General features: G+C 38.3%; 5 protein-coding genes and 1 long non-coding RNA gene across 21 annotated transcripts; 3 read left to right on the top strand and 3 right to left on the bottom strand.

Annotated features, from left to right (window-relative positions):
• Nucleotides 1-23,574: 23,574 nt before the first annotated feature.
• On the bottom strand, nt 23,575-622,133 carry NALF1 (NALCN channel auxiliary factor 1). 2 transcript variants are annotated; one of them, XM_082435271.1, is made up of 4 exons: nt 620,572-622,133; nt 55,950-56,121; nt 27,096-27,141; nt 25,207-25,342 (listed from the first exon to the last, which is right to left on the bottom strand). In XM_082435271.1, the coding sequence occupies exons 1-3, from the start codon at nt 621,454-621,456 to the stop codon at nt 27,119-27,121; spliced, it is 1,080 nt and encodes a 359-aa protein (XP_082291397.1). In that variant the 5' UTR covers nt 621,457-622,133; the 3' UTR covers nt 25,207-25,342; nt 27,096-27,118. The 2 variants fall into 2 exon arrangements, with proteins under 2 accessions (XP_082291396.1, XP_082291397.1); XM_082435270.1 differs by lacking the exon at nt 27,096-27,141 and having other exon boundaries at nt 23,575-25,342; nt 620,572-622,132.
• A 201,919-nt stretch (nt 622,134-824,052) lies between these two features.
• On the bottom strand, nt 824,053-834,437 carry LIG4 (DNA ligase 4). 3 transcript variants are annotated; one of them, XM_082435266.1, is made up of 3 exons: nt 831,867-834,437; nt 831,403-831,833; nt 824,053-830,194 (listed from the first exon to the last, which is right to left on the bottom strand). In XM_082435266.1, the coding sequence occupies exon 3, from the start codon at nt 830,161-830,163 to the stop codon at nt 827,428-827,430; it is 2,736 nt and encodes a 911-aa protein (XP_082291392.1). In that variant the 5' UTR covers nt 830,164-830,194; nt 831,403-831,833; nt 831,867-834,437; the 3' UTR covers nt 824,053-827,427. The 3 variants fall into 3 exon arrangements, with proteins under 3 accessions (XP_082291392.1, XP_082291393.1, XP_082291394.1); XM_082435267.1 differs by lacking the exon at nt 831,403-831,833 and having other exon boundaries at nt 833,368-834,437; XM_082435268.1 differs by lacking the exon at nt 831,403-831,833 and having other exon boundaries at nt 833,777-834,437.
• A 918-nt stretch (nt 834,438-835,355) lies between these two features.
• LOC309647566 (uncharacterized protein) lies at nt 835,356-842,464 on the bottom strand (the record flags this gene model as incomplete). Its single annotated transcript, XM_082434984.1, has 3 exons — nt 835,356-835,887; nt 836,044-836,751; nt 842,440-842,464. 3 exons carry the CDS (start codon nt 842,462-842,464, stop codon nt 835,871-835,873), a joined length of 750 nt encoding a protein of 249 aa, XP_082291110.1. The 3' UTR covers nt 835,356-835,870.
• Nucleotides 836,267-855,747, top strand: ABHD13 (abhydrolase domain containing 13). 11 transcript variants are annotated; one of them, XM_082435282.1, is made up of 7 exons: nt 836,267-836,515; nt 837,862-837,992; nt 839,073-839,304; nt 842,023-842,216; nt 850,409-850,485; nt 850,599-851,617; nt 853,676-855,747. In XM_082435282.1, exons 6-7 carry the CDS (start codon nt 850,619-850,621, stop codon nt 853,817-853,819), a joined length of 1,143 nt encoding a protein of 380 aa, XP_082291408.1. In that variant the 5' UTR covers nt 836,267-836,515; nt 837,862-837,992; nt 839,073-839,304; nt 842,023-842,216; nt 850,409-850,485; nt 850,599-850,618; the 3' UTR covers nt 853,820-855,747. The 11 variants fall into 11 exon arrangements, with proteins under 11 accessions (XP_082291408.1, XP_082291405.1, XP_082291406.1 ...); XM_082435279.1 differs by lacking the exon at nt 837,862-837,992 and having other exon boundaries at nt 842,077-842,216; XM_082435280.1 differs by lacking the exon at nt 837,862-837,992 and having other exon boundaries at nt 842,074-842,216.
• A 20,260-nt stretch (nt 855,748-876,007) lies between these two features.
• Nucleotides 876,008-928,427, top strand: TNFSF13B (TNF superfamily member 13b). 3 transcript variants are annotated; one of them, XM_082435289.1, is made up of 6 exons: nt 876,008-879,285; nt 884,831-887,119; nt 887,198-887,285; nt 902,559-902,615; nt 916,590-916,940; nt 919,828-928,427. In XM_082435289.1, the coding sequence occupies exons 2-6, from the start codon at nt 886,790-886,792 to the stop codon at nt 919,938-919,940; spliced, it is 939 nt and encodes a 312-aa protein (XP_082291415.1). In that variant the 5' UTR covers nt 876,008-879,285; nt 884,831-886,789; the 3' UTR covers nt 919,941-928,427. The 3 variants fall into 3 exon arrangements, with proteins under 3 accessions (XP_082291415.1, XP_082291416.1, XP_082291414.1); XM_082435290.1 differs by lacking the exon at nt 876,008-879,285 and having other exon boundaries at nt 883,121-887,119; nt 916,590-916,702; nt 916,790-916,940; XM_082435288.1 differs by lacking the exon at nt 876,008-879,285 and having other exon boundaries at nt 883,121-887,119.
• A 32,273-nt stretch (nt 928,428-960,700) lies between these two features.
• On the top strand, nt 960,701-970,146 carry LOC309647727. The gene is made up of 2 exons (XR_014256266.1): nt 960,701-962,540; nt 962,725-970,146. It is a non-coding gene; the product is annotated as an uncharacterized lncRNA (long non-coding RNA).
• Nucleotides 970,147-988,244: the final 18,098 nt, after the last annotated feature.

Here is a 988,244-nt window from a genome sequence, read left to right as displayed (position 1 = left end):
GAACACGCGTCCCCTGCGTTGGCAGGCAGACTCCTAACCACTGTGCCACCAGGGAAGCCCAGGGTTTTAGATCTGAGATGAGGAGATCACAGGGTTTCTGTCTGAAGGTTTCCAATCTCTCAACTGAACATGAGGCAAAGTCATCTGCTGAAAAGGAGGATTTGTGGGGAGGAGTTACTGGAGGTTTGAGAATTGAGGAAAGCTATCAAATAATCTTTGCCAAAGAGCAAATGTCATTGGAGTAGAAAAGCTACAGTTTTGTTGGACAGATTGCAGGCCCACTGGAGCCCAGGGCTTATGTAATCTTGTGGGCTGGAAGGATCCAGCAACTATTTCCCACACAGGGACAAGCCAGAGATGGATGTTTTTTTTTTTCCCATGTTAGAGTTTGCCCAGCAAAGATCTTCGGAGAAACATCAAGAGAGAGTGATTGCAAGGAAATAACCATAATAAATACTGGGCCACACTTTCCAAACACTTACTGCGTGCCAAGCTCTGTCTTAACCACTTGGCATAAATTTACCTGCTCAGCCCTTTCAACAGTACTCTGAGGTGGGAAGTATAATATTATGTACTAACGCCCCCCTTTTACAGGTGAGGAAACTTAGGACACAGGTAGGTTAAAGAACGTGTCCGAGGTCACAGCCGGTAAGTGTGAGAGCCTGTGATCACAGCATCATGGTCAGGATCCTGAGGCTCTGTTGGAAACCCCTGTGTGACACTTCTTCTAATTATCATGCTTAATCCCGTGATTTCTGCAAGACACAGTCAGAAATAAGAAGAGAGGATACTTGTGGGTAGAAAGAAAATTGTAGGGTGGACAAAGGAGAGGATTTGGTAAGGTTCTTCTTCTTATTATATGTTAAGGGTTTAGATGTTCACCTGTGAGGGACCCAAAAAGAGGTAGAATCAATAGGACTTCAGGTTTGATTGAGAGAAGGAGGGGGGCGTCATCGAAGAGCTTCAACTTTCCAGAGAGTTTCACTGGGTGTAGGAATCATCCATCAAGATAGACGTTTGAAGACCGTAAGTGAGAATATGTTTTCGATTTTGGTCATTTTGAGTTTGAGGTGCCAGAAGGATATCTAGATGGAGAGCTTTAGCTGAGATTCGGTCACATGACTATGAAACACAACGGAGAAGTCGGGCTGGATTTCACAACCACTGATGGTTACCGGCTTGTTGGTTGTAGCTGAAGTCACAGAGGGGAAGAGCTCCCCGAGGGGCACAGCGATGGGAAGGGATTGGGGGGGAACCCGAGAGGGGCTGAGGAGATGAAGGAAGAGGAGAGGAGGGGGGGAGGACTGGGTGAGAGAAGCAGGAGAGCAATCGGAAGAGTTGGATGCCATGGAAACCACGAGAGGAAACAGTTCAAGGAGAGGGAGGGACCCAGGGCTGCAGAAAGGCCAAGGAAGAAGAAGCTCAGCCGGTCCACTGAGCTTATGGACAAGAAAATTATCGGTGACCTCGGTGAGAGACGTGACACTGAAGTCAAGGGGCAGGTGGTGGATTTCAGGGGCTGGGGAAGGGATGGGAAGGTGAGCTGGGGTTATTGGGGTCAAATGTTGGCTTTAAGATGGAAGATGAAGAATGTTTAAGTCAGTCGGGCTTAGAAGAATTCCCTAGAGAGGGAAAAGCTAAAGATACAAGAAAAACTAGAGAGAGAAGTCCCTGGAGATGCCAGGAGGGGGCGGTGTCCTGAGCGCAGATGGGCAGATGGGACAGGTACATCTTCCATGGCAACCGGGGAAGACTCGGCGTGTTTGACACACCTGATCAGGTACAGGTGGGCTGGACGGTCATAGCGAGGGATGGAAAATGAAACAGTTCCCCTGCAGTGGCTTGTCTTCTCTCTGAGGAGTGGAAGGAAGTCCATTTGCTGAAATTCGGTGGCTAATAACAAAGTCAAGGGCGAGGCGTTCTGTATTTGCAGTGGTACCAAGCAGCAGCGTCGTATCCTGCTTTTTTTTTTTCTGGTGCCCTCAGCATCTTGGGTAAAATGTGGAGAAACCCCCATCAGGGATGGACTTTTGACTGGCAAGTGTAACGGAGAGAATCTGAGTTACGGGTGTGGACAGCACAAAGAGCACAGGGGTGGAAGTGATGGTTCGTAGAATTTAAACTGGGGAAGGAAGGAAGGAAATAAATTCAGATGGGCCTGGTGTGGAGGTGCCGGACGTGGACGTCCTCTCTCTGAATGCAGGTCTTACTGGAGTCAAGGAACATGTGCGTAACTGGTGTGACGAGAAAAAAGGTGCTTAACTTGAAAATTGTGATCGCAGTGGAACTTCCTGCTTCCCCATCCCTTTAAATTTTATACAGTGCAATCTTTTCTTGCTCCTGGGTGAAAATTCTTGCCGGTCCCGTACCTGTTTTTGTTTGCTCATAGGAAAGGGAGAATCCTACAGTCACTTCATGTTCTAAACGCAGTTTTGATTCAGTGTTTAGAGCACTCATTCTCATGCGATAATCGAAATTCCAAATTTGAAGGGTGCTATATCAGTTTCCCTCCTCTAGCTCCAGCCTGCTTCAGGACGCAAGACCAACGGAGGGTGGGGTTATTCTTCTCCCTCCTCTGTCTGTCCTTGAGCTTATCATATACCCATCCCTGGTACTTCCTCCAGAATCCACTTGTTTTATCTATTGATCTCAAGTGTATATTATTTTGATATTTTTCTACTCTTCTACGTGTCTGCCTTTTTTCTATGTTAATGGTTATGTAGATTTGGAATGTGCAGCAGAATAATTTATTTAAGTGGTAAAAAGTAATTATTCTCTTTTCATTTCCCTTTTCCTTTCTTTTCATGCTGATGGCCCAGGCTTTGCCATGCACTCCCTCAAGGAAAACGAAAGTAACTTGAATCCAACAGGTTTTCTGTCTCCTGTGGGAGAACTTAGCCCTTTGTAGGGATCAACCTATATTCTTGGAGGAGGAGGGCAAAGGAAGAGGGCTTCTGAACATGAAGACAGAGGGAAGGAGGAGCCTGGGAGGCTGGAAGGCGCCCAGAGGAAGGGGATCCAGAATCCAGATGTTTCCAGCCTGTCCTGTGTTGTGGTAACAAAGTACCACAAACTGCGTAGATCAGAACCAGTGTTTGGGATTGACATATATACACTAATATGTATAAAATAGATAACTAATAAGAACTTGTTGTATGGAAAAATAAACAAAATAAAATTCAAAAAAAAAAAAAATAAGAACCAGGGTTAAACAATCTGCCCAAATGTGGATATTTTCCTTTTTTCTGCTGTATATCCATTATAACAACGACAACAAAGGGAGGAAGATTTATAATACTGATATATAAGTTATCATGCCTATGTCAGAGGACAATCTTGCCTTACTTTCACCCAAGAAGATCTGGGTCTGTGAACACACTTCATTCTGCGATTTGGTGTGATGGCATAAATTCTCATTGCAGGGATTCATATTGGGTTTCAAGAGATTTTCAGTTAGATAAATCAGTTCACACTTTGGTACACTGCCCGCCTATTTAATGCCCGTGTACAATACAGCCAATTAGCCACCTCCTCCTATGCCTTTAGAACAAAATACAGTGAGGAACACCACACTCCTGCTTCCCATTTCCATAATCTCACGTCCTTGTCCGTAGCGTCTCAGCACTTCCACGTGGCTTCGTCACTCAGCTCATCACTTCTACAGTCAAGATACCCATTTCAATGGATGCGTCTCCCACAGTTCTCCTTGGCTACAGCTCCGTTGCATGTCAGTTACCAACGAGCTTTCCAAGGATGCTGTCTCTCTCACCCACGTCTTTCTAATATCTTAGTAAACTGAGTGTCTTCGAGACCCTGCCAGATGATGTAGTAAAGAAGAAAGTAAAATATTTGTGTATAATAATCTACCCCAACATTGTTATCCCCCAGGCTTTTAGATTTCCTTCTCTGCCTTATGGCAGTTCTAGAATTTCAGCCCCATTAACTTCAGTACATCGTTCAGTCCAGTCATCCAAGTGAACTGTTTCATCCACTTCCAGCTGCTTGAACTAACACATTAAATTTAAATTCCCAGGAAAGTGTACCCCAAACAATAAGCTTGGTCTGATCCAGCATTATATTGGTCTTATGGGTCTAGCAATCTCAGAATCCATTCCCACACATATTTGCTACTTTTCTGCCAGTATAAATTGGCCTGATTTAGCAATGATTTGTGTGTACAAGTTGTCTCTTCCAAGATCAAACTTTGCATTACCCCACACAGAGTATGCTGGAAGATGCTTGTATTTAGGAGTCTGGAGGAAGGAGCATTCATGGTAACCCCATCAACAGACTGCCTCTGCTGAGATCTCACACGGGCTCTAAGCTCGGTGGCCAGTCTCCTCAGACAGGGGGAGGGGGGGCCCGTCTGATGGCCAAGGGGACTCTGCAGGAACTGGCATTCAAGACTCATGTTCATCCTCATCCAAAATCTCACGGTCCCCCTCCTTATTCACCCTTCTCCTTGCCTCACTTAAGAAATTCGGCAACTATGCATTCAACTTGCTTTGTAAATGTACAACCTGAATAATGTCCTGTCTGGTTGGAGTCTTTAGCGATGATCTACTGTGGTTGTAAGAAAGAAGACATTTTTTCTTTTCTTCTTTTTTTGCCTGTAAACGTATATTCCTTTTTTATTTTTAAAATTTTTATTCGAGTATAGTTGATTTACAATGTTGTGTTAGTTTCTGCTGTACAGCAAAGTGAATCAGTTATACACATACATATATCCACTCTTTTTTAGATTCTTTTCCCATATGGGTCATTACAGAGTATTGAGTAGAGTTCCCTGTGCTCTACAGCAGGTCCTTATTAGTTAACTATTTTATATATAGTAGTGTGTATATGTCAATCCCAACCTCCCAATTTATCTTTCCCCCTCCCTTTCCCCGCCGGTAACCATAAGTTTGTTTTCTACATATGTGACTCTACTTCTGTTTTGTAAATAAGTTCCTTTGTACCATTCTTTTTTAGATTCCACATATAAGCGATATCATATGGTATTTGTCTTTCTGTGTCTGACTTACTTCACTGAGTATTTTTAAGGCCACTAATTCTCTGACTATATTTCTCTGACTATAAATTGAATTGGGAGTTTAAAGCCCTGCCCTATCTTTTTCTTTCTTTAAGATCTCCACTGCAGTCAGAAATAGAAATTCCAACCCACAGTCCTTGTGGTCACCATACGTGAATAAATACTGTGATATTCAGACGCACCACATTCTTTGTATCCTGATACCTTTCTTTTAACCAGCAGGTCATCCCGAGCAACCATAGGTGAAAATTTCTCTTGGCATATTCATACACCCAAAATTGTTTTGAAAAAATACATTTGGGACCTTCCAACTTTAACTGTTAAACAGATGTCTTTACTGCAAGAGTTCTCAATACTTTCATACACTAAAGTGCAATGTGTATAAAAAAGTCTTTTTCCCAGACAATCTTATTGAAGGCAGGTTCCTGGCACCTACTTAGGAAATGGAACTCTGAGTCTTAGTGTCTTATTTAGCCCCCTTTGATGTACCTGGATTAAAGTCTTGGAATGTCTTCCTGTATTATTTTTCCATTGTTGTGTAAGAACTTACCACCAACCTAACTGCTTAAAAAAGTCCACATCTATTTTCTCACAGTTTCTGTGGGTCAGGAGTCCAGGCTTGGTAAACTAGGTCCACTCTTAGACTCTCAACAGTCATCAGTGAAGTGTCGATTGGGGATGCAGTATCGAGGCCCAACTGGAGAGAGATCAACTTTTGTTTACAGAATTCCATTCCTTGGGTTGTAGGACTGAGGATTTCGGTTTCCTGCAATTGCTGGTCAAAGACCACCGTCAGCATCCAGAGGCTGTCTCCAGCTCCTCACCGTGTGGGCTCCCCGACACAGGCTCCCCTCAACAGGTCCCCTGGCCCTTCAGAGCTGGCACGGGGTGGGGACCTCAGACGGCCAGTACATCTTATATAGGATCATCCTGTCATCACATACACACAGCACATACATCTGTCACCTTTTCCCGATTCTGGGGTTAGAAGAAAGTTACAGAACCCTCCCCGTAGCCTCCACATACACACACTCAAAGGAGGGGATTACCCAGAACAGTGAAACAGGAGATGGGGATCATAGGTAGGTGTCTCGAGTATTTCCACCACACTTGCCTCTGTGGAACGGTCTTTGGTTTCAGCAGTTCACAGTCTGCTAATTCCCTCACTTGGGGGCGACGGTTAGGTTTGTCCATATTAAACCTCGGCCAGACTGTCAAGTTTCATTTTATGTTACTGGTCCCTTCAGAAAAGACTGCAGCTAGATGTGAGTCCATCGTAGCTAACACAACAGACTGAGTTTTCTTATTTATTTATTTATTTATTTATTTATTGACCTCTTTATTGGAGTATAATTGCTTTACAATGGTGTGTTAGTTTCTGCTTTATAACAAAGTGAATCAGTTATACATATACATATGTTCCCATATCTCTTCCCTCTTGCATCTCCCTCCCTCCCACCCCCACCTCCCTATCCCACCCCTCTAGGAATCTAAGGGGGGGAAAAAAAAAAAAAGGGTCATGAAGAACCTAGTGGCAAGACGGGAATAAAGACACAGACCTACTAGAGAATGGACTCAAGGATATGGGGAGGGGGAAGGCTAAGATGTGACAAAGTGAGAGAGTGGCATGGACAGACTGAGTTTTCTTATCTTTCTCTTTCTGCTGTTCCCATGATCGACTCTTTACCCCCAAGAACGTTCCTGCTTCAGGTCTAGATGCAAAAAGGCCCCAGGGAGGCATGAGAAGCAGGACGTGAGTCAAGTCCTGGAAAATGGAGGTGTCACGGGGAAATTTAGAGCCAGGAAATTCTGCAGCACTCAGCAAAAGGAACTCTCCAAGCAAATCCAGAAGACCCCCCCTTGTCATCAAGCTGACACCCTCTTCACGTATTGCCAGCTATCAATATTCCACTGTGTAAAAAACATTTCCCGGAATCATCCACTCTGGTCCAATAGGACAGCACATTTTAAAAGTCAATGTCTGCTTCTCTCAAGCGGTTTCTAACTGACTTCTCCATGCCATGATTTGTGAGTGCCCAGGAAATATCATTTTTAATATTAAGCAAAGCAAATGTAACTGTTAAGGTGAATCGGGTGCCCAAAATACATAGAACACATACGAAAGCCAAACGAAAACGACTTGGGGTAATTCACACTCTTGTAATCTCTCTACTTCTTTTCTCCCCCATTAGCGTGGATAGTTAACAACAGCTCATTGAAGTTTCAAAGCAGCATTTATACAACCCTCCCCAAGTCACAACACTCAGCAGTGCTTGTGGTGTTCTCTGCGTTGAACACGCCTTCTTAACTAATTTGCTTTATTATCTTTCCTAGGGATGTCCCTTCCGATTTGAACAACTTGGAACCAAGTGTCCCATTTGCCTCAGTGGGGTATTCCTGCTGGCTCATAACACTGCAGTACAATTGACTATGTTGAGGGTAAAAAATTTCTCTGCCAGCATTTTCTAATAACATTCTCTCTCCTGACCACTGGGCAGCTCATTACTCTCTAGGTAGAACAGAGAACATAAAAAAAAAGATGTTCATTATTTTTCATAAACTTGTTTTTTACCTAGAACTACTTTTTAAATATAGGAATTCTGGAACTTTTGGAAAGAGAATTGGTTATGATCCGAAAGTTGATATTAAAGTAGGTGGGCCGGAGTATTTAATGCATTTTCCCATCAATGCAATGATACACACTGTGGTTCAATTGCTGGCATAGTGATAATAACCACCGTTTATTGATGGTCTACTCTTTGTTAAGTGCCTCCTACGATTTGTCTGCTGAGTGTCTTGCATTGTCCCACTCTTCCCCTAAATGTCTACGTTTTATCTTTTCCAGAGGTTGGAAAACATGTTCTGTAAAGATGCAGGTGGTCGATACCTTAGGCCCTGAAGGCTATCTATCACTCCAAGGTGCCATTTTGTGGAAACAGTCATAGACAACATGTATATAAATGGGGCCGTGTGCCAATAAGACGTCCTTTATGGAAACTGAAATTTGAATTTCACATACTTTTCATATGTCACAAAGTGTTACCTTTTTTTCAAACATTTATGATTTTTTTAAAAATTGCGGTAAAAACACTTAACTTGAGACCTAAAAATTTTCCACCATTAACAAGATGTGAAAGTCATTCTTAGCTCACAGGCTATGCAAAAACAGGAGGCAGCAGGTCTTGGCCCCCAGGCCATCATTGCTGATTTGCATGGGTTTTCTTTCAGTTCCTTGATGCTACTGAACTCCTTCCTCTCCCCTTCCTGTATTCATGTCCTTCCCTCTTCTTACTCGATAGAGTGGTGATGAACTCTGAAAGCACCAATGTGTTTATTCCTAGGCTATATTAAAGCAGCAGTCGGACCCCAGGCCAGCTGCGCGTCTCTGGTTATGAAAGGGTCTCCAGTACTGAGTGGTGGGATGGGACGTGCAGAATTGCCCTCATTAAGAATAGTCTGAGCTCACTTTATACCACAGACCATTAGTGAAGTCAGTATACCTCTTTTCCAGGGAGAGTGCATTCATTCAATTATAAGCACCTTTAAAAAAAAACTCCATAATCTTATTATTTAAAAGTACTTTTCATAAAAATGTTAATTTTCATTAAGAACCAAAACTTAGTTTCTAGCATCTGTGATCTTTTAGGTTAGGGGAAATATTTTTTTCATACCATGGGGACAATTCACATAATAGATTGAGTAGGTAGTTCATTTTGCAGCTCATAATTTTCTTCATGTTTGGCCTACCTTCAGATTCACAAATGTCTTTATGATTTCATAACGTCCTTGCAGGGTTTTCAAACAAGTGCTCTTTGTTGAATTCAACAAAGCTGTAATTAGGTCTATAGATTAGGTCAAAGAGACTAATCAGATAATGCACACATTTGCACAGGAGAATGAGGGAGGAAATAGTATAAATCTAAACTCGTTTTTTAGCAAATTAACACAAAAAACTTGAGTCACTTATTAACAGTGATCAGCATTGATCCTGTGGGCAGATAATAATATTTGTTATGGGTTGAATTGTGTCCTCCTAAAAGATATGTTGAAATCTTAACCCCAGGTCCTTGTGGCAATTGGGTCTTTGCAGATGTACTCAAGTTGAAACGAGGTTGTTAGGTGGGTTCTAATCCAATGTGACTGGTGTCTTCATAAGCAGAGGAGAGACTCAGAAAGGAGAACAGCATGTGAAGACACAGAGACCGGAGGATGAAGAGGACCACGTGAAGGCAGAGGCAGAGATTGGAGTGATGCTGCCACAAGCCAAGGAGCACCTGGGGCCACCAGAAGCCGGAAGAGGCAAGGAAGGATCTTCCTGTAGAGATTTCAAAGGGATCCTGGCCCTGCCAACACCTTGATTTTGGACTTCTAGCTTCCTCAACTGTGGAGGAATAAATTTCTGTTGTTTTAAACCACCCAGTTTGTGGTACTTCATTTCAGCAGCCCTAGGACAAATATACAGATTTATTTAACTGAGAAGTTCTTTATGTGGAGATAGGGTAGGGGGATTTTCCCTTCCTGAAAAGTCAAAATAATCAAAACTGTGGAATTAAATAGTTTTCTCCCCTTTGAAGCGTGATCTAAGCACACTACATAGGGATTAGACCGCACCGTCTTCTGGGCAGCTGTTTTAATTTTTCAGCCTGCTGAAAAGATACTTTTCCTGCTTCTGATAATAAAAAGCAAGCTATTGAGCACCGAATGTGCTAGATTTCCTGGGAAGATGGCTATATATATATAAATAACTACAATACAAAACAAAAGACTTACAAGCACCACAATCTAGGATAAAAAAGGGAGGAGCAATTACAGTTTTTATAAAGTGAATCAAAAATTAATCCAGTGCATATTATTTTACTTTGTAAAGTATTGAAATAAATTCAAATCTCAACTCTCAATAAGGTATTTCATTCAAATAATTTCAGGTTAATTTGCATCCCTGGGCAGTTATATTCTAGAAAATTTATAGATAAATAGATTTTTATACACACATTATATATACAATATTATCTGTAATTAGTACCACTATTTGCCAAAGACAAAACATGAATTGGTGTTTACAGCTAGAAAGTCTATGTTACAATTTTATGAAATTGTACAGAAAATGAAAAGCAATATACATAAATATTTAAATGTTCTTCATACATATTTAATTTGATCAAGATACTTTACTCATTAAACGTAAAAAGTACATGTATATGCACATATATTAATGGTTACAGTATTCCACATAATTCTTTTTGGTTTGTTTGGTCTTTTTTAGAGATGACCATGTAAGGAAATATTGATCAACATTAACCTATTTAGGCATTATTCTTCTAGGGTTTTTTTGAAGGTATTTTGGGATGATTCCCTTTATTTTTGATGTATTCAGAGATTTTTGAGTTAATGTGGTATTCATTAAAATGGTGAAAACCCTCTATGATTTTTATTTCATTTTCTGCTATCTCAACACACAAAATCCCACAGGAACATAACTAAGTTGATAAATTGTACACTGGTATTGACTGTGTCAATAGAACTTCAAATTTTGATGAGAAATCAATGCAAACAAATAAAAAGACATCAAACAATTGAATTTATGGGCATCTACTTGTTAGACTTTGCAAAGGAAAGGAAATGAAAATTGTATTGAGCTGCTACGAATTGTTCAACTATCCTGACTGACAGGACGCACTGATTTTTTCAGCCATGTTCATGAAGGATATAATGTTTTTAGTTTTCTTTTTCTTATAAAATTAAATCACACTGATAGGAGCATAATGCTGGGCCCCTAAAATGAGCTGGGCAATGTTCCCTCCTCGTATTTTCTGAAAGAGTTTGTATAAGATTGGTGTTATTTTTTTCCTAAATGTTGGAAGGATTCACTAATCAAGCCATCTTGTACTAGAGTTTCCTTTTTTGGAAGGTTCTGAACTTTGAATTCAATTTTCTTTAATACAGATATGGCTACTTGAGTTATCCATTTCTTCTCGAGTGAGCTTTTGTAGTTTGTAAGCTCTTTAATCATGTAGACAAAGTGAAGATCATTGTTAATGGCACAGGTTGAAATTATATTTTACATGATAGGATGACTTTTCTGATATTTCATCCTAAAAGATATAACCTCAATCTAATAATGAGGAATAATCCAACAAATACTAATCAGGGGAATTTCAGGGGAAAAATAGCTGGCCTATCACTTTTGGACACGTCGAGGTCAGGAAAGTAAAGGACCTACCGAGGAGCTATTTCAGACTGAAGCTGACAAAAGAGATGTGACAACTTAATGCAACATGTGGTTCTGAATTAGTTCTTTTACGCTAAAGGCCACTTTGGGGACAAAGGGTGAAACTTGAATAGAATCCAAGGATTAGATGGTAGTAAGTACCAATATTAGCTTCCTGATTTTGAAGAGTGTTTTGAAGTTATAAAGGAAGATATTTTTATTTATAGAAAATACACACAAAATGTTCAGAAATGATGAGGCTTCAGGTGGCAATTTATTCTCAAATGGTTTGAAGAAAGGGAGAAAAAGTTGATTTTACTTTTCTTGCAACTCTTCTACAAGTTTGTGATTGTTTCAGAGTAACAAAAAGACTGCAAAGTTTTCCATAATCAGAAATAAATTTTATTAGGATAATAAGAACCCTAAATTAAAAGGGTTAAAATGACTAAGGACTCTCTCAAGATTATTATATTTAGAAATACCAGCTACAAAATTTGGGCAAATTTGGAACAATTTGATTAGTTAACAAGTGACCTGGCTTTCTGGCATTTTTATTTGATAATAAAATGAGAATTGTAGTTCGAATGTTCATTAGGTAACAAAAATCTACAATTTTAATTTTATTATCTGAAGTATTAATGTTTCATTGTCATTAAAATTCTAATGTGTCTATATTCTTTTATAGTATTTTTATTACATAGTTATATTTAACTGTGGGCCAGTGAGATTTGGGGGTCCCTCTGAGGCAGGTAAGAGAAAACTACCTAAACATTGAGTTCATGCTCTTGAGATACAGATGTGGTATCTGTAAGTAAGCTACTAATATGGTAGGCAGGTAAGGTTACTTTAACTGATTAATTCTCTAATGCTAAGTAATGTTGAAATAAATTGCTGTTAATTATTTTCAAATCTCACTATATATAATTTAGTTACCATTGGCAAAGTTCCTGGTCTCTTCAGTGTACACTGAAATGGAGACATTCTATTAAGTGGAAATGTACTAATATAAATCTGGGAATTGAGTTTTGACCTTTATATAGATAATCCCAGATAATCTAAATACAGGTTTATTAGTATAACATTTTCAAACATATTGTTCCTCAATCAGATTTATGTTGAACAACTTCTCTATTATAACAACAATATATAGATTCTTTCATTTCTAGTGAGTTCTTGCTTAGTGTGTTAGCTCATAAATAAGCTTGGGCTTTTCACAATAGTCCTGTTACCATAATGAATAATGCAAATAATTTGCGATTTTTGCGCATAAAACTTAGCAGATGTTATTGAGATATTTAATTTTGGCTTATTCTCAGAATGTATGCTAAAAACCAGGATAATCTATTATATCCAGAATCTTCTTTACACTCACATGATGCAATTGTACTTATTATATCATCTAATTGTAACGGAGAGCAATGAATACTTCTTCCCTTACTAATTGGTAAAACCAACTAGCAATGTTTCCCAAACCTGTTTATTACATACTATTTTGGAAAATAGAAGCAAGTTTTAAAGAATTCACAAGTTAGAATGACCAAGTTTAAAACAATAAAACCCAGAATGTATCTTTTTAAAAATTATACATCTGACTATCTTTGGTTCTGAAAATCAAGTGGAAAAAAAAACAGATTAAAGAGTCACTTAGAAAAATTAAATGTTTTCTTAAAACATAGGTGTTTATGAAATTGTGGGAATTTTCCTGATTATCCCAGCACGGATTGACTTCATGGAGAACTTCCAATTGCATCCACGAATGACTGATGTTGTCACTGAGCTGCATGTGGTGTTGAGTTTATAATGAGACATTCTGTAAGTTTATGTGTCCTTAGTAATATCACGAGTGTTCTCTCTTTTAATATATTTCCCTCTGGAGAACAGCAATTTTCTCTATCAATTTTGAGAGAATGAATCCTAATCACTAAACCATTGGGCACAAAGATAATTTGGTCCTTTGCCAATAACAGACAGAGTACATAAAGTGAGAAGTATGGTTTCCAATTCCCTTTCAGCCATGTGCCTGTAGGTTTCACTGTTATAAACTTGTCAAAATAGGAGATAATATCTATTATTCATCTTGACCAGCGCCCTGAACACTATGGTAGTTTATTTCAATTAATGTCAACTGGTTTACTTAGGAATTCCGCAGCCATGTGGTATGATCATATTTAATCAGTATTGAACCCAAATTTTCATTCTAAGAGGATCGATGACTATAAATCTGTGGTTAGAACACTTTATAAATTCTCTAACCTTGAGGACCAAAAGGCAAGAACGGAAAAATAGAAAACTCTTTCACCAGACAATTTTACTATATTTCTCAGATATTCTTGACAATTAAAAATGCAATTTATTTTTATTATTTAAAGCTAAAATTGAATGTTAAACAATTTCATCTACCTGGGCCTCCTCGCAGACTGAGAGCAGGATTGTACTAAGTGCTCTGTAAGGAGAAGCAGAAGGGCCTGGTGTTAGAAAAATCACATTTGAGCCCAAGCACAGGCGCTGACTATTTGTGTGACCCTGATCCATTTCCACACTCTCTCTGAGACTTGAGCCACCTTCAAAAAGTTAGGTTAAAAAGCACGTCTTATGCAGGCTTGTTGTGAGACCCAGAAATGAATTATGAACAACGCCTGACCCTGACAGATGCTTAAGGAAAAATGACGTCTCCCTTTAGCCTTCTTTGTCCTTCAGGGCGATCTGCCCCCAGATTACTCATTTCCCCCCAGAGGTCTTCTTTTCCAAAGCAGTCATCATCGTCGTGTTTCGAAAGTGGATGTAACTTTCCCACATTGTCCCCTTCACCTGGATTGATATGGCAGAAGGACAAGAAAAAAGCCTGGGCCTTGGAATTCGCCACGGCAGAGGTGCCCACCGAATGTTAAAGGGAGCAAAAAGTAAAATTCTGTTGAGATTTTGTTGTCTACCTTTTAGAGCAGCTAATGTTATCCTAACTAGTAGCACACACCATGCTGTCAGGAGGTGTCACCCCCAGGATGCCTGCTAACTTCTCTAAGTGGGCACAGGCTGGCCATGGTCCCAAGTCTATTCTTTCTTCTTCCTGGCTTCTTTATTTGATGACTGCTCACTCTGGAAAACCAAGATTCCTTTCTGTCTTTTTTTTTTTTTTTTTTGTCTTTTTCTTTTTGCCTTTCACTTGTCTTTATCAGTCATACTCAGAAAAATAACCAAGACCCGTTAATTCTACATCATAATATTTCTCCAGTTCACTCCTTTCCTCTGTCTCATTTGCTGTCTCATTTGTTCAGACTCTCATTATATCTCATCAATGCGACAGTCCCTTCCTGCCTTACTTCCCTCAATCTGTGTTGTCTCCTGCTGCCAGGGAAAAAAATTTTAATGCATTAAGTTCATTATGCAGTATTAGTTTTTAAAAATTCTCTAATGGCTTTCTCTTACTTTGAGGGTCAAATCCAAACTTTGAGGCTGGGTTATAAGACCAGACTCTCGTGTCTTCACCCGTGAGGCTCTCTTGCATCTCTCAGTGCCCTGCAGGAAAGTTCCTTCAGCTTCTGTGTCTTTGCAGATGACCACAATTTCTGTCTGTCCTTTGATGTTTAATGCCTATTTGATTATTAAGATGTGACTTTATCTGTGAAACTTTAATTTCTGCCAATCAGAGTTAAATGCTTCGAGTCCAGTTTGCCATGCTCTTTTTTTTCTTTTTTTAAATAAATTTATTTATTTATTTATTTTTGGCTGCGTTGGGTCTTCGTTGCTGCGTGCGGGCTTTCTCTAGTTGTGGTGAGCAGGGGCTACTCTTGGTTGCAGTGCGCGGGCTTCTCATTGTGGTGGCTTCTCTTGTTGCAGAGCACAGGCTCTAGATGCACGGGCTTCGGTAACTGTGGCACATGGGCTTCAGTAGTTGTGGCTTGTGGGCTCTAGAGCACAGGCTCAGCAGTTGTGGTGCACGGGCTTAGGTGCTTCACGGCATGTGGGATCTTCCCGGACCAGGGCTCGAACCCATGTCCCCTGCATTGGCAGGCGGATTCTTAACCACTGCATCACCAGGGAAGTCCCTAGTTTGCCATGCTCTTGACTTATCTTTGCCTTATAATTGTATGTGCTTCTCCCACTCTGGTCTAAGAACTGGAAAACCAAAAATACGTCTTTTGTATCTGTTTCCCCAAAGGCCTAGCTTAGTCCCAGTGACATGGAGGACTCTCAGTTTTGTCTTTTTTTTCCAATAAAGGAATGAAGGTCATGAATGTAGGTAGTTTATATGTCGGTTTCATGTAAATGAATGAGTGGAAATGTAAAATATGCCTACTCTTCTCAAAATAAAAAGCATTGGGTATTGATTTTAATCTTCAGGTTTTTTTCCCTTTCTAGAAACTTCCATAAAGCATAAAAGAAGTCTCTGTAATGGCTATATAGGAAAAGAATCCAAAAAAAAAAAAACAAAGAGTGGATATATCTGTATGTATAACTGATTCACTTTGCTGTACACATGAAACTAACACAACATTGTAAATCAACTATACTCCAATAAAAAATTTTAAAAAACATAAAAGAAGAAAAGAAATGTATTTAATGCTACATTTGACTACAATAAGAGACATTTTTATCACCCAGAAATTTTATTGCGGGACCAGAGACTTGGCACCACACGCAACATGTTTGCCGTGTGGCTGACAGGGTCTTGGTTCTCCGGCCGGGTGTCAGGCCTGGGCCTCTGAGGTGGGAGAGCCGAGTTCAGGACATTGGTCCACCAGAGACCTCCCAGCTCCATGTAGTATCAAATGGCGAAAGCTCTCCCAGAGATCTCCATCTCAGCGCTAAGACCCAGATCAACTCAATGACCAGCAAGCTACAGTGCTGGACATCCTATGCCAAACAACTAGCAAGGAGGGAACACAACCTCACCCATTAGCAGAAAGGCTGCCTAAAATCATACTAAGTACACAGACACCCCAAAACACACCACCAGACATGGACTTGCCCACCAGAAAGACAAGATCCAGCCTCATCCACCAGAACACAGACACCAGGCCTCTCCACCAGGAAGCCTACACAACCCACTGAACCAACATTAGCCTCTGGGGGCAGATACCAAAAACAGTGGGAACTACGAAACTGCACCCTGCAAAAAGGAGACGCCAAACACAGTAAGTTAAGCAAAATGAGAAGACAGAGAAACACACAACAGATGAAGGAGCAAAGTAAAAACCCACAAGACCAAACAAATGAAGAGGAAATAGGCAGTCTACTTGAAAAAGAGTGCAGAGTAATGATAGTAAAGATGATCCAAAATCTTGGAAAGAGAATGGAGAAAATACAAGAAATGTTTAACAAGGACATAGAACAACTAAAGACCAAACAAACAATGATGAACAACACAATAAATGAAATTAAAAATTCTCTAGAAAGAATCAATAGCAAAATAACTGAGGCAGAAGAACGGATAAGTGACCTGGAAGATAAAATAGTGGAAATAACTACTGCAGAGCAGAATGAAGAAAAAAGAATGAAAAGAATTGAGGACAGTCTCAGAGAGCTCTGGGACAACATTAAATGCACCAACATTCGAATTATAGGGGTCTCAGAAGAAGAAGAGAAAAAGAAAGGGACTGAAAAATACTTGAAGAGATTAGAGTTGGAAACTTCCCTAACATGGGAAAGGAAATAGTCAATCAAGTCCAGGAAGTGCAGAGAGTCCCATACAGGATAAATCCAAGGAGAAACATGCCAAGACACGTATTAATCAAACTATCAAAAATTAAATACAAAGAAAAAATATTAAAAGCAGCAAGGGAAAAACAACAAATAACACACAAGGGAATCCCCATAAGATAAACAGCTGATCTTTCAGCAGAAACTCTGCAAGCCAGAAGGGAGTGGCAAGACATATTTAAGGTGATGAAAGGGAAAAACCTACAACCAAGATTACTCTACCCAGCAAGGATCTCATTCAGATTTGACAGAGAAATTAAAACCTTTACAGACAAGCAACAGCTAAGCGAATTCAGCACCACCAAATCAGCTTTACAACAAATGCTAAAGGAATTTCTCTAGGCAGGAAACACAAGAGAAGGAAAAGACCTACAATAACAAACGCAAAACAACTAAGAAAATGGTACTAGGAACATACATATCGATAACTACCTTAAAAGTAAATGGATGAAATGCTCCCACCAAAAGACATAGACTGGCTGAATGATACAAAAACAAAACCCATATATATGCTGTCTACAAGAGACCCACTTCAGACCTAGGAACACATACAGACTGAAATTGAAGGGATGGAAAAAGATATTCCATGCAAATGGAAATCAAAAGAAAGCTGGCTTAGAAATTCTCATATCACACAAAATAGACTTTAAAATAAAGACTATTACAAGAGACAAAGAAGCACACTACATAATGATCAAGGGATCAATCCAAGAAGAAGATATAACAATTGTAAATATTTATGCACCCAACATAGGAGCACCTCAATACAAAAACCGGTGTTGATCTGTTTCTAGGAATGAAGTCACATGCTGATTTGATATAGTAAATAAATATTTTGCAGGATTCAGCTGTTATTTGTCATTGCACAGGGGTATAAGATTCAAGGTAGATTATTCTTAAAAGAAAGCCTTGCTTAATGTATTTTCTTTCACCTTAGATCTTTCAAAATATACTTGCATGTTTAAAGCAGCAGTGCACTAAGTGCAGTTTGTAAAGTATTCAGATAAATGCAAAATCAGTGGCATCGTGCAGTGTTGTGGGTGCTGATAAAGAGGGCTAGACTCTTAGTAAGATGCTAGTCCTCCATAAAAATATAAAAATGAAAATTTATCAAAAATATGTGCAACAATATTGGATTTCTGTAGAGGTTAAATTTTGATTTCAGTTGAAGCATATGAATTTTTTTCCAAAATCAACTTTTGGAAGTAAATTTCCTATATATTATTAAAATATGTGTAAATCCTCTAACCCAAGTAAAGTCAAAGTCATTGTTTGCATCTTTAAATGTATTCTTACAAGAGTATTATTGTATTAGTACTTTTCACATTCTCTGACAATTTCCTTAAGTCATTTTGAAAAGAATACTTCTTTCTGAGTCATTGTAATAAATTAGTGCATCAAAGTTTTCCCTAGAAGTTTAAAGGGTCTTGGTTGCTCTAATAAAGCAATATTTAATATATTTCACATTTTTAATAATTTTTTTTCTGATGAGATCATCTAATTCTCTTTTCAATTCTAAGAATCATAGGACAGTCTACCTGATTTAACAACAAAAACCCTGGCACTAGTATAGCTCATTTTAAAATTCTGAAGTTGAGAAAGAGAGAGCAAAAGACAGAGGGAGAGAGACAGACAGAGGGAGAAACAGAACTGGTGTGTGCGGCGGTGCAGAGAAAGAGGAGAGGGAAAGAGAGGTTAGGAAGGAGAAGGAAAAGGAGAAAGAGATCAGAGTAAATGCAGGTAATTAAATCCATTTGTAAACACCCTGAATATTTTGTTTGATACATATTGGGCCTAACAGATGCGTAGGGAGATTTTAATTTAAAGTGTTTAATTGAACATGAGTATGACTTTGTAAAATTCCATATGAAATTTGAAGAGATCTAGAAAGCTATAAAAAGAGTTTCTGAAAAACCACAGGAATTAAATAAAAAGGTACGTTGTCTTAAGAGGAAAGGAAAAAAACGGAAAGCTACCAAATTTTAGACTCTAATTATGGTAACAATACCTGAGAACATTTTACATATGTTTTATGTATTTATTCATCATGCTGTGTATTTTGCATATCCAAAACCTTATTTCACTGTATCACATCTCAGGAAAAGAAAACTGCATTAAATCAAAACACTTTGGCTCATCTTGACTTTTGCTTAGAGCTGTAGAAAATGTTTCACCAAGAATTTCATCAAAATGGAATCACTCTTTAAAGGCTTAGAAAAGAACTTTGCTCTTATTAGATTTCCTTTACTGATAATTTTTGCAATTTTCCCCTTTAGATTAAGGGGAAGGAAAAAATAGATAGAAGTATTATTTCTATTGTTTCAGATAGTGAAATCCTTGGCAAGGGCCTTAGCAACACCATGATTATAGCACTAAGTCATCACGTGGTTTACCCAGGGCCATGATGAACGTGGATTCTGAGCCAAGATGGTGGCAGGGCCAATCCCAGTCATACAAATTGCCTTCAATCCATAGCAGTGGTCCACTGGTCTTCTGGACAGCTTGATAAAAGCAGCAGAAATAATTTTCTTAACTCTGTTGCTCCATTTTTTTCATACCATATATAGATATAGTCAAGAACAAAAAATAAAAATAAGACACAAAAGAGAGAAAGAAGTTAAGTATAGTACTGAAAAATTTAAGTTAACTAATTTTTTTTTTGAGACTCAATCAACAAAATGATCTAAACTAATATACATACTTTTAAAAAGAAGTCAGCCAGTTCTATTTTGAGAGGGGTCAACTGAGTCAGCAACATAATGATAGCAAGAGAAAAAGCTAATTAACTTAAGATGAATAATCTAGTCAGCCAGAGAAACAAGGCGTAAACAAACGTTAGCAATGTCTTTTATATCTTTTTAGTATTTTTAATATTTAATTTAAAAAGTTTGCCATTTAAGAAATAAAGCATTTCTGTAGCTGCTAGCGTACCACATAAAGTTGTAGTGAAACCTGCATTTTTCACATCATTCTTAGTCTCTCAGAATTGGGTGGTATTACTACTTTGGCTCTATGTTTTTATTTACTCAAAAATTGTACTTGAGTGAATTTAGAATAAGAATTTTAAAACAACATATGAGTTTATATAGTTGTCCCTATTTTTAATATATCACACATCATCAACAAAAATTAAAAAATGGAAATATTGTTTCAGTGCAAACATTAAGGTACTTATTATGATATGGAAATTAAAGTCACATGGGGGAAAAGGAAGAAAAGGTAAAGAGAAAAAGTAAAAGAACAATCAAGTCGTCCCCACTGCCCCCGCCCCGGCCGGCCACATGCTTGCTGGATTGGACCCGGGCCACGGCAGTGAAAGCTCCAAATCCTAACCACTAGACCACCAGGGGACTCCCTAATTCAGAGTTTTTCTAATGTCCATATAGAATTTTAAATTTTGCTTTGATTTTCCCATCTTATTATGTCATCTATTCTGCAGTGAAATGGCCGATGGGAAATGGACATAAGTTGAAATTTGCTTTTCAAAACCAGTGGCTTCCTCGTTAGCCATCACTCAGACAACTGGAATCTTGCAGCAGCCAGTGTTGCAGTGAGCTGGGGGTTTAAGGAGAGACAGTCTCTGTTTCTGTATCTGTAGGTCAACAGCCTATATCCACAGATCAATGTCCAGAGTCTGACTTCCAACTAAAGTTTTAAGGGTAAAAGTGTTTGAAGCTGTTATAGTCGGAAACATGGAGTGGGTAAGACACATGCCGAGACACTCACATATCTATTAGGTGGGTGAGAGGGGGGTGGAAGGGGAAAAGAGATAAGAATTAGGGAAATAAGAAGATTAATCAAGAGCCCTGCTTAATCCATTAATTTACTGAGACTTAATTTACTTAGACTTAATCAATAACTTCTCAGGCTTCCTAGTTTTTTTCACTGTGATTTCATTGCATGGAAGTTGTAGTACTAATTTAAGACAAAAGAGATATCAACTCAGCATAGACATATATTCATACAGAATAAATTTAAATTTACTGCAGTGTTTTTGCTTAAGGAACCAGAGACACCCTCTTGTTCTCTCTCTCTCTCTCTCTATCTATCTCACTATAAAAGTATGCCAGAGATATATAACCCTTTCTCCCTATATACACACATGGATGCATATATAGTCAAATACCCGTCTGCAGTTATAGTGAAAATAAGATGCAGTTTTCGTTTCTTTGCAGATTGTATGCTTCCAGTTGCAATAACACTGTAAATTTGGCTGTTATCAAGAAAGAACTAAAACAATGCCTGAGACTGATCAATATTTTAATGTTGTCCAGATACCAAATGTCATCTGCCAATTCAGATATTTGACATATGGATCTGACACCCAACTACATCTTTCATTTATTTTTTTTTTCCTGGTAAAAATGAGGTTTTTATTCATTCATGCAAAACTCCATTTTTATTTTCCTTCCCTCCTCCCTCCCTTCCTTCCTTCCTTCCTCCCTCCCTCCCTCCCTTCCTCCCTTCCTTCCTTCCTTCCTTCCTGTCTGCTTTTTTCCTTGCTGTGTTCCTGCCTTCTTTTATTTTAATGACTACAGGTCCTAGTAATTAACAGTACCAGTTCATTGGTAAGGAACTAAATTGCTTTTTTTTATCATGGTGTCATTTAAAAGAACAACTTTTGCTTACTATTTGTGGGTGAGGGGAACAATACTATCTTTAAAATGAAAGAGAAGTCAATATAATGTACCACCAAACATCAATGCAATAAGGAGTCATATATAACTCCACTTATGTTAGTTGACATTTGGTTTTGCAGTATCAACATATTCTTCAAACTGGGATTTCTCTATTGCAGAAAAAATAAGACAATAATAACTATGGAGAAGTCTGTTTCATACATTTGTGAAGAATATTATTTTCTTGATTTTCAACTTGTTTTCAGAAATAATTGTTTTAATATCATAATTCATTATCTAATATGCAGTGGATATCCACCACGAGGAAAATAGAACAAGACGATGATTACAAAGGTGCAAGGTCTGAATATTTTCTGTGCAGAACATCAAGCATGTCATCAAGTAGGAAAACCACTGCAAATGATCCATGGATGTAGTGAGATTTCCATCACCAACTGGCTGCATCACAAATCATCAGTGGTTGTTTCTTGACTTTGTAAAGGAGTCATTGCCTATTTGGATTCTTTAGCCGATCGCAGGAATAGCTGCTTTAGTTCACTGTGTCAGTGGAAATGTCATAGGCAAATGGTTACACATTTACGATCATGAATACTAGGCACGGCGACCCTTCTCACGTCAGAGTACATGTGGCAAGAAAAAAATCTGACCAGAATTACAGTTGATTCCAACTCTGGCTGACTTGCCATTCCCCTTCCCACCCCACCATCTCTTCCTCACCTAAGCGAGAATTTCATATTTACAATACTGCATGGTTTTTCCCAGCTCTTGAACTTGTCTTTTGGAGGGCTTACCTCCCATGTAAAGCAGTGGTGTTTTGGTTTCCCTCTTTTGGCCGCCATTCTCCCCAAACTAAAGCTAAAACATGGGCAGGTGGAACCATCCAGCCCCCTTATTCTGGCAAAGAATCTTCATCAGTTGCAAAAAGTATTAATAGAAAATGAAACCCCATTGTTAAGGGATGCTATTTGTCATCACTTTGCCCTGTGTCTAGAAATAGTGACTTCTTGTCATCCCAATAAGAGTGGGTGCAACTTGCATCTTCTGTTGTGTCATTTTCCTGAAAGAATGGAAATGCCTCTGGCATGAACAGAAGCACAAGAAACACTGAAGAAACAGATAGTGGGATGGTGTTTGTCGGGCAGAGGTAGATGAAGGTCACGACAAACTTGGTTCTGGTCATGTACCTTAAAGTCATTAAGAGGTCAGTGGAAAAAGAGCTCATCTGATACGTTCTTCCCCTTGAGTCGTCACCCACCCCTCTCCCTCCAGTCATGGCTCCCTAACCCTTCTCATCCCATCCCCAGCTCCACTGAAATCTAGAGTCCCCCACTAATTAGGCTTTACCAAAACTCACTTCTATAAGTCTCACAAAATTCAGTGCAGTTAATATGCGCCAGAGCCACTGCCCACCCACTGTCCCCAGAAATAGTACCATTATTTCCATAAATTACAAATGCTGTGCCTGTGTGTGTGTGCACGTGTGAAAGTGTGTTTGCATTTGAATAAAAAACAAATTTCAAAAAAGGAACAAAAACTGGAGAATTTTGCATTTTTGGTGGTTTTTTTTGTATTTGCGCAGACCATTTTAGGATTTTCAGTCTCAACAAAACACTATTAAAACAAAGAATCTAGTAAAATATTTGTGCATGTACTGCTAAACAATTCTAGCAATTTTATTAAGCAATACCTTTATTATTTTGAATATTCTTAACAGACTGGAACAAAACAGTTTTTTTTTTTTTTATTCAAAACAAAATATGCATACTGTAACGCGTGTCGCAGAGTTAGGTATGATGCAGAGATTAAAGTTTTGTTTCAACATAAACAAATGCCTGGGGGAATTTCATAGCTAGAAAGTTAAGAACTAAATTTTGTTCGCTAAGAGGACCTTTTCCATGGTTTTCCTTCATCTGCCAGCTATACAGCAATCATCCCTGAAATGCAGTTCCCGAGTGTAGTTAGAGAATAGTAAAGAATGTGAAGTGGTTCTTTTAAAATTATTTGTTGTTTGTTTTAAAAACAGCCCTTATTAACTCTTCCTTCCACTGATTCTACTGTAAACTCATAAAAGCCTTTTTTTTTTTTTTTTTTTTTTTTTTTTTAGAAAGCAAATTCATAGACACTCAGCAGGTAAAATGTTCCCACAAAAAGAAAAAATACAAACAGAGCGATCCGATTTCTCCTCTTGTCTTCAACTATCTAGAGCATGTGAGAGTGGTAACGTTTCTGTACTTGAGTGAAAATGGCTAACCTAGTTTTTGAAAAGTTCTTTTTGATAATGCAGAATTGCATACACTTTATACCTGGAGTAATTAAAAACTGTATGGGGGGAAATACTGGGGTGAAATGGTCTAGATTCTGTATGCTGCAGGTGTCTGAGCACGTCTGCAAGCCCTCCACAACGAGGAGGAAAGGAGGAAAAAGAAGCCCAGATTTGGGTCCTCAGAATCCTGTTCCTGTGACAATGGCCAAAAGGTGCTCGTGTAGTCCTGCAACAGAACTGAAATCCCAGTGAAAGCCCAGCCACCTGCAACTTCAGGGCAGGACTCCCTACCTCCTTACACCCCCATTCTGGGCGGCTGCTTCCAGCCACCCGACCAGCGAGGAAGGCCTGGGCCCTTGGAAGTGGGAGCTGGACCAACCGAGTTCACGGTAGTTTTCTTTGCTTTTGTTTTATTTTCAACGTAAAGATGTGCTAACTGTCTGACCCCACCTGTTATGGAGAGCACTTGTTTGTTCGGCTAGAAAGGGCCCCCCTGGGTCTGCTCCGTTGCGGGTTTGTGCAGCAGCGGCTCAGGGGCCCAGCGGAGCGTGCACTGCGCCCACTCACGGCAGCTGCGACAAGGACAGAAGCAAGCGGATGTCGTCTGCTGTGGGCGGGGAAGGCTCGGGGCGGGCAGGCTGGGAGGGGCGTGGGTTCCAGAGGCAGGAGGGAGAGTTTTTTTATTTTTATTTTTTTGTTGTTTTCTTTTTTTTGTCTTTTTTATTTTTTTATGATTTTTTTTTTTGTGTGTTGTTGTTGTTTGCTATACCGCGAGGTCATAGCCGTCATTCCGCTAATAGAAACTGACAGGACATGAGACAGAACTATCTGAGGAACACACACAATGACTAGAAATATATATAGAGAGAGAGACAGTGAAAAGACTTAGTTTACCTCTGAGAAACCATCCCCCCAAATAAATCCTGTATTAACAAGTGCAAAAACAAACCAAACAGATAAACCCAAATCAAAAGGAAAGCAAAGAAAACCTCCAAACATTAAAACACAGTGTATAAAATGGTGTGAGAAATTGAAGTCACTTTCCAGCCTTTTAGTCCATAAAAAGCTGTGTGTGTGTGTCCTTGTTTGGATTCAGGCCCCTCTTTTCCAGTTTTGCCCTCCAGGCCCTGCACGAAGTGATGCGCGGGTCGGAGCACCCAGGCCGTGACGCCGGTGGCCAGGGCGGCGGGCATGCTCCAGGGTCCAGCGTCCTTACTCCTTGCTGGCCGAGCGCTCGTCAAGTGCGTGGACACCCCCGAAGCCCAGGGCCGTGGCGTTCTGCGCCGCCGAGGCCGTGAGAACTGTGTGAAGGAGTATCAGCACGAGGACACACAGCCTGAGTCTGCTGGGGCCCAGCCTGGGTGCCGCTGAAGCCGGGAGCGACGTCCTGGGACAGGAGCCGCCTCTGTCCACCGTCCCCTTGGAGGGGGTGTTGGATTTTGCCTCTCTCCTGACGTCACAGCATTCTGGTTCATCATTGGTTAGAAAGGTTTCGTAGAGCCCTGGGGGGTGAAGAAAGGGCAAGGTTAACAGGCGAGAGGAAGATGGGTAGGAAGGCGCTCAGAGCGGACGGCAGCGGGTACTTTAACATCTGATCCACAACATCTTACGGCAATGGAACATTTTGTAAAGGAGAGTCAAGTCCATACAATCTGGGTCAATGGTCAACCGTGCTCTCAAACCAGTACTTTTAGGTTCCTCACTGCTCTTATTGTACTCTTGGTGGTCATCCATGAAAGTTCTGGGTTGTGATGAATACAGGATATAAGATTTCATTAGGTCAAAACCAGAACCTAAGGTTCTGGATCAACTTGGTGACCAGGAACATTCAACCACCATTTTCTCTTTAACAGGAATGTGATTAATTAATGCAATGCGTAAAGTGACACCCACTAGTTATGAGTTAGCATATTTAGCATATTTTATTTATGAAACCACCAACCAATCATAATACCAGAGCTACAGGAACCATGTTACTAATCGCTTCCTCTCAGGAACCTCACCAAGGCTCACATCTCCCTTTCTTGGTGAATGGGCTTAACATCTACACACCCAAAGCGTGACCATTTCCATTTGTAAATACTTCTCTTATTCTTCCATTTGCTATTCTATTGATGACTGCCTACATTGAAGCCTGTATTGTCTTTTGCCTGGACCACTGAGGGAGGAGTCTGCCTCATCCTTCTCCCTTTCCCATCCTCCAGCATCACTCTTTAGTGATTGTGGGTCTAGCTCACTCTCTTGCTCTCTCTCTTATTCTCTCTTCCTTTTTTCTCTTCCCTCATCACAGAACCTCTCCTCTTTCTCCCTTCTCTTTCCCCTTCTTCCTCTAAAAACACACATCGTTCTTATTTTTAAATTGATAAGTAGAGACTTTCGAAGTGACGAAAAAGAATAAAACAACTGGCTATCTAAACCTTCCAATCTCGTTTCTTGCTAGATTATAAAATTTTTACGTGGTCGCTTAAGCCATTTTGTATCCTTTTTTTTAACTTGACTGAAACATTTTTTCATGAGATCTAGCATGAAGTTTCTACACAAATTTTATTCTGTTACTCTCAAGCTTGAAAAACTTGAAAATGACGATAGAGTAGTTGTTAGGGTTAAATACGATGTTGTATGTAAAGTGCTTGGCTCAGTGCCTGGCACAGAGAAATAACTTGAAAAATTTGACTACTGTGAATTATAATCACTATTAGTAGTGCCTCATTGACTCGACCTTACTCATGAAATCTAGTCTCCTTTCCTCTCTCTCCAGGCTCACTGCTCAGTGCTCCAGACACCCTTAACTCTTGGCTGATCTCAGAACACGTGACACTTCCACCCACATATGTACCACGGCTCAAGCTTTCTTTCTGGAATTTTCTCCATCAATTCATAGAACTAACTCTCATTTCTCCTTCAGGTTCAGCTCACATGGAATTCCCTTTGTGAAGCCTACATTCATAGTCCTGGGCTCCTAGTGCATTTTGTGTAACGCTTCAATAGAGCAATTATTATTTTTTCTTTTAATCACAATTGCTCATTTTCATGTCAATTTCCTTACTTATGTGTCACCATAAGAGCAAGAACTATACAGTATCAGCCTCGTGTTCCCAATATGTTGCAGAATGCCTGAATAAAATAGGTACTTAATGAGATTTGTTACACGAATAAGCTCAATATATATTTATTCAATAGTCTATCAAATAATATACACTGCAATCTTCAGTTTCTTTAAAAAAATGACCAAGATATCCTTATAATGATGCTTACAATATTCATTTCTTCTTAGGCATTCAAAGGTAAACTTCACCTTCGCCTAGGTAGAATATGGAAAAAAAACTGAATTAATGAGGTCTGCAGCTCCGACATTTTTATTGTATGTATTTTATTCTTTTTTCAAATAAGATACCTCACTAGTAGACTAATCGTTTATTGAAGTATACGTTTTCCAAAATTATATTCTACAAAGAAGAGAGTTTATAGTTCAGATTATAACAATAGAAATCTAAAGGTCATTTAGGTCAACATTTTAGAATGTTAACAGTCAGAATATCTTTAACAATGTCATCCAGATAAGAAGCTCTTCCAAAGTTGCTCAGAAGCCAGCTCACTGATTTAGACCTAAAGTCATTTCAGAAAAAATAAGGCAATTTGTTGAGGTCAATCAATGTACTCTTCTTTTGGACTAAAAAATTAATACTCTTTCTTTTTACATTGTCCATCTTTTTAATAAGAATTTTTATTCAGAGTTATACATGCATATTGTAATCAAATAATTCTACAAGATATTTTATAAAAAAAAATTCCTCCACCTCCTCCATCCCAAACTCTTCCTTCTCAGAGGCAAATATTGCACTTTTCTATTTGTTTCTGTATTGGCTCCATTTCTGGAAATAACCTGTTTTATGCTTTTTGTGATTTTTCATTTTTTATCACTATCACTAGTAGATTCCTGCCCCCCCGACCCCAGGACAGGTGAGGATAAAACATTCATTCTGCACCTTCTCCAGCCCATAGGTGACCCCTTTCCTCTATGGTAGTAAGTTTAATACTCGGTGTTCCTTTATTGGGATGCTGTAAAAACAATTCTCAACTCAGACGTGCAGTAAGTAAACTTTCATTTTCCATTCTGATTCCACTTTGTTTTTCCTAGAGCTAATACTTACTAATCCTTAGAGTTTTCTACATAGTTACTAATTCAGCACCCAATACTTTGCCAGCTCTTTCCTATCAGTTGTATTTTCCTGAAGAACTATCTCCTGGAGTCTTTTACCATCTGGACTGGTGGCTTTTATGCCTAATGCATAGATTCCAGCCTGAAAACTCCAATGAGCCTTCCTCCTGGGGATGCTGGCTGCCTCTTTCCCACGGATTTCCTATCTCCTGTTCCTTATACCTCTTTGCTCATTTTGGTGGACTCGGCATCTAGTATTTTCATAAGGACAAACTCTTGGGAGTAAATTTCTGAGAAGCTGTATGCCTAAAAATGTTTGCTTCACGTTTAATTGATTGTTTGGCTGAGTATGGAATTCTGGCTTAGAAATTCTTATCCTTCAGCTTTATTTGAGCGATACTCCCATATTTAGTTGTTGAACCTCTGGGACCTGTCCTTTAATTTTCTTATCATCTCCCTTGTTCATCACTTCATCCCTTGCTCTGCTTTCTGGAGGATTTGGTGAGCTTTACCATGAAATAATTTTTACTGAGTTTTTCTTTTTAAAAAAAAAATCACGTTTTAATTTCCAAGAGCTCTTTTATATGCTCTGAATTTTTTTTTTTGAAGTGACTGTTCTCATTTCACAGTTGCAGTATATTCTTTTATCACTCTGAGATTTTTACAGCACTTTTATTTGTCGTGCTTTATTTCCTCCCTGCATGCATTCTGTTTTCTCCAGATCGCTTTTTTCTTCTTTGTCTCTTACTTTTTACGTGGGAAGCCCTCCTCATGTCTGTCACCCAGTCCAACAACTTTCTTCAACCATCTCCAAAAAATAGTTCCCCTCCCACAAAGAAATATGCCAGCACTTTTCTCTGGAGAGGGAGGCATGGGTTATGGAGATCTGACTGCCTCATATACAGACTTCCACCTGGTCTCCCTTATGTTGTCACCTCCTCCAAAGTATTTCATGCTGTCAATTCCTGTGTCTGGAGAGAGTCTTGGATGGAAATCTGGTTGACTCTTTGCTTCCTCTCTGCTGCTTTAGCATTCACTTTTCTAGGTGTCACCAAATCATTTCACATGCACCAATTTTCTTTCTAGTTTCTAAGAGGGTTTGGTTGTTGTCTCCTTATCCATTCTTCTGTCCTTTTGGATTTATGCCTAATAACGATTTCTTTTCTCTTGGGTCCGCCTAGGAAACTTTACTGCACTTTTCTCTACATCGGTCTGCTTTGTCCTGATCTCTGACTCACTCCTCCAGCCAGGAATGCTGCCTGTGGCTGGATTCTGCCTCAGTGTCTCCCCAGAAACTGAAGACACAGGGCATCTGCGAAGGGCCAAGCCAGCCTCAGATTTTTTTTCCCTCTGCTGAATCCTTGTTCCCTAACTCCCTCACAGGTACAGTTCTGAGTTCTCTCTAGTAAACCGTCTGGATACAGATGCTTCCTGGGAAAGCCTACCTATAGCAGCCAACTCTTCCTCATCCTTCAAAGAAACTATAAGAACATATTACCAAATGAAAATAAATAAGTTCTCAAACAATCTCATTGCACAAATATATAAGAGATTGGGATTAGGAAAGGAAAAGAGCAATTTTTTCAGTTAATGAAATGTTGTTCTTCTACAGTTTGCTACAAAATGTTCTATCTGCAATCTCTAATGAATCATTACCTATTTGACATTGAAAATAATAGTAGCAGCAATTATTCTGTCTTATAGTACCAACCTCATGAATTATTTTTGACTATTAAATAATACACATAAACTGTCTAGAACAGTGCCTGGCAGGTAGTAAAATGTCACATAATATTAATTATTCCTCTTATAAGTTGGGATAAATAGTAGAGTCAGAATTTATTATTAGGAAGGGCTTTAAAGAACATCTAATTCAAATTGTTTTTCTGTTTTCAATTAGTCTAAGCCACTCACAGAAAAGCCTTATTTTTTACAGCTCAAAACAATTATTCTAGTATAGTCAGTATAAATAACATCTAAGTACAGGAAAGACATTCTAAGGAAATCCTTAAAATAAACAAATATTATCTCAATATAACCTTTATTATCTCAGTAATTTACATTTTGCCATCTTTAAATCCAGGAATATGAGACTAATTTTTCAAATATTTGAACTAGTAATATGCTTTATAATATCTTTCCAAATGCAAAAGTTTAGAAAACAGTGAAGTAAAAAGAAGGGGGAAAATTACCCCAAACCTGATTTCATTAGGATGAAAAAAGAAACAAGAAGAAACTGTTGGAATTTGTTTCCTCAACTTTTTATTAACACGGATACACATATACAGTCAGACCTCATTTTATCGCACTTCACTTTATTGAGCCTCACAGATACTGTGTTTTTTACAAATTGAAAGTTTGTGGTGACTCTGCCCAGCAAGTCTAAGGTGCCACTTTTTTCTATTTTTCATTTGCTCACTTTGTGTCTCTGTGTCACATACTGGTAATTCTTGCAGTATTTCAAACATTTTCACTTTATTATATTTGTTATGATGATCTGTGATCAGTGATCTTTGATGTTACTACCAAAATTGTTTTGGGGGTGCCACAAACTGTGTCCACATAAGATGGCAAACTTAATCAATAAATGTGGTGTGTTTGCTCCACCGACTGGCCATTCCCCGTCTCTCCCCGTCTCCCTCAGGCCTCCCTATTCCCTGAGACACAACAATATTGAAATTAGGCCAATTAATAACCCTACGATGGCCTCTAAGTGTTCAAGTGAAAGGAAGGGTCACATGTCTCTCACTTTATATCAAAAGCTAGAAATGATTAAGCTTAGTGAGGAAGGCATGTTGAAAACTGAGATAGGCTGAAACCTAGACCTTTTGTGCAAAACAGTCAGATTGTGAATGCAAAGGAAAACTTCTTGAAGAAAGTTAAATGTCTACTCCAGTGAACACAGGAATAATGAGAAAGTGAAACAGCCCTAGTGCTGATATGGAGAAAGTTTGAGTGGTCTGGATAGAAGATCAAACCAGCCACAACATTCCCACAACATTAGGCAAAGCCTAATCCAGAGCAAGGCCCCATCTCTTCAATTCTATGAAGGCTGAGAGAGGGGAGGAAGCTGCAGAAGAAAACTTGGAAGCTAGCAGAGGTTGGTTGACGCGGTTTAAGGAGAGAAGCCATCACCATAACATAGAAGTGCAAGGTGAAGCAGCAAGTACTGCTGCAGAAGCTGTAACAAGTTACCCAGAAGATCTAGCTAAGAGAATTAACGAAGGTAGTTACACTAAACAACAGATTTTCAGTGTAGATATAACAGCCTTATACTGGAGGAAGATGCCATTTAGACTTTCATAGCTAGAGAGAAGTCAATGCCTTTAAGCGTCAAAGGACAGGCTGACTCTCTTATTAGGCGCTAAAGTAGCTGGTGACTTTGAATTGAAGCCAGTGCTCATTTACCATTTCTAAAATCCTTAAGAATTATGCTAAATCTACTTTGCTCATGCTATTAATGGAACAACAAAGCCTGGGTGACAGTACATCTGTTTACTGAATATTTTAAGCCCACTATTGCAATCTACTGCTCAGAAAAAGATTCCTTTCAAAATGTTACTGCTCATTGACAACGCACCTGGTCACCCAAGAGCTCTGATGGAAATGGACAATGAGATTAATGCTATTTCCATGTCTGCTAACACGACATCCATTCTGTAGCCCATGGATCAAGGAGTAATTTTGACTTTCAGGTTATTACTTTTAAGTAATAACTTTAAAAATTCATTTTGTAAGGCTGTAGATGCCATAGATAGTGATTCCTCTGATGGATCTGGGCAAAGTCAATTGAAAACCTTCTGGAAAGGATTCACCATTAGAGACACTATTAAGAACATTCCTGATTCATGGGAGGAAGTCAAAGTATCAACATTAACAGGAGTTTGGAAGAAGTTGATTCCAACTCTCATGGATGACTTTCAGGGGTTCAAGACTTCACTGCAGGACGTAACTGCAGATGTGGTAGAAATAGCAAGAGAACTGGAATTAGAAGTGGAGCCTGAAGATATGACTGAATTGCGGTCATCTCATGATCAAACTTGAAAGGATGAGGAGTTGCTTCCTATAGATGAGCAAAGAAAGTGACTTAACGTTATCTCCATTCATTTTACATCTCTGATATATCATTGTCCATTATTTTAATTTTTCTTGATCTTTTTATATTTTTCTCTGCACTGTGTTCTACATCTAAGAGTTTCACAATGATTGGAAAGGAGAGTTCCAACCATTTCCCCATATTGTCAGATCTGTAGTGCTCGGTCTTGCCTTCATCCTCATACAATAACATTTCCAAACATTTAAAAATGTTTCTTTACCATTCCCTTTGTTGTCTATCATTTGCTGTGTGAACTTAAGTGCGTATCTTCTCATAATTTGTTAAATATGTGCAGTTATTAATTCTCCTAGAATTACATTTTAAAAAAATCACACACACTTGGACAAATTTGTCTAATTATCAGGATCATTGATGAGGAAGTTATCTAAATTTTACTTCCTCCAACTCCTAATCCCTCATCATTTGGGGGGGCTATATAATCAGATGTTTGAAACTTATTTATTGTCAAATTACTAACATTTTTATATCTTCCCTCCCAGTAATGATTAATAACATTTGCATATTGTTTTATATGTACCTTAGTCACGGATTATTTGGTTGCAATTAATAGAAACTCACTGGAGCTAATTTAGGCAACAACACAAAACAAAACCTAGAGCAGCTAATGGGAGGAATATGTGAAAAATTCAAGCCTATTCTATGAGATACAAGACTGAGAGCACACAAGGGAACACGAAGAGCTAAATTAAGAAATAGCATGGCCATCAGAACTAACAGTGCTCCCTACAGCACTGGAATGATCTCTGTTTCCTGCTGCCCATCTCCCTCATTTATCTTTGGGCTTTTTCATGGAGATAGGACTTCATTGTTTTGTTCTCTTAATTCAGTGTCGTAGGGGACTGACTGGAATTGCTGGGTTCCAGTGACATGCTCCTGGGGATGCAGATCGACTTGACTTATTCGACTGGTTTATGCTGGTCTCATCAGCCACACCAGAGAGAGATTCCCACAGAACAAACATAGCTGTGCCTGTTGGTTCACTCTCTGAAAGAAAAACGTGAAGTCAGGGTTTTTCTTTCTGGTCAAATACGATATTTTCCACCTTGGAGCTTGTAGGCTGTTTCCTTCATTCTCAAAATTCAAGAATGTTTGGAATTTGATCTAATTTCCTTAACTTTGCCAGAATGGGAAGAACCACTTTAACCTGCCAGTAGGAGTGTCTCTAAGCTCAGGAAAGATATTTCCCAGTCTTCGTTTGGTTGTTATTTCTTTTGTTTCCTGTGTATTATGTGTTTTCAATTTATCACATTCCTTCTCATCATTTTTATAGTTTTGGTCTCCACCTTGGACTTTGCCTCTGTCTTCTTCAAGCTTATCCTCCACTTTGCTTACTTCAATCTCTATATGGTTGATACTATACGTGCATAACATATTTGCAATTGTTTTCTGTTGCCCTGCAATATATATATATGTATATATATGTATTCTATATATTAATCTAAATTAATTATTATGTTTGCCTGCTTCCCAGCCAAATTTCCTTTCCACGTTTCTTCCCTTGTTTTAAAGGGTCTATATGTCCTTGAATTTTATTGAGAACAGATGCTTTCTAAAATTACCCTTGTAGTAACTTTTCTTAAATATATGCTATCATTCTGTCTCTCAAACTCTGTCTTCCTTCTTTTATGTGAAGTATATTTTATTAGGTTCCATATTTCATTTTCTCTGTGTTAAAAGTTGAATAGATTTGCCCGCCAAATATATCTTAAAGACCTAAATCCTAGTACCTCAAAAGTGACCTTATTTGGAAATAAGGTTTTAAGAGACTTAATCCAGTTAAGATGAGGTCACTGGCAGGGTGTGGAGGGTAGGCGTGCATAATCCACTATGACTTTTGTTGGTTTTTGTTTTGCTTTTTGTTTGTTTTTATGTTGGGAGTGAGTACCTTCAGAATTCTATACAGTGTGTTCATATGTCTATTTCTTAATCCAGTGATTTTAGGTCATATCTATTCTCAACTGACAAAGTTGAGTAGATTCATGTCTGTATAGTCCTCTCCTATCCCATTAATCTCATATTTGACCAGCCACTGCTTTTGTTCTAAACTATGGTTACATCTTCTTACATGTTTTCATTCTGTATGTTAATTTTGAAAATTGAAAGTGAAAGAAAAAAAAGTCTTAGAGTTCATGTAATGCCATTTCATTACAGTAATATCATTCAAAGAATTTAAAATATCAGGCAAAATAGATGATTACTTTTTACATTTTATCAATTCATAAAAATCATAAAAATTTCAGATAGCTTTATATTTGACTCACGATTCTCTTGCACATTTTTTCTGAGATTCTAGCTGTCTTTCATTCTTCATATAATCAGGAAAAATATTATATCTTCATCCCTATGTCACTAAATCCATTTCATAATCATAACAATTTCCGTGTTCTAATATGAACAGGTTATTTTCAATGCACAGATATTATCTTATGATTTATTTTACTCCACCACGAATATTGAGAACCTACATTACCCTCTTTCTTGTAATACTCTTTTGTCCTACTACAGTAAAACTACAAGTAATGTTTCAGATGGGATATGTAGAAGGTAAACTTTCAAGAATATACACATTTAATTGAAACAGACTTCATTCTCCTATTTGAAAGACATTTTGCCTGGGTATAGGATCCCAGACTCACAATCTCTTCTTCTGATAACTTTGGAGGCATTAGTCATTGCGTCCTAGGGTCCAGTGCTGTGGGAGAAAATTATGACTGTATTGTTTCCTGTCGATGTTGTAGCAAATTACTACACATAAGTAGCTTGCAACACCACTCTATTATTTACTCACACTTCTGTAGGTCACAATCTAGGAGGGTTGGCTGGTTTCTCTGCTCAGTGTTCGCAAGGCCAAGATCGAGATGCTGGCAGGGCTGAAGTCCTTTTCAGGGTCTCCAGGGGGGAATTCACTTCTCAGCTCATTCAGGTTGCTGGCAGAGTTTGGTTCTTCATGCTTCTAGGACTGAGGTCCTTGCTTGCTGTTGGATGGGGCTGTTCTCAGCTTCTAGAGGCCATCCTCAACCCTTGGCTCCTCCTCCTCCATCTTCAAAGCCCACAGTGACAGTGTGGAGTCTTTCTCATTCTTCTAACCTCTCTGACCTCTCCTTCAGCCCCATCTTACCTGAATCTTACCGTTGTGTCTTTATGACTGACTCTGCCTTCTGTGCTTTTCAGAGCCTGTGTGATTAGACGGGACCCACCTAGATGATCCAGGATAATCTCCATATCTCACAACCACAACCTTAATCATAGCTGCAAAGTCCCTTCTGCCATGTAACACATTGACAGGCTCTGGGCATTAGTTCATGGGCATCTTTTTGGGGGGAAGCCATTATTCAGTCTAACACACTTCACCCTCTGGCTCCCAAAGACTCACATCCATGCCACATGCAAAAACTCTTCATCCTATCCCAAGGTCCCAAGTCTCAACCCAATACAACTCAAAGTGCAGAAATCCCCCCCAAGTCTCATCAGTTCAAAATCCTCAAATTTCATTATCCATATCACCTAAATTAGGTATTGATGTGACTCTAAGCATAATCCATCCCAGGATAAAATTCCTCTCCATCAGCGAAACCAGAAAGTAAGTTATCTGCTCCCAACACACGATGGTGAGACAGGCAGAGACTAATAGTTGCAGACATTCTGCTTCAAAAAGGGAGAAGATGGAAGGAAAAGGGGGTCACCAAACCAAATCAACTTTGAAATCTAGCTGCACAAACTCCATCAAGTTTCCAGGCCTGCGCATGATCCTCTGCGATTCTCAGCTCCACCCTCTGGGCTCACATCTCTGTCTTCTAACTCATCTTTCCTTTCTTATAAAAAGTCGCATCTGTGTGCAGCTGAGTAGTTTCACTAGCAAGTTTCCGCCAGTAGAATTTTGAGGGTCCAACAGGCTTCCTTCACTTCATCCTGTCTCTGTCCCTTTCCGTCCAAGCTGGCAGTATTTTTGCTAATATAAACTTCTCCATAACGTTGTCAGACTCCTGTCTATGTCACAAGGATTTACCCCATTAGACAAGAAGCTCCCCCACAAATCCTCCCTAGATAATCCCTCCTCTACTTTTGGCTACTGCTCAAAGGGCTGAGGGGAATCCATGAGTCCCACCCTTAATCTCTTCAAAAGCCTTTTGTATAACTTAATACTCTGACCTTCCAAACTTTGTGAGGTCTTAGAATGGTTGTACAGCCATACCCTCAGAAGTTTTGTTTGGTTTTCTCTAGAGTATGCTTTCCTGACCGCAATTTTTTTTATCTTTTGCCATCTTGGTAGACTGAGATTTTCCCAAATCATCAAATCTATTGCAGTGGATTCTACTGTTTAATAATTCTTCTCTCAGTGTATCTCTCTCCTTATGCATTTTATTACGAGTAGCAAGAAAAAGCCAGGTCACACCTTAAACATTTGCTTGGAAATCTCAGCCATAGAGCCAACTTCATGACTTAGCATCTCTGCTTTCCAGATAACTGCAGGACGCAATTCTGCTGACCTTTCTGATACCATTGAAGATGTTTCCAATTTCCATGAACATGTTCCTCATTCCTTTCTGAGCCCCCACTGGCAGGCTTTAACGACCATATTCCTACACCCTGTTCAAGGCAATCTGGGCTTTTTCTATCATGCTCCTCAAAAGCCTTCCAACTTAGGCCGGTGCCTGGTTCCAAAGCCACTTGCACATTTCTAGGTATTTGTTACAGCAACACTCCACTTCTATGTACCGAAATCTGCGTTCACTTTCTGTTTATAAAAAATTGTCACAGACATCACAGTGGCTTAAAATGGCATCCATATATTATCTCACAGTTGTATAGGTTAGAGCCTGGGTTGGTTATGACTAGTGTCAAAGTGAAGTAGAGACATAAGTCAAAACCAACCCAGGCTCTAACCTATAGAACTGTGAGGTAATACATGGATGCCATTTTAAGCCACGATGATGTCTGTGACAATTTTTTATCAGGCTGAAATCAAGGTGTTGGCCTTGATTATCCAAACTGGGTCAGGAGTCTGGCAGAATTTAGTTTCATGTGGCTGTAGCACTGAGCTCCCTGCTTTCTTGCTGGCTGCCAACTGGAGACTCTCAGCCTCCAGAGACCACCTGCATCCCTGGCTCACGGCCCTTTTCTCCATCTTGAAATCTAACAACAGTGGGTTGAGTCCCTCCTACACCTTCCATTTCTGTGATTTCTCCTTCTGCCTCATCTTTCTGGCTGATACTTCTGTATTCCATGATTACATTGGGTGGACCTAGATAATCCAGGATAATCTCCCTATTTTAAGATCAGCTGATTAGCCATCTTAATTCCATGTGCAAAGTCCTTTGAGCCATGTAATGTACCATATTCATGGGCATATCAAGAAAGAAGATCATAGGGGCTAAAATCTTGGCTATGACACAGATGTTAATATCCTTCTCATTTCACTGAAGGCTTGGGTTTGTTATCCTCAATGAAACCTCTTCGGATATTTCATATATTTGTTGTTTTCGAAAATTTCAAGAAGATATGTCTACACGTGGTTTCTTCATAGCTTCTTCTGCTGGTCCCTTTCAATCTGACCATGGTTTTCTTCCACTCTGGAGAAATTCCTTCTAGCATTGCTTTGGTAATCAATTCCTTTCCCCACTTCCACCTTCATACTCTTTTTGCTTTGTTTTATCCAAAAAACCTCATATGGGGTTGTCCCAGCCCTTCCATATAATGTTTTACTGTCTTGTCACCTTCAGTTGTCAAGTCTCTCCAAGAGGCAGAAGTCTCCTCAGGGTGAGTGAACGGAGATGAGATGGATGAATGGCAGCTCCCCTCCGAACACCCCCAAAAGTCATTACTAAGAAGCCTTCCTCACATCCACCCAGGGAGCTCATTCAATGTCTAGAAAGTCGATCCCTGGATTTTGTGGGCAGACACCACACTGCATAGACAGGAATGGGGATGATCTGTTGGCTCAGATGTCTGCTCAGAGCCTTTAATCTATCAGGGAATTTCTGGTCTTTTTGTTCGGCTTTCTCTATGTCCCCCAAACAACCCATGATCATCAAAGGGTCCTATTGGAAGAACAGTTCCCACATCTGCTGTGGTCTTTTTTCAGAGCCTGCTCTGAAGGCTCTCACAATTCTGGTTGCATTCTAGAGTCCTGCATTTGCCTTTTCTCTTCTGTACATTGTTTATTTAAAAAATTTTTTTAAATTATTTTTGGCTGCATTGGGTCTTCATTGCTGCGCGGGCTTTCTCTAGTTGTGGCGAGTGGGGGCTACTCTTCCTTGCAGGGCTGCTCATTGTGGTGGCTTCTCTTGTTGTGGAGCATGGGCTCTAGGCACGTGGGCTTCAGTAGTTGTGGCTCGCGGGCTCAGTAGTTGTGGCTCGCGGGCTCTAGAGCACAGGCTCAGTAGTTGTGGCGCACGGGCTTAGCTGCTCTGCGGCATGTGGGTCTTCCTGGATCAGGGCTCCAACCCGTGTCCCCTGCATTGGCAGGCGGATTCTCAACCACTGCGCCACCAGGGAAGTCCTCTGTATACTTTTTAAAACAGTCTCCGTTTTCACTGTGTCCCATTTTCTAGGTTCTATAGCTTCTATGAATGTATCCCATTTTGTAGTTTTTACTTCAATTTCAATAAGAGTTAGAGACAGGTGGGAAATAAAAGCCTGCTTCAGCTTGCTACCTTGAACCAGAAGTCACACCCGTACTTAAATGCAATGGTTTACTCATCACCAGGACCATTTTTTGCCATCATGTAAATCCTGAGAGTTGCAAAAAATAGTTTTTGAAATTAGCATTTCACCTTTAACAGCCCTTCATTTTATATTTGCTGCAATAGTGGTTTCACATGCATATAACCTAGGATTTATTTAGAAATAACTTACAAAAAATATAAAATTAGCACTGGTATCCAAATTGTATCCACTTTTTTAAAGGTAAAAATAACATAAGTGACCTGTAGAGATTTTGCTAATTTTCTAGGATTATTTTATCATTGGGCTGGCAAAACAATATAAAATGAGAAGTCAGTCTCAGAAATTTAGAAACAAATTTCCAAATCATATGACCATCTGCAGAAAGAATGACTTAGGAGCATCTATATATTTACAATCTTTATAGTATCTTTTTTAAGCAAGGGCAAATTTTAAGTAATTAAGGTATACATTTGAAATAGATTAGTTTTTTTTTTTTTTTTGAGCAGAGTGGTGGCAAATGTATCAGATCCATATGATGAATTTTCAGGCTAACATCACACTGAAATCTAACTACTCCATCTTTCCTCTAAACACCTAGCATTCTGCTTATCTCCCAGAGAACAATAAATATTTGTTTAATGAGGGGAAGGAACCAAGGGATCATGAAGTAATACTCTGAGTTGTAAAAGACTGTGTTAATGCGTTGAATATATTAGCACATGGATATAACACAATAGTAAAATATAAGTACACATATCAGGAAGAAAAGTGATACAGACTCTCAAGAATGGGCCACACAAGTACCTGCCTATGTAAAGGTCATTCAGAATAGAAAGCTAAGTGCACATTAGAATAGAGATTGTTTTAAAAATGGAAAACCATACGCAATGAAATTAAAATCAAAGGCCCACATTAAAATGGCAAAGAAGTTCTACAAAGAATTCAGTCATTTCTTAAGACCATAAGCTAAATTGAGGGATAAATTAGGCATTCAAAATGTCTAGAAGCTAAGCAGATAATTTCCTCAACGATGGGTCCTAAATTTTTCTAGGATTGTACTAAAAGAACAAAGACTGTCTTCTGCAAGAAGAGAGAATACAGTCTCAACAGAACTAACACATGATGTTAAATATCACATTTTCATTGTTATCTCTCCTAAAATGGTTACAGTGATATTTTTAGTTATGAAAAATTTATTCTAAGAAAATAGGGAAGAAAAAAAATTCATGGATGAAGAAAATATTTGCTCACCAAATATATCATTTAATTTTCCACTCCATTCCTGATGATGCCTTTTAGGGTGGCCTTGATGTAGACTTTATAGGATGGCATGGAGGAAAACCATATCAGTTCCCAGAGGACTGCAGCTGTTAGCATCTGTACAAACCATCAGAACATTGTAGGGCTCAAGGCAGGGGGTGCTGGTGGGACAGAAAGACTCATGTTCCTCTTCCTATTCTGATAAGTTCCCAAGTATCAGGGACTTGTACCAAGCGCAACTAGTAAAAGTCACTTGAGGAAGGAATAAGAATCTTGACTCCTCTTCCATTCCTGTGAGCCAGCCATGGTTGTTAAGTGCTTTCATTTTTCCACTTGGGCTCCTCTCATAGATGGGAAGAGTGTTTATGGGATTTCATGAGGTGAATTTCAAGGATTCAGAGAAATGCGTTGAAGTGTGTCATATGAATCTACATTACAGGAGGATGTGAAAAACTGGATCTCTCACGGATGTTTCTGTGACTTCAGGTTGAGTGCTAGCTAGTTCAGCATTGTTACCCAAGAAGAAAATTGTATGGTCCTCGTTAAGAACATTACCTATTGTGTTCTATTTCTATTTATTTGTGTTATTTTTCTCTGTGAAGTGACACAGTGAGGATCACATACTGTAAATCAGTGTCATGTTTTTGTAGATTACCCAGTCTTTTTTTAATTTGGCAATCTTTAGTAACTATGACTCTGCAAAGGAAATATCCTTAAAAACAGGAAACTACGTAAATAAGTCTGTGGCTGCAGAATCTCAAACCATGACTTGTAATTGAAGAGACAGTTTTGCTAATGCTTTGATCCATCCATGAATGTATTTAGAGTACAAACAACATTTCCTGCTTTTCTTTCTAAAGAGAAAAACAGACTTTCTGTGTAATCACAGAATACATACAAAGCTATCCCAATGTCTGCGTCCTGCCTACACAGACACACATTAATGGCTTCAAGGCATGAAAACACCTCATAAATAGACCCGGACTTCAAAAATATGCTTTTTTAAAATGAGTTAGGGGAAAATTATTTTCCTAATTTGATCACCAGTTTTTGAAACATTAAATGTGAACAAAAGTAGTTGTGATTTTCATCAAAATATTTTTACTCAAAGATAATGCCAAAACTTAACTTGGTAGTACTCCGACTCTAAGGAAAAGCCAATATTCTAGAATCATTTATAGACAAGAAAATTGTCTCAGTATGTTAGAGTTGACATTAAACTTAACAAAAAGAATATTAACTAGAATGATTAACTGTCTTTATTTGTCAGATGTGAATTGACAAAGAAGTTTAAAGTAAAAGAGATATAATTATTCTTTTTGGGGTGGGGGAAATAATAGGATTTAACACTCACTTATGACTCTTATTTGAGAGACATAGAACATCTGTTCTTTTATAATAACAAAAGCATATATTCGTTCAATAGTTTTGATATCTACTGGTTTTCTGCTGATTACATTTTTAAAATATATAGAGAAAGACACATACATATATAGTAAAATGAGAAAATATTAAGATGAGAAAAGATTAGACTGAGAAACTGAGAAAATATGAAGAATAACAAAAATGAGGTTTTGAAGTATGTATCTCTCAGAGGCAAGACAGCACAAATGAATATTCTGAGAAGCCAGGCTCCTTGGGCCCCTTGTTTCCTACAAGAAAACAAAGATGCAAGAAAAGGAAAATGTGCACATGTGATGACAGAAAGAAAGAAAGAAAGAAAGAAAGAAAGAAAGAAAGAAGAAAGAAAGAAAGAAAGAAAGAAAGAAAGAAAGAAAGAAAGAAAGAAAGAAAGAAAGAAAGAAAGGAAGGAAGAAAGGGAGAGAGAAAGAAAGAAAGGAAGAAAGGGAGAGAGAAAAAAAGGAAGAAAGAAAAAAGATTATATATTAAATTAAGAATTAGACATTAGGAGGTGATATAAAAGAGAAAAAAGACCAATGTAAAAAAGTTCAAATACTAGTATTTAGTGACTTGAAACAACAAGGATGTGTAATATTTTGCTTACTCATTATAATACGTATGTCCACAAAGGAATGAGAAATGAGAAGTATAATACACCGCTGGCAAGAATCTATGTCGTTAAAACTTTCTGAGTTTTCGGCAATAAATATCAAAGGCCTAAAGTTTTGCATGCGCTTTTATCTGCCAAGTCCAATTCAATGAGTTTAGGGAAATGAATTAGAAGTGTATGGAAATACTGCAGCACAATGGATGGACCCAGAGGTTATCATACTAAGTGAAATAAGTCAGAAAGAGAAAGACAAATACCATATGATAGCACTTATATGTGAAATCTAAAATATGACACAAATGAACCTATCTACAAAACAAAACCAGACTCACAGAGATCAGACTTGTGGTTGCCAAGGGGGAGGGGGGGAGGGAGGGATGGATTGGGAGTTTAGGATTAGCAGATGCAAACAATTATATATAGGATGGATAAACAACAAGGTCCTATGTATCGTACAGGGAACTATATCCAACATCCTGTGATAAACCATAATGGAAAAGAAAATGAAAAAAATATATATGTATAACTGAGTCACTTTGCTGTACAGCAGAAATTAAACACAACATTATAAATCGACTCTACTTCAATAAAATTTAAAAAAAAGAAATGTATGGAAATAAGTATGCATATATGTTCTTAGTAGAATTTTTTTTTTTTTTTTCACATAGCAAAAAAATGAACATGAAAAAAAGTCCGGTAATTAGTAGAACACTCAAGTAATTTACATCATAATCATATACTGTATTATCATGCAAACATTAAATTATGCTATAGGGGCTTCCCTGGTGGCGCAGTGGTTAAGAATCTGCCTCCCAATGCAGGGGATACGGGTTCGAGCCCTGGTATGGGAAGATCCCAAATGCCGCGGAGCAACTAAGCCCGTGAGCCACAACTACTGGGCCTGCGCATCTGGATCCTGTGCTCCGCAACGGGAGAGGTCACGACAGTGAGAGGCCCACGCACCGCGATGAAGAGTGGCCCCCACTCGCCGCAACTGGAGAAAGCCCTCGCACAGAAACGAAGACCCAACACAGCCAAAAATAAATAAATAAATAAAAATTAAAAAAAAAAAAAGATGGGCAGAATGGATGGAATAACCAGATGCCTACTCTTTATAAAAAAAAAAAAATTATGCTATAGAAGCATATTTAATCATTCAAACTATTCATGGTATAAAATGTTGTTTTCCTATTGGTGGTAGATGATGGATTTTCTTATCATCTTCTTTTTGCTGATGGACACTTACTAAATGTTTTTTTTTTTTCTTTTTGGGTCTTAGTTGAGGCATGCGGGATCTTTCGTTGTGGCACGGGCTCTTTGCTGTGGCTTGCGGGCTTCTCTCTAGCTGTGGCGTGCGGGCTTCAGGGCACGTGGGCTCAGTAGTTGTGGTGCGCGGCCTTACTTGTCCCAAGGCATGTGGGATCTTAGTTCCCCGACCAGGGATCCAACCCACGTCCCCTGTACTGGCAGGCAGATTCTTTACCACTGGACCACCAGGGAAGTCCTGACACTTACTGAATGTTTTTAAATAATTAAGCATGCATTTTCTAGTATAAATATAATAACAGATATTACTTTACAGAAAGGTTGTTGTGAGTTTTTAAGATATTTGATGAAAATGCTTAGATTTTCAAAGAGACGCCATCTTTTCTCTAATCTATTGGCGCTACAGGAACAGTAAGCCCAGCGTTTCTGATGAGGCTATCCCGGCCCTCCCTGGGCACTTACCAGCGGAGGCTGGCTGGGAAAGGCACGCAGGCTTCCTTGGTCTCTTTGGTGAGGGGGCATCTATGCGGTGGGCAGCTGTTGTTTAGTTCAGGGAACATCCGTGACCCCTCTGGGAACAGCACCCAGATTTTATTTTGGGGAAAAGGTTTCCTGCACCCCATGGATGTGGTGCAGGTGAGGCTGGGCCAGCCCCTCCCACACGCAGGAGGCCTGGGACTTGCCTTATTGACCTGAACGTTCCATCTCCCTGGCTGCAGGGATTGCTCATGTGGACACGTGACTTGAGCCACACTACTGGACTCCAAGGCTGGACTTCAGCAAAAATTATGGGAATGAGGTGATCTCTTCCTGCTGCGGTTCCCAAACTGAGAGGTTATAAATCTGTAGCTGCTGGTGAAATCAACTAACAAAGAGAAAAACAGAGCTCAGAGGTGGGGTCGGGGAGCCAAAGCTCGACTTGGAGCTTTGACAGAGCTCGAGAGAGTTATTCTCTACATGGAATCTCTCCTGTATCTCTATGCTTCAGTATATCTCTTTATGTCAGCATATTTCTACCACCTATCTATCTATCTATCTAATGAACAACATCTTCTCTGTTGTTTATTTCTGGACCATGAATTCCCTCTTTGCTTCAGTCAGTTCCAGTGGGGTTTCTGCACTTGCAGGACGCCTTACCGACACACATACTCTCCTCATGGAGACACTGTGAAGCTTTAATGAGACGGTGGATTTTAGGTGCTTGGCTGAATGTCTTGTGCTAAGTGCTCATAATTAGTAGACAGTAATAATGCTGGGAGTGGTTATAACAGTGACAGTGACATACATACACAGTAAGGTAGCCTGGAAGCTAGGGATGAAATCTTCATCATGGATCTTACCCTTGTTTGGGAAATCATCTGCTTAAACCTGGGAAAACATAGTTTCTCTGTATTCCCTTTGCACATCTGTAAATCTGTGATAATTACACTCTCTATACTTACATCTCAGAGAAGTTATGGAGATAAGTGAATGGTTCCCTTCCTCTTTGATATTTTGTTAATACATTACAGGCAACACCTCCAGTCTAGTATTTATTCAATTTGTTTACTTCAGTTTGTTTACTTCTGCAGATAAACTTGTGTTTCTCAGGTTATGAACCACATCTATTAATCCTCTTTCTATCACCAGCATCTAGCCCAATAGATGGTACATGATAGACGCAGGAGGGCAAAATGATGCCCCCCCCCAGAAGATGTTACATCCTAATCCCCAGAACCTATGAATATCTTGTAACGTGGCAAAAAGGAATTGAGGATGCAGATGGAATTAAGGTTGCTAATCAGTTGACAAAATAGGAAGTTTACCAAGTGAGACTAATCTCATCACACGAGATCTTAAAAAGGGAGAGAGGTTGAGTCCAGCGGGTAAGAGAGATGTGACGTGTGAATAACTTGCTTCTCCACTGCTGACTTTGAACTTGGGGCAGTAGGACCACAAGCCAAGGAACGTGGGTGGCTTCAAGAGGCTGGGCACTCTCCTTGGTGGACGGCCAGCAAGGGAACAGGGAGACCTTGGTCCTACAATAGCAAGGAGCTGAATTCTGCCAACGGCCTGAATAATCAGGAACCAGGTCTTCTCCTAGAGGTTCCAGGAGAGACTTTGATTTCAGCCCGGTGAGATCCAACTTCTGACCTACAGAACCGTGAGATAACATATCTGTGTTGTTTTGAGCCACTAAGCTCGTGGCAATTTGTTAAGGCAGCAACAGAAAACTGATGCAATGAGTCTTGTGCAAATTTATGTTGAATGAGTGAAAATGCAAGAGAAAATACTTAGGGCAGAACAGGACACACTTCTTAGGAAGTAAAATGTGGAGGAGAGAATATAATTTCCTATACATCTACCACATTTCTCCGCAGACATTTCTCTCTAGCATAGCAAGCGTTTTACAATAAAAGTAGGAAAAGCTTATGACCCTCTGGAGTCAAGCTTGTAATGAGAAGATCACGACGGAGAGAAGGTTGGCTACTCCAGTTGCAAAATAAATTCTGGTGAAAAGGGAGAAAACAGAAGAGCAGTGAACCGTGCCAAGTCAGGGAGCCAGATGCCTTGGCTTCTACTGATGGCTTCAGTGTGAACTCGGGGAAGAGACTTGGCTTCTCTATTCTTCAGTTTTCTTTTCTGCTGGATTTAACCACTGAGCTATCATGTGGGACGAATATGACTGAGGAAAGCCCATGCCTGCTTCCTCACTTGTGCAGACTTTTCTAGGTGATCACTGAATCCACTAACGGTCCCGACCTCAATCCTCTTTACGGTCCAGACCCAACCGTGCACGGAGCCAACGGGAAACCCAGCCTCAAGAGCTGGACAACAGCTCACGTCCTTTCAGCTCTAAACCTCCGTGACTTTACATATGGCGTTTCCCTAATTATACGTTCACGTTTGCTTCTTTTGTGCTAATTGATGGAGCTCGTGATTTTTAATACACTTCATGCTTTTCCTGATGCTCCATGCATTTAAATTTTATCTCTTTGTGGAAAGAATAATAGAAGCGAACAGGGATATAAACCAGTCTTCTTGTAAGGATTAAGATTTGGAATTTGAAAGCTGTCCACAAATCTCATAAAACTGTTATTATATAAAATCATGAGTCTGCATTTCCTTCTGACAAGAGTAGGCTGGAAATGATGAGAACAAACACATCCCAAATGGAAGACAATTTATCTCGAGGTGGAAAGTTTATTTAGCTAGGTTCTCCCCCCCACCCCGCTTTTCATTAGGATTTATTTTTTAGAGCAGTTTTAGGTTTACAGCAATGTTGAGCACAAAGTATAGAGTGATTAGATTTTCCAAAAGAAAAATTCACTAACTGCAATTTCGTGACATGAAAAGTTTGCAGATTCAGGTTTCAAATCTTCTAATCATGAAACCATGAAAGGGTGGACACAGTACACACAACAGCTTTGCAAAGTGAATGTGGTTCTAAATTCCTTCAAAAGGAGATTTGTGAAATTCATGAAAATCATTTTATTTTACAATTAAAACCGATCCGTTCTGGTTAATACTCTTTCTTCTTCATCATTACTCTCTCTGCATAATTATTATCCTCTAACTCCTCTTGGCTGAGTTCTCTCTGTGCCTTTATAATTCCTTTTTATTGCTTCCTCTCCTCTAATCCTCTAGAACTTTTGAAGTACGCAAAACCTGTCTTCATAGAAGGGTTAGACATTATTCTCTTCTTGAACAAACAATACTGAATGTATCTTTTCTATTCCAAAATTGCCAGGCAGAGCTCAGAGCCGCCCTAACAAAGTCCCACAGCCTGGGCAGCTTAAAAACAGTACTTTATGGTCTCACGGTTTTGGAGGACAACAGTCTGAGGTCAGAGTGTGGGCAGGGGTGTAGGTGATGGCATTCTCCCTGTGTTTCTCCCCATTGTGTTCCCTGTGGGTATGTTTGTGGGTATGAATGTCCCCTTGTTATAAGTACACTTCTGTGAGATGAATTGAGATGTTAGAGCCCTAACTTCCTGCACCTCAATGTGACTGTATTTGGAGACGGGACCTTTAAAGAGATGACAGAGTTAAAATGAGGTCTTTAGAGTGAGCCCTAATTCAATGAGATTCCTTATGAAAAGAGGAAATTTGGACACCCAGGAAGACCCCTGGGTGCACACACAAAGGGAAGACCTTGTGAAGACACAGTAAGAGGGTGGCCCAAGGACAGAGGCCTTTGGAGAAACGAAACCTGCCAACACCTTGACCTTGGACTTCTGGCTTCCAGGACTGTGGGATAATACATTTCTGTTGTTTAAACCACCCTGTCTGTGGCATCTTGTTACATGGCAGCCCTAGCAGATCAACACACCCACTCACTGGTCAGCACTGGATTAGGGCCCATCCTGATGACCTCACTTTAACCTGATTACCTCCATAAAGACCCTATTTTCATATAAGGTTACATGCTGAGATACTGCGGGTTAGGACTTGAATTGGGGGGCAGGGGGCAATTTAACCTTGACGCTCAGTTTGGGGGGCCCACTTAAAATGTAAATTCCGTAAGTGAGGTGTCACATCGTTCATCAGGTTTAAAGTCCTAGCATCCCAGGTGAGTAAGCAACGTGCATGATGAGGTCTGAACAGCATTCCACCTGAGTCTTTATCTTGCCTGTGACAGGAGGATGGAACATGAGGGACAAAATGGCTTTCAAAGGAAATACTGATATTCTCTCTGACTCCAACAGGGGGACATGTTGTTAAAGTGCATCTACCTGTCAGCCCCCTTTCTGGAATCATCAGAATAACGCCGGCAGACAGAGGCAGGCAGGAGGCAGCTGGTGGCCCTGCAGGGTACAACCTTCACCCCCTGGCTTCCTTGGGCTTCTCCCCACCTTGGATGGTCCCTTCTTCCTCATAACAGGGCCCACCACAGATCGTTCCCCATTAATTAATTCATTCGAAATTTGTTTATTGAGCACAAACTGTGTCAAACACCTTTCTGGGCACCGGGCATGCAGCCATAAACAACATACATGTTCAGATAAACCTCCCAAAGCAGGAAGAGAATGCTTCAGGATATGAAAATTATTTCCAGAGAAAATTTTAAAAATTATTTTGAACAATGACTGCATCACGGATATAAAAACTGACCTCCTACATCTTACTAATTTGAAGACAACTTCACATTGAACCCAAAGAGTAAACATTATAATGATCTGATACATTAGAAATTATGACTAACAATAATCATCTCATCTGGTAAAGTCAAGCCGAACCACCAAAAAGACAAGATTTCAAAATTGAGACAACTTGGTTCACTTTCCATTTTTAAAATGTATCGAATGCATGATTTCCTTATGGGACTCAAACCTACTGAACACAATGCAGAAGGTCATTTAGACGCACAATTATTTAGGCAACTGTTTTAGAGACCTTGAGTCCTTGTCTTTACCCTTCATAGTAATATATTTGTAGGTTTGCATGTGTGCAGTCTAAAAAACTTGCTCACCCATCTGACTGAAAAAGCCAGCCATCTAAGCACAAACTCTTCCAGAGAACTGTGCCAGACACTTCTCCTTTCTTTAAGCAGAAAGAATGGCCCAGGTAGAAAATATGTGTGATGTTTATTTTTAACATAATATGTGATGTTGTGAAATCAGGACGTGTGTGTTGAACTACCGGAAACGGCATTGCATACACCACAAGCTGTGTCCCCACCTTCTCTTTCCCTACGGGGGGACCTTCTCCAGCTGGGCAGCAGAAAGGAGACATTTGCTTACAGGTTAATTTCAGGACGGACCGAATGGCCACTTCCCACTCCAGCAGTGATACAGACACTGGACTAATATATAGCCAGGAAATGTGGGTCTACCCTGGTTTCTGCAATAATAGGTTGCAGGGGGTCAGTTCTCTTTAATCCTGTATAAAAGCAACATCAGACTAGATGACGTCTATAATTCAGGCTTGTTCTCCAATTGACTGAATCTATAATCACGTGAGATCACTGCAATGTCCAAAGCAGTTCGGTACCCAGAACAGCTACAGGGTGGGGATAAACACTTCACAGAGAGGCTTGATTGCAGAGATGTTTAACTGCAGATGAAGTTAGTAAATGCCTTCGCTGAATAAGGCTTCGCCTGTTCTAGGAGATCCCTCTTTGTGCAGAGTTACCCTTCCTAAACCGAATTCCAGAACTGAAATTCTTCCTTTATCTTACTACTCTGCTGCCATGTCAGTCATAAACAGCTCTGAGTCTTGTCAGTCACGAAGCTTTCTGGGGATGATGTGAATCTCTGCAGAACGATGTGTATTTCACCCTCCTCCTTGCTCTAGGGAAGCTCTCTAAACGTTTTCATTCAACCTCCATCTGAGCACAGACCAACCAACTCATTGCCCAGGATGCCCTGCCCCGGTCCTGTCGGAGCAGCATTCAATAGTTCTGGCTTCAGTAAAGGACAGTCGTCCATCCTAGGGAGTTCAGAGGTCAAGACATACCGGCCAGGCCAGCAAGTTACGCTGCTGCTACATATTACCAGGCAATTGTGGGATGATGTCACTAGGATCCTCTCCAGGTGGCATCAAGGAGGACAGCTTTCTGCTCAGTGCACCTGCGGTGCCCACTTACCTGGGAACAGGCCAGGAAGTGGCTGCAGGCTCCGCCCTTCCTGGCTCCAGAAGCAGCAAGCTTGGGGCTCCCTGCCGTAGAGACTGGACACACCTCGGGGCTGATTCAACTCCACGCCATGCAAAAGCTCCAGGCATGGCTTCCTCAACTCTCCCTGGTCTAATCCCTTTCATTTCTCCTCTTAGATCAGGGAAGATAGAGAGAGAAAATGCAGAGTACAACGTGGACTATGTTAGAACTTCTCCAAGGTTTGTCTAGGTGTGCAGGCTTGGGAGGGTATGGTCAGTTTTATCAGCACACCTGGAGGTAGATGAGTTTATCACCAGTCCTTCCTGGCTCTCCAGCGAGGGTCATGCAGTGGGACCTGGAGCGAGATGCCAGCCTCCATCAACACAGACAAGGATGGACTCTTCATTGTCTGGAGCTGGGGTGCTTTGCCCTCATTCTGGACCAAGGGGCGTCCATCTGACTCAGACTCTGCCTGGACCAAGGGGCGCCCATCTGACTCAGACTCTGCTTGGACCAAGGGGCGCCCACCTGACTCAGACTCTGCCTGGACCAAGGGGCGCCCATCTGACTCAGACTCTGCCTGGACCAAGGGGCGCCCGTCTGACTCAGACTCTGACCTCAACACCCAGGAGGGCTGAGTGTGCCGGAGACCCAGACCCATCAGCCACTTGTAGAGATGAGGAAACGGAAACCCAGCGGGTACGACTTTCCAAAATTCATAGCTATGGGCAGAATCCACCAACCTCATTTCTACTCCGGGGCTCTTTCCCTGCATTAGTCCTCTCGCTCAAGGCCAACTTGAACTGTTGGGAAAGCACACGGAGGTGGACGTCGGAGAAGATGATCTTAAGTACGAGGACCTGAATGCAGGTCTAACTACATGAATTTAATAAGCCTCCAAGAGTGCAGTGTTTTAATGGAGGACGATGTCCCAAACACATGAAGTTACTACATGCTACTGAAGTGTTTAAAAATAACTTATTTGCATATTTATTATTTATTCTGATCATACTATCTTCCTTCACATTTCTCTTTTGGTCTAAATTTATATATATACATATATATTTATATAAAGATTTTGTATCTATATAAAGATTTTGTATCTACATATTTTGTAGATTTATATATATATGTTATATATATATAAAGACTTTGTATGACATCACATGGTGCTATAACTAGCTGGTATTTCATTATTCCTTTTTCAGAAAAAAAAGACCCTTGAGTTTTAGAAAATAATCAAACGTATTCACACACTAGAGAAGGTACGGAGATTAAAGATATCATAGACCTCCAAATTAAAATCTATAGGGAACAGATTTTTCTACTGAAATACTACTTTGGTGAGAAAATCTTTTACGTAATCTTTCTAAAAATCTTCATCAACCCCCCAGACGTGTCAGAATACAATTTAGGGAATGTTTTTTCACAGTTGTCAACTCTCTCCTGTGAATGACACGCAACATTAAAAAATTCCTTTCTGACTCGATCAATATGCATATCCAAGTATTTTCCCCCATCTTTTTCTCTCAAAGGATTATTAATAACGACTTTCCTTGCCTGCGGGAAATAAACCGCTTTAGGTCCCCTGCAGACTCAGAGCCGCGCCACCAGGGGGCGCCCGTCCTCCATCACTTCATTATCAGACCTGTCACCCTAACGAGCAACAGCCCGCCGTGTTTTCCCAGGAGGCGGAAATATAACCTCATCCTTGTCACAGCTAAAAAATGAAATGCAGAATTTACATAGAATTCTCAAAATGTTTTATCTCCATTGTCAGTAACCCCCAGCAGATCTACTTTTACTTTTTTTTTTCTTTCAATAATTCACCTATGAAAAAATAGCAGCAAATCATGTAGGGTCTCTCTTATCCATCAATCAAGTGGCAATTCTCGTAATGTACGTTACCATAGCACCCGCAGCCTGAGATGCTCTGCTACTTCTGTGTTGTTAGTGTTGGCTCACCATTCCAGGTAAGCAATCAAGGATTTCTCGAGGGGATTCTAGAAGAATGCGAGGGAGTGTGCAGGGGGGAAACCCGCGTAATTATCACGATGATGGGTTGACAGCCTAGAACCCACGAACGACTCCACCCCCTCACTCTGAAGACGGAGAAACAGTTTCTAAAATAGCAGAGTATTGTGTGAACCCAGCTTGAGAACAGAACCCACCTTGAAAAGTTTTAACTCAATAAAGCCTGACATCCAATGACGGGCTTCACCCTGACAGCACCTTGGAATTTCTCCCTAATTAATTTCTCAAACATTCCTTCAGCGACGCGTCAGTTTTATCCTCTAACAGAAAAACCAAGAGAGATCTCAGGCGAAGTGTCCTTCCTTCATCACCTAAAACAGAAGCAGAACTTAACAACAGGAGGAGGCTATTCTCTCCTCTAGTTTTGTGGTTAGAACATCTGTCCTTCACCTTCAGTAACAGCCTCAGTCAAAGACATTGTACAGCCATGGACATGCATTCTCAGATATTTCATTGTTTAAAAATAAGCTACTGGCTTGCTAAGGATCATAGCAGCAGATGACCAAAATATAGACATGTAAAACACTCCCATGTAGGACATGGGTAAGTAATATAAGCCTCATAAAGAAATGATGCAATAAGGTTGCATCTAATAACTTACCAAAATTTTAAATAGCTCCTGATTATTTAAAGGAGTTTTGTCTGTTCTGAACCCTCTGACTGGTTCCCTGATCCCAAGGACTGAGATGTACTTTTGTGGATGGATGACAGGAATTCTAAGCATCAGTATACATCTAATAAAAGCCCAGATGACAGGAAGAGCTGGAGTCCTGTAATCCCAGTCTCTAAAAGACTGGACGATGCAGAGAACGCTAGGAGAAAAAGCCGTAATCACACCACTGGTTTGTCACCACGGAGAAGCACCGTGAACAAAACTGACCCTCACTTGGACAGCATCTGCCAGCGAGCCTTTTGCAGTCACGTGCTCACTGAGTACTTTTCTGAGATTGATTTTTAGAGGGCATCTCTTTCCTTCTGGAAGCTTCTGAATTGGATGTATTTCCATTAGTAGGGAGACCATTATTAAAGGAATTTGAAGGAAACTCCGTCTATTCCTTCAACTCTTGATGATAAATGATTATATTTTTCAGCATATAGAATGGCAATAAAACCATTTATTAGTTTTTTAAAAAAGAGGAATTACTGGAGGCAAGGTGAAGACCAGCCTACTTGGTGAATTCCTTGTAGTGAAATTGGGTTTAGTGATTGTCATTTACTCATTTCATTGAGGGGGGAGTCCAGCAGATGTGCTGTACTGTGTGAGCTGAAATGTGGCTATGAGGCTGCTTCCCAGTGGGCCTCAGGTCATGTGCAGCCAACTGGGGAACTAGGAAAAATACTCCCATTTCTCGACTAGACTTAGTCTCATTCTGAGTACAGAAGACGCTTCATTCAAAATGCGTAAGAGGTGTGTGAGATGACTCAACATTTACTCCAAGTTTACCTGAAATGTGAGTTCTTTGGATCTTCACGTCTATCTGTAAGAGGTGAACCTTCAAAGACTGTGTGACAATGTTTGGGAACAAATGTTTTATATGTAAAAGTCTTACTAGTTTCCCTACAAATGTGAGGCCACTGGGCTCCTGGGCAGGGTTTCACCAGTGGCCCCGGGAGCTCACTTCTTCCCAGAAGGAGATGTTCTGGGGGCCCTGGTGTCTGGGACCCTCATCAGTAGTGACATGGCAGCAAGCGATTCCCACCTGCAGAAATCTCTCCTGTTCAGGTCCAGCAGCAAAACTCAAGGGACCTCTGTGACCCAAGGTGGATAAAGGGTGGCTGCTAGTGACCAAGACACAGAAGAATTCTTCCAGGAAGCCTGGGTCACAGCTTAGAAAAGAGGATCAATCTGAAAATTAGTACCATTTTTTTGTCAAAAATTTTCACAGCACTCAGGGACCAAATGCCTTCCTAATTTATTCTGCACATTTTTGAGAAGTAAGGAAAAGAACATAGGCCCAGCTGACAGTGGGGAAAGAAGAGTCAGATTCCCAAATATTCAGTGATGAGATTCTCCCAGAAAGCTTCTAATTTTGGTGGTATTTTCCCCTGGATCCGACAAATGACAAATCTCTCTTTTCCTGTTTGTTTTCCTGAATGATGTAGATGAAAAAATCTGACTTTGAAAGACCCAAAGACAATTATAAGATAGACTTTCTGCCCATGTGCGAAAAGAGATTAATTTCCATGTTTAGCTTTCTGATGGCCTTGAAAGTGTATAGGGAAGGCGATGAACATTCAATCCTGTATTTCAGATTCAAACATACAGACAAGAGACAGGAAGCAGGAGGAGATAAAGACAGATGCCTCTCTCTTCACCTGAGGTTCTTTTCTGCTCTGAGAATCTACTGAAGCTGCTGACCTTCTCTAGGAAAAAGCTACATGCATGAGAATGAACAAGAATACAACCTTTCCATAAAATTCCAGAAGTTTCTCAGAAGTCCTAAAATCACGGACACCTCATTGACCCTTAAGTCAAGAGATGAAGACCTTATCTTGATGACCATTTATTCAAGTTTTGTGTGGAAGACAAATAAATGAATAGCCTGTGACTGGTGAATTTTGGCTCAGATTCAAAGGAAGAAGGTGTTAATATCTTCCTTTCTTCCTTCCTTTCTTCCTTCCTTCCCTCTTCCGTCCTTTTTTCTCTCTCTCTTCTCTCTCTCTCTCTGTCTTCCCAGTAGAGAGGAACTATATGAAAAATGATCTCAGCATCAAATCAGTGGAATAACAAAAATAATTGGTAAATCACTTTACATTCCACAAATCGCTTCCTTATGTACAATGGCTATTGCCTTTGGATGACGTATCTCGTGCCGCTTCTCTATCTGTATTCCTCTCTGCAGACATGCCTGAGGGGTATTGCTATCACTAATGTACTAACGAGAAGATGGTGGCTCGGAGACAATGCATTAATAGAAATAGGAGGAAAGCCCATGTCTCTTAACCTTCATCCAGATATTCTTCCCATAAGTTTGGGCAGCATAAAAGTCATCCAGTGTGTAGGCAGGCTTTTACGGGAGAGCTTTGCTGGACAGTCTCTTGATAGCACATCACTTAGAACAGTATGGGTTATGGATAGGCATGGAAATAAGTGCTCTAGAAAGAATTTGATAAATTCTCATGTTGAACATCTCAATATGTCACTCTGCTTAGAAGGGTCTCACAAAGTTTATTATAAGAAGAGGGGTTTTCGTGTTTCTTCGTACATATGATGGTGTCTTATCCTTAAAACTTGAAAACTAAACATGCTACAACTCAAGCCATCCAGTTACAAGGACACGTAGCACGTTTTTCCTGAGAGACTGTGGAACAACAACTCTGATTATCACATCACCGCGGCAAAGTGGCTTGTTCTCACTTGTCTACTCAGCATTTATTTTAAAAAGCAATCTACTCTTATCCTTTGCATCTTATTCTATGTCTAAATTGTGTAACACTTATAAATATCCAGAAATTGAACGCTGCTATTGGTGTTTTGCCCAGTCTGAGTCATTTGGTGAAAGAAGTAAACTATTTAACCAGATCCTAATACACACACACACACACACGAGTAACTTAAATGGGCATTTCTTTATACTCTTGATACCTATTTAAGATAAAGTAACATAACACTTCTCAGAAAATAGATTTGGGACCTAAACTTGTTACCAATTTGAAGAAGAAACAGAATTTTACCGCCTTATCACGTCATCTGTTCTTAGGTTAATACAAAGATAAGGCAGGTAGAACCCAACCGACTCTAAGTCAAATTTAAGCAAATCCAAAGATTGCTGACATTTTTCCATTTTATCCTTTTACGAACTTAATGATGGTGGTCATAGGTAGACGACACATCACGTGGCAACATCTCCAAATCAGTTTCGGGGTCCTTTCAGGGCTTCTGTGAAGGAAAGCATGGAATAGTCCCAGCCGAATCTTCAGTGTTACATCGGTGGAAGGAAACCCCCAACCAAACAAACACCACATAAGAAGCAAATCCACCACGAGAGGCTGGGTGCCAACACCTGCCCTGCACTGTACCTGTACAGATGAAACTGGAGAGTCCCCCGTAGATGACTTCATCATTGTCGGGCAATATGAACGGACACCTCGTCTGAACCTCCAAACAGTATTGCTTGCAAGGAATTGTCTTTCTGCAGTTCAGCTGTGCGACTTCAAAATACTGGGAACACAGCCAGGCTTTGTAGACAATCTGAAAAAGAGAAGAATCACAAATAGGGCGGGATGACAACAGTTCTGACTAATAAAGGACATGCTGTACTGGGAGAAGCATGCTAGGGTTTCAAGCGGATCATAAGAAAACTCACACTTGGAGAAAGCGTATTCACACAAGGCCAGCTGCAAGTGATGTCTTGGCAACAGAGCAAAACATGTTTTGATTGAGCCCTTAAGAGAATGCAAAAGGTAATGTGGCGTTTGAGGGGATGTAACTCATGTGAAAAAATGGTGGAGTTAAGCCGGGCCTGAAGTTTTTAAAACCCAATGATATACAAGAAAGGAAATAACTGTGGATCCGCCGTGGTTTTTTACTGCAGGGTGCGAGGTGAGCCCTGCAGACACCGGCTATTCCCCCCAAGGGCACTAGATGGCGCTGGGTCCCCTACAAAGATGCCCCCGCGGGCTGTGCAGAGGCGGCTGGTTAGAGCTTGAACTCCAGGGCACAGAACAAGCAGCGGCGGGCATTTAAATTGATGACTCACATCAAATGCATTAAATATCTCATCGTCCGAAAGCCGGGAAACACCCAGCCTAAATCAGACACTTTATGTCGTGGTGTGGTGAGGAGCACGAGGAAGGAAACCTCATCAGAGCCGCAACTTGGACCTTTAGATACCGTGATCCACGTCAATATTCGATAAGTATTTGCTTAATTTAATAAAATGTGAAAGGACTATGCCTTCACCTAGCTCTTTGTTTTTGATAGGTATTTAGGAAAGTAGATATTGAAAAAATGCCTTTTTCTAATATAAGGGAACAAGTTGAAACTAGGCCCAAATAAAACAATGGCAAAGTATCCACCATACAGATGGCTGTGACTCAGGTATTTCCCAGACCCTTGGCTCTGATGTCTTCTGTTTACCTGTTTCTAAGGTTAATACTAGCCTGGTAAGATTCTGTCGCCTATGTTCTGCCTGGAAAAGTGGATGGTGTACCGTTAAATGTACGCTAAGAGATCATAAATACCTGACAATAATAGCAAGAGTAATAGCGAGTATTTATCAATTTCACACTCTGTTCTAAGCAAGTTACATACATTTTTTCCCATGTAATTCTTAGCACATGCATAGAAGGTAACTATTGGTCACACTTTGCACACAGATAATAATTAGCAATGGAAGTAAGTGGACAACCTAGAATTCAAGCAGAATCTAGATAACTCTTGCCAATATCCTGTGAGGAGGATTCTTGTGTCAGGAAAGGGAGAGAAATAAACAGCTCTGAGATACTTTCCAATGCCGCCCTTTTATTTTTGAGGGAGGGAGGTTGAGAAAGTTAGATGTTTTGTGGTGGCACAAAACCAAAGAAACAAGACAATTAATTTTTAAAAGCCCTAAAGGATTTTCAGACAAAAGCACATGATGACAAATGAATACACTTGTCTTCTTTCATGAGAACTCCGTAGTATAAGGAAGACCAGAAATCTTTTTTATAATGGCTTAGCCTTCTCCTATGGAGAGACATATTAAGTCATCACTTTTCTAGGTGTCACTGAATAGTATAAATGATTATCTGACGCTAAACAATAATTTTGGGAGGGAACAAAAATAGGTTTAAGGTCTCTGATGATAAATTACTGGTTAACTACACTTACCCCCATCTTTCCTGGAGGGCTTGTACTTTCCTCTCTCTGTGGAAGTTACGTTTGCCAGGTAACTATGCTCGTGAAGGACGTCTCACCCCACCCCTGCTCTGCTCCTGCCCCTTGGAAATCACTGCTGACTGTACAACAAATTGTTTGACAGCTGCCCATCCTACAGTCAACAGAAAATACTCTCAAGCTACAGTCTAGAAAAGGAACAGACTAGACTATTAAAATGGCCTAAAAAAGAATGACATTTTTACTTAATAGCTGGATAACAATTTTCTCTTTTTCTCCCAGAGCATTTTCTCATTTCTTATTTTCCCCCCTGAAACCCTTGAGATGGGTTTGGGAAATACTTTACAAATAAAGAATCTGGGTTACAGAGAGATTATAGTAGCAAATGGCAGAATTCAGGCCAGCACTTCCTTCACTGGGCCCTGGGGTAGCTGGACCTCTTCTGAGAGTTAGCGGAAAGTGATGACAACATGACAAAAGGTGGGTCTCTGGAGTCCTCGAGGGGAGGGGTGGCAGTTCAGGGTGGAAAGGTCCTAGGGATCGTCTAGCTAAGCCTCTCATTTTAAAGTGAGAACTGGGGCCTAGGAAGACCACAGTTGATGGCAACCTCAAATCCCTGCCTTCTTGGATGTTGTTTGAATAACACAGCACATTACTGGGAAGGCGTCAACTGATTCATTCTTAACGTATCTTTATTTTCTTTTTACAAGTCACTTCACCCCAGATCTGCACTTTCCAAACCTTCCCTTGAAATTCTGCGCAGTGGCTGCAATAATCACACCCCACCCCCGGGCTGATTTCTGGGTCTTCTCTGCACCAACATCACTTTACAAATTCCCTCGGTTTCGCGGGCCTAATTGAAGGTGTGAGGAGAGGAGGGGAGATCCCAGGGAGCTGTGGTCTACTGAACTCATTTCCAGATTCCCGATGAAGATTAGTCTTTTATTTTTTAAGATAATTCTCAGTTTTCAGGTAAGTTCTGGTTGTAATGGCACAAGCATGGTTGAGAGGAAAATCCCAGGAGACAGACTGAGTGAGGGGTCTCTGTTCCCTGATTACGGGAAGCGATGTTAAGCTATGGGACTCTAGGAGGGGGAAGCTTTATGTGGCTAGAAATATTGTTCATTACAGGTTATACCCAGTGCCCTGAATAATCACGGTTTTCAGGCTCCTCCTTACAAGTGACATCATCGTGCCCCAGTGTGACGTCAGCATGCACCAGTGTGACGTCAGCACGCACCGGGTCTCACGACCTCTCTTGGTTCTGGGCGTTCCACATGACCATGGCTCACCTCCCGTAGAGCCTTTCACAAAATGCCCCAGATTAGTATTTTTCCCATAGGGGCTTGGATTCTCACTTCTTTTAAGTATACTTGCCTCCCTCCCCCAAAATCTATATCCACGTTTTAGAGCAAGGGAACCAATTTATATTGCAAATATATGTTAGCTGGCTGAAAAAATACGTCGGTTACAATTTTTTATTATTAAGAAAAATGTCAGGTATTGAACATGGTTGTCATCTTCAAATCAGAAGGCCGTTTTCCCTTTTCCCCCAAGAATTACTAAGGGCTAACTCTTCTTACATGTACACCACGTGTTGATGCGTTTTCTGAGGCCCTTCCCTGGCAGCTCTAATGCGTGAGTGGCATGTGTCTGGAGCAGGCGGGGCTGAAATCGCTGGTTACGCAAGCAGTAGTCTGCGGTGATGACCGCCTCAGGCTAGTGCACTTTGATGCACAAGGCATGTTGTTACAGTTGTGAGTGGGGCAGGAGGTCGAAAGAAATGTTCACGTGCGTATATCTGAGCGTCTTTCCTTAGCTCTGTGTCAGTGTCTGGTTAAAGCACACGTGGCACCCAGAAAATGGAAATACTGACATATTTTAAGAGGGAAGCAAGAAAACAATCCCTGCCTGAGGATGCGCCAGGTCACCTGAGGAACAATATTCAGAGATGGACAGTGTAAGGGGACAGGCTCCTTGATCCGCCAAAGACTCACAATGTCAGCACACCTTGTCCTGCGGGGCTGCGTCTTGGCTCCATTTCCTGCGTCGGATGCAAATGCCTTCCTGTTTTCTCTTGGTGACCCACTTCTTGGGTCCTGTTATAACACTTGGTCTAATCCCCTGAACTTCAGAACGGCCCTCGCTGCCTGGCACCACCCTATGTTTTTTTTGTTTGTTTTTTTAATAGATACATGTATATATATATATATTTTTTAAATTAATTTATTTATTTATTTTTGGCTGTGTTGGGTCTTCATTTCTGTGCGAGGGCTTTCTCTAGTTGCGGCGAGTGGGGGCCACTCTTCATCGCGGTGCGCGGGCCTCTCACTATCACGGCCTCTCTTGTTGCGGAGCACAGGCTCCAGACGCGCAGGCTCAGTAGTTGTGGCTCACGTGCTTAGTTGCTCGGCGGCATGTGGGATCTTCGCAGACCAGGGCTCGAACCCATGTCCCCTGCATTAGCAGTCAGACTCTCAACCACTGCGCCACCAGGGAAGCCCCCGCCCTATGTTTTTGAGTCCACCCAATCCATTCTCACCACCACCCCAGGCTCAGTCCCTTCAGGGGAGGGAATCCATCTGAAAAAGGCAGGGCCAGCCCAGCTCCATCTGCTACTCAGGCGTGGTGCCTGGAGGCCCACAGACATGTGATGGCAACGGTGACAAAAAGCAAATCAACTCTTCAAGCTTTCCTGAAGAGAGGATGCTACCATCCAACGATGATCTCGGAAATGAAGGAAACCGGGGAAGAATTTGTCAGTGTGTCTCCTGCACTGTCCGGGGCACACAGGAAGCCAGCTTCTTCTTTCCCTTCTTCCTCATTAACACAGTAAGTCCCCTACATACAAATGAGTTGCATTCCAAGAGTGCATTCGTTAAGTCCAATTTGTTCGTAAGTCCAATGAAGTTAGCCTATAGGTACCCAACTAACACAATCGGACATATAGTACTGTGCTGTAATAGGTTTATAATAATTTTCATACAAGTAATACATAAAAAACAAACAAAAAAATAAGAAAACATTTTTAATCTTACAGTACAGTACCTCGAAAAGTACAGTAGGGACTTCCCTGGTGGCACAGTGGTTAAGAAAAGTACAGTAGTACCAGCTACATCACCACTGCTTTTAGGCTTGCTTCCGGACATCCTGGGCTTGAAATAAAGATACTGTACTGCTGTATTCTATACAGTACTATACTAAAGTACACAAAAGCACAACCACTTGTAGAGGATGCACACACGTGACAATGTACGACAGACACGTGAACTAACTTACGTGATTGGACATGCGAATACACGTTCCCATCAAGTCTGCAACTTGAAGGCTCGTGTGTAGGGGACTTACTGTATACATCCTGCACTGTCTGAGTTAATGACGTCCTTGCTTCATCTTCTTTCCCCTCCTCATCTCGCTATGGTTTGGTGTCAGCCTGAACTACTGCACAGAAACTTGTTCTTTCTAAGCAACCTGGCCTCTGTGATGATAAACCCAGCTGCTAAAATCAGCTATTTTCTTATTTGACTTCTTGGCAGCAATGAGCGCTGTTGATGAAACTCTTTCTTGAAATGCTGGCCCCCGTGATTACGAGAATCCATTTATCCTGGGCTTCTTCCTACTCTGCCAGCCACTACTTCATTGGTTGTTTTGTTGTAATTGTTGTTTGTTTCCTCTGCCACTCCCCAAAATGTTGGTGTCACTCAGGCTTCTGTTCTGAACTTTCTTCTGCACAGTCTTTCGTGGTAATCGTCCACTCTCATGATTCAACTTGGTCTTTAAAACAGTGACACCTGAATCGTTATTTCCAGGGCACCCCTGTTTCTCTCTCTCTCTCACCTGATCTGTCTATAAACTGTGTCCTACATGCTTCTGTTTCCATGCTCTAGCATCTCAGCCTCTGCAAGTCCGGAGTGGAATTCAGCATCTTCTCTTCAGGAGAAGCAAGATGAGAGAAAGCTGGGAGTCACCCCCCATGTCCCCTTCTGCTGTCTCCCCAACGACTGTATCCCCAGGTCCTATGAGCCTACGTCCTAAGTATCAAGACTCCAAATATCTTGATTTCCGTTGACACTATTACCCCAGCCATCCCCATCGCTCACCTAGACGACACGTCCACAGATAAGGCTCTGTGCCTTCAGCCCTGATCTCCTCCTCCGCGCTGGTCTGTACCGGGCAGTTAGGGTACAGTGGTGATTCTGTCACCACTCCGCTTTCCATCATCCAGGGCCTCTCCACAGCACTCAGGGAAAAGGTCAAACTCCTTAAAGGACACAGAGCTTTGTGACCTCGCCCTGCTGAGCGCTCCAGCCTCTGACCCTCCACCCCTGTCCTCAGTCCGTGCGCTGAGGCTGGGGAAGGTGACACACAGCGTCGCTAAACGTGCCTCGTCCTCCGCAGCCCTGCCCCCCTCCTTCCCCCCCCCCGCCTCGCTCACACAGCCCTCAGCCTGATGGGTTCCTACCCGTCCCGTGTGACCTCATCTGTAAACCTCCTGCCCCTGATCCGTAAACCCACCCCCGAAAGCCTCTGGAATGTTCTCTTCCTACGGACTCACACTGAAGGCGACACTCTTTGCTGGTCTGCTTCCCTTTCTAGGCGCCTGTAACGGGGCCTTGTGCACTTTCGTGTTCCTGGTGCTCTGGGTGTGCCTGGGAGAAGCTGACTGTCCATGGAACTGTGCTTGGAAATCCACACCATGGCCTTCAGGGGCACGGCTCTGTCGGGCGATTTGGTTCATGTGAGCGAGTCCACCTGGCCCTGAGATCCTGCGCAGAGCAGACTCAAACCGTGAACCCTGCCGTGCTTCCAAGACATTAAAGCCTATGGACTCCTTTTGAGGTATCAGCAAACTCCCTTATCGGAGGACAAATAAATCCTATAGAAAGAAACTTAAAAGCCCACTTCATGACTGAACCTCTCTTTCCAAGCAGACACCATGGTTTAGGTGCTGAGACACAACGTGGCCTGGGGTTCCAGGCAGAGAAGGGTTTCCACACAAAGAGAAGGCAAGAGGTGGCTCGATGGGCGGGACTCAGGGGAGGCCCGCAGAGCTGCCAAGGGCGGAATTTGCTCTGGCCTTGTCCTCGGAAATGGACAAGCTGCTTTGGCTGGGATTATGGCAAAAAGTTTCTGGAGGACAGATTACACTACCTCATCCCTTTCCAAAACAGTTCTATGGTACTTCCAAAAATGAATATTCATAGTGATAGAAACAGGTGAATTAAAAGCTCACGTTAGGGACCAAGCTGTCAGGAACTGTGCGCCTGGGCCTCGGGGAAAAAGGAGGGTCAGCAACGGCCCAGTGGGGAGTGATGGAGGCCAGCAGCAGAGGCAGCATGAGGCCAGGAATTATTTTGCAAAACATCTGATCATGGAGTTGCTGAGTATTTCACCAGTGCCCTCCTCTTTTTCCAGCTGGAAAAACCAAGAGAGTATTTAATATCTATATTGGAACGGCTGAGAATTGCCAAAATATGAGGCATGACTTTCCCTTCCATTATGGATAGCTCTAATATTGAGCTGTGTTTGAGGTGATGGACTCCTTGAACGAAAGCACCACATCATTTACGCGATACAAAGAAGCCCGCAAAACCCTGGGTCTGTGCACCGCAGATAAAGCTTTAAAGATGATGGGCATGGAATAACTTTGGAAAAATTCAGGTGTGAAGTGAAAAAGAGGACTCAGGAAATATGGTCAGCATTTTAATAACACTGTGAGTCCAAGATAATAAATGATTCTATTTAAAAAAAAAAAAAAGAAAGGAAGGAAGTTCTTTCATGGAAACCACTTCTGTGTGTCGGCCATGGGTGGACATAATGCTGTTTTCTCAACAGCCTTTTCTAGAATCGGGAAGACAGGGATAAATGACAGCTTCCTTGCAGACTATAAGCCAATCAATACCTTGGAAATGCAGCAGTATTACATATCACATGGTCCTCTAGATACACTATGTATTTAACGTGGTCTGCGTTAACTATCATCAAAGTGCCCATGATCCTGTTAGAATTGATAGTTTTAAAAAGGCAGTGAGGAAGCACTTCGATATAAATTCAGTTTGGGCTCCATACCTTAAGCAAGTTGAGAATGTTGAAAGGGGTTTAAAAAGTAGGAAATCAACCTTTTGAAGGAAGAAATGGAAGTGAGTCTGTAGATAAATCTGAGACTAGTCTTAAGTATGTATTCATCAAGGAAATGGGAGAGTCAATATGGTAGAGTCCCCTTATTTGGGAGGACTCACATGGGAATTCATGGAGCAGTTGATTAATAAATGAATGAGTGTTACAATCCACAATCTAGAGTATGTTTAGAAAATACCAATGCATTCAGTAGAACTACAATACGTAATCAGTACATTCACTAAAAAATGCAGCTGTATTCACTTCTTTCATACAAGTAAATAGAATGGGACTTGCTTATGACTGCCTCTCACTTAATAGAAACATCCAATAAAGGTCTAAAGAAAGTTAAGGCATAACTTTCTCATAGAACCCAAAGTAAAATATGGAAAATTTGCAATAATAAAGCAAAATTAGTTATCTAACAATCTGATAAATTTACACAGCCTTATACTTTATAGAACTAGAGTAAAGAATGCTCTGGGTATATATCTAAATTTTCTACCTCTTTGCAATACAGTCAAGACATTTCTGTATGAATAATACATGATGACACCCCACTTTACAATATCAGAGGCATAAGAGTTGTCAATTAAAACAATAATAATGTCTTCGCTCAAAGCAGGTGTTGCTGCCCCCTGGTTGAGTGGACTCTTTGTGTTCTTTATTTTTCTCCCAGATGTGAAGGAGCACTTCTGATTCTGTCATCACCAAGTCCAAGCTCAACAGCTATCATTATGGTTTCTGCTTTATCCTGACACGTCCTGTTCTTGAGGAGCAGGGACAGGAGAGATGATAGCTCCTTACGGAGACTATGTGCAAATCAGCGCCTTGGGGATGCAGCAGTGTTGTGTGTCACGTGGCCATTGAAACACGCTATTTATTTACACCTGGTCCTTAGATAAACAGGATCACAGCCAGAAAAGTGCCAGTGAGCCTCTTAGAATTTATAGCTTTAAAATGTGACAGAGTGAACACTACAAAATTCTCATTAGAATAGAGCTGTAGCCGGTTATCATGATGCAGGAAGAGCTAACTGATTTCTACCAACCTTGGCTTCAAAGGTATCGTTCAATCCATCCAAAGCTATTTACTGAGAGCCGACTATTGGCCTGGCAGTAGGTACACACCCTGGGGAGCAGGAGTGGAGGGCAGGTTAAAAATGTCATTATAGGACATTTTCCCTGGCCCCAAAAATAGTACTGTCAAATTAAAGGAGACAAGGCAAGACGTGGTAGGCAGTGTTTTACCATCAGGGTGCTCTGGTTTGGAGGAAGCAGAGGTCAGTGATGACTGAGGGTGGCCGGCGGTTCTGCAGAAGAGAAGGGGACGGTCAAGACAGGGAGTGACGTGGCATGTCAGAGAGGGGACTAGAGTGGGGGTCAGTGTGCCTGTGATACAGGACAGGGAAGAAGGAAGGGAAAAGGACAGCAGGAAGACAGCAAGGAGGGGGCAGATAATAAATATTTACTACATAGGCAGACCTAGGAGATACTGTGGGTCCGGTTCAAGACCACCCCAACATGCGAGTATTGTAATAAAATAAGCCACGTGAAATGTTTGGTTTCCCGGCGCATATGAAGTTATGTTTATATTATACTGTAGTCTCCTAAGTGTGCAGTACCATTATGTCTAAAAAAATAATGTACATACCTTAATTAAAAACTATTTTATTACTAAAAAGTGTTAACCCTTATCTGATCCTTCAGCCTTTTCTGCTGCAGGGTCTTGCCTCCGTGCTGGTGGTTGCTGCCCGATCAGGGCAGCGTTGCTGAGGGCTGGGATGGCTGCGGTAGTTCCTTAAAAGAAGACAGCGTTGAGGTCTGCCCATCCTTTGATTCTTCCTTTCACGAGCGATTTCTCTGTAGGAGGCGATGCTGTTTGATAGCCTTTCACCCACAGTAGAATTGCTTTCAAAACTGGAGTCAATCCTCTCAAACCCTGCCACCGCTATCAACTAAGTTGATGCACTATTTTAAATCTTCCGTTGTCATTTCAAAAATCTTCAGAGCATCTTTACCAGGAGTTGTTTCTAGATCATGAAACTACTTTCTTTGCTCATCCATAGGAAGCAACTCCTCATTCTCTCAAGTGTGATCATGAGATGACTGCAGTGCAGTCCCATCTTCAGGCTCCACTTCTAACCCTAGTTCTCTTGCTATCTCCACCACATGTGCACTTACTTCCTCCACGGAAGTCTTGAACCCCTCAAAGTCATCCATGATGGTTGGAATCAACTTCTTCCAAATTCCTGTTGATGCTGATATTTTGACCTCTTCCTGTGAATCACGACATGTTCTTAATGGCATCTCTAGTGGTGAATATTTTCCAGAAGGTTTTCAATTGACTTTGCCCAGATCCATCAGAGGAACCACTATCTGTGGAAGCTACAGCCTTACAAAATGAATTTCTTAAATGATAAGACTTGAAAGTTGAAGTTTCTCCTTGATCCATGGGCGGCAGAACGGATGTTGTGTTAGCAGGCATGAAAGCAACATGAATCCCATTGTCCATCTCCATCAGAGCTCTTGGGTGACCAGGTGCATTGTCAATGAGTAGTATTATTTTGAAAGGAATATTTTTTTTTCTGAGCATTAGGTCTCAAGCGTGGGTTTAAAATAGTCAGTAAACCATGTTGTCAACAGATGCACTGTCATCTAGGCTTTTTGTTCCATTAATAGAGCACAGGCAGAGTAGTTTAGCATAATTCTTAAGGACCCTGGGATTTTTGAAATGATAAATGAGCATTGGCTTCAGTTCAAAGTCATCAGCTGCATAAACCCCTAACAAGAGAGTCAGCCTGTCCTTTGAACCTTTGAAGCCAGGCATTGGCTTCTCCTCTCTAGCTATGAAAGTCTCGGTCACATCTTCTTCCAATATAAGGCTGTTTTGTTTACACTGAAAATCTGTCGTTTAGTGTAACCACCTTTATTAATTCTCTTAGCAAGATCTTCTGCAAATACTTACTGCAGTTTCTACATCAGCACTTGCTGCTTCACCTTGAACTTTTATGTCATGGTGATGGCTTCTTTCCTTCAACATCACGAACCAACAACCTCTGCTAGCTTCCAAGTTTCCTTCCACAGCTTCCTCCCCTCTCTCAGCCTTCACAGAACTGAAGAGAGACGAGGCCTTGCTCTGGATCAGGCTTTGGCTTGAGGGAATGTTGTGGCTGGTTTGATCTTCTATCCAGACCACTCAGACTTTCTCCATATCAGCACTAAGGCTGTTTCACATTCTTATCATTTGTGTGTTTGCTGGAGTAGACTGTTAATTTCCTACAAGAACTTCTCCTTTACATTCACAACTTGGCTGTTTTGCACAAAAGGCCTAGGTTTCAGCCCATCTCAGCTTTCAACATGCCTTCCTCACTAAGCTTAATCATTTCCAGCTTTTGATTTAAAGTGAGAGACGCGTGACTCTTCCTTTCACTTGAACACTTAGAGGCCATTCTAGGGTTATTAATTAGCTTAATTTCCATAGTGTTGTGTCTCGGGGAATAGGGAGGCCTGAGGAGAGGGAGAGAGACGGGGAATGGCCAGTGGAGAAGTCGGAACACACACAACATTTATCAGTTAATTTGGCCATCTTATATGGACACGGTTTGTGGGTCCCCGAAACAATTATAATAACAGCAAAGATCACTGATCCCAGATCACCATAACAAATATAATTATAATGACAAATTATTAGAATTACCAAAATGTGACATAGAGACATGAAGTGAGCAAATGCTTTTGGAAAAGTGGTGCCAATAGCCTTGATGGACGCAGGGCTGCCACAAAGGTTCAATTTGTAAAAAACACATTAAAATGAAGTGCAGTAAAACTGGGGTATGCCTGTACTCAACTCTTCACCTAGGTATCAGTGCATTGTCTACATGAGGTGAGTGTGAGTATTCCAATTTTACTAAGGTGAAAATTAAGATTCAGAGAATTCCGGCAATTTGGCCAACGTCCCACAGCAGAATACAGCAAAGCCAGGCTGAGATTTCAGGTCATTTTACCCAGCACTCCTACCCCGAACAAAATGTGTTTCATTGTACCCCACAGACTTCAGGTGTAAACAAATACTAACTTCTGATAGTTTATGTAGATTGTTCCTGGGTCTTCTGGGGATAAGCTTTGGAGATCTGAACATTTTCAACACTACGTACTTCGCTTCATCTCAAGAAGATATTTCAGCAACTGCTGTTTTAGTCTATAGTGAAAGATTTTAAATACAGCAAAGGATCACAGTGTTTGTGAACTTATTAACACATGCTCAAAACTCCAAGCACTGGTGACATGAGTAATACTACCGTTCATGAGAAAAGAGCCAGAATTATGTCTCAAAACAATTGCCTGTCACTTGAACTAACAGCTACCACCAATCAGAAAGCTACTTTTCCTAGTCCTGGTTCTAAATCCTTGCTGCTCTCTCTTTCTCTATTTATCATGTGAACATTTATTCAACTATTAAATTATACAGAACTGACACCAAATTGTTTATCTTTGAAACTGTACTTGCTATACATTTTTCACTCTGTCCATTTAAAATTTTAGCATATTTCCCTTCCATAAATATTTATTTATAAAGTGTTCTGACACACACATGGACATACACATGCACATAGACACACACATTCACACACACACACAGACACACACAGACATACATACAGAGACAGACATACATACAGAGACACACACAGACATACATACAGAGACACACACATTCACACACAGACACACACAGACATACAGAGACACAGACATACATACAGAGACACACACAGACATACATAAAGAGACACACACATACACACACAGACACACACACAGACACACACAGACATACAGAGACACAGACATACACACAGAGACACACACAGAGACACACACAGACATAATACAGAGACACACACATTCACACACACACACAGACACACAGAGACATACACACAGAGACACACACACAGACATATATACAGAGACACAGACATACACACAGACATACACAGACACACACACACAGACATACATACAGAGACACAGACATTCACACACACAGACACACAGACATACACACAGAGACACACACACAGACATATATACAGAGACACACACTGACATACCTACAGAGACACACACAGACACACAGACATACACACAGACACACACACACAGACACATAGACACACACAGACGCACATACACAGGCATACACACACAGACATACACACAGACACACACACACATACAGGGACACACAGACACACACACATAGACATACACACAGAGACATACACAGACACACACACATTTTCTCTACAGTTGGCCAGATCCCATTATCATATCAAGGAAAAAATACCTTCTGCCTTTCCTCTTACAGTGGACTTGGAACAGAGCTATTTCTTATAAGTTCAAAATAAAAACACCTTGACTACTTCCCACAGCCATGAACACCCCTTATGTTTCTCTCTGTGTAGAATTATGACTCCAAGAGCCTTTACAGCATTCAGTTCCCTTCATAAAATTTGTTTTCTTGAGGGTCAGTGAGCGGGGAGGAGGATGATTTATCACAGGGAGAGCCCGAGTTTAAACACGAACCAAGGCCAGAATAACAGACTGGAGGGGACACACCGGGTAAGAGAGATCAGAAAGCAGTGCTATTTGTATGACATCAAGTCAAGAAACCAGAAAATGCTGGCAAAATTATAGTTTGATTTTATTGCTTAGAATTTAAGATGCTTTTCCATTGTTTAAAATCAGTTTCAGCCAGAAAATGTCTGTCTGCTGTTACAAGAGCAAAACAAGGTTAATTGCATATTTATTGGAATTTGTAAACATTTAGATGGAAATTGCTTCCTTCCAGTGAAAATTTCACCAATAACCTGTTTCTTTCACATAGTACACATGTGAGAGGTCGTTCATTCACTGTGGAATAAAGTGAGTAGGTAACAAAACATATGAGCCTGATACTTGAATTTCAAAGACCTACAGTCTGAAAAATGTTAACATCAGTTTCCTGACTTCTCAGAATGGCTATCAATCTGAAGGAATAGAATGATGATTATAACAAGTAGGTGATTTCAGATCTTACAAATGCAGCATCTTAAGAAAAGCAAAGATGATAGTGACTGACACTTACACAGCACTTACTATGTGCCAGAAACTGTTGATAAAAGTATTACAGGTAGTCGCTCCTTTCATTTTCGCAAGAAACCTCTGAAGTAAATAGTAATATTTCTCCTTTTTTTACAGATGTGAAAAAAATGAGGCCCAGAAAGTTTAAATCCTTTACTGAAGTGAGCAAGCTAAGCCAAGGGGCCAGAATTTAAATGCAGGCTGGCTATTTTCCGGCTAGTTTCAGATCCCACGCACGCAGCCATTCAGCTATGGGATCTGCATGATGACTGCTAGATGTTTTACATTCACCAAAGCACATGGTTCATGTGTCACTGTATAAGTTGTATGTAGACATTCTTGTATTACATCGTTTCAGGAGATTTCTTTTTGGCAAAATAAATTAAAAGTATAGACTGAGCAACTCAACATACCATCAGAGCAGCACAGAAAATTCTCTGAGGTTGTGTATCATTCATTGCCAACAATTCTCTTCCTGTTTGAGTCAAAGCTCCAATCCCTCTCTCTATATCTTCCATTTCACAAAACACAGATGTTGTGTACTTCTATATAGACTTGTACTTGTGTATAAAATTTTCTCCAATATTTTTTGTAGAAAAAGTATGACCATCTCACCCTCCAGCAAGCAATGCAGTTGCCTCCAAATCCTGCAGTTCTGACTGGCTGTGTATCAGGCCACACCTGCTTTTTGGTTGCCTCAGTTTCTCCTTTGAAATTGGTAGTGTTGAGGCAGTTTGTCACAGACGAGACTCTTCATTAGGACTGCGCTTTATCTGAAACTTGTAGAGAGCCCTCTGTGTCTAGCACTGTACCTTGATCTATGAGGAGTTATTGAATGGGTTACATTATTGCAAGCTAAAGATGTTCAAGACACAGGTGTGTAAAACTCCTTCCAAGAAAGATGTTTGGTAAATACCATGCCTGCCAAAAGCTTTTAAACATCATTATGAATGAATTCGGACCTTCTGATCAAATATTCTTGACGATCACTTTAAGTTAAAGTTCGAGCACATTGCTTTTCTGAAACATCTTCTCCATTACATCATTCAAGTTTGCATAGTACTGGTAATTTTCACGTCTTGATAGACAAAAACATAGGTATGACTGAAACTGTCAACATCCCCCTCCCCACTGCCAATACATGCAATTTTACATGATGAGATTGACAATGAAATGGAAAAGACTACATAATGGAGAGATAAGAGCCCTTCAAGTGACAAGGATCCAAGGGAAGCCATGAGCAATGTCACTTACTACTTGTGATGGGTTGAAGACGTGCATTTATTTGCACTTAGCTTGTTTATTTGAGCTTCAGTTATTAATGCCAACCTCCTAAGGTTTTAGGAAGGACAAAATAACCAAATATATGTAAGGAAAAATAAAATACAATCAAATCTAATAAGACTTTGCTGATGGTATGTGTTGGCAAAGCCCCTGTTTCACAATGCAAGCTCTTTACGTCTAACATACTGGTAGAAAGAATGAATTGCCTTTTTTATTAACTTGATCATTCCACCAACATCTACTGAGTATTATGTGAAGGGCCTAGGCCAGATACACTGGTAAAAGGAATGGTACCATTATTGATTAACCTGTATTTTTTGGTTAATTTAGCTAAACAGTGATATCGATGAAGGTTAATCTCAAAGAAGGTTAATGGCAGCTACAATCTATTATAGACTGCTTGGAAAATATATAATACAAGGTAAGGAGGCAGCATGGGATTATGAACATAGCTCCTATCCTTCTACTGAAATAGTCTCCTTATTGCCAAGATGACAGTAATTCAGTGAAATCAGCCCGTCCAACATGTCTCTTATGATCTTAGAAGATCCTGCAATCTCCTCGAGGTAGAAAGGTGAGGAGAACTCAGTGTGAGGAGAGGAGGCAAATGAGGGAAAGCAGACAAGAAAAGGCAACCCCATCATCGCAGGGGAAAAAAGACCTGTAAGTTAAATGTATACCTCTGCCTGGGGGGTGAAGCTATGACATAAACCTTTCATTGTGCTCTATTGCCATGTTTAGCTCAAACATACACCGAAAAGAATTCAGTCCTTTTGCGTTGTTTATTTTGTTCTTTGAGACAGCATCAAACACAGAGGGTAAGATACAAGTGGAGGGTTCTGGAGACTCGGTAGATGATGCTTCTGTCTGCCTGAAAATCCTCCCTTTCAATTAGTAAGGTTCTCTTCTGCCGGTTGGTTATCTTGTATGGTTCAAGCCTACCAGCTTCATAGAGGCTCTGTCACGTGACTGTTTTACAGTATTTTCTAATATTGTTTTGCCTTTAGCTCCCAGCATAATACTATTTGAACCAGAGATACCTCAGATAAAACAGAAACCATATTTTAGACACATATACTCAAATATTGAGAATAGTAAACCTAGGTGAGCATATTCATTTTGGATTTCATTTAAAGATTTGCAACGAGGAACTATATCATGCGAAATACATGCTCATCTAAAATCAATACGAATCATGATGATGGGGACCACGTGCTGCTGGAGAAGCCCTTCTCTCCCTGGGGACAGGGAATTTTCATCACATTGGCCCTGTGATAAAGAGAGTGTCAGATCATTTCTCATGCTGGGGGACGCACAACACCTGTAGCATAATTAGGCACTCAACATCTGTTTGTATTTTAAAAGCGCTTTATATAACCGTTATTATGCATCCAGCGATGCCTTTAGCTCAGCTGCTAACCTTTCCATTGCACAGTTCAAGAGAGCGGGGCGAGGAGCCCACAGGAGCTTCAGAGTGCGTGAGAAATCCGGAGGAAAGCTTGTTTACCAAGAGACAGCAAAGCTTCCACAGAAAAAGCAGCAGACTGAACCCATGAACATCTATATTTTTATTCCTGGTGTTAAATCAATTCCCCTCTCTGCACCCGGACTCGGGGAGCAGAGATCATTAAGAACACATTTAAGTGCTTAATTAGGTTTTGAAGGAGGTTTCTCCATTAACATTAATTAAAGTCTCCCTGGGCTCCAGAAAGCTCATTTGCCAGGTAGGGGTTTCCCAGGTTCACTCATCTTCTCGGTGCTGCCTCAGCAAAACTATCTTTCTTGCCTTGGATTCCAAACTAAGCTTCAAGTATGTGCAAGAAAAACGGAAAAGCAAAGGAGCACCGTTCCATTCTGTGATGGAAGATTTGGCATGTTATAGAGAAGTCTTTCCTCATATGATTTTACCCTTGGCAGGGAAGATAATGATGGTTACCCTGAAATAATGTGTTAGGTGCTGCTAACTGCCTGTGGTTAACTTGTTCTGGAGATGTAGCCTTCTGTCTTTGTGGATAGAAACAGTTTTTCATGAGTATGTTAATTTTATTAGGTTGATCCATAAATAATTCCTGATATTCAACTATTTTGATCTATAAAAACGGCAATTTCATATGGCTCAATCTAATAAATGAGAAAGTCTAGATTTTATACAAGAAGAAAAACTACACTCTACCACCAAATCTTTCTTTTTTCCCTCCTTCATCTCTATATGCCCTTGAATTTCTATATATATGCATGTGGATTAGAAGCACAGAATGTCAGCAATTTTATCTTTGGTTGCCTGTTGGGGTGAAAAAGCCTTGCAATCTTTTTTGTGTGAATATACTGACATTATTGTATTGACTTCCATATGTCCGTGTGTCTTCTCTTTTGGGTGTTATTTATTGTTTTTGCCCTTCAATGTGGAAGGAACAGTAGAATTAAGTAGGAAAATCACAAACTTCAAGATAATAAATATTTATTGCTTGTCTAGTAGGTATTGTGAAGAATACAAAGAAGACATGAGGAAGAAAAATGAAAGGGAACCAGAGAAAGAGATAAGAAGGGATAAAAGAGAAAGATGCCCTGGCCAAGCTAGGGAGTTGAGAAAAAGAACCACTGAGGGCGCCTTAGACGCTGAAACCCCGTGAGAGCTGTGGGTGGTTCTAGATTCAAGGGTTTGCAATTGACCAAGTGAAAGCTAAGTAGTGTGTAGTTTGAAATGGAAAATTGGCAAATATAGTTTTTTAAAAAATATTTGCCCAGGGCAGGGTAAAGAGGGGATTAGAAGAATGAATTTGTGGTCTAAGACTGTCCATCTGACACAAAAATCTTTAAATAAAAAATCCCACAGTCCCTCAGTTATTTGCATATTTTGGCTGTGTTAGCTCAACTGTCTTCTACCACATGAATGATTTTAAACATTCCATAGGTATAATTTGTCGGAAAATAGTCGTCCAGATTGCGGCTCTCTTAATGGTTCATACAATCAGTGTTTTTGCCCCGCCATGCTTGAATAATCATGCGTATTTGAAGATGCATTAATTTTAGACTAGACAAAATTGCCTTTACATGGGAGAGTTCCACATAAAAAAATCTATGCCTTATGTTTTTCACTCCCTTCTTCTCAGCATTGCTACAACCGACTACATTTTCGTCTTACCGGTAGCTCCTTGAGGGCTTCTGAGTATAATATACAAAAAAGCAGTTTTTGATCTGTGCCAAAATGTTTCCCTCAAGAGAGAGCTGCTAATTTTTTCTGTGGTTTTGAGTACCAAAACTGATCTGTGCATTTAAAAGACCAGCCCAGAATCATATGCTATGGCATCAAGGTAAAGGGGAAGGAGAATGGAAAGTACTAGGTGCTCTTCAAAAGTCTTTTACATTTTCTGCTTAACTGATGACTGCAGACCGCCTCTCTGGCAGCAGAGGAGTTTCAGTGTTCCATCACACGTGCAAGGAGTCTAACATTTTTAAACAATTTTAATTAATTTATTTTTATTTTCTAATAATAGAGTTCAAAATGGATGGGTGTTCATAGTGTGTCGGGACAACTATGAAAGTTAGGGCACTTACCATAAGCAAGTTTGATGAAGCAATTTGATCTAAATGTAAGCATCTGCTAGATGTGGACTTAAAATTTAGGAAATTTCATTATCTTAATAATGTTTCTCACTCATCAGTGATCTAGGCTGAAAGGCTGAAAGCACTTGCTTGGGCTGGATGCAGAGTACTCAGAGAGCTAAAGCCCCAGGCAAAAAGACTTTGTGCATAGTTCCTGGAAAACTAGTGAAATAGACGATAGAAAGGACCTGTATTTTTTGAGCACTTACTATTTTTTTCAATTATTGTTCTAGAAACTTTATATACTGTGACTGAGAGTATCCTCAATATAACTGCATTTAGTAGGCACTCCATAGCCCCATCTTCAGAGGTGAAGGCACTGAGACTCAGGGAAGTTAAGTAACTTGCCTGAGATCACACAGGTAGTTGGTGTTGGTTCAAGACTTTGAAACCAAACAGACCAGCTTCAGAACCCATGTTCTTCTCTGCCCTGATATGCTGCTTCTCTTTCAGAGAGCGTGGTAAGTTCAAAGGGAAGCCTTTTAGTTCTATGCCGTTAAGAACAAACATATAACAACTAAAATAGTTAAGTTGAGAAAAGATCTGCTTTGATTCTGAATTTTGAACAAGTATAAACAGAAAGATAGGGATTCATCTCCAGGTCATATTTTGAAATCTCATATCAGGAAGATCTGCGCTGACAAGGAAGAAACATGGAAATATGGGCACAGGGGAAGGTGAGACACAGTGACAAAGGCAAGACACAGCTGAGAAACCAAGGCAAGAGGGTTTCACAGTCATCTATAGCTAGTGTCATTGTCTTTTTCTAGTGAGAAAAGATGACAAGTTAAAACAAGATGTATTTGTAGTTTGCTATATCTGAAAACAACAAACCATTTAGGAGAAGGTAGAAAGGTTACAGCATCCACATTCCATAGTGTGGGCCCACGAATTCTCAATCCAGTTCAATCTTCATCAAATCTTGAGTTAAAGGACCTTTTTGGATATTCAAAGAGATAACTGAGTGGAAGACATCCCCACAGACAATGGCAGCCAAAATTTGGGGGCAGAAAAAAAGGACAAAAATACCCGTAAGTGGTTTGCTTAGAGTTCTGCAGGCGTATTTCTGTCTGGCTCTGCTACATGTTACATAAGCAGATCTTACGCAGGAAAAGCAGAGCAACAATCAAGATGAGCTGAATCGAATTCAGTGCCTACGCAACTGCGTCTACCACACAATGGCAGAGACGGGCTGAGGGCTCTGAGAGAGGGAAGGCCTTCAATAACACACATACAAAGTGATGCTTTACTCCCAATACAAATGATCACACAGTAATCTTATCTTCTTATATTTAAACAACATTTTGTTATGGAAATGGAATTGTAGAATAATAGTCTTCACTTTAGAAACTACTTTTGCATCCAGCCATCTACCCAATGAAAGAATCATTTCTTCTGCGTCTTTTTTTCTTAAAACTCTTTGTCTAAAAATTATTTATCATCCAAAAACGCATACTTTTTTACAGTCAAAGGAAGATTGGCTGCATAGGTATTTCCAAATGTGACAATGAGTCGAATAATCATAATTGGAAAGAGTATAATTCATCAAATATGCATTAGACAACAAACACATCACTTTTTTTTTTTTTTGAGAGTAAGGTCTTTTTATTGTAATAAGATTCTTTATAACACATATGATATATATCATATACATATATACATATAGACACACATTAAGAGCATAAAAATATATATTTCTGAATACAAATATGGACACAGATTTTTTAAACAATTTTGCTGTTCAAACTCTTTCAAATATTTCATCAAAAGCAAAAGTGGAAATATACCAGAAAACAATAGGCTAGAAGGGTACCTGTCTCAGACCATTCCCATTGTAAGTTACATTGTGATTACTTTTATTAAGTATGTGAATAGAATAGATTGATCAGTGTATACTAAACATAAATCACGGAAATAGGTACTTCTTTCAAATATTTATATGAAGCCTTTGAGTAATATTTTTAAACTTTATTTTACTGAGACGTCTGCATTTAGATCAACCCAGTGCAATGAAGTGTAAATTTATTTTTTTTATTTTTTAATTCTTTTCACGTTTGAAAGAGATTTTATTTTTTATTTTTTTTAAACATCTTTATTGGAGTACAATTGCTTTACAATGGTGTGTTAGTTTCTGCTTTATAACAAAGTGAATCAGTTATACATATACATATGTCCCCATATCTCTTCCCTCTTGTGTCTCCCTCCCTCCCACCCTCCCTATCCCACCCCTCTAGGTGGTCACAAAGCAACGAGCTGATCTCCCTGTGCTATGCGGTTGCTTCCCACTGGCTATCTATTTTACATTTGGTAGTGTATATATGTCCATGCCACTCTGTCACTTTGTCCCAGCTTACCCTTCCCCCTCCCCGTATCCTCAAGTCCATTCTCTAGTAGGTCTGTGTCTTTATTCTCGTCTTGCCCCTAGGTTCTTCATGACCATTTTTTTTTTTTTTTTTTTTTTTTAGATTCCATATATATGTGTTAGCATACGGTATTTGTTTTTCTCTTTCTGACTTACTTCACTTTGTACAACAGACTCTAGGTCCATCCACCTCACTATAAATAACTCAATTTCGTTTCTCTTTATGGCAGAGTAATATTCCATTGTATATATGTGCCACATCTTCTTTATCCATTCATCTGTTGATGGACACTTAGGTTGCTTCCATGTCCTGGCTATTGTAAATAGAGCTGCAATGAACACTGTGGTACATGACTCTTTTTGAATTATGGTTTTCTCCGGGTATATGCCCAGTAGTGGGATTGCTGGATCATATGGTAGGTCTATTTTTCGTTTTTTGAGGAACCTCCATACTGTTCTCCATAGTGGCTGTATCAATTTACATTCCCACCAACAGTGCAAGAGGGTTCCCTTTTCTCCACACCCTCTCCAGCATTTATTGTTTGTAGATTTTTTGATGATGGCCATTCTGACCGGTGTGAGATGATATCTCGTTGTAGTTTTGATTTGCATTTCTCTAATGAGGAATGATGTTGAGCATTCTTTCATGTGTTCGTTGGCAATCTGTATATCTTTGGAGAATGTCTGTTTAGCTCTTCTGCCCATTTTTGGGTTGGGTTGTTTGTTTTTCTGATATTGAGCTGCATGAGCTGCTTGTAAATTTTGGAGATTAATCCTTTGTCAGTTGCTTCATTTGCAAATATTTTCTCCCATTCTGAGGGTTGTCTTTTCATCTTGTTTATGGTTTCCTTTGTTGTGCAAAAGCTTTTAAGTTTCATTAGGTCCCATTTGTTTATTTTTGTTTTTATTTCCATTTCTCTAGGAGGTGTGGGTCAAAAAGGATCTTGCTGTGATTTATGTCATAGAAAACACATCACTTTTAAAAGTTGTTATTCATTCTCAAATTAAATGAAGAAAAATACCATGATTAAGAATATCTCTAGTCCATTTGTAAAATGTCAAAGAATAAGAGTTATAGATGATATAACACTATTATCTTATTGTACCACATGAGGTTTCTCTATTATTGCATTCCCTTTATTACACTGTTACTTGAATTATGAAATTATTATACTAATTATATGGGAAATAGAACAGCGATAGAAATAAAGAAGCATGTTGCTGAAAAATCCTTAATTTTCTAGTGCTGTGGACTAAAGTATGGTGTCCAGTATTCTGAGTCTCAAATGAGAAATTAGACATTAAGGCCATTACTATATTTTAAATGGAGCAAGCACGATTAAATGGAACTCTTTGTTTGTTCCATTTTTAAAGAGGCATAAATCGACATGCTCTTCCAAACACACACTATCTTTCCTTCTTATCTTTTTAAATAAAGCGAATTTGCATCTGGTTGAAATCAAATGGAAAAGGAGACTTTGCCCAGAGCTCGTGCTAGCCCCTTCTTTCTTTAGGGAAACCTGGTGACTTTCCTGCATCTTTAGACGCAAGACAACACCACCTGTGCAGCGGAGTCTGAGCCAACTGTGACCTGACTGTCCTTTTGCAAGGGGTAACGTGTCCTTGAGGTGGCAGAATTTTGTGTTCTCTGCTTTAATGAGGATGCCATTTTTATAAACATCAAAGACAGGCTGGACACCCAGCCCAGCAGGCCTGAGAGGTTCAGGCCGCTGGCCCTGTGCTCAGCAGCCATCGGGTCACGTGGAAAAGCAGCAGAACCGGTTCCTCCAAGATCATCTGTTTTTCTTCACCAAGGGCTATGTGGCCTTGCTAAGAGCAATCCCAAGTGACTTTCCCCGAGTCCAGACAGCAGCTCAGCAAAAAAAAAATAGAAGATGTTAAGTTCTCCATTCGTCTGCTTTAAAATTTTAAATGCTTTCCAACGTGGTTATTCTTAAGAACTGGTCTATGACATCTCTGTTTTGGGTAATTACAGTTTGACTGATTGACACCCAGAAACCCTTCCTTAGACTTCAGACAGAGCTGATGACTTGATAATCTTAATGCCTGTATGCCACCCGCTCCCCACACTTCCTTCATCCCAGCGATGCTCTTATCAACGGAATCCCCACTCAGCCTTCCTCCAAATGTGGACGCCTGAAAATCTCCATGATTAATAGTATCATAGTGCATTAATCAATTAAAGACAGAATTATCCAGAAAAGGAATGTGGGAAAAAAAGGCAAGTGCTAAAAATGGAACACACAAAAATCTCCACTGAATCGTGCTTGTTCCATTTAAAATACACTGGACACCATACTTTAGTCCATACCACAGGAAAATTAAAGATTTTTCAGCAACATACTTCTTTATTTCTATCGCTGTTCTATTCTCATATAATTTGTACAGTAAGCTTAGCAGAAATCAGTACGCAATATTCATTGTCAAAGTGCACTGCTTTCCTATTATTGAAATAATTCCTGGAAGTAATTAGTATATATTTATTAATAATTCCACCTTATTAAAAAGAGTAACATAAAAAATCCAAGTTTGTGAACACATACTTTTAAAAAAATCCACTGAATCCAGTGCAAAGTAATTTATTGCGATGATTCAAAGCAACACCATTTTCAAGGACACTTGTAATCAAATGTTTTTCAAAGACTTATGACAGAATTATATGAAATCATAAATGGTGGAGGTTGATAGTATTCTCTTCAGTTCAGTTAATACTTAGGGTGGGGTTTACTACATGAAAGGCCTTGGTTAACGCTATCACCTTCCATGCTTTGAAGACACGGCAAAGAGTTTTCCTCACTTGTAAATACCGTCGTGGAGAACGATGCCATTTTCCAAGGAGAGAACATTCCCAAAGAGAAGCACACGCCTCCGATGACTTCAGCTCCTTGCTCTCCCCTGGCAGTGCTGGCCAGCAGGTCCCCTTGTCTGCGGCCTCCTCCTCCTCTGACCTCTGCCCAGGTCGTATCTGCCCAAGATGGCCAGAAAAGTGGCAAAGACGGAAGACTCCACAGCCTGCTACTGTCGAGCGCCTCTGCTTCGGGCTGGAGTTTGTACCAGGTCCCGGCATTCCATCTGCGCACAGACAGGCCACCTGCTGAAGGACACAGAGAAGGGTACAGGGGGGCCATAAAGGTCCAGTGAAGGATTGGAACGTCTCAGGCTTCCAGAGCAAGGAGCTCCCATGTTCCCGACAGAGGAGTCAGTTTCAAATGTTCCAGGGCGGCTGCATTTGGCCGGAAGTCAGTGTCTTCTGAGAACATGCAGGCTCTGGTCAGGATAAAGGAGAAGGGAAGGCTGGTCCCTTTCCCTGGCACAGCCCAGAGGAAAGCAGACCTGCAAACTCCCAGATTAGGAGAGCTCAGAACTCATAATATCTTCATTTTTTAAAAATTAATTAATTTATTTATTTATCTTTGGCTGCATTGGGTCTTCATTGCTGTGCGTGGGCTTTCTCTAGTTGCAGCGAGCAGTGGCTTCTCTTGTTGTGGAGCACGGGCTCAGTAGTTGTGGCTCGCGGGGTCTAGAACGCAGGCTCAGTAGTTGTGGCGCACGGATTAGTTGCTTCGCGGCATGTGGGATCTTCCCGGACCAGGGCTCAAACCCGTGTTCCCTGCATTGGCAGGCGGATTCTTAACCACTGCGCCACCAGGGAAGCCCCATTTTGAAAACAGAAACACAGACACAAAGTGGTGTGTTTCTCAAAGCTACACAACAAATTAGAGAAACGTAAACTGTAAATCTCATTGCTACGTTCAGTAGTTTAATGATATTTGACCAATATAATTATATTCCTGGGACATATCATGTATTATATATTACAAATTCCTGGGACATGTGTATTATATAATATATTACAAATTCCTGGGACATATTATGTATTATATACTATATTATGTATTTCTGGGACATATTATGTATTATATAATGTATTTTATATTTCTGGGACATGTTATATATTATATACATAATATATTTTTCCTCTCTGTTATTTTTCTGTCCCTGATTATTTTATGAGACATTATGACAAGCACACCCAGAATGTAGAACTTATCCATCACAAATAATTTAGACCAGCAACTTAATTAATCTGAAATTACAGAAATAGAAATTTTTATTTAATAAGAAAAGCTGGAGATAGGTATGGAGAAAGTAAAATTCTATGGATAGTGAATTCTAGAACACACATTTAGATTATAAGTATGTGAAACATCAAATTAAATTCTAAGTATGAAGAAAAATATAAAAATATTTAGAGATACTGTGTCCTAACTTTGTTGTAATAATCTCAATTATATCCTCAATAACATATATATATAATCTATACCGACCTATCTCTTTATCTATATATGCTATACTGGGTGAAAAGAGTGAGTTGGACCCACTGATCTAGTGCTCAGAAGAGAGATTGGAGCTCAAGACATAAATCTAGGAGACACCAGCACACACACACACAGGTACACTCACATGTATACATACACACACAGGTGTCTCTCCCACAGGACACAGAAACATGAAGAAAATCCATTATCTCTAAAAGACAAATATCATATGATATCACTTATATGTGGAATCAAAAAAAATGATACAAATGGACTTATTTACAAAGCAGAAACAGACTCACAGACTTCGAAAACAAACTTATGGTTACCAAAGGGAAAAGGTAGGGGGAGGGATAAATTAGGAAGTTGGGATTAACATGTACACACTACTATGTATAAAATAGATAATCAACAAGGGCCTACTGTATAGCACAGGGAACTCTACTCAATACTCTATAATAACCTATATGGGAAAAGAATCTGAAAAAGAATCTGATATATGTATATATACAACTGACTCACTTTGCTGTACGCCTGAAACTAACACAACATTGTAAATCAACTATACTCTAATATAAAATAAAAATTAAATTAAAAAATTTATTATCTCTAATTTGAAGGATAATAAAAAGTATAGGTAATAACAGTGTAAGTAAGTCTTCTTTTTTAGGATGGAGCTGAACTCTGTGTGAGAGGGGCCCTACCCATTTAGTAGATGTAATTTGTTGCAAGAATCAAAATCACACACTGTAGAACCAGAGCAACACATCTAGGGTTTAAAATCTAAAACTGTGTGGCTTTAGACAAGTCCTTTAACTCTTAAAGCCTCCTCTTCTTCTCAGAGATAGATGACGGGAGCTCTGAATTGTGTCCATTCGGTAAATTCTGTTTGAAAGACGAGAAGGACGTGGGTGCCCTTGTGTTTTCTAAAACGGGCAGTGTATTTGCAGGTAAGGCGCCAGTTCAGGTACGCACGGCTGCACGGAGTACCAGCAGCCCTGCAGGCGCTCTGCTAGTTGAGGATGGCTACTGCCATCATGGAGTGCTGCGTTCACTGGGGAGTGACACCAGGGCAACTATTTCAACAGAAGGAGCTGTGAGAACACACGTGGCCAGGTGTGGCCAAATGCAAGGCGCCTTGGTAGAGGAGATGGCTGACAAGTAGGTGTGACCGCAGAGAATCAAGAAGGAAAGGACTTTCCAGACAGATGGTACAAGAGCGACAATAAAGAACTGTGGAACGATGTGCTTTTGTGTCGGCAGGTTACCAAGCAATTTGTTGTTCTTATAAATTGCAGGACAGGCAGTGGGTTTGACGAAACCGAACAATCGGACCTGGAAACAGGGCCTTGTAAATCATTCCGAGAAACTTAGACTTTATCGTGTATTTGAAGATAAGCCACAGAATAATATAGGACTTTAAGAAATGGGGAGCCTTATGCAGAAATGTTTTAGTTAGGTTATCTTAACAGCTGTGTGGAAGGTGGATTTACACAGGGAGAAAGAAAGAAAGAAGAAAGAAAGAAAGAAAGAAAGAAAGAAAGAAAGAAAGAGAGAGAGAGAGAGAGAGAGAGAGAAGGAAGGAAGGAAGGAAGGAAGGAAGGAAGGAAGGAAGGAAGGAAGGAAGGAAGGAAGGAAGGAAGGAAGGAAGGAAGGAAGGAAGGAAGGAAAGAAAGTGACATGCAATATTCAAAAAGAAAAATAATGAAGGCCTGAGCTAGGGTAGTGGCGTTGGAATGGAAAGTAGGAGATGGGTTTGAGAATTTGCAGGAGGCTAAATAAACACAGCACAAAGTGCTTGACTGAACGTGGAAGACAAAAGAAGACGGAAAAAAAAAAGATTTTAGAACGAGTATTGTACCAGTTCCCCAGGGCTTCTGTAATAAAGCACCACAGACTGGGTGGCTGAAACAAAAGGAATCTATTCTCTCACGCTTCTGGAGACTTTGAAGCCCAGCCTCGAGGTGCTGGCAGAGTCAGACCCTCTCAAAGTTTCTAGGGAAGACTGTTCCATGCCTCTCCCCAGGCTTCGGGTGTCTCTGGCAGCTGCACCACTCCAGTCTCTGCCTCTGCCATCACCTGGCCTTCTCTCTGCATGTCTGTGTACTCATGTGGCAGTTTCTTATAAGGACACTGGTCGTATTGGATTAGAGCCCACCCTGATGACTACCTGCCTTCAGAGCACGCATTTGGTGCTTATCGATTACCATCTGTATTACAAAGGAGGAGGCTGACACAGAAAGATATGGGCACTTTACTCAGACCACACAGACTGCATCACATGTGCTTTGGAAAATATACAAAGAGAACCAACCTCATCTGAGGCAGGAATCTGTAGTACATTTCTGCGTCACAGCACATTTTTAAGAATTCTCTGAGCATATAAATTGGATTTTTTTGGTTAGTATGTTAGAATGTGGTTTCAAAATTTAAAGTGCTTACATTTAAAAGAGGAAATTCCATCTAACTAAAGATATCCTTTGCTTCACTTATTTTTTTACGCTGAATTCCAGTGGAAAAGGAGTGTGTTGGAAGTAAAGGCATCATAACATAGGAAGAATGTCTCAGAATGGCTAAGAAAAGCTCTGCCTTTCTCAAATCTTCCTCTGCTGATGAAGCCACCACGAGACTATTCCCACATGAATCGTTCTTCCCGGCTCTGTGGTCACTGAACGTTGAGTTCTCACCCACCCCATCTTGCTTTAGTTCATCATCTTCATACCTACCTACGAGTTTTATTCAACACAGAAATTCTTTATAGATGGCCCTTTATTTTATCAGCTATAAAACTATCAACCTGGGGCTTCCCTGGTGGCGCAGTGATTGAGAATCCGCCTGCCAATGCAGGGGACACGGGTTCGAGCCCTGGTCTGGGACGATCCCACATGCCGCGGAGCAGCTGGGCCCGTGAGCCACAATTACTGAGCCTGCGCGTCTGGAGCCTGTGCTCTGCAACAAGAGAGGCTGCAATAGTGAGAGGCCCGCGCACCGCGATGAAGAGTGGCCCCCGCTTGCCGCAGCTAGAGAAAGCCCTCGCACAGAAACGAAGACCCAACACAGCCAAAAATAAATAAATAAATAAATAAATAAATAAATAAATAAATAAAAACTATCAACCTAAATTTATTCAAGTAGTGTGAACACACAATCTATTGCTATTTAAGAGTGGAGCTACAGGTTTTAATCCTCTCAGTAAGGGATAAAATCCGCTTATATAAATAACCTGGATATTTATTTATGAATAACAGCTTATGAATTTTGTAGAGAAGACACAAACCACAAATATGTTTATTTGTCATGGCAGAAAAAAGAAGAGCTGATATGCCTTTTATCTTGAAGTTTAAAAATAAATATAAAATGTGGCTAAATAAATTTTCAGGGCATCTTTATGGGGCCAACCTGATTTCCTCAGAATTTAATTAGACTATAATGGTACTTCAACACCATTCCTCCTCTATACCAACATGGTATTTTGCTGAATGATCCTGATTTCATCCTATGACTAGCACAGGTTACAGAAGTTTGGAGCAGGAAGAGGCTCTAGGGAAAGCAGGGTTATAGGTCAGAACCCTTGGGTTTCCACCTTAATGTCATCGTCAATTGGTGTTTACTCTCCATTTTAGATTGAACACCTTGATTAATTCTTTGGGACTTAAATTGCCGGCACCAAAGAAGTTAACATTTCTCCTGCTGCCTTGAGATTCTTCCAACTCTGATATTCTATGGTTGATTGAAGTACGTGGTCAGCAGAGCCAAAAGTGTAGTTTTCATAAACTACGGTAATTCTCAACGCTTTTGATATCAGATGTGAAGACTGGCTGAGCTTCCAAGTGCCACTGGAGTCCTGGCTGATCACCATGCAGCTATAGCGTCTCCATCAGGTTGGTATGAGATAACAGAAGCAACTGGAACACTTGATATTGGCTTGGAATAATCACCTGCAGTTTTAATAAAACGCAGTGGAGCCTTCTCAGTGAGACCAGGAATCCTCCTCAGCTCCTGCCTCGGCCACTCGCCAGCTCTGTGACACAAGCACGCTTGTTACTGAGTGTCTCCGTGCCTCGGTTTCTTCCCATGCATGAAATGGGTTACTAATGGCGTGCTGCTCATTGGTTGTGAGGATTTTATGATTAATACAAGAAAAGTCCTTAAAACTGTGTCTGACATCCAATAGGCAACTGTTGTATTGTTCTTTGGAAAGCTGACACAAATCTGGGCTCTGTTACTGAATGTAGGCTCCTCTGAAAGTCACTTAATTATTCTGACACTCGATTTCTTTGCCTGCAAGATGGGAAAGTCTGTTTCACAGGTTTCACTGCAATCGGTCACGTGAAAGCCTTGAAGCTGAAGAGCTGCCGCACAGCGATGGGCAGAGAGCTGGCAGAGAGAAGGACCCTCCTTTTTCCCAGAAAACTCACCAGGCGTGACTCTCCCCGAGGGAGGCCCCGGCAGAAGCAGTCAAGCATATCCAAAAAAGTACCCTGGCTGGGACGTGTGGGAGGGCCTGCCGGATCTTGAAGCTCTTGAGAAATCTTATTTTCCGATTAGCACTGCTCTTGCTATTGAAAAACCTCCAAATTCTTAAACCCTTGGATGAACAGAACATTTAGTCACTCACCCCTACTTTTTAAATTGCTTCAAATTGGCCTTTCAAGTCCATTTCCTAGCTTACATTCCCAGCTCAGAAAAGTAGAGAAACATAGCTTCAAACAGGGTCTGGCACGACCGGTGAATGATCCTTGATCAAAGATTTTTCTGGCTCTAAGCAGAAAATGGAAGTGACCGCCCCCCTCGCCACCCCTGCCCCATACATTCCTGCAGAAACCTGGTGTCCTCACCGTGGAGGCCACGGAGGACCCTTGCTGGGAAGGTCCGTCGGTCTCCCTCTTCCAGGCGCTGTTCCAGGTGAGCGCCCGGCAGGAGCTGTCAGGCTCTGACAGCAAGGAGGAAAGAAAGGGAAATACAGAGGAACAGCCAGATGCCTTCCATGAGTTTTCTTTTACTACTTATCTTACAGAAAAAGTTGCATTTTGTTTTTGGTCAGCAGTAGATTTCTTTCATAATATTTGAACATGTTACGAATGATAGGTTTTGAGCAAATTTACATTTATTTTAATTAACTGATCAACATTAATTAATAAAGAATTCATAAATAATTCAAAGGTAGAGCCGTGTGCAGTTTATTGGTCTCCCTGTTTATCTAGAGATCCCTTTTGCAGTGTGGTCCCAAAGGAAGAAGGTTTGGTTTATGGATTCTGTCAGTTTTTAGATGTGAGACGTGAGTGGGTTCTAGAAATCCCTGGGTCATCTCCTTAAAAAACTGAATGTGTCAGACAGATGATCTATCAATTACCTTCCAACTTTTGCTCTATTAGCAAAAAGACTAGTGTTTCTCCCGGTCATCGATCATACCTCCAAAGAATAAGAATATCTAAAATATCTCCAAGTTGTTCCTTCCCTCCATCACCGCTACCAGCTTTAGGTCACGCCACTCCCTCTCAGCCATTCACACACACTCTGGTCCCAATGCAAGACATCTTCACGGGATGGGCAGGGCGTGGGATCCACAGTTCATCGCTCTCTGCTTTCGAGCCTTTGCTGCCCTCTCATTGCACTGGAACTTACAGCCCAAGTCCCGCCTCTGAGACCTTGGCATCATCTGACCACTGCCTTGCTCTCCGCCATTTTTTTCCTTCGGTCTCTCTCCCTTGACTGTCACTTTGTGCTTTATTTCTCCCAACAGGCTGAGCTCTTCCTGAATCTTATTCACTTTGTTTGCTGGATGCAACCTGCTCTGCCCCCACCTCTTCCTTCTCCTTCTTCAGATTTCAGTGTAAATGCCGTCTCCTGGGAGAGGGCTCCCAGACCACTGGGGCGATTTCAGCTTGGCCCCAACCCTCACTGCCCTTGCTTCCTGTCACAGCCCCAGCTGGTTTCCTTGACTGCACTTATCATAATGTGCGCAGGTTATGCCTTCATGTACTTGATTACCGTGTATCCTCATCTAGATCCTGAGCCTCTACGACCCAGGTGTCAGCCTGGGACTGAACCTGTCTTCATTGGTTGCCCAGCATCCAACTTGGAGGATGGTAGGCACTCACTAAGCATTTTTTACAGAAATGAATGGACAAATAAACATGCTGGACATCTGTATGTACAGAAAGAGCTAGATTTTAAATTTAAATTTAAAGCTGAAACATATTAGCTTGAACCATATGAAACGATTATTTTTGTAGGAATAAATGGTCAAATATTGAAAATTCCACATGGCTGAACCTCATAGCTCTGCGATGGATATAGGTAGATAAAAATAATATCTTCCTGTGGACCAGACCTACGAGGAAACACAAAGAGAAAAATGGTCGAAGGGTGGGAGTATCAAGGATTCACTTTTCAGCCTCTGTTATTTTTCTTGTTCTTGTCATACAATTTGGGAAATCCATTTTAATGTTAAAACATTGAAGACATGATTGCTATACAGATAAAGACGTCTCATGAAATCAGTTAAAGGATACAATTTTGTTAAAAAAAAGAAAGAGCTAGAGAAGGGCCTTCTGATATTTAATGTCACCTTCCCTTCCAGTCTCCTTATTTGTTTTAAAGCTTTAGTTTTATTTCTTTCACCTACAGTATTAGATGAACAGCCAGCACTGTATATGTAAGCGGGGCTGACAGTCAGGGATCGGGAAACTGAAGGATAGATACTCTGTCATGGCTCCAGGAAGCAGCTGAAAGGGAGGTGAAGAGATGTGACATCCCTGCTTGATTTCCATGCTGTGGGTCCTGTGAGGCACTCACTTCTGCCAAAGACACACACTGTGTGGCTGGAGGAATGTCCCATTTGTCCCCCGCCCCGTCCCCTCTTCCCTAATCCAATCACTGAGGAAAACTACTGCATAAAGCAATGCCAACAGCTTCAGAAGTCACAGAAATCAGGTTATCCTGGTGGACTACAGGAAAGTTGCCTTTTGCAGTGAGCTCATCAATTAAAAGGCATATCAAGGACTTTGCAACAATCTGTGCCATCCTTTTGTGTCAAAATTTGCTCTATAATTTTCCCTCAACAGGAAGTCATTTCAAATTCTGCAGTAAATGATTCCACTGTTCATACTGAGTCTTGCAATGACACTGCAAAACCCTGAGTCAGAACAAGGTTGTGATGTTGATAAAATAAATATTAATTGCTATGGTGATTTTGCTGGAGAAAAGAGGCTTCTTGTAATTTCTGATGGTCAAAGAAGAACACCATCAATACAGTATAGTACATATTGTCACTTTTAAGAGTTGTGTATCCATGCCACGATTTATTTATTATGTAAATACTATGTGAGCTTTATCATGGTGGCCTAGCATCTTTATGAGAATAGATCCATTTTTTTCCCTCTGAAAGACAAGAGAAGATGAATAGGAATTGTGGTCTTACGAAGACTGATTTGTTTGTCTTCATGGGTAGATGTGTTTGTTCCGCTGACACGGACTCTCCATGTCAAAGGGCAAACACAGCCAGTGTTCTGGGAACATCCATGATCTGGGGTTTACACGTCTTTTGAAGTTTAACTCTCATTTCTCCATTCCTTTGGTCTCACCAGTCTTATTTCCATAGTTGACTCTAACAAAGTCCTCATGGAAGAGAAGAATATCTCCCTGCCTACCTCACAGTGCTGTGATGAAAATACTGAATTACAGAATATGGGCAGCATATGGGCGGCCAATTAATAAATTATAAATCTATTTCCAAATGCACGTTATAAAGACAAAGGAAAGACATACTTGCCTTTGCCTACCAATTCTGTTTAGCTTCAGTAGCTGCTAAGAATTACCATCTGATCCTAACTGATAGCAGATAATAAGTATGTTTTTCCTATTTTTCATTTAACAAAGACCCAGGGCCTCACTGAGGCGAAAAGATGCTTGTTGTAATTTCTGATGGTCAAAGAAGTACACCATCAGCACTTTTTAATGTGTTAGTTGAGCAAGACCATGATCACTTTGCAAGTTAACACTAACTTTAATTTATAAAGCAGCTATTAAAATAGCTGGAGATCGCTATTTAATTTTGAGTTACCAGAATCAGAGACCTGTGGAAGATGTCAGCATGGGATAATTTTGCTATTCATTATGACTTTGTGACACTAAAAGTCTGTTTCTAAAATTGGAAACGAATTAACCAGTGTCCGTTAAATGAACGATGGCTATTGTTTTCACCCGAGCTGCTTTATGCCAAAGAAAAAGACAGTTTTCATGTTGATCAGTAAAGTCATGAATGTGTTGAAATTTTAAAATTTACTTTTCATTATGTTTCTAGTATAGAGTGAAATCCAGTCTAAAGTTTTATTTTATTTGCTTTTTAAAAAGTTAGACACACACAATAAAATGCTTGTGCCCTAGATCATAATTGCTACCTGCATTTAGGCCTCCTGTAATTGACATGACTTGCTCAGACTTACATCTCACCAGGTATAACTCTGGTTTCCAAGTCAACACCTATGAATAATATTTTTGTCTAATAATATAAATTTACAGTAAAATAAATCCTAAGAAAACCATTTAAATCATTTTATGCATTGATATATTCATTTTGCTGATTTTCTCCTTTGTATTTTTGCCTAGAAATGTTTGCAGTACAAAGCTGAAATCACATCAAAGAGAAAAAACAATATACTGTTTGCCTATCAACCCATGCAGGAAGAAGTCATATTTTCAATATATTTTCCCTCTCAAAAAACTTAAAATAAGGGTATTCTTCCTTGGATATTTAGCCCCAATTAAGCCCCTCCTCCAATTCAGAGATTTTCGCGTCAGTGTGGATGGTTCCCCAATCCCTGCGTCTACGCCCGACACTACCTTCCTCTGGAGGTCAAGCCCGCATGCTGAATGGCGTTGCCTCCTGGAGGAGAAATTATCCTGTCAAACTCCAGCTCAGCACGTGGAAGACAGGATTCACCACTTTCCCCCCAAGCCAGCATCTCTCCCCTCAGCTCTACTGACTTCGCTGGTACCTGGAGGGGTCTCTCATTCCATCCGCATGCCTTTATCTCATTCTGCACAAACAGCAATATTCCACTTCACCGAAAGCCAGAGCACTTTGTACTCTCTTCTTCGGTGCATTGAAAAAAATTCATTTGAAGACATGCTTCAAGCAGTATGAAACAGCCTTTCTTGTAGATTTTCAGGTTGTAAGTATTCTTGCAACAGGAAAGACAAAAATCATTTTCTTCCCCCTTCAAGCCTCAGCTGCTTTCCGGCTTATCTTCAACCCATAACACAGAACTAGTTTTTTTACCATACATTAAGTTGTGCTTTTATTATATTTAGCAATCTTTTTTTTTTTTTTTTAACAAGGACAAAGCAGGCAGAGTTAGAATCCTATTTGAATATCAAAAATTAAAGCTTGAAATCCTGTTAGAGAATGTAGGATATTTTTTATTCTTTCATCTTCTTTGTTGTCTCTTTCAAAGATCAAGTTGTTTTTTTTTAAATCCTTGTTTCGTTTTTCAGAGCATGGTGAAATGTCACATAGAATTCTCATGGGGTCAAAGGTATGGCTTTCAAAAAGGTCGTGCAACCGTATTTATTTATTCTGATTCCTCATGCGTATCTCTGAAGATTATAATGTCGGATCAAAGAACATTTCTCCATTCGGAATGGTTTTGCCAGAATCTTTTGTTGCTGAAAACCTACCAAGAGAATTTAAATATAAGAAAATTATGGTTTATGTCTTCTCTGGAAGAAAATGCTACTTTGGAGATTATCCTTTATGATAAATTATGAAACATCATGCTTATGTTTGGATGGAGGAAAGAGGAGAGGAGAAAGTTTCATCTTTCAATGATATTTTCCAAAATTATAATAAACGACTAATTGAATGGTAACTTTCTGGATTAAGAAGTACATTTCTGTGACAGTCCTTGCACACATTTATGACATTTTCCATTGAGGTATTTTAAGAATTCTAGTGTTTCCATTATGAGACCTATTTGTAAGGATTTATTTCTCATCTCTAAAAATTTACTCAGAGTTGCAACTAAACATTTCCTAGCCAGGGAATAAGTTCTTCTCACCCAATTTAATTTTTAATTAGTTTGGTCTTTTAATCTCCTTGGATTAACATGAAGGAGAAAAAGAAAACAGTTGGAAATGCTACAGTGAATCTAGATTAAGGCTACCAATAATCTATTGGTTGAGACACGTAAGGGCAAAATATTATGTAAGTTGCTTCAAAATGTGTGATTCCTTTTTCTTCTTCAGTATTGACAGAGGCAAACTTTAAGACTCAAGAATGAACAGTCCACTTATCTTCAAAGTTTTTCTAGTGTCAGCCATTTAAATATAATTTCTGGAAAGATGGTGACAGATAAATCTGTTTACTTGCATGATCCTGACAGACATGGATAATCAATGTTCTTCATGAGATATCCCAAAATGAATTTGATTTGCATAAGTGATCAATGCGAGTGAGAAAAAGATAGTTCAATTTGCCTATTTTCACAAATACAGATACAAAAACAACTTTACAAGAGCCCTTGGTGAAAAGATGTTTAATGGGAAAATGAAATGAAAGAGCTGCCTCATAGTGTAGGAAAGAAAAGAATATTATACACTAAGATCACAAGTTAAATGTACAGCTGAATCACATGTGCTTGTAAGAGCTCTCTACTTCTCCAGGAGACATGAGGTTATCTGTTATTTTGACTGAAAGGGAAATGAATTTAATAAGTTCAATGTAGGAAACAAAATGTAATGATGATGGAATGAGATTAGAATACAAGGGAAAGCACGGATCTTAAGAAATGACTGTGGGATTTTTGAATTCACAGAGACAGAAACAAATCAAAAAAACAAAACCCCTCCATTGGCTCAATCTGTCTGACTTCTGGAACAGAGCCGGGCTGAATATAAATCAGTGTGTCATTATGTAGTGTCTGAAGAGGCCACACCTGGGCATTTTGCTCAAGTCCAGCACAAGACAGTAGCTTAGTGAAGAGGTGAAAAGGAGTAGAAAAGATCGCTAACAATTATCAGGCATCTTGGAGGATATTCACATCGACAGGAGAGCTTTAAGCACCTCAGATAACAAGGTACCCGATCACGTATCTTAACATTATTATTAATATTACCAGCACTTTGCCGTAGCAGAAATGAATGGGTGGGGGGAATTATTTAGAAAGGTAAAGACAGAAAGAACATGAAGACAGAAGAATGTGGGCTCTTCACAAGAGAATGGGGGACAGGACTGGCAAAAACCGAAGGGCATGGATTAGAGGGAAAGAGACCCAAGTATCCAGCGAAATCTGGAAAGAAATTTTATGCAAAAGCTTTTACTGTACAATACACATGTGCTCTCTGGAGCAAGAATACCATGCTTAGAATTCAGGCTACAACCTATCATTTCCTGCCGAGGTCTTGCTAGTTTAGTTATCCAACTGACTGTGTCTTACTCTTAGGTACTGTAGACACCATTGAAAGTAATTTATTCACCAGCTTAAATTCTTGCAAAAATTTTGCAAGTCAAAACTTTCAAAATTCCCAGTAGCCTAAGGAAAAGCTAGCGGTAAAACTTTAGTAAAATCTAACTTTTCTATTTTTTTTTTTCTTGGAGCTGCACTGTCCAATATGGTAGCCACTGGCCATATATGGCTTTAAAATTGAAATTAATAAACCTTTTTTAAAAATTAAAAATCCAGTCTTTTGGTTGCACTAGCCACATTCCAAGTCCTTGATAGCCATGTGTGTTCATATAGGACAGCAGAGATATAGCACATGTCCATGCTTGAAGAAGGTTCTATGGGACAAGTAATGTTCTAGAGTTGAATGCAACAGTTTGATAATATGAGAACTTTGAGTGTACAGATTAATGTACAGTCTTTTATCCTCACAATACAGAGTGCAGAAAGAGGCAATTTCTAAGTGAATGCCATTTACTTTGATGAACATGGGGGAATTATTTGGAAAGGTAAAGACAAAGAACATGAAGACAGAAGAATGTGGGCTCTTCACAAGAGAATGGGGGACAGGACTGTCAAAAAAACCAAAGGGCATGGATTACAGGGAAAAAGACGCAGATTTCAGCGAAATCTGGCAAGAAATTTTACGCAAAAGCTTTTACTGTACAATACACAGGTGCTCTCTGGAGCAAGAGATTTATTCGTGTATGTAGGGCACATTTCTGTGGTTTATATTTGTCATCTTTCATCAGACTTCTGAAAAGATTTTAACATTTTTTCTATTTGTTGCATTTTTAAAACAAAAATGGCATGGTGCGAGTTGAAACATGTCAGAAGACATCTCAGAACATTTCCTGATTTGAGAATTTGCATCTTCCCCAAAGTCTTCAACTCATTCAGAGTAAGATTTCTACCATATTTAATATCACATGTAAAAAAAATGTCAGAGAACCACTCAGATTACTATCAAAGCAAAATTTATCTTCTGGGAGTTTAATGACAAAGACATGATAAGGAGATAATTTTATTTTCAGTCATAGGTTTACAGTCAGATATCGCCATGATGACTCATGGCAAGGAAGTCTCAATTAAATGGAGTTCATTGAGAATCTTATGTTCTCATTGAGGAATGGATCTAGAGGAATACGAAAAAATTACATCCCAAGTGGTCTCTAAAATTCAGAAAAATTAAATTGCCCAGGAGAATGCTAGGGAATTGAGCTGATTTCAATTCATGCTCTTATTCCAATAAAAATGCCAATTTGGGGGAGCCAAAAGGTATTTGGTGAGGGGCTGTAGGTTGGACATCTCTGTATAAAATGAGCTCAGGTACTCAAGACACATCCTGAAGGGTAACCAGGCTCCCTCTCAAGTAGCTCTTCATGCACAATTGCTTTGCTTTTCCATTTAGATTCAGAAGAGGTAAACTATATCAGTTTTGAATATAGATGTAGGGACATGGTTAAAACTTTACTTTTTATTATGCCATAGATAAAGGATACTTTTATTTTGTACTGTGATCATCTTCCTTCTTTCTCTCCCTCCTTCCTTCCTCCCTTCCTTCCTTCCTTCCTTCTCTCCTTCCTTCCTTCCTCTTTCCCTCCTTCCCTCTTTCCTTCCTCCCTTCTTTCCTTCTCTCCTTCCTTCCTCCCTCTCCCTCCTCACCACTACTGGAACCCTAAATTACAATTACATGCAATGTTGATTACACATCAGAAAGAAAATCATCTATTTATGTAAGAGACATTATCACCAAGAGGAAAATACCATAGGAAAATTATATTTACATAATTGAAATCAGCTAAAGACTACTATGTTATTAATCAAAAAAAAGGTATTTATTGTATTTATTGTATTCATATCAGAAAAAAAGAATTCAGAATATGACCCTCAGCAATAGTCACAAGAATTTTAAAATACTTTTTTTTAAACAAGGGAGCATTCTCCCTTGTTTAAAAAATGCATTTTGGCATTCTAGAAGAGAATCCCAAAAGAATGAAAATGACCGTATCTTACTTCATATGGGATCTTATATAGCAGTTATGATAATAGTGACATTAGACATTAACATTCATCAGACAGAAATATTATCCATTTTTATTTTCACTAACATCTTGTGCTATAGTTTTCAGGGAGGAAAGGAAGGTGGGAAGTACTGTTGTTCATTAGTTTAGGCACATTGTGCAGCTGAACTACTTCTCCAGTGAATGCCTCCACTTCAACTTCATTAGGATGGAGTAAGTTCAGGAAGCAGCAAACCCAAAAAATCCAAGAAAGTCCTATTTCTGACTGATCAGAAAAGAATTCACAGAATTAGAAGAATAATACAAGACACTGTTCTCCATTTTCACTCAGTTTCAAAAGACATATGTTTGGTAAAAGTGGAACAGAAGATTTTGCTTCTGCTGACAGCCGAGGTAGACCAGTAGCCGTCCCCAATTATGACTAAGTGCCCTCATTACAGACACACCTGCCGGCAGCTACAGCCAATGGCAGCAGCCTCACCTAGAGGGGTGGGATAGGGAGGGTGGGAGGGAGGGAGACGTAAGAGGGAAGAGATATGGGGATATATGTATATGTATAACTGATTCACTTTGTTATAAAGCAGAAACTAACACACCATTGTAAAGCAATTATACTCCAATAAAGATGTTAAAAAAAAAAAAAAAAAAGACCCAATCTGGAATAAGAGGTTGCAAACTGTGATGTGGCTTCAAAGAGCACCGCAAACTGCAGATAGGAGATCACTGGCATTTAATTATGGAAAAGCCGAAGAAGGCGGGGTAATGGATGCCATGTAAGTTAAAATACGTTTGGAAGACATATTGATTTATTTGTATTCTGATGCCAAGAAGGACTTTGTCTAGTCGCAACTCTTTGGGAGTTACACAGTTGGATTTTGAGAGGAAAGCAAGATTGTTTAGAATGTGTAGGTTTTGATTTCCTGGAAATATCTTAATTCTATTGTATTATTGTATGACTTTTCAAAATCAGTACATAGAAATTTTAAAAGAAGATTTGAACCAATTCATATTTGCTAAGACATTTGAAATAATGAGTCTTTTGTTCTCCTTTTGTACCAATCCCTTCTCCTCTTGTTTGGTATTTCTTTCTCAGATACTTTCAGAATCATTTACTTCCATTTATCAAGTGATTACTTTGTTTTTGGAGCACCAAAGCCCATCTCTTTAGCAACAAGTTATACACCCAGCAGGTTGTTTCTAAACCCATTTGCTCATAAATCAAAAGAGACACTAAGTGACTGATGGCTAGTGCATCTCCAGATGACAGGCACAATTGGGACTGTTTTGCAGACACTCACATTTTCTCCCCGGGATATCGCCCACACCAGCAGAAAGCCACATTGCTGCCTTCAGTAAGTTCCTACGTTTCACCATGAAGTAGGGGAAGTCGCCTCATCCCACCCCTTTTTAACTAGGAGTCTGTGTTCTCAGCATCTCTAATGCTGGTTTACATGATATAATCAGAGCAGATCACTCTAAAATACTAATTCTATAGCTTATACACCGACCTATGAAACACTAAGTAGTCCTTAGCATGACTTCTGCCCATTTCTATGACCTAACCTCCTGTCACTATCTTGACTATTTCTCTCCAGCCACATAATTCTCTTTGCATCTCTCTGGATATACCCAGTGCATTCCTGACTCAACACCTTGGGGCATGTGACTCCCTTCACACCATCATTTCCCCTCCAAGGTCCTTGTTTGTTACTTAATTTTCTGCTCAAATGACACCTCTTCAAGGAGCCTTCCCTCTCAACACCCCTCACGGTATCGTTATTCCTGCTGCTTGGATCACCTGCCATCATGTTGTGTATTCACGTGTTTACCCGATTATTGTGTGTCTCCACTAGGATATAAGCTTGGTGATAGCTAGGACTCTTGTCTTGTTCACCGCTGTGTTCCCAGTGCGCCCAATAGTATCTGCGTATGACAGGTGTTTCATCAATAAGGATGAAATGTGTTTATCTAAACAGTAAGCACACAGGAGCTTGGTAAGAATATGAGGCCATGTGTCTGCAGGCAAGACTTGGGACACTTCCTGTGTTCTGGCCACGTAATCCCCCGGCAGTCTTCTGCAGGAGATGCTGTTATCCTCCTTTTACAGAACAGAGGCAGGGAACACAGCTAGAGATGAACAGAGTCAGAATCTGAACTCAGGTCATGGAAAGCTCACACTTTCAGCTTACTGAAAGGCATCACATGAGAAGTAAGACATGTTGGGTGTTGAAGACTAAGCAGAAGTTGACAGACCAAGGAGCTGAAGCCATGTTACAAGGTGGGGATGGGGGAAGAAGGAGGACAGGTGAGCAGTAGGAAAGGCTTCGTGAGATTTTCTAACACCAAGGACTAAAAATTATCATCATCAGAGTCAGGGGAATTGTGATTTCTGCCGCCACTACTTCCATTGATAAAAGACTTCTAAAGTGAGGAAGCCACCTAAGAAAGTGATATGACATAACCTGCAGAATGAGACTTTTCCTTTCAGATTCTAGTCATCACTGACAAAGCTTTTGCATCAAGAATTTGGGGGAAATTATATTTCAGTCTTGTATCAGTCAATCAAACAAATACTATAATTCTAGTTATCATCATTAGCATATTGGCTTATAGCCATAAAATGTCCAGTTTAATGATATTAACTCAAGGAGAACACACAGTAATAGTTAATAAATATCATTGGACCTATGAAAGTCCATATTTACTTTACCTTTCCTTTTTCAAAGTTGGTTTAGTTCTCAAAAAATAGACTACTAAACTCAGGACATACTCAGTTTATATGAGTTTTCCCATTCACAGATTTTGCAAATACTGTTTCCAATCCTCTACCCCACAGGGAAGAGGATTATAAGCAGTGCTTGGGAAATAGCTGGCTATTTCACTCACATACCTGCAATTACTATTTTAAAGCAGGAGAAACAGACAAATCTTTCAAAGATTGCACGTTTGCTCCCTGAATGGGGGCATACTGGCAGAAAACAATTCATTCTCTCATCCCTTCCTATGTCTTTGCTCTTTGATTGGCAAGAAGTTTCTGTCTTCATTCTCACCAAGAAAGATTTTTCATGTTTACTTCTCCGTTCAGCCCTTTATGTTTTATATTTCCAAGTACTGAAGTAAATTTTAAGTAAGAGTGTTCGTTAGTCTTCAACTTCTCTGAAGCCGCAGGGGGGCGCTACACAAAAAAGGCTCAGATCCATGGGGGCGCCTCACTCTCTGAGTAACAATAATTTTCACAGTCTTATCAAGTCATTGGCTGACATCCTTACAAGGTTTGGGAAAGACCAGAAGGGTCAACTCTACTTTGAATTTCTGTATAGATACAGAAATTCAATTGGTGCATACACGTAATTGGGAGGACTAATACAAAATTTACAATAATCAACATTTTTCAAGTTCTTAATATCTGCCAAGCACATGTATTATATACAGTGTCTAATTTAATGCTCACAACACATAATATGTTATTACTATTATCATCATTTTATTATGATGATATTACTATTATTACTTTTATCATCATTTATTACTATTGTAATTACTATTATTATTACTATTACTATATTATCATCATTACTGTTATTGATGTTATTACCATTGTCACTATGATCATCATTTTATAATGGAAGCAACTTGGGTCATTTCTTTGGTTCTGCACACCTAGTAGGTCACGGACCCAAGATTTAAACATAGTTTGTCTGCCTCTGAAACTATCCTTTTAATCACTTTTCTCTACTGCTTTTCTTCAAATAAAGTAGAGTCTTATCGCTTGATCAATGCACTTAGTGGTCACCTAATATAGGAAGGTATTATCAATATGTTAAGAAATTTGAGAAATCAGATATTGGCACAGGCAATGATAACCAACATTATTGGACCATGTATTCTCAGTGCCAAAATAGGCGTATCAGACAACAGGGATATTCAGTGGTGGGTGGCGCCAATTTGCCCTGGCTGGGAAAGTCCATTGTTAAATTTAAATTTTTGTTTGCAAACTAGTTGTCTAAGCAGACATAACTAAAAATTAATTTATATAAATTTACAATTAAATAAATTATATTAGAAACAAAGGTAATATATGTCCAAGATGCATTACTCCTTAATTATTTTACTAAATTTTACTATTATCTGTGTTCTTGAAGTTGTTTATATTGAGTATATTTGGATGGTGGAAATACCGCGTCCTGGGGCACTGCATACAGTGATGCGTTTGGTGGTGTCACACCAGTTCTTCCATGATGGATGTGTTTACAGGATAGAAACAGGTAAACAATGTAAGCCACAGCTTGATTTATTGCTTTGTTGATTATCTAGTCCTAAGAGAGTGATGGAGAAAATGTTAGTAAACCAAATTAGATGTAAAAGTGCTTCATGTACATAACTGTCACACTGTGAATAGCACAAAAATTGAGGGAATATCCTTCCAGCGTTCAACAGCTATCACCCAATCCAGAAGAGAAGCTGCTCTCACGTTACTGCATTGACAAATGAGTGACGTTTTAATATATGTCTTCGCTGTATCACTGTCTTCTTACTAGTTAATGCCACTAAAAATATCAACCAACATTCACGTTCGGTTACACTCGTTTGTCAGCTTGTCAGTCGCAACCGTAGTTTGGCTACAAGAGTTTGCAAAAATCAACAAGAGTATTCTGCGAGAATTGGTTGGCTAAATAGAATTTACAACAAAGAGTATTGTATGTTTCTATTTTTGTAAACTGTGTGCTACCCATCCTCTATGTCAGTAAAATGTATAATAACTTAGGGACTTTCACCCATGAATACCCCTTGGATCTGTTGCTGACCGTCTACCCAAACACCCCAGGGTACGGCAGTAAATAAGGCTCTCATGATCTCGCGTCTCACGGAGAATAGAATCGTTCAACTAATGATAGGAAATGTAAAATACTTGATCTAACCTACGTTTAATGTTCAGAGAAAACATCAGTGTGTAAAAAAAGCTATGGACACTCATGAAACTCAAATCATTCTTTCTACTTTATTTTTTCTTGATTTAGATTTAATCTCCTATAGGCTCCAGTAGAAACCACTGGGATAAAGAGCCTCAGATCATCACTCTGATGGGTTTTTCTCTTTAATCTTAAGAAATCGCAGCAGGGAACTCTCCCATCTGTGAAGAAGCCAGCGACCTATTTCCCACCGCCTGATGCCCTGAGGTGGCCAGGGGCCTGGGCAGTCATCTCTGCAGATGGAACCTCTGCAGCTGAGTCACGTGACTGTGCAGAAACGCCAGCTTTGGGGGTCGCAGGGATGGCGAGGGTGGGGGAGGGATAATGCAATACCACAAAGAGCTTCAGCGCCCTACCCACGGCTTCTGGAACTCTTTCTCCTTCCAGGGCTGGAATAGGAGGAAGAACTCGAAGTAACTCATGCTTTGCTGGAAGCATTTAGCAAGTTACAGAGCTCCTTTTAAAGGGAAAATATACCTCTGTAGCAGTCAATAACCAGGGAAGGAGCACAGCTTATATATACAGTAAATATATAAATGAGTCCAACCTAGTTCATATTGAACTGGAGTAGTTTCTGAGTGAGATGACTTGCTTCCCATAAGAATATACTTCTGTGAAACAACCTGGCACATCATTTGGTAATAGCAACAAAATGCAAAGAAAATTTGGTTCTGATCTTAGGTAAAATCTACAGAAATTAAATAATTTAATAGCTTCTAATGAATTCAATGTGAGCATTATTTTTTAATTTTAGGTTTTTTAAAAAAAATTGTAGGTTACTAAATCAGTACTTCAAGCAAGAGGATCATTGTCTCTGTTTGTTTCTTTTGGTTCTACAATACAGAATGTCACTCCCATTGTCTTGCCAAACATTTGAAATCCAAGGTAAACAAAACGTTTTACCCTGCCCTGTCTTACTCCTCTGGCTAAGGAGAAGGTTTATAGCTTCTGACTCAAAAGGTCATAATTAGCTTGAAAAATTGGTCAGATCTACAGTGGTAAAACTTAATTAGGATAAATACAAAGTCCTCTCGTGACTCTAAAACCTAACTGTGTAGTTACTTGAGGTGTGCTTTATCCATAACTAATTAACCTAAGCTTGATACTATCCATCAGGACGATATGAACACCAATATGCCAGCCTGATCTCGGAGTTCTTGGGAGGGGGGCATTACCAGGATGGGCGAATAGTATAGGTTTATTTTGCACTAGTTGATGACACACAAAGAGTATTGTGTTCAATTCTTATCCTACATATTGACAAACTTGAAAAGCCTCCTACAGTAAGTGGACCGGAATGGTGACTCGTCCATAAAAGGGAATATGTTTCTGGATAGCTTGTGGAATCAAGGATATCTAGATGGCACGGACACAGAAAGAACTTTAAGCTACTTTTCAATATCTGAAGGATATTCTCGGTGAAACAGGATGCGTAGCTCCATGATACAAACAAAGTTAAAATAAAGGGCTGCTCTATGTGGCTCTGAGGTCTCCACCTTTAAAGGATTTAGGCAGAAACTAGATGATCACTTCATATAGGAACTTAGAGCCTTGAGATTTGGAGTAGAAAGCATTTAGTTCCTTTCCAAATATCAAGTCTGTAATCCTGTAAAATCTTATCCACATGTGGAGACCCAGAGATAATCATAGCAAAAGAATTGGGTTCTAATCCATGTTATGGGAAAAGTTGAGATCAGGAAGCCAGGAAAGGAAGTTTTTGAAACAAACAAAAAAACAAACAACAGAAACAGAGTGGGTAAAAAGGAGGACAAAGTAATGATGAAACAAATGTGGTCAGATATTATAAGTCAATGTTAAGAACCAGACTTAGAGGATACAAGGGAATAAGAAGAGAGAATCTAGAACTAAGGGAAAACAAGATGTCCCTGGGCCAACAAGTATGGAGGTGACAGTCCAGAAAATGACAGAGAAAACAGAGAATGTGAGCACGAGCCAGAGGTTACATTGACCCCAGAGACTGAACTACCTTCAGTTACTTGAGTAAATAAATTCCTTATTACTTAACAAAATGTTAATACATATACCAGAGGAAAAAATGTCTCAACTATTGCAGTTTCAAAATGTAAATTTCAAGGCCGCATTTAACAAGCATAAAAGACTTTTCCTTTTTTTAATCTCCATTTCAACAAAGTATCCAGGCCTGAAATCTATCTAGGCCACATGTATCTTTCAAAAGCATTTCTAGGATCATTTGTGGGTTGCTAGGTCATTAACTTCTGAAACCTAGATTAATGCTCTCCAGAGTTCAACATTATATCCCACTTAACTCATTTAATACTCACTGTGTCAGATCTGGCTTTGCATTCTATAAACGAATTTTAAAATAAACTAAAAAGTAATATTTGCTTATTTCAGTGCACTAATAATGTGACCTAACAGCAGATCACATTTGTTATTTATTTCCTTATTTGCTTACATGCTTAGGACTCACATTAAGGAATAAATAAATAAAATTGAGCAAGGCTTCTACATGTTATTATCGCAAATAAAGCAAGCTGTCACAAGGAACATATGAAAGTTGCAGGATTTCTTTCAGACAATGCTAACACTGTACATCAAACCAAAACAGCAGTCCTTTCCATGGGATCTATTTCCCCCAAAGAATGCATTCACTTCCAACAGGTACCTCATGTAAGCACAGAAATCAACTGCTTCCCCCATCAAACCAGAATTTTTCACATGCTGAAATTTTACATTATGATAGGAATAAGTACTGTTTATAAAACTGTCTCACTTAGGCTAACTGGGTGGACATTCCCGACTCACAAGTATTTCCAATATTATCAGGGCAAAAAATATGCCATGGATAATACCCCCAATCCCATCACTCTTACTGCTGGGCAAGATCACTTCATTGCACACAGGTGACCTCAACATACCACAGTAACCAAAGTGACAAGTCACTTTACCATATCTGCCATAACTGGACTGTCTGCATGCAGTGCCCAATGCATGAGTATTTGGGCAAAATAAAGAGAATTACAGACTTGATGCTCATACAGGGATAATGCAAGCCTCTTCCATCAAGTGTTTAGTAGTAGGAGCAACCTTACATGAGTAGCGAAGGTGAGGAATAACCAACCATCCTGGTTTGCCAGGGACTTTAGGAAAGTCCCACATCCCAGAAAATCATTCCTAGCAGAGCAGGAGGGCCAGTCACCCTCAGAGGACACTCCTTAATCCAGCAGCTAAATTCCATATTCTGTGTGTAGACATATAGCCTCCCAACACCCCACAAAATAATAATAGCAGACACACACACATCTATACTTATATACCTAAATATATGCGTGTATATATACATACTTATATGTACACACTCAACAATGGACTCACAGCAAATGTGTACGTAACTCTTTCCGTAATTATTACAAAATCATCTTGATTCCTATTTTTATGGCTGCGATACTCCATTTATTTGTCAATCATGCATAGAATCCATCCTATTATATCTCTCTACTCTGAAAATTATTCTAGGCCTTTCCTTAGATTGGAACCACGTGAGCAGGGCTTAAAACTTCCTTTTACGTCTAACAGGTATTCACAGTCACCTCACGGCAGTAGCTGATGCAAATCCTTTGGTTGAGTTAGGAACATGGTTGATCATTCCTTATAAAATTGTGGCCAGATTTCATTTGAGTAAGGCACAAAGTACATTTGGTGGATTCAAATACAAAGTAGGTTTAAGAGGAAACATGTGTCTAAATGTTTTCTCCTTTCATGATATTAAAACCCCTGAATGTGAGAAACATGCCATTGTTTTTAATGTTGTAATCTTTATTTTCTGTAATGACTTAGTAGACTTTTCTTGGTTGTGGTGAATTAATTTTTTTTCATCAACTATGTTGCCAATCTTTAAGTAATTCTTGAGGTCATTTTAGGTTAAAAATCAATTCAAAATACTGGTTTATAATCATTAGTTTATGCACACAAATGATTTGGTTCTCATCACATTTTAAAGATTGAATTCATTTAACCATTTAACCCATTTAATGGGTTTCTATTGGAAACCCATTGGGAAAAGCACAGCATTTTTGACTAAATTGAAATAATTATCTCAGTTTTGTTTATAAACTAGTTAGCCAAGTTAGGTAAAACTAAGGGCCAATCTTGCCCAAGGGAGGCAACTTACCAGGTGGAGAGATGGGGAAATACTTTGTTTCGTTTTGCACTTGACCATTGCTAGTGCTACTGCAAACTTTATACATTCTATCAATCAGCAAGTGGACCAGTGTAGCTTTCTTTTGTTAATTGCATAATTAGTACATGAGGCCACCCTCATTTTAAATATTTTTTATAAATATGGAGATATATTGATTTAAAAAAAGAACAGAAATGCCCTTTGTGACAGCCTCTTCCTGGACCCAATGTCCATTCCCACTTCCTGCTCTAAAGGGAATAGCTGTGAGGAGTTTGATGTTTATCTTTCCTGTTGTTTTTTTTATGCATTTATATTTATATGCATCTATGTGGCTACTGAAATATTTTGCAATTACAGTTTTTTAATATATAAATAGAATCACATTGTGTTACTATTCTACTGTTCGATTTAATTTTTGATTAATGCCTTCTTAGATATTGATATGATCATATAATGCTCATTGTAATGGTTGTATAGATATTTTGTAATTTAATTAACCGTTTCCTGATTGCTGGGAATTTAGGTAGTTTCTAATTTTTCACTCTTTCAAACATTGTTGTACTAAATAGTTGTGCATGTAAGTTTTTGTGCACTTCAGGAAGTATTTCTACAGGAGAGAGTCCTTAAAGATTACCGAGAAGGCATTATTTTACCTTCTGAGAAATGTTGTCAAGCACACCTTTATGAAAGCTAGATATCACCCACCTTTTTTATTTGCCAATTGCTTGTTTTAAAAAATGTGATTTGATTCTGGCTATAATATATATTTCTCTGATTATAGAGATTAAATATCTTATTTTTTGACTTACTTTTTGATTATTTTTTGAATAATAATCTTATTATTTTTCTTCCATGAACCGTTTGCACTTTTTCCAACTTTCTTTTGGGTTGTCTTTTCCTCATTGATTTGTTGAATTTCTTTTTTATTGTTCTCCATCTAGCCACATTACTGAATTTCATTATTATTAACATTCATATATTACTTGATTCTCTTTAGTTCACTGTATTCTTTAAAACATTAATTCAACTACTAAATGTCAAAATTCACTTTAAACATTAACTTTAAGGCATGCCATAGACCTTACACTTTCTAAAATGAACCATATTTAGGGAAATTATCACAATTACTCTGGTCTATGAATATGAGATTATTTTTCCCATGTAATTAATATCTTGGAAATCTTGTCATTTTTTTACAAAGAAATTATATAAGCACAGACTAAGTAATTAAATATTTCCAAAGTATATATTAAGAAAGAAATCAGCAGTGCAGCTTCAGCATAGGGAATTAGAAAAATATGGAATGGATAATATTTGGGTTTTCTGTAAGGTGCTGAGAGATCATTATTTCAGATTCTCTCTCATTTATGCTCTCAAGCTTCCTGGAAGCAGTATCAAGGGCTATAATCTCTGTTCCTAAAATCAGCAAGTGAGACAAAAAAACACTCTTGAAAAGCAATCCAGCATAATTAAAGATCCAGTGACCTAGGCAAGGTAACGTACACATTCTGTAAGCGAGCTGGAAATATGGTCTACACCTTCCTTCTTCCCATTCAGCGTCTCCTTTCTATCACACTGACAGATTTTTAGCCCTCTGGTTAGTGCCTGGGTGACTTTGCCATGTGTATAAAATACTCATCTGCGTTCTGTGTTTTTTGCTTAAGTGAAAAATTAACACTTTTGTTGTACAAGGTTGCAGGTTATAAATGAACACAGCACTTTGCCTGCACCAGTCCTGGCAAATAGATGGCTACTTCTATTACTAATGAACAAGATTCACACTGTTGTACAAACATCTGTTTTCTTTGTTGGCATTGATTTCTTCTTCTCATGTTGCTCTAAGTTTCCCAGCCTCTTGTTTTTGCTCTTCATCTGTGGAATAGGAAGAATTCAATACCTATGACTTTATATATCTATTTTTAAACTATAAATACAGGAATATAGTGTCATGGGGAAAGCACATCACAGAAGTTAACCAAAGTCACAACATATCACAAGGCAATTTCTAACTGTCCCTCTCCCCCGCAAAAAAAGATAGAACATGAAACATGATTATGCACAAGGTCAGCTATGTGAATGATTGACAAAACTCCTTTCTATTGCTCAACGGTAGGACTTTTATTTTCAGGTTAGATTCTAGACTCTGAACATCGTTTCCCAGAGAGATGATGACCACAGCATCAGGCTCCTGTTTCTGACGTGGCGTGTGCAGTACACCCAGCTGGTGGTGACCTGAGAGCCCAACTGATTCAACTTCCTGCACGATGTTGACCGAACAAAGTGCTGCTTCAAGCCCTGTTCCTCCTCCTTTTACACAGGGTTAACTGAGGTCCACAAATACTTCACTATGGGGTCAATCCTAGAATCTAGGTTTCCCCAAAATCACTTGTCTCCTGGCCAAGGCTCCCTCCACTATGCTTTCTTTCATTTTTCTTTAGAATGCATCAGCTGATCAATAAATTCTATTGATCACCTACTTTGCGCCAAGCCATGTGATAGAAGCTGGAAATACAGAGGTCAACACAGAGCTTACAGTCTAGCTGGGAATGTAGATATTAAATAAAAGTTGACAATTAAGATGCAGTCATGGAAAGTGATGCCAGAAGTACAAACTGATAAATGAGGTGATAAAAAGGGGAACTGCATGAGTGGTCGCCAGGGCTTACAGAGAGAGGAGGAGGGAGGTGGACATGGCTATGAAAAGGCCACGCCATGCGAGGGATTCTTACAGTGATGGAATTGTGTTTTTTTGTGGTGGTGTACACACAAGCTCACACATGCAATAAAATAATATACAAATAAACACACACAGGCACACACAAATGAGTGTGCCTCTGGGTTTGTGGGTATGCTGGTTGGGTTAAGATTGGGACTTGGGTACGATTCCCCTTGGAACATCCTTTATGTTTATTAGCTTCTAACTAGTGTTGTAGGCCCAATGGCAGAATTTGGAGATCTTGGTTCTTCTGTTCATGGCTTTTTAATTCACTGTGACCAGTAAGCTTCCTAATAAATCCTTGCCAGACTTAAAAAAAAGAGAGAAACAAGTAGGATTGACGGATTGATGGATTGATGGATTGCATCATTGTCAATTTCCTGATTGTGATCTTGTACTTTACATTTGCAAGATAATACCATCGGGGGAAACTGGGTAAAGGGCGCATGGGATCTCTCTGTATGACTGACATCTGCATGTCAATCTACAGTTTTCTCAATAAAAAGTTAAATTAAAAAATGCGGGGAGGCATTTACTAATTTAGACTGGTGAATCAGACAATCTTCTTAAAGAAGTCCTGTCTAAGCTAAGACCCAGAATACAAGTGAGGCAGATGAGGAGAAGCAGGGGCCACGAGGATGGTATTCCAGATAAAAGAAGCAGTGTGTTCAAAGGTCCTGAGGCAGGAAAGCTCGACTGCTTGAAGACATTACAAAAGGGCCAGTCTGGCTAAAGCAGCGAGAGAGAGAAGTGGTCTCAACGTGAATCTCAAGAGTAAACAAGGAGCTAGATTTTGTGGGACATTTTTGTCATAATATGTTTTGTTTTGCTTTTGTTTTGTTTTTGTTTTTCACTTTTCAAGGGTAAACTGTTTTAAGAAGAAGAGTGATATGTTAAGATGAGTGTTTTTCTATTATCTCTCTGGCTGTGGAGTGGAATTGGATTAGAAATCAGGGAAATGGTGAGTAGGGGGGAGAGTACTTTAGAATCTATCACAATAGCAACGAAATACCACAAGTACCAAACAAATTGATGGCAACATGGCTGGAGAAAATGGATGGACTCAGGAGGTATTTAGGAACTAAAAGGAATGGACTTGGTAATTGATTGCATAAATTTAAGTCTTGCTGAATGGACAGTAATGTTATTTACTAAAGTCAGAAACTATGTATAACTGATTCACTTTGCTGTTCACCTGAAACTTACACAACATTGTAAATTGACTATACTCCAAAAAAAATTATATAAAAAAGAACCCCGCCCCCCGGAAAAAAAGAAACACCTGAAGAAAGGCCGGGGTCAAGCGTTCAGATAGCAAGATGGATTTTGCAAAGGCTTCAAAGGTAATGATGTTTATAGTATTTTACCACAGGTCTCTGTGTAAAAGTTTGAATTTATTTTTATTTCTGTAGGTGAATTTCTGTGTAGCTAATCATTCCACAGTTCTTAGAGTTGTGTTCAGACACATAATAACTAAGAGTATCCCTTTCTCTTTTTCACTATATGGTGCACTGCAGAGAGGCAATATCACATCTCAAAGGTGTAAGAGTAGGTGCAATATTGGTTTAGGTCAGGCAACAGATACAAGAGAGAAGAGACACCTGCAGAATGAGAGAAGGTGGACGGCACTTGTGATGTAAAAGGCAATTTTATTTTTTTATATGAGGAAGACATATTTTTTTAAAATATCACTTCTAATTGTGAACAATGTATTTGAAATACAACGTCATAAAAATTTGAAAGATCCTACTATGTGAATAATCAAGCTTCTTTCAGAATATTAAAAATTCAATTTCTTTCTATGTCAAATTTTTGGTCATTCCTTCAACTGAATAATGTTTTCCAAGAATGATTTTCCAAAGGTCAATCTAATTGCAATTTTATTTCTTGAGGCAATACATGCAATATATACCAGGCTAATTTATTAAGTGAGGCTCAAAACATTTTTAATACTTATAGGAAAATATTGCATAGATTTTTATAAATGTTCACCCAAAGCTATCACTTCCATTATTATGAACTTTTAAATAATGAGACAAGATATTACTAATCAGTATACATGCAACTACATATCCTTTATGATTTATAAACTAGCCACAAAAAAATGAGCCATGATTTCTTATCATGATCAGAGAAGCCCACCGATGCGGTCCCTGTCTATCACTTCTATTTCTTGCCACTTTCACCCTCGCTGAACACTTTTCAGGGACTCTGACCTTCTTTCAGTTCCTTAACTTGTAAAGTCCTTCCTATACCTGATTCCTGCTCCTTCCCGAGGCAGAGCCAATTCCTCTTGATCTTTTAGGCCTCAAATTATAAGACATTCCTGATCTAAATCAGATCTGAATCAGGTCTAATAAGTCAGCATACCAGTTGATTTTCTTTATTGCAATTACCAGAAGTTCTATCTACCTATCTAGTTATTATCTATCTATCATCTAGCTATTTATCTATTATCTATCTATCTATCATCTATTAGCTATCTATCATCTATCTATCATCTATCTATTATCTACCTACCATCTATCTATTATCTATCTATCCAACTATCTATCATCTATCTGTCTATCATCTATCTATTACCTATCTATCATTTATCTATTATCTATCTATCATCTATCAAATATCTATCATCTATTTAACTATCTGTTGGTTTGTTTATTTTCTTCTACCTATAATAGCAGAGGGACCATCTTGTTTATCATCATTGTATCCTCTGGATTTAGTACTGATATGCAGAAGTTGATCAATAAATAATTTATTGAAAAGATCAATGAGAGAAGGAATAGAGTCTTGATTTTTCAAGAAGTGTTAGTATGATTTTAAGTTTAAATATGGAAGTTTATATTTAAGTCTAAGTTTGAAGGTAACATTAAATTATTTTGATGCAATGGATTTCTTTGATGTTTTAGTCAAGGAGAGAAATAAGGAAAACTGGAGATTTTGTTGACAGCTATGTTTTTATAAACATGGCCACATGGCGAGAAATGTGAGAGGCCTCAAGGAACTGAGGGTAGCTCTTGGCTGACAGCCCAGGAGGAAAGAGTCACAAGGCACTGAATTTGTTCAACAACCTGCGTGAGTTTAGAAGAGGACTCACACTGCGGACGAGAATACAGCCTGGCCGACACCTAAGACCTTGGGAGAATGAACAGAGAGCCCATCCTGCTGTGCCAGGGGCCCGACCTGCTCGAGTTGTAGGTCAGTGAGTGGTGCTGTTTTCAATGGCTACGTTTGTGTGATTTGTTAGTCAGCGATTGAAACTGAAGACACTGTTTTAAAGATGATCTGACATGGAACTACATTCAATATCCTGTAGTAAACCATAATGGTAAAGAATATGAAAAAGTATATATATATATGTGTATAACTGAATCACTTTGCTTGACACCAGAAACTAACACAACACTGTAAACCAACTATACCTCAATAAAAAAGAAAAGAAAAGAAAGATGATCCAGACAAGGAAGACACCAGCCCAGTGCCTGCCTGAGCTAGTGCTTAATAAATGCAGTTCCTGCCCCTCTCCTGCCGCTGGACCATTATTTTGCAATTTCATAAACCTCACAGACATCACACTCTAATGTCAAACCTATGCTTCATGGCAAGTTATGCTTTGTCAATGAACTTTAGGAAATGAGGACTTATACGAGTACATAGGAGGACAGATGTAATTGTCTATACTTTATAAAAAAAGAATAGTAATGAGACTTCCAGACTCACATTTGGGCACATCTCCTATCTCCTAATCCAGTGCTTGGGTTTCAGAGAGCAACTTCCCTACATTTGCTCACGCTTTGTAATGAAATAACTACGAAAGTACATGCAGCAAACACAAATCTCTCAATATAATAATGTAATATTTATACATACATAGAGGTATATATGCACACAAATGTATACACATATATAGGTATACATACATATATGACAAGTATTCTGACAAAAATAAGCAGACCCACTAATTTCCATGAAAAGAATTGTCAGTATTTTTTAGGGTATCTGTTCAGTAACATTTGATGATTCCCTATACAATTCTGTACTTTTTTTTTAAACAACTGTAGTGATGTTAGTTCGCTTAATGATTCTTGCTTTGGATAATATACTTTGTCCAATGATGTTGAAAACTCAGGAAACTATAAATCAGTGTTAAAGTATATTTTCAGTCTTCCAAGAGTTATATCCATTTCATAGACTATCAAAACCAACAAAAGCCCTTGAGAAAAGTTTCAGGCAAAGAAACAAATGCTATAAATCACTGGTTGCTTTGAAATGTGCACACATCATTAAAACTGTTAGAACTGAGGAAGCTGAGGGCACCCGGTTGCCTTAACTAAGAAAATCCTCTCATAGCTGACAGAGAAAGACTGTCACCCATTAAGAGACAAACATTAACTTTGCTACATAAGGTATCTAAGTAACACGCTTTAAACTGTGTTAGCTACAATACAGAAATAAGAATAGGGAAGGCATATATAGGATTCTATCAATGAGGAAGTATATGGCACTAACATGCCTTCACAATCTTGCAAAGTTATGAGTTCATGGCTTCATGTAACATTTTCTCAAGCAGTTTTGGGCTGCTTACCCATACATACCAAGATCCATGTTGTAGCTTTTTTATTAATATTATTTTCAAATTTAACTTCCTCTTTTAAAACTTTTTATTTTACACTGGAGTATAGTTGATTAACAATGTTGTGAAAGTTTCAGGTGTAAGCAAAGTGATTCAGTTATACATGTACATGTATCTATTCTTTTTCAAATTCGATTCCCAAATGATGGCCAAGGATTATCAGCAATGGTGTCGAGAATCAGAAGGTCCATTACAAGAGCTACCTCAGAGGAGAGTCTCAGAACATGTACTTACTGTTGTTCTTGACAATTGAATAAGCATTTTTTAACAGATAGAATGATCTGTAGCATATATAACAAAGAGGTAGACGGGCGAGAGAAACAGAACAGAAAAGGAGCTGTCTTTAGATCATGAGAAGGAATACTGTGTCTGCAGAAAAAGTGAGCTGAAGACATGAGGACAATGAGAGACAGTAAAATACTGTGTTTCTGCAGATTATTCAGCTACATAGCATTTTAAAGAACAAATTGGCAGGCAGTAATCAGAAATGGAATACTGATGTTGAAAAGGGCACTGAGCAACCCCTGAGACAAACATGGAGAAATGAAAGTAGCAGCAATGTCTACCAGCAGTGCTGATACCCAGCAGCCAGAAAACAGAAGTAGGCTCTTACAACACAACACAACACAGAGTTATTCTGAGCCATAACAATTCCTTTAGATGGCAGTGTGTCTTGGAGAACTAACTTTGCAAACATCCTAGGGTCACTCACAATAACCACCCACGTGTGGTCTTGTGTGCTACCCGAGAATAACTGAGCCACAAAGTCTTGATTCAGTAAGGTTGTGACTTTTTTAGAGAGGTCCTTCATTCCTTCTTTTCATATATTGATTATCTGGATAACAAAATGGAACTTTCTGCCTTATCGGGTTTTTAAGTTACAGTCATCTTTTAATTTTTCTAAACAAATTATATCCAAAGTTTTGACCAAATTTTCTATATATTGTACAAAGGAGCAGAAAGTGCTTGCTTGTTTGGCTGGTGCTAATTTAGCTTTGTGATAGATGATTAGGTATCAAGAAGTTTTCTTAACTGACTGCTGTGTTAATAAAATGTTTTTCAGCATTATGATTAAAAGCTTAGTTTAGGATTTCATAGCATTGGTGTGTAAATTTTCTAAGAGATTGTTTTTCTCATGAATGGGAAATATACCCTGATTTTACATTAATTTAGAATTAAATTTAATTATGAACAACTCAGCAATGAGTTCAAATATTGTTTGCCTGGTCACTTGGCAGCCAGAGCTACTCTGTTCTTGGGTGAGTTCCTGGTGTGTTATGTCCCTTTGATTTTGCTCAACCATTTATTGGCTAAGTTGTGTTTGTAACCTTTTTCTTCTACAAAATATTTATGAATTTGTCAGACACACACACACACACACACACACACACACACAGAAGGAGCATCTCTTTCAGTAGTTCATTGTTTCAGCTGCATTCCTTTTCTTAGTCATATAATATTTTTTTAAAAATCTATAATGAATTGATCTTAAGATAAAGATGTTAAATAAACAATCATTATGCTCATACATATAATATGTCCATGACATCATGAAATTTTAACTGGGACATTCTTTTCCAGCTAAAAGGTCACATTCTCTGTCATTCCTTGCAGCCAGACATATCATGGGTCTAAGTTTTACCCAATGATAAATAGGCAGAAAAATTGCAATGTCCTTATAGGAATAGGATATGACTTCTTTGCCTTTTCCTTTTTCTGTCTGCTTTGCAGGTGGATATGACAGCTGGAACTACTGGCGCCATCTTGGAACATGAGCATCTTGGAAACCACATATGGGGCAGCTGTTATACAGGGGAAGCTGGGTCTCTGATACCATAAAGCTGCCCTCCCAGTCTAATTGCCTATGTCTACTTTATTTAACTGAGAGAGTAAGAAATTTCTATTTTGCTTAAGGTCCTGTGGTTTAGGTCTCTGTCACTTGTTGCCAAATATAATTCTAATTAATCGAACATCAGGACCTGATGACTTGAAATAAAAAACTAATTAATGAGTGGAAATAACTTTGTGAATAAATATAATATTCTTATTTTCAATAGGTTTAAAGTGTCTTTTTATTTATGTAGATTTTTATTAATGCAGGTTATTATATTTACTGAAAACTTCTACCACTGGACCAATAAATCAGTCTTACAGCACCATGCAAAAATAAAATTTAGATGGGACAGTATTATCCTTTGTATATTTTTAGTCACTAAACAAGAAAAAAGAAGCCACTGACACATTTATCTGCCCATCTAAAAAGGATTTACAATGGAACAGTATAGAAACTCCAGAGATAAACCCATGAACATATGGTCACCTTACCTTTGATAAAGGAAGCAAGAATATACAATGGAGAAAAGACAGCCTCTTCAATAAGTGGTGTTGGGAAAACTGGACAGCTACATGTAAAAGAATGAAATTAGAACACTCCCTAACACCATACACAAAAATAAACTCAAAATGGATTAAAGACCTAAATGTAAGGCCACACACTATAAAACTCTTAGAGGAAAACATAGGCAGAACACTCTGTGACATAAATCACAGCAAGATCCTTTTTGACCCTCCTCCTAGAGAAATGAAAATAAAAACAGAAATAAACAAATGGGACCTAATGAAACTTAAAAGCTTTTGCACAGCAAAGGAAACCATAAACAAGACAAAAACACAACCCTCAGATTGGGAGAAAATATTTGCAAAGGAAGCAACTGACAAAGTATTAATCTCCAAAATACATAAGCAGCTCATGCAGCTCAATATCAAAAAAACAAACAACCCAATCCAAAAATGGGCAGAAGACCTAAATAGACATTTCTCCAAAGAAGATATACAGATTGCCAACAAACACATGAAAGGATGTTCAACATCACTAATCATTAGAGAAATGCAAATCAAAACTACAATGAGGTATCATTTCACACCGGTCAGAATGGCCATCATCAAAAAATCTACAAGCAATAAATGCTGGAGAGGGTGTGGAGAAAAGGGAACCCTCTTGCACTGCTGGCGGGAATGTAAATTGATACAGCCACTATGGAGAACAGTATGGAGGTTCCTCAAAAAACGAAAAATAGAACTACCATATGATCCAGCAATCCCACTACTGGGCATATACCCGGAGAAAACCATAATTCAAAAAGAGTCATGTACCAAAATGTTCATTGCAGCTCTATTTACAATAGCCAGGACATGGAAGCAACCTAAGTGTCCACCGACAGATGAATGGATAAAGAAGATATGGCACATATATACAATGGAATATTACTCAGCCAGAAAAAGAAACGAAATTGAGTTATTTATAGTGAGGTGGATGGACCTAGAGTCTGTCATACAGAGTGAAGTAAGTCAGAAAGAGAAAAACAAATACTGTATGCTAACACATATATATGCAATCTTAAAAAAAAAAAGGTTCTGAAGAACCTAGGGGCAGGACAGGAATTAAGACTCAGACGTAGAGAACGGACTTGAGGACACGGGGAGAGGGAAGAGTAAGCTGGGACCAAGTGAGAGAGTGGCATGGACGTATATACACTACCAAATGTAAAATAGATAGCTAGTGGGAAGCAGCCGCATAGCACAGGGAGATTAGCTCAGTGCTGTGACCACCTAGAGGGGTGGGATAGGGAGCGTGGGAGGGAGACGCAAGAGGGAGGAGATATGGGGATGTATGTATATGTATATCTGATTCACTTTGTTATACAGGAGAAACTAACACACCATTGTAAAGCAATTATACTCCAATAAAGATGTTAAAAAATTTTTTTTAAATAAAAAGGATTTATTTCCATATCCTACAAAGGTTTTGTTTTCCATCTGAAAAATTAACATAATTAAGATATGTCATTAAGATAATATATTACAATAGACAGTCAATTTGGTTGCAAAGTAGAATCGCAAATATTGAGATGGGACACCTAACATGTTTACTGTCTTCTGGGATGCAAAGTGACAGAGCCTAAGAGAAAGAAAAATGATATCATAAAAGAAACAACGATTCTGAAAGAGAAGAATGATAAGCAGATTTCCTAGGGAAATAACCTGCTTTTAGCTGGAATCCATGGTATAGAACAGAGTTGGCCTCTCTGTGAGAGAACAGGACATTTCCCAAAGCAAAGGAGCTGAGCAGACATCCTGTAACCTCCCAGGATCACAGAGGTGGAGTGAAATGTTCTAAGAATACCCTCAGCTGTTTGCAAGACTCTGTGGGTGTGAGAGTTCCTCTGCGTTCTGCTGGGGAGAGGAATCGTTACGCTCATTAGCTTCTCAACAGAGTCTGTGATCGCACAAAAGTTCACCACCACCACCCTAGAGAGGTCTCCGAAGAAAAGGACCTGAATCTCCAGAGGTCTAGCGACCTATTTCTTTTTCTAAATTTTAACCAATATTGCACTTTCATACAAACTTTTGTACTGGTGAAGCTGTGTTTCTTAAATAGATGCCCACAAAGCCCGGATCCGCCCTTGCTACTGCCCATCGTGAATATCCCCGTGGGAGGCGAAGCGCTACGTTTCACACCCTAGGTAACAGCAGAGCCGTTTCCTCTGGAACACCTACCCCTAGCGTATCGTGAATGACTTGGTCATGCTAATGCAACGGAACAAGACAATATAGAAGAACAAAACAAAACAAAGGTTAGAGTCATAATTTTAGGAGACGTTACTTCCGATCCAAATCTTTTCTGCCCATTCTCTGGGTTACAGAGCATGAGTGGAACTTTTAGGATGCGGACCTGCTATGATGATTGTAATATTTTGGAAAGGTGGACTCTGGCATTGTAGGGGAACACTGGACATGTAAGAGGACACTGGCAACGTGATCAGTTAGAAGACCATGGAGGTGGAACAGGTAGAACTGATAGAGGCCTTGAGGGGTTGGAAGGGAAAAAATGAGAAGAGAAGGAAGGAAAGCGTTTGAGAAATGTTGCCAAAATGGCATGATAGTATTGAGTGATTGTTTAGATGTGGCCGAGGGAAAAGAGAAAATTCAAATCAGAGGCTCCCCCGATGCACCTGTGTAACTGATGGATAAAGTGCCTTACACATAGTATGGTTATGGGTATACAATATGCATATAGTTTCAAAAGTTGTACAAAATACAGTTTTGGGGGTTTTATTTTGTATTTTTGTATATATTTTTTGTTTTACCAACAAACCCTCTCTAGGCATCATTCTATTAACTTTTGTTGACCATAATATTTTAAAGAGGTAAATTATTTTAAGAATTAAAATTTCAAAATTATTTATACATTTTTCCCAACATCTCTCTAATGGGGCTAGAAAGGTTGTCTCTCAAAAGTTGTGTTCCAGTCAATAGTGTTTAAATGCAAATAATATATCTTTCCTGTCTCCAAAGCAATAAACCATGTTCTATTCTAGTGAGATAGGCAAAGTAAAAGCATCATTATTGGTTCTGCACTTCTGAGACCAATCAAAACATGTGCCAATCAATTTGCAGGCTTGTCTGGACCCTCATCCAAGTATTAGGTAATGTATTAGTCATCTATCGTTGCAGACAAATTATCCGCAAACTTCACACCTTAAAGTGGCAAACGTTTTTAACCTCACAGTTTCTATGGGTCAGAATCTGATCATGGCTTAGCTGTGCCTCCAGCTCAAGGCATCTCATTTCTAGTGCTGCCAGATAAAATGCAGATTAAATTTGAAGGCTGGATGAACAACAAATAAGTTCTTAGCATAAATGTGCCAAACATCGCATGGGACATAATTATACTATAAGAATTATTGTTGTTTATCTGAAATTCTGATTTATCAGAGCATCTTGTATTTTTATCTGCCGGATCTGAACACGTTACCCATGAGATTACAAGTGAAGTGTTGGCTGGGTCTACTGTGTCTCAAGACTCGACTGAGGCTGAAAGAGCCCCTTCTGAGCTCACCTACGTGGTTGTTGGCGGGCTTCAGTGTCTTGTGAGCTGAGGTCCTCACTTCTTTGGGAGCTGTTGGACGGAGGGTCTTAGTTTCTGGCCGCATCACATGAGCCCCTCCATAGGGCTGCTCACAACGTATGGTCTTGCTTCCCCCAGTGTGAGATCCAAGAGATGGTTCAAATGGGAGCCGCTGTCTGTTCTATCCAAATCTCATAAGTGACAGCCCATTCTTTCTGTCATATTCTACTCATCAGAAAGAAGTCAGTAAATCCAGCTCACATCCAGGGGAGGGGGTTAAAGAAGGGTGTGAATACTAAGAAGCAGGGATCAATGGAGACATCATGGAAGCAGCCTACCATGGGCGTATTCCCAATAAATTAAATTTTCTAAGCTCAGAACAACATTGAAACACATAGCTTATATTTTTCCTTGGGTTATTCCTCTCTCCCCTCAAAACATGTCCAAAATAAGAAATAATAGGCTACATGACCATAATGGATTTAGCACATAATCAGCTAAGTGCATTTTGTAGAATTAATCATAAAGAATAGCAAAAATAAATGACATTGAAACTCATACACATGAATTCTGGATCTAATAAAAGTTATTTTAAGGCTACCTTGCTATAGGCCTAGTTCGACATAGAGAGATTTTTACCCGCTTCCCCTTTTGATGAGTGTTAAGAAAACCAACATACTCCATTCCATCTTTGTATAGGTTATAACAGAAAATTAAACTTTTTTTCCAAACTGCATCAAGAGATAAATACATCATTTATAAATTAAAAAGTCTAAAATTATGCATTTATATTTAAAATTAAAGCATTCTATAATTTGAAAGCCATCTTTTAACTTAGCTAATCATATATATAAGAATTTTAATTCCTAACAATTTTTTCTAAAAATGTTGATTCTGTATTGATGACCCTAACAAGTATATTTTAATCAAAAAACAGTAAAGGAAGAGAAACTGTAAAAGAAAATTCTTCAAGAAACATTTCAAAATTAAATTATTTTTCTCCTAAATAAGTTATGCAAGATACAGAACATTGTATTCACATTGCAGTTTTTCACTGGGTTCTAGGAAATTATGTGAACTTTCTGGTAATTAGATAATTGCTTTCTTCTGCTGTGATTTGGAAATAAGGTAGAGTGGGTATCAGCCAGAAAACTTCCAATTTATTTCTTTAAAATTACAGAGGTATTTTTTCCTTCATGTCTTAGAGGCATTTTGAGTGCTGTCGCTAAAAGATGCCTTAATTATTTGTGCCAGTCTCTTTCTTTACACAAATAATTATCCTCTTTATTAATACAGCTATAATTTCAGTTAGCAAATACCATACCACTTTAAGAGTTAGATAATAGGTATTATTCTTAGCTTTGCCTCAGTTTCCTTCTCTCAGGAAAGGAAGAATGACAAGTTCATCTCTACTTTAGGCAGTTTCCTCTAAAAACTCAATTACCCAGAAGGGCAGCTTTCTGTTCCTTCCCTTGGTCAAGACTGAGCTGTTGCAAGTTATCTACAGGCCAAGAAGAGCCATTATCAGTATCTAAATTTGGATCTTGACTGTCAGGTTCTCCTTAGCATGGCACTGGCAAATTGCTACTTGAAGTCACTCATCCCAGTAATGAAATTGGCTTTTAAAGCCAGTGCCTAAAAGATGTAACCATGTTTCCTGTTTCCAGCTCTCTCTTTCTCTGTGTCCCCAGCCTCTATTTTGGTCCCCACCCACATACTATCCACCAATTCCTGGCATTTCTTCTACTCACCTGTTGCTTAACAAAGCATCAGTGAGAGAATTGATGGGAATGATTCAAAACTATAAGCATCAAATCAAAATGGCTTTAAAGGAACAAGCAAGCTGGGCACTGGGTTAAGGGTTGGACATAACTCTGCCCCACGCCATCCTCGTGCAGCCCCCCCATCAGTCCCTTAAGGAGACCTTGTTGGTCCCATTCTCAGTGTGTAAAAGTTTTACTGTGTATTTTGACTGTCTCTGTGCCTTTGACTTTGCCGATTTAATAACTGAAGGGAAAAACCGGCCTAAAGCAGCCAGAGTGTTTCCATTGTATACCATGATTTACAGGTAAGAACAACTGTTTTTACAAAGTGTTTAAAAATGTGTCACAAAATATTGTCACCCAGTTAATCACTGGTCACATTAATGATCAACTCGCCATTCAGGCACACTCACGATTTTGAGAGAATTCAGTAGAGGGTGAGTTGGTCACTAGCTGGATTGTTTTATATGTTTTTTAGCCCCATGCATAACTCAGAAAAGATCTGGACTCACTGTTGACCTCTGCCTTTCCTAAACTCCTGGTCTAATGTTCTGTTTATCATCTGCCAAAGCAGGGCTTTTTGAAAATGAAAGTCACTCCTAATAAGTCCATGTTATTTGATATTCGTTTGTGCAGCGAATGAATAAAGAAGATAATATAAGACAGCACACAGTAAACTCCCTGGAATTTGGGATTATGTGGGTTTTCTCCTCCTCTTTCTCTATCACGCTCCTGTCATACTCTCTGACCCTCAATAGCACCATCAATGTGATGAATAAATGAACAAATGAATAAGTGAGTTCACAATCTAAGAGCTTAGGGCAAAAAAGCATGCCATATATTCTGACCATATTGGTTAATTTTGGATGCCCAATAAAGTAGTCTGTTTATGGAAAGTCAAACCAATTACCAGCTAATAGTAAGACATGACTTTTTTTGTTTGTTTATTTTAAATCTGATAATTCTAGTACTTTTACCTGATCCTATTAAGCTACAAATAACTGGGTATGAAGCAGAAGACAATTAGCTTTTGAACATTTTGAATAATGTTTTCCACAGTACATTGGAATTTGCTATCTGCTTTAAAGATTGTGCTAAACTTCTCATGTTATGCAAAGTTCTCCTTTCCACATGGCAGCAAGGCTGCTAGAGCAAGTCAGGAAATAATGCTGATTAGGTTCAAGGTAATTGAATGTCATCTATCCTCAGCGGTTTACCTGCTTATTTGTTTTCCCAGGACATTTTTTTACAAGTCATCTTCACTCTCTTGGCCTCCTGATTTCTACATCAGCCTCTAACTCAATTGAGATCAAGGCCATCTTAATTTGAGCTGTCTCAATTTTCTTCCTTTTTTTCTCAAAACGGTCATCTACTCTATACTTCCCCAGACATGAGGAATAAATGGCTGCCCCATTCCTCCACCCTTTGTAACGTAAAATCCTCCAGAGATGCTCCTGAAATCTCCTCTTCCCAGACCCTGCACCATCAATTATCCTGTTATCTCTCTGTCTTTAATCTGTCCATCTCTACCCACTCAACTCTGACTACAAAATGCTACCTTGTTCTAAAAAACCCGACCCTCAATCTTGAGTCTTTGCAGCATGCAGTCTTATCTCTTTCCCCTTTTTTATCATCAGTCTCCACAATCTCCACTTGCTACCTTCATTTCCTCTCCACCCGCTCAATAATGACTTGCAGTCGACTCCTACAATTTAATAGAAATAACTGCTTCCCAAGTCCAACGGTTACCTTTTAAATGCCAATTAAGACTGCACTTTCTCTATAAAAATAGAACTACCATACTACCCAGCAATCCCACTACTGGGCATATACCTGGAGAAAACCATAATTCAAAAAGAGTCATGTACCACAATGTTCATTGCAGCACTATTTACAATAGCCAGGACATGGAAGCAACCTAAGTGTCCATCGACAGATGAATGGATAAAGAAGATGTGGCACATATATACAATGGAATATTACTCGGCCATAAAAAGAAACGAAATTGAGTTATTTCTAGTGAGGTGGATGGACCTAGAGTCTGTCATACAGAGTGAAGTAAGTCAGAAAGAGAAAAACAAATACCGTATGCTAACACATATATACGGAATCTAAAAAAAAAAAAATTGGTTCTAAAGAACCTAGGGGCAGGACAGGAATAAAGATGCAGAGGTAGAGAATGGACTTGAGGACACGGGGTGGGGGAAGGGTAAGCTGGGACGAAGTGAGAGAGTGGTATGGACATATATACACTACCAAATGTAAAATAGCTGGCTAGTGGGAAGCAAGTGCATAGCACAGGGAGATCAGCTGGGTGCTTTGTGACCACCTAGAGGGGTGGGATAGGGAGGGTGGGAGGGAGACGCAAGAGGGAAGAGATATGGGGATATATGTATATGTATATCTGATTTACTTTGTTATACAGCAGACACTAACACACCATTGTAAAGCAATTATACTCCAATAAAGATGTTAAAAAAAGAAAAAGACTGCAGTTTCTCAATTCTCATTTTGCTGTCTTCTATAGCACCTCAACTAGTTTAGCCCTCTATACATTTTCCATTCTTCATCAGACTGAATATTACATGATCAATGTTGCACTTTATGCCTCTGAACCTTGGAATTCTCCCACTGACAACTTCCAGCTGTTAAATTTCCCTCTTTACCATGTAAGGTCCAGCTCAAATGCTTTTATTTCTATGAAAATGATCTCTTACTACTCTGAAATTTCAAGGCTCTTCTTTGTATGTGTCTTTAAAAACTTTAATTATGTTACTAGTTACTTGTGTAAATGCTACACCTCACTTATATAGTAAACTGAATGAGGGCTGGTAAGCTTTATATCTTTTTTATCTTTGCACCAATAGTATGATAATTGGGGTTCCATCAATCACCCAGGAGTGCCCCATGTTGAACCATGAAGATGTTACTGACTTACTGACTGAATGAATGATACATGCAAACATTCGTTGACTGATTAACTTCCAGAATATAATCACAGAAGGTACAACCAGAATGTAACCTACAGTTTAAATGCCTTTATGTTTGATGGCAAACTATTTTTAACTTAAAATTTGTTCAAACTAGCTCCAGTGTGCCTTTGTTTTGATACAAACTGAAGAAACATAAGAGACTTTATACTCTGAATTGCCACCTTTATGTAAATTGTGGCTATCTAGATCAAACTAAAGGTCAAATACTAAAAAATAAATAAGTAAATAAAAGCCATCTGTATGCTTGTCTTTTGTAACACTTGTCTATGGAGACTATGAAAATACGAATTCGTGCACCAAAACAAACCAGAAAGTCTCACAACTAAAACTATGTCCCCAGTTTTTCTAATTGGCTAGGAGAAGGCATTCGTCAGAAACAGTATTGCAGTTCTTTGTGTTTGACAGTTTGGCAGAGCTTTAAATTTGCTTAATTAATTTAATATTTTCTATGAAATGTTCTATGATGCATGTCCCTCTTTTTGTATCCTTTTACATATGCAAATATAAAGATATATATCTATGTAGGGGCTGTACCCCTACAAATACTCATTGGTGACTAATTTAATTTATTCCAAAAATACCTATTGATTGCCTGCTGCATGCAGGGTACAGTTAGGTGCTTTGGGGATATAAAGATAAATTAGACAAAAATCCTGCTCCTCAGGGACTCCTAATATAACAGGGAACATAGAAATATACACAAATAACTCTGGTACAAGGTCAACAGTGATATGTCCCATAAGAACATTACAGATGAAATGCCATGGGAGTCCTTGAAATAAGGGATGTTCTTTCCCCAGCAGGAAGGAGCAGGAAAGGCACCACAGAAAATGTAGAACGTAAGCTGATCCTTTAGCAATTGGTATAAGTTGGACATAGGAGGAATATATTTCAATTAGAGGAAATAAAATGGGAAAAGAAGGATATTTCACTATCTGTGGTCCTGCTATAAGCCTGATGATGCAGAAAGAGACAGAACCCAGCTGGACAGCAAGGATTGATGAAAGTGACAGGAACTGAACGCTCGAGTGGTGGTGAGACATCTCCCCCAGCCTGACTGTACGAAGCAGTGGGTCCACAGTCTCGACCTCTTCTAACCCACAGGCTCTCCCTCTGCACTGACGCATTGTCAGCTGGGGCGCAGCCCCTCAAGGGAAGACCGGGGAGGAGTCAGGAAAGTGCGATCTCGGTTGTGATCTTATCTGGTAAGACCTGACACTGCCGGTCTGAGCAACTCTGTCTGAACGCCAAGCTGTCAACATTAACACCAATATTCCATCCCAGACAAACCTTGTGAGGTCAGGCTGAAATCATACGGGAAACAAGGGAGTGTCTAATCCTAGCAGTTACTGAGTGCCTTGCTACCAAAGCCACCAGTGCTCAGTGCTTTAAGTAAAATATATAATGCTGTCACCTACGTAAGGCGTGGCTTAGGGCTGCAACAGAGAACGAATGCACTGCAAGAGGCAGAGCTGGTGAACTTGTGACTAGTCAGACACTTGATTCGGTAGGTGGCCTCCAAGGCCCCTAGTGATTCTGGCCTCTTGGTGTGGTCAGTGCCCTTGTATGAAAAGAAACCAGAGCGTTCTCTCTCTCTCTCTTTTTCTCTCCAGTTGGGCGCAAAGGAGAGGTCATGTGAACCCTTAGAAAGAGCACTACCTACAAGCCAAGAGAAGAGGATGGGGAATAAAACCTACCTTTTTCTCACCTTGATCTTTGACTTGCCAGGCTCCCGAACGGTGAGAAATAAAATCGTGTTAAGTCACTCAGTCTATAGTATTTTTTATGGTAGACCGAGATAACTAAGATAGTAACCAACTAGAAATTCTGGAGCTCAAAAGTACAATAACTGAAATAAAAAATAAAGAATCGGTAAGAGCTGTTAGTGGTTAAAAACAAATGGTAACTATAGTCTTCACTCCATCTCCACTACCATCCATCAACATACACTGTTCGGAAAACTATTCTGGTACAAAAAGATTCTGACTTTGTCAGTGGAATGTTACAGAAAATACAACACCATCTAGAAATCAATCTGGGCTCCATTATTATGAGTGTGCTTGCTAAACACTTCTTAGTTCAGACATTTCCCATTCTGCAGCGACCTACACAAATCACACACAATGCAAGCCAGTGTGTTACTATATTTCTTGATAGTCGTCTTCAAAGTCTGGGCTGTTTTTATTTTGTTAGGGCCGCTCTGATACTCTGAATAGGTCAAATAAGTAGTAAGCAATTCAGGTTTCTTCCAGAATTCACAGGGCTCTTTTTGAAGAAAGGTTTGTTACATTGCATGGAATTCTGATGACCTAATATGAGATTTGTACACTAACCTAAATGATCTTCTGACATTTGCTTGAACTGTACAAGGTCATTATTAACAAATTTAAGCTCCTGTGCATTTCTGGTTCTGTGTTTTCACTGTGATACACAGATACTTCAAAAGACTTGATCCTTGCCTTCTAGGTCTTTCTCTATTAATATCATATAATAAAATAACAAATATAAAATTTTAATAACTAACTCTGTGCTTTTATCATAAAATAATCCTGCCTAATCAAAATTCATGGCTGTCATTTCAACTGACCATACCTCACCTGACCAGTACATAGCATATTTAACAGCAGACTAGTCTTATGTCTTGGTAGGAAATATATATGATCTGAAAACATTTTTTTTAATGTGTGAATAAAATAAAACAGTGGCACAGCTGATAGTCTCTCTTATTTCTGGTACAAGTTCTCTGTTAGCTATATTTTAAAGTTAAAACAATGACAAGCCCATCAGATAAGGCAAGAGGTTAGGTCAAAAAAACTCAAAGGTATTAAAAGACTATGTGAAATACAGATATGCCCTCATTCTCCTTAATGGTGCCTCATTAACTGTGAATAAATAAATTCTGTTGGTTTTATCTTCACCCCATTGCCATTGTCTCAAGACATAGCACTTTTTCCCCCTCTGTAATATCAAATAATTTTCTTCATTCCCTCTGATTATTGAGGCCTTTGTCCAGTGTTCCTGCACACCTTAGCTGAAATAATACTTCAGTTCCCATCACTCTCTGAATAACATACCATGATTTTTCCTCAAACTACTTACCACTGGCACTATATTCCATATTTATGTATTCACTGTCTATCTACCCACTGAAATACACGCTCCAAGAAATACCAAAGTTTGTCCTGTTCACTGTTGAATCCTCATCACTTAGGATAGTACCTGGCACAAAATAGGTGCTCAACAATTACTCACTAAAAGAGGTGATAAGTTATTTCTTTTAAATATTCTATTTTTTTGTTCTTTTAGTTTTGTAATGTAATACGTTATCAAGGTGTACCATGGTATGCATTTATAACATATGCATATTACGCTATACTCTACTATATACGTATGTTCACACACACACACACATACACACACACCTATTGGGGAGGTGTGTTCAAAACTGTTTACTGATGGTTTAGAGGTCAGTGAATTAGAGGATAATCAGATCCAAGTCTGCTGATCCTTTCAGGGCGTGTGGACATCTGAGTGCACACGTGCAAACCCATCCGTCTCCACCTGCACTCATCCAGCTGAGAGCCACTTGGAAAGAAAACGAGCTATTTCCTGGATGAATTCGTCACCAACTCTCTACCAGAATAGCTTGGAATATAGATGTTTCAATGACTAAAAGAACATTAAAAAATATGGTCATTCCTATGAGTCACAAAGTGTAAGTGAATAGATGAGTTCAAAGAATAAATGAATTCAAAAGACAAGCCATTCCCTAGGACCAGCAGTAACAGTAATGAGCCTTTTCAAGTGTGGGAAAGTGTTGACCATGATCCTGTTCAGGAACATCCAGGACAACAAGGGTGGCAGGTAACAGGATACTGGCATCTCCGTGTTCTGATAGGATATTGGTAGAATTATCCTATATTCAGAGGATGCTTGGACTTCAGTAGACTTCACTGGTAAAATTTATTAAGTTTTTGAATTTGCTAAGTATCTTCTACCTCAGAAACCTCACCCTCTCACTCTCCCAAAGAGGCAGGAAACTGAAATCCATTTTGCTACAAATTATGGTGAATGATTTCATATCAGGAAACTTATTTTAGTGATTTAAGGAACCAGTGTAATTCCCTCCTCCCTTGAAAAATAGGAATAAAAGGGAAAAAAAGGTATTTCTTGAATTAACATTATTTTTCAGAAAGAACTTACTGCAATTTAGAAAAACAAATTGATATGGAGACATACCTTTATGTGCTACTTGAATATATCATCTATAGCTTTGTATAGGCTGGCATAGATTTCTGAGTTTAACTTCAAATTTGTATCTCATTGAATTAAAGAAAAACTAGTGCCACTGAACTGACACATTCAGAAAACAAGTTATTAATTGAAGGAGTAGAGGGTCCTGGAGTCCTCACTGGAGATTGTGAGGCAATTTCAGGAAAAAAGGCAGTTGCTCACTCTTAGCTGATTAAGGCTGGCTCTTAACTAACTATACTGTATTCTACCGTTCGTCTCTGCTTAGATACACTACCTAGGATGCCATGTTTTGTAGTTCCATTATGCTTAATAACTAGTTCAAATTACAATCAAATATGTGAAATCCTCTTCCCAAACGTGTATCTTTATCCTGGAAGCCAATTCCTTACCCATTTACAGGGATGTGAACAAAAAGGACAAATTATGCTCTGATTTAGTGTTTTCTAGGTGATGATTTTAGGCACTAAGTGATAATAAGAAGTAAAACTCCTTCCTTATGTGGTTTATATTGGTAATCTGAAGTTACCTCCAAAACGAAAGACTTAAACTTACTCAACCCTTGAGGTAGCTATAAATTAGTTTTCATGAAAAGTAATGAAAATATTTTTCAAAGCAATGTTTTCTCTCAAAATATTTCAGATATTTTCCTTTAACAATGAGTACCTATTCTAAATTGATTTAATTTCCAAGTAGAAAACAGTTGTGAAAATACTGAGTCATCCTTATTTAGGGCGCATCTAGTATTCCCTTGGATTCTTCTGAAAAATGTAAATTCCTGGGCTTGGCCCTCAGAATTTCTGGAGTGGAGCCAGGAATACGCATTTGTACGACACACCCAAGGTTGCTTAGAGAAATAGGCTTCAGGGGAGACAAATTGAACAGAACCAGAAAATATAAAGCATCTTGTTGGAAATGAAGTCTTCATTTTAAGACTTGGAAAAATATATTATTATATAAATATATACAATATATAAGTATATTAATTTTTATAAAAATAAGCACTGATATTTTATGGCATAAGAAGCAAGTTTAGCAAACATTTTAAAGAGGAAACGAGAGGATTTAAACTCCTCTTAGACCATTTTAGCTACACACCTCGATGCCAAGAGAACCTCTTTAGATTTGTTTTACTGAGAGGTAAACTCAGCGGATGTGTTTGGAACGCACTCTTCATGGTGTCCGCAGATGGCTACTCAGTTGTATGTGCTGCACGGCTAAATTGAGAAAATTCTACTGCTAATCTCACCCCACCAGGGACCATCTAGTCACAGAACATAAGGGAGGAGGGGGCAAGAAAAGTCTCCCTGGGGATGCTACAAATAGGAGAGCTAGTTGCCACTGTTTCTTTCTTTTGGACGTTCATTATTTTATTTAATCTGTATACTCTTTGAAGGGTAGTGCTGTTTTTCCCATTATCTACGGACAAACTGAACTTTGTTGTAGGTAATTTGCCCATGGTCACACAGTTACAAAACAGCAGATCCAACATTCAAACTTAGATCTTTATCACATAGTGTCTGTGAAACTTTGGAGGAGCTACTTAATGACAGTAACAATAACAAGAAAAATAATTGCAAAATTTACTGGAAAATCCATTCATTTCACAAATATTTATTTAGTGCCTAACATGTGCCAGGTAATCTTCTGAACACTTTCCATGTCCTAAGTCATAGGATCCTCAGTGATGTTATCAGGATGGTACTATTATCATCCCATTCTAAAGATGTAGAAACTGAGGCAATGCGAGATCAAGACCCGTGTGTGCTTGGCTTCAAAACAGAAGCATCAGATTACTTTGATTTTGAACTAAACTATTGGTTTTTGAAATTAAATTTTATTATTTTTAGAACCAAACCCTACGGACATAAAATTCACCTCATCTGTCAAGATCTGATTATTTAACAGTTTCTCTAAAGTGTTCACAGAAAGTACTGGTTATCTCAGTTCCCTTGAAAGTTGGTGTTTTGAACTGTCAATGCAAACAAAGTTCTGAAATGAACTTTGATTGAATTCCTCTGAAATGCAAGAGCTTAAAGAACTAAAGAAAAAAAGCTTGCCAAAGTACATTCTGAAAATTGTTAGGCAAGATACAGGGAAAATTCAAAACATTTTTTTTTAAAAAGCAAACATTGCCAATTTGGCTGTATTTCCAATTATATGTACGTCTCCTTATCTAATTTAATAAGATGTGAATTAACGAAAAAACGAAAAATGTGCACAATATCATCAAATTAATAGCAGTCCCGCAAACTGTATTTTCTCTGCCAAAAAAAAAAAAAAAACCCCAACTCTGCCAAACAAGTACTTGTCCTGCATCCAATTCATTTTCAGTTGTAATCCTTTACAGTGTTTATTTTTTATTTTCTTGTAATGTATCAGAAGAGTACGTGGAAGATACACTACCTGGTACTATTAAAAAATAGCTACAGTTAAATTTGTTCATTGCTGATTTTTGTGGAGCTACCTTTTAATAGAATATCTAGTGAATATCAGTGAAACCAAAAATCTATGAAAGTTTAATCTGCTGCCTCAAGGTTGATCAGGAGGGAAGAAGAACAAAGATGAAGGGTAACTAGGGAACTGGTGTTGCCCCTGAAAAATCATTTCATTAAAGCTCTTACTTCAAGTTGTTGGTTTCAGCTCCATGGAGGAAGTTTTTAAGAGAAAGTATTTCACTCTCAATTGACAGACAATGGGTATCCGCTGATACCCAGATTTCATTATTTTAACAAATATTTACTAAGGGATGACACTAGTCAGGCCATCTTCAGGTCATAGCAGTTTACAAACATCAGGGGACAGGGAACATGGCAGGTAAAAAGTGAGTAAAACTATAATCTTAGGGAGTAACAAGCTGATCAAAAGGAGGCAATGTGACGATGGGGGTCCTTAGAGCCAGGGCCCTGCTCCGACGCCCACCCGAGAGGACCCACCTACACAAACGATGGGGAGGGCAGATGTCACCTTAAGTTAGCATTCAGGCAAAAGTTGTCTGGAAAAAGGTCAGAAAATTAATGTCGCATTATTAGTCACCACATGGACCCACATTGCCCAGAGTACTATTTTTTTTTCATTGATTAATAGAGCTGTAATTAATAGAGAAAATACAAATGAAATTCATGTGGGATTTCCCTGACCTTCTCATTCTGCATAAAGGGCCTCTCCTGAAGGCTTTTATTGTGAATCTCCTGGGCTCTATTGTAACTGTTGCTTTTTTTTCCCTTTCTCACTACATGGGGGCCTCTCTGGGGAAAAGAATCTGTGTCTTTTCATTGGTTTTTCCTCCAGTGCTGAGGACCAAGTAAGAATGTTTGCTGAATCTATTAATGACCACTTCCATAATGAAAACAGTGTTTTTCTCATTTTACCAGTAAAATAATTGCAATCTTATGCAATTCATTTACCTGAGTCTCATTGCTTTCCCTGTAAAATGAAGTATATCACTGAAATTACCTCTATATCTAAAACTTATAGAGATGGATAGCTGACCTCAGGAATGTTAAAAGGAGGGGGACAACTTTACCTTTACATTTTACTCAAAAAGGCAGCCAGTAATTTTCAAAAGGCTGGATTTCAGAAAATGTAACTTACAGGAAGAAAGGAAGAAAATCAAAGGATCTCAGACTTCTGGAAAAATGGATGACTGTCAGAATAACTGATGAAAAATTGAGAGCAGTTCCAGCCTGGCAGATATAATTCTAACTTGAGTTAAACTCATTTACTGCATCATTTCCTACCTTAATAATGAGGCTTACTTTTAATATTTCAATGAAAACTTTTAAAGTTATTTAACAGATGGCAACATGAGCTGACTTAATGAATTATGGTTGAATAGAATACAGCAACATGGGTGTGAGCTGTGCATACATTAGGAGCAAAATAAGAAACAGGGCACGTTTATAAATATTTCCATGGATCCACACAGGTCAAATAATGTTATCCAATTCTATGAGGAATTTTTGAAGAACCAAAGGGAGCACTTATTACAGTAAAAGCCATCTGCTATCCACCCAAATATTTCCCAAACGGTAGTCAAAATCTTTCTATATTTATGCACTGAAGCTTGGGCGAGTGTGATAGATAAGGTTTGAATTATAATGAGTCAAGAAACATAAATTATATACAGGTATACACACACGCATATCCACACACAACACACAGACATATTTTTTTCCTCTGAAAGAACTTTAGACTTATATAAATAATTACAAGAAATAGTACAAGAGCTTTCCCATATGCTATTTGCCCAGCTTTCCTTAAGGATAGAGTCTTACATGACTATAGCACGATTCTCAGAACCAAGTAATTAACTTTGTATGATACTCTTAAATAAATATTAGAGTTCATTTGAATTTTACCAGTATTTTTCCTGTCTTCCTTTTCCTGCTTTAGGATGCAATCCACGGTCCCACATTAATTGCTATCTCTTCTTATTCTCCTTCAACATGTGATAGTTCCCGTTCTTTCTCATCTTTCATGATCCTGACACTTTTGATGAATACTGGTCAGTTATTTTGTAGAACGTCTCTCATTTTGGGTTTGCCTGATATTTTCTCATGCTTAGATTGATGTTGGAAAAGATGACCACAGAAATGTTGTTATGCTTAATGTTTCAGGCTCTTTTGTATTTTCTCTGCCCCAAACTGAGACTCAGCCATTTCCCCAAAGAGCCCTGGTTCCTGTTCTTAGAGAAGGGTATTTAGAAAAAGACTACAATTAAGAATTGGAAATATGAGAATTTACATTTAAAAGCACCATATTTACCAAACCCCTTTAAAACAAAATTTCTCTCAAATTAGATACCAACTGTGCTTTGAGTTAATATTAAATTTATTTAATATAAGTATATTATTAGTATTTGAGAATCAAGAGATTTTTACATCTAGATAAATATATAATGGAAGTCTCAGACGGAGCCTAAAAGATTTATGCATATCAGGCGGATCAGACAAACTAATGTGAGCCTCACCCTGAAATGAAGTTTCACTGGGACTGGAAAGATTTCAGGGGAAATGATTTATACACTACAGGAGTTTAGACAGAACAAAGTGTGGGCAGGGCGGAGAAGCAGAGAGAAGACTAAAGACTCAATTTGCTGAGAGTTTACAGGGAGCACAGGAACGGCAGTGCCTTGAATTTGCACTGTACTTTAAAAAAACTTTGTGTTCAGAATGTTGGACACATGTTATCTCAACTGGTGGGGCCAACAACCCTGAGAATTAACAAAGAAAAAGTGAAAATGCCCATTTTATAGCTGAAGAAACTGCAGCTTAAGAGGTTCCATGGTATCCACTATAAATGTTTAAAATGTGGATCCAAGACCAGAGTTCTTATTTCCTCATTTCTACTCCGCTGCTCCTTAAAAACCTTGAATAATAATTACGCTTAAGAGCAGGAGAAAATCCAATTAAAGAAGACAGAGTGCAGTGAGAAAGGAGACCCATAACATGCGGGCAGACCAAGGGAACCGGGTGTCAAGAGACAGCGGTGATAAGAATGTCAATTGCCAGAGAGGGGTCTGGGTTTCCTCAGCTTTGTAGCCCTATGCAAATGCTCTCTAGCACTTATCACTGTGGCTATTATTCCATGAATGCATTAAAGACCATTAGTTAATTATGAGCGCAGGCTAACTCCTGGAAAATAAATACAGAAGTCTTCCAAGGTCTCACTGGAGCCCTTTTCTGAACACACAATAATAAGAACTCAAAAGAGGTCCTTCAGCATACACGATGTTAATAAGCTATTAAAAGAAATGCAATCGGTAGTTTTCAAACTAATAGTCGGTTGAACAAAACAACACTCTCATTCAATCCTATGCCCACTACTCCAAGTCAGAGCCTTACACTCAGCAATTAGCTGGTCCTAAGTCAGCAAATCATACCATCTCTTATTGTCAAGTTACAAACTCTTACTGTGTCTGTAATGTGTCCAGCACTTTGCTTTAGGGACCAAAAAGAAGCATAAAGAATTTTTTTTCTTTACTGTCTTTAGGTTGATTATATTAAGAAAAACAACATAACAAATCATAAAATCTCATATTTATCTGCTCTTTATTTAGAAAGAAGTTCAAAGTATCAATTGTCTGGGTATAAAAATGAAATTAAAATTCTGATTGCCAATAGATTTCTAAAACGAACGACATTATTATATCCACATCCTTCATTTATTTATTATCCAAATGCTAATTTTATTTTGGGGGGTTAAGTTTAAAAATTTCCAAGTCTTTTAAGCTTTGGGCAAAGCTTATGCTTTCGATGTTGTAGTGAGAGGACAAAGCATGTGTCCATGAAAAATGACAACTCTGACATGGTGAGGTTGGCAGAGAGGAGCCTGGATCCTTGATGACATCACTGAGCTACCAAACCAACCCACACGGTCTCCTCGAATACTACACAGGAAGGAAAATGAATGAAGTTCCGATCTGTGGAGCAACATGGATGAAACTTACAGACTTTACACTGAGCAAAAGAAGCCAGACACAAAAGAATACATACCGCATATTTCCTTACATCCGCAATTCTAGAAAAAGCCAAAAGTAATCAAAGGTGAATAACATAAGAAAAGTGGTTCCTTCCGAAGGATGGGGCCTGACTGGGAAGTAATAAGAGGGAACATTTTGTAAGAGAACATTTTCTACGCTGTGAAGAGGTACAGGCTACCCAGGCATATCCATTTGTCACAATTGTACTGCTACGATGTATGCATTTTGTCTGTAATTTTTACCTTAAAAATGGTAAAAGCAGTAATAAATCAAGCAGGTGCATGGGGAGTGGGTGGAGGTATAGATGACATGAGAATGACAGAATGTTGATTACTGCAGAAGTTGGGTGATGTGTGCATGGGGATTCATTAGTTCTATTTCTATTCTATTCTATTCTATTCTATTCTATTCTATTCTATTCTATTCTATTCTATTCTATTCTATTCTATTCTATTCTATTCTTATTGTATATGTTTAAAGTCTTCCAAAATTATAAATTAAAAAATTTAAAAGTATAAAATATTGTACAATTAAAAATCAAATAAAAATTTTAAATTATAAACTATAAGTGATCTTAAAGTAATTACTTGTGTCCCACAGTCCTTTTTTTAAATTAACGTCTTTGAAAGTCAAGAAAAGCTACCAGACAGACCAAAAATAAACAAAAAACCCATGGTGTGACCTCTCACACTGACATAAGATCGATATTGGACCTTGGTTACAGAACCAAATCACAAAGCTGTTCTCCATCTCCCGTCTGTAGCAAACATACACACTTGGGCACCATAAAGCAACAGTGGACTCAAAGTCAAGGCCCACTGCCATGGCCATGGTTATGTTTATGGTGACTTCTGGCAACGACTTTGTTATTTAGTATCAATGATGACTGGGTATCAGTGATGAAATCTGGTATTCCAGTGATTTGCAAACACTCAATGGCTGGATTATCATTTACAATTTGGGGGCTACAGGAAGAGGCTCTGATCATGATGTGTCAACAAAGCGACCACCACCACCACTGCCACAACAGCAATGAATGACATTTCATTTTCAGTCAAGGACTGATTAGAAAAACCTTCTCACCTGATAATATTACCATGAGAATTAAGAGCAACTTCTATTTAAAAAATACCAAGTCTTTGCAATGTTGACACCTGAAAGCCCTGATGACATTTTTCCTAAATAAAATAAGGTGTTTTTCATATGTATGTCTATTTCCTTCCGAAGCATACATGCCCACGCCCCTGATCAAAGTCGTGTTACATCTGGGGTCTTAGTCGCTTCAGTGGACAGAGTGCACACCTGTGATGAGGTGAGGCGCCTCAGACCAGTTGTTCTCAACCTTTACTGCCGTTAGAATTACCAGGGAACTTAGAGATCCCAGTGCGCAGGTTGCACGCTATTAAATCAGAACCATGGGGGCGATGGGGAGGAGTAAAGCTCCAGGATCATCTCGATACGAAGTCAAGTTGGAGAACCAGTGGGGTGAGCTTCTGCTGTACCTTGCGCCCTCTTTTCCCCTTGATAGTAAGAAACAATGTTCTGTTTTCTATTCTCTTTGCCATGCATGACAACAAAACTATTACCTCCGTTAAGAAGATGCAGATTTCTTGGGACAGAGTAGAGGACAGAGAGAGGAAGTGGAAGGTCGTGGTTTAATCCATTCAGCCGGGCGCTGACGTGAACTCGGTGGCACACAGTCACTTGAAGGGAGAATCATTTTTCCTGATTAGTGTGATTGATTCAGTCGAATCATATTTACATGATACCTTTTTTTTTTTTTTTAATACAAGAAGAAGTTGTTGGAGCTATAAAGGCAGACACTTAATTCGATGTCAGAAAATTAAGCCAGTGAGTGGAATCAGTCTTGGAGCTCCCACTGTTCTTTATCATTCTCCGTATCGTTCTCTGTCTGTCAATGGTCTATATTCAGCCTTGAACAATTGAGGGAATTAGGTATCCTTAAACACAAATAGAATGGTTTTCTGTCTAACTGCCAAATAATGCTTATGAGACATTTAGAAAAGAGAAATCTTCATCCACTTTATACTAATGTTTTGAATGGACATAATAAACTTGACGTGATTAATGATCGTGGGCAGTTAATTCCTTAGAAGTGATATTTTAGACTGTAATCTATGATGCCATTTATAAGTATCATTAATGATATTATGATTATCTTCTAAGGAGCAATTAATATTATGAAATATGTTACACCCTTAGTATAGTATTAATGTATGTGTGGGGCAGATCGGTGGGTGGGGGACTAAGGATAGTACTTGTATTGCTCACACCACTGCATTTCTACATTATTTCCTACCCAGGAAATCACAGGGAATCTCATTAGATTTCTGCATCACTTTCCCTCTAGTTTCTCCTCTTCTTTGTATCCATGCTTTTATTCTTTTAATGTCCACAGCAATCACAACCACAATTTTAAAAAAAACTGACAAATATTTGTAACAGTATGAAATACTACCAATAATTTCCCATGAATTACAAACAAAGAGACTCTCTAAGTTTCCAAAAGTTAGTGGGTACAGAACATGAAATGATAATTTGAAGCAGAGGAAATACAAACACCCAGTCATCTACGGACAGAAAATATTCACCCTCACTTGCTTTTAAAATCAATCCTCATGTTATCTTTTCTCCTACAAAAATAAATAAAGAAATGTATCCTAACAAGGTATTGGTGAAACCAGCACCCTCAGACGTTGTGGGTATGAGTGTGAACTGGCACACTCTTTCAAGAAGTAATTTGAAATATATATTAGGGAATTTTTAATGCTCATACCTTCCACTAATTCTACTTTTGGAAGTCTCTCCTAAAAAATCAATCTTAAATATGGAAAACATTTAATAACCAACATATTTATTGCAAAATGACTTATATATTAGCAAAGAAGTGACGTGCTAGAACAGGGATGGCTCATACGCTGTTTTACTCAAGCTAATATCCATTCATGGACGTTCATATCTCCCTTCTTTTCCCCTCCTTAGCCACCAGCCTCTTCAGACTTGAATTCCATCTTATCTGCCTATTTTTTAATCCCTATAAATTCTCTGAAGTACTGAACTTATTTGACTTCTAATTCAATTTAAGGCATTTAGGCTATAGACCAAGTGTGACTTGTCTGCCTATGTGTCTACCTTTTACAAGAGAATTTTTCCAATAAAAATCTATTTTCTTAACTCTCCTCTTTAACCAGGGAGTTATTAATGGTGAGGGCATCAACCCATGTATTTTCGTATCTGCCTGAAATCTTGTAGTTTCATCAAAATGTTGATGAGTGAATAAGCAATACAATGAGGAGCAAAAGAAACTCTTGTGTTTGGCCAATGCTTTCTCTGTACACAGAAAAGGTTAAAAGCAACAGACTTGATAAAAGTGGTTTCCAGAATGATGTCATTCAACCTTTCTCATTTTCACCTCACATTCATTGGCATCCAGAGTTCCTGGCTGTTTGAATTCCGCCCAGAAACATTCCTGCTTTTAAATGCCAAAGACCGTGATCACTAACAGTTTACGTTTCTCAAAATTCTGAGCGAAATCCTGAGGCAAATAAGAGACACTGACGAGAGAAGGGAGAGCTTATTTGACTCAGGAAAGCTTGAGCTGACATTTAACGAACTGGCATCACCCTGATAGGAGGTCAGCACACAAGTCCACAGCAAGAACAGGTGCAAAAAGGTGAATTTGGAGAACATAGTCAATTATGAGGCAACGTTGCTTAAATTTAAGGTAGAGGCTGGCGCTTGGTAGGAAGGATTGGCCTATTTTTGTGTGGTCATTCCCAGTTGTGAGTCTCATTTCACTTACCAGGGCACTGACTGTAATATAATTGGAACAGCTAACATACTTCTCTTAAAAGCGCATTGCTTATTTAATGGATTTGGTCATCCTGTGGCTCAAATTTCAGCTTCATATTCATTGTGGTGCAGTGCTTCTGTTTTACAATTATATTCATTCTCTGAGTTTTACCGTAGAGAGGATTCCTCTGAAGTAACCACTTATAGCCATTTTATTTCTGCATTTTAAGAGCAGAGTACCTGACGGATTATCTCAAACATTCCAGATGTCAATTCCATATGGGTTTTGGAATTGACATGAGCTACCAGCAAGGGATGCAAATGCAAGGCTAGGGTTTTTGTGTGTGTGTGTGTGTGTGTGGTGCTGTGTGTGTGCATGCACACGCGCTATGTTTTGTTTTGTTTTGTTTTGTTTTTTGCTTTTAATGTCTTGGTACTTCAGTATCGATCAAGATGTGATTTCTCCTAAAACACTGAAAAAGGAGACAGATTTTCTTTTCTTCTTACCAGTGATGTTTCTTTATATCAAAGTATCATGATGAATTTCATTTAATCAAATTTAAAGGACAATGGTAGCTCTCTTGACATGAAAATAATGCTGAAATAACAGCAACAGCAAAACCCCTGATTTTCTTTTTATATTGAATTCTGTAACTATATCAAGCACCTTATCCTAAAACACAGTGAAATCGTCTGTGATTATTAAAGACCGTATATGAGTGAAAAGCCTGGTGAGAAATTAGAAAATGTGGCCTGAGGCAAACAAAGGTATCAGTCTGATAAGAAAACAACTCTGAGGGAGCCAAATATCCTGAATGACGTTCTAACTTTTTTTTTTTCCTACAAAATGAGCTCGATCTTCAGCTGTTCCCATCTCCGCTATCAGTACTCTGTGTGTGTTATTTTTGCTTGAAGATACTTCCTCTACAGTGTAAGTGAAAAAAGAAGTGGTAAAAGAGGTCTAGTACAGAAAAATAATTCCTGTTACCTCCCAGAATGCTTCTCTTTAAAGATAAATATGTTTACCATCCAAGTTTAACTGTAATTGAAGTCGTATGTCAATTTTAAAAGAGCATACATATAGCTGATTCACTTTGTTGCACAGCAGAAGCTAGCACAACATTGTAAAGCAATTATACTCCAGTAAAGATGTTATTAAAAAATAAAATTGTGGGTTAAAAAGCAAAAAATAAAAAAATATTAAAAGAGCCATCTGAAAAGTAAAATGGCTGGTGCTGTTTCTCTAATCTAAAAACTGTCAGATCTTAAAACATATATTTCAGAACTTATAGACTTTCTAATTATTAAAACATCTGTTTTTGTGGTATTCATTAGGTTTACTGGCTTAGAAGTGAACACTGTGGCACATTAGTCAAAAAAGAGTTTTCTTAAGACTGAACTGTATTTAATTGTTCATTAAATTATATAATAATTATGTGATAATCTCTGAGCAAATTCATCATAATTCAGTTCCCAAAAAGTGCTCAATAAAAACCTAAAAATAATTAACTGGCAGACTTCTGGTTTGAAGATGGCAAAATTCAGACATTTCTAAAACTGCTTTCTGCACTTAGAGATCTTAAAATAACATCAAGGAGAATCAGAACAGAAATATAATCTTTTATGAAACCCAGAGACACCTAAATCCTGAAATCACAATCCATAAAAAAAAAAGCGAAAGCCAATGGAGAAGTGGTCGCTGACCTAGTAAGAAATGGGTTGCCCACGTTGGAGAATTAGCACAGAGAACTCTGGACCGACTCCAAAATTCCTGTCCAATAAGAAATTATCCAGTTAGCTTTGTAAGTGTCTTGCTCCTAATCTCTCTCTCTCTCACACACACACACACACACACACACACACACACACATACACACGTACATGTACACATGCACACACACAAAAGAATCACGAGATATTTGAGAATGTTTCTTACTTAAGAAAAATGAAACCAAAACAAACCAAAAGAGAAAACTTGGAAATGCTGTCATGATACAAAGAGCAGAAGAAAATATCAGTACTACAAAAAATTATATTCTCATAGAAATAAGACGAAAAAACCCTGCATTCATGACATACAAACTAAGTACTATGAATAGAAACTACAGAAAAAGAAAGTCTTCTTTGAAATGTAAAATACAGTAGCTTGAATAAAACTATTCATAAAACAATAAAATTTAAAAATCTCCAGAAAATAACAGAGAAAAAAATAAAAGAAGAGAAATAGAGAAATGGCCAAGAGCAGCCTTAAGAACAGGTGTAAACAAGCATCCAATGAAAGGCCCCAAAATGCAGACCGTAGATAATAAGGGACAGAAAATTTTTTCAACTATTCATGAGTAATACAAATGTATTTTCAAGGTCTCATGAGTTTCCAGACTGAAAAGACTAATCGTAAGCACAACCTAAATGAACTCTAAAACAAAAACGCAGCAGTGAAGGAAGAAAGTACAACTGCAAATCTCCAAGTACTCATCATTTACCAAGTCTGACAGTTTTGTAAATAACTCTTAAACCTACTCACTTCCTCTTGAGACCCACTGGCTCTACCCCAATAAGGGCCACCACCCTTCCTGTCCAAGAACACCATGACTGCCTTCTAATTAGGCTTCGGCCTCCAGCTGGCCTCCTGGAATCCACTTTCCACCTGATGGTCTGAATGATCTTCTACAAATGCAAAGCCTTTCATCTCCTCTTTGCCTCAGGATAATGTACTAATTCCTTAATGAGACTCTGCATGATGTGACCCCACTTAGCACTTTTTAGCTTTTTTTTTTTTTTTTTTTTTTTGCACCACTCTCTACACTCCCTTTCTCTCCTCCTAGTTCTACCCTCATCTTAATTCTCCAGAAGCTCTGGTTTTTCCTTAGTCCCACATTGAGCAATTTCCCCCTTTGCCACTCCCATCCCTTCACTGGTGACCCTCCCTTTGCCCTGTCTTACCCAAGTTACCGCAGCATGAATACCTTTTTCTCTTGAAGACCTGATCCCTGCACAGTCTTGGTTGGTATATACTTTATTTGACGTTGAACTCACCCCATGGGATTTTTATTGTCTTTTACTTGTTTATATTTCCTAATAGACTGTCCATCCTGGAAGAAGCCCTGTTTATTTCTCCATTAACATCTCCAGGGAATAGAACAATGCGAAACACTTAGCAAACACTCAAAAATATCAGTTGAATTAAGAAACAAACAAATGAAACAAAGCTCACGCAATTCAAATAATGGAATCAAAGCAATACAACTGCCAACCGATGGAGTAAGGTATCTAGTCTGAAAATACCTTCTCTGTACTCCTTCACTTCTCCATGACAATGTCAACGCAAACACTCTTGATGTGATGATTCACGCATTGCCCCCCACTCTCTGACGGTTAAATGGACACTTCCAATGTTCACTTCCTCATCTTAAAATCAACTTGAGCAAAACTAAATATGTGACATTTTCTTTCAGCTTGGCCCTTTTCTCAATACCCTTTTGTGTATCAAAAGAGAAGATGTGAAAGAATTCACACTGGTTTTTGTTTGTTTCCTTGAAAATGCCTCAGATTTATGCAGCTTCACGACTACCCTTCTAAGCCAGACTCTGTGCAGCGTTTGTTTCTGCCATCACAGCTTCCCGTGCCCATGGTGAATGACGCTGACGAATTCACTTTTCCAAAACACTGATTTTCACTGAGCCTTTTTCATACTTAGGGGTTTACAAGGTTTTCACGTTGCATGTGTATCTTCCTCTGTCTGACTTGAAAAGGCTTCCATACTCTTACCTTAACTGCCTTCTCTTGGTTACTTACTTTGTCACATAATGTAAAATAAAACATTACAGGCAATTTCATACTGTTATTGAGCAAATGCAATTTCCAATGTACTTGTTTTTTCAGATTTACTTTTGAATAAGTGTCTTCTATTCTAGAAATTGAAATGTGATTCTCGTAGGTCTTCCAAACTTATCAAAAGTTGTCTATGAAAATTTTTGCAGCTCCTTCCTATGTTCAGGTTGAGTATCTTTGCTTAGTGTTTTTTTAATTTTTAAAGTCTACAGCATCTCTCCTTGCTTAAAAATTTTTTTTTTCTTTTGGTTTCTCCTTTCCAAAGTAGTAGAAATAAGCATATTCACTTCCTAATAAAAATGATAAATAAAATTGAAGTAAAAAAATCTTAAAATCTTACAACTTAAGCTATAGTTCTCTGCTTTTCAAAAATGCCCTTTATTTGCATTTTGCTGATTTATCCGCAACTGACAGCCTCATTTTACATTCTCTGTTGCCAAAGAATAGCACCTAAATCTTTAAGTAACTCATCATTGCAACTATGACAACAAGCCATAAGTGGGAAGTACTGTAACAATTACAAAAGTAAACACCTTCCTGTTGATTTTATTCTTAGAAATGTAAATGAAAGATATTTTCTAGGAAGAAAGAAAATAGATTGTTTTGTAGATATGGAACTTATCGAACATTATAGTAGAAACATTAGTAACCAAGACCCTAATTCTGATTTTGCTATTAGAATAATGCTCAGCTTTACATTTAATTTTTATTATTTATGACAAAACTTATCCAGCAAAATAAAAGATTATTTGGGAGCACAGTTTGATCATTTGGAGATAAGCTAATAATCAAGACAATAATATAACTATTTTCTAGATTTAGCCGGCCCATGCATACAATTCTTCATCAAGACAGGAACACTTGCCTATTTAAGTATATCTTTTAATACATTTCTAATAAACATCATTACACTGTATATGTACTTGGATGACAATCACTGTTTTTTAACAAAATCATTCTAAGATCTCAATAAGAGAGAGACTAAAATTTTATCCATTTTATCCATTTTCTTTATGATGTTGATAACAATTTTGCATATGTGAGGTTTAAACAAATTAGAGGTTTGAAAAAATTGTAGAATTTCTGGGAATCATCTTTAGGTTCAAAAATCAATCCAGCTCCTAAACTCTCTAATCACACACACAAAGTTTAAAGTTTAATCTTAGTTTAGACAAGGTAAGAAATATTATGTCCAGAACAGATTGGATGTCTAGTTTCATTAAAGTCTTATCAATATTAAGAGTATATATACTAGATGATTATATGAAATTATAGCATATAACATGCATACTGATAATATGTTCAAAATAACCTGTTTAAAAAAAAGAAATAATGAATGTGTTTTTGGACTCTTAACCAATAATTATTATTAGACTACAACCTCCATACCATAATCTAGGAAAACTAAACAAAGAGATAAAATTTAGATAAAGTAAAGCATTAAAATATTAACTTTACAATTTTTAAAAAAATAAAAAAGTCATAGAAATTCTTTAAGGTAATAACAGAAAAGAAGCAGAGACAAACAAAAGAGTTGAAGAGAGCATAAAAAAATTGAATTTCTGGAATGAAAAGTGTTTAGAAAGCATGCAAAACCCAATAGCATAAGTTAACAACTACTTCCCCACACTGACTCCTTAGTTATAGAGAATGAAGCCAAGGGACCAGAACAGAGTTAAATGGTTAATCATGCAGGATTCGGGATGGATTAAAAAAAAAAAAATCAGTACTACAAAACAAGTCTTGAGACAATCAGGAATTATTTCTACAAGCCTTCCATTATTAATAAATAATCGTTTAATGTTGCAAGAATCACACTTTCTTTGAGTAAAGAACGGTGGCTTAATGAGCAATTACTAAATTCTGTATCCTGGGCACCTGACTGGTGATGTGACTAGCTTACTTGGGTCCCCTTTATTGATTACCTGTTTTCATCTTACAACACGAGGTTAGGTTGTACGATCTCTGACGTTCCTTCTGGATGTGAATCTCTATGAATTTTTATTAATCAGATTGTTTTAGGAACTATTACATCTTTAAGAATATTATTTCCTATCAATAGTTATAAAAAATTTTATGTGAGTTTATAGGTTAAGGATGTTTAAAACTTGGAGAAATTTACAATATTATTGCACGCTGAATTTTAAGGTAAACAAATCTAGAGGACATTTATTTGAAAGGATGGCAAATGTTTTTATTTTTGTTGGTAATGTATTCATTTTACTTTTACCATCAATATTATACATTCTAATTATGGGCCTTTAAATTTGAAAAGTGGAGTTTCCAAGATAAACTAATGAGTTGAAGGCAACAGCCCGGCTAAAAGAACAGAACAAGCAATTTTATTTTTCTGAATATCGAGACAAAAATATGAGAACATTGCAAGCGACTGATAATGAGCATTAATCATTTCTCCTGTAGTTTGTGCAATTTTCACTGCAGAAGGACATCTCAAACTCCACTGGAAACATTAAATTTGCTTTGTAAGTTGAAGAAAAAGCTACACATAGCAAGTTTGTTGCAAGTGTCTAAATGCTGATTTCAGGAATAATTAGTGAGATGACTTTCTGAGCATCAGAACATTTGCCAACTTTTTCTCTCTGGAAAAGCAACCCATGACCTTTTCAGACAACTCTATGTGGTAGAAAGCTTGTTCTCATCTGGAACCGAACTCTGTTTCCAGTAATTTCTGTGGGTTGTTCCTGGTCCTGCATCTGGAAATACACAGAATTCATCCACGATTTCATTAAAACGCCATTTCAGGTGTTTCCACAGACTTTCTGTTAACACTTTTCTGATTCTACTTCTATCAATATCCCTGTTTAAAATGTGACTTCTAAAACTTAAAAAAAAAACCATATTTCTGATATCTTCAATCAATTCAGGCAGGGTGAGATTGTTACGTCCTTTCCTTTATGAATGGAGCCTGTGCCTTATTACTGTTACTTTTCAGTAGCCATAGCACCCATTCTATCGAGTGGGTGTACACTGAATTGTATACTGAGTACAGAGGTTTTGTTAAACAAGTCTCCTTGTCTTGTGTTTGTGAAGATTTTTTTTGAATGTTGATAGGAGCTCTATATTTACCTCCAGATAACCATTATTTCATGGTCATGCTGATGTAATCTTCCTGTTTAAGCCCAGTATGTAGTACCTTACTGCCTTCAGATTGGTATTTCCCCCTTAAACAATATTCTCTAGAATAAAACTTCAAACAGCTATAAACCTACCTATGTGTAATAAGAAAAAACCTGCATATCTATATAATATCTAAAAGGCTGTCATAAGACATTTTGTTAAACGCCTCATGGAAAACAATTAAGACTCCCTAGAAAATAAATAATCTATGCATCAGACTGGATAAATTAATTTTGGATTCTTGTGATGACTTCTTGTTTTTACATAACCACAAACCAATCATTCAATGCAAGAAATCAACTCTGGATCACTATTATGCTACCTGTTTTCCTTTTTTCCTCCTTTTTGAATTTTTGAAAAATATTTTATCTGTAATTTTCCAGTAGCTCCACCCTAACTTCTCGTTTCTAGAAAAACACCAAGGCTGGTTTTACCGCCACTGACTTTACTTGCTCTTTTCAACTAACATTAACATAAGCTGTTTCTCTGTTTTCAGGGTTTTATCAATACATCAGATGAGTACTGACAAGCAAAGACCTGATAAGAGGTGACAGCTGAACTGTGGTTCCCTACTTTCCAAACTTCCAGCAGCACGATTAAGATCTATCTCCCAACAGAACTGCAAATGCCTCTGTGCTACACAACATCTGATTAGCTTTAAAATAGCTCTATTAAAGAATATTGTATCTATATATCCCCAGGGTCTCTTGAACGGCTTTAAAAGCTCCAATCTGATTTTAGAACACTTAAACAATCTTACTTCATTTAGGGCTTTAATCTTCAGATCACCATTTAAAACGTTTTGCGACGATTCATCTGCATTGCTTCTACCTTTTCAGATTTTCATTTCCCGATAAAGGAAATCCATATATCGGGGCCCACAAATCGGAGGTCACCCCAGTAGCCCAGCCCAGCTCACAAATTTACACCAAGGTCAGCCTGCACTTACTGGAAGGTCTTCACTGTCAAAGCAATCAATCACGATCCTCCAAATAAGCTTTAGCTAACTTACCTGACCCTAGGAAACAGGACCTGATACCTTATAAGGAAATCCACGACTCCAAAGCGCCATTTCCAAGTTGCCTCTTCTAACCCTCTGTAAAATCCCTCTTGCCCAAACTCCCTCTTGCACAGGAAGTTTCCACTGTACTCCCCAATCCAAGGATTGCTTTCCGTTGAATAAAGGACATCAAACTCGTTACTAAATTGCATTATTTTTGTCATTTGACAAGTCTCACACCTCTGTTGCTCTTTTTCAGGCGGATCAGAGAAGGGTTACTTTATCAGCCTTTGAGTTATTTTCTGATTTTTGCCCCTTCCAATTTTTTCCCTACTTTATTGCTGGAGGGATCATTTTAAAATGTAAATGTAATCATTGCTTCCTCTACTTAAAATCTACCAGTGGCTCCTAATTACTCATTTTTCTTTCGCATCAGATTTTAAGAGATGAAGATCTGCTCTTCATCAACAGCCCGAGCCCCTGCTACAGTGCTTGTACTGTGGCAGGCGTGCGATAAATACTTGTTGAATAAAATAAATGCCCAATCACTGAATTATGAAACACACCATTATGTTCTTCCTTGGTCTTTGGTTTATCCTTACTTTTTCCCCTAATTTTTTCTTTTAAATTTGAACTTATCAGAGACACTGTTAGTATGTATCCGCCCTTTATATCCTGTACGGATTTTGTCACCAGTAGGAGAGACAAAAGCAGTTTATAGCAGGTTCATTTTTATGATTGCCCAAACACTTTGACAAATGTTTTCCAAGACTGCCTATTATTTTTTTAACTCATAGTATCTGATATTTTTAATCAAAGATTTATTTCAAATATCTTGTCATTTTAAAACATTTTGCTTTTTATCCATAAATAGCTTTTTAAAACCCATTTTAAATTTCCTTCCTCTAGGTTTAATATGTTTACCTGAACTCCACAGAGACTCTTTCAAATTTGCATTTCTGAGGTCTCTTTTAAAATGCTTGACCTTGTAGTTAACTTTCCAATTAGCAGATTAAAGTACTACATTTAAAAAAAATCCCCCTGTTTTAAACAGTCTTTAGGGCCCTCTGTGCATATTCAGAGACAAATTTCTTTAAGGAGATCCCTGAATTCCAAGAAAGTATCCTTATACTAGATGATAACATTGCATAGAGCTATAATTGTTGGTTAATCAAAGCATTCCATTTCTTCACCATGCATATACATTAACTCATGGTATATTGTGTATGAGTTTGAAGTGTGTGTGTTTGTGTGTGTGTCTAGTAGATGTACATGTAATCTCATGAAACAGTGCCTAGATTTTCCAGAAATATTTCCCATTTTCCAGTAGTTCATATCACTTCTAAAGAAATCGTTGTTTATTGCAGAAGGTATGGATACAGGAAAGTTACGCCAAAAAATCTACTGTCAAATAACTCAAGGTATATTATTCAACACCATGTAGACTGTTTCTACAGTATGATATAAACAAAACCTGGACGAGTCAATTTGCTCACTTCAACCATCTTAAATGATTTTGTCTGTTGCCACAAAGTGGATTTGCTGAAGCAATTGAATCAGTTGTAAAGATGACCACTGCAAGCCCCTCCATCCTGCCAGATAGTCTGTTCAATCAAACACTATCTTGAAATTTTCAGTGGCTTCTTTAAATATATGGAAGTGCTCTGTTAACACATGATTTATTTTTCATGTTCTAAATGTTTCATGGCACTTAACAAGTACTATATAATTTGAAACGCAGGGTGTGCATATTATAATACACAATAGCATAATACCATATAGATAAAAATAAAATAATCCAAATACTGTAATGTAATATAATGGCCTAATAATAGAATGCATAATAACAAGTTACATTTTCCAAGTATTTATGTTCCCAGTTCTTTCACATCTATTTCCTAATTAATCTTCCAGAAAATTCTGTGAGACATATTTTAGAGTCCTGATTTGACCAAGAAAAAGAAATTAATGGAAAATAATGACTTGTAAAAAAATCTGTCAGTTTCAGAGTTGAGAGCAAAAGACAGGTGGGAAATCAATTTCTTTCCTTTGACTTCTAACATCGTATTCTATAGTAACTGCTAGTTTTTAAGAAAATAATTCTGTTTCTCATCAAATCATTTCACTGGCATCAAATCAGCAGAAAAAAGGAATACGCAAAATTTCAGGCAATGTTTAAAAAATTTGTAGTAGTAGAGATAATTTTGAAGGCTGAAAATCTAGGAAGCTGGAATCAGGAAGTTGGTATTTGAGGCTTATCTAAGTCATCTAACATCTGGGAAAATTAGCACAAGTCATTACGTAACAGTGCACCTGAAGCAAAGTTTAAGGTGGGTTAGCCCTGCTTACCCAACAAAAACACCTTCTTCCATTCTCCTTCAGACAAACCAGACAGTACAAGCACGGCTGACCTGAACAGACATTCCTGGTCTATGAGAATATTGCCAACCACAGGCGTCGGAACTCGAAACTCTCTTGAACTATACTTATTTCAAGAGAAATCATTTTATGAAATAAATGCAATATGAATGAGATCGCCATGGCCCAACTATTCTGTAATGAGTAATATTCGAATAGGCTGCCATTCACATACTTAATACATTCTTTCCTGCTATCAAGCTTTTGGTATAATTACCACTTAATCAAATGTCACTGAGTGCCCTAGATGTGGTAATATATCATTCAGGTTGATGAAACATGACGATAGCAGTACTTTTAGAGCTTTCACTGACTTGAGCCACCAGATCACAAATGCATCTCAGCGTGGGTGACTTTTTCACTTCCTCTCCTCTTTACATATTTGGGGTTGCAATACCAGATTCAAATGGCTAACTGATTCTTCTTAAATACTTGATAATTAGCTTCAACAGCCATCAGATATTCAGGGTGTGATGGTTAATTTTACGTGACTAGTGACTGTACAGGGCACTGGGTACACATCTTTGTCCCTGTCAGTCCTTCTTGATAGTGTGGTACCCATCCGCCCAACTCCAGGTCATCCTTCAGATCTTAGCCTAAAGTGACTTTTCTCCCCATCCCTCCCGACACACACACACACACACACACACACACACACACACACATTTTGGTTCAGCTCTCACTGCTATATTCTATATTATCTCCCAGCAACTTGGAATTTTCCTCCCTAGACTTGTCATTCTTCACTCCCAGTACCTAGCATGCTTTAGGTGCTTAAAACAAACTTTTCTTGACATTCGCTCAAATTTTTTTTTATAATTATCTAACTCATCTCAACTTAAACTCAAGAGTCCAACTGGATATCAGAAGCCCGCACATAGCGCATTTTCCCTTTGTCAATCAGTCCTTACAGGGCTCTTTAAAGGAATGGTTTGACACAACCTTTGGTTTCTCTGCTGCCTGTCTTGCTTCTACAGATGCACAGGTGTTTGGAGGAACAAAATGTATTTGTAAAGGAACAGTACAATGCCTCATAAATCTTTTTACCCATGTTCTAGGGAAACAATTTTCTAATCTCATTTTTAAAAGGAAGAAATAGAGAGATAAACTTGCAATCCACAGCCTAAGCCTCTACATCCACAGTAAGGAAATAAATGAAAAGCACTCATGTTTATGGTGCTCATCCACACTGGTTGTCTAAATCATCAAAAATTTACCTCTTTTTCAGAATCTCAAGCAAACAGAATGCCAGTGCCAACCACGAAGCATTTCAGGGACAAACAGGCCAATACGATATGTCTACAGAAAATATTGTTAGCTAGGTTTTTAATTAGAGATGTAAATTAGAGATGTTTCATCAGTATGATATTGTAACAGACTAGCTTTTATAAATGAAGAGGGGGTGTCTCAATAGAGCCATATTATCAAGATCTTGAGCTATGAAATATTCAAGACCATAAATACAAACTGACTGTATTTCCTTAAAATATTGTTTGAAACGTAAACCTTGTTAGGAACTGATAATATGTCTTGAGGAATTTAGAAAAGCACAATTTAAGCATGAAATCTTAGTAGACATTAAAGTTTGCTTTGATAAAAGTGTTTAAATTTTCAATGCAAGAAAGTCTGAAGCATTTTTCTGGAAATCCAAATGGAGTAGAAAAAAGCATTTCACCTTAGTGAATGCAATCTGATGTCAAGTATCCTGGAAACATCAGGTCTTGACCTAGGTAAGTGTTTTCCAACAACCCTAATTTTCAACTATCTAATAGCTACTCTCCTAAGAAAATCTGGCTTGAGTCTTTAAATTACTTTTGAGAGAAATTGTCCCCACAAGTTTTATTGCCTAACTTCACCTTTTAAAATTGTGGACCATTTTTCGCCACCCCCTCCCCCCATTTATTTCAGGTTTATTATGAACTGAATGTTTGTGTCTCCCCAAAATTCATATGTTGAAGCCCTAACCCCCCAGTGTGATGGTATTTGGACGTGGGGCCTTTGGGAGGTGATGAGGTTTAGATGAGGTCATGGAGGGTGGTCCTAATAAATGGGATTAGTGCCCTTTTCACAAGAGACACCAGAGAGCTTGCTTTCTCTCTTTTTCTTTCTCTCTCTCCTTTCTATGTGAGCATAAAGCAAGAAAGTGGCTGTCTGTAAACCAGCAAGAGGAGCCTCACCAGAACCTGACTGTGTCATCACCCTGATCTCCAAAGTCCAGCCTCCAGAAGTGTGAGAAACAAATATCTATTGCTTAAGCCATCCAGTCTGTGGTATTTTGTTATAGCAGCCCAAGTCGACTAAGACAAGGTCCTAGGACTTGGAGAAGTGAATTTTGGGGAGCTCGACATATACTTTTCACTTGAGAGGCATCTTTGGTTCTGGAGAACTCAAGGAGAAGCTCAGTGAGAAAGTGTCAGGCACTCCTGCCAGCACAGGCTCTAGGCTCAGGCTTGTCAAGGAAGGAGTTGAGGAAGGGAGCTTGAAGTTGGCTGTGTTCATTAGCTACATTGACCAAGATCATAGGCAGGCATTTCAAGGCAGTGGTCCTTGTCAAAACTATAGTCTATCTAACTGAAATGCACTGGAATACACATCACAGTAGGTGAGTTTCAGCCCCAGAAGGAAGAGGAGCTGATCTGGTTATTTTGACTCTAATGATGAAGAATCTGAGACTTCATCTACTTGATGTCAAAAGGGAAATGATGTTGACAAATATATGGACACATTATCTCTGTGATGCTTGATACTGAGTACCTATAAATATCAACATGATGATATTTCAGTTTTTATCTCTATTTTCCATATTATGATGAAACATATGAAATTGTAGGGAATCAAATTCATTACCAAAAAAGTTATCATTTGATTCTCAATTGGGGTGAAAAAGACATGAAGGTAACTATGAGAGGAGTAGCTTATATTTATTATCCCAAATGAGAAAGCCTAAAATCAAAGGTGCTGCATATGCCGGGGTTTCAGTTCATCCTGCTTCTACCCTCGTCTCTCAACTGGTCTCTCACGTCCAGAATTACAGTGTGAGGCTTTTCCTTAGACGCACGTCCTGTGCCATCTTTCAAGCCACAGGGCTGTGTCACCATGGTTACACAGGGATACTGGATAAATGTGCTTCAAGCAGTAATTGTTTCATATTTGTATAAACAGCTGAACTGCACCTTTCAATTGCAAATGCAATCCGTCTAAATTCAAGCCTTGTCATGAAGAATGTCATAGACTGCTCCAAACAAGAATAAAAAGGAAGATTTACGCTAATAAAATTCTTTCAAATATATGAAAACCTTTCTATCAACCTATCCCCTCGTGTGTCATATCCTTTTCTACTTCTACATCTATCCTCTCTGCTTATATAGCGAATCTTTTCAATGGCTGACTATAACCTGTATCATGAAACACAGAAGATGGCAAAGAACTTACATAAAATATGTAATAATTGCAATGATATAGAATAAGAGGAAAAGAGAACTATAGAAGAAAAGAAGATACTAACAGTTTTAAATATTCACTTTTTCTAAAGTGTCTGAAATCTGGTTTACAAAACAATAGTAATACAATAGTAATCTGGAGACTTTAGCTTTATGATACTGAACAAAAATGTCTTGTATATTGATTTTATTTTTGTTAGTATTTAGAGGAATTTCAAATCTAACCTTCTTCAGTAATGTAATATTTTGAAGACTGTAGAACAATTGTTCAATTGTGAATTCTGAGAAACGATTTGTTCATAGATAATAAAAATGATAAAAGATATAAAGGCAAAGTTCTTGTGGCATGATTAATGTTTACTGTGTGCATATGACCACATTTTCCCCCCCAATGACATAAGTCATAGAGGAAACCCAGTCTCAACACCTTATTTCACAATTGGGGAAACTGAGGTCCAAAAAAATCAAGCAATTTGTAGAAGTTTATACAGTTAACTAGTAGCAGAGTCAGTACTAAATCTTATTTTCCTGATGTTTGTTCCAGGCTCTTCCTCTAAGCTTTAGCATAATATTACAATAACTTTTAGATAATTATTCATGAGAACATGAAGCAATTTTTACATGATAGATACAATTTTCTTTCAACTAATAATTAGGGGAAATTACTAAGCATATTTTAAAATTCAGAAGGGGTCAGACACTTAAAAAGAATATCAAAATGTTTATAAACATTTTCATAAGACATTTCAATTTTATATATCCTAGAATATTAACTCTTAGGGATGAAGAACAATGCATGTTTCCAAGGACATCAAAATGTCAATGAAAAAAACAAGAGTAAAACTCATAAAGTATCCCATTTCTATTGTCTGTTTCAGAAGAGAATTACTTGTAAAATATTTCTTTTCCAAAGAAAACTGCCAGTAAATTTAAATTTCAATAAAAGAACAATTCCTAAATATGGATATTAATGGTTAGTTCCTAGAATTGGTCCTTTGCAAATAATCACATTCTGCACATAAAACAATCTGCTTTTGAATACACAGATTTTGTTAAAGTGGCAGTAAACAGCCTACTTTCAAAAATATTCACTTATTGGTTCCAGAACAACTCTGGAATGATCCTTTCCACACTGTACAAATTGCCCGGTTTGCAGAAGGGACAAAAACACTTACATTTAACCATAATGCCACCTGGCATTCAGATAGAGAATTTAAACATGGAAGGGAATTAAATCAAAACTGTTTAAACAGTGAAAAACATTTTTACAGAGGTGCAGCAGGAGTAGAAAAACACAACCAGAGGGTATATTTTAACCTACTGTGACAGATGGACTTCCTCAGAGCTACACCGAGGAGTAAACCACTTTCATCGCCAGAGGCCAGATTCCCAGAATACAAATAGTGAGTCTTCCATTCACCGTCAAACTGAAGAACAGCTAAGATGTGAGCATATTTCTACGGAAACCCACTGCTGAAACTGAATTCAGTTTCAAAAGTGATTTTAAAACAACAAAAGATTAACACAATTCTATACCCGATAAAAAATTTAAATAAAGAGTGAAAAAATTAGATTCTCCTTACTTATGGCAGTTATGTTCTATTCAGATGCCACAAACACTGAAGTAGTGAATACTGACCATGGCTCTTGGGGGAGCACAGGATTGGGTTCCTGCGAGCTTCTGGTCACAATACTTTCATCAACCGATCAATATATAACCTTGTTTTATGTGTGTTTCTGTTTAAGGACACTTCATTTAATATAGAATGTTGAGGCAATAACATTGAACTCATGACCAGCAGCGGTGTAACTTGTGCCTGAACGAAGCCCCTCTAACAGATGTCCTTTCTCCGTAAGGCACATCACAGCCCTCTTGCACTGAGGAACACAAGACACCCCTTCAGCACGATGCTTAGGGGCCATTTTAAAGAGTGAAATCACCAACCAAAAGCATAAAAAATGTGAAAGACATGGCACTAAACAGACTACGAAGAGAGTACTTTTTACAGTATAAGAGATAAAACAAGAAGGCAGAGTATCACCTTCCGAGCTGGGAACATGCCCGTTGGGTGACAAACTTTTCACTGCTCTGCATGTCCCTGAATGACCGTTGACGCACCCAAGTATTGATTTGGGGGTTACAGATAAATTTTAGCAAGTAGGTGAATTTGCAAATACAGGATTAATGGACAATTGAGATGGCAGAATCTGTACCTTACATCTCATGACTTATTTATTTTATAACTGGAAGTTTGTGTGTAGCATACGGAATATAGTCAATATTATTGTAATAACTTCATATGGCGACAGATGGTAACTAGACTTATTGTGGTGACCATTTCAAAATGTATGTCAATACTGAATCACTATGATGTACACCTGAAACTAATATGATATTTTATGTCAATTATACTTCAATTAAAAAAAGATTGGCAGAAGCTGAGAAAATAAGTGAAACATTCAAATATGTGAGATATTCCAAAATATATCTATAAAATGCTTACTAACACACAGTGTGCTAAAATGCAGAGCAAGTGAAAATAAAAATGGAAGCGATCACTGCTCCTGCCTTATTTTCCCAAGAGGGTAGTGAATGCTTCCAATCTGGAGAAGGGGTTGCTTCTGTTGGCTGATTTGGGTTGTATTTTTCCCTGCTATTCAAGAACTTATTGTGATTTGCAAGTCTCAGAATTTCCCACTGATGAATAATTCAGAGAAAAGGATGTATCTCTATTTCTGTATATTTATTTTCTTCCGAGTTTCCCTTAAATAAAGGGAATGTATTCTGTTCATTCATATCACTGTTTCATTCATGAAGTTATGTTTAGAAGAAACAGCAAATTTTAAAACCCACATTGAAAAGGAAACTGAATATTAATTAAATATTTTTGTTATATTTTAATTAACGTGATGGTGGACCAAATTCAAGGAAATCCATCTTCAAAAATACTTTATTTCACATAGCAGTAATATCCTAAGATTTGCATAGAGGGATATCAGTATTATCTGGGGAGAGCTTTCCAAAATAGAAACCTCAGAATATGTGATTTTGGTGAATCTGGTCATCTGATTTGATCTTTCAGTTGAGAATATGTGGCCCACAGGACCAAGGACGAAGGTCAACACCTTAGCTCCACCCTCACCTCTCTATTTGGAGCCTTGTCCAATGCCTGCTACACAAGCACGGCGCCAAATGAGCTCTGTTTCTCTAGAATGTTCCTTTAAAGTGTGCCCTTGATTTACACATTCTTCCAGAAGGCACTGTCACCCCCTTAGTGAAAGACCTCAGGAGTTGACCAGAGGTAAGATTATGTTTTTAACCTTGACAAGTAAAAGCAATGAAAACAAATTGTAGTTAAAATTTGCCATTCTTACTAGAGATGGAGCTTTTATTTACCTTTAGGGTTATGTGTATTTTACTTTTTGAGTGGCTCTTTACACAAACTGAAAGCAATTTGAGGGGAAAAAATAATGAAGCGACCTAAACGCATGACTTAGGAACAGAATGCTAGGTTTGTTTACTAAGCTCTTGAGCCTATCAATTTTGTGGTGTTTTGTTTTGCTGGGTGAAATGAAAAGCAATATTCTAGGCTCAGGCAGAATTTGTGATGGAGGCTTATATTACTGCTTATTATTGGTGGTGGTGTTTTTGTGGTTTTGGTTTGGAGATTTTAAGAGTTGCTGTTAAAGATGAGGAGATGGGAAAATCTAAAGGGCTCACTTTCCCGAGACTTTATAAATCTCTGCAGTGGCAGAGTCAGGATGAGGTCTGGAAGCAGGGATTTGGAGAGAATGCTGCTTTCCCCAAGTCTGCCCTAGAGCCAGCATCAATGCTCACCCAAAAGGTTAGAGAGACTGTTCTGCTAATGAGAGGGAGAGTAAGATGGGACCAAGATGATCTCATCTTAAATCTCCTGGAAATTAAAAACTGTGGCCTTGGCTACCTGAGAACATTCAATTCCTCAAGATTTTGCATTAAATGATACCTGACTTCTATTGGGCACTGTCACTAAAACACCGGCTCCTGAATCTCCTGTATTATACGAACTACAAATAAAACTGATCGAGTGTTTTGAAGCTATCACCCGACTTCACAAGTCTTCAGAAAGTGCTGGAGGAAGCACATTTAAGACCCTCCTATTAAATCTCACAGAGCAATGACCTTTTCCTATCTTTCATCTACAATTGAACATCTCCTTTTAATTTTCTACCACTTTAAAAGTGATTTTAAAATCCCAACCGTGAGGCATGTGTGTGACTTTTTCATAGCTATCTCAAAATCTGTAGCTACTGAGAAATATTCAGTATGATTGATAGCGTTTCTTTTAACCTCAAGCAAGGTATACTCATCTTTTAATTTATTTTATTGAAGTATAGTTGATTTACAATGTTGTGTTAATTTCTACTGTAGAGCAACGTTATATATGTATATATATATATACACACACACACGCACACACAGTCTTTCTCATATTCTTTTCCATTATAGTTTATCACAGGATGTTGAATATAGTTCCCTGTGCTCTACGGTAGGACCTTGTTGTTTATCCATTCTATATATAATAGTTTGCATCTTCTAACCCCAAACTCCCACTCCATCCCTCCCCCATCCCCCTCCCCCTTGGCAACCACAAGTCTGTTCTCTGTCTGTGAGTCTGTTTCTGTTTCGTAGATAAGTTTGTGTCATATTTTAGATTCCACAAGTTATACTCATTTTTTTCCTTCCCACCAACTCTGATATACTTTTTACTTAATAAAGATATACTTCCAAAATTTAACTAGTTCCTTTTTTCAGTTTTGTAAACTACATCTTTCCAAATTTTAACCAGTTTTTTTTTTTTCAGTTTTAGGAAATGCATCTTTCGGTTAAACCAGTCAGCTAGTGTCACAGGGACGGGTGATGGAAAGGTTGGGCAGTGGTGATGGATTTTTCTTGTAGTCTACCTCTTTCTTGCAAGCTTAGTATCTTATTAGTATTTAAAATTTAATAAATTCATGAATGGGGACATTGTACTCCAGAACCTTCCCAGCACAGATATTAAAATAATTGAATTCTTATATATATATTTAATGTGCTGGTTTCTACTAGTACCACAGCCACTGAGGTTGTAAAGTCATTTGTTAACATCACATAGAGAAGAGCACGACTCTGCTTCCTAACATACTACCAGGAAGCCAAGTCGGGACAACTCATTACACGCTATCACCCTACCAGGCCCCATTTGCCTCTTCTGTATTAATGCCCTTGAATATGCATTTCCCGTAGCACAAAACTGTGAGCAGAGCTCGTTATCAGTAGTAGCTTTTTTTTCCTTCTTATCATGAAACTACCCTAAAAATAATCTATTACTGAACAGGTTTACATTTTTTTCCCCACAGTCTAATTCAAGCAAGACTCTTCTGAATGGAAAACATAACTTTAGGTGTATAGTTGAGCATGATTTGAAGTGTCTCCAAGTCATTTTCTTTCCCCTTACTCTGTTTGACAGTGACAACAGAATCAAGTTAGAAAAGTAAGAACACCTTTTGGAGCAGCTGTTTCTAATCAATATTAAAACATTCATGCATAATGATCAATTAAAAGAAACCAGTGTGGTTCTTTTTTTATACCAAATATTAGGTCGTCCTGGAAATAAAGTATCTCCTTTTGTTAACGATGAAAAACGTGTTAGAAGAAAAGGCCAGTGATGGGCATGACACGTCTCATAGCGTGGTCCACACCCTGGAAAATGTAAGTATCTGAATGGGCAGAAGTTTGTTCTGCTGGATCAGAAAGCCTAGGTCTGGTCCTTTAAAAAGCTGAGTATTGGTTGTCCCTCTCTGAGACTGCAGTGCAATATGGAAATTCACAATTCTATTATTTCTCTAAACTTAATGGCAGTGTGATTACTTTGCAGCAGAACAAAATGTGCTGTGTAAATGTTTGAAGACTAAAACCCAGTGCAGTATCTGTATTGTTTTCAAATGCAACCTCTTCGTTTTTAATTTCTTGCATATCCGAATTCTTGAGAGAGTTGAGATGTATTGGGGACTCCTCAGTGAACTGCTGAAGTCTGTAGACCTGTAATGCATTTGCTGAGCAAGGTCAGTACTGATAAAGTAGCAGAGGGGGCACCTTGCCCTCACATCACGCCCAGGACTCCATCCCTCAAAGTTCGTGTCCTTGCTCTCCCTTGATCTTGCGAAAGCTCTTTGAGGCTATTGTTACAGCTATTTCCTCTGTGAAAAAGTCAAGATCCCAGAGCTGGAAGACTAGTGCAGAGAAAAGAGTTAAGAAAAGTATCCTGGGATTAGAGACGTTCGATGCATCACAGCACAGTACAAAGACTTTGGGATCAGAGGCACCAAATATCTATCCTGACTCCACCACTTAATGGTTTGATTTTGAATGAGTTGCTTAATTTCTCTAAGTCTCAGTTGTCTTGCCTGTGCAATGAATAATAATAAGAAATAATAATAATCCCTTAGCAGATGGCTAAGAAATTTAAAAATAAATGTACATACCTACCACCCTGTCACACACATCTTAACAACTTAAAAAAATTGTTGCAGATGTGGTTATTCTGGGACAATCCAACATTCAACACTGATTAAAAATCTAATATGTATAGAGTGCCATATTTCATCCATTATAAAGGCGCATATATTTTCATATTTTAGCATCTCTGAGGTGGGGATGTTTCTTAGCTATAACAACTTAATTCTATGAAATACAGTATAATCTTTGTCTACTTAATATAATAATGAATAATCTTTGCTGAAGTTGAGCTCTTACTATGTGCTAAGCACTGAACTCTTTGCATGCATTATTTGGCCTAATTCTTCTAACAGCCCCTATGGGGTAGAATCCCTTTATATAAAAGTCTAAATCTATTTGATGTGGCTGGTACTTAGGGAGGAGCTGGAATAGGGGACTGAGTACCAGTCCGGGGAGTGAGGTAGAACTGGGTTGCCCATTAGTGACTCTATGACCCTAAGAAAGCATTGAACCTATCTGCTTTCTCACCAGTAAAATAACATAAATATGTTTAAACCATACTTAGTGGTTAAGACATGATGTCTGGAGCGGGGCTGCCTACCTTTGGTTTCTGGCTTTGCTACTTATGACATGTGTGACCTTGGCCATTGACCTATCCTCTCTGAGTCTTGATTTTCCCATTGGTAAAACGGAGCTAAAAATCAAACAACACATCATGGGTAGGTTGTCAGAATTAGGTAAGTTAACATTTGCAAAGCTCCTCAAAAAATGCCTGTCACCTACTAAGCACTAGTTAAGATCAGCTACTGTTTTTTTTTATCTAATACGGTTGCGATGTTTAAAGGAGACTTTGTGTAGAAATATCTGCTGCTATGCAATTTTGGGCCTATTTACCCCTTGTCTTTCCTAAAGATGTATACGTAGAAGAGCCTAACAGATAGAAACTAACAATAAATCTACAAGGTATCAAGTAACCATAATGAAATAAATTATAATTAATTTCACGCTGATTTTTGATCTGATTATTTTTGCTTGTCTTTGGTGGCTTAGAGATGTATACATTGGGTTTATTTAAAATGTGCTAAACACCCAGTAGGTGCTCAGGGGGAAGGCAAAGATGCTGGGTTATTAAATTATCATATTTACCTCCTTTGACAGTGCTTCTCAAATTCAATGAGCATACAAGTCACCTGCAGGGTTTGTGAAAATACAGATTCCTGCCCCACCCCATTCTGATTTGGTAGGTCTGAACTGGGGTCTGGGAATCTGCTTCACCTCTAACTAGATTTGCACTCTGGTCAGAATATATCGTGCTTTTATCCTTTACAAGTGATATAACTCACAGACATGCTGTTCTATGGATCCGGTTCATTGTATTTATGTGTGTGTTATGTGTGTGCGTGTGTCCACATGTGCGTATATATCAATACAAGTATATGAATATACACACATTTTCTGTGTTCCACTATAATTTTTCTCATAATTAAGAAAAACGCTTTCCTTTTCAATTCTTTCATTACGTTTCCTATTCTTGGGGCTAAGCCAACACACAACTCTAAAAACACAACTCTCAACAGACCACGTGAACACTGCTGAGAAAGGCAGCCCTGCCCCGTCTCGTTCAGAGATGTCGGGACGTCCTCAGAGATCTTGTCTTCAGGGATGGGCTTTACCACTGCCCCCACCCCATCTGTTACTCCCTTCCACATCAGTCTTGTCACGTGCATTCCTTTAAATGTTTCCCATTTTCGTTTCTTTCCCTTTTATTTATTAAGTTAGAAACCGAAGCGTGGAAGGAGAGAGCATTTGCTGGAGAGAGGGATCGTTTCACTGACAGCAGACTGCAAACAGATTTATTATATGAACTGTGCCAAGGGCCACGTGGCTGCGTGTAACTCAGACTTCTCTTTCCACGTCCACCGTGGCCACTCGAGTCTACATTTTGTCCATTTTCAGCTTCCATGCTTTCTTTACATTTCTGATTTATTTTCTTATAAATCTCCTTTCGATAAAGTCTGCTGTTTTAAACCGTCTCTGCCTCATCACAGTCTGCCGGGGGCAGCTCCCGAGCCATCACAGCCGTGTGACTTAGACAAGTGGCTCAATCACCGTCCTGCAGGGAAGGAACTCTGGTGACATGTTTGGGCTCTAGATGATTTATAGAACGAAAATTAGTTGGAAGGATTCAGGAAAAGTCTGTTACTGCCCAATTTTTCTTTCTCCTAGCATCGCCTTTCCTGGAACACCTACACGTCCTTCTTCCTCCCAACGTGCTAGATAACGGCATGACTTCTAACAGACACTTGGTGCTGACGACAAGGAGGCCTAGACCACATCACTGTCAAAGATAGGAAATGTCTTTCGACTTGACAAAGACACTTCCGGAGAGCCTACCTTTGTAGAAGCTCTTAAATGTTTGGAGCAGGTCTCCTACGTAGAGGATACTTTTCATTTTTGGTGTACTTGAGAACACACGACACAATGGATGAGAACGGTTAGCTTGTGCAGGTTGACCTAAACACACTGAGTGTGTGTGTTTGTGTGGACGTGTGTATATACATGAGTGTATATATAGATATATACAGAGAGAGTGGAAAGCCAACCAGTGAAATTATAGCGCTAATATTAAATGTTAGCACTATAATCTTCACCACAATCCATGGGTACTACGATTTCCTTCATTTTGCAAATATATATATATTCTCATACACATATATGTGACACAGAAACAAAGACAGACAGAGGGAAGACACCCATCTAACGACAGAGAGAAAGATTGGAGGGATGTAGCTGGGAACCAGTAAGTGCCGGGAATTACAGGCAACCACCAGAAGCTAGGACAGAGGCACGGAATAGGTTCTCCCTCTGAGCCCCCAAGAAGGAACCAATGCTGAGACTTCAGGCTTCCTGACATTTCTGTCATTTTAAGCCCCAGCTGTGGTCCTTCATCATGGCAGTTCTAGGAGAGACGTACACCAGCCGTGAGGGAGGAACTGTTATTCTCTCCCTCCTACAGAGAGGAAACTGAGACACTGAGCGGTAGATGACCTGCCCAAGGTCTCACGGCTGGCGAGCGGCACAGCTGGAATTCAAACGCTACAGAGTTCGTGCTTCTGACTCCTCTGTTTGCTGCCTACACAAATGATAGATGGGAAAGTATTTTTCACCTGTGGTTCAGAATTTAGTCTTTTTTCACATAAAATTTTGTGTTCTTCTTAAGATCCGGTTGAAGGCCATCTTAAGATATTGTTACAGACAGATACTTGTAAGACCTGGTCTTCAGAGCCCAAAATATTTTGCAGAGAATGCACCGTCCAGCAAAACAGTCCCCCTTAGAGCAGGCTGGGCTGACAAGGCATGATTCTGCACAGCAAGAGGATGTGCACGGGAGTGAATTGCTCACTTCGCAAGAAGGCCTCTCTCAGCAGGAGCTCTTGCTGTTTCAGTTTCATGGGAGATATTACAGCCCAATTTCTATGAAGTGTTTCATGGAGATATGACATTTTATACTTTTAAAATTCTCTGTATGTTGTTTTCTATGAAGTCATATAATAACTGAGATTTTTCTCATGTGACTGTGAATAAACAGATACATCTCTTTATTAGTTACCACCTATATGAGGATTATATTTTACTGTGGTAAAAATATATAACATATCCTCTTTTTATAAGGATACCAGCCATATTGTACTTAGGGCTCATACTCCTCCAGTATGACTTTATCTTAATTTAGGATTATATCTGCAAAGACCTTATTTCCAAATATGGTTACATTCATGGGTTGAGGGGGTTAGGACTTCAACAGATCTTTTGGGGAGACTCAGTTCAACCCATAATGAATGGTTATGAAGACTCAATGGGGATTGATATTTGTAAAAGGCTTAGGCAGAGATGTCACCACAGAACGTGTTTGCTAAATCAACTAAACTATAAATGGTGTACAGTAGGTATATATGTTGGGGCTTTACAATTGAAATGGAAATTGACAGTGATATTCCTATTTTGCAATGATCTTCGAGTGCTTGGGAAAAAATAAACCAAACAGAAAGGAGATTGTTGAACATTTGCTATATTAGGGCATAGTTAAAATGTCTTATGTTGATGGTTTTTCTTTGAAATTGCTAACACTGAGGAACAATCTCTGATTTCACACAGATTTAGGACTCTGACAAAATGTGAGAAACAACACAGCCAACTCTATCTAAGGTAATGTAATTAGGGACAACTGCCCATTTTTCTCCCTTTTGGAAATTTGGGGAAGGGATCATGATTTACCAATGGGGTCTTACAAGCTATACTTACATTCAGGAGTTCAGGATTAGGTTAATTGTTTTCTTAAATCCTTTTCAACTAGGGGCACAGACTTTTTTTAAAAAATCATAAAAAAAAGTGAATTTAATTCATCCTGGATTACATTCATCATTATAGTAATGCAGTCATAAAGTATAATTTTTCATATTTTTTTATGGAGGAAAAGGTCCACAAGAGCCATAATGTGGACTTGGGGCTGAGCACATTTCTTTCGTTTTCCCAGACTCTTCTCCAAGGAGCCTCTACTGGTGGCTGAGCCATGGGTCTGCTCTCAGGCTTCAGGGCTGCAACTGCCCTGACTTGTGGGCACAGCCTGCTCCCCCTGCCTGTAGAGTCACCCCATCACTCTGTGCTGGACCTCAGGGGCTGCCTGTTTGCCTAGGGGACCACCAACCATCTGATGACCTTTCCTTCGTGTACCACAATCTACCTATTAAATCAAGCATCCTTTGGCAGATCACGTTTCAAGTGGACACAAAGTTTAAACTCTATGCCCCCCCCAACAGAGCAAATACACATTTTGAGTTATGAAACAAGGCACACAGAATAGTCTTTGTAATTATTACAAGCCTATGACAGGCTCTGCTTATCCAGCTACAACACAATCTACTTTAAAATTCCATCATCTCTCTTTCAGGGACAGACTATCTAGCCAAGTCAAATAACGATGAGCATGAAACGCCCAGCCCTGAATCGACAGGCCCGTCCTGATTTCTGGATCCTTGTAATAATAGAGTGCAAATGGAAAAGCCTGCGTTTGAGTCAAATGAAATGAAACAGGCTTTCTAATTACTAACCATACCTCTATCTGCGGCTGCAAATATTGTCCTTCCGCTAATAACGTCTAAAGTTAAACTTCAGCAGTCTCCTCTGAGTGTGTTACCACGATGATAGTTAATTGCTGCTTGCCCATGAAATGTTCCAAGCTTTTCAGATGCACGGTTGTTATGACGCAAACGTGCTCTGCTGCCAGGCTGGATTTGGTCTTGTCTGTTATACCTCACAGCAGAAGGGAAACAAGCGTCACCACCCCTTCTGATTCTAGGAAGTGTTGTACCACTGCCATTCGTCCTACGACACCTACTTCAGAATATTCCAGTGATTCTATTGGTTACCTTGAATTATCTGGAAAGATTTCTCAATCGTTTGTACACTGGAACTAGTTTTGAATGTTGTTTATTTCACTTCCATAGAAAACATAAAAGAGCTTCTCAATATTTGATTGGTTGACCGCTGTGCCAGGGGCATTTTTAGAAGAAAGAGTAATATTACTTGTGTACTTTATGTATCAAATAATTTAATTTAATTCATACATGTCATGAAGGATCAGGTTTTTTAAAGAAACATTTCACTGGCATTAAAAGGGTAAGTTTACTCGGAAGCAAATTTAATACTTGAGCAGATTTCAATAAATGTGTCAAATCATTTGGGGAAATTTAAAATGCATATAATAAACATACTTTTCTTAATCATTAATGAAAAGTGTGCACTTATTTCATTTGGCGACAAGTCATATATTTTCAGAGGAAGCAAGCATTGAATATTTTAATGATTCAGGGGAGGATGTGTGTGGAATGCAATTTTTAGATCATTTGAAAATAGAAGGACAGAAATCAATGAAATTAGCTATAATACACCCTTCATATCTTGCTCATTTCCATTTCCTTCTTATTAAGCCTCTCTTTTGTTTCAGATGCTCTTGTAGAGAGCAGAGATGCCCGGACCAAGACCCCGTCCATTCTTTAAGAACGTTTCCGCTGTTCTTTGCTAAATGCGATGGCAGGTGGTGTAGTATAAACGGCCACTGGAATACTGCCTGTGGAGCCTGGTGGTGGACACTGGTCAAATACAGAGCTCTTGGCATTCAGGGATATCTGTGAATCATAATCCTGAAGTAGGAGTTCCTGGGGACGTTGCCATTAGCCTGATTCTATCTTACATTTTCTAGTCTATGCATTTTCAGGTATTTCCAAAGAGAACAATTGCTTTTTTCTTCACCTCTCCCTTCCCCCGCTAGTTTCCTCTGCCGAGCTAATCGGAAATTTACAAAATGGGTTCTGATTGCTCCACTCACAGCTTCTGGCCCTGTGGCCGATCTCTGTGGCTCACAGATCGAAGTCATGAATGTCTCTTGTTGAATAAAACTGTCCTCGGTGCCCTGGCATGTCCCACAGGAGGGTAAGCATTCTGTGCAAGACAAGCTAGTGAGAGGAGAGAAGAAAGTCAAGCTAGCTCATCTATTTCCTTCTTCTTGACAAATACCCGCAAGGAGACCCTCTGACCCCTCCGAGGTTCGAGGTTAGCGTGTGTCGCCTTGCTCACGTTCTCCATTCTGTGATAGCATCGACAGCTGTAAGATCAAGACAAATCCTTTTACTAAAACCCAAGTGCATTTTCACACACCTAAGCATGCAAAGATACACTATCTGTAAGTTGCCGTAAAAAAAAAAAAAAAGTAGAGCTTTGTGTATGAAAACCACTGATCCTCTTGGGAAAGTCCATGACGGGCATATTTTAAGTGATTCACAGGAAAGTGATGTCATTTTTAAAAGTTAGGAGAACAGCCCTTCACACAACTAACCTGTGTGGTAAATCACCTTTTCATTCACAAAAGAGAGACAACAATGTCTTGTCTCTGAGGGGAGGTTAAATTCTAGTTTGAAATCCCACAGCTGGGAAACCATGAAAGAACGGAAACTTGAGCACTCAGCTCTGACTTCGGATGCAGCTCTACTACCTGAGAGAGAAAAGTGGATCTGGATTTACTTGATGACGTTAATGAATATTTCAGATGGTTCAGATGACTTACCTTCTTTATTTTTGAAAAACAAAAGTTATTTCGTGTGCAGCAAGCAGAAATAATGCTCCCACAATATGTTCACGCCCTAGTAGAGGAACCTGTGAATTAAGTAAAGGAACTTAGCAGGTGCAAGTAAGGTGACACCTAACACAGGGAGATTTGTTTAGGTTATCTAATTAGTCCCAGTCTAATCGCATGTATCCTTAAAAGCAGAAAACTTCTCCCCACTGGAGGCAGAAAAGTGCAGCTGAAGGGAAAGTCAGAGGAACTCCAGGTGTGAGCAAAATTCCAGGTACCATTTCTGGCTCTGTGATGTAGAGACCGCATGCAAGGACTGGAGAGAATCTTCTAGGAGCCAAGAGTATCCCCAGCTGACAGCCAGTGAGGAAATGGGGACCGCAGTCCTACAACCCCGAGAGCCTGTATTCTGCCACATCCTGAGTGCCCTTGACTGGGGATTTGTCCCAGAGCCTCCGGGAGAAGCCAGTCCAAACCCAAACCTGTGCTTCAGCCTATGGCGTTCCTGGCAGAGAGCACACCTGAGCCGACCGGGACTTCTGACCTCTAGCCTGGTGCGATGCTTTGTTACGCTTTGCTAGTGATGCGTTGTTTGTGATGATTTGTTACGGCTGCACTAGAGAACTAACCCAAGTGCTGGCATGCTCACACACACCAGTGACTTGCGTGGATTAATGTGTAATTCGGGTTTGCCTGTTCATTCATCAGTGAACTTGACAGGTATTTGCAGCTATGCTTTATCTTGTATTTACAGGTGTTTGTAAGAGTGGGTTCCTGCCATCGAAGAGTCTGGGCTTCACATCTGCAGCGACATCAGGCACAAGAGCAACTCTGCTGGAGAAGGAAGATTCCAGAAAGCAGAGGTATGAGAACACCATCATCCACCCCAGCTAGGAGCTCCAACCCCACGATCTCACAGATAGCTAGTGAGACTAAGGGCTTCAGCAGGACATAGAATTGAGGACTCTAAGGCAATTTTCATGGCAGGGAGGCCCCAGCAGGCTTGTGGGTAATGTCAACCTTCGTTCTTAGTTTTCTGAGACTGTGGATCACTAAGTTTATGGATAACTAAGGTGCCATTGTCCATCTGGGGACGGTGGTTTACATTGAGGGGGCCGGTCTCACAGAAAATAGTCCCTATGTAACTAGGTTTGTAACCTCAAACTCATCGGTATGTCATCTCAGGGGACAGAGAATAACGAGGCACGAAAAGAGAGTTTTTGAAGCAGAAGCAAAACAAAACAAAAAATTCCCAAAAAACAAGGTCAGGGGATAAATTAAGTTACAAGATGTTCCAAGCAAGGCTATGTATGGGAATCAGGCTCTAACTTCAGTTGGAGAAACACCAGTCTTGGCAATCAGTAATTTTGGCAAAATGACGGTAAGTTCTGGAATATATTTATTCTAAGTTTTTCCAAAGAAATTGCCTGTGCAGAAAGTGCTAACTGGAAATTGAGAAAAGTAAAAGATGAAAGATTTTAGTATCGTAGGACATCTGTTTCTTAAGCAAGGTACGTTAGTGCATTTCATCATTAAGATTCCTGGCCCTGAAAAATTTTGATGAAGATCTAGGATTGGTGGTTCCATCCCCTCTCTCTAACTAAAGGTCCTCTTTACTGTGGCCAGTATTGCCTTCCTGAAAGCCTGTGATATGGGGTTCCATGTGCCCCTTCCTGTAACAAACACACAGCCTGATGCGATGCTTCTCGGGCAGGTACAGCTGCAGAGTCTAAAACCTCAGAAACTTCACGAATCTTCTGTGAAGCTCTGTAGATGTGACTACTGATCCGAAAGTAGCTACATTTTAGTACTGGTTCATGTCTGCAATTCAGTCCTCAAAGATAATCTACATTAGATATTTTAGGCATGGGTAGATTTAATGAAAGTATGGCACTCTATGACACCATAGAGATCTTCAGTTAATTAAGATTTCAAAATGTCAAGGGTCCACAACAAAACAGGAATTTAGGTCTCTAGTGAGCTTGGTGCCAAAGTGGTTTCCCAAAACTTAGACGCTTTCAGATTGCTATATATCGACCAAGGAAACTTAAATTGCTTGGAAAGCAAAATTACAAGTGGGCAGTCTTTATCACTTCAAAGTTAATGGTCTATCTGCCCTATTCTACCAATAGTATGAATTTGTTCTGAAGGCTGCCGACCTCTCTATTCATCCCCTATCCTTGCTCACTGCTTAGCCCTTGTGATCAGGAAAGGTGACGTAAACACGCAGATCGTGAAATTGACTCTACCAGGGCAAAGCTTTCGAACAATAACAACTGGCATCTGTGTTTTTAAAAGTTCACGATTAAACACTAAACAACAGTAAATAAAACTCGTTAAAATAAAATTCTATTGTTAGAGAGAATTTAACTCTTGCTAAAATAAATTTAACTCATTAAATTCTCCTGTTAGTAATGTCGCAGAGGGACACGTTCTGTGGTCAAATCAACAAGGGCCAAACAAATTTCAAACAAATTGTCGAACTCACCAAGAGAATTTTTAGTTTGCCTTAGAACAACAATTTGAAAAACAAATGCCAGCCATGCCAGATTCACTGATTCTACTTAACTCAAGCCTTTTCTATGTTAGAATCCCACTGTTTAAATAAATATTTGGTGACTCCCATAGTGCCCTGTGTCACATAGATACAGTGAGGGACAGAAAGACGAATCAAACATAAAGTGGCCTGAAATCTAATAAAGAAAGTAAGAGATATCAATAATACATTGTAGAAAGTAGATAGATGCAAAAAGATGCTATGGCAGGTCTTGAGAGAGAGAGAGAGACAGAGAGAGAGAAATTATTTCCAGTTGAGGGACCAGGGAAAACGTCCCAGAGGAAGTAGCTTTGGAGTATCTGAACGGATGACTGGAGAGGAAGGGCATTACAAGTGGAGGACCCTTTTACCTTCCCCACTGTACTTTACTCACTCCTATAAAAAAGAAATGCTACCACCAAAGTGCTGAGACATAACCTGGAGATAATAACGGCAAACGATTCCATAGTTTCTTGCAGAGAGCAGTGCAGTAACATATGGGCATAAACTACAGAACTTAGTTTAATGGATAGTTTCTGGAGGAGTTTTCAAATAACCCCTCAGCACAGCTCACTATAGTTTAGGGGTCACTGTGAGGCTCTCCCGTGGCCCGTTATTTGCTGGACGATGCCAAGTTTAGTTCATGATTTCAGCAGGCCATTCGGGGTGTGCACTTACTGCATTCGCAATGAGGAAATAAATGAAGAAACAAACAAATGAATTATATAACAATGAACACATGCACACACATGAATATACATATGTATTATCTATGCACAGGTACATACATGTGTGTACACATAGGTACATATACATGCTTATATATATGCATATACATATATATAAACATCTTTCTACCCATCTATTCTATATACACATATACACATCTTTCTACCCATCTATCCATTTTATATACTTAATATTATATATCATATAATTCAATCAAATTTATTAATGATTTAATAAATGTGTTAATATTTTAATACAATTATTATTAATTTACTACTAATAATATTGGTATAATTTGATTCCTGGCGTCATCACTTGTTTGCTGTGGCACCATCAGAAAATCACCTAACTTCTCTGAGCCTTAGTTTCCCCAGCTGCCAAACGACGTGAATAGTGGAAACTGCCGCACAAAGCATTTGAGCTTCAGTGAGATAAAGATGAGAAATGCTCTGCAGCGCATGGCACTTGGTAAATGCTGGGAAACAGACCTCCGCAGTATTTTTAACCCACGTTAATGCCTATATAGGTCTGTCAACCACACTCCAAGAGATAAGCACAGCTAATTCAACTGTTTGAAACACCAGGTCTCCTTATTTGAGGCCTGAAGAAGATACTCCCAAAAGCATGTCTCTTGTAACTATCCAAAGAAACACAGTGTTGCAAATTAAAAATACAACGGCTTCTGCCATCACCAGGAAAATAAACCATATGTGCGTCCCCTGCACCACTGAACACAGTATATTATGCAAGTGAATTTAGTCAACATCCCCAAAGAGGGATCCATGCTAATACACAAGCTTGAAAACCATGACAATGTGCATAATTGAAATGTTGATTTTGATGGGTAACACATATTTTCTCAATTTACATACAGGCTTCTTTGGGACTGGATACAAAGACAAGTAGCTGGAGAGAAAGCCCACCATTGCAGCGACTTTTTATCAGCATGTCAACCACAAGAGCACGTTGTTCTTAAAGTGTCACTTAGTGTTAATTCCTGATTTTAAAAACTACTTAAAGTCCTGGACGTTATTGGAGACGCTGAACAATTTTGCTTAATCTCCCTTTAATCGTACCTTCTTGGCTCTAGTCAGCCTGATCCAGTAACTCCCCCAGACATGCTCTGAACACTCCCTTCCCTGGAATTGTGTTCACTGCCCTCTCATTCTTATAATCCCTTCTTCTCTCTTCTTCCAGATCAAATGGATCCCACTTTCTCTCAGTCCCTTTCTCTTGCCGGGATTTCTCCCTGGACACCCAAAACCACAGTGAACCTCTTCCACCTGAACATAATTATATTGTTATGTTGATCGGCTGTGCATTGCTAACTGATGTATTTTGTGATGGTTCTACCTCTTCCACTGGATTTCAAAGGTCTGAGGTAGTCTGGTCTTTGCCCTCCCATCCCATGTTTAGAAGGAATGTGTGATCCAGTTAGAATAAGTGCTGTGGTGTCACTTTATAAAAGACACAAGCAATATGCCTTTACAAGTGGCCAATTCTATAAATATTAAAGAAGCATTGAGTAGCATGTTGATACAAGTTTTTAAGTTCTACTCCCTAAAAATTTATCTTCTCCCTTCCTTCCTTTTTCCTTAATGTCAATATCTCTGCACTTTAGGAACCATATAAAAAATGTGGCCGCCTCTAGAGTGTGGCATTTTAATCACTTTTTAAGCGGGGTCAAAATCAAAGTGCCCTGAAGGGCTCCAAAGATTCTGTCTTTGTCAGTCTCCCATGTGAATGGAGTGTGTGTTCTAGGACAACAGAGGCAGAAGGAAACTAGGCAACCACCTTCTATTATAATTTGTTCATTTGCACTTTAATGAATAAATTAGTATGCCACATCAGTACTGCTCCACTGTCATGATAAAACTTGCATTTATATAACCTGTAATTATTTTCACTATGGGCACAAGGGAGAAATTGATTTTTAAAATTGACCACAAATGTGGTTATGCTATTGCATAGATGTGAGAATTTGCAAATGACTTGTAGCAACATGTGAAAGACAAGGTAAAATTAAATGCATGGCAACAGAAATAATTACTCTGATGATGGCTGCTAGGGCACTAATAAAAAAGACAATAAAAGTAGGCACTTGTATGCGTTTACAAGTCAACAAATAGTTTTGGAAGTAAAATGAATCAGAGCCAAAGGAAGTTTGTGTAGAGTTCTAGTTATTTCTGACTCAGTAGTGTATCAGAGACTAAACTTGATTCGAACTGTAACACAACTTCCACTAAACTATGGTGCTCAGATCCCAGAAGAATTCAGGCCTCAGTGGTCTTTCATCTTCACTTCCAGATCAAAACCCCATTGGAATCATCAAATCCATTTGGAGCTGAACTGCTAATGAAATATCTCACCCTTTTCACATCACGAAAATTGGAATTGGTGGAGGCTTAGTTGTTATTTGGGCAGTTCAGTCAATTTTTTTTTTTTAATTATGAAAAATTTCAAATACAAAGAAAGAAAAGAGAATAAAAAATGAAGCCTCACATCCCATCACCCAATTTTAACTCATATCAAATTATAATTGATCTATATCCAGCACCCACTTTTTCACACTCTGAATTATTCTGAAGTAAATATTGGACATTATATTGATACATTTTATTTTAAAAAAACATAGTTTAAACATATTTCTAAAAACATCAGCATCATCAATTACCATGACTAGAAAACATAATAATAGCTCACTGTAATCAAATTTCTCTTATTACTTCATAATTTTTAGTAGTATGTTCAAATCAGAATGCAACAATTGTAACAGGCTGATTTTTGAAAGTTTTTTTCTAATCTACAGCTACCTTTCTTTCTCTCTCTCTCTCTCTCTGTCTTCTCCTGCTCTCTTTCTCTCTTTTTTCTCTTACAATATTTTTGGTTAATAAGCCACGTCTTTTTTTCCTGTAGGGTTTCCTATAGTCTCGGTTCACTGACTGCCTATCAGGGGTGTTATTGAATATGTTCTTTCTTCCACATTTCCTGGAAATGAGTAATTAAATCTATAGGCTTGATCAGTTTCAGATTCCTTTTTTTTTCAGCCAAGTCTTACTTATATACATAGAAATATTTTACTTTGTAGATCAACAACCAAGAACTTCCTTCCCTTACTCACCAATTCATGGTCCAGCCCTCTACTATCATGAGTATGCACTTAGCTAGGTAAACAAAAAGTACTAATTACTTAAATATCACAAATGAGTAAGCTGGAGGAATTCAGGGAATGCTTACAAAAGGAAGTGACTTTTGATGGAAGCTTTGAAGCCTTCTGGTTGAGGCTGCTGCAAAAAGTCCACGGAAGAGCCAAGAATGTTACTGGTTCAGGAAATAAGTATCAGATAGTTGGAAATCTGCTGCTCAGGGAGACTTAAAGACCAGAGACATGGACATAAAGACAGTAGATGCAGCAACAGATGAGGAGACCATCCCAGGAGAAAGCACAGTGGCAACAAAGAAGACCTTGGAAAGACCCAGGATTTAAGAATTTGGAAGAGGAAGATGAATGAAGGAAAAAGATAAGGGCTGAGAATGGGAATAGGTGAATCAGAAGAAGAAGAAGAAATAGGACTAGAGGAAAATGTTCAAATCAGAGGATGCTGCAGCAGAAGGCTTGTTTTATAAAGATGGAGGAATAAGGTAAAAAGGGAAGGAATTAATATTTACAGGTAAGGTCACTTTCATAGGTTCTGGTGTGAGGATTTCAAAGTACGTTGTTTGGGGAACACAGTTCAAACCAAAACAACAGTTTTTGGAGAGCGGTGGAGCTCCTACACCCCTGCAAAGCACCATGTGTTCTGATATGAATTCCCATGAGTGTTCACGTGAACGTCCACGTGGGCACACACACGAAGTAACCATGTGGGGTGTGAGTGTGGTACATCTGCAGTAGGTGGAGTGTTTTTGTTACCTATACATATCTTTGTGCTCATGACACAGGCCGAAATTCTATCTTATATCCTCTTTCATTGAATCGTGACATTCCAAAAATTCAAAGTCTTATATATGTCAATTGGAATCATAAAGTGAAAAAATAAATCTTATTCGGAAAACAATAGATCACATGTATAACACTTGAACTTCTACTAGAATAAATTAAATCCTTTAATACTGTGTATGTTTCAAAATCCTCAAGTCAAGTATTTTTATTTAGTTTGTCCATTCCTATCTAAACTATCAGATAGTCAGATATTCCTCTAAAAATCTTAGTATTCCTACCAAGTACTAATCTTAGTACTTTACAAATGGTCAAAGAGGATTGTATACAGTCTTACTCAGAACGCTGTTTATCCTGGATGAGGTTGATAAGTATAGTTTATGTGATTTTTTTCGGAATAATATCTGATTTTATTTTGGGCTTGCTTATGTTTAAGATCAACAATAAATGAGAGACATTTTGACTTGTTCTAAAATTGGCTTCAGGATTATTAATAAGTTGGGTCTAAAGACTTCTTGGATCAGAATTTCCTCAATAGCGTTTATAAATAAAATTGTAAAACATTTCATTTTATTTCAAAGAGAAGGTGCAGTGAAATCTATTTTATGTTGCATTTCCCAGTCTTGGGGCGACAGTAGGTAACCTGGAAATCCAATGACAAGGGGCTTCCTGTAGTGACCAAGTGTCCTTGAGTAATAGTAGAAATAAGCATAAATGAAATAAAATAGGTATAAACAGGCATAAATGAAAACCTTCATCATTATACTTTCTGGACATTCTAATGAGTAAGTAGTAAGTTATGTTTTGAGTACCATTCATAACATCATATTTGGAATGTTTCTCTTTTTGCTGAGAAACCAAAGCTACTTAGTAATATGCTAAGATATCTTGGTTTATTAAACAATTGTTATAGCTCATAACGCTTAAAAAATTGTACCGTGGGTCCCTTCAGCTACTTAAAGTAATTTTGACACAGAGAGGTCAAATTTGTCTTTGATACAAGCATTTGTTACTAATCTTGGATGGGAAGTGCCAACTACTTCATTTTACAGAATCTTCCAAAAGCAGAGGATGGCGAGCCACAGTGTGTGGATGTGAAATGCAGGGTGAGCTGCCGTACATCAGATCTAAGCCTGTCTACACGTGTAACACATATAAAGTGTGAAAACGTTAGTAGTAACATATTTAGCGGTGCTGACACACCCAGCGGCAATCACAGGGACTCTCATCCACCCATCCTCACTTCGGTGCCCATGCACCCAGACCAGAGGATCGGGCTCGCCCTCACTCTCCTTAAGGACGGAAAGGCCAGGTTGCTGCATTCTCAGTACCGTGCACAGTGCCCCGTTCAGATCCAAGATGCTGTTATGTTGTTGATCAAAGGAACAAGTGATCAGACAGTAAAATAAGGTTTAAGCAAAGGAGTCAATGTTCTCCTTCTACTTCATGTTAAAAGTAGTCAGGACCTTAAGATAAATGTGGAAACAGGGTCAGACACAAGCCTTGGTTACAAGGTCACAAACATCTGTTCCTAAAAGCCTGACAGCCTGACCCAGGATGATGTGCTTTTGACACTGAGATAAAAAGACAGTACTTTTCATTATTCAGGTCTATATCTGAATATGTGAAGGGTTTAAAATTTTTTCTTCATATCTTTCCCTCAAGAAAAAGAATAGTAGCATATTCACTTGAGAACGCTCAGCAACATATATTATGATGGATATAATTTTATTGGGAAGTGATCAGACCAAGTTTGAAAAGGTGCAGAAAAATCATAACTGCAAAAAACACTTCATTGCAAGCTGCAAGTAGTCTACCAGTGTGAGGGCAGATGCGAGTGAACATTTTGCTGCTTTCCTCTTGCCAAAGAACCTTAATTATTCTCCAGATTTTGAAATTATTCTCCAAAGTTCTCTTTGCTCTAAACTTTTCCTCTGGCTGTGGTACAAAGGAGCTTCACACACAAACACACATCTCTCAGTTCAGTCTTCCACTTTAGGACTGTCTCTCTAGAGTTTCTGACCTGAGGAAATGTGGCCAAAGTGGAGAAGCAGCAAAGAACAACAGATGCATGGATGCCATACGTATGGCCTTTTGTTGTCTGCTGGCGCTTATTGACGTCTAGGGGCTGCAGCCAGGTTGCTGGAGACACTCACCTCCTCCTGCAGAGGCATCCTGACTAACAAAGAGGATGATATATTCTCGTGGCCTCATTTGTGGACAGAATCAGATGGTAAATCGAGTGTTTAAATCCAAGCAGAGAGAAATACCCTCCTCCTCTAAAATATCACTAATTTTACAGCTCCCCAGAGCGACAATCTCATTGGCTTAAACAATAACCCCCCAAGCTATGCATTTGTATATATTTTTTCCTACTCTTGCTCATTATTCAGCATTACTAGTCCCCCCAGATGGTGTACAACCTCCCTACATGTCAGGGGCTTGCTGTTTCGTTCTAATGCAATAAATTTGGAAGTTCAATTACCAAGCAACAATGAGATTATGAAGCCTACTGTGGGTCTGTTCTACATTTCCCTGCCTGTTGAATGCAACAAAATAAGTCACACAACAAACAGAGAAATCATCCTAAAGCACGTGGAGACACACAGAGTGATAATCTATCAAGGTTTATTTTGATGGAAACGATAATCACCCTTAGCATGTGCAGAGGATCAGTCCAGAAAGGGAGTTGGTGTAACAGCCTCATTCGTGAAGAACTTCTTTGGGACAAATGATTTCTATGAAATCTAGATTCCTATCTACAGGAGAGTGAAGCAGAAAGTGCTCACTGTGCTATGATTTTAATGACAAAAAAAGTTAGGTTATACACAGACATTCATTGCTCCTTATGAGAAACGGTTTCAATATCTAAACTTGAAGTGGGAATTATAATCATCTTGACTTTCTGCCTTTTAGTCTCTTTCTGCTATTAAGTTCTGTAATGCAATGTCTGTTCTAAACCTGCAATCAAGAAAGTCTATATATGTGGAATGAGTAAGTTCATAATAACTATACCATACCAACAAAAGGTCTCAGGCCAACCTATTTTTGAGGCAAGAGCTTCTTACGTAGCCATTATTTCCCCTTTATTGTATTCGCTCAATGACACCTTGCCAGTGCACTAATCTGGACTACTGCTTCAACTCTGTCAACAGTCTTTCGCTTTGGAAGAGACACTGAACCGTGGCCTAAAAATTCCAGAATGACAGTGCCTTGAGCAATGTAAAAGTTTACATCTCTGTCACTTAATTGTAAGCAATCCAGGGCTGGTCAGAGACCCCACATCCTTGGGGACCCCAGCTCTGTCTCCCTTGTTGATCTGTTACCCTCAGTATACAGTTTCCACATCGAGGCATCACGTCTATATTGGAGCCCATGACACGACAGAAACATGGACCTCCCTTTAAGACACTTCCTGGATATTCCATAAATCTCTCCTATTGACATCCCGCTGGCCAGAACTTTGTTATATGGGAAATGAAGTCTTTATTCTGATTGTCTCTGGGAACAAATAACCTCCAGGGGAAGAGAAGAAGGAATATTGGGGATAACTAGTCTCTTATAGTATGAAAGTGAAAAGGCAAGAGGGAAAGTGAAAGTTAAGGTGAGAAATGAAACACTACAATTAAGCTGTATGTGCTTAAATTTGGAAATTAATTTTTTTAAAAACTGAGGGATAATTCCTCTTACCACACATTCCGTCACCAACGTAAAAATGTAATTCAGGAATGAATTATAATGAGAAGAGACTGGGTGGGAAAGCCAAACTCTTAGAAAGAGCCACCAGTCAATCTGCTGTCACCCAGGTCTGCACCTCATCAGTTGGCGCTTGTTAAGTCTGCACAGGTAGCTCAGTCCTGAATTAGACTGACCTGAGTAGCAGTGTGGAATTCACATTGTCCTGACGTCTTATTTCAGACCGAGAAGATGGAGGACAGTCTCGCCCTCATTTCCTGTTTGGATATATTGATTAAGAGTTTCCTACCTGATTAGCATCTCTCCTGGCTGATGGAAGAAAACTCAACGTGGGAAGAAATTAACTACAAAGATAGCCTGAAGTTTGCTCCACCTGGAGAAGAACACACACAAAGCCGTGGCTTCATTGGGAGCCTTGTGGTCTGCAGGATGAGCTATGTAGTATATTTCCATATACCATTTCATCATCGTCGGCAGGAACGTACCCACAGCTACACAGTCTCACATCCAGTTACACATCCCCTTGTGCCAAATCATGTAGTAGTTCATCTTTATATTCATAACTGTCCTAAGAGGCAAAGAGGGATAGCATTGTCCATTGACAAACTGCTAGGCAAACATTTGCACAGGCTAAGAAAATTGCCCAAATCAGGATTGGGCTTAAATAGTCAGATAGACTACTTCATTGTGCAAAAAAAGATGCATTTATATAAATAATCTTTATTTTAAAAAGGATATCTTTCTGAAGATGCTACCTTTGATTTCAGTACATCCATTATACTGAGCACTCCGATTCCCTATGAAAAGCGCTAAATCGTTGAGCACTTAATCCTATGTACATAAAATACAGGGTTCTGTGTACTTGAGGTACATTCATAAACAGACATAAAATGCCTTTTTATGTCTCATCATAATTCTTAGAAAAACTCACGAGTCCTTGCAACTAGAGCACAAAGGGTTATTTTCCTCTACTCAGAGTTGTAACACAAATATGGCGGCTTTACCCCCAACTAAAATCCATAAAAAACTCTTCATTATATGGCACGCAATGCCCTTTGTGTTAGTTTCCTGTGGCTTCTGTAACAAATTACCACAAACTTGGTGGCTTAAAACAACAGGAATGTGTTCTCTTGCAGTTCTGGAGGCAAGAAGTCTAAAACTGAGGTGTTGGCTGGGCCATACTCCCTCCAGCGGCTCTAAGGGAGATTCCGTTCCTTGACTCTTCTAGGTCTGGTGGTTGAAGGAAATCCTAGGCCTTCCTTGGCTTGTAGCCACTTCACCCTAATCTCTGTCTCCATCTTCATCTGGCCTCTTCTTCTGTGTCTTCTCTTCTATGTGTCTCCTAAGGATTGGATTTCGGGCTCATCCAGACAATCCAGAATGATTTCTTCGTCTTAAGATCCTTAATTATATTGATAAAGGTACTTTTCCAAATAAGGTAACACCAATCCGGGGATTGGGTGTGGATATGTCTTTGAGAGGCCCACTACACCCATGCTGGTAAAGCTCACCATGTACATTTTAACATCATCTCCTGAAATGCCTTATATTCTGACCTATCGGTTCACCCTTATCACATACGTCAATTGTTCACACAGCTTTGTGCATTTGCACATTCTCTTTCCTCTGCAAGAAATGTGGTTCTCTTTCTTGTCCAGCTTGTGATCTCCTACTCATTGTCTGCCAGAAATTCCCAGTTATGGCCTCCATGTCCCTTTCTTCCAAGGGAAGTTTAGAGCTCTTCCTCTGAACCTCCTTAGTACTGAATGCAAAACTATAGTAAAGCCCTTATTACAACGCATTCTAATATTTTTTTACAAATGCCCTTATTTGATTGTGGTTCCTCCACCACAGAATGCAAAAATTCATCTTTGCGTTTGTTTCAATACTTGGAATATGATAGCTTTTCCCAGGTGTTCCATAATTTTTTTTAAACATCTTTATTGGAGTATAATTGCTTTACAATGGTGTGTTAGTTTCTCATAATGTTTTTAATAACTTTTTTGTACTACAAGTAAATTTAGATTATTTAAATAAGCATAAAAGGCAAAAAATAGAATTGCCTATAACCCTACCATTAAAAGTTAAAAACAGGAAACATTTAATTGAGGTATTATCTTCCAATATTTATGTATATTTCATTGTATGTACATAGTTGTGGGTATATAAAAAGTTACTAAACTCATTCTGTACATATTTTGTCTTCCCAAAACTTAATGAAGATTTGTTGAATAAATTCATGAATTGACGAATCAAAGAGTTAAAAACTAACACCGAAAGAAAGCTAATGTGGTCACAGAATAAAAGGTTTGAAGAAGTCATTACTTTGACCCAAACATAAGCCTCTGTTTGGGTTCTTAAAGATTTATTTTTAAGATCTTATCAAAAGATGTTTGATTACTATCTAAACTGTATAGTTTTTAAGAATAGAAATAGAAGAAATTCTTCTAGTTTATTCTTGAGTTGTCTCTTCTTTATGATGTTCTAAAATATAGAAAAAGATATGTTTTCTCCACACTCTTGACCTTAGTGCCTTTCCAAAGATGGTCTTGGACAAATGTGAGAAGATGGTAATTGGTGTCTTATGATAAACATCTGGTTCACTCATTTAATAAACCAAAGGAAGAACAGAAAATAAACAAGCTGTCATGAGTTTTTATTCTTTATGAATTCAAATTACCATGAACTGCCCTGCAGGAGCAAAAGTGATCACGGAAAGCTTGTAAATAGAACGCCATCCTTCTGAAACATACAAATTTACTTTGCAAAAGTTAAATGTCTATTAGCCTGAGGCACAGAAAGTACAAATCTGTGAATTTGACAAAGAATAAAAACCCCAGATTCTTCCTTCCAAATTGTGGTTTGGTGGAAGGTTACCTCTCCTGCAGATCCTCGTCGGGAGGTGATCACTGAGTAATCCCTGCTTGGTGTCCACCACATTCAGTGAGATGAGTCAGTACTGGCTGGGAGGCACACAGCCTCCTCCCAAAATAGTCTTCTTTGACTCTGGAAGACACTCGAGTTTCCTGAGTTCCTATGGAGAATTCCAACGCACTCTTGCAAAGGCCCGCTTATTACCGTGTGTTCTCAAAATGAAGAATCTAGAGGACTTACAAAGCCAAATCAGTAGGTGGCGGGCCACTGGAGAGATAAAATCTACCCCAAGCGATGACAATGAACTCAGCTTGGCATAGACTTCAGTCAGATTTAGTCTGTTCTGCATGTTGATCTAAAAGTAACTTCATGGAAAGGAAAAAAGTGAAGTCTTTATCATTTAAAAATTCTCATCCATTAAATGGCTTACCTCCTTCTCACCCCTCAAGCTAGGGTTGGCTTTAAACAGAAACATGGCAGAGTATACTGAAAGCAAAACAGCAAATGAGGAATTAAGAGACCCAGATTTTAGCTATTCCTCTGACCCTGAGTTTCCTCTGCTGCAAACATATCGGAAAGCACTGACACAAGAGTTTTGAGACACATTCACAGGAAAAACCCAAAATATAAAACAGCAAAGGTGGCGCTTCATTAGAATAAGCATATTTCATGAGCTTGTTCTTGAACCTTTTATTATGATCAAGTCCATCAGCCAGAACAAAGATGACATTTTGAAATTAGTAGCTATGACTGACAGTTGTGATTTTACATAGGTCTTCATAACCAATTTACTTTCTTGTGATTGTACTGACCCTGAGAAATCGTGATTTAAAGAGAAAAATTAGTAATTAACCCCAATCTAGGATATTCTTTAATCAGGTAGAAAGAGCATAAGTTAAAAACTGGCGGCAGTAGTCAAAAAGAAGGAGGCATCTGGGGCTTCCCTGGTGGCGCAGTGGTTGAGAATCCGCCTGCCAATGCAGGGGACACGGGTTCGAGCCCTGGTCTGGGAAGATCCCACATGCCGCGGAGCAACTGGGCCCGTGAGCCGCAACTACTGAGCCTGCGCATCTGGAGCCTGTGCTCCGCAACAAGAGAGGCCACGATAGTGAGAGGCCCGCGCACCGCGATGAAGAGTGGCCCCCGCTTGCCGCAACTAGAGAAAGCCCTCGCACAGAAACGAAGACCCAACACAGCCATAAAAATAAAAATAAAAAAAATAAAATAAAAAGAAGGAGGCATCTGATGTGTTAAAATTTTATTAAGTTTTAGAAATATTTAAACTTACCTTGTGAAATAAAAATGTAATCAAATTTTCCCAGCCCTCCCTCATCCCAGGATTCTACACAGTTCGAAAATAACCTGGCAAGATGGCCTCTGAGAGTCCTCCCAGCCCCAAAAGTCAGTGACTCTGTATTTGTTCTTTGAGCTGAATAAGATACTATTGACTGAACTCCTGCTTTGAGGCTCTGCGAAGCTCAGGGAAGTTTCAGCTGTACATGCAGCCTCAGAGACAGCGAGATGTTGGAAGGATAGACCATTACAGATGAACTAAGGTCCCAATTTCTTTCATCTTTCAGACTTATATAATCCCTTCTAATGCTAAGGTTTTAACAATGTGCATGTGATTTAAAGGGCCTTGAAATCTCCTTTCGATCAAATCCTTCTCTGACAGTGTCACAATGCATGCAATTTCTATTTTAGACAACCTTCTGGGTAGGATATACCAGGCCTCTGTTGAAACAATAATAACTCGGTAGGGACAGATGACATGCCAGCCATGAACTTCCCAGGCAAACTTAAATATAAACAGTAATTTGCATAACCACATCATTTTATTCTCATATTACACAATTATTTACTGAGTGCCTGTTCGTTGAAAGGCACTATAGTTACCTCTAAACTAATTTCTGCCCTCTAGGAATTTGAAATTTAGCAGAGAAGAAATGTTTAATGAAATTACAACACTAAAATAAATCATATGATAGATATCATTAGAAACAACCATGGAAAGACACACAAATGAGGACGAAATAATCAGGGAAGATCTTTGCTTAGATGAGCTAAGGGGAAACAATCTGTGGGCAGATCAGTACTATCAAAATGTGTACTACAGAGCAATGGTGTCTGGAAAGGTGCAACTATGCATGACTGTGGACATTTAGATCTGAAAGGCCATGAGAAACTCAGAAAAAAACCTGACTAATTTTGTTCAGTGCAGCATTTCTCAAAAATACGTGGCCGCTAATCTAACTCGTTCACTATCAGCGACAGCTGTTATACTATACTATCGGATACATCTGGATTGGATCCTATCTCCTCCACTGCTAGCCTCTGTGAGAAGTCATTTAACCTCTCTGAGCCTCAAATCCTTTATCTGTAAACTGGGGATAATGCACACTGATTCCTTTGGGATGAGTTCCTGTAGTTGTCTGAGGTACATAATCAGTATACGGATAACAATGCCTTCCCAGAAGGCATGAAGAGCACCTACCAGAGAACAAGGTTCTAGCTGGGAATTCACTAAATGTGGGCTCCCTTTCTCTCTTCCTTTTAGTCCTTATTAAAGAGGAATGAGACCTAGGAGGAAAGTAACTTTGTGAGAATCGTAAGTGAAATGTGGACCTGAGACCAGCGCCCGGCACTCCTGGTAGCTGGTTCAGGGTCCTCGATTTCACTTTGAGTAACAGGTGATGGTGACCTCGAGCAGGGAAGACCTGAGGACAGACTGAAGATCCCAAATGGAATGGATATGAGTGAATGAATTAAAATCCCAATTTTTAACAGTCTTTTAACTTGAGAGACTGTTTAGTGACGTGATCAAGATTACAGTGAGCCCTGGGATGCTGATCTTAACCCCTCAGCTAACTTTGTATTACGCTGTAGCTCCTACAGCTGCTGGCAGATGGGACCTCAGCTGGATCCTAATGTACTGGTCCAGTGGCATTCCTAAACTGGCTCGAATAAAAGGGGCCCTCCAGATTTCCAGGGCTATCTCCTCTGTCTGTAAAAGATCCTCCTCGTATCTGACCTCTCTAAGCATCAATCTGGTCTTTCAAACAGCCACAAGAGGGCAATACGATCATCTTTTTTTTTTTCTTTTTCTTCTTTTTCTTTTTGAACCTGAGATTTAGTCTGATTCGTCACACAAATCTCACAGTTTCAAATGATAAAAGTCGAGGAAATCTGGCTGAGCACGGTAAAAGGTTAAGATTATCCATCAAAACAACCTACCTTATTTACAGTGATTTTCATTCTTTTAAAAAATACTTATGAAAAATACATTGTACATGATGATCAATATCTTTAACACCAGACAATATTCCTTAAAAATGAAACACTGTTTTTCCTCTAACCACCTAAAATTGCATTTGGAATGTTTCTGACCTTTCCAATGTTTCTTTACTTAACATGTTTTCCATGCTATTTTATAATTATAAAGAATGTATATTACAAAATTTGTCAGTGTCCTCTGTTTCCTCCTGCTTTCCCATGCAAATCCTGCTCTGCTTTAGTCAATCTGGACCAGTTATCATGCCATAAATGCAACACAATTCTCCAACATACCTTTGCTTGAATCGACCCTCCAAGCCGCCCAAACATTCTGTGTGGAACAATACACTATCAAGAACGTAGAATTACTTTCAGAGGAAATTTTTTCTACTCTGATTCAGCACATGACTACATCAGAACATCTTTATTGGGTTAGTTTTCAATTCAGTAAGAGATTAACAAGTAGATTGCCTCTCCAGTCCTGGAATATACCTTATTAATGTTTCAGGTTTCATATTACAGGCTAAGCTGTATTTAAAAATGACAACTTAAATATCATTAAGCAGCTTTCACTTGAGAAAAGTATTTTGTAATCATCATGGAATTGCTCAAAGAAATACTGAGTGAGATGCTAAGAATTACCTCAGTCACAGAGATAGGATAGACTCTGCCCCCAGTCTCAGAAGGTCAATAGCAAACCAAGAAAGAGAATACGTTGTCTAAAGTTTTTGCTAATTTATTCTCTCCTTGACTGACGACACATTTTTATGAGATGAGAAACACCATCTGATTATTTTTTATCTAGGCTTGGCACAGAGGTGTACTTTTGTAACTTAAAATGGTATCATCCACCGGTTTTTTAAAATTCACCTTCACATACCTTCTAACTATATAAATGGCTCAATTAGGTTTTCTCTAGTTGTTCAGGAAAAGAGTATGTGCATATACCCAATTGCATTCATTTTGATAGGATAAATATAGCACATTTAGAATCTTAACAATTATGATTCAAGGAATATAAGTGAGTAAACCATATGAACGGAATGGGCTGTGATACCACATGTCTATGTGTGTGTATGTGTATTTAGCTTTCAGGTATGTGGTTTCAAAATACATTCTTCTTACCTAATCATATTCCATTTAACATGTGAAAGCTGCACTTGACATTTTCTATTCAACCAAGCCAACGAAGACAAATTAGAAATTCTTTTAATATTCTTCATGTTCTCAAAGAGTAACTCTCTGGGAAATGCTTGCTCATATTCCACAGAATACACTATTTATGAAAATGTATATTAAAGAAGAAAAAACATTCCAAAAACATCTATCATGTAGATAAATAGGAAATATCTCATCTCTGTGCTTTGTCCAATTTCAGTGATTAACTGCTTCATACTGCATATTTTCATTATCAGTTGAGAAAAAAATATAGAATAGAAATACATGCAAATTGATTTAAGCTTCAGTTTTGAATTTTTAAAAGTTTAATATTTTAATGATTAAAAAAATAATATAAAAACTCTATAAAGAAAAGAAAGAATAGAATGACAAAGTAGCTCCAAGTTTGAGGAAAAGATTAACACAGACCATTACTCCCTTATCCTGATAAGCATTCACAGCAAAAAAGAAAAGAAAAGAATGTTCTAGAACATTCTTATTCTAAAAGATTCAGACAGCATATACCAAACTGGGGTAGAGAGTGGAATTGGGGAAGTGGGAAATGGGGGTGGTGGCCATGCTCCAAGATGACCCCAGTGATCCTCTCTCCTGAGCCCCCTTCCACGCACACATAGAGGAACTTCCACTTTCTCTTCTTAGCATTTTCTATTTTTTTAGACAGTTAGCATGCACTCATATAAGCATCGCAAAAGCAGCAACTTTCCCTATCTTGTTTATCCCTGTGCCCCCATGCCTGGTTAAGTACCCGGCACATAATAGGCTCTTAATAAATGTTTGTTGAATAAATTCAATGTCTTCAATTAAAAGTATACTGCTGGTCCGATATGAAAATGACCAGAAGATCCTGCAAATATAATCAATCAGCCACCTTGTCTCTTCAGGGAGTTGCTGAAGACTGTAATGTAACAGAGTCCACAAATTATGCCCAATATTTCAAAAACACCTTAGCTTCTATGTGCAATGAGGTAGGCTATAAATACATCATGTTTCAAAACCCTGAAAAAGAGAGTCCATGTCCAATGATAGCGCTGCTCCTTTCCACATCTGCCACAGTGGAAAGGACAATGAAAATTTACCTACTTTATCGCATATGGTCTAGACAAAAGTGGAGAGAACTGCACCACGAAGATTGATTGCTCTGGGAATTTGTGGTCACTGACCACAGCCAAGCCCTCCAAATGTGCAGGAATTGCTCTGTATTTCTCTTGTCAGCTCCCTCCTGCACAGTGACGGCTGTAAAACCTTCTCTACTCTCACAGCCACTTAATACAAGGCAATCTCTCTATTCCCGCCTCAACCCCCATCTCTCCACCCCCCAGTCAATTAGGTTACTTTGGCTCCTATTCAGCAGAAGAGACAAAAACTATAGAAGGCAACTCACCCTTCCTGCAGAAAGCCCACGCACGGTCCCTCCCCACCCTGATGGGGAAGCAGCCCTGCCTGGCACTGCCGTCCACCTGCTCTCACCTCCTTAGGACCCAGGGCTGAGCAGAAACCAGGACTGTTTACTGTCCCCTGACCTCCTAGGAAGTACCCTTCCTCCTAGGGAAGCTTAGATGAGCCCTGGAACCAGGGAGGGAGGGGAGGTCACGGATTCAAGGACCACAGGAGACAGCTCTGTGTCCTCAGCCCTGTGCCTGCATCCCAAAAGGGGTGATGGAGAATCTGAAGGGACGCATTTTGCTTCTTCCCTTGACAGAGTCTCATCAGTGGGTCACAGAAATCAAAGGAATTTCAGAGGTTCACAAAGACAGGATAGGAGGAGACAGAAATGGACTGGCAGAACGCCAAGGTCATTTCCTTGACTCAAGGCCCTGGGCCCCGCCCTCATTCTCTTGTGTCTCAAATTTACAAAATGACCAAGTGTTAACATTCCTTTCCTAAAACAGTCTTTTCTTCTTTCCCCTTGCTCTCTGTCCTGTTCCAGCTTTTATCAGATATCATTTCTTTACTTAAAATCCGTCTCTTCACTCTTCTTGGCCTTTCTTTTTTTTCCCTCTTTTTGGTGGCCCCCTCAGAGTTTAAACAGAGTTGGAACTTAAAACAAAATACACAGTAAATCCTGAGCTGCTGTGCACAGGAGTCGCCTGAAAGGTCAAAGTTAAAACGGCTTTTGTTTTACATTCTCTGCAACGCTACAGAGAAAATAGAAACAATTTTCTCCCAGGAGTAAACCAAGCAGTTCTTCCAATTTGAATAATGCAGAAGAATTCTGTGTGTATACTTGAGATATATATGAGCAGTGTACGGGGGTTATTACCATGTAACTGCTCCCCAGCAGGTTAGTAATTTAAACATGTACTTACAATACGGCCAATTTTGATGGTTAGCTACATGTTCAGATTGAACACACATGCACATACCTCACCAAGTGCTTTTGAATATTCTGAAAGAAAAATTCATTTATAAACTAATCCTGAGAATAAATTTTCTCTGAGGACTGTTTCACTTTTTCTATCCATAAATACTATGAGAAATTACTACAAATTCTGGTTCCAAGTGAAAAAACATGTAGCTGAGTATCTGAAAACCTGAAAATTTATTTGAATTATTGTCAGCACTCTTGTTGAAAATATAGGTTAGAAAGAAATTGAAAATACATAGCTAACCCTGCAAGAAATTTTAGGTAATACAACAGATTTTTTCCAAAATTTTTAATATTATTGTTGAAAAATAAAATATACAGGCATTTACTCTTTTTTTTTTTTAATGCAGGTTTTTGGACAGGAAAACAAATGGTTTATTGATTATCTTGAAACACAAGAAAATCAGGACTAGATATTTTAAATGAAAATAAAACCAAGATCACATTAATTTAGGATGCTTTTATTCTTAGTAGCATTTTGACCAATGATCACCACTGTAGGTTGATAAGTCATTGCCAACACAACTCCTATTGTATCATGAAAAAATAATTGCTTTCCTAGGTGACTTACAGGACCTCTTCCAAGAAGGAATTATTTTATCTTTATAGACCACCTTGCAAGTTAGAAATTATTTTAAATAGAATTGGAATGTTCCATTTCTTATGCAGCTCAAAAAAAATCACTTCATGTTCTGTTCAGTGATAACCCAGAAATAACCAGAGTAGTGGGCTGTTAATTAATTATAGCTTCTCTTATCACCAAGGAAACGACAAAAAACAAATCGCAACGACTTTACATGTCCTAGTCCCAACCCAGGCCTGATTTGTTATTGCTATAGTAACTCTCCATTAGTTTCTTAAAACGGTCTAACATTTTTGTTTCCACGAAGTTCAGCTAGTAGGATGTTTCCCACTCCCAGTGCATTTCAGAGTTCGAGGATGCTCTAAGGATTGCAGGTCTGAGAATCCCACCGGGGGAAAAGCAAAAGGACTACAAACGGAGACAAGGGGAGTTGCACGCCCACTCCGGGATCATCGCGGAAGCTGCCCTTCTTGGGAAGAGGGACCACCGCCAGCGCAGCCTCGCCATCTGCTAGTCAATTTCACTCCAGACTCGCTGTAACCCACCCGCAGAATTTTCTCCTTCCTCTTCACCACCTCTCATGCAAGAAACCTCATCTGATTAACTGCACCCCAGCCTGAGCACTTCATTCAACACCTGCTCAGAACTAATTAAGCTTCAGACAAATGACACGCCTTCAGACCACCTATAAGAGAATACGCTTCTATTTAGAGAGAAATGAGCAACTGAGTAGATCATCTGGGGTTTAGACTCAAAGCTGAGATGCAAAGTCTCTCTGTTAAATCAGTAGCACATGGAGACGCCCAAAATGCCAAGACAGATGTGAATACGTGCCATATTATAAAGACCCACACTCACTTGGGAATTTATTATAACCTATTTTTAAGTTTCGAGAATATAAAGTCATACACATGTCAAGAATTTTTTAATGATAGATATGGCCTGTTTTTCATCTAAGATACTGAGAAAGTAACAGATTCTTTCATAGTTATTATATCCGTACATTCAGTAATAATTTGTTGTCATTATTTGTGGTATTTCTGAGTCATTACTGAGTATGTCTCAAAACAATTTCTGAAAAGCATTAGTATTTTTAATGTTTCCAGTTCTGAAATTTAAATCAGCATAGCCTGAAAAATTCCAATTTCCCAGCCTTTACCAGATTTTTGCATACTTGACTGCTGTTTCCTTTATAGTACTATTTTTTTAAAAACACACTCATCATTTTTGTATGTGATAGTAATTACAAAAACAAGAAAATGTAAAGTTATATAAACAAACTGCTTTACGGAAAAATCTTATATGAGGATGGAGTAAGGAGGAGTTTGAATTGACAGCCTTAACCAATGAAACAAAATTTGGGTACAGATTTGTGTAGCAAGGAGATGTATAAGAACTCATTTAAGGCAGTTCTAAGACATCAAACAGAATGACTGTTCGGATCTCCTCCCCCCATGCCCCTTTCAGTACAAGAAATTCCCCCCACACCCCTTTCAGTACAAGAAAGGGTTGTTATTTTCTTGAGGGATTATTTTCCAGAAACAGGAAAAGAAAACAGAAAATATTGCATCTCTGAGGAGAAGAGAAAGTATTTTGTCAAAAGATGGAGATGAAAAAGTGGGCATGTGTTGGTAGTACTGGTTTGTTTCCATTTCCTTTACACTATTTTTTTAAATGTTTTGTTATAGAGGGAAGTGGTGGTTGAAGAAGAGAACAATAAAGAAAGAAGAAAGGGAATCTTAGCTTTTTCTGCCTTTCCGGGACCAAGTTCTGAGTGGAAGGGTTGGGAATGATAGACATGGGGACCTCTGAGTGGTTTATGGGGTATCAGAGAAGGGGCCTTTCATAGGCTGTTTCCCAGCCATGTTCCTGCTGCTGATACCTGATCCGGCAGGCACCAGGAGAATGGTCCTTATTCTCTTCCCTGGGCTTAGTTCCTTTTGGTACCTCTGCTCAGTACCACATCCATCTCCCTAAGCTGTCTCTGGAAGATGAGTACCCCGCAGATCCCCGTCCCTGAACTCCTCCCCAACCTCCAGTGCTACTTACTATCTGAGCAAGTAAGCAGCCGGCTGCTTCTCTTCCTCTTGCATTTTTCTTCTCAGAAAACAGCACTACCATTCACTATATTGCACAGGCAAAAAAAAGTAGGAGCCATCCGTGACATCTGTCTTTTCAATGCTTCTCGCCTAATCCATCAGCAAATTATTTTGGCTTCTCACAGTGTTGCTTCTACAGACCATATCATCTCTTGCTGAGCTTCTGTAATAGCCTGTTCCCTCCACTCCTCACTCAATTCCCTCCACTCTATTCCATCCAGAGTATTTGCTTCCTGAAGCAGCCTGGGTGACCTGTCCCAAACCTACACACTCAGATCATGTTACACCTCCTCCCAATGCCTGCCAATGGCTTCCGTTGCATTCAGAATTAAGGCAAATTCTTTAACAAAGGTTATGAAGTCCTCATAATCTAGATTCCTCCTGATTCTTCCTCATCATCTCCAGCTTATCTCTGCCTTGCCCATTCCCCTGGAGCCACATTGGTCTTCTTGCTGGTTCTCAAATAGTCCAGCCTATGCCTTCCTTTCTCAAAGTCATTGCCTTCTCTTTTCCCACCGCCTGAGATTATTTGTACATTTAGACCTTTATGCAAATGTCATTTCCTCAAAGAGGCCGTCTTTGACCACTACTTAAAATGACCTGCCCTTCCTCACAACTAGCTTCTTAGCCGATTTCACTTCATAGTTCTTATCACTCTTTGAAATGTCACTGGGTATATATTCATTTACTTATTAATTGTCTGTCTCTCCTATAGGAATATAAGATCAAAAAGGGCAGGAACCGTATCTTTTTTCCAAGTATATACTCAGCATCTAGAACAGTGCCTGGCACAAAGTAGGAGTGTCACAAATAGCTGTTGGGCAGATGAATAAAAATAAAATAATCTTTGTGGCAACTCTAGGCGTGAGCAGTACTTCTGATCCTCCCCTGACCCTGAAAAAGAAACGTTTCCTATCTGGTCAGTCACTGTTCACAATGCAAAAATAAACTGGATGACTATACAAATAGTTAATCTTAATCCAGAGTCTATCTGAATAATTAGAAATTTAAAAAAATGGAACCCTGTCAAATGAATTACACACAATTGGAATTTTATAATAATTAAAGATAATTTAATTAATAGAACTGCAACTTAACAATTGTATTCATAAAATAATTTAGCAATTTTGGGGGGCTAAAATATTAGTAACTTTGTGAGTTATGAAACAATAATGCCAATACTATTTCTTGCCACTAAAATAAATTCATGTAACGACATTAATAGTCACTTTTTATAATTTGTAATTAATGGTTTATAATCTTGTGTTCTTGAGAAGATTAGCTAATTACATAAGAAATGAGGTAGTCATTAGGTATGTTAGATGAACTCAGAATTGTTGGTCTATTTGGTTGACTAGTGTTCTAAAAGTTTTTTAACCTATATGTTCCCAGTAAAAGGAAGAGGATCTTGAATTGGCTTAAAAGGAAAAATCATGTTTGAATAATTGTAATAACAACCCAGTACAAAAGAGGGGTTTGGCCAAATATTCTTACTGTCTTAATCCGTTCAGGTTACTATAACAAAATATCACAGACTGGGTGGCTTATAAACAACAGACATTTGTTTCTTAAAGTTCTGGAGGCTGGAAGTCCAAGACCAAGGCACTGGCAGACTCTGTGCCTGGTGAGAGCCCACTTCCTGGTCCATAGACCACCATCTCTCACTGTGTCCTCACATGGCAGAAAGGGTGAGGGATCTCTCTGGGGTCTCTTCTATAAGGGCACTAATCTCATCATGAGGGCTCCACCCTCATAACCTCATCACCTCACCAAGGCCCCACTTCCTAATATCATCACACTGGGGGTTAGGATTTTAACATATGAATTTTGAGGAGACACAAACATTCAACCTATAGCACTTATTAATATTCTGGAATCATACGACCTTACCTCCTTTAATGTGTTTTACTTCTTATTTATTTTATGGTTTTTATTTTGAAATAATTTTAGACTTACAGAAGAGTTGCAAAAATAGTACAAAGAATTCCTGTATAGCATTCACCCAGCTTCTCCTAATATCAACATCTTACATAATAATGGTGTAAATTTCAGAACTAAAAAATTAACATGGGTACAATGCTATATTATGATCCTTCCCCCCCCATACCTTTGTTATGTCAGGAAGAAATTCAAGATCCCACATTGTTTTCATTGTCCCACTCCCTTAGTGTCCTCCAATCTGTGAACATCCCTCTGTCTTTCCTTGTCTCGATGACCTTGACACTTCTGGAGAGTACTCATCAATTGTTTTGTAGAATGTCCCCCAGTTTGCCAGTGGACACTAAGAACAGTGTCATCTGTTGTTGAGTTCGATCTTTTTTTCCCTGAACTGTTCTGCCCTTACATGATCAGCTTTTGGATAAATGGCTAGCTGTAGCTCTGCTTTAGGGAATAAACACAGGTGTGAAACTGACAGCAGAGAGCTGGGCAGCTTGAAGAAGTGATTATAAGATACCCAGAGATGGCAGACCAGAAACTCCAGGCTGCAGCCACCACTGAGAGGCAAGAGGCAACACCAGGACTTTATATAGCATATCTGACCTCTTTGTGCATTTCCTGTGTTTAAACACCACAACTTAGTAGTTGGGTACATTTTGAACATTCTGTGACCTCATTAAATTGTAAGGATTCTTTTCAGTATGGGTCTGTAAGATGTCCGAAGCTTCAAAAAACATGGATCTACTTCAATAAGCAACTATTGTTGAGGGTATTACGTACTTCCTGCTATTTATTTAACACACAACTTTAGGAATCAAATGGCAAAATAATTTTGTGACCCTTTTCTTCTGAAAATATAGTCATTGCTTTTATTAACATGTAATTGAGCTAGTAAAATTTAGCCTATTAATAATACCTATTATATGATTTCACCTCATTTGCAAACGAAAACTCCACTTGGTGGTGTTCTACTAACCTGGTTAGAATTTGACATGCTTATTCAAACTACATAAACATCAGTCTCTGTGTACATATTCACTCTGTGTATTTAACGTGTAAGATTAATTGACTTTTGATCTTTTTTCTTTTAATTCTCCTAAAACTATCAAACTTTGAAGTTCCATATACTCAAAAAAGCTCTACGCGTTAAAAAAAAAAGTCTCTGTTTCTTTGTGGGTAATAATTGATGTTTATCCCATTGTTATGCTTTAAAAATATTTTGAGGGGATAAAAATCATATTTTTGTGATAATTCCCATTGCTCTAGGAAAACAATTCACCTGACAACATTTGCTCTTTTATCCTGAGACAATAGCAACAAACGTATGATATAAAAGTGAAGTCAAGTTTATAAAGAAGAAAAAAATAGACTGAAGAATAAGTAACTTGGAAAATTAAGAAGCAATTGTAAAAACTGCAAATAGATTATTTAGTTACCTGAAAGATAAATTCGTTGGTTCATTTTTAATGCACTCTCTTAGAGCAAGGAGGTGTTATTTCCCTTATAAATTTAAGTTAGATGCAATTAAAAATTAAATGCAGTGTATTAAGCCAAGTGCATCTATAACTCTAACATCTGTGTGCCTCCACAGAAGACAAGTTTGGCCTCTCATTTTACTTTCCAAGAAGTCTAGGAATTTAGTACCAGAACTATTATATAATTACTTAATTTCGGAGAGGCAAGTTACTCTTCTGAAATTTTATTTTGAGTGGGAGCAATTTTTTTTCTATAACTTATATCCCTTTACAGTGACTAAAATGAAATAATATTTTTCTCCCAATGAAGAGTGAATCCATTAGAATTTAAATAAGTGAAACCAGGCAAGGCATATTTAAAAAAAAATTAGACAGATAATAAAAGAAATTTTGTTTGTCAACATCCTATACTGACTTTTCAACTAACTTCCTCCTTTTAAGCGTCAGCATATTAAAAACAAACCAGCTCAGACTGGTGAGAGAAAAGGTTAAGACCTGTCTTCATCTGCGTGATACAAAAGGGGAAATCAAATAAGTTAGTAAATAGGTTCATATGGAAAATGTGTTAATTTTGCTTTCTAAGGTCTGACGGAACAGGTAGTTTCTCTCCTGATTATCACGCCTTTAAGATGAGGAGTCAGGCTGCCTGGGTTTGAATCTCAGATCTATACCCTGCTGTGGGTCTTCAGGAAAGCAAATTATTCCCCATAAACCTGTCTCTCCATCTGTAGAAAGCAAATGATAACACCCATACCTACCTTATATGGCCATAAAAGTTAAATTATATAATCAAAGTAAAGCGGTGAGCATAGTTCTGGCACATATTAAGGGGTAATTAAATGTTAGCCATTTTTTCCTTCATTATTATTTCAAAAATCTCTAAAGTTAACAAGAATACCACATTTCTTCATGTTCAGTTGAAATAAAAAGTATCTCCCCCCCCTTGTTTTCTTTTCTAAATAAGGAATTCCTTTATTTAACTCTATGAGGAGGAGAGGTAAAGCCAACATTCTTAAGTTCTTAGAAATTAATTGCACTAAGAGTATCTTAAAATAACAGGTTTTCATGCTACTTGGAGGACAAGATATTGCTTTCTTCAATTGTTTGCAATCTGTATATGCCAATCCTTAGAAAATTGTGTCAAAGGAGCAAATTCCACATTTCCACACTCTTGTCCCATTTATAGAAAGTGATATTTCATAGTGTATTTTAAAATTTTGTTCTCACTCATTACTGATATTTAAGTTAAACAGAAAAGACTTTTCTTAGTTCAATCCAGATACAGAATTAGGAAGAAATAATACCTCTTGGAATGTGAGCAGTCCACTAGCTCACAACTGCAGAATTAAAACAGCGTGTTCCAACATGGGGCCCTGAGACGGGTGAGGATGCCTTAAATTCTATTAAAACCAGACACTTTCCAATTTTTAACTTTGAAATAGAGAACAGCTTTCATCTTAAATGACATAAAATCACACCTTTTTATTAAGCACTATTGAACATAAGATAGTTATGTCTTTATTCTGTCTTCCCAATGAGAACTTGGTTAGGAAGCTTGGCATTGAGGCTGACAAATAACTAATTCAAAGATAGATATCTTCACTCAAGGTATGTTTTCTTCAAAATAATGTTAATGTAATTTCTAGACACTTTATAAATTGAAGTATCTGAAGGCAGTATTTACAGACAAAACCTCTTTGGTTGGTTCTCTGTAAGTCAAATCAATATCTTGATTAATGTTTAGCCACTTGTGGTCTAAGAGTGAAAAGACTGTGGCCGTGATATTTCTTAAGCTTGTGAGCAATTTGCTCTCTCCTGACTGGGCTTTCATACTAGTGTTCCACTGCTTGGGAAGTCTTTGCCTCTTTCTTCTCTGTCTTAGTCCACTGTGGCTCCTAAAACAAAGTACCACAGACTGGGTAGTTTATAAACAACAGACATTTATTTCTCACAGTTCTGGAGGATGCAAGTGTGAGATCAGTGTACCAGGACGGTCAGGTTCTGGTGAGAGCCCCCTTCCTGGTTGCAGAAGGTGACCTCACAAGGTTGTCCTCACATGGCAGAAGGGGTGAAGGATCCCTTTGAGGTCCCTTTTATAAGGGCACAAATCCCCCTCATGAGGGCTCCATCCAAATAACCTCCCAAAGGCCCGACCTCCTAATAGTGATACATGGGGATTAGGATTTCAGTGTACACGGGGAACATAGACATTCAGTCCAGAACATTATCCTGATCATTGGCTATATGCCACTGAATTGTCACCTTCTCTGGGCAAATCGTCTTGAATCCCCACGTCTAACTGGCTGTTGATTTTGAGGTAAGTGCTCCAGTCCTTGCCCTACTTATTTCGTAGTAGCTAAGTGTGTGACCCTTGACAATCATCTGAATTCTATGAAAAGGCAAATGGCTTGCTGACCTCAAAGCTTTAATATTGTGATGAAATTCCAATGACTCTGTCTGCAAATATGGCCACAACTTTTTCCCTGGCCACTGAGATGTTATCAGAGACATTCCATCCAAAGGCTGGCACCTGTACCTCAGAAAGCACTATGGTTTCTGTGCGGAGAGCTTAGAGATCAAAAGGAAGTAACATAAGATGATGAATATTCCAGAGAAGGGATAAGAGCAAAGCTATCATCTTTCAGGTAAAAGTGACACATTAAAAAGAGCTGCAAACAGGCTCTTCATGTCATAGCTGGCATCACAGACCAAAGAATGACACATTTTCTGAATCTAGAAGGACTGTAGTTCATGTATTAGACCTCTCCCCCGAAAAAAAACCCACCTTTGACCACAGCATCGGTAGCTGCTTAAAATAAAGAGGACATTGATAAATAGACACATCCTTGGGTAGAAAGAATAAGAAGCTTGATCAAGGGCATTTTGGCCATCTAAAGTGTCTTAGATATTTGGACAAGTCTGACAGAAATTAAATTATTTTTTGGAAGTGATCCAAATGTGAACTTTCAAAGCTCAGAGACATTTCAGAAATCTGTATTCTTCCTGCAGGAATTAATTTGTCTAGTTCCGTGACCACAGGCAGGATGATATTTGACAGAGAGTTTTTGTTCCAGGTTCAACCCCCATCAGGCAACGCCAAGCGGCAGATCCCTGCCTTACTTCACGGAGCTGAAGTCTCTGAACAAGACATGACTTATCTTCACACCTTTAATGGGCTACTGGCAACCCCGACTGATTGGGGTTCGCTGCTTGCCTGTCTACTACTGTCTTGTTCAATTGAAAGCACAGTATTAGATTAAAAAGAAGTTTTCTGGGGTTGTACACTGGATCTGTTCAGTGTCAGGAAAACGAACCTGGCCCCCACCTGCATACGATCCAATTCCAAAGATCAGTTCCGATCTGAGATGAGATTTTCATGACTGCGGTGTCATAAGAGATCAATCCTTCCCCAAAACTGACAGCAGAATTATAGACTCAGAATGTGTGCAGGAGGAAAGGTGTCACGTTTGCAAGTCTGGGAAGTTAACAGTTGAAAGTCTGGTTAGGCAACAGCCCAAATTTTGAATAAAGTTGGTTGAAATTCATAGGTATTTGCACTTTTTCTTTTAAAGCTAAGTCATTCTTCAGCGTGATTATAACAGAGGTCTTGGTGCCCCTAATCATGGTGGAGGAATCTTCACTGATCTTTGCACCAGAGCTTGTCTCTTCTGGTACTTCTTTTTCTCTCCTCTGTGCATTTAAAAGGCATCTGTGGGGCTTCCCGGGTAGCTCAGTGGTTAAGAATCCGCCTGCCAATGCAGGGGACACAGGTTCAAGCCCTGGTCTGGGAAGATCCCACATGCCGCGGAGCAACTAAGCCCGTTTGCCACAACTACTGAGCCTGCACTCTAGAGCCTGTGAGCCACAACTACTGAGCCCACGAGCCACAGCTACTGAAGCCCGTGCACCTACAGCCCGCGCACCGCAATGAAGAGCAGCCCCCGCTCGCTGCAACTAGAGAAAGCCTGCGCTCAGCAACGAAGACTCAATGCAGCCAAAAAAATAAATAATAAATAAATAAACAAATAAATAAATAAATAAAAGGCATCTGTGGCACGTCTGTAGAACAAGCCCTCACCATACCCTTTCTCTTGCCAGCCCCGCCCTTCTGTCAATGCCTGTTACCATGTCAGCAGCACCAGCCTCTGTCCCCATCTACCTACTCTTAGAAATAAACAGGTGACTAATCTTTGGTCTAGTAATTAAAGAATCAGAGACATAATGTAATGTTCCTGGAATTTCTCTTGCTGTGCTTAATCATTCATAACACAGGCCATTTAAAATCTAATCAGAATAGGTTTTTCATCTCAAGCAAGAGAAAAGCCCTCATGCATATTTTATTACCCAGAATACTTTGTCCAGGGTACTGTACCAAGATACGAAAATGTAGATGTCTCTATTTTTCAAAAGCTCTATGCTAAAGGCTTTATTCTCAAATACTTTGAAAACTGTAAAACTAAGGGGACTAAGGCACAGTGCTCACGTGTGAATCTGTTATACTCTTGTCCGCATGTTTGTCTGAACACTACCTCTTTTCAAATACTTAAGACTTTGGAAAGAATGACCCTATAATCTGAGAAAGTCAGCATCTCACAAGAAACAAGACCTCAGTGCCATGCAAAACAAATTAGGTGTAGTTTGACACAAGATTTTACAACCTGAGGGAGAAACTCGTGCCCTGGAGAGAGAAACAGTAGGTTTTACAATGAACTCCTTTTAAATAAAATGCACTTCACCAAGTAAAATGTATTAAGAGGGAATGGGGCCTGCTTTTCCACCCCTTCATCCTGGTGCACACAGCACGTTGTGAAGGAAAGAAAGAAGCCCAGGCATCAGAGCCTATGAAACGCTACCACCCAGGAAAACACTGTGCGGGGCGGCAAGATCACCCCAGTCCACAGGAGAAGGCGTCTCGGGAACTGCCGTGCAGCACAAAATGCAAGAACATACTACACGTCCAGGAAACAATCATGTTAGCTCTTCTTAACTCCTTACAGCTTACAGTAAATATCCTTCAAAGATCGCAGCTCCCTTGACACAGGGACGTGTCAGCACAATGCACTGCTGCAGCTTCAGGGGATGAGAGCCAAGTCTTGGCCACACTTGGATACTCCCGCCCTCCTGTGCTTTCCCCATACTTGACATTCAGAGACAGGCTGCGGCAGTGAGGAGGTATGACAAGGCCTCTAATGTGCCATGTCACCAGGCTGCTTCCTCTGCAGACAGACAAGTGGCTTACTTCCCCACACCGGGCACTTGTCCAAAGTACTTATCACCTTCTAATACACCTTCTAACACCTTCACCACATGGTAGGGGTTGACTTGTGTCACCCTGAAAAGACAAGGTGGAGTCCTAACTCCCAGTAAGTACCTCGGAATGGACCTTATTTGGAGATTATCTTTACAGGGGCAATCAACTTAAAATGAGGCCATTAGGGTGGGCCCTAATCCAAGATGGTAGATGTCCTCATGAAAAAGGGGATATTTGAACATATGCAAAGAGGTAAAAACCATATGAAGAGATACAGGGAGAAGACGGACATCTGCAAACCAAGGAGAGAGGCCTGGAGCAGACTCTCCCTCACGGCCTCAGAAGGACCAAACCTTGCTGACACCTTGATTTTGGACTTACAGCTTCCACTCTCTGAGATAATAAATTTTCATTGTTTAAGCCACCCAGATGGTGGTACTTCACTGTGGCCGCCCCACCAAACTTATACATATACTATCTACCTTATTTAGCCATCCATTGCCTCGTGATTATTGAATGCCCACCCCCACACACAGGCTAGCGTGTTAAGTTCACGAAGGCCAAGTTTGGTCTGTTTTGTTCATTAATCTAAGTACCATAACTGCTTAGAACAGCACCTGGTATTCAGCACTGTTCAATGAACACTTACTGAATAAATAAATCATTCCAAGGCACCAAATCTATCATATTCATATGTAATTTGATGTGACAGCTGGGGCTAAAAGCTAAGGAAACGAACTTGGATTTAATAGCCCTAATAGCCCAATAATTACTTAATATAGCCTCTAAAAATGTGCCTTGCTAGTTGTTTAAGCAGAAAGTAAAACTTCCTAGGTTTGATTTTTTTCTAATCATATCTCTACTTATCTCACAATTTTTGGATAAAGTTAGTGGCTGGACCACTTTGGTAGTCAAAATATATCCCTTAGTAGAAGATTCAGAACAACTCTTTCCTTTTGACCAAAACAAAATTTGACCTTGGAGAGCTTACAAGCTTTAAATTCCTGAATAAATTAAGCATCTTGAAGCATAAGTAAGATGCAAAAAACTCAATTAGAACAGTAATGAAAAGCAGTAATATTTAAAACCCAGTGCTTTAGAATTTACATGAGAAAAGGTTGATTCATGGACGTCACTGACTATCCAAGACCAACCTTGGGCAATGCTATCGCTTTACAGATGAGACAGCAAAGGCACAGAGAGATGAAATAAATGGTCAAATTTCACAAGAAAATGGCGGCCAGATTTTGAGTGGATTGCATGAAGCTAAAATAGCAATAGGGCACTTGCAATACCATCCCTTCTGTAAATCCCCAAATCCAGAAGCCAAGATATATTTGGCCAGGGAGAGTGGGGCAGAAGAACCAAAAATAATAAAGTAGTAGTAGTAGTAGTAGTATTAATAACAGAGGCTCTTTTTTAGAGAATGGAGGGAAAGACAGAGATTGCTCACTGCATTCAACATTTATTTTTTAAGAAATTATTTGGCATTTCATATGTGTAAGCACCACACAACACAACCGCTCTGGGTACAGAATGTGGAAGAAGGAACATTGAAGCTGATGTAACCACCACCCTGAACAGGTAGGATATTTGGGAGTATCATCGGAAAGCAACTCTTTTCCTTCTCTTCATGGTCCATTTCAACCTCCTCCGGGTGGGTAGTTTCTTCCCACCTCTGTGGATGAAATCAGGACGGATTCCAGGAAGTGTCTCCTGGTCCTCAGATGATAACAGAGTACTTGAGACATATTGTCACTTCAAGTCATGGTCTCAGATCAGGAACTAAAGTACTCAGTTCAGGGTAATAATAAAAATTACCAAAACTTTGTTTGACATCCACTGCTCCCCTGCCTCTCATCATTGGCTTCTTCTCCCTTTCCTGTCTCCTGTCCTCCCTCCTTGTTAACTCTTGCCTCTGTGGAATCTTCAGAGACTCTCCCCCTTCCTTCCAACTCCCTGGAGTGACAACTCCCTGGGGATTCGCTCCCAGACCGCCTCACACCCAGGCCAGGGTATTATTTGTCCAGCTGGTTGGCTGTCGGTCTTTCCTCCATCCCAGGCATCCAGCAGGACCTCTGCACCGCCCCCTTTGTCCCTTCAGCTGCTCTGTTTGATAGGCTCTAAAGCAATCCCTCGCTTGCTGTCTTCTGTACAAGCTCCGTGCTAAACAATCATCCTTTTTCCCGTCAAACTTTCATGATTAACAGGATGAATATCAGGTAGAGTCTGCCCCTCATGCAGAGATTTTTTTCTTTGGCTCTGTTTCTGGCAGTGGCTGGAGAGGCTCTCACTGTCCAGATTTTCCAGGGGGAGGAGACAGCAGTGTTTCCCTATGTGTCTCTATGTACCTGTGGTCTCGGTGTCAGTTTGGATGATGGCATCTATTGTCTTGGGCCTGGGCAGGCTCTAGAGTGAAACGGTTCCATTTTAACATTCTCTCATACCAAGCCTGTGAGAAGGACCTAGCCAGAGTGAGCAGATAAACAATCCACTGGGGAGTCATGGCCTCAGGAAGGGGGCCAGCAAAGTGCAGAGATGGTACAAGTGGGACATTCCAATGGGGACATCCAATGATGTTCTTCTTCATTAAATTATACAACATATTTTCGAGTTCCCATATGTGCTGGATGCTATGAAAGATACAAAAATATAAGGCATAGAATCCACTCCCCCTCCACCACTAAATAAATTCATAGGCTATTGAGGAGCTCTATGAGAAATGAGAATATTAATGCCTTCAAAGAATACCAGCTTTTATATGACAAGAAAAACTAATCTAATTAGTCAAATTGGTTGCCTTGATGTTCATGGCAGCAGGCGGCTGAAAAGCCATTTTTTAAAGCTGAGAGCATCTATTGACCACACTAAATGAGCTCATTCCATTGGTTACACTTTTAGCTTCTGTGGTGGTGGATGAACTGACTGATGACCATGGTCACTGGGTCAGCCCTGGGGTGATACTGGGGAAGGTCAAGACCTTCCTAGCACTTAGGTCGATAGCTGCCTCACTGAAGGTGGTAGACTGAAGGCCATAGTAAGCCTCCCAGGAACTACTACTTAATGAAAGAACTGGGATAAAATGCTCTGGTGCCATCCTTGTTCATTTAAGTTATGTACTATAACACAAGAGGCAGAGCAGTTTTACACCGTAGTGGAGACGGGTTTCCAGCAGTCTATCCTGGTTAAACCATCACTCCAGGAGCGCTGTGGAGTCTGTGTGTGTGTGAAAAATGACTTCTGAGTGAAGAGTGTACAGTAGGAAATTACGAATACTAATGGGTTGATTGATATTAATCAGACTGCAGTTGTATGTGTATGTGTTCATTTAAGTATATGTAAAATAACTTAAGATAATGGCAGAGGCAAAAGGAAGCAAGGGGGTCATGGGGGCATATTTGGGGGATAGAACACTACCCTTTGTGGAAGGTTGACCACCTGGGACGACAGGTTAAGTTTCAGTTTGCATCGCCCTCTAGACCACAAACATCAGTTGACTGGCTCTAAGCACCGGGCCAGTCATCTCAGTAGGGAAACTACTTCAAGGATCGCCATGGAAACCATCCCTGAAGTTGGCTGTTCTGGAGTCCGTCCACAGGTGTCCACTTCTCTTGCTACTCCAGGCAGGGCCTGTAGCTGATTGCCTTCTTCCTGCCCCTTACGTTTCCCTTCTCTTCTCTACTCCTGAGAGATGATGAGAGGAGGAAACATTACTGAGAGATGCTCCAGGACTCTACCTGTGATCTGTGTGTTCCTAACATGAAGGTGTCACTCACCGTCAGCTGTGGGATGCCAAGGACATCTGAGGAGGACTTCGCAAGGCTTTGCAAACACACTGTGCCCACCTGGTACTTCTAACTTAGACTGGCATGTGCGTAATTTCATGCACATATCAACTATCCCAAAGGATTCTCGGGCACTCCTGTCACTGGAGGTAACCCCCCAGGACTGCATTCTCTTTGTGTGTAAGCTGCTCTCCGGTCTGCCCAAGTTTCTGTCTGTAGTTAAGCATTACTTGGTATAAACATTTGGCTTCCTACATTTGATTTTTAGAGCTTCCCAAAGACACGGCCTTAGGCTCACCCCTTTGCTCCGTATTTGTCAAGTAGAATAACCTATGACGGTGTCCAAGTTTAGACCCTAGGAAGCGAACCCCTGGCTCTAGTCCATTTAAAGTAGTGGTCGTGGAAAAGAGAGCAATCAGAAAGTTACTTTGATGTTTAATATTAATATGTCTTCCTATGTATAGAAAATTCCAACATCCTAAAAATAGCATAGAAGGCTTATGATATAAATGATGGCCATCCTGAAAAGCAGTTACAATTGGAGTGGCTAATACTCTGTTACATAATTGATCCCTTTACAGATGAACTTGACTGATATTTATTCATTCTCCCTTCCATCAGCATGACAATGTTCCAGAAGCAGAAAAATAATGGGTAATTCATATCTCACCCAGGTTGTCCTTTTCAAAAAGAGAATTTGATAGTTTTTCTCTAAACTCCGTGGTTAAGGTTATAATTCCCACCTTTAAAAATCCATTTTGAAGTGTGGAATGCATCTCCTTGCAAAATGATTATCTTTGTACATATTTTCTTATTATTTTGGCTCTCCAAACAATACACACAAACGCTTAACATTGGTAAGATTAAGATATCTCCTGGTTATCCAATGGATTCAGAGGAGAGAGATTTTACCCTCAACCCAGAAACAGGGACATGGAATCTTAAATGTCTGCAACATAAACAAACATTCACAATAAATCCCAAACAATACAGATAAATGGACAATGTGAACAGTAATGTTTAATAACTTATATGCTCTCTCATGGATACTTCTTGAAACTGAGTGGAGTTGTCTTAAAATGGTAGTTCTTACTGTTATTCTTCTTGTTTGGAATAAGTAAATATTGCAGCAGGTTGTACTAGGTTGGAAATTCATTTATTTTTCTTTACTTATTGCTGTTCCCAACACAAATTATGTTCACCTGTTATTGATAAGCAAACTTGACCTGTTAACACAGAGTCAATGATTTGATGCCCATAAGGGTCTTGATCACTGACATATTCTTCAACACATAGTACAATATCCAGTGTACAGGTGGTACTTAGATATTTGTTATATGAATAAAGGAATGAATTGATAGTTAGGAAAACAGAAGCAATACATTCTTCCAACTTCAAGAGACGAGACAAACAAAATCATTCTCTTCAAACATTTTACCAATTACAAAATCAATGTCCTCACTGTTGGCCCTCAGCATTTCTCTGTGGGAAGAAGGCTGAAGGGTGGTAGAAAACTTCCACATTAGAGCAGAATGTCACAGTGGTGCTGACCATCTTTGTGAGTGGCATGGTCACAGGTTATAGGAAGTATAGTTCTTTCAACCAAAATTCCCGTAAAACCAATACAGCTATAGATTGCATGCATCATATTTACTATAGAAGCTGCAGACTCAGTGATGTGGCTAGACACATAGGGCTTGCAATTAAAATTTCAGAAGCAGCTCTATGATTATTTGCTTAATGGGAAGAAATGGATGTGGAGGGTTAAATACAACATTTATAGACCTAAGAGGGATATGAATTACGTTATACTCAAGGAAGAAGAAAAATTATGTTGAACCTTTTACATAAACATATATGTATATATAATTGTATATATTATCTATTTTAATATATAATATAACCATATTTGCTTAAATATGATATAAGTGCTTATTTGTATGGAGATATACATATAAAATACATACATCAGTGTGTGTGTGTTTGCAAGTGTGCATGCAAACACGCATAAGTGTGTGCACGTGTGTATTTGTGTGTGCAAAAAGGGGCGTGTGTGTATGTGTGTCTTCATATAAATGAGCACTTCCTTTGGCTTACACAACAGAATACCCACAATATAGTGAGATGTCCAACATTCATAATCACCTAACCTGCACTGTACTTCCCTAAAATAAATAACTCAAAATTAAAGCAAAACAAAACACACACACACTGCCTAGGAGAGAAGAAATCAGTCCAGCTGATGAAAGAGAAAAGTCTCCTCTCCTGCCTGCTCAGCCCCAGTGTTCCTCACAACTCTGTGGCCCCAGCCATGTCACCATCATAACACAGCTGCCCTGAGTCTTTGCCTGCAGAACCCACTTAATCAAATTCCCTGGCTTCCCACTTCCTGGAAGAGTTCAGATCCTCTGCACATCCACCAACACCCTCAGAGAATAAAGTAATAGGGAAATCCTGAGATGCATTACCCAGAGGAAAAGAAGTAGCAGAATGCCCTAACCCCAGCTTCAATTTCTATTAAAATGTCTACGTAATTGCTTTGATTTTCCTTTATAAACCTGTCATAAAAAGACCAAACAAAAACAAACATCAAAAGCAGAAAAGAACAATAAGGTATGCAATAATTGTATCATTCTCTGTATCTTATTGTTGCAAAGGTGAATTACTTATATAAAATGATCTGTTGACTAAAGTCATTGCATAATGAGGCTCCTTTTAATACTATGTTTCATTTTAAACAATTTTACAAGACCATAATGTATACTAAAAATGACACTAGAATTAAAAATTTGCTAATTGTCTGCAATGACATTCGCTTAATACCACATTCACTTTATACCTCTGCCTCAGAATTGCATACTATGTTTCATGCATGTAATTGCTTAATAAATGATTCACAAATCATCTAATTTTCTAGCTTTTAAAACATAATTAGGCATATTAACATGTGTGAATTTGGCCTATTATCAATTAGTTATTCAAATTGAGGCATGGATTATTCAATTTATTCAACTTAGAGTAGCTAAGTTTTTTATTAATAATAAACAATTTACTCAGTTTTTAATATATATGATTATGCTTACCTTAGGTAAACTTAAGATATCAACAGAGAGAAGATGGCCTTCAACTATGCTTTTTGGCAGTGGTTCTCAAACATGAGAAGCATCTGGAAGGCTTATAATAACATGATTGTTAGACTTGACTCAGAAGGAGGAGCCTGAGAAACTATTTTCCTAACAAGTTTCTGGTTGATACTGACACTCGTGGTCTGGGATCCACACTTTGAGAACTGCTTTAGGACAAGGTTAAGCTCAAGGTAATTGCTAACGCTGAAATTTCATGGTACAGAGCATGAGAAGTTAACATTGATAAATGTAGATAACCAGTATCATCAGATGTTTCAAATTAAAAATCAGTTAATTCCAGTAACTTCAGATTTTTTCAGCCAAGTCATGAAATCAAAGTAAAGCTTTTGGAAATTAATTTTGTTAATAGTGAAACATCTGCTATTCTTGTTCTTTTAAAATTAAGTACACCCATTTTCAATTCCAATTTTAAGGTACTTTATGGAAAGTTACCTAAAGACAAGATTTTAGAAATGTTTTAACTTTTGAAGAATTACTTTGTAAATTATTCCAAGTATAGTACTGTTATATAACTGTTTTAAAAATAAAGCCTGTAAATTTTTGCTATATTTGTTCAAAATAAAGTGGAAATTTTTAATCAGAATATTTGATAAATAAAGCACCAAAACACTTCAGCTTTTGTTTTTTTTAGTGCTATTTAGTTATTTTAGCAATTGAAAACTGTGTAAAAAAATAGAACTATATCTTTATAAAAGCAAGGAAGGAACAGAATAAATTAACCTGAACACAATAATGTGATAAGAGTTCAACCCATGTTCAAGATTTAATTTAATTTTGATATTCTAGTGGTGACCCTTGGAGCATCCACTCATGGGAGTATCTCTCCACTCATGGGAGTATCTTTGGAAGGAACTCCTGTTTTAATTGGGTACATTTATAATCTGTGCCAGAATTGTATGACATTTGGAAAGGCTGCAGTTTTGAAGTATCTAAAAGTGGCAAAATATTTACAATAATAATAAATAAAAACAAATTGTTAAGTTATGTCACAAAAATACTTTTCAAACAAAGGTAGTATGACTTTAACCCAAAAAATGTGGTAATGTTTGCATTCAAATATTTATCCATTTAAATATAAACAAAGTTATATTGAGAATAAGCTCCAATTACTAAATTGCTCTGACTTTTCCAGATACCTTAGCAACTGTAAAGACAATTTTTCCTCAATTAAAAATAGTATAGCATGGTCAGAGTTAATTGAACATGCTGATATATTGTGAACATAAAACAACAAAGTATAAAATGCATCTTTGATAAAGATTGCAGGCAATTATATTTTAAAAAATGAAGACCATATTTTAAAAAGCATTCTTCAGGAAAATACTAGAGGCACAGTATTTGGGGGAGAGGTGGCCAATATACCAATTAAAAGTATGTGAAATGTATCAAGAATAATCATCCTGTTTGTGTTAGTATTTAATGTTCAAATAATTCATATATTTTTTTTGTCAGGGGGAGTTTAACATGCATAGATTTTGTTATTCTTTATTTTTGAAAAGAATTTCATTAAAGACAATTTTTGTATATAACTTTTTATAAGTTCACCAATATAATGAAACATTTTATTGATTAATATGTACTTTTTAAAATTACATATTTCTAACACCCTCTTTCCATCTCAAAACTGTCTCCAATTGGGAGCAAATTATACGGTTGATCAAATTTCACTTTATCTCTCTTTGATTTTTCTAAAATGTGTTTTATCTCCTCCCTGTGTTTTACTGTCCTCTCTTAGAACTCTGGTAAAAAAATAACACAGACAAATTTAAATTTGCTTTCATTAACATGCCTTAACATGATCAATTTCACTCTTTTGTCTTTAAGAATCTCTTGCAGTCTTTTGTAATGACAATTTATAAAGCAGACCTTGGGCTTCCCTGGTGGCGCAGTGGTTGAGAATCTGCATGCCAATGCAGGGGACACGGGTTCGAGCCCTGGTCTGGGAAGATCCCACATGCCGCGGAGCAACTAGGCCCGTGAGCCACAACTACTGAGCCTGCGCGTCTGGAGCCTATGCTCCGCAACAAGAGACGCCGCAATAGAGAGAGGCCCACGCACCGCGATGAAGAGTGGCCCCCACTTGCCGGAAATGGAGAAAGCCCTCGCACAGAAACGAAGACCCAACACAGCCAAAAATAAATAAATAATAAATAAATAAATTAAAAAAAAATAGAATCTAGGCAATAAAATAAAGTCTAACCTTTTTAAAAAAAAGAAAAAAAAAAGCAGACCTTGATCTATCACTGTGCTTAAAAGTAATTGAGTGGACCAGTTTAGATAAGACCCCATATAGACACTCTTTCCCTGATGAAGTTCTCTAGATACCTGATTCACTCAATCCTATTGAGATAGCCGCAAAGAATAAATGAAGTCTTAAGCATGTGTGTATTCTGACTTGGCCAACATGTAAATCCTTGTTGAATCTGAAGTCAAACCTGTGATGGTAATAGAATTTCGCTTTCTAGTCAAGCAATCAGTCTACTAGTGACTATGCTGTCTCTTTTAAAATCAAAGCTGAGATATCTTCATCACCACAAACACTGGAGAAAAATTAAAGCAAATTATTATTTTGTCGACTGTTTTTTTGTATGACAGGCTTTTCTCTGGAGTTGCTCATTTCCATGTCAAAGGGAAAAAAAATATTGTGCATCTCTAAAATAAACAGACGAGTTTTAAATTATCCTCACCCAACTGAAAGAATTGTCACTTTAAAAAACAATGTTGAGCTTCTTTTCCTGCTGTAATAATTGCCAGTCTGCTCTAATGGCACATGACTGGAGATAAATGACTGCATAAAGCATTTAGGATAGGGTAGAGTCAGAACCAAACCCACACGGGACAGCCTGGAATTAACAAGGACTTTTTACACAAGCAATTTGACTTTTTAATTGTTTCTGAATTATTTAATTTAATTTGTTTATTTTAGCATTCAGCTGAATACTGAGATTACAGCCTTATCATTTCTTATAAAAGGCATCTAGACCTCCATACCTGTGGAGGGCAGACTCTCAGATGGCCCCCAGTCATCCCCCCCTCCTGGTATTCATGCCCATGTATAATCCCTTCTTCCTGCATGTGGGTTGACCTAGCAAAGCTGATGGGATGTCCCTTCCACGCCAAGGTTTCACAAGGCAGTGATTTCACCCTTACAAACAGACTCTTCTTTGTTGACCTTGATGAGGCAAGAAGCCATGCGCTAGAGAGGCCCATGTAGTCGGAACCTGAGCAGGGCCTCCAGCCAACAGACCGCAAGAAGCTGCAGTCTTTAGTCTGACTCTAACTCTCAGAATTTGTGAACAACCTGCCAACAACCACACGAGCTTGGAGATGGATCCTTCCATAGTCAAGTCTTCAGATGAGACCTCACCCCCACCCAACACCTTGAATTCAGTCCTGGAGGGACCCCCCCCAGAGTAGAGGAGCCAGATAAGCTGTGCCTGGACTCCTGATCCACAGACACTGTGAGACCAGAAATGAGTGTTGCCTTAAGCCTCTAAATATGGAGTAATTCATTATATAACAATAGATAACTAATACAATACTTGATACTATACCCTGGTTATATTTGGGTTACATAAATCATTAATGGTTTTTACTAATATATATTTCAACCCAAGGTATCATGCTACAACCACATTTTTCATTGAGAGACACAGAAGAATATAGGCTTTGAAGTCAGATGGAGTTGCATGTGTAATCCGTGTGTTTATGCAAAGTATTTAAACTCTCTCGGCCTCAGTTTTCTCACCTCTAAGAGGCATTATATTATTCTTACTTCAGAGGGTTGTAGGAAGTATAAGAAGTGTGTTCACTTAAAGGTCGTCTGGAATTACTACTATTAAAATTCTAAAGAAAACTTTATCATCTATGACTTTTAGGATTTTTTTCCTTATTCCTGGCCACTCTGCCATTCTGCTTTGACGACTCATCCCCTTTTCAGCACAATCTATTGCCCCAGCTGTCAGGCCTCAGCAAAAATTTTGTAAGAGGTGTCCTACTGAAGGTCAGAGTTTTCTCACCATCAGGACGTCCAGGCTTGGGTGCCTGCAGGCCTGATGATTCAGTCTTGGGTGTTGACTGATTGCAGCCTCTTGGCACACAGGGGGCTGGTGCTCCATGTCTGACCTCAAAGTCAGCTTCCCACCTTTGCTTTTTCATCCTGCTTTGGCTTTGCACCCTGTTCCCATACTCTCTTATAGTTTGGAAGCAGAGAAGGGTGATCGTGGAAACGAGCAAAGTTTCTAATTCCTGTGCTTAAAATTCTCTTACACCATATTTTTATTACCTGTGTGATGAATGTGCTTGCTGTAACAGAGCACAGACGCAACTGGTGGGAAGCCCGCCAATTAAGAAGCTGCTCTGCAGACAAATCTGGGCTCGGAAAATGTAGCATGTCTGAAGCGATTAGATGTTCAGGGTACTCCATTACTCTGTTTATTTGGTCTTTAAAATGTGTAATTCAACATTTTAAATGTACTCTGAAGATGAAAAAGAATGCATTTTTCATAGCTTATACGACACGCCCAATGTAATGCTTAAGCAAGTAGCTAAATCAATCTGCAAAGCAGGGGGAAAAAAGTAGTCAATAGTTTTTAAAAATGCTAAGCACTGAAGGTGAGTTCTTCCATAAGGAAATCCAATATCTTCTCTCCCCACAAAGATCAAAGAGAAACAATGACTCACCTCTTTTAGGAATATTATATTTATGATTGAAATTATATACCTTTTGAGTTTTTTTTCCTTTTTTTATCTGAATTAACAGAACCTTCTTTTTACTTCATACAACCATAGTCTTATGCTATTGAAAAGTGGTCATAAGATTGTTTTGGTCCTTGGAAAGGATTAAAGGGGAAGAGTTACTATTATACCTAACCTTTTGAGTTGGATAACATCAAATACAGGTAAAGATTTGTCAGTGTTCTTATTTGGATTTTCATACATCAGTGTGAAATCAATAAAAACTTTAAAAAGATAAAAGTTTATTCACAGATCTTTCTGTAAGACACAGATATGAAAGTATCTCATTGCCATAATAAAGATAACCTTAAATCCACCCTAAATTCCACCTTTTTGAAAGAGATATGAAATCAAAATAGTCCACCCACCCCTTACCTCACCCCACAATGGAACATTTTTCTCCTAAGATTTAATTCTTAAAAGTTATTTGACTGAGATTCTGTCAGTGCACAACTTGTAAATTGGAGGTAAAAATAACTTCTGGAACCTGCATTAACTGTTCCAGAGTAAGGGTAATTTTCAAGTAAATAGGCATTCCAGCGCTCTGAGAAGCACCTTGATAACTTCTCTGAATTAATGATGGTTTCAGAGAATTTGGTTTATTTTTTAAAAAGAAAAATAAATATTTTACCAATTCTTGTAATGGTCAAGTAAAGCATTGACACATTTTACAATTAAACTGGCCCATAGAAAGCAAATTCGGAAAACTAAACAGTTCCATTCCTAAGAGGGCAATTATTAAAAGAGCATGCAATAAACATTCATCGTGAGGAGTTTAAGAAAGAATTTCAGGGATGTCAGAGATTATGTTATACAGTCAACAGATATTCTATTACTGTCTACCAGGTATACCTCAGTAGGAATTATAAATTTACTACAGAATGAGTCTTGTGGGTGCTGTAAAGAATAGCAAAATAGTATCGAAGAGGGTCATCAGGAGTTTAAAACGATGAATCAATAAACAAAACCCAACACGAATAGGCTGTCAGCTTTATATGCAAAAGAGTTTTTACAAACAGGAGGGGTGGCTATGGCTGGACCCCAAGTGGTAGATGTCAGTCAGATCTCAGCTCAATTTAATAGATTTTTAAAAAGGAACTGCCACCCGACTGCCGCTACAGTAAAATAACGATCATATTCATTCAACATTCATTCAACAAATATCCATGGAGTGTCAGGCTCTGGGCTAGATGTTGGAGACACAGTGATACACAGGACAGGAATGAACTCTCTTCGAGCTTGTGGTCCTGGGAATAAACTAACCAAATCACCACATAAATAATGTAAAATTGCCAACTATGAGAAGGAAAGGAAAGGTAGAGGGAAATACGGGAACGAGCGAGTGAAGGATCTGAGGGCAGTCAGGGAAGATTTTCCTTAAGAACCACTACTTGGGCTCTGCTGTGAGAGACGAAGGGATGTAGGTCCATGGGGAACACCGAGGACTAAAGGGAGAACGTGTGCCGAGGTCTCAGAGTGAGAGATGACTCGGGGATATTCAAGGGACTAAAAGGACATCAACGGTGGTAAGCTGCATTACGGAAGAGGGACCCACTCTATGAACTTTGCATGTTGTCTCATTTAACAGTCACAACAACCAATGAAATTAGCTTTAATATGGTGTTCATTATATACATGTGGATACCAAGGCTTCTAGGAATCTTAAGCAATTTACCCACAGTTACCCAGAGAGTAAATTTCAGATCTTGATCTGAGAACATCAATTAGTGTGCATTCCACAAAGACACATCCAGCTAGACTGGGGGGCTTCCCTCCCACAGGCTCCTCCGCCTCATAGCGCCCCATCCCCACACATGCTTGCTTCAGAGCAGGCCCAACCACTGCCAATCGGCCACCTTTTCCTATCTATTGATTATTCCAGAGTGTAACAGCTTCTTATTGCATCCTCAGATGTTGGGACTGAGACACACCATAACAACAAACGAGGAGAAAGGATTTAATAGAAGTATATGTGATAATGAAGGTATACACATTAATTTCTATACATTCCAAAATACTGGAACGGGAAAGTATACCATGAGCTTTCAAGAAGGCAGTTTTATGACAAATATGTGAAAATACTCTGCTGCTACAGATGTTAAGTAATAATGTTCGGTGCTTCCCAAGAAGTGGTAAATATTTCAACTATGAGTGGGTTCTTTTAAGTTGGGGTAATGGACCCATGAAGATCCATTCAACGCGTTAAATTCCGTGTGGCAGGCGATTCCTATCCATTAGGCACCTTTTTCACTTGGCTTCCAGGATGTCACCTCCTGCTGGTTTTGTCATTTCCTCAGTCTCCCTGTGGGTCTCCGCAGCTTTCTGTCGGTGGGTCCAACACCTCTGAACATCTCGGACCTTTTCTCTTTCCTGTACTCACTGGCTCACATGTGATGTCATGCAGGGCAATGGCTTTGGCTGATGAACCCTCAAAATATTATCTCCAGTCTCGTCCTCCCTCCTGGGCTCTGCTGTGGAGTATCACACAACTGGGTGGGAAAACGTACTGAGTTGTGTTTCGGTCACTTCACAAAATAAGACAAAAAGAAGAACTGGAGGGGAATTGGCGATACAAAGTATGTTGTGCTTTGTAAAGGGTTATGTCACGAAACTATGATTGCTGATATAAACCCACAACATGCACACACATCTTTATTCTGGGTCCAATGTAAAATGGATTTACTGCAGTGGTTAATGGTCAAAACATTTGAAAGATGTTGCCATACAATCTAATATCCATAGAGTGACCAAAGGAATCCTTTTATAATGTGAGTGTGAGCGTGCCACTGGCCTGTTCACTCTCCGTGGCTTCCCCCAATGCAATGTGGAATCCCTGTCCTGACGCACAGGCAGCAGACCAGGGCCTGGCCCTCTCCCCAGGTCACTGCTACGCTCACTGTGGACGTATATCGCTCAGCTCTCGGCACAGCGACCGCTCTGTTGTCCTTGGAATATACCAGGCTCTCGCCTGTCTTCAGGGTTTCGCACTCGCTCTTTCCTCTTCTCTCCGTAGCCCCCATGATTACTCCTCTGTTATCAGAGAGGCCTTTCCCGTCCACGTTATTTAAAGCAGCAGTGCCTCCCAACCTTTTCTCTCTCTCTTTATCCTTTTGGCCTTGTCTTTTCCTCATATCCACATCAAGACCTAATATCATAGTATTGATTTGTTTGATTGTTTATATGATGTCTCTGCCTGTTAGAATGTCAACCCTTTGCAAACAGGAATTTTGTATGTTTTAGTTACTGTTGTGCCCTGGTGTCTAGAGCAGAACATGTGCTCAATAAATATTTATGGATTGAACAGATACATTTCAATTCAACCCTGATTGCAAAACCTGAACTCTTAAATTATATGGCTTTTCCAAGAATCAGGAAGATTAGACTCAAATTGAAATTGGTAAAAAAAAAAATGTTGAGAAGCAATTTATAATTAAATGTAAAAAGTTTTAAACGCTGAGAGAAGAAAGAGATACAGGAAGCTGAAATATTCGGTGTAGTTGTCATAGAGAGAAAGGAATTGAGGTAAACTTGAAATGATGGGCAGACCAGGAAAGGCAGAGATTATAGCACCCAGGGAGAGGGGAAGGATACAAATTTAATGATCACCATGTCTAATGAGCAACCGATACAATATTCAAAGCGTCTCCTTTTTAATGACATACTTTCAGTATTAGCATTGCTAAACATGCAGATTTTCCTGTTGTTATTTTCTGATTTCCAGCACTATCGGTTCTCTCCTTCACCAAAGTTTAAGAGTGAAAAATGGAAAAGCAATCTGAATAAAATCTACTAAAAGAATCCCCTGACAAATATGACCCAAATTGAGACTGAAATGTGGACAGAGGTCTGTCAAGCTGACTGAATCCGCTCCATTCGGGAGAAATAGGCAACGTCGCACTGCCCTGGAGGGCCATTTACGAGGACCTGGCCCTTATGAATTGAAATAGTTACTTTGGAAATGATCAAGGAATCAAACACACACACAAACACACACACACACACACACAACAATTAAAGCTGCTAAAACACTTGAAATTTTTTCTGGGTACAGAGTAGGGAGAAAGACTGTAAATGTCTCAGAAGAGACAGTAAACCAGACTCTGTATGACACTTAGGTGCAGACAACCTGGATTTTGTGTCATTCAGTTTCAGAATATACACTTCAGCTGTGTCCAATATTTCTTACTCAAAATTATAAAGGGGGGGAGTGTAAAAGACACAGGGCAAATCATAGCAATTCTGCAATTATTCTGAAAAATATCTATGCAGGGCTACAACTTCTGCCCGATTTAAGGCATTTGTCCTGGAAGAGACTTTAAAATACCCAGTCCAAAGGAGCTCCAAAGTGATCAGATATTCAACTATAAGATGTGGAGGTGGGAGGTGGTACAGAAAATTGAGAGTCAGAAAACTCCCAACAGAAATGCTTGGAACTGGGCATCCAATTTGTTTAGGCTGCACTTTTAGAAGTGGGAGAAATATATTTCCTCTAACAGTAAAGTTACATCTCAGCTTTTAAGGCCCTAGGGACGATTTGAGCTAAGTCTCATGAACAAGGGATTGCTGGAAAGGTGGTGAAATTCAAGGAAACGTAAAGACAGTTAAGGAAGGTTGTGGATTTTCCTTTGCTGCAGGGCTCATGACACACTTCTTCTGGGAACGCTTGGTTGCAATCCTGCCCACAGGCTGAAGGTAAAATAAAAAATGTGAAGTTGCCTTAAACTCATGGATTTATCCATCATTCAGACACTCAGGTATTCAGCTCTGACTGTAGGTCACTGCTGTGCAAGGCCCTGCAGACGGACCAATGGAAGTGACCATGAGGACGATGAGAGTCACCAAGAAGAGCAGGACTTTCGGGGACCAGAGGAAAGGAAGACTAGCTGTATCCACTGATCCCTTAAGATGAGCTCTGAGCGCCCAACCCGGCCACCAGTTCCCACATGACTGCCTTAAGCTCAACGATATCCTGCATTGAAATGGAGTGGACATCGGGGGTAGCTTTCCAGAAGCCACTTTTAAAGGATAAAAACAGCCAGCCAGGTAAATGGGACCGGAAGGGACAGCCTGGGAGAAGGTCTGGGCAGAAAACAGCAGAATGTGGGCAAGAAGCTCCTCATGACACCTTCGCAGACTCAGGGGTGTGAGGGGAATAGTGGTGTGGAGAAGGGAACGGCTGGAGTTGAGGCCGGCGAGGTTGGCAAAGGTCCACCTCTCTTTTCTATTTTATCCTAAGAATACTGGGAAGCCACTGACACGATCTGATTTGGACTTTCAAAAACCTGACAATCCACACATTATTAGAATCTGTCCAACTCACAATTTCACAGCTAAATGAGCTGTGACACCAAGTGACGGAGACAGAAACACCATATGGTCCAGATTTCCAGACACTTAAATGATAGTTTCCCAGATGAACCTCAGTTTTCTCGGAAGCAGCAGCAACAAAAGCAATAGCTAATGCTTAATGAAGATTTATTTATACTAAGCCCCATGCTAAACACGTCACAAAACTCGTCTCATTTAATCTGGCATAGTGCTATGGATGAGGTTCTATTATTATTTTCATTTAATGGATAAAAACTTGAATATTAATGATATTAAAAAAAACTTGTCCAAATTGAAAAACAATTAGTAACTGATCAAGCTGTTTTTGTAAGTACTACATCAGCTGCCTCTAGGACGGCCATTCATATTATAGTATCAACTTGTTGTAGCTGCCATTGCAGTATTATTATTGAACTCACAGATTGCTAAAATATACCGTCTTCACTAGGGCCATATATTTTCACAAAGGATAGCAAGAGGCTACTGCTTGCTCTGTTTGTGTCCCCTGCAGCAAGTCACGATTGCTGAGATAATATTGTGTTTCATGTGCTTTGCACGTCACTGTCACATAATGTCATGGCTGCAACAAAGCATAAGATGATTGTTCAGTCAGATGTTGCCTGGAGAATATTTACAAGACTGTGATATCAAAAAAAAAAAAAAAATGCAGATTCACCCATTAACTCATTAACTGACACAGCACAGTTAGGACTGAAGTTCCAGTTTTACCACAAGAGAGCATCTGGCATAATAATGTCTTCACAAAAGGGAAGTAATGGATTTTATGCTATTTGAACTCGCAGAATCTTCATGTTTAATAGTGAAAGAAATCTGCTTTTGTCGGGGTAGAGTTTCACTTTGTTTCCCAGTGAAAACACCAATTTTTCTTATTAGGAAAATATTACGAGAAGAATTTTCCATCATGTGTGACCTATGAAAGCCACGCGAGATTTTTAAAAACTTAACCTGGATTTGTTGAATATATTAATAGTTGTCTTCTTGCCAAAAGGAGGAACATCTTTTCTAAAACCAGTCAGAAGGGAACACAGATTATGAAAAGAACAATCCCCGTTTCTATCTGTCAAATTGAAAATAAGCCTTTTGCTTGTATGGGAAATACTTAACATTTATTAAAGTACATTTTATGTTTATGTATTAATATCATATTTTAGCAAATGGGTCTGAATAAATAAACTTGAGGAGAACAATTAATTACCACATAATTCTAAGTGCATGTTATTTGCAATGATAAAAAGGTTAACTGCAAATAGTCTTCAGTTATACTTTGAGTACAAGAAACAAAATTTCGACATTTAAGTCTCATCCATTAGCAAGGCCTATTTGCATATTACAGCCAAAAGATAAGTAAAGAGGAAAATGGCAAAAGCAAACTCATCAATCTTCTTAAATCATCTCTGTACAATTTTTAGATTATATATGTTTAAAAAATAGGAATGATGTAATTGAATTGTAGATACTAATGAATTAAATTAAAATTACATGATAATTAAAAAGGTTAATATCTCATTTATTTATTGACCATTTATTTTTCTCCTTTTGTGAATCAATTCTGTGTATTTTACTGATTTTTCTACTTTGAGTTTTCTTCTATTGATCATATATTAAGAATATATATTAAAAATATAAAAACTGTGTCATCTATATTGCAAAAACCTTTTCCTCATGCCTCCATTCACCTTTCATTCATTCAAATGGGAATACTGTTTTTAATATTTGAATATTTTAAATATATTTTAAAAATTTTATATAGTCAAAATTATATATTAAAATAATTTCATGTAATAATCGTATGCTTTAAAAAGTCTTTCCTTACTCAAAATTATTTTTTAAAACCCAATATGTATATTTATTGTACTTTTATGATATTGCTTTTAATATTTAAATATGATTATTAAGTTGGTACAAAGGATGAGGTATAATCCAATTTTCTTCCTTCCATTCTTCCTTCTTTTCTTTTTTCTTCCCTTTTTCTTTCTTCCTTTAAATTTTTATTTAAATGGCTACCCCATCATCCTAAGTGCATTTATTAAACAATCAGTATTTCTTTACTGACTTGAAACTCCACTTTATGGTTGTTTTTACGAGCTCTCCATTGCGTTGCAGGACCTTCCTGCTGACCCCTGTGCCAGTATCACTGTCACTCTACACGACTTGCTAAAGACACCACCACCAGAAGCCGACTCACTGAACAGTGCATTTGCCAAAGGACAGAGTCACTTAACTGACAATTTACTAAAACTGGATTTGTTTCTTGGAGAGGGGTCCTAGGTGGGCTCTGTGGAACCAGGACCCAGGGTACCAGGGCTACAGGAGGTCCAAGCCTTTCTTTCTCAGGCTCCCCCCCTCTCTGCTCTCCAACCTCCCCACTGTCTGGTTTAATACCTATTTGGTCATAAAAGTGTTTTCTTTTTCTACTACCTTGGTGGAGAGGTTTCCTGGGTTGGGAGAAGTTTTTGTTTTTAATGATGTTTCCCCAAAATAACTGCCAGTGAATCAAGTTTCTCCTCAGACCTTTCACTCTTCTCTGTTTTTCAGAGATTTTTCTAATCATTTTCTCGTGCTTACTTCCCACATACAATTCAGAATCATTTTCTGAGTTGAAAACAAAAAGGCTTTGTAGGGTTTAGACTGAACTTAAATTTAGTGTATATATATTAGATTTAAGATTAATTAATGTTTTTGTAAATTGAGTTTCACATCCAGAAGGTAGTGTTTCTGCACTTACTCTTTTTCTTTTGTTCACCCCAATAGTTAAATAGCTTTCCTTTTATAGATTCTGGATATTCGTTGTTAAATTTATACCTATGTATTTTATGAGCAATTACTATTGTTTTTAAATTAAATTTGTAAGCCATTTTTCTTCCATTACATATATTCATATATACAATTTATTGTATATATTAATTAAGCAGTCAGTCTCCTCATGGACCATTCAATTTTTTTCAAAAAGATTTTTATTAAATTACCTTGAGTTTTCCAAGGATAAAAATCATATCATTCCTAAATAATGACATTTTTTCTTCTTTCCAATTAAAAAGAATGGTGACAAATATTATCAAATGCATTACTTGCTCCCAGTGAACTGCTTTTATTTCTTTTTTTAATATACAGATTATTAATTTAAATCTTACTTCTCAATCTTGACCATAAATTCTCTGTAAAAGCGTGGTTGTATATATGTTCTTTTTCGAGCAATTCTTTTTTTTTTTTTAATTAATTAATTTATTTATTTATTTATTTATGGCTGTGTTGGGTCTTCGTTTCTGTGCGAGGGCTTTCTCTAGTTGTGTCAAGCGGGGGCCGCTCTTCATCGTGGTGCGCGGGCCTCTCACTATCGTGGCCTCTCTTGTTGCGGAGCACAGGCTCCAGACGTGCAGGCTCAGCAACTGTGGCTCACGGGCCTAGTGGCTCCGCGGCATGTGGGATCTTCCCAGACCAGGGCTCGAACCCGTGTCCCCTGCATTGGCAGGCAGATTCTCAACCACTGCGCCACCAGGGAAGCCCTCGAGCAATTCTTAAGAAGTGAAAATCACAAATAATCAGGCTACTAAATTTTCATTTTGATTAAGAGTTGTAGATGTTTTTACCCTTGCCCAGTATTCTAGAAGCAAATGTTTCATAACTTCAGCATAGATAAAGATAAAATCAAAATTCTCACTGCCAGATAAAAGTCCAAGTGATGAATTATAATATCTAACTGAAGATAAAACCCACATAAGAAAAATAATAGCCTAGTAAAAGTACCATTTTCAAAATAAACTTTCATAGGACATTTTACTAAGTCTAACTTGACATACTTCTTTAAACTTAATTTTGCAAGCTTATTTTGAAAACATATAGATTAGTAAACAAGACACAAAGTTAACTGATTTTACTACAAATCTATATACAGGAAATGTATCTGTGAAATTCTCTCTGCCTAGTACATGTCCTATCTTCATAAAACACAACCGTCTTGTCTTTTTTATTATGCGGGTGAGGGACCAGCAAATTAAAAGAATAAAAAGATTAACCAAAGCATATATTAACTCTGAGAGAGTAAAATTTTATTGGACTTTATATCCACTGCCAAATGCCCAACAGCCTAAGGAAAACAAAAAACAAAAAACAAAACAAGGACCAAATGAGAAATTTTTTCAGTGCAAAACAAGAGCTCCCCTGGTTGGAAATAACAGTACACAAGGCACTACCTAGATTGAAACAGACCTAGGATTAATGGTGGGTGAAAACTGGCAAGTTTTCCTTCACATGGAACTTGCTGACGACATTGCAGATTTCATTATCTTGAAAAAAAAGAGCCCCAAACTTTCCAAAGCAATAGAAAAATAATATATTTATGACTCTTCACTCGAATTAATTATTGCTACCACGACAAGCACTTCACTCTGAATCTGTAGAAATTTAAATTGTACGATAGCAACGTGTGGTGTCATAGTTTACTTTTCCTCTAACTGTAAATGTGGAGGGAATTAGGTAATCCAATTTTGCATTTTACTTTCCACTTAGAATCATCTGTAACCTTTTCCCAAGAAAAGACATATCCAAATTATGTGTTTCAATATGACCTGGCACCTTAGGTTTTCTAGTTCCTCTCTATAACACTGAAAATTCCTACTGGGCACATAAACTCCAGAGTGTAGGAGAGATTTATTATCTGACATCTAAGACCCACCTGAAGTTAAAGCCTGACTTTCCAGTGTTTTCTGCAGCCACTTTGCACTTGAACTCATCTATTCACCAGCCCAAATACATGTTCTTCGTGCCACTGTTTGCATATTTACTATTTGTCATGCTTGCACTGTCTTGTCTCGACTTGACTTTATTCAACACACCCTTGAAGGAAGCAATCACTCCTCCCTGCCTCTGAGGACCTGTTGGTGAACTGACCCCACCTCCCCAGGACCCTTGGGTCCCCATCACACTGGTGTTCATGGGTGCAGTTTCCTCCAACTTTCACCAGCCAGCATGGGGAAACTTTCCTCCCATCCCTGACACCTTCCATTATAATTACTTTATCACTCAATTTCTTACAATGGATCCGCGATGCGATGCTTTGCTTTATTCAACTCCTTTTAAAGCATTTGTCTCTAAGTCATCCTCCCTAACGATGTAGAACGTATTTACTGGGACTGGTTGGAAGACATTCTGAGTAACCTGTCCATATTATACTCACAATATCCTGGTGTTGGATCTCTAACCATTGCCTGTGCTTTGGAACACTGCTTCTAATTTCCCAGAGCGAGTTCTTTTCCTGTCTCTCAGGTTATTGATCTTGTTCAAGCCCCAGATATAAATCACATCTTCCCAAGAGGTATATCAGAGCTTCATCAAAGTAAATATCTATCATCTTCATCTAACAACCCCAAACTTACCTGGACAAGAGCAGGTGCACCTTACCATTTCATTATATCTGGATTCCTATGCTATTTAACATCTGTGCCATTCAATTTTAATATTTAGCTTAATGCTTCTGTATACTTATTTAACCCTTTGTGTTGTCCTGACTTGACTGTGAGATCCAGGAGGGAGTGTGTTGTGCTTACTTCTCTCAACGGCGGTGGTGGGTACATGGAGTTAACAACCCTACCCCCGTCTTACTGTGTCTTGTCCTTCCTGCTTCCTCCCTAGTAATGTCACCAAGATGTCAAAAAGGCAGAAGAATTTTTTTTTTTTTTAATACGGTAACTCCTGTTACTGTTTTTTTTTTTTATAGAATGTATTTTTTTTTAATACTTTATTTATTTTATTTATTTATTTATTTATGACTGTGTTGGGTCTCTTAGTTTTCGTGTGAGGGCTTTCTCTAGTTGCGGCAAGTGGGGGCCACTCTTCATCGCGGTGCAGGGGCCGCTCTTCATCGCGGTGCGCGGGCCTTTCATTATCGCGGCCCCTCCCGTTGCAGGGCACAGGCTCCAGACGTGCAGGCTCAGTAGTTGTGGCTCACACGCCCAGTTGCTCCGCGGCATGTGGGATCTTCCCAGACCAGGGCTCGAACCCGTGTCCCCTGCATTAGCAGGCAGACTCTCAACCACTGCGCCACCAGGGAAGCCCAAGGCAGAAGAATTTTAAGGAATTCAAATATGGCTCTCTTGATCCACCACTTCCCTATTATTTTTAAGAATACATGGACTTAAATAAAGGGAAAAGAAATTGCCATTCATAGCGGTACTAAATGTTCTCTACTTGCTTGGCCCAGTAAAGATAAGTTACAGTCTTCAGTCATCTGGCCTTTCTGTGTTCTTTAGAGAAGATCCCCGTGGTAGGCAGCCTTGAAGGTGGTCCTGGATGATTCCTTCCTCCTGGTTTCCATGCCCTGTGCACCCTCCTGCTCTGGGATGCGGGCAGAGCTGACTGATTACTTTGTAATGAGGACGATATGGCAGAAGTGATGAGATGCCATTTCCAAGATTAGGTTAGAAAAAGATAGAGGCCTGTGGCTTGGATCTCTCTCTGTCTCTCTGTTTCTCTGTCTTTCGCTTAGATCACTTAATTCTTGGGAAAGCCAGGAGGGGGCCATATGGAAAGAGCCCTCTGAGGTTGGAAGCACGCATCTTCCTGGTGGAGCCTTGATAGGACTGCAAACCCAGCAGCACCACAAATCCACAAGTTGCACCACCAGGGAAACCCCGAGGCACAACCACCCAGCTAAGCTACTGTTGAATTGCAGAGCCACATAAACTGTTGAGATAATATACATTTGTTTTTCTCAGTTGTTAAGTTTGGGGATAATTTGTATGCGGACGTAACTAGTACGTATGTATGTAATACCACTGACATACAGATTGTTTATATCTACTCTAGAGATGAAAAATAAGTGATCTAGTACCAAAATTCTTAATTTTGTTCCAAAGAACTGTTTGACAGATGCTAAATTTTATCTTCCATTGCCTACAATGGAGAAGAAAAGTAGATAGCAAGAGTGGAACTGAGGATCAAAACCAGCTCTGCTTAAATCCAATAAATAAATAATATGACAGCATCAGTAGAATTTATTGTCTTTTAAGGTTAATTGGTCCCATATGCAAAGTGGATATTCATTAAACTGCATATGTTCTGAGCAGATTTTTTTCCTTCACAGGCTTTTATGGTTGTTTCTAATTTTGGTTTGTAGATTCCTATATGATTTGTTAAAAGTTGATTATCCAATTAAACATCAATCAAATAAAAACAAAGTTACATTATTTCTAAAAAATTCTAGAAATTTGAAGCTACATTTGACAGTGAAAATACTCTAAGATAATATCAGTTATTGGGTACATCACACATCCTTATATCTAAAATCAGGCAGTTTTCTGCATATGAGTAATTAGCTGTAAAGCTAATCCTCAGGGATACAGAAAAAGAGATCAAAGTCTTGTAGAAGAAAGAATGGAGTTGAACACAAATAGAATTGGCTCTTGTAGGAAGTAAGTTTCACATCCTTGAAGAGCTTCAAGCATAGTGTGGAAAACTACTAGGTGAGGATACTGAGGCAGAGGGAGAGCCCAAATTGGGGGGTTGAATTTTGAGATCCCTTCCAACTTTAAAACTACAATTCTAATGAAATAATTACGTAGCACAATACTTTTAATTTCTTTATTTCTCCTTCTAAATCCATTCCTTTCAAACTTAAGAAACACTATGTATGACATATTTCCTTAAGAAGAAAAGAGTCAAAAGTATAAAATACTGTGGAGGAATCAATCACATTGGCAAATAAAATAAAGTAATAATTGAAGTATTTCTATCTTTAGTGTCAGTGACAATTTATAGCTTTTGTTGTTATCTGCAAGTACAATTGCTCTTTAGTTAACTCTAAAAATATTTGAAAAAAATCAGAAGTCAGTTTGCTATGGAGTGTTGGGATAATAATTTACTGACGTGTTGCATGTCTGGTGCAAAAATTGAAAAGACAAGTAAAACGATGGAAGTGTGTTTGAGTTTATACTCTAGAAAGGCATTTTCTATATCCATTTTCAATTGCTCTTAGGACACTATAGTTATAGAATTCAATTTCAGTGTTCCCCAAAGAGAATTAAAAGATGAATAACATTTCAAAATTACACTGCTTTGAATTACTTGCATCTTTTTATCATCAGAAAGAGTAAAAAAAATTTTTTTTCAATTTAGAAAAAAACCAAAAATGCAATCACTGAACTGTTTTAAAGTCACACTTATTTTATTTAGAGAGTTTCCCTATTAAAAATTTTCATATGCTGATCACTTGACATTATAATAAATGTATTCCTTCTTTTCCTGAGGAAAATTAATTAATAAAATAATAACTATGCATAAGGGGAAAATTATATGTTTTAATTTTTTAAATTAAGTCAGATATCATCCATCTTTAGCTGACAGAATTCTTTTGAGGCTCATGTGTCTGAGGCAATTCCTAGAGAAGTGAGCGCTGAGAAACGAGAGCTTAGCGGCAATCGCCTGAAAGAGATGACAGCTACATATATGGCTTTCATTTCAGAAATCATACTGTCGCCTAAGGGTTTCTAACGGAATCCGCCCAATATATTAATCTAGGGAGAGTCAGTCACACATACAGGCATACCAGGTACATTTGCATTTTTATGGGCCTTATTTATCATTGGCTGGGAAACACTGTATAACCTCCCCTTTTTTGTGTGTTTTTGTGCACTTCTCCAGGCATGCCATCCAATATCTCCCTGTTGTTGTTTCCTTATTTTTATCATGGGGACTGCCTTAACTACTTTTACTAAGCAACACAAATAAGAGGTCATAAAGGGGACATGTGATAGGTTTTTATCTCATCAACATACAACATTGAAGTGGCTTTAAATGTGGGAGGAAACACCATTCTTATCTCAAAACACCCACCTTTCAGCAGTGCATACTCTCTACCCTAAGCATGGAAAAGAGAAATTTAATGTCACATAACTTCATAATTGGAGTTGAGGTCTTAAACAGCAGTCTTTTTGAGCTCTGATGATTTATAAGCGCAGGTTTGTTCGGCATTTTCTTTGGTGCCTCCTCTTCATTTATATCCCGGTTCTCACACAAAAGGAGAATTGTAACTGCTCCAGTATGTGTTACTTGCCCGATAGTCATAGCTTTCTATTTGGTTACTGGTGGTATATTGTGCTATTAGGGATGTAAAGTAACTCTTTAGTAAAATAGGGTATTGTAACTCTGATATGGGAAAAAGTAAATTCTAAATGAGAGATAAAACAAATTGTGCCAGGTGTATCTTATTTCATTCCCTAAACTTAAAAAGCCAGAAACATAGACATGAGGCTAGTTTCATATAGCGATGCGCCCTTGAGCTGTATCATCACCCTGATGGATGTCACAGGTGCAGCAGGGGGAACTCAACGCCACCTCCTCAGTAGACTAGGAGGGGGGCTGAAGCGGTGTCAGGAGGCCCTTCTGGTGGCAAGCTGGCCCTGTTCATTCTGCAGCATCCTCCCTTCTCTGTAAACATTGAAAGAATGGTGCTGGGTGCTAGAAAAGGTCAGTGTGTTGCTGGTTTTCAGTCCAGGCTTAACCAAAGCCCTGACTAATACACAACTATGGAGAAGGCAAACGGACAATTCTGGAGATTTAGGAGCAGAGCAACAGGAATCGTGTTTTCTGAAGGTGATGAACCATGAGGCACGGATTTATTCTCCTTTGGTGTCCTATTCCTCGGCAGGTGATGGTTCTCTCCTTGTCACTATTAGATTCCTACCCATGAAACGTACTGTGTGTATTTTATAGATCACTTCTTATGGGAAGGACCACTATTCCACTCATCACCATGGTTACAATCACTCTTAGGAAACACGTTTATCCAGTTTCTCTCTATACATGACTGTACCACACATCATACCAAAAATTAAACTCATATTTTCCTCTCCATTAGGAGTTTACTATTCAATACCCATACCATTGATGTGAAAATGTATTCTGTGTTGTTTCTAAGCCTTAGGATCTCAAATGTTGCCATGCTTTTTACCTTAGCACATGAATATGATGAAGAAAAGCTTAAATCAACAAGCCATCCACTGACCATACTTTTATTTTATTGTATTGTATTTTATTTTATTGGCGTATAGTTCATTTACAATGCTGTGTTAGTTTCTGCTGTGCAGCAAAGTGAATCAGTTATACATATACATATATCCACTCTTTTTTAGATTCTTTTCCCATATAGGTCATTACAGAGTAGACCATACTTTATTTTAAACTAGCTGGAGAGATATTCCATGGCACCTTAGCATTTCATGAAATAAAGCTTAAAAACTACTGCATGAATAATAATCACACTCAGCACATCAATGGGCCCTAGTCGGGTAGACGGCTCTCCATATCTTCAAAATCCTGCTTTCAGGTTGTCCTCACTGCATAATGATGGCAAGTTGAGGGTAATAAGCAGAGTATTGGCCTCCAAATGCCCACTTCCTAATCCTCAGAACCTGTGAATACATCATTCTACATGGCAGAAGGGACTTTGCAGATATGGCTAAGTTAGAGCTCTGGAGATGGAGATCATTCTGGACTCTCTGCATGGACCCAAGAGAATAACAAGGGTCCTTATAAGGGAAAGAGAGAGGTCAGAGTGTGAGCGGAGCTGTGACGAGGAAAGCTGAGGTCGGAGGGATGGGACTGCTTCCTGGGACAGGAACCAGGGGACCGGCCGGCCGCTAGGAACTGGAAAGGGAATGAGGTGAATGTTTCCCTAGAGCCTCCAGGAGGAATGTAATCCTGCTGGCATCTTGATTGTAGTTTAGTGAAGCCTATTTTGGTCTTCTGACCTCCAGAACTGTAAGATAAAATGGTGTGGTTTTAAGCCACTAAATTAGTCGTGATTTGCTACAGCAGCGAGAAGAAACTCATAAACGTATGTTGCGTTGACTCTGAAACACATCAGGTTTGCTCATATCCAGGATGTGAGTATGTCAGCTCCTGCCTTGGGAAGTGGCAGCATCTGATGCGCTTCTTTTCATTATTAGTTTCATAAGGGAAACGCAGTTTGGAACTAGTAACATAGTTAGTCAAGAGTGGACTCTGGCCAGTGGAGTTCAGGAAACACAGGAGAGACAAGAAGGGGCAGATCATTCAGAGCAAACGTCCCTGCTTCTCAGAAGTCCAAGACGCGGCTAGTGCAACAAAGACCCGGAAGCAGGGAGAGGAGCTCCGAATGGAGGTGCTCATTGCTCGTTTTCTTGCAATCCTGGCTGCTGCCACTGGTCATTTTTGTAGAATGTTCCATCTCCCCTGGTTGGAAAACCAATGCTCCAAAAGAGAAGCCTCTTTCACAAACAGCAAATATTATTTCCAAAAGAGGAAAAAAACAACTTGAAGAAAATACATTTTTCTTTATTTTCTTCTCACAGGGCGGAAGGGGAAAAACACAAGAGGGAGAAAATGTGCCAATAAATCCTGCATTAAGTGTTCCTGGTATACCTCGCTGCAGTTGCTTTTGACTGAAAATTCGGTAATATTCTCATATTAAATATTTCCAGCTCGTGTGAAAGATAAAATAAATCTTGGAGCCCTAATAGCATTTCTAGCTTTGGGACTGCTCTGGAAAGGCAATGCATTATTATTATGAATCTAATTAAGACATACGGATAATCCTGTAGATCCACCAAAAGCTTTAGAATAATTCCATGTGCTGAACATAAATCTTCAAGTTATTTACTTCCAAGATGTTTTTAGTGCAAAGCCAGACTGCATTACATGGTCGAGATGATGTGTTTACATAGTCCCTAGAACAATTATTTTTACTTTTAGAATGTCCCTCAATTTGGGTTCGTCTAATGTTTCATCAAGATTAAAATCAGGAGATGCCTTTTGCGGACAACAATGCCACAGAAATGGTGCCCTGCTCTCTGCATCACATCAGGGGATGCGTGATGGTGACACGTCTCATTACTGGTGATGTTCATTTTGATTACTTGCTTAATGTGATATCTGCCAGGTTTCTCCACTGTAAAGTTATTATTTTATCCTTTGCAGTTAATAAATATCTTATGGAAAGACACTCTGAGGCTCTGCAACTATCTCCTTTCTCATTATGCTGTAGATTTAACATTCATTGATGCTAATTGTCTGAAATGATTATTACTGGGGTGTTGCTAAATGGTGATTTTCTATTCCAATCATCCCTTCTGTATGCATTAACTGTAATTCTACTGTAATGCAGAAGACACAGCTATTAATACTCCTTAAAGAGCCTGATGTCATGGGGCAGGGCTAGGGATACTGGCATTTCTACTTCCAAACATAGTAGCCAGATGTACCTCCCTCTGCTGTTACAAATCATGACAACAGTGTACATAAGAACAAAAGAAGATGATAGAAGATGATACAGGAGGAGGACAAGAAAGGGAAGGTGAAGAAAAAGAGAAAGAAGGACAGCAGTAGCGCCACATGGAAAACAGACACATGTCGATTTCCTAGTAGAGAGACTGGCTAACTTCAAACCCGCTCTGGAGAGATGCTGGGATTTATCATTTCGACTCAGGTCCATGCAACATCATTGGTCCTATTTATCTACCTTCTCCCACACATTCTACCCACCCCCTTTCTTTCTTCCTCCTCTGATCCTCTCTTAATACTTCAGACACAAAATATTGGCACAGATTAAACTTTCTTCATCTCTCGCTACAGATAAACAAAAGAAAAATCCTCTGGAAAGGGAAAGACAAATTTGAAAGCAGTATTCTTTCCATGGACCCAGACACCCCCTACAGGCTTACGTTGCTGGGTGAATAGCTTTCACCCTGCTCACCCACACGCAATAAGCAGTAAGCCTGGCCGCCTTTTCTCTCTTGTGTGACAGATGCTTTTTCTTGCGGATAATAATCGCTAACGTGTATGGGTGCCCACTACATACCATGGGTCCTCTCGTGGCTGTACTACCCAGTATGTCACTTAAACCTCCAACACAGTATGAGGTAGGCACATCCCACTACTCAGATGAGTATGATGAGAGAACACAATTTTTAGGAACCCACATAAGGTCTTACGGGTCGTTAAGAGTCAAAGCAAACCGACTCCAGAACCCACCTCCTTACTACTGTCCATACGGCTCCCTGATAAGAAAGCCAACCAGTGGGGAAGGCAATCTCTGCAGCCTTTCAAGTATCGCCATCAATTATTTAAGAACTATTTTTCACTCATCAGAATGTTAAAAAATATCACAAAAGGGCTAAAAAGAGCATTCTCACATCTTCCTTTATGATCATAAAAACAGTAGCTGTTTATTGCACGGTTTTCAATAATAAACTCGGTTCGAGCATTGAATACTCACATCCAGCCAGTGAAGAGTGTATTGTCTCTACTTTGCAAATAGGCTGTGGCTTAAAGTTCTAAGATAATTTCCCCAAAATAGGTATAGGTATTTGGTATATTAGGTATATTTAAGGGGTATATTAGGTATATTTAAGGGGTATAATAGGTATATTCAAGGGGTCAAGCCAGGACTTGATTGATTCCAGAATTACTTATTCCAAAATTCTGTTTATAATCATTTTACTATACTGACTAATAAGCATTTTCTTTGGAGGTTTATCAGAATTAATAAAAGCAAAGCATTAATAAACTAGAGAAAGAAACACTTGATCTTCACTGACTCCAAAACCAGAACTGGACTATCTCAGTAACCAGGAAGCAAACACAAACACACAAATACACTGATGCCTCCAGAAGCTCACTGCAAACTCCTTTTGTTCGCCAATTTCCTGAGGCTACCAATCTTAGATGAGTGAGTGTATATGTCATGTGATTTAGCGAGTTATTTTTAAAGGACAGCAAATTATTAATTGAACTGAATCAGTTCTACCTGCCAGCATTCATCTAGAGCTTAAGAAATAGTGTTTCTAATTCTAATATAATTCTTTCACTGCTTCAAATTTCAAGTTTTTCAAATGTATTACCAGATCTCAACCAGTACTAGCCACACGTCAAGTGAGCTGGTATAGCTAACTCTTGGATAACTTTCCAAAGTGATCTGAGATTCTTTGCTCCGTCTGGAAATAAGCCGCCTTCTCATATGCATATAGGAAGTTCTGACGTACCATGCGCTTGTAGATTGCTTTTACATGTGATTAACAGAAGAGTAATTTAATTCAAGTGACTGTTGATGACCCTATAAAAGCTAATTTACCTATCTCACTTAAAAACTTTTTTGTATAATTTATGTCATTGATGGGGAGAGACATTCTAACACTTCAGATTTTCCTTAGAGGTGTACCATTGATAATGTCATCTTTCTGTTCAAGTCCTGTAGATCTCAACTTCTGTGATTTCTTTAAAAGGTCACTTGATTTTCAGAACTTCTTCAGGGAATTTGAAGACTTCCCATGTAATAAGTTAACAGCAGGTCACTAAAAAGTTCTTTTACAAGTGTTTTAGTGTTCTACGTGAAGAAATGAGACTTTGCCAGATATACATCTCTCTGTTCTTTACGATTTCCCTATAAGTGGGACACATAAAATATATACCAGTGACAAAGTTCTTCATTTCACCTGTCGAGTAAGAGAGAAGTATCTGATCTCAGAACCTTGCTCCGTTAGAGCAAACCTTTGTTAGAACCAAACCTTTTCTAGCAAATGAAAGTTGCAGTTTGCTCCTAGTTTCCTCTACTGGCAGCATTAAGAAAGAAAGTCGATGGGAACAAAGTCCAAACTGGCAGTTAGGATTAAACTTTGAGAAACGAATGTTTTTTACCAAAGGCAGGGAACTTTGGAGCTGTACTGGTTGAAGCAATATGTACAAGCACGAATCAAATGTGGGTGAAAATGTGGACACACGCTTGATCCATAATTCACCATAAACTAGGTGCATTTCTAGAGAGAAAAGCCTCATCAGAAAATCTGACCTAAAATATTTATATAAGTTCCAAAATAGCACAGAGAGAGCACATATTCGATATAAAAATGTAGAAGGAGAAGAAAGAGAATGGCCAAGTTCAGAATAAGTTGTTAGGACAAGTTTGACTTCCTACTAACTCAGATTTTATTGATTTATTATTCTTTAAAAGAATATATTAAGTAGCTCTGTACCAGAAACTCTGTTAGACATTTTCTCATTCAATCTCTTGCTCAAGTCTTGTCAACCATACAACCTCCTCTTCTTCCTGGAAAAGGCACGTTCTCCCGACTCCAAGAAATGGGTGGCCTTTGTTTCTTCTGTATGAAATGCTCCCAGTGGGTTGTTTCCACCTCACACCCCAACTTTACTCTTACTATCGCTCACATTTTAAGATCACGCCCTCAGGGAAGACGTCCTTGGCTTTTCAAGCCAGGCAAGGGTCTTTATCACCTGTGGTTGTAGAACAGAATTTCTCTCCCTTTTTTTTTTCTCTTCTTTCTTCTCCATTTTTATCTTTTTAAATTTAATTTTATTTTTATTTTTTATTTTATATTGGAGTAGAGTTGGTTAACAATGTTGTGTTGGTTTCAGGTGTAAAACAAAGTGATTCAGTTATACACATATGTGTATCAATTCTTGTACCTCCCATGGTGTCAGTGATTGATTGGTATCGGTCCCCTGTGTTCGACGGTAAGCTCCAAGAGACCAGGAATCGTTGAATAAGTGAATAAATGCGGTGCAACATTTTAGAAAATTGAAGAAACGTACAGACAGAACAGATACTTGAACCTTCACCTGAGTGACATTAGGGTCCATGGGATTTTCACTGCATATGAATGTTCAGCCTCCTCCACCATCTTTGAGATCCAGAAGCGTGTTTGGGAATTTTTCCCCTCATATTTTCACAACGAATCATTGAATATACAAAAATAAAATAAAATAAAAGGGGAACTTGTAAATGGTCCAATCCAATATAATTTGAGAGATGCTGGAGTGTTGCCTCCATAACTGCCTCTGTATAACCGGGTTCTGTCCTGGAAGTGGTAATGCAGCTTCAGAATTTCTAATTTCTTCCAACCAAATAAGCGCTATCTTCAAACACACACACCAGAGGGTTTCATCAGATTGCTTCCAGAAACATTGTTTCTCATTCTTTACCCCACAGCTGCTTGCTTCTTGAAAAAACTTGCTCAATGATATCCTGCTACTTTGAGTCATAAAATAATTCAGATTTTAGGCTCTTGATAAAACAAAATGAAATATAATAGTTTCTAAAACTGATCATAGTAAAGACTATAAAACTAAGATAATACCTCTCATATTATATAACACAAGTACCTAGCACATTATACATTATATATAATGTCAGCCAATTACCCTAATTATTATTATATATTCAAATTTACATAGAGAGAAAATTAATATGCAAAACTAAAATTGTGCAATGAGTCAGGATGGTGCGTTAATGGATAATTTTATTATAATTCAAAAAATGAGGATATTGATATTTCAAATAGATAAATACACACAAATGAGGGAGCTGAAATTTCTTTTTTCACTAAATAAATATTTTATTCCATTTCATATACACAATTATACTATTTTCCATTGTTGTTGGAACACAACCTACATACTTGTGTTTTTCTGTTCACTTTTTATACCTACTGCATTTTCACCAAAATATTTTTTAGCCCTGGAGCGTAACCACAGAACATTTTGTTTTAAATTTTAAAAAGCAATCAACAGAATTTGGGAAAAATTTATCACAGTCATTTTCACTGGGGAATTTTATTTTATTTTTCCAAGAAACACACTACTGGAAGTATAAAAATATACATTTCTTTGAATTTCACTTCCTAAAAGATAAACTTCTTAAGAAACAGAAGGAATATTCAGAGAACTGAAGCAGAGTTGTCAGCTTTAGATAAGTTCTTAAATAATGCTTCAAGTCAGTTAACTTCAGATGAGAAGAAAGAAAAAAAGAGATAAAAAAGAGAAATATGAAAAACGTTTTACGACATCTTTGTTCTTTTTAATTAAAAACAAAAACAGAAACCCCTGCCTTGTGCTTTCTCTGGGGCCAACTAAGGACTGGGGTGTTAGACAAGGGAACGGATTTCCTTCTCAAATCCAATTAGGAGCTTCCTCTGTGGAGTGGCCTAACAGGAGCTGTTCATAAGCTGGCTGAAAGCTCTGTTCCAGGAATACAAATTCTCCAACTAAATACTATTAAGGATGGAAAAAAAAAGATAAAGCGATCTTGAAAATTCAGTATCCTAAAGGAACATGTACTTCAATTCAACAAGCGTGTATTTAATTTGAAATACTCTATAGCGCTTATATAGGACAAACAGCCCTACCTGGGGAGAAAGGCATGCAGTTCTCTAAAGCAGTAACTGCCAAAATAGAATCACTGGGGAGGAAATAGCAAAACTGGTCGGAAAGATTTCTTAGAAGAGGGGTTGTATGAGCTGACCCTTGAAGGAGTGTGGCAGAATAATATTAATAAATAGAGTTGACTCCAGCTAATACATAGTGCTTCCCATGAGCTGGGCCATCTTCTAAGCCTTTCACATCTACTAACTCAGGCTACTTGTAGCAGCCTGATGGGGTCCGGGATATTATTATCCCATTTTAGAGATGAGGAAACTGAAGTTCAGAAGTGATAAGTAACTTGGTGGTGCTCACACTTTCTGTAAATGACTTACCTAGGACGGGAACTCTGGTACAATTTGCACCCAAGATTCCGGGATCTTTACCACCATCTGCTGCCTACCGATTTGGAAATCAGGAAATGGGGACTGCTGAGAGCTTCATGTCAAAAGTCATTTTCTGGATCTCATTTTTTCCCTAAAATTTGAGAGTTATTTGAGGTTGGATTATTTTTCTAGGCTCCTTTCCTGCTCTGAAATTCTGAGGACCAAACCTCCCAGAATCAGGAAATAGCCCAACAAAAGGCACTGAGCAGCAAAATAATAGGAAATGTTAGAATGGAGAGAGACAAGTAGTATATTGCTAAATTCTGGATTCTGAAATATCTAAGCAAATATATTTTTAAAAAACATCTTTACCTTCAGCTACTCAAACTTCAGTGCTTTGGAGGATGTTTTAAATTAAATATTTCTAGGTAGAGCACCGATTGCTAAAATAACTGAGGGAGAAAGCAGAGGGCACCTAATGCCGCCCTAACATTCTGTTTGGATAAAGCAATAAAATCAGTGTGGCGTTATAACATCATTGGGTTGATTTGTTACCAGCCAGAGAACCATACTCATTAGTGTTCATAAACTAAATAACGTCAAAGAGAAAAGAGTCTGTAGTGGAGGCACCGCGTTCTTCTTCCCTTCTTATGCAATATTGTTATCAATCATGCAAGATTACTTTTCAGTGCTTCCAAGCTGGTGGTAAGAAACAGTAAGATGATAAAAATAGAATCAAAATGTAAAGCAAACAAATGGAGGGGAAACACAGAACTGGAATACTTGAGATAAATTTATCAGGGATAAAGGTAAAAATCCTAAAATCAACCTATCGAATACACTATTCAGTTTTGCAGGCATTATTAAAGCAGTTTGATGTACAAATACTTGTTTTTTTTTAATATGCCCCCAGCTTTTTTTTTAGTAAATTTATTTATTTTATTTATTTATTTTTTGGCTGCATTGGGTCTTCGTTGCTGCGCGTGGGCTTTCTCTAGTTGTGGTGGGCGGGGGCTACTCTTCACTGCAGTGCGTGGGCTTCTCACTGCGAGGCTTCTCTTTGTTGCAGAGCACGGGCTCTAGGCGCGTGGGCTTCAGTAGTTGTGGCACACAGGCTCAGTAGTTGTGGCTCCCAGGCTCAGTAGTTGTGGCTCCCGGGTTCTAGAGCGTGGGCTCAGTAGTTGTGGCACACGGGCTCAGCTGCTCCACGGCATGTGGGATCTTCCCGGACCAGGGCTCGAACACGTGTCGCCTGCATTGGCAGGCGGATTCTTAACCACTGCGCCACCAGGGAAGCCCTTACATACCCCAGCTTAATAAGAACAACATCTGATAAAGTTGTTAAATATGTAAAATATTAGAATGTTTAACCTTCCTATATCAGAACGGAGAGATCATATTTGGCTTTAGGTGTTTGGTTCTGAGCTTTAAAGTTTTAAGAGAGACGTCAGTTTCTACAGACTATATTCACAGCAGGGAATCTCAAATGAAGAGAGATGTTTGAATATGTACTATTTACTCACTTGTCCACATTCAAGTGTACTTATTGAAAAGCTATTCCATAAAAGGAGGTTGAACTATAATAGTAATCAAGACAGATAATTCAAGTAGCCAGCATTGGATATAGCAAAGCTATAGAGCTAACAGATACCGGAGTTCCTAATCAAACAAACTTCACCCTGACGCCAGAGCACATGTTTTAGCCACTCTACTACTTTGCTCTTCATCAAACAACCCTCTTCCAGTTGGGCAAGTGAACCCCCCTCCCAATAACCGTCTGCCTTTTGGTGTGTTGAGGAGGCCCTGGTCAATGGCCCACGCTGCCGCTTAACCATCAACAGCGCTTCCTAAACACACATCTGCACAGGCTGCCCCGGTTTGTACGATGTGAATAGTTTGGTCACTTTGATGAGCTCTATGATGCCATTAGGCTAAATGCATAACATAGCTTAAACCAATTGGGTGTTTGCTGCTCACAGGGGCAAATGTGAATTAGGTTTGTGGGGTTAGAGGCTTGACTCACCTTGCAGGAGTGCCGTGAATACTTGGCTACGTCCTTAGTGAGCACAGAAGAGACTATCACAAGACCGTGTAATGTACCCCCAAATATTTATGCCTCTGTAACGTCCCCACCTTCTGTCTACCAGATATCCAAGTAAGGTTCCGAGAGAATTATGCCTTCCTGCCCTAAGACTGCCGTATGCCTTTAGGAATAGCAGTAGTTATAGGAATCCCAGGAGGACCTAAAAAATGTAGTTACTAAAATAATTTCGGATGTTCTGTGGTACAAATGAGGCACCTCATTTAGGAAAGCGGGCCATTCCAAATCCCTTGCTTGCATGAGATTTTCAGTATCATATACTCTGTTGTCACAAAGTTCAATGCTTCCCTATCTTGGCTTCATGCTAGAAGTATCTGAGGAACTTTAAAATTATAATGATGTGCAGGCCCCACCCAAAAAATTCAGACTTTCTGGGGTGCGGTCCAGGCATCAGTAAATGTTAAAAGCTCCCTGAGGATATTCCAACATGCAGTCAAGGTTGAGATTTACTTCTGTGAATAAACAAACGTGTGAGGAAGCGAGTTGTCAGCTGCACCCCGACCTTACACCCCTAGATAGGGTGGGCATGCACCCAAGATTCCCTGCCCATGTAGATTCAAAACCCTCAACAAGGTACTTCAACTCCCGCGGGGCCTGATGTCCTTGTAGGGACCTCTGTCCCCAGGCTCGGTCATCTGCTTTTGCTGTTTTCAGTTTTTCTTTGGGATTCAATAATTTGCCCATTCAAATAAATTCAGATTATGATTGCTTTTACATATTATTTTGAGCAATAGAGGAGGGATTTACATTTATGGAGGCAAATATATGTGATTCGAATTAGACATCCATCCCCTAAAATGTCCTTAAATCATCCCACCACAAAGACAGTGCACTTACCCCATGGAGCCCTCAACCTTACACCCTCTTACTCACTCTTCCCCCTCATTCACCTCTTGATCTTTTCTTTCATTCCCATCTCAAGATACACTTTTATGTTTGGTCTTACAGAGAAACCTACTATCTTCCTGTTTGGGCCACAAGTAGACATCCATTCCCCAGTGTTCTACCTTCACTTTTAAGCAAATTATGGAGGTATTTTCTCAAAAACAGCCTGACCCTAAGTAGAACTCTGGGATGATAAAAATGCTCATTTTGTTATACCTACTAAATAAATGAAAAAATGGAATAAATTTACTTTATTATTGTACATTATAATAACTTTAGGCTGGAAAAGAGACCAGTTGCTACACAATGATGACTGAAACTATTCTAAAGTTAGACTAACTATTTCTTCTAAAAATATAAATATCTTAAATTGTCTGAGTCACATCTTCATCGGTCAGAGACTTGGCTTTGAGGGTAATTTGCCCACCCTATCCCAAATTACTCTGCCACTAGAGTTACAGATTATGGAGAGGAGATTAAAGAGATAATTAGTTCTCTTTTATTCCTAGAAGAACACTTCCCATTTTTTCAGTTAAAAATGGTTCATTTTGTGTCATGATGGAAGCACTATGATCACTGATTATATACTATCAAAAATTCTGGGAGAAGTGAAAGGAGAAGATTTCCCTGGAGATCATTTTTCATTTAGTGTATAAGGTTAAATAGACTCCCAGATGCTCTGCTGAAATAGAGAGATGCATCTCAAGAAACATGCAAGCAGCCAATTTGCCAGCTGATGTGAAAGCAAGCACCCGGAAGCTGGCAGCTCTCTCTGCATGAGGAAGACGTATGATCTCGCGGTTAACAAGCCTTGCCCACTTAAGACTACATGCCACTAGGAAATGTGAGCAAATTCACTGTCCATTGAATGAGGAGGGTGTGCTAGAACATCAAGAAACTGTTGAGTGGGAATCAGGAGGCTGATATTCCTGCCCTACTAAAATACTAAAATTTAAAGTAAACTGACCAACTGCACATCCAATTTTAGAATTTTAGAACTATGTCACTTTCTGAATAAGAGGTCTGGTTTCAGTGTCATATAATCCCATCCTAAACTTAGTTGAAGATTATTCTGTTCACATGCGAAGACATCTAGAGCAGTCAATGAACTCCTCTATTCCGATTTCTATATTTATGAAATTAGAAACTCTATACCAATTTACTGTGTGCTGATTTTAACTGACACAAACTGAATGCTCACTTTTACTCCTTTCTCAGTAGGTAAAGAGAAATTGGATCTTCTCTTCATCTATTCATAAAGATCCATCATCATAAAGATGATGAAATTCTCACTAACCAGAGTTGTAAAAGAAGACCATGCAATTCACATGAGCCTCTTTAATTAGATTTTTCTCTCCATTCATTTTGCCAGCTCAGCTCTCCTGAACTGTTCTGCCAGTTGACTCTGGAAGCCCAAAACGATATACGCTTTTCCAAAAATAAACAATAATAAAAGCTCACAGATACAGTACAACTTGAGTCATTGGACCCAACTTATGGGAGTAGAGCTACTCAGGAGGGCAGCATTCAGCGTCTGAGAGCACGGGGTTGGGAGCGAGATGAATCTTACTCTATATTCTAGCTCCGCTGCTTACTAGCATGACCTCCAGGACGGGGATATCCTCTCCAAGATACAGTTTCCTTATTTTGCAAATGCAGAGAATAGTATGTCTTAAAGAATTCTTGCAGGATTTCAATATGATGGTGAATATAAAGAGCTTAGCAGAGGACCTAAAATGTGGAGAGTGTTCAGTAAATGTAGTCACCGTCATAAGTCTTTGCAGGGGAGTGGGGTGCAGACACATGGAGAGAGGTGTAGACCCTGCCTGCTGTACCCTTTCTTCTGTGACAGCAAACATCTCCAAGATGGCTTCAAAATAGTGACAGTTGCCAAATAACTGGAGGTTTCTGGAGACATAGGGTGTGCTTAAAAGCAGTTTTCCTCCCTAGGGTCCTTGCTTCCCTGATGGGGTTAGTAAGATTTGTGGAGGTAACTTTGGCAACTTATTACCATGTATAATTTGGCCTCTGTGAGAAATGTGTGGACAAAAAGCCCAAGATGACAGGGAAAATTCCAGTCGTGAGATAACAACAAAATAGGCATGTTCCTCTAGTTCTCGCCCTGAAACACGTCATCAAGATGCTCCAAGGGTTTCTGAAAATCTTTCCTAGCTGTGGAGTTGAGATGATATTAAAAATAATAGCACCTTAGAGGCTGATTTAAAAATATCAAAAGTCAAGTTAGCTCAAAATGTTGTTAGCAGACCCATTTTAGGTGTTTTTCTTCATTAAATTAATAAATGCATGCAGCAGTTTTACCTGCTTTTCTGACTGATGAATCTGTGTCTTAAATGTCTTCTGCATGATTATATAAGAATAGGAAGGCTTATTTTCCACTCATGAAGTGATTACATTTTGTGTTCACTTGCTGACAGATCTAGTGGTTTCAACGTAGCTATTAACCTAGTCATTTGCTACCTGAAGAAAACTGCAGAAGTACTTGGGCTTTTACCATATCCAAACAGGCTGATGGGACAGTGTTCTTACCTATGAAAAGAAGTGACGGGAAATGGGTAACAGTCTGATGTCTGAGATATAGGAGCCTTTGATAAATATTCACATCTTTTTTTTTTTTTAATTTTTGTTTGGCTTAAACAACAGAAATTTATTGTCTCACAGTTCTGGAGGCTAGAAGTCTGAAATCAAAGTGTAGGCAGGGTTGGTTCCTTCTGAGGGTGTGAGGAAAGGATCTGTTCCAGGCCTCTTTCCTTGGCTTGTAGGTAGCCATCTTCATGTTCACATGTTTTCTTCTAGGTAATCCTGTCTGTCTCCAAATTTCCCCTTTTTATAAGGTCACCAATCATATTGGATTAGGGCCCACTCTTATGACCTAGTTTAACTAATAGTCACACCTTCACAATATGACTGAAAAAAGAGTGAAAAAGAATGAGACTGAGAGTGAAGGAGGGTTGCAGAGAGGGGGAGAAAGGGGAGAGAGAGAGAGAGAGAGAGAGAGATTGTGTAAACAGAGCAAGCATCAGATGAGAAAATGGCCACTTCTTTTCCAAGAGCTCTGAGTAAGGAACACTGGACCCCATTTCTAAAATCAAAACCAGAGCAAAACTTTATCTTAGAGAACAAGAAACACCCATGATAATAGTAAATAAACTAATTTGGTCAGTGAACTTTGTTCATTTTTTAATAAATTTTTTCTGTGATTTATAGTGCCCTCCTAATATATTTCTGAATAACTGCTTAAACCTGTTCTCAGAAATAACTCTTGCAGTAAAATTATCTTAGGTAATTAGAATTAGCTCAGAACATTATCTAAATAGAAAATTTACTTTGTTGGAGAAAAAGTAAGCAAACAATTAAAAAACATCTCCTTGAATCTAGAAATTTAAATAAAAGGCAGACTCTAGCAGTAAATAAGACAGATAATACATTCCGACCAAGTGGGGACTATCCCACACAACATGACTGCTTCAGTATTTGAAAATAAATCCACATCATTCACTGTATTACCATAATAACAGGGGAAAAATAAAAGCCTGTGATCATTTTAATGAATGCAGAAAAAGCATTTGATAAAATTTAACACCCCTTCATGATAAAAACGGTCAACAAAGACTAAAAGGGAACTTTCTCTGATAATGAACACCTATGAAAAATTAACATCATAGCTAGTGAAATCTTGAAGGTTTTCCCCCTCAGATGGAGAACAAGGCATGGGTATATACTCTCATCACTTTTATTTAACACTGTAGTAGAGGTCCTAACTGGTACAATAAAGCAAGAAAATACAAGAGCATGAAATTCAGAAAGGAAGAAGAAAAACTGTCTTCCCTAGCAGGTAACCAGACTGTTTATGTAGAAAATCCTAAGGAATTTATAAAACAACTACTGGAATTAATACAGGATACAAGGTCAGTAAGCAAAAATCAATTTTGTTTTTATGCCCTAACAACAAACTTTTGCTCATCAAAGACTCCATTAAGAATAGAAATAGCCAAGACATGTCTTGGAAAAAAATATTTACAAAACATATATCTGACAAAGAGCTGATCTCAAAAGTATACAAAAAACTTCCACAATTCAAGTTAAAGAACACAAGCAATACAAGAATGTTTTAAAAAAGCAAAAGATTCAGATATTTCATAAAGGAAGAGATACAAATGTCAAGGGAACACATAAAAAAGTTTCCAGCATCATCAGTTATCCAAGAATTGCCGGTTAGCTGGGACGAAGTGAGAGAGTGTCATGGACATATATACACTACCAAATGTAAAATAGATAGCTAGTGGGAAGCAGCCGCATAGCACAGGGAGATCAGCTGGGTGCTTTGTGACCACCTAGAGGGGTGGGATAGGGAGGGTGGGAGGGAGATGCAAGAGGGAGGAGATATGGGGATACATGTATATGTATAGCTGATTCACTCTGTTATAAAGCAGAAACTAACACACCATTGTAAAGTAATTATACTCCAATAAAGATGTTAAAAAAATAAATAAATAAATCACACACACAAAAATAAAAAAAATAAAAGAACAATGAAACACCATCACACACTCATCAGAAAGACTATTATTTTAAAAGCCTAAAAGCTGATAATGCCCAACTTTGCTCCATGTGTAGGGGCTGGCTGACTCTCTTGTACTGCTGCTGGGTGTATAAAATAGGCCAACCACTTTGCAAAGCAGCCTGTTGGTTTCTTATGAAACCACACAGACACCTATCCTGTGATGCAGTCTTTCCATACTTAAGTATGTCCCCAAGAGACAGAAAAGGACAACCATAAAACTGGTACAAAAATGTTCATCGAGTATCATTCATATTATTCATAATTGTCAACCTAGAAACCACCTAGGTGTCCATCACCAGGTGAATGGCTGAAGAAATTGTGGTGTATTTACACAGAAATGCTACTCAGAAGTAAAAAAGAGCAAACTTTCAATGCATGCAACCACACAGGTGTATCTTACAGACATTATGGGTGGAAAATGCTTTATACAGAAGAGTACACAGTCTATAACTCAACTTACGTGAAGTTCTAGAACAGGCAGAGCTAATGTTGGTGGCCCATGGGGCAGTGGGAATGATGATTGTCTAGAAAGAGCCATGAGCAACTTTCCTGGGTGATGGTCATATCCTAAAAATCGTAGGTGTTTGTATCACTCAGGTGTGTGCATTTGTCAACACTCATGGAGTGGGAACTTAAGATCTGTGCAGTGCACCATTTTATGTAAATTCTACCTCAAAAGAAAAAAGAAAAAAAAAATTGACCTTTGGTTAGTGATATGTATACTGAAGTGTTTAGTAGGGAAGTGTGCTGATGTCTTCAACTTACTTTGAAATCCATCAAAATTGATACAAGAACAAATTGATGGATACTTCTGTGATAAAGCAAATATAGCAAAATATTAATTGTAGAATATAGATGGTGGGTATATGGATGTCCAATGTATAACTTTTCAACTTTTCTATGTGTTTGAAAGTGATCTGAATATATATATACACACACGTTGAAATGTGTTTTTAAATTGCATGAATTTATTATAGACATAGGATTCTAGAAATATTCACCAAGGTTAATATAAGTCAAATATTCCTTGGGAAAGAAAATTCATCTTTGAGAAGGAAATAAATTTCAAATCTCTTCCAGATATGACCTAGATATCATAGTTTGAAAGGAAAAAAGTATACTTACTATTTTCTGGACAAGAACATTTAAAAGTTTATATGATCTCATTGAAGTTGAGACTTGCTGGTTTTGTAAAATTAGGGATTAGAAACTTGATTGGAATATAACTTCTACAATGCCTGCTAACACTGTTTTAGAAACAGAAGTAGGCAGAAAAAGGAGCTCTTAGGTTACAATCTGACTTGAGCTGTTCGAAATTTGCAGAGTAGAATTTAATAATAGTGTAACGAGTGTCTGTGTTTGTTTTACAAGAAAGACCTCTTAAATAAGGTATACCAGCAACATAATCTTTTACATACCGTGCTCATTCATTTTCAAACATATTGTTATGTTTTTGGTATTTGTATTTAAATTCAGAGATGTCATGTATTATTAATAAGAGTTGAGGGAAAGAGAGTTCACACCACCCATGAGCTAAAATGCAAATGCTTTTTTTAAAATTCACAAATATTTGAATTCTTAATTAAGCATATTTAATGCTTGGCAATCACAGTGCTGGGTGATTGGTGCCCTTATTCTAATATAGTCTTATGTGTTAATTTAGTATCAAGAGCCTGAAGACAGAGACCATATTTTTGGCATATTCTGTGATTCTCACCCTGGGCACTTAGCCATCATGCCCACGTGGCTGATAGGGGAATGATAGTTACTGAAGGGAAATACGTACATATCAATTTCTTGGAAGGAAGACATTGAGAACACTCAGGGCTACTAGGACTAACAGTAACAAACCTTCCTTTGTCTCCCTCTCCCCTTCACAGCTGGTTTTCACCAGGACCCAGTTCACGGCCTTGGGCTCATTCTCCTGTGGCTGTGTCTTCACAGTAGAGAATGACAGTGTTTCCCGGGTATCTAAAGGAAATCCCACATGCCCTGGGGTTGTGATTTTAGAAGAAAAGACAACTACATGTCTGGATAAGCTCTCTCCTCCCACCGCAACGTGGCCCCGGTCCTTTTCCACGTTCCTTCCCCCCCATTATCTGTATCGTCCTCCTCTAATTACCTCATTCTCCACGTGCATTAATCCCCACAACTCTCAAACGTGTTGGGGAACTTTGTTTTCAGCTGGATGGAGTTAAACCAGAGTTCCTTCACTTCCAGAATACTTCATGGTTTCAGTATTTCTTTGTCCCCTGGATCTAAGCTCAGTAAGCTACGTTCATGGCGAGGCCAGATCTTTGCTGCCAAAGTAAATGAGTTTCCCTGGAAATGGTCTCGGATGATCCTGGGCAGGGGAGAGGAGAAGGAGAAGGGGAGAGAGAAACAAAGACCTCTTACCCTTGACTGTGTTATCCTTCAACTGTGACTGAAATTGCAAAGCAAATTACAGATCACTGACAATTTAAGAGGCCAAATTATATGTGCTTTAATTATATGTATGTCTTAATGTTTGAACTTTCAAAAAGAAATGCTTCCACTTAACATTTCAGAATATCTGACTTTATCCATTATCACTGTAGTTAAGCAGAATTAGAGAGTCATGGAAAAAAGAGATACAAGAGGTTTTCTAATTTAATAACCTTGATTACAGATGAGGATTTAGAAATATATTTTGAAACTCTAAGAAACATTGAGCTAATTTCTATCATCTCTCTCTGTTTTTGCATTAAAACCCTACCTTTTGTTGACTATGGTGGATTACCCTAGCTACCTGAGTGGAGGAAAGGGTCCTGTGGAAGATATAAATATGGATGGGTGGTGGGGGAATGGGAAGAACGTAAGGAGTTGATACATCAAAACAAATGTCAGGTCAGTGTAGTTGTTCAGTTGGGGTGTGTTACAGTTAGGGGAGTTGAGCCTGAAGAAGTCAAAGGCTGTGTCACCCGTCTTCATTTACTCAACAAATGTTTATTTAACTTGTACCACGCACACTGTTCCAAGTGCTGTCGAAATAGCAGAAAACATCTTTTTTAAAGTCAGTGATAGTGTTTGGACTGAGTGTTGAAAGGAAGAGAGCAGGGTGGTGTGTTCTAGGAAGTACCAGTAGGTCTGTTGCTGTAGCACAACATGTGAAGGATGAGCAAACACCCAAAATGGAGCATTTGTGAGTCTGTATATTTATTGCAATTGACTCTTATTTGTGAGGAAGGTAACAGGGAGTCTTGCTTGGAATGGGATTTTAGTGCACTAACCAAATTCTATTAAATTTAAAATCTTGGTGTTTAAGCCAATTTCTGTCATCAGATTGCGCTTGTTTCCCAATTCTTGTGCTGTTCAAGGAGCTCCTTCATGTGACCTTATGTAAATCCCAGACAATCTTTCAGTTATAGTTTCCTTTTGGCTGCTTTTGCTTAAAATAAACAAAAGACTGCCCCTCTCTTCAACCAATGCAACCAGGTCACCAGATGGTAACGCGTCATCTGACCTCAGGTAGATGGTACCTGAGAGGTCCCTTCCCAACCCCCAAAGCGAAGTTCTTAAAAATTGTGCTGGAGAGTCTGTTAGGATTCACTTCAAGTATTTGGTTCTGTATAATTTGACATTTTGACCAGATCCCAGGAAATTCAGTCTATTAAAAAATATGAGACTCCTTGCACCTCTTGCTCCAGAAATCATTTCTGTCACAGACAGAAAAATGTGACAATATTTGGTATCTGACAATATTGATGCATTTCATCATTGGTTCAACAACAACAAAAAATGATTTGCCTGAAGTAAATAAGTCAGTTATTATGAAATTGTTCTTCTTTACAATTAGGTTAGATCTAGGGAGAAATTTAACCTGAAGTAAATTAAGGAGGAGATAGAAAAGGTTTTCTGGATTAACATCCTCCAGTTATACAGAGGCTTTAGAAACAGATTTCGAAGCACCAAGAAATGTTGACTAATTTCTATCTTTATGTATTTTTGCATTAAAACTCTACTATCCGTAGCTGACACCAGTGGATACCCTAGCTACTTCAGACTTCGACTGAAGGAAACTGAGTGAATCTATGTCGTAAGTTTCATTCTAACAATTGTTTAGATTAAGCAAGAGGGTCACATCTTTTCCAGGCTATGCCTTTGATCCTTTCTACAAGTTATTCACTTTTCTTCAAAATGTGCTTATCTTTTCTTCTTAAGAGGATTCTTTGGGGGTGGTTTGAAAACATGTATTTATTTTGTTTAATCAAAATATAGCCAACATTTAAAAATGATAAAGGGCTTGAAATTTTCAAATATAAATGTTTATTTCCCTTAGAACACATGACTAAAAAAATCACTTTTTTGGAAAATATGTAACAGAATTGACATTAATCAGTTTTCTCTCTTGATGCATGAGTTTAAATTGTCTTTAAACGTCATAGAAAGGAAGCCCAACACTGGAATCAGCAGAAACACTATCAATTTATTAGAGTCTGTAATTTAATTCTGAAAGCTAAACAAAAATAACTATGGCAGAGTTCCACCCTTTGCCGATGCTTAGGTTCCAAATGCTGAAAAATCTTTCTCCTCACAGTACCATATTGCGTTTCTCACTTAAAAAGACAGTCCTATTTTATTCAGGCAGGGTTTGTGAATTCCAGCAGTGATAGGGCCCAGGTGTCTACATAAAGGAGCAAAGCAGCCAGGTGTACAATGGTGGAGAGATGGGCCATCTGAAGGCACACATCCATCTAAAGATGATCTTGCCATGTGGGTATTCAGGCCAGGTACTGCCACAGCTTCTACTTTTTCAAAAGAAGCTAAGAATCTGAAATTTTACATAATTTTTTTTTCATTTAAAAAGATATTGTCCACTAATTCAACTGTTTAAACACCACCATGATCAAACATTACATTCCCATGGATCAGATTCAGCATTTAGAATGCTATTTTGTAATCTCTACAATAAAGGTTCACCTTATAGTATCAATAAATGCACAGAATGGGTTAGGCATACCGGGTCTAGAAGCAGACTTTCTTGGTTTAAATCCCTCTTCTACCAAGCTGTGTGACTTTGGGCAACTTATTCAATCTCTCTGTGTCTCTGTTTTCTCATCTGTAAAGTAAGGTTTTTCATGGGGCCTGCTTTATAGAGGTACTGAAGACATTAAATAAATTCAAATTGCTTGGAACATTGCCTACACCTAACAAAAGAGTCACTAAGTGTTAACTATCAAATCAGTACTATTGTTTTTATTATTATTATTATTATTACCATTATATACAGGACAAACACTATGGTTGGAAACGGGCTGCAGCTGGAGTTTGCACTTTGGGGTCAGGAGCGTCAGCAACCTCATGGGAAGGAATAAACATTTTAAAAACCTCTATTATTTTTAAGACACTTTATACAATTTATTCAATTCTCACCTCACTTGATGAGGTAAACATTATTCTCATTTGACCAATGAGGAAAATGAGATTCCAAGACTTTAAGTAACTTGTCCACACTCACATTGCACATTTTATAATCAGGCTTGTGTGAACACTGAACCCTTTCTCTACATAGGGTGCATTATTGCCTTTCTCAAAAAAATGGGAATCTAAGTAGATAGAAGAGACTGGTGAGCTGGCAGGTGAGCCAGAGATCACATCCTGAAGATCGAAAGCACAGGCTGTTTTAAATTAGGGCAGCGAGTTGAGGCCCTGAGAATTTAACCTAGGCTAGGAGACTTAGAACCCAGGTGTTGCATCTGGACAAGGTGTGAGGGGCCAGGGACTATTGATGCCCAAAGGCCACCAGGTACGAGCCAGCAGTCTGACGAAATCGAGATTACTGACTTGATGCAAAGACAGAGGGCACTCAGGAAGAACCGTGGGACAGCACTCCACGCGAGCCTGGCAGGAAGCCTCTTCTGTAAGGTTCAGGTTCAGGTTCAGGTGAAGGACTCAGCGGAGGGTCTCAAGGAAGCAGGATCAGTTCTGGACTGGCTTCCATTTCTGAGCCAGAAGGGGGAGAAGTAGGATTGACTAGGGACCGAGCCCCATAATGGAGCCAGGGCAGGTCAACAGCTGTGTACGCCAGTAGCAGATGAGAAGAGCAGAGTGGACGTGGGATTTCATTGGCAAGAAAAAGATATATGGCCACCCTCAGCCACTTGCAGGGCCTCGGGAGACAGGGCATTTCCTGTTCACTTTGCTGCTTCAGCTGAGTCTGCATTCCCAACAGGGAATTCACGACAGGGCTATTTGCAGGTCTACAAACTAACCTTTCAGCAAATCAAAGGGGAATGGTTTCGAGGGATTACATTAAGAAAGATTGATAATTTAAACCAAAATGCTGATTTAACATTTTACCATTACAAATAAAACTATCAATAACCAACATGACCTCTGCAGGCACAACTACATGGTAAGGTTTATCATAATTACAAGGTTGCACTTAGAACACAGAACAAGTAAAGTTGTTTACAAGGGTGAGAATATTTAGGGCGTCAGGTGAGAGTGTCTGGTGTGCCCCTCTTGCTCAGGCAGAGCACAGACTGTGGATCAGATTTCCGGTCTCGAAATTCTGGCTCCAATTCTACTCCTGTGTGACCTGGAATAACTCATTTAACTTCTCTGTGCCTCAGTTTTCTCGCGTGTGAAGTGGGGATAATAATCTACTTCATAGGATTATCAGGAAGATTAAATGAGTTAATGTACGAAAGTACTTAGAACAAAATCTGGCACATAGTAATAATAATAATATATTATTATATATAATAATATAAATTATTATATTATTATATGTCAGTTGTTCTTGTTATTCTTTTTACAGTGTTATGATTATAGATTCATAATCCTGGTCAGCTTCTGTCCTGACCATGTTCTGATGGACACTGCCAATGTTTATGTTTGTTTGTTTTTTCTGTGATTCTCATTATACTAAGTTTTCTGGCTAACCAATCCTTCTTCTAATTAACACTTTCATTTTGTAAATATGCACTATTTCAATCTGGTAAAAGTAAAGTCTTATTGGTCTAGAGACATTTTTTTAAAGGCAATTTTGAAACTCTTGGCTCTGACTAATTATGTACTGATGATATGTGTAGTTTAACGATGAATGAGAGCTGTGTCTCCAGGTACCCAGAGAAGAGTGCTGGCTAGAGCATCTGGGGCAGTTCTAGGTCCAGGCCTGGTTTTAGGAAACCCCACTTCCCACCTCTCGGACTTTATTTTCTGTTAGCAATTACTGTTCCTTACACAGTTTCATTTACACCTAAAAATCATCAGCTCTACTTTTTATCTGTTTTAATTATTGGGCGTCAGTTTAATATTTATTTGAAGGAAGAAACCCACCACTAAAAGACATATGCAAACCACTGATCAAAATAGGTTTCCAAAAAAAAAAAAAAAATAGGTTTCCACGATACGCGTGCCCACGTATGGAGATGTTACAGTATGTGTGGTCCTGCCTCACATGGGTCAGCGCTCCGTTTTCTGGGTTTGTTCTACGTTTCTCTGGTTAGAGGGGGGCTACCTATGCACCGGGCAATCCTGGAAGATAGAGGACACAACACTCTAGTCAGCAAACACACTGGTAACATAGCCTCGTCTCCTGTGCAAATTGCTGGCTGCCAACAATGTCAGGCAAGAAGAAGAAAGGGGCCCCTTGACTAAGACAACCATCCTCGGGTTGGGATTCAGCCCTTAGGACTGACACAAACCTTCCTGAGTCACTGGGCCACGCCTGCACAGGGTGCCGCGTGTACAAAAACCATGAGACAGCTGCCAGAACACGCGGCACACTTGGGTTGAAAAGCAGGAAGCAGAAATGAAGAGAGAAGAAGCACAGAGTTACGTAGTTCTTCCATTCCTATCGGCACCACCGAGCCCTCATCCACGATTTCCAATTCTATGTCCCGTCTGCAGGCGAACCAGGACTCTGCCGTCAGATCCTGCTGCTGTTGCCGCCATGGGGACCTGCACACACACACACACACACACACACACACACACACACACACACACACACACACACACCCGGCGCCTCCAGGACTCTGCCGTCAGATCCTGCTGCTGTTGCCGCCATGGGGACCTGCACACACACACACACACACACACACACACACACACACACACACACACACACACACACACACACACACACCCGGCGCCTCCTGTCTTCCTCTGCTGCCTCAGCCACTCCTTACTGACCCTGTCTCTTCGCTGAAAGAGCCTTAAGGCCGCCCAGTAAGTTTCCCTCAACGTTTTATTTCAAAATTAAGGCATCAAGATACGTTCGCCTAGGCAGTACTCTCTCCCAAATCCACCTTAGCTCGTTGATACTCAACTGTGGACCGGCGTGCAATCATCTGTATCAGCTTAGTTCACTCACTCTTCTCACCTGTAAGGGAGGGATCACACCCAATGCTCAGGTTGTCATGAAGACTGGATGATATATGTGTCTACCATACACACACGTTAATAAATATCCAAAAAACCTTACTTATTATTGTTATCTCCATTCTAGGAAAATGGCAAAACAAACCCCCCAAACAAAAAACAATCGTTTTGGTGAATAAGACGCCAAACAACATATTTTATTTCGTATTATGTGAAAATTTTCAATGGCTATCAACTGAGAGGTTGTTTTATAGAAAAAAAGGTAAATTCATAGCCTGTCATTCTTCTGACCGGGGATTACATGAAGTACCGAGAATATCACCTCACAAGAAGCTAAAATGTAATGTAAGTCAGTAAGTTTTCTAAATATGTATCATTGAAAATAGTACAGCCTTGGCCCCAATATACCATATCAAAGAACAACATTCAGAAAGTACAATTGGGCGTGAAGGACTATGGTCCAGGGAGAGGCCTTGGTCTCTGGTATAAAGACGAGGGGAAGAGGATACTCCATGAGCACATAACCAACCCAAACTATCTTAACTAAGGAAAGAACCCTCAGTCATGGCAATAATCCTGAACTGAAGCATCTATTCAGGATGCTTTTTATTTTTTTATTTGTATTTGTTTGTACTTTATTATGTACACGCAAAGATAGAACTGATAAAATTAGTTTTCTGAAATAGATCTTATATGCAAATGAGCAACATTCTTAAGCTTTTATTTCTTTCAGCTGGAAAGATACTGCATAAATTTTTTTTGAGATCTTTAAAATTTTAAGAGTGCTATTCCTAATTAGTAACAAGTTTTTGCAATCTTAAATTGCTTCATGAGTTGGACTGATGTTCTTTAAATGTTTTTTTTTCTTTTTCTTACATTTCTAAAAGTTGTGTACAGCTCTCATCAATAATGAATGCTTATTATTCATTTTGGTACTTTCAGTGCTGGATAAACATAGGTAATATAATGATTCGAGAATGTAAACAAAGGTATTACAGGAAGGCTTATTGTCTAATTATGGAAAAGTATAATTATAAAAGAATATAACGATGTTTGCTGTAAGTTTATTTTCTAGTTGAGATGATTTTTTTAAGTTGTCCCTCAATACTTAAAATGCTAGTGAAAAAGACTGAGAAATTATTCCACGTAGTTTGTGTGCTACACTACTAGGGACAAAACAAATTTAGAGGGATATTCATAATAACTTTAAAGTCTTCATTTGGAATAAAAGAAAACATATTCTCTGCTGCTCTCTTGTTGGTGAATGGACACTAGCCAGTTCTCTCAGTTCAGATTTACTGAATGCATAACATTTACTGAGCGCAATGGTGAAAACAAGAAGAGGGCATGCCCATGGCTCCTACTCACAAATACCTTACATCCCAGTGCAGAGTCCAAGATGGGTGTGGCGGACCCTGGAGCTTACGGTGGAAATCCATTACTGCAATAAGAGAGGGTCTAAGCTTTCCAGCTGAGTGCCCTCCCAGTGTTGGCTAGGATGGTTAAAAGGAAGCAGAAATCCATGGGCAGACCATTTCCATCATACAGGCAATAAGGGTCTATCCCAGGCTTTTGGACAATACCAGGGAGAGAGAGTCCCACATGAGAGATATTGAAGAAGCAGGAGAAATGAGCCATGAGAGAAAAACAGAGCAAGGTAAAGAGGTCAAAGACTCAGCCCTCACATGAGTGATTGGGAACACAGTATTGCCAAATACAAAAGTGGAAAGACTAGGCATTTCAGCAAGGGGGCGAGAAGGAACAGTTATGACGTCACTTTTACTGAATGTGAGATACCAACAGTGCATTCAGGAAGGAAGGGCCAACAGGCAGTGAGACCTTGGAACTGGAGAAATGTAGAGGGTGACAGGAGAGCGGTTATTCCAGCCAGTGCCCCCAGGAGGTAGGTGTACGTGCACAGAGAACAGATGTGACTTAGCAAGCTATCCACCGCACGAGTGGCGTCCATCTGAGATGGCTCCAGCTGGCTGACATCAAATCAGTAGGTTTGATAATATAGATGAACGTATGAGAGCAAATATGGTAAGAAAGGAAAACATGTAGAAGAAAGCTGAAGAGATGAACAAAGTATAAACATAGTGAGAAAAATAGCAGTTAAAGTAAGAGCTCAAAGTTAAATTATTAAAAACCAAGAGGTCATTTAGGAAAGCTGAAATAGGACAAATTCTCCCAAAAGTGCTATTTTTGGGAATATTTCTGGAAGGTGGGATTTGAAATGGAGCCTTTAAGTAAGTGGTGAGTATTGCAGAGAAAGGAAGGCAGGAATAGAGTGGTGCCTGAACAAACGTCTGAGAGAGAGAGAGAGAGAGGGAGAGAGGGGGGGAGAGAGAGAGAGGTGGAGAGGAAGAAAATATGAGTCTTGTTCTCTTGGGGCCAAGAGCACCCAGCAGGATTTGAGTTTGAGCAGAAACTAGAATGTAGACAGGAATCAGGAATTCTATCCATTTGGTTCACTGCTATAGAGCTAGCACCTAAATACATAGTTGTTCTGTAAATTTTTTTGAATAAATGAGCTAAAAAAAGCAGAGCAAGGGCTCCCCTGGTGGCGCAGCGGTTGAGAGTCTGCCTGCCGGTGCAGGGGACACGGGTTTGAGCCCTGGTCTGGGAAGATCCCACATGCCGCGGAGCAGCTGGGCCCGTGAGACACAATTACTGAGCCTGCGCGTCTGGAGCCCGTGCTCCGCAACAAGAGAGGCCGCGACAGTGAGAGGCCCGCACACCGCGATGAAGAGTGGCCCCCGCTCGCCGCAACTGGAGAAAGCCCTCGCACAGAAACGAAGACCCAACACAGCCAAAAATAAATAAATAAATAGATAAATAAAATTAAAAAAAAAAAAAAAAAGCAGAGCAAGAGAAAGACCAGCCTCGCCAATGTGCTGGGTTCTCTGACTGTGTGTGTACCCCCAGTCTGACTAGTCTGCCGACTTGTGACTCTCTATAAATTTCTCAGTGATCACATGGGCTCTTGCTACTGCACAGGTAACAAGCCCCTGCCCCCAGGCTTGAGCGTGCTCGCCTCCTTCCGCACACAGGTGCAGGAGCCCAGCCGCCGACCCTCACTCAGCCGCCCGCTCTTCCCTGAGTCCCACAGTTGCCGTGCGTCTTGGGCCCACGCTGCACATAACCAGCTCCATCTTGGCATCAGGCCATCGGTCCACCAGTGCCCATTCACTGTGTGACACCGATTAGAGCTAATCTGACCCAAAAAGCAAAAAATCATGCAGATATCGTAAAGAAATAATTTGAATTTTTAACTGAAGTCTTCTGTTTCTAGTACTTTAAGAAGAAATCCCAGTAATAAGAATTTCCCTCACATGGCATGCAAGTGGAGGAGATCATTTTTGACTGCTGGCACATTGGATCCTTTCACCCTACGTTACCATACAGTCGGCCTTGTCCCTGGGAATGGAGAAATAGAATATTTATATAATATTTATATGGAAGAACGGGAGGGATAGTGTCCAAGATGGATCAGGTCCCAGATGGTGGTCACACGCATGCACAGCATCTGCATTTTCTTTATGTGTTGTTGTAAGCATTACGGATTCATTCAATCGTTGGAGAAACACACAGTGAGCACCTACTATGTGCCGGGAGCTGTTTTAGGTGACACGGTTTTAGGACTCAATAATGGACCCATACTCGTGTAAGTAAGCAGCCCTGGAATTGCTTCTGAAAGTTAAGTGTCTGAAAGAGTCCCCAGGAAATAATGATATCATCATGCCCTAGTTATGGTTCACGCTGGGTGCTGCCTTTCTCAAGCTGATGTGATGGGGCCGCAGGCCCTTCCTGGCTGTCCTCTGAACGCCGCTGCGTTACCACCTGCAGAGCAAAGCTGTGCTGTCAGAACACCACTCGGGCTGCCGTGGGCAGGACCCGGAGGATGGGTTGGGTGGTGTGTAAAACTGGAACAAGAACTTCCTCATTGTCCAAACTGGGGAAGAAAGACTGACCTAGATTATCGACAATGGAACATAAAGAACGAAATGTATGAAAACGGAAGAGGTAAACACTGCAGAGAGTGTAGAGGAGGGCAAGAGAGATGTGGGAATTACAGTGACTGCGGAGTTTGAAGCAAGAGGACTGGTAAAATAGAATGATGATTTTTTTTTAAGTCTAGGAAGATACTGTCAAACGGGTTTGTAGAAGAAGTAGGTGAAGAGAAACTTGATTTTGAACCTGTTGTCAGGAGCTTGGGGAACACGGAGGTCAAGACATCAATCTGGTCCCGCAGCTTGGAAGAGAGCTGGGTGCTAGGAATGTAGGTTAACGAACAGAGCTGTGTTTAACGACAATAGCCAACGTCTACACAGCTCTTCGATGCTATTTTCAGTTCTCTAAGTACAGTAACTAATTTTACCAACACAACAACCTAGAGGTCTCATTAATATTCCAAAATTTAGAGATAAAGAGAAGCACATAGAAGCTGGATGCCTTGTCTAGAATTCCTAGGCAGCTAGAAATGTCAGCAAAGCAGACCATCTCTCATGACCACACCCACATTCACTAAGGTGCAGTGGCCACTTTTGGCACCAGCAGTTTTCTTCAAAGTGTTTGTCCAGGAGGAGGTGGGGCTGAGAGAAAGTGATGGAAGGGTGATGTAAACAAGGCAAAAAGAGCTTACAGGATGACATAAGTAATGACCTGCCTTCTACCATTTGGTTTTGTGTGTGTTTGTATGTTTTTTTTTTTAACTTTTTGTTTTATATTGGAGTAGAGTTGATTAACAGTGTTGTGTTAGTTTCAGGTATACAACAAAGTGATTCAGTCATATTGATCCATATACATGTATGTATTCTTTTTCAAATTCTTTTCCCAATTAGGTTGTTACAGAATATTGAGCAGAGTTCCCTGTGCTATACAGTAGGTCCTTGTTGTTTATCTGTTTTAAATATAACAGTGTGTACATGTCAACCCTAGACTCCCTAATAGGCCTTCTACCATTTGTTCCCCTGGGAACCCATTCTAGTTAGTGCCCCCAATAGGACCTAGAGTGCAGCCAAAAGATAAACCTTAAAGAACACCTACAACTGAAGGACTGGGGGAAGCAAAAGTACCAAATGAGAAAGACAGAGGAGGGATAATCAGAAAGGCTGTGGGGAAACAAGAAAGAGCCGTCACAGAGCCTGGAGATGGAGAGGGCCCAGGAGGAGAAGGTGGCTTCCGGCCAGTGTGGGAGAGAGAAGCAAGAGGGGGTGGGGAGGACCAAGACGAGAACCAAACACGTGCACTTCAAAGAGTTGTTGAGCTTGAAGATGGAGATTATAATAGAGCCCTTTTACTGCAGTGATTCAGGAAACCCAACTGCAAGGGGATGCAACATGACAGGAAGATGAGAAAACGGAAGCATTGAGTTTAGACCACTTCGCAGAGTAATCTGGGCTGTGGGAATGATTAGGAGACAGAAGCATTTTTAACGCAGGGAGAGGGGGACACAAAGTGGAAAGACTGCCAGGTCTAAGGTGTCTCGGGGATGCGCTGGGTGAATACCCCAGGCTCTGTGGCCCGAACTGGTTTAAACCCGAGAAGTGAGATGGAGTTGGTAGTGGAGAGGAGCCCTATTTACCGCCAACCTCATTAGGCATCAATAATGGTTATAAACAGATAATTTGCAAGAAGATGAAAGAATCCAAATTCATGTTGCCAATCCTAAATATTTAACTAATGGAAAATATAGGCTTTGAACTGGCTGTGAAAGTCTCCAACGACGAGCTACGTTTTAAATACTCTGTGCCCTGGAGATGATGCTTCAGTCCCCGGCTGTGCCAGATGGGGTGTGAGTCACACACGGCACAGGAAGTAACACTGGATTTCATATTCTGTTGCTTACACAGAGGATGTGGACCTTCCGAAAGCTGCTGCCCTGTAGACGAAATGAAAACGCCGAGAGAGGCAACTAGGACCACTGCGCTCCGCTGAGCAGACCGTGAGCATCGGACGCAAGCTGGGTCAGAGCTCCGCGGCAGGACACCGAGGACGGCAGGGTGCTGCCAGCACGCTGGCGGGTGGAGATGTCTTCTTCTCTTACACCAGGGCGCAGATGCCAGATACAAAGACCCATCCCAGAGAGAGAGGCATGCATAACTGCGTAGGCTTGTCAGGGAGGGGGCCTGGTGCGGCTGAGTTAATGAGCTCTCCTGATCTCCCCTCCTATTTATTACACTGTGGGTGTCTAAAGAGAGCATCTTCTGAAGCACACATCTAGACTGGATGAATCAAAGCTTTATAATAACCTATTGTGTCCTGATCACTTAGGGGTTACAATCCTCAGAACAAACAGCGCCTACTAAGCCACGAGTGTGTGAAATAACACGAGCTTACAAAATGACAGGGCGTAATGTCATTTTAAAAATAGGTACAACAAGGAGCGTATGTGAACAAATCCTTGAGGTTTTTTAGCTCCTTTTCTCTTTTCCTCCAGCATTTTTATTCACTGTGCCCCTCACTGTTTTTCTCACTTCTGCTTTACACTTGAACTGATCTCCTTTACCCAGAAAGATTATTTCTCTCCTGACTTCACTTCGTCTCCCTGGTTTCTGATCAATTTCTTTCCTCTAACTCTCAGACTTCTTAAATAAATCGTGCACAACTCCTTCCAATTTTCCACCAGTTTTGTCTTTTCTCCCCTTAGACAGCATCTGTGACCCTGATGCTCAGCTAATTTCATAGTGTCAAAGGCCAGACGCAACCTCACTGGCTAATAAGCCCAGCGGACTGTCTTCAGCCTTATGTGTTGGGATGTGAATCCCAGAGACAGAGTGCGGATTCCACCCCATCCTGCTTGCTTTCTTCTCTTCCATTTTATTGCTCTCCCTGATTTCACACTTCCTTCTTTCCTGTCTTTCCTGCCTGTCTGTGTCTATCTTTCTGTCTGTCATGCACTGATGTATTTTATTTCGTTGACCTCCTTGCTGCCTCCCCCCTCTTTCTTCTCCCACTCCTCCTAGGTCAGTTCTTTTGCTCTTAGCCCAGGACGCCTCAGGCCTGTCTCTTTCTCAAGCCCATTTCTCTTGCTCTAGAAGGTAGAACACTGCTGACCCACAGGCCACACTGGTCTTGCACGTATGCTTGTCTTCATCGGCTACGTTTTACTTAACACTGGGGCATGAGTTTTACACTGGGAGATTTGAACATTCTGGTTTCTATTGAAAACTTGAAAAATCTGGAAATATTTCTACCTGACACCCAGCTGAACAATATTCTTCTAGATGGACCACAGGTCGATGGCTCACCCCAGAGGCTACGCCTGGAGGCTTCCCACCATTCAGACCGTTTTGCTGGGTCCCACAGAAGCTTTTCATTGACTGCCATTGTTTGCTAGGAGTGCAATCTTTTTTGCCATTAGCCAGACGAAAGAGGCTTAGGTATTAACTACCAACATTAGGTCTGTCCAGTAAAATTTTCGTATTAAATTAGTGTAAAGAGAGTGTCTTTAACGACCCATTTTTTTGGTTTTACTCAGCAACAGAACATACTGCATCTTAGTTAAATTACTTACGTGTTAATGCGTATTAAGAATCACAAGTAACGGGGGCTTCCCTGGTGGCGCAGTGGTTAAGAATCCGCCTGCCAATGCAGGGGACACGGGTTCGAGCCCTGGTCCCGGAAGATCCTACATGCCGCGGAGCAGCTGGGCCCGTGAGCCACAACTACTGAGCCTGCGCGTCTGGAGCCTGCGCTCCGCAACAAGAGAGGCCGCGATAGTGAGAGGCCCGCACACCGCGATGAAGAGTGGCCCCCACTTGCCACAACTAGAGGAAGCCCTCGCACAGAAACGAAGACCCAACACAGTCATAAATAAATAAATAAATAAAATTTAAAAGAAATAAGCAAAACATTCTCTAAAAAAAAAAAAAAAAAAAAAAAGAATCACAAGTAACGTAAGATAACCTCAAAATTCTATAATTGAACGTAACTCTTGACTTGTAAGAAGGAGACTTATTTTTAGAGGAGTTTGAGGTTCACAACAAAATTGAGTGGGAAGTACAGGGATTTCACGCTCACACACATGCACAGTCTCCCCTCCTGTGACACGCCCTCATCAGAGTGGGAGAGCAGGTACAGCCTGTGATCCGACGCCGACACGTCACCGTCACCCAAAGCCTGTGCTCTACGTCAGGGTCCACTCTTGATGTTGTACGTTCCACTGGGTTTTGTCAGATGTGTAATGGCACATGTCCACCATCACGGTGTCATACAGAATAATTTCACTGCCCTAAAAGTCTCCTGTGCTCTGTCTATTCATCCCTTTATCCCTCCTAACCCCCGGCAACCACTGATCCTTTTACTGTCTCCACAGTTTTGCCTTTTCCAGAATGGCACAAAGCTGTAATCACACAGAAAGTGCCCTTTGCAGACTGACTTCTTTCATCTAGTAATAGGCAGGTAAGATCCCTCCACATCTTTTCACGGCTTCACAGCTGATTTCTTTTTAACACTGAATAACATTCCATTGTCTTGATGTTTATTTATCCACTCACGCCCTGAAGGACACCTTGGTTGCTTCCAAGTTTTGACAATTATGAATAAAGTTTCTATAAATATCCGTGTGCAGGTTTTTGTGTGGACGGAAGCGTTCAGTTCATTTGGGAAAATACCCAGGAGCACCACTGAAGATTGTTTCACCTTATTTTTTTCAGTGCTCTCTTGGTGACTGCAGGAATGTCAAAGGCAACATAGTGGAGTAGGGGAGCCACGGGAATCTTCTTCATCGACACAGATAGTAAAAAAAAAAAACCCATGTCAGAGTCTCTCTCCCCTGACACCCAGTCCCTGTTTAATTCGGAACTGGAACACAAGATATTTTTCCAGTAAAGTGCAACCACATAAAAGTGAAAGCAATGGTGAACATTGAGAACACCCTGCTTCCCAGATTTATGTTGTCCATGACATTTATCATTAATTTTTCAGAATTTTTTTCTTATTTGAATAATCTCCTGTCTAAAGACTCAAGGAACCCTTAACTTGGGACCAGTAAGAATCACCCAAATAAATCATACTCTCTACCTGGCCAATTATGTTTAACAGAATATGTAGGAATTCTAAACAATATTTCCTGGCTCTGCATCAAAATTATACTACTTAGTGTACAAATGGAGAAACTCTTTCTACCATTTGTGGTTTTCACAGCAGGAGTTTTACTTTTAGTGATGATATATAATGTCTTATGAGCTTTGATCTCCTTCTGCAGTTTCAGAGTTCATGCTGGTTTTATTTCAGAAAGATGAAGCAGAACTTTTCCGTGTTCAGTACTCGTTTAACTCTAGGAAAAGTCTAAATGGGTGGCATGTAAAAAGTCTACTCTCATGTGGATTTTTTCAAAAAATAATATTTAAAATCACAATAAACTTCAGAAAAGGATATCATCTCATTAAAGAGATGAGGTGATAGGTGTGAACCTTCCTCCACAGATGCCATTAAAAGGTGGATTAGATTTGTTCCCTGCCCCTACTGGGAGCTGTATACAGTACTATCTTTATTTAGTTCCGAAGTTTCAAATGACAGCATTTATATGGTATCCGTTGATGTGAGAGCCTAAGGCCACTATCAGAAGGAAGGTGACACACAGAGAAACTCAATGATCAAGTCAATGGAAAGAGTGTTTCCTTATTTAATTTTTCCATTAAAGTTGCCTAAGTCCTGCTTTAATGCTAAAGAAATTTACATCCCAACAGTTTATGATGTGATTTAAAGTAAAACCCCTCTAAGAGGTACTGACACATTAAAGATATCCCTGGAAGATTAGTATTGGGAGGGACATTCAAGGCATTTGATTTAAATCCCTTGTTTTACTAGTGAGGACGCTAAAACATGCAATGGTCACCTCATTAACCAGTGATGGCCCACTGGACCGGTGAGAAGCCCTGCTTAGGAGATCAGGAGACTGAAAGAGCCTTGAGACCCTCAGACACTCAGAACTCGTATTGGCATTGATGTAACTCATAAGATACTTTTTTAATCCTTTTTTTTTTTTTTTTTTTTTTTGGAATTTGCATCTACAAACACTGTGCTGAGACCCAAGAACCTGTGGCAGGTAGGAAACAGGAAGGGACTCTTCCTTAACTTAGAACAAAACCTTATTGTTTAGACTCTTAGAGGATGCTTAATATTTCATCTGCTAAACTGGTAACAGCATCTTTATAGGCTAAGATAAAATAAAAGCATATACACGTGTCTGAGCATCTACGATTTATTTATTGCTCAAAGCTAAATGGCCAATTGAAGAGGCTTAGAACAGCTGCCAACAGGAACCTAAGATAGTATTTTAAACAAATGTTCTAACACTTGTTTGGGTTAAGAAAGCCCAACAAATAAACACTTTCTAAGCATGCTTCTATGGCTTTAGTTAGTTTTGGCAAAACGTTTGTACGTAAATGTAAAAATAGAAAACATTTTTTTAATCAGAGGCCACAATAATATTGTATATTTCTATGGTACGTTGTACTTATTTTCACTGACAGAGGTCAAGAATATGCACGTTCTAAGACTACACTCTAGGAACGCCGTCTGGACCCTACAAGCTGAGTTTTTTTTTCTGCTGAAGCCAAAGTAAGTAAAAGTCTCTTGTGCGTAAGAATATTGTTTCTAAGCTTAACATTTTTTTTTTTTTTTTTACCATTTTTCTGACATCTTTTCTGTGCATGTGAACTGAAAACTGAAGCCTTGTATTTTGGAACCAAACCAAATGTTTAAGTAAAAAGTGAAATGAATATCCCTTTATATCTCACTTCTTTCATCTCAAGCCCAAAGAGGCGAGAGTGGGAGGTGACAAGATGATAAATTAAAAAGCCAGAAGCCCGGACATCTCCAGGGATTCACAACCTCCACATTTATCCCCAAGCCTCACAGCTGTGCGTCCCTCAAATGAGACTGTGCACCCAGAGCGGCTGGAGATGAGGGATTGGCAGCCAGGGTTATCGACTCTTTACATAACATCCAATTATTTTTCTAATTTAACACACATCTCAAAAATTCTGAGACTTGACAACTACCTCTAATATTATGAACTAACAACTGACATTCAGGGTATTATTCTATGTTAGGAGTAGGTGTGCTCTGTCCCAATATGCTGACTTTCTTTCTAGACCTTTTTTTCTATAAAAGATGTTCCTGGGCATCAAATTCAACTTCTGCAAAAGGTACACAGAATTCTGTGGTTAAGCAAAGCACTGATATGTTTTCCACCTAGCAAATCTCACTATAGATTTTCATGCGCTGCTACCTTTTGCAAGGTGGTATATACTGTAAGTTGAAAACTTTACAGATATTATAGTTGTGTATGGTATTATATACACCAAGCTATGTATATTGATTAAAAAAAGTTACCATAGGTTTTTAAATTTGATTTTGCTTTTCTCCCAACTCATATTTCTCAAGGTAAAGTCTTTCTAAAAATTATTTTTCTTCTAAAGATGCTTTACAGAGTGTATCAAATTTAGCCTTTAAATGCAAGAAATGTAAGAACACTTTAATAAGAACTCCACTTCATTGTACAGTAGAAATTAACATAACATTGTAAAACAACTATATTAACATAACATTGTAAAACAACTATATTAACATAACATTGTAAAACAACTATATCCCATTTAAAAAAAAACGTAAGAACACTTTGACTAATGGCAGCATAATCTAATCATGGGTATTAGAAGGAAATACACTATACTGAGGTTGTCTTCAGTATAATCCTATTTTTCTTAAAAAGAATCAGTTGGCACATGAGGACACATCTTTTAATATTTAATGTGGGACTTAAAGACAATATAGTGTAAAATCTGAATATACTGCCTTGATTTTAACTGACCACCTAAAAGACGAAAATTCAGAGAAATATTTTGTCAAAAGGGACGGTAACACAAAAACTTGAATGCTCAATAAAGACCAAACCTATAGAGTAGGCCCCTAGGTCTCTGATTTATCATTAACATTTTTTTTTCCGGCTGTACCGCGCAGCATGTGGGATCTTAGTTCCCTGACCATGGATCAAACCTGGGCCCCCTGCATTGGAAGCGTGGAGTCTTAACCACTGGACCGCCAGGGAAGTCCCCACTAACATTTTTTAAAGTAGAAATAATTCATGTTTCTTTTAAAAAAATTAGATCTAATCAAATTATTTTGCAGAAAATTAGAGTCTTCTGTTTGGATAGAAAAAAATTAAATATAAATTTTAAATGCCCTTTTATTAAAACTATTACGAACATGAAGTAATTGAAACTGGATGAAATCACGCTATAATTTGCATAAACATTCACGTAGAGAATATTAGATTCATTGTCCAGTTGAATAAAATGAGATTTAAAAAAATGCTTTTAGAAACATTCCTTTATTTCTATATTGAACTTCCAAAACCCTGTATTCTACATGAAAACATTCTAAACAACCTCCTCTGTGCGGTACGAAGAATAAGAAATGTATCCTTTTCTTGCATGTGTATTTTGTCCCCAGCTAGGTCAGAGACATTTGTAAGAAACTGTGTCTGCATTTTTTCTTTTTATTTACCCATAGCAGTCACTAAGGTCACTAAGTATGGTCTACAAGTTTTCAAAACACGCTCTTTGAAAGCTGCCTTTACGGTCCAGTGAAATACTCAGTTGAGCCGAGTCAAGAAGCGTGGACCAGCTCTGCTTCCTCTCAGCCCTGTCCCAGCTCCCAGCCCTTTCCCACCACCTCCAGGACTGAGTTCCCAAAGGCGGTAGGTTAGTCTTATTCCTGCCTTCAGGCCGTCACATATTTAACATCTAGATGTTTTCCTTGGCTTTGCAAACGTTGGTTCTGCCTTGTCTTTCTAGTATTTCTGTTGAAGTTGGACCCTTCCAAGGAAAGTTTTCTCTGTTTCCCCGTAAATGTGTGCCTTTGCCATTTTGTGTACTCCACGTTAGTAAAGATCAACGTTGACTTTGTTTTCTACCGTCACTGCAAATCAACCAACAATCTTTGAAAGGCTCTCGGATAATCCAAAGAAAAACAAATACAAAACCTGAAGCTTGAACAAATATAATGTTCATACTTTGGCTGGTTCCCTAAAGCAATAGGAAAAACAAAAGAAACTTATCTATGAATTATTATTATCAATTATGAACCTATAAATATATATTGGATATTGCATATAGGTCATGTTAGGAGATTCAGAAATGCATTTATATATTTATGCAACCACTCGACAAAGATTGCTTGAATACAAAATACTAAGTAGTGGGAATATAGAAAAAACAGGCATGTGGAATTATTGTAATAAAACACGGTGTGCAGTGAAGGTTTTAATTCAGGAGGTCCGAGCCCTGCGCTTTCTAGAAAAAGGTCTGTTTCAGGAGGACTGGCCCTTGACAGGCTCCTGGGGCATAACTTCTAAGCCTTTGCAAGGTCATGCTGGGTAACAGTTGTCCGGGTATCCCTGAGGACCCAGGGCCACCCTGTATCAGTGGTTTGACCTCTAGGAGGCTGGAGGCTGTGTAGCTAAGGTCAGTCACTTCTGTGCTATGTGCCTATGTGACTAGCCCAAAATAAAACCCTGACCCCAAGGCTGGGTAGCTTCCCTCTGTGGCACCATTTCATAGGTGCTGTGTCATCGTTGCTGAGGGAATAAAGCCTGACGCATCTGCAGGACTTCACTGGAGAGGAGGCCAGGAAGCTAGCGCCTGGTCTCTCCTGGGCCTCCCCCATGCGCCTTTTCCCTTTGCTGATTTTAATCTGTATCCTTTCACTGTGAGAAACCATGACCACGACGACATCAGCTTCTCTGAGTCCTGCTATGAATCATCAGACCTGAAGTGACCTTGGGGACGCCTGGCATGAATATGCGTAGGGTGGACAAATGCACAAAGGGAGAGAGAATTTTCCTTAGAGATTCAGGGATGACATCAGATAGAAGGAGACGTGTGATCTGAATCTTGAAGAGGAAAGGAAGGGGACTCTCATTTCTGATTACTCACTCATCCCAGAAACGATGCTTCATGATCATACATAAATTACTTCATTCAATCTTCATAGTGTCCCTTGATGCAGGAATTATCAGGCTCACTTTACTAATGAGGAAAACACACAGGAGGGGTGGATGTGAGATTCCAAGATAGGTCTGTTAGACCCCAAAGTTCATGTTTTTTCACGATCCTAGGGGCATGGAAGCACATCCTACAATACCTGTTGAGGAAGTTGTAAACATCTGGAGGAGGGTACAGAACAGAGTGAGAGGTAAGGATGGTGCTGGACAAAAAAAGTGCATGTCAAATTTTGGACTTTACTCTGTAGGGGATACAGATACACTGAACAAGGTAAAAGAGAAAGATTTTATTTTTGCATTCAAAAAGTTTATCAACTGAGAGGCATAAACCAGATGTGCAGATATCTCTGTGCTATGTAGCTGGAAGTAAGGTTCTATCACACATGACAAAGCAGTGGTATAGAGGATGCAAATGGAGACAAGGTGGTCATGGAGAGCAGAGAGCTTTCACAGGGTAAGGGGCATTCAGAAGAGAAAGGAAGAAGCATGTATCGTTCACACAGGCGAGAGGGGAAAGAAAAGGAAAAGGAATTCCAAAAAAAGGAGGAAAAGTAGTTAATGAGCCCTTACACCAAACAAGAAATGGTGCTTGTGCTTGATCAGTAGGGCTCAGTTTCTTGCCCTTGGGATGCTTATAATCTAGTTGCGGGAAACTGATGTGTAAACAAATCCATTTCAATCATACATCATTGTAAGAAAAGAGCTATGAACAAAGAGCTATAAACTTTGGAAACAGGAAGTAGTAGTTAGGCTTAGACAAGTAAGCTAGTTTTCCTATGTTCCATTCCACCTGCCTGACACCAAAACCCATGTTCCTATCCAGACAGGTGGCTTAGACTCCCAACTGTACAACTTACTAAGCTATGGTACCTCGGACAGGTTACCAATGTCCTGCACAGGTCTATTTTGCCCATCGGCAAAATATTATTTTATTTACCAACTCACATAAAAAAACTGACATACTAAAGTGGCTGATACACAACAGTTGCTAAGTGACAGCTGGCTATTACTATCATTACACATGAAAATGAATGAAATTTAAATGAGAACTATTTGGCAATGGAATAGATGATACTGTTAGTAGGGGGAAAGTCAAAGTCACATTGAAGTGACAAAACTAGGGGGCAGGAAGAATGGACACACTGTGAGCTCTGAATTCTTAAGGACTTGGTTTGAATTTTTACATCTGGAGAAACCATGCCACGGTTTGAATAAGCAATATGAAATTTTAAATGAGTAAAATAATTCAAGAATTATCTGATCTTCTTTCTTTTCTAGTCATTATAAGGTGGCCTTTTGTCCTATTTTTCACAAAGGATTGAGCCTACAGTCACACTTCATCCTTTTTATTAAAAAATGTACATTTTGGTATACTACCTTTACTTTTAACTTTTTATTTATAGCATAAGATCAGCAAGTCTGATTTATATATATTTTTTAATTTATAGCTTCTATCATTAAAACTGTCTGGAACTTTGGTAAGGTCATAGAAGTTTTTAATTTAGATACCTTTTTAATATAAAAGGAAGTTTACATGTGATATTTTGGTTTATTAAATTTTTCTTGGCTTTCTTGGTTTGTTAAATATTTCTATGTTGTTAGAAAATATTATTAACCAAATAGTATAGTTATTTAGATGTCTTTCTGTTTACCTTTTTTGCTTAGCATCCTTTGTAAACCTCACGGTTTTCTCATTTTTCCTTTGACTCTTTCTGTTCCCACCCTCCAGCCCCGCAGTTCAGGCTCCTGTTACACATATCTTAGCACCTGCCTGGTCCTCTGTGCTCTGTGGGAACCTCCAGCGCAGAAGATGGTGATGAACAAAGCAATCTGGAGGAGATCTGCCAGTTCTCTGCTTGCACTGGCACATCGACTGAGCTAACGTGTTCCTGATGAAATGAGCTTCAGTGTATTTTCACCAGTCAGAACCTGGAATGGGATCCTACCCCACCCTAAAATAGTGCGTGGCTTTTGGCTCGATGGAGGATTGGGGAGCAAGTTCAGGAATGTAACGGACAAGACAATAAGGGCAAGAATGGGCGTGGTAGAAGGAGATGGAGACTCAAGACAGACAGAGCTGGAAGGATGGCTGCCAAGAATCTCAGAACCAGGGTCTAGCGCAAATGGACCAAGGAACTTCTTGCTTCCAGGAACCTAACAGTTGCCTCCCCCTTGTGGCCCAGAGCATATGGACAGCTTATAAATATCCAGATTTTGAGTCTTCTGGTCCAATCAACTCCAGGCAGAAATAGGGGCTGAGAGATTTTATTTGATGGTTCAAAGGTATATTCCTTGAGATGAGATAGGGAAAATAAAACCGATTGGGTTCACCTGGAAAAGGGGGTCTGAGTTGGAGAAAAACTCTTTTTATCATGGTTTTTTGGAACTTCTTGTAAAGTCTCTTTTTTCTCTTCATGGTGTTTTTCTCATGGTGTCTTTCTCCAATTTTGGGGCCGTTGAGGAATGTGCAGATAGGGTGATGGTGTGGAATATGCTTCTTTCTTCTCTCAAATTGCTCTATCAACTTCGTTTATTCCAAGTTTCCCATTTCCTTATGTTCATGTTGTATTGCACTTAACTGATGATGCTTCTTAGTAATGACTTACAGACTTGATTCTCTCTCCCACCAAAACTTCACATGAAATTTGTGACCACTTCATTAGGAATTCTGATTATTCTTTTTGTCCATTATTTCAGCGTGCTCTTTGAACATATGCGTAAATCCTGTATGTATACTGTATGTTGTTGACCATTTGAATTTACAGGGCAAGTCACGTTGTTGCATGCTGACATGGAAGGAGGTGAACCCTGGAGACATTTCTATTACAAATAGAAATGATAAATATTGAGTTAAAATCTGTATAATTTTGGCACCTGACATAGATGTATACTTTCACTTCTGAAAGACTAAGGTTTGAAATATACCTCCAGTTCTTTCAAAGAGCTATTAATACTCTGTGCTCTCTCACCTCTGTGTAAGATATAATAAAATTTTCCACAAACCACCTGTGAAGGAACAGCAGTGCCTTCAGTCCTATTTATATATTTCATTCTTTAGTGTTGCTGTAAAATCAAGCTACTGAAATCCACATTAAAAATTCCACTACATTCTTCTCATTCTTATGGCATAACTTTTTATGATTAATGAACATAAAGTACCAATTAAGAAGTTTACATTATTAATATTGCATTTAGCAGGAGAAACAGCTATACGAGAAGCAAATATGATCACTGAAAAGTCAAATACTTTAAACCGTCAGTACAATTTTTATATGATTTAGCAATCAAAATTCTGGAACTATTAAAATCAGTAACTGTCAGGCTTAGAAAAGTCATATGACTGTTCCTTACCTCTGTCTTGTACCAAGGAAATGTACTTGATTAATGCAAATAAGAAACAAACTGCGGATGTTTTACAATTCAAAGAAGAAAAGTGCTAAACACTCTGGTGAGCCGTAGTGATTTTTGTTTCAATTTAATCCAACCCTAACTTATTAAAATTTACTGATAATTACCTGAGGGGAGATGGAGGCCACTATGCCAGCAAGTTTGACTCCATTCAACAAATATTTACTGGTTCCAAGAAGAAAAGCTGTCCATGTCTCTACCCTCCTAAACTTTAACATCTGGAGAAGAAAGAGCGACGTTTAACTCTAGAACAGGGCAGAACAAAACAAGGGCCGAGAATGTGCCGCTGTAAACATTCAGAACCATGACCCATGATCTGCCACACTGGTCAGAGTGGTTAATCTGCTTAGATTTTGTGCCTAAGTTTCCTCACTTTAACGCTAGCCACTATAAGAAAAATATGAGAATAAAATGAAATAACGTGTGAATAGGTGTTTATTTTCAGCAGTAGAGCTGACCAGATGTATTTTTATAACTCCAGATACAGAACACCTAGTACTTCTGGACAAAATAAACATATAAAAAACACCTTTTAACAAAGGATCATAAGAGATAACTATGAACAATCATATGCCAATAAAATGGACAACCTAGAAGAAATGGACAAATTCCTAGAAATGGACAATCTCCCAAGACTGAACCAGGATGAAATAGAAAATATGAACAGACCAACTACTGTAATGAACTTGAATCAGGAATAAAACAACTCCCCCAAACAAATGTCTAAGACCAGATGGCTTCACAGGGGAATGCTACCAAACATTTAGAGAAGAGTTAACACCTGTCCTTTTGAAATGTATAGAAACACCAAATCACTATGTCGCATAGCAGAAACTAACACAGTGTTGTAGGTCAATTATACTTCAAAAACTAACAAACAAACATTTAAACAAACTCAAAGAAAAAGAGATCAGATTTGGGCTTACCAGAGGTGGTGGCAGAGGAGGGGGAATTGGGGGAAGGCAGTCAAGAGGTAGCACACAATTCCAATTATAAGATCAGTAAGTACTAGGGATGTGATGTACAACATGATAAATATAATGAAAGCTGTTCTGTGTTGCATATAAAATTTGTTAAGAGAGTAAATCCTAAGAGTTCTCATCACAAAAAATTTTCTCTAATTTTGTTTCTATATGAGATGATGGATGTTCATTAAGTTTATGATGATCATCATTTCATGATGTGTGTTATGTCGAATCATTATGCCGTACACCCGAAACTTATACAGTGCCTAATGTCAACTCTATCTGAATAAAACTGGAAGGAAAAAACACCTCTTAATAAGTAACTGAGCTTATGAAATAGTAAGGGAGGAATCAAATATGTAAACACATAACTATGATAGGTAAGTTTAAGAATGAAGATATGAACAAAGCATCTTAGAAACAGAGAAGAGGGAAAATACTAATAGTGAGAAGAAATAATGATCTTACAAGTATATTTGTATGGTATTGAATCAAAACGCACACATTAACATGTACAATTATTGAAATGAATTTATTTGATGATTCATTAATAAATACACAAAAGTGTACTTAGAATTAAAAGTATATAAAATATAGCATGTCTGCTGAATTTTGAGCTCGGTTCCTCAACAGAATTTTACTGTAAAATATGAACCTTGATTTCTCCCAAAGTCTTTGAGGTCTTACTTTCACAGATATACCCATTTTTTAACATATGATTTTAAAATCTACTCTATATTTAAAAATCACAGTGATTAAAAAGTCTTATAAGTTCCTCCTTTTCAACAAAATAGTCTACTTCGGAGTACATTTATTGTTTTCCAACCTGAGCTACATAAAGTCTTTGAACATATGCTTTCAGTGAGAGATAAAAGATGATGTTGTTTATAGATGATGCTTCTTATAGATGATGCTTCTTATAGATGATGCTTCTTATAGGTGATGCTTCTTATGGACAGTGTTTCTTATACATGATGCTTCAAGTCTTACTCTTTTAGCTTATAAAATAAGTCACATGATTTCTATAAGTCTAATCACAGTAGCAGAAAAAGTTGGAAGTTTCTTCTATGTAGATGTAAAGGATATCTTTTTAATCAAGACCCATTCACGGCATATTTCTTAGAGGTTATAAATCAATACTTGTGGCTGTTTTGATTCTCACAATAATTATCAATAATAAAACAAATTATTTTAAAACAGCTAGAATCATTGAGTCTTAGCTGGAAGAATCTAATAGTCCCTAACTCGATTTGTTTTACATGTAGTTATTCCCAAGCTATTTATTTCTTATTTCTTTATTGATTTGACAGATATTGATAGCATAGAAAAGTTTCAAGCTTTCAATGCTTTAAATCAACTACTTTCACCTATTCATGTATGAAAGGAAAATGAAGCTCTATCATCTCTCAGGCAGAACGTAAGTCTCATTTCATGCATTGCAGACAGTAGAGCAAAAGGCTGTTCTGGGCTGGAGGTGGTCATAAATATTTGTTAAGAGTAACACGCTGTGAACCTCAGGGACGCCGGGATATTTTCTTGCATTGCTCAGCTATGATCCCTTACCAATAAAAACAGAGCTTGATTTGACTAAAAATTTTATTTCCAGGATGCTCTCCTTCAGAAATATTCATACACATGCACATGGATATATGTATGTTATTGCGCTCCTCGCCCAATTCACGTGTTGAAGCCCGTTAACTCTCTGATATGATGGTATTTGGAGGTGGGGCCTTTGGGAGGTAATTAGGTTTAGATGAGGTCATGAGGGTGGGACCCTCATAGGAGACAAGTGATTTTATAAGAAGAGACCAGAGCGTGCTCATTCTCTCTTTTTCTCTCTCTGTCATTCTCTGTTTCTTTCTTTCTCTCTCTCTCTCACCATGTGAAGACAGAGCAAGAAGGTGTCTGTCTGCAAGCAAGGAAGTGGGCCCTCACCAGGAACTGAAGCTGCTGGCACCTTGATCTCCCAGTCTCCAGAACTGGAGAAATAAATATCTATTGGTCTATGGTATTTTGTTATAGCAGTCCGAGCTGACAAAGACAATACACACATATATTTACTGAAGCATTAATTATAAAACTGAGGAAGGTGGAAAAACCGAAATGCCCCTTAATGGTCAATAGCTAAATGGGTTGTTTTACATACATACACGGAATCCGACGCAAACACGAACAATAGTAAGATGATTCTATATGAGTCATAGAGGGATGCCCATGAAATATCTTTGATGCAAAAACATTTAATATAGTTATGTTATTTATAAGGCTTATATATACACAACCATGTTTATACACACAAAAGGGTAATATCAAATTATTAATAATAGTTATCCTGGATAACTTGAAGGGCAACTTTCATTTTATATTTTGTACGTTTCTGTATCAATCAAGGTATTGCAGAGTATATATTGCTTTTGCAATATATGACCAAGAAGGAAAATTAATTCACAGAGCTGAAAAACTGTTCTATGACGCAAGATGGACTATGACTTTTTTTTTTTAATTAATTAATTTATTTATTTATTTATGGCTGTGTTGGGTCTTCGTTTCTGTGCTAGGGCTTTCTCTAGACGAGGCAAGCGGGGGTCACTCTTCATCGCGGTGCGCGGGCCTCTGCGGCCTCTCTTGTTGCGGAGCACAGGCTCCAGACGCGCAGGCTCAGTAGTTGGGGTGCACAAGCTTAGCTGCTCCGCGGCACGTGGGATCCTCCCAGACCAGGGCTCGAACGCGTGTCCCCTGCATTGGCAGGCAGATTCTCAACCACTGCGCCACCAGGGAAGCCCGACTATGACGTTTTGATATTAAGCCACTGTTATCTAAACCCCACTGATAAAGCTATCCGTCCTACTTGGAGATGCTGAGAGATAAACCCATGGATCCCTAGGCACAGTATTTTTAGTTGCTACCATCCAGAAAACTAAAGGTTTTCATTAGATAATGGAACTAAAGGTTCTCATTAGAGAATAAGGAGAGGCACCGGATTTTGAGAGAGGAGACTAGAAGGGCTGAAACATGAGAGGCCCACAAAACGATGCGTTGCAATCCTTTGAGCCTTACATTCAAATCCAGCTCTCATTCATTGCATACATGTGAAAGACACTATGCTCCTTGGTTCCTTACATAGCATTTTGTTTGCATACGTAAGAGGCTAATTACCATAAAGTGATAGAATGCCTCGTGTTCTTGACAAAGGGTTTACTGTAGATTCTTAGGATGATAAACATTCAGTCCTCAAATCAATATTTTAAAGATGCCCTTGAGGAGCCAAGTAATAAACTTATGAAATAAGTATAATTATAACCTGATTTTATTTTAGAAATTGCTAAAGAAATTCTCAGGGAAATTATTGTGTCTTTCAGCTCAATGAAATGGACACAGTTAAATCAAAAAGTAATAGAGCTTGAGGGAGAAATTATTGCCTCACAGAAGCTCTTTACTGAGAGTTGTTCAACCAACACTATGTGGGAACTCACAGAGAGAGCAACGCATACCCAAAGCCTTCGCCCAGGGCAAAAATACACGTTTCTCTGTATTCTTTTTAATAGACAAAGGAGTAGAAATACTAGGAGAAATGAGAAAGAAAGCAGTCCAATACTCTATAAATCTCTGGCACAGGATGCTTTTGAGGATAGAATCATTGAGAAGAGGAGATTCCAGGTCTGTAGACAACCACATTCTTTTGGGAGATGAATTAGTACTCAGTCTGCACACTAAATCTCTGAAATAAACAAATATTTCAAAAATGAAAGCTTTCAGATTAATACAGTTATGCTTGCGAGTGGCATCCTTGAGTTACAAAGAAAGCTCTGTCCTTGCAGGCGGCAGACATCTTCATGTTGGATTTGACATTTTTTAAAAAAATTAATTAATTAATTTTTTGGCTGTGTTGGGTCTTTGTTGCTGCGCGCGGGTTTTCTCTAGTTGTGGCAAGCGGGGGCTACTCTTCGTTGTGGTGCCCGGGCTTCTCATTGCTGTGGCTTCTCTTTGTTGCAGAGCATGGGCTCTAGGCACACAGGCTTCAGCAGCCACGGCTCGCGGGCTCTAGAGCGCAGGCTCAGTAGTTACAGCGCACGGGCTTAGTTGCTCCACGGCATGTGGGATCTTCCTGGACCAGGGCTCGAACCCGTGTCCCTTGCATTGGCAGGCGGATTCTTAACCACTGCACCACCAGGGAATAGATTATAAGCAAACTGATGATCATTCTAAGAGTAAGAACTCTAAAGTATTTCTTTGATATTTGGACAGTATCAAACCATCCAAAATATTTAATCTTTCATATAGCAGTGAATGAAGTATAGATAACTTTTCGTCATTTTATTAATTTTGTTTATAAGTACACATCAATTTAAGCACTTAGAGTTGGGATGTTTGCACTCTATCTCATTGGGCTATGATCATAGATTTATGTTGGAATCCCTAAATGAACTCACCTGGTAGAAATTCTCTGGCAGCAGAGACAACCACAGAGACCCTCTGCTGGGTCAATTAATACAAGTGTTCCCGTAATGAGCCAAGAGGTATTTAGGAACTCGGGGATCAATTAATTTGTAAGTCAACAAACAATTTAGGAGAATAGCTAGAGCGTTTAAGTGGACAGCTATTCTTTTAAAAATATAAATCATATTAATGTAAACTTAAAAGCATTTTCATGTGATGTTTAAAGCTCTTACTAACGGCATTTGCAGTCAGGGAAACTGAGTCAAGAAACAAATCCAATGAAATAAATGAAAATCATCTTTGGGTCCTATTTCAATTTCTAAAAAAAGAATGCACAGTTGAATGTTCAAGTAACTGCTGAGAACTGAGACCAGAGGTATTCCATAGTTTAATTACCAGGACCAAGGTTCAGACCTCCTATATCAACACGACTTTATCATTCATTCCAGCAAATTCTTGCTCAAGGGAGATAAGGCTGTAAGCCAGTAAATAACTTCATTGTTTGCTTCAGGAACTTCCTCCAAACCAACAGACTGCTCAAACAGCCCCCTTCTCTAATGAAACAACTGTTTATTTATAAATACTTGCTTCAAGACACTGGCCTTTCTGGGTCCACCAATCCTTAATTATAGTATCATGAACTTGGTCCATTCTCAATCAGATCCCTGCACTGAAAGACTTACATCTTTTGAGTCCAGACCTCAAAGCCCAGAAATATCCATCCGTGAGTCCCCCTTCTTAGGCCACTGAAGGACTTTGCCATGTACTCTCCCATGGGGAGGTAATGAACTGAGCTCTGTTTGGTCAACAGGCTGGTCTGGTGGTTGGCCAAGATGGCCTTAATGTTCCCTTCATGTAACAAAACTTCAGACAGGCTTCTTCTGGATTCTAGGCCCCTGACCTCCCTTTTCTTGGAGCATTCACTTTAGAAGACTTGTAATTGAAACCCTTTCTCTGCTCCTTTGAGATGTAAACCTTTGCCAAAGCCTCTGGCGACCTCTGCAACCCAGGACTGTCTTCCTCACGGACCTGGAAGCCGTCCCTCCCACGTGTGGTCGTCAGGGGAGACAGCACCCGCATACCCCAGCCTCCATGGGAGGGGAGGGTGCTGACTCCAGCAGGGGCCTACCCACAAGCTCTAACAGTCCCTGCTGTCATGGAAAGTTTGCTTTTCCTCTGAGGAAGGAGAATCAGCAGACTTCGCCTCAAATCCCATCCCTGTCCCCTAGCTCATAAAAACCCTTTATCCTTTTGTTTCAGCGGAGGGGAGCTCATGCTGCATTCTGGCCTCTCTCCCCTATTACAGTAGCCTTGAATAAAGTCACCCTGGTCTGTTTAACATCATCAGGCGCAATTTTTGCTTTGGCATAGTCTTTCAGGTATTTGGTGTTCAACATTCATTTTCTCACATGAAAAATGTACATTTTTAACGCACAACTCAAACATGATAGTTGAAATGAATGTGAAGATTCCCAAATGTGATTTTCATTTCTATTTGGACCTTATTTTTATTTCCTCAGAGAATTCAACAAAATCTAATTAATTATTCAATTTAACTAATGAATATTTGGAAACACTCAAAACACAAACGCTTCAAAGTATTTACAGATGCAATATAATGTATCAAGCAAGGTTAAGGAGACCTATGTGAGACTGTAGGTAATCATATTTTCCACTAGTTATTAAATATTTGATGAGTGGCAGACATTGTTCTTTGTGTTTATTTAATATTCACAAAACACTATGAGGTTGGTTAAATCATTATTTCCATAATGCAGATTTTAAAAAGAGAGAGAGATAACAGAGTGGTCATGGAACTTGCCCAAGTAATAGAGAAAAGCCCAAAAAAGAAAGTCTGGTTTTGAGTCTGTGTTTAAACCACTATGCTATACTTACTTTCTTCCATATGGTTAAATGTTTACATTGATTTTTATTATTTTTTATTACATTTGCTTTTTGCGTAACTGGAGAAATTAAAGAAACTCATCCTTTTTTTAGTTTTCAGTAAAACCTTAGATTTGTGCCAATTCATCACAAAATACTCACCGTTATATAAATATATTTTACAGTTGTATTAAGTATTAAGAATACATATTTGAGAAACATACAAGATTTTTAGAAACAAATATACTCATTCCGGATTCTGAAATAAAATAATTTCTGACTTCTCATGAAAGCTATAGTTCCAGAGTTTCTCTAGAGTTTCATCATATGGAGTGAACCAGGAGTATTAAAAATTCTTCGCTTCAAAGTCACTTTTTTATTCAAATGAGTTCTGAGTGTCAAAGGAATCACTGATGCTGGCAGTTCCAGCCTTCTGTAGAAGATGCCCTTCAAGCTGGTCCACTGAACCAGGTGTGGACCAGCCACCCCACTTCCTAGACTATTTCCTCCCTCCTTGGCAAGGCTCTCTAGTAAGCATCTCAGATATCTGATTATATGAACTGACAATGCCAAAATCCTCAAGATACCTATTATATAATCATGATCTGCCTTTTGGGAATTTCAAAACTCCTGGTAGTGTAACTATTAGCCTCTTATGAAACTGTTGCTTCATATTATCTCTGTCTTGTATTAGTTTTATGCTCAAGTTAAAGAGATACCAATATTATAAGCATTTCCTATATTGTGAAATATTTTTTTTTATTTTAGCATATCTGTCAAAGGAGACCCATTCTATCTAGTTATGCCCTCCTCCACCCTGGCTTTTTTTATAGATAATTTGTCACTGGCATATATTATATGTGTATCCACTTTCATAACTGAGACATTACTCTTTGGTAATTAGAATTGTTAAATAGTTAATTTCTAAACAATTAAAGTGCTAGACGGGGTTTTAAATGAGATCTGCTCCAGAAAAAAAGAAAAAGAAAAAGAAAACTTGGAAAGAGTAGTAGCTAATGCTTTTCTAATTATGTACATCACTAATTAACATCCTGACTTTCAAGGAGGATAATATTATATTATGTTATATTATATTACATTACATTACATTATATTATACTCCTGCGGTTAAGCCTATTGTAAAGTAATATTTTAGACGAGAAATGTAAGTCATGTACTGATATTTGAAACTTACTGGTAACTTCTTGTTAAGTCAAAGTGTATTATTTTTAAGAATTCAGGAGGAAATTAATATTGTGGAAAGAATGTATTATTTTTCGAAAGTCATGCACAATTATTTCCATTCAATTTTTCTCTCTCTCTCCCCATTTCTCTCTCTAAGTTTTACCTTCATGAAAAGTGTTTGAAACAGCAAGTAGAAGTTGAAACTTGGGAAGATGAACCACTTAAAGAATTTCTGTCATTATATAGTGCAGAGGAAAAAATATATATATATATATATTTCAGAGTCCAATGTTCATAAAAAATTAAGGCTACTCATCAGTGGAGGGGAATTACTTTACTCAAAACATGGAGACAAAATGTCAAAGCCAAGTCGAGTTATTGAAAGCTAACTTCTTGTAGCAGTAAGCATTCCTGCTGGCATTGTCTCTCACCTTGGAGGACAGTGGAGCTCAATGAGGAGTAGATGGCCCTGTGGCTGGTGGCTGGCAGAGCCGGAATGAAACCAAGGCCGCTGACTGCAGAGACCCTCTTTTAATAACAACACTAATCTTTCCTCTCTGGAGGTTAAGCTTACTCATTAGCTAAATCACTCATTAGCTAAATCACTCATTTGCTAAGTCATTCATTTGCTAAATCATCCTGGCACATCTGCCTGCCAGTATTTTGACTCAAATTTGTTCTTCAGTAAAATTCCAAATTGCTACACGTCATGAATCTTTGGGGTCTCTACAGAACAGTCAAATCTGTTTATACAAAAGGCCTATTGTACTTTTTATTCTGGTCTAAAATGAAGTATTTTAGAACCTGAATAGAGATTATATGAGATAAGGTAAACTTTAGAGCTCTAAGTATTCACTAACAATAGGATTGTCTTTAAATCTTTAATTTTAAACAAAATATACTGAGGAAGGCATTCTCATAGTCTTTGATTTATTATACCTACTATTTCTACTATCTTCTTTAAAAAAAAATGAGGGGAAAGAGCTTTGGTCATTTGATACTGAAGTAACTCCTGGATGTTACTGAAGGTCAAAATCTGAAGACTAGTCCTTTCAACCATCCAAAGAGGTTCTGAGGTAACATCTGGTTCTTTAAAAATGAAGATCTTCTCTTTTATTAATTACATTTAAACCGATTCAACAAACATATAGCAATTGGATTGATTGCTAAAAGTTTGATTAGTGCAATTAGAAAGCAATTGCATTATGTCATTGATATCAAGAGAAAGCCATTGGAAAAGTGTTCATTTCATACATAGTTGAATGGATTTCCTACCATGAAACTTCTATGACTGAAAATTTCCCATACCTAAAATTCCTAATAAATGAAATACTATCTTGAAACGGTTTGCTGCAAATAAATCTTTGTCACAATGGTCTATCTGAAATGATTTAATAGTCTAAAAGTCTCTTCTGCTGTCCTTTCCAACTCTAAAGTGAAAAAGAAAACCTAGTGATATCTTCTTTGCTATTAAAAATAGGTTATTATCATATAAAAGCAATCATACAGAAATAACCATTATTTATGATACTTCTCTCCAAAGCATGTAAACAGATACACTGAATTTGACTTTTTAGGTGATTTTGTAATTCAAATGATCTATTAAACACCTACTAGGTGAAAGTTTCTACTGGAGAATAAAGGATGAAAAAGACACACTGCCCTCAGTCTAAGCACCTCCAGTGAAGCAATAAGAGTGAAAATCCGAGGGAAGGAACGTGTGAAGTGCTCTGAGGGCTGACAGGAAGGACTGAGTGGGTCTCAGTAACAGCACAAGCAGCATTTCTTGGCAAAGGAGATGACAGCTGATGTGGGCCTCGGAGGACCAGGAGTTTTGAGAGGAGTATTCTGCTCCAGGACAGTGTGATTTTCACAAGGTTCTACCTGATCAAGTCATAGAAATACCAAGAGATTTGCTGAAAGTAGAGGCTGTGGACTTAGGCCATGTGTTCAGTTATCCTTATTTCTGCCATCTGCATGAAATTGATGACCTCAGCACGGCAGTTAATTTTATGTGCCTGCTTGGTCAAGCTATAGTGCCTAGATAGCTGGCCAAATGCCAGTCTATACGTTACTGTGAAGTGTTTGTTACGTGACATTAGCCTCTGACACAGTAGACTTTGGACACAGCAGGTGATGCTCCATGAGGTGGGTGGGTCTCCTCCAATCAGCTGAAGATCTTAAGAGAAAAAGACTGAGGTTCCCTAAAGAAGAGGGACTGCCTTTGGATTCAAGACTGCAACATCAACTCTTCCCTGGCCCCTTGCCTGCCAGCCTGCCCAGCAGACTTTGGACTTGCCAGCCTTCACAACTGCGTGAGCCAATGCCTTAAAATATATTGCTCTCTCCCTCTCTCTCTCTCCCACCCACACACACACACACACACACACACACACACACACACATCGTAATGGTGCTCTTTCTCCAGAGAATCCTAAATTTCACAGGGACCCTGAAGAGGATGTCGCTTTTCAACAAAAGAAGCTTTATAATATCCTTCTATTTTTAGAGTGTAGCAGACAATTCAAATACAGGACAGAGAACATCCAAGTAAGAAAAAGAGGATGGAGAAAGAGAGAGAGAGAAAACGCGTCATTTCATTTTAAATGGGCAGCCGCCTTTTACAGAACAGATGAGAAATAAATAAGCCTTTTAAGCAGAATAATTAATTTTAGAAAGTATATATTAAATGAATTTTCAGCAAGAGCTTAGGAAGTGGCCTGGGAAAATAGAGATGCATTTTGGCCCAGATCAACATGGGAAATGGAGAGTGGTCCTACTTGGAAGAAAGATCTGGGGATTTAGGGAGGCAAGAAGAAAAAGAATATGGGCAAAACCAGTCCCAGGGCAGTTTCCTACTCATGGTGGCCAAGTTCATCACAAACAGTAATTTAAAATGTAAATCACGATCTTCTTCTCCTTCCCAATTAACATTTTGTCATCCTCCTGGCCTCAGCTCCTTGTAATCTCCCAGAGAGGTCCTCCCCTATTCCATGCTGAGGGTAACCCCTACTGAATGGTTCTGGAGTGTCGGGCTTTACACTTATTGGTCGGATTATGGAATTAGTGCCAACCTGCCAAACGGTGCATGGGCTCCCGTATACAAATGTACGGCACTGACTGTATCTGTCCCCATTCACCAGGCATCATGCCTGCGCATTGCAAGTTAATGCAATATCTCTCAGTTAATGAAAGGGTGAATGAACATTGTATAATCAGGAGGATGACTGCTTTAAGCTAACTTAGGTAAAATGCATATAAGTCTCTAATTTCTTTGATTCTAAGACGTTACCCATTGCCTCTTAACATTTCTGAAGTCTACTTGTTTAATAAAGTCTGTAGCTTGTTATATTCTGTCTGGGATTTTTTTCTTAGTCCTATAATTGATGGTATACTTGATTTGATGAAATGCAATGTATCCTTGGCTTTAATCTAATCAGATTTCCACCTGTAACAGAGAAATCTGATTTATTAAAACAACTAAAACAATTATAAAGGGTATTTCTTCCCCTTTAAGCTACAGATACAAATATAGGCCTTTAAAGGAGGGAGCCACAAGATAAAATAAACTTCGGATTATTTTAGGACTAGAATAATTTTTTAAACTATGCTATTTTTTGTTTGAAGAGCTTAGAACCAATGATTATTATTATATTAGATGAGAATAAGATTTACATAGGAAGGAATTGTAGCTTCACCGTGGAACCTAATTTTTAAACTCTTGCACTTGCGACATTACAACACTGTAGCATCGAAAAGGACAGCACTTTTATAAATATAAATATGTTACATAAACATAACAGGTAAAAAAAATCTTTAGAGTTAAACAAGTTTTTAAAATATATATATAATAAGTCTCAAAAAATTCTAAGAAATGGGTACTACTGGTATTGCTATTATTATTATTATTATTAATATTCCCTCTTTTCACAATTTTGGAGGTTAAATGCATTACCCATACTCTCACCAAAAGTAAAGGGAAAAAAACCGACATTAAATGCAAACTTCCTAACTCTAAAATTTCATTCTTTTTCCCTCAAGCCACTATAGCACAATGTAGAAGGCCAAAAAGGAATGAGAAATTCATCATTCATTATAGCTCTCTGACAGTGGACAGGTAATTGAAATAAAGAAATATGTCTCTAATATCCCTATATATTACAGTACTTCTAGAAAAAAATGAACTATCTATTTCTTCATGCATATTCTACATTCAATATCAAATTGAACTAGTTTAGTGTCCATTTGTGACTCTCTTGCTTTATAAACACTTTCCAGAAAATTACTTTAGGGAATGGTCAGATTTTCAATCACAAGAACACATTAGATATCCGAAACTTAAATTATTCTTCAGTGTTTTGAAATCCCCGTAAGACCTTGGCAAGGAGAGCAGGTTGGGCAGGCAAGGAGCCTGTGCTCTGGATGAGAGGGACTCTCTTCTTTCTCCTTCTTTTTTCTTCTACCTCATTGGGGTTAAAAGAAGAACAAGAAAGGCTCTAACAGGGTTTCTTAGTCCCACCTTGGATTCCCGTATGCCAGCCGATAAATATTTGTTGAATGAATGCTCCTGTGCATAAATGTTTCCAGACCATTGGCAGCTCTCCTTAACATCCTGCATGACATACATTGCACTTAGCAGGAGGCAGGAAAAGATGAGGACAGAAGAAATGCCTAAGACATTCTGACGTTTGTACTACCGTTTGTAAACGGTAGATGAAGGATGCCATGAAGCCCTGAGAACAGCTGTCTTCTCTTCTGAGCATTAGAAGGCAATAGTTACTTTTCAAATCAGAACTCTCCAGGCATGTAAGCAGAGAAAGTCTGTAGAAAAACTGGAGTTCACAGCCATAATAATCCATTTTTAGTTTGAAAGCCTTTCAGAGGCATCATGGTTGTGGAGTATTTGTCTGTAAGGTATTTCCACTGAACAAAGTACCTGGCCGGTGGTACATGATGGGATATCAAATTCTGCTTCTGCTGATACCTTCACAGGACCTGCTAGTCTCATAAACGCTAGTTAGCTCACATAGGGCTTGGAAAAGACTATTTTTCAGCAAGTCTCCTAAATGTGCATCTATGATAGAAGTGGTATAAGGGAGGGTTTCATGGGTAATTGCTACCCTCCCGATCATGAAGCCTCTGCCAGTTACATTGTGTGTGTCTGTGCTCCTTCTGGAGATGAAGGCACTGCGTTTCATTGCTGCCTCTCTCAGTGATTGCCAATTAGTAAAAATTAATGAGACACTTGACCGGCACTTCTGCTGGAGCTGCAGGAAACTCTGTATTGGGATCCCGTCAGTTCCTTTCACGTTTCCCAGCATCTAAGGCCCTAGATGTCTGCAGTGACATCAGTCCCTCTCTTTGCCACCAGGCAAAGCAGTTCATCGCAGGACAAACATATGAATGGGTCTCATCATGTTTTAAACAAAAACTCTACCTTCCTCCACCTTAACTGTAGGGCACTTCCCACACCTCATTCACTGTCAGATATCCAGCGATGAAGTTGTAAATACTTTAGGGATGAAACTGCTTGTGAGCAGGCAGGGGTTGGGCCTCAGTCACTTCTATGTTCCTAGTATCCAGTAGAGACAGGAGTCTGCAGAGAATTTTCAGTTACTGTACGCTGAATGCACGAATGGACGGTTGCTCTAATAGAATTATAAATGTATCTGGATACTACTGCTGTAAACCATTTTGTGATGTTTACCTAAAATTGAACTGAAGTCCAAAACCTTTTACATATATTCAGGGTCTTTGGTTGTGAAGCCTCTTCTCAGTTCTCAGAGCTCTGCACATTTGAATGATCTGCCCCCTCATCACCTCCTTAGAGTTAACTCCAAGATAACTACATCCTTGAGGAAGCATGCACAAATCCCTAGACCATGACAGCTTTCCCTATTATACGCCTTCATAGAACTTAAAACAGTAATAATTTTCCATAAATCTGTGAAATTGCTTGTCTGTCCTACGTATAACTCCTCCTCTACCCCCATTCCCCCTGCCAAATCCTGTGACAGATCCCATGCTTTTACTTCCTAGTTTATCTCTAGAATCTAGCTCAGTGTCAGGCATAAAGTCGAGTGCCCAAAATATTAATTAATTGTAAGAAGGCTCAGTTCCCTCTTGGCTAAAATTGCACACATATGCAGGATGACCTCTGCCACCATGGATTGTAAGGGAGCTAGACTGATTGGACAAATGGGCCTTTTCTTTAGGCCTTGATGTGACATGTAGCAGTTAGCTAGACCCATCTAATAATTAGAAACTGATAAAGGGAAAAAATGTTTAGTTTTTTAGTTGTTAAACCACAGAGTAAAGGTAATCAAAGTAGAGAGGAATTATTAGGGGAAAGATTACAGGAAGAGCTATCAGTAAGAGAACAGGGGTGCAAGGATCTAGGAAGACAGAGCTTTTAGATTAAGCCATGATCAGAATCTTCCAGTTCCCTGGATCCCTGTGTCTCTGAGCCAAGAGCAGGCTGGGCTCCTGAGAGAGATAAGCTGGCTGCTTCCTGTGCTTGGGATGTTTCCAGCCTGGTGTGGCTACACCTCGCCCCTCTCACTAGTGACCTGGGAAGAACGACCCCACGGTTGGCAGGGGAAGCCCAGGCACAGAAGGTACACACAAGGGAGTTTCTTTTCGACGTCCTCGTGTCCTGTTTCCAATCTGAATTTTCCTGATGGGGAAACAAGACAACGAATGCAGTATTTTCTTCCTCCCCTTCATTTCCTGCCCATCATAAAATATTTCAACTCAGTGTCTTTGCATACCCAAAGGGGTCATTTTTTTTCATCCCGTGTTCATAGAAGTAATTAAACTTTTAGAGAAATATTACCATTGTTTTCTCAATATATTCTGTGTGAAGAATCAACTTGACCCTAAAGGCCTAAAAGAGTATCTATCCATAAGGTTACTAAATCCTCATTTCGAAAAAGTCTGTACCAACTTATAAGAGAGACCTGGTTCTGTTAAAGTAGAAAATAGTGTAGATGCATAACATAAATTCCTCAAGCGCAGTAACCTCGTCTGTACGCTTCCGAGATTATTCTCAGCATCACTCCCCTGTGGGCGAAGAGTATCATCTGCTATCTGCTCTCACACACGCAGCCCAACGGATTTTTGACAACTCAAAAAGTGACTATTTTTAAACGCATAGACTTTCCTTTCCAGATGGACAAGACTAATAATGGAAAATTATCTGGGGTAACTAGGAGTGGACCACCCATTGGTAATTTTCATGCACAATCACATACATTTAGGACTTGGGAAGCAAGTTTCCAGGTATCTGTGTTTGTCTTGGTCTTGAACAGTTAATATGTTGTTGGTAAAGTACTTACAAATAAACAGGAGGCCTTTGTGGAAAAAATGGGGGAATTATGACCAACATGATGACAACTTTGCATCCATAAGGAACAACTTCATTTGTTCATCACCCATGGATGGATGTGCAATGGATCCACGGTGTTGAAAATCTATATCCATTTGATGATAAGCTCTGTGTAACATTTTATCATTCCCCCACAAGCCGTCACATTTAACAAGGTGACCATTATCTACAGAAGCATCACCCTCTTGGGGTTTTCTATTCAAGTTTATTATGTAGAAACACATTGCAGCATAACAACATGGTAAATGACAATATAATGTGCTTGAGAGACTAATAAAAATGTTCAACCAATTAAACTCTGTGAAGAAACCTTACTGTGCTGATTAGACACTGAAGTTTCCAGGAACAAGGACACCTGGGTCCTTATCCCAAGTTACTGGTTTACCTCAGCAAAATGAAGCCATGCATCTTCCACACTCATCTCAAGAAGGCAATACACCCTTCTACCTCAAAGTCCTATATAATGAATACCTTGAGTCTAAAAAGCCAGTGGACTAGAGTCAGAGATGTTTGTCTTAAGAAAAAGTAAAAATGAAATTGTGGCGGAGAAAATGTCCTGAGTCGATTCACAGCATGGTGAACTCCTCGTCAGGATGGAAGTAACCTAAAGGACATTTTGTAGTGTGGACGTAGCAAACCAGGAGTCGTGATGCAGAACATTTAGAAAGGCTTGAAGAGTTTCTCTGTTTCCCCCTCGAGGGTCACATACAAATGACTTTGTCAGTGATAAGGAGTGACAGACAGTGTGAGAAATCCCTCTCGGTGATTGACTCTAGGTGTGAGAATGAGAGCTAAAAAATGAATACCCGAAGAGAAGGCACAGTTCGCAGAGGAGTAGAGGACGCCGCATGTAGGGCAGAACGTACAGTTTGGAGGGTCCAGGGTGCCCTGCTGAGATAGCAGGATGCAGTCCACCACCCAGGGCTAAGCCCACTAGCAGGGGTTCTGGATGAAGCTCCCAACAGGTGCCATGTGAGTTAGGGTGGTCCTATGCTCCACTCCCGCAAAGATTAAGTTAAAGAGGTACCAAGAGAAGGCAGAAGTAATAACTGGATTCGAAATTCAGCAAAATAGCCATACCAGAAACTACTGCGCATACATATTGTCTGTCCCTAGCGTACCTCACATTCAACAGTCCCACTTAGCCCCACTGCCAGGACACACAGACTCTCTCTCTTCAGAACAGTCCATAAGTTTTTGGTAATTTAACTCATTCTTACAAAGGTTACTGTAGGAAGGAGAAAAAAGAAAAAAACCTGAAGACAGCAGGTAAGATGAGCCAAAGTGAAGGAATGACGGGATCAATTACTTTAAATGATAATAATGACTATCGTAATAGTCACTGCCACCATGATCATACCGACAAATGACATCTGGGCACATATGCCCTTTACGGCACTCAGGCAGGCTGCAAATGTATTTTTACCTCATTTTTGCTGGCCCGTCTTAAACTTATCCTGATGTAGAGGATTGACAGCACCAGAAAGAGTACCTAAAAATTCAATTATCTCCTCTCAGCCCCACAGGTTTTCTTGTGCTGTCCTCTGCACCACTGCGTCCTTGAACTTCTCATTTTATAAACCCTCACTTCATGGGTCACCTCCTCAAAGAAGCCTTCACTGCCTTCCCCAATGTCTTGTTGTAATATCGCACCCAGAACTCTAGGACTGCAATTCCACAGTATTTCTATAGTTGGCTGTTTATTTCTCTTTCTCCTCTTTCCTATCAGTTCTTTGCTGTCTGCAGTAGGATGTTTTCTTAGATACCAAAAATATAAAGTATGTTGAAAAAGATTAACTTATAAGATTCTGCTAATGGATGTACTTCACTAATAGGCAACAATAGACATTTCTGTAGCTATTTAGATTCAAAACTGGTTCCATCAAAACTCCAGAAGAGAAAAGAAGTACACAATTTCATTTTCTTTGAGGGTAAAACATCTGCAACCAAAAAGAGACAGCTGTTGAAATGACTTCACAGTGATATTAATATGTAGAATAATTATGAAAAATGAAGCAATTTGTTATTAAGAACAAGTATGGCTGAATCAGAATTTATCACTGGAATTTTATGTAACAGGATCATTCACCATTTTATAATCTTCAGAATTGTTCAAAGTGCTTTCATAACCGTTATTTTATTTATGGTTTTATCCTCTCGTGATAGCCCTGATATGCAGAAAAAGACATTATCATTTCTACTTTATGTTTGAGGAAAATAAAGTAAAAATGAAAAATGCCGGATGGGCTGGACAAGTCATTATCTGGGAAAATTTGCACTCAGAAAATAACTCTGGAAAGAAATGGTACAAAGTAAAATTTATTTTGAGCCTTTTACTTACCATGTGGAGCCTTAGAAACAGGTAAGTCAGGATCTCTTAGGTATCTGATTAGGAGTATGAATGGGTGAAGTGCCACCACCTTGTTTTGACAGAAGGAACCAGTACATTTATTTCATCAGCACAAATATTGACTGCAGCAAAATGCACAGTTAGGGACATTTAGAAGTAAAGAAATGTAAGTGTTCTGAAGGGTTGGGGTTCAACAGGCAGGTGGACGGAAGTCTTATAATGCCATTATTCACCTTGGCACCTCCAAACAGAAATGGCTTGATGTAAATAGGAGTCTGCTGACTTTCTTGATAAAGGGGAAAAGACCCAGAATGGAAGGAAACACCCCAAATTCCAGCTACCACAGAGGCCTTACTCTGCCTTGCCACCAGCCTCTGTTTGCACCATGCCCACCTTCTCAATCACCATTGCCACACACTGAAACAGCATACTGCTTCTCACCTCAGGGCCTTTGCACACACTGTTCTTCTTGCATAAACGGAATCCTTAGGCCTAAGCAACTCCTCATCTTTCTTTAGATAACTGCTCAGTGGCCTTCTTCCCCAGTAAGCCTTCTTTGATCCCTCTGACCAGGTCAACTGCCCTTTATCATACCCTCAAAACCATACCCTTCTCCCTGGAAACACTTATTACAGTTGGATTTTGAAATGTTTTGTGTGTAGTTCTTTGAATAATATTTGCTTTCCTATAGTTGACTGTAACCTTTATGAGGACAGGAACCAAATCTTAATTTTGGACTTTGCGCTAGTTATCTCGACTAGTACAAGAGCTGGAATTTGCTCTAATCTTCTGGCTGAGTAGATCTTGAGCAACTTCATCCCAATTCCTAAGGCCAGGTGCCCCTCTGCTGGAGATCCCACAGTCCTTTCTTTTATGCTAAATTTTCCTTCTAAAAAAATAAACAAAAAAACAAAACCAACAGGCATTAAGGTCTCTTAGAAGGGAAGGAACCATAGGCAGTATTTTGAGATGGGGGGGTTTGTCTATAATACCGCCAGCTTCCCTTTCTAGAGTTAGAGAAGATTTGCTCAGTCCATCCCATAAAGCAGTCCACTCCTGCAATCTCAAGCTTCACTCTCTGGTAAACTCATTCATAATAAGGGTAAACAATTCGTAATCTTCATATTTCGCATCTTTTATAATATTTGCACTTTAACAGAGAGCAAAGACTTAAAAGAAAAGGAAGTTTATTTGTGAGATTTCGCAACTGTTAGTGTACCTTCTCACCCCGAAGCAATCAAGATGCACAAATTGTTAGGCTGACCAAGGCAAGCATCATGGTCCGCCCAGGGAGTTCCATAGCCCAGGAAATGTCTCCCGGGACGCAAAGCTCAAGAAGTTGCCTTTGGCAATGAGTGCTGAAACCTGGGGGAAAGTACAAAACTCCAAAGTCAGCCCACAAGATAGGGGTTGAAAGCAGCACTGTTCTCAGTTTCAGGTGGGTATGGCAGAGATGATTAACCTAACACATCCCTGTTGCTGTCTTTCCCCCACCACTGATGTTGACAGTCATGACTTTCGGTTCACGGTGTTGGATCATCTGTGGCTGCGTCATTCCGAGTGATGCAGCTTCAGTGCATTGTACTCATGAGTCTTACCAGTGTCCGTTTGCCTATGGCTTAACTATTGTGCTTTGTATCAAGGTAGCACTAGTTTAATTTTTAACATGACGAATATTGTGACCATGTTTCCTAAGAGTTCATATAGTGAAAACAATCATGATTACACCAAGCCAGCATGACCTAGACATCACCAAAAAAGAAGGATGAACAACAGTGGTATTTTAAATGACAGACAGAAGGACATATTCAACCTGGTTAGGAAGGTAAATAACCAAAAGAGAGCAAACTTCTCAATAGACTTTGAGTCTGGTCACGGTGGAGAAGGGGATGTAATAGCCCATGTGGACACAGAATCTCCCAAGTCAGCGTAAGGGAGACAGGTGTTCCTAAATCAATCAAAAGATTTTGTCTCCCCCAAAGACACCATACTCAGTTAGAATGTAACAGCTACTGAATTTTGAGCATACTGCACAAATGAACACACATTATCACACTGTACAAACATACAACATCATATCATTGAAACAAACTCAGTTATCATTCCATTCTCTTGATGGCTCCATGAAACCAAGTAAAGTTACATTTCCTGAATCAGAGCTTGCAGCTAAAATGTGCCATGGGTGAACAAAAGGGAGAATGTTGATTTTGTCAGATGGTACTAACAATCATGCTTTCTGTAACATACTAAAAATGATGTGTCCAATCACAGCCACAAAATCAAAAATGATATTCCTAGCTCTTAGGTACTCTGAAAATTGGAGTTTTAAATCATCATCTTGATTTCTGTGAAGATTTTAATGAAAGCACAGGAAACAGAAAACAGAAAAATTGTTGATTGTTGATACCTTGTCCAACTGCAAACTAGACTTTGCTCATCCACCGGCATATGTAGCAGAAGGAACAAATACAAATTTTGGCAAATTCCATTTAGACTATAGACTCACCCCACTCCCTAAAAATTACTTTCCCAATGCCTGTAAATCCTGTATACGACACTGAAAAATGGCGTGTGATTTGCTTCCCTGTGACACTGAGGTTTTCATAATGAAAATCTGGTCACTCCTCCTTCACCTGCCTCAAAACATGCAGAAGCACTGGCTGGGATGTGAATTCACAGCTACGGAAGGAGAGAACACCCATAGACAAGACGGTTAATATTGTTGTCAGCCGTAGAAAAGACGTGAAAATACTGACCTGCAGTAAGATTATGCTTTCAAAGTGTGGGAAAAGAAGGATGTCCACTAATGTGGAGTGCACTGGACGAGAACGGAGAGCACGATTACAGGAAAACAGAATCTACATGCTGCTCCTCCAAAACTGTGATGACCTTTGAGAAGGCCAGAAGGAGCCTAGAAAAGGATAAACTGACTACACCTCAGTTGTTCAATGTCATGTGCAGGCTGCGACGAAAACTCAACAGCAAAATGAATTAGTTTTTTGAAGCAAGACTGCTTAAGAACTAAAAAAAACCCCAAAATGTTACCAGAAAAGGGCAAACGAATTACACGGTCCTTTCTCAATTTCTTTATTAAATTGTAATGTATTTGGAAACCAACTTGGACTTTGCAAGTTCCAATTACCTTTGTGCTTTGAAAGCATGCTCCCTGAGAAAGCACTGTTTAATTGGTGATGACATCTAATGTGCTGCAGTGTGTGTAAAAATGTCAGACCTTTTAGGCACAGAGAGCCAGTATGACGAACTTAAAGGACCTAATTGACTCACAGCCGGTCGACCAAAGCAAGCCCGGGGGTACAAAGTGGATGGGCATTTTTGGAAAGCTGGAAATTGATTTCTACACGTCTAAAACCTGCTGTTGCCTGCAAGTCAAGTCCTAAGAGTCCCGCGCTCTGACCCCACTGTTGAGAGAATATTTTGCTTGGTGCCCTCACCGGACTGACACCAGGAATCAGTGCCCTGAGGGTCTGACAAGAGCAGAGCTGCAAGTCAGAGGGAGGTTTATGTTTGTATCCGATGTTAACACCATGCCAAGAACGGGGGCTGTCCTGAGGGTGCAGGCAGCCCAGCAAAGTGGGACAGAAAGCAACGTGCCAGTAGTATTTTTTATTAAATATAGGTAATACTGATTAGATTTGTTACTTAGTTTCCTTTCTAAAATTCTTACATCTATGAATACTGAGGGTATACCATAATATAGCCTAAGGATTTTAAATATCCAGTACAGAGTTTAACAAAAAGTTCAAATAAATTGCTGTATCCAAGAACAGAAAGAAATGTTACAAGAATATTGTTATATATTTTTATTTTTTTATGCAATTTTTAAAAGTTACTTTCCATTTACAGTTATTACAAAATACTGGCTATATTCCCCGTGTTGTACAATACATCCTTGAGCCTATCTCAATATTGTTATATTTTTATCATACATATTTGATTAATCATTCTTACTGTTTAATTACTATTCATTGGCACTGTTAATTAGTCCTACTGTTTTATTTAAACAGCATTTCTATAATGGAAAAGTAAATAGTACAGAATAATGTATCATTCAGATGAACACCAATGTTTCATAGTTCTGTTAATGTGTAATTATTTGTTATATGTGATGCTGTCATGGTTTTGTTTTATATCTGGTGTAGTTATTTCCTGGGTTGTCTTCCCACAAAGTTGGTCACTCTGATGACCAGGGCCATGTCAGGACAAGTCACTTCCTGCCCTGATGTATACTTCCCTTCAATTACAGTTTCCTAGATGATTTCAGATCCATAGCCAATGCTACTTCGTCAGTAAAGCCTTTGGCAATCAAAGCGATCAAAATTAGTAATTCTCAGTGTCCTCACTGCACTTTGGATATAGCTTTTCTGTAATCTGATTGGTACCATAGATATTTGTGTGCATGCGAATCTTCCTCATCAAATATAAACAGCTGAGGGTCAGCAGCCCAGCCTCGTGTATCTTCATAGGCTTTTAGCACCTCTGATAGTTGGAGGCCTTTAATTAATGATGATTAAATGTGTCTTTGTTGCATCTGACAATTAAATAGAACAAAACAACTGAATCAGGAATCAACAGATCCGCCACACGCATGCAGATAAAGTAATTTTACACTTTATCTGTTTCCCGATCATCAGAATCTTTGCCCTTGTAAGAATAGAAAACTATTTTATGAAATGTAAATATCTTGACTGCCTTCCAAGTTCTGATTGCTATCCAAAAGAAATAAGATGAAGCCAATCAGATCTGATATTTTATTTTATTAATTTGATGTTAGAATAGATGGGCTACTGATTACCTAATTAAAGAGATATCACATAAAACAAATCCTGTACACAGAATCTATGAGTAAACAACAAAGAAGAATAAAAAAAAGTTGTATCTGGTGATGGACTTGTTCCCATATTAAAAAATAAGAAGCGGGAACGTATTAATCATGTGTCAGAAGGAGTCAGGCGGATAGAATATGTCAGAGAGTATTAAGCTCAAAGAAAGGTTCCTATTTTTGGATCCACTACAGAATAACTACAGGAAAAGAATTTGAGGGGCTTGGGAGAGAACTGTGGGAAAACAGGAACGATTTACGTTGGGGAAAATAAGAAAGCCCTGGAGATGTCTGCCTCCTCATCATTGTTCAAAATGGCTATGGGTTTCTAAAAGTCAGTTGAATTTGGGCAGTGATTCTGGAGGGTAAGCAAGTTTTGTGCAGAAGGAGATACGGGAGGATGGTGACTAAAGATCAAAGAGTAAGATTTATTGCTGCAACTTTAAGAAGAGAAAACGGTGGGAAGAAGACATCTGAAGAACGGTGTAGAACTGAAAAGTGATTTCAGACCTAGGAGATGCTTTGCAAATGATAGTGTCTCCATTATGAAGGGAAGAAAAATGAATGGATACACACAGATTATGAAAAAATTAACAAGGGGCTTGAGTTTTGTTCTTGTTGCTATTATTATCTTAACAATGTGCTCAAGATTCTTCAACAAGAGAAATAAAAACAGTAATCCTGACAATTGTCATTACAGTAAGAGGCCAGAAGGAATTCTTTCAGGTTAATCCAGAAAAAATCTTTGCAAAAACAGAAGCAGTTTCTATTCAGAACAAATGAATGAAAATGGATATATGTAGAGAGCATAGTGGTAATGGATTTTTTAATGTTAAGTATTCATCAAATATGTGTGTATATATGTACAGATCTATCACACAAGGGCACATACATACACATGCACAACTGTGACGCAGCCCTAACCTAATGACAACTATACTTCAGCAAAGGCAAAAGGTCAATACACTTGCAGTTAAAACTGAAATGATGCCTGGTCTTCTATTATCTTAATTATTTAGTCAATAAACGAACGCCAGAAGGAAATAAAACTGGTATCACTTAATAAACTTTATTAATACAGACCACTTAAAAACAAATTCTTCAAACACTAAAAGTATTTTTTCTCAAACTTTTTGAGAGTTATAGAGCCACAGAATTCACAGACTATTAGAATTAAATCCTGTCTTACATTTAAAGGTTATATACAATAATATCTTTTTTAAGTCACTTGGTCTCAGGACCAGCGAAAACTCTACTCTTCTGTTGGAAATTCTAGGTTATGTGCCAGGTGCAAGCTCTTGATCAAGTCACTATTTCACACTATTTCAATAATGTGTGATTTTTTACAGGACCATCCTGAAAACCGAGGACGCTGTAATGAACACTGAGATTTAGAGGCCAAAGGAAAAAATAATCGAACAATGATTTCTTTATGCCTTGGTTTGTCTTTCCTGCTATTCTTAATTTGACATATTCTTCTCTAATTATCCTAGATTTATTTTATGTGTGTATATTTTCTCTTTTCCTTGAGATATAAGTGACTGTGGGACTTTACCTGATATGTACATCATCTAGGGCAATGTTTGTGTGTTGCTTTCAAATAACACACTGATAGACAACTCTGTTGTTTATCTGAGGCAACGCATTATCTTTAAAACTTATCCTAACGTTCCATTTAAAAGGTCAGGTATAAAAGTAGCATCAAAATTATCTATACCATCAAAACAGGTCACACACAGTTTATAGGTCAACTATATCCACTATCATGTATAAGGTTAGAAGTTTACAATCAAGCTTGTCAGCAAGAATACAGGAAGGCTTGACAGTCTCACATATATTAATTCTAAAGTGGACAGGGGGACCTCCCAAAAGATGGCGGAGTAGAAGGACGTGCTCTCACTCCCTCTTGCGAGAGCACCAGAATCAAAACTGGCTGCTGGACAATCATTGACAGGAAGAACCTGGACTTCACCAAGGAGGATACCCCACATCCAAAGACAGAGGAGAAGCCACAGTGAGACGGTAGGAGGGGCGCAATCAGAGTAAAATCAAATCCCATAACTGCTGGGTGGGTGACTCACAGACTGGCGAACATTTATACCACAGAAGTCCACCCACTGGAGTGAAGGTTCTGAGCCCCACGTCAGGCTTCCCAACCTGGGGGTCCGGCTACGGGAGAAGGAATTCCTAGAGAATCAGACTTTGAAGCCTAGTGGGAATTGATTGCAGGACTTTGACAGGACTGGGGGAAAAAGAGACCCCACTCTTGGAGGGCACACACAAAGTAATGTGTGCATCGGGACCCAGGGGAAGGAGCAGTGACCCTGGGGGAGACTGAACCAGACCTACCTGCTGGTGTTGGGGGGTCTCCTGCAGAGGCGAGTGGTGGCTCTGTTTCACCGGGGGGATAAGGACACTGGCAGCCGAGGTTCTGGGAAGTTCTCCTTGCCGTGAGCCCTCCCAGAGTCTGCCATTAACCCCACCAAAGAGCACGGGTAGGCTCCAGTGTTGGGTTGCCTCAGGCAAAACAACCAACAGGGAGGGAACCCAGCCCCACCCATCAACAGTCAAGTGGATTAAGGTTTTACTGAGCTCTGACCGCCACAGCAACAGGGAGGGAACCCAGCCCCACCCATCAACAGTCAAGTGGATTAAGGTTTTACTGAGCTCTGACCGCCACAGCAACAGTCAGCTCTACCCACCACCAGAGCCTCCCATCAAGCCTCTTAGATAGCCTCAACCACCAGAGGGCAGAGAGCAGAAGCAAGAAAAACTACAATCCTGCAGCCTGCGGACCAAAAACCACAGTTACAGAAAGATAGAGAAGATGAAAAGGCAGAGGGCTATATACCAGATGAAGGAACAAGAAAAAACCCCAGAAAAACAACTAAATGAAGTGGAGATAGGCAACCTTCCAGAGAAAGAATTCAGAATAATGATAGTGAAGATGATCCAGGACCTCGGAATAAGAATGGAGGCAAAGATTGAGAAGATGCAAGAAATGATTAACAAAGACCTAGAAGAATTAAAGAACAAACAAACAGAGATGACCAATACAATAACTGAAATGAAAACTACACTAGAAGGAATCAATAGCAGAATAACTGAGGCAGAAGAACGGATAAGTGACCTGGAAGACAGAATGGTGGAATTCACTGCTGCGGAACAGACTAAAGAAAAAAGAATGAAAAGAAATGAAGACAGCCTAAGAGAACTCTGGGACAACATTAAACGCAACAACATTCGCATTATAGGGGTCCCAGAAGGAGAAGAGAGAGAGAAAGGACCAGAGAAAATATTTGAAGAGATTATAGTCGAAAACTTCCCTAACATGGGAAAGGAGATAGCCACCCAAGTCCAGGAAGCGCACAGAGTCCCATACAGAATAAACCCAAGGAGAAACACGCCGAGACACATAGTAATCAAAGTGGCAAAAATTAAAGACAAAGAAAAATTATTGAAAGCAGCAAGGGAAAAACGACAAATAACATACAAGGGAACTCCCATAAGGTTAACAGCTGATTTCTCAGCAGAAACTCTGCAAGCCAGAAGGGAGTGGCATGATATACTTAAAGTGATGAAAGGGAAGAACCTACAACCAAGATTACTCTACCCGGCAAGGATCTCATTTAGATTTGATGGAGAAATCAAAAGCTTTACAGACAAGCAAAAGCTAAGAGAATTCAGCACCACCAAACCAGCTCTACAACAAATGCTAAAGGAACTTCTCTAAGTGGGAAACACAAGAGAAGAAAAGGACCTACAAAAACAAACCCAAAACAATTAAGAAAATGGTCATAGGAACATACATATCGATAATTACCTTAAACGTGAATGGATTAAACGCCCCAACCAAAAGACATAGACTGGCTGAATGGATACAAAAACAGGACCCATATATATGCTGTCTACAAGAGACCCACTTTAGACCTAGGGACACATACAGACTGAAAGTTAGGGGATGGAAAAAGATATTCCATGCAAATGGAAATCAAAAGAAAGCTGGAGTAGCTATACTCATATCAGATAAAATAGACTTTAAAATAAAGAATGTTACAAGAGACAAGGAAGGACACTACATAATGATCCAGGGATCAATCCAAGAAGAAGATATAACAATTATAAATATATATGCACCCAACATAGGAGCACCTCAATACATAAGGCAACTGCTAACAGCTATAAAAGAGGAAATCGACAGTAACACAATAATAGTGGGGGACTTTAACACTTCACTTACACCAATGGACAGATCATCCAAAATGAAAATAAATAAGGAAACAGAAGCTTTAAATGACACAATAGACCAGATAGATTTAATTGATATATATAGGACATTCCATCCAAAAACAGCAGATTACACATTCTTCTCAAGTGCGCACGGAACATTCTCCAGGATAGATCACATCTTGGGTCACAAATCAAGCCTCAGTAAATTTAAGAAAATTGAAATCATACCAAGCATCTTTTCTGACCACAACGCTATGAGATTAGAAATGAATTACAGGGAAAAAAACGTAAAAAAGACAAACACATGGAGGCTAAACAATACGTTACTAAATAACCAAAAGATCACTGAAGAAATCAAAGAGGAAATAAAAAAATACCTAGAGACAAATGACAATGAAAACACGACGACCCAAAACCTATGGGATGCAGCAAAAGCGGTTCTAAGAGGGAAGTTTATAGCTATACAAGCTTACCTAAAGAAACAAGAAAAATCTCAAGTAAACAATCTAACCTTACACCTAAAGAAACTAGAGAAAGAAGAACAAACAAAACCCAAAGTTAGCAGAAGGAAAGAAATCATAAAGATCAGAGCAGAAATAAATGAGATAGAAACAAAGAAAACAATAGCAAAGATCAATAAAACTAAAAGTTGGTTCTTTGAGAAGATAAACAAAATTGATAAGCCATTAGCCAGACTCATCAAGAAAAAGAGGGAGAGGACTCAAATCAATAAAATCAGAAATGAAAAAGGAGAAGTTACAACAGACACTGCAGAAATACAAAACATCCTAAGAGACTACTATAAGCAACTTTATGCCAATAAAATGGACAACCTGGAAGAAATGGACAAATTCTTAGAAAGGTATAACCTTCCAAGACTGAATCAGGAAGAAACAGAAAATATGAACAGACCAATCACAAGTAATGAAATTGAAACTGTGATTAAAAATCTTCCAACAAACTAAAGTCCAGGACCAGATGGCTTCACAGGTGAATTCTATCAAACATTTAGAGAAGAGCTAACACCCATCCTTCTCAAACTCTTCCAAAAAATTGCAGAGGAAGGAACACTCCCAAACTCATTCTATGAGGCCACCATCACCCTGATACCAAAACCAGACAAAGACACTACAAAAAAAGAAAATTACAGACCAATATCACTGATGAATATAGATGCAAAAATCCTCAACAAAATACTAGCAAACAGAATCCAACAACACATTAAAAGGATCATACACCACGATCAAGTGGGATTTATCCCAGGGATGCAAGGATTCTTCAATATACGCAAATCAATCAATGTGATACACCATATTAACAAACTGAAGAATAAAAACCATATGATCATCTCAATAGATGCAGAAAAAGCTTTTGACAAAATTCAACACCCATTTATGATAAAAACTCTCCAGAAAGTGGGCATAGAGGGAACCTACCTCAACATAATAAAGGCCATATATGACAAACCCACAGCAAACATCATTCTCAATGGTGAAAAACTGAAAGCATTTCCTCTAAGATCAGGAACGAGACAAGGATGTCCACTCTCACCACTATTATTCAACATAGTTCTGGAAGTCCTAGCCACGGCAATCAGAGAAGAAAAAGAAATAAAAGGAATACAAATTGGAAAAGAGGAAGTAAAACTGTCACTGTTTGCGGATGACATGATACTATACATAGAGAATCCTAAAACTGCCACCAGAAAACTGCTAGAGCTAATTAATGAATATGGTAAAGTTGCAGGATACAAAATTAATGCACAGAAATCTCTTGCATTCCTATACACTAATGATGAAAAATGTGAAAGAGAAATTATGGAAACACTCCCATTTACCATTGCAACAAAAAGAATAAAATACCTAGGAATAAACCTACCTAGGGAGACAAAAGACCTGTATGCAGAAAACTATAAGACACTGATGAAAGAAATTAAAGATGATACCAACAGATGGAGAGATATACCATGTTCTTGGATTGGAAGAATCAACATTGTGAAAATGAGTATACTACCCAAAGCAATCTACAGATTCAATGCAATCCCTATCAAATTACCAACGGCATTTTTTACAGAGTTAGAACAAATCATCTTAAAATTTGTATGGAGACACAAAAGACCCCGAATAGCCAAAGCAGTCTTGAGGCAAAAAAATGGAGCTGGAGGAATCAGACTCCCTGACTTCAGACTATACTACAAAGCTACAGTAATCAAGCCAATATGGTACTGGCACAAAAACAGAAACATAGATCAATGGAACAAGATAGAAAGCCCAGAGATTAACCCACGCACCTATGGTCAACTAATCTATGACAAAGGAGGCAAAGATATACAATGGAGAAAAGACAGTCTCTTCAATAAGTGGTGCTGGGAAAACTGGACAGCTACATGTAAAAGAATGAAATTAGAATACTCCCTAACACCATACACAAAAATAAACTCAAAATGGATTAGAGACCTAAATATAAGACTGGACACTATAAAACTCTTAGAGGAAAACATAGGAAGAACACTCTTTGACATAAATCACAGCAAGATCTTTTTTGATCCACCTCCTAGAGTAATGGAAATAAAAACAAAAATAAACAAGTGGGACCTAATGAAACTTCAAAGCTTTTGCACAGCAAAGGAAACCATAAACAAGACGAAAAGACAACCCTCAGAATGGGAGAAAATATTTGCAAATGAATCAACGGACAAAGGATTAATCTCCAAAATATATAAACAGCTCATTCAGCTCAATATCAAAGAAACAAACACCCCAATCCAAAAATGGGCAGAAGACCTAAATAGACATTTCTCCAAAGAAGACATACAGACGGCCACGAAGCACATGAAAAGCTGCTCAACATCACTAATTATTAGAGAAATGCAAATCAAAACTACAATGAGGTATCACCTCACTCCTGTTAGAATGAGGATCATCAGAAAATCTACAAACAACAAATGCTGGAGAGGGTGTGGAGAAAAGGGAACCCTCTTGCACTGTTGGTGGGAATGTAAATTGATACAGCCACTCTGGAGAACAATATGGAGGTTCCTTAAAAAACTAAAAATAGAATTACCATATGACCCAGCAATCCCACTACTGGGCATATACCCAGAGAAAACCGTAATTCAAAAAGACACATGCACCCGAATGTTCATTGCAGCACTATTTACAATAGCCAGGTCATGGAAGCAACCTAAATGCCCATCAACAGACGAGTGGATAAAGAAGATGTGGTACATATATACAATGGAATATTACTCAGCCATAAAAAGGAACGAAATTGAATCATTTGTTGAGACGTGGATGGATCTAGAGACTGTCATACAGAGTGAAGTAAGTCAGAAAGAGAAAAACAAATATCGTATATTAATGCATGTATGTGGAACCTAGAAAAATGGTACAGATGAGCCAGTTTGCAGGGCAGAAGTTGAGACACAGATGTAGAGAATGGACACATGGACACCAAGGGGGGAAAACTGCGGTGAGGTAGGGATGGCGGTGTGCTGAATTGGGCGATTGGGATTGACATGTATACACTGATATGTATAAAATTGATGCCTAATAAGAACCTGCAGTATAAAAAAACAAACAAAACAACTAATACTAAACTTTCATTGGGTTATTTGTATGGAAATATGTTAATATAAATGTTTCAGACATTACATGAAATTCCTAAAAATCTTATATTTGTATTTGTATGGAAATATGTATGGAAATATGTTAATATAAATGTTTCAGACATTACATGAAATTTCTAAAATCTTATATTTGTATTTGTATGGAAATATGTATGGAAATATGTTAATATAAATGTTTCAGACATTACATGAAATTTCTAAAAATCTTATATGTTCTGGTATAATGTTATAAGTAATAATCCTAGTTATTACTTTAAAATGTATATCTCAGAAATAACTAATTTTCTTGTCAACTGCATTATTATGAACTTTCATCAGATCTTTTACCGTGGTCATTTTTAAGTCTTTTGTCATTTACAGACAGTTCTGGGTGTACTCTGATGATTTTGCAAATATGTTCCTATAAAAGGGTTTCATCTTCAAGAAATTCATGGAAAAGACTCTGACAAGTACAGGTTTCTGGTAACTGACTGTACTGCTGAACTGAATGAATAAGCATTTTCAGAACTCTGATGAAAAACTGATGAACTCATAAAAGTGCTAACAAAAGATCAAGATGAAAAAAAACAATTAATTACATGGGACTGAGTGAACTGATGAGGATGAGTATAATTTTTGTGACTTTCTGTCTGAATTAAAAAAAAAAAAAATCCCACAAGGACTCAGAGGCAAAGAATATACAAATCACTTTTCACTGCAAAGTAAAGGAGCTGTTACAGTGGAGGATTACTGGACTGAATGTCAATATTATGACATAGTATGAGTGTGTTTCATGTTTGGTAATTGCAATCATTGTTGTTTTTGTTGTGGTCATCCATGTACAATGCTTGGTGTCAGTCTATTTATCTCTTGTAAAAATAAAATACAGTGTGTGTGTGTGAAAAAATAAAAAAAATAAAAAAAAAATAAAAAAAAAAAAAATAAAGTGGACAGGGATACAAAAAAATAAAAATAAAAACTACACCATTTTGTTTTTGTGATGGTAAAGAATTATGTCTTAAAATATCATTTCATGCCTAACATCACTTTGTTTCAACTCTCATTTTTTCCATTTTGTTAAATATTTTTTGTAATTTCCATTTTGCCATTTCCTGTCTCTGCATGAAGAGATCCGCTAAGAACTAAGATGCTGAAACAGCAAATATTTTGTATAGCGACTCAATAAACTGAAGTATTTAAAGAGAAGCCCCGTTTTCAGAATGTCAAACATATCAGGTAGACCTGACTTTACACATTTACCAAGTCAGTTTCCTCATACAATTTTAAGCCTTGGTGTGTGGATTATTTAAGCTAGCCACTGATGGGAACAGAGTTCTACTTTCTGTTGAATGTGGTGATTTAAAAAGGATAAATGAAATAATGATTTACTAGAAAATAAGAGAGAAGGATTTTTTTTGGCGTTTTTCCACTTTGTGAAATACATGATTTCAGGCATTCCTTTTAATATGAATAAATTTTTTTTTGATGTATAAGAGCATCAACGAACAATTTTCTTATCCAACTGAAAAGATGGAACTTCTGCAGGGCATTTTATTGCTTTTCACATGAACAAATGCAAAAGAATTACGGTTTGGGGCTCTCTTTTGGAGGGGGCAGTAAGAATCCCCTCAGATTTAAAAGGACTGACTACAGTTTTCATCATTTGCAGACTGTATTTGACTTAGGACAGGACAGATTATTTCTATGCTCAAACTGCTAGCAGAGAAATCTGTTTCTACGACTGAGGACCTGCTTCACACGGTCAAGAGTGCAAAGAATGTTTAATCTCAAGTGATAAATAAGGCTTCCCTCTTTTTAAAAATATTTTGGAGATTCTTATGAAAATATAAATATGATAGAAATACTTTGAGAATGCTTCCTATCGATAGCGTGAAAATTAGAAAAACACAGTTAACATCAATTTTTGTTTTTCCAAAAAGACTTTCAAGATATGTTTGAGCTTTCCAGGCTCCCCTTCATCTCTCCAGCACCCCATCCTTTAGGAAACACAGTATAAATCTCCCTTACATTTCTCTGAGTTAAATACCTCGGGAGATTTTTATTTAAAGAGATGCCTTATTGCACAGATAAGTTGTTATTAATTTAGAAGAGTAAGTTGCCTAAATGATATTCATCTAAAATTATAAAATGAGAACTGCAATGGCCTTAATGAGAACCCAACTTTATGGGAACCCACTTATACCCTCCTGGTTCCATTACTGCAGGTCACCTCCCAAAGAACCCAGAGCCCCTTAGGACTTTGGATACACCTTCCTTTCTTAAATCTCTGTAAAATATTATACTTTTTATAACCACTTAAACAATAAATTCTAGAATTTCAAAATTTTTTTCAGACAATGAGAAAAAAGTGAAAGCAGATACATAGTTAAATCTAAACCCACCGCCCCCCCCCCACCATATATGACCTTTTTGTGTAATTTGATTGCCTAAAAGCTTTCGGAAAATACAGATGATTTAGTACCAATACTGTTATTTAATGCATTTTTTTTCTTTTCAAAAGAATCCATAAAAAATGGAGATGCAGCTTGTTTACATCCGTATTTATGAACATAACCATTTAGCAGCTGACAGATAAAGTTCCACTGAACAAAGCCCAGGCCCTGAGACGCACGCAGTCTGTGGGTGGCCCTTGTGTTAGCTGATTGGAGCCTGGAGAACAGGCTGCAGGCGCAGAGGCCTCAGGCTGAATCCTGCCAGCACGCTGGTGTCGTCTGACCCTAAATTCAAACAAATAAAATAGAATGTAATGCCTGTAGGTGGGGCAAGCTCTCGCTCAGCCTCTTTCCCAGGAAAACCTCCAGCCAGCCCAGTTCATCCATTTAGCTTTTCTGTGGGGTCCAACCTTAGAGGCACTTGAAACTGTGGCCTTTAACAACGGCCTATAACAGAAGACAGATGTGATAAGACAAAATAGACGGTATTTATAATAGACTCTCCAGTGGCTCTGACTGCTTATTGTACGTTTTCTAAAAGACAACTAATTTATTATCAAAAAGGCCTAACTACATCACTATTCAGTTTCACATTCCTTAATGGGTTTACTTATTGTTTGTAACCTAAAGTCCAAAGTTCTTGGTACTAGTATTGAAGTCCTCTCCAAAATCTGGCCCTAACTTAGTTTTTCAATTTTATACGATATAATAACCTCATCCCCAAACTCATATTTCTGCTGAGTACAACATAGCTTTTTACTCAGGCTTTTCTCCATAGTTTGCCTTAACTACCATCACAGCGTGTGTCACCACTGTAACTGTCCCCCTCCTGTCATTCTTGGTGCCTAGGGGAAAAGGGCATCCCAGGTAAAGCTGCTGTGAGCCCCAAGGTCTAGCTACCCTCTCTCTATACCTCTGTCAATTCAACAACTACTTAGCAAATGTCTACATATGCCAGAGAGCCAGGGTTGAACTAAACAAAGGTCCCTGCGTGCAGAGAGGCTATGCCTTAGCAGGGGAAACAGAACATACGTAGATAACCCAAATCTGACGTAACTGCAAGAAGCTGTAAGGGCTACGGAGAAGACTACATGGGCAAGAAGAGAGAGAATGACTAGAATTCAGAAAGAGCTCTGAGCCTGTGACAGCAAGGAAGCAGAGCAATGCCCGGGGTGAGGGCAGCACCGTGCAAACGGTGGAAGAATGTCCCAGGCAGACAGTACAGCAAGTTTTAAAGCGGTGCGGAGAGAACAGAGCATTTGTGATAGATGTCCAAGGCACAGGGTAGGCTAAAGTGCAGCGAGGAGGGGGAAGCGGGCTTCAGGGCATGACAAAGAAGAGTGGCTTTCATTCTAAATATGCAGGGAAGCTGAGGACGGTCGATACGGAAATGACACGATCTGATTTGTTGTTGCAAAGGATCCCTCCCATTATCGTTGCAGGAGGCTCACAGTAGAAGCAGGGAGCTCAGAGATAACTCCTGGAAGTGGTCCAGGTGAGACATGACAGCTGGGAAGAAGTAAGAGCTGGTCAGAGTCCGATTTCTGTGAAGTAGGATGGCAGATCTGCTGATGGACTGGATTGGATGTGGGAGTGAAAGAGAAAGTCACAAATGACTCCACGAGTGAGATCTGAGGGCTAGGAACTCGGAATCACTGAGTTCTTCCGAGAACACTGAGAGAAGAGTGAGTTTGGTGGCAAGTAGATTAAGAGTTCCATTGGGTACACAAGAAATTTAAATGTCTCCTGTATATCCAACTGGAGGTTTTTAGTACATCACTGGATGTGTGAGTCTGAGTTTCCAGAGCTGGGCATATAAATTTGAAAGTTATCAACTTTGACACATCCATATTGTTGTGAGATTGCTTTCAGCCTTAAGATCTCAGTTACGTATGGACAAATCTGTTTTCCCACCACATCAAAAACTCATTGGACTACTCAATATTCTGTAATAACCTCTATGGGAAAAGAATCTGAAAAAGAATAGATACATGTATATGTATAAGTGAATCACTTTGCTGTACACGTGAAACTAACACAGTGTTGTAAATCAACTATACTCCAATATTAAATGAAAATTAAATTAAAAAATAAAATTAAAAAATAAAGCCAAAAAAAAGAAAGAAAATTCATTGGAGAGAGAACACCATCTTCTGAGTGGTTCCCATAGTGACATATAAATGCAATTGGATATAAAGTTAAGGTTCAATAGATATTGGTTGAACTTATGGAAATAAAATTTTCTTTACAGGTGGTTTGATGGATAAAAATTTTGTTCTTAAAACCAATTCTGAAGTCTTTTAAGCCTGTTCAGCGTTGTTGTACTGACACTATTTGTTAACAATTATGATGTAAAACATTTTACCACGCTAATTCTCAAACTTGGAGAAACTTTTTGTTGTTATTATTAATTTATGACATCAGAATATGTGAGAAATTAAGGATTCAACTTAGGCCAGAAATGCCTTTAAGTATCACTCATTTAGTTAAAATGTAGTCATTTTAACTATATTTCCCTCAAGTCAAACCAACCCATATCTATTCCTACTTTTCCCCTTCAATGACATGTTTTTTAAAAATACACTATATTTTATCTCATTATAATAAAGTCCACATATGACAACTCATAGCTAACATACTCAACAGTGAAAAACGGAAAACTTTTTCTCTAAGATAAGGGACAAGGCAAGGATGTTCATTCTCATCACTTCTATTCAGCATAGAACTGGAAATCCCAGTGAGAGCAATCAGGCAAGAAAAAAAAAAAAAAAGGTATCCAAAAATGAAGAAATAAAATTGTCTCTGCAGATAACATGATCTTTTATACAGAAAACACTAATGACTCCACCAAAAATCTGCTCGAACTAAATAAACAAATTCTGTAAAGTTGTAGGGTACAGAATCAATATACAAAAGCCAGCTACATTTCTACACACTAACAACAAACTATCTGAAAAAGAAATCAAGAATACAATCCAATTTACATAGCATCAAAATAAATTAAATGCTAGAAATAAATTTAACCACAGAGATGAAAGACCTGTACACTGAAAAATACAAAACATTGATGAAAGAAATTTGAAGACACAAATAAATGGCATGATATCTTATGTTCAAGGACTGGAAGAATTAATATTGTTAAAATGTCCACACAACCTTAAGTGATCTATAGATTCAGTTCAATCCCTAAAAAAATATCAATGGCATTTTTCACAGAAATAGAGAAACCTATCCTAAAATTCATATGGAATCACAATAGACTCTGAATAGTCAAAGCAGACTTGAGCAAGAAGAACAAAGCTGGAAGCATAACACTTCCTGATTTCAAACTATGTTACAAATTTATAGTAATCAAAACAATATAGTACTGCCATAAAAACAGATACATAGACCAATGAAACAGAATAGAGAGCCCAGAAAAAAATGTGCACATATACAATCATCTAATCTTCAAAAAGGTGCCAAGAATACAAAATAGAAAAAGAATAGTCTCCTTAATAAATGGTGTTGGGAAAACTGTATAGTCGCATGCAAAAGAATGAAATTGGACCCATATCTTACATCTTACACAAAAATCGACTCAACATGGATTAAAGCCTTAAATATAAGACTGGAAACTGAAAAACTCCAAGGAGAAAACATAGAGGAAAAGCTTCTTGACACCGATTTTGGTAACGATTTTTTGGAGATGACACCAAACAGCATAGACAACAAAAGCAAACACAAGTAAGACTACATGAAACTAAAATACTTCTGTACAACAAAGAAAAAATTCAACAAAATGATAAGGCAACCTATGGAAGGGGAGAAAATATTTGCAAATCATATATCTGATAAAGGGTTAATATCCAAAACATATGAGGAACTCCTATAAATTGACAGGAAAAACAAAAACAAAAACAAAAACAATATTGAACACAGGACCTGAAGAGACATTTTTCAAAAGGAGACGCACAAATGGTTAACAGGTATATGAAAAGGTACTCAACATCACTAATCATCAGAGAAATGCAAGTCAAAACCACAATGAGATATCACCTCACACTTGTTGGGATGGCTCTTACTAAAAAACAAAACAAGCGTTGGCAAGGGTGTAGAGGAAAGGGAACCTTGGTGCACTGCTGGTGGGAATGTAAACTAGTACAGTCACTATGGAAAATAGTATGGAAGAAATTAAAAATAGAATTACAATGTGATCCAGCAATCCCACTGCTGAGTATCTATCCAAAGGAATTGAAATCAAAATCTCGATGAGACACCTACACTCTTATGTTCACTGCAGCATTATTCACAACAGCCAAGATACAGAAATAAGCTAAATGTCCATCAATAAATGAATGGATAAATAAAATGTGGTATATACATATAATGGGATATAATTCAGCCTTAAAAAAGGAACCCTGAAATTTGTGACAGCATAGATGCACCTGGAGGCCATTATGATAAGTCAAATAAGCCAGACACAGAAAGACAAATATTAAATGATCTCATTTATACGTGTAATCTAAAAAAATCAAATTTAGAGAAGCAGAGAGTAGACACAGTTGCCACAGCCTGGGGGAAGGAGGAAATGAAGAAATGATGATCAAAGGGTACAAAGTTTCTGTTATGTAAGATAAGTAAGTTCTGGAGATCTACTAATCAGCTTTGTGTCTATAGTTAAAGATATTGTACTGTATAATTAAAATTTACTAAGCGGATAAATCTTAGGTGTTCTTAACACACACACATACACACATACACACACACTGACAAAATGATAATAAAAAAGGGGGCGAGAGGGAACTTTGAGAGGTGATGGGTATCTCTATGGCTTTGATGGTTGTGATGCTTTCATAGGTGTATCCTTATCCCCAAACTAATTGAGTTCTATATATTAAATACAATAGAGTGTTTTACAAATATAGTAAATTTAAAAACAAAAGAGTATATTTAAAAAAAATTAAACAGCTTTATTGAGATATAATTCATATTCAACATAGCTCACTAACTTAGAGTGCATAATTCAATGATTTTTAGTACATTCACAGAGTTGTGCAACTATCACTCCAACTAATTTTATAACATTCTTGTCACCCCTCCCCCCAAAAATACCTGTACCAACTAGCAGTCATCTATCAATACATCAATGCAAGGCAACCACTATTCTATAATATTTCTGTCTCTATATATTTCCTATCTTGGAAATCTCATGTAAGTGGAATAACAAAATACGTTATCTCTTGTGATTGGTCTCTTCCAATAAGTATAGTATTTCCAAGAATCGTCCATGTTGTAACAGGTAACAAAACTTCAATATCTTATTTGCTGAATAAAATTTCATTCTATGTATGCCCGCCCTTTATCCATTCATCACTTGATGGACCGTTGGGTTGTTTCCACCTTTTGGCTCTTGTGAATAAAGCTGCTATGAACATTCATGTACAATTTTTTGAGTGGAAATATTTTTCATTTCTCTTAAATATATAATAAGGAATATAATTGTTGGCTAATAGTATTTCTAAATCTATTTTTAAACTTAAACATAATTAAGAGATTACCTTTAATTTATCAGGAAAAATCACCTTTTACTGGTCAAATACAGAAAAGAAAGAATACTGAATTTCTGGGATATTGGTAATTTCTGAGTGCACAGTTCTTTCACGGAGCACAAACAAGATACATGTACTCTCCATTCAACATTGAACAGATGCATATGAAAATTCTAAGCTATTTTCCAAGGAGGAAATCATTATTCAGATTGTAATAGAGCTTCACAAATAGAATTTTATGTTAAGCTGACCTACTTCAAGAATTTTATTAGGGAGTTCCTAGACAGCACGTGACAGCAAAATGTAGGAGAAAGACGGGTTTTCTTCCAATTTCCTTTCCTTCATTAACTTAGAATATAGGACATTTGTTTATAACTGGCCCCAGAGGAAATTCATGTATTTTATGTGCTAGAATTTTTTTTTTTTAATGGATAAGGGAAGTTACATAAGAAGCACCTGAGGCAACCAAGGGCTAATGAACCTGCTCAGGTATGTTTAAAAATCTAAGCTGCCTCTTAAAAAAAATGTTTAAAGGTGTCTCAATATGTTCTAGTTTTCCATCCTCCTTACAGAAAGCAAGGGCAGAAACACTCAATACAGTGAAGTTCATAGTAGCTGTCAAGTAGCCACTTTTTCTAGTGCGGTGAAGATGCTTTGAAATCAGGACTTTGGGTTCTAGGTATCTTAAACTGTCTTGCCCTCTTGATATTGGGATTCCTTCAAAACTCATCCCTGTTATACTTATGAAATAGTAGAGAATAATTAGCACTCACTGCCTAATACATAATTGAAGAGTCAAATGAAAAGTCTAAGTTAAAAGCATAAAAATGGCTAGCTGTGTTAACTAGGAGACCACAAATTGCTCAGCTAGCTGGCTGTTCCCAGAATGGAATGGCCGGCCTGCCGTGTCTGAGCCTCCTCCCATGCCGCACATTCTTGCTGGCCTTTTCTCCTCTGAATCACAGCCTTCTTCATAAAAACAGATTAGGCTCATTGATTGGAAAAAAATAGTAATAAATTATACTGCTCCTTCCTATTTAAAAAAGTATCTACCATGACTTCTGACAATTTGAAATAGTCATAGGAATGTTTGGGTCTTATAAGCATGGGGACTTCCCTGGTGGCGCATTGGTTAAGAATCCACCTGCCAATGCAGGGGACACGGGTTCGATCCCTGGTCCGGGAAGATCCCACATGCCACGGAGCAACTAAGCCCCTGCGCCACAACTACTGAGCCTGCGCTCTAGAGCCCGCGAGCCACAACTACTGAGCCTGCGAACCACAACTACTGAAGCCCGCGTGCCTAGAGCCCGTGCTCTGCAACAAAAAGCCACCGCAATGAGAAGCCTGCGCACCGCAACGAGGAGTAGCCCCCGCTCGCCGCAACTAGAGAAAGCCCGCATGCAGCAATGAAGACCCAACGCAGCCAAAAATAAAATAAATTAAATAATTAATTTAAAAAAATATATAAGCATGAAAATAATTATTCATTATTGTTGCTTTATAATGATCAAGGTGGTAAGTAAGCATTAGTGGAGATTCTGCTTCATATATGAAATTTTGAAACGATTGATTCAGCTCTTTATTTCACCTTGTATAATACAAATATTTGGATTTCTGAGGTCAGTCGTAAATGCTTTCATCATATAAGTAACTAAGGACCATACTAATGTATATTATACTAATATATATAATTACATGGATATATTAATTATATTAATATAATTTATTAATATATTTATATAGGTATATTGATTTTATTAGTATATTGCTATATTATATAACTAATAACATATAACTATATGTTTTATATTTTAGATTGGTATAGTCATTGCAACTATTGATGAATAATACTAATGAAGATAAGGAATTTTGATATAAAATGAAATCTGAACTGCTTGCCTGGTAGAGGCTGTATAACTAACCAGGTGTGAATCTTGAGCAAGTCATTCAATCTTTCTTAAACTTTGCATTTCCACCTGTAACATAGAGGGGGATAAATTAACTTTCAAACCTTGACAATAAAATGCAGTTCTAGGTATTCTGACTCCATCATCATCTTTCGAACTCACTCTGGTTTTTCCTTGAGCAGGCTGCTGAAAAGCAACACCAGAAATAAACATCTGAAGGAAAAGTCCAGCTGTGCATTATCACAGGTTTCAACCACACATAGACAACCCCCATCTCACAACTAATGCAAAATCAGGAAGAAGGAGCCAATCAGACCAGCCTCATAAATGGAGAGCAGAACTAAACAAACCTTTTACCTGTTAAAAAGCAAACAAACAAGCAAGCCAGAAAATAAGACACTTTCCATGCTAAATAAGTTTAATATTTGGGTTTGGGAAACTTTTATTTCTCTCTTTTTAGAGTATATTATAATTATTTGTCATGAAAACAAGTCCAACATAAAAATAAATTATTTGCAAATTATATTTTAACAAAGTTCCAGTAGTTAATGAATGGAATTAAAAATTTGATATATATATAATATTTATTTTTAATCAGATTCTGTTTCAAACAGAAATTGGTTGCAAATACACAAAATATACAAATTCAGCCTACTGTTTATGCAGAACTGACTTATCCGTCTTTACCACTGGTGTACATATTTATATGTAGTAGTATTATATCTACATATTACATACTACTTTATAATACTGTACACAAACACAAACATATGCTCACACAAACATACCAGACACTCTTGGAGATCTTATTCCATATTTATCGATTGAATTGACTACTCTACTTTCTACTACTTTAATGCTTTAACTCCAGGAAATCTAAATAACAATTAAGAAGCAAATTAATAATTACGGAATTGTTGACAAAGTTTACTGTAATCAAACCCTTACAACAAAGATTTCAGTAGAAAAGGATTTACGAGAAACAGATTTAAAATTGATATATGGGGATTAGAATAATGGGATATTCCCTAATTTTTGGAACTTTCATGCTTCAAAGACAGTGCTTGTTGGGCTGTCCTGGAGCCCCGTGCACTTTCTAGTACGTCACTTTTACAACGTTACTTCCATTTTGTCTTCAAACGTCAACATTTCTATTAGATGTAGATTCATCTCATCATTTTAGCCACTATAAGAATTTGTAAGAAAGTAATACATTGAGGAGGAAATTGCCAAAAAGTAACCACTAAGCACTTCGAAAGGTGTTCTTATAGCCATCAGACAAAAATGGCTTTAAACTGACTCTCTTTTGAAATTCTTAAAAGAACAATTGGTTTAACTAAATTTTAAGCTTGCTTAATAAAATCTGTATCCTTGCGTAACACTTAATCAAAGCTCAAATATGCTTGTGATGATGATAATATTGTTTAAGTGACACATTCAGTTTCACTGATGTTTTCACACCTCATTCCCAGGTCTTGCTCTCATTATCTCTTGGGGAGAATCAGCAATTAAACCTGGTTCATGCCATGATTCTCAAGGGCAGCTGCCCAGTAGAAGGTGTGAGCAGAAAAGAAGAGGAATGCTCTCCCATTTGAGCCTACAACAGAGGGTTTTATTTCAAATTAATTTAGTTCTTACTGTATTCTGCAACCTCAATATTATTATACACAATTTATAGATGATGAAATAGTTGAGAAAGAGAAAAGCCGCCTCCAACATGCTGGAGTTTGCCCATTACTCAGCCAACCCTTGGCATTCTGCTGTTGAACCCAATTTTACAGACCATCAACATTGGACAAGGGCACTCTGTGACCGTGACAGACAAGAGTGCTCTGTAACCGTGTCTGAACACAGACAAAGCATGGACATTGGGCAAACCACAGATGGCCAAACTTTCCCTCTCTATGCTGGCTAATATGACTGGCTACTACTTTCTTACAAGTTACAGCTTAGTTCACTCTTGTCTTCCCTGTTTCTAGATAAGATTTATTAAGATTTCCAATCATAGAATCCCTCACTGTCTTATGTCCTGCTTCTTGTCAGCAAAGCCCTACTTCTTAAGCCCTTTCCAAGTCACCTAAGACACACACCTAAGGCGTATCACCTTCACGTCCCAAATGTCTGAGAGGCGGTGGTTTTGAGTCTCCTTAATGACTTTCCTGAAAGTCAAGTGCCAAAACATAAAAATACCTGTATAAAGTTAGTACTCATTTTTGTTTCTCTCTGGAGTTAATATATCTGAACCATATATGTATTACTTTCTAAAGTGATCTTTAGAAAAAGCTTGTTTACTGCAATATCTAAAGCTCACTTATACAGAATCAATCCCCAGAGGAGTAAATATTAGACCTGCATTAAATGTCTTTGATTTTTACATATATTTAGGTGACCTATTATAACAGGCATCAAAATAGCATTGCTTGACTTTATTTCAGAACAATGTCTTCCCATAACAATACTTTCAAAGTAAGCATTTTAAAATTTCATTGTAGTATGAAGGATTTCATAAGGACTGAATATAAGACAACATCCCTTTTTTGAGGGATAACTTTTGGAAAAAATAAAGCTCTCTTTGATATTTGGGCATAAAAGGTAGTTACTGATAACTGCACACTTACCATAACTCTCTCCTAGGTGCTTTGTGGGAAAATAATTTATTGAAGTATTAATTTGGTTAAGAAAAAAACTATTAAGTTATTTGTTCAACTTTTCTTATTTTGAAACCATTAAAACCTACAGAAAAGTTGCCTGCATGATATTTTTTGTGTTGTTCTTGAGCCACAAATCGTTCTCTTCCGTTCCAAGCCCTTCATGAGACTTCTGTCTTGCAGGACGTTTGCATCATAGGAAGAGGAGTAGTAGTTGTTTAAGACTAAAGCATCCTAGCCTTTCTTTTCTTTTCCCCTGAAGTCTGAGCTAATTAAGGGTCTATCGCTATTGTAACATCGGTGAGAAGAGCCTTGAAGGATGATGGTAGAAGTAATAATAGAAAGCAAAACTATTGTCTCAAGCCTGGTAAATGATGGAGGTGCCTGAGCAGAGGAGACCCCACGTTCTCCTCCTCATAGTGGGCCCCTGTCCCCCTGGAGGTGGCAGGTCATTTGGGGGAATGGCTGAAGGTCCATCAAGGGATGCTCAACCAGGAAGAGAATTGGGACCAAGGCAGTGGAACCACCCTGGACATCAGACTTTATGGGACGGGCTTCAATGGACAATGGGTGTTTTGGTGGCTACTGGGCCATTGGTGACTATTCGTTCAGCATAAGAAATCTGAGACCTCTGAGTGACCCCAGGTTTAGGGGGACCACTGAGCCAGCTATAAAGTTGAAGATGAAACTTATGCCTCTGATTTGATTTAAATAAACGTAAGGTAACTTTTCTTGCACACACGAATTGTTTGAGAAAGATTTACAACTTCTGTGTAGCAGTGTGAAAAAAGGTAAAACACATTGTTTTTATTTACTAAATCCTATCTTTGTTTTCTCAGAGAGTTTAGGTAATTTGCTCAAGGTCACACAGCAAACAAATGGTTGAACCTATATTCAAACCTTGGTCTGTCTATCTGATCTAAAGCCCAGAATCTCTGCACTTAGCAGTTCACTTCAGTTTGTTTGAATCATTGGATAGACAACAGGATATAAAGATAAAGAAGCAGGCAGGCTAAGGAATTATAGTTTGTTGGGAGGCAGTGGACAGTGTGGTCAGATCTGACCTTTGTTTAGGTAACAGGTATTTATTATGTTTCCTATGATAAATAAGAATAGACCCTGTCCTCATAAGAGGTCCAGGAGGATTAAGCAGGTTATGTGATCTGCCAGCTATGTGTCCATAAGTTACTTAACTTCTCTGTGCAACAGTTTACCCATTTACAGAATATGAGAAATAAATGTACCCCCTCTAAATGGAAACTTTGAAGATCAAATGCACTGCTTTTGTAAAAGTGCCTGTAGTCATAAAAACGACTCCAAAATGAGAAAGTATGATTCCTACAAACAACTGAGTGGTAACTGGTGCTGGAACCTTTGTGTTGCCAGTAAGAATGGAAAGGTTAGGGGTGGGAAATGGTTTGGGAGAAAGAGAGAAGTAAAAGATTACCAGGCATTTTTTCTTTGAAAGTTCAGACTTACAGTATATTGAGCATTAAACATCATTATATGGAGTGCTTACCACAGGCCTGACACCACCCAAAGCCCTTGCCGTCAATCAACCCATTTCATCCTTATAACAACCTCGCATGGTCGGCTTTGCCATCATCACACAGAACAGGAAATAAGTAACAGACTTCTTAGTAAATCAGAGAGACTTGCCCCAAATCAAACAGCTTCAACAACAAACGCTGGGGGTTTGAAAACAACTCTGCCCAGCCCAGCCACAAAGCCCTAGTTCTGATCCGTTACTGTTATTACCAACAATAACCAGGTACTGTTCCATGGCTGCGCTGTGACACCACCGTTCACACGGTGAACCTGAGATACTCATCCCACATTCTCCTCATCACCTTCCCCGCCACCTGAACTGTGTGCCGCCAGCATCTCAGGCGCTGGGATAGCTCCTCTGGCAGGCTTATTTCTGGGGCTGGACTGGAGTGGAAGTGACCCTATTTTACTCACTGTATGAGGACAGAGTTGAGGAAGAATAATAATTTCAGGTCTCGGAGGATGGGAGAATAGGTAGCTCCACTGATTTAGCAGGAAACTTTTTCTCAGGCACTGAGTAGGTCGTGAAAGGAACTGAAAAGCCCTCACAAAGAGGAGACTGAATTGACTCTTCAGGGCTAAGCAGAATGTGAGGAAAGAGTGGCACCTTTCCAGGATGGCTTCACTCAGTGGTTCTGAAAGCAAAATGAGAACATTCATTCTGCCAGTTGAAGCTATTTATTGAGCATGACCTGCAGGGCCGTAAGGAGAAAAAGGCTGACGTTTGATCCACAAGCAGTAAAGAGTCTCCATCCGGCTTTCTAAAATGACAGAAGACAAAGACGACAATGAGCAGATCCTGGGTTTGAGGACTCGGGAGTGGAGAGAGGAAGAGCAGACTCCAGAATAAAGATAACACGCGCTAACCCATGAACGTGGCCGGAAGCAGAGGGTGAAGGGAAAGAGCAAATGGCGTTTGCTCGCTGTTCCAAGCCTATTAAACACCCCACATTAGAAAGTAACCGCCATCACCATTCATACAGAGAAACTGTCCTTAAACAGTAGCACTTGCCACGATATAAGCAAGAAGAGTTTATTTGACAACTCAGTTTAATTTAGTTTTTCTCAGCTTTATTAACGTACGTTGCTTTCTCAACTTACTGTCAGCCTTCAGATGCGTAAATAATAAAGCAATCACAGCAATCTTGTAGTGGTTGGCAATTACATTTAGGGGAAGGAAACCTTTTCTACAGTGATGGCTACTCTTGTACAGTCTGCATTACAAACAGACAGACTGAATTTAGCACATACGAAAAATGAGCACACCCTTAGTCCCACTTTCAATTGCGCACCGCAGGGAACTTTTCTGAAGCACCATCCACTATGATTTCCGACCAGCTAATGAGGACTTTAGTAAATACTGGGATGTTCACTGATATTTTCCAGAGTAAACATTTACGTCTGTGTTTTGTCAATATGCAAAAATGGACCTGGGTTCTTTAATAAACACCAGATTTCAAAGTTTCTAAATTTCACTATTTTGGGTAATCTTAGATTAGATAAGTAGGAGTGTTACCATGCTGACATTCTTGGATAAAGATGCAGGATGGTGCCTAGCCGTCCACTCTTCCCATCGTGTGAAACAGACGCTCCTCGCTATTTCTCTGTTCCTTCCATACTATTTGTTATCTTAGTTTAAAGTAAAGTTTGTGTGGTGTGTGTGGTGTGTGTGTATACGTGTGTGGTGTGTGTGTGTATGTGTGTGTGTGGTCTCTGTGTGTGTCTACGTGTGTGTGTATATATATGTGTGTGGTGTGTGTGTCTACGTGTGTGTGTGGTGTGTGGTGTGTGTGTGTCTACGTGTGTGTGTATATATACGTGTGTGGTGTGTGTGTCTACGTGTGTGTGTGGTATGTGGTGTGTGTGTGTCTACATGTGTGTGTGTCTACGTGTGTAGTGTGTGTGTGGTGTGTGTGTGTCTATGTTTGTGTCTGTATGTGTGTGGTGTGTGTGTACATGTGTGGTATGTGTGGTGTGTGTGTACGTGTGTGGTATGTGTGGTGTGTGTGTATACGTGTGTGGGTATATACATGTGTATGTGTGTGTGTATACATGTGTGGTGTGTATGTGTATGTGTGTGTGATGTGTGTATATGTGTGTGTGGTATGTGTGTGTATGTGTGTGTGTCTACGTGTGTATGTGTGTGTGGTGTGTGTGTATACGTGTGTGTGATGTGTGTGTGTATGTGTGTGTGTGTCTACGTGTGTATGTGTGTGTGGTGTGTGTGTGAGTGTGTATACGTGTGTGATGTGTGTATATGTGTGTCTACGTGTGTATGTGTGTGTGGTGTGTGTGTGGTGTGTGTGTGTACATGTGTATCTTGGCTCTTACTCCTACTGGTCTTTGATGATGTTTAGAAAAAGATTCTGTCCTATTTATTTATTTGAAAAGATCATATATATATATTTTTTTATAAAATAGAGAAAATATAATTGAAAAACCAAAGGAAAAGAAAAGAAGCAAACTATTGGCAATATTGGCTGCACTACCCAGGGTTAACTTCTTCCCACATATTAATGGGGATTTTTTTTAAGTAGAAAAAAAGGAAATTGAAACTTAACATAAGCTCAAAAAGTAGTTTGGAGTAAGGCAGAACATAATACTGACAGAACCAACCCACAAACCCTTCACACAGAATGTAGAATGAGAGACGAACAGAAGCTGAGAAGACTGGATGCTTTGAAATACGGGTCTTAATGTTAGGAAGAACTGAGAAATAATTTTGTCAAATATGAGAAAAATAGTTGCTTTATTTTCTCTCTGCTGTACAAATATGTTATTTTTAGTGTTTATTTTCAGATTAAAGGATTATATGTTGGCATTGAAAGAAGAGGAACAGACAGATAAGATCAAATATTCCCCTGAATAATTAAATATAAAGTAGGTCATTTTTATGGTGCTGCACATGGCTTTGGTTTCATTTAGTTGTTTACATATTCTCTACGAAGAATACAAAAATGTTGGAATTTGGGAATATCTAGGAATTGAAGGAGTGAGAGCAGTTTGGGGGAAATTAGTGAAATGAAATTTGAGGTGTTCATATATGTACTTGGAAAGAAAGGAGCTCTTGAAATTACTGGGAAATGGCATAAGGGTTGCAGGTCTACAGTCTGACAATCACAGGGAATGACCACAGCCCCATGAAGGCCCAAGTGAAGTGAATGGGGAATTAAAAATATACATCATCTGTTTCAGCAATTCACATGTATTACTTTGGTGTGACAATACTATAAAAATTGAATAGTAATTTCGTTTTCCCAATTAGAGAAAATGTTAGGCTATGCACATAATTTTCTTAATTTTATGTTTTTCTCTCATACATAAATGTATATTTTTTTCAGTCTAGCATTATTCTATTCATTGGACAAATATTTATTGGCTGCACTGTGTGTCAGTCACTTTTCTAGACACTTAGGATACTTCGCGTTACCCATTCTCCTGGAGCTTACATTCTAGTAGGGAAAAGCAGAAGAAAATGTAAACATGGCACATAAGTAACTATATAGTATACTAGAGGTGGTAACTGCTCCAGGAGAAAAAATTAAAAGTAGCTGGTGAGGACCTGGTGAGTCTTGAGGCTGGGATGGCTGAGGGCAGGTTTCTCTAAGCGGATCAGAGACGTGATCGGCTCGTGCTATCACTTTATGCTAAATGTGAATGAAAGCAGATAGCTGAGTTATCCTGAAATCGTACATTTACTTCTTTTGGGTGTTCTTCAACAAGCACGATGATTTTTGGATGGAGCATCCTAAACGAACTTGAGAACACTTCAACATCACGGTGATTTATTTGGGAAAGTGGATTTGAAGTGGAACATACAAGACAACAAGGCCAGAGTGATTCATGGGAGAAATGAAGGTAAGACTGGAATGCCAAGTGACAAGTCAGGCCACAGTGACCCTCACGGGAAAGTAAAATAACAAAGCAAACACACAGGTGGACCAGCACTCAGATGCTGGTAGAGACTGTAACGTGCAGAATTTACAGTGTGCCTTCCAGAGAACTTTGGTTAATATCTGGTAAAGGTGATTAGGTAATAGTTTGTGATCTGTGTTTATAACCAACCACAAGTTACAGATAATATATAATTATTGTTCACATTGGTCTCCAACTAGAATTTTAGATTTGAGGTACTCAAAAAGAGATGAAAACTTCTTTGGGCACTCAATTCCAATTTCTTGGAAGCTAAGGATGAAGCTGTATTATGATACAGATGAAGAAGATTCTTACGTGATAGCAAATCAGAAGATGTGGGGAAGAAAAGAGAGCATGTCAAAGAACGTTCATTAAAGTGTGTAACAACTGAAGCTGCGGTGCATGTAGGTTATGACTCACAAAGGACCTTGTGTTATAAGAATGGTGTCCCCCCAGGGTGTTGGCTCCCCAGGGACCCTTTTAGAAGGATCACACCATCCAGTGTATGGTTTGCCAAGGGGTGACCATTTCTCCAGTAATAAGAAGGCAATCCAAGTTGTTAAATAATTGCTGCTTTTTGCTGGGACAGAAAAAGGGTCCCATTTTAATTCCTTCCTAGCCACAGAAACTAAAGTCTCAAAATAGAAATATTTCACAGCAAAATATTAAATAAAACAGATCCTCATGACCTAATAAAGGGAACAATACTTTCCAGCCAAAGTAATGTTTTTCTTCCACTGCAGCTGTATCATACTATTACCAAGAGACATAGGTAGAGAGAGAAGTAGCTTACGGAACAATATCCAGGTATTATTCAGTTAAAATTAACTATCAGTTCATTCTAGAAATAGTAACTATATCTAACTCTAGTTAGATAATGTTCATTTCAAAAAGTGGAGTACTCTGGTTAAAGTTGCCAATAATATGCATAATTTACATACAAAAATTATATATAAATCATATGTAAAAATTAGAATTCAAGACGTAAAATAGGCTTTATTTTTCAATGACTGGGAAAGTTATTCAGTATCTTACAGTAATTAAGGTCAGCATCATGAATATCAATTGTAGGTTACACAGGAGGAAATTACGGGAAATTAAGTCATACTTTTGAAATTGCATTTTAGGGGTCAAATTAATATAACTGCTTTCATACATGTATAAGGGGACATGTACATGAAAACAAAAACATGTTTTTGTTTTAAAAATGAAAACAATTAGTTGGTAAGCTGTCAGTTTCATTGGTTTTCACTTAGACGAGAGCTTCCTATTCAAAAATCATGGTTAAAAGAGTGTAAATTAGTTTCAGGACTCCCCATGTAATTTACACTTCTTCATTCAATAGATTTTCACATTGGATATCCAGAAATAAAATGTGAAAGAAGAAAGATTATTACAATAGAAGGAGGGACAGATCTGAAATAGACCTGGAGAAAATGAGCTCAGAGATTCTTAAATGTCTTTTGACCTAAATCTGAAAGCAGGGAAACATTTCATAACGTAGTAATCCGAGTAACCACAGTGGCTAACATTTATTAAAGAGTTACATGGTGCTTGGCACCCAGATAAACATTTTACATTCAGTTCCCCATGAATGAACTTTATTCACTCAATCATCAATTAATTTATCAAACCTTTACTATGCGCAAGGCTCTGTACACAGTGATTCTCAACAGGGCTGCATTTGTCATATGGTGGAACAATTCTTCACTGTGTGTGACTGCCCTGTGCCTTGCAAAGTGATTGGCATCACTACCCACAAGTACTGGTGGGGTTCCCCTGTCCTGCTGACAAACAAAGAAGCCTCTTCTCACCTTTCTAAACTCATGGGAGAGGCAGTACCAACCCTGCCCGATGGAGCTGGAAGGACACGATCTCTGCCGTCCAGGAGTTGGGGCTGGTACCATTTTGCCCATGTATTTAAAGATACATGGGGAGCTGAATTAATTGCAGCAGGCAATTAGGCCATCATCATCCTCATAGCTAACACTTATATGTTGTCTGAGGCAAAGAGGCAAGAACCTTAGGTATAGTACCTTTCTACAAACCTCCAGGAGAGACCCTACTATTTATCTCCATTTATAGGTGAGGAAACTGAGGCACAAAAACTTAAATAACTGTCAAAAATTCCATGACTAGAAAGTAGTCAAGCTGGGGTTCAAACAGGCGGTCAGGCTGCAGAGTCAACTTGTAATACTCAGGGAGCAGATGTTCTAAAAATCCCTCCCAGGACAGTATTTTCAAACAGGCTATATTTAAAAAATGCTTAAAATTAAAAAAAAAAAAAACAAAAAACCCTTAAAACTAAATGCATGGCTGAGCTGGGGGCATACATTTGAAACGAGGCCCTAAATCCATATAGATACAAAAGCTCTGAAACTAAAACTTTAGTTTCTATCAGGCCACAACATAAGTATTGGGATTCAAACCTGCCAAACTAAGCAGTGTGGAAGGTGACATCTGGAGATACCCCAAAAAGCCAGGAACTAATGAACTGGAAATAAGCCTGCCCAGCAGAGGGTGAGATAGGGTATCTCTGACTGTCTTTTCCTTCAGATATCTCAGTGAGTGAGTAAATCCTTTGCTATATCAGACCTTTGCTCAAAAAAATAACTTTCTCAATGAGTTCTACCCTGACAACCCAATTTAAATTGTGACTTGCTGCCCTCCTGAATTTACATTACCCTGACATATTTTTATAGCACTTATTGTATTTTCACATATTTAATTCATAAATAAATAATACATTATTATTATTTTTTAAATCATTATTAGGCACTAATTAATTAAGCTTCACAGGGACAGGGATTTTGTCTGCTTTGTTCACAGATGGATTCCCGGAACCTAAAACCAGCAGCCTAATGTTTCAGTTTTGACCTAAGTGCAGAGGCAAGAAGGAAGGAAGTCTTCTGTGAGTGTATTATTATTTACCCCAAACTTGCTTTCATCAGCCAGTTGGCAGACTACTATCTCAGTGGCTCCAAAGTTTAAATTTACAGTAACCGATGGTACAAATGGAGAATTATACCCAGGAATACAACAAAGAATTTTACAAAATACACAGGCATAGATTGCTTCTAATTCTGCACCTTCCTGAAATTGATCTGTCCCAGAACTTGTTAGAAATATAGACTCGTTCTCCTTTCCACCTCTCTTTTCACAATCTCCCTCTTTCCAATTCATACTTCCAGAAAAAAGGGCATATCCCTCACATCCCCTGAATCTTACTATGTCCCTTTCTCAAGGGATACAATCTTCCAGGCTACAAAAGAAAGAGACAATTGGAAATACTGGTACAGGTGAGAAGAAAGCAAATCCTCTACTGATTGCGTCAGAAATCCTCCTGCAATTCAAGGAGAAAATAATAGATGTATCTGTTGACAAAATGAAAACCTAACTTCCAATGGCAGGATCTTATTTCCCTTCTTAATCTTATTGGATCTCTTTCTTGAACTCCATACCCTCCCCTACACACTGAAAAAAATAATAATCATTTTCCCTCTCACTCCATGAACTCTAGACCTTTCTTACAGACTCTTCAGCCTACGCTGCCTTTTTAAGTCAGTGATTTCTTCATTCTAGCCCAGTTCTCTTATCTCTCTCTCTATGTCCAACCTTTAAAAAAGTCACCCATTCCTAAGGCTTCTGTGATAAATATTTGTCTTTTATCTTTTACAGTATTTATTTGTTTACAGCATTTATTTGGGGTCCCCCTCTACAGAGCACTTTAGTTTTTGACAAACTTTCTCTTTCAGTTTGTATCTTCCTGTTAAGAGAATCCCAATGTTCACCAAATTCTTTCAAAAGAAGTTCTAGGGAGATGACAAGTTGGAGAAATTTAGGAATATGAAGTCATAAGACCAGCATGTCAAAAACTGAATGCATCTTCTGTTTCCCCATCTCAAGCTATGGCTTGGTAACACTGATCAGAGAAGAGTGGATAACTTGAATGGTGGCTGGAAGAGAGCTTGATATCAGGAAGACAAAAAAGAAGATCAATGAAGTTATTCTCAAAATTACCCAGGGAAAAGTACAGAGTAGGAATGATGAGGAAAGTATAGAATTCAGAGCTGCGGTCCTCAACGTTTGTTATTGCCCCGGATCATTCACCGATGGCAAAACGCTGCTGTCAGTTACAGACTTCAATGCACAGAATGATTCCCAAGGTGGCACATTCTCAATGATTCTCAAGGTGAGAATTTCATGGATATTTCAGAATCTCAGTTAAAAATCGCTGCTGTAAGCCATTCCACAATGGAGACTTTTATATACAGATCCATCCCAGCCCCTCTTGAGAATCACCGTGGCAGAGTTCCAGGCGGCAAGGCTGGTCAGCAGCATGAAAGCCGGGGGGGACAGGGTGCAATCTCCTGGTCCCTGCTCTCAGCTCTCAAGTCTGGGTGTCGGGGGGGGATTGGTGGTTCCTATATGTGGTATTAAGGTAAAATCAGAATGATGGGCATATTTAAGATGAAAGTAATAATTACCTTTTGTTTAATTTGTCCCCTAAATGAGGAGAGATTTTTTTCTGATTATAAAAATAATACCTGATGAAGTCAAGGAAAATCAATATTAAAAAGAAGCACTTATATGCTATGTTATAACCTCATATATTCATTTAATAATATAATTTGTGTGTATTTCATATCTATAAATGTAAACATGCAAAGGATATACAGAAGTGTATAATATGGAATTACCTTTATTTAGACAATTCCCTAATGATGAATATTGAATTTTCCCTTTTTTTTTGCTATAAAATGATGATGTCTTACTTATCATCTCTGTACACATGTTTTTTTATTCCAGAAAGTGGTATTGCCGGGTCAAAGGGCATGCTATAGAAATTTTGGGTACCTCTTGACAACCTGTACTTCAAAATGTCTTCCAGTATAAACTTCCACCAAAAATGCAAGAGAATTTCCATTCTGACTCACAGCAGTAATGGGATTTTTCAAATACAGAAAGTTTAAGATGTTGTTGAAAAAGTCCAGTAGAGAAGACCCAACTGATTAAAGAGGTCAGAGCAGAAAGGGTTGGTTTGGAAGCTATTTCCATGGTTAGAAGAAGCCATGACAATTAATGTCATTTTTCAAAGAAAAAAGTGTATGAGGGAAGAGAATTGATAGATCCAGTTTCTATCTTAGCAAAATGTCAACATTTGGAGGGTGGGAGAAAGGAGAAGATCCACAGAAAAAGTTAGAATGAAATGATCAGTCAACTAGCAGGAAAATAAGACGAAAGAAGTGTAATGGAGGGCCAGGTAGAGGAGATTTTTTTTTCTTTTTAGAATACCACATAATAATAACTAGCACTTGAATCATTCTGTATCCCAAAGCCTCAAAGCACTTTGCAGTCTAATCATTTGAATTTTAGAATACCCTTGGTAGGGAGAGAGTAATTCAGTAGGAAAACTTGGATAAAAAGAAGTAAGATGGAGGGCTTAAAAGTTTACTCAACCTTGGCAATTCCATGAACTCAAAACCTCGTGTTAAGGAAGGAAATGTTGACTCTCCTCTAAATTACTGTACATATAATATTTACACATTCTCAGTTTCAGATGATTTCCAGAGCCATAGTTCAGCAGCTGCAGTTTAAAAGCTGTGAATTTAAACATCTCAGTGTAACAGCTGAGGAACTTGTTCTCAGAAAACAAAAATCTCAGGAGACACAGAGAGCTTTCAGGTTTCCCAAGTTCACCCCACCATTTCTGACTTTGTTTTCCACGTGGGGCCCTGGAGAGATTAACCTACAGTTGAGTCAGTGAATCCTCCACATTTCAAGGGACTACGCTAACCCCCTCTATAAAAGAGTTTACGTTTAAATTAACGTAGCGTTAAGCTGATTTTTCACGTGTGCAGATCCATGAATTTTGACACATGTGATCATGTAACCACCAGCACAATCAGAATATAGAACAGTCCCCATCACCCCTGAAAACCTCCTTCATACTATTCCTTTCAAGTCACACCACCCCTCACTCCCACCCCTAGCAAGCACTGATCTGTTCTCCATCACTATAGCTTTGTCTTTTCCAGAATGTAATATAAAAGGAATCGCACAGCACGTAATCTTCGAGACTGATTTTTTCCATTTATCATAATGCCTGTGAAATTCATCTGTGTTGTCGCATGTATCAGTGTTTTGTTGCTTTTAACTGCTCATTGTATTCCATGGTACAGAAGTACTACAGTTGGTTTATTAATTCACCACTGAGAGACACTTGAGTTGATTCCAGTTTGCGGCCATAATGAATAGAGTCTCCATAAACATTTATGTACAAACCTGTGTGAACATATGTTTATGTTTTTGCCTGGATAAACACCTAGCATTCTTTCAAAAGAAAGGAGTAGGTTTTCCAGGTCATATAATAAGCATATAGTTAATTTTATAAGAAACCGACAAACTTTTCCAGAGTGTCTCTACTATTCCGTACTTCTTCACACTGTTTGGTTTCAGCAATGTACAGCTGCTCTGCATAATCACTAGCACTAAATATTGTCTATTTATATACATATATATTTAATGTTAGTTATTCTAATGGGATGTGGTATCTTATAGTGGTTTAACTTGCATTTCTGTAAGGGCTAATTATGTGGAACATCTTGTTGTGTGTTTACTTACTATCCATATATCCTCTTTGGTAACGTATCCATACATGTTTTCTTCCCGTTTTTAATTGGGTTGTTTGCTTTTTTTCTATTGGTTTTGAGTGTTCTTTGCACACTCTCCATACAAGTCCTTTGTCAGATATTTGCAAAGCAAATTATCACCTTTTCACCCATAGTTTGTTTTTTCATTCAAACTGTCATTCACAGAGCGAAAGTTGTTTCTTTTTTTTTATTCTGCCATTTGTCATTTAGTTTCCTCCTAGAACTACTTATTCTTTACCTCCATTTTTTTCTTGAGCATCATGTGTTCAGATAAACTGGAGTGTTACTAAGCTAACCTGACCTTTCAGCTATACTTAAAACAGAGAAGCCCATCTCTATTGTGAAGGTTTCATCCACTGAAAGCTTCTCCTGGCAGCAACTGGTGCTCTGCTTTCCGATGCCTTTATCTCTTAACTCTGTTTCCATTGATTGTTTTATGTTATCTGTGTATCCCCCAGCAGAGAAACAGGGAGTCCTTGTACAGGGTAGTTATTTGTGTGAATAATTTAATATTTATTATTCATCTCATGCATTATTTTCCAAGGCAATAGTAAGCCTGACAATTTTTGAGGACTGAGTTGCATTCTAACTACAAATAAGGTTACTGTAGTAGGATAAACGGTGGAAATTAATTGTTTAACAAGGGGATCCTAGAAAAGTGATAGGAATTGTTGTGTTATCAGTATAACTGATATGATTTAAAGGTCAAAACAAAAGAGGATAATCTGAAATCTCAGACCTTGGGTTAAACCCGTGAAGAGACGCAGCTCATGCCTCTGTGTGTAGAGAGCATTAAACTTTAGACATTCAGAATCAATGGAAATCTATCTGACTTGAAAGATCTTTTACAATTAAGAAACAACATCTGATGCTTAGAAAAAAAAGAGTCAAGAAAACAATTTCAAGCATGAGACAGCTTGGAAAGTGTATGTCTATTAAGTGACAAGATGAAATTAAACTGAAAACGAGTATAGTCTAACCTAGTTATGACCCAACTGATATGCTGGAGAGCCACCGAGACTCTTGAATAGCATCACTAAAAAATTAGACAGGCATGATTCCTATCAGCCACAATACTTGCAGTGGGTCTCTTGGACCTTTCTAATTAACCCCAGTGAAATTTCAAACATGATTTTTCTACTGCCTTAAGTGTTACGAATAAAAAGTGTCAGGAAGGACTATGGTCTTTACTTGGGGAATTGCAGCTACTGACCCACTGTCATTGGGGGATCACTTTGATGTGTAGAAGGATTAACGGATTTGTGTTGATACATCTCCATGCTTAACTTGGCTCCTTTGTGATAAATTGTTAACATTTGCAAAAGGTTCAGAGGACATCTGTGGGAACGTAAACAGAGGAACTCTGATGGTCCAGGAAAAAAAGAATGTTCTGAGAGCTGGCCTAGACACATTCCATTTTGGAAGTACACATTTTCAAACACTCAGTATTACTTTTAATCACACACATGCACGGGCACATGTGCACACACACACACACAATATTACAGCTGATAATTAACTACTGAATTTTTGCCTCAATTTGAAAAAAGTCTGGGCAGTTTAAGCCTGCCTGGATTTTTCTTCTATAAAAAATAAGATTTTTTATATTTCAAATATGTTTAGTTTACTACAGAGGAACATAAATAGAACTGCTACTTTAAAATGAATGAGGTCATTACTAATATAATTGAGAGAACATCCACTAATTAAAAAACGCAAGTGTACATAAGCATAAGTACTCTTAAATTACCAGCAAATTATGTGATGCAAGATAGCTCAAAAATATTCTCTGCAATTAATCTAGACAATAATACAATAATTTGCATGTTAATAATAGCAATTTAAAAAATCAACATGTTTTACTGATTAGAAAAGAACAATTTTTCACAATGGGGCCAATTTGCTCATCTGCATAATAAAGTAAATAGAAACTTTATGTTTATGTCATACTAAAAATAAGTTAAAACCATACACTCTGGTTAAGAAAATTTATACAAATATATTAAGCAGCGTGACATATCAGTTACTTACAGTCTTTACTAGTGTCATATGTTTTTTTAAACTTAAAAAAATGTCCAATTCAACAGGGATAGATTACCCAAGTCCCTGGAACTTGTTTCTTTGTTATCTTTTGAAGTTATTAGAATCATCTGAGTGTCCAAAATACAAGCCTCCAGGATGAGTGCCCAGTTTCACAGGTGTCCGCATTCTGGAGGCATCTGAGGGCAAGGTCCTGTTCCCCAGGTGTGTGAGCCAGAGCCGAGGATGAGTGTGGTTCAGAATGGAGAACACACTGGGCCCTGAGGAATCACCCCTGTGACAAAGACAACAGGTGGCGTGCCTTCCTAACAAAAGCTGATGTCAGCAGTCACTGGCTTCTTCAGGAAAGTCACGTATAATACTCTTATAATGCAGATGTGATTCATGAGCACGTACGGCAAAGGACCAAGTGTCCATCACCTGTCAACTAACCGCTTTGGCTGTGTAGTGCAAAATTTGAGGGTACAACTTAATAACTGAAGAAACCAAAGCTCAGCTGAATATTTTAATGGATAAAAGTGGCACAGTGCCTTGAATCACGATCTTCTGCATACAGGCTGTGTGTAGTCCTTGCCCGTCAAACCTTTCCCACTTGAATTATTTTTCAGTTAAACTACAGATTCTACAATCCCTTCCTACGGGGCTGCTCAGCCCCACCTTTGTCCTCTTGCAGCACCGTTCACTTACATCCCACTTTATTCGCTCAACAAGGTCTCCCCACCAGAGAGTGAACAGCCCAACATCAGGGTTTTGTCTTAATCACGTTTGTTTTCTTGGTTCTTAGCCCAAGGCTGGCACACCCTCTGCATTTCAAGGAACGAGTGAATACTTACTAAACAGCAGAAGAATGAGAACACAGTTCTGGTATTAACAAGCTATGTGGCTTTGAGAAGTCACTTAACCAACCCCTCTTGGCCTTCAAATTAAAAAAAAAAAAAAAAAAAAAGGTGATGTAGGCGGTCAGGAAAAGAGAACATTGCAGATAGGAAAAGAGAACTTGAAAACAGGGAGACAGAAGGGAGCAAGGTATACTCATAAAATAGCGAATGATTCATCAAGTTTAGACAGCCTGCAAACTTTATGCTTTTGACTTTTCATACAACCCCAGATTTTCACACCACAGACACTGAAACCCCTAAAGTATAGTTCATTGGTCTAATTTCAACTTTCAGCTAAAAGGTGAGCAATGCTGGCTTCCCACTCTTCCAGGTGCCCCAGGTGGCACCAGCCAAACCTTTGCCAGCCTTTCTCGTGGCGCAGTCATTGGAAGATTCGCTTTATTCACATGTGGAGTCAAGTGCTGAAAGCCCTGTGAGAGAGGAACAGTGTCCCCTGAAGGAGAGTCACAGTCTCAGCAGATCCTGACGGTGACTGTGTTGACAAATTGTCCACGGTGGGGGGCAGTTGGTGGTCTCTTGGTTTAGTTCCCTTCATCCTGTGCCCATGGGGTTCGAGGTAGTTTTCATAAGGAACCAACGCCAACCCCTAGTTCGCCTAACCCTGTCACCTCATCTGTTAAGGAGAAGAGAACTGCCAACAGGCAAGGGTAACAGGCCAGGTTCTACTGTGACCCCAAACCACGTTCCCACAGCTCACTCTCACTCAGCTACCGTGGCCCCGTGGGTCCCTCCACCTCTCAAACTCCCAGCCCAGGGCCTTGGCCCTGCTTCCTCCTCACCTTGGACCGCTTCCTGCACTTGGTACATGGCTGGCTCGGCCTCACTCTTTGTAACTCAGTCACCTACTCAAAGACTCCGAAAACTCTATCCAGAGCCAAACCCTCCGCCCCACAAGCCACTCTCCCTTTGTCCACTGCATAGCATATATCCCAGTCGGCAATAATGTCTATATTTGTTTTCCTATTTCCTGCCTGTAACCCCCACTAGCATGTAAACCATGAAGAACCTGGTGCATACCAAGTGCTCAGTTAAAAAAATAATAATAATGAAAGAAATACATCCACATAGAAAGAAGCCAAGTCCAATAAATTCCTCTTATTTGAACTTGTAAATTGAAAGAAATGGCTTAAGGTTAAATGTATTCGGTGTGATTATTTTAATATGCCCATAGCATGTGCATGAAAGCATAAAACACTCATTCCACACAAAAATGCCAGGGCGTAAACACTGCCTGCTGGGGCAACCAAGCAGCTCTGACAGGACAAACAGGAAGCAAAACAATATTGCAAATCACCAAAGCTATGGGGAAAACATAGTATCAATTAGATTATAATTATGCAAACTGGAATCCATCCTGAACACGGAGGCTAATCATCTACGAAGAGCAGCTGACACTATACAAAGAAAACAAGCATTTCTAAGTAGTACAGAGACTCTGATCTGGTTTCTCCATTCTGGCAGTAAAATTTCAGCAATACTGTGGAAAACAGCATAAATGACAGAAATGTATCTGACCGTGTGCAAAGAATACTCCCTATTTTTATTACAAATTTTAGTGAAGAAATTTTAGGTGTGTTGAAAACTTTTAAAGAGCTAGAATTCTGTCCTCCGCACTGTAAATAACCCTTTCCTGAACGTTCTCATACACAAATATTTGTCTGCAACTGAGCTGTTATCTTAAGGCACATTCCTATAAGAGGAATGACTGAATCCAAGAGTATGCATTTATATATATAAAATTGCGGCCCTCCAGAAAGACAGAGCTCTTGACCGCTGACCTTCATCATCAATTTTCCCCATTTATTCCAATCCAATATTTAAACAATGGTACTTCTGGCTAAGTTCGCATTGAACATTTCTTTTGTATGATTTGTCTGTTCATATGTATTTTTTCCATTATTCTATCAGCATGCTCATCTTGTTCTGAATTTGACAGACATACTGTTGCAAATGATTCTTCCAGATTTTCACTTGCATTTTAATTTCATGGTGCTTTTGGACATGCCAAAGTTTTGTGTTTCATAAGATTGATCGACTGATATTCTCCTTTGAACTTTTTCATTACTTTTATGCTTATAAAGTTCTGTGAAATTTTGCAATCAGATATTCAAGTATTTGTTTTCTAGGTGATTAAGGCATCATTTTTCACAATTAAATCTTTAACACGGCTAATTTCTTATACTGATCTAACTTAATTTTTTTTCTCTCAGATAGTTAGCTAGTTATCTAAGAAGTGTTTATTGAAAAATGCTTTATTCCCTAACTGATTGATAAGCTACTTTATCATACACTAAAACTTTTTAAGTGCTCTGGTCTGAATAAAGTTTCTTGTAATCAACTAAAAACTAAAGAGAAATAGGAGAAATTAAACAGAAATAGAATCTAAAAAACTACAAGTTTTCAAGAACAAATTTTTAGAGTAAAACTGCATCAGATCTTTTGAAATACTGTGAATTCCCCCAATATGAGCTATGTTCTTATTCAAGGATAAATCTTGAGGAATTCATTACGGATTTTCAATTATTTTTATTTCTTTTGCTTGAGCTGCTATCATGGACTATTTTACTACTTACTTTTTTGGCAATAAAAATCATTGCTAATATTTTCTGTTACAATGTTTTTCCAGGAAGTGTTCATTCTAGTGGCATGTGTATCCTCACCAATAAACATGAAATTTACCTTATTAAATATTGAGAGTTCAGGTTATGTTACGTCTCAGGCTTTTGTTGTGATCTAGTCCAAATCCACACTTCATAAACTACTAGCAAATTAATCAAAATGCATTATGTGAAGTTTTTATATACCCATATCTTTTGACATCAGTTATCTAAAATATTTGATTATTTCTCATAGATATCATTCCAGCTTTGATTTTTTCTGTCTCATATGCCTTGCTCATTTATATAAGTAGCCTTGGATATTATTGAAGTTATCAAGAATTTCAATTTAGAGAAAATATGAATCCCTGAAAAGACAGCAATTTAGAAATTAATTTAGAAATATAATCACATTTCTGTGCTAGTTTCTAAGATAAAATCGCAATTATATTGACCAAAGACAAGATGCTGATCCCTAGATAGGTTCCAAAAATTATACTAACGATAGTAGCAGAACTATTAGGAAAACTCCATGACAATGATAGCTATCAACATATTTTAAATCACATGAAAACAAATTAAGCATAAATACTAACCTGAAACAAAATACAATTTTAAAAACTGGACTGCTTCGACTAGATTCAGTTGTTGCCTGTCCTTTTGAATTAAAACTTTAATCATTTTATCCAAACATAAATATTCCCTAAAATATACAGTTATAACTTTTTAAAATTTATTTTTGGCTGCACTGGGTCTTCGTTGCTGCGTGTGGGCTTTCTCTAGTTGCGGCGAGCGGGGCTACTCTTCGTTGCGGTGCACGGGCTTCTCATTGCAGTGGCTTCTCTTGTTGTGGAGCACGGGCCCTAGGCGCACGGGCTCAGTAGTTGTGGCTCGCGGGCTCTAGGCGCACGAGCTCAGTAGTTGTGGCTCGTGGGCTTAGTTGCTCCGCGGCATGGGGGATCTTCCCGGACCAGGGATCGAACCCGTGTCCCCTGCATTGGCCAGCAGATTCTTAACCACTGTGCCACTGGGGAAGTCCAACCATAACTTTTAAAGAGGCTTGGCTTTCCCAATCTCTCTTTGTTTCTGTATATTTTGATTGTTTGTAAGTGACTTCGAAATCTCTATAGAAGTTTATACATTTGAAATGCCTAACAGTATTTATGATGGTAACACAATTTCTCTAATGTGTTCAGATGTCTTTCAATAAGAACTTGAGAGAATATTAGAAAGACCTTCCTTTGGAAAACAAAACAAAACAAACTCACCAAATAAAACAAACACCCGAATCCTTCCTCTGTTACATGAGTCTCTATGGTGCCAGGAAGTGTACAACTGGAGATTATGGCTTTGGTTAAGGACTTATTAAAAATTTAGTACCTCTAAAAGGGTGTCTTCACATGTCCTTGGATGACATACGGTAAAATCCGTTCTTCGGATTGTTTGATGACATAACAAGTTGATGTTATACGACAATGGAGAGGAGAAGGAATGAAGAGATCTGTTGTTGCCTGAGAGGAACCCAGGAACTAAGTACCCTGGGAGACAAAGTGTTGCAGAAGGAAATTCTTTGCACAACAGAGAAGGAGAATGAAGGTGGGCGTCAGGGGCGGAAGGTGAGTGGGAAATCTAAAGTGCTGGCTTTAAAAGTGTGTTCCTTGGACCAGCAATGTCAGCCACACCTGGAAATCTGTGAGGAATACAAGTTCTTGGGTCACACCCAGTCACTGAGTCAGAAACTGCAGCAGGGCCCAGACATCTGTTTTTAACAAGCCCTCCAGGTCATTCTGACGTACACTCAACTTGAGAACCACAAACGCGTTTTTACTTCAGAATGTTTGCCTCATCTTCTGATCAGGAACAACGAAGTGAAATGTTCTTTCTAAAATACATTTTTTTCTTTATGTACATATTAACATTCTTCCCTAGAAAAACTTAACATACTACAGCTGGCCTTCCATATCCACAAGTTACCCATCTGTGGATTCAAGCAATCCGAGGTTCCAATTCAATCCGAGGATAGGGAGGGCCGACGGTACTTCACCATTTTATATAAGGGACTTGAGCATCCTCAGATTTTGGTCCACAGGAGTCCTGAAACCAATCCCCCATGAATACTGACAGACAACTATATTGATAATTTAGCTGGAAAGAAGGAAGGGAGGGAGGGAGGGGAGGAGAGGAAGGAAGAAAAGTTAACATGGAATGCTAAGTTTCTTATATAAGTTCAGCTAGTATTTCCCATACTCTAATATGCCTAAAATTTCACCAGCGAATTTGTTAAAAACACAGATTTCAGGTCTCGCCCTCTAGGATCTGGTCTAAGTAATTAGAGCACAAATGCAAGACTCTATTCCAAACCAACACTAAAAGTGATTCTGAGGAGACTGATGGGCCCCATTTGCAGTCGCTGACCTGAACATCAATAGGAAGATAATTGTCCTGTTGATTGTGTGTTAAAGAACAGGTGAACACATCAGCACTAAAATTCCTGCAGGGTGTTGGTATATAATCATTTACCTTAGGGCCTTTGGGCATCCGAGCCTTGTTATAGGAGCGCTTTGTATGTAATTAGATAACCCAATTTGGAAACTAACTTCAACATGTAATTTCCCTTACACCTGTGAGTCGTTTTATAACTGAGATGTGGCATTTGATTATTTTTTAGCTTCATTATTATAAGTTGTTTACTTAGTGACTGGGATACCTTTTTCATCATTCCACTTGAGGATTTTGATGGAACTAGGATTCACTTAACACTTGATTTCTATCCTTGGCATCTCAACAGTATCTTACAGACTCATGTTAAAGATGACATGATTGGCGTCCTACAAGGGGATGACCAGCTCAAAAGCCCCAAGGGGCCAGCCAGGCAATGTGAAAGAGTGAAGCAAGCCTGTGTTACGCAAGAGAATGGGCGAACTGTGGTGAAGCGGGCCCCCAGCCCCAGAAGCAGTGAGGATTGCATATACAACACACAAGTGGGGACACATTTTCCAAACTTTCTAAAGTAGCTCAAAATATGAACTTATTTGTGGAATTTTCTGATGTTTTAAAAACTTTCAAACCCAATAAAAGATGTCTCAGGACTGCAACTGACTCACAGTCTATCCATTTTGAACATCTGACTGACTTTATGTTCCAATTAAGCCACTTAATAATTGCATCCCTTACTTTTTCTGAGTATAGTCTACTTCTGTTATTTGAGAAACTTCTTTTTGTCCTCCATAAAATGATCATTGAAGAAGCAGTAATCCTTGAGCAGTTTTCCTTTGAACCCCATACCCGGAACCCCTTAAGTGTATTTTAGGAAACATTTCCATATGCAAAGCACTTAATCTGCATAACCCTGGGAGACACAAAACATTATTTTCCTCAGGGCAGAGCCCCTGGAGCTGAGTTAAATCACCTTCCAAGGACCCGAGTCAGCAAGGCATCTATCTGGGGTTCTAACCACAGGATCACAGACACAGCTCCTGTATTCGCTGGCCAGAGTCAGACCTTAGCTGGAGTCCTGACTTCACCCAAGGACTTGAACAAACTAGCTCGAACTCTGTAAGCTACAGTCGACTCATCAGTAAGAAGGGGATGATATCTCCTGCACAAGACTGTTGTAAGAATTATGACAGATCCTATTTCTGAAAGGTCTAGCACAGCACTTGGAATATTGTAAATGGTCAGCATGGGTTAGCTCTTACGATAATAATACAGAAATCACTAACTAGTACCTATTATTCTAGTCACTCATTTATTTTGCACTCAGACATGAAGTGTGTATCCCACTCAAGGTGTTTTGCTACACCCTAGGTCTGGATGCATTGGTAAACAAAGCAGACACGGACACACTATTTTTACTTCATCACTGGAGTTTGCCTACTCGATCTTCCCCCTACTTTGCTGTACACTTCTTAAGGGAGTTCCCTGTGCCTTATCTCTGCATTCCCTAAGCACCTAAGTACGATGTAAAGAGGGCTGACACTCAATAAATGTTTGCTCAATTCAACTTAATTTTCTTAAACCTGTTTCTTCATCTATAAAACAGAGAGAAATGACATGTTTACCTAACGACATCACAAAAAGTACATTTATATGCTAGAATAGGATAAAATACACAAAAGATTTTATATAGAGGTAATAACTGTGATGATGTTATTTGAACTATTTATTTACTTATAATGGTTCCTTGAAATATTCTCAGTCACATGACATCTATGCTTATAACTGTACCAGTTATGAGTTTGTGTCTACTCCAAAGCAGCTCTCCTTTTTTTTTTTTTAACATCTTTATTGGAGTATAATTGCTCTACAATGGTGTTAGTTTCTGCTTTATAACAAAGTAAATCAGCTATACATAAACATACATCCCCATATCCCCTCCCTCTTGCGTCTCACTCCCACCCTCCCTATCCCACCCCTCTAGGTGGTCACAAAGCAGCAAGCTGATCTCCCTGTGCTATGCGGCTGCTTCCCACTAGCTATCTATTTTACATTTGGTAGTGTATATACGTCCATGCCACTCACTTCGTCCCAGCTTACCCTTCCCCCTCCCCGTGTCCTCAAGTCCATTCTCTACGTCTGCGCCTTTATTCCTGTCTTGCCCCTAGGTTCTTCAGAACCATTTTTTTTTTTAGATTCCATACATATGTGTTAGTATAGAGTATTTGTTTTTCTCTTTCTGACTTACTTCACTCTGTATGACAGACTCTAGGTCCATCCACCTCACTACAAATAACTCAATTTCGTTTCTTTTTATGGCTGAGTAATATTCCATTGTATATATGTGCCACATCTTCTTTATCCATTCATCTGTCAATGGCCACTTAGGTTGCTTCCATGTCCTGGCTATTGTAAATAGCAAAGCAGCTCTTCTTAACTAGCATGATATATCGGTTTTGCTCTACACTACTGAGATGTATAAACTTACAAAGTCTGTTTTTTTAAGTTCCTAATGATAGCATAATTATAAGGATTGTTCTAGTTAATTAACAGTCTCTTAAAATACCATTAAGATCCAGCAAAACACAAAGAAAATAAAATCAGACAGCCACCAGATTTTGCTAGCCCAATGAGAATTTAAAGCATTCTTAGGTTACATAATAATAATCACAGGCAAATGCTAAAAGCATTATGGTTCGTAGACTATTCCCATCAGAATAATATTGCTAAGTCATTCTTTGTCATCGTTGAGGGGTGCTTTTTGGGTAGACACAAACGGCATTCTCCTTAAGTATTGCAGGAGATTTTACATGCACTCCTGTTCCTCACAAGAAGGCTCTGGCCCACTGAAAGGGAATAAATTCCAAACCTCAGCCTCTGCTAAAGCTAGAAATACCAAACGTATAAAAATTATTGTTAAATTTGACAAACCTGAAGAAACTGCCTCCGAGTTTTGATTTAACCACTTTTCAGTGTACTTCTACATTGATAACATTTGAAATTCTAATTTCCCTATCATGATCAAAAGATAGCATCATGTATTCTAAAGCTGTATTCTTGATTCCCTAAAAATGAATGTTTTATACCTGTGTATACATGCTAACCAGGAGGCAGAAAATACAGACCATTCTAGAGAACTGAATGATTGCTTTCGTCATGCACGACTGATTGAAAGCTCTGCTGTCAACTTCCACAGTGACTGCTGGTCACTGAACTTTAAGATGCTGAAAACATTAGGGGTAAAAATATCTGCTACACTGAGAACATTTTGTACAAATTCAAGTCATCCAATTTCCAAACTCCTGACAGCCAAGCAGCCACTAATGCCTGGGGAAAGTGCCTACTCGGCGACATATACCAAAAATGCTTTGAGATATGCTCGAACAATAAAACTCTAAAAATATACAAGTTCGAACACATTATCTAATTTAGATGATAGGAGATTCTGCTTAAGAATCCATGAAAGCCTGTGGCATTCTTTTTATAAAGACAATTCCAATAATACTCCATTAGGATTTTCCCCTGTTAAATTAACTTTACAGACTTCTAATGGATTTCTTAATTAGACTTGTTATTAACAAGAATATTAAATAAATTAAAAACAGCCCTGACAGCCGCTTGTAATAAACAAAAAATGAAAAGCAAGATTTATGCTCCCTCCTTACTTTTCTCCACCCAATCTAAAGCTTTTAATAATCTTACAAATTTACTGCAATTAATTATTCAACTGTCAAAGAATAAAAAGCTAGGATCATTATGTGTCTGTTTGAAGAAGACTTTGTTATTTCAGAGACAGGCTGGTTCCTGGAGCTGCTGTTCTGGCCTTGCTCGTGAAGAGGCTGCTTCAGCTCGGATGGCCCTTTGTTCTGTAACTGTTACGGCTTCAGGATATTAATTTAGTATGTTTGCCTCTGCAGAAGTACCCTTCCTCCTCCTTCATTTTCTAGAGCAAAAGAAGTATTGAAGCAGAAGAAAGGAATAGCTTTAATTCCAAACTCAAGACATCCAATGGGGACTTCCCTAGTGGTCCACTGGTTAAAAATCCGCCTTCATGGGCTTCCCTGGTGGCGCAGTGGTTGAGAATCTGCCTGCCAACGCAGGGGACACGGGTTCGAGCCCTGGTCTGGGAAGATCCCACGTGCCGCGCAGCAGCTGGGCCCGTGAGCCGCAACTACTGAGCCTGTGCGTCTGGAGCCTGTGCTCCGCGACAAGAAAGGCCGCGACAGTGAGAGGCCCCCGCACCGCGATGAAGAGTGGCCCCCGCTTGCCGCAACTAGAGAAAGCCCTCGCACAGAAACGAAGACCCAACACAGCCAAAAATAAATAAATAAATAAATTAATAAATTAATTAATTAAAAAAAAATCCGCCTTCCAATGCAGGGGATGCGGGTTCCATCCCTGGTCGGGGAACTAAGATCCCACATGCCTCAGGGCAACTAGGCCTACGCACTCTAGAGCCCGCGCACCACAGCGAAAGATGCCACGTGCTGCAACTAAGACCCAGTGCAGCCAAATAAATAAATATTAAAAAAAACAAAACAAAAAAAGACATTCAATGACCAATCTCTTGTCAGAGAGAAAGAGGGAGAGAGAGAGAGAGAGTGGGAACGGGAGATAGAACAAGATTTATCCTCTCTGGGGACCACACCAAAGCCCTGCATCTTCATTATATATAGCCTTAAAACTGCACTGTGCTCTATGCATTTTTATTTCAGGGATATTTATGTGTAATTTGAAGCAACAGGTGTGAATGTTACAGATACAGACTAGGTGATTTCATTAAAATGAATGGCCTGATGGTGAAGAGTTCTTTAGATGGTGTCTCCAGCCAACCGCCTTTAACAGTAGTAACATGACAGCCTCCCAATCCAAACACGGAACAACAGATAAAGAAAGGGAAAGGTGTTAAATGTTTTCCCAGGATGAAGAAAAGCAGTAGTCTCTGCTATACTCATTCAGACACTCTGTCCCTGGATGGCTGCCCTGCCTCAGTGAGACTGTAAGGTAGTGTAGCTCAAAGAACCAAGTGTGTGCCCAGCCCGCTGTGTTCCTTCTACCCCAGCAAGAAACCAGAAGGAGCCCTTGACAACTAAGAATAAGGCCACTCCAGAAAGTGGCTATAAAATAAATTTCTACCTATCAAGTGCTTTTTATCCTTGGCACATATACATGTTTGAATGAAGAAGGAACAAAACAAATTCAAATTAATGTGAGGGCAGAGTTTGGGGATGGCCTTGTGCCACCAAACGGATGTCATTTATCAGACCTTTGGGACCAGGTAGCATAAGTCAGCATGAACTCAGTTTCTCCTCGCATGAGCATGAGATGGAAGTCTTACCTGTCACCTTTATCGCTGTGATGTGAAAATTTTGTGATGAAATTTTGCCACCACCTTGGAGATGAATTAGGAACCCTATTGCATTAGCAGCTAGCATATTGTTCAAAACCCAAAGATTCTGATTTTTTAGGAAATACTTCATATTGGTTCATTAATTCTGCATAGCTAAATTGCAAATATTTACTTGAATGCAATGACAGATATTAGTGGATACTCAGCTATGCCATGACTAAGATATACAAAGTCCAGGCAAGTCTATTAATTCTACAAACACGCACTGTGGGATGTACTGCAGGCACAGAGCTTACTCTTCCTGGTAGTGTCTGCTCCCACGGAGCGTATTGTGAGAATCAGACAAATCAAGAGTTAAAATACAGTGTGAGGAATGGTATGGGTTAAAGAAGCATACAGTTTTCCTCCATACTCACCAGGGCACATGATCTGGTTTTGGAGGGTCAGCCTCCAGGGATTGTCTGATCTGTGCTTTGAAAGATGAACAAGGGCAAGCTAAGCAAAGAAAGTGAGGGGTAGAGGGAATTCTGCAGTCTGGGAGAGAAGGCAGAACCAGCACCTGTTCTGTGACAGGGGTCAGGGACACCATGGGGGGCAGAGCCCTGATGTCTACCCTCCCGAGTCTCCAACGCCAAGGGTTATATAAAGCTGATCACTTACAAGAATTAAATACGGCAAAAAGGAGCAAGATAAACCAGTGTAGATGAAGTCTGAGCTCTGGAATCAGATATCAGGGCTTGAATCCCGGATCACCCACGTGATAGATGTGAGTTCTTGGGCAAGTTCCTCAGTCATATTAGGGTTGAAAAAGGAAGTGTGGACAGAGCAGCTGGAGGCACATCTGACCTAGACTGGTGAGTGAGAGTCAGCTGCTCCAGTCCTTTAAAGATAGGCACACCCACCCCTGGGACCATGTGACAGGGCTACCCACCCCAGTCTGGAGGAATCAGGGCAAGTTTCCCTGTGGAGGAGATATATGAATTGAGACCTGAGGATGTGAACAGAAGGGTACACGTGGAGGCTGTGAGAGAAAGGAGAGCTCAGGAAGTGGGAGCAAAGTGAAGGGCAGTTTGCTTTGCTTTTTTTGATCGGAAAAGTCTTGCTATTATGACTTGAAGTTATGGGCAAGAGTTAAAATCACCAAAGTTAAAAATAAGTTGAATGAATAACAATTAATAATTGTGCAAAGAATCTGAATAGATACTTCTCCAAGAAATGTACACAAATGAATAGTCGATACGCTGATAAAAAGATGCTTGCCATTATATTATCAGGGAACTACAAATCAAACCCACCATGAGACACCGCTCATGCTCCCTGGATGGCTGGAAGTATTAAACAAACACTAGACTTCTCATGAGCACAATCTAATGTTTAACAACAATGGAGTCACAATGGTATGAGGGAAACCACATTAGCATTTAAGCATGCGGGCAAAATTAGGTGCTTTCCAACCAAAAAAGGCTCAGCAAGTTTATTTGGTTAGGCACCTTTAAAAAAAAAAAAAATCTGGGGGTTCCCTGGTGGCGCAGTGGTTGAGAATCCGCCTGCCAATGCAGGGGACACGGGTTCGAGCCCTGGTCTGGGAAGATCCCACATGCCACGGAGCAGCTGGGCCCGTGAGCCACAACTACTGAGCCTGCGCATCTGGAGCCTGTGCTCCGCAACGAGAGGCCGCATAGTGAGAGGCCCGCGCACCGCGATGAAGAGTGGCCCCCGCTCGCCGCAACTAGAGAAAGCCCTCGCACAGAAACGAAGACCCAACACAGCCAAAAATAAATAAATAAATTAATTAATTAAAAAAAAAATCTGTAAACAATTAAAAAGCACAAATTCAGGATACAAATCCAAAAAGAAATCTGAGAAAGAAGAGGATAGAAGTTTTAAGGTGGAACTAACGTATCCCTGAATGTTACATGGCAGCCTGGATGGGAGGGGAGTCTGGGGGAGAATGGATACGTGTATATGTATGGCTGAGTCACTTTGCTGTGTACCTGAAACTATCACAACATAGTTAATTGGCTTTACTCCAATAGAAAATAAAAAGTTAAAAAAACTATTTAACAGACTTCATGAATATTAAAAGTCAAATTACTGTCTTTTGTTAAAGTGAATTGCACACTAGAAATATATTTAATTATTGCATAGCAACAGCATTCACATTTAACAGGACTATCACTGAACTTGTATACTTTGAAACATGTAACAAACATTGTTATTTCTCAGGGCAAATTCTGTTCTTAAATTCAGAATAAATAGTTCCTATATCAGATACCAAATTGAATAAATGAAACTCAAGTTGCATTTAGCATTAAACCTGAAACTAATGCTACATTATATATTATGATTCCATTCCAGCTCACTTTATTTAAAATAGCAATAACCACAAAATAAAAACAACATATTGTGGATTCGAGTGTAATTACTAAGATCCTGTGCAGGCCTACTCATGGGAAAAATGACCCTAGTATGTATGCCCTGAACCTTTTATCAATATATGAAAAGGCAGGTATAATTCTGTCAACTGTTGGAGACCTTTGCTTACTAGATATCTTCCTAAAGAAAACAAAACAAACAAATATATATATATAACAAATATATATATGTTACAGAGTTTTAGAGTTCTCAATCTGAATAGCATTTCAGAGTTAGAAGTGAAATGGTGGAAACATAGTGGCAATTTAAAGTGTTAAATATCTATAGATGATAAAATATTTTTAATGTCAATACATACGGCCAGAAGTGTTTTGTTTTTTTTTTTTAATCTAACAGTGGATGGTGTTTCCAGTCAGGGAATAATCTAAAAGTCAAAATAAAAACAAAATATCTTGATAGGCAAATATATCAGAATGTACCCTTCTGCTAGAATTAGACAATCAAAATGTGCAAACATGATAATAGCAACCTATATGTACAGCAAATAAAATTATGAAAAATCATTCTAAACAAACCATCTAATAAGTCACTAACATAAAGGAGGTGAGCTGCCACATGCTTTTAGATAAGTGCCCTCAAATCTTCAAATACAGTTTCTGAGACACCCAAAGGATTTGCTTTTACCAAATCCTTAGTTAGAAGGGCTTGGCATTCGTGATGTTATTTTAATATGTTCTACAGTCCCAGTTCAGAGACTCCTTTACTTCAAATGAGTCTAGCTATAAATGAGAATAGATGTCTTAACTATCCAAAATGAAGAAAAACAGCAATTTTCCTCAAAATTTTTCCACTATAATAAACAAAAATGTCTCAAAGGCAAAACAGAAGCATGAGCAATTTCCAAAATCAGAATTCCAGTTTCTTCTAAGCCATTTTGCCGCTAATCTGAGACAAATCTACAATCTAACAATATGTATTTTGGTCAAACTGGCCAGAATGCCAACATGGGCTTCAGCTGCGGTGACCTCTATATGAAATCTGCTCCTATAATTGCCTCTGTGTGAAGCTTTGTTTTCAGATCCATGGAGGAAATTGCTATTGACGCCTGCCTTGGGGGAGGAGATGGGGAACATTTTGCACGTGAGGTGCGGAGCAGAAAAGAGATTCATTCATACAAATTCTCGAGTATTAACTGCGCGCCAGTCACTTCACGTGGAGCCGGATGGAGCTAGAGGTGAACAAATGGAGGTCACAATCCACTCTAGGGGGCAGACCTGGAACAATGAGCAACCACAGAGTAAGCGTACAACGGCAGACTGTGCTGGATACTCTCAAGGAAAAATACAGGTTGCTCTGTGTTATGGGTCAAATTGTGTCCCCCCAAAGGACATGTTGAAGTTCTATCCCTCCAGTACCTAGAAGTGTACCCTTATTTGGAAACAGGATCTTTGCAGATGGAGTCGAGTTAAGATGAGGTCATTCGGGTGAAACTTAATCCAGTAAGACTGGTCTCCTTGTAAGAAGAGAAGAGATGCAGAGGCAGATTTGCATGGAGGGAAGAAGACGTGATGGGACACAGGGAGAATGGTCTGTGAGGAGAGATGAACAGATGGGAACTATGCATCTGTCAGCCAAGGGATGCCAAGACTTGCCAGCAACACCAGAAGCCGGGAGAGAGGCAGGGCACAGGTTTTCCCCTGGAGCCTTCAGAGAGAATGCGGCCCTGGCAACACTGTGGTTCCAAACTCCTAGCCTCCAGAATTGAAAGAATACACTTCTGCTGTTTTAGGCAACACAGTTGGTGGTACTTTGTTACAGCAACCCCAGGAAACTAATAGGCTCTGGGAGAGCATAGCAAGGACCCCCGAGCTTATCTCAGAAAGAGGGTGGGAGAAGGTCAGGAAAGACTTCCCTGAAAAAGCAAAGTTGGAGCTTGAGATCTGAAGGAAGAGTAGGGTCAGAGCAGATAACGGAGCAGGGGTGAGTAAAGTGTGTTTCCAGGCATGGGCCAGCGTGGTGCAAAGGCTGCGGAAGCGAGGTGTCTGATGCATTCCAAATGGAAGGAGGTGGGTGAGCAAGACGCCCAGAGACAGTAGAGTCAGTCTGGGTAATGAGGTAGGCAGGCAGGGCAAGATCGTAAAGGCCTGATGGGCTGAGGAAAACCCCCTTCCAGCATGCTCGTGTCCGAGCAGGAGACAGGTACCATGGACAACTCTCTCTTCCTGTAAGTTCTAACACACTGGAATACATCTAGCATTGGGACCTGCAAATATCCCTAATAACTAGTGTGCCTCAATAGTATGGCTTCTTTCCAACAGCAAATACCATTCTGGAAGGAATGACATTGCATTTTTGCAGGCTTCTGTTCAGCAAATAAAGACTGGCGCGTCCTTGACCCTGAGGTGTTCACAGTCTCCAGGTCAAGCATCTGAGAACAATCTTTAGCTTTTCCCGGAGTTGCCCACAGGTAGCTGGAAGCTGCTGGGCCTTCCTTCTTCCTGGGGAATGATAGCCAACAACACAGTAATGCTTGTAAACTGCCACTTGGCCTCGGGTCATGGGGCCACTGTGCCCATGAAGGCCATTGTGATTTAAGGCCCTTGTGATTTATCCATCCTGCTGCTCTGCAGGCTGGTCTTACAGAAAGGGGGAAAGTTTCCACTTGAACTAAGGGCTCTTAACAGACACCCACCGCGTTTGTCCGCAAGCAAGAGTAGTTAATAGAAAGTACAAATCTACCTTGCTATGGTTTTTCAGCCTTCCCTAACACAGGTTTGCCTGGAACATCTCTCACACATTTCTTCTTAACTGACCTCAAGGGTGTTAAGTGTCCAGTATATCATGGCCTGAATTAATTTCATTTTAAACTAGGATCAGCTCTCCTGAATACTCCATTCATTTGTGCATTCATATTCTATACTGACCTTTTTATTTGCACTTCCAGGGGGCAAAAAAGCTCTAGCTGCAACCTTGAACACTGCAAATACAAATCAATAATGCTTCGCTATGAGGCAAGTTTAATTATTTTGTTATTGGTTCTCTCTTTCTCTTTCTCTTGGCTAGCTGTTTTCAACCTAGCCATCTAGCCTTGCTCTGCCTAAAAAAACTCTGAAGACCAATATTGAACCAGAAAAACCAGATAAACAAAATCCCAGTGACATAGTATATAAATAAAGTTACCTAATAGTAAAAAATAGAATTTTTTCAACTATATCAATACTAGTGTAAGAAAAAACTAGAAATGTTGTGATATATATAATATACAAAATGTATGTACAAAAACTGACATATACACCTCTCTCTCTTCCAAGTAGCACTTCCCTCAGTATAATTGGGTACCTAATATAATACTTGTCACTTTATTGTATAGGGAGGAAATATGGTAGAAGGATTTGCAGAAAAAATACTGGCAGGCCTTATTTTCTAAATCCAACTCAAATATTAGCTATCTGACCATCACTAAGTCACTTCATCTTTCTTATTATCTTAGGCTTCTTGCTTGCAAGTAGGGATAATACTACCTACCGAATTTTTGTTAAGAAAATTCAATGATAAAATGTACCTTTTTTCCCCAGTTTTATTGAGATATACTTTGACATATAACATTGTATAAATTTAAGGTGTGCAGCATAATGATTTAATATATGTATATACTGTGAAATGATTACCACAATAATTTTTTTTTTTAATTGCGGTAGAGTTGACTTACAATGTTGTGTTGGTTTCTACTGTACAGCGAAGTGGAGTTCCCTGTGCTATACAGCAGGTTCTCATTAGTGATCTATTTTATACATATTAGTGTATATATGTCAATCCCAGTCTCCCAATTCATCCCACCCCCCCTTTCCCCCTTGGTGCCCATACGTTTGTTCTCTACGTCTGTGTCTCTATTTCTGCCTTGCAAACAGGTTTATCTATACCATTTTTCTAGATTCCACATATATGTGTTAATATACGATATTCATTTTTCTCTTTCTGACTTACTTCACTGTAAGTCAGACAGTCTCTAGGTCCATCCACGTCTCTGCAAATGACCCAATTTCGCTCCTTTTTATGGCCAAGTAATATTCCATTGTATATATGTACCACATCTTCTTTACCCATTCGTCTGTTGATGGGCATGTAGGTCACTTCCATGACCTGGTTATTGTAAATAGTGCTGCAATAAACATTGGGGTGCATGTGTCTTTTTGAATTATGGTTTTCTCTGGGCATATGCCCAGTAGTAGGAAATGAGGTATCACCTCACACCTGTCAGAATGGCCATCATCAAAAAATCTACAAACAATAAATGCTGGAGAGGGTGTGGATAAAAGGGAACCCTCTTGCACTGTTGGTGGGAATGTAAACTGATACAGCCACTATGGAGAACAGTATGGAGGTTCCTCAAAAAACAAAACAGAATTACTAAATGACCTAGCAAAATGTACCTTTTTAATCTCTTTGCTCTTTGTTCTTTGCTCGGTGCCTGACACTTGGAGAGTGTCCAATAAATGGAGGTCAGTAATAATAATCATAAATTTATAAACAGAAGGTACATTGTAAATTGTACTTTTATGACATCAGAAGACTAACTCATATATATAATAGTTTGGTTTACCACATTTATGTGACTGAAAAGGGCAGAGGTGGTGAAGGGGTTGGTCTACTGTTTTCCTTAAAGAGAAATGTTCTATTGAAACTGAAATCCAGGAAAGGGGAATTCTTTTTCTATTTTTTTTTATTTTTAATTTTTATTTATTTATTTATTTTTTATTAATTTTTATTGGAGCACAGTTGCTTTACAATGTTGTGTTAGTTTCTACTGTACAGCAAAGTGAATCAGCTATACATATACGTATGTCCCCTCTTTTTTGGATTTCCTTCCCATTTAGGTCACCACAGGGCACTGAGTAGAGTTCCCTGTGCTATATAGTAGGTTCTCATTAGTTATCTATTTTATACATAGTATCAATAGTGTATGTGTAGCAATCTCAATCTCCCAGTTCATCCCACACCCACCCTTTTCCCCTTGGTATCCATACATTTGTTCTCTACGTCTGTGTCTCTATTTCTGCTTTGCAAATAAGATCATCTATTAACGCATATACGTGGGATCAGGAAAGGGGAATTCTATTATGGAATCCCACACCTTTCCATTTTCCAATACTTACTAGAATAACATAAGTCTCAATAATTTTGTAATTTAAGAGAATCTATAATGGACACCATCTGTGGGTTACCAAATTAATTTTTTAACTCTTGTTGAATAATAGTATAGCTATGACTATTTTGTGTTTACCATTGGCCAGGGAATATGCAAAGTATTTTACATAGATTTGCTTAATTAATCCTCACTGCAGCTCTAAGAGGTGGCAGCCATCATTATACCTATTTTACAGATGAGGTGACTGAGGTGTGATTTGCCAATGCGCCACAGGTTGCAAATGGCAGACCCAGACTTAAAATGCAGGCTGGTGGCTCCATAGCCCGTATTTCTCATCCACACATAGTGCCCCTCTCTAGAGTTCATCCTAAGCATTCAATACTGGAGACCACATTAGAGCAATTCCACCTAGGGTTGACGCAGATTTAAACAGAGTGGTAAAGACATGCTTGTATTAAATGGAAATTACTGATCAAGTGTAAAATCCAATGAGCCCATTAGTGAAGCAAAATAATATTTAGAAAATCTAGGCAGAAGAGCAGAAGAGCTGTGTCTGCAAGACCACTTGCAGCGGGACAAGTGATCACAGAACAGAAAAAGCTCTTTTCGTTAAGAAGAAATAGGGGACGGGCCATCCTTGGTGTTTTAGCACTGTCTAGAAATCCCTTCCCCATCTCGAAGGCCGACCTAAGGCTTCCTTCTCCTCCACCATCCATCAGGTACCTCACTCCCTGAGAAGTGACTCCTAACACCCCTCCTGACTGTTCTGCATCCTTTTTCTGTTCCCCTTTTTGTTCCATGACACACTACAGGCAGCACTAAGTGTGCTGTGTTGAAACTACTGGTGCTCTTCTTGACCATCTGCCTGCAACCTGTGAGCTTGTGGAGATTTATCTATGTTAACTCCATATATACACTTATATATTTATAACTATACATTATATAAATATATATTGTATATTATTATTTATATATTATAAATAATATATATATGTGTGCTATACATATGATATGCAATATATAATAGATATATTTTATGCTTGTTTTTAAGACTCAAAATATGCCTATGTAGTTATTTACCTAAATTAATACACTTGCATTAGCAAATTAAATTGTATCAGGAAAACATACAGATCATTTAATAGAATCTCCTCCTTTACAGAAGAGAATTTGGTGATTTTAAATGCTTCTCCAAAAGATACGGGAACCATGAGGCAGGCTACAGACATATAAACTGGGCTCATTTGTGGGAATTGCCTTCTTATACACAGAAGATGTTGGGAACACCTCTTAAGGGTACCACAAAAATACTCCCGACTTCAGTCTTTCTAAGCTTCAGCCCTGCTGCACTATACAAATTTCAGGGAACTATGACATGTATATTCATAGTGAATCTAGTTTTCCTACAAAAGGAAATAACATATGAAATAGATGGTTAATTATGTTATAGTCTGCATTAAGCAGTTCAAGTTTTCAGATTGTACTTTAATCTTAGGGTATTTAGAATATGTTTACAGTGTTACATCAATTTTCAGGAATTAAAAACAATCATGTTTTACCAATGATTTACTTCGATTCATATAATATCAAATATGGGGCACACTAATATTAAATAGAGCTTAAAAGGTATAATCCATTAAATCAATCTCCACTTAAATACTTTGAATTGTTCTCTCGTAAATCAATGAATTAAAACTAAATATTCAGTGACTCTCATTTAATTGTATAAGGTTTAAGAAGCTCAGTTTTCATAAATATAAATAGATGAATCTTCAACAACACTGATATTTAGTAAATGAAAAGTCACACAGACAAGGTATAAGAACATAAATGGTTCTGAGAGAAAATAGTACCTAATGTTTAAAGATAAGGTATGTTCTCCGGCCTATAAAAGCTAGGAACTCATTACTAAATCTTTTCATAAAACTGTTTTTTAGCATGTAAAAATTCCCACTGTAACTAATGCACTTCTGTTTTCAAAATAAATGGGGTTTTTGCTATCGTGCCTTGGGCAGTCATCAATAATCATATCACATGACTACAGCTCATAGCCTCCCTACCTGTTACCACTACTCTTGATAGTAGATGTGTTGGGAGTTGCACTGTACTAAAAATATAGCTACATCTTTAAGCTAATATTTAGAGTATTTATTATGTTCTAGGAATTATAAGAGACCCTTTACATGCATAATCTAATCTTTGAAAAAATCTCATACTTGCTTCTGAAGTTAACATTATGGTTTACTATAGATTACTCTTATTTGAAATGTACCTGCAAATTATGACAATGTTATATTCTTAAGGTTCTAGTTGAATTGTCGCTTCAGTAAAACCTCGCCTATCAAAATGTTTATTGATTTATTTGACATTTAATTAATATGAATGAGCTAATTAGACTTCATTAATTTATACATACCTTACTGATATACTTGGAGCAATAATGAGTAAGTCACCAAAGTTATGCTTCATTTATAAGAAAGAAGGCATACCCTGTGGATCTCACAGCCTTGGAGAGTCAACATTCTTCCTGCCTCCTGCTCCGTTACTCACATTCTGGTTAGTCCTAATACTAGACCCGATTCTGCCTCGGTTAAGCAAGTGCTCGGGGAGTCCACGCCTACTTAAAGGGCACATTCATGACCTGACAGAGGCAGGAAGTTATCAGCTCTGGTCTCAGCGTCCCCACTTAACTCCATGATTGCCTGCTACATGCCTCGGTTTCCTCATCTGCAACTGGAGATGGTCTTGTGACCTCGTACAGTTGTGTGGATGGGTGGGAGATGTTATGGATAGCACCTGGTACCATGTAAGGTTTCCTGACGTATGGCAGGGGGTCTGAGCTGAGCCCAGAGCAGAATTTAGTGCCAGTTCCAGGCTGTATCAGAAGGAAGCTGTGTTTCCAGCTTCCTGTAGATTTCTTGAGAGGACAGAACTGTGTCTGTTCTTCTGTCCAGTTCCATGATCTAGGCCAGAGGTCCCGAGAAAAGGCTACAAGGGAAAACTAAAAATAGCCTTTTAGGGGATGGATTTGGGGAGTCCTGAGTCAGAGGCTTTGCTGCTTCAGAGAGTGAGTGGGGAAGGTCACAGCAGAGTTGATCAGTCCCCCTGCATTGAACAGCCAGTGCCTGCAGCCGAGGGATGGCTGAGGGAAGGCAGGGCAATTAGTCTCAAGAGCCTTTGCAGCCTGGGGACCCTGGAGGCCTCCCCTTTGGCAGGGATGGCACGTCCCCATACAGCAGCCGGGTGACAGAGGAGATGAGGCCCAGAGACGCTGAGAGAGAGCGCAGGCTGGAGCTGGTGGGGGGCCATCAAAGCAGGCCACGGCCCCCGTCAAATTGGGTATATTATTTACACGCGTTTTGACTCCAGAGCGTGAAAGGCACTCTTCCTTTCTAACAGCCTCCGGTACTGTCTCACCATCCACATTCGCTGCCCACTGCTTTATATGGTGTCTGTGTGATTCTCTCTCCCTCTCCAGCTGCCACCAAGGCATAATGATAAATACTGCCATTCCTTCGGTGGAGGGAAGGTCTTCCCCGGCAGAATGCGCAATCAGGCTGGCTCGCGGGGCCGGGATGCCATGTGCGGAGGAGAGCGTGGAGAATACTTAAGTAGGGAGGAAGGAAGGCGTGAAGGCGGAGGACGCTAAGCCAGCCCCAGCTCTGCAGTGAGCCCTGCAAGGGCCAGGCCCCGAGGGCGGCGCAGAAACGGCTGTGAGCCCGCGGTACCCAGGATGGCTGCCGCGGAGAGATGTCTGCTCTCTCCTAAACATTACGGGTAAAAAAGACAAAGTTGAGCTGCAAAACAATCACTTTAATTTGAGTGATTATCGCAACTCTCTCATTCTTCAGGTTGGCAGCAACCAACATAATCCAATCGATCATTTAGCGGGCTGTTTAATTATAGTGCGATTCACCCCCCCTAACCATTAGAATAGGGCTCCGGAACAGGGTAACACAGATTTCTTCACGCAAATTATCCCTCAAAGTTCATTTTGTGAGAGGAGAAAAATGTTTGATTGTACTAAAACAAATTTGGGAAGCTCTGTAGAAACCCAAATTCACTTTGGATAACAATCCTTAACTTTTCTCTGTTTATTCAAATTGCCTTATTGTTAATTAGCACATCATTCATCACGTATCCTCCCTAAGAATAATGGAAAATAACTGTGAATGATTGGGGGAAACCTACTAAATTAGAAAAAAAGTAGGCTTTATAAAATAAATTTAGAAGAAATTCAGTTTTACTACCTGCAAAAGTATAAGGTTATACAAAGATTAGTAGCTAGCAAAACATATTGTCAATTATAATCAATGTAGCTCTCTTTCTGTTTGTTTGTTTCATTGTGGCAAACAGCACATAGCATGAGATCTTTCCTCTTAACAAATTTTCAAATGTACACTACAGCATTGTCAACTATAGACACAATGCTGTACAATGGATCTCTAGAACTTTTTCATCTTGTATAACCGAAACTTTAAACCGAGTGAATAGCAACTCCCCACCTGCCCCTCTCCCCGACCCTGGCAACCATTCTACTTTCTGCTTTGATAAGTCTGACTACTTTAGATACAGCATATAAGTGGTAGAATCATGCAGTATTTGTCCTCTTGTGACTGGCTTATCTCCCTTTACTTATGTCCTCAAAGTTCATCCATGTCGTAGTGTATAGCAGGATCTCCTTTTTTTTAAGGCTGAATAATGTTCCACCATATGTATGTACCAATTTTCTTTCTATCAAGGGACACTTGGGTTGTTCCCACATCTTGGCTATTATGAATAATGCTGCAATGAACATGGGCGCGCAGACATCCCTTCTGGATCCTGATTTCAATTCCTTCGAACATGCACTGAGAAGTGGGATTGCTGGATCATGTGGTAGTTCTAGTTTTAATTTTCTGAGAAATTTCTGTATTGTTTTCCATAGTGTCCGTACCAGTTTACATTCCCACTGGCAGTGATGCAGATCTCTTTTAATGACTGGGTAAGGATCATACGTGTTTAGAATATTGTTGAAATTAAAACAAGTGCCCCGAGCTTACCTGTAATAGTTCAGGAATATTTTTAAATGACTTCTTTACACAAATTACTCTTGAATCTTCTCAAATTCTAAATCAATAAAATTTAGTCTATGAGTATATTATATCTTCAAAAAAAAGTAGAATACATCGGTGTCTTGAAGGTTATTCTGGTTTTGTATTTAAGCTAAAGTTGTTTTAGCTGAAGAGAATGCAACCAAATTCTTATATATACAAGGTCTGTTGGAGACATACCAACTGATTAATAAAAGAGAGACAGGGAGAGATAGAAAGGGGAAGAAAAGATTATATTGGCCACAGATATGAGACTGGTAATAGTTCTTTTTGCTTATCTTCAAAAGTCGGCCAAATTTTTTTTTTGCATGTGTGTGAAGAAGCCTTAGGGAATAATAATTGGATTAGAACTTTTTTTGATTTTTTCCTTTAACATTAAAACTCAAGAGGCCTTATAGATAATGCTGAATTCATATCTGTTTATTGTTCAACAGTTCCTTCGGATTAGGTTTGCTTGTCTGTCAGTTTTGATAGAAGAAGAAAGAGGAGGGGGAGAGACTGGAGGGGGAGGCAGGGGAGGATGCAGGAGAGAAGGGGAAGGAGGAGGGAAAGGAACAAGGGAGAGGGGGAAGGAACACTCTGCCAACACTTGGAAGAGAAGCAAGTGCGTTCAATGCTACACCATTTGCATAATGCAAATTTCCAGCCTCTGACACGCCACACACACTGGGTTTTAGTTTAGTGTACAGCTGTCTACCTTTCCCAAAGAGTGAAAAGTTGAATCTTTTTATGGCCAGAGGCTTGCTTCTTAACATGAATATTGTTTTGTTAGTATTTTTTAGAGAACATTCATTCAGTCATTTATTCGTTCACCTAAATGCAGTGCTGACTACAGCTTGGAGCATCTCGCAGCACAGGGGCTACTGTTGCAAACACATGAACGAGCACGGTGGGTACAGAGTTCTCAAATCAAGTTCAAGAAAAGATGGAAACTTTGGGGAGGGTGTGTAGCGGGAGGGCTGCTGAAGGTTTCTATGCAGCTGGTGGAGAGGACAGTCTGCTGTTTACAGGTTATTTCTCACCCCAACTGTCCCGCTCTGGGGTGTGCAATAAACACCTCCCCACTTCAAGCTCAATTTGGGATATTTTGTTTTTCTTTGCCTCTGCCTGAGAACTTTTAATGTTCTTTAATTCAGACAAAGGACCTTGATAGGTTGTCAGTGTTTATTTGACACATTTCTTGGATTATCTTTAATTGCACATCATTATTTATTAATTTTACCACTCTATTAAAAGTAAACTATTATTTGTTCTTTTCAATATCAAAGAGAACTTACTGAAATCAGGCTAGATGGCCAGCTACTCTTTGTACCAAAAAGTGACCGTAGATGCCCTTCCTCCCAGTGGGTAAATCCACAAAGATCACGCTGGTGGTTGTGACTGAGCTACCGTCCCTGTTCACCACGGTCCCTTTGAGCTAAACATCAATGGACTGATAGCTTCACAACTAAATTAATTATAGCTGGAAACCTGGGAAAACTGAAGGATTTGCCAAGGGGCATGCACACCACTAAGCTGAGGCTAATTCCAGGAGACACAGAGGTTAACTCTACGATCTACAGTTATTTAAATTCTGTCTTTCCTTATGAACGTGAAGGAGACTTACCTAGAGCTGGGGCTATTGCCAGGAGCGTCAGTAGGACTTGGGACACTTCAAACAGACTCAGTCGTATATGGCTTTGCCCCTCACGGTGATTCTCCTCACTCCAAACCTTGTCACCATCATCATCAACCACTAAACTGCAGGCCATGTCTTTCCATCTGGCTCATTTTCACTAGATTTGAATCCCTATATCTTCCATGAATTATAGAAATAATGCATAAGAGGCTTATTAATTCAGCTCCTAATATATAATAAGTTCTCAATAAAGCTATTTTTATTAGCAGTAGTAATGTTATTATCTATAGACCCTGAGGTTTGCTGCAGCTTCAAATATTAAACGTTCAGTCATCCTTGGTCTAATTTTCTTCTAAATCTTCTTGTTGATCATAGCAATTGACTGCATCAGGAAGAGTTCTAACTTTCACAAACAACAGAAGTGGGTTTTGGTTGATTATAGCAGAAAATAAGTGTTTTGAAATTGTCTAAAATTTTGGAGAACCAGACTTGGGAAATGGGATGCAGTATGGCCCAAATCACTGTCAAACATGCCCAACTCACGCTGCAGGACTAACTGAGGACACTGCTGCCACCACATGAGACTCTAGACACTTTGTTTGCGCTGCTGACACCAGATGACGGCCCCTCCTGGCTCCACTTTCCCTGCTGCCCTGGAAAATGGATGGTGGTTATTCCTCCTTTAATTATTTTGGTTTCTCAGGAGCCTGGCCTTTTTGAGATGGATGAAAACACGTTTTGTAGAACAGAACACTCAGGCACAAGAAATTTAAGTCTCCTTCCTAAGGCACAAAATCTGTGGTTCCTAAATCCCATCTCAATGTGCTTTCTACCATACACACTGTGTAACAAAATACAAACAAAAAACAACGGAAACGCGTATGTTTGATGAATAGAAAAGAGGCTCCACGGTGACTCTGATTTTCTTTATTTAAAAAAGAAATTCAAGATTTTATCAAAAGTGCCTGCTGCCAAAGTTGTGTCTATGCACCATTGTTGTGGGTTGGCATTTTTGTGGGATGTGTCATTGTCACAGTGGCCATTCATATTGGAAAGGCACTGGCATTCAGAAAGACTGAGTAGATGAAACAGAACCCAAACCCAAACCGTATCCCTGTGGATACACTCAGGTCACTGGTCCAATGACTCCAAGAGCTTCCCCTATGACTCTTCCAAGAAAAAAAAATTTTTTCAAATGTTGATAAAGATGAGTTCAGGAGGAAGAAGTGAATTGCTCCCAAATAGTGCAGAAAATGAGTGATAAATCTGTGACTAAAACTTGGGTCTCTTCTTCCCTAGTATAGCATCCCAATCAGGCTACATTTATCTCTAAATACAGTGGTGTACATTTCTTGAAAGAAAGTACTAATACGATCACACAAATAAACTACAAAGAACAACTGTGCTTGCTTATGATTATTTTCACAGTAAGAGTGTAACTAAGTCATTCGCTACTCTTGCTATTGGTTTAAGGTATGGCTTGAACTGGAACTTGGTTTGGAGAGAGGTGGGCGTGGTGGAAGACACCCCATGCGGAGGGGACGTCTCATGGGGAGGAAACTGCAGAAGCAAATGCAGAGAAGCAGAGAGGGCAGGTAGACTGTTCAAGCAACAGCCTGTGTTGTTGAAGAAAGGGTGGTAGAGAAGACTTTGCTTAGTGATCCCCGAATCTTGCATAGCATGAATGGGACTGGACAGAGAGAGCCGTCCAGGTACGAAATAATTCTTTAATGGCTTACAGACTGCCTCATAAAAACAAAATGAGCTAAGGCAGTGAACAAAGATACAAGGAGTAAGATAAAATGTAAGAATAATTGGAGAAGCATTGAAGAAAATATGTGCAATTTTAGAGAAATAAAATGAAATTGAGGAAATAAATATCTAATAATATACTAATTGTTTTGATCTGAGCTTCCTATAGCCAAAGTAAAGAAGGAAACATCATCAGACTTGGGCGTCATGGTGACCACTGGGGTGACATACACTGTCCCTGTGTATTGTTACGTTGTTCGGGGAAGCAACCGCTACTCATCAGTCACATGAAGGTCATGCAATGAACCATAAGCTCAGCATTAGAGCTATGCAAAAAAGAATAACAAAATCTGTAGGGTTGCTATTTTTATCTTTCTTCAATGTTCACTAATGCTAAAATTTTAAATTAAAACTAAAATTGACAGAAACCTTTTATACAAGGGGAAAGGATAATAATGATTTGAGATAGATCAATAGGGCGAGAGAAGAGGAAAGCAAAAGGAGAAACACTGTGGCCATGGAATCAGTGGAAATGAATGTGGAATTGGCTGAGAAGGCGAGAAGGCAGATCATTCCAAGGCTTTCCTCTCTAACAATGAATCATGAGATCCCACTAAGCAAGGTAAGCAGCCCCGGGGAAATGACCATCTCACGTGGGATTCACAGCAAGTAGAGGATGGAGAAAACAAGTTGGCTTGGACATGCTGAGGTTGAGAAGCCGGTAGAATTTTCCAGCAGTGTGGATCAAATCTGCAGGCTTCTAGGAACAGCATTTGGAGTTGGCAAAGGAATGTGCTGGATACAATAAGGTCAAACGTGAACTCCATCATTCAGCCATAAAAAAGAATGAAATCTTGCCATTTGTGACAACATGGATGGACCTGGAAGGCATTATGCTAAGTGAGATAAGTCAGACAGGGAAAGACAAAGATCTTCCTTATATGTGAAATCTAAAAAAGAAAAAGCTCACTGTAGATACAGAGAACAGACTGGTGATTGCCGGTGCAGGGGAGGCGGGCAAAATGGGTGAAGGGGGTCAAAAAGAAAAAGAAAAAAAGTGGACTGCAGACAGGAAAGGAGAGGAGAAGGGGTCTACTGTCAACTGCAGGGTAGACACGGGGGAGGGGCTGGGGGGGATCAGGTATGGGACTGAGAGAGAAGAAAAAGAAATTTCTGCAGAGAGCTAATACTCAAGGATTTGTCTAATGATTTTCTTTGAAGGACACTGCAAATAAAAAAGCAAATAGATACTGGCATTACGTCCTACATTACTTAGAAAGGTCTGTTTCACTCCAAGATTAAATACATTTTATGTTTTCTTTCAGTACTTTTTTTACCCTTTAAATTTAATCTTTTAAAGGGTCTGAAGTATATTTTTAAAATATGGTGTGAAGTAGGGTTAGACTTTATATTATTTTTAAATGGATAGCAATACCCCAAAACTACTGCTTATTAGCATGTTCTTTCTGCTGATGTATTCATGATACAGCAAATTCACACTCACACGGTCACTAGCACACACTCAGGCACACTCATGCACAGAGGTGTATGAGCTCTGTGCTCCCTCAGTGGGCTGTTGGTGCCCTGCCAGACCAGTCTTTTTAAAACATTCATATCTTTATATTAACTAAGGCAGGGAGACAACCTTCTTAAAAACAGAACTTGAAAGTCTTCATCGTGAGCATGATGTCAACAGGATAAACTTCCCACATGGCTGAGAAGTTAATCACTTGTTCCCAACACACTTTTTCCAGCCTTATTTCCTAATACCACCCACCACTAGCCCCTGTATTTTCTTCAAACATCCTTTTTATTTTTTTTTTAAAATATGTCAGTTCATTATTTTGTGTCATTACATGTGGGTTCTAAGTGTTGAATGGCCTTGCCAGTTTTTTTTTTTTTCTGAACCATTTGAGAAAAGGTTATATATATATATATGTGTATGTGTATAAATAAATAATATCTAAATCCCTTTACTCCTTAATACTCATCCAAGTCTTATATCTAAAGAACAAAGATACTGTCTTGCAACAGTGCACAGTGCAGCTATCAAAGTTAGTAAACGTAACATCAATACCATAGTTTCATGTAATACACATTTTCCATATTGCAATTTTGACAAAGCCAATGGCGTCCAATGATGCCCTTTGTAACATTCCCCAGTTCTGACACAGAATTCGGTCCAAGAGTACAAAGTACTTAGTTGTCATGTCTCTTGAGTCTCCTTTTAATCTGAAACAATTCCTCAACTTCACTGTCTCTTGGGACATTGACATTGTGAAGACCAAAGGCAAGTTATTTTATAGAATGTTCCTCACTTGCTTTGTCTGATGCATCCCACCAGAATAACATGTAACAGTGATTCTCAGGGTACTATCTTTAAAGGCACCCTGTGTCTCTCTACTCCCATTGGTGATGTTAATTTTGAATTCTGGGTCAAAGTATTGTTTAGTATTTCCACTGCAGTTACTATTTTCCCCTTTAACTCATAAGCAATCTGTAGGGAGAAACTTTGAGAACATGCAAATACTCTGCTTCTTGTCAGATTTTTTAGTTTGTAAATCCCTATCCATTAATACTTAAGACTATTTTTAAGCTTTTAAGATTACTCATCATTTTTTATCTTTTTGGTATGAAACGTTCACCAGTCCCAGAGCACAGCTAATTATTTTCCCCCTGCTACATTCTAAGTAAGTGTTGATGTAACTGTCTCTTCCCTCTACTGACTCTAAAAAGGCAGGGACAACGTTTTGCCAGCATTAACATTTCTCACTCTTGTGAATTAGTTACATTATTATTTAGGGACTTACATTATACTGAAAGAAATTCTCCAAGGTTTGCCATTTTAGATTAACAAAATGAGATGCAAAATGGAGCCAATTTGTAATCCCTTGAATTTATGCATATTTAATAAAATCATATTTGTAGAATCTAACAATGACTGCCTTATAGTCTATGAGAAAATAAAGAAGAGATTTTGCTATTTTGACTTTGCCTTGAGATCCTGGAAACAAAAATGTCTTTTGCTCCAGGGTCCACTGCACCGTATGGACTGAAGACATGTCTACACTTTCTGTGAATGGTGTACAACCTATGAAATGAATATATTTGGGCATGGATTTAACCTTCATTGCCATTCTGCAGCACATGCTATTATGAATGAATCCTATGCTAGCATCTGTGCAGTTTTATTTCTAAGAGAAATGACAGAGGCGTATTTGCAATTCGTGTATTCTATCCTTATCTGCCCCTCGATTTCTGGCCACATGACTGTTCTACACGCTAGGAGACTGTAAACCTCGCAGGCCCTGTACTTGCACAGACTCACCCCTGCTGTGCCTCTTCTGCTCTGTATGCAACTTATAGCAGCTGCAGCACCGGGCTTTGTGAGGATATTTGATATAAATACAGAAGTTTCCATTTTATTTCATTCTGAAAAAAATCAGTTGATAAGTGCTACGGATCTAGTGGATCTTGAAAACCATAATCTCCTTTGTAGCATCTCCAGGCACCGCCTACAAACATGAACCTCACAATCTTGATGTCATTTGTTTCCAAGACCATGGGAACTCATCCTTGGGACATTTTTGGACCATGCAGTGCGCTCCAGGCTGAAGGATGCTACAAGGAGAAGTTAAATTGGTCCCTGGCCTAAAGGAGGCCTGTGAAAATCGGATGGAATAGGAGTGGATGCATTGAGTTCTCTTTCATTTTGAAGAAATTTCTACCTCCCACCCAACTAGAGCTTTCGTAGTTTCCATGTCTAGTTTCCTTTCTGTTCCACCTCAGAACTGCCAACACCAACTTCTGAAATTTTGGAGCTGGCCCTACAGAGAACTCAGGTGGATTTCTTCAAACAAATGTGAGTGAATAAGTTTAATGAGCTTTAACAACTGTTTATTCAAATCTGAGTTAAAGAAAAAGAAAAACATTTACTGAGCATGAAGCCAGTGTAAGGCACATTACTTGGTATATGAGGAGTGAAAACAGTGACTGTGACAAAGTCCTTGCCTCAAGGTGACCCTGGGATACTAAGGAGGATGACAACTTTATGTGAACTGCATGCAACTGCTGATTAAAATCACAGGCCCCCTCCTCAAAAACCGGAACCTCCTACAGAAGCTCCTGGACCTGCAGACTTAGGGACAGGTGCAACGTGCATGGATCAGTTTTGACAAACCCAGTCAGTGGTGTAGACCCCTGCTCCTGGCAGCGCAGTTCAGGGACCATCCATCAACGTCCCTGAGAGCCGGTGAGAAAAACAGAGTCTCAGGCCCATCCCAGACCCCAGAATCAGAATCTGCATTTTAACATGTTTCGTAGGTCACTTGGCTGCACAGTAATATCTGAGAAGCATGGTTGAGAAGTGCTGCTCTTTTTATTCCATTTAAAGCAGTGACATAACTTTGCAAAGTTGAATCCAGATGAGGAGATTGCACTTCATACTACAACATATTTACAAATAAATAATGTATTGTTCATTTATCCCTATCCAGCCCTAATGTCCCTTACTTAGCTCTGCACCGTTTTGCCGAAAGTCTTTGAAGACCGTGCAGCTACACAGCCCTGTGCCGTTGCAGGGGAATCAAAAGAAAACATCGCCATTGTGGTCACTGGAGGCAGCACCAGCTGTTATGTAATTTTGTTATAAAGCTATTTCCTGCTACTGGAGGATTTGAAGTAACATTTACTTGTATAATTCTATTTAGTTGATCCATCTGGGACCAAATAAAAAGCATAAATTAATCCACTATGAATATGTCAGACAGATAACCTTTTTAGACTATGAGAGAATTAAATGGTATTTACAAATTCTTTATAACCTTATCAAAATATCTTTTCAAAGATCTCTAAACATCTATTGTATGTCTCATACTTGACCCATGATTGTTCAGCAGAACTGTATCTTCCAAACTTTCACAGTCCTTAGCATGCCTTGGAACATATGGGGTATACTGGGAAAGATAGCCCAGAAAGAAGCTTTTGAGAGAATGGAGATAACGGCCCATCCTCATGGAGGTTGGGGAAATGATACTTCCTCTATTTCTACAGTCCAAGGTTCATCTCTCGAATATAAATATGCAACTAATCAATTGTAAGGCCTTATTGGTCTAAGATCTAATGAGTCTAAGTTTATTATTTTATTTCAAAGGTTTTAGAAATGCATATTGTAACATAAAGCAGCTGTGAATATACGAATATGTGTGTGTGAGAGAGAGAGAGAAAGAATCATCAAAACAGTCTACTTCCTCAAATTGGGACTCTTCATGAAAGAGGATCAGTTGCCAGTTGCCGGTCACCTTTTAAGTTCCCTCTCTGCCTTCTGACCACCTCCCAGAGTAGATATTAAACCATGTCCTTCCACCATGAGGCTGTTCTATGCAGTGGGCCTTCCTGAGTTCCCCTCGGTTACTCTTTCTCACCCCCAAGGGAATACAGACTAACCTTACTCCTGGAGGCTGGAGCCTGCTCCTCTGCAGAGTAGCTCAGGTGGGCACCCGCAGCTGAAACCATCGGAACACTGCAAACTGCTCCTCCTTCTACAGGGAACCACTGGGTCTGATTCAGCCTCAAGCTTATTCTGCTCCGGACTGGAGGGGTCTCAAGGGCAAGGAGACTGGGCTTCTCTTTTGATCAGTCTTCATAACCCACAGTCCAGCTAGAGGCAGCAGGTCCTCTTCATCCTTTGCATCTAAGACAGAGCCATTAGAATTCTGAGCCTAAGTCCCTCATACAGGTAAGGCTGCTACAAGGCTTGGAAGTCAGAGAATTGATGTTGCTCCTATTGGGACCATGCATGACAACTCCCCACAAGAGTTGCCACCTGTTTCCAAGTCTAAAGGAACATTACAGATATATTTTGGGAGCACGTTTATATATGAAAGCACAAATATGATTTTCACTTTTACATTGACCAGTGAAGTTAAACAGGAATGCAAATGCCTACAAAAAAGACATTTTCCTTGGGTTTTATTTTACATGGAGTCATGTCTAAATCAGGAAAGAACAGGAAGATGAAACTGGTTATATTGAGAGAAAAAAAATACAGGGAAATGTGTTTTTTGATGAAGTAGGAGAACAAATGGAAGAGGAAGAGGCGGAAATAGAACAAATGAAAGAGAATCAAGGGGAAAATACAGACGAATCATGGTAACTTGATATATGGGTGGAGGGAGGCGAGCGCGGGAACAAAGGATGGTGTACAATTATAGAAACATAGGGAAACGAGGGGCAGTAACTGGAGGAAGTAGCATCCCTAAGAGGGGAAGGAAAAGAGCAAAATCAAAGACAAGCAACCATATAAAATGAAAACAAACAGTGTCACATAAGAAGAAATAGAAACACAGAGATTACCAGAGAAGACAGAAAAGTGGCCCAGAATAAGGGATCATTGAAATGGAGAGGCATAATACAATAGGAGCTCTAGGAATGTGGTAAAGAAAATATGCCCACAAGGAAGAGGTCAACAAGTGAAAACAAAGCAAGACGGAGTCCCTAGTTAAGATGGAGTAGAGAAGAGGCACACAGATATTTGTAAAGAAAACATTCCTGGGGCTGGGAAACCTCCTTTCCATGCCTAACAGTGGGCTTCAATTTTCTCACCTGTAAAACAAGACAGCTATCAGGATGCTTGATAATGTACATGTGTGCATGTGTCAGTATCAGGATGTGGCCTGCTTTTTCTTTTTCCTGTAACATTACTTCTCAAGGCTTCTATTTCTTCCAATATGAGAATAGCTGGACATTTCTCCTTAATCTGATTGTTCTTGAAATTGATAAGCCCATAATACTTTGCCCAGGCAAAAATTTGAACTTCCCTGCGAAACCTTACAATTGATTTCACTAGTGACCTCTAGCAGCCTCTCAAAGGAATAGATTTCAAACATCTAAATTTTTAAAACGGAAAGAAATTTTTCTCGGTCTCAGAAATAACCTAACATAGGACTAGAGAGAGCCTAGCTCTTCAGGTAAAAGCTAATTCTATTTTTCCAGATAGAGTAAAAGATATATCCTAGCATACATGAATTATAATTTACTTGGATGGAGACCGAAATAGTCTTTCCCATTGAGAGGCAATTGTTACAGGGAGAACTTCGAAGTGATAGGGAAATTCTTCTCAGCCACATTAAGCTGAGAAGGTAAGTCAAGAATTGCTATAAAAATATTCACCCTATTCATGGCAATGGGGAGGATTTTATGAGAGGGCATTTCACAAAAGATACCCACAATTTTACAGGCAAGGAGGGATTTTACAGAAGGCTTGAGCAGAGCCCATTCTATTGGAAACGAGGCACACTTTCAGCATTTCCCACACTCTGCAGGTTTGTGCGATAACAAGTATGAACATAAATAGTCTCCATCCTGAAATAGAGGTGAGGAAGTCTCTGCAGTCACAGCCAAATCTCTCTGAACTTTAATGACTATACTGGGAGCAACCGCGGAGGTGCAAGGCCTCTGGAGTTTGAGCGGACACAGCCAGAGGCACCCAGCATTGTCTGGGTCTAAACACAGGAGTCCTTCAGACGCCCTGCAGCCTGACGCGAATGGAGTTGGAGATGTACAGAAACGCACTGCACAGCCCACCCTCACATCTCACCGCCGCGCCCAGAGGGGGTCGGGCACCCACGCCAGCCCACGAGATGGGTCTGTCCAGGAAGCCTCCAGAGTTTGCCTTCCACATAAGCTGTTTCTTTCATTTGTATACATTTGTATAATTTAAGATAATTTTATTTCTGTTAACTTCATGAGTGTTGTTGGTCCTAGCAGAATATTATGTCCTATTTTTTACAATTTCCAATTTAATAGGTCACCCTTAGGTGATCTAAAAGAAAGCTAGTTGTGTGAACAGAAGGAATTTGACATTTGCAGGAAAGACTTCCAAGGCAGCGCCCCTGAGCAGCTGCTGGCTGGGCTGGCTGACCTCAGCATGGGTAGATGAGCACATTTTGAATCTTTTAAAAAGGGGGGCAGAATCAACAGAACAAAGCTCTTTAACGTGCTGCACTATACTTGTTTCTGATTCAAGCCTTTCGGGTTTCCTACTTAGCACTTAATTATTATATACAATAATTGGTCTATTATCATATACCATTTTTCTTCTATCATTTATCATCTAAGGATAAAGACCTGATTAGGGTCTTTACCATTTATTGTCTGTTTACTGTCTGTTTCTTCCCTCCTCACCCCAACTAGAATATAAGCTCCATGAGAACAGTCTCTTTTTTTGACAAAAGACCAATTCCTAGTACCCAAAATGCAAGCAGTCAATAAGTATTTGTTGAATACGAATAGGTGAGTAAATGAATCAGTGACTGAATTTTTACAATTGATCTTGTGCTACATAGTTCTGCATTAGAATCACTTACTGAAGATCAAACTTTGCTTTTTCATGTTAAGTGAAGCTCATAGATATAACTTGGTGACTTGTTAGTAGCAGATCAAAGTCTCACAATGTAAAAGGCTCTATGGCTGTATTATTCTGCAGGCCTTTGGTTGATTCCACAGCTTGAAACTCTTAAAGGACACCCTGATTCTTCAATCTGCATATCAATGAACAGCCTTTCTTTAGCAAAGATGTTATCTTTGAATTACAAATGGAAACTTGAACTCCAAGTAGAACAGGGGGCTGGAAATGAAAGTCAGTACCATCTAGGGCAAGCACAGAGAAGTCCTTGACAACTCAGGGATAGTAAAGTGATCAATAGTTATTCTTATTCTGGAAGCATCTTGCACTTATATTTTATGAATACTTCCTCAGCTAATAAATTCCTGGATGCATGCCATAAAGTTTTTCTTGAGACTTAGAAGAGGGGTCTAACCATTTTTGCTGTATTAAGAATAAGGGAAAATTTGAGACCTAAAGTGCACAAGGCCCACTGTGAAATTCTACTTTCCACTAACAATAGAAAATTACTTGGATATAGAATATAAAATTATTTGTAGTAGAATGAAGCCATAGAACTTTGGTGAATTTTTCAGATTAACAAAATTAGTAGTGTCCAGGGGAAAAATAAACCAAAATCTTATACTCAAAGGGACTTCCAAGACATCTGGTGGAATGCATTCATTTCGCATTTGAGAAGACTGAGGTGCAAAGAGATGGAGTGAGTAGCCCAAGGGCTACGAGGTCAGGGAGGACCCAGGACCAGCACCCAGTGCAGGATGGTCCTGTCTCCCCATAACACCATCCCACAAGCTCCAGCCTACAGTGTACATTCAGCATGGCTCCCCGACTCTCTGCACATCCACTCCCCTTTGCGTCCTCTGCATTCCTTCTCTCTCTTTCCTTTGGTTAAAGATGGCCACCACCTGACTGTCACTTTCTGCCATCTGACTGTGATCGGGGAGGATTTTTGAAAATATCAGATTTTGTAGTGTCACCAAAATTCTAGTATCTAAGTGATTATTATTATTTTCCATCTGTAAGACAAGCCTTGGACTTTGATTTCCAGTTTGAGATTGAACATAGTCTGGGTATAAAACAAAGTTCATGAAGGTATGTTTGGGAAGGTGTGTGTGTGTGTGTGTGTGTGCGCGCGCGTGCATGCAGATTTGATACCTTTAGTGTCTGGCTTCTGATCAAGAGCAAGGGCATAAATAAAACAGTGACAAGATCAGACCTGATTAACTTCTCTGTCTTACTTGAATCAGGAAATGAGAGCGCAATCTACCATGCTCTTCAACTTTTTATTTAATGATGAAAGGGAATCTGTCCAACAGGTCTTATCATGGTAGATAATGATTTAGCTCTTGTTAGACCAGATTTAAATGCACTAAAAGGTTCCATTTCAGAGAATAACCACTGAATTAGTAATCTGTACATATTCACTGACATCTCCTTTCTGGGTCTAAAATTCCTAACAGTGAGGGGGGCTTGGCTGGTGGCGCAGTGGTTGAGAATCTGCCTGCCAATGCAGGAGACACGGGTTCGAGCCCTGGTCTGGGAAGATCCCACATGCCGCGGAGCAACTGGGCCCGTGAGCCACAACTACTGAGCCTGCGCGTCTGGAGCCTGTGCTCTGCAACAACAGAGGCCGCGACAGTGAGAGGCCCGCGCACCGCGATGAAGAGTGGCCCCCGCTCGCCGCAACTAGAGAAAGCCCTCGCACAGAAACGAAGACACAGCACAGCCAAATATAAATAAATAAATAATAAAATTCCTAACAGTGAAACGATAATTATCCCCAAAGGGAAGGACATTTTTCTTTCTCTATTCTCCTGAGAATTCTTTGCTCAGACTACTTTTAAAGCCTTCTGTGTGTCAGAAATGCTAAAGGACAAGGGTTGGAAAACAAAGATGAATAAACCATGCTACCTACTCAACAAGGAGTTCATAGCCTAGTAGAGGAGCCTAATATAAAAGGATAATTATCACACAGTGTGATATGCTGTAGTAAGACCAAGCACACAGTCTTACGTACCGGTCACCTACATATAGGTCAGAGAAGGGAATGATTAATTTAGGGAAGGTTCTTTGATTTGGATCTTACAGAACTGGGTGGAGTAAGCCAGGCGAAAAATGAAAGACCATTCTACAAAGAGAGGGCAGTCTACACCACGGCAGGGAGGTATGGAATGGTGTGCTGTGTATTAAAAATGACAAGTGGGGCTTCCCTGGTGGCGCAGTGGTTGAGAATCTGCCTGCTAATGCAGGGCACACGGGTTCGAGCCCTGGTCTGGGAAGATCCCACATGCCGCGGAGCAACTAGGCCCGTGAGCCACAACTACTGAGCCTGCGCGTCTGGAGCCTGTGCTCCGCAACAAGAGAGGCCGCGATGGTGAGAGGCCCGCGCACCGCGATGAAGAGTGGCCCCCGCTTGCCACAACTAGAGAAAGCCCTCGCACAGAAACGAAGACCCAACACAGCCAAAAATAAATAAATAAATTAATTAATTTTAAAAAAAATGACAAGCAGTTTGAAAGGACAGAAATGTAGAAAATAAATATTTCCTAGTCTCAATTGGGATTGACCTCATAATTGTTCATACGTGTTGCAGTCTTCCTTAGATGACTGTTCTCATGAGAGTAAGGATACAGTAGCTGGCCCTACATGGCCAGGAGTTACATAAATTAGAGGGTAGGCAAAGCTTTCATAACAAAACTGTGCCTACTATTCTATGGCCTAGATAATATAAGAGTTAGTTTCTCTCACATGGGAGAATCTGGGAATGGGCAAACCAGGCTGGCAAACGACATGGCCACACGTAGCTGTAAGGAGAGAGGGGTGTATAGTCTAACTGGGCAGCTACAGACCCAGGAAGAAAGGGGAAACGGATTTTGGGGAGAAACTAGCCATTTTCAATACCCCAAATTGTTAAAGTCGCAATGCTTCCAAACTAGGTAATCTGTGATCTGGGAAATATGTATTCATAATTATTCTTTTGCAAAGTCAAGGGATGTACCATATTGTTTCTCACTCAATTTATTAGCTGTAATTTTTTTACTTAAATCTTCTTGTCTCTATTGTGAAAATCTCCTTATTAGTTGAATGGGTGGATTTGTTTTTTTGTCAAATTTTGTCTCCCTCAAATGTTCTGTGGTCTCTGATGTTGTAAAAACTACTATGTTCTTGAAAATCTCCCACCCCAATCCCATGAGCTTCTTGAAAGTTGGATTAGCCCACATCCCTTCAAGTTCAGCTCCCACCTCTCTATGTTCTGTGTGGTTCCTCCTCTCCTTCCAACCTTGAGTTTGGCTTTTGTTCCTGACCATCTTATTAGAAGGCATTTGTCTTTTTTTCAGTACCATCCCTTTTTTCATAATCAAGTATCACTTCAGATACTTTGTCTTTAGATGCATAATCCCAGCCTAAAACTCTTTGAATCGCCATTCATTTAAAAATATCTCCTGCAGATTTCACCAAGACCTAAAACTCCAGGGGTGCAACACGGAATTGATGTCATCCCCCCCTCCCCAATTCTTGTCTCCTCCTTTTCCTCACTGGGTGTCCATTCTGTCCACTGGAACTTAAAATCTGAGTCTCTGACTCCCTTCCATTTATTTGCTCTCATTATCCAACTTTTTTACAAGTTCCACCATCTTTTCTTTTCAAATAAGTCCTAAACCAATCAACTCGTATCTCTTCTGGTTGTTTCTACCCTTGCCCAGTGCCCTGTTCCCTGTCATGTGCCAGTCTCCTAACTGGTTTCTTTGACATCAGTCAGGCCTTGTTTAGTTAAACTTACTGATTTCAGACGAGTGTCTTTAATTCCCATCACTCCTCAATCCATTCCATTTAACATTCTAATAGAGTAATTTTTCACCCGTCTTTGTAGTTCTTTTGCCTGGGGGATGGAGCCATATGTGGAGATATTCATATATATACAATCTATTCATAGCCTTATTTTTGTCTTAGCTGATTTTTACTTCATTTTTAATTAGGCTGCTTTGTTTGTACACATTAAGGCCTCATGTCACAAACTGGCCCCATTGTGGATTTCTCCCTTTCTCCCATCTTCCACATCTAATCCAACAGCAATTCCTGCTATTTTCACTGCACTCCTTCTCAACTACTATCACTTGGATCCAAGCCATCTTTATATTTTGTCTAAAAGACTACAATAACCTACTAATTGGCTCACCATGCTGAGACCCCTACCGTCTATATCTTGTCACACTTCTATCTCAATATTCATTTTCCTAATAAATATCCATCTGGCGTTTACTTCTCTTTTGGAACACCATGCTCCAATGTGCTTCCTTTGCTCCCTAACACTTCTGCTTGCTTCCCACCCCGAGCTTGTGCACCTGTTTCTCTCCTTGCTGGGAACGCTCTCCTGCATCCTGTGTGCCCTGGCTCCTTCCTGCCGCTCCTGTCTCAGCTGCAGTGGCACCTCTCCAAGAGGTCTGCTCCATGACCCTTCAGTGGTAGCACCTCCCCTCTCCTAGGCACTCTTCATGACATGACTGCTTTCCTTTTCTTCATAGTACTGTTCACTCTCTCAAATTGTATTATTATTTATATGTTCAGTTTTTATGAGCCTTTCCTTAAGAATATGTTCATGACAGAAGGGACTTATTCTTGCTCATTGCTCTCTTTCTTGGGCCTGGAACCATGTCTGTCACGTAGAAGGCAATCAATCGATATGTGCCTAATAAATAAAACTATAAGCACATACTCTTCCTGAGTTTGGAGGAAGAAGCTGTAAACTCTGGGGGATCCTGTTTAATGCCCAGATTTTCTCCTCTTTCTAAATTATAACTAAACATTTTAACAGCAGGGGGAAAGGGGTGCCACATTTGACCAGAGAGGACTAGCGGCTTGTTGATGATTCAGAAATCAAAGAAAAAGCAGCTGAGGAACAAAAGGAAAGAGAGAGTCACTGTAACGATAGAAGAAAAACTGCCCTTCACTGTGCCCATCTGAACAGGAGCCAAGAGAGGCATTAAATGAGCTGGAGACCAGAGAAAAATGGTCAAAACACGGTAAACCCAGATAAGAGCTAAGTAAAAGGCTCTGGCAGTGAAAACCAAGACTTGGAAATGACTTTTTTCAAGAAAAATAGAGTTACTTCTCCTGTTTTGTTTGCACTGTTTGTTCCTTGGAGGCATTTAGATTAGGCTACTGCACTGATTCAGGACAGCATTGGTCAAAGGCTGGGTAACTGCTGTGTTATTGCTTCTTCTTGGTATTACTTGAATGCAAACATATGGCATTTTTTCATATTAAAAAAAAGTGACCCCATTAAGGGCCAAAAAAGGGGAGCAGAATCAACAGAGCAAAGGTCTTTAACTTGCTGTACTATAATAATGTGTTTCTGATTCAAGCCTTTTGAGTTTCCTACTTAGCCCTTATCTTAATTATTACATATGCCTCCAAAATTCAATATAGTGCCTATTTTGGCTAAAGCAAAGCAATCACAGGATATCAATGAGCCTTCAAAACTAATAGTCTTGCTAATTTCACTAAAAACACACAACACCTTGCATAGTACAAGAAAATTGTGTAATGAGAGAGGTAAGTGAACTATGAACAAAGTAAACAGATCATTCTAGTTCTCCTTGGAGCAAAGTTTTCATAAAACAAAAATGAAAACATATTGCAATAAATGTCTAGATAATAGAGGGAACCTTGCAAGTAAGTGCTTGAGTCCTGTTGACTCTTCCTTCATAAGCAAATAGTATCTTTCTACTCCCACACCCATTCTGACCCTCATCAGTGCACATTAGTTTCCTACTTTCTGTGACTCTGTTCTCACCCATCATCCCATATAAATCCATAATAATGGTAACTGTTCTTATTCCTAATAATTCCACCCCATGGTGATTATCCCCTCATCAGATCCCTTTGGGCACTTACTTCTCATATGACTAATTTGCTGTAGGTTTATAAGCTTTCTTCTAGCAATTTTTGTATTTCATTCTACATTGTCACTGAAGTCTCCTATGCTGTAAGTTACTTAGCACAAAATCCAGGACATAGCATAAAAAAATCAGTAAACACCTGATGGGAAAGGTAATTTTGTTGACTGGATGTTGTCTAGAAATTAATATAATGACATGAACACCTAAGAAATAGATTCTTATTTTTAAATTTTTTTTTTTAAATTTTTAATTTTTTGGCCATACCACACAGCATGTGGGATCCTTGTTCCCCGACCAGGGATCGAACCCACGCACCCCCGGCATTGGAAGCGTGGAGCCCTAACCACTGGACCGCCAGGGAAGTCCCCCAGGTTCTTTTTTTTAAGCATTCAGAACCTACTGTGAATAAGCACTAACAAAGAAACCAGGGATACAAGACCGGATGAGCCATGGATTCTTCTCTGCGGATATGTTAAGACTAACGTGGAAGCAACTACATCCTGCATAGACTAAAAAACATGATGATGGTGGTGGAAATACAAGTGTTACAGGAGAGCTGATAAAAAAGTTCCCCTGCAGTTTCAGAGAAGCAGGAAAGGTTTCACAGACAGCTAACAATCGAACCTGGTCTCAAAGACTGAAAACATTACAGGCCAAAAAGAGAAGCCTGGCCAAGCCATTCCGGACCAAGAAAAAAATAAATGAAGTCAAAGGTCCAGCATGAAGTTTAAGTTGAATTTGGAGCAGGAAGCATAACTAGGTTATTGGGTCAGAATTTATAGAATATTCTTCCAACTTTAACCTACAGTTATAAATTGTTTCTTTTCTTAAATTTTCATCTAGGGAAAGGCTTAAAATAAATTTGAAGTTACATATATATAATATTTCTATTATACATAAGCAAATGTATGTACCCCAAACACAAAAAAGTTCCTATTTAAGAGCAAAGAATTCTAAGAACAATACTTTAATGATGATTTTCTTCCCTAAAAAGGAAAAAAATAAGTCTATGTGCAATCTAGACAGATTCAAATTTTTCATCTGTAATCATCCAGCCTGAGATGTGTCTATACCTGTACATTCATGCATTGTTTTCTCACTTTGGTTTTGCTCTTGAGAAGTCCAAAGCCTTTCTGATTCCTGATTCTTTGTATGCCATTTTTTCCCCCTGTCTGGAAGATTTTAGAATTTTCCTTTCATCATTAATGGTTTGAAATTTCCCAATAAAACATCTAGGCTTGGGGTTCTTTTCATCATTTCTAGGAAAGTTTCTTGAAATATTTCATTGTGATTTCCTCCCTCTTTTCTCTGCCTCTTTTTCTGAGTCATCCAGTCTTTTCATACAGAAGGAAATAGAGATTCTGAATTTGACAGATAAAACATTTATACATACATTAATATAGTATTTACAAAATATAAATGTATACAGTATATAATTTATAAAATGTAATATTTATAATGTACATATATTTTTGCAAGAATCACTGTTGTGATATACTCCTTAATCTTTAGGATTTATACATGTATTTTATCAGGTGAATGTATTTTCAAATAATATTATTAGTATTTTTTAGATTATCAAATAAATAAAACTTTTTCCCTATGATATTTTACTTCAGATCAATTATAAATTAGTAAGTATAATTTTGTAAAACTTACACGACCTCAGTTTCCATACATTAAGCATTTTCTGTCTGTTGGTTGTGGCCAGTGATAAAATACAGCAGCAGTGATGCATTAAAATGATCATTGTAAAATGACCACCGTGATTTTAAGTCTAGTTTTAAAACATGCCCCTTTGGGAACAAACTGTTTCAGCCTTCAGTTAGAAATGCACAAGTTAGTAGGCGTGACTCTTGACATTCTCTTACCTAAAGAGACTCAGGGTTTTTAATCTGACATTAATGCTGAATATTTTAGGAAGTACTCAAACTTCTAGAAATTGTACATGGAATTTTGTGCGTATATACATTTAACAGGGCTGCAAATACCTGGCTTTCATCATATTTCAAAGCAGTGTGCCCCTAAGCGTTACTGTCCATAGACATACACTGGACCTTTCCCTCCACCTGCTTGCTAATGAGGCCTTTTCCTTGCCTCTGGGTGTTTCTTTCTTCCCCTCATTATCTCCTCCTCTGACTCCCAGTGAAGAAGAGAGGTTTACTCTACCCCAATCCTAACAACAAAAAGTTCCTTTAATTTTCCATTACCTGTCATGAGAATGCATAGCAATGAGGCTTAAGGACCATACAGGACATAGGTTCCATTCTGAAAGGTCCTGGTACCTGAACATATAGACCTATGGTCTTAATTCACGAAAAAAAAAAAAAATTTAAAGATGTGCAATAACCTATGGGCTCGGGACTTCCCTGGTGGCACAGTGGTTAAGAATCCGCCTGCCAATGCAGGGGGACACGGGTTCGAGCCCTGGTCTGGGAAGATCCCACATGCCGCGGAGCAACTAAGCCCGTGCGCCACAACTACCGAGCCTGCGTTCTAGAGCCCGTGAGCCACAAATACTGAGCCCACGTGCCACAACTACTGAAGCCCTCACGCCTAGAGCCCGTGCTCCGCAACAAGAGAAGCCACCGCAATGAGAAGCCCGCGCACCACAATGAAGAGTAGACACTGCTCGTCCCAACTAGAGAAAGCCTGTGCATAGCAATGAAGACCCAAAACAGCCAAAAATAAATAAATAAAAAATAAATAAAAAACAAAACAAAACAAAAAAACCTATGGGCTCTCCAATGAACAGCTCTCCCTCTCCTGCTTCTAAAAGGAATACATGTATTTTCTTAAATGAATGACACATAGGGGTAAGGGCGTCAGTCAAATAAACACAAGATTAGTATGAATCACATACATAAGAAAATTAGACATATACCAGAGTTATTTCAGAGATTTAATAGGAACTGTGATTTGGAATGTCAGATAGTCTAAAGCTACCACTTGTAAGATACTTACAAAGTTGAATCACTGAGAGTATTTTAATGCATGGGTGTTTAAGGAAATGAGCTATTTTCTTCCAAATCTTGAATTTGAAGAACTCATTTTTTTATGCAATCACTTATCAGTTCATACCTGCAGTTTAACATTGTAAATTAAACCTCAAAGAAGCAGTGATCAACATGTCAAATAAGAACGGCAGTTAGAAGAGGCTTTTAAATTATTGCTTCTTGAGGGAATGTCAAGTAACAAAATGGTTCTCATTCTTTATCACTGTGATAAAAAACATCAAACCAAACAGAAGTATTAACAGAACTGCCACATGTTTTTAGTTTGTTTGCACTTTTCACTTGTGATAAGTGGAGAGGTTCATTTCTGGTAGCAGGTAGGTCTCACCGTGGAATGTCTCTGCATCCTGCACGGCTTCATTTGACACCCACAGGCTTGGTGCTTCCCACGTTCCTCCTGATTTGCTGCCTTTTTCTTTTACTACATTGTATTATTTATATTATTATCATCACTGTTATTACATCTCTCACTGCTACTTAATATCAGGCTACTTTTTCTTAAATGCCTATTAGCTACTATACAGTGCTGGCTTCCTTAAATAATTAAAAATAATTTATCCTCACAGTAGCTTTGGGAGTGATTTTATTTTGCAGATGATTTACAGAGGTCCCGAAAGGTAAAGTTATTGACTATGGACACACAGATAGCATGTGATAAAATTGCAATTTAGACTTATTCTGATTTCAGAGACTTGACTTTTCTATTATATTAGTCACCAGTCTCCTTTCAAAATAGACTCTTAAGAATCAGTTACTTAAACAAATCAAATGAAGAATCTCTTCCATTCCTTCACCTGAAATTCGATACAAATAGATTTGTGACAAACCAATCCTGGCTGGCACGGTGAGCAAGTAGGAAGTATTCGGTAAACCCAAGTGCTTACAGAGGGGAAGAAAAATCCTGACTAATCTTGCAAGAAATACGAGGTTTCACCTCTTAGATAAGGCTGATAATTCTCTTTCAGGAGCAGACACATTACTGTGAGTTTTCTGAAGATTTCATAAAGACAAAGAACAAGACTTCTGCGTTTTCTTTTCTTAAAGAAAAAATGAAGTACTGGACAAGATTCCATAGATGATGTTTTAGCCCAGCATCTATTCTTTCCGGCAGAGCCTTCTGTAGAGTTGCTCCACTAAGGGAAATTACCAGTCATTTATCATCGCCTACTTCCTGCTTACCAGGGCCTCACAGCCCAGCTGACAGCCTCCGCCATCTGTTCTCAGATCATAGTCGGGGACAGTAATTACCTCGGAACAACAAAGCAACGCTCTTTGTGTTTATTTATTTATTTTTTTTGCCGTTACCGTATACCAACCTCATAAACACACTGTGTGGTATTTCATTAATTTAATCACTCATATCACAAAATCCTTTCTGTTGGGGAAAAATAGCAATTTTCTGAAATCTCACACAAAGTACGTATTTAATTACTTTTGACCATATGTTTACCCCTGGAACGTCTGCATACAATAAAGATAGGATTCAAAGTTAGTACCCTGAGACAGCTAATGTGGAAACTTGAGCTCTGGAAGAATGCCTGTCACCTCAGCAGGTGACAAAATGTAGTCAAACAATGACATTCATTTTACACTTACTGAGTGGAGAGGGCTGTGTGTGAAGAAAGGAAGAAGGGACACGGAAGGAAATTCCAGACACCTGATGACATTGTCCTGCCCTGGAGCAAGCACTGCAGAGAAGAGCTGGTTTGAATTTGCAGCTACATGGAATCTTAACTGCACTTTCCTCGTTTATAAAGTGGGGTTGACAGCCATCCTACCGACTTCCCAGAGTGGCTATTAAGACAGTAAAGCATAAGAGGTGTAGTCTAACTCTCCTTTACCAACGAGCATCCCGGTGGTCCACGTGGTGAGAGACACAAGCATACGAAGTTTGAATGTCGCAGGGGACTTTGAGTTCCTGTGGCTCCAAACACACACTGAATGCAATCACTCCAACATGTTCCTAGAATACCAGTATGTTATGGGTACATTTCCAAATATTTTGTTGGTTATTTAAATAAATAATTGAATTTATCTATTCATGAGAGGTAGGCAATTTAACTGGTATTTTAAGAATATACTTTCAGAAAGGAACCACTGAGAGATCATGGCTTTATCCAGGGTTCTCCTAAATAGATTTTTGCCAGAATTGAGTTTATAAAATGCATTAGCGCAAACAGCATAAAATGCCATTGTTACATTTTACTACCCTCAACATTCTGCCTTGGTTATTACCTTTGGGTTCTCAGATTTATGTACAGAAAAGGGAAATGGATGAGGAATAAACAGAAAGAACTACCGTGTCATGGTAGAAGGAGAACCATAAGGCTTCTTATATCTGCCGTGATTCATCTATTATCCTAAGATACTTCTATAAAGCCATGAATTAGTGGTAGAATGGATAAATCTCATGAAACTGTTCACTTGAAAAAAGAAGTCTAAGACATGTTACTTCTTTTGGAACCTGTGCTCATGAGTATCCTTTTCTTGCTCCTGGATCTGAATAATAGCACTACCAGGGTGTTAGGTAGTATCCTGATAATTAGAACCATGGAAAGTTACCATGCTTCCCCCATGACCCCAAGAGGAAGGAGGAGTGGGAGGGAGACACAGACATTCCACAGGGCTGATAAAAGTTTCTGTGAATGGCAAGGATCGAGATGCTTTTCTCAGCCATGTGTGGATGCTTCGGAAGCAAAGGTCTCAAAAACCATTCAGTGCAAAAATCTGTAGTCAGTGTCTTAGGGAGATCAGTTTACCAATTTACAAAGTGTACGTACTTCTGAGCTATATCTTTCAGGGTAATTCTTCCCTATTTCAATTGTTTTGTTCTTTAATCCCTGTTTCTCTGTAGAGAAGATAAGATTTCAAATATAAATGTCACTTTTGAGATGATAATTGTTGCCAAAGGCTCAATTCAATCTGTTGCACCTGGGCAGAGGGGGAGATGAGAAGAGACAAGAGAGTAAGAATGGATAAAAAAGCAGGCAGTTTTATAAGTGGATCTGAAAAAGGGATGCGTTTGCATCTGATATGAGGGGAAAGGGACTGCCAAGGTGATAAAAAGTGAATAAAATGGCAGCCTGAGATTCAGAATTCTTCACAACTGTGCCTAGGGGTGAGGAGAGGCATGTGTAGGGCTCCTATTCAACACTCAAGTGGTAACTTTTATTGTTATTGATTGTTGTCCTATTTTTACTTTGAATTGGGTTGGGGGTGAGTGGAATAGACACCATGCATAGATTTCTGTCACCTGAGTGCACCCCTGCTACGTTGTAAATCACACAAGGATATGTAAGGTCTATAGTCCTCTCTTCTGTATCTTCAGGGCCTACACATTAAGATGTGTTGAATGAATGACTGAATGGCTTATAAAGATTTTTCTTGCTTGCTTTAATAAGAGAGTTTATTCCCAGAGACTGACTGACTTAAGCCACCATAGTCCACCCGTCATAGGCTGTTCCCACAGTGCCCACATACAGTGGGTGTGCCATAAACACCCTCCTTTCTCCTCGCATAGTGATATCATCCAAGAGCTTCCAAAAGCAGAGTGTAAGTGGCAGGCCACTATCAACACACACACATTTCAGCTGAGAAATAAGGTCAAGGAGCCTTAACAGAAATTAGTTTATCAAGTAAATTAGTGGCCCATATCACTGTAGGCAATTTTGAGTCTCTGACTAGATGCACTATGACAGGATAACACGGAAATGGTGCAGGGTCTGAAAAGAGTGAGTTGGGAAACACAGCCAGGACAGCCTTAGATGTCTAGGGCCATAAGGAAAGCCCTACACAACTGAACCAATTGAGCACACCTGGAAAAAGAAGACAGGCCCCAAATAATCGGGCACGAAAAAGGGTCCCGAGATAGGATGGCTTGGGCAAAAGTGGAAGAGAGAATGGAATCATCAAAGAATGAATTTGCCCATTATATTATTTTGACGAAGGCTGTTTTGGTATTTACAAATCTGTTATCTATGAGTGGAAAAGGGAAAACAACGCAAGTAAATTCTCCTTAAATAATTTCTGGCAAGCAGTCTTAGGATTTTTGGTTTCTACATCTGCATAATTTTGGCTGCTGCATAAAAAGAAATGTCCTTTTAATTTTTGTTTTTTTTCTGAATGGGGCATACTTGGCACCATGTGCATGGCATCCTGCATGTGCATAAAACTAAATCAATCATATTTTCCAGGAGTAATGAAATAAGAGAAAGAGAGCCAAATCTGTAAATGCATTGAGAGCATGTGGGCCTCCATAAATGGCAATATCATAACTTGATGTCATTTTAAGACATAGATTAAGCATTTAAAAATGCTGAAATGATCAACTTAATCAAAGGCTAAGGCACATTTCTGCCCCAAATAATTTAATTACAGTCCATTTTAATTGAAAATTTGCCGAAAATATTTGGGACAGAAAATAGCAAACAGGTTACTGCCAAGATATTTTGGACCATGATTTTTGTTCAAGGTTTTTCTCATTGTTTTGTGGTAGTGTATATAGTGAATTCTCAAGAAGTCAAGAATCAAATGTCAATTTGTGAATTATTCAAATTGTTGTTCATCTCGAGTCTTTCCTTTTTCTGCCTGTTAACATTTTTATGACTATTGGCCCACTAGGAGTGGTTAGAAAAATCAATATGAAGATGAATTTACATGCACTATTTTCATCACCATTAAAATTTTGGTTATGTTTCAAGGTTACAAGAGAGGCCAAAAACAAATTCCAGCTGTCTGAATTTTGGTAGCTTTTTACTAAACAGCAACTAAAATACTTCCTACTATAATAAATTCATTAAGGGAAATAATTCCTGAAACATTTTGTGATTTTACAAGTGCATTGAATCAATGGCATATTTAATTAAGTTTTTGGAAATTTTAAATTTTATTTTATGAATTTGCTTTCATATTCAAATAATTATGAATGGCTTTTGAGGGTAAATGATCTCTCCAAGATTTTTTTTCTGTAAGGTAGAAAATAACTGGCATTTCCCCCTAAACATTAAATTAATGTTATTAGAGTACATTTACCATCGCTTAGTCCATAACATTTAATATAAATTTCTCTGAATTCTGTGTAATTAGGCTGTAATTGTGAAATGAAATGTTAAAGTATAATATTTCCAAAACACAACGATTCATGTATAATTAGATACTGATTAAGGGAGTAGATTATCTGGTAAACCAGTTTTTTCTTTGATTGCCTGATTTTTGGAAATTCCCGAGGCAGTTATTATATGCTGTGATTGGGCTTTCAATATTTACTAAAACTTGTAACATCAGGCAGGATGACCAAACAGATTACATATTTAGACTAGCTGGATCATTTACATCTCAGCTGAAAGAAGATAACAGGAGGCTCTTACGTACTTCTACTACTTCTCTTAGTTAACAGGCTAATATTCCTTAGTTTTCACTTGAATGGAATGAAATTTCCTTTCTAGTCCTGTTCTCTTTTTGCAAAAAAGACACTACATTAGAGATACATCAAGATTATAATTACAATAGTTGCAAGCACTGTTTTGACAAATATTCTTACCCTGAAAAATACCAACCATCGGTTAGTTAGAAAATGTTTAATCTTTTTGTCATGAAAAGACAAATGAGATGATTCAAAAATTTTTAATGAATTAGTAACAATGCCACAAAATTTACACCAGTCAACATCTGGCTTTTAAGGTGAGAATTTTATTTGTATGATTTCTTGTAAGAAACAGAAATGGGTTCATTAACCTTTCAATTTCCAAAATATTTCAGAGTTGTTCAGGAAAAAAAAAACAGTGTAATATATGCTATTCAGGATAATTATTGTATTATGTGGCATTTTATGGCCTTAAATATCATGTAGTGAATAAGTCTGTTCATTGGTTGAAAGAAAATAAAGTTGCTTGAATTACAGACTATTAATTATATAATGAATAAACCATCTTCACTCTTACTAATCATAAGAACAAAAAATGCCTTTCTGGTTTACAACTGAATATTGTGTATATTTGGTGACATCAAGAACGATTTTGAACAAAGAGAAAAATAGTATTTAAAACAGGTGGAGTCCTTCTCAGAGGTTAGGAACAAGCCTCAACCCCTTTCTTTATCCATTTACATCTATCACTTGTGAATTTCTCTAAACTGGCTTTCGGTAGCAGTGAATGGGTATCACTTTTTATTGGCATATGAGTAAGAACTTGGGCTATGTTTGACTTCTCCCAGTGAGTACTTAAATGAGCCAAGTACCTCCTCCATGTGCAGTTTTGATGAGTGCCCTGCTCCATCACAGTCTCCACCTTCCGTTGCCTCCATCTGTAATGTGCCCTTACCGAACAGACACCTGGAAACCCCTATACATTAGCTGTAGTTGGCAGATAAACTAGGATGTCACAGGGTTTGGGTGACTACTTTCTAAGTACAGTATTATAAAACTATTATAAAGTCAGTTATACAGTTTATAAAGACTATTATAAAACTTACCGACAGAAAGAACATGTAAATGTGAAGATGGGAAGCGGTAAAGAGGAAAGAGACAACCCAGTGGGTCAAATGTCTGATGGGATGAATAAGAATGAGAATAACAACAGAATTCCCATCAGGATAATTCAATATTTCAGTGGTTCCCAAGTATTTTTTATATAACCTAAATGTGTTTACAAAGACTTCTTGATAAAGTTATGCTTAGCACTGAACAGGAAAAGGAAACTGTCAAGTGAGTATCAGATGGAAGTAATAAGGAGGACTATGGGTACACATACCCCAGAGACCTCTCCCACGGCCGCGTAAATGCGGCGACATGAGTAAGAGTCCTCACTTGAGTGGCCAAGCTTACCATCTACTCTGCAACATAGCAGGCTTAGAGCAATTAGCACTGTTTCCGGCTTCTTCAGACTCATGGAACTATCGGAAAATCATCAGAATCTACCTTCTAGACCAGTGACAGTATGCAAATGTAAATTTTGATTGGAGCACTTTTACTTAGTATACCACACATTCAATTAAATGCCAGATAACGTAAGAAGTTATTCATATTCATTTTAGTTTTAACTTCTATTATAAAGGTGACTTTACTTTCAAATGAGTGCAGTGTAACCTTCATTTAGGTTTATTTGATTTTATCTTTCTTCCCACTAGTTTAATGGAAAGAAGAAAGCTATTTTTTCTTTCCTTCAACCTTTTGGAATTGCAGATGCCACTTGCTTCATTCTGAGAGAAACCAAGTATGAGAAAACCTTCTTGAATGACTCTCGGTATCTTTTTTTTCAAATATGCAGGTAAACAAATTAAAACATTTGACAGAATAGTTTCCAAAAATTAAACTTAGTCTGAATATTTTTCTCAAGAGTAAATCTATGTGAAGAATTACTGTTATTTCTGTTACTTCTAAAGATGGATGGAGATTCTATAGCCCTTGGGACACCCAAGTATAGATAATTTACAACATTTGCTCTACAATTTCAAGTATTTACCTGGTCAAATGCAAATACTTCCCTTCCTAGATTTGACTTTTATTCAACGTTTTTTGCAAATCTGCTATACTATCATCCCATTTCTTTCTGGTGAAAAAAAGAGAAAATTTTCTGTGTGTGTGTGTCCAAGCAACTAAAACGTTCTTTTTGGAAAAAGCCAAAACAAAGTATCTTAACTATTTCCAAGCTTTCACACTCCCTCTCTCTTTCTCTCTCAAATATTTTCCCATTATTTTTATGATTACTTTTTAAACTCAGTTTATTATAGTGCTTGAGATGTAGCATGTACTGAAAATTGTTTATTGAATTCAGATTAAGATAGAATCAGGTCATTATCCTGTAGTCACTGCAACATCCCATAGAAATAAAACAGTTTTTTATAAATTCAATTAGTAAATGATAACCCTAAATGAGAAGTTGTAAACACACAGAATTTCAGAACTGTGAGAGACCTAAGACCACCTCTCAACACTTTGTTCTTTATACCATTCAGCAAATGCCAACATTGAAATCCAGTGATGCTAAGTGATATATTTGGGGAACATACATCATTAGCTTGAGATCACAAACACCATGAAACCTTGAATAACAGTAAAATGACTATTCAATGTCATCACTACAGATGAAGAAAAAAACTCAGTTATGGTCAAAGACCAAATTCAGCTTGCCTCTGGTATGTTTCTACCAGGAAAAAACAGAATTTGGAAATTGCATTTGTTTAGAGAATATCATGGTCAGGTTCTATATAAGGTCTTTTTAAACATATTTAATTTTTATGACAATATTTGAAGAGTACATGGCAGGCAATAGAAGCTCAAGAATACTAAGCTTTGGGCCCTCAGATAATAGGACAAATTTACGTTTAAACAAAACTTCCTCATTTTAAAAAATGACTGCTATGCTCTGAATGTTTGTGTGTTCCCAAAATTCGTAAGTTGACATCCTAATCCCTAAAGGTGATGGTAATTAGGAGGTAGAAAGTTTGGGAGGTGATTGGGTCATAAGGGTGGAGCCCTCATGAATGGGATTAGTGCCCTTATAAAAGGGACCCCAGAGAGCTCTCTTGCCTCTTCTGCCATGTGAGGATGCAACAAGCAGTCTGCAACCTGGAAGAGACCACTTATCTAACCATGCTGGCACCTTGATCTTGGGCTTCCAGCCTCCAGAATTGTGAGAAGTACATTTCTGTGGTCTACAAGGTGCCCAGTCTGTGGCATTTTGCTATAGCAGCCTGAACAGACTAGGGCACTGACTTTACCTCGACCTTTTGGATAGTGATCCATTCATCCATCTTGGTCTTCCTCTCCAAATTTCTCAAAACTGTCAGCCTGAGTCCTCCCCTTTCCTCTCTGATTCACTGACATTGGGCTGAAAGTGGTCTTTTGGGCCTACTACCCTGAAACAGATACTACAGTTTTGATTTTAAGTAACCTGCCTTCTACATTTGATGTTGTCAATCATCTTGAAACTCGTTACCTACTTGGCTTTCATGACGACACATTAGCCTTCAACTCATGGTATTCTGCTTTTATTTCCCTCCATGGTGGACGCTTCACCTACGTCCCCTCACAAATGCAAGTTCCCTTTTCTCGTCCCTTCCCCATGGAAACATACCGGAGGCAATACCGGTCTGTCCTCTGCTCAGCCTTGATTTGTCCCCCTGTATTCACAGCACTGACTCTTCCGCTGCACACTCCCTAAATGCTGGTTTTCTGTAGGGTTCCATTCTTGCACTACTCTGCTTACCCTACATTTTCCCTGAAGATCCCATATACTCTCTTGATTTCAGCTCTCACTTGCACATTGATATCCCCATGCCACTATCTTCTTACCAGCCCTCTGAGATTCTGATGTCATATCTAGCTACCAAGTGCACACCTCATGCACAATATGGCAATCAAATACTCAACATCTGTTCTTCTGGAACTTTCTCTCCTTAGCAGCATTACAAAGTCAACTATTCCAGAAATATGAGTCAATCTTGACTCCTTTCCTACCCTCCTTCAATATCCAATTAACTGGATGCTTATTCCTATATTCCGATTCCTATTTGTTTCTACAAACTGTCCCTACCTCACCATCCCAACTCCCATAAACCCTCTTCATCTCCTGCATCTGAGCAGTCTCCAGAATCTGGTTCTTGCCATCTTCCATATGGCTGTTGGCACGACACAGCAAAAGTGCCAAGTCTTACTATGTCAATTCTCCTCTGAACACCCTATCCCTTACTTTATTGCTTGGGAATTCAGACATTTGATAAACATTTGATGAGTTAATTCATGAATAATAGATTATTTGCATGAATTTGAGTAGTGAAATATATAGTCAGTCACTTTGTGGCATTAATAATACAAATGGCATTATTTCATTCTTTTTATGGCTGAGTAATATTTCATTGTGTGTGTATATGTGTGTGGTGTATATATATATATGTGTATGTGTGTGTGTGTGTGTGTGTATATATATATATATATGACATCTTCTTTACCCATTCATCTGTCAATGGACATTTAGGTTGCTTCCATGTCTTGGCTATTGTAAATAGTCAGCAGCTGAACTTTTTGAAGTCAACTCACGTCGCTTAAAATCACAATGGTAATTTGCTTTTCTAGGTAGGTGCCTCTGTCTGTCCTGCTTCAATGTGGCATTTGCTTGACATATTTTAATCTATATTAAAATTGAGATAAACCTTAAATGATATTTTTCATCTATTGAGGGGCTATTTTTCATATTTGCTCTCTGAGAATAACAGAAGTGCTCTTGTAGATTATGTGAACAGATTCTTCAAGTAAGTCCTTGAAAAAGTCTACTTATTGTCAAAGATACAAGCATAAAGCAGCATGTTAGCGCCTTAATGCCTGGAGACTTGCATAACTAATGCACACACAAGCACACGTACTCACACATTCATACATACTCATGGCACTCCTGCACATGTAGACAAGGTGAATTAAGGCAAAGATGGCTTAAATTATGCTTTTGGTACAAGATTTGGGAAATGTGTACAGTATATTCTCCTATCTAGCAGCTCATCTACCACATCATTCATTCCAAACCTTTCCTTACATAAGTGAAAATGCATGAGTTTTAGTGTGTACATTAAGTTCCAGCTGAGACTATCAATCTTACACTCATGAAAATTCTTTCTTTCCAGGGCTTTTGTTCTTATAAATAATAGAGGTAACATAAAAGGTATTGAACTGTGGAAATGGCTTGCTTCTAGGGAAAAAAAACTACAAAAGCTTACAAAAGAAAAATAGTCAACGTTAGGTAATTCAGTCCAGTGAGAAATAAGAGTAGAAATGTATCCTGAGACTGAGTCTATGAGAAGCCTGCCTGATTTTTTTTTAATGAAAGGAGCTTTTGCACTAATTGTAAAAATAATGTACAATTATTTTTAAAAATCAATCAATATGGTTCTGAATAAAAAAATCAGGTAAAATGTATCCAAAACTCTATGTTCTATCACCTACATGGTGATAACTATTGTTAACATTTTGTTATCTTTCCAAATTGCTTTATGAGGACACACACACACACACAAACACACACACACACACAATCCCAATTTTTCGTACGTGTATGATTTCCATTTTGTCTAAATTTATATTATGGACACCAATCACTCTTGGTTTTCTGCCTTCATCATTGCAACAATTTCATACTCTCTTTTACCCTGAATTCTCTTATCTTCCAGTGTCTAAATATTTAGGTAACCCAAGGCTTAGTCCTTAAATGTCTATACTGACCTTATTGATAATAAGTCAGTCTCACAGTTTTAAATCAATTTATAGACCAAAGTTTCCCTAATATATACCTCTATTTCTGCACTTTGCCCTTGAACACCACCTTCATATATTCAGTTGCCAAGACAACATTATTTATTGGGTGGCTGAAGTGCATGTCAAATTTAACCTGTCATTCCCTCCCCAGAATACACAGGCTCCCTCCCAAGCCCGCCCCCTCCCTCTTCCTCAAGACTGACAAGATCCATGAGAAGGTTAATTCACTATTCCAGGCTGGAGATCATGGTGAGCTGAGCTGGGAAGGTGTCAACCAGGATGGGGAGAGGGAAGATGGATTCTAATGAATGAATTCCCTCTATGATACAGAAATACAAACTTGGGAACATAAAGCAATCTTATAAATTACTTTACCCATTTTTTTTTTTTCATTTTCGGTTGAGGAAGTGATGTCTAGAGAGATGAAATGACTTTGTAAATTTATACATCCAAACTCCTTTCCAACACGTCTCTGTCCCCTTCCGGAAAGAATTATTTTAGTTAGCCTCCAGAGTGATTTCCTAGATTAACTCAAACACAGCTAGCACTCACATTTTAACTAAAAAACTATAATGATCTATAATGCAGGTGTTTATATCATGATGGCATGGCTTACTAACACTTTCCTATTTTCCTTAAATGTTATACAATGTACTGCCAACTGTACTCTAGTTTACCTTTAAATATTTGAGGAATATTTAAAGATTTCACTTAATATTTAATGTGATTCTAGAAAAGGTTTAATTCATTAAATTATTCCTTGGTATCTAGCTTTGCAATTCAGGCCCTTATAGCTGCAAGTTTTCTCGGGTATCCATCCATCTCACTGATGTCCCTGATAGCCTAGCAGTACCAGAACGCATAAACACACGAGAACACGTGATTCTCTGTGCTCATATTTATTAGAAGTTTAACAACATACACATGTTTCATAACTCATCTTCTTTACTAATTAGGTAGCAAATCTCATTCCCTGCAAATGACTTGGCAAAGAGACCTAGTAAGAGAATGAAGGGACAGGATAGTTTTAGCAGCTCTCCTAATACAGATTCTTGATTATAGTCCTGTCTGTGAAGAGAAATTTTGGTAAGTTCAAAATAATTCCTTAATGAGCTTTCTTAAAAAGAAAAAAAAGCCTCCTTAATTGTTTTATAAAGCAATTATGAAATTGATCCAAATGATCATTTTCCTTTTTTCCTAGCATATATTTGCAACTTAATAATTAGTTGTGAAATTTAAATGCTACCGAAATGGTATTGCCAAAGAATTTCTAATTAAAGTGCACTTTCTATTCACATTTTCTAGGTGACTTATGGGCCAATAACTCCATTCTCAGTTAGTCAAAAATCTATAGAGGCACCAGTTCATTTTTCAAGAAGAAAGATTACCACGCTCTCTTCAAAACTGTTCAAATGTAAGCACTTACTTTCAGGTTGGTCAGAAAAGTTGGCCAACTATGAGGGGTTCTTTTTATAACTTTGAAGCAGTAATGAGTTACTATTGCTCATTTGAAAGACTAAAGTCGTAACCATGCAAATATCACAGTCTGAAATCAGTGATACAGGGTTTTTTTAAAAAATGCCAACATGTATCAAAAATTTAAAAATGGATTAAACTATATCATGTAAAAAGCATACTCCTCTCCTTTTAATAACAGATCATTAATGGACACATTAACAAAGAGTCAATTGAAAATCTGACCATGAAAACTAAATAGAAGAAGAAAGTAAGGATTAAGATAGAGATCCTTTGACTACGGTGGGGCTGACCAGTGGACCACAGTTTGCATGTATGCGGCTCCATTTTCTCTGTTTCCATCTGTTACTCCAAATGCCAACAGGATTCTGGGGAATAGTTATCTATTTTGAAAATGCCACGCTTTTTGCACGTTTTGACACTCTGATGACTTACATTTTGTCAACTGAGCACTGGAAGATTGTTCCATTATACTGCCTTGGAGTGGGAGGAGGCTAGCTAAAGGTGACACGCAGGGGCCACATGCAGGAGGCTGTGTTTTAACTCAAAGATTTTAGTTTTAACTGAGGAATAAGTCATTCTCAATTCCAAATCTTCCAGAAAAATTTGTCCTCTAACCATATTTGAAGACAAAAGTGAATCATGTAGCTAAAATGTCTAAGCCATCATAAAAGCATCCAAACAAGCAAAAGTTAAAATACTGATATAACTCCTCCCCCAAACATCTTAAAACAGTGACCTTTAGATCAGAAATGATTGTACTCCAGATAACTGCATTCTTGCCAACCTCCCTCCTCCCCTCCCCGTCCTCCCTTTCTCCTTCCCTCCCTACCACCCACCCCCCTTCATCCAAATGCAAGCACATTAAAACTGCTTTTTGCTGTTTAGGGGAACTGAGGGCTACATTTTAAATTGGTGTTCCCTAATCCAAATAATTATCTGCTCATCTTTTCTATCCACATTTAGATTTCAGTAGTTTGTTTTTCTTTCTAAGGAATTAAGAAAAAAAATTTTCTCATTTGTATGATTAGACATTTTAGAAGACTCAGAATCAAAATGAAAATACTCAAAGCAATGCAATTCCAACCTGAATTAGTGGGTTTTTCATTTCTTGGGAAACATATCTGAACAAAACATTGCTGATTTCAGAAAAAGTCTAGGGTGCATGCTAGTTTACATGTTTGATATTCTTTTGGAAGATTTCATTGAAAAGACAGATAGGAAAATTATTCTCTCTGATTAAGACTGGGAGTAAAGCATGGGATGAGAAAAGAGGCAGAATATGGCAAGTTGCCTCATTAATATTCCACAATATTTTGATTTAAAAAAATTAAGTCTCGGCATGAAATTTATCTAAGAAAAATATCTGTGCTACTTCCCAGTTACCTGGTGACAGTAAACTATGGTATGATTATTTTGAAACTCTGCTGCGTCCTTAATATCATGGCTGAGTTCCGGTATGGAGCTGACACCAGCATTTCCCTCTTCAGTGGTCCCATAAGCCATGAGATAATGATAATTCTACACATAATAATGATGATGGCCTTCTGTTTCTGAATGCTTATTATGTGCCAGATCTTATGCTAAACACTTTACATGCATATTATCATTTTTTAAACAGTATACTCTAAAGCAGATTTAAAGAAAGTGTTGGTCAAAGCATGACTTCCATTTAGATAAGGACTTGGGTTCCTATAATCACTTCTAATAGCATTCTGCGTTTTCTTTAAATCAAAATTCTAAGACCTTGATGTGCTTCTCTTCCAGCAAAATAGTTTAAGCTCTTGTGGCTCACAGCACTAAGGATGTAACGCATCTCCTGCTCCCTTTTCAGCCTAACTGGGTGTCACGGCCAACTGTCTCTAACGAAGTAAAGACATCTCCCACCTCCCTGTTAACTGATTCAGGACTTGGCTGTGCAGATTTATAACAGATTCTACAATAATTAATTAGGCCTATTTACTTAATGGTATATCATAATACTTTTGTTTTCCATAATTCTTTCTATTAGCTTTTGCTATGGTTATTATTTATGGGTTTCATAAAAAATGATTTGTTAAAGGAAATAAGACTCTATTCCTAAGAAGGGAAGAATCCTAACTTGGCCTTTCTTAGAAATTTCCATCTATGTGCCTATGACACTGTACTGTTCTACCGGTTGAAAATATGGCTTCTTTCCCCATATGGTGTGTTTCTAGAGAGCTAGACAGGGGTGTTTCGGATTAAGCAGAGCAGGATGGAGTCATTGCTGCTGGAAAACATCCCGTCCACACAGTGAAACATACTAGCTGAAGAAAACATTTGTCGAAACGTTATCTATCAGGCAACCTGTTCCCGTGCTGAGAAGCTAATGTCCCCTCTCCTGCACCAGTTAATTCCTTCCAAAAACACATGTAGTTCCAGCCGGGCTGTATCATTCAAATCATAATCCATCGCGGGACACAAACCTGGAGATGTTTGACTTTTAATATTCAGTAGTCAGATCTCTGATAGATTTCCTGACTTACCCTAAAGAACATAATTCTTCACTCAGATCTGTGCTGCAGGCAAAAGGCACAATTTGAGAAACAATGTGTTTTCTACTACCTAAACTCACATGTACAATAAAAAGCACCAAGATGAATATTTTGTAATCCTTGCTACCACTATAACTATGACAAATGGCACTAATGTTTGCAATGACCAAATTAAGCAGTAGACGTGGATCTACTATTCCCCAAGAAAATATTCTCTATATTCTTATCCATTTTATATTTCTTAACATGTTTTGCAAAGAAACATTTAAAGTATGTTTAGTGATAAATAAAAACAAAATCCAAGTTAAAACTGTTAATTTCTTAACACAAATTTCATTCCCAAGCTGAATAGTCAGTTGGTTGGTTAGTTCATATTTTCTCCGTTATGACGCTTCTCTGAGGCACTAGTGATTTGGATTTCTTTAAAATAAAGTTTGTTTATCCTGAAAGTGAAATAACTTAATAGGCTTGGTATGTTTTTATTTCATAACAGTCTAACTTCGCTGAATTAACAAGGACACTTTTGCTCTTCCCTAGTCCATATGTAACCGGAGGTAATTTCCTCTTTGTTACTCTGGAGGCTAACTCTTATTATAATTAGCCTACTGTACCTAGGGAGTTTCTCTAGGGCCTATAATGTGGAGGTTTTTGAGGTGTATCAACAAAAAAGAGAGCCAAGAGAAAACCAGAATGTACTTACAAACTATTTAGATGTGAACAACGGCAAGAATACTGCATATTAAACATTAGCAATTCAACCACACTGGTCTTAGAAATTTGTTAGCTTGAATGGATTTGTGGAATATAAGAAAGGTTATTAACAAATAAGGTAAGCATGTGATTCCAAAGGCTGGAAAATAATCATACAGGTAACCCAAAGGAAGAAGAAAGAAATGAATAATGAAAAGAATGTAGATGTAATGAATTAGATAGCAAAAGTAGAATAGATTTGCAACAAAACCAGAACTAGTAGTAAAATGGAAAAACTTCACGCTAGTTTAATTTGTATTTTTTTTTAAGAGAAAGAAGTCCAAAACAAAATAAATAAATAAATAAACAGAGGCGGTTCATTTCATTCCACTGGCTCACTAAGGACAATCACATGGCCATCTTACCCCCTCTCTAACCCAGTCTGTGACTATTGGCAGAGGCAAAATAATGATGTGATTTAAAACCTAGAACCTGGAGCCAAATCTTACAGGTTTGAGTCCTGGTTCTCTCACTTACTAGCTGTATAACCCTGGACAATTTACTTAACCACCCTTGCCTTACTTTCCATATCTTTAAAATGGGAATAATCACAGAACCTAACTCAAGGTTTTATGAAGATCTGTTGAACAAAATTTGTAAAGCACTTAGAACCATACCTGTAAACAGAGAAAAAAATATTTAGTCAATAATAATAAAATCCCCTATTTTTCTCTACAGAAGGATGGGCGTTTTTTCATGGACCTCATTGTCTTCACTGAAACATCAGACTACTGCTTTTTGTGCAACTTTGTACTCTCCTTAATGGCCATTGCATATTGTTTAAAAATGAGTCTACATATTCTTTGACAGTTCCCCCATCCAAAAGGGTAAGTGTAATTTCTCTCCCTCTAACTAGGGACTGACTGTAGTATCTTCTTTTGATGAATAGAATGTGTTGGAAGTGAGGCTGCATGGGTTCTGAGATCAGGCATTAAAAGGTGGCACAGCTTCCAGGGGCTGCTCTCTCTTGAGATTCTTGCCCTTGGAATCCATCTACCATATTGCAAAGAAGCCCAGGCCACATGGAGAGGCCACAGTCTCTCACAGACTGTTCTGGCCAACAACTTCAGCTAAGGTCCCTACCAACAGCCAGCATCAATCACCAGATACGTACAGAGATCTGTTGTACAAAAATGTCCATATAGTTTACAACACTGTAACATATAGTTAATCATTGTTAAGAGGGAGTGATAGTTAATTTTAAGTGTCAGCTTCGCTGGACCACGGATGCACAGAGATTTGGTCAAACAGCATTCTGGGTGTGTTTGTGAGGGTGTTTGGATGAGAATAACATTTGAACCAACAGACCGGATAAAGCAGATTACCCTCCCTGATTTGGGTGGGCTTCATCCAGTCTCCTGAAAACCTGAGGGGAACGAAAGGGCTGAGTAAGAGGGAGCTCCACCTGTCTCCTGAGCTGGGAAACTTGTCTTTTCTGGCCTTTGGACTCAGGCTGAAATATAGGTTCTCCTTGGGTCTCTAGCCTGCTAGCTTTCAGACTGGAACTTATCCCATCACCTCTCCTGGTTCTCAGGCCTTCGGACTCAGAATGGAACTATGACATCCATCGACTCTCCTGGGTCCCCACCTTGCTAAATGCAGACCTTGGGACTTATCAGCCTCCACAACTGTGTGAGCCAATTCCTTATAATCCATCAATCCCTCTCTCCCTCTCTTTCCATGTATATGTATGTATGTGTATATATATTTCGTTCTGCTTCTCTGGAGCAGGGGTCCCCAACCCCCAGACCACGGACCGGTACCAGTCTGTGGCCTGTTAGGAACCAGGTCACACAGCAGGAGGTGAGCAGCCGGCAAGCGAGCGAATCTTCATCTGTATTTACAGCCGCTCCCCATCGCTTGCATTACCACCTGAGCTCCGCCTCCTGTCAGATCAGCGGAGGCATTAGATTCTCATAGGAGCGTGAAGCCTACCGTGAACTGTGCATGTGAGGGATCTAGGTCGCGCGCTCCTTATGAGAATCTAATGCCTGATGACCTGAGGCGGAGCTGAGGCGGTGAGGCTAGCACGAGGGAGAGGCTACAAATCCAGATCATCATTAGCAGAGAGGTTTGACTGCACAGAGACCATAATAGATCAACTGCTTGCAGGCTCATATCAAAACCCTATCAGTGCGTGGCAAGTGACAATTAAGCTGCATCTGGTGGCAGGCTTTTTAGTGGCAGGTGAGTTGATGTACTTCAGCTGTACAGCTGCAGCTGGTGGCAGGCTTTAAGTCAGAATCTGACACTTATTTTGGTCTGCGTGTGGTCTGCCCATTATTTTATTTATCACTTCCGTCCAAGCCTCTTTCCCGCACTGTGCACTTGTCTCAGTCACAGTTTTGGTAAGCCCACAAGCTAACCCTAGCTGAAAGGAGTAAAATACAAACATCACTGGAGAGCTTCTTTGAAAAGGGGGAAAGACACAATGATGAGACAGCAAAAGACTCTAAGACTCCCAACAAAAAGAAAGCTGCATTTAAAAGAAAATACCAAGAGTCCTACTTAAATTACAGGTTCATTGCAACAGATGATTCATGTTCTCCAAGCCCACTCTGTATAATATGTGGCGACCAGCTATCCAGCGAAGCCATGAAACCTTCAAAACTGCTTCGCCACATGGAGACCAAGCACCCTGCATTAAAAGACAAACCTTTGGAGTTTTTCAAAAGAAAAAAACGTGAACACGAAGAACAGAAGCAATTATTGAAGGCCACCACTTCATCACATGTGTCTGCACTGAGAGCATCCTTCTTAGTAGCTAACCACATTGCTAAAGCTAAGAAGCCCTTTACTATTGCTGAAGAGTTGATCCTGCCTGCTGCTAAGGACATTTGTCGTGAACTTTTAGGAGAGGCTGAAGTTCAAAAGGTGGCACGTGTTCCACTTTTGGGTAGCACCATAACTAGACGAATTGATGAAATAGCAGAGGCTATTGAGGCACAGTTGTTAGAGAGGATTAATGAGTTACCGTGGTACGCAATCCAGGTTGACGACAAGGCAACAGTGCTTGTTTTTATGCTATGTATTTTTTCAGGAGGATGTGCGTGACGATATGTTATGTGCACTTTTGTTGTCAACCAACCCCACAGCTGCAGAACTATTCAAGTCTTTGAATGATTACATATCAGGAAAACTGAATTGGTCATTTTGTGTTGGTATATACACAGACGGAGCGGCTGCCTGAATGGACGGCTTTGTGGTTTCACTAATTGGGTCAAAGAGTAGCTTCTGAATGTGAGTCTACGCACTGTGTCATCCACAGAGAAACGTTGGCAGGCCGAAAAATGTCACCTGAACTTAACAACGTTTTGCAGGATGTGATTAAAATCATCAACCACGTTAAAGTACATGCCCTTAACTCACGTCTGTTCACGCAGCTCTGTGAGGAGATGGACGCAGAGCACACACGTCTTCTATTATCCACAGAAGTGAGATGGCTTTCCAAAGGGAGATCACTGGCCAGAGGTTTTGAGTTACAAGAGCCGTGCCACAGATTTCTTTTAGAAAAACAGTCACCACTGGCAGCACATTTCAGTGACATAGAAGGGGTCGCAAAACTTGCTTACTTGTGTGACATAGTCAACCTGCTCAACGAACTCAATCTGTCGCTTCAGGGGGGAACGACAAATGTGTTCAAGTCCGCAGATAAAGTGGCTGCATTCAAAGCCAAACTGGAATTATGTGGGGGACGAGTGAACATTGGGATTTTTGCCATGTTTCAAACATTAGCAGAGATTTTGAAAGAGACTGAGCCAGGGCCTTCTTTCTCCCAGCTGGTGCACGATCACCTATCTCAGCTTTCAAAAGAGTTTGAGCATTACTTCCCAACCACAAAAGACCCCTGAACTGGGAAGGAATGGATCCACGACCCATTTGTGAATAAACCAGGTGAATCGACTTTGTCCGTGCTAGAAGAGGATCAACTGCTTGAGATCGCAACTGACGGTGGCCTTAAAAGTATGTCTGAGACAACTTCAAATCTCCTTACGTTCCGGATTAAAGTCAAGGCGGAATAGCCTGAGATTGCCACAAAAGCACTGAAAAGCCTGCTTCCATTTCCAGCATCCCGTCTTTGTGAAGCAGGGTTTTCTGCAGTGACAGCGACCAAAACGAGATCATGGAGTAGATGGACATAAGCAACCCACTTCGGGTCACTGTCTCCCATCACCCGCAGATGGGACCATCTAGTTGCAGGAAAACAAGCTCAGGGCTCCCACGGATTCTGCATTATGGTGAGTTGTATAATTATTTCATTATATATTGCAATGTAATAATAATAGAAATAAAGTGCACAATAAACGTAATGTGCTTGAATCATCCGGAAACCATCCCTCCGCCCCCCAGATCCGTGGAAAAATTGTCTTCCACGAAACCAGTATCTGGTGCCAAAAAGGCTGGGGACCACTGCTCTAGAGAACCTGAGTAACATAGAGGGTAAATTTATGCCATATATATATATATATATATATATATATATATATATATATATACACATATATATAGATATATACATATATATATATACATATATATATATATGTATATATGTATATATATATATATCTATATATACACATACACACACAATTAAAAAAAAACCCCCCTGGAGGAAGTTATAAGGATTTGATGACTCAATATTGATAAAGCACTTAAAACCATGCCTGGAAAATAGAAAACTACTATTTAAATGTCCATTAAATACACAAACTTACCCTCTATTCTCTGGAGAAAGATGGGAGTTTGTCTACAGATCACATATAATTTCTTTCTCTACACTGACATACTGGAGTGGAGGCTCTTCTTTTCAAAACTTTCATTATTTTCAACCCCATGTCCCTTTTTGTCTTTAACCACTAACACCTAAATGTGAAGCCATGATTTCAAAAATCAGCCTGCATAAATTTGACCTCCTCATCTTCTTACCTCAATTCAACTACCACCCTGTACATTTATTCGCTCTCCTAACAGGGGATAAAAATCGTATCTCTGGATGTATCTATTCTCCCTGTAAAGCACAGTGCTTTGTCTGCAGGAAGTAGTCTGCAGCTACCCTGCCTTTCCTGTTCTCTGTACTGTGGGCACGTCATCTGCAGGTTCACCAACTTATTCCTCCTGCCTGTTTATTCTCCTCACGACTGTCCTCTTGTCTGAATCCCATTGTTATTTCATAAACCCACCTGTATCATAAAAACACCTGTTCCTTCCAGCCCTCCCTCCTTCAATTCCTATGGCAGCTATGGTCTATAATATAAAATTGTCAGCCATCAGTTAGGAAATAGGTCCAAAGGGTGCCAATGCATTGATCCCTCCACCTTCAGGGCAGTGAGGAGTAGCCTGGAAGGACTGGAGCCCATGGGCCAGTCACTTCCTTCTGAACCAGCCTCATTGATTCTCTGTGTGCCCCAATATGAAAAAGTTGGGGAGCTCTGGTCTATACTAGCCATCTATGTTTAAATTAGTATCTTGAACTGTTTTTCTTTTAATGCAGATAATCATTCTATTCAGTTAGATTACAAACCTGTCCCAAGACCAGTGAACATTATCACTTACATCTTCTTTGACAGCAGAGAGCCATGCAAATGGTAGCTGCTTAGTGGAGTATACTTCGTAAATCAGATCTCCCATAGCCTTGGTTTAAAATCCCCACCTTGCCATTTTAAAGCCCCATGGTCCCTTGGGATTTCATAATTCTTAGTCTGTTAAGTCCTAATCTGTAAAGTGGGGAGGCTGAAGTGAGGATTAAATGAGCAAATGCATCTAAAGTGCTCGTCAGGGGCTTCCCCGGTGGCGCAGTGGTTGAGAATCTGCCTGCCAATGCAGGGGACACGGGTTCGAGCCCTGGTCTGGGAAGATCCCACATGCCGCGGAGCGACTAGGACCGTGAGCCACACACAACTACTGAGCCTGCGCGTCTGGAGCCTGTGCTCCGCAACAAGAGAGGCCGCGATAGTGAGAGGCCCGCGCACCACGATGAAGAGTGGCCCCCGCTTGCCGCAAATAGAGAAAGCCCTCGCGCAGAAACGAAGACCCAACACAGCCAAAAATAAAAATAAAGTGCTCGTCACACAGAAGATGTTCCATAAGTGACAGCTGCTTTCTTACGTGATTTCCACGCTGCTGATGAAGATAAAGGAGGAGATGTGAAAGTTAATGCCTGTATCAACAAGATATAAACTTCCTGGAAAATAAAAATCTATCTGAAAAATAAAAGTTTACAAGAATAGAAAATGAAAATCGGAATGTTAAGATTAAAATTCCAGAAACACACACACAGCGGTTAGGTTTAAAGTGGGCACCTGATCTCCAGTAACTGATTTCTGTCCCTCTGCCTGACGATCTGCATGTTCTTTGGAAGAAGTCTCCCAGTCACATCGCTGTCATCACACTTAGTTATAACCCAGGAGCATTTGCCAGTTTTAGTTCAACAAGGGCTAAGCATTTTGTTGCCATATGTGCTGTAACCAGATTTTTTTTAATGTAGCTTTCAAATCTACAGATCTCCTTCTCTTTTTTGATGGAAAAATGTTAAAAAACCGAAAGCAAAATACAAATTTGGTTTTGAAACAGAATTCAGGGAAACCTTCTGAAAACCTACCTGCTACCCAGAAAACAAGACGCTTGCTCTCCCCTCCTTTAGTCCAGAGCAAACGTCAGTAGCTGCTATTTCATCCACCCTTTATAGAACGAATGCCAGACAGGATGACATATGAGACGACATTCAGTGCTCGGAGGTCATCAGGAATAGTTACAGAAGTAAAAGGACAAGCCAGTACCCATGCCACCAGGAGCTCTCCCACTGCAGCAGCTGGAGGGTGACCAGAGGACGGAGGTGAGAGGACACCTTCCTGGACCGCAAAAAGCGCTGGATTTGCAGTCAGATGCCACCCAAGAATAGAAATACAGAAATGAAACACCCAGGTGTGGAAAAGCAAAAACCTCTTACAGAGCAATTCTCGTTTTTTCCATGTAGAGCATGAAGCTTAGTTATTCTGAAAAATTATTTTTAACATAAAAATGCCCGGGTATATACAAAATCGGATTTCCCCAGTACACATAAGCAAGTGCACATTTAGCAAGCTAAATTCATGAGAGACACATTCCATTTGTCATGGGACTTAATAACCCAAACAAAAGAAATTAGATGTTTTACATTTTAAATTTTGCTTCCTTAAATTTGGACATATTCATGTCCTTCTAAATTTAACCATGAAACTTTGACAAAACGTGTCCTCCATTTGAGGAAACGATCCAGTTATACTCTATGATACGGAGCCCCTTTTTTTATGCCTGATGAAAGGAATCACTTAATTTACAATCCATCGACTACATTCAACTGTCTTGCCAGAGAACCATTAGTTATAATCATTCTGTGAAAGAATTCTATAGTTTTCCTTTTCACAGCAATGAGGAAGAACATAATGCTTCCTAGAACAAGTTGTTTGAAGAGCAACTTTTCAGAAACTGAGTGAACATTTTAACTCTAGGTACCTGATTAAAAAAAAAATCAATTCTCAAGAATTAACAATAGTCTGACCATCACCACAGTGGATGGTGAACAAACCAGTAAAAAACAGCTCCAGCAAAGATGAGCCACAAGGAAGGAGCGTGCGGACATCCCTGGGTTAGAGATGGCAAAAACAAAGCAAGAAAAGGGCCACAAAATGAATGAAAAAAATTAATTGACGCAGGAAGATATGGCAGCACAAGAATGACAAATGGAAAGAAGAAGGTCACTGGAGAAGCAGAGGAGTGGAGGGCGAGCTTGTTGCCCATGTCCAGATGTTATTTCCATCTTCCTTTTCCTTCTTCTCCTTAGCACGCCTGCAGCAGCCTGGCAGCCAGTGTTTCTGTGCTGCCCACCCCCGTCCCCCACTGTCCATAATCTGCCACTTGGAATAACCTAAATGCTCCAGCGTTTTTGCAATCACCTTTTCTTACTGAAATTTTGCTGTGTCTCATTCTTCAAAGTGCTTGGGGCGGGTAACGAAACTGAGAAGTGCATTGTGTTCATCTAATTATTCATTCATTCAACACATACTCATTAGAATATTCCACAATGAATAGTACAAGCAGATCTCTGCTGTCATCAAGCAAATAATAAAAAAGAAACACAAATACCTTAAAGCTACTTACAGGTTGTAATAAGTGCTATGGAGCATATAAACAGGGCGCTGAGATAGGAGGACCTAAAGTAAGCAGCTCAGGAAAAGCCTCTCTGAAGAAAGGAGATTTCACCTGAGATTGGATGAAGCCAGAAGAAACCAGCCATTCACAGTGTGGGCAGAACATTCCCGGAGAAGGAGAAGGAAGGTAAGGGTGGAGTGTTGTAAGACATAGGGTCATGTTATGTCACAGTGCAAAGGGAAAGACTCGAGTTTTAAATGGAAGTGTGACATGTTCTAACTTATACTTTTCAAAAGATCATTTCACTGTTGTGTGGGAAATGAATTAGCATGGAGACAGGGTGGAAAACAAGAGACCACTTTGAACACCTCTCCAGGTGAGAGCAAGGAGTGGCCGAGATGCAGTTTGCAGGACCGGCTGGTAGACGTCACTTGTGTCGGGTTCGTGAGGGAGAAGTTTGGGGATTAGAATGTAGTGGGTGAAAAGGAAACAAGATGGACGGTTTGGACATGAGCTAAGATGTGGCAACAGCGGCAAAGTCTGGCTGATTTATTTCTAAATATTTCTTGCACCCATCTCTTCCTCTTCGTTCTGACCATTGCTCCCCTAGAAGATCCTCCTCACCTGATATCTGAACTGACAAGAGGTGCATTACTCCATCAGAGAGTATCTTATTGCTCCCTCCTGAACCCTGGTCATAAACAAGGATTTTGGAAGGAATATAGTTCTCTGACGGAATATTCAGACCGGGTTGCCTCAGAATATAAAATTAATCTTTTACATATTGCACTTTTCTTTATTAGATCAGAGCCAAATATACAATCTTTTACTTAAGTCAAATTTGTAAAGCTAAGAAAATATATTAAGCATCTAATCAATTCCAGCTTTAGAGAAAACCACAGACTATTTGACCTGGAAGTTTCTCAGGCATCATGCAGTCCTGCCACCTGCCTTGTATGAATGAGCGAACTGCTTCCAGGTACGCGAGGAGCTGCCCACAGAACCGGGACAGGAACGCAGGCCTCCTAATTCTTAGTGTGCACCATTTACACTTCCAATGTAACCACATTATATGATAAGATTTAACCAAAACAACAGCCGTCAAAGCTATTTTTTTCCAGAGGAGGCCAATATGGAAATTTCAGAGGCTCTAATGCCTGGACATTCTGTTTTCTTGTCAAATTTCCCAAATCATAAATAGATTAGGGGGTTGGAAAGAAACAGGTGTCCTTCTTTTTGTGTGTTCATTATTAAGTAATCTGGCATGCATCAATGGAACATTTTTTTCCTGGCATTTTCCAATTGGCTTTTATAGGGCCTTTAAAATGGAATAATCCCTAATTGTGATATTTGAAACCTGTTCAAAAAAAAAAAAAAAAAAAAAAAAAAAAAACCTCCTCTAGGACAGGGAAAAAAAAAAGAAAAGCTGCCAATCCTTAGCCAGGAAGCTTATCATTGAAATCCAAAGTACACACTGGAACCACAATTTGATGGTGAGCCAGAGAAGGGATTTCAAAAGAATGGTGATGATTTGGTCAAGTCGGAGACACCCTTGACATTTAAAGCTATCAATACTTGCGCCACAAAGAGCCATATACACTAATAGAGATAATCTATGTGGGGAATAACATGCTATTGTTTGAATAAAACAGGATAATCTCTAATTGTATGTGGCATTCCAGAAATTCTAAGAGGAACAGAAAAATCTCTGCAATTCTATAATTGAATGTTCACAAATCTTTAACAGGATTCTTTACCAGCTGGACTCTTTATCTGCATCATTTTTCTCACCTTTATCAATTACAGGATGTCTTCCCATCCATGGGTTCCCTGGTGGATGAGCAGTGGTTTCTGATACTTTTGCGCTAAGTGACTTTCTCGCAGCACTGAGAACACTGCTTTTTTGTCCACCATCCATTCTTTAGGATTTAGGGTATAAAATGGCAATCAATGTATATATTTAGTGCACAACAACACCCAGCCAACAAATTATGCCAGATGCAGCCTTCTAAATATTGAGTGTATTTCCAACTCAATCATATTCTTCCTTTGATATTCCATTCCCATAGGACCATGTAGTAGAGAAATCTGGAACTGTCTGTGTGGGGAGGGCATGATGGAAACTTGCCCATCACACTAACTCAAAGCTTCCCCTTATATCAATTAATCACCATCCCTGCACATTTCTAAGTTTTCCAAAATGTCTTTGGTTTATTTGAAGAGAAACGTTAGTCCCCAGTACTAGAAGTAATCCTTTCTGTCTCCTTCAGGCTCTTTCCTCTCTATTTCTCTCTCTGCCTCCTTCTCTTGCTTTCTCTGTTTTCAGTTCAGTAGGAAGGACTCATGCCATTCACCTCGTCATAGCTTTCATGGTACCAAGCTTACTGAGAGCTCAAATACAGGGCACACTTGACTAATAACCCCAGGGAGCATCATCCTGTCAAGCAGAACACGTGTTTAAGATCGGACCAACTCCTGATGCTGAAAGTTTTGCTGCTGACTCATCCCATCAAGCAAGGGATGCAGCGCTGTGGCTGATCTCTGAGTGAGTAATTACATCTGAGTGCCTCGGCTCTCCCTGCAATTTCATCAAATTCTTCCTGTCCCAAATTACAGTGTTAACACAACAGTCTACTGTTAGGTAGTTTGCATACTTCCAGGTCAATAATAATATTTTCTTATTATATTTTTGAGTTGATAAATACTTTCTAGTATCATTAAGCTTCCTTAAGGTTCAAAGAACCGTAGAAACATGAAGGAACATACCTTTAATAGTGGCAATGGTTAACCATTCTAAACTCTATCAAGAAGCTGTGAACTGTGAGAAGCAAGACAGTAAAATCGCCCTGTTTGGTGAACTTCTAAACTAAATTAGACTGATGTGAAATTACAGAGAGAGGGCTGTTGAGTCGTCAGAAGCACAGTCCTAGCAAAACTCGTGTTTTGCGTGCCTGCTGTTCCCATTCCTATAATGTGCTACCGTAACCGGCTCTCACTTTAAGGTGGTTGTACTAAACAAACACCGTATGCTAACACATATATATGGAATCAAAAAAATAAGGTTCTGAAGAACCTAGGGGCAGGACAGGAATAAAGACACAGACATAGAGAATGGACTTGAGGACACGGGGAGGGGGAAGGGTAAGATGGGACAAAGTGAGAGAGTGGCATGGACATATACACACTACCAAATGTAAAATAGATAGCTAGTGGGAAGCAGCTGCATAGCACAGGGAGATCAGCTCAGTGCTTCGTGACCACCTAGAGGGGTGGGATAGGGAGGGTGGGAGGGAGACGCAAGAGGCAGGAGATATGGGGATATATATATATGTATAGCTGATTCACTTTGTTATAAAGCAGAAACTAACACACCATTGTAAAGCAATTATACTCCAAGAAAGATGTTAAAAAAATAAAAATAAAAAAATAAAGTGGTTGTACTGCTTTTTCCTCTACTGTAGTTGCTAGGATACTACTTTTTGCTTCTAGGTATTCTTGTTCCTCAGGGCACATATACATTTCACTCAGGCCTGCCTGAATGTAATGCTTGGCTATCTGACCTGTCACCCCTACTCTAAGGCTGAACACTCAAAACCCATGAGAAAAATTGAGATGTGCTGCTCCCCTGAGGCTATAATGAAGGCCCAGACAAGGCTCTGACTCTCTGAGCAGAAATCAAGTTGCAAGCCAATCACTTGGGCTCTGATCCGAGTATGATCATGAATGATCAAGTCAACCGAGCCTCCCTCTCCCTCTTGGCTCCGAGAGTCGGCTCTGGCATGTGTAACTGGGAACGAGGGTGGCCCCTCCAGGGGAGATGTTGCTGGGACTCAGGGAATGACATCTGAAGTATGCCCATGAGAGAGATTTTCCAATAATGATTATTCTATTCCACCGATCTTCTGTCTCTGATGAATTCTCCTGCTTACCTCAGAGGTAAGCTACTGAAAAAGAAAACTATTCTATACAAAACCCTGGGGTTGCTTTCACCCCAGGGATTTACAAATCCATCTGCCCAGGTGGAATGTCAGTGATTATTCATTGAACAAATCATTATTCACCAGCAAAAACTATTCCACTTCGGATATAGCTCAGGTATTTTTACTTTTTATTTTTGGGTTTTTGCACCCTTTAGACAGTGTACCCTATAGGGAATGGTTTTCAGAAGCTATTACAGAACCTAGGCCTAGCAATGGAATTGGGAATGATTGAGACATTATACAGTAGTTTTCTGTCAAAGTGAAAAAAAATACATGATATGAGACCACGAATATCTGGGAAACAGATTCACTGCACCACGAAAAATTGTAGAGATCATCAAATGAACCTGATTTGGTGAGCAAAATCTACAGTAGGCCAGTATATAAAAAACAAATGCTGTATAATATCACTTATATGTGGAATCTAAAAAAGCTGAACTCAAGAGAAATAGAGAGTAGAATGGTGGTTGCCAGGGTAGCAGAAAAGGGGAGATGTTGATCAAAAGGTACAAACTCTCAGTTATACGAGGAGTAAGTTCTGAGGATTAAATGTTCAGCATAGTGATTATAGTTATCAATACTGTATTACATACTTCGAAGTTGCTGGAGAATAGACCTTAAATTTCCTCACCACAAAAAAGAAATGGTAATTATGTGACACCATGAAGGTGTTAGCTAAGACTATGGCGGTAATCATTTCCCTGTATTTAAGCGTATCAAATCGACAACTTGTATGCCTTAAACTTACACAATGTTACATCTCAATTATAACTCAATAAATCTGGGAAAAATTAAAACATAAATTACTGTTTTTAAATGAAAAAAGAAAAAGAAAAAGAACTTTTGTAATAGGTTCCACTGTTGCCAAAGACTTGCTCTTAAGAAGGCAGTGGGTTCAGCTCCAAGCTGGATCAAGAGGGCTTGAGTCACCTGGGCTTACGGCTCCCACAAGAAAGCATGGAGAGCATACATTATAAAACACACATACATAGTCAACTCTATTATCTATAATTAGCCTTTCAAGTTCGATTAATATAATTAAGTTAGAGAGTTTATAAATCTACTGTTTTAATATCTCCTATCATGACTTCTTTTATTGAATCTGTATTCAAAGAAACAAACATACAGCAATTTTTCTTTATATGCATTTTTTTTTTTTCAGGAAAACATTGTTTTTCATGCACGGTCACATTGTTTAGGTTGAAGGTCTACATCATTGAGAAAGGAAATATTTCTGAGCTTTGGAACAGAGTAAAGAAATTAGAAAATAAGTTAACTCCTCTTGAACAGTATCTCTAAAGCTACTCTTGGAAGTGTTTTGAATGCTTAAGAATTTTAGATGCAAAAATATCCCAAAGTCATAAGTGAAATAAAGGTAAATATACTATCTATCTGCACCACTGTTTCTTTCTGTTGTATGCATGGTTCAAGTCAACTGCACAAAACCTCTGTAGAAATGCAAAGATAGGGCACATCTGCTGGGAAGTAAGGAGAGTGGAGTGCCATGGTCTCTCTGTGCTCCCCCAACATTCCTGAGCGTTCTAAAATAGTAAATGGTCATAAATATCTATTCATTAATTAAGCAAATAAAATGGCCACATACAGAAGACAGTATGAATTAGAAACAACTTTTTGGACTAAATACTACTTAATTAAAGAAAGAAGGAAAGAAATTATTTTGGCCCAAAGGATAAGGAAGTGTTTTGTAGATGGAGTGAGAATGACAGGCATAAGCATTTTTAACTATTACAATGGATGAAAATGTATAGAGGGATGTGTACATTGTATCAATTTTTAAAATTGGTTGATTGAAGCATAACTACCGTCCAGTTGTGTAACAAAATAGCCATATTTTCAATTTTCATTCCCATAGGACTTTAAAAATTTGTAAAAGGTTTCTGAATATTATAGCATTAAGTCTTGTTGGAGAATAACTCAGTGATGGAGGAATAATCATCCTCACTTTACAAACAAAGAAATGAAGGCTCAGAAATGTTAGTGTATTATCTAAAGGTACTTGCAAGAGGTAGATGTATAAATTTCTTCTGATTTACTGTCTAATGTACTTCTACTAAGCCAATGTGTGGTTTATACAAATGTAAGTACAATTTTGTGTGGCCAATGGGGAGGAAGGATGGGGAAAAAAAACATAGGAGACAATTATTGGAGCTCTTAAAATTCAAATTATTTATCGTAACTCTTGCCTTCTACCATATATTGAATTTTCTTGGTAAAAATTCTTAAAAAATCAGAGACTTTTCAATTTGTAATTCTGGGAAAAACCACAGGATGTCATTTTGTGTAATTCTTTTTTCAGGCAAGCTGTTATTTTTAGATGAGTAATACAAATTTCAAAGCTGGTATAAAGCTTATTTTTATAAGTGAATTTTATTATTTTGAATGGTAATTCATCCCTATGGCTTAGAAATCAAAATGATTTAATAAATTATATATTAAAAAGTCTTGCTCTGACTCTAATTTCTGTTGTCCTCAATTTTCACACTCACCGACCCATTCTCACCTCATTGTGTATATCCCTCTGTTTTATACACTCAGATACACACACACACACAAACACACAGAACACACACACAGACATACACTCACACACATTCATAGTTCCCCCTCTTTCTTACAAAAAAGGTAGCATAATGGACACATCACTCTACACTATTTTAAAATTTAACCCATCCTGAGATATTTTATAATCAATACAATCTAATCAATTTTTAAAATTAATTTTTATTGGAGTATAGTTGCTTTACAATGTTGTGTTAGTTTCTGCTGTACAGCAAAGTGAATCAGCTATACGTATACATATATCCTCTCTTTCAGATTTCCTTCCCATTTATGTCACCACAGAGCACTGAGTAGGGTTCCCTGTGCTATACAGTAGGTTCTCATTAGTTATCTATTTTATACATAGTATCAACAGTGTATATGTGTCAATCCCCATCTCCCAATTCATCCCACACTCCCGGTTCCCCTCTTGGTGTCCATACATTTGCTCTTTACGTCTGTGTCTCCATTTCCGCTTTGCAAATAAGTTCATCTGTATCATTTTTCTAGATTCCACATATAAGTGATAGTATCTGTGGATGTTTATGGAAAGTGCTTGGGTTCTTCCTAATTTTTGCTGTAAAACCTTTGAATAGTGAATTGTAGAACAGAGAGAGCTAAATTGTAAAGTTAGGTATGCCCATATCTGTGGCCTTTGACCTTTAGCTCCCAACGCTCCCTCAGTTCTCCTTTGGGGGATGACGTCCTTTGAACGCTTGCTCACCGTCACCGTCGATGTTCCCCTTATCGCCTCAATAAAGGAGGAGAGGAGTGGAAGGCAGAACGGGGGAAAGATGTTCTGTTTCCAAATTTTCTGGGTAAACGCTAGGTTATACTTTCAGGCCAAAGTTAAAAGCAACACATTCAGATGCTAAACCATAGACACTGACGAGTTTTTAACACATAGATTTCTTCTGCATCACCCCTGGCTTTTTCCAACACGCATTAATCTAGCCATATGCACATGATTCCTTTTGCGCTTCAGGGCTCCAGTCATTAATGCTGAGGAATTATCAACAATCACAGTGCAGGCAAGGAGCTCCCATGTAGAAGATCACTTTTTTTTTTTTTTTTTTTTGCCTGTAAAGATTAAATTTCCACTAGCACCTGATAATTTGATCCTAACCTATCTCTACTTGCAGCTTTATGTAGATTTAGCATTAGATTCATCTCCACCCAGGGGCAATGTAACCTGAAAAAAAACCTTGGTTCAATGTTTTTGATAATAAAGGTCTAAATGCGGAGCATCCTAGTGATTCAGAAAAGAGGTCAGCTTTCCGGCACCGAGCAGAAAACAGCACACAGATATGAACCACCCGCTCCAAATTATTAGCTACATCTTAAGTGATTAAATAATTTTTAATGCAAAAATAGTTATTTAAGGTGTTGCATATCAGAACGTGCTTAAAAGTACCTTAGGGATATTGTGAAATACCACAATTTCCCATCTTTCATTTCTACATATCTTACTGCTGCATTTTATGTTCGGCACTGGTTGTCTATACAAAGTGTTTCTGGAAAATCAAAGTTTATTAATAACATGCTGAAAAAAATAACCAGGTCCCTTTCACTCCATTTAATTCCAGTGTTCATTTCCTCTTCATCATTCTCTCATATGGCCTTTCATTGGTGTTCCAAGCCAGGTGAATGGTACAGTTTTCCAGGAAGGGTAATATTTCTGGAATAAATGTTCTCTCTAGTCTGAGCTACACGACAGCAACAAACCCTGTTGAAAAGAGAAAATTCTTTCCTACCTGACACCAAATAACTGTTTTGAGTGATTATTTTCTCTGAACTGACAGGTTGTTCTGCAATGTAGACACAGCTTAGTCAATTTAGTGCATGAATGGTACATGAGGGGTTCCGTATTCAAAGCAGAAAAAAATGTACACCTGTTCACTCAACATCCAGAGTATTTATTTAGTTCAATAACACCTATTTTAAAAGATTGACTATGTAGATTATAAAAGGTTTTCTTTCCAACTTGCTCATCTTACCCACTACATAAAATTGGAAAATAATTACAATGGATGTTTAATAGTTTTGTTAATAACTGATGAGGTGACAGATATGTCAAAATCTTAAAAAAATACCATGAACTCCCACTTTTATAAATCCATCACAATCACAGACACTGTAAAAAAGTTATACGCAAATTTGCTCCTTGAATTATTATTTATAATTAGAAACTGGAAACAATCAAGAAGATCTACAATAAGAAAGTGGTTAAATAAACAAAGGCACATTTTAGTTTTCATTCTTCTCTGCCACATAGTGCAAGAATGATTTCCAAAAGCTGAGTCAATTTCAGAGTGGCATATTGTTCCTTATTCTTCCTACAACATCCTACAAGATGTTGCACTCAGTTTCAAGATGGCACACACACTAAAAATGGAATCAAAACATAAAAAGGTGATTTTTGTCCCCTGTTGAAATAGTTCTAATCCAATTAACTTAGTCCTGGGTCTATGTACAACTGAACTTGGGAAAGTTTTAATCACCTAGAAAATACATTATTATTTCCCCTGGGATATGGGAATTAGCGAGTGATTTTCAAAAACTTATGAAAAGAAAAGAGTACCTTGTGAGATTAAGCACTGCACCAGCTTGATTCCATCATACTATTTACCAGACCCTGTATTATTAAAATGAACAGATTTCTTGAGGCTTTTTCATCCTTATGATTATTATTAGAAAAGCCCATAATGGAGTTCATAATTTCACAGCAAGTCATATTCTTTTCAGTGTTATTTACCATGGGTGAGGGGGAGATTGTCTTTTCATATGTGCCAGTGAAACCTTAATGAAGGAGTTCCTTTTGGACCTATATTTTCTCTACATGAAACCAGCCTGAATGTCTGCAGTAGGGGCACATTCTCCCCTGTATGCCTAGGAGTGCAATTTCCTATAAAACTTATATTTTAAAGCCTACGCATAAGGCTTAAAGAAAAATGCCACTCAGAAAGCAACTTGGAACAAAGGATCAAATGAAATACCACTATGGAGAAAGCATGGTAACTGTGGACTCTATATTTTCTTCCCCCCTTCTGTTATTATTAATTCTCAGCTTAGTTCTAAAAGCATCCTGCTTTCCAGAGAGAAAGTACAAATTTGCGTGCATTCAGTATGAATGCCTTCCAAAGGTTGACTTATCTTAAACTTGAGGGTAGTAGTTATCACCCTGGAGTTGTTCTGAAATCCAGCTCATTTAAACAATAGGAATGCAATGTTAAAGGCTTTTTTTCTGCCTTGAAAGTAGAAAAAACAAAAAAAAAACAAAAAAACAAGGACAGTAATACTATTTTCATTTCTAAGTAATGTCTATATAGAATCTATAAATGTTATGAAAATGAAATTATTCTCTCATAAATCTGAAAATACACAAGCTATCACACAAATCAGACACTTCTCTTCAGTGGCATGGACACCCCCTTCCTTACCCATAAGATTGATCTTTTATGTTTGTGTGTTTGTTTTTTAATAAACCATCATGAAGGCCTGCTACCCTTGTAACAGACACTTGATATTTTTCCAAAGCAAGACGTTTCATTTAAAAAGACAGCCAAGATTCATGCTCTGGTCATTTGGTATATAAATCAACAGACAGCTCTGCTGCTTTGCTTTGCATTTGTATAGTGCACTTTAGCTGATTTAAGGCAAAGTCCAAAGCCCTTTCCATGTAATGGACATTACACCTCCCCAATCCCCACTTTCCTTCCACGGGGATACCCCTTCCTGTCATTGTTTTTTCAAGCAGAATGTCAAGTGAGAACACAAATTGATCTCTTGCTATTTTGTGAGCCTCAATTAGAGTCTGAGGCCATTAGAAAGATTGTTAGAGTGAACACACATTTCATTCAAGGCAGCCCACCCTTTACTTCAGCTCCTTTTGTGTGGCAGAAACTTCTGAGGAACGGTTTACCATTTCTACAGTTCATAAAATGTTTCACATTATTAAAAGGTGTATTGATTCAACGTGCTCACAACTATACAGCAAATGGAAAAGATAATTAGGTGAAATAAGTTCGCTGAAGTATTTTGCATATCAAAAGGTAACACCGGTTTTTTAGTTGCTTGTTGTAATTCTCAATGCTCTTTTAAAATGAGAGACTAAACGAGTTTTAAGTAATATCTTGAACATTCTTTCAGTCACAAATTTCTTTTTTTCTTATTCAGGAAAAAAACCATTGTCTAAACTGATCTAGTCAATTTGCAAATGTTACTTAAAAAAACTAAACAAACAAACGAACCCTGATTAGCTTTCACATGGAATGCCAATGGGATTTTTAAAAAATTATTACTGATGTTTTCATTTCAAAATCATTTATAAAAAATTTGGGCAGTTTTTAATAATCAGGGCACTGAGGCATTAGGTTAAAAAGTGATGTTAATATGCTCTTTCTCTGTGAATCCTTACCTACAGGCTCCCCAATTAAAGTTTTTACCGCTTAGGACATTCTTTTTAACTCTCTCCTGTTATTATAAGTAACAGGGCATTTATAGTCTGTCCTCTGCTTCATAAAAATTTACTTGAGAGGAGTTGTATCTTCCAATTTCTTATCCATCTCTCATCCACTCAACATGGAGATGAATTAAATCGCTTAAGACTAATGTGCCCTACTTTTTGCAAGGTGGCTTCTGAGTGACCATCAGTTGGCCAATAATAAGCAGTGAGATAAAACAAATAATACGGTGTACATTGTCAGGAACACTCACTTTTCATCCTGGCACTGACTGAAGAAATTACTTTGGGCCTCTATGTCTCTGTTCTAAAGAGAATTGGATGAGTTATGTTATAAAAGTTCCTTTAAATCCAAATTTTAAATGATTCTACTATGTAATCCAAATCCAAAGTACCTCCATAAGCACCACTGATGTGAAACTAAGTAATCACCCAATTCAAGAACAACATGACACACATGACACCCACCTAGTGACACATATGACACCCAGGGACAAAGAGAACCGCCATTATTAAGAACTCTAGGAAGGACTATCGCACGTGTCCAATTCAAGTCTACATGTTTAAAATTCACTTGTCATCTGGGCACTGAGATATCCCTCTATGCAAAGCGCTAGTCTACTAACATTTTATCAAATTCCACAACGAAAATACTTTTAAAATGTTAAAAAAAAAACTAATATGCAATAAAGAAAAATTTCTAGACATATAGCCAAAGGCCAAGTCAACTTTATGAAATGCTCGTTACTATTTCAATGATCGTAATCGGTTTTTATTTTTTATTTTTTTACTGTTTTTGAAAACAATACTAATATATTTATTTTATTATTAAAATATTCTACTCTTACCCATTATACATATATTTATTCAGGTCAACATAAACAAACAAAATCTTTGAAATATGTTTTTACAATTATCTGTAAGGAATTTATATTATTTGTGCTCTAAGGCGTGAAGTTGTACCACTGAAAACTGTGAAATTTTTGGCAATTATGTAATTCCAGCCAAAATACTCTTTTGATTCAGATACACACAGCAGGCTTCAACTCTGATCTTTCTCTTGAGCTTCAGAGCCATACACTTTGTCTGCTAGAAATCACCTATTTTAAAGGACTTGCTTTGTCAAAATCAGTCCAAAACTCAAAATTTCCCCTCATGCTCCCAGTTGTTCTATCTCCCCATCTTGATTAGTGATGGCCTCATTCCTCTCCTCACTCAGCTACAAACTTGGGAGTCTTTCTCAACAACTCTTTTTCCCTCACTGCATACATTTTCAATTGATCATCAACTCCAATGAATTCTACTTCAGAGATAGTTACACAGAAAGGTACATAGATAGATAGATAGATAGATAGATAGATAGATAGATAGATAGATAGATAGATAGATAGATGATAGATACAGATAGATACATAGGTAGATAGATAATTTTAGAAAAGATATCTTGACTGGTTGGAGTGAGAAGATCTTGGAAGCAAAGATACTACAGGCATACCTTGTTTTATTATACTTTGCTTTATGCTTGGCAGATATTACATTTTTTACAAATTAATGATCTGGGGCAATCCTGGATGGAGCAATCTATCAGCATCATTTTTCCAACAGCATTTCCTCACTTCATGTCTCTGTGTCACATTTTGGTAATTCTCACAATATTTCAAACATTTTCATTGTTATTGTATTTGTTACAGTGATCTTTAATCAGTGATCTTTTAAAGTTTTTTTTTTTTTTTTTTTAATTTATTTATGGCTGTGTTGAGTCTTCGTTTCTGTGCGAGGGCTTTCTCTAGTTGTGGCAAGCGGGGGCCACTCTTCATCGCGGTGCGCGGGCCTCTCACTATCGCGGCCTCTCTTGTTGCAGAGCAAAGGCTCCAGACGCGCAGGCTCAGCAATTGTGGCTCACGGGCCTAGTCGCTCCACGGCATGTGGGATCTTCCCAGACCAGGGCTCGAACCCGTGTCCCCTGCATTGGCAGGCAGATTCTCAACCACTGCGCCACCAGGGAAGCCCCTAATCAGTGATCTTTGATGTTACTATTGCAATTGTTTGGGGTGCCACAAACTGTACCCATGTAAGACAGCAAACAATTGATAAATGTTGTGTGTGCTCTGACTATCCCACTGACCAACAGGTCCCTATCTCTCTCCCTTTCCTCGGGCCTCCCTATTTCCTGAGATACAACAATACTAAAATTAGGACAATTAATAACCCTACAATGGCCTCTGAGTGTTCAAGTGAAAGGAAGAGTCACATGTCTCTCACTTTAAATCAAAAGCTGGAAATGATTAGCTTACTGAGGAGGCAGCTGCACACCCAGACAGGCTGAAAGCAAGGCCTCCTGAACCAAACAGATTGTGAATACAAAGGAGAAGTTCTTGAAGGACATTAAAAGTCTACTCCAGTGAACACACAAATGATAAGAAAGTGAAATAGCCTTATTGCTGAAATGGAGAAAGTTTGAGTGGTCTGGGAAGAAGATCAAACCAGCCACAATATTCCCATAAGGCAAAGCCTAATCCAGAGCAAGGCCCCATCTCTCTTCAATTCTATGAAGGCTGAAAGAGGGCAGGAAGCTGCAGAAGAAAAGTTGGAAGGTAGGAGAGGTTGTTGGTTCATGAGGTTGAAGGAAAGAAGCCATCACCATAACAAAAAAGTACAAGGTGAAACAGCAAGTGCTGATATAGAAGGTGCAACAAGTTACCCAAAAGATATAGCTAAAATAATTAATGAAGGTGGCTACACTAAACAACAGATTTTCAATATAGACAAAACAGCCTTCTATTGGAAGAAGATGCCACTAAGACTTTCATAGCTAGAGAGGAGACGTCAATGCCTGGCTTCAAAGCTTCTGAGAACAGTCTGACTCTCTTATTAGGGGCTACTGCACCTGGTGACTTTAAGTTGAAGGCAATGCTCATTTACCATTCTGAAAATCCTAGGGTCTTTCAGAATTATGCTAAATCTCCTCTGCCTATGCTCCCTAAATGGAACAACAAAGTCTGGATGATAGCACATCTGTTTATAACATGGTTTACTGAGTATTTTAAACCCACTGTTGAGACCTACTGCTCAGAAAAAAAGATTCCTTTCAAAATATTACTGCTCCTTGACAATGAAATTGGTCATCCACGAGCTCTGATGGAAATGTACTATGAGATTAATATTGTTTTCATGCTTGCTAATACAACATCCATTCTACAGCCCATGGGTCAAGAAATAATTTCGACTTTCAAGTCTTATTATTTAAGAAATACATTTTGTAAGATTATAGCTGCCATAGATAGTGATTCCTCTGATGGATCTGGGCAAAGTCAACTGAAAACCTTCTGGAAAGGATTCACCTCTCTAGATGTCACTAAGTACATTTGTGATTAATGGGAAGAGGTCAAAACAGCAACATCAACCAGAGTGTCGAAGAAACTGATTCCAACCCTCCTGGATGACTTTGAGGGGTTCAAGACCTCAGTGGGGGAAGTAACTGCAGATGTGGTGGAGATAGCAAGAAATTAGAATCAGAAGTAGAACCTGAATATATGACTGAATTGTTGCAATCTCATGATAAAACTTTTAATGGGTGAGAAGTTGCTTCTTATGGATGAGCAAATCATGTGGTTTCTTGAGATGGAATCTCCTCCTGGTGAAGATTCTGTGAAGACTGTTGAAATGACAACAAAGGATTTATAGGATATTATATAAATACAATGGACACAGAAGCAGCAGTGTTTGAGAGGACTGGCTCCAATTTTAAAAGAAACTCTAGTGTGAGCAAAATGCTATCAAACAGCATTGCATCCTAGAGAGAAGTCGTTCATGAAAGGATGAGTCAGTTGATATGCAGACTTCGCTGCTGTCTTATTTTAAGAAATAGCCACAGCCTCCCCCGGGTTCTCTTCTACAACCGCCACCTGGTGCGGTCAGCAGCCATCAACTGGGGGCAAGACTCCCTACCAGCAAAAGGGCTGCAATAAGACTCGCTGAAGGCACGGATGATGGTTAGCACTTTTTAGCAATAAAGTACTTTTTAATTAAGGTATGTACGTTGTTTTTAGACATAATGCTACTGTACACTTAATAGACTACAGCATAATATAAACATAACTTTTATACTCACTGGGAACCAAAAAATTCATGTGACTTGCTTTACCACTGTCTTTGCTTTATTGTGCCTCCCTGGAACTGAAGCTACACTATCTCCAACGTGTGCCTGTAGTTAGGAAGCTGTTAGAGTAATCCAGAAAGTAATGATGAAATTTTCACTGAAAACAGAAAAAATTAAGATGGGAATGAATACACAAAGACACACACACATACTGAAGTAGATCTATCTATCTATCTATCTATCTATCATCCATCATCTATCTATTTATCTATCTATCTATCTATCATCCATCATCTATCTATCTATCTATCATCCATCATCTATCTATTTATCTATCTATCTATCATCCATCATCTATCTATCTATCATCCATCATCTATCTATCTATCATCCATCATCTATCTATCTATCTATCTATCTATCTATCTATCTATCTATCATCCATCATCTATGTATCTATCATCCATCATCTATCTATCTATCTATCATCCATCATCTATCTATCATCTATCTATCTATCTATCTATCTAACATCCATCATTTATCTATCTATCTATCTATCTATCTATCTATCTATCTATCTATCTATCTATCTATCTATCATCCATCGTCTATCTATCTATGCCTTTGGTGAATTTCCTTTGCCCAGTCAGACTAAATCCCTTCTCTTACACAAGAGGTACTTGAAAGTTTGCTAAGCTGTCTGTCCCCTCTGAGTTTACTGCACAACCCCAGGTAGTCATTCTGGTTCATTCATACCTCTCTATATACCATGAGTTCTCTAACTTAGGGCTTTTCCTTGAGTTCAATATTCTTCCTGAAATCCTTGAACATCCACATATGAATGAAAAGAAACTCAGATAGCACCCTCTGTCCCCAAAATAGCATTAAACTACAGGCACTTCTCAGAGTATTAGAAAGTCATCACTGAACAGAGCCAATGTATCATTTTCATCCACTGGAGCCCAAAAGCTGGAATACTGTTTTTATCATCTTTCTACCTGCCGTCCCTGCCATAGAGTAAGCTCTTGATATGTGTCTGTTGAATAAATAATTGGGACAAAATTATATTTTTGTTATAATTATTAATAGCTGGTTTAGATTTTATTTCGCATATACAGGTCTGATCTAAGTGTGGCATTAAAAAGGCAAATGTTTTGAGACAAAAAGGAATTCTGAGATACGGTTTATAGAACATGTATAGTTTATGTTATGACATATTTTTAATATTCTCATCTCTGAGGTGATTGACAGATCAATTATCGAACAGAAAAGATGAGGATTCATGCTCATCCAAGAGGCAGCTGAGGCAATTACCTTGGTAACTCAACTCAAACCTCCCAGCTTTTGGAATCTATAGACCTGAATGTTGAAATATAATGGTGCTCTGTAAATATTATCTTATGTTGGCAAAATGGCTTATTTTTCTTCTTCTGCTGTACTTTCAAATATTCTTTAATAATTATGTAATAATAAAACCTGCCAATATATGGTGCCTGTTCTGTGTTCCCCTGTGTTGGGGGCGTATGCACACCCCCTCTTACCCCTCCCATGTAGGTGGGGCTCCCACTATCTTACTAATGAGGACCAGAATCTGAAAATATAATACTTTAATTATGAGAAAAAAATGTGAATGGGGAAAAACTGTCTTTTAAGAGAGCAGCTGAATATTAAACCTAATTTTGATTTTTAGTTAGTTAAAATATGAGAAAATTACTTCTGTAATTTGGCAAACCTAACAGAAACAACGCCACTGAGGTTACTGAGCACCCAGGAGTCAGGCTGGAGGCCGTCTTCAGAGCTTTCGATTCCAGAAAGCAGGCTATGAACAGGCAGAATGCATAGCAGGACTCGTCTGGAATCGCTGGGCTGGGGGATTGCACACAGACTCACCAGGACCTCAAGTAGCAAATGATTTGTGTTCTTTGTCGTGAGCCCCTCATATCCTTGCTGACATCAAATTCAGGGACAACTCATCTCCTCTGGTACAGATGACATAGAGCCAGAAATATGAGAAATATTTCACATGAGTTACTTCTCGTTTTTCAAAAGCAACCTGGGAAAATAGCAGTTCAGCTACAAAACATCCTCCTGCCTCTCTCTCTGGCTCCTCTTCAATTTCCCCTTCAAAGATTTAGAGAAGATGATACTCCCAGAGGCCTCAGAAATGACAATAACCTATGTTCAATCCTCCACATTTCATACTCTGGGTATAAAATTTTAAATGTATATGTTACTATATTAATAGCAATAAATGATAGCTATCGTTTGCATAGCATGTGTACTTGATGAAACAACTCTGCATATGCAACTTAATTTAATTAAAAACGAGTCTACTGTACCCCAGCAGGATATTATAAATGTCTGTGATAGGATATACATATTTTCAGTGTTCTGGTGACAAATGCTGTATCTATGCATCTTTTTCTACATATCCATGTATCTATATATTTATCTATCTCCATTTGTCCATACACATACACACACTTGAGCACACACAGACACATTTAATTGGTTTCTCTCTGTCTTCACCTCCTTGGGTTATTCACATCTCCGTGTGGCCCTTCTGGACTCTGGTCCTTGGGGAAGGAAGTATAAATGTGGTGGGCTGGAGAGGCCTGGCCTTGGCTGACATCGGCAGAAGACCCCCCTCTGTGTCACCTTCACTCTCCTCTCTCCTCTCCTTCTGTCTCCCCTTCCTTAGGAAACACCCTTCCTAATAACGCTCCAGCTTCTGTAGTTTTCTGCACATGGGCACGCTCCAAGGCCATCAGTCCTCTTACTCCCTCTGTCTGTCTTCCATCTTTCAATGACATCTTCTTCTCCATGGTTTCAACTGCCGCTATGGGCTGACGCTCTACTCCCTCACTGAACCCAATAACAGAGGGTGAAAAAAGAATTCCCACTTTTAGCTACTTGCATTCAGATGTCTTAAAGGCTCAATTTGATAGCAGTTTCTATTTAAGTAGATTTAAGGAGATTATAATGCAAATATGTGTATATGAAGTCAATGACTTTAAGACAAAATGAGCATAAACATTATATTCAAAATTTCAAAGTGAATGAGGGAATAAATGGAATATGATTATTGGATCGTATGCGCTCCAGAGAAGAAAAGCCCAGAAGAATGGAAATGAAAGCCAAAACTTTTATAACAAGCCTCACCAAAAAAACCCCATGAAAGTGCAGGTGTGTAGATTTCACTGACAGATTTCAATTAGTGCAGCTCTTTTTAAAATTAGCACCTGTCTCCATTGAGGACTATGCAAAATAAAGCATGCAGGTATTTTCAGAAACAAAGACTAATTGATCTGGTGATTCCAAAATTGTATCGCATTTTTAATTTTTTGTTTTGGAAATAGGCTTTGCTTACCATCAAAAGAACAGTTGAATAGCATATTCAGATGTATACAGTTTGACATAAATACAATTTCCAAAGTCAGTGACATTTCAAAAAATAAATGTCTAAAGCTCTCCAGTTATAGGAAACACATATAAAACACACATATAAAACACAGATATAAGAAATTCTGAAAAAAATGATGTAAAATGTAAATAAAATGTGGTCAGGACACTCAAGAACTCATAAGAACTATACTGACACCGAGCAAATCATATATCCCTTTACTGTTCAGTGAGCACATCTAGAATATGGACTAAATAATTTCTGAGGTCATTTCAAGCTTCATCATTGTACCATAATGCACCATCTTATCAGTCATCTTTGTGAGTGATCATTCTATACCACTGATGCTGAAACATTAGCCTGTCATGAACTTTACTGCCATTCAATCCAACTACTCCCTCCCCTGATCTGTGGGATGCCTTATGGCCTGCACCTACCTCATTAGTGTCACATTACCACCTTCCTAAACCTCTTTTCTCATTTCTTTCCTCCTTAATAAGACTTTGAATAATAGTATAAACAAAGCCAGACTATTTTAAGTCTAACTTACATTTGCCCAATGTTTCATTTATTTTTATCTACATATGTTACATAATATATATGTATATAAAAATAAAATTGGTCTCATATTATTGTTCTAGATGGTATAAAGCTCAGAGAGTTATATGGATTTTAACATTTTTTTATAAATCAAGACACACTAAGTACCAGCTCTTTAGTCCTTCATGTAGAATTACAGAACTGAGTCCAAGCAGGAGACATGAACCGGTTCATCAACAGGCATTCACTGTCCATACAAGGTATGGTTAGTGAGTAACCTCTGAGAAGGGAGCTAAGGATGGCAGGGGGCAGTAACTAGAATGCTAATTTACTTTCCCTCCTCTTATACATATTTATATTCCACTTGGAAAAATGTCATTAATATATGTGAACAAATCAGAGGACAAATTTGTTTCGAAAACGCGGTGTTGCAAAAGAAGTCTGGAAAAAAGAGAAAACTCTAGCTCTTGGAGCGATATAAAAGACTTATTTTTGGAGGTGGGACTTCAGCTAAATTGTGAAAGATTTAGATAAGCAAAGAGGAGGAGAAAGAACACAGAGGTGAGAAAATGATATGAAAAGAGACTCAGAGGCAGTTCTTCCCTTCCTTCTCCCTCCCTCCCTCCCTCGTCCTTTCCTTCCTTCCTTCCTTCCTTCCTTCCTTCACTTCTTCCCTTACTTATTTCTTTTCCAGGGAGAGAAACATGGTAGAAGGCAGGGGCAGAATCAAAGAGAAGAATGTTGAGAGAATCAAAAAGTCACTGATTCTCATCAAGGCAGAAGAGAAAGAGACCAAAGGGAAGATGTTCAGTGTCTTACTATGTCTGTATCAAATGCTACAGTAGCATTGTGGGGAAAAAGGTTAACAATGGACATGAGATAGAGCAAAGAGTTACAGTTAACTCTAATGAGCAGTGTTTCAGGGAAGTACTGGGAAGAAGCCTTAGAAGGAACGTAAGATTATGGTTGCACCAAGAAAAGAGTAACTGGTATGTCTGTAAAGTAACTTGTGTTGTCTACCTCATATTTATCCAAATTATGATGATTGGTACATACAAGCAATAATTAAAATGTTTTGACCAAATCTGAGTATATGAACATCTTAACAACGAGAGCTGCTTCTATAAACTGTGGAACCCTAGTTGACTTCCACACACCTGCAAACCCTGATTCCTTCATGTCGTACCATCTGAGGCTAAAGCACGTTTCTAGTGAGTACTTTGTCTTCAGTCCACTACACTTTCTGACCCCGATTCTCGGAAAATTCACCTAGCCTTTCTAAATGTCAATCCTCCATCTATAAGTTGAGAGTGGTAATAATAGTAATGAACTAGTAAGTTTGTTTGAAGAATTGAATATAATAATGCTTGGAGAACACAACCCCATGGATAGCCCCTGACTGTTATTTAATGTTAGTTTTAAATATTAGTAGCAGCCCCAATCAAAATAAAACCTATTAGTTACACAGGTAAATGACTGGCTTGGATAGGAAACAAAAGCCTATTCACAACTTTGCAGTACGATTTGATCTCCCACTCTAGCTTACTCAGTTATTAAACCTGCAAACTTGAATCAGATTCAGAGTTGTTCAGGAAGAAAAAACACATAAATGAGATGTAAATGAAAGCATTTTTTGAAGGTATGGAAGGGAAGATAAGTAGGGGACTCTACCACTTCAAAGAATGAGTGCCCTGATTGGTGCAGTTTGAATCTGTACCAATGGAAGCATAATGCCAAAGGCCAGCTGAGTTCCTCTTACATGGTTGAGATGCACAAACTATCACTACCTCAAACAGCTGAATTACTGAATCCATTGACCAGCATAACTTGATCCAAAAATCAAAGCTGCCAAACAAGAAATAAACTGGAATAAAATATGGAGGAGTTTGCTCATGCATCCATCCACTGAAAGCTTTTAAACAAACACATAATTGTTTAGAATTGTATGGTGCCAATTCTAGAACTTGCAAGATGAACCAAAACATTTCTTCATTGCATGTTATTTAAAAGATTGATTTGTGGTTGCTCAAGATGGAGACAGATCAAGAAGACTCTGTATTTAACAATTTATGTTCAAGAAAACATGCTAAAGGAGAAGCCTTTGACTTCTGACTCTGACAGAATGAAATGCCTTCATTACTTAGTGATATCTTTTTATCATGCATCATTTTATTTTGCTTTTTGTTTACTTTTAAAGTAATGGTGGCTTCTTTTTTATTATGATTCTTACACAATTTTATGTGGTAAGAAGAAATATGTTTTACAGTATAAAACTATAGCAGTCTTCAAATCAGCCTTAATTTTACAGTTAACTTAATTAGTAGCCTCTATATGTCTTTTGTTCGTTATACCGAAGTTATTTTTTATTGGTAAAATATTTCCCAGTATTCATGAATCTCACTCTCTCTCCTACTCATAAATGCATCTTGTATGAGGTACATTTATGTATTTATCATACATTTATGTAAATGCATCCTGTATGAGGCAAGCCTGATCCACCGATTTGATTTCGCTGTATCCTAATGAGAACTCTCTCTCTCTCATTCATTCATCAGGTATTTACTGAAGGCTTTGCTATGTTGAAGTTGCTGTTCACAGTGCTGGGTGGTAGCAGTGAATGAGGCAGAAGAGGCCCTGCTTTAATGAGCCTTACAACCTGTGACAGGACACAGGAAGAAGAGGATGCTAGGTAAAGACAAAGTGGGCTCATCACTGAGTAAGACGATTTCAGAAAGTGACACAAACTTTAAGGAAGAGAAAGGAAAGGAGAGTAATGGAATAGGGGTAGCTGAGGGAGATTCTATGGCATAGTCTGGGGAGACCTCTCTGAACAGCTAGAACCTGAGTGAGTCAGAAGCAGCCATCTGAAGATTTTGGAGAGAGCTCTCTGGGCAGAGAGATTGGGCAAGGGCCCTGGGGCAGGATAGAGACCAACTTGATAGCAGCACTACAGAAGGCTGGGGAGGCTGCAGAAGAGTGAGCTACAGGCAAAGGATGGGCGATGAAATCCCAGGTACACGAGGGGCCAGGCCCACAGGGATGGAAGAACGAAGGACACTCACACGGCTGGCATCTGGCTGCCATATACACACATAACGTAAAATGCTTCTCATTAGCAGGAGCCCAATAAACAGTTGCTGATTGATTATTGTTGGAACAGCTGATTGATTACAGTGCATTCCCAGTAAAAGCAAATTGTTCTCCTGGGAGAAGTAATGAAAAAGATAACTGTCCCCATGGAAGAGATAATTTACCTAATATAAGCTATTTATTTTGCTGGAGGCCAAATGGATTACTTTTCATCCGTCCCACAGCCAGGCTGCCTTGAAAGGCAAAGTCTAATGCTGTCTCCCTCTGCTCTTCTGACCACCTTGAATTGGAACCCAAGACCTTGTGTGATCTGACCCTTGCCTACCTGTCAAACATACCTCTCAACAAGGGCACCTTCCTTTCTCTCCCAGTGGTGCAGACAAATCAATCTTACAGTTCTGCAGACACACCATGTCATCTCTGCATTTGCTCCTAGTATTTACTCTGAGTGCCCTTATCTTCCACCTCCAACTCATGCTGTTAAAACATCAGCTTAGGTGATATTTTATCTAAGAAACTTCCCTAACTACTCAGCCTGTACTCCTAATCTCCCCTCGCTCCCCCTCTCCGCCATGTCCTCATTGTAGCCTGTGCATATTTTTACGTCATTGTTTGTTTAGAACGTAGGTTCTCCGCATCAGATCACAGGCTTCCTCAGGATGCAGATTTTAAGCATATAAATCTTTGCATCCCTAGGACCTAGGAACAAATCTCAACATAGAGGAGGTATTCAATAAACAGTTAATGTAAATAAACGTTCTTGACTTGGATCAAAGGTATCTACTCTTTGACACCATGCTTCATACCCCAAGTGGAAATGAACCTGCTCAGCTACGGGTCTTCATTGTGCTTTTATTTTTATATCTACAGCAACCTATAAAGATTATTATGAGCGGACTTTGTTCTACTTATGTTGATATTCCCAATACCTGAGAAAAGTAGTTGGTACATAATAAATGTCTGTTGAATATATAAATATTTGAGAAGTATCATTCAATTTACATTATATTATGGTGGTTTTGAACCAATCTTTATAATCAAACATCATCCAAGCAAATGCATGATAAGATAATGGAAAATCTCATATTCAAAAGGATTATAATTATTTAATGATTTAAATATTTATAATTTACCTTGCCTTCTTGTTATTATGGTATGGCTCTGGTGAGTGAAAAGGAAATCATTTAAAATTATAATTAGAAGATGCCTCTGCCAAAGAAGAAAACAAGTTTACACAGTGTTGAAGGTTATAAACAAATTCTACGTCTCCGCCACTAAGACCCATGGCATTAGTCAGAGGAACAAAATAAAAATTGTAACCTGCCCTAGATGACATAGCCTACAGTGAAACTGGCGAGCACGTGGCTTGTTTATGCAGTAGTGCAAATATTTTTTAGTATTTAAAAAGTCAAGGCAGGGAATTTTAAAATATAATTTAAAATGAAACATTCCCGGCTGTATCAGCTTACTTGGTTTTATTTCATTTTAATATAATATTCTTATGATAAAGTAAGAAGGCATTCAAACTATTTTAGTCATTTTTCCTGGCAACATTCACATAACCTTTAATTAATTTCACAACAGTTTTACATTATAAGATTTGAGACTAATAAATATGAAACTGAAATAATAATCTATAGGTCAAGTGTTGTTCAGGGTTGGGTTTGACTGTTCATGGAAATATTTATCAGCAAGAAAACAGTATATGTGAAAATATTCCTTTAAGATTTTTTCCCCTGAAGACTTCATTTGCATGAATATTTTTCTAAGAATAATGCTTTAGTGAAAGAAATACATTTGACATGTGTGTTAGCTGTTCTGTGAGGCCTAAGAGCAATAACGATGAGTGAACCCTAAAAATGCAAAGGGATTAACAACGTAGATTGTGCTACTTCTAGACCTTGAGACCAGTATGAGACGCTGTGATAATATGTGAAATATTGAAAGTTATAAAACCTGTCTTTAAAGAATTAGCATTCTGGTTGAAGAAAACAAATACAGATTTGGGGATAAAAATAACAGTGAAAGCAATAATAGTAATAATAGCTAAAAACTATTGATTACTTCCCACCATAGGCAAAAGACTATTCCAAGACCTTGACTTGAAATCATTTAATCCTGTCAGTACACATCGGAGGTGGACACTTATTATTCCCATTCCACAGACACAGAAATGAAGCCCAGGCTCACACAACAGAAAGTGGCAGAGCTATCATTTGAATGTGGACAGCCAGGCTATAAACCCTGAGTTCCTGTCCATTATACCAGCACTTAGAACATGATGCACAAAGAAACTGTACTAGAAGCTCCTCGAAGGTAGGGGCCATGAAAATATAGCCTTTTTGCCTCTGCAAATTATATGTCACTGTGCGAAGAACATAGTAAGTACAGAGTTGTTTAAAGATTCGTTCATGGAGCCAAACCTCATGGAGCACAGTTTAAATTGTCCAGGAATCTCCAGCTATCGGGGCTAGGCAATTCCCCTCCTAGTATAAGAAGGAAGAGGACCAAATGAGTTGAAATACAGGTTTTATAAACTCCTCCCTTCCTCTTCATGTAACTTTTTAAAAAAATTTTATTTATTTATTTTTGGCTGTGTTGGGTCTTCGTTTCTGTGCGAGGGCTTTCTCTAGTTGCGGCAAGCGGGGGCCACTCTTCATCGCGGTGCGCGGGCCTCTCACTGTCGCGGCCTCTCTTGTTGCGGAGCACAGGCTCCAGACGCGCAGGCTCAGTAGTTGTGGCTCACGGGCCCAGCTGCTCCGCGGCATGTGGGATCTTCCCAGACCAGGGCCCGAACCCGTGTCCCCTGCTTTGGCAGGCAGATTCTCAACCACTGCGCCACCAGGGAAGCCCCCATGTAACTTTTACCTACATTTGTATGTTCTTTGGTGAGGCTCCAACAAAAGCTGCGAATCGTCCACTACGGCTGCAGGATAAAACGGCCAGGCGTCACCGGGAAAGATGCGGGTGCCCGTCTCCTTAGCATCCTTCCTTCAACATTCACTTCCCTATGTTTTCAGCAAAGATGCTATTCTGGCAGTATATTTCTATGAAGAACGTGTGAACATACATATTCACTTATAACTTAATAATCAGTGGGACTTTCAAACCCTGTTCCTTAGATTGATCAGTTATTACCTTAGCCAAGAATCATTTGACAGCAGGTAGATAACCCCCAAAGGGGAGTTTCTTTCAAAGATGCAGAAACAGTCCATGGCGGCTAAAGGCAGTAAGTGTAGCTGGATCTCAAAAAGAGAGGAATGAAAACCCAGGGTCCTGAGATCTCCTCAATTCTTGTTTGTTCGGTTTCATTCTTCAGTCTCTCTGCAGAAAGATGCTTCTGTACCTCAAGTGTCAGAAAATAGCCAGCCACCCAGATACACCTCACTGTTCATTCTGCATTAGGCGGTAACCACAGTCGTAGCTTCAACAGTTCGGGGATGACAGGACTTTATCAGCGATCATATCCCGGACTTTGCCTGGGGCCGACTCACCAGGGCTAAGGGGGATGATCTCCCTAGGAGGCAATTATCTCCTCATGCCACACCGATCCAACCCCAGTATCTCGGGGTAGGATTCAGAATCACCTTTTCTAGCTTCTGGAGTGATTCCAACGCACAGCCAGGTGTGACAAACACAGGCTGAGGCCAAGTGAGGTACTCAGAACAGCGGAACCAACATTGCCTGGTAGCTTCTTAGAAATGCAGAATGCCCCAGAACTATTGGATCAGAATCTTAACAAAATCCCCAGGTGATTTTTATGCACAGGGAAAGCTGAGAAGCACTGCAGTAAACACGTATCAGAGCTGGTGGGAAGTGACTGTCGTTAACTCACGGAGTTATATTTTCGCTAAAACTAAAGGTTGGGTTTCACTTATTTATTTCTCTATGATGCAGTTAACTGAACTAAAACACTGGCTATGTCAGTACAATTAAAAAAAAAAAAAGTCTGCATTGAAGTCAGCATTTATGCATCTATCCCACACAGATTTATTAAGTCAATACCATGTGTCTGACACTGTACCAGACATTGAAATGTTCAGTTTCCAATAAATAAAAAAAAAAAGACTTTATATACTCAGGATATAACATAGTGATCATTATGCACATTGCATATTGTTGAACTGAAATTCATCTATCTTGTTCCTTCATAACAATCAATTCCTAATATTTACCTGTGCATATCAAAATACATCTCCTGAAAATATGAATGTGATTTGTCCTAGGTGAATTCCTATGTCCTTAAGTATTTCTGAAATGTGTAGAGTTTCTGTGAAAGGCCAAACCAGAACATCAAGGAGGGATGTGTGGATAAACATCATAAAGACCAAAGTCAGAAGATGTCTCTGCAAAGGGGAAACGAGGATACATGAGTCAGCACCTAACATTTAACGCAGCCACGCTAACGCTGGCGTTCATCACTAAGGGGGGGGCCCTAGCTCACCATTCTCATTAGGTTTTACTTTAACTCAGAAGCCCCTTCACCTTGACTCAGGCATAGCAACTGGTCCTGCTCTTGAATTACAGGTGTTTCAGGAAAAGGAGCTGATGCAGAGACCTCGTGTTGGGGTTTCTGCCTCATCTTCACGGGGCACGTATGAGAGTCACAGCGGCGGAAGCGGACTGCGCCTCTCAGAGCGTAAGTGCAGATGGCGGTATCGCAGCACGCTGCTGGCGCGGGAGCGCGGTTACGGCTGGCGCAGCTGACTGAACGCTATTAGAGAGGAAGGCCTTCTAGACGAAGTACTAGCATAACTAAAAAAGAAAGAGGGTTAGCAAACCAGCCGGTTGTGGTTTAATAAACGACTCCCGTCAAAAACGCCCTATGATACAGCTATCATGCTTACGCTTTGAAAGAATTTGTAAGTTATAGGAAAGACTTCCAACAGAATGAGATAAGAAGTCGGCATATAGAAATGCTCACGTATGATTTTTGTGGGGCTGGAGAAAATGGAAGGAAGTGAGGACAATTTAAAATATGGTGATTAAAGTTAATAAGAATGCATACTTGAAATGTGTTAAAGAGAGTAGATCTTAAGCGTTCTCACCATACACACAAAAAAGTAACTCTGTGAGGTGATGTATAAGTTAATGTGCTTGATTGTGGTAATCATTTCACAATGTATACAGTATCAAACCATCACGTGGTATACCTGAAATGTATATACAATCGTTATGCGTCACTTACACCTCAGTAAAGCTGTGTTACCTACACATTTAGAATTGTTACATTTCCCTGTGAAATAACTATTCTATCAGTATAAAACGTTTTTCTTTATCCATACAATCTATATTGATATATGTTAGCCAAATTTAACCAGTTTTCTTGAGTTTTATTATATATTTTTTTCCATATCTTTACTTTCAATCTTTCTGTATTTTTATCTTTAAGTTGCTTTTCTTTGAACATTATATAGTTGCATATTTTATCCAATTTGGTATTACTTGTCAAGTGTAATATTTGACTATTTATATATGTCTTACTGGATTTAATGGGTTTTACTGTTATGTTTGGGTTTATGTCTACCATAAAACTATTTATAGCCTATTTGTCTTATCCATTTAATAGTTATTCTTCTCTGTTCCATTGTCTTCTTTTGACAACAGAGAGTCTAGGTTGTTTTCTACAATTTCTCCTTTGCAAGCTCAGAACTCTAATTTCTCAGTCCGTAGCACCATGAAAAAGGTAGAGGGGAAAATAGAACTGTTCTACTTTTCAGCTGTTTTATGCTTGGCTTCTTAGACTTTTGCCCTGAGGAGCTTCATTAGCAAATAACTCGAGAAATTGATACTGAATATTGGGCTCATCTCTCTGAACGTCTCTTCTGGGTTTCTGTTTCCTGGGTCTCACGGCAAAATTCAGCTCCAAGTTGGGTCTCCCAAGCTTCAAGAGGTTACAGAAAACACTAGTGCTTTCTCTGCCTCTCAGCAGCTGCTCTCAACATGTCTCCTGCCCTGTATCAGCTCCCATAGAGTGAAATGCAGCAAACCTGGCTCACGGTGTTGTCTTCCCTTCTCTCTTGGCAATCGCCTTTCAGGTTTTGGCTGCTTCAGCAGCTGTCTGATCCTCTCAAACATATTTTACAAATTTTATCTGACTTTTCTAGTTGTTCTCAGTAGAAGCATTGGTCAACTACAAGCTATTCCATCACAACTGGAAGAGTAGTTTTATTTTAAATGAAAAGCATTAACGTTCCCTATCTACTTCACACATACTCTCTGGGTAACTGCCAGCTACGTAGGAGAAAAAAAAGTAACGAATAAAAGTATAGTTAGGTAAGAACATTTCCAATTTCTAAAATAATAGCAGAAATATTTTCCTAATGATGTAGTTAAAATAAAATAGCATGAGACAGAATTGTGTCTTTTCCCCCATCGAAAAGCTATTCCCTTAAAATAAATTATTTGAAGAGATCTTTACCTCTTCTATTGCTTTTCGTCTTGTACTATATTCTCCACAGTTAAAGTGCCCAAAGATTTGTTGATCAGATGACCTAGATTATTTCCTTATACTTAATTACTGAGTAAAATATTTTTCCTTTTTATGTGAATTCTTTGTCTATTAATGTAATGTGCATTTGATTTCCAATATAAATTAATTCTCCCCACCCTTCTCTCTCTCCATACATTATATATATAGTTATAATTTGAGTTTCCTACATTTAGCTTTATTTAACCATCACATAGTATAATATAAATCTTTTCACACTGAATTAAAGCTACCTTTAAGCTCTTGTCAGTAAAATTCATGATGTCCATTCATGAATGCATTAGTTTGAATCTGAATGGCCATAGTGGTTAAAAAATGTATAGAGAATTTTTATTCTTCTAAGGCCAATGATACACATAATCTCTTTAATGATTTGGCAACATCTATCAAAAATATAAATGCACTCAAATGTTGACCAAGCAATTCCACTTATAGGAATTTGCTGTGCAGATATATTTGCTCATGTGGACAAAGACATATATACTGGAAAATAGTTATTGCAACTTATTACTAAATCAAAAGTTTGGAAATATTCTAAAGACCCATCACTAGGGACTGGTTAAATTACATTAAATGTATTCAGTGAATCACTGCGAATATTGAGGTAATTTGCTATGTGATAATAAGAACAATCACTAAAACGTATTGGTAAATGAAAATAAACAAAAAGAAAGCAATGAAAGGATTGTGATGCTCCCTGAAAAGTATATGAGAAACTGTGAACAAACCCCTGCCTCCCACCCAACTTGAGAGATTTACTTTTTTAATTATGTGTTCTTCAATACTATTTTTTCCCTTTCTTAACTATATGTTACCTTTTTACTAAAAGCATTCTACTTAATTAAAATAGAACACTTGTATCTCTAGTTCATTCCTTCAAATTGCTGCATAGCGCTCCATGGTATTTTTTTAAACTTATTAAACACCCCCCTACTAATGGACATAGAGATTGTTTCTACAAAAGCAGAACTGCAAATTTAACACACCTCCATGAAAGCCTTAATAACTTAATAACATAAGTGAGATACTGTTGAAAACAAACTACCTTTTATTATAGCAGAAATATGGGCTTCAGGGTCAGAAAGCTCCACCAGTGATGACTTATCTGTCCTGAGCAACTTACTACTAGCTCTAAGTTAAATTTGCCAAAAGTGAGAAAAAAACACAGAAAGGGATTACCTTAAATATAACCAAGGGATATTTATATTATGGGTGTGTAGCAAGTATTACATAATGCAAACAATGGCATTAAATAGTCTCTAAATTTTAAGTCATGGAGCTTTACGGAATGTTTTAAAATGTTATTTAAAAACTCAGCTATTTAGAAATTAATTTTTAAATTTATTTATTTATTTATTTATTTTTGGCCGTGTTGGGTCTTCGTTTCTGTGCGAGGGCTTTCTCTAGTTGCGGTGAGTGGGGGCCACTCTTCATCGCGGTGTGTGGGCCTCTCACTGTCGCGGCCTCTCTTGTTGCAGAGCACAGGCTCCAGACACGCAGTCTCAGTAGTTGTGGCTCACGGGCCTAGTTGCTCCGCGGCATGTGGGATCTTCCCAGACCAGGGCTTGAACCTGTGTCCCCTGCATTGGCAGGCAGATTCTCAACCACTGCGCCACCAGGGAAGTCCAGAAATTAATTTTTTAAAACAGCTTAGCAAAGTAAAAGAGCTACTGTAAATTTACTTGATGCTTACGGAATACAGTAATTTTTCTAAATTTTGTGTATTGTACCAAAATATTAATGATAAAAATGATTAGCATTGTTTGTTTTAATTAATAGACTACTTTTTAGAGTTTTAAGTTTACTGAAAAACTGAGGAGAATTTACAGAGAGTCCCATTTGACACCCCCCCTACCAAAGTGTCCCCTTTTATTAACATATTGCTTTAGGATATTTGTTGCAACTGATGAACCAACATGGTATATTATAATTATCTAAAGTCTGAAGTTTACATTAGGTTTCACTCTCTGTACTTTTTATGGGCTTTTATAATGGCATGTATCCACTATTCTCCCCTGCAACCATAAAAACAAAACAAAACAAAACAAAACAAAAAACAACCCTCAGCAACCACTTATCTTTTTACTGTCTCCATAGTTTTGCCTTTTCCAGGATGTCATACAGTTGGAATCATACAGTATGTAGTATTTTCAGACTGGCTTCTTTCACTTAACAATATTTATTTAATGTTCATCTATGTCTTTTTTGTGGTTTGATAGCTCATTTCTTTTTAGCACTAAATAATATTCCATTGTATGGATGTACCCAAGTTTGTTTACCCACTTACCTATTTTTGGACATCTTGGTTGCTTCCAAGTTTGGGCAATTATGAATAAGTCTGCTATAAACATTCATGTGCAGGTTTTTGTGTGGATATGTTTTCAACTCATTTGGGTAAATACCAGGGAGAGTGATTGCTGGATCATACGGTAAATGTATGTTTCGTTTTGTGAGACTGCCAAACTGTCTTCCAAAGTAGCTGTACCATTTTGCATTTCCACTAGCAATGAATGAAAGTTCCTGTTTTCCACATCCTTGCCAGCATTTGGTACTGTCAGTGCTTTGGATTATAGCCATTCTAGCAGGTATGTATCAGTATCTTGTTTTAATTTTCAATTCCCTAGTGACATACGATATTGAGCATCTTTTTGTGTGCTTATTTGCCCTCCGAATATCTTCTTTGCTCAGGAGTCTGTTCAGATTTTTTGCCCATCTTTAAAATTGGGCGATTTGTTTCCTCAGAGTGTTCTTTATATATTTTGGATACAAGTTCCTTATCCCTTAGGTGTTTTGTTAATATTTCTCCAAGTCTAGGCCTTTTTTTTTTCCATTCTCTTAATAGCACTCTTTTAAAATGTTAAAAAATGATGACATCAGCTATACTATGAATTAACTTTGTTACTTTCCTTTTTATCCTACTACATGTGGGAACTTTCAATTTTCATTGCTTACAAAGACATACAGATTCTCATAATGAGACTGTAATATCTTGAATCAGGACATTAAATTTTCAAGAGATATGAATATATAGAATTGTGTTCTATTTACACCAAAAACATTCTTAGAGATTACTCTTTAGTTTTATATGTTATATGACAAAATTTACAAAAATAGGTTTTTTAATGTATTGATGATGCAGTTATTATTGTGTTTTTTCCTGTTATATTTTTGTTAAAAATGATTAAATCAGATGTTTCCTTTGCCAAGCATTTACATTTAAGTCCTGGATTATAGAGTTAACTGTTTCATATGAATTACTTTTCCCATGAGGCATACTGACTGAACAATGTATATATTTACCTTTATCCAACCCTGTTTAAGTGCAAATAAAACTTTTAACATAAGAAGTTGATTAGTCACAGAAAAAAATATCCTGGAGAATTATTTTTAAAATGCATGCTTTTTAAATAGTTAAAAAGAAAGCTATGATGTAACTGCGATAGCATAGGAGATTCAACTTTTTATAAAACAGACTATGTTTTAGGAAACTTTGTGTTTTGTGACGTGCTGGGCCTGGAGTCCATACTATAAAGATGATCCTAAGCACAGGATATAGGCACAGGTCAGGCTCAAGCTCTTAAAAGTTAGCTTGTCTTTTAAAAATATAATTCTATGTAGGCTATTGCTGATCCTTGTGAGTTACTTTGGCCTATAAATTATAGAGCTTAAAGGAAAAGAACTAGTAATTGAAAGACATCCTTGATATCGTACTCTAAATTTTAAAGGTTAAATTCGCTCTGCTGATCTCTCCATTCTTAAAATAAGCATTTGAATGCCGCCTGTCAGGTCTAGAATTGTACGAGTTTGTGCCACTTGAGGGCATATCCTGCACAGTTATTAATAATATACTCTTGATTTATCTGATAAGATGAAGCAGACACAGATGGCTCCCAAGTTAATAATAGCAAATGCAAAGGAAGGTCACTTTAGTTTCAAAGAAGTCAGCAAAGTCTCCCATCCTAAAGGGCCAACTGTGTGGCAGGGAGAACTGGCCCCGGGGAGAGTGCAATGAGGCTGCGCCACCTAGTGGTCGTAATTTAGCTTCCAACAAATCAGCTAATTCCTTTGGCAGACACTGCATTCGAATAGTAATGTCTGCTTATGGAAATAATTATAAATCCATTACCTTATTTGACTCTAAAAACTTATGAGAGAAGAGGAAAGTGAGTTGTTGTCCCTGTTTTATATATGGGGAGACAGTGTCAGGGACTTGCCCAGGGTCCCACAGGACACTGCCTATGGCTTCAGACATTCGGTCCAGGGCTCCCCCCATTCTCATTCCTTATTTGCACAAAGCAGTCATTGGGAAGCAGGGGCAACAGGTCACATCAGGAATGCTTTAAAGCATTTCACCATTCCAACTGTTCAGTGCCAAAGGGCTGAGTCATCCAGTTTTGTCTTAGCTCATTTGAATGACTCTGAGATTTTCGTCAGCATTTTGATGTCTTACGGACTTGATTTGTTTCTGTGTGTGGGGCGAGGGAAACCCCTGAAACAAATAAAGGCTGCAGATGAAAGTGTTGAGATTATACCTGCAGTAACAATTGAAAGTTTGATGGATACAAGTATTAAACAGATTTCAAAGCTAGCTTGCTCAGTGGAACAGCGCATTAATTACCTTTGAAATGGAGCAGGCATTTCGGCTTGCTGACCTCTTTTCAAAGAGGAAGCCCAGCCCCCAGCCACACCTTCATCCCCCAGCACTTCCAACCGTCTGTGAGCACAGCTGAAGCATCGGCTTATGACAGGAGGCTCCTAAAGCTCTTCCGCATGCTGCGTTCTCAGCAACATACACTTGAAGATTACTAAATCTCAAGCGCTAAGATCTAGTCTAATCAAAGTAAGATTCAGGGTAGAATGAAAGCTGGAAGGGAGGAAGGATGCATCTTTCCACCCAGATGTTCAGATGTTCAACCAGGACTATGGAGATTTGCCCTCTGTGAATATATCAAAGCTAATTTTAAACTTGGAAGTTTTCCATTTTAATGAATGTGAGATCATAAACAAGACGAAGATATAGCGTGATTTTTAAAAAAATCTTTATAGATATAGGTATGATCACCTCTATAAACAGCTTTCTTATGCTTTGTTGAAAAATACTTTGAGTTATGATGCAGAACACTGTATTACTTTTTATTTACTTCATCTTCAGTCTGGGAAATCTACTAGTGAAAACAGGCTCTTACTTGGGTTCAAATTATTTCGCAACCTAATGTCATCCTGCAGATAAGAGGAAATATTATAAAACCAAATAAGAAGCAAAGTATCGAATAGGAACAAATATGGCCATTATTTTCCTATCATTAAATTAATGCACTTGGGGTTTTTAAGCTCTCCCCAGAAAGCATATGTGTGGGCAGGGAACATAACATTTACAAAGACATTTTTTTCCCTTTTTATCATTTTTTAGGTGATATTTTAAGTGGAACTTTGAGGCTATTTTTTTTAAGTGATATTCCATTTTTAAGTGGAACTTTGAGGCTATTTCCTGTGAAACATTCCAGGAGTATTACCCTACTTCAATTTTTCTTCCTGTCCTTAGCTTGATAAATGTATCATCCTTACATTGTCAATAAAGGACTTTATCCTTGGGATAACTTTATTGATGATTTCCTCTTCACAACATGGAGAAGACCAACGATTAGAAGCAGTGTTAGGTACCTCAGATCACTGCATCCTGCATTTATCCACAGGTTGCTCTATGTCCACTGGGTTCACTTTTTTTTCCTTCATGACTTCTGCCAAGTATGTTTCAAGGGAGATAAATGAGGGTTGAAAGAAACTTTATTCTCTAAGGATTCTAGATTGGAAATAACTATGATATCCCACCTACTTTTCAGGAAATAAAATTCCAAAACAAAAGCATTTCTTGGTGATGAAAACCTTGCTGAAACAATGGCGAAAAAAAATGGTAAAGTTTTCTTGGATTGTTTCTCGTAGCATTTCTAGTCTTGAGAATAAAGTTCACCTGTACTGTGGGCCTCCAGATTATTCAATAGAATCACTGTATTGCATACCTTTTTGTCACTGTAGAAACTCAAAAAATAAGCAATTGTAATGGGTATGCTTGAGCCATGCTTAAGAATTCTATGTTCCCATCTGAGTCTTAGATATCATTCCTACTGCTGAAAGAATTAAATGAAAGAAAAAAATTTCAACTAAGACTATCCTGTAGTGGGAAACGGAACATTAAAATATAGCAGTCAAGCTTGGTAACCCTCTAACTTTATTCTAGAAAACCCAGTAAAAATTACACAGCGATTTTTTAAAAAAAACCTTAAGTCCTGCCAGGAAATTCTTAAAACTCAGTTTCTTATGATGGTATAAATCCCTCCATAACATTTTTTTATTCCTACTTAGATTCTTGTACTATAATTTTTCTATATTGTTAAAGATTATTCTGTGTAATTTCTAGAAACAAATACGCTGGATGAAATTCAATCTCTTTAAAACAAAGGTCTTTCCTTGAAAAAGAAGAGAATCAGAAAATCTCATTCATTCTTAATATTAATAAAATGCTCTCTGTTATTTGAGAGAAATTAGATGGACATAAAGCAATTTGGATCCGCTTGAGCTGTAAATGTAGGCTTCACTGGCTTTGATTTCACCCTTCCCATGTCATCACCTAACACTCTCAACCAATCTGACAATTTGCTACACCAACCAATCCCATGAATTATAAGAAGTTTGAAACAAACAGAATAATTTACCATTATTTTTTTAAATGTTTTGTGAGTTTCATTTTGTGATTTGTTTTCCCCAGAAGCTAATATAAGACATTATAAAATGTGTCTAAGCTCCTGACTGTGCTGGATAAGAAAAATAAAGAAAAAAAATCAGTGCTTCTCTGAGTTCAATACTAACACCAAATAATTTTGGTAACATTTGCCTTCCTAATTTTTAGCTGCTGTCTCTCTGAAAATCAGACTACTGGATGAAATAAGTACTTTTTTAATGTACGGAAAATTGAATATATTTTAAAGCTCTCTTGACATAGGCTAGGTGTTCATCCATTCTGCTCTTAGTGTGTATACGTGTGTGGGAGTTCCAATGTATGGTAGAGATCAGAGTAGCAAGAAAAAGGTACAGATAATGAAAAAGAAATGCAATATTCATCTCTGTAAATACCTCAACATGAAGATGCAATGGTTAAATTACTGAAAGACAATCTCAAACCTCAAACGTTTTCAAAAGATATGCTGACAAAGGGAATAAGGTAAGTGTAACGAAATGGAAATAAGAACAAAGAAGATTGGTGAAAATCAAATAGACAACTTTTAGTATAATTAAAATACCATTGTTTGGTGAAGGCTAATTTTGTTAATGTTAAAATGAAAAATAAGGTGTTGACTATGATTCAAACATCATTTTCAGAAGTTACAGCACTAAATTAAATATATAAGTACTTAATAATGTCAAGGTGAAAAAGCCCTAAAACATTAAGTACAATGTGTTCCTATTTCCCTGATTTTCTTAAATTCTTCCAACAGAATGTCTTAATGTAAATCATTAATTTTTTTTGAAATATAATAATTAGAAAAATACAGATAATTTTGCATGAGTCTTTTAAATAAATGAAGCTTGCTTATATTGTGCAATTTGAATATCTACTCAGAGGACTGATGTTCCAAAATAGCATTTCATTTGCACAGTATCTCGTAGATTACACCAGTTAAATTTATTTAAATTGCAAAAGTATTGCATATATATGTATATATATATCTCAACCCTATAGCTTTCTATTTTCATTTCTCTTTTCACCACAAACATGAGAAGGATGCTAGTGGCAATGTAATATCTGGAGACACATAGATCTCGGAGTTAGTAAACACATGTTAAAAGGAATAAGTATTGCTATATATAAACTATAATATTGATGAATTATTATAGTTTGTTCTATATAATACGTACTCTGCTATAAAAGAAATATTAAAATTTAAATAGGTATCAGAAAATACAGAAATTGAACACCCCAAATTTCTTCCTTTTTGGATTTTCTAATGTATTATTGTTTGTATTATGCAACTTAAAACTTTTTCATGTGCAATTAAATTAAGGATGGAGATGTACCCACGTACCCTCAGCATAGAGAAGAATCTACACTCAACAATGCTAGGCTTTCTTCTACCATAACATAGATGAGTCTTCATATTGTTGCTTATTTAATGGTTTACTTTGCCATAGACTAACCATTGGTGAGGGAAGACTATATCCATTTTTTCACTGCTGTATCCCCAATTCCTAGAACATCAATGGCAGTCCTCAAAATGTATTTGTTGGAAGGATGCATGAATGGATAACATAAATCAGATATATGCAGGGAACAAATAAATTAGGGATTTTGCAGTATAGAAAATGAATCTGGATCTGCAAAAAAAGAAAAAATCATCATGGGTTTAAGGAGCAAATGTCCTTTCTGAGATTAAAATAGAGTACTATAAATGAAAACAGACATTTTTAAGCATTTGTAAGAACACAGCATTTCAAGAAAAATAATGTTTTATTTCACCACATTTCAATTAAATGTATAAATTTTGTATATTGAGCTAGATATTTTAATGTTAGCCCACTAACTAACTAACACACCCTCTCTTTCCATACATTTTTTGTAGGGAGAGAAGGTAATTGAGAATTACCCAATTGGGAAGTCATTTCACCGAAAGTTTCCTCAAATGTTGAAAGAGAAAATTAAGTGAACTAGATGGTGGGAGGAATTATCTACTAATTGTCTACCTATTTTTAGATTGGGTCATCATTTATTTTAGTCCCTAGTCATCTAACACTGATAAACATAATCAAGCCATTGTGTTCTTAGCATAAAGCAATTTTTTTTAAACTACAAATTAAGGTCTAGAACTGTTGGAATCTATCAGCTAAGTCAGTAACTCCATTTCTTATTTCCAATGCATTTTGAGCTTTTCATACAGATAGACCGACTCCAAGTAGAATACATTCTCTCTACTTCTGTCAACAGTACAGACAGGGACAAGAATGCTTGAGAGATGGCCTGCACAATCTAGATTCCTAGAGACCACCACAACTGCCCAGCTGGAAACAGTCCTGGAGGTATTTACAAGGTCAAACTCACCAGCCTCTTATTACCTACCCCTCACACACATGCATACATAAGCATGCACACACTGAAGAAGAGAAATTGTAAATAAAACTTAAAGCAAGTAAAAATATGAGTGCCCATTTTAAACACGATAAGCCCATTGCCCCCTGCCTTTGCACCTGAAAGTGAGACAGTATCTTTCCCCCTCCAGGTACTGTACTTGGTACTGACTGGCCTGCAGACAGCAGCTGCCTAGCTTAGTAGGCTTGTCTGTGGCAGGAGAGGAGGGCAGTCTCGGGGACAGAGACAGGACAGCAGGGACAATAAGGTAATTTTAAGGTAAGGTAATAAGGCAGTCCCGGGGGTTCTGCAGGTCACTTCTGATGGACATCCTGTGCCTTGACCTAGACTCTGGGCATGTGTATTTCAGTGTTTGCAAAAGGAATGAAAATCATGGCTGACAGCTACGAGGGACAACACAGTGAGCGATTAGTAGGTCCTCTGGACAAGGAGGAGGTACTTTGGGATCCCAAATGAAGGAGAAAAATTCCGATGTAACAAAGGTGAAGAAGGAAGAATGTGTTAACAAGGACTTCAAAGATCTCTTCCTTCATTTGCAAAACAAATGAAGCATTATTATCCCTCTGAGCTCGGAGTTGAAAATGAAACTAAACATATAACATTAGTCTGAAAACTAAATAGCATCTCTTCCTCTCTCTGTAGATGTTTCGTAGAACTTGCACAGAGCAAGGATGCTACTTGGAGGTTATGCAGGCCTTTTCTTAGAACAGGCTTACACTGCAGACATCCAGACTCAGGGCTTATTTATTTCTCCGCGTTTGGCAAACCCCAATGAGATGAGGATCTCTCCCTGGGTGTCATTAAATGGCTGTGTCTACCTGCTGGCTACATATACAAATGGAAAGGTGAACAGCCTCTCGGATTGTATGTTTACATGGCACTAACGTTCACATTTGGTGAAATCTTTTTGAGCTCTACATACTACAAACACAACTAATATTTCTTAAATCTTTTCATGAATTTTCTGTAACCAAAGCTTTCTCTCCCCAAAATAGCAGCTCTTTCGGTGGTTCCTTTCATTGATTGGTCACGATGTATCACGTTGACAATGCACAGCAACCAAACCATTTCAATATACTTTTCCCCACCAAATTCCCAGTTTTGTAGAAATGGCATGGTTTATTTATAGAAGTAGTATAAATTGAATACAGTGCTTTTTCTATTCATGTGAATCGTGAGACATTCAAAAGGAAGTAGCATGTCTTGGTCATCACTGGGTCCATCACAGCTTCTAGCAGAGTGCCTAGCATGTGGCTGTGATAGGACAACTACTTAGCAATTCATACACTGTTCATAAATTAGATAGGCGGGATACTGAACTTTGGAGAGGGACACCAGACAGACAAAGGGAGCAAAAATAATTAATGAAATAGCAGATTCTACAGACAAAGGGAGTAAAAATAATTAATGAAATAGTAGATTCTACAGACAAAGGGAGTAAAAATAATTAATGAAATAGTAGATTCTACAGACAAAGGGAGCAAAAATAATTAATGAAATAGCAGATGATTGAAAATCAAGTGGCATTCTGCTTTGACTTCTATACCGTATTTCCAAAGACAAAAAAAAGAAAAAGAAGGATGAGGAGGAGTAAAAGAAGAAAGCAAACAGAAGAAAGGCTATGCTGAACTCAATTATCATCACCGCCACTGTTTTGTGCCTTGGTAAATGCCAAAACGCATGCTTATTCTTTACCTTTAAACTTCAACCTGTCCTTTGGTTTAGTATTACAAGTAAACTTAGAATAATACCAAACAAATAGTTGCCAGCAAACTCATCCATTCCTTTCTCTCAATAAAAAACACATAGTATTGATTATTAGTAAGTTAACTTTACATGCGGATCAGTTGATGTACCATATTAATTTTTTGTGTGTTTATCTATAATTAATTACATAAAATGTCTTCATAAATTTACATCTTCAGTTTCAAACTTTGCCCTGGGCTCCAGAAAATGTATCCAATTATTCTATGTGAATACACATAGTGAATTCTACAAGTACTATTAAATATGGTCCCAAATTAAACCAATCACTCCTTTCCCTTACTGTGTATCACCACCACTAACAACCACCACAAAGCAGTTCTTTAGAAGGTAATCGGGTTGACTTTGTTTTTTCCTGGTATTGTGTGGGTAAGTGTGTGTAGTGTGGATGAGTCTGGTCTGTGTGTGTACACACATATGTGTATATTGGAGAGGCAAAGGGACTGATCAGTGATCCTGGTGAGGAGAGAAAATCTGCCAAGAGAGTTGTGGAGAGAAGACACAGTTCATTGGCTATGATTTTATTGCTGCGGGACACAGTTTTTATGAGTCTTTGTGACTGTGCGTCCTTCCATTGCTACCCAGTGACGGTGACTGATACTCTGAGGGGTGTGCTTTATACGACAACCTATTATCTACTCTGGCTCCAACTGAGGACGCCTATTCATTTTGTTTTTCTAAAGTATACACTTAAACCTCATTATACACCAATACCTGAAGTATCAACGCCAGGCATAACTCTGCGTTGGATTCCCACCTGTTGACCAATGCCCAACTCCCCCTGCCATCTGACACGTCACACGGGCATGAATGCCGTGTTTTAGCATTTTGTTCCTTTAGAGAGGGCTGTGGTGTAAATTCCGTTTTCGTCTGAAGGAAAATATTGTTACTGTGCCCTCCTTCTTGAGAGAGATTTTGACAGGGTTTACAAGTTTAAGATGTTACTTATTTTTCCTGAGCACTTTGTCTCCTAGTGTCCGCTGACGCTTCAGGATGAGAATTGTTAGTCGGATACTATAAGTTACTTTTAAGATTTTTCTCTTCATTTCGTAGTTTAATTATGATGTCTCCAGGTGTGAATATCTTTTTAGTTGCCTCTACTGGGATTTGGTGAGCCTCCTGAACACGAGGATTGGTGGAGCTTGTTGGTTCTGCACAATTCTCATCTATCTTGGAATTTTTCCTCCTGCCAATTATCTCTTCTCTCTTGAGCAACTTCCATTAGCTTATGTGAGGGTGTTATCTGTCTACCATCCATGCCTCTTGATCACTTTTTCATATTCTTCCTCTCTTTGTCTGCTTTTCAATCTCTATGGCCCTCTATCACCTTCCCTAATAGTATCTACAATTTTCAAATCATTTCATGTCATTTATCAAAACTCTGTTCTTCAAACTGTACTTCATGTTGAATACTGAATTTGCACATTAACCTCTACAAAATGAATTGGCCCCTTTACCTCAATCACTATGACTTTGCAAACACCTAGCACCATTTTCAAACCCTGCTTCTTGTCATCACTTGAAATTGCTCTATTTCTGAAAAATCAGACTTCAAATTCTCACCCTGCCCACAGCCTTGTGTTATTCTAGACTTGAATCCCCTTAATCCAACTGTACCAGCCCTTCAACCTCATGAAAGCTTTCTTACCCTTGGCCCACACTTATCATTTCTTACTAGTATTATTAAAACACCCCCCACCCCACCAAGAACCTCAAGTCTGGTTCCTCTCCCTTAGTACCACTATAATGATATTTCTGTAACAAAAATGTGATTGTCATTCCCTCTTCAAACTGCTTATTCCATAGGTCTTTATTACTCCATCAGAGATGCAAGGAGGCCCTTACATAAGACTGGAATATAGCTCCAGCTCATCTTGCCCACCTGCTTCACAATGCTCCGTGTCTGTGTAAACTGCACTCTCTGCAGTTACTCATATGCACCATTATTCTTCCATTTCTATGTATCCTTTCATGTTGAGTATTCTATTTGGGATACCCTCCTCAACTAGCCACAACTCACCATGCACATGCATATGTGCACGCGCATGCACACACACACACGCACGCACGCACGCACACAGTTTTCCTCCTGATTAACTCCTACTCATCACTTAAGTATCTGCTGAAATGTCACCTCCCCCTGGGACGCCAACCACACCTCCCAGAGTGAATCAAGAGTCATTTCTCTGTGCTGCATACCATCCCATTTAGACTTCTAGACTATAATTTACACGTAATCTATTGTATTTATCTTTTTCCTCACTGGATCGCAGGGTGCCTTATCAATAGACAGCATCTTTTATCTTCATGTCTTTGGTACCCAGTGGAGTGTCTTCCATGTTGTTGGCATTAAAAGAAAAAAGTCAAATGGATGAATACCTAAAAGACCATTGTCACCCCTCAAACTATCAACATTTAACATAGACCAAGAAATCCTCTCTGCCACTTCTCTCTGTAGCATTTAGTTGGCATTGGAGACATTGGGAAGTAGCTCTAATTATTTTTTCAGGAGGAGGGTTGGAGCAGCTCTCAAACAAAACTGGTTCAGTACAGAGAGCTTCTAAATTCTATGAACTTTAAAGAAAAGTTTGCATTCATCATCAGAAGACATTTATTGAGCATCTTTGTGTGGATTTGATTTCTAGGATTTCTCATCTGCCTCCAGTCCCACCCTACACCCTCCTCCCTCCAAATCTTACTACCATGTAGTAAAATCCTCTTTATTATTAGCAATGAGGACTAGCAAGTGTATCCAATCAGGCTCCATCGGATACTTTCAGTTTAACCTGTGATACATTTTTTTGTTGGCTTGGGAAATCAGTTTTATGATTTGTTTTTACTTCTGTGTCTGCTACTCAAGACATATTTAAGGAAGTAGAGCGAGCCATACGATGCCCCCAAACCAACTGCAATCACATCTCCCGCAAGTGACCAAGGGAACCAGGACGACAGAGAACTAAGTATGAAATGTATGATGGAGGAGCTTCCTAACAAACAAAAGCACTAGGCGTATAATACCGTAAACAAGACATGCCACATAACCCAAGGATTAATTCAATTAGCATTACATGAATGTTCTGTGAAAACTGAATAACCTCCCATCTCACAGTCTGAGATAATATCCTGTCATCCATCAACACTGGGAAAATCATGGGTTCCCCAGCCCAATTCACACTGAGGTAATCATGCCTATCCAATAAGAAATGTCAAGAATAAACATATTACACAACACTAATTTGATACATATTTTAAGCCTGATACTTAAACCTGTTACAACCTTATCCAGAAGGAAAAAAAAAAGACAATGAAGAAAACATAAACAGGAAATTTACTTAGATTCCTTAAATTTTAGATCACTGCTTCAACCTAATGTATAATTTTATGATTTTGTGGATTATTTCTATAGCTACAATCTTTTGAAAATTGTATGAAGAAATTATTAACATTTATTTCTTTCCAAGAAGAGCTAAATTCAAAAATCTGAATTAGGTAAAAAAGGGATGATGTGGGGTTACAGAATAAAAGCTTCTATCATTCCATTAAAACAAAACCCTTTCTCTTGATATTTTTGGGCATGCAGTCTTCTGACTTGTTTCCTCTCCTCCCCACTTTGGCAACCACTCTCTTCACTAGCTGTGTGTCCTATGGCCTGGTCATTACAGCCCGGCCAGGGCTGGTGATGAATGAGCTGGAGGTAACCATGGTCACAGGTGATACCAGGAAACATCCACATGGTATCCTGGGCACCGGATTCAACCAGCTGACAGGGAAACTTATTTCTAGGATATGTGTCTGTGACAGAATAGAACAACAAATGAAGTCTATCACCTACTAAACCCCCATATTTTAGTTAGTAGACTTTTAACATCATTGAGAGCGTGAATAGTTTTTCCTTAAATAGGGAAAATTAAGCCTGATAGCAACATGTGAAAAAAAAATAGCATAGGAAATATATGGGAATAATCTTTCTTCAAAACTGGGTTTGTTTTTAGCCACTGTAATATGATTTCCTACAAATGTTTCATGTAGTTCTCAAGTACCACGTCCATTAAAAATAATTTGAAAATAAAATTAATGTCACTTAACGCCCCTTTTCATTATGTTCTATGATTTTAAAGATTCTAAAATTTTAAATTAGACAATTAAAAATAAATAGTTATGTAAGATGTTATTATGTAAAATTTTGTATTTAAGAAATAAAAGAAAGGGGAATCTGTATTTCTGAACATATTCTAATTAAATGATAATAAATACTATTATTAGTTGTAAAAAGATACTCTCATTTTCCAGGGGTTCAACGACCAAGTATAAAATTGAAACAAGACTTAGTTCAACTAAATAAAGACTATGGTTTTTTAAAATAAGTATATTCTAAAGATTTTGAAAGTTAAAATGACCTTAAACTAGTCATTTAAAATTAAATCAAAATTCTAATTTAATTGTTAATTTTTTGATATTTATACACTATTCACTTCAGTATGTCTATGTAAACTTCAGTAAATTAATTCATCTACGTTAACAAAATATATATTCCCCTTCCACTTACTTTGAAACTAAATATTCAACTTGAATGATTCTCTTTCACTGAAAAACAAATTATGCTAGTGCTATATAAGTATCATCTCAGAGTCTCATAGTAATAAGCCTTTACACTAAAATGTACTGTGTTATTTCATACTTGAAAAAGAATATTCAACTGTGCTTGGAGATGATAAATTCTAGTGATCCTTTTCATTACTTAGCACATAAAATTCCTTCATCAGTTCCTTAGGGAACACATTTTCCTTTGTATGTCCAAAGGTAATAGCCCTGAATGGAAAACTGATGAAATAAAATTGTTTTATCCTATAGCCAAAAGAGACCTTCAGAAAGTATGTGGTGAACACCACTACTGCAGGAAAAACACGCAAGTCAGCTAATTTCAGCAACTGAGAACCTAGTTTTTTGTTTTTAATTGAAGTATAGTTGACTTGTAATATTATGTTAGTTTCAGGTATACAATATAGTGATTCAACATTTAAATACATTATGAAATGATCACCATAATAAGTCTAGTAACCATCTGGAACCTCTTAAATCTATTACAGTATTACTGACTATATTCCTTATGCAGTATATTACCTCCCTGTGAATTATTTATTTTATAACTGGAAGTTAGTACCTCTGAATCCTCTTCACCTCTTTTGATCAGTGCCCCCATCTCCTTCCCCTCTGGCAACCACCAGTTTGGAGAACCTGGTTAATTTTTGATGAACTTCAAAGCAGACAACTCCAAAGAAACCTGACTATCAACATAATAGTCTTTTTTTTTTAATGTAGAACTTAATACCTCATACCACAGTTTAACTACAGTTATACATGTTAAATTCTTTGTATCACTAGCTCGAGAATTACATTATAATTTTGTCCAGACATTTAAAAGACAATACAATATTTTATTATAGAAAATCTAAGAGCTTTCTTAAAAATACAACATTCTGTAAGACACTCCAGTGAGCCTTTTGCCCTCTTCATCTTTCTATAAAAACGACTCTTGACAATGGCATCAAATAACTCCTCATTATCAAATTTAATAATAAATTCTCAGTTATCTCACTGGAGCTCAACTGATCCCACCTTCCCTTGAACACGTTCACATTTTCCTCCTGGAAACACGCCATCCAGCTCTCCCGCTCCTTCTCCACTGTGCCTTCCCCTCATCTCCCGACTTCTCAGGGCTGCAGTGGCCCAGGGCTCTGCCCTCGGGCCTCTTCTTTCTCCACACTCACTCCTTCGTGATCCCACCCAATGCCATGGCTTTCAGTGTCCTCTGTATGCTGATGGCCCCCACCTCCGAAATCTCTGTTGAAGCCCAAGTCCACGTGTGCAGCTGCCTACTTCTTGCCTCACAGATGTCTGAGAAAAGCACATCCGTGGCTGAGTCCTGACCCCGCAAAGTCTTCACTGTAGACACCGGGGACTCTACTCTTCCTCAATCTCCTCCTTCCTCTCACACACATCCCATCTGCCCACATATCTGCTCTGATGGTTCTACCTTCCGACCATACTCAGGACCCAGCTGGTCCTCACCCCTTCTCCACCTTGCCCAGACCCTCCCATGTCTCACTGGGGTCAGCACATCAGGCTCCCCAGCTGATCCCCACTTGCACTCTCCTCCACACAGTAGCCAATTCAAATCAGATCACATCCCACTTCTGAACAAAACCCTCTGTCATTTCCCACTTGATTCAGAGGGAAAGCCAACACCCTCTTGAGGACCTGCAAGGCTTTATCTGATCTGCCTTCCCACCACTCCCAACCCCAAGTCTACGAACTTCTTCCCTTTTACTCTTCCCTGAACCCTTCTCTCCTATGCCATTCAACTCTAACTCATGGCTGTTTTTGTATATTTTTGCCACAAATGTAAACACAAGAATATGGTTCCCCTGAATGTATTAGTTGAAGTTGTTATTTTCTGCACTGTGTTCTTTTGATCCAGTGTTATATTCATTATTCATCCTTACTGAACTTGGCCCTGGCATGGGTTTTTTTCTGTAAGCACTGCTGGAGTCTCCCAAGGATGCCTTGAATTTGAGGTCTACCTGCCCAAGTGATTTTGTCCCCCTTCTTCACACCCTACACTGGCACTTTGGTTTCAACAGGTGACCACACAGACAGCTCAGGACAAAGTGGAACAACAGTGGATGAGTGAAACAGAAGATGAAAAGAGATGTGAAGACTTCCAAGGGGCAACATGTGCTTAGAACCTGACATAGTCGCTGTAATGAGATAATAAATTTAGCTCAGAATTCCCTGATATTTGTAAAGGAGATATTTGACTAGTTCTACAAATCTAATTATTTTTGCAGAAGACACATCTGTACTCCGGGCTTCCCCCCTCCATACTTAGCACTAATTTTCTGCACAAAATATAAAAAAATAATTATCAAAAAAAGCAACCAGTGACATTTATCACTGGGTTTACTCCAAGACTGTGGAGGATATTTCTAAAGAAGACATACACTGTTAGTACCATGATAGTTTTTTTCTTGAGCAAGAGTTTTCTTTCTACGACATGGGCACTGCAAATATTGTAACTGACAGGTTTCAATATCATCTTTATCTAAAATAAAACTTACAGACAAGCTTGTGGATCATCTCTAACAAGTATAAAGCCATTCTTGGCATGCTAATTCTTCAGAAAACATGTTTTCCCTTCCCTGCCCCGGTTCTAAGTCCTTAGCATAACCTAGTGTTAAATACCTTACTGTTACTGGTGGCAATATTTTGCTCTCCTACATTATTTTTCATATTTCTTTGAATTTTATCGCATCTTGTCATGTTGCTTGTGTTCTAAAAATTGCCTTAAATGCTTTTGAAAATATTGAGAATACATAAAGAAAAATATGTAAAGAGCCAGAGAATAAGAGAAACTATTAAACCATTTTAAATAGATAAGCAAACATACTTAGGATTTTTTTTTCAGATTTCTAAGGTAACATCTTAATTCTTCCTCTACCTATATTAATTGCTCAATAAATGCAATTTCAGCTAATAGACAGGTACCCAACAATTTAATTGCATTTAATTTTACATTTAGTTACCATAAAATATATTTTTGAGTCATATATATATATATATATATATATATATATATATATATATGTGAACCCCCTACACACACACACACGCACACACACACAACACACACACACAAATTAAACATTGATAAGCCCTGAAAATATCAGTATCCTTTAATTCACAAAGTCATGCTATAGGATCCTATCACACCCACTTCCCCAAAAAAACTTTACTTCAAATTATTGAAAGATTTTTTTCCCTCCAATTTTAAATGTGAACCAAGAGAAAAGAAACCCCAAGATTGGTTATTTAAAATGAGAGGAAAAAAAGATTTGTTTTTTGTTTCATTATCTATGTCACCTAATAACTTGGGTTTCAGTTTCTGCATTAATTATGCAAGGACTTAAACCAGAAGATGCCTAAGATTCTTAAAGCCTACGTAAAGGTAGAGAAGTGGCACAAAGGAAAGTGAAAGATTAATATGCTTGGTTCAACACATAAGTTTTCAAGCAAAATTTGATGTTCAAAGTCAATTTTTAAAAAGTCAATTCTTGTAATTTTTCTTTTAGAGAAAAGCCAAATGTCTATCCATCAGAAACAAATTTAATTTGTGTAACTTCTATGGATATCAGAAGTAAGATCTTCAAAGAAAATGTGGAGTACTACAATTATTTGATGACAAAAGAGTCACCTAATCAAACACTGTAAGATCCTAAAAGAGAAAATGAATTTTTGAAATCTCTCTGTGTAATGAAAAATATTTTCTTATTTTTTGTGAGGGCAGGATTAACCTACTTTTTTTTACTTGTGAATGTCTCTTTATATCATATATAAAATTTAATTAACATCTTTAAAATTATAAAAATACATGGCCATATGGAAATTTGGGTCAATGATTATTTTTTAAGTAGAAATGGTGAATCATTAAACTGAAAATTTATACTTGTAGTTCAAATAGTTTCCAATTTATTTTGAAATCACCCTTTCAAAAGTTACCGGAGGATGGTACAGCACGTAGTGCTGAACCATCGAACACATAAAGACAGAGATTTCATTTTCTCTACTCAAAGAACAAGCATGCAAGGTTTAAAGAAAAGAAAATAGCATGTCATCCTCTGTTTAGTTTTGCTCCCATCCCAACTACTAAGTACTCTCTAAGGTTTGGGAAGTCCCTGAATCTTTCCTCTCTCTTTTTTTTTTTTAACATCTTTATTGGAGTATAATTGCTTTACAATGGTGTGTTAGTTTCTGCTTTATAACAAAGTGAATCAGCTATACATATACATATATCCCCATAGCCCCTCCCTCTTGTATCTCCCTCCCAGCCCTCTAGGTGGTCGCAAAGCACCAAGCTGATCTCTCTGTGCTATGCAGCTGCTTCCCACTAGCTATCTATTTCACATTTGGCAGTATATATAAGTCCATGCCACTCTCTCACTTCGTCCCAGTTTACCCTTCCCCCTCCCTGTGTCCTCAAGTCCATTCTCTACCTCTGTGTCTTTATTCCTGTCCTGCCCCTAGGTTCTTCAGAACTTTTCTTTTTTAGATTCTATATATACGTGTTAACATACGGTATTTATTTTTCTCTTTCTGACTTACTTCACTCTGTATGACAGTCTCTAGGTCCAACCACCTCACTACAAATAACTCAATTTCATTCTTTTTATGGCTGAGTAATATTCCATTGTATATATGTGCCACATCTTCTTTATCCATTCATCTGTCGATGGACACTTAGGTTGCTTCATGTTCTGGCTATAGTAAATAGAGCTGCAATGAACATTGTGGTACATGACTCCTTTTGAATTATGGTTTTCTCAGGGTATATGCCCAGTAGTGGTATTGCTGGTTCATATGGTAGTTCTATTTTTTAAGGAACCTCCATACTGTTCCCCACAGTGGCTGTATCAATTTACATTCCCACCAACAATGCAAGAGGGTTACCTTTTCTCCACACCCTCTACAGCATAATTGTTTGTAGATTTCTTGATGATGGCCATTCTGACTGGTGTGAGGTGATACCTCATTATAGTTCTGATTTGCATTTCTTTAATGATTAGTGATGTTGAGCAACCTTTCATGTGTTTGTTGGCAATCTGTATATCTTCTTTGGAGAAATGTCTATTTAGGTCTTCTGTCCATTTTTGGATTGGGTTTTTTGTGTTTTTGATATTGAGCTGCATGAGCTGCTTGTAAATTTTGGAGATTAATCCTTTGTCAGTTGCTTCATTTGCAAATATTTTCTCCCACTCTGAGGGTTGTCTTCTTGTCTTGTTTATGGTTTCCTTTGTTGTGCAAAAGCTTTGAAGTTTCATTAGGTCCCATTTGTTTATTTTTGTTTTTATTTCCATTTCTCTAGGAGGTGGGTCAAAAAGGATCTTGCTGTGATTTACGTTATAGAGTGTTCTGCCTATGTTTTCCTCTAAGAGTTTTACAGTGTCTGGCCTTACATTTAGGTCTTTCATCCATTTTGGGTTTATTTTTGTGTATGGTGTTAGGGAGTGTTCTAATTTCATTCTTTTACATGTAGCTGTCCAGTTTTCCCAGCACCACTTACTGAAGCGGCTGTCTTTTCTCCATTGTATATGCTGCCTCCTTTATCAAAAATAAGGTGACCATAAGTGCGTGAGTTTATCTCTGGGCTTTCTATCCTGTTCCATTGATCTATATTTCTGTTTTTGTGCCAGTACCATACTGACTTGATTACTGTAGCTTTGTAGTATAGTCTGAAGTCTGGGAGCCTGACTCCTCCAGCTCCGTTTTTCCTTCTCAAGATTGCTTTGGCTATTCGGGGTCTTTTGTGTTTCCATACAAATTGTGAAATTTTTTGCTCTTGTTCTGTGAAAAATGCCATTGTTAGTTTCATAGGGATTGCATTGAATCTTAGATTGCTTTGGGTAGTATAGTCATTTTCACAATGTTGATTCTTCCAATCCAGAAGCATGGTATATCTCTCCATCTGTTTGTATCATCTTTAATTTCTTTCATCAGTGTCTTATAGTTTTCTGCATACAGGTCTTTTGTTTCCTTAGGTAGGTTTATTCCTAGGTATTTTATTCTTTTTGCTGCAATGGTAAATGGCAGTGTTTCCTTAATTTCTCTTTCAGATTTTTCATCATTAGTGTATAGGAATGCAAAAGATTTCTGTGCATTAATTTTGGATCCTGCTACTTTACCAAATTCATTGATTAGCTCTAGTAGTTTTCTGGTAGCATCTTTAGGATTCTCTATGTATAGTATCATGTCATCTGCAAACAGTGACAGCTTTACTTCTTCTTTTCTGATTTGGATTCCTTTATTTCTTTTTCTTCTCTGATTTCTGTGGCTAAAACTTCCAAAAGTATGTTGAATAATAGTGGTGAGAGTGGACAACCTTGTCTTGTTCCTGATCTTAGAGGAAATGCTTTCAGTTTTTCACCATTGAGAACAATGTTGGCTGTGGGTTTGTCATATATGGCCTTTATTATGTTGAGGTAAGTTCTCTCTATGCCTACTTTCTGGAGGGTTTTTATCATACATGGGTGTTGAATTTTGTCGAAAGCTTTTTCTGCATTTATTTAGATGATCATATGGTTTTTCTCCTTCAATTTGTTAATATGGTTTATCACATTGATTGGTTTGCTTATATTGAAGAATCCTTGCATTCCTGGGATAAACCCCACTTGATCATGGTGTATGATCCTTTTAATGTGCTTTTGGATTCTGTTTGCTAGTATTTTGTTGAGGATTTTTGCACCTATGTTTATCAGTGATATTGGCCTGTAGTTTTCTTTCTCTGTGACATCTTTGGTTTTGGTATCAGGGTGATGGTGGCCTCGTAGAATGAGTTTGGGAGTGTTCCTCCCTCTGCTATATTTTGGAAGAGTTTGAGAAGGATAAGTGTAAACTCTTCTCTAAATGTTTTATAGAATTCACCCATGAAGCTATCTGGCCCTGGGCTTTTGTTTGTTGGAAGACTTTTAATCGCAGTCTCAATTTCAGTGCTTGTGATTGGTCTGTTTATATTTTCTATTTCTTCCTGGTTCAGGCTCAGAAGATTGTGCTTTTCCAAGAATCTGTCCACTTCTTCCAGGTTGTCCATTTTATTGGCATATAGTTGTTTGTAGTAATCTCTCATAATCCTTTGTATTTCTACAGTGTCAGTTGTTACTTCTCCTTTTTCATTTCTAATTCTATTGATTTGAGTCTTCTCCCTTTTTTTCTTGATGAGTCTGGCTAATGGGTTATCAACTTTGTTTACCTTCTCAAAGAACCAGCTTTTAGTTTTATTGATCTTTTGCTATCGTTTCCTTCATTTCTTTTTATTTCTGATGTGATCTTTATGATTTCCTTCCTCCTGCTAACTTTGGGGGGTTTTTTGTTCTTCTTTCTCTAACTGCTTTAGGTGTAAGGTTAGGTTGTTTATTTGAGATGTTTCTTGTTTCTTGAGGTAGGATTGTATTGCTATAAACTTCCCTCTTAAAACTGCTTTTGAAATAACTACTGCAGAGCAGAATAAAGAAAAAAGAATGAAAAGAATTGAGGACAGTCTTAGAGACCTCTGGGACAACATTAAACGCACCTACATTCGAATTATAGGGGTCTCAGAAGAAGAAGAGAAAAAGAAAGGGACTGAGAAAATATTTGAAGAGATTATAGTTGTAAACTTCCCTAATATGGGAAAGGAAATAGTCAAGTCCAGGAAGCGCAGAGAGTCCCATACAGGATAAATCCAAGGAGAAACACGCCAAGACGCATATTAATCAAACTATCAAAAATTAAATACAAAGAGAAAATATTAAAAGCAGCAAGGGAAAAACAACAAATAACATACAAGGGAATCCCCATAAGGTTAACAGCTGATCTTTCAGCACAAACTCTGCAAGCCAGAAGGGAGTGGCAGGACATATCGAAAGTGATGAAAGGGAAAAACCTACAACCAAGATTACTCTTTCCTCCCTTTCACACCTTAGTGAGGCCCAGCTCCCAGGCAGTCTCGCTGCTGCTCTCAGCTGGGTGGGGTGAGGGTGCAGAGCTTAGGCTGCTGTGAGGTGGGGCCCCAACTTCCCTAGGGACCCCCTTGGCTCCCAGGAAGTTCTGTGCATCTTACGCCTAGATAACTGAATCTACCTTTGTTGGTTTGTTTCCGTTTGCAAAACGTAGTTGCAGCATTCTTGAGGAGTGATTCCATTTGCTAGGGGTTCCCAGGTTAACGATGGCAATTTTTCCTCTCTTCCCCACTCTAGGACCCACACAACGGAGGATCCGGAATCAGGAGCAACTCTGTCCTGTGATACCTGAGATGTGGTCATGGAGAGTCCAGGCCTCTTTGCTCTTTGAGACTCTGTGCATGAAATACTCTGTTATCAATCTAACAGCTTTTCATTTATAATTTAGCCATAGCTCATCACCTACCTCAGAGGGATAGCATGAAATCTAATGAGACTGAGTCTAGAGGATACTATGAGCTTCTTGGAAGACAGACAGCCCATAAATAATGCACTAAATACTGGAATGATCTCCTGAGTTTTTCACTTTCAGATAACAAAATTTTTAAAAAGGCTCTAATAGCTTCAAAATCAGAAATCACTAAATGCTTGCTTTTATACTTTCCTTTTCGTATTTATGCACTAAAATACTTTTTGGAAAACTTAATGACGTGGCATTGATGTTAAGTTTGTATTTTTCTTATGTTCATAATTACATATGAATCTATAGTCAATAAACACTCTGTGAGACCCTATTATACGTTAGTACTTTCCCAGGCCTGAGATCCAGAAGAAAGAGAGGGGAAAGATCTGACTCTAGTTTAAGGAGATGCTCAGTATAAACGGGAAAGGCTAGTGATACCTTTTCTTATGCATAATTCTTTTAGTTTTATCTGCATTTATTACTTTTTTGAGAAGTAACCAGTAATAATACTCACTGTTTAAAAGATTGTACAGAAAAGGTTCTATCACAGAAAATGCTTGAAAATTACAAAATGTCCAACTTTGAATGTCCTTTACAACCGCTTTATACATATTTACCTAAGTCCCAACTTTAATCCGGAAGAATACAAACAGGCACGTGATGCAAGCAGAGGGCATTCGGGGAGCAAACCAAGCCAGCCTCACGTGAGTGAGTCATCATTGGGACTGCTGAAAGTACGGGACGCTCTGAAGGAGCACAGAGCCGCGGCTGAACAATCGAACATTCGCTATTTATAAGAGGTTTACACCCGAGCTGGCGTGAGCTCTCGCAAAGGTTCAGTCACACACAGCGTTTCGTCTCCCTCATTTCAACAGTGTTTTCTGTTAATGTTCACAAACTCAATGCAGGAACTAAGACAGCTATTGTTGGTACTTTTTTGGAGAAAAGCTAGCAAAGAAAAGCGGGAGTGCTTTGGGATGTAATGCAAGTCAGAACAAATACAGGTACAGTTCAGGAGCCCCATTTCAGCATCCATCCTCCCACTGGCTGGCGCTGCACAGGCGATTATTCTCTCCAGGTTGTGAAATCGTGTGGAGAATGATGCTGCGAATCAGTGATGACAGCTCGACTCCACTTAAGTGATGTCTGGAATTACTTGCTCTCACCCTTTGGTTTTTAACGATTCACAGGAAATGCAAAAGGGCTACTTTTTAATCCTCTTTTAGGAAATGAGTGCCCTGAACTTCACCAGATGTTCATGCCCAGCGATAAGTTTATGCTTCCAGTTTGAAGTCACTTATTAAAATTGCTCATAAATCTAAGACCATCTGAAGATAATTAGCTGGTTTGCATAAAGGTAAATCCATTATATAGAAGGATGGGCTGAGACAGGCATCAACAAGGTGAATTTAAATAAAATTCTTAAGTGCACCTAAAGACAGCATGGTCTAAGTGACTAGTAAAATAGTCATATGCCCAAAAATCGTCTCACACACGCATGTGCACACACATGTGCATACATGCGCACACATGCTCACAAGAACATAGGAAGGGTCAGAGTCTCTCATTTATCCCATCATTTCCCAGACGCTGAAAGTGAACATGAGGAATGGACTTAGGTCTCTAAGAAAGAGGCTCAACCTCTGAACTTCTGTTTTCTCATGTAAACTGGAACAGTGATACCCTTCTGGTGGGGCTGTTGTATATATGAAATAAGCTAATGTATATCAAGTGCCTGGCATTGCTCCTGCTACACAGAAGGCGATACTAGTAACTAGTTACAACCTTGTTGCTCTGTTGTTGTTTGGGGGATATGACTATTTTACTAGCCACTGAGACTATGCTCTCTTTACGTGCGTATCAGAATTTTAGTTAAATTCACCTCGTTGATGACTCTCTCAGAGCATTCTTCTATATAATGGATTCACCTTTATGTAAACCAGCTAATTATATTCAGATGGTCTTAGATTTACTAAGAAAACTCCACAACAATTAACTAATGACCAATAATTACATGAAAAGGGTGACAACTTCTTCAATAATCAAAGAATAGTGGTTAGTATGATGCCGTATTTCCGGTCCAGGAGATAGTCATATGCTTGCAATGTTAACAGAGTTCATTACTGTGATGGAAAATGTTTTGTGGGTTGTTTAAAATGATTCTCTGAGCTTTAATTTTTCAAAACATGTAGATGATTTTTTAATAATAAAAAGTACCCGACTTCTGTTTTTAGGGTAAAACTGCCTTGAAAATATTGACCCCCTGTGTTTTTTTTTTTTTTTAAACATCTTTATTGAAGTATAATTGCTTCACAATGGTGTGTTAGTTTCTGCTTTATAACAAAGTGAATCAGCTACACATATACACACGTGCCCATATCTCCTCCCTCCCGCATCTCCCTCCCTCCCACCCTCCCCATCCCACCCCCCCAGGCGGTCCCAAAGCACCGAGCTGACCTCCCTGTGCTGTGCGGCTGCTTCCCACTAGCGATCTGTTTTACATTTGGTAGTGTGTATACGTCCACGACACTCGCTCACCCTGTGCTTTGTCACATTTAAAATCAAACCAAGCCCGCGAAGCCCGGCAGAGTACGCATTCAGACAAGGGCAGTGTCAGCTGCCCTCCTCCACATCTTCGGGGCCCCAGTCTCCACTGGCCAGGCACCATTCATCAGTGAACGCTTGGGTCTGCTAACCAGCAGTGAATCAGCATTAAATACATCCCCCAGTCCTTCCTCCAATACGTCCATGAGGGTGTCATGAGACTTTCCCAAATAACTTGCTAAAATAGAGGATGATTTATTACACAGTTACTATACTTTCAGCCTAAGCTTACTTGTTACATGTGTGTCCAGCCCCTTTACCTTTTAGGAAATAACTTGACATGCGTTCTCCTAGAAGGTAGCCTCAGGGCCTACCCACAGCGTCCAGCATAGGGTATGGCGAGGGCTAGGTGCTCAGGACAGACACAGAGAGTGAAATCATGGTGTCTGCGGTTCTCAGGATTAGCGGCCCAGGGACAGAAGGCAACACCCATCAGTCACTGTGTTTTCACTCCCAGTTCCAGCCTAGAGCTGAGCATCTCATGTGGTTTCCTGGCATTGCCTGCTCCTTGGTCCTGGTGTGAGCAATGGGAAGATTGAAAAACAAAGAACAAAAACCAAATACCTGAACAGAGCCCTTGTCTCCGTTCTCTGCTATTCCCCTGCCCTGGACTGTCATCTGAAAGTGACCTACAAACAGAAGAGGGCATGTACTTTCCTTTCCCCAAATCTGCATTATAGCCAATGCTCTCCCCAGACACAAACACGCTGTCAACCATCCTCACGGATGCAAACGTCCCAGCCTCATTTTCCATTTCATCCTTGAGCACCTCCTATTATTTCTGTTGTATTTTCATAGCTAGAAGCTTTTGTTCATGCTGTTCCATCTGAACTTTATGCCCTTCTTTCCAATTTATTTCTATTGAAATAATCAGAGTTTACTCCTGCCTCCTTGTTTTTTGGTTTTTTTCAGGTACCATTTACTTGGTCCACACTACGCATCTTGCAATGTGGTGGGCCCTGTGCCTGCCCTCAAGGGGCTAAGACACGAGACTGGGGAGAGACCGGTAAGTTACATTTCTGTGCTATGTGCCACCTGCATGCACTAACAAATAGGGCAGAGGCCTGAGGGGATAAGGAAAAACTTAGCTTTAAATATACACAAGACCATAAAATAAGATGTTCAAAAACATAGGAGAGTGAAGGCTTTGGGGATTTAGGGGCCAGGGAAACATTCAGGCCGGCAGAAGCGAGAGCCAAGTGGTGGGAGAGGGTGTCATCTACGTAGTAGGTAGGCTTCCCACCCTCCCTCCCAGCTACTCAGCAGTAAAACCCTACTGGAAGCTCGGGGCTCCATTCTGAGGACTGTTTTCTACCAGATGGAGAGGGAGGTGGGCGAGAGGGGTCCAGGAGGTGTGATGCTGTTTGTTACAAAGCGCAGAGGCCGTTCCCAAGGGAGGTCCTCAGCAGTGTGGGCGGGAGACAGAGGACCAGACCAGCAGTGGCCAAGGGGCTGGGATTTGGGACCAGAGAGATTTCTACACACTTTTAAAAGGCTCAAATATCACTGTCCGTGCTAAACTTTCCCTTCCAGAAGAAAACTGGCATTCTGTGTACTATCTGCCGGGGAATGTGCTTCTCCTTCTGCCCTCAAGTTCACGTGGCTGTCTCTGCACATCACGAGTAGACTGGAGTTCGCTGTTCCTACCGGGGTACAGGCTGCCGCGTCCCCGCAGCCCTCAGAGCACCTGCTCGTAGACGGCATCATTAGCCAACATGCGCTTGTTGAGCAAATGTGATTAGAGTTGCTCTAATGACTTTTCAGTGGGGGAAAAATCTATCTTTATGTATCTGTTAAAAATGTTAAAAGTATCTTTATCGTATTGCATTACAACTTCTTCCTCTTCTGTTTCTTTCTCAGGAATCCCTAGAACTGTGAAAGTGCATCGTTAATCATATTGAAGTCCTAAAACAAATGTGGACCACAGCATTTTGCCCAAGCCAACGTGGACTTTCGAAGTTACGATAATACTAAGGGAAAATTTATCAAACTGAAAGAAAGGTTCCTACACTCCTAATTACCGACCTCCAGGCCTAGCCTCTCGGAGCCCCTCTCATCTCTCACCTTATTCCCATCAACATCTCACTCTGCTTGCAACTCCCTGTGGTGGAGGGGAGGGATCTGCACTTTCTCCCCACTGAATAGTAACTGTGGATTAAATAAAATAATACCATACATTTTTAAGCCCTTGTTTTCATGGTAAAGGCAATTGTGCTTTCAATTAATCTTCACAATCCAAAGAAGAAGTTTCTATTCCCTTCGAATGAGTGAAGAAAATGAGATCTGCAGACTTAAGCTGTTTTCCCAAAGTCACAGAACAGAGAATGGGGTAGTGTGGACACTGGCCGTCTGCACTATCTGCATAGGTGACCACCTCGCAGAATCCACATGGACGCTCCCGCAGCAAAAGCCCTTCCTGGTCCCACTAGGAAAGTCAGGGCTCCTTCTGTGGACTTACATTCCAAAGTGGGGTGTAAGTTTCTGTCTACCACCCCTCACGTACCCAATCACACACAAATAGGACAAACACAGGGCTACTATGGAGCCCATGCCAAATGAGGCCAGGAGTGCCACTCACATACTGGGATTTAAAACTGACTCACTTGGGCTTCCCTGGTGGCGCAGTGGTTGAGAATCTGCCTGCCAATGCAGGGGACACGGGTTTGAGCCCTGGTCTGGGAAAATCCCACATGCTGCGGAGCAACTGGGCCCGTGAGCCACAACTACTGAGCCTGCGTGTCTGGAGCCTGTGCTCCGCAACAAGAGAGCCCGCGATAGTGAGAGGCCCACGCACCGTGATGAAGAGTGGCCCCCGCTCGCCGCAGCTAGAGAAAGCTCTCGCACAGAAATGAAGACCCAACACAGCCATAAAAAAAAAAAAAAAATGGTACCCATTCAAAAAAAAAAACGGGCTCACTTCCTCCACCCTCTACTTGCCACTAACTGCAGGCGGCCGGTATAGGAGAAAGTCAAGACTTCCCTTCCCAGAATGAGCAACCACCTGCTATCAGATTTCCAGAAGGCCTAATTAGAAACTTCCAGTCACAGGTAGAACTTCACAGCCTGTGAAGCTAGAAGTGCACCACCCCCATCCTGTGACCCCTCCCTCCCCAGAGCTGCCAAGGTCGTCATGGAAACTTCACCCACTAACACAAGGGCCCTGGAAGAACACAGGCCTGCTCAGAGGGGCCAGGGTTATTTGTTCCTACCCGCCTCTGAAAGTGTGTAATCAAATTAAACAAATCCACACTAAGATCAAATGACCATTCCACACCTTATAATCTTTCCAGTATATGTGCCTTAAAAATGCTACTTATTCAACCAACAGAGCCAGAGAGACTGAGTGGGACCCAGCGTCTGAAGACAGAGACTGGCAGTCAGCCTTCTGGGCATTTTTGCTTGAAGATTCAACCTTTGTATAATCTTAGATATCCAAGTGAGGAAGGGGGGAAGGAAAAACTCCAGGGCATGCTTTCTTTGGGCACAGTGAACAACAGATCAGTGAAAATACATGGGATACGTGGAAGATGTAAAATGATCCGTTGAGGCTGGCTGGCCTTGGGCTGGCTGAGGAGGGCTGCCGCTCCAGGTGAAAGACCCTGCCCTTTGTCCTGTAGACCAGATGTCCTGTGACAGCCTTTTTAAATGAGGGGAGTAATAAGCCACATTTTATAAATGCAATTATAGCTACAGTTCAGGAAAGGATTAAAGGGAAAAAGATTTATATATGTGTATGTATAAATATATATAAATAAAAAGTATATACCATTCTAATATATAACAAATGTATATATTCCAAATGTAAATATATATGTACTATTCTAACATATATTAAATATATATATACATATACATGTATATGTATCTCACAACCAAATGCACAGACATATACCCATAAATTTTTAAAAACTGGTGTAAATAGTGTTTATGTTTATTTTTGGTTATAAGACTATAAAATTACTTGACTTTTAAAAGCACATAAATTACCTTAATAAACCAAAAAGAGTGAGGGGAGAGGAGTAATAAAATAGCAAAATACTTTAAAAAATTCCTATAAGATGCAAAATATCTACCTGTTAAAACATCCTACAGATGTACAATATTGCCTCAGTTTGGGGGTCAGAATCACGTAGAGTAAATTGGACTTCTGAGGCCAGGGATGTGTAAGTTGGTATAAATATAATAGAGGAAAATACAGTGATATTTATCAAGAGCTTTAAAAAGTTTAAACACTATTTTCTAACTTCCCTACTAAAATGGTGTCATAGAAAATAATCAGACTTGGATACAAACATGCATAATTATGTTAAAAATAGCATTATTTATAACTACTGTTATAAATTATATAACATATTATATAAGAATAAGTATATAACATATTATATAATATAAATTATAAATTTAATGTTCAATACCAGAGAGAGGAATAGTGAAATACTTTATGGCAAATTCACAGAATGGAATATTACATAGACATTAAAATCATTTCTTACAAGAACATGTAAAGATATAATATTAAACTGTCAGGTGAAAAATGCATAAAGCAATATAAAATATGATCAAAATATTGCTTAAAAGGCTTTTTAGTCATGTTATTTAGCTACTGGTTTTAATCATGTTATTCAGTCAACACACCCACAGTCTATGATTGATTATATGGTAAATAATTAAAATGTGAAATGTGAGATAACAAAAGCAAAACAAGCAAACCAGACCAAACAGTAGATGCTTTTGATTCCGAAACCTTATGGAAGTTGGAATTGAACTTTCTGGAACACTTTATATGGGTGGATTCAGAGTGACAGCTTCTCTTCTTATGTTAGAACATTTTATGTGTCTTTCTCCCAAGGTAAACAGTGAAAAATGTCTATACCCAGCAGTCGCTTGACTATTCTTTTCAGTGGAATCAGGAATTTTTGGATTTCTTAATAACCAGACCACAAACAATTACAGAACCACGAAGTCCATATTTTGTGTATGTGTCAAAATGAAAAATAATCCTGGCCTGACTATTTTTGAAACCGGTGACCTTCTCTGAAGCACTCACAGAGCCATAGGCTTACAATTCAGCTTGCACTGAATTTCCCTTTCCTTCCAAAGAATCTGATCCCTAGACGACATTCCTAATGTGAGGGATGAATTGTGCACTTAGCATTCAGCTGCTGGGAAGGAGGGAAGGTGTGGTGAGTGCAGGGGAAAGGTAAGTGTTGTGGGCAGGAATTCTCAAGGCTTCAACTGCACAGAAAATTCTAGAATGATCCATTCACTTTGTATAAATGTGTCCACAGCTCCTGAAAAGTGTGCAGGGAGGTTCACTAAACTAGGGCACTGTCCTACACCATCCTGGGGCAAAGGCAAATCTCTGTGATTTCAAGCAAGTCACTAACTTCTTTGGACATCCGTTTCATCTGTTGTACCTCATAAGGCAATTAACAAAGTATTTGGCAAATAATTGGTGTTTGAGACATATATATATATATATATATATATATATATACACATATATATATATACATATACATACATATATATATGTATGTATATGTGTATATATATATATATATATATCTCCTTTCCTTTAAGCTTAAGGCAGCTTAAATGAAGATTGTGAACTGTAGTTTTCACTCACACTCCATTTATCTGACTTTTTTATCTCTGGGCCTGTATACTTTATATATTCTGGGATAGTCTCAGTTTCAAAAAATGTTCGAAAATGTTAATTTATTAGATCAAGAAATTAATATTTGATTTTTCAGAGGTTTGCTGGTCTTTTCACATAAATAAATTTACAGCAGAAAAATATGCCTTTTCCAGACTGTGTCCTTAAGTTTTATTAGGAAAAAGCAGCCATCTTTAACTACAAATGATCCTAAGATAGGATCTTAGGTGTTCTTCTCTTTATTAATTCCCTCTTAGGTGCACCTAGGGCCTAGCATATAACAGCTCGAAAACTATTTGTTGAAGGAATGAACATCTGGGCGCTGCTGAGGGAGAGCGGAGCCTCGGACTGCGGGGGCCGTTACAGAGCTGGAGCTCAGGTGCAGGGAACTTTCACCCTTACCTGAAGCTCATGTGCAGGTGAATGCTGGTTAGAATTCTGGTAAACAACATAGAATGCAACTCTTGGAGCAGACGAGCCCTCTGAGTGGAGGGGGACAGAGTGCCATAAAGGGGCTCCTGTGCCCTGACAGGATGCGTGCACCCACCCCTCAGCATCTCTTCAGAGCCCCCTTCCCGAGGTGGTCCACAGCCCCCAGTGCCCATGTGGTTCTGTTTTCTGGGGTGTCTTGGCCCTACCTGCCTTCTGGGAGTCTTCGCAGCCCTAAGGAACCCGCAAGTGGAAGAAACAAGCGCTCACTCTTCAGTGCTCTGCCTCTGCTCCCTTCATCTGGAGGAGGAGGTGTAATTCCCCTTCTCGGGTAGACAAAGTGCAGCTGAATGTGTCTCCCCAGCGGCCAGTAGGATGGAAGGCAGGTCCCTCCGGGCACTGGTGCTCCCAGGGCCCCTGCAGCCTCCCAGGTAGCAGCCTGCCCCTCCCGTGTGGGGCTCAGTAGCGCAGCCAAGAGGAGCCACTCCTGCCTGGCCAACCTCTCCCTACGCTTTGCTGTCCTACTTGCGCAGAGAGGAAATGTTCCCTGTACAGATGCCTGTGATGACTGATGACAAGCAGCTGAGGAGATGGTATGAGGAAGCGTGTGTGTGTGTGTGTGTGTGTGTGTGTATACATGCATGCATGTTTATATAGTGCTGGTCAATTTTTCAGTTTGTCATATGTTTTTAGGAAGTACACACTTTAAATTGAGTAAATGTTTAAAGAATTTGAGTTTTTAAGCAGTCACTATTGATAGCATTATTAGCTTTTAATGGTCTTTCCCTTAATATTTGGGCTTGATTCCATGTTACTTAACAAAATAATTGGAAGTACCCACACAGCAGTCAATAGATCGATCACTCTTAACACTGGAAATGTGTCTTTTAAGCCATGTTTCTTAGTCAGTGAAATAAAGAAGATGGTTGGGGTCCAAAATCATCTTTCTTTCTTTCTGTCTTTGTTCATGCATTCATTCATTTGATTTATTCCTGTATGTATAAGGTTGGCCATGCTCACTTCAAATAAAGTAGGTGGGCAAAGTCCAATATATGAATGAGATAAAAGAGATGCTGATTGGCTGAGCCTGGGTTTGGGGGACAGGCTGCTGGTTCTAACCCCTCACTCCCTGAAAGGCCCTGGGGTGCATTCAGGAACCCTATGGTTCCAGGGAGAAAAGTTTGAAAAAAATCACTATTTTACATCTACTCAGTGCCCTGTTCATCTCTAAAACTGTTTATCACATACCATCCCGATGCCTGGGGTGAGCCAGGTAGGCGGAGCCAGAGGAAATGCAGGAATGGTCCACAGCCCCACAGGATGGTCCGACCTCGTGAAATGTGTCTGATCCTGTGGCACCCTGAACACAGTGGTGCCCACGGGAGGTCATCCACTCAGGGAGCCCGAAGTACGGCAAACCCCCCTCCTCTGCTTCTCCTGTTCCAGGCCCGACCCTGCTTGTCCCAGAAGCCTGCACTATTCGTAGATGGAGGAGGCTGGGAAGCAGCAAAGGACACGAGTGGAAATGATACGGGGGCCTCATTGGTCCCCCCCCCACAAGCCCGAGTGAGCTCCGAGGCCACATCCATCATCATCTCCCTGGGTTACGTGCAGCTTGGACTCCTGTGGAAGCCCTGCAGCCACAGGGCACCCAGAGACCCCCTGGCCATTTCCCTGACAGGCACGGTAAACAACGCATCTGAAACATATTGAAAAAGAGACAATTTCAGGATATGTTACAGGGTCTGTAAACGTTCACCCCAAACTCTGACAAACTCCACGTAGACTTAGACTTAACTCACATCTCTGAGCCTCTGTCATGTCTTTGCTGTATGCACAGCCTTCTACACCGGCGCATTCATTCCTCTAGCCCCTGACACTTCTGTGATGGAGACAAAGTATCACTGTCTCCTTTCTGAAAATAAAAGGAAAGACAAATGATAATGTATGTTTTAAGAAGCCAAACGACAGCCAGCAAGTGGGATTTTGACATCACCTACAGGGCGAGATCTCCCACCTGCCTCTCTGGCCCATCTGGGGCCCCAGGCCCTGCACTCCTTTCCCTCCTCCTGCTATTCTTCTTCCCGCTCCTCAGCCGAGCCAAGCTCTTCCTCTCCAGCCTCAGCACCTCGCACATGCTGTTCCTTCTGCGGGGACTGAGCTCCCCCCGACACGCTGCCTCTGCCTGCGCCTGTCAGGGCTGAGCTCAAATCCTGCAGCCCCCCTGAGGCCCAGGGCCTCCCAGAACCAGGCGGGGCTCTCATGCTGTCTGGCAGCTCCCATTCTTTTCTTTTTCAACATTTTTTTTTAATGTGTTATCAATTAAGTAAAGGTGTGTTGATTTATGAATGTCTGCCACTCACAGGGGCCTACAAGCTCTGGGAGAGTCATATGCAGAGTCAGACAGGCGTAAAGGCCTTTTATGTTGCAAAATACTCTTAATTCTGCAATTAGAGCCTATGGTGAAAGGTGCCGTTCCAAAGTCCAGAGTGAAGTCATCGCTCGTCTGCCCTTGGCACTCCGCTCCGGTGAGAGGCCTGCAGCGGGGATGCGGTCCTTCTGCTGCACGAGGCTGTGGTCTGTCCTCTAGCAGCTGCTGGAGTACGGATGCTGGGTTCCTGAGCGTGACTGAGGCCGCCCCTCTTCACTGGGGACGTGGGGGGGCCCTCTTGGAGGTTTCCGGCCAGCCCCTCCCTCCTTGGCTCTCGTCCTGCACAGCCGCCCCTCTGCTCTGGGGGCTCACTTGTGACTCTTTCTCAGCCTCTGGGCTCCCAGCGGAAGGCGTCCTGTGGGGTCTCCTGGGCACCTGGGTGACGGGACCACCTTGCCTCTATGAGCACATCACTTGCATGAAAAGCACCCAAGTGTTCTCACTCCAAAGATTCTGGCAATCAGCCAGTCCTGGTGCCAGCCCCAAAGCACCCTCTCAGCCGCCAGCCACGTCTGGCTGCCCAGGGCACTTGGGCCCGGCCCTCCTCAATCTTCCCGCTCAACACCAAGCCCCCCCACCCCCCCCCAGTTCTCTGAGCCTCCCAAGTGCAGGGAACGCACCTCACAGCTCTCTGCCTGTGTCACCAAACCCTTCCCTATCCCATAATGGTGATGGGGTGGGAGGCAGTAACCCCTGCCTGTGACCGCACGTCAGGTCTGAGCTTCAGAACCATTTCCGGGGCCATTTCCTGTGGAAACGTGCAGAGGGGAGGACATGCTTTGATCGCCCTCCCTTTGATGTTTGGTCCTCCTATATTGATGCCTTAGGAAGCTGAAGGTAGAAGATTCCCATTCTAACATCGTTACAGTGCTTCGAAGATAGGATGTAACACTAACATTCTAGAATTCAACCATTCCATATCCAGAGTCTGACAGGGAAAGGATGAGCCCCATGTGGTATCAGAGGGCATGTGGGGAAGAAAGGAGTCAGGGGGACTCCTGGAGAGCGGGGGGCCCAGGGAGGTGGACATCACCCTGGCTGGTGCTCCTTCCATCCCAAGTCTCAGCCATAGGTTTCAAAGACAGAAGACCGTCCACATCTCAGCATCTCAGACGGGTACAATGCTTCTACTTGGCAAGGTAAGAAAGAAACAGGTCATTTCCGTTTAGTTACCTCTAGTGAATTATTTAGCTACCAAGGATAAGGAGTTTCAGGATATTTAATACTTATCAATGAGCACAGCTGTGAACAGATATCTTCAGTTTGGTGCTAAGTTTCTAAATGAAATAACCCCTAGCTAGTCCACCTCTCGCTGGGTAGCTGGCGTGGGTGGCTGTAAATCCTGCGGGTCCCCGAAGGCCCGCGGACTCCTCTGCCGCCTCGCTGTGTTCTTCTCTTCCTGCTGCCAATGAGGCTCCTGGGATCTGGGGAACACGCCCTCTACTGTGTGCACACCTCATCTTTCCTCCTGGCCAAAAATACTCCTTAAAGACACTAACTCTCTTACTTTATAGAGTTTTTGTTTCCCCAATATTACTAAAGGTAGAGAAGGGGCATGACGAATCTTGTTGAATATTAAAGTATTTTTAAAAATTGATCAAAATTGATTATATAGAAAAACAAGTGTTAGAATTCAAGCACAGAATGACAGCAGCTTGAAATAAAGAATGGAATAATATATTTTTTAAAAAGAATGCCTTTGTATATTCACTTGGATTCTTGATGGATATGTTTAGATGCAAAGTTTAGGGGAAGAAAGAGGGATAAGACAGGACACTATATTATTTTCCAAAGACATTCATATTTTAAGTGGGGATTAATTTAAAAAATGCATAAATTACTTTAACCATGTTTCTATTCTTTTGACATGGAACATATTATTTTTAAAGGGAAAAGTTTCATCTTCACTGAATCGAAATTTTGTTTCAACAATGTCCCTCTAAGTCTTTAATGGGTCAGTGGATTTCTCTAGAAATCCAGATTCAAGCCAAATAAAGCACAACAGCACTGAGGGGAAAGGGACGATAATGAAAGCAAAGTGCGGAAGTGCAAAGAATTAAATCATCCTATTGATTCATTTAACCAGTATATTGGAGCACCTAGTCTCTGCCAGCTCTGTTCTGAGCTATTGATATTCAAGAGTGAATAAGTTAGATTGGGTTCCTCTCTCTAAGACTTACATTCTAGTTAGGATGTGGGGGGGCAGGTAACAAACTAACCACAAATATTAATGCTGGTGCTGGGCGTGATAAGGTGGGTATAGCAGGGGCTCTTTGAAGGGGTGATGTCTGATCTGAGAACTTTAAAAAAGGCCATGGGAATGTCTGTGTGTAGAACATTCCAGAGAAGTCTGTCCTAAGGTTGCATGGTAAAGGCAGTGTTGGTATGTGGGAGAGACAGCCAGAGGGCCAGTGGGACCGGGGAGGAGTGGGGAGAGCGGAGAGTGGTAGCAGATGGGGTGGGGAGGTGGCGGGGGAGAGGGCCCTCCCTGGAGGTCAGGTGGAGACTTTATTTTAACCACAGCGGGGCCACAAGAGCAGGGTCTAAGCAGGGGTGTGTTTACAAGGTTTGCTCTGCCTCATGTAGAATGCACTCTAAGATCCTAATGATGAAAGCAGGGCAAACACAGTGGCCTGGCAGGAACCCAGGTGGGAAACAGCAAAGGCTGGGACAGGTGTGGAGGCAGCAAGAAGACGAGCTCTGAAAGGCTGGCTGCTGGACTGGGAGCGAGGCACAAAGAAAGGAGAGGCGTAAAGGATACATACAAGGATCACAAGGCGTAAAGGATACAAACAAGGATCACAAGTATTTATGCCATCACCGTCGTCATAAATATACCTTACATCCGTGTGAGGTCTGAACCCTTACAAAATACACTTGCTCCTTTAGCTCTCAGATCAGCCCGTGAGGTAGGTTTCATTACTCCTATTCCTCTGTCATCCCCTGCAGTTTGTTCCACGATCAGGCAAACTTTGCTTGTCTTAACAATAGTCTTAATAATCTTGCAAGAAAAAGCATTTGACTATTTTTGTAGACTTATAAAATGTATTTGACTTCAAATAATTATGCATTTGACAATGATAATTATGACTGTTCAATGAATTTCCTTTAAAGACTGAGAAATTACAGAAGATATTCTACAGAGAAGAGTGTAAAAATACACAATCTCCTCCCCCCTTTACAATTATGTCAAGTCACTACTGCTGTCTCTGTTGAGAGCAAATGTTTCCTCGTATTTTAAATTCCTTATGTTTGGGACTTACATATGTGGATAACTAAGGAATTAAAATCACTTTATTTAAATATGTAACCCTTGCTTATTCTGTCTCTACGCCATAGCCCAGCTTTTCCTATGTTGCGTTCCACGTTACCTACATGTTATTTAAGACCCATATATTATTCTACTTGACTCAAAAAAAGCATGTAATTTCCTGAAGTTAACCATTATTTCATTTATTTGGCTTCTCTTTTACAATAAATTAAAGATAAGGTTCTATTTAACATTACTTAAAGTCTTCGAAACTTCCCATGATATCACCAAGAAACTATGGATTTTGATTTTAGATAATAGGTCACAAATGAAGTGAGAAATTAATTATAGTGATGTTTTATATGTTCTTGTTGAATACATATGGTAATTTTATCTACTTAAAAAAAGGAGTTGCCTAGAGACAGATTGTTCAATGCTGTAAACACGACTGACATGTAGCTATTTTATATTTGCAAATAAAATACTTCATGCAACATTTGGGACATACGTATACTAAAAATGTATCTTTTGTTTGGCTGAAGTTAAAATTGAACTAGATGCCCTTTAATTTTATTTGCTAAATCTGGCCACCCTAGGCTATTAAAATTAAAACTATTTAAAATTAAATATAATTAGAAATTCAGATTGTCAGTTGCACTAGCTTTGTGGCAAGTGCCCAGAAGCCAGACACTACTAGACACTACTACTGACAACAACAATAATAACAATGGCTGACAATTTTGGATTGCTTTCTACGTGGCAGACGCCGTGCTAAACATCTTAACCACATTCCCACATCATTTTGATTAAAATCTGATGATATGGGCACTGTTATAGTAACAGTGCATCTACGGCTGTGAAAACCGAGGCTCCCAGAAGTTCACTCACTGCCCCAAGTTTGCTGGATGCGATGCCGTGGCACCAAGAGCATCACAGACAAGGTGCCTGACTCCAGACCCCTGCTCCATCCACACCCGCCACCGATATTGCCGAGACGGTGAAGAACTTTCACACTGGCACATCGTAGGATTTTACCCCAAGTACTGACCAGCTTAACGTTAATAAATTTAAAGTATATGCCATTTCCGTTAACTTAGATGAATGGTAGATCATTACAGAAATATGAATCAATAGGAAATATGTAAGTATGCCTCGAACAGTATAAAATGCCTTCGACATGCACGGCAAAGCTCTAGTCAATTGTTCTTAGAGTTTAAACGGGAAAACATGATGAAGGATGACAAGTCTAAGGTGGCTATTCAAATAAAATGAAACGAGACCTCTTTTTTCTGCATAAGAAAGATTTTCCAGGGGAAAACCCAGAGGCAGTGTCAAAGGCAGCATTTCTCTGTCCTTCTACAGCTCCCATACAAGTGACCCTAGCTCTGATGTCTGAGACCTGCTGCCTGAGAAGCTGGGTTAGAAATATCAACCCAAAGGGAGAATCCGCCTGGAGAATTCAGAGGTCAGAGACAGAGGCTGGCAGAATGCGGCTCCTGGGTCTGGTGACATGAATGCATTACCTAATGAAAATGCCACCAAAGTGAGGCAGACAAGAATCTCAAAACGGAGGTGGCGAGTGAGGATGATGGTAATGAGAAAAAGCAGGAAGGCAAGCTTGAACTGGAGTAGAAGGACCAAATGACACAGAACAAAAAGACCCAGCCTGAAAAGCCTAGAGTTTTGTTCTGTCACTAGAATGGCCAGGAAGCTTGATCAGACAGCTTGCTTCCCTGGAGATACTTTCTCTGCAGTCCTCTTGAAAACATCTAGAGAGAAGTCACCCTGCCAAGATCACAGCAGAGCTGGACACGTGCACGTGCTCCCCTGGAGTCTTATTTTCAATTCCCGCCCCTATCCCCCAGCCAGTGCGTCTCACCTTTTCTTCTGTCTCTGTCCTTGGTCTGCCCTCCCTTTCTGGCAGCCATCTTCCCTTCTCCTCTTTCTCCTTTCTCTTCCTTCCTCTGTCTTACTTGATCCTACTGTTTACTTTTTATGATGACAATTTTTTATAACTGATATAATCCACAATTTTTGACCATTCTTTGTTTTCGGGTCCAAGTAAATGAATAATCACACTGGAGTTGAATTTTTGCCACAGCTTTCTAATATATGAAATTAAAACTACCTTGATGCTAAGTTGACAATTAAAAGGAATATAACTTAGTCCTATGGACTTTTGCCAAAACGGAACTTCAAGGGATGGTCATTTGAGCCTATACTGGAACTCTTAAAATAATAATATTGAAAGATTTCATTTTAAAATATGACATCAAAAAGTCATCACAGACATTTACAAAACTGTATTTATTTTTGTGATTTTTGAATTCTCCATGTAAATCTGGTAATGCAATTGCAGTGGAAAGAAAAATACCTTTTCTTCTAGAAAAAGTCTTTAGATCCTTGATATGTGTAAGTGACCTAAGTTCTGGCAACTCTGAAAACATTCTAGGCCTGCCTCTTAACTTGGTTTTATTTATTTGCCTCCATTCCCTTCCGCAAATTGAAGACCCCGTCAAAGGTCACATCTCATGAAGAACTGTACATATTTTATCATTTTGGTAATCAAAGAATATAGCTCCCTACACACATAACTAAATCTTGACTTGTACCTTTTCGGAAGCAATTATTATTTAAATTTAGCATTTGAGGAGGTAAAAGTAAGTAAAAAATAGGCAAAGGAAAGTTTAGGAAAGGAACTAAACGTAGTATTAATTACCTTTCACTGACGTGTTAGCTGATTTAGTGTAGCAAGTCTTAAAAGTAAGTCTTACTATCCTGAGTTTACAGATAAAGAACGTGAGTGCCAGAGAGTTTAGGAATTGTTTCAGAGGTAAGAACAAAGGAAAAACTAACCTGACGTTCAAATTCAGTTCTGTAGTAGTCTCAGGTCTGTGCTTGGCCCATTCTATTATGCTTTAAGGGTTAATGCAATCAAAGTTTCAATGAGAATGCTCACGATGCAAGAAAAAGAGATACAGTGCTTCACCTAGAGGGAAAGGGTGTAAATTAGGGAACATCATATTCTTATTATGCAGTTCCCAGGTTCAACAGTATATAAAAGTTTCCAGTACTTGACTTCCCGAGGGAGAATTCAATGTAGGACATTTGGAATGATAGCTTTTAAGTGTGTTTGTTCTGAGATGCTAAAGTGGTTTTCGAATTGTCTCCTGGGGAATTAGTGAGTGATTTGAACTAAAGAAAGAATTCAAAATTAAAGATAGTTTGATTAAATGGAGCAGGTCAACTGTTTACACTGAGAGTGCTCATCTTAAAATTTAGGAAATAAAAACTACATAGTGAGTTGAGTAATGGTACAGCCTCCGAGTAGGGTGGAGTAGTTGTGGAAAAAAAAAAAAAATCTGATCAGAACAAACACTTTGAAGGAACATGGGAGGACTGCTGACTGATGCCATTCAGAATGGCGTCTTAACCAAAGGATCAAATGCTGCAGTGGAGAGGATGAAGAAACAAGGAGAGGTAGAAATTTAATTATTCATGCTATAAACACTTGTGGAAAATTTCTAACAGTCACGAAGAAGGTACACAAGCAAGATGATGGTAAGAATATAAGTCACTCATGCATTCTTGCAGAGACTTGGAAAATCAATTTAGTTTTATGTAAATCTGAGCCAAGAATTCATTATCTGTTGTGGGTTGAATAGTGTTCCCCAAAATTCATGTGTTGACGTCCTTATCCCAATACCCCAGAATGCCCCTTATGTGGAAACGGGATCATTGAAAATGCAATTAGTCAAGTTAAAATGAGATCATTAGGGTGGGTCCCTAATCCAATATGACTGTGTCCTTATCAAAAGGAGAAATTTGGACACACACACACACATATACACACGTACACACACACACACACACACATACACACGGAGAACACCATGGGAAGATGAAGGCAGAGACTGGGGTGATACAAAGACCAAGGAATGCCAAACACTGCCAGCAACCACCAGAACTAGGGAGAGGCCTGGAGCAGATTCTCCCTCACAGACTCAGAACCAACCTTGATCTTGGACTTCTAGGCTCCAGACTGTGAGACAGTTTCTGTTGTTTAAGCCGCCCATTTATGGTACTTTGTTATGGCCGACCTAGCAGACCAATAAAGTATCCAAGGATGTATTTCTCATCTGGTTTTCTATACAAACTGTATCTTATTATAAGAGTGTCACCCACATACACTTTGCTTTTGAGATCAGAATCAAAGTAAAATGAAGAGCTCATCTTCTATCTCACATGAATCAGGTCCCTTTTTCTTAATAACACGATTTTTTCAAAGTCAAAAAGTGCAGCAACAAATTAACAATGGACTATTAGAAAAGGCAAGTATCTGAAATCCACTTATACTGTATAAATCTCAAATATTTCATATGAATGTATGCCCTGTTAGATGATTTGTGATGCATTTCACAAATTCAAAAGTAACAAAAATGGTATATGAATAAAGCAAACATGGGCAAAGAAAGTCTGAACAAGATTTGGTAAAAATGTATGTTTCTTAAAAATATTTATTCTGTAATACTCTAAGCCCTCCTTTATTTTGTGGATAAATCGAGGCGAGACCTATGTCATATCTTTTTTTATCATCACCTCCAGGCATAGTTTTTAGCACATTGTACATGGACAGTAAATGTTTCTCAAGTCTGTAAATAAACAAATAAAGCAAAATAAAATCTTACGGACAACTGAGTATAAATGCATAAAAAAGAGATGAGACGAGATGTATTGAGATTTATAGATAATTCACATTATTTAAAATCATCTACCTGATGATTTTGAACTATGAAAAGTTTAAAAACAGATAAAAGGCTTAATTCATTCCTCTCCAAATTAGACTCTAGTGAGACAGGGTTGCAGTCAATGCCAATTTACTGCTACCTCCCTTTGGTACCTGAATTTATTACATATAAAATGTAATAATTTTATGAATATTGATTTTGTGTAAAAAATGAATTTGGTAAATTGATATATTGGATATTTGATACAAACATACAGTGCAACCAAACACAAACTTTATTTTTCATTTAAAATTTCAATTTTCTTGAGAAATCAATCTTACTTGGTTCTATATTATGCAAATCTGGCCCAGTTTGAAGTAATCAAGAAATTACTTTAATTCAGCTATTTATGGATTAAAGCATTATATTTGCTGCTAAAGAAACCCAGACTATGTGATTCTTAGTAGTTTCTTCTTGAGTCGCAAACAAAATCACATAAAAATGTGCTAAGTCTAAAGCCAAACTATCCATTATAACTAAAAATTTTCTCACAAACCTGGACAAAGAACTGTGCATCTAATATATTTGAAAAAATAACCTTCTCGATTTAACATATATTTATGGCTATGTCAAACTAACAACGTATACCTAATATAGAAGGATGTCTAGAAATCCACCCTTTTACTGTGTGCCTAAATAACTAAAATAACAGTAAGGATTCTTAAATGAATTTTAATAAAATTTCTGAGTTTACATAGAAAAGAACAGTACATATTTAGAATAAATACAATGGGAGAGACATGTTTCAGTGAGAGTTGCATGGAAATCATTATAAGTTAGGCAAAGTTCTTTTAAAAAGTTATTTTCTTCTTTTTCTTTATAACGGGAGTAAAAGAATTAGTTATACCTAGATCATCAGCTAAGTAATTACTGCTTATTGAGTACTTTCCGCTATATTGCCACTGTAATTGTCACCAACTTTGACCCGAGGAAGGTAATATATTATGTTTCCCAGAAAAAATGATATCGTAAACACACACATCAAATGTAAGACACAATTCAGTTTGGGAAATACTAAAATGTGACTCTCGGATTCAAGAGCCATGGTGTTTTCTAAGTACTGTGCTGGTTGTTTCGCACAGTTACCTCACGGATACTTGCAAGATCTCATTAGGTGAAAATTACCACCTTCCTTAACATACAGATGAAGAAACTGAAGAGGAGGATGATTAAACTACACACGAGAGGTCACAAAAGTAGCGGTGATGTTACAGACCACCTCTTTATGCCACTCTACATGATAACCTGCAGCAGGAACCAGTACTCGTTAAAAGTACTAATCCTAGAAAGGATTAGGAGACTGGAGATACCATTTGAAATCCTATGAGCTCAGGAATTGAATCTCTCAGCCTCAATCCTCCTTTTAAAATCCACTGTCAAGTCATCTTTCACTTTTTACTTTCTCCACATACTCCTTACTCTCCTCTCCATTTCACTTTTAATTTGATGATTTGATAAGAAAAGGCAGACTGCATTTGCTTCCCGTCTGTCTGTCTTCCTATCTATCTCATTAAAAAGTCAAAATCAATTGTGAAAGCAATGATTGGTTTGCATGGGAATGAATTCCTGAGAATTCTGATACGTTTCATTTTCTTTTGTTGGGGCCAGGGAGATCTATATGCACCAGGGACTGGGCCCCATCAACAAAGTACTCCCCTGCCACCAAATTACGAATGATTTACTCATGTTTGTGACGTAGTCATTTTGTTAGTTTCTGCAATTTTCTTGCTCGAATCTCAGACTCTATTTCAATTGCATCAATATATTCCTGATTTCTTCAGCAAAAATAAATTAATTAAATGCTATATAATCAAACCTTATTTATAAAAATAGTTATTTTCCGTGCTATACAAATTCTCTGCTTCTATGACATTATTTTGGAATTGGTTCTGGTTAGCTCCCCAGCTTGCTTGAACTTAAGAAGCTCTTTACCCTCCAAGGCTCAGTTTTCTCACATGGGATATAGGACCAATAACAACTACCCTTACAATGAAGGGGAATAAAAATACAAAAGCGCCTACCATGTCTTCCAGTCAGAGAAAATCAAGTATATATAAATAGTTGGCAAGAGAGCTACCATGAATCTGGATGTGAGAGTAAGGTTAGGGCACTTTTTATAACATAACTTTAACTTTGTAGAAACCATAGCCATTAAAATAAACAAACCTAGCAGGTGAGGGTCTCCTCGGCACAAGGGGACATTCAGTCATTCATTCTCCTCTCACATATTTTCTCAACAAGTTAAAATATCACTTTAGTGGCAGATTTATGGTTCTGTACCTAAATAGTTTTGTTTATTCCTTCCTACTAATACTTCTGTCTAATTTAATTTGTGCTTACTCAAAGCCCAGAATAAGCTCTTAATCAAAATACAGAGATTTTAGTCCACCTCATTTTATAGATGAAAGAACTGGGTTCTTGAAGACTATAGATAAAACGGGTAGTCAGTGAATGAGCAAATAATATAGTTCTCCTAGTTTCTGGTTGAGTTCTCTTTCTATTACACTGTATTCTCTTGGTTTATTATTCAGTGCCCTCCTGATATATTGTTTTATTTAAAAAGCCTGTACAATTAAGCACATCTTTATCAAAAGCATAAATAAGATGCAATTTTCTATACAATGCCTGATTCAATAAATTTTGGTTGAATGAATTAGTGCAATTTATGGTGGAAAATATGAGCTACGTTTGCTCATCTATAACTCTTAGTAAGAGCCTTTATTAGCCATCTTTGAGTCTGTGAGACTTAAAACAGTGGGAAGCCCAAGAGTGGCTCTGGTAGAAGCTATGCTATGTATAATTTACATTTCAAAACTTCCAATACCTTGCAAATGTTAATCATGGTGGACATCCATTTGATAATAGATGATTCAAAATCTGATTTCCATTTCACAACTGAAAACCTCACTCAAAAGGAAAGCAGAATGAACACAGACAAAAAAAGGGTAGGATAAAGGACCTGCAAGTCAGACACTCAATTTAGATACCAGCTCTACTACCTACTTAGTAGTAAGAGTATGTGGGCAAAGTACTTCACATCTCCAGGTCTTCAAGCATGTGCATATGCGTGTGTTTGTATGTGTATATGTATTGTGTGTGTTGGCATGTGTGTGTATACATACAATTAGTGTGTATATTTCTGGTATATATACAGATATATCCATATATACACACATATATACAACTGAAATATCAGAATTAATAATATTTGATAGAAATATTGGGGAATTTAGATTAGATGATGTATATATAAAATAACTCAGAATGTTTGTTATACAAAAACGCTCAACAGCTCGTAGCTTTCATTTAGTTTTTGTAAATTACATGGTGTTTATATTTGGAATCATTTTGCATTTGGAGGGTTTTTATTTTTCTAATTGGCCTGGTTTTTGTATTTTGCACGTTGTGCCCCTGCCTGTATCCCACTTCACTTGCCTACTCCATTGTCATATACACATTCTCTCCTCCTTGGCCTTCCCCTCCCCTGCAACTTGCTTCCTTCCCCCATTTTTTATCTGTTATTTTATTTATCTGTATGGTCAAGAAGCTAGGACGAAGCTAGTATGATCGTTATTGATTAATGATCAATAATAAGGGAGAAAGAAAGGATAAACAATTTGGTATATTGAGACAATCTTGGTTAGTTTTAGAGAATGTCTAAATAACGATTACACAGAATGTTAAGTTACTTGTCTAAAGCCACATATCATGGCTATAAAAACTAAAATTGTAAATATAAAGAACCAATACGCCTAATTTTTAAGTACATAACATTTCAATAGAAATACTAGCCCCAAGATAAGATTTACAAGACTTCTGGTATGTTTTATTTGAGACTACTAAATAATTCTTTTGTAGCAATGGATTTGTGAAGAATACCTTAGGTGAAGATACTAATATATCAAGTATCTCATTTAAATGAAAAAAATTCCAAGAACTAACTTGTAATGAACTATAGCCAGCAATATTAATTTTTAATCTTGCATTCATAGATTAAGATGGATAATTTCATTTTGAACTTTATGCCTTACTGTAGTGAAAGCTTATTTGTATTTTCTGGTATTTGGCCATGTATTTCACCTATAATTACTTTCCTACCTTGAGCATATCCATTTTTCAGGCTTTAGTTAAATATTTTCAATTAAAAATTGGCTGCTTCTGTTGGCTGCTACTGAACATTTTATTGGTTTTAAATGCCTTTATTTATCAAGAAAACGCTCATCAAAATGTCTATTGAGGAGGAAGGAAGGAATTTCCATTTTTTCACAATATCTATACACAAATATAAAAGTAAATAGAATCATTAGCTACAAATTGTTATAAATTGAAATAGTGTTTGACTTGAAACCCTATTTTCCTTTGGCTGCATTTTATTCTTGACTCTTACACTCTGTGACTTGCACTATTTCAATCCTCTCTTAGCAAACAACTTCACTCTTCCCTATACCATCTTCTGCATAGCAGCAAATTCAAAATCTCAAAATGTGAAATATCTAGGGAAAAGTCCTCTGCATTCTTATCCCATCCATTCACGTTTCCAGTAATATAATATGCAAGTCAATTACACTGATAAAATCTCTATCCTTTTTATACAAATGGTATCAATACCACATACACTGTTACATATTTTGGCTTTTGGTTTTGTCTGTTCAGTTTTTTAACATATTTTTTTTTTGAAATCTCTACAAGTCAGTTCATAAAGGCTATCCTCATTATTTTTTAATAGCAATTACTTACATTCCATTAAATAAATGTGTTATAATTTATTTAACCAGTCTCCCGATGATAGAAATTTAGGTTATTTCCTATCTGTCCTTATTACAAAAAAATAATGTAATGAATATCCTTGGACATATATAATTTTTCAAGTGTTCTGGTATATGCAAATCACTGGTCAAGGGATATATGATATATAAATTCAGGAGATAACTGCCAAATTACCCTCCAAAGGGGCTGTGTCAATGTACATATCCAACAGCAATTATAATCTACTTTTCCTGAGTCTACCTCCTATCTCGTGGTCCCTGGTTCAGCCAGAAAAAGCTCTGTAACCACTCACCATAGTACTACCTAGGGTCACTTTTCTGTTTTCAGAGGCTGAACCTTGATTAGAAGAAGAGAATTCCATAATATAAAACTCTATTATCCTGAATCACCTTGGGTATTAGTCTGTTCATAGACCCCCTTTCTAAAACAGCCAACTGAAAGGTTACAATCCTCTCTGGCCATATTCATGCTAAGCAAGAATTTCCATGGGCTGTGTAGTATCTTGTCCGGGATGAGGGAGGGAAAACAGGGTGAAGGTACATTTGGAAAATCATTATTGTTTTCTTCTGTCTAATTGAAACAGGTGATAAACTGTGTTCATTTCAATGGGTTTGCATTGGGTGAGATGGGAAGGGTCCCTAAAACTATGCAGCCATCTGGAACAAATACATAAGAAAATCACAACAGGTTGTGAACTGTAATAAACACACACACTGACCAATTCAACTGGTCCCATGTATCTTTGTTTGAAAGGAAATCACACTGCATCATTTACTAAGGCAGGGAAAGAGTGAGTATGTATATATATATATATATATATATATATATATATATATATATATATATATATATATATATATACACACACACACACACACACACAATTGTTGATGACACTGTGTCAATGTTGAGAGTATGAAATTTTGGAGTCACCAGATTTGATGTAAATTTGGTTGTTTCACTTACTATACAAATGACATTAGCTAACTTACTAAATTTTCTTGACTTTTAATTTCATTCTGCAGAAGTAATGACGTGAGCTGCAAGCACTATAATTAATACAGACAACGGAAAGTTTAAACTATCACTTTCTATGACAAAGCTTACCATGGCAAGTGTCCTCTCTCCACCCGCTTCTGACTCACCAGTCTTGCTTCTCAGAAGTAACCACTATCACCCATTTTAGTTGTTTCTTTTCATATTTAAAGTTATATTTCGAAAAAAAGAGCTCTTAAAAATTAATTCTTAAATTACACATTTCAGAAATTTTCTACTCGTTCTTCATTATGGCGGATGGATATTCTGCCCTCTCAAGCAATATCTTACTTAAATTAAAAATTAGCTTGTACAATTTATAAATATTTAAATATTGTTCCCTGCTGGACCCCAACATTGTAATATGTATTTATCCAATGTACAAACTTTGCTTTTCTTAGAATTAACAATTGGCTTGAATCTCATTTGCTTAATTTTTTTAACATATCCATTGTGAAAATTTCCCAAAGACACCTGTAAAGGCCCTATCATCTAATCCACTTATTTTCAAATGCACCAGATAAACTATAAATTCTATCTTCTTTTTGTTTGTTTGTTTTGTTTTGTTTGTTTGGAGTCCTTCACCCTGGAACTTTTCTAGTCCTGCCCCACAAGGAACCTCTTTTTTTTTCTCTCTTAAACTCCTGTTTCCTGTATCTCCTGCTTTTTCTTTCATGATTTAATTCATTGTTTTGGTGGAGTATAGCTTCTGAAGTTTCATGAGAAATACTGAAAGAGAGGCAAAAATTTCTTTGAGAATTTTACATGTCCAAAAATATCTTTTTCTCTCACTCATTGATAGTTCGGCTGGCTATATAATTACACTAAAAAATATTTTTCCTTCAGAAATTGAAAGGCATTTGTTCTGTCTCCTAGCTTCTAGTGTTGCTCTTAAGACATTTAATTAAATCTGATACATTTGCATGCACCTTTTTTCTTTTTTAGATGTTGTTGGTTCACACTATTATGTTTCACAGTGTGAAATTGTGTGGTCTTTTTTTTTTTTTAATGACTTGATTATTTTATTTATTTATTTATTTATTTTTATTCAGATGTGTGGTCTTTTTAATCTGAAGATTTGTGTCTTCCAATTCTGGGATATAGTATTGAATTATTTCTTTCTTTGATAATATTTCATTTATTTTCCTTTGGTTTCCCTTTCTGAAATTCCAAATAATTAGATCTAAGACTTCCTGGATTGTTTTATCTCATTTACTAATCTCTTCTTTACTATTGTCTACCTCTTTCATTTTCATGGTATTTTTGTGAAATTCTCTGAATTTGTCTGTTAAATTTTTTCAGTGATTATATTCCCAGTTTCCAAGAGTTCTTTTTCCGTTGTTTGACAAATTATTTTATATCCTATCCTATCCTTATCTTTTAATGCAGCAGCATGTACCTTGAGTCAGTTGTGTTTGTTGTGGGCTCCCAGGTTTTAGTGTCACTAGGTCTTTTGTTTGGGGTTATTGGGTTTATCCAAAGAAGAATTTTACAATCTCTAGCTTTGGAGAATATTTGCGTGGCCACAGGCATTCTCAGGTAAAGTGATAAGAAGACTGGGAACCCCACCTTTCAGTGTGTAGAATGTGATAAAATCATTGTGTTTTTATTTCTAAACTTTACCCTCGAATTTGAGATACCTCTAGTCTCAATTTCTCTGGATCACTTACCCCAGAGAATAAACTGGGGGAGGGGAGGAATGGAAGGAAGAATGCTCCCTGGATGTTTAGGTCCCTACCTTTGGGTCTAACTAATGTGCAGTTTTCCTATTATCAGTCCCACACCTGGCCTGCATAATTCACAGAAATTTGTTCTTCCATAATGTTTTTTAAAAATCTTTATTGGAATATAATTGCTTTACAATGGTGTTAGTTTCTGCTTTACAACAAAGTGAATCAGCTATACGTATACATATATCCCCATATCACCTCCCTCTTGTGACTCCCTCCCCCCCTCCCTATCCCACCCCTCTAGGTGGTCACAAAGCACCGAGCTGACCTCCCTGTGCTATGCGGCTGCTTCCCACTACCTATCTATTTTACATTTGAGAGTGTATATATGTCCATGCCACTCTCTCACTTTGTCCCAGCTTACCCTTCCCCCTTCCCATATCCTCAAGTCTGTTCTCTACGTCTGCGTCTTTATTCCTGTCCTGCCCCTACGCCCCTAGGTTCTTAAGAGCTTTTTTTTTTAAGATTCCATATATATGTGTTAGCATACAGTATTTGTTTTTCTCTTTCTGACTTATTTCACTCTGTATGACAGACTCTAGGTCCATATACCTCACTAGAAATAACTCAATTTCGTTTCTTTTTATGGCTGAGTAATATTCCATTGTATATATGTGCCACATCTTCTTTATCCATTCATCTGGAGATGGACACCTAGGTTGCTTCCATGTCCTGGCTATTGTAAATAGAGCTGCAATGAACATTGTGGTACATGACTCTTTTTGAATTATGGTTTTCTCAGGGTATATGCCCAGTAGTGGGATTGCTGGGTCGTAAGGTAGTTCTATTTTTAGTTTTTTAAGGAACCTCCATGCTGTTCTCCATAGTGGCTGTATCAGTTTACATTCCCACCAACAGTGCAGGAGGGTTCCTTTTTCTCCGCACCCTCTCCAGCATTTATTGTTTGTAGATTTTTTGATGATGGCCATTCTGACCGGTGTGAGGTATAGTAAAACTCAGTAAAACTGAGTAAATCTCATTGTAGTTTTGATTTGCATTTCTCTAATGATTAGTGATGTTGAGCATCCTTTCATGTGTTTGTTGGCTATCTGTATATCTTCTTTGGAGAAATGTCTACTTAGGTCTTCTGCCCATTTTTGGATTGGGTTGTTTGTTTTTTTGATATTGAGCTGCATGAGCTACTTGTAAATTTTGGAGATTAATCCTTTGTCAGTTGCTTCGTTTGCAAATATTTTTTCCCATGTTCTTCCATATTTTGACCCCTTTGTTTATGATATGTTCCAGGCTTTAAAGATATTTTCTCACTTAAACTTTATATCAGACATATGAAAGACATACACATATTATTCCCTTTTACAGACAATGAAAGAGAGGTATTCTTATGGTCAAGACACTGTAAATGTCTTGGAAAGTACTTGTGAGATGGACATGCACCATACGAGAAGGCACTTGCTTTTGCAATATTAGCAGAGTATGGAGCCTAAGGCAGTGCATTGCACAAAGTTCACAGGCCAAGTCTACGAGATCGATAGTAGCGTGTGTGTTTATATGTGTGTCTGTGTATATACATATTTACAGTTGCAATCCAAAATGGACCATGTTTACACAGTCAGGCTCAAGTATAAAACAACACAGAATTTGGCGTTGATCATAATATGAGCAAGCGTTTTTAAACAGAAGCAAAACACTGGCTTAGAAAGAAAAAAAGTGAGAAAGTGATATAACTGTCCCCACAATTTACTCCAAAACCAAGGCTCTAACTGAGGACAAACAGAAACAACGATGCCTTTCAGCGTAAGAAAACATAAAACAGATGCTTTAGTGAAAACACTAGTGCAAATCTTGCAAGGCCTTACTTTTATTTTTATTTTTTCCATTGAGAGCTTATATTTGGTGATAGATTTGCAGCGGTGATAAAGCAGTTGGCTAGTTACTGTTCCAGCTGATATATCCTGAGGATGTGTGAGGGAGGGAGGGAAAGGGGCGGTGAAGGAAGGGGGCGCTTAGTGCTGCAGAGGCAGAACCACTGAGGAGCAGTCAGAAGCTTAGCTCTACAGGGAGTCTGAGCTTTAACTCCAGCGACACAAGTGACTATCACATAGACATCTGGATAAATGACAAGTTATTCCCTTTAAGGACACATTCTCGTGCTCGCTTCGGCAGCACATATACTAAAAAAAAAAGGACACATTCTCAATATCCTGCTAAACTTCAGAGAAAGAGAAAGCTGGATGTCTGTGGTATTCTAGAACAATAGGATTCAATCTTTAGTGGCAATAAAATGCGTGAAAAATGCTCTCTCTGACTGTCTATGTGGGAGGGAAAGTTAAATTATTAGTCAGGAATGTAACCAGAACTCTGCTCCCTTCCAGACATTATAAATTTCTTCTTTCACCCTGTATTTCTTTTGCTAGGAATACACGATCTGTACAGTATAAGGAAAAGCAGCTCTGCAAGACAGATTATACTGGCAGTTACTTCATTAAGCCTAATAAGGGTTCGTATTATACTTAGATTTCTCACTTGAATTTCTTTGAAGTAGATGAGTTCTATCCTGCAAAGATTTCCCTGTCACATTTATTTCTTTATGCCTACTGCTGTCCCACAACCCCCCACAAGAGCTCTTCTCAATGCAAATTTAAATGTAGCATTTGATGCAGTCTTTTTCATTTGATAACTTGAAAGCAGGATTAGTCCTGAGCAAAACAGTATCATCCAGAAAAACAAAACAATGGATTTTTTAAATGAGAAAATATAACTCCAGCCCCTACTCATCATACAGAACAGGCTATACTAGAACGAGTACGTGTCCTCAGGATGCTTCAAGGATTGGCTACACTGATGGTCTTCCATTCTTTGATCTTCCTATCTTCTAACCTAAAACATCAACCAGAAAATGTTTTTCTCTTAATAGTTTTAACCTCATTCGTATTTGAATGCAACTGCTTAATTGTTTAACGTACATGGGGAGAGAATTTCGTCCTGTGGTTTTTAGATTAAGTACATCCATATGAATATTCTGTCGCTTGGCCATTCACACAGGCTAAAGTAAACCTAATGATCTGGCAAAATTTAATTTCCTTACTTTCATGAGTCACACAAATGATGCATCCTATGTCAGTGATAAAGAGATTGAGCTAGATTTTATGTATAGTAGGGCTTTTTCATTACTTGTGGTTGTTTCATTTTGAAATCCCTTCCCTCTTGAAGCAGAGCCCAACTCTCACCACCAAACTGAAAATTCTAGATACTCTCTTTCCACCCATGCCCCACAGATAGGGCACTAGGGCATAGCTGAAGGACTTTGGCTCTGCCAACCACAAGCACTCCCTTACTACTGTGAACAGGAAGCAAATGAGGTAAAATGGGAGGGAAGGCATGAACCAGTTCTGGTGAATGTTTACAGCCACAGCAGTGCCCACTGTCCCAGAGATGGGGATGGTGACATCTTTGTATGGTTGGATATTTTGAGATAGCTTGCATTGTTCACAGCTGCATAGCTTTCAAACTGGGTTAGCTGGCTTTCTTAGAGTTTCGGTTAGCTTAAATTAGCCACACAATTGGCTAATATATGTTGCTTGCAAATAAGAACTCTGACCGGTATTCTGCATTTCTGTTTGCTCTTATATTTCAGCTTTGAGACTTCTAGACCAAGAAAACACACAACAATCCCTGATTTTGGAAATGCATGTTATTCTAACACAAATAATTATAAGTTCCCCCAATTGTTTGCATGGATAGGTGTGTTTTCTGGACGGCTGCAAAGAAAGGATGAATAGAGTCAATTTTATGCCATCTAGAAAATGCTCATATAAATTTTTTTACACAAAGATAATGATGGGGACCTTTGAAAGTCATGATAGAATTTGTTTCTAGGGAATAGTCTACCCTCAGGTAAAAATACATTGCTTCCATTTTTCTCCATTACATCTGGAATCAGGGTATTCTTGCAGGGGAAAAAGAGCAATTCTTATCGGAGACCACAGTTACCCCTTAAAGTCACTGTCTTTGTTTTTGGCTGAAGGTCTGTTTTATGCATACTCATATCTAATCTCCTGAGGAGATTATCCTCTGAGAAGATGTCTCCTGGAGGAAAATCCTTTAGAAAATTCTCATCATTCTCCTGTGAAATTGGTTTCCATTAGTTGGGATCAACAGTCTTAACTTGGATGTGGCTTTCAGAAACTCCTTTAAGCCATTTCATCTTTTAAGAAGCTCAGACTAAACATTCAACAACCCTTTTTCTACACCATTTAAAATTCTTACAGCATATTACCAGCCCAACCAGATATTGGCGGTATACCATTCAAGGTCTATTCCATAAGGACTTAGTCCCAACATAGAACATTTCTAACAGACGTTTACACTAGACCTCAGATATGACTGAAAAGGACTCCATGTAAGTAAAAGCACCTGTATCCACATCACAGACATACCAAACTTTTAGATATCCATTTCCTGTTTGAAGAGTTGACAACAACTGCTCATTAGATAACAAACAAAAATTCAACCCCCCAGATCAGCTCACCCTTGGTAAACATTCTTATTTGATATTGATAACCCTCAGCCCCATCATCATTATCTTTTGGTCATTAACACCACCATCACCACCACCACCATCGTCATTATAGTCATTATAGTTTAGCGTTTACATTTAACCAAAGGCAGGGATTTTCAAAGCACACCACCCCCCACTGAAAAAAAAACTCCAAGAGACCAACAGTTCTAGATTAGGGCTCTCTTTAAGTTAATTGCTCAAAAATATTTCTTTAGTCTCCTAAGCAATAAAAAATTATTGCTCTACCTTCAAAGGAACTTAAGTGTAGTGCTGTCCAATAGAAGTTTCTGTTAACAGGGTAAATGTTCTATATCTGCAGTGTCCAATAAGGAAACCACGACCCACATGTGGCTTTTGAGTGCTTGAACTATGGTTAGTATAAATGAGAAAATGAATTTTTATTTTATTCAATGCTACTTAATTTAAATTTAAAAAAGCAAGCATGGCTACTGGCTGCTCTATCAGACGATGTAAGTTTAGTGAACTATTGCTAAGAAGGTAATTCTAGAGAGGGTCACAAAATATTTGTCATTATATTATTTCCCACTCTTTTAACATGTGTTGTTTAGGATGAAAATAATATGGTTATTTTATAAATTTCTGTTTCATGATGAAATAATTGAAATGTTACCATTAATAGATGAAAAGATTGTGAGTTTTATCCCCATTAATTAATTCTTTTTGGTTTCATATGTAAAAATATAGAAGGGACATTTATATATTTATATGTATATTTACATCATTTATTAAAAAATATGCTGTAAATGCATATTATTATTCATTTGTTGCCTATTCCTGTGATGACAGCTTCATTGGGATTTAATAATTTGGTCAAATTTAGCAGTCATTGGCATCCAATGAGACGGACATGGGTAGGATATCAGTTATCCCAAGATGCTGTGTAGACAACCCACCTTCGATTTTTTGATAAAAGTTAAGCTTTACAGCATCAATGCAGTTCTATAAAAATCAGCATGGATACTTCCCTCTGGCTTCTAGCTCATGTGGAATAGTAGTATGTAAAAAAGCTTTCCTTAGTTGTCATGTCTCTGTGGGTTTTATTTGCTTGGGAATGACTGAATCCAGGTATCAGAAATTATTTTACGAAAGACCACCTCAAATGACAATTACTTATTTGACACTTTCTTTATCCCTTCAAATAATATGATTCCTCCTTCTGAAATGCTCAGTAACTTACCAGTCACAAAAATACATTATAGTAGTTATATGTGTATTGTATTTCTTGAGTACACTATAAGCAAGTTGAGAGAAGAGGCTGTATCTTGCACATCATTATGTTATCCACATGGACTAAGAGAGTGCCCTTCTAGCAGTAGCTATGCCAGAAGTGTGTATACAGTTGAATTACGTGTGATATTGTGATACTGTACCAAACTCATAATCCTTCTTTTATAGAATTCCCTTTAACCTAGTGTGAAGTCTATGCATTCATGAAGGAAAGAGTAGTCAGTTGTTTATTACCCAGGAAAACGTCCATGAACATATCAAATGCTTTCTTCATCATCTTGGATGTATCTATGTTCCAGGAGGGTTTGTATGGAGGATTTTGTAAAAATAAGAAGAAATATCTTACTAACCTGTGACAAACCCCAGGTGTTCAACAGGAGTTTCAAACAGCATTCTCAAGAGTACTACTTCTAAATACTACTTCCTATGGAAACAGGCAGGGAGACCATCTAAAACGAGCATGCTTTTGCTATAACTATTGATCATTTTTTCTTTTTTTAATAAATTTATTTATTTATTTATTTGGCTGCGTTGGGTCTTTGTTGCTGTGCGCGGGCTTTCTCTAGTTGCGGCGAGCAGGGTCTACTCTTCGTTGTGGTGCGTGGGCTTCTCATTGCGGTGGCTTCTCTTGTTGCAGAGCACAGGCTCTAGGAGTGTGGGCTTCAGTAATTGTGGCTCGCGGGCTCTAGAGCACAGGCTCAGTAGTTGTGGCGCACAGGCTTAGTTGCTCTGCGGCATGTGGGATCTTCCCGGACCAGGGCTCGAACCCGTGTCCCCTGCATTGGCAGGCGGATTCTTAACCACTGCGTCATGAGGGAAGTCCCTATTGATCGTTTTTTCATCCACAGTTAGTTAATAAGAAACATGTGTTTGTTAACAAGAGAATATTTTTACTGGGAACAATATTTTATATGGGAAATTTTAGATGGATTTAAAAGCAAGAGAAACAGGTTTTTATATGGACTAATCACACAAAAAGTCCCCAGCCAGATTAAACAAATAAGACCTTAATTTTGTCAATCCCTTCCATACCAAAAAAGTAAAAGCTCTTTGAATTTTACCTCAATTAAATTACCTTAATCCATACATACTTTAATTAAGTCATATTTTAATCCTATGATAAACTCACATGCTATAAATTGTACCTTGATTTGGTGATAAGGATCTAAAAAAAAAATTGTCAAAATGGACTGGTGACTGCATTAAACTCAGCCATTTACATTTGGATTTGGAGAATTTTTGATGCCTGTATTCTCCCTTTTTCTGCTCTCCCCTGGAAGAGATATTAATAAGCAGTGACATTCCCAAAAAGGATTAAAGAACCAAAAGGAATGAACCCTAAAAATCAAACAGATGGTAATAACAGCAATAACACAGAGGCTGGGGCAATACACAGCCTAAAAAATATGTTAGATGTAAGCCATAAACACAAACTAAGTTCCGAGATCCTAAATTAAGCTGAGATCCTAAATTAAACTGAGATCCAGCATGAATTACTGAGGCCTTGAGAGCCTTAGAAATTAATTTTGAAAGTTCTTTTTCAAGATTTGATTAACAAGTAGGAGAGACAACACAGAGTGGTACAGATGTAGGGAAGCAGAAACGTAAAATACAAAGCATCTTCCACAGCCCCAGCTTCGTTTCGGGGAGAATGAGTCTTGCCAGATGGAGGACTGCTATACTTGTAATTTTACTGTGGCATGTGCTAGAAAGATAAAAAAAAAAAAATGAAAGCACTGAAAATGTCACACAGTGCAAAAGGCTTGTATGAAAAGGTACAGAGCTTTCTTTCAGCAAAAAGTCTACAAAAGCTTTTCAAATTGTTGCCTCATAACAGCTGCAGTGGTTTGATTCCTTAAATTCAAAAGATTTTCTCTTGTCTGCGATCAAAGACAGGAGCTGACTTGCTAACCCACAAACCAAACAGACACGGAGGCGTGAGGTCCAGCCAGGGCTCACTTGCATCTGGAGACGGATCACGTCCAGCGTGTTAACCCGGAGCTGAGGCGGAGCCCCTTGCCCTCTGCTTCCAAGCGGGGCAGCAGGAGCCGCAGTGTCCCTGTGGCCGCAGGAGTGCCCTCCTGACCCTGAGCTGCTGGGCAGACCCCGGCCACGCAAGGCACAGCCACTGCAAGGCAGCATCCGATGTGGCCTAGAAATGGCACTCTTACATGTATTTTAAAATTTAATTATATTCTTCCAATTTCCTTGTTCCTTCAGAAAGCAGAACATTTCAAATATTGATTATCCTTTGAGGGAAATGAACACAAACAAATGGTTTTCACTCTCTCAGAGCACAACAATATAATTGGACCTTGTTCCTTTCTTAATTCATTACATGATTTTTTTCCTTCTCTACTGTCTTTTAAGGACTCATATTTTTCTATTGAATGTAATGATATAAACTTATAATGATAAGAGTGATGTTTATTGTTTGTGTACTGCTAGGCACTGTGGCAGTGCCTTAATAAATGGCCCCATATAATCCTCATAATGGGATTGTATGGTAGACACTGTTATTACCTACATTCTATAGATGTGGCAACTGAGGGGCACAGAGATTAAATACATCACCTGAGGTCATGCACTGGATTTAAGAACGGGCTGTATAAGCCAGTGTTCATATCATTGTGCTATCATAATCTTACCTCAATTTGTCATCTTAGTCCCTGATAACTTAGTAAACAACATAGTATGGAGGTAAGAGCATGATAAAATGGAGAGTTTAAATTAACCAGCATATACAATACGTGTGTCATATATTTACCAGTAATCTTTCTGTATCTACATTTTTAATGAAAGGGTCAAATGACTGCATGACTCAATACCCTAAACCTTCCTGCATGGGAAGAAACAAGATACTTGAAATTTTTAAAAAAATAACACAATGGGTAGTATGCTGTATAGACTAAAGGAGAGAAGTGTTTTTAAATAACTAAGTGAAAAGAATAAAAATCAAGATGGAGAGAGAGATAGAACAGGATTTAGGAAAAGATCTCATATGTGGGTCAGAAGCCCTGGACAAGGGACCCGTTTTTAGCTTTTACGACAAGTGGGGCCTGAAACAAGTTACTTCAACTCTGTGGATTTAAGTTGACTTCATATAAGAAACAGATAATCACTAAAGCTCTTAATTTGCATCTTTTAATTCTGCAATTATAAATTTTAATGTAAGGAATCCACTTCATGGCCAACATTCCACTTACCACTGACCATGAGATATGATGATGAGTGAATCTCTGTAAAGCTTAGAGTCAACAAGGCCCAGAGCTGTCCTTCAGGACTCTGCTGGCTTTTTCTCCCAGCTTCTTCCCGCCATGAGAGTGGGCCCCCTGAAGCTGCCCTAAATTACTCCTTCCTCACAAATTTGGGCAGCTCCCTAATCTGAACAGAATGTTTGCCTCTCTTGTGTATCTGTGTTCTGCTTTGCTATTCCCAGTTTATCTCCTATGACTTTGACATAAAACTGTCTGTATCAGTATTATTCCCTACTTCGAATTCCAAGATTCCAGGGATTGGATGGGGTCCATGGCAACATTCTTTGCCTATGTTGTTTGTACCTGAAAGAGTTTCATTTTATAAAATGTCTCAAAAATTAACCAGGTTCTTCGATAAAGAGGAATTTCCCTCCAGTTGTGGTCATTTACAATTAGCTATGGTCCATAGAAAGGTAAGTACAGCAAGTGAGTGTTTTGCAACTTTTTGTAACAATTTGATAATGCACAGCATTCCTGTGTCTGATCAAGGGAGTCACTTGTTGAACAAGAGTCATCACTTAGCTGGAGTGTTTTAGAACTCAGTGATGAGTTGTGTGTGGCAGGCGTGAGCTTTGTACAGTCATGTGCAGGGGACCACCAGGGGTTGTGATGTACTGGAAAAAAGTGAGGCCATCAGCACAGATAGTTTGCAAAGCACTGCTCTGTAGCGCACATTCCTGCCATAGAGACCTCTAGCGACTTTGGCTCCCCACTGTGGCTGGCCACACTGGCTGGATTAAAAGCCTCCTCTGAAGTTTTTACATGAAAACAATAGCTCAAAAGATCGCCATGCAGGGCTTCATGCAAGGGGACAGAATTTTTTCCTGCAATTACAAGTATTGCTCCAAAGCAAAGGAAGTAAATTGATCAGTGTAAAAGATACGGCGTGCCAGCAGTTTTTTCTGATGTTGTTTTATCAAAGTTTGCTAAGTTCAATGCCTGGAACACAGTTAACTTTGGGAAGACTGATGTTATCTATAGAAATTAGGATGTCCATCTCAGGCGGTAATTGAAACCCATTTATGTCACCCTTCAAGGCAACATTAATTTCCCGCTTTGCCCTATCAATGCTTCCATCAAGACCATTCAGATGTTCTCAAAGGCATCAGACTCATTTGCACTTCTTAGCTGGAGTTATTACCAAGGATAAGACAGTGTTGAAAGGTTCAAAATTCACTGGAGTCTTTGCATTTGGAAAAGAGGACTTTCAATCACTCCGGAACAGTGCTCCCTGATTTCAGCCAGGTGTAAAATTCACCCTGGAGGAGAGCATTATAGCATATTCTATTTCACTGCACCATATTTTCCTCCTTTCCCTCCCCACCTCCTCCTCAGTACATCAAGGGCCACGGCTTGATATGGGGGAGAAAAAAACTCTGCACTTAAGGTACAGACCAGGTGATATGTTTTGAAAATACCTCCTTCTCAAAAGTGGATATGCCGTGGCCTACTTGGCTGAAGACAGGAGTTGTGACTACATTTATACACAGATTCGTTTCCAGATGAAATCTCTTTAATGGCTGATAGGACCTTATGTGGGCCACAGGCCTCATCAGAGAGCATGTTGAGTGTTGAGTCTAGAAGGAAGAGAGTTCAGCTACCAACTCTGTGACTGACAGCGGTGATGGAGGAGTGGAGTTGTAAAGAGAAATTCATTTTTACACCTTTATATTGTTTTAATGTTAGGGGGAGGGAGTGGCTCTGGAAAAGTAAGAGGGCCCAGGCCACGCTGAATAAAAACGTTGAACTTGGAAGAATCAAAATCACTGGAACCTCAGAGTTGAGAGGAAGCTTAAAGATCGTCTACTCAACCGCACATGCACACTGGAAACTGCTACAGCGTCCTCAGCAGTGTCCCTGAAGCTCACCCGTGTCGCCCACGTTATCCTCTTGAGTTCAGTTCCTCCTTAAGTGCCAGATTTCCCTGTACCTTCTGCTCATTAATTCTGGTTGTATCCACTGGAACCAAACATCAACAAAATCCCTTTTCCACCTGACAACTATATAGCTATTAGAAGCAGTCTGCCACGCTCTCCAGAGTCCAATATACTTTTTTTCTTTTTAATAGATCTTTATTGGAGTATAATTGCTGCACAACACCGTGTTAGTTTCTGTTGTACACCAAAGCGAATCAGCCATATGCATACACATGTCCCCATATCCCCTCCCTCCTGAGTTTCCCTCCCACCCTCCCTATCCCACCCCTCTAGGTCAGCGCAAAGCACCGAGCCGATCTCCCTGTGCTATGCTGATGCTTCCCACCAGCCAACTATTTTACATTCCGTAGTGTATATATGTCGATACCACTCTTACTCCGTCCCAGCTTCGCCCTCCCACCCGACGTCCTCAAGTCCATTCTCTATGTCTAACTCTTTATTCCTGCCCTGCAACTAGGTTCATCAGTACCATTTTTTTTTTTAGATTCCATATATATGTGTTATCATACGGTATTTGTTTTTCTCTTTCTGACTTACTTCACTCTGTATGACAGACTCTAGGTCCATCCACCTCACTACAAATAACTCAGTTTCATTTCTTTTTATGGCTGAGTAATATTCCATTGTATATATATGCCATATCTTCTTTATTCATTCATCTGTTGATGGACATTTAGGTTGGTTCCATGTCCTGGCTATTGTAAATAGAGCTGCAATGAACATTGTGGTATATGTCTCTTTTTGAATTATGGTTTTCTCAGGGTATATGCCCAGTAGTGGGATTGCTGGGTCATATGGTAGTTCTATTTTTAGTTTTTTAAGGAACCTCCATACTGTTCTCCATCGTGGTTGTATCAATTTACATTCCCACCAACAGTGCAAGAGGGTTCCCTTTTCACCACACCCTTTCCAGCATTTACTGTTTGTAGATTTTTTGATAATGGCCATTCTGACTGGTGTGAAGTGATACCTCATTGTAGTTTTGATTTGCATTTCTCTAATAATTAGTGATGTTGAGCATCTTTTCATAACAGAGTTGGAGGAATCAGGCTCTCTGACTTCAAACTACACCACAAAGCTACAGTAATCAAGACAGTATGGTACTGGCACAAAAACAGAAATATAGATCAATGGTACAAGATAGAATGCCCATAGATAAACCCACACACAACATATTCTTAATCTACAAAATTCCCCAAGTAAAGTGCCCTGACCAGCAGTATAAGCGTCACCTTCTAACTTACTAGAAAGGCAAAACCTCAGGTCTCACTATAAACCTACTGAATCAGAAATGCTGGAGCCAGAGTTCAGCCTGCACTGGTTTCACAAACTCTCCAGGTGATTCCGATGCACACTAGGACTTGAGAACTGAGCTAGAAAATCCTCAAAAGGAAGGGGAGGGTAAGCCAGGAAAGAGGAATGTGTTCATCAAGGTAGCTGGAGGATGTTGAGTAGGAAGCTCTATCCAGCGCTGAGGGCACTGCAGTTATAACCAAGAAGTGATAGGATGGGAGGAGGGGCTACATCCAGACAGAAAAGGACTGAGTCTCAAATAGAAAAAAAGGAATCTTCTGCCTTTATCATCTTTCAAATTGCTGAACGCAGGCAGTGGGAGGCTGAAGTGATGCCCGCATGCCTTCATCTTCTTCTCTCAATCCCAAATCTCCAGTTATGACTGTTTGCGTCCAAATTAAATGAGATAAATTACATGCAGTGCCCGGCCCCCAGTAGGTACTCAGTAAATGTCATTATCACAATCACTTTTCAGGCTACTGATTTCTTTTTTTTTTCCATCAAAAACATTTTGAAGGAGCTACCTATTTCTATTTCCTCACACCTACTCTCTTTACTACTTGAACTCTGGCGACTATCTACAGACCTTACCAATAATTCATTAGTTTTCAAATTAGCAGGGTTCCTTGACGTTTCTAACATTAATCCATTGAGCACTTCCATCTTGGTGTATATTCTCTTAGCTGTTATAACACCGCCTTGTTCTGCTTGCCCACTGCTCCCATGATTGCCCCTAGACACTATGTCTGCAGTCTCCTTTTTTTTCGTTCCCCATGAATGTAAACATTCACCATTCCTCCCTCTATAACTACGTCTTTTTTGGTGATATGATCATGCTTACCACTTTGGCCATCACTTTTTAAAGAAATTTCTAAATATCTATTTACCCTATCCTGATCTTTTTCCAAATCCACAACTGCTATACCTGCCTGCTAGACATTTGCACTGGATGGCCCAGCAAAAGCAAACTAAAGTTAATCAAAATCCAGCTCCTCATATTTTCCTCTCACCTCTGACTAAATTCCTCCCTTCTGAATACTCCCTTGCTGGTAATGGAACGCTTTCCGGTGTTCCAGGCTTGAAAGACCATAGCCGTATTTTGCTCTTTTTTAATCTTTTCCCAGCATTTACTCATGTGTTTCTGCCCCACTCAGCCCTTCATCACCTCTCACCTGGACTCCAGGAACGGCTCTCTCAAACTCAAACCCCCTCCCGAGACTCACTGCAAGTACGGCTGCACGGCTGATCCTCCTGAACACAGGGGCGCCGCGTTGCTCTCCTTCCCCAGGGACTGATATCTACCTCCACCCCTTTGCTCATGTCTCTCTCTGCGTTTGAAATGCCCTCCCCATCCCCCCCCCACTATGTCCCCACCCCAAACTCGTCCCACTTTTGTGTCTTCTCTCCTTTGTCACCAACTCCATGGAGCATCTCCTATTCACCTCCAACAAGGCATAATCTTGATCCTACAGCAGTCAGGTGGCCTCCATCCTACAAACTTGCCACTCATTAGGCTTGCCCATGACCTTACTAAATCTCCCTGAAGACGATCATGTTCTCTGTGCAATTTCGTAACAGCCACAGCTCCAAGCATAATACCTGAGAGTTAAGAGTCCAGTAATGCCTGTTGAATTGGATTTTTAAGTTCTGCATTTGACCACCTTAAAGACTGCAGCAGCAAATTAGCCAAATCAAATGATGGAAGGAACTCAGCTGGGGAAGCAGAGAGAGTCTGTTATTTTCCCAGGCATTACCCATCTGCCTGCACTGCAGTTCTAATCCACGCCCTTTTAATGACTGATCACTTTAGAGCAAAATCATGCTGTGCTGAGGGAAGTGATTCCTCCCACCTTCTGGGTAAACACACGTTGAAACACATCTGTTTACACAAAAGGTTGCATATTTGCTTTTTTTTCCATTCTGGGAGAATAATCCAGCACAATTCTATTTCTCTACAGTCAAATCCGAACTGAACACGGAGGTTACAGGAGGCATCATTTCCTAAATCCATTTGTACCCACATGAACTTGTATCCTTGTGGGCATCTCATCGTGTGTACAACATAAATTTACCTTGGAGCCTGACAGCTGCATTATTTACTCTGAAACAACATTAACTTAAAACTGGTTTGTCATTGGAGCTCAACATATATAAAAGAATCTGTAATAAAATAATCATAACGTTCATTTCTGTAATAGACATCAAGGGCAGGATTGTGAATGCTCTGGATATCATGCACCTGACTATATGGAATAAAGTTAGCACGTGAAAATGATGTAGCTTCCTGGGGGATACTGTACACAACGAAAGCGGCTTTGCTGACATTTCTACCTCTGCCTGCCTCCTCGACCAGTGAGCTGGTCCTCATCAGCTTCCACCAGCACCCAGGACTAAAGGGAAACACAGTCCTTCTCAGCCCAGCCCAGCCCAGCCCAGCCCAGAGGCCCCGTGCCACATTCAGAGAAGTGAGGAGCGCAGGCAAGCTGAGTGCATACTACAGACTTCCGAATTTTCAATGCTAGACTGCATTTCAAATAGACAAGGTTTAATATTTCAAGTTCTACGTGTTCCTGAAAAGATACACAGAACTCAGCTCTCCGCAATGTGGTGTACACTCGATTTTCTCTCTCTCCACGGTACAGGAGAACCCGCAGCCAGGCTCCTGCATGGCCCCAGGCTGCAGGAAAGTGCAGGGACGCTCAGCCAGCCCCTGGGGAGGGATTTCCTGGTTCTGGGCTCTGCCCACAATGTCCGCTCGCTGTTTCTCCCGCAGAATCCAAACACCTAACTTCCGGGAGAGACGGACATCAGGGATAGCCTCAATCTTCATTTTTCCTTCTCATTATGTTAATCTTACTGCCTAGTGTTGGCAAGCAGAATACGTAAAATCCTCCCTCCTGCTCTCTCCTGTGAGAGAGGGAACGGCAGCTGGAGAAGGGCTACTGACTGCAGATCTGTCAGATACATGCCTACCGCTGTTTCTTTTTTTCTTTTTCTTTTTTTTAAATATATATTTTTAACATCTTTATTGGAGTATAATTGCTTTACAATGGTGTGTTAGTTTCTGCTGTATAACAAAGTGAATCAGCTATACATATACATATATCCCCATATCTCCTCCCTCTTGCGTCTCCCTCCCACCCTCCCTATTCCACCCCTCTAGGTGGTCACAAAGCACAGAGCTGATCTCCCTGTGCTATGCGGCTGCTTCCCACTAGCGATCTATTTTACATTTGGTAGTGTATATATGCCCATGCCACTCTCTCACTCCGTCCCATCTTACCCTTCCCCCTCCCCATGTCCTCAAGTCCATTCTCTATGTCTGCATCTGTCTTTATTCCTGTCCTGCCCCTAGGTTCATGAGAACCTTTTTTTTTTTTTTTTTTTTTAGATTCCATATATATGTGTTAACATTTGGTATTTATTTTTCTCTTTCTGACTTACTTCACTCTGTATGACAGACTCTAGGTCCATCCACCTCACTACAAATAACTCAATTTCATTTCTTTTAATGGCTGAGTAATATTCCATTGTATATATGTGCCACATCTTCTTTATTCATTCATCTCTTGATGGACACCTAGGTTGCTTCCATGTGCTGGCTATTGTAAATAGTGCTGCAGTGAACATGGTGGTACCTGACTCTTTTTGACATTTCTCCAAAGAAGATATACAGATGGCCAACAAACACATGAAAGGATGCTCAACATCACTAATCATTAGAGAAATGCAAATCAAAACTACAATGAGGTATCACCTCACACTGGTCAGAATGGCCATCATCAGAAAATCTACAAACAAGAAATGCTGGAGAGGGTGTGGAGAAAAGGGAACCCTCTTGCACTGTTGATGGGAAGGTAAATTGATACAGCCACTATGGAGAACAGTATGGAGGTTCCTTAAAAAACTAAAAATAGAACTACCATACGACCCAGCAATCCCACTACTGGGCATATACCCTACCTCCATTTCTTGACTGTTCTAAAACATTCTCAAATGGCATATGCATTCACAAGGCTTTTGGCGTGCTTTGTCTACCCACACACCCTGGCTAACGACAAATGAAAGAAGTCATCATCAAGGACTTCTTTTCAACCTTTGAGATTTAAGGCCGTTATAAAGTCAAACTGAAACATTCAACAGGTTAAGAAATAAAGACATTCTGGTGGAATCATAGGTACACCATGACCTAAACAGAGAGAGAGAGAGAGACCAAGACAGAGACAAAAGAGCCACCGAAGGAGAAGAAGGGAAAAGGAGGGAGGGAGGGGAAGAGGAAGACAGAGAAAACATTAAAGAACTCATTACGTGGTCTTAGCATAAAGTGAAGTGTGGCACCCATATTCTTTCTGTAGTCAGAGGGCCTAGACTGAAGGAAACAAGGAGAGAAACCGCCTCTGCAACTGGATGATTTGATGGTTCATGTCACAGGAGTTTAGGAGGAAAGCCAGCACATCCTCTCCTGCTCTGGCTGCCTGACCTCAGTGTTCCGGAACCAGGGGCCAGAAGCTGGGCCCCCTGACCCAGGAGTGACGCTGCGAGGCTGCTCCTCAACAAAGCCCTTCCTGTGGAGCCTTCCTGCAGGCCCCTCACAACACGTGTACCTCCCTTCTTCAAATGTCTGCCGACGGCCGTAACAGCAGAATGTGGGGAAAACGCTTTGCATCCAGACAGACCTGAGATCAAACCTGGGTTTGTTTAGTCACATTCACATGGGCAAGTCGCAAAACCTCCCTAATCCTTACTTTCATCTGTAAAATGGAAGTAATAAAATGCCACTCCAGGGTTGCTGTAACAGTCTCAAACATTGCATTTAAAGCATTCAGTCTAGTCAGGTCAGATGGTTACAACCCGGGATGGATTGCAGCCGGTTTTCCCTCTTGGAAAACGGAGTTACCATACATGGTTGCTCTGAGCACATGCCTTACCCAAAAGGGTGGTTGTTAAAATGATCACGCAATTTAGGATTTTCTATGCATGTATTTATCATAGATTTTCGATATTAAAAAAATCTTATAAGCCACCTAGTTAGAATTCACATCCAAAGCTGGAATTCCCTGTGCAATAACCCTGATTAATTATTGCATTCATTCATAATATTGAGCCAGTTTGTTGGGGACCTAAGAAGATGATAAATGTGAAAGGAGGCATGTGATTCCTGGGCTACTTGTTTATGCAAGTCCTGGAACAAGAGTTCCTGGCTGCTTCTGCAGGCCCTGACTCTTCAATACATATTTTGTCCTGCAATTTCCACTGTTAGCTGTGCAGATCTCCTCCAGACCCTGAAAACTCAGAGTCTAGTGTACTGGCTCAAAAAGCCCATTTTTCGTAATCCCTTAAAATATATTAAATTCCCTAGACATGACTTCAAGGCTGGAAAGGATGTAGCTGAGAAATGCTGAAAGATGGAAACACAAAACTTAAGAGATCCTGCATCTCTTACATGCCAGGCATTGGGCTGGCAGCTGTCGGGGAGCACAGGCGACAGGGATATCTTCCCTGCTCTACGAAACTCATACCCAATGACCTGCGTTGACAACCTTCTGAATGGGGATCACGTGTAAATCAAAACAAATAATATCTTGGCAGCAGGATAAAAGTTAAGATAAACCTACAAAAAACAAGATTTCAAACTCGGAAGGGAGTACTGTTTCTTCTTGGTGTTTTATATAGCACAGCAGCTTCATACACCTCATACGATCTCTTTAAAACTAAAGCTCTTACCTTTTCCAAAGAAAACGAAAGCCCTAACTTGGTAAGATACATGCATCCCAATGTTCATTGCAGCTTTATTTACAATAGCCAAGACCTGGAAGCAACCTAGGTGTCCAGAGATGGATTAATGGATAAAGAAGATGTGGTACATATATATACCACATGTATATGGTATATATATATGATATATACCGCATTTCTGGTATATATGTATACACCACACAAGATGTATATATGTGTGTGTGTGTGTGTGTGTGTGTGTGTGTGTGTGTACACAATGGAATATTATTCAGCCTTTAAAAATGAAGCCTTGCCTTTTGTGACAACATAGATGGACATAAAGGGTGTCATGCCAAGTGAAGCAAGTCAGACAGAGAAAGACAAACACCATATGATCTCACGTGTGGAAACTAAACACAAAACAAATGAATAAACATAACACAGAAACAGTCTCATAAACACAGAGAACACACCGCTGGTTGCCAGAGGGATGGGAGTGGGGGATGTGTGAAATAGGTGAATGGGATTAAGAGGCACTAACTTCCTGTTACAAACTACATAAGCCACAGGGATATAATGTACAGCAAAGTGAATATAGTCCATAGTACTGTAATAACTTCGTAGGGTGACAGATGGTAATTTTACTTATGGTGAACATTTCATAATGTATAAAAATATTGAATCACTATGTTGTGCACCTGAAGCTAATATGACATTGTAAGTCAATTACACTTCAATTAAAAAATAAGTAAATAAAGTTCCTACCAACTATTCCAGTATCACATCCTTTATTACCCTTAGCCACATTCAACCACTTCTTACTCCTCCCATACAACGCCTTTGACAGTGGTGTTCTCTCTTAATAAGTTTCTGTCTCACTTTCTTTTTCGTCCCTTTAAGCCCCCAAGTTCAGTACGCTAATCTCTAACACTTGGTTTGAAATACTCTTTAAATATCTTGTGCTTTCATTCATTCAGCAAATAGTTTAATTATTAGATGCCTAATATGTAACAGGCAGAAGAGAGACAATCTTTGTCATCATTGAACTGTGTACACACACACACACATATGCACACGCACATGCACACACATCAACACATACATATACTTTGTGATAAGAATAAAGGGTGACACAAGAAGATGTTAAGAACCTTAAACTGGACTGGTCAATCTTTGAGCTTGCCAGGTATTACTTGCGTGATAAAAGATAGATCAAATATGCAAATATATGAGGAAGGAAATGCATTTTCTTGAGTTACTGAGTAACAATCAAAACAAAAAGCACATTTTTGATGTTTTCCAAATGGAAAACTCTAGAATTTTCTCTAGGGATTATATATGACAGTCAGCATTATAGATTGAATTGTGAGTTGAAAGTGAAATAGCCCTAATGAAAGCATAGAAGGAAATCACATTTGAAAGCTAAAGATTCATATTGATATTCCTTCAGTATAGTGCCTGCTTCCATTTTGAATCCTACAAAACATTTCAACTCTTCTTACTTAAAAAAAAGAAACTTTCAGGTATCAAGCTTAAGGTCTCACCTGTGAAGTGCATTTCTGAATTCAAGTAACACCTTTAATCATTTAATTGGTTCCTGTCATGAAATACCACCCCAAATGTCTCTTACCTACAGCTCACACACACATCAGAAATAGTCAATTAATTAATTACTTAATTAAAATTAGTAAGTATCATTTGCTTTGGAATTAAATTTGGCCATGGCCATTTGGCCACGTATTTAGGACAATCTTTCTTATCCCACCTTTCCTTAGCGAAGTGCTCTCTCCCCAAATTCTTGTAGTGGATATTTCTAATTTGTAGAGAACCATTAGCTACTCTAAACACTGGAGAATTACAGAATTACTTCCTATCTGTAAGGTAGAGCTAGGGTTGTCAGGTATAGAAGCCATAGGTTTATCAAGTATGATTTCAAACAGAGAGTGAAATTGCAGTGGTATATATCACCTAAAGCAACAGAATAGCTGGCCTGCATTATTCTTCTGATATCTAATTTTAGGGCTTTAAAATGAGGACTTATCATTATTAGCTCTAGACCACTGACTCATTAAATACAAAACTAAAAAAGTTCTCAATTATTCAGTGTTCCAACTGAATGATAATATCCATTAAATACAGAAGGTATAGGTAATGATGCTAAAGTTACATCGTCTCTCTTCCCACCATACTTACCCCTGACATCCCAAAAATTCATTTTCAATTGTGTAATGTCAATATATTTGACATAATGTGGTTTTTTGGTCATTAGGGAAAGGAGTAATTAATTAAGAATTTTAAACATACAGTTGACCCTCCTTACCCTAGGATGCAGAACCCACAGATACACAGGGCCCACTGCAAGGGACTTGACCATCTGTGGATTTTGGTATCCCTGGAGGGTTCTGGAACAAACTACCAGAGAATACCAAGCGATGACTATATATATATATATTAAAATTTGATGTTAGGAATTCAAAGCAGAGCAAAATACCTCTTATAATGTTGGCTAGACCATTATGCACACAGTCAAGTGTAGTTAACTTATACTTAATGTTGGTTCAGTTTCCATAGTTATATGCTAAATGCATCCTGTGTGAATTTTTTTTTTGGTAGTGGGGGCTTGGTATTATTTTACTTTTGTTAAATAAGCCCTAATTTGGTGTGATGAAATTATAGAAAACAGAATGGCATACATAAAGTTTTATATATTTAAAAAAAATAAAACCATGACCAAACTTGTATCTAATTTGCATTTGTATCAAATTAAATTCTCCTCCATAAAATCAAATTATATTAAAAAGTTTCTTTGTTGTTTGGAAAATATGAAGTTATCAATTAAATGGAGTTTTACCTTTTTCTACAGAAAAGACTGAAATACATTGCCTTTGATGTCCCCTATCTCTGACTGTGCCGTCAACAGCCACATCTATCTATGACCTGTTAGAGAAGTGGGCAAGTCCATCTGCCCAGAACTGCCAGTCTTACTGTTCTCTGTTTAATTTGTATGGATGTCGAGAGTTCTCCATTGTAATAGAAATAACCAAGTGTTAAAACATTTCAGCCAACTCTTGGAAAAATAACACCCAGCTGATGGTCAAAAAAGAGATCCGGATGAGATAGTGAGCAAGCAAGCACAGAATGGCACCAAAGATACACAATGTCTACTTTATAGGATATTCTTCAGCAAATCTAGGGAAGATTTGCAAACTGAGTTTTGCACATACCAACTGCAAAGGCTGTGGAGACACACTGGACCACTGAAGTTGAGTGCATCATTTTTAAAGATTTAATTTAAATAATTAGTACCTAGTAAGTTATTACTAATTTAAATTGCTATAGTTAAATATGTATTACATATAGTATATGTATACAATAATATATAATATGTTATGATATATGATACATATGATATATACTATATATAATACATGACTTTAGTTTACATACATTAAATACTATACTATATGACTACACATTATGCTATAAATATATACTATATAATAAATGTTAATGTAATATATTAATATTTACCATATAAAATATATATAATAATGTTTCTTGATAATTTCTTATGGGTTGTCCAAAAGTTGAGGCTTTTCACTATCTATCAGAAATACGTGCTTTAATTATACATTACCTACAAATGCAAGGGAGGTAAATACAAACTTCAAAATCAATAATATCTAATGAAATTATTTTCTAAATTGCCCCTTGTAGCTCACATGCAAACAGAAGAAACTTGTGGAGAAGGAAGAAAAAAACTGGTCCAACATAAGTATAAGAAGTTTGGTTAAATAAGCAGAGTGAAACTGAAAAGAACGCCAATCTTGTAATTCAAGAAAAAAATTCCACCTGAAGCAATTAAGCATTAAAGTAGAATTAGTTTAATATCTTGGTTTATTTAATTACCTATAAAACATTTCCAAATATCCAACTGGGCTTCACAGAAACTTCTTTAAAATAAAGCAGACCCTCATCTGGGTTGTGATTTTCCTTTTGTTTCCTTGAGCCCAGTCCGATTTTATTGGGCTTCAGAGACGCATAGATATTTGTTATCTGGATCAGAAATTCATGTGTGTTTTCTCTTTTTTATATTTTATCTTTGATACATGTTCCCTATTCACAACTTTTCACTGTCTCATCTAACTTTCATAGGAAAACCTGTATAGTCAAAATGCCCTTACATATTGTTGTATTTATCAGTATTCCTTACCTGTCCATTTGAATTTTATATTGATAAAGATATATTTAAAGTTAAATTTTAAGCTGAATAGTTTAAGTTGAAATATAAGGGATTCTTTTTCATAGAACAGATGGTTGCAAATTAATTTGCAAAGACATATTACTGCTTACAAAGAAAACACTCACAGAAAATCAAAGGTGAAAATGTGAGATTGTGTCATGTGTTGTATTAAAGGAGAAACTCAAGACTAATTTTTACTCCCAATTTCCAAAGAGTTGTGCCTCAATTGATTTGCTTTCCTAAGAGCTGTTATTATCAAGGTTTGGCATTTTATGATTTTAGCAATTCTTCATTTTTATTTTTCCAAGTTTGGAATTCACACCTACTTCATGGTATAAACTATATGTTCCTAAAATTCCAGCATGGCAGAGCAGAAAATTGAGAAAAATAAATAAATAAATAGATACTTAAGGGACACAAGAGACTGCCCATGATAGCAAAGGAAATGGCATGTTTTGAGGCACAGACTTGAGACCGGTATGTCTTTTGCTAAAAGAAAAGACAGACACACAACTTGCCATGCAAACTAAATAAATAAAGAAATAAGATAAGATAATATGCATAAAGGATAAATCTAAAATAATCCTGTCGAAAATTTCATCTGAAAAGATTCAAATGGGTAGATGCATTATATCCCTATCTCTTTTTGACTTTCTATGAGTTGTTCCAAAAACTATTCATGAAGAATATTCTGGGTCTTGTGGCACTTCTCATGCGAGTTCCAGGCTAAGGGTTTTCAGAACTTGGGAACTGCTATCCATCCCTTTAGCACCTGCATCATACCCAGTACTCTGTGGGTTTAGGAGCATCCCTGAGGACAACAGGGAAAGACAAAAAGCTTCCATTGAGTTCAGTAGTAGGCATCTATTACAGTCCTTGCTTCTGGCACCAGTTCCTGCAATTTCTTCAGCTCTGAACCTGAAGAGGAAGAAGAATCTAGCTGTGAGGAAACGGCAGAAGAGTGTTTCCTCGTTGAACTACACAAACTGGTTTGAAAGCAGGAAACTGGTCTCCTCTTCAGAAGTAGGCATAGCTGAGAAATCAGGTCTAAGGGCAAGGAAAGGGTTATAGCCAACAGGCCAAAAGAACGTCCATTGAACAGGCTACAATAAGAAGACACAAGGACACGTGCTAGTTGAAAGATATTCTGACTAGTTTCTTGAGGTTAATAAATGGTCTGTATATGATATATTTGCTCATCATGGCAGAGAATGCCAATTTAATTGACTCCTCTTAGTGGATGCACAAAGTAGCCTTTGAAAAAGGAAGGCATTTACTCTTTGAGCCACCAAGTACACACTGATTTGGTTGAGCTGGCAAACTAGAGTCTCATATCCAAATGCATCTGTTTTGTACTGCAATAATCTAAGAATATTTTTACATTTTTAAATGTTTGTTTAAAAAATAACGCAACAAAGAACATGTCAAAGGGACTATACATTGACTGCAAAGCCTAAAACCAGACATTTACTCTCTTCCTCTTTACAGAAAAGTTTGCCAGTCTTTGACCTAAACATCTTACTTGCCCAACCATAAATCTCCTTTTCTGCCTCATCCTTATGGGATGCTATCTGTGACACACTATATTGCTACTGAGAAAAAATAAATGTGGGAATGTAATGTATAATGATGCTATTAAATTGTAAGGTATGAATGTATTTTCAATTTTACAATTTAATTTAAAATGAATCAAACTAATGAACTGTGCAGCTCCTCTGGCCACGTACAGTTATACACAGGATAGACTTTGGGGACATATGCCTAGAAGAACTGACTCAATTTCCCACAAGTATTGAGTGTCTACTCTGTGCAATGTAGTCAAAATATATTGTTTCCTTGATCTATGAAACTCTTGGTCAACATAATAAAAGCCATTCCTATTAATTATCAATGGCATAATCTCTACAGCATCTATTTTCTAAGTCTGCTACTAAAGTTGCTCCAGGAAAAATCAAACATCTGTCTGTTCCAGGAAAAATGAGAGAGCACATTCATAAAGTAGGATTCTACATACAGACATACTGTCAAGAAGCTTCTTCTCATTATTTTGCTTTAAGTAAAGTGATTTGTTTTCACAGAGGTCAGCACAAATGAGTTACTGAAAATATTGTTGACACACGAATGCTTTTCACACATTTTGCATATCACAGTGAGATTTGGGCTCAGTCAACACTCTCCAACATAATGACTGAGCCAAGTTCATCATAATATGAAAATTAAACAGGACTCTGGTTCCTGAGCTTATTTTCATTTTTGTTGTTGCTGACATTAGCTGCTGAGGTTTTTATTTTTGTTTTGTTTTGTTTTTTACCTCTAGTCGTGACATGAATTCAACTTGGGACTTTAATCTGATTTAGTGTTTTCCCGGTATTTCTGTGTTTTGATTTAATTCACTGGCTGGAGTAGAAAATGAGTCTCTAACGATTCCTAGTGTTCCAATCTAATACTTGCACTTTCCTTAAAAGACATTCAGTATTACCTTGTATGAATGTATGATATCGCAAAAACAATTTTTCATAAAGAAATCATTTTCAATGTATTTTTAATAAAAATGTCATATTTCTTCAATGTTTTAGGGTAGTTGATATTATTACATAAAATCAGGTAACCATCTCAGGATGCCCTGCCACAGCTTACCTTCTATTGTAAGTTAGCAAATGAGTAATGTAGTCTAAAGTAGATGCTAGTGATTCTGCAGGAACCAAGCATTATCCTCTCTGAAGGCTAACACGCACTGAAATGCTTGGCTTCAGACTGCACAATTAGGGTCCCTGCAGCTTATAAACACTGTAAATTACCTCAGGGTTTTCAGCCTCAGACCAGTGATGAAGTGTTTCACATCACACACCACCTGTATGCTAATGGAATGCCCATCTGAGAGAGGGACGTGCATGCTGAAAATGTTGGGAGAGCGTGAGAGCTATTCCTACAGTATAAAATATAGGAATGGGTATAATTAGGGAAGTATGTGATATTGTTTTTGCCGTAATATTTCTTAGGAAATTAGTATGCTGACTATCTTTTCAGAAAACAAACTGTGGAAGGAATCTTTGCCCAAAGGTATAGAGACATCCTGCATCTTTGCAAGGAGATGATTCAAATATTTCCCTGTTTACTGTAAGGAAACTTTACCTCTAAATTAATACAACAACAATATCACTCAACAGGAGCCTTTATATTACATGTGAATCCTCAGTAAATGTTACAACCTCGGGGGTAATTGTTGAGAAAAGTGAACTTGAAGGTTCACATATTAATTTATGCTATAGTTAAGTTTAAAATTCCTAAAAACCCTCTCTCCTGCTTCCTTTGCCCTACAGAATTCTCCAGAGAGCTATCTAGATTGTAGGAATCTATATGATAAGGAAAACAAACAAGAGGAACTAGGAATTGGGAATTTACTGCTGCTGTAAACTGACTAACTGCTCCTAGGCTGACTCTTCCCATGTTATCCCCACATTTCCAGCAATTCTTGACTCTTTCTTAGCTCCCTGGGAGCAGCTTGACTCATCTCTCTTCACAGAGCTTTTCTGGATTCTTTTCCGTTGATTTTGAGCACTGTACTATACATACTATGTTTTACATACTATAAACATGAATATATATATAATAGCATACACATAGAATATATGAATAATATTATTTATCTCATATACATACACACAGATGGTTTGCACTGATTTCAATTCCATTTGATTTTATGTCTGCATGGTGTATAAGTACACATGGTGAGTTTTTCAACCATGGGCAGTGAGTGCTTTGACCACTCTGGACACTTGAAAAGATGTATTAGCTGCCTACAAGCCCAGCCGCACAGGAAGCCGTGTGTGGGTGTGCCTGCCTGCCTGTCTTCCCGGCCAGAGCTAGGGCGGTGCTTTCACTGCTACTGAATACGTCTACCTCTCCTCATGCCCTCAGAAGATTGCCACATGAGCACTCACCCACATACCTAGGGCATGGCCTCCAGAAAAGTGCAAGTAGTTTCTCTTAAGTCTTACATGGGACTACAAAAAAGAGGAGAAGCAGAATGGGTGCCTCCTGGGATTTGTTTATTTTAATCTACTTTTCTCAGTAGTGAGATTTGAGGCTTCCCCTCACCTTTTGCCTACTTCCGTTGCCATGATAAATAGGGATGCAGAGTGATACACATCTATTACAGAAACCATGTAAACACCTGGAGTAACATAAGCAACAGGTCCTACCCTGGATCTTTGCTTCATCTTTCCGTCTCCCTCCACATGTTGGGTGTATGCAAGTTTGTATATAGCTCACCCATGCAGTAGAAATTTGCTTTGCCCCAAGGTTTTTAGAGTTCATAGAAAGGTAGGGGTTGGGGAGTGAGGACAATATTGCTCTGAAAAAAAAAAAAAAAACATTGTGCTAATTGAATGGGTTAATACGGAAATTCAGAAAGCAAGACAGCTCCCTGGAGAAGAGAAGGGACTCCTGGATCAAAAGCACCTTCACTCAAATCCTCTAGAAATACTAGCCTTTTCTTTGGGTTCATAAATTCTTCTATTAGGATAAAACAATGCCTGGGATGTTAATCCGTTAGTCATTGTGCCAATTTCTTAAATTAGACAAAGGTCTAGTCTTTCAGCGTGAGTTAGCCAGGGTGCACTGCAGAAGTTACGGCAGCGTGCTCACCGCGCTTTCCCGTCACCCACCTCCCAGAGCACACCTGTTGTTTACCGCAGACACTGCTGCAGGAGGGTAAACTCCTTCTGTAACAACTTTGAAGTCTTCTTTTTTTTTCCAGAATGGCTTAAATCTCAGTTATTGTATCTTCTTGTTGAATTTCTAAAGTGCTGCCAGACTTGTGGTCACATGTAAGATGCCAGCAGCTTATGATTTTACATTTTAGTTCACATGGATGTGTCTTTAAAAAAGCAAAATAGCATGAATAGTCAACGACAGTGATGCATCTTAGATCTATTACTTTTGTAAAAAGCAAAGGCATACATTAGTATTAGCCCGAAAGAGGGGTATATTTCTATTAGCTTAAGACTGAGAAAAGAATTTTTACTAATTCTTAATGTACATAATAAAAATAAATCGATGACATAAAAAAACCTAGTAGAAATATCATGACATTAAAAGCCACCAAGGTCATGAGAGAAGATTAATTTATCAATAGTTACCTTTAGAGTTTGTGTGACACCAAAAGTTGTTCCTGATACAATTTGTATTTACCTCCCAGAAGAGGGAAGCAAAAGAACAGAAGCTAAATAAAGAGGAGCTTGGTCTTGCCATCACATCACTTAATTATGCTAGAACATACAGTAGTATCAGCCACTGATGAGTCCTACAATTTAATTTCGGGAAAGGTCATCACTAGGGAGCATCTGTAATGTTGCACTGTGAGACAAGAGAAAACCCATGGATCTTTTCCGTGCCTTGAAAAGCATAATAATTGAATTAAGGAGGATCCAAGAGTTGGATACAGGATACTCAAAACATATTTACTTTCCTCTGTAGTACTAGCGGTCTCATAAAATCCTTCTAGGCGTTGTTGCTGTTGTTTTGTGTCTGTGTGTATGCGTGTGTGCTTACGCTGTAGTACACAGTACATCTGTGGCATAATGGAAACAAGCTTTGGATGCAGAAAGATGTAGTTTTAGCCCTTCCTGCCCGTAGGTGGGGGACCTGGATAAGATGCTGATCTCTTTGAGCCTCAGCTGTCTCATACATGAAATGTGGATACCAATGCTTATCTCATAAGCATATCATTAGGATAAAATAAAATAAGATGCGTAATGTGCTCACATTGCTAATGATGATGACTACCACTGACAGTATTCACTGTATGTTAATGATTCGCATAAATAATATTACGTTAGAGCCTCCAATGATAGCTGACTTCCGCTATCTCTCCCCAACTACACTCCAGGCACCATTACAGACCAAAGTTTACACATGGCTATAAATACACTCTACATGGGGGAAGTGAGACAGTAGCTGACAGGTGAACTAAACCCCATCTGGATATCTATGGAGTCAAAAGCTATACATCAGTCCTGGGAGCAAAAGTATAGGTGCAGATGGGAGGCCCAGCTGCCCATCCTGAAAACAATTTTCTAACAGGAAACCTGGTAGACTGGGAGCTCAGAAACACTGACAAAGACTTGATCTAGTTGCATGGACCCTGGTGGAAAATAGAAACCCAGACTGCATATTCTCATGAGTCCCAGAGAATGAAGATTATAATAATACATTTTGGTTTAGTAAGTTTTATCTCCACATTTGACAACTAGACATACGTAGTAAAGGCATACTGATGCCAAGGTGCCTTTGTGGCAGAGTAAATTGTGGGCATTTCTAGATTCCAAGTGATCAGGAATATAACATGGTTGGATGAATAAAATAATTTGGAGAGAATGGCCAAATGTTTTCAGCCAATATTTGCGCATGGCAGCTTGCCTTTTTCTCCTGGCTTTAGAATGCTGACTAGCCTGCTTCATCCAGGAAGATACCGTGAAATCAGAAAAGCTCGCCTCTCCAAATTCCTACCTAAATACACATATGTTTTATGATTAACTTTTCTTTACTCACAGATTAAACTGAGCAAGGGGTAAGTGGCAAAGAAGGAAACAAAAATGGATTACTTGCCCTGTCTCGAAGACACCTTTTTCAAAGCCATGCTCATAAAATCTTTCTTTGCTTACTAAAATATCTAATCATGTCAGTAAAAACAGTAGATTATTGTACAAATAGCTGTAGCCTTCTAGATTTGAATTCACATCATTAACAGATTATGGTCAAAAGGAGATAGGCTTCTCTTCCAGCACCCCCTTACTCACAAACTGTTTCTGGTACAAGGATAATGTAGAAACAAGCCCTGGAATCTAAAATTATATCATCACAGCTAATAGATGGGTATTTAACATAGTCTTGCCTAAGAAGGACAACTGTGTGTTATTGAACTACTAACTCTTTCAGTGATTTTTCTCTACTCTGACTTGTATGCCCTTCTCATGGCATTTATCTCATTTTATCTTGTGTCAGTTATTTTTTATATTAATCTTATGTTCCCTACCGGACTATAAAGACCCTTAGGGCGCGTGCGCGCGCACACACACACACACACACACACACACACACACACACACACACACACAGCCTGAATAAGCTATATTTAAGCAGTTGCACTCTGTAATCAATTTGGACACTTTCATTAGAGTGCAGCAAAAGTGGCGGCAGCAGCAAATTTCTTAGATTGTGTAATGTTTCCTTGTTGGAGCTGGCTTGTTGACTTGTTCACACAGGTTGATTACACCCCTGGCTACTGCTGTTGTCAGTAGGTTTCCCTGAAAATAAGATGCTGCAATTCACAGGTGGGAACAAATCCACACAAATAAGCAGCAGACCTACTCATTCCTTTGTGCTTAGTTGTAAGTCTCTTTAAAATGTTCCTTTTGTTAGTTCTCTAAATAACCACCGAGTACTGAGCACAGCCCACATTACATTTTACACCCCATCTTGTTCAATTTGGGTGTTAGATCACCTTCAAATGGTAGGGGTCTGGAATGGTCTCTCTCTTCTTTCTTTTTTTATTTTATTTTATTTATTTATGGCTGTGTTGGGTCTTCGTTTCTGTGCGAGGGCTTTCTCTAGTTGCAGCAAGCGGGGGCCACTCTTCATCGCGGTGCGCGGGCCTCTCTCCATCGCGGCCTCTCTTGTTGCGGAGCACAGGCTCCAGATGCGCAGGCTCAGTAGTTGTGGCTCACGGGCCCAGCTGCTCCGCGGCATGTGGGATCTTCCCAGACCAGGGCTCGAACCCGTGTCCCCTGCATTGGCAGGCAGATTCTCAACCACTGTGCCACCAGGGAAGCCCCTCTCTTTTTTCTTTAGCTCAGTTCTGCTGTCTATAAACTCTTGTCTGTTAAGACACTGCTTTCAGTTAACAAGCTATGAAAAAAGCCAGAGTGAATCAAAGACTCGTAGCTAATTTCCGGTGTGATGAGGCACTGACAGACAAGCAAAATATAGGCTAAGTAGGGAGTGCCAGAGTAGAGATCGGAAACTTCCTTTTCCAAAATTTAAAACAAAACAAAATGAAAGCCACGCCACCAGATTAAGATAATTTTTCCTAGACGCAGTTGGCAGTGGATCCCCAGGCAGTGGAGAATCCTAATGACCTGCCAACCATTTGAGCAGGTCTGCATTTCTAATTACACATGTTTCCATGACTTATAACTACCTGTTTTGTCTGTTCCACCAGTCTGGAAGCCAGCTGAGAACCACATCAACTTCTCCATGATCTTCTTTTAGTCTGAACATTAAAACATTGCTGTTAAATGTTTGTAAATGACTGATAAAGCTGCATAAAGAAGCACCAGTAACTTCTTTACTAGCCACTATGTAATTTCCAGTTTCTGAGATTATTATTAATGATTTCATAAAACCATTTCTCAGGAGTTTGTTGTAGTTGGTTTCTACTGAAGAGCTAACCATAAATGAAATTCCTGAGTTAAAAGTGATGAATATTTATAAGTTTAGTGAGACAAATTAGTTTTGAAATAGGTTTTATCAACATTCCACTGTGATGCAGAATTCCCATTCATTGAATCCTTAACGGCATCAGATATTTTCATTTTAAAACCAACTGATTTTTTAAAACTATTGATAGGGGAAATCAGAAGAATGCTAATATTAAATTTTATGTAACTTTGATAACAATAGGTGATCATTTTCCATGTTTATGAACCATTTACAGTTTCTATATTGTAATCACTATTTTTCTGAACCCTAAAAAACTGACTTGTTTCTGGAAAAAGGATTCAAAATAGAAAGCTAAAGTTTATTTAGTTTCACAGTATACTCTCGCATAAATAACTTCAAGAGATGCTGAAGGAACTAGAGTAGAAATAAATTTCCTAATTATTTGTAGATTTCTTTTTGCATCTTGTCTGAGATGTCAGTTACCTATAAAAGTATTGCAAATAATCCATCATCCTGTAGAATACACTGCTGTCTGGGAGTCTGTAGGCCTAATGGAAACAATTTCCTTCTTCTTCTTCTAATGTAGAGGTCATAATATTCTTTCTGAAGAATACAAAATGCATCCATGTATGATTCAGATGGAGGTATACTAAAACATGATAAGTCATTTGGAAAATATAAAATTTCTGCACAGTCATAAATACATGCCTACAAGAAGCAGTAAAAATAGTTCTAGCTCAGTCAGTTTGATATTAAGGCACAAGATTAAAACTTTTAAAAATATAGGTCTCTGCACTCCGCACTAGTTTACCGTGGAAAGGCAACAGAATGAAGATGTAACTCACCCCCACCTGCTTGTCATCTCATCATTCAAGTGTTGGTTTCTAGGAGTAACTTGATGATATTTTTCAGAATTCTCATTAAAATTTTTAATAGCATATACATTTTATTTATGTCCAGACACAAAAAAGGCTAGTGTTAACACTTTCTAGAATGCTCCCAATTGATATTTATTTCTACTTTTGAGAAGTTTGCTCTGGATAGGTCACCACTTTTTTAAACTGAAGTACAGTTGATTATGTATGATATGAGTTACAGGTGTACAATATAGTGATTCAGTTTTCAGAGGCTATACTCCATTTACAGCTACCATAAACTATTGGCTGTATTCTCTATATTGTACAATATATCCTTGCAGCTTATTTTATACATAATAGCTTGTACCTCTTAATCCCTTACCCTTATATTGCTCCTCCCCCCTCCCCTCTGCCCACTGGCAACCACTAGTTTGTTCTCTATATCTGTGAGTCTGCTTCTTTTTTGTTATATTCACTAGTTTGTAGTGTTTTTTAGGTTCCACATATAAGTTCCACATATAGGTTCCACAGTATTTCTTCTTCTGTCTGACTTATTTTACATAGCATAATGCTCTCCAAGTCCATCCATGTTACTGCAAATGGCAAAATTTCATTATTTTTTAAGGCTGAGTAGTATTCCACTGTATATATTTACCACATCTTCTTTATCTTTCTGTTGATGGACACTTAGGTTGTTTCCATATCTTGGCAATTGTAAATAATACTGCTGTGAACATTGGGATGCATATATATTTTTTGAATTAGTGTTTTTGTTTTTTTCAGATATATTATATACCCAGGAGTAAAATTGCTGGGTCATATGGTCGTTCTATTTTTAGTTTTTTGAGAAGCCTCCACACTATTTTCCACAGTGGCTACACCAGTTACATTCCCACCAAGAGTGTAAGAGGGTTCCCTTTTCTCCACATCCACGCCAACATTTGTTATTTGTGGTTTTTCTGATGACCGCCATTCTGACAGGTGCGCGGTTTTGATCTCATTGTGCTGTTGATTTGCATTTCCCTGATGCTTAGTGATGTTGAGCATCTCTTCATGTGCCTGTTGGACATCTGCATTCCCTCTTTGGAAAAATGTCTATTCAGTTCTTCTGCCCAGTTTTTTGTTTTTTTGACATTGAGTTGTATATTTTGAATATTAACCCCTTATCTGTCATACCATTTGCAAATATTTTCTCCCATTCAGTAGGTTGTCTTTTCATTTTGTCAGTGGTTTCCTTTGCTCTGCAAAAGCTTTTAAGTTTACTTAGGTCCCATTTGTTTATCTTTGCTTATATTTCCTTTGCTTTAGGAGACAGATCCAAAAAAATATTGCTACGCTTTATGTCAAAGAGTGTTTTGCCTATATTTTCCTCTAGGAGTTTTAAGGATTCTGATCTTACATTTAGGTCTTGAATCCATTCTGAGTTTATTTTTGTATATGGTGTTAGATAATTTTCTAATTTCATTCTTTTCCATGTAGCTGTCCAGTTTTCCCAGCACCACTTATTGAAGAGACTGTCTTTTCTCCACTGTATACTCTTGCCTCCTTTGCCGTAGATTAATTGACCATAGGTGTGTGGGTCTATTTCTGGGCTCTCTATTCTGTTCCCTGGATCTATGTGTCTGTTTTTGAAGAGGTCACCACTTTTTGCTCTGGTTGGCTTTTATAAGTTATGCAGACTCATGACCTTGATGGATAGCCTCCCTCTGACCAACCGCACAGCAACTGTATAAAGTCTTACATGATTCTAATCACAGACCTGCACTTTGCCCAATTTCCCTGCTTCTCCCCATTCCCTTGCCCCCAAACCCATTTTCATCCTCCTAAATGGTCAACTTGAGTCAAATAATTAGTAACTTGAGAGAACACAAGGAAACAACAACGACACCACTTAGCTCAATAACAGTAAATTATTAAGAGCTTTTCCCCTATAATTTCAGAATGGGTAAATAAAGAGGCAGTTAGAAATGAAGTAGATACATTTTTCAAAAGAGTTGTGTATAATTTACAAAGAGAAAACTGCAGTTACATTTTATAATCAAAGCACATGTTTGCTCAAAAATCTGACTGCAGGGGTTTTCTAGTCATACATGGGACAAGCTCTCACATGCTGATACTGACCTCATTGACTTATCAGGAACATACGGTGACAAATACATATCTAATGTATTATTAGAACAATGCCATACTGATGATACAAGGTAAATTGTGTTATTAGGACCTAGAGGAACTGAACTCTACAGTGTATTCAAATCAATATGACTTGGTATATACTTTGCACAATTTATATACCTGAAATAATATTTTTTATAAATCTAGGTAAAAAATAATATCTATGAATACAGAAAATGATACATTTCCTCATTGGAAATGATACATGCAGAATAAGAATATCTCATTAAGAGCAGAAACAAAACCATAGAATAGAATCAGGATAGAAACAATCTACGTGGTATCTGTCGATAATATTATATCCTTTCTCTTTATCTTTGGAGAATAAAGGATGGAGATTTCAAATGATTATTCTTCGTTTGGGGAACTTAGTGTAGAAATACTTAAAAATCAGTTAAATGTAATTTACACTGAATTTCTTGAACTTACATAGCATCTATCATTGGATTATTAATCACTATTGATCTTTCACATTCATGTGCAAACTATAATAAAATTAATACATGTAATTATAAAGTTAAAAATGTTTGCATATTAGTTTCACCTATTTTTCATAAATCAAATTATAGTAACCTAGGTAACTCCCAGATATTGGTAAATATCTAATATCATCATTATATAAATCATTTTATAAATAGCCAACATTTTGCCTGTATCACCTATCCAAGAATGGTTTGCCAAATGTGTGAAATGCTCTGCCAATTCCTGCCAGTTTTCCTGAGGATCAGAAAAACAAAATCACACCAGACCCTCCACAGCCAGGGATAAAGCATGTTCTCTGTAACGCAAACAGAAGGTAAACTACTCTGTGGGCTACAGAGTGGGAGTGGGAGGGATGGACATAAAGGGAGCAGAGAACAGCTTCAGCTATCATTAAAGTCAAGAGCGAGAGTGGCAGAGATCATGATGCTCAGTCACTCATACAATATATAATGTATCGTATTCATTCAATGCACATTAATGTGTTCCTACTATAATCCAGGCATAACACTGATCCTTCTGTCTGAGTAGCATTTTGTTAGTTAAAATACAACAAAATCAAATTAATATTAAGGTAATTCACTCATGACAATGCACGGACTCATCAATGGCATACTGACATACAATTCCAAAATCTATCACTTACATTAGATTACAGTGCTAAGTGGATGATGGAATTCCACTGACTACTGTGACTTCCTCTGACTGTTGATTTCCCAAATAGCAAATATGGCAAGGAGTACTTTTTACCCATTTCACAGGGAAACCTTACTAAATAGGAATTATATATTGGGAAATGTTTTAACCTCTCCTAGGAGAAATATTTGCCAAAGCATAAATTTGTCAAGGAAATGATGATTTTATTATTAAGATTGTTTTGTAGAAAAAGTGAAGGTATGAAAAAAGACAAATGCTTTCATTATTAACAAGAAACAACTTTTGAGCATCTATCAACTGCTTTTATACAGTCTTTCTGAGAGGCAATCTATCGGTTTCACATAACTAAAACATAATATAATAACTGAAAAATGCCTTAAGTAAATAACCCAGGATAAGTTTTGTTTTGTTTTTTAATATAAGAAGATAATAATATTAAATCATACCCACCGGCACATTTCTCAATACTGAAGCCATACTACCTGGCATTTTTTTTTAATGTTCTCCTTGTAGTTTTTGCTTCTTTAACTTAGCTGGGAGCAAACAAAATTTTGCTCACAGGTGCCCCTTAAGTAGTGTGTACAGAGGTTATCCCTCTGTTGATTTCCTTCCTTGTTTACCAACCTGTCCTCACTGTGTGTAAACTCTACGTGAGCAGCACTGATATGCACCCTCCACATTCAGGGGTGCATCCACAACCCCTCGCACTGGGCCTGGCGTCCAACAGACACTATATAGATAGTTGTAAATGAACGAGCAGATGAATGAATGCCACCGTGCTAAGACTTACGGACACTACAGAGAACACAGAGGTAAGTCCACAAGGTTCTGCCCCGGAGGCACACTGCTGACACCTGTCCTACCCACACAGCGCACTTGTCTCCCCAGTGCTTTCTCTGCCTGCTTCACTGGCTCAGTCTTTCCTGGCCAGGCGGGGAGAGCTGAGTGTACTTCACCTGGGTGAGGTCCGCCAACTTTCCAGAAGGGAATTTAGCATATGAATACCTCAGCTTTTCCCTCCTTAGTGGGGACACACTAGAGGATCTTACAGATCCTCAGAGGACGGTACTGCAGCTTCTCAGGGCCTTACCCGGCTCACAGGAAGCACACATCCTTCCCTTCCCTGTCTCACTCCTCCCCTTCTCCTATAAGTGATTCCCAAGATCAACTCCAAAATAAATTACTTGCACTCAAATCTTGCTTCAGTCTTCACTCTGGGGACAAGCAACTTACATTCTGGTAGGAAACAGCAACCTTAAATCACAGTAGTATAATATTAAAAGTAACAGAGGCCATATGGAAGTGCAGATGGAGTGCTATGGAAGCTCATGGGAGGGGCTGTACCTGGAAGAATCGATAAAGATGCATTGAAAGAAGAAAGAACCAAGGATTATATACCAAATTGGTCAAACCTCATCTGGGTTGAGTCGAGAGTGATGGTTAGGGTATAGACATGAAGAAATTGAGACCATTCCTAACAGAGTAAAAGGAATAAGAAACATATGGAGGCCATACAGCAGAGTTGTATGGAGAACACGGTGAGTGTTTGTGCTTGTCTGGACCATAGACTGTGTGACGGGAGTTACTGGGAGGATGGGTTGGAAAGGGTCTCTAACGTGTATGTTTGGCCAAGAATTGCATTGTTTTGTACAGGCGATGGAGAGCCTTAATTTTTTTTTAGAAAGTAAGTGACATGATCAGAATGTGCCTTAGGAAAACTGATCTTTTAATAGTGCAAAACAGATTAGAACAAGGAAAGGGAGTTGTGAAATCCTTGTAGGAAGCTAGTCCAGTAGTACAGGTAGCAAATAATGATGCCCAGAGTGAAGGTTACAACAGAGGGAAAGAAAAAGAAAACAGAAGTGTATGTTAGCCGCAGCCTGACCGGCTGTAAGGCAAGGACGTGACCATAAAAATGAAACACAGAAAGTAGAGCAGGCAGAGAAGGCTTTGAGTCAGACAGGCTTGGGTTTAATCCAGTGTGAGATCTTGCAGGCTCTTTCAGCCCTGTGAGACGTGAACATTGTCATTTACAAGAAAGAGAAGAAGACATACCCCATTGGCTACTGAGGCATAAAACAGATAATGCATTTGAAGTCCAGCAGAGTGCCTGGAGAATATTAAGCATCTGATTAATCGATGGCCGTTATCATCACTGTTGTTAAAACATGAATAAGTAAGCAAAGTCTTTTAAAAACTGATATCCCCAAAGCTAAAATTTAGCCAAAGAGATTAACATATTAAAATAAAGAATTTACCATAGAATGGATAAATAACAAGGTCCTACTGTATAGCACAGGGAACTATTTTCAATATCCTGTGATAAACATTAATGGAAAAGAATATGAAAAAGAATATGTATATGTATAACTGAATCACTTTGCTGTACAGCAGGAATTAACACAACATTGTAAATCAACTATACTTCAATAAAATAAATTTTAAAAAATAAAGAATTTACCAATCAGAAGAGGTGTGGGGTTTATCAGCATAGAATTAATCATTAAAGAAAGAAAGGCAAAAGACATAACAGGCACGTACCTAGAGCAGAATCCAGCACATTAGTCTATGTGAGTCACCCAACTTACGCTTCTTCCTCTGCTTCCATGATCTCAAAACAACCTTGAGATTGTGATTTGGTTTCACCTGATGGTCTGACTACAATAACAGAAAATGCTGGCCATGCCAACTTGAGAAATCTGTCTTCTGTGAGAGTGGTATTTTTATTGAAGTTTAATAAATACTCACTTGAAATTTATATATAGTTTCTTATGACATGGTTTAACATGATCATACCCTCAGTTAAAGACAAATTCAACTTTCTAAGCGCATCGACCTTAAGATTACACTCTAGGCCAGGAAGAAGTTAGCAAAAATGTCTGTTTGTTGATTTATTTCACTTCTCGCACAGGGCCTGGTGCATGATGGCCCGCCACACTACTGAGGGAATGATTCAGCTGTACAGCTTGGTTCATTCTACTTCGTTTACCTTCATAATCAGCTGCAGTAAGTAAGTTGGAACCATGACCAACTTCAGCAAAGTCTCTTAACCAACATGACACTATTGATCTTCCAATCCAAGATGGGGAGGTTCTGTAGCATGAATTACCACCACGGTCAAAGGGATACCAACACTGGCTTTCATTGCAACTAAAACGCAGATAACGTAGAAATATAATAATCCATGATTTTATCATTTTTATATAACTTTGAAGCAAGGTTTTCTTCCCACCTACAGAGAAATTTACACAGAACAAGACTAAAGGTAGGAAGTATTCTGATATAGTACGAAGAGTACTTGATTGAGAGTTAAAAAACCAGGAGAGAAATCTGCTCTCACCTCTGTCATATACTAGCTGTGTGATATTAGTCAGACCGCAGACACTTGCTAGGACTCAGTTTCAATAAATGTTCATGAGACTGTTGGGTTAGATGATTATGAAAGTCTCCTAAAGTTCTAAAATCCCCCCTGAAACTGCTATTTCTCCTTAGCCAAAACAGATTTGATCTTATTTCTCACTCCCTTTTTATTTCATAATGGGGTTTGCATAGATAAATAATAAGAAGTAATAAAATATTTATCGTGACCTATGTCTATTTTTCTGATTTAAAAAAACCCTCAAATCAGGGAATTCCTGTTCTTGAACATAGCACCAATATTTATTATTTATTATAGCCAGCAAGGCAGAGCAGTAATTCAGATCCTGGCCAGCTCACCCCAAGGTGCTTAATAAATATTGATGACCCAATCTGTGTCTAAAGGAAACAGATATTCTCTTGGGGGGAAAAAATCAGGTTTCCTTTCAAGACATTACGGGAAACGTTGTTGCAGAACTTGATTTTTTATTGCTTAGCACTTTGTTTTAGCATAGACTTTTTGAGATCTACTGTTTTTTAATTCATCCACGGCTGCATATTAGCAGAGTTATTCTCTATTTACCTAGGAATTTTACTGTCAAAAAGCCTGGATTCTTCAGAAGTTATTTTCTACATCTTTGCTGCAGATGCACTAAAATTTTGAAGCTTCTTCTCAATGTTAATTGGAAAGTAACACTTGGTGTAATAACTCTTTAAACAGGGCCTTTCAAGCAAGTATTCATATGTTTACCAAAAATCAGACTGAATGAAGATTAAATGTTCTGTTCTTTATGCAGGCATTTGGCCATCTTTCTCAGATAGAACAAGTTTCTATTGTAATAAACGTAGCTAAAAGACCACTGTGGCTTCTACATTCTATCAACATGTTTGTGAACATATATACCAGGATCCAAACCAAAAGGCACAACATTTGGCCTTCACAGTAAATCAGCAGTGAAATTTAAATTGCCTAAGAATATACAGCGCGGAGTTGTGTTCAATAATGTACAAACTGTAGAAGCTCCATTGCTGGTCCTCTGTTCCAATGTCCATAAGAAGGTCTACAACCACAGAGTAAAGTCAGGGCTCACAACCTATGACTTGCCAGAGATGGTAAGAAGGGGGGCTATTGAGATGCCTATGCCAGTATCCACCAAAGCACCACCACCTAGGATTGGTAAAGACATTTCCAGAGTCACCAAGAACAGAATCAAGGCCAACAGTATGGCTGAGGCAGTGTCCTAGAGTCATTGCTGTTACCCAACACACTCAACTCAAAACAGAGTGGATTTTATTTTTTTTTCATCCTCACTTTCCCAATCCCTCCCTGCTCCCAGTTACCGGGCTCCCTTTTGCCCTGTATCTTACATACTCCCTTATTCCTTATCTCTATTCTGGATCTCTACCCAGACAGCCTGGGAAAATCTTGCCTTGCTCTGAAAAGACTATTTCCTTCCCCATTGCTCCTGTACTATAAAAAAAACTATTATTTCAATAGTAGCTATTGTTAGATCATTTTACTATGTTCCAGATACTTTTCCAAGTACTTTCCATATATTAACTTATTGTAGACTCACAATAAATCTATAAATCAGTACTATTATTACCTCTATTAGCAGCTGAGGAAAAGGAAAAGAATAAAAATCCTCCCAGAGTCTTAGTATGTGAAGAACCTGAGATTTAAAATCATACAGTGGGGACCCAATAATACTCTTCACTAAACCCTATTGCTTTACTGTATCACTGTGTGATATGAATTATTTAAAATTTATTAAAATTTATTGAGACTTGCTTTATGTATGACTTAGATGATTTTTAAGTGAAAATATTTAATTTAAAAGTGTGTACATTTTATAAGTTATACACACACTAGTTTTATGTATAGGTTTTAACAAATCAGACTTGTTCATTGTGTTGTTCAAATTTTCTTTATCTTTGCTTACTTTTTATTTTCTTCACCTATCAATAACTGACAGATATATGTGAAATCTTCCATTATGATAGCAGAGTTCTATAGTTCTATCAATTTTGTTTTGTTACTATGTTAGGCTTTTTTGTCAATTGCACACAATTCTAGAATTATTATAGCTTTCTGGTGAATTTCAGTGAACTCAGATGGGAAGAAAAACATTGATTAAACTGATTCATACTCAAGTGTAAAGAAATCCCACTTAAACTTTCCAAAATTACTCAATTTTGAATCAAAAGTAATCTTTTATTCAATAATTGGAATAAATATTTTACTTGTGAATATTTTTAAAATTTGTGGATGGAAATATTTTGTGCAGAGTTGTTTCCTGAACTGGTTGAATCTCATCAGGACTTTGATCTCAAAGAAAGCTGGCTTCAGGCTCACAGAAGTTGCCTTCATCCAAACCAATACTTCTCCAAATTCTATCCACTCTAAACCATTCTACTGAAAGATTAACATTCCTACAATTCATTCATGAATTTTATTTTTTCATTGTCCATTGAACACAGTAGGTGTCATGAGAGTCAGTGCCTTTACAATTTGACTTCAATTTCCATCTTAAGTCCTTTTGCTTACACTTATCTCATGCCATAATCAAAGCATTATTTGCTGCACTCTGATGGTGATTTGCATTTTCTCCCTTATGTCCACATGGTTCTTTCTGTTTGCAAGGCTCTTTTTTTCTCCATCTCTGTCTGTAAAAATTTGCTATCCTGTGCAGCTAATTTCAAATGCTGCTTATTTTGTGAAGCTCAAACCTTCCACCAGATGGGATCTTACTTCTACTCTACTGAAACTAGGTTGTCTTTCAGCTGTTAGTAAATGAACGTCTATCCTTTGATTTGGTTAACTGTATGTTTGTTTTACCTCCCTCTGCCCCATTAAACTCTAGGCATTCTGAGTGCAAAGAGTATCTTACTTATTCCTCTATTGCCTCAAATACCTAGCTCAATAAATATTTTTTCAAAAGGCTTATACTTTTCCAAGATGGCCAAACTCTAGTGTAAATCTAATCTTTGGAAAGCACACTTAGGAGCCAGTGGAGAGTCTTGTATGCCCATCTTCTATAATCTACACTCATTATATCTTTCAATTTTGTTATACACAGATGACTACAATTCTGTCATGTAATAATCCCCTCTTCTGGAAAATAACTATGTAGGACAAAGTTGTGTTTCTTCAAGAAGAGTTCTGGACTTTTCTTTTTTTTAAATAAAATGACTCACTGTTAAAATGTATATATGACTCTACTGAGATTGTAAAAAATAATTTTTTTTAAAGCCTTAAGATTAAAATATTTAATTCTAAATTTAATTATTTCTTATTTGTTTCCTGCATACAATGAGTAGTATATTTCATAGAATTATTTAATGTCTCACCAAATATTTTCCCTGTTCTAATTAGAAACATCTAATGAGAAACATCTTAAGTGAATCAGTTATTGAAAGAGCTTATGCTATTTCTGTAAGTAATGGTTTCAAGTCTAACAAAATGACAAAATTGAATTTCAGCTACAATAATTTAACTGCTCTTCCCTGCCTCTGTGAAAAACACCCCCAGTTTGCCTGCTTCTTTTAGGGGACCAAATTGAATTTTTTATGTTAAATTTCCACTCGGAAAGAGGAACAAGCAGGAGAAAATGAAATCGGGAAATTCTATCGAGTAATGGTCCTTCTGCTTTCTTAGTAGGTAATTTTATATCCTTTGTTAATCTGAAGTGTATAAAAATATTTCAGTTGCAGCTTGTGGTTTATAAGACACAAAATTCACTTTTCTTTTACATTTATTATGTACAAATGTATACTTGGCAGTTTCATAGAACTTTTTTCACAAGTTCCACATCTTGTTTAACATAAAGAGCAAAAAGGAAATCTCAAAGTAATAAATGAACAAGCCTTCATACTACACATGCACTGGCTCTTTTCGTTAAATATATGGCATTTATTTGCTGATAGTTATTCTCCATGAAGTCGTATCATTAAATTCCATGTGTGTCTATTACCACCGAATCTCCAGTGTCTACAGCACAGTCCCTTGCAGAACATAAACTCCTAATAAACACTTGTTAACTGACCTAACGATTAATTAATACTCATTAGTCAGGAATAGTTTTTGATCAGTAGCATTGAATGCCCTCTGGTATTTAACTTAATGTCATGAATGTTTAACTGAAGCTAATGATAAGAATTAGAAATGTTTAGCATGAAATATTAAATAAGAAAATATGTGTGCTAAAACGGGTACAAACTGCACACACATTATTTGATTTACTTATGTTATTTGTAACTAGCTGGAAAAGGCCACTTAGTCCCTGGGGAAAAGTGCCAAATAACATTAAATATATGTGTAATATGCACCTGGGACTCATTAGGCTAAAAGATGACCAAAATAGTGAGTTGCACAACCATTATTACACTTCCAAACATCTGATCACCTGATCCACAGAATGCTGTTCTTGAGAGATGCTCCTTGGAAATCAATTTAGGAAATGCCTCAGGGTATAATGTTTATATATACATATGGCACATGGCATATTAAAACCCTAAGAAAGCTTTTTAACATTGTCAATAACATATTTTGGGAAATCTGTATTTTAAGATGATTTTCTCTTAATAAATTAAAAAGGAAAGAATCTGTAATGATGGAGAAAATGTTGAGTTGTGTAGGAACTCACTGCCAAGTTCACCTCTGCATAGAGAACTATCACTGTCCCATCTGAACCACCAGAGCTGCGCTGTATAACAGAAATACAAGGCAAGCCATTTAGCAATTTTAACTATTCTGGTAACCACGTTAAAAAAGTATAAAAAGAAACAGGTGAAATTAATTTTAATAGTACATTTTATTTAACATAATATATCTACAATAAAATCTTATCATCTCAGCATGCAATAAAAATCAGAATTATTCCTGAGATATTCTGCTTCCTCTTTTCATATAATATCTTTTAAATCTTGTATTTTACATTACATCTTAATCATATGCTAAAATTTCAAAGGTCAAATACAGTCCTAGCAAAACAATGAAAATATGTTTACTGTAAGTTTATTTTACACTGCATCAGTTTTTAAATTTAAATTGATTAAAATTAAATGAAACTGGAAAAGAGCATTCCCTCTACCTCACTCACCCCATTTCAAGTGCTCAGTAGTCACACGTGGCCAATGGCTGCCCTATTGGAGAGTGTAGGTGTGCAGACTCAACACATCATCTGCATGAAAATAGAGCCAGCTTACCATAATGCCATTATCCAGTGAGACTACAAAATATGGTAACAACTTTAAGCTGTCCAACAGGAGGGTCTATCTAGGTCCTGCATAAAGTAACCATGGGAATCAAATTTCTCAAGGAAGAGACACAAGAAATTATTTAGCCAATATTTAACTCATACTAAATTGAACTACATCACATTTTTAAAAGTCTCATCATAAATTTCATCCATTTAACTTTTTATATCTGGATGTGTTTTAGAATGAAACTGGATAATATAATTCCTACCTTTGTGGAAAAGGAAAGGAAAGAAAAAGAGGGAAAAAGGAAATAAAAGTTATTATTTGAGGCAAAGCCTAGCCATTACAATATTATTTTGGATTTCTTTAACATGAAAAATAAAAGAGAACAAAGAAAAGCAACAAACAAAATAAACTCACATAATGATGCTATAGTAACAGGTAACAATACTTTTAAGTAGATACAGCTTTGCACTAAAATAATAATTATGCTGTACTCACTTAGTTGACAATTCTAGGAGATAACCATAGATCTTAAATGATATTTTCTCAAATGTTAACATGGAAGTCCTTTCCACTAAAAGATCACAAAATAAAACATTAGAAATTAGAAAGTAAACTTTCTTAAGGATTTTCTTTCATTCAAAAAGCTAAGAGGTGTTAAATTTGAAATAACTAATTTTTTAAATCTGCTTTATAAGGCAGGGAACCAAAAAAAAAAAAAAAAATCCAAGATAGAACGCCTCATGTAAAGACTACATCCTAGAGTGCACAGGTGAAAGTCCAATGGGTGCCAAACTTCATTTGTAAGCCTCTTGACTGATGATAAAAACAGAGCAGAAATTGATTAATCTCTGTGAGCACCAACGCTGGTGCTATTAAGCATTCTAAAGTGGCAACTTCATTTCCTCCAGGGCAAAACATACTTAGAAAGGAAAAGCTGCTTTCCCATAAAATAATCTATTTTGTAGGCTTAGGAGGTTTCAGCTGGATGACATGCCTTAACCTTTCTGGAGTGGGTAAATTGTCGTAAGGCTCATAGCAAAACAGCAGAGTATGCTCCAATAATATTTCACATTGCTTTGCCCAGGGTAGAGGTAAGAGAGAAGCTGTATTTGTATGCTTATGGAAGCCTTCTTTCAGGTTAAAATTAATGGGAAACTGACCTTGAAGAATATCTGTCTCGTAAAGAATTGGGGAACATTATTTAGATTAAAAAATAATTGCTGGGGCTTCCCTGGTGGCGCAGTGGTTGGGAATCTGCCTGCCAATGCAGGGGACACGGGTTCGAGCCCTGGTCTGGGAAGATCCCACATGCCGTGGAGCAACTGGGCCCGTGAGCCACAACTACTGAGCCTGCGCGTCTGGAGCCTGTGCTCCGCAACAAGAGAGGCCACGACAGTGAGAGGCCCGAGCACCGCAATGAAGAGTGGCCCCCGCTTGCCACAACTAGAGAAAGCCCTCGCACAGAAACGAAGACCCAACACAGCCATAAAAATAAATAAATAAATAAATAAAAAACTAATTAAAAAAAAAAAAAGCTATATGGTGTCAAACAACTGGTCTTTGGATTAAGTACACACAAAAATTAACTGGCTTGACTATTTTAGGTTAAAAATATCTATTCATATATCGAAGTTAGATCAACTCATCTCATACATGCACAGTTTACTGAACTAAAATAAATAATTGCTTTTTAAAACAGACCTAATTAATTTCAACAGACTTTTCTATCGTATATATCACCTGGTGAATGCTACTGAACATGTACAATTTCTAGTCCTATTAAGATACTACCCTGTAAAATATTTGTCTCAAATGCTAAATCATGATGAGGAATATAATGCAGAAATTCATAGATATATACTCTATAAGTGACCGCCTAACCCAAAATAGACTTGAAAGAAATCCAAACTTACTCAAAGTTTTATTACTGAATATAAGGATATTACACATACATATTACACAGTTATATATGATATAAATATATTTATATACATTTACAATTTATAATAATACAGAATGAAATTCTATTAAATATAGAATTTAATATTGTATCAAATGTCAATTTTTTTCAAAACACCAATAAATGTAAGAAAGATTCAATCATTGTTGTCTAGTACACAATGAAAAAATATTAAATGAATCAAATTTAGTAATTAATGGCACGTCAGATGTTTTGACTACCTGTCCAATGCTATATCTATTACACACATTACACAACACTATCTTTCTCCTTTTTTCTACAATAGATTGCCAGTCTATTGATTTTCTAATTGTCTTTCACCATTATATTAGCCAACATTTAGACTTTGGCCATAACATAATTATTATGTGTTAATAAGATGAAAAGAGATTTTTATGAGACTTATAGCTGCTTTTTAAGTCACTCAGTTATGCTCTAAACCTTTCCAAGTAGATTACAGACTCAACAATTTGTTCATGGTCAGCTCATCACCTTTTAAATAAAGAGCCAGCAAAAGAACAAAACTGCTTTTTTCTGTAAAGCAAAGCTCAGTGTAACCATGGGTCTCTCTTTGGCCATCCACCCTTTGATTTAGATTTTTTTCCTCTCTTCCAAAGGCCATTTTTAGTATCTTGACACATTTCTAACGTTTTTTCTAACCCCAAATTGGTTGCTGAATTTCTTGGCAGCAAAATAATAAATCTTTTTTTCTTGTTACTGTCTTAATTTAAATAATGCATTTGATCATGACAAAAACAATGCAGCCATTTCTTGAAGATGTTGAACAGATGAAGAAATACAGAGCAGCGTTTGCCAAAACTTCAAAAATTCACATATTTATGGAGATTGAGCTTCAACAAAGGTGCCAAGAACACACAATGAGAAAAGGACAGTTTCTCTGGTAAGTGGTATCAAACTGGTTTTCCACATGCAGAAGAATGAAATTGGACCCTTATTTCACTCCATATACAAAAATCAACTCAAAATGGGTTGAAGACTTAAATGTAAGACCTGAAACCATTAAACTGCTGAAAACAAAATATAGGGGAAAAGTGTCCTGACATTGGTCTAGGCAATGATTTTTTGTATATAACCCCCCAAACACAAGCAACAAAACAAAAATAGAAAAATGGTATTTCATTAAACTAAAAAGCTTCTGCACAGCAAAGGAAAAAAATCAACAGAGTGAAGACAACCTACAGAATGGGAGAAAATATTTGCCAACCATACATCTGATGAGTTAATATTCAGAATATATGAGGAACTCAAACAACTACATAGCAAGAAAACAAATAACCCAACTAAAAACTGGGCAAAGGACCTGAACACACATTTTTCCAAAGAAGACATACAGCCAGCCAACAGGTATATGAAAAGGCGCTCAACATCATCAGGGAAATGCAAATCAAAACCACAATGAGATATCTTCTCATACCTGTTAAAAGTAGCTATTATCAAAAAGACAAGAGATAGCTGGTACTGGTGAGGATGTGCGAACATGGGAACCCTGGTGAACTGTGGTGGAATGAATACACATTGGTACAGCCATTATGGAAATCAGTATGGGGATTCCTCAAAAAATTAAAAATAGAACTACCATACGATCCAGCAATCTCATTTCTGGGTATATACCCAACGGAAATGAAATCAGTATCTCAAAGAGATGTCTTTACCCCCTGTTCATTGCAGCATTATTTACAATAACAAGATATGGAAATCACCTAAGTGTCCATCAACAGATGAATGGACAAAGAAGATGTGATATCTCTATCTATCTATCCATCTATCTTCATCATGAGAAAGAAGTAAATACTGCCATTTACAACAACATGGATGAACGTGGAGGATATTATGCTAAGTGAAATAAGTAAGACAGAGAAACACAAATACTGTCTGATCTCACTTATATGTGGAATTTAAAAAAAACGTCAAACTCACAGGTACAAAGAGTTGTACACTGGTTACCAGGGGCTGGGCTGAGGGAGGAGAATGAAGAGATGTTGGTGAAAGGGTACTAGTTTGCAGTTATGTAGGATGAGCAAGGCTAAAGTACAGGCATGATGACTATATTAAATAATACTGTACTGAACACTGGAAATATAAGAGAATAGATTTCAGGTACACTCTTCACACACACAAAATGGTAACTATGTGAGGAGATAACATGTTAATTAGCTTGACTGTAGTAATCATTTCACTATGTATATCAAATCACTATGTTGTATATCTTAAATATATACAATTTTTATTTGAAATACTCATTACAAAAAATGTTGAGCAGATGATTAAGATACCAAGCTGTGTCTGCCAAAACTTCAACCTGGCAGATTTTTTTAAAATACATAAGACTGATCCATTTTTTATTTAGGTCAAGAAGGAAATACGACATACTAATGATACACAGAATACATCCTGAAAAAATTTTTATATAATTTTTCTGCTCAATTTTTTTGACAGCCTGAAAACATTGGCAATAAACTTTATAATGGGTGAAGGAGGTTAAGACGTTCAAACTTCCAGCTTTAAAATAAATAAGTCAAGGGGATGTAACGTACAGCACTGTGACTATAGTTAATAATACTTCAATGTATATTTGAAAGTTACTAAGAGAGTAGTTCTTCAAAGACTTTATCACACACAAAATGTTCTCTAACTATGTATGGGGCTGGATGTTAACTAGACTTGTGCTGATCATTTGGCAATATATACAAACATTTGTATGTACAACATAATGAAATTAATATAATGTTATATGTCAAATATAGCTAAATAAAAAATTTTAAATGAAACTATAGATATACATCACCATTATTTTGAAAGTTCTCAACAGAATGCAGTACTGATATAGTTGAAAAGGATAATATAAAGTGTTGCCTTTAGGTTCAAAAAGTTAACTGCACAGATAAAGACGTGGAGTGGCAGGGCTCAGAGTCTCCTCTGGGTGCAAGATGAGCAAATAGAATGATAATGCTGACAAAAACACCTAATGCAGTATTTGGCTGCACTTTCCCAGGACGCGTGTCCGAACAGGAGAAGACTCCGCTTGAGAGCTGTGTTCAATTCTGATATAACATTTTACAAAGAGATACTGACAAAACAGAGGTCACAGAGAAGGTTGCTTTCAAAATTGTGGTCTGCTGACCATGAAGAGCTTTTTCTGTAATCCACGGAAAAAAGTGAAAAAAGTAAGGACTATATTGTGCAGAGTTTTGCTACGTATGATAAAATTAAGTTGTCAGATAAGGGCTGTTTTATTCTGAGATTATTTTCGTCCAACTTTTGAAATGAAATTTATATTTTTATTTATGTAATAATGGTGAAATTAGATACACGATAGTGATTTTTAATGCAATTATTTGAAAAGTCTTTGATCTAATTTGCATTTACTGGTCCTTTCCTGGGAACTCATCCAAAGAAAGGATATCAGAGTACTTAGAAATTTTATACAAACAAAAACACACACACAAATATTTTATACCATGTATGGAACATTTGAAGAATATAAGCTTAGAAAAATACCAAAGTTCTAAGCAGAAGTTAAAAATGTGTTCCCAATTTCCTAGTGTGGGGTCAGGGATGGACAAACAAGTAGACCACTGAATGGTTCTCCTCTGATTTCCAATCAATTCAAGATAAAAGGGCTTTCCAGATGCTGTTTTGAAAATTTCAATGAAGAAAACTGTCAACAAATGAATTTAAACAAAACCCGGATGGAAACCAGAAAAGAGACAGAAGATTTCTGTCCTTCATATGAAAGTTGAAGAAGATGGTTCTTAATGATGTTTTCTTTCTAAGACCACACGATTTTGTAACTATTTTAAGAAGTGTCTTTTCACATTTGTCTTCTAAATTGACTTGAGTATTTTCAGCCTACCAATATTTATAAAAATAATGCCTTTATATACCTAAGCTATTAGAAAGGTGAGAAGATGTAAGTACTATGGAGTGGTGGCAAGTAGAGCTCTCTTCCTTCAATTTTTGGTATTTTCAATTTTTTTCTTTTTTTTTCTGGGATTTTTTTTCATGAAGAAGTTAAGGTCTTCTGGTCAATTGATATGTAGTATCAATCCTGTGTGTCTCCTATGGTCGTTGTTGAATATAATTTCAAACCTCAGCTCTAAAATTGTTGACAAATTGAAATGAAATATAAGGGCAAAGAGTTAAATGAGTTATACATTTCGGCCTTATAACAAAAACCAAGGTATCTAGTTACTTGTGAGAACTCTGAGGCTACAGAAATTTTCCAGTAGCTGTTATCACATATGGGAGCTAATAAGGCTCAAGAGATAGAACTTGTCAAGTATTTCCTGAGTAAATCAACTCCCCAAACCAAAAAGAAAGAACAAAATCTTTAAAGATAACAAAAACATTTTGTGTGTGCGTTGCCAGATCCCTCTGCCAAGGGCTCTGTTTAGATCCCATGACTTTCCACACACGGTCTTACCTTTGACTTTCACTTTCTAAATAAAATGCAGTTTTTAGTTTAGCCTCTGACACTTGCAGAAGCTAGCTTCAAATTGTCTTCTCTCCACCATTTTCCTCAGTGGAACTATTTCCTCTCCAGACCTCATCATTTTTGGTTTTCTTGTCTTTTGTTCACAATGTTGCTTCCAATTAAAATGTTCTTGTTTTTTTCTACCTGTTGGATCGTCGTGTATCTTTCAAGGATCAATTAAATACCAGTTTATCAAAAAAAAATGTCTTTTTGATTACTCTACCCAAAGTAATCAGGGGCTCTTCTGTTACATTTCATATGGGGATGATTTCTGTTCAATTTATCTTGCACACTACATTACAAATGCCCAGAAGGCAAGAATTGTTCTCTATTTATCCCTCTAACTGCCACAGCTCCTATAATGAACTTAGGTTGATAGACAAAACTATTAGAGCTGCTCAAAACTGATTCTAAGTATGCTTGAGTGCTCATGTGTTTGCACATATATGTATACTTGCAGGGAAAAGTTACAGTCTGCTGCAGACTGAGAACTGACCCAAAGTTTCAGCTGGTAGAATTTATCTCAGAACATAAAATCTTTAGCAGTGCCACTGGGAGCCCTTTTACTTAAGGAACAATGGAAATCAGATCCAGCAAATTCACTTGGCCAAAATTTTTATTTATATACAATTCTACTACAGTCCTGTAGATTTCTAGGACTACACATGTGACAACTAAGGACAAAAGGGTCACTAATGAGAAAGAACCTACTTTCAGCGATATTTAGGCCTGTTACACATAGAGTATCTAATGAAATCTTGCCTTTTAGGTTACTAAAGACGTTATGTTTAATGTTTCTTTGTAATATTCCATCTGTGTGACTCCGGAGTAAAATCTCCATCCACCAGGTAGAAGTTAGAAGACTTTGTTATGAAAAATATTAAATTACTTTTTCTAGGTGCTCTAACTTCCCCAAAACAATGGCAATGTTTCAAAACCAAATACTAATTCACATCTCTACAAAGAGTACATTTCATAGAGATGTAGAACAGCCCTCAAACTGCAATATGCATAGAAAACATTAGGCTGGGGGTTCTCGTTAAAACTCAATATTTTTGACGAAGTAGTTCAGGGCAGCACCTGAAGTCCGCATTTTTAACAACTTCCCCTGGGTGATGCCAATGTTGCTGGCCCACGGACTGCACTTCGAGGAGCACAGATGTAGAGTATTAGAATCAATCATAACTCAATATTAAATGAGCTTAATGTCAGTGCATATAAAGCTTTAACACAGATACATATAAACCATAAATACATAAAATCATGATGGAGGCTCCACATTTAACAGAAAATAAAATAAATGTTAGCCTAGGCAGGCCTGACACAGCTTCTGTATCCTCACAATTGTCATTTAAAAATGTTTAGCCCTTATTCAACATTCATGCTTAACTATATTGAACACGTCCAGGGATTAGTTACCATTAAAATCACTCCTTGTGGCCCATAAACCATGAATATCAATTTTCACAAGTATGTCATGGGTCAGAGGCAATCCTGAAGGGGTGCAAGGAAAGAGGGTGTGTGAGCCGTGAAAACAACAATTAACCTCAAAAAGAAGATCCGCACTTTCTCTTTCACACAATAAACAAGGACAGGAGACTCAGTGCTTTGTGAAATTAGTTGTTTGGTCACATACGAAGGTTTAAGGATCTGATTTTGTTGTAATGACATTAGATTCACTTGTCACACAAATCTTCACAATTAGCCTCATGAATTCTTTGATGCACTACTGTCATAAGTTTCATTTAATAAGTTCATATTAAAAGCTACAAATTGACGTGTGCCTTAACTTCCAGTTGTCCCTCATTATAAATATTCATTCAATGGTACTTTGTAAAAGAAAAAAAAATTGTACACAGATGTGATTCCAGACTAAAGACTCATGTTAACACAAAGGCCTTGCCCTATTCAAGGTTTGAGGAGACTGGAGACATGGTCCACACCTTTACACAGGGAGCAAGGCCAGGAGGCAGTACATGCCGGTGCAGAGCCATGAGAGAGAAAACAGGAAGGTATGAAGCCTGCGCGATCCAGCTGATCGGGTGAGATCGCCACTGCAGCAGCCCGAAGGAAGGAAGGCCTTCCACTCATGTTCCTGCAGCGGGGGGAAGAGTGGGAGATTTGCGGCGAGGATGAACATGACCTTAACGGAGGCTTTATTTGGGGAGATGAAGAGGAACATTATGCACAGCTTCACACTCCAGTTAACAACTTCGGCCTTGGTTTTTGTTCACTCAACAGATATTATTGAAAGTCTATTTGAACAGTAAGAAGCTAGAGATCTGTAAAAATGCAGCGCCTAACTATAAAAACCTTTGAATTTTGTCTAACAGATAGTAAAGAATCATTATAGATATAAAGAGTTGAACGTATCATTACTCCCAAAGTATCTCTTTCATTTTGAAAAACTTAGGTGACTATATGTTTACGTGTACACACACACACACGCACACACATACACATATACACACATATTTCTCCTTATGTAATTGATTAAATTATTGACTTTGTCACTGAAGAACAGACCTGTTCTAAGACTTTAAGATGACTTCTTAGTTTTATTGGCTGATCAGTAAAATAAAGCATCTGTCAAGTCAATCACTTGACTGTTTTGAAGGTTTTTTTTTTTTCCTCAAACTGGATGCTTAAAGGATTTAAACAGTTTGAAAAATTCTGTAAAATCATCTTGAGTTTTGTGATATGTCACCCTTAATGATAATAGCTCATGCATAATCTCTTTTTTGAATATTATGAATGGTATTAAATCATTTTCCACTACCAATTGTACGGGAACTGATCAGAGAGATAAATCAATTATCTCTGTATTTGGCTATTTCGTTCATATATCCAACTGACAGTAGCATCTCCCCATCACCACCCTGCAAAAATGACAAGAGGAAGCAACACCAAAATGCAGTTACTCTCTTATGTTATTTAGGCAATACAAGCAAAATATCCAATGAGAAATGGGTTAAAAAGATCGAAAGAATTCTGATTGGATTTTGATTTCAACCATACCTGCTTATCTATGTTATTCCTCCCTACTTCACTATTAATAAATATGTGTGGATGTTATGCTAACAAAACTGATAATTTCCAAAATAATTTTTTTCCATTGCTGTACTGACATCATCCTGTTCATCAATCTCAAATGATCAAAGCTATCAAATAATTCTGTTTTAAGTTCTATATAAAAAGCACATTCATTATTTTATTATATGACTCATTTGCTGAGTCAATAAAAAGCATGTTATACTTGCCATACTTTTGGCCTTCCCCACAATGTATGTTTAAAATAATGTCTTGTGCATAATGGAAAAAAAGGTTAAGTATGGAATCATTTTATTCAGTGTCTCAATACAGATTTCAAAAGAACAAAACCCAAAACCCTACCTCCAGATTGCAAGACTCTAGGAAGCCACACTAGATTATCTCGTCTGAGAGAGGATGAGGATGACCTTTACAAATGACGTCAGTTTCCCAGTGGGGAACCGTGGAGGTCTCAGAGCAGGGATATGAAAGGTGCTTGTGGGTTTTTTAAGAGACTGTCCTCTTGTGTTGAGGAGTCAATTGCTTCAAAAGAGATGGCACACTGCAAGGTTGGGAAAGTTCCCTGCAGCTTCCTTTGAAGAATACCCCTTTGCCTTGGCGGAAACTGTTAGAGGGAATGGCTCCGTGCCTGTCTCTCCTTCTTGCACGTGAAGCTGGTTCTCCTGAGGCCAGGTCCGTTTTCCCACTAGTCCCAGGGAACCAGCTGGTTTCGTTGGTGCCTGCAGACGAGGAGGGAAGCCCAGCACTTCAGCTCTCATAGAATCCAGTAGCCAGCTCTACCTGTGTTTTCTCCATCCTGCCTGCTCAGCACCTCTTTCATCCTCTCTATGTGGAGCCTCAATTAGCTATCTTCAAATGGTATTTACTTTGCCTGTCTCTTGGGGACTTAATTGCTTGGAACTGTTGATGTTTTCCCAGAGGATCTGTCATTCTGCCCAGGATGCTGTTCTCAATCCTAATTGGTTCTTTCCTCCAGGTAAGTTCTGCTGGGAATGAGAAGTCCATCCAGACACCACTACGCTGCTTAGTTTACGTGAAACCAGAGCAAGTTACAATAATAACTTCTTTGTCACATTTTCTAGAGTGTGAAGTATCTATCTAATAATAATCTATAACTCCACTAACATGCCAAATTATTTCCCATTCCAATAAACAACTGTGCATGACTAAAACAAATATAAAATGAATACAATCAATATAACATTATCAATAAAATGGTAGTAAAGTTTTGTAAATTTAAAGAGGGAAATAATTTGCATATCTTTTAAACACAGCAAGTGGAGAAAATAATTTAACAAAATATTCATTCTGTAGTAACTCTGCTTATAATTCTTGTCTATAAAATTTAATCCCATCACCATCTTTCATTCAATGAAAAGGAAAGGTCACTATGAGGTTATATCTTCCGTAGACCCAATTAATTCTTTTATTTTCTTTCTTTACTAAAACACAAATTAACAAAAAAGAGATTTATGCAGACTGTGCAACAATGGCAAATCCTCCTACAGGATGATTGCATTTGGCTGTTACCACTTATTATACGATGAATTGTGCTCTCTTCCCCCAAAATATGTTGAATTTCTAACCCCTAGTACTTCAGAGTGTGACCTTATGTGGAAATAGGATCATTGTAAGTGTAATGTCAAGAGCAGGATGGGTTCCCTAATCCAATATGACCACAGCAGATGGGCATATAAAGACACAGACCCTCAGGGAAAATGCCGTGTGAAGACATGTGAGGTGGAGGATTGGAGTGAGGCATCTGTAGGTCAAGGGGCACGTGGGGCTACCAGAAGCTAGGAGAGAGATTGAACAGATTCTCCCTCAGAGCCTTCAGAAACAGTCAGCCCTGCAAACAGCTTGGTTTTGGACTTCAAGCCTTCAGAACTGGGAGACAATACACTCTGTTGTTCTAAGCCACCCAGTTTATGGTACTTTATTATGAGCACTAGGAAACTGACATATGATTTAATACAGCTGATAAAAGGAGGTTCAATAGAGCAAAGGATAGTTCAGTCGCAGAAGGAAACCATATCAAGTATACTGGCCTTTCAGTCTTTGTCAAATATACATGACATATCTGACATATGTATATGTGTGTGTGTGTACATATATACACACACACACACTCATGCATACATGTATATATAGTCACTGGTCAAGGTAAATTTCTCATATTTTCTATTAGATACATTTGATTTCCACACATATACATGTGCATAATAAATGGAACTATGGAAGCCCTGAGAAGGAGAAATAACTCCTTCTCTGGGGATCAAGGATGAGGAATATTTTAAATCAATGTGATGCTTGCTTGTGGGACAAGAGAAAAGAAAAGGTGTACAAGATAAGGAAGAATATGAGTAGAAGTAAGGGCAACATACCTCCTGGCGGGCCCTGGGCAGTCCCAGTTTATGTCTGTTGTACTAACTTAATTGCTAAGGTTCTCCTTCCACTTTCAAAAAGTCCTGTCGTGATGATGAATTATATTTTTACAGAACAAGCATTCTAGAAATACAATTTCTAGGTCCTCTTTGTACCCTAACTATTCTTATCTTCAGCAAATCACTTTGTACAGTGGGAATTGTGATAGTCTATCCTTTCTCTCAAAGTCAACTATGAAATAAAAATATGAAAAATGTGAACAAGCTTTCAAAGTTATAAGCATTATCTAAATGCCAGACATTTCTGCCACAATCCCAGGAAAGTACTAGCACTCAGTTACAGGAAGCCGTTTTCTTCTTAAACTTGCACTATTCTTCTACAGCTTGTACCAATTATATTTCATTTTCTTGGCGGCCATTGCAATATGCTCTTGACCTAATTCTACTGCACTAGTAGTTGCCTCTGACTTGCTCTAATTAAGGGGGAAGAGAGAGAAGACAGGAGCTAACATTTATTGAAAGCCTCCATCATTAGAAGCACTGAGCAAGGCGCTTGACATTTATTATGACAGCAGTTGCTGTCATTTGTTGAATTTTCACTACATACCAGGCATTGTACTAAGCAACTTTCATAGATTAGAGCATTTAATGCTCATCATCCATATTTGAAATGGTTACAATAATCGTTATTATATAAGGAAGTGGGGCCCCAACACTTCAAGCAATATTTCTAAACATGACTTCAGGTTCAAAATGTCTGATTCTAGGAACAGTTCTGTTCTTTAGAACTGTGTGGCCTTGGACAAATCACTTAATATCCCCATTCTCTTTCCTCATCTGACAATGGGCATAATCATAATATCTACTGCATAGAGTTATTATGAAGATTAAATGAGTTAATATAAGTAAGGGCTAAAAAATGCCTAGTATATAAGTGCTCTGAAATGTCAGGGACAGCATCTTGCTACTACTATCACTATTGTTGTAATCATTATTATTGTCATCATAATTATCTTTATGTTTTCAAGGGCATACAACCAGTAGGTGACAAAATAAAATTCAAATTTAGGCATTTTGAGCACTGACCCATTTATTCAATCAACAAGTATTTATTTAGTGTGTGCTATGCTGCCGCCAGGAATAAAACGATGGGAAGGAATGGATGTTCTTATTTGTGTAGTACGTTTTTAGTTTCAAAGACTCATATTCTGTTAGAAAAAATTTAAAGCTATTTTTGTGACAGTTGGAAATATAAATATAAGGTGCACATGAGAACACATAGTTAGGTGTACATCTCCCACTCTGGGAGAGCCATGTACGTCTATGTGTGAAAGTTGAGTCAGAAGTTAACAATACTAGAGGTGGGGGAAGAGTGTCCTAACCAATGGAAAGAACATGGACCAAAGTCCCGAAATGACACTTTGAATGGGTAATGGAAAGACGGTGTGTGCCTGGAGAGCAGGTTTTGAGATGGGTTAGAGAAAAATCAGAGAGTATAGGCAGGAGCTGGATGAAGAAAGTCTTATAGAACAGTGGTGGTCAGAGGATGGAGAGGAGGGGGAAATGAGGCGTTGTGGTCGAATGCGTACAGAGTTTCAGTTTTGCAAGGAACATTTGAAACCGTTCTGGAGATCTGTTGCACAGCAATGTAAATATACTTGATGCTGTAGAACTGTACACTTACAAATGACTAAGAAGGTAAATTTTATGTTATAGGTTTTTTAAACACAATTTTAAAATCATTAAAAAAAGAAAGTCATAAATTTCCTTAAGGAGTTTTGATTGTATCTGAGGGGTACTGAGAAACTATTATGAGGTTTTCAGAGAGGGAACTGAGACAAGAAAAATAATTACAGATTTTCTAGCCTCTGGATATCAGCCTTTGTGGATGCTGAAAAGAATAACAATGAAGACATCTGTTTTGATACTTTTTTCTTCTTCTAATAGGTCTCAAATTTTAGCTTAAAGAGAGAAAAATGAATTCACCATTTATTCTGGCATTCAACAAATCATTTGAAACCATGTATTTCATATTATTTCGTAAAATCTTCTAAACATACTACAACAGAAACGAGAAAATGAGAAAATCAATATCCACACAAATAAGAGGTATGTATCCATTTAAAGTGCTCTTAAACCCCCTCCTCCTCCCCCAAGAATTAGTCACCAATGGGATTTCAATGGCTGAAAATAGTGACTCTGGTAAATTAAGTATCTCTAGATGCCATCCTCTATATAATGTCCACTTACAGTCTTAAAATAGCTACTTAGTTGCCCTGTTATTATTTTCTTCAGACTAAATCACTGGTTCTCAGATTATGTACTTTTAGAACATCTGGGATCTATACTGAAGTTTTCCCTACTGAAATTAAAAAAAAAAAAAAAAAAAAAAAAGGCAGGCCTTTCCAGTTCACTGGGGAGAAAAATAGTAGATAGGGTTTCCATTTCAAGTTTTCTTCAAAAATATTTCTTGCTAAGCTCTCAGGCCTGTTTCTACCTGTCCTAAACAAGCATTAATGAAAAAGCAGCAAATTGATATTACTGGAAAGTTTAGAAATAGCTAATTATTTCTGTCACTGACTTTGGGGTTATAGTGATATATGCAGAAATATAATATATACATTCTACTAGTCAAATATTTACTATTTCATGTCACTGAATTAATAAAGCAATATTATAAAAATTATATAAAGACAGGACCACCAGGTGTCCAGCCATTTGGGTGAGTTTTCCCACCACAGGCCAGGAGGTCTACCTTACTTGATCAAAAGCTGCCCCACCCCATTGGCACCCTGTCCTAATGTTTTCTTCCTCCTGCTTTGCACTGTACATTTAAATAAACATCACGGTCCCAGTAATTCGATCTTCTTAGTTTGGTCTTCAAATCTTTCTGTCCCCTGAGCTCTGGGAGAGCCTGCCAAGCAACATACTTTGAGTTACCATAACATCAAGGAAATTTCCCCACTTTGGTGACCACTTTGTTTTATTTCTCACTTCTTTCAGCTGAGGTAGAAATATTATGAAACCTGGGCATGATAGGAAAGGAAACAGACTGCAATATACTACAACACCAAGGCAAAGCTTTATTATATACATAAAATCTATAAATATGTCTGTATCTGTATATCTCTATATTGATGTCTATATCTATATCTAGATCTGTATCTGTATCTCTATCAGTATCCATATCCGTATCTATATCCGTATCTATCTATCTATCTAACTATCATAGAGAGAGAGACTGAGATACCCTGACATCAATATCTGGTAAAATATCCTAATGAAGAGATTTTGTCTCATCTAGGTGACAGTAATGTTAAAAAAAAAAATCAAGAAACAGAAAACCAAGTACATTTGACTTAAAAACAGCACCTAAAAATTCCTGTGATTATGTCAAAATGGCCATTCTGTGTTGTCAAACATGTAAAGCATAATAGCTAGAAGTCTCTTCTATCACAGAAATATTCATCAGATGACCAAGATCAGTAAAGTTAGTGGAAACAGTGCAAAATACCCAGTGATGTATTGGGACATACTTTAATGGAGTTTACAATTTCTCCCGCAAAATATTCTCTGTGCCGAGGTCAACTATGTGATCTCAAGAGTCAAGCCCTTTAGAGAACTACATTTGATTAGTAATTTTCCAGCCACTGGACTGAAAGAACCAAGACAGATTATAAAGTGATTTATCTTACAACTTGGGAGTAGCTTATGCACAGAGGATATCAGTCCCTGCTTTTCAAGTCAGTGCAAATCACTGCATCCTTAACAATGTGTTAAACAAGAGCTGCTCCTTACCCACTGAAAGAGATCTCTAGTAGGTATATTTGTCACTTTTCTGAATGAGAGCTATTGCTGAATGGAAAGAAAATATGTTGCTACGATTAGAATACTACAGAAATCCCCACCACCACATGCGCAAGCAGCTTAGCAGAGAAGATACTGAAATCTCACAACTTTCTAATTTTTCAACTTTGTTGTGTTAATTGCAATTTACATATTTTCATTACACCACAAATGTTCAACAAACCATAAATACCCATTTCCAAAGAGCTGGTATCATCAGAATCTGTCCTGAATGAATCCAGTCCAGTGGGGTTTCTAAATTTCCCCCTAAAATATTTATCTAACGACAAAATTCCAAGGCTCAGTATCAGGTTAATGTGGATGGGATAGTATAGCTTGGTTATATAAGTGACAGCATATGAAAGTGTCGTCTTATCTTGATTAGCTATTAGAGCTGAGCACATAAACTTGCAAGCCCACTTACATAATATTTACCTATTTAGTTCCAACTATGTGTATGTATATAATAAATGTATATAGTGTTAACATACAGTTACACTATTTAAGAATAGATTTTAAAATAAGGATAGGTTTAAAAAATGAGGACAGATTTTTAAAAGAAATTAACTGGTTTCTCATAATACCATTTAGTAAATAGAATTCCTGCCCATTCATGTTTTATATTCACAATAAATGAAAAGAGATAGCTTGCTTGCCTCATTTATAAAACCTGTTCTCACTGATTGCTTCTGAAACATCCTCTTAGTTTATTTAAGCCTACTAAATTAAAAAATATTTAAATTAATAAATATTACCTAGATTTGGGTGGTTTTAAAAGGAATGAAATATTTAGAGAGTAGCTATTATAAACCTTTATAAATATTTGAGGAACATATTATGTCTATGACAAATCACATTCCTTTAGGGTCTAATAAACTAGTTGTTTTAAATTCCTCTTTATGTAGGTCACATTACTCTCTTTTATAAAAATAAATATATTTTAGCTGAGTCTTTTCTTTGCTCATTGTAAAAATTTTAAAAACCCATAAAGAAGAGAAAGATCATCCATCTTTACACTCTGTGATTATTCTTCATGTTGAGTTGGGAGGTGGATGTAATTACAGATACAGGTGCAGCTGCAATAAGCCTTTTTTCAGTGCCATTCCCTTTCTAGCACAAGAGCACTGTGGCTAATGGCTACCTGAGAATCTTAGTAAGTCTCACCAAGGGTGGTGTTAGTAAGATGAATCAGTATCATCCCTAGAGATCAAGTAAATAAAATATACATCTTTCATATTAGACAACAAGCTAAGGCAAACAGCAGCTTAGCAGATGTGTTAGAAATTCTGCTTTGCAAAGGAGTAAGTTGTAGATAACGATGTGCTCACCAAAACATTTCCTTTTTAAATCAAGTGAAAATCAGACAAAGAAAATGTATGACTAGGTCACTAAAAATTAATTTTCTTTCAAGTGAAATTATACTACACAACAGATCAAAATGCAGGCTTATTAGCATTAATAATAATAGGAGAAATACATATTGAAATCTGTAGTGAATCTGTTGTCCCAAATACTGTCTGGGTTAATGACATATATACTCAATACAGATTTAAGCTGATGAGTAAAGTGTCAAACTGGGTATTTTAGAATCGTTGCCAACCTATGACAGAATTTGTATCTGTATGTGTAATATATGAGAAAAATTTCCTCTCATATGTTGTGAGCATATTGGTACCTTTGTATTAAAGCAACAATCAAAGAGTGCTGATTCAATTTAAAATAGAAGACAAATTTCGCTAAAATAAATTGAATGCAACAAAACTTCTAAATTGCAAATTATCATATATTTATCCATGTATTGGATTCAAAACAGTTCATGGAAAGACAGAGAATGTGGACTCAGGCCCCACTCTTTGTTTGAGCAGCGTCTGATCCATAAAAAGAATCATCTAAAAGCTACAGAAGTAAAAACCAATTCATTTTGATTTTCATATTACAGAAGGAGCCCAAAAGCAGCTCAGACTTTTTTTATAATTTTATTTTATGTTATCAATAAAAGAAGCAGGTAACTGACAACAGAAAGAATTAGAACTGGTGGGGGGGTTGGGAGACAAAAGAGTAAGAGGGAAAATGCAACAGAAGAGGAGGAAATATAGATAAAGAGAGAGAATCACATGCAGAAAGTGACAGAGGAATACCCCACAGTGTGCTTTTCTCACACACAAAGAAAATAAATGACACATGTAAGCAGAAACAGAGAAAAAAATTAACAAGCTAGAAATCCATACCACGTGACCTCTTATGGTAGCTTTTCTAAGGTCACATTGTGCTTTGTGACTGGATGCACAAATGGCTTGTCACTTCCTGTTACCCCCAGGGCCAGATGAAATGAAGTCAAGGGCCCAGGGTTCCCTCTCCCTGCTGTACATCCCAGGAGAGTAGCAATGACTGGTTATTACACGCTAGTCCATTGTCCTAAAATGCTCTATAAAGGTTTTGCAAGATTTAGTTTCCTGGTCCACATCAGAGTATTCTAGGATGTCCCGTATCTGTATATCAATTAGGGGGCAGCTGTGTTCCTTCTGAAAAGTATCCTAGAATTGCATTACTACCGTAGAGTTAGAGAGAATGTTAACTGTATCATGTCCTTTCATGAAACAGTGTAAGAGTTACATGGGTGCTGCTAAAGGTCATTTCATATAAATCATATTATATACATTACATGTGTATGTGTGGTTGCTTATATAACCCTGTAATGCCGTTCATGATAGGATTTTTCTGTTTACATATGATATCATACCCTGCCTGAGTACATACTCTGAGGCAGTGCTAGATCTTCACAGAGTGTTTTTCTCATTTTTATGTTTTTATGTAAGAAGAAATAAGTTTAAAGAGTGAGGAGACATGCATAAAGGAGAGAAACACTGAGAAAGCAAACCTCCCAGGAACCATCGCTGGGCTGTCATTCCTGCAAACACTCCTGGGGACTAGAGCGGGGGTGGGGGGCAGATGAACCTGAATGCATATCTCAGCTGTCAGTGAAGAGTCCTGTGGCCTTTAACAAATTATTTCACTTACTTGAGCCTCAGTTTTTATAACTGAGAGGAGGATCAATGATACATACCCTATAAGATTCTTTTCAGGATAAAATTAGGCATTACATCTACAGCGTTTTGAACAGTATATGGGCTGTAGTAAGTACTCAATAAATGAATAAAAGGTTATTTCTAAAACTAGGGCTCGGACAGGCTAAGTACTGCACACCTGTGGCAAGTTATTTTACTACTGTGTTTCTTGACTTTTCTTCTGCAAAGTAAAAGTAAACATACCTACCTATACCTGGGACTCCTTCTCAGGACTAGAGATAATCTATGGAAATACCCTAACACTAAGGGGCACAATAAATTTTCAGTACATGGTAGTCTCAAAAACATTTGGATGTAAACAAAATTGTTGAGAATTATCTTTTTTCTACTAATTGAGATCTCCAGAAACATTTATTAAGAACAAGGATGGACAGTTTGAACCATTCTCTGAATAAACTTCCCTCCATCTTTAACACCTGATAAACAAGTAGAAGAAAATGAAATCAAATCTTTTTTGGAAGTAGAAGTGTAAGTTTTAAAAATTCATACTACCAATAAAATTGATAAACAATAGTAACTCATTAGCAGATATAGAAAATTCTCCAGAATTCAGAAATAAATACAGTGCTGAACCTTAAAAACTGTTCATTAACCTTAATTAAACCAGCCAGTACCCCATCAGATCAATGGCTGTGTATGGACACAGACGAAGCGCTGCCCCTGAGCCTAACTGCAGCAGGCTGTGGGCACTACTTGGAAAACTGCATCAGTGTAGACTCTCCTAGTATCTCAAACTTCCAAATCTACTTTAGCGTTTCTATTATTTTGATAATCTCCAATAATAGCCAGAGTTCCCCAAAACGTTCTTGTCATTATTTCTGTTGTTGGGAGCTGCCTACAGCTCAGGGGCAGTTGTGTTATGTCTCATAATCCACTCTGTCTTGCATTGTAAGTACTGATGAGGGGTCAAGGTCAACTTTCTATGTGACACAGGCTTTTGATGCCTCAAGTTTTCAATGTGAAAGCATTATTCAATATCATTTATGCACAGTAAATCTCCAAAGATATATATCTACTTTATATGTGATGTAGGTTTTCATGCCTCAAGTTTTCAACGTGAAAGTGTTATTCAAAACTATTTATGCATAGTAAATCTCCACAGATACATAAAATAGTAACTCTAGTTTGTTTTTCAAGAAAAGCTCTACTTCTTTTCTTTTTTTAACATCTTTACTGGAGTATAATTGCTTTACAATGGTGTGTTAGTTTCTGCTGTATAACAAAGTGAATCAGCTATACATATACATATATCCCCATATCTCCTCCCTCTTGGGTCTCCCTCCCACCCTCCCTATCCCACCCCTCTAGGTGGTCACAAAGCACCAAGCTAGTCTCCCTGTGCTATGCAGCTGCTTCTCACTAGCTATCTATTTTACATTTGGTAGTGTATATATGTCCATGCCACTCTCTCACTTCGTCCCATCTTACCCTTCCCCCTCCCCGTGTCTTCAAGTCCATTCTCTATGTCTGCGTCTGTCTTTATTCCTGTCCTGCCCCTAGGTTCATGAGAACCTTTTTTTTTTTTTTTAGATTCCATATATATGTGTTAGCATACTGTATTTGTTTTTCTCTTTCTGACTTACTCCACTCTGTATGAGAGACTCTAAGTCCATCCACCTCACTACAAATAACTCAATTTCATTTCTTTTTATGGCTGAGTAATATTCCATTCTGTATATGTGCCTCATCTTCTTTATCCATTCATCTGTCGACAGACACTTAGGTTGATTCCATGTCCTGGCTATTGTAATCAGAGCTGCAATGAACATTGTGGTACATGACTCTATTTGAACTATGGTTTTCTCAGGGTATATGCCCAGTAGTGGGATTGCTGGGTCATATGGTAGTTCTATTTTTAGTTTTTTAAGGAACATCAATACTGTTCTCCATAGTGGCTGTATCAATTTACATTCCCACCAACAGTGCAAGAAGGTTCCCTTTTCTCCACACCCTCTCCAGCATTTACTGTTTGTAGATTTTTTGATGATGCCCATTCTGACTGGTGTGAGGTGATACCTCATTGTAGTTTTAATTTGCATTTCTCTACTGATTAGTGATGTTGAGCATCCTTTCGTGTGTTTGTTGGTGATCTGTATATCTTCTTTGGAGAAGTGTCTATTTAGGTCTTCTGTCCATTTTTGGATTGGGTTGTTTGTTTTTTTCGTATTGAGCTGCATGAGCTGCTTGTAAATTTTGGAGATTAATCCTTTGTCAGTTGCTAATTTGCAAATCTTTTGTCCCATTCTGAGGGTTGTCTTTTCATCTTGTTTATGGTTTCCTTTGCTGTGCAAAAGCTTTTAAGTTTCATTAGGTCCCATTTGCTTATTTTTGTTTTTCTTTCCATTTCTCTAGGAGCTGGGTCAAAAAGGATCTTGCTGTGATTTATGTCATAAACTGTTCTGCCTATGTTTTCCTCTAAGAGTTTTATAGTATCTGACCTTAGATTTAGGTCTTTAACCCATTTTGAGTTTATTTTTGTGTATGGTGTTAGGGAGACTTCTAATTTCAGTGTATTGTTTAGCCTCCATGTGTTTGTATTTTTTACAGATTTTTTCCTGTAATTGGTATCTAGTCTCATAGCGTTGTGGTCGGAAAAGATACCTGATACGATTTCAATTTTCTTAAATTTACCAAGGCTTGATTTGTGACCCAAGATATGATCTATCCTGGAGAATGTTCCATGAGCACTTGAGAAGAAAGTGTATTCTGTTGTTTCTGGATGGAAAGTCCTATGAATATCAATTAAGTCCATCTTGTTTAATGTATCATTTAAAGTTTGTGTTTCCTTATTTATTTTCATTTTGGATGATCTGTCCATTGGTGAAAGTGGGCAGAAGACCTAAATAGACATTTCTCCAAAGAAGATATACAGATCGCCAACAGACACATGAAAGAATGCTCAACATCATTAATCATTAGAGAAATGCAAATCAAAACTACAATGAGATATCATCTCACACCGGTCAGAATGGCCATCATCAAAAAATCTACAAACAATAAATGCTGGAGAGGGTGTGGAGGAAAGGAAACACTCTTGCACTGTTGGTGGGAATGTAAATTGATACAGCCACTATGGAGGACAGTATGGAGGTTCCTTAAAAAACTACAAATAGAACTACCATACGACCCAGCATCCCACTACTGGGCATATACCCTGAGAAAACCATATTTCAGAAAGAGTCATGTACCAAAATGTTCATTGCAGCTCTATTTACAATAGCCAGGACATGGAAGCAACCTAAGTGTCCATCATCGGATGAATGGATAAAGAAGATGTGGCACATATATACAATGGAATATTACTTAGCCATAAAAAGAAATGAAATGGAGGTATTTGTAATGAGGTGGATGGAGTTAGAGTCTGTCATACAGAGTGAAGTAAGTCAGAAAGAGAAAAACAAATACAGTATGCTAACACATATATATGGAATCTAAGGGAAAAAAAAAAAAAGGCCATTAAGAACCTAGTGGCAAGACGGGAATAAAGACACAGACCTACTAGAGAATGGACCTGAGGATATGGGGAGGTGGAGGGGTGAGATGTGACAGGGTGAGAGAGTGTCATGGACATACATACACTACCAAATGTAAAATACATAGCTAGTGGGAAGCAGCCGCATAGCACAGGGAGATCAGCTCGGTGCTTTGTGACCACCTAGAGGGGTGGGATGGGGAGGGTGGGAGGGAGGGAGATGCAAGAGGGAAGAGATATGGGAACATATGTATATGTATAACTGATTCACTTTGTTATAAAGCAGAAACTAACACACCATTGTAAAGCAATTATACTCCAATAAAGATGTTTAAAAAATAAATAAATAAAAGTGTCAGGGTAAGGGGGAAAAAAAAAAATAGTCCCCTAATATGATTGTGTTACTGTCAATTTCCCCTTCTACGGCTATTAGCATTTGCCTTATGTATTGAGGTGCTCCTATGTTGGGTGCATAAATATTTACAGTTGTTATATCTTCTTCTTGGATTGATCCCTTGATCATTATGTTGTGTCCTTCTTTGTCTCTTGTACTAGCCTTTATTTTAAAGTCTATTTTGTCCGATATGAGAATTACTACTCCAACTTTCTTTTGATTTCCACTTGCATGGAATATCTTTTTCCATCCCCTCACTTACAGTCTGTATGTGTCCCCAGGCCTGAAGTGGGTCTCTTGTAGACAGCATATATACGGGTCTTGTTTTTGTATCCATTCAGCCGGTCTGTGTCTTTTGGTTGGAACATTTAATCCATTTACATTTAAGGTAGTTATCGATATGTATGTTCCTATTACCATTTTCTTAGTTGTTTTGGGTTTGTTATTGTAGGTCTTTTCCTTCTCTTGTGTTTCCTGCCTAGAGAAGTTCCTTTAGCATTTGTTGTAAAGCTGGTTTGGTGGTGCTGAATTCTCTTAGCTTTTGCTTGTCTGTAAAGGTTTTAGTTTCTCTGTCGAATCTGAATGAGATCCTTGCTGGGCAGAGTAATCTTGGTTGTAGGTTTTCCCTTTCATCACTTTAAATATGTCCTGCCACTCCCTTCTGGCTTGCAGAGTTTCTGCTGAAAGATCAACTGTCAACCTTATGGGGATTCCCTTGTATGCTATTTGTTGGTTTTCCCTTGCTGCTTTTAATATTTTTTCTTTGTATTTAATTTTTGATAGTTTGATTAATATGTGTCTTGGTGTGTTTCTCCTTGGATTTACTCTATATACGACTCTCTGTGCTTCCTGGACTTGATTGACTATTTCCTTTCCCATATCAGGGAAGTTTTCAATTATAATCTCTTCAAATATTTTCTCGGTCCCTTTTTTTTTCTCTTCTTCTTCTGGGACCCCTATAACTTGAATGTTGGTGCGTTTAGTGTTGTCCCAGAGGTCTCTGAGACTGTCCTCAATTCTTTTCATTCTTTTTTCTTTATTCTGCTCTGTGGTAGTTATTTCCACTACTTTATCTTCCAGGTCACTTATCCGTTCTTCTGCCTCAGTTATTCTGCTATTGATTCCTTCTAGAGAATTTTTAATTTCATTTATTGTGTTGTTCATCATTGTTTGTTTGCCCTTTAGTTCTTCTAGGTCCTTCTTAAAGGTTTCTTGTATTTTCTCCATTCTATTTCCAAGATTTTGGATCATCTTTACTATCATTACTCTGAATTCTTTTTCAGGTAGAATGCCTATTTCCTCTTCATTTGTTTGGTCTGGTGGGTTTTTTACCTTGCTCCTTCATCTGATGTGTATTTCTCTGTCTTCTCATTTTGCTTAATTTACTGTGTTTGGGGTCTCCTTTTTGCAGGCTGCAGGTTCATAGTTCCCGTTGGTTTTGGTGTCTGCCCCCAGTGGGTAAGGTTGGTTCAGTGGGTTGTGTAGGCTTCCTGGTGGAGGGGACTGGTGCCTGTGTTCTGGTGGATGAGGCTGGATCTTGTCTTTCTGGTAGGCAGGACCTCGTTCGGTATTGTTTTTTGGGGTGTCTGTGACCTTATGATTTTAAGCAGCCTCTCTGCTAATGGGTGGGGTTGTGTTCCTGTCTTTCTAGTTGCTTGGCATAGGGTGTCCAGCACTGTAGCTTGCTCGTCACTGAGTGGAGCTGGGTCTTAGCGTTCTGATGGAGATCTCTGAGAGAGGTTTCGCTGTTTGATATTATGTGGAGCCGGGAGGTCTCTGGTGGACCAATGTCCTGAAGTCGGCTGTCCCACCTCAGAGGCTCAGGCCTGACCCCTGGCCGGAGCACCAAGACCCTGTCAGCCACACGGCTCAGAAGAAAAGGGAGAAAAAAAGAAAGAAAGAAAGAAAGAGAAAGAGAGAGAGAAAGGAAGGAAGCTAGAAAGGAAGGAAGATAGGAAGGAAGATAGAAAGGGAGGAAGATGAAAGAAAGAAAGAAAAAGAAAGAAAGAAAGAAAGGGAGAAAGAGAGAAAGAAAAATAAAATAAAGTTATTAAAATAAAAAATTAAAAAATTACTAAAAATTAAAAAAATTAGAAAGTAATAAAAAAAAAAAGAAAGAAGAGAGCACCAAACCAAAAAACAAATCCTTCAATGATAACAAGCGATAAACTATACTAAAATAAATAAATAATTGAAAAAAAAAAAAAAAAAGGACAGACAGAACCCTAGGACAAATGGTAAAAGCACAGCTATAGAGACAAAATCACACAAAGAAGCATACACATACACATTCACAAAAAGAGAAAAGATGAAAAGATGCTCAACATCACTAATTATTAGAGAAATGCAAATCAAAACTACAATGAGGTATCACCTCACACCAGTTAGAATGGACATCATCAGAAAATCTACAAACAACAAATGCTGGAGAGGGTGTGCAGAAAAGGGAACCCTCTTGCACTGTTGGTGGGAATGTAAATTGATACAGCCACTATGGAAAACAATATGGAGGTTCCTTAAAAAACTAAAAATAGAACTACCATACGATCCAGCAATCCCACTGCTGGGCATATACCCAGAGAAAACCATAATTCAAAAACACACATGCACCCGAATGTTCATTGCAGCACTATTTACAATAGCCAGGTCATGGAAGCAACCTAAATGCCCATCAACAGACAAATGGATAAAGAAGATGTGGTACATATATACAATGGAATATTACTCAGCCATAAGAAGGAACGAAATTGAGTCATTTGTTGAGACGTGGATGGATCTACAGACTGTCATACAGAGTGAAGTAAGTCAGAAAGAGAAAAACAAATATTGTATATTAACGCATGTATATGGAACCTAGAAAAATGGTACAGATGAGCCGGTTTGCAGGGCAGAAATTGAGACACAGATGTAGAGAACGGACATATGGACACCAAGGGGGTAAAACTGCGGTGAGCTGGAGATGGTGGTGTGCTGAATTGGGCGATTGGGATTGACATGTATACACTGATGTGTATAAAACTGATGCCTAATAAGAACATGCAGTATAAAAGAAACAAACAAACAAAACAACTAATACTAAACTTCCATTGGGTTATTTGTATGGAAATATGTTAATATAAATGTTTCAGACACTACATGAAATTTCTAAAAATCTTATATGTTCTGGTATAATGTTATAAGTCATAATCCTAGTTATTACTTTAAAATGTATATCTCAGAAATAACTAATTTTCTTGTCAACTGCATTATTATGAACTTTCATCAAATCTTTAACTGTGGTCATTTTTAAGTCTTTTGTCATTTACAGACAGTTCTGGGTGTACTCTGATGCTTTTGCAAATATGTTCCTATAAAAGGGTTTCATCTTCAAGAAATTCATGGAAAAGACTCTGACAAGTACAGGTTTCTGGTAACTGACTGTACTGCTGAACTGAATGAATAAGCATTTTCAGAACTCTAATGAAAAACTGATGAACTCATAAAAGTGCTAACAAAAGATCAAGATGAAAAAAAAAATTAATTACATGGGACTGAGTGAACTGATGATGATGAGTATAATTTTTGTGACTTTCTGTCTGAATTAAAAAAAAAAAATCCCACAAGGACTCAGAGGCAAAGAACATACAAATCAATTTTCACTGCAAAGTAAAGGAGCTGTTACAGTGGAGGATTACTGGACTGAATGTCAATATTATGACACAGTATGAGTGTGTTTCATGTTTGGTAATTGCAATCATTGTTGCTTTTGTTGTAGTCATCCATGTACAATGCTTGGTGTCAGTCTATTTATCTCTTGTAAAAATAAAATACAGTGTATGTGTGTGTAAAAAAAAAAAAAAGAGAACAAGGAAAAAAAAATATATATATATAAAAAAAAAAGGAAGGGAGCAACCAAATCAATAAACAAACCTACCAATGATAATAAACTCTAAATACTAAACTAAGATAAACATAAAACCAGAAACAAATTAGATGCAGAAAGCCAACCCCAGGTCTACAGTTGCTCCCAAAGTCCACTGCCTCAAGTTTGGGATGATTCGTTGTCTATTCAGGTATTCCAGAGATGCAGGGTAGGTACATCAAGTTGACTGTGGAAATTTAATCTGCTGCTTCTGAGGTTGCTGGGAGAGATTTCCCTTTCTCTTCTTTGTTTGCACAGCTCCTGGGGTTCAGCTTTGGATTTGGCCCCGCCTCTGCATGTAGGTCGCCTGAGGGTGTCTGTTCTTCACTCAGACAGGACGGGGTTAAAGGAGCAGCTGATTCGGGGGCTCTGGCTCACTCAGGCCGGGGGGAGGGAGGGGTACAGAATGTGGGGCAAGCCTGCGGAGGCAGAGGCCGGCGTGAAGTTGCACCAGCCTGAGGCGCGCCGTGCGTTCTCCCGGGGAAGTTGTCCCCGGATCACGGGACACTGGCAGTGGCGGGCTGCACAGGCTCCCGGGAGGGGCGGTGTGGAGAGTGACCTGTGCTTGCACACAGGCTGCTTGGTGGCTGCAGCAGCAGCCTTAGTGTCTCATGCCCGTCTCTGGGGTGCGCGCTGATAGCTGTGGCTCGCGCCCAACTCTGGAGCTGGTTTAGGAAGCGCTCTGAATCCCCTCTCCTTGCGCACCCCAAAACAATGGTCTCTTGCTTCTTAGGCAAGTCCAGACTTTTTCCCGGACTCCCTCCCAGCTAGCTGTGGTGCACTAGCCCCCTTCAGGCTGTGTCCAGGCAGCCAACCCCAGTCCTCTCCCTGCGATCTGACCTCCGAAGCCCGAGCCTCAGCTCCCAGCCCCCATCCACCCCGGCGGGTGAGTAGACAAGCCTCTCGGGCTGGTGAATGCCGGTCGGCACCAATCCTCCGAGTGGGAACCTCTCCGCTTTGCCCTCTGCACCCCTGTTGCTGCGCTCTCCTCCGTGGCTCCGAAGCTTCCCGTCCGCCCACCCCCCGTCTCCGCCAGTGAAGGGGCTTCCTAGTGTGTGGAAACCTTTCCTCCTTCACAGCTCCCTCCCACTGGTGCAGGTCCTGTCCCTATTCTTTTGTCTGTTCTCTTCTTTTGCCCTACCCAGGTACGTGGGGAGTTTCTTGCCTTTTGGGAAGTCTGATGTCTTCTGCCAGCATTCAGTAAGTGTTCTGTAGGAGTTGTTCCACATGTAGATGTATTTCTCATGTATTTGTGGGGAGGAAGGTGATCTCCACGTCTTACTCTTCCGCCATCTTTAAGGTCTCTCAAGAAAAGCTCTACTTCTTAAAGAAAGATATTTTCCGTAAGTATCTATAACTGGGCTTTAACTTCTGAAACAAATTTCAAACTTCTATGGTTTCACAGGTAAATAATAAAGACTGTCTTATCCAATGATCCTTCTAATCGCTTCCAAGTCATTATCCAATTATGTTTCTCAAAAGTGCAGGGTTTACCAACAGCCTGTCTGAGAGTTGCCTAGGAAGATATGTTAATGGCCAGGGTGAAATCTCCATGGGGCCACTGTAGAAGTTCATTTGATGGCTTTGTTCTTGCTGACTTTGACTAGTCAATTAAATCTTCAATGACCTAAACTTTCATGTTTTTCTTCCCTTTTTAAAGAACTTGCTGACTTCCTTTTCACTATGTCTTCTTTGTTTCTGGCAATTCTTTTCTTGCATTCTTGGTTCTGGCCTAAATTTTCCTTGACCTTTAGCAGTCTTTGCAGTTATTTGCCTTCTTCCTTCTGAGGAATTAGGAAATTTGGGTCTAGCACCTTAAATAAAATCACTTGACATGTTGTTTTTTTCAAAGGGACATAAAACAATTTCATCTGAAAATGTACTTACGGTACATGTACTTATAATATTATGCATACCATTTTATCTTGCAGTTTAGATTGTCTTGCAGGTTAGTGATTAAAGTTAAAAAAATCTACAAAAACATAAAATTAACAAAACTCTTATTTTTACTTTCTGGATGTTTCCAAATCTCAAATCTCTAGGTTGGTTTGAGATTGAATTTTATATGAAGTTTTTATTAGTATATGATAAGTACTTGGATTCTGACTTCTAAAATGTTTTTCAATTGAACATATAGATTTTAGAAAGTTAATTATGAACATAATATATAACATTTAATGGTTATCAAGTAAATTGAATTCGATTATACATAAAAATAAAAATTAAAAAATATATGTATAAACATATATACACACACATACAGTTATATATTCTGGAGAATTTACAAATGATGTGGGAAAAAAAAATCCTGTCCTGGCACAAGTAATTCCGTCAGTATGTCTCCATTTTCTGAGATAAATTCAACCTGAAACATAAGTTCAGTGAGGCCTTTAAGGAGCTGTATGAAATGTTATGTGAAAAAAAAATCTCTTATTAAAAAATGTAGAAAATATATCTTCAAAAAATAAACTAACCTGAAATTTGCAGCATCATTTACATCAAACTTTCCTAAAATATATTCAATGAAAACAAATTCTGTGGTAAAATAATCATGGGAAACACAGTAATTATATTTCTTCTTGAGCCATGACCTTCCATATCAGTCTATTATAATAAAACCTTTGAGAGCTTGGGTTCTTACATGATAAAAACACGTTAAACTCTGAAAGCAGTGTTCTATGGAATGCACCTTTTAAAATTCGATATTTTTTAATCATATAGGAAAATCTCTTCCAATTGATTTGTGATTGTTCTCAGTTAAAAATTAATGTTTAAATTTATGGACTAGAACATTTCAGGATAGACCTTTACTACCTATTACATTTCAAAAAAGGTTTCTTAAATCTTATATTTGTGTTATCTAATGAGCATTAAATGAGTATCTAGAATGTACTTTGCTAAGCAAGCACAAGTAAATTAGGATGAATAATTCACAGTTCTTACTTTTAAAGAGCTCATTTTTATCAAAGGTTAAAATGAAAGTACTGGTTCTTAATTAAGGTAAACAGTATATTGGCCATGTGTCTGTAGAAGCCATTTGACTTGTGATCTATATTTTAGTCACATTTTGACATATTCCAGCTTGGTCATATTCCACCTTGATGAATTATTTGCAATTTTCTTATCAGAAACACGAGCTGAAACAAAGATAGCACTAGAAAATGTGAAACTATCTATCTTGATATATATGATAAATCATAGTTCAGGGTTATAAATCATACTCATAGAATAAGCCAGGTTGAAAATAATGCTGAATACAGACTAATGTCTTTGTTTAAAGCTACTCTAGGGCTACACCTTGAAGTTATTAGTAGATCAATCTTGTGATTACTTTGCCATGGGGTGAGCAAACTATGAATTTTATAAAATAATCTCAGGGGATTAAGTTTTTTGTTCTTATTCTAATTATACACCTCCATTTCTCAATAAATTTTCTAAAACCAAACCAAACAAAAATTATCCTACAAGAGATTTCTCTTACATTTAATTTACAATGCTTGTTTTTTGTTTTGATTTCCTTATCATTTAAATAAAATAACAGTAAGTATCACTATTTTGTATGAGTTTAAGATCAACTTGTAAAGGTTATTTTACATTTACAGTCCTGCTAAAGACAGTTTCTTTTCCCCTTAAAAGATCAATTTCAAGCATTTTAAAGAGCTCATTATTAAATTAATTACCTAATTATGCTGTTATGCTTCCAGCATACCTGTTATGCTACTCTTCACCAACTATTAATTGAGGGTCTACTATGCTACACATACTGAGCGAGAATATTTACCCCTTAATGAATGCAAGAAGAGCGGTCACTTCATTCATTTCTCTTGACATTTCCCACATATTTAAGGTGGCTCATTACGGTAGCAGTAGGTCTGAGTCAATCTTAATGTGTGTATTTATGTTTATGTGCATACAGGTGTTATAGAGCTCCGATTCTGGATGTGATGCCATGCATTTTTCTGAACGGTTTGCAAATCTTAGTGGCAGTACTTTATTAGGGAGCTCTCAACAGTTCCAACAAGCTTTTAAATCAGCTAGAAAAATGCAGTCCTTGTACAATCACCACTGGATTCCAAAAGCAATCTGAACACTTGATTTTATTCTGACATTTCTTTACAAATTAGGAAGACAAAACTCCTAAGAAAATACAATCACAGATTTTACAGGCAGAAATTCTATGTTCCTTTCTCTTTTCCTGACTGGATGAACTATTTTGGACAAATCACAACGTCTCTGGGTCTAAATTTTTCATCAGTGGAATGGAATTTTAAATACTTCTGACCTAACACACACTATGTCACTGTGGTTATTACATTCTCTGTTGCTTACTAATTCATCCAACGGATATTTGTTAAATTGTATGTAAGGTTTGCTGCTAGACAGTGGGGCCGGAGTGTTGGGAAAACAATCCTTCTCTTTGCCCTCATGGAGTCCATGGGAGCAAATCGCTATTAAATTAGCCATGCTCCGAAGAAGCTGAAAATTTTCTTCAAGGATCAGCCAGAAATCCCATTTTTATGGACCTTCCTCCCTTTTTCCAGAATCAGGAGGGACCTTTCCTCCCTAATATCTCTATATTCTACATATGTCTAGTACAATATATCTCAGAGACCATCATGCTATAGTTATTGATGTAAATTCCTATGTCTCCCACTGGATTATCAACTTCATTTGGGTGAGAAACACAAAGTTCTACGCTGAGGTACACAATATTTTAGGTGCGCTCACATGTTATTTCACTTACTCGTTACAACAATATGGAAAAGTATCACATCCACCTTTTCAAAGATAAGGGAACTGAGCTTGGGGAAGGCTGAGCAGTGTCCCTGAGGTTAGCTGGGCAATGACCCAGCTTGGCTGTCATAGCAGGTTGGCTGTTACACACCTAGCCTATAACAGTTCAGCGGTGATATCTCAGTAACACGCACACAGAAAAGTTGCCCTAAAGTGACAGTCGACCCTGTTTTTCTCACCCGTCAACTGTAAGACTTGCTGGCCTCGGCAGCCAGAGGGAAGAAGAAAGTGCAATGGCCCATCAGCTGTGGCTTCTGAAAGCAGTCAGGAAAGCACAAAACAAATGTACAAGCTGACCTAAATCTGGGGCAAAGTCTTGTGTTCTAAATCATTATTATCATTAGAAAGATTGAACTTGAGCAATTCAGCAGGTGGGAGGCAACAGAGGGCAGTGATGGGTGATCTTGGCTCTGGAGCCAGACAGGCTGGTCTCTAAGCCCTTCTCCATCCCGCACCAGCTGAGTGACTTTGGTCAGTCTCATCTCCTCTGTTCCTCAGTTTCCTCACCTGTAAAAAGAGGCAAATTTCACAGAACCTATTTCTGTGAAAGAACCTATACAAAGAACCTATTCACAGGGTTGTGGCGAGGATTCAATGAGAAAGTGCACATAAACAGCCCTGGCACGTTGAGAGCTCTCAGTGATAACAGTAATGCAGTGGTTAACACATAAAGAACAGGTCTTGGGATTATACCAGCATTACATCGTGATGAGCACTGCCACGAAACAACAGTCTAGTGGGACTCGAGAGTTCTTAGACTGCATCATAATTTCACCGATAATCCATTTATTACATTAATTTCACAGTCACTTACTGAGTACCTACTGTGTGCCAGGAACCATCTTATGGATACAAAGTTGAGTAAGAAACAGTTCCATTAAGGACATGACAGATTTTAGGACAGACAAAAATGTAAACACATACTTGAAATATGCTTTGATGTAAGTGCTGAAATAGAGAAAAATCCAGATTCAGCGGTGGTCCAATAAAAATTGCTAATATTTACAGATGTCTTTTCTGAATCTGGCAAGTTGTCCAACACTTCACATAAGGTATCACGTATGACTGTCAAAGCATCCTGATGAGGATGATATTGTTACTGTCACCCATTTTACAGGTAACGAAACTAAGGTTAAGAGAAAATTTAAAATTCACCCTAGACACGCAGGTAGTAAGTGGTCAGCCACATTCTGCCTCTTAAGCTCTATCACCCAATGGAGAAGGGATGCAAAGAAAAGGAAATGCACCCGCCAATGCCTTTCAAAAACAGAGCTTTAATTATACTCAAATTATAGGAAAGGAAGCAAAAAAGAGAGATTAAAGAAATCGGAGAAAATAAACTTCAACAAGCTCTACATATTATGTAGAGTTTATGTAATGTATGTTTAAAAATTGTGATAAACATATTTTTATAACATATTCCTAGACATGTGCTTCCTATGACTGTGACATGACATTGTGCTTACTTTTTGTCTTGTTCAAATTACCTGATGATTTATTTGCTGATGAATTAAAAATAAAATTTAACAAGACAGACTTAATTTGCATGTATTAAGTTTTAAAACATTGATCCAAATCCCAAGGAGACCTGGATAAATTTTTTAAAACTTGTTAAAAATACCCAGGGCCTTTAGGGTGACTGCATATTTAACAGGAGTGAAGAGAAAGACTCGGATGCCAAAACTTCCCTGTGAACTTGGGCTGCGCGAATAGAAACGTGGGATTCAGAACAAAGGAAACACGTGCCTCCCTCTATTCCTTAATGCATGGAATGTATTTGGAGCATCGTGTTTAAATCTGGGCACCACAGTTTAGGAAGGAACTTAATGAGAGTGTGCCCAGAGGAGGAAAATCAGGAGAGTGGAAAGGTAAAGGCACACCACATGAGGGCTGGTTAAAGGGACGACGGGGAATGTTGGAGCTGTCGGACTGGACGCTTCGGAGGCCCGTGACTGCTGAGCTCACAGGTCAAAGGTCTGAACATAGAAAAGGAACTGGGACTGAAGGCAGACCAGAAGCAACGGCTGGGCCTTCGAAGAAGGCAGATTGCAGGCCACAGCTGAGACAGGAGTGGGATGTGGTGGTGGAGGAGCGCGCTCCCTGTTTCTCAAAGGTCAAAGCGCGAGTTTCCTCTGCAGACAGAAGGTGGAGGCCGTAAGCTCTGAAATCCCTCCGGATCTCCGGCTGACTCCTCTGCCTTCTCTTACCTCTCATTCTCCGGGATCAGCAAGCACACGGGCCACCATCCAGTTTCTCAGGGATTCTTTCCAAACAGCCAACGGCTCTCAACAGCTTCAGCTCTCACTAGCCAACCATCACCTCCCAAATCTACATTTTTAGCCACAAACTCTCACATTTTTCCAGTTCCAATTACTTTCACTAAAAAAGTATTACTATTTGATTGTTCCTAATCTTACATTCTCTGCAGTCAATATGCCATCAAGTTCTGCTTTTTCTTTCTTTTTTAGGTCCATAAAGTTTATACAAATCTCATTTCATATCCAGAATATTTTGGCTGAATTACTGCAGACAGATGTAATATTTTCATTGTTCTATGCTTTTTCATACACAAAGCTCACTGACCTTCCTTCATTTTTCTGTACATTCCATCATCTTATCATATTGACCTAAATGAGGATGAACACCTACATCATTATAGAATTAACTCAAACACCTGAGCTCATGATGTCCTCTTAGGCTACGTCAACCTTCCAGCGTTTGCTCAGAACCAGAAAGTCTATCTCTAATGCCACCTTCAGAGCGACATATTGAATGGCATCATATCTTTAAGTGATTTTTCTTTCCATACTTCACTGAGGGAATATACAATTACAAATCAGATACTTCATAATCTGATTCACACATACGATGATACTGTTTCCAAAAACCAGATCTAGTGGCTTTTAAACACTGCTATTTTTCCATGTGCTCTTCTGCTTATAACAAGCAGGTGAGGGAGGCTCCTCCGCTCCCTTCCCTGGAAATGCTCTTCCCTCCTCACATCCGCTCTTAGCCAAACCATTCACAGCTGGAGAAAGAACGCTGATTGCCAGCAAACCTAAGGCTAGCTCTTTACTCTTCTGCCTCGTAGACCAAGTTTTACACGACACTTTCATACGTTACCTGAGATGTCTCCACACTTGGATGACTTAATCAACCCTCTCAAGCTGCCTTTTGAAATTCCTTCACTTACTCTCTTTCTACTTTCTCCTAAAACCTCAGTTAATTTCCTTTTCTTATGAAGCAGATACTAACATTTCAATAATTCTTTTCCTTTTCATGCTGAGACCTTCAAGTTGGACAACCTCTGCTATAAAATTTAAAGCATGACTCGTGGTCTTAAGCCCTTTGGAAAACAAGTTGTACTCATAAAAGTTAAAAGAGAATTATTTTTTTATTTTTACATAAAATGTGCTATTATTACTTTGATCTCTATATACAAAACATACATTTTTCCCTGTGGCTGTTTTGTTCTTCTTGTTGTTGGAACAACTCAATAGCAAAAAAAAAAAAAAGAAAGAAAAGAAAGACAAGACAAGACATACAAATGACCAAAATGTACATGAAAAAGTGTTCAATACCATCAGGGAAATTCAAATCAAAACTTCAATGAGATATCACCTCATACCTGTTATAATAGCTATTGTTAAAAAGACAAGAGATTGCAAGTGCTGGTGAGAATGTGGAGAAATAGGAACCCTGGTGCACTGTTGGTGGGAATGTCAATTGGTACAGTCACTGTGGAAAACAGTATGAACTCTCCTCAAAAAGTTAAAAACAGAACTATCATGGAATCCAGCAAACCCACTTCTGAGTATTTATCCAAAGGAAATAAAACCACTGTCTTGTAAAGATATTGCACCCCAATGTTAACTGCAGCACTATTCACAATAGCCAAGACATGGAAACAACTTAATTGTCCATCAACAGATGAATGGGTAAAGAAATTGCGATGTGTGTATGTATAAATATAATGCGATAATATTCACATATGAAAAAGAAGGAAATCTATAAAAATGTGCCATTTGAGAAAACATGGATGAACCTTGAGAGCATTACACTAATGCGATAGGCCAGGCAAAGAAAGATAAATACTCTATGACTCCACTTATATGTGGAATCTAAGAAGAAACAAAACAAAAATGAACTTAGACACAGAGAGCAGACTGGCGGTTGCCAGGGGCTGGGGAGTGGGGGGAATAAGGAGATGTTGGTCAAAGAGTAAAAACTTCCAGGTACAAGAAGAATAAAGTCTGGAGACCTAATGTGCAGCATGGTGATTGTAGTTAAAAACACTGTATTGTATACTTGAAAATTACTATGAGAGTAGATCTTAAATGTTCTCACCATAGCAACACCACCACCAATACCAACAAAATGATAATTATGTGAGGTAAAGAATGTCAACTAGCCTTACTGTGGTAATCATTTCACAATATATATGTGTATCAGATCACCATATTGTACACCTTAAACTTATACAGTGGTATATGTCAATTATACCTCAATAAACCTGGGGGGAAAAACCTCTTTTGCAATGCCTTCATTGATAGGATGTGAGCTTTGGAGGATGGAAACCAGCTTTTTATTCATCTTTATATTCCTAGCATTAGTATATTGCCTGTCGTATATTAGATGCTCAAATACTGAATTAGTTAATCAATACCTGCTAAGAATTTTGTCAGTTGCATAAACTAGAACATAGCAGAAATGTCAAATATTTACCAAATTTATGGCGGATTTGCAGCTTGCTTTTTACTTCTGATAATACTGCAAATTTCTTCTTGTGCAAGAAGAAAAATAACCAATACTGTCTATGCTAATATTATTATGCAAAGGTTCTAATTTCATTTGTATATTTTTGCAACCAGAGGTGTCTCTTCAAAAAAGAAAGTTTATTTTTAATTCAATGAATCTTTTCCACATTAATCATTCTAAGGCAAAGCAAGGCTCTATAGGAGAGTATATGTCCCTGGATCAGAGGCTGTATTACCTAAGCCTTAAGAGATTTAAAAATCAACATCCAGGTGAAGAAACAGCGTGAGTAATTTGTTGGTGCTTTTTAAATCTGGCCTACATCCTGGATCTGTACAGAACTTTAATTCAGATCGCCCCCAACCACCACATGTAAATTCTCTTCCTTTTCTAACTCCAGGTGCTACTTGAGTCTGTCTAAATCTGTTCCACCATCACTAATAATATTACATGTTTGAATTGTATTTTATGAGTGTAATGTTTGGTATGATCACTTAAAATTTATCAGTAACTCCCACTAATTGACAAAGGCACAAAATTTCCAGTTGACTAGACCATGTCAGAAGCACTTCTTCTTTACAGCCCTTCATCTGGGACTCTAATTTTGAGTTAGATGCCTCTGCTACATGCCTCTAAAAGCTCTGCTCTTTGATTTTAATTACTTATTTAACTGAATGTTGTATGCACTTACTGTAATCATTATGTGGAGAATAAGTACGTATGCTTTAATCATAATAATATCCTCGTTGCCTAGCTCAGTAAAATTTGTTGAATGAATAAATGAACCAAACAACCAACTAATCTATGGTCATATTTATGATTATTTTTCTGTACAAAACTGACTTACTATGTACCAAACACTGTTTTTTTGTTTGTTTGGTGTTTGACTCCCCAGTAGATGATAAAAATTGTAAAGGCCAGGTTACATTTCTGTGGACCAATTTTTTAAAGAAATCTTATGCAAACACCTTGAATCTTAGAGGTGAACTCACTCCTCCTCTACACAGCACCCTGACAGGGCTGAGCCCCTGGGAGACCAGATCTAGCCTGGGTTATGGAGAACCACGTCCACACCACAGCTCCCTTCAGTTAGGGGGAGCGACTCAAGAACTAACTCTCCTTCCCGAGAGTCACAAGCAGGTGACAGCTGCAGATGGTGCAAGAGATGACAAGCTACATGGGATATCAGGAAAACTTGTACATGTTAGGGTCTACACATATTTTAGAAAAGAAGATGCCCATGAAGGCATGACCTAAATAACCCTTCCCCTGCTTAATCCGAGTGATGCATCTCAAATAGAAATTGTGATTTTAAGCAATAAAACAGGAAGTGAAGACATGGAAACTGCATGTTGCTAGTAATCACTGAAATAGCAACTGTCCTGTGTGGTTACATAAAAGCATGCACACACACCAGAATAGCTGTTCCTACCTGTCAATTCAGGAAGACTTTTCCCAGTAAATCACTGACTGGTATTTGTTCTTTATATAGAAAAGAAAACTTCTCAGACTGTCTAAAAGTATCACAGATGAACCAGTTTATGGCCTGCTTTGATAAATATTTAAAATGAAACCGGTGAAAGGTGTCACTCCATTGAGATGCAAAGAAGTGTCTACGGTAACTGTTCTCCTGAACAGACTTACTAATGGTCTTACGATGATGACAGTGGTTCTCAAAACCTATGGAAATAACGAATAATTTTCCTTGATGAAATTCTAGAGACTACTGTATCAATCAGCATCTGACAGGATATAGATGGCACTCAAATTGGGATAATGTGGTGAGGCTTTATGTACAAAGAGACAATTGTGGGCAAGATGTAAGGATACCATAAAGGGTAGTGTAAAAGCAAGGGGCTAGCTTTTCCCACAACCAACACCCAAAAAGACAAAGGGAAGGAAAGGACGGAGAAGGAAAGAAAATTCCAGAGAGGGTCTCCTTGGAAGATCCAGGGCAAGGCAACGTCATAGGAAGGGAACCAAGGAATGAATACCCTAACCACCGGCTCCTCCCCCTCTCTCATCCCTCCTGAGGCAACCGCTTGCCTAACTCAAATGGCTAAGGAACTCACTGAGATAAAGCTTAGAGTAGCTGTTACAGGTCCACCTCCCTCAGCAGAGTGGACAGTGGTGGAAAGTGAATCTGGTGAGATAAACACGTATTCGCCATCTTCATTTTAGAGATAAGAACACTGGACTCTAGACAGGTTAACAAACCTACTTAGTAGAGAGATACCCTGGAACCTTAACATAATCATTGCACACGATTATTCTGCCTCCCAGTCTGTGCTTACTACTAACCAACATTGAAAATATACCAAGCTTTAGACTGTCACGTACATCTAATGGTATTTCTTTATTGTTATATTTAACTGTCATCACTATTCATTACTCAGGATTTTAAAAATTCTTTTTACCAATTCTCTTGTATAGACATGGGAGAAAATATTCTTACACTGACGTAAGAATATTTTACATCTTACACTGATGAGAAATCTGTACATATGCATGTACACTGATTATTTTGACCAATCGGAAATTCTAGCCTTAAATTTTTCCAATAATAGCTGCAGATGGCAGAAAATATTATCACAATTATATGAATGTGAATGTCTATATAAGTGGACTTTTCAAAAATACAGACTTCATTAGAGGCTCAAAGGCACTGAAAATTCACATGAGTTGAGTTTTGATTATGCCCTTTTTTCTCTTTATGAGTCACAGTTTATATGTCTTTAAATTTACAACCAGTGTTACCAGATCTACGTTATGTGGCTCCTAGTAAAGCAATTAAAAACTACTGCCAATGTTTGTATGTCTTCTTGGGAGTTTTAGGGAACGAATTCAGAGCTACCTAACTCTGGCTACTATAACTAGTATACCATTTATTCTAATAAGTTGGTAAGTAAAATAAAGTATTTACAAAGTTACTTCTTTAGAAGAAAATTACTACCAGTCTGAACTCTCTCACAACCTAATATATATAGCTTATGGGTTAAGCAATAATAAAGGCACTCTTTTCAGAAAGCTACATTGTATGTGCTTAAGTTACTAATAAGCGTGTCTCCTAGTCAAATCTTCCTAGGTGATATAATTCCTTTTTTTTTTTTTAGACCTGGTGGCTTCATCCATTACTGTGATTCATGAAACCTTAACTCATATTTACATCCTTATCTTCCAGTTAGGATGGGATTTTGCTTCTGCAAAATGTTATCCTGAATGTTTTACTTAAACTATTTTCATAATTTTCCCAAGCTACATTTTTTGACACCAAGCAGAGAGCAAGTAATACTCGATTCTGCTTCTACTAGGAAGCAGATATGTGTCAAAATTTTAGTATTTGTGTTTTTAATCTCAGCTGCAGAGTTTCTGCCATTAACTAGTCATAAGTTTGAATCAGAATTAGTTATTATGAATCAATTTCTACTGAAATTTTAGGTCATAAAGTCTGTCCCACCTACCTAGGCTATTATAAATTCTGGTATCCAGACACAAATAAACCCACCTCAGCTTAACTGCTTTCTTTAGTCTCTAAATTGACAATGAATCACTACAGCCTTTTAAAAAATTTCAGTCTTTAAAAGTTGCTTGAAATTATCTGAAAAAAAGATGAGCTTGAATATGAATTTCATTAACTGATCCTATTCACTCTTATTTTTAAGCATGGTAACTAATACCATTCCAAACAGGTGTGAGAATCTTCACTGTTTTAAAATATATCTGGGAAAAAGAGTTTAGGTAATTTACCTAATCTTTAGGTAAATTATCCTCACAGCCGTTTCATATTTAACCTACAGCCAACTTACACTTAACTTAAATCCATTGCACAGCAGCGTACCCCTCATTTCTTGTTCTGTGCCCTCGGAAATGTTACCCTTTCACTGGATCTGAAAGCTCTTGGTTATGTCAGTCTTTTGGCTTTCTTTCCCCCCCACCCAATGGAAGCCATGGTTGTTTTCCTGTGAGCTTTTGACCCCTCCCCTCTTGAATAACTGCTGTGTCCTTCTTTTCCCACTTTGACTGCTGGACTCCTAAACTGGATAGAGATGCACAGGATCTGAAAATGCTGATTATAATGGGAAAAGTCCTTTATTCTCTATTCAGACTAGCATGTGGGTTTTTTTTGTTTCTTTGTTTGCTTTTCATTGACAATGTTGAATGCTTGACACAAAATATGTCAATATATTGAAAGACTATTTTTTCAAAACTTCCCTCATCCACCAAAAAAAAAAAACCATTTCTATTAAAATCTGACTTCTGTTGCCAGTTTCTACAAGTATTCTTGGAATCTACATAATTAGGTTAAAAAATTCTCACTAGCACTACTTTCTATCTATGGAATATCAGAAATAATGGGGACTCCATTACAGGATCATTTAAGGATTTAAGCTACTGTAAGGCAAACTTCTGTCACAAAGGAAGCACTGAATAATTATTTTTACTTATGTTCTTTAAGTTATATTTTGAATGTTTGTACAATATATTCATGCTTAAAGCTATGTTTAAACTAAACCAAATAATGGGTTTACCTTCTTAAGCAACAGGAAAAATATCTGTCCAAACACATTCTTTTAGCATTGAAGAGACAGGAAAATATTTGGATTCATTTACTCCCAGTCACCTTACTGATTGAGAGCATAACAATGAGAACAAAAAGAAAAAACAAAATAAAACAAGAGAGGTGAAGTGAACATGCACATTAATTTTACAAAGTGTTTATTTGCATATACAAATAATTGTAAAAAAAAAAAAAAAGAGTGCACATTGAGCAAAGCAAGCAAAATTAGCTAAGGTAATGTTAGAGTCCTGCATTTGTAATTTTTATTCAGAGCACAAGGGTAATTATAAACCATGCCAGTGTTTCTAGATAAAATAAACTACAGTCAACTAATATTTAGGTCAATCTAATTTTTTCATTCTCAAGCAAAAAAGAAAATCAGTACCCATCTTGTGAAAGAGGACGAAAAAGCCACTGATCTTGGGAAGAATAGAAAAGCTTTAATACGGCTCCTTGTTCACAGGCAATGCATCCAGTCAGGCATCCTTTCGTAGAAGCCGTAGGTCAGCAAAGGGACGGAAGGTCTCACTGAACAGAGCAGCCCATCCCTCCCAGTCCAAGGTTTTCCTCTAGTGCCACTATCTCTAGCCTTTTACCGAGCTGAGGTTTAAAATGCTGGAAGAAAAGACCTTTACTTTTTTCTGTATGAAGCCTTTCTCCTCAAATAAACTCCATGTTTAGACAGTAGAAGGCTCTGTTCTTTTGTGATTTCAACACTCTCCCTTTATCTTAGCATAGTGCTATACACATAATAATTATTTGATTATGTCTAATAATGTTATAGTTCATAAAGTACTTTGTACTTTGCACTTTGTAAGCCCAAATTATCCTAAGTTAACAATGGATGAGGACTTAATATACATTTCCAGTATTCCATTGACTGTAACATCCTCGAATATAAAAACACATTTCTCTTCTGTACTTCTCGTCTCAGTTGTCTTGTGCTATGTCAGTACAAGTGAGAAAAAATATTCTCCAAACAGGATTCTCCTAAACTGTAGAACTTTTTTTTTCTTTCTTCTCCCTACCCTTCCTTTCCCTTCGCTTTCCTCCTCTCTCCTCTTCCTCTTCTTCTGTAGTCTTGAAAACTGCTTTTATTTTTTTTACCTGTTAAATTTCATACCAGTTTGATGACTACCAGACTCAAAAGTACATCAATGTTCATACTGGTGAGTGTCTTACTGTATTCCTATGTCACTATTTTTTAAAAACATCAACTGTAAATAATTTTTTACATCAAAACATGCTTTAAGACTAATGTAAGGTAATCTTTGTATGTGGTAATTAATGTAGACTAATAATTCTCCTCAAATATATTTCCCTCTTAAAATTTGAAGTCATGATTATTGGATTTCCTTTTATTTATCTTATGTACCCTGTTTCTTTAACTTTTTGAGCACTATAATAAATCCAGTGTAGTTTTTAGTCACATCAAATAGCATCCAATTCGTCATTCCCTGGTCTGGGATTGCACAGTTATATTTCTTAAATTTAATTTAGTATTTGCTTGTATTTAATATAAGGATTCTCTCTGACATTATTATTTTTCAAATCTTCTCTTAATTTGACATGAACAAATGCTTGAGGAGTGTTTAACCCTAATTTTCACCGGTGTTGCTATTCCAAATCCACTTAAATTTTCTGTGAAACCCGTACTTCTCTGGGAATAATCTCCAAACAGGATTATTAATAATCTCTGGCAGTGTGAATCTCTACATTTTCCACTGATTTCTGTTGCCCTTTGACCTCCTCTAAGCGCCTGGGCCGCTCCTCTATGCTCTTAGTGCAGTCTCTCCCCCCACCAGTCAGACAGTATCTATCCTCCCTGTGTCTTCCCGATGTTTCAATCCCGACTTATCCTCCAAGATGCTATCAAAGTTATCATTCTAAAATACCATCCTGATTTATTATTTAGGCTTACCTGAATACAATCTTTCAATATCACATCTCTAATTATAGAATGAAGAGAAACTCCTTAACAGGAAATGCAAACCTCTGACACCTGGTACTCTTCCAGCAAGACCGTTCACCAGACTCCCTATGTTGTCTTCCTGTTGTGCACATGAAAGTATTTTCAACAGAGCAAATGAAATACATTTTAACAGAAACAGCCCAAGATGGCTATTCTTTTCTATATTTAAAAAGTTTGAAAGCAATTTGCAACTATTTAAATTGCATCCCGGTTTTTCCTCAGTCTGGATTACAGCAGATTCTGTGAGTCCTTCAAAAGCAAGGCATGCCACTATGCTTTGCAGAACCATGTTCTTGGCCTCAGAGACATGTGGATGTGTAAGGAAGGGTACACAGTTCTCCCCACGACTGACGCTTCCTGCTTTTGCCCTCTGAATATGGGACACTTTGGCATCTGTCTTTTCACTAACAATTAGTACAGATCATTAATCGCTGATGACAGTTGCCTTTAGCTTTGTGTATCTTTTTGTCCTTTGCTTGCAGAATTATTTTTCAAAGAGCAAAATTTATAAAACAAGATGCACATTAAATATATGTTGCCAGGGAAGTAGGCTGACTGTTGTCTCTAGAGATTAAGATATTTTTTTATTCAGAATTAGGTCCTAGTAGTCCTAATAGTAGGACTTCCTTTTGTCCTGTCTTTTCTTTTGAATTTTGAAATCCACTCACAAGCAGATGAGCCAACTGACAGTGCAATTTAATTTATTAGAAACAGTGTATTCAGAGGGGAAATTTGTTCCGTTTGGAATGGTTTTACAGTTTCATTTTCAGAATTTCTAAATAAAGTTTGCTAATGTGGGATAAAACAATATTTCTTTTCTGAACTGTGTCTTTCTGGCTTGTCAGACTTTGAATGCAGCCCATTGTCTATAAAGTCCTGGCAATAAAGATGAACAATCTGCCCCCAAATACTATAGAACAAAATGCAACATTTGCCAAATTAGTAATAATAGTAAATATATAAATTATGGCCTTTTAAACATTTATATATGCCAGGAACTTTGTTTTCTCTTTTAAGTTCACAACTCTCTCATAATAAGCCTTTTCTTAAATAGAAAAAGCCAGCCTCAGAGAGCCTAATGTATTTAATAAAGTCCCACAACCAAAAAAGAAGGGCAGACTTTAGTCCCCCTGAGCTTGTTTCTAACCACGGTATTCACATCTACTTAGTGCAGAATCCCTGCACGCCCATCGGGGGAAACCTTGCAAAAATGACTGTGGCCCTAGACATCCACTGCAGTGACTGAAACACCTTCTGTTGGGATATGAACACACGCACTGCAAAATCAGGAGCAAATCATTTTGGTGCCGCCACCAGCCTCCTCTCGTTATGCCCTATTTTCAGCCTCTTTCCTGGGGCTGGCTCCGCCGAGGGGCCTCGCTGGTGCTGATGGGAATGGGGCCTGCCTCTGAATGAGGTAATATGTGTGCAATGTTCAGCACGGGGCCGGGGGCCTGGTGGGCACTCCACAGATACTCGTCTGCCTGAACCTCCTTTGATCTCCCTCTCCCTTGCATATGAGAACACGAGAGTGATGAAAGCAATGGAAGGGGCTCCACGTTCATCAGCTTTTCTACAGTCCCAACCACCATCATGGTTAAAGGCTAGAAGCGTGGACTCATTATTTACTTCTACAAGTAAGCCTTACAATTAACGGGGCTTGTTTTGCTTATAATCATGAATCTTAGGGTAGAAGGATCTATGGACTGATTCTTAGCTACTTTTAAAAGTAGAATTAACACACATTAAAAATTTTATACAAAAGAGCATCAAAAGAATGCTGAAAATTTGAAAACTGTATTACAATTAGTAGGTGAAAGCAAAATAGCCAGGCTGAGGATCCAAGTGTTGTTCAGATTCCTTGTACTTTACAAAGAAAGGAAAAACAACAACAGGTTAAGACTCTCTGGAATTTGAGTTACATCTTTTTTGACTAACTATTGGAAACAGGAGAAAGAGATGAAAATTGAAGAATGTCAGAAAAAGTAACATAAAGTGAGAAAGGGAATAAAAGAGAGTGAGAAGAAAGGAAAAAAGAGAGAGATGTAAAAGAAAATAAAGGAAGGAGGGAAGGAAGGAAGGAAGGAAGGGAGAATCAAACTGTGCCTAATACGTCTGTCACAGTCCTCACACTTCAAGAGCATCCTGTTAACATTTGCTGGCTGACTGAAGTACAGAACTAAGAAAGAAGGAGCAAGAGAAAAAGAAAAAGGTAGTACAGTCTAAAGATTTCTCTTAGCAGTCATTCAGAGTTATTCATTGCCTAACTTTTGTGGGCAAGAAAATGAGTGCTCAAGTGAAGTAGAAAGTTCAAGACAGGGACTTCCCTAGTGGCGCAGTGGTTAAGAACCTGCCTGCTAACGCAGGGGACACAGGTTGAAGCCCCGGTCCAGGAAGATTCCACTTGCCCCGGAGCAACTAAGCCCGTGCACCACAACTACTGAGCCTGCGCTCTAGAGCCCGCGAGCCACAACTACTGAAGCCCGCGCACCTAAAGCCCGTGCTCTGCAAAAAGAGAAGCCACTGCAATGAGAAGCCTGCGCACAGCAATGAAGACCCAACGCAGCCAAAAATAAAATAAATAAATAATTTTTTTAAAAAAAGTTCAAGATACTTGACTTTCAAATTTGGTATTTTGTAGAAAATCCTCTTGAATTAGTTTATTGTGTTATTATTACTCTTTATATTATTTTTCCAGAAGCTCTCTCCTAGCTTGCATTCATACAATTAAATAAAATGAATTAAAAAATAGTCAAAGTAATTTGTAAATTACAAATGAAGAAACATTCAACTCTTCCTCTTAGCACCATTTAGATTGAGTTAGAATAGTATATTTCTTTTCTAAAATAATAAACTACAGATATTCAGAACAAAGCCTTGTGGTTGCTCTAGAATTATCTTTTATCCAACAGAAGAAAATCAGCGACATCAACAAACTGTCTTGCACTAACTCCACTTCCTTAGTCATACTTCAAGGAAATTGGTTTTCATAATTATCTTGCTACAGGTTCTATACAATTTGTCAGTTAAACTATTTAAATGCCTTAAATAATACTTGCTCTCACTTGCTTTGACTAGTCCTGCATCTTTTCTACACATTAAAACAAAAATTAAAAGGTACACTACATAGTGTAACGTTAAGATATTTGTTCGAAAAGCATTTAGAACTGTAGTAGTGTCACTGCTCTCACAGAAATCTAGGATTCTAGATGACTGAATATAATTCTTTCATTAAAATATTCTCCACTGCCTCCATAGCTTATTTTCTTTCCTAGCTACCCAATGCATACAAAGCAAAGCAGTAAGACATCTCCCAGATGTCACACAAGAGCAGATTAACTGGTGTACTAGGGTGATGTCAATTTGTTTTAAAATATTTGCAAGAAAGGCTTTGAATAGATGAGCAGTCACTGAGGAGGGGTGTGGTGCAATTATAACACAGTCACAGGTGACGCTCAGGTACTGTTCTTCTCTTTATGTACAAGGAATTCCAAGGACATCAGTGAAAGGTAATCATAAGAAGACAGATGGATTTGGCAGAACCTTGGCAGCTGTCAGTACAAAATATAGATCAGCACATTCCATTCCTAACAAGGTTTTTCTAGAAACTGACTGCAGAAATTAAAATCCTGTCAGGGGCCAACTAAAGATGTGCCCTGTACTGCTGACATAATATTCAGTTGGATGTGAACAGATTTTAATTTCGTATCCTAATTAATGCCGATAGAGAGCAATTTCAAATATGTCTCACAAGGATGAACCAGGTCCACTCAGTCAGCTCTCGAAAACTGGCCATGAGGCCCTGCACAAACTTCGCCCTCCTGGCTCCCAGCGTGTTTTCTTTCCTCAGCACACACCCTTACCTGTGCTGGCTGAGCGAAGTGACTGTGAGCGACCTCTGCCTTTTGCACGCTTCACTGGCTCAAGTCTCGGCTATTCGTGTGTAAGCAGGTTGAGGACCCATCCCATTTGCCCATGCTGTTGGGGGGGAACATGTTTTAGAGATTTCTTAAAACAGAAATTCGCATGGAGTCTGTCTTATGTAAAGATCGCAATATGAAAAACTTCTCACCAGAAATATCTTTAGCTCTATCATCAACAAGTTGGTTGCTAGGTGTCTCCTCTCACAGATAAAGAAAAGACATGTGTATCAAAGTTCCATATAGGTCACTCGTCTTTTATGTTATAATTCTTTTGTTTCAAGTTGTAACCTCTCCCTTTTTTTCCACTTGGGTAAACATATTATTCACTTAGCACATTATAAATGAGTATGCTGTGTAGATACACCTAGAAAAATATTTTATTACCACAAATAGAAATGACAAAATTAGTCTTCCCAAAATATGTCTTTGGTATATTTTCACTTTTCCTTTTACAGCCTACAGCTAATTTATCTGTATGTGTGTGTGTATGTGTATATATATATATATATGTATATATAAAATATCTGTAAATATATTTGTATATACTACAGATTGTTAAAATAAAAACAACTTTTACAAACAATATCAAAATCATACTATTTGTAAAATAGATCCTTATAAATATATTTTGCATGTCGATTTTCTAATCACAATCTGTGAATAATTCTATAAATCTTAAAAACAGTAAAATATATAATGTTTTGTATTTTTTTCTCTAACCCCTTTATTTTCTTTTTTCTACAGTCATCTAAAATTTACTCAAGTGCATAACATACATAGATATACATTTCCCAGAAAAAAGAGATGTATAAAACATGGGTTCCTTGAGGAAAGGGACCATGATTTGGGTATATCAATTGTAGTATCTAACACAATGCTTAGCAGAGAGTACATAGTTCATAAATTGTTAGGGTGTAGATGGATAAGTGAATAAAAGGAAGGTTGCAGAATGTGCCAGACAGAATAAAAGGGGAGAAGCCATTTTTATACCATCCCCATTGCTAGAAATTTTATTAGTTCAAATGCTTGACTTTAAGATTGAGGATGATCATTTGCCTGACAGAGCAAAAGGAAAAATCTTAGTGGAAAGTTTGGTTCAGATGAATTTAATGATCAATAAACTCAATTGTACTAGATATTGAAACCTTCATCACATCCTTCATGTAGAAATGGAAAGACCTCTTCATGGAGCAAGAGGAAAAAGTGCCTAGAAAATCTCCAATTTGGTGTCATTCTATCATGCATACAGCTATTCAAAAATACTCACTAAGCCCCTTGTAAGTGTCAGCATTGTTGCAGACATGAAAGGAGTGAGTCTTGCCCTCTCAGACTGCAGACAGATACATGGGCTGTCCCTATTATTTGAAATAATCAAATGAACGGCTCAGAAAACCAGAGGAGACTGGATTCAATTTGTAAATTATGTTGGTAAGAATTCAAAGGAAAATGACAATTAAATGACACCAAATTTCTAAATTTAACATTGCTAATATTAACACAACTTGGTCAATATTTCTCTCAGAATCCAAGTTGGTTTCCAGGAAATAATAATGAGGATTAACTGGCAACTTGCTCAAAAGTAGGTAACAGAAGTCAAATTATTATTTTATGCTCTAATCTGGATTAAGACCTTTAAAAATAGCTTTGTATTATTCAGGATAAAAATCATTAAGAAATATTTGCATTATCTGAATATTCATTTTCAAGATACTACATATGAACTTTGCTGTCTTTTTCTGCACATATTTTTATAATGACGTACAGTGCAGAGTGGTGCATTCTCCCAGACAAGTGCTAAACTCTTTGAACTAAAATCTCCCTTAGAAAAGTTCTCTCAAAAATATGGGGGTTTTATCTGTGTTTATGGTTTTAATTTGTTAAACTAACTAGAAATAAAATGCCTTCCAAACAACAAATTTAGCAAGCCTTTAACTAAGGCCATTATATACTAGGCACTTTCATCTGCATTAATTAATTAAACTCCCACAATAAATATGGCAGACTCAAGGGGGCGGCTCCTTGCCCAAGTACATGCAGGTGAAAACAGCAGAGCCCGATCCACACACTGGCCCTGTTGTCAGGGCTCTTTTCACGCACCATGGACTGATTCCATAATTCAGCTCAACCAGTGGTTTCTGGGACATACAACTGAACTTCCTAAATCTCCAGCACAAAGTGTTCAACGCAAAATCAGTGCACTCTGACTACTAAACATGGTCATTGTCATCATGGAGACCTTTCTAGAAGTTGACGATTTGGGTCCTAACAGCTGAGGTTTTCCAATGGCTGGTTGAGGGAGGGTGTTTTGATGTTTCTTGTATATTCTCTAAAGCAACAGTAGTGTTGGGAATAATTTATGCATCATTTTCAATTTCTGTGGTATGTGATGCAATAGGATTTGAACTAAGGTGAGGCAATACAGAGGAAGAGGATTTGATGGAAATGGCCAGGGAGGAGTGAAAGACCTTGACATTTCAAGCCCTGTTGCCTTGGAGATCAACGGTGAAGGATGGTACTCAGCTCTGTTTCAAGTGAATGTAAGAATTCACCAGAGCAAAATATTTCAAATACATCATAACTGTACCTCAAACTGAAAATGAATCTCAGGGTGTTGTGTCTTTGGACATAGCAGAGAGGGAGACAGAGCCAGGAGTACTAGATAGAGCTACCTGGAATGTCATGATCTGTGTAGACATGGCTAATGTTTGATTCATTTTTTTCCTCACCAAACCTAAATGTTTCTTTACCTCTGTCATTCATTCTGAGCCCTGCAGGAGAACATCTTTGCTTCTCTCCTTGTGCACGCCATCACTCTACAGCTCAGGAATGCACTGCCGTTAAGGTTCAGCTAGACAGATCTAGGAACTTTGTTTCTGTTTTCTAAGTGACAGTGGAGACACAGAACAATATGTAGGTGGAAGCATGTGGGCAGGAAATTAATTGCTTTCCTTTAAGGAAGGGTTCACCTGCCCATTTATTTTTTGGACATCATGTACCAGAGCTTATTGATATTGAATAATGGTCTTTCTTGGCTTTGGGAGCTCTCTTTAGAGGTAGTTAAGCTTCTCTAGACCCAGAATGGCACTAAACTTTCCTAAAATGATTGGGTTTTGTTACCCAGGCCATATTCCTTTGATCTCCTTTACCCTTAAATATAGAGAAGTTACTCTAGGTGCACGTCTAGGACTGCAGATCCCAATGAAAACCTAAAATTAAGACTTCAGGAGCCACTAACCCTAGCAAAGTGAGACAGACAAGTTGCCTATACTAAGAAATGGGATCTGCTTTAGATTTTCCAGACTTGCTTTTCTGCAAAAAAAACTTAGCATACCCACCATGGTGAACATCTTATTCCTGAATCACTGATTCAGATACAGGGTAATATCCAATATTTTCCTCTCCTTCCATTATTTTAAAGTGAGCTGGTCCATTTTCCCTGGTTCCAATCTCAGTGAATTGCCACTCAGACAAGTGGTAGTTTCATTGACTTTTCCCTCATCACAATGAATCTCCAAGTCCTGTCCATTCTTCCAACACAATATGTCACCATTGTGTCCTCTTCTCTACTTTCCCTGGATTTTCTTTCCTAAACAAAAATGCAATCACACAAATCCCATGCTATTAGCCCCTGCTCTGACGCTAAACACAGCACAGACTAAAATACAGCCCTGAGTTCTTGTCCCCCATCTCACAGCTCTTCCCTCGCCTTCCCACCTTGGGGCCAGCAAGTGCCCCTCCAGAAATGCTCTGAGCACTCTGTCTTCAAGACCTCACACACGCCCATCTTCTGTCTGGAGTGCTCCTTAGTCAACCATTTTAAAATGCCTTCAGCAGAAGTTAAGCCCAAGACACCTCTCTACTGCTGGGAGGCAGGAGAAAAAAGGTTCACAGGTTCTATTTCTCAATCTTTTCCACTTCTCTTTCCTCCAGGTGGAGCTTAAAGGCCACTTCCTTTCTCTGAGAAGCCTTCTCCAGTCCCTGCCCCAGTATAAACCTGTTTAATACCCTCCCTGTGCATAGCCTTCCGCATCTGTGGTGGAATGTCCCCCAAATGTAGGTGAGCTCCCCAAAGAAAGGGACCGTGTGCCTCAGCCCTTCACAAAGCCCGCCATGCAGGGGGCACTCAGTACGTATGTGTTGGACTGAACAGATTCTTCCCCCACCACATAAGAACACTGCTACACTGTTGTGCTGTTCTCAGTGTGAGGTCTCTTTGAATGTCTATACATGCTGGTCATTTTTAAAGATAATAATATATGTTTACTAAAATTTCAAGCATTAAATTTACAAAGAAAAATTAAGGCGTAATGAACTGTGTCACAGTATCTCAAATGTGTTCAGTTAGTTGTCGCAAAAGTATGTGCATGTGGGATTTATTGCCTTGAACAACAAATAAATAGAAATGAAAATATTTACTTGTCAATATAAACAAAGAAATATGGTGTTGGGCCTTGTATATTTAATCTTTTGCTTCAAATTACATTTTTTTTTTTTTTTTTATAAATTTATTTATTTATTTTTGGCTGTGTTGGGTCTTCGTTTCTGTGCGAGGGCTTTCTCCAGCTGTGGCGAGTGGGGGCCACTCTTCATCGCAGTGCGCGGGCCTCTCACTGTCGCGGCCTCTCCCATTGCGGAGCACAGGCTCCAGACGCGCAGGCTCAGTAGTTGTGGCTCACGGGCTTAGTTGCTCCGCGGCATGTGGGATCTTCCCAGACCAGGGCTCGAACCCGTGTCCCCTGCATTGGCAGGCAGACTCCCAACCACTGCACCACCAGGGAAGCCCTCAAATTACGTTTTAAGGGACCTAAGGAATTAAAGTACAGTAACATGGAAGAGTAAAATTTACATCATAATTTTTGTACCATATAAAATAAATGGAAATGTATTTAAATTTAAATAATTTAAATCATTGAATTTTTCATTGACTTACTGGGAGATCCTGGACAAGTGACATCAAATAATTATCCTTGAGTCAGGCAGCTGAAAACAGTAATTGAAATACATTTAGAGAAGTGTAATTATCCTTGGTGTGTGTTTTTATGGGTCCAATTGTGTAACATCTGAGATAGCATTAACTACATCAGACTGTCTGTAAATTCTATAGGTCATTGCACCATTTTTTAGTGACTTCTAAGAGCTTACTTATATATTACATGCAGTCTTTTTAAATGTACATATATCACCATCGATTATCCCCTCAAGTGAGTCGAATCCTATCAGAGTCATTAGCCCTGGCAGTTTCAACCATGTTTCTCTTTGCAGCGTTTCACTTGCATGCTCTATGCCATAGGCATAGGTAATATTTTAGGATGTTCAAGATATGTTTACTCCTTTATAATTATGAAATAAACAGGTTCATTCTCCACCCTCACAGGGGCTCTTTTATTCTTACAGAGGGAAGGGAGGGCGGTGGGAGAAAGCTCTAATAGACTGCAGAGTCTATCTACCTTCTTCCGATCCTTTATTTCCATGCAGGGAAAAAAATTCATGGTTTCAAAACTTCTAAATTACAATCTACGAGTAAATACACATTTAGTTGAGAAATGGAACATTATTTAATCCTATGTGCAATGAACCCTCCAGATTAGTGATCACAAGAGTAAATTTATGTACAAATAAAGCATTTATTATAGTCTTAGAAGTCTTGGATAAGCATTTTGGAAATATCTTCTTAATGAATTGGTAACAATTCTAACTCCTGTCAGTGTGGACTTTCAGTTTAACTATCATCTGTGGCTTCTTCTGGCCCAGATCCCTGACATGGATAGGGCTTCTGGTCATACACAAAATTAAAAGGGCCAGTCCCAACACTTGTAGGTTTAAAATAATAAGGTGAAAACAGATAGAATGTCTTAAAATACATTTTTACTGTTATTTAATGTTAAAAATAGATTTTGTAGAATTATATAGAAAGAATCATGGAGAAACCTTCAGAAAGGTTTTTTAAACTTTTTTTAACGATTTTTAACGATTTCAGATTGCAAGTACTGGGTTGGCCAAAAAGTTCGCTAGGGTTTTTCCATAACATCTTATGGAAAAACCCAAACGAACTTTTTGGCCAACCCAATATTTTTGAACTAAGCATATAAACCTCAAAGTGACCTAGAGAGAAAAGGAAGGTACATGCATTTGTGCTGGGATGACCTAGTTTCTAATACTAAATATTCTTCTGTGCTCTGGGTTCTGTTACGGACAGCTTTAAAATTCTCTATGCCTTTAGGTGTTTCCTTAATGCAGTCACTGATGGATGTGGCTTCATACTGACCTTTTTATTTAAGTGACATAAAATAGAATATACTGTGTTTCTCTATGTGTAAAAATGTTAAAACATTCTAGATAAAATTAAAGAAATTATCTCAGAAGAGAACTATAAAAGAAGAATGAATCTTGAGGCACACCACTTTTTTTAAAAGTCAATCATGTATTGATTGTGCCCATCTCTTAATATTTCATAAAATTTCTACATGATAAAATATATAATTTTATGAGTTTTATAAAGCAATGGATTGTTCATTTAGCATTAAATATGGTGCCAAAATATGACATCTTACAAAAGCAAAAATGTCTTTATGTGGGGTTGATTCAGTATACCAAGTAGATGAAAAAAATTTGAAATTCACTTTGAGAAGGCTTCTTATAAAAGTCATTTCTTAATCTCTGACCTGCAGTTATGATAGTTTCCAGTGACACTGAAAGGTCTGCATTTTATTTTCTGTGTATGTGTCCAACCAACTACAAGTAATTGAAAACAAAGACTTTTTTAACCCCAAGAGTTTAAATGTAAGAAATCAATAACATGTGCTTTAAAATGCCTGACTCATAGGTACTATGCTCTGTTTCTTTTCTTTCAAAATCATTCTTATAAATTATATTACTTTGCTAGTAGATATTCTATGATTCCTTCTCAAAGTTAAAACAATTTTGGGCAAGTCCTCTTATTTTCTGTTTTGCTGAATTCTAACATGTGTCTAAAACCCTAAATATCAAGGTAAGTCAGTAGACACTTATTAAAACACTTAATACTGACACCTAACTTGCAAAAGAACAGAACAGTGTTATTTAGTTTCTTTTAGTATTAATCCTTTCATGACTTCTTTGTAAATTCATTTGTGAAATATTCAGTATGTATGATTTCATTGGTATGAGAGTCTGCTTATTCAGCTTCATAAAACACTTTGAATTATTGCAAAATATTATTTCAACATGTAATGTACACTATGTGCATCTAGAATACAAACTATCACCATGCATAAATATACATTATGATAAATTATTGAATAGTATTACTGCACCTGACTGATTCTGCAAAGCCTGACAAAATCAAATAAGTAAAAACAAAAGGTTTATTTAGCACATCAAATAAACGAGCCATGAATATCAAAAAGGTTTCACAAAAATATGAAACTTTTCTAAATGAGTGTTGATTTTCACCAAAAAGAAAAATCGCTAAGAGCCAACCGATGGTTCCCACTAAAGCAGCACTTGTAGATTTTATATTATTCTTTCCACACTGCGTTACCTACATATTGTGATAAAACAGTAAATGCATAAATGATAAATGAACTCACCAGATTTCAAAGTGGTTCCTTCTACAAACAATAATTTATATAGGAAGCATATCTAGTGAGTTGTAGGCCTCCTTCATTAACAGGCTGTCTGATTTAGAAAATTACCTTTTTCTCTTTAGTTTATTTATCAAAAGGAACCATAATGACTGCTTAATTTGCAAGGGTCCTGTGAGACCCAAGGGCTTTTGCAGCCTAGATGTATACCCCACAGGGAATACCTTATGAGGACTACCATATAAATGATGGTACCAACCAGTGTTTACAATGAAATGTTTATAATATTTATTTAGATTTTTCCACATTAAAGGAATCTATCCCAACCATGTTTCTTATTTCAATCCTGGAAAATAGAAATTTCCCTTAGTTTTTTAGAAATTTCTTCCAAGATTGTTCCTACTTTGGGCTTGTTTTAGACTGTCTTTCTCTTTCTCCTGACTTCCTGTCCAACATCATTACTTTAGCTTCAACAGATCCCGGTACTATGAAAAGCAACCATGGACAGAGGCTCGTAGAGAAACACAGGTGACTCAGGAGGAAAGAAAGCTTGGCTGACAGAGGCAGTGGTTTTCCCTATTTCCATTTTCACTTCTAGTTGTGAAAGAATTCCCATTATGCAGTAAAAAAATACTCCTTGGATAGATTATGAGAACAATGTGGAAAATTATGTAGTAAAAGAAAAGGCATTTGGAAGATAGTTATCTTCCTGAAATCTCTCAACATTTATCTCCGTGCTTCTGCTCACAGTATTAGACATAACAGGGAATATGGTCGAGAAACCTCATAAGGCAGGTTCAAATCAAAGTACTTTGTGACCAGATTGTCCAACCCAGGACCAACTCCCAGAGCTGGAAATAGGTCTGTGAACGTGTAAGCCAGTTTTTATGGATTAACATCAAATACAAGGTTAAGAAACCTTGTTTTCTGAAATGACAGAACATGCAGAATTAGCAGTGAAAATCATACTGGTGAAAAAGAAACAATCTACTCTGGGAATCTGCTCGCTGACAATGGGAAGCAGCCTTGTTGCCAAAACATGATGCAGAGCCTCAGATTGGGAGCTTTTGGATTCAACATTCCACATTTCTCTTAATCACGTAGTTTACAAAGAAACAGAACCCCAACCCCAAGTCTACTTCTCAACACTACCGTTAATCAAATCATGAATCTCCTAACCGAACGTAAAACGATGTCCGTACCTAGATATGGGCAGGGCCATGTAGATAATTTTTCTTCCCAAGCCACACACATCCCATCTTCTTGTGCAATCACTGCTTTCTTTCCAAACATATCCCTCTCAGTTCCCTCAACCTCCTGCATAGTTACTGAGATCAGCAACTGACTCTGCCTCATGACAAATGCCATTAAAGTCACTCTCTGGTTCACTCACAACATTCTTACAGTCATTCAGCAAAATTTCAAACCCTGAAAAAGCCCTCTCCACTGCCTTTGACTGAAATGCCCCCAGTTTCCCCTTTCTACAGCAAATGAAAAGAGCTAATTTTGTCTTTGGTTGTCTTTGGGGGGTGAGCTTTATCATCTTAGAGAAACATGGGATGGGCCTTCAATATCTGGAAGACCTACTTTTTCTGTGCTCACCCCTCTGGTACTGGACCTGAAATATTAAGCCAACTGATATACTCATAGTACCTTTCCCAAGCAGGATCTTCACTCCCCAAATGTGAAAACTCCACGTTCCTTCCTACAACTGGCTCTCAGCTTGTATTCACTTGCACACTTCTTCGGGAAAACAGAGTTCATATTCATGTAAACGTTTCCATATATCTCACTTACACCCCCAATTTTTCTTTTATCCTCAGTCATCATCTTCATTTTCTCTCAAGGAAGAAATCATTCTCATCCTTTTCAAGGCAAATTGCTCCATCATACTTTTGATCTTTTCCTGCCCATTTCCTCTCATATCTTACTGTTCCCTCCCCCTTGTCAGGCATATTTATGTTTCCTCTGTCCACCAGGTCTACTCTTATTCCAGCTAATGCTCTTCACTGACAAAGTTTTCTAGAAAATAATTTACATTCATTACATTTACTACTTCCATTTCCTCTTTCCTAAATACAATCAAACTGGTTTATTCTCCATTTCTCCATTTCTGCAGAAATTTTCTCCAAGATCAACAACCATTTCCCAATGGCAAATTCAGAGTCTACACACCAGTCAATAGCTCCACAGCATTTGATATTTTTGACCAATCATAGAATTATGTCCTTCCTTGTCCTTCTATGATGATTCAGTACTGCTTTTCTTTCTGTGTCAGTGACAGTTCGTCTCAGAGTTTCTTTATTCCTCACTCTCTACTCAGCCATATTAAAGATTATCCCTCCCAGATTTCCGAAATCATTTCTCTTCTCTGCATGCTTTATATATGCACTCCCATAACCTCTGTGCAGATAATCCCCAAGTCTTTATCTTGGCCCTGATCTCTTCCTGAGTTCTATATACATTTTTCCAATAGCACCTTGCACATTTATGCATGGATATGCTGATAACATTGCAAACTGCATAGAGATTGAACAAATTTATCGTTTTTCTTATCTTGGTCATTGCCATGATCATTCTTTTAATAATCTGAGCCAAACCTTTATGCTTGTCTGAGATTGCTTTCTCTCCTACATTCATTGCACTCTGTCAGCCACCGATTCCTGCCAATTCTTACTTCAAAATCTCTCCCATCCTCTCTCTCCTTTTGCATCTGAATGTCATTCTGTAATCTGTATCTTCAGTGTCTCTCTCTAGGGATGTTGCTTTAGCATCGTGACCAACCTTCCTTCAACCTTCTGCCTCTCCATTCTATTCACTCTACAACGAGATTAACATTTGTAAAATTCTCCATACATGTTATTTATGTTAATCATATAATTATACATATATCATATGTGTGTAATCTAACATATAAATCAATGAGCAAATATATCCTCTGATGTATGGTGACCCATTATACCTTTATTTAGAAATATTTACCTATAGAGTGGGATCCAAAACCCTCTGTATGAAATTCAGGCCTTCTGTTAGATTACCTTTTCAGACTGCTTGTTCTCCTAAATCAATACCCACCCCCCTAGAGAACACTATCTAAGCTCCAGGCCCACTGGAAAATTAATTGCTACTGAAACGTGGCATGCAATTTCATACTTGCTTTTACTCATGCTATTTCCTCAGGAGGAATGCTATTTCCCCTCTGTCCACTGAAGAAATTCTACTAACCCATCAAACCCCAACTGAAATGCTAACACCTGCAACACCTGTCCCTGATTCCTGAATCAGAAATAATTGTTCCTTTCACTCTGACTATATACCTTTTAGTCTCTACGTTACACTTTCTATATTTTATGTTGATTGACATCATATACATAAAGCATATAGATCTCCTCTATTAAATTATTAAGTTCGCAGAGGACAGGAAATACATCTTAATAATCTTTACAGCCTCCTAACGTCTAAAATATGTTTTTTGATTAGGCTAAACTTAAATCCCTTAGCATTTTTGCATATTTACACTTTAAATTGTTTTCACTGACATTTAGGGAAATTAATCATGGCAATTGAAAATTTTTTCTATTCAATATTTTCACAAGGCCTGAGAAATAGAATTTAAGAAATAGAAAATATTTTAATGTTGAATATTACATAGTGTTTAATACGTAAACATAATTATTAATAGTGAAATTTTAAAACGGATAAACTTCACTTATTTCCGCTAGATATATGCTAAATTAATGAAAAGTCTGTATGTAGAATAGATGCTATAATACCCAGTATAAATGCAATTTTATTAAGATTAAGTAAATATAACTAACAACCAAATTTTGCCAACCTAAACATCATTGACATGCTTCAATGAATTAAATGTTTCTACCATAATAGTATTTGTTGACCACTCAAATGAACACTGCTGAGATATATGAAGATAGTTTGTTCACTTAGATTAGTGAAAAAGACCACCTAAAATGGGTTCATCTGATGAAGATGCAGAGAATATGCAACACTACATACCTCATACTAGCTCTGCTGAGAAATGTGATTTCTTTTTTTCAGTCATGTCAGTGAAAGAGCATTTCTGATAATGGCTACAAGGCTTGTGTTGTAATATTAACATTCAAACTTCTCCTTACTGATTTATAATTTTCACCCATGGATCCATCTAGAGCTTTATACAACTTATCTAATATTTGGCATGTAAAACTCCTCATGACTGTAAGTAGTTAGCATTTATTTTTATTTTTCCCTAGCCAAAGCTTCTGCTTTCAAGGAGTATAATTTTATGGAAATTTTGAAATAATGTTGCATTATTTCTAGCCCCAATATTATAAAATTTTAGAAAGCTTAGTCTGCCTTGGCCTTACTAGGATAAGATTAGCAACTGTCTTAATAAGTAATCGTGACACAGGCTTGGTCAAATTTTGATAAATTGTGAATTGTGAGCACTGAATAAATACGCTTATTTGTATGTGTCATTTGCCCACAGCAAATTATCACAATGAACAAAGAAACCAAAGCTATAATTAAGTTGATAAAAAATGACTATTATATTCTACAATAGCATTACAGGTCTTAAAGGGGCCTAATTTAGAAGCATAAGCTTACTATATAAATAAACAACACACGAAACCTACAAACCTACCTGGAGAAACAAAAGTATTTAATTCCTCCTATAACAATCTCAATTTTGAAAACTCATAAATTTTGGGAAACTCAAACTTGTTTTAATGCTTACTTATGTAATTTTACATTTTCTTATAAGGTTGGCTATATATTAGATGCTGCTTATTGCACATTATTATTACATATAATACATAATATATATTTTTTAATATTTATATTTACTGTGTGTAAACATCTCAAGTGTCCATCAACTGATGAATGGATAAAAAATATGTAGCATACCCCTACCATGGAATATTACTCGGCAATAAAAATAAATATAGTACTGATACAAACTAAGATACGATGGACCTTGAAAACATATGCTAAAGAATCCAGTGAAACATATGTGAAAGAATCCAGTCACAAAAGACCACATATCGTATGATTTCATTTATATAGAAGACTCAAAATAGGCAAGTCTACAGAGACAGAGTAGATTAGTAGTTGCCTGGGGCTGGGGGTATTGAGGGGAAATAGGTAGTGCCTGCGAATAGAGATAGGGCTTCTTTGGGGAGTAAGGACTCTGTGCTCAAATTAATTGTGGTGAGCGTTGCACAACTTTGTGAACATAGTATTCACCACTAGAACGTACACCTTAAAAGGGTAAATTGGATGGTACGTGAATCATACGGCAATAAAGCTGTTATAAAAAAGATTTTTATTGACAATAAAGCATATGTGATTGTCTATATGACAAGAATTGTTGATTTATTTAGTGTTAAATAAAACAAAAATAAGTTTAAAATCAAATTGCAATAAAATTATGTTGAATTTTATTTTTATGTAGGATGTATCCACCTAATTCATACAATTAATTTCTATCTAGCATACAGAAGGAGCCAGGGCCACTTAAAAGCAAAAAATGGCAGTCAGCTAATCAAGCAAATACAATCATGAGTGACATTTCCAAGCTCATTCTATTATTCCACCTTTTCCTTATTCTGTTATAATACACATGGACTTCTCTTCAGGGAATTTAATACAAATGTTTTTGTAATTTTTTAATTTCTTTACGACTTTATTCTTGGTTGGAGGGAGAAAGAGATAGCATTATACAAAATATGAATACCAATGTCAATAAATGAAGAGGTAAATATGTTAGTAAAATGTAAGTAAATAGGTTAATAAAAAATAAAAATTGGGCTTCCCTGGTGGCGCAGTGGTTGAGAATCTGCCTGCCAATACAGGGGACACAGGTTCGAGCCCTGGTCTGGGAAGATCCCACATGCCACGGAGCAACTAAGCCCGTGAGCCACAATTACTGAGCCTGCGCGTCTGGAGCCTGTGCTCCGCAACAAGAGGCCGCGATAGTGAGAGGCCCGCGCACCGCGGTGAAGAGTGGCCCCCGCTTGCCGCAACTAGAGAAAGCCCTCGCACAGAAACGAAGACCCAACACAGCCATAAATAAATAAATAAAATTTAAAATAAAATAAAGTAAATAAACATTAAGATCTTCATATAAGAATCATCTAAAATATATCTCACAAATAAAAATGGAAAATGTTATCATTTAATAGATTGTCAAGGAATGAAATGCATTTGAAATTGTGATTTGTGCAAAGTGACACATTATAGGTATGGAAACAACAATATATAACAGCTATGTTATCTTTGTAAATGTTATTTAGAATGATGTTTCTAAAATTATAGGTAGAGTTAAACCAAGATCTGTGATAAAAGAAGTACAAACAGGTTAATGATACACACCAGAGTTAATACAAAGAAACATATTATGATATCTTAAGAAATGTTATCTTTAAAACATTCACCATGGAGAGTATAGAAAGAGTTATTCTATAATCTCTCCTACCTTCTCTCCCAATTCTCTCCCTTTAAAGAAATCTTTCTTCCTTTTGTAGGTAATTCATCCATCTGTGCCACTTCTCCTCATTTAAGATTTGTCTTCAACATCTCACCAATCACAGAGGACATCCCATCAGTCTGCAGTCATTCTCAAGTCTCCTAAATGGCTTCTCACACTCCTATAACTTCACAGCGCTTCTGTTGTACATGGTCCCTCTCCACATCACTGACAAACCTCCTGAAGGGGCACTGCCCTTGTGAGCCCTACACTTCCTCAACACAGCATCCATGTAATCTAGCTTCCATTTGCTTTTTTGTACTGTAGTAGCACAAAGGCTTTTGCTTTCTACATCCATCCACCCATCCATCTATCATTTGACAAATATTTGTTGATTGTCAGGTAGTCCAAGTGGGGTGAATATAAAGATATGTAAAGCAAGCTCCTTGCTCTCAAGTTGCTGTTTGGTGGTAGAGACAGACATGCAATAAAAGATCAATTCCTATCGTTCTTGAATTCTCCCTGTAAGTCGTATGGTGATCAATGCTGTCTTTCTTACAAAGATCTCTTCTCTGGTATGTGAGGGACGCTGAGGACCATCAACAAGCATTCCCTGGCCAGAGTCAGGGGTGCATTAATCTCCTGGGGGCATTTTGGGAGGAGTTAGGCTCGCTCCTGTTCAGCTGGACAAGGGGCAGCATCAGAAGAAGGGCTCAGTCCACCGGCTGCTCTCTCTTTAAGGGGTAGGGGCCATGGCAGTGGGGAGAGAGCACAAAGCACTCTGAGCCTGTGTGTCAAATAACTTTAGCTCGAGGCCACCCTTCACAGGGGTTGCTGGGGACAGCAAGTGCTCAGTGTACCTTGGCTGTGTGAATGAGGGCCCTGGCGACATTGGAAGAAGCAGGGTCCAGGCATAAGTCCCAGTCCCAGAGAGCCCCTCATCAGGCAACACAGATCACCTGGTGCTGAGCTGTAGACTGCAGTTAGAGTTGCCTATGTCTTTCACTTGATGTCAGAATTTGTCCTAAAAATCCAACTGAGCAGGTTTGAGAACTCCAGTGTTAAGTGTGAAAACATCCAGCTATGTTCTTGCAGGAAGAGAATGCTGAGAAATTATGGAGAATGACAGCTTGCTCCTGAAAGTTACACGATTATTTTGCTTCTGTTTCCCTTGGAATAGGTACACATATTGATGCATACTCACTTTCGTAGCACTGATCATGCTCTCACGGCTTACTGCTCTATCTCCTGAGCTTAGTGTCCTGCAGAGAGTTAGGTTCCCAATAAATATCTGCTGAGTAAATGAATGAATGATTTGTAATCACTTAATTGAATAAGTCTTTTTTTTCCCATTTGAGTATGAGTAATATGAGGTCAGGGATCCTATTTACCTTGTTCACCCTGAACTTCCAATGTTAACACAGTGACTATCACATAAAGAATAGGCACTCAATAAATACCTTTAAACATGAATCACTCTATAAATAACTATAATTTGTCAGATTCTACCACAACAGTGTTTCTTGTATGTGTAGCCTCTTTTTTCCAAACTTAAGACGTCATGACCTTTTGCACATACTACTAAGAAAGTATACACAGTGCTCTACCCACCTAAAATCTATTTTCTAAACTGCTGAATCTTCCTAAAGTACAAGTCTGTTTATGTTATTTTAGTACTTGTAAATATTAATCACTTCCCATTGACCACTGAGTAAGGTCTGGACTTAAATTACTTTAGGAGTATGTTACTTGTTCTCTGACACTACATGCCCACGACATGAAGCCACAGTCTCCATCTGGAAATTCTCTTTCTCTCCCCCTTCCTTCTACCTTCCCTCCTTCTCTTCCTTCTCTCAAACATATTACATAATCTATACCTCCTTGTGTATAGATTAATGTATACCTCCTTGCGTACAGATTAATCTTTACCTCCTTGTGTATAGATTTATCTATACCTTGCCACTTTCTATTTTGTAGGGTTTCTGATTTGCAGTCATTTATTTATATAGTTGTCTAAACCGGTTCTAGCTTATTATCAGTTTCCTCCCCGATAATAGATGCATTCAGAGGGAATTTAGAGGCTAAATTCTTGAAATGTGGATTGCAGACTTCCTGCTCAGATCTCAGTGCCAAAGCTTTCTATTCCAAAACCTAGCCCTGTTTCATGCAAAACAGCCTGTTAGAACTCTATGTCCCCTTCTCAGTCCAAAAAGACAAGACGTTCAGACAGCTATGCTCTTACTTACACTCTTAGGAGTAGATTCTTTATGCCATATATCATTTGCATCATCTATAGTGCCTCACACAGTGTTTTGCACAAGGTAAGAGCTCAATAAATACATGTTTCATGAATGATGTGTGATGTTTTGTGAATGCGAGAATTTCCTATTCTTCCAAAGATATTTTATAGTCAACTGGACTCACTGCTAATCATATATTTCCCTGAGTACGACTGATTCCAGTGGCCTGAATCACACTCATATTTTTAAAACTGAATGTGCACAGAGATCTGACATTTACTTTGAATGGATTATTCCAGACTCCTCATGGTGCATCACACAAGCTGGCTAAAACTGCCCTCAGCCTTGTTACCTGCAGCTCCCTGTCTACCTTGTCAAGGTGCTGACACACAAACTTATTTTTTCAAAACCTGCCAGGCAGAAGCTTATGGTACTCAGTGAGTCCAAAAATCTAAATGATAATTTCGAAATGAATATGGGAAACTTAATCTATTTCCCCTTATCTACCATATAAATCTTTCTCTTCATGCTCAAGGGCTTCACATTTTAATAGGAAATATCTGTTTCCCTGTTCTCACTACATTGGTATTTCTGTCACAGTGACTGCTGCTGACAGAGATTTCCCAGTTCTAGTCTGTGGCTTAATAACCACAGGAGACACTGATTTGGCAAAATATGATATTATTCCATGATGTAGTTCATTATCAATGTTCGAAACCTGGCAGCTAAATGCCCCTGCCAGATATTTACTTCAGGTATTAGCAAAAATTGTCTTGGGTTACTGGCACTCCCGTGTACGTGGATAAAATGCATAGGTATTTACTTTGCATACTCCCTCCCCTTCGCACTTCATTAAAAAGAGGAAGATAAGCACAACCTACAGTCACTATGTGCTCATGAGCATCACTGCCTATGTTCTTCAACGTAAAATACGTCTCTAGACGTGAAAATACATGTTTCTTTAGGGACAGAAAGTATTTCTGTGCTTAAATATGACTTTTTTACTTATTTGAAGTTTACTTATTTGAAGTTAATGAAATTCATAGAGTTTGGTTTATTATAGCAACATTTATAAGAGAATTGTCTACTTGATTTGCTGATGGCTTACACAGATATCCTTCAGCTACTGAAATACCAATCTGCTCAGGTGATTATTATTAGCACTTAGATTCAGTAATTATGGCCTGCCGTTACATAAGCACAGGCATAGATCTGTGATGTCCTGTTGATATCATGCATCCTCTGATATGATATTAGGAGAGAACTTCTTCTCTGTGGTACTCTTTCCAAAACCCATAACCCCAGTCTTACCTTGAGAAAAATAAAGACATATCTAGCTTGGGGACATTCTACTGGATGCATGGTCAGTATTCTTCGAACTCTCATAGTCAGAAAAAGTAAAGAAATATTGAGAAACTGTCACTGACAAGAGGAGACTGGGGAGACAAGGCAACTAAATCAATGTGGTGGCTTGGATTGGATTTGGTCCTGGAACAGAAAGAGGACATTAATGGGGTAGCTGGTGAAATCCAAATAAATCCATATCATTAACCGTGTTAACAAAAAAGGAAATAAGAATTTAAACTAGTTGTTTATTTCTGAAAATACTGTTGTTTATTTTCCATACCCTTTCCTAAACATTTAAACAACTTATCTTTATCATATCATGATTCATCTTTACATTGGAGCGTATTTTCAAAGGACTATAATGAGCCAATGGCCATGACACAATATAATCTTCAAAATAACTCTAGCACCACAATTGGTGTGGACAACGGTGATGCATGAAAACAGTTTCTTTTGTTATGTCATTTACCCCCTCTCCTGTACATAAAAACTAATTGCAAACATGTCTCTCTTTTAGGAAGTGCCCATTTGCACCACAGGGAAGAGTAGTCCCTGCTCGCCACAACTAGAGAAGACCCGTGAGCAGCAACGAGGACCCAACGCAGCCAAAATTAAACAAATAAATAAATAAACTTATTAAAAAACAAAAACAAAAAAAACTACTGAATCAGAAACTCTCCAGGCTAAGTGCAGCAATCTGTGTTCTTACTACAGGGGATTCCACAACACACACAAATGTGAGACCCAGCGCTTCACCATTAAAGCAACTCAATGTGAACACATTTTCGCCATCAACATAGTCAGCAATGCAGTTTTATCACTGCAGCTGACAAATCACAAATATTGTTAAAGTCCTGAGCTCCTTCTGTTTATAGCCTTTCATATTTTTTCCCTTATATTTTAGCACTAAGGTGACTGAAAATGTTCCAAGTTTTGGCACTATAGTTAAAGGGGTAGATGGCAATAACATTCTGGAAAGATATTAAGACTTAGGGACACTGTTAAATATAAAAAGAACAATGAAAAATTATGGCTTAAAAAGATTAACCCAAAGATTGAAACGGTCAGTTAAACTGCTATAGCTAAGCCAAAAACTTATGATGTGTGAATATTAGTTCATCTTTCTGAGGAAGTCTGCTCTCTATTCAAATTGGATTTTAATAAAGCATTTGCCACTGGCCATAACAAATAAGCCAGCACTATTGCAGTTTGCTGAGAATGAGAATCTGTGTTTAAAAGTGCTGGATGCAGCTGACCAAGAGAAACGCTGTTGTCAGGAGCATTTGTTTGGTTTTACTGTGACAGTTCAATTACCCGAATTTCTTCCATCAATATCTCTCTCTCTCCTCTACTTAGAATGACCAGTCACCCTCCCTGCCTGTCTGGCAAAGCCCTGCCTTCTAAGCCCAGTGTGCCTGTTACTTCTCTTTCGGGTCTTTCTCTCATAGAGACTTGGATGCCATTAAAAACTCCTTAGGCAGTTAGCACACCGTGGACTCCACTGCCATCACTCTTGTCTGCACTGCTATCCTCTCTCACCTGGTAAGTGAGATACTCTCCGAATTTACCTTCCACGAGAGTCCCTGCCCTGTTCCACTTGTTCTCCAGACATAATCATGCAAGCCCATTGGTTTCCCACTGTTCTGAGGTTAAAAACAAATTTCCTCACGAAGGCCAAGAAGCCTGCACCTCCTGTCTCACCTCCCTGTGTTCTCGTCCCACCGGCTTTTGTTGCCACGTCCTAGAGCCTGTGCACCCTCTCCAGAGGGCCTCTGCACGTCTGCCTGGGATGCTCTTTCTCCCTCTCCACCAACTTACGTCCTGCATGTCCTTCAAAGCTTAAGTCTTCAGAGTAGCCTTCTATGACCTTCCAGAGACCTTCTGTGCTCTTCCTTCCATGCAACTTTACGTAAGTTTATATAATAAGTTTATAGATTTTGGAGCTGGGAAACCTGGATTTGAATCTTAGTTATGCTATTTACCAGCTGTGCGATACTGGGCAAGTTACTTAACCTCCTTGCTCTCAATTCTCTCATCTATAAAGAAATAGGAATAATAGTAATGCTTATTTCATAAGGCTGTTGGGAGGAATCAATGAATTAATACATGAAAAGTGTTTCTTGCAGTGCCAGCATCTAGAAAATGCTCAATATTATTATTGTGATTATTCTTAACCCCATCAGGATATACACTCCTTAAAGACAAGGATGGTTTCTGTGTTCTCACCTTTGTAACATATTAACGGTACATGACTGGCTTTCATAAAATGTTTGTTGAATAAACAAATGGCTACAGCTATTATTATATTTAGCACATATTAAAATAATTATTCTAAGTACATAATTCTGTTTTTTCATTATATTGCCTGACTGTTAATAGTAGGGACTATGTCAAAGTCATCTGTTTTGACTCCAGAACTAACAGTGAAAGATATACAGTAAATATTTATTGAATGAGTGAACAAATTAGGAAATAAATGAAAATAAAGCGTGAATAGATCAAATGTCTTAAATCCTTTTTCTCCCATAATTTCCTTAACTGCTTGTCTTTTGGGTGGTGCTTCACTGGATTGAAAATGCTGTAATGGAATGCATTTTCCATTCATACAAAGCCTGGGGAAACATTCCTGAGATTTGAGAACACAAGGAAGATAAAGGGCAGAATAGAAGTCATGGGTCTGATATTCTAAACAGGAAATTCTGGCCTAAACTAATCCAGGCTAAAGGATTAAAATAACTGATTCAAACTGAAAATTGCTTGTCTCTCAACTCCATTCTTCATGTGTGGATTCCTCCGTTTTTCATATATAAATATAGCAAGTCATAGAGTTCTGGGAAAAGAAGCCAGGAGCCTAGCTGCCATTCGTTTCTGATGAGACCCTGATAAGCGTGTGAGTGCACACGTTTCCCCGCGGGTGTATCGGGCCTGTCCGTCACCCTGTAGTCGTGAATCATGCTCGCTTTGCACCACTGCCCTTATGAATTTCTGTGTGCCACTTCAGTGGCCAATGTCAGAAATACTAAAGTAGATATAAATAAATTGCTTTCCACCTCTCCTGAACGCTAGGACACAATCCAAAACCACGAATCTAGTGGTTACGCTGCTGTTATTTATTTTCTTGTTTGTTTGCATTCCAATAGTACTTTGGATGTTTAGAAAGGAAAGGCAATACTTGAGAACAGCAAACTCATGATTCTCAAAAGCAAAATGCAACTGTCAATTCCTAGGGTAAAACAGGCATATTCCTGGGTTGGGGAGAGTTAGAATTTCTGTCCTTGTTTCCAATTAGCTTTTCTGTTTTGTGATCAGTAACCTAAAATCTACCTTCTAGACACCCCCTCAACTGTAAAATGAGAATATTGGTCTACTTTGAATGATCGCCAATGATCAAAAAGCTTTATAACTATAATTGCTTGTTTCTCTCACTATATATATATATATATATATAGTTTCTTGTCTCTAACTTAACCTAAAAGAATCATGTTATATAATTGGTGAAATGCCATTTTTCAATATCAAATGTCTTAATGACATCAAAAAAATACTGATGCTCCTTAATTTTTAAAAAAATCTATAATCTTTCCTTAGAATCTTCTTTCCTTTATCTGAACTCTTGCCTCAATCCATAGTTAGGCCTCAATCCCTATGCTCCAAGTTAAAAACACAATTCACAGTGAGCATTAACTCCTGAAAATATTATTTAATGATCAAAGCTACAGAGATAATTAAAAATAAACTCATATACTTGAAGAAAATAAATGACTTCCATTATCACTCATATAAACAGTTCTTCACCCACGCAAAACTATAAAAAGAAGAGAAACTTCATAAACTTTTTAAATGAGCAGTTACCATTCCGACAAAGTCCTGTAAGGTAGCTGTATTTTGACTACAACTAGTATAACTCACTAAAGAGCAGAATCATACAGCTGGTAGTCTTTTAAATGTAGCCACTTTGCTGGAGAAGAAAGTAGAATTTTAGACTGAGAAAATGAGAGGGAGGGAGAAAGAGAAAGAGAGAAGGAAAGACTCATTTGAGGTCCTAGCAAAGTGGTCTTTCTGAACTATCCCATTCCTGTATATGCACCACCCTGCGTGCGTGCGTGTGCGTGTGTGTAGCCCCTACTATAGTGCAAAGCCACTCAGCCAACAGCACAAGCTGGGGGAGTGTGCCTCAGAGAACACCAGCAACTGCAAAGCTGTCAAACGCAGCAGGGGGGCCATGAGCAACAGAGACAGCAGGAGTAACACTGCAGGCTGCGCAGACGAGCACGCCCAGACAGAGCAGAAAAGCAGCGCCATCTATAACGGCTCAGTGTGAACAGAAAGATGCCCAGCAGCTCCACGCTGACAGCAGGAAACAGAAAAACAAATTCATAAAAAGAGAAGGCAGCTTATAAACAATTTTCAGCAAGGGTAGGAAAGTCTTTCTAGCATTATAACTGTTAATGTCGGAGCAATTTCCTGCATAAAACATAAAGGACACTAGTGGAGAAGACCACGGTCACCTCACAGACAAAAGGACATTTCCCTCTGGACAGGAGGTGGCCTTTGGATACAGAAACATTTACATTAAAATTCTGTTCCACCTTATTATTTATGTGACCTTGAGAAAACACACAACTCTCCTAGCCTCAGTTTTCTCACTGGAATAACTGCCCTCAAAGGTCTCAAAGGGTTGTTGAAAAAAATATGTAGTGGGCTTTGTGCCTTGCCTGACACATAGTAGGTGTTCAATCTTCATAGATTTATGAGAAAAACAAGACCTTACACACATGGAAATAAAATTATAAGAGAAAGCAAGTTAGCATATCAAATTATGTCAGAATGCCTCAGGCTAATAATCCATGTAAATCTATTTATTTACAAGATTTAGCATCCACCACGCTCTAGAATAAACCTCATGCTGAGCATAATCTCTGACACTGCCTTACGATTTATGATGTGCTCTTTAAACTGCAAATATTGCAATACACCTGTTTTAACCAATCAAATCTAATATTATTTGACTCATCTTACAGAAATAGAAATAAATATTTTTCGAGTATCTATTCTAGAAATAAAGTACTGTCCTAATAAATAAAGGGCCACATGTAGTAGTCTTCTTAACTGCATTAGACTTTGCCTTTTTTTCCTCTGTTCTCCTACTTACTTTTCAGCTAGCTGAGAGTTTGTCTGAGCTAAAGGAGCATAAGGGTTCCTTTTTAAATGAGTTATGTCTTTCTGTTAGAAGGATTCCACCCAGGCACCCAGGAATAATATTTGTCAGAGTCAAAGAGTCTGCTGCAAAATCACTGAGAACAGACCTATTCCTAGGAACTAAACCCAGTGTCTTCCCGCAAGGATCCCTGCTCATAAGGAAGCATTAGAACTCAACTGCCAAAACTCACTTCCCCAGGCTGGTAAGTGCGATGCACCTCTAGGCCAATTCATTCCATTTACTTTTAATTAACTACTATCCACGTTTTTATTTGTTTTTATATTTATTTGCCTGTATAATCTTTGCCGTGTCACCATCATTAAGGCTGTTATAACCAACTACCATAGACTGGGTGGCCGACAAACAACAAAAATTCATTTCCCACAGTTCTAGAGCCTGGGAAGTCCAAGATCAAGGTGCCAGCAGAGCTGGTGTCTGGCAGGGGCCCACTTCCTGATTCACCTGCCCATCTCTCCCTGTGTGCTCACGTGGCAGAAGGGGCAAGAGAGCTCTCTGAGGTCTCTTCCATAAGGGTACTAATCATACTCATGAGGGCTCTGCGCTCATGATTCAATCAGCTCCCAAAGGCAGCCCCTCCAAATACCATCACCTTGGGGGTTAGGTTTCAACATACGAATTTTGAAGAAACACAAGCATTCAGTCTATGGTACCCTGCAAATCAACAGTCTAATTTTTTTCCACAAACATCCTTTTTAAAAAATTCTATTTATAACCACTGTTTTATTTTCCACAGACATATATAAAAGAGATAAATCAATTCTTTCTTTATCAGTATAGTAGTGAATTGAAAAAAAAAATACAATGTAATAAATCCTGGTTATAGTTTTAAGAAAACTGAACTTCGGTAAATTTTGGAAAGAGCAGTTAAACTATTTCAGCACAGAAAAGATAAACTCTTCTGGGCATATCCATGCTCACATATTTATTTGAAAAAAGCTGAAGCAGATGAGGAAGCGTTTCGTCCCTCAGTCAGGACCTCCTTGCTGCCGTTTGGGCTGCCGTGCCAATGTGTATGCCTCTCACTGGGCACTCAGCAGAGAGTGATCCTACACTGCCCCAGCAAACCGAAGGGATCTGTCAATTAGATTTCACATGATTTCTCATTGGGGCAATTTTCAGCTTAGTCTTAAAATGCTGATAGCACTTTCATTAAACTACACCATCTTATCTTTCTTTTTGAAAAGGTTTTTATGAGTGGTTAGAATTAAGGCTCCCCTTAGTATCATTTGCACTCCAAATCGTGATATCATCTGCCCCATATTCGTGTCTCTGTGTGGGGTTCTCTTCTGCGGTCACAGTGGGGAGCACAGGGAGAGGAAGGCCTCAGGTTGGGCTCCGCGCAGCAGCTGCACCTGCAGACATCACTGTGTGCTGAGTACTTGTCTACAACCCATGTTATCTAAGTCGATTAAATCAAATCACTCAGAACATAAAGTAGAATAAAGAAGAATAATATAAAGAAGTAAAATGAAGAAGAATACCGTGAGGTAATTCAGAATATGTAGTGATTCACATTAAATTTAATCAGAACACACACACACACACACACACACACACACACACACAGTCTCCCCTAACAACAAACACAATTTCCATGTCTGGTTCATTCCAATCCAATGTCTCTTTTCAGAGGTTTATTTCTGCTTGGAGAAGCAGATAAAAGAATGATAGCTTAACAACTGGTCACCTATTCAAAAACCATGTAAAACAGATATGAATTTATATTTTCACTTGATAACTAGCAACTCAGTCTATATGAACCAGGACGTGGCTTCAGATCTGCGTGGAGGGATGGTACCAATTTCACCATTTTGGTTATAGGTGTATCATCACCTAGACAAAGACATTTCTCCAAGCAGTTAGATTACGTGCACTGTTTTTCTCTGGCCCAAGGTTCAGTACACCGGTGTCCATGGTTGCCACTTAGAAGAGTTTCAGAGGTGGCTGGAGCATGACGACGCCCACTCTTTCTCTGCAGGTGAGTCTGCAGCTGGCCAAACGAGCAAAAATGGAGAGGCAAATCTGAGGATGTAAGGCATATATACCAGAGACACTTCCCATCATCGCTTATGCAAAGCACAGACAAGAAAGGTCTTTGGGAGATGTCAGGATGACATGGAGGTGAAATAAAAATACCTCCCCCTACATCCAGCTCCCACCTTTGCTCCACACTCTAGCAAGGAAACACAATATTAAGCAGTGACTGATCTGCTTCTAATAGTGTTGGTTAGTCAAAGCCTAGCCTGTGGCTCTGACAAAGCATATCACATCACGTGCATATTTCAGAAATTTGCTGGACCAAAAATACAGCAGTGAACCTGACATTTCAATATTTCAATGTTGAAATAATACGCACCCACAACAGCAAGGAAATAACTTTTAGAACTCAAGTAATTTTTCTTAGCAGTGGTTTCATGCAACCAGGTCTTCAAACACTTTCAGACAAAAGCACTGACATTTATGAGGTCATGTTATGAACAGAACCTCCTTTTTGCACCTTGATATTATGATAATTAATTAAAATAAAATCTAAGATAACCATACTAATTTTGAACTCAAGGTATTATCATTGTGTCAGAATAAATTATGATAAAAAGATCATGAGCTGACTCATTTCTGAACATTTGCTGGCAAGAAACATACTAATAGATTTACATGTTTTTCTCCATCAGTGAAGTTTACGTGTATATACTTTTCCAAATCACTGATTCACTGTATTTTATAAGGTTTGTGTTGCAACAGGAGGGTATATGGCAATAAACATAAATTGTTTCTCTTTATGCAATTGTCTTCTGTAACAGAGATAACATATAATTTCAACCCATAGTGTCACTGTGTTTAGAAGGACATGAAGTCACAGTGAGGCTTTGCAGGAGGGAACATGATAGCTTGACAACCTACTCCAACCCTATCCCACAGAAGACTCCATTTACATGATCCCAAGAATGCTATCACTAACCTGGGGAACCCTCGCCAAAGAAGCAGGAGAACTACACTGACACCACTTTGACTCACCTGCCCATGGCCCACTCCCCTTTCTACTTCCTCCTTTCAGGTGTTCAAAGCAGTCTGACTCACCGTATGGTCAGCAAATTAGTATGATGGATAGTTCACACGGTGCAGACAAAAATATCTGTCTTCCCAAACTGACACTCTATACCCATTAAACAAAAAGTCCCAGTTTCCCCTTCCTTCCAGCCCCTGGCAACAACCATTATATTTTCTGTCTCTATGAATTTGAAATTTTTGGCCTTAGGAAGATAGATATGTTTTTGAGTACAAATATGAATGTTACTGGTATAATTTTCTATCAGGTTCAAAATAAGCACTCTACTGAACACCGTGTATTATTAGCTGGATGAAGAGTCACCTTTTCCTTTTTTTCTCCACTTACAGAATTTATGTGTCTGCATGTATGTGAAACTATTCTTGCTAGTTCTCTTATTACACTGGTTGCTTCTATCATTACAACTAATCTTCTACATTCCAATCTCCCAATCATGATGAACTATCAAATTTATTTAGCTTTTTTGTGTGCCATATTTAACTTTATTTTTCCTCGTATCCAATGGTCACTGCTCCCCTCATAATCCTCTCAAATGGAAAGATGTTAAAAATAAGATATTTTACATAGCAAAGCAATGGAGGATCGCAAGATTAAATAATGAGCCCAAAATTTTTCAACCAATTAGCGAAAGTATCAAAATGAAAGCCATGATTTCTGTAGCTAACTGTCCATTGATGGATGAATGGATAAAGAAAATGTGGCATATAACATTAAAGAAAATCTTGTATACACACAATGGAATATTATTCAGCCTTAAAAGAAGAAGGAAATCCTGCCATACGGGACAATATGGATGAACCTGAAGGACATCATGCTAAGTGAAATAAGCCAGACATAGAAGGACAAATACTTCCCCGTAATAAGGTATATAAAATAGTCAGGCTCATACGAACAGAGTAGAACGGTGGTTACCAGGGGCTGGGTAAGGAGAAAATGGGGCGTTGCTAGTCAAGGGATATAAAGTTTCCATTACACAAGATGAGTAATTTCTGGGGATTGTCAGTACAGCACACTGCTTATATTTAACAACACTAGTGGGTGCTTAAAATTTCAAGAGGGTAAATCTCATACTAAGTGCTCTTACCACAATAAAAAAAATAAGAAAAATGAAAACTAAGATTTCTGACCCCCTTGTTATCTGCCATCATAATGCTTCCCATGAAAAGGTATTATTCCATGAAACCATTTTACTTTCTTCTCATAATATTTAAGATTTCAGTCTTTTGTATAGTTAAGATAGTTGTCTTTTATTTTTAATAATGCTATTCACTAACATATGTATTAACTCTGGCAACTGTGACAAATTTCAAAGCTAATACTAAATTAGACCATTTTTGTTTCATACTTGAGTCAGAGAACATGAGACTAAATTTGCTACCTATTTTTTTTAGTAACAGTAAAGCTCTTACCATTATGTCAAGAGAGTAGAGGGAAAGGCAATGAATCATCCCCTACTTATCAGCCAAGCTGGGAGACGGTAGTCATCAGGGTACTGGCCCAACAAGGGTGGCAATTAATGATGCACTAACTGGGTAAACAATTAACGAGTGTAATTAAAAGGATTCTGATTCTCATGTCTAATTGTTACCCCAGACAGCTGGATTACTTGCCTGGAGAAAAGCTCTGCTCTCCAGTTTTTGATAAGAAAAATGGAATCATTTCTCATTCTCATATTCCCTATGTGGATGATAAAGATAACTCTCTCAGGAACATATACATTAAGATATTTCAACTCCACTAAGGGATGGTATGCAATTTAACTTGGAAAATTCTGTCAAAACATTATTCATCTCTAAGATTACTTTCCTAACTGTGGGATGATAATTTCCTGTATAACGAATCACTCAGAAAGGTTCCTAAGGAAACGAGACAAGAACACCAAACTAATTCCAGGTTTAATATGACAGCAAGTGGCACCGAGGAAGAAAGGGAAGGAACTTTACAGGAGATGGGCTATAAATGATAGGCTTTAAGGATTGATTCTGGAACACACAGCAGTCATACATATGTTAGCACCTTCCTTTTTCTTCTGTTTCTTTTGTCATGGAAATGTATGATCATACATCATCCCTGATGTCTGATACAGGGTTAATTACTACTTAATTACTTATTTTTCCCTTTGATGTAGCACGGTACTTATTTACAAGATAGTTGTCAAGATATAGTGTCAGGTTAGAAATGGAGGACACAGAAGCACATGAGACCACAAGTTCACATGTAAAATGGCTCATGGGAACATCTTTCTATTCTTAGATACACAGAAAATAAAAACCCTTACAAATCTCTTTACACATGTCATCAATATCTCCCCTCCACCGAATGATGGAAAGATAGATTAACCTCTCTTTCCCCCTCCTAACTTTCTGCACTGTGAAAGCTCTTACAAATGAGCATGATTTACATTAATTTAAAAAAAGGACCATTTCATCCACCCACTCATCCTCCCCAAAACTGGAAGAGTAAATCTGACTTTGGGACTGTCCCTCCCCTCAGCCAATTCTGCCCTGAGAGTGAGGGATCCAGGGACATTTGTCTTTTGTGACACCGATTTTGAGACAGTGGGAAGCATAAACGCTAGGGTTAGCCCATTCGAGTAAACTTAAGAGCAGGCACAAGATCAGCAGGCAGACCAGTGGCTGAGGACTTAGCTCATTATTAACAACATTTTAAAGTATATAAATAATACATGACATAAAATATGAGAAATGACAATATTAATTAAGAGCTAGCATTCAGTGATGCTTGCTCTCCACTAGGCTGTGTGCTGTACATTCTCATTTTAATCACCACCACAACTGGAGTCCAGGCAGTGACACAGAGAGCACACTGCCCGACTTTAAACACAACACAGAAGCAATTTTATGTTGTAGGGAACAGAAATTTTAGGAAATTTTAGGAATTTCCTAAACATTTTAGGAAACATTTTGTTTGCAAAACTATCAAATTATTTGTGTTTGATACCAAAAAAGCACTTAGAAAAGTATAATATACCTTGAAATCAAGGTAGTTAACATTTAATAGTGTTATTTTCTTGTTAAATACGCCAACAAAGGCATCATCAAGAATGAGAAATTTCTCTCAAAACGAATTAGCACATTGCTCGTGAAGTGGGGTTTTAAATATTTTTAATTATAGTTTTAATTAGGACAATAGTAGAAATAGATCGTAACATTAAAACAGAAGAAAAACAGGATTCCATAATATTCTGGGTTAAATGCTACTCTATATTTGAAGGGTAATTAACAGTATTTTTCTAGCAGTGAAAGCTCTGACCTTGCTTCAGAATTCCTTTAAAATCCTCACTAGCCAAGTGACCTCAGGCAAGTTGTCCTACATTCATTGTTGAGACAATTTATACGAAAAGCTTTGTAAATGGTAAAGCACACTATGAATGTTGCTAACACTAGGAGATGTTATTCACAACCCTTTTTATAAACTCGTCAGTCTCAAAGAGCATCTACCATGTGGAAACTGGTGCCCAGAGAGGATAAGACAGAGCAGCAGACAACACTCTCACAGCTTCAAGTTGATTTATTGAACGAAGAAATATGTGGGCACGATGATAACTCTTTGTAGCAATAAAGAGCCTTTTCCTCCCAACATCAAACGCACCTCCACAAGTTTCCTCAGGCGTCTACCTTCTAGAGGGATTTGGGATGAGCTCTGTAAGCACAGAGGATGTTGCAGAGAATGGGTCCTGAAAATAGAGGGGAGACGCTGAGAACGCTGAGAGGTATCAAAGCTTGAGCAATACAAATGACCTGAAACAATCTGGGGAGGGCTTTGGGACCCTGAATGCCCCACCAGCTGCACCGACTCTCCCAGGAGTCAGCATGACATCTGCTTTCACTTTCTTGATATAGCACTTCACAGCACCACCCGGGTTTCAGAAAAGACATTTGATGAGGAGGATGAACGGAAATGATACTTTACCAGTTCTTTCTGCAAAAAAAGATACCCTGAAAACCTCGAAGATCATTTCACAGAGGCTTCTCTGAGAGAAAGTAGTCATAACTGATTTACAAGGGAGCATCCATCATTAGATTAGGCAGCTTTCTATTAAACATAGGTCCAGAAACGCACGTTAGACCCAAGATGCTCCAGAAATGAGCTCCGGTTTGGTGTTTAGATTAGGTGCTCAGAATGTGAGTAGAAAGGTCTATAACTTCTGTTTAGACAACTTCCAAATGCTGGAAGCCCAGTAAAAACAAGTACAAGAACCACTCATGAAAGAGTAGGGTTCTGAAGAGCTTGGCTTTGACCCTTTCTCACGTTGACTAACAAATTACGCCTTTATGCCACAGATGCTCACTACTCTGAGTGCAGCCAAAAAGCCGGCATCATCAGCATCCCCCGGGGGGGGCGGGGCTTGATATAAATGCACTCTCTGAACCTATCCCGTTTACGGAATCAGAATCTGCATTTTAACAGATCCCCAGGTGATCTGATACATAACACAAGAAGCACCATCATGGGTTACTCTTTCCTTAAGCAATAAAATAAAATCACATTGAATGTTTTTATTTTTCCTTTTCAGAGCCAGTATTTTTTTCCTGTAACTGCTTACACTCTACAGAGCATCCTACACTTGGAAATTATTTTGTTTCTCCTATTCAAAGGGGGCTTGGGGACACATTTCTTAAAGCCGTTGCAGGTAACAGCTAATTGGTGGGAAGCATGCTTGCGTGAATATGCATTCAGGCTATATCACTGATTAAAGAGGTCTTAGCAGGGACAGTGAAGACAGCAAGAGTGTAAGAAGTGCTTTAGAGATGTTTTATTCAAGCTATCATTTAAATTCATGCAAACACACCTCCACTCTTGTCCTCCCCCCTTGAGATCTCACTTGGCTTAAAAAGACACAGGCTGTTAGAGGTTCCAGTTATTCCTGAGCAGGTGGGAGGGTGATGAGGAGCTCTTCAATCACTCATCTGCAAGGAGTTTGGGGATGTTTTGAGTATGAAAGTCATTATACGAAAACAAATCCTCTTCTATCACATTTTACTGGTGAGTAATTATTATGTTCTAGCAAGTGAGGAATTAACAGCACTGTCTTGCAGAAAGCGAGCACATAGATGCTTCCCCCACAGGAATCTGCAGGTGCCTTATTTTTGACTGCAAAATTCAGATTCCGATCCTGTGTTCGATTCTGGGTCTTACTTACCGTCTCAGAGAGCGAGGATTCATGATGACCTCCACCACCCCAAAGTAAGTTAATAATTGCCATCCCCCTGGGAGAAAAACACCTGATTTGTAATAAGATGTTGGGTAAAGGAGTGATATTTAGTTGGCCTAGCTAGTTTAGTGCTTAGACCAATTCTCACGCCATGAAGATGAAAGCAGTCTTAGTGCTCCTATTCTAGTCTCCTTGAGTACGCTCAGCTGTCATTTAAATGACGATCTGACATCTCTGCTTTATCCTTGTTTTAATCCATCTTCCAGACTCCAATCTCTTTAACCTGCCTAGAGTCCCAGTTTCCTCATCAATATGCTTCCACTGCCAATTTAAATTGTTTGCTATTTTACACGTGGATAAAGTCTAAACTCTATAGCTTATTGTGAAAAGATTACCATTAGAATAATTGCTGATCATTTGACAGTGTTTATTGGTGCCAAGTACCATAAAAACACTTTCCATATATTAACTCAGTTCACTCTCTGAGGTAAATTCTATTCTTCATTTTACCCATAAGGAAACTAAAGGAAAGAAAGTTTAAGGAACTTGCCCAAGGTCACACAGCTAGAAAGCAACAGAGTTGGATTCCCAGCTCTGGGTCCATAGTGTAAAAATGTGTGCATGTTTAAGACAAAAATATCTCTTAAATATTACTTACATTTTAGATAAGGATCTTCATTACCCGTTAAAAAATTGTAAGATAAGGAGTAAATTTTGAAGACAAGGAATAAATGGAGAAAATAAAGATGGCAAAAGGCCATTATTTTTAATGCCTTATGTATAATTTTAAGAATATTCAGTGCTTAATTTAAAGTGGTGACATGGTATAGCATATTATATTCAATTCACATTTGAACTTGTATCTCCCTCCCTTTAGTAGACAAATACACAAATGCAAATACTCTAAAATACATATATACTGTGGACTTCCTATGTTCTTTGTGTAGATAAAATGAGATCTACAAATTGATCTTATGCATATCCTAAGATCTAAGTATGAATAAACTAAAAGAAATGAGCACAGTTGGTAAAGCTCTTTAGCAATGCCGCTGCCATATATATTTTCTCAGACATGTAACAGTAAAATCCCAAATAATAGTGGTTTCAAGCAGGTAGGTTTTTTTTTTTTTTTCTCACTTTAAAACAGAAAAATTTTGGCACCAGGTGGTCCACTTGGGTATAGTAACTCCAAATACTCATCAGATCCCATGGTTAAACTGCACCATCCTTAGGATAACAGACTTTCCTCGTTAAGGTTCGGGATGCCTGCTGGAGCTGAAGAAGGTCACACTTGCCTTCCAGGTAGAAAAGTGGAGAGATAAAAGGTAAAGAAAGGCCCTTTCCCTCTAAGATAACCCCATTGAAAGACTACACTGAATTCCTGAACACATTTTATTGGCTACTACTTGGTCACACGGCCCCACATAACTACAACTGAGTTCAGGATATTGGGTTTCTACTAGAAAACAGTAAAGAAAAAAATGATTATTTCTGTGTAATTTATGACCCTACTCATCCTTATGGTTTAATTTTAAAACTACTTCCTAAATAAAATCTTTCCTAATCCTTTCTTGTTGAACTTGACCTTTCCCTAGTGATTCACAGCATCCTGATTTGGAATACAAATAGTTTTAAGCAATTCTGTTTCTCCCATTAAATGATATGCTAGTGGGAGACAGGGGTCATCAGTGCATGTATTTATTCATGCATGCAGCAAACATGAATGGAGGGACTATTACGGGCACCTCCCCCGATGTTTTGCATATAGAAGATATTTAATAAATATTTGGTACGTTATGCAATTACACTTAAGTGGATTTCAAACACAATTTTAACAGCACTTAAGGTTTCACAACCCAATGAGGGGTCAAGGCAATCTGGGAATGTCTGTGCCTCCTCCATCTGTGACTGCCAAAACTACTGCCCAAGGCGCTTGCCCTGGAATGAGAGCCCCGACTATGAGTGCCCTCAAGGGACCATCACAAAGGGGAAAGAGCTACTCAGAGGCAACACCCCACTTAGCACAGTTGATGCCATTAGGATGCGCCATTCATGAGTATTTTCATTTAACAGAAAAAATAATAATAATATTAAAATGCTTGGGGGGGAAATGGTAACATCCCAGCACTGAAATAATCTCTATAAGTATTGCGGTTCATAGATATTCTCTCCTTTATTAGTCCTTAGTTCTTCTCTGAGAATGACTCAGGGCATACAAAACAGAAACACAAAAGAAAAGCTGGAATCTCTGTTAAATTCTTTTAAAAGCCCAAACTAGAAAAAATAAAAATGTTTTCAATTTCTTGTTTAACTTTGTTTTGCTTTGTTTTGTTTTTCTACAACACATTTCACAAAGACTGTTTTTACACTGCCATGGGGGAAGCATATTGTTTGAATAAGTTCTGGGAAAGAAGTTGATTATATGCCTGTTTTACTTTTTACATTATTTCTTGCGTGCCTGAAGTGTCACTGAAATCTCAAATACTCTTGCAAAAGAATGCTTTTCACAAACCATATATAGAAATGTGCATCTATATTTAAATTTCTATCATTTTAGAAGTACACAAAAATAATGAATAGTTATCTATTAAAATAAAAATATTTTTTTCTGCTTATATTTATGAAATCCTTCTTACATATAACTTGGTGAAATATATTCTTTTCACATACACATAAACAATTAAAAAAATTTTTGATCTCATTTTGAAACATTTTAGCCAATTTGGCTTTTAAGTATAAGGTTAAGACAAGTGATAGAGATACCCAATATATCATTAAAGCAAATGTGATCCAAGATTCATGTACTCATAGATATCAGAATTAAAACATAAAAAGATCCATTTCATCATTTACTTGTACGCAAATGAGGTAAGCCTAGTTTATAGATAAGAAAATCAAAGCCAAGAGAGATCAAATTACTTGTGCAAGGTCACGAAGAAATAATGTGTCTACTACAGATGTTTGGTATATTGGCATTTTAAAATTTATTAAGTGTTGCCAATCATTATGATGCAAAAATTTGAATTGTTTTCAAAATCAAATATGCAGATTGAAAGTATATTACATATAAAGAGTAAAGGTAGAAATCTGTACATTTACCAGGCTTGGAGATTCACAAAGCACACTGATACATGAAAGACTCTGAGTAGGCCTGCCATAAAGAAATATAATTAACGTTTTTTTTAAAGCTACCAATTCTCAGACATACTTGAGGACAACATTCCTTATCTTTCAACATCTTTTAACCTCCTGTGTAATCAGTGATTCCCCAGGACACTCTTTGGGAAAACTTGACAGCGATCTAATTCAATCTTGGCAAATCTCTGGGAAGACGACATCTGCCAGTGTGATATTTATGCCCAGCTGTTTATTTAGGTATCACCAGGACCCTCCGCCTACACCCTAATCAGCTTCTACGTGTTCTCTTCAATAAAAGCATCACCCAGATATTCCTGGACAAGCCAGGGAAGCGCTCAGGCTCCACGGGTCATGTGCATGTTATTCAGGCCACTGATAACTTCCCTAGGTGGTAGAAATACATGTAACATTTAACTAACCACATTTAGCAGAACATTAGTGGTGACTAATGGCTGGCTGCATGTTTTACATGCCAAGCATATTTTATTTATCTAGCAAATAGTCTTCTATGGCACTGACAGTGTGCCAGACACTATTCTAAGTGCTTTAGTAGTCTGGATTTATTTAATCTTTATAACAACCCCAGGAGTTAGGTGCTGTGATTAACCCTTTATCACAGATGAAGAAACTGAGAGTCAGAAAAGTTAAGTAAATGGCTCTAAGCCACACCAGCGGTAAACTGCAGAGACAAAGTTTGAATGTAGATTTGACTACGGAGCTCAAGCAACACTTGAGAGAATTATCCCTATGATCTACAGCTCCACCAAAGGAGACAGTGTTATATGACAGGAGCCCCTCAAAGCTCACCTTACCAACAGTCACATCTTTCTATTCGTGGCATGTAGCACAATCACATAATAGCAGATCCTATAATATTGATCCTAAAAATATTGGAGCAAACTCATTTGACTTTATCAAAGAAATGACAATCACTGAGAGTTTCTTATTGAAGGTTATATATTCTGACTTTCATGTGGATAAAATGACTTTTTAGTAAGGGCTGGCACAATGAATTGTAATTACCCCTCACCTTATTAATCATTAACTGAGTACAGGGTCTATACAAGTTACCCTGATACTGCCTTGGAGATACAAAAAGCCATTCAGATACTTATGAGATAGCTACTATTTTCTAGAATTGTGCTGTTCACTATGGCAGCCACTAGCCACATATGGACATTTAAATTAAATTGTAAACTAAGTTTAAATAAAACTGAAGATTCAGTCCCTCCGTTGTACTTGTCACAGTTCAAATACTCCACAGCCACATGTGGCTAGTGGCTACTGTGTTGACAGTGAAAGTATCAAACATTTCTATTATCATGGAAGGTTTTGGTTTTTTTTTTGAAGTATAACTGATTTTGTGGAAGGTTATTTTGAACAGCGCTAGAGCTGCTCTTGAATAACCTCAGCTAAGATATAGTTAAGCACCTGTAACTTCCTCTGCAAAATAAAGCACAGAGTAACCTCACTGTAAATAAACAGTCTTGGTCTCTTTATATAACTTTTGAGGGATTATACATTTAAGATAAAAATATAATAATATTTTAAGATTATAAAAGTGTTTTTTTTTGTGAAATTATTTAAATTCTGAAACTTAGTTTAAAAATGCAAGCTTCGATATTTTTTCAACTTCTACTTGGTGCTTTTTTTTAATGCCTGAATAATCGCCCATATGCATGTAATCTTCTAATTTTGTAAATGTTATTCTGAACCTCATTTGACTGATATCACTCTCCTCTTCTCCCATAATCGCTCGGAATTGTATTAGTAATCTCCTCAGTACATGAAACCAATACTCTACTAGCAGGAGGCTGTGGTCAAGCCTGCTCATGAAGAGACCCAAAGCAGATGGAAACGGAAACAGAAATCTCTGGCCAAAGAACAGGGCAGGTAAAGAGAGGTGGCTCTGGCACTCACACAAGTTGCACTTTAAGGTCTAGAATATTCTGCTTATATGGAAGTAAAAATGATTTCTGTGCTGATGTGGCTAAAGGTAGAAAAGGCAGCAAACACACAGGTGAGTGGACGTGTCTCCGTATACCCTTCTGGTATATACACGGGGCTTCTAAGAACTCAACTGTCTTGACAACCCCCTGTGCTTCTTCCTTATTTATACCTTCACGTTGCTTGTTTTCTGATACCAAAGAGTAAAAGCTACCCTGACCCAAGTCCAGGTGAAAAGTCCTCACCAGACACCATGCGCTGGCCCAGTACCACAGCAGACTCATGATTCACCATCAGTGGTCAGATTTCTACAGTGGAAAGTAAACACATTATGTTCAACGAGCCTAAAATACTCCATCACAGGAAGTGGCCAAATTCAGGGAGACTGTGTCTGTCTTGTGCTTTTACATGATGATTTATATTCCAGAGACTCCAGTCTATTTTGTTCGACATCTGAAACTGAATGGGGAGCATCCATGAGGAAGAGCCACAGCTTAACCTGCCTCGCTGGAAACGGATCCTGACGTGAAGTACAGCGTGCTGCGTATGAGTGAGGGTCCTCACGACAGACGCCTCGCTTAGAGGAGACCGGCACAAGCAACGTTCTTATGGCTGGCAGAATAACTTAAGGTTTTTCAGGCAGAGACTGTTCCCTGAATGACCTAGTATGGAGACTTCAGTAAAGCACTGGAAGCCAGAGAGGACCAACTCCCGTAATTAGAAGCCGCATCTCAAGGTGGCAGAGCTCCCAGCAAACAATGGACTTTGTACCTAGCATTTCCAGACATTTTTACCTGTTTATTAAAAACAATGAAAAGAATGTGTACTTTGTGATAAACTGACTTAAAAACTCAAGAATAACCTCTTTCACCTCCTGGCCTTCAAGGTGCCAGCTCTTTGATGTTTGCTCAGCTGTCTCCTCCAATGAAATAAATTTATTGTAGTCTATTTAAAGTACCTTTTTGTCTCTCACCTACAGTCAGTGTTTCCTTGACTGCGTTACCTGGGTATCTTGTTAATGTGCACATGCATCACCTGGAGAGCTTATTAAAATGCAGATTCTAATTCAGGGATGCAGCAGGTCCAAAGCAGGGCCCAAAACTCCATTTCTACAAGCTCCCCAGTCAGGGCTACGCTGCTGATCTATGGAACACACTCTGGGCAGCAGGGAACCCAGAGTGTCTCTCTGTCCTTTTACACACATACTCTTGCTGGCTTCAGGTTTCGGTTTAGACACTGGTTCCTCTAAGTAGGCTTTCCAAAGCCTCAAATAGTACCTGGACATCCCTCAGAGTATCAATAATCACACTATATTCCAAGTATCCATTTGCTTGTCTGAGAGTCTTGTTTGCCTTTGTCACAAAGCACCTACGAGAATGCTTAGCATACAGTAGGATATCGATACATATATGTTTAATTGATAAATGACTTATTATCGTAACTGCAATTTAAAATTGTACCTCAGTAATATTATAAATTAAACCTACAAGTAATGGACTTTCAAACTCTGAATGTTAAATTATACATGCCAAGGGGCTGCTAAAACAAAGGCAGGTGGGACGTGAGCAAGTCTCAGTGGTACGACTACCTCAAACCCCACAAAACTGCAACACAAAACATGGTCTATTCCATGTCCCTGAATCCTGGTAATGACCTGGAAATTTGTTGGAAATGCAGAAGTTCAGGCCCAGATCTACTAATCAGACTTGGTATTTTAGTAAGATTCCCCAAGAGGTTCACCTTGAAATGAAATCTAGAAGTGAACAAACCTAATCACTATAATTCCTTATTTCAGCTTTGTTTTCCATCAGATACATCCTATAACTTCTAATGTGCACATGGAAGACCTCTGTGCTGTCTTCCCTGGGATAGAGGCCAAATTAACCAAAAACCCATTAAGAAGAGCCAGTAGAAATAGAAGCCATCTGTGAATGGAATCAAGCAGAAAATAAATTGAAAATAAACTTAAAAGCACTTTAAAGACATTTGGAGAGAAACTACTTATCAACTGATGATCAAAAATGCTATTTTATAAAACAGACGTTGCCTCTAACATTAAATGCTTCTAAAGAGACAAAGTGTTGTAAAAGTATGTTTCTTATTTTCCACTCAAGTACTGAAGCACCAAAACTTGCCTGGTCTTTACCTTCTGCATAGTTAAATCTGATGTAAATTAGTAAATAATGAACATTAATATTCACTCTCCTCGTATCAATTTCTAAAGGAAACTCCTTTTTGAAGGGTTCTAAAAATAGTTAATTAGAATATAACTGAACATTCCCTCCTCCAATACTTGTGACTAGAAATAAGTACAATCTGTTGAGTAGCAAGTTGTAAGTAGCCACTGATAAAATACATATTTAAAGAAAATCTATAAAATCAATATATAAGAGACTCTTATGAAATGACCAGAAGAAAACTTAAAATGAATTTGAGCATCAATTTAAACTTAAAAAGCCAAAGTAATTATGCCAGAGTTCCTTCTCTGTCTCTCTCTTTTTTTTGCGGGATGTTAATAAGAATTTGAAAATTCATTACTATGTAGGTCATTCTTAGAATATACTTCAATGGGTTTTTTTTTAAGGAACAAAATGTCTTGCCTCTGGATTCAATCTTATTTAAAGAATATTCAACAATAACTATAACTGAATTCAACATTCAGCAGTTCTCACTGCAGACTAGTTCTTCATACTCCATCTTCTTTTCATTCATCACAAACCATTAAAATGCCTTCAGTCCTTTAATAAAGCTAATCATAATACAGTAATTATATGAATCATGCTTTGATTTGAAGAAATCCAGCAACCACTGATAGTTTGACAATAGAATGAATATACTTTGAAATGAAGACATGGGTTTGCTTAACTTCTTTTTTCCTAATTCAAACAAGATTTTGACACTCTGATCCAACATGACTTCATCTAAAAACCATGCAGAAAAAGACCATAGTTAAATTCTGCCTGATTTTAAGAGTGTAGCGTAAGGATACGTGTTTCTGGGAGTCACAGCAGATTTGGCTACCCCACTTTTTTATAATTATGGAATTAAAACTAGATTTTCTCCAAATGGATATATCCATTCAACAAATATTTAGTGAATAATTATGTACCAACTGTCCTGAAAGTATAAATAATAAAGACCTGGAACTAATTTTACATAGCACATTAATTCTAAGTCAATAATTATGCATATGAAAAATGAACAACTTATATGTAGTTTAAAAGTTCAGAATGTCCAAGAAGATGATTCCATTTATGGCAAAAGGAAAATCCAGAAATACTTTTTAAAATTCTTAATTTTGTACTAGTTTCTTTTATCACTTTGGCATGACCCAAGTCCAGATGAAGGACTGTTAACTCCATTCTCTCCTTTAAATACCAAGATGACGCTATCGGGTGGCACATGCTTGGACTCATTTTTCAAATCGTGACCCACTTCAGCTTCTTTAAACAACCAAAAGGTCTGGTCTGTGCAGTGGCACAGAGATACCTGATGACAAAGAATGGGTGCAGGCTGAGGCAGGCAGAACGGTGGTAACCTTAACCCTACCCTGTTTACCCAAGCGCCAATCTAATTGCTCCTCCACACAAAACCATACCAGTTCCTCAATGAGTATAAATCCAGAAATTAGAGCACTATCTCCAAACTGTGTTTTCCATTTTCAATACTAAGCATTCTTCAATACTAAGCATATCTATTTAGATAATTTAACTTCATAAAACCACAGTGATATAAATGGGGAAATGTAATTGAGAATACCCTTTTAAATCTTGGGATTCCTTTAACTCCTGTGCTTTTGGGGAGAGGACTCCAAAACACTGCTCTACACATATCCCCACTCTACTTCTCCCACTCCCCAGAAAGTTAGAATTTGCTTTCAAACTACTTACATTTTAAAATTACATGTGGAAAAGTCTCATCTATCCATTATGTCAATTTTATCTCCATTATCATACCATCCAAAAGGATGCCACTAATAAGGTAATCTTTGGAACACTTTCCTGAAAAAAACTTGGAAGATAATGGCAGAGTTGGATTTAATATACAATTTTTTTAAAATACGTTAAAAAGTACCAACCATAAGCAAAGTCCTGAAATATAAAAATATATCTTCTTTGAGCCCAGATTCTCTGCATTTTATCCTTACTATCTCTGGTAGACTGTATCACCACTTGACAAACACCCTAGTTTCCTCTCTACTCTGTTGAACACAGGAGTGGTAGTGTGACTTGCTTCAGTCAGTGAAACGTGGCTGTAAGTGGTATGTTTCACTTTTGAGCTGGACTTTTATGAGCCAGATTATGGTTCCCTGTCTCCTTTCCTTCTGCCACAAGACTGACAATGTTCTAAACAGCGACTGTTCTGTCAGACTGAACTCTGGATTGAAAATGTATAACGGAGGCACTGCCAATCCACAACGACATATATTGTTAGCAAGAAAGAAATCTTTCATAGATGTTATTGTTGTAAGTCACTGACATTTGGGGATGTTTATTAATTCACCATAACCTGACCTATCCTGATTGATACAGCCTTCTCACCTTCCAAGTCTGACTCAATACTCCCAATCATACCCCAGGTATATTTTTCCTCTCCCTACAAAAAGACCATACAGTAAGCAAGAAATTGGAAAACCATTTTACTCAAGTAAATGTATAGCAGTGTTAGGTATGCAGAATTTGAACTTTAATGAGGATGAAGGACTAAAGACAAAAAAAGCAGCTCCTAGAAGAATAGCTGCCATTTCAGAATGGTAAAAAGAAATAAGTATTCTAGTTGGATCAGAATAGTTGAAGAGAGATAGTTTCCAGACCTCTATTCATAAAGGCAGCTGCCCTAAAGTGCCTTCATGTTTATTTCAAATCCCACTGCTGAAAACTTTCATCTGAATTCAGCACTATGGGCAGCATTCCAGACAAATGAGATTTATATAGATGACTGAATAGGCATATGCAATTACTCTATTGGTCTAAACAAGTTAATCTTATTATGGAATTATAGGTCTACATTTAGAAACTACAGGTTCTAAAATTCATTAATTTACCCTAAAAATACATTTTAGGAAACGGACTGTATTCATCTAAAGCAATTATGTGACATTTATCATTCTATAATTATAGCAAATCTCTTAAATTTTAAAATATATTGCAAAGAAAATTTAAATTAGAATTTTTTTTTTAAATTTTTATTGGAGTATAGTTGCTTTACAATGTTGACTTTACACAAAAACAATTTTGGAAGAAATAAGAAGGCTTGAAAATGACCACTTTCAATTTCTTCAATTAAAATTCCATTTTCTCTATGCAGAATCAAGCCTAATAAAATTTTACTTACGTATGTCCCTGCAATAAAACACACTTGTACTTAATAATGCTGATGAAATCCTACATTAATAGTTAAATATTTATCAAATATTGACTTAGTGACAAAACAAAAATGAAGATGTATCTTGCCTGAGATGATTTAAAAATACATGAAATTGTCTCTGCTTATCTAAAGAATAATATCTTTGAGGGATCTTTAACAGTAATGGATGTGCAAACAGTCTCTAATGTGTCCACAATTCATTGTCCTGGTCTTCATGTCCTCGGGTAGCCTCCTCCCCTTGAGTGTGGTTGGGACTTGCTTCCAAAGAATACAACAGGGCAAAGGTGATGGTTGTCATTTTCATGGTGACATTACAAAAGACTGTAACATTCGTCTTGCTGAGAAACCTTCCCCCTTGCTGTCTTTCAAGAAGCAAGATGTCAGGTTGTGAGCTACCCTAGGGAGGGCCACTTGGCAAAGAACCAAGGGCAGCCAGCATCCAGCCAATGGGCAGTAAGTATCCCAGGTCCTCAGTACCACAGTCTGCAAGGCATGAATTCCACCAACAATCAGTGCGGGTTTCGAATCTGATCTTTCCCTAGTAAAGACTCAGTCGAGACCCCAGCCCTGGCCCACACATTGATTGCAGCCTTGCTGAGGACATATCAAAGCCATGCCAGACTCTGACCCACAGATATTGTGAGAAAATAAACGTACATTGTTTTAAATCTCTACATTTGTGGTAATTTGTTACAGAGCAATAGATAATACAATGGAATTCTCTGCTTTGGGGGTTGTTTTTTTTTCGTTTGTTTGCAAAGCAAAAAAAGAAAAAAAACTCAAGCTGCTTCACTTCGATCTAAACTTTAAAAAGAAGTCGAATATAATATCTCATTTTTGAAATTACCCATGAAAACTGGCAACCACTCTGTTGAATAAAATGTTTAGCAAATTACTCAAAAAACGGATTGGTTCTTTCCTTCATGATGATTGTTTGCCTCTTCCTACTCTACCCGACGTTTAGATAATGCCACTTGCTCCTGATTATACCGTGCCTGGCTTTCTTTCTTGATTTCTGGCTTTTAATTCTACAGTGACTGCTTTGGTCATCTGATTTGAAGAAAGTCTGTTAATCAGTCAACAACCCAAGTAAAGGGAAAATAATTGATGAAAATCTACTTCTCTGTCTTTGTAAATATAAATTTTACTTTTTAATTTTAATTTGATTCGTGGGTAGGCAGCAAAGCTATGCCCAAAGTTGGAGGACAATTTTCCTCTCTGTTAAGATCATAATAGTTCACAGTTAGCACCTAGTGTTAGTGATAGACCAAGTTATTTAATTCTCTGAAGTAGGTCTGATAATTATCCCCATTTTGCAGAAAAGTAAACAAAGGGCACAAGACTTTTAATTAAAGCTCTTAACAATTATCTTATATTTGTTTTCTATTACATTGCTATGGTATAGAAGCAGTCTTGATTTTCAAAGATTACAGATTATTGGAAAGAAAGAAAGTAGGAAATCACTGAAAACATTAGCTTGAAGACAATTTCTAGCAACATGTGGATGATTTACATGATAAGTCCATAATACTGATTTCGTACATATGTACTAGTCCATTTGTTTCTCCTGTTAGGTTTTGAGACTACTCTTGAAGCTAGGAGTTATGTCTTATTCACATTTTTTGTCTAATCACTTGTAAAGAAGAAAAGAAAGAAGAAAATGAGCTTGTGTTGGTTAAAAAACATTGTCATGATTCTTCGATGCTTCTACAACTGAGAGGTGCAAGCACGCCCCCTCTCTGAATCTGGGCATGCTTGTGACTGCTTTATTCAAAAGACCAGGGCAGAAGTGATGCTCTGTGACTTCCAAGGCAGGTGATAAAAGGTTATGCAGTTTCTTCCTTGTTTGCTGGGACATGCATTCTTGAAGCTTTGGGCTGTTCTTTAAGGCAGTCAGTGAACCCAAGACCACCATACAGTAAGGAAGCCCAAGCCACACAGAAAGGCCATGGGTAGGCTTTCTCATAGACAGTCTCGACTGAGTCCAGCCTTTGAACTGTCCCAGGCCAGGTGCCATACATGTGAGTAAAGTCTGCAGATGAGCCCAATGCCCAGCCATTTAAGGCACCTTGAGCCCTTCAAATCTTCTCAAAGCACCAGATACTTTAGAGGACAGAAAAGCTTCCCCCATTATGCCACGTCTGATTTCCTGATCCACAGAATCCTAGACTGTAATAAAATAGTTGTTGTTTTATACTGCATTTTAGTGGTTTGTTATGCAACAATAGATAATAGGACAGTGTTCAATAACAGCTTGCTGAATGATTGATTCTCCATTAGGTTAGAGGTTCCACTGAGTAAAACTAATGAAAATTGAAATAAAAGAAACCTATATGGCCTCATGTACCTTACTGAATTCTTTCCCGCTCTGGTTAGCAATGCTGGTAAGCAGTTTCTTGAAGTTGTTCTTATGACATTTTCTCCTGCCAGTTCATTTAATTCATTTAGTAGCCAATATTCCCGCATTGACTCTCGTGCCCAATTCATCATCTGAGAAGTTTTGACATGTACGATGTTAAGCAGATTAACAATGCCTATGAGCAAGCTGTGTACAATACAACTGAAAAGATTCAGTTTGAGGTTGCGTATGAACAGTGTCATGGAGAGATATATAGCGGAGTCCTCTCCAAAGAGCTTCTTACGTCTTTCATTGGGTTATACTAATGTGTTTCACTGTGTGTCCATATGTGGCAAGTAAAATGGAAATTAGTATAACTGTCCAAATAAATAAAGTACCAAATATATCTGCTGAAATTTTTGAGGGAAGAGTAATTTTAAGGCCATGTTATCTGGAATATTCAGTTGAAATCCTCATGTTTTGATTTTTTTAAATTAAGGAACTATAGTGAACTAGTCCACTTGAAATTGAATAATTTACTCTGCATTTATAACTTTAATTGTTTTCAAGTGGGTGATTATTATGATATTCCCTCTCAGCCACAGAGTTTTTAACTGTTCTTTAGGAAAAAACAGTTACATTTTCACTCACATGTTAAAATCATCACCTCTTGTATCATCCACCTACTAGCCATATCTTTGGAATATTCTAAACATCATTTGAACAAATTTTCACATTCAATTTATCTGGAATATTTTGGGAAGAATTAAAGGCCAGAAATCAAGAAAGAAAACTAGGCACAGTATAATCAGGAGCAAGTGGCATTATCTAAACATCGGGTAGAATAGGAAGAGGCAAACAATCATCACGAAGGAAAGAACCCATCAGTTTTTTCAGTAATTTACTAAACATTTTATTCAACAGAGTGGTTGCCAGTTTTCATAAGTAATTGCAAAAATGAGACGATATTATATTCAACTTCTTTTTAAAGTTTAGGTTGAAGTGAAGCAGCTTGAGTTTTTTTTTCCTTTGCAAACAAACGAACAAAAAAACAAAAAACAACCCCCCAAAGTAGTGAACATTTTCCTCCCTGTAGGCCATTGATTTGCTTTTAAAAAACTTTTTAATTATGAAAAAATTTAAACATATAGAAAAGTTGAAAGACTAATAACTAAACACTCATATAGCCATAACCTAGATTTGGCAAATGTTTCCATAATTACATTTATATTTTCTGCCTAAACCATATCAAAGTAAGCTGCAGATGTCACAACACTCTCCTTAAGTGGAAAGTGATATTTTAAAACATTTCTCTGCGGGTTATTTGAATTTTTGGAACTATTTGACCTGTCCAGGTGATTTCTCAGATGAAATCGCCATTGTAAAGTTATAAATATCTTTCCAGTCTCTTAAACGTCATAAACTAATCAGCAGAACCAAACAGTGATATATTTTTCTAAAGTCTTCTAAATTTGGAAAAAGACATTGAATTTTTTTAAAACTTGCTTTTCTGGAAAGGTTCAGAGATGAATAGCTACTTCTTTCTTTAAGTGGTCAGATTAAGGAAACACACATCCCCACTGCAAGCTATGGAATAATTACACTGCTGCTTATTACTTTTCAAACCCATAATTACCCATAAAGAAGCATGTAGAAATAAAATACTGGGTTTATATTTAACATATAAAAAGCTCTGTTGTTCAGCAACAAAGATATCAAGCACCATATTTTATAAAATTGGTATTTGGTAATTATTTGACTTAGGGCCAACTGTCTTTTTAAGAGGGAAACAATGAACTTCTCATAAGCAAGTTAGAAGGAACAATTTCAGGTTGAAATTGCAGCACTGTCCTGATTTCAAAGCTCTGAATGAAATCTAATTTTCATTTATAGGTTGAAAGTGAGACCATGTGAAAAGAAAAATTTGTTACCAAGTTGTTGGGTTTTTTTTTTTTTCAGTAGCAGATTATGAACACAGAAGCTTTTAGATTAAGAGATTTACATGCCTTTTAATCTTGTCCTCATAAACATGTACCTAGAAAAAGAAAATCAAATATTCTCTTGGATTTTCCCTCACATCCTTTCCTTCTCTTGTTTTAGTAAACACGCTGTTTATATATAAATTTCTTACATTTTTTTCACGTCCATATGTGAGTCACACATGATGAAGAGTCTGATTATTTATTCCTTTTTTAACTAGGTGCACTGCGGGATATCTTTTATCTCAGTGCCTAAATTACTACTGCCATATAATAATAGTGCTCAAATTATCTAAGAACAGCTTCCACTAAAGATCTATTTTTAAAAAGAAATATTCATTTGTCCTTACACTGTTTTTTTCCTATAGAGCACACAAAAATTGTATGACAAAGTGCATTCCCAGAGGCAATGATCACAAATTAAGTTATTAAAATGTTCTTTATGAAGCATCCTTTAATACATCTGGATGGCAATTATCATATCCTTTGCAAATAATCACTGTGATCATTCTGAGAAAATGCATGTGTTCTCTTCCGTGCTGACACTTCTTTGGTCCCTCTGATTCACCTGCTCATTCCACAACAAGCATCGACCAGCAGCCCTGAGAATGGCCCTTCACCATTAATTGGAGAAGTCAGAGGAACTGAGTTGAACAGCCCCTTGGGAAATTCTCTTTAATAATTTACCATATTAAATGCATCATATATTGTCACGGTAGGAAAAAAAAAAAAAACAGTAGAATAGGAATAGGCTCAAGGCCGTACAAAATAGCCCAGAATGGAGACAGCATTACACAGACAAAAGTAAATTCATGACAATCGATCACAGGTAGGAAATGGGGACTCTCATTAATCATTGTGTGTTTCCCTCGGTCTATCTGCAGCACCTTCATCTGGTCCCATGTATGTCAAATGTCCGGCCATTAAGATAAATTAATATATTTGGATGAAGATAGAATGTTTTTCCCTAAACAATATCTATCATGAGTTAACTTTTCTACAGTTAACCTACTACAAAATCTAGTCTTGATTTGAAAAAAAAAAGTAAATTGTTGGGTTCCTTTAGCTATATAGTTTTCAGTTTATTAATGAAATCAAGTTGTTAAAGAAATGCAAATTTGCATTGCTTAGCTTTTGCATTTATCTGTTTAAGGCGTATACTGTGAGAAACTTAAACATCCGTCCAATTAGAGTGTAATACTGGAGAAGCTGTAACAGTGAACCAAGTGACGAGTGAACTCTCAGGCATGCACATTAGGGGTGCTGCCTGTCTGCACAGTGCGACTGGGGCAAAGCCCGACCTCTTCGTCCATGTTAAGAATTACTCCTGTATGTAGGGCCTTTTAAAATCTCTACCTTTATGAAATAATTGAGGACTATCAAAAATCAACCCCACTATCTTTGGGGAACCATTTTAGATTTTTGTTATGAAAAGTTCAAGCACTTAATATAATGTATGAAATGTAAAATTACAAATTTAATACATAAATATTCATATGGATTTTTGTTAATTTTCCCTAGATTTTGAAGTTATTTGGAAATGAGAAATTTATTTCTCAAAGACTAAATAAACAAATAAGAGTCTGGGTACTCTTTTAATATGCTTGCTTTTGCCAAAAAGAATAGATAAATAGCTGCTTTGACTCCTCGTAGGCGAAGTAGCACATACAAAGTTGGTCTGTTTTATCCATTAAGTCATAAGAACAAAAAATATCAAGTACCTAAAGACCGAATCAATTATTTTAATAATCTTAAAGAGCCAGTCAATCAAATAGAGAAATCAAGTCCATGGCTGAGCAGTTATAACTATGACAGTTGAAAATAATCTATATTCGTCAATGAAGCCAAACTATGTTGACAAGGATTTTGTTTACTCAGACTTGAATTCCATCCTACTGAAATTTTCAGATACACTGAATAAAAACGAACATTTAGTTTAAAAAGTCTAAACTGAAATGATAGGAAAGGATTCATTTTTTCATAAGAGACTCTTAAAATTTCAATATATATTTAGAAATCCTTGGGACAAATAGAACATACCTGAAATCTGCCATTTCTTTGCCAACCCTCTACAAAGCAGTCAAGTATAAAGACCCACAGCTCCACTGACAGCAAGATCATTTGCATTTGCATGTGGTCTTTTTTCCCATTATTTCACCTGGACTTTGCACTGAAGCCACTGCCTTGAAAAGCACGGGGGGGTGGGGGGAGGGCCCACACCTCCTTGCCCAATGGCCCAGAGTGACCAGTCCAGTCTTCCCTAGGCGGAAGGAGAGATTCTGTTTTTAAATGGCTTAGGATTCAGATTTACCTTTTTAAAAACACTTGCTTCTCTTCAGACAGTCTCTCACTGCTTATCTAGAGTCATAGTGACTCCCAAGATTAAATACGTCACCAGTGCCTTTTTAAATGCCTCTATGGAAACTAAATCCACGATCTCTACACTAGGACAGCTCTGACCAGAAACCAACAACTGGATTAGAAGGACAAACTCGTCAATGTTTTCTACCAGCTCAGTCCCTAACAGTAAAGACAGCAGAGTATGCCTTGCAGCGTGACGCCACCCTCTCTTCTCAGAGTAGCTTGGACTGAAAAGACAACAACTCTACCTGCCAGCTACACTTTTTTTTTCTGTTTTTTGGCCGCATGGCTTGCGGGATCTCAGTTCCCCAACCAGGGACTGAACCTGAGCCATTGCAGTGAAAGCCCGGAATCCTAACCACTAGGCCACCAGGGAACTCCCTCGCCAGCTATATTTTATTACACACTTGCTCTGTTTCTTCTCTCAGTGACTCCTCAACCTGGATATATAAGTATCCCCATCTTACAGGATTGATGGAACAGCCATTTGAATCTAGATGTTTCTGACTTTTAGACCCATGCTCTTTTCCTACACCAAGCTGCTGCAACAGAAAAATTGGATGAAGTGAGTTACATTTTCTTTCATGTGCCAAAGAACTTTATATTCTATCCACTCCTGCTGTCACCCACCCACATTCTCCCCCTAAAAAATTTTTTAAAAAACTAGACATGAGCAGTGATTTGTGACAGAGTGAACAGGATATTATAATAGTTAAGTCAGGGCCATGAGACTAAGAGCCAGATGTTACTGGTTTGAGTTCTGTCTACGCCACATTTGCCTGTGAGAACTTCGGCACATTTCTTACCTTCTCTAAGCCTTAGTTAACCCATTTGTTGAAGAAAGCTAATTTTGCCCATAATGGTGGATTGTTGTGGGGATTAAATAAGATAAGGATGCTAAAGTTATCGTGTAGAACTTGTTTATTTTAAAAACTTAATGTGTACAATTCCACAAGAATGGGAATTTTATACAGTGATTTTAATTACTAGTGATAATGTCCCCACAGAAACTGTATGTGGGGTGAATCCACGTGTGACAAGAAGTGCTGCAAGACCAACGGAGGAAGGCCGCACCCACTTTCCTTCAGATCTGACCATGTCGTTGAGTCTTGCTTTGCTCAAAAGGTCATTTGAGAGTTTATAAAAGTGACTGATGTGTTTGTGATTAGGAGAGAAGAATGAATATTTATTCTTGTTATCAGCAATAACAAAAAATTTACTTAGAGATTAGTCCAGCTCAATTTCTATATTTCTTCAGGACAAGCACATGTATTTGATTCATTCTTTTTAAAATTATCCAGGTTGACAACAATATGAATGGGAACCAGAGAAATAATTTAAAGTTGAAGTCGTCAAGACTTCCTTTTTTAAAAGCAAAGAACTATTACTATGAGCAAGGTGTTAGGCAAAGAATATAGTGCAATCTCACTGTGCAAAGTTATCACTTCTGGGTGCCTCATTTTATGCCAAAGGATGTTAGACAGAATATTTAAAATCTTCTGGTCAACCTGCAACACATAGGTAAGATGCCCTCAAGGGTCATGGCAGATAGCTCCCATCCTATTTGTACATCTTCTGTAGCAATGTGCACCTGATTTCTCCAGACAGATTGTTCCATTTTATCCTTTAATAGAACATTCTCTCTTATGTAGAGGAGAGATATTTCTAAAACACCTGCTTATAGAACCTCATTCTTACCCTTTTAGACCAAAACTAAGTACTAGATAATAAGACTCCCCTACCACATGACAATTTTTATCAAATTAAAGAACCCTGCTATGTCTCCCTGCATCTTCTCTTCCTCAGGGCAATCATGTTCCCATTCATGGAGCACAGCTTAAAGTCTTTTATTCTAGCCCATACAGTCTTGCATATCTTGGCACCTGCCATGTTTGCCTTGTCTGCTAGCTCTAGTTCAAATGCCGAGACAATCTTTTACTCTACTTCCTCTCCCTCCCCAATCAATAAAATTACTAAGTATGGCCGAGTGCATAAGTTCCGGGGAGAAGAGCAGAAAATAACAGGGACAACCAAAACAAAACACAAAGCCAGGTAGCTAGTGGGTAGAGCAAAGGGCCCCAACATTTAAAATGAAACTTGGAGGCACATGAGACTTTGCAATGCCTGACAGACTACATAACAAAGAATTTCCCCCAAGATTATTTTCACCCAGAGGTTTCCAGGAGATGGAGAGTCATTACAATGGTTTCTCCGCTTGTCCTCCCCAAAAGGTTTGTACACAAAGGGGCTCAAGTTCCTTTGCAGCAGTCTAAGAGGATCCACTCGGTCTACAACCTAGCACATGTTAATTTTTAATCTGAAATAACAGGGGGAAAAAAGTCAAGCTTTAGGAATGAAACATTTTCACCCTAGCTGAATTTTTGTTTTCTGTTTCATTCTAAAGAATCACCATTAGTCATCTTTCTAGAGAAGCAGAAGGAATGTAGATGTAATAAAACTGAGAATTTTACTGTGCAGAATGCAAAGTCTGCTTATAAAACTCTCATAAAAATGAGTGGTGTTTACCAGGAAACTTATATGAGATCTCAAGTGAAGCAATTTCACTGATTTTCCTATGGCTTCTGTTTTAATGAATTGCTCCCATTTATTGGGCATCATCAAGCCCTAGGTTAGGTACTTTAATCTGCATGAGAGTCTCTTGATTTCTCCCCATAACTGTCTTACGAAAGAGATGTTAGACTCCCTATTTTAAGGTGGATGATGTCATATAACTAATAAGTGATGAAACTTGGAGTTGAACCCAGTTTTCCTCAATACTTTTTTAACCATTTTACTATACTTCTCTATTAGGTTTAAAATTAATTTCTATTTTTATTTTTTTTAAGTTAATTTCTATTTTTAGAACTTTCTATCAAACGTATCAATATTTTTTAAGAAAATGTATAACAAGATAACCATATTTAATTCCATGGACTCTCTAAATATGTCATTGAACCCCAGGGCAGCACATTCCTAAAGAAAATAGTTTGCAGTAACACACACGATATAATTATTTATGATCTCATATTTACAGCCAGTAACTATTTTATACTATTTGAAAATGAATATTCTACTTTATTTAAGCATATTCAAGATAATAATTGTGCTTATTGTCTGAAATCCTGAAATTATAGCATTGTTCCTATTTAAAATATAAACAACAAAACAAAGGATCTTAGATGCACAGCACAATGTACAAGATAAAACCTCCCTCCTCCTCAAGAGTAAGCAACAGATCAGAGCCTAGTATCTCTTCTTTGGGATCTGATGCCTTACTAATTTTTTCTGAGAGTGGTACTTTCAATATCATACTCCCATCTGGGTCCTAGATCAAAAGCTACAAATATTCTAATGTTTATTTCATCATAAAATATTTATTTCTTTAAACTCTCATCTTCCCACCTATTTCATTTTCTTTTTCTTTTCACTGCTGAACTTAATGAAGAATAGTTTGGACTAGTTCTTATTTCCTCAACTCCAACTCATTCCTTAATCCATCACAATTTGACATCTCTTCCATCATTCTACAAAACTACTCTTGTAAGGTCAATAAGACTTAATTGCCAAATGCAGTGACCTATTTCTAGGCTTCATCCTATATGTTCTTTCTGCAACATAAGACACTCTTGACTGACTCTGTATCTTTCTTAAAATTCTTCCCTGTATTGTTCAGATCATCACATTCTAATGATTTTCTCTCTCCTTTCCTTCTACCTCTGCCTCTCCCCCTCCCTCCTCTCCTCCTCTTCCCCCACCCTCCTCCATTCTCTCTTCTGTTCTCATTCCCCCATTTTCACTCTCATTTCTTGTTTCTTCTCAGTCTCTATTCTTGGTCCCTTTTCTGCCCAAACCCTTTAATATTGCTCTTCCTCAGAATTCATCTTTGACATTCTCTCCAAGTAATCTGTTTTGTTAAATCATCTAATCTCTGCCCACAGCTTCCTGGATCAAGCTACACGACGCACAGAGAGTAAACTTCACACCCAAAGGCCCTACTTACATGGTATACTATCTACTGGACATCTCCTGATGTCATTATCTCCAAAAATGGACTCCTGTTTCTTTCACCAGTCTCAATCCCAACGTGTTCTTCCTCCTGTATTTCCTATCTCATTAAATGTATCCACATCCAGAGTCTCACTTTTTATAAAATTTTTTTTTCCCTTGCATGTGTGTTTTTTTTTTTAACATCTTTATTGGAGTATAATTGCTTTACAATGGTGTGTTAGTTTCTGCTGTATAACAAAGTGAATCAGCTATACATAAACATATATCCCCATATCTCCTCCCTCTTGTGTCTCCCTCCCACCCTCCCTATCCCACCCCTCCAGGTGGACACAAAGCACCGAGCTCATCTCCCTGTGCTATGCGGCTGCTTCCCACTAGCATTACATTTGGTAGTGTATATATGTCCATGCCACTCTCTCACTTCGTCGCAGCTTACCCTTCTCCTTCCCCGTGTCCTCAAGTCCATTCTCTACGTCTGCGTCTTTATTCCTGTCCTGCCCCTAGTTTCTTCAGAACCTTTTTTTTTAGATTCCATATGTATGTGTTAACATACAGTATTTGTTTTTCTCTTTCTGACTTACTTCACTCTGTATGACAGTCTCTAGGTCCATCCACCTCACTACAAATAACTCAATTTCGTTTCTTTTTATGGCGGAGTAATATTCAAATCCTTCCTCTACATATTAACTGGTAAATTTGAACTCAGAAAAGTCTCTTGAATCTTGCTTTCTTCTCCACTTCCATAGCCATCATAGTCATTTAGAATTTTCTGTCCATCATGGTAGCCACTAGCCACATGGGGCTATTTAAATTAAGACTAATTGAAATTAAATATAATTTAAAATTTAGTTTCTGACATCACTTTACCCTCCTCCAATCTATCGTCACATTGCTGCCAGGGCTAAGCTTTGAGAAAAACAAACCATCCCAAGTAAATCACTTGATTAAAATTCCTCTCTGATATTTTATCACACAGAGAATGAAGTTCAAAAAGACTTGGCATGGGATACATGGTTCTTCACAACCGAGCACATCTTTCCAAGGTATTTCCTACAGCCCTTGCCATATACCTTACTCAACGTATGAGTGGAACTATGTCCCCCCAAATTCATACGTTGAAGCCCTGACCCCCCAATGTGACTGTATTTGGAGATAAGGCTTATAAGAAGCTAATAAAGGCTAGATAAATGTTAAGATTCCTAAGTGTTATAGATGTCAGGCCATGTGTACACAATTCTCAACTAATAAACTCAACACCTTTTAAAACAATATGGTAAAAATTGGACTGCTGTTTAAAAATTATAAACAGAAAGTGACGGTATCTTATCTAACATGAATTCAGTGTAGGAACTATCACAGATTTCCAAAGTTTACTTCCTTCCCTCCAAAGCTGTATATTTATCCTTTCTCTGCTCTACTCTAAAAAGGAAAGCAGAAGTCTAAGTGTTCTGCTGATCGTCATACCATTTATTCATATTCATATCTCCCTCTAAGACTTTGCAATGATGAACCAGGAATCCTGGCCATTCATTCCAGCTGTCTAGGGCTCCAAAATTTCTGTCATCTTAGCTTTCTGTATCATCTATAAAATGTTTTTAATGATAAATTAAAAATAAAAAGAAGTATATATGGTGAGGTTTTTAATAGGTGTTAAATCTATTTGTGGATTTATTATACTTATCTCTTCACTCTTTGGTATGATTGTAATGATCATAACGAAGGGGAAAAAGAAAATAACGATCAAGTGAGGAAGTGAACTTGATCTTTAACACTACCAGCTGTTTGACCTTGGAACAGTTAACTTTATGTCCTCGCTTTACTCATCTGTAAAATACGTGATAGTACTTACCTCATAAAGATGACGTGACGATTAAATGAATTCGACTAGTTTCTGACTTCTAATAAACTCTAAAGCTTGTTAGCTACTACTGAAGCTCGTTCCAACACTTAAATTTCTGAGTGATTCAACTCACTTTCTGAGAAAACTAATAACACATTGTCATGATCATCCATTTAAATCTTAGTTCAGTTTTATTTTCAAAGAAACTAAGTCAGTGATAGTTCAGTAGGAAAGAGACTGATCATTTTTGATGTCAGTAGAGATGCAGAGAAGTAAGACTTCTGAACTTCGGGTTTCCCATGGGACACAGGCCCTGCAAGTGAAGCTTCCAGACACCAGGAGAGGATTCAGCCAGATGAGAGCAAGAAGGCACACTGACAGGAAGAAGAGGAGACCAAGGCGTGAAGACTCAGAGTTTTGAGCAGAGCCCAATTTCCTTCTCAAGCAGGGCAGAGCAGCTGACATATAAAATCCCAAAGTATTTCCAAAGAAGTAATTATTGCATTCACCCGTCACGCACACATGTAGATACACTACTGCTGCTGCTAAGATCGGTAACACTATTTAAACACACAGTAGACTTGTATTTTTTGCAGGATATTTTTCTTTTTACCATCTGTGGTAACATCTACAACTTTTCTTTTTAAGTAAATGACTGTGTGTAGAAACAGACTACCAAGGGAGGGGAAAAATCAACTATTACCTTTTAACACTTTAAACACCCAAGAAGTAAAATATTTTCATGCATTCTACTACAATACATAGTATAAACCATTAACTATTTATTACCAAAGAAAGGCAGATGTTAACTCTTGTTTCCAGTTTTAAAGAATCAGAGTAAATTAAAACATTTTATTACTATAATTTCATGATTTGGATTGTAAGGTTTAATTGCTTATTAATTTAAGGTAAAACTTAAATTTAGTGTTTCACAGCATCTTGTAATCTAAACTTTAAAAAAATATGACTATTGGGCTTCCCTGGTGGCGCAGTGGTTGAGAATCTGCCTGCCAATGCAGGAGACACGGGTTCGAGCCCTGGTCTGGGAAGATCCCACATGCCGCGGAGCAGCTGGGCCCGTGAGCCACAACTACTGAGCCTGCGCGTCTGGAGCCTGTGCTCCGCAACAACAGAGGCCGCGATAGTGAGAGGCCCGCGCACCGCGATGCAGAGTGGTCCCCGCTTGCCACAACTAGAGAAAGCCCTCGCACAGAAACGAAGACCCAACACAGCCATAAAAATAAATAAATTAATTAATTAATTTAAAAAAAATATATGACTATGTTACAATCACTTCAAAAGAGAACAATGATAAGATCCCTCTAAAATGAATTCCTAAATTAGGTGTGGTAGTATTCTGTGCCTACTTAGCAACTTGTATCTTCAAAACACTGTATGAATAGCAACTAGTTATTCCACTATGACTATGACTATGAGAAATAAGTAAAAAAGGAAACATGGCTCATCATCACAATGGAAAAAGAAAAGTAAAAAAGGATTAGTAATTTCCTAGGTTTAGTAAAGTGAACAGGTGAAGAAAGAATAAACCCGAACTATGTGAAATACTATGAAAAGCCAAAATGTTTTCTCTTAAAACCAACTCATACTTCTGAAAAATTCTAAATTTTAGCCATTTATATAAACTAAAATTAGAGACAAAAATAAGGAGGCCGAGGCTCCTCTAATCAAACAGTTGATCAGTCTCACAGAGACAATCATCCAATTTCTGCATTCACGTGCTCAGCGTATTAGTGAACACTAGTATAATGACAGTTCTGGCTAAAAGACAGAAAATCCACAGCCAAGAGGCCCATCCTTGACTCTGGTCCTCTATGCATCCTTCTCCTTCTCTCCATGTTCTCTCCTGGTACATTCCCTAAACTTTGCACCCAGTTGGTTCACTTCTCATCTACTTCCTCAGCCCAGTCACTACCTATTTGCTCCCCTGCCCTCTGGCTATGTCCTACTGCCTTTACCACTTAAAAAAAATTTAAGTTGCTTTTTCATCAGTTGAACAAATGAGGTTATTATGTATTCATTACTGAGGCACAGGAGCTAAAAGGTCTTTCCCCTTTGGTTGGCACTCAACTAGAACAGTGGTTCTCAACCTGGGCTGCACATCACCAGGGAAACTGGAAAATCCCAAACTCATGACACAAGCCAGACCAATGAAATCAGAATCTCCTGGGGCTGGGGGTGTCTTCAGAGACTCCCAGGATATTCTAATGTGAACCCAAGGACCACTGATCTAGAGTAAATGTTTACTGATATTGAAGAAACATCTTTTCAGTGTAAATCAATAGAAAGCATACAACAACATGATTGGAGCCTAGTCAATGTGAGGTCAACTTAGAAGATTAAGATTAAAAAGGAAATTGGGAATTGAAATGAAAGCAATAGGTCAGATAATTCAAACCAAAATAGTATTGTGTCTCAAATAGTTATCTGTATATTTGTTCTTTTATATTCAATCTAGTATGAAAATACATCTTAATGGATTATAATTTATTTGTGGGGGAGCATGAGACTGAGAAAATTATTTGATTTCCTTTCCTTCACATTTTAATTCACCTTGCATATGCAGACACCAATCTCATCTAAAACCAAGGTATAACAGCAATTATCAAAACTTTGTGGTTATGCCCTATATAGCTACTAATTTGACCCAGTTACAAGTCCAAAGTTAAAAAAGAATAATCATTCTTTGGTCTATAAAGCAACAGCATATAATATTAAGATAAAATTTGATAAAAATAAAATTAAGATAAAAATAAAACACATATCATAAATCAGTAGTTATATATGGAGCAAAAATATGAAAATGAAAATCTGGGTTATAAAAACAGTTATGAAAGTGGCTTTGATACTATAAATGGCCTTATTAATGGTTAATGTGATCATCTGAAGGTTAGACTATTTGATTTTACAGAGAAGCAATTCAACTATAAAAATATGATTTAAAAATAACACAGTGGTATAATATAAAAGAGATCTATTTGCAGACGTATTCCACACTCTGGACATAATATGTACAATAGCACTTAAACGAGTAAGAGCAAAATAATATTTTAGATTCAATATTTAAGTGGAAAGAATTGTTAGATATTTTATTTCCTTATAAAAACTATTTTTAAGAATCTACAGTATATGACACCAAAATAAATAAGGACTTAAAAATGCCTTTTTTTTAACTTGCACATTATGTAACCCAAACTCTATGTCCTCAAACTGGTTAATGTTTCTGAGTCGTTTCTGCAAACAATACAGAAAGCCCTGAGTATCACAATTGTTATATATGCCGAACACTGGCAGAGTATTCTTTTGGTCATTGTCTGTTAAATAAAAATAGGCAATATAATTTGCTTTAATACAAAATTATAATATAAAAATAAAAGAATGCATACATTCTTGATAGTATAAAGATTAGAATCTATTCTGAGAGAACTAAAATACAGATGATGCAGTGATTTATGTTAGAATCTAATCTCACACCCACTTTCCCTGACCATCTGTCTTAAGGAATAGTAAGTCAATAAAACTTTCATTAACAAAAGTTTACCTGTAACATAGAAGTTTATATTCCCTAAACATCCCAGTTTTGTAACATGTAATTTCAAGAATGCTTAGGAGGTAAAGAATGGCATATTTAAGAAAAAATCTTTATTTAAGTAAAAATTCAGGCATGTTAATAATATACATATGTAATTCTGTAGCTTAGAATAGTGTATTTTTTAATATTGAAGCCAATTTGAAGCCAATTTGAAGATTTTCAGATTCTTATTGTATATCAAAAACATTATTTTGAATAACACTGCAAAATCCAGAGAATTACTGTCAAATTTTTGCTACTTGATTTATGTAATATAGCAGCTTGAATGCTATAGTCTAAATGATACATGCAGAAGTTCTTGTTCTTTATTTTACCATAAGTTACTTCCCTGATAAAAGTGCATATTTACTTTAAAAATTAAACCAGCTATTTCTATGAATATTAAAAAATATTCTTGGGTGCAAATGATTTCTATTATATGTTGCAAACAAAGGTTCGCTAAAGAAAATCCAAGCTATATTTGATCTCCAACTACTACGGGCCCAAGACAATATGATTGGATTAGATCAATATTAAGGTGTTTTTTGTTTTGTTTTGTTTTGTTTTCAGTATAACAGGCCAAAAGCCCTTTAAATCAAGTTAAATAAAAATTAAATTTAATCCATTTTAATTTCATATGTATATGGAATGTGGCATTTTTTTTAATGGGGGAGATTATAAAACTAGAGGGTAATAACATGACCTAATTTTTAAAAGTCAGAAATCACTGTATTAATCATTTAATTATATATGGGTATAACAAAGTTAACACATTGCTCCTAAAATATGGATTCTACTAATTTGTATAGCTAATATTATTGCATATATTCTCCTGTCTATAAATTTATAAATATACTAATAAACTATTAAATTGGATTTTTTCATGAATATATTACCAATTCCAGAAATATAATGCATTTACTTTTAATGTTGCCTAAGACTTTGCTGTTAACCTTAAAATGTGGAAAATTTTGCACAGACTATATATCTTGAACATTGCTCCTGAAGATAGTCATCATTTCATAATTATAAGTATGTTTGAAATAAGTAAAAATGTTCAGAAAGAAACTCAAGACACATTTTTCAAAGACTACAAGTACCATTTTAAGCCGTTTAATATACTTGGTATGTGGATGTGTTTGTGGTTCTGCAGAATCATAAAGAAGCTGTATATTAAGCTCAGGAGCTAATCAACAGATTTGTGAGTTATCAACCAAGAACACCGAACACTGCCCCCCTCCAACCCCCCGGCACCTAAAATCTGAAGCTGTGTGAGAACAGTTATCCTGGAATAAATGTTTCAAGTGTTTCCAGCTGACAAACAACCAACCAAGAAATAGCTACAAGGCATCACAAGTAATAAATCCTGTGTTGTGGAGATGAAAAACTCAAATGTCTGTGTTTACTTTTCATTGTGAAGAAATGTTTCTAAAAAGGAGTTCAGATTTTTATAATGTGCTTTTGTGTATACAGCTAACAACTACTACTTTATATGAGAACACAATCCAGAAGTAGTTCATAACATTACACATTAATTTAACCTACACTGTGCCTTATAGCTATGATGATATAAGTATAAAGTTGATAATGATTTCAGGTCAAGAGGAAAATATACATTTATACATATTTAAAACTTGAATATTTAAACAAAAATATATTTGACAGACTTATTTGAAAATATGCTCTAGTATATTGGCAATGTAGACTATCATTTAAATACTGAAACTATATAAATTGGAATTACTAGAAATTTCTATGAGAGTTTACATTCAAGGAGGCAAGCAAATTCAAATTATTACAAGGGATCACTTTTAAACATAAATATACTGAAACGTTTGCAAGCTTTTTATTAGTAGTAGAATTAGCAGGCACATCAGTGTCCTTGCAATTCTGATGCAATGTATCTTGTCAAAATAAATAACTGCAATAAATACACTAGTCATTCATTATTAACTTCTACCATTAAGATTAAGTTTAATTCTCAGGCATGACTTACGGGGGTATGGTTAAGAAAAATATGTAAAAAACTTTTAAAATCCATTTATCTAATGAAGTAGCATTCTAAATTAATGTTGTAAATGCAATATTATTATTTGCAAGGAAGATATGTTTCTGGTCTTAAAGAATGTTGGCAAAACAAGTTTAGTTTTAGTTCAGCTTAGTTGTCAAAAGCACAACTAATCAATCCAAACTAAAATACAGCCCTTGAACTACGTTCATTTTAAGTAGGTATCCCTTAGGCCAGTTCTCTTGTGAAAGCATCACAGAATCTTTTGATCCATACTGCCCCTGATTACGCTTTCTGAGTACAAAGCAAGTGAGGCCAAAAAGGGACATTTGCTGTGTTCCCGTGGAGAGGCTGGGGAAGTAATGAAGAGAAAAGTAGAGAGAGAGAATGTGCTGTGTTATTTATTTTGAAAACCAATACTATTTTATTGCACTCTTTAAGAAATTACCTTTGGAACAAAACATTAAGGCTTATTACTGAGATTCTGTCATCATTTCTTCCCTACTAAAATGTCACTGCAGTATCATCTTCGACAAAGCTCTTGAGCAAATCTCATTTCAGCACCACGGACAGCAACACTTCTACTAGGACAAGTGCCCATGGTTGCATTAGCCATTTCTTAAGAAACTTGCATACACTTCTTTGTCAATCAGCAAGGATTACAGCCATTATTATATTAATAGGAAGGGGTTAAAGGTAATATACGTTATTAATACATCAGTATTTTTCATTCATAGATCAAGCATTTGCCAATTAGTACTTCTGGAGAGCATCCTGAAAATTCAAGCTAATTACATCAGGTGGCTGATAAAAAATCTAACATTGATCAGTTATCACCAGATACTTAATTAAAACTTTCTACTCATAATGAGTCTCCGATCAATAACTATACAAGTTTCTAAGAGAAAACAGGAAACTTATGTGAGTAAATACGCTTAGGTAGGCCCTCAGACTTTCCAAACGGCCAGAACTACCCCTGTAAAACAAGTAAAACACGTTTTTAGTTCTTCCTACATAAACAGCCACAAACACTTTCTGTTGTCCCTTCGGCCAACCAGCTTAATGATGTCACAATCAGAGAGCTCATGTGTCAGGCCCATAAGCCAGACCATACATGCCTGTCTCAGACTATTCTGATTTTAGCTGCGGTCATCAGTACGCAATCCCATCACTGTCTTCCTAACAAGCTTCACTCAAATTCCACTTAAAAAAAAAAAAAAAAAAAAAGGCAACAGAGTTTGAACCAACTCCATAGCACTGGCTTTATTCTCTCAGAAGACCAGGGTCTTCCTGACCTTCCAAGGATCCCAGAAGAAGGCACCAGTCCACCAGCAATCCACGGGATAGTCCCAAATCAAGCAGCAAGTCAAGCTCTTATAACCACAAAAACAACGGTGAAGTATAAAAAAACCAGAGTCCAAAAAACATTTTAATACTCTAGAAGACGCCTCAACCAAACACACACGGATATAAAAGCGCAAGGATGGGGAAAATCCACTGTTCCTACCTTACAGTCCTCAGGACACGATTTCACCGAGTACTCCTCCGACTGCAAGTATTTATGGAGCACGCTTTCAAACTCTTCGTATTTCTCCTGAGCGTGGTGGTCGTAGTCTTGGTAAGCCTCGACGCACTGCCTGCAAGTGGTCATCTCACCGTCCTCCTTGAGCACCACATCCAGACTACAGTTCAAAGTGTTGGGGCTGGACAACCCCGAGAACAACTCCCAAAGTGTGTAGGAATTACAAAATGAAAGGTAAAAATCCGACAAGTTCCAGAGCGGAGTTGGATGCGTCCCCCTCACCTGCGGCTCCTCCCCCCCGGCCGCCACCCCCCGACTCCAGTTCCTGGCGCACACGGCGTCCGCGCTCTCCACGGTGAAGCACTGGCCCGAGGAGGCGCCCTGGGGGTAACAGGTCTCCAGGCGCCACACGGGCTGGGCAGAGTGCCCCGGCACAAGAGCCTCGCCCCGGCTGCTGCTGCCTCGGCTGCCCTGGCCGCCCCCGCCGGCTCCCGGGGAGGGGGGCAGGGCGGGGGCCGAGGCGGCGGCGAGGAGTCTGGGCGCCTGGGCGGCGGGCGAGGACTCCCCCATGCTCGCCAGGAGCGCGGGCCAGGAGGGCTCCTGCTGCCGCTGCCGCTGCTGCTGCTGCTGCCGCTGCCGCTGCTGCTGCTGCCGCTGCTCCTTGTCCCGGGTCCGGGTCAGCTTGGCCTCGGCGCAGAACCACAAGTGATCAGAGAGCAGGACTGTGAAAAACAAGAGAGATGCCAGAGACAGTCGCCATTTCTGAGCCCTCTCTGAATCGATGAACGGTTTCTCGTTCTCCCGGGGTGCCGCCAACCAGATTTTTAACCCGTCGTCATACTGCCGACACATCCAAGCACCCCTGGTCATATTTTGGGAACGCACAGCCCTGGCCGACTCCACCGTGAGGGCTCCTGTGCCGGTGTCACCACGATATGCATTGACTTAAAGGGTTTAATTTCCTTATCCCCTCCTCCCGTTTCTTCTCTCTCCCTCTCCCTCTCTCCCTCTCTCTCTCCCTCTTTTCTCTCTCTCTCTTTTTGCCTACATAAATATTACCAGGCTTTGGAGGAAGATATGACTTGCTTCCGACCTAATCATCTGCCGACCCCATCCTCTGTAGAGTGGGAGACAATAATGCAGAGAGAGAGGCGGAGAGGGAGGGAGGGAGGGAGGGGGGAGAGAGAGACAGTCGGAGGCTGGGGCCGGCGGCCGGCGGTGAGCGGAGTGCAGGAGGTGATGGTGGAGGCGGCGGAGTGGCTGGCGCTGCTCCTCTCACCCAGGCATTGTCAGAGCGCGAGTCCCCATGGCCCCGCCGGGGACAGCCCTCTCTCGCCCGCCGCCGGGGGCATGCCGCGTCTCCGCTGCCCGCTGGCTGCGACCAGAGCGCCTCCCCAGCTCCCTCCTCTCCTCCTTCCTCTCCTTCTCCTTCCTCTCCTCCTCCTCCTGCTCCTACTTCTCGCTCTCTCTCCGCGAGTCCGGAGCCTGGGCCGCCGCCGCCGCCGGCAGGGCTCTCCCTCCCCCCCACCCCCCACCCCGCGCTCCAACTGCCGCCGCCGCCGCCGCCGCCGCCGCCGCCGCAGGTCTGCCCGCGGGCGCAGCCGCCGCCGGGCTCCGACTGCTGACGCCGCCTCCCCCGGACCTCGGGGCCGAATCGCCGGGTCTGGGCCTCCCGAGAGCCACAGTCATCTTCAGTCCTCGGCTAAGTTGCCGCCATCTTCGTCCTGGAGAAACACTTTTTGGGGGGGGAGCGCTGGGTTTTGCGTCATCTCCTCCCGCGCCGAGATGTCTCCATCCTGGCGCATTGGCACGGGGCTCGGCCGGGGCGGAGGAGGAGGGCGAGGACGCCGGGGTCCGGCGCGGGTGGGGGGCCTGCACTGCTGCGCTCCGACGCTCGCTCTTTCCCTTCCGCACACCCCTCCCCACCTTTTGGGTTTTTTCTTACTGTTATCACTGGGAAAAGTCAGAATGCGGACTGCAAGGTTGAGGATGCCTGCTAATTTCTTCAGCATCTCCCGCTCCCTCTCTGACTCCGGAAAAAGTCCGAGTTGCCGGCGGGTGGTTAGAGGATTCTGGCGGGGCGAGGGTCTGGGTGTCACCTCCTTAACTAAAGAATAGTCGACTTCAGATGAAAGGTTGGGGGCATGGGAGTGAACATGAATTGGCTGGCGGAGGTGGAGGAGGTGACATCTGATCCCTCTGCATGTGCCTCAGGATCCCCAGACAACTAGAGATCAACAGCTTCCCGTGCATCAAATCATCTTAAATGATTTTAGTATACGGAAGGGATATATGTGCGCATCTACATCTTTAGCTGTATATAGGACAGCGACATTTTTCATGAAGTAGAAGATCATAAGTGGCCTCACAGAGTCTTAGGAAAAACTAGTAAGACCTCGGCTACCAAGGCTCACTGCCTAGCGCAGAGTTTCGAGTTCGACACCCTGACCTCGGAGGATTCCCCCTCCAGCCTGCAGCACCCCAAGCTCCCGGGACTCCCGCTCCGAAGGCCTGCGCCCCAGCCCCCACCGAGCGGGGCTTTGCTGCTGCCCAGGACTTCCGCAGCAGCGGGCCATCAGGCTGCCCGGGTGGCAGCCTCGGCAACCCGAGCCTCTGGTGCCCCTTAGCGTTGGCTCTCGGAGTTCCGAGAAGGAAAAGCATCAGTCGCGCTGGGAAAACCAGGGGTCCTCTCGACCCCGCCTCACGTGGATCAATGCTGGGGGCAAACAGCAGTCTCGTTTTATCTGAAGACCCTGCCCACTTCGCCCCTCACTCCCACCAGCGCTGCGAGGGCAGGAGACGTGCCGGGGCCAGCGCCTCCCCGTGCGCGCGCACCCGGAGCGCAGCACTGTCCTGAGCTCTCTCTGGCTGTCGCAGAGGACAGCGGTGTGTTCCACCGGACACTCACTGTGTCAACCTCCCTTCCCTGCTTTCTAATGACTCTACTATTCTGTAGGGTGCACATGCACATGCACATGGGCAGTATTAGGGTGCCATCATTCTAAGCAGCTATGTTGAGAAACCAAAAGGATGGATCCTCCTTATTCACATTCCTTAAGTGTTGGCAGGAGGGAGAAGTAGATATTTTTTAAAAGGCGAGTTGCAAATGGGCCGGATTCAACCAACCAGTCCTTTCTGCGGAATACTAAATTTTACCCATGTAAACTGTAAGTTTCTAAAAATGATATGCAGTGACCGTCAAGGCTTGGTGCAATTTGACAGCTTGTTGATCTGTGTCATGTAATGTTTTACAAGACAACCTGTGTAAGTATACCATTCTGGCACTTTGGCTTTTAATGTGTTGAATTTTAGCTACATAAGAGATCTAGAAACTAAAAGATATACTTTCTATGGCAGGTTTGTCCTTACCTTATAGACCTTTCAATAGGCAAATTTCCATGCTGAAAATTAAACATGAAATGAAAACATTTTATCTGAGCTTTGTATAGGAAGCCAGCATAAGCTGAGAAAATAGTCTTTTCAATTCTTCTCTCTTTTAATAGTTTAAATTATTTTGACATTGAATACAATATTCTCTCAACCAGTGATATGGATAAAGATATCCTTTGGAAAAATCCCTGTAAATTTTAGAAAGCATTTTGTTTGGTCCTCTACTTTTTTCTTAAATTTAAAACTTCAACCCTCTTAAACCAAATCAGATTTAAGTGCAACATAAAGTCTGCTTGTAGACATAAGTGAATATATTGGTGTGGCATTTTCTACTGTATAAATAAATACAATACATGTGGAAGATAATATCAGAAGTCTTGATTTCTACTTCTCAATAAAAGACCTTGCAGAACATGAAACTGAACATATCATATTCTAAATCCTGAAATGATTCTCCCTCTCTTTTGTTTTGAACTTGTTGGCCCTTTGTGATAAAATATAGATGAAGTGTAATAATCCAAGGCCTTTCTTTCTATAAACACAGGGTGAGGATTTTTTAATTAAAAAAAATTTAAGGAATTTTTTTGCTTATCCGTCTATCTATTTTTATCTCTATCTAGAGGCAGTTGTTTAATACCTGGGTTACAGGATTTAATTTCATACTTCTTTCTCTTACCTACCTCTTCATTTTTCTTCACCCTGTTTCTTCCTAATTTAAAGATGCTGCCTGGAAAGGTTTATATTTTTCTTGATCTCTACTATGCAAGATAGAAAGCTCAGAAAATCCTTGGCTAAGGAAGTCCACATGGTATCCTTGAGTGCGGAAGCTCACACAGAAAGTTCACAGACTAGACTGAGTTTCAGAGCAAAAGATGATCTGAGGGTGACTGGCTTTTTAATGTAAGAAAGCAAAATCCGCCAGAGCCCTTCTGCTACCCCAAAGGGAGAGAGGTGGGCAAAATGACTGTTAGGGTTCCAAGGCTGAAGTGCCTGACTGGACCCCCACTCCCCAGCTGTGCACCACCCGGCCACCACCCAACCCTGCTTCCTCCTGCCCCGTGTGCCTCCGACTCTGGCAGTTTGGACTTTCAGCTCAGGTCAGACTTGCTCTTGTTCATAGGGGTTAATAACACCCCAAGTGAAGGTAAGGAAGACCTGAAGTTACACTTCCAAGGAAAAAGTGGCAGATGTTCTACTGAAATGAATTATCATATTTGCTTTTTTTTTTCCGTCAAAATACATATTTCTTGTCCCAAGTCCAGCACATCACAATTTTTACTGACTCTCTTCCCCAACTGCACCACTCCATGCACATTTTCAACTTCAAATTTCATGTCCGGTAGCCTGAAGTTGTGCTCTCTGTTGACAGCGCTCACTGTCAATAGCCCCTACTGACAGACAGACTCATTACCTAGGGGGTGGACTTTAAAGCCAAGGATCAACAGAGCTATTGCGATCAAAGCACTCACAACCACAAGAGACACGGTTCCCCGGCATCGCCTCTACTGACACATGGGGTCAGACGCTTCTCGGGCGTGGGGCGGGGGCGTGGGGCGGGGGCGTGGGGCGGGGCTATACTTCGCACCAGGTTCAGCCGCCTCTCCGGCCTCTACTCACAGCACACCAGCAGCACACGCACCTCTCCCCAGTTTTGGCAACTACAAATGTCTCCGAGCACTGCCAAATATCCCCTGGGAGCAAAATCACCCTCGTTGAGAACCACTGCTCTAGAAACATCTCAGAGTGGTGGTTTCTTAATTCATATCTGCATGGGAGAAGTTCTGGCATCACAGATGAACCTGTAACTTCTGCTTTATATACAGGGAACTTACAATCGTCACCCAGAATCACCACCTCCTCACACATCTCTTGTTATAGAATACTTTTAAAAGACTAATATTGAAAATATTGAAACTCCCTTAACCTCTCACTCTCTTCTCTATAGAAAGTTAAGGGGATAAGTGACAGTTACTTAAATCTGATTAATGTCAGAATTTTTCTCCATAATTCCAATAAAAATATTATTTATTAACCAGACTGTTTATTAATCAGGCAACTGTCTGTTTGTACTTTATACATAGTATATAATAAACTGAACTAAATATATGTGTATATGCTCATAAATGTAATTACTGTTATTACATGCACATTAAATACAATATGCACGTTGTAGAAAATTACAAAATGCGAACAATTTTAAAAGTCTTAAGTAATCCCAACACCCAGATATAGTCGCTATTTCCATCTTGCAGTATCTCTCTAACATTTATTTTATATTATAAAACCCCTGTTTTGTGACATTTACTAAGTCAGATTTCTTTTAAGGACTGAAGTAGGAAGTCTGATACCATACGTATTCACATGTACTAGACAATAAATTTTCCCCTCAGTACTGCGTTGTTAATTTTAACCAGAGACACACGAATTCTAATGGTGTCTCAAAATATTAGCATCTCTTTTTCCCTGAGCGTGTGATTAAATCAGAAAGAGAACTAGGAATGGGAAAAAAAAGAAATGAACAATATATAAAATTAAAGGTTCATTACTCTCAAACAAGGGGAAGAAGCATAGTCAGGCTCTGTTATTTTTATCTTAGTATTAGTCATATCTAGCCAAACTACGTCTCACAAGATATTTCAACGATGCTTAGTAAAAGTCTAATACACTGCAATAGCATTTTACTAATTTTTTTTTAATAATTGGGATAATAATACTTTCTACAATAGCCTATAGTCAATTCTTTGTTTTTAGGTAATCTGGACCTTGCCCTCCTCTTATAGTTCCCATGAATTAGGATGTTTTAAAATAAGATGACTTTAAGGGTACATGCCCTCTGAAAGTAAACTGTCAACAACCAATCCCACTTCTGCTTGCTATGTGTTGGTCCTAGAATGAACCATGAGGAGGCTGAGATGAGAGGCCATGTCCGGCCTCCTGAAGCTTAGTCAAGGGGGAGAGGGAGGGACTGGGCCGGCAACCACAAGAGGGCGGGGAATGCTCAAGGATTAGCAATTTGGGAGGCTTCAGAGGAGGAGGGATGAACTCCAATCCGGTTTTGAGAGGGACCAGGATAGGAAGATACTGGGGGCACTGAGTGACATTAGGAAGGATTCTTGAAGAAGACCCCAATGTTGAAGGACCCCAGGGCACTGGAGGACCGACGGGTGAGTGGGCTGGCCTGGAGTGTGAGGGCACATGGCGAAGCTGAAGGAAGAGACCAGAGAACAGGGCTGGACTCTCTCGTGAATGATAATGTATCATCAGCAAAGAAACTGGCTCTTCTCCTGAAGGTGGTTGAGATTCATTGAGGAAATTTAGATAGTGATTTAAAAGTTGGTTTTCACTAACATCACCGTTCACTGAAATCAAAATGAGAAATATGTGCAGGGAAGGTGTTAAGCAGGTTAGTAAATACGTTGCTTCTTGTTAGCTTATCAGCTCAAATGTAGCACAGTGGAAGAGAAGAGCAAATAGCTTGGCTGGTATGTAGGTTTCATTTATCAGAAAAAGTAGGCTGTGGAGTCTAGAAACTCCTACGTAGGTTTTCCCTAACAGTGTGACTAACAGCACAGAGTAGCTTAATAGCACAGGCACATTTCAGAAGGCAGCTGAATAGTACCCAGTTGCAAATATATTGAGGGATCTGGTGATTAAACGTGATTCTTACAAGAGAACATGGCAGAAATAATCTACATACATATCACAGCTCTGTGTTTACTATTCTGGGTGTCATTTATGCTTATATCTTTCGAAGAATTCAAAGTGCTGAAGTTATTTGATTACACTGATTTTCATGAGACTGTTTTATTCCTATTTAAATGGCTAAATTGTTATGAATTGGAAAGGAAATATTTCTTTTACTTTGGTTCTATTTTATAAAAATAATTAAAATAACATGTTTTGTCCTCTTCTCAAAAATTTACCTTTATTCCTTAAAGTTAATTATGTACCAAATAATTTTACCATAGAAAAGTCAAACTGAGAAGAAATATTTTATTTTCTAGTGAAAACAATTACTTGAATATGCCGACTCCATAAATCAAATATATAACAATCCTGAGCTATTTTCTTTTTTCACTTTGAATGTCTTCTGGATGCACAAAAATAGGCACCTCTTCTTAGTTGTTATGACACTGCTTATGTGCCACATGTAAGTGAAAACAGATCATGTTCTTATATACCTATTGTTCTAGAAGGGCATTTTGTGCTTTCAGAATTCACAGATAACATGCAAATTCTTGACCAACATATCTATATTTTTAAAAACAAATTATGGATAAAGAGCTAATGAAGAGTACGCTAAGTTTATTTATAAAGAAAATAAGATTAAACCTTTAGATTTAGGCCCACTATAGTTTGCTAATATAAACTCTCTTTAAAGAAAAGGGCAGGTTCTAGCAGCATCAGGTACCTGAGGGCTCTGGTTAATTACCAACAATGGTAAATGTGCCAGAGTCGCTCTGAACCTCAACTGACCTTGACTTGATTGGGTTGGTTGGGCATAACTAGAACTTGCTCTCTATCTGTATACTTCCAGTGTGCTCTAGCTCAGTGGTTTTCAGACACTGGCGGGCAAAAAAATCAAGTGGAGGCTTAGAAATTTGTGCCGCTCTCCAGAGACATGCTTCAGTACGACTAGAATGAGGTCCAGAGAAATTGCATTTTTAACAAGTCTCTCTTGGTAACTTTGTATGACCAGTGAAACCAGCTATCCACGGTGACGGCCCTGCTGGATAGAGCAGCCCGTGTCAGTCAAATTAGAGTACACACTCTAAATTCTAAACCAATATCAAGATCCATCTGTTAGAGGATGTAATGTTAAATAATAGTATTTGTGATTAAGAGTTAGCACATGGAGGGTTAGTTCATGAACACTTTCCACAGAATGCAAATATAGTACACCAACACATACCATTAAAATATCTACATCATCATCATCATAGAAATTACTTATTATTTGCCAAATACTGTCCTGAGTATATGTGTAAACACACACACCAAATTTTGCAAGTAAACAAGTCACAAAGGGAAAACACTTCCTTCAAGATGCACAGGGCAAGGTCCAAATGGAGAAATGAACAAAAGTCACTGAGAAATATAAGAGAAGATGTGAAGAGCAGGAAAAATCAGCCTGTGTCTAAATAGGAAGATGATTATTATAAAGATGGAAATTCTCCCCAAATTAATGTACATATGCCTCAAAATAAGGTGAGATTATTCTTCCTGAAAGTATCCCCATATAAGAGGGAGCCACCTTATATTTGAACGCTTACAAAATGTTTCATGCTGTGGGACCTCTCTCTACTTTGCCCCAAACTTCTTCTGGGGAAGACACATACCGTACAGTAAGACCCACCAATGTTAATTTTACATGCTTGTAGAGGATACCCAAGGGGCTTGTTAACCCAACGAAGGAAAACTTTTTTAAAGGAGGCAAATTTAGTAATTATTTCTGGGGTAATGATTCCACAATATTAAGTATCAGATGTCATCTTAAGTAAAGATTTCAAAGATCACAGTAGAAAACAATATAATGTTCATGTGGCAGTGGTTAAGAATACATTTTCAGGGATTTTTTTAAAGAGAAAAGAACATTATCACCATTATGCAAATGGATTCTCTGGTTTGGCACAAAATTTCCCAGGGGCATCCTCACAGAACCATCTAAGTGCTGCTCATCAGGCAGAAACAGAGTAAAGTTAGTGACAGTTATTGTCTCTAGTGGTGACACAAGTTCAGATACTCACAAAAATGCAAGTGGAGAGTTTGAGTAATATTTTTTCTTGGCTTGTGAGAGTATAAAAAGGTGTTTCAAAATTAATGTATTACTTTATGTACTAACTCAAATAAGTGTGTACCTAAATCTATACATAAAATGCTATGAGTAGACATTTGCTATTTAATTTCATTTTCATCCTTAAATTTGATAAGTACAAGCTTATAGAAGCCTTTTTTGGGTAAGTTTCTGATTCATCAAAAGGGATGGGCTTTAGACACATTCTATTTCGGTTTCCCTTATATTCAGGCACAAATATGGTTTGTTTAATACAATTTCAATTAAAGCAGGAATTTTCTGTAGAAACTGATAGCAAGATATAAACGTAATCTGGAATCATAAGTAGGTATTAGAATGGATCCTCCCTGAATGTGCTCACGCACAGGAACGTCTGCCTCCACCTTCAGCTGCCCTTGAGACAGGACGTCTCCATGGCTCTCCCTTCGTGACTGGCCTCTCCATCACAAGACCCAATAGGCTATTATGGAAAGCACACTAGGAGGGGGATATAAATGGTGACTTACTCATTCCATGAACAACTGATGCAGGATTCAGCCTCTGCCCCTCCATCTCTCTCCAGTGTTCAGAGAATCTCCAGCCAGAGCTTGGATGAGTGAGGCCAGCTGGACAGATCTCAGAGTACCATACCCGGATGGTTATTCCCAGATACTATAGTGCTGTTCTCACACTACCATACAGAGAATGGATTTGTGACACCAGCTACAGATTTAATCACAAACTGAAATCAGATACATCCACCAAAGAGTAGACAGTGATGTATTTCTCTCTCTGGCTCTCAGACTTTAAAATCAACACAGATGGTAGTGACAGAGGTCAGGAGAAAATCAACTGTAAACAGAGAGGAGGGAGAACACACCTAAGAGATCTACATCCAAAGGGAGTGGCCACCCAGTTGGGAGTTTTCGAATACAGGTGAATTTTAAAGTGAATAAATAAATAAAAGTAAAGAGGGTGATAACCTTACCATGTGTTAAAACATATTTTAATTATCTAATAATTAAAGCAACGTGTAAGTGGCCTACAAGTAGGCAAAGAATGGGGAAAAATAGAAACCACAGAAACAAGACCTATAAAGAGTTAGCATATGATAAAGGATTAGGGAAAATATAACAAAATAAATGGTTCTGGGACAATGGATTAGATATTGATATATGAGTTCATTTATATATTTACTTCTTTAGCATAGTCTCTAGACATGTTAAATAATTAAATATGAAAACTTAAACAGTGGGGAAAATATGGAGGAAGGCTTAAACCAATGAAAAAATTCATGTGATAAATTATAAGATTTAACTTCGTGAAATCATTAATCTTTTGTTTGTAAAAAATTATAGCTATGACTGAAAGGAAAATGAACTCTTACTTATTCAGGGGTGTTGCATTCATGTAGCTGATTCATTCCCTGATACTGAAACACATTTCCTCCACAAGCTTATAAACATACAGGGTCAGAGTTTCTGAAATACTGTGCGGTGTGTATTCATTCATCCATTCAGTTATAAAGCACTCTAGCTGCACAGTCACTAAGTGTTAGGTAAGTTTCTTACTCTCCTTAACTATAAAGATCAACATGTAGACATGTTTCTTTAACTTCATGGCGCTCACAGTCTAGAAATATAGGTAGATATTTTTATACTGTGCTTTTAAGGGCTTTACATTTTTGTAAACTAATCCGCTCGAAAGAGCCAGTGTGTCACCAATCCAGTCTACTCTGTGAATTCCTACTACTATTAAGACCTGGCTCAGACATAACTTTTTCCCTGCTGCCTTCCTTGACCATTCCAGACAGAGCTAAATTTATTCATTAACCTATTTAGCCAATATATACTGCGTATCTACTCTTTGTCTTTATAGGAATATAAATAAACAAATATGTCCTCAACGTGTTCTGAATATAGTTGCAATTTTACTACTGACTACTTCCCTCTTTAGTTTTTCCACAATATTCTATACAGCAGTGACTCCTAACCATTTTTGGAGTGAAGTATCTCTGATACTCTGATGAAAGCTCTGCACACTCTCCCCAAAAGAAGTTTATTGCTCATACACTCAAGATTTTGCCTACAGTTTTGCAACATTCAGAGACTTCCTGAAACGCCATCATAGGCCATTCACATCAGGTCAAAAAATACCTGTTGTAGACCTTTCCATCCTGGCATGTGCCCATAAGTATTGCCTGAGTTTGCTTATACATCTTCTCTTTTAAAAATAGCAACAAACAAACAAACATCTTGTTGTAAGCTCCTCTCAGGCAGAATGTCTTTTTGCATTCACTGCAGCTAACAGACTAATAGCACATATCAATATCTATTGAGTGAAAGTGAATATGTGTGAAGAAATAATTCAACAGGACCTCACATAACTTTTCCTCGAATACGTGCTCCATGAAAGATGCTTATGCCCATACAGTGCAACTACACCGAAGACAACTGACTGCATACAGCATCAGTTAGGATTCCTTCTGTTCAAAGTGACAGGAAAAAAATTCTGAACAGGTTTAAATAAAGATCACTTTATTGGCTCACGGAACTGAAAAGTCCAGGGGTAAGCCTTCGTTCAAGCATAGATGGATTCTTAGGGTTGAACACTGTCTTCTTGGCCAATTTTACTGTCCAACTTTCTGCTCTGACTTCTAATTTGTTGGCTATGCTCACATGCAGGTGCTTCACTTATGTGGAAGGATTGTGTCAGCAGCCGCTACCTCATAGGCTTCAAAGCTCAAGATCATCAGAAATGACTGATCCTCTTCCAGTAGCTCCCACCGAAGTCCTGAGATTCACTGCGGTTGGAGACTATTAAGTCATGTGCTCATGTCTGATGCAATGGCTATGGTTTAGGCTACCTCACATGATCCACATCTGGAATTGGGGTTGATCCCCACCCCAGCCATATGCACTGAACCTAAGAGTGGCTCACCTGTAAATGAAAATCTGAGGCTGTTGTGTGGTCTAGGGTGAGTGGATGCAGAACACTCCAGTAAGGACAAGGAGTCTGTACTGTTGTTCCCGAACATCCACATATCCTCCCTCCCATCCATATCCTTCAAAATACACAGGTTTACATAAGCTGCTCTCTCCCCTCTCCAGATAGGGACAGCCTTCATCAGTGAGATCTTTTATTTGCAAGTCACAGAAATCTACTTAAAACTATTTTGAGAAAAGAAAAAGGAATATATTGGTTTTTATTACCAAAATGTCCAGGGACAGAGCTTTACTTTCATCCATATTCAGTCAACCAATGTGAGTAAGAGTTGGCCTCTCTGTTTTCTGGGCTCTTCCTTCCACTGTGCTGGCTTCATTCTTAGGATTCACACTGTGGTCTCTTGGAGCTCCAAGGTTAAATTAATGTCCCCTTAAATCTCAATTTTGAAATTTCTTGCTCCTGCTCTGCCCATCTTGGTCCTGGAGTCCATCCTTGAGCCAGTCACTATGGCCAAGAGGATAGAACGTGCTGAAGGAGTTAGCCTGGACATGTGTGGTACTCAGGAACCCAGGAGTGAAGTTTGTTTTGCAGAAATCGTATGGGCTAAGGAGAGATCCCCCAAATATAGTCAGGGTATTGTGACCACAAGAAGAAAGTCGATACTGAGCATAAAATACAATAATTATTCAAATACTATAGCCTACTTTCCCATCTGACTGATATGTCATAATCTCAGGCACAGATGTGGCTTCTCAAGGCCTGGCAATTGTGGATATGAAATGAATGTGCCTGCCCTCTCCCCAAAACTCATCATGGGAAGTGAGCTTCTACGTCTTTTAATAAACGAGGAGAGACTTCCACTTCCATTTTTTAAGACAAGTTTGTTTCAGCTAGGAAAGCTGAATAAAATACAAAATACATCTGTGTGAAGGTGATGATGAACTACAGAAAGTCCAACATTCTATGTTGTTCTTCAGGAATTTGTCAATCCAAAAGTAACAGTGAAGGGGCTTCCCTGGTGGTGCAGTGGTTAAGAATCCGGCTACCAATGCAGGGGACATGAGTTCAGCCCTGGTCCAGGAAGATCCCACATGCCACATAGCAGCTAAGCCTGTGCGCCACAACTACTGAGCCTGCGCTCTAGAGCCCAGGAGCCACAACTACTGAGCCCGCGCACCTAGAGCCGGTGCTCCGCAACAAGAGAAGCCACCACAATGAGAAGCCCACGCACTGCAACTAGAGAAAGCCCGCACGCAGCAATGAAGACCCAATGCAGCCAAAAATAAATAAATAAATAAATAAAGTTACTTTAAAAAAAGCAACAGTGAAGAGGCTTTAAAACTAAACTGAAAGGAGCAACTAAGAGGTTGAGAGACTGAAAAGGATTTCACCTCTCTTTTGGCTGCAGGTGAGGGTAGGACAGATCATTCAGCATCTACTAAAGAGGACAGACCCTGTTAGATATCTCCAGTTTTCAAATGGGAGCCCAAATGTTTACACACTATATGTAAGAAAGAGAACTAGAAAAAAGCAAGCCCTCATAGAATCTGATGTCCAAATTTGAAGTAGCTCAAGCCCTGATTAGATTGAGGCATCCCGTATCTACCCTAACTGGCTACCTGATGCAAAAGCAAACCTATCCTGAGAAATCAAACATCAACCAGAGTCTCAAATTATGTCTACAATGGTTCATATCAATATTTGAAATGTAATAAAAAATGACCAAGAATATCTGAAAACTTCATGACACAATTTCAGGAGAAAAATTTTAAAATATGAATAGATCTGCTAGAGATCCAGAAATTGGAGTATTGGGCATAAAATTTAAAGTAATTTTTAATTAATATGTTAAAGAGATTAGATAACACAATGAAGAATTTTGTCAGAAAACTAGAAACTCTAAAATTAAATAAAACAAAGTCTATAACTAAAATTATAAAGGTAGAGTAGATATAGGCTGTAATATCTAGAGTAACTACTAAATAATAGTAAATGAATTAATACATTAAAAACAAACTGGTGTTTTTTTGGTCATTATGGAAATGATGGGATACTGACCATGTGATATTGACCAAAGCCAGAAATCTTGCTCAATTATAATCTGTGAATTTAGAATCTGGTCTGTGAATATCCTTTTCTTTACTCATAAGCATCGACACTCAGGCCTTTGAATTACAGGTCTCTAATTCAGCCTATGCTTCTAGGCTGTTTGAATCAATGGCTTGCGGGTGAGAAAGTCTTCCTCTGGTTCCTGAGCTGCATTCTGGCACCATCCTGACACTAAGGGTATGGCTCCTCGTCTGGCAAAAATGAGTAACAGGAGGTGCTGAGGATAGGCCTAGGGAATCAGGATTCTCTCAGGTTCCAGGATACATCTAAACGTCTATCCTCCATGCCTGTGTTTAGCATAGGCTGAATAGCTTAGGACTGGAAATTTGGCTTTTCTAACCATACAAGGTCCCAACTATTAGATATCTAAGTCTTTTCAATCACAGGCTGAAAGCAGATATCACTGTTGTCAGACAGGCCAGTGCCAACCTCAGTCTGGCACTCCCTCCTTCCTGTAGACAGCAATATCCTGTATTTTTCCTACTAAGTTTTCAATGCTTGCCTTCCCAGTGTTATGTCCTAAGTCTCAATATTCACCAGGTGTGTTTAACTAACTGTTTTACCTATTTTATCTATATTTCTCGTCCACTGGAATTCTGAGGTTTTTTGTTTTTGTTTTTGTTTTGCCTTTTGCCCATGCTTTATCATGAACTAGCAGTCAGAAACATAACAGCTGATCAAGACACAAAGTTTAGAACAAATGACACTGTATATCTGATACAATATTACTATTCTAATTCAAGTAACACCTTCAGGCTGCATCTAAATACAACACTATTTGGCATTGTATATCTCTGATTAATTGAATTCAATACTAGAGGTAATACATGAAGTGAAGTCTTCTTAGTAAATTCATTGTGAGAATGGCAATCGATGCAGTTGTTTTGCAAAGTAATTTAACAGTATTGATTAAAATTTTAAATTCTCATATTCTTTAGTAATCTCTAAACATCTATATTTTAAAAATAGATTTTTTTTTGTAGAAAAAGGGCGTGTATGTGATTGAATAAAGTAAGGACTTGAATATGGTAATGTATGAGTCAGCTTGGACTGCCATAACAAAACACCACAGACTGGGTGGCTTAAAGAACAGGAATTTATTCCTCACAGTTCTGGAGGCTAGAAAGTCCAAGATCAAGGTGTCCATTCAGTTCTCTGGTAAGGGCTCTCTTCCTGGCTTGCAGGCCTCCTCACTCCATCCACACGTGGGGGAGAGAGAGGAGAAGCAAGCTCTCTGGTGTCTCCTGTTACAAGGACACTAATCTCATCACGGGGGCCCCTCCACCATGACCTCATCTAACCCTAATCACTTCCCAAAAGCCCCACCTTCCAATACTATCAAACTGGTGGCTGGGGCTTCAACATGGGAATTCTGAGGTGACACAGTTTAGTCCATAGAAATGCGGCTATATCTGTTTAAACTTACGAACCATATGAAAAATCCAATAAAAGCTTAATAATGTTTATCTCTGGGGGAGTGGGATTGAAAGATAAAATGGGAACTTCTACTTTATATCATTTAGTTAAAATTCATGAATAGTTAAAGTGATGTGATCATTTTGGCAGCATAATTTTTGAATATCCAAAATATTCTTCCTGAAAAAAAAACAAAAGAAATAAATTTGGGTAGTGAAAGGAAAAATGATGATGGCATATTCCACAGAAGTAGATAACAAAGAATTCCCAAGGAAATATTTGGGTGAAGCCAAACCAGTAAGAATCAATATCTGTGAGATGGGAATGGCAGGCCATGAAAGGGGCCAATCCACAACCTATAAACCCTGTGGAATACAATGTAATACCCACCTCTTCTCCCTGCCAAAGAGAGGACTGAGACTTGAGTTTAGAAGCCTGGGAGGGCTAAGAGCCACAGGTATAGCTGGAAACCATCAGAGCCTCTAAATTCCTGGCAAGCACAAGAAGCCAGGATACGACAGGACTTCAAACACTGCCATGGTAGAATGAAACCCAATAGCCTGAGAAATACCTGCAGAGACTATCCTCCAGAAGATGACAGGCTCCTCCTGAGGGATCCAAATTGAGCACTGAAGGAACACCAGGAATGAGAGAAGGTTCAGGTGGCAGGAAGGGGAGACACCCAGGAGCAGCTCTAAGAAGTACTGGAAAGTAAGAGAATGCCTAAGGTGAGAGCCTGTGGCATGGGGCAAAAGGAAAAAAATCATCCCGAGAAGACCTCATTTAGAGAAATTGAGAAATGGCTACCTGAGTGAGGTGGGGTCACATTTTGAATCCCTCAGGAAAGGTGGGGAGCTCACAAGCCAGCCAGGAAACAGAGAAAGCCTCCCTAGCCCATCCCCATCCCATCATCTTTTGCAATGGGAGGAAAAAAAGGGAATATATTCTAATCCATAAAAAGGTTACTAGAAGAATTACAAGGAGAAAGATATAAATAATCCTATTAACATTTTAAGAAATAATGAAAACACACCAGAAATATGTGGCCACAAAGCAGATGGAACTGTAGTCTAACACTTCATATTGATCTAGAAGAATTAATAATCAATCAAAGCTTTGAAATAACCAATCAAAACCGCAAAATTCAGAAATGATATAGCTAAATCAAACATAAAATGTATTATTGAATTATTTTATAAATGAGTTCTTGAAAAACTGGTCTTAATTTGCACAAAATTGGTTGGAAATCTTTATCCAAGTATTCAATGAAGAAAAACTTCAGCTTTTGAATGACTGGGTGAACTGCAATTATTGAAAAGAGACCTTGATAACTAGAAGACATTGAAAATTATCCTGACAAAAGCAAAAGAGGAAGTGAACAAATCAAAGAGTGAGAGCTCAGATGGTGTACAGAATTTAATTTTTAACTTCTACAAGTGTGATTTGGAATATCTTGGATTGTGAGAAGAATTTTTGATGAAGTTCCTACTTTAATTGGATAAATTTATACTCTGACTGGGACAGAATGAAACAAGAAGGCCTATGACTTTCCAGCATATAAATTTGGTAAAACATTCAAAAGAATCATAAATAGATCAACTGATTTAAAGAAATTTTTTTCTTGTAAAAAATTTTTTTAAATATTGATGATCTGAATAGAGGCTTAAAAAGATAATATCTGGAAAATATTTTGGTAAAATAATTACACACAATATTTTTAAATATTAAAAATACATACCCGAAAGGAATAGTTTCTCAAAAATATTTGCGTATACAGAGAAAAGTCAATAAAGGTCTCAAGAAATATAAAATTATTAACCATCATTAAAATTTTGAAGATCTCAGTAAATTTTATAACCAATTATAAGTGGTAATATCATATTGAAAAAAGTAACTTATTTCTTTAAAATACTAGTGACAGGCTATTATAAACAGATATAGATAAGAAATGATTTTGTGAATATTACCAAGATTAATTATTCTGTTTGTGTTATCTTTTAATGCTGATAGTCAATAAAAGATTTTAAAGATTTGCTTTAATATGTGTAATGTTGCTACAGACTTAGGTTTGCATCCGCCCAAAATTCATATGTTGAAATGGGCCTTTGGGAGGTGTTTAAATCTTGACGGGGGAGCCCACATGGTAAGATTAATGCTCTTATAAAAGAGCCCCCAGAGAACACTCTCACACATTCCACCCTGCGAGGACACAGTGAGAAGCACCATCTATGAACCAGAAGCGCACCCTCGCCAGACTCTAATCACCCCGCTAGCACCCAATCTTGGACTTCCCAGACTCCAGAACCAAGAAAAATAAATTTTTGTTGTTTATAAACTGCCCAGTGTATGGCATTTTAAAATAGCAGCTAGAACAAAGACTATGTGTACATTGTATAAATGTTATTTTATTTTTCAGAAATAACATTATTTTTAAAAATCATTTTGAATAGACATTTCCATATGTTCACCAATATAATAAAATTGAGTTACACATGAATAAATATTTTTAAAACTCACATAATTTTATTTTTGGTAACTTCTTTCACTTTCACGTTGTCCCAGTTTGGAAAATAAATTATATGGTCACCTTAATCTTTAAGTTGTAGTAAGTAATATGGTACAGTACTAGATGATAGATATTCATAAAGACCAATGGACAGAATGGAACGTGCAAAAGCAGAAAGAGATCCTTCTTATATGGATGCCTGGTTTATGAGAGATGTAGCATGTTAGACAGTGGAAAATTTTTCAATAAACATTTTAATAATTGATATCAATAAATGATTATGGGATAACTGTATTAACATATGGTAAGAGTGAAGGTTAGCTCTAACCTTACAAAAAATAAACTCCGAATTGATTAAAATCAAGTGTAAAAAGTAAAATTATAAAACTAAGAATACAGGAAAATAGCTTCCCTACTTAAAGATAGGAAGTACTTGTGTAAGCAAGACACAGGAAATACTCACTACCCATAACTTACATTATTCAGGCATTGAGGAATTAGTATCATAATACTTAAAGACTACCTAAATCTGTAAAGAGAGCATGTAGATGATAAAGACATAAAACCCAACAAAAATGTGCAAAAGAGTAAAGAGGTACTTCAGAGAAAAGGAAATTCACATGATTAATAAACATGTGATAGATGCTTAACTTCACTAATCCGAGAAACACCAAGAAAAATCACAATTTGATACAATTATATGTCAACAGATTGACAATTTTTTTTGTTAATCTGACAATACTGAGTGGAATGAAGATGTAATGCAACAGGAATTGTCATACATTTCTGGTAGGAATGTACAATACAAATACTTCGGATAATAGTCTGGCCTTATCTTCTAAATGTAAAAACACGTATATCCTATGACCCAGACACTCAGTTCCAGGTATATGTCTAGAGAAATGTATGTTCTTCATATGGATTTAGATATGTGATCACCACACTGGTTTTTTTTTTGGTAGTTACCTCAGATTGGAAAGCACAAAAAATGTTCCACCCACATCATAATGGAAAAATAAAGTTTGGTCTGTTCATAAATTGGAATATAATACATAAATGACAGGGAATAAACCATAACGACGATCAATACTGTGCATGAATCTCACAAGTATAATGTTGAGCCAAAGAAGCCAGTTAAAATATTGTCTGCTGTTTTTTTTTTTTTTTTTTTTTTTTTTGGGTTTATTTATTTATTTATGGCTGTGTTGGGTCTTCGTTTCTGTGCGAGGGCTTTTTCTAGTTGTGGCAAGCGGGGGCCACTCTTCATCGTGGTGCGCGGGCCTCTCACTATCGCGGCCTCTCTTGTTGCGGAGCACAGGCTCCAGACGCGCAGGCTCAGTAGTTGTGGCTCACGGGCGTAGCTGCTCCGCGGCACGTGGGATCCTCCCAGACCAGGGCTCGAACCCGTGTCCCCTGCATTGGCAGGCAGACTCTCAACCACTGCGCCACCAGGGAAGCCCTGTCTGCTGTTTTTGTTTGTTTTTTTTTTTTTTTAATTTATTTATTTATTTTGGCTGTGTTGGGTCTTCGTTTCTGTGCGAGGGCTTTCTCCAGTTGCGGCGAGCAGGGGCCACTCTTCATCGCGGTGCGCGGGCCTCTCACTGCCACGGCCTCTCCCATTGCGGAGCACAGGCTCCAGACGCTCAGGCTCAGTAGTTGTGGCTCACGGGCTCAGCCGCTCCGTGGCATGTGGGATCTTCCCAGACCACCAGGGCTCGAACCCGTGTCCCCTGCATTGGCAGGCAGACTCCTAACCACTGCGCCACCAGGGAAGCCCTGTCTGCTGTTTGACTATACTTATATAAAACTCAAAATCAGAGATGGGTATAGATGGTAAAACTATAAAGAAATGTAACAACTAAAGAGTGGTTATCTCCAAAGGGAAAAGGAAGAAGGGGGCCACTCACCCCTCATTCTCAGTTCAACATAAACTCTCATATCATCCAGAAGTGAGCTTGGAACCCAAGCCTTCTCAATCAATATCGCCATCTGATTCTAGGGAGTGACTGTTTAATAGACAGGCCTGAGCCAAAAGAGCCCCTGAGGTTCAATCTTAGGATTTTTACAACTTCTGGGAAGAGAGAAGAGTACTTAAGCATGGATCTACTGGTAGCCATATTGCCATAGCAAGAAGAAAATCTGTGTCACAGGAGGCCCAAGGAGAGTAAAGCAGAGCTAAGAAATGGAAATATGGGACTCTGTGTTCAGAAGATCATAGCAATTTTTGAACCTGTATTGGACAAAATAAAAACAGTTTTTAGAACGATTATTTGAGCCAGTAAGTTGATTCTTTGCTTAGAACAGTTTGGATCAACTTTTCTGTCCCTTGCAGTTAAGAGATCTGACGTTCCATAAGTCATCCAAATGTCACACCCTACAATTTCACCTTGCAGTATATGTACCTGACTGCCTCTCATACTTGTATGTTACACAATTAATTATATAAAAACCAAATACATTTGGCCTTTGAACAACATGGGTTTGATCTGTGCAGGTCCATTTACACATGGATCTTTTTCAATAGTAAACAGTACACTACTACATGAGTTCTTTTTTCTTTCTAGAATTTATCCCACTGTTACTAGAAGTCTTTTAAGAGTCAGAGGGTAATTTCAAATGGGTTCAAGCCTGCCTTTTTGTGACCAGCTCTGCACATCAGAAACAAATCTCTGTTCTCTAGCCAGAGTCTGAGCAGGGCAAACAGCAGCAGAGAGCCTTCCATGACCTCCAGGATTTCCACCGGGGCTGAGCCACTTGTATCAACTCCAGCTTCTGGATCCCAAGCTGGTGCCTCTGATGCCAAAAACACTGTTGGATCTTGTTTTCTACCATTCAGTGCTGCCTTCCACCACTGTTTCTATGGAATTAGTTTCAATAATCTCAAGAATTTAGGGATTCTTTAATGTCTCATGGAAGTCTCTTTTGTTTTTTGGGTTTTTAAAATACTTTATTCAATATATAGAGTTTGGGGGGTGGGGATGGTGGTGTGCTGAATTGGGCGATTGGGATTGACATGTATACACTGATGTGTATAAAACTGATGACTAATAAGAACCTGCTGTATAAAAAAGTAAATCAAATAAAATTCAAAAATTCAAAAAAAAAAAATAGAGAGTTTGTTTCCACAACAGTTTTACCTAACCAGGGCTGATTTTCTAAACTCTGCATTACAGCAGAAGTATTTTCCACAGTGCTTGCTATGGAAGAAAATTGATGCCAAAATTCTGGGAACCTATACTTTATACTAGGTTCAAGTGCACTGTGCATCAGTTTAGAAATGGGGGAGTTTGAGAGTGTGCGACAGATATAATTCTTAATGCCAGGCCCTGCAAACTTTCCATTTATAGATGTCACTTCTTCTGTGTAAGGCCTGTCATTTCTCTAAAATTTCAGTGACATACTGTAACGCCAACTCAAAATTCCCCACTCCTGTTTTCTGGCACTGTATATTCTACTAACGTTTCTAGATTCTGGTAACATCAGGAGTTCAGAACCACACTTGAGAGCCAATCCCACAGGAGCTAACCAGCCTTGAGGGCCTCCTGAATCAAGAAAAGGGCTTTCATCACACTACATGTATCTTCCATAGACTTTTTTTTTATGATTAGACATCTAAATCCAATTTCTTGATAAAAGTGTTCAGTTTCAAAACTGCTTATGCTCCAATTTTCACATTTTTCCTATCACCACATGGTTTCTTAGCCTTTCTCTGTCTAGCAAACTCGCACAGGGCTCCAGGACCTGGCTCTCCACCTGAAACACCAAGTCTTAAAGGGTACAACTCACAAAAGTTTCAATTAAGATCTTTCAGGAAAGCTTTCATAATGTCACTGACTCTGAGGTGGTGTATAAGGGTCATTACAGGTCCTGCCTGATCTGTCTCAACTTCTGATCGCCTCACATCCAATGATTTAACAGGCACAGTGAGTCCATTCTCAATTCAATTCTAAGGGATGGTTTAATCTAAAACATACTGGGTACTTCATCTTAGTACAAAAATCCTATGTGAAACAGTACACTGTTGTGTACACAAATGACACAAATGTCACTGAAGACTCGCAGGTACTTCAAGATTGGACAAATTTAGCTCTAAGCACCTCTTCTATAGCTTTGAAAAATCCAAGCTGTCTCTGGTTTCTCTGAACCCCTTAATCTTTTTTTATTTTATTAAGAAAATTTAACCTTATTTTTGTATGTGCTCTGCTTCTATTCATGTGCCCCAGCTGCATTTTTTTCTTTCTTTTTAAATTAATTAATTAATTAATTTTGGCCATGCCGTGTGTCTTGCAGTATCTTAGTTCCCCAATCTGGGATAAAACCCAGGCCCCGGCAGTGAAAGCGCCGAGTCCTAACCACTGGACCACCAGGGAATTCCCCTGGTTGCATTTCTGCTCAGCCTACCCAGGTCTCAATCAATGTGTCCTTTCACAATCATACTTTGGATACTGTATGTTCCTGAAAAAGTGAAAGTTTACAGGGAGGGGATCAGTGAAGCAGTGAACAACCTTCCACCGTCTCCCTGGCTCTTCCCTCCTGCTGCATCTCCATTCCTAAGGCAGTGGGTGTGTTTGTCTGCCTTGCTGTCTTTCAGGTGTCTGCCTCACATTTTTGGTCATCCTTCTAGAATTTTCTTGAAGAAGATTTTTTTTTTTAACATCTTTATTGGAGTAGAATTGCTTTACAGTGGTGTGCTAGTTTCTGCTGTATAACAAAGTGAATCAGCTATATGTATACATATATCCCCATATCCCCTCCCTCTTGCGTCTCCCTCCCACCCTCCCTATACCACCCATCTAGGTGGTCACAAAGCACCAGGCTGATCTCCCTGTGCTATGCGGCTGCTTCCCACTAGCTATCTATTTTACATTTGGTAGTGTATATATGTCAATGCTACTCTCTCACTTCGTCTCAGCTTACCCTTCCCCCTCCCCATGTCCTCAAGTCCATTCTCGACGTCTGCAGAAGAAGATATTCTTTATTTATACTTGTTGAGCACTGAATGTGCAATATGTTTTGATTAGTGGACATTATGTAGGATTCACTTAGGAATGTTCATTCTAGTAAAAAAAAGTGTGCTTAATACTTCATCTTCCCCTAATTTTCCCAGTCCAGTTGTTACATTATTGACTGTACTGTTGACTATCTTAGATGTTCTAATCTTATTTCAATGGTACTTCCTCTGGTATCCTAGATGCCTAAATACCCGTAACTCAGCCCTCTCAGTGAGCTTAGAACACAGTGACCAACTCAAGACCCTACACTCTTACCCCTCCTCCAATTCATTTTTTCCTTTAGTGTTTGCAGTTCATAGTGGAAGAAGCAGGACGATGTTCTATACAGATTTATGCTTTCTAAATTTAAATTTGCCTTTTCTACCATTTTTTAATCATTTTATTCATCCTGATTCACTTCCAATCACAATTCTCAAAGCAGTTACTCTGTATTTTAATTTTTCTATTTAATCTTCTTATTCTTCCAACTCAAATTTCTTAGTAGAGGGACCACACTCTATAAAGAACCCCGAAGTAAACAGTAATAATCCCAGCCACATACCAACCCCTCTTCTTGAGTTTTTGCTGCGCTCATATCATCTTTGAATATTACCTTCTCTTGCCAGAGTGTTCTTAACAGTGAGTAAAATGGTTTCTCTCAAAAGTTATGGGTGGTTGTATAAATTTAAAGAACCTTTCTGAAGACCAGTTTGGCAATATACGTCAATGTAAAATGAGTACAACATGTTATTCGAAAATGGTCTTTTCCATGAAACAGTCTGAAGGAAATATTGCTAGAAAAAAAAAAGTTATGCATACGGATGTTACTTGGAAGTGTTAGAAAATAGTAAATAAAATATAAAGAGCATGATCTGATCATCTATCAAAAAAGAGACTAGCTATGTAAATTATGATGTGTACATATGCAGCAGAATCAACTTTGATCAATTTACTGATGTGCTTTCAAGTCTTACAGTTCTTGTGATCCTGTGTAATAGATATTTTTCATATTTTGGGTAACCAGTATCTAGTCTCCTGGATACTTTTGGGAGATAATGGCTGCCTTCCTCTATAGAAATCAAAGAGGCTTGATCCTCATTTTCCCAATGGCATAATCAAGAGGCACACATAAGACAGTCTTGGCCAGTTGAGTGCTGTCTCACAGGATTTTGGAATTCGAGCTAATAATAATGGATGGTTGGTGAGCACAGGCATTATGGTTTAGTGTAGAACATGACACTGTCCTGCACTTCCCTCTAGTTACTGCTGCCTGATATTCACAGAGTCCTTGTTTCCCATGCCTGGATATCTAGCTCCCATTAAATGCATATTTTTCATGAATGCACAGAATAGAGGATCAAACATATCTATTAAATAGAAAGACAACCAACACATCTCTGTTCTATTTCTGTCCATTCATTCCTGAAAACTTTTTCTGAATGAGTCTAGTTAAATGTATACTTCCTAACTCTTTTGTTTTATTTTAAACTGCTATCTGTCAGCTGCCATGCCCCATTACATTTTGCTCTATAAAATAGTTTCCACACATTTTTTCCTGCTGCAGGCACAAATGAAGATATTCTCATGCATGACACATTTCCATGATATACCCAGATTTTCTATATTCAACTTCGCTAATTTTGTTGGGAAATCAATCTACATTTTTTTTGCCACAAATCCTGAAGAACAGCAGTATTCATCCAAAGTAACTAACTACATATTTCAATTATTTTTGTTATGTACATATTTCTGTATGCTGTGTAAACCACTTCTTTCTCTCCAATTCAAAAAGACAACTTCAAATGCAAGTTAGTGAGAATACTGTTATTTGATGGAAAAGTTGCATCTGTTTTAATGTATGTATTTATAGAAAAGCAAATAATTTACAATATTCAGTAGTGATTTTCTTACCCACATATATGATAGTGAGAATGTTTTGATTTTATTTTCTCCCTCCCTCTATTTTAACATATTCCTTTGTGTCCATTCATAAGAGTGATTCCTCACTCATTAACTGAGGACAGGAGTATGGCAGGACAGGAGACAGGCACAGTAAGCCTTTAGGGTAGGAATTTGCAGCAACATGTGTAGACCAATGAGTAAGACATATAAGAAATATATTCTACCTGCTCTCCACACTCCACCTGGCCCCAGTTCTTTGCAATGTTTATAACTATATGGCTATGTCCCAATGTGAGAGGGGACATTTTTAAGGGCACTGTGTCTGAGCAGAATAAAAGTTTTGAATTAAACATTAAGTTGAATAATAGAAAAAGTTATAAGTCTTTTGCACACCTGAAATTATATACTGAGATTTTTAGTTTCTCCATACATTAAATAATTGATCAAGACACAGGTGTGGGCTTCCCTGGTGGCGCAGTAGTTGAGAATCTGCCTGCCAATGCAGGGGACACGGGTTCGAGCCCTGGTCTGGGAGGATCCCACATGCTGCGGAGCAACTAAGCCCATGAGCCACAACTACTGAGCCTGCGCGACTGGAGCCTGTGCTCCGCAACAAGAGAGGTCGCGATAGTGAGAGGCCCGTGCACCGCGATGAAGAGTGGCCCCCGCTTGCCACAACTAGAGAAAGCCCTCGCACAGAAACGAAGACCCAACACAGCCAAAAATAAATAAATAAATAAATAAATAAATAAATAAATAAATAAATAAATAAATAAATAAAAGACACAGGTGTGTCCTGACTCACTGCTAGGAAAAGCTGTTCTAGTAGGAAATGAGAGCAGTCAACACTTGATGCTCCTTTAGTGAAACATCTGCTTCACCTGCTATGTTTTGACATTCTTAGAGTTTTCCAATCAAAATGTCCCATGGTTAGCTTTCAATGACAAAAATATAAATGAATTTGGGTAGTGTCTATACTCATACACACTGGTTTAAGAGGGTTTTCTTTCTTAATTAGATGCAATGACTGTAACATATTTTACCGTCAGGACTGTGGGTAAGTGCTTTGCTCAGACTCAATTTTAAAGGGCTCTTAGGTCATATCTATATTATGAGTAAGATCAATTACTGAGTCCAAAAGAACATGTGATGCACTGGAAAGAGATGAATCATTTGTAAATGATAAATAGTGTTTTTACAGACACTGAGGGTCGTTCAGATGACTGGGTAGGTAGGACTCAAAGCAGAGTTATAATGGTGAAGTTCATTAAAAAGCATGTAGATGAACACAACTACTGAAATAGATGGCAGAATAGATTGGGATCTATTTCAACGAGTTGATTGTTTATATAGTAGGATATGTGGGTATACATTATTTATTAGAGAAATAATTATGGAATATATCACTGTCAATTTTATTCAGTTAGTCAATATTTGAACATCTACTTTAGGCAAGCAACTGTAATTTTCCTGGAGATGAAAAGGTTAATATGATTTTCTTTTTAATGTCAAGAAGTTCCCACCCTAGTAAGAAATACAGACACAGAAATAACTTATAATATGTATGTTTATATATCCATAATGTTCAAGGAGTTCTTCAAAATCAACAGGGACTAGAAAAAGGATGCAATGGAAGAGTATATGGGCAAATATAAATGGCCTTCAAAGATGAAGTTTAACTATTAGTTACTAGTAAAGATGAAATTCACTAGTAAACAAGAAAATTAAATACTAAAAGAAAGGAGTGTGGGAAGAAATTTGCCCCTGTGAAATTGGCAAAAATTTAAAAGAATGAAATACACAGTGGTGACAAGGAGGGGGGCTGAGAATTAATAAAATTTTGAAGAATTTATTGATAACACTTATTTGTAAACATAATCTGTTGATATTTATGACAAGTTAAAATTAATGTTCCTTTTGAGTCAACAATTCCAATCCCAATAATACACCAAAGGGAAAAAAATCACATGAAGGTCTGAGACAAATATGTATCTCATATATACAAGGTTGTTCATCCCGTGATTATTTGAAGTATCAATAGTAATGGCCATCAACAGGAAATAAATTTAGACACATTTTGGTATTGTCATAATATGATATATCATTCAGCCATTGGAAATAATGAAGCAGAGCTACGTGCACTAATCTAGAGAGCTGTCCACTATAGGAAGATAAGGGAAATATATACTGTTAAAGATAAAGGAAAAAGCAAACTGCGAAATAAAAATAGTAACTGAGTTCAAGTGAAAGTCCCTTGCTCCCACTGAAAGAAGAAAACACTGGATAAAATAAAAGCATGCTTGTCTTTAATGCCATCAAAGAGCAATGAATGCAAACAAATCTAAATTAAATAAATTCTGCAAAGGATAAGCCCTTCATCAGTGAGCAAAGAGAGACAGTTGCTGTTGTATATGGACCAGTTGCCTAACCTAGTTATGGTAAGTAGAAGGATATGACTGCTGAAACTGGAGAGACCTTTCTAGGAAAAGGAGAAAGTAGCCCAATTTTTATTAACATTGTTGCTTGGAAAATCTGGTTGGTTACCGGAAGGGTCTCCAACAACAAAAACAAACAAACAAACAAACAAAAATGAGTATCTTGACTTGACAGTTACCCTCCACTGGACTGTTGCTAAGTTAACTGAGACAGAGCACAGCTGGAAACAGAGCACAACTGGAACTGAATTCAGCTAAGTTGAATATAACTAAAGCTACAAACAGACTCAGTCCCAAGTAATATATGAAAGATCAAAGAGTACAGTCCCTCAGTCAATTCAAGAAGTTGATGGTTGGGAAGAAAAGGCAAAGACATTTCCTGTTGTCTCATTTAAAACCAGAGATAAAGTAAAACTAATTAAATTTGCAGTTGTCCACCCACAGTTCAGTTCCACTCATGGTGTTAGCCACTTCATTACGCTCCTAACAAAGGAAAGTATGTGTTTCCAGTGGAATATAACAAAACAAAACAAAATTATCTATTTGAGTCTCTGCTGAATTTTTATATAAAATGTCTTGCATACTATATTGATTAGAGACATACAAATATACAGGGAAATGTCACCCATAATCAAGAAAAACCACCAGTCAACAGGGTCAGAACAAAGGATGTCCTAGATGTTGGAATTAGGAAGCAAGAATTAAAGGCTAAGATAAAATCATTAACAATTAAATAACTAAATAAAAGGACTAATGGAGAAAATTATTAATTGATAGGACAAGATGGTTAGAATGTGTGAATAGATGGGGAATTTCAGCACAGAAACAAATGCTCTAAACTAAAACTAAACAGAAATTGCAGACCTAAAATATAAAAAATATCAAATAAATTATTTATTGAATATTAAGAGCACACATGACATAGCAGAAAAAATGATTAGTGAACTTAAATAAAGGTAAGTAGGAACCATTCAAATCATAAAACATTAAAATAAAGAAAAGAAAAAGAAATCAAATATAGTATCAGAGACCTGTAGGATATCAAATAAACCTACATACATGAAATTGGATTTACAGAAGGAATTCCTCTGGAAAAATACCTAGGAATGAAATTTCTGGGTAATATATGATAAGTGTATCTTTAACTTTAAAGAAAGTGTAATAAAATTCACCAAATTACCATTTATCTCTACTATTAGCAAAATATGAGAGTTGTATTGTTTCATATTCTAGCCAATACTTTTTAATTGTATTCACTCTAATGGTTGTGAAATAGTATGTCAATCATGGTTTTAATTTGCATTTCCTGAATCACTAATGCATTCGAGCACCTGTTCTTGTGCTTATTGGCCATTCGTATGTCTTTTTTGGACAGTGTCTAAACAGAACAGGACTTATATCCAGAATACACGACCAATTCTTAAAACTCAATAGTAAGAAGATAAAACCTCCATAAAAACAATGGGCAAAAAGACCTGGTTAGTCTCCCAAATATTGTTACAGCTATAGAAGTCTAAAAAAGAACCATGCTATCTCACAGACTGTAAAAAGAAAGGCACAGAATGGATTACCTGAAATGGTGAGGGAATTTCACTGTCCACCTAGAATTCTGTATTTATTTCATCAGGTGTTGTAATCAATAATACACCTTTTTGTGTGTTGTATTACCATGTGCCAATACTAAAATTAAGTGTTTGTCTGGGGCCTAACAGTTTAAGCCTTTTAGGACACATTACATTATTTACTACTAAAATAATTCTGTAAGGACAAAAATTATTAGTTTTCCTCTTTTTTTTCTTTTTCTTTTTTCTTTTTTGTAGATGAAGAAAATGAGCTCCTACAAATTTATAAATTTCCCTGGGTCAAACAGGAGGTAACAATTTCTGGAGGACTGACCAAAACCTAGTCCTCTGTCCCCATAAAAATTATTTTCTCACTACAGCCAAATTTTAAACCCATTCTTGTAATAAAGTACAATTTAAAACTTTAGCTGTATTCAAAACTGAATTTGCAAAGAGGAGAAAATGGGCATCCCTTACCCCCCAGTCTTCAGGCACAATTACATGCTTCTCTGTATGTCTGAGAGGAGGTGATGACTCTCACATTTAAACTTTCCTGCTTTAAAAGATGATGGTTGTTAGTTTACTTCATATATATTAGCATTCATTTTCTAGATTTTCCTCTCTGACTAGAAATACCACTTCAACTCCACTCACTATGGCAACAAAACAGCTGAAGATTCTTACAGCTTGCTTAGTGAAGAAAAATACTTGAAAATATCCTTTGATGCTAAAATTGGTTTTGTTTTCACAGTACCACACGAAGCAACCGAGGATGAGGGATATCACCATATATTTCAGATGGATTCACCCAGCAGGAGCATTGAGGGTATACCAGAAAAGGAGGGAGGGAGGGAGGGAGGAAGGGCAATACCATGTTTATATACTTGGAGTCATATTCGTACACACACGGACTCCCACAAACCATGCTTCATTTACAGCATTGCACTCACTTTGTTGTTGGGTATTTCCTGTTTATCTGGCTTTCTCGTCTAACTAGATTATAATTGCCTTGGGGGCAGAGACCACTCCTTATTCATCCTTGAGCCTCCATCTTTTTTTTAAAGCATGTGTTAAATAAAAGAATAAATTAAGATTTTTATAAAAGAATCAAAAACATAGAAACTAAAGAATAGTTAACTTCAAACAACTTTAGAACCTTGGCATGAAAGGAATTGCAAGAATACTATTTTTCTTGAATGTATTATTTGTAGCAAAACATGTTAATCAGCCTATTTTCCTCTTTCTCCCAGGATAAGCTGCAGAGCCCTTCTGTAAAAGGGTATTTGCTCAGATGGTACCTAATTGAGTTAAACTAAACACATTCGGAAAGGTAAATGCCTTGCCAAATACAGGATTACAAAGCTACATTGAAATGATTATATTTTTTTCCTCCTGTTTAATTTTTATTTATGCATATAACTGAGACTAGATTACATATCCTGAAGACTGGCTCAGCTACAGTTCCATAATGAAAAAGTTTGCTTTGTTTCCTGTGCAGCAGCGTTTCCTAGGAGCTTAGTTTTCAGAATCTGACAGCCATGTTGATAGTTCTCTGCTCTTGTGTCCTCGTCATCAACAAACAATGGTCTCCAATTGGGGAGAGTTATATCAGTCGTGTGCTGTCAAATGTTTAACGATAGCAATCCAATCCAAGAGAAAAAATAATACCCATGTTTCTAGTGTTTGTTAATTGTTTTTTAATTTTTTAAAAATTTAAAATTAATTTGTATTGCAGTAGTTGCTTTACAATGTTGTGTTAGTTTCTGCTGTATAGCAAAGTTCATCAGCTATATGCATACATTATATCCCCTCTTTTTTGGATTTCCTTCCCATTTCGGTCATCACAGAGCACTGAGTTGAGTCCCCTGTGCTATACAGTAGGTTCTCATTAGTTATCTATTTTATACATAGTAGTGTACATATGTCAATCCCAATCTCCCAATTCATCCCACCGTTTCCCCCAGTATCCATACGTCCACTCTCTACGTCTGTGTCTCTATTTCTGCTTTGCAAATAAGTTCATCTATATCATTTTTCTAGATTCCTCATATAAGCGATATTATACAATATTTTTCTCTTTCTGACTTACTTCACTCTGTATGACAGTCTCTAGGTCTATCCATGTCTGCAAATTGCACAATTTCATTCCTTTTTATGGCTGAGTAATATTCCATGTATATGTGTACCACATCTTCTTTATCCATTCTTCTGTTGATGGACATTTAGGTTGCTTCCATGACCTGGCTACTGTAAATAGTGCTTCAGTGAACATTGGGGTGCATGTGTCTTTTTGAATTATGCTCTTCTCAGGGTATATGCCCAGTAGTGGGATTGCTGGGTCATATGGCAGTTCTATTTTTAGTTTTTTAAGGAACCTCCATAGTGTTTTCCATAGTGGCCGAATCAATTTACATTCCCACCAACAGTGTAAGAGGGTTCCCTTTTCTCCACACCCTCTCCAGCATTTATTGTTTGTAGATTTTTTTGATGATGGCCATTCTGACCCTGTGAGGTGATACCTCATTGTAGTTTTTATTTGCATTTCTCTAATAACTAGTGATGTTGAGCATCTTTTCATGTGTTTGTTGGCCATCTGTATGTCTTCTCTGGAGAAATGTGTTTGCCAATTTCTGTGGTGTAAATACACCTATCGTGTCCAATTTGGAGCTGATAACACAGTGTCGCTGAATGCAGAGTTGGGAAGAAATGTACAGCAGTATATAATGATGTAGTAGATCCACAGTAAAAATATAATAGATGCAAGTAATCTCAAAGCATAGATAGTAGTAAAATAGTTAATCAATGATGACTGTTGAGCATTTATTATTTATTTTTGTTTTAATAAAATTTATTTAATTGTAAGCTTATATAATTTAACTTGTAATAAAGGCTGTGTTAAAACATTCACAATCCTCTGTCACGCATTGCCAGGAGCCCACTCCAGCGCATCACTGGACATTGGCTCTGTATTTTTGCCTTAGATTACAATGAGCCAGGGGTATGCTGCCTGATTCCCTAAAATGGCAGCTCTTGGCCTGAGTAAGGAGGTGTGCAATCTTCCTTTCATTGTACAACTGTGGCACAGACACACAGCAATGAGAGTGCTGTGTACTTTATCTGTACAACTAGGATTACTAGGTACGGCGCAGTGTTCCCATATTCTCTTGCTATTCACAGAGGCAGCTTGTGCTGGGCAGAGCTGACCACATCAAGGAAATGCACCAAAAAGATTTAATCCTCAGTATCAGTCTGTGTATTATAGAAAAGGAGAGCAGAGCACATGCAGTGTCTTGTATAACAATCAAGCTGCCTGCTGAGGAAATAACCTTGTTTGAAAATAAGAGTTTCTGGAGCTGTTCTTCCATTGAATCAACTTGTGCATGCTGAGTCAGATTCTGGCAGACTCCTGAAAGGGAGGAGGAAATGAGTCTCTAGAGCATTTCGGATGTGCTTTTCCTCACCCCACACCAACTTAGGAGATTCCCCCAAATAAAGTAGACTTGGCTATACAATATAATTATTTCTTCTGTCAGGCTAGACTTTAGCTTCTCTAAGTCATCCAATTTTCCTGAATGGTGTAGACAAATCCCAGAAGTTCTCAAGTCTCCTTATGAGCTAGGTAGTAAAGTTAAGGTCTGCTTCCAGGGTCTGAACTGTTGAAGGGAAGGATGACTTCACAGTCAAATCTGTGCCATTGATAGCCTGGCCAGAAGATGGAAAGTGGAAGTAGAGGTAACTGAGAGAGGGTCTGCCAGACCAGAAGTACCCAGGTGCGTAAAGTCAGCTTTGGAAGGTGATCAGGGCTTCATCAAGCTAAAAGGAAATGGGCTACACATTTTACCAGGTACCATCTTTAGCAGAAACGTCAGCAGAATGTTCAGGGAGTGACTTTAACCAACTACTCTATGGAGACAATCAGTGAAAACCCACAGAACACAGCCGTGAGTGGAAAATGCCCACTCTTCTGCTGCCATGTGGTAGAACAAGCTCCTCATACCCCTGGGTGCCGTCTTAGGTGGAGGAATGAGGATGGGGTAATATTAGAGACTGAGCACGTTCCCCTAAGAGCAGTGAGCGATTTCTCAAAGGACTGTCTGAATTATCCTATGGGACTGAGTTTAATACATTGGAGTTAAATTATATTTCCCCACTCCCCAGTGGGAAGGGAGCTCTAAGGGAAAGGAATCTGTTTCAAGTATGAAAGAAGGAAAGATGTTAAGTTTACTTTGCACATCTGAGCATGATATTGGTAAGTCCAAGATTCTTCTCTTTTCCATAAAATATTCTTAGCAATCCAAGGCAAGATTCCCATATGGGGGTGGTACCAATCGCAGTCCACCCACTTTGGTGTGCAACACATTAAATTTTCTCTATTCTTTTAATATTTCAATTTATCACTATTTAAGCATCCTTCAAACACTTGTAGGAAACCTATAAATATAACAAATCCCCTTCTAAAAAAAACAACAACAGATACCTTCCATTTATACAAACCAAAAAATAAATAAATCAATTCACAAAAATTTACATGACTTGCTCAAGGTCAAATGGTCATTGGTTAATGGAACTAGTTTATAGCCCAAGTCTCCTGATGCCTGCTGTGATGCTATTTCCATTTAAATGTGCCAACCCCATTTATTAAAAACATTTACTGGGCTTCTACTCCTTTATTCCAAGCCCAGGAATCCTATTCTTTTAGAGAAGTCACAGGAGACTTCCTGCGTCTTACCAGCAACTCGTTTATTTAATTGGTACTTTTTATAAGCCTTTGAATGTAAGATTTAGAATGACCAGAATCAGATGTCGGGGTGTGAGGGGAGGTTTTTTCGTCAAAGTCCCTTTCATTTCTACACAAGAAAATACTAATAAATCATCCAGACATTTTACCTGCACTGATTTCACAGCTCTCTGCTGGTGAAAGCACCTGGGACTAAAACATCTTTCAGGTTTTTGCTGCTTGATAACTTTCCCTAATTTGTCTAAGGTCTGTTTAGAATTTCTATATCTTCATTGATTAGTTTTGGTTATTTCTAGTTTTCTAGAAAATAATGCATCTCACCCATGTTTTCAAAATTATTTGCTTAGTGTTGAACAAAAAAGTCTCATGAGTCTAAATTTCCTGTGTCTGTGATTAGTTCTCCTTATCATGTCTGCTTTTGAATAGTTGGGCTTTGCTTCTCTTTTTTTTCCCTTGGAAAGAGTTAGCTAATGATTTATGTACTTTATCGTGCCTTTTTTCCATCAAAGGTCAAACTGTAATATTTTATTACAATTATTTTGAAGATATTCTGCAATAATTTCTTTCTCTCTGCCACCATCCCTCCCCACTCCAGAGTCTCTGCCAAAAGTCTTTGAAGAGAATGTTCAAATTCTAGAAACTAAGATATTTTATTTTCCCATTTTTCTTCATTCATTGTTATTGCATTTTGATAAGATAATAATGTCTCTTATTTCTTCTTTTTGGAATGGTTTGAGGTTTTCTTTGTCTATTTTTGTGACTATTTAAAGATGAATGGCCACTTTGTTGACAAGGGTCAAGAGTAGGTAAGGTACAGGTAAATCAACTAGTGTTGAACTACCTAAAGGATACAGGTCTATCAGCACATTACTGGCAGGTAGCCAGGATATCAGAATATTTTTACAAACAGGATGAAAACTTGACCCTAAAATCCTTCACTGGAGAATATAAAGCTGCAAACAACTGATGATATGTGAATGAATGAAGGTTACTCTAGAACTTCTTGAAACTTAAGAATTTCTCCTAGGTCCAACCTAGTATATTAGTCTATAGAAATCCTACTACTAGTCAAATCTGAATCCATGCCAGAGAACACCTCACCTGGGCCAGGTGTGCTTCATCAATCTCTGAGCTATCCTGTTCAATGCATCACTGCAGGGCAACAGTGCACTCAGACCTGAAGTCCTCATCCATCACTCACAGACTCAGGCTGTACAATCCGGCCTGAGTCAATTCATGAATTTAGTGTCTGAGAACCAGGACAAAGGACAAGTTTCCAGACAGCTACAAGATCATGTTTAAAATGCCTTCCACGACCTGTAGTTTCTTTGGGCTTGTGGATGGGCATATGGTCACTTGAAAAAAAGGCATATTCTCTGTTTTGAAGGTACTGAATTCATTGTATCAAGTAGATCTTTTATTCATCAAATTACCTAGGTCACCTTTATCATCATTTTGTCTACATACTGTGCCACAAGAAAGGTATGCATCAAATTGCCTACTACATTGTTCCTATTTCTGCTTGAATTGCCTGTTGGTTTTGTTTTATGAATGTTTATGATATTTTATCACATGCAAAATAACTGTTAGATTTTTGTTGTGGATTTCACACTTAATCAATATAAATTGGCCTTTTGTGTCCTATAATGCTTAATAACTTTAAATTTAACACTGATATCATGACTCCTGTTTTCAGTTTGTGCCTGGCATGCTTTAAACATCTGATTATTCTCAGTGTTTTTGAGTCACTTTGTTTTAGTGACTTACATACCATATACATTTGCATTTTATTCAATAATTCCATTTGGGAGTTACAGAATTTTAATAGATGAGTTAAAAGAATTAAAGTTTCTTAATATAATCAATGCTGTTGTCCTTGGGTTCAAGTTAATACTTTATGTAAAACTTTGTTTCTATTGTTTTTTTATTTTTTTAACATATTGCCTGTGTTGTTTGAGTGTATTAGTGTGTGTGTTTTTCTTCTGATCGTTTCGAATGTTTGTAATTTTGTTCTGTTGGTCAACTTTAAAACATTATCTTATGTACATCCTCTAGTTTACTTTTCTCTTATTTTTATCAATTAATTATGTAAGTGCAAAATGGATACAGAACTTCTTGTAAATAAATGTAGACTTAATAAATGATAATTAATAGTAATTATGTAGAAATATTAAGTTATTTTAGTTATAAATATTTCTTCCTACAAAGTATTATCCCTGTTTTACAAATATTGCTGGTTTATCTCAGCACAACTGTGTATTTTTCTGTTATCAGTTCTGAAGCATGATAAACTGGATAGGACTAAGGGGGGTGGGGCTTAAACTCATGAATAAGGCTTCACTGAATTTTCATGCCATTAAACACAAAGGTCTGCATAAATATAACTTACAACTGTGATTATCATGATTTGGCTTTGCTTGTTTTGCTGACTGCTGTTCTCTCTATACCCATCTTTCCTTCCATTCATCACTCTTCACTTTCCCTCACATTGTTTATCTAGATGAATCTACAGTTTATACAGCCTATTTTCCCTTTTCTTCTTGCCTCCTTTCCCCTGACACTTTCCATTAATTAATGAGTCATACTGTCCATCACACTTACAAATTCCATTTTATAAAGATAACGTAATAAAAATTGTAGTAATTGAAGAGAGAGCAGAGAATCATAAATACTCAGTCCGTACTCAGGATCAAACTTTGGTTCTCAATCAATTAATACTGCTAAAGCCTTCAATCCTAATGAACCACTAGAGGACCATCAGATTTTTCTAAAATTCTGTGCATATAAATGCAAGGAGAAAGCTAAGCACAAGCACGATCAATATTTTTTAAAATATCTAAGCAAAGAGCAACAGATGACTATTCAGAATTTTAAATTATTACTTTTTAATACTTAGTATAGTGTTGCTTAATTAGAATACCAAATAATGTATTTATCTCTGATAAATAATTTTTTAGAATAAGAAAATTTTTATTCATTAATTCATTTATCCATCCAAGGATTCACTAAATATAAATTGAATGCTAACAATATTCTAGAGAATGTGAGTCCCATAAATCTGAATATGACATAACCTTCAAATACCTACATATTTTTTAATTTAAAAAGTATTCCATGTACTTACAGAAAACATAGAAAAATGACACAGAAGAATGCAAAAATACAGGAGATAGATACATACATACACTCACAGAATTATAATTGTATTATATAACCTTACGTTTTTGACTCATGTGAAAATAAAAACACACATTAAACTTTTATATTTATATATGCTTTCTTAAGTTTTTTTCCACTGTTATGAAACACAATTCTTTTCCATGTAATTTAGTGGTGAATTTAGTGGCTTTATAGTAATCTATTAAATAGACACATCAAATTTCTTTAAATGGATGGCCCACTATTACTGGACCTTTAGACTGAATGCTACTCTTCTACATTATTATTGGTCTACAACTTTTCAGATTATATAGTCTTTCCAATAAAATTTTGAGCATGAACCCAATACATAAATATCTACTTATAAATTATATATCACTGTAATATCTCTTTTTAATTTATGAAGGTAATTTTAATTATTTTTTCTAAAACTGTATAAAAACTAAATGGAAAAAATTTTTAAACCCATTTACTGAGAAAAATTTCTGCAGAAAAAAATCCCGAGTTCCCTCTGCATTCTACTTTCCTACTTTGCTGGTATGGGTATGGAGCAGACTTCACTCCAGAGAAAGATGTGCTCTTCTACAAGGCGTTACTGTTCTGGGGTTTTTGCTAAACAACTCAGTAAATCATTGAGAATTCTCTGATCAGTCTGGTCATAGTTGGAATGTGTTGTTACCTTGTGTTAGCTCTGAGAAGTGTTCAGCTTATCCCTTGGTCATTTTTTACCTAGGCTTTTTTAAGGTCCCCCCTTTGTACGTATGGCCTAGTACTCAGCAATGCCTCCACAATGTTCCTGAATTGATCTCTAGTGCTTTCACCACGGGGCTCCTTCCTCTGCAGGTCTGTCCCACAACTTCCAGCCCCCTCCGCCTCTCTAACGTCCCACCTCCTCCTCAGTCCAAGGAGAATGCTGGCCTCTACCTCCCTGCCCCTACTTCAAGCTCCTGGTCCAAAAATTGCCTCCAGGCAAAAAGCTGGATAACAATCCTAGGACTCACCACATTTTATTTGCTTTCTCTCAAAGATCACAGTCAGAGGCTACTTGATATCCACCATATGAAAACAGTTGCTTCATGTACTTTTCCACTTTTCTAATTAGTTATGACAGTAGGTTAAGTCCAGTCCTTGTCATTTCAACACAGCTAGGAACAAATTTCTATCCATTTAAATTTAGCTAAGAACATAAAATTCATTGGACACATTTTTTTCTTGCACATGTTGTCTGTTTTTATCTTTCAATCTTGCTTTGATGCCATTTCTTTTTGTTTAGAGAATTTACTTGGTCAATTCCTTCAGAATGATACCCTGGATGGTACACCCACTAAGCACCTGCTATACCAGATTTTATCCTTCTTTTGCCCTCACATATGACTGCTATCTTGGGTGTGTAAATATTCTTAGATGACAGTTCCATACCTGAATAATCTGTAAATATTGTTCCACTGCCTTCTAGCTTCCAGGATTGCAAATAAGAATTCTCATTTGATTCATGATCAATTAGTTGAAACACAGACAATATTAATAGCTCAACACTATTGCAGGATAGGTACCTGGCATGAATAGAGCTCTCAGGCAAACTGGTCTAGATCCTGACACTTCCGTTTAGTAGATGAGTGATCTTGGGTAACTTACTCATTCTATATAGGGGGTGGTGTGTGTGTGTGTGTGTGTGTGTGTGTGTGTGTGTGTGTGTGTGTGTGTGTGTGTGTGTATGCCTCATTTTCCTCACTGATAAAATAGGATACATAGTAGTACCTGCCAGAGGTTTAATGTGAAGATCAAATAAATGTTTAAATATAAAGAGCTTAGAGTATTGCCTGGCACACATTAACCACTCAACTAATGTTAAGTAATAATATTATGTGAAACATCACTGCAAAGTCTCTTTGCAATAACCCAGACTAGTTCATTCTTCTTTATGAATAGATTTTCTTTACCCATTAACTTCTCTGAAAAAAGGAGCAACCACACACTCTGCTTCCCTTTGCAAACCAATGCCCACAAAAAGGAGTTCAATCTTTTGTGTTTTCTGTTATTTAAAAAAGTGCTTTTGGTAGCTTAGCGCATCCATTTAAAAGTTTGCTTGTTTTTAGAACAAATATGATTATATGAAATATTGTTTATAATAGTTAAAATTTAGAAGCAATCATAATGTCAAAGTACCAAGAAATAGCTGATAAAGTCTCTCAACAGAATATCATGAAGCCACGATAAAATTTTTTTTCTAAAACAGATACTAATACATGGTTTTGCCGGTGATACAATGTTAAATTATAAAGGTAGAATTATATATATATAATTTATATGCTATTATCTTATGAATCTATAATGTATTCAAAGAAAATAGACACATCACAATATTGCACAGTGACTATCTTTGAGTAATAGCTTGCTTTTTTAGTTAATTTATCTTTAATTTAAAAAAATATATTACTTTTAAATTCAGATAAAAAGTTGTTTGGGCCAAGTAATTCTAGTAAGTTGTTATTTATTATCTTTCCATGCCTTTGGTACTACTGGTCCTACTGATCCTCTGTCCTAAGTATGGACTCAAACAACGTTTCTGCAGTCTTCCTGCACAGCCATGTACGTCCACACACATACATACACATGCCTGTGTGTGTGGATGGACACGGTTGTGCAGGAAGACTGCAGAAACGTTATTTGCTATATACATATATTGTTGTTTGATATGTATAAGAGAATATACTTGTCTTATGAATCTATATCTATAAATTTACATTATTTTCCATTCTTTTACATAATTCTACCATGTGGTTTCAAAGTTACTTTGCTCTTTTTACTGGTTTCTTCTCTCTCCTTTTGTAAGCCTTTGGGACCATCTCAAGGAAGAAGTGGAGGAGATAATTTGTTTTTTACTGTGTGAAAATACTGACGAATAAACTAAGACAACTTAAAAACAGTCTTCTCTCTTTCAATAGCTTAAACTTGGTACATTTCATAACCAAACACCAATCTTATTTGCAAAGAAAGGACAGAATTCCCCCTGGTAATGACTCCTTGAATTCTGATTATCCATTTGATGCATGGCCAAAATGTCTTCAGAATGTTTCTGGTCAGAATCACCAAATTTCCCCCAGGATTCTGAAAGTTCATTTTGAGCATCAATACAGATCAGCAAACCCCATATACAGAATTTTTTGGCCTCAAATTTTCCATGAGGAAGAACTGACAAGGTAAAATGCATGGGATATTAAGGTTTTTAATTCGTCATTTATGAAATTATCATGGCTTCTCTATTCTACCAATAATTTTCAGTGAAAAACAAGTTCCAAGATGATCTGCCACAATTTGACGATTGCCATTAATTTTAATGAATCATTTCCTGTTGAGGGTACAATCATGGATGCAGGCTATTTAAGTGTTCGTTTCTTCCCCTGTTTATCCTCACCACTAACAATCTATGGTACATCTTTTTTACTCCCAGGATACTTTGAAAGACAGAACCCTAGATGGCTGATTGATACGGACAGACAGAACTAGTAATTATTGGGAATATATGCTCAGATATTTTACAACCTTTGTCTTACTGTTTGCTTATATGAACTTTTGTGAAGTAGATATTCTCTTTCCCTTTATAGACATTAAAAAATTAAGACTGAAACCAGCTAAGAAATTGGGCCAGAGTCACATAATTTACAAGTCAGGGAGCCACCATGTAGTTCCATCCTCATTCTGATGCTCATTTACATTTCCTCACAGTTCGGTCAACCTCTCACCTCCAACCACTTAAATTCACCCCAAACCTTGATCCTGGATTAATGCTTCTAAAGCCTAGGGCTAACGATACTATCCCCTGGCTCAAAGTCATGATGCATCCCATATTGCCTTCAAAGCTTTCTAAAACATGGTCCCCAAATTACCTTTGCAAACTCTTCTTTTAGAATGTATGCCATATTTTCCAATCAAGTCAAACTATTATCCCTGGACATATTTTAGTGTGACTTGCCTTCACATTTTTCTAATGCATTGGCTATGGTAAAGCTCTCCTACTCTGCAAAATTCTAAGGTCATACTGGTAAGCATGTTTGTAAGTCACTTTGTGACAGGGTCAGGATGGGTACTTTCAGCCTCGGCTGCACTCTTCCTGTACTACCTTCTTTTCCTCCATGAACATAATCCAGAGCATCTCACAGTTCCAGAGACATGCATCAGTGTTCTCTCACCAAACCTCTGCACCCATCTTGCTGTGGATCCATCTCATGCCACCTCATTCCCTCCTGCAGCAACCTCACAGACTAGAGTTTCAACCCTATGTCCACTCTTGCCCTGGAATGAGGAAGAGGAAAGGGACATCAGTCACTTGCCAAGGATACCTGAGTGAGTGGGCTGCATCCAGAAGGGACCAGCCCATTGGCCAGAGCTGCTATACACCTTGCCCAAGGTCAACTCCTTTCCTCTGAGGCCCATATCCAAAGACTGGTTGACACCAACCCTGGCCTTCCTGATCCACCTCAAAACAATTATGAAAGGCTATTCTGTTTCCAGAGCCTAATTTCCTGTGTGTTGCACTTTGGGATCTTGAGAACCATAATCTGTGAGAGAGTTTAGCATGAAAAATGTTTATAAAGACATGCCCTTGAGACCGAAACCTGTGGAAGGAAAGGTGAGGACAGAATGAAAAGACGCTCAATACCTTGAGTGTTTGTCCCTGGATACAGATACTATGCGCGCATGTGCCTGGAGATTAAAAAGTTTCTGCTCAAAGTTCAACAGTAAAAAAGGTTTAAAAAAAGAGGCTTGATTATGTCAAATTGATAATATTTCCATTTTTACATAACATTCTGAAGTTGCCGAATGTTGGGCTTATCTCGTGGGCTTCAGGATATGTTTAGGGGATAGAGGTCACATCCTAAGGGCATTATTCATACACAGATGGTCCTGACTTACAATGGTTCAACTTACAATTTTTTGACTTGAGTGTTGTGAAAGGGATAACATTCGGTAGAAACTGTACTTCGAATTTTGAATTTTGATCTTTCTCGGGCTAGCAATATGCAGCACTATGCTCTTGTGGAGCTGGGCAGCGGTAGCAAGCCACAGCTCCCAGTCAGCCACAGGATCACGAGAGAGTCAACAACCCATGCATTAACAGCCGTTCTGCACCCACGCAACCATTCTGTTTTTCACTTTCAGTAGAGTATTCATTAAATTCCATGAGCTATTCAACACTTTATTACAAAATAGGCTGTGTGTTAGATGATTATGCCCAAAGTGTTGACTAATATTAAGGGTTCTGAGCACATTTAAGATAGGCTAGGCTAAACTATGATGTTTGGCAGGTTAGGTATATTAAATGCATTTTCAACTTAGATATTTTCAACTTATGATGGTTTTATTGGAGGTAACCCCACCGTAAGTCAAGAAAGATCTGTAATTATGACTGAGGATGTCTGTACACTCGCTTGCTATGTGCCTCTGCCCCTAAGATGTTAGCTCTGCAAGGCCAGGGACATTTTATGATGGTCCAGCATCTAAAATAGTTTGTGTCACATAAAATTATTAACAATTGTTGAATGAATTACCAAATTGTTTTTTATACGATGGTGTAAATAAGGGTTACACATGTATACCCAATCTATTGTCTGGTGTTCATTTTTCATGGCTGTCTGCTCACAGTTTAAACAAATTAGGCAGCACATTGCCCTGAGACATTTTTGTTACATGATTATTTCCAGAATGGTGAATACTTGAAATTTAGGGTCATGTGTGCAGGAAAAGCTGCTAAATCGAATGCCAAGTGCCGCAGACCGGCTGCAGAAAGCTAGAAGTTCCTGGCGGTGAGGGGTAAGGAACTGAAAAGCACCAGTATGGGGTCAGAAGGGCCAAGACAACTGATGGTTGCAAGGCAAGTTTATTCGAAGAGCATGAATGTATATATAGGTTTAGTACGGAACGAATATTAGACAATAAATCAGTAAACCTTGTATTTCCACATAATTCTGTCGCCACTATCTATGCGCCACTATCTATGCGTCAGCATGCCTTATGGGCCATTCTTTGGAGATACAGACTTCCCCCTCAGGGCAGCACGTCCTTCTTCTGGGGAACAACCAGGGGCTCTTAGATCCAGAGCAGGCACCTGGAACGAAACTGGCCGCAAGCCATTTTCCTTTTTTACGCTCAATACCGCAGCGTCAGGAGTGCATACCAAGAAAGAGACAAGCAGTTCTCCGGAAAGCAGAAAGCTGAATAAGCTTACAGCTTGGGGGCCACCACAGCCAAGAATGTCAAAACCCAGTCTCTTGGCATCGGAGCACTGGCAAAAGAACAGATCAAAGTTTGGGTTACGCTGACCATGTACCATAAATGGCCTGGTGCCATGTTCTACTAACTACACGGCCCTTTCACAGTGGTACATTCCCCCCTCTGTCTTTCTTTCCACTACTATAAATTAACATCCATATTATCAATATAGTTCATTTTGAACACTGGCCTTAACAAGAGAAAGAATATTAAATTCAGCAGAAGTCATGGCAGGCTTTTTCCAACAGCTTTGCAGGAAAGCAGAAAGAATGATTATAGACTAGTTTACATTCTTCTTCTTCTATTAAAAATTATTTTCCAATAACAAATGTAATAATTTCTCATTGTGGAAAAATGCATAAAAGTATGAAGAAAATAACTGCTTCCCTTACTGCCACTAAGAGAGAAGCATTTTTTGAACATTTTGGTATGCTTGGTATTTTTCTGTTATGGTCTTTTAACGTGTGTGTGTCTGTGTGTGCGTACACATGCACATTAAGTCTGGGTTTCTCCATAGCATTTAAAGAATAAGAAGTGGCACTTTTTAATTTATGTAACCAAAGCAACTCTGGCTTGAGAGCCTTCACCTCAATGATGGAGAGAAGTGTAGTTTTCGGGTCTCCCCATCAAATCCTTTTATCAGAGGTACCTCAGTGTTTTTACCAGTCCAGAAAGCCTGGAGGCCCTCTGGTCATTGTACTGGTCTCCTGATCACTGGGCCTCTGACCTAAAGGTGTGAAATCTGTTTCAGGGTGGACAGCTTCTCTAGAAATGCAACATCCTCAGGGCGAAACTGAGGTACCTGGGAACTTCAGGTCAGCTCTAGGAGGTCTTCAATTGGTTCCCTTACTCACTCTTCATTACATTATATATTTGCACCTCGTGTTCAAGCAAATTCACCATTCCTAAAAGAACAAATGCTGAGCTATTTATCCGAGTTTTCGGGACAATATTATCTTTCTCTTCTTCAAAGATACGCTTTCATGAACCTCTTGTTGGAGTTATTTATTAATTATCCTTAGAACTGAAAAGTCTTCCTCTACCAGATGCAAAGCCGGTGGCTGCCTATCCCCCTGATTTCTGGCCCAATCCTCTCAGGTCTCGCCCTGGACGGCACAACGCGCAGACTTCCTGCATGACCTCCCTGTGTCTGGCGGGTCTCACCCAGCGCGTGTTGCCGCTGGCGCTGGGACCATCTCCTGCCTCAGCTGCGCCTAACACGCCGCGTGAATGGCATACAGACACCTTCTCACTCCCGACACAAGACAAGACGGGTCACCGAAGAGGAGGGCACCCGGGCGTCACCCACCCAACTCCCCCTCCGCACCCATCAGTCCCCGAGGCGGGGACGGCGAAGTCACTCAGCTCAAGGTCGTCAAGCCGCGGGCTTGGTGTTTCCGAGACTGAGGCGGAAGCCCTGGGGCCCGCCACACCCACACCAAGAGCCGCGGAGAGGTGACGGAGCTGCCAACCAACACAAGGCGCCGCCCGAACTACTGGGTGGGGAATCTTCTAGAAGGAGGAAGGCGGGGACAGGACGCGCCAAGGGCAGAGGAGCGGCGGGTGTTCCGAGCGCTTCTCTCTCAGCTGCATTAAACAGGGACGAGGGAACGGCACACACGGCGGCGCTGACTCCATATCCCGCATCTCCGCACCCGCGAGGCAAGATGGCTGCGGCCGGGAGGCTCACCCCTGGCGAACCCCAGCGCGGGGCGGAGCTGCGGTCTCAGAGAGGCGCGCGCGGCAGCCCAAGCTCAGAGGCCCAGCCGCACCCAGGGAGGGCGCCAGGGCCGCGGGCCGCGCCCGGCCCGCGGGCCTCCCCCAGCGCGTCCCCACCCCCGAGCTCTCACCTGCGTCGGCCCCGCGCGTCCTTCCCACCGAGGCCTCCTTCGCTGCTCGCCAGAACGCCGGCTGTCCGGGAGGGTGGAGGCCGACCTCGGGCCGCAGGTCTCCAGAGGCCACCGTGGGGACCCGGAAGGCACTGGAAGCCATCGCCCCTCCGCACCTGGCCTTCGCTGAGGTGGAGCCCGCGCCTCAGGGCAGAGGCCTCCTCCGGCGTTTCCCGCCACTTCCTGCTGCCGCGCTGCATTCTGGGAGCCGCGTGAAGTGAGGGGCCGCTGGGACCGCCGGCGCCCGGGGCCGCGGGCTGGACTTCCGCAGGAGCAAGTCGGGTTCCGGAGAGAAGCAGGGACTACTCAGGACGCCGGTTGTGAGGTGAGGCGCCGGGCGCGGTGGAAGGTGCCAGAGACGCGGGAGGGGGAAGATTTAGGGACAGTGGGCGCCTGAGGGACTCCTAACGCCAGGACCGGCAGGGCGTCCCTTTCTGAAATTATGGCTTTTGAGACGCTTGTGAAGCTGTGCTGGTCGGTGCGAGCTGATGTTCATGCGACGGCGGGGATGATTGTGTCCGAGGGGCCTGCGCCTCGGCCCGTGGGTTCCGGGTTGTTGCTGCTTCACCTAGATCACGATAGCGCAGAGTTGCAACAGAGAACGTTTCCAGGGTGGGGCGGGTGTTGTGTTTTCAACATGTTTCTCGGAAAGCAGGTCCAGAGGGGGCTTGAGATGGGACGTTTAAGAGCTAGGACTGGCCTCAAGACCTGCTCTGGGAATACGTGATGTTGATGCCCAAGGATTAGGATAAATTCGGACGGACCCCACGTGGGGAGGTCTTTTAGATGCACCTCATGCTTCAGACCACAGCTTTCCCAAGATCTGACCCCCGAAACCTGATGTCAACCCAAAGGCAGACCTTGGAGTCCTGTCACTTTCTCACCAGTTGTGTGAATGACAGGAGGGCAGGTGTCGCCCTAGAGAGGGTTTTCTAACTTCCGACTTGGTTCCAAGAAAGGCCTGTTGTGGCCCGTGTCCTTCTTCCACGATCCTTCCACTTCTTCTGAAGAGGGATCCCAAGGTGGTGGAAGGAAGTGTTACACATGTAAAAACCAAGGTTCAGAAAGTTTAACTTTCTCCTAGCAGGTGAAAGCATTTTTGTTGTTTTCCATTAATTGTTTGTAGGATATACACACGCTACTTTAAGTAGAGTTGTGAGTTTTTCACCAACGTATGGTTATACCACCATGGAGATGGAGAACACTCCACCATGGGAAAACAGTGGTCTTATACTGCCCATTTGTATTGAACCTCTCCACCCTTAATCTCTGATCTACTGTAGGTCCCTATTCCTTGGCATTTTCTAGAATATCATATAAATGGAGCACTGTGTTGCTGTATGACTCCTGTTTGTAAACTTTGATGCCGCATTTGTAAAAGTGCATAATTATACAAACCTTGCAGTGTTCTTCTAAGTTCAAAATCTTTGACTTAGAGGGAAATGCATTATGCCTTCAAAACTGAGAGATTCCACTGTTATGAGCCACCTTGTTGTGCTTAGTTTTCTTCATTTGCACGTTGGGACGAATGATGGGGCCATGGGATCAAATGAGAAACTAATAACTGTAAAAATCACATAATCTCTATACCACTAAGAAAACATAAATTGGCACTGAAAATGGGAGGAAAAAAAAAAAGAGCACAGCCATATAAAAGAAAGATGAACAGAATCACTTATACCAGGCAAAGTAAAATTAATGGAACACATAATTGAAGAGTTTAATTTAGTCACATTAAGTATTCTCCAGGAGATAAGGAATTATAAGGAGAACCAAGGGTCAGATTTGTATTAATTTATTTTTATCATTAATTAATTAATATTGAGGAATAAATAGCTCAACAGATTGGGAAGAGTGGAATAAATCTAAAGACAAATGAATGAACTTGAAGTTCAGATCTTGATACTTTACTAGAAGGTGTCAGAAAGAGATAACGAAGTGGATACTGCAAAAGAAAAGTCTAGGAATATTGAGGACAGAAAAACATGCATCAACATCAACATGAAAGGAGCACTCAAGGACAGAACAAAAATTTTTTTAAAGGAGTGTTATCCTAGAATTTACAAGGATAAGAGAAAAATCATTGCTAGCTGATTGAAAAGCTTCAGAGTACTCCAGGCATCACACCTAGAAATATTTTTGTGAAATTTAAGTAAATGAAAGACAAGTGTGTTTCAAAACCTCCAGAGATGAAAGAACTCTTCCCTAGACAGAAAACAAATTCCATCAGATCTATCTCAAATTTCAATGGTAATTTTGATGGAGGAAGAAAATGAGTAGTATTTTCAAATGTTTAAGTAAATAACTTTAAAACTGTATTTTTGTATTCAATTCAATTATCACTGGATTAATAGTTAAAGAAAATTTCATCTTTCAAGGCATCAGATGGTATACCATGCCAAGATCTAATTATAAATACCCTTGGGGGAAGTACTCAAGTAAGAAGAAAGCAATATCATGGAGGATGGTAGGCGCCAATGGAAGTAATTGTTTCACGTAACTTAGTAAAATGAAATGTTTTCTCACAAAGTAAGGAACAGAATAAAACAAAAAAGCCAGCAACAGATGTCTATTCTTAACAATTCAGATCCAAAATTCTAGATGTTTTTATCGTACATTGGCAGAGGAGGGGTGGAGCAGTCAAGAATGGAGAAAGAGACCATGAGTATGAGTACCGGCAAGTGTGCTCATTTTGTTGGGGGATGATATGGACAATGGTAAACTGAAATTAGCAGGGGAAATAATTTTACTATCTAGTAAGGAGGGAAGAAAAAAAGAGTCCTGAGGCCAAAAGTTTCAAGAATTTCTACTTTTGAGCAATGAAAATGATTGAAATAGGGCTACCTAAATCATCTTGGGTGACTCTAAAAACAATGCTGAAAGATAAAAAGCATGGTCAGAGATGAATTAACACAGTATCAGTCCTTTTTTATAAATATGAAAAGAAACAAAATTAAAACATGCACATATTATTCAAGGATATCTATTATTGTGATAATTCTACAAAGAAACAGGAGGAAATGATTATCACCAAATTAAGAAGAGTGATACTATCTCCAGGAATCAACGAGGACAAGATTGGGGAATGACCCACAGGACAATCTAAAGTACTAACATATTTAGCAAAGCTTTGATTCATGGGGTTCATTTTTTTATTATTCTTTAACTTCATCTATTTGCCATAGACACATTTTTATGCACGATATATTTCCCAACATATTTTTAAAACAAAATATTTATTACAGTTGCTGAATTTTCTCTTCTTAATGGACACCAACATACAAATTTTCATTAATAACAAACTACAGTTGACTGTTAAACAGCACAGGTTTGAACTGCACTGGTCTACTTACATGTGGATTTTTTTGAGTAAATACAGTACTACACGATCTGTGACTGGTTGAACCTGCAATGAAGAACTGCAGACACAGGGAGCTGACTATGGGGACTTGAGCATCCTGGGATTTTGGTATTCATGTTGGCTCCTGGAACCAACCCCCCTCGGACACTGAGGCAAGACTGTACACAGATTTTCGACTGCTCAGGGCATTGGCGCTCCTAACCTCTGCATTGTTCAAGGGTCAAAAACTGTACTTGCTAGAGAAAAATTTTCATCATTGCTAATAATCAAAAAACTACATGAGTGGAGGTGCATTGTTATGCCGTTCTGAGACATTGTGCAGTTCTTTATGGTGGGTTTGAAGAGTTTGTGTCATGCTTTTTGCTGTCTTAAATACACTAACAAAAATTATATAGAGTTGCCAAAGTGGTGATAATGTGATAATGCTAGTATGCTGAGGCACTACAATTATTTTAGAAGCCAAAGTATGCACAATAAAAATATTCTGAGTGGTAAAAAAAATGACAAACATCACTTGTTTGGTTTCTCTTTGAATTTCTAAATAGCCCTGTGCAAACTAATGTGTTCTTAGCGAAAAAGATTGTTTCATATACTAATAAAGTTGTTCATTTTAGAATAATTTTCATATTTAATTAATGTTATTTGGACTATTCATTTCTTTATCAAATATGTATCAAATCCCCCACAATGTCCCATACATGAAATTCACATAGTAAATTCCTGGTTCACTCTAGGTTGTTTTAAATAGTTGTTGGATAAATGATTTGTGGATAAAAATGAATGAATAAGTTATAAATTTACCAAAATTCCTCCAATGAATAAGCATCAAAACTGGGAGTTGAGCCCACTGTTCTGTATCTGAAGCCTTTATATCTGTGCCATCTTCATTTAGCAGGTATGTGAATTGTACCCTAATCTCCAGTTCTGGCTGCTGTCTTCAGAACACACCACTACTATTTGTTTGTTTGTTTGTTTCTCCTGTTTGCATTCAGACCGCCCTGTGCCTTAGAAGATTAGTTTAAATGAATCAATATATTTATTGATCTGCTGTAAGATTCCAAGTAACATCATTCCTCGTGGTTAGAAACAGATATTTGAGTCAGGTAAAAGTTTGTATCAACAAATACATGGAATGGTTAGAGTTGGTGGATGGGGTGTCTGAGGAAGGCGAGCGTGACTAAATCACATCACAGCATTTTAAAAATTACACTTGAGATGTAGATTTAACCAAGAGCCTAAACTTTTAACTGACATGTGAAGATTTCCTCAATAATAGTCTTGCTTCTTCTACAAACCACATTAGTGAATCACTGGAAAGATATTTTCATGTCAAGAAATGTACTGAGGGAATATGAGGGCAAACTGCCTACCTTCATTTATGCCAAAGATACCAAATGTTAAAAATGCAAATAGACACACTCTTTTCCTTGCATGCCTAACACTATGCAAATATAAACTTAGGAAAAGGCCCAATATAATTTGCAGCAGAGAAGTAAATAAGCAAGCACACTCTCTTGACATATTTTGCGGTTCAGTAATACAAGTCTTTTTGTTTACAAAGGAATTTTAAAGTGTTGGTCTTCATGTTTATGCTCTGCTGCAAGATTCTGAGTAGGAGGCTTTTTTTTTTGATCTGGTGTGTTTTTACACAAAACTCACAGGAGATTACTGATCTAAAATAAATGTAAATATTTGTGAGATCCTGCATGTGTGGGTAATCTTTCATTATGTAAAGAGCAGCACTGCTGGCTAATGTTTAATACACACTGAAAGAGATAAAGATAATGCAGAAATTAAATTTAATGAATGATGTCATTAGAGCATGTTGAATTGTAATGAATATTCACTGTTTTTCTGGTTGATTTTACTATTTTCTAAATCATTATTTCAGAAGGCTATTGCTTTGACTATTCAAAATATCTTCCTTAGAACATACAATGCTTACATAAAAAGTGTGTATACCAAAATAGTACAGATTTCATTATATATGCATAAACCCATGGAAGTGTACAGGAAATAAAAATGTTCTAGAGACAGACATATTCAATTCAGAAGCAAAGCATTAGCATTTTTCTAAAATGCAGCATCTCAAAAGAACAAAGCCTGTCTTATATAATGTTATATATATAATATATATTTTATATATTATTTATATCTCATAGTTGAATCATATTTGAATAGCTGGCCAACATTTTTGTGACATTTCCCAAGGTCTCTGAAGAATATGAAAAATATTAGGAAAAATGCATGCAGGTAAGAAAGAAAGTCTGTATTTGGGGCACATATTTGGCAGGGGCCAGAGTGCCTCCGTCTCACTCCTCTCAACAAGTCTTCCACACAGTTCTCAGAGTTCTTTTTCTAACATGAAAATGCAATTTGTCATTGTCCTTTCCATTTTTTTTCAATGTATCTTTCTTTTCTACAGAATAAGACAGACTTCCTTCTTTATAATATCAAGGTCTAGTTCTGCCCACCCATCATATTCATTTCCTGTTTCCTCAGGAGTTGGTGTTTGTTTGGTTTCTTTTATTATGTCTCTGTCTTTTCCATTTCTGCTCATAACCTATTTTGGAGGTTATATCTGTATATGAGTTTGCAATAATTTAGTTCATTTTATGCACTAGAAGGATGTTGGCACTGCCTCTGCCTTACCCCAGAGATAGGCATGTGAGATCAAACTCAGTAAGTCAGAGTACCCTCTACTTTTGGCAAGTGTAATTAGTTCAGAAAAGAGAAGATGACCCAAAATGAGCCGATCCACGTCTTACCTGGAACTTTTACTGTAGTGTTAGGAGAACAGCAATGACAATAACAATAGCAACAAAAATTCTCATCCTCTAGCTAAACTGATGGATAGGGATATTCAGCTTTAGCTACTGTCTTTGTCAATTCACTGAGAATGAAGCCAACACAGAAGAAAGAAGAGACAAGGGATGGAAACGGGAGTCTAGATGATGTGATTTAAATCCCTAGATATGGCTAGGTCAGGAAGTACATTCTCAGTTCCCCCTAAATTCAGTTGAGGCAAGTTTCCTTAATAATACATCATTAGTCATTACTAATAATTCTCCCATCTACATCTCAAACATTAATATTCTACAGTATTGAACCTCTTATACTTTACCAAACAACTCATGTCATTTCATACTTCCCTGGTTTGGCACAAGTCCCTTCATCTAGAACCCTCTTCCATTGCCTCTCAGCTTAGTTAACCACTTCTCATCATTTCAGTCCCAACTAAAATGTTTTCTCCACTGTCAAGATTTCTCTGACCCCATCATCAGTTTAGTTCATCTTTCTCCTATTCTCCTACATACATGGTATAATTAGTGTCTAGTTAAAATATTCTTGTGCCTGGATGTTTTCATAGTAATTTCTACGTGAGTTGAGCAAAAGCTGTGAATGTTAAAACAAACCCTGACACTGTCTGATACTTTGTAAATTTTATGTATATACTGGATAAAGAAATGTATTGTCTAAGTTCTGGAGGCCAGAAATCTGAAATCAAGATGTCAGCAGAGCTATGCTTCTTCTGAAACCCGTAGGGAGAATTCTTTCTTCTTCCTAACTTCTGGTGGTTTTCCAGCAATCTTGGATGATCCTTGGCTTGTAACTGCAGTACTTCAGTCTCTGCCTCAATTGTCACTTGGTCTTTTCCCTGTGTGTCTGTGTCTTCCTATGGCCGTCTTCCTCTCTTATAAGGACACCAGTCATATTAGGTAAGGGCCCACCTTACCTAATGACCTGATCTTAAGGTAACTGTGTAAAAACTGTATTTCCAAATAAAGTCACATTACAGTTATCTTCACGAGGAGACACATTTCATCCGATGATAATGGCTTTCTTAAGTGCATACAAGAATAATATAAATCTATGTTAACAGGCATACAACATATGAAGGTGTAATACGTGATAATAACAACATAAAGGAGGGATATACAGCTGTACAGGGGCAGAAATGTTGCAAATTATAGAAGCTAAGTTGCTATTTATTCAAACTAGTTTGTTACAAATTTGATATTAATTGTAACCCCCAGCATAACCATTAAGAAAAATAACTAAAAACAAACAAAAAAAATAGGAAAGGAAATGAGAAGGGGATCAAAATATTACACTAAAAAATCAAGTAAATACAAAAGAAGAAAATAATGGAGAAAATGAGGAACAAAACGGTGAAAGAAGTATAGAAAACAAATAGTGAAGTGACAGTAGGAGGTTCTTCATTATTAGTAATTGCATTAAATATAAATGGATTAAACTCTCCAATTTAAAAGCAGAGATTGGCAAAATGGATGAAAAAAATGATCCAAATATATGAGACTCACTTTGTATCCAGAAACACAAATCAATTGAAAGTGATAGGATGGGAAAAGATATACCATTCAATTAGTAACCAATAGAGAGCTGGGTTGGCTCTATTAATATCATATAAAAGGACTTTAAATCAAAAATTGTTACAGGAGACAACGAAGGATATTATACATCAATAAAAGTGTCAGTTCATCAAGAAGGTATAACAAAATCAAAACTACAATGAGATATCATCTCACACCGGTCAGAATGGCCATCATCAAAAAATCTAGAAACAATAAATGCTGGAGAGGGTGTGGAGGAAAGGGAACATTCTTGCACTGTTGGTGGGAATGTAAATTGATACAGCCACTATGGAGAACAGTATGGAGGTTCCTTAAAAAACTACAAATAGAACTACCATACGACCCAGCAATCCCACTACTGGGCATATACCCTGAGAAAACCATAGGTCAAAAAGAGTCATGTACCAAAATGTTCATTGCAGCCCTATTTACAATAGCCAGGACATGGAAGCAACCTAAATGTCCATCGACAGATGAATGGATAAAGAAGATGTGGCACATATATACAATGGAATATTACTCAGCCATAAAAAGAAATGAAATGGAGGTATTTGTAATGAGGTGGATGGAGTTAGAGTCTGTCATACAGAGTGAAGTAAGTCAGAAAGAAAAACAAATACAGTATGGTAACATATATATATGGAATCTAAGGGAAAAAAAAAAAAAAAAGGCCATGAAGAACCTAGTGGCAAGACGGGAATAAAGACACAGACCTACTAGAGAATGGACTTGAGGATATGGGGAGGGGGTGGGGTGAGATGTGACAGGGTAAGAGAGTGTCATGGACATATATACACTACCAAATGTAAAATAGATAACTAGTGGGAAGCAGCCGCATAGCACAGGGAGATCAGCTCGGTGCTTTGTGACCACCTAGAGGGGTGGGATGGGGAGGGTGGGAGGGAGGGAGATGCAAGAGGGAAGAGAAATGGAAACATATTGTATATGTATAACTGATTCACTTTGTTATAAAGCAGAAACTAACACACCATTGTAAGGCAATTATACTTCAATAAAGATGTTTAAAAAAATAAATAAATAAAATAAAAAAAAAGAAGGTATAACAATTGTAAACACGTGTGCATCAAACAACAGAGACCAAAAGTATATGAAGCAAACATTGAGAGAATTGAAGAGACAAATGATAATTCAATATTGAAGTATCCAACTATTATTATTTTTCAACAATGAATTATCCTCCTTTCAAAAATGAATAGAACAACTAGACAAAAGAATAACAAGGAACTAGAGGACTTGGCCACACCATAAATCAACTAGACCTAACAGATATAAGAACACTTCCTAACAACAGCAAAATACACATTTTCCTCAAGTTCATATGGAACATGTTCTAAGATAAGTCATGTCTTAGGATGCAAAACAAATCTCAATAAATGTAAAAATATTGAAATCACACAAAGTGTATTCCTCAGCCACAATTAAATGAAGTTAGAAATCAGTAACATAAGGAAATATGGAAATTTCACAAGTATGTGGAAATTAATCAATCAGTAGGGGTCTCAGAAATGTGTGGAAGAAAAAATACGAGAAGATTGTTTGATTTTCCAGGGAGATTATGAGTACTGTAACCAGGATGTGGAAGGACAGTAAAGCAGGTAGAATGGCAGGCAGCCTACATTCTGGGTTCTGGAGGGATGTAGAGATTTAAGGATCTGAATCATCCGAGGGTTCTTTTGTTTGTATCTTTGTTTAATTTTTATAGACACACATGTTTGATTTTGCAATTGGAAAGTGTCCTGATGGAAATTTTTTTGGATGAAGATAGTTCTAGAAAAATTTGTGGTTAGTTTAGTTGATTTCTCATTTCCCATCCAACCCTCAGATTTGCTAGCAGGAGCCATGGAAAAAAGAGAGGTAGTATAAAACCCAAAACACGAAAGAGTTTGACATTCTGTACCTCATGTAAAATTTGTTTATAAAACCTTTGAAAGAAGTTGAGTTTCTAGTTCTTCTTTCAGAATTAGGGCAACATAACTAAAAAGCAATCATGATGTGTGTTATGATTGACAGTCACAGTGTGGCTATATTTTGCCATCCGTGCTACCACATTGATCAATCATATGTCAAAGTGAACATTGCCACAAATATTGTTCTGTCTGTACTTAGTTTCCTTTAAAGAGTGCTCACCAATTAAGCAACGCCTTAGGTGAAAAATATATCATCTGGAGAAAGGAGTACAGTAAGTCCCCTACATACAAACAAGTTCCCTTCTGAGAGCGCATTCGTTAAGTCCAATTTGTTCATAAGTCCAACAAAGTTAGCCTAGGTACCCAACTAACACAATCGGCGATAGAGTACTGTACTGTAATAGGTTTATAATACTTTTCAAACAAATAATACATAAAAAACAAACAAAAAATAAAACATTTTTAATCTTACAGTACAGTACCCTGAAAAGTACTGTAGTACAGTACAACAGCTGGCATACAGGTGCTGGCATTGAGTGAACAGGCAAGAAGAGTTACTGACTGGAGGAGGGAGAGGCGGTTGGAGATGGTAGAGCTGAAGGATCCTCAGCAATAGGAGACAGAAAGCAAGCTGCAATTTCACTCATGCCTGACATTGATGGAACACACGTTCGCATCTTTGAAAGTTCACCATTTGAAGGTTCGTATGTAAGGGACTTACTGTAGTTTCAAAATTTAGAAAGAAAAGTGTCTATTTGTTACAAGGCAAGACACCAATAAGATACAATACAAATGAAAAACAATAACTTCCATTTCTACTGCTTAGGTAAATTTTAGAGTATTGCCAGATCTCTTTTGATAGTGTACCAGCAGATTAAACATGAGAGTAAATGTGGCCAGTTATAGTCTTCTCTTCAGCACACAGTTATCTATGAATAAAATATACACATATGCACCTTGAGATGAAGGATCTCTTCCCCTATATCCAGACCTTCAGCTCTTTGAAAAATGAGACAAATAAAACAGGTTTTTAAAACCATGTCTTACCATGAATGAAGATTATTCTCTTACTAGCTGCTTTAAATCTGTTAACTCTATTATGTAACCTTCAGCTAAAAATGGGAGAGATAATTTCATGAAAAACTAGCTAATATTGTAGCTTTGTAATATTTAGAGGACTAACACCAAGCAAAATCCTAAGTCCATTTTAGAATATGTGAAACTAGATTTTGCACCTAGTCATCAGTTCCACAGTACCCCACTGACTGGAAGAAAAAGATGTACCATTACTTAAAATTGTCAGGTAAAATTCAGAAACATTAATTATTAAAAGCATTCTTCATCGCTTATGGCCATAAATATAAAATATGCAATACTAACAATTCCTGATGCATCTAATGCTACTTATGTAAAAGAAGCAAAAAAATCTGGTTTTTAGCTAGTATTAAAGCAGTTGACATTAGAATAAATCTAAAGGACAATTCAAATTAGGAGTATGAGGTTTGATTAGCAAATCAAGGTAAATCCATCCTTAATGCACACATGTGGATGGCTAGCTTATATCTTGTAAGATATTCCTCTTGTAAGAGATACTTCTCTCTTTTTCTAAAGGTTGGCTATTTACTGGCAAGTGAACTCAGAGGGCCAGATGGCCACAGCCATACCAGATCATTAGACAGTTCCTGTTAAGATTTTGGACAACAATTAACAGAAGCCCAGCAGGAGTTCCCCACTGTTGACCCCTAAAGGGTGGCTAATCAGCATATGTGTTTATTTATACCAGCAGGCCCTTTTAATTAACAACTCTGAGGTGTGTACTTTTCGAAATTTAGTACAGTGTATTAGGAAAAAGTTCTGACAAGGCCCAGTTAAAAAGTATAATTCATATTAAAATCAAAGGGAGGGCTTCCATGGTGGCACAGTGGTTAAGAATCCGCCTGCCAATGCAGGGGACACGGGTTCGAGCCCTGGTCAGGGAAGATCCCACATGCCGCAGAGCAACTAAGCCCATGTGCCACAACTACTGAAGCCCACGTGCCTAGAGCCCGTGCTCCACAACAAGAGAAGCCATGGCAATGAGAAGCCTGCACACCGCAAGGAAGAGTAGCCCCTGCTTGCCACAGCTAGAGAAAGCCCGAGTGCAGCAACGAAGACCCACTGCAGCCAAAAATAAAATAAATAAATAAAATAAATTTAAAAAACAAAGAGTAATCACATATAAATAAATAAATAAAATCAAAGGGAGAAGACAACAAAATGTCAAGAGGTCTAGTCACGGTACAGATGGGCCAAATATTTATAGGATCCCAACAAAAAAGTCTTTTAGATGGTTCCAAGGGTTGCTCCTGTTTTCATTCTCTCATCCCAGTCTTGACAAGTTTATATCACCTAAGATCATAGTACTGCCCTGACACTTGGAAGGTTACTGCAGGTAATGAATCTGTATCCCCCTCTATGCTCCTTGCAATTAGATTCCTTATCAGCATTGATCCAGATATGATCATAGGTATCAAGTGGACCTCATCATATATGCACAGCATACTCAAGGCAGTGGAATGCTGAGGATATGACAGGAATATTACTTCTTTATCCAAAAGATGGACTTAGTGTAATTAATGCAGTTTTCATGATTGGGAAAAGTATACATATTCAATATTGAAAGATTATGTAATTTTTCTTTCATGGTCTTAACCTAATGTTTGATCTTTAAGCATGTGAGATATGGTTGAAAACTGATACATGAAGAAGTAAAAACACCATCTTCAACAGCAAATTGACTCCTGTGTGAGTCATTGAATTGTGATTGTCATAAACAAGGTGGCCCCATGCCAAGAACTCCATCAGTCTTGACCACATGAGTTTCTGAAAAGCACTGGACTTACTTTCAAGGTCTCCAGAGGTAAAAATAACCAGTAATATTAATGATACAAACACAATAATAGAAGCCAATGTTCTAATTATTCACTTATTTATTTTGGAATGTTTGCTTAATTTTATCCTCAGTAAAGTAATTTTTATTCTGAAAGTACCTCTGAAAATCATATTGGTATCTGATCTTTACTCCATATATCAATCTTTGAGCTTTGAACATGCATCTCATTTCCATATTTTTCAAATTTATTTGGTATCTAATATTTCATTTCATTTTGGCAGTACCTGTGGGAAATGGTCAAAGCAGATATTATTGTCCTTATAGGTGAGAAAGAAAGAGTGAGTCCTACAAGCCTCACAACATATTAAGAGATTTCAACCCAGGATCCTGATTCTGTGAGGAATGTTTTCCTCACAGGAGAAGGTGTTGTCTCCTGAGCCTCTGTAGCAAACTGCAGAGCGTCCCAAACATCCAGGATACTTAGAGTTTTACTTGAGGTACTAATCATTTCCACATTCCTAAATCATGAAGAAGTTATGTACAATGACTTTTTTAATGTTTTAATAATATTGTTAAGATCCCAAAGACATTCTACAGCTCTTCCTTGTTACTATGCGAGATAAGTTTTGCAAGATCCAGCTGAGATATGAGATAGATAACATTCCAGTATTGTAATTCAAATGTACATTTTCAAACTGAAGAAGAACCTTACGTGGCTGGCTTTGCTTTGAGATTAAATAGCAGTTAATGAATGAATAACAGAAATGAACAGTTAATGAATTGAGATTAAATAACAGTTAATGGATTAAAACAATAGATGACTGTTTCACATTTGGTAACTGGGACCCCAACATTTTTACCACAATAATAGTAAATTTAACTTGATATTATATTTGGGGGAAGATGATAATTTAATGAACCATTAATATAAAATAAAGTAGTATTGAAAAATTTGAATGCTAAAAGGTATAATTTTTGATGATTTTATTTCATACTGAATTTCTGTAAAAATAAAACAATTTTAAATCTTCTCCTTTCTAGTGACCTCACCAAATCACTAAGTAAGCTGTAATTACATGAATCATTTATAAAATGCGTCAGTTGAGAAAGAGTATAAGTGATGGGAATAGAGCAGGTATGCACCATAATGGTGTGTGATACCTAAAAGAAAAGACATGGTTACTTGGGGTGTTACTGTGACTGATTTTATATTTAGATTTTAAATTGCATTTGAGCAAGTCACTATTTTTACGTAAAATGGAATGAATACTAAGACAATGCCAAGATGTTCTGAACAGAAACACCCTGTTAACACACCTGCTATATATACCTTAACATTCTGCAGAGACTGAACTGTATGTATTATTATATTTAAAAGGAATAGACATGAAGAATGACACCATAATATATCTATGGCAACTATGTCACACATCACAGTAGACAACTTGAAAATCTTATGAGATTCATTAAAACCATACTTGTATCAAAGAATGATGATAAGACTTCATCTTTTAATCTGTGATTACATTTTAAATCCATTGCCTTTCGTTTTTGTAGATTGATTAATAACGTTTGCTTGGATAATGAAGCATTAAATCCTAGCCAAACACTAAACTAATAAAGTGAGAATACTATTTTATGTATTATAGTACACCAATTTATACCATAGAATCAGAGGCTTCAAATAATGTTAGACATTTTAGCAGTAATCTAATCAAAGTTGTTTAACATCTCTGGGACTTCCCGTTCTTCATTTTAATTTGGTAACTTAAACAAAAACCTACAACTAATTTTGGTAGAGCAAAAGTTGGAATCCAGGTCAAATGACCTGTTCAATATATTTTCAACCACTATACAGTATGCCCTAAATATTGGGTGACCCATTAATTTACTTGGGGCCTAGGAGTTAGGTAAGTCAAATAGTGCCATTTTACATTATAAACTTAATGGGAATATAATCCCTTTGCTAGTGATGGGATACTTGAGATGATCTTATAAAGAAAGTATCTAGTCAAAAACTCTCAATACATAAAGACAATATATATTTTTGAAAGACAAAATTTTGCTAAAATATAATTTTAAGTGGAAGTAAAACTTTGCCAAATAGATTCTGAACTTACTCTTCTTAATAATACTCAATTATGGTTTTGAAATTAAATATGTTTATTCAGAAATGGACATGTTCTTTTCAGAATGTAACTTTTCCAATGTTGTTTATTTCTTACTACCACGTGTGTTAGAACTTTTAAACACAAATACTGTCGTGGGCAAAGTTAAATGGAAACATGGAAATTAGGAAAATACTTTTATGCAGACTTCTTGCAATTCACCTTCCATAGTCAAAGAGAATTTGCTATACCAAAGTTAGTAATGATGGTGAGATGATGTAACTTCTTTAAATAGTACCATCAGGTATCAATTTTAAAGACCAGAGATGCACTGAACTTCAGTTGATCAAGTCTATTTTAAGGCCACATGAAGAATAAATAGAAGATAGGAAACTAACTTAATATCAGCACAGACAAGCCTCAGTTAAACTGAATTTCTCTGGATGCAGTGCATGTATGACCATGATGGGGAAAAGATGTGTTTCGCCTCAGCAGAAGTTGTCTTCTGCTTCCAGCAATAATGCTCTGCCATAATATTGAGCCATAATATTATTCTGTTTGTTTTTGTTAGCTCTAGTCTTCTGGTCACCATCAAGTGTTTCCATTTCCTCCAAAGTAAAACTGTCTTTTGGGGATGAGCCTTTGATTGAATCAGTCAGTCTCCATCAAGTATTGAATACCTTATTGAATGCAGATTTTCTGGGGTAGCTTGTAGAGCGATGATTGGCTTGTGGCTGGTGTATTTGGGTAGTTGATTATCTTTCATCCAACCCTCTGTGGCCAGATTCGTATAAAACAAAGCATAGTAACAGGAAGAGGATTTGCTTGCATTCAGTAGCATTTGAAATAGAAGTGATGAAACTTTCAGGTACTGGTCTTAAATCACTAACACTGGAACCCACCAAGTGTTAGCTCTCATCATTGTCACCATAATTAAAATTTGATAATGATGATTACTACAGGTCATTTCAGTTCAGAGCCTGAAGCACTCTAATCCGTAATAACATACTACTAATAAAAACACCCTTTAAGCAAACTTTTTCCACTGGATTAAAGTACTGTTTATGAAATGGATGGTCATTCCTTTTGATCCATGCTTAAATCTGGGGCTCGGTTTACACTTTTCATTTTGTTTCCTTACTAATGAATGTGTTAGCCCGAAGGACGTACCTAGGTCTAAGAATGTATCACAGTCACACTTGCTTCCATTGTTAGAGTTGGCTTCTCTAGTCTTAAATTACAACTCACACTTTTTTCCTACATGAAGCTAGCAGAATTGCACAGGTGCTATGCACTGTGGGACAGTTTGACTCATATTTTTCATTTTTGTCTTGGTCAGAGAATGAATGGCACATTATCATCAGCCCTTCCACTGATTTTTAGCTGAGCATCTAGGCTTCATTGGTTGCCAGCATGGCTATTAATTACAGCAGCACTCAAGTCGATATGGTTTAGGTATTTTGCTGATAACTGCTTTTTGAGTTTTAGCATTCCTTATGCTTAAAAGTCCTGCAGAAAAGATACTCAGCATCACTAATCATTAGAGAAATGCAAATCAAAACCACAATGAGGTATCACCTCACACCAGTCAGAATGGCCATCGTCAAAAAATCTACAAACAATAAATGCTGGAGAGGGTGTGGAGAAAAGGGAACCCTCTTGCACTGTTGGTAGGAATGTAAATTGATACAGCCACTATGGAGAACAGTATGGAGGTTCCTTAAAAAACTAAAAATAGAACTACCATATGACCCAGCAATCCCACTACTGGGCATATACCCTGAGAAAACCATAATTCAAAAAGAGTCATGTACCACAATGTTCATTGCAGCACTATTTACAATAGCCAGGACATGGAAGCAACCTTAATGTCCATCGACAGATGAATGGATATAAAAGATGTGGTACATATATACAGTGGAATATTACTCAGCCATAAAAAGGAATGAAATTGAGTTGTTTGTAGTGAGGTGGATGGACCTAGAGTCTGTCCTACAGAGTGAAGTAAGTCAGAAAGGGAAAAACAAATACCGTATGCTAACGCACATATATGGAATCTAAAAAAATGGTACTGATGAACCTAGTGGCAGGCAGGAATAAAGATACAGACATAGAGAATGGACTTGAGGACACGGGGAGGGGGAAGGGTAAGCTGGGACGAAGTGAGAGAGTAGCATGGACATATATACACTACCAAATGTAAAATAGACAGCTAGTGGGAAGCAGCTGCATAGCACAGGGAGATCAGCTTGATGCTTTGTGATGACCTAGAGGGGTGGGCTAGGGAGGGTGGGAGGGAGACGCAAGAGGGAGGGGATATGGGGATATATGTATGCATATAGCTGATTCACTTTGTTGTACAACAGAAACTAACACAACATTATAAAGTAATTATACTCCAATAAAGATACTAAAAAAAAAAAAGAAACAGTCCCGCAAAAATAAAGTAACGTAAAACACACCATTTTCTACTAGAATTTTGTTGGAAAAAAATGTGCTATAAATATAGGCAAAATATAAAGTAGAAAACTTAAGTAATTATTTAGATAGTATAGGCAAAGAAATGCTGTATCCAAATGATTGAAATACAACTTATGAGTAGATTTTAAACTATTCAAAACATTCATTTTTATTTGATTAACAGCTCATGGAATATTTCATTGTTTTCTTCATTACATGATGGTTAAATGTTACCCAAACTAAATCTGCTAGTGACATCAGTAAAGCTGGTTTTATTTTATAAGGGACTTTACTCAGAAAGAATTGAAAACAATATGTAATCATTGACATGTACACTAAATTATTCTAATGTGTAAACGTGCATATTACATGTTACCTTAGTAAAGTCCAGCCATGTTTTAAAATCAGGAAAAAATAAAATGAAAATTTCTATAATTAACTCATATGATCAAGTTAGAGGTTTTAATCAATATTAAAAATCTTCAATTTGGAATTTAAGGCATTATCATTGCTGCAAGTAGGAAGTATTTTAGATGTATTATGTGTAGACTAATATAAATAAAATCAATGAAGAATTAGTCAGTTATGGGTTAAATTGTGTCCTCACCAAAATATGTTGAAGTCTTAACCTCTGCTACTTCAGAATGTGTCCTTATTTGGAAATAGGGTCTTGCAGATGTAATTAATTGCAGTAAGATGAGGTCATACTGGAGTAGAGGGGGTCCCTCATCCAGTATGGCTGTGTTCTTACAAGAAGCTGGCCATGTGGAGAAGAAGGATTGGAGAGATGCATCTACAAGCCAGGGAATAGGAAAGACTGCCCGCAAACCACCAGAAGGTAGGAAGAGATAAGAAAGGCTTATCCTCTATAGGCTTCAGAGGAAACCTGGCCCTGCTGACCCCTTGATTTTGGACCTCTAGCCACTGGAATTGTTAGACAATACGTTTCTGTTGTGCTGAGCCATCCAGTTTGTGGTACTTGTTACAGGAAACCAATGCAAGTTCCTTCAGAAATGATTAGTAACTCGTATCAAATCGAAGACACTGTGTGGTATTTGGAGGAGGTGCATCTAGAATGGTATCGATGCGTCTAAGTATTTCCTTCCGTCTCGGCTGCATATTGCTGATGATTTAACACTTCTTATTAATGTCCTGTTACATGTAAGATAAAGTCATATTGACAGCAATATAAAAAGGCCTTTGGGGTTCATGTTGAGAGACCAAATTACAGGCCCCTCCCTAATAGGTCTTTTGAAAAGAACGTCTTCTTGAACCTTGTTTCGGTCCATCAGTGAGGCTCACCACTTAGAAGAGAAGCCAGTCTTGAAAATAAGCACATTATTATTGACAGTGAAAAGAACAAAAACAAAACAGAGGTAAGAGAGCAGTGACCTGTGTTGGAAAAGGCAGGACAACTTACTGAAAAAGATGACTTCTTAGTTAGGCTTTAAGAATGAATACTATTATTCCATGAACAAGGGCCCTCCAGGGGAAAAAAAAAACATTGGGAGAAAAATACGGAGGCCTCGGTATTCATCCAGTTGACAATGCTTCAGTCACTCTCTGCACCACTCAAGATTTCAGTCCAGGTTCCAGCTTTATTTCCAGCTTTCACACTTTGTAACATCAAACAAGTTGTAAGTGAATATAAACTAGCGTCATTTATTAAATCACTGTTTCTCAAATACAAGCGTCTGCAAAAATGAAAAGGAATTGCAAACATTAGGGCCCTTAGGCTGGTCGGTAGCAGTATAACAGATCCTTCTTTAAGATCAGCCGGATGCATAACACGCCTCTTTCCTGAACCTCCCTTCCCTGTGTCCCCAGCCTCACCATCTCAGCATCTTCCCTGTAGTGAGACAGCGCTAATCAATCACAAGTCACTTTCCTGCTGACAAGGGTGCAGCTAAGAGTACTCATCTCGGCACTGAGGCAGCCGCTGTCAGTTAATCAGGGGTGCCGTGTGAGTGTGTGTGTGTTAGTATAAAGGGGATGCAGAGGTCTCACAACTGTAGGTTCCTTCAGAAGGGGTGAAAGATGGATGGTTAAGGATTTCAATGATGAGAAAAGATAGAAAAGAGAGAGGGAATTCCCCGGTGGTCCAGTGGTTAGGACTCTGCGCTTTCACTGCCGAGGGCCCGTGTTCAGTCCCTGGTCACAGAATTAAGAACCCTGAAAGCTCAGCCAAAAAAAAAAAAAAGAAAAAGCATGTATATGAAGCTGAAAGAAAATACATTTTTAGTTCCTAGAAAATACATGCTGTCCAGAAAATGTTTTACGCATTTACAGAAAGCTTTTGATAGACTTCATGTAATCCTACAGCAGCTAAACCATCATGAGCAGATGACACCAGCTTGCTCTCACAAGTGTGTGTAATACAGCATAATTTATGGTTTTCAGTTCCAAAATAAGTACCATTTATCCATCTGGCACCTCTTCCTCCTTCGTCTCCTCTATCACAGTGTCACCTGTGAGTGGAGTAGCCTCCAGGCGTGAGCCCTCTGGACAGCTGTTCTTCTCTCAGTTAGGAAAGATGCCCGTGGTGTGTCAGGCCCGTGAGAGCTCGCTGGCAAAACAGATGTAGTACTGGCTGCGTACCAGTCTGACCTTCTCTAAATCTTTTAATAAGAAACTGTTTACTCTAGGGGAATATCTGCAGAGAATTAAGTAAATTGAACAAAATGATTATTCTGAGTTGGAAGGTTCCATGGACTTTCAGCTGTTGTTTGAGTACAATCACGGAAAGGCACACATTCTTATCCCTATTTATCTAACTCTAAGCATACAAAGAGAAAACATTTCAACATATGAGGGCAATTAAAGTACAACTAATATGGTAAAGTGCCACCTTTTTTCAGATATTGTTTTCTGCACACAGTATTGGTGACCTGATTTCCTGGGCCCAGTGCAAAATATAAAGGGGGGCCCCTCGCTAAAAATTATTAAGAACATCAAGATGGCAACAGCAGAGCATTAAGGCAAGTGTGGGCCCTTCTGAGGTGGGCTTGTGTGACTGCATAGGTCTTGTACCCGTGAAGTCAGCTCTGTCTTCATGGTTTGACTCACCATATCCTATGTTTATTTTATCACTACTGGACCTAGTATTTTTGTTTACCAATGATCCTTTCTCTTTTTTACTGTATGGTGGATGAGCTCGTTTTCCCTTTATTCATAGTCTTACTTGAAAGTGAGAAAACGAATGTCAAATACAGTTTTTAATTTATTTACTATTGACAAATTATCAGTTTCTTCCTAGGCAGAAAGGACATCTAAAATAAGTTTAGAATTCCATGGATTAAAAAAAAAAAGAGGACATAAAAGGCTTGAAAATTAATTATAAACATTTTAGACGTATTTAATATATAATAATATATTAAGCAGTAATTCAGAAATGACTTTAAATGACATATTCTTTCATGTTATTTTTCACTTATTTACCATTCTGATATCATCAGCATTGCTGAACAGAGAAACACTAGCCCCAGTTAAAAAAGTATTAAAAACAAAAGATGTAAAATTTCACAAACAAAATGTATTCCAATATATCAGTTTTGTGCTGACTGATAATGCAGATATGGACTCTCCTTTACTATTTCATCCTAAAAATCCAATTGCATGCAAACCTATTGATTTTGATTTCTTTATTGAGAGAGAACAATTAATATCCAAATTACTTAAGCTGGCATGCATATGTTATTTTTCTTGCCAACTTTTTAAAGATATTTTATTAATATATATCACAGAATTCACCCACTTGAGGTATACAATTCATTGATTTTAGTAACTTTAGTACGTGGTGCAACCATCATCAAAAAATCAGTTTTAGAATGCTTTCATCCTTCTAATAACATCCCTCATACCCCTTTACAGCAAATCCGCATTCCCACCCTGAGCCCCAGGCAACCTGTAATCTAATATTTTCTGTCTACAAATTTACCTTTTCTGCACGTTTCATGTAAATGAAATCGTACAATATATATTCTCTTTTATATGGTTTCTTTTACTTAGCATAATGTTTTTGAGGTTCATCCATGCAGTAGCCTATGTCAATAGTTTGTTTTTTTATTGGTGAATATTATTCTAGTGTATAAGTGTATCACATTTTGTCTATCCATTCCCAGCTAATGAACATTTCTTTCTAGTTTGAGCTATTAAAAATAATACTGCTATGAGCATGTAAGTCTTTTTTTTTTTTTTTTAATTTTTAATTGAATTATAGTTGATTTACAATGTTGTGTTAGTTTCTGGCATACAACAAAGTGATTCAGTTTTATATACATACATATATATACATTCTTTCATATTCTTTTCCATTATAGGTTATTATAAGATATTGAATATATTATCCTGTGCTCTACAGTAGGACCTTGTTGTTTACCTATTTTATATATAGTAGTTTGTATCTGTTAATCCCAAACTCCTAATTTATCCCTCCCCACCCCCATTCCCCTTTGGTAACCATAGTTTGTTTTCTATGTCTGTGAATCTATTTCTGTTTTGTAAATAAGTTCATTTGTATCATATTTTAGATTCCACATATAAGTGATGTCATATATTTGTCCTCTGTCTGACTTACTTCATTTAGTTTGGTAAACTCTAGGTCCACCCATGTTGCTGCAAATGGCATTATTTCATTCTTTTTATGGCTGAGTAGTATTCCATTGTATTTATATATACTACATCCTCTTTATCCATTCATCTGTCAATGGACATTTTGGTTGCTTCCATGTCTTGGCTATTGTAAATAGTGCTACTATAAATACTGGGGTGCATGTATCTTTTCTAATTAGAGTTTTCTCTGGATATATGCCGGGGAGTAAGATTGTTGGATCATATGGTAACTCTATTTTTAGTTTTTTAAGGAACATCCGTACTGTTTTCCATAGTGGCTGCACCAATTTACATTCCCACCAACAGTGTAGGAGGGTTCCCTCCACACCCTCTCTAGCATTTGTTATTTGTAGACTTTTTAATGATGGCCATTCTGGCTGGTGTGAGATGATACTTCATTGTATTGTTTTGATATGCATTTCTCTGATAATTAGTGATGTTGAGCATCTTTTCATGTACCTATTGGCCATCTGTATTCTTATTTGGAGAATGTCTGTTTAGGTCTTCTGCCCATTTTTTGATTGGGTTGTTTGGGTGGTTTTTTGTTGTTATTGAGTTGTATGAGCTGTTTGTATATTTTGGCAATTAAGTCCTTGTCAATCTTATCATTCGTTAATATTTTCTCCCAATCCATAGGTTGTCTTTACATTTTGCTTATGGTTTCCTTTGCTGTGCAAAATCTTATAAGTTTGATTAGGTCCCATTTGTTTATTTTTGCTTTTATTTCTAATGCCATGGGAGACTGACCTAAGAAAATATTGCTACGATTTATGTCAAAGAATGTTTTGCCTATGTTCTCTTCTAGGAGTTTTATGGTGTCCTGTCTTATATTAGTCTTAAGCCATTTTGAGTTTATGTTTGTGAATGGTGTGAAGGAGTGCTCTAACTTCATTGATTTACATGCAGCTGTCCAGCTTTCCCAACACCACTTGCTGAAGAGACTGTCTTTTCTCTATTGTATATTCTTACCTCCTTTGTTGAAGATTAATTGGCCATAGGTGTGTGGGCTTATTTTTGGGCTCTCTATTCTGTTCCATTATCTTTATGTCTGTGTTTGTGCCAATACCACGCTGTTTTGATTACTGTAGCTTTGTAGTATGTAAGTCTTATGTGGACATAAATTTTTATTTTTATTGGGTAAATACCTAACAGTGGAATTGTTGGGTCATATGGTAGTTTTACGTTTATCTTCTTGAAAAATTGCTAAAGAAATTTTCCAAAGTAACTTCACTATCTTACACTCCCACAGGAAATGCATGAGGGTGTTCATTTCTCCACATCTCCATGAACATTTGTTTTTTGGCTGTCTTATTTAATATAGTCATTCTTACAATTTTGAAATTGTACAATATCACATTATGGTTTCAATTTGCATTTTCCTAATGATTAATGATGTTGAACATCTTTTCATGTGTTTACTAGCTGTTTGTATACCTTCTTCACCATGTCTGTTTGTATCTTTTTTCCATTTTTTGATTAGATTGTTTATCTCTTTATTGAGTTGTAAGTGATCTTTGTAAATTCTGGCTGTAAGTCCTTTATCAGATAAATATTTTGCAAATATTCTCTCCCAATCTATTGCTTGTCTTCTCATTTTCTTAATGGTGATTTTCTTTAATGAATTTATTTTTCAGAGCAGTTTTAGGTTCACAGCAAAATTGAGACGAAGGTACAAAGATTTCCCATCTACCCTCTGCCCCCACATGCCTAGCCTCCCCCATTTTCAACATTTCCCACCAGAGTAGTACATATGTTACAATTGACAGACCTATATTGACACATTATAATCACCAAAAGCCCATAGTTTACATCAGAATTCACTCTTGGCGTTGTACGTTATATGGGTTTGAACAAATATATATTTGGTATAATGACATGTATCCACCATTATAGCATCATGCAGAGTATTTTCAGTGTCCTAAAAATCCTCTGTGGTCTGCCTATTTATCCCTCCCTTCCCTGTAACCCCCCTGACAACCACTGATTTTTTTACGGCCTTCATAGTTTTGCCTTTTCCAGAATGGCATATAGTTGGAATCATACAGTATGTGGCCTTTTCACACTGGCTTCTTTCACTTAGTAATATGCATTTAAGGTTCCTTCATGTCTTTTCATGGCTTGATAACTCTTTTTTTTTTTTTGCTGAATAATATTCCATTGTCTGGATGTACCACAGTTATTTTTTTTTAATTTTTTATTTATTATTTATTTATTATTTTTATTTTTGGCTGTGTTGGGTCTTCGTTTCTGTGTGAGGGCTTTCTCCAGTTGCGGCGAGTGGGGGCCACTCTTCATCGCGGTGCGCGGGCCTCTCACTATCGCAGCCTCTCTTGTTGCGGAGCAGAGGCTCCAGACGCTCAGGCTCAGTCGTTGTGGCTCACGGGCCCAGTTGCTCCGCGGCATGTGGGATCTTCCCAGACCAGGGCTCGAACCCGTGTCCCCGGCATTAGCAGGCAGATTCTCAACCACTGCGCCACCAGGGAAGCCCGTACCACAGTTATTTATCCTTTCAACCACTGAAGCACATCTTGGTTGCTAACAAATTTTGAAAATTATGAATAAAGCTAATATAAACATTCCTGTGCAAGTTTTTATGTGGGCATAAGTTTTCAGATCCTTTGGGTAAATCAAGGAGCATGATTGTGGGATCATATGATAAAAATGTGTTTACTTTTGTAAGAAACCACCAAACTGTCTTCCATAGTGTCTGCACCATTTTGCATTCCCACCAGCAATGAGTGAGAATTAAATTGCTCCACATCCTCTTCAGCATTTGGTATTGTTAGTGTTCGGGATTTTGGCTGTTCTAATAGGTATATATTAATGGTGATTTTTGAAATGAAAATTTTAAATTTCAAACTTTGGTGAGTTCCAGCTGGTTATATTTTATCGTATGGACTGTGTTTTTAGTGTCGTATCTAAGAAATATTTGCCTAACTCAAGGACTCAGTGATTTTCCTTTTTGTTTTCTACTGTAAGTTTCATCATTTTAGTTACTTCATTTAGATCTATGATCCATTTTGAGTTAATTTTGTGGGTAGTGTGAGGTATAGGTCTAAGTTCACCTTTTTTGCATATGGATATCGCGTTGTCCCAGCACCATTTGTTGAACAGACAGTCCCTTCCCCAATGAATATTCTTGGCACCTTTGTCAAAAATAAATTGACTATAAATATAATTATTTCTTTCTGGATTCTCAATTCTTTAACATGCATCCCTATGTCTACCTTTACTATCTAGATAACTGGAGTCTTACACTAAGTTCTGAAATTGGTAAATGAAAGTCCTCCAACTTTATCTTTTTCCAAATTGTTTTGGCTACTTTGTATGTTTTATATCTTCATATAAATTATTGAGTTTGATTGTTAACTTCTGCAAAAAATAAAATAATAAAAAATTTTAATAGTGATTAAATTGAAACTACAGATCACTTTGAGGAGAATGCCGTCTGAACAGTATTGAGTCTTTAAATCTGTGAGCATGGAATGTATCTCCACTTATTTTTAAAAAGTATTCTTTTTTATGCTATTGTGAATGAAACTTTATTTTTAATTTCATTTTTGGATCGCTCATTGCTTATAAGCACATATTACTCTTGTTACAAGCCTGACAAAGGGGATCAAAAGGTCCTGGCTCCATTTAGGAGGAAAGGAGGAAAAAAATCAGAAAAATCACAAGTTAATACCCAAATGAATTCATGTGCCATACATGTATGGTTTTAAAATAAAACCCCCATATTTCTTTTTTCTTACTTTCTTGAGCAATAAATACTCATTGTAGAAAATGTGGTAATAACACGAGAGTCACTGGAAGCTGCAGCATCAGGGAGTTGAGTCACATCTGCATCACCCTTGGTTCTCTGCTTCCATCCGTCTGCATCTGCCTACACACATCAGCCAAGACGGTGCCATTCACTGATTTCCAGATTCCTTTCTTGCCATCCTTTCTACAAAGTATTTTCTTAACAAGTCAAAGAGCTTACTGTGAAGCACATGGGTTCGAGATTGAATCCAAGTTCACCATACACCAGTAGTGAGACACTGAGGAGCTTGCTTACCCTCTCAGTACTCACATTTCCTCCCTTGTGAACTGGGATGATAAAGCATCCTTACATTCCTTCCTTAGGTTCCCCTCCCTTCCCTCCCTCCCTCCTTCCCTTACTTTCTTCTTTCCTTCCTACTGGATTCCATCTCTTTAGTAAGCCCATATCAGACTCTCTGTGTGAAATAACTGCTCATGAACAGTGTACCTTTTCAGAACCTGTGATGCCAATCTTAAATAGTTTCCACACTCTACCTCTGATTTGGGGATAGCATCCAGGTACAGTTTGAGGCAGGCTGCCCTGGAGTGTTAGCTAAATGCACAATTTCCCAGGCTTTGTGACTTCAGCATCCTTCTCCCATGCTTCCTCTGGGTTCTTGGTCTTCATTTCCACTTTTGCATCTGTGTGCAATGTTTTATTTATTGCATCTTTATCCTGATTGATCTATAGATCTGGATTCCTCTAGTATTTTCATGCTAAAAGTCCAATCACACTCATGTTTTCATGAATTTAATAACTTCATGAAGACACAGGGAGACACACGGAAAGCTTGCCTCATGGATCACAGGTCATCTGCAGTTTTGCTGCCTCATCTCTAATTGTCCTATCTAGGGAGCACCTACAGTATTGCCACATGTCAGCAATGCAGAGAAGGACCTCTGTTCCCCACCATCCCCAAGCAACACTCTTGTGGGGACAAGCTCTGCCTTCTCTAGCCCGTACAAAATTCTACAAAAATGACAGCAGGTACTTTAATAAGACAGAAAAAAAACAGGAAGGAAAGCACCTGTATCTCTGTTACCCAGAATTCAACATCATTATTAGAATATTGTAAGAACTTTCCTTTTCATGTGGTTTTTGAATTTTCAGATATAAAGTAATATGTGTGATGATTGAGACAAAGCACTTACTTTACTTTGGGGCTTTCTTTGTTTTCATTAATCTCTAAGGTTCAGCCATTTCAGTAATCTACAGATATAAGAAATGTGTGTGCTTGTACTAATTACATTCAAACCTAAGATGAAAATGTCTCCATTTTGAAATCTGTATATTCATTTCTATTATTTAGTCCAAGTTAAATTCTGTAAACATGGGTAAAGATAATTTTATCATAGTATTTTGTGACCCTTATATATTAAATAAAAAATTTAGGCAATGTAATTTTAAAAGTTAACTCAAAAACTAAACTGTTGTAAACTTTTTGAATATCATAAATAATTTCCACTGAAGATTAAAAGAAGACCTATGAGGTACTTTAGAACATTGGTCCTTGTTTTTGAATTTGGAAAGAGTATTTAATGGGTTTACACCACGATTTCTCTTTTTCAACAGAAGAGTAATTGCTAGTTAATTCTCACAGGAAGTTTCATATGTTTAGTGATTATAAATGATTTTAGAACCCAAATGACAATAATTCATCAAGGACAAAATGTCCTAACACCACTTAAAGTAAAAATGAGGGCCTAGTTCATTCAGAAGGCATAGAATTGTTAAATGTGAGGGTTTAAAGTAAATGTTCTTTAGTGACATAAATCTTGACTTTCAGTCCACAGAGACTGAAAGTGGACATTTATGCCATGGTTCTGCATAATAAACAGGAAGCAGAACTTAGTTAAAAAACTTCCTTACTGGTAATAAGCCACCATATTCTTTGCAAAATGTCTATCACGACCAGCCATTTGTGCTGAAACAAACAACCTAATTTTGCCATTTTTGGAGTGGCTTCCATTCTGTAGCTCATGAGTTAAGAAAGGTTATTAAGCTTGCTCATAAAACCCTTACACCTGCCTTTTTACATTTACTGGCTTTAACTGTCGATGTGCCTGACAGTAATTCAGAGGACAAAGTAGGTATTGTTACACTACTTAGTTCTCAAGAACAGCTATGTAGTCATTTTAAAAAACATTGCTAGGGCTTCCCTGGTGGCGCAGTGGTTGAGAGTCTGCCTGCCGGTGCAGGGGACGCGGGTTCGAGCCCTGGTCTGGGAAGATCCCACATGCCGCGGAGCGACTAGGCCCGTGAGCCACAGCTACTGAGCCTGCGCGTCTGGAGCCTGTGCTCCAAAACGGGAGAGGCCGCGATAGTGAGAGGCCCGCGCACTGCGATGAAGAGCGGCCCCCGCTCGCCACAACTAGAGAAAGCCCTCGCACAGAAACGAAGACCCAACACAGCCAAAAATAAATAAATTAATTAATTAAATAATAAAAAATAAAGGAATTCCTTTTAAAAAAAAAAAAAGATTGCTAGTACTGAAACTGAGGTCCATATGGTATGAAAATAGCTAAGGGATTGATGGTATTAACAGCACAAGTGGAGAAGAGAATATAAACGTCTTCTAAGTTATTGCAGCAATAAGAACAGACTGGCTATTGGACCATTTTCCCCATGTACAAGCAGTTCAATCAGCAATGTGTTGCAACTGAGGATATACCTGGCAAAACCAAAATTAGACCTGGCAGGGTACAGCTTAGAAACTTGAGTCTAGAACCTTAGGACTGCTGTCAACCATCCCTCCCCGCACCCCAGCCTAATGTAACACAGCAACGCTTTGTGCAAACATGACCTAAGATAACTTCCTTATTTCAACTTTCTGTGAAATCAAGGTACAGTTTCCAGTCCCTTCTGGCGCTACATCCTGTGGTTTTATGACAGGGGTGTGTAGGGTTACCAGTGCTGGCTTCACGGTCTTGTGCCCTGGGAAATGGCACAGGCCCTGCACTCAAAAGAGCCTGAGGCTTGGTGTAATGCTCTGCTGTTGTCATCTTAAAATTTCTAATAATTTTAGAGCAAGGGGCCCGGCATTTTTATTTTACACTGGGTCTTACAAATTTTGTAGCCAATCCTGGGTATGCTTTTTTTTCCTTTTTTTAATTTTTGGCTGTGTTGGGTCTTCGTTGCTGCACGCAGGCTTTCTCTAGTTGGCAGCGAGCAGGGGCTACTCTTCGTTGGCGGTGCACGGGCTTCTCATTGCGGTGGCTTCTCTTGTTGCGGAGCACTGGCTCTAGGCACTCAGGCTTCAGTAATTGTGGCGCGTGGGCTCAGTACTTGTGGCGCATGGGCTTAGTTGCTCCATGGCATGTGGGATCTTCCCGGACCAGGGATCGAACCTGTGTCCCCTGCATTGGCAGGCGGATTCTTAACCACTGCACCACCAAGGAAGTCCCTGGGTATGCTATTTTTATTGAAAGTTTTAGATCAAATTCTAAGACGCACCATGTGATCTGCAAAAATAACATTAACTTTTCTTAACCATAAGATAGATGAATGTGAACCTAATGCAACCAAAGGATTTTGATGAAGCATGGCTTAAGAGAGGTAGGCAGCACTATTCTGGATTATATGAGAATGAAAGCTGCTAATCTATTTGAAGAAAAATTAAAAATATGAAAAATGTTGGTCCAAAAAGATATTTTCAGACCAATTTCTTTATAAATAGTAAACAAAAGTCCCAAACATTAGCCCATAGAATTCAGCAACATCTTAAAACAATAATAGAATTTGATTAAATTGGGGTAAATCTAAGAATGCAAGATTTTTTAGAATTAAGAAATGTGTTAATATAATTCACCATATTCATAGATCTAAAGTGAAAAATGGAAGATCTACATTAATACTGGAATAGCATTTTAAGATTCGAAATCTGTTCTTGGTAAAAATATGTAATAATAAAACATAAATAGTATTGTTTTAATACAATAAAAATAAAAGCAACAGTATCATATTTAATTGGGAACACTAAACACATGAGGAAAGGGCTAAATGTATGATATTTAACATTGTACACAGTATATTTAACATTGTTTGCTTACTACCCATGCAATCTGATGCTTTGTATTAAAGTAAAATGTTGAAGTTTTCTTCTATTTATTTTACTAAAATTGGGCTGTTTATATTTTCTATCATTTCTGCAGTCATTGTTGAAAGTTATAGTTTTCCAAAAAGTATTTATTTCACCCAGATTAAAACATATATTAGTAACAGATTAAGAAAGTTATTTTATTATTATTCTTTTAAATTATTTTGGTTTTGTCTTTTCCTTACCTTTTTACTTCCTTCATTCTTTTTCAAATTTTGGGCTTTAAATATTTTCTTATCTAAATTAGATAGAAACACATATATTTTGTATATTAATTTTTCAAAAACCCGGCTTTTGGATTTATTTATCACTCTCCTTAATCTCTATTTTCTAACTCATTAGATTTGTCTTTATGCATTCTTGTATTCTGATACCGTTTGCTTTATTTTATTGCTCTTTCTCTAATCATAGCAAATCAACATAGATCCTTTAACCCTGCCTTTGATGTGGAAAATGCTCTTTTTTTTTTTCCTGCTACTTTGCAAGGACCTACTGAAGCAGCCGTAATTTAGTCTGTAAAAAAATTTTAATGCAGAATGTCTCACTGCTTTGCTTCATTGATGTTGTGCTGATTGAGTCTGTGGGGCAAGGAGCAGTGAAAACTACAATGTCTTCATAGCAAACATGAATGCCAGAGTATATGGGATAAACCCCATGAAAATTCAGAAGCCCACCAGCCCATGGAAATTTGAGTGTCCAGGGATTTGGAGTGTGTTTACCTACCTCTGCAAAGCGGAAGATAAGATGCGGCACATTGCACCTCCAATTACTAAAATGTGGCACATCGTATATGTGGGTCTTTTTTGTATTTGTAGTCAACATATAGCATATTTAGTCTGGTCTATTTGCTATGTATCCCATTAAGCTGCTATTTTGAGTGAGGCGTAGAGCAAGAGAAGGCTTTGTATCAGGCCCAGGCTGGTGAAGCTTCTCTAATATTTGGGCCTTAGAATATCCAATGATAATTGAAGTGTTTATGACAAGTGAACTTGACTCTGGCAAGCTCAAACAGGATCATGCCAGCACAGATCTGTAAATGCTGGAGAAAAGTTATCTCCTATTGCACACATACCTTATGCTCCTTTAAAGGAACTGTATCTGGCTTCCTTCTGAGATCTACTAGATCTACTAGACAGTGAATGCATGTCTCAGACTTTACATAACCATTGCCCATCAGGAACTGATGAAAATCTGACCCCTACACCATAAGGCTGGGTGTTCTCCACAGCAATCCATAACCGTATAGAAATGATATTTAAGAGATCAGGCTTGAGCAGGTCTGAAAGGTCCAAATAAGTCTGCATGAGCTGGAGCTTGAATGCTGACCAGTGGCCTCACAGAAGTTTCATAAGAACAATTGACTGAGGAATAAAAACATAGAGCTCTGCAAAATCATGAGCACCTAGTGGGAAGTGAACTGTTGCATGGTTACAGCCTTCTCAGAACTCACTGTCTGCCTGGTGAAGGCAGACCTTCCCAGTGGGCAGAATTTCTAGCTGTCATATTCAGTTGTTCACTGTGTGTAGATGGAGAGATGCAAGGGTTATGGCCACATCATGAAATATCTGATTTGAGGTATTAGAGAAGAGACAAAGAAAAAAGTGAAAAGTCACAGAAATTATAAACAAGATCCATCTTACTGTAAAAGAATCATAATTTAATATCTTGTGAATCACACACTTAAGTGTTTGTCCCATTTATATGCTAATCTGTGAAGAAATACTCTCTCTAAATTCTGTAAATGAACAGAATCTAATTTTTAAAGTTTTACTTTGGCAAAGGCTGTGCATCTAACTAATTTTATTTCAAACATTTAAAGAACAGACTGCTGTAGATATGTGGTGGTGATATTAAGGAGTTCAGTCTAGACTTAGAAAGACTTCTACGGTCTGAATTTAGGGGCCAGTGTAAGACAAATTGCTCAAAAGACTAAATTTCTATCTAAATGAAATCCCTTTCACAATAACGAAAACAACAAAGCTTAAGTTACTGCAAAGGGGACAGTAGTTGATCACGCACAAAACCTTTGGGAGAACTATTTTGGAAGTAGAGCCAGTGTTTGACATGCAGAGCTTACCCCAGATTCAGCTGTCCAGTACTGTACCAGGCAGGAAGTGAGCCCTGCAGGACTCTTTTATCAGTGGGCTGCCAAGCCTGACTTCTTTCGTGTTAATATCACAACTACCGGCATTGATGCAATTAAGATATTGAACATTTCCATCAACACATGGATTCTTCATGCTGTTCTTTTATAACCACACCCAGTTCCCACTGACCCCCACCCCTTCATTGCGCCATGACAACCACTAATCTTTTCTCAATTTCTATAATTCTGTCATTTCAAGAATGTTATATAAATGGAATGATGCAGTTTGTGGATTTTCTGAAATGTAATCCACTGTGATGCCAAAAGAAATTCCTTTGAAATCTTTCTTTTCTAATCGTAAGAGCTGAACAATTGTGACTGTCAATAATAAATAGTCTGCCTTTAGTGTTCCCCACCCACCCAGGATTAAAAACCTTTATTGGATGAAATAATAGGAAGTCTGGGGTTTGCTTCAAAATTATCTGGGAGAGGGAGAAGAGGTGGAGTGGGGATAAAAGCAGAGAGACCATGAGATAGTTGTTGATGAGCACATGGGGTTTCCTCATGCTCATCTTTCTTCTTTTTGAAATAAATTAGAAATTTTCCATAATAATTGGTTATAAATAAAATAATACTTTTGAAATCCTACAAGTCCATGCTTTGAAATATGTGAAATTGAATTTCTTTTGAATTTAGTATAAAATGAATCACCTTTAGGCAATTCATTGACTAACAGAGTATGTGGCAGACTACTTAGTAAATGTCTATTGATAAAGATAAGGAACATTCTGAACAGCTGAAAACAACTGAACAAAAATGAACTTTCATATACAAATTAGAAAAGTCCTTGAATATAAAACAGATAAGAAAAGAAAATGAGTTATAATTATGTAACTGAGCAGGACTCTATGGGGTCTTCCCGGGATAGACCCCTCCCCTATATTCTCGGCTGTAGCTCCTCTGTGAAGTACCCAGATAATAGTATCTGATGCACGCTTCCTGAGTTGTTTCCCAGATGCTAAAAGGACCACAAAATGGAAGAAATTATCTACTTGATGATCCTGAGCATGTAACCCCCAAACCTACTGGTGCTTAAGAATTGATGTTAACCCCCGTGATACTGCCCGGTTACCTCACCATCAACTACTCAGAGAATTATGCATGAGCTGATCAGACACCCTGAGATCCCCCCCTTCCCTTACCTGGCCTTGAAGAATGCTTTGCTGAAACCCTTTGCGGAGTTTGGGGGTTTTGAGCATGAGCCAGCCATCCTCCTTGTATGGCGCCCTACAATAAACGCTGCCCTTTCCTTCGCCACAATCCAGTGTCAGTATATTGGCTTCACTGCCTGACGCAAGTTGGTTCACTAACAATTACCCAATATCAATCTCTGAAAAATAGAGCTAGACTGTGCTTCTTGTTCAGTCTTTCAGTTTCATACTCAAAGAATTACAAGATAATGATGTCGTTACTAATTAGATATAGGTTTTGTTTGTTTGTTTGTTTAAATAGCTACTTTATTTATTTATTTATTTTTGGCTGTGTTGGGTCTTCGTTTCGTGCGAGGGCTTTCTCTAGTTGCGGCAAGCGGGGGCCACTCTTCATCGCGGTGCGCGGGCCTTTCACTATCGCGGCCCCTCCTGTTGCGGGACATAGGCTCCAGACGAGCAGGCTCAGTAGTTGTGGCTCACGGGCCCAGTTGCTCCGCGGCATGTGGGATCTTCCCAGACCAGGGCTCGAACCCGTGTCCCCTGCATTAGCAGGCAGATTCTCAACCACTGCACCACCAGGGAAGCCCTAGATATAGGGTTTTAATGGAAATATCAGAATCATCTTTTCTCCTAGGGCAATAAGTATTTTTAAACTTAGTAGAAGAGGAGACGGAGAAGCAGATTTCCAAGCCATATTCTGATCTCTGTGCAGAGGATGTTCTGTTCTAAGTAGGCAAGTGAAGAGTCTTTCTGGACGTGGGTTGAGCTGCTAAGGGATGGAATGAAGTGTATCTTAATAAAGCCCAGTCATTGGTTCCACACTGCATTATTTCCTGGGTATATTTTGACTAGTAACAGTATTCTATAGAAACTAACACACTGGATTTACTATAATTATATTTTCTTTCATATCTTGTTATTAACTCCTAAGTGGGTTTTTTATTGTTGTTGTTTAAACTTGCAGAAAAGGGCATTTTGCCGTAAAATTTGTTTTGTTTTGTTTTACAGCTCCTGTGTTTCCTTCAGCACAGTTCAAATATCCGTATGATAATGGTTATTTCATTAAATCATTCATTCCTTTATCTATTTGTTGAAGTCAAAAATTAACTCTCATTACAAAATGGCTAGGCAGAATGATTAATTTAAATTTTTATTTAAGTAATCTGGCCTTCTGAGCAAGCAAAAAATTAATTAAAGGTCACACCTGGTTTAAAGCATATTCTAATCTGACATATAGGCAATTATCAGTCTTTGTTGAACGAGCATCCTTAGTCCTCCAAGTGTCTCCCCTAAGACGTGTCTGGTTGCAAAATCTGACTCGTGGCCTTGGGTTTTATGACAGTTTCCTCACTACCAGGGAGCTCTGGTTGTTCTCTTTTTATGCTTTGGCTGTGCTCTGGTCACTGGGCAAAGCTCTCACCTCCAACCACTCTGTCTCCGGCCAAGGCTCGCTCAGGGGTCACTGGTGACTAACGTCTACAGTCGGCGCAGCTCACCAGGCTGCACTCAGCTTGGAGGAGAGTCCAGGTGCACCTCACCCCACAGGGTGCTGTGCACGTCCCTGAGTTCCCAGCCCAAGCAGCACAGGCTCCATCCCTCCCTGTGGTCACCTTGCTCCCTCTGGCAAGTGTCCCCTCATTCGCCTGCAAGGCCTGACCCCAGTATATATCATGTGGACCCAGGGGCAGTGTGGAAAGGCATACCCCAAGTCTCCTGCTGCTCGCCCATGTCACAGGGCCTCATATTCCTTGCAGACGGTCGTCCCCATGTTGGTATATGGTGGCCTGAGAGGAAGTTGCTATCCAGAATCCTAAACGGGAGATCTCGACGTTGTCCTCAGTTGTTGAGCCTATCCCCACCCCTCCCCTGGGTGTCAGGATGTTGAGGTGCCTCCACCTCCTCCCTCTCTGATTCCTTTCCAAGGCCCCCGGGCTTTTCTTTTATCCCATCCATGTCATACCCCCTTCCTCTGTACTGTCGTAGGCAGAAGAACTATCCTTCCTACACGTGGGAGAATTCCAAGGGTAGGTAGCACTAGTCTTGGCTGTTGACTCATGAAGCTGATGAAAAGGGAAAGGAAACAGCAGTCTTGAGCCACACAATAAATGGGCTTGCACAGGGAATTGTTTTGCTGCAAAATTCTATTTTTCATAGCAGAAACTATGTATTTTTATTCCTTCTCTAACATTACTAATCTCTGCAGGCCAATTAACTGCCCAGGGCAGCGAAGCCTCAAGTCATACGTTAGTAAAGACATTTCACAAAGATGTGTTAATACTTCTCAATTTTTTTCTATGTTGAATAACTTGTATTGAAAATTCACTGTGGTCAGTATCAGGTTAGGAAAGATCATATTCAAGGTGAAGGGAAAATAACACTGGAATAAAAATAAGTAAATCCAGAGTGGGTGTAACACTAAAACACGAGAGAAATGTCTGTGCAACTAGAGTGCTGAGATGCCTGCAGGCCAAAAATGGAAGCAAAACTTCTCAAACAGGGTTCATCGAAAACCAGTCTTTATTACCTCAGAATCATGAGGTGAGCATTTTTTTAAAAAGTCAGTTGATGGGCACTCATCTCTCAGTTGGAAATTCTGAATCCATGAAATTGGATTGACGTTAAGATTCTGCATTTTAAAAAAAAGGAAAGTTCTGTAGATGATTGTAATGAATTTCTTAAAGGAAGAATTTCAGAGTCTACAAGAAGCATACACAGTGACGCTCACATACTCACACACACAAACACATATTTCTCCGTTCTAAATGGAGAATGACCTACTTCTAAAATGACCATTTGTGTGAGAGAAGAACAGCTTTTGCAGGCACCAAGGAAAAATGTCCTTATGGATTCTTATAAAAAAAACCATTTTACGACTCGATGACTATGGCTAACACTGCTGTATGGTGTATGTGAAAGTTAAGAGAGTGGACCCCAAGAGTCCCCACCTCAAGGAAAAAAACATTTTTTTCTTTCCTTTTCTTAGAACTATATGAGGTGATGGATGCTTATTGTGGTAATTATTTCACAGTGCCTGTAAGTCAAATCATTATGCTGCATGCCTTAAACCTATACGGTGCTGCGTGTCAATTATATCTCACTAAAACTTGTTGGGGGGGAAACCATTTGTGAAACATCGGACAACATTTTTCTGCTGGAAATGCTATCTCTTACATGTTGCGTGTGCCAATGAACAGATTAAAAATATATATTAGACAGTTCTGAATTCCTCTATATCATGAGCAAAATGTTTACTACTGCAACATTTTTTGATCAGTTCCCTCCTTTTTTCCCAGCTGTCTAGTTCTACCCTGGCCACTCCAGCAGCTATGGGTGCCCCATAGAAGGGGGCCAAGCAGATTGAGAACGGCTGAGAGTGTCAAATATACCCGGGTTTTCAAAGGCTTAATAGGAGAAAGTAATGAAAAGTATTTCAATAATTTTTACGTTAACTACTTGCTGACATGATAATGTTTTGGATATTTGGAGTTAAAAAGAATATAATACTAACATTGATTTCACCTGTTTCCTCTCACTTTTTTTAATGTGGTAATCAGAAAATTTTACATTACACATTGGCTCTCATTTACCATGTGCCTCATATTTCTATTGGATGGTATTGCTATAGTATCTTAACCCTTCTGATTAGGGTTACTTGAACCAATTATGCTTTTCCTAGATTGTGTTAGATACATCTGTATGTAAACAAGAGAAAGCATAACTGACACCTATATAAAACAATTAAGCAGTATGCCGTGAGAAAAATCTTATTCGGTGTTTTGGAAAAGAAACGTGCATTAAAATTCAGTGTGGATTATAAAATTTTTCTCTGGATTTAGAAAGCATGAATTTTCTTTTAAATTATTTTAATGTCTTTACACAGATATAGATGTATATAATTGTATGTGATTACATTAATAATCAAATCCTATATCTTTTTAAGTGTTTTTATGCTTAACTGTCCCTTTTCCCATATTGGATTCTCCATCCTCGTCTCCACAGCATGTTGACAAAATGAACAGTCTAATTTGTAGTCTTCATATATTTCCAAGCTCAGATAATCATTTATGTACATTCATGTATTGGCATATATGTGTGAGTATGTGCATAAATGTATTCGTCATTTTTGCTTTGCAAAAAAAATAAGTTCATATAATGCACATTGTTTTAAATCTTTCCCTTTTCACTTATAGCTCTTTATGGGCATCACTCCAAGTCAACTGGTAGTGTTTTAACTTACTATTTTCAGTGTCTGCAGAATATTCCAAGATGTGAGTACAATGTAATATATTCAGCTGCTTTCCTATTGATGGGCAGTTACTTGTTTTTAGGGTTTTTTTTTAAATTTTTTTAATTTTAATTTTTTTTAAATTAATTAATTTATTTTTGGCTGTGTTGGGTCTTCGTTTCTGTGCGAGGGCTTTCTCCATTGCGGCAAGCGGGGGCCACTCTTCATCGCGGTGCGCGGGCCTCTCACTGTCGCAGCCTCTCTTGTTGCGGAGCACAGGCTCCAGACGCACAGGCTCAGTAGTTGTGGCTCACGGGCCTAGTTGCTCCGCGGCATGTGGGATCTTCCCAGACCAGGGCTCGAACCCGTGTCCCCTGCATTGCCAGGCAGATTCTCAACCACTGCGCCACCAGGGAAGCCCTGTTTTTAGGTTTTATTTCTGTTTATTTGCTTGTTTTTGGTCATTACAAGCAAGACTTTCATAAACACCGTCATACATGTTTCATTTGTACTTGGACTTTTATTTCTGTGGGAGAGATTACCAGGAATGATACTGCTGTCAAGAGAGTTATACAAAACACACACACACACACACACACACACACACACACACACATTATAAAATGTTATTAAATAAATATTGTTGTTTTGCTTTTAAAAGTGATATGCCACATCATAGGTCTATGGCAATGGTAAGAATAAGTGAATCCCAGGCAAGGAGGATACTCTTGCTCTTTTCTTGTTCTGCCAGTGTGGTGAGTGTAAAATAATACTCTGCTACTGTAATCACTGTTGCCATATACTAGTGATTTGGACCTTTTTTTTGTTGTTGCCAGTTGGCCATTTGTATTTGCTCTTCTGTCAGCTGACAATTTGGAGCAGCAGCTTTCCATAGAATTTTCCAGCATAGTAGAAGTATTCTCTTGAAATGTAGCAATGTGACTGAGAGACTGAATTTTAACTTTTGTTTAATTAATTTAAATATAAATGACCACACTTGTCCACTGGTATTCACAGTGGACCATGAAGGGATCCTTATCAAATTTTCTATCTATTGATATTTTTTCTTTATTGTGTAATTATCAAACAGCACTTTCCATATTATAGAAATTAACACTTTGTTTATCATCTATATTATATTTCTTTACATTTAGCTTTTGGTTATATATTGTATTTTATCTTTTGAAAGGAGTTGGAGTGATATCGCCAAATTTTATACATAGATATGTCTTTTAAAATTTTCTCAATAAACTTTGGTATGTATTCATGGTTTTATAATAAGTTTACTAAGGAGGGTGAGAAAAAGAGAAAGTATCTTGAATAGTGCTTTAGTATATTTTCTTAACCATATAAAGTATATTTTAAAACTTTGCTTTTTTATATTTTAATATTTACTACTGAACAAATGCCATAGTTTTCAGACGGCTTCTTACTTTCTCTTTTTATTACTAAAAATGGACCTTATTTGCTCACTTTGATAGTGTGCACCTGTGTCCTTTTACTAATGCTATTAATAACCTGTTAGGGTTTTAGATGAAGCAATATAACTGTGATATAGATATTCAATGTTTACTAACTCTTTATAATGTCTTCTTGACGATTACCCATGTATTAGAATATATTAGATAACAAAAACAACCTATGGTTTTATTGTTCTAAAAATTAAACTACCATATAAGCTAGAAACTCATATGTACCAGATTGCCGAATACTAAATTGAGGTTACATGGTGTTAAAAAAACAAAAAAGACAATCTCAGACTTACACAATTGATTAGAAATCTTTCGTGTGGGAGCATGACAACTGGATGAAAGTATATAAGATGAAAGAATGGATTCAGATTTAATCTCTTTTCTAACATATAGTAAATTTATGTGTGTCAGTTAAGGAAACGTTATATTTTTATTGCATACAAGAAGCAATAAAAATAGGGCAGTTGTAGTTTTTTTCACACCAAGAAAATTGTGAATGTTTTCACATATGTCACCAAGATTTTACTTGTGCAGAAGACACAATATTGCAAATTTCCTTGAGGGTGCAATGCACTGTTGATTCAACAGACTTTCCATTTATACCATTTCACCAGAATAATGTTTCTTCATTTATTTTGAGTTAATGGATTGACATTTATCTCACATTTCACCGTTGTGTCAATGTTAAAATTTTTTTAATTTTTATAAAACAAAAATATTGCTTATTGAAGAAAATTTAGAAAATCCAAAAAATAATAAAGTAAGAACTGAAAACTAAAGACAAAGTATGCAGAAAAGGCATGGAGAATGCAATAAAACTAAACTACAACTTCAAATTACAGAGATAATTTTTTATTTATTGAAATTATACCATGTAACCCATCTTGCAAATATCAGTAAATTATGTAACATATCATTGGTTTGCTTTCTACATGGTATTTCATCTTGTGCCAAACCAGAGATGTCAGATCATCATTCTTTTGGTGGCATCAGCCACAGTGACAAATTGGAGGTGCTGCTCAGGTCAGCAGGGCAGCAATTACCTGAGTTCATTAAAGCTGAGTGTTAGGTATACTGGAGCAACATGGATTGCAGACAAAAGTAGGTAAAAAGTGCCATTTACTGGAGAAGATGGTTGCTTCTAGGGCCTTTACTACTAAGTTCACTACGGAAATTTTTTAGAGGTTCCTTTTAGAATGAAACATAACCTCAAATATTTTTATGTGTGTCTGAGTCAGAAATTAATGTATTTAAACTTCAGGACCCCACTTAGACAAGTTCCTTCCAAGTCGCTGTACCTGTGTTTTTGTTTCTAACTTTGTGGTGGTTTTTTTTCCGTTAAAGTTGGCTATCCAAATTATATAAGCTTCAGGGCTCATAAAACTTGGATCCATCTCTAGTATCAGTTAAATATGTTTTTATCCAAGTTTTATCCTTAGAAAACAATGTTATCAATCAAAAGTGTCTTGTAAAGTATGAAGATATTAATCTTCTCTGATACAAGCTGTATACAGTATGTCAAGTGGCTAACTTATAGTTTTCTCTTACTAAATTTGCTTCTCCTGTCCAAACTCCCTTTTTTCACCTTTCAGTACCCTGTTTATCAATAACAAAGCAATTGTCTCAGACATCTGATTTCAAGGCTCCTTTGCATATTTTTTAATTTAATAGAGTTAATGTGTCATAGTTTTTAGATCAATACATGACAGATTCAGGGAGTGGGCAAAGATTTTAGCAAATAAATGGAGATTTCACATTGAAAGAAAATCCTACGTTGGGTAAAATGAATTGTAAGTTGATATAGTTCTCTGACTTCATAGAATTGTTTCCTGACTCTTTGGTTGCAGGCAAGAAGATGAAATAAACACCTTCTTCCTGCAATAAAGGTTTTGGCGCTGGGGCTGTTTCCTCATCCACATATTTAAACACGTGCACTTGTACACAGTGGGGGAAATTTTCCTGAAGTATGAACAGACATAATGACATATACAGCTTTGCTTTTCCCTAAACTCGATTTAAAGAATCTTGCTGGAGGTTTTAATAAATACACGTATATTATCCTCCAGTTCTTCTGGAAACCAGATGGAATACTGATATTTCATTGCTTCCTTGTGGAAGGCCAACCTTTTCCAACCACATTTCTCCATTTACTGATTTTATCATCATTGCTGTCTCTTAATTCTCTAGTGCAGTTTTGATGGTTTCAGTAATCCTGATTCTTTGGATATTTTTTACCTATTTTGTCAGATTATAAATTCTTACTCTCAGTTACTTTTAGGAGTGAGAGGCAGTAGGATGCCTGTTAATGACATTGATTTATTGGTCCCATAATCCTGAGGACTTAAATAGAACTTATTAGCCAAATAATATATGCAAAGTTAACTCTTGGGTGGTAGTTTGGTATGATAGGAAAAATCTACATTGTAAATAGATTAAATCCTTGCTCTGCTATTTACTTAACCCTGAGCAAGTTACTTACTTTTCATTACTTTAATTTCTCATCCATAAAATGGGAATAATAATGTCAGCTTCCATTGGCTCCTTCGTCTTCATTCCCTTTTTGGAGACCAGGTAGGAAGTTACAGTAGTGTCTCCAGCATCACGTCCTTGGATCTATCGCTCTATTTTTAAGGTGTTATGACTCTGGAACGATTATAGTGGATCGTTCCCCAAATCACTATCTCCCACCCCTTTGTCCCCCACCTCTTGGAACACCTACCCTCCTCTAATCTACATGCACTCCCCACCCTGTTTACCCAGAATATTGGGAAAGACATATTTTTGGTAACCTTGCCAAGTGCCTGACATTTATTAAATTGTCAATAACAATATTGCTATGCTATCAATATCTGTTATTCTTTCAGTAGATATTTCCTCATATTAGTTGGCTTAAAACCCACATATTCCAAATTTGAAGAGAAAACGGTGATATGGTTTTAAGATTGTATTAACATCACAAATTCTCTTTCCTGTCCAAAAATCTCTGTAGTTCTGGCAAGACATGGAAATGGCACTTTCATCTGAACCACTGAGAAGAGGTTCTGAAGTGAGTCCCTTCACCCTACACCCTCTTCCCACACCTTGTTTTAGCATCTACAGAAGCCAATCATACTGAAAAATGGCAAAAACAATCCCAACCTATCACCAGTAGCCAGATGTTTAGATAACTGTTCACTCTAAATGTCAGTTACTCTAAGATAGAGAAAAGTACTGATGCCTAGAAATTGCATAATAAATGTAAATACCTTAAATATTTAATTTTAAATATCCTTTTCTCAAGGGAAATTTTAAGCAAAAAGGAGCAAAGTAGACGACAAAGCCAAGTATTACATCTAAGTGAATTATTGATTTTATATAACGAAACATCTCCTACAAAAATTTACTCATTTTATAATGGTCATGTATGCCTAAATGTTATAAACAAGTGCCATTTTTATTCATTTTTTTATTATTTTATTAACTACAGGCATCTATACTACGTAACGCTCAAAGCTTGCCAGTTTATTTATTATATATTTGAGGGATCGGAAAATATGTTATTTTTACCTGTATTGCATCTATATAGATTTACCAAACTTTGTACTTGACTCTTTCCTCCATTTAATGGTCCCCATATGCCCTCACTCATCTTTTTTCTCCCTAGGCCTGAATTCATTCTCATGAATAAATAATAAATGACATTAAACTGTTTTGTAAGTCACAACCAGTTTACTACATTATTATGAGACAAGTTTGAAAAAAATCTGGAGTAAAAAGTTGATTTGTGGCAATTAGGAATGGCCATTTTATGCATTCATTCATTTTGTCAACCAAGAGATGAGCAAGATATTACAATGTTTAAGAGTTCGGGCTTTAAATTTAGATGGGGCTCAAAATCCTGGCTTTATCGGTAACTTAACATTTGACTCAAAGCAAGTTAACTTCTCTAAGTTAAGTTGCCTCATCTGAAAAATAACATAGGATATGGGTGGTGTTATGAGAAAAGATGTTTATGTTTCTACACAGTTAGGGTTTCCTTAGCAAATTTCACTGAACCTGTGACCTGCGAGAGCACTGCTCAGAAGTTAACGTGCTACAATGTAGACTACGAGAGCTCCAGGGTCTCACCAGACACTCGAGTCACACATCGGCATTGCAGGGTGGGCGGTCCAGGACCGTGGTGACACCCTTACATTGTAAAACTGGAGACAACAGGCTTGTCACTTCTCTGGGGAGGTTTATTTACATCACGAAGGGTTAGGGTAAGATGTTCCAAAGCAAACCCTGTATGAAGAGGGGAGACAGCGGTCTCCTTCCCCATCCTAAGCAGATAACATTTGTTTTCTCTATTCCTTGCCTGCAGTTCAGACTTCGTGTGTGTAGGACACTTGCCCTGGCTTTCATCTCAAAGGCCCAGAAATAAGAACCAGGATACACGGAAGCCACGTTCTTGCGGTTTGGTATGAGGTGAGTAATAAGAAATCTCCCTCTGATCTAAAACCCTTGTGGACAGAATTAATTTAGGACAGAATTAATAAAGAAGAATCTTAAAAACTTAAGTTTATTGTGAATATTAAATATTTTGATTCATGAAAATGCTTATCACAGTATCTGGTATGGACGAAGTCCTCAGTTATTGTTAGTTACCATTATAACCTACTTCTTTTAAGCTCTTATGACTGAAAGGTAATCTTTTAGGCACTGTGTCGTGGTATACCACATAGGAAATTTAGATTATTAAAAGTTGACTGGACACATTATGTAATTCCAGAACAAAATATCCATGAGGACTCATAGAGAAAAGTCTATGTTTCACTGATCTAGAGAGTTGTCTCTATACACTTGTTCTTACGAGTCTGGACACATCTCTGTGAGGCTGTAGAATAGCTCATTTAATTGCCATTTCAGTATTTACACATATAGGAACGTTGACACCAAATTAACTTCATTTCAAACCTTCATGTTACCATTGTTTCTATCAATACCATAACGCAGCAACAATAGTACTTCCATTTTCTTAAGGTGCAGCTCAAACCATTAAAATACAAAAGGAAAATATGAGACAGTACGTACACAGCTGTTGTTTAAATAGAGCCAGAAATCACATTAGCAATCAGAACATTTTAACATCTAAAAATGGTTCCAAGATATATTTAAACACTTCTTTAAATACTCCATGCCTTTGAAAGTGATAAAAGATAACTTAAACAAAAGAAGAATTAAAAGAACATGGGGTCTGAATATAGACAATCACAGGAACAAACATACACACACCCACCTCAATTTTCATTTGTAAATAAACTATTCAGTGAAGTTTTAACTTAAGTACATAAAGTGAAATAAAACTCAGTCTGCAGTTCTACAGCTAAATGTCTAAATGAATTTTAGTCAGTGGAACTTAATGCTTTTTTCCCTCAAAGGACTGAATCTAAACTGGTGGTGAGGTGGTACCCAGAGTGAGTCCAGGACACAGGAAGAAGTGGAAACGGTTTCTTGTCTTTGATGTCTTGTGGCTCAGCTGGCATCTGTTGTTTATCCATTGGCTTCTTTTAGTCTTTGGTTGTTTATCATTCAGGATTGTCTGCCGGGTGCCTAGGGGACCTGTGACCCTTTCTGCTTTTGAGGAGAGGGGGATGATTTAATACTTCTATGCCACACTGCAACCCAGGGAATTCTGTCCGCCTCCCTAGGACCCTTAACTTACTCAGTTCTACTTTAGAACCACAAAAATTACTGTGTTTCTCTTGCGCATCAACGGCATGAGGAGGAAGGCTGTAGGACTGCTTTAGGTCCATCCTTCCAGACACACCCTACAGCCGTTGCTCAGAGTACTTGCTGCTGCCTCCCAGGGCTCCACCTGGGGCATTGGATACACACGCCCTCCACTCTCAGATCCCACAGACCTTTCTGTCCATCCTAGCTCCCCTTGCCCCCCACCTCAAGGCTCCCTTCCTCCCAGCCCTACCAGGTCTACACACCCCATTGGCCCCAGAGAATCATTAAATGGTTTGGAGATGGGATGGTGAAGAAAATTTACAATATTTTCTTAAAGCTATAGATAGACATCGTTTCCTTGCTTTCTCCTATTTCAAACATTCCTCGATGAAAAGAATATGTATCTGCTTGAATGCTCTAAGGACCAAGGAGGAGAGATGAATTCCAGGGAAAATAAAACCACAGAAATTTGGCATAATCTAATAAACCTCAGTATGATGCCTGAGGCAATCCAGCCTTCAGAACATGACACAGAAAGATAGCTGTCATTTCCAGGGTTCAGTTTGTTAAACAAGGGAAAATGACCCCATATTTTAAAGAAAAGTTACATGAATATTTAATGTACTATGTAAAGTGTGTTTCAAAAATGACTATCTGAATGCCTGATTAAAATAATATTAATAATTAGTAACTGATAGTTAATTATAATCATGGGTTAATATTGATTCATTAATTGTGACTAATGTATCATACTCATGAAAGATGTTAGTAATGGGTGAAACTGTGTACAATACATGGGAACTCTTGGCACTATCTGTGAGTTTTCTGTAAATCTAGAACAATTCTACTTCTATATTTAAAATAGATAACCAACTAGGACCTACTGTAAAAAAATTAAAAATTAAAAAATAAAGCATTTTTAAATAGTATTTTTTTTATTTTCAAGGAAAAGGTGATGTTGTACCTGAATACTTCAGATTCAAAACTTACAAATTGTAGACTGGACAGTATTCAAACTAACACTTTCCCATAATTGAATCAGTTTCTAGGAACAAGTCCACCAACATACAAGCTTGGTTTCGTGCAAATTTAAGTTATCATTTCAAATCACAACCTCACATTACTGACATGGTCAATAGGGGTCCCTTTTAAATCTCAGAAGGCAACCATTTTTATTTTATTTCTTACACATTAAAGAAAGAAAAGAAAATCCCATTGCTTATCTTGTTTATATTAGTGTAGACATAACCTTTTTAAACTTTCTTTACATGCATTAAAATATAGGGCTTTGAAGTATGAACAGCAGCTGAGAGAAATATCCCTCATGTAAAAACTGAGTCTCTCAAATTTTATGCCAAACGTCAGATGCCTGCTCTCAACCCTGGACCCAGGGCTCTCTTCTCTTGAAGTGTTTCTAGTTTTTCTGTGATATTTTCTTGGAAAACACTCATCTATTTTCCCCATCTCTTAAAATCACTAGAGTTTTAGATATGTGAATTAAACATACCTGATCTTTCTTTTCAGAAAGATAAAACTATGCTAAAGTATTCTGCCATGTTTCATCCATTGGACTTTAACAATCAAATCCTGGGGAGCAAATGAATTATGAATTTGGTAAAATGCCATTTATTTTAGAGTCTCTAGTTGACTTCAGTTGATGGTAGGTTTTCCCCCCTAATTTAATAAACTAAAAAAAAACAAAAAAACAACTCTAGATATTTTAAACGTATTTTCAGAGTTGTGTGCTTTCGAGAAATTTGAAAATAAAATCGTTGTCCACAGCTTTTGGTTTTACTAATGAATATTAATCAAGGTAGCAGTGTTTCTTTTCAGTTCCAAAAATTGTTGTCTGATTATCCATTATTTTTCCTTATTAATAAAATAAGTAATAAACTCAACTTTGCTATTATTCTGAAGGATTTTCAAAGATTATCCAGAAATGTTAACATCTACCTTACTTAAAAATGTGTGCTGATGTGTCAAAAAGACAACCTGACATTGCAATTTCCTATTACTGTTAGCTTCACGGCATTTGTACTTTCCCAGAGAGTTATTTGCAGGGAGTATTTTGTGATGCAGAATCTTGAGTTATTTAGAAATATTTAGTATGTCCAACATTGGCTGATATTAACTAAAGAAAGAAAAGAAAAGAGAAGAAAGCGTAAATAAACCTTAAAAATAGTGACTGGAGATCTGGAGGTTCTGCTCTGTATTAAAGAACTTAAGAAAAGAACTTAGCAAGATGTCTACTTCAGGTCAAGAGAAAGTAATAGTTTTCTACACATTGGACAACAGACAAAAAAAAGAACATTAACCTGAGAGACAGGAAACAAAACAAAAAGAGTCCTATGATTCCCCAAGATCACTGTCTTGAGGGAGTTTCCAGCCTAGGTCTGGGGTTCAGAGAAAAGAATACCAAAGAGGAAAGAGCTAAACAGTGAGAGAGAATTCCAGAGACCCACAGAGGGTTGATCTCCAATATCCTGTTAATCAGCATATAGTTGTGAGAAAATACACGTGGATGGTAATAGTGTCCTGTTCTCGCCCAGGGCCATGAATAGCGCCTGTTCACACCAGCCAGAATGGAAATCCTCGTGATTCATGGGGCACCAGGGAGAGTGTACAGAGGGTCTTATTCATTAGTGACAACAACTGGTCCTAGATTCATCACTGCTCTGGTTCTGCCTAACAGACATTAAAACCAATATCTGAAAGGATGCAACTGTTTTCAAGTAACTCAACTATATCTCAGAGTACAGATCAATGATACTTTTAGAGATATAAAATTATCCAGCAATGAATAAGGTAAAATTTATAATGTCTAGAATCCAATAAAAAATTACCAGGGATGCAAAGAAGCAGTAAAATGTGGCCCAAAATGGGGAGAAACTCTTTCAATTGATAGATGTAAAAATTAACAGACCTTAAAACAATTATTATAACTGTTTCCTGTTTTACGAAAGTTAGAGACAGAAAAGATATGAAAAGAACGAAATCAAAATTTCTACAAACTACAATGTCTGAGATTTAAAACACACCACATTAACATCAGGTTAGACATTTTAAACAAGAAGATTAGAGAACTTAACTAGCAATTGAAACTATCCAAAATGAAACACAAAGAGAAATTTTTTTACTATTTTAACCATTTTTGAGAGTACAGTTCAGTGACGTTAAGAGCATTCGCCATTGCTTACATTGTGCAGCCATCGCCACCATCCATTTCTGTCACCTTTTCATCATCCCAAACTGAGATCCTGTGCCCATTAAGTAATAACTCTCCATTTCCCCCTCCTCCCATACCCCAGCACTCACCATTGTATTTTCTGTCTCTATGAAGTTGACTATTCTAAGTACCTCTCATAAATGTAATCGTACTATAGTTACCCTTTTGTGTCTAGTTGATTTCACTTAGCAAAATGTCTTTAAGTTTCATCCATACTATAGCATGTATCAGGATTTCATTCATGTTTAAAGCTGAATAATTCTCCAATGTATGTACATACCACATTGTGTTTATCCACTCATCTGTTGATGGATGCTTGTTTCCACCTTCATAGGTATACAACTATCTGTTCTAGTACCTTCTTTCAGTTCTTTTAGGTGTATACTAGAAGTGGTGATGCTGGATCATATGGTAATTTTATGTTTAATTTTTAGAGAACTACCATATTGTTTTCCACAATAACTGCACCTTTTTACATTCTCACTAACAAGGCACACGTTTTAGAATTTCTCCACATCCTAACCAGAACTTCTTTTTGTCCATCTATTTGATTCCTTTTCAATAAATGATATTGGCTATTTGAACCACTCACTATCCATATCAAACAATCTTAATTATTCCTAGCATCTCTCTTTTCTTAAGGTAAAATTAAAAAAAAAAATCTTTGTGACTTTTCCAAGATTTGCTGGAAAAATATCAAAGATAATTTTATGTGTGAAAGATACATAGAAAAAAGTTTCCTAAATTTATGCTATGACATGATATAGGAAAGACAATTCACTTGGCTAAAGTAGGATTATGCATGCCTGAGAAACAATACTTGATTGCCTATTTCATCAATCTGACAATAACATATTTTAAAGCAAACATAGAAGGTAACATTGTGAGGTGCCTTAGCTCCTTCAAAATTATATGATAATTTTTTCTTTTTAATGGTCAGAGTTACAGTAAAGCCAACACTAAGATAAATTTCTCAAGTGAGATACGGAATATCTGCTACTTAGGGAGATTACATAGACAGTGACTAATAATCTTTTTCACCCATTGTTAAGAACTCTAAGCCCAGCTTATAGTCTTAACAGAGAAAAAGATAAAGTCTGGTTTTGCATTACTAAATATTTGTGAAATTTCACAAACATTTCATTTCTTATGAATAATAGACAATTTTGGCAAAATTTTAACACATTTTTTTTCTTCTGTTCAGAATCATTATTTACAGTTATTATAAATGAAAAAAATTTAAAATTTCCTTTCTGCATCTCTTCTACAACTTTATCCATCAGTTTTTATCTGTCACTATCCTCTTTTATTCAAGGAAAACAACACTTTATGACCGAAGTACTCTTTTTCTCTCTTGAAAAACAAAAACTCAATTTAATAGCTTGTATACACAGGTTTTGGTGTTTTCTCCCCAGTGGGGTCACATCCAAACTTTATTTAGTTTATAACCTCCATTGCACACTAATCTTACAGAAATTAGAAAAACTTGTAAATTGATCTGAAAGAACCTAATAATTAAAACAGAAATAAAACAGTCGTAAAGAAAACAACCATAACAATACTTAATTTTGGTGATGTCATTTTCCCTAATATAATTAATTTATGTTTATGATCATGAACTGATCTATATTTTTCTGCTACTCTTTTGTACCATGCCTGTAACACATGGAAAAGTTCCTAGCTATGGCTATGTGCACACAGGAATTTTCTATAAATGTTTCTGTTATAAGACCAAGTTTATAAGTCATCCTAGGATCTTTATTATGTTCAAGCTGACATACTACAAAATTACTATTGATATTTAAAAATTGCTGAAGTAATGATTCAATATAGTTGAATAAAAAATACATATTTTTGTAATCTTAAATATTATATAGAGGTAATGTTAGCTTATTTAATCAGTAAACAAGAAAAGTCCAGGAATTTCAGTTCATTAGTTTTTTTAATGAGAAAACAAACCAAGAACTTATTTTTAAAGTCAAACGTACATCTGCATTCTACTTGACACTGATAAATCAAAGAAAAGATATTTCTTTTTCTTAAACAAAAATTATTATGCTGGTCTTATTCACTAAACGATTCACCTAATTATTTATTCCGGATCCTTAAAATATTTCTAAGCCAACAAGTTTTTTTTTTTCTTAAAAGGCTAGCACATGTAAAGAATCAGAAGTTTCTTATTTTCAGTGAATTTTAGAACTATTAGCTTTATAAAAGCACTTTAAAAATCATGTAATCAATCGAAGAGAGTACCTTTAATTCAAGAGATGTTGCATCATATTTATTCTGGAGTTAGAAAAACACCTCCCACTCTTCTGAGAGCTATTTCTGAAATACAGACATGTAGATCCACAGACATAGAGAGACTGTATAACTTCAGTTCAACAGCTTCAGCAGGGGTGAAAAGAAAGATACAGAAAGACAATTTCACCAGATCAAAAAAAGCCATTCCCCTTCCAGTGGACACAAGAATCTTAATTGACTTAAGCAAGCTCACAATTAGACAAAACCCAAAAGACTCACAAACTGACTTCTCTGTCTTCTCTCACCCATCAGAGAGTAGCTATTCAAAATTCATCCAATATAGATCACCAAATGATCATTAGATCATTAGACCATTAGAACAAATTCCCCATCATTGCTACCACCAAAGCAGAATAATTTATTGTCCATGCATAATTTATTGCCCAGAAACAAAACTCCAGAAGAGAGAGAAAAGGAGTTTAAATTCCACTACTGCTTGAATTTCACTCAGGAATGGGAGAAAAAGTGTACTTGGGCTTAACAGCCAAGAGGTGCACTTCCTAAACAAACAGTTTGCTTTGTTGCATCCGGTGAGTCCATTTGGGCTTCTTGGTCAAACTTCCACAACTTTTAGTGGGTAATTTTCAAATATGCTTTTAAAATGAAGTGTCTAAAAATAAGATGAATACATGTCAACTATTTAACTCATGAATTAAGGGAACTAATAAGATATTATGACCAGTTCAAAAAGCCCTTGAGAGGTAGGTATAAATAGGCAATGACAGGATAAGATTGTTGGGTTGGATATAAAATGGGTTAATGTTAAAACAGCAAAATATAGAACCTGCAAGTGTATCTCTAGAGAGAAATCATTAGTCTCTCTACCACACAAAAATCTACAAGTTAACGTGTAACTTTACTTAGTCTAGGACTTTTAATCAGTAATAAGCAGTGAATTGAACCATGCATGTTCCCCTGGCTCTCAACCCCATATGGCATTAAAAGAATGTACCACCCACGTTTTTGCTTTATTTCCACATTTTGGATAACTTTTCTGCATATTCCTGCCATTGCAGCTTCAGCAACTGTCCCAAATTCACTTACCTTGGACTCCTAAAAGAATTCCTAATTATTGAAATAGTACAATCAGATCTGACTTCCTGCTCCCTGCCTGACTGGAACTGGGGATATGCTTCGCAAGCAGATCTTCTGCTCTTCTATTTTATTTTCCATCCCTCAGATTGGAAGCAGAAAGTGGAGTAAGGAAAAAAGTTCTCCTTCAGGGTGCTCTTCATCCTGTTTCCCTTGGGAAGGGGGTAACAAGTCTGTGTCTTGCTGTGCCTCATGGCTTGCGGGAGCCTAGTTCCCAGACCAGGGATCCAACCCAGGCCCTCGGCAGTGAGAGCGCAGAACCACAACCACTGGACTGCCGGCAAGTTCCCCACAGAGCAGAAGCAAGAAGAACTACAATCCTGCAACCTGTGGAACAAAAACCACATTCACAGAAAGATAGACAAGATGAAAGGCAGAGGGCTATGTACCAGATGAAAGAACAAGATAAAACCCCAGAAAAAAAACTAAATGAAGTGGAGATAGGCAACCTTCCAGAAAAAGAATTCAGAATAATTATAGTAAAAATGATCCAGGACCTCGGAAAAAGAATGGAGGCAAAGATCGAGAAGATGCAAGAAATGTTTAACAAAGACCTAGAAGAATTAAAGAACAAACAAACAGAGATGACCAATACAATAACTGAAATGAAAACTACACTAGAAGGAATCAATAGCAGAATAACTGAGGCAGAAGAACGGATAAGTGACCTGGAAGACAGAATGGTGGAATTCACTGCTGCAGAACAGAATAAAGAAAAAAGAATGAAAAGAAATGAAGACAGCCTAAGAGACCTCTGGGACAACATTAAACACAACAACATTTGCATTCTAGGGGTCCCAGAAGGAGAAGAGAGAGAGAAAGGACCCGAGAAAATATTTGAAGAGATTATAGTCAAAAACTTCCCTAACATGGGAAAGGAAATAGCCACACAAGTCCAGGAGGCACAGACAGTCCCATACAGGATAAACCCAAGGGGAAACACGCCAAGACACATAGTAATCAAACTGGCAAAAATTAAAGACAAAGAAAAATTATTGAAAGCAGCAAGGGAAAAACGACAAATAACATACAAGGGAACTCCCATAAGGTTAACAGCTGATTTCTCAGCAGAAACTCTACAAGCCAGAAGGGAGTGGCATGATATACTTAAAGTGATGAAAGGGAAGAACCTACAACCAAGATTACTCTACCTGGCAAGGATCTCATTCAGATTCAATAGAGAAATCAAAAGCTTTACAGACAAGCAAAAGCTAAGAGAATTCAGCACCACCAAACCAGCTTTACAACAAATGCTAAAGGAACTTCTCTAAGTGGGAAACACAAGAGAAGAAAAGGACCTACAAAAACAAACCCCAAACAATTAAGAAAATGGTCATAGGAACATACGTATCGATAATTACCTTAAACATGAATGGATTAAATGCTCCAACCAAAAGACACAGGCTTGCTGAATGGATACAAAAACAAGACCCATCTATATGCTGTCTACAAGAGACCCACATCAGACCTAGGGACACATACAGACTGAAAGTGAGGGGATGGAAAAAGATATTCCATGCAAATGGAAATCAAAAGAAAGCTGGAATAGCAATACTCATATCAGATAAAATAGACTTTAAACTAAAGAATGTTACAAGAGACAAGGAAGGACACTACATAATGATCAAGGGATCAATCCAAGAAGAAGATATAACAATTATAAATATATATGCACCCAACATAGGAGCACCTCAATACATAAGGCAACTGCTAACAGCTATAGAAGAGGAAATCGACAGTAAACAATAATAGTGGGGGACTTTAACACCTCACTTACACCAATGGACAGATCATCCAAAATGAAAATAAAGAAGCAGAAGCTTTAAATGACACACTAGACCAGATAGATTTAATTCATATTTATAGGACATTCCATCCAAAATCAGCAGATTACACTTTCTTCTCAAGTGCACATGGAACATTCTCCAGGATAGATCACATCCTGGGTCACAAATCAAGCCACAGTCAATTTAAGAAAATTGAAATCATATCAAGCATCTTTTCCAACCGCAACGCTGTGAGATTAGAAATGAATTACAAGGAAAAACACGTAAAAACACAAACACATGGAGGCTAAACAGTACGTTACTAAATAACCAAGAGATCACTGAAGAAATCAAAGAGGAAATCAAAAAATACCTAGAGACAAATGGCAATGAAAACAGGCCGATCCAAAACCTATGGGATGCAGCAAAAGCAGTTCTAAGAGGGAAGTTTACAGCAATACAATCCTACCTCAAGAAACAAGAAACATCTCAAATAAACAATCTAACCTAACACCTAAAGGAACTAGAGAAAGAAGAACAAACAAAACCCAAATTTAGCAGAAGGAAGGAAATCATAAAGATCAGAGCAGAAATGAATGAAATAGAAACAAAGAAAACGATAGCAAAGATCAATAAAAGTAAAAGCTGGTTCTTTGAGAAGATAAACAAAATTGATAAACCATTAGCCAGACTCATCAAGAAAAAGAGGAAGAGGACTCAATAAAATTAGAAGTGAAAAAGGAGACGTTACAACAGACACTGCAGAAATACAAAGCATCATAAGAGACTACTAAAAGCAAATCTATGCCAATAAAACGGACAACCTGGAAGAAATGGACAAATTCTTAGAAAGGTATAACTTTCCAAGACTGAAGCAGGAAGAAATAGAAAATATGAACAGACCAATCACAAGTAATGAAATTGAAACTGTGATTAAAAATTTTCCAACAAACAAAAGTCCAGGACCACATGGCTTCACAGGTGAATTCTATCAAACATTTAGAGAAGAGCTAACACCCATCCTTCTCAAACTCTTCCAAAAATTGCAGACGAAGGAACACTCCCAAACTCTTTCTATGAGGCCACCATCACCCTGATACCAAAACCAGACAAAGATACTACAAAAAAAGAAAATTACAGACCCATATCACTGATGAACATAAATGCAAAAATCCTCAACAAAATACTAGCAAACAGAATCCAACAGCACATTGAAAGGATCATACACCATGATCAAGTGGGATTTATCCCAGGGATGCAAGGATTCTTCAATATATGCAAATCAATCAAAGTGATACACCATATTTACAAGTTGAAGAATAAAAACCATATGATCATCTCAATAGATGCAGAAAAAGCTTTTGACAAAATTCAACACCCATTTATGATAAAAACTCTCCAGAAAGTGGGCATAGAGGGAACCTACCTCAACATAATAAAGGCCATGTACCACAAATCCACAGCAAACATCATTCTCAATGGTGAAAAACTGAAAGCATTTCCTCTAAGATCAGGAACAAGAAAAGGATGTCCACTTTCACCACTATTATTCAACATAGTTTTGGAAGTCCTAGCCACGGTAATCAGAGAAGGAAAACAAATAAAAGGAATACAAATCGGAAAAGAAGAATTAAAACTGTCACTGCTTGCAGATGACATGATACTATACATAGAGAATCCTAAAAATGCCACCAGAAAACTACTAGAGCTAATCAATGAATTTGGTAAAGTAGCAGGATATAAAATTAATGCACAGAAATCTCTTGCATTCCTATACACTAATGATGAAAAATCTGAAAGAGAAATTAAGGGAACACTCCCATTTACCACTGCAACAAAAAGAATAAAATACCTAAGAATAAACCTACCTAAGGAGACAAAAGACCTCTATGCAGAAAACTATAAGACACTGATGAAAGAAATTAAAGATGATACCAACAGATGGAGAGATATACCATGTTCTTGGATTGGAAGAATCAATAATGTGAAAATGACTATACTACACCCAAAGCAATCTTCAGATTCAATGCAATCCCTATCAAATTACCAATGGCATTTTTTACAGAACTAGAACCAAAAATCTTAAAATTTGTATGGAGACACAAAAGACCCCGAATAGCCAGAGCAGTCTTGAAGCAAAACAACGGACCTGGAGGAATCAGACTCCCTGACTTCAGACTATACTACAAAGCTACAGTAATCAAGACAATATGGTACTGGCACCAAAACAGAAATATAGATCAGTGGAACAGGATAGAAAGCCCAGAGATAAACCCCCACACCTATGGTCAACTAATCTATGACAAAGGAGGCAAGGATATACAATGGAGAAAAGACAGTCTCTTCAATAAGTGGTGCTGGGAAAACTGGACAGCTACATGTAAAAGAATGAAATTAGAACATTCCCTAACACCATACACAAAAATAAACTCAAAGTGGATTAGAGACCTAAATGTAAGACCAGACGCTATAAAACTCTTAGAGGAAAACATAGGAAGAACACTCTTTGACATAAATCACAGCAAGATCTTTTTTGATCCACCTCCTAGAATAATGGAAATAAAAACAAAAATAAACAAATGGGACCTAATGAAACTTCAAAGCTTTTGCACAGCAAAGGAAACCATAAACAAGACGAAAAGACAACCCTCAGAATGGGAGAAAATATTTGCAAACGAATCAACGGACAAAGGATTAATCTTCAAAATATATAAACAGCTCATGCAGCTCAATATTAAAAAAACAAACAACCCAATCCAAAAATGGGTAGAAGACCTAAACAGACATTTCTCCAAAGAAGACATACAGATGGCCAAGAGGTACATGAAAAGCTGCTCAACATCACTAATTATTAGAGAAATGCAAATCAAAACTACAATGAGGTATCACCTCACTCCTGTTAGAATGGGCATCATCAGAAAATCTACAAACAAGAAATGCTGGAGAGGGTGTGGAGAAAAGGGAACCCTCTTGCACTGTTGGTGGGAATGTAAATTGATACAGCCACTATGGAGAACAATATGGAGGTTCCTTAAAAAACTAAAAATATGACCCAGCAATCCCACTACTGGGCATATACCCAGAGAAAACCGTAATTCAAAAAGACACATGCACCCGAATGTTCATTGCAGCACTATTTACAATAGCCAGGTCACGGAAGCAACCTAAATGCCCATCAACAGACGAATGGATAAAGAAGATGTGGTACATATATACAATGGAATATTACTCAGCAATAAAAAGGAACGAAATTGGGTCATTTGTAGAGACGTGGATGGATCTAGAGACTGTCGTACAGAGTGAAGTAAGTCGGAAAGAGAAAAAGAAATATTGTATATTAACGCATATATGTGGAACCTAGAAAAATGCTACAGATGAACCAGTTTGCAGGGCAGAAATTGAGGCACAGATGTAGAGAACAAACATGAACACCAAGGGGGAAAGGCGGAGGGGTGGTGGTGGTGGTGGTGTGATGAACTGGGCGATTGGGATTGACATGTATACACTGATGTGTATAAAATTGATGACTAATAAGAATCTGCTGTATAAAAAAATGAATAAAATTAAATTTAAAAATTATAAATAAAAAAAAGAAAAAGAAATAGTACAATCAACAAATGCCTGAACCTCTGAATTATCCCAGCTCCTTCTCAGACCTCTGCCCCTTTCCGCACCCAGACCCCGAAGTCTAACTTTTATACCAGGCTCAACTTTTCTCCTCTTCCAGGAAAATATGTCCTGCTACAGCAATAGGCACTGAATTGGGAGACAAAACAACTGAGTTCAAGTCCTAGATTGCCCACCAACTTATCTTATGATCCTTAGTAAATTATCTTACCCTCTAAATTCCAGTTTCCTTCTTTATGACATGAAGACAATAATCCCCATCACGTAGAGACTGTATGAGGACAAATAAAATGCACAGTGGCTGGTCTTCTAGTACCGTCGGCTCTTCTCCCATCTCTGCATGGCTGACCTCTCTTCCCTCTTCCCTCAGCTCACATCATTTCTTGGAGAGGCTACATAAGGGTTGTCCAATGGAACTTCCTGAGATGATGGAAATATGTCATATCTGTATTGTCCTGTACAATAGACCTACATACAAGTGCCTGTTGAGTACTTGAAATGGAGCTAGTACAACAGAGAAACTGATTTTTTAATTTACTTCATTTTTATTGAAGTAAATGTAAGTAGCCATATTTGGTTAATGGGTAGCGTGTTATGCAGTGTGGGATTGGAAAACAACAGCAAAATCAGAGCAAGAGGGTCTGATACCTTAGATGTTAGCCTATAAAGTGAATAGTTAATTTTTGATGGTCATAGTTGAAAATTGTTATAGGGAAAAAAAAACGGGAATTAGGTTACCCAAAGTACATCTTTGACTGTGTATAAAGTGTAAGATCAGTAACGTCACTTTCATTTGTTGAATAAAAATTTTTAAAAAAATCAAGCCTTAAGCCAAGCTCTAAAGTTGGAGAGGAGGTTCTCCTGGTTCCTGGGAATTTAATGAATTCAGTCTCTCAAAGAAACTTGTCCATATTTATGATATTATTTGGTTTTTCTCTCCTTTGCCTGATTGCCTTTTTTAAATGTTTAGTCCTAAAATAACTTAAATTCTTTGGGCTTTTTTTGTTTTGACATTCTCATTTTGCAGCTGTTGAGTATTGAATTGTTTTAGACAGCTGAGGGTATATAAACTGCATGTTATAACAGCATTGCTTAACTAGACTTTGTTAACTGTTCTGCTAAAATATTAAATTTGCATGAGGTAATAATTAACACTAATGCAAAAGAGAAACCACTTATAAGTGTGACAGAAAAAATCTTGGTTTTCAAGAGTAGCCCTTGTTTCAAATACTTTGTTTTTCCACCAAGAACATATGAACGTCAGGTCAGATATTTTAAATCTTGATTCTTGGTTTAAAAAAAATATAGGCCACTAACTTATCCATAGGTGTTGTATGTTTTTATGTTAATTTATCCTAGTAAGGCATAAAATTTTAAATTCATTTTATTTTGGTCATTTACTTATAAAAATAAAATATGAAAACTCAAATTACCAAAGTCCAAACATTCCAGGGAAACATACTTAGGCATCTTTTCATAAATCTAAGAGCCTGGATAAAAACAAAAAAATTCAGTTTCCTGCCCATTTGATAAATTGTGACATGATGTAGACACAGCCTAAACTGTGTTTCTTTAAAGTGGTGCCACATCCATTTCTCTATTCACCGTCGAGTTACTGGAAGCCCAGCAGGTGTCAGAGACCTTATTAAGTGCCAGGGATACGAAGTATTAAGTACTGAAGACATAAGAGTATTGATTCTTACTCTCACAGAATTCACTTTATTATTATTATTTTTAATCCCCGGAATTGATTAGATGATTCCTGCTACTGGGAAATGACCTACAGAGCCTGTTTGTGAACTTTCACTGGTGAAGCTTTGCTAGTTTGCATCAGTGTGACAGCAATCTAGAGAATATCACATCATTATATACTCTAGCCTAGTAGCTAACAATGCAGGCAGGAGCTCGAATAATCACAAATATTTGTTAAAATGTTGGCCTGGGATTCTCTTGAAACTTGTGAAAATCCATCAAAATCACAAAAGTCATGGTTGTTTCATTTTCTCAGATAATTCAATCACAAAACATTTGAAGATTTTCAAGATTTCAGTTTTACCATTCTAAATAAAACTTGCTTTTATCTCCCAAGAATTTTACCCTCTTATCTTCTGCCAAGTAATAAGCATGTCTGCCTATCAAGTGTTTCCAGCTTTTGAGGGAGCAATCAGTGACTGGTTTTGTCTGAAATGAAACGAGGAAAGAAACCAAAAGAACTAGTAGCTGAAACAATAAGGGTTTAAAAAACAGCAATCAAATGTGACCTTTCTGCAGACTAATGTAATAAACAATTTTGCAAGTATACAATGTAGGAGAAAAATAACTGATTACTGATAAAAATGTGAGCTTTGCTTTTTTTATTTACAAACATCACCATATGAACTGTGCATATTATACTCATTGAATGCTAGGTAACGTTAATGATTTATTTTTCTTGGAGAATTAAAAATTATTACATAAAACTTTATACTGAATAACTAAAATATACACATCTTTTATTTTTCAGTTAATTCTATGATGAACCAGAAACCTTCATATTCTCCCCAATGTTGTTATATTTACTCACACCCAAATCATAATTATAAAATGGTTGGCAAAGAAGAAAGCTGGAACTTTTATAGTTACATAAGAAGGCTGACATCCCTAAGTCACTGGTAAGCACCAAGGAAATGAAAAAATATTTCTGTATCATTCTAAATTCCTGACAACTGTACAAAAGTAGGGTCAAATGGTTTGCCTCTACATTAGGAACACATGTCTGTTGCTCATGGAAGAAAAAACAAGCATCTTTCTCGTGGTAAATTTGGAAAGATAACAAAAAGAATAAATTAACATCACCCTAATTTCACTATCCAGATAGAACCACTTTTAACGTTTTTGGTGTCTCCCTGTTACGTGTGAGCGGTGGGGTGTGGGTGGAAGAATATGTGTTTATCTTTGTGATTTATTTTTACAAAACTGGAAACAGAGGTTATATACAGTTGAAAATGTTAATTTTTATTAACATGTCCTGAATTATTTTCCAAGTCCTTAAACATTCTTCAAAAATAGGATAACAATGTCTTCATGATATTCCATCACATAACTATATCATTGTTTAATTAATCTTATTTTGGACATATAGGTTACTCATGAGGTTTCATCACTATAAACAATAGTGTCCTAAATACCTGTTACTAAAAATCCTACAAGTGAGCTTACTAGCTAAATAATGGGAACTTAAAATTACCATTTTCCCTGATTAAGATTAATTATATTTTTCCTATACAATATACGATAAATGCACAGAAAGCAAATTAAAATAATCAAAATAATTCACAATCCTATCCTCCTCTCAGTTTTTAAATTTATGTATACTATTCATTTTTTAAAACATGGGATCCAACCTTACCTAAGATAGGAACAGTCTTATTTTTGTTCCGGGTTCACACTGCCAAATTGCTTTCTAAAAAGATTGCACCTCTGTACACTGTTCACAACTGTTGTTATATTCTTAGCTAAAAATAAATCTGTTATTTTTACAAAATCAGAACATGTTCATTTCAGAACCATTTAAAAATGCACATAAGCAAACTATAGAAAATTTAAAATAACCATCATCCCATTACAATGAAATGGTCATTGTCATATCTGCTTCCAGGCAGAGGAGAAATAGTTGCTAAGAGGGAAAACTCTGGAGTTGGGGTGCAAATTCTGGCTCCATTTGTAAAAACAGTGGGGCCTTCTTAGTTGTGCCTTCGTTTCCTTGTTGAAATGGGGATAATAAGTGTCTAACTCATAGAACGGTTTTGAGGGTAGAGTAGTTATTATATGTGACGTGCTCAAAACAGTTCAAGGCCCAGAATAAGTGTCAATCAGTGCTAAATGTCATTACATCACAACGTCTTCAGAGGAGAGAAGGTGAGCCTTTGTTGTGAGCATGACAGCCTGGGTCAAGAGCAGCCCTTACTTGGGAATATGGAATAAATACCCCCATGGTCAGCAAGGTTTCTTCATGCTGGCTGTTCAGGGCTAAGGGAATTGTCCAGCAAGGGCTGAACCACAGTAATCCCTCTCTGCCAACCTCATGGAGTTTCAGCAACACAAGGACAGCTGAATATTCAGTCCAAGACTTAAAAGACACCTGTGTAAGTTTCAGCACTCTTTCCCCATGTAGCCCTCCTCTCTGGTACCTCTCTCTCACGACCTCTAGCTGTTCATCCTCCCAAATCATCCTTGCCTACCCAGCCCAAAGAGCCCACCGTGCTCAGCTTGGGTTTTGCTCTTGCATTGGTTTGGCAATGTGCCTCCAGACACAAAGTCAGGCACCTGTGAGGTTCCCCTCATCTGTCTCCTTTCTGCCTGCTTTCCAACGTCTGAAACAATGTTTATTTCACATTTGTCCAGTTTTCCAGTTGTTTACAGTGAGAAAGCAAATCTGCTACCACTGTGGAATAAATTGGAAATCTCACATAAGGTTTTAAGTATTAAAAAAAAATCACAAGAATATACTACAGATAACTCAACATGGTAGGAGGCCTAAGGCAAAAAAATAATAATAATAACACCAATAAATATTCATAAATATTCATCTGTATTATCGTTTTCATGCCTAAGTAATAGTCAAGTTCATGGGGATTTAGGGTTTCATCTCTCTTAAAACACATATATCAATTTGGTTCATTATAATAATATTCAGTGTATCTATCACAGGGACAGTGTTAATTATTCTTCAAATTCAGTCATGGTCCCACCTGAATATTCTTCACTTAAAGACTAAATTATAAAGTTACCCACCACCTGCAACTCTCATATAAATTAACAAGGGGAAAGAAGACAGGAAAGTATTAGTATAGAGATGACAGATAGATTGATAGGTGATTGATAGACGATAGATAGATTGATAGATAGCTAGGTAGATAGATGATAGGCACCCCTATACACATAAAGAATTAGCAAGCAAGAACGTGGTACATATGCAAACACATATGTATCAAACAAGCAAGAAAGCAGTGATTCTCAGTAGCTGCCACAGTCCTAGTTTCTGTAACTGAGGACTAACTTCCTTCTTTAATGTCCCCTTTGCCCCCTCCTGGAATCTTAACTAGCTGGTTTCTTTAACTGTTGGAATAACTAGAACATTTACTTTTTTTTTTTTTTTTAAGAAAAGCTGCTAGAACTCTTTTTTTTTTTTTTGGCTGTGTTGGGTCTTCATTTCTATGCAAGGGCTTTCTCTAGTTGCGGAGAGCGGGGGCCACTCTTCATCGCGGTGCACGGGCCTCTCACTATCGCGGCCTCTCCTTTTGCGGAGCACAAGCTCCAGACGCGCAGGCTCAGTAATTGTGGCTCACGGGCCCAGTTGCTCCGCGGCATGTGGGATCTTCCCAGACCAGGGCTCGAACCCGTGTCCCCTGCATTGTCAGGCAGATTCTCAACCACTGCGCCACCAGGGAAGCCCAGAACTTTTACTCTTGAAGGTTCATTTCATTCTTTCCTAAAACTTCCACGGCCCTGACTTGTTTTGATTGCTATAGTTTTCCATTAACTTTTCCTTTGCAATGTAGTAGTTTATGAGATGTCCCAGGGAATCCCTGGATCCTAGACCAGTTCCTCCCCGCCCACATTGTGGAGCAGCCACCAATACCTCATGACTTCTTTTAACATAACTGCTCAAAGGATACAGATTTCATAGAATCCCCTTTGGTTTTATGTCTCCCACTTGTTTTTGGAGAGAGGGCAAGAGGTCTTCGTTTGTGTAAAGGATGCTTTCATCTTATTCGGCCAGATAATCCACCTGTTGTTGCTGTGTGGAATTGCAAATGTGTGTGGACAGTTGTGCGTGAACCCTGAGTATCCAGCATGGGAGCTTGTGCTACTGCTGTTATTGTGCTTCCCCTCGAATCTTCCCTCTGCTCTGGAGCTGCTGGAGAGAAAGTGCAAACCGCACTTCTTTGCTGGCTTGCTTGCTGTTAGTTTATGCCAGCAGGGCTGCTAGAGGGAAGAGAAAGACAGGAGGAGGAAGGGGGGCTTCTGCTCCCTAGGTGCTATTTGTCTGCCGGTTTCCCCTCGTAATGACCCTTCCCTTTGGCAGCAGCTCTAGGTTCCAATAGCAGCTGGTTCTATTTCCAGATGTTTTCCTCACTGTCAGACCAGCTACATCACGCTCTTCAGAAACACTAGCCCCAGCTTGCAGGCATCTCGTTCTCCTCAGACGTCTGGATCCCAGTTCTGTGAGCCTTTGTCTGAGATCCTGGGGTTTCAAAAACTGTCTGTCCATCAGCACCATTCCTTAGAGGTCTGGGTCCCAGATTGGCAAAGTCTTCCCTGAGCTCATGAAGCGCCAGCACCAGCTGGACAACCTCCCTGCTCAGATGTCCGGCCCCAGTTCACAGACCTCCTCAACCTCAACCTCCGTATCAGGAGTTCCAGGTCCTGATAATCCCAACCTCTTCTCCTTTCATCACCGGCTCGTGGAGTGTATGTCACTGTGGCACCTCTCCTGTTCCTTTTTGTCTTCCAGTTCTCCAATTCCTGTTTAGCCGATATCCTGTGTTAAATTATCTCTGGTTAAAAAAAAATTGGGCTTTTGTTTTCCCCAATCGATTCTGCCTGATGCAGATGTCAAGCCCCATAATTTGAAAGCATATTATTTAGAGCAATCTTTAAACATAAACATATCACAGCTATACTAAGTTTTCCTTATTGATACTAAAAACGCTTCATAATTTTTTTACAGTAGTCTCTTTGGAAACAAAACTGGGCCATATGACACCCCCTATTCCTTAGGCAATTATGTTAATAGATATTATAAGAATCAGCAGATGGACTTTTTCTCAGATTGTGGACGGCAGACAGACAATTAACTTTTTTTCTTACACCAAATACATTTCTAATAATAATATAATCGTGATATCACATTGGGTTTTTAAGAGGGAAAAAGCTATGAGATGTAAAATCAATACCATTTGAACTATACCTTTACCTTAAGGAATAGTGAAAGCTAAGACTCTGAACTCAGGGATCTAGAGGAACAGAATCATGAGATGATGCATCTTTATTTTCCTAGAAATAAGTGAGTATATTCTAAGGTACTAGTTCATGGAAATAGTCTGTTACTCCACTGGGCAGCCCATCCATCCAAACTCCTTTCCAGTCTAAGGAGAATATTTAGATGGCTCTGTGTTAATAAGTACCATGTCTGTGGCATACATAAGTTTATTTTCTATAGTTCAAGTTAATTTCTGACTCTAGCTTCCTTAGTTCCTGGTCCCCGCCCCACAGGATTGGGGCACGGTCCAAAGGTCTTATGTCATGCCAGGAGGGGACAATCAGACCATGTGGTCCTCAGTCATTGGTCCATAGATGAGCCAAGAGCTGTCCCCTGTAGGGTCTAGCTCTTGGTGATGCTCTTACAGCACAGAAAACTTTGGTGAGGCAGCCTGGGAGGGTCTGTGGACAATACCACATGGACTTTTTTTCCTGGCATCCTGCTTCCTCTCGGGCTCTGTGAGGACCAGGAAACAGGTTCCCTCTGTTCTCAGGGCTGCCTCTCCCATCTCCTCCCTAGCCTGGGAGGATGCCTTTCATTTTTGCGTGGCCAGTCCTCAAAATGTTATACCTTCTATAAAAGTCTTCGAAGGTATATCCATTCTCTATCCTAGACTATCAAGTTATAAGAGCCAGTAAAAATTAACTTCATCGTCCATCATGATCTTCAACTGCATCTGTTACACTGATGCAAGCATTGAAAAAGAAATCTCTGATGTGAGAACCATGTAATATCTTTCATGTGAAGGTTTCTCTAACTGGATTCCTTCAACAACATCAACCGCTTATGAAAATCTTTATTTTTTTCTATAATGATCATTAAAAAAATGTTCATCTGGATTTGTCATGTTTTTTTTTTTATTTTTTTTGAGTCAGTTTTTTTTTCTTTTCTGAATGGATACCTTTTTTTTTTTTTATTTTTGGCTGTGTTGGGTCTTCATTTCTGTGCGAGGGCTTTCTCTAGTTGCAGCAAGCGGGGGCCACTCTTCATCACGGTGCGCGGGCCTCTCACTATCGCGGCCTCTCTTGTTGCGGAGCACAGGCTCCAGACGCGCAGGCTCAGTAGTTGTGGCTCACGGGCCCAGTTGCTCCGCGGCATGTGGGATCTTCCCAGACCAGGGCTCGAACCCGTGTCCCCTGCATTGGCAGGCAGATTCTCAACCACTGCGCCACCAGGGAAGCCCTGTCATGTGTTTTTGAGAGCCACATGAGATTTAAGCCCTGATCTTGCCCTAGTTTTTATTATAGTATTTGTCATCATTGCTTTATTTTAATTTTAAGAAGAGTTTTGCTATTAACATTATTTAATTTTTAAACGTTTATAATGGAGGAAAGTTTATAAAGAGAGAAAAATCCCTTGGTTGTTCATAATATTGAAATGAGTAAGAAATGATGTTTAAGATGTCTTACTTAACAATGCACAACACTTTAATCAAATAACCCCCCTTCCTTGTCAAGCAAAACTTAGGTTTTACAACGTTTATGGTCATACAGCACTGGCATTCTTGAAAACCCACCAACTGATTTCCATCACACTACTTTAGAGGATGGATTTTTAAATCATAGCTCATGTAACAAAAGTAATGATTGAGAAATCCCCAAGGGATTCACAGGATTCTAGGCACTCCATAGCCAAGGATAGCACTAACAAAAGACCATCTCCCTCTAACTTCTCTGGGACTTATCCAGGTCTACAGGGCTGTGAGTAAAGCCAACAATTCCATGAATCCATTCTCTACATTTAGAACACTCTCTCCTCAAATTTTGTGCCCAACGTAACACTGTATCTCCTGGCTGTATATACAGAGAGGAAGAACACAATGTCAGTTCATAGTCGACTCAGATAGTTTATTTATCTCCGCAGTTCTTACTGCTGAACCGTCAGCCCAGCTAGGAGACTAATTGGGAGGGGGTAAAGATCAGGTTCACCAATGGCAAGTGTAGCGAATGGTACTGAAGTTTGCATCTGTGGCAAAGGCTGGCTCATGGGAACTGGGGTAACTGGTAAAAACATTCTTTTGGCAAAAAATGCTCCACTAAAAAGGATAATCTACCTATCTCTTCACACCACATTAAGTTATTTTTCTTCCACGTTGATACATCTCTAAGCCCACTTCTGGACTCTGGCAATCTAATTTTCTTCAGCACAAATACATGGAGGTTTGCCTCAACTTTGCTTAGTTCTTGAAACTGGTTTCATGGTATTTTATTCCTCAATCTTGTATCAGAGGGCTTCTTAGATCACCTCTTCCAATATGATCAATTGATCAATTTTCTCTCTTACTTTTACTAACGTTTTAATTATTTTGCTTTCTCCCAACAAAGTGCTTCAACTTCCTCCTCTCCTCTCTTGTTTATCTTCTGAAGCAATAAATCTCCATTTCCTCATGTGTAAAATAGTAGTATCTGGGGGAGAACGGACACGTGTGTATGTATGGCTGGGTCGCTTTGCTGTGCACCTGACACTATCACAACGTTGTTAATCGGCTCTACTCCAATATAAAATAAAAAGTTAAGAAAAAATACTATGGATTTCTGGATTTTATGCCCTTGTCAATGACAAGAAAACATTCGATAGGAATTTGTTTCATAATTACCTTTAAGATACTGGATTTAACCTTTATGGAAATAAACCATAAGAAAATACTTTTAAATGTGTCACTACACAAAAAGTCCTAGCACCTGAGTCATCATATCCATGTTCTTTAACCGGCTAATTCAGTACGAAATTTTGGCCTCAGAAAATATACAATCGATTTTACTTCTCAAAATACAACTACAGATAGTCTCTAATTAGTGTCCTAGTATATGCCATGTACTTTTTAGGATGGGTTACATCAATAAGGTCAGGAGAAAAGCTAAGCAAGTTGAAGGAAAAGATATTTACCAGATTTGAAATTGTTTTCAAGTGTCCAGACTAATTTATTTTCCTTGTTCCAGAGGCAGTCTTTTAGAATTCCACTTTTACCATGACAATATTGTGGATCCCTGCACAAGCATGTGATTATCTTAAGTTAGTTTATTGCTTAAATAGGTAACTTGAAACGGAAGTGGCACTGTGGGCAGCTTGTTTATTTCACATCCTCCCTGCACTCTACCTGGGTCCCCGCTGCCTCTGTTTGTTACCTAGCAGGTGTCTCCCTTTGCAAGCAGGTCACCCCTGATTGCCCACCTTCGAGCAGCTGGTGGGCAGCTGGATGGCTCCCAGTGTCCTCTGTTTTCTGGAATCGATACTATTTAAAGTTGTTTTCTTTCTTTCCTCTTAAGCCCTTTTCACCAGCTGTAGGCAGGCTTCATTCCATGCTGTATCACCCCTGACATTTGACAGAAAAGATAGAATTTCAATATTATGAAACCACAGCACGCTGCTGCCACTTCTTCCTGCAGGGTGTTCCTGCCCAGTGATTTAACAGACCTGTTTGGACAGGGTGTGAACCTAACAAGGCAAAACTATTGCTCTCTGAAAAGCTGTTGATTTCCTCCCAGACAGAGCTCAGAAGTGTTATGCAAATTAAAGACAAATGCCTTCTTTCTTAGAACCCAATATATTTATTGTGATACTGTCCCTTTACATGCAAACACAAAAGTCTCTTAATTACTTTACAAAACAGCGAAGCCGCAGTGATTGCGGAGCATGTCACCGAGGAGCGTGTGACTAACAGGCACCTGCCAGCGCGCCGGGGCAAAGGGTGACGAAGCTCCGTCTCCAGGTGTACAGTTTCAACTAGGTTTCAGTAACGCAACCAAAACATAAAAAGGGCTCCTTGATATCAATCGGTTTGTAAACTAATAGTTTGATTTTCAATATAATCTGAGCTAAATATTCCCATTCTAAATGCCACATAATACAACATATTTTGATCATGGTTCTATAGCCACCTTGCATTATGCTAGAGGAATTATTAGTGCCATTTCTATGCATATTACTAAATCATCACAACAGTACCTACAGTGAGAGACAAAAGCCAGCCCCTTAATGTGCAAAATAAAATGAATATTTTAATATTCATAAAATACTAGGGCCTTTGTCAGGCAATATTTCTGAATATTTTATGTTAAGACAATGCCTACCTATATCTTAGTAAATGCCACATCATAATTTTAAATATTTAATTTTGGGCTTCCCTGGTGGCGCAGTGGTTGAGAATCTGCCTGCCAATGCAGGGGTCACAGGTTCGAGCCCTAGTCTGGGAAGATCCCACATGCCGTGGAGCAACTAGGCCCGTGAGCCACAATTACTGAGTCTGCGCGTCTGGAGCCTGTGCTCCGCAACAAGAGAGGCCACGATAATGAGAGGCCCGCGCAGTGTGATGAAGAGGGGCCCCCACTTGCCGCGCCTAGAGAAAGCCCTCGCGTATAAACAAAGACCCAACACAGTCATAAATAAATTAAAAAAAAAAAAAATTTAATTTTACAGCAGGTAAGTGGAATATTTCTTCATGATATGTAGAAATAGCACATACAGTAAAAGTGCTGGATCTGCTTTCATTTCAGGAAATCTAAAATAGTTATTTTTCTGAAATGGTCAAGCCAACTTCAAAGTCATTTTTCGTAGGTCAGTAACAATAATAATCATTATTATTATCCTGCCAAAAGGATATATTATATTGTCTGTATAGAAAGTGCCCCAATGAAATTTTTCCTGATATATTTTTTTATTTGAGTGGACATCCAACTAAAAAAAAAATGTAATGGCCTTAATATGATATTTTCTAAATTTGAAAGACATGTCTTCAACAATATAAATAATGCTGAGGAAAATAGTATTAGTGTTCCTAATAACAATCACTTGCTTGTCGAGTATCCTTGAAGGTGAGTCGGTGCAGCTTTTCGCCCATCTCCTCCAAACGCATACATCAAATCACACACATCAATCAAGAGGAAATTGGAAGCATTTCAGTATTTTATTCAGCTTCTCTACCAAAGTCTATCGAGGTGGGAGGAGTATACTTAAATGGTCCCCCTTATCTCAGCCCTGCTCCCCAGCCTCCCAGGGACAGCAGCTGCTCCTGACGCTCTTGCTTCCACACTCATCTCTCAAACCTCCAAAACTCTGACTTTACAGTCACCTCCTAACCCCCCGTTAGCCTTCTACCTTTGTGTATCCTACCTGCAGCCTCTCACTGTGTTCCTCCAAGTCTACATAGCATTCCCAGTCAAAAAGGCTTCTTCCGGGCTTCCCTGGTGGCGCAGTGGTTGAGAGTCTACCTGCCAGGGCAGGGGACACGGGTTCGAGCCCTGGTCTGGGAGGATCCCACATGCCGCGGAGCGGCAGGGCCCGTGAGCCACGGGTTGCTGAGCCTGCGCGTCTGGGGCCTGTGCTCCGCAGCGGGAGAGGCCCGCGCACCGCGATGAAGAGTGGCCCCCGCTTGCCACAGCTGGAGAAAGCCCTCGCACAGAAATGAAGACCCAACACAGCCATAAATTAATTAATTTAAAAAAAAAAAAAAAAAAGGCTTCTTCCTCCTATTAGCTTGCGATGAGGGAGGGATGTGAGAATGCTTCATGTCTTATTTGTATGTTTCCTGTAATATGAACACATTAGCAATTTGACCACAGGTCATAGGAACGTGTATTGCTTCCTCATAGTACTTCCTTTCCCTCCCAAACAACTCACCCACTCCTCAGACCACCAGGATGGTGCACACACACATAACATCCACTCTTGAATTAGGAAGTGACACTGCCAAACTCAACTGATTTTGATACATTTTACAACAGTAATTCCCACCTGGGAATGGTATTGACCCCAAAGGGCACATGGAAATCTTCGTGTCTGTTTTTATTTTTAATGGTATCAGTTGCTCAGGAGCACGATTGACATCTAGTGGCTCCATAGATGCAAAGAATCATGGCACCCAAATGCCAATCACACCCCTTTGAGAAGCACTGAGTCAGAACACTGACCGTTTCATTCTTTGGAACACTCTACCATAGGGCTGGAAGGGATTGGAGAGAGTATTTTGTTCTTCACGTTGCATTTGATCAGGAATAAACATAACCTTACAGAATCGGGGAGTCCAGAAGAGAAAGCATCGAGAGGATTGGAATTTCAGAGCAGGAGGAGGACCTGAGAGGACAGAGAAGAAGGACATCAGCCGGCTACTATGTAGCATGGGGAAGCTTCTGAGGAAGGTAAGTGAAAAGACTTACACTTCACCGCCAACCTGGTTCAACTAATGTTGCTTCTCCTGGAGTGGAGGCTCTCCCGGCAGCTACATCGTGACCTTGTACAGTTGCTAAAAAGAGTGAAAGTAGGATCTTGAACAGATATCTGCACTATTCATAGCAGCGTGTTTCACAAAAGCCAAACCATGGAAACAACCTCAGTGTCCACTGACTAAAGAAGATGTGGCATATGTATGTACAATGGAATATTATCAGCCACAGGAAATCCTGCTATTTGCAACAATGTAGATAAACCTAGAGGGCGTGATGCTAAGTGAAATTAGCCAGAAAGAGAAAGACAAATACTATATGATCTCACTTATATATGGAATCTTAAAAAACAGTCAAACTCAGAGACACAGAGAGTAGAATGGTAGATACCAGTGATGGAATCAGGGGTGGAAGTTTGGGATGGGAGATGTTGGTTAAAGAGTATAAGCCTTCAGTTATAAGATGAATAAGCTCTGGGCATCTAATAGAAGGCATAGTGACTATAGTTAATAATGCTGTATTTTGTACTGGAAATTTGCCGAGAGAGTAAACATTAAGTGATTCATTACACGGGAAAAAAGGTAACTGTGAGGTGATGGATGTGTTAACTACCGTGATTACCTAATTGTGGTAATCATTTCACAACGTATAAATACATCAAATCATCACATGTACACTTTAAATACATACAATTTTGTGAATTAGATCTCAGTAAAACTGGAAAAAAGAATAAAAATACATCAAACTCTGTTCTGATCCTCTGATAATACTGGATTAGGGTCTACCCTAATGATTTGATTTGATTACCTCTGTAAAGACCATACTTCCAAATAAGATCACATTCTTACATGATACTAAGGGTTAGTACACCAACATATCTTTTGGGGGATATAATCAACCTGTAATAACAACAAGTTTCTGCATCTTTTTACTTAAGAGTATTTTTTAAATGGAAAACTCCATATATTTTAAAATTATATTTAAATTATTTTACCTATTACTAGAAGGTCAGTAATTTTTAAGTAATCTCAGGAGCCAAAAGTTCTGAAATATTATTTTGTCCTATTCTAACTTTACTGTGTACACAGATGGAGGGTATCCTTGTAAAGTAAAAACCAAAAATAACTAAAACAAAACAAATAAAATCATATTCCAAGTATTCCAACAAAAATTCCAATATTTTAGTTGGGGGTGGAGGTGGAGATGAGGAGATATTCCTAGAAGTATGAGAAACAGTTCATTTTAAAAAATGATTAAATTGACAAAAATAAAAGGTTATTCTTAATAAAGTGTTGGGTTTTATTTGCATGTATGAAATAAAATTACTCGACAATAAACAGGGATTAAAACAAAGCAAATTAAAAAGAGAGAGTTAATGCACTAGAGAATGGATCTGAACAAATTGTCCAGAATACAGGACAGATGGACAAAGAGATAGAAAATATAAAAGAGAGGTTTACCTAAAACGCTCATTTACAATAGAAGGCTGAATAAATATTGTGATCTCTAAGAAAAAAAGGTTAGGAGATATGGAGGAAGGAGTGAGAACATCAAAAAAAATATCAACATATCAAAGAATCCCAGAAGAAGTTTAAAAAAAAAAAGGCAAATGGATCAGTGGAAATATTTGAAGAGATAAAAAATTGAGAATTTTTCAGACCTGTGAAAGAAGCAAACCCACAGATTAAGAAGCCCAATGAAGCACAGAAGGGATAGTAAAAACACACACACACACAAAGACAAAGAATATTTTCTTGCTATGTAGCTAATTGATTTTCTTGTTAGATATACTATATTTTGTTTGCTAATTGAAGGTCTCCATCATGTTTGTACCTCTACTAAGGTGACTTTTATTTACACATTCCTAACAAATTTTTAAATCAAAATTTATATGCCATCAAATGGAACATTTCTCTTTCATAGAAAATAGTTTATCTGATTCCTCTTCCATTTCCTAAACCTACACCTGAAATGGCATTAGTTGGTTTTACCTAGGGGTGTAAACTATATCACTTTGATAACAACATAAATGATTTTTTTAAAGATTGCTATTCTTGTGCATTCAATTGTTCCATAGTATTTACAAATAAAGCTGACTTTTATGATTTCCAGGTCATATGATTTCCTTATCTGTTTCCTACCATTATATTCGTAATTTTGACTTATTTCTCAGTGGCTCAGACTTCAAATAATATTTTCAAGGACTGCACATACGAGCTGAGCTTAATGAGTTAAGTATATGTGATTGGCATGGATGTATTGATTCAAAATTTGTTTTCACTCAGCATTTGTAGATATCACATCATTATTTTTCTGGTTTGTTAAATAGTTATGAAAAAGCATGCTGTCACTTTACTTGCACTATTTTGTAAATAACTTTTATTTTTAAAAATAGGAATCTAGTAAAGTGGGCAACTGATTATGACCAGGTGTGAATCTTTTCTTTAGTCTTCAACCTCGGTGAGTCTTCTACAAAATCAGATGATAATGCTACTGCATAGCACAAGGTACTCAATACCTTGTAATAAGCTAATGGAAGAGAATGTAGGAAAAGAATATATATATTCATATATTTAAAAAATCAGGTGATCATGTTTCTCTCAGCATGCAATCCTTTTTTTCCTCTCTATATTTATTACATTTTTCCCTCAGTTCTATTTTTTCTTATAAATTGTATAGGATATGTCTTATATCCTATGTTATAACTTTCATCTACTTATCTTCTTTCTCTCCTTTCTGTGACTGGTCCAGAAATGTGTTTTTTAATTCAGTAATTCAATTTCTGTTACATAAAACCTGTTCTTTAAAATATCGCATTTATATTTGTGCCTTGTTTTAAACCTTTGCTAACACTTTCCATTCCAGCTATTCTCAATTTTTATTTTACTATCTCTATAATGACCTGTACTTTTATTATAGGTAATTTTTCTTATTGAGAACATGGAGAAACTATGCTGTCATTTCGGTTTTGTAAAAAAAAATCTCAGAAATCTGGTGTCTCCTATGTTCTTGGCATATGCTTTAATTTCCTTTTGTGGCAATATTTTTCCATACATCCCAACTGGATTTTTCTCCGCTTACTCAACAATACAAAAAGAAGTCTATTTTGATGGTTGACTCTCCTATCCTGCTCCCTATAGCGTCTTTCCAGGCAAGAGAAGCCTGCAACAGAGAGAACAGCAGAGAAAAGTGATGTACAAATACCTAGTTTTTTTCACTGATCTCTCTGCTGAGGAGAGCAAGAGGAATGACCAGCATGAACAGGGCCCAAGATGACCTTGAGAAATCTCCCAGTTCAATAGAATCCCATTTATCTGCCATACAAACCATTTCGTCATTATTTCAGAGATTTTCCTCTGTAGGAATCTTCGCAAACTGCACCTCAATTTTTCTTCTCTTGTGGTTGCAGAAGCATAAAAACTGCACAATTCTTTCCTTCTTATTATTACTGTCTCATTCTTATGTTTAAAAGTATCTTGTTGAATAAGTCTTTTTATACACTTCTAATGAAATGGCACATTCTGTTTTTACAAACAAAGCATAATGTTTATTTATATTTCCAAAAATGCAAGTGTGTAATTGAAATAGGGAGGAGGACAAGAAAATAAGAGGCTGGAATGTTAACAGGGATAATCTACATGGACATTGAAAACAACAAAAGGAATACAGTAAAGAGTAATGAGTGAAGTGTTAAAATCTTTATGTGACGAGAAGAAAACCAGAAGCCTGTGGATAACTATTACTAACCCATTTTCCACAAGAAGGAATTAAAACACAAAGACATTAGTAGCTGCCCTAAGAGAAGCAGAGCCTGGATTGGAACCCCATAGTCCAGCTCCAGCACCCATACCCTTAACCCTTACCTCTCCAGGTATGAGAGGACAACATCTGGGACAACACTGGCCATCACCTTCTTTCAAGGGTAGGTCTTATCAAACCAGGAAAAGCACCATCATGACTGATAACTCTATAATACAGTTTGTGTGTGTGTGTATTTTTTTTAACATCTTTATTGGAGTATAATTGCTTTACAGTGGTGTGTTACTTTCTGCTTAATAACAAAGTGAATCAGCTATACGTATACATATATCCCCATATCCCCTCCCTCTTGCGTCTCCCTCCCACCCTCCCTATCCCACCCCTCCAGGTGGTCACAAAGCACCGAGCTGATCTCCCTGTGCTATGCGGCTGCTTCCCACTAGCTATCTATTTTACATTTGGTAGCGTATATACGTCCATGCCACTCTCTCACTTCGTCCCAGCTTACCCTTCCCTCTCCCTGTGTCCTCAAGTCCATTTTCTACATCTGCATCTTTATTCCTATCCTGCCCCTGGGTTCTTCAGAACCTTTTTTTTTTCTTTTAGATTCCAAATATATATGGAATATATATATATATGTGTGTGTGTGTGTGTGTGTGTGTGTGTGTGTGTGTTAGCATATGGTATTTGTTTTTCTCTTTCTGACTTACTTCACTCTGTATAATAGACTCTAGGTCCATGCACCTCACTAAAAATAACTCAATTTCGTTTCTTTTAATGGCTGAGTAATAATCCATTGTATATATGTGCCACATCTTCTTTATCCATTCATCTGTCGATGGACACTTAGGTTGCTTTAGGTTGCTTCCATGTCCTGGCTATTGTAAATAGAGCTGCAATGAACGTTGTGGTACATGACTCTTTTTGAATTATGGTTTTCTCAGGGTATATGCCCAGTAGTGGGATTGCTGGGTCATATGGTAGTTCTATTTTTAGTTTTTTAAGGAACCTCCATACTGTTCTCCATAGTGGCTGTATCAATTTACATTCTCACCAACAGTGCAAGAGGGTTCCCTTTTCTCCACACCCTCTCCAGCATTTATTGTTTGTAGATTTTTTGTTGATGATCATTCTGACCAGTGTGAGGTGATACCTCATTGTAGTTTTGATTTGCATTTCTCTAATGATTAGTGATGCTGAGCATCATTTTCTGTGTTTGTTGGCAATCTGTATATCTTCTTTGGAGAAGTGTCTATTTAGGTCTTCTGCCCGTTTTTGTTGGGTTGTTTGTTTTTTTCATATTGAGCTGCATGAGCTGCTTGTAGATTTTGGAGATTAATCCTTTGTCAGTTGCTTTGTTTGCAAATATTTTTCTCCCATTCTGAGGGTTGTCTTTTCGTCTTGTTTATGGTTTCCTTTGCTGTGCAAAAGCTTTTAAGTTTCATTAGGTCCCATTTGTTTATTTTTGTTTTTATTTCCATTTCTCCAGGAGGTGGATCAAAAAGGATCTTGCTGTGATTTATGTCATAGAGTGTTCTGCCTATGTTTTCCTCTAAGAGTTTTATAGTGTCTGGCCTTACATTTAGGCCCTTCATCCATTTTGAGTTTATTTTTGTGTATGGTGTTAGGGAGTGTTCTAATTTCATTCTGTTACATGTAGCTGTCCAGTTTTCCCAGCACCACTTATTGAAGAGGCTGTCTTTTCTCCATTGTATATTCTTGCCTCCTTTAACAAAAATAAGGTGACCATAGGTGCATGGGTTTATCTCTGGGCTTTCTATCCTGTTCCATTGATCTATGTGTCTGTTTTTGCGCTAGTACCATACTGTCTTGGTTACTGTAGCTTTGTAGTATAGTCTGAAGTCAGGGAGCCTGACTCCTCCAGCTCCGTTTTTCCTTCTCAAGATTGCTTTGGCTATTCGGGGTCTTTTGTGTTTCCATACAAATTGTGAAATTTTTTGTTCTAGTTCTGTGAAAAATGCCATTGGTAGTTTGATAGGGATTGCATTGAATCTGTAGATTGCTTTGGGTAGTATAGTCATTTTCACAATATCGATTCTTCCAATCCAAGAACATGGTATATCTCTCAATCTGTTTGTATCATCTTTAATATCTTTCATCAGTGTCTTATAGTTTTCTGCATAGAGGTCTTTTGTCTCCTTAGGTAGGTTTATTCCTAGGTATTTTATTCTTTTTGTTGCAGTGGTAAATGGGAGTGTTTCCTTAATTTCTCTTTCAGATTTTTCATCATTAGTGTATAGGAATGCAAGAGATTTCTGTGCATTAATTTTGTATCCTGCTACTGTACCAAATTCATTGATTAGCTCTAGTAGTTTTCTGGTAGCATCATTAGGAGTCTCTGTGTATAGTATCATGTCATCTGCAAACAGTGACAGTTTTAATTCTTCTTTTCCAATTTGGATTCCTTTTATTTCATTTTCTTCTCTGATTGCTGTAGCTAAAACTTCCAAGACTGTGTTGAATAATAGTGGTGAGAGTGGACAACCTTGTTTTGTTCCTGATCTTAGAGGAAATGGTTTCAGTTTTTCACCATTGAGAATGATGTTGGCTGTGGGTTTATCATATATAGCCTTTATTCTGTTGAGGTAAGTTCCCTCCATGCTTACTTTCTGGAGGGTTTTTATCATAAGTGGGTGTTGAATTTTGTCGAAAGCTTTTTCTGCATCTATTGAGATGATCATATGGTTTTTATCCTTCAGTTTGTTAATATGGTTTATCACATTGATTGATTTGTGTGTAGTGAAGAATCCTTGCGTTCCTGGGTTAAACCCCACTTGATCATGGTGTATGATCCTTTTAATGTGCTGTTGGATTCTGTTTGCTAGTATTTTGTTGAGGATTTTTGCATCTATGTTCATCAGTGATATTGGCCTGTAGTTTTCTTTCTTTGTGACATCTTTGTCTGGTTTTGGTATCAGGGTGATGGTGGCCTCGTAGAATGAGTTTGGGAGTGTTCCTCTCTCTGCTATATTTTGGAAGAGTTTGAGAAGGATAGGTGTTAGCTCTTCTCTAAATGTTTGATAGAATTCGCCTGTGAAGTCATCTGGTCCTGGGCTTTTGTTTGTTGGAAGATTTTTAATCACAGTCTCAATTTCAGTGCTTGTGATTGGTCTGTTCATATTTTCTATTTCTTCCTGGTTCAGTCTTGGAAAGTTATACCTTTCTAAGAATTTGTCCATTTCTTCCAGGTTGTCCATTTTATTGGCATAGAGTTGCTTGCAGTAATCTCTCATGATCCTTTGTATTTCTGCAGTGTCAGTTTTTACTTCTCCTTTTTCATTTCTAATTCTATTGATTTGAGTCTTCTCCGTTTTTTTCTTGATGAGTCTGGCTAATGGTTTATCAATTTTGTTTATCTTCTCAAAGAACCAGTTTTTAGTTTTATTGATCTTTGCTATTGTTTCCTTCATTTCTTTTTCATTTACTTCTGATCTGATCTTTATGATTTCTTTCCTTCGCTACCCTCGGGGGTTTTTTGCTTTTCTTTCTCTAATTGCTTTAGGTGTAAGGTTAGGTTGTTTATTTGTGATGCTTCTTGTTTCTTGAGGTAGGATTGTATTGCTGTAAACTTCCCTCTTTGAACTGCCTTTGCTGCATCCCATAGGTTTTGAGTCATTGTGTTTTCATTGTCATTTGTTTCTAGGTATTTTTTGATTTCCTCTTTGATTTCTTCAGTGATCTCTTGGTTATTTAGTAGTGTATTGTTTAGCCTCCATGTGTTTGTATTTTTTACAGATTTTTTCCTGTAATTGATATCTAGTCTCATAGCATTGTGGTCAGAAAAGGTACTTGATACAATTTCAATTTTCTTAAATTTACTAAGGCTTGATTTGTGACCCAAGATATGATCTATCCTGGAGAATGTTCCATGAGCACTTGAAAAGAAAGTGTATTCTGTTATTTTTGGATGGAATGTCCTATAAATATCAATTAAGTCCATCTTGTTTAGTGTATCATTTAAAGTTTGTGTTTCCTTATTTATTTTTATTTTGGATGATATGTCCATTAGTGAAAGTGGGGTGTTAAAGTCCCCTACTATGATTGTGTAACTGTCAATTTCCCCTTTTATGGCTGTTAGCATTTGCCTTATGTATCGAGGTGCTCCTATATTGGGTGCATAAATATTTACAATTGTTTTATCTTCTTCTTGGATTGATCCCTTGATCATTATGTAGTGTCCTTCTTTGTCTCTTGTAATAGTCTTTATTTTAAAGTCTATTTTGTCTGATAAGAGAATTGCTATTCCAGCTTTCTTTTGATTTCCATTTGCATGGAATATCTTTTTCCATCCTCTCACTTTCAGTCTGTATGTGTGCCTAGGTCTGACATAATACAGTTTTTGTATGATCCCATGCAGACTGAATTTCTTTCAATTCATTTTTTCTGATGCTGACACCATCTTTACATTCTAGAATAGTAAATGGCATGCAGACACTATTAGTTAACCCACTGTCCTCCATTGTAAATAAAATGTATTCACACACAGCCATCTGCATTGATTATATCATAGAGAGTATGGTATAAATGATTGCTCACCCATTTATATATAAATATCTGGGTTTACATTATAAGTGTGTTTATCTACCCCAAAACATGTATATCCATACATACACAGTGGAAAGGTTGGGCTTGCTTCTGTGACCTCTATCAGGACCAACCAGAGGGCAGGGGACGCTAGCTGGAGGTCTGAGCATACTCCTGATCGCCTCCACCACAGGTAACAAGTCCCAGATTGGATTCCGTCTATTATGGGATTCTATTTTCTTATCTTAAACCAGCCTCTTCTTACATGTGTTTGCTTCCTAGTGCTGGATAGACTCACAAACACAAAAATATAAACACAGTAAAGTAAAACTTGACTGCAATTATTTATTTTTATGGACCTGTGTATAAATTTCTATGAGTATTTATAATTAGGTTCAATCCAAATAGCCAAGAACCCTTCCCTTATAATAAATATAGTAAAGTCCTGTCATATCTCTAATGCACATTTCTGAGAATAAGAAGTGTTTGTTTGACAATGCCGTAAGAAATAGGTCAAAGATAGACTAAATCACGGAAACCAGCTTACCTGACAGAGTGTTATGGTTTACCCCAGGAAAACTGTATGAAAATACCAAGTCATTTGTCATAATGTTTTTCTAATAGTTGAAACCAAAGATGGCAAGACTTCATGTTTGCACCCAATTTTAGAGCATGTAGGTCAAGTAGACTTGATTTTACATGAGACTCCAAAAGCTTATGGTGTATTTTTTTTAAATATTTATCTTCCTTTCTTCTAACACAATGAAAAAGCCTTTTGCTTTCTCCACAGTAATCAGAACATGAAATATTAGCTAGTGTTCCAAATGTAACCCATGGGATTTCTTAGCGTGTGTCTGTAAGGCTCTCAGGAGTTCTGCACAAACGTTGGAAAATCTCATGCTGTCAAAGTCATTAAAAAAGAAGAAGACAGATGGTTCTTCGGCTTGCAGGCAATTTTGTGTGTTCAGGACAAGTTCAACAGGATTTTAAGTAACAAATAACTGTCCAGCCACATTCTGTTTTAGAAAAAGTAAGTCTGGCTTTTATTCCACTTGCCCTTACCCGCCTCCCCCTGGTGAGAATATTTGGCATTTTTCATTTTAAGATACCAAAACTTGAAAAAAGTTTACTTTGCTCTGTCATAATGTCTTAAATTCTAATCATTGTTGACATGGGAAGGCAGCATAGCATGGTGGTTAGGAGTTTGAGCTCTGGGGTGGACAGAGTTCAAGCCCTTGACAATTAACCGTTCTGTGCCTGTTTCCCTGTTGTTTATCACGGGCGACAGTGACAACATTTACTTCATAAACCTTTTGTGAGGAGATGGTACTTGGAAAATAGTGCCTGGTACCTAGAAAGCAATCAAGCATGTTTCCATGTCTCTATGAATTCTGTGTGTTTGTACATACAGGCACAAAGCCCTATTTTCGCTAGGTTTATTGTTCTTTAATAATGTGGTTTAGAGTAAATAGAAGACTACTTTAACCTCATCTATTTGAATTGTTCCCTTGAATGGTTCTTTACTCTGAGACCCAGTGTCTTGTTTCTTACTTAAAGCAAATGTGTCCAAGGAACAAGTGGGGTCATAATGGATTGAACTTTGCCCTTAGGAATGAGCCACTTAAGATTTCTTGGTACTTTTTACCACACTGGAGACTGGATACATCTTTTGCTTCACCATAGTGTCGTTGTTTGGAGGGAGAAAAATAATAGAGTTAATAACTCAGCCATTGTGAAAAGGTGATGTTGCCATGCAAAATCATGTTTTGTCCTACCCTCACACAGTATTAGCAATGACAAGCTATGTGAGTGTGTGTTAGAAATGAGCTGCAATGACTTGCTGTATCAAAAACTACCAATAAAACAGGAGTAATAACAGAAATAAGCTGCTTTTTCCTATTTTTCAAACACCAAATAGAGAATGATCTTGAAAAACTAGATCCTACAGACAAGGTGACTGAACCTCCCATATTCACAGGGGATAATTAGGAGGATAATGGAGGTGATCCTATTGTATTCAAAGAGGTAGCTCTTTATGGGTCTTTCCCGAATTGGGTTTGAAGGCAAGCTTTTTTTAGCAGTCCACTCACAAAAAAAAAAAAAAAAAAAAAACAAACCTCACAAGTCAAAGGAGCCTTTTCTATTTTCTATTATCTGTAGTAATTACAGTGGAAGTTTTGTACTTCATGTTTTCATGTTTCCATTTTCTAAAGAACAAGGAGGATTTGGAGCAGCTAAGACATGAAAAGCATATTGATTTTAGTAGTACCTCAAGTCCACTGCACAAGAAGCCCATTTTCAGAGCTTCATTTCATCTTTTGTACTTACTTTTTGAAATGGAAACATACAACCACAAATTCTATCTTCAATGTAACAAAATAAGATTTATGATGGAAGATTTTGCTAAAAAGTTTAAGCCCCAAATACCTTTTAACCATTATCATACCTGCCAAATTTCTAAGTAACATTGCCAAGCACTCTGCTGTGGGCGTGACTCACAGCTCCCTCACACTTTCCCTGTACACAAGGACCAGAAGGAATTTATATCGCTCAGAAACTGGGCAGGGGTTGCAGGGAGGAGGAAGAGTCTGTATTTTCCTTGTGAGGTCATCCAAAGTTGAATCATATACATTTATAGTAATGTTTCTAAAACTCAAAGATGCTCCAAAGATAAGTTTTAAAATTCTAATAAAATAAGCCATAATAGCCAATTTTTACTTGCATGTAAAATATCATGGAATGCAGATAATAATCATTTCCTCGTGAGTGTCCCCATATTTGCAACGCTTCCCAGTTTTCGAAACGTTCTCAATCATAATGCAATAGAAAAGGACATTTCTTGGAATAGCTTATATCTGGGTATTAGAATAGACCATTAAATTAAAATATTTTATTTAAAATGGTGTAAAACTAACATATTCAGAGACATGGCTAGAAATGTAGTAACAAAAACCAACATAACAGTGCAATTATTGAAGCCAGTACTTGGATTTAACTGTAATTTTAAAATCCAGGTTGGTTAATCATTTGGTTTCTTTTGAGCAATTAGGATACAACCTTTGATGCAGCTGAAGTGCAGATCCCAACTCAGTTGTCTTATCTTGTGCTCCCCTCAAAAAAATTGGGATGTATCAACGACACGAGCCTTCCCAAAAGTTCCCCTGTTATTCAAGATTCACTTTGTAAGATTATTCTGAAGATGATCTTTAAGAAGTTTTCAGAAACATCTTATTTGAATTTTGTTCCTAGCTTAACATTTTCTTTCTTATCATTTGAAAACAATTCTGGTGATTTTCCTTTAAACTTTGCATACCTTTTAGTGGTTTACTAAGGCAAAGTTTTGCTGTGGTTTCTGCCACAATGGAAAAATGAGGTTAAGGCACATTTACATTTTCATAAAAACAAAACCGACACATTCTACACAGACTGTTATTGCTTACTCCAAAATCAAGATTTTCTGGCATAGGTTGTAATTCTTTAGAAGATTCCTCAGTTGAAACAAAAGCTTCTGTAGCAACAGAAGATTACAAATTTCCCTTGGTGTCTTAAATATTTACAATTATTTTAATATTATACTACAAATTTCTTATTTTATAACTAATATATATTCTTAATTAAAATATAATTTAAAATTATGACATTTCAGAGACTGAAGTGAAAATCTTTCTAAAGTTATACCCACTCAAAAAAATAAAACCTTGGGATTTTGTGGCCATTTCTGTGCATTTAAGTAGCCATATGGTGTTGATTTGTGAAAAACAGAATCAAGGAATTCAAAGGAAAAGTTGCCATATGAAATGATCACATTTTTTATTTTTATTTATTTATTTGGCCACACCGCGTGGCTTGTGGGATCTTAGTTCCCCAACCAGGGATTGAACCCGAGCCCTAGGCAGTGAAAGCTCAGAGTCCTAACCACTGGACCACCAGGGAGTTCCCAATCACATTTTTTAGAAAAGAAATTAAATAAACAATGTTTTTAGGTCTCAAAATATTTGCAGAGATTGCAAAAGTTTCACATTTTGACCTTTTATTAGGTGCATACCCATTAAGCATCATTATGGGGTTTTTTGAGAATAAACTCCTTTATCATTATATAATACCCTTCTTTATCCCTGACGGTGTTCTTCATCCTGAAGTATGGTTGTCTGCAATTAATATAGCTACTCCAGTTTTCTTTTGATTACTGTTATCATGATGTCTTTCTCCATTTCTTTACCTTTAACTAATTTTTGTCTTTAAATTTTAAGTGGGTTTCTCATAGACAATGTTGGACCATGTTTGTCTAACCACCTCTGCCTTTTAATTGGTATACTTAGACGGTTCACATTTAAAATGAATATTGGTGTACTTGGATTGATATCTACCCTGTATGTGACATGCTACACCTATCTGGTGGGATTTTTAGACATAAGGCCCAGGAAAGTGTAGGGGAGCCCCAAGAGTGAGGCCCCTGGATGGCTCTCTCATTCACGCTAGTCCACTCTTCACCTCCACCACGTGGTCGCAGTTGCCATTTAAAGTGTTCTTGTTGGTTTATGGCTCCAGCAGTCTTTGCTCCAGGTCAGCTGATCTCAGCTCAGACCCTCTCTATTTGCCTGTCACTGTAAGCTCAGTTCTCTGATGGGCCCAACTGTATAATATTGATAAGTCATTTATGAATGTCTAAATGCCTAATGTCCACAGAACAGTAGTGACTCTGGCTGTCTGAAACTTTGCTAAAAAATATTATAAAAGCATACTAATAATTTAAAATGCTAAGACTATACACATTAAGAGACATAATTTTCATGCTGTTTAGTGACCCCATATCCTGTAACCAATTCAAAAGAAGCATTATTAAATATCAATATTAAAAATGCACAAATGCAAAAATATTTTATAACATTTTAACATAATAAAAATCAGGAAAAAATGATTGTTCAATAATATAAAATAGTAAAGGAAATTATCTTTATTAAGTAGGATGTTATTTAAAATGATAGTTAAGAAATTAAGATGGTTAAGAAGATATAATCATGATATAAGAATAGGCAAAATGTTTACATAAGACCAAATCAACAAAAATGAGCATATTTGTTCCCGTAGTTAAATACATATTAACAATGTTTGTGTAATGGTGAGCAAATTATGAGTCTTTTTTTTCTATTTTGTCTCATATCAAAATTTTATTTAAATCATAATAAAAATTACGCTTAAAAGCAAAACAAAATTAGCTGTCATTAATACATTTATGAGTGAAAACTGGTAATTTATATGTAAGAGTCTTATTATAGTTACCACAAATCACCATTATTTAATACTTTTCAGCAGTGGAACTAGAGAAAATGCAAAAGATAATCTAACTACCAAGACATTTAGAGAGAGGAAAAAAAAATCTTTTTTCTCTTCCTGTAAACTTGTGATAATGTTTCCATGTGAACTTATTTTTGTAAATGTGCTAAATAAATGCAGTGTTAAAATAAACCATATAAGTCTTTGCTTTAAAAGAAAAAGAATTTTTCATCATTGATCCCTCTAGTAGTACATGCATTCTATTAATGTCTATTCAGTGAACTCGATACAGCAGAAAAAGAGAGAGAGGAAGAAGGGAGGGACGGAAGGAAAGAATATCTATTTATTAGTTTATTACTATTTTTTTCTTTGGCTGTACTGCATGGCTTGTGGAATCTTAGTTCCCCGACCAGGGATTGAACCCGGGCCACGGAAGTAACAGTGCCGAGTACTAACCACTAGACCGCCAGGGAAGTCCCTACATTTTCAAATGTCTTTAATAGAGTGTCTCCATAATTCTGTAAAAAATATGTGACCATCAAGCCTGCAGATATATTTTAGTCTATGTTCATTCATAAATATTTATACCAATCAAGACTAGCAAATTTTTCACGATTTCCAAGCCACATTAAAGGTTTTATTATTTTTTAGAAAGAGGTTTATTATTTAAATAATACATAACCTTAAAGATGCAAAAATGTTATTTAATGTTTTACTAAAATCTTAAATGTTAAGGAATATTATATAACGCATTCCTTTCCACTTAATTGACTTGTGGACAAAGAATGCTGCGTAACATTTCAGTAAACAAAGGATGTTGTGCGCATGAAGCCATCAGCCACTGCAGGCCTCCTCCACCCCCCGGCCCCCCACCCCCAGGGAAACTCAGGATAGAGCAAAGCAGGATATGGCCCTAGATAGTTAAAATGCATATCAAAGGAATGATTTCAATAAGCCCAGACTCTTGCATCTTCCCATACTTAGAAAAGTACTAAAATCTTTAACTTGAGATGTCTGTTTTTGTGGTTAGCAGTAACCTTTTGATAGTCACCACACTGGTTTTTTTTCAGCCTCCCTTACCTCTTCAGAACAGTCCTCAGAACTATCTGAGAGGCTGCATCCCAAGCTTAAATCCTCAGTAAGTCCACTGAATGAAACATTAATTCTCAACTTTTAGCTTGTGCATTTCTTTTTCAGGCGACGGGCTCATAAACTTAACAAATGAGTAGATGATAAAGGTATCTACAAAGATATTACTTCTTTCTCAAATGAATGAGTATTTAAAAGAACATCACAAATATTGTCTCCTGAGATAGTTCTTAAGTCTATTCCGTGGTAGGCAAAGGGAAGGTTCTTCCAGAAAGAAGGATAGTAGTACGTGAGATACGTAAAGAAAAAAATCTGATACAGAAGTTTGAGTAGGGAATTCAGTATTGTGGTTAATGGAAAATCCCGTTGGTGACAAAAAAGTGAGGTCAGGTCAATCAGAGGCAACAATGAGTCTCCTAATTCACTTCTTGTTTTCCAATAGGCAGCGTGCCGTTGCTTGTGTTTGGCTAATACACAGCAAGCAGCAATGTTCTCTAACAATCACATTTGAATTTATCAGCAGATAATAAGAAATGTGAAAATATGAAGCATATTTCATGTGATGAAGTGCTATCATAATCCTAAACTACATTTCCGAAGAACAACACTGAGGTATACAAAAATATACCCAAGCTCTCCTTGTCGTTCAACATGGAACAGAACGTGTGCTCAACTCATTCTGAACAAATGTGTTTTTGGAGTTTTATGATATATGTATTTTAAGGTGTGTGTGTGTGTGTGTTTCTTTAGAATACAAGCTCCTAAAGCATTTTGCTTTCTTTTGCAAACTTTTTACAGTGGCTTCTTAAAATAGTTGTGTGTATAAAATTTGGATGCAAAAAATTACATAAATTAAAAGAAAAAAGAACAGCAGTTCCAGTTGTGCTCAGGGTTGTAGAGAGGAGCTAGAGGAAGATCACTTCCTTTGTTAAAAAGAACTCAGCAGGAATACATCCTCACCTGCAAATACATCCGCACCTGCAGACTGACCTCAGTTATATCCCAGGGAAGCTCTAGAGTGTGACTTGCTCCGTGGGGTTATCCTGCAAGCTATCCAGTCTCCAGACCCCCTCAGTCTTTTAGCTGTTGACCAGCTGGTTGCCTGAAGAAAGGCTTGAGGGCATAACCCTCTGGGCAAGGTGACTCCTGTTTTAATGCATAGAACTGTGCCTGGCAGTTAATAAGTTCTGAATAAATATTTGTTAAGTGTTATTAACTATCTGCCTAGGTGTCCCTGGTTTACTCACGTTCAGTGCAGTCTGAAATGCACTCAGCTTTTCTTCTCAAATTCTGTTTGTACACTTCACTCCATCTTCATCTTACTATTACCTTCCCAGACACTGGAACAAGAGATTTCTAAGTCAAATTTATTTATTACTTGCCTTTATTCACTCATAAATAATTCATTAATTCTACAAATATTGCTGCTAGGAGCTAAAGTAAGTGCTGGTGACACAGAGTCAAATAAAACACAGCCTCTGCTTTCAAAGATAATTGTTATCTAGTGAGAAAGAGAGACAAGTAAATCAAGATTTAAAGGACAAAGTGCCAAGTGGAATGGCAGGACAAAGACAGCGCAAGGCCGAGAGGGAGGGGAGTCCTAGGGAGGAGGGATGCTCACTCCTGAAAAAAAGGAAAAAATGTCGCCTGCCATTTCAGTTCTACTGAGATCAAGCCATCAGCCACTTGCCCACGAACAGTGCATCTGGGAGGCATTTGTGCAGGAAAACAGAAAGCATTCTGTGCTTTGGTTACTGGCCCCTAGATAGTTAGTATACATGTCTAAGTAAAATTTCAGTGACTGCAGATTCTTGCATCTTCTTGTACGTAGAAGAGCACTAAAATCCCTAACTTGAGATGTCTGTCCTTTGGGATTAGGAGTCATCTTTTAATGTTCATGTTTGTTTCCCAACCGAAAACGTCCTACATATCCAGGCTCCTCCCCTGCTTCTTTGGACAGTTCCTCAGAGCTCTTTGAGAGGCTGTCTCCTGGGCTATAGTCCTCAGTACAACACTGAATAAACTCAACTCACAGCCTTATGTTGTGCATTTTCTTTCAGTCGACAGTCAGAATACAGAAGAAAGATGGGCCGGAGCCTGGAGGAATGAAGAATGGGGACAGGGCAGAGAGGCAGTGTATACACAAGCAGACAGGACTCAGTGTTGAGTGTGAGTAACACAGGGGCTGGCGTGGGGCCCAAAGGCCGGGAGTAGGATGCAGGCCAGAAGAGGCAGCAAGGCCGCAGCCAGACACCTTGTGGATGCAGGGAGCCCGAACCAAACAGGCACGTTTGCAGGAAGGTCCTTTTGTCTCTGTCCTTGAACGCTCTGGAGAGTGGTTGAGGGATTTCGTACAGGGTTTAACATTGTGTGTATGTGCGTGTGCGTGTGCATGTGTGTGCGTGTGTGTGTGTACTATTATAAGGAGTTGGTTTCCCACTATGCCACAGTGGGAAAATCTTATCTAATTTTTGGCATGGTTTACATATATCAATATTATGTTTACAGCAATTCTTTTACGTTCTGAACTAGCTCCAAATGGAAATGCAGGGCTGGCTAACGTGTTCTCAGCACTGAGGATCCGGAAGCAAACAGGAGCTGGTCCCTACCCTGGGGAACTCACAGTCCATAAGTAATAAAAGCACACGCAATATCATGTGGTAAATACTAGCATAAAGATGTGAACCGGCTGCTCTGAGAGCGCCCGGGAGGAAAACACTGGCAGCCTGGAACTTCACTCTCCACTGGCCCCGTTGCTCCTGGTCCAAACCCCCGCAAACGCCCCTTTGATAACGCATTCAAGACTCTCTTCCAGGACTGAGGACAAGCTCCTTTGTCTGTGGAAAGTGAATTCCCTTCTGACCCATTTTTATTAAAGCATTTCAAACTTAACAAAAATGTTTGCAGAAGTCAGTGATGCAAGTTGTATTTTAATGCATGTTAGTTGAAAAGGCATATAATGATAAAATTGTATTATTTGTACAATAATATTTTAAATAAGTATTTATTACTACAGTTACAACGGCAGCTATATCTATTAGAAAAATGAGGTGCGTGTGTCTATCTGTGGGTTTGTGTTTGTGTGTGTCGTGGGTGTGTATGAAAGAGATATTTGCAAGAATTACTTAAAACAAATGCTGATGAGGTAGCCTGTGGCTGGGGGAACGGAAAAGTTGACAATGACTTCTAAACATAAAAGAGGAATGCAATTCAATGAGAAAGTGAAAAAATGCACATTCAAATTTCCCTCAGCAATTTTGGATGACACACACTCTTATAGCTACTGCTGAGCAAGTGCCAAGCGCTGGAAAAGAGATTTTCTCATTCATTATCTCATTTAATAAGGTGAAAAGAGTAGAAAAATAATACAGGAAAAATAAACACTACTTTCGAATACATAAAAGGCCTATTGCATGGTAGAAAGAGTGAACTAGTAGTGTGGATTTAAAGGAGTCAGATTTTGGTATCAAAAAAGAAAGAATTTTCTAACCATATGACAGACAAAAGTAATAAAGCCATACCAAAAATTAGATTAAATGTCTATAAATGTCTAACTACATAAAATGTCTAAAATACATAATTATTACCACTGTTTTCATTAAATGATTGTGTCTTAAACATCTGATTTTAAAAACACACAAACATACATTTTATTGATAAAAAATCTTGATACAAAGATTTTGAGACTTAATATACAAAATATAATGAGAATATCATGTGAAGAGATTTAGAAAGTCTAGAGTAGGACCCACCACTGGTATTTTTATAAAACTCCGTGGATAAGTCAGCCATGCAACAGTAATTGAGAATATTTGGCCTAGAAGATGCTAGATTCAAAATAAATAAGAGAGTGGCCAAGTAAGAATTTTAATGGTAACCAAACATAATGACTGATAACATGTTACTGATATCTAATATCATTGGGCCAAACATCAACTGCGATAAGCAGAAACCTATTATGGACAGTGAGAGTATTAACAAATACCTAGGAACTCCCTCTAAAATATACAATTTCTGAAATATTTATAGAAACAGCATTTTTCCTCTACAAGTTTCAGCATCTCTTCCAATTTGACGTCTTCCCATGCAATTTTAATAGTAACGTATTAAATAAACCTATTTACAGCTCCTCCCTTTTTATAAGAGGAATGAACAAATTTTTGTGATTACCCAGGGCCCCTCTGGGAAACCTCAAGCTACTTTTGGCTTAAAAGATAACCTGAAAACTATATAATAATTTTTCTGTATTTAAGACTCAATTTGGGGATCCAAAAATCAAAACGGTTGTCACCGGAAATTTGGACATTGGATCAAGACAGGACCGTGGGTGCCTGAGAGGCAACACCTGGTCAGCTATTTAATCAAAGTGACAATAAAACATTTAAAAATAAACACAGCCATTTATTCAATAACAAAAATACCTCAGAGGTGTACAGAGCTGAACATGGATGTCAGTCACGTTCCGCAAGAGGAAAAAAGCAGGACAAACTGAAGATTAATGATTTTCTTGAGCTCATCAGAGAACTGAGACCACAGGGCAGACAACACTCCTGATTCTGAAAGACCCAGAAGTCTACAGAGAGAAATAGAGCCTGAGCATTTGCTTAGAGGCAGACATGTCTGGATACAATACAATCCAGGAGGAAGTTTAGCTAGAAAGATTTAACAAGCTTCTAAAAGCTGAACGTGGTCTAGTGTGAGGGTATCAAGCCTTGGGGGCACCGACACAGAGAGGTTCTCACACTTCTTCCTTCAGGCCTTTGCTCTAGGACATCCTCCAGGCTCTCAAGGAAAATTAGAAAGAATCTGCTGCTCCCCTTCTCACCCCACTGTGAAAATTTACCCAAACCCACACCCTCTTTCTCCACTAGAGAAAAAACACAGTGAGTCTACAGGGGAGGCATCCACTGCAGTGTGGCAGCGAACACAGCCAGCACCGAGAGGGCACAGTCTCCTTCCTCCCATCTTCCCTGAGCAGGAAAGGCTCATGTGCAGAAGGCCAGGAACAAAAGCATAGCTTGAGGACACTGCAACTGGTGCAGGAGATAGGGGTGCAGGAGGGGCAGGAACTCTCGTGAAGCCCACACCCACAAGATCCAGGTTCCCAGGACTTCCCTAAGTCTGAAACTTAATCGGAATACAGCAAGTCCCCTACATACGAGCCTTCAAGTTGAGAACTTTCAAAGATGCAAACGTGCGTTCCATCAACGTCAGGCATGAGTGAAACTGCAGCTTGCCCTCCGTCTCCTATTGCTCACAATCCGTCAGCTCTACCATCTCCCACCTCCTCTCCCTCCTCCAGTCAGTAATTCTTCTTGCCTGTTCACTTGATGCCAGCTCCTGTATGCCAGCTGTTGTACTGTACTACTGTACTTTTCAAGGTACTGTACTGCAAGATTAAAAGTGTTTCCTTTATTTTGTGTGTGTGTTTGTTTTTTATGTATTATTTGTGTGAAAAGTATTATAAACCTATTACAGTACAGTATTATATAGCCGACTCTGTTAGCTGGGTACGTAGGCTAACTTTGTTGGACTTATGAACAAATTGGACGTATGAATGTGCTCTCAGAAGGGAACTCGTTCGTATGTAGGGGACTTACTGTACAATGATGATGTCTCTGCCCCCATCCCATAACCATGCTAACAAGCCTCAACTATAAAATAAAGGGAAACAGCTGGCAAGCTGCAAAAAGGAAACTCTCTCAAGGGAGAAGCACAAACTGAAGACACAACACCTACCTGGGAGATAAAAAGATTCACTAGAGAAATTGACAGTTTATGGTGCCCAGAACAACAACACGTTTCAACGCAGGTAACCAGAGCAACAACAAACCTCAAGTCCAGCCCAAATCCTGACCAGATACCAAAGGCATGGCAGAAGGAACATAACAAAAAAAGCACACCAAAAGTAGACAAAAATACAGCCTGAAGAGTCCAAGTGGTCCTTACAACCAAAATCAGCTTTGAAACCGATGCTGAAATGATCAGACAGGGAGTATGGAGTAATTCCGATTAAAATGTTCAAAGCTATAAATAGAAAAATTAGATAGCATGCAAAATCAGAAGGTAATTTCAGCGGAGAGATGGACACTATAAGAAGTAGTCAAATAAAAATATTAGAAATAAAGAACAGCTAAACTATACAGGTCTCAACAGTAGACACAACACAGCTGAGGAAATGACTGGTGAACTGCAAAATAGTTCAAATTAAGTTTCCCAAAAGAAATGCAAAAGGAAAAAAATGCTGTTGTAGGGGAGCAGATTTTGCCACTCTAAAATAGCTTTCTTCGGCATGAGGATTGATTTTGTCTGATTATTTTTAATTATTATTTTTAAGAAGACTCAGGAAGTTTTTCTCATTACCTTTCCCTTAACTGCCTAAAAGAATTTAGACAGAGGGCTTGTTCCCAGAATAGAGACATCACGAGAGAGAAGTAGGTAGAGACATCTGCAAAGAATATGGGCTGGGTGTGGTGAGGGAGACTCTGTCAGGGCTTAGCGACCAGAGTCTACTCTGATCTCCCGGTGTCCCTGGTGACCCAGCAAACACTTGTTTATCAAACTATTATTTTTTCCATCTCCACTCGAATTGCCTTCCTCCTCTTTGGAGTCCCAAACCACTACCTGTGAAACCCAACTGATCTGACACTTTTCCTTCCCAACCTGTTCTCTCCCTCCCTGGTGGTCTGATGTGCCTCATCATCTGAAGACTTCCCTGCTGTTTGCCTGTTCCTGATCCTCCCCCCTTTATTTAGCACAAACATTGACCTCAATAAACCTTTTACCCACCTAATCCCATCATGGCATCTGTGTTTTGGAGAACTAAAAGTGACACACCAGCAAGGGTTAAACAATTGCCATTTATTTTTTTTTCTTTTTTAATTTTTATTTTATATTGGAGTACAGTTACATAACAATGTTGTGTTAGTTTCAGGTGTACAGCAAAATGATTCAGTGATACATCTACATGTACCTATTCTTTTTCAAATTCTTTTCCCATTTAGGTTATTACAGAATATTGAGCAGAGTTCCCTGTGCTATACAGTTGGTCCTTGTTGGTTATCTTTTTTTTTTTTTATTTAGTTATTTTGTAAAGCACCTTTTTAAAAATTTATTTATATATTTATTTACTTTGGGCTGTGTTGGGTTTTCGTTGCTGCGCATGGGCTTTCTCTAGTTGCGGTGAGCGGGGGCTTCTCTTCGTTGCGGTGCGTGGGCTTCTCATTGCAGTGGCTTCTCTTGTTGCGGAACACAGGCTGTAGGCACACAGGCTTCAGTAGTTGGGGCATGCGGGCTCAGTAGTTGTGGCTTGTGGCTCAGTAACAAATGCCATTTATTAAAACTAATATTCACCAGTAAGTATTACCATCACCAGTTGACAGTGATAAAATTACTTCTGGGTAATTTGAATTTGGTTCTAGTTGGTTGCAAATTTCATACTCTTTCTACTATACAACACAGCCTCTATTAACAAGCATGGTCCCTGTCAAATGCCTCAAATATTGCTTGGAGCCTTAACCACATTTGTAGGCAAACACATGCCATGTATATTTGTATATTTCCCAAACGAAGTTCTGTACCAAATCTAATTTGATCGATTACATATGTATGCTCTGTCTCAAGATCTGTGAATTCTATAATCACTTTAATGAAAGCTTTCAGAAGCATAGAAATAAGAACAATTCCATAAAGTATTGGGTTGGCCAAAACGTTCGTTCGGATTTTTCCATAAGATGTTACAGAAAAACCCAAAAGAACTTGTTGGCCAACCCAATATAAGTATAATCTATATACACTTTTAAAATATATTTAAATCCCTGCTCTATCACTTCCTACAGATTTTCAATTTTATCTAATATGTCACATATCAAAAGTACTAAGACATTTTGGTACCTAAGCAAAAACAAACAAACAAAAAAAAAATGGAGAGACTTTTAATAATAGCTCAAAGCCTGAAATTAAATTCTGGATCAAAAGGGCCCTGTAATTCAAAAGATGAGATTTCAGATTTCGGGAGCAAAAGAGCTCTATAAATGTAAGTTATGATTAAGAAGTGACGTTTTTATACCTGGATTCACTGTGCAAGAACAGAGCAAACTTTTCCATCCTATAAAATCTGGCAAATTTCTTAAAAGACAAACAACAGCACCCTTGCCTCCAGATATAACTGCATTGGTGGCAGGAAAACGTACCATGCTGTCCACCATTAATTACTCTTGACAAATTAGCGGACTAAGCTGCCTCAAGTGTCAGGTCTAGGGTGTGTGCTTAGCTGGTTCTTTTATAAATGAGGTACTGCTCTCTATTTGTCATATAACAGTTTATAAGGCATGATTAATGTGAATCCCGTGTAAGAATGCTAGTGCCTTCTAGAAAAAAGAGTCTTGATGCAATGCCTTGTGCAAAGTGACCATTTGTGTTTATAGACTTGAGTTTGGCCAAGACAAAAGGAAACATCCAAAAAACTACCGTTTTGCAACTTTTCCCTCATTCCAAGATTTCTAATCATGGCAGAGTCTTAATAAAGCCCTGAAGGCCTCACATAGATTCACCATAAATATCACCCCAAATTAATGAGCTATAAATTCTGCTCAGTGATGGCCCTGGATAAACACTAGGAATAGTGACCAGGAATAATTATTGGCAAAGGGCATAGTGATTGACAAATGATTTGTTGCAAACCTATGCTAGAATAAGCCAGAGGAAATTGCTGAAATTGCCCATCAGCCAAGCCTCATCAGTTGGCTTGGGTTAATTCAGTTTCCTGACACCTAGTTCTTTCAAAAGATTATTTTTGACATTGGGTGGCTTTGCCCTACACTATATCATATCTCTAACAAGGCTGTGTCATCATCTGTTATTTAATGTTTCTAAAATGAGAAAACACTTAACCATTCCTGAAATGAAAAATAAGCTTATATATTCATTGTCTTACATTTTGATTTTTATAGTCATCTGTTTGAAGATATTCCTGCCTTTTCTCCTACCTTTTTTTTTTTTTCTGCATACTTATTATATTGCTTTATTTTAAAATACGTTTTCATTAGTTTGAAGCTGGGAGAAGTTGTTATTTTCTGCTTATATATCATTTCTACAATTCATTGTGCTTTTATAAAATGATGTTAGGGTACTCCCTTAATTTTTCTTCTTGCAAATGTTACTAATGACACACTTATACACTCTTGTATAAAGGGAGCTCACAAGTATAAATGCCATGTGTATGCCATGTAGTCACAGTATGTATGGGTAACCAATTCTAAGAGTGACCATAAGAGTGATCATATAGATTTCTCCATTTAACAGATTAATTAACTGGCATCATACAGTATTAGTCCATTTCCTTTCATTAAGAAAACTCAAGACACTTAATGTACAGATTTAGATGTAAAATGTAGGACCGGATCAATGTTCACATCAGAGCCAGACAATAGGAACAAAGTAGAAATCTATCATTAAAGCCTAACAAACTATTTTGAGAAGAGAAAGCTGCACAAAATTTAGGAGGTGAAAGTGAATATCCAGGTTATGGAGCCATGTGTTCAGTTGTTCTTAATTTCTGTGTTAGGGCTCCTTTAGTTTCAAGTGACATAAACCCAAGACAGATGAGCTTACACGAAGGTAGAAGAAATTTATTGGCCTGCAGCCAGGCAGTCCTAGAGTTCTGTTGTACCCCGAGGTTGAAATAATCTCATGCTCTGGCAGGCTGCCTTCACGTGGTGGCCAAGATTGAAACAGGAAGTTCCTGCTTACATCATCCTCCTGGCTACCAAGCGCAGGGAAGTCAAAATCACATGACCCCTGACAGTTCCAGCAGATGACCTTGGAGGATTCTGATCAATCTGCTTGGGTCAAATGCTAATCCGTTTGATAAGTATAGGACACCAGGTGGATACAGGACTATTGTAAACAGGTCCCAGTTATGCCTAGTCAACTCCAGCACAAGACTGGGAGAAGAGTCAGAGCTATCTAAGCCCGGTGTGGTGAGTTCTGCACGGGAAGGATTGGCTTATTACACGAAGGGGTACAGGATTGGTGGAAGATAGTACCTGTGGTCTGCCTGATCTACAGCCATCACTGGCCACTCCAACCTCAGCTCCAAGGAGCTGCTGGAAAACATAGCCTTCAACATAGATCCTGGAAAGACAGTGACCATCAGGGGTGGGTAGATATGTTGAGTGTTCAAGCCCTTTATTTTAGCTGCTAGATCCTAATCTCCTCTGCTCCTGTCCTCATTTTATATCTGGTCTGTTTCTTTTTACCAATCTCTGTCATTCCAATGCCAGCCTTACAATCTGATCTGAATTATTCCTGTTCTAGGGTCTTAGCAAGAATGGCCAGAGATGCTTGAATGCACGTGTTTTGACAACTGCTTCCAAGGTTTGCCGTTCTTTTATATTCTCTGTTAACATGACCATTTAAGTGTCTAAGAGACAAGTGTACTATCTTACATTAGCTTGAATCCCCTGGACCTCCCTGGAGCATACGGAACCACTGTTCTGGTTTGTAAAGCAGACTGACAGCTTTTAACTGAAGTAGCAGAGCACTTCCTGTTTTATCTGGATGCTAACTCTGGTCCCAGGCTGGCACTCTGCCAGGAGGGTTTCAAGCCTGAGCTTCCATAGGCTGGCTACGGATATCAGGTGACCTCAGAGGACACTCAAGAATCTCTCAATGGCATTTCTGCTTTTCTTGGAAGCACAAGATAACCAATGGTGACCAGTTTTAAGTTTTATGGCTTTTCTGACTCCCAGTGGTATCACAAAGCACTGTTAATATTTCCCAGAGTTAGAGTGCAATGAGATCTTCTCAGTGAGATGGCATCTTGGAAATTTGTCTTTACTTCTGGACCTAGTCCAGTTCAGAGTCAGTGCAGTGCAAGGAGCAGAGTGTCTAAACCCAGCAGAATTTCTGGGTGATCACTCAGGGTGCTGGGCTGGAGCTAGAGCATCTTTAGGATATTATGGATATAAATTCCATAAGGAACATACAGTGAACCAATGTATATTTTTTTCCAGATTACTGAAGGAAAGCTTTAAGTTCAGTAATTTGTATGATATAGCATGACTGAAGGAAGCTCTCCACATAGGCACATAATTTTTTTTTAAAAATCTGGATCCTTTAAAGACTCCTAAGGGGCAACAAAATAGAGGGAACATGTACCAAGGTGTCTTGAGAGGAGAACGCACTCTAGGGGTTCACCTACTCAGTTACATCCTTAAAACATAGCCACACTGCACTTGAATCATTTCTCTGAACCTAACAAGTTCTGTCCATAAGACAAGCCACATTTTCTGTGGATACATCATGAGTGAATTAGTTAAGAGCATTTTGAGTTCTGTGTAAGAAGAATTATATAAATTATTTTGTTGGCACAAACAAGGAATAATTTTCTCGGCGCTAAACGAGTTAGGCTTTATGGATGAAGTAATAAATTGTCCGAAGAGAGACTCTGATGTTCTCTATACAGACCTGCAAATAAAGAAAAAGGCAGAGGCTTTACTACATCAGCAACTTTCACAAGCATTCAATTCACTTAAAGTGGTTTTAAATCAGAACAGTGTCCTACAGTCTATGACAATATCTTATGAATTTATATATTCTTCCATAATTGTTTCAACTCTAGAAAAGATGCACTACAGTTTAAGGTTGACTCCACTCTGCTGAGAAATGATGAAAGGGAAAACGTATCATTATATGACCCACGCATACCTCTGGGACTGCATTCACCTCCAGGATGCATGCACCTTATGCTGGAAAGCGATCCCAAGAGCTATTAGAAAGAATTTGATTTCAGCATCTTTTCAAACTCCATTTCAATCTTATTCTCTCATTTTGTTCTCCTCAGGAAACTGAACCTTTGAAGTTGTTTTTAACATAAATTCTCCAGCAAATGCAACGATGTCTTAATCTTTCTAAGAAAGCCCTGTGAAATTAACTTAGTCATCAGAAAGAAACTTAAAAGTAGTTGACTAAGTCAGGAGTCAAAATGGCAAATTTTCAATATTTGTTGGTTGGAAGTGAGGATTTAGCAACAAGACCTATTCTATATCTGGAAGTGTGTAATTGATAGGAGAGGATTTTATTTATGTGTTTAAATTTTATTTCATTCTTGTTATACACAAATAAAAATGACAACTATATTCCAGCGTTAACTGAAATGAAGTCACACTGTGTATTGGCAGTCGGCAATCAGCTATTCTTTGGGTGATTATTAAGAGGCTAGACTGATTCACAGTATTTTTACAAATCAAATTTAATCCAAGTCAAATCCTTTCTCTCACATATAAAGTTGTGGGATTTATGTTTGAAGCTTGAATTTTCTCTTAAGCTTAAATATATTAGATTTTCATCCATTCTAACACTTGTTTTCTGTGTTAACATCTCTGATAATCAGATGTGTCTTATCATTGATACACATCATGTGTTAGTTGGCAGCACATTTTATTCCTAGTGGTATAAAACAGAATTGTGTAACTTTTAATTGATGGCATCTTATCTTCCCTGAAGTAAGGAAACTCCTCCATTAACTCACAAAATATAGAATATATATTCTATATATTCTATATATATTCTAATATAGAATATAGAAGGAAACAGAAAAATATGGTGAATAGAATATCACAGGGGCAGACATCATAGATTCAATTCTTGTCATTAGTATTTGATTACTCTATTACTTTTGTAGGTAAAACTTATCTAATCCTTAATGTCTCAAAATATAGATGGGTTAAGAGGAAAATTAAATGAGGCAAATCAAACTATTTTGTCTTTAGTACGTATTCAAACCATAGTGGTTCCCTTTTTTCCATGATTTGAGAAAAAATGTACTTCTTAGACAGTCCATTTTAATGCCAATAAAATGGTACAGTAAAATAAGAATAAAGATAGTTATTATTATGGGGCTTGATAATTTCCCTCTGCCTGGTTTCCAAGAGGAAATATTTCCCCGCCTTCTCCAGGGAGGTTGAGTGAGTTATCTGATTGAACAAGGACAGTCTTTGTTCCTTGTTTGAGTGACATTGACTCTCTAAAAGACAACCTTAGCCCCACCTTATTCCTGGGCCCCCCTGTAGACCACTGGGAAAGGGATATATCAATGGGAGGATGGGAGTCATGGCACTGAGATAGTTCTGCCAAAACAGTTGCTTCTAGCAACTAAGGCTCATCTGTGTGGGTCTTAGTGTCGTCCATCTCCCCAGCACCCTTGAACTAAACTCCATTTAGGAGAATTTTTTCTCATAGTTCTGCTCAGTTCAGGTGTGATTCTCAGTATTATAAAGAAGAAACATAATATTTTGACTTCAGGTGAATCCTTCATTTTGAGGAAATGTGTTTTTGCTTAAGCTTTCTGAGATCAGATATTGGATACTACTGTCCTGTTTCTCTCGTCTCTGTTCTTCTTTTAATCCCCTTCCATGTGGCTTCTACCCAACCTTAGCTGCTTTTTAGCAGCTCGTCAACATGCTTTGGAATCTGTGGTCTTGATGGAAATGGAAGTCCGTTTTGTTTTGTTTTCACTGTGCTTTTTGCTTTTATATTGTTTTCAGAAAAGGGCAAGGTCTGACCTATGCGGCCACATTTCTTCTTGAAGTCACTGTTTCCCACACATCCATTTAAAGTTCCATGTTCATATGAATCTTCTATGGCCGTTCTCTAGGAGATTTTCTGATTATTTAAAAAATCACTCTCGGACTTCCCTGGTGGCACAGTGGTTGAGAATCTGCCTGCCAATGCAGGGGGACATGGGTTCGAGCCCTGGTCTGGGAAGATCCCACATGCGGTGGAGTGACTAAGGCTGTGAGCCACAATTACTGAGCCTGCGCGTCTGGAGCCTGTGCTCCGCGACAAGAGAGGCCACGATAGTGAGAGGCCCACGCACCGTGATAAAGAGTGGCCCCCGCTTGCCACAACTAGAGAAAGCCCTCGCACAGAAACGAAGACCCAACACAGCCAAAAATTAATTAATTAATTAATTTTAAAAAAAAAAAGAAAATTAAGCTCCAAGTCACCCTTAAAAAAAAAAAAATCACTCTCAGTCTCTATTAGATGGGCTTCTCAGAGAAACAGAACCAGTAGGATATATAGAGGAGATTTTTTATGAGGACTGGCCCACGTGATTATGGAGGCTGAGAAGCCCCACGACTTCAAGTCCAGCCCACAAGCTGGAAACCCAGGAAGACAGTGGTGTGATTTCATCTGAGCCTGAAGGCCTAAGAACCAGGGATCCAGTGGTGCAAATCCCAGTCGGCCGGCCAGAGAAGATAAGAAGAGATGTCCCAACTCAAGCAGGCAGACAGGAGGCAAAAGAGTGAGTTCCTCCTTCCTGCGACTTTTGTTCTATTCGGGCCCCCAAATGGATTGGGTCATGCCCACCCACAGTGGGGAGGGCCATCTACTTTCCTGAGTCCACACATGCAAATGCCTATCTCATCTGAAAACACCCTCACAGACCCCCAGAAGTAATGTTTACTCTAGGTACCCCGTGACCAGTAAAGCTGACACATAACCATCACGCACTCCTCAAAAAATTCTAGTCTCGATGAAGATGTATATGAAACAATCCCACTGCAGTTCTGTACTAGACTATGCAATAATGACCACAGTGAAAAAGAATTCAGTGAAGGAAGAGCTGGTTTGGGCTTGAGAAGTCAGGGAGTGCTTTATGGAGGATACTGACATCGAAATTGTCTTGAAAAAAGAATTAAAATTAAAAAGCAACAGACAGGAGTGGGTTAATAGGAAGATGACACTCCTTTAAAACTGCACCTTGAAAAAAAAAAAGTGCACCTTGAAATGAAACCTGGAAAGCACGTGACTTTTCTCTACTGTAATTATGGAAATAATAATTTATAGTATACAGTGCTTTAGAGATTTCAAATGACTTTCCCATATAATATTCAATATTTGAGCAGCCTTATTGGATTCCCACTGGGAATACAGATGCAAAATTTGGAGATTTATTTTTACGAGCAAAACGTTAGTAAATATTCCCGAAAACTCTTTAAGAGATTAAACAAGCAAAATCAGTGTGCCTAACACAATGTTTTGATTATGTGTTGAGGAAATTAACTGAAGTCAGTGTTTCCATGGGGTAGGAAAGGTTGGTTATATATGAAATGTTATTGCAATTTCTTCACAGTCTGATATCTACTTTAGTGAGTCAGCATATTTTTCTTAAATAGAAAAGCCCTATGGTAGTCGTCCCTCTATTGGACAATCAGTTGCCCAAATTAAGATGTAGTTCCTTTTCAATGAAGGAAAGTTGGGCTGTGTGTGTAAAGTGAGATCTTGGAATCACCCAACCTGTCAAGCTATCCATCAGCCTCTTGCTCCAACTCTTTGCTCCTGCTTGAACCCCACCCCAAGCTTGGCTTGCTTGCTGTGAGTCTAAGTAAATCACGTTCCTGGATACACTTTGTGCATCTAGTCGACTCTACCAGTAGGTGACTTTTCCAACTCAAACTCCAGTCTGTGTCTTAGAGCCAGTCTCACTTTTCCCCCTGACCTGGCCTCCCATCCACACATGGGTCACTCAGTGGCAATGCTCTGGGCGGCCCCAGAACCACACAAAGATCTGCCCTGCAAAGAGCCTCTATGCGGAACGAAGTTTTCAGTGTTTTAAGCATGAAGAATTTGAAAGCCTCTAATCCAGAGTTTTCAAGGGTCATAAGGATTTGGACCTTTAGAAAATAAAATCAGAGAAAATTTATTTTTTGTAGGCTTATTTCCTACTTTCTGCCTTTTATATAAACCTATGTCCATCTTATATTTTTCAAGTAATTCTGAGACCCTTCATAGTGGGAGCTCCTGTTTGATATTCACTTAGACCCATGATCCTCAAAAGAGTGATTTCTAGAGAGCTTTACTACAGACCGGCCATACCTCGCTCTCCTTATTGCTATTACATATGGCAAAGTCACTTACAAAAGAATATTTAAAAAAGTAAACATCATTACATTTTTAATGTCCAACTGTGCTTTTTAAATTAAAAATTTTCAATTTATGACCTGATTGGATTTTCAAGTGCCAAAGATCTTCGACTAACCTAGGAAGTTTAATAGATCACTATCTTTCTGCAGATAAACGGCAGGGGTCACTGATGTTAAGAAATTAATCTGTTCTTTGTTCACAGAAATTCATTAGGACACAGAGAAAAATGACCCCAAGTCAATTACTTTCAATAACTTACAGTGTTCATCATATAATTGAAGTTCAAATGTATTGTTTTATTTTAATCTTGGGGAAAACTCCATGAATAGCCCTTGTTTTTACTGGCTCATGTCAGACTGCTTTATTCTCACAGATCACAAGTGACAGGCTCATTCTGATGTACCGCCTTACAATGAGGAGATACAAGTTAAAAATTAAGACTATGATCAATTCCTCATGAACTACAATAGCAATGCTGCTTATTTTTAGAGTACTGTTATATTTGACAACATTTTTAGACTTAAAAAATTCAGTCATGGGAAGAAACTCTAGGAATATTTAAAAAGCATGATAAAGGTTAAAGGTAAAATGGGTTCTTTTGTGCCATTCTTTAATTGTCATGTCATTTTCCAATCATTATTACTTTTTCCAAATACCTGCCTGATTCTGATGCTGCCAATGTTAGGCTTGTTTTTTATCAGGGAACCTATTTTTCTCTAAGTGTAAAGGACAGTTTTTATGTTTTATAGCCTGAACAAATAGATTCCTCACTCACAACTCTTATTAACTGATTTAATGGATGTTTATTGAGGGCATGTATGACCTGGGAATTGGAACTGAGGAAATGAGTCCTAGAGCTGGTTAAAATAAATGGGTCAGCCATTAGGGGTTAGACTGTCCTCCAAAGGTTGCTTTTTGGGTTTCTTTATGCCACACATAGGTCATCAGTTATGTAGACTTTGAGCAGGAATAATACTGCCACCAATGTTCTGGAATATTCAAATCAAGGCGACACGTTGAGCGTTTCTTGTATGAATACAAGAAGGAAGCACGGAGATCGTCAGGTTGGACAAAAAGTGAGAACTGGATCAACATTGAGGTGAAAATACAAACCATTAAGGAAAAGTAAACTATCGCTCCTAAGCCTTGAATTCTATTTTATGTGAATAGAATTTGCCTAGAATAAAGGGTAGATTTTGAAGGAAAATCCTAATCGGGAGTACCATTAAATAGACATTAATATAATGTCTTAAAATAGACATTATAAGGTTAAGTTTTTATGTGGGAAATCTTATAAATCGTATTTTTAAAACTTCTGGGGACTTCCCTGGTGGTCCAGTGGTTAAAACTCCGTGCTTCTACTGCAGGGGGCACAGGTTCGATCCCTGGTTGGGGAACGAGGATCCCGCATGCCATGCGGCGTGACCAAAATTTTAAAAAAATAAAAAACTTCTGTAAGTGTTAATGCATATTGGGAAATATTTTATTTATTAGCATTTGCTGGGATAAATTATATGAATCAATAGAACTAAACAAAATGACTTACTCTTTTAAGGAAAATGTATCCTGGTTAGTAAAACTTTGGGACATGTGGAATAAAACAAAAATGATAAAGGCAGTGATTGTACAATTTTGACAATTTCGCACCCTCGAGGGAGAGGGAGGGCTGACCGAGGATCAGTAAAAAGTGTGCTGTGGGCCAGTGTGCTTCCCTCTTGGGTGGGGTACCTGCCTGCTGTTGGGCTCCTGGAAGGCTTCCACGAAGACCCAAACTAAGGCAGCATCGTCCCAGGGAGGATTTCTCTGTCCTTTAGTTCATCATCCCTGCTGGCGGGGAGGGGGAATCTAAAGAATTCCAGAGATTTCAGGTACTTTGCTCCAACACTAATTCTTCAGGTAGGCTTCTGAAATTCATTTCGTAATTTTAATAAACTTGAACTCAAACAGCAACACACACACACACACACACACACACACTGCTGTCTGTGCTATTTTCTGAGAGTCACACAGAGGCTGAGATATCGATGTAGTTTGCTCAAAACAAGGCCTGACACAGAACCAGTGCTTTGGTGCTGTTCTCATTGTGAATATTATCATTGACATTAGGGATAACGTGGAAAATGTGAGAAATTCGCACTTGGAAATGAAACACAGTGACCCAGGTTTGTATTAAACAATGCATTTTGCCACGGTACATTATGTTGTTAGGGAACAGCCTATTTTACGGAGGATATATTTAGAAATCTAATGCATTTAAAGAGAAACAGTCTAATCCAAGGTTCCAAACGTGTTCAACAAAATGCGTGTGTTTTTAATTACAATTTTATCCTGTGTATAATTATGTGTAATCTAGTCTTTTTATAAGAGAAAAACATACTTCAAGTTCAGTTTTCTCCCTGTCAAGATGAAGTAAGAACTGTTAGAATAAACATGACATTATCATGTAAATCAAATTTAACATCGTGAGCAACAGTGCAGTAGCGCGTTTCAGAGCAGGAGATTTCGTTTCAAACAGAGCTGAGTTCAAGCCTATTTCCACCAGTTGGTCAATGATGAGTCTGGGCATGCTGCTTAACATCCTTAAGACTCAGTTTTGTTTTCTGTCAAACAGAGATGGTAACAATAATGATACTTACCTTGTAAGGTACTCGTGAGCAGAATAATGTCTTTAAGCTGGTTGGTCGGTGCAAGGAGCACTTTGAAAGTTTTAATAAATGATATTCATTGCGCTGTTATTGCTTCCCTTTCTCTTCCCATTCTAGCAAGCTGGGGCCTGATTATTTTCTCCCTTGAGAAAATTGCTCATAAAATGAAATATCAATGAGCCTGAGGTCTGAAGCCTGAGTGTGGAGAGAGTCTTTTGGAGAGCTCTCAGGGGGTTCCAATATGGAGCCAGGGATAGAAAAGATTCTGGCATTGTCACCACAGGCATTTTATGAATCAAATAATGTGTCTGCAATATTTAGGTAGTCGCTTCCCTTTTTAATTCACTGTAAGTGTGTACACTGTTGCTAGGTGCCTTATAAAAATGACTTTAATATTAATAAGCTTAAAATATTATATAGCTCTGTTTCTAAAATTCTAGTCTCAAGCATCATTAAAATTAAAATTAAAAATTAAAAAAAATCTAGCCTCATGCATCATTAAAAATATTGTTCCTTAGAATAGCATTTTTAGACTTATCCCCAGTCAAAAAAGCAAAATGAGTAACATTTTAAATGGTTTCATAAAGTAATAGAACTCAAAAGGTTTTGTTCTGCTATTACTTGAGGCATGAAACGCAAATATTTCTATAAGCACAATGTTCAGGAAAATGTATGGGTACCATTGCTTCCTGTTTTGAATTAAAAAAGAAAGAAATTAGAGGTAATATATATTGAAAAGCCTATATTTGCTTGTTCACTATTCCTCCATTTCCTTTATGCAAGAGTCCTATTTAGTTTGTATATCCGGTGGTAACTCAGAAATCCAAATGTTTATGTGTGCAGCATTATTTTTATAGTTGAAGTCATCCACATATACACTCATATCTCTATACATCTATATCTGTGTCCATATATTTTGTAATCTGTTAAACTGAAAATAATGATTGCCTAATTTATATACTCTTTTATCCACAAATATTTACTAAGTGCCTGCTATAATCTGAGCACTGTGTTTGAATAAAGAAACCCTAACCTCACAGAATCCTAGTCTAGAAAGTTTATTACTTGTTTTGAGAAACAGATGGAAAAAAATGTGTGGCAAAAATGTAGTAATGGCATTTGTGAGGGAAATGACGAAAGAGACCTGGAAGAAAGATACTGGAGAGAGAACTCGTGAGTGATGAGACTCCTAGAAGGATGGAAAAAAAGACCAAAGAACGATTTATAAATATATATATACATAAAATCCGGAAATCCCAGGAGAATTTCGTAATTCTGAAATTCAGAGAATAAAGAAAATATAATGCACACTTTGTGATGGAGGAAAGAGATGATAAAAATGAAATCCCATTTTTTTATGGACAAACCTGGTAGAAAGATGGCAGTGGAGCGATACTATAAACTGTGGAGGAGCCAAGACTGGAATGAAGAGTAACACGGCAAAAGCCAAGACAGCATCCGTCTGCTGGTGCAACGTAAAGATAGTCTTGGAATTGCAAAGTTCAGGAAGGATTCTGCTGGTCTTGGCTTGCTGCTCTAAGCCCGTGCCCTGCCATTCCCCAGAGTCTGTGTCCTCAAGCCAAGAGTCCCAGGTCCCCTTGCCAGCTGGCTTCTCAATAGCTTCCCATAATAGGAGGCCCTGACGGGAGACTGGCAAGTAGGAGGGGGGGAGAAGCCGGGATCTTTTTTCCTTCTCCTCTCTGCATCACATCGCGTCTTTGGCTGGCACTAGCTCTCTCTACTATGGTTCCAGCTCCCACCACAGTGCTGGCAACACCACCTGGCCCCCTGATTACTCCAGCCCTGACGGAAGTAGCTGCTTTTTCCTATTGCTGATCAATGGGCTACGTCCTGTCTTCCCACACTTTTGTCACGAGTTTCCTGTCACGTACTGAACTGTCTCACGCGGACCCTATTTCACTGGCAAGACCCTGCTGCATCGTCGATGTACGTCATCTCTCAATACCGTAAGTATTCCAAGAAATGACCATGAAACCAGAGCAGGTATCTCAGGGAACACTAAGGAAGAAAGAGTGGGGAAACAATGGATCTTGCATTGCTAAACCCTAATGGATGATGGTAATGAAAATGAGAATTTGAAAAATTATTTTTATGTAAAGCTTCTTAAAGGAAAATAGATGTATAGTAAGAGTGAGTTTAATAATATTTTGGAAATAGATAATTTTAGACTCAGAGCAAAGAGGAGTTGAGGAAATTCACAAGTATTCTTAAGATTTCATCTTGGAGCAAGGAAGGCAATGCCAAGTAAATATTTGAGATGAGGGCATGCAAAAATTATTTAACGTTGGTATGTTCCTATAAAATGGAAAGAAGGTTTGGAAAGCATACTGGAAACTCCAATTTCACAGGAAAAAGGAAAACGATCTGTAAAGAAAATGAAGATAAATGGCAAAAGAAGAGAAAACAGCATAAAATATTTAAGTGTAAGTACAACTTAAAGATTTAGAGTAGGTTTATCAAAATGTCAATGGGTTAAAATGTTGTATCACATACAATGAATGTCAGACTCTATTAGAACTAAAAATAGCTCTTTATCACTTATGAAATCACCACAAAACAAGGTGACAGAAAAGGTTTACCGTGAGTGAGTGGCAAGGGGACACCAAGCAATGGAAATGAAAAGAAAGCTCCAGAGGTAAAGTGTTCATCAAACAATATGGAGCTCGAGGCTGAAAGCATTAAACAGGGCAAAGAGAGATAGTAGTGATTTTTAAATTTTTGAGTCTTGGAAGAGTAAACCTTTATGCACGCAAAGAGGAGACCGTAAAGCAGAGATTGTACAATATTTCTGTGGCAGGCCTAACTTTGCCGAGCTTTGTCTTCTGGAGGAGACAGAATGGCTCTTAGAATCAGCAGCTGATGGCAGGAGATGCCCTTCTGAGCCGAGGGGTGAGATTAATGAAGCACATTTCTCTCTTGTCTCTGCGAGCTTACTAAGTGAACATCAGATCCGCACCAGAACTACGAGCCCCCTGGAATCACTGCCTGGATGTGGGTACAAAGCAGAGTTCTGTGCTCATATCTGGGAGCACACGTCCAAGGTGTGCATGTTTACCTGCGTCGGTGGTATTAGTCAGCACCAATATAAAAAAGAGCTGACCTCTGCTTCCAAGAGGAAGTTCTAGTGGTTTCTAGAGATTTGTTACCAGTAACAGGTAATTCATAGCAAAGTATCCCCCAAACATATTTGATTTATTTATTTTTTATTGAACAATTTACAAGGTAGTGTTAATTTCAGGTATACAGCACCGTGATTTAGTTATATGTGTATATATATATATATTCTTTTTCAGATTCTTTTCCCTTACAGTTTATTACAAAATATTGAGTATAGTTCCCTGTGCTATACAGTAGGTCCTTGTTGGTTATCTATTTTATATATAGTAGTATATATCTGTTAATCCCATCCTCCTAATTTATCCCATACCCATTTATATATTTGGAACTTCAAAAATATTTTCCAGAAAATCAAATAAAAGCTAGTTAAGTTTCCAGCCTAGGCCTTAAAATCATAACCAAAATAAAACATTCAAAATATTCTCATGTACAAGTCATCCCAACCCAAATCTTTCCCAGTGGTAGTTCCCATATATGTCTCTCCACCTACCGGTCTCTTCTTAGAAAAACACTGTAAATTTACTTTCTCATTCGTTTTCCATATCAGGGTGAAGGATGACAAAGAAAAAATCAGAAGTATCTGGTGACTGAGTGGTTATAAGAAGTGAAGGTGCAAGATGAGTTAAAATGATTTTTAAAGTTCTCAAACCTGAACAACTAAAAGAATGCTCTAGCACGGATAGAAACAAAGAAGCCAGGGCAGTTTATGCTTCAGGAAAATTAATATACTGCTGTGCAATGGCCTGCTGGAGATGTTCATTAGCCCCTGGACAAATGACACTCATGCTCAGAAGACAGTCCAAGGGTTAGGATCTGGAAGTGGGAATTATTTGCATAAAGGGCTGGTTGGAATCACCGGGATGTGTCATTTCAAGGAAGAATAAAGCACGTATTTGAGGACAACTTGGGGAGAAGTCAAGAGAGGAAATTGACCAAGCCATCAGTTTCCTGTGAGTAGAGTTTAATGTGTACTAAAGAAGGTATTATAATCAGAAACCTGCATTTTACCCAAAGTCCATGTGCTTAAACATCAAGCACCCACACGCTTAGGAAGAATGGGGGAAATATTTTCATATGAAAAACTGAAAAGGTAAAATCTCATAAAATACAAAGTGAGTAGAATCAGTTGGTAAATGATGCTCTAGATTAGAGTGAAAAATGTTGGGAAGGCAAAGAAAGTGGCAACCCCCCCTCCACATCGTCAGGACAAGCAGCCCACAGTAATTTTCAGCAGTTGAAAGGTATTCCTATGAAAATATTCATATAAAGCCACCCAGACAAATATAATTTTCTTCAAATTTCTAAGACCTTTATAAAAGAAATACGCAATTTCTTTTAACTCGTTTCCCATTCCACATTCCCTCCTTCCATCACACACACACACACACACACACACACACACACACACGTATGAGCATAAAACTCTGCAACAACTAAGCCACGTCCACTTCTGAATTGGTGTCTGCTTTGTTTGCTTGTTTCGATAGAAATGATTTCCTCTGAACTATAATTCCCTGAGGGCATGAATTTCATCTGTTTCTTTCATCATGGTGCTCCTTATGTCTAGAATGGTGCCTTGCACATTGAAGGGTGTATATGTACACTTATATACAAACATACATGCACATAAAACATAGATACATGTATATACAGCACATATACACATACATACTACACCCATATACGTACATACATGTGTGTATATATATACATATAACAAATTTGGAACAAATGCATTTAATGGCTCAACAATACTATGTTACTTATGATTAAAAACATTAAATGACTAACCCAACAAATTTTAAAGAAATAAGCTGTAAAAATTAAAATAACAGAGCACTTTAGTATCAGTCATGCAGACATCAAGGTTCTGGATGACTAGGTATCATCTACTATGAATACACCAGAAAGACATCATTCACTGGGGAAGACAAATCTGGGAAGAGCCTTAACATTGTCCTGACATCAGAGTGAGAGCTTGGAATGAGACCGACACTCCCACCTCCTAGAGCCAGGGATGTCATTTCGCTGGACTTTAATTTCTTTTTTTTTTAAATAAAACTAAAAATGGATATAATAAGAATCCAAAGATCCCTTCTAGATCGAAAGCTTTTTCTATCGCTAGAACACATGCACAGTAATTAAAATGAAGCTTTGCCCAAACTCATGATAAACACATTGTTGCCTTAATAGGTACGAGAGGGGGAATTGAGTTCCATCCAGTGTTGGAATTTCAAAATAATCAACAGGAAATTTTAGAGCATATGCAAGGGGTTTTGCCTAAAATTCCCACACAAATTTCCTCAGTCATTTTTCCTAATCATTTACAAAAATCTGACATATATCTCATCCTGAGACATTATATGGCACTAATGACAGACCGAAATCCACCTAACCTGGAATTCCTATTGGCAAGATCCAAAATATATATTTTTTTCTTTTTTTCTCTGTACTTTGTGTAGTAAAAGCAAAGCACTCAACAATACAGAATTATTTAAGTGGAATCATTTGAATCCTGAATTTATAGTGATTAATTGTCATGCACTAATGAATCTTTACCATCCTGGAATCAAACATCTTGTCTTAAATATATTTTGAGAATCAGAAACTTCCAAACATCCAGTCTAATTATTGTTGGGTAGAGTAAGGCCTACCTGGGGTTTGGGGCTGCCTGGCACCCCTTTTGTGGGAAATAGCTCCTCTGGCTCTGCATGTAGTCAGGAGGAGCTCTGATCTCAGGAGCCCAGGGGCACAGATACCACTTATACTAAGTAATCAGATTCTCTCACCTGTAATTGGAATCTTGTGTGAAGATGTTCATAAGACGAAAAGGCCACTGGAGACTTTTTATTCTATTTTTGTGGATTTTATATTCTGTTCAATAGTTATTCTTACCTCACACTGTAATCACCTAGGAGCTCTCCAAAAATAAGTAGAAAGAGAGAGGGAGAGGGAGAAATTGTTCTGGGGAGGAGCAGAGCCGTTAGTTTTTATTTTATGTTATTTTAATTTTTATAATATAATCTAATTATCTTCTAGTACCTTGTAGTAGATAGATAGATGTTTAATGTAGTCTTGAAAAACAATGCGTATTTTTTATTTGGTGTGCATGTGGCTTAAAGTCTCTTAATGGTATTATACTAGGTATGTTATATTGTTTCTTTCTTCGTAAGCAAATGCTTTTAAGATCCGTCCATGTTGCCATGTATATATTTAATTCATTGCCTCTAACTCCTTCTTCTAACTGCTTCATAATTCTCCTTGGTTTATAACTATCAACTTTAATTTTCTCTTCTCCAAGAGATGGACAGCCAACTTGAAACCAACTCTTTGTAACACAGATAACACTGCGATGAATATTTTTGAGCATGTTCCTGTAGAGACCTATGTGAGAATTTCTTTGGGGTATATAGCTAAGAATGGAATTACTGTGCTATGTGCGTAATTTGGCTAAATGACAGATTGCTCTTACAAATGGTATACCAGTCCACACTCCCAAAGCAGCAAGGCATGAAGTCTTATATATATATATATATATATATATATATATATATATATATATATATATATATATATATATTCTCAAATCCGCACTAATCCTTGGCAACATCCAGTTTGTTAATTTTTTCATTCCAAAATTTCCAAGGGTATATTTTTGTTGTAGTTTTCATTTCTATATTTATCAATGATTCTGAGTATCTCTTCATGAGTTTGTTAGCTTTAGGGTTTTTCTTTTTTTCTTATAGAGATCACCCTTTCATATCCTTTACTCATTTTTACATCAGGGGTACTTTTGATTTGTTGTTAATTTCCAAACAGTCTTTGCATATTTAGATATTAGCTTCCAGATATAGACTTGAGACTATTTTCCTTGTACTACTACCTGTCAATTAATTTCATCCATGGGGTCCTTAATTTGATGCCCCCAGTTTTTTTACTTTATTTTTTGCATAAGTGCTTTTTAAACGTTCTGCAGGTGAGGAATTCCCTGGCGGTCCAGTGGTTAAGACTCGGCGCTTTCACTGCCGTGGGCCCGGGTTTGATCCCTGGTAGGCAAACCAAGATCCCACAAGCCCCTAGGCATGGCCAAAAAAGAAAAGAAAAAGTTCTGCAGGTGAGTCTACTGTGTAGCCAGGGTTCATTCACGGTTCGAAACCAATGAACTAGATAGATGGTCAGACGTTGTTCTGCAGCTCATACCTGAGATGTCTTTGTTCTTGTCCTTGTCTTCCTCAACCTCCCTCTTTGTCCAACTCTTCAAGCTACTCATCGTCCTTCCAATAAGAAAAGGCACCAGGCCCTTTCTTCCTAAGTTAATCAGAGTTGTTTCTCTAGATTTCACTCAAAGAAACTGCTATGGTGTGGAGAGAATGCACTGCAGGTTCAGATCCTTGAGGGATCACAAAGAGCCATCTTACCCCAACCTTGGAAGAAGGAGAATTGGAAATGTTTGGTGAAACAGTATTAATGGCACCTACGAAGACGTTCCTCAGTGTATCCAACCGGTAGTCATAACTCCTCCCCTGATTTTCACACTGATTCAGAGCCCCTTGAATGAAAGTGAAGCTGTATATTCTTAGAAAAACCACGCCATAATATTACACAACTGGACTTTCTATTTATTGAGTTAACTGTGAAATAGGGAAAAGGAAATACCCAACATTTTCAAGGCCTCTTGGACCCAGGTCCTAGGGACTTGGGATTATACTGGTGCTACATGAATGAGAATAAAGCTTAGAGAGAACTGACGGTAAATGCAGTTTGGTATTTGTACCAAATGCCCTATGACACAACAAGCTCACCTGGTATCTTCCCAGTGACTGAGCCTATAAACAACATAGATATTCTCAATAATTTGCAAAATTTCCACATTAATTTGTCACTTATCATAGTTGGAAAGACCAATGGATGATAATGAAGTTTTGCCCTCCTCATCAAAATAATAAAACTTGGTCTTTGATTAAGAAAAAGCCACAGTTTACTTTGTATGGCTAGCCTGAGCTCATATACATAATTTTTTAACTTATTCCCTTGCTTCTCTTTCTCTGTAGCTGAGACTAAAATCTCAACCTTATCAACTAAATTCAAAATGGATTGTGATGCTAATGGAAGCAGAACCCAGAATGGAAGAAGCCACTGTGATTTGTTTGATTCCTGCTTAAGACATCAGGCTTCTTCCTGGCTGGTGTTCAGGCTTAGAAAGACGCATGGAGAAATAAAAACAGACTGGACTTGGCCATAAAAGGTGTAGCTTCTAGGTGGGGCTCTGCCATTAACCACATGTGTACATTATATCCTAAGCTCTCTTCCAGTTCTGTAATTCCAATATATTGAAAAATTTCTACCAGGTGTTTACCATTTATAGAGCATATCACAGTATATTCTCAGACTTTTACAATGTATTGTCTCGTTTTTGCAGGGAATAAAAATTTCCCGGTACCGTATTTTGATCACATAGTAACTTAAATCTGCACAACCTAGTGTAAATTCCTTACTCTTAATATTCCTATGTATCTATAGAACCAAAAGAAATTATAAAATAAATAAAAACAAAACTAACAATGTAAATTTACTTCAAATTACTATTTATTCAACTAGATTATTTTCTTGAAATTAAGTTACAAATGATGACTTCGGTAATAAAGAATTTGTGTTTGATAACAATGAAGATTTTGCCCTGAGTTTCTTTCTGTTTTAACAGTTTCTCCCATGTTGACTTAAATATATTAATATAGAAAATGCATATTTGCACTGATGCGTTTTATAAAGTATTAATAATTTTAAGACTTGACTACTTAAGCTAATACGGCTTCTCACTTTAATGAAGTGCTTCCATAAGAAGTTCTCTAATGCCAATTTTAATTAGGGTTCACTTGTTAATTCTGTACTGTGGTCTGCTTGAACATAAAGTTTGCATAGCTGCATTACCGAACCCTTCATTGCATGAGTATATATTGTAATCACTGCCACTACCAGGAGCAGAAGAAATCTTGACATTGAACTGTTGGAAATTGACAAATAAGTCAACTCACAACACAGAGATGGGAGATGTGTGATGGTAGAGGTAGTTCTGAACTTACCCAGCCTCTGCCAGGGAGCCATGTGTCACGGCTCAGTTCCTCTATTACTTTTCTCCAATGATTGCAAAACCCTCCTTCCTACAGTGTACTGCAAATGTTTACTTATGGTCTTTACCTGGAGTGAAGTTAAACACAAAAGTAATTATGATAGCAGAAATAAAGAGCTGGGAGTCAGTTCCAGGCAGTAGTACAGATGACCCAGAATATACCTATATTGAATATTTCATTAAAGATAAACACTTAATGTGATAATATAGAAGACCTCAAAGCCTCTAAGAATGTTTTCTGGGCTCATATGGGATTTTTCCTGGGCTTGTAGGGGGTCACAGTTTGAGAAATACGATTCTGAACATTATAGCTAATAAAAACGTTAAGGTTCTCTTATAAATACTCAGAATGCTTTTTTTTTTAACTGAGAAATTTAAAATCAAGAAACTAGTGGAAGAAGCTTAATACTTTATCAAGGTTCTAACTAATCCTATTATCTATTGCCATGCTTTTCTTATAGAAATTAGAGCCTGCAGCAGGTAAAGCTAAATTTTCAACTAGAGATTTCCAATATTGATGTAGATGAGAAATAGTGAAAATATATAGAGACATTGGATACTCTCTCAGATCCTTGTTTTACTTAGCTTATTTATCTACTCAGCTGCTTTGAAGAAGGCATAACCTCTCTCAAGCCTGCCTCTCCTCAGCTTGCAATGGTGATGTTAATGAGTACAATGCTTTCAAAGAGAACAGAACAAGAAGGAGACAGAGAAACCCCAGGGCACAGAAAATGAGCTAGCTGGATAACCTGTTCCCCGGCAAAGAGTTCTGGCTGTACCTCTAAAATAATAGGACAGAATATTTTTTTTAATTATACATTTTTGGTATTTTGAAAAAGATCAATGTTTGTCCGCATGAGACTTGTATGATTTAAAAGGAAAATTGTAGGTGTACCATCCTTTCAATTAAAAACAGGTAAAAATGTTAATGGACAAATGATCAGGGTTCAACTGCAGGCCATTCCCATTAGAGCAGCCCTCTGTTCTCTATGTGACAACTACAAAGATCTATTTATACGTAGGAGCCTTGAGATCAGTTCACTGTAGTCTGCGGGGGGAGAAAAGTCAGTAACGTTTTAAGAACACTGAATTCCCAGTATTTTTCACTTAGAGTTTCTTAATGATTGCTTTTTAAGACACAAACTTCCATGAATGTACCTGGAATCAAACTGTTGATTATTAAAGTAGGAAGGATAGACATGGGCTAATCTGATCTCTTTCTTTCAGAGCTAAGCTTGACTCACGGAGTATAGCTTAGTAGTCAGGGACATGGAACTTTTTGTTAGATAAAATTCGGGTTAGGGTGCTAGTTTCATGATTAACTGTAGCATGGCCACAGGTAAAGATATTACCTTTCCTAAGTGTCGTTGTCCTTATTCATAAAATAATATGAATGATAGTATCTATCATATGAGGTTGCCACAAAGATATTAGGCCAGGTATGAGCATGAAGTTCTCTTCATAAGAAAAGTGCCTAATAAATGGCAGCTTAATTATTAATGCTTGCAGTCGTGTGATTAATTGCTACTCTATGATGGTATATGCCATGGAAAACATGTTCTCCAGGACCCCCATATAACACTAACCGTTACAAACTATTGCAGAAAGAACACTGGATAACAAGATACCTGTGTTCTTGTCTTGACTTTGATATCAACTTGACCTGTGATTTGGGGCACATCTCTGTAACTTCTCTCAATCTTTGTTTCTCCTAATTAAAACACAGGGTAAGCCTACATATCCTTTAAGTGCCTTTCTAGAGGTAAAATTGTATCATTACCTAATTGTGTCTGCATTCCAGTCTCTGAAAGAGATGTAGATGGCTTACATCTTTACTGTGAGGTAGGTGAAGCGGTTGCTCTTGGGTTGACACAATGCTGTAGCCACTAATAGATTCTTACCTTTGCTGTTTCCTACACATTTTCTGTTGACCTGTAACAGAATCAATCAAAAAAAATTACTGTATGACAATTGTGATGAGGTAAGAAGATGGGTCCTGGAGGAGATCCAAATTTGAGAAGGCAAACATACATATAAGAAGAAAACTACTTTCATTCAATCCTAAGCATAATTTATGTCAAATATCAAGTGCTAAATTCTTGCTTAGTATATAAATAAAAGAAAAGGAGACTGAACATTAAATGTTTCAGAAATGGCTAAGACTCCAAAAACAAGGAGAAAGTGTCAATACTTCCTGTCTCTCTGTCCTGTACTATATTTCATTTAGACATGTTACTCTTATTTTATAACCTCAGTCATTGTGAGTGTTTATGCATCCATGCCTCAGATAAATATATGTATGTAATACACAAAGTAAAATACAACAAGAAAGAAAGAATGAAAAACACAAGTAGTAGAAAGTCACTTTTTCCTACAACCTTTTAAAATCTTTAAACTTGTGTTTGAACTTTTCATCAGTTGATGGGTTTAGACATTTCTCTCCCAGAAATGCTACTCCTCTGAGTCTCTGATGCTACCCGCGGGAAGAAGAAACTGAATATTTCAAGATCAGGTTTTGGGGACTATTTGGGCTCACAACATACCAGCCTGACACGAACCTGTTAGAATCTCATATCGCTTTTATATTTCCATATTTGACTCCTCTTCAACTGCTGCTAAGGAGGTATTGTGGTTCAAGGAGACCGTTCTGTTTGTTTCTTTCATTCATTTAATATGTTATTGAAAGTTCGCTGGTTTCTAGACCCTGTGACAGCTCTTTGTGATTCAACAGTGAGCAAGATACCGCCTACGCTCAGACCTTACTTACAGACAACACGCCTTTGTGTAGGCTCCAGGGAACACAGGAAGATAAGCTGGGATCCTCTAGACTCTTACGAAGTGAAGAAAATGTTCAACCCAGTCTCTTCCACAATCCAAAAATAAGTTTGAAAATGCAATTTCAGCTGCTGTCCATCAAACTGCTACTTGTGGCAGAACTTGGAATGTGAATATGGACATGGGAAATACCCAGGTAGACGGAGGGGATGTTAAATGCCTAGAAGTTTTTAACCATATGCACTGCAATTTTCTACATTTTCGAGTGTTGCCCGACAGCCTCTGCAGTGGGCTTAAGTGCTTTCTGAAAACAGTTGTTTCAGTTCTCCTAGCCTATAAAAGTGAAATACTAGAACCCCCCCAAATTAACTATATCTTAGAAGGTTTTTTTTCAAGAACATGGATTTTCGCATTCCCTTGTTGAAGACACTTCTGTGGATCTTACCGTATGAGATTCATACTCTAACAGGAAAACTGCTATTCTTCGTCATCTTGCTCCTGCCGTCCTTCAAATCCCTCCCCTGTCCTACACCATCTTTCAGCCATAACAATGTCTTCCCTTTTCCCTGGACACATATGCCTTTTCACACAACAGGGTTTTTACATATGCTGCCCTATTTGTCAGAAATGTTCCGTCATTTTTTTGTACTTGGCAAATTCCTACTCACTTTTCCAAACCTCTACAGATTATCCTGTTCTATCCTCTGTGCCTTCACATACTTGCTAAGACCACTGACTAGAGTCCTGCCCAATTCATATAGTGAGGCATTGCCTGTTAACCTAACTGGACTTGAGTCTTCAGAGGCACAGTGTTTTATTCGCTTTTGCATCCACAGCATATTTGGTCGAATCAAATGGATTGAAAGATTCAGGGTCTCTCTAAACTTCAAAGATCAAATGCGATTCCAACAACAGGAGATTTTAAAAGGGAGAATGACTCCGGAAGGATGGGGGCTCTCATGACAAAATTGTGAAGATTTATTAACACACGACCTTACTAAGGAAAAATGATCTGTTTGAAAAGGCTTACGTAGTTGCCCAGGCTGTTCTCTAACGAGTTAAGATATCAATGACTATGTATATAAAAAGGAAAAGTAACTAGGTGCCGAGAAAAGATGGGAACTCGGGAGTAAGATGATTCGTTCTGGGGCACTAGAATAGCCACAGAGCTTTATTCTTCTGCAGGGAAGCAGGCTTCCTTCATGGGGAAGCAAGATGGGAAAGAAAAATGGCAATGTCCACCAGACCACAGAAGATGTGCCCTGGGATGGTGTCACTATCCAAAGAGGCTGATTGAAGTGATGATGTGTATTGATCAAACAGATACAATTTCCTAGTTTCATTGGCTCGCAGTGGCACTAACCAGCATCCTTACAAGGTCTACAATTCAGGCCATACTTCAGTCCACATGGAGAAAGATTTGCAAAGGGTAGACAGGTTATTATGGCCACAACCAAAGGAGTTCATGGGGGTCCTATCTCCAGCGAGGTACAAAGTGCAAATCAGGGTCTGGGGAGGTCAGTTATTGGGCTGGGAAATTATACAATGGGGTATGAGGGTAAGTGGCTGTTGGGTGCTTAGAGATATAGGGGAGTGGAGAACAGAGGGAAAATCCCCACTAAGAACAAGAGATGCCAAACTTAAACAGCAAAATTATCTTCTCATAGGTGGAAGTGATTAATGTGTTATTGGCTGTGTTAGCTAGGGCCTCTAGCAGAGCGAGGTTAAGGAAGAAAGAAAAAGAACGTAGGATCAGCAGTGCAACATGGCCACTATGGGCTAATCCTCAACCCCAGTCTTCATGAATAAGAGTAAATTCATAGACATGTATTATCTAGAATAAAATATGTGATTAATACTCTACTTTTGAGCTGTCATGTGCACACCAAGAATATCATATTATGTTTTCAGCGTGAAAGTTAAGCTGGAACAAGACACGTGAACATATTGAAAGGAGGTTAATAGCCAGAATTCAAGATAACCACAAACTATACTATACAAATGCAGGCTTATTTTGAGCCAGAAAAGAGGAAACCATGAATCATTATGGCACCGTTTAAATATGGAAGAGCGACTAACCCTAGAATTTGTGAAGCTGAAGCAATAATTTGAGGTTGGAGAGTTTACACTCTGTGGAAATGCAGACCTTTGCCCTTTTCTCCAGTAGCACAGCTGTCCAAACGAAACTGGAAAGGCCTCCCTCGTGCAACATGTACACACCAATCAAACATGCCTATGGGTGAGATATTTTGTTCAATATGCTCATAGGTAAGAAAAAGATTAGAATTTTTAACTCCGAGACATCTATGACTTTTAAAATCAAGTCTGTGTCATGGCAGACAGTATTGTATGAGTATTAGGAACCATGAAGGAGAATTCCACAGGGGATAAGAGAAGATGCACGCTGAGTCAATAGCAGGTATTTCCAGTTGGCGCTCCTATCAGCAGCATCTGAGTTTTATTTCTTCTTTTCTAAATTTTCTAAATTTTATTTCCTATCTTTCTCCACTCTTTACAGTGAATAGAATTAGCAAGCACAGTCATGTTTGTCTCCTTTCTTACTTTAAGGGGAATTCTTCTAACATTTCTTCGTTAAAAATTATGCCAGTAAGGGTTCAGTTACAGGAAATGGAACCACTCCAATTATTTTAAGCATAAAAAAATAGAGTGTTGAGTACTGATAAAATATTTGAAAATGATGCAGTAGTGGAATCTTGAGTGTTCATCCAGGAAAAAAAATATATATTTATATTTATATTATAAGTATAATATATATAATTTATATATTATTTTATATATTATTTTTATATAGTAGTATATTATATTTATATAATATTATTTATATTATCTCTCTCTCTCTCTCTGTCTCCTGAATTGACTTTCCAAAACGTCCAGAAGTATAGCTTCCACCTAACTTCCACCTACCAGACCTCATTAAGTTTATCTAATTGAAGGAATTTAATTCACTTGCAGAACCCCTATCGATGAGAATGGCTGGGAAACACAGCTTTTAGATTTCAAGTCTTTGCAAAGGGACTCACTAGAAGAAGGCCAGTCCTGTGGCTCCTCCACGTCTACACATACACTCCCATGGACACTTGCACTTTCAAACAGCATCATCCTGTTTCCACTCCCTTAGAAGGGAAACCCATAGTCCTGTCAATCACTGGACACATCTCTGGATGACGTCCTTTCCTTTTCCAGGTCAGTCATAATCCCATTTTACTAGCCTGTAACCTAAGGAATTAAATGGCTAACCCCCATCAAAAGTCCTTTTATTCATAGTGTAAAAAGGAAAAAGGAAATTGTTTAATTTTTACAAATATATGCTTAAGAAAGCAAAGATGAAAATAGAGGTCATTACTTAGATTCTGCAAGACATCGAGACTGACGTGTAAAATGTGTTCTCTCTCCACCCATTTCATGTATCCATTGTCTCAGGCAGCATCTTGACTGGATGAATTCTTTATCTTGGGGGAGGGTTGGGGTAGGGGACCCACATCTTTATTTCACAGAGTCTGAGCCCCTAATGCCCTATATGGACTTACTGAGGTTTTCCATGAATTTGTACCACTGGACATGGCATTAGAATGACTCTCCAGGATTCTAACACTTTCATCCTATCCCAGCACAGGCCCTACTTCCCCATGCTGGTCAGGACTAACAAGCCTAGCTGATCCAATGTTCCGGATATGGAGGAGACGGAATTATTTCTTCATTGATCTTTTGATGCGTACACTAGAATATTTTGGGGCCTATTGGATCAATGGCATGAGGAACCCAAATTGGCAAATCCACAGCCTCAATGTAAACACTGTGGGTCCTGGGATGAATCATCTCTCCCGTAGACCCTGGAGTTCTGGCAGAGAAGAGCCCAGATTCATGGTGATAGAAAATAAGCACAGTTGACCTTGAACAACACAGGGGTTAGGGGCACGAACTCCCTGCACAGCAAAAATCCAAGGATAACTTGGCAGTCGGCCCTTCATATCTGTGGGTCCACATCCGTGGAGTCAACCAACCTCAGGTTGTGTAGTACTATAGTAGTTATTGAAAAAATCCACGTATAAGTGCACCCTCACAGTTCAAAGGTCAACTGTAGTTCGCATACGAGCCCTACAGGTGCTAGTGCTTCTCTCACCCCTGGGTTCCCAGAGCCAATGATCCAGGTATGGAGGAGACGGAATTATTTCTTCATTGGTCTTTCAATGCATATATTATCCTATGGGGCAACATCCCACACTTACAAGATATTTTTTCCAAATTGATGCTGTAACTGAATTGTCAGTGAGCCAGTTCATCTAATAATTGAGTACATAACATGAGTGAATGCCACAGTATGAGTCTATTGCCTCGTTTATTTTGTCACTAAAAAAAAAAAGGAGGCAGGGGGGAATGATTGGAAATAATGTTTGGAATACTATGAAAGAGAATAAGGCATCAGTCAGTTTACACCCCTGGTCCTGGAAGAGACGTAGCAGGCATGGAAGTCAAATCCATATTCAAAGTAAGTCTGTGGCTCAGCAGACAGGAACCACAGCCCCACCGTAGTGGAGACGGGCCCATGGAGTGAACCTGTCACCAGGCAGCTGGTGTCCCCCAAGGGGACAGAGCGTGTCAGGGGCTCAGAGTCTGACTCTGCTTTGGCCGAGTGCACCTCAGCAGTTTCAGTGGTCACGTCAGCTTCGTTGAATGTAACTCCATATTATTGCGGGCTATGTTTCAGCTTATAAACCTGAGACCTTCTTTCGGTTAGCTGTTATTTATTTCTTAAAAAACTGCATCGGGGTCAGAGAATGTATGGTACCAGTCACTTTATTTGGTATTTGCTTGTTAACACTTGCTTTCTGGCTCTGCCACAATTTTTATAAATGCTTTATGTTGCACTTGAGAAGGGTTTGTTTTATGTATATATAATGTGTGTGTGTATACAAATATATACGTATATATACACACATATTTTTAAACCAGGTTATATATACATGGTGTTTTTAACTTTTAAAAAAATAAATACAAAAAAATAGTAAATACATTACGAACATTTGCCTTTAAAAACTTCAAGGCATGTTACTAAAAAGAAACCTTTTTAAACTTTGACACAGAACTTGTCCACAAAAGTTTTCAGAAGTCCTGGAATCCTCTTTGAGACTTGCTGTTCTGGGACTCATGGGTATCAGACACTGAAAGAAGCCTACGTGTGGATGTGAATGTGTACCATGCTGTCTGTCCCATACTGTTTGTGTTTGTTTTCTCTGCCTCTTTGTCCAGATAGTTTGGCAGAGAAACCTTTAGAGCATCCGTGCAAACTGGGAAGATAGGGATCCACTCTACACCAGGCGTGGAGGAGGTTAAACAAGAACAGAGAGTACAGATAAGCTGCGCGCTTTTGAAGGAGGGCCAAGGGGCTGAGCTCCCCTGAACCTAAAGAAAACTACGGGGAGACCATTTACAGACCATGGACAGAATGAGACAGAGCCCGGGACTCACTCCTTTCAGGCTCTTTCTTGTCTCTGCCGGAGTCTCTAAGAGAGAGAAACACATTCCAGGGCTGCCCGGGAGTCTGCACAGGTTAACCATTGACTAACACGCTTGCTAGGAACCGAGTCACGGAATCCTGCAACACTCCACCCAGATCGCCTAAAAAGGAGCCCTGCTGACCGGCCTGAGAAACACCCCCTTTAAATTTCCTAAAAGTCCAATGTTTGATGTGATGTAGAGAACGGTGAGGCACCGCCCCCTGCCACATGGTCTTAGAGGGCCCTTGGTCTGACGGAAGGTCGATCTTTCCAAGGCTTCACGAAGCATTTCACAGTGATATTCTCGACGTCATGTCTACGCCAGCTTTCCTGACAGTGCTCTGGATTAGATACTTACTCAGAAGCCATTTTTAATTTTAGCATCTGGAGGGCTGGGAGGCTTCCAAACTAGCAAGTCACGCTGTAGTTTTGAGAGACTTTGCTTCTTCTTGCCCTCACGTGTTTTTTTAATAGGCAATGGGAGCAATCAGGTAACACTTGACACACCCTGGTCGAAAACCCCCTGGGATAATTCACCTGGTAAATTAGGTATATTTTCTACCTTCCATATACCTACAGGTGACAGTGTCACCCTTTGTATCTCTAAAATAACAAGCCCACACCTTGTCATTTCAGATCATATCTCCGTTCATTGAATACAAGAGAGACTTTTGTCTCTAAAACCCCACATTAAGTTTCCAGGATTATCTCCTCAGCAGGTACCTCAATCCTCAATCCTGTCATTTTCAGCCAATGGCCATATAAGAAGAGGAAATGGGGATGGGGAGGGAGGAGATGGCGGGGGCACACCAGGTAGGTGGATGATAAAGGGAGAAAAAAGATCATGAAGAAACACGCCACGCCTGGAATAATGTTTACAAGGGCCAGTGCAGAATCCAGACTAAATGCATGATTTGCAGCATTCAGACCCTGCTTTATGTCTCAGCTCCATCCAGAGCTGGCATTACGTCACCGTATGACTTGCAGCACATCTGTTGACCTGTCTCAAGTTTCTCTTCTGAGGAATGAGGATCGATCATGTCCCTTTGGTTCTAAAATTCTGAGTTTGTGCTGCCTTTGGAAAACGTGTGCAAAGAATAAACTCGGCATTCCTCATCACCCTCAAAATCCAGGATAATCAATCACCTGTCAGAAAACCTGTCCTCAGGGCCCCTCCCAGCCCGAGATGTGGACAGCATAAAGTTGCTCTCTGTATCATATCAGGGAGACTTGACCGGCCAGTGCTGTCAGTTTTTGCCTGTTTGTTTAGCTTTTCCATCAGTACAGTTGCTGAAATTGACCCTCGTTGACTTCTTTCCTTGTCACCAGAATCTCATCTGCTTCCTTATTGTCCCCCTCTAATTGGTAATTCACTTTGCCCTCCATATCCTTGGGTTCCACATCCGTAGGATTCAAACAACCACAGATTGAAACTATTCCAAGCAATTTCCAGAAGGTTCCAAAATGCAAAACTTGAATTTGCTGCCCAGCAACTGTTTACATAGCATTTATATTAGGTATTACATCATCTAGAGATGATTTAACTTATACAGGAGGATGTGTGTAGGTTATATGCAAATACTACGCCATTGTATGTAAGGGACTTGAGCGTCTTTGGATTTTGGTATCCATGGGGGTCCTGGAACCAATCCCCTGCGGATACCGAAGAACGACTATAGGTCGCTTAGTATTGATCTAGATTGTTTAGTACTGAACACGTGTCCAATACTAAGACAAAAGGGAGTTCAGTTCCACTCCATGTGTCACATTTCCTGAAGCCTAACATCATCGAATATTTTCTAAAGAAGCAACATTTAAAAATAGATGTATTTAAGGCCATAATTTCATCTATGTGGAGAAAGAAACACTGAAAATTCTGTAAACCAATGAAAACTGTCCTGGAAAACTATAACAAAAGAAAGTCCACGCAATGAATTGCAGTGTCTCAGAGATGGAAAGAAGAAAATACACATTAAAGTAAGTTACCTTCTATAGAAACCTATTATTATTAAATATGCTTGCCAGAGATTGTCTCTGAACTTCTAAAAGCATTTCTTAAGTCTCGTTTGATTGGCATTTATAGCAAATTTATTTATTCTGTTAGCTTTATCCTGAAGTAGCATATTTATCCAAATATATTGTGTTTCTTAAGGACGGAAGTTTACTTTAGGTGTTCAATCCACACGTGTTCCTTCAATGACTATTAGTACTTACAGCTCATGAATTTTTATACGATGCATAGTGAAGAAGTAAAAAAGTAAATATCCAGGTTTCTAATTTCAAGAATCTTACAGCCAATTGAGGGAGAAGGTCATGTTTATGTATGAAATGAGAAGTCATGTAATTTCCTCCATTGAACTTGGGTCCTGGGGAAGTGTTGGCCTCTTGGTCGGTGGTTCCATCATCTGTAAAAAAGAGCTTACATCACCTGCCACGGCTATGAGGATGAGATAAAAATAAAATATATCTTGTGCACCTAGAACATGCTTAGCCATCAACAGTCATGGGGTTCCATCTTGTCTTCACTGAAAACGTGAGAATTTCTGTTTAACAAGCAGTTACATAGCATACAACATACTCTGTGCTGGTCAGTGTTATGAAAGCTTCCTAAATATCAGCTCATGTAATCCTCACAACTACCCTGTGAAGAAAGCACGATCACCAACCCATTTTACAGATGAGGATATGGAGGCCCAGCCACGTTAAGAGCAAGTTGCAGAGCGGGCACTTGACACCAGTCAACCTGGCTTCAGATCCTGCATTCTTAACCCCTCAGCTGTGCTACCTTGATTTACAAAGCTGGGCATTTATGAGAGCACAGTCTCTCAGTGCAGACAGACTTCTAATTGTAGGTAAAAATTGAAAATTGATGCTTTCATTTTTAAGTTATGACACAGTTGAACATTTTTGACATTTACTTTTCATGGCACTTCTTCTTTTGAAAATCTCTAAAGTTCCTTTTCCATTTAATCATCATTATAGATTTGTTGTACACATGTATTCTCCATTTATTAAAAGTAATAAATTTTGGCAGTCTTAATTTGCAAATGTGTATTTCCATTCAGTCATTCAAGAAATACCTACCAAAAGCTAATTATGTGCAAAGAGCATTCAAAACATCAGGAAGCAGCATCTTTTGCCCTCTGAAGGATTAAAGTCTACGTAAAGGCCCTGATATTTAGACAAATACACAGGTTAAAGGGACTATCAATTTGATCCTTTGAATCTTCTTTTCTTCAATTACTAGCTGTGAGACATTGACAGAATACTTAACATCTACTTCCTTCAGTTTCCTTATTTATAAAATTAAGATGACAATGCTATCTACCTCATGGGGTCATGTAGAGAACTCAGTGAGTAGTCCATGGAAAGTGCCTAGCAAAAAGTAAATGGTGATAAACGTGACCTATGGATTTGGGAGGCAATGTTTACAAGTAAACATAAGACACAAGTAAACAATATTATGATTACTCACGCCAGAGGAGGTTTAATGAAGGATGTGCCATGAGGCTTGTAGGTTGAGTAAGCTTTTATCCACCAGAAATTCATGTGAGGAACGGACTTCGAGGCTGAAAAAGAAGAACAGGATGAGAAATCGTAACTCCAGTAAGTTATATGAAACATGGGCCATTTAAATGGGAAGGAAGACAGGGCAAAACATCAGATGAATTGTGATATTAGATTGAGAAATTGAAAATATATATACATTTCCTATTTATATTTATTCTTACATTTGCTTTTATTCTGCAAACTGAAATATTAACCTCTGAGAAATAAAGATTGTTCTGTTAGTGATTCTGTTCATGTGAGTTCAAAACTGGCACATTCTTTAGCAATCTTGTATACTGCTAATTGTTTATTTGAAGAGAATAAGAGTGACAGAAGTATAATTTCATGAAGATCAATACCTGAAGTCATTAGACAGATTATTAAAGTGTGTCACTAGCTGTGAGAACAATCAGACAGACAGTAACAATGTCACCGCATGGGTATACCTCCCACCTGTCCTCATGAAGGTGGCAGGTAATGAACTTGCAAACTCTTCAACAGCTACCTCTATGTCAAGGCGATAATTTCTCATGGAATTTGGTTGATTTCGTGACTACTTTTGATAGTAAAAGTAACAATATCTTTTGAGCCCCTTACCATATTGAATATTAACGTTTTATTTTTAATTTCATTAAAGTAAGTGATTTGTTCAAGGCCACACAGCTAGTACGTGATAGAACTGGAACCCTCATTTTAATGTTTTTTCCACCACACAATGCTTGAGCGTGTGCATGTGTGAACATAGACACACACACACACACACACACACCATGATTGATTAAGAATGAATCAACCAATACAATAAGCAAAGCTTTGAAAGTCAGTAACCCCAGAGGGTAACGTACTAATAATACCATCAACTCTTATCCCAGAACATGAGGCAGGGACCATACTAATTCCCGCTTTCTTGATCTTGTCTATGCCCCACCATCAATTGCTTAATCTAGAAAATGACTTGGTTTTAGCCCAATTGTAGCCCATAATATTGCCTGCAATAGAGTGAGAAACACTTGAATTTTCTAAATTTCTTCAGAACATAACTCTGAAGCATAAGAAAATTGCAGTGATGACTTAGAAGAATCACAGGTTATAATGCACTCAACTTGGTCAATCAATTTTATCAGCTTTATCGAAGTATGGTTGACCTACAGTGAAAATGACCAATTATAAATGCACAATCTGATGAATTTTCCAAATGTGTAGTCATTTAACCACCATCACAATCATGATATTGAACATTTCTATTCACCTCAAAAAGTTCCTTCGTGCCCTTTTGCAGCCAATCCCCACCCCTGGGAATTACTGTTCTGCTTTCCATCACTAGAGTTTTGCTTCTTCTAGAACGACATATAATTGGAATCACAGAGTAAGCCTTTTGTGTCTGATCAATCAGTAACATTTGAAAATTTATTAAATTTAGGACCCAGGCAAATGCAAGTTCTTGAGGGCTTATTTAACAGAATGGATAACCTTACTAGCACCAAGAAGCAGTTCACCTAGAGATTATGTCTTTTTTGTGCGTGCATTTTCAATCCTCTATGTGAAATACAACCTGGTTTCAAAAAGTAATTCTCTGAAGCTCTGGAAGTTCGTGAGATGAAGGGAAACTAACTGTGACCGGAACACACCGTTGGTATTGGCAAAATCTCATTTAAGCCTTAAAAGATCACACAAACATTTATTCCACATGTTAATGCAAAGGAAGCCAAAGGTGGTTTTCTGGACAAATAACAAAAGCATTTTGCTCTTGTTTGAGAAATCATGGGAGAATAATATTACATAAATATCTATAGGGCTGTTCCAATCTTCTTACATACTGGGATGTTATCAATTACTGTTTAAAATTTGTTTCTTTGTTTTCCCCAGTATTTGGTTTCATTTGCTGTCTGTGTTTCATTTGTGGTTCTCATTCTTTATTCATAATTGAACCAACGTCTATTTTATGACATACTGCCTTGGGCTGTGGTCATAACAGTTAGGACAGTCTTTCTGGAAAGGTCAGCAAAACCGGAAGGGGTCATCTGAGGAAAGAGATGAAGAGGGAACACATTCAAATAAAGGGTGGATTTTTGCTGTGCCTAAATCCATCCCCCCCCCTCAATTAAGGACAAACCAAAATCACTCTATCTCTTCCCCCTCACCACAAGACCTGCATTTCTGAGCCCAAAGTAGGTTATCCTTCTCTCAGACCCTGGGAATTTAGGGGAAAGGAGACTGATGGTGTTAAATCACAACCTCAGGATTTATCAATCCAATCAGCAGACAAATGAAAGTCACAAAATGAAGCTGATCCTCTTAAGGCCCCTCTGGTGTTCAAGACCCTGATTTTCTCACGTTTATGTTTCTCACATATTTCTTAAGTCTATTTATGCACCATACTAACACCTGGGAAGTCAAAACAATGACAGAACATCACCCCTACCCTGGTGGGCCTCACAGAAAGAAGAGAAACATAAATGAGTACCTCTGGTGTTAGATGACCAGGACTACAATAGAGACACCTGTGTACGTATGAATAGGAAGAGCCGGCTACTTGTGGACTCTGAGCAGATCAAAGAATGATCCAGAAGAGACGAGACATTTCAACTGAGACCTAGAGGAAAGACATGGCAGGAAGGAGCGCAGAAACGTGAAAGCTTAGGGAAACTAATGAGTAATTCCCTTCACCATTTTGATACTCCTAAAACATGAAGAAGCTAAATGTTCATTATATTCCCAAGCTAAAAGATGTGAGGTGGTTAAAAGTGATTACAGCTCGTGCATCTGAAAAAGGAAACAAATTCTTAACCTATTTAACGTTATTATTCTTTCCTTAACTCTCTCCAGTTAAATGTGCTTCCATTCTGTGAAACCGGAAGCTTATGAAATTAATCAGCACATGTGGAGAGGCAGCGGAAATCAAGGCGCTTTCTTCATTCTGTTAGCGTTGGTCCTGCTGAGGGGCCTCGAGTGTGTGCCCCTTTTCTCAACATTCCCTCCAGCTTCATTTTCATGAGCTTTCTCATCCTGCATCCCACAGTTGGCTACTGACATCATTTCCTCTTGCTTTTATTCTCTAATGAGGTCGAGGTCTGACTTTTGAATTCTTTGTTCCATCTACCCAATGTTAACATGCCACGGAAGGTAGGGTTCTGAGTAAGGGCCATTCATGATTAGGACAAAAATTTCCTTGTTATTTTCCCCTATCTTTTAAACACGTAACGCCATTAAAGTACACTGAACTGTGTCCCACTCCCTTACAGCTCAAACCAGAAGATAATTCATGTGTGTCCCCAGATATTCTTAATTTCAAGGACAAGTTCTTGTTGAAGATAATTCAGAAGAGGGCTATAGTGAACAGAAAAACAATTATAGCACCCAAAGTGATAGATAAGGCAAAACGAGACTCCTGTTCACAAATCATCATCACCATGCCCAAAGATTTACGGAGTATGACTAACATCTCTGCATTATGGCAAAGATATGGATATAAAACAAGTCTCTTGAATTTGAAAAAGTTACAACCACAGTTAGAAATAAGACATTAAAATATAAGCCCTAATCATGAAGTATATAAACAGTTGACTTTAATAGTATAGATACGATTAGTCACTTAATGAATTTTTAAAATAAAAATTATTGAGGTCCTCTGTAAAAATGAAAAGAATTCCTTCAGGCTGACATGGAATGCACAAAATTGCTACTCCCTTCCCTAAAACCTAGATTATCAAACACACAGTTTGCTTGTGCTTTGGAGTCACTGTCATTTTAGTTTGCCCCTAGCAAGTGTTCTTTTCTCCAACCATGATTGGGTCGAGTATGAGGGAAAACTAACACTGACTGAGACCATTCTTCAAGCCTGGCATTGTGTTAATAGTAACCCAGTCGTCCCTGAAATTCAGGTTAAATCGACTTAAAACCCATCTCAAATTCCTAAGGAGTTTTACCTGCGATTCCATTGATATTTGGCAGGATTGGAGAGGTAGAAGAGGGGTGATTTACAGCTTCATAAGCCTTCTCATTGCAAGCCCTTGTGATAGCCTTGGGAACTGGGCTCTCCTTCAGTCCAGTGTGGAGTTCAATCTCTGTGTCCTGGACAATGTTTCTCTCCCATAAGGATGAGTCTCCATTAGAAAAATCTATTTCTTTCTCAAGGTCCTATATTCTGGTGTCTATCCTTTGCATTATAAACCTGGAACGGCAGTGTGATGTTCTGTATTCTGTAACAATGCTGGTGATTTGCCACAGTATCTAGCAGACTTTACCTGATGGAGAAATTAACTTGTAGTAGGTCAAGTGACCAATATTTGGAAGTGTTACCACAACAAAGCCCAGTTAAACTCAATGAATGCTCATAAGGTCATCCTCCGATTTCCATCCTCACCTGCAACCATTTTACCTTCCTTCTATCTTGAACAGTTAGAGTTCCACATCCATGTGCATGCTATATCCATCTTGCTCATGTGGCATTGTTCCCCGGAAGTCTTCCAAACTTTCATTGTTTACACAAACCCTCTCACGATACAGATATGGCATCACTTGGTCAGTGATGACTTCCTGAACCTTAGAATGGATTGAGTGCCATTTCACATCACCTGAGCAAGTCACCAACTGAGAAAAAACTATACAATATTAAAATTATCTCTTTGTGCATCTTTCTCTTCTATCAGGTTATAAGCTCTTTATATTATTTCAGATTTTTGTAATATGCGATTATAATATCTGAAGGGGTAGTCTTTGGGCTACTATATATAGGGATACATTAAAAACCCCAAAGAGTGTGACATTTTGCCTTTTTCTTCTAAATTTGTGTCCCCAAGCACCTTGCATAGTCCCAATAGAAAATGGGTACTTAACATATATTAGTAGACCTGACTTGAATAATGAGCTATGTTATAATAGGGTTGTATTATATCAATAATTAAAGTTTTACTCAAATCCTGTGATAAAGAACAAGGCTTAATTCACCCTAGAAAGGGCACCAAGTCCTTGAAAATGACAAGATTAAAGACTTATTAATATTGCAGAAAATGTGCAATCATTAACATTTATCTATGATGCCTCCTATTTTTAATGCTATGTCACTTTAGGACTCGACATATCAGCCCTATGAAATTCAATTTTCCACTTTTTTGATGCTTATTTGTCGGGTGACCATTGGAGAAAAATAAGAGCAAATATGGAGCTTTGGGAACATACGATTCCTTCTCTAAAATAGTATAATCCTGTAACAAAAGAACAAGGAATACTACAGAGCATCTATAAATCAAATAAAATGTATGCATACTTGAGGGAAGAAACCTGAGTTAAAGGATGATACGTAACGTACATTTAACAGAAATAGTCAAATAGGGAAATAATCTCTTAAAAAATATCTAAAATCATGATAATCACGGGTGAAATGATGAATGTGACCATAAAAATTTAAAAAACTGTTAGAAATAGGTTTTTTATAGGGAATTCCCTGGCGGTCCGGTGGTTAAGACTCCCGCGCTTCCACTACAGGGGGCGCGGGTTCGATCCCTGGTCGGGGATCCCACAAGCTGCGCGGCCAAAAAAAAAAAAAGAAAAAAAAAGAAAAGTGTTTTATATAATGGAATAAAATCTAAAAAAGAATATATATATATATATGTAATGTATAACAGAATCACTTTGCTATATGCCTGAAACTAACACAACATTGTAAATAAACTATATTTCAATAAAAAGTTTAAGAAAAAGAAATAGGTTTGAAACCAAGTCACCAAGATGACAACACACATTATTCCCCTGCTGTCTGTTGTTTCCACGCAGCAGGATACTACCCGCTCTCTTGTGAGTGAAATGTAATTTATAGAACTCAAAATTCCTTTGCAGAGACTCCACTATGAGGATATAGTTCTATCAAGAGTAGGTGATAATTAGATGATTAATCAGGCACAGGATTGTTTTCACAACTGGTGTCTCTCACTTTGCAATTCCTGCTCATTTTGCTCTTCAAGGAGACATATTTCCCAAAAGCTGCCGATGGATGGACAGGCCCACACTCAGATGCGCACTTTACATTCAGTCTCACATAAGCTTGTCGAGGAAAATGCTTCCTGCTCAAAGGGAAAATATAGTATTGAGCATATACTTTTATTAAAATCCCTCATCTGTTTGATATCCCATCTACAAAGGCATTCATTAAATTGCAAGGCAAAATATACGTGCTGTTTGGGTAAGGATTTGTTCAGATCTTGGTCTTCAGAAATTATTTAACCTTTTACATGAAGCTTTCAGTGGAATCTTTCTATAATACAGAGCATTCTTGGACAGTGGCCTGTGTAAGTTCATTATACAATTAATATTTGTAATTTCTAGCTCAGGAAAGTAAACATTGTCAAATATCTACAATACTGCATCAAGGTGGGTTCAGTTTTTGACATCTGCACATATTACAGTGGGTTGGTTTGAAATATCACCATAATCAAGAGAAGGGAGCCGTGCCCAGCAGGCTGGCTGGCAGTTGGTGATTTAGTAAAAGCCATTACCATGATCTCTCAGACTTTTCTCTGTGTGGCTCTGAGCTACATGCTCTAGATCTGTCTTCCCAGACAAATGCCTTTATCAGGCTTTAGTAATAGCCCCACAGACAGGCCCCCATACAGTTAAAGAGAATCCGCATTAAAATAACCAAATTAGCCAGGTAGATAGAACACCTTGTAGAACATCTTGTAGAAAATCTGTGGAATAAGCATATATGTGAAAAAACATAAACTAATTGAAACACTAAATAAATATAAATAAACAATTCATACATGTGCAGTGATCTAAATCATAAAATTAAAATATAAGAGTAGTATTTAAATTACATAAATAGTTTAGATGAATTCTTGTTAATTTAATATCACTCTAACATTTCAATAGAGCAAGTAACCTAAAAATAACTACCCGCTGATGCTTTTGTGACCAGTTTTCACATGACATGACTCCATCCTTCTTTTAGATGCTCTGTTATTGAAGTATGATGCTAATTCAAATGGAACTTCCCTTGGTTTCCTAGTAATTTATGAAGTTTTACAGTTCAAATAGAATGGTTGCTAGTGAGTGGGGTTATTAAGAGAACATGATTTAGAATCAGAAGACCTGGATGAGAGTACATCCTCCGCCACTGTGTGAGTCTTGGAATACATATTCATATTCTCTGAGCCTCTCTTTCCTCATCTGTTAAATGGACCCAATAAAAAGATTTGTACAGCTGTTGAAAAGATTAGATGATATTTTTGTGTGAAACTTCACAGGACAGAAATGGCTATTGTTACTATAGGCCATTTTAAAAATCCAACTGTTAAAATAAAAGGTAATTATATTGTTAGTTTTATACCCTGAAGTGGCTCTGAGGACTTTTGCCTAATTGCTATGAAAGAAAAGAAAGAAAGAAAGAAAGAAAGAAAGAAAGAAAGAAAGAAAGAAAGAAAGAAAGAAAGAAAGAAAGAAAGAAAGAAAGAAAGAAAGAAAGAAAGAAAGAAAGAAAGAAAGAAAGAAAGAAGGAAGGAAGGAAGGAAGGAAGGAAGGAAGGAAGGAAGGAAGGAAGGAAGAAAGGGAAAGAAAAAGAAAGAAAGAAAGAAAGAAAGAAAGAAAGAAAGAAAGAAAGAAAGAAAGAAAGAAGGAAGGAAGGAAGGAAGGAAGGAAGGAAGGAAGGAAGGAAGGAAAGGAAGGAAGGAAGGAAGGAAGGAAGGAAGAAAGAAAGAAAGAAAGAAAGAAAGAGGAGAGAGAGAGAAAGAAAGAAAGAAAGAAAGAAAGAAAGAAAGAAAGAAAGAAAAAGGAAGGAAGGAAGGAAGAAAGAAAGAAGGAAGGAAAGAAAGAAGGAAAGAAAGAAAGAAGGAAAGAAAGAAAGAAAGAAAGAAAGAAAGAAAGAAAGAAAGAAAGAAAGAAAGAAAAAGGAAGGAAGGAAGGAAGGAAGGAAGAAAGGAAGAAAGAAAGAAAGAAAGAAAGAAAGAAAGAAAGAAAGAAAGAAAGAAAGAAAGAAAGAAAGAAAAGAAGGGAAGGAGGGAGGAAAAGAATGATCACATTGCTCGTAATCAAACAAAACTGATAGGGCAGAGGCCGCGCTACCCCCCACCACAGTGCCCCCTGCTGTTCCTTTCCGGGGATGGCAGCTCTGCCCGTCCTCCTCTGCCGCGCACCCTGTCCAGTCCAGCTCTGCTGCACCCTCCTTCCTCACACACTCAGCTAGGGCTTCCCCTTTTTCCGAATCTATAATGAAATTCCTGACCCTACTAACTTAATACTTCTAGATATGATCCTGAAACAGGGAAAAGTGAATAAGCAGAGAGAAGGAATTAAGAAATTTCACCAAAAGAGAAGCAATAAAACAAGACATTTAAGGAGTGTAAAGGAATCAAGAATTGCTTGCTGAGCAGAAAATCATTGTGGGTTCTATACATACTTATTAAAGGTGTAGGTGTGTATTCACACCAAGAGTATACATACAACACATGTATACCATATGTATACACAACATATGTATACACAATAGTTTCTGCTGGGTAAGTGCCCCACTAAGATGAGAAGTGTATGAATCTTTTTGAATAAGAGAATGATTTATAAATTCCCTTTGACCTCAGAAATTTAATAATCTGTCCAAAGATATCAATAGTCCATTATATCAGAGGTTTTAAAGCTTCTTTAAGATGAAGTCAGAAAGAACTAAGCAGTATTCAAATTGTCATTCTGACAATTTTTGCAGAATAAAGTATATTATGGGAAAAGTACACCAGTTATTAAAAGGAAGTTCTGAGCTAATAGCATTTTTTTCGGAAGAACTGATTGCTGCCCAAAAAAGAACTAAGGTTCTTTTCTTTTCTTTTAGAATAATCTTACCTCATATATATTTTCCTAAATGTCTTTTTCTTCTGAAGACATTAATATAATTTTATCTGAGAAAGTTTCCTTTAATGCCTGGAGTTAGTTAAGAAATTAAAAATAATGATCACAGATTCCATCTTGAAAAGTGTGGAGAAGCTGCTGGTCAGAATTGTATTTGATTTTTCCAATGGTATGGGAATAAAAGAGTGCAAATAACATAACTCAGTTATGAAAATAAGCCCTGGCCTATTTAGTCAAAACTTAAAATAAAATAAATTGGATTGGGCTCACATGAGTGAGTACAATGAAAATCATGCTGCAGACCTAGAGGAGTTGTGGCCAGGTGAAGGAGGGATACAGGAAGGAAGACTGTGAGATCTTAGAACAATTTTCCCCCCAAAACAGGCTTCTTGGATCCTCACTTAAACATCATGCCAAAACAGATCCCAGACAAATTCCAGTAAGACTCCACTAATCAAAACACTAAGTTATTAAGTAATCCATAGAATACTTTGAGGAAAATATAAGTAAGTCTTTAATAAACCTACTGGAGGAGGATACAATTAACTTCCAAGTAATTCAAAAAGAAATCCCCCCAAATAGATCTATTTGGTGAAACTGGTTGAATTTAAGCTTGGATGTTTCCAACACACCAAGCCAACCACAAAGGTTGTTTACAGTGAGATTTATTGGCTTCCCAGCATAGTTACCCATCCTTCTGGGACAACTGGGCCCATGTGGATGGGGCAGGACTGAGCCAAGCTCAGTTGTGGCGGTCAGGGGAGAGTCCAATCGCCTTGCACCAGTCAATGACGCCCATTCCCTGGTCACAGCAGTTGGCTCAGGGAAAATCCAGAAGCCAAAGGAGAACAATGGGATGTGAGGAGGTATTTGCTAAGGTCTTCTGGGAAGGGGACAGTTCCTCCTCTTTCCACAGAAGATATTAGGAGTGATCCTGTCTCCTCTTATGAACTACGTAATGTAAGGATTGAGGTCTGGGACTGTTGAGGCCGTTTTGCTGTTACATGAGGTGCGACTGGAGAGGAGAGTGGTGGGAGACGGTGCATCCCTTACAGGCTGAGGATGAAACCAACACTGAGTGAGGCAGAGGCACGAATCAGGATGAATCATGGCCCTGGCTATGTAGCTTGAGTTATTACATAAAGATTCTTTTCTTGATGCCAGATTTTTAGTTGCAAACCCAGTAAATTAACTTTGTCGTTTAAAACATTTTGAGTTGGGTTTTCTACAACGTGCCGCACAAAATATTCCAAATGATGCATATTTAAGTAGACATTTTCTCAAGGCATTTTTTGGAGTTTCAAGGAGGGTTTTTGAGTCATCCACAGAGAGCCTTAAACATATGAAAAACAACAGGAATACAACAGGAAATAATTTCTCACTTTTTAAAAAATTCATGATGGGTCTCTAATGAATATAATCCACCCTAGTGCACTTAAGATAGAAACTGACTTATAAATATTTTATGTGCTTATTTTTTTTAGGTACAATATTATAATTTTTAATGTGCTTTAAAAAAATTTTTTTTAATAGATCTTTACTGGAGTGTAATTGCTTCACAGTACTGTGTTAGTTTCTGTTGCACGACAAAAAGAATCAGCCGTATGCAGACACATGTCCCCATGTCCCCTCCCTCTGAGCCTCCCTCCCAAAGTAATAGCCTTCATCTCTTAGGATTTTACAGTTTCTAAAGCTGCTTGGTGTGTATTATCTCCCTGAATCTAGGAAACCCAAAGAAGCTTCTGTTGGCCAAGATCCCAAGAGTGTACTTTTAGGAAGAGTTGACGTCCATCTCAACCCTTCTGACCCTGATACTGATCCACTTCTCGGTTCTCCATCATCATGCAAGTACCATCCATCCACAATTACCACACCCTATCATTCACCAGTCACCCATCTCTCACGAAGCAAACACACAGTATATTCTGTTTGATGGTCACTGGTTCGGTAGCCCTATAGCCAAGTGGGAAGTTTCTGTGCTTATTGGGAGACACACTGCCCACGTGTACTAAGTATACAACTAAGCATATAACATTTGGAAAAATCACTTAAACACTTTGAGCCTCTGCTTTATCACATGAAAGTGGAAATAATAAGTGCCCACATCACAAACTTTTGGGTACTAAGCAAGGTAATTCCTTTTATGTTCTTTTTTTCTTCCTATGACCTGTCTTACCCTCTTCAATTCTCTGTTCATGAAAATTTGCATATTTCCCTGCTTTTAAAATTGATCATTTTATTCCCAAGCTTAAAATCTTTCAATGATTACTTGTTTCTGAAAAATGAAGCCTAAACTCCACATCAGGACTTCCAAGATTACCCCTGACCTGGCCCTGGACCACCTTCTCACTTTCTGTCACTTGGTCACTCCAGGGTCTATGTGCTCCAGAGTCTAGATCCTGCCCTGGATGGCATGAATCCTGAATGTTCTCTTCTGTGTCACCAAACTTTAATCAGGCTTCTTCCTACTCTAGACACTGACCTCCCTTTTCTTAGAGCACTTACTTTAGAAAACTTGTAAATTTTTTCTCTGCCTCTTTGTGATGAATGCAAATCTGTTTTAGAGACTCTTGCAAGTTTTACAACCCAGGACTGTCTTTGTCAAGGGCTTGGAGCCATCTCTTTGAAGTGTAAACCTCCAGGGAGATAGCACCCCATTTTCCAGTTTCTGTTGGAGGGTTGGAGCTAATTGGTGGGATTTGCTCCAAGTTGGAAAACTACCTCCTGTCACAAGGGTACAAGAAGCTTTGCTTTTTCTTTGGGTGAAGCTGATGAATCCTGACCTTGAAAATCCCCCTGCCTTGTTTCAGTGGAATTAAGGTCAGACTGAGTTCCGGCCTCTCTCCCCTATTACAATAGCCTGGAATAAAGTCGTGCTTGCCTATCTACATTTCTCTGGTGCAATTTTTGCTTTGCCCATCCCCAGATGGAGCCTGTGGTATGTTCACGCCTACCTTAGCCCATGTTCTCTCAACTTGGAACCGCTTTCTCTCTCCTACCCACAGCTCTTCAGGCATTTCTATATCAAAGGATTTACCACACAGCTCACTGTGCTTGCTTCAGCACACTACCCCCTTGGACTAGGAGCCTCTTGGAGACAGAAACTGTTTCATTCAAATTTTTGTTCTTACGGGTTAACCAAGTGTTAAGTGCTCAGCAGACCCTCTGCAAATGCTTGGTGCCTATCAAGCAGAATAAACAACTTCTCATCCCAGCAAACTGACTTTCAGCCTCTTATTTTATTGAGCCTGAACAAGTAAATTCAAGTCAAAAAGGAAGTTGGAATTCAAAAGGAAATCCCACAGATAAACCAGGAACAAAATACTAGTATTGCTGGTCAGCAAAGATGTTGAGAAAACTAAAACTGTATGGTCTTTTTGTGCAGGAAATAAACTACCCTGGTCACAGGAAGCGGTGCTAAAAACAAAGGCAGTTACTTCTCACGCTTCAAAAGTGTAGTTCCTTCCAAATAAAATAGAAATATCTCTTTAATATTTCCATATAGGTTAAGACTTCAACACTTTTCCTAAGTATATTTTAGACATTAATAAAGCAGATGTTGAAACAAGATTTTGGGTTGTGTGTAGGCAAAATCCCATCTTAGTTTGGTGACCACACCTAGCCTGGGGAACATAGATGCTCAAAGAAAAACAAAAGTGGAGTATACACATATTAAGCCAAAGTTATCAGCATTTCATTTACCTGTGCCCTAAAATATCTCAAAACTGAATAAATATGAATGAACGTTAATTTTCTAGACAAACCACCTGTAATTTTTAGCAAAAGTGTTTTCAGATCAGCCAAAACAGAATTTTTCTCCTCCAATTGAACATAAGTACATAGAATATTAACAGCAAAGAAAGTCATATTTTCCCAAGGAAAGGGCAATTCTACTTGTACAGACTTCATCCCAGTTTGAGAATGATGAGATCTTCAGAGGAAATAATTGTGTTCCTGTGGGGTGCCCTGACATCTCAGATTGCTCGGCACCTTGATATTAAATTACTCAGAGGTCCCATTGGTCACTGTTTGTTAATGCACATGGAACCAGCAAGGCAACTGGCAACTGATAAGTATTTTCCGAGAAAAAGCAAAGATACTCAATTAGAGTTTTAATAAGAAACCCAGGAAAGCTCAACAAGAAAATAGTTAAATTAACTTCAATTTTATTATGTTTAATCTTTTTCCAAGGTAGACAGGAAAGAAGCTTAGATGTAAAATAAATTAATTTTATACTGTTTTAGAGACTTCATATGGATATTAGCCATGACCTTTAGAAGTCACATTGGTTTTATCTATTTTGGAATGACAGTAGCTAAAAGTTAAAAGCTAAAACTAATAGTGGGAAGGATAACTGAACTATATTCAATCACTTAGAATTTTTGATGTGAGGCAGGGACTACTGAGTCTAAGATCACATAACTAGCCTCTTTCATGTCACCTAATTGAGTAGAGAGTAGTCAGTTTACTTCTCAGTAAACTGTCCCCCACATGGAACACTTTGGGATAAATATTTTGAAATTTTTTCATGGCTATGTGTTCATATGTGTTTTAAAATAGTGTTAACTTTGGCAAGGACCACTTTGGTGCATCCCATTTATTGTGCTATGCATTTGCTAAATTGAATGGTTGATGTTTTGATCTTATATTATTGGACTTTTCTATGGAATTTGACACATTAATGTTCTCCTAAAAAATGCTGTCTTCCAAATCCAAATATATATATATATACATTTAAATGTGTACTCAATGAACCCAAATGTCTGTTTCTCAATAAGCTCAACTTCTTCTACTACCGAATTTTCTTCCCTTGCTCTTTTTCTCTTGCCAGGTTGAGTTTGTGGTTCTACATTCCAAGTCTAGGTCATTGTCTAGCCTCCATCTCTTTTCTCTCCCATATCTAAGTTTTCTTGTAGATTTTTCGTTGTACATCTCACAGCTATTCTCATCCTTCCATCCCCATTGTCAAGTGCTGCCTTGGGTCAGGCTCTCATTATATGTTTTTCAAAAGTCCCCCCGTGACATTATTACTTATCATCCCTCCATCTACAATACTACTATCTGATTAAGCCTAACATGCTGTTCTGATTGTGTTGCTATTCCATGTAAAACTCTTCAATAGCTTCCCATAACCTATACAATAAAATCTAAGTTCCTTGCAAGATCTTTTTTCCATATTCTTTTTCATTATGGTTTATTACAGGATATTGAATATAGTTCCCTGTGCTACACAGTAGGACCTTGTTGTGAGACCTTTAAAGATAGAGTACTGCCCAATTTTTAATGTGCATTTACTTTCTCTCTTCTCCACCTGCAATTTATGCAACAGTAATGTTGAGCTACTTATTTTGCAAATTCACTGTTACAGACTTAATATTAGTAAAAATTTAAAATCGATATGTTGAAGCCCTTATCCCCAACATGATGGTATTTGGGGTGGGGCCTTTGGAAGGTAATTAGGTTTATGTGAGGCCAGGAGGGTGGAGTCCCCATGATGGGATTAGTGCCCTTATAAGAAAAGGAAGAAGCACCAGAGCTTTCTCTCTCTCTGTGCACATGCACCAAGGAATCTCCATGTGAATACACGGAGAAGACAGCTGATCAAGCCAGGAAGAACGTCCTCACTCTGGTCTTGTCAGTTTTATGGACATTATCCATTCTTATAGGTATGTAGTGAGATCACATCGTTTTTCATCAAGCGTGATTTTAGCTGTGGATTTGGGGTAACTGTTCTTTGTCATATTGAGGAAGCCCCCGCCATTCCTAATTTGCTGAGAGTTTTTATCATGAATCAGTTTGGGTATTTTTCAAATATTTTTTCCTGCCTGTTCACAGAAAAATTGATAGGATCATAGGATTTTTCTTCCTCAGTCTGCTGATGTGGTGGAGTATATTAATTAAACTATAAATTACATTGATTAAACTGTATCGTTTCACTAATGACATTATCATATAGCTAAAAAGGCCCAAGATTCTAGTATGAAACAACTAGAATTAATAAGAACTTGAGAAGGTGGCTATATACAATATAACAACAAAAAATCAATTGATTCTATATATTTCATTGATAAGAACCTAGAAAAGGACACAGCAGAAAAAATTGACAATATGGAAAAAAATTATAAAAAGTCTTAGGAATAAATTTAATAAGAAAGTTATTAGACTATATATTATATATTATTATTATTATATTATAGTCTAATATATTATTAGACTATATGATAAATATTCTAAACTATTTTTGAAAAGCAAAGAATATTATTTGTTTTAGCTCTTCTGTATATCTTGCTTTTTCAAAGAACTTAAGCATCAGCTTGTCCGTTTCTGCAAAAAAGGCAGCTGGAATTTTGATAAGGATTAGATTGAATCTGTTAAGAAGCAGAGAAAAGGAGAAACAAACAATAGAAACAGAACTACAGGTGAGCCAGACACTGGACTTATTAGATAGAGTCCTTGCAATAACTTATTAAATAGAGTGCTTGTCAAGTTCAAGAAAAAAATGACAACATGGAGAATTTCACCAGAGAATTATAGATTTAATGTTGGATATTTAGTATAAATAATTGTAGAGCATCTGTGTGAACACTTAGCTTTTGACAAGCAGCTGGAATAGAGAAAGATCCTCCTAATCCAACCTGGAATTAAGTTTTGCAACATATGCATCTGTGTCTCCCACCTGAGTATGATTTTATTTTCTCTCCAGTTTATGGCTGCAAGAGTATACCTCCTGGTTTTGAGGCAGGTTTGGGGCTGCAGATTTTAGAAGTCATGGGCGATTTCTGGTTTGCATTTTCCTGAGGATGCAGTGCTTCTGGTATTCCAGCATCCAAGCTAAGAGCATGGGATATCTGATAGGGTGCCTTGTCCTTGCAGGTCTGAGACTCAGAGTCATGTCTCTAGCTCGTGAAACCTACGAACCCCTGCTTACTCCTCAGCCCCTGAGGAACTGGCGTCCCCGGTCCTAGCTGGTTTGGTAGCCTGAATTTCTCCTGGTGCCGTGAGATAGCCAAGCTCTGCACAGTCGCTGCTCTCTGCTCAGATTTCTCCTTGGTTTCTCAGTTCCTGTCCAACTTAGTTTAAATATCAGCAAACACCTCAGGGGAAATGCAGCAAGGAATGTCAGGCTCGACTTTCTCTTCCCTCTCTGAGCTTGGACCCTCAGTTTTGGCTGCCTTGGCTGCTTTCTGATGTCTCTGAACAGATTTTCTTTTGGGGGGTGGGTGTGGAGAGGTAGGTGAGAAGTATTGTTTTGGGTGTTGCTTTTCTAATTTTGGAGGATACAGAAGGCTTGCTTTGCTGGAATCTAGTCGCTCATTAGCTGGAAACACAAGTATCTGCTAGAATATTTTAAAGCAATTCCCAGTTACAGTATCATTTTGTCTGTAACTGCTTCAATATGTATTACTAGCAGATATGATATGTTCAATGAGTTTAACACAAGTCTGTTATAAAAATAACAATAATTAATATAATCGAAATATCAAGTCTATGTTCAAATGTTCAAAAAAAATTGTCTCCTGAATTTGGATGCAAATGAGGCCCAATCTTTGTATTTTGTTGATGTCTCTTTTAGTCTATAACAATCCCCTATTTTATCTCATGTTCATTTATAATAAAAAAGTAATCATTTTTTCATATAAAATTTCCCATATTCTGAATTTTGCTGATTGCATTCTTGTCATTTAATTTATCCTCCAATCCCTGTATAACTTGTAAATTGAAAGTTAGGTATAGAGGTTTGATTATGATCAGGTTTTTAACAAAAATACTTCAGAGTACGCAGATAGGGTTTTATGAGCCTACTGTTAATGATATCTTATATTGATCAGTAGGCCCAGGTGTTACCAGCACAAAACATTTTTAGGTGAAAAAAGACATTGCCAAAGACATACAGTATACGCCAGTTTCATAAATCCCCTGTAATCACGGTGGCTCTCTTTAGGTGATATTATCAGTGGCTTCATTTTGCTTAGTGTGTTTTACTTTTAGTTATAATTGCACTTTTATTCAGTTTTAAGGGACATATAAATTCATCTCAGAATATTCAAGCACTGTTAGAGAAACAGTACCTGCCCTAGAAGAACTCACATGCGTAGAAAGAAAAAAAATAAGACACTATTTAACAGGGTAGAGTAAAAGAAACATCCACCGGAAGTCTCACCCTGACCTAAGAAGTGTAAAGCAATGGCTCTCCAAGGGGTGGGACTACCCTTGGTGAGCACTGTGGATGGAGTGTCATGTACCCCCTAAATGCATATGCTGAGACCCCAGCCCCTAGTGCCGTGGTACTAAGAGGTGGTCTTTAGTCAATAGCTGGATTCTCCTGAGTCCTGCTCAGCTTCTGACAGCCTTCCTCCAAGAGGACGATCTACCCACTCAGCCTCCTCTTCCAGCCTGGACACAGGCTGTGCTACACGTGGACAGATCCCTCACGCCTGGGGGTGCTTTGATTTCCCTTCCAGCCCGGGAGTGAAAGAGTGTACCTCCCCCAGAGCATTCCTGAACGTATTCATTTTGTCAACTGTGACTTAGACAACCTGGTTATTGTCTTTGTGGCCATATTTTATAGCTGTTTATTCTCTCTCCCAAATTAGAAAAAAGAATCTCTTCTTGCTTTCAGCTCCCTGTTGGCCCAGGGCTGCTAAGGAATCTGGGTAAGAGGTGCTTGGGTCCAGCCAAGATAAGACAGGTGCCATACTAGCTGGACTTTGCACCACTCCACCCTCTATGACCAGTCACTGGTTCCTACTGGACGCAAAGTACGGTGTGAGGTATTAGCAACTAAGTTTGGGAGGACCTCGAAGGTAAACAAAACGTGGCTCCACCTCTGAAAGGAATTTACCATCCTGTTGGAGAAATCACGGTGACACCAGAGTTGACGATGCCAGGAGAAGGCTTCTTATCCCATTGCTTTTGAAACATGAGCCACTATTTACCCCAGCCTCTCTGACAAGCCCCTGCCCCTATTTCTCCAACCTATCCATTCTGCCTCTCCTTTGGTCAATATTGACATTAGTCCAATAACCGTTATTGAAAGGGGCCTGGGAGATGGGGCTCCTCCAGGTTTGGGGAAACAAGATAAACACACAGAAGTATAAAAGTGAGGGATGTATTCAGAGAAAAGGCAGTACCCCACAGTCTGAGTAGGGTTTCAGGGAGAGAGACGTTAGTAGATAGGACAGTAATTAACTAAATAAAAACATTAAATCAAAGGTTGTCTGTAAATCTCCTTACTCTGCCTAATGATCACACAACGGAAAAATTATGGGTAAGTACAAATATTCCGTAAACTCTGTCCTATTTCCCCACCGAGGGGTTATGTGATCTGGCCACAGCACAGATGGAGGTGATGGAGACCTCATCCTGGAATTAGATGGACACAGTCAAGACTGATTCCCTGGCTAATGCTCCTTCCAGATCCAGAGCCTCTCCGCGGCCCCGTGTGCCCCTGTGACATTTCCTGTGCCCACACGAACTTTCTTCTTTCTCCTGCCCTTACGTGTTACCTCTCTTTGCCCTACATCAGAGTGCTCTGACGCGTACCATTAACTGCAGGCCTCCTTGAAGTCTCATTTCCTCTTCTAGTTTTATTCATTCATTTCTTTATTTCTTACTGAAACACTCTTTAATGACCTAGTAATTTCTCCACCTTTTAACAATTACCTTTAATACTCAGGTCTCTTTTCTGAAAACTCATCGTATTTTTCCTAGTCCTTTGAATTCTCATCAGTTATTGCATTTCCCACAATCAGCAGCATGACAGTGGTTCAAAGACTGGCCATTAGAGCCAGATGGCCTGGTTTAAAATTCTACCACCTCCACTTAGCAGCTGTGAAAACTTGGGCCAAGTTCCTGCCTCGGTTTTGTGGCCTGTAAAATGGGCACAATAATAATACCAACAGAAACATTGGTGTGAGTAATACATAAATGACGCGTATAAAGTGCTTAGAACGGTGGGAAGCGTAGATTTAGCTCTCAGTATAGTTTAGCTATTTTTATTATGATTGTCTTTGGCATGGTATGTTATCTCCATACTGAAAAGTTATTTTCATTGTTAGCATGTACACGCATGTTACTTTCACGTTAAAGGTCGCGGGGCGGCCTCAGTCGCGGTAAAAGGAGAAAGAACAGCATGCTGGTGCTTACATTGTTTGAGGCGATTCGGCCCTTTTGCGATATTCTATGCTGCCACCTGCTGGAACTCTCGGGAATTGTTCCCCGCAAGAGGAGGGGAACCTTGCCATGCTGTTTGATATAATTTCACATTTACACAAAATAAAGTAAAACATGTTACTCGAAGCATTCAGTCATCTAATATTCATCTGAGAAACTTGTCTCACTGGGTGGCTCTGTGAATAACTAAATGTGATCTGAAAACCCTCAGAAAGGCATGTAGTCTGTGAAACGAAGACACCAATGTGATTATGAGCATCTTCATATTTATGATAACGACTGGAAATGCTCTCTTAGTTATAAGATCCGCACTTCAGGGGACATTTTAATGGAAAGTGGAATGTGAGATAAATGTGACATTTAAAAGATCGTATTTTTTAAATTAAGTGAATTTAAATTATTGCTATCATAAAACTGTTTTCCTCTTGTTATTTAGAAATACTTTAGTATAAAATGAGGAAAATGATTAAACAAATAGGAGACACTGAGATAAAACATCAATAATCTCTATTCAGAATGTTAAGGAGAATATAAAATATATTAAAAATTTTTTTCCATTAGTTCCAGTAGTTATCAGATTTTTGTTTCACAGAGTCCAGGGTTCTATAATATTTTTGTTATGTGCTATGGCTAAGCTTTGAGCCAAAGTGAGAGATAAATCCATATGCAAGCGCAGAAAATAATATTGGAGAATTTCATAAGTAAAGCTTAGAAAGTATATGACCTCATGATTTAACATTTCTTAACACCAGACAGAACCTTAGAACATGTGACATCTCTCGTAAGCACTTGAAGACAACGTGGTCCCTGTCCCTTGAAGCTCACAAATCCCAAGTAGTGGAGGGTTGGGACACATCTCTAAGACTCAGTAATATTAGCAAATTAGCCTATATCCCTTAATAATCACTAAATCATTAAATACTGGATTCTGTCTAGAGGGAGCACAGGTGAGGGCCAAGAACACCAGGTGAGACGACGTGACAGGTCCTCTCCTAGCTTTTCTGCTGAAGAGGTGTGTGCAACTGGGCACAGCTCTGCCCCACTCAGGACCCTAACCTATAGCCTGTGGGTTTTGTACCACATGGTGGTTAACATGCTGGGTGTCAAGAACACAAGTGAAAGTCAGATGAAAGCTATGAAGCCCTTCCTGGAAAAATTCTCATGTCCATCCCTCACATACACACACACACATACCACACACCACACACCACACACACACACACACACACACACTCTTGCCAGATCCCTGAATAGATCTCTTTCTTAGACCGCTTAAGGGTAAAGAATCCATGACCGTATCATACGTAAGGAACTTTCCAGGACTAAAGTCCAAATAGGAAGTGTAGGCATCATGATGGCTAATGTTATGTATCAACTTGACTGGACCACAGGACACCCAGACATTTGGTCGCACGTGATTGGGGTGAGTCTGTGAGGGTGTCTCTGGATGAGATTAACATTTGAGTCCGTAGACTAGGAGAAGCAGATGGCCCCTCCCTGATGTGGGTGGCCCTCACTCAATCCATTGAAGGCCTGAATAGAACAAAGAGGCCGATTGAGAGGGAACTTCACCCTGACTGTCTTCCAGCCACCACATTGCTCTGCAACTGCTTTAGGGCTTGACTAGGACTGGAACGTACACTACCAGCTCTCCTCTGTCTCCAGCTTGCTGACTTCGGAATGTAGGACTTCTCAGTCTCCGTGGTGGTGTATATAATCTTTATCATAAGTCATATATACATATGTGTGTATTCTGGAGAATCCTGACTCATACCGCTATGTAAGAGGAGAACCCACACTCCTGGAACTGGGAAACTGGAAGACTGAGACAAATGTTGTGTGTGTTTCCCTCTTCCTTGCCCACCAGGTGCAGTTTTGCAATGGCAGGCACTCACACGGAGAGACCTTTCCTAATATCCTCAGGAAGCCTCAGAACGTCTACCTGGGGCATAGCAGGAGCACCTGCACCCAGGCGTAAATGTGGCAACACACACGTTTGTCGGGAAGTCCGTCTGTCCCACTCACAATTCCAACTTTGTCTGAGTCATTAAGTATTAGTTGGTACTTCTTTTTTTTTTTTTTAATTAATTAATTAACTTATTTATTTTTGGCTATGTTGGGTCTTCGTTTCTGTGCGAGGGCTTTCTCTAGTTGCGGCGAGCGGGGGCCACTCTTCATCGCGGTGCGCGGGCCTCTCACTATTGCGGACTCTCTTGTTGCGGAGCACAGGCTCCAGACGCGCAGGCTCAGCAGTTGTGGCTCACGGGCCCAGCTGCTCCGCGGCATGTGGGATCTTCCCAGACCAGGGCTCGAACCCGTGTCCCCTGCATTGGCAGGTGGACTCTCAACCACTGCACCACCAGGGAAGCCCTAGTTGGTACTTCTTATCCTTCACAGCCTCATTGTAAAATACGTGACTCCCATTTATTCCCAACTTCCTGTAAGTGGTCTGCTGTGAATCCACAATGCATCCCTGTATGTATGGCCCTTTTGGGTGTATTTCTAGACCGAAGGTCTATGGAGGGAGAGCCTGACTCCCAAATCCTACCATATAAGAGCACTCTGCCTTCCTTCTGTTTGATGCCTCAAGTTCATGGCCATGATTATTTGCAGGTGACTTGGATCGTCATGAAGACACATGGACTGAGAGTCAGGGGAACCCCAGGACGGGCAGGGCTGCTTCTTCTCAGTGGGCACTTATCCTGAGCGTCAGGAGGCATAGCTGACAAATGAGTGCAAGATGTGCTCAAACTTCTTCTTATTATTATTTTTTTAGTAATTTCTGAGATATACATTTTAAAGTAATAACTAGAATTATGCCTTATAACATTATACCAGAACATATAAGATTTTTAGAAATTTCATGTAATGTCTGAAACATTTATATTAACATATTTCCATACAAATAACCCAAAGAAAGTTTAGTATTAGTTGTTTTGTTTGTTTGTTTGTTTATACTGCAGGTTCTTATTAGTCATCAATTTTATACACATCAGTGTATACATGTCAATCCCAATCGCCCGATTCAGCACACCACCATCCCCACCCCACCGCAGTTTTCCCCCCTTGCTGTCCGTACGTTTGTTCTCTACATCTATGTCTCAACTTCTGCCCTGCAAACAGGTTCATCTGTACCATTTTTCTAGGTTCCACATACATGCGTTAATATACGATATTTGTTTTTCTCTTTCTGACTTACTTACTTCACTCTGTATGACAGTCTCTAGATCCATCCACGTCTCAACAAATGACTCAGTTTCGTTCCTTTTTATGGCTGAGTAATATTCCATTGTATATATGTACCACAACTTTTTTATCCATTCGTCTGTCGATGGGCATTTAGGTTGCTTCCGTGACCTGGCTATTGTAAATAGTGCTGCAATGAACATTGGGGTGCATGTGTCTTTTTGATTTATGCTTTTCTCAGGGTATATGCCCAGTAGCGGGATTGCTGGGTCCTATGGTAGTTCTATTTCTAGTTTTTTCAGGAACCTCCATACTGCTCCCCATAGTGGCTGCATCAGTTTTCATTCCCTCATTGCCTTGATCACTGTTTCATCCTCAGTATCCACACCATGCCTGGTACACAGCTGGTGCCTGACGAATATTTGTTAAAGGATATAGATCACTCATCTTTAATTAACTCTTGTGAAGAAAAATCTCTTCTTAAAAAACCCTTTCTGTGGTTCACACTGAAACCACCTCTTCTGTGTGTTTTCTACAAACCATAATATGGCTTGATCAATAGATTCATACTTCAATTTTAACAATTTAATAAGTCATATAGATTTCAGTTATTTTTCCTCCCTGAGTTTCTTTTCACACACATCACAGCCTTTCTGACACTAGGACCCCATATTTGAACCATTTCTTTGTACTTCTTTGTGAAAATTCTTCCCTGACCTCCAGGGCAGGATTAGATGTCTCTCGTGTGTTGCTTTGCACCCTTGTCTCTCCATATACCCCTTTGATGTCAAGGCCTCATTTTGTCTTTCTGTTGAACAAAACCATGAACTCTTTGAGACAAGGACAATGTCTTATTTTTGTAACAGTAGTGCCTATCATATAATAGGCCCATAATTTGTATCTGCTGTATTATTTAAAGACAAACATACAAATCAATGAATGTCAAAACAGCAAGACCAACAGAATTCATTCTTGACCAGTAGGTGGCAACAATAGAAAAATGTCAAAAGAATGACCCCTGGGATGTGACCAGGAAGCCTTTGGTGTGGGGTCTGAGTTGGGCTACCAGTTTTGCCAGAGGAAGTCACCTTATATATTAAATTTATTAATATAAATTTAGTCGCTCTTGTCTAGATGCCCTCCAAATTTGCTGCACCTTTTTCCAGCTTCAGAAATCTGAACTGGTTTAATTATTCCATTTGTAATAATATTTTTGTTGGACCTCTTGTCCCAGTAGCCTAACTTGTAAAATATTTATTTTCAAAGAACTGATAAAAGTGTTTATATATTTTTCTTATCTAATTAAGCTATAATTTGAATACATATATGATACATGCCCCGATTTGAAAGTATACTTTCCTATTCCTGAATATTTGTGGATTTGGAGAAATTCTGCCTTTAATAACAACCTGATATTGGAGGAAGATGAAGTTACCCAAAACAAGAAACCATTATCACTGAACACGGAAGCAGAAATGAATGTGGACAATTTTCCCTTTAGGTTTAACCACGGTCCAAACATTCTAGAAGAAGGGGCGCTCTGCAATAAAATTAAGAATGAATGTTCCTCTCACATTTATTTACATAAATTCCCATCCTTTGAATAAAACTATTTAGACTAGTGCTTCTTTTACAGTGCAAATAAGTCACTCGGAGATTTTGTTAAAATGATGCAGGGAAGGGTAAACTGGGACGAAGAGAGTGGCATGGACATATATACACTACCAAATGTAAAATAGATAGCTAGTGGGAAGCAGCCGCATAGCACAGGGAGATCAGCTCGGTGCTTTGTGACCACCTAGAGGGGTGGGATACGGAGGGTGGGAGGGAGACACAAGAGGGAGGAGATATGGGGATATATGTATACATATAGCTGATTCACTTTGTTATACAGCAGAAACTAACACACCATTGTAAAGCAATTATACTCCAATAAAGATGTTTAGAAAAAACCCCACAACAACCTGGCCAGCCATGTGACCAAGAAAAAAAAAAAAATGATGCAGGGAGTCTGGGGTAGGGCCAGAGGTCCTGCATTTCTCACAAGCTCCCAGGTCAGGCTGAAGGTCCTGGACCATGGACCACAATCTCAGCAGCCAGTACCTAGAGCACAATTATTTCCAGCACTTCCAGGACAAGAATAACCTGTGCCTGTATGTTAAGGGTATCTGATGGCCTCAGGTTGAATCTTAAGGATATGAATATTTCTTAGTTATAGTTGACTTATCTTAATACACTTAGCTATTATGTTGATTATTTTTTGCAAAGACAGTCATTCCCTGAAATTAATGTTAAATCTCTTCCTAAGTTAATCCAACCTGCAATATTCTACTAATGCATAACAAACTCTCCCCAAACTCAGAGGCTTTAAACGACAGTAATTTCATTATATCTCACAATTTTGTGCACCAGGAATTCAGGCAGGCATTGCCTGAACATTCAGTTAGTCTGGTCTCCCGGGTCCCAGATGTCTTTATTTACAAGTCTGGTGCCTTTAGAGCCATGGCTAGAAGGCTGAGCTCGTCTGGGCCCCTCTGTTGTTCCCCAGTTTCAGGACATCTCTAGACGGTCTCTTCAGCAGGGCAACTGGACATCTTACACGATGGTTCAGGTTTCAGGATCAAGGTGGAAACTGCGAGTCCTCTTAAAAGCAAGTCGTGGCCTGTCAGGGCATCACTTCTACCGTGCTCTGTTAGTCAAGACCATCACAGGCCAGTCAAGGTTCCAGGGAAGGAGAAATAGGCTTTCTTCCGGACAGGACGAGTGTCAAGGAATGTGCATCCATCTGGAACCTCCCACAGCTGCCTAATCTCAGAGAACAGATGGACATCATGGAACCAGTGCACATCTGTGTATTTGTGTTAAGTGGTAGGAAGAACTGGAACATTTATACTGTTTTTTTCCTCCTTATAATTAATTGGTCATATATTCAAATTGAATTTCTTTGCATCTCTCTTCAATTCACTTGACTGTTGTACAAGACGGAACACATTTACGTTTGCAAATACATTTGTTAGTGTTGAGATATGTATCTCTCTCCTGGTCTCAATTCTCTTCTTATTAAACTGAGTAAGAACTTATGTGATTGCTAAGCCTCCTTGGAACTCCATGATTCCAAGATATTTCATCTATTTTGTCATCTCGTGTAATAGACTTATAGCAGTTTTAAAAAATATTTAATATATTTAATGTCTCAAAATTATACCAATCCAAACAAAAAAGTATGTATATGTACTTATATAATTATATATAATATTATTAATAATATATTATATATATTATTATAAATATTATATATAATTACCTATATATATAAATTATATATATTATATGTATATTAAATATATACATAATTACCTATTTATATCCTAACTCTCTGCCTCATCCTTATTTCTGGCAAGTTCTTCAAGAGCTTCTGCATAGTTTAAGTATTGCTTACTTAAAGATTTACCACTTTAATTATAGCATCCTCCCTCTTTGAAAATCCTTTAGATGTTTAGGGAAATCTTACAGCTCATTCAAGCCCATATAATTTATTTATATAACATAATTTTAAAGCTTAACTAAAACCTTCCTCAGTTCAAATTATGATTGACTGTTTTAAATCTTTTGACCTTTTTCTATTTCGTATTAAACATACTCTCGCAGCTATAATTTCCAAAAAAAAGTTAGAGCATAAAAAAAAATTGCACCCATTTACTACAACCTCTAGCTCCCTCTAAAACTGAGTGATACTGAATCTTTGGATTGACATTCAAACCTAGAACAGGGAAGAAAAAGAAGGTTACATTATCACAAAAATATCACAGAATTTTCTAGATGTTTCTTTAAAACTGCTGGTATGTAGTGACTTTTCAAGAGAATGAAAAAACACGTTTGTAACTCAGGCCAGAAAAAGAAAAGGGCTGGGATTAGGAGAACCAAACATCTGCAGATGCATTAGGTTCAGGCAAAGAGCAAGATGCCTGATGAGAATACAATACAAAACAAGAGATGAAAGGTCAAGATGGAAAAGCCAAGGTGCAGAAGGAAAGGAGGAAGTACAGGGTCTGAAGATTCGGGGCTGATGCCAGCCAGGGGCCTGCAGGCGCCTTTCAGGAAATGCAAACGCTCAGGAAAAGCAGGGACTTGCAGTTGATGTGCCCAAACTCTTGTCCATCCCATTTTAGATGTAAAATGGAAACACTTTAAAGATAGTTCTTAAATATACATGGTTTTATCTCCACATTTGGAAAGTAGCTGTTATGGGCTGAATTGTGTCCCCACCCCATGCCGATTCATATGTTGAAGCTACCTTAGAATGTGACTATCAGTACTTAAGAAGGACCTTTAAGGAGGTGATTAAGTCAAAAGGAGGCCCTAAGGGTGGGTCTAATCCAATCAGACTGGCATTCTCATCCAGAGAGGACACACAGATAGGAAGGATATAGGCACCGAGGAAAGACCACTTGAGGACCTTGATCATCTGTCTGGCTGAGGTGGTGTCTCCCAGGTGTCTCCACCATAACGTTACGCTTTTCCTTCTGTGTACACAGTAAGGAAACATTTCAACCACTCTGAACCTGTTTCCTACTGTGGTAAAATATGGACAAAACCCCCTCACACTGTTTTGGAAGCAATTCTGTGAAATGATGTTTTCATCCTGCTGATGGACCCGAGCAGCATCTACTCTACACTTACCCTGAGCAGGACAGGGGAGCTGCCTGTGCACACAGGTTTCACACACACACACACACACACACACACACACACACACACACACACACACACACACCCCTGCCCCCCATCCCAACCCCGGGCCCAAAGCCAACAAGTGTCTTCTAAAGCGCTCTCTTCCAGCCCATTCCCCATGAGCTGCAGCCCCCAATTTCAGATTCCATCCCCTTTAATACCTCTCCTCGTTTTTTTAGTCAAAGAAATGTTGAGTCATAACAGCCATCACTTAATACAGTCTTCAACAGTACAAAAGTCTACCATACGCTCCCCAGTAAATCTTGTGGCCACTTCTATTCAAAAGTCTGGAAAATAATAAATAGCAAGTAATTTTTTTATCATCATCCCTTGATTTCCTCTTCCACTGGTATCGGTTCCATCAGTTACTCATCAGCAACTTTATGGAATATTTACTTAGCACCTTTTGGACACTATTACTGTTTTTCATTCTAACACTACTAAGATAAAAATACAAATTTAAGAGTATAATAGTACATAATATCTAATCAACTAATGATAGGAGTTTACTATATAAATTATAACTGAAGTGGGAAAATTTCCCCCAAAATAAGGGTAAAAGATTAAATTTCCCTGAAAGAACTATTAAGACTACTACAGCTCTAGATAAAACAGAATGCTTAAGTACCTTTTTTTTAAGGCTAGAAATACAGTAAGAGTTCAGAGAAAAGGAAAGATTAGAGAAGGCTGTTGTGAATGAAAATGTCACCTGCCATATCAGTAAACAAAGGACGTTGCAGCCATCAGGTTACTGCACCCTATGGTGAGCCCTGAGGGGATTCGGGATGAGAAAACACTGGATACTAACCCCAGAGAGCTAAGGTGCATATGAAAGGAATGATTTCAATGAGCCCAGACTCTTGCATCTTCTCATACATAGAAAAGCACTGAATTCCTTTACTTGAGATGTCTGGTTTTCTTTAATTAACAGCAATCTTTTGATGTTCCCACTGCCTGGTCCGTGTTGCAAAAACCCCTCTAGATCCTGGCTCCTTCCTCACCTCTTGGGAGCCGTCCCGCAGAACTCTCTAGGAGACTGCCTCCCGGGCTTAAGCCCTCAGGAAGTCTGCTGAATAAAGCATAATTTGCAACTTTTAGGCTGTGTGTTTTTTCTTCAGCCGATGGTGTTTGGAGCAGGTAAGAGTAGGAGTGAGCCATGTAAAACACGACGGGTGTTTCCAGGCAGAGAGGGGTCAAGGGTGCTCTAAAATCTCCGTGAACAGAAGGAAGGGTGTATATAATCATGATACAGGCCTTTCCTGGTGTTTTACAGAAATGATTTATTATAGACTGATGGGCCACCGGGAAGCCTGTTGATTAGAACAAAGATTTCATGTTGAGAAATTGAAGCTTAATTTGAGCATTAAAGAGGAGGCTATGGTGAAGAGATGATGGAGGTTATTGATAAATAAAGAATGAAGGTTCCAGCGAAGGTTCTTTCTTCCATAGAATGACAGGAAATGGCGTTCTGTGGTTTCTCAGTCCCAGGACATTATTTTTTCTAGTTGCCCTCTCCCTTCTAATTTTTATTTGTTGTCCTTAATAGGTGCAATCGTCAAGCTAGATTTTTGATTAATACAGAAATGCTAAACTGTACTTGTCATTAACTCATAGTAAAAGTTCCTGAGAGAGCACTGAAGAAACCAAGAAACCTATGACTCTGGTACAATGCATTTGATATATGTTTCTAGCTTCATAATTTATACTTCCTATTATTTACACAAAGGACACCTGGTGAATTTTTACTTCTTATCTTACTTTATTCTGATATACTGTGCTACAAAATCAGTTCTTTGTTTAAAGAACTCAGAAAAATGTGTATGTAAGGCTCATTCTCATAATATTCTATTAATTCTATTGTATTCAATTCTATTGTATTCAATTCTATTCTATTCTATAGTCTGGGCCCAGTCACTCTTTCCACATTAGCAGGACTGGAGCGAGGATCTGTGATACTACAGGCCCTATTTGGTATCAGCAACACCACCAATGGATTAGAACCAGATTATACCTAACAACTTACAATTAGAATAAAATATAACTCCTGCTTTCCCATTAGTAAAAAACTTGTGAAATAATAAAGGAATCATTAGAAAGGAATCTGAAAAATTAAGTCAGCCAAAAGAAAAAGAAAAAAGGACATATCTTATGAATTCCACCAGGAGAGAAAAATAAGATTTCTGATTTCAGTGTTCAGTGTCTCATTTTTTTAAAGTTCATAACAATTTCATTTCCCTGGAACTTTTCCCTCACTGCAAAAGTACTAAAAAATTTAGGAAAACACAAAGAAAAGGAAGTACTCGTAATTAATGTATTTACATATAATTGGTGTTCATATTTTGATATATGATCCACAGGTTATATTTTTTCCTATGCAATTAAGTATTTTTAATTGCATACTGTTTATATCATTTTGTACACATTGCATGCTATGAAATCTTCCTCAATAATTTAATGTCTGTCTATCATATCATTATATGAAGTACTTTATTTTACTTACCCATTTAGATCCTTCCCAAATTTTTCTCTTACCGATAGTATTGTGATAAGCATCCTTGCACATACGTCTCTCCATATACATGGAATTTCATATTGAAGAGTGAAGCTAACCAAGAATTAGATCATGAAAAATGTAACCTCCTCATTCTTACTATGTTCAAATAAATGAGTATGGTTAAAATTATGCATATCATGCCTACCTCTCCCATCAGGTATTTGATGGTAACTGATAATTAGTAACTGCTCCTACAGTGATCTCATTTACACTAATAACAAGTTCAAATAAGGTTGAAATTTATTGTCCTGTTCAGTGAATCATGAGTCTGTCAGCTGCTCCTACCAAGGCTGGCGTTTGAGCCTGGCTGTTAACAGACTGTCTGAAAAAGTATTTTGCTGATTATCTTCTAATGAACTTATTCTTCGGAGACAATAGTATAAGAAATACATCACCAGATTTCTCTACTGAAAAAAGTGTAAGCTGATTTTACATGAGGATTTCCAACACAAAAGGGGAAACTCCTTCAATTAATAAGTTTACATGGAAGGAAAACCAGGAAACTCTGGGGAACAGCCATTTTGAGCTACCTTTTGGAGGAGAAAACTGTATCTTCTCCAAGCATTTCCTCTGGTGATGTTGGTCAGAGAAAACAACACTGCTGAGTGGAGAATAAATCCATTTGGCGTTTACTGTGCCCTTTAATTTTCCATCTCATCATCTGAAATTACAGAGTATCCATTATGAACAAGTCAGATCTTATCTTTTTATCTGCAGTTACAATACAAGGACCAATATCCAAGGGTGCTTATTGTCAGTGCAGTAAGACGAGGAAAGAAAACAGTGGGTCTCTGTTGTAATTAGACAAGGCTCTTAGAATTAGCACTTACTCTTGAAAAACAAACACAAGGTATAGTTTGAATTTAGCTTGGCTATCATGCCAAACATAAATGCCAGGTAAATTTAACCTTTATAAAAATGTGTCAAGGAAATAGTCAAGGCTTCTTCATCTAGGCTATTTCAATGAAATAACATCCTTAACTCCAACAATGTTTCTCCATGATTAAACTGGTATCATTTGTGTGCATTTTTTCAATAAACGAAAACATTTTTATTTTAAAATATTTTATTTCTATGTATCTAATAACCAAAAATATGATATAGTTTTTCAATACCAAATCAATATAAAAATAATGTTTGTTTTCTTACCAGAAAGATGCTTATGACATGGTCACAAGGCAAGGCAATAATATTCCCTACATTCCTGAACAGAGTCATGGTGTGAGTATTGGAAAATGCTAAGGACTATGGTAATTATAGATATTAGTATGAACGGGTATTTCATTCATTGGTCCTTCCTTGTTTTCAATAGATAATATATACATACTACAAAGTTTAGACCCTCACGTTCCTTTGCCAGAGGAGACACTGTGACAATTCCTGTGCAATCTTGAAGAGATGTGATAGCACATATAGGCATACTAGTATATATCACTCTTAAAAAAATAATGAATGGCCACAGCAATCAGAGAAGAAAAAGAAATAAAAGGAATCCAAATTGGAAAAGAAGAAGTAAAGCTGTCACTGTTTGCAGATGACATGATAATATAGAGAGAGAATCCTAAAGATGCTACCAGAAAACTACTAGAGCTAATCAATGACTTTGATAAAGTAGCAGGATACAAAATTAATGCACAGAAATCTGTTACATTCCTATACACTAATGATGAAAAATCTGAAAGAGAAATTAAGGAAACACTCCCACTTACCATTGCAACAAAAAGAATAAAATACCTAGAAATAAACCTACATAAGGAGACAAAAGACCTGTATGCAGAAAACTGTAAGACACTGATGAAAGAAATTAAAGACGATACAAACAGATGGAGAGATATACCATGTTCTTGGATTGGAAGAATCAACATTGTGAAAATGTCTATACTACCCAAAGCCACCTACAGATTCAATGCAATCCCTTTCAAACTACCAATGGCATTTTTCACAGAACTAAAACAAAAAATTTCACAATTTATATGGAAACACAAAAGACCCCGAATAGCCAAAGCAATCTTGAGAAAGAAAAATGGAGCTGGAGGAATGAGGCTCCCTGACTTCAGACTATACTACAAAGCTACAGCAATCAAGACAGTATGGTACTGGCATAAAAACAGAAATATAGATCAATGGAACAGGATAGAAAGCCCAGAGATGATAAACCCATGCACCTATGGCACCTTATTTTTGATAAAGGAGGCAAGAATATACAATGGAGAAAAAGCCTCTTCAATAAGTGGTGCTGGGAAAACTGGACAGCTACACGTAAAAGAATGAAATCAGAACACTCCCTAACAACATACACAAAAATAAACTCAAAATGGATGAAAGACCTAAATGTAAGGCCAGACACTATAAAACTCTTAGAGGAAAACATAGGCAGAACACTCTATGACATAAATCATAGCAAGATTCTTTTTGACCCACCTCCTAGAGAAATGGAAATAAAAACAAAAATAAACAAATGGGACCTAATGAAACTTCAAAGCTTTTGCACAGCAAAGGAAACCATAAACAAGACGAAAAGACAACCCTCAGAATGGGAGAAAATACTTGCAAATGAGGCAACTGACAAAGGATTAATCTCCAAAATTTACAAGCAGCTCATGCAGCTCAATATGAAAAAACAAAATACCTAATCCAAAAATGGGCAGAAGACCTAAACAGACATTTCTCCAAAGAAGATATATAGATTGCCAACAAACACATGAAAGGATGCTCAACATCACTAATCATTAGAGAAATGCAAATCAAAACTACAATGAGGTATCACCTCACACCAGTCAGAATAGCCATCATCAAAAAATCTAGAAACAATAAATGCTGGAGAGGGTGTGGAGAAAAGGGAACCCTCTTGCAGTGTTGGTGGGAATGTAAATTGATACAGCCACTATGGAGAACAGTATGGAGGTTCCTTAAAAAACTAAAAATAGAACTACCATATGACCCAGCAATCCCACTACTGGGCACATACCCTGAGAAAACCATAATTCAAAAAGAGTCATGTACCACAATGTTCATTGCAGCACTATGTACAATAGCCAGGACATGGAAGCAACCTAAGTGTCCATTGACAGATGAATGGATAAAGAAGATGTGGCACATATATACAATGGAATATTGCTCAGCCATAAAAAGAAATGAAATTGAGTTATATCTAGCGAGGTGGATGGACCTAGAGTCTGTCATACAGAGTGAAGGAAGTCAGAAAGAGAAAAAACAAATATTGTATCTAACACATATATATGGAATCTAAAAATAAATAAATAAATAAATGGTTCTGAAGAACGTAAGGGCAGGACAGGAATAAAGACGCAGACATAGAGAATGGACTTGAGGACATGGGGGAGGGGGGAGGGTAAGCTGGGACTAAGTGAGAGAGTGGTATGGACATATATACACTCCCAAATGTAAAATAGATAGCTAGTGGGAAGCAGCCACATAGCACAGGGAGAGCAGCTCAGTGCTTTGTGACCACCTAGAGGGGTGGGATAGGGAGGGTGGGAGGGAGACACAAGAGGGAGGAGATATGGGGATATATGTATATGTATAGCTGATTCACTTTGTTATGAAGCAGAAACTAACACACCATTGTAAAGCAATTATTCTCCAAGAAAGATGTTAAAAAAAAAAAAAGAATGGTAAAAGAATCTCCACTGTGTCCTGCAGATTTCTTTTTTTATTCTGCTTAATATATCAGTAGGGAAGTATCTTTGTTTTTTTAAAAATAGTTTTATGTTATCATGGGCTGATATACCATCATTTATTTAACCAAACGTCTGTTACATTTAATTTAATTCCTCTCCTTCATTAGAGTGTAATTTTGCTGTAACTATGCTATGCTTGTAAATGTATGTTTTTGTATGTGTGTAACAACTTCTGAAAGATAAATCACTGAAAATTCATTAAGTTGGCTAGAGTATAAATACATTTAAAATTTTGATAGATGTTGCCATTTCCCCCTACAAATAATCAGTATATACATGATGTAAATATTTGCATCAAAAAAGCATGAGGATATCTTTTTTTTCTCACATTCTTATCAACACAAATTATTATCAAAGTTTTGGTTTGCAAATTTGATAGCAAAAAGAAAAATACAACTTTAGTTTGTCTTTGTTATGGATGAGGAGGATATCTTTTTATAAGTTTAATAGCCAAGTGTTTTCTTTGACATATCTTTGTATCTTTTTATATTTTTGAACAGTTTTACATGTAGTTGTATTTTTTTTTTATTAAATAGTTGATAGCCTTTCTTATGGGAGCTCTTCATATAATAGAGAAAAAAGTCATTTTCTTGCTATTTTGGTACAAATATTTTTCCTGTGTCACCTCCTTTGACTTATGGCATTCACTGTAGAGTATTTTTATCAATCATATAAATTAAATTTAGCAATCTTTTCTTCTCTGGCTTCTATTTTCGTTTTTGTTTTCAATACTTAAAATACCCTTCTCCTAAATTTGTATTATTTGTGTGGCTTTGTTTTCTTAGTTTAAATATCTGCTTTATCTGAGATGTATTTAAGCAATAAGAGAAGGTTTGTTTTCTAGATGATTACACAGTTGCCTCCAAACTATTTATTAAATAATCCATGTTTTCCCTCATTGACATGAAACGTCACCTTTATTAAACACTGAAGTTCACATATGCGTCCATCAGAATTTGGCAAAGCCAAATCTCACAGCTCAGAATTATTTACCCCAGTATGTCACTACAGATACTTTATCCAGATTGAAGCTGAGTTAAAGATAACATTGTTATTTAAATCTAGAGGTTAGATTCTAACTCCTAAAAGGAAAATGGTCACACTAGGTAAAATCAAGAGCCATATTGAAATTTAAAGACATTTATACTGTCAAAGGATAAAATTATATTTATGGGACATGATTTACACTTCATACCTAGAGAAAAAAACCATACTGTATTATACTCAGTTTCTTGGTTTCTTTAGATTTTTGCAGTTCATTTTATTGTCTTCATTTTATCAGACCCAGTCCGAATTACACAGTGACTCCCAGGCCAGAGAAAACCAGTTTATAAATATAAATAGTAGAATTTTTCTATAAATTAATTGTTTCTTTATAATAATTAAAATTGTATTATCGATTCTTGCTACTCCCCTCCCCCCCCCCCCCCCGCATACAGTGCTGTGAAATTGGAAGAAACTGACTCCTGTTTAGCAGACATATCCCAAAGCAAAACCTATAGTTTTCTTAGTCTTAATGAGCCAAGTTATACACAGTCATATCCCAGCCATTGAAAACTGGCTTAGGTCCTGATGCCCATCTTTCTCAGTATAAACGTTCCAGCTTATCAAAAATCACGCAGTGCCTCTTAGGCCTTTGAGGCTTGGCTGTGGTCATGAACAAGGAGGAGCACACGGTCTTCCAGAATGGTAATTAATAATACGTAGCATTTACATACGATTTTACATCTTCAAAGGACTTTGCGAACACTAATTAACCCACTTACTAACCCTTTTAAAGGAAGAAGCGGGGATTAGCTTTTGTTTTATGAATGAAAAACTGGCTCGCAATAAAGCTGTGATTATGCACGGTCTTTCGGAGTTACTCATAAGTAATATAAGGTCTTCTTTTGTTACATTTCAGGTGAGTCTTTGTCAGCCTCACCATTATTGACATTTTGGTCTGGATCGTTACTTGTGGGGAGCTTTTCTGTTCGCAGTAGGATATTTAACGGCATACTTGGCCTCTGCCCACTAGATGCCAGTCACACCTCACCCCCCCGTCTTGACAATCAAAAAGTCTCCAGATGTTACCAAACCCTAGAAGGGCAAAAATCTTCCCCAGCTGTGAACCACTTCGTAGGAGAAAGGGCCAGAAAAGTTTGGTAATGCCCATTACAGGGTTTTCCCTTACAAACACAGTTCTTTTCTCCAACTCACATTCTATTATTACCATGTATCACAGAACCTCTGCACCTATTATTTTTCCTTCTCACATTATGTACAAAAATAATAACTGATAAGATAGTGTTCTAAACATAGTCATAATACGTATGCACACGTGTGTGTGCACACACACAGACAGGGTCCTTACAACCACTGGATAAACCAGTTACCACTATTACCCTATTTTATGCAAGAGGAAACTCAGACACATTTTCCTAAATGGGAAAAGAACTTGAAAAAGAATAGATACATGCATATGTTTAACTGAATCACTTTGCTGTACACCTGAAACTAACACAACATTGTTAACCCACAGTACTCCAATAGAAAATAAAAATTAAAAAAAAAAGATGTTTGTTTGAGAAGTCAGGAATTCTACTATGAAATATCTTTAGATGAAATCATGTGACCTAAGATGACTTCAAAATAATTCAGAGGTCTATAAATATGAAAAAAAGATTGATCATTGATAATTGTTGAGAATGCGTGATGTGCATGCAGGTTCATTATGCTATCCTCCTGGTTGCATTTAAAATTTTTTCTATGATTAAAAAAATAAGTTATGGTTGGACACATTATGTTTGAGAGGCCCATGCGACTTCATGTGGAGATGTTATGTAAACGGTGAGATATGTGAACTAGAGTTAAGCAAAGAAATCAGGGCTAAAAAAAGTGGGTGTTATTAGCATATTTAAAGCCACTGGGCAGGATGAGAACACCTACGGATTGAAAGGAGAGAGAACAGGTCTAGTACTAAGAAACTGAACTCTCCAAGAAAATCTAGAAAGGCATTCTTGCCAGAATTTTGCAATGTGTCTCAAGTCACTGGAGAATACGTAACTATGAATCAGCAATTCCATTTCTACAAATGTAAACAATTGATTACAAAGCTCAGTAAAGAAGTGAAGGTGACTTAGTGACATACACTAAAAGCCAGGCAATAAGGGCCAGCTGGATACATTACAAACCAGTCAATGGAATATTGTGTGGCAATTAAAAATGATGTAGATATAGTTTAGTGACCTGTAAATATTCTCACAATTTATTAGGTGAGAAAAGCTACTCATAGAAAGCATTATAGCTTATTTTATACTTATTTGTTACACTGTAAATATGCATTTTGTGCTTTCCTTACCATCAGTAACCTAAAATAGATGTTATTATCTTTGGTGGTAAAATTATGTACTTTTCTTCTCACTACACATACTTGTATTTTGTAATTTTTCTCAATAGACATTATATAAAAATATACAAGTTTAAAAATTTTAATGAAGCTCAATCAGTAATATGAAATTCAAAGGACCTGAAATAGGAACTGACTTGAATCAGTCAAAAATTATATTAATACCGTAATGTCTATTTGACTGAAATAACTATTATGAATTGTTTGAAAATAAAGATAAGAAATTATTTTAATAGCACATTAAATATTTTATTTAAATTAGGAAATATAACAAAATAACATACACTTGTTCCATGGGTTCGATAAAATTTTTAACTACTTACAAATAATCTACACACAGTTTCTCAGGTACCAAATTCCAAGTATTTAATTGATGTCATAAAAACATATTTTTCAAAATGTACAGGCTGCATTCCAAAATTTGGTATATTTTGGTATTTATATATTTGGTACATAAATCCAGACATAATATATATATAAATACTTACACATACTATACAAACTTTACATAACCTTAGGGTAAATAAGTCACTTTAAAAAGTCAAAGCAATGTACTTCTCTGTAAAGAAAGTTATAACACACATGCCATTCTGACACATTCAATGGGTTATACTAAAGAAAATCACTCTTTGTGAATACTATTTATACTGAAGTACAAATTCACATAAAAGTATTTTCTTTAAAACATGCTCTATTTTAGAAAAAACATTAAGTGCGGGCCAAGTACTTTTAAAATTGCAAGAGATTTTAAAAATCAAACTGATCTAACTTTAAGTTTTTAGACTGTTAAATCTCATTCAACTTCCCCTGATTTAGCTAATGACATCATTAACAAGGTATGTATTCATGAGCTTGACTTAACCTTAAAAAATAAATTTGTTCACATTGAAAAGAGGAATTTTAGCCTTCAACTTAAAAAGACATATATTTACAAGTCCAATTGTAACAATTCTGATTTTTTTCTTGCAATGCTTTTATTAGACAAAAACTATTATTAAAATTTTTATTTGACTTCAGAAAATCCTCTTTAGGTCACTGTTTTTAATGACTCTAAAAGCTTCTAAATCTATTTTATTAATATCTGAGTCAAAATTCTAGATTTCTAAAAGGAGACTGTAACGTTAAACATTTTATTTCATCTTGGTTATAAAAATAATCAAATACTACACTGTTAAAAAATTTTTTCTTGACATTGGGCCATTGGGTGTCTTTTCTATATCAAAAGTTATGATTACTGTGTTTCTATATCTAATAATACTGCTTAAGCATAGATTTTAAGAGATTAAAATAAAATGTAGTTTAATGCGTCAGCCAGATCAGAGGCTTCCCTCACTAGGAAAGCTAGCTTCAAACCAAATATTGATTTTCCTCCTGTAGTTCACTCTTGTCTATTGATTCAGTTACCCAACGTTCTTGTAGGATTTTAAACTTTCTCTTAAGAGTTCTTCGAAAAGCTTTAAAGTCTGCAACCCGACTCTGATCCTCCCCAATGATGACATGAGACACTCCCTCAGCTAAGCAGGAAACTACTTTTGCTCCATGAAATTGAAGCTCCAGGGCTGTGATAGCTAATCTTGCCCCCTCGAATTTAGTATTTAAGTCATTAATAACAGTATACAAGTCCAAATAAACGGTGTGGTGTCGAAACATGCTAAGAGGAGTGTTGTCCCAGGAATACCGGTGTTCCAAATCGGCAATCACAGGACCCATTTCCCTAGGAGTCTGTTCACCAGCATTTTTAATTCCCGAGAACACTTCCTTCAGCTGGTTCAAATCTGTATCGACAAAGTAACTATCCCCGTAGCAGTCGTATTCCTGGGCAAAGTGCTGTTTTGTTGATGGGCACATGTGGATCATGAAGCGAGGCTGCCACGGCACACAGCTTTTGGTCTCTAAACACTCTAGCAGCCACTCCGGCTTGACAACATCGTGTTTATCAGAAGAGATGATGTTTTTCACTCGAATGTTCTCAGACCCTGCAATCACACAGTATGTGTCTGGGCCTGGATTTTGGACTATGTAACCACCAAATTCTGCGATTCTGTTCTCCAGATCAGGCTTTGGATGGCTGTTTGTTCCACTCATGACACAAAACTCCACATCTTCAAATATATTAGAAACTTTGTTTACGTTAGAAAGGTTGGGTGCTTTTAGGTGCTCAATAATTCCAATAACTTTCTTCATCTTTGGGGCAGCTTTCCGCTTTTTTTCTTGTGGTTCATCATCATCACCCACATAAAGGTGTTTAGACGCAAGCTTTCCGGAGGCTTTCCCTCGAAGTTGTTCTAAGTCCTCCAGAGATGTACATTCATGCCATTCTTTGTCTTCTCTTATCTTCTCAATTCGTGGAAAACGCAACGTGCAGCCAGTTTTATACATATCACTGGGGACGATCTCTGTGGCCTTAACCTGAACAATGACCGAATTCCAAGGTTCGATGTAGACCTCTGGCTTCTCTGTTCCACATAAAATGCAACTTGGTGGAGCTTTCCTATGAAAAGGCTTCCAGTGTTTGGCCAACTTCAAACCCAGGTCATACAGTTCTTTCATGGTGTAACCTGAGCCAACACGACAGAGAGTATGAAACACTGATGGTTTTTCACCAGAAGGGGGTTTCTCTGACACCGCACACAAAAAATGAGACATCATTCCACCCCGGGAACCTTTCCCCCAGTAGCCCCCCACAATTAAGATGTCCAGTTCATCCATCAGCCCATTTACATACTCTGGTTTAATTTTTAACCATCCTTCACCTCTTTTATCTGGCTTGTAAATGGACAGAGGATGTTTTATCATGATCCCCTCTTCTCTTTTATCTATTGCTTCATTCAAAGCATCAATTACTTCTTTCTTAGTATGAGCTTGTGTTTTTTGCACTATTTCTATTCTACCTGGTATTGGCATAAAAACACTATTAAGAATTTCATACCTCTTTCTCAGTGTCTCCTGCCCTAGCTTTTTATCATTAACCATCAATACATCAAAAACACAGTAACAAGTTTGCAGATCAGAATCTTCTACCATTCTTTTAATATCAAACTTATTCCCCTTTTGCATAAAAGTTTGTGTATTAGGGTTGTAGGCCATCATCTCACCATCGAGGATGCAGTTTTGAACATCTGTTTTGAATGTATTATGGATGAACGGTGTAAGGGAACCTTCCTGTGGGGAAGAACCAAACTGATCCTCATAGTTATATCCATTGCGGGAGAAGTACCGATACACGTCCCCATCCTTGTGCATTTGCATACGCTCACCGTCTAGCTTGGTTTCGATGTAGAAACTCTGGTGTTTCATGTCCTTCTCAATTCGCTCGATATCTGCTATAGTGGCCAGCATGGGTTTAAAGGCAGAGAATAAAGTGATAGAAATGTCAATGAGCCCAACTGAAGGATCATGCAGTTGCCTACAGACCTTTTCCAGATCTGTGGTGACATTATGCAACTCAGCAGCATCATTATGAAAAACAGAAAATACAGTTTGCTGACTAAAACCAAGCTTCAAGTCCTTTACAATCATCCGTATCAGCCACTTTTGTTCAAGTGCTGAACTCTGAGTTATAAGCTGCAGAACACTCTTCTTTACTAGGTCCTTCCTTTGGGCAGCATTATTGTTGGCAATGGAGTCTAAAATGTCATTTACCTGCTGTATGGTTAAACTTCCCTTCTGTAAACATCTGGGTTTCAACACAAAGTACGCAATCATCGCAAAGTCTCCAGCATCTCCACGAGTTCCGGTAGGTGTTCTGTAGTTTAGAAGTTTGAGGGCATCTTTTCCTTCTCGAGGTAAGTTAAGCAATTCAATATAAAGCTTAGCAAGCATAGTTTCTTTGATGCCATAGGCCATTCTCTCTCTTTCCAGCTGAGGAAGAATAAGTCTCATGGCTGGATAAAAAGAATCTGTGACATCTTTTTGGTTCTTATGAAGGGCATCATGAAAGTTTCTCCAAGAATCTAAAAATTCTTTGAAGTGTCTGATTTTTTCTGCACGTCCTTTACTTTTCTGTATTCGTTCTAAAGTTGAACATAAATCTGCAAAAGGAACGTGAGATGCAACAGTCTGTGAAGTTTGTGAGGCAGCCATGGAAGAGATGGTGAATCTTCGGGTGGTTTATCTGATAAAGCAAAAAGAGAGTAACTGTAAAAGATAAAATTCAACTAAATTTTAATGTAAAGACCTTACAGAAAGTGCCCGGTTCATAACAAATATTTAATAATGTTTGTTAAATGAAAACAGACCAAAGTTACAAATGATGTCTCTTTTCAACCTCTACATTGAATGATAATCAACTATTTTGTTTCAAACCCATTTCACTTCTGGGCTCCTGAGGTCTTTTCTTATATTTCTCCTCTTTTTCTTTCAGACCACCACCACACAGCACCAGAAACAAACTTTTTTTTTTCAATTTACAAACAATTTTTCCCATTTTATTGTTTTATTTTTTATTAAAGTATAGTTGATTTACAATATTGTGTTAATTTCTGCTGCAAAGTGATTCAGTTATACATATGTATATTCTTTTTTATATTCTTTTCCATTATGGTTTATCACAGGATATTGAATATAGTTCCCTGTGCTATACAGTAGGACCTTGTTGTTTATCCATTATATGTAAAAAAAAAACTTCTTAAAATCATGTTTTTAACAAATTGCTGGCTCACTGAATTGAAATTCGGCTGAACTGAACTTCTACATAGATAGGGTCCTTTCCCCCAAATAAGTACCCTCTTCTTCCAGACAAAGCCTATGACTATGTTTACTGTCACTTCTTCACTGCTATGACAAATCACTCTAGCATTCAAAACCCAAATCAAAATATCCTCCCCATGAAATTCTCACTTTACCTATCTCTTAACTTTATTATCATAGTTACTTACAGTTTTATAAATTTAAATTCATTAGTGCACTTTTTTGGCTGATAATCCCATGCCAGTAATCCCAAAACCACTTGCTGACTATATATGGGCCACGCATTGTGCTATGGGCAAATACAGTATGTTTCTGCCTTAGGAGTACATTTTGCAATGAAAAAGAGATGTAATGGGAACAACTATAAAATGCTAAGTGCTTTAACAAAAATATAGCAAAAGTAAAATGTCATGAGACAGAGCTTTTCACTGAAATATCTCCTAAAAGTCAGAGAGGAAATAACAGGGGCCTCATTCTAGACCCTAGACCCTGGACTAGGGTCTAGAATATTTGCTAAGGTGGTCACCACAAGCATAAGATTTCTTTGAAGTTTTAAATAATCATGCAAATTCTATTAGAATCTATAAGATATCAGAATATGGTTTAAACTATGTAACACTAAAATATACTAACTTTTCCAAAAAAAGATTCAAGTAAAATGTGCACTCTAGGAATTTCAGCCATGTTTTATCTTGCGGTTTCAGATACCTCCTGGCATATCCCCATGTAGCCCAGAGGGCAGGGAGTCAGAGAAGTTTCCAGGGAGCGGGGAGTCTCTTGTGGCGCAGAGTCCGTGAAATTCCCGGCCCCAGCAAACAAAAGAGAAGCACACAGTATTATTAGCACGAGGCTGCACTATCTAGCAGGAGAAATCACATGGTTAACTACAATACCACGTTTACTAAACTGTCAGTCTCTGGAGGTTAGAAATCATGTTGTAATCTGTACCACTAGCTCCTGGCACATAGTAGATTGGTTTGTTGAATGAATTACTGAAACCTACAGTTGAGTTCCTGGAAAAGCACACTAGGGAAGGCCAGGAGCTGATCTCTCTCTCTCTCTCTCTCACACACACACACACACACACACACACACACACAAAGTGGTGGGGTAGTTTGGTTAAAAACACCCAGCAGCTATGACTGCTCTGTGGAAGGTTAACAAAATCCATCTGGGGGCCTATGGGGAAAAAAACCCCTCACTTCTCAGTCTAATTCCTGACAGAGGAAATCCAAATTCTACGGAGTCCATTAGGCTGAGATAAACCCAGGAGAGACCACAATCCTGGGTCTTTTATCTCTGAATACAGGAACTGCTTCCCCTTGCTGTGTCTCATTTGAATAACTGACTGCCCCACCTGGTTAGGTCTGTTCACTGTCTCATCTCTCAAAACATGCTCCCTCAACCCAGCGCATTACAGTATATAATGCCCTGTTTACAATTCATATACAATATATACCAAACGAAGTATGTTAAGAAGTACTTCTTTGAATGTTCAAGATTGGTATAGGGTTTCTGATTTATCTGTAGATTCTATTACAGTCTCAGAGTCAAAGTTTCCCTGAACAAGTCTCAGGCAAAGACTCAAATTACTTTATACTAATGTTGAAATCCACATAATGATGTAAATATATATGCATCGTAAAACTGCTACATAGATAACAAGGATTCCAAAATTAGTACAAAATGAATAGACTTCAAATATTTTTACATATTAAAATTGTACAAAAAAGTCGAATATTAGGATTTCCACTGCTTTTTAGATACTCTTTTAATTTTATTTTCTGGATTCTGGGGATTTTAGCTGATGTTTTTGATTTGTGAAAAAGCAATACAAAGAAGTTTGTGGTTAGGGCTCAGGCTCTGGAGTCCAATAAATCTGAGTTTAAATGTGGAGTCTAACACTCCATAGCTGTGTGATATGGGGCAACTATTTAATTTCCCTAAGTTTCAGTTTCCTTAAGTGTTAAGTGGGGTTGATAACTATGTAGAAATTAGGATGATGCCTGAGAATTCACATAAGATGCTTAACACAGTACCTGGCATTTAATAAGCCCCTGATCGATTTTAGTACTATAATGCTTGTTGACCCAAAAGACACTCAACACATGAATATTACAAAATACTAAGCGGATAAGAAGAGAGGGGGACGATTCATTTTGACAAGGATAAGCAAAGCTTTCAAGAGAATATATACAAATAATTAGTCCAATAATGACTCATCCATTCAGCTGCTGCCTATATACAACAAGACACACTAGCAAGGTTTTATTCGGTGAATATGGGAGATGACTCAACGCTCTTCTACTGGAGAGAAAGGGATGGCACAGGTGAAGTTTCCTTCGTGCAACCCTCGACAAGACAGAAGGGTTGACAGGAGCCCACCTTCCACAGCACTTTGTGATATTCTGGGAGAACCTCAGGAGAAAGAAATTAGGGGTGAGGAAAAGCCAGAAAGCTGTGGGAGGCGAGAAGTTAGTGAAAGACAAGGTATAAGAAGAGAAACAAGCGTATTCCCTCCCTGCAAAATCACTGGACGGTCCACACTACCCTCATCAACGGATGCCGGGGGAGCCCTGGCCCTGGGCAAACCGTTACCTCTGAGTCCAGGGGTCCCCAGCTGGCGGGGCGGGCGCCGGAATCAGGCCATTCAAGCAGCCAACACGACTCCTGAGAGTCAAAGGCGGGGGACACTACAGTCCCCTCGCCCCACGTCCCAGGGGGTGCGGTCCAGAGCAAGAGCCCCGAACCGGAGACCGGGCTTCTAACGCGGCGGGTCGCCAGGGTGTCGGCGCCCCTCACCCGGGGACCCGAGGAGGATGAACCGAAGGACGAAGAGGAAACCTGAACTCTTAAGACTGTAGCATTTCCTGGACTAAGAAGACGCGACACGGCCCCCTCCTGTTCGGCCACACCTGTCCAGCCTCCGCCTGCCCAGACTCCACCTCTGGATCCTCCGTGGAATCCGAGGCCCCTCCCGGGCCGCCACACAAACCGCCAACCTGACCTGAAGCCGCTGCCGCCGCCGCCGCCGCCACCACCAAACCGGAAGCGGGAGCACCGAAGGCCGGTTCCGCCAGCTGCTCCCTGCGCAGGCGCAATCGCTTCCTGCGGACGGAGCGGCCCTGACTTCACGCGGCTGATGTACGCGAGCGCCGTCGCCACCTGCGGGCCCAGAGGCTGTGACGTCAGGAAGATGATGTGCGCAGGCGCGGTACCTTTCCGGAGGCACTGGGAGGACCGCCCACCTCGCTGTGCTGCAGAGGCCCCGAGGGAACCGGGGTTACAGTGTGGTCACCAACACATCTCCCTTTGGCCTCAGCAGCAGGTGCTCTTTGCAAACGGTTGGCCCACGAGAGTGGATTTCGTCGCTGAGGGAGACCCCCAAATACTTTGTCCACTGGCTCCTTACTGGGACTTTGAGCCTGAGCCTCTCTGCTTAGGCTACTCTTAGCAAGTGACAGCCTGTCAAAGTTCTGCTCCCTATGTGTAAAGAGTGGTACCATCACTCACTTCCGCGGTTGTGAAAGCACCCAGGGGAGAAGAGGGCATCTTCCCTCCCAAATCGTCTGCTGTTGTGGAAAAATATGCTTTTGCAAAATTGTCTAAGGCGGTTCTTTCCTATTTGTTTTTCATGATGGTGCAAGTGGGATGTGAGCTCTTGTCTCCTAACACAGAAATAATACATAATTCACAATAATACATAATATATAATTCATAATACAGATACAAACAGTTGCATACTCAGAAATCAACAACGGACTCCTAGTTTCTATTCAAGGATTCAAAATAAAACTGTTCCACAAATCTCTACTGAGCACCTACTATGATATTGTAAATTGTGCTACATACCGAGGATTGAGAAATGAAAACAGCCCGAATCCTTGTGTTCCAGGAGCTGTGGCTTTCTACCAGTATCTTGCTATGGTTTGTCCTCTTCCACCATGGAGAACTGAGAAATTATTCATAAACTGTAGGAGGAAACAACTTTTAGAATTACTTCATTTTAGCATAAAATATTATTGCTTTAAAATGAAAGTGAAATTTTGCTACAACAAGCTCTGAGAATACATTTTGGAGTTTTAAGCGCCCTTAGGAGTTGTCTAACGTACAAAAGCCTCTTTTTACAAACTGACACACATTTAATCCACAGTACTAATTTGTAGTAAAGCTAGACTTAAGGCTCCTTCTAGCTCAACAACAATTATATGTCACATCAGCTATGTTATCTACTTTTCGAAAATCACTTGAGTCATAAAGTCACATGGTACTGTTTTGTGGGTAATTTTTCCACCTACTAGTCAACTTAATTATCAATTTACTTTGGAGGAGCACCCAATACTGTTAAGTTAGAGGACCCTCCACGTGCCCATCTTTTGCGAAGGCCTTTGTGTACATTTTTGTACCCTGTTCAACATCTACTGAGCTTGTATAATGTCGGAGATTGCACTTTGTATTAGTGATATAAGAGGGGAACAAGGAAACCAGACGAACTCCAAGTTGTTTCAAATCCCCATCTCCAAGTTACCATGTTATTTTAGCCTTCTGATGCTTGGTTCAAAGAGAATCAAGAGTTTTTCATTGAGTATCGTCTAGAGTTGCTTTGATTATTAGTTTATTTTTGTAAGTGGTCCGTCTACCATGGTGGGTGGTGCGTATCAGATGATGTACCACCTGATAACAATTCCTGATAATAATAGGAATTATCATCAAGAGCCTCTCTGACCTGGAGCTCTCAAGTTGGTAGCAGATTCCAAGCTTTAAAAAACATTGTTACATATCCTCTGTATATATAACACAGGGTACAGAGAATAGGGAATGACGGGGGTGGGGTCAGACATCTATAAACGAACAATTGAGTACAATTTGGTGCGCAAGGCGGTTGTCAGTGAAGGTAATGACGCTCCAGCTTCAGGGGCCCATTTGTATGGTCACTTCCAAGGCCTTGGAAGGGGCCCTAGCAATGTTTTCATGGTCTTGTGCTTCTATAAAATTTGGAAAAGTAAGGTAATGTTCCATTCTCTTTCTTTACAAGGTCCGTCTAAATGGTACAAGTTTCGGGCCTCATAAAACATGCATCCGCCCGTGACGGTCCACTCTGTCAAAGGTAGGAGCGGCCTGGGTTGGGAGAAGACAAAAAGAGAAACAAAGTTAAGGAAGCGATTTAAGTGCCGGAACTCACTCCTATACCCCTAACAACCGACTGGGGCAGACACCGTTTCTTCGGGAAGACATGCATCCTGCAGGCGGATCCGGCAGACTCCGAGCTCTCACCCCGGAGGCCTCGGAGGCGGGGCGAGAGGCCTCCCGGTGATCGGAGGGAAGAGAGGCTGCGGGTCAACCCGCCGCTGGGTACCCGGCCCATCGCGAGCATGCGCGTGCGGTCGGCCCGTTCCCGCGGTATCTTGTCCGTCCGGGCCGCCGTCGCGGGGGGTGGGGAAACTCCTCCGGCCGCGGGCTCTGCGCATGCCCGGGAGGGCGGGCCGGCTTCCCACTCCCGGGAGGAAGGCGAGAGCAGGTGATGTGGGAGCCGGCGGGGGTATTTGCCGGCTACACCGAGCGTGAGCCGGAAGTGGAGGAGCCGAGAGCGGCGCCGCAGGAGCTCCGGGCTACACCGTGGCGACGGCGGCGGCCCCTCGGCTGGAGGAGGACGATGAGGAGCGACGGAAGCGGCGCGGGGGGACGCTTCTGCGCGGCGCCGGGTTCCGAGTCCGCGGCCGACTGCGCAGCCTGCGAGCAGGTCTAAGTAAGTGCGGTGCGGGCCGCCGAGCCGCGGGGCCGCCCTGTCCCGGAGCCGCGGGGGGCGGCCGGCGGGGCCCTCCCGGGAGCGCGGGGCTGCGCGCCCAGGGCCGTGCGGGACCGGACGGAGCCCGCTCCGCAGCCTCGCCGGCCGAGGCGGGGAGAACCCCAAACGGACGCCGGTGTGGGAACTGAGGCGCGCCGATTCCCGACCGCCCTCCGGTGCGGCGCCGGGACGCTGTCCTAGAAGGTGTCTTAGAATGCGCTGTCAGTGGTGTTTCCAGTAACGTGTACGAACCGGCGCGTGGACACCATCCGTCCCCAGCCCAGCCCTCCCCCGCACACAGGAAAAGTGCAGCGAAAATCCCAGCTGCCAGGTGTGAGGCATGGAGTGGTCCTGATCCTCTCACGTCAAGAACAGGTTTAGCCCTGCGAATTCCGTGGCAGGAACTTTGGGGTGTTTATGAAACAGGGCGGTTGCACCCCATAGAATTGAAGTCAGTTTTGCTGTAGAGTCTTGTCAGCATGTGTTTTCTGCAAAATGCATTACGAGAGTTATTGCCCAAGGTATCAGAACCCCAAACAAAGTCTTTTATTCGATAGCTCTTTGACTTAGGTTCACCATGTTACAGTAACTGCATAGAAAGGCACAAGAAGATGTGGGCTTTAAGTTTTGGTGCTTGGTTTTTCATGGATCCTCTCCTGGTATCTTTCGGCACGCGTTAAGAACTTGTGTGCAAGCGTGGGTTAATCACGTATCTTGCTGAGAGGTTAAGTTTTATTCCACGAGTTAAGAACTCGTGGTTGACCATCTAGTGGTATGTCGTAGTTGTCCTGCTTACGCCCTAGACGGCTCAATTCAGTAGTTGTTAATAGAGACTTACTGTGTGCCAGGCATTGCTCTGTCGACTGAAAATACGGATTTGCATAAGATGATGTCACTGTCATCAAGGAACTCACAGTCTCTGTAAAGCAGATGAATTACACTACGGTAGTGAGTGCCGCCACATGAATTTGTACAAACTGCAGGATGTGGAATGGTTGGCAGTAGGGAGTAGAGCACCAGGGAAGGCTTTCTGAAGGAGCTGCTACCTGAGCTGGGTTTTGACAGGAAAAAATAAGGCAGCGCCCTAATTCCTTCCTGTGTGCACCTACTCAGGTGATCTCCAGTGAGTCCTACCATTATTTCATCCAGGTCTAGCAGACCTTCTGGTTGTACTTACTCTGCTCTAGTAGATAATAAAATGTTTTAACTTTTGTCTCGTGCAAGTAGCTGCATGTATTAACACACTGTGTTACAGTTGATCTCAGCCGTGTTTCAGTTACGTGTTTGACCCCCTTTTTACACACCAGGAGACATATATTTAGAAAGCTTAAGTGAGTTGTCAGAAGCCGCCCAGCTGTCAACGTACAGAGCCTGAAAACACCCTCCTTCCCACAGCACGACGCTGCCTGCGATTGATAGGTCCTTTGGAATGATGAAAGTGAGCCAGCTTATGAATATCTGTGCATACGGACCTTGGCAAGCCTCTTGGCTTCTCAGCCTCACCTAGGGCCTGAACGAGAGCGTTTACTAACCAAGTTGTCCTGGGTCAACATTGTGACTTTAGAAGTGGGAACAGGAAACAATCCAACCTAACCTTTTTCTGTGATCTTTCCTCTCTGGTCACTTACCTCAGGAAAATCTATTTCTGTTTCTCTGTTTTTCTTTAATTTAGAACTCGGTTGTTACTCAGAGATTCTAAAATCTTTCTAATTATTGTTTAGTCACCTCAGGAATGTTTGAGGCCCTTATATACTCTTTTTAGAATAAACCTAAAAAAAAAAAAAGGGTTCTAGTTTTTCTAATGAAGATTTTTTCCCCCTCAAATGATAGACTGCATAATAAATTATTACATTTTATGTTGCTGTTTCATATAAGTCTCAGCTCCTACAGCAGTATATTGTACTGGAATTGCAAAACTGTAGTATTTCCAGGGTGTGAACTGTGTGCATTTATGAGCTAGCCTGAGAATCTTACTTCTTCTGTAACACTGATTTTATAACAAAATAAATTCTAAGTTTCACCCATTTAGTTAATAGTATTTAGAATACTATCCCGTCATAAGTTGGAAACTTCCTGAATTTCATTATCAGTTTTAATTCTAACATCACTGTTTGCATTTTTAGCCTTGTGGATCTATTTTTTTAACCCTTTTCTTTCTTTGATATTTATAATCTCAGAATAAATTGTGATTGATTTCCACGGTGACAAGAAACTGTTATCTTTGTTCTCTCAGAGTTGACTATATTTGCGAAGTCTTCTGTGCTTCAAGCGAAAGGGAAAGCACAAAAATGCTGCTAAGTTGTGCCTGGTATAATGTTCCAGATGTCTGCTCAAGCCGATTGAAATCCCAGATTAAATCCAGCATCGCTATAGGCAGTTACTGTTGATTTGTCCCATAGGACTATTAATACACACTTTTTCATTATTGATGACACGTGGGTAACCATTAGGGAAATAGATAATTCATCCTGTGGTGTCTCCAGCACACTGATAGTGGCTGTTTGTGTTTTCATTTCAGCTGTGCAGCTGGCATGGTTTCTTAACTTTCCAGTGCTTAGCAGAAAAGGAGATCCATTGATGCAGCAGGGCTGAATCTGCTTTCTCTATTACTTGAAATGTGATTGGAAGCTGTGAATTCCCCTGGAGGATACCATTCTCCGCCTGTGATGTAGACGTTAGGCGTGACACATGAATTTGCTTTCCACTTTTTAGTCTTCCCTTGAACCTACACATGGTTTTGTCACTTGTCGGTATGTTTCTTTAATGTACGAGCAGTTTTTATTTTTAAACAAGATGTTCCTAAAATTATCAATCGAGATGGATATAAAGGCCTTTAAAATAATAGTACATTTATGACTTTTTAAAATTGTATTTATAATTGGTTACTCTTTAGTCAGATTGTTTTTGGGGAAGTCATATTTAATTCATGTATAGGTAAAACATCTTTTATAGTTTTCAAAGACCTTTTACTGTTGGCAGAATCAGTAAATGAATATATACTGTGCAATACAATATAAACATCTGCATTTAAAAAGTAATGAGAATAATTAGCATTTACTTTTTTTTTTGGTGAGACAGTTCCAGCCTTCATTAAAGTATAATTTTATCTGCCCTTGAAAGAGTAACATATTTGTTCAGTTTACTCTGCTAGTATTATTGGGGCAGTCATAATTAAATGTATACATTCCCATAGTTTGAGTTTTAGTTCTTGACATATCTAAGTTGTTAATCTTTATTTTAAATTTTTGGATAAAATATTGCTAAATGAACAAAAATAAGTGGCATAGACAGCTGTTTGATGGAAAGTAAGAGAAATTCTTAACCCTAGAGTTGTACTTTGTCCTGTTTTTAAAAAATTGGCAAAAATTTCCCCATGGTTTCTTTAAGTATTCAAGCATAATGAAATCCAGAGATTACTAAAATTATGTTGTGAAGGGCACATAGTTAAGGTTTTCTTTTTCTTCTGCTCTATTTAAGGACAGTGTTATCTTTCTCTAATTTTCCTTGGCTCCTCTATAATTAAATTTATGTTAGACATATACAGTTATATATGTCCATGATTACTGAGTAGATCGAGGGTTACTGAGTAGATCATGAGCTACTTAAGAATAAGACTGCGTATTTATAAATTTTAAATAGTCTACAGTGTCTGAGCACTATGATTCAGATAGCAGATGTCTGCAAGTATTGGTGGCATTGTCTTTAATCTTTAAATAGTATGATAGGATGCATTGGAATCTGATGAGGCTGGGAAACCAACCCTGGGAGCATTTTGTGGTCTGGGCTGGGTTTGAGGACTCCCTTGGGGGGCGTGTAGTTGTGTTCTGAGAACTCATATGATTGAGGGTGGGCATACGTTTGGTATTGATCTCTCTTTTTTTTTAAGCCTCAGCTTATTGAACAGTTATTTAAATATTTTTCCTTAGAAATGGAACCATTTGCGATCTTCCAAGTACATATATGAGGGAGCACATAAGGTGATTACAGGAGGTCAGATGCACATGTTCATCACTCACTCAGTTGACTTGTCACTCAGCTCACACTGTAACCAACATGGTGGTTCTGACAGCTTCACAGCTATAAATTGTTTATATTTTTAGCCTTAAATGGGTTATTGTGTACTTATATGGGCTGATATTTAAAGATAGGGAGCATATGGAGCAATAAAGGTGAACAAAACAAGTTAATGACTATGGAATTCTCAAGATGATCATCATCAGATTTCTACTTTTCATTCATCTGATCGAAGTGCTAATAGAGTATAAAAAGATATGACTAATATTTCAAAACCATTCTTTTAAAAAGAAAACAATCATAATTAGATTTACTTTGTACATTATAATAAAAATTAGTCATGTTTTTAATAGATTATTTCTTGAGAAGTGCTCACTAATATCAGTATGACACTTCTAACCACTTCATCTAAATAAAAAGCACAAAAATTGTTTTTAAGGTTGATTTTTTTTCATTCAGATATAAGACCTGTGCATGTTATAATAATGTACCTATTATTGATATTGTAACATAGTTAAATTTACTTTGCATGTTATTTTATATGTAGCTCTAGAATCAATTGTTTTTAAAAAATGTATTTGTTTACACATCATGTTTTTTTTGTTCATAATTAACATAAAGCATGTAAAACATTAGATGAGGAGGATTTGTGTAGTTTTGGATAAGTCTGTGTTGTTAACGAAGCATCAGGTACTCAAGGAGCAGATAAATTGAGATTATAGATGGAGTAGACATGGAGAATGGGAATGATTCATAAACAAGTATGATGGTTGGAGCCACGGGAAAGAATGAAATCCCTGAGGGAAAGAAAGGCACATATACGGAGGCTTGGAAAATGCCTACATTTAGGTGTGGGTCAGACGGAGAAACACAGGGATTTGATTATACTGGAAGCTGAGGAAGATTCCAGGTTTGGTGCTACTTAGGGGTATGGTGTTGCAGTGTGGATTGAGAAAAGTCCATTGGCTTTATTGGTAAGTGAGGTTTGCTTTTTATGAGAGATCATCACAAGAGCTCACGCATCAGATTCTCTGCTAGTGAGTAGTTAGCAGTTACTGGGGTGGTTGAAGCCATAGATGGGCTTTAGAGACATTTGATATGCGAGAGCTGGTGTGATAATTTGGCAAAGGCAGAATTGAGAAATGGGAATAAGTGAGGTGTTTATTTAAGATGTAGGCATAAGATTAAAAACAGAGTAATAATGTAGAAGAAGAATGGCAGATGAAGGATATTGGTTGACCGAGCTTCTATGCTCTACAGGTCTAATGTTCTTTCCCTCTAAGCAGCCTTTTTAATTAGTATAAACATTGATTTCACTTGGAGTATATTAAACTCACATTTCTCTTGATTGTTTATGATGCTAAGATGTTATCAGCAAGTGCATTGCAGCATGCAAAAGAACCTGGCAAATAACCATCTCTTCTGGCAACACATTTCATAAATTTTCCTCATAGGATGTACTTTTTAAGGGGTAACTAATTGCCTTGCTTATTCTGCATGACCAGCAGCAATGGTCTTGGATTCAGCTGGACATTCTCATTCTCGGAAGACCGTACCTGGCACCAGCCTCCCTCTGCTGTGTGGAAAGACGCGGATAGAAAACCTGGCCTGGCAGCATCAGGTAGATTGTTCCAAGTAATAGCTCAGCTTAGTGGAAAGACGGCACTTGGGTGGGAGCAGGTGCCGCCGTGAGTTAGCTGCTTTGTGCTCCACAGGAAACGGTATTTTTTTGTTGCAGCGCAAGGGCGTAGCGAGCAGGACTCAGCAGAGGACGCACAGAGTGTCCTCTCTTTGCGTTCCCGCTGGGCATTGCGGCGCAGCTCACTCTCCTCTCAGTCCAGGCTTAGCTCACTAGCAGGGGTCAGGTTTACCGCACAAAATGCTGCTGAGAAACATAGCGGAATCCCACCTTTATGAGGTTTCCAGGGAAGCAGTGCTAGAAGGTTAACCAGAGGTCACTTTTTTTTCATGGAGGAGAAAAGGTTTTTGTTTTTCTATTTTTTAAATTTTATTTATTGATTTTTGGCTGCGTTGGGTCTTTGTTGCCGTGCGCGGGCTTTCTCTAGTTGTGGCGAGCGGGGGCTACTCTTCGTTGTGGTGCGCGAGCTTCTCATTGCGGTGGCTTCTCTTGTTGCAGAGCACGGGCTCTAGGTGCGTGGGCTTCAGTAGTTGTGGCACGTGGGCTCAGTAGTTGTGGCTCGCGGGCTCTAGAGCGCGGGCTCAGTAGTTGTGGCTCACGGGCTTAGTTGCTCCGCGGCATGTGGAATCTTCCTGGACCAGGGCTCGAACCCATGTCCCCTGCATTGGCAGGCGGATTCTTTTTTTTAAACTTAGAGCCAAAGATACTGTGTCCAAGGTGGGGATTAAGGAGACGTGTGGAATCATGCTAGGGAACTAATTATGGATGTGAATTTAAAATTACTTCTCTTTTTTTTTTTTAATTTATTTTATTTTATTTTTGGCTGTGTTGGGTTTTCGTTTCTGTGCGAGGGCTTTCTCTAGTTGTGGCAAGCGGGGGCCACTCTTCATTGCGGTGCGCGGGCCTCTCACTATCGCGGCCTCTCTTGTTGCGGAGCACAGGCTCCAGACGCGCAGGCTCAGTAGTTGTGGCGCACGGGCCTAGTTGCTCCGCGGCATGTGGGATCTTCCCAGACCACGGCTCGAACCCGTGTCCCCTGCATTAGCAGGCAGATTCTTAACCACTGCACCACCAGGGAAGTCCGAGAAAAGGTTTTGTTAACCCTTTATTCAAACTAATTTTTTGGCAAAATAAGTGGAAAACTTACTGTTAGCTCTAGTATCTGTGCAGTGGACTGTACCCGAGGCAGTGTTCATTTTTATTGATCATCATAGCATCTGGGTTTATGTGAAGTTGTCTTTACATCTCAGCAGATGGCTCTAGTAATTGTACTTTGTTGATAGTTTCAGCAAATTTATCAAATAAAAAATCCTCCCTATATTGTTTGATAGGTCCAGTTCCATTAAGAGCATGGAGGTATGATATAGAAGGAGGAGCAGAAATTATTGGCTAATTGGGTTAGGAAAAATAAGGCAGTTCGTGAGTGGAGGTCTCTTTGTAAACCACCAATATGCCGTGATGTATTAAAGAGAAGAGACACTCACTCTAGAACAGTTTTTATTAACCTGTCCTTAAAATTGACTTCCATTTGATATTCCTCAAAATGAATTGACTTTTATTGACTTCCACAGTTTAACAATCCATTGCAAGATTACCTTTGTTTATTGCAAAGTCATTTAATTAAGGCAGCTTTTCAGGAATGCTTTGTGGAAAACTGCAAGGTTAATCCCTATTGTTCCTAACCAATAATGGACTCAAATATGCCATTTTTCTGATGTCCAGTCTTAAATATATATGTCTGACACTCAGAATGCAGTTGTGTTTTCTTAGAAATCTAATAATTCAGATACATTACTGGATTGTTCATTTAAAAAACATTTTAGTTTTGAATATATGTAAGGTGGTGTACTACCCATAGGGATACAGTAGTGAAAAAGAAAAACACAGTTCTTGGGCTTACAGATTTAAATTCAATATTGTATGTTGAAAAGATTCTGAAGACAAAGCAGCTGTTATAGGAAATTACCAGTGATTTAAGAAGCATCCATACCATGAACATAATGAGATTCTAAGAGACTCAGAAATAGTTAGATGCTTTGAAATCAGAGATTAAGAGCTTTGGGTCAAAAAGGCTTGATTTCTTGTCTTGTGTCTAGCATTAATCAGCCTTGTAAATGTTAGCAAGTTGCTTCACCTCTCTACCTGTTTTTTTTTTTTTTTCATCTGTAAAAGGGAAATAACATTACATGCTTCCTTAAGTTGTGAGGATTAAATGACTTAAATTGGAAAAATGAGTCAGCTGAAAATTAATGAAAATTGCTCAGACATTGTTACAGCCCTCAGAGATGCCACCAGAGCGTGAGGTATGCTGGGGACTGTGGTTCCTGACGGAGGAGCCCAGGAAGACGGCTGCTGTTATTCACTAACCGTGATCACAGGGAGACCTCACTTCACTTCGAAATATGTCATCTCAGCCAGTGAGCAGGTCTCCGGATATTGAGAGCTAGCGCATCAACAATTCCCTGTTCCGGGGTTAAAATGCCCTTAAATATTTCTGTAGTTACAAATGGGAGAGCTGGTTGGATCAACAGTGAGATGCTTGAGCACAGCTTATTTCAGAAGCTCTCAGTGGTCATGGATCCTGTCCTGTTCCCATCCTCTGGAAGAAGGAGGAGAAGGGAGAGCCCAGTGCCGGAGACCAAAAGGTTGATCCCTGTACAGAGCTTGTGATTTCTGGGGAAGAGCTCAGAAACTTGTTTTCAGGAAATTTCTCAACAAAAGATTTGACTGTCATGTGATGCTGGCATTTCTCATGTTCTCAGGCATTTCTCATTATATCAGGTTAGATTTACTGTATATATTATAGAAAGACCTTTAAAAAATAGATGTTTTGCCATAATTTCCTATGAATGATCATAAATATATGCAAGCAACTGTGTGTTTAAAAAAGCAAATTTATCTTTAAACATCTAGTTGCAGTTCCCAAGAAGGACAGAAAGAAATAGGGTGATGTAAAAACAGAGATGATGGTAATGATGATGGTAGCTGTTTACTGAGCCTTTTCTGTGAGTGAAGTCTTGTTTTGGAGGCAGCAAAAAAAAAAAAAAAAAAAAAAAAGAAATAAAAGAGGCTTCTTTTTTAAAAAAGATATTTTTTCAAAGTTTGAAAATCGAAAACTTTAACTATATAGTTTAATCTATGTAGGTGGTTTGAATTTCAAAATATGCCCTGTCCATGTATTAGGAGCTTTATGTTTTATTTAGTGTTGTATTAGTTTTTTATAAGAACTTTGATTTGAAAACTTGAGTCAATTCACTCCTGATTATACAGGTTGTAGGAGTGCTTTGCCATGCCCTTATCAAATTCCTAGATTTTTTTTTTTCTTATAGGTGCTTGGTAAGTTCTAATTTTGATGTTAATTCAAGCAGAACATGGTTAAGAATGTAGTAGTACAGCCAGAAATACTGGTCCCAAAAGCAAGTGAAGTTAATATATCTGTAGCATCTGTAAGTGCTTTTTAATTAATTTTATTTGATAATGCTGACCAGCTTTATAAACAGGCATTTTTAGAATTCTCATTCTACTGAAAAGGAAATTCAAACTGGAAATAACTGATACGATGATTTAACAAATATATGGTAGAGCAGACTTTAAGCGTGACGGAATTTTAGTGTGTTTTTTTCTACTATATCACCAAATAAGTGATATTTGAGTTACTCATCTCTCTGATACTTCTGTCATAAACGATTGGCTTGACTATGAAAAAAAGTACATTTTTTCCCTAAAGAAATATCTTAAATGGTATCTTATTTTCCAAATGATACAGTGCCTTAGTATATTTGTATGTTATATCCCAAACCTTGTTAATCCTAATCATTATACAAAAATTATTTTATTTTGATGTATAAAGTAAATGCCAGTTTGTTTTCAAATTTTCCTAATACAACTTCTGGGTACAAATGAAAATCATTCTCTTAAAGAAATAAAATTAAGTAAGCATTAGATGAAAAATTTAAGTGCTCAGATGTGTTATTCAGACTTATCCACTACAGTGAAGGATTATAGAGTAGCCCTGTATAATTTAAGCTGTTGATGAATAGTGGTCAGAGATTGTTTATTGACAGCATTGATTATTGACCTGGAACAGTTATTCAGTATTCAGTGTAATTGGCTTATTTGGCTGCTGTAGTGTAGTCTCTTTCAATCTGGTTCTTATCCAGGTCTGACACCTAATGCTCAGGTATTGCTTCTGTAGTTGTTAAGCTTGGATTTTTGTTTTACCTCACATACCTGCTTTTCTCTGGCTTAACACAGTGCTTATTGTAATAAAACTTGCTGCAACTGGGGGGCAGTGTTGATTTTAGAGAAACTTCAGAAAAATGCTACACTGTTGGTTTATGTTCATAGAGAGTTATTTGAACACAAATTCAGATTTGAAAGTCCATGTTTAGCGGAATAGTAAAATATTTTTGGTGAGATAATAGTGAAAAATCGAATCTATTAAATCGTCTAACTCATCTTTGTAGCCAGTATAATTTAACTTGGTTTTCAGTGTTTAAATCTAATTTGATGAACTAAAATGCCTCACTTATTAGCTTATGGCATACAGTAAAATTTTAAAGATAAGTCATTAACAATTATTTATTAAATTTAAGAATAACTTCTTTATGGTAGCTTTGTTAGTGAGTAAAAGAGAATGTAATTTTTAAAAATGGTAAATATATAAGTAAATGAGTACTACATAAGAAAAATTGTAACGTCTCACCTCTTGTGCCTTTTTAAGATGACACACATAAACTTTATTTGATAACAAAAACAATGACTTCTGAAAGCTTTTCTTTTGTAGTTTCTTTACATCAGTTATAGTTTTTAGCAAACTTTAAAAAGATTTTTCTCCAGTAAGTCGTTTTCTTCGTTTATCTCTGGTTCTGAAATAGAATTTCTTTGTCTTTGTTTCACACTTATCCCCCAAGTGTTTATGGCCTTATCAGTATACTGTAGCAATCTTTGTTTACCCACTGGTATGAAATTGCAGTAAGGGCGCTATAAAAGATTGAGCGTATTTCACAGTATTAACAATCTAAAGTTTCTTTTTAATCAGATATGAAAGACAAATTATTAGACTTTTTCTTAAAAATAATACAATATTAGAAACTAGTGTTCCATTTAAATTATTTTTTAAATTTAGCTGTGAGAACCTCCAAATAGAAGGGAAAATATTTTATATTTTTTATTTTAGTTTAATTATAATTTTTTTCTATAATGTGAAAAAGAAAATTGACAATAAATTCTATTGGATTGGTCTTGATAAGTTAGAATCTGTTAACTACCTCTTTAATAAAATTTGCCCTCAACCTACCTAGCTCAGTGAAGTTGTAGGATACAAAATCAATATATAAAAGTCTGTCATGTTTCTATATGCTAATAATGAACTGTCAGAGAAATTAAAATGATCACATTTACAGTTCCATCAAGAAGAATAAAATAGCTAGGCAGAACACTCTTTGACATAAATTTCAACAATATTTTTTTGGGTCCATCTCCTAGAGAAATGGAAACAAAAGCAAAAATAGACAAATGGGACTTAATTAAACTTAAAAGCTTTTTCACAACAAAGTAAATCATAAACAAAATGAAAAGACAGCCTATGGACTGGGAGAAAATATTTGCAAACCATGAGACCAACAAGAGCTTAATTTCCAAAATATACAAACAGTTTATACAGCTCAATATCAAAAAAAACCAAACAAACCCGCAACCCAATCAAAAAATGGGCAGAAGACCTAAATAGACATTTCTCCAAAGAAGACATACAGATGGCCAGTGGCACATGAAAAGATGCTCAGCATCACTAATTATTAGAGAAATGCAAATCAAAACTACAATGACATACCACCTCACACTGATCAATCAAAATGGCCATCATCAAAAAGTCTACAAATAATAAATACTGAAGAGGTTGTGGAGAAAAGGAAGCTCTCCTAAACTGTTGGTGAGAATGTAAATTGGCGCAGCCATTATGGAGAACAGGATAGAGGTTCCTTAAAAACTAAATATAGAATTACTCTATGATCGAGCAGTCTCATTCCTGGGCATATATCCAGAAAAGACGAAAACTGTAATTCGAAAAGATGGGTGCACCCCAGTGTTCATAGCAGCACTATTTACAATAGCCAAGATGTGGAAGCAACCTAAATGTCCATCAACAGAGGAATGGATAAAGAAGATGTGGCACACACACACACACACACACACACACACACACACACACACACAGTGGAATATTACTCAGCCCTAAAAGAGAATGAAATAATGCCATTTGCAACAACATGGATGGACCTAGAGATTGTCTTAATTGAACTAAGTCAGACAGAGAAAGATAAATATCATATGGTGTCACTTATATGTGGAATATAAAAAAATTATGCAAATGAATTTATTTACAAAACAGAAATAGACTCACAGATATAGAAAGCAAAGTTATGGTTACCAAAGGGGAAAGAGGGGGAGATAAACTGGGAATTTGGGATTAACAGGTATACACTACTACATATAAAATAGATAAACAAGGACCTACTATGTAACCTAAGATACATTCAATATCTTGTAATAACATAATGCAAAAGAATCTGAAAAAGTTATATATATATATATATATATATATATATATATATATATATATATAAAACTGAATCACTTTGCTGTACACCTAAAACATTGTAAGTCAACTATACTTCAATTTTAAAAAAGAATAAAATACCCAGGAATAAATTTAACCAAGGAGGTAAAAGAATTGAACACTGAAGACTATAAGACATTAATGAAAGAAATTGAAGGATACACAAAAAAGTGGAAAGGTATTTGGGACTCATGGATTGGAAGAATTAATATTGTTCATACTGCCCAAAGCAGTCTACAGATTCAGTACAATCCCTATCAAAATTCCAGGGCCATTTATCTCAGAAAAAAACAAATAATCCTAAAATTTGTATGGAACTACAAAAGACTCTGAATAGTCAAAGAATTCTTGAGAAAGGAAAACAAAGGTGGAGACATCATGCTTCCTGATTTCAAACTATATTACAAAGCTATAGTAATCAGAACAGTATGGTATTGGCATAAAAACAAACACATAGATCAGTGGAACAGAATAGAGAGCCCAGAAATAAACCCACACATGTATGTTAATTAATTTACGACAAAGGAGCCAAGAATATACAATGGGGAATGGACAGTTTCTTCAATAAATGATGTTGGGTAAACTGGGTAACCACATGAAGAAGAATGAAACTGGACTACTGTTTTACACCATACAGAAAAATTAACTCAAAATGGATTAAAGACTTGAAATTTAGCACTAACTCAAAAAGATACATGCACCACCATGTTCACTGTCACGTTATTTACAATAGCCAGGATACGGAGACAACCTAGGTGTTCATCGATGGATGAATGAATAAAGAAAATGTGGGATGTGTGTGTGCGCACACACACAGTGGAGTATTATTCATCCATTAAAAAGGAGGACATTTTGCCATTTACAACAACATGGATAGATCTTGAGGACATTATACTAAGTAAGTCAGAGAAGGACAAATACTGTATGATCTCACTTATGTGTAGATTCTGAAAACAAACAAAACAACCCCATACTCATAGATAGAGAGAACATATTGGTTGTTGCCAGAAGCTGGGGGTAGTGAGCAAAATAAGAGAAGTGGGTCAAAAGGTATAAACTTAACAGTTGTAAAATAAGTCATGGGGATGTTATGTACGGCATGGTGACAAGTTAATAATACTATATTGCATGTTTGAAAGTTGCTAAGCGTAGATCTTAAAAGTTCTCATCACAAGAAAAAAATTTTGTAACTATGTATAGTGATGGCTGTTAACTAGATTTATTGTGATCATTTTGCAGTATATACAGATATTGAATCATTATGTTGTACACCTGAAATTAATATGGTATATGTCAGTTTTATCTCAAATTAAAAAATTGCCCTCACCTTACCTAGCTGACCAGTGGGTGCACCAGGAGCCTTAGAAGCATGCTCCTTGGTCTCCAGGCTCTTCTGCCTGCAAAGCTGGGACACGGCCACTCCACTTATGCTCCAGAGCCTTTGTTCCCTCATATAAAAAATTGGGAACATGGCATCAACTTATTTTTCTGTCAAATCAAGGAGAATACATGAATGAAAGTACCTGCATTTTTTTAGAAAATGAATATAGTTTGATGAATATTTGTGTTTCATATATACAGCAGTGGAGGGAGAAAGGAGACCTTGAGAACTGAAGGGATGAGGAAAAGTAGAACAGTCGATTTTGTGGATGGATTGATGTAGGTTTCCAGGAATTCACCTAGTACCATAATTTATTACACCATGGATCTAACTTTTAAAATAATAGATATATGTTGAATTACTGATTCTCCCTATCTCTGTCTCTCTTCAGGACGCTTACGGAGAGCCACAATGGAAAAGTCCTGGATGCTGTGGAACTTTGTTGAAAGATGGCTAATAGCTTTGGCTTCATGGTCTTGGGCTCTCTGCCGTATTTCTCTTTTACCTTTAATAGTGACTTTCCATCTGTATGGAGGCATTATCTTACTTTTGTTAATATTCATATCAATAGCAGGTATTCTCTATAAATTCCAGGATGTATTGCTTTATTTCCCAGAGCAGCCGTCTTCTTCACGCCTTTATGTTCCCATGCCGACTGGTATTCCACATGAAAACATTTTCATCAGAACCAAAGATGGAGTGCGTCTAAATCTTATTTTGATAAGATACACTGGAGACAATTCGCCCTATTCCCCAACTATAATTTATTTTCATGGGAATGCAGGCAACATAGGTCACAGGTTACCGAATGCATTGCTTATGTTGGTTAACCTCAAAGTTAATCTTTTACTTGTTGATTATCGAGGATATGGAAAAAGTGAAGGAGAAGCAAGTGAAGAAGGACTCTACCTAGATTCTGAGGCTGTGCTAGACTACGTGATGACCAGACCTGACCTTGACAAAACAAAAATTTTTCTTTTTGGCCGTTCCTTGGGAGGGGCAGTAGCTATTCATTTGGCCTCTGAAAATTCACATAGGATTTCAGCCATTATGGTGGAGAACACATTTTTAAGCATACCGCATATGGCCAGCACTTTATTTTCATTCTTTCCAATGCGTTACCTTCCTTTATGGTGCTACAAAAATAAATTTTTGTCCTACAGAAAAATCTCTCAGTGCAGAATGCCTTCTCTTTTCATCTCTGGACTCTCTGACCAATTAATCCCACCAGTAATGATGAAGCAACTTTATGAACTCTCCCCATCTCGGACTAAGAGATTAGCCATTTTTCCTGATGGAACTCATAATGATACATGGCAATGCCAGGGTTACTTCACTGCCCTTGAACAGTTCATCAAAGAAGTAATAAAGAGTCATTCTCCTGAAGAAATGGCAAAAACTTCATCTAATGTAACAATTATATAATGTTTTTCTTTTTGATTAATGCACTGTATTTTAATCTGTGCAGAATGATAAAGAATGTTCCTTTCTAGAAGTGTGTTATATCTGTACTTGTCTGAAGAGTGACATTAAACTTTGAAAGGACTTCAGTGCTCCTTTAAAATGATCCAAATAGTTTTTTACATTTGAAGAACTATAATTATTGGGATTTCATACATTTTCATCGAACCTTTCAATGTGGTTATGTATCCATACCTTTAGTTTAATATGCTATCATAATAGCATATTATATTCAAAAGTTTCTTGTTGCTAAAGTTGTGTAATCTATGTGACACTTAGATTAATGACTAAGTGTGGAAGGAGACATGTAAACAAGAAACCTTTGGGTATTATTCCTTTAGTAAATATTGGGACAATCATGGTAAGCAAACTTAGTTCTGTAATTGCATTTTTCACCTTAAAAGTTAAAATGAAATGCATGATGGTATTTTATTCCTTGACTTATGCAATGCAATGTTTTTAATGTAAATACTGATCATATACCAATGTATATGGTAACCTGGGTTATATCTATTTTTATGTAAACTCTATTTTGTTTTTAGCAAGAAATGAAATTGAGGCCTATGTGCAGGTTGCCATTGAATTTTGCTCTGGTGAATGCTGAGATCCAGCTTTTTCTTACAAATAAATGGGACCCCATTTTCCAATATAAACGTACCGTGTTTTGTTAGGTACAGTCTGGATCATGGCATGTAAAAATAGAAATTGAGAATTTTACTGCAGCTTTGATGTGCATATTTGAACTTTTTAACATTTGTAATTTTGGTGGCAAAGAGAATTTTAGCTTCTGTCGATTTTGTAAGTCTACAGCTGAACCACTAATAGCAGTCATAATGAAGATTAGAATCTGTTTAAGAATTAGGACGTCTTATCATTACATTATTGTACATACTGTTTTACAAGAATTCCCACATTTCATTTTTAAGTCCAAGTGTCTAGGTATATCTATCCCACTAAAGCCAGGATATCATTTATTGGACTTTCTGAAAATAAAAGTTACAAAAACAAAAGTAAATGAAAACTATATTCTTTGGTCTGATGTTTCAGTTATGAAATAGAAGAACTGCATCAAAAGACAGCTTTAGGAAGTCTTATTTATTTTCTACATGTGAGAATGTGTGGATAAAGGAACTCTAGAGCTTTTGATCACAGAACGTGTGACCACATTTAACAAATGGCTGTAAGTGGGAAGTAGTATTTAGACATATAGAAGGTAAGAAAAATCTTATTTAAAAAAAGAGCCCCTTAAAACTTACAGGATTTACCTTAAGATATATAAGCTAAGTTGTTTCAAGCAGTCCTCAAAAATTAGATGTAATTGAGCTCTGTACGTTATGTCAGCTTTAACATATGATATTCTGAGTATTTTAGCTATATTTACTGGCTTTGTGCAAGCGGCTAGGGCAGAGAAATAATGGGTCAATAATCTTGACCTTAATTGAAACTCTTTCCATGGAGATAGGGCTAGAAATACTTTTGCCAAATAACATTCTTATCATTCACTTTATGTCAGTATTTAGAAAAAAATATAGCAAGTGTGATTTCTAAAGGATAATGTTTTCTATAAATTGTAAAAAAGTCATGCGTTTTTAAAAAAAGTTGGAAACGCGTATTATGGAAGGTGTATTTTGTATTTATAAATTCATTACAATTAAAGGCTACTTTTCATCTTGTCAATCATTGCTATGTAGAATGACTATCCTAAATAGTTATGTATTAACAAGAACGTTAATACAACAAAATGTAGTGTATTTAGACATGAGCTTAAATGGCACACCTTAGACTTGTATCATTCTTTAAAGTTTACAAAGTACCTTATGTTTTCATGTGATAATTTAGTCTAGTACACTATGGAGGAATTTATCAACTTTAGTTACAAATATTATGCTGATGAAGTATAAAAAGCTTTTTCTTCATCAGTGTTTTGTTTTATGCTGCTCTTTTTTTTTTTTTTTTTTTTAGTATTCCAGGTTTATTAACAATCCCCCCCTCTTCTTTTTGACCCAGGACTTAAGAAGTTGTGGAGTACATGTGTCCCATCCCTACCTTCATTCTCCTCTTTGGGTTGAGGAGCCTTTCTTTCTGCAGCAAAAGGAAAAGGTGTCTAGGGTTGTAGCACATCTTTCCTTCCTAGCTTCCTTCTGTATTTGAGACTGGTTCCTTAGATGGGAAGGGGGTAGAAGACAAACTCCTATTATCAGGGGTCCATGAAGCCTGTGGCATCATTTTTAATAAAACGTGAATTTTTCATGAGTCACACCTTCATTTTGGGCTCATCTCTTAGTGGAATAGGTGTGTGTCTATCTTGTTTATTAATTTCTGGCTCATTGATGTAAGAGCAGCTGTAGGAGTTTCTGAATGAGTTTTTAAGTTATTAAGCTACTGGAATTTGGAAACCCTAGAGTGACTTTAAGTATGGCAAGATAAAATCCACTGAGATCAAAATCCATTATTTCAAAAGGGATTATTGGGGGTAAAACGTCAAAAAAGATCCTAAAAAAAGATATTGCAAAATACAGGAAGAAATCATTTGTAACAGATAAAAGAATATTAATAGGATAGAAACAACTGGAAAGGGAAATGTGACATCATTCTTAAATGTAGATCTAGGAAATAATTAGCTGGTGAGGTTGGTGAAAAGGAAGCATAACATGTAAAACATCATTTGAACTCAAGGTGCTTCTAACAGAGAAGGCAACTGGAGCACCTGATACTGCATCTACCCTATGTTTTTGCAAACACTTTGACTGTAAAATTGGTGTTTTCATTAAAATGGTATTCTGAAATTTGTTATGGGGCAGCTTAAATTTATTTTTTCATGACTGTAGACAGTTGATAATAACCCAAATTCTACCTTTGGTAATGCGTCACCAGATTAATGATACCGTAATATTTATTGAGAATTCATACCACCTGATGCTTTCATACTCATTTCTTATGTTTATAAGATTTGGTTTGAGGTGGGTATGGGCTTGTTTGGTGGAATTAAAGAATGAAGGCCATATTCAGTTTTATATAAACTATCATGCAAGCCCAGCCAAAGTGTAGTTTTTGACTGAGTCGTGTCCTTGAGGTTAGGAATAAATAAGGTAAACCTTAAAAGAGGGTGTCGCAGAAGTCACTTTTTAAATTAGATCATGATTGAGATATACTGAAAACCTCCACTGACCTCTCCGCTCTCTGTTTTTCTCATTATGTTTGACAGCAATTATGGAGAAAGAAATGTGAGAAGAATTAGTCATAATGCTTTTGGATTATCCTTAAATTTATGTATTTTCATATCACTCAGGTAAAGCTGGGAAATGACAGAGCACAGACATATTTTTTAAATCAGAGTAGAAAATAAAAAGCACTTCTGTTGACTTATATTGCCATATGTGCACATCATCTCAGCTAATCAGAAATAGTATATTCATTTGTATGACAAAATAAATGCATTCATCCTAATAGTAGTCAACACATTTTGCCAGATGGTGCAAATATACCTCCATTTATATTTTGTATCTTAAAAATGTAGTTTAACAATAGGACTGTGTGTAAGAGACACTTCTTTTACGGAAAGTGTCATATATACATATGTAACAGGGATGAGTGTGTTGTTTAACATCATTTATAACAGAATTTCTGTCAGTACTCCGTATACTGAAAATTCAACTTGTTTTCAACCTATTCAGATACGTTCAGGATAAAATAAGTTAATCCAACTTCATAATGTAAATCATATTTTTGTTATTTGCCATATTTTATTTGAAGCAGTGATAAAATTTTATAATTCAAATCTGAATGTTACAGTACATTATGTGCTAATCATGGCAAAAGCAAACATTTACATTTGTGTTTTTACAATAAATTTCTTTTAAAATACACTTTCTATTTTTCTGTACTGACATATGCAATAAATTGATACATTAAAAGTTTGATTAATGTCTTAAGATAGTTTGTATTCAGTCTTTTCTATTAACCTAGATTATATGGTAGGACATTAAAGCTTCCTTAATGATGAAATAAACTCCTGAATTTGTACTGAAATTAATTTTTATTGTACTAATGGTGTGAATAAAAAGTAGAAGTTAGATTTATTTTCCCTCTCCTCGTATTTTTCTCCCACATACATTTCATTTAGGCTAATATTAAATATTTTCTATATGTGACCTGCTGGTGAATGAATAGATCCAAAGCATTTGATTAGTTACATTAATCTAGGAATGAATAGATTTTAACTGTTCATAGTCATGTTGTCTTGAGATTTCATAAAGTGCCTTTTCATGAAATTTGCTTTTTTTTTCTCTTATTAGTACTGTGTTAATGATTTGGGATGATTACAAAAATGGCCTAATATTCATTCGACCTTGAGGGGGCTGTAGCTTGCTTTCCCTAACCAGAAATTTGCATGCTTGAATAGTGTCACAACCAGCTGGATGATAGGAAATGTATGACAAACCTTAAATGGCCCCCTGTAAGTGCAGATGAAGAATTCACCTAGTGGAGACCATTTTTCCATGGGTAGATCTGGTGGGAAGAAGCATCCCTCATGTGCTTCCCTGAGAGATCACCAACCTGAATCCTTTAGATAACTAGTTCTTATTTTCAAGCGATAATTTTTTCACATTCCTATTTCACTCTTCAGCTCCTGCTTTACATCCTAAAGATGATGAGCAGTTGGATCTGGTTAGACTGTAACTCCTGTCTTACGAAGGGGAAGGGAGGGAAAAGATACCCTTTGAATACCTACAAGTGTAGAATATGTTAATGTCATTGAACCCTCACAGCAAACTGCCTAGTAATTTGCACATAAAAGTCCCATTTTATAATAAACAGGCTCAGAGTGGTTCAGTAATATGCTCAAGATTACCCAGAATGGAGCCGGGATCTGAATGTGTCTCCAGTTCTCAATCTAGGACAACTGCACATTGCCTCATTTACTCAATGAAACAATTTGTTTTTGTCCATGTTGGAGTTGATTTAAGACATTGAAATGAAATTAAAAGTGACTATGTATAGAAAACTAGGAATATACAAGAAACTACACTTTTTTCAGAGTAGTTAAATGTATGTCCCTGCAGGAAAATGTAGACGTTAATTAACCTCATAAGACTTCTCATCCTCTTTCCTCAGCCTTTTATAGAAAAATTTAGGAGTCATCTTCCTCGTGAAGTGAAACTGATATATTTGATCTTGCTGTTTCTTTTTCCAATAAGATTTATTTTCCCAGCCTTTCCACTATTACCATACCACCATACCAGTCCCTGGAATTATTTTATAATAGCTGAAGTTTTAATTGAATGCTTGTTATGTACCCAGTATTGTTCTGACTCCTTTTTGTCATTCTTTTTTTTTTTATTTTTTGGCTGCCCTATATGACTTGTGGGATTCTAGTTCCCCGACCAGGGATTGAACCATGGTCCACGGCAGTGAGAGCGGAGTCCCAACCACTGGACCGCCAGGGAATTCCCTGTCATTTATTCTTGATAACTGAATGGTCTGTGATCTGGTGTCCAAATCCACTGACCCCACTCCTCCATGTTTGTCCTGTTCTAATTTGTCAGAAAAAATCTGCATGCCTTTCCCTAAGAGCATTTAGTGACTTCATTTCTCATTAAAGTCAAGACTTCTTGGTCTATAAGGTCCTTCACCAACTAAACAATCTCGTTGTGAAAGAAGTTTTCTCTTTCTGTTTCATAAGCCAAACTCATTCCTCCTCTATGCGTTTACCTATGTCCGGTGATTTAACTGCTAGGTGGAATGTCCTCTCACCTTGCTAGGCTCCCAAGCTCATCACCCGAATTCAACATTGTACTGGAGGTTCCATGCAGGACAGTTAGGCAGGAAATAGAAAGCATCTAGATAAGAAAGGGAGAAGTAATATTATATTTACAGATGATGTGAGCTTGTGTATAGGAAATCTTAAGGAATCCACTAAAAATATGAGAACTAATAAACTCAGCAAGGTTGCAGGATTCAAGATCCATATACAAAAATCAATTTCATTTGTATACACCATCAATAAACAACCCCCAAATGAGAGTTTTGTAGCTTGGACTATGTACCCCAAAAAGATATGTTGAAGTCCTAACACCTGGTACCTATGAATGTGACGTTACTGGAAATAGGGTTTTTGCAAATGTCATTAAGATGTAATTCAAATGAGATCCTTCAGGAGTAGGGTGTACCATTAATATAATATGACTGGTGTCCTTATCATAAAAAGAGAAAAGACATAGAAACAGACATACATGGAGAGGAGAATAACATGTGAAGACACAGACAGAGGAAAGATGGTCGTGTGGCAATGAAGACAGATTGGATTTATGCAGCAGCACCAAGGAATGGCAAGGATTTCTATCAGCCATTAGAAGCTAGGAGAGAGAGTATGGTCCTGCTGACACTTTGATTTCAGATTTCTCTCATTCAGAACTGTGAGAGAATGAATTTTTGTTGTTTAAGTCACTTAGTTTGTGGTTCTTTGTTATGGCGGCCCTAATATATTTTTAAAAATTCCATTTACAATAGCACCAAAAATAATGAAATACTTAGGAATGTACTTAGCAATAAAAGCAAAATGTCTTCTCTGCAAACTACATAACACTTTTTAAAGAAATAAAAGAAGACAAATAAATGGAAACTAATCACATATTTGTAGATTGAAAAATTTATTATTGTTAAGATGGCAATCAAGGGATCAATCCAAGAAGAAGATATAACAATTGTAAATATTTATGCACCCAACATAGGAGCACCTCAATACATAAGGCAAATGCTAACAGCCGTAAAAGAGTAAATCGACAGTAGCACAATCATAGTAGGTAGGGGGCTTTAACACCCCACTTTCACCAATGGATAGATCATCCAGAATGAAAATGAGTAAGGAAACACAAGCTTTAAATGATACATTAAACAAGATGGACTTAATTGATATTTATAGGACATTCCATCCAAAAACAACAGAATACACTTTCTTCTCAAGTGCTCATGGAACATTCTCCAGGATAGATCATATCTTGGGTCACAAATCAAGCCTTGGTAAATTTAAGAAAATTGAAATCGTATCAAGTATCTTTTCCAACCACAACGCTATGAGACTAGATATCAACTACAGGAAAAAAAACTGTAAAAGATACAAACACATGGAGGCTAAACAATACACTACTAAATAACCAAGAGATCACTGAAGAAATCAAAGAGGAAATCAAAAAATACCTAGAACCAAATGACAATGAAAACACGATGACCCAAAACCTATGGCATGCAGCAAAAGCAGTTCTAAGAGGAAAGTTTACAGCAATACGATCCTACCTCAAGAAACAAGAAACATCTCAAATAAACAACTTAAACTTACACCTAAAGCAATTACAGAAAGAAGAACAAAAAGAACCCAAAGTTATCAGAAGGAAAGAAATCATAAAAGATCAGATCAGAAATAAATGAAAAAGAAATCAAGAAAACAATAGCAAAGATCAATAAAACTAAAAGTTGGTTCTTTGAGAAGATAAACAAAATTGATCAATCATTAGCCAGACTCATCAAGAAAAAAAGGGAGAAGACTCAAATCAATAGAATTAGGAATGAAAAAGGAGACATAACAACTGACACTGCAGAAATACAAAGGATCATGAGAGATTACTACCAGCAACTCTATGCCAATAAAATGGACAACCTGGAAGAAATGGACAAGTTCTTAGAAAAGCACAACTTTCCGAGACTGAACCAGGAAGAAACAGAAAATATAAACAGACTAATCACCAATCACAAGCACTGAAATTGAGACTGTGATTAAAAATCTTCCAACAAACAAAAGCCCAGGACCAGATGGCTTCACAGGCGAATTCTATCAAACATTTAGAGAAGAGCTAACATCTATCCTTCTCAAACTCTTCCAAAATACAGATTGCCAACAGACACATGAAAGGATGCTCGACATCACTAATCATTAGAGAAATTCAAATCAGAAATACAATGAGGTATCACCTCACACCAGTCAGAATGGCCATCATCAAAAAATCTACAAACAATAAATGCTGGAGAGGGTGTGGAGAAAAGGGAACCCTCTTGCACTGTTGGTGGGAATGTAAATTGATACAGCCACTATGGAGAACAGTATGGAGGTTCCTTAAAAAACTAAAAATAGAACTACCGTATGACCCAGCAGTCCCACTACTGGGCATATACCCTGAGAAAACCATAATTCAAAAAGAGTCATGTACCACAGTGTTCATTGCAGCTCTATTTATAATAGCCAGGACATGGAAGCAACCTAAGTGTCCATCGACAGATGAATGGATAAAGAAGATGTGGCACATATATACAATGGAATATTACTCAGCCAGAAAAAGAAACGAAATTGAGTTATATCTAGAGAGGTGGATGGACCTAGAGTCTGTCATACAGAGTGAAGTAAGTCAGAAAGAGAAAAACAAATACCATATGCTAACACACACACACACACACACACACACATATAGATTGCATGTATATATATCTATATATCTCTCTCTATATATAGATTCCATATATATATATATATATATATGGAATCTAGAAAAAAAAATGGTTCTGAAGAACCTAGGGGCAGGACAGAAATAAAGATGCAGACGTAGAGAATAGACTTGAGGACACAGAGAGGGAGAAGCGTAAGCTGGGATGAAGTGAGAGAGTGGCATGGATATATGTACACTCCCAAATGTAAAATAGATAGGTAGTGGGAAGCAGCCGCATAGCACAGGGAGGTCAGCTCGGTGCTTTGTGTCCACCTAGAGGGGTGGGATAGGGAGGGTGGGAGGAGACACAAGAGGGAAGAGATCTGGGGATATATGTATATGTATAGCTGATTCACTTTGTTATAAAGCAGAAACTAACACACCATTGTAAAGCAATTATACTCCAAGAAAGATGTTAAAAAAAAAAAAAAAAGATGGCAGTACTCCCCAGTTTGATCAATGGATCAAAACACTCCCTATCAAATGTCTCTTTTTTTTTGCAGAAGTTAACAAGATGATCTTAAAATTCATGCATAAATGCAAGGGATCTAGAATAGCTAGAACGATCTTTAAAAGAAGAACAAGGTCAGAGGTCTCATATATCCTGATTTTAAAACTTGCTGGAAAGGTATAATGGTCAAGACATACAGGCATAAGGATAGACATATAAATCAATGGCCTACAACTGAAAGTCCATAAATAAATATATATTTACAATTAACTGATTTTTGACAAAAGTGCCAAGATAATTCATTGTTGAAAGAACAGTCTTTTAGCAAATGGTGTTGTGTCAACTGGATATTCACATTCATACGAATGAACTTGGACTCCTACATCTTACCATATAAAAAATTAATTAAAAAGGGAGTAAAGACCCATGTGTAAGAGCTACAGCTGTAAAACTCTTGGTAGAAAATGTAGTCACATCTTTGCAACTTAGATTAGACAATGGTTTCTTGGTATGAAACAAAAAGCACAAAGGACAAAAGAAAAAAAAATAGATTAATTGGGCTTGATTAAATAAAATATTCCTCAAAGGACATTATATATTATCAAGAGAGTGAAAGACAACTTATAAAATGGGAGAAAATGTTTGCAAATCTTATATCTGATAAGGAACTTGTTTCCAGAATGTGAAGAGCACTTACAACTCAATGATATAAAGACAAACAACCCAATTTAAAAATGGGCAAAGGCTTTGAATAGACGTTCTCCAAGGAAGACATACAGGTGGCCAATAAGCACGTAAAGAGATGTTCACTCTCATTAATAATAAGGGAAGTGCAAATCAAAACTACAATGAGACACTTCTTCATATCCAGTAAGACAGGTGTAATCAAAGAGACAGAAAACAATGTGTCAGCGAGTGTCCGCGAGGATGTGGAGAAATTTTGAACACTCACATTGCTGGTGGGAATGAAAAATGGAGTAGCCACTTTGGAAAACATCTAGCAGTTCTTAAAATGTTGAAAATGGAGTTAGCATATGACCAGGATCTGCACTACTACGTATGTATCTAAGAGAATTGAAAATATATGTTCATACAAAAACTAGTACATGAATGTTCATAGCAGCATTCTTCATAACAGCAAAAGAGTGGAAACAATCCAATAGCTAATGATTGAATAAATAACATGTGATGAATCCTACAATGTAATGTTATTCAGCAATGAAAAGAAATGAAATTCTGATAGATGCTACACATAGACAAACCTTGAAAACATGCAAAGTGAAAGAAGCCAGTCACAAAGGACTATTCATTTGCAAAGTCCAAAATAGGCAACTCCGTTGATATAGAAGGTAGATTAGTGGTTGTCTGAGTGTAGGGGTATTGGGTGGGGGGGAATGGGGAGTGACTGTTAATGGATATAGAGTTTCTTTTGGGGAAGATGATAATGTTCTAAAACAGATTGTTGTGATCAGTCTGTATCACAACTCTGTGAATACAGGGTTTAAATGCATGAATAGTGTTGCATGTAAATTATATTCAATGAAGCTGTTATAATGGGTGAGACTAGGAATATTCTAAGTAAAAACTCTTGGATTTAAATGATGGTAGTGGATCTCAAGAGAAGTGGATGGATTCAAGATATACTTGGAGTGTAAGCAATTGTGGGAGGTCCAGAAGACTAGAATGAATACATGTATATCTCTGCCTTTCATACCTGGTTGATTAAAAGAACCCAAGAATGTTTTGGGAGAAATATCAGGAGTTCAAGTTAAATTCATAATGAGTTTGAAGTGCCTACTAAAGAAGGTGTGAGCATTCTTCATCCTTTTCAGCTGCCTAGCACCTGCCCTTTGCTTTGGCAGATGTTCCATCTGATGGGTCAGAGCTGGATGCTCCTCTTGCAGCTGTGATGACCCAGACTTTGTCAACGAGGTACACGTGGTGTCAACCAGGTAGAGGCTGGTGATGTGGGAAAGGAAGGCCATTATAACATCCATGCTAATGTGGCAGTAGCAGTGAGCCCCAGCAGCAGCCAGATGCAGATTTCAGAGCCTCCAGCACCTATGCTTCTAGCAGCAGGTACCCAGAGCTATGACTGCAAGTGGTGGTCTGTGCCCAGTTGTAACAGCAGTGGTATTTTTATGGGCTCACTTCTGTATTGTGATTGCGAGAGGTGTATATATTCAATCCTCCAAACATGATTAAGCATGCTTCTCTAATTCTTTCCATAGATTCTGCAAGTTACCCTAAATCCTTTCAATAGAATCCTTTCTATCTGATTAGCTAGAGATGGTTTATGTTGCTTGCACCTAAGAGAAACCTGAGTGGTATAACATCCGAAAGAAGATGCTGAAAAGGCCGTTAGGTTTGGGGAAAGAGATCGGAGCTGAAGATATGAGTGTGAATAGCCATCAGTGATACTGTTGATACAAGAACTGGTGGTGCACAGCAGTGTGATTGTACCTAATACACTGAACTGTTTATCAGAAAATGGATGAAATGGTAAATTTTGTGTTATGTATATTTGTCCACAATAAAAAAAAAAAAGAAAAACAAGAAGGAATGGATGAGAATGTTTAGGGCAAGAGTCTAAAAGGAAAGGAGAACGTAGGACCTAGGCTGAGGCATTTGAACCTTTAAAGGAGAGGAGAAAGAGATATGTCCCTAAAGGAGAAAGAGAATGAGGTGTTTTATTCAGCTCTGCGGAGTAGCTGGCACTGGGGAGTCTTGGAACAAGGTTTGTAGCCTTGTTCCAAATCTGAATGAATGAATGAGTTTACTCCTCAGCTGGGGAGCTCCTGAGCTTGTTGAGTGTTAATTGCGTCTGTAATTACACATGGGTTATAAAACTTGGTGTATAGCATCATGGTGAACAAGATTAGCAGTTGGGGTCATGGCATAGAACAGCTCCTTTTATTATAGTGCAGAGTCCACAGGAATCCAGGGTCCAGGACGGAGACTGAGAGACACAGTACTGTTTACTCTGCACGTAGTCAGAAACAAGGCGCCGTTGCCTGAAAACACTTTTATTCAGTCTTCACCTACAATCATATTCCCGACATACAATCTAATTCAGTTTATTGTTTCTCTGACAAGTGAGATTTCTTCATGAATTTGGGCCACGTTATGTAGCTATTATCAACAACCTTCACGACGATCGATTGCCACACCTTTCTTTACTTAGTAACGTCCACCCCGCTAAGGTGGCAATAAAAATAATGGCAAAGTTAAGTCTTATATTTTCTTTTTTTCCTTACCTGGATACTTAGAGGTGGCAGAAGTGAACATATATATGATTAGGATAAAGTGCAAGAAAGCGAGATGATGGCATTTAGGTTTAGACTTTCTGTTACTGTGAAATTTTAAGATTTGGAATTATAACCACTCATTGGCCAAGAGCAGATGATCAAGACAGTTTTTGATAATATTGACTCTGCTGCTTTTGTAGCAGCTGAGAGACAGAGACAGACAGACCGACACAGAGTTTCTGGCCTTTTTATTCTGTCCCATTGACTTCTCTACCTTTATTTCAGTACCACTCGCTTACTTATTAAAGCTTTCTAGAACGTTTTGAAATCGTTTAGTGTAAATCCTCAACATTTATTCTTTTTCAAGATTTTTTCACTATTCTGAATCATTTTCATTTCCATACAAATATTGAAATGTTATTTTCTTTTAAAAAAAAACCCTTCAAATTGATGAACTATTTGGGTCAAATTAATATCTTAAAAATATTCATCTTGAGGCTTTCTTTAAGTTCTCTCAGCATTCTTTTTAAATTTACAGTTTATCTTCAAATAATTTTAGACCTCTTCACATGAAATTTGAGAACCTATAAATGGTATACTTATGTTCTTACCCCTCTTGCCTTTGTGCTATTTTGGTCATATATTTTGCTTCTGTATATGTTATAAATTTCACAACTGTAATTATTTTGTCATTAGTTATCTTTTTTTCTTGTGGTAAAAGTCACAAACATAAAATTTACCATCTTAATCAGTATTGAGTATATGGTACCTTAGTGTTAACTATATGCACTGTGCAACGGATCTCTAGATTTTTTTCATCTTACAAAACTGAGACTCTCTACCCTTTGAACAACTTCCATTTCCCCCTCCCCAAGCCCCTGGCAACTATAATTCTACTTTCTGTTTCTTTGAATTTAACTACTTTACATACTCCGTGTAAATGGAATCATGCAACATTTGTCTCCTTGTGACTACTTCACTTAGCATAATGTCCTCAAGGTTCATCCATGTTATAGCGTAAAACAGGCTTTCCTTCTATTTTAAGTATTCCATTGTGTGTATACATCACATTTTCTTTATCCAGTCATCAGCCAGTAGACATTTAGGTTGCTTCCACCTCTTGGCTATTGTGAATAATGCTGCAATGAAAATAGGTGTGCAAATACCTCTTTGAAATCTTGTTTTCAATCCTTTGGCATATATACTAGGAAGTAAGATTTGCTGGATCACATAGCAATTCTTTTTTTTTTGGTGCGTGTATATATATATATATATTTAAATTAATTAATTAATTAATTTTTGGCTGTGTTGGGTCTTCGTTTCTGTGCGAGGGCTTTCTCTAGTTGTGGCAAGCGGGAGCCACTCTTCATCGCAGTGCGCGGGCCTCTCACTATCGCGGCCTCTCTTGTTGCGGGGCACAGGCTCCAGACGCGCAGGCTCAGTAATTGTGGCTCACGGGCCCAGCCGCTCCGCGGCATGTGGGATCTTCCCAGACCAGGGCTCGAACCCGTGTCCCCTGCATTGGCAGGCAGATTCTCAACCACTGCGCCACCAGGGAAGCCCAGCAATTCTATTTTTAATTTTTCGAGGAACTTTCATACTGTTTTCCATACTATCTGCGCCATTTTACATTCCCACCAACAGAGCACAAGGGTACCAATTTCTCCATATACTTGCCAACACTTTACTTTCTTTCTTTTTTCTTAATAGTGACCATTGTAACGGATGTGAGGTGGTATCCCATTGTGGTTTTGATTTGCATTTCCCTGATGATTAGTGATGTTGAGCATCTTTTCATGTGCTTGTTGACCATTTACAAATTATCTTCTTTGGAGACAGGTCTATTCAAGTCCTCTGTTGATTATTAAAGCAGGTTATGGGGGGATTTTTGTTGTTGTTGAGTTGTAGTTTTTTATGTATCCTGGATACTAATTCCTTATCAGATCTGTGGTTTGCAATATTTTCTTCCATTCTGTAGATTGCTTTTTCGTTTTGTTCATTGTTTCCTTTGCTATGCAGAAGTTTTTAAGTTTGACGTAGTTCCATTTGTCTGCTTTTGCTTTTTATGCCTGTTCTTTGGGTACCGTATCTAAGAAATCATTGCCAAATCCAACGTCGTGAAGTTTTTCCTGTATGATTTCTTCTAGGAGTTTATAGTTTCAGGTCTTACATTTAGGTATCTAATCAATTTTGAGTTGATTTTTATATATGGTATAATATAAGGGCCCCATTTTATTGTTTTGCATGTGGATATTCAGTTTTCCTAGCACCGTTTGTTGAAGAGACTATCTCTTCCCCATCGTGTAGCCCCAAAAACTTTGTCAAAGATCATTTGACCATAGATGTGAGCGTTTATTTCTGTGCTCTCTCTTAAATGCTGTTCCATTGGTCCATGTGTCTGTTTTCATGCCAGTACAATACTGTAAATTTGTGCTATGTTTTAAAATCAGCAATTGTAAAGACTCTATAGTTTTTTTGTTCGTTTTCCTGTGAAGACTCTAGTTTTGTTTTTTTGTCTTTCTTAAGATTGTTTTAGCTACTTGGAGCCCTTTGAGATTCCATATGAATTTTAAGATGATTATTTCTATTTCTGTGAAAAATGCCATCGATAGTTCGGCATGGACTGCATTGAATCTGTAGATCGCTTTGAGTATTACAAATATTTTAACAATATTAACTCCTTTAACCCATGAACGTGGAATGTTTTTCTACTTATTTGTGTCTCTTGTTTAATTACTTTCAGCAATGTTTTATAGTTTCCAGTGTGTATGCCATTTACCTACTTGGTTAAGTTTATTCCTAATTATTTTATTCTTTTTAATGCTATTGTAGATGGGAGTATATTCTTAATTTCCTTTTCAGACGGTTCATTGTTAGTGTACAAAAACACAACTGATTTTTGTGTGTTGATTTTATATTCTGCAACTTTACTGAATTTACTTTAACAATATTTTTGTGGAATCTTAGGGTTTTGTCCGTATAAGATCATGTCACCTGTAAACAGACAATTTTACTTCTTCCCTTCCAATTTGGAAGCCTTTTATTTCTTCTATTTGCCTAATTGCTCTAGTTAGGGCTCCCAGTACTGTTTTGAATAGAAGCGTCAAGAATGGGCATTCTGGCCTTGTTACTAAGAGGGAAAGTTTTCAGTTTTTCACCATTGAGTATGATGTTAGCTGTGGGCTTTTTAAAAAAATTTATTGAATCATAGCTGATTTACAATGTTGTGTTAAGTTTTGCTGTACAGCAAAGTGATTCAGTTATACCAATACATATATGTATATTCTTTTTCATATTATTTTCCATTATGATTTATCACAGGATACTGAATATAGTTCTCTGTGCTGTATGGTAGGACCTTGTTGTTTATCCATCCTATATATAATAGTTTACACCTGCTAATCCCAAACTCCCAATCCTTCTCTCCCCTACCCCCATCCCCCTTGGCAACCACAAGTCTGTTCTCTGTCTATGGGTCTATTTCTGTTTTGTATATAAGTTAATTTGTATCATTTTTTTTTAGAGCCCACATATAAGTGATATATGATATTTGTCTTTCTCTAAGTGACTTACTTCACTTAGTATGACAATCTCTAGGTCCTTATGTAACAACTTAAATGGGAAAAGAATTTGAAAAAGAATAGATACATGTATATGTATAACTGAATCACTTTGCTGTACACCTGAAACTGTCACAACACTGTTAACTATAATCCAGTATAAAATAAAAAGTTAAAAAAAATCTCTAGGTCCATCCATGTTGCTGCAAATGGCATTATTTCATTCTTTTTTATGGCAGAGTAATATTCCATTGTATATATATACAACATCTTTATCCATTCACCTGTTGATGGACATTTGTTTCCATGTCTTGGCTATTGTAAATAGTGCCGCTGTGAACATTGGGGTGCATGTGTCTTTTTGAATTAGAGTTTTCTCTGGATATATGCCCAGGAGAGGGATTGCTGGATCATACGGCAACTCTATTTTTATTTTTTTGAGGAAACTCCATACTCTTCTCCATAGTGGCTGCACCAGTTTACATTCCCACCAACAGTGTAGGAGGGTTCCCTTTTCTCCACACCCTCACCAGCATTTATTATTTATAGACATTTTGTTTTTGGCTGTGCCATGTGGCTTGTGGGATTTTAGTTCTCCAACCAGGGATCGAACCCGGGTCCTCAGCAGTGAGAGCACAGAGTCCTAACCACTGGACTGCCCGGGAATTCCCTGTTTGTAGACTTTTTAATGATGGCCATTCTGACCGGTGTGAGGTGGTACCTCATTATAGTTTTGATTTGCATTTCTCTAAAGATTAGCTGTGGGCTTTTCATATATGGCTTTCATTATGTTGAGGTAATTTCCTTCTATTTCTAGTTTGTTGAATGTTTTTAATCATGAAAGAGTGTTGAATTTTGTAAAATGCCAACAGAAGCAGACCCTGCCATGACCATTTGATCAAAGAATCAATGAATGAAGCTTCTCTCTGGCTGGTCTGGAGTCACATGGTCTCATATCTCTGCTTTCTCTTAGCAGATCAACTTCTGCTCTGCTTGGACTTATCCCACAATTGGTGTCACCAAAGATGCCTGCAGCTCCCAGCCCAGTTATTGGGCTATGCATGGGGCAGATGGTCCAAGAAGGGGATGTGAAAAAGGGAAGAGGGTCAATTAGCATCTTTAGTACTAGTTTATTTCTTTGGAATGTATGAGTTCTGGGAGGATTTGTTGGTTATTATGTTTTAAAATCACAAGAATTTAATTTTTAGTAAAATTAGTATAGAATTAGGACTTTCTACTCCAGAGGTAGCTGGAATAACAGTTTAATTTGGTGTCAGTGTATAAACAATACACTGTTTTGTTTTTCAAGTTTAACAGGAACAAAATTTAAATAATTGATAAAATCTCATGCTGGCAAGAGTACAAGGAAGTGTTGCTGGCAGGATTGTGAATTGCTACATTTTGGAGACCAGATTGAGTACATCTGTGAAACATTAAGTTTTGTTTTATCACTTTTTTTTTCCAATTTAATTAATTAATTAATTAACTTATGGGTGCGTTGGGTCTTTGTTGCTGTGCGCGGGCTTTCTCTAGTTGCGGTGAGTAGGGGCTACCGTTCGTTGTGGTGCGCGGGCTTCTCATTGTGGTGGCTTCTCTTGTTGCAGAGCATGGGCTCTAGATGCCCAGGCTTCAGGAGTTGCGGCTTGCAGGCTCTGGAGTGCAGGCTCAGTAGTTGTGGCGCACAGGGCTTAGTTGGTCCACGGCATGTGGGATCTTCCCGGACCAAGGCTCGAACCTGTGTCCCCTGCATTGGCAGGCAGATTCTTAACCACTGCGCCACCAGGGAAGCCCCTGTTTTATCACTTTTAATCCAGTTTTCACTTTGGGAAATCTATCCTAAAAATATAATTAGATGAGAGCATGTGTAAAATTATATCTTAATGGAGCATATATTTGGTAGTAGCCAAAACAAAGAAGCAAACAAACAAAAACCCTGCAAAATAGCTTGAAACTCCATCAGTGAGAAATAATAAGTTATAAAAGGAATTAAAATCTATATTTTTGATCTGGAAAAATACCCTTGATATATTTTATTGAAGAAAATCTGTTGCAGTGTAATGTGAACAGTATTAGTCCATTAGAAAGCATATATATACATATAATAATATGTACGTGTTTGTGTATATATGTATACATATAAAGAGAGTGGTGTTGGTTTAAAATTTTTTTGTATATGCTATCTGACTGTTTATATATTATATACAGTACATGCATTAAACTGTTTTTTTTTGATGAAGTACAATTTATCAATTTTTTTCTCTTTTTTTTTTTTAAAGCATATATTACTTTTCACATATTTATTTATTTATTTATTTATGGCTGCGTTGGGTCTTTGTTGCTGTGCATGGGCTTTCTCCAGTTGCGGCGAACGGGGGCCACTCTTCGCTGCAGTGCGCGAGCCCCTCATTGCAGTGGCCTCTCATGCTGCGGAGCATGGGCTCCAGGCATGCGGGCCCCAGTAGTTGTGGCACGTGGGCTCAGCAGCTGTGGCTCACAGGCTCTAGAGTGCAGGCTCAGCAGCCGTGGCACACGGGCTCAGCTGCTCCACGGCATGCGGGATCCTCCCGGACCAGGGCTCGAACCCGTGTCCCCTGCACTAGCAGGTGGACTCCCAACCACTGCGCCACCAGGGAAGTCCCCTAAACTGTTGATATTAATTACATATCAGGGAAAGATTGCTACAGAGGGGAGAAGGCAGGAAGAGATCATTAGTTGGTATAGAACTCAAAATTGTTTGACTTATACATAGCATGCATTATATCGACAAAGTATAAGTGAAATAATTCTTAATAAAAAGGAACCTTTGGGGACTTCCCTGGTGGCGCAGTGGTTAAGAATCCGCCTGCCAGTGCAGGGGACACAGGTTCAAGCCACAACTACTGAGCCTGTGCTCTGGAGCCCGCGAGCCACAACTACTGATCCCGAGTGCCACAACTACTGAAGCCCGTGCGCCTAGACCCCGTGCTCCGCAACAAGAGAAGCCACCGCAATGAGAAACCTGCATACTGCAACGAAGAGTAGCCCCCGCTCATTGCTACTAGAGAAAGCCTGTGCACAGCAATGGAGACCCAACGCAGCCAAAAAACAAAAAAAAACAAAAAAAGCACCTTGGACAAAAATGTGGGTTTTCATGTACTTAACACTGAAAAGATAAAGGAGAGTTTGTATGTGATAGCTTTAATAATTTCCCCCTCCCCTAGTTCATAGAAGAAATCTTTTCTAGTGATATGTCTGGTTTTAAAAGTCAGAGCACTGTGGGAATTCCCTGGTGGTCCAGTGGTTAGGACTCCACATTTTCACTGCTGAAGGTGCAAGTTCAATCCCTGGTCTGGGAACTAAAATCCTGCAAGCCATGGGGAGTGGCCAAAAAGAAAATCATAAGAATAATAATAATAAAATGGCTAAAAAGGAAGTCACAGTGTTGTGGATCAGCTTGTAAATTTGCCTGAAATATAGAAACGTTATTTAAAGTATTTCGGTTGTAAATTGCCGAACAACAGTCATTATATATACACTTATATATATATACATACATATATATCTATAAAATATTCCATATATCCCCCATCCATCTATATCTATCTGTTTGTCTATCTGTCTATCTATCTGTCTGTCTGTCTGTCTGTCTGTCTATCTATCTATCTATCTATCTGTCTATCATCTCAGTCTATCCATCTGTCTCCACTGACTTCATCCTAGGGGTGTAGTAGCATTAGATACACAATTTTCTCCACCATTCATTTTCCACCTAATATGTTTAGGAGTATTTTTAAAATGTAAGAGAAGTATTTTCATATTGTTGAAATCTGAAGGATCTAAACTTAATTAGAAAGCACAAAAGCTTATATTGATCTTCAGATTTCAAGTCCCTTTAACTGATGAAGTTTATTTCCTAGATCGTCAGCTGTAGCAAATATGCTTATACTTGTGAGTCTCTAGATTCTCTACATGTTAGAGGCACCTAGCACCCAGACAGATGTTACTACGAGAGCAGGTCTCAGACTGAGTTCCTCTACGTGCACAGACTCTAATTCTCAACCAGCGTGACACATCGGATAGAGGGGAAGAGGTTCTTTGCTCTGTCCTCTGGTCCTTCTAACACCTTGTATCAATGGGTCACTCCAGCGTTATTTGATAACGTTTTTGAGACAGGAGCCGCGTGCTTTGTGGGTCAGCAGCGTAGCAGGATTTCCCTTGAAATAGATGCAAGGTTAGCAGGACCCATGCTTGCGGGGCACCGTGGATGGCTGGGCTCGCCAGCTTCTCATCCGTGTGCGTGCAGAGGCCGTGGGCCCTGCCGTACCAGTACTCACTAACACGTATCTTGTAGTCCACTGATTTTGCCAATGAAAGATAATCTCTGACAATCTTTACATTTCTTACAAAACCTAAGATGTAATACGGACAAGCTAACTCTTTACAATAATTACTCAACGTCTATTAACTAATTCTAATTAATTCACATGTAGCACATTTGCCATACTGAAGTGTAAACAAATTACCAGAAATCCAAATATATTGTCAACTGAAGACATGCTGATGAGATTTTGATATGGAAGAATGTTGAAATAATGTGAAATAGGACAAAATAGCTGAAATGTTTTTGTTTTTTTTTTAAATTTATTTATTTATTTATGGCTGTGTTGGGTCTTCGTTTCTGTGCAAGGGCTTTCTCTAGTTGCGGCAAGCGGGGGCCACTCTTCATCGCGGTGTGCGGGCCTCTCACTATCGCGGCCTCTCTTGTTGCGGAGCACAGGCTCCAGACGCGCAGGCTCAGTAGTTGTGGCTCACGGGCCTAGTTGCTCCGCGGCATGTGGGATCTTCCCGGACCAGGGCTCGAACCCGTGTCCCCTGCACTGGCAGGCAGATTCTCAACCACTGCGCCACCAGGGAAGCCCCTGAAATGTTTTTATATATATATATATTCCATTAATAAACAACTGCACATTTAGATAAACTAGCCTCAATTATTGATTGATTTATAGCCTAAATTATAATTATTGATTATATATAATTATAGTATATAATGTACATAATATTATATAATAATATAATGGATATTATTTGTTTCATTAATTGTTTACATGAACGGAGCATTTATAGCGTGTTCTGTCACTGTACTGTATTTTGGGTCCATAAAGGCAAGCAAAACAGACACAGCTTCTGCCTTCATGGAATTTGGGAGATGAACAATGAACAGGTAAATAAATAAATATATACACATGCAGTACAAATAGTACATGTTATAATTAGAAAGAATTGATTTCTCTGAAAGAGAATGACTCCCTTGTACTTGGGAGCAGGAAAGATCCTGTTTCCTTGTTTTTCTACATCAAATTAAATCTGACTCAGCCTTCATTGATCTTCCTGGCTGGATTGTTAATCTTGGTGATCAAATGGTTCTGCTGTCAGGGTCCCCTAATCTCTTTCTTGAGACGGTTCTAGAGCCATTTGACTTATGGGATCTAAGACAGTTGGAGCAGTGCCTCAGGTTTTCAATATAATATGATAACTTCTGGGATGCTTGCTATTTAAATCTTGTTGGGTCTTTCTACTCCAGAGTTTGTTCTAAGGCGGCATCGTTCCTTCCACACCAGGCTCAGCCATGAGTCTATTTTCCACGGCTTCTAGGGACACTGTGTGTCTCTGGCCTCCACACAGACCCCCCATCAGAGGCCCTGCAGGTGGCAGATGCGGGTTTCCCTACTTGGTGGAAACCATCCCCTTGTCTTTCCAGTCTCTCCTGAGTGCCGGTCTGTTGGAAACTGATGAAGATGCTGCATGATTTAAAAATCCAGAATCAACAGAGCATGTGATGGGCATAGATTCTGAAGGATAAGAGTACAGAGAAGCTGACCTGCCTTCTGGAAGAAAGGGCAGAAGCAAGAGAAAGTATCATTAAAGCTCACACATCTTACTTTTTAGAAAAAGGATTGTTATGTACGTGGACGATAGACGGAGGGGCCGCCTCCAATGTTTTCTTCTCACAGAACTTGTAATAAAAAGGTGATTGACCTTTTGTTCCATTTGTGGGGTTACAAAGTTTTCATGCATACGGAGCTATTGAGACAGTGGTAAAATGGATAACCATTCACTTGGCACTTAGATTCAGAATTTGCTCATGTTTTTCTCCATATTTGCTTCACCTGTCAATCTGTTATATCCATCATATATCTATTATTTTATGTTGAACTATTTCAAAGTAAGTTGCAGGTATGATGACACTTTACCCATAAATACTACAGGATGCATCACCTAAGAATAAGGGTGTTCTCCTACGGAAGCACAATACCACTATTACACCTGAGATACTTAACAACAAAGTAGCCAATCTGTATTCAGCTCTCCTCAATCTCTCCCCAAATTTCTTTGAGCTTTTTTTTTTTTTTTTGATCCAGGATCTTCATCTGGTTATATATTGCACTTGGATTTTATGTTTTATATTATAGAACAAACAATAATAGATTAAACATATGCAAAGTCTCCTTAAAAAGTAGAATGTTTCAGGAAAACAGTGTCTCAATTAGAGAGGAGTGGTCAGGAATGGGGCATGAAAAATGGAAGTCAGATTAGCAGTAAGTCTCCCACATGACCGAGGAGACTGTGACCTAGAGAGTGGGGTGTAAGGGCAGGTGTGTCCTTATAGACGATGTAGGTTTATTTTGCTAACATGGGTTGATAACAGTAACTGTGAAATTAATCCAAGAAATCCCCTGCTCAATTCCAAAACCTGTGCTTCTAATGTTGCTTCACTAGTGTATTTACACATGAATATCTGAGCATATTTGAGAAAACTTGCTGATCAATAAACAAGAGCTGTATCTATAGTTTTTTTCACATTGTTAATAAGTTAGCTTCTAAACGATTTTTTAAAATGATTTAGATAATATTTATATTGGTCTTTGATCGGTTCCTGATGCAGAGTTCCTAAATCCTTTGGAATATCCTAGGTGATAGTAGTGTCTTTTGTTCTGATGAGGAGACTCTTGGTCACCGAATGAGGGGTGGTCACCAAAAAGACCAAGCCATGATTAGAAGTTTGGAATTTTCAGCCCCTCTTTTCATTCTCCAGAGATGGGGCTGGAGCTGGAGTTAATGGGCAATCATGCCTAGTGAAGCTTTCAGAAAAGTTCCAGAAGTGTGGGGTTGGTGACCGCCTGGAGGTGCTGGGAGCATGGCATCCTGGAGGGGGTGTGGAAGCAAGGCACCGCTTCCCCCATACCTCTTCTGTCTGGGTGTTCATATGTACCCTTTATCGTATCCTTTTATAACAAATTGGTAAACACTAATTAAACCATTTTCTTGAGTTCTGTGGGCAAATTAATCGAACCCAAGGATCGGGTCGTGGGTTCCTCTGATTTATAACCAGTCTATCAGAAGCACAGTGACAGCCTGGACTTGTGGTTGCCATCTGAAGTGGGCTGGAGTTAGTCTTGTGGGACTGAGCCCTCAGCCTGTGGAACCTGAGACGAACTCCAGATAGATGTGTCAGAATTGAATTAAACTGTAGGACAGCCAGCCGGCCTCACAGAGAAGCGCCCACACATTTGGTGTCAGAAGAGTTGAGAGATTGGTAGTGGTGTGACGGTAAAAAGATACATAGAAAGATAAAACAAACAAACAGAAAACTAAATTAAAAAAAAGGAAAAAAAGATACATAGGAGGAAGATTGAGGTTTTCTTTACAAGCCTATTTGAGAAGATGTGCCAGTCAACGCACAAGAACTGTCTATAATTTTATTTCACATTGTAAATAAGTTAGCATTTGTGTTATTTTTTAAAGTAAACTTTAAAGACCTTTAAAAAATGTCCATTGTTCATCACTAATCAGGGAAATGGAAATCAAATCCACAATGACATATCACTTCACTTCTGTTGGATGGCTACTATCAAAAAACAGACAATAAGAAGTATTGGCAGGGATGTGGAGAAACTGGAACCCTTGAGCACTTTGATGGACATGTATCAATAAAATGGGTGCAGCCGCTACAGAAAACAGTATGGAGGTTCCGCAAAAAATTAAAAATAGAATTAACATATGATTCAGCAACTCCACTTCTGTGTATTTGTCCAAAGGTATTGAAAGCAGGATCTCAAAGAGATTTTGCACACTCATATTCATAGCAGCATTATTCACAGTAGCTAAGATGTGGAAGCAACCCAAACTGATCACTGAGAAACCCAAGTTGATTATCATCCGTCATTGGATGGATGAATGGATAAACAAAATGTGGTATTATATTAATCAGTGTTTTCCAGAACCAACAGGATGTGTAAATATACATGTATTCCAGTATGTGTGTGTGTGTGTGTACACACACACACACACACATACATACATACATATTCCAGTACAGGTCTGAAGTCCTGATAACCAGGGGATCTGATATTGTAGGTTCCACTATGAAAGTTAGCAGGCTCAAGACCCTGGAAAAGCCAGTGTTTCAGTTCAAGTCTTGAGGCAGGAAAAGACACGTGTCCCCCTTAACAGGCAGGAGGAGTTCATTCTTACTCAAGGGAAAGTCAGCCTCTTTGTTTTCTTCAGACCTTCGATGGATTGGATGAGGGCTACCTACATTACTAACACAGGCAAACATATGTACATTGGAATATTATTCAGCACTGAAAAGGAAGGGAATTCTGACACATGCCATCCCATGGATGAACCTTGAGGACATAATGCTAAGTGAAATAAGCCAGTCACAGAAAGACAAATATTGTATGATTCCACCTATATGAGTATCTGGAGTAGTCAAAATTATTGAGATAGAAAGTGGAATGGTGGTGACCAGGGCCTGGGGGAGGGGAAAGGGAGTTCTTAGTTCAACGAGTATGGACGTTCATTTTTGCAAGATGAAAAAGTTCTGGAGAAAGATGGTGGTGATGGTTGCACAACAGGGTAAATGCACTTAACACTACTGAATTGTACCCTAAAAGTTGTTAAGATGGTAAATTTTATGGTATGTGTTTTTAAACCACAATTTGAAAAAAAAAAAATCTAGGGCCACAGGAGGCACTGTAGGTAAAGGACAGTCCTGGGAATCAAAATGCCTTTCTCTGTACTGATGAGAGTGGAAGAGACCTGAAAGAGAAGTGAATATCCTTCCACAGAGGAATGAGATGAAACCCAAGGGTGAAGGGACCAGACCTAGTCACACAACTGTAATCAGGACACAGATTTTCTGAGTGCTGACTGGGGCTTTGTCCGCCACGCACTGCCACCTTCTGGAGCCTGAGATTATGTGTACAGTGCCTCCTACAGTCCTCTTCGTGTTGCAAATCCATGACATACGGAAGTTTCCCCAAATGAGATACCTTTCCTTATCTGGGATGGGGTGAGGATTATAAATTCAAAACTTAACGATATTGGGACTTCCCTGGTGGCGCAGTGGTTAAGAATCTGCCTGCCAATGCAGGGGACACAGGTTTGATCCCTGGTCCAGGAAGATCCCACATGCCGCGGAGCAACTAAGCCTGTGTGCCACAACTACTGAGCCCGCATGCCACAACTACTGAAGCCCATGTGCCTAGAGCCCGTGCTCTGCAAAGAGAGAAGCCACTGCAATGAGAAGCCCATGCACTGCAACGAAGTGTAGCCCCCACTCGCCGCAACTAGAGAAAAGCCCACGTGCAGCAACAAAGACCCAACGCAGCCAAAAATAAATTTAAAAATAAATAAATTTATTAAAAAAAAAAGTCAACCATATTAAAGAGAAGTTAAAAAGTGACTTCAAAAGGGTAAGGTGGATACAAACGACTATATATAAAATAGATAAACAACAAGGACCTACTGTATAGCTCGGAACTATATTCAGTATTCTGTAATAAACCATAATGGAAAAGAATCTGAAAAAGAATATGTATATAGATATAACTGAATCACTTTGCTGTACACTGGAAACTAACACAACATTGTAAATCAACTACACTTCAATTTAAAAAAAGGTAAGGTGGTAAATTTTATGTTACGTGTATTTTAACACAATTTTTTTTAAATTGAAAAGATGTGGTACATATACAGTAGAATACTACTCCCCCATGAGAAAGGGGGAAATCTTGCCATTTGTGACAACATGGATGGACCTTGAGGGTATTATGCTAAGTGTGATAAGTCAGACCAATAAAGACAAATACTGTTTGATTTCACTTACATGTGGAATATAAAAAACAAACAGACAAACAAAACAAAACAAAACTCAGATACAGAGAGCAGATTGGTGGTTATCAGAGGGGAAGGGGCTTGGGGAGGGTGGGTGAAATGGGTGAAGGGGATCAGTTGTACAGTAACAGATGTTAACTAGACTTACTGTGGTGATCACTTTGTAGCGCACACAAAGATTGAATTATGTTATACACCTGAAATAACATAATGTCATATGCCAATTTTACCTCAATTACAAAAACTCAAAAAATGTCTACAGTTAATGATTTAAGATTAGTGTTCTAAAATACTGAAGGAGTTTAATAGTCACCAGCAGAGCCCAGTTTATACTTTCTTTTATTTGACTTGTTATCCTTGGTTAATTATTACTAATACTGCTGGCTGATAAGTGATAGTGAAAATTTCACGTGAATTTTGTATTGCGTCGTGATCACTTCTCTTGAGTGTGGAAATACGAACTTGGGTCTGGATTGTGTTTAATTTTTGAAACTAATAGAAACTCATTATTTAGTTTAAAATATGTAAACAGCTGTAGCTGTGAGATAACAGATTATGCTTTTGGTTAAAATTCTGGAAATCACCCTCTTATTTTTATACCAGTGGTAGAACAAAGAGGCTTATATTTAAAAGGAATAGACAAAAATCAGCAAATTCATTTTAAATGCAGTGCATTCAGATGTAATTAACAATAAATGCAATTTATGAACTCTGACATATTAGACATGTTTTACGATACTTCACGATTATCTAATACAGCTTTTGCAAATTTTCCTATAAAATTATATTTCTGTTGAGCAATCAGACTTGGTAATAAAACAATCTGAGATTAAGAGAGTCTTTATGTTTATATTTTGAGTAGCAGGAAAACACAAGAAGAGAAGTTGCAGATTTCCAATAGAGGACTAAACATAATGGAATTTAATTTTACCTGAGACTTTATATGTTTGCAATTTTCTACTGTTTTTTCCTCTCACGGATAGATTTTCACCAGTAAGATCGTTGAGCTGAAGTGTCTATGTGTTTTCATTGTTACTAGGTATTGCCAGATTCGTTTCCAAAACAACTTTATTATTTTATATTTTTGAAAGAGTACCCTTTACTCACATTCTAACTAGCAATCATAATTAACAATTAATCATCAATGTTTATTATCTTTACTAATTTTCATTTCCTGGATTATTTTGCCTTATTTTATTCCTTTTCTAATTTCTTCAGATAAGCATTTGATTCCTTTGAATATCATATGTTTTGATCGTAGCTTTGTTTTCAATGCCATAATTTTATTAATGAGTATTGCCTTTGCTCTTTTAGTATATAAATTGCTTTCCTTCTCTTTGCTTTCTGGGTAGTTTCTAACTTCAGTTTTCCATACCTTTTTGCTTCACAGTTTGTGAACGTATTGTTACATTTTCAAGTAAACAACTCTTTGACCTTTCGTAATGATTTCTACTTCTATTAACTACAGCCAATGAATGTGATATTTCAGTTATCTGTTGCTAAGTAACAAACCACCCTAACTTAGTGGCTTATAAAAGTGATGATTTGTTACTTTTGTGATTCTGTGGGCTTCCCACCTCAGTTCTCTCTTGTGGCTGCAGGTCCCTGGCAGCCTGGCTGGGCTGGAATGTTCGAGATGACCTCACTCACACATGTGGCAGCAGATGCTGGCTCTTGGCTGGGCAGTTTGGTGCCTCTTCATGTGTCTTCTCATTCCCCAGTAGAGGTGAGATTGACTTTCTTACACGGTGGTCTCAGGGAAGCAGTCCAAGAGAGTGGAAGCTGGAACTCAGTCATATCTGCCATATCCTACTGGTCAAAGCAACTCACAAGCTCAGCTCAGATTCAGGGGCAAGAAATTAGAGAACCTTTTGACAGAATACAGAGTCACTTTGCAAATGGGTTTCCTCCAGAGGGTTTGTTCTCACAGTCTTTGCAAACTATCCATCACACAAGCCTGTAAAAAACTCTACTTTTTTTGAGTCATTAGTTAAATTTTGTAAGTGTTTCTTGTACATTTGGGGAAAAAAAATCTCTTTTTAATAGACATGAGTAAGCATCACCCTCTTTTTTGAATATCCTTATACTAAATAATATAATAAATAATATAACATCAGTAATTGTAAAGTTAAAACCGAAGGAGAAACAACGGGAAATACATAGAAAAAACACTAGTTGTAGGAGACTTTAGTTGATCTCCATTAGTCTGTGACAGACCATATTAAAAAAAAAAAAAAGATATTGAAGATTTAAATAATAAAATTAATAAGATTGTACCTTATTTTCAAGTGCCTGTGTTATATTCACACAAATGACAGTATTATTAATCTACAGAGAAACTCTAACTAAATTTTGTAAATAGAAATAGTAAAAGAAAATTATAATGCAATGAGTAGAAATTAGTAAGACAATGGAAAAAATGCTTGAAAAATTAAAACAAATTAATAAATACCTCTTAAAATGACTTTTTGAGTCAAAGTAGGAATCCAAACCAAATTGTCAGATTTTCTTTAAAATATTAATGATAAAAACGTTGCTTATCAAATAGGATTTAATTTCACTCAGCAATGCTCATAGGAAATTTAATAGACTATATATTGAGATCAAATAAGAAAGGAAATGAATGTTTAAGCATTCCACTGAAGAAGTTAGAACAAAGAACAACAAAATAAACTTAAGACAAGTAGAATGAGGCAAATCACAAAGATAATAAGTAAAACCATCTGTTGATTACTTCAACAACAATAACAAAACAAACAAGTTTTGGCTATCCTCCCATGAAATAAAGGGAGAAATCACAAGTAGACAATTTTTGAAAAAGAGAGAGAGCCACAGATTGAAATTGAAATGGAAAACCAGAGAAGAAACTATCTTGCATAAATCTATCAAATGAAATTTGAAATTGTTCAAAATGGATGATCTCATACAATAGAATTTAAGCTCCATGAAGCAGGAGTTTTCAATTTTTCTTTCTTTCTAGTACCTAGAACATTAATGAAGAACTAAATGTTGACTGCCCTTCATCTGGCAACCACCTTCCCTGCTTTATTCTTTCATTTTCCTTGTACACAATATAGAAATGTATGTAAACTCCCATTCCCCCTTATTATTACTGCAAAAATTTGTTCATTTGTTACTTTCTTTTTAGCATCTGTAATAGCTCTAGAAATGTCCCCTTTTTCATTTGTTAGTGCAACTTTGTACTTTCCTTTTTTTCTTCGATTTGTCTTCCCCCAAATTATTCATTTTGCCATTTCAAATAACCAATTTTCTTTATCCTCTCTATTGCGTGGTCGCTTGCTATCTATTTCATTAACTTCTTCTCTTCTTTTTATATTTCTTTATCTTTAAGCTTAATTTGCTTTTACTTTAATTTTTTTTAGGACCGTGTGAACTATATTCACTTTTTTTATTCTTCTTTTCTAAAATATGCAATTGAAACTGTCATTTGCATCATAAAAATAGATTTAAATGCATCTCACAAACTGTGAATGTCCCACACATTTTGCTACTTTCAGGAATTTCATCAGGTCTTGCTTGGGTCTATTTTTCTGAGTTTCCACTTGGTGAGAACTTTCAAACTGCAGTTTGAGGTCCTTCATAGATTAAGAAAGGTATTTTCTTTCTACAAGCTTTTAAATCATTGTCTTTTAATCTATCGCCCACCCCCCTGCCCCTAACATCTCCTGTGTTGTACATGTTAGCTCTCTACTCTGTGTTTTGAGGTTTTACTTCCACTTAAACCAACAGGCCAGTAATTCAGAGCTCAAAAGTGACCATCCTTTCCTTTCTAATTCGTCTATTAAACTGTTTCATTGGAAAATGATGGGGATCTTTTTTAGTTTCTAAGAAAACTTCCTGCAGTTGAATTTTCTATTAATTTTTAGAACTCAAATTGTCCATCGCCTCTGTTTTGCATGTTCGTGAGAGGATTCCTGTTTCTCTTTCCTTCTGTGCCTGTTCACCTCTCCTAAGCATCCTATCATCAGTTTTCTTTACTCGCTCAGCTGCTGGGAAACCAAGTCCTCTCCATCCGGATAAGCCGGCCTGGTGCCGGCAGAGAAGCTTGCCGTCTACAGATGAGACATGGGCGTTGGGGAGGCTTTCGTTTCCTCTCACCCCTTACATTGTCCCAGCTCCAGGGACGGGAGGAATACCTCCACTCACCTGGTTCCTCCATGCCCTCTCCAGGTCAAGGACACCTGGCACACTCATGGGGGACTGATGGCCCCAATGCCTGGGCCCACAGATTTCTGCTCTGCCATTTATTCGAAGATCCACTGAGACTCCAGTCCCAGATTCAATACTGTACCTAACCTTGCTTTGGGGGAAGAAGCCTCACATCATTTTTCTTTGTCTAAGACCTGTCAGAGCCCAACATCCAGCTGCCTCTGGGTTCCTCTGTAGTTTGGCTCAAGAAAGACGGATAACTCAGAGCCTGTACGAAGGAGAAGAAAAATGGATTCAGGCTGCATTTTTCTCAGAATACGCTGGGCTTCCTTTGGTTTTTCTTTAATTCGAGGTGATTCCCTCCTTACATGGTGACCCACAATTCTGATTTCCTATTTCCCTTTCTGAAGAGGTGACTGAATTTATTCTGGGTCCACAAAGAAAAGACAGATCCCTTCAATACATCTCCACAGAATAACACTTTTAAAGATGTTGTTTTCTTAAGTTTCCTAATTCTACTAAATAATTGAAGTTATCAAAAAGTAACTTTATAGTAGAAATGGAAATAAGATTCTTCTTAATGAATGAGCTAGTTTTTCCAGCAATAAATGCTAGATGGAATATAAAACAAAAATTTCTCTTTACATTGTAATTTTTAACATGAAGACATTTGGAAAAATTCTGGAAGAACATTCGAAACACCGAGTTTTTTGGTTGTAGGAATATAAATATCCTCAAGCTAGCAGAATTAGTTAGGATGTTTTGGGATCCGTTAACATCTAATCTTGTCTCGAATTGGCTTAAAGAATAAGGCACAGGTATTACTCAGTGTAAAACATCCCCAAGTAGGGAACACGAGGAGCTGATTAATTCAGCAGCACAACAGTGCAGTTAGAGACCCAGGTTTTCTTCCTACCCTCCACCTGTCGGCCTGGACAGCACAGCAGCTGGTGGGTGGCCAGCACAGTTCTGTGTTGTCATATGTCAACATCTGGCAGTGCAGGAAGGATGTCTTTTTCTTGGGTTGCTCTTTAAAGAAGATGAATGCTTTCTCATGAGCCCCCAAAGAGACCGCCCCTCCCATCTGATTGTTAGAAACCTCTCTTATCCGTCCACTCCTAGCAATCAATGCTGATGCGGATGGAATCACCAGGGCTGCGTTGCAGTGATTAGAATGGAAGCTTGCAGTGGTCAGCCTCCCAGCAAAATGGCTATCTAAACAAGATCAGTTTCTGGATTTGGGGCAGGAAAGAGTCTGTTAGGAGGGTAAAACAAAATCGGGCATACAGATGTGTCTGACTTCAGAGGCCGTACATCTCACCCCCATCATTTTACTTCTCACATTTAATAAGCACAATTGCAAATAGGATTAAAATTAAAATATAAAATTTAAATTGAAATTGAAAAATGTTTGCAAACTCTGCTTTATTCGTTTTTAAAGACAGAGAGAATTTCATAAGTAATGTTCCCTGCATGGATAGAATTAATCCTTTCTTCCAACATTTCTGAGATGGTCAAATCTGACCAGGTATTATTTGAGTGCCCCTCTTTGTCAATGTGTATTGTCTGTGTCATGCATGTAAAATAGAAAAATTAGTTGACGTGTATGAAATAGATAGATGGTCACATGGACTGCCACATATTCATCTTAATACTGATGAAAATATTCTCCTAAGTATTATAAAGGTAAAGAATAACAAACTAAATTGCACTTTAATTGAAAATAGTATTAAACAGAAATTTCTTAAAAACACACACTTAAATAAACACTCAAGAGAATTAAATCTGAAAGCACTTACACTACACATTGAGGACAATGCACAAATGAAACTGAATTCTTAGCGGATTTTTTTTCCAAAACGGACAAAAATTAAGCTCCAGTAAATACATACACCTCATTTGACTATAACTATTAAGAAATAGAAATCAACATCGCAGGCGCTGACATTATTTTTTGTATAAGAAATGACCAGTGTTGTCTATGTTTAAAATCACACCCTTACTTCCTGGTTCAGTTTCACAGAGCGATTAGCACTTGGCCTTCCAACTCAAGTTTCACTATAATTATAATAGCAACTGACTGCATGTATATATTTCTACAAGAAAACAACATGATTTTTTCTGAAATTAATAATTATTTGCATCAAGCCATCTTCCATATTCTGAGCACGTGAGGAAGCCAGCTTTACCTAGATCTATTTTTAGGTACATACGCATTTCTAGAAGAGCTGCTATCTCCATGCTTGAGTTGTCCAAATCCTTATGAAAGACACTTTTTTCCTCAAAGAAATGGGTAAAGGATAGATTTCTCAAACCAGCTAATTCTTTATAGGATTGTTAAGCCAGAAGTTTAAAATTAAGCTTTCTGAGTTTTTTTGAGGTTGTCACTACAAGAAGCAAGCAGTCAGAGTAGATGTTTGTTTTATGCTGTGTTTCATCCATCAGACAAACTCCTGACTTCAGTTCTTTTCAAATATACTCTCCCGTGTTCCTGTCTACCCTCTCCTGAATAGATGGGACGGGAAACATGGGACTCACTTTGTTTATTCAGTTTGTTTCAGCTCTGTTGCAGGAGAATGGTTTACACTCCAATTGAGAAAAAGAAGTGGGTGAAAAGGAGCTGAACCACGGAAGAGAACTGTTTCTCAGGTCCAGCCCTGAATAAACGTGAATGTGGTGAGCTAGTCAATGACTATGGACTGCTTGCTATCTGTTGAACAGAATTTCAGTTAAATTATTGTCACACCCTTTCCTTTGCAGGAAACAGATCCTTGATTGATGGAGTAATAACTTCCTTTTGTTCCTCTAATAAGAAATACGAGAGCACATAAATGCCACTTCGTTTTCTACCTGTCTTCTGAGAAACCGCATTGTGTGATGGCTGTGGAGGACATCTCCTGGCCATGTCCAGTCTGGGCCAGCTGCCCTGCTGCCTTCGGTCGAGGGGGCACTAGCCCTCCTCTGCCGGGGCTGCCCGCTGGTGGTCCAAGACCAGCTCCTGGTTCCACGCTGGCTGCAGGCAGACTGCTCAGTGGCTCTCCCAGGAGAGCAGCTGAGGGCAAAGGTGATTCCCTAAAGCAAGTTATTCCCTCTCTCTTCAGAACTTTTACAGCAGAACACGGAGCGGGGCGGCCTGCCAGAAGGGGAAGAATGTCCATTCACAGAAAGAAGCGGTGGCTGCAGGTGTCCAGGGTGCAAACGAGAGTAATTGGTTTCTAGCACCGCCTTGAATTCTTTTATTTCTCTCTGTATTTAGGTACTATGAATGCACACACATATAATCTGAGAGAGTTTCGATTACTTTCCGTCAGAAAGTAATCCCCAAACTTGTCCTTTTTGAAAAAATTGAAATGTTATCTAGTATGTTTTACCGTGATTGATCTGGAAACAAGGACTGTCACAAAGGAGTTGCATTACACGAAAGAATCTGCACGCTCACTCATAGAAGACAACTTCCACCTGAGAACAGCTAACTGGGGGGACCACGGGAATCACTAAAACCTTTTTTTAAACAGAAAAAAAATTTTAAGTCATTTTGAAAGGTCTTGGAACTTGCAGATGCAAAGGGAAAAACAACAATCCCCAGAGGTAAAAATGAATAAGGCAGATGACATCGCACTTAGTGAGACAAGGATGAAACAGGCGGTCCTGGGAGGGAGCTCAGAGACACCTGGTCAAGGTGACTATGTGCTCTTCTCCAGCAGGTGTGTGCAGCTGTGACCAGGGGACAGGTACAAAGACGTCTATTGCAGCACTGTTTGTAAGAATGAAAAATATTCCATGGACTGAATAAATGAAACATTCCGTTCATAAAATGAATGAATGAAATAGATTCCACATGACGAATGAATGTAATGAATGGAAATGAATGAAAAATGGGAACATCTTAAAGGTAGCTTGTTCTACATTCCTGTAAGTCTCCTTACAGCTCTCAGGGACAGTTATCACCCCATCCAACAGACGAGGACACTGAATCACAGGCGGGATTGGTGTCCTTACAGCCACGCCACGTCCAACAGTAGAGATTTGAAACTATAGTCTGTCTGGGTCGAGTCGGGTCGTCTTGTATACAGGTTAGATTGGGGCAGAGTCAGCCTAATGTGGACGAGCAGATAAGCTGCTTTAGGGAAAGAGCAGTTAATGACGCGACCCAGGCATCTGGAGCTGAGCTAAGACCGATTCTCCCCCAAGTGGTGTCAGACGGAGCAGGGGCTTGCAGCTCCAGAGGTGGGACAGCTCCGGGGGACTGGCCATCCTGTGGGTGACTGCCTCTCTAGCAGTGAGTCCCAGGAGGAAGAGGATTGCTTAGGGTCCCTTTCCAAATGCGTACACCTGCATATAAAGAATCCCCTGCGTACCTGATCTAAATAGGTCCCCCAAATTTAGGCACATTCTTCTTATTACATTGCTAAGGTGATAGTGGGGAGAATACTCCCCAGCGGACTTTTATGCCTCGTCTGAGGACATTTCATTTTATTTCCCACTTAGAGACTGTTAATAAATCACTCTCCAGCTGACTACAGTTCAATGCTAGTGTACTTAGCTTATCTGACCTTGGCATTCATTAATTTTAATCACACCAGCAGGAACTTATTAATGTTCTTTTCCCCCTTCCCTGCAAAGCCACGTGGCCCCAAGTGGACCCAGTTCTCTCCTAATGCCTGAGGGGGAGCTCCTTAGACACCTTTCTATCTTAAAAGTTGTCCGGAGGGTGCTGGTCCAAACCCCCAAGTCCTTCCCGTCAGTAGATTTAAGGGGCCCGTTTGTGCATGAGTGTTCTGAGATGCCATTAAAATTCTTACAAAAACTGAAAGTGAAATGAGGAAGACTGATTGAGCAATCACATAGAAGGGCGAATGCCAGGAAGACCTATCGTACAGTAGGGGCAGAGATGCAGCCGGGCAGAGAGAAGAAAATTCAGGAGAACTCTCCGGAGGGCGAGCGCCGGGCTGGGCCATGTAGTCAATGTAGGACATCAACAAACACAGATAACAGGAAATGATCCATTCTCTGTGGTCACTTATTCTAAGGGCCCGAACCTTCGAAGTTCGAGGAGGGAAATGGATGAGTCCACAGAGGAGCAGTCACGCCTTTCTCGCCCTAATACCAGAGACGAAATGAAACTGAAGGAGACAGTCTCCATCCTCCCCCAGGAGGAAAGCCCCTCTGTGCGCTTCTCCAAAGATGGAAAGCTGCTGGCCGTGACGCTGCTGCTGGCCCTGCTGTCCTGCTGCCTCACGGTGCTGTCCTTCTGCCGCGTGGCCGCCCTGCAAGCGGAGCTGGGAAGGCTCCGGGCGGAGCTGCGGGAGCTGCCCGGCGCCCCCCAGGCGGCAGCCGCAGCCCCCGGGGCCGCCCTGCGGGAGGCTGCGGCCGCCACCTCCGCGCTGCAGGTGAGTCTGCGGCAGCCCCAGCCCCATGCTCCCGCGCCCAGACGCCCTGGCAATAACGGGGGGCTCTTCTCTTGGCAGGGGAGCTTGGCGCTACCAGCTCCAGGAGAGAGCAACTCCAGCCAAAGCAGCAGGAGTAAGCGTGGCCTGCCGGATGCAGAAGAAACAGGTATGTTTGGGGCACAGAAGCGGCTAAGAGTCAGGGATCCCAGTTCACAGGTGAGGAGGAGAGGGGAGCCAAACAGGACCTAGGAACTTGGAAACTTACCGTGCCAGCCAGGTGTGGCTCCAGGGCAAAGCCAAGCCCTGGCCGATGTCATAGGCCGACAGCACGTTTTGTCCTACAGTGAGCAGATTTCGTGGGGAGAGGTATTTATCTGTGCGGCACTTTAGGAAAGGGGCAAGGGGCCCACATTTCCCCTCAAATAGGTAGTTCGCTCCTATGTCAGGAGCATCGTCTGGCAGTGCAGGAGCAAAGCACCACGTGCCAGTGCAGAATGAGCTTTTGTCAGAGGAGGGCAGCCAGACAGCATCTCCTGGGGGGCGTAGCCGCTGTGAAACCACGTGTAGATAAGCCCGGAAGCAGGTGCATGTTTGTGCTTTATTTGGTGTCTTGCTTTTTTAAAAAAGCTTATTGTACACACACACACACACACACACACACACAGATTTTAATGCTTTTCTTTAATGTGTGCTTCTCCTGGAGCTCCACACGTTTATAATCTTCTTGTAATAATAGTTCCTTAGTGATTGCTACCTTTCTTCCAGCTCCACGTGTTCCACAGAATTGTATGGATTCCTGATACCTCAGGTTTGGTGGGGCCTCCCAAGACGTGATTCAGCTCTAGTTCCTTCATTTCAGGGCTGAGAAAGAAGCATTTGCATTGCATTTACTAATATTGCAATTTAACAAATCCTTGGTGCTGTTTCCCTTTTATTTTGAAGGAACCTTTTCTTAAGCCCCTAGAATGTGCCAGGCAGGCTTGTACTAGGAGAGGTGTGTCCTTTAATCTTCATGGTGAGTGTGAGGCAGACCCAACAGGTGTAATTATTTACATGTATTTGTACTTCTGAACAGAAGTGCACGAGAGACCGAATAGGTGTCCTATCACACACACACACACACACACACACACACACACAGGATGCTCCTTCTGTAAACTTATTTGTCACTAAATGCCTTATTCGTGGAAAAAATTCTTCCTCGTTTTATACAACCGTAAATTTTGTATCTGGTTATCATATCTTTGTGCCAATTATCAGAAACAATTGGGTTTAAACATTTTAAAACTGGAAAACACTCACATTTTTACTATACTTTAACATCGATTATTTTCATATTTTGCGTTTTATCATCTATATTTTTTACATAACTGAAAAAATACAGTATATATATACTGTGGTATATTTTTATATTCACTTATTACACAATATACGTTTTCCTTGTTTCTAAGTAATTCTCACACATCCATATTTATTTGTTATCATACAATTATTTATCATGATCATTTCCAATTTTTTTGATAGAATGGAACATGCCAAAATTTTTGTGCAGATCTCTTTGTTTCTGAGGAATTGTATGCATATATTCAATATAAATTCCATACATGGAATGTCTGAGCCAAAGAGGATGAACATCTTTAACACCCTTGCTACCTGTTGCCATACTGTTTTCAGAATGAATTACAAAGGTATGCAATCAGAAATGCAGTGTACAAGTTCACCACATTCTTACAGCATTTTATCTTTAAAAATATATTTTGGCTAGTTTAGTAGTTGTAAAGCAGTGCCTCAAATTTAATTTTTTGCTTGCTTACAAATAAGAATTATCTTCTTTCTGCATATTTTGATAACTTCTAATTTTATCTTCTGCTAATTTTTATTTATGGCTTCCCTCATTTGTTCTAATTTTAAAATAATTTTGAATAAACTCTATATTAGGCATATTGTTTATCAAAATTTTGATGTAAATATTTTCACAATATCTTGCAGTTTTTTAAACTTGTACGGAGATTTTGCATCTGTATATTTTAATGTGATACACTTTTTAAATTTTCTGTAATACATCAAAGCTAAAAATATATTTGTTCATAATCTCTTAAGTAGTTTATTCTTTTCTCTGCCATTTTGAATTTTTTTAATTTAGTGTTGTAGTTTGGTATTTAATCCATTAGTCCTGGAGTTTATTTTGGTAGGTCATGTCATACTAACTTCCTTTCTTAGGAACTTCCTTCCTTCCTTCCTTAACTTCCCCTTTCTTCTTTTACTTTTTCCTTCCAAACTGTTGCTAAATATCTTGGCCAAATTCATTAGATGATTCTTTTTAACTCATTTGCATTGGAACGCTTACTATATTATATTAAGTTCCTCATTTATAGTTGAATCTATTTTGAGACTGTTTTTTTTCATTGATTTATTTCCTATTTATCTGTATTAAATATTTTAAGTAATTTTATAATAAAGTGAGCTTCAATGTCTAGTAAGGTGAGGATGCCTCAGTCTTCTTCAACCTTGTCTGCTAGTATTCCCCTGCCTCTAAATATTAATATTAAAAATAAACCCTAACTTTTCCATTCCAAAGAGGATATAGACTCATTACAGCAGATTTAAGAAGGAAAGAATTGAGTAAGAAATCAATAACTCCCTGAGTCCCACTTGACCAAAATATGTTCTATTAATTTTTTAAAATTTCCTCCCATGTGAATATTTTTTCATATTTGTGTTACTAGGGCATCCAAAAATTGTATACTGACAAAAATTTTCCCCAAATAATTTGCAATTTTTAGAAAGTTTGGAGAATAGCAGAAAGTTCTAACCAATGAATCAGAATGCACCCAGTTTCCATAGCCCAGATGTAGTCACTATGGTCATTATCATGGTTTGCCTCAGATTTTTATAAACCCTCATGTAGCATATATATGGTGTTTGTGTATATATATATATATATATGTGTTGTATATATATATACTGTATAAATATACTTAGTACATATATATCTCTAAATCTCTCTCTACATATATTTATAACATTCATAGATCCCAGATGAAAGGTGTGAAGACCAGAACCTTAGTGATAGGTAATATCAATTATTCCTGGTCAATGAAATTGGCATGAATGTTGTTTTAGACACTATCCTTTTGTGCAGGGAAAATTTATTTTGTTTAGCCTTACTCCAAAATTAATGCATATATATATACCAAGAAGGTTGTCTGAAACTCCATGATTTTTTTTTTTCATGATTTTTGTTTGTTTTCTGTTAAATACAGAATTTTAAATTTCACAATAAGACAGTTTTCCTTACATAGGTTTCACTATTCTTTCATAGTTAAATGAAAAAGGGTTTACTGCTATTAGAAGTCTTAGCATTTTCAAATAGCTTGTTAAACTGCTAAAAAACATAGAATTTTCAGTAAATGATATAGTATTTGATCTCAAGCTTTTTTTTTTAAGCCACGTCAGTAGTACACTCAGTGGATTTATACTTAACAGAATTATAATATCATTCTAGATTTTTTCTAAAATACTCTGCTTTCTGTATATACTCCTCAACATCAGTTTGCCATTATTTTATAACTGTGTCAAAAAGGTTCACAGCTGAATATTGCTAAGTAACATACCAGAATGTTACTCGTTCTTATTTTTCTATAAATCCAACCCAAATTTCACCAGGCATCTCAATTTTATTGTGTGGATATTCAGTTTGTAAGTAAATTTCAGTATGTTGTGGGCTAGAAAGTCGAACCTCCCCAGCACACAGCAAGCCCAGTTATTGCGTTGGCATTTGATACTCATCACATATTACCTAGGAAGGTTGTTTTCTTTTCATTTGTGTATACCCCGTCTGTTCAACTAAAGAGTAGAGACTTCTGTGGTCTGGTCCTATTTCTCCTTTTGTATATTCATCATGACACTTGCACCCTGTAGGTATTCCATGAATATGTGTTCATCAATTTTGGGCTCAATATCAAATAAGATAGAATGATTTGGCATCATTTTTGGGGGGGGGAAGGGATTTTCCCATATTTCTTCATTTGTCAGGTTTTGATCAAAGGCCATCTTATGAAATTTTTTTAACTTGACCTTTAAAATAACTAATTAACCAAAGAATCAGCATGATCATAAAGCTAAAGTCGCAGGGGCAGTCTGGAAACCCCTTGCTTCAGACTCTCTTGGTGCACCAGGTAGAGGCACTATTTGGGCTCATTGAAAAGTCATAGAGAAGCTCCCATATTCAGCAACTTCTTTAACTATAATTTCATGGGTTTTTAGCTTAAGTTTTGAAATTTTAATCGACATATTATTTACATACAGAAAAGGGCGTGTATCTTCAAGACACAAGTCAGTGAAATTCACAAGCTGAACAGCAGTAGATGAAGGGCAGACATCACCATCAGCCTACACACCCCTTTAGTATTTCTTGCAGACCACCCCCGGAGTAAACGCGCTGCTTTTACTTCATTCTAGAATTTGGTGCTGTGGCTCCAGTTTTATTTTTCTTAATTATGTTGTGTTTCAAATGAAAGTTTCAGTAAGCTTCATGTGTTTCATAAGATAATTTCTGATTATAATATAACAAACAGAAATGTGGGGAAATCCAGGATTAAAATTGCCAAATGGCTTACAATAGCCAAAAATTCACTTTTAAGCCCATAAGTGTATTTGGAGATAGTCCCAATTAAAAAAAACAAAAACACTAAAGTCACATGGCTTTGAAAATATTACGCATGAAAATTTCTTCACAGATGAAATCATGATGACCCACGTTTTGAACCTGCACTTAACTATAATTCTATTTATCTTAAGAATCTAAAGATAAGGATCTTCAGAGTCCATCAAGAAAGTGAATTCTTCCAAATGGGTTCCTACTGAGCTAAAACAGTTTATTAATAAAATTAGGTGACCTTTCATTTTTTCCCTTGTTATTCAGTAGGGAATTTAAAAGTTATCAGAAACCCATGTATTTTAGATTATAGAAAGACAAAAATTGTTTTTTATTAATAATGTTTATTATATTCATCTCAACTGTAATATTAAAAATAGTGGTGAAAGGGACTTCCCTGGCAGTCCAGGCTTAAGACTCTGTGCTCCCAATGAAGGGGTTGTGGGTTCTCTCCCTGGTCAGGGAACTAAGATCCCCCTGCTGCATGGCACAGGCAAAAAGTTAAAAAAAACCCAAAAAACAAAAAAAGTAATGAAGTGGTGAAAGCATGAGCATTTCAAAGAAATATAAAAACAAGAGCAGAAAAATTTGCCCATATTTTATCTTTCAAATATTTCTTGTAAAATTCTGACCAATCTACTTTATTTTTCTCCATTTTTAAATAAACTTTTTGAAATTATTTTAGAATTACAGAAAAGTTGCAATAACAGTGCAGTGAGCTGCCATATACCCCTCATGCCGTTTCCCCTAATGTTAACATCTTATGTTACCATGGTACCTTTGTCACAACTTAGAGACCAACACTGGGATTTAACTGAACTCCCGACTTTATTTGAATTTCACCAGCTTTTCCGCTAAGGTCTTTTCATGTTCCAGGAGCCATCCAGGACACCAGAATGCATTTAATAGTTTTAAAAAATCAGAGTTTTGAATATAATGCACATAAATTAACACCTAATAGTATAACTAAAGTATTTCTCTGGGGTAAACATTTTTGTTGTTAAACATAAAGATATCAGTACTATTAATATTTTTGAAATATTAGTATTTCTTTCTTGAAATCCATAGTCCATTTCCTTTGCAAGAAAAGATGGGGCGTCTGAGGGGTCTGTAACATCCAGTCTCTGCTTCATTGGCATTTTGGGCTCAGCTGTAACTTACAAGGCTGTAAAGTGAGTGTTAAAAGCATGCAGTGTATAACTCAACCATCCTATTTGGCCCCAGATGAGGCTAACGGCAGCCTCTTACCCAGCAAGGGTGTGTTCCTTCCTAGAACAGAAACAGCTGGCTGCTGTCATGGTGATCTTTGACCAGAATCTTCCCTGAGTGTTATTTTTCTTTTCCCCTGCTTCAAATAACGAGAGCCTTCTTTTCAGTGTTGCAAGAGCTGGATTCTGTTCAATTTCCACAAAAGTATTTAAAATGGAAATAGTGACCTGGTAACCAAACCTTTGAACCCTGTTCTTATCAAGTTTAAAGTTTTGGGAAACAGAAGAGCCAGGAAGCGAATCAACCAGTGCAGCCAGAAGCGATACTGTATCTCTTCCAATCTTCCCTGACCTAGGAGGTCCAAGCACTGTTCTAGTTGTTGGATATTGATTAGAAAACAAACAGATAAAAGTTTCCCGTGCATTGGAGATTACACTGCAGTGAGGTGGAAAGCCATAGAAAAAAATCAATAAACATAATTAATGAGGAAATTATAATACTAGAAAATGTCAAATACATTGCAAAAGTGAAAAATTTAGGGCAGGGTTAAGAGAACCAGCAGAGTTAAGGGTGAAGAAGGGTAAGAGGACATGTCTGTATTTTAAATAGGGAAGCCAGGGTAAGTCTTTCTATCTAATCCCTGAAAGCTCAACAATTCTTTATACTTTCAACATTTAAAAAAATTGCAGACATGCGTAGGTATTTTAAAAATAAATTCATAATGTCGAGGGATGCATTCTCATTAATAGTTCGTAGAAATGGGTGATATTAGTTTTAATGGTTAATTATGCTTTTTGTAGGTCAAGTCCTACTTACAGGATCTGCATTGGGCAGCTGCTCTTTTGTTGTGGTGGGATTTTCCTTGACCTAAATAGACATTTCTCCAAAGAAGATACACAGATTGCCAACAAACACATGAAAAGATGCTCAACATCACTGATTATTAGAGAAATGCAAATCAAAACTACAGTGAGGTATCACCTCACACCAGTCAGAATGGCCATCATCAAAAAATCTAGAAACAATAAATGCTGGAGAGGGTGTGGAGAAAAGGGAACCCTCTTGCACTCTTGGTGGGAATGTAAATTGATACAGCCACTATGGAGAACAGTATGGAGGTTCCTGAAAAAACTAAAACTAGAACTACCATATGACCCAGCAATCCCACTACTAGGCATATGCCCTGAGAAAACCATAATTCAAAAAGAGTCATGTACCACAATGTTCACTGCAGCACTTTTTACAATAGCCAGGACATGGAAGCAACCTAAGTGTCCATTGACAGATGAATGGATAAAGAAGATGTGGCACATTTATACAATGGAATATTACTCAGCCATAAAAAGAAACGAAATTGAGTTATTTGTAGTGAGGTGGATGGACCTAGAGTCTGTCATACAGAGTGAAGTCAGTCAGAGAAAAACAAATACTGTATGGTAACACATATATATGGAATCTAAAAAAAAAAAATGGTTCTGATGAACGGAGGGGCAGGACAGGAATAAAGACGCAGACGTAGAGAATGGACTTGAGGACACAGGGAGGGGGAAGGGTAAGCTGGGACGAAGTGAGAGAGTGACATGGACATACATACACTACCAAATGTAAAATAGATAGCTAGTGGGAAGCAGCCGCATAGCACAGGGAGATCAGCTCGGTGCTTTGTGACCACTGAGAGGAGTGGGATAGGGAGGGTGGGAGGGAGACGCAAGAGGGAGGAGATATGGGGATATATGTATGCATATAGCTGATTCACTTTGTTATACAGCAGAAACTAACACACCATTGTAAAGCAATTATACTCCAATAAAGATGTTAAAAAAATAAAAATTCCTCAAAGGACATATTAAAAAAAACAAAAGTATCCCCATTTCTGAGGAGTTAGAGAAGAAACAGACTTTTCTCAAAATAGAGGAGACACCTACTGTGCAAAGCTCTGAGGTAGGCTCTCCAGAATATACAGAAAAGGGGAGAGAAATGAAATTAGCCGAGTGTGGTCCATGTAAAAGCTCTGGGTTAGGCCCTGTGGACCTATGATTATCATTTGCCCTCTTCATAACCCTGCAGTGCTGGCATTATTGTCTGCATTTTAGGTGAGAGAATTGAAGCCCAGGCACAGCCAACCCCTCTTTTCAGAAACCCAGTATTGAGTTGGAGAAATTTTAAAAAACTAATGTAAATCAATTAAAAAATAACAATGTCTTTTGCCTTTACAAAACACATGCAAATTATGACTTCAACTAATTGTCAACACTATGAAATAGATATTGTTTTTTTCATTTTACAGATAAGAAAAAATATTTCAAAATTAAGTGTCAATCTCATGATTAAATAGCTAATTGGTTTAAGAACTAAGGTTGAATTTATTATCTTGACTATAAATTCTGAGTTTTTTTGATCATGTGAGCTATATGTGCTTAACATTCAAATAAAGCACCAGATTTGAGAAAAATTATTGGATCCTGGAGAAGCCTAAATTATTATTAATATTATTACCAGTGAGAAGGATGGCTAGTTATGGAATCATAGAATGTCAGTAGTGGAGATCACAGACTGAAAGATTATCTAGACCATGGTCGAGAAGAGCTGAGCTGGGTTTTAAAGGTTGATAGATGTGGGTAAGAGGAGAGTATATCCAAGGTATGGGAACAGTAATAAAACAGGAAATAGAAAAAATACAAGAGACCTTATTATAGTAAGCGGCCATCTCCTTGGGGATTTTTGCAAATGTTGATTGATTGAAGTTCAGGCTTTCCTCTTCTCCTCTCCATCCCTCTCCTCTGACTGTCCTGTGTCAGGTAGACAAAGAAATGGAAAATAACTGCTTCCTGGTATCTGCTGACACAAGCTGTGAAGCTACACTTCAGCTCATCTTTTTTCTCTTCTATCTACTACCCTAGAGCTTCTTCTGGCAACTAGAGAGTAAGAAATTCTAGAGAAATAGCACACAACCATTTACTTTAAAAAATATTATAGCGTGCTACAGTTCTGTGGATGACGTTTCAAAAACTTATTGAGATTATTCGTTATGAAGAATGTTTTCCATAAAACCATGGACCCAGAGATTTATAGTTACAGAGTTCAGACATCATGGACATAGGTTTTTTTTTTTTAATGGAACCTATTTTCCCTAAAACATTAATTTAATTTGATTTAACATGTATTATAAATTTGGATGTAAGAATGAGGTTTTTAAGAATTATTTGGAAAGGTTAGATGTTGGTATGATATCTACTTTCTTTTCTAAATTGTTCCACAGATTTTTTTTTTAATGTGCTGTAAATCAGACACTGCAAATTTGTAAATGATGGCCCTTAATATGAAGTGACTCACAGTCTAGGGATGGAAGCAGTTATAGAAACAATTAGTACATATAGTGAAATGTATTTCAATAGATGTGCGTACAAAGTGTAATGGCATCAAATATTTAGCTAGAAGGATCAGGGAAAGATTTGATATGTGGCCTGAGCCCTGAAGCATGAATGAAGTTTCACCAATTGGAAAGGTGAGGAATATTTAGCCGTAGGGAATGGCGGATACAAGGTCCTGGAAACATGAAGCCGACCTCCTGTTCTGAGAAGGCGTGTTTAAGTACAGTGGGGGTGGGAGAAGAGGGTCATGAGGCTGTGCAGGTAGACTTGGATTTTGTGTGCAAAGAGACCCTTTGAAGGAATTATAAACATGAAAAGGACAAGATAGGATTTGGGTTTAGGAAGATAATTCTGGAGAAAATACAAGTGATGGACTAGGAATTGTAGAAAATGGAAGAGGCACAACTAGGCAGGCTAAGGTAATTGTGAAGAATGGTGAGGGTAAGATCTGAATTTAGGCTATGATGCTCCCCATCTTACCATTTCTCCCTCTTTCTCTTCCTCTCTCTCTCTCTTTCCCTCTCTCCCTCTCTCTCTCTCTCTCCCTCTCTCCCTCTCTCTCTCTCTTTCCCTCTCTCTCTCTCTCTCTCTAGCTCTCCTTCAGCCAAACTTGCCACTGTTCAAAGAAGCCTTCCTCATTGGATCAGATGTCTGGGCACTGTATCTCTCTTACAGTTGCAATTTTAATTCTGCTTTGGTGCTACTGATTCATGCCTGTTCTTCCCACTAGATTGTAAGCTCCATGGGGGTAGGAATTATATCTCCTTTTTTTTGGTATCCCTGAGTGCAACATGTGACACAAATTTAGTGCTCAGTAAAATTGTTGAATGGATGAATGAGAGATGAAATCTTAATTGAACGAAAGTTAAAAGTTCAAACCATTAGAACTTGGTTATTAGTTGAATTTCAAGATTGAGGAGGAAGGAATAAGGCATGTTTATAAAGTTTCTAGTTTGGGCAACTCAGAGGACAGTTATATATCCACTAAGAGAGAAAACAGAGAAGGAGTGAGACGTGAGTGTGTGTGGAGAAGATCAAGAAATAGATTTGAGGCAGATGAAACTTGAGGTATCACTATGGCGTTCAGGTGGGAATGTCCAAGTGGGAGTTGAAAATGTAACAGCCAACTGTGCAATTTATTGCTACCTTTCTCCAGATATTCAGGTGTATTTCTATTTTTGGTTTTACCTTCCTTGACTTCAGACCTGTTTGCATGTTGTGTTATGAAGCTAATGTCCTTCACTGGTAAGTTAGCGATACCCAGTGCCTTCCGAATATGCGTCATTAATAAAGTGAAATATCCTAAAATAATGCAAAGAAGTCATGACCAAAGAAAAAACATCCTGTGGAGATGATGACAACTATAAAATTGGTAATTTTAAGTTAAAATATTTGATCATTTGCAAAATTAAACAACATTAGATGAAGATGGTATTTTTGGGGGTTTTTTTGTCTTTGTTACTTTACTCTTACGAGGCTACCAGAGGGCTGCCATCTTACATATCCTGCCTTACTTTAGCCATAGAACATGATTATATTATGAGTGGTACATGGCAACTTGCAGTTCATGTCAAGACTCTTTCTGTGCACATATACACATAGAAAATCTTCAATTCAAATGTACTTCTTTACTTCTATCAGTTATATTTATTTCTACTTTATCAACTTCATTCCAAGCCCTCCAAAAATTCAGCACCCCTTTCTTACTTCCCCAAGGCCTGCTGCCATCTTTGTGAATTCCCCAGAATTGAAAACCTGCTTTTATTATTAGTTTTTAATTCTCCTTCAAACACATATACTCATTAGTCAGAAACTTTTAAATTTTTTTCACAGTTTGTCTTGGGTGCTCCACTTATATAGTTGCATTTTAGACCAAATCACCCACATATTATATTTATTACCAGTCAAGAGCTGAACCTTGGCTTTCATTCTTCCTGTACAGCAATTCGTTCTACACATAGACACATGTATGATCTTTCTCAAGCACAACAGGTATCAGGCAAGCCCCTCTCAAGATTAAGAATTCCTAATATTTTTTCTATTTTCTAGTAAGTCAAATACAGACTTCTCAACCTAGCTCCCTAGAAATTCTTTCAAGACTCTCTCAATTCATTGTTTTTGTAAGTTACCAATAAGTAACTTAATAAATGTTGCCAGTTACACAAACTGCTTATCCCTGATCAAATAAAACTTTATAATCCAGTTTCCACCCCTAAAATTGTGTCTTCCCATTCCAGTAGAAATGTTTATCCTAAAACCATGATTTCTTTGATTTCTTCATAAATCTATGCCCAGCATTAGGTCAATATTTAGATCTTTAAGGGATTTCTCTTAATTAAACTTTTCCAGCCACTGATGATTTATTCAAAACTAGCTCAAGAAAATTCCAACTCCTACATTTGTCGTGACTTCCGTATACGGAATGAAAGCTCTACAGAAATGAAGACAGACATCATCTTCAGAGTCCTCATTCTAGAAAAATGTACAATGTAATGAGTAAGACAACAGAAAAAAGAAGAAAGATAAAAGAAGATGAAGGAAGGGCACCTCATTCAGACTGAAGAGCTTAGACGAAGCTTCTTGAATGAGATGAGTGAGAACTATGGGAGTTAGTGGGTGTAGGTCATATGGATAGGACACGAGTAATGGGAAAAGCTCATTGTGGGATGCTTTTCATGGGAACCACGCATAATCTGCAATAATTGCATTATTTACGGTAGTTTCTATTAGATTTAGCTTTGTTGAAATAATGTATAATAAACTGGATTCCAGTTTGAAAAGGTTTGGTTCCAACACAGAAAGCAATACAACAGATATTAGCAATTCCATAAACCTATAAATCTCTTTTCCTGATTAAAAGCCACTTTAAAAGGTGGCTTTCAATCTCAATCAGTCCAACCACTATTCTAATTGTGAAGTTGGTTGGATTTTATTATATCAAATATTGAGCAATAGCAAATGACTTTTGTCTAAAAGTTCTTATTTTAGGAATTCTCTTTTGTAAGCTAGTTTTGTCATCAATAAAATGTTTTGTTTTTAGAAATATTTTTCACATGGTTTAATATTATGAGTAAATTTTCTTATGCTGTAAAAATGTACTTAAGATTAATTATCTGTGGTTCTCACATCATTATAATATGAAATATTATACATACATATATATATATTTAGAAATATGTGTCTCCCTATTGACACAGAAATGTTTTAATGTATGCTACTGCCTTGCGTAGTTAAAAAGATAAACCATTCTCAAACTCTTGTATAATTCCCCTCAATTGTAGCAGCAGGAAAGATGTGTGAAAGACATTTGAAAACCAAACATAGTCAATTAATACTACAATTGTTATCAATATTATGTTTCTTATATTAGACTATGCATTCTCAAAACTCTTGTGGTTGGATATCTATGCTATTGGGAGATACAAAAGCAGTACTGCTCTCTTTTGGCCAACTTTTTGTGAGCAATAATCTATAGTCTAAAATCAGATCTATGTTGAATTGGAAAGAGAGTCCTAAAAGACTGAACTGGAGATAAGTTGATAATAGATATCAAATTCCCTTAAAAGGAAGAATTGAAAGCTGAAGAGGTAAGTAGCACTGATAGGGTTGATGGGACCTGAACAGCATCTAATGAGGGCAGGATGGAAAGTCCTGTTCTTATTTCCAAGAACTTGTCTTCTTGAAAAGCCCAGTGACTTTCTCTGGAATAAGGAAAACTAATGAATAGCACTAGCTTTAGTGAGTATAATTCGAACACTACTCTTGAACTGTCATTTTAATATCTCATTTTCTTTTCTGAAGAGAATTTCATGAAATAAAAAATTCTCTCCATAGTGTATTTTCTTCTAAAAGTTAGATTTCTGCTACTGTGTGATAGAATAGACCATAGTTTTTCAATATGTAGGTTGTGGCCAAGTTTTAGTTGGCTTTGGAGATTAAAATTCAGATATTTTCATATCAGTTTGGTAGTTTCCAGGCAGCACTCATTAGGTAAACCCCTTTCTGTCTAAATAGAAAAGGTACGTCTCCTACAGGAGTCTGTGGAAACAGTCAAGGAGAGGGCTACTTGGAATAGTATTTCTAGGGACTTCCCTGGAGGTCCAGAGGTTAAGACTCCACGTTTCCACTGCAGGGGTGCAGGGGGCAAGTGTTGGATACCTGGTTGGGGAACTAAGATCCCAGGTGCCTCACGTGGCCAAAAAAAAAAAAAAAAAAAAAAGAAAGAAAGAAATAGTATTTCTAGTATTTCCTTGGGCCCTTTATCAGCTTCACTTGGTCTTCTTGCTCTCCTAATGTCCTTCCCTCATGTTCCCAGTTTATTTGGTTCGATGCTACTAAGAACAATACCACTAATAATAGCCAAGATTGACTTTACAATTATTATGTCCCAAGTACAGTACTAAATGTTTCAGATGTATTATCTCACTTAATCTTTACAATATGCATGCACATGACAAAGGGAAGACGGAAAATTTGGAAATTGAACTTTGACTTTCATCAAGATCCTCTTCTTTTTCATTGTGGAGGAAAGATTAGAGCTTTTCATGCTCTGATTGGCCCTTGCATCCCTCACAAAACTTATCATGGTGCCTTGTATGTAGTAATTCCTCAAGAAGTGTTTGTTAGAAAAATAGGTTTAATATGGTGACTCCAGACCTTGTGCTTTTCAGACTTTGGCTGCTTTGGATGTTCTGTTGTTCCTTTCTTTCAAGCTGTCCTTATTCACAGCGTTTCTGCCTGTTACGATGCTTTTCCATGTTTTCTGTGGCAGAGGGTCTGCCATAGTAACTGCAGTAATGAGTCACATTTCCCTGTGGCATAGATATCGCTGCCATTGTTTTCCAGGTCAATAAAAGAACCACAAAGTGGCCAAAATGTTCTGCTCCTATCCAAACCATCACATTAACATAAAAATGTGTTAGAAAAGTCTCGTGGTTATAAAGGAATTGCAGTTTTTAACATTATAGTTCCACCTTTAAATACCAAGGGAAATTTCTTAACAGATTTTTGTATGTGATCACTGCCTGTAACAGTATTCTTTTTAGGCCTATGCATTTGCACAGCTTCAGAATATTACATAATTATTACATCTGTTATTCCATGTTTTCCATTAGTGACTTGCAGCAGGAACTCTCCACTCTGTTAATAAGCTCCTAAAATGTATACGTTGCGAAGCATGTTTTTAAAGCATTACTTCAATGCAGAATAAAATACTTGCTATATAATAAACTATCTAAACTAATATTTTCTTAATTTAAAATAGGCACACTTAGGTTCATGTTCCATATTTTTCATAGATATTTACTGCTTTGTTTTCTTTTCCTACAGGCAGTGTACCTATTTTGCCTTTACCTGAAGGCATTGTCTTTATTTAATAGAGTAGTTCTGTACTCTTTGGAATGCTCTGTGTAATATTCTATATATGATGTGTGATGTGAATTGATGCTTCCCAGAAGCTTTACTGGTGATACAGTCTCAGGGAAATCTTCCATTTTATCTTAAAAAGACGTTGTAGCTCTCTTTCTCTTTCTAGTCCAAAACATTTTACCAAAAGCCTGACTTCAGCTCCAGAGTGAAACAGGCGTGATTAAATTCTGGCCCTGTCACTTTCTATCCCTGGGGACTGGACAAGTTGTTTACACTTTCCATGACGTAGTTTCCAGTATGTAAATCTTGGGATTTTTGTGAAGTTGCCTGGATTTATATTAGCTCAATGCATTTTAGCAATTATTTTTATTTTCAGTAATGTTAATAGTGGTATTTTCAGTACTAGTGAGTTATTACTTAATGTTAGATTTTTTAAAACAAAAAATTATTTTAGAGTAATCTGATGATTTGGCTTGTGTATTTGAGAGAATTGAAAAACAAATGACAGTGGCTAAACTTGCTTTCTATACAGGCATAACATTTTAGAATAAGTTAAGCTAAACTGTTCAGATGATATACTTACTGTATTTCAACAGCATATAGAGTTTTTCTAAAGCTTGAATTTCAAGTACATATTGTATTTCAAGTACAAGTTATATTAAGAACCTGTGGACACATTTCCTAAAGTAATTTTAAGAACAGCATACAGGCAATATAGAAAGTATAACTGACTCGGTCACTGGAAGAGTGGGTTTACAGCTTTGTATTCTTGGTCATCTTTATTCCCTTACTATTTCTATTCAAGTAACTAAAATGATACATTTTTGCTTTTCAGTCACTCAAGACTGCTTGCAATTGATTGCAGACAGTGACACGCCTACCATACGAAAAGGTAATAAAATATTCCCAGGAACGTTTCCACTTAGAATTCAATTCAGTCCAATTACCTGTTCATTTCAAGTCTAAAGATTGTATTCAAACTCCATCTCAAATCACCTATCTGCCTCAAAATTTCTTACAATCAGATTTAAAACAATACATTTATTTAAAATGATTGGGGAGTAAATATTTAGGCTAATGTAATAACCTAACAAAGAGAATTACCTTAAGGATACTAATACGTACAAATTTTAAATAAGTAGCACATGATAAAACAAAATCAGTACTAAATCAAATTCAGTAGTTTATTATTTAGAAATGATTTTGGCTTCTATGGTGCCTCAAGATCCTCTTCACAAATATTCATTCTCTGTTATATTAGGTTGTAGAATATTACAATAGGATGAAGATAAAACTGAACATACATTTTATATTAATTTATCAATAAGTATATGTACAAATAAGTATAACATTTTTGTGATAAATCTCCAGTGTGAAATTATTGCTTTATATTTTACATATACGGGTTAAAAACATACAATGTTCCAGTTACTGTGTGGGTATTGGGGCTCAGCAGTGAAACATATATATAGATCCTCATTTTTATGGAATTTACCTTCTCATGAAGGGAAAACAGAAAAGCAAACAAATGAATGAGTAAAATGTAGAATGATAAAATTAAATGGTATGGAGAAAAATAAAGCAGGCGGGGGGCAAGGGAATATTTGAGTTGTGAACCACAAGGGGGAGTTCAGAAGTGTCAGGAAATTAAGCTGGGGGCCAGGAGTGGAGACACAAGAAAGATAATGAATTTGGATTGGCCTTTGCAATGATTCCTGGGAACGCTATCTTTCATCTGTATTTTTCTTTGTGACTTTAATTATCCTAAATGTAACCCAAATACTAAAATATTTGAAATTCTCTTATTATTTATTGTTCTGCATTTTCCAAAGTCATATATTTGCAACTTTTATTAGGTAGCAAATTGTTCCCTAAGAATTAAGATAGAGCCAGAAGAAGACCCTAAGGACCAATTAAAAAATATAACTTGGAAAAGGTTTGTTTTACACATTTGGCCAAAACCAAAAATGCTGTAAATCATGCAAAAAAAATGCAGCTGCTCCTCCATTGTGAGCTTGAATTTCACAGAGTGTTGTGATCTTCCTGGTGTGGTGGCTGCTCTACATTGATCCTCCTTGGAAGATCTGGGTGCCTATCTGGGTGCTTTGCCATTTGGGCTGATGCATTGTGATGCCAGTAAACCTTGAACGTGTAAATGTTAGTGTGTGTGGACATTTCAGCAGTACTGCTTTACTGCATCCTATAAGTTTTGGTATGTTGTGTTTTCATTTTTATTTGTCTTAAGATATTTTTTGATTTACCTTTTGATTTCTTTTTTGACTCCCTGGTTGTTCGGGAGTGTATTGTTTAATTTCCACATATTTGTGAGTTTTTCAAATTTTCTCCTGTTACTGATTTCTGGTTTCATACCATTTTAGTCGGAAAAGATGCTTGATATGATTTCAGTCTTCTTTAATTTGTTAAGACTTATTTTGTGTCCTAACATTTCATCCATCTTAGAGAATTTTCCTTGTGCACTTAAGAATGTATATTTTGCTACAGTAGGATAGAATGTTCTCTATATATCTGTTAAGTTCGTTTGGTCTGTAGGGTTGTTCAAGTATGCTATATCCTTACTGATTTTCTTTTGGGTGATCTATCCATTGTTGAAAATGGGGTACTGAATTATCCTATTGTTGTTGTATTGCTGTCTATTTCTTCCTTCAGATCTGTTAATATTTGTTTTACAAATTTAGGAGCTCCACTGTTGAGTGCATATATATTTATATTTGTTATATTCCCTTGATGAATTGATCCATTTATCATTACATAATGACCCTCTTTGTCTCATGTGACAGGTTTTGTCTTAAAGTCTAATTTGTCTGATTTAAGAAAAGCCACTTCTTCTTTCTTGTTTACCATTTGAATGGCATATTGTTTTCCAACCCCTCACTTTCAGTCTATGTGTGTCCTTAAAGCTACAGTGAGTCTATTGTAGGCAACATATGGTTGGATTTTGTTCTTTCCAATCCATTCAACCACTCTATGCGTTTTGACTGGGGAATTTAATCCATTTACATTTAAATTAATTATTGATAGTGAAGACTTATTATTTCCCTTTTGTTAATTGTTTTCTGGCTGTTTCACAGTTCATTTGTTCCTTTCTTCCTCTCTTAATGTCTTTCTCTGTGTTCTTTGATTATTTTTTGTAGTGGTATGCTTTGATTCTCTTTACATTTTGTGTATCTACTACAGGTTTTTATTTCTGCTAACCATGGGGTTTACATAAAACAACCTAGTGATAATAGTCTACTTTAAGCTAATAACAACTTAACTTTGATCTTATCCCAGGACTGCACTGTTACTTCTCCCTCCCCTACACTTTAGCTTGTTAATGTGACAACTTACATCTGCTTATCTTGTGTATGTATTAACACATTATTGTAGTCATAATTCTTTTTTTAAAAAATACTTTTGTCTTTTAGCTTTTATATTTACTAGAGTTGAAAGTGATTTACAACTCATTATAGCCATTTCTCTCAGGTTGTTTACTGGAGATTTTTTTTCTTCCTTTGTGTTGTGTTTTCTCGATTCCTCATATTCCTTGTAGATTTGCTTTGTTGTCTGTGTATTTGAAGAAGCAGCTACTTCTCCCCATCTTCTTGGACTGATTTTGACTGGGATACACTTTCACTGTCAGCAGTGCTCAGTGTTAGTCACTCTAAGGCTGGGAGCAAAGCCCCTTTGCCTCCTTCCTTCCCTCCTGAGGAAAAGTATCAGTTCTCTGCTTTTCCACAATCATGACAAAAAAATTGCTGACTGTAAGGGGATGCACTCCCCTTTTTTGTTTCTAACTGTCTCAAGGGACCAAGATCTTTTGATTGTTCAGTGCTCAGTATGAGGCAAGATAGAAACCAGTTCCTCAGAAGGCACCCTGGGAAGCCATAAGGCCTTGTACACAGTCCAACCTCACCATCCCTCCATGCGAGAATCATGGGCTGAGGCAGTCTTCTTGGGGTGGAGCTAAGCCTGTTTGGAGGAGGGACTGATGTGAGTAAATTGAAATTGCTTTTCTTACCTGTATAAATATGACTGCTTCTCAGTCTGTGCTCCTCTAGGCTGCTTCTATTTCTTAGCTGGATCCTGAATGTCTCTTCACGGTATTTTGATAACAATATTATTGTTAAATCAGCATTTCTGTGGAGGGATGAGGGGTAAGTCTCCCTACTCTACCATGTTACTGGCATAATTCCTCATTCAGAACCTTAAATATGTCATCCCACTGCCTTTTGATGACATAGTTTCAAGTAAGAAATCAGCTGTTAATCTTATGGAGCATCCCTTGTACTTGAGGAATTGCTTTTCTCTTGCTACTTTCGAAATTCTGTGCTTGCCTTTGTCTTTCAGCTGCTAGTTATAATGCATCTTGGTATGGATCTCTTTAAGTTTATTCTCCTTGAAATTCATTCAGCTTTGTGGATATGTAGATTCATTCTTTCTACAAAGTTGGGAAGAGTTTGGCCATTATTTTTTCAAATATTCTTTCTGCCTTTTTCTCTTCTCCTTCTGGGACTTCTATAATGCATATATTAGTCTGATTGAGAGTGTCCTATGGGTCCTTTATGCTCTTTTCACTTCCTTTTATTCCTTTTTATTTCTGCTACTCAGACTGGATAATTTCAATTGTCCTATATTCAAGTTTGCCGATTCCATCTTCTGCCTGGTGAAGTCTGCTGTGTAACCTCTCCAGTAAAAATTTTATTTCAGCTATTTTAATTTTTAGCTCCACAAGTTCTTTTTAAAGAAAGAGTTTGGTTCCTTTTACAATAATTTTTATCTCTTAACTGATAGTGTCTATTTGTTCATACACTTTTCTCCCAGTTTTCTTAAGTTCTCTGTCCATGGTATCCTTTAGCTCTTTAAACATATTTAAAATATATAATATCTTTGTCTAGTAAGTCCAATATCTGGGCTTCCTCAGGAATGGTTTCTGCCAATGTTTTTCCCTGTGAATGGTCCATAATTTTCTGTTTGTTTGTATGCTTTATATTTTTCTTTGTAAGTTGGACAATTTGAATATTACAGTGTGGTAACTCTGGAAATCCCATCCCCAGGGTTTGCTGTTGTTGATTGTTGTAGGCTGCAGTTGTCCATTTGTTTATTGAATTTTCCAAAATATTTTTTCAAAAAAAAACTGTACTCCTTGTTCTGTGTGGTCACTGAAATCTTTTTTCTGTTATCTCTGCAGTAATCCTGTTGGAGATTCTTTTATCTCCAATCCTAATCCTGATAGAGATTTACTTTAATGCCAGGAACCAAAACCAAAACCAACAACAACAACAAAAACCAAACTCCCTTTTTCTGAGCAGATTATCTCTGGGCTGGGGCACTCCTTCAACATTTAGCTAGGCTACCAGCAACTGTGCCTTAGACTTCCCATCCTGCTTGAGCAAAGAGCAAAGATCAACTAGAGATGTTAGCTTAGGGTTCTTTCAGGCGTTTTCTGAACATGCATCCTGCTCTGGTCATGCACAATCCACTGCAGATTCCTTGGTGTATGTGGTAACACTTCAAAGCCCTTATTCCTTGAAGTATCTTCCTCCTTAGCCTCATCCTTCTCAGGCTTTTTGTCAGTCTGCTGCCTGCCCTATCCACCGTTCCTTGTTGCAGGTGGCGACAGGTAGTGTATTTCTGTAAAGCTTTTGACTGACATCAGTCTGAAGAGCTGCTCCCATCTAGAGGGAAAGTCCAGGCAAGTCCAAATCCAGAGTCACAGTGTTTTGAGAACAAAGTGAGTATTGCACTTCCTGGCATCAGCAAGACACCAACTGGAACTCAGGCCACCATCTCCATGGCTGCCACTAAGCTGGAGAATGAAGGGTGGTACATGAGTAAGCAAAAATACCACAATACTTTCTTACTGAAATTTATGCCTTGTTTCATTAAACACTCCCTTGGTTTCTATAAGTTTTTTACTAGATTTCATATATCCAAAAACATGGATTCTATAAGTTCTTGCAAGCTTAATTGCTGCCTTAGCAAAGGGACTTTTCTTTTTCTTTTTTTGATTTTTGAATTTTATTTTATTTTATTTTTATACAACAGGTTCTTATTAGTTATCCATTTTATACATATTAGTGTATATATGTCAATCCCAATCTCCCAATTCATCACACCACTACCACCCCCCATGCCACTATCCCCCCTTGATGTCCATACGTTTGTTCTCTACATCTGTGTCTCAATTTCTGCCCTGCAAACTGGTTCATCTGTACCATTTTTCTAGGTTCCACATATATGTGTTAATATACGATATTTGTTTTTCTCTTTCTGACTTACTTCACTCTGTATGACAGTCTCTAGATCCATCCACGTCTCTACAAATGACCCAGTTTCGTTCCTTTTTATGGCTGAGTAATATTCCATTGTATATGTGTACCACACCTTCTTTATCCATTCGTCTGTCGATGGGCATTTAGGTTGCTTCCATGGCCTGGCTATTGTAAATAGTGCTGCAATGAACATTGGGGTGCATGTGTCTTTTTGAATTATGGTTTTCTCTGGGTATATGCCCAGTAGTGGGATTGCTGGGTCACATGGTAATTCTATTTTTAGTTTTTTAAGAAACCTCCATACTGTTCTCCATAGTGGCTGTAGCAATTTACATTCCCACCAACAGTGCAAGAGGGTTCCCTTTTCTCCACACCCTCTCCAGCATTTGTTGTTTGTAGATTTTCTGATGATTCCCATTCTAACTGGTGTGAGGTGGTACCTCATTGTAGTTTTGATTTGCATTTCTCTAATAATTAGTGATGTTGAGCAGCTTTTCATGTGCTTCGTGGCCATCTGTATGTCTTCTTTGGAAAAATGTCTATTTAGGTCTTCTGCCCATTTTTGGATTGAGTTGTTTGTTTTTTTGATATGGAGCTGCATGAGCTGCTTGTAAATTTTGGAGATTAATCCTTTGTCAGTTGCCTCATTTGCAAATATTTTCTCCCATTCTGAGGGTTGTCTTTTCGTCTTGTTTGTAGTTTCCTTTGCTTTGCAAAAGCTTTGAAGTTTCATTAGGTCCCATTTGTTTATTTTTGTTTTTATTTCCATTACTCTAGGAGGTGGATCAAAAAAGATCTTGCTGTGATTTATGTCAAAGAGTGTTCTTCCTATGTTTTCCTCTAAGAGTTTTATAGTGTCCGGTCTTACATTTAGGTCTCTAATCCATTTTGAGTTTATTTTTGTGTATGGTGTTAGGGAGTGTTCTAATTTCATTCTTTTACATGTAGCTGTCCAGTTTTCCCAGCACCACTTATTGAAGAGACTGTCTTTTCTCCATTGTATACCCTTGCCTCCGCAAAGGGACTTATTTTTGAGCTTTCTACTCTGTCATTTTTCATGATGTTACTCTGACATCTATAATTAAATCTTTAGATAATATATATTGATTGTCTACTCTGGTCTGTAATAAAATTAAATATGATTTTTCTTTATTTTCTCTATCATTCCTGTCCTCCACCATCCATTTTTTGGATAGTGATATTATATTTCTTTTTTTTTTTTTTTTGATAGTGATATTATATTTCTTAATGCTCATCTACATACTGTTACAATGTTTATATTTCTATTACTTGATCTCTCAACTTTAATTTATATCCTTTGAACCCCAGCTGTTTCAAATGAGGCAATTGATGAATTTACTGTCAACATTTTTTTCTCCACTACTTCCTAGTATTTGCTAGTTATATAATCTCTACACTGTCATGGCATAAAACTGTTTTATTCTTTATCATCAAACCATCCTCTTTATGTGTTTTTACAGTAAATATATTCAATACCCATTGCAAGTCCTTTTGCTATGGTTTCCTCATTCATATCTTAGTTTCCTGAATTTCGTTTTCTACTAGTTTATTCAAAATCGCCACAGGAGAACAATGCTCTTTTAGTGTTTACATTAATAAAGCTGTTTCCTTGTAGTTTTTATACTTTAAGGACAGATGCCTGGGTATGAAATCCTCACTTTACCCTTTCTTTACCTGGGTAACTTGTAGGAATTTCTCCACTGTCTTTTGCCTTTGGCATTATATGCACTTTGAAGAAAACTAAAGTAAGAGAAAATTTTCTTCTCATAAGTGGCTTGACTATCTTGCCTAGTTACACAAAGAAGTACTTATTTTATTATATATCTGAAGGTAGACTATTGTGGTGGGTAGAAATATATTTCCTCAGACATGTCCACACTGTAATCCCTGAAACCTGTGAGTTTATTACCTCACCTGGCAAAAGGGACTTTGAAGATGTGATTAAGATAAGGAATGTGGGCATATTATCCTGGATTATCTGGGTGGTCCCAGTATAATCACAAAGATCCTTGTATGAGGGAGTTAACAGGGTCAGAGTCAGAGAAGGTGATGTGGCAATGAAAAGAGTTCAGAATGATGTGATTGCTGTCTGGGAAGAGGAAGGGCCACAAGCCCAGAAAAGCAGGCAGACTGTAGAAGTTGGAAAAGGCAAGGGATGGACATTCCAGTGTCCAGAAAGAACACAACTTGCCAACACGTTGATTTTTGCCCAGTGAGACTTCTGCTGTTTCAAATGGGAGATAATAAATGTGTATTGTTTTAAGCCACTAAGTTTGTGGTAATTTGTTACAGCTGCAATAAGAAACTAATAAAACTCTGAATCAACTTTCCCTAACACATAATGGGACTTTTAATTCTGCAGTAGCTCTATGTGGTTGTTCTGCTTGACTTTTTGTTGTTTTTGTTTTGTCTCTCTGGGTTCCAATTATGTACATGCTGGTAATTCTTTACCTATCTTTTATATTCTATAGTTTTACAATTTTTCTCAAATTCTTAACTCTTTTTTTTTAATTTCCATCTCATTTTGTTTTGTATGAAACCTATTTTCCCTTCTGAAACTTTTACTTTTACTTTCATTTAAGTGAGCACTTTCCCTCCCTAATTTCCCAAATTCTTTTAGCTGATATTGACATTTCCTGTATTGTTTGTTTGTAGATTTCTGTGTGTGTGTGAGGGACTCATCACCTTTAGTGAGCTGATTTTTCTGACTCTATGTGAACTTTGCTGCTTCCAGGCCATTGACTATTTCCTTTGCTTCTTCTCTTCACTTTTATGCTCAGCTTCAGTGTGATCTCAGTTGCTTTTGGCATCCCTTGCAGTTATTTTGGAGAACACACATCTATGTTTCATAGGATTTACAGGAGGTAAAAAAGGAGAGATGTGATTTCCACAATCATATTGATAGTGGAAGTCTCTTGTTTATTCTGTTTTTCAACATAATTATTTCATAGAGGCAATGACGAGATTTAATCTCACAGTAGAATTTGACACTTACTGATTCCCTTCTTTTTGAAACACGTGCTTTTCTTGGTTTGTTTCTCCAACCATGTTCCTAGCTTTTTTGGCCACTGCTTTTTCAACTTCTTTGCAGATTATTCTTAAATTTCTTAGTATTGATGTTTTTCAGATCTCTGACACAGTCCCATTCTCTTCATTCTTATTTCTTTGGCATTCCTAAATCCTCCTATCTTGTCACTTAACATGCATGTGTGATGGCTTAAATGTAGATCTTTAGCCCAGATGACTTTTCCGAGACCCAAGCCTATATATACTTCTGTCTACTTAACATCTTTTCCTGAGTATCTTGGTGGCATATCAGCGTGAACTCTTTAGAACTTTTCCCCAAGTCTGGTCTTTTTCCAGTGTCTCCTATTTCAGTAAGTGCTGACCATGTCTTCAGCTGTTCAATCCAGAATTCTGGGTGTCATTCTTGACTGCTTCCTCGAAGTCAGTATGTTAATCTCAAAACTTTATCAGTGATTCCTCATATATATAATTTGAACTAATCTGTTTTTCTTCATTTTCATTTCACCATCCTAGTATAAACCACCATCATCTCTCACCTTGGCTGGTTTCCTTGCCTCCAGTTTTGCACATTTCTTACCTGGTAACTACATAGAGATGTTTCTAAAACACAGATATAGTCATTTTCCCCCCACTGCTCACATCCCCTACAGGGCTTCTCATTGCCCTTCTGGTAGCTCAGCCTGCATGGCTCTGCCTGTCTGGCTTCTGTTTCTGTTGATTTTCCTAGTCCTGCCTCATCTACAGAATCAGGCATATGATTACGTGGATTTCACTGCTAAACTATATTTGTTCAATAAAAAAAAAAAACCCTATTTCTTTTTTAAAAATCCCTATTTCTTAAATTGGTTTACTTAATCTATCTTCAAAAAATATTATTAGTATCTTCTCCCTTAAAACTATTTCCAGGAGTTTTAAGATAATAAAATAGAAAATCAGGAGAAGTAACCAAATGTGATAGCTGTGATTGACAGCTGCTCTCTGGAGCATTTATATTCAGTTACTGAGGGAAATAACACTGGAAGTATAAATATTTGGGAGGAAATTTCCTATTCATAAAATAGAATAGAAAACAAATATTAATGAAATAGATCTGATTTTCCTATACAAATTTGTCATCCTAAAATTTATCTATAGGTCTTTCATATATGTCAGTACAGGAAAGATCTACTCTTTCAAAAGCAGGCATTTTCAGAAATACATGTAAATTATTTTTACATTTAAATACTGGCATTATTTTTATTTAATTTCACATATTAATGTACACAGTAATTTATTAAGTTTTCCAAAACATTTAAATATATCAAGTATTTAAAGCTGAGTGGAGCTGGGAAGTTCACACTTTATATACCAAGATATATCAGTATTTTAGCTGTTGACTAGCAAAATTAAGCATTAATACTCCTAGAATTTACTTCCCCTGACTGAAATAAAAACGCATAATATAAGATCTATGAGTTGGAGTTCATTCTGTGTCTTATTGAGGACTATAGCCCGGGAGACAGCCTCTCAGATAGCTCTGAGAAACAGTTCCAAAAAGGCAAGGGAAGAACCTGGATGTATCTAATTTTTTTTTTTTTTTCTGGAAAAAAATGTTTAGTCGAACATCAAAAGACGACTGCTAATCACAAAGCATAGACTCTCAGTTTAATGACTTTAGTGCTTTTCTGTGTATGAGGAGAAGATGTAAGAATCTGTGGTCATGGAGTTTTTCCTTTCCAAATTCCTAAATGCTATAAGGAGTGATTCATACTAGTTTAGATAAGCATCCTACAGAATAGTCATTTAGTGCATATTTTCTCGTTAGCATCTATCTGTGGTCTAACTAGCAGGCAAAAAAATCTAAGTGAGTTTTAAGCTGTAGAAACAGGCTTCCCTGGTGGCGCAGTGGTTGAGAATCTGCCTGCCAATGCAGGGGACACGGGTTCGAGCTCTGGTCTGGGAAGATCCCACATGCCGCGGAGCAGCTAGGCCTGTGAGCCACAATTACTGAGCCTGTGCGTCTGGAAGCCTGTGCCCTGCAACAAGAGAGGCCGCGATAGTGAGAGGCCCGCGCACCGCGATGAAGAGTGGCCCCCACTTGCCGCAACTAGAGAAAGCCCTCGCACAGAAACGAAGACCCAACACAGCCATAATTAAATAAATACATAAATTTATTTTTTTAAAAAAAGGTGTAGAAACATATTATAACATTTATGCTTAAGTTTATAATTACTTTAGCTTTTAATTAATTGTTCAGTCTGTTTTCTTTAATTAAAAATTCATTGAGCAGCACATGTTGATTGAGTGCATACTGTGTGCTAGGCGCCATTCTTGGCGTCCGGGTTTCCAGCTGTGACTACAGCATAGTCATTGCCTCGGCCTAATGGAGTATCATCCTTGTGTGTGTGTGTGTGTGTGTGTGTGTGTGTGTGCGCACACACGTGTATGTGTGAGGGTCGGTTGGGAGGAGACACATAGACAGTATATAAAGACAAGTAAATGTATACTCTCTCTCTCTTTAATAAGAATATTTCCAGCGAGGTATGATGAAATGCCAAAAGCAAAAGAGTAAATAAGAATATAAACCTAATAACTACTTGTTTTTCTTTCTATTATGATAATACAGCAGTGGAATTTGGTAAGAACTGGCTAATTTTATAGATATAAGTATTGTATAAAGAAATAGGGGATCAATTTCAAGTATGGCAAAAAAGTTTTTTTAGTCAATAAATATCTCTAGTCAGAATATAAACAAGCAGTTTTAGAAATATGTGTTTTATTTCAAGAGTTCATATTACCTCTATAATGGAGGGTGTTTCATTTCCAAGAGTTTCAGTAAGCAGGTAATAAAATGCTTTTAAAAAACAATCGAATGCTAGTGACTAATTGCCTAGTACCCCACCATTTTGAATTATTTTATGTGTAAAGTTGAATTAGTTAACTCAATAAATATTTGCTGCATCTGCTGTGGGCCAGGTATCATTTTAGGCCCTGGGGAAACAGCAGGGAACCAAACAGAAACAGTCTCCAAACTCAGAGAAATTAGAGTCTATGATGTGTATAGTTTTGAAGGGGAAGGAAAGCCCTTTGTGGTCAGAGTACCAAATAAGTATCACTTCCATGAAAACAATCACGTTCAGTCATCAGCTTACATTTTACAATAATAACAACCATGATATTAATTTTTCCTCATGTTTTCAGAACTCTACCTTAAAGAATGCTTTGGGCACGTGATCTTTATTTAAACAGAATTTAAAACTACGTCATTATAATCTTTTCACTGAAATAATATTTTATAAAATCAGGTGGTGATGAGATTACCTCTGTTATTTGTAAATGAGGAGATCTTTATTCGTGGACTGTCATTACCCAGTGTGTGGCACTGGAGAGTTTTCATTTAAGGAAATGGATTCTCAGAGACCGTCCTTGTGGACAGCAGATTGGGGGGATCAGACCTGCTTCGTGTGTCGGGGGGAGCATTCACTCCTCCTGAGAGATGGAGCCATTCAGGGGAGCACAGAAGAGGAGTGGAGATCTGTGGGGTCCCCTCCTGCTGCTTCCTCTCTCCTCTCTCCACCCACCCCTCCCTCTCAGCTCCCTCCCTCTGTCTGTGGAATGTGATCTTGGAGGGCTGCCTTAAGGAATTGTTTCATTGTAACTTGAATTCACAGTGTAGTGGCTTTGTTGGACCACTCAGGTTCTTAATTCCTCAGAAATATTCAGAAACTATGTGGTTTTTCTTTTGTATTCTTCCCTCGAGAATCCTATTTGGGAAAAGTTCAAGTAGGATGGTTTTGCCTTGGGGACACCATTGAAGTGGGCATGTTCACTTAGCAACTGTATTTACGAACATGAAAGCATTGTCAACTATTGCATCCTAGGGCTCCCCCTTAGGAAAATCCACAGGGGAAAATTTCCTTTATGTTCAATCTAGGACAAGTTGTTCTTTTCTTGAGCTTCTGTCATACCGTCTTGTAGACTTCTGAATTTTATTATTGATTTTGTCTCTCTTTTTGTTACGACCAAGGTGAAGCTTGGGGACACATGTGGTCCAACATTGCCAATTATATGGGAACATTTTTTATATGATTTTAGACTACCACAGTTTCATTTTACTATTTTTTTCTTGTACTGCCATTTCCCTAATCTTCTTTTCCCTTACTTTATGCCATTTTATTTATACCCCAAATTTCCCAGCCCCTAGCCTCAGGGTCCGCTGTTTACTCCAATATATGCATAACATGATGGTGGGAAATCCAGTGACCTTAGCGTGTGAATTCACCGGAAAGTAGTGTTTACTCTTTCAGTGGGCATTCCAGCTCAGCCATCTGCACCCCTTTTGCCGACGCATTTCTTTGGCCTCTGTCTTCTCTCTGCCTCTTTATCCAACTCTTGAGAACCGTGGCTCTCCTGCCACTCCCCAAGTGATGTTTGAGGGATAGTGGAGGAGAATTGGTGTATTGAACAGAAACCACTTCAACTTGAACATTACAGATGATTATCACAACATTCCTGGACCATTTCCTAGGAGAGGTTGTGTCTCAGTAATTTCTCTTCCTCTCCTTATTAAACTCTGTCTTATTGCCATGTTGGGGAGAGGGTGGCTTCCTCCCCATATTCTTTGCTAAACTCTCCACGTACAAACTCCCTCCTCTCTGGGAAATGGAGGGGAGCAAAATTTGCTGCCCCAAAATGTGTCTCTTTGACATGAGGATTAATTTAGGCTGATTATTTTTAGCGATTATTTTTAAGAAGACTCAGGAAGTTTTTCTTGTTACCTCTCCCCTTAACTGCCTAAAAGAATTTGGATAGAGGACTTGTTCCTAGAACAGAGCCATCATGAGAGACGTCTGCAAAGAATATGGGCTGAGGGTAGTGGGGGAGACTCTGGTAGGGCTTAGCGACCAGAGCCCACTCTGTGTCCCACTGTCTCTGGTGGCCCAGCAGACATTTGTTTTTCCATCTCTTTGTGAACCCGTACCCCCAACATCCTCCTTTGTCTTTAGCTGAAGATGGTATTCAAAGTGAGGGCTTTGCCCACTTTGGGGAGTTACTCAGTCTTCCTGGGACTCTCCCATGTATGCATATTATTAAACTTTTGTGTGATTTTCTCCTGTTGATCTGTCTCATGTCAGTTTAATTCTTAGACCAGCCAGAAGAACCAAGAAGGGTAGAGGAAAATCTCTTCCTCCCCAACAGAATCAAAGGAGAACCAAAAATTTCTCTTGGTGTGTTATTCAGAGACAGTTTGTCCATTTTTTTGGCCTCAAACTGTCCCATCCAGACCAGACTGTATTTTGAAAATTGCTGAAATACAGAAGAAATCAAAACCCCAGACATTACATATGAAGTGTTTGCTTTCAAGTTCCTGTATCTGATAATTGCCTGGGTGAGTATATAAACGATGGCTGAGAAACCAGTGGAGGATTGTGATTTCTCTTCTTTTCCCCTTTTTTTAAAAGATGAAATTCTCCTCTAAGTTTCAGACTTAGTTTAGCAGCTAAGTGGAGGTGAAAAACTGCTTTTCTCAGTTTTTTTTTTCTTATAAATCATTCTCTTCATTGTAGGAGCTTACACATTTGTTCCGTGGCTTCTCAGCTTTAAAAGAGGAAGAGCCCTAGAAGAAAGAGAGAATAAAATATTGGTCAAAGAAACGGGTTACTTCTTTATATACGGTCAGGTAGGTTCAGCCCTAATGCCGCTGTCTCTGTCCAATGCCTCCCATTTTGTGCTGACTTCTGACAAAGTTCTTTGGTTTGTTTCTCAGGTTTTATACACCGATAACACCTTTGCCATGGGACACCTAATACAGAGGAAAAAAGTCCATGTCTTTGGGGACGAATTGAGTCTGGTGACTTTGTTCCGATGTATTCAAAATATGCCTGAAACACTACCCAATAATTCCTGTTATTCAGCTGGTAAATAATAGTTCTATATACATAGCCAGAAAGACATTCCTCAATATACTGTGTGGTTTTTATTATCTTGAATGATAAACTAGTCTGTTTTAATAGAGACAAAATCATTATTAATAGGTTTATCATTTTTATATACATTTAGAAAGGGCAGTAACTTCACAGCGATCCACACTAGAACAATCGTAAGCTGGGTTTTCTTCAACCTGTAATAACAATGCTGGAATAATAAGAGAATGGTAACCACGTGCCAGGCACTTTACCTGTGCCCCTTCCTTTAATCCTCCCTGTGGAAGGGAGGTGGGGTCTGAGGCACGGAGAGGAAGCACACGTTGTCTTAGGCTGCACAGAACTTAGTTTAAACCAGCCGGTCTGACCCCAGTGGGACTCAAAGAATCTCTTCTTTACCTCCTGCGGAAGAAGTGCCTTTGGCCGGTTTGAGGGTCAGTGGCACAGTGGCTTTGCTGGTGTCAATGGACACCAGGTGGATGCGTTTGGGATGTGAAAGTGTAGGAGTGAGGCTGCATTTCAACTCAGAAAAGGGAAAGGGCAGGCTCGCTTCATTTCAGGTCTGTTTGGGCTGTAATTGCCATCGGAGCCTTCATTTTGTCTTGGGGTAATTTCAAATTAATCGAGGCCAGTATCTGAAAAAAAAAAATTGCCTTCGACACATTTATTTCTCTCTGGTGATTTTGACACATCCATTCAGGACCCCGAGGAATGTCTTCCCTTCCAGACAGTTAGCACGAATGACAGTGTGGAACATGGGGTGCAACGGGGCTGTGCGATTTGAAGCACTATGTTCCGAAGGCGTTTACTGACAAAGGCACGATGAAACAAGTGAGAAAGCAAAATAGTTCCCAATAATGGAGACAATTGTCATCCTGGATCCACAGGCATAAATAGCTTTGACAGGGTGATGAGGAAGTTTACTGAATTGGAATTCCCTAATTTTCAAAGAGAAATGTTTCCCTGCAGCCAGTGGTAACCAGTATTTTGGTGTTGCAAAATATTTATAAATGGTGAGGTCACTTCAGTCTGTTATATTTATTTACATTAATTAGTACTTAGAGCTTTACAACACACTCTTTTTCAAATTTTCTAATCATCAGCCCCTCATGGTTACTTTCTCAGCCAGATTTCCTAGGTGCCTTACTTTTTAAGAGTAATTAACTTGACCTTAAAGATATTTCTCAGTGCTAGTAGCTTAGTATTATTTACGAAAAGTGTTTTCTAGGAAATTTCAGGTTTTCAATCTTTATCTGTTCTAGAACGAATTTGTTTAAAACCATTAAAAGCTACACATTGGTGTATACGTGTATAAAGTGCTTCCATAATAATCTGGAAAAAAATTAAAATGGTCCATTTGAGGAGCCCAACGAAGCTGAATCTTATTATTTCATTAACAAGTTGAATGTGTTTATTGTAGAAAAAGTTAGAGCTGATTGCTATAATCTGGAAGAATTGAAATAGCCCATAACTCAGTGTTGAAATTTTAAATAGAACCTACTTTGAAACGTAGTTGGTTCACACAGACTTTATTTTGAGAGTTACTATTACTTAATGATCTGTGATCTATAGCCTTTGTCAAATTATTAGATTCTCTTCAATCTCTATGATACTGACTAATCCATTCAACAGATAACTTCAATCTTTTTTTTTTCTACTACTTAATGTAATCATCAAATGCCTTGCCAATCCTAAAAGTGTACACTTTACCCTTAACAATACCTAAAACTATGTTCTTTTGTTTGTTGTCTGTCTTGGTCTATTAACAAAAAACAAGATCCTTGGAGACAGACGCTTTGGTTATTCTGATCACCGCCCCATGAGGGCCTACGAAGGTGTCTGGTATATCTGAGGTGCTCAGTAAATAAACACCCACTGGCTATTGCTGCAGAACACCCAGGTGCTTTGGCTTGACAGTGGAATAGAGGTTAACGTAGATGTGTTCCTGTAAATACATTTTCATGGCGTGTTAATGAAACAATGCAACTACTTTTAAAATTGTTAGTTGAAAGGACTGACAATTTAGATGCTATTTCCTTTGTTATTTCCTTGGTTTTATTCTCTGCCCCTCCTCCTCTTTCTTTTTCTTTATCTTTTTCTTTTAAAATGGAGTCAAGAATGACCTGATATACTGAGTGTAGTTCCGGAGTTGTGTTTTGTATTCCTGAATCACAGGCTGCATTATTGTAAATTAGGCGCATGCATGCAGATTAGTTGATCAGTTTTGAGAAGCTAATTGCCTTGTTGCTTTTGATTGTAAAAACAAGTATGGAAACACAAATTACAGAGGGCTATAAAAGTAATCCAAATGACTCCTCACCCCATAGTTTGTACTCTAGAGAAAGACTATGTTAGCAGATGTGCTTTGTGAATAAGTGGGGTTTTGTTTTTCACTTTTAAATAATTTATGCATTTTGTATGCACATTTGAAAGTATATTTAGGACTATGCAGTATATATACGTGGGTGTGCTCATTTTTTTGTATTTTTATTTAACATTATTTTTTAAAGATTCCCATGTCAATAAAATGAAGCAAAACCACTTTTAACTATATAACCTTCCATCAAGGGACGTGCTATGAATTCCTAAACTTTTTTTTCTTATAGTTAGATGTTTGGTTCCTGTTTAGATTCTCCATTTTACAAACAGTAGGTGACACATCCATTTATGTCTGTTATAACTCCTTCTGCTTGTTTCTTTTACTTTTTTGTGGGGGGGGGTGCTGTTTAGGCAAATAATAACTGGTTTAGAAGTCCACTGGTGTAATTTGAAGGGTGAATGCCTATGTTACTATTTTTTTCCAAAACAAAGTAGTTGTCTTTAATATTCTCCCCTCCCCCTCCTTTCCTGCTTAAAGTTCTTGCAAATCATTCTTTTCCAGGCATCGCAAAGCTGGAGGAAGGGGATGAGCTCCAACTGGCAATACCACGCGAAGATGCTAAAATATCCCGGGATGGAGACGGCACGTTTTTTGGTGCACTGAAACTTCTGTGACCTACTTACACACCTTGGCGTGGCTATTTTCCTCCCTTTCTTTGTACCTCTAAAGAGAAAACACTTAACTGGAAATACCAAAAAAAAAAGGTAGTTACCATAGCCTGGTTTGCTGAAACTAGACCAAAACAGGAAACTTAACAGACAACCACAGCCAAAGTGTGTCATGTGAATTACAAGAACTAGAGCCCGTTTAAGGAAAAATAGAACTAGAAAGACTTTTCGCTATAATGCCATGTTGAACACCTTAGTCAATAGTTTCTTACCTTGGAAGAAGCACAAGATTCAAAGGGGCAGTAATCATTTCTTCAAAAATGGTATCCCACTGTTTGCTATGGAACAGCGCCCGTGCCTGTAGGACATTAAGACATTTGGGGGAAATCTCAGGATTTATCCTCTATTTTTATGTTAAATACCCTTTCTCCTTTTTCAGTTAATATTGAGGAAACTAAAAAAAAGAAAAAAAGTATAGAAATCTTGCATTCCATACATGAAAAAGTAACTAAAAGTTTAAATTTAAATATCATATTAAACAATCGGACTCAAAATAGGATATAAGTACTATTTAAGTCTTTTAGGTTTATTTCAAGTTTGCAATTTTTAGCTCTAATATCATATATTACCCGCTGGAACACTCCTGGACATCTTTCACAGGAGGGAAATAATTCTCTCATGTGTTTACACTTAGGTGTATTTTTTATAGCTAATTTCAGTTACTTCAGAAACTTTTAATGTAGGGTAATTCCAATTCATGCATATAAGCATTAATTGAAAGAAATAACTATAGGTGTTTTTACCTAAAAATAAAATCTGCCATAGAAGTTAATAAGTACATTTGTAATAATGTAACATCATTTCCCTTTATTTCCTATCCTTCTGTTTTAAACTGCTGGTATTGTAGTTCACATATCCCAGCCTTTAAAAAATACTCATGTTATTAGCTTTACAGAGGTTGAGGTTTAATTAAAGTTCTTGGCATCCTGAGTATGTTATATGCCATGTGCTTGTTCCAAAGATTATCACATGCCAGAAGACATTGTCCTAATTTTCATTTTATAGACTCATTTTTGAGAATGCTGTAATACTTATCTTTTATAACGTCATGTGTTTTGCTTATATTTTTAAATGTCATCAGTTTAAACAGTTTACTTCATTGTTTAAACAGATGGAAAAATAGACCCTGGTCTACACTAGTTTTCCCCAGTTTACATTAAAATATTTTTAAAGGTATTTTTTTCAAAACAAAATTATTTTTATTTTGTGCCTAAAATTAAACTTTGTTTAAAACTGATTTCTATAGTTTTGGCTTTTTGGTTAAAATAAAATACACTTTGCAGTTTATTCTGTTTTACAATATTGTAATAAAAAAAGAAGTGATAGGTGAGGTAGAAGTTTCAATACTAGAAGGAAGTCAGAGATTTTCTTAGTGTTGCTGCTAAGTAGATTGCCAAATAAAAAATGTTAGTGCCTTTTGCCTCATTTTTGGATTGTTTGTCTAACACTACTCATCTTTTGGTTTCTCTCCATAACACTGAATGTTGCCTTAAAAATTAGGTGCATGCAGGGAACTATAGTCAATATCCTGTGATTAAACCATAATGGAAAAGAATATGGAAAAGAATGTATATATATGTATAACTGAATCACTTTGCTGTACAGAAATGAACACAATATTGTAAATCAACTATACTTCAATTTAAAAAAAGACTAAGTAAAATGATAAAAAAAATTAGGTGCATAAATTGTAGAACATTATAAAGTAGTATGTGTTAGGGTATGATATAAAGTATTTGAAGTCATAAATATTTTACATGTTTCAAAAAGGATTTGGTCACCTCAATACTATATATATAAAGTTATGGATTAAATATTTCTTAGAGCCTAGGTTAAAAAAAGATAAAACTACATTGTAATAGGCTTGCACCCTAATCTCTTGTAAATCTACAGCTTGCAACATTTTTCTTTCTAAATGGCTTAGCATATTTTGTCAGCAGATGTAGAATTCAGCCACATAAAATGGTCTTAAATCTTATTTTGCTTTCTGTTCAAACCAGCCTTAAAATGTGAATCTTATCTTCCTCGTCAGTGAAATTGTGAGGAAAATCAGACTTTGGTTGAGTCAAAGTTTATGCAGTTATCAGGAAGTTGAATTAAGTCAGAAAGAGAAAGACAAATACCATATGATATTACTTATATGTGGAATCTAAAATATGACACAAATGAACCTATCTATGAAACAGAAGCAGAATCAGGGACATAGAAAATAGACTGGTGGTTGCCAAGGAGGAGGGGGGTGGGAGAGGGTTGGATTGGGAGTTTGGGAATAGCAGATGCAAACTGGTATATATATAAAATGGATAAACAACAAAGGTCCTACTGTATAGCACAGGGAACTATATTCAATAACCTGGGGTAAACCATAATGGAAAAGACTATGAAAAAGAATGTAGATATATGTATAACTGAGTCACTTTGCTGTACAGTAGTAATTAACACGGTGTTGTAATTCAACTATACTTCAATAAAAAATAAATTTAAAAAAAAGATCAGGTAAATAGAGGTGTGTGGAGATGTGACCGCAACAGTGAGTGAGATTGCCCAAGTTCAGCCTTTGCTATCTTTCCTCCAATTTATTTTAGCAGAAAAGGATGTTATCCTGGGATTTCCTACGAAAGAAAATTTCTAAGGTTTAAGTATATGGGCCCAGACCAGATACTTTTCTGTCTTAAATCCGAAGTCAAGATTCGTGGTGCTACCTAATCACCCAGTGAGGGCCCTCAGTGCATTAGCAGAACATGCTGAGGAAGTAATGTGCTGGCCTCGCTGGCGCCTGGAGTAACCCCTCCGCTGGCTGGTCACCGAGCAGAGAAGCTCCTCCCAGTGTACTCTGTTATGGGTGCAGTGACCTACTGATAGAAGGGCTTAATAAATCCTATTGTCATTCGAAGTCCGAACCAGAAAATATTACTCTGAAGATGTCCCTGCCCTAGGAGACCCGTGCAGCCCCCTGACGTGTTTGGTTTGGCTCCCATGTTGCTTTGCAATTTTTGAGTTGGTTTCTAAGATAAAAATCTAGATTCATTACATGAAACAGGACACTCAAATTTCTTTCAGAAATACAGACATTTTATTTTACAGCCTTGGAGGGTGATATATAATATACGTACAATAATACTCAGAATCTTTAGGGCACGGTTTGGTGATGCGTTTTTACAAAGTGGACCCCTCCTGAGGCCACCTCCCCAATCTCAGCACAGGACATCACCAGCACCCCGAAGCCTGTCACCTCCTCCCCGACTTTAAGTAATCACCATTCTGACTTCTGTCTTCAAGGAGAGTTTTGCCATTTGAACTTTATGCAAATGGCACCTCACGGGATGTCATCTTCTCAACATCTGCTCACCACGTTGTGAAATCTCTCCACACTGTTTCCTGTAGGAAGGGTTCATTCTCTTTCTCTGCTGAATAGAATTTCAATATATTTGTCCATTTTACTATTGAAAGACCTTTGGGCTATTTTCAGTTTAGGGCTATTATGAGTTGTGTTTCTGTGAATATTCTCTGAAAATATTTTGGGGACCCTATGTACCTATTTCCGCTGGATCTATACCTGGGAGTGGAATTGTTATGACATAGACTATGCATATGTCTGGCTTCAGTTAATACTGCCAAAACGATTTCTGAATGATAAACAATTTCCAGAAAATCACACAGAACCGGGCTATTCAAGGCCACAATTGACAGGGCTAATTTTTCTCTGCCCACTGCAGCCAGACAAGTGCTCTCTGCTTTGCTGCAGACCCCTGGGAGTCTCTTTGCCCCCCTGTTGTCTGTCTGGCCTGTGCTAGGATCCTGGGGATTATAAAGAGAGTTTACTCCGGATATCTGTGGGCTCATTCACTTTTCTAAATTAATTTTGTAAATATGCATAAATCTGATTAACTTTCACAGATTCATCATGGTTAAAGGGGGTCCAAGATCTCTAGGCGTCCATCAAATCAGCTTCTCCTTTCTGGTTTCCCTTCTCCTGTGGAGGAGGGGAGGGCCCCAAGGGCTGGCATGGGGCCCTCAGCAACTCCGAACACTGGGGATGTCCCTGCTCAGCCATGCCTGGGCCATCAAGAAGTGAATGCAATTTTCTTTTAAGCTCCGTTTGAGGTTGTCTTTGATTTCCTCCTCACCTTCCCCATCGCTAAGTTGACTAAGTCTTTTGTTACTTAAAAAAAAAGGAAATAATGTTTGAGATCATTGAACAAATAAAGATAATAAAATTGTAGAAGGATGTTAATAACAGTTAATGAGTATCAATTTGTTGTTTATTTAGATTTATTTTACAATCTTATGCTAGCGTGATCCTCACCAATACTTAAGATCATGTATTTAGAGTATGCGATACTTTTCCTGCATACTTAATTCTGTGCACGTGAAAAGATTTTAGGCAGTTGTTTAGTTTTTGTTTTATCTTGTGTTTTTAGACCCCGCTGCGATCACACACTGTATTTAAAACTAATCACAAAGGTGGGAACTAATGGGCTGAGATGGAGTGGGTAGCTCTGTGTGAGGGACTGTTAGGTATGGTGTTATGATATGGAACTGTCAATTTAGATCTCCCAATGGCTAGTTAATTTGTCACTTTAAAGGACTAAACAAACAAGATCAACAGCACAAAACTATGATATATCTGGTATTCCGGAGTACAAGTTGATTAACTTTTCTGGGTCTTACTTTTTCTATCTGTTTAGCAACGATTTTTTTCACAAATGAATGGGAAAACTCACAAAATCCATTTTAGACCACTTCGAGGGAAACACTGATTATATCATTACCTTTAGGCATGTATTTATAGTGGTAGAATGTATTCTATGAGAACTTTTTGGATAAAACATTTTATTGTGTGTATATGTATATAAAACTTCGATAGTGACTCTAGACCTTGTGCTTTTCAGACTTTGGCTGCTTTGGGTGTTCTGTTGCTCCTTTCTTTCAAGCTGTCCTTATTCACAGCTATTCTGCCTGTTACGATGCTTTTCCATGTTTTCTGTGGCAGAGGGTCTGCCATAGTAACTGCAGTAATGAGTCACATTTCCCTGTGGCATAGATATCGCTGCCGTTGTTTTCCAGGTCAATAAAAGAACCACAAAGTGGCCAAAATGTTCTGCTCCTATCAGACCATCACATTAACATAAAAATGTGTTAGAAAAGTCTCGTGGTTATAAAGGAATTGCAGTTTTTAACATTATAGTTCCACCTTTAAATACCAAGGGAAATTTCTTAGCAGATTTTCGTATGTGATCACTGCCTGTAACAGTATTCTTTTTAGGCCTATGCATTTGCACAGCTTCAGAATATTACGTAATTATTACATCTATTATTCCATGTTTTCCATTAATAGCAATTGGCGTATAGGTACTAAGTGCTTTTGCTTAAAAGACACCCCCATCCTCAAACACACACGTAAGAGGAGGGATTTGAACCGGAATTCAAAAGAAGGAAAGAGACATGCACTATTCGGTTTTATTTTAGAAAAAATGTGAAAGTTAAATTGGAAGGAAATTGAGAAATCTAGTTTTATTATTTTGTTTTAACATCTCTTGAATAGACCAGAAAAAAAGAAACCAAAACAGAGAGAAAGCGGCCCCCTGGGACTGGGAACACCTCTCCTGCCCTTCTTCAGCCCCATGGGAGCCTCCTTCGGCCCAGTAGTGCGAATGGAAAAGGAAACACACAGCCCTGACCACATCCTGCCCGGAGGCTACGTGTTTCCAGGATTTAAGAGGCAGGTGGGGTGAGAGCTTCAGTGTGGAAGCAGAAGGTTGCCCTAAATTTAACTTGATGGAAGGAGTGAAAGGAACCAGGATTCAGGAGATCTGCAAGAAAGCAGAATAAGGGGGAGTTTATGAGAAAGAAAATGTCCATGGGAAAGAGTCTCCGGGGCTGGGGCTGTCCGTATGGGAGCAGCCTACAGGTGTGAGCTGGGGCAAGTAGGGAGATGGGGGTGTGGTCTGCTCACATCCCTCAGGACCGCCCCTACCTAGCCTCTCTCTAAATGCTGAGAAAGGATTGATCCTCTTAAGGGGTCTTGTCAGGGAGGAGCATAGGGTTGGGGGTCCCTGGTCCCCCACTGGAATAGGAGCCACACTCAATATGAACAGGACTGTGTGGGTAGAGAATCACTTGGAAATGAAAACAGCCCACTTTCTCCTTTTGCATTTCAGAGAAGCCTATTGCATAATACATAACAATTTGACTCCCTTGGAAGTGAAGAAAATTTGATTATTTTTTTTTGAAGTGTTAACCTCAGAGTTGACAGGGCTGCCCGATTAGAGTCTGAAAATCACAGTAAAAGTGAACAAGACATTTCTAAACAGCTTCCCGCCCACGGAGGTTTCCCCTCTGCCACCTTGGAAGGTTGTCATCCAGCCTCGGAGGAAAACACCTCCAGAGAAGACAGCCTGCTTTAGTGCTGAAATCCGCATCTCCTTCGGGAAACTAGGATGCGGTCTGTGCTTTCAGAGATTCCTCTCCCCACATCCCAGGAGAGGAAATTCAGCACTTAGCAGAAGTTCCTTTTAACCCCCATTATCTGAGTGGATACGTCCAGCCATTTGGAAGAGTTTGGAAAGCTGCAAGAATTTTCATTTGTGAAAATTAAAACTAATTGGAGTTCTAGCGGTTGCTTGAGTCTTATCTCAGGGAATGGGTGGTCCGCTTGGGCCTCATGTAGGAGGGAGCCTGCTTCTGCACATGCGGTGAAAGAGCCCCCGGATTTCCCACTGTCACCTGATAGTGAGAAACGTGCAAAAGGTCAAGGAAGGAAGTGTCAAGAAACTAGAAATTTCTGTACAAGAGAAAAAAATGAAAGCCCCTGCCCCCAAAACAAGTCAAAAAAGACATAGAGGAAGAGCAAGGAAGGAAGGAAGGAAGGGGGGAAGGAAGAGAGGAAGGAAAGAAGGAAGAAAGGGAGAAAGGGAGGGAGGGAGGAGAAAAGGAGGGAGAGAAGAGGGAAGGAAGGAAGAAACTTTTTCAATATTTAAAGAGGCATAACATGCCAGAGGGTAAAACTAGAATCAATGGATAGAACTTACAGAATTTTTTCTTTTTTTAATTTAATTTTTATTTTATATTAGAGTACAGTTGATTCACAATGTTGTGTTAGTTTCAGGTGTACAGCAAAGTGATTCAGTTATACATATATATAAATATATATATATATATATATATATATATACACATTATTTTTCAGATTCTTTTCCCTTACAGGGTATTACAAGATATTGAGTAGAGTTCCCTGTGCTATACAGTAGGTCCTTGTTGATTATCTATTTTATATATAATAGTGTGTATATGTTATCCCTCCCGGAATTTTTTCTTTTTTAAACAACTTTTTTAAGGTACGAATGACATACTATAAAATTTACCTGTTTAAAATACATTTGAAGAGTTGTGCAGAAAGTGACCACATTTAATTAAAAACCTTAGGAACTTGAAATTATAGTCTCAGGAAGGAAAGGGAGAGGCTTAGGGAAAGATCTAAAATGAAGAAGAAAAAGAATTTTCTGAGAAAAGATTTTGCGCATCCTTCTATATTAAAATTGATTTAGATTTACAAAAGGTTACAAAGATAGTACAGTGTTTTGTACACTCCTCACCCAGCTTCCCATATAGTTAGTGTCCTACATACATGACATCGTCACAACGAAGAAACAAACACTAGTACGTTACTGTTAACTGAACTCCATACTTTATGAGGATTTTATTGGCTTTTCTACTGCTGTCCTCTTGCTTTCCTGGATCCAACCCAGGGCACTTCATTGCATTTGGTTGTCACACCCCCTTCGCCTCCTCTGATCTGCGACTGTTTCTCAGACTGTCCTTGTTTTCATGGCCCTGGCAGCGTTGAGGGTGTTTTGTAGGATGACCCTCAGTTTGGGTTAGCCTGATATTTTTCTCATGGTTAGGATGGAGTTATTATGCCTTCTGGGGAAGAACACCAAAGAAGTGCCCTTCTCATCACATCAAATCAGACAGAATCACCTGGCTAGGTAGTGTTTGCCAAATTCCCAAGAGATCACTTGGAAATTCATGTTTCTCACTACTTTGGAAACACAGCAGTGTCTTACCTCTGCCTTGTTGAGATGTTGTACCCATGTACAACCACCAGAGGGAAACCGAGAACAACTAAAGTAAATTGTCTTTTTTTTTTAAAGTCTTTATTGAATTTTTTACAATATTGCTTCTGTTTTTTGTTTTGGTTTTTTAGCCGCAAGGCATGTGGGATCTTAGTTCCCCAACCAGGGATCCAACCCTAACTCCCTGCATTGGAAGGAGAAGTCTTAACCACTAGCCAGCCAGGGAAGTCCCAAATGGTCTTTTTTTTTTTTTTAACATCTTTATTGGAGTATAATTGCTTTACATTGTTGTGTTAGTTGCTGCTGTGTAACAAAGTGAATCAGCTGTATGTATACATATATCCCCATAGCCCCTCCCTCTTGCGTTTCCCTCCCACCCTCCCTATCCCACTCCTCTCAGTGGTCACAAAGCACTGAGCTGATCTCCCTGTGCTATGCAGCTGCTTCCCAATAGCTAGCTATTTTACATTTGGTAGTGTATATATGTCAATGCTACTCTCTCACTTTGCCCCAGCTTACTCTTCCCCCTCCCCATGTGCTCAAGTCCATTCTCTACGTCTGCGTCTTTATTCCTGTCCTGCCCCTATGTTCATCAGAACCATTTTTTTTTTAGATTCCATATATATGTGTTAGCATATGGTATTTGTTTTTCTCTTTCTGACTTACTTCACTCTGTATGACAAACTCTAGGTCCATCCACCTCACTACAAATAACTCAATCCAAATGGTTTATTTTTAAATGTAACTAAGTGGGTAGAGAAATACTAAAAATGATAAAACCAGGAACTGGACAAGAGTTAAAAGACCAACCAGACCATTTTAGTGATTTCTCAATCACATCCAACTCCTAATGAAAGCTTTGCAATGTCACAGTTTCTCCTCTGTCCCGTGTGACACAGACTGATTCCTGTGGGGTTGTTCTAACTGGTTGGTAAACCTGGAAAATGTGGCCAATGTGTAAAGTCCGCACAAGTTAGGGGCAGAAGGATGGCAGGGAGAACCTGGAGAAAGGAAGTTTGGAGGACAGCCTCCTTCCTAAGTTTTCGTAGAAATCTCTTCCCATCTCTGACTTTTTAACCAGGAAATGGTGAGCGGTAAGTTTTAATACCTATATAGAATGCATACTGTCTACACCTGTTTAATTTAAAAAATCATTTATCTATATAACCGCACTAAGCCAATTTGTACACACTATCTAATTTTTAATTAAAAAAATTAATAGACAATTTTTTAGAGCAGTTCTGTGTTGGCAGAAAAATTGAACAGAGAGAGCCCGTCCACTTAATCATCACCACCTCAACTCCCCCTGTTATTAACATATTGTATTTATGTGGTAAATTTGCTATAATCAATGAACCCATACTGATACACAATTATTAACTAAAGTTCTACAGTTTACATTAGGGTTCTTGGTGTTGGACAGTCTATGGGTTTTGACAAATGCTTAAAGCCATGTGTCCACCATTACAGGATCATATAGAGTACTTCCACTGCCCTGAAAGTCCCCCGTGCTCCCCCATTCATCCCTCCACTCCCTTCACGCCCCACCCTGAGGCTCTGGCAACCACTCAGCTCTTTTACTGTCCGCATATTTTTGCCTTTTCCAGGATGTCATAGAGTTGGAATCACACAGTATATATAGTCTTTTTTTTTTACATGTTTATTTTTTTATTTTTTTTTTTAATTGAAGTATAGTTGATTTATAACATTGTGTTAGTTGTTTCAGGTGTACAGCACAGTGATTCAGTTTCAGATTCTTTTCCCTTATAGGTTATTACAAAATATTGAGTATAGTTCCCTGTGCTCTACAGTAGGTCCTTGTTGGTTACCTATTTTATACATAGTAGTGTGTATATGTTAATCCCAAACTCCTAATTTATCCTCCCCCTTTCCCGTTTGGTATCCATAAGTTGTCTGGCTTCTTTCACTTGCAATATGACTTAAGATTCCTCTATGTCTTTTTGTAGCTTGACGCTTGTTTCTTTTTACTGCTGAATAATCCTCCCTTGTCTGAATGATTGGCAGTTGTTAATCTATTCACCTATGAAAGGACATCTGAGTTGCTCCCAAGTTTTGATAATTATGAATGAAGCTGCTATAAACATTTGTGCACAGAATTTTGCGTGGACGTACATTTTCAAATCACTAGGGTAAAAGTCCAGGAGCACAAGTGCAGGAACGTATGGTAAGACTCGGCTTAGCTTTGTAAGAAACTGCCCAAGTGTCTTCCAAAGGGGCTGGACCACTTTGCCTCCTTACCAGCAGTGAATGAGAGTTCCTGTTGCTCCACGTCCTGGCTGGCATTTGGCGAGGGTCTCACTGTCAGTGGTTCATATTTTAGCCGTTTAATAGGTGAGCAGAGTTGCCTCCTTGTTTTAACTTGTAGTTCCCTCCTGACACGTGATGTTGAGCACCTTTTCAGGTGTCTTTGCCGCCCGCAGATCTTCTTTGCTGAGGTGTCTGCTCAGGCCTTTTGGCCACTTTTCAATTGGTGTGTGTTTTCTTACTGTTGGGTTGTAAGAGTTCTTTGTCTGTTTTTAGCAGAAGTCCTTTGTCAGATGTGTGTTCTGTGAAGGTCTCCTTCTAGTCTGTCATTTTTCTTTCTGTTCCCTTAAATCTAATTTAGTTTTCACCACAACCCTGGGATTGCAGGTGCTATTATTCCCTCTATTTTATAGACGAGGAACTGGGGCCGTATCTCATGCAAGGTCTCAGAAACTAGAGTATGTGCATCCGGACCATGAACCCTGATGGGGACAGGGTCTGCAGAGCCAATTGCTTCTTCACTTTTGTATTTGGTGTTTATTAGCTTTCCACCCCTTTGTGCTCCATTGAGGTCAGTAGTGATGCTGAGACCCTGATATTGGTCCACTTTCCATATATGTTGCCCTAGATACTGGTGCCTACTTGGAAATGCAGTGAGCTAGCAATAGTCACTGTTTGAGAATAGACTTTTAAATACTGTAAAATCAAATGCAGCTTCCAAAAAGTTGCATTCAGACCAACAGCAGGGGGTTTTTCAATGTCAGGGAACAATGCAATGGTTTCCTGAAAGAGCAGGGAAAAATCTGCTATAACTTAACCCAGGGGATTTTCGTTTGGTCCTTGGTAGAAGTGAAAATGAAGCTTCAGAAGTCAGGCCATGGGGTCAACTATCCTTACTTTTAATCACTTTGGCCTGGAAATTTCCCGGCAGAGGGCTAGACTATTCACTTCATCCAAACAGATGCACAGGAGAAAAGATGGATGAGTAACACAGTGGGTATATTGTCACTCCTACCAATCTGTCTTAAAAAAGAAAGAGAGAGAGAAAGGGAGAGGGAGAGGACTTGGGAGATGAGATCGGGGAGGGCGGCGGAGGGCGGCACGAGTGGTACCTTCGCGCTTTTTAAGCGCTTTCTTTAAGCAGCAGCAGCACCTTTTGGTCCTGCGCATCTCCTGAGAGCGCGATCAACGAGGTTCAAAAGGAGGCCAGTTGTTTGTTTTTTCTTTCAACACAAGGAAATGTTTTCCGGCAAGTACAGCTGCCCCGACGTGGAATGGGCTACTGTATCCTCAAAGTGTCTGGTGCCATCAGCCTTTCCCGCATTCACCAGGCTGCAGGGCTGGAACCATCTAATTTCTCAGCCTTAGCGCGGGGCCTGGAGGAGGTGAGGGGAGGGGTCCCCGGAGCGGAGGCGGAGGAGAGACGCGCCTGGGGAGAAGGTGAGGCTTTCGGGCCGGTTAGAAGTCAGTGTGCGAGGGGCGGAGGAGTCATGGGCGGGCCTTGGGAAAACCGAAGCAAAGCGTTTTATTTCAAGGAGTTGGGTGACGAGAGATGATAGTCTCTCGGCCCTCGGATGATGAAAGAGCAGTGAGGGAAGCAGCTGTTAGGGCACCGCGGCCGGCATGCGGGCTCCAGTCCTGGGTCCAGGGAAGAGATGGCTGGCGGGTAGACAAGAGCGACGCCCTGGGAGATCCGGGGAGGGTGAGAGGCGTGGGGCCCGGTGGGAAAGCGGGGAGGTCGCTTTAGGTACCGCTTCACCTGAGGCAGGCCGGAAGTACCTACGCGTAGAGGATGCAGAAGGCGGGTCCAGAGAAGGAAAAGGACACTATGCCCGAGAGACCTTGTTTTCTTTGTGACTTAAGAGGTGAGTTTCCTGACTGCGCAGACGGTGCCGGACTCCGGGCCGAGGGCTCTGATTCTCTGTGGCCCGGTCCTCCCAGCTTCTGCGCCCCCATCCCTGCTGGGCTGGCGGGGAACCGCCCGCCCCACGCCGCTGCCGGCACTGGTGCCCCTCGCCTCCCTCACTCCCCCCCGCCACCTCCAGCCGCACAGGTGGGGCCGATGCTTTGGATTCCGTTGCTTTTTTCACTCATACTCCCCCATCAACGCTACGTGAACATCCAAAGTCCCCATGGCCTTCTTTGTTAAAGGACTTGGTGGCTCTATTTTCAAAAGGTTTAATAAGGCAACAATAAGATCGCTTTAATAAGTGGTTTAACGAGGTGTTTCCACACTGTCCACCGCGAGATGCACAAACGGGGGGATGGCGCGCCAGTCCCGCCCCGCCCCCCAGGCGAACCCCCTAACTCTTCCTTCTGTGAGCTGCACAGCTGCTCAGGGCCTTCGCTTTATTTTTTATTTTTAAAAATTTTTATTTATTTATTTATTTTTGGCTGTGTTGGGTCTAAGTTTCTGTGCGAGGGCTTTCTCTAGTTGCGGCAAGTGGGGGCCACTCTTCACCGCGGTGCGCGGGCCTCTCACCATCCCGGCCCCTCCCGTTGCGGAGCACAGGCTCCAGACGCGCAGGCTCAGCAGTTGTGGCTCACGGGCCCAGTTGCTCCGCGGCACGTGGGATCTTCCCAGACCAGGGCTCGAACCCGTGTCCCCTGCATTGGCAGGCAGATTCCCAACCACTGCGCCACCAGGGAAGCCCCTCGCCTTCGCTTTAAATGCTGACAAAACGTTTTCTTTAAACTGAATACTCGCAAGTCCCATTGAAGTTCTTGAGGTGAAGTTCCGTTCACGCTTAAATGATCAAAACCTTCACATTGTTTCTGAGCCAAACTGCTTCCATTCATGGTAGACAGCGCAGCTATATCCCTCTCTCTTCCGTTCTAATTAGATTCTGAGTTTAATAAAAAATTAAGTTTAATAGACCCTGAGTCTAGAGGCAGCCTCACTGAATTTCACTTACTTTTGTTTGAACTGGACCAGCCATGCATCACTAGGAGTGAACGGATTTATCTCTGTTGGGAATCGTATTAATAACATACTATAAAGTAGGAAAAATTTAATGATCGTGTTACCAATACCTAGAAATATTATAGTTTTAATGACTGTGTTATTCATCTTTATCTTGGAGTTTCAGACCATCAATTTTCTTTTAAATTTATGCACCAGACCAAAACAATGTAAAAGTACAGGGCATAATTGATATTTCAAAGACCATACATATTTTGCTCTTTAGCTAAGAAAAGCCTTCTGTAAATCTTCACCCGCACACGTTTCTCTGAACATACAAGCTTTGAATTAATAATTGCGGAGCAGTGTACACACGTCTCTAAAATGGCAGTTGGGGTGGAATCACTTCCATTTTGCTTGATTAATTAAAAGTTGAATACCAGTGTGTACTTGTCTCGGAATTTACTTTCTTTGCCATGAAGATTTTGCATTTCTCTCCATTTGGGAGCTGCTTAAGCCTTTTGCTGAAATGACACAGAACTTCATTTTTACCTATTTGGTGTATCTTATTAAATTACCCTAAAAGCAGTATAGAGTTGTGACAGGATCATGGGGTCCTGGAGTCCAATGAACTGGTTTGAATTGCAACTGTGTTAATTTTAGATATGTGTTCTTGAGTAAGCCCTGAACTTTTCCAAGTCTCAGTTTTTTGATTTGTAAAACAGGGATAGGAATCTGTAAAGAGTTGATGTGGGAACCAGAGATAAGTTTATAAAACTTATAAGCTCACTCAGTAGCTCAGTTCCTGCCCATGGCAGGTGTGGTAATGATCTCCATCTCATGTGTGCCTTTATTACCAGGCTGATGCTTATCAGGGCAAAGGACATCTCTGTCTTACCCACTTTTCTATCCCCCATCACTTAGCCCAGTGTTTTGCTCATAAAAGATATCAGCTTACGTTTCTTAATTGAGAAATAAATTATTAAAGGAACGTATTCACAATAGCCAAGACATGGAAATAACCTAAATGTACATTGACAGATGAATGGATAAAGAAGATGTGGTACATATATACAATGGAATACTACTCAGCCATAAAAAAGAATGAAATAATGCCATTTACAGCAACATGGTTGGATTTGGAGATTGACTAAGTGAAATAAGTCAGACAGAGAAAGACAAATACCATGTGATATCACTTATATGTGGAATCTAAAATATGACACAAATGAACTTACAAAACGGAAACAGACTCACAGAGAACAGACTTGTGGTTGCCGAGGGGGAGGGAGAGTGGGGGAGGGATAGATTGGGAGATTGGGATTAGCAGATGCAAAGTATTCTATATAGAATGGATAAACAACAAGGTCCTACTGTAGAGCACAGGGAACTCTATTCAATATCCTGTGATAACCATAATGGAAAAGACTGTGAAAAAGAATGTATATATGTGTGCACTTAAGCCACTTTGCTGTACAGCAGAAATGAACACAATATCGTAAATCAACTCTACTCAATAAAATAAATTTTAAAAAGTTATTAAGGGCATGAAGCGCCTCATAACCTCTAACTTAAGAAAATCTGGAAATCGGTGCCATGTCTACTTTCTTGCCCCTACATCAATTTCTTTCCACATATTATGCCAGTTTGTCAAGAGATGGAGGCCCTTTCATTGTGCGTCATCTATGGTCTTACTGAGAGAAGTAAAACATTTTTGCATCTCCAGTAGATGGAGAAAGTGGAAATGCCCACAGAGAATTTGCTGAGGATGCTGTATTGTTTCCTGTGTACACAACGCCTGCTGTGTCCACACAGCAGTTCAGTAGCACTTGTGGTCAATAGCTAGTAATAAAAATGACTCCGGCTAAGTCGCAATTCAGATAGCAAAGATTTGATGTAAAGTTGATATTGTTTGGATTCCTTGGATTTAAACGCCATAGAAAAAGGCTAACTGGAAAAGTAATACAACTGTCTACATGTTTTAATGGAGAAACTGAGGGCATTTGCACCTGGCTTACTTTTCCCTCTTTAGTCCAAGCATCGTCTCCTTTGGAGATTTCTGATAATGATGGGAATTAACTGTTAGGATGAGAGTCAGAGAGCTTCTGTTGGCAGGAGTCTATCTTTCTCCAAAAATGGACCAAGTCTCTACCAGACAAAGCCCTGGAAGAAAAAACTATAAAGACTGGACATGTACAAAAACTACCTGGAGGCCATGGGGGTGAGGAGAATCCAGCAGACTCCGGGGGCAGAGCACGCTTGCTTGAACCGGGAGGTGGAACTGTACACGGAGATTTCTCTGGAGGGCTGTGGGACACATGTGGAAAAATCCAGAAGGATTTCTAGGAAATCAGAAATGAGCTGGTAAAACATGACTGTTGAGGAGTGTGGGGAATCCTGGAAGGAAGGAGTCTGAGAATGGATGTCCAAAATCTACCTCCCCATCTCTCTCTCTCTCTCTCTCTTTTTTTTTTTCTTTTTTTTTTTTTTTGCCCCACTGCTTGGCTTGTGGGATCTCAGTTCCCTCACCAGGGACTGAACCTGTGCCCCCTGCACTGGGAGTGAAGAGTCCTAACCACTGGACTGCCAGGGAAGTCCCTCCTCCTCATCTCTAATCAACAGATGCAAAGCACAAACGCGGAGGACAAAATATCTGAACTGAGACCCAAACTAACTGCTGAAGAAATCCAGTTTGTAGCCCAAACTCACCTCACATGATTTTCTACAGTTACTGACATTCACCTACCTATATACCTAAAATTATATATGCCGTTATATATAAACACTATCTTAGTAAAAAAGAAACAATGAAGGTAAACTAGGGTCAGAAAAGCCTGATTTAACTGTAAGTGAGAATTTTGTCTCTTTTGTGGGCTATTTTCAGCTAATTTAATCCTTTTTTTTTTTTTTTAACAAGTAGCTTCAAAAGAAAAATGCCCTACCAATTTATCTTTTTAGATTTTCATTGCAGTTTTTTTTTGGTGGATTCATAATTTATGAAACAAATTTTATTTCTCTCTGTATTTTTTCACTTATTTATTGTTAACATTTTTTTTTCTGGAAAAAATTTAAACTATATTTACGCTCTTAAATTTTGGTTTGATTACCTTCAGGGTCTTGTACTGGCATATCCAACCATTTATCTCATTACGTAATGAATTAAACTTTTTCTGAGACAGATATACATCTGTTGAAAATGGACATAGTCTGGTGATGCGTAATTGCCATATCCTTTTGGGGGGGTATCAGTGGTTTCTAACAATTAGAGGCAGGTACCTCTCTGCAGCCCGGCAAGCTGTCTACCAGGAGGTGTACTCCAGAGAGAGAGTATTGTGTTTTGCCTATAGTCACATGGTCAGTTCTCTGTCCTTTTCGGTACTTCAGTAAGTACTTTCTTAAAAAAATTTTAATTTCATTTTTTAGTGAAATTTAGTTGATTTACAATGTTGTGTTAGTGTCAGGTGTATAGCCCAGTACTTTGCGAGAAAGGTTTCCTAAGATGCAAATTCAGCAATGTTCTGAAGGTGGATGTACCACATTTTTTGAAGCTCTTGGTCACATGATTGACTAGAATTTTAAACTTTTGGCACCTTTTTGGAAAGTTAAGCTACTTTACTCTCCAGCTTTTTCTATATGATCATGTAAAAGTTGAAATGCCCCCAAACAACTTTTGCAGCCATACAGGGTGAACACTGCCCATTCCTCCCATGAACTATTATTTATGACATCTCTTATTCAGATTCACAGTCCTGCAGTGCAGAATGGAGCTGGCATCACAGGAAGAGCTGCGTAGCCCCCTGGAGGCTGGAATACCAACGAGGGTCTTCGAGTTGCCCACCCGGAGTTCGTTTCCTGATTCCTCCTTGTTGACCCCCATCCCTCCCTTATGAACGAAAGGCAACTTGCACACACACATGTGTGTCCTTCCGTCTACACTGAAGTATATAAAGGAAATGATAGATCACATAACAACACTATCAGGTGAAATTCCCTGAGAACAGCTGTTTTCAAGCACTTCAGATTTGGTAGAAAGCTGGCAGCTTGGTTCTGGAGCACACTGAGGAAGAGGAGGCGAGGTGGCCACAGGCAACACTGAGAGGGGAAGGGGTCGCATTGACAGCAGGCTCCCAGAGGTGACCAGCAGGCACTGAAGATGCAGGATGGCAGAGGCAGTGAGGCTGCTGCCGGAAGAGCAAACGTGGCAGGTGCAGGGCAAATAAAAAGGGAAAAGAAGTGGCATCATTCTACCTGTTAGAGATCAGGGAGGAGCTGCTTCCCCTCCCTTTTCTTAGAACATTTTCTTTAAAAAACTTGCAAGTTCTTTCTCTGTCTCTTCGAAGTATTCGTAAATCTTTCCAAGAGCTAAACTTAGGTTTCCCAGCCCGGGAAAGTCTTTCTCAAGGACCTGCGAGCCATCTCCTTGAGGTGTAACATCAAGGAAGGTAAGGGCTCCGTCTCCTGCCGTAGAGAGATCGGTGTTTGTTTTTCCTTTGTATAAAGTCAATTAACCAACACGGATGGTCACCCCAACTACCAGGTGGATTTAGGATGAATTACATGGGACAAATGTTTCTGTCAAGTCCTGTTACTTGAGGACTAGTTACTGTTTAGCCTGAGAACGTGTATCTAATGGGTCACATCCGCTTGGTGACAAAAGGGGGCTTTCTGTCCTTGCAACCTCTCAGCAGACTACCTGCTATGTGCACCACATTCTGGTTTAATGCTTATTCAACAATAAAACTATTTTCTTTCTCTACTGACTTAATGGAGAGGATTTCCGGGTTGGAAGAATATTCTGTTTTAAATTATATTTCTCCACTAAAGGCTAACGCTTGGGGAAAGTCTTCACGATTTCTTTGCTATTTTTATTGCAGCACGATGACGACAAGGAGTTCTCCTCAAACATTTTCTCTTTGTTTATAGGAATAGGATTTATTTTCTAGCAGGTGAGCATATTGTAATGTAGTTGCCCCTTTATCTCTGATCAATCTAATTCTTTTCCCTGACTGAGCCCTGAGGTCTTTCTGTCCATCCCTCTGTGCTCATAGGTTGATCAATATTGTTTAGCCAAGTGTCAGCAGGGCCCCAGGATAATTTAGTCAAATAATAATGTTAGAGGTAATGGTTAACATACAATATTCCTTGAATGGTGATACTTTTGGTACCTCCCTGGAGTTTTGCACCTCTTTCTGTCTTTCAATATTTCCATCAAATTTTTAGATCTTTACCAATAGCTTCAATTTCTTTTTTATAATTTTTCTAATTGATTTAGTTCTATTTGTAATACACTGAAGTAGAAAAATAAAAGTGTTCCCCCTCCAAAGGACCTATCACAACATTAAAGACCCAGAGATAATCACTAGAAAGACTTCACAATTCTCCGTGTGTGGGTAGCTGGACTTTTCCATATTTCTGCTATTGCAAAGAGTACACGGCAGTCATAGAAGAATATAAATTTTAAAAAAGCAAATCAGGAGTGTGAACTAAAATATTGCCTGTCATATCAGTAAACAAAGGATGTTGCAGCCATTACGCCATCACATTACAGGTGCCCGGATGGTGAGCCCTGAGGGAACTCAGGATGGAGACAAAAGGTCTGCCCACTGGCAAGTCCATCTAGCAGTCAGCTGCTGCAGCCACAGGATAAGAGAGCACAGGATATTGGCCCCAGAGAGCTGAGGTGCATATCAAAGGAATGATTTCAGGGAGCCCAAATTCTTGCATCTTCCCATACATAGCAAAGTGCTAAACTCCTTAACTTGAGATATCTGGTTTTCTTGTATTAACAGTAATCTTTTGATGTTCTGAATTCCTTGTCTTTTTATTTTTTATTTTTTTGGCCGTGCCACCAGGCATGTGGGATCTTAGTTCCCTCTTCCCTGCAGTGGTAGTACAGAGTCCCAACCAATGGACCGCTAGGAAAGTCCCTGACTTCCTTGTCTTTTGTTGCCAAAAACTCCTATATATCCTGGTCCCCTCCCCTCCCCCCTTGCCTCTTTGGAACAGTTTCTCACAGTTATCTGAGATGCTGTGTCCCTGGCTTAAGTCCTCAGATTTGTCCACCGAATAAAACATAATTCTCAACTTTTAGGCTGTGCATGTTTTTCAGTTGACAGGAAGGAGTAAAATGGAAATCTTTCTCTCCAAAATTCTTAGATATTTAAGAAATCATTTTGCGAAGCACCATACTAAAAGACAAGTCCATCATTGGAAGAATACTCATTTTCAATTAGGCTTTTAAGCAGAACATCTTACTTTCGGTTCCATCACAGTGAGCCAAATTGCTTTGGCTAAATTGCTTTCAGCCTAATCATATGCGATTTCTTAACACAGGGCTTTGTGTAGCTACTACCAATTAATTGGAGTGATCTTAAAGGGTTCTTTTTCATTAGTGAGATTGTCTTTAGGGATAAATGAATCATTTGCTTGGAGTTTGTAAGAAAAAAAATCAGGATTGAGAAACAGTTTCCAAATTGCAAGACACTCTTAGTATTTTGTTGCTTGCTTGAAAAGTGTAAGCCTTTAGCAGCACCTAAACAAACAATAGGGTATTTACATAGACACTAGTATTAGTAAAATGTTAATGCCAGAACTTTAAATTCCTGCATTATAAAATTATATTAAAGATACCTTCTTCTGAGAAGAGGGAAGAGACACAATAAAAGGGAAGTGATGATTTATTTAGGCTAATCTTGAACTATGATGATCTTTGATAATTACCTCTCATTTCATTTAAATCTTCAAAGAAATACATTTCTTCCTCAAGTATCAGCCTTACATTTCACTGGCTGATCATCTCACAGCTAAAAAAAATTAATACTTTTCCAGGTGGCTTAATTTATAAGAGGGAACAGTTGAAGGCACGAGAAAATTTGGCTTCAATCCCATCCCGGTCCTTGATTTTGAATCCAAAAAGCTGCTCTGTGTCTCAGCAGTGCTGACCACTAGATGGAGTGCAGCAACAATGCCTGCTTCTCCTTTTCTTCCGTGGCTAATAATAGAAAGCTTGTCTTCTCAGCAACTGCAAAAACTGTACACTCAAATGCTCACATAACTGATAAATTGTCTTTTGAAAATGAGAGATCGATCATTTAATTGTCATTGAGTCCAGCCTCCTGTTTTACCACTTCTGTGTTTGGAGAGCCCTTTGCCCAATCCCTGCTCTGTCCTCTAGCTGCTGCCTTCTAGTTCCCCTGAGAAATAACTGGAAGTGACCACAGTGCGAGGTAATCAGTGATGGCAGGACGCTGGTGGCATGGGAGTGCTGGTAATTTGGGAAATCAACACCAGGAGGGCCTATAGTAATAATATCCGAATATTTTACCTACAGGCCAAAGAAGGGAGACCTGAGCCTTAAAATCTCTAAAGCAAAGCTCAATGTTGATGTCTTGTCCTTGTTGCCAAGGAGATAAAAGGGAAAATGGAAATGGAGGCGTGCAAGAAGGAACTGACATTTTTGGTTGACGTTGCAGAATCAGAATCGAACACTTTGCTTTGCTGCTAAGATGTCTAAGAACTGTCATAAAAGATACTGTGTGCCCTTGGGATAAACCAAAACTAACAGATCACACTTATGCGTTCTGGAATGCCCAAAAGATAAAATCTTGACTATTTTGTATAAATCTGGACTTAACAAAAAATTTTATCCCTGATTTTTTTTTAATGTCTTGGTGTTTGAACATAACCTTGTGAACATGATAACTGCTTGAGAATTGCTCTTTTTCCACCATGAGCAGACTGATATAAATGTACTAAGCTTGGTCATTTGCCATTGTTAAAAATATCTGTTGCATTTTATGTTTGGTGAGCCAGTCTTCTGAAGCCTGACTTTCCTAGAAGGCTTTGTGAAAAAATGCTTTCTCTGCTTTTTAAAGTGATTCTGCTTCTGAGTCTTCCTTTGACAAGATATACACTGTGTCCAAAGATGTTTGATAAAGAAGAAATCTAGCTTTTAGAAATAACTTTGAGATCTTGACTAATCCACAGAATAGACGCTATTTCCATTGACCTATGTAAGTCTTTTCACTACTTTTTCCAACCAAATAGTTGGAACCACAGCCTATAATTCTGTAATATCTTCACTGTGGAGCATTTTGCCAGTTGACCTCAATATCCATCCTGTCCTTCCTTCATAGCAACAGAAGTTTTCACCAGGTTAATTGCTTCTCAGGATAAACATTATGTTAATTAGCATCTCACACAAGAGATGGATGGGGCCATTTAACTTAATTCTGCCCAAAGGATTTTAGCAAAAGTACTTGGGAAAACTTTCTTAACAGATAACTTGCTTATGCTCTTTGCCACTTTCTCCTTTGTCCAGTACTACTTCCTGCTAGCTGGAATATAGGCCTTATGGCTGGTGCTGCAGCAATAGTTTTGGTCCATGAGGTGAATTTAGGGAAAACATCCATGCCAAGCTGAGGAAAAAGAGCTTGCTAACCTGAGAATGTTGTTGGGCAGTAAACCAGCTATTTACATAATATCCTTAGATTATACAAGAAATAATCAGTTTCTGTCTTGTATAAATCACTGTTATTTTGGATCTTTTTTTTTTTTTTTTTTTTTTATTTATGGCTGTGCTGGGTCTTCATTTCTGTGCGAGGGCTTTCTCCAGTTGCGGCAAGTGGGGGCCACTCTTCATTGTGGTGCGCAGGCCTCTCACTATCGCGGCCTCTCCCGTTTCGGAGCACAGGCTCCAGACGGCAGGCTCAGCAATTGTGGCTCACGGGCCCAGTTGCTCCGCGGCATGTGGGATCCTCCCAGACCAGGGCTCGAACCCGTGTCCCCCGCATTGGCAGGCAGACTCTCAACAACTGCACCACCAGGGAAGCCCCTAGTTTGGATCTTTTATGGGTTGAATTGTGTCTTCCCTTCAAATTCATATGTTGAAGTTCTAACCCCTAGTACCTCAGAATGTGATCTTATTTGGAGATACAGTCTTTACTAAGATAATTAAGTAAAAATGAGGTCAGTAGGGTTGGCCCTAATCTAGTAAGGTTGGTGTCCTTAAAAAAAGGGGAAATTTGGAAACAGCTATATTCACAGGGAGAATGGAATGTGAAGAGACACAGGAAGAAGATGGCCATTTACAAACCAAGGAGAGAGGAATGAAAAAGAGCATCCCTTACAGCCCTGGGAAGGAACAGACTCTGGGGACACCTCCATCCTGGACTTCCAGGTTCCAGGCTATGAGACAGTAAAGGTCTGCTGTTTAAGTCTACAGTCTGTGCGACTTTGTTCTGCCAGCCCCAGAAAACTAAGACAGGGTCTGAGAACCAAGGAGGATTTTGTCAGAGAAACAGAAATCACTCTCAGTGTTTCAAGTTTAAAGGATTTAATATAGGGAATTGAGATTATGGAAACTGCTAGAATGCCTGGGAGAGTGAGCCTTGATCACTTGGCTCAGGTAGTGTTTATCAGATTTCTCCACTGCAAAAGTATTGTTTTTTTAATCCCCTTGATACGGTATACTTTGGAAGGAGATCACTGTTCAGCCAATACCTAAGGAATGGAAGTTATGCTTCAGCTTCTGAGGGTAGAGTATCTATACAAATTACTTGAAATTCTTCTTCATGGAAGATTTGTTTCTTCTCTAATATTTATTAATTTATTCAATTTTTTATTTATAGCATATGGACTTATGGATGTTTCCTCTATACTTTGGGTTATAATCCAATACTACTTTATTGCTCAAATTTTTTCAACTTTGGCTACTGGAGGTTCTTTCAGTTGACTTCTTGTAGGCCTTTGACATGTCCCCATCACTGTGGGATTTCTTTACTTTCTGTTCATTGTGGGTTTTTTTTAAAATAAAAAGTGTCTGGTTAAGGGGAAACCTATCTAGAATTGCACTTGGGATCTTTACTATCCTTACTGATCTTTGGCCCACTAGCTATCTCTTGCACCAAGAGTGTGTTTCTATCTATCCCGTGTCTTCCATAGTTTCTGTCTTATGAAGGAATTGTGTTATTTAGAGTCTATTCATACCTCCTATATCTTAGTATAAAATGTTTAAAATAACTAAATGGCATTTAATTCATTTCATTTGCCATCTTTAATTCAAATTCTATCATCTGCTGTCAGGATCAGCACCCTGATATTCTATTGTTTCCATTGGCCTCGTGTATTTTGCTTATCCTCTAGTTTGGCTTTGCTGAATCACTTTGTTTTGAGTGTGTCTCTTGCTTTGTGAACCAAATTTAAAATATTGATATGACTGATATGATTAGTTTCAGCTCTGTCATGTCATTTTTATTGAATTTGTTGTGCTTTCCATTAATATTGTTTTGCTGCAGGCATAATATTTATTTGGTGCTATTTGTTCTTCTTGGTGATCTAAATAGTGTTTTGAAGAATGTGTAAAGTGGTTCAGAGTTAAGTGGCTGACCGTCCCTCGGTTACCTAGAAGTTCCCCACCAATATTTCCTCTTAACATTTATTTTTCTTTTCTTACTCTCAAGAATGCTATAAAAAGGCAGAATAGCTTTGAGATGTCTGAAATGGCTACCTTGGCTTGTCATACCCTTTTTGTAAAATAATTAACAGGACCTTTAATAAAGAAATTAAAATGTATCTGACATTTTCAAAAAGCCAGTCATAATAAAGAACATGGTTTACAGCACAAGTCAATTCTCTAAATATTAATATGTAAATTTAATTAAATTTACAATTTAAATTCCAGTGGAATTTATCCAATTTGGAATTGGATAAAATGATCTTAAAATTCATATGGAAGCGCAAATCTTTGGAGATAGCCAAGAAAACTCTTTTTAAAACCTATTTGGCAGATGTCAACAAATACTATAAAGCCAGTAGAATCGACTCAATACGGTGTTGGAATACAGATAGATAAATAGATTAGTTTAACATAGTGGTAAACCAAATCATTTTAACCAAAGAGAATCTAGAAATACAGTCCAGTACACATGCGATAAGATATTAGACGTAAGCGGTGTTTTAGTCCAGTGAGAAAAGTGTGGCTTATTTAACAGTGACAGTGACAGTGACAGTGCTGGCACAACTGCTCACCCACATAAGAGAATATTTGAGGGGATGTGAGCTGAGTCCCACTAGTGACCCCACGTGCCGGTGTTTGTGGCCAGAAGGGAACGGTGAGGGGCTAAGGCTGGTGAGTGAGAAGGCTTTTAGACCGTGCAGGTCTTTACACGTCACCTAAGGAGGGAAATTCAACCTTGTAGGAAAAATGGGGAATCCATTTTTCTATTAAGCAGAAGGAAGGCAGTTACGTATATGTGCTAGGACAAAGTGGGCAAAAGTGTGAAGGCTGTTGGAGGGGAGAAAATGAGAGTGTTGGAGGTGGCTAGGAAAAGAGGGCATGGGAGCCAAGAAGTGGAAAGACAGAGGCTTGTAAAAAGCAGGGGAAGAAAGAGCTCTGAAAACTGGGCTGGCAGACCCCGTCATACTTGGCCTGCTTTACCATTTGCTTCCTCATGGAATTCCCTTGCCATGTACATTTCAGATATATTCCTGGTCTCGTGTTCTATCTCTCCGGCTCCATGGTTACAGCGATCCAGAGGGCGTATGATCTGTGTTTAGCCAATAGTTTCTCTAACAACATCATGGCCCTGCTTTGTCAGTTCCTGGAACCCACTTTCATTACCCTGACCTCCCATCCTCTTTGCTGACCTGGGTTACAGCCTTCAGGTCTCCAGTAAAGTGCTCACTCAAGGGAAAACGAAAATCTTGTGGTTCAAAACCCAACTGGCGTGTTCCCAAGCACAAGGGAAGGCGCACAATCGAAATATTGCTCTATGTCAAGAAGCAGTGGCACCAGCTGGCGGGGCTGAGTTTCTATCTGCAACTTGTAGCAGCCGTCAATTGTCTGAAGAGACAGGTGGAGCCCAGCTGGGACGCAGCGGACCTACAGCTGTTTGACTAGGGTGGCTAAGGTGTAGATCTTTTAAAAAACAAAACCGAGATTAGGTTCGAAGTCCCCTCAAACTGCATAATGCAGAAAGTCACTGTGAAAACACAGGACATAAACAAAGATGAAAACAAGAGTGAAAATAAATGTCTTCATGTCACATGAGGATTTCTGCTTTGTGTTTTACAATCTATACCATGACTATTGCCTTGAAAGATTTCGGAAGCAGTGTCTTTTCTTTCTTCTTAGGCTTTCTGCCACTACTGTTTTCTGTTATTATTATTATTACTATATATTATTCTGACACTAGTTTATTCAGTAAATACTTTGTGTGAGGTATTCGGATAAGAGTATTTATTCTTCATTCTCAAGTCGTTTTATTCTCAGAACCATTTAATTTTATCAGCAAGATTAACTAATTTTTCCATAGTCACACAACCAGAAAGTGAAAAACTTGTCTTTTAATTCAAGTGTACACAAATACACTTGAATTAAATATGCTCTTCTACATTATATTTCTAAAAAAATATGCTCTTTCTACATTATATTTCCTCTTGATTAGGCAAAAGCAACTAGTTCGAATAGAGAAAAGTCAGAATCATTTTGGTAACTCTTTTTACCTTTCATGCAAATTGCCTTTGTGCCTGCAGTCTTAATGGAATAAATCAACTAGCCACTTTGATGTGAGCACTGAATATGAAGAGGGTGTTTTTCAGCATTTTTCCTTGTAGCCTTACTGACTGGGTTTAGAATCTGATAGTTATTAGATGATTATTTAGGAAAAGTTTCTTAAATTTGCTAAACCTTGGTTTACTCATCTATAAAATGGATTGTTCCAGACATTAAATATGAATATATATAAACATGTCTAGAGAATAATACTCACTAAATAAGTGACAATCTCCCTCCTCTCTATCATGCATCTCCTCTCAGCTCTATAGTGTCCTTAGACCCCTAAAAGTTTATACTTCATATTGTAAATAATGCTCTTGTGGTAAGCATGGCATTTGACCAAAGAAATAAATATGCGATAATTGAATTTTATTATTACAGTAAACCAGGAAAAATGATAAGTTGTAAGATCTTCTTGGAACATTCTCAAATCTTAGCAAATTGGTGTCTGTTTCTTTAAAAAGTACTGTGAAAATATAAGTTTTGGCCAGTATCCATTGACAAAGTCAGGCATTGTAAAAAAGGAAGGAGCGTTTGAAAGGGAAAGAACAGGACATGCACACAGACAGGTTAAGACAAATATTTTCCATATCAAAGCATACAAAAATTAAAAATGGTAAAAGAATAGTGAAGAAATGAGAAATAAACCATTAAATGAACCATTTTGATAGAAAGCTTTGAATATTGCTAATGTTTAATATTGTCATTTTAGTCTCTTAAGGTCATAGTGTTAATGAAAAATTTTAAATCCATTTGGTTTGATATAAATCCACTAGTCACCATGGATTATCTCAGCCAGAGAAACAAAGGGTGGAGTGAGAATAAAGGATGACCTTCAATACGAAGGCACAAGAGCTGGCTGCTTTCACTGTTCAAAGACAGCAGAACAAGAAGAGATCCACAGAATGCAGTATTCAGGTTCTATTTTTCTTGAAAGTGACACATGAGCATTGCAATTATGTGCCGAGGGAAATTGTGCAATTCTTCCTCTAGAGATTTTGGCACGGCTCTGCCAAAAAATAATGCATGACCCTACTATAACAGTTGCTCCTCTGGCCCTTTGGGGATATAATTCTTTATTTCAAGAGCCCAAGCTGCGTTCTGCTATGTTTCAAAGACTCTGGAATTCTATGACTGCCATAGGAAAAAGAATGTCATTGTGTTTTGGCAATTTGTCAGATTGAAAATAGAATTCAAAGTCTTTGTCAAGTTCACCTTTTTCTTAGATAATCCTCTGAGAGCTCTTGTATGTAAAGTTGAAACAGAGCGCTGGATGCATTGAACCTCTCAGAGGTGACTAAGAACTCTCTCAGCTGAGCAAGGTACTTATGTCCAAAGTGATATACACACGTATTCAAAACTACCTCATGTCAAAGAAGACAAATTGTTGGAAGGATCTGGCATATTTTGAACTTTGTTTGACATACAGGAAATAAGGGAGCAAAAATGTTCTGTCATTGAGTCTCGGTAATTGAAGAATCACTGAGTCGAAGCCTGAATAGAAAGAAAGACAAGAAGATGAATTCAGCTTTTCTCTTCATCAGTATGATATTGACAGTATAGCTCTTGAATGAAAAATTGTTAAGTAAGGCTGACAGATACACTGGTGAGGTCTGCTCTCTTGCTTCGTTCTGATGGGTTTATCTTTGGGGACACATCAGCTTTACTTAAAATATTCAATGGAAAGTTGAGATGCAATAGTTTATTCTAAAAGCTTCACATGTCTCATTCCATCAACAATCATTTTTGAGTACATGCGAGATAGATGTCAGACTCACAGAGTTCAAGATGGAAAAGACATGGACCCTCTTTTCAAGGAAGACTCAGTCATCCTTTGGGGATGCTGGGTTCCAACTCCCCAGAATGGAACTTCTGCACTCGTTAAATTTTAATCTAGTGAGTGATCAGCAACTAGGTTGCAATTCCTGTTGTGCTATTTGACTCTCACACATGTTTATAATAAATTCTGTTCTGCTACAGATGAAACCAGAGAAGGGGTCATGGAGAAGGCAATGTTCATCCAAGGAGGGGGTGATGAGCCCTCGCCCAGGCAATCAACACTCATTATTAGTATTCCACTCACCTCGTGAGCAACAGAGTAAGATGCTCATAGGAAGGTCACCAGACACTTTCTTCAGCCCTTGGAGGAGCAGGTAAAGCCTAAGGCTCTGGGCAGTGAGGAGCATTTACCTCGTTCTTTTGTAAGGCTGCTATGTCAGTCATAGGGCTGTCGCCACATGTGTATGTGTTTGGCGTCCATCTCAGGGAAGGTGGTGGTTTGGCTTCTCTGACACTCCTCTTCTGTTTCTATTGTGGTAATAACAGATGCACAGATAACAAGAATCTACCCTCTTAACCAAATTTTAAGTGGAGGATATAGTGTTGTTAACTTCAAGCCCAATGTCCTATCTCTGGTCTCTAGCGCTTCTTTTTCATCTTGTATAACTGAAACTCTATGTCCCTTGAATGGCAATTCCTCATCTCCCCCCCTCCCCAGGCCCTGAATGCCACCATTCAACTTTCTGCTTATCAGAGGTATTGAAAATAGTCAAACTCACGGAAGCTCCAGATATTCTGGAAACGTAACAGATCATGACACAGACGTGAAAAGGGACACACAGTCTATGTGTCTTTAGGCTGTTGAGTTAACTGATCACATGAGTGGATTCAAATATGAGTCAACCTGTTTCTTTGCTCATTTATTTAACCGAATGTACTCTCTTGATGGGCTCTTTTGGTGTTGCCTGTATAAAACCGTAATCCCATGTCTTGCTATCTAGACCACAACCCTTGAAGAGTCAGCCTTAAAGCCCTGTAGACGAATGTGAAGCAAATTTTAATTGACAGCCTGTTCCATGTCAGTCCCTGCTTTAGTTTTGGGAGATGTTGGAAGGAAGAAGACAAAAATCTCCGCTCGGGGAGCTTCCATTCCAGCGGAGGACACAGGCGATAAGCAAGTTGAATACGTAAAGCAGACGGTATAGGCACCGGTAATAAGTGCTTAAGAGAAACTAGCAAAGAGGGAGGCGGGGCTGTGGAGAGCTGGAGTCCAGGGAAGGAGTGGGTATTGACATTTTAGAGAGTGTAGACGCAGAAAGCCTCACGGAGAGAGCGACTTGTGAATTAAAACTGAATGAAGGCGGGAGCAGGTCACGTGGCTGACAGGAGGGGAGCAGAAAGGGAGGGGTCCGTGGAAAGCGCTGGGGGGGCGGAACTTGGCACCTGGGGAGCAGAGCAGCAGGAGATGACGTCAGACAGGCAGTGGGGGCCTTGCACGGGGAGGAAAGGGTTCTGCTTTTACTCCGAGATGGGGCTCTCCTGCAGAGTTGTGCCTGGGGAATGACAATGTGTGACTTAGGCTTTAATAGGTTTGTACTGATACTTGTGTTGAGAGTATACAGTAAGAAGCTGTGGTAGAATCAGGGAGAAGTTAGATCAATAGTTAAACACAGGGTTCATGATGCCCTTGACCAGGGAGTTGGTCCTGAGGACAGTGAGAAAAGACTACATGATTTATTCCTGGAAGATATGTAGGATGTGAGAGGAGGAACAGAGTCAAGAATGAAGGTTCAGAGCATAGAGTTCCCACTGCCTGAGATGGGGAAGACTTCATGGGATAAGATCACATTCGTGGGAATATAGAAACTTGTTTTTAGATATAACTATTCTTATTTTTGCTTTATTTATTTATTTTTAATTAAAATACAGTTGATTTACAATTTTATATTAGTTTCAGGTGTACAACATAGTGATTCAATATTTTTATAGATTATACTCCATGTCAGGTTGTTACAAAACAATGGCTGTATTTCCCTGTGCTGTACAATATATCCTTGTGGCTTATCTTTTTTTCCTTTTCGTTTCCTTTTTTATTTTTTGTTTTACATTGGAGGCGTATATTTGATTAACAATGTTGTGTTAGTTTCAAGTGTACAGCAAAGTGATTCAGTTATACATATACATGTATCTATTCTTTTTCAAATTATTTTACCATTTAGATTGTTACGGAATATTGAGCAGAGTTCCCTGTGCTATACAGTAGGTCTTTGTTGGTTATCTGTTTTATACATAATAGTTTTTATCTTTTAATCCCATGCCCCTATCTCATCCCTCGCCCTGTTCACTTTCCTCAGTGGTAACCACTAGTTTGTTCTCTATTATCTGTGAGTCCATTTGTTTCATAGATGTAACTTTTTCATACTAGTAGGATTCTCAATGGAGGGACCAGTAGATGGGTGGACATATGGTTTCTGGAATTTGGGGAAAAGTCTGAACTGGAGATATATACTTGAGACACATCAACAGACAGGTAGTATTTAAAGCTACGAAGCTGGATGATACCAACTAGAGAATTAGTCAGATTGTTTCAAAAGCCTCATCAGAACAGACAAAGAGGCAGAGATCGGAGCTGAGGCTGGCCCAACGTGGGATGTTCAGAGCAGGCCTTGCTGGTGGCTGGAATGTCAGAGGAATTCCAGGCCCTGCCTTGGGAGCAGCTTCTAGTTAGGCTTCACAGTGCATCACTGACTTGGTTAAAGATTGACCTTGGCTTTGACTATTACATAACTGTGGAATCCGAGTCTTCGTTGCATGTACAGGAGAAGGGTTGAAGTAGCAGAACTGTTCAGTCATTAGTAATTCTGCAGATGCAAATATTCCCTCACAAATATAAATAAACATATTCATATATGAAAATATTTCCCCACAATTGAGCATTTTATTTTGTTCTTAATTGTTTTATTCGTTTACAATGAGATTACCAACTAGACAGTAAAGTGTTTTGTTTTTCTTGTTTTACAGAGAAAGGATCTATTTTGCACAATTCACAATAATGTTAGACACCTAGTAAGCCCTCAATGAATACTTACTTGTTTAGAGATAAAAATTTTATAACCATATTTTTCTTTTAGAACCATGATAATGGTCCTAATTTTAAACTATTGTTATAGGACTCAAGCAGAGATGAGACTCCTGAATGAATATGAGACTCCATATTCATGATTTCAATTTTCAAAAGTGTATCTTGGTGATTACTTATCGACCCTCCCATCAAGGTACACTTGTCAACTGTGTCAGGGTCTATTACTTGCAGAGAGCATAAATTTTAGAAAAAGGAAAGAAACCCAATTCTCTTCTGAGAATCCCCATAATAATATTATCTTTTAACTATATTTTGACTCCTGCCTCCTGTATTTGGAGAGTGTGGTGCTAAAAATACCATCTGGGACAGCTGGGTGGTAGATTACAGAAGCTACAGCTGTTCTGGGGTAAACTTTTGATGGATGTCATCCGAGCACCAGTTGTTAATTACTACCATAGCAAAGGTTTTCTTTTCCCTTAAAAAAAAAAAAAAAAACTGAAATGAAAGCCACAGAATTTGACCTCTCAAGCAGCATGGAATACTTTTAAAAAACCCTCACAGTATGATATTATAATATAATGAAGTATATGAAAGACGTGTCTGAATGGAGTGTTGCTGGAAGAATCGACAACGGAAAGCCAAATATATGTAGCACAGTTGCACAAGCTACTAGTGATGGATAAAAACTCACCAAGACAAGGCAAAAATGTGAAGTAGATTTATAAATTGCATTTTTTACAAGGAGCAAAATACGTGTGGCAAATACGAATGCTGATCATCCTAATTTAGCCTTACTGAATTGAACTGGGTCCTCCTTGAGTGCTTTCAAATAATACTATTTGCTGAGCACCTACTGTGGTCCAAGTGACATCCACGATCTCATTTAACCCTGGCAACAATCTTTGGAATGTGTATTATTTTCCACATTTTACAGGCGTGGGGATATATTCTCACACAGGGCAAAGTACTTGCCTGAATTATCCTTTAGTTCTTGTAGATTCACAATATAAAATTAAGGGTTACAATTTAAAAGTTTAATTATAAGGAGTGCAGACTAAGGACAAAAGAAGTGAAGGAAATTTACATGGAGTGACCCGCAAATCCTCCCACACCATAGAGGTGCCTCCAAGGGCACATCCTCCCAAAGATAGGTCAGAGATGTCACCTACCTACCAGAGGGACCGATGGACTGAAAGTACTACGATTTTTGCCTCTAAATGGAGGTGACAGTGATACCCTATGTAGCACATGATTAAGCAACTGTTTTTATAACTGTAAAAGTATATACTTAGAAGGCATTTCAACCACAGCAAAACATTAGGAATAATAACGCTCTTTGTAGTGTGTTCCTATATTTGCTCTGAATTAATTCTTGCTAGTGCTATTTTGCTGAAATGTTAATGAATTCAGTTACGGCAGAGGTGTGATGCAGAATAACACAGTGACAAGGATTTTCACCGAGCGTTCCTTCCTTTACTTCCTTTGCATCATCCCTAACTTTAATGGAATCGGTGTTCATGATGACAAATGTGAAGAAAAATAAAAACAGGAATCACAAAAATCGCTTTTCAAGTAAAAAACAAAGCTCATTCTTGCTCTGTAATAGACGGTTGACCTATAATTAAGGCTGGACAGACACCTCCCTCACTGTCATCCCTCACATATGGGAACAAGTGTGACTTTGTGGGACAAGGTGACCTTGAGTCCTAAGACTTGACCTCTAGTCTCTGCTTTGTGCTGATTGGCTACATAACCCAAAGTCTCTACGGCCAAGTTTCCCACTAAAAAGAAGGTAACACGGTTTATCTTGACTGCTTGTCAAGGATACTTGGAAAAGCCAATGAGGGAGTAAGCGTGAGGGGAAGAACTCTGATCTCTGAGAGGGGTGAGTTAAGCAGGGGTTCCAGTCACCTGGGGTGGGGTTTTTAACATTCCTGAAGCTCCAGCCACTCTGCAGACCAATTCAATCAGAAACTTTGGGAGTGGGACCCAGGCGTTCAGGCACTGATACTTTTTGAAAGCAGCCCAGGGGAGTCCCCTGTGTAGTCTTGAGAACCCCAGGGCTGGGGGGGGGGAGCTGAGAGCGCCCCTAATGCACTGGAGCCTCTTCCTCATCCTGTGATGCCCCCACAGTCATGGGTGATGGACCGTTGACCCCAGATGACAACAATGTAGTATCCTTGACCCCAGATGACCACAATGTAGTATCATTACTACACCCAATGCTGTATCTCTCCCACTAGCAGATTGGCACAGATTTAAAGGAAAAAATGGACTAACTAAAAACTTGAGACCTAAAGAGATGACCTTCAAAGGACTTACAGCATGACGTTTTGTAGACGAACACATTGCACAATTTTTTCCCCAAGGGCCAGTACAAAGTACAAATTATCCGAATAATGAAATGTTTCCGATCCGCGGTAGAAATAGCCATTTATTCAGTTTGTATGTGCGCCTCAAGTTTCAAGTTTTATTTTATTTAAACAGTTTTTATTGAACTATACTTGACATAAATCATTGTATTAGTTTCAGGTGTAGAACGTAATGATTCTACATTTGTATGTACTGTGAAATGATGATCACAGTAAATCTAGTTAACATCACCACACACGAAGGGTGTTTTTATAAGGTAATCACAAATTTAGGGAGTGGAGATAGTTATGACTTAAGTGTAGAATTTGAATCGTGTGGACATACTTATTACCATTGCGCTCTTACTAAGATAAGTAAATTATTCTTTGGATGACTACGGCAGGCTGTCTTTATGGCATTAGATGTTATGAAATTTTATATCCTGTGGGAAAAATTGTGTATTCACTCAATCCTTGAGGGTCCACACAATCTAAGAAGGTTTAAAAAATGTACTTGAAAGAGACCAATTTATTTTTGCGGAGTCAGCCAGCAGCTACCTATTCATCAATGGAACAATTAACGTTTAGCAGCCCCATTTTACAAGACAGGAGTTTTAACAAGACTATTTCACAGTCAATCTGAACCACTAGGCAAAGCAATTTCAAAGTGGACTTTGATTTGCCCCCTGTCAGGGTTCATCAATTATAGCAACACTATTCATGGGAAGCATATATACAGCATAAATATGACCAAAGAGAGTGGTCAGTTTCAGATATAGATCTGGTTGGAGAGGGTCTATCATTAATCTTTGAATTTTATTTTTGGGAAGGGTGAACAGCTCAGTAATCAGAGTAGCAAATGCTGAGTGCCTGAGACATGGTTTATACCTGTCCCATAAGAAGGGCAATGCAGGCTTATGAGCTGTAATAAACCCATCTTATATCGTGCATTTACTTGTCACTCACACACCTGAAAATCCTCTTTGCCCTGAATTAATGAGACAAGTATAGACTCTAAACTTACTGAGAAAATCCAGATTCCCATAATTGAGGTAGTCTCTCTGAGTCCTGAGTTTTGTTTATTACTTATCCCGGTCACTTTGAGTAAACGGGTCCTAGCTTTCACCCCGTGGATCTGGTAACTGTTGGGGAAGCATGGGAAAACAAAGGCATTGGAAACCCTAGCTTTTATGCATCGCTCGAGAGCACAGAAGGGGTAGAGAGTGTTGGGATTTTCTATTAGGAGGAAGACTATTGAGTATTCTATATTTCTATTCCTAGAATATACACAGAGCTAAGGAAATTTTTATTCAATAACAAAATGATCAGGCAGAAAACGAGGCTGAGGGATTCTGAAAGACACTAGTGGATTCCAAGTGGGAGTGAAGCCAGTGATGGTGCGGAGTTGGCAGGTGGGAGGACCAGCTGAGGACACACATGAGCGGATGGGTGTTGGATGGCAGGTCAGGGGGCTGGCAGATCTTGCACCTGGCACACTCAGCCCGGGGCAACCACACCAGTTGCTCAGCATCTTGGCTGGAGAAGAGCTGGCGGTGAGAGAGGGCACATGAACAAACACCAGCCAGCTGACGTTTGGATTGCCATGTGCCAAGCACAGCCAGGAGTCAGAAAGATTTTATTCTTACTTATTTTACCTCTGTTTTCACTATACTAAAATATTTACGGAGAATGGATGGGCATGTATACATCAATGAATATTTTAGGCGATGTGCTGATACAATACTACAGTTCCACAAGGGGATTCAGCAAATGTTTGAGTGGCTAAGTATCCCTGCATTCAGGTTTGGATTCAAGTCCCCACACGGCCACTTTCCCAGATGTGACAATCTCATAACCTTTCTGTGCTGAGTTCAATCACGTAGACAATGAGGATTATGTTTACAACTACTTCATAGGGTTGTCGTGAATTTAAATACATTTATTCTGAAGAAAAACACCAAACCAAAAAATAATAGCAGCTATTGTTTTCTCAAAAGCCTTTTAACCAAGTGGACTAAAATATATCATCAAGAAAGCACTGAATCATTAAGGTTTTCCATCCCAGCCTCTTCACTGGGCGAACTGGCTCAGGGGCAGAGGTATGGCTCTCAGAGTAAACGTCCATCACTGGGTTGAATTCATCTCATTACCAGGAATGCAGCGAAAACTTGAAAAGCTTTTTTTTTTTAAATACGATTATAAGTACGTCAAACAAGTTATACGTATGTATAGGAAAGCAAATAGTGCAGAAGCACCTAAAATAAAAAGAAATTATCTCCTGATTCCATGTTTCTCATTCCCAGGCTTTCTTCCAAAGCAATAAATTTTAAATTTTGAGTAATAGCATATATGTACAGGAAAGGGCACAAATGATCATAGTGCAAGGTGAATTTTTACAGTGTGCACACCATGTACCCACCACCTAGATCAGCTGTTGAGCTACCTGGTCCAATGCAGTAGCCATGGGCACTTATGACGTAGGATGTACATACTTAGGAGAACTATAATTGATTCAATTATTGAACAATATTCAACTGTATTTGGAACAGCTTGAGTATATGGATCTACTTTTCTATCTGTAAAATTTACAAAATCTAAGTATCAATCAAGAATTTCTGTTGAAGAATTAGTGTCTGAATTGAGAGCCATAAATGACTGATTGCAAAGACATGGTACAAAAATTTAAAATATGCCAGTAATTTTTATACTGATTTCCTGTTGGATTAAATAAAATTCACAAAAATAGTTTTATCTGTTTCCTTTTACTTTTTAAAAATGTGACTACTAAGTATTTTAAATCACATGTAGCTCACTTCGTGTATTTACTCTGGTCAGTGCTGATCTAGGACATTACCAGGACCCCTGACTCTGCCTTGCGTCCACGTCTAGCTAGTAGTAGTAGTCAGTTATCTTTATTGATTTTTAACAGTCCATTGTTTGACAACACCACAATGTATTTATTTATCCATTCTACTGTGAATGGTCCTTGGTGGTGGGGGTGGGGGGTTGCCTTTTTTTTGGTCTTCCTGCTATCTGGTTCTAGAAGCTAGGCTTCTGTAACTCTTCAAGGATCCAGTTTTTATGGAATTTCCCTATTCCTACAATTTCTGCACATGTGTTGTTCTCCAAATCTCTCTCGAGCTCACTTCTGTCTTATAATATACGGCTAATGCAGTCCACTGCAACCAACATACACTTTTACATTCTGTTCTCCAGCCTTTCGTATCACAGCTTGTACTTCTACCAAATGTTTTTCTATTGCATAGCATGGATTTCCTGTGATACACCCTGCACAGTTGTTTCTGCACCACGACTCTTTTATTGCAATGCCAGTGCTACATACTTTAGATGTTTATTGTAGCAGCATCAGTTTAAGTCAAGGTATCAGTTTCTATTTCAGTCAGAGTGTATGAACTGCTGGAAAAAAGGCCCCCAAATCTCAGTTTACCATAATAACTTTGTATTTCTTGCACCCTCATAGCACTGGTTCAGTAGTGGACGGCTGGGGGATGCATGCCTCGGTGGTACGTTCCAGGAGAAAAGGAGGCATATGGGTAGCTCAAAACTCTGTTAAACTACCTGTGGGGTCTTCCTATTGAATTCATCTGCCCTTCAACTTTGGAGATGATCACATGTCACTCTTTAGTAATTTATTTTCCCCTCTTTTGAAAAATTGCTATAAATGGTAAGTTGTACCTCCTGTAATGATAGTCTATGTCACTTACCTTTTCCTCTCATGTTTTCTTTTTCCTCTTTCATTTCTTGACTTTGTATGCACCTCCTAATTAAAGTTTTCTTTCTTGTTGCTATTTTCTGTTCCTTGAATTATCTTCCTGGGCCACTTGGTTTTTTTCTTGGATTTTCCCTTTCATATTATAAGGGTTCTTAAAATAACTGGTTCCTCATATTAAAGGAGAAGGTGGTAGAGAAGCTGAATAGAAACTCTGTGTTTGTTGGTGGGCTTATATATGGACAGACTTCACTCTGTGATGGTTGGAAAAGAGCCAGGACCCTCAGATATGAAAAATAGGTTGTCCTTATGCTGGGACAAAAACCGTCTCGCTTTTGCTTGCTCTTCCCCCAAACTGTCTTCAGAGAATAGGTCCAACAGTTATCTACTGTGTCTTGTTTATGCTTTGGGTGTTACCCAAACGCATGTGCTCTGTGTGCTGTTTCTAGAGAGAGCCTATTGGTCACCTTCTACCCCTCTGCTTCTTCCCACACTGAGGACCTCTCAGGGGCTCTGTCTAGCAGGTTGGCCATATCGTCTTGATTATAGTAGCTTTACAGTGAGAGTTAAAATTGAGTCATGGGAGTCTTCTGATTTTATTCAACAACCAATCCAAACTTCTTTAAAGAAATAAAATGTGGTATGTGTGTTCTTCAAGTCTAGTTTCAATTTTTTAACTTATGCTTTTATGGGGATTGGCAGCTTATGATTAGTTGTCAGTGAGTTAAGTCCCACCCTGTTTCAATTTTAGTACTTCCCCTACATAGTCACAATATATGCATTAAGGAAAAAAGTATCAATTTGAGAACCAAAGTTTGTAAATACACCACAGTTGCACACTCTAAAGTTTTCTTGGGGACAGTTTGACCTCGATTTTCAGTTAAATAGGTTCATGCAGTGAAGGCTGTATTATAGGATGTCCAGCCCCACGTGTCTCTGATAACCTTCACCTTCTAGAACATCCACATGGATTATACAGTTTTCGTACTTTTCAAGCTTGGCTACGCTGCCCTATTGGCTTGGGAAAAAGAGGTCAGCACAGGAATCATTTATAAAACACATGGATTTCCTTTGAAACCCATTGAGGGTCTGGGGCATGAACCCTCCTGGGTGGAGTTGCTAAGGCTGAAAACACAAGTATCCTTTTATAGTCTCCACTGAATTGTTTCCACAGTAATTACTTTAATGGGAGGACAATTTCACTTGTGAACTACAGTGGCTGGATAATATGAGTCAGAAAATTGGATGGAGAATGCATACAGTTTTATTTCCCGAACTATCACACCCTCCTTGAAAAACGTCTCCCTTGAAACATTTACTGGCTAATTTGTGAAGTGTATTTAGAGGATATCTGAAGTTGGAACCTATTAAGTGACTAAAGAACTAGTTTATATTTTAAGAAATTGAAAGATTTTACATCATTTCATTCAGATTTGTAATCCAGTTAGATGGGGTTTTCTCAACCATGACAGTATTGGCATTTCAGGCTGGATAATTCTTTGTAGTGGGGGCAGTCCTGTGCATTGTGGGATGTTTAGCGGCATTGGTGTCCTGTACCCACTGGATGCCAATGGCTCTCCCCCTGCCTTCCCTATCAGTCCTGACCATCAGAAATGTCCCCAGACATTGTTAACTGTCCTTGAGGGGTGGGAGCCAAACTGTCCCCAGCTGAGACTGAGTTAGATAATAGCAGCTGAGTAGTAACCTATGGTTGCAAAGAGTTAGTGGCTTTGATTGGAAACGAAGTTTGTTAAAGATAAAAAATCATGTTTCAGAAAAATTGTGTGAAAATCAGCACAATGAAGGTGAGCTATAAAATGCATTGACATTTATAATAAATGACGTACTGAACTATCCCAATGCCATATAATTTCTTGAACGCTCCAATCCCTCCTTATAAGCATGGATGACATAAAAATCACGTGATGCCCATAAATGTCAAATTTATTTACACCTGCAATTTATTTTTGCCATAAAATATTTACTCTTCTGCAAAGACAAGTTTATTTTTCTGGATGCCGGCTATTTCTGTTTTATGCTGAACTCAACAGACTGTTATAGAGCAGCTATTTGTGGAATCATATCAAAAATATTTGAGTCATTTTATTTTAGAATCACACATCATCTTCATATTCAGTGCTGAAATTTTATGCAACTCACTTATGGAATTAATCTATTCTTCCAGTTATTTTGAAGTCATTTACATCCTTCTAAGTACCTCAGCAGGAAGTCTTTTATAACTGTTGTTTACTCTTTTTCTGTTTTACTTTGTTCATCTTCCTATAAGATTCTAGTCACTAGTCATGTAATTTTATCTCTTTCCCTCTCTCTTGTGCGATTGGGTGAAGTGAGACTGATTTTTGTTAGATTTAATAGGGAGACTAGAATTATCTGCTTGAGACAGTAACAGAAAATCTTTCATTCACGTTAGAGCTATTTAAGATTCAAGGGTATGATAAAAATGCAGTAGCATTATTAACAAAGAAAACATTTTAAACAATGCCATAAAAATTATATACTTTAACATTTTCACTCCTTGATAAACCTCAGGTAATTTAGTAGTACTAATAAGAAATGTCTTCTTAACTTCAGAAAGGTACGATTAAAGTGAAATTTAATTATACTAAAAATATAATATTTTAATCAATTCTTTTTAACAATTGTTTATTAAAATGGTATGGGAGAATTGGTAGCAAAATAAAACATTATTACATTGAAACTCCACCTAAAAATGGTCACTTCTTCCTTTGGAATCATGGTTAACAGAATTGTAAATACTGTGCTGACAGACCACACTAGCTTTTTTTTTTTGGCCGCACTGCACAGCTTGTGGGATCTTAGTTCTCCGACCAGGGATTGAACCCGGCCTCTGGCAGTGAAAGTGTGGAGCCCTAACCACTGGACTTCCAGGGCATTCCCTCCACACTAGCTCTTGTCACTAGAATCATAATTCATCTTCCCCCAATTTTGGTGAAGGTGACTTTCAGCACCGTATTTAGACACAGTGACTTGCCCATTTCACAGCTCCAGATTTCAAAACAAAACAAAAACAAAAGCACACGCCCAAGTAAAGAATGTCGTTTAGATCTCTCTTTAGCTTAAAAGAGTAGCAGTAACTCATTCCTTCTTTTTGGTTACGCAGCTCACCAAAGGAGCCTGTTGGTGGCCGGGAATGATGACACCTTCTGAAGAGGCTGCTGAACTTTGAAGCCAATGGACCAGGGAAGGCACAAAACCACAGGTAGGTTATGAGGGGGGTGTTTTGGGGGAAGCACTATGGGCGGGTGGAAACCACTAATTCCAGGAAGTAGGCGGGACAGGGATTTTGAAGGTTTTTGTATATTTTGGGCCTACTTTCAAATGCTACAGTTTTAGGTGGAATAGCCAAAGGGATTAGCAGACTTGAACAAAACTAAACTAGTCCCCAGAGATGACAACAGACACATTTACATTTACACGTCCTGACAGACCTGTAAAAACATCTACAAATAGATGGTCTAGCACTCGCTGGCCACTTAGGTAGAGGTTTTACTGCCCTCACATTGCCCTCTCCTAGGCGCCCAGGGCAAAATCCAGAAGTGTCCCAGGAAATAGGTGATCTTTCTTTTTTTTTTTTTTTTTTTTTAATTTTATTTATTTATTTAGTTAGTTTTGGTTGCATTGGGTCTTTGTTGCTGTGCGCGGGCTTTCTCTAGTTGCGGCGAGCAGGGGCTACTCTTCGTTGCGGTGTGCAGGCTTCTCACTGCGGTGGCTTCTCTTGTTGCAGAGCACGGGCTCTAGGCATGTGGGCTCAGTAGTTGTGGCTCACAGGCTTAGTTGCTCTGTAGCATGTGGGATCTTCCCAGACTAGGGATTGAACCCATGTCCCCTGCATTGGCAGGCAGATTCTTAACCACTGTGCCACCAGGGAAGTCCCGGTGATCTTTCTTAACAGTCCGCATGGCACTCCCCTCCCCCTTAGTTCACAGCCAGTTGTACTGACTCTTACCCAGCATCCCATGATTTTCTAACTGAAACATGCAGGCTGGTAATCAGTGTAAGCAAACAGACTTTGCATCTTGCTTAAGTTTGGCAGCCCGCCTGTCACTGAGGTATGGGATACCATTGGGATGTTGAAAGGCCACCAGCCCCTCCTCTTGCCAAGGGTCAGTGAATGCCTTCATCCCTCCTCTACCCCCAGCCCATGCAGACATTACCAATCAATCACCGCACTAGCCTCAGTGAGGGCTGGTCTCAGAACCCTTCATCAAACAGTCCCCAGGGCAGTCAATCTATTGCAAATTTACTAAGCTGGGGCTAGAGTTGAAACCTCTGCATCATCCTTATTCTAATTCTCTTATCTGTTGCCAACATTTGGTTTGACCTTGAGCCAACCTCGCCCCTTGACCTTGACTTTTTCATCTATAAAACACAAGGGGGCTCATTTTTCAATTCTATCATCATTAGCCTGATGGGAGGAAGGAAGGTAGAATATATAAAACTGAGGTTTCTTCGGATTCACAGTTTTATCATGAAAAACATATAATATTAAATTGCCTGTGAGAATTTGAATATTCCACTTGCCTACCATGACCTACATGTGAGATGACTACATTAATCCAGGGTATCATAGCTCTTGAGAAACATTTATAACAATTCTGTTTATAAAGCAAAGCTAGATTATCACCCAGAAGGTATTTTTTGGTGCTAATCAGGAATTCAGTAAGTTAAGGCCAACTAACAAGAAAACAATGTCCTTTTTTAAAAGGACACATTTTTTTCCCAGCATTCCTTTCTGAAAATTTTCAAGTCTTAGTAATTAACTCTAGCTTCCAATTACACTGTTTTTAGCACGTCGTGTTCACAGGAGAGCAATCAGACCAAAATTCACTTAACATATGGCGTTGCAGCTGTTACAGAAGAATGAGTCCACGAGGCTCTGTGTTCACCTCCTGAGTCCCAGGTAGGGGAACTAAAATGCGAAATTCAGGGTTGCAATCACTTTCCAGTTATGCAGTATTGAAAGAACTACCTTTGCTAGTGATTTGATTACGTAATAAGCACTCTGTTCAGTGATGCCTAGACTTTTGCAGGGAGGCACAGCGCTGTGCTTATGAAGCATGAGGTCATAGTGCTGAAACCTGCAGCCTCTGGAGGCAGCCATCGTGGTGCAGGCCCTTGTATGACTTTGTGTGACCTTGGGAAGCTGCAGAACAGTTTGTGCCTTGTTTTCACGTGTGCAAAAACGAGATGTCACCTTTTACATGGTGTGCTTGTGTGGCTAATTTGGATAACATAGGAACAGTTCTTAGGACGCTAACTAGTAACGGTCCAGCAAATGTTTACTATTATTACTAACAAAGAAAATTGTTCCACGTTGTTAGGTGTCCCCCACTGTGGACTGAGGCTTCCTGGCCCACAGCCATAGCGCCATAGAAAATAATTCCATGATTTTGTGTTTCTCCAAGGCCACCTATTAAATGTTGGCACCTGCATCAGCGCTATCAGGGCTGCGCACAGATGTGGACCCTTTTTTTTTTTTTTTTTTCTTTTGACTTACGAAGCATCTGCAAGGTTCAGAGTTTATGTCCCTTGGGTATTACGATGGCACAAACCGGTCACCGGCACGCTCCGGATCAGTCTGGAAGGCTGTGCCATGGGAGATTTGTGCACCCCGAGGCAGGTCAAGGATGCGGATGCAGCTGCTCTCCGTTCTCCTGCGGATCCTGAGCTCTCAGCCCTGGCAGACATCACGGAGCTGATGACCGGGAGCCGAAGGGATTCCCCCTCCAGAGACGCACTCTGGCTGTTTGCTTTACTCTCTCAGGTGAGGCCTCCCTGCCCCCCTCCCCGATCAGGAGATCTGCAAGATAGCCTTACCCCATCTTTCCACTATACGACTGACACCCTTCTTCAAAAGAACCAAGCCACTGCCACTAGGCACAACTCAGGAAGTTTCCAATAATGTTTGATCTCTGGGCCAAGTCCTTACCTGTCACACTTGTCTGCAGGCCCCAGGGCCTACCCTCGATTCTGCATCACAATGAGAAGGACAGGGGTCCTAGTTTACAAGCAGGAGACTTAACCTCGGCTGCCCTGATACACAGGCTGCACACCCGACCAGGCCAACCAAAATCAGAATCTCTGGCAGTGAACCAATGCGTTGGGACTATTCCGACTTCTCCAGGTACACGCAATGAGCAGCCAATGCCGAAAACAACTTGCTTAACATTTAGAACCTTGTTACCCAACGTGTGATCCCAGTAGCCCCCAGGTTGACTGAATCAGAATCTGCATTTTCACATGATCCCTTGATGATCTGTATGCACATTAAGGTTTGAGAAACTCCGGTTCAGAATCTGCACTATAATTTAGCAGTTCTCGGTCTGCCCGCGTATTCAATCACATGGACAGCATTAAAAGTCAATTTTTCTTTACGACTGTGTCTCTGGGAGCCATACAGAAAGAAGACATGTTTCTTAGGAAGGATTCTCTCACATTCCTGGCCCATAAATCTATTATTATTTAATAACTTTTAAACACGGTATTCACGGGAATTCCCTGGCGGTCCAGTGGTTAGGACTCGGTACTTTCACTGCTAAGGCTGGGGGTTCAATCCCTGGTCGGGGAACTATCCCCCATGGGGTCCGGCCAAAAAAAAAAAAAAAAAAAGTAGCCAGATTGCAGTGGAGCAAAGGGTAAATGGTGAAGGGACTGGCCAAAGTGAAGGCAAGACTCCTCTCTCCGGAAGCTTGGCTGAGAGAGAGAGCAATCATCTCAAATGCTCCTCTCAGGACACTGATGGCTTTTGTTTGCTACATTAATCATAATTATCAATCATTTTGCTTTTTCTACTGCATTTGATATTGACCTGCTCCCCTTCCATGTACTCAGTTTTAGTAAACCATTCACACATCTTCCAGGACAGGACTTGGAAGTCTTCTGCATCCCTGTCTTTCTGTGCTTCTAGCAACCAGTCAATCACCCAATCTTGTGACTTTTCATGATAAATGCCTCCCAAATCCATTTTCCTCTTTCCACCTGCACTGGCATGACCTTGGGCTATGCCCTCGTTTTCTCTCTCCTGGGTCGCAGATGAGCTTCCCCAGTGGTCCTTTGACACAGGCTGTGTCTCTCATCATCCTCTCCCCATCACCAACAGAGTGATGTTCCTAATCCAAAACCAGATTTGCGAGGTGTGGCATGGGGGGAAAGTGGGTGAAGGGCACATGGGGTCTCTCTGTGTTATTTCTTACAGTTGAATGTGTACCTTCAATGATCTGAACGTGAAGTCTAAGGAAAGAATACCACTTCCTCTTCCCTTATAAGATTTTAAAATATTTTCCAGAGTTTGCAAATCCCTTTCTGAACTGGCTTCTCTCCTTCTTGTTCAGTATTACTTCCTGCTACGTTCTGTCACTGTACTTCTCATTCAGCCAAGTGAACTACTTACAGATTCCAGAATCTTCTACATTCACTCACATTTTTGTCTTGGTAGACAATGCTCCCTTTGGCTTGGGGGTCCTTTGCAACTTGTCAGTTGCAAATCTTTGTTCAGATGCTGATTTCCCTATGGAACCTTTCTAGGTGGCCTCAAGCGGACTTAAGGGAGTTTGAGATTGACACGTACACACTGCTACATTTAAAACGGATGACCAACAAGGATCTACTGTATAGCACAGGGAACTCTGCTCAATATTATGTAACAACCTGAATGGGAAAAGAATTTGGGAAAGAATAGATACATGTATATGTATAACTGAATCAGTTTGCTGTACACTTGAAACTAACACAACATTGGTAATCAACTATACTTCAATAAAATAAAAAGTTTTAAAAAGTTTCATATTTGGAACTGTACAGCAATTTGTATATACCTCTACTTAGGCAAATGTTGTACTATAAAATAAATGTTTTTTTCCACATCTCCCTACCAACTAGTCTGTAGGCTTCCTGTGAACAGGAACTGTATCCACTTATCTCTGTATTTCTAGTAGCTGAAACAAAACAGAGCTCAATAAATATTTGTTATACGAATGAATGAATCCTCTTTCTTGCCTTGATTGACATATTCAATATAAGATATATTGGTATCCCTAAATGTTACTAAAATCTTTATTATAATATTTCTGATGCTCTTGTCTATTCTGAAAATTATGTGTAAGTTTATAAAAAATAAACAATCTTATGCTTAAGATAAAAAAGTGCAGATAAAAAGACTGCACAAAATATTATATATTCACAACATATCTTGTATTCTAAATCCTTAAGTTACATAAATCAATACCTAGCTGATTAAACCATTTTTCATGAGTATTTTATGTGAAAAGGTGAAAACTGTATCTTCCTTAGCATTTCCATTTTTTTATTTAACTTGAAGATTTTCCTATAGAATAATGAGATATAAACCAACATGTTTTTAAGCTGTACGTGCGTTGGTGATAAGAATATTGAGAATTAAGTACAAAAATAAATAATACCACAAATTACCTTAAACAGTATTTAACATATTTAAAAGTATTAAGATATTTAAGTATTTAAGCTTTCACGGTGGATGAATGTAAATATTTGGTTAGTGGCATAGGTGTAACAGGAGAGTAGATAATGCAGTGCGTTATCTCAGCATACTGACCTAAACCATTAAGATCACAAACTAACTCCTCCTGCTGTAATTTGGTTTCCATGACATCCCCCCTATGGGGCAAGGCTGATAATTGGGAAAGCCAAGTATCCCAGACACCTGGTAGGTGTGTTTTTATGTAAGTGTGAGTTTCAGTGATGTCTGTGTGCTGGGACATGTTAGCCTCTGGGTGCATTAACCATCAACTATCTAAACATGCACAAATGAGCACCAGACCCGAAACTGGGTGTTTATACTACGTTAGCTCCCCTCGAAGGACCCCTCCCTGGTGGGGTGACCAAAAAAGCTGTCACTAGTGAACCCTGATTTCTCCCACAAAACTTTTCTTTTAAGCAGACATAACTCTGATGAGCAGACAACTACTGCAAAGTTTTTATTGAGCAATCAGAAGAATGAAAGTGAAATTGAGCAACCAAAATTAAATCAACATTTCCCCATCGCTTTAATTCATTACCATCTTGTCCGCATTCCAGGAGAAGATATTAGCTTGCAGTGGTTGTTTTCTTCTTCTTCTTACTATTTTAAACTTGGATACTAATAATGGATTATATTATGCATTAAATAGGAATTTTATAACTGAATACTTTGGCTTTTAGAAAAGGCAATTCAATTCAAATTAGCTTATATAGAATAATGGCTTTCTTTAAATTAATGAAATCCTTCTATATATTTTAGTATATTAAAGCCATACATCGTAAAATGAATGTGTCAGATTATTATAATCAGTCATTGAAAATGAATTTTAATGTAACACATACTTTTAAAAAACATAATAAATAATTCTTTACAGCATGTGTCTGAGTGAAAAACAATTTGTTGTGTTTGATGTTTATGTAAGAAGAGTTTCATATAGACTACTAAAATTATTGTGAGGGTTTTTGCAAAAATAAATCAACTTCTTTTTAGGATAGTGGCATACACATTCCTTTGAAAGATGCCTGATTGACAAGACTCCATGATAGTCTGTTTAATGGAAGAACTTGTTTATTAAATGTACACACTGTATGTAACACACACACACACACACACACACACACACCCGTGTTACCACCAACCCAATGAAGGGTATTGAATAGATGGTGCTAAGTTTTGGATAATTAGAATAGCCAGTGAAAAATTAGAATAGATCACTGTTAGCTGAGGTACATGTTTTCACTCGCATGCCAGTGAAAAAAAAAAACTAGTCAAAATGACCTCAAAATATCCTGGGAGTGGTTTGGGGAGCTTGATATTCTAAAATGGATTAGACACATATTAAAATAATACAAAGAGTAAAAATTGCTATCCAAAATTGCATGAATAAGGCATGACTCTTAGCTAAATGTAAAATAAGCCTAAGATCTATCCCTTCATATCTCTGTGACTTTTACCTTGTTCTTTATCACCTCTGAGTCCATTTCTTCTTCTTTAAAGTGGGATACCCAGACTTCAATGCCTGAGACAGGCATCTCTCTCAGGGAAGCCCCCTTGACCACCAAAGATAGGGAAAACCCCTCCATCCTATCCTCTATGTCTTTCAGATTTCTACTATTGTACTTGAAATTATCAGAGGATCTGGTACCTTTTCTATCTCCCATTCAACACACATACACAGGGCAAATAATATATATAAAGAAGTATTACAAAACATATAAGAGCAGAAACAATGGAAGAATAAACTTACAATGAAGATGTAAAGGTTCTGATCCTTACTCCAGAGATTATATGCTCCTATCTATACAGCTATAGGAAGGTAACATCAATGACTGAATGATAATCAACAGTGCAGAAGATGGCAGCAATGTGGAGCCCACATGACCTGCCCCAAGGGGAAACTAGAAACTAGACCAGGATTGTTGCTGGGGAAGAATATGAGCTCCAGGAAACCTATGCAGAGTTTTTCAATAAAACTGAATCTCCACATTTTTTATGGGAGCTGTCCCTATGTTTTCAGTATTGTGTGTGCCAAACAAAACATGTCTGTGGGCCATATGTGGCCCAGGAGAGTCAATATATAACATTATTCATGCACCAAATCAGGATGCATTAAATATTTATATCTGGAAATATTAGAAACACAAAGCCTTAATTACCATAAAAATAATAGTTACCCCCAGACTTTATCAGAACCAAGAGGCAAAACAAAAACAAGCCAACAAACCAAAAGCATATATATGTACACATATACACAAATGTAAAATTAGGCCATAATCAATTAAGTTCATCTTGGATATACAAGTTTAATTCAACATTAGGGCATCATACATGATATAAAATAAATCTTTTAACAGCAAAAAAAACATGGAGCAAAATTCTATACCCATTCCTGATATTTTAAAAAAGAATATTAATTAAGTGGACCTGATGTTTCTAAGGACACCATCATGAAAGTGAAAAGAAAATCCATGAAATGGAAGAAAATATCTGCAAATCATATACTTGATAAAGGAGTTGTATCTAAAACATATAAAGAGTCTTACAACTCAACAATATAAAGAAAAACAACCTAATTAAGAGAAGGAGCAAAGTCTTTAAGTAGACATTCATCCAAAGAAGATATACGAATGGCAAATAAGCACAAGAAAAGATACTCAATATCATTAGTCATCAGAGAAATTCAAAGCAAAACCACAATGAGATACCGCTTCACACCTACTCGTGGATACAGTAAAAATGACAGATAATAAAAGTGTTGGCAAGTCTGAGGAGAAATTTAATCCCTCATTCATTGTTGGTGGAAATGTAAAATGGTGCAACTACTTTTGAAAATAGTTTGGTGATTTCTCAAGAAGTTAAACATAGTATTACCATATGACCCAGCAATTCCACACCCACATATATCCAAGAAAATTTAAAAATTATATTGATTAAAAAACATGTTCATGAATGTTCATAGCAGCATTATTCATGATAGTCAAAAAGCAGAAACAATATAAATGTCCATCAGTGGATGAATGGATAAACAAATGGATAATATATACATATAACAATATTACTCAGCCATAAAAAGAAATGAAGTACTGATACCTGCTACAACATGCATGAAAGTTGAAAAAAATTATGCTAAGTGAAAGAAGCCAAGGTCTATTCTAGTCCAATTGTTGGTCAATCAAAGCAGAGACAAAAGATACCATTTAACTAAAAGGACACAACTTCTGAAGACTCTGACTTCTACCTCACCATCATTCACTACTCTTAGTTCACAGAAAGACTGTGGAAAATTTCCAATTCAGTTGCAAGTATGGATCAAGTTAAATAAAAGGCCTTCAGATGTTTACCAAAAACAAAAAATAAAGTAGGAACAGAAAGATGTTTGCTAAAAGGGGGGGATTAACAGCAGGGGTTCATCTCCTTTTCCTGCCAAGCTTCCACTAATACAATATTAAAGAAGGAAATGATATAAATAAAGTGTTACCCGGGTGACCCACAAACTGTTTTGAGGGTACACACAATGTTTCTGATTAGGAAACCACCCTACTTCCAATCCCCCTCCCGCCCCGCACTGGAAAGACCTGAGACTCTGACAACAACAATGATCCCACGTTCTTACTCGGATGCTGTTGGCTGGACAGAGTAGACCACATGGCAACCACAGCCTTTAGGGGAAGCTCCCATAGTTCCTTTCACTCCCTGTGCCTGTCACCCAGCCAATTCATTCATTAATTTTATTTGCTTTGTCCCTTAGACATATATATTTGTGACCTCTGTCGTGAAAACACAACAATGAAAGGAGCAGGAAACATGTTTGTCAAGAGAAATCCATAATTTCTGGAAGCCTGAACACGGTTGGAGGTGATATAACCAATGAAGTGGAGATGAGGAAGCTTCAGTCTAGAGCAGCAATTCTCAAATTGTCTCTGCTTAAAAAAAAAAAACACCTATTAAAACACAGCTTGCGAGACGCCACCCCAGAGCTTCTGAGTCGGTAGGTGCAGGGTAGGGTCTGAGAATTTGTGTTTCTCTCAAGCTCCTCAGTGATGCTGACACCTCATTCCACAGATCACAAACTGACGGACAAGTTAGAAAAGGAAAGGAATAAGTTATAGACAAGGACAGAGACATTGGCATGACCCCAAGACAGCAGTGGGTCTCAAAAATACCAACTACAAAAGATCACTGTAGTAAGGCTTAGGGTATAAAATAGAGGATTGGTTATAGGAAAGTCTGGTTTTAAGTCAGTTTACAACATCCCCTATCTCTACCCAGTACCCAAGTGCTTACCCACCAAGCGAAACACTGCGTAGGTCTTTACTACAGAAATTTGCCCCAGAACAAAGATGCTCACATTAGAGCCCTTCAAGTTACTTTCTTGCTTCTTGAACAATTGCCTAAGATGAGGATGTGAGTTGACAAGACTTGCCCATACAAACAGAGCTTCCAAGCAGCTTTTATTGTTTCCATCTCAAATATGTGAACCGTTGGATCACTTAATGAAATCCTTGTGGTAGGAAAGACGCCAAGTTTAACTAGGACAGCTGATCACGGAAGAAACTGATACTCAAGGAAACAGATGAGACCCAAAGAGAGAGAGAAAAATAATGTCTAGAGAGAGATACGAGAAGAAAGTTCATCCATAAAATGAGAACAAGATACTCTTAAAAATTGAAAACAAAAGAACACTTGGAAATTAAAGCTATGATTTAAGTAATTTAAAATATCAAATAACAGTGGTGGGATTTTAAAAACCAAGGAAATACCCTAGGAAATGGAACAAAAATCAAAGAGGTGGAAAATATGAGTGAAAAGATAAGCAAACTGGAAGATTATTCCAAGAAATTGAAACACAACTTTTTTCAGCAAACGGAAATGCCGGGAAGAAAGGGCAAATAGAACAAGAATGAAAATAGAATGTTAAAATGGTTAAAACAACAACAACACAAAATAGTTTCCCAGAGCGAAGGGTCAGGAGTCTGCAAATAAAAGAAGACTAACAAATGTCCAACAGAATGAATGAGAAAAGAATACAATAATTATATCAGTGCAATAATAGAAAACAGAAAGTTTAAAGACAAGTTCCTAAAATTTCCAGAATAAAAATCACCACAAAGGGATGCGAATCAGAAAAGGATCAGATTTTTCCCATTAATAACAACAAAAATGGGCTTCCCTGGTGGCGCAGTGGTTGAGAATCTGCCTGCCAATGCAGGGGACACGGGTTCGAGCCCTGGTCTGGGAAGATCCCACATGCCACGGAGCAACTGGGCCCGTGAGCCACAACTACTGAGCCTGCGCGTCTGGAGCCTGTGGTCCGCAACAAGAGAGGCCGCGACAGTGAGAGGCCCGCGCACTGCGATGAAGAGTGGCCCCCGCTCGCCGCAACTAGAGAAAGCCCTCGCACAGAAACGAAGACCCAACACAGCCAAAAATAATAAATAAATAAATTTTTTTTTAAAAAGTAAAAAATAATAATAACAACAAAAACTTCCAGTTAAAGGATAAAAACCTTCAGAATTGTGCATAAGAAAACATTTTAAATTAGAATTTTGTTGCAAAAAGACTTTCAGTAAAATAAAATTTAAAATAAAGGAATTTTTGGATTACAAGGACTCAGTTTATTCCTACTGACCTTCACTTTAGAATGTGCTCTTTGAAAATAAGGGATCATTCCCCAAAATGGAATCAATAATTGGATCCAAGCAATAGTAATCGCTCTTAGAGTAATGATGAAGGAACATAAAACAATATGAGACAGGTGGTAGACCCAGGAGAGCAAAATAGGAGACCAGAGAACAGAGGACTCCAAGAAAAAACTATGCTGAAAAAAATATGTGAGATTTTTGACGCTCTATTTTAGAACTTGTAACACCTACTGAAACAATAAAGGCAGATAACATGAGGAAGAAAAAGTAACCAATCATGAAGTATATAGTTTTTGTAGTAATTAGAGACAGTTCTGGAGAAACTAACAAATGCAAACACACCAGATGAAGATGAAAACTACGTCTCTAGATGATAGATAGATAGATATATAGATAGATGATAGATAGTATATGATAGATGGATGGATAGATATATGGATAGATAAAGATGAGTATAGTGACATAATTCAGAATTAGAGAAGCTTTGGAAAAAGAATACTGGTGAGCATAACAATTATTTATATATAGGAATAAGACTGAATACCTGTGAGAACTGTGGTTTTGAATTTCTTAAAAAATGGTTACAAACCTTAATAAAGCAATAAAGTTATGAAAGTAATTACAGCTTCATGGAACTTTATAGAGAAAGAAATGTAAGTATGTTAATTTCTACAAGGAAATCAATAATGTCTGATATCGAAGCATGGTTTTAAAAAAGCCAAGAGAAGGACTCCAAATTCTTAAATATTTTTGTAATACTTTTTTGCTTATCCTTAATAGGATTGATTATAAATCCATATCTCTTGTGGTAAAGGAACAAATACCTGAAGTTCAAAAATGTCCTTAGTTTCACTTTTTGTTCTTCTGTTAAATTCAAGTTATCTTACAAAGTAGCATTTTAATTAACGAATTTATTAGTAAAAATTCCTGGCTTAGTCATTGTCAGATCTGTAATTCCACCACTGAGGGATTTTATGTAAGGACATCATTTCCAATGCTTTCATCTTATGGAGCTTATTTCTAAAGTAAATTCAAGTCCAAGCCATCAGCCAAAGGGTAGAGGATTGAATTGCAGCTTGTCAGTGGTAAAGTATCTTGAGTGAAGAGGTTATAATTATAGAAAATTATTTGTCTTTTAGTTTAGAGGTCTTGTTTACCTTTACTGTTTTATTACTCACCTTTCCAGATGGTAAATACTTTGGTCCATCACATTCTTGTTTGATTTTTATGACATCACCATATTTTTTCCTATGACTCTCTTCTTCACTCAACCAGTTAATTGATTTAGCAATGTGAAAACCTAACTTCCAGTTTTAAGGTATTCATAAAGCTTCAGTCATGTAATGAAGGGTTTTGATTTAAAATGCTGATTACCACCAACTTGGTCACTTCAACAGATCAACGGCAGGTCTGACTTTAAAAATATGATAGAGTTAATTGCTTGGCATTGTGATAAGCACTAACCCAATCACTTTACTGATTTCCCACTTTTAAATTTGTTACATTAACGTCATGTTTTCCCATACATACAAAATTCTAATCAATTTAGTCTTACATTTCGGATGTGTTGATACTACATTTCCGTACATCTAAAATGAAGCATAATACGACTTCAGAGATTTTTTAATACAAATTTAAATAGATGAGGAATTGAGTTTTCAGTAGTCAAAAGTCCAGGATGGAATTTGTCTAATTGGTAGCCATTTGTTTTACTTGTAAAAAAACAAATCTGGAGATGTAAACTGCCATGCATTGGAACCAAGAAGAAATTAGAGCCAAGCATAAATTGATGCCATTTTAATAAAGTTACTTTTACACTGTCTTATGTTTCCCTCCAACTAGGAAGTTATACACACATGCACATTTAGATGTTTAGGTGTTTTCTGAGGTCAAAAAATGCACATTATTCTATAATTTTAGGTAAGTGCAACAGTGACAAAAAACCCAAAGTCACAAAGACAAGGGTCCCATGACTCCTGTCTAATTCTGTTTAATTCTATTAAAAGTATCACATTGGTCAATAGAAATGCCACCAGTTGTAACCTTTGCTGTCAAATGAAAGATCGACAAATTTGACTCCATAAAAATTTACAACTTGTGTATAGTAAGATCACAAACAATGTAAAAAGACAAGGCTTCCAGATATGGCAATATGGCCAATCAGAAAAGCCATACAACATTACCTTTATAAAATGCTGGATAATACTTTCAGGCATTTTTTTTTAATGCATGGCTAAGCACCAAGTAAATACTAAAAGTTCTCAATTTAAAAAATTCTCAAAACCAAGTATACAGAAACGTGAGACAGCACCTTGCCTTGGGAAGAGCACACACCAAATATTTCCCCCCCCCAATGCATCTGTAACCACAGGCTGTCCCTCCTGTTTCTATGGGGCCTGAATTCACACCACCTGTGTGCTTTTAATATTTTTTTTTTTGTGGGAGTATAAATTGTGCTAACTTTGTGGAGGTTGATTTGGCAAAAGCAACCAAATTTTTTTAAAAAGTATGTATCTTTAGAGCCAGGAATTCCACTTCTAGATTTATCTACTCATAGAGGTGCACACAAAAATATCCTCAAGGATGTTTTTAAAAGTAAAACACAAAGAAAAGAAACAACTATATGCCCATCAATAAGGATGTGGAACTATAAACTAAAGAACAGTCATTTTACACAATAATAATGGGCAGCTAATCAATTAGAACGAGTCTGGTGGGCTGTCATCAAATATGGCCAAGGAGCATTAACTAAATGTAGAGTGAGCTCATTAATAAGTGTATATGTGTTCTCATGCAAATAAATAAGTTTAGAAGATTCACGCTATTTTAAGAGTGGTTACCTCTTAGAAAGAGTAGATGTCTCTTTGTAATGTGATTGCAATGATCATTTTAACAGTTAAAAAATACTCAAATCAAGACCGATGATGAAAGTCACCTGTGCTCCGTATACTTGTATATATGTGTGTGTGTATACAGTTGACCCTTGAACAACACAGGTTTGAATTTCGAGGATCCACTTATACACAGATTTTTTTCCTCCTTAGTCAATACTTCAGACCTACACAATCTAGGGTTGGTTGAATCCCCAAGGTATGTGGTCTGGTGGGCTTGGAGGAACCTCGAATACGGAGGGCTGACCATAAGTTATACTAGATTTTCCCTGGTGGGGAGGTTCAGCACCCCTGACCCCCGCCTTGTTCAAGGATCAATTGTATATGAAAATATTGCATTCCAAGCAGAAAATAGAAAATTCAACTTCATTTATTTTCAGGCTCTGAAGCAGTGTGTATATGCAGTCTTATTAAGCATCAAGGCGATGGGGACGCCTTTCTACTCAACAGCCTACACAGTCATGGCAACACACACATGGCCCTGGCCCCCATGAGCCCAGTGGATATGCCAGGGGGCTCTGGGGACCTACAACCCCATAGCATTAGGAACACAGACGTGATTTCCACGTTAGTCTTGCTACCTGCAGGGGCTCCCGTATGGCAACGCAGGAGGCATGGAGGCAGCAGAGACCCTGGCCAGGAGACTCTGCTCTCAGGACCCGTAGATCTCACACCCCTTCCAGGTGTTCTGGGACTCCCCCACCCTATCTCCTCTCTCTCAAGGCTTCCCTCTTCCTGAGACCCTCCAGAAAAGTCGGGGTCATCTCCCCAATGGGTTCAGCGTTTTACAGTAGACAGACTGCCTTTGCTTTCGTGCCGGCCAAGATCCTGGGAGGAGGAGGGATTTATAAAATAATCACAAATCCTAGCTACTTGTTTGCAACAAGAAGAAAGAAAATTACAGGAAGTACCAGAACAATGTACTATGCCAATAACTTCTCTTGGCCACAGAATGAAAACCGATTTAAGCAAGTCAAATTTGAACCACACTGAAAATGCTAAGGGCAAGAAAGCATCAGAGAAAACAAAGACTTGCTAATTCAAAATCAAATTGTAAATAAAACCATAACATCAAGTTAAAAGAGAAAGGCAAACAAGCCTTTCAAAGACCAGAAAACAGACTAACAGACACTGTAAAAGCTGCAGTTGAGCCCTGCTACTTCTCTGGATACAAAGGTGGCCGGCACTGACCCCTGTCCTGAGGGTCTGCAATCCAGCTGGAGACTCAGCACCGACAAAGGAGCTGGGGCTGCCCTCGGCACAGTCAGACCGGCGGGAAGCTGTTCCCAGCCCGCTAGGGATGCCCCAGCTCTCCGCGGGAGACACTTGCTTAAACAGATCAGGTCCACCACGCTGAGTCCTGGCTTGAGAGAGAGCAGGTGTCCCTCATTACCGCCTTCTCCATCCAGTTCGTCTTCAGGAAGAGCAATCATGTTTATCCCTGCATTTCCCCCACGTTGGAAAATGTCAACGGCATCTATAAGATGACTTTCTTTCACATCTCAGCACCCTAATTAAAAAATCTAAGTAAACAGACAAATACAATTTATAAATACATTCCTGGAGAGAGTGAGGGCAAATGTCTCCAGGAGTTTTGCTGAGAAGAGAAACAGAAAACTTGGGGGTGGAAACGAGACAAAGCGAGTTTGGGGTTTTGGTTTTGTCTTCTTGTCCCATTAAGGGAATTAAAAGCACGTACGTGCGCTGATGGGCAGGAGTCATAAAAAGGGAAAATGGATGAAGCCGAAGAGGAGGCAAGGGCTGCTGGTGTGAAGTCTTTGCAGAGTGGAGGGGGACCTTAGCCGGGACTACAGTCAGGTCACCCTTGTCAAGGAGAAGACACAGAAGCATACGCACTGGTGCTGGGCGCTGAGAGAGGTGATGTGGGACGGAGGTCTCTGCCATCTGTTTCTCTTTTCCTTGTGAAACGAGAAGTAACAGCATCAGATACAAGTCAGAGAGAGAGGAACCTTCCAGCAGTTCCGCAGATGCCACTGCCTCCCATTTTTATGAGTCCTTGACCCTTAACATGCCTCTTTCCCCTTCACCTTTAACCTCTTCCTTCCCATTGACAGCTGTCTATAGAATGACATGTTTAAGTCGGCCTCCCGCCCAAACAGCAACAGAAACAATTCTCCAAATCTTAAGCACTCAGGCTACTGCTAAGCTCTAAGCTCATCATTTGAACATTGGATGAAATGATGATTATCTGAACTAGCCCTAGCCCGTCTCTCTATCCCTAACTTTGTACGTTTTGTTAAGCTTCAACTGTGCTAAAGAGTTTGTGTTTCTCTGACCTTGCTATTTTCTCTCCATCACGTTGTAAATGATTTCTTCTCTTGAGAAAGTCCTTTACTTCCTGTCTTCTTGCTAAATGTTTAACTCATTCTTCAAGACTCAGGCCTGGTGCCAACATTCATATGAACTGAAACCCGTCCTCATCATATTTGGTACACACTTCTATTTTAAATTTTATACTATCTTTGGGGATATTAGCACCATTCACTAGATTGAGTTCTTTAAAAACAACGATTTTACTTTAATCATCCCTGTGTGCCCAGAGCAAAGCCCAATCCCTGGAGCTTGAAAGATATGTGTGAAACAGAGGAAATTAGTCTTCATCTCTTGATATCTCCACTTTTGGAACTATCCTTTTTTCTAGATATCCAGGGCCCTCATATGGCAATTAGCCACAAATCATCCCATATAATTCTGTCTTGGGTAATTTATTTGTCTCTTAGAGATACTACATTAATAACATCATCATCATCATCATTATTATTATTCCCCTAATGATTACAATTACATTGTAGCATGCCAGTGGAATGACATTTTGTGGTTGATAGAATCTCATGCTTACCTCAAGCCATTAACTCAAATCTACTAGGTTTGCCTTGCCCACAGGTAACATTTACTTAGGTGATGGGAAAGGTGAAGGAAAGAGAAAGGGATGTCTTGGAGCAGAGGCAAGGACTTGTTCATTGCTTCTATTGTTTATTTTTATTTCTTTATATTTCTGATGGAGGCATTGCTTTTGCATCCTCTCTGTTCACATCAGTATGTTCCAGGTTGAAGAGTGAATTTTCCTGACAGGGTGGACAATACTTCTGATAAATAAGGAGACGGTTCTGTAAAGGTGGTACTTTTTTCCCCTGTGGTTAGCAGGGATTACTGTACATGGGATTTCTTTTTATCAATAACACATTGAACCTTATTGTACTTCCTATGACCACATCTATTTGGTTCTCAGGGTAAGTTGAGTAAGGATAGAATTTTGTAGTAACTATCCTGTTGTAGTCATTGCCTAATTCTTCCTTGTGCCCTGAGGGACTTGCAGGTTCTCACATATAATTTTCCCACTGTACTAGGCAGAAGAAATTGCCCAGTAAAGACAGAATAAACCTACTCTTTAAGCAGAAGTGTTGTAGCCTAATTAATATATGTTAGTAATTTGCTTTTACTGATTTTGATCACCTATGCATACCCTTAAACAACCAGGCAAGTAATACTTAGGTTGTTTCCATGTCTTGGCTATTGTAAATAATGCTGCAATGAACATAGAGGTGCAGATATAGCTTCGAGATAGTGATTTTTGTTTCCTTCAGGTATGTACCCAGAAGTGGGATTGCTGGATCATATGGTAGTCTTATTTTTAGTTTTTTGAGGAACCTCCATACTGTTTTCCACAGTAGCTGCACCAATTTATATTCCTACCAACAGTGTAAGAGGATTGACATTTTTTTCTTTTAATTCAGAGAAAACTACAAACAGAACAAAAGAGTAAAACCATAAAAAATGGGAAGAGTGTTCAAATATTGACTAAGAACATATTTGGTATTAATATCCAAATAAGTATAGTTGACTTGATAAAAGAGGGAAGTGGTATATTGTAGGATTTTTACTAATTTCAGAAGTTATGCCTGTGCCTTTAAGAATTTAGCTAAAATTAGTTTCCTCTCTGTGCAGAATTTGAATACATTATAAACATAAAAGAATAATTGTCTTTGACACAATAAATCAAATTTACATTTCTTTTCACTTGCTGTTTTTTAAATTTTTAGATGAGGAAATATATGCTAAATCCTGGATCTAGGTTTACAAAAATTCTAATAGCTATAGACAGTACAGATTACAATAAAATCCCCATTTTTCCCCCTGCAGTTTGTACAGCGTGCTGAACTACAACGTTTCACATAAGACAGCAAGTACAGCCAATCTAGCAAAAGCTTTATCAATCTCTGTATAAAAAGGAGCTGATTATATTGCAGTAGCTGGACTTTGGTGTGCGAATGTTTTCTATAAACTTTAAAATCTTTGTTCTAATTCAAGTGAACAGGAAACTAGAAATATCTTATCTAGTAATAGGTACATGCTAATGTTTAAAGCATTTCTTTTTTTGTCTTTTTCTTTTTATCTTTTAAAAAATTATTTTGTAGTTAATATTTCAAATGCCTGTCTTGTTAAAGGTTGTAAGATGGAAATTTAACAATGTTTTACAATTTGTTCTAAATAATTTACAGTCATACAAGTTTATTGAATCTTCTATCTTGCCTTCTGGGTCCCTGAATAGAGCCAAGGTGAATATGCCCTTCTGGATCTTTCCCACCTGTGTTTACCAACACAAACCTGCTGGACTTGTGAGTCGCTGACCAGATGTTTCTTGGTACTCACCACACCTTTCAATAAACTGATTCAACACTAGTCATCAGGGAAATGCAAATCAAAACCACAATGAGATATCATCTCACACCTGTCAGGATGGCTATCATCAAAAAGAAAACAAGTAACAAATGTTGGCAAGGATGTGGAAAAAAGGAAACCCTTGGGCACTGTTGGTGGGAATGTAAATTGATACAAGCACTATGGAGAACAGTATGGAGGTTCCTCAAAAAACTAAAACTAGAACTAGCATACAGTCCAGCAATTCCACTCCTGGGTATAGATCTGAAAAAACAAAAACACTAATCAAAAAGATACATGTGCCCCAAAGTTCACAGCAGCATTATTTACAATTACCAAGATATGGAAGCAGCCTGAGTGTCCCTCAACAGATGAGTGGATAAAGAAGATGTGGTATACACACACACACACACACACACACACACACACACACACACAAACAAACACAATGGAATACTACTCAGTCATAAAAAAGAATGAAATTTTGCCATTTGCAGCAACATGGATGGATTTGGAGGGCATTATGCTAAGTGAAATAAGTCAGACAGAGAAAGATAAATACTGTATGGTATCACTTATATGTGGAATCTGAAAAATACAACAAGCCAGTGAATATAACAAAAAAGAAGCAGACTAAGAAATATAGAGAACAAAGTAGTGGTTACCATTTGTGGGTGGGGGGAAGGCATAAACTATCTGGTGAAAGACAGGCTCAAGGATGTATTGTACAACACAGGGAATATAGCCAATATTTTGTAGTAACTGTAAATGGAAAGTAACCTTTAAAAATTGTATAAAAATTAAAAATAATTTTTTAATTCAGGCAAAATAAAGATGTTTCATGTAAAAATTTTTAAAAATTAAAAAAGTATAGAGTATAGATAATCCCTGCTACCAAATACTTTAAAGAAAATGTCAAGGTGATAATTCAACAGAAGTTAATTGATTTGAGAAATGCTACAAATGAGCCCTGTAATTCATTGGGGCTTGAGAGTCTTTTCACTGCATAAAATCCTCATCATTTCTAGTATATATCCACAGTAAGAAGGCTTGATTTATAACAGGATCGTCTGCTCTTTATGTGAGCAAACATAATAGTCACATAATAATGATTTACCACCAGGGTAAATCATGCAAAAAACAGCATAATAAAAAGAGGGTCCAGGGGAGATGTGTTGGTTGGTTGGTTTGCACAATATTTATTTATTATTGTTAAGACTGAGGAAAGTCATGCAGGAACTCAGGCGGAGACTCTGAATGATCTGCTTCTGGGGTAGTAGGTGCTGCATGAGCTGTAAGTGACGCTTGGGGGAGGGGCAGGGACACCCCTCACTTCCCGTCAGTGTGCACAGGCTCAGGCCTCCTTCCAAGGCAATGTACGATTCTGAGGAAATACTTTGTCTTGTTCACCACTGTATTGTCAGTGCCTAGAAAAGTGTTGGGAACATATTAGCCGCTCAGCCAATATTTGTGGAATTAATAATATCTATATAATATCTAAAATAATACCTATTTTGGACAAGTTAAAATGTTTTAATTAAAATTACTTTTGTCTTTCTGTTATTTAAATACATCATAAAGCCACTCGATAAAGAGCTGCTATGCACGTTCCCCATATTACTGAAAATTTTGGCCCACACTTTACTTTTCTCTGTGAGCTCTTTTTTCTGATTTATCTAAATGGCTCTTTGTGTGGTTTAAATATTGCTAAGGCTTATGTGAAAAATCAACTGATTTATGTTTGACCCCATTTTTCTTGAGTTTAGAGCTAGTATTACTGAAAATTGTATTGTTTTGAGATGTTTTCCACCCATTATTTTAAAAAGAACTCTGTTTTTCCACACAATAGTATCTAGTTTTTTTGTATCCATGGAAAATCAATAGGAAATCAAAACTCCTTTTTTGTCCATTGTATCTTTTCCCCTTTTAGAACTTTCTTTTTCTTTTTTGGCTGTGTTGGGTCTTCATTACTGCACGTGGGCTTTCTCTAGATGCATCGAGCGGGGGCTACTCTTCCTTGCAGTGCATGGGCTTCTCACTGCGGTGGCTTCTCTTGTTGCAGAGCACGGGTGCACGGACTTCAGTAGTTGCAGCATGTGGGCTCAGTAGTTGTGGCTCACGGGCTATAGAGTGCAAGCTCAGTAGTTGTGGTGCACGGGCTTAGTTACTCCCAACTAAGTAACTAATGTGGGATCTTCCCAGACCAGGGGTCAAACCCGGGTCCCCTGCATTGGCAGGCGGATTCTTAACTACCAGGGAAGTCCCACCTTTTAGAACTATTAAATAAAATAAATTTCTATTCATTTAAAAATAAATGGATGGCTAATGCTTTTAAAAGGTAATTCTGATTGCTGAAACATATTAAAGCTGTATATATTTTCCTAAGATTTAATATTAGTTGCATTCAAATGGCCATTTTTGGATATATATGGTTTGTTGGTTCTAATAATGCTAACTTTCAATATTTCCTGATTCAGGGTTAGTGTAATCACTTAAATACATCTAGCTGGTGGATGCACGTGTATTATACATGCAAGAATTAGCTGCAAGGGATTCTGGAAAACACGGTTTTAGCCTTGTAACCTTTATAAATAGAAGAAGCTGGGACTGGTATTCCAGGGAGACAATCCGGGCATCAGACACATTTGCCGATTGTTGACTGAGTCTGCCTCTACCTGTGGGCACTGCCTCTGTGTCCAAGACAAGATGAAAGGGCAAGGCCCAGTCCAGCTCTCTCTGTCTTTTATTCATTGAACCAACACCACAGGGGAGATTCCCAGGAGTGTGCTGCTTACGTCTCTGGTTCAGAAAGGTCTCTCAGGCCACATCTAGCTGCAAGGGAGGAAGGCAGAGGAGAAGAGTTTGGAAATACTTCACTCAGTCAATGTATAGTGTCTGCAAGAGGGCTGAAGTGTCAACAAAGTAAGAAAGGACACTTTCAAACATTCATGCTTTTAAGGACTATGCATTCTTCTTGAAAGAAGATAACAAATCTTTATTTGATAACAAATCCATCTAAGAGACGAAAGAAGATGTTGGAGTTAAAGATTAATGGTGGGCACTGAATCCGTCTCAGTCCTGAACTAAAGGTATGGGGCAGGAAGTAAATGACATAAATCATGTGACATCACATCAACCCAATCTGGAGACGGAAAGGGGAAAGGAGAGGAGGGGAGTCGTGTTCTAAGAGTCCAACGTCTTTCATGGTGGGGAATCAAAAGAATTACCTAAAGCTGATAACATAATTAGTAGAAGTTTAAGAGCATATATAAGGCCTTTGGAAAAACAAATTATGACAACATAATTATATTAGTTATGTAGGGAAGATGAAGGGAAAAGAGAAAGGAGAATAATTTATAATGTTTTCATTTCCTCATCTGGAAATTAAAGGAAACCAGATTAAAAAATAGCTTTTTTTCTTATCATTGTTCACCAGTATCCCCTGCCTAAGTTTTTTTTAGAGCATTGTGAACATGTTATTAACACTTAAAAAGGAATTTTCCATATGAAAAAAAATGCAGACTCTAATCCTTCTAAACACTCAGAGGGAACACACACACACACACACACACACACACACACACACACACCAAATTAAAAACACAGAGACCATGAAGTAAAAGAGAAAAAAATAGAAAAGTCATTCAAAAGGAAATGGAAAAGAAAATATAAGAAATATGACAAAACTGAGATCAAACTTGCTTGTCAAATCAACAATTGTAAATGGGATAAGAAAAACTAATTAAAGGACAATCTTTCTGGTTTGATCAAAAATAGAACCCGCATCTGTGTACACAAAGTGATGCATTCTAGAACATCCTTACAAAGACTTGTTGGACATAAAGAAAAGGAGAAGAATCGCTGATAAACGTATACAAAAAGAACTCAGGGATCATGAAATTGTATTTGAATTCAAGGCAAAAATATTGAAAGACAGAAAAAGCTACTTTACGATGATTGATGCTTGATAGAGGATAAAGTCTAGAGCTAACATGAATCCACTGTCACCACTGTTGTTCATATTGCAGACTGTATTCCAAGCAAACGTCTCTTCCAAGGGTTGTGCCACGGACTCTGATACATGAGAGATTTTATTTTGATGGCTGCATAGGGCAAGGGAGAAAGGAGACAGATGTAGACTCGGGCCACCCGAGATTAGAAGTCTAGCATGAATCCCCTGAATAGAGCTGGCCCCAAAGTGTTAGCACTCTTTCTATGAAAGAAAACAAGAAATAAATCTGCCACCCCAAAGGGGACAGGAAGGAAACTTACCTGGCATGACTTCAGAATCGAGTCATCACATAATTTGTCTCCAAAACTGGGGCACTTTTGAGAGGAAAGGACACTGTTTACGCTGTGGCAACAGGCTGGGGATGTAGAGTCACTCTAAGTGGAAGGAAAGGGAAATCCTCTGAGAATGTATAACCACAACCCAGTTCTTCAGCCAGTTTTCAACATGAATTCACACTACCTACAAGGCTGTAAAAAACCTAGGCAAATAAATTAACTTAAAGGAGTCTCAGGATGGTAGTGATTGCAGGAGCCTGGAAAAACAAATGCCATTCCTCTTTGGAGAAATGTAACCTGAAACAGACCCCAAGGGATTTCACAGATAAAGTGGAATAAGAGCTTAAGGGCAAATATCAGAAAACACATGAGGAATTAAACAAATTTTGAATGAAAACAGAAGAAAAACTCAACTTAACCCAAACAATTAAAATAATTCTATAGAAAGCAAGACAAACAGATAAGTATAAAAGCTTCAATTAATTATCAATCCGGAAACTTTGTAACTAATACATTTGCATAGCATCCAGGAAGTAATTAGCTTAACCAAGATAAAAGAGACAAAATAAAATAACAATAAAGAGATACAAAATAAATGAAAATAGTTATATGTGGTTACACTGCTAAACTCTAAGCTAATAACTTGAAAATTGGATGAAATGGTGATTATTTAGGAAAAATGAAATGTCTAAAGTTGACTTCAGAAAACATTTAAAATCTAAAAAGGAAATTACAAAAGAAATTTTTTGAGAAAATACTCAAATAGCTTCCCCTTAGAAATAAATGAATACATTATAACATAATAATGTATCAAAGCAGAAAAAACAAATCTTGATTGAGGCTGATATCTAATTAATAAAATTCTACATCATTGCTGATAAAAGTTACTAATAAATTAAGAATTTACAAGTGTGTATCTTAAAACCCAGCATAATGATTAATGGTAAAAGACAAGAAGATTTTTATTAAAGTCAGAAAAAAATAAAGAACCCCCAATACTACTATTGTTCCTTATAGTTGTTTGGAGTAACTAAAGTAATTTATTCAAGAGAATGAAAGTACATAAAATTATAAAGCAGGAGTACACAATATTGTTTGTAAATAATAAAGGGAAATCCAAGGGAAAGAACTGAATGCATTAGATGAACTTATAAGATAAGAAAATTTAATAACCTGTAACCTGACTGGTTGAAAAATTAATATATAAAATCAATAGGCTGCATAAATACAGCAATATCCATTTGTAAATATAGTGGATTAGAAGTCTTAATTTCCAAAAGCTACGTTAAAGCTAGAAGACCAGGAGTGTGGCAGTTTTCCTTTTCACTCAGGGTTGGACATAAAAGTAATTTTAACAACCCTCCCTACGCTACCACTTTAGACAATAGCAATTTGCAGTCCTAGGGTGGCTTACAGCACAAAAGTCTGTACTCTCTCCCACCGCAGAGACAAACTCCACCTGTAAATACCAATTAAGTGAGAAAAATGAGTTCACATGGCTATCAAAAATTGTACACAAATGTCATAGCATCTTTACTTATAGTCCCAAACTGGAAACAACCCAGGTGTGAATCCACAGGGGAATGGATAAAACAGTACGGGATGTTTATACAATGGGATTCTACCCAGCAATGAAAAGGAAAAGGAAATAATGATTCCTACATGTAACACGGAAGAATCTCACAGAAATAAGGATGAGCAAAAACCTAGACATAAAAGAGAATATACTCCTGGTCCTGATTTTACGCATTTCTGAATTTGCCACAGTGCTCTCCAGGAGTAAAGATGTGTTCTCCTAAGGGCAACAGAATTATGTACCACTGTCCTTGTCCCTGGAACGTGTGTATATTTTACAAGTTTCTCTTTTAATTAAAACAATTTAATAAAATTTTTTTCATCTTTTAAATAAAGAGAGAATATACTATACAATTCCATTTATAGTATGGCTCAAGATCAGGCAAAACCAATATATAGCGATAGAAATGAGAACAATGATTGCCTTCAGGGTGCAAATACTCACTAGGAAGGAGCACTAGGGAATCGTCTGGGTGCCAGAAATGATGTGTCTCTTGCTCTGGGTGGTAGTGATCTGAATATATACACACACAAATACACACACATGCACACATATGTGTGGATATGGATGTCTCTGTGTGTGTGTGTATAGAGAGAATAAATATATATATAAAGAGTATACAATAGTGTGTGTAATACTATGATATATAAAAAGATATATATGTATATATAATATATAAAAAGATATATAGCTGATTCACTTTGCTATACAGTATAAACTAACACAATATTGTAAAGCAACTATACTCCAATAAAATTAAAAAAAAAAAAAAGAAGGAACACAGCCCTGCCAATACTTTGATTTTAGACTTATAAAACTCATTTTGTACTTCCAACCTCCAGAACTATAAAAGAATAAACGTGCATTGTTTTAAGCCAAAAAAAAGAGACATATATGTGTGTGTATATATATATATATATATGAGAGAGAGAAAGAGAAAGTACTGAACATGTAGATTTCCTGCTTGGCCCTCCAAATTCTCTGCTTCTTTAACCTACATTTGATCCATCGAAGCTCCCACATCTGCTTTTGCACCCACTCTTCTGAGCTGCAAATAAGAGCTTTGGGCTTTTCAGTATGTATAGAAAGAGCATATAGTTTGCAAGCTCCTCCTGAAATCTCTTGGGCGACACGCTGCCTTTTTTTTTTTTTTTTGGTTGGGGGGTTGTTTAAGGATCCCCTAGTTTCATTGAAGATTGAAGATGAAGCTGACATTTCTGCTTCATGTTAATTGAAAGGCAATTAAATGAGAAAACAAGAGGACTTGGTGACCAGTTGGTTATAGAGGGCTGAGGAAAAGGAGAAATCAAGAATGGTGTGGAAGTCTAGTGTGGACAACCATGTTGATGGCAGCACCACTCAATGAGGAAGCAAAAAAGAAAGATGGGAGTTTGGTGAAGGAGGGGTTGGGTTTTTCTATGGAGCTTGTGGATTTTAAAGTATTTATGGGATATTCAAGCGGAGATGTTCAGAGGATATTTGCTCCTGAAGCTTAGGGGAGAGAATCATTTAACAAACAGTTCCACAAATCTTTGTAAGAGCCTACCATATGCTGGACTTTCTCTGGAAACTGGAGATAGATAAGAGAATAAGTAGAGATTTGAGCTGGGTCCAGAAATTTTGATGCCATCAACATATAAATAATATTTAAAAAAATGAGAATGTATATGATTGACTAGGTAAAGTATCCAGAAGGAGAACAGGAGGCTTTGAGCCAAGTCCCAAGGAACATCAACTACAGGGATGAAGTAGAAGTAAGAAAACAGCAAAGAAGGCTGAGAAGTGACCAGAGGTGTAAAAGGAAAATTAAAGAATGAGTAAAGTCAAGAGAAAATATATTTTCAAAAAAAGGAGATGGTAAAGTGCCAGATGCTACACAGAGGATGGAAAAGAATTCATTGAATTTAGCAACAAGGCAGTTACTGCGAAACTCAGGGAGGGATGAAGGCAGAAGCTAGGGATCATGAATCTTATTTATTACTCTATCTCCTGCACCTGGAAGATTGTAGAAAATCAATAGATTTGGGGAATTAATAAATGAGTATATTGACAAACGAATTAATCTGAACGAGCAAAAGATTAAGATAGATTCACTTATTTGACAAAAAAAGTATTGAGAGGATCTCTATGCGGCAGGATCTATTGCAGGTGTTGTTGTTAAAACAGAGAACAAAATAGAAAAAGCTCCCTCCTCTCAGGGAAATGCATTTTAGTTGTGTGGAGCCAGAGGATGAATAAAAAATAAGTGTGTGTCATGTCAGAAAGGGATAAACACTATAAAGCAGGGGGAGAAGGATTGGGAATGATGGAGATAAGGATGGTATTTTTATAAATGCCCAGGAAATGACTCTCTGACAAAGCATCATCTGAGCAGAAAGTGAAGAAAGGGAGGGTTGAGCCCCTGCCAAGGGGTCTGCAAGAGCAAAGGCCATGAGATGATAACAAGAAACAGGGCGAGAGCTAGAGCCACGTGAGTGAATAAGGGACACCAGTAGGCAAACAGGTCAGAGAAACAACAGGCAGACCAATCATGAAGGGCCTTGAGGGCCATTGTGATGGGTCTTGGATTTACCGTGCAACCAGAGTTCAGGAGGGCAGTAGGAGAGCTTTGGGGAGGGGCAGAAAGAGTGCAAAGTCAGGCCAGGAGACAAAACACGCAGCGTTAATGGAGGGACTTTTTCTTGGGGTGATGTCCAACGGCTTTAGGCTGATTTAATATGGTCAGTAACTGTCCAAAGAGGATCCCAAGGGTTAATCCCAGCAGTCCTGGTTGGATGGAGAAGTGGTGACATTGTCCTCTCAGGAGGACTGTGGATCTCAGGATGGATGGCTGCGTTTCTGAGCAAGATCTAGTCAAGATGAGCAGACCACGGATAGATCATTAGATTCTCAGGACTGGAAGCAGCTGGCGTAGCTAGAGGAGCCCATCCCCTGTCACCAGCCTCCTCTGGGGCCAGTTACCTCCCTGCCACAAGGTTCAGTGATCACCTGTGGCCAATCTCATTCCTGCGGTCTCTCCAAGATTCACTGGTCATCTCCGCCTATGTTTGGTTGGGTTTCTCAGATACTGGTTACCACTTATAATTATGCTTTTTTGAAACGTCTCCTGCCTACCACTCTAAGATTTGCTTGATTGAATTAATGTCAAGGGGTTTTCTCAGAAAGATATGCAATGGTGTGATGGAACTATCTCCTGTGGGCTCCCTAGGGTTGGTTGTTAGCATTCCTCCCAGCTTTGTGTTCATGAGTGTCATGTTGGTGGTTAAAAATCAACAGTGGGGAGAGATTTTATACCACAGAAATTGGCAAACACTATAAATCAGTGCTTCCTTCCCTCTCCCTGAGAGCCAGCTGTTAAGAATTGACAAGTACATGACCATCAATATGTCTTAATTTCTCCCAGTCTCTCCTCTCTTGACCTCAGGAATACTTTTAAATGTGCCCTCTGGTAAGTGCTACAAAGATAATAAAGCTCGGCCTGACAAATGGGTCATCAGAAAGTACTTGATGTCTCCATGCCAACTTGACTATGTGGAGAATTAACTTGTTTGGTTAATTTTGTCCTTGGAACTTCAGCTAATATACAAAATTCCATCACTTTCCCATTTATAAACAATTAACAGTAGAATTTGAAATTAAAAACACAACACCATCTACGTTAGCAAATGTAATGAAAAAAATACTTAGGTATAAATCTAACATATTATAACTAGAGCTATACAAGGAAACCTACAAAATTCTCATGAATGAAATAAAAATAAACTAAATAAATGGAGAGATACTCCATGTTCATGCATAGAAACACCCGATATTATCAAGATGTCATTTCTTCCCAAATCAATCTATATAGCCAATGCAATCTCAATCCAGATTCCAGCAAGTTATTGTATGGATATCA

Source organism: Balaenoptera physalus (genome assembly GCF_965194825.1).
Source record: "Balaenoptera physalus genome assembly, chromosome: 18".
NCBI lineage: Eukaryota > Metazoa > Chordata > Mammalia > Artiodactyla > Balaenopteridae > Balaenoptera > Balaenoptera physalus.
Note: the sequence above shows the minus strand (reverse complement) of the source record. Positions and strands in the feature narration are given on the sequence as shown.

What these genes read in the sequence shown, in the direction of transcription:
- NALF1 (XM_082435270.1), bottom strand. Translation starts at nt 621,456, where the DNA reads ATGACCAGGGGTGCTTGGATGTGTCGGCAGTATGACGACGGGTTAAAA. An exon ending in CGTGTCCTGAGGACTGTAAG is followed by an intron (nt 56,122 to 620,571) that starts GTAGGAACAGTG and finishes TCTCTTTTTCAG; the next exon opens with ATTGTCTACAAAGCCTGGCT. An exon ending in CTCCAGTTTCATCTGTACAG is followed by an intron (nt 25,343 to 55,949) that starts GTACAGTGCAGG and finishes TTCACCCCCCAG; the next exon opens with GGCTCTACGAAACCTTTCTA.
- LIG4 (XM_082435266.1), bottom strand. Translation starts at nt 830,163, where the DNA reads ATGGCTGCCTCACAAACTTCACAGACTGTTGCATCTCACGTTCCTTTT.
- ABHD13 (XM_082435275.1), top strand. Translation starts at nt 850,619, where the DNA reads ATGGAAAAGTCCTGGATGCTGTGGAACTTTGTTGAAAGATGGCTAATA. An exon ending in TGGCAAAAACTTCATCTAAT is followed by an intron (nt 851,618 to 853,675) that starts GTAACAATTATA and finishes TTTTTGACCCAG; the next exon opens with GACTTAAGAAGTTGTGGAGT.
- TNFSF13B (XM_082435289.1), top strand. Translation starts at nt 886,790, where the DNA reads ATGGATGAGTCCACAGAGGAGCAGTCACGCCTTTCTCGCCCTAATACC. An exon ending in CCGCCACCTCCGCGCTGCAG is followed by an intron (nt 887,120 to 887,197) that starts GTGAGTCTGCGG and finishes TTCTCTTGGCAG; the next exon opens with GGGAGCTTGGCGCTACCAGC. An exon ending in CACGCCTACCATACGAAAAG is followed by an intron (nt 902,616 to 916,589) that starts GTAATAAAATAT and finishes TCTTCATTGTAG; the next exon opens with GAGCTTACACATTTGTTCCG.